General features: G+C 38.2%; 5 protein-coding genes and 5 pseudogenes across 26 annotated transcripts; 6 read left to right on the top strand and 4 right to left on the bottom strand.

Moving 5' to 3' along the window:
• Nucleotides 1–10,055: 10,055 nt before the first annotated feature.
• On the bottom strand, nt 10,056–10,218 carry LOC139004792 (U2 spliceosomal RNA; annotated as a pseudogene).
• Nucleotides 10,219–207,568: 197,350 nt separating this feature from the next.
• LRRC7 (leucine rich repeat containing 7) lies at nt 207,569–701,491 on the top strand. 10 transcript variants are annotated; one of them, XM_070405365.1, is made up of 27 exons: nt 208,185–208,212; nt 302,362–302,459; nt 383,349–383,551; nt 412,152–412,269; nt 429,712–429,790; nt 443,812–443,901; nt 448,080–448,136; nt 512,414–512,477; nt 554,150–554,224; nt 559,932–560,076; nt 566,447–566,519; nt 580,644–580,773; nt 586,666–586,781; nt 591,940–592,009; nt 595,054–595,153; nt 597,994–598,118; nt 600,047–600,295; nt 605,209–605,409; nt 609,751–609,862; nt 610,077–610,257; nt 612,931–614,608; nt 618,325–618,465; nt 627,425–627,544; nt 652,561–652,782; nt 659,129–659,221; nt 686,687–686,761; nt 699,354–701,491. In XM_070405365.1, the coding sequence occupies exons 1-27, from the start codon at nt 208,208–208,210 to the stop codon at nt 699,459–699,461; spliced, it is 4,728 nt and encodes a 1,575-aa protein (XP_070261466.1). In that variant the 5' UTR covers nt 208,185–208,207; the 3' UTR covers nt 699,462–701,491. The 10 variants fall into 10 exon arrangements, with proteins under 10 accessions (XP_070261457.1, XP_070261459.1, XP_070261466.1 ...); XM_070405356.1 differs by lacking the exons at nt 208,185–208,212; nt 618,325–618,465 and adding an exon at nt 207,569–208,006; XM_070405358.1 differs by lacking the exons at nt 208,185–208,212; nt 618,325–618,465 and adding an exon at nt 208,055–208,089.
• A 21,462-nt stretch (nt 701,492–722,953) lies between these two features.
• On the bottom strand, nt 722,954–779,423 carry LRRC40 (leucine rich repeat containing 40). 5 transcript variants are annotated; one of them, XM_070405367.1, is made up of 16 exons: nt 779,265–779,329; nt 777,616–777,694; nt 774,365–774,546; nt 772,901–772,974; nt 768,873–769,002; nt 765,533–765,656; nt 762,245–762,387; nt 756,665–756,837; nt 754,004–754,091; nt 753,851–753,896; nt 746,009–746,117; nt 743,742–743,849; nt 738,214–738,324; nt 735,947–736,024; nt 727,869–728,054; nt 722,954–724,363 (listed from the first exon to the last, which is right to left on the bottom strand). In XM_070405367.1, the coding sequence occupies exons 2-16, from the start codon at nt 777,668–777,670 to the stop codon at nt 724,258–724,260; spliced, it is 1,713 nt and encodes a 570-aa protein (XP_070261468.1). In that variant the 5' UTR covers nt 777,671–777,694; nt 779,265–779,329; the 3' UTR covers nt 722,954–724,257. The 5 variants fall into 5 exon arrangements, with proteins under 5 accessions (XP_070261468.1, XP_070261467.1, XP_070261469.1 ...); XM_070405366.1 differs by lacking the exon at nt 777,616–777,694 and having other exon boundaries at nt 779,265–779,423; XM_070405368.1 differs by lacking the exons at nt 727,869–728,054; nt 777,616–777,694 and having other exon boundaries at nt 779,265–779,423.
• A 139-nt stretch (nt 779,424–779,562) lies between these two features.
• Nucleotides 779,563–829,954, top strand: SRSF11 (serine and arginine rich splicing factor 11). 8 transcript variants are annotated; one of them, XM_070405374.1, is made up of 13 exons: nt 779,563–779,638; nt 795,347–795,557; nt 800,289–800,422; nt 804,218–804,327; nt 806,148–806,240; nt 808,194–808,243; nt 809,649–809,776; nt 812,014–812,095; nt 819,790–819,921; nt 822,841–822,930; nt 827,256–827,372; nt 828,307–828,466; nt 828,572–829,954. In XM_070405374.1, exons 2-13 carry the CDS (start codon nt 795,364–795,366, stop codon nt 828,767–828,769), a joined length of 1,488 nt encoding a protein of 495 aa, XP_070261475.1. In that variant the 5' UTR covers nt 779,563–779,638; nt 795,347–795,363; the 3' UTR covers nt 828,770–829,954. The 8 variants fall into 8 exon arrangements, with proteins under 8 accessions (XP_070261475.1, XP_070261474.1, XP_070261476.1 ...); XM_070405373.1 differs by having other exon boundaries at nt 779,571–779,638; nt 795,350–795,557; XM_070405375.1 differs by having other exon boundaries at nt 779,571–779,638; nt 795,350–795,557; nt 828,575–829,954.
• On the bottom strand, nt 825,417–917,540 carry ANKRD13C (ankyrin repeat domain 13C). Of its 2 annotated transcripts, none has more exons than XM_070405372.1 (13): nt 916,811–917,540; nt 903,199–903,240; nt 893,107–893,211; nt 887,382–887,467; nt 886,167–886,212; nt 879,796–879,862; nt 875,082–875,226; nt 868,243–868,374; nt 861,886–862,047; nt 857,051–857,130; nt 855,351–855,449; nt 848,164–848,264; nt 825,417–825,617 (listed from the first exon to the last, which is right to left on the bottom strand). In XM_070405372.1, the coding sequence occupies exons 1-13, from the start codon at nt 917,250–917,252 to the stop codon at nt 825,562–825,564; spliced, it is 1,563 nt and encodes a 520-aa protein (XP_070261473.1). In that variant the 5' UTR covers nt 917,253–917,540; the 3' UTR covers nt 825,417–825,561. The 2 variants fall into 2 exon arrangements, with proteins under 2 accessions (XP_070261473.1, XP_070261472.1); XM_070405371.1 differs by lacking the exon at nt 825,417–825,617 and adding an exon at nt 838,993–841,340.
• LOC139003466 (adenosine 5'-monophosphoramidase HINT1 pseudogene) lies at nt 836,160–836,555 on the top strand (annotated as a pseudogene).
• LOC139001840 (eukaryotic translation initiation factor 1 pseudogene) lies at nt 846,152–846,519 on the top strand (annotated as a pseudogene).
• Nucleotides 917,541–933,335: 15,795 nt separating the features above from the next.
• Nucleotides 933,336–957,041, top strand: CTH (cystathionine gamma-lyase). The gene is made up of 12 exons (XM_070405381.1): nt 933,336–933,654; nt 936,727–936,808; nt 938,338–938,433; nt 938,896–939,005; nt 941,023–941,154; nt 945,500–945,557; nt 946,269–946,346; nt 947,464–947,616; nt 950,904–951,025; nt 952,800–952,852; nt 956,255–956,393; nt 956,671–957,041. Exons 1-12 carry the CDS (start codon nt 933,487–933,489, stop codon nt 956,689–956,691), a joined length of 1,212 nt encoding a protein of 403 aa, XP_070261482.1. The 5' UTR covers nt 933,336–933,486; the 3' UTR covers nt 956,692–957,041.
• Nucleotides 957,042–1,032,495: 75,454 nt separating this feature from the next.
• Nucleotides 1,032,496–1,034,431, bottom strand: LOC139002408 (nuclear nucleic acid-binding protein C1D pseudogene; annotated as a pseudogene).
• A 34,135-nt stretch (nt 1,034,432–1,068,566) lies between these two features.
• On the top strand, nt 1,068,567–1,069,212 carry LOC139001841 (small ribosomal subunit protein uS13-like; annotated as a pseudogene).
• Nucleotides 1,069,213–1,153,433: the final 84,221 nt, after the last annotated feature.

Below are 1,153,433 nucleotides of genomic sequence, written 5' to 3' on the forward strand. Positions count from 1 at the left end.
TTCCTAAGTAAACTGCCCTCGAAGAGAAACACTAAAAATATGCTATTTAGCAAAACTAAATTTATATATGAGAGCTAACCTAAAAGTTGCCTAAGCAAGAATAAGTGATCATCCCTACTTGACTTGGCTCTGTGGAGAGAGTGCCGGCCCTTGACTGAAGAGTCTTGGGTTCAACTCTGCTCAAGGGCATGCACTTCAGTGGCAGGCTCAATCCTCAGCCTCCGTTGGGGGCACATGCGGGAGGTAACCAATCCATGTGTCTCTCTTACATCGACGTTTCTCTCTCTGTCTCTACCAATCCCTTCCACTCTCTCTGAAAATCAATGGGAAAAAACCCTTGGGCGAGGATTAACAACAACAACAACAACAACAAAATGTAAGTGATCAAAGGACCTGTTTCTTCTGTTAAACTTTGTTTATGGAACAGAAATTCCCATTTGGGTATTTTTTATTATAAATACCTTCTAAATATTAGCAGGTTTCCTTAATTGCCATTGCAATCATGTTCTTCTCAATTAAAGCCTAAATCTGGATCATGCAAAAATAACAGTGTAAGTATAGAGTGAATCTTATCTCATATGCTGGGTGAACCAAGTATAGTTCTACAAAATGCATATTCTCCCATGAGTTGGTCACTCACAAAAAAATTACCGCAAATGCAATATGAAGATCCCCCAAAACCCCACGCAGAGAAATTTAATGATTATTAATGCTATTCTTTAAAAGAGATGCTGGACTTGTTAGTATTGAGCAAGGATACTTAGATCATGCTAATGTTAAAGCCTAACAGATTCCCTAAATGCCTTCCATGTTGATGTGAGATTCCTGTTTCCATGGCAACCTGCAGTGAGTTAAGAAGAATACAGTTAAACTGTACTGCAATTTTGCTTAGTCTCTCTGAAAGAAAAATGTCAGAAGAAATCATTTCTCTAACCATGATTGTAATCAGAGATCCTCCACCTCTACCCCCAAGATTCTGTTGTTGCTCCTGAGGAAGGAATCAGAGGTCTGTTCAATGATCTACTATGTTCTACATGAGCTACAGACCCCTTACTGGATCCAAGAATCACATTTGCAGTGCATTAACAGTCAAAATCTGTAGGAAGGCATCTAAACAGATAATGGTGCCAAATAATGAGGATGAGAAATAATGAGGAAAGCATCTATGCCCTGATGCCTAGAGGCTTTTATAGTTGTTGAAACAACTTCCTCTAGGTTCGCACATTCCTGTCCTGGTTTTGAAGCTCTGCTATTCTTTGCATTTTGAAAGGAATGAAAATATAATGAATATTTCTGTTCTGCAAGGAATCTAAATCATGTGCCTCTGACAGGGGATATCCACCCACATGTTTGCTTCTGCTTTCCTAATTCATTCATTATCCTGCTCAAAGCTCAAGAACAAAAGGTTCATCCACAATGACAGAGTCAGTATGTCCATTGGCAATTATCCCAGACTATTCAAGGGGGGAAATCTAACTGAAAATCAAAGATCCTGATACGGGGCATCTTTTATATGAAATGGAGGGTAGGAATGCACAGTCCATTTTTTTGAACCACATTTATTTTGATATATCATAGAACGCGTGTAGCTAACATTTATTATACACCTACTTTGTTCTAGACATTATGCTTTATGTGCATCATCTTATTGATTATCACAGAAATACTAAAGATAGGAATTATAAATATTATGTTCAGTTTTACAAATGAGAAAATTACCCAGGTAAATTGCCTAAGGTCACACTTATTCTAAGAAAAAGTTTATAATAATCAGAGGTAAACTTAGAGGCTGCCTACTTCTCCTTGATTCATTTTTTCCTCTGTTAATAATAATAAAATATCTATCTATCTAGATTAAGATCGATAGATCAATAGATAGATAAATTCAAATATTTTTCAGGAGTCACGTCAGCAGTTTAGCTGAGTAAAGCTGGCTGGTTGGAGTGGAGAGACAATAGAGACTGGTGAGGACTGTAGCCAGTAGAGTTCATGTGCCTCTAGAAAGCAGCTGCTGCTCAGCTCACATTGGTATTTGTCATGTGAAAATGCAGGCTCAGCATGGCCATATCTTCTTGCTTTTCAAGACAACTCACTAATCCCAATTTTCATGTATAATTTATGCATTTAAAATGTGGAACAAAAAAAGAGATGTGAGAACCAAGAAAAAGATATGCTCTAGGCTTCCTTATCATTTTCCATATTAGGAATGAGGCATCTGTCTCTCCAAAAACAAAATTTCAAAAGCAGATATTCCCACCCCTTTTCCCCCAAAAAAAGAAAAGTAAACCAAAAAATTTAGCAAAGAAGAAGTGGTAGAATTTTAGGTACTGGTGAGCCATTCTGGTAAATAAAGTGGAAAGAACAGTTACCTAAATAGCATCTAAAGATAATATTCAGGTTTGTTTTGACTTCACTAACCGACCTCAGAGAAACTTAATGCTTTCCCTGTTTTTCTCTCAATGTGTTTTTCATGCAAAATAATTGAAGCAGTACAGAATTCTATTTGCTCCTTCATTAAATGACATTAACATTTTTTCCTATAATTTTCTTCTGTATGATGGTACAAGTGGCAAGTTTAATTTTATTCAACTGAATGACAGCAACAAGCATACAGCAGAGATGACTAATTTATATTTTCAAAGTTCCTGCTCTTGAAGTTACCCAAGATATCAAATGTAGTGAAATCTTTTAAGACATACACTTCTCACAGCAGCAGCCTCTTTCAGACAGCAAGCAAGAATAAAGGTGAAGATTATACTGGAAAAGGTTTCCTATTGGTTTTCTTAATACATTTATTTTTTATGACAGAAGGTGAAATTATATGACTATTTCTATATACAGAGTAAAAAAAGAATCTAGTCCCTTGTTTCAACTTAACTGTCTCATTAAATGAACAGTAAAATTCTCTCTTGGGGGACGATGTGGTTATATATGTTCAAAACATGCCTTAGAGATTATCTAAGGCAATGTTTATTTAAATTAAATATTGATAAATCATTTTGTTGGAATAGTGATATTAGACCATTTCCTTTTAATTTTACTATAGTCATTAGCTGACCAAATAAAAGACCCAAAGTTACGCTAAGTGAGCATGATTATAAAAAATAAATTTGAGTGCTCAGAGTGGTCCAGCAACACATGTATTAATTCATGAATATGGCCCCACAAGGATATTTCAGGGATTTTTTTTCCAACTTGATAAAGCTGTGAGAGACCTTAAAGCAACCAAGGTCAACCAGCATTCAGACATTAATAGCAGCCAATCAGGCCTAATGAATTTTTGAAATGCAAGCACATATGGATGGAAGTAAAAATTTGTTTACTGGGAATCTCGATTTTATGGTCATGGCAGAGAAATGGAAGAAAAACCTGAATCTCCATTTCCCTTTCCTTGCACACTATATTTACCACTATCTGCTCTTACTTAATAATAGTAATGATAATAATTATATTAAACAGTAATATATTCAGTTCTTACTATATACCAGGCGTGGTGCTGTTTGATATATTTTCTCATGTAATATAGACAACTCTGAGAGATGGGGGTTGTTATCTTTATGTTACAGAGTGACATATGACACTTGAGCCAACTTACCTAAAGGTATATCTGGTAAAGACCAGAGCAAAGCTATGAAACCATCCTTTTTCATGCTAATGCCCTGATTACTCCAATGTTACAATCCTACTGTTTTACTATTGTTGTGGGACTGTGGAACCAGGACTTCAGAGAACTTATCTAAATGACAAAATGCAGAGTTCCAGAGAGTTGAATAGGTTGAGCAAACCACTTGATCCTTTGGGGTACACCCTACTCCTCTGTAAAATAGGAATAATGCCTTTGCATGGCTAACTCCATGTGATTGTTGTGAAAATCAAAGGGGCACATGTATATGAGAGCAATTTGAGCAATAGAGACGGCTATCAAATATATTGTTAATGTATTGGACATCATTGGTTCATCCAATCAAGTGGAGGGGTATCTACACTTTGGAGGGGGCAATCGAAAACATTCCTTTCTCTTACTTTTGATTTGATCCAGAGGAAAACAAAAGAGCTAAACAGATAGAAACCAAAATATTAGGATACAAAGATGGTGGTGTAGAGGACATGGCTTAGATGTGTGGAAACAATGGACTTTTTAATCTTCCCACAGCCTAGTCTAAACTGTTGAATAGACAAACAGGGAAACTTGAGTTTATAGAGAATCTCCTTATTCTTCATCAGTGGCATACTGGCCTGGGGAGAAAAGGGGAGAAAGAGAGGGAATCCCCCATGTTTAGGACTTTTGATTAGATGAGCTCCAACAGATATAAAATCTATGGACAAAAGTTTGCTCCCTACCAATTTCTCCTGGGAAAAGTAAGAAACAATATAAAAGCCTGGGCAGTTTTGTAATAAGCTGTTCCAATACAAATTAAATGAGTAGGTGAGCACCATCTTCAAATAGTAATCTAAATATCAATTGCTACAACTGTTGTTGGATTGTAGGCCACTATTTCAAGCTAAATAAAACTAAGTAATAAACACTACAATTTGACTAAAACAAATTATGATATCATTATGTTTAGAACTGTAAAATATTCTGCTTAGGACAAAATTCCCAGGTGTATTGCATGGTTCATTATGCCCAGAAAGTCTGCATCAATGAAATACATTGGTATTTATTGTGCATCTTGCTTTAAATCTTTTTTTTTCTCTTTCCTAAACAGAATTAAAGAGTATGTTATAAATAAGGATGAATGGAAAATTCATTGATGAAGGATAGCAGACTATGCTATCCTCAAAGATGCCATTTTGGCATAAGTATTATTTTGAGCTAAAAGCAATTGGTAAGAAGCAGATATATATATATATATATATATATATATATATATATATATAGAGAGAGAGAGAGAGAGAGAGAGAGAGAGAGAGACTCTCTTGCCCTCCCCTGATTTGCCTAAAATGGAGACAGCAATTTGTAAATGTGCTCCCCCCCCGCCCCCACCAGAAATGATGAAAGTTAATCATTGGACACAACCCTAGGCCCTTATCAGCTCATAGAAGCCCCAGAAAAATCAACATAATAACAAACTTGGCTAAAACTAGCCTTCAACTACCATTTGTTTCCCCACATATTTGCTTTCTCCCATTTGCTGCATCTAGAAGCTACAAGTCCTTTTCCTTTGTCTTGTCACTTCTCTGAAATTTATTATTATTTTGTTAAGACGCTGTATAAGCTCAAAACCTAAGCATCCCTCTGAGTTTCTCCTCTCTGAGTGGTCCCCTGTGTACCTGTATGAAGCCCATGCTAATTAACTTGTTTTCTCTTTGTAATCTGTCTTTTGTTAGTCAAATTTATGGGACTGCAGCCAAAGAACCCAAGATGATTGGGGGGGGGGGGGGGGGGGAGGGATTATTTTCTCTCCTAGATGAGAGTCACATAGAAAATATTTGACTGAGCCCTGACTGGTTTGGCTCAGTGAATAGAGCGCCGGCCTGCGGACTCAAGGGTCCTGGGTTCGATTCCAGTCGAGGACATGTACCTTGGTTGCGGGCACATCCCCAGTGGGGAGTGTGCAAGAGGCAGCTGACTGATGTTTCTCTCTCATCGATGTTTCTGACTCTCTATCCCTCTCCCTTCCTCTCTGTAAAAAAATCAATAAAATATATATATATATATAAAAAAAAAAAAAGAAAATATTTGACTGAAAAGATTCCAGGATGGGGGCACTCTGAATTTGGTCCCATCATTTCTTTCTAGCCTCCCCGCCTGTACACCCTAACACCTAACTTTCCCCCAAGCACATTACACTTCCTACTCACCCAGCAACTCCACGCTCTCTCAGACATCTGAACAGTATGCTCTTCCACTGTTTTCTGCCCAACATGCTCATTTGTCAAGATTGAGCCTAAGGGTCACTGCTTCAACCAAGATTTCTCCTCAGCCACTCCTCAACTCTTTTGCTCATGTCTCTAGAATAGTACCTACCATGTTCTACGTGTAGCAGGGTGTCCTATTTAAATCCATACTAAGTCAGGCTGTGCATATTATTAATGGGTTGGTGGCCACAATTTGCATGACTGTTTTGCATGTGGCTTTGTCTATTTTTTGGCTAAAGGACAAGAGTAATATTTGTTTTGTTTATGTTTGTCTGTTTCAGGCTCTTGAGAGACAGAAAAAAACAACAGCAACAATGAAGCATATGTCTCTGCCTAATCCTTTGGATAGGTGGTTGGCTTTTTTAGAGAGAGGAGAGACACAGCTGGTGACACTGACTTGCTGAGAGTCTGTGAGACCCTGCTACAGAACATCCTATTAACTAAATGTAATTCAGAATCAGAGCAAGGGTGATTTCCCCACCCTCCTGTAGTGCAGAGGACAAGAGTGCCTTAGGCCTACCATCCTCAGTGGCCATAATGAAGTTCCCATAGGCAATTTTATGTTCTTTCTCTCATTCTGTGACTTTTCTAATCAGTGTGTCTACCCTAAATTCCCTGTAGCCAATGAATCAGTTCATGTACCAAAAGAAGTGCCCACTGGTATTTCTAGAAATCTCTGGAAGTATTTTGTAGGGGGTGGGAAAGTCCTGAGTGAGCAGGTAAGGGAAAGAGCAAGGCTTGGCATCTTTGGGGCACGGAGTTATACATCCTCCAGTGCATTAAATGCCTAGCATTCAACAGGGTAGCTTTTTCTACCAATGTGATTGCCATTCTAATTGTTTCCTTGCATGTCTATGTATACTGATAGGTTGTGCAATTCTTTTGATCAAGAACAATATCTTAATGACAGATTTAGAGCTCCTCACCCAACAGGCACTCCATGCCTGATTGTTGAATGAAAGAATGAATGAGCATAGATTAACTTAAAGCAGAGAATTGATTGTTTCATTGGGCAAGTATGGCCCACAACAATTTATGTTCCATAAATCCTTATAAAGTTACATAGAAGCATGGAACAGCAAAGGGAAATATGAGAAAACTGCTGAATGTTTTTTGAGGGAAAAGCAACCCAGTCTAACCTTTATTCATACTTTGTAGTCTATAGAAGTGTTCTCTATTCTTAAAAGGTGCTCCATCCCTAGAATAAGAGAAGTGTAGTGGTTAAATGTAAATTTCAGGTCAAATAGCCTGTATTGAATTTTTCTGTCTATTATTCTTGAGTTGTGTATTTCGGGCTAAAAACTTGTATTCTTTAATTTTCAATTCGCTGATTAATTTAATGGTAAGGGAAATAATACCTACCTTGTATGATTGTAGTGAGTCATTACATTGTTATTGATAATGTTAATAATAATTCCTGGCACATGGGAAGCACTCATCAAATGCTAGAGTTGATATTTGTTTGCTAAACTCTATTTCACTTAGTATTGTTTTGGCTTAACTAAACAGGTAGTAATTCCTGCCAATTACTCAGGTTGCATTTCTATGCTTCAGTTTCACTTTTGCAATTTTGAGACTAGGACTAGATGGACATACTGAACATTAGCATGTGTTAACATTTTTTGGTACGGAGGTATTTTAAAATACCTACCATGCATATAGCCACATTCCTGGCCTTGTCAGGGAAAACAAAAGAACAAAAAACTTTTGCCTTAGTTTTTTTCTTCCATTTTAACACTGCTTCTACCACTTATGGTTATTGACCTCCTGTGGAGAGATGGGTGATGCATGTACTCACACAGTTGCAAGCCCATAAATTGACCAGTTGGTAGGTGAGAACAACTTGTTCCAATCTGGCCATTACACTGTTCCAGAGAGCTGCAATTAGAACTCTAAGTAACAATTGCCATATGAAAGAACTCCTTGGGAAACGGTTACAAAGAAGAGGCACAGAGGTATTTAGGAAACACATGAAGTCAACATTAAAAATTAAAATATGTGTTTAGAAAATGGATATTCAATCCGGAGAACAGTTTTTGCTCACTGGCGACAAGCCCATTTCTTCTGCATTAGCATGGGATGCCGCTGTTCCTCTGGCAGATCATATTTTAGTAATGGTCATGTCAGCCCATTGAAAACCCCTCACTGTGAATCAGACGGGGTGGCCGTGAATTAGGCAGAAGTCACCGCATTCTGAAAAAGGCAGGCACCAAACTTCGTAGACGGTTAGGGAGACGTGGAATCTTTCAATGGAGGCGAAATGAATGTGCTCAGGGTTGAAAGTAACCTTGCTGTGCTCCTCAGTCGCTTTAATGTATTGCTTTTTCTCTACAGACCGCGAATGCTAAGAAGTAGAATCCAACTTTCCATTTTTGTTGTAAGTCTGCCTTGTCTGTCATACGACCAAGGCTGTGATTTCTTTTCATCAGGCTTCGTTTACAAAATGATCGTGAGTTGCGGGATACAGCAGAATCATGTTACTGTTGGTTTAACCGCGAGGCCGTTTTGAAAGGAGCTCTAAAGAAACTGGAGAACGCTGGGAAAGAGAGGCTGGCCTTTGGCTCCATCACTAGTTTTCTTTCTTTCTGATTTCTGATCATGTCACTTCAATGTTTTCAAGACTTCACTGGCTTGCCCTTTTCCTTAGAATAAAATTGTAAGATAAAATGCAGAACAGTTAGTTAAATTTGAATTTCAGAGAAGCAATGAATACTTTTTTTGGGGGTAGTATAAATACACCCCATTTATTGCAAATGTTGTGTGGGACACACTCCTACTTACATTTTTTTGTTTGGTTTTTAAATCTGAAATTAAAATTAAACTGTGAGCCTCATATATTTATTAGCTTAATCTCACAAACTTACCTTAGGGCAAAAACCCCGATTCCATGGCCACGCTCTACACAATGTTTCTCCTGTATATAGATTTGCTCACTCTACTTTTTTTTTGCTCCAATCATATTGGACTTATTTCAGTTTATTAAGTATATTATTTGCTCTCTCAGTTTTATGCTTTTGCACAGCTATATTCCATTTAACCTAGAAAATATCTGTTCTTATCACTGACCACCAACACTATTTTTTTGCCCAGCCCCCAAAGATTTATTTGTTCAAATCTAAGAAAGTTTCACCAGGAAATCCAATATTGTACAGTCTTGCCCCTCCTAGGGTTTCAATGAAGGCAATGAACAAAAACCATGCACTGATTTTTTTTTTTTAAATTAGGAGCTGATTGACACATAAGATATAGAAGACAAACAGAGGGAAAGCCAAACTGACTGAAGAACATGGTTATAAATTTGTGCTGGATGGACTTCTATAACTCTCCCTAATTGGACTTAATCCCCCCAATTGTAGGCATCATGAAGAGCCTGCCAGAGTGCTGCTTCTGAAGGAATAGGGAAAAGAGGAGGACTGAGTTCAGTCTCTTCTCACAAACCAATGAGTCAGACAAGTCATTCTTGCAACCTTGGGGCTAGAGAAACAGAAAAGACTTCCTCCTAAAATTTCCCAGGAAGTTGAGTAGAAATTCCCTCCCATCTCTATCCACTTCCTCTTTGGAAAATTTAGAATGTGGAATAGTGTCTGTCTCTAGTGCCCCAGGTGTTTATTCCTTTAACTCACTGAGTTTGTTCATTAAGTCAGTGGTCAGTTGTTGGTTTGGCTAGTTCACTAGTGGCAGGAGGTTAGGATGGTCATGCTACTACCTTCATGAACCCATCTCCCCATAGCAGCTCCTCACCTTTTATAGTCTTACCAGGCAAAGGGTAGGCTGTTTAGCTTTTGTCTTCAAATGCCTTTGACATGGGCCAGAATGAAACTACCTTCAAAGTCCTTCTGAGCCCTGGGTAGGAAAACTATTCTTTATTTAGTTTTCCATCCTGATTTACAACTGGACATGTTTTTTTCTAAGAACAATACTAAAGAAGTCCAGAATTTGAATAAAAACCATCTGCTATTCTGAAGAACATGGATGTAAAAGGATGTCCAAAAGTTACATACCTTTTTCTTTATGAGTTAATATGAAACAAAGTATAAAATTCTTTAATCATGATCATCCAATATTTTATTCTGCTCAGTCTGACTCAAAGAGATCTCCAGTCTGATGGTAGAGTTGAGATTGAGTAGACAGCTGCCTGGAATGTCTTCTCCTAAAGAGTACAGTTTCTAAGTCATGTTAACCTCATGCCTTATTTTATGTGCCATGATTTTTCTAATATTTGGACAGAAAATAATATCACAACATCAATCCCCCTGTACAAAATTTGAAAATTCAAGTCAATCTCTAGTCTTTACAGAAATATTGTTCCCAGAACCAGTACTACACTTGATCTTAGCCAAAAGGCCGAGAAGCGATGCCAGAACCAGTACTTTGTACAATCCAGACCCACGGTATTGTTGCCAGAAATGAGGGCCGAGATTTAGCAGCTGAGGGAAAGAGGAGAGATAAAGGGAAACGTTGGTCTTAGATTTTTGCCGGTATGCCTCTTAATTCATGACAGTTATCTGAAGGCTAAACTGTTTTAAGAAAAATCTCCCCTAAGTTTAATTGTGGCACTATGTTTGCCACTTATAGGAGAGTGGGGAGAAGGGTTCTCCCTATGCATCTTCTCAGCTCTCAGAGAACAGTATTTGAGACATCCCTGCCCTCTTTCAAAGACTTTGGCACTAAGCATAAGCAGCAACTTGAGTCAGATCTTATCAGACATACCTTTCTTCCCCGTCTAGCATACACAAAACCCCTTGTTTCTGCTTTCCCCTCTAAATTACTGGCAGTCAGGGTTGTGTTGTATGCTTAGTGGTTCTCAACCTGTGCATCGCGACCCCTTTGGCGGTTGAATGACACTTTCACAGGGGTCGCCTAAGACCATCCTGCATATCAGATATTTACATTACGATTCATAACAGTAGCAACATTACAGTTATGAAGTAGCAACGAAAATAATTTTATGGTTGGGTCACAACATGACGAACTGTATTTAAAGGGCCAGAAGGTTGAGAACCACTGGCACAGTGGCTCCACCCTTTTCTTGTGTCATAGTGCTTATTGCCACTGCTTCTTGTGACAAAAGTTCTTTGATGCTTGCAACCTCTTCTCCACATTTGTTTATGCTGGAGAATTACCATGCAGTTTCCTGCATTGTAAATGCTAAAGATGCTTCTGAAGCCTGAACTACATGGGCCTAGTGAGCAACAGGACACCTGCTATCTGCTCCTCAACACCTTGCCTTTCCAGGCTCCCTTTAGAGAAGAAACCCTAGTCTTCTAACACCTCAACTGCCTTTTCATGTTCTTTGCATGTCATCATCCTTAATGATCCACAAATAATGCAACTATCCTGTTCTTTTTTTTTTTTTAAATATATTTTATTGATTTCCCACAGAGAGGAAGGGAGAGAGATAGAGAGTCAGAAACATCGATGAGAGAGAAACATCGATCAGCTGCCTCCTGCACACCTCCAACCGGGGATGTGCCCGCAACCCAGGCACATGCCCTTGACCAGAATCGAACCTGGGACCTTTCAGTCCACAGGCCGACGCTCAATCCACTGAGCCAAACCGGTTTCGGCCATCCTGTTCTTTAATTTATTTTGCTCTTTTTGAATTTTAATGTTTTCACTGTTACAATTCTGATGGTAAGAAGTAAGTATATTTTGTAATTATCCGTCCCTCTTTGGTTTGCTCAGCAAGCTTGGCTGAGTATTCTATGTACATTTTTTTCTTGGCTCATTGGTTTGCAAAAGAATCATGGAGTTGTTTCTCTATGTCAATCCAAGAAGCCATATTCTTCATTCCTTTCAAGGTGTTAATTGGTTACTAATTAATAAAACCTAACATGCTTCTGTGATTAATACCGAGGTATAATCTCTGTAATCTAAAGCCATGATAAAGGCTTATGAACCAATACATCAGAGCACTAACCTGAGAAAACTTGGTAAAGGGGAGATGACCCAGGATCCTCTATGCAAACTAAATGAATCCTAGAATTTAGCCATGATTTGTTCTCCTCTTAGCCCTGAATCATGATTTACATAAAAATTTAGAGTATATGAGCTTTAATTCCTTCTCTATGCCTGGCATAAGACACACACCAGTATTCAATAGCCCTCATTGAACATAGTTGTCTTTGGAGTTTAAAGTTTCAGTCTGTAGTCTTCAATGGTAAATTCAACAAATGCAGGGGGAAAAATTGGTCTGCCAAGCAAGACCTGGAAAAGCTAGTGTTCTGAAGCTCTGCCTATCTTAAGGTGAAGTTCAGATAGGATACACATACTCTCTTTCCTCTGAGATCTGAGTCACTTCTTAAATCACATCAAGGTCAGTCACAAAAGCCTGCACAGTCCCTGGTTATTACAATGCCCAAGTGTCACCATTCCCTGTCACAAAAGGCAAAGCTGCCACATGGCTAATCTTAATAAAGCACTACCAAATTTCATTTCTCCTAAATTTAAGCCAAAAGCCTCAACTCTCTATTTTCCAATGGATCAATTTGGTTCTTAAATGCCAGTTTGTTGCATCTACATCTCAGATATCTGGCAAAGGCATCAACATGGTGGGTTATAGGGATCACTAATAAAAAGATTCTTATTTTCTCTTTTGAGTTTAAAATCTATTGTGAAATTAGGCCTGGAACAGGTGGATCTATATAAAAATATAAACTCAGTTTTAGTTCCATAAAGCTGACTGGAGAATATGATTTAGCTCAAACACTGAAGCCTGAATTGAACCAACCCTTAATCATTTCTGGACCGTTCACTCTGTTGAATTATCTTCTTGGGGATGTGAAGATCATGGTGTACAACCTGTTGGGGCTCTTTATTCAAAAGACATAAACCAAAGGGGTTGAGCATGCTCAGTCCTGCTCCCCACCCAACTCAATTCAGTCAAGCATTCTGTCATTAGGGGAGAGAAGTGTAAGGGGGCAGAGAGCGAATGGAAATGAGAGGAGTGGGGAATTAATGTCCTAGTTCCAACTCCCCTACCTAAGTCAATGCTTCCTGTTATGAGCTTTGTAGCAACTCTGCTTCTGCTTTTACCTGTCTCCTAATATGTAACATCTTTGAAGGCAGGGATTCTCTTTGCCTTGCTTGTCAATATAGCCTTGGCATCTTGCAAGTGCTGGCACTCAGTAAACATTTGCTGAATGAACACAGGATTGCATGATATCGCTATTATGGAATTCTGGGTAACATATTGCTCAAGAAACCTGGTTGTACCAACTGGCACTGGTTTTCCCTAGAGGTCCAGATAGAAGGCACTCCTTCTGCTCTCTTTCCATAGCATGAGAATAAATAGCATGGCTCTGATATAAAGATATTCACTATGTTGCTGTCCCTTGTGTGTCCTATTTCTGGCAGTGCAGAGTATCACTGAATAGCCCCAGGGACCCATCAGTCATTCTTCTCTTCTCATCCTATGCAATGGCAACAGGATAATATTCTAGGTATCTATCCCCTGAGACTATTGCACAGTTGTCAGAAATAATCACTTTCTCACAGGATGACAGGTTAACTTGGTATCCTCAATTAAAAAACATTGTGCATAATCTTTATTTTTATTTTTCTTAACCTCTATTTTTAATGTAAAATTGTAACTCAAAAACTTTCACTTTGGCGACCATGTAGTCTAGACACAAGTTTTCCAATAAGCATAAGCATTTTTAAGGGGAATGGTTGCTCTAATTTCATGTGGATGTGTTGGCATCAAAGACATATGGGAAGAAAAATTGAATAGAGGTTGCCATAGAAGAGAACTCCTTATATCATTTCAAAGGACTGGGAGTGAAATTTTTAGTAGAAAAATTAAATATATCAAACATAAAATTGGATGGAGGCTTTTCACTCTGTCCTATTCAGCAGCTGGTAGGATATGAGTGAGGTACATGACTCAATTATTCATTACTAGAGGCCCAGTGCATGAATTCGTACATGGGTGGGATCCCTCGGCCTAGCCTGAGATCAGGGCTGATTAGGAGGGGGAGGGCTGGCCTGCCATGGGAAGGGCCCCACCAGCAACTAACCAATGGCTGATTCCAAGAGGAATTGGACTCCCTCCTTCCTCCTGTCTGGGTCCAGGGTGAACCAGATTTGGGGCTGTCAGGGCCCCAGCAGCAAGCTAACCAATGGCCAATTCCATGAGGAATTGGGCTCCCTCCTCCCTCCTGTCTGGGTCAGGGGTGCAGGTGAACCAGATTTGGGGCTGTCAGGGCCCAGCAGCAAGGTCTGGGTCAGTGTGCGTCATAGCTACTGGCCAGTCATTCCAGTTGTTCCAGTCGTTTGGGTGTAATGGTCACTTAGGCTTTTATATATATAGATAATCTATGATTCAGGTACTCCTTTCTCATTGTAAGATGGGGAAACTGAGGATTAAAGAGGTTACTTAATGCACTAAAATTATAAAGCTAGTATTATGCAGCAGAATTAGAACACAGGTCTATTTGTTCCTGGAGGCCATGCTTATATCCAAAGAGGAAAGGAAGTATAAAGTATTTGGATTGGATATATTTTAGAGATTAAAGTAAAAAGCTAACAGAAAGGTTCCCAAAAGTTTATGCATTATCCTGTCCAGTTCACCTGGTATGGGTGCATTTTAATAGAAACAGAGTATGCAACAGTTTCATAAAGTTTCCTCTAACAACCCTGGCCAGTGTGGCTCAGTTGGTTGGAGTGTCATCCCATGCACCAAAAGGTGGCCAGTTCAATTCCAGATCAGGGCACATACCTAGATTGTGGGTTTGATCCCCAGTTGGGGCACATGTGGAGGCAACCAATCAATGTTTCTTCCCTATACCCCTCTCCCTTTCTCTCTCTAAAAAAAAAAATCAATCATTTTTTTTTAAGTTTTCTTTGCCCTTGACCTTGAAGGAACAAGCATGAAGGTAGTGAAAGCTGTTCAGCTATTTGGAGTAGAACCTAATACTACTAATAGCCTGGAGTGGAGCCTAATGTGATTGGGATTGGGTAAAATTCTAGCCAGAAGCTCTAAGTAGAAAAAATCCCAATGATACTGATCACCCTGTAGCAGATGGCCCATGCAGGGTGCTCCTGCTTCAGTCTCAGCTTGATCCTGTGGGCTTTCCTTGGTCATCAAATGTACTCTGACAATGAGGAGGTTTCAGCAGGGTGATTTGGTTTGAGAGGCTGTTGAGTTTAAAATATAAACAGTGTCTCTGAGGTCTCCCTGCAAGTACTATCTGATAATAGAGCCATGTTCACACTACCTAGCAATAGCACATTTAATTCCCATAAAAGAATGGTTGTCCTTCTCTTTCACTTTTTTCTTTATATATATACTAGAGGCCCAGTGCATGAAATTCGTGCAGGGGAGTGGTCCCCTCAGCCCAGCCTGCACCTTCTTCAATCCTGGACCCCTCAGGGAATCTGGGACCCCTGCCAGCAGTCGGACATCCCTCTCACAATCTGGGACCGCTGGCTCCTAACTGCTCACCTGCCTGCCTGCCTGATCACCCCTAACTGCCCCCCCTGCCAGCCTGGTCACCGTCAACTGTCCCCCCCCCCCCGCTAGCCTGGTCACCCCTAACTGCCCCCCTGCTGGCCTGGTTGCTCCTTACTGCCCCCCATGCCAGCCTGGTTGCCCCCAACTGCCTCCACATGCCATCCTGGTTGTCCCCACTGCCCCCCCTGCTGGCCTGGTCGCCCCACACAGCCTGCTGGTCATTACTGTTTCTGTGATGGCATCCCAGACAATTTGCATACTCCTTTATTATTAGTAATATATATTATATTAGTAATATATATATTATTAGTAATATATATATATATATATACATATATATATATTACTTAGCTCTTAGCACTATTTGTAGCACACAGAACCATGCCTGTAGTTTTAAATAATTTTGCTGAGTTTCATTTTTAATCCTGAGTTGCAATTTAACTACTTGTGTGGTTGTAAAAGCAGAATGGATTAAGAAAATCATATAAAACTATAAGCCAACCAGAGATCTATCCAGAGAAAGCACAGATCTGGCAAAAGCTTGGATTCCTCATACTCAGAAGCCATCTCATACTCAATGGATGGCTTCTGAGATCACTTGGATTTTTTTAAGAGTCATCTTTACAGCCTCAGAGTTAAGACAGGCATTAATATAGCCTCTGATCAAATTCAGAAATATTTTGTATAGTGTCTTGGAAAATACGCAGGTAGATCTTTAAACATGGAAAGTCTTGTTGGTTGGAGGTATAGCCAATTCCTCCAACAGCCATTTTGTTTTAAGGCTGATTTAATCACTATGGAGTTGTTTATACTAATTCATAACATGCCCATTGTAATTTAGGATAATGGAACTGGAAAAGACTTCAAAATTCATTTGGCAGAATACCCCTTTTTATAATAAGAAGTAAATTTATTCACTCTACAATGAGATATTGTGAATCCACCATGTGCCTGATTTGTTCTAGGTACAAGGGATATGGCAGTGAATGTCACAGACAGAAATCCCTAACTAATGAAGCACACTCTTTTTCAATTGACTTGCTCAAAGTCAGATAGTATCAGAGAGAAATTTTATTGCTTTGTACTATACATGTTACCCCTTTATTTACTCTCCTTTCTCATTCCCCAGTTATATCCTACTACCCATCCAAAGCTTTGTTAAGGTCACCCATATTTTCCAAGTCAGTCTCCTATATGTTCCCAGAGTCCTTTTTCCATAATCCTGTAACAGTATGTTTTATTGTTTTATGCTACCTCTATTTACATATTTATCTCTTCCAGTAAACTTTGAAGTTCTCAATTATTACAATTTATTTGTATTGTAATCTCAACATCTTTCTGAGCACTTTAATTGAATGAATTAGTGAATTATTGGATATTATCTTTTCATTCATTCATTCATTCATTCAATAAATGTCTACAAAGTGCCTATTATTTGCCAATAACTATACTAGCCACTGGTGATCTACAATTAAAAATATAAAAGACACAGCTTATGTTATGGTACTTAAAATGAGACAGTGAACAACAGATTAGATAAGTAAATTAAATTGTAAGTGGTAAAGTAATTCTATGTGAAAAATAGATGAGTAAAGGTTTTCAGGAATGCTGGGGTACAGTAAGCATTTTTAATTTTAATGAAGTAGCCAAGGCAGGTCTTAATGGAAAGGTGACATTTGAGGAAGGATTTGAAGGAGGTGAGGGTCTGAGCTATGTAGATATTGAGTGAACAGCATTCTAGCAGAGGGAACAGCCACTGCAAAGATCCTCAGGGAGGAGTGTGCTTAGTGAGTTCCAGGAGAAGCAAGGCACTCAGTGTAGCTGGAGTAGAGTGAGAAAAGTATAACTGATAGCAGATGAGGACAAAAAGGTGATGGAGGAGGGGAGATGGAAATTAACAAAACCTTGTGATGATTATTAGGACTAGTTCTTACCCTAGAAAATTGGGAAACCATCATAGCATTGTGAGTGGAGGCATGATAGGATTTGATTTACATTTTAATGGGATCTTTCTGGATATTCCATTGAAAGGAGTTAGTAGAAGGGCATGGGAGATAGCTCAATTAAAAGACTATTACAGTAATACAGCAAAGAGATGATGGTGTGAGGTAGCAGAGAAGGCCCTAAGAAGTGGTTGGATTTGTGATATATTGATGCTAATGTGGGTAGAAGTAGCTATTTGAGAGAATGGCATGTGATAGAAAGGTAATAGGGATGAGTTTAAGATTTTTAGGCCTAAATAATTGAAAGAATGGACTTGCCATCAACTAAGATTTAGAATGTAATCAATGAAGCAGATTGTCGGGGAGAATGAGTAAGCAGCACTTTTGGGCATGAGTTTGAGATAGTTAGTATCCAATTGGTGATATCATATAAGCAGTTGGATACATAGAAGGAAGCTTGAGGGAAATAATGATAGAAGATAATCCTAGTTGTCTGTGTTTGCGTATATGTTTATGTGTGTGTGCGTGTGCATCTGTGTCATATAAACTCACAAGTCACGTTAAAAGTCATGAGACTAGATGAGATTACCAAGGGGCAAGGTGCAAACTGGAAATAGAACTAAGAAGAAAGGTTGGGCCTAGCCTGCATGGCTCAGTGGTTGAGCATCAACTTATGAACCAGGAGGTCATGGCTTGATTCCCGGTCAGGGCACATGCCCGGGTTGTGGGCTCGATCCCCAGTAGAGGGTGTGCAGGAGGCAGCCAATCAATGATTGTCATAATTGATGTTTCTCTCTCTCTCTCCCTCTCCCTTCCTCTCTGAAATCATTAAAAATGTATTTTAAAAAAAAGAAGAAGAAGAAAGGTTGGTATTGTGGGTTTAAAGAAAGAAACGGAAGTATGAAATGGTCATTAAGTAGAATGGGGGCAGTGAATAAAGTAAGGGAACATAGTATAATTAAAGGTATATTTGAAGTTCATGATCATACATCTAAAGTAAGACCAATCAGCAAGGTTGATGTTTCCCTCCAGCCATTTTCAGTTGCATGGCTACAGGAAAGTTGGGTTTAACATTTTATACAACAATAAGTACATCCTGCATCAAATGTAGCTGTGTGGGAAAACATGTTTAAGAAGAGAATTAAATTCTCTATATGTCAGAATGTATATTGGTTAGTCTTTTAATATAGACAGTAGAACTCAAGTGCATACACAGAGGAATAAAGTACTCTGCATAAGGAATTACCAAGATTTATCATGGAGAAAGTAGGGAATGAAGAGGGTGCTAGTGAAGGAACAGATCTGCAACATGGCAGAACTGCACAGTCTGACGAGGAACAAAGGACTAGGCAGCCAAGAAGACTTTACAAACAAAAATGACTACTCTAAACATTAATAAATTCCGTCATACACACAATAACCAAAGTGAATTTGAGAGGAAAAAGGAAAATCAGAGACAAGGGATGAGAACAGTCAAGGAAAATGAGACATGAGTCAGAGGTTAAGAGAAGCAAGAACCAGGAATGAGAACTATTGGGCAGGGGGCGGGGACATAATCCCATAGGAATGTGCAGAAATATTAGAAGGAAATTAGACATGGCATAAATTTTGTGGGCTCAGATCAATATTTTCATTAAATTTTAAATAGCAAAATATCAGCTCATATTTCAGTTAATTAACAATAATAGCTACCAATTTTTGAATGCCTACTATGTGCCATACATACCTACAGATGGGCCCTTCCATAAAGAAAACTTCAAGACCTTGCAAGATTAGCATTGTTAAGTCTTCATGATATTAAAACACCTACTTATTTATACTTTTTATAATTAATGTGTGCATTACAGTTGAAGCAATCTCTTATATTTTTGAAATGTTTTATTAAATTGCTGACATGTCTCATGTTTGATATTATCTTAAACTTAAGAAAATGTGGCAATATTCTCACTATATGAGTGATAAAACTAAGATTCAGGGAGGTTAATTAGCTTTTTTAATTTCTTACAAATGACTGAGCCAAGTATTTAAAACCTAGGACCCCAAAATTCTATTTTCTCCTGTGAATTCTGGTTATTTCTTCCAGTATTTTAGAGTCAGCCCTGACTCAGCCAAGCAAGCCTAATTCCATTTGAATACCCAGGGATACGCATTCATGTCATGAAAGCAAAACATTTCACACAGCAGCAACTCATCAGACCCCAAAACCTTGGTGTCAGCAGTGACACAGAAAGTGTCTCGGTGGCAGAGACAAAAACAAGTAATGCCACTATCTGATTTATCAGAGAAAGCAGAGGGGTCACAAAGAATAAGATACATTCTAAAGAATAAAAGAAATCTTGTTTTCTTAGTGAAGCAGAGAAATTGGGGAAAAAAATCAGCCAGGAGTAACTACTAGATTTGAAACACCAAAGTAAAACAATGAGTTGACAAAAACAAATGATTCAACCAAAGTGGTTATTTCATGGAGTGGAACAAGTATTTACAAAACCATTAGTGTATTATCAATTCTCTCACCATATAACCCCACCATACCTTTTTAGAAGATGTATTTTATGGATCTAAGCTATTCCAACCAGCCTGAAATTCATATGCTTTCCCAAAATACCCTACATATTTTGAGTCACAGGCTCGAGAACTGTAGGCCCACATCCAAAACTGGCAGAAGAGTTCAGGAATTGACTAAAACTGGTAACAAATAAAGTAGAAGGAATGGCCACATCACAGGAGAGGAACTCTGAGTAGATATATATTATAGCTTTGCAATGAGTATGAATATATACTATGAATTATAATAGTTAGCCAAGGGAAATACCATGTAATACAACCAAAGTCACTGGGGAAGAGCTATTACTGGACATATGCCAAAGGATAAAGCAAGGTACTTAGTAGCATAAGGTCCTAGGAGGCAAATCCAAGGCAAGCGTGAAATAGAGAGTTTTGTGGTAGGACAATGAAAAAGGGTGCATAAGGTTAACTGAAATATTTTTAACCATTTATGTTCTAATTCTTTTGCTGCCTCATCTTTTCTCTATTAACGTAATCAACTTCAGGAATCTCTCTCACTACTGCCTCTATGGCTCAAAGTCTTAGATGCTCTATTGTTAAAATTTTGATTTGGTAAATTCCTATTCGTATTTCAACAATCTTTGTCTAAAATGACAGTGCACTTAAGAGTTTTCCCCCAAGTCACTACCTGGACTCCCCACTTGAGTGCAAAATCATTCTCAGTTTACACTCCCAATTTCCTGTATCCTACACAATGCTGGGTTTTAGCAGACTTTCAATTTTATACATCTGATGGGTAGGAAAATGTGAGGTTGAATATCCTGTCATATCTTTATATATTTTAGTTTTTACCTTCTGTTCATATCTTTTATCCATTTTATGGGTTGTTTATCTCTTTCTTTCTGATTTGTAGACTATCTTTATATGTACTAATCTTTTACTGTTACAAGTATAGCAAAGGTCTTCTCCCAGTGTACGGTTTGTCTTTTAACTTTGCTCATAGGATCAACTTACTGATACTTTCACTGATGGTTGCTCTTTCTTTCTACATTATTTCAGAAATCCCTTCCAGTCAGAAAATAATTATAGTCTCCTACATTCTCTTTTAAAAGTTTTAGTTTTGCTTATATTTTCATCTTTAATCAATATGGAATTTATTTTTGTTGTATGGCATGGGGTAAGATACTGATATATGTATTTTACATATAAGCTAATTATCCCAGTTTAGTTTAATTAATGTTTCACAATTCCCACTGATTTCTAATGCTACCTATGACATTTACAATGAGTCTACTGGTATTTGCCTTCTGAGTTATGATTAACATTTTTCTGACTTTAAAAGTCCTATATAATCAAATCATATAGACGTCAGGTGTGTACCCTCTAACAACAGTACTAAACCCACAGAATCAGAGAACCTTAGAGATTAAAGGTAATATATGGTTTTAAAATCTGATTATAGAATTGTATAGATAAGAACATTCATGCCCAGAAAAGTTAAATGAGTTGCCTAGGGAAACATAACCAATCAGTGATAAACCCAGTTCTAGAAATATGTTTTCTCCACAGAACAAGTGCTCAGCCCATATTAGACTGATTTAGTGTTTGATTCAAATGACAGCATCAAATTAAATAGAATGGGGTAAATGTGATTTGTTGAGTGTCTGTCATGTGTTGGATGCTGTGTTACTATTTCCCTAAAACCTGCAAGTGACTGGCCTTTGAATGTTGACCCATGAGTTCCAGCTTGTGTGGTCTTTATTCTGCCTCTGTACCATGACTGGTTATTCTGAGAATACTCTTAGTCTGATAAGAAGACTCTGTTCAAACTTGGGTCCTGCATTGCTACAGTGCAATTTTCTCTAACATGCAGAAGAGTTTTTGCCAAACCCCTGAATTATACATATGTGTATATTATACAGGAACCGTACAAATAGAATTTCTCCTTAGAAATTCAAACTGAAACTGTCACCTGCTTCCCTTGGTTCCATATACTCACTCCACAAATATATGTTAGGAATCCACAGTGACATAGATCACCCTCATGAATGTCATGCCTATCTAATAGGGTCTTACAGGCTAATTGTGTAATTAGCTCATAAAAAAATTATTATTCAGTTGTAGTGTCATTAAATAGAAAAGAACAAGGAAGTTATAGAAAAGCACAAAAAGATCAGAACTGATTATTCTACATGGTAGAGTCCAGGAAATTCTCATGAGTGGGAGTATATGAACTGAACTAAAAGTACAGGCAGAAAAACAAGTATTTTGCATAGATATAGATATTGATGTGGAACATTATGAAATTTTGCGTTACTGGGTAATGCCTCAAACTTTCCTTTTCAAGGTCTCTCATTGTGATCAGTGTCAATATTTATTAAGCAGTCCATTATTTTACAGGTACCTCAAAGTCCCAGGGAACACAGAGAAAACAGTATCGATTTGATTCCTGCTTTCAAAGGTAAGGTATCTATCTAATTTATCATTCAAGACAGTATACTTTGAGATTGCAAAGAAATCTATATAATAAAAACCCAGTGGTTGTAATGCCATAATGACCAAAGACCAGTCACCAGGAGGCTGCGTGCACAGCGAGGCGCATGGGTGGGTGGGGCTGCGTATGTGGCAAGGCACGTGTGGATGGGCGGGAACTTGACTCTGGGTCCCGCAGCAGTGCCAGGACTGGGGTGTGGGGGGCATCTCAGGTCTCATGCAATTTTCCTGCGAGTCCGGGTCTTGCGTGATTTCACATGCTGGGTCACTAGTATTATTAATAATTACAGCGTGGCAACAGGTGTGGATCAAGACTAAGCTAATGGAATTTATGTCACCACATACAAAAGAAAATATCAGTTTGCAATATGACTGTATAGTAGAGCTCATAACGCTTTCTGAGGTGTCATAGAAGCTGTGTAAGTTAAATGTCTTCATAGAATCAGGGCCGGCTCATCAGCATATAATCTGTGCAGTTTCACAGGCTCCTAAACCTAAAAAAGCTCTATAGTAGGATTCAAGCTCTGTTGTTGCTGTCTTGAAATTATGTTGCTATCTTAAAAAATTGATATTTTTTAACAAGGGGCTCCACTTCTTATTATGTCCTGGCTCTACGAGTTATGTAAACAACATTACATAGAAAATATAATTTAATTTGATTTAGCAAAAAGATAATCAGAATACCAGAGGATTCAGGAACCATATGGGTTGGAAATACTTAACTGGATTAAAAAAATGCCTAAGGATAAATGAATAACTGCCTTAAGATAGTGAAGGTTCAGATGGTCCAAAAGAGAAGCAGAGCTTCCAGCGCAGTTCTAGAAGGTGGTACAAGAACAATTCCTGGAAGTTATAGAAAACCTGAGAAAAGGCAGAATTTCACTACAGTGGAAGGTAAGACATCATTACACGTAAACTTCCAAGTATCAGAGGTATTAAAGCTGAGACTTGGTGACCATTCAGTTGGGATTATTGCAAACAAATTTTTGCCTTCATTAGTGGAGAAAGAATGAGATAATTATAATGGTTCCAACCAATCATATTTCATATTTATGAAATATATTGAAAATTTCTTGTTAAGAAGACCCATATTTAGGAATTCCAAAAAGTGGAGCAGGAAACATGAAATGTAATCTTTCAAATATATATGTACTGAGCAGAGAAAATGAAGAGAAATTGGAGAATATGGGCAACGCGCTCACTCAAATTGTCTCAATGAACATACAGATCACGCAGACCTTAGTTATGGCTCCTGAGACATGAGTTTAATTTTAGCAAGTGATGATAATAACTCAATATTCAACAAGTCTAACTTAGTTGTTTAAGGGTCACAAAGAATTTGTGAGTTAAGACTTGTTATGTCATTTTATAGATTCTAAAACAGTTGATTGGTTTTTGTTTTTTTAATCACATACCTAGCTAACAGAAGATTAGTTAATTGGTTTATTTCTTCGCTGAAGAACTGTTTATTGAGGACCTAGAATATTCAGACCCTGTGCTATGTGTAAATATGAGCAAGACAGAGTGGAGTCCACATTGTAGCAGACTAGCCAGGATATAATACACTTTTTGCTGTGTTTCATCCTAAAGGAAATTCTCAGGCAACTTTTCTCTGTGGCAAGCGATTGTTATTTTGGATAATTCTTATTGGCATGGACTATGTTTATTTAGCCTTTATTTCAAGCCTAGATGAGCCTTGTACTATGATAATCAGAAAATGAGTAAGATATATACCCTGTTTTTCTAGAAATATGCCAGAGATAGACCTGGATAAACAACTGACTAAAATACAAAGCATAATGAAATAAGTAGTAAACTAAGTAGATATTAAAATATTGGAGAGCAGAAGTGGGAGACTTGGGTTATTAGAAAGGTTTCATGGAGAAGGTAAGCTGAGAACCATGAAGTTTGGATAAAAGTTGGAATTATGAGAACACAATTTAAAAGAGGACACACTATGATATATTGACTCACATACCCATAGCACTGAACACAGTAACCAGCATGTACACACCCAGCTAACAGATAGTGTTTATTAAGTTAATGAAGACAAAATTATCATATTTATACAAATTAAAAATATTACAATGTATTAGCTTGTATTTAATGTTGGACAAGGAGAAAGATCAAAATCACAGAGTTATGGATATTGATGGAACATTTGGATGATGGACAGGCTGATGAGTATGAATGGTGAGTGGTATGACTGGGTTTTGGGCAAGTGCTTATGGAAGAAAGAGAAAATGATACTTAGAAAGACAGATAGGAATCAATTTGTGGAAAGACTTACTTTTTAGATGAAGGTTAAAGTGAACTCAGTAGGAAATGACAAGACTAACTTTTAGCACCCAGCACCTATCAGAGTATTTCAAACAATAGTACGCAATATGTGTATGCTGAATGAATAAATTAAAATGTAAATAATAAATGATGAAAAGAATAAGGTTTCAGGAGAGAGTGGTTAATAAAGGACAATTAATGGGGGGAAAGTGACATCTGTGTTAATGCATGAAAAATGAGCAGTAATTGGGAAGAAGGAAGAACAGGGGGGGAAAAGTTTGGAAAATAAAAAAATTCAGCAAAATATTTAAAGAAGGCAATAGAAAAAACAACAACACTAATGCTAGAGATGAAGAAAGGAAAGAGATGAAAGATAAAATTGGGAAACTGAGAAAGTGAATGCCAGAATGCCAGTCTGGTGGGTATAGCAATAGTTTACAGGAAAGGTAACTATGGCAGTGGCAATGAGAATGGAAAAAGAGGATGGCTTTGTAACTTCCAAATACTCAAAGTTCAATAAAGAATGCATGAACACAATGATTTTGATCGCTTATATGTAGTAAAGAAGAAAGAGAAGAGAAGATGGACCCAGGTTTCTAGTTTGAGGGAGTTGAGTGATGTTGACAATATAATTTGAGATTGGGAATATGGACATTGAGCAGATTTTAAAGATTAAATTAGTAAATTTAATTTTGCACATAACTTAGTTAAGAATTCTGCCTGCCATCTCCTTGGGGTTGCCTTGCAGTGTATAACTATATCTGGATCTCAGACATCATAGCATTAAAGGACAATCCTGGGAGAATCTTTATTATCACAACGTCATATAGCAATATTTCCTTTTAAAGGAAAGCAAATGGAATTAAAAATCATGACTATTTATTATCGTTCCTAAGTAAGTGATTGCCCTTTCCAAAAAGGTAGGCTGTTTCTCAACATTAAGAGATTACACAACATCTGCTAATCTCCTGCCATTTCACTTAGAAATCACACTTGTTTATCTTTTTTATGTTTGTGCTTAAGTAAATAACTTGTAGGAAAATATGTCCCTTTGAATATTGAATAAAGAAAAACAAATTCAGCTTGGATATTTTTAAATTTCTGCATAAGGACAATAATGAACGGAATCAGAATAATTCCTTCTCCCCTGATATAAGAGTTGCCTGTAGAGGCTTACCTTTAGACTAACAGCAAGGATCCCTCCATATGCACTTTTTTTTAATAACAATGTTTTAATGTTGACTTGATTGCAGGTGTCCCCCTTCTCCCCACCCTTTTTCCACCTCTACTATCCCTGCCTCCCCCTTCCTTGGACTTCACCAAACTATTGTCTCTGTCCATGGGGTATGCATGTATGTTCTTTAGCTAATCCCTTCACTGTCTTTATCCAGTCACCCCCATGTATCCATGCTTCTGGTTCCATTTTGTTTGTTAGTTTATTTTTTCATTAGATTCTTCATATTATTGAGATCATATGTTGTCTTTCTTTGACTGGCTTATTTCACTTACATTAACACAATGGAATACTACGTGGCTGTATATGCACTCTTTTCACTAAGCTAGCCCTGCCAGGATGTCTTAGAACGTTGACAGGTCTCGCCTTTGACAAAGACCTGAATGCAGTGTTTCTTGACATTTGTTTAATGGAGCATAAAGAAAAAGTAAAAACATTTCACTGGATTTGGTCTATTGGTGTTATTAAATATATTTCCAATCGCAACCAGATAAATCAAAGTATAGTTTAGCCCAAAGAGGGAGGCATCCATTATTTTGAGGACTATTAGAATATTTATAAAGACAGATATAGCATTTGAGTTGAGCTTTATCTGGACAAATACAGCACTTGAGTCCATGGAAAAGAATAAAAAAAGACAGCAAAGACAAGAGAGAGAGAGGAGGGAGAGGAGAGGACAGAATAGAGAAAGGGAAGGAGAGAAGAGAGAAAAGGCTGAAATGAACAACCTAAACTGAATATTCTGAAGAAACAGAATTTTAGGAGTGAAGAAGAGAAAAGTAAAACAAGTTCAATGTGAGGAGATGAGAAATAATAAAAAGGATGAAGACAGGTGAGAACACTGGATCTGACCTCAGGAGTTCTTTGGTTATCCTGAGAAAACCACTTTTACAAATATTCCAAGTTGAATATGGAAAGGAAATCACTTAATTTAGAGACAATACTTATGATAGTAGTGATATATGTGAGACAAGATACAGGGTGTATGGAGAGATGAAATATTACAGACATTGAAGAGAAAATCAGATTTTTTTCAACATCATGATATTTTGCTCTTAGCCTGATTTCTGTACTTAGCCTTAATAGCTGTGATAAGGTCTGGTGGGCTGACAAAATTAGCCTCTTGTGGAGAGTCTATTTCTCACAAAGTCTGTCCCTCATTATTGTGAGTAGAGAACAGAAATCAAATACATAACTTCATTGCATTTCAGTCCTTCAGGTTAGTTCTTTTAATACAGATATATTGGCCAGATAGATGACACTTATGTTCAATCATTTTTCAAGTCCAATTAGTCCTTAATCCTAATTATGCCTGACCTGATTTAAAGTGAACAGACATTCATTTTCAACCAAGTAAACAGGAACCATAGAGCTTTTGTTATTTGTTCGAACAAGCCTTGTTAAATAGCAAGCATCTGCTCTCCATTCCAATTATTATTTGTAGGTTTTGAGGGTCTAGATTAGAATTGTCAGATTTCACTTTATTGTATAATTAAGTCAGAAAAATGAATTAATAGCAACAGCTCAAATCTGTCATGTTTTGCAGTTAGCTAGTGCATCCATTAGCTTATTTGATTCTGATAATGCTGGGAGGTAATGTCTGTCTCCTCATCTGTATGATGGGGGTAATAATAATACCCTCCTCACAAGGTTGTGGTGAGGATTAAGTGAGTTAACAGATGCAGGGAGCTTAGAATTGTGCCAGGCACATAGCAAATATTCAGTAAATGTTAGCTGTTTTTGTTGATCCTGTTATTATGATTATTAAGTTCAGTGTGCTTTGTACAATCTGTACCACACTGAAAAAAGAGAGAGAGGAAGAGGTGATGAGAAGGTGGGGGGCCTGGAGAGAAAAGAAAAGAGGGAGAAGGGAGTAATGCCAGACATAGAGTTGAGAGGCTCTGAACCGTGCCTATCAGAAAAGGCTATTCAGGGGAGTGAAGTGTCATTAAGTAGAGTAGACAGAAGCAGATACATTAAACTGGTATTGATTAGCTTTGTAAATCCCCATTCTCTTGCAGTCAGCAATGGGAGATCGTTTAGATTAGAAGGCAGTGAGAGGAGACAGGGTGTTTCAGGGATTAAATTGAAGGACTAAGAACCACTGACCATCTTTATGACCCTGTTTGCTTATAATTAATCTATGAGGGCCTGAGCCACTTTCTCTACCAAGGAGAATTAAATAACAGTTTCTTATATTTATCTTGCAGTGAGGCCACTGAAGTCAGAAAGGTATTCACATAAGATGAATAAGATAATGAAGAATCTCAACAAACTAAACTCTGTAACTGTTTTATTCATTGTTTATTTTGTTTGATTTAGCCTCAGTTCACATCTTACCATGCCTCAATGCCTCATTTGGATGATTTCTTAATGCCTCACTTTCCAGTTCCTCCCCCCGTCAATCCATGTGCCATAATGCATACCAGACTCACATCTGATCAAATTAATTCCATAGCAAAATGAATAATCAAGTCAATCACTAGAGCATGAATTTCACAGTCTGAGACTAGAAACTTTATTAACGCTTATTCACTTTGTCCTCATCTTTCCAGAGCATTATTCAATATATCCTTGTCTTTACAGGGGTCATACAGACTAATTTCCTATTGCTGTTCTACCATTATTTGTGGTGTGACTTTGGAAAAATCGCTTCACCTTTGTCAGTCACATTTTCCTGAGGGTGATTATGTATCCCAGGAAACATTTGTCAGTCTCTGGAGACATTTTTTATTTTTACAACTGAAGGGAGGGGTGCTATTGGCATCTAGTAGGTAGAAGCAATGGATACAGCTAAAAATCATAGAATGCCCAGGACAGCCCACCACCAAAAAGAATTATCCATTCTCAAATGTGAGGATGAGAAGCTCTGTGTTATAGAGATCATAAACCTACTGACTCATTTGACTGTGACAGTTAAAAGTTAAGTGCCATATAGTGCCTGACATTCATAAACACAACAAATGCTCATTGTTATCGCCTGTCCAATCTTATTTTCTTTCCTGATGCCTATTTTTTTAAAAACCATATTTAATGCTTACTATGTACCAAGTACTTTAAAAATATTAATCCTTAAACTAACCCTGTGAGATAAGTCCATGTCCATTTCACAGATGTGGAAACTAACACTAAGGGAGGTTGGATATGTTGCCTCAAGTTACATCGTCTGTGAGTTGCAGATGTGGCATTTAAACATTGGCAGTCTGACTCCAGCATCTGTGTTCTAACAAATGTCTTGTGCTGCAATCCTATCTCTTACTGCCCTGTTTACCAGTCACTTCAGACTTCTGTTTAGTTTCATTATATTGCACGCATCTCCATACCACTGAACAAGAAATGTTTTTAAAAATAGAAACACATTGTTCCTCTTAGAATCATCCCCTGTGACTAGCACAGTGCTTAGCAAAAAGTAGATCGTATATGAATGAATGAACCTATCCACCAGTCTATCAGCCAGCATTCTCTGGTGCAGTTTTCCTTCCAGTCACAAGTGAAGGATCAGGGAGACAGTACTTGACCCTAAAGCAGAAAAAGTCCACTGATCTTCCCAAGGGCTTTGTCTTTGTCTTTTGTTATAACTTCTTCAGCCTGGACTCCAGCCACCTAAACTAATGAAAACTGACCCTGAGTGATTTCATGGGTACTGAGCCTTCCAGGGGCTTGATGAAAATGCTTTTCAAAAACAGACGCGCCCTAACCAGTGGGGAGCGTGCAGGAGGCAGCCGATCAATGTCTCTCTCTCATCATTGATGGTTCTATCTCTCTTTCCATCTCTTCCTCTCTGAAAATCAATAAAAAATATACAAAACAAACAAATAAACAAAACAACAGACACACCCTAGTCGGTTTTGCTCAGTAGAGTGTTGGCCCACAGACTAAAGGGTCCTGGGTTTGATTCTGGTCAAGGGCACGTACCTGGGTTGCGGGTTTGATCCTGGCCTCTGGTCAGGGCACATGCGGGAGGCAACCAATTGATGTGTTTCTCTCACATCAATGTTTCTCTCTCTCAGTATCTCCCCCTCCCTTCCACTCTCTAAAAATCAATGGAAAAAAACTATCCTCGAAAAGGATTAACAGGAAAAAAGACACCCACAAACGACAACAAAAACCAGACCCAATTGTATCCACAGCATCTAGGAACTGCTAAGGTTCAAACAGAGCCATATTTTGGTTCTTAGCAAGCATCAAACAAACAAGCATGCTTATTATTTTTTAGTAACTAGGTAGGAAGATTATTAAAGCTTCCCCATCTATTTTTAGTGACAATTTCTAACACATAAAAAGAAAAAAAATAACATCCTCAACATATGGATAATGTTCCAATGTGAATATTATTTTAAGGCCCCGTACTTGGATTCAGAAGCCTAAGGTGGTTTTTTTCTTTATTTTATTGTTTTTCACATCACCATTTGTCCCCCCAATACCTTCTTTCACCTCCACCCACTTGCCCTCCTCCTTATAATCACTAGGTTGTTGTCCATGTCCATGAGTTCTTTCTCTTTTTTTTCCCTTTTTTTGTTCAATCCCTCCACCTCCCCCAACACCTCCCTCCCCCACCAGAGTTGTCTGCCTGCTCTCTATCTATATGAGTCTGTCTTTATTTTGCTTGTTAGTTCAGTTTGTTAATTAAATTCCACATATGAGTGAAATCATATGGTATTTGTCTTTCTCTAACAGGCTTATTTCACTTCGCATAATGTTCTCCAGGTCTATCCATGATATTGAAAGGGTAAAATTTTCTTCCTTTTTATGGAGAGCGCTATTCCATTGTGTAAATGTACCATAGCTGTTTTACTCATTTATCTACCTATGGACACTTGGGCTGCTTCCAAATCTTGGCTATTGGAAATAATACTGCAATGAACATAGGCATGCATATATTCTTTCGAATTAGTGTTTTGGGTTGCAATTCCACTTCTGGGAATTCATCCAAAGAAGCCTAATGTTTAAGTCCCAGCTCTGCTACTTCCATAACCTTGGCCATGCTACTTAACATCTTTGTATTTCTGTTTCTTCAATCTGAAGGAAAGAACATTAATACAAACATAAGTGTCTACACACACACACACCCATGCCCCCCACACATACACATCATTCATGACTATTGCAAAGATCAAATAAGATGAAGTATTTGAAAGTACCTAGAAAAGTTTTATATTAAAAAAATGCATGAGTTTAGCTAATATTAGGAAAGTAATAATCATCCTTATAATCCTTAGAAAAGGAATAGGCTAAAAGAATGATTTAGGAGTGTTCACAAAACACATCTATAGTAGCTTAAAAAATTGGCTAAAACATCTATACAGGGCTGATGATAGGTCATAGGATGCCAAAAGTCTCACATTGGAGAATAGCACAGTTTTCACTTAATCTTTTCACTTTTATTTAGCTTCATAGATTTTTCATTTCAAGAGTAACTTATCAATATGCTCAGTCCTATTCTCTTCCTTCAAGTTGCCCTCATTTTGACCCTCATGGCAAATAGCAGACATCGCATAAAGAAGAAACACCACCAACCATCTGTGTGCATTCAGGGTCCTGTCCTCAGCCACTCCTCACTTCGCAATCTGTGGTGTTTCTGGGTGCAGACTTTGGCTCTATAAAACAGTTTCTTGTTGTCTTTGCATAATGATAACCCTACCCTTTACAAACACTGTCTCCTTAACCAAACTTTAGTCAAACTCATCCGAACCCTTTTTTGACTTGACCCTGTCCTTGGGCCTTGTCCAGAAGAGAAAGAATCTTGCCAAGTCAGTTTAGTGAGAACCCTCACACTATGTATCTGGTCATCTGTAATAGCTGATCAAATTCCTCATTCCCCACCATCCCTCTGGTGATATCTGATCACCCTGGCCTGACATCAGCAAGAATCCTGTCCAATCTGTTTAACCAGAATCCCCCCTATTTCTGATATCTCCTTTCAGTAATTTTCCTTTATTTAAAAATTTATCTTTATTGTTGAAAGTATTGCCTTTTTTTTTCCTTTTCCATTGACCCACTCTACCCTGCACCCACCTCTCCCAGGCCTTCACCACACTATTGTCTGTGTCAATGGGCCATGCATATATACATGTAAATTCCCCAGTTAATCTCTCCCCATCCCTAACCCCTCACCCTCACCTTCCCTCTGAGATTTGTCAGTCTGTTCCATGCTTCCATGTCTCTGGATCTATTTTGTTCATCAGTTTATTTTGTTCATTAGATTCCACATATGAGTGAGATCATGTGATACTTATCATTGACTCACTTATTTAGTTTAGCATAATACTCTCCAGGCCCTTTCATGCTGGCTCAAAGGGTGAGAGATCCTTCTTTTTTAGTATTTTTTTTTTAATATATTTTATTGATTTTTTACAGAGAGGAAGGGAGAGGGATAGAGAGTTAGAAACATCGATGAGAGAGAAACATTGATCAGCTGCCTCCTACACACTCCCCACTGGGTATGTGCCTGCAACCAAGGTACATGCCCTTGACTGGAATCGAACCTGGGACCCTTGAGTCCGCAGGCTGACGCTCTATCCACTGAGCCAAACCGGTTAGGGCTAGTATTTTTTTTTTTCATCTATAGACTCTTACTTTGCTCCATAGATATAAATCCACACATTTCCTTGTATTCAGAGTTCAGCCCAATCTCTCTCCTCTCCTGCAAAACCCCATTGCAGTAGTGCCTTGAATGAAGTCTTCATTACCATCTTTAACAAGAGTCTTCAACAAGAACATTTTTTTCTTTAATACTCTTTGACTCTGATTGGCTGAATTGGCTCTTTTTAATAGTAATACTGGTTCATGGTCATGTTTATGCTGCCTCATGCCAACCTTGGAGAAATACTCCCCACTTCTAAGTTCAACTAAGCTCTGAGATCATGCAGGCTTATGCCATCCCCCAGATTGGGCACCCTACACATTGCACTTTTCCTAAAATTGTAATTCTGAGTACATGTACTTTGGTATAGCCCATGAGGGAAAGTTTGCCAAGCTTGGTAGCAGATGTTGAATTCCTTAAGTATGTATTCTAATTTAGGAAAAGTCAGGTACCCACATGAGAACCTTACAATCATATGATAAAATTCACTTAGAAATTCTGCCATGGCTCTTTTTTTTCTGACCAAATAAGAATTTTACCCAACAAGAATTTTCAAATTAAGTAAGTACTGGTTGAAGCCAAAGAAGCTCATGTGGCAGTGCTTTGCAAATACAGTGTTTTCAAACTGGACTTTATAAAGCCCATTGCATCTATTGCTAATATACTTCACTCATAATACATGCATGGGAGCTGCACAAATCCTAGCTGCAGCTCAGGCCCCAGTCTCAGCCCTCTAGGTACAGGTTGCTAAAAAAGTGAAACAGCCAAGCTAAGCAGATAGAGCCTTTAGGACGCTGTCGGGCAGGGTCATGAATTAAATGATTTTTTCTCTGTAGCCTTCTTGCCTGATTGACTTGTACTTTTAAAAGTCAATCTAATTCAAATTCAGTTCATGAGCTCTCATACCTCAAGTTCTTCGAATTTGTAGCAAAATGATCCGAGAGGGTTTCATCAAAGATCCAGTTTCAGACTCAAAGAAGGTGAGCCGTATCAAAAAAGCTCTATGCAGGCACAGAGTAAGGTTTTACTACTCCCAACTAATCAGAGAAAGCAAAGTGAAAGTATAAATTTTAGGCAATTTTGAAACAAGTTAAAATAAATATGTTTTTAGGAGTACAGTAATTTGAACTTTGTAATGGTAGCTCATTGCCCAATGAGAGATACCTGAGCTCACAAAGGAGAGTGATTTGTAAGCAGGAGCACCAACCTGCATACAGTCCTTCAGGGAACTATTTTAGCAGATTAAACACTTCCTCTTCTAAACCTTGTTAACCCAATACAATTTAAGGGAAACTATGTCGGCATAAATAAAAGAAAAAATCTCAGCATTTCAAATCCTAAACTTTAAAAGTGCACAAATTCCTTTTTCTTATATAATGTTGCATAATACAGTGCAAAAAGAATTAGACTAGAAGAAAGACTTAAGTTCTCTTTTTAACTCCAAATATTGTTTCCAAGTCAATTGTTTCATTAATTTATTCATTTTATTTAGTGTTAACTCTGTGCTGTGTACTGGTTTAGACATTGGAGATACAATGGAAATGAAAAGAGTACACAGCATTGTGGATCTTACTTTGTCATTGGAAGAGAGAACAAAAAAAAGTAAATATGTTAATATATGTAATTTCACACAGTGATTAGTTACATCTGAAAAAATAGCAGTGTAGCCCTAGCCGGTTGCTCAGTGGATAGAGCGTCGGCCTGCAGACTGAAGGGTCCAGGTTCGATTCCGGTCAAGGGCACGTATCTCAGTTGCAGGCTCAGACCCTAACCCTGGTCAGGACGCGATCACCAATCGATGTGTGTCTCTCTCTGTCTCTCCCCTTCCTTCCCACTTTCTCTGAAAATCAATGGAAAAATGTCCTGAGGTGAGGATTAATAACAACAACAAAAAAGCAGTGTAAAAAGATAGAATATGAGGTATGGGGATATAGAAAATCAGAATATGACTCGTTATAGAATGATTAGGAAAGCTCTTCAGTTAGATGGCATGTGAGCTGAGTCTTGAAACTAGGAAAATTTTATAAGCCTCAGCTCCTTATCTGAAAAATGAGCATAATGGTAGGATATATTCCATAAGGTTGTTAAAAATACCAATATCTAACACAAAAGATACTTACCAATTGAATGATGGCACATTGTCAATACTCAATAAAGATAGTTATTAATGTTATTATGTTAGGCATTCCAATGATGATAAGTGTGGATGTGAATAATAATACAAATAGCAAATGTTCTCTGGAGAGAATGAAGTCAGGTGGTATCACTGTTGAAAATGCACAATTAATTAAAAAACTAAGTAGGTAGAATGATCATAAGACAGCAAGAAAAATATTAAAATAAAAAGCTATATCATTATCTATCACAGTTCTTTTGCCACTTATGATCATGTTAGATCAAAATAAGTATTTATATAATATCTTTTATCTGAGCACCTTAGCCTGCTTGGGTCATATCTGGGTGTAAAAGCTATTAATTTCTGTTGATGTTTGATCAAAACAAGTTTTGTCAGTTATAATACTACAAGGTAGAATCAGAATTACAGGTGAATTAGAATCTTGTATCTCATACAGAACATGATTTCTGTACCTTTTAGAACTCCAATAGCAGCAGGATGGTGTAGAATGTGCATTTGTTTGAGAGTCACAGATCTCTGCATATCTATTATTTCTTGACACTTTCTGTGTAAATTAAGAGGATCTTGAAGGCTTAGTTTTCTTATCTATAAAAGGAAGATAGTGGTTCCTAACACAGGCTGCTTTTGATGTTTAAGTGATATAAAATATGCAAAGTCAACTAGCATATATGTTGGTTATAGAGTGGTGAACAGAACAAATATGGTCTTCTCTCGTGGAACTTAATCTAGTGGAAAGAACAGATACAAACAAAAAATTGAGAAAAATACCATAAAAAATAAAATAGTATAAAAATGAAATGATCGTGAAAATATCACACAAAATGCCAAGGATTATTGTTTTGGTAGCAGTGCTGTTTTGGAAATAAATTTGAAGAAGACAGAAGTCTAGCTTCCTTAAGTTACTTGGTAGAGGGCCTAACAACAAAAATGTCATGCCTAAAATATTGATTGAACAAAGGTGTTTGATTATTACTTTCATAGATACTAGTAATGATGTGAGGAAATTTTAGCTATGGGAAAAGTAAATGATAACTAAGACAGTGTGTCTGCTTCACGATCCTGAATCTAAAATCTGTTGGGAGATACAAAAGAAGACATACCCTTGGCCAAAGGATAGTACTCCTCTATCTGGACAGATCACCCTATTAAACTGCTTTTAAGGGAAAGAACAGAGACAAAGGAATGTAAGCAAGAAAGAAAAGACGTTCCTTGCCAGTAGATCAGCCCATTCAACTTTGTCAACCAAAGAGGTTACTAGTTTTGTCAGAACCACATCTTATCCACATCTGCCACAAAAACAAGGCAAAATGCTACAACTGAACTGTAAGAGTCACAAATAAGTTGGCTTTCCCCCAAAAGGAGATGAAAAAATAAATTAAATAAAGAGATCTGACTCTCTGAGTTTGGAGAGTCCATGTTTCAGAAGTTCATGTTTATTATATTAAACAAATTTCAAAGTACTCCAATTTACTTGACAGATTTAGACAGGACTGAATGAATTTACATAATTGCCAAGTTAAGTCTTAGGAGACAAGTTTTCTATTGCTAGTATCTCTCTCTGTTATTTTTCCCTTGGGTATCCACCCACTTGAAGATAAAAGGTCATGGGCCACTCCAAACAAAAAGTAAACCATCAAGTCCTTTTGGTATAAGAGTGATATAAATATTTGCTTATTTTATTGCAAAAAAATGCATGCCAAAGAGTAAAAGATGGGCAAAGGACCTAAATAGACTTCTTTTCCAAAGAAGACATATAGAAGGCCAAGAGCACATGAAAACATGCTCAAAGTCACTAATCATCTGAGAGATGCAAATCAAAATGACAATGAGGTGCCATCTCATGCCTGTCAGAATGGCTATCATTAACAAATAAATGACAAGTGCTGGCGAGGATGTGGAGAAAAAGGAACCCTCGCATACTGTTGGTGGGAATGCAGAATGGTGCAGCCACTGTAGAAATCAGTATGGAGTTTCCTCAAAAAAATTAAAATGAAACTCCCATTTGACCCAGTAATCCCACTTCTAGAAACCCCAATCAGAAAGGATATATGCACCCCTATGTTCATAACAGCACAATTTACAATAGCTAAGATTTGGAAACAGCCTAAATGCCCATCAGCAGATGAGTGGATTAAAAAACTGTGGTACATCTACACAATGGAACACTATGCTTCTATAAAAAAAGAAGGAACTCTTACCATTTGCAACTGCATGGATGGAAATGGAGAGCATTATGCTAAGCAAAATGAGCCAGTCAGAGAAAGATCAATATCACATGATCTCACTCATTTGTGGAATATAATGAACAACGTAAACTGATGAACAAAAATAGAGCCAGAGACATAGAAGCATAGAGCAGACCGTCCAATCTAAGAGGGAAGGCAGGGGAGGTAAGAGATTAACTAAAGGACTTGTTTGCATGCATATGAGCATAACCAATGGACACAGACAGTAGGGGGGTGAGGGCATGTGCTCCGGGGTGGTGGGAGTGACTGGGGAGAGGTCAATGGGGGGGAAAAGGAGACTTATGTAATACTTTAACCAATAAAGAATTTAAATAAAATTTTAAAAAGAGTAAAAGAGACCATAGGGGCCCCCCCCAGACCATTGTACATCTTTCTTATATATACTGGGAACTTAAAGATCATTATTCAATACTTGACCTATTTCATGAGATTATTTGTCAAATAGGTATATTTACACACTCTCTAGCAGCCTGTTATTATCCTGCCACTACAATTATGAAAACCAAAAAGAAGGGGCAGCTAGGAATGGGAATTTTTCTTTTTTAGCTCTACAATTTTCACACAAGCACATAAATTGCATTTTCTTTAAATAAATTCATTAGCTTCTGCCACTCAAATGTCTTTCCCGGTTTCTTCCAAAAACTTAAGCTACTTATTTTACTGGAACTGGTAGTTTCCTTGCAACATAATACAAAACATTTTGCCAAAGAGCAAGACCAGGAAGAAAAAAACATTATATATAGCAAATGATTCATTAACACTGCATTTTTATCCTCATGATAAAAAGCTATGTAAATTACTTTTCCATTGGTTTTATTATTTTAATAAAATAAGGAGTCAGGCTGATATGTGAAACAGGAGTCCTTAGATTCTTTTGAATATTGATTCCACTTACCTATTATCGAATGAGGTTTCTTGTAATTTTTGAAGATGAATAACATTGAGAAAAGTGGAGTGACAATCAGGTTCCCACATTAAGTCAAGAGTAGTGAAACCAGGCATTCTGACCGTCAGCAGTATGTCCTGTTCTTGTAAAAACCCGAAATGCAGTTATCAGACCTTTCCCAGATGTGTCAATGTACAAGAAAAGTCACTGAAGCTGGTAACAACAATAACAACCTTTTTTAAAAGGCCAAGGAAAAGTTCAGTTTCAGAAAATCACTTTGTGACTCTTAAACATACATAAGAGCAGAAAAACCAAAATTATCTTAAAGAGCACAAGGCAGCTGGGATAGCATTAGCAGTATTTGCCACTCCACTTCCAGTTTGTAGGGCAAAAGAGAGGGACCTCCTGTTGGTGGCATGGTTGTGCTCCCTACACTTTCTTTCACAGAGAAGTGGTGTTGCCCAGCCCATCTCTAGAGAGCATGAGTACTGAAGGCAAATACGTTTTAACAATTGTGGAGGACTCTCCCAGAACTTTAAAGATACCTAGGGAATCTGCCAGAAATTCCTGAAGTAAATATTTAGGCTTTTAAATTACAGATTGCAAAGGCTGTACAATCATAACAATGATATCAAAAGAATCAGCCGCCCTCCAGATCTCAGCATGATGAGAATTTAACATAGGATATTTCAAAGGAGCCACGTTCTCTGCTCTGGCATAATTTACACGACATAAGTGTTAGCAACCCATGTGTTTACAATATCAAAAAATGTATAGAGTGCATTAATTACTGATAAACTAATAACTTCGGAGAAAGAAAAGAGAATGTCTACTACTTTTTCCATTTTCTAGTTCTTTCCTTTTATGAAGGTTTTTCCTGTTAAAACATATAAATTAATATCCCCCCAAAAACCTGCTTTTGGAAATACGGACCATCGATGGAGGCAGTATCACACGGTGGTTGAGTGTTAGGCTTTGCAGACAAGCCAGCCCGAGTTGTATTCTCAGCTGCACTGATTCCCAGCTCTACCTTATGTCACAGTCATTTATTATCGTGTGGAAGATAATTGATTTGATTGGCATATCCCCTTCCCCCACCCCTTTCTAGGATGCTTTTCTTTGCTGTGGAGGCTGGAAAGTTGAAAACTACATTTCTCTGATTTCCTTGCAGCCAGAATTTGGCATCAAATTAGATTCACCAATTAGATGCACTCACTGATTTTTGAAAGGTAAAGGAGAGATCATGTAGACCATATCCCCACTGCCCTTAGCTTTTTGTTTGTTTGTTTGTTTGTTTTTGCTGGCTAAAAATATTATGGAAATGAGGGCTTTTTCTGCAGCAGTGCACTAGTGTCTAGCTTTCTAAGTATCAAGTGCAGATTATGATGGCTTTGAAAACCTCCACGTCCTTTCTTCTTGTTCCATATTTTGCTGCTACAGCTGTGCTTACATTCAATACCTCAGCCGAGACTTCCTGATCCCCCCCTTTTTCCCTAGAAGATCCTGTCCTGTTGTTTGTCCTGTATGTTTGTTGGACATTGTTTCTAGAAGCCCAGCCTAGAACCTACTTCAGAGATTTTTATAAACACCTGAGTCCATGTGTTAATTCTGTCTCTCTTAAACTGCCTAAAGCCTTAGTGTCCTCATCTGCAAATTGGGTGTTTGCTTAAAAAGGGTGTTGTGAGAATGAAGTCAGATGGCTTATGTAAGCACTTGACCCAATGCTAAGCACAGAGTAAGCAGCCGGTATCTACACTAATAAAGGGCAATATGCTAATTAGACTGGGTCAACCGGACATCTTCTGGACATCTGACTTCCTTCCATACAGTTAGGGGGTGGCCAGGTCATCAGGAGGGCAGTTAGGAGGTGGCCAGGCCAGCAGGGGAGCAGTTAGGGGGCAACCAGGCCGGCGGGGGACCAGTTAGGGGGCAATCACACTGGCAGGGGACCAGTTAGGGGGCAACCAGGCTGGCGAGGGACCAGTTAGCGGGTGATCAGGCAGGCAAGCAGAGTGAGTTAGGGGCAATCAGGCAGGCAGGCAGGCAAGCAGTTAGGAGCCAGTGGTCCCAGATTGCGAGAGGGATGTCCAACTGCCGGTTTAGGCCCCATCCCTGTGACAGTCAGACATCACCCCAGGGGTCCCAGATTGGAGGGGGTGCAGGCTGGGCTGAGGGACCCCTCCATGCACAAATTTCATGCAACGGGCCTCTAGTATATTAGATAATATTATTTTAAATATCAATTCAATGTTGCTCTACCCACAGATATACTCTCTGTAAACCTTGGATATTCATTCAATGATGGTAATAGAAACATTGAGAAAAAGAAATTGAATATGAATAATTGAAGTAAGAGAAAATACTTCTAGGATCCCCTGAATGTATCAGTAACAAGGCTGTCAGGCATATTCCATAAAGTCAGATAAGGTTGAGAGTTATCTGGAAAGAAAGGTTCCAAGAAAAAAAAAAAAAAAAAGGAAAGGAAATGTGTCTCTGGCCAGTAAAGAAAACATCAGAAGGATGATATAAGAACAAAGGAGCAAAGTGAATGAGGTGTAGGGATCTTTTTGTCCAACTCTATCCCACTAAAACAGTTAACTATGGAAATATAGTAAGAATGCCCCAGTCCTGAGGTGACAAAACATGATATAAAACTTTTGACACTAGGTAGCTAAATGTCCTAGGATATGGAATTTTTACTTCAGTGCCTAAAATGCCTGCTGCCTTGTTCACTGCCCCATGACCTAGAAATATTCTAGTGGTGTTTAATCCCTGACTTTAAGAAAATATACTGAAGGAGTTAGGAACCAGCAGAAATAATGATTACGAGAGTATTTATAGCAAGGATCTTAATCATTTTCATCATCTTTTGGATGTGCTTAAAATTAACAATTCCTCCTCTACCTTTGCTAGGTTTGGTCAATCAATCCTGCCTATAAGTTTAAATAGTATCTCTCTCATGCAAATTGGAGGTTGCGTCATAGGAAAATTAGAAGAGGCTCTACAAAGAGACTTTAATGGAAGCTATTGATCAGCTCATTACTTGGCCTTCAGTTTTTAGACATCATTAGCAAGAAAGAACTTAACTGAATAGCCTCATTAGTATAGGGAGGGCGCACTGGAATGAGAAATGTGTGAAGGTAAAAATAAGGTATCAGAACTCTTCAGACATGTACAAAGTATTGTCTGTGCTCCTGAAAGAGCAGAAGGAAGGCCTCCCTAAGAGCAGCTCCCCTTTCCCATCCTAGTTCCCCCAGAAAAGATGTTGCCATAAATTCACATCCAGACACAACTTTGAAAAGAGATCTATCTCTTCCTGTTCACCCCTTCTATCCTTAGAAATCGCAAAGTTAATATATAGAATGTATGATCCAATCAGAAGTAGAGCCCAGATTTCTGGATGCCCCACTCAAGTGACTTTTCTCCCATATTATATTTTGTTACTTCCAGTTCATATGATTTCTGTCCTGAAGTGATTTCTTTCTTTCTCAATGATCTGTTAAGGCTGAGCACAGACTCTAAATTAATTGTTTTATTTTTAACATTGCATTTAATTGCTTACAGGATATGTATAGTTTAAAAGAGATTCACAAATCTTCATATTAATGTCATTTTCAACATTTCACTTTATTATACACTAGGGGCCTGGTGCACGAAATTCATGCACTGGGGGCAGGGGGCGGTCCCTCAGCCCAGCCTGTCCCCTCTCACATACTGGGAGCCCTTAGGGGCTGTCCTACTGACGGCTTAGGCCCGCTCCCTGCTCCCCTTGGGGAGCAGGCCTAAGCCGCAGTCTGGCCTCCCTTTGTGGGAGGCAACCGGACTGATCAGGGGAAGGCACCAGCCCCATCACCCCTCTGCTGCAGCCACTGCCAGTCACCGCAGCTACCAAGGTTTTTTCATCAACACGGACTCCAGTCCCTTCACCATGAAAAAATGACAAATTTCTTTAGGCATTTTCAAGATGTGTTTTTCATAGGATATGACATTTCTTTATTATTTTTTTATCCTTACCTGAGGATATGTTTCCATTGATTTTTAGAGAATGTAGAAGAGAAAGGGAAAGACAGAGAGAAACATCAAAGTGAGAGGAACACTGATTGTTTGCCTCCTGCATGAGCCCTGACCTGGGCCCCAGCCAGGGAGGAGCCTGCAACCTAGGTACATGCCCTTGGTCAGAATTGAACCCAGACCTTGTGGTCGGCAGGTCGAGGCATTATCCACTGAACCAAACCGGCTAGGGCAGGATATGACATTTCTTAGCTCTCCAGCAGCGGACCTTTGTTTTTTTTGCCAGGAGTATGGTGAAAACTTTAGATTACCTTTTTGGATTCTTATTACCCAAGTTACTAAGAATATTACCAGTGGCATACAGGGAGCTTAGCCAATGAGTAGTCAGAAAAGGTGTTTCCTCTGTAGTTCACACCGATCTCCTGCTTGGCCCCCGCCCAGGCCTGACACCTCAGCCAGAGGCGTCGACCCCCAGACCCCTCCGATCGCCCGCTCCACCCCCCCACCCAGGCCTGATGCCTCTGGCGAGGCTTTAGGCTTGGACAGGGGCCCCACCACAGCTCCAATGGCCGCCTCTGCCTCTGCCCAGGAGTCCCCTGCCTCAGGCCCTTCCTATGCTGCTCAGGGCCCACACAGGGCCTACCTTGGAGTGACCTGGGTGCCAATGATGTTCCCAGGACCCAGGCCGCTGGGCACCTATGATGCAAATTAACCGCCATCTTTGTTTGGTTAATTTGCATACTCATCTGATTGGCTGGTGAGCATAGTGGAGTGACACCAATTTGCATGTTTCTCTTTTATTAGTGTAGACTAGAGGCCCGATGCACAAAAATTTGTGCACTCGGGGGGGTGGGGGGTCCCTCAGCCCGGCCTGTGCCCTCTCCCAGTCTGGGACCCCTCAGAGGATGACCACCTGCTGGCTTAAGCCCGCTCCCCAGGGGACTGGGCCTAAGATGGCAATCAGACATCCCTCTGGCAGCCTGGCAGCCTTCGGGGGATGTCCACTTGCCAGCGGGGAGCAGACCTAAACTATAGTCGGACATCCTTAGCGCTGCTGAGGAGGCAGGAGAGGCTCCCACCACCACTGCTGTACTGGCAGCCATCAGCCTGGCTTGTGGCTGAGCAGAGCTCCTCCCATGTGAGAGCGCCCTGACCACCAGAGGGCAGCTTCTGCATTGAGCGTCTGCCCCCTGGTGGTCAGTGTGTGTCATAGTGATCAGTCATTCCCAGTCCTTCTGCTGTTAGGGTCAGTTTCCATATTACCAGTTTACTATATAGGATAGAGGCCTGGTGCATGGGTGGGGGCTGGCTGGTTTGCCCTGAAGGGTGTCCCGGATCAGGGTGAGGGTCCCGCTTGGGTGCCTGGCCAGCCTGGATGATGGGATGATGGCTGTTTGCAGCTGGTCACACCCCCTTCAGGGTGGGGGTCCCCACTGGGGTTCCTGGCCAGTCTGGGTGAGGGGCTGAGGGTTGTTTTCAGGCTGGTGGGCGACTGAAGCTCCCAGCCTCTCCTTTTTTCTTTTATTCTGGGATTTATTTACCTTCTATAGCTGTCACTGGAGCTGAGAGCCAGCTCCAGCTCTGAGGCCGTTGCTGGCTGAAAGCAGGTACCTGGGTTTGTTTAGATTCTATAATTGAAACTCTGTTGCCATCACTGGCCGCTCTAAGCTCTGAGGCCGCGCTGGCTGAAAGCAGGTTTCTGGGGTTTGTTTAGGTTCTGTAATTGCAACATTGTTTCATCCGGAGCTCAGAGCTGAGCTGCAGCAGGTTGGGAACATTGGCTTCCTCCATCACTGGAGTAAGCAAGCCTCATGTTCACTTCAGCTGCCTGGCTGCCGGCCGCCATCTTGGCTGGCAGTTAATTTGCATATCTTGTTGATTAGCCAATGGGAAAGGTAGCAAAGTTATGGTTAATTACCATGTTTCTCTATTATTAGATAGGATAGGATAGACCTATCTCTAGAGAAATTCCTAAATCTTCACAGAATGTGACAGTCATCATGAAAACTAGGGTTTTAGAAATATAATTTACAAAGTTCAAATGAGAGGCCTTGACTTCACACTGTTCATAGATATATTGGTGGACACTGAGAAAAAAACTCTCATAAAAAAAGAAGAAAACCATCAGGAGGTGAAAATGTGGAGAGTACTGTTTTTCTTATCTTACCCAATCAAAAAATGTCTGATTTTAGGAAGAATAAATCAGAATTACAATGTGATGGGATAAAAAAAAATGTGTAATTTGCATCTAAGCAACCTATCCCAAACTCATTAGGAAAGATCCTCAAGAAAGATTGGCTCTTGTCCTGATCTTGTAGATAATTCTATGATATCTATGATATCTATGATATCTGGTGTCATGAGCAAGGGAACATCCTGAAAGGAGTCACTCACACATGTTTCTGTCTTTCCACAGTGCCAGGTTTATTAGGGGAGACCTCCCCCAAAAGCCAATAGAGTCACATTGGCAGGTTGCACACAGAAAGGAGGAGCTTACATGATAGAAGTGAGCAGAGAGAACTTTGGTCCAAGTCCTGGTCACTGGCCACATCCACAGGTGGAGAGGCAGATATTGGTCTCAAGGTAGGCAGCTAAGTGGAAGGAGGCACCTGGTAGACTGGAAGTCTGGCAGGACTTCGAGCATAACCCTTGGTGCAGCCAAGCTTGAACACTGGGTGGTCCGAGGTCTGAGTTCTCATAGCCTTCCAGGAGTGGAGGTCCCACTCGTATCGGTGTCCAGATGGAATCCTTATCCAGGTGTCCACCCTTGTGGCTTTGGGCTTTTGGGTCCCTCCTAATGTTATTCTCATTACACTCCATTACCTCAGTCTTGACATTGCACTTGACAGTGACCCCAGTGGATTGTCAAAGGTGTCCAAAAAGTCTGCTCTGCTCTTGCTCTATACTTCTGGGCAAATCATTGCATTTCCCAAGCTTTAGTGTTCCTTTTCAGTGAAAGAAAAAGATGGCCCTGTGGTTTTCAAATTGGGTTCCACAGAGCCCAAGGCCTCCTCTTGAAGGAGAGTACAAGGGTAAGTCATATGGTTGAAGCTTCAAGAAGTTTAGAGCAACTATACTGTGTCTCTTGTACGAATTTCACTGATGGTTTTGTTTAAAGTAAGGATTCACTACTTTAAAAAGTAAGCCCTGGTTGTGTGCATTTCTAGCTCTGAAAATCTAGGGTTCCAAATGTCTGACAATTGTCAGATCTCACTTTTAGTAACTGGATCAAGACAATGTCAGAGAGGAGAAATATCCTTTTCCTCTATCCTTCTAAGTTCTCAACTTGGATTCTTGTAACAAAGGACAAATTAACAGGAGAAAACACACATATTTGTTTAATATGTGTTTTATGTGACACATGAGCCTTCATAAGGAAATGAAGACCTGAATAAACAGTTACATTTGAGTGCTTTTATGCTATATTTGATGAAAGGTAGAAAGTCCTGAGAAGATGTTTTAGGACAAAGGTGAGCTAAGCATAATAAACTAGAGAAATGTAGCAAGGCTGTTTGTTTAGATTTTTCTCCCTGTGTTCTTTCATCTTCAAAGATAAGAATGTTTCTTTCTTCTGAGTGTAAGGAGAGCATCTCTCACATGAGGATTTTATGACCTGTCTCAAGGGAAGATCAGAAAGTTCTTCCTGCACTTGCTATTCCTCAAATTCCTTTAGCTTAGATATTCAATAGGCCAAGGTGCCATAGTTTGAGGTAGCGTATCCTGAACCCCATCAACATGTCAGAAGAATTTGCCTTAGAAGTAGAAATAAAGAATGTGACCAATGAAAACTGTAGGAAAAGATACAGATTTGTTTTTCCTATGAGAAAATTTCTTGTTAGGTCTCACACAGTGCCTAGGGTGTCTTGAGTTTACCCAAGTGTGGGTATAAATCCTGTTAGATTCTGCAAACAACAAATATTGGATGAGTCCTCAGCATACATTTATATTTATTTAATCAGCAAATATTTCCTGAGATCTTACCAAGAATTCTTACAATTCTAGGCCCCAGGAATAAAGAGGTATGTAGTCATGTTCATTGGTCTCTTAGACCTTACAGTATCATGGGGGGCGGGGGAGGGGCAGATATTAAACAAATCTGTACCCATTAAATACTTTCACTCTTTTTAAACTTTTTATTGTTAAGTAATCTTAGATTTCCACAAAAGATGAAGAGGTAGTACAGAGAATCCCCAAACACTCTTCCTAATAACCCAGTTCTAACACCTAATAACCTTAACACCCAGTTCTCCCTAATATTTACATCTTATATAAATGTGATACATTAATCAAAAGTAAGAAATTAACATTGGTAAATACAATTAACTAAACTAGAGACATTATTGGGACTTTACCAGTGTTTCCACTGATATCTACTTTGTTCCAGAATCCAGCCTGGGATACATTTAGTCACCAGGTTTCCTTAGTCTCTTTCCATCTGTGACAGTGTCTCAGCTTTCCCTTCCTCTTTGTGACCTTGGTACTGAAGAATACTGAGAAGGAATTTTGTAGAATATCTACAGCACTTACTACTTGGCATTCTTATCAAATGAAGAGTTGTCTCCTCATCCCATTTCCAATACAGTTTTATAAATTATCGGAACATTAAAAGGGGGTGTAGGAGAAATAAGAGGAGAGAGGTTTACTTAGAAACCTCTATAAACAAGACATCAAGCTTCAGGTGTACTAGACAGATGCCTCTGAAGACATGGGGAAGCAACAGAGAAAATGACAAGAGAAAATGTACCACTGTTATGCTTTTCCTTTCCTCCCCCACCACCCACAGCAGAGTTTACTTACAGATACTTGGGATTTCTGGTGCTGGGAGATAGCATCAGGAAAAAAAGCAAAGGAAAAAAAAAAAGAGCAAAATTTAAAAAAAAAAATAGCAAAACTCTCTGGGACATGAACAGAATTCTTGTTCTGCAATGAAGCCTGCTGTAGCAACACAGAGTAACTTGAAAGAATTCTTCAAGAAATAGCAAACTTGAGTTACAGGAAAGAAAAAGGTCAAAAGTTGAATTTGCTACCGGAGAGATTACATCCATTTATTTCTCCTTTTTCATATCTGTGAAACTCAGTTGGGGTGCAAAAGACAAGAATTATAATATGCAGCTTCACAGGATCTCACACTGACCTATTTGGAGTATGTATATAAGGAAGGGAATTGAGGCAAGCGTACCAGGGGAAAGAGGCTGGAGTTGACTGTGAGAGCCAGGTGGGACGAAAGCAGTTAAATGAAAAGGAGGCGGATGTGTTCACATCCTAGCTTCCATCGTGTGCCCTCAGTTCACGAGACAAATGAGAAATTGGCAGATATAAATGCCTGGCTTTAGAATCTTTCCTCATGAGAATGTGGGACTATAAACCCTTTGCGAGTTTGCGAGCACTGTCCTAAGATAAATAAAAAAATTGTAAGAAAACCCATATTTTAAATAAAATTTTTAAAAAGACAACTTCATTGTGAGATCAAAGAGGAAGTAGATTGATTACTTAATTGAAAATCCTCTTCCAGAAGGAAAGTAGATGAAATAAGCAGATAAAAGTGCTTCCTAAGCTTTCAAAGCCTTGTTTTTATATGCTTCACCTTCCTTTCTACAGCTCTCAATCCTGTGCCCTATTTCAGAGACTTTTTCCCACTCATCTTGGGAACCTCAGGACACTGAGGAAATTTGATGTTCAGACACTTTATTTTTAGGATATCACATTATGTAATATCTTAGGCTGGTGTCATTCATTCCAAAAGCTGCTGTTTTGAACGAGAACAGAGAAAAATGTACCCAGTAGATATAAACCTTTTACATTCAAACTGTCTTGAAAACACCTTATAAAAACTCAGCAATCCTTCCTGACCGCCTTTTTCTTCTTTTTACCCATTAACAAATACATATGTGACTCCAGGTTCATTTTCAAAGTCTAACGCCTGCACTTCGATTTCTGGCAGTATTTCTCAATTAATTAACATTCCTGAGAGCACAGTTAGGCACACTATTGAAGAAGATAACTTTTATTTTATTTGGTTTCCATGCTGTGTAAAGGATGTTACAACTCCAATACACTTCATCCTTTGAAAAACATCCTCTTGTTCTCCCATCAAGGATACCCATAAAAAGTAAGAGACAGTGACGGAAAAGGAGAAAAGGTACAAATATAAAGAATAACGAATGTTGCTGGATATGTGCTGAGGCTCAAATATCAGTAGAGCTTTGTCACATAAAGGGCCCGCCGTTGTGCTCAGCCCTCAAAGTGCTCTTTTCATCTCAAGAAAAGGAATGTTGCAGGATGTCACTGGCAAACAAGATCAATGCCAATTTTGAAAATCTGCATGGAAAACAATAGTGCGTTTCTGACCAGCAATTATCATAACATCAAAATATCTTATAGTGTCATTCTGAACTGGTACAATTGTTTCGACATTGTATTTATTTGAAAGGCTTTTCATCAGCTCCATCAAGCATTTGATCCAGGCGTCCTGCTAATGTCGCCTGTCTGCTGTTTAGCCAGAATTCTGCAGGAGTGAAGTGGGGCAGCAGTCCTAGAATGCTGCCGACATGCTCGTGGAGAAGCCAGCCTAGTCATTAGCTTTATTGCTAACAAAGAGGAAAATAGTGCATATAATTACATGGATTGCAGAGCCAGCAATGAAAATTGGCACCGGGGAATTATTTCCCTGCCACCATTACTTCATCAGGATCAGAAGTCGCCTGTAGGCCTTCAAGGGAACACGGGGTTGGGAACAAAATAAACATGTGTTTTCTTTCTGTTGTAGATTATTTTTTTTCGCCCCTAAGCAAACCTCTCTCAAGTCCCTGCCAGTTAAACTATTTTTAGAAGTCAGTGAACCCAGTGAGTCAGTGACTTCAGGCTTCTTATGATTACGCTAATGTCAGTTCAGTATTACTAGCAAAAATAACAATATTGGTGAGACCATGAGATAATGAGAACTGAAATTCAGGGAAGTTTAAGTTATTCAAATTACTGGTTGGGTGTGTGTGTGTGTGTGTGTGTGTGTGTGTGTGTGTGTGTGTCTGCAGCGTCCAGTGGCTGTCAGCCCCTTTCGCTGGGCAGCTACTGTTTTCTACACATATCTTATTCGTTGTCATCACTACAGTAGGAGATATACAAAAATGTTGAGGCTTATGCCCAGATACCATGCCCCTCAGTGCCACAAAAAGATGTGAACCCAGGACCAGATGGATTTACTACTTGGAGCTACTTGGGGAATTCTTATAGTCATTCGGTAAGGCTCCTTTGAATATTAGCTTCCTAGTCATCCTTGTGCCTCTCATTTCTCCTATGCAATTAAATGTGATAATACATATAATTCACCAGCATAGCTACGGACACAAAGCAGACTTTCTCTCTTCTCCAGATCCATTCCTGTTCCACGTTGCTTTTGCAGCAGAAGAGCCCTCCCTATGGAATCCAATGCCGCCTTACTGACAGTGAGCTTGAGCCACTCAGATTCTTCCCTATAACATGAAGATCATAACAACTGCCCTACCTCTCCCAAAGGGTTTGGTGTAAGAATCAAAGGAGATCATGCATACACAATTGTTTTGTTTATGAATGGTTGGCTAGTTTTACTTCAAAGTTCTACATAATTTTCATGAAGCATTATTGCCATGGGATTTCTTTCCTCCAGGAAATCAACTTTGTCATTACCCTATATTTTCTTTGGTAAATCATACCTATTGATTATAAACATACCCAGTACCCAGAGATTTATATGTAAAAAACCAAACACATGGTCCCTGAAGGCTTTGTGAAAGAATTGGGGATATTGGTGAGATGAAATATTAACATGCAGAATAAAGGTAAACGACAATTCCAAATGGCCTTATGGTTGGAGACCTCCCTCCCAGTGACTCAGCTCAGCTCACAGATGCAGCTGCTACAAATAATAGCCAGGGAGCAATGATCATTCTGATTTCACTCCATTATTACCAGAAGCTTGATATACATAAAATGTAGGTCAAAGCATTCCATTTAAAGCTATATTATTCTTCAGAATATGAAGCATGAGAATGTTGTCTCAGCATTAAAGAAACAGGTGATAAATTAGTAATCTCCAGCATGCTGTTTCAATGACCACATTCAATTTCTATCTCCTCATAGTAATATAAATTCCACAAAGTAGAGGACCACACTTGTTTTATTTTTGATCTTCTCTCAGGGATGAACACAGTGTCTGCCTCATACAGGCCCTCAATCAAATAAATGCATGTAAGGGATTAGTTAATTGATTGAGCTATATTAATTGCTGCACTTATTTATTTACAACTCTTTTTCTCTGCTGAACTTCCCCCTATGGAAAGAATTGTACTGTTGTTATTCACCTTCTATTCAGTAAACAAGTAGATATAAGAAGGATGCTAGGTAAGAAGTTGATGCATAAGCTCTCTTCTCTGGGTCGCCAGCTTATGTAAGAAGGGAATACAAGTTCCATAATGGAAAGACTCATAGATAGAAAGAGTTAGAAGAAAGATAAGAAAATTAAAGGGATGTTCTGGGTGTAGACTAATAGGCACAGAAGACCAAAGGTAACTTTAAGTATAGAGAACAAAAAGGAATGAAGGGAATTCATGATGTCAAGAAAGTTAATAGAGCATGTTGCTTTTTAAATGTCAGAGCACAAAGAAAAATTTAGAGATCAGTTATGGGTTTCAACTGTACGAATTTAAAAGAAACGGCATGGGGACAATTGTGGAAGGGTTGGTGATGTGTTTAGATGTAATTATGTGAGGCATATGGCAGTTTTGATGATGAAAAGCTGTGATTAAGAATATAGGGAACTGTTTGTTAAACTAAGTAAGTAAATTCGGGTTGCTGGAGATAAACCAGCTGCTGCTTTGCATAGGATTTAGTGTGTACATCTTGGCAAATAACACACTATATTTGGCCTTTGGTTAAAAATAGTTTAAACAATGATTTTTCAAAGAGATGATAGAAATTTAACATCATATTTACCATCAATTCTATTCAACCATTTGAAAATTATGGAGGGAAAAACAATAACTGGCTGTCTTTTATATGCCTTTTATATGCATTTTTTCTTTATATATTATACCACAATCTTTAATATTCAGGGGAATTTTATTACCAAAATGTGCTTTGTACGTTTTATGAAAAGAGTTTTAAAAGTGGAAAAATAATTGAACAATATTTGGGGTTACTCAGAATTATTGATTTGTTGATATAAATTTATGTTCATCCTGACTTTTTAAAAGAACCAATTCAGGTATATATATACACACCTGACAGATAACAGTGATAATTCACCATGGTGCGATGCAATGCCTTAAACACTTTCTAGCTAAATAGATGCTTTGGGAAATTAAGTGCAGAAAAACCTAGAAGTACAAAAATGGATAAAGTAATCTGTGATTTTAGTTTATTAGGTTTTTGAGGAAAATGATAAAAATATGAATACCAATTGGTTAGTATTTAAAACAATCTTAATGCATAAAAGAGCTATAGTTTTATAAGGAAAGACCAACTGATGAAATTATATTGAGGTATATTAGGACCATCTCTCTTCCAAGTAATCTTTTCCTCTTGAAACCACATTACTAAAATTTGGTCTCATTTATGAAGAGATATACCTTTCTTTTGTCTATTTATAAATAAAAAAGTGAATTCAAAAAAAGTGATTCAAAAATGAGTATGTGTAATATTTGTATCAAGGATTTTAGTACATATTTTTAAAAATCTCTATAAGTGTGCATTTATGCACAAGTAAATAATTGCATTTAAATTTTTCATTAAATGGTAGATATAAAACAAATAGTATATTTATCTATTTCCATTGCATTTACCATATGGGTTCACTTAAGAAAAGAGAAAGAGCCCTAACCGGTTTGGCTCAGTGGATAGAGTGTTGGCCTATGGACCGAAGGATCCCAGGTTTGATTTAGGTCAAGCGCATGGGCACATCCCCAGTAGGGACTGTGCAGGAGGCAGCTGATCAATGTTTAACTCTCTATCCTTCTCCCCTCCTCTCTGTAAAAAATCAATAAAATGTATTTTTAAAAAAGAAAAGAGAAAGAAATAATTTTTAAAATAAATCAACCCTATATTAAAGTAATGACTACAGATATGGTGATACTTCAAGTCTGTACTTTTTGCTCTTGCAGAGGCCACCCTGTACACTGCTGCATTTCTACAAAAGCACCTGCTGTCCGTCAAGTTGTTCAGGCATTTAGCTGAGGGCACACACTGAAGATCTGCTTCTTTTAGATAACCCCGTAGGGCCCAGTGAAATCGATCAGTGAGACATGAATGAGCATGAGTCCCCTTTACAGGCTACAGGAATGTAAATAAATAAACTTACAAAAACACAATTATTATTTGAAGATATTAAAAGTACTTGTCTCTTTAGCCAGAGAGGATCAATTGAAAAATTTCTACAAGCAACAATAACATGATTGCATACCAAATTAACATAAAAATCAATAGACTTGATATATGCAGAAAAAATAATTTAAAAGATAAAATAAGAAAATATGTCTATCCACAATACCAATAAAATAATTAAGTATAAAAAGAAATATATAGTCCTGGCCAGTGTGGCACATGCCTAGGTTATACGTTCAATCCCCTGTCAGGGCACAAATAAAGGTCAACCAATCGATGTCCTCATTCATATCAATATTTCTCTCTCTTTCTATCTCTGTCTGTGTCTCCCCCTTCCCTTCTATCTAAATCAATAAGCATATTCTGGGGTGAGGATTTAAAAAATAAAGAAATATATAAAATCTGAATCTAAAGGTAAATATTACTGAGAGAGGAAAAGGGTTTAGAGAAACAGAAAGGCATATAATCTTGAATAAGAAAATTTAAAGATGTTTATTCTGAGATTAATTAAAAAGTAATTCATTCACAATAAAAATAATGATATTTTTTGTAGGAGATATTAGGAACTGATTCTAAGTATAGCATGAAATAAAAAACAAAAGAACAAAACTTTTCAGGAAAATTTTTAAGAGAAGGAGAACAATAAGAGGAAATTAAAATATATTAAATATAGTATTAAGGTACAATAAATTAACAATGAAGTTCTGGTAGATAAATAAACAGAATGATCGATGAAACAGTAAAATGTCAAGAAATAGACACAAATTTATATAGGAATTATGTGAATGATAATAATAGCTTTTCAGATAGTGCAAGAAATGTGAATTATTTAATGAATAATGTCAAAAAAAACTAAGACATCTGATAAAATGAATTTCCAATGGATGAACGATTTAAACCTGAAAATACAAACCATGAAAGTACTGGCAGATTTTTTTTGCATTAACTTTTTTTAAAATTCTTTATTGTTTAAAGTATTACATAAGTCTCCTTTTTCCACCATTGACCTCTCCCCATCTGCTCCCACCCCCCACCCCCCGCACATGCCCTCACCCCCCTACTATCTGTGTCCATTGGTTATGGTCATATGCATGCATACAAGTTTTTTGGTTGATCTCTTACTCCCCCTCCCTTGCCTTCCATCTTAGGTTGGACAATCTGATGCTTCTATAATTCTGGCTCTATTTTTGTTCATCAGTTTATGTTGTTGATTATATTCCACAAATGAGTGAGATCATGTGATATTTATCTTTCTCTGACTGGCTTATTTCGCTTAACATAATGTTCTCCAGGTCCGTCTATGCCAGTGGTTCTCAACCTTCTGGCCCTTTAAATACAGTTCCTCAAGTTGTGAACCAACCATAAAATTATTTTTGTTGCTACTTCATAACTGTAATGTTGCTACTATTATGAATCGTAATGTAAATATCTGATATGCAGGATGGTCTTAGGCAACCCCTGTGAAAGGGTCGTTCGAGCCCCAAAGGGGTCGCGACCCACAGGTTGAGAACCGCTGATATGCTGTTGCAAATGGTAAGCATCCTTCTTTTTTACAGCAGCGTAGCAGTCCATTGTGTAGATGTACCACAGTTTTTTTTAATCTATTCATCTGCTGATGGGCACTTAGGCTGTTTCCAAATCTTAGCTATTGTAAATTGTACTGCTATGAACATAGGTGTGCATATATCCTTTCTGATTGGTGTTTCTGATTTCTTGAGATATATTCCTAGAAGTCAGATTACTGGGTCAAATGGGAGTTCCATTTTTAGTTTTTTGAGGAAACGCTATACTATTTCCACAGTGGCTGCACCAGTCTGCATTCCCACCAGCAGTGCATGAGGGTTCCCTTTTCTCCACATCCTCGCCAACACTTGTCTTTTGTTCATTTGTTGATAATAGCCATTTTAACAGGTATGAGATGGTACCTCATTGTCGTTTTGATTTGCATCTCTGGAATGATTAATGACTGTGAGCATGTTTTCATATGTCTGTTGGCCTTCTGTATGCCCTCTTTTGAAAAGTGTTTATTTAGGTCCTTTGCCCATTTTTTGATTAGATTTTTTATCTTCCTTTTGTTAAGTTGTATGAGTTCCCTGTAAATTTTGGAGATTAAACCCTTATCGGAGATAACTTTGGCAAATATGTTCTCCCATGCAGTGGGCTTTCTTGTTGTTTTGTTGACGGTTTCTTTTATATTATGTTAATGGGGCAGCATTTTACTAAGTTTGACATGAAACCTAGAATTTTTAACTTAAATCTGGTAGGTTAAAATTGTATTTTCAACTTAATTTTTTTTCCAAAGGGGCAATCAATAATTTCTAAGCAAAGACAAATAGCAAGTGACAACTAGTAGTACGGTATTTCTGATTCATATTATAAAATATGTATTTTCCTGCCCTTGTAGAGAACTCTAGAGAAAAGTTCTCTAGAAAACTCAAGAGAAAGGCCACCACAAGGTGAATAAAGTTTTGTGGGCACATTTTATTGACAATCATCTAGCACATATTTATGGAATATCTATTATATCCTAGACACTGATCCAGAACTAGTGATTCAACTATGAACAAAGCAAACTAAAGACACTAATCTCATGTAGATCATATTTCATCAGTGGGAAGCAATTAATAAATATAATAAATCAGTAAAATATCTCGTATATTAGAAGGTCAGAATCTATGGGAGAAAAGGAGCAGAGTATGGATATGGGGAGACAGAGTCAAGGGTTAAAGGTGGCCAGGATGAATTTTATGGAGAAGGTGACATTTGAACAAAATCTTTAAGGCATTGAGTGAGGAGTTAGCCCTAAGAATATTTTGTAGATATCATAATAAGAGTGTAAAGAAAAGTGAGAATAAATATCTTAACAGTGTGCTTGGAATACTTGAAGAAATACAAGATCAGTGGAGTTGGTGCAAAACAGGTGAGAAGGGAAAGAGTTGGTGATTTAGTCTAAGAAGAAATGGGGGCCAAGTCATGCAGGGAATTTTAAGTCTGAGCAAAATGAGCCCTGAAGGATTTGTCCAGAGTAGTGACATAATCTGACTCACTATTTAACAAGATCACTCTGGTTATTATATTAAGATCAGATTGTAAGACAGCAAGAATGGAAGCAAGATCAAATCAGGAGGGCTTCCTGATTATCCAGATAATGAATTTCTGTTCACTGTTGTAGTAGCAAAGATGGAGAGAAGTGGTTATATTCTTTCTATATTTTGAAGGTGGCACCAACAGATTTCATAAAAATAAATATAAGTGTTAATATATTAAAAACTCATTTCAGTCATATTAAGAGAAATTCTAATTAATTACACTAAGATGTACCCATTAGAATAGCAAAAGTGCAGAAGGTAATCCAAGTAGCAGTAAACATGTGGATCTATTCATATTCATATACACTGATGGTAGTGTTGGTATGATCACTTTGGAAAACAGTGGAATTTAACTAGAGCTGAGTGTATGTACACTCTATGGCCCAGGAATTTTACTTCTAGATATATAGCCAATAGAGATGCAGCTATACATCCACCAAAAGACACATGCAAGAATTTTCATAGGATTACTAATTATAAAAACCCCAAACTGGAAACTTCCCAATGCACATTAAAAATATAATATAAACTGTGTAATCATCACACAATGGAATATAATACAACAAAGAAAAGAACAAACTGTATCTATAAACAAAAGTGGAGATGAATTCCACACATAAGAAGATGGTGATAGAAAGAATTCAGACCTGTAAAGCATACAGATTCAGTTATATTAAAGTCAAAAACAAGTAAAACTAATCTATGGGGTTAGAAGTCAGATAGAGGGTACCCTTGGGTGGGGATCAGTGGCTCCCTGGGGATACAAGGAAGGATTCTAGGGTTCAGGTAATGCTCACTTTCTTGTCCTGGGTGCAAATTACATAGAATTGTTCAGCTTGTGAAAATGCATCGATCTATTTGTGATTTTGTACATTTTTCTGTAAATATGTCACACTGTACTTCAAAAATGAAGGTGGTGCTTTTCACCTATGAGACTGGCAGAAATATAAAACAGTATTTTGGCTAGGGAACAGGAAGAAAAATGTTCTTTTGTTGTATTGGTATGAACATAAATTAGTGAATCCGCCATGGAAGAAAATTTTTATCATATCAAATATTAAAACTACAAATGCATATATTCTTTTTCCCAGCAAGTTTACTCCAAAGAATATGTTCTTCAGATACTCTCAAACAAGAACAAAATGATGTATGCTCAAAGTTATTCATTTCAGTATTGTTTGTATAAGTAAGAAATTGAAATAATCTCGAAGGCCATCAATAAACATTTTAAATAAATGATGACTACAGCTATTCAATAGAAAATTATGATGTTATAAAAAAACATAATAAGAGCTCTATACACTGATACAAAGCAATTTCCAAGGTATATATTGTTAAATTTCAAGAAATATTAAAGTACAAGAGGCTTGAATGGCATGTTCCCATTTATTTTGAAAGAATAAATGCTTGTATATAATAGGGAATGATGGATAAGAATTTATAGCGTTTAGTGCCTCCAGGAAGAAGAATGGGTAATGATCAACTGATAGTCGTGGTAAGAAGACTTTATACAGCATACCCTTGTGTTCTTTTTGAATAAGTAAATGTATCACCTATTTGAAAAACAAATGCAATGTATGCAGAAATGAAACATTTTATTAAGGAGAAAAATATACACACTCTACCATAAAATAATTGTAAACTAAAAGAAAAGAAATCTTTTACCTGGATATTATACATATGCAGTATTCTGAAGTCACACCTTACATCACTGTGTAAAATTTAATAAATCATCGAAGACATTCAGAGAAGGCAGTTTTATAGTTCTTGCTTAATCGGATATAGGATACCCTTGTGAGTATATTTATTGGACTGTGTCATTGTCAATTTAAGATCATGTCAACTTCTTTATTCATTGAATTGAAAAGAAAATAGATTCTCTAACAAAGTCAATTTACACTTGTTTTTCCATTCTCCACTTTTTTTCATAATTAAAATACTGCAGAGATGCACTCTTCAAGAATAGCTGTGTTTACACACTGGTCAGTGTTGCTCACTGTTTAGAGTGTTGACCCATGCATTGAAGGGTCTCAGATTAAATTTCAATCAAGGGCACCTACCTGGGTTGCAGGTTCAAATCCAGGCCTAGTAGGGGTGCGTGCAGGAGGCAACCAATCGATGTGTCTCTTTCACATCCATATACTGATGTTTCTTCCCCTCTCTCTCTTTCTCTCTCTTTCTTTCTCTCTCTCTTTCTTTTTTCACTCTCTTCTCTCTCCCTCTCTTCCACTCTCTCTAAAAATTCTCTGGAAAAATATCCTCAGATGAGGATTAACAACAACAAACAAACAAACAAAAAGTAGCTATGTTTACAAGGTAGCTCATATTTGGATGAAAAGTAAAAAATGCTTTATTTCTAATTCATCTCTTTGTTTTTATTCTAGGATTAACAGGCTTTTGTTATTTCAGCAACATATAGATAGAACTAGTATGGTTGTAACATTAAATATTTTATGAGAATCAGTTTTTTTCCCCTATAAAGCACATTTGGAAATGTTCAATGACTATATCCTGTTAATATGGAAATATATTCAGCAGAAAGGCTAACAACTTTATTTCAATGATTTATTAATGTAATTTTTTCTCTCATCATTTGGCAATATAATATGATTTATATCCAACTTCAAATGGCTAGTCAGAAAATTTTCATTTTATCACTATATAGCAAAAATTAATATGCTGGAAACATATATTTTTCAAAATGAAGACATAAATATAGCTTTTAGTCAATATTTCAAAATAGTGACATCTATCTTTCTGAAAAGATACATTTCATAACTACATAAAAAAACTAAATGAAGAATTAATTTAAGACTTTAACAAAATCATTCCATTAAATACAACCAATATTTATTGGGGATCTAATCTGTCTGCTAAAAACTATAGGAAATATATAAGAACATTGGGTCATAAAAAATCCCTGGCATGAATTCTAAGGATACAGAACAGTAAAATCCTATCTTTACCTAGAAGAAGCTTGCTTTATTTTCAATATGGATTATTTATAGTAAAAATATGTAAAGATATTTATAAAATTCCACATGAGTTGTGCAGACAACAGATATTACATGAGAACACGTGAGACACAAGGGCATATCAGGGAGAAAATTGAGAAGCTGATAGGACTAGAGAGACTCATGAAAGAATGTAGCTTATTAATAAATCTTTTCTCAGTCCTGCTCTATAAGTCTGTTATGTGGTATGCCATAAATAACTCATGTAGTTCACAATAAATATTTGTGAATAAATAACAATATTTCTGCTTTGAACAAAGCTATAATCTGCCATGGACACAGCACTTTAATAATTACTAAAATACAGGAGAGAATAAATAATATAATGTATTCATAGATTGTCAGTGGATGAAGGACTTGGATAGTACTTAACAACTAGAAGGAATGGATGTTTCTATTATTTTTTTTATTTTATTTTACATTTATTACATTATTTATATTTTACTTATGTATTTATTTATTGTTTATATATATTACTTATCTACACTAATAAAAGAGAAACATGCAAATTGGTGTTATTCCGCTACACCCACCAGCCAATCAGGACGAGTATGCAAATTAACCCAACAAAGATGGTGGTTAATTTGCATATGCAGGCATGGAGCGAAGACTGAAGATGACTGAAGACTGAAGACGACTGAAGACTGAAGAGGCTTGGCTTCTCTGCTGCAGCTGGAGCGGAGAAGCCAAGCCTCGCTATTCTCCGGTGTGACCGGACCAAAGGCCTGGGTCCCAGTTGCCGGAGGAAAACTGGTGCCGGCAGCCAGGGGAAGGAAGGTCTATTGTGCAAATCTTCGTGCAACGGGCCTCTAGTATATATATAAGTATTTTTATTGGGGTATAAGTAATTGGCGGTACTGCTACACTGGAGCCAGCTTCCTAACTCTGCATGAAGTTATATAGTCTTAAAACATACCATAAAATTCAACAAAGGCTACAAGTCAGGTCTTACTCCCACCTCCAGAAGCAGTTGCTAAATTTGTGTAACACAGCACAGTAAACACAGTTTATGCATTTTCTTAGCATTCATTGGACAAAACCCTCTCATTCTAAAATCGGATATTCTCCCAGCCATTTTGGCCTGGTTCTCTGTTACTGAGTATATGCATTATATAATTTATGCTAATAAGGTTCTTCATAATTTCTTTTTTCCATCCACATTCCTCAGGATAAAATAGATTGTTTCTTGGGGGTTGCAGTATCCAAATGACTAGAAAAGAATGGATGGACAAGAGATAGAAAGGAGGAAAAGTTGGAACTGGAGAAATAATATTTTTAAAAAGTCATTCAACAGTTCATTTATTTGAAATAATTATTGAATGCAGAACTGGGTATCAGGCACTATTGTAGTTATTGTCAATGCCATGGTGATCTAAAATAAACACACTTGGTCCTCATGGCCTTTCCACAGTGGAAGGACAGATGCAAAATATTATAGTTTATACAGACTTTGGGTCTCTTGCCAGAGGGGTAGACAGAACAGAAAGACATCTTTCAACCTTATTTTAAGCAGAGAGGGAGGCTTGTTTACATGAAAGAAAGTATCTGTTGACCTTTATGTCTTTACTGAAACCAGAATCATTATTTCTTATAATACCTTCCAGGTTGTCAATAAATATCAAGTAAATCAAAGATTATTTTGAAGTTTATTTTCTTTTTCTTATTCTTTATGAGTTTTTAAGTTAAAAGCTGTAAGACATTTTGCTGGGGACAACTAGGTAGGTTGGCATTCATTGGACATAACTCTGCCATTCTAAAATTGCATGGTCTATAACTAAGACCCTTTCTCTCCATCTTTTTTTTTTAAGTGCTTCATTTCAAGGGATGTTCACAACTTTAATTGCAAGATCCATTCATTTATTCAACTAGTAACTAGTAAACACTTAATGGATGAATAATTCTGTCCTCAACATTATTTTTGCCAGAGAACACTTACTAGTTGTTAGGAAATGTACCTCAGGTGACTATTGCTTTCTACTTTTTTTATTGATATGACTGCATTTTCTTAATTTTGCTCAAACATCACAATTTTACCTGGGAAACTCTGATTTTGCATCAACATGAACCCATACCCCACTAAGGCAGAGGCATTTCGGACTCTAAACAGGCCGGAGAGAAACTTAGAAGTGTCTTTGCTAAAATTGGTATCTAGATATCTTTTTCTTACACATTAGGCCAATTTTTTGGGGGGAGAGGGGGAGTGGGGAGTGATAATATGATAGTCTTCTAAGATTGCTTCTGATCTGACTTGTCCCACCTCTAGAGACACCAGGTAATAAATAAACCAGAGAATTCCTTTGTTTGGGCTGGTAGAAGCAGGTAGGTACTGTACTGGCTTACGCTTTCCCTCACACGCACATAGTAGTGATTATGGGGTTGGAGACGCTCTACTGGAATGTGGTTCTACTGGCCCCATCATTGAAATAGAATTGCTTTCAATTTTTCAATATAACTTTTGCTTTTGAAATAAGGCTTTTTTTTTTTTTGCTTTTATCCTCAATATTAAAGTAACAACTGATAAAATTTGCAGTTAGCAGCAATTAAATAGGAAAACCAGAGACCAACAATTAAATATCATTTAGGAAAATTAATATATTTATGACAGAGTTAATATAACTATATAATTAATTTTTATACAGTAGTCATAAAAAATCCATGCAGTTTCCTTTAATTAGAAACTTTCTACAAATCCATTGGCAGGTTGTACATTTTCAAATGCCAGATATTATTTGCTTAAGCAATTTAATCCCTACGTGTGACATTTTCTTTCTAAATAAAGTATAAGGATATTAACATATAACTAAATATTATTTTGAATAATTATAGACTCAAAATATTTTTATTTATGTTATAATACCAAAATTTTGTTTTGAATAATCCTATTTCTGTAGCACAAATTTAAGAATGATTGATGATTGATTAATTAAGTCATTCATAAAAAAATATTGATTGAGGGCTGACTATGTGGCTGGCACTGTGATAAGGCTAAAGATATTTCAGGGTTGCTGCCCTCAATGGTTTTTGAGTTCATGAAAATATAGTTACATAAACAAATTATAATTAATATGAAGACATTAAAAAAAGGGGAAGGTCTATCAGAGCAGAGGAAAGAGCACTCATTTCAGTTTTTGGCGTGGAAAAAGGTGTCAAAGGTACATTTAAAATAAACCTTGAAAGTCAAGGAAGTACCCCACCCTGGGAGCAAAGGGTATTCCACACAGAGGTGGGAAAGGGGTTGTCCACACAGAGGGAAGTATATGCCCACAGTCATGGTTGGGTGTACATGGCTGGATGGTGCATCCAGAAATGGCAAGTCCTCAGTGTGACGGATACTGAATGAGAAATGAGTCAGGACAGCTAGGCTTACATGCAGTTCTCAGGAACCTTGACGCATCTACAGCATGGGATGGGGAAGAAACTAAACATGGTGTAGTCCATGAATAAAACCAAATTTCCTGATTTGACAGCAGAGAGGAGGATGAACTGCAAACCTGGTTAAGATAAGGTGTAAAGAGTGCAGGCCCATTGCTGTTATAACACGTTGGTGCAAAGCTGTGGGGGACTGAGCGAAAGCAGTATGGTGAGATAAGGACTGGAACTGAGGTATGAGAAAGATTGAGGAGATAAATATAAGATGACTTCTAATTAGAAATAGGTAGAGTCAATGCATGCATATTCATGTGTACACACATTAATTCAGTCATTTCATAATTGTCTGCTGAGCAGTCTTTATACAAAATACCGTGATGGATTAGTCACAGCTCCTGCTCTTAACCACAGTTCAGAAATGGAAGAAAGGTATATTTAAATACCTGGAAGGAAAGGTAAAAGTGGCTAATGACTCACCAATGAGAAACTTGATATATAATGTGTAAAAAGACAAAACTTACATGCAGAGTATTGTACATATTAGTAGCTCCTTATTATGTGAAATGGATCAATGACGGAAGATGTCAAATATTAGGGTATTCGAAAGTGCATAGCCCATGGCATAGGGTGATCTCTCAAGAAATATATGCTGGGGATGGGGGTGGGGATGAAGTAAAGCTAAAAAAAAAAAAAAGAAAGAAAACAAATGTAAATTTTCATTCCTGCTCTATTATTTACTGCTAGTGTGACCCTGGACAAATAAAGTAGCTGCTCTGTGATTAATTCATTCACTAATTTATTAAATAAACACTTTTTTAATAACTATTCTATGCCAGACCCATTAGCATATGAGACAGGCTTGTTCTTTGTTTTCTCGGGATTTCCCTTTAGAAGGAAAGACAGCTACAAGCATATAAATGAATACATTAAAATAAGAGTTTTAATTTGTGATCAGCACCTCAATTTCCTCAGCTGCAAATGGAATGTAACAATACTTTCTTTTAAAAATCACTGACATGATTATAAATAATATGGATAAGTGCACTTGCATAGTACTTGGCGTAGACTATAGGAAAACACTGAATGACTCCGTAGTAGTAGAATCAGTGTTCTGATGAGGATAGCATGGTTTCAGCATTTCAGAGGCTAATGGTATATAGAGTGGTTAGCAAACCGTAGCCTTGGACTGGCCAACTTTTTTTGTTTTACAAATAAAGTGTTATTGGAAAGCAGCCATGCTTATTTGTTTACCTATAGGGTACCACTGCTTTCTGGCTTTCAAAGGCAGGGTTTAATAGTCATAACAAAGGCTATATGGTCACCAAGCCATATTTGCTTAAATATTTACGATCTGCCTTTTAAGGAAGTTTTCTGACACTGGTCTAGTATGCTGGTTAGGTCATATTTACCAAAAACTGGTTCTTTTCTAATGTAGGACTGTGTATTTTGTACCCAGAGATGGATATAAATCTTTAGTGTTGTGAAGAGAGGGTCTGTTCCTAATAGGGGTTATCAGAGAAACCTTTTGTCAATGTAAAAAATGTCCAAACCCATAAAAGAAATTCTTGTAAAAGTTTATTTGAGCCAAACTGAGGACATATGCCAGGCAGCAAGATCTCAAATGCTCTGGAGAATAACAGTTTTGCAGTTTCTTTTATGAATTTGAAATTAAGGAGGGACATAAGAGAGATTACATGAAGGTGGGAGAAAACAAGGCGGGAATGGGATTTATAGGGGAAATAAGATTATGTGCTCTCTTGAGTGTGGTCAAGAAGGAGGGGTCAAAGGTGTGTTAACCTAGGTGCACAGAAACAATGAACAGTACTTGCTTATGCAAAGATAAGCCTTTTACTGAAGAAGTTATATTCCTGGGGTATGACTACCACCATGATCATAGGAATTTGTGATCAGGTCTCCCTGAGATAGAACCCTTTTTTTTTTTTTTCATCCACACCTTCCCAGGGGAGAAAGTATTTCAACCAGACCTTGAAGGATAAAGTAGTACTTGGGAGGTATAAATGGCTGGGGTGAAAACATTTCCAAAATTTTTTTTCTGTATGAATAAAAGGCACAATAGAAGCATAGCATGTGATGAGCACATTTCAAAAAAATGATTTGATGTGAGGCGGGAAGGCATGGTCGATAAATTAAGGAGTGTTTTTAAAACCAGACCAAAGTGTTTGAACTTAATTTGGTAGACAATAGAAAGTCACTGAAAATTTCTGAGCACGAGGACCTCATAATCAGTATTTTAAAGCTTTTCATTTATCAGTTGGCATGCAAAATGAGTTGAAGCAGAGATAATGAAAAAAGTCAGCTATCATTAATGAATAAAAAATTTGCACAGGCATAGGATAATGAGGGTTAGCACTAAGATGATAGATGAAAAAGAAAAAGATGACCACCAACATTGCCTTCGTCACTGTGACAGATTGAGCACGCAGGGTGGATGGGGCGTGGGGGGCGGGGGGGATGGAAGCTGGCACATGCCATCAGTGTCAGTGGTGGTGAGAATTGATGAAAATGAACAGTGTCAAATTCAGGAGCGAAATCAAGATGAATGTGGACTGAGAAAAGATCAATGGATGTTGATACATAGGAAGTCAGTTGTTGCCTCTAGAGTGATGATGGCAGATGTGCGATTATGACTTAAAGAGGTAGTGTACTGGAAAAAAGAGGGAACAACAAATTCTAAGGTGGTGATAGTAAAACCTGCCTCACCATCACTGAGGGCTTAGCTGTGCCAGGTTGTGTTGTAAGCACTCAGGGTACTATTTAATTTAATGTATATAGTGACTCTATGCATAGTCATTGGTACTATCATGCCCATTTTACAGATGAAGAAATTAAAGTTTAGCAGAATTGAAATGCCACAGGCTTTCATAGTTAAATGAATACTACAGTTTAATACTAGTATGACATGAAAGCTTTTTACTTAACCATACAACTATACTGCATCTCCAAAGCAGAGGAAAAAATATCAGTGCAGTAGTGTTTTTTAAATTTCTCTTTAGTTATTAAAAACTAGAGGCCCGGTGCACAAAATTCATGCATGTGGGAGGAGGGCAGGTCCCCTCAGCCCAGCCTTCAACCTCTTCAATCCGGCACCCGAGGATCAGGCCTAAACCGGCAGTCGGACATCCCTCTCACAATCCAGGACTGCTGGCTCCTAACTGCTCACCTGCCTGCCTGCCTGATCACCCCTACTGGCACCCCTGCCAGCCTGATCACCCCTAACCACATCTGCCTGCCAGCATGGTCACCCCCAACTGCCCCCCCTGCCAACCTGGTCACCCCCAACTGTCCCCCCACCAGCCTAGTCACCCCTAACTGCCCCCCCGCCAGCATGGTCACCACTTACTGCCCCCCCTGCCAGCCTGGTTGTTCCCAACTTCCCCCTCTCCGCCAACCTGATTGTCCCCAACTGCCGCCCTGCCAGCCTGGTCACCCCTCACTGCCCTCCTCTGCCAACCTGGTTGCCCTTAACTGCACCCCCCCTGTTGACCTGGTCACCTCTAACTGCCCCCCCCCACCAGCATGGTCACCCCTTACTCCCCCCCTACCAGCCTGGTTGTCCCCAACTCCCCCCCTCCTCCAGCCTGGTTGTCCCCAACTGCCCCCCTGATAGCCTGGTCACCCCTCACTGCCACCCTCTGACAGCCTGGTTGCCCCTCTGCCCCCACTGCTGACTTGGTCACCCCTCCTGACCCCCCTGCCAGCCTGGTCGCCCCACACAGCTTGCTGTTCAGTTGTTTGGTTGTCCCTCACTAACACCCCTGCTGGCCTGGTTGCCCCATGCAGCCTGCTGTTCAGTCATTTTCATCCCTCACTAACCCCCCCTGCTGGCCTGGTCGCCCCATGCAGCCTGCTGTTCAGTCATTTTGTCATCCCTCACTAACCCCCCTGCTGGCCTGGTCGCCCCACACAACCTGCTGCTCAGTCATTTGGTCATCCCTCACTAACCTCCCTGCCGGCCTTGTCACCCTACTCAGCCTGTTTGGTCGTCCGTTTGGTTGTTAGGTTGTGATGGCCTCATGGCTCTTTATATAGGTAGATTGTGTTACCATTTGGTAAGGGTGATAATGACTACTATTTAAAATGAAATCTTCATGGTTTAGGAGAAGGAGAATTAATTTAGAAAGCAATAACTACTTATCAGACACACAACATAATGTTAGTTTAATCAGGTAGGACTTTTTGTAAGTGTTAAGAGGTGAGGAGCCCCCTAAGGCTGGCCCTGCATCTGGCAGAATAGCAGGATCCTGGGACTAACCACTGTGTGTAGTGATGGCTTCTAAACCCCAAGCTTCCTGATGGCAGCCCAGGTAGCAGCTCTTTGTGGGCAAGGTACACAGGGTTGTTCTGTGAGTCATTCCTGGCAGTTCAACCTGCAGCTGTCAGACTCAACTCTGGCTCTCCTGTTGGTTTAGTAAGCACCAGATTCCCTCTGTTAAATCTCTTCCTACTTAACCTCATTGGGATGATTTCTGTTCTAGAAACCATAATCTGTCCTGTCTAGGATTAAAACAGCAAAATTAGTGATCATGCGATGGCTAACATGGAAGTTCCAGGAATTTCTCCAAATGTCTTTTAAGCTTTCCCTGCCAAACAAAGGGAGTGCTGGGTTAAAGTTGGTATTTCCTTAACCGTGGCTGTTTTCCAAATTGCAAATGGTAATCTTTGGATATAGTTTACTTTCTCCTGGGATGGACCAGAATCAAATAATCCTGACATCCTCTAGGGTTTTCAAGAAACTGTATTGCCAGAAAAATCTGTCCCATAGCAGCCTGTGACTGTTCCAGCTAAGGAGATCCTTGGGCTCCTGAATCTTACCAATGTGTGAACGCAGTGTGATTCCCAGAAGGGCAGCCCCGTTCAGAGCACACCTTCAGGAAGTTGTAGATTTCCTTTGGTTTCTATTTCTGCTCTTGATTTCTGGTAGAATTGTATTATCTGATAATGCAGTCTATTGTATTTCAAATTGAAAAATACATTTTTCTTTGAGTTTAATATGTACTCCAGTTTTATAACAGTTCCATGGGTGATGGTGATTTCCTTAGTTACTATATATGCCCGTGGCACGCTGTCACGCCGTCATGACCAAACAAGCAGCGGCTCTTGTGGCAGGTGGGATGGGGTGTGAGCTGCTAGCATTGGAGAGCTACAAGCAGCAATGGGCGGGGAGGCCAGCTGAGGCAAGCGGAAGCAAGCTACTCAAGTTGAATGAGTATATATATACATGTTGAATATATATATATATATATATATATACTCATTCAACTTGATTAATACCTTTGTTAAAATCCCTTCTGTTCTTACACTGTTGTCTTTTCAATCTAACATGACATAAGAGAGATACACTTTCATATCTATTATTTATGTATCTATTCATATGTTTCTTGAAGATTTGGCTTTCAGTATTTTGGCTTTGATTCTCTGATATTTAAATATTCATGACATCTTATATCCTCATTGTGGATTTGCACATTAGAATGATAAAGTGGTGCTTTTATATACCATTTAATTTGCCTTGAATTTAATTTTGTGTGAAGCAAAATTTCTAAAGCTTTAAATAGACACTCAGTTGATCTGATTGAAGAACCATGAAATTTGAAAGATAGTGGGAAAAAAGAACCCCCTGCCACCACAAGAATATAACTACTATATTTGTATTAGTTCTGTGTATTTCTGAAGTGAGGGTTCAATAAAGGAGAGAATAGAGGTCTTCCAGTGGAAAAGAATGAAGCTAATGGGAAAATAAACTTTTGTTTTCTTCCTTTATAAAGTACATTAACAAATAACAACAAAGGGGTGGGAAATAATTAATTTTCTTTTTTAAAAAAATAAGAACCTTTTACCAAAAAAATAATGTAATTTTCCTTTATCATTCCTGATAAATCTGTTTAATATGAAGTTCCTAAGTAAGGATATGCAGAATTCATAAATTATTTATAGTAGTTTAAATATTTTTTGTCATTTATAATTTTGGGAATTAGAATTCACTAAGTGTATTTTAATTCTCAATATTTTATTTCTTCAAAATCATAGCTAAATTTTCATTAAGTAATTATATTTCCATTTAGCTAACATAATAGATTAAAACATTTTACTATGCTTTTTACTGCAGTAAAAATGTGTTATTTTCCACCACACTTAAGATCCACATAAAGGGCTCATCATAGCTTTGCTTAATGTTTTCCTCAATCTCTTTGGGAATATGTACTGGAGTACATATTAAATTCAATCCCATTCACCATCAATGTTGCTTTCACAGTTCTTAAAGTTCTTAACGAAGCACTGTAAAGTGATAATACCTTAAAAGTCAACCATTCCACCTTCTAAATGATTGGGCATATTTGGCTAATCAATGCTTATAGCCATCATATACTCAGATCTCAGAATCTCCCTTTTTTAAAAATATTTTTTATTGATTTCAGAAAGGATGGGAGAGGGAGAGAGAGATAGAAACATCAATGATGAAAGAGAATCATTGATCAGTTGCCTCCTGCACACCCCACACTAGGGAGCCTGCAACCTGGGCATGTGCCCTGACCAGGAATCAAACCACGACCTCCTGGTTTATAGGTCAACACTCAACCACCGAGCCACGCTGGCTGAGCTCCCTTTTTAAAATTTGGTTGTGTTTTATTGGACTTGAACTTTCTTTACTTTGACCACAATATATTTAGCAATGAAATTAGATTTCCCCCCTTTGGCATTTGAAAACTGTCCTTAATACCGGGGGGCACCCACTGCAAGTACAATAGATGTATTTACTAGATTCAAAGAGACATGCACTAGAACTGAGGGAAAAATTTTATATTACACTTCTCTATTTTTCTATTTTCTCTTAGTTGTTTTATTTTCAATTTGGCATGTTTGTTGTTTTCCATTGCTACTAGTTGTTTTTAGTAATGTCCTAATATTAGTTGTTTTGTAGGAACTTCCCTATTTAAACTAAAAAGGCCTGAACAGTTTTCAAAACCTGAAGATGCACCTCCACCATGATGAGCCCTTTCCCAAATATTTCCACCCAATAGTCCCCCAGAATTTCTCTAGTACAGTGATGGCGAACCTATGACACGCGTGTCAGAGATAACACCCAAACTCATTTTTTGGTTGATTTTTCTTTGTTAAATGGCATTTAAATATATAAAATAAATATCAAAAATATAAGTCTTTGTTTTACTATGGTTGCAAATATCAAAAATTTCTATATTTGACATGGCACCAGAGTTAAGTTAGGGTTTTTCAAAATGCTGACACGCCGAGCTCAAAAGGTTCGCCATCACTGCTCTAGTATCTGAGTTCATGGCCAACCCCATGATCGTGACATCATTATTTGGTCTCACCTTCTGCATCTTTTTTTAAGTATTTAGATCCTACCTGTTGTTTTCACCTCCTGGTTGTATCCCTTATTCTGCTTTTTCAACACCATGCCACCCCACCTATCTTGTCTATTATTGACCCATCCCTGTCACCTACTTAGCTTATTCTTCTTCTAGATCCAAGGCAATTTCAATGAACAGGTAGTTAGAATATTTTTTTCTCCTTGAATCCTGATTACCATGACAGGTTTGATTATGAAGAGTCTAGAATGATTCTGATTTTAGCAGTTATTCAGATCCCCTGAGCATTTTAAAAAATCTACTGCTTAGTATGCAAAAATTATGGTTTTGCCAAAGGTGTTCTACTATGTTACTTTTTAAAGTCTTTCTTCCGTTTCTGAACAAATGCACTTGGTACTTGCATAACCTGCTGGACTCAGTTTCCCTGCATAGTAGCAATCCAGCTTCATTTACTTATGCTTCCTTCTTTATGTCTTTCACATCTGCTTCTCAGTACTTTACATTTCCACTGGAGAAGTATTGACTCATATAGTCCTTTTAGGGTCCCTCCTCCAGATCAAAGATGTTCCGCTCTTGTTTCAAGCCACGTTAGCTGTCCTGGCTGCATTATCCAATCTAGCCTCACCCAGACTAACTTTTACTTTCCAAAAGAAAACACACAAAATATTTTGTTTTTCTCTTGCACATATACTTAAAAATCTTGGAAGAGACTGAGGATTAATAAACTGCTTCTTGGTCATTAAATATTGCTTCATGTGAAGAAATACTAATTTGTTTTTTTTTTTTTTAATATTTAAGTCACACTTACACAACAATTTGTAAAATTCTAATTTATTCATTATTTATAGAGACACGACCAAGTGTTGTCTTAATTTATAGATTTGTTACAGACAAGACCTAAAATTGTCTGTCTGTACCATTGGCTGCAAAAGGTTAACTTCAGGAAGGCAAAAGTCATGTCTATTTATATTGGTTTTAACAGCCTGAGAACAGGCTTACTGGATAATTATGTTAATATGGATGAAATTAAGTCAGGTCTATTGTCATGTTTAATCTCAGTGAGATTCAAAGGTGAGGTTAATAATTTCTTGAGAAAATCAAGTTAATCAGCTACACAAGACATCATCAATCAGTATCTGGATGTAATTGGTCCCAGTATTTCTTTCTGGAGTAGCCATGGCCTCACAGGACCTAAAGTAAATTTAGAGAGAGACTGTCTTGCTCACAGGAACTTGGGTAATTTTATTAGCTATTCAAAGTCATACTATCCAGATCCAAATCTAACTCAGAGAAAGAGATTTCACAAAGTTCTTTGAATTTAATATTATAATTTTTCTACAATACCTCTCTGATTCTCATTTCTTCTATTATATCCACCAGACCAGGAAAGAAAATTCTAATATCTATCTAGTCATTATCTTGTATATAAAATCACATGGACCATATTTAATTGTAGCACCAAGTTCAGCCTTGTGCATTTAAAGATTTTAAATATAAATTGAGGAAGTTGAATTCCTCTCAAATAACTATTAGATATTTTAGACAAGAAATAAGTGATAAAAGAAGTGGTATTTTAAAACAATTGGTTGACACATATAAAAAAAAAATAAGGTGACCAATTATATATAGCTCTTACACATTGAGGAGAAAACGGCACGTCTTAGTTATGTTATCAGTGGAAGTGGGATATCCCTTTCTCCACTGAGTGCTGGGGTGGGGTCCTTACAATATCTTGAGAAAAATAATTTTCTGAGACTTGCACTGGAGGATGAGTAATTTTTATTTGCATGGAATTGTATCCCTCTGTTTCCAAAGTCCCATTTCCCTTAATCCAGTCCTGGGAGATGTGCAGCTGGGGATTCAGTAGAGCTAGAGGCAAAGCCAGCGTCCAAAGCTTCCTTTCCATGGTGGAATTGGGTGGTACTAGCATCAGACTAGTTACAGTCCGTTTGTCCATAGTGTGGGGTCCATATGGGCAGAAGCCATGTGGACAAATGCAGGGGAACCAAGAGAGTGACCAAGAAGGCCTGAGAGCGAACTTCTTTGGGATGAAATATATCAAATCTGCCAGTGCTTGCAGTGGTCATACTTACTCTGGTCAATGACCTCTTCCCAGGTGTGACAGACAGACAAGTACCTTCCCTGTGTCATCCAGACTCTCCTGGGCATGAGTCTAATCTCCCCCTGTTCCGTTCCTTCCCCCAGCCATCTGGGAGGAATAGACAGGTGGCCCCCTGGGGAGTGTTACACTATAGTTCCTGGCAAAGCTGCACAAAGGGCATGCCTATAATACTTGACCTTCCCTTCGCTCCTTTCCTGGTATTCATAACTGGGTTAATTACAACAGTACCAGTTATACATACAAATAATTATTTCCTACCTATCTTCTTAGTATTTTTAAGAAAAGAGTATTTTAAAAATCGGTAAATAAGGCAAAATGATGTTTGCATATCTTTTTAATGTTTCACTGAAGCTTTGTTTAACGTTAATTTTTAGAATGTACCATTGCTTGACATTGCTATTTATTATTTACTAAGAATTAAGACTGTGAACTTAAAGACCTTTGAATGAGATGCAAATAATTTTTGTCATAGAAAAGTTAACCCTAAAGGGAGCTATATAACATTATTAGGTTGTTGTTGTTGTTGTTGGTGGTGGTGGTGGTGGTGGTGGTGGTGTGTGTGTGTGTGTGTGTTTCACTTTAACACAGTAATCTTTCCCAAATTTTCTTTAGAAGATGTTCTATGAATATCTAGTTCCTAAAATACCCTTTGAACCACCTTGACAATCCACTGGTCCTTCATCATTTAATTAGCTAAATAAATTTTGGACAAATGTTCATTCTACATTTGTATGAGGATCATGATTGTACCATTTGAAAATTATTCCTGGTTAGCACATCCCAATTCTGATTGAATTCTAAGCCACCTTTTCAATTAATGTTAAGCGTCCATGGCAAGTGTTCCTGCAAACCTAATGCATCAGTTCTCTGCAGTTGATGAAATGGGAAGGAGTCTCTAAAATGATGAAAAGAAACCCCTTCTGTGGGTGTGCTTTGTCCTCGTTTAGGCAGTAATCTGATCTGATTTCCTGGGCTTCCCAGTAGAGGAACCATCTCTCAGAGCAGGATAGAGGTAAGTAGCTGACACGGTGTTGGCAGGTTCAGGCTGGATAATCATGGCTGTGCTTTCCTGCCTGCCTCAGACCTCCAGCTTCCTGCTGGGCTTCCACCTAGATGCTGTTTTAAATACTGTTTTGTTAGCATTCGTGCCTAAGCAGGTCCTTCCATTTTACTTGCTGCACTCCTAGCTCCCTCTGCACAAACACATGGCTATTGCTGCTCACCAATTAGTGGGGGTGCTAATGGAAACCCAAAAGATCATAACACAGTTTTTAGATTCTATTATATTCAATAAATGAAAAGACTCAGGAGAAAACAAAACCATTCGATGAAATAAACAACAGGTGAGTACAGGTTTCTTGTGTGAAAATTGTTTTTAGAAATAAACAAATATATTTACTTTCTACTTTCAAGATCAAAAACTTTGAGAGTGGACATCAAAGGGCCAGCATCATTATTGCACAAAGTTCCCAGGGGGTAGAGAAAACAGACGGCAAACATAATGCTGTGGGCACCGGTTATGGCCACTCTGCAGACTTCAAAGAGCAAAAAAGGCCTCAAGGTTGCTAAAATTGCTCTATCTGCCAGTTCTAAATATGGTTTTTCAATCAGTATATTAAAGCTGTGACAAACTTTGCCAAATCCCAGAGTAATAATTTACATGGAATAGAAACCCATCCTTTCCTCGTAGGTTACCTGTGTGACTCAGGTTGTTTTTATCTTTGCATCACAAAATAGAGGCAGTGAATAGAGCACTTTTCCAGGAAAATTTCCCATTGTTCTTATTTTCATTTCGATGATGTGTAATAGGCATTTGTCCTAACAGTTAGCTAGCTTAACATAAAATGACTGAATTTTGATTTACTGGACTAGTTAATTCCATAAAACCAGCTACAAGTTTGGTGAAGCAAGCAGGCTGAAGCTTGGTAAAGGATTTGTGAGACATTATTTGCTTTTTGCTTGTGTATTTACAACCTGTATCGAATCACTGTGGTTCAGAGGCCAAATATATGGAATATATGTGACATCAAAATAACAAATTGAAATAGTTATATTTAACTTTTAAGCAATCAAACCAACATTTTTTAGACCAAACACTTGTAACTTTGTTTTATTAGAATGTAATTTTATGTGTTGGTGTTTACTAGTACATAAAAAGAAGCCATGGGGTGGAATTCCTAAGCTTATTCAAGAAATCTGATTTCAGGAAATGCAGACATCTCTAAGGAACTCGGCAGGAAAGCCAGCAGCTGCTACAGTGACGGGAGAAATCCCTTGGTTCCCAAACTGCCTCTGTCTTCATTTCCTGTCCTCTTTCTTGTTAGCTTATTTAACCTGCAATTTTATAATTAAAGTACAATGTTTTCAGCTCACTGAAAATAACCTTATTTAACCTCTCTTCTTCTCACCTGAGTCCTGGAGCCCTGGTGGAATTGAAACATGTTATAAGAATCTCTCTCCCTCCCTCTTTTCTAAGCTGCATTCTATGCAGAGTTTTACACATTGAAAGCCTCACCCATACAAAACAAAAAGTAATAGGGAGTGACTACAGGTGTGGTTTTTGGGTTAAATGGCCTGGATCTGATTCTTTGGATCAAAAAACAATAACACCAGTGAAGATGTTTTGTGTGAGTGACCCTTTACAAAGAAGGATCCATAAACCTCTGTTTTAATTCAGAAAACTGTGCACCAGAATAAAATCTACATTCTAGCCTTAGTGTGACTTTGCATATCTTAATTCTTATTCGTTAAGTATTGATTTCTTCATTTAATTCACACAGAGCAATCTTATTTTCCTAATTTCAAATATCTTATTGGGAAGCATCACAGTGGCTTTTATCTATGGACATAAGGGAAATCTTTACATCTTTTTGAGATTTATTCTTTTTTTTTTTTTGCTTAGCAAATCCTTCTCCACAAAATGATCAGAAAATGTTTACCAACTGTATTATCAAGATTCTTTCATATACAGATTATAGAAAGCTAATTCAAGCTAGCATGAGCAAAAAGAAAAACATAAAGGAAAGATATAAATTCTAATGGCATGCAGTCTCGTCACTTTGACTCCTAAGACCCTTATGTAATAACTAGAGGCCCGGTGCACAACATTTGTGCACTGGGGCGGGAACCGGGGCAGTCCCTCAGCCCAGCCTGTGCCCTCTGACAGTCCAGGACCCCTGGGGGATGTCCACCTGCTATGGAGGTGGGAGAGGCTCCCGCCACTGCCACTGGGCTTGCCAACCGTGAGCCCTGCTTCTGCCTGAGCGGCACTCCCCCTGTGGGAGCGCACTGAGCACCAGGGGGCAGCTCTTATGTTGAGCATCTGCCCCCTGGTGGTCAGTGCATCTCATAGTGACTGGTCATTCCACCATTCAGTTGATTTGCATATTAGCCTTTTATTATATAGGATTTTCCCCCTTTTCCTTTAGGTGAGGATGAATATCAGGGAGTGCAGAGATCAGGATTTTTTTCTTTCCATTCCTTAGTTCTGCTTCCCTCACAGGTTCTATTCTTGTGGTGGCCCAGCTCAGCAAACACAATGACACAGAGTGGTCCTTTCCCAATAATTCTAGTGACAATCCTGGGCCTGACAGTGATAGGAGCAGTGTGGGTTCTGCATCCAACTATTGTCCCAATCACTGTGTTGAGGGGATTTTCTGCTTTGCTTAGTCGGGTCTTGGTCCTGGGTCCATCTTAGAGCTGGTAGGTAAGGTTAGAACTGGCTAGACTGTTACTCATATGATATGAATAATCTGAGAGGCTGAGAAAGAAAGCTGTGAGGATGAGAAACCCAGCAGAGATTTCAGTAGCTTCACATGCTGAGGGAATAAACATTGATGAGAGTTTTGTGTCCTGGAGAATTAATAAATATGAGAAGTGGGTAATTAAAATTGCTTTCTGTATTTACAGGTGCCGCCTATCTATTGATCTCATGTTACAATGTTCATATTGCATTGGTTTTCAGCTTTTTCTCTGTTGGCTTTGAAATTAGATTTTGTGGAACCTGTAGGTCATAAGTTTGCTTATTTAGATTTCTGAAAGATGGGCCCAAGAATTGCAGCATATTCAGTGTATATATAAATATGAAATCTTTTGCTCTTGAAATATTTTGCTGCTATGCATCCATTCACTCACTCAGTTTTTACTGATGATAAAACAGGAGTTAAGAGCTCAGATAGAGCAGACTGCCAGGGTGGATCTCTGCTTTGTTACTAATTATCTGTGTAAGCTTGGACAAGTTAATTTGCCTGTCTGACCTTCAGTTTTCACATCTTTAAAGTGGGGATAGAAATAGTACTAACCTTACAAGAGTCTTTTTAGAAGAATAAATAAATTAAAACATATAGATAACCAAGAATAGTGCTTATCAACTAGTGAGATGTATAAAGACTTGTTATCATCATCATCACCATCATCATCATCTTCTTTTCTATGCTAAAGCCTTCTTTGAAAACAAAAAATACAGACTTTTGTGATTTGAGGCTAACCCCTTTATTTTGTGCTGTTATAAATTCCCATCCAAGGAGCTTCATTGGTGGGGTTTTTATATACCTGTCAATTAGTTGTGGCCATAGTCCATTTAGACAGTATGCGTGGGAACTTGATCATGATGTGAGGAGCAGCAGAACATGGTAAAACAGATTTGGCTGTCAAGATTACTGTGTGGTATTTTTCACTGAAAGTATTTTTGTCCATTAATGACCAAGAATTCCTGATGCTGTTCTTTTTTCTACTTCCACAAAACTTTGAGTTTGTCATAACTATATTCAAGGTAGCAGAAGTGCTTTTGAGCTGTTCTGGCTCCAACTTTTAGGATACAAATCAGCTCAGGTCCACCCCAAAACTGGCAGAGACCAGAGATGTTTATATAGTGGACTAGGCAGGGAAAGCTTTATAAAGTATTCTTAAATATGAAGCTAAAACAATTCTGAAATAGGTAGACAGCTATGCTGGCTGATGCAGTGCTAATATTTTGATATCACTGCAGGATTTTGAGACTTTTTTCTTCACTAATTTTGAGTGCCATAAAAGTCAAGACTACTTCTCTACTTGTGATGATTCAGTGATTTTTTTCCTGATTTTAATCACAAAATCTCTTTGCAACTCAAAATGATAACCGACTGATTGTGTACTGTTATCCCATAGAATGTCAATAACGTGAAAACCCAAATAGACTCTCATCCTTTTATACTTTACAACACTTAATCCTGATTATGTTGAGCTCCCAGACATCTACTTTCCAAGTGAAAAGCAGGAAAGAATGTAATACTAGTGGATTGGACTAGTTCACGGATTTCAGATGTCACTCTTTAGATCAATCTAGAGGTACTTTTCCATATCCAAGAATGGCTAATAACTACCAAAGTAGGTTAATGCTGATCTTAGATTGATCAAAGACAGAATATTTGACTTATGGTTTTAAAAATTACTGCGTTACACACTCTGAAATACGGTGTCCGTTTGGTGACTATTTGTATATGGGGTATTGAGTGATGTGTATCAATACTAATGGTGCAAACCTCTATAAAGACTTAATGCAATGCAAAGAGAACACATGCATTATATAACTATATACAGCTACATATAACACATTATGTATAATATATACAATGTACTGCAGCACATTGTATTGTAACTTGTTGTGTACGTGCTTTTGGAACAGGGACCATGCAATTCATATTTCTATTTCAGTTGCCTAGTCCAGGAACTCAATAATTCAGAAAGTATTTGGTAAATGGTTTTGAAAAAACATAGGACTCCATATTCACATTTTAATAGATGAAGTTGCTGGTAATGAAATAAATATCAATGTTTTCAGTACACAAATCATTCCCATAATAATTTCTTTAAAGTTGTATTATGCTTTATTATTCATAATCAAATCACACTTAAGTTTATAAAATGACTAATGTCTACCAATAATCAGCCATCTAGAAGTTTAAGCCTGTGATGCTCTTCAAATTAATGGTTAATTTGAAAAGTCCTGTCATCTTTGGAGCTGTTAAACCATTAGGGCTGTGTCTGTTGAATCTATCAAAGAGAAAACGTGTTTATATTTTTTGTTTTCCTATTGGATATTATTTTCTCAAAATTAATATCCTCATATTTTTATGATTTGAATTTTACATGTTCCAATATATGTAGTCATATTTATTTTAATCTTTTATAAATATTAAATTAATATATGTTTAATTCTAAAAACATGAAAGATACAGAAAAGCACAAAAGGAAAATAACCCATAATTCCAATAACTAAATGCCCCATTATAATTATTTTGGTGTATATGCAATTTGTATGTAAATATTAACACATATGTTTCCCTTTGTACATCATAATAATGTATATGTTATTTTATAGCCATTTTATTTTCTACTTAACATTTTACATACTAATAAATATTCCTTAATATAGTGGTATTTTAATAACATACATTATTATGCCATAGTTTAATAATAAATTATTTCTCCATTTTTGGACTTTTTGGTTGTTGCCAAGTTTTAGTATTCTTAAATATACTGTCCTGGACATCCTTATATCTATATTCACAATATCTAATTTTCAGTAGGAATAACCATAAGTGGATTATTGTTTCAAAGGCTGTGTACACATTTGGACATGTTAAACCTGAAAGTTTATATTTTAGCTTCTATTGTCTTCTTCCAACCTAATAATAGAAGTATCTTTCATTTTATTTTTTAAAAATCAATATAAATTGAACAAGCAGTGTTTTGACCTTACACAGTTAGTTACTTTAGAGCCTCTTATAAATTATAATAAACTCCTCTGATGTAAAACAATGTCAATGGCATAAAGAAATCATCATAATTACAGTAATACAGGAGTGGGCAAAAGTAGGTTTACAGTTATGGGTGACATTCTTTTGGGTTAATAAAGTTATTGTAATAATCATAACCTGTATGTCTTTCTATACAAACAACTATAAACCTATTTTTGCCCACCCCTGCATTTAGCTCTGAGTAAGTGCCTGGCATGTTTCTTAGAGCAGATGCTATCTAGTATTAACTCACTTGAACTGCAACTACTATGAGGTCAGGGCTATTAATATGCCCATTTTGAAATAGAGGAAACTGAGTCACAAAAAGGTTAAGTAATAAGTCCATGGTCACACAGCTAGAGAGTGACAGGACTGAGATCAAAGCTAAGCACTGGTTCCTGAGCCCATATGATTAACTCTTCCAATATACTGCCTCTAAAACAGCCATTATGTGACTAACCAGTTTATTTGCTGATCATTGATAGACACATGGCATTCCCTAGCACAGTGATGGCGAACCTATGACACGCATGTCAGAGGTGACAAGCGAACTCATTTTTTTGGTTGATTTTTCTTTGTTAAATGGCATTGAAATATATAAAATAAATATCAAAAATATAAATCTTTGTTTTACTAGGGTTGCAAATATCAAAAAATTTCTATATGTGACACGGCACCAAAGTTAGGGTTTTTCAAAATGTTGACACGCCGAGCTCAAAAGGTTCGCCATCACTGCCCTAGCATATGCTTGAATTCTTTCATGAAACTGTCCAATTTTTACAAAGTGCAATTTTTTTTAGATTAAAATATCTTCAGATGGAAGTAACAGCCATCAATGGCCTCTCCTTGGTACATAGACGGGTTTTATGTGTACCTTTTTTAAAATATGGAGGGCTGGACATCATTTTCTGGTGGAAGGCTATATCACACATAATATTTGAAGGAAGGAAAAAATAAGGTCTGATTTGTGCCTCAGCAAATGCATTGCTAATCTTCCTATTAAACCGATCAAATATGCTTATTCCTGGTGCCAAGCAGAACTCTTTATATGTATCTCATGTGAAATCTCTGACTTTGCAAAGGGCAGAGAAAGACTAAAAATTACTTCTGAAAAGGAAATTAGCTATTCTGCACTGTTATACGTATTAGCCTCTACCACAAAAGAATTGAGATTGCTCCATTCTCTTCTACTATCTGAGACTTTGATTTATTAGTGATCCTCGCTCTTTTAAATTTCTTTTCCCATTTGCCAGTCCCTGCCCTTAGATTCAACAATGGAACATCATGGGCTTTAGAAGTTGAGGAACTGACACCATCAGTTAAGATTAATCAAAGAATAAGAATAATAAACACTGTTCTACAATGATTTTTTCGTAAGCAACCTTTGAGGTAGATAGCTTTATTATTCCCATTTTATAGATAGGAAATCAGAGGCATAAAAACCGTGTGTAAACTACCCCAGAACACACAGCTAGTCAAGGGCAGATAACACACTTGAACCTAAGCTCTCAGACTCCAGAGCGCTTGCTCATAAGCACTATTACCTGATCCTCTATAGCATGGAGGCGATAAGTACTACATTACAAAGCTTCTGTGAAAATTAGTAGAAACTGTCTATCAGAACGTGATGTACAATTCATCAATGATTGCATTGCTGTTGACAATGTTATAGCTGTTATCCTCCCATTAAAAGTGTGTCTTCTATTCATGTGAAATATTAAATATACCCAAATAATGTATGTATTGTAAATAATATTATTTTTATAAAACCACCACACCTACCTACTCTCCACTTCAAGAAATAAATCATGACCACTGCCTTTGAGGCACTATACAATCATATACTGTATAAGTTGACCCTTTTCTTAAACATTGCCAAGCATGTATCATCATTACAGAAAACTGTATCACTATTGTTAACACAGCTTGTGGTGTCTGCATTACTGATACACAACCATTTCTTAAGTCTGCATTGATAGTTGTTGCCTTGTGGTGATTGTTCATATGGGTGTAAACATCTGAGGAATCACAGCATTCATTCATTTATTCATTCAGGACATAATTCCATTATGCCTTCATGACGTCATTGTGTTATGGCTTATATACTAAAGTGTATATTACTGAAATGTTTTTTTCTTTAATTCCTCTTTCATATGTCACATTTAAAGGATTATTATGATTTTGTTTAATGAATGGATGCACAGTTTTTAAGGATCTGGAAATTTTATTTTAGAACAAAAAAGGAGTTACTAGAATATTTTTATATGTGGGGAGTTTGAGGTGTGATAGAGTTGGAAATTATTGACTTCGAGGCTACTGTAAACTCTTCCTCTCTCTTATTCACTAACATACAAATATTCGCCAAATTCTATAAATTTTACTTTTGTGAATATTCTAACATATTTTCCACACATCACCAGTTTTTGGATCCCAATTTACATGATCTTAATCTAAATTCTCCATGTCTTCCTAATAGACCTTCTTACCTTAAAAGGTAAGGTTATATATTTTTTAAATCCTCACCTGAGGATATGTTTGTTTGTTTGTTTGTTTGTTTGTTTGTTTGTTTTTAACTGATTTTGAGAGAGCGAGGAAGGGAGAGAGAAAAAAAAAGAGAAACATTGATGTGAGAGAGAAACACTGATAGGTTGCCTCACATAGGCACTCTGACTGGGGGTTGAACCACAACCTAGATATGTGTCCTAACCTGGAGTTGAACCCACAACCTTTTGGTTTAAGGGACAACACTCCAACCAACTGAGCCACTGCAGCTGGCCAGGGCAGGTTATACAATTTTTAAAAAATATGGGCTTTGGAATCAGACTGACTTAGATTCATATTTTATCTTTTTACTTATTATTTGTATTTTAATTGTTTTGTATTTTTAAAAGGACTCATAAGTCTTTCCTAGAAATAGCAATATTATTAGACATCAATAAGACAATATGTAAAAAATACTCATTAGAAATTAGTTTACTCTTTCGGTTCTGCTATGTATAGTATGATGATTATAACAATCTAGACTCTATAAAATAATCTTGATTGTAATAGTAAATACTGTTGTCAGACTATGTGACAATGTGAGGTTTAGAAAAAAGGTAAGGTAATTACAATGTACCATTTGGTGTACAGCACTAAAGGCCTGGGTGTATATGTATCTACTGAACAAATATTTGAGAACTCCTTTAGTAACAGATATTATATGACCTCAGGAGATAAATTCTCATTACTTCTTCAATAATATTGCAGATGCATTTGATGCTGGGTATGAACAAAATTTTCTTCTTCCATCGGAGTTGCCATTTCTACTGAATGTCAGGATCTTACTTATTTTCAGCTTACATATTTTATGAACTGTATTTCCATTCAATTTCTGCTCACCTGCAATGGAAATATGAAGCACTTACCAGGAAGCAGGACTTTTCCTGCCTCTTTATAAATGAAACATTTCAGAAAATTAATGTGGTACCCTATGTTAACAACAGCAATTTCAATGCCTGCGTGAATGCTACATAAAGGAATAGAGAACAAAAGTCGTTTTTATTATTGTTATTGGTAAAGCCCATTTCAGAAGATTGCTTATTTCCTCCATCTGGGCTTCCTTATTTTAAAGATTCATCTGTAAAATAAGTTGTCAGAAGGTTAATTTAAAACCGCAGCTCTGGCCAGTTTTTTGAGATGACTTTCTTCCACTTTCAGAGATTAGTTCATTTATATCAGGAACGTTTCCAAAAGGAGATCAGAAATAACTATAGGGAAAAATGAGTGTTTGAGGCATTAAGGACAATGGGGAAACGTGCCTTTAGCTGATTCTAAGGAACTGGATATACATCCAGAAAATATAGAGAACAAACCCAGGGTCCTTTGAGCCAGCAAGGTAAATGGTAGAGTGTTTGTCAGTGAGTATGATTTGTAGGCAAAGAGGGACCATTATTCCAAAGGTGCAGACTCTACAATTCTGAAAAAAAAAAAAAAACAGAAACAGAAACAAAAATATTAGGTGGACTAAGGGGGGGAAAAAGTGGGAGGAGGGTAGGTATAAAAAATGGTAATATCAAATTGATAGAGATTTTGTAAAATAAAAAAATGAGAAAAGAAAAGATGGGTTTATGAGAAATGAGTGTATCCAATCATAGATGTTTTGATGGAAACATTGTCAGATAAGACAAATCCAGGATAGATATGCCAAATTTTAAAAAACTGGCTTTTTAGTATCATTATCAAACAGAATTTGTAGCTTTATATATATAACTATGTTTGAGGCATCTATTTTATAAAGTATATCTTCATTGTCAATGTTCTGCAATTAAATCAAGAGTTTTCTTCGATGTTAATGACAGAATATAATCAAATTTGAAATCATTTGGATTTTCTAATTAGCTGCTATTTTAGAAGCAAGAATAACACACGTGCAGTGTACTACTACCCTTGACTCTGTCAATCAATTTAAAATGCCATGGTTTTGGTAAGTAAAATATAAATGATCACGGAGCTTCTGCCTCCAGCCACGATAGGAAGCTGTAGAGTAAGTAGGCTGAAATTGCCATCCTACTGTAAACAACTGTAACACTGAACAAAATATGTAAGGCAGTTGATTTCAGGCAGTGACGAGCAGGCAGTGCAGGACTGGATTTTTGAAAGAAGGTAACACGTGAGGTAGATCAGATGCTGCTCACCCCAGCTTCCTGTCTGGCGGTGTTCTCCTGGCCATGAGCCCTAGAGGTGGACCCAGAGTAAAGTACAGCGGGAGCCAGAGACTGAACCTTGAGGCTGTTGAAACACTTGGTAGAGGCAGGGCAGAGAACCACGCAAAAGGCAACTGTGGAGGGAAGAAGCCCCGGAATTCAGAAGACAGCACCATGCACTTTATTGACAAGGACTGTGCTGCACTTAACAGGGCAAGTTTCCCTCTGGCCAGCAGAGAGCAAGTGCTGTGGGCCTGAGAGTTGAATGAGATACCAGCGGTGCCGGGAGGCGCTGGGGTTCTGGACTAACCCATGAGGATGGACCTCACTATGCGGGGCACCTCAGTCACTTAGTAAAAAGGAAGAAGTAAGGACCAAACACTAAAGTGACAGCCATCTCATTGTACTAATGTACAAAACCAAAATAGGTTTTCTTCCTAAAACCTAAGCTCGATGGGATCAAGAATATCTGCCAGCAACTTAATTATCTGCCAGAACAAAACTCCATATTAATTCATAGAAGACATCAGAGTCTAGACATACTTTCCACAAATCAGGGGTAGGGAACCTTTTTTTCTGCCAAGAGCCATTTGGATATTTTAACATCATTTGTGGGCCATACAAAATTATCAACTTAAAAATTAGCCTGCTATATTTGGTCAAACATTTAATTAACTCACCCCTAATGCTTTGGCAAGGCCAGACCAAATGATTTTGTGGACCTTATATGGCCCAGGGGCCTGAGGTTCCCTACCCCTGTTATGTCATCCACAAGAATTCTATATCTAATGACAATATTCCTAAAATAAGAGTCAAATAAAGACATATTCTGATAAACAAAAGCTCAGGGATGCAACTTGTAGTGTCGGAAACAGCAAACCAACACTATGAGAAGTGCTAAAGGACATTTCCCCCCACAGTATATAAGGAAATGATATTAGGTGGAAACTTGGCTCTATGAGCAGTGTATTAATATACTAGGGCTACTGTAGCAAATTACCAGAGACTAGGTCAGTGATGGCGAACCTTTTGAGCTCGGCGTGTCAGCATTTTGAAAAACCCTAACTTAACTCTGGTGCCGTGTCACATATAGAAATTTTTTGATATTTGCAACCATAGTAAGACAAAGACTTATATTTTTGATATTTATTTTACATATTTAAGTGCCATTTAACAAAGAAAAATCAACCAAAAAAATGAGTTCGCGTGTCACCTCTGATACGCGTGTCATAGGTTCGCCATCACTGGACTAGGTAGTTTAACAAACAGGAATTTTTTTTATATTTTTAAACCTCACCTGAGGTTCTTTTTCCCATTGATTTTTAGAGAGAGTGAAAGGGCGGGAGGAGGGGGAGAGTGATAAAGAGAGAGAAACATTGATGTGGGAGAGACACATCAATTGGTTGCCTCCCAAATGCTCCCCGACTGTGGTGGAGGATCAAACCTGCAACTGGGGTACATGCTCTTGACCGGAATCGAAGCTGAGACCCTTTGGTCCATGGGCCGACTCTCTAACCACTGAGCAAACCTGCCAGGGCGAGAAACAGGAACTTATTATCTCACTGTTCTGTAGGCTAGAAATACAAGATCAAGGTATTGGTTCTTTGGTTCCTTTTGAAAGCTGTGAAGGAAAAATCTGTTTCATGCCTCACTCCCAGCTCCTGGTGGTTTGCTGGAAATTTATGATGTTTCTTAGTTTATAGAAGCATCACCCCAATTTCTGTCTTCATCTTCACTTGGCATTCTCTGTGTGTGTGTGTGTGTGTGTGTGTCCAAATATCCCCTTTTTATACATTACCAGTCATATTGGAATTAGGCCCATGCTAATACTTCATCTTAACTAATTACATTTGCAACAATCCTATTTCCAAATAATGTCACATTTTGAGATACTGGGGGTTATGAATTTTAAGGAGACTTAAGTCACCCATAACAAGTAGGATTGAAGAACACTAGAAGGTGTAAATGTCTGAGTAAATATAATAAACTACCAAACATATTTTTACTTTTTCATTTTTTTTGAGATAAAAATAACAGCATTGTCTTTTGAGATATCTATTTATATAAAAGCCTAAATAACCAAACAACCAGTGGCTATGACATGCACTGACAACCAGGGGGCAGATGCTCAATGCAGGAGCTGCCCCCTGGTGGTCAGTGTGCTCCCACAAAGGGAGTGCTGCTTAGCTGACCGACTCATCCCAGTGGCCCACCAGCCAGGCAGCAGCCACTCACTCCCTCAGTAGTCCTGCAGGTCCAATCTCCAGAGAATGGGCCAGGCACTGCTGGACCAGCACTGCTGGAACAATCCCCATAGCACTGCCAGCCTCCTAGAAGTCGGCCTCAAGCACCGTGGCTGCTCCCCTTCCCTAGGTGCTTTGCAAGGAAGAAATGATATAAAAGCAGCTGCCAGGTGGCTCCGGACAACTTGGGCAAATTTCAGTGGGATGGATCTGGATCTCAGACCAGCAAGGATGTCCCACTACCCACCCGCCCGGAGGGCTGATCACGTCCCAGCCCCTCTCCCACACTCCTCTCAGAACGGGCACCAGATGCAGGGCTCAATGCTGGCAAGTGCCACTCTGGCTGCGTGAGCCTCTCCTGATCAGGACTGACTGGGCACAAGCCCACCACAGGAGCAGTGGGCCAGGATGAGCAGGAGCAGCATGCAGGCAGTGTTGGACTACGGGTGTTGGCCCAATCCCCACAGGCCACACTGAGGGACCCCACCCATGCAAGAATTTGTGCACTAGGCCTCTGGTATCTAATATTTATAGATGTGAAATATGTGACAAAATAGAACAAGAGTGGGAATACAATGAAGTTTTATTGTTGTAAAATGAGGATTTCTTAAAATGTGAAGTACATATTTTAGCTCTAGAAGATTTGATAAGTCAAAAATACATGTTGGAATACATACAACAGCAATAAAAAATCACTAGGAGTATTAGAATAATTAAAAATATTCATTTAACTGAACAGAAAGCAAAAAGGAGGGAGCAAAGGGGGGAAATCTATTAAACAATAAAATACACCTAGCAAGATTTTAGAATGAAAACAAACAGTATAAAAATTACATTAAATATGACTCAGTTAAACATTTGAATTTAAAGTCAGAGATTGTCAAACTGGATTAAACTGCATAACCCAATTATTTGCTATCACAAGAGGTGCTCTTTAAATATAAAGCCACAGACAGAGAGATGGATAGAAAATACATATCATGTAATTAAAACAGAGATGGCTATATTAATATTAGATAAAGTATACCTCAAAACAAGGATTATTACCATATATATGTGTTTTTATTACACATACTAGGGGCCAAGTGCACAAATTCGTGCACCTTGAAAGGAACTGTGGGCCACTGTGGGCACAGGGGAGGGTCTTGGCCCATCCTCTGTGCCCCCATCCGGCCCCTCCCGCCATGAGCCCCGGTCCCCTGTCAGCAGCCCCACTCTTGCCACCATCTCTCTCGTGTGCTGTGTGCTGAGGATGCCAGCCCTGCTCGCACCCACTGATGGTGTGAAGCGATTGGGGCTGGTGTTGTCAGCAGGTGCGAATGGCGGCTGCTTCCCCCATTGCCCCTCAGAAGCAGGGGGAGGTGGAGAAGTGCTCAGAGGCGATCGATGAGGCTGGCACCAGGCACTGACAGAGGGCGCAAGGGATGGCTCCAGAGCTGGCAGCGGGAGCGAGTGGGACCATCACCGGCAGCAGGTACGAGTACCAGGCAGGACTGCAGTGCATGGGAGCAAAGAATTTTCAGTAACCACCAGAGGCTCACCCTGATGACAGTGACTGGTGCCGCACCTTGGTCTGGTGCCCCCACTTACTTGCTCCACCATCCCACTGCAGCCGACACCCGCAATGTTTCGCGTATGCCCGGTGGTGGTCAGTGCACGTCATAGCAATTGGTTGTTCAGTTGTTTTGCCGTTTGGTTGTTTTGCTGTTCAGTCTATTTGCATATTAGGGATTTATATATATAGATACATTCTCTCATTCTCTCTCTCTCTCTCTCTCTCTCTCTCTCGGCCATAAAACATCTCTCATTCATTTAAAAGCATTGATTTTTGTAGAGAAACTTTTCTTGACCATCAGATAAATTAAATTAATAATCAATAAATAAGATACCTGAGATACCTGGGAAATCTTCAGTTGTTTGGAATATAATTCATTTCTATACAAGCCAGAGATCAATAAAGAAATGACAAGGGAAATTAGAGTATATATCAAACTGAATAACAATGAAAATACAACATATCAAAATTTGTTGTAGGTAGCTAAAGCAGTGCTCAGAGGGGCATTTATAGAACAAATAGCTTATATTAGCAAAGAAAAAAGGTTTAAATTTGATATTATAATTTTCCAGCATAAGAGGCTAAAAATAGCAAGGGGATTTTAAGGAAAAGTAAGTAGAAAAACGAAAAATAAAATGAAGAATAAGAATCAATGAGATGGAAAAGAGATGTAATAATGGAAAATAACAAAGGTAAAAAAGTTGGTACTTTGATAAATCAGTACACCCTAGCTTTACTGATAAAGGCAATAGAGAAGAAAATATAAATTTCCAATATCAAGAATAAAAGATGGGATATCTCTACAAATCTTATGGATACTAAAAAGTTAAGGAAATACTATGAGCAAACTAAAGCCAATGTATGTAATAACTTAGATGAAATGAGCAAATTCCTTGAACCACACAATTCAAAAATCTGACACAAGATGTTGAAATAGGAAATATGAATATCAGTTATATCTTAAAAGAATTAATTATCAAAATCTTCCCAAAATAACACATTAGGTCCATAAGTTATTCTTGTGAATTTTATCAAATATTTAAGGAAGAAAGGCTAACAATCTTTACAATCTATTTTAGAAAATACACCAGGGAACACTTACCAATTTGTTTATAAGGCCAGCATATCAGTCAAACACTTTTTATAAAAAGTGCCCCTAACTTCCTAAACACATTTTAGCTATATAAATCCAGAAATAAATAAAAATATATAATGAACAGGTTGGGTTTATCACATTTATGCAATTTAGGATTAACATTTAACTATCAATAAACCTAACTCACCACATTAACTCACCACTACCACCACCACCACTCCCCCTCCACCCCCAGTCTGAACAGGATCATCTAAATAGTTGCTTAAAAGTGAGCAAAACCATTAACAGCAGCCTCCTTGACAGGATCATGGAGAGGAATAAATCTATATATGTAATCTCCCGTGTAATACAGAACCTGGCACATGGAGGTGCTGGTAATGTCAGCAGTTGTTTTCACTAAACATTCTGAAGCAGTTTCTTATTTTCCTATGACTTGCAGAACAAAATCTTATATATTTTATCAATGACCAACTTTCCTAGGAGCTGATGAGAAGCAGGGTAATTCTGAGAGGTATTGAAGACAGGTCTCTGATTTATCCACGCTACCAGGGACACTGGCCTCGGGGCTCCTGGGTAACCAGAGGAACCTGCAGGGCAACTTCATCCCTGCAGCACCAGCCAATATTTTACGTTGATAACCCTGTGCTGGGCTGGAAAGCATCAAGAATGTGCTTAGCTCAGTGCCTGGGAAGTGATGTTAGCTTAATCTGAACTTACCCTCTAGGGACCATCAATGGCTAACGACTTAGGAGACATGGACTAAGGATAGGAAAAAAAATGAGTGAAGTAAAAGAGGCAAGTAGGAAAAACTCTAATTAATATGAATTTAGAAGAGTATGATGAATGTTATATCTGTCTTCTATTTTACACTTAAAAAGGCACTTTTTTAACTCAGATCTTTGTTAGTACTAAAATGATTTAAAGCAGAATTTTTAAAAGCCTTCAATATGCTAATGTGCACGACAAATCTCTAAGAGATGACATAAAATCAATTATTTCTCATAGTTTTCCATCCAAACATCATTAACCTTCTGCAGGACCAGAACACCGCAGAATGCAATGTAGTAAGTGTTGCACTAGAAAGTTGTGAGGTCTTTAGGAGTATGGTCTGTGTTTCAATCAAATCTGTATCTTCAGAACCAAGCAAAATCAGGCACTCTATAAATATTTTTCTTTAATTATTTTTCCACTTATTATTCTTGTATAACAGATGAAAAATCAATGCTCAGAGAAAATAAGCGATTTGCCTAAGTCAAATAGTCAATGAGAGAGATGGGATTTAATTCTTTTTGCGGGGCTGGGGGTGGTAATTTAATTCTTACTTGCAATCTTTTGCTGTGTGAACTCGAGTGGTAAGGCTTCATGCTAGAGGTAGACAGGGGCAGAATGGTATCGAACTGGTAGTTGGCAAATGTACAATCTGGTGGTGCTCCTACTCCTTGGCCGGGTGATGTTGAGCAAATTATGTAATCTTCCCAGGCTTTATATGCTTCCCTTGCTATGAAATAGAGGAGCAATTAGATTAATGACTTCTGAAATGCCCGGTAGCTCTAAAATTCTTTAAATTAATCTATCTGAGTTTGAAGAAATGGCAGAATGTAAACAGGGGAAGACAGTGAGCAAGGTAGTTTGAGGTATATGGGGAGCGACTTGACCCTTCAAAACTAGTATCCATTGGCTGACTGTCCCTAAACCTGAGCACCACCACCAGTCATCTTGTTTGATTAAGTATTGGTTTTTTATATCTTTTTCTTATTACTATCATTAATGCCAGTAGTAATAATTGCTTAAGTTAAAAGAGGGTATTTCTTTGTTAAAACTACTTTCTCATTTCTTTTCCCATCTTCTTCTTTGCTCATTATGAGGGAGAAAGTGACGGCAGGCATCTGTCTCTAGGCCTTTAGGACAAACGGAGGATTTACATAAGGTCTCCCAATAAGCCTAGTGCAGAGTCAAGGTCTGCTGACTTCCAGCCTTATGTTTCTTTTTCAAGATTGCTTTTGCCTTTCTCTCATTAATATTTTAAAATATTTTTCTTAGCATGTGGGCCTCTTCCAGATTTAGATCTCTCACCTTTAGTTCTGCTCAGGGATCGTGATCTCTATGTAACTGGAGGCAGAGCTTCTCCCTCTCTTTCCGCCCTGGAGCTTTCTTCTTTAGCTATAGATGATTAAACCGCCTCTCGACTGGTAGAGATGCCCCTTGTAACACCACGGCAAACTCCAACTTTAAACCTCCTATTACAAAAAAAAGTATCAGATCCCACTTCACACATAAAGGTATCATACTAGAAACTATACCAGAGTTTTAATAATTCACTCTTTAAATGCACTTTCCATACAAATTGCTTCAGCTTTTCCAGTTCAGTAAAGGATAAGAATGTGTTTGAGGTTGCAGATTTGTGTGTCAGCACTTCAGGGTGATGGATGATGGTGTTGATAGAGGAATAGAATTACCAAAAACATAATAGAACACTTAACATGATCATGTTAAATCATTCTTAAATGACTTACCTTCGATGGATAAAACCATGCTTTTTATGTGGTAGTTTCATAAATTAGTTAAGCACCATCTTTTGACAGACTGTGCTAGGCTCTTGTTGATTTAAAGATAGGCAAGCCAAACAACAACAACAAAACAAACAAACAAACGAAACAAAAAAATCCTTGACCTCAAAGTCTTCATAGTTTAATAAGAAGGACAGGAGAATGACAAAGTGCCACAATGTTTCATGTTGTTAGAATTCAAGTGAAAACGACTCAAATGTGTGTAGGCAGAAGATGCCATGGCAACAAAGGGAGGCAGCTCCTGAGGGTCAGGGTCAATTCAGAGAAGTGAGGCTTGAGGTGAGTCCTAAAGGGATGGGAATCTATCAGGAAATGGGTGCAGAGATGATAGTTCCCAGCATACGTTTTCGCAAATGGAAAGAGAAGCTCACCTTCTGGGAAATGGATATTCTTTATGTCTAGATTACTGGTCATGTGCAAAACAGTACATTTGTTAAAGATAGAAGGAAAGTAAATCATAAAATAAAGTAAATCATGCCAATCTAATAAATTTGGATATCATCAGATATTTGAGAAAGATCTGTCTGATAAGTGTGAAAGAAGTTGGCTTGAATGGATTAAAAAGGGTAAATAATGAGTATTCCCAATTTTTAAGCATGAAAAGAAACAGTTTCTTTGAAAAGAAAAATTTGGGAGAACAGAAGTTCTTTTTCAGGAATGATATGAAGCATCCAAGTAGATATATAGAAAGTTATATACACAATTCAGGAATTTAAGGGACGATTGATAGGCTAGATTATAAATTTTAATTTCATCAGTTTATATGTGAGATTTAGAACCACGGATTAATGAGATCAACTAGTAAATAAGTATAGATAGAGATTTCTCCTAGGACTTTTGGGGAAAATACTTGCTGTTAGAGAAGATCAGGCCTCTGTCCTTCCCTTCTCTTACTTATTGTAATCCAAGCATGAATCTGGAGCTAGAACAAGGGAATGCTTCTGCATTAATGAAGGAATTACTTAAATTTGAGGCCACTATCAGGGCTGGAGATTGCAAACCAGGTAAAATGCTAGCTACCTTTGATGAGGACTATTGCTCTTCCTTTTCCACCTGCGGACCTTAAGTGGATAAAGAAGGATCTACTTCAGGATGAGAATGAGTCACCCATCTCTCCTGTGAGGTGGTTACTCTTTCTTCTGACCATGCTGAGAAATATTGAGGCAAGCAGATTAAACACGCTCTGTTGAATAAATTTAATATTATTGATTCAAAGAAATTAACATATGAACCACACCTAATCTATATATCTATATATCTATATCTATATCTATATCTATATCTATATCTATATCTATATCTATATCTATCAAGAGCCAGGGTCTGTAACATCCAAAACAACCAATGGGATGACCGAACACCAGGCTGCGCACACAGCAGTGGGCTGAACTGCTGACCTCAGAGAGAGAGGGGGGGGGGGGGGGGGGCTGATCAGCAGCCACCCCAGGCTGCTGCCGAGGCCTGGAGAGAGAAGCACGGTCTGATCCACAGCCTCCGTGGCAGTTGCTGATCAACCCTTGCCTCTCTCTCTCTCTCCAGGCTTCCCAACAGCATGGGGTAGCTGCTGATCAGCCTCGCCTCTCTGATCAGGCCCAGAGATGCTAACTGGCATAGAAACCGACCAATCAGAACAAAATCTGGGTGAACTGCGAAGGCAGAACCTAAGGTGGGGGCTGAGGAGGGTTTTTAAGGGCAACAGCTGTTTGGTGTAAGTTATAAGAAAGTGGTTCAATTTTTTAATGACCGGTTTGGCAGTACAGTGCATATGGCTGGCTATCAGTCCAGATATAGGGATTATGTATTTTTGTCTGCCAAGAGCATCTCCTCCTGCTGAAAAAGGCTTTTTCCCCCCATTTAAGCAATCCTATTCTATATAATCTATCTATACTAATAAAAGGGTAATATGCTAATTAGACTGGGTTGGCCGGCCATCTTCTGAACGTCCAAATTCCTTCTGGACAAAGCCAAGATGGTGGGGGCTGAGGCAGAGGCAGTTAGGGGCGATCAGGCTGGCAGGGGAGGGCAGTTGGGGTGAGATCAGCCCAGCAGGGGAGGGCAGTTGGAGGTGAGATCAGCCCAGCAGCGGAGGGCAGTTGGGGGCGAGATCAGGCTGGCAGGGGAGAGAAGTTAGAGGCAATCAGGCAGGCAGGCAGAGAGGTTAGGGGCGATCAGGCAGGCAGGCAGAGAGGTTAGGGGCAGTCAGGCAGGCAGGCAGGTGAGCAGTTAGGAGCCAGCAGTCCCAGATTGTGAGAGGAATGTCCCCGATTGTAGAAGGTGCAGGCTAGGGAATGCCCCCCCCCACGCCCCCGGCACGAATTTTGTGCACCAGGCCACTAGTACAGAAATAAAACTTTATAATACTACAAATGAAATATTGCAATTACTAAGTGTCCTTCTATGACCATGATTTTTCATTCTTAATACCAATGTTAACAGAGAGCATTCTCAGTCTTTTTCTATTTTCTCCAGGATATGGAGACTAGTGGCAATTTCTACAGCCATGAATATGGGGTATAAGAATGTATTCTGATTAGTCATTAATTGCCTGTTTTATCTAGCTTAGTTCCCACTCATAACCCTTAACTGATGAATTTGACTGAAACAAAGGAAGTATTTCTGATTAGGCAACCCATGAGGGAGGCATAGTCCTCACCATGACTGAAAACTCTTTTATGGGCGCGTGGAGATACAGTGGGCTCTGATCACACAAAGGCAGGAAGGCCAGGCATAACCACAGATGATCTATTTCAAATGACTTAGCAATGTACTAATCTTGATTTGTGCCTCCTCTGGTTCTGGCAAGGTCATGGCTTTGCGATTATTTTTGTTTTATGGATAAATTAAGCAGCAACTACATATACTTTGTTGCAGTTATAAATAATTTAAAATCTACATGGTCATTCATGTAAATTAGCATGCAGTTTCTGATGGTTCCCAACAGGATAAATAAAGCTTGTGGATATGAATGAATTATTATTCATTAAATCATATTATTCTACATTTATAACATATCATATATTATAAAATGTTTTATATTACATATTATTATAAATTAAACATTATTATATATTAAATAATAATAATTTATTCATTTAAACCTCTCAATATATGTGTTTGTAGATAATGGGAACCTCAGAATTCTGTAGTTATTGCTATTATAATTTTATAGATTAAGTTAAAGTTCAGAAAATATATGGTATGTAACTAATTTATAGGAATAAGTAACAAACTGAAACTCAAGAGTCTCCACAAAGGTTCATCAGTAGATAGAGGAGAAAATGAGATTTCAACATGTTAATCAATACAAACACAATCATGGGATATTGTGCTATCTTCTACAAATAATTAATGAATTTTGACATATTTAATAAAGCCTTCACTATCTCCATAATCCTTTTTGAGGCCTTCTCTCTGACCTGTTTTTTTCTTCTTCTTCCAATCTGTTTCGATTTTGCAAAGTGAACATCCTGGTGTCCTTGAGCCTATGCCCTTGAGGCCCAGATTCTTTACTTGCCCTCCACTGAGCAGAAAGAAACCAAATCAAGGCAGATAGGCAAATTTTTTTTTAAGAATTTTTTTATTGACTTCAGAGTGGAAGAGAAAGGGAAGGATAGAAACATCAATGATGAGAGAGAAAACCATCCATCAACTGCTTCTTGCACACCCCGCGCTGGGGATCAAGCCAGCAACCCAGGCATGTGCCCTTGACCAGAATTGAACCCAGGACCCTTAAGTCCGCAGGCCGATGCTCTATCCACTGAGCCAAACCAGACAGGGAGATAGGCAGATTTTTTATCTTTGTGACTCCTAGACTGCAGAGGGCAGGCCAAATTCTGAAAACATGTATACTCACCTGTACAGGCAGACCAACAAACCAAGCTAGATGAGAACGGATTATTGAAACAGTAAAAAAGGAATCAGAATAGATTTACTCCTTTAAAATACATGCATATATATTTACTGTCATTCTAGGAATTTGGTCCATTTGATAGTTGGGATAAATATTTATGTACTCTACATTATGCATTTGAATTTGATATAAAATCAGTTTAAAATATTTCCAATCGCAATGTAGCTGACAAATTGAATACTGAATAGGATTACTGCTGTAAGGCAAAGCATGCTGCTAGTTTGCCTCAGGTAAAATGATATGCTCATATTAGACCCCCTCAACATCAAAACTTGTTATGAACTTGTTATCAAAAGATCAGTTTGAAAGACTTCTATTTTCAAATTACTCCTCTTCTCCAAATAGCCAAATAGAATTACAGAAAATCCAGGAAATAGTGTAGCCATTGTGATTCCAAACATTAAAATGTAGAGACGAAACCTTCTCTTGCTCTCAAATAATAATGCCTTACAGTGATATGAAGCTTTTCCATTTTAACTTGCTTTACCACGAGCAATCTTATTTGAGCTTCCTTTAATAAACACTCCATTTTGTGTGTGAGGAACCTGATTCAGCTGCCCAAAATTATTCAACCAGGTGAGACTAGGGCCTGCAAGAGATGTCTGTTCTACGTCCTATCCTACAGGGCTTCTGCTACATAGTATTTTCTACAGTATGAGAGTATGTTATTGCAAATTGTAAGTTTTGTGGCATATTAGGACAACAGTTTACTGCCATGACTAAATTTTTATTAAAGTTACTTTACTATTCAAAATCCAAAGGTTATTTAATAATAGGATTTTTAAAATTCTTCTTTTGTTGTCTTTCTCTTTTAGAATAGCATGGAAGGAAGGAGAAAAATAACAGTAAATGAAGAAAGGCAAGAAGAGTTAATGAAAGAAGAGAGAAGAAAAATAATGTAGGAGGGAGGGAGAGAAGGAAGGAAGGAAGGAAAGAAGGAAGGAAGGAAGGAAGGAAGGAAGGAAGGAAGGAAGGAAGGAAGGAAGGGAGGGAGGGAGGGAGGGAGGGAGGGAGGGAGGGAGGGAGGGAGGGAGGGAGAAAGGAAGGAAGGAAAGAAGGAAGGAAAGAAGGAAGGAAGGAAGGAAGGAAGGAAGGAAGGAAGGAAGGAAGGAAGGAAGGAAGGGAAGGAAGGACTTGTAAAATTGTTCAGATTTATCATTTCATCAATATTAAGTATAAATTATCCAGAAGATAGAAAGTCTATCTTTTTTCACAATTTAGGACAGAAGACACGGAATACGTAGCTGTTTTATGACACATGGGAACAATCAGCAAGTCCTTGAGCAGTCTGCTTCTCAATACCAATTTCCTCATATCACTAGAAGTTATTTTCACACAAAATCTAAGTACTTTATGTTATTTTTATAGGTTTAAAAAATACTGCATGTATGGCATGTAAATAAATGTTTTTCTCCAGTTTACTAATTCTACAATAAAAAAACCTTGTGATTCTATTAGCAAAACATTCCCAAGGTCGTAGATAGAGGTCTTGGGAAATTGCGCACATGCTTGCTTATCAAATTAATGTTGCTTATAAATTAAGAAGCTGTCAAAGCACAGTGATTATTTAACATGCATAGCTACTTCCACGGAAAGGAAGAGGTAGTTTGAGTTTGGGAAGACCTTATGTTAAAAAGTAAGTTTCCACATGATCTCACTCATTTATGGAATATAGTGAGCAACATAAACTGATGAACAAAAACAGATCCAGAGACAGAGAAGCATTGATCAGACCATCAAACCTCAGAGGGAAGGTAGGGGAGAGTAGGGGTAAGGGGGAGAGATCAACCAAAGGACTTGTATGCATGCAAATAAGCCTAACCAATGGACACAGACACCAGGGAGGTGAGGGCATGAGTGGGGTCGGGGGTGGGGAGGAGCAATGGGGGGATAAGGACACATATGTAATACCTTAATCAATAAAGAAAAAAATTTTTAAAAATAATAAAAAATAATAATACTGTAAACAAAAAAGTAAGTTTCCTCTGTGCCATAATATATTATTATACAATAACTTTGCAGCATTTTGAAATTACATAATTTGTAACAGAGGCCTAATTCACTTTTAAAACTTAGAACTTTTATTCTATGAAATTTTCATAGCAGAGCTGATCATTGGTAGTAACTTAGACACAATATAGTATCATAAAAAACGGGGGAAAAAACAGAGTTAATAAATTGGACTCTGGTCAGTTTGGTTATTTAGAATGTTTAACTAAAATGTCCCATGTATGAGAAAGTTATTTCCAATTATTAAATGAACTTTGTGGTCCAGAGTTGTACAGACACATAACTGGAGGCAGAAAAAGGATCACAGACTGAAAACAAAATAAAAACCAATGTTTAGGTAAGGGCCATATTTTCAGGAAACACATTTATTTGTTTATTCATCAACTATTTACTAAGCCCTCCTTCCATCGAAGGTGCTGTGTTTGATGTCTCTGGCCCCTGGTAATTCCAATCTTCCTGTGGGGTGGCCATGTGTAATGGGGACAACCTTGGCTTCAGAACCTGAACACCAGGAGTTTTCTCTTCCAGCCCTTTATTAGCTGGCTAGTCAGACATCAATTACTCGATCATTCCTGAGACTGTTTTTTTTCTTTTTTCTGCAAAATAGAAGTGATAACAGATACATTATGAACTCGAGAGAATTCATTGAGATGCTGCCTGTAAATACATGACAGAGCATCTGACCCAATAACTCAGCAGTTCTTGGACTATGTAGTGAGAGAAGCAAAACTGAGGATAATTTACATGCCGATAAAATTACTTTCATTTCATTTTTCCTCTATCAGGTTGTGAGTTTCTTAGATGATCAAAGAATGCAGCTTTGTAAGTGGATGTAGATTTTTTGAGCAAACCTGAAACATTTTGGCATGCAAATTAGTCAGATAAAGCCCGAGAGTTGTATAGAGTGGAATCATAACAGTATTTTACGTAAATGTGTGTGCTGAAACAATTTAGAAACCTCAAAGTCTTTATTTTACAAGGACAAATAAATTAAAATGACCTTTATTTTTCATTAAATTACTTTACTGCTAAATATACTATAGGTTTGGAGAGTTTTAAAACATATATTCAAATTTAAAGACTATTAAAGGGATAGCTAGAAGACCCACTACCCCATTTAACATCTGGCCAGACTAGTATTTAGAAGCTTCATGTGTGTCCCTTCTCAGTCACACCAGCCTCGTTCACCTCCAGAGGAAACCATCATTCATATTTTTGTGCTAATCAGCCCCTTGATTTGCTTTATAGTTGTTTATGCTTATATCAGTAACTCTAAAGAATGAATAATTAGTATTACCTATTTAATGATAGAATCATACTGTATATGGCTCTGATTTTTTTCTCACAACATTGTGTTTTGGGAATGAGATGAGTCCAGTTCATAGCTGTAGTGAATTTACTTTCACAGCTGAAAATTACTATTCTCTTTGAATATAGAACAATTATTAACCCATTCTACTATTGATTAGCATTTGAAATGTTAATATTTATTTTCTTTTACAAACATTGCTGCCTTGTGAGTTACCTTCTTTTGCAGTTGCAGAATTTCCCCTGGTATTTATTTCTAGGAGTGGAATTGTGTTCAACATACTACAAACTGACAAAGTCTTCCAGAGTGTTCTCGACAATTCTCATTTCCTGAGAAGTGGATGAACATTCTCAGAGCGCCACATCTTGCCAACACATAGTGTTGTAAAGCGATGTGTAATGCAGACATCAAAGTGTACTTCTGGGGCTGCTAACAAGCTTGAGTATTTTTTTCATGTATTCAAAGGTCATTCATGTACCTCTTCTATGAATGTCTGCTGATGCTTTTATTCCATTTTAATTGGATTTTTTCTCATTAATTGATTGGTAGGATGACAATTCTTTGTTTATATATGTTGTGAGAATGTTCTCAGTTCTTAAGCTATATTTTTTTTATCTTGTATCTTGTGATGATCAGATGTTCATTTTAATGTAATAATAGATTTTATCAACCTTTTGTTTTATGATTTGCATTTTCTGGTTTTTTATTTAATAAGCTCTTCCCTGTCCCAATGTCATAAAACATCCTATAATAATTATAGAGGTTTACATTCCCATTTCAATCTTTATTCTATCTGGCATTGCTTCTTTGAATAATGTAGAGAGCTAACTTGACATTTTTTGTCTCCATTGAATAAACAATGTTCTCAAACCACTTATTTTCATTGATCTCTACACTGACAACTATGTCATAAATTAAATTAAATTTTTAGATACAGATATGGTCATTGATGGATATTCTAATCTGTTTTCATTTGTCTAGAATTCTATCCTTGAGCCAGTACTATACTATTAAAATAATTATAGTTTATAATAATTTTTGTTATAGTAAAAAAATCTTCAGGTTATTTTTGACCATTTAATTCTCCAAATACTTTATAAACTAGTTGTAAATTTTCACAAAGCTCTTGTGGGAATATTGATAATAATTAGTCTAGAGCAGTGGTCGGCAAACTGCAGCTCGCGAGCCACATGCAGCTCTTTGGCCCCTTGAGTGTGGCCACAAAGTTTCAATCGCACTGTATGTGCACGCCCACACGTGGTATTTTGTGGAAGAGCCACACTCAGGGGGCCGCAGTTTGCTGACCACTGGCTCTAGAGCACTTGACATGTGTTCTTCTCACTTAGCTATTAACTATATATTTTTTGTAAAAATTTTGTACATGTGCATGTATGCATATATGCAATTACACATTCTTTCATTTGCTTCTCCTTTGTTGCTTAACTATTCATGACTTTAGGACTGGTTTCCATAATTAGATAAAAATTTAAGAACAGACATAAGTTTTTACATTTGTTTTCCTTCCTCAAATATTAACCTGTGGTGCACAGAGTGGTTCCTACTTGATTTCAGGAATTTTTAACACCCTTAAATTTCATGCAGAATTTATTAAGTTGCAGAAGTACATTTTTAAGAGAAACGTGTTCAAAAATTTTATTCATTCTTAAAGCAAAATTTTATTTTAAATGAAGACCTGACTGATCTTGAGCACTTGGCAGAGTTTGGGGCTCACAGTAAATTCACAGTAAATATTGGTGATTTAAGTCATGGTTTAGAACAAGATCTCCTCTTCAATACTTGTGGAACTAACAACCAATGTGTGACATTGAGACTACCAGACTAAGATTAGATTCAACTTAAAAAAATTAATATACATCTATAAAAGAGTAAAATCTAAAAGAGGAATGAAAAATAAAACAAATTCATACATAATTATTTTCATTCAGAGATAACTGTTAACATTTTACACAATATATTGCAAGTCTGACTCATATCTTCTATCTATATAGTTTATAAAAATATACTTATATATCAAACATTATTATAGTTGTATTTTTCCTTTTTTTTTCTTTTCTGGGGCCCTTTGTTACTCTAATGCCAAAATTTATATCTTAATAAATAACTCAGATATTGGGATCATTCCTACTGTGGTGATCTCTCCTTGGGAGTTCCACCTCATCCAGACACTGAGGCAAAAAGAGGGAGACCAAATGAAATACCAGGAGTTCTAGACCTTCTGTGTATTATGAATATATAAATAATCTGCTTCTCCTTGATCCAATTGTCTAAGTCAGTGATTTGTAACCTTTTTTTTCCCATCACATGGCACCCGTAAACTAATTACTTAAATTCTGCACCAAAAAAAATATATTTTTTGCAATCTAGTTTTTAAAAAATAGCTAATATGTATTGAATTGCTATAATGGGCTAGGTGTTATACTATGCTTTACATATCACCCTCATCTGGGTCCTGTTGGAAAACAGCAATCTGAGGAATAAAATCTGAGGTATTTTATGGAGGAAATCAGTTATACAGTTGTGATCACTTACATTGTTGGAAAACTGAAAAAGAAAGTGAAGTAACCTAAAAATTAGAAGCTTCCATAACCAGCTTCTGTTCCTAAATCTAAGAGAAAAACATATAACTGGAATGTGAGGTTAGATATTGTGAGTCAGAGTTAGGCAGCTAGGTTAGCACTTGTACAAAACAACAGCAGTTTTCAAAAGAAAAAAAAGCAATCAAGGATAGTCAGGTAATAGTCAAGTATTGAAAACAAGTATTGAAATGAGTTGTGCTGGTCTTTGAATGTGTTAACTTGGTTAGATTATAGTTCCCAGTTATTCAATTAAACACCAATCTAAATGTTGCCATGAAGGTATTTTGCAGATGTGACTAAAGTCCTAAATCAGTTGACTTGATGAAAGGTATATTGTCCTAGATAATCTGGTGGGGTTGATTCAATAAGAGCTGAAGTTTCCCTAATTGGAAGAATCTACCTGTTGACAGCAGCTTTGGCTCCTGTCCCAGATCACCACTTGCCCTTACTCATGGCCTGTGCTATAAATTTTGGACTTTCCTAACCAGCTCCTACAATCAACATGAGTCTTACAATCAATATTTTAATATATATCTCCTACTGGTTCTGCTTTTCTGGTTGATCTCTGATACAAGTGCTAAAAGAGAAGACAAGGAAAAGGATGTCTATAGCAAGAGATAAGTCAGTGGGAGGGGCATTGGGTAAGGGCACAGAGGAATAAAGTGAAGGCAACAATAATCAGGTGGAACCTTGACAAATGAAGTAACTTTTGCGACAATCATGGGACTTTTCTCTATTTGGACACTAGTCAGTTTTTAAGTATGTCTTACTCTGGAGTCTGAGGTGGAAAGGCTAGGTTTAAACCCCTCATACGAAATCAAAGAGAAGGGGAGCTATTGATTGTTGTAGATTGTTGCCCCAATGGATTACATCTGGTATTCACACCCTCTTTAGACTCTTCCCACTTTGACACACCAGCATATCCACCAGCTGACTGCAGTTGGATGAATGAACCCAACCAGAAAAATCAGCCAGTCAACCCCCACAACTATGAACAAATAAAAGTTTGGTTTTTAATCTACTAAACCCTGGGATGGTTAGCAATAGCTGATACATTGATATTCTTAGGTAATGCTATAATTAAGAGGAAAAATTCGCAATAGTAATGGTAGAGTGCCAATATATAATATTTTATCACATTTATTTTAAGAAATTTTATCCTACAGTTTGCTCAATCATTTTTGAAATTCTAATGATTAGAATATAAACTACTTCAATTTCTTATCTAAAAAAGAATATGAATTAACATAACTATAGAATTATTATCTGAGAATAAGGGATAAAGTGGTTATTGTGGACTGAAAATTTTTAAAAAATTAGGATATCAAGAACATTATCAAGCAGACAGTTTTATATAACTTCAGAGAACAGTACTGTGAAAGAATAAAACTTATTGCCCAGCAGGGCTGCAAAGTTGTTCTGCATGTTTGACTCAGGGCCATTCAGGGACTGTAGCTCCTAGATTATAGCTAATTCCCTCTGAAGATATGGCTCTGCCTACTAATACAGATTTGGAAAATTTCCAAAAAGATACTTTTGCTGCTACTGCCATTGTTATCTGTCTACATTGATTGCATTTCCTTTTCATTTTGTATAGCTCAGAATTAAATTCAGCTATGCAGGACCCAGTTGTCCTATGCTCCTTTTTTCCTGAATTTAGCAGCACACACTCTCAAAACTGTGCTTTCTCTTTGAATCTGTGTCTTTCTTCTTCCTCTTTAACCTATAAAGACCCTTATTTTTTCTGCCATATTAAAACCTCAGTTGTCCTACTGGCCAGCTGGCCTGATAGATATACAAGCCAATTACAGACCACCAAATTGCTTTAGTCTGCAAGACCAGTTAATCAACTTTCAAATTACTCTGATTTTAAGGAATAATAATAATAAAAAAAAAATGAGCAGAAGAATGAATGCTCGTCCCAACACCCCCCCGCCCTCCCATTTCCCAATTGCTTGAGTGTAAGAGTGCAAAGGACCTCCTTAAGGTATTATACTAGTAGCAAAACCCTCACTCAAAAGGGAAAAAAAAAAGAGATGTTTCTCTTTACTTGTTTTAAATTATGATACATTTATATCTTATAAAATAGATCTTCAATACATTGAGAAATAAACTGTAGTAAAGCAGTTAAGTTAGTAGGTTCTAGATTCAGATAAGCAAGGGCTTACCAGCCAAGGTAGCCAAGAGCAAGTTACCTCACTTCTCTAGTCTTTTCGTTTTCTGTTATGAAAACAAATAATAAAATTATTCTGATGAGTCAAAAAGACAGTTGTTATAAAGCTCTAGGCTGACTTTGTGATGTACAGCGAGTGTTCAATATCAGTGTCTGTAAACAGTGGCCATGGTTGTTACCTTCATGTATTTGCTTGAGGAAATAACAAAAAATACCCCAGATTTTAGTCATCCCAATAAATAAGTAGAAGATAAGTCTTTATCAGCAACTTATTTTCTGGCCAGCAAAATGTTTCATATCTTGGATAGGTTAAATCAGTGGTTCTCAACCTTGGCTGCACATTAGAATCACCTGGGAATCTTTTTAAAATCCTGATTTCTGAGCCTCATCCTCTGGAAATTCTGTTTCTTTGTTACTAATGTTGTGGCCCCACCCCATAACAAAGAAACAGAATTTCCGGAAGATGAGGCTCAGAAATCAGGATTTTAAAAAGATTCCCAGGTGATTCTAATGTGCAGCCAAGGTTGAGAACCACTGGGTTAAATGAACCTATTTCCTGTTCGTTATACAAGGTAATTCCGTGGATTTGATGAGCTTCAGCTCTGTGGAGTTGAGGCTGAGTCATTCATCAAAGGCTGTTAGAAGCCATCTACATCTGCTTTAACAGAGGCAGCATCTCCGCTCCAACTGACCTCATGTTACACCATCGCTTGTGGGTGTTAAACTTGCTCTCTCCCGGGCATGGCTTTTATACATAGAATCTTAAAGAGAGCACTAAAGTGCCTTGGCAAAATTGGGCACTCTGAAAATGAAAGCGCAGTGTGTGTGCTGAGAGTTGTTAATGAGATGCTATCTCAATAATTGCTATCACAGAACAAATATTAGGCTGTTCTGGCTTATGCAGCATAGGAAGCTATGGGGCGGGGGGGGGGGGGGGGGGGGGAGAATCTCTTTCCTAAGATAGAGATATTTTATAGACAGCAAAGCCGATGTAGTGACACAAGCATTGAACTTGGTGTCAGGGGAACTGTGGGGCAAGCCAGCTCAACTTACATTTTAATTCTATTCCAGTGGTTTACCTCCCTGTCCCAGTTTCCTTATTGGGAACCTAGAGATAATCATACCTATCTAGAAGGCTCTGCGAGGTAATGTATGCGATAAAATGTCCCACTGTGATATGAAATAGTATGTACTAATAGCTTTTGACTGATGGAGTAAATCTCTGTGAAATCTACACGGGATCCCCAAGATTCCTGAGGAAATTCTATCAGCAGAAACACTTTAAGCTTGGATTACATGAAACAGAAAGAATGTGAAATTGAAAGAGGATCCTGAACTCCCAGACTTTATTGGTAGGCTGATAAAAATACTCAGCTGCAGAACCAAGAGCCCAGAGGGTAGCAAGGACCCGGAAAGCAGGTCTGAGCCTTGGAGGCTTGTTCCCAGGCCTTGCAGCCGAATCAAAACTCTGACTGGACTATGCCCAGGTGGCTTTCAAAGTTCCATGAGACCTGTGACTGTGTTTTATCTTCCATTTTTCACCTAAAAAAAAAAAATTAACAGCGGCACCTTCAATTATTATCCTGTGCCTGCACTATGATTGCATGTTGGGAATACTGGGGCAGATCATTTGTTTCATTAATTTCAAAAGGACAAAGATGGAGAGGAATTTTGCTCATAAGCTCATTTAATGGGTTAATCATTGGCACCTTCTTTAGATGCTTTAGATCAGTGGTTCTCAACCTTGGCTGCACATTAGAATCACCTGGGAATCTCTTTAAAATCCTGATCTGGGCCTCATCAGATGACAGCAGTTTGGACGTTGAACTGATGCTGAAATGGGATAAGGCCCCAAGTCACCTTGGGATGTGGAAAGAGAAAGCATAGGGTGGATTGAAGAGTGTGTGGCACCTGAAGGTTAGGATGAGAAGTGGGGTATCCCACAGGCAGTGGAGAATCACAAAGCACTTATGAATTTTTAAAATGACCGAGTTCAAGAAATGCCTAAAGGAAAAGCCTCTGTTGCTGTAATGCAGGGCTTTTTTTTAGAAATGTGTGTGTGGAATGAGGCATGCTTCATAAAATGAAAAAAAAATCACTATAAAATGGGTTGAATTCACTCAAAGAGATGTAGCTTCTTGTCAGGAGTGCTTCTACCGTTGTAACAATCCTGAGAAGAAGAATGGAAAGGTCCTTCGTTAATCATTTTGGAATCTGCCTTTTGTTGGGAATATTTATGAGGAAGTCTTTGATATTTCAGAAATCACAAGCCTTCTCCCCTTTCTGTCAAGAAAGGGCATGTAATGGCCTCATGTTTGTGTTTATTTCTGCCTTGAAAATTTAAGGCATTGTGTCTCATCAGCACTGCATCTCTGACAGCTTTTTAAAGTACAAATTAGAAAAACCTTTCCCCCCACTAATTATCCTTATTTTAACTGCAAAGGATGTCATTTCTCCAGAGTTTTAGTGTATCATATATTCAACTATAATGAGTCCACTTATTTTCTTTGTTTGATAAACTCCAGAGCTGCTTGCTTTATAATTCCCCAAACTTTGCCATGGTTTCGTTAGCAGATGATGGTCTCCTACACTGTAGCTGATGACAGTGTGCCCTGGACCGACACCATGAAAGAATCTCCTAGGCTTTCTATTGACTGTAGTGTTTCTAGAATTTTTGCAGAAGCATTCAACCATAGACCATCCAATTAATTAGAAATTGGTTTCAAAAACAGAGCATTTTTATAGCAATTTTTACATAGGCCTAAGGGATCTAGAAACCATGTCATATGAGGGATGACTAAAGAAATGAAGGACATTTAACCCAATGGAAATGAAGTGTTACATATTTATTTAGTGAACTATATATTTAGTGTTCACTAATGGACTTGTACAAATAGATGGGCATTAAATACATATCACTATTTGGAAGGCATATCTAAGACCTTGACTTGATCAACAAAATAAATATATTTCTCCTAAATGATTTGTGAACATTCCTATGAGAACTAATTGACAGCCTATCAATTTGTATTGGACATCAAGATTGCATTATTTGTGTAGACTGCATTGAGTTAAATGGGTACATGACCTAAACTCCCTTTGAACTCAAGTAGAGGATTCTGTCTTGCAGGGTTTCTGATGTAAAGAAGGCCAACTCAGCTGGTACCAAAAAAAAAAAAGGAAAGAAAAGAAAAAAGGTGACCTATATTATCTTTGTAATAGAAGCTTTGCCTAAGAGAATTCAAAGCAATAATAAAAGCATCCTATAACTAAAAGAACTGAAAGCAACCCTGGAATTCATTTTGTTCAAACTTGTAATTTTACCAATGAGGAAACTGAGGCCCAGAGAGTTTAAATGACCTGTATAAGATTATACCAAGGTCATACCCCTAAAAAGTGGGCAAGTCAACCCAACTCCTGGTACTCAGGTTGTAGCTCTTATTAGTAACTTGGGTTGTGTTACAAATGCAGGTCTTTTGTTTATGTATTCCCTATTAATTCATCCGTAAAGAGCATTGTGTCCTTCCTCAGTTTCCCTTCATCATCTCATATAATAAATTGACAATATTAATTTTCACTTTTCTTCTACATCCTCTCACCTCACTTCCTAAACACTCAAAAGCCCCATGTGCTTCTTCAGTGAAATGAAAATGGGCAATGGCTGCATGATTTAAGTTAGAGTGAACCTTAGGTCTTAGGGTCACAGACAGCAATACTAAAAGTGAAAAAAAAAAACTATTGCTTGCTATTGTCCATGGTGATCAGAGGCCAAAAGCCATGAAATGAGGAGAAAGGGGAAGGAGGCCTTTACGAGGAAATATAAGAGGTGATTGTGCAGAAGCCCCATACATAGAAGATGTGTATGCATGCATAACAAAGAAAGTTATGGCTGAAAATTCCCCCCTTTCTCCCTTGGAACTCTCATTACTTAAGAGGCTATAATAGTTAACTGGCGCTGCCATAATAAAATACCATAGTTTGTGTGGCTTAAACAATAGAAAGTTATTTCTTAGAGTTCTGGGGGATGAAAGTCCATGGTCAGGTTCTAGTGAGAGCTCTCTTCCTGGCTTATAGACAGCAGCTATCTCACTGTGAGCTCACATAACCTCTTTGTGGCTTGGAGAAGGGGAGTGGGGGGGAGGGGGGGGAGAGAGAGAGAGAGATCTCTGATGTCTTTTTCTAAAGTAACTAATTCCAGTATGAGGGCCTATCCTAGTGGCTTCATCTATCCCAAATTACCACCCAAAGGACTCCTCTCCAAATGCCATGATATTAGGTGGGGATTGGGACTTCAACATAGGAATTATACAAACTGAGTCCATAGCAAAGGTGCACTTGCTTGCCCTAGAATACATAAGCTGTCAGCAAACTCTGATACCAAACTTTCATAGCGAAACACATTTTTCACAGTTTTCCATCTTGTGAACAATATTGAAATTGTGTACTTGCACACAGGGTAACAACAAATGTGAAGATGCCATTCTCCTTTATTTAGTAGGTTTCAGAGTTGTTTTTCTAAGGCTTATCCAAAGATAGCTTACTTAAACATTAAATATGAGACTAGTTAAAAATTGTTTCTCTCTATATCAAAACTGTATTTTATGGTTCAGAATAAAAAGAAAATCTCTTTTAACTGGATATACATATTCCAGCTAACCCCTTCAACCACCCCCAGTCCTATGTTTATACATTCTTCGTTTAAATAGGTGTGCCATGTGCTGTGTAAGATATTTTGTTTATTCTAGGATCCTCTTATTTGGGGCATTTAAACTGTAGATAGTTGTCTATTCTTATTTCTTTTTCATTTTGAAATTTCATTTCCCCTTCACTCACACACATTTTGTGTTCTAAGTGGGAAAAATATATTAAGTAAACATTGTTTTTTTTCTCCCATTCTCTGCTGCACACTGAGTGATTTGTTTTTTGTGTTTTTTGTTTGTTTGTTTGTTTGTTTTTTAATATCGGGCTTCCACATGGGGGATTTAGGATAACTATCAAAATACTTTTATTTTTCAACAGATTAATATTTGAATAGAGTTAATGGAGGATACCACGTTAATGCCATTCTTCAGTGACCTATGAACTCTACTTTCTTCCAGATGTGTATTTGATAAAGGTTTAGGGGAAATTATATACATCCATTTATAATTAAAAGGCCTGGATATTATAAATTCTATGCCAAACAAGACACATCCAAGGATTCCAGAATGGAGGTATTGTGTTTTGTATTAATGAACTTTATTACAAATCCACATTCCTTCAGATATTAGAAATTTATTTTCAGCTACCTTGAAGTCTCACCATCCTATCTTAGGGATTATATCCACATTCTGTAGGAAGAGTTTTACCCTGTTAAGCACATTATCCTTTATCTACTCTAGTACCCATTGACATATACTGTTTCCATCTGACCTATGTTCCTAGATTCACCCAGGCTGCTGCTCACCTCCTTATTCCAAGTTCAGGGCACTAATCCCTACGCCATGGCCATACTGCTACAATAGATATACTTAACTAATTCTGAACCCATTAGGCTATGGGTCTCTTTTGTCCTCTGAAAAGTGTTGGTTTGCTCTTGTTTTGGCTTTTGCTCTAGCAGTGGGCTTGTTGTGTGGTCACTATAGGCTCTATGCCTACGGAGACAAGGTTATAATTCCTCTCTGTTCATAGATCTCCAAGTATATCTAGATTATTCTCCCATATCCTTCCCCAAGAGCTCTGTATGTGGTGGGGCAGGGGAAAAGCATAAGTCCACTTTTTGGGGAAACACCATAGACCAGTGGTCAGCAAACCGTGGTTCGTGAGCCACATGCGGCTCTTTGGCCCCTTGAGTGTGGCTCTTCCACAAAATACCACGTGCGCGTGCGCTCGTACAGTGCGATTGAAACTTTGTGGCCCATGCGCAGAAGTCGGTTTTTGGCCTGGGCGAGTCTATTTTGAAGAAGTGGTGTTAGAAGAAGTGGCAGTACGTTCGCTGAGGTCGACCCCTCAGATTGAGGATGTTTTTAGCAAAGGCCAGCTTAGGAGTACCCCTAATTAAGTTAATAACAATGTGCCTACCTATATAGTTTAAGTTCAAAAAATTTGGCTCTCAAAAGAAATTTCAATCGTTGTACTGTTGATATTTGGCTCTGTTGACTAATGAGTTTGCCGACCACTGCCATAGACTAAGTCATTTGCTTTCTCTGTAGTCCTCTCATTTCTTTCCAGAGAACTTTCATCTAGTATGGAGAGAGAGATAAAATGGGTAGCCTATTTCTTCAACTTGTCTTTCAAAGTTATCTGTGGCATGTGATAGCTGAGTTCTTTAAAGTCTAGGCTTTTGAAAAACTAAAGACTAGATTTTTTAAATCCTAAATGCTTTTTTGTGTGTGTTTGTTTGTTTTTTTTGTATGCTTTAGTGCTATGTTGTTCCTCCAGAGGGTGACATGGGAAGGGAACAAGAAAATCTGAGGAAGTCTTTTTGGTAAATACTTTAAATACTAGCCCTGATATTTGCTTTTCTTTAAAATGCTTTGCATACATCCTGCTGTGCCTTTTGCCACTGTTTTATATACGTGTATGTCTCCTCCAGTTGCCTCTGTCTTCTACACAAACTGCAACAGGAGGTAACTTTACTTTTCTGCAGAAGACCAAATTTTTAATTTTTTTGTTTATAACATTAGTGCCCCCCCACACATACTGGAAAGAAATATGGATACCATGATGCCTACTAAGTTATGTCATTAAGCAGTCACCCCTCTGCCACAACGCCATCCTATTGGCTTTGGTAGCACAGCAGAATAATCATGTATTCATATTATGCTCAATATTGTATGAGCTTCAGTAGCACATAATAAACTCTTAAATGCTATTGATAGGCTTAATGCCAAACAATCAGCACAGATCAAAGAATGAGTTAGTTTAGTAGGATGAGATCCAATTTAAGCTGCTGTTGTAGAAGAAGGGTCACATATCCTGGATCAATATCAAGAGTATTACAGTAATTGACTGATGTAGTGAGCACAGTGCAGATGTCAACACTACTTTGCAACAGAGTAGCATATTTAATATGTAACCAATACCACCTCAGTTTTGGTCTAAAGGATAGTAACCATTGGTCAAAAGACCAACATGTAACAGGGAAACTATGGAGTCTATGCCCATGATAATTAACCTTACATGAAATTGACCTTTCATAATTAATTAAGCTGCAGGATTTTTATCTCCTAAATCAAATCCCTCTTGAAACCTTACAAAAACCCTTTGTGTAATTACACAAACACTATCAAAATAAAATCACTGTTTCCTTTGTCTGTCAGTTAATATGCTATAATATTCATGGTCGTTTTAAGTTTACATAAAATATAGAGTATTTGGAAGGGAAGGGAGATGAAATGCTGTTCTTGCAAATTGATGTTTACAAATGGGTATTTACTACTCTAATAGACCCTTGTACCAGTTCTCATTCTCATAATCTATTATTTCATTTCAGTGTTTTTATATAGGATTATCCATCAACTGTGAATACTATATGCCTTCACTAATGATTTCTTATGGTGTGATAAGATGCACCTAAATGTTAATAGAGTCATTTTATGTTTTTCTATAAATCGACACATTTCTTTCACTCAGTTCTTTTTTTTTCCAATCAAAGTATTAGACACTGTGCTGAAGATAGCAAAAGGCTGAGAAAAACTATCCTTAAAAAGAGAACATATAGTGAATTAAATGAAAAAAAATGCATTGCAAACATTATATAAGGAATAATTATTTTTTACTATTAAAATGTTCAGTTGTCTGAATGTTCACATTCAGTTGGAGAAATCAAGTTTTTCTGGAGAAGTTGTCATCTAACTTAAAAGATGCCCAAAACTTGAATAGCAGACACAGATCATGAGTGAAAACAAGAAAGTATAAAGAAATGCTTTTAAGATGGAAGATAACATAAGTAAGTTAGAAAAATGAGGACATATCCAAGAAGTAGCTTAGACCTATGTGGCTGGAACGCGGAGTTATTAAAAGCAAAAGGTAAACTAAAGATGGATCTGGATCCCAGTATTGGAGGACATTAAAGATCAAGTTAAGAGGATCTACCAAAATTATTAGGCAATAAGAAGCTACTGAGGGAATGATTTTATGTGGAGCATGGTTTCTGCAACTTTTCCTAGAATATAAATAAACTGTCATATATAAAAACTAACTCTTATTACTCTTTCTTGGTGTGTTTCCTGTCTGTATCTTTTATCTAGGTTCTAGATGTTGGCCTTTATATTTCGTTCCCCTCTCCCACATGCTTACAGACACACATATAAATGAACATGTGTACATATAACCTGGCAAGCTCTTTCCCAGGCTGGCTTTCTGTTTGCTGTTTTGTTTTTGCATGTAAGTGTGTGTGTATTTCCTACCATGAAATTACAGGTAATAGTTTTAGATAAGTATTTTGATGATTTCTGGTTACATTGTATGGGAAATCCAACATCAATTTTCTACTATCTTTCCCCTTGCTATTTCTATCACAGAAGCTGAACAAATAAATATTTACTTTCTTAGATTCTCTGGCAAATAGAGAGGGGTCATGTCATACAGATCTTGGCATGTTACTGGAAGTCTGCTGAAATGACAGCTGGGAAAGTTCTTGCTCTCTTGGTTAAAGGGATTGAATCAGTATCATTGATATCACTTCCTTCCTCTTTTCTTCTTCTTGAAATATATATGACTTTGCTTGTAGCTGGGGCAGAGGTGTGGTATAGGGGAAGATCAAGAGAATTTCAGAAATATTGGTCTTTATATATTTGAGCTTTTTAACCAATATTAACAGAAATCTATAGATATCTTCAGATATCTTATTATATGCCAAAAATATATCCCAAATTCACTTTTATTTTACTTGCTACCAAAACAGTTCCTAATTAGTATGCAATTTTTATTAGCTTTATGTAAATCTCTTTCTAAATTTATCTTTATTGTTGGAGGTATTACAGATGTCCCCCCCACACACATTGACCACCTCTACCCAATGCTATGCCCCCCCGCCCCCAGGCCTTCATCACACTATTGTCTGTGCCCATGGGTTATGCATATATGCATATAAGTTCTTTGGTTAATCTCTTCCCACCTCCACTCTCTCACCCCCACCTTTGCTCATTAGGTTCCACATAGGAATGAGATCATGTGATACCCGTCTTTCTCTGACTGGCTTATTTCATGTAAACCTTGACTTAACATAAATCTATAAAGTATAATTGCTTAAAGTAAAATAATCAAATAATTTATTTTCTCAATTCCATATAACCTCTCTGATTCTCACCTTCTTTTAAAAAGGAGGGAAAAATCACCTACTCTGAATAATTATGATGCTTAAGAGCACTAAAACACCTGATATAGGATAAAATCACCCATCAGAGGGCCTGGTCTATAGCAGCATATGAATAAATATTTTTAAATTAATGTATGAATAACACATTTATACTTTAAACAAGCTCATTTGAATGGTATTAAGTTTCTGTTGGGTTGAATGATTAGATGTATTAGAAGATAAAGTTCTCACTTGATACCAGCTCAAATATAGCTTTGGAGATTAGTATTATGTCTGAATGATAGAGACAGCATCTTGGGTTTGGTTTATCTCCTTGAACTTGAATTTTATACTAAATAAACTTTGGTGATTAATAGATGACAAGTATATTCAAATTTGATGCTGATATGATTCTACAAAGTTTAGAAGTTTGCCAGTGAAAACTTTGACTTCTGTGATCCAAGATTATATTCCTTTTTCATTGTGTATTACTTAAGAGTTTACTATATAGCCCTAACCGGTTTGGCTCATTGGATAGAGCGCCGGCCTGCGGACTAAAGGGTCCCAGGTTCGATTCTGGTCAAGGGCATGTACCTTGGTTGCGGGCACATCCCCAGTAGGGGGTGTGCAGGAGGCAGCTGATTGATGTATCTCTCTCATCGATGTTTCTAACTCTCTATCCCTCTCCCTTCCTCTCTGTAAAAAATCAATAAAAATATATTTTAAAAAGAGTTTACTATATAAATAGTAGGTTATACTAACAACTTTTAACATTGTACAAGAATTATAAAATCAGGTTTGTCAAGGCTCCCTGCTATAGTATGATTCTATTTAATACCATTAAATTGTAGCATGATGCTGACTGACACTACAAAGTATTTCTTAATTTAATACTTAAAAAGCAGAGAATCAGTCATTATTTGAGGGAGGGGTGTTGAGATTTAATCACCTCAAATCAGTATTACCTTCAAGAATTTGTTACATAAGCAGGAGATGATACCCATCTTCAGATAAAGAGGGGATGCAGAAAACACCATTGATAAAAAGAGGTAGCAGGGTGTATAGCTGGCAGTTTGGAAACTGTTCTTGTCCATCTTCAATATCCTATATAATAAAAGCCTAATATGCTAAGTGTCTGGTCATCCAGTCATCCATTCAACCAATCAAAGCATAATATGCTAATGACATGCTAAGGCTGCTCAACTGCTCACTATGATGTACACCGACCACCAGGGAGTAGATGCTCCGACCAGTAGGTTAGCTTGCTGCTGGGGTCCGGCCAATTGGGATTGATCCAGACAGGCTGGACATACCATGAAGCCCTCCCACGGTCCCTCCATGGCTGGCCAACCTCCCATGTCCCTCACTGGTCTTGATCATGCACCAGTGGGGTCCCTTGGCCTGGCCTGTGCCCTCTGGCAATCTGGGAACCCTCGAGGGATGTCAGAGAGCCACTTTCAGCTCAATCCTGCAGGCCAAGCTGAGGGACCCAACTGGTGCACGAACTCATGCACCAGGACTCTAGTCTTCTTATATAAAGATCAACCTATGACTATTGTATTCATATCAAGATTCTTATAAAACCTTTTTTTAGAACTTGTGAAACTGACTGTTTTGAATTACAAAAATGGGCAATTATGTCTTATAGTTAATCACATCCAAAATTATTTTTTCATCCTCTTGTCCCCAGAACTCAATCCTGCTGAGTATATAGAAATTCAGAAGCACATTTAAGGAGAGTTCTTTATTGGGGTTTACTATTAGAATCTAGAGTAAACCTTTAAAACAATAACCATGACCTCACTGACCATAATTCACAAGCCAAATAATTTCTTGATTTTAAAAAGCTCTGGCAAAACTCTTTTGCCCTTGAAACTGAATAAGGAACAAATGGGAATATCCTTGGACTTCAAACAATGTCCTATTCAAGGAAAAATGTTCCATTCCCTTATTTCATTTAGAGCATGTTTTCAGGGTCTTCATGTCAATGCTGTGAATGTATATAGGGTATAGTTTCACTCTCTTCTTTATTCAGTGGACTTTATGTGAATTCCTTCTTTATATATAAGCATAAGACATAAAAATGGTTGGAACTTTAATTTAAAAAGACAGAAATCATGGTTGGTATTAGACTATAAAACATTTTTGCCTATAAAGATGAAATTCCCCCATACTCTCCCTAACTGTGTTTTTATTGGTTTAGAAACAAGTAGTCCAAATCATGCTGATGAAAACGGCCTGGCCAGGTCAACTTTTGCCAGATAAATAAAAATAGAGTAAATTAACCACATGGCAATGCTTTTGGAGTACTTTTTATGGTCAGAAAGTACATTTATGTTTATAGAAATTTAGTATAAAGGTAAGGATTGAAATGATGTTATACTAGATCAGGTGGACCATAAATCCAATCAGAGTGGTCTTATAAGTCATAGAAAAGAACACACAGAGACACAGAAAAGAGGTGATATAAAGAAAGAGACAGAGATTAGGTATTATGCTGCTATAAGCCAAGAAATGCCAGAAGCCACCTGAAGCTGGAAGTGCAAAGAATGCTCCCCTGGAGCCTTTGGAGAAAGTTTGGTGCTGGCAACACCTTGATTTGGGACTTCTGGCCCTCAAAACTGTTTGTTAGAGAATAAATTGCTATTGTTCTAAGTCCCAAAGTTTGTGGTACTAATTTGTTGCAGCAGGCTTAGGAAGCAAATACCGGCAGGTTCCCAGCCTGGGAGACTCCTTCCTATGTTTGAGAATCTAACAAGTCCAGATGCTCACTTGTCTAAAGCCTCTTATTGCTAGTGTGCAGGCCTAAGGTCTAGGCTTAGTCACTGCATTTGTTATTTGTTGCTGTATAATAGCACATACTCAATGGCTTCAAACAACACACATTTGTCATTGCACAGTTCCTCTGGTTCAGTAGCCTGGACAATGTCCAACTCGCTCCAGCACCTCAAGTAGTTGGCCAGGGCTGCAGTCTCCTCTGAGGCTCGGCTGAGGTAGGGCCTGCTCCCGTGCTTATGTGGTTCTTGGCAGTGTTCAGTGTTTTGTGGATTGTTGGACGGAGGGCTTCACTTCCTTGCTGGCTGTCAGCTGAAGGCTACCCTTACTTCCTCACCAGGTGGGCTTTTCAACACGTCTGCCTATTTCCTCGAAGGAAAGATCTCTTTTTGGAAAATGGGTTTTACAATCTTATATGACATAATCAAGTACATGTAAGCGCATATATTCTGTCACTTGTGTCTACTCTATTGCTTGTAAGCCAGTCTCAGGTCCTGCCCATGCTCAAGGAGAGGGCATTACACAGGCATTACCAGGATGCAGGGATTGCGGGAGTACCTTTGGGACTGTCTGCACAGTCAGTCAGACATATCTGTTCTTTAAGTTGGCAATAGTGACAGGGAGAATCCGGAACAGTGAGGAGTCTATATTTGAATAAGTAGAAGTGGTGGCAGCAGCATCAGCTCCCGCACCAGCTATGTCAGAGGCAGTCTGCAGGGTCCAGTACTGGCAGCTTGATGGGGATGCTACTGAGACGTGTTTGTGAGCAGGGCCAGTGGTGTTGTCATAAAACTAGTTCTACAGCATAAATTTGGCTGTGGCTTTGGCTACAAAACTTCCCTTGTCTCTGCACTTTGGCCTACCTACTGATTTTGTGAGTTATCTGAATACTTTCCAATAAATTCATTGTATGCTTTAATCAACCAGACTTAGTTTCTATTGTGTTTAATCAAGAACCCAGACACTTAGTAAAATAAAACTTGTTTTCTGGGATCCTAGCCCACCTATAACCCTCCTGCCTTCCCTCACTATAGACAATAGGGACAAGATTATAGTTATTAAATTTGGATGTAAACAACATTAAAAGAGAAGTAAAATATGTTTCTTTCTCTCTGGAAAGGCCTCCTCTGACTCTCAGATTAGGTTAAGTACCCAAGCTACATGTCTTTATAACGTGCCTCTCTCATAACAGTTATCCTATTTTACTATCTTTATTTAAGTAAAGTCTTCCCTGCTCGACGCAAGTCTTCTTTGTCCATAGATACCATCAGTCTAAATCAGTACCTAGTACACCCATACAGTTTCTCAAGTGCTTTCCTAAAATAACGAATGTGTAAGCAAATGGACAAGTAAATTTATAGTACTCCTTTCTCTGCACTCCTAGTCCCACCGAGTAATCAATTGTGTCTAGCTTTGGCAGCTCCAAGTATTAAATGTTCTAGAATTAACCTTTGTTTAGATCACTTTGAACTGTTTTCCTGAGGATGCTGTTTCAAAATTTATTCACAGCTAAATTTTCTAATGTCCTTAATGTCAAATCAGAAAAAAGAGGTCTTATTTCATCTTTTGGCCTACCAGAGATTCCCCAGGTAATTAAACTTCATGCCATTTGATACAATATCAGATAAAATTCTTCACTGATGTTTGCAATTAATTTTATCTGTTTTATTGCTATATTTTTACTACACTTTCAATATTTTCTCTTCTTCAGTTCACAAATTTTTTGCTGATCTACTCTATTCCTCACCTGTCTACAATGTTCTATCGCCAATTTTCATTCCATATACAATGCTCACTTCCACCTTCTACAAGTATTCAAATGCTACTTATTCCTTCTGATCCAACCAAAAAAAAATATGATCTCTTCTACTGTCATTTTCCTGCCCAGCCCAAAGTAAACTTTTTCTCCTTCAAACTCTCACATTTATTATTTTAAACCTTCTGTAATAAGTATGCATTTGTCTTATCTGTTTTAGTACAATGTAAGTTCCTTGAGTCTGCAATATATGATGATTCACTTTCATGTTCTTTAGATATTCAGTAAATACATGAATGATCTTACAATAGGAGAACACAGGATACAATAGCAATAAGTCAATCATATTAAAGATAACCTGTGGAAGCTTATCATCTCCCAAATAAAATATGCCAAGTTCTCTAAATTGCTTTATGTAGGTATCACCTAAATACCACACATGTATATGACCCCAATTGTGGAACCTTAATAATACTGTTCATAAAAATCATATAGAATTGATCACCTCCCTCAGTTTCTGTGTTTGTCATTAACGGTGTGTGTACCAAATATTTCTGGCTTTCTTACATCTATCTTCCAGCACAATTTGAGATTGGGTGTGGCCATGTGGTTTCTCTTGACCAATGAGTGTGAGTAAAAGAAACACTGGCCAGTTCAGATCCAGAACATTTAATTGCCTGGTGAGACTTTGACTCTGGAATGGTAACTTACGCATTTGAGATGGTGCGGCTCTCTCTCCTCTGGGTCCCTGAGACATTATGAGGAAGAGAGTTCCCTGATGATCTACAGTCAATAAATAAAACCATAGATACTTAAACCATTGAGAATTGTAATTTTTTTTGTTTCCACATAAAGCAGGCTACCCTAACTGATAGCACCTTTATTTTCAATCTAGCAAGCCTGGATATGCTTTATAACAGAGAATCTCTACAGTTTTTTTATTTTGCACTATTTTTTGTATGATACTTCTTATCACCCACTGCTTAGAACATCAGTCATAATTTACATACATGTGAAAGGAAGATAGACTCGTTGATGGGGAAAATTAGTTATTATGAACTGGATATGGAGATTGGCTTATTAGTGAAAACGTAGGGATTTAACAGAACAAATTTATTGGGAAAAGAAGAAAAGATTTAACCTTATATTAAGTGTAAACTGCCATGAATGTTACACTACATTCTCAAATTCCTATGGACATTTGTTGTTTCTTTTGAGAATTACTTTGAAAGACAAGATGATGAATGCAACTAATAAAAAAGTTTGGGTTGTAGGCTGTGATTACAAAGCAAAAGTTTTCTATGTGAAAGTCTGGATTTTTATTGGATAAGCATGCTCAGAGAGGAAATTCATACTAATATACAAATAAATTGTTATACTGTTCTAAATAAGGGTGGTAGCTCTGTCATGTATATCACAAAATTGGCAACAAATTTTGTTTTTTTATAGAGAATCTAAACTTTAGACTTAAGTGACCTGCTCTAGGACATAAATGCAACAATAGAAGTTTTTTTTAAATATATTTTTTTATTGATTTGAGAGAGAAAGGGAGAGGGAGAGAGAGAGAGAAACACCAATGATGAGAGAGAATCATCGATCAGCTGCCTCCTGCATGCTCCCTACTGGAGCCCACAACTCAGGCATGTGCCCTGATGGGGAATTGAACTGGGACCTCCTAGTTCATAGGCCAACACTTAATCACTGAGCCATCCCAGCTGGGTGCAATAGAAGATTTGTGTGTGTGTGTGTGTGTGTGTGTGTGTGTGTGTGTGTGTTTGTTTTGTTTTAATATGTTTTTATTGATTTCAGAGAGGAAGGGAGAGGGAGAGAGAAATAGAAACATCAATGGTGAGAATCATTGATCGGCTGCCTTCAGGCTGTTGTTAAAGGGAGAACCTTGTTAAAGAAGAATGTCTCAAAGAGAAAGAAGGGGCCTGTGTTTTACAGAGAAGAGTAAAGGAGGAAGTCATCTCCATCTTAAGAGACACATGAGAAAGGATGGAGGGAGGCCTTATTTTTAGAATAGACAAGGCAGGAGTGTCTGAGATCAAAAGGGTGAGGTTACTTCATAACTTTCAGTATCTTCTAGAGCTCCAATAAAGTTCATCATCATCAATTCCATATCTGAGCTTCAACCAGGACACAAAAACCCTTGATTATGTTACTGAATTTAAAATATAAATTATTAAGTAGGCTTTGGGTTTCCTGTTGGATATGAGGTTGATATTTCTAGGCAAGTCTATGTAAATTTCCAAGGCTTACTATTTGACATTTTATTTTAAATTTAGGTTTATGAGAACATAATTGCCTCTTACAGAGTAATATGCTCTCTGACATACTCTGACTCATATATGGAACATAGCCCCCTTTCCTTTATTTACTCACAACAACACACTGAAAGTAACCATTGGTATAAAACACTGTGTCAGGCAGGGTAAGGGTTACAGCATCACCTGGCAAAGCTTAAATTGGATAGTCAACACTTCGCTCCCTTCGGCCAGCTCTACCACTGAGAAAGTTTTCCTGGTAGATTCATTCACCCCTTCTTTTTCTCGTTACCTGCCTTCCTCCTTTTTTTGCAGCTCTCAATTTCTCATTCTTTCTTTACTTTTTTTTTACTGGTGACACTATTATAAATGTCCCCATTTCTCTGCCCCCCACCTTTGCCTGCCCCTACCCAGCCTCCACCCTTCCTTACCTCTGGCCATCACCACACCAACATCATCAAATGTTCTTTGGCTAATCCTTTTACCTCTTTTCATGCAGTCTCCTTCACCCACCTTCCCTCTGACAGCTGTTAGTCTATTCCACGTATCCATGGCTCTGGTTCTATTTTGTTTGTCAGTTTATTTTGTTCCTTAGACTCCACATATAAGTGAGATCATAGGGTATTTCTCTTTCTCTAACTGGCTTATTTTGCTTAGCATAATAATCTTTAGGTTCATCCATGCTGTTGCAAAAGGTAGGGGTTCCTTCTTTTAACAGCTACATAGTATTCCATTGTGTAAATGTACCACAGCTATTTTATCCTCTCATTTACTGATGGGCACTTGGGCATTTCCAGGTCTTGGCTATTGTAATTAACTCTGCTATGAACATAGGGGTGCATATATTCTTTCTGATTGGTGTTTCCGGATTCTTAGGATAGAAGAAGTGGGATCACTGAGTCAAAAGGTCATTCCATTTTTAATTTTTTGAGGAAACTTTATACTGTTTTCCACAGTGGCTGCACCAGTCTGCACTCCCACCAAAAATGCACTAAGGTTTCCTTTTCTCCACATCCACACCAGCAGTTGTTGCTTATTCATTTATTGATGATAGCCATTCTGGCAAGCGTAAGGCAATATTTCATTGTGTTTTTAATTTGCATCTCTCTGATGGCCAGTGACCTTGAGCATCTTTTCATATGCCTGTTGGCCATCTTTATGTCCTGTTTGAAGAAGTGTCTATGCAGGACCTTTGCCCATTTTTTAATTGGACAATTTTCCTGATGTTGTGTTGTATATGTTTTTTATATTTTTTTGGAAAGTAACCCCTTTTTAGTTGTATCATTGATGAATATGTTCTCCCATTCAGTGGGTTTACTTTTAATTTTGCTGTTAGTTTCTTTTGTTGTACAGAAGCTTTTAGTATTATGTAGTCCCGTATATTTATTTTTTCAGCAAAAATATTAATATGAGAGATATCTGAGATTTTACTGTCTCAAACTTTGTTCTTTCTCAATATTGCTAAGGTTATTTAGGGTATTTTTGGGTTCCATATAAATTTTTGAAATATTTATTCTAGATCTGTGAAATGTGCCACTGGTATTTGAATAGGAATTTATTTTAATAGATAGATTACTTTGGATAATATGAACATTTTAATAATATTAATTCTTTTAATCCATGAAGACAGTATATGCTTCTACTTATTTGCATTGTCCTCAATTTCTTTATTCAATATCCGATAGTTTTCCAAGTATAGGTCTTTTACCTCCTTGGTTATCTTTTGATACAGTGGTAAATGGGGTTGTTTTCTTAGCTTCTTTTTCATAAAATACATAGTTTTAATTGATTTGAGAAAGGAAGGGAGAGGGAGAGAGAGATAGAAACATCAATGATGGGAGAGGATCATTGATCGGCTGCCTCCTGCATGCCTTCCCACTGGGGATCAAGCCTGCATCCCGGGCATTTGCCCTTGACCAGAATCGAACCCTGACCTCCTGGTTCATAGGTTGATGCTCAACCACTGAGTCACAATGGCCCAGCTCATCATTTTTTAATGCAGAACCTAAATTTCAAAGTTTACTTCTATCCTTAGAGGGCACCGGGAGATGAGGAGCATCTCATTTTCCATACCCAAAATGGCTTCTGAAGATATATATTTTTTTGTTAAATAAAATATCATCTATTATGGAAAGAAATTAAGCCAATCCAAAGGGACAGAAGTGGTGACCAATAATGTGATTCAAAACAGAGCAATTTGTTTGGTACTATACTCTTCAAAGACAGACCAACTTTTTAATTCTCATATTTTAACCACATAACAGAGAGAACTGGATAATTAATACAGAAGCAAGCTGAAGACTAGATTATATAGAAAAACCAACTACTATACTACTTTACTAGTTTAATAATCTTGTCAGGATGCCATAGACTTCGTTAGTGAAGTGTTCAGTGAGGTATGTGAGTAGAATTATAGCAATCCTCCTTTCTTCAACAATGTTTTAGTTAATTCTCCAGAGAAATGGTGAGTGTAGTGGGTAAAAGTATACAGTCTAGACTCAGTCTGCCTGCATTTGAATCCTGACACTGGTACTTAATTGTTATGCAATCTGGGATCTAGGACAACTTACATTTCTGAGACTCTGTCTCATGATTAGTAAAAGATAAAATAAAGACATATCTTGCCTCATTCAGACTTGTTGAAATTATTAATAAGGTATAAAACATTTACTACAAATGTGTGTGTTAATGTACACACACTTTTATGAAATACCAGTTTACAAAGCAGGAAACCTCAGTCATTCTAGGCTCCTCCCTCCATTTCATCCTTCACAAATAATTGATCACAAAATTTGGCCAACTATACCTTTTCAATACCTTTCAAATCATTTCCCACCCTACTCTAGTTTAAACCCTCAGCACCAGTATCTCCTACTTGGACTATGGCAATCACATCTTAACTCATTTGTATTATTGTTGTTATGTCAACACCCCTCTTCCTCATTTATTACCTACATTGCAGCCAGTGATCTTACTGTATGGAAAATGTGATCAGTCTAACTCTAATTTTAAAACCTTCATTGTTTCCCAAATACATATAAAGTTTAATCTCCATAGTTTAGTACAGGGGTGGGGAACCTTTTTTCTGCCAAGAACCATTTGAATATTTATAACATCATTTGTGGGCCATACAAAATTATCAACTTAAAAATTAGCCTGCTATATTTGGTCAAACATTTAATTAACTCACCCCTAATGCAGGGCCAGACCAAATGATTTCTTGGGCCTTATATGGCCCCTGGGCCAGACATTCCCCACCCCTGGTTTAGTAGATAAGAACCTCATCTTCCAAATTGGCCAACCTCTACATTAATGAATATCAAACTTCCAAGCATATCAGAGTCACCTAGGATGTTTGTTAAAAATGTAGATTTTTAGAGCCTACTCCACGAATAGTATCATAGAGTAAGTCTCAATTATGGACTAAACATCTGAATTTTTAACAGTCAATTAAGGAAATTCTGCTGCAGGGTTTTTGAGATCATCTTCTGAGAAATACCTTGCTCTACAGTTCTTGTAGCTAACCATTTTTCACTACCTCTACTCTCTCTCTCAATCCTATATAAATAGTGGGTCTTCAAATATGACAAGCTTTATATGCCTTTTTGCCTCTACACCTGCTATTTCTACTTCCTGGAAAAGCCTTCTGCACTTTCTGCCTGGCTAATTTCCATGTATCTTTCAGCATTTCATTCCAATGGCACTCTTGTGTGAGATTCCAGAGACCTTTCAGGGAACAGTTAGTTATATATTCGCCTGTATTTTAGTAAGATCCTCTACTAAGCTCTACTTGTAGCCTTGGATTATAAGTGAATTTTAAGTATTAGACCTCACTACTAGCCTAATAAAGGCATGGCAAGTGGAAAGAGCATCCTGCTCATTCCTGTGTTAGCATCACCCAGGGCCTGGCACATGTCTGGTGATCAGTAAGTAATCATTGGTGGAAAGAATAAATTAATAAGTGTTAGAAAGTCACTTATTTGGGATTACGTATGTAAGGATTTAGGTCATCTGTACTGGGATAAATATTTCCTCCACAAGTTTTCTGCTCTTATCTGAACTACTTTCATTAGATATTATCTCAATTGTTCAAAAGGCCAAGAGGTAAATATTATTAACTTTATATTAGAAAGTCTAGACAAAATGAAAACTGTTTTCTGTTTGTTTGATTGTTTGAGTTCAGTGAAGCAGAAACTGCAAGGCACTCCAGAGACAGAAGGTGGAAAGGGGGTGCACTTTTCTTTTATTCCCGATTAAATTCAGTGTCTAGACTGACTCAGGTATCACTGAACTGTGGGTAACTTCGCCTGAATGTGGAATTTTGTAACTACCCCGAACAGTTCCTGGTGCTGCAGCTGGGGCAGTTTGCTTGGCCATGGGAGTACATGATCCACAGGTTCACCTAGGATTTGTAGCCAAGCTTTGTCTGCACAAAGCAGTGACCGTTCAAAGAGGGCCTGGTTCCTTTCCAACATTTTACTATTTCACTTTTAGGCGTTATTAAGGACTGACCTTGTTGACTTCACCTGCTTCCTGAAAACAACACTGGTTAAAAATGCCCCCACCTTTTTCATTTCAAGAAATGGTTTTCTGCAAAGAACCAGCCTTCTTCCTGTGACTCAGATAAGGCTCCCAGATGACCTTCTGTTTATCTGTAACAAGCCAGACACACCCTCCAAATTCCAATGTTTGTCACATAAATGGTTAGCTAACCTGTTTGTCCCTACTGACAAATCTGGACAAAATACCCACTGATTGGCCAACCTAGAACTAGGTTTCTCTTCTTTCCTGAGGCCCCTGAAGCTGGTTCACCATTGAGCTTAAGTAAGCATTGGGAGCTTAAGCAGAGATTGGAACATGGAAGAACTCCCATTTAACAGCTCCTCCCAAGATTCATCTGGTTGCAAGAAAAATATTTCCTGTTCAAATGTCCAGTCATGCCCACCTGTCCATCCTTCCCCCATATTCCAAAACATAATGATAATAAAGAGATGGGTAAGTCATGAATTTCTTCCTCTCCGCGTGCACTGCTCTCCTATAATAATGTCTTTTTCAGAATCATCAGAGATTTCATGCTGACAATTTATTAAGTGCAGGGTGATGAAGGGAGTAATGAACAAAACACCTATCATTTGATGAGTAGGGTTACTACATATGGTCCAGGAAATGTGCTAGTATTTTACTTTAACAAAATTGGAGGAAACCAGAGTTAAAAGGTAATTACTTAAATAATTACAAATAATTAGTAGGTAAGGACCTCATCTTCCAATGGCCAACCTTATCTTCCAAATTGGCCAACTGGTTCCTATAACTAGATCTCAATCATGATGCATTGTTACAATCATTAGATTAGGTAACAATGCATCATGTTTGAGATCTAGTTATAGGAACCGTCAATACACAAGAAGAGGTCACCATTTATCAGAACGTTCTTATTTTCAATAGATGAGATACAAGGTATTATTAGCCACTTTAATTTCTGGGAATAGTCTCCTAGGTCTTGCAGAGAGAAAAGTATAAAAATCACAAAGGAGAATTTTCTAATAAAAATGTTATATTGCCTTTTTAAAAATTGTTTTACTTACCTTCAGCTGGGCCCTGACATATAGGTGAGAGCACTGAGGGATTTTGTGTGAAGGGTAGAATCTTAGGCAGCTCTGTTTAACATGATTGATGATTTTTTTTTTTCACTTGCATAATTCTCATTAAAAGAACTTTCTTTCCAGGGTATTTTTAAATTGAGGTATCACTGTACAAGGCAGCATGCAATACATTCATTTTGAAAATTTCATTTTAAAAAATGGCATTGTTCTTTGTCTTGAATATAATGCTGTAATGTTTAGGTTCTGTAAGTGTACAACTTGAATGTTTAATTATGTTCCAATTCTAGGCATATTATGGAAATCATTATTTTTGGCTTGTGTATTCTAATTATATTCCTAAGATTTATAGATGTGATTAGAAACACATGGATATCCAATGTAACACAATGACTTTTTGAAAGTGATATTTACAGATGGTAATATGTGTGCTTCATCATTCTCCATCTGAGCTATCATTATCTTAAAGAACAGATGTAGCTACACTTGTAACAATAAAAATTTTAAAATAAAACCGGAAAATAAAATTTTTTAAATTCCAATATTACAACAGTGGGGTAACTTATAAAAAATACGAATATCAATGGAAGAAAATAGAAAACTATCAACGATTAAAATTTAACTATAAAAAAAGAATAGTGGTACCAGGGATAGGGGTAGGATACTGAAAAGCCGTAGTTGACATGTATAATTTCTAATGCAATGTTTTACCAAGCACTTATTAACCAAAATAGAATATCCCGTTACTTTCACACAACTATTAGTATTGGAATAGATCTTAATTTATGTTAACAGGGATTTGCATTTGTTGGATAGACTAGGACTACTGTTTTTGCTTTATCATGCTAATTTTATTTTGAATCTGTTTCTTTTCATTACATTATCCACTTATGAAGAAAATAGATTAGTTTTCTTTGAAATGCAAGGCTCCCTATGAATTTCCTGGGAGCAAACGTGCTGACATCAAATTTTACCATGTCCGGGGGAAAAAAGGACACTTATGTAATACCCTTTGTAATACTTTAAGCGAAAAATAAAAAAAATAAAAATAAAAATAAAAAAAAAATAAAATAAAAAATTTTACCATGTCCAATATATATGCTATTCCTCTTCACAGAATCTCTGTGAGCTTTAATTCTTCTATCCCCTCCTAGACTCTTGTTTTGAAGTACAGTTATGGCCAGGAAAGAAACAACAGCATGTTTCAAAACATACTTCATATCTTGCAGGACAACACCCTAATTTCACAAGGTTTTGCTCCCTCCCATATGGCACCATAGCTGATTAGTTAGTGTGGCCATTCCTACATCTTATATAGCCAGCTGCAACAGGATAATGGAGAAGCAATAAATTTCATAGTTTTAATCTATTATTATTTTTATTTTGCTGTAAAGTTAGTTATTTGGTCAGGGGCAATGTTTTGTGGCACATTATGACCCTAAATGAGGCATTCTATGAGTTCACCTGTGGAAGCATCACAAGTATTGATACATATCAAGAATAAGGGTCTGTAGATAACAGCATGGTGGTTACCACAGGGGAAGGAGGGATGGAGGAGGATAAAGAGGATAAAGGGTGTCAAATATGGTGATGGAAGGAGACTAGATTTTGGGTGGTGAGCACACAATGCAACATACAGATGATGTATTGTAGAATTGTACACTTAAAACCCATACAATGTCATTAACCAATGCCACCACAGTAAATTTAACTTAAAAAGTATCTGACCAATTAAGGGAAACCACTATCCTCTCCATGAGGGAAGGCATCCAGTGTAATCAATCTGCTACTGAACACCTGGCTTGATCTCCACCCAAAATGGTGTGTTCTCAGCTCAACATTGTTCTCATTTGTTGGCAGGCTGGGAACACTGCATGGGCAGTAGCCATATCGCCTTGATGGCTGCACATGTGCAAACCTTCAACCCTGATGCCAAGTCCACTTTTCCATAAAGCAAGCACCATATATTAGTTTTCTAGGACTACTATAATATCACAAATTGGGTGGCTTAAAATTTTTCTCCCACAGTACTTGAGGCCAGAGGTCTGAAATCAGTTTATTGGCAGGATTGATTCCTACAGGAGGCCTTAAGACAACATTTGTTCTATGTCTCTCCTACTTCTGAAAGCTGCAAACAACCCTTGGCATTCCTTGACAAAAACTCTAATCTCTGCCTCTATCTTCTTATGGCCTTCTTCCCAGTGTGTCTCTATATCTCAGATCTTCCTCCTCTTTCTCTTATAAGAATATCAGTCATTGGATTTAGGGGTCACCCTAAATCTTATCTGCAGATACTTAATTATATCTGCAAATATCCTATTTCCAAATAAGGTCACATTTAGAGGGATCAGAGGCTAGGAAATGTACGAATATTTTTTCAGGTCACAGTTGAACCCACTATACAGCAGGTTGAAGAAAGAGGTTGATTGAACTGGACTGATCATAATAAAGATTTGTCTTATTCAAACCCCAAATGACCCTCTGGTTCTTTTGCCTGCCTCCATGAAGCCAAACACATGACATAGGTGCTGATGAAAGGAGAGTGATTTATTTAGGTGCCAACAACCTGAGAAGATGGCAGGCTCATGCCTTAACAACCATCTTAACATCTCAGGAAAGGCAAAGGCTTGCATAGGGAGATCATGGGAAGAAGCAAACTATGAAATTATGGTGACATGCAGTTTTACATTCCAGCTTTCAGGTGGTTTCAATGTTCTCTTTTGTATGTGTCAGCATCTGTCATTATTTTTCTCTCTGGGGGTTTTATTGATGATATCTGGCAACAGGATGTTGCAGGCCTGGCCAGCCATTGGCATCTGCTACACTCTTGCGGTCAAGGCCAAGGAAAAAAGGAACTAGAACTACTGCTGTCTGTAACATGTTTAAATATGAAACTGTTAATATTTTAAACTGTAATTTTTATTAGTATATTCTTATTTTTAATTATTGATTAGTTAATTAATTAAATGTAAGAGTTCTTTTTTTATTATACCGTACTAGTGGCCCAGTACACGAAATTTGTGCATGGGGGTGGGGGCATGTCCCTCAGCCTGGTCTGTACCCTCTCCAATCTGGGACCCCTTGGAGAGGGGCTTGGATAGGTATTAAAGGCACAAGTAAGTTGCATGACCATTATGGTGACTATATTGTTTACTTTCCCTCAGCCTGGTCTGTACCCTGGGATGCCAGCAGTCAGACATCCCTCTCACAATCCAGGACCGCTGGCTCCTAACCGCTTTCCTGCCTGCCTGCCTGATTGCCCCTAGCCTAGCCGTGGGAAAACTACGGCCCGCGGGCCGAATCCAGCCCGTTTGAAATGAATAAAACTAAAATTAAAAAAAGACCGTACCCTTTTATGTAATGATGTTTACTTTGAATTTATATTAGTTCACACAAACACTCCATCCATGCTTTTATTCCGGCCCTCCGGTCCAGTTTAAGAACCCATTGTGGCCCTCGAGTCAAAAAGTTTGCCCACCCCTGCCCTAGCCGCTTCTGCCTGCCACCCTGATCACCTCCTAACCACTCCCCTGCTGGCCTGATTGACACCTAACTGCTCCCCTGCCAACCTGATTGCCCCAAACTGCCCTCCCCTGCTGGCCTGATCACCCCCAAGGCTTTTATTAGTATAGGTACCATGTTACATTATCTCCCTAACTATTGAGGTATTCCTCTGCTCTGAATGCCCTTTGTTAGTTATTCCCATGAAGCAAAAATACCATCCCAATATGTACCTGTCTGAGATGTCCATCCCCATATCTCATCAGTACATCCTTTTGTTAACAAGTTGCCAAACTTTTTTCTCTCCAAATTCTGACCATCTGGCCAAAACTGTTAGCTATGCTCCATGAATCAGTGTAGATGCATTCAGTGTAGATCTATCATTTCTTTATTAAATTGTCAATTAGATATGCTGCTTGACTTTTGCTATTTGTGTGAATCTACTACACTTCTTTCTTTCAGGACTTTGTGTGTAATGTTGCAACAATTCTTTTCTGGCTAGGCCCTTCATATTGTACAGAATGATTATTAAGCCCAGGCCTAACAATGCCCATAACACCTTAAATATTTAGTATTTAGCCCTTTACAAAAAAAGTTTGCCAACTTTTGTTCTATGAGATCATTGAAATAGTTGAAGGAAAGTAAACAATATAGTCACCATAATGGTCATGCAATTTACTTGTGCCTTTAATACCTGTCCAAGCCCAATTTTGTATTATTTTCTTCCACTTGGTGGTGATGTATTGCTGCACTCACTGGGTTGATGGATCATATAAGCCCAGTTCTTGTCACTTGGTATCCCATGGTCTTGGATTCAGCAAGTGAGGACTTGGCTTTCCTATACCTTGTAATTCATCCCATCTAGGCTTGTGTCAATAGAACCTCTATCTATCATATATATTTTCAACATCATCTGATCTATTGGATCACATGCACCAAGTAAAGGAAGGCTTACATTGTATGCTGGATGTATTGTAAATTCTTCTCTTACTCTAGGCTTCTCTCAATACTGTCAAGCTTATTGATTATTTAGTAATTGAGTCAGAAAAGCACCTTTAAATATAGTTATACTAGTGGCCCATGGCACGGATTTTTGCACATTGAAATAAAATTAATCAGAAGAAATATTTTAATACTGCTATTTGCCCTTTCTCTATAATAGAAGTGTCAGATTGTGCCAATAGTCGAAAGACATATACTGTCGACAACGCCCCTTTCTTTGAGCTTCAGAATGTCAACAAAAACAACCAAATTTACGATCAACAATGACAAATCGAAACACGCGTGCAATTGGTGCCAGCGAGAGCTTTATATGTATTGCACATGCATGAGTCAACATTTATTTTTAAATTGCCAGTGCATGTCATATGTACCAGCCTGTCTGTCAGTCAGATGATCAGATGGATGTACAGTCAGTCACTTAGTCTTTTATATATATAGATGTTTCCAATATCCAAATAAGTCTGTCCACCAAACACTGTGTTTCTTTCTTAGTAATAGGTTATATAAAGAATGAAATAGATTTTTATTTGTTTATGTCCCTTGGTTTTCATAAATGTATTTTCCACACTGTGATTTTTATGATTACCAAGTCATTTAGAATGCTTCTTACTTCAATGTCCAAAGAGCATGATGTCATCAATGTAGTAGACCAGCATGATATTTTTGTAAAGGCAAAATGACCAATATTCCTGTAATCTAGATCATGACAAGAAAGCCACAGAGCTAATATAGCCCTGAGATAACATAATAAAGGTTTACAATTGTCACTGTGAGATGAAACCAAGCTACTTACCATGGTCCTTACGAAATAGTAAAGAAAAGGTTTTTTTAGCTCAATAATTCTGTACCAAATGCCAGAGATTAGTCTGGAATGCAAGCTGACAATAGAGTAACCACCTAGTATGTTTATGATAGTGCACATTCTCAAGGACCCATTGGTCTTTTCACAAGTCAACATTCTGTATTCAAATATGAGTTATCTAAATTTATCTAACAACTATTGCTTTAAGTCAGCAGTTCTCAACCTGTGGGTCACGACCCCTTTTGGGGATCAAATGACCCTTTCATAGGGGTCGCCTAAGACCATCAGAAAACACATATATAATTACATATTGTTTTGTGATTAATCATTATGCTTTAATTATGTTCAATTTGTAACAATGAAAATACATCCTGCATGTCAGATATTTACATTACGATTCACAACAGTAGCAAAATTACAGTTATAAAGTAGCAACAAAAATAATTTTATGGTTGGGGGTCACCACAACATGAGGAACTGTGTTAAAGGGTCGCGGCATTAGGAAGGTTGAGAACCACAGCTTTAAGTGCTTTAAATTATCCTATCTAATAAAGAAGGAATATGCTAATTGACCCCCATGCCATTGCAAAGATGGCAGCGCCCACAGCCAATAAGGAGGGATTTGCTAATTGACTGCCCTGCCCTTAAAGATGGTGGTGCCCACAGCCACAAGATGGTGGCGCCCAGTCCCCTCAGCCCCCCAGCTGCCCAAGGCACAGGCAAGAGTTGGATGGTGGCCGCATGGAGGTCAGGTAACGAGGGCCGGCCGAGTCTTGCACTGCTGGCAGTGGCAGCAGCAGAGGTGTGACGGGGCATTGCCTTCCCCTGATAATGGGTTGCCTCCTTCTCCCGAGGGCTCCTGGACTGTGAGAGGGGGCAGGCCGAGCTGAGGGACCCCCCTCTAGTGCATGAATTTTCATGCACCATGCCTCTAGTTTAATTATAATATTAACATTAATTTAAAATATTGATAAATATTAATTATTTTATGTACTTCACAAAATAGGTGTTATTATTGCTTCCATTTTATAGGTGAGAATTGAGGTAAACAACTTGTTCAAGGGCATGGAGTTAATAAAGGTTTGAGCTGGGATTATCAATCCAAGCAGTCTAACTCCAGAGCCCATGTTCTTAAGTAAGACGCTTCACTGCCTATGAAGTTAAAATTTTATACTTCTCTAATACACTTTATATTTTATAAATCAGTTTCATAGTATGGATTTTTAACTGTTCTCCAGTCTCTTCTCTATCTTAGCTTTGCTGAACCTCCCTAATATATGTGAGTATACACATGTCCACACATGCTTACACACACACACACACACACACACACACACATCAGACTTCAGAAATATAGAGCTGCTGATATTTGTCATAACACAACCCATTGCTTTCTACTTACTTTCTTTTATTTTAATATATTTTTATTGATTTCTGAGAGGAAGTGAGAGGGAGGAGAGAGAGAAACATCAATGATGAGAGAGAATCATTGATCAGTTGCCTTCTGCAAGCCCCTTACTGGGGATTGAGCCCACAACCTGTAACCTGGGCATGTGCCCTTGACCATAATCAAACCTGGGACCATTCAGTCTGCAGGCCGATGCTCTATCCACTGAGCCAAACCGACTAGGGTTCTACTTACTCTCTTCTGCATATGCTTCCTCCTCTGTAGTATGCCTTACCTCACCTTACCAGCCTGAAGAGGACTTTTATCTTTAAACTTCACCTCTCCCCCCCCACACACACACACACAATTCCCAATAGAATTTTTAGCTTTTATATAATCAGTGAAGTCTGTGACAATTACAGAGACTTCTATTTTTGCAATTATCATATACTAGAGGCCCAGTGCATAAAATTTGTGCACGGGTGTGGTCTCTAGCCCTGTCCAGTGATCAGGGTTGATCTGGGCCTTCTGGCTGCTGGCCAAGGCCTTCCTTCCAGCTGCTGGCCAGGGCCTTCCTGTCACCTGCCAGCTGCTGGCCGGAGCCTGCCAGATGGAGGGAGGGACCAGGGGAGGTTGGCAGGCTGCAGGAGGTTGGCTGTGGGAGTGCACTGACCACCAAGAGGCAACTCCTGCATTGAGCATCTGCCCCCTGGTGGGCAGTGCACATCATAGTGACTGGTCATTCTGGCATTCTGGTCACTTAGGCTTTTATATATATAGATATGTCTGCCTCCATTATTGCACAGTAAGCACAATAAAGATAAACTTCAGGTCTCATTTATCTTTACATCCCCAGTGCCTAGCACAGTTCCTGGTGCATAGTATATTAAAAATACTTATCATATTTAATTAAAACTCATTTTGCTATTCCTTTCCTTTAAATTTTTTTTTCAAAAATTCTCTGGTGCCTACTAAAAAAATAAAGTCTAAAATCCCTCTGTATTGTAGCAAGCTCCTCTTAATCTTTGCCCCCAATTTACTTTTACAGCTTCAGTTCTTGAACACACACACAAACACACACCACTTTCAGCTCCAGCAAAAGTAAACTAGGACCGCTTGAAGGTTTCAGGATAAAATTTCTTCTTGTTTGTCTTTAATTGAGATATAATTGACATTATAGCATTGATAAGTTTAAGGTGAACAAAGTGTTGATTTGATATTTATATATTGCAATATAATTGCCACCAAAGAATTAGCTAATACCTCTGTTAAGTCACATAACTGTCATTTTATTCTGTAATGAAAACATTTATATGTAGTTTTTTTCATGGAAGCTATATTACAGTATTGTTGACTATAATCACCATGCTAATGGATGGCCAATGCTATTCATTTTCAAGTTGCAATCTGTACCCTTCTTCATCTCCTCAATTACCCACCCCAGTCTCACATAACCACCATTCTATTCTTTGTTTCTATGGGTTGTGCTTTTAAAAGAAATATGTATATTTATTGATTTCAGAAAGGAAGGAAGGGGGAGAGAGAGATAGAAACATCAATAATGAGAGAGAATCATTGATCAGCTGCCTCCTACATGCCCCACACTGGGGATCAGGCCTGCAACCCAGGCATGTGTCCTGACTGGGAATTGATCCATGACCTCATAGTTCAGAGGTTGACACTCAACCACTGAGCCACACCAACCAGGCCGTGCTTTTTTACATAGCTACAGGTAAGTGATATGCCACAATAATTGGGCCAAAGCTCATATCCTGTTGTTTCTTGCTTTTGTGCTTTGCTCACATTGTATTCTTCATCTAACATTCACTTAATCCTCTTTTCACTGCTCTTTGAAATTCTGCTGAGCTTTCAATGCCATCCCTCATTAAACCAACTCCTATTTCTAAGTCAGATCAAATTTACCTCTTTTTTTTTTTGGTCTGTGAGACCACTCACTATACTTATGTATAGCCACAGTTTATTTTATACAAAGCATCATTATCTCCACGGAGGAAGGCTCCTATTTACCTCTGCATTTCCCATCCCAGCTTCCCCCTAACAATTACTCAGCATTAGCTACTGCACTGATAAGATGCTATTCTTGTCCACATGCTTACTCATTGTTAATTAATCATAAACACATGAATGTTATGACTCAATCATAAGGTATAATCAATAGCAAAATAAATGTATTTTGCCAGTCACATTCCAGTATGTCAGGAACTATATTACCTGTTGATCTAGTACTGTAGGTTTTCATATCCCTATTTTAGAAATAAGGAAACTGAGGTTCAGAAAATATAAGAGACATACCTAAGATCACACATCTAGTAAGTAAAAGAGCCTAGACTTAAATCCTTGTCAGCCTGTCTTTGGCACCTGTGCTCATAATAAACTATATTCCCTGCTTACCATATACAAATGCACTACCCCAACCACTTTACATATGTTATCTATTTGGTCCTCAGAACAAATCTGTGAGGTATGTATTATATTCTCCATTTTACAAATGAGGAAACCAATGTTTCTATATGAAGTCATTTCTGAAAGTTCACATAGTCAATAAGTGATGGAATTGAAATTTGAACCAAGACCGTCTGATGCCAATCTTATCTTAAATTATAAACTGTCTTCTGCATAGGTCTTTCTGCTCTAGCATTTCTCTCTTTCGGGCTGTGGATTATTTGGAGTATGTAAGAAAAGCAGTAACAGAGTCACAAGTTATTTAAAATGCTTTCTTCTGGCAAGTAAAGGACCTGAAATGCCGTAAGTCACAAGGCATAATCTATTTCAACAATGTCTTATCTTCTCTGAGCCCCAGGGTAGAAAAGAGACCCTAAACTTATATCTAATTGATTTATTAGTCATCTAGTAATCTTTTTAGGAGTTATTTTTTAAAGGATTATTGATTCACATGTGTGCTGATTTTTAATTAGTTTCTCTTTTCTTGCAATAGTATTTATAGTTAAATTAACCAACAGGCAGGTAAATAACTCATGGCGGGTACATATGCAAATTGTTAAGTAGTATCTGACAGTCTTGGTTTTCACAGAAACTCTGTGTTCAGTGGTTTGTTAAGACAAGCTAACATTTTTAATGGGCAGAAGCCCATGCTGTTAGGCAACAAGCAGTTAGGTAAACCCACCCTGGGAAGGGAGAAAAGCAGGGCAGAACCCCCAGAATGATGTAGCCCTGAAGTAGGTGGCCAGCCCTTACCATGCTGCATCTGCCTCTTAGAAGATGCCCCATGGAAAAGACTGCTGCATATTGGCTTCCTAACTTATTTTACTACTAAAGTTGTGTTTTATGATAAAAATAATAGTAATAATAATACACTCGTGGCCTTTTACAGTTAATAGCTTTAAAGTCTTTTTCTTATAACTATGTTTTCCAAAGCATATGGACATATGCCAGGAAGATATGTAGGTATGGGAGGGGTTGGAAAAGCTTCCTAGATCAATTTTCTCTTCTTTTAGGTAAAACATTATTGCATATTAAGTCAAACGTAGGGTGTATTGTGGAGTAGACTGTCAAGTAAGCATGAAATTTTAAAATAAAAGACCATATTTCAAAGAAATATTATTCTTGCTTCAGCTAATTTGTGCAGCTGATCTAGAACCTCGGGGGTTTTGCTTTTATAATCTTCTACCTTTGAGGATACTCAGAGAGAAAATTTGAGATGCACTGATAGATATTATTTCAGTTCAAGTTTATGAATTAGATAAGCATTTTTATTAATTTTGCTAAATGGATTAGGGTGATTTTTATGGTTTTAGGGTAAGTATTTTAAGGTTTTCTAGCCACATTTTCTATGGCCTTTCTTTCCCACTATCCACCTGTAAAGCCACTCAAAATTCTGGGTTACTTCTTGGACCATATGGAAAATGAATAGGTTCTCTAAGAAGATGAAAGCAACCCACCATACTTCACCTTTGTGCTGCCTGTGGATGTTTTATCATTCACTGACTCTTTCCTAATTAATATGCTCTCACCTCTTAGATTACCCTTCTTGTCATGACTCAGTGAACGCTTTGGGATGGTACTTATGACCAATTGACAATTCAGATAACCAAGGGCACACTCTTTCAGAGCTCTGTCCATCAGAGTCAAGAGCTATAATTCTGTCATGTTTCCTGGTCTCTTTCATAACTCAGTTGAAGTAATTACACCCCAAAGGGGAAATCAGTCATTCTAGCCTAAATGTTTTAATACACTTCTCATTTGTATCTTCTCTATCAACAGACCTTCATCAGGAAGCTGTTTGTGATATAAAATAGCATTTGAAAACAGTATCATGGAGTGATTTAGAGCTTCTGAAATCGTAGACCTGGGTTTTAAATCCAGCTCTACCCAAGGAAATTGTTTAACTTTTCTAGAATCAATTTCCCATTAGCATAACTAATACAATATCCTCATGAAAATAATGTAAGAATTAAATGAACTACTGACTTCATAGCATATTGTCCTTAATTTAGAATAAGAGATCATCAAATAATAGTCACATTTATTATTGTTCATATTATTGTTGTTAAAATATTTTTAATTAAATGTAGTATGAAAACTTGAAAAATCATTGGTATATAGCATGATAAAGTGAATGAATGTAGACAACACCCAAGTCTTGGATATCAGTACCCCCCAAATCCTTGCTCATACCTCCATTCAGTCATTAACAATCTGAACAAAACAATATTTTTGCTGCCTCGACCATCCATATGTTTTTGTCTCTTTCTGTAATTTACATGAATAGAATAACATTAAATGCATTCTTCTGTATCTGGCTTGCTTTTCTCAATCTTACATTTGCAATTTCTTCGTGTTGCTGTCTGAAGCACAATTTGTTCATTCTTATTTCTGGTTTATAATGATATAAAATGTTTTTATTCATTCTTTTGTTGATATTCATTCCACTGTTAAATGTTTTTTAACATTTATTTCTAGTTTGAGACTATTTTAATAATGCTATGAACATTCTTGTATATGTCTTTATTTCTCACTTTTGTTAGATTTATACCTAATCTAGAATCACAGAATCACAAGATGCATTGTATTTTCAGTTTTAGTAGATACAGCAAAATAGTTTTCCAAGGGGTTTTTATTATTTACAATTTCTCTAGCAACGCATGAGAGTTACAGTGGCTCCCATCTGCACTAACAGTGGATAATGTGAATTTGTAAACCCTTCGAAGTGGAATGGCATCTGGTTGAGGGCGTAATTTGTACTTTCCTGACGATTAATGACATTAAATGCTTTTTAATTGCTTATATTTAATAGTCTGATATATGATATAGTCCCTTTGTTCAAGATTTGTGCTAGTATTTCTATTGTGCCACCCATCCCTTTTTTATGGCTTAATACAAGTTTTGTATATGTTTTTAGATATAAGTCCTTTGTAAAGCATCTATATATCAGATATTGTGATCTAGTGTATGGTAGGGGTTTTCGCTCTATTAATAGAATTTTAGATGATATTTGTATTTTGATGAAGTTCAATTTCAATCTTTCCCTTTATAATGAATGCTTTTGGTTTCCTATTTTTTTTTTTAATATTTGCCTATCTCAAGGCCACAAAATCTTATCTTATGTTATCTTCTAGAAGGTTTATTGTTTTAAATTTCATGTTTAGGTCTACAAACCACGTATAAACTATATCTGTATGTGTGAGTTAAATGTTAAGGTACATGGTTTTTTTTTTTTTTTCTATAATTACACCAGTCAACACAGCATCAGTTATTTATTTTCTTAATATATTTTTATTGATTTCAGGGAGGAAAAGAGAGGGAGAGAGAAAGAGAGAAACATCAATGATGAGAGAGAATCATTGATCATCTGCCTCCTGCATGCCCCATACGTGTGATCAAACCCACAACCCAGGTATGTGCCCTGCCCCAGAATTGAACTGTGAGCACCAGCCAGGCAACATCAGTTATTTAAAGGCCTTCTTTCCCAACCGCATTCCTGGGTCACCTCTGTTGTAAAGTGACCGCATAGATTTATTTTTTATTTCATCAACTTTTATTGGTATTGTCATTATTTTCTTTTTCCATATTTTGGAGATCATCTGCTGTTCTTTTTTGTAGCTCTTTGAGACAGATGATTATAATCATTAATATTTAGCACTTTTATTTTCTAACATATGGATTCATAGCAAAATGTACCTCTTTAGCTGCACCCCGCATGTTTTGATAAGAGCATTTCAATATAATCCATTCAAAATATAATAATTATTTTTAAATAACCCATGAGTTATTTACAAGTATATGGCTTAATTTCAAAGCGTTTGGGTGTTTTCTATCTTCCTTTTTATTGCAGTAATCTTCCCTTAGCCATAGTTTCACTTTCTGCGGTTTCAGTTACCTACATTTAAACAGGGTCCAAAAGTACTGATTGGAAAGTTTTAGAAATACAGAAATCATAAGTTGTAAATAGCCTGCCATTCTTAATAGCATGATGAAATCTCGCACTCTCTTGCTCCTTCCCACTCCAGAGGTGAATCCCCCTTTTTTAGTGTATCCACCCTGTACACCACTACTTTCCTGTCACTTAGAAGCCCTCTTAGAATCACAATGCTTGTGTTCAGATAACACTTATATTACTTAATAATGGTCCCAAAGCACGGGTGTAGTGATGCTGGAAATTGAGTTACACCAAGAGAAGCAGTAAAATGCTATCCTTCCTTCCTTTCTTTTTTTTAAAATTTATTATTATTATTGAAATTATTATAGACTAGAGGCTCAGTGCATGAAATTCATGTACCAGGCGGGGGGTGTCCCACAGTCCAGCCTGCACCCTCTCAAATCTGGCACCCCTTGGGGGATGTACGACTGGTGGTTTAGGCGCGATCCGGGACTGCTGGCTCCCAACCACTTGCCTGCCTGCCTGCCTGATTGCCCCTAACTGCTTCTGCCTGCCAGCCTGATCACTCCCTAACCACTCCCCTGCCAGCCTGATTGACGCTTAACTGCTCCCCTACAGGCCCAGTCACCCCCAACTGCCTCACCCTGCTGGCCTGGTCACCCCCAACTGCCCTCCCCTGCTGGCCTGGTTGCCCACAACTGCCCTCCCCTGCCAGCCATCTTGGACTACATGGGGGCGGCCATCTTGTGTGAGGGTGTGATGGTCAATTTGCATATTACCTCTTTCTTATACAGGATATATCCTTTGTGTTTTTTCCCCATTGACCCCCCTTCACCCCAAACCCACCCCTCTGTCTTCCCCATACTATTGTCTGTGTCCATGGGCTATGCATATCTCTCTCTATATAAAGCCAGCGACCAGAACACCGTAACAACTGGAGCAAGCAGTCACGATGATGCCTACTGTGGCCAGCGAACCAGCCTGATCAGGGGGGTGGGGCCAGCTGGCCAATGTCCTGCAGCTCCTTCCCTCATTCATCCTGCCCCTGATCAGCCTCTCCCACCCCAACCGAGGATGGGGTGGCTGACCAACCCCCCCATGTCCCTTCCTCCCAGCTGGCCCTGCCCTGATTGGCCCACCTCACCCTGATCAGCCCACAGCACCTCCCCCAAGTTGGCCCTGCCCCTGATAGCCTCCCCACCCCAATAGAGGGCGGAACTGGCTGACCAACCTCCTGCGGCCCCTCTCCCCAGCCAGCTCCACCCCTGATCATCCCCCCCACTACAATCAGGGGCAGAGCTGGCCAGCCAACCACCCATGGCCTCTCCCCCAGTCTGCTGGCCCCCAATCAACCCCCTACCCTATTCTGGGGCAGGGACAGCTGGCCCACTGCCCACAGTCCCTCCCCCCAGTCAGCTCCACCCCCAATCACCCCCCCAAACCAATTGGGAGTGGGGCTGGCTGACCCACTGCCCACAGTACCACCCCACAGCCAGCCCCACCCCCAATCAGCCCCCCACCCCAATCGGGGGAGGGGCCCACCAGCCAATCACCCACGGCTCCTCCCCCCAGCCAGCCTGACTCTGATCAGGCCCCGATTGGGGCAGGCTGGCTGGCCAACCTCCCACTATCTCCTCCTCCCAACAGACCCAGCCTTGATCCTCTGATCAGGGCCCGGCCAGCCAGACCCCACCCATGCACCAATTTGTGTACTGGGCCTCTAGTATACATGTAAGTTCCCTGGTTAATCTCTTCTTACCCATCCACCCCTGCCTTCCCTCTGAAATTAGTCAGTCTGTTCCATGTTTCTGTGTCTCTGGATCTATTTTGTTCATCAGTTGATTTTGTTCATTAGATTCCACATATGAGTGAGATCATGTGATCTTTACATTAAATTTTATCTGATTGGCTTATTTCACTTAGCATAATACTCTCCAGGTGCATCCATGCTGTTGCAAATGGTAAGAATTCTTTCTTTCTTACAGCCACGTATTATTCCATTGTGTAAATGAACCACAGCTTTTTTATCCACTCATCTGCTGATGGGCACTTGGGCTGTTTCAAAATCTTATTGTAAATTGTGCTGCTAAGTGAAAAGGAAAAAAAACAACACATATTATATATAGAATTTGGATTGCTATCTATGATTCAGGCATTCACTGGGGGGTTTGGAATCTATCCCTAAAAGATAAAGAGGGACTATAGTATTAAATACTGGCTTCAACAAAATTCTTTATGGTCAGCAAAGCCTCTGAATTATGATGACACTTCTTAGGCATAATAAGTGTTCAATTTCAGTGAATGTTTCATGTATACTTGGCCATAAAATGTTTTCTGCATTTGTTGATGCTGTGAATTAGAACATTTTGGTATTCATGATATCTAAATCTTCTATTCCTTACTGAATTTTGGTCTATTTTTTTCTCTCAGTGACAGAGGTATGACAAAATCTCTAGCTATAATTATAGGTTTTCCTATTTCTTTTGTAATTCTGCCAGAATTTGCTATGAAGATTTTTAGATCCATGTTATTAATTGCATTATAATAATTCCACAAATTATGGAATATGAAGTTTCTATTTAATTAAACTATTTTATTATTGTGAAAAGTCCCTTTTGTCCCTGATAATACTTTGTGGCTCCAAGTCCAAGTGGTCTATTAGTAGTTTGCCTGGCTTTCTTTTAGTTATAGTTTTTATAGTATATATTTTTCACCATGTTACTTTTAATCTTAATCTGCCTTTATGTTTTTTATTCCAGTTTTAAAATCTGTCTTTTTAATTGGGACTTTAGCTTCTATCATTAATGTAAATACTAATTTTTTTGGATTTTAATCTACCATATTATTTTTTGCTTTTTGTTTCATTTCTTCTTTTTCTGTTCCTTTTCTTATATTCTATTTGTTGTATCAAGCATGTTTCATTATTCTATTTGTTCTCGTATTGTGCTTATTAGTCATACTACCTCTTATTATCCTTCTAGTACTGTGGTCGGCAAACTGCGGCTCGCAAGCCACATGCGGCTCTTTGGCCCCTTGAGTGTGGCTCTTCCACAAAATACCACATGCGGGTGCACATGTACAGTGCGATTGAAACTTTGTTGCCCATGCACAGAATTCGGTATTTTATAGAAGAGCCGGTATTTTGTGGAAGAGCCACACTCAAGGGGCCAAAGAGCCGCATGTGGCTCGTGAGCCGCGGTTTGCCGAGCCGCAGTTTGCCGACCACTGTGTAGGTTCCTTAGAAATACCTACAAATATCCTTGACTTAGTACATTCTATCTGAAATTAGTACCTTTTCCATTTGGCAGATATACTAAAGACCTTAGAGAACTAACTTACCTGACTCAATTTTTATGTTATTATTCACATGAATTGCAATTATATGTATTATTAAACCACAAAAGGCACATTGTCAGTGAACCAGCATCCAGTCACTGCTCTCAACTCCAAATCCATCCTTCTTTGCCTGCTTTCTGATACTTAAGCTGCACCCTCTGAATATTTCTCTTTGCTCTCGGGAGCAATGCTAGAATTTGTCAGTGGAGAATCCTGTGATGACAATGGAAGGCAATGCCAACAGGAAGACACCTTCCTTCTGGGTAAAGGTCTCCCATGTCTTTATTTAGCACCGGTGCCCTGCAGATTTCACAGGCAATTTCAGCTGCACCCTCAGGCCTTGTCCTCTTCACCCAGTGGCCATTTCCATGAGCTTCTATTGTGTGGTTTCTTTTTTTTGTCTGACTCCATTTTTCCTTGCCTAATGGCTGCTTCAGTGAGGCTGCCATGGGCTGTTTGCATAGCAGCTCTAGAAGCTTTGTCAGGCAACTGTTTCCCACCCTAGAGAGCGATTTCCTTAAAACGGTGCCAGCCTGCCTATGCTTCCCAGCCATGGCAGGTCCTTTTCAAAGATTAGTTTGGGCTTGTGCCCTCTGGGACCTTTCTCTTCTACTGTGAGGCAGCGCCCGCTAATGGTACCCAGGCCTCCTTTCAAAAAGTCTGCCTCTCAGCTTTGGGCGGAGGCAGGGGGAGAATAGTGAGGGACTGTCCTCAGTTCCTTTGTCTGTCATTCTCTCTCAGCCTAAGAGTAACAGCTGTTATTCTGTTTGTTTGCACATATTACTTATGGGCCCTCTGCTGTATTCTTTTACCCGTTTTAATAGTTCGCTATCTTTGACTGATGAACAAACCTTTCCATTAAATTTTTTCTGTCCTAAAAAGTGGTTTGGTTCCTGTCTCCTGGCTAGATCCTGACTAATATACTCAGATTTCTAGTAGTGTTTTCTATTATTTATCATCCCTGGTGCTCTTAAGTCCTTTCTGCATTTCTATGGTGCCATCTGAGACCTTTTTCTCTCTGTCTGAAGAACATCCTGTAGTATTTTTTCAAGTGTGTGTCTGCTAACAATAAATCATCCCAATATTTGTCTAAAACCACCTTATTTTGCATTACTCACTAATGAATAATTTTGCTCTGTGCGGAATCTGAGATTGGCAGCTACTTCTTTTCAGCACTTTAATGACGTAATTTGTTGTCTGGTTTTATCATTCCTATTGATGAGTCAGCTGTCAGTCTCATTGATGTTCCTTTGAAAGCAATGTGCCTTATCTCTGGTTACTCTGAAGGTTTGTAATTGATTTTAAGTAGGTTCTACTATTATGTGCCTTGGAATGGTCTTCCTGCCCTTTCATAGGTTTGTAGAAATCCTTGAATCACACTGACTGATATCTTTAACCAGCCTTTAAAAATTCCCAACCACTGTATTTTTTCAAATATTACTTTTATCCCACTCCCTTTTTCTCTTCCACTATGGCTTCAATTACATGTATATTAAATGTTTCACAATGCCTCTTTCACTCTTTTTTGTGTATTTTCCTCCTTTGTTTATTTTCTAATTTATTATTATTGTTCTCTTTAGCAGGTCTAATTGGTTATTATAACAAATCTATCAAGTTCTTTATTTCCATTTCCCACACATTTTTTTTTTTTTTACACAGACCAGTTCTCTCTGGACATTTTATCTATTTCCATAAACATATCAATAATAATTATTTTCTGTCCATGTCACATTACTCAAATGTCTGGATCATGTGTGGGTCTGTTTCTATTGCAATTTTTCTTGATCACTCAGTCCTGCTTCTTTAAATTTCTATTAATTGTTGAGTAAATTTCAAAATTTTTATAAAGTAATTATAGTGTCTACCTTATTTTGCTTTGTGTTGTTTTATTTTTGCATTACTTTCAAAATTAAGTCTAAATTCTTTATTGAAAGAAAAGTAAAGTTTACTCTGATATGTGGGAATTTGGGGGTATATGTTTCCCATATGATGTAATTCTAGAATGAAAGTAATAATTACAGCCACTATTTGTCTTTATATATTTAATATTGGTTTTATTGATTTATTTTGACATCTAATACCTTCCTATGTAAGAGTACATAGGATACATTACTTTTAAAGGCTCTACTAAAGGAATCTCAAATAAATATCTTTATTAAGCATTTAGATAAATTTGCTTTTGTCTTTAGTAATTCATGACATAAATATATTGAATACATCATTATTTTTTAAATCTAATATTTGCTATTAAAATACCAAGCATTTGGAATTTTTAGAGTCAATAACAACTCACAGCTAGATATTTAAAGGCTAGTTATATGTTATCATCTCTTATTGTTTTAAATTCAGAGAGTTACGTATTGAGAAACAGTTCTGGAGGAAGAAAATCTTTAAACAGCTATGTAACTGCATGACTATGGGGAAAGAGAGACAGAGACAAAACAGGAAGAAAAGAATATATAACAAAAGATAAAAGTTTCAATAAATTTCATATCCCACTTTTGTGGACAAATTATATTTATATTGGTCATATCTAAATATTACAGAGCAGTTCAAGATGCTGAAGACAGGGTATTAAAGTAGAAGTGCTTGGGCCTGGTTGTTAGCAGCCAACACAGACTTCAAATTTGATTCTGGAAAAAGGTGTTTTCTTCACAGATTCTAGTCCTATATCTACACCTCCTGTGGGTGCAGATAAATAGCACTTTTCATAACCAGCACCATCAGCCTGGGTTGATTCACCTTAGGACCACTGCTGTATACTTGTACACCTACTCTCTCCTTTGGAGTTGCCCAAACCTCTCAATTTTTAAATATTGGACATTGATCCATATGGCCTTTATGTATTCAGGGGTCTCTGTGTTTTTAGTAGCAATACTGTTAATTACACAATTGCATAACTTATGTAAGTAAAATGAATATTCTGTCTTTTTCTATGACCCACAAAATAAATAAGCAGATTTTTCACAAAACCCAATGCTATGTCTATTTAACCTGATTGTGTGTCAGGGTATTGATTCCTAACTCTAGGACCTATAAAATATTGAACTTTGGTGAGAGGAAGGAGAGACATTCAGTAAGACTTATTAAATAAATCTTTGGTGTTGCTTATAAAAATTAAATATAAAGCATTGAGCAGCATGCAGTGAAGTTCTTGGATTTCAAGAGACATTTCAGGATAAAAATTATCACACTACAATTAGGGATTTGATTGACTTTTTAATTGAAATTATTTTGTAATAGGAAATGGCGAATTGCCAACCCTTTATTTAAATAATTCTGTTCAGATCTTCATAAATTGTTTTTTGATTATTAATAAGCATACTGTTTTTTCTGTAGTTGGTTAATTATCAAGTTTGTTGGATTTAAGATTTATATATTTTGAGGCATTGCAATGTTCCCCAAAACAAATTTTAATGGCATTGTCAGTGGACATTGCTACTTGGAATTTCTTTGAAAAAGCTTGTGTTAGTTTTATTCCATCCAGACCTATTCTGTGCAAAGAACTGTGCCAGGCACAGGGGATGTAGAGATGAGTAATATAGATTTTTCTGCCATTAAGAAATGAAACAAATTTGCAGAATATGCACTGTATTAGTTTAAGTGTGAACTTTTGCCTGGTTTTCTAACTTCTAGCTTCCTCAGGAAAAAAATTTCTAGATATTTGACCAGATTTTGCCTCAAAATATAGTAACAAATTAAAGTGAATGTAAATACAAGCTATTTTATTTCTTATTTTTCATAAGCACGGGATTTTTGAAAAATAAGAAATAAAATAGCTTGTATTTACATAGCTAGTTGAAATAACATAAAATGATTTCTTCTTCAAAAATAAGAACATATGTCTTAGAGATAAAGTAACCAAGTATTTTCTAAATCTTTTCTTCAGAGCATTAGCTGTGTGAAATTTTGAGATTTTTTCTATAAAAATATTTCCAATAAAAATGAGTTTGGCCCTAACCAGTTTGGCTCAGTGGATAGAGTGTCGGCCTTGCACTGAAAGACCCCAGGTTTGATTCTGGTCAAGGGCACATGACCGGGTTGCAGGCTTGATCCCCAGTAAGGGGCGTGCAGGAGGCAGCAGATCCTTGATTCTCTCATCATTGATGTTTCTATCTCTCTCTCCCTCTCCTTTCCTCTCTGAAATAAATAAAAATATGTTTTAAAAAATGAGTTTGTAAAATAATTTTTCTTATATCCCTCTATGAAGAATCCCAACATATATAAAATATCAACTTTTTTTTAGAAGTCCTGTGATTTAAAAATTCTATTTAAGTTTGTTTAGCCTAGCATTTCTCACTTAACAATACAGCCTCCCTTATGAAATATAAAAAAAAATTAATGCATTGTGGAAAAAACAGTGAAAAAGTAAGAGTTCACACAGCAAAGGAAACACCTAAATTTTTATTCTCAGACCTGAGGGCTTTCTATTAACCACACTTGTCTGGCCAAGTAATGATAAGAGAGGAAAGTTGACATTCTTACAGGAGATTGAGTCAATGGCCCATTAGAGCAATAGGCCAAAAGGTGGGATGTTAACCAGAATGCAGAAAGAAACTGTTATTAGAGAGGGAACCAAAGTTTCTGGACAGAGCCTGTACAGCAGTTAACAGAAAGGGCTTTGCATTCAGACTACTTGTGTTCAAATAAACTCATTATTTGCAGTGTGACCTTGGAACAGTTGCTTAACCTTAGGTGTCTCACTTTTCCTATCTGTAACATGAAAATAGGGATAGAGACCTTCATAATGAAGCAGAATTTTTGGACTGGAACCCGGATTCTTTGTCCGCCAGAGTCAAGTAATGAATCCACGGACAGAAAGTGGTATAGCAAAGGTGGAGGTTTATTGAAGAACAAGTAAAGACTCCCACATGGGAAGAGGGGAAGAGTCCCATAGAACTGACTCCCATGTCCGGAGGGGGAAGAGTCCCACTGAGTTGGTTTTCCCTAAGGCTTATAAAGGCTACAGATCTTGGTGCCTTGATATCCCCTCTGATTGGTCACTATTCCCTTGGATTGGTTCTATAGTAACTCCTGGACTCAAAGGTTAAACCTCACATGCCCCCTCCTTTCTTATTGTTTTCCTAGTACCTTTGGGGTTTCTTCTTCTCCTTCTGGATGAAGGGCTTCCTTTTCTTTATTTTGTAAATATAGACCTTTTGCTGTTCCCAGCTCCCTCATTCTATGGAAATGTACCTGTTGCAGCTTTTCAGCTTCCCTATTCTATGGAAATATAACTTCTGCTGCTCTGCAGCCCTGTGCTTCTTCCATGGTCCTCTTGATTTCTAAAATTTCCTAAAACCTGTCTTTTTCACCCCCCAAAATTCCTGTTTCAATAATCACATATTATGATCACTAGATTAATTATGATTGTCAAAGCACTTAGAACATTGTATAGTACATAAGAAATAGCATCTAATTGTAGAAATAAATAGTCCTCACAGTTCTTTGTCTTTTTTGGGTCTCCTAGCTGTTGGATTGTCTTCTTCCAATTGAGAAATCAATTTTTCTTACAAATTCAAACTCACTGAGCTGATACTTATCAAAAAATCATGTTTGGGAAATTCACAAAATGAGTTTATGGAGTAAATAGAACAAAAGAAGAAGAGAAAATATTTATGTATGCTGGCCAAATCTTCAGCCATGTGCATATCCAATATCTTGGGGCATGCTCACTGGAGAAAACCAACTAATCTCATGTAATGAGAACAACAGATTATTTTCTATATTGGTCCCTGTTGCCTCCAAATGTTTGCTTGTGGACTTGCTTACACAATGTTAATAATACCAATATATTTACTGAGTGCTTGGCATATCCCCTGTTTTCTTCTTAGGGATTTGTATATAAATTTTTCACTGAATTACTAAAAAAAAAAAAAAATTCTACAAGTTGGTTATTGTTATCATCTCTATTTTATAGATAAGAAAATAATGAGAAATGTTTTCTTACTACTAAACCAATGCAGTTTAATTTTTTTAATATTTCAAATATTTTAAATTCTTTCAACGTAGAAAGTAGCCCTTAAACATGAGTCTTTCTAAGATGGTTTTTGGAGAGACTAATTCATAGTTTATAAATAGTGACTATGCACAGCTTATCATTTTACACATCAAGAGTAGTTTCTCTTTGATACTCCAAAACTCATGAAATTGCTGTTATTATTCTATGTTACAGAGGAGCAAATTGAAGTTCAATAAAGTTAATTTGCTGGTCCATGTTTATAATGAAAATGATTCTCTTATTTCTTTCAAAATGGTCTAGAAAATCTGAACATGAAATACACACACTTTTATCACTGAGGCTAAAAAAGAAGAAATGTTAGCAGTAATGGTAGATCCATAAGAATTATCAAAGAAAGAAAGGTCTCCAGTGCTGAGCTAGTAAAACAGATAATTCAGAACATCTTTAATGAGAATTATTTTTCTTACTGCTCGTTTTCCCTGTGCAAAAGCTGATTATGGATTCATTTATTTCATCAAGAACATAGCATGTGAAGGTTGCTTTAGTATGTGATAAATAGGTCCAAAAAGTTAGGAAATGAGCATCTATATAATTCAGTATTTCCCATGAAGCTATATGCACACCTCTAAATTGAACATTGGCTTTTGAACCACTTTTGCATTTATAGGAATGGTCAGAGGGACATTCAGAGTGATTTCTTTTTGTATCTACTTGTGTCTGGTTTTCTTGTCAAAATGACATGGAGTATCCTCCAAACAGCATAAATATGTATCTCTTAGCTATCTGCATATTTTGAAATCACTCCAAGACCTTCAGTTCTAACAAAAAATTCATTGTTTTCTGTCTCTATGCCAGAAGCTTGCTATGTGTCTGAATTCCCCAGGAGCAAAATAAATAAATTTCATGACTTTTTCATTGTCATCTTGAAAATATTTACACCTTTGTTTAGCTACTTAAGAAAAAAAATCTTTATAATACATCAAGTACTGTTTACTTCATTGTAAAGGTTGGAAAAACATCAGCTAATTGTCAAGAAAATTTTAAGTTTATATTCAAGGTTTTAAGCATTAAATATCATGAAAATGCAAAGAAGCCTTCTAGTTCACTTCTCATTTGTTCTAGGATTTAGATCTACTGCCTAAAATATGATAAATTATTGGGTGACAATTAAATTTCCTTTGAATACATGTTATGAAAACTAAAAAAAAATGTGATTCAACTCTCTCTTGTCTATATAAATGCAAGAGAACAGTAACCTAAATGTAAATAGTGCCTGGATTAAAAATCATAGCATATTCAGAGAACTTCAAGTAGTTAATTTTGGCCACAGTGTGGAACATAAAACCCTGGGCTCTAACAGTAGGATAACTTGTTTTTGAATCCTGCCCAACTATGGCACTAACTAGTTGTATGATGATGGGCTAATAACTTTACTTTTCTTAATCTAAATTTCTTCTCTAAACTTTTAATAATTATAAAAATTAATTAATTATGAAATATATATTAAAATATATATTTACATATTAATTTCCAATATAAAAGAATGTTATAAAGTTTACATGAAATAATGAATTCAGACTACACATTGTGAGCATTATAAAAGGTAGATACAGTTATTACTTTGGTTAGATTAAAAATCCGATTTAAACCAGAGAGGTCAGAGCCACAGCTTGAAAAATCTGTTATGCCATTTAAGGACTTTAGATTTCATACTGTGGCATACAATGGAAAGCCCCTGAGGAATTTTATCCAGAAGACTACCATAATCACTTTGCATTTTGAAAAGATCACTCTGCTTGCAGTGTGGAGTGTGAATTAGAGGCACAATAAGGAAAATAGTTACAAGACTATTTAGTGGTCCATGAGGGAAATAACAAAGGCTTGAACCAAGCAACCACAGAAACAACAGAGAGATTAGAAGGAGCTGGAAATAATGGAGCATGACTACTAATATAATATTCAAACTTGGAAAAGAGAGGAATGACATCCAGCCACTAGAAAGATAGGTGGGGAGGCATGGTTGCGGGGAGGAGAAGGGAGTACTAGATGGGTAAGATAAGGTTGGTTTTGAAGAAGTAGAATTTGAGTTACCTTAAGGACATAAAAATACAGAGGTCTATCACATAGTTGGTATGTTGATTCAACTTGGATTGCAGAAATCAAGACATTTGTGGATCACCTACATATAAAAAGTAAATGAAATAATGGCACCATATGTGACTACTTATAGAGATTAGAGTGATGAGAGGAGACCTAAGGATTAAACTTCCAGAAACATCAGAATATAAAAGATAGGTAGACGATAAAGAACTTCAAATGGAGCCTGAGATGGCACATCCACATAACACAAGTGGATACTGATGCCAAGGAAACCAAAGAAGTGTTTCAAAAAGAAAAAAGTGGTTAACCCTGCCAAATGTTGCAGGTAAATAAAATAAGATTAGGAGAGAAGAAATACCATATGATTTGACAATTATTGAGTTGCCTGTGATATTTGCAAGAATTTTCATTGCAATGTTGGGGACTATAATTTAACTATAGAAGTTTGAATTAAATATGAAACATGATGATATACTTTTAAAAATATAATTTTTTTATTGATTTCAGAGAGGAAGGGAGAGGGAGAGGGAGATAGAAACATCAATGATGAGAGAGAATCATTGATCAGCTCCGTCCTGCACACTCCACACTCCACACTCCACACTGGGGACCACAACCCAGGCATGTGCCCTGACTAGGAATGGAACCATGAACTTCTGGTTCATAGTTGACACTCAACCACTGAGTCATACCAGCCAGGTGATAATAGACTTCTTTTTTCCAAAAGTGGGCACAGCAATATTTCTGATCTTAAATCTTCTCCCAGATCTTGTTGCACTCCATCAAAGGTGGAGTCTATTTCCTCAAACCAGAGTAGGACTTTGTGACTATCTCAATGAACAGAATGCAACAGAAGTGATGATGTGTGTTCTTCCAAGTTCAGGTCATAAAAGGAAATAAAGGCACTCTCTCTCTCTCTCTCTCTCTCTCTCTCTCTCTCTCTCTCTCTCATACATGTATGCCATATTTGGTTCTTGAAACCTACCAAGCACATTGTGAGGAAACCTAGGTCATATGGAGAGTAGGTATTCTGGCCAACAGACCCAGCTAACATCTCAGTGCTCACACCAACACTAACTGCTTGAATGAGCAATCCTTTGAATGATTTTAGCCCCTAGCTTTTGAGCAGTTTCAGCTGATACATCTGAAGCAGGGATGAGCTATCCCAATTGAGCACTTCTCAAATTGCAGATGAAATATTATACATGTTTTAGGCCACTAGGTTTGGGGAAATATTTTATATAGCCATAGTACATACTACAAACACAAAGAAAGACCATAATTGTTAATTATTCTTTGGAAGTAACACTGAAGAATTGCAGGAGAAAATGAAATTAATAACTGAATGAGGATAGAGGATCAATAATGTTTGGGAGGTTTTTTTTTTTATTTTGCTATTAAAAGAGCATCATCCTAGTCATATAAGATATAGCATGACAATAAATGTTAAGAAGAAATAATATTGGTGCAAATTCTGTATCCTGGTGGATATAAAGATTACCACACAGAGATCATAAAGGGTGTGATTGGTTTTAAAAGGGGAAAATGATATTTGTATGTACATAGGTGTTCATATATGTGGCAGAAGAAGTTAAAGAGCATTCTTAATATAAGATCACTCTTATTCTTAACTAGAGGCCCAATGCACAAAATTCTTGCAAAGGGGCTGGGCCCTCACAGCCCCTCACTGCCCTGGCTTCGTCTGGAAGGTCATTCTACTGTTCAGTCTAATTAGCATATTAGCTCTTTATTATATAGGATAAGTTGTCTCTATTAAATCAAAGTCATCTGCATTGAAAAAGTGGTGAGCTAGATAGGGGTTGAGTAGAAAGAATAGAAGCATTGAGAGCTGTTAGCCTATAAGTTTATTCATATGGTAGTATATGCACATCTTTTGTTCCATAGACTTAACTACCAAGCACCACTTAAGACCCTTACACCCAGTCCTTAACCCTAAGGTAACTATTGTAGTAGCATCTATTACTGTTGATTAGTTTCTCTTTTGTTTTTGAAATATATATAAACGTAATCATAGCGTAGGTACTCCTTTGGGTCTGGCTTTTGTTGTTCAACATTGTGCATATTAGACTCATACATGTTTTTCATATAGGAGCAACTTATTCATTAACATTGCTGAATAATATTACATTATATGAATACAAATGTATTTTTCAATTTAATATAGATAGACATTTGAGGTATTTCAAGCACAGGGCTATTAAAAATGAAGCTCTTATAAATATTTTTATGTATGGCCATATTGCAAATATAAGAACATTTCTGTTAGGCATATACCTGGGAATGTGATTGCTTGGTTATTAGGTCTACTTATTTTCAGCTGTTGCTACTATCAGACAGCTTCCCAAGTTGTGATATTGAATTACATTTCCACAATTAGCTGGTGTGAGTTGCAGTTCCCTCATGTCCTTGCCAGCACGAGGTGTTACTGAGCACTTTTATTTTAGCTGTGCTGGTGCTATTGGGTTTCTTGTCCTTTTTCTTAAATATTTTTAGGAATATTATTATTTTTTTATTGTGTTCTTGTTTTTGTTTTAATTCTGGGTTTGAGTCTTTTTTCAGATATTTGCATTACAAATATTTTTTTACACTATGGTTTGCTTTCTCACTCTCTAATGGTGTCTTTTGAAGAACAAAATAACAATTCTAATTCCATCTATTCAGTATTTTCTTTCATTGTTAGGTTTTTGCATTCTGTTCAAGAAATCTTTGCTTATCTCAGTCATAAAGATATTTTCTCATGTTATTTTATTGCTAGAAACATCAGGTTTTAGCCTTTGCATTTATATCAACAGTACATTGCAAATAAACACTATTTGCAAATTAACTGCCATTTTTGTGTGAGACTGGAGGTAGAGTTTCAGCTGCACTATTTCCCATATAAATGACCTAACATCATTATTTAAAAAATCATTTTTTCCCACAGCACTAGTGTCAGTTTTGAGACTCTAGTTCTTTGGTCTGTTAGTCTATCCTGGCACCAACACAGCACTCTATTTATGACTGTAGCTTTTATATTAAACCTTGAGTAGTGGCAATGTAAGGCCTCAAGTTTTGGCCTGCTCAAGATTGCCTTGGCTATTGTTTGCTCTTTGCACTTCCATATATATATTTTAGGGTAACTTGTCCTTTCCACAAAAATAAAATCCTACTATAATTTTGACTGAGATTGCAGTAAACTTAGGTGACAATTGATATTATTATAATATGGAAATTTCTAAACCATGAAAGACTATATTGTCTGGAGATTCATCCACATTGTTACTGGTATAAAAAAAAGCTTACTCCTTATTTATTATTAGATATTATTCCATTGTATGATTATATCACAATTGTTGATTCATTCTCCTAGTTGAAGGGCATCTGGGTTATTTTCATTTTCTGGCTATTGTAAATAAAACTCCTGTGAATATGCTTGTACAAGTCTTTTCATGGACATGCCTTCTTTTATCTTGGGTAAATACTGAAGATGGGAATTTTGGGTCATTTTTATATGTTCTTTTGCAAAGTGATTATTCAATTCCTTATCTCAATTTAAATTGGATTGTTTGCCATTCTGCTTTGAGTTGTCAGAATTCTTTATGTATCCTGAATACCAGTTTTTTGTTAGGTATCATTTTAGAAATACTGTCTCCTACTCTTTTGTTTTCCTATTAATTTTATTTCACTTTATTAATGATGTCTTTTATTTTATTTTATTGATTGGTTTTTAGAGAGAGAGAGGAAGGAAGAGAGAGAGAGAGAGAGAGAGAGAGATCAATTTGTTGTTCCACTGTTTATGACCTCATTGGTTGATTTTTGTATGTGCCCTGACTAGGGGGTCGAATCTGCAACCTTGGAATATCAAAACAACACTCTAAGCAACTGAGCTACCAGGCCAGGGCTTTATTAATAATACCTTTGGATGAACAGAAGTTTTTAGTAATATTAAAGCCTATTTATCAAATTTCCTTTTGTGGTCATTAATTGTTATCTTTGGTTTAAACAACTTTTACCTTTCTATTAATCAAATGTACATTCTCTTTCTTCTGAAAAATGTACACTTTTGGTATTTATGTTTAGGTCTATAAAATATCAATTAATTTATGCTTATTGTATAACATAGGAGTTAAGTGTTCTTTTTCTCCATAATATTCTGGGGGTTCAGAATGAGCAATGCCAAAATGTACCTCAGTGTATGTGGATTATTTTGATCTAAAGGCAATTTTGGCTTCAGACTCAACAGAAACTTTTGCCACTCCCTTGAACTACATGGAAGAACTGGAATCAGGGGCCTTGCTCATAATAAGAGGTTGTCAGCGATAATCTTTTTGACCCACCTAAATGGCAGGACAAACTTATTTGTTAAACAAAAACACCTGATCTTCTTATCATCCTGCAATAACCAAAAGTGCATTATCTCATTCCTAGCTCAGAATGTCTTATATACCTTCATCCCCCTTTCTATCTCTGAACCTCTTGTCCATGTGGATATCATGAATGTTAGCTTTGCAACTCTGACTTCTCTTATAGTCCTCTGAAGAGTTTGGATTTGTTTGTGTTGCCTGTTCTTTCTCTTGATCCTGTTTCTTGGTATGTCAAAAAATATTTTTTAATGGCAGATGTTACATCTGAAAATTTGTGGGCTCAGGACAATATTATCTCATTTGGGAGATGATTTACTCCATTCTCTGATAGGCAACAAAAGGCAGATCACCTCAATCTAATGCTGAACTAAACGAACTAGAATCTGGTTTTCAGTCATTAGTAGGCTTGAATTTCTCTTTGTTTCCCCTAACCCATGTTCCTGGAGTTCCAAATGACAGACTGAGTTATATTTTAAAGACCTCAGGCTTGGTGACTTCTAGATTGTATTTTTTTTTCCTCAGTGCTAGAAAACTTACAAATATTCTACTCTTCTTCAGAGTCACATTTGGCTTGATTTCTTAGCTTTTTGGCATATGCAGCTGAATTGGCAAATGTGCCAGTGTCAAGCTGATTTTTTTGCACCTTTCTCAATGAGATCTGAAACTTTCAAATCCAGGCTGCTTTGGTAGGCCCAACCTCATCTTTCAGCCCAAGGAGGTTGCCTTAAACCTCTACTGGCTTCTCTGGCAGTATCTAGTCAGCCAGCCTCTGGACCTTTTGGTCTCCTGACCTTTGCTGAAAATGAGCAAATGCCCTAAGAGGAAAAACTGCATGCAGACAGTTGGGTGCACCCTGTTAGTTTCCCTTCTCCTTTTGATCTGTTTCCTGACATCTTGGCTACCTTAGAAACTTTCTAATATCTTCATCAAGATTTTAGTGGTTGTTTTTTTTTTTCTGACTTATAAAAATCATTCTAAAATTTGCTAAATTATTTTCATAACAGAAATGTTTATGATAATAGTATATTCAGTTGGTGTTCTAGAACTTCCTTAGTATCTTCATATTTTACATTTATAATGATCTCATTTTTTAAAAAAAATTTACAGCAGGCATCTTAGTTCATGTAGCTTTTTTTTTCTGAAGAATTATTTTTTGGAATGAATTGCCAGTAATACAAGATCCATTAATGTTTCAAGGGATATGAACAATGTACTTCTCATTAAAAGCATTTTGTAATAATCTTTGAAAAAGATTGTGCCAATTTACAGTATCACTTATAATATATAATTGCTGCATTTTTATCACAAGCTCTTTAGCACTGAAGAATTCTGTGTTTAATTTTGGATGGTTTAATAATTGTAAATACTACATCTTATTTCAATTTGAATACTCTTTGCCTAAAATGTTTTAAATTGTTTTATATTTGGGGAGTGGGGAGTAATTTCAAAGACTGCATGTCAGTAGAGCTACAAGGTTAATTTCCATAATTATAACAATACTAGAAGCCTGTTGCACAAAGATTTGCGCAATAGGCCTTCCTTCCCCTGGCTGCTGGCACTGGTTTTCCTCTGGCACCCGGGACCTAGGCCTTTGGTCTGTCTGCAGCGGAGAAGCCAAACCTCGAGACTCCGGCTGGAGCCTTCAGTCCTCGCTCCATGCCTACATGTGCAAATTAACTGCCATCTTTGTTAGGTTAATTTGCATACTCATCCTGATTGGTTGGTGGGTGTAGTGGAGTGACACCAATTTGCATGTTTCTCATTTATTAGTGTAGACAATAGTGTATTTTCCCAGTTGTCTGTGGTATACTTTTCCTTGTATTCTACTCAGAATTTTTCATAATGTCCAAGACATAAGGTGTACTCAGTAAACATTTATTAAATTGAATACCATTTTCTCTTTCATTTTTCAGTGATTTTAGACAGACTTTGAATAACATTTCAGAGGCTTTATTTGCACATGGTACAAAACTGGCTTATCTGTTTAATCCACTTACCATATGTCCAATGTCCTCCTTTCCTGGATGCTTCATTTTGATCTATTTTGCCCATCATGAGAAATAATAGATTCATAAGTTATGTATCAGTTATCTAGACTTATATTGGTAGGCTTTTCTTTTTATCTATAGCAAACTGGCAAAAGGGACACAACTGTATTCCTGGACTTGAACAGGCACATAATAATAGAATTTTGAAAAATGAGGACATTACTCAAGGCTGCTAGATAAAGCATGTCAGCCAGTGTTGTTGATTGGAAAAACAGTAAGTTCTGCTCAACCATTATTCTCTACATCCCTATCTGTCTGTAAGCAAAGATAATGTAGCTAACTTGTCATCAGTAATGTGGTTTTGAGTTGCTTTTCCAGGAGTAGAAATCAATTTGCAATGGTCCTTTCTTGTATTGTAAAATTTCTGGACAAGTTGAAATCATGGCAAAGTGGTTTAGTATTATTAATGGTATTTTATTTATTTCTTTATATAGTCTTCTCATATAAAAGAGCTGCTGTCCATGGTGTAACAGGCGGGATATTACCAATTTGTCTAGTATAATTGATTGCAATAGTATTATAAGCAGAAATATTAGTGATATTTAAGGAAAGAATTTCACATTAAAATATACAGTGCTCTTTAAAAATTCTTTATAGATTTAAACTTATATAGAAGCATTACATATATTGTATGCATCTTGACTTTCTATAAAATCCTTATATTTGCTATATTAAATTTAGAAGTATAATTTATTCAAGCAATAACTGCAAGTGTCCGTATTGAATTTACTTACAGTATATTTAATTATTAAATTAATAAATTATTTCTTAAATATGAAGCCATATACTACATTAAGGATTCTAAAATCTCCTGAGACACTGAGAAGCAGGCCAAAGTTTTTGAAAGGAAGAAAACACATTTGTTAAATAAAAATAAATGTAAAAAACAAATATGTACATTTAAAATGTTTTATTGATTTTTATAGAGAGAGGAAGAAAGAGGGAGAGAGAAAGAAACATGGATGTGAGAAACATCAATTGGCTGCCTCCTGCACACCCCTAATGGGGATCAAGCTGAACCCCGGGTATGTGCCCTGATCTGTGAGCTTTTGGTGCATTGGGCTACCTCAACCAAATGAGCCATACTGAGCAGGACAAAAACAAATATGTACATTAGAGTTCCTTTCTTATAGAACAACATTAAAAAAATGTTTTTATTTAAATAAGCCAAAGAAATAGAGAGGAAAAAAATGTCATTTAACTTGAAATAAAATTATATTTATTTGGTTCTATTTCCAGGTTTGACATAGATGAGGTTATTCTATTCCTCATCTAGCCAATAAACAAACACCCTTTGCACCATCTCTTATAGGTAGTTATCTACATTCTGGGATTTTCGGACTAATGAAAGATACATATTTCAAGAAGTATCCAGGGAAGTCAATGTTATTTTGATAACTCATCATTTTGTCTAGTTAAAGGCAATAAAAACATCAATCAAGAAAGCCAAAGATGTACAAATATTATTTTCCAATGGAAAGGGTATCTTAACCCACAAAAATAGAAAAGACATAATCTCCGGAGAAGATAGGCTTTTTACTGAATATACTGTACATTTAACGTTGTAAAAAAGTCATTACAATTTTTTTGTTTTTTCACTTTTTTCTTTATTATGTAAGATTTTATTTTAAGACCTGAGTGTTGGCTACAGGGGTGTGCCTCAATAAAACAAAAATTATTTTTAAAAAACACAATAAAAACTACACAAATTGGAGACAATTTCCAAACTAACATACATCTAATCTAAACACTTGCTGCCAAAAAAACCTTAGTGCTTTTTAGAATCGAGAAGCTCTGGGTGTTTAGAAATACTTCTATTATTTTGAAATAAAGTATATTTCCCTGTCAGTCGCCCCTGTCCCAAACATCTAAGTCTGTCTTCTAGAACATGGAGTAAGTCCTAAAACACACCCCTATAAGTATTAAGACAGTTATTGATGCAAAAAGGTTGGAATCATATTGATATTTTCTAAATGTCTTCATGCCACATTTTATTATTTTCAGGGACTTGTGAAAGCCAAAGCTTTGAACATATTGAGAGCAACTTTCTATAATTTAATGGGCTAGTTTATCTCTTGATTTTGTCTGAATTCAAGCAGATATGTGAGTTTCAGATAATGGCAGACAGCTCTGAAGTAAGAAGCAATAATGAGAGGCCCTACCAAGAGGGCCAGAAGGCTTTTCTCAGCAGCATCTGGGACTGCATTCCTGGACCAAGTAGCAGAAGGTGTACCCTGTTCTCTAACAGCTGAAAATGCCTTTCCTCCATGAGTCCTCCTGTCCAGCGTGGTTTTCTATCCTATCCAGTGTCATAATGCTGCTGTTATTTAATGAGGAGTGTCCCTGGAGGCAGACATGAATCTGGCTTGCTTTTGAGGGTGTATTATTTGTCCTTGGTTACAGAAATAGTAATGATCTGTTCCTGTGTAATTTAACATCCTCTTCTTGCAACATTTGTAGGAATCACTCTGGGGAGTAAAAGCTTAGTAACAGTAGTATAGCACTTAACCAAAGAGATTTAATTCTAATATTATTCTCATCCTATTTATTTTTCATGCTGCTATAAAACTTCTCTGCAAATGAGTTTATCACCTTCATACAGGCATCCCATAATTTTCAGGGTAAAAGGTAGGGTCTTCTTGTGGCATGGAGAAATTTTCTGACCTGACTCCTCCTGCCTTATCTGCATCACCTATTGCCATGAATGTCTCCACTCAAACCTCAGCCACAAAGAACCACCACCTCTCCGAAAGCCCTACACGCATTCTTGCCTCAGGGGCCTTGTGTCTAAAATGCCCTTTCCTGTCCTGGCCTGTTCTGCTCAGTGGATAGAGTGTTAGCCCTCAGACTGAAGAGTCCTGGGTTTGATTCCAATCAAGGGCATGTACCTCAATTCCCAGCCCTGCAACCAATCAATGTGTATTTCTCACATCGATGTTTCTCTCTGTCTGTCTCTCCCCCTCCCACTCTCTCTAAAAAAAAGTCAATGGAAAAATATCCTCTGGTGAGGATTACAAAATAAAATGAAATGCCCTTTCCTACCACCTTTCTCCTGCATTGTACCCAGCAATAGTTTTCATCTCAGCAAATAAGCCTTTCCTGACTCCTGAACATCTCTGTGTGCAGCTCCATCCTAGCACAAAGTACACGTATATTGGAGCTTTTATTTTGCCCACCCAGAGATTGTAAGTGTCTTGAAAATCAGGGTCTTTCTGCATACACCTATATCCCCCCCAGCATTTTGCACAAGGCTCCCACAAGGTAGTCTTCCTGGAAAATTTATTTTTCTTGTCTTTTACTTAGATAGTAGATAAATACTCTTTAATATGATCCTTCTACAACCAGCTGCACACATTTGTAGGAAAACTGGCTAGAAACTGCGATGAAATGGAAAGAAACCAACCTACCTGTCCCCAATACCTATCAAAGCAACATAATAATTAACCTTGTTGACAAAGTTGTCCAACCACGTAGTGAACAAGTCACAGGCCTTTTGAAATCTGTTGTCTCACTAGGAATAATGGGCACTTCCCTTTTTGGCAATGCACGGATGTTTGTTGTCTTTGTAAAGGTACCTCAAGTTCTACTGCTAGTGACAACCATAAGCGCCTCTGTGACCACTGTATGTAGAAAAGCTGACAACTGTGCAGTCTGGATAACAATAAATTTGTCATGCTCTTTTACAGTGACAGTAGAAAACACTGCATTATATTTTCAGCTTCCTGGTAAATACATTTTGTATCTTCTTTCAAATGTTTCCCAGTCATCATGCCTGATGGATTGACAAGCTCAAAACCATGTTGTCACAGGGAAAACTTAGCAAAGCTACACAGCATGATTCAAGTTAGAATAAGGTTAAGAAAATAAAAGAACATGCATAGAAGAAAATAGTGTCTACACCAGGGCATACTCCACTTAGATTACAGAGAAAAGTAAAAAGACATTTCTTTGCATAACATTATCCCGTCTTTATATGCACAAACACATACATTACTTTTTTTTCACTTAGTAAAATAAATGCTGCCGATAGAGAATTTATAAAACAAAGCATGCTTTCTTATTTAGGAATAACTATCTATACTAATAAAAGAGTAATATGCTAATTAGACCTGGAGACCAGACATCTTCCAACTGTCTGATTTCCTTCCAGACAAAGCGACGGTGGTGGGGGCCAAGAGGCCAGCAGGGGAGGGCAGTTGGGGGCCATCAGGCCAGCAGGGGAGCAGTTAGGCGGCGATCAAGCTGGTAGGCAAGCAAGCAGTTAGGAGCCAGGGGTCCCAGATTGGAGATGGTGCATGCCAGGCTGAGGGGAACCCTCCCCCCCATGCATGAATTTTGTACACCAGGCCTCTAGTTAATAATAAAAATCTAGGGACCATTCATTTTAATTAAAATAATCCCACCAATTTCTCTCTGTAACTCCATACATGTTTATTGCTCTATATATGATCAGTGTTTAGCCTCTCTGTGTGAGGAACCCCACCATTCTCAGCTGTGTTCACTTACATGTTTTGTATTGTGGCATGTACAGATGAGGAATTGTATGAGAGAAACATTTACTCAGCACTAAATCTTTGCCAGCTATTGGTCAGTTTCATTACATGTTTTTAAACATTACAAGAATCTGGTGGGTATTTGTAGGATCTGCTTTTAACATGGAAGGAAAAACTCAAGTTAATAGCCAAGCCAGGATTAAAATCCAGATCAAAATGATTTCAAAGCCTCTACTCAAAAAAAAAAAGGGGGCGGGGGGGAGCTGTCCAAATAGGCTGCACCCATATTCTAGCCTATCAAATTGGCCTAGTTTATCTGCTTCCATATCATCTGCCCAAATTTCTTGAAATCCATATCTTTAAATTCTATTGTGAGTTGTAAAGACAAAAATAAGGGTTTTTTAATTTGTAAAAAAAAAAGAATGAAAGAAATCTTAATGGAGTAGAGCCTAAGCATCTACACCTTTATTTTATTTTTTAAACAATACTTTTTTTTATTACAATTGAGGTACAGTATAGTTTCAGGTGCACAACCCAGTGATTGGACATCTATATAACCTAGATACCTAAGATTTGGAAGCAGCCTAAGTGCCCATCAGCAGATGAGTGGATTAAAAAACTGTGGTACAGCTACACGATGGAATACTATGCTGCTATAAAAAAGAAAGAACTCTTACCATTTGCAGCAGCATGGTTGGACCTGGAGAGCATTATGCTAAGCAAAATAAGCCAGTCAGAGAAAGATAAATATCACATGATCTCACTCATTTGTGGAATATAATGAACAATATAATATGATGAACAAAAACAGATCCAGAGACATAGAAGCATCAAACAGACTTTCAAACCTCAGAGGGAAGGCAGGAAAGGCTAAGCGGAGGATAGGAGAAGGTAAGAGATCAACTGAAGAACTTGTATGCATATAAGGATAACCAATGGACACAGACAATAGGGGGATGAAGGCCCCGGCTGGGGCAGGCTGGGAGAGGACAATGGGGGATTAAGGGAACATATGTAATACTTTCAACAATAATTTTTTTTGAAAAAGTACAGATTAGAATATCCATGAGGATGTAAATTACAGCATAGGAAATATAGTCAATAATATAATAACTAAGCATCTATAGTTTTAAAGTTTCACAAATGATTCTGAGGTGGATGCTAAATCAAATCCTTGATTTATTTGCTGAAAACCTACTAAGGCTCTCTGACAAAGACCAGTTTTCTTCAAAGACCTGGTAAGTACCAGAAAATCTATCTTATGATTTATCTGAGCTTTTTCCAAAGCATGGAAAGTAGCCCTCATTGACCAAAGATTGTCCCAAAAGTGCTTTCAATATAAAAAGAAGTCATAAGCCCCATCAGAGAAAGGGCTAAATGTTGGAGAAAAGATTAATAGTTTGTGATTCACCTGGACTCTCTACACACATTCTAGAGTCTACCCAGGGAAAAGGGGAGGGGGCCAAGGAGTCAGGTGGATTAATTTTAAAACAAAGTCAGAGCTTTTTGAGATGGAGTCAGCTGTGTCCACATAAAGAGAAATGAGCTCACAGGGCAAACTACTACCCCCAATTGGAGAGACAAACCAGTGGATAAATCACAACTTACTGGAGCAGAAACCAATGAGTAAAATTTTTCCTGGGAGCCAAGGCAGAAGTAGGGAAGCCTAAACTGTGATTGATGAACTCCTGGAGACTCTGGGTGGACAAGTCTGAGAAGTAAAAACTCCAGGAGGACTTAATCATCAGGGCTCCTATCCTTTTATGAATTTTACCACCAGGAACTCTCCCAGGTCCTCACCATGAGAGAAAAAACCCTTTATTCTACCTACAGGGAGAAAGGAAAAGGAATCATTTTAAAATATGCCAGAGCATTCACATTATGGAAGATGATTTTTCAAAACAGCTTTATAAAAATTAGTCTTGAAGCTACTAAAGGCTGTGATGACACGACATTGTCATTATTTAATGTTGAATTAATAGAGAGTATATATTACAGCCATTAAGAAATGGAATTCACAGGATTTCTTTTGAAGAGATGAGGGCCTTATAGGATGGAAATCAGAAGAAAGCTAAGAGAAAGTTTATGAAATTTCTAGGTATCATATAGCATATAACTTATTTTCATGAACTTTGGTAGGAATCTGTAACTCCAAACATTTTGTGGGGACATTATTATACAAAGATACACTCAAAGCAAAACTCCATGGGGTAAGGACAGCACTTGAAGCATTAATGTCTACGCCATTTACCTTTTTAACAGAAAGCTCACTGTATTTTCTCAAAGGTAGTAAAATAAAATTACAGTCCTGCTGAGTCCAGTTTCACCTTTAGACAGTTCCTAAATTATGAAGGTTTATGAAAGCAAGACAGATATTTAATTACTATCACAAGAGCAGCACCATTCCAATATAACATGCAGTCACCTATTATCAATCAAATTGAGTTTTTAAGATTGCTTTGTTCAGAATACACACTCGATTATGTACTATGTCACGAATACTTTTCTAAGGACCTTAATCCATATCGGCTTTAGCCCTGTCCCCTAGGGTTCTTTTCAGAATTAAATCTGAACTGAGAAATTATAACAATTAAGTAAACAGCACAGTGCAATATTTAATAGCAGTACACACAGACTGAATTTGTTGCTATGTCACAGCTAAGCACAGGCTGTAGCAACTTGACTGTGACTTGAATAATCAGAACAAAACAAAACAAAAATTGCATTAATTTTCACCTTGAAAAACTATGCTGAAGTTTTATTTATCAAAGAAATTATCTACAAAACTCTTTTTCATCCACACTTCTGGTAAATCATTTCGAAAGCAGAGGTAATTCTAGAAAACTTCCCCGACACTAGATACTGGACACCATGAAGGTCACTTGGACAGGCTGATGTACATTAACAACAAACAAACAAAACAACAACAAAAAAACTCCTGCTCAAATTTTTACCAGATTAATAAATAGAAAAAATATTTTTTCAGAGATATTTAAACTTACACCTAAAATATGAGAAAATGCCAGATTTCAAGGAGCTTGAAAGCAAGATGACTCTCGTTACAGGGAAAGAGAACTGCAGAGCCTCAGCTAGGAAAGAGCTCAGCACTTAGTTATGTGCCGGTGAATGGTGGGGATTTCTGAGAAATGCATCATTTGATGGTGATTTCCTGGTTTTGCAATCATCATAGAATGCCCTTACACAAACCTGGATTGGATAGCCTACTTCACACCTAGGCCACATGGTATAGTTTATTGCTCTCTAGGAGAGGAAAAATAATTTTTCCTCTACCCTTCTGGGTTGTGGATGTAAGTCTAGTACTGTAGATTTGTATGAGTTTATTGGAGCCAAAACTGATGACAGTTACTGGGAAGCAAGACCTCAAATGCTCCTGAGAATGACAGTTTTGTGGTTTCTTTTATACGTTTGAAATTAAGGAGGGACATAGGAAGATTACAGGAAAAAACAAGGCAGGGATTGGGTTACAGGGTACTTAGCAAAGTGGTGTGCTCTCTTGAGGGTGGTTATATTTATTTCAACAGTGGCATATTACCTAGATGCACAAGAACAATGGGTAAGTCTTGCTTAAGGCAAAGATAAGCCTTTTACTGAAAATGTTATTTATATGTCTGGGGTGTGATTACCTATCATGAACCTCCCAGTTAGGAATTTATGATCACATCACTTGCCGGAAGCCAGTCCATCCTTGCTGCTTGACACAGTCGCTGCAGGAAAGAAACATCTGCACAGCATATGTTTCAAGGGACCTGGCATATATAGCATATTGTTCTTAATATGTTTGCTCTCCTTAGTGCCATGTGTTAACCAAGGTCACCTCTCTGAGAAAGGTTGTTTCCCCAGGTGGGGATTTTTCCCTGAGGTTAGGGAGGGGATACAACCCCTTAATTAAGTGCCAGGCGGGTAGTTAAGCTACATAATCTTTACTCCCTGGAATGGAAATAAGAAACACCCTAACCTTTATAATAGAAATTGACAGGATTAAAATCGGCTGGTATAAATACGGATGTAACAAGACAATAAACATCAGATCCTCAACTTTGGCTGGAGTTCCTGGCTATAGGTCCTGACTAGGCTGCTGATCAACTGAAGGCTGTCTTCGTGTCATTCCTTCTTCGCCGACTCTGTCCACACCTTTGGGGACCCCTGGACCCGCTGGGGTTGGACCCCAGCAATCACTGTGTGAGGTTACTTTCCTTAGAACTTCGTTTTGTCCACAGGGTTCTTAGCTAATATATTCCTGAAATAAAACACAGATCAGCAGGAGAAAAACAAACCAAAGTTTAATAACATGTGCACTTCCTGTATGCATGGGAGAGAAACCAGGAAAACAGTCCCCTCCCCTCATAACACAACCACATGGCATACACCTGGGGGAAGAGAAATAGAATTCTTCCTGCAAGGTTATTTTCTGGTGCAGAACAAATCATCTAATGCTTTAACATTCTGAGCCTGGGTGGAAGTGATGCTTACTTATGTCTTACTGGAAACTCGTTGCAGGAAGACTCCTGCAAGAATAGGGCTTCCTGCAGCCCAAGTGAAGCAGAGAAGGGAGCAAAACCCGCCTCCGCCACCCCGCTTGCTTCCCTCCTGCCTCCGCCGCCCCGCTTGCTTCTCTGCAGCTTCGCTCCCTTCTGCGGTGCTTGGCTTCCTTCTAGTTGTCTTCAGTCTTCCCTTCGTGCCTGTATATGCAAATTAACAGCCATCTTTGTTGGATTAATTTGCATACTAATCTGATTGGCTGGTGGGCATAGCAGAGTGACACCAATTTGCATGTTTATCTTTTTTTTTTAATTTTTTTAAAAAATATATTTTATTGATTTTTTACAGAGAGGAAGGGAGAGGGATAGAGAGCTAGAAACATTGATGAGAGAGAAACATCGATCAGCTGCCTCCTGCACACTCCCCACTGGGGATGTGCCCGCAACCAAGGCACATGCCCTTGACCGGAATTGAACCTGGGACCCTTGAGTCCGAAGGCCAACGCTCTATCCACTGAGCCAAACCTGTTAGGGCATGTTTATCTTTTATTAGTGTAGGTGGGAACTATGGCATGTTTATAGAAGTCACCGTCTTAATACCATCTTCAGCTGAAGACAAAAGAAGATGTTGGGAGTAGATCAGCTATGGCAGGTTACCAGGAAAAGCACAACACTCCAGGGATAGGTTGTGATGCAGAATTAAGTCCTAGTCTTCTGTGTTGAGAAGAGGTTCTAGTGAAAATGTTTTCCCCTCTACCTGCTACAGCCAGGAAGACACCCCTACAAATAGAGATGTCCCTTATAAATATAAATGTATTTTACAAGGGATAACTTCTATTTGGTTTTTCCAGATTCTCCAAGGTCTGCTGTGTTCCTTAAAATTAACCAGCCTAAAATAATTCTTATGTCAAAGAGACATATTTTGGGGTAATAAATTCTATCCCCCTGCAGATCCTAGGCTACAAATCTGTACAGCATGTTACTGTACTGAATATTGTAGACAATTTTTCTGAACTGAGGGGGTTTGTTTGTCTGTGTGTATCAAAGCCCAATAAAACATGAATAGATTTTTTTTTAATTTGCCACATTTTAAAAACTTTTTTATTGAATTTATTGGGGTTACATTGGTTAGTAAAATTGATACCAAATTTTTGGACTGGAACCCAGATTCTTTGTCCGCTGGAATCGAAGAATGAATCCATGGACAGAAAGTAATATAGCAAAGGTGGAGATTTATTGAAGAACAAGTACAGACTCCCACATGGGGAGAGGAGCGTCCCACAGAATGGACTCCCAAGGAGGGAGGGGGAAAAGGGTCCCATTGAGTCCCTTTTCTCTATTACTTATAAAGGCTGTAGTTCCTGTGTCCTGATATCCCCTCTGATTGGTCAATATTCTCCTTTGAGTTGGTTACTATAGTAACCCCTCCTTCCTCTTTGTTCCCCTCTTCCCTCTGGGCTTTCCTCTTCTCTATCTGAATGAAGGGCTTCCTTCTCTTTATTTTGTAAATATAGACCTTTCCTGGCTACTTCCAGTTCCCTTGTCTTATGTAAATACAACTGTTACTGCTCCCTTGTATTATGGAGATATAACTGCACCTGGATTCCTTGTGTTATGGAAATGTACCTTCTCCCAGTCTGCAGCCCCCTGCTTTTCCATGGACCCCATTTCTAAAAAATCCCTAAGCCTTCCTAAGTTCCCCCAAAATTCCTGTTTCAAAATTATATAGGTTTCAGGTATACAATTCTATATTACATTATCTGTATATTGTATTGTGTGTTCACCATCCAAAGTCATCTCTTTCCCTTTCCATTCATCCCCTCTTTAGCCTCTTTTACCTCTCCCCGCACCCCTTTCCCTTTTATAATCACTATACTGTTGTCTGCATCTTTGATGCATTTTTTTTCTTTCTTAACCCCTTTTAGCTTTTTCATCCAGCTCCCCAACTCTCCTTACCTTTGCAACAGCATGGATGGACCTGGAGAGTATTACACAGAGTGAAATAAGTTAGTCAGAGAAAGACAAATATCGTATTGAAACCAAAATGTGGTGGTTGGGTCCCTAGTTCTTTGTCTGACAAAACTGAAGAATGGATTCATGAACAAAAACAGTTGAGGGATAGACAGACTTTCTGCCACCGGGGGCAGCAGGATGGGAACCCAAAGCGGGTTACCACTTAAGCTTCTTTGTCTAGGGCCCTGGTCGGCAAACTGCGGCTTGCGAGCCACATGCGGCTCTTTGGCCCCTTGAGTGTGGCTCTTCCACAAAATACCACGTGCGGGCGCGCACGTATAGTGCGATTGAAACTTTGTGGCCCATGCGCAGAAGTCGGTTTTCAGCCTGGGCGAGTCTATTTTGAAGAAGTACTGTTGATATTTGGCTCTTATTTGGCTCTGTTGACTAATGAGTTTGCCAATCACTGAGCCAAATATCAACAGTACTTCTTCAAAATAGACTCGCCCAGGCTGAAAACCGACTTCTGCGCATGGGCCACAAAGTTTCAATCGCACTATACGCCCGCACGTGGTATTTTGTGGAAGAGCCACACTCAAGGGGCCAAAGAGCCTCAGTTTGCCGACCAGGGGTCTAAGGTATGTATGTGTCCTGCTGGCTTCTGATTCATCGCTTCAAAGAATGCTACCAATATCCAATTATTTCAAAGCTCGAGTTCCCCCCAACTACTGGAGAAACTGATTAAGGGTTGACACTTCAGGTCTGAGGTGATATCACTGTTCAGGGCTAACTAGATCTAGTTTCCCTCCCCTCTAGCTAGATCTAGTTCTAGGTCCCTCAATATGATTTCACTAACATGTGGAATCTATTGAACAAAATCGGAACAGACTCATAGATACAGAAAACAGACTGACAGCTGTGAACAGGAGTTTGCAGAAAAAAAAGAAAAGGTTTATTTAAGAAATGGCACCAAGCCTTGGAGAAAGAGGTAAATAAGCGCTCTAAGATCTGGCTCCCCAGTGGCCCCCAGGGGATAGATCATATAGGGGGAAATCATTAGTTATGGAGACTAAGCAAGTTCTGGTTATGGGCTCTACTGATTGGTTGGGGCCAAGGTAGGGAATATTCATTGTATCAGGTCCTGCTGTCAATCATGGTGTCATCCTGTCTAGTTCTGCTTTCATGAACCTAGGGCTGAAACACAACTGAGATGAAGATGTTATCTTTAGTTTGACTGAAACTGTTCACTTGATCAACATACCTGAAAGCTTTTCTTAAGACTGTTTGTTGTTGACCAGAATCTGATGTCCTAAGGGTTTAATGACTAAGGGATGGACATGTAATATGCACAAGTGTGGAAGGATCTGAGTGAAAGAAGGGAAGTGAGTCATAGTGCTATTAGACTGGACAACATAAGCTTGAATTAAGGAAAAAGTCACACTAAAGAAATGAAGTTCCTAAGTGGTTACACAATTATAACACAATGGTAAATATTTGTTTAATGAGTTGTGCTAGGACATTATGATGGCTATGAAATCACCAAGTGATAAGAATTTTTCAGTTTTATTATAATCTTGTGGGACCACTCTAGTTTTTGTGGTCCGTTGTTGACGAAAATCTTGTTATGTGGTCCATAACTGTACAACAGACTATTAGAAGGTCAGTGTGGCTGAAGTGTAGAAATGAAGCAAGGATGAGAGTGATACCATATGAGTTTGGAGAAGTAAGCAAGCAATTATGCATGGTTATAGGCAGGCAGTGTCTGCAATAATAATAGTAACACTATAATAATTATTATTATAAATAATAATAATATAAATGGACTTTTTCCCAAGGACAATGGGACTATACTAGTATATAAGAGTTTTAAGTTAGAAAATATTATGATCATATTAGGGTTTAATAAATGGATCTTAAGGATGCAAAGTGAAACTATAGAGACATTAAGATATAATTCATATTGGAGATGATGATTACATACTCTAGGGTGGAAGTAATGATGAGAGAGTGGAGCAAACATATTTAAAATACATTGTATAGAACCAATGGAACTGCTGTGGATTGGATACGAAATCTACAAGAGATGGAGTTATCTGGAAGGATTATCAGATTTTTGAGTTTATGATTCAGTATTGGTAGCATTTAGTGAGATGAGAGAAGACAGGAAAAATAGGTTTTGGGGAAAAGTCAATAGTTCTAAAGGGTTATATGTTAACTGAGATGCTCATGAAATATGTAAGTGGGAAAATCAACTAGTCCTTCAGTTATAAAAGTCCAAATATCAGAAAAAAAATGTCAGTGCTATAGATATAAGTTGTCAGCATAGAGATAATTTTCAAAGTCACAGGAATAGATGAGTTCACCTAGCAAGAAAATATAAAGACAAAGACCAAGAACTGAGCTCCACACAGAATTTTACTAGTTGCGTATAAAAAGAAGAGCTAAAACCTTTGGAAGAAAACCAGTACAGCATAGTGTTATAAACATTGAGAAGGGTTTGTTCAAAAAGAGAGTGGTGCCCCACCAGTGTGGCTCAGTGGTTGAGTGTGAACCTATGAACCAGGAGGTTACAGTTTGACTCTCAGGCAGGGTGTGCAGGAGGCAGCCAATCAATGATTCTCTCTCATCATTGATGTTGTTATCTCTCCCTCTTTCTTCCTCTCTGAAATCAATAAAATATTTTTTTTTGAAAAAAGAGAGTAGTCAACTATGTTGAAAGGTGCATTGATGTCCAATAAGATAAGCATAGAAATGGGCTATTCAGTGGCCTAATTAGGACAGAAGAATGATTAGAAAGGTTAACCAAAGAAATGGTGTGTGAAGAAATGAAGACGTTAGATGATTCTCTCAAGATATTTTACTGTGAATGGGAGCAAAGAAATATGGAGCAACAAGGGGCATATGTGGGATCGAGGACAGATTTCTTGATGTAGCAAGAAGTACTCTGGAGGTTTATATACTTTGGGGAATGATACACAGTAGAAAAGGAGAAAACAGTGATGCAGAAAAGGGGGATTATTGTCAAAGCCTTCCTCTACCTGGCTGAGGTAAAAATTAAAAATGGAAAGAGAGTGATGAAAAGGTTGGAGTGTTAAAAGTAGAAATCAATTCCTCAAGAAGATGAGAAGGATGGACTATAGAACACAAAGAAAAGAGGAGGAAGCCTTTATCTATCATAACTGGAGGAAACAGGAACAGATGAGACAGGGTGTGAAATAATTATTTCAGTGAGTGCGAAATGAATTTTATAAGAAAACACAGCAGAACTGACGTGCAGAGTCATGGACATCTTTGGAATTATGAATTTTAAGTGAAATCAGTGTTAGGAGATTTTCTCTGGCAATATTCATTTCTTTGGGTCCTGGCACAAAGGAGAAAATAATTTGGTTTCTCTAGGGTTGGGGATATATCAGGTGATACAGAGGGAGAGGAGCAAGGGAGGTTAGAATGTTTGCCAAGATGTGATTATAATTATAGACTAGGGGACTTAACCTGAATAAGGAATGTGGTAAAGGCAGGAGGGAAGAGGCACAATGATAGTGAGAAAAGGTGAAGTCTGTATTTTAGATCAGAAGGAAGTTGAAGTAAAGTTGTGCTTCCAGAGTTAATGTCTTAGAATAGAAAGTGTAGTTATATATTGGGATATTTGAAATCCAGATCTAAGAGAAGGCTCAGTTTCTGATGATGACAACATTTACTGTGTGTCCGGAAGAGCAGATGGCTGAGGTGGAGTAGAGGAAACAGTCATTGTAGGTGGAGAAGGAAAGAACAGAGATTCCGGTTTCTGTAGACGTCATCGATACGTAATCACCAAGGATGTGTGGAGGAGAGGAAGACTCTGAGCCAGGAACAGAAGTTTTCAATATGTGCAGTAAGCCAGGTTTCAGTTGCTACATCTAGGGAGAACAGAGCATATTAATTTCATTGAATTGGTCTTTTTAATGCAACCAGATTTATTTCTCTTTGGTTCACATGAGCTCATGAAAAATGGAACTTTTTCAGTTATGTATCCTGAAAAATTTAGTCATTGCAAACCCAAACTCCTCACCACTGCAGCTCTGGGAAGTGCTGAGTCCAAAAATGATTGTGAAGAGCTGGACAACACCAGGGAAATCACAGAGGAGCTGGACAACCAGGAGCAGAGGAGAGAAAGACATTCAAGAACAAATTACAGGAGAATAGTAGGAGGAAAAAATCAAGTGACTGTTAAAAAGGCATGAGCTCTATACTTAAATCTTTTCTCCAATATACCTGGTATATGAGCTGAAGATGGGCATTACATAGACCAGTTTCTTGAACATTAACATAGAGATAATAACACTCATGCCATCTGGTTGTTTTGAAGATTAAAAGAGGGGAAATATGTAAAGCCTATTTATCATGCAGTGTATAGGCTAAGATGCTATAACAAAAAGATCTAAAATTATAGTTACTTCAAAAATGTATTGCTCTGCCATCCAACAGACTAAGGGGTAGGTGAGCCCTGTTACATAAGGCCATTTGGGGACTTAAATTCTTTATATCTTGATGTTTTCTTATATCCTGTGATATGGTTTTGCTCATGGTTGAAGCGGGCTGATCTCCATCTCTGTGGTCCTATTTGGGGGGCAGGACAGGAAAGAGTGGAAGATAAGGTCAGACAGATTATCTTCCAGAAGTTGGCATATGTTGTACATGTTATTCCAATTTCTATCACACTGGTCCAGACTTAGTCTCATGGGTAGTGCAGTTTCTAGCAGGCCAGTCTGGTTCTAAGCCTCAATTTTGGAGTTTTGGAGTCTAATACCAAAGGAAATAAGAAAAAAATGAATCCTTGTGGTGAGTTGCAATATTTATCACAATACATGTTCCATATTATTAATTATTAGTTCCATTAATTACCCTTTTCAGGAATATCTTTAGTCATCCTTTACAGACTTTAGTGACTTTTAAGTGAAAACATGTTGAATTTTTATTTATAAATACATAATAATATTTGATTCCTTGATAATTATTGACATATCTCTACCAACAATTCAGGAACACTTTACATGTACAAGTGTTTAACCTGGTGCCAGTTTTCTGAGTCGATTTCCATAATAAAATGGTGGCACAGTGTATGGTTTAAGCATATAGAAAACTTTAATATGAAGTTTAAAATACTTGGTGTGCTGGATATGGTAGAGATTTATCTATTATTTGACTAACTGTAATAAACTTACATATGTGGACCCAGCCCAAGTAAAAATACTCATAAGTAGCAAGTAAAGAAAATGACCATAAATCATGTTCTATTGACTTATTCTGGTAATTACCCTCACAACAACATGTTGTCTCTGCCAATATATTTCATTTGTGACTGTCTAGTTTTGTTACATGTTTTACTTATTAAGCATTTGTTGCTTATGAATACTCTGGCGGTTCAGCATGTCCCATGAAATAAGAGCATTTCCAATAAGGATCCAATCCTGAATAAGGAGGCTGTAGCAGCGCTGGGGACATGTAAATTAGGATGTTAATGAGGAACTGGCTACTCTCAAATTTACAAAGTTCCCAAGAATCAGACTCCTAGAACAAAAATAGGTCATTACTACACAAAGTCCATTTTATTGGGAAAATAAGGCACTTGTATTGGAAAATAAGGAACTTTTTAACAGGGACTCTATAAATTCAATGAAAAATAAATACACAACTAATTCCATTTAAAATAATAGCTTTTTACAAATGGGTCTATGCACAGAGCAAAGTACCTTCTGACTTCCCTCCTTTTGATCATATGCACCATCCCCTTTAAAGTCATTTTGTCTATTACCTTTTCCAGGAGGTTTTCCTTGATTATTCCCTGTACTCTTGTGTTCTATTTTTAACACTTTAAAATATTTTAAAACTGTTTAGACTTGTTAAGACATGGATGTGTAAAGCAAAAACAACATTATTATGATTTCATTGTTTAGCTGCTAATAGTTTAGGTAACTTGAAAAATCTCAGTAGAATGGAAGATTTGTAATTTAAAATCTCTCTGGGTTTTTTTTGTTGGTTTGTTTTTGTTTGTTTGTTTGTTTTTTGGTATGGTGCTCTTTACCAACACTTAAGCAAATACTGTTGTTTTCAGAATGAGTACTAAAAGCAGCAGTACACTTCTAGGCAGGGAGCTGGTAGGACATTTTGTATCCTGGGTGGGTTGAGAAAGAAATATAATAATTGCTTTCTCATGCATATTGGATCCTGCTGTTTTTTCACGTGGTATTGTTAAGGAGATCAGTGATTTTTATTATTAAGTAGCTTTTGTCCTGCAAATCCAGCTTCCTCCCTCTCTGTGCCTTCCCTTTAAAGCAAAAGGAGAGGAGGACAGAGGAAGCCAAATGGGTCAGACATGAAGCTAACTGTGTACAGAGCAGACAGTGAAGGAGTTCTGCACGGGTTCTGCAAAGTCTGTAATACTTTCTGTCTGATTCTTAAGTCAAAATTTTCATTGTACTACAATATGCGGTTTCTCCTTTAGAGAACTAATATTATCTTCTTAGAAGCAGAGTAAGAACTTAAGAGCTCTAAGTGTTGAATCAAGCAAAGAGTTCAAAGAAAAATTAAGGTCCATGTAGCAAAGAGAACACTCAAATACCAAGATTAAGGACTGTATATAAATCATGTTATATCATACATAATATGTCATATATATAATATCACATGCACACAAAAATGTAACGCATATTCAACTTAGGATATGTAGGCATCCAGATTTAGGTCACACATTCAGTTACTTTGGATGAGCCAGGAACATTGCAAATACCACCTCAAATCAACAATTCAGTTTTAGTATAGTTTTCATCAAAGAAAGTGAATTTTCCCACGATTTCTCAGATTGCAGGATTATACACTTGTTCTAGATCATCCAGCTTTTTACCAAAATTCAAAATTGGGAACTTCATTGTGAATATAAGTGAAATATGTGCTTTCATTTAGTGGCATTTTTTTGGCACAGCCTCAGATGAAGCAGCACATTAGTCAACACCTCAATTTTTCCTTTCTGTCACAGACTTTCCATTTTAGTTCTAGTAGATTGGGAATAGAAAATTATTTTGAAATGGTGATTACAGCTTTATTTATCACTAGAGGCCGATGCACAAAAATTCGTGCAAGAGTAGGCCTTCCTCCCCCCGGCTGCGGCACTGGCTTCCCTCCGGCACCCAGGACCCAGTCTTCCCTCCTCTAGCTGCCTGCAGGCACCCAGGACCCAGGCTGTCTTTCCTCCGGCCCTGGCTTCATCAGAAAGGACAACCGGAATGACGTCTGGAAGACGTCAACCGCTTCCACGCATTGATGGCGCTGATTACCCCTCAGCAGCAGGGGGAAGTGGAGAAGCCTTGAGGGACGATTAGAGCCAGCAGCTGCTGCTCGCACCCACTGATGGCGCCAAGCAATCAGGACTGGCACCAGGTGCTGGCAGTGGGTGGGAGAGGCGGCTGCCAGCCCCAATCACCTCTCAGGAACAGGGGAAGGTGGAGAAGCCCTGAGGGGTGACCAGGGCTGGCAGCTGCCGCTCACACCTGCTGGCAGCACTGAGCAATCAGTGCCAGCACCGGGCGCTGGCAACGGGTGCGAGCAGTGGCTCCAGTGTCGGCTGAAGGTGCGAGCACTGGGCGGGACTGCAGCATGTGGGAGCAAAGAATTTTCAGTTAACTACCATAGGCTCACCCCGATGACAGCGACTGGTGCCCCGCCTTGGTCTGGTACCCTGCTCATCTACTCTACTATCCCGCTGTGGCCGACACCTGCCAGGTTCCGCGCACCCCCTGGTGATCATGGCACATCATAGAGACTGGTTTTTCTGGCGTTCGGTCTATTTGCATATAAGGTTAATATATATATATATGGTCTAATTCTCAGCACAGATAGTAATTGAGATAGCAAGTAAAATAGTAATTATAAAGCATTTTGTAAAGCTCTAAATCTCTTAAATACAAGGACTAACTTGGGCATTCAACAAATATTGAACACATATTATGTGCCAGTCATCAACAATATGAAGAAAAATAAAGCAAAATTCTTTTTTTAATAATCTCTCAGCAGAGATGAAGATGTAATATACTAAAGCAGGGGTGGAAAAGGTCCAGCCCACAGGCCTATGAGGCCCACGAAATCATTGGTCTGGCCCTGACAAGGCATTAGGGGTTTGTTAATTAAATGTTTGACCAATATAGCAGGCTAATTTTTAAGTTGATAATTTTGTATGGCTACAAATGATGTCATAAATATCCAAATGGCCCTTGGCAGAAACAAAGTTCCCCACCCCTGCAGTAAAGAACACTGCCCATCCAAAATGACAGAAAGCACAATAGGTATGGATGCCGGGGTCATTCTCACCATCTACTAGGGTTCAGGAATCTGGAGAAGGGCTGCAAGTAAATTAGTAAAGAGACTAGACATAAAATATAAATTTGGAATACATGGGGGAGCCGGATGGAGCTTAGCTTTAGTAACTAAGTTCTCCCTGAATCTTTGGACCTAGGGCTTTTTTTTCACACATTTTTGCCCTAAAGGAAAGCAAACATACATATCAGAGGTAAAGTTTGGTAAGCAGTAAAGTATCAGGTTGGGGGAACTGCCTTTGGCTGTTCAGCTGTTTGGCCAGCAGCAGGTAAAAACATGTAGATTTTCAGGTTTGGGGAAATGCCCTCAACTGTCTGGCAGCAGGCAATAATATGTATCTTCAGCCCTGCTGAAGCTTCAAGGTTCACCAACCTTTTGATGAACTTCTTGCATTTATGACCTGCTGGAATTAGCCCCCAGCATGTGGACATGCCTGAGAATACAAAGAGTAGTGCACATCCAAGAGGTTTACTGATGGGCATCCTTGAAACATGAGTAGAGTTGTTCATTGGGTTAACAATAGTAAAAACTAAAAGTTTCCTTTAAGATCTGGAACAAAGTAAGGATGTCCACTCACATCCCTTCTACTCAACATGGTCTTGGAAGTTCTAGCCAGAGTAATTAGGCAAGAAAAAGAAATAGAAGGCATCCAAATCAGAATGGAAGAAATAAAATTATCTCTGTTTGCAGGTGATATGATCTTTCATGTAGAAAATCCTAAAGACTCCGCACAAAGAAAAATGTAAAACACAAACTTTATTAAAATTACAGGATGCAAAATCAATATACAAACATTAGTTGCATTTATATACATGAACAACGAAACAACTTGAAAAGAAAATTAAGAGAACAGCCTAATTTACACTAGCATGAAAAAATACTTAGGAATAAACTTAAAAAGGATGTAAAGATTCAGACATTAAAAATTATAAGACATTGATAAAAGAAATTTTCAAAAACACAAATAAATAGAAATACATGCCATTTTTATGGATTGGAAGAATTAATATTTGTTATTAATCATACTGATATTTTTACAGAAAAAAAAATCCTAAAATTCATTAAGAACTAAATAAGACTCTGAAGAGGCAAAGCAATTTGAGCAAGAAGAACAAAGCTGGAGGCTTAACACTTCCTAATTTCAAAATATATTATAAAGCCACAGTAATCAAAACAATATGGTACTGGTATAAAAACAGACCTATAGAACAATGAAACAGAATAAACAGCCCAGAATTAAACCTGTGCATACACATCAACTAATCTTCAACAAGAGTGCCAAAGAATTCATAATGCAGAAAGGATGGTCTCTCCTATAAGTGATGTTGCAGGAGACCACAGAAAAACCAAGCAACGCTCTAGAGAAAAGGAGTAACACTGTTTCTTTACACCAGAGGACTCAGGGAGTAACTTTCCAAATCTGAGTAAAGTAACATGCAGGGGGCTTTCTCTTTTATATCTCCCTGTGGTCTTTGTCCCGCAAATATGGATTATGCTTCCGATCCTTTTTGTGGGCCTTGCAAGAAGGCCCCCAGATGTTGGGGGTCTCCAGGCCATATCTGATGGTTTGGCCTGGTGCCAGCATTAATAATCCTCCCTCTGGGGCAGTGCACTGTTCACAGTTTTATGGCCTCTGTAACAGGTTCTGCAAGACCAGTTTCTGGGAAGGAAGTAGTGACTTAATTATAGGTTATCAAGAATGTACACTGAGCTTGCTGGCATGGATTCAGATCGCTAGCCACCCCCCCCCCCCCCCCCGCCCCAAATATCAGAGTTACATTGGAATTAGCCCTTTTTAGCCTTCTCAGGGAAAACTGTATATATTCATGCAAAAGAATGAAAGTTGACCTTTATCCTACATCGTACACAAAAATCAGCCCAAAATGGATTAAAATCTTAAATGTAATATTTGAAACTATAAAACTCCTTCAAGAAATCCTAGGAAAAAATCTTAACATTGACCTTGGCAATGATTTTTTGGATAGAATACCACAAGCACAGGTAACAAAAGCAAAAATAGTCTAGAGTAATGAAAAACTTCCACACAGGAAAGGAAGCAATTGACAAAATAAAAGAAAACCTATAGAATGGTAGAAAATATTTATAAACCATATATCTGATAAGGGGCCAATATCCAAAAAAATATATAAGGAACTCCTACAAGTAACTAGCAATAATAATAATAATCCAACTTTAAAATATGCAAAGGAACTGAGTAGATAGTTTTCCAAAGAAGACATTCAAATGACCAATAAGTATATGAAAAGTTGTTCAACATCACTTATCATCAGGCAAATGCAGATCAAAACCACAATAAGCTATCACCTCACACTTGTTAGAATAGCTTTTTTTTCATCTTCATTCAAGGATATGTTTTCTATTGATTTTCTTTAGACAAAGAGAGAGAGAGAGAGAGAGAGAGAGAGAAGCATATGTGAGAGAGATACATCAATCGGTTGTCTCCCATACACACCCTGATTGAGGATTGAACCTGCAACCTTTCAGTGTATGGGGCAGTGCTCAAACCAACTGAGCCACCCAGCCAGGGTACAATAGCTATTTTTTTAAAGATAAGTGTTGACAAGGATATGAAGAAAAAAGAACCCTTTTACAGTGTTGGTGAAAATGTAATTGGTGCAGCCACTACGGAAAACAGTACAGATATACTTCAATATATTAAATATGCAAGTACCATATGATCTAGCAATCTCACTTCTCAATATATACCCAAGGGAATTAAAGTCAGGATCTCAAAGAAATATCTACACTTATATGTTCATTGAAACATTATTCATAACAGCCAAGACATGGAAGTAACTGAAATGTCCATTGGTAGATGAATGTATAAAAGGGCAGAGTGAAACTTTCAGAGGGGATGGATATGGATATAGAGTGTGGTGATGGTTTCATGGGTATATACTTATCTCCAAACTCATTAAATGTACGCATTAAATTTGTACAGCTTTTTGTATATTAATTATATCTCAATTAAAGTAGTTTAAAAAAGCACACATAAAAAAATTAACTAAATGTAACTCATAGGGGAAATGAAAAAACAAGTGGTTATGGTGAAAAAGACAAAAGAAATCAAAATTAATAAAATCAAGTTTCTATTTATCATCATATGTGAATAATATTATTTCAGTATATTACTTTCAGTAACATTCACAGAAACTTTTTGAAGAGGACAAAGATTAATCCTGTGTACATGGATTAGAAAATCCAACATATTAAGGATGTAAATTCTCCCCAAGTTGATCTATAGATTTAATGCATTTTTATAAAAAAGATGAGCTGACAAACAACCCAATTAAAAATGGGTAAAGGACCTAAATAGACACTTCTTCAAAGGACATATGTATACATATAGACTAGAAGCCTGGTGCATGGAATTCGTGCACGGGGGTGGGGGATGGCCTGCAACCTCTCACAATCTTGGACCCCTCCGTTTAACTGGCAGTCAGACATCCCTAGTGCATTCTGAGACCACTGGCTCCTAACTGCTTGCCTGCCTACCTGCCTGATCACCCCTAACCACTCTGCTGCCTGCCTGATGACCCTAACTGCTCTCCTGCCTCATCTCCCCTAACCACTCTGCATGCCTGCCTGATCACCCCTAACCACTCTGCCTGTCTGCCTGATCACCCCTAACCACTCTGCCTTGGCCCCCACCACTGTGGCTTTGTTCAGAAGGATGTCCTGAATGAAGTCCGGCAGGTCGTCCGGCTGTTCAGTCTAATAGCATATTATGCTTTTATTATTATAGATGGCCAAGAGACTTATGAAAAAACACTCAAAGTCACTACTCATCAGAGAGATGCAAATTAAAATGACAATAAGGTATCACCTCACACTTGTCAGAATGGCTACTATCCACAAACGACAAGTGCTGGTGAGATGTGGAGAAAAGGGAACCCTAGTACACTGCTGGTGGGAATGCAGACAGGTGCAGCCAAAATGAAAAATAGTATGGATTTTCCTCAAACAATTAAAAATGGAACTGCCATGTGACCCAGTGATTCCATTTCTAGGAATATATCCTAAGAATCCTGAATATATGCACTACTACTGTATATTCATAGCAGCGTTATTTATAATAGCTAAGATCTGGAAAGAGCCCAAGTACCCATTGGTAAATGAGTGGATAAAAAAGCCATGGTACATTTAAACCATGGAATACTATGCAGCTGTAAAAAAGAAGGATCTCTTACCCTTTTAAACTACATGGAGGGACCTGGAGAGTATTATGCTAAGTGAAATAAGCCAGTCAGAGAAATTCAAGACTCACATGATCTCACTCATATGTGGAATCTAATGAACAAAATAAACTGATGAAGAAAATAGATCCAGAGACATAGAAACATGGAACAGACTGTGGAATCTCAGAGAAAAGGTGTGCCTGGGGAGAGATTAACTAAAGAATTTATATGCATATATGCATAGCCATGGACACAGACAATAGTGTGGTGAAGGCAGGGAGGGGGGGAGGGAGAGGTGGAGGGAAAGAAGGGGTACATCTGTAATACTGTCAACAATAAAGATACATTTTAAAAAAATTATCTTAATCTGAAATGGGCATGAAAGGTATAATCTCTAGAATAGCTAAAGTAATATTGATAAAGTATAATAAAGTTGAAGAAATAACTCTATCAGATATTAAGGCCTATTATATAGCTACATTGATTAGGATAGTGTGATATTGGTAAAGGGATAGACTCTTGTATTAATGGAACAGAAGAGAAAATCTAGGAATAGGCCTACACAAGTACAGCAAATTGATGTTTGACCATGGTGCAAAAATATTCAATGCTGGATGGAGGGTGAGTTTGATCTGCATCCTGTGCTATCCATTTTTTTCTTCATTGTGTACTCTATTAGTATAAATGTCTAACCATGTGCCTCCAAGATTTGTGGACTCATTTAATTATTTATTCATTATATGTGTGTTCTACTGTACTGACTTATGAAAAACATATGCAAACTGTACAAACGTTTAAAGTATACAACAAAAATAAATATAACTAGGGATTTTAAAATTTTATTCCTACACCACAATCTTGTATAACCTTGAGATGCAAGCACCACTTTGATGATGGCAATTGTAAACAAAGGGAAGTTATTAGAAGATCATTTTTTATTTTTGTTTTAGTATGAATTTTTGGTTTTATGTTTTCCCTGAAGTCACTGCCCTGAAATATTACAAAGCACTAATAATATAGGTGATATTCTCACAGTGTTAGTCAGAGCATACCACGATTCTCTAGGGAATATTTTTTGTATTATTAATAGTGGAAATTTAACCAGTTTCTGGAGACAACAGAAATGTGAAAAATCTTGGGTTTGTTCATTATATTTAAAACTAGAGGCCTGGTGCATGAAATTCGTGCATGGATAGGGTCCCTAGGCCTAGCCAGCAATCAGGGCTGATTGCGGCCTTCTGGCTGCTGGCCGGGGCCTCCCTCTCCAGGCTGCCAGCTGCCAGCTGGGGCCTCCCTTCCCTGCCCCCTGGTTCTCAGTACACATCATAGCGAGTGATCGAACTCCCGGTCTCCTGGTCGAACTCTTGAGGGGATACTTTGCATATTAGCCTTTTATATATTTACATATGTGTGACAAGTTTTGTAGTACTCAGAGTGCAGAAAACCAAAATGTACTTTTTAACTTTCTCATAACCAATTTCTTCTTATATTTTATCTCCCTGCAAAAGGAGGTAGAGGGAGGGTAACGTGTGAAAAAGGGATCAAAAATATGGTAACGGAAGGAAATTAGACTTCTGATGGTAAGCACACAGTTATCAAATTATAAACTTGTACACCTGAAGAGTATATAATGTTATTTACCAGTGTTACCCTAATAAATTTAATTTTTAAAAGTTAAGGTTTAAAAATAAAGGAATAAATAAAAATGAATGAGGGAAGGAAGGTGAAGGGGAGGAAATGGAAGGAAAAGGAAGGGAAGAAAAGGTAAGGAAGGAAAGGGAGGGAAGGAAGAGAAGGGAAAGGAAGAAAGGAATTAAAGAAAGAAAAGAAGGAACAAAATAAGGAGGGAGGGAGGGAGGGAGGGAGGGAGGAAGGAAGGAAGGAAGGAAGGAAGGAAGGAAGGAAGGAAGGAAGGAAGGAAGGAAGGAAAAGGAAGGAAGAAATTGAATTACAAGGCAACTCACCATCAATGGGACAAAACATATTCCTGGTTTAATGAAACAAATCTGATGATAAAAAAGAAGATAACCTAGACTACGTTGCTGAGGGTCCTTGTACCCTCAATAAACAAACCAGTTGCTAAACATTGAATTTATAACATTAGTTTCTGGAATCCTCAGGAAAGCCTTACCTAATACTAGCCGGCCCTACTGTCATGCTTTACTACATTCCCACATGTCATTCTCTCCATAGTGCTTATTGATGTTTAAAATTACCCTATGTCTTTATCCTATTGCCTAAGTTTCCACACAAGAATGTAACCTCCTAGATGGCTTGTCTGTTGTTTTTCTTGTTAACCTTTGTATCTTCAGGGCCAAAAATAGTGCCTGCCACAGAACAAAGACCTGATAAATACATGAGCATTGACTGCACAGATGAACATAAAGGGAGTCAAGAAAATTCTACTTACAGTACTTTGTGACATATTGCCTTAAACAGAACTTACCCTACCTAGACATAAGTAAACTGAAAAATACAAAACTTCAGCAAAATTTGGCCAAAGATAAAAACAAACAAAAAGAAAAGGTTTGTATTGAAATTAATGACAAGAAAAATGAAGGAAAACGTGAATTTTATAAAAGAGAATTTATGATAATAAATATGATGAAAGAGACTAAAACTGAATAAGGAAAGGAACCTAAGGGAACAAAAAGATAGAGCAAACTAGTTGGGTGCCAAACTCCAGTTTGGGGTATCGACTAATATGGGTGCTCTGTCTCCCAGGTTTCAATGTATACTTTCTTTAAACTTGTGGGCAAATACTTCAACTACTAATTATTCAGCCAATCATGAGAAAAGAATCATGAGCAGTCCTTCAACTGCTCCAAATACATCTCACTAAGCGATCACCCTAACATTCTTCTTCCCTCCACTTCTACCCATGCACTCTCTCTGAGCTCAGTTTCCCCCAAATCACTCCTATCAATCCAGTAATCTTTCTCTGATACTCCCTACTTTCTATCTCAGCAATTTCTCAAACTTTATGGTCTACTGCTCTTGCAACTGCATATAAATGGAGTAAGGAGTTAAAGTGAAATAAGATAAGGGAAGACATCTGAGAGAATTGACATTTCAACAGAGAACTGCACAAAATGAGTCATAATAGCTTATATAATATTATACAATAAAATATATCAGAGAGACTAATCTTCCAGGTAGTGGGAATAGCAAGTGCAGAGACCTAGAGAGAAAACCATTCTTAGCTTGTTCAAGGAATCTAGAGGGACTAGAGTATAGTATGCTAGTTGTTGTTTTTTTTGTTTTGGTTTGTGTGTGTTTTCTTGGTAGAATTGAAAGAGGAAAAACCACAATTCTATCATGGTGTTATCAAGGTAACAAATACAGACAGCATAAAAAAGCAACCGAAAACAGAATGAAATAAAAGTACAAGAAGGGGCCTAATTACATGCTAAGTGAGTATATTAGAATGGAAGAGAATAATTCTGGTATGGTAGATCAGGTAAGATTTTGTGAAAGATTTTAAAGGTCTTTATTTTTTGTTTATCTAAAAGCAGGTTTGTGTTTTGACTTTACTGCATAACATCATCAAGGGCTTCATTATTTGTACAGCATTGCACTTGTCTGAGAAGTATAAGTCTCACCACTACTAGTACACTGACATTGCAGGGAGCAGAAACGGAAAAGGGGATATGATGGCATTGCCTCTTCCTAACAAGGGCAGGACTTGAAAAGCACACACATCACTTTTCTTGCATTCCATTGGTCAAAAATTTAGTCATGTGGGAAACTTAGATATAAATGGAGATTTGGAAGTATAATCTTTATGTGAGTTGAACTCTATCTAGCTAAAGTCTCTATTATTCTGGAAGAAAGGAGAAAAATATAAGGGAAATTTGGAAGTCTTTAGCACACTTTCTAAAAAGAAAATCTTCATAATTCTAATAACAATCTATCAGTAATGGCACACTTTAAAGCTCCATTGGTATGTAAACTTCAGTTCCATTAACCATCTAAAGACTTACATTTGTCTTTGGGTAGTGCTAACCCCACCTTTCATTATATTTCATTTTAGATATTCCGGGAACATTCTTTGACTTGTTGAATTACTTGACTAATAGATTGTCACATAAATTAACTAGACACTCTGCATCCAAATAAAAAGTACTTCATAGTCACTTGTTATAATACCAAATTATGTTGAAAAAAATTTTTAACTTTATTCCCCATTGCCCTCATGGATTTTTATATTTATAAGCGTCCATTCTATTTCAAATTTGATACATATGCATAGGATATGAAGCAATCTATATTTATGTTCCTTGCAAAGGCCAGAAGTTGACTACACACATTTAGAAACAGCTCCTGCCAAAATGCAGTTGTACACATCATGAATACATTCTTGCCGCTGCAGCATCTGCAATGCACTTGGCACAAACTGCTGCAGACTGTCCGCAGACTGCAGCCAATGGCATATACATGCTGCTCTTTGATACAAGAAGTGAAATACCACCTGCTTTTCTGTGAAAATGTGGTTCCCAACTTAGTGTGTACTGCAACAAACACACACAAAAAAACCACAAGTACTTTTGCAACTGTTTCGATTTTCTATAAACAGAAGATGAATTTTAATAATTAATTTCACAAATCTTCCATTTACAGAAAATCTATATATATGCTATTCTGTAAGAAAATGTTCTTATCCTATATTAGCAATGACCCCAAAATATAGATTCTAAATGAAACTTAAATGTCAATCTCTATTTATTAAAATAGTAGTTGTTTTTAACCAGGAATTCTAAGGTATCATCTACAAACACAGATGCAGAAGAAAGAAATAATTCCTAGTTTATTAAATGATGTAAATACTTGCTATTTTATGTTACTTACATTGTCTGTGTAATAATAAACAGCCCTATAGTTCAATAAAAATAATAGAATGAAAGAAGTGGACATTTTAATAATCAAATTTTAGTTATTTTTCAAAATAAAAGTCTTTAATTTAAAGTATAGCAGTCAAGAAGTGATCAGAGTTGAAATTACTCTTAATTTACAATTTCCTGACTAGTATGCTTTGACAAAAGCAATGAAAACTAAAATTAATATCATCAGAAACATTGCACTGATAAAAGAATTCTATAAAAGTACACAGAAAAGACTGAATTCTTAAAGATGAAAAAAATGATGACCAAAATGAAAATATTAAAAAAAAAACGTTCAAAATATTGGAAAAATAGCATCACCTAGGAGGAAAATAAAAAGACAAAGATATCAAAAGTAAGAGGAAAAAGAGAGAAAATTGAAGAGGCAATATAGGGTTTTATATAACTAAATAATATAAGTTCTTGAAAGAATAGAGAAAAAGAAGCGAGATGTTACAAAGATTTAATAAAACCAGATTTTCCATAACCAAAGGACTTAGGCCTCTGCATTGATAAGAACCATACCAAGACAGCATTATAAAATACTAGAGTACTACTGTGGATACCAAAAAGATCCTAAAACCTTCACACAGGAAAAACAGCTCAAATACAAGGAAGTAAGGAAAAAACATGGTATTGTACTTCTCAGCAGCAATTCCAGATACAAGGACACAATCAGCAATGCCTTCAATATATCCAGGAAAATGAGTTCCAACTTAAAATAATATATCCAACAAAACTCTAAATCTATTGTGAGGGTAAAATTTTCAGGCATAAAAAAACACAAAAACATTACATCTTATGCACCTTCTTAGGAAACCAACAGATGGTGTACCTCGGCAAAACAAAGAAATAAACAAAGATTTAAAAATACGAGCAACAACAAAAAATAAGCAAAAAGAATCCTATATAATAAAAGGCTAATATGCAAATTGACCAAACGGTGGAAGGACCGGTAGCTATGATGCACACTGACCACCAGGGGGCAGACACTCAACTCAGGAGCTGCCCCCTGGTGGTCAGTGCACTCCCACAGGGGGAGGGTCGCTCAGCCAGAAGCCCTGAGCTGGGCTCATGGCTGGTGAGCGCAGCGGTGGTGGCAGGAGCCTCTCCCACCTCCACAGCAGTTAAACATCCCCTGAGGGTTCCTGGACTGCGAGAGGATGCAGGCCCTGCTGAGGGACCCCAGTACACAAATTTTGTGCATCGGGCCTCTAGTTTCCAAAATAAAATTAAAGGAAGTCCCTGGTTGACACCTATGTATCAGGCTGAGAAAAAAGAAGTACAAATTGAAGCAGAAAAAAGGAAAACTGGAGGGAAGAAAGATGGGGGAAAAGGAGATGGAAATAATAAATCACCTGATATTTGGCAATATTTGTGAACATTACTGTAAGGTATTTAGCAAACCTGTTAGAGTATTTAGGAAAAAAAATATAGCAAGTGGTACATTTCACACTAAACAAATGGAAAATGAGACAATAATGAGCTCTAGGTAAAAGTAAATGTGTGGTGTTTTTTTTTTAAGGAAATATATTCATATGCATACTTGGTTTTGCAATTGGCATAATGTAAATATTAATAAATTCACCAAAAATATGATATAATTATATGGGGAAGATAAGAGGAGGAATGTTAACCCATAACTCTTAACTACTGTAATGAAAAGTTTAATAGATTCTGTCAAAATTCATAAATCAAGAGAAATCAGAATATGCATAGTATTTAGAAATATGGATGTAAATACCAGAAGAAAAAGCTAAAAATTGGAAAGTGGCTGCCTATGGGAAGAATGACAGTAGAGAAAGGGGCTGGACATATATTTTTAAAAAATAAGGGTAACTATTTTATTATAAACTATTTTATTGCAAGGATTCAATAAGGTGCAAATAAAAACAAACTGATGACTCCACTGCTCTTTCAAATATAATCTGCAGTCTCTTCTCTATCACTTCGTTAAAATTTCCAGTAGGCACAATAACTAGTTTCGGTTAATCTCAGATAATAAGATGTCCTCTGCTCATTTTTAGACCCAAGCATAGTAATTACATTGTCCAGACTCAGCTCACAACTGTAGAGTTCCACAGCCTTCTTCATTTTAAAACCTTTCCTCAATCCGCAGGATCGTTTTAGGTTGGGAGAGGTGATGGGAGAACAGAAGGCTTCTTCTCTATTTAACGCTTTTCCTTTTCCCTCACCCTGTGATATTTTTTTTCCTGTAGATGGTGGCATTTTTGTGAGTTTCTTGGGGATACTTTTTTTTTCTGGGGTTCTCAAATTGAGGCTTTTTCCCTTTTTTTACTGTGGACAATAATGATTATCCATTGGTTATTTGACCTCTTAGGAGGGAACCCTAAATTTCTGCATCCAATACCTTCAGCCTTTAACATATACTATTTTAACTTGGTTCCAGACCATTTACATCTTATGAGTTCACTGGGCTCATGGAAAAGTCTCACATGCCTGTCAGGCAAAATGGAAAAGCTTCCTTCCCAGGAAGGAAAACATTGAAAAAGCCTTCTGTGTTTGCTCTGCTGGGCAGGCAACTCCACCTATTCGTTTTCACCTTTAGCTTTCCCTGATGTGAGTCAGTTACCAGCACTTACATCCTGTGAAAATCTAAGATACACATGCAAGTATGCAGGTTGTCATTTTTAGCCTCTGAAGGCCCCATGGCTCTTGAGATGAGAGGGAGGCACCCTCCGCCCTCCACCTTATAGAGGTAAACACCACAGAGCACAGGAGAGCACTCTCCAGGAATCCTCTCTTTCAAGTCTTCTCCCCTCTTAATGCAAGACATGGGGGAGTCATCAAAGCTGGAAGAATTGTTTGCCCCATTCGTTAATCTGTACAACACAGGTCCTCAAGCACCCAGCTTCAGAACACAGGGTATTTGGTAATGATTGTTTTGTTCTTGGCCTTTGGGCAAAAGATGAAACTGAAAAAAGGAGTTTCATTTTACCAACCTATTGCATTAAATTTTTAGTACTATTTTAAAAAAATATGTGGACTTTTTAAAAATATGTGGACTTTTTATTTGGATTAAAAATGAAGGTTAATTTTCCTAACCAAAAAAAAAAAAAAAAAAAAGGAGGACAAGAAATAAGACTCTGAGTATACATTAAATAATAGTTTGTAATCCTGAGTCTTTTTTGTTGTTGTCATTTCCTGATAAAAGAATATTTAGAAATGATGTATGCCATCATGAACAATAAGATTCAGGTAAGATTCAAGGGTTCTGTCTGTGAGATTATAGTCATAGATAACGCAGAGTAACCTTAATAAAATCTACACAATAAATAGACAAATAAATAAATAAATAAATAAGGTGATGAATATGTTAATTAACTAGGTGGGGGATCCTTTTACAATGTAAACGTATATCAAATATCACAGTGCCACAATGTACACTTTAAGTGTCTTACAATTTTGTAAACAAAAGTCAGAAACTGAAATAAAATTTTAAAAAGGCAAGCAAACAAAAAAACTATGGTGCAAGTGTACTGAGTGGTGGCAACCAGTGTCAGAAAATGGAAGTGAGTGGCAGGGGTTCTGAGAGCTGCACAATATAAAGCAGGCAGCTACCACTCAGCTTCAGCTGATTGCCATGCAGTGATTTAAAACCTCACAACTGCAAAGAGAAGCTAATGAAACAGACTGACAGAACTCAGAGAAGAGGGAGGGGGGAGGGGGAAAAAAGAGATTAGCCAAAGAACATATATGCATATGTGCATGGACCATGGATACTGGACAATAGTGCAGTGAAGGCCTGGGGTGGGGGTGGGGCTGAGAGGGGAGCAAAGTAGGAGGAAATGGGGGACATCAGTGTCAACAATATTTTTATTTATTTATTTATTTATTTTATTTTATTTTTTTTAAAATATATTTTATTGATTTTTTAAAGAGAGGAAGGGAGAGAGATAGAGAGTCAGAAACATCGATGAGAGAGAAACATCGATCAGCCGCCTCCTGCACATCCCCCACCGGGGATGTGCCCGCAACCCAGGTACATGCCCTTGACCGGAATCGAACCTGGGACCTTTCAGTCCTCAGGCCGATGCTCTATCCACTGAGCCAAACCGGTTTCGGCTCAACAATATTTTTAAAACAAACAAAATGTGTGTGTCAGCCAGATCCAGCATGTAGACCAGCGGTTCTCAACCTGTGGGTCGCAACCCCTTTGGGGGTCGAACGACCCTTTCACAGGGGTGCCTAAGACCATCAGAAAACACATATATAATTACATATTGTTTTTGTGATTAATCACTATGCTTTCATTATGTTCAATTTGTAACAATGAAAATACATCCTGCATATCAGATATTTACATGACAATTCATAACAGTAGCAAAATTACAGTTATGAAGTAGCAACAAAAATAATTTTATGGTTGGGGGTCACCACAACATGAGGAACTGTATTAAAGGGTCGTGGCATAAGGAAGGTTGAGAACCACTGATGTAGACAATCCCTGATCTTCAGATTTCCTTGCACAATGTCTGTTGTATATCAGTGCTGTTAAATAGATGAGCTATTTCTCATGGTACTATGCTGTTCTCTCTAAGGCTATTAGTCTTACATTACAGAGCTGCCAAAACCAAAGTCAATAACTCAGTCCACTCAATCATTTAACAAATGTTTTTTGAGTGCTTACAATGTTTCAGGCACTGTTCAAGGCACCAGGGACACAATAGTGGGAACAAGCAAGCAAACAAACAAAACCCTGCCTCACAGAACTGAGTCCATTGGCAAACAAGCAAATATACCAGATTATGGTTAATGTAAATGTTTAGGGCAGAAGCATTTATTTAATCCTCATAATACGAGATAATGATGATCACATCAATTTCCTAATTTCACAGATGAGAAAATTGAAGCCTAACAGAGATTAAGTACCTTGATTAAGCTGACACAGATATTAAATGGTACGATAAAAGCTTGAATTCAACTTTGCCTAATTCAAGGACCTACATTATAGTATCATATTGAACAAAGACCAACAAACAACAGGTTTAGAAGGTAAATTAAAGCAGAAAGACTACTTTGGAAAAAAATGATATGAAGATCACAAACATCACAAACGTGTGACATCAAGAAATAACTCATAGACATAATATTGGGAAATTACAAACAGGTGCAAAAGCTTCATGTTCAGATATCAAAGATAAAGAAATTCTTTAGACAAACACATCTAGTAGTAGACAGTCCCCAGTTTGTTTGTAGCGCTCAACACTGTCAAGATCCCAGGGTCTTTTGTCTTTCCTCTCAACTATATGCATCTTGCTGGCTTTTTGTCTCTGGCTTGTTGCCCCAAGGTCAGTTTCTAAATGGGGAAGAGAAAAAAGAGTTCTTCTATCTCCCTTTTGTAGGTCTCATATCAGGGAGAAAAATAATTTCTTAAAGTCCCTCCATGTGTTTCATGTGCTAAATACTAACTAAGATGGATGAGGTTGTTCAGACAAATTCTGATAGGCTTTGACTAATGTTGATTTATCTATGTGACCATCTATTGTTTCTTGGAGAATATTAAGGTTTTATTAGCAAAGAGGAAAGGATAAATGGTTGCTGGTTAAGCCACTAATAAAGTCTTCCAAAATAGTAGAAAAGCAAATATTTATTGTGCCCATTATATTCAAAGTACTTTGAAATTCAAAAAAATAAGACAAAAAAATACAATGATCTGTGACTACAAAACCTTCCATTGTATAAATATTAGGGACAGAATTTTGAGTCAAATACTTCATGTAATTGATCAAATGTATAAAAAATAATGACCTGCAAGTAATGAAAAGCCCTTCAGCCCTAGCCGGGTTGGCTCAGTGGATAGAGGGTCAGCCTGGGGACTGGAGGGTCCCGGGTTCAATTCAGGTCAAGGGCACATGCCTGGGTAGTGGGCTCGATCCCCAGTAGGTGGCGTGCAGGAGGCAGCTGATCAATGATTCTCTCTCATCATTGATGTTTCTATCTCTCTCACTCTCCCTTCCTCTCTGAAATCAATAAAAATATTTTTTTAAAAAAAGAAATGAAAAGCCCTTAGGGGAAAAGTCACAAATAAAAATTAAAATACAATCTTGACTTGAGTATAGTATGGACAGATAGTGAATTCTTGCATAGGAAAGCTTAACTGTATAGTTGGTGACAATATATTTTATTACTATAATTGTTTAACCCTATTGGAATTGGTTACACACAGAGACACATTCTCTTTTAATAAGCAGTGGAATCAAGAGCTTCTTGTGTAACTTTTAAAAACTGATCCCTCTCAGATTCTCAGTTGCAGGCAGGCAAGAAAATATCTCAAAATGAAATTGCCTCAGTACCTGGGAAACAACTATATGTATACTAGATTAAATCAGAGCACCGATTACTAAGTCCTTTTTTGTTTCCCTTGTGTTTCTAGGGTTTTTCAGACAAATTAAATATAAATCCCATTGATTCAAATGCACACACATTATTTAAAGGACAGCGGTGTACTTCATATATTTTTATTGTTGTATCTTTCAATATTTTACTCTCATTTGTTCCCATTTTTGCTCTTCCATGATGCTCATATCAACTATGATTGTTAAGTATCAGGAAGTTATTTATAGATACTTATGTCTATGTAGGAATATTTTTCCAAGTTTATTTATTACCTCAAATAATGTAGAGAAATATAACCACTAGAACCTCACTAGACAGAAAAGCAATGGAGTGTATGTCTGCTTTGCTTCTCCCTTTTCTCCAGCTATTTAACATCCCTTAATTGCTTCCTGGCCATTGTGGCAGATGCTTTCAGTATTTTGCCCATAATCACTCAGACCCTTTACCTATTTTCCACACATAACTTCCTGCTGCTTCTTCCTCTTAAGATCTGGCCATGGATCTTTGTTCACAGGCTGGCCTCTGGCTGCCACAGCCAGCTTTGTCTGAGCAAAAGGAAAGCCTGATATGTCAGCAATTCAAAAGCTCCTACTCTCCTCAACCCAATTGTTGCTCATGAAATGGTCAAAATCACTAAACTAGCATGCTGGGTGAAAATTGAGACAGAAATATAATAGATACTGGCAAGGCAATCACAATGTCTACTACAAATATAATTCTGTGGTTTAAAAATTGTTTTCAACTCATATTCCTATGGGTTCCTTAGTAAATACAATCAGATGTAAGCCAAATCATCACAATATAGTCCATGAAAATGCTTTTCAATGAGAAAAGTGGATAAACATTACAGTGAATAAGCAAGTTGTATTCATCTACTTTAATCAATGATATCCTCAAGTCTCCCCTTAAAGAATTTCTCATCCTCCAATTTCCACTTATGAATGTCTTTCTCCTTTGCTGGACCAACAGACTCATTCATGGAAGAATGAGAAAGAAAAGAAGAGCTTAATCAGATCTAATAATTTAAGTAAAGTGTTTATTATTTATACATAAGAGACCAATTAGGCAACACATTCGAGAAAGTTGCCTTAGTAAGTCTTTCTTTTCTGGTTATGCTATATTTGAGTTCGTGATCTTTGATTATATTGTTAACCTTTGGCCTTATTAAATACTCAAGTTTAAGAGTGATCTGGATTACTGATACTATCTTTGATTATATTAGCCTCCTTTAAGATGTTGAGATTGGTTAACACAAATCCAAAAAGAAATTTAAAAAAAGAAAGAAAAGAGCCTCAGATTGTACAGAATCACAATATCACAATCCTTGACCAGGGACTAAATTTATATCTGTAAACAACATCATTTGGTTTGAATAACTAAGTTGTACATTAGTTTAATTACCTTATACATCTCAGTGATCTAAACAATTCAGTATAATTTTTTCTATTCTAATTTAGCAGGTAGTCTAAGTTATCTTGAAGATTTTCTGTAGTCACGGTCATTATAGTGGTAATAAAAAGTAATTCGAAATTATAGGTTCAAAGAGTGGAATGATTGTTGCAAGGGACTTAAAGAAGGAAGAAAAGGAGAGTTACTTATCAATGGGCATGTTTCAGATAAGTAAGATGAGTAAGCTCTGGACATCTGCTGTATGACATCGTACCTATAGTTAGCAATAATGTATGGGGCACTTAGACATTTGTTAAGAGGGTAGATCTCATGTTAAGTGTTCTTACCATGATAAAAATACATAAGAAAGAATGCTACCACCAACAATAACAAAAAATAGCAATAACTGATTTATTCACTATTAACTCTGCACCAGGCACTTTTCTAATCACTTTACATATTTAACTCATTTAATTCTCACAATGTTATTATGATCCCCATTATACAAATGAAACTGAGGCATCAAAAGGTTAAGTCATTGGCCCAGAATTAAATTCAAACAGTCATTTCAGAGTCCATTGTTATTACTGCTATGCCTGTAGAAAAACTTATCTATTCTTGTGTTTAATTTTTTATACCAAGAGTTATTCTTGGAAGAAGTCAATAATTGTGGTGTCTCTGATTCCAAATCTAGTAACAAACATTAAACAAAAATGCTAGATTTAACATTTTTAAATGTTTCGATGTGAGCTCTGTATCACTGATTAATTGATTTTACCGTGTAAAACAGCAGCCACATTATAAATAAGGAATTTTTAAACAAACTGTTTTGTTGTCTAAATAGATACAACTTCATTTAGTTAAGTACAGAATATTTGAATTTCAGGGGTAATGGATACTTTAAGCACCCAGTTTAAAATAACTAAAATTACTTTACTCTTCATATTTCAAGTTGAAAAGAATTATAAGAGTTGAAAGGTGCTAAGACTAGTATTTTAGACTTGGTTCTATTTTGTAAAGTTATTTCATCTTTGAAGGAAGGAGAGAGAACTCAGTTTTCTCTAATTTGCTTCTCACTCTTACATTCATACATAAGAAACTGAAAAAATCTATTGAAAGTATATTTCAAAACATGATTATATTATAAAATTGGAAGGCATCTTAATTTTACACAAATACTTATTTATATATATGTAATATTTCAGATAATGTATGAATGTGATTAAGCAAATAGCCTTCTCTATCTCAGACAAATGACTGAAGGTTAAATTTCTGTGGACAAAGTTGCAGTAAATCTGTTAAAATCATAATTAGTTTCACCAGTATTCTGAAAAGAAATGATATAAGATTTGGTTTTAAGTCCCAATTATGGTTCCCATCTTTGGGTCAAGTCAATTTTTTAAAAAGATAGTAATATTAAATTCTTGACATAGAGCACAAAATTATTACACATTAATATTTTTCTTTCTTCCATGTAGTTCATATGAAATAGCTGGTTATCATATCTTTGCCTTGACCTAAGAGCTTTGGCCACACTTTAAATCCCAGGACAGGTAAAATTGACACAGCACACAAAATACTGACAGAAATTCTGGCTTCTTTCTGATATGGCTTTGTATTTTATAACACTCATCAAGGGTAATGAGTCAAACCTTCATTACATAGCATAGCACTCATGTTGTCTGAAAAGTCTCAACTAAAACTTGTAAGCAGCCTTAGGAAGGGAAGTTCTATATTTGGAGTTAATGTTTTGGATAATCATTCTGGTTGTATCTGCTGCCTGTGGGTAATTTATTTAATCCCAACTTTGATTTCCTTATCTATAAAAAGGAGCTGAGGATGATGTTTACCAAATAGGGTTGTTGTTAGGAAGTCTCTAATAAGTTAAAAATGTATGATCTTCTTAGTAAATGAATAAAGAAAATGAGTAAAGATCTCTCTCTTAAGCACTAGATCTCTATATCTACCCAAATGCTCAAAAATTAAAAAAATATGTTAATCCACTATTTATTATGTGTCAAAAAAAAAAAAAAACACACACAAATAAGTTTCCAACATTATGGCAGACTGAGTTGAAATGGAAAAGTCTCCTGCTCAAATCTATAGGTATATTTGATAAAACATAGCAACTTTAAAATACATGACCTCACATGAAAGAGATGAAAAACCCCAGGTGACAGAAAAGAAGTAAGCACATGCCATTTCAATAAGGACATTAGTTGATGCTGTGGAAACTTACAGAGGTGTTGAGCCAGATATAATCTCTAGAGATTAGGGTTTGTGATTTTAACAAACAGCAGGAAGCAGATGAGACCTTGGACCAGAGTACGGGGAGGATATGAAACCCAGATGCTGAACTAAGGTGATATGCTGTAAAGAGCCCATCTTCACTCTAAAATGAGGGAGAGGGAACCCAATCTTACCCTAGGTCTTGTATGGTTTGGGGTTCATGTTGATACTACTTCTGTAGAATAGTAGTTTCAATATTTGAAGTATAAAAGTTAGCCCACGGATATAAAAATTCTAGGGAGTCCAACGAAAAGCAATACTTTGCATTATGGAAAGTTTCGTAACCTAGGGCTCATAGGATGCTCATAAGTAAAACAAAACAAAACAAAACCCTCCACAGTAGGTGAGCCCAGTAAAAAACTGATAAGCTATGAAATTGGTCCCCTAATTTCCACACTCACAAATAGATGAAAGACTTAACTGTAAGACATGAAACCATTAAACACCTAGAAGAAAATATAGGGAAGAATCTCCTTGATACTGGTTTTGACAATGATTTTTTTAGATACAACAACAAAAGCACAAACAACAACAACAACAAATCAACAAGTGGGACTAACTCAAACTTAAAAGCTTCTGCACAGCAAAAGTAACAATAAAAGAAATAAATATGAAACCTATAGAATTGGGGGAAGATTTTTGCAAACCATATATCTGATAAAGGGTTAATATGGAAATATATAAAATACTCATACAACTCAATAGTAAAAACAAAACAAAACAAAAAACAAACAAAAAAGAAACAATATAAAAAAAATGGTCAGAAGAACTAAATAAATGCTTGTTTTTCCAAAGGAAGGCATCTAAGTGGCCACAGGTACACGAAAAGATGATAAGCACCCCTAAACATCAAGGAAATGCAAATTAAAGCCAAGATGAGTATCACTTTAAACCTGTAAGAATTACAATTATTAAGATAAGTATTGGTGAGGATGTGGAGAAAAGGGAATCATTGTGCACTGTTAGTGGGATTGTATACTGGTTCAGCCACTGTGGAGAACAGTGTGTAGGTTCCTCAAAACATTAAAAATAGAACTACCATATAATCCAGCAATCCCATTTCTGGGTATATATTCAAAGGAATTAAAAGCAGATTACTGAAGAGATGTATGCATTCGCATGTTTATTGCCATATTATTCACAATAGTCAAGATGTGCAAACAACCATCAACGGATAAGTGGATAAAGATGTCACACACACACACACACACACACACACACACACACACACATGCACAGGACTATTATTCAGTCACTAGAAATAAGTAAATTCTGCCATTTGCAAAACATCAGCGATATGCTTTCAATTTGGATCCTAGAATAAAAAAGATAAGAAACAAAGCTATATGGACAGTGTCACATGAACACAAAATAAAGCATTGTTTGTGTAAGAACTGAGATTTGGAGGTTGTTATCACATAACATAGCAAAAATGATAGATATACTAGTTCACTAATAATGTGTACTACAATATTTACTATCTCATAGATATCTATTAATTTAATAAATTTAAATTCTTACTACCATCCTATCTAATAAAAGAGTAATATGCAAATTAACCATCACCCCGTGACAAAGATGGTGGCGCCCATAGCGGCTGGGCAGGACGCTGGCGGTGTCACCCCGGCAACATGAGCCCAGGAGGCAAGCGGGGCCGCAGGCAGCACCCAGCTGGGCCTGCTGGGCGGTGGCTGTGGCGACCCACAGGCAGGCAATCAGGGCCTGCAGGCAGCACCCAGCAGGGCCTGCTTGCCCATCCCCATAGTGTGGAGCAGGCAGGCCCCGCAGAGAGCAGAGAACCAGGGGGAGTGGGCCCAAGCCGTCAGTAGCACATCCCCTGAGGACTCCCAAATTGGAGAGGGTGCAGGTTGGGCTGAGGGACCTCCCCGCCTGGCCTCACTCCCCCCCTTCCCGTGCACGAATTTCATGCACTGGGCCTCTAGTATCTGAATATAGTGGGATCTTGGTAAGTAAGAACATTTACTTCATTTGTTGTTTATTCTCATCCACCAACTTCCTTCTTCCTAACAGAACCTCACTTCTATTCAGGTAGCCTTTCCCATGTAGCTCACATGGCTCAGGAAAAAATGTTTCTATCTCTTAGTTCAGAGATAATCCTTATTGTTTTAAGAGTCCCATTTCTCCTTGTCTAGAATTGTCTAAAAAAATGAACAAGTGATTCAATTCCAGCCAGTAAGAACCAGAGAGAAGTTTGGTAGATGCTTTTAGAAAAAAATTTGTTCTTAACATTTAAAAGAGAGTCATGAAAAGCCTATCTTCCTCTCAAGTCAAATGTCTGTATATGAACGAGAAAGAATATGGCTTTAATCACTGCAAGCAACCACCCAGTCATCTAGGGCACCTCTGAGTAAGGATGCAGAAGGAGCCTGAGTCTTTGATGATGGCGTTGAGACATTGGGCCCACCTTGAGAACGTCTCTCCTTCTGGAGCTTACATCATCTAAGCCAATGACTTTTCTTATTGGTTAAACTAATTTGTGTCATGTTTTGTGATATCTATAGCCTGACACATGCTAAGTTCCATAAGAAATATATTTTTATTATCAAACTTCCCATTAAGTAGAATCTTATAGATTTTTGACCATCTTCTGTTGTATTTTTGCCATAAGGAATCATTTGCAGGGTAACTGATGTTCATTCTCTTCCATTTGTCTAGAGTTCCTGCCTTAACCATTTGGATAATTGATTTAGGCCTCAGATAAGGCCTTTTAAAACTTTGGCTTTATATTTTTTATAACAATAAAAATCTATGATGCTGCACTAATAGATAATGCTTTTAACAACAATTTCTTATGCTTTTACAAATATATTCTGATATTTTTAGCACCTTTGAAAACTTTGAGAGTATATCATACCAAACCAAGTATAACATTGATGACCATCCAAACATGTTACTATTTTATTCAAAATGTATACCATTTATGTTTTACATATATTATTCCCTGTGTGAACAGAATACCGTATCCATTAACTAAAATATAAACTAATCACATATTTGTAGTTGTAATGTTTCTTCTATGAAAGTGATGGCATTTGCTTCTAGACTAAATTAACATTTAAATATGAAGGTTAATGGTAAACATCAACTATTGTTTTTGAGCTTTCAGTATGTGTCAAGCACATGTTAAGCACTTATTTAGTTGTTATTTTATTTGTCAGTTGTCAGCACTGTCCCTGTCACTTTATTTTGCAAATAATAAGTCCAGTATGAGCTTCTACCCTAAGCTCTCACACCCATGTCCATTCCTGTCCTCATAAAAAAATAATAATAAACTCATCCGGCTACCATAAATCATCACATTATAGAACATAATGAGAATTATAAATAGTTTTCAAAGATTTGTATATATTTTATCCCCCTTATTGGAATGAACATACTTCAAAGGTTGCACTCTATATCTGCGTGTCACCCATACCTTTTTATACCAGGCAAACGCTTATGCCTTTTGACTTGTTTAGATAGAATAGACCATCTGGGAAAGTAAATTAGTAAAAAGAAAATGTTCTTATCCCCAACGCTTCTAGAAAGGGGTATATTATTGAGTTTTTTGTTACTGGAAGGAGAGAAACCAGTAGTTCATTTTTGTTAGGAGTTTTTCAAACAACATCTATGTGAGCTCACTGGACTCAAAGCTCCTGAAAGCCAGAGGCTGGCTCTATTTCATCTTCATGGTGAAAAGTCAAGGGAACTTAGAAGCAGAAAGATAAGAGTTGCATGACTGCTGCTCTATGTGGTGAGGAAAGGAGGACAAGGATGGGGAAGCAGGAGGAGCAGGGCACATGTCCATGTTCTGCTTGTGTTGAAAAGCTTATCTATGTTGCACTTTGATTGACCTTGCCTGAAAGATGCAAGTTTAAGGCAAAAAAAAAAAAAAAAGCTTTGGACTCTTGGAGTGGCATCATCAAAGTCTGGAGGTAGAAATAATGAACTTCTTCCCCCAAAACAAACAAATTTAAAATGAAGCCTAATTTTTGGGATGCAAGCAAACCATCGGCCTCACACTGGGGCAAGGTAGCAGACTTTGGCATCAACTATATAAATTGTTGAATAAATAGCATCAAGTGAATGAAGTTTTTGCTCTTTTTCCCATTCTCTAAGAGACTCAAATGGCCCTGCCAGTCAGGCAGTTTATTTATATTCTCTATTGTACTTTCAGTGTTTTACACATAGTAAGTATTCATTAAATGTGCTAAAAACCATTTTATACCATTAACCATACATTCAGTAACAGTAGAACTTGAAAACAGAACTTAAAAAGCCTTAAGTAGTCATTTTTATGGAAATCAGCAAATGGCACATAATTGTCAAAACATAGGCATACTAATGGGCATAGAAAACTCAATGGTAAATGTACAAATAAAAAGAAATTTTTACTTTAATAAATTTTGTATAGATTACAGCTACAAAGATATTTAAACACACATTGTGGCTAATGTAATCAGGCAGTTCAATTTTAAGGGGTGTTTAATGTGATAACTGTGTTACTTATATACAATTTTGATTTATTTCCAAGGAATTAAAATAAACTCTTTAAATTTAATGTTAGCATAAGCATGGGAATCTTAAATTAACCACGTTTGCTTTAGTGAAATAACAATATATCTTGACATATTTAGAGATATACAATACATAAAGGTTCTGCCCTGGCCAGGTAGCTCAGTTGGTTAGAGCGTCATCCCAATATGCCAAGGTTGTGGACTCAATCCCTGGTCAGAGCACATACAAAAATCAACCAATGAATGCATAAATAGGTGGAACAACAAACTGATGTTTCTCTCTTCTCTCAAAAAAAGTCAATTAAAAAATGAAGGTTAAATAGCAATGGTAAAATCTTCCTGGTCATTTAGATATGCATTTAATATTATAAAGTACCTGGTTAGTATCTGTATCCTGATCCAGTACCTATTTATATAATCAAAGTAAAAATCACATTCATTGTTTTAATGCTTTAAGTAAATTGCATTTATAATGGTTTTCATTTTAAAATGCTTTGTAGTACATAGAAAAACTACTATTAAGAAACAAATACATTTCATTTTTATTTGAAATCAAATAATAAGCTGAAAACAAATGACTGGCAGTATGTTTTAGTTCATTTTATTTTCTTATGAAGGAGCAAATACACTAAGTAACTCAAGCTCAGAGATACTGGTTTCTGGCATTTGTAAGCAGCAAAACTAAGAAAATGTTATTGAGTTTGAAGATGACACAATGTCAACTGTCACTCTCTGGTGGGGAGAATAAGGCTACCAAAAGCCCTTTGGCTCTAAGAAATGCCAAATTCCTTTTCTGAACACTAAAATATCCCTTTAAATTAACTGGGTGAAAGTTAGTTTGTGGAAGTGGTTTAAATCCAGGGGGATACCAGAAATTTCTCAGATCTGTGACCTTTTTCTTCATAGAGAAGTGAGGAGGAGAAGGTTGAGGTTGGTATTGTGAAGATATGAAATAAATTGAGAAAACTTCAGTAAGTTTTCCCTGCACCACTGTTTCATGGCACTTCACTAAAAACCTATCTTCTATATGGAAGACTTTGATTTCTGTATTTTTACCTAATTTCTGGTTATTTTCTTGCTGCAAATCAACACTATGATGAAATAAGACCATCTTGCCCATTAAGGAAGACCATCTGCATTTCAAACTTTCATAAAAAGGCATAATACTTAAATTCAATTTAGTAAGTATTGAAGATATACAAATAAAATAATGAAATGTGCTTCTCTATTAGATTGGGAAGGTTTAAAAAATGATTGATATCTAGGATTAATAGTGATGTGAAAAACAAGAATTTTGGTATACCATTGGTGGCAACATGAATTAGTTTATGTTGAATTTTGAGAGGGATTTTGGTACTATCAAATTTTTGTATATGTATAGTTTTCATACTGTCAATAATATTTTATTTTTTTTTAAATTAAATCTTTATTGTTCAGATTATTACAGTTCCTCTTTTTTCCCCTCATAGCTCCCCTCCACCTGGTTCCCACCCCACCCTCTACCCTTACCCCTCCCCCCCCGCCTCCCCACTGTCCTCATCCATAGGTGTACGATTTTTGTCCAGTCTCTTCCCGCACCCCCCACACCCCTTTCCCTCCGAGAACTGTCAGTCCACTCCCTTTCTATGCCCCTGATCCTATTATATTCACCAGTTTATTCTATTCATCAGATTATTTATTCACTTGAGTTTTAGATTCACTTGTTGATAGATGTGTATTAGTTGTTCATAATTTTTATCTTTACCTTTTTTTTCTTCTTCCTCTTCTTAAAGGATATCTTTCAGCATTTCATATAATACTTGTTTGGTGATGATAAACTCCTTTAGCTTTTTCTTATCTGTGAAGCTCTTTATCTGACCTTCAATTCTGAATGATAGCTTTGCTGGGTAAAGTAATCTTGGTTGTAGGTTCTTGTTATTCATCACTTTGAATATTTCTTGCCACTCCCTTCTGGCCTGCATAGTTTCTGTTGAGAAATCAGCTGACAGTCGTATGGGTACTCCCTTGTAGGTAACTAACTGTTTTTCTCTTGCTGCTTTTAAGATTCTCTCTTTGTCTTTTGCTCTTGGCATTTTAATTATGATGTGTCTTGGTGTGGTCCTCTTTGGATTCCTCTTGTTTGGGATTCTCTGTGCTTCCTGGACTTGGAAGTCTATTTCTTTCACCAGGTAGAGGAAGTTTTCTGCCATTATTTCTTCAAATAGGTTTTCAATATCTTGCCCTTTCTCTTCTTCTGGCACCCCCATAATTCGGATGTTGGTAAGCTTGAAGTTGTCCCAGAGGCTCCTTACACTGTCTTCATATTTTTGGATTCTTTTTTCTTTTTGTTTTACCGGTTGGTTGTTTTTTGCTCCTTCGTATTTCAAATCTTTGACTTGATTCTTGGGATCCTCTAGTCTGCTGTTGGATCTCTGTATAATATTCTTTATTTTGTCAGTGTATGCTTAATTTCTAGTTGGTCCTTTTTCATAACCTCGAGGGTCTCACTAGATTTATGGAGGGTCTCACTAAATTTATTGGCGGTTTCTAGAAGATTCTTGAGTAACCTTATAAGTGTGGTTTTGAACTCTATATCCAGTAGTTTGCTTTCCTTCATTTCTGTCATTTGTGACCTGTTTTTTTGTCTCCTCATTTTGGCTGCTTCCCTGTGTTGATAGAGTATCTTTCTGTGCTAGGTGTCCTATAGGGCCCAGTGGCTCAGCCTCCCCAATTACCTGTGGTGGACACTCTTGGTGCACCTTTTTGTGGGCTGTGTGTACAGTCTTGTTGTAGTTACGCATTGATTGTTGTAGGTATGACTGGGAGGAATTGACCTCCAGGCCAATTGGCTGTGAGAATCAGCTGTGTCTGCGGTGGGAGAACTTCTGTGCTGGAGACCCCCTTCTGGGGCAAGACTTGCTTCAGTGGGGCTTTGGTGCTCACTGAATCTGCCCCCTGAGTGTGTCCCTTATGGATTTGAGGAGTTGTAATCTGGATGGTCCCACTCTGACCACTGGGTACACTGGCTCTTGGATCTCTAAGGAGGTGCTAATTTAGCCTCTGCCTGAGGCTACCCAGCAGGAGCTATGGAGAGATCTGCAGATTCCTCTTATTTGCTTGGGGTTTGGAGGTGCCCAGATGAGGCCCAGCTGTGAAGCAATGCAAGCTGCTGTGGGGCCTTGGGCCTTCTTTTGGATGTTCTGGGTCTCTCTAACCCAGCTGCAGTTTGTTAAGTAATTTTAGATTGCAAAGGGCCAGGCCATTCATATGCAAAAGCCTCTGCACACAGCTTGGGTGGGGCATGGTCTCAGGGAATCAACAGGGTGGAGCAAACAGCTATGGCTGATCGTCAGCCCTGCCCTAAGAGGCCCCTGGTCTCAGTGTCCTGAGGTAATCCCTGCAAGCACCTCTGAGAGAAAGCCGCCCTCGAGCTCTGCCCAATGCCAGACAGTCCAGTTTCTCCCCGTATGAGTCTGGATCCCCAGAGACTTGCCCAGAACTGGAGTTCAGAGCAGTCTGGAGCTTGAGACTCCCTCCCCATTGAAAAAGACAACTGCATCCTCAGTTGCCAGCCCTTTCCTCATAGGCCTCTGTACCTCTGCACTTTACTTCCGCACCTCCTCTGAGTCTCAGTGTGCTTTTCTCTTTCCTTCTAGTTGTAGAATTTCCACTCAGCCAGCCTTCCTGTGGTTCTGGATGATGTCCATTTTGTCTTTTAGTTGTATTTTTGAAGTGGTTGTGCGAGGCAGCAATTTCCGGTGTTTACCTATGCCACCATCTTGGTTTCCTCCTGTCAATAATATTTTAAAAATATGTTCTAATATCTTACATTCAGGTCCTCTGCCTGTTTTTAAATTAGATTTTGTGTGTGTGTGTGTGTGTGTGTGTGTGCGTGTGTATGTGTGCGCGCGTGCGAGCGCATTAAACTGTATGAGCTCCTTATATATTTTGACCCCTTATTAGATGTATCATTGGCAAATATATTTTCTCATTCAGTAAGTTGTCATTTCATTTTGTTGATGGTTTTCTTCAATGTACAGAAACATTTTAGTTTGATGTAGTTCAGTTTCTTTATTTTTGCTTTTAATGTCCTTCCCTAAGAAAACATATCCAAAAAGATACTGCTAAGAACCATGTCAGAGAGTTTACTATTTGTTCTTTGAAAAGTTTTATGCTTTTAGGTCTTACATTTAAGCATTTAATTCATTTTGAGATTATTTCTGTATATGATGTAAGAAAGTCGTCCAATTTCACCTTTTTATATGTATCTGTCCAGTTTTTCCAATATGACTTATTGAAGAGACTGCATCCACCCAATTATATATCCTTACCTCTTTTACCACATATTAATTGACCTATAGTGGGGATTTATTTCTGGGCTTTCTATTCTATTCCATTAATTTGTGTATCTGTTTTTATGCCAATATCATATTGTTTTGATTATTATAGCTTTGTAATATAGCTTAATGTCAGGTTGTGTGATACCTCCCAGTTTATTCATTCTCCAGATTTCTTTGGATATGTGAGGTCTTGTTTTGTTTTTTTGTTTGTTTGTTTGTTTGTTTTTTACACTATAATGTGTTAGTAAACTCATTTATATTATTTTTATAAAGATATTATCTTATTAGCTTATCTTTTTATTCACATTTTATGTAAGATAATCTTCCTGTTGGAGTACTGGCATGATAAATTTAGTCTGAAATGCTCTGAGAGAAAATTGCCAATACCATATAGCATTAGATAGAACAAGGTCTTGTGATTTTACAATCTGTTTTCAAGACATGCGTGGTGTGAAAAAAAATTAAAGAAGCTATAATGGAGCTAATCATGCTTAAGAATCAATAGCCCAAAAAGCAAAGATTAAGAAAAGTCAAAGACATTTTGAAGAAGACAAAGTACCTTGTTTCCTTATATATCAATACTGATTATGAAACCACAGTAATTTATGACAGTTTTCAATTGAGACAGTATGGAGATACAAATGAAACAAAACACACAGTCAAAAATAGACCAATGAGCTGGTTTATGATAGAGAGTGCAGTAGTATGTACAATCAATTACCTCATGAGGAAAAAAATGAAAACAGAAACAAAAATTAATCCCTTACCTCACACCAATACACAGAATCAATCTCAGATGGTTTAAAGTCTGGAAGGTAAAGTATCAAATTATAAAGCATTAGAATGCAATGTAGAAAAATATATTTACAATATTGGGGTAGTAAAGTTTTCTTTAAATTAAATTCAAAGCACATATTATTAAGGAAAGTACTGATAAAGTTGACAATATTAAATTAAAACTTATTTTTATAAAAAATAGACCATATTAAGATTAAAAACTAAAATTGAGTTATATCTGACAATATTGATATTGGAAATGTGGATTGTTAATAAACCTATGAAAAGGTGCTCAATCTCATAAGTAACCAGGAAAATATATATTTAAACCATAATAACATACCATTTCACACCCCTCAGACTGGAAAACATGAAAATGTCTAATAATTCCAAGTACTGCTAGGATATTAATCAATAAAAACTCTTATAAATGATAGCAGTAATATAAACTGTTTGAAAAAAATTTAATATTACATGTATTCTATAACCGAAGAAATCCACTTTTATGTGATATATAAACTAGAAAAACTCTCATAATTATACATCAATAGATGTAAACAAACATGTTTATAAGATGTAGTTATAAAAATAAATATTTTCATCAGAATGTGAATATAGTAAATTCATACAGTCAGCTACAATACAGCAGTAAAAACTAGTGAAGCAGAGTGACACATCAGGATTGTCACAAACGGAACATTGTTTTTAAATCAAAAGCAAGCTGTGAAAGCATACATACTGCTTTAAATCACTTATTAAGGGTTAAATACTAAAAGATTTTTAGCAGTAAGGAATATATAAATGTACAAATAATACAACGTTTAGGAATGAGTTAACCTCTGTGGGGTGAGGGAAGCAGAAATGGAAGAATAGGAGTGAAACTTCAACTTTCCTTCTTAATGAAATGGTTAGCTAGCTAGTTTAATTAGGCACGTTTAGGAAGTTTTAGTAATAAAAAGGGGTCTATAGAAAGAAATACATAATGAAGACTTGAAGATGCCAGGGTGTTTATCTTGTACAGAGAGTAGAGAAATGGAATAGGCAAATAGAAATATATCTGGCCTGTGCAATTAAGACAGCCATAAATCAAATGTATCGTGGGCCTGAGCAGTTACAGTGACCATAAGTTAGGCCAAAAGTTGCCCTGACTTGAGTAACTGGGAGGGCCATAAGATAGGCTTTCTTTGCCAAGATAACTGGCAGAGTTATAAGATAAATCAAAAGTATCTCAAACAACAAGATAAGGGGGAGAAGGGTAGGGGACACCACGTGGGCTTTGAGCTTTGAAAACTAATTCTATGTAGCAAAATGACCAATAAGAAGGGGTCAGGTTCAGACAAAGAACTGCAGCCTATTTAATATCTGTCCAGGAGGAACAGAGTCCTAGGCCTAGAATTTAGAATTAGGTTTTAGAGGTAGTGCCTGCTTGCAATAAAGTTTCTGCTTGCAATAACGTTTCTGTACTTTTCACCTATCACCTTTCGTCCACGGCCTCATTCTTCGAAACCATCGAGACAAGAACCCGGGAATTCAGGGCATTCCAGTTCAATTTTTGCGTTTCATTAAGGTGCATGGTGGGTACATCAGTGCTCATTGTATTTTGTGTATCTGAAATATGTAAATTTATGTTTAAAAATAAAAATTATGGAAATGAATTAAAACCTACAATAAAGAAGCATTCATTTTAGGAAGCACAGATTATTAATCTGAAAGATAAGCTTCATGGTGAAGGCCATCTAACTAATTGAAGATGAATCTTAATGAGTTTCACTTCCTATTCAGAACTTCTCCACTGCTTTTCAAAAGCTAACCACAACAATGCAGCACTTCCTACCCTTAAGGTATTCCACTGATATTGATCCTGTCCTACCAAGCTCTGAGCTCTTCAGACCTATATCTCCATGCATCAAAATTGAACGATGTTTTTTATTTCCCCAAGAACTAATATCTAATTAAGTCAATCCTATTAAGATGGTAACAGTTGGTAAAGCTAAAATTATTGTGCTTTCTACACATAGTTATATTTTAACCAAGAATTGATAAAGAGAAAATCATTTAAGGCAAAGGCGTCATTCCAGGCCTTCAAAGAGAAAGACTAGGAAAAATAGTTAAATTAAAACTCATTGCTTAATATCATCCTATGTCTTTTTAAATTTCAAATAAGGTTAGTTCTGCTTGTCCTAGGAACAGATAATCATTTCAAAAAATTTAGTAATGTGAATCAAAGTAATTAATTAACAACTTATAAAATTTTATAGGCTTAATGTCTAGTCACTCACAGATGTAATACGAACAGCTAATCTGTTAAAACTAGCTTGATCTGATTTTTAAAGTTGTTTCTGTTTTTATTGTTGGACCTCTGCCTGAATGACAGCCTGAGGATATTTAACACTCCTCTTTCTTTCTTCAATTTTCAGATAGTCATCTGTATTTCCAGAGGGTTGATGACAGGGCAACTTGGAGTTTAGAGACAGCATCTGCATTTGCATTTCAATAGTTCCATCATTCTATGAAACCATTGAAATCTCTTCAATATGCCTCATTGTTTAGATAGTGAAGGTGGCCAATTTTGTTCAAGATTCTTAGAAATCTTAGGAAAAAAAATGGACTATTGTATCCAAAGCCTATTCTACAGAGAATATTCTTCTCCCTTGTTATTTTTTTATGCTAAAATCATGTTTGTTAAAACCCATAGGCACTACATCACATCTGCACATATTTAAAATCTTTTATCCTTTTGGATCTTTGTGGCCTGAAGTCGTGGTTCTAGGATAAAATAATAGGGAAAGGATAGCATATGGTTTACAACATATATAGGGGAGTCATCAATTTTTAATTTAGGGTTCCAAAAACATCTTTCTTCCCATTGAACAGAAATAAGTTTGTTTTCACTTAGAAAAACAAGTCCACTTAACACATGGAGGATAATGCCATTGGTAGGTACATAGCCTGTTTTCAAGGATCTATACTCATAACCAGCTGTGACATTAAATAGAATTTCTATCAAATATTTAGGTTGAAGGGAATGCATCCTGAAGTTAAAATATGAAATTCAACTGGATACCTTTCTGAGTTGAGCCTTTGTGCCCTTCCTGGAAGTGTGGACAACATTATCCACCACATAAATTTAGGAAAGGATTGAATGAAAGAATGTATGCGAAAGTTCTGTGCAAAATGCATCCAAAAGAGCTGGAAGCCTATAAAAGATTTCTACAGTTGTAAACTTGTTATGGCAGGTTATTTTTTTTTTAAATTTTATATTAGTACCTACATTTTTTCATATCACTACACCCAGGTGAAACACTGAGATGTGAAAAATGTTTGCAAGGACAAAACGATGGGTGAAAAAATAGAGCTCCACAGAGGTCAATTACAAATTTTGTCCTTAGAACATCTTTTTCATCTCCTTGCCATTTGTTTTAGAACCCTTTCTCAGTGGTGTTTTAAAACGGTCTGGCCTTTCAAAATACACTCTCATTTCTTTTTCCGTCTAACTAAATTAATGAAATACTATAGGAGGCTCTCCATAAAAGTCAGCCCACCTTCATGGCCCAGATAAAGTGGAGAGGAATCCTCATTCTCGGTCCTCTGCGGAGAGGTGTCAGTCTTCAGACACTCTTCCTAGAAAATCCCTAGCAGCCAGAAAGGATTTTTGACCTTGACGATTTTAGCATTGCAAATCTAAGAATATAAGCAAGTGCATTTTCTTTTTAGTAAACCGTGAGCTTACATCCACCCTAGAGTGGCCATTGAATGGCATGCAGCCTGACTGTATTAGCATTATAGAGCTAAAGAGAAGATTCTTTCTCTCCCCTTGTGAGGAAGCAAAACCTATGGCTTATCTTCCGCAAAAGAATGATTCCAGGATAATAAAGCCGTTTCCAAAGAGGGAATTCAGCAGATGGGTTTAGAGAATAAAAGAAAAATCTAAATATAGTACTGACTCCATCAATGTGTTTCTTAACATATTGCAGCTTATGAGTTTAAATATAAGTGCGTGAGAATACAGTGTCCGAGTGTGCCTTTATGGAAGGGAGTATATGAGTGTGTGTGAGAGAGTGTTCAAGGCAGGAGGGTAGTTGGGAAACCCCTTTGTTTTCTGCGCACTCCCAGGGCAGCAACCCAGGCCCCCCCAAAAAAGAAGGGAACGCGAGAGCAGGCGCAAAGGTCGCTGCCTTGACTGACTGATGCGAAGCGACCCAACCGCCAGCAGAGACTTCTCTCCTTGGCATCCAACAACCTGCAGCGGGAAAGGCGGGCGGGGGAGGAAACCCCGAGGAGGCGCTCCTGGCCGCCTCTTTGCTGAGGTAGCAGGAGCAGCAGCCTGCGGAGCCACGAGCTCGGCGTCACTGAGCTGGTGCGGGTGCCCAGGCGCTCGGGAGGCGCAGAGGCCGCGAGCTGCTCTGCCGCCCAGGCGCCGGCGCTGCGGGACCGTGCGCGCCACGAGCGCCCCGGGCCGGGCCGGCTGCGGGAGGAGCGGGGATCGCGCGCTGCCAGGCGCCGAGTCCCCAGCACTTTGCTCGCGCCCCGGGGGCGACCGAGGGAAGCCGAGAGCTCGGCCGCTTGCCCCGTTCTCTAAACGCAGCGTCTGACAAAGCCGGGAGAAATCGAGCATTTCCATTCTCCGCCCGACTAGGATTTTTCTCCTTGTATTTCAGGGGAGCCCTAGTAGAGGTCAGAGGGGCCAGCGAGAATCTCAAAAAGGGGCCAAGAGCCGTGAACGTGGTCACCCCCTCCTGTCGCGGGGAAAATCTCCTTGACATTTTTCACACTTTGAAGCAGCTGCAGCTGGTGTCGTCGGAAAAGGGGGTGGGAAAAAAAGAGGGGGCGGGGAGAGCAGGGAGACACAGCCGCGAGCCGCGAGCAGCGCCTCCTCTCCTGCCAATCCTGGCACCTGTGCGCGGAGCCACTGCACCGAGGCGGACCCCGCTCCAGGAGAACCCCGGGCTCGAAGCCACGGACACCCCGCCCCTGGCAGCGGGTTCTCCCCGGAGGGGACCTGCAGCAGCCCACTCGGGCCACCGCGGCCGCCTGCAGCCGCGGGAGCGCACAGCCCCTCCGAGCCGCCCACCGTCCCCTGGTCCCCAGGGACCCCCGCCCAACCGAGGCGCGGCAGCCTCGGGCAGGGGGTGTCACAGAGTTGGGTGCACGATTCGCCTTTTCTGCTCCTCTGTTCTCCGCCCAGGATTTATTGTCTGTGAAGCCTTTGGGGGGTGGGGAGGGAGCTGCGCCTCCGCCGCCGCCGCCGCTGCTGCTGCGGTCGCTAACGCGGCGCGCACGGCAGGCGGAGGCTGGGGAGTGGAAGCGCTCCTGCCTCCCCCGCCGGCGCCTCGGGCTTCCCCTCGGCCGCTTCCCGCCGGAACCTCTCCCGCCGTCCACCTGAAGGGCACCGGCATCATGGTCTAACGTGGCACCTGCCTGGAATCCCCTCTTTCTCCTCCCGTTCCTCCTCCTGTGACCACCCTCCTCGGCACCGCCTCCGAGGACGCCCGTTGCCCACTCCACTGCGGACCCCGAACACTTTAAGGAATAACCCTTGGCAGCCGCACGAGTCGCTCTCTCCGGAACCTCATGGGCAGTTTCTCCGGCCGGCCATGTGAGTAGGACACTCCTGTTCGGTGGCCCAGGGGGGCTGCGGAGACCCTCGCCGCTGGCGGCCGCGGACAGGGAGCGCTGGAGGTGTGGGACCCTAGCTGCCGGCGCGGGGCGGGGGGCGGGGGCGGGGGCGGGGGCGGGAGGACTGGAGCCTTCAGCGCTCGCCCGGAGCTGCTCGCGGTGGCCCGTGGAGGCGGCGGGGATGTGGTAGGTTGCGGGGCATTTGGAAATGGGGTGCTAATTGTGTGGGTGCAGGGAGCACCGAGTGGCCTGGGCTGGCGGGAGACCCTAAAAGGTTACCTGCTGCTGAAAGGAAATGTACAGAGCGAGTGCTGGGCGCTCGTGCTGGGACCATTGGCCGAGCTGAGGTTAGTCTTAGCTCCTCTTCATGATCGCGGGTATCTCCGGTCAGCTTCCGAGGGGTCTGCGGGTGAAGCGCTTTTTTTTAAATTGACACACACACACACACACACACACCCCACACCACTTGTGGCAGGGCTCATTTGGCCCTTTATCTTGGAAGGTATAGTATTACTGTTGGATGTCGGTTTGAAAGATACAATTAGAAGATCTTTATGCCACTGGGGATTGAAGGCACAGGGTGGAGTTTGGGGAGGTGGAGGGGATGAGGAGTGTGACAGACTGGAGGACATGAGGACCGAAAGAAGTGGGGAGCAATGGAGTGAATGCTTTCCCTGGGAGTCAGGGAGAACCATGCCTCCCTCCCTCCCTCCCTCCCCCTAAGCTAGACAACTCCTGCCCACACAGCTCCTTTGTGTTGCACGGCGAAGCCGGTGAGCCCGCACCGTTCCCAATCCCATCGCCAGCCCCCCTCCAGCACCTTCTGTCCTCCTCCTGGAGTCATTAAGGATGCAGGACTAGTTTCGGATCCGGCGGGGAAAGAGGGAGGGAAGTCCGTTAACATCCCCATAATCATGGCACCCCGGCTCGTGGGCCATTAGATTGGTTTCCGAAGGTCTCTAGGCTAACTGGTTGGCCGAGTCCAGACGGGGGTTGCGGGCATGAGGAGGTGTAGAATGTCTTTAATGTGTGACTTCACAGTGACGGGGATGGCTGCAACCTTGCTCCATGGTACTACTTCTTGGCCATCGGGCCGAATAAAGGACCCGCCTCCGCCCTCTCCTCTCCCGCACCGTCTCCTCCCCACCAAGTCACAAAGCCTGTGGGCTGGGCGAGAGGGGGCAGCGCAGGCAGCGCAGGGAAGGGGTCACTTTCTCAACTCCCGGGAATTGGCTTCAGAAGGGAACCATCTGCGACTCCCACGACTCCCACGTTCCTGTCGAAGTTCCCCTTCAGAAAGAATTAGGAGGGAGGGGGTGCGGTGAGACATAAAGATCCTCCACCTGCTCCTTTTGGTGACTTTCCCAGCACACTTTCCACGCATCGCCTCTACCTGCATTGGTAACTAGGTCAGCAGGTGCCTATGCGTACCTGTATTCATTGCAATGTGCCTCTTGATAGATGTCAAGCAATTTGTATGTGAGCATATTTGTACCTGGACCAAATTTCTAAGCACAATAGAGATTTTCTAGCGTGGGCGACAAGAGTGCATTCCAGCGAAAGCAGGACACGTGATCTCTCCAACCGGGGAGATACAGTATTAGGAACTCGATTTTCTTTGTTCTAGGCTGAGCCTATGAGATGCTCAGTATCCCAGTTGCTAAGTCCACCTATAAGAGGGGAAAATATTAAAGTTGATGGGAGTGGAGGGGGGGGCGGATACATGGTGGAGAGCATAGGTAGATAGATAGATACCTGTGAACTGCTTGAACCCTCTCTGCTGCCCACCTTCCCTCTCCCAGCTCCCACCTCGCCCCTCAGCCTAGCCAGCTTCCAATTTAAAAGTGAAGCATTCCTTCCCTGAGATGTGGTGGAAAAGTTCTCCAGCCCCTGCACACGTGGGTTCCCCAGCGCCTGGGAACCTGCTGGGATGAGCAACAGATTCTGCCACCTCCCCAGTCCCAGTGTCACGCCTCCATCCAGGCGACATTGAGCTGACTTCACAGACTCTAAGAGAAGCACCACAAGATCCTCTTGCAAAAGGCAGTAGGTCAGAGTCAAATCCGTGCTTCTTGAAAACCATTGTTCCAGGACAGGATGAGAAATTTAGCTAGGATGTAGGAATGATTTTATTTTCCTTTAAAAATTAGATGCTTAGGCCTAACGTATATAGAGGGTGATGTTTCGCTATGTGTATGTTGGGACTCCTGGGGAGCTTTCTCAGGCCTGTGGAATGTCCTGGCCTGTGATTATTAATCTCATGGAGGTAGAACTTGCTCTCTACCCATCATTTAATTAGAGTTACCTAACTTGGAGATTTCTTATTTTATTTTTCACTCCGTTTTATAAGCCATCTTAATGGGCTGAAGTTTTTAAAGTGTGGGCTATTTCTGTCCTATACTGCATTGCATCATACTAATTTGTTGTGGTAGGGGAAGCAGAGTCAATTTCCATGACATATTATGAAGTGAGAGTTTTTCTACATTTTATTTTTATACTTGACTGTCCAAGAAAAGATGTGTACTTACCATGGCAACCCTTGCATTCTCCATCACGTGTGCCTGCACATATGTGGCTTCAGAATTAGAAACAACTTCTTAAAGAACTAAATCTGTTTCAATTCCAGTTGCCATGTTTTAGTCAGAATTTTAGCACCACTTTAGGCTGGCATTAAAATTTTCTTAATTAAAATAGCATTTTATTTTCTTTTGTAAGCTTTTAATTTTTCTGTGTCCTCTATAGCATACAACATATTGATTAACGTGTTTTTGTGTACATATAGTTTTGTTCACTTTGGATTTTTAAAAATTGTGAAGGTGTAGTTAATATCACTGAATTTTTATCACTTACAAAAGTCATTAAATAACTATTACCCATGTGGTGGTAATTCTCAAGGATTTTTTTTTTAGATCTATCTTATTTTCAGTATCTACTACATGGTAATAATTGATATAAAAATCTGATTTCTTTACTCACAACTTAAAATGCCTACTTTATAGAACAGTTGAAAATTTGGAGATGTTATGTTTTAATTGATGCACCAAAATTACATTAAGTCAAACTATAATTTTATCTTCTGATAACTGTGGCCTCACTATAAGGGTGGATCACACATTCCATGATATTATAACTCCATTCCATACTCAAATGAACAGAGTGCACAGAGTAACCAACTATCAATAAATTACTATCTGAGTTATTTCTGTATTCTTTGTTTGTTTGTTTGTTTGGTTAATCCTCACCCAAGGATGTTTTCCCCATTGATTTTTTTTAGAGAGAGTGAAAGAAAGGCAAAGGGAGGGAGAGAGAGAAAAACATCAATGTGAGAGAGACACATCCTCAATTGATTGCCTCCCACATGCACTCAGACAGGGACTGGGGATCGAACCTCCAACCCAGGTATACTCCCTTTACCAGGAGTGGAACCCATGACCCTTCAGTTCCCAGTCAGATGCTCTAACTACTGGACATACCAGCCAGGGCTCTAGATTCTTATTACATTTTTTTCTTCACATAAATTATTTTATGATTTTTGGAGAATTATTTATTTAAAGAATATATGTAGTTCATTGAGTGTAACAATTATAACAACCACGTCATCAATAAAAGACATTATTTGGAGTATTTTGTTCTTTTCAGTAATAGTAAGTGCTTTGTACAGTATCATCCATATTCCTTTTCAGGTGAGTTCAGTAAGTCATGTCAATTTGCAAGATGACTTTGGGAGAAACGTCAATTCAAGTCTGTGACACAGAATAGACCTTTAGTTTGTGCCAAGCGAACTGGCCATTCAGTAATCCATATCTCCAAGGAAAGATACATTGGAGATGATTCTAGGATCTTCTGAGAACTTTTCACTTTGAATCTCTTTAATCTAGGGGCCAGATCAGTATTCAGTGGAGGGTTTTTAATGCCTCAGAATTTAAAATGGAAATTTAATATTAAAGCACAATCTGACCATGTAGTGTGGCAATTAAATTCTATTCTGAGGAAGCACAAAAGCAGAAAGGAGATGCATGGACGGTAGGTTAAGCATATGTATTAAAATAAGGGATCATAAATTATAAATGGAAACTCAAAACTAGAAGTAGCACTGAAGATCAACTGTGTTTGGAAGATCGTGACCACATAATATTTTCCTTTATGAAATTTCAGCTGTGTTTTGTGAATAAGTTTTGCATCATTAAAAATGTTCATGTTTTTATAGAAAACACTGTAGTGCATCATTCTGAGGTAGTGAAAGAAGAAAACCTTAGGTTCCTCCAGAATTAACGTGTGATCTTAGGTAACATAAATCAGCCTCTGTTAATGCTATAAAATAGAGGTAGTAATAAATGCTATTTTATTGTCCTTGTGCATAGCAAATGCTAAGACAAAGTAGTACATAAAAAGTAGTTTGGACAATTTAGAAGAGTTGAATAAACTTTTTGATACAAACCAGTTTTCCTATACTGATGTATGTGTGTGTGGTTGCGTATAGTGATGGCATACTATATTTTTAAGGTATGCCATTTAAATAGTTAAATATGTATATTTCCTATCTTGGAATTAGGTGGTTACACTCAGGAATCCATGAGCTCTTGTAATCAGGACCCATCCCTTTTCATCTTACTTCCTTAGTGCATGAATTGTAATCACAGTCATAACAGCAGCTACCTGTTACTAAACACCTACCTTGAGTCAGGTGTTTTGCTTCAAAGTAATCTTGTAAGAAGCATCAGTCACCATTTGAAAGTTTAGAAAACCAACTCAAAGACAACAAGTGACAAGTCCATTTAAAATAGCTAAAAAGTGGTGATGATTTAAACCCAGATTTGGCTCTTGTACCTTTTTTTTCATACTATGCTCTTTCCTTTGTAGGCACACATTGGTGATTGTTAAACAACTGAAACTTATAGATCATAAAGCTAGTTCCTAAAGAATAAAGAAAAATCAACATTTTGAACTAGCTTTTCAAAGTGATCTAAATATTGGCAATAGTTCACCATATTACTTTTGTGACCATTTAATATTAGTACAAAATATACTGGTGCTTATCTTATTGGCATAATTAATTCATGGCAGAAACATTTAGTAAGCTATTACAACCTTTCATATGAAAGTACATTAAGGAAGGTTTCAATAAAGCAAGTTTTGAGTCAATAGCTGTCATATCTAGTTTGAAACTGGTGACATATTTGATATATAAGCCTCTGGAGAATTATTGTATGTGCTATTTAAATTATTAACCACGATTGAAAAATTATCATTTGTTATTCAATGATATATGGAAAATTATTAAGTAAATTTAATAACCCAAAGGATTTTCTTCACACACTCATTTTCATCCCATTGTTCAGTTTGATAAATTACTTAAAACCTCTATACAAAATATTATTTTACTTAATACACATGAAAGCAACACTAGTTACCAAAAATGAAGTATTGAAATTTACATTAGCATTGACATGATCTATTTAAATATTTTAAAAATGGAGTAGATGCTTACATTGTTTAAGGAATTAATTTACTGACTTCTTTTTTTAAAAAAAATATATTTTATTGATTTTTACAGAGAGGAAGGGAGAGGGACAGAGAGTTGGAAACATTGATGAGAGAGAAACATCAATCAGCTGCCTCCAGCACACCCCCTACTGGGGATGTGCCCACAACCAAGGTACATGCCCTCGACTGGAATCGAACCTGGGACCCTTGAGTCCGCAGGCCGATGCTCTATCCACTGATCCAAACCGGTCAGGGCTTTACTGACTTCTTAAAGATGCCTTTCCTTCAGTTGTGCCAGAGTATTTTTGCTCCACATGAAGTTCTGTAAGGCTGAGAGCATACTGAACACCAGATACTGAACGCCATGGTAGTGATACCATGCCCAGGGTAGTAGCATAACGAATTTGTTAAGTGAAAACAAGGAACTTGTAGAATACATGTAAATGTATGTATGTGTGTGTGTTGTATTTTTTTTTGGGGGGGGGGGGTGTTCAGGTAGAATTAAATTTTGTGCTATTCAAGAAGTAAAGTAGTCTGAAAACAAGTGAGAAGCTTTAAGTTGCAATCACAGGGAAGAGGTAGCTGGCCTGAAAAGAAAAATACTGATAGTGTATGTCCTAACACTATCATTATGAGACTGTCAGAGGGAGAAAGAGAGGGCAGTAATGTAAATACAGAGCTAGCAGGAGTAAAGATGGGAAGAATAGTTGAAAAAGAGCTGTTTGACTTAATTCACCAAGAAAAAAATATTGTAGCTATTTAGGCTATTATAATATTGAAAGAGATAAAGATACCTTTGTGTAGTGGCAAAATATTTATGGCTGACTGGCTGTATTATCAAATTATTTGGCAATAGAAGGAAAGGCAAGAAATGTGCCTTACTGAGACAGTGCCTAAATGTTATGAAGACATTTGTTGCACTAAAAAGGTAAATGATGGACACAAAGCTAAAATGTGTCAGCTAAATTTAAAGACTTAATGTGACACAAATGGTGTAACTAAAATAATTTAAAAGTGGGAGCAATTAGACTTTTAAGCAGTAACTGCTCATGTGTTCTGCATCTAATACATTCACCATTATAATTCTTACCATAAGTAAGCATCCTATAGTCCATAGGATGGAGGTGCACCTCAGCCCACATATTATGAGCACTGACATCACATTAAATATTTACTCCAGTGTTATTCTGAGTCAGTGTAATTGAAGACATGAAAAAATTTTCTTCACTTCAAGTGTGATTAATTTCTCAAGACAATTATAAAAGTTATCATAATTAAATCAAACACCTATTTAAACTTTCAGTGATTGTTAAATATTAGCAATGTCCTTAGGGCAATACCATATTGTTGAACATTGGGCATACCACACAGATGCACACACACAGCTGAAATTGCTCTGTTTTATAATACACACACACACACACACACACACACACAGCTGTAATCTTACTATTTCATAAGTTCATAACACTTTAGAGATGGAAAATTCTTGAAAAGGTCTTATTTTACCAAAGAGGAAACTGAGCCAGAAAAGTTTGTTCTTCTTCTTCTTCTTCATCTTCTTCTGAGAGAGAGAGAGAGAGAGAATGAGAGGAAGGGAGAGGGAGAGAGATGAAACATTGATGTGAGAGTGAAACATCCATCCATCGACTGCCTCCTGCACACCCCTACTGGGGATCACACAACCTGGGCATGTGCCCTGACTGGGAATCACACCAGCAATCTTTTGGTGTACAGAACAATGCCCAATCAACTGACCCACACTGTCTAAGGCTAAATTTGCTTTCTTGCTGAATGGCACACAACATTTAGTGACAGAAACAGAAATGGAACCAGATCTTTCGCCTCCCAAACTCTATCAGTAAAACCATACCCTTGAAACTATTGGGGTTCTTCTCATCTGAGCAAAGGGAAACAGGGAAAAGAACTTTAATCCAATAAATTCAGTTAATGAAGCAGGCCAGTATGATGACACCACACAAATACATTTTTTTTCTCATTTCATTTTTGGCCTGAATTTTGGCCTGCGTTTTTATTTGGCCTAACTTTTTATGGGTAATTGCTTTATCTCTCCATTTGAATTTGACTGCCTAGGCAGTTTAATGCTATAAATTTAACATCTATTACATATTCTATTTTTAAAAGACACTTATTTTTGCCCTGGCTGGTGTGGCTAAGTTGGGTGAGTTTCATTCCGTGCACCGTAAAGTTGCTGGTTCGATTCCCTGTCAGGGCACATGCCCAGGTTGTGTGTGGGCTTGATCTCCGGTGGGTATGCATGCAGGAGGCAACCGATTGATGTTTCTCACACTGATGTTTCTCTCTCTCTCTTTCTCTCTCTCTCTCTCTCCCTCTCCTTCTAAAATTCAATAAAAATATTTTTTAAAAGATACCTTTATTTTAGAAAAATTAAATTTATTTCACTAATATCAAAGCACTCTAAATTTGGATACTATACCCTTTTAATGAACATTAAAATGTTCTTTTAAATTATTTTAGTATCTTTTTAGTATAATGCCCACTAAATGAATTTTCTTCTAAATTTATTAACTTCATTAAAGAGCACTTAATGAGTTTTCTTACCAAAAACAAGACTTACTGTAAAGTTATGCCTTTCTATAAAATATTGTCTTAAATATTAATTAGGAAAACATTATAATCAAGAAAATAAAATATGATACATTTGGAATTCATTAAATATACTCATTTCTATGAAATATTTTTGCATTACAAAGTTACATTTTGAAGGGTCCATTGAAATAATAAGTTTCCCCTTACCACTACATACTGTTTATATATCTGTCACACTTTCATAAGATGAATTTAAAATAAATGTTTCTCATTTGGTGTTTTTTTTCTAATGCTAATATTTTGAGTCCACTCTTTTTAGAAGCTTCAGTTCTTGGAAAATTTAGGGCAAGATGTTTTAGTCCTAACTGCTAAAACATATTAATAATACTTACAAAGCATTTTTAAAATTATGCACTTCTCTTAAAATATGTATTTGGTTTATAAACAATAACATATGGAAATAGTTACAAACAAAAGCCTTGATTAAACAAGACATACCTACATAGTCACATATAATAGCCCCCTAAAAAGCAAATTAAAATGTCTTAGTACAGCAGTAATGTTTAAAATTGAAAAAAAAATATGGTAACTGCATTAGTCTATTACAGATCAGTGCATTAGCTGTGCTTTTCATTTGTAGATTGGTTCTATTCATGCCAGCTTTCCGTGTACTGTTCTGGGACTCGTGGGTGTGATAGAACGGAACATATTTCTGTATCTGTGGCTACAATCCCACACACCATTTTACATGACAAATCCTAAATGTCCTAGACTAGGTGGTAAAGAGAAGACACCGTGTCCGGGGTTTGAATCTCCTCCATAATGAAACCTGTTTTATGTTTCAAAGTATCTAACTTCATTTAATGAGCTTATTTAGTCTTATGCTATAAGGTGTGGAGGGCATTTTGTGTAGCCCCCTCACTTTCTTGCTTACCTGCTTGCTTTTTCTACTTGGACATAGTTAAGGTTTGCTTCCTGCAGACAGAAAGCAAGCTGCTGAGACTCAAAACAGTAGCCTCCAAAGTGGGTTACGAACGAGGGAAGAGAGGTGCAAAGGTGATTCATTTTTGTGCTTTGGCACAAGAAGAAAGTACTAGAACTGCAGCGCATATTTATTTTTATATTAAAACTGTGAGGAGAATAACCTTAATTAATAGTTAATGAATATATGGATTAACAGAATCACATTCTATATTGAGATTGGGATGCATGCTTTTTTATGAACATGTATTAGAAAAACTAGGAAGGCAATGGGTAAAATTGAGAACGCATTTATCTTAAAGTCTAAAATGTGCTGGTGAGTAAAAACATTAGAGCAAGGCTTGTATGTAAACAGTGTTTAGAATCTTTTTTTTCTAAATATAATTGTATATATGTCAAGCTCTTAGGCTCTTTATGGATCTCACCCTAAATAGACTCCCTGAGCCACGCCAAGGGCACCAGTCTTCTGTAGCAGTTGGCAGGATATATATCCTCTCCACTGTTCATTAATTAGCATAAATTCAGCCCTGAGGACATGGTTTTATGGTGGCTGCTAAGGGAATAACATGTCAGTCTCTTTGTAATCGTTTTAGGAATGTGATTGTCACTTCTTTTGGCTCTGCATGGGTCCAGGATAGCCCCAAGCCTCAAGGGTACTCTTCTTCTTTGCATGTGTAAAGTTATCCATAATTTTCAGGATTGACTTTGTTCTTAATCTTTCCTTTTCCAATGTAGAATTTATTTGTATGATTATGTGTGAAGATAACATAGAAATGCAGATAAAAAGAAAGTTGAATTTAGATTCTGGTTATATGGATGAATATTTTCTTGTCTTGAATGTCCCTTGTTTTTATGTTATTGCTTAACAATGGAGAAAATAGGATCTAATGCTAATATTTGAGGGCAGAACATTTTATTGGGACTCAAGAATTACAGCCTGGCCCTGGCCGGTATGGCTGTTCGTTGAGCATCATCCTGTGCACCTAACTGTTGCCGGTTTGATTCCCCATCAGTACACATGCCCAGGTTGTGGGCTCGATCCCCAGGAGCGGGCGTGCAGGAAGCAGCCAATACAAATTTTGCTCTCACATCTATATTTCTCTCTCCCTCTCCCTTCCTCTTTCTCGAAAAATCAATAATAATAATAATTACAGTCCGATAGGTTCACATTGTAAAAAATATTATAGCTTCTAGTATTTACTCTGAAAAGGAAAGCAACAAAAAACTCTATAAATGCCATTTGAAGGGTTTTACACACTCTTCTGGATCTGAGTCACAGAAGATACGTTTTAAAAAATCCTCACCCAAGAAAATGTTTTTATGAATTTGAGAGAGAGAGAGAGAGAGAGAGATGAGAGAACATTTGGTTGCCTCCTGGATGCACTCCAACTGGGATTGAACCCCGTAACCTGGGTATGTGCCCTGACCACTGGGAATCAAACCCTCAACCTTTCTGTGTCCCAAACAATGCTCCCACCAACTGAACCATGTGGGCCAGGGCAAGACACTTACTCTTAAGCTGAGTAAAGATCACTATTAAGTTGGTAAATTCTTTTTAGAGTGCTTTGTTGGATTAAAAATAGGTAGTTGAATGAAACTTTAGAGTTCTTTAATTACTTTTTTTTTTTTTAAACAAACCTTGTTGTAAATGATCAAACCCTTCAATTGTATGATTTGTGTGATCTCCTAAAGATCACTTATAGTTGGTCTTTTCTGGGATGCTTCAATTTTTGAATATGCTTTCTTTGTAGCATCCTTAAGTAATTGTTTGTTTAAATGGCTGTCTCCAAAACCAACACATAGACATAGTAGCCCATTTGATATTTTATCACTAACAAACTAGCTCAAAAAAGCATAGTATGGCCCTGACTGGTTTGGCTCAGCAGATAGAGCATCAGCCTGCGGACTCGAGGGTCCCAGGTTCGATTCCGGTCAAGGGCATGTGCCTTGGTTGCGGGCACATCCCCAGTGGGGAGTGTGCAGGAGGCAGCTGATCGATGTTCCTCTCTCGTCGATGTTTCTAGCTCTCTATCCCTCTCCCTTCCTCTCTGTAAAAAATCAATAAAATATATTTTTAAAAAAGCATAGTATGTGAATGAGTGATTTCACTTCTGCTTCTGAATGCTGCCTCTAAGTGACTCTCCCAGCTATTACTGTGGTTCCCCTCAATGTCTGCCTCTTCCTTTCTGATAACAGCATAAGATTGTACTTCCAGTCCCTCTTTGAAGTTAGGCTGGCATGTGACTTACTTTGGCTAATGCAAGAGGAGGAAAAAGTAAGGTGTGACTCTTCTGAGTAGAAGTATTCATGATCCAGTGCACTCCTTTGCTCTTCCCCTGATGTAGCAATTACAGAAGCCTGTGTCACGATGGAGCCTCCATCAGCCTGGTCTCTGAACAACTAGTCATCCTTGCATACATGTATCCAACATGTAGCATGATCAAGAAACAGGGTGCTGTTGTGTTAAGACTTGGGGACTTGAGGATGGTGTTTGTTACTAAAGATAACCAAGCCTTCCCTTCCTCTCAAATTCATTGAGTGAAATTCTAGTGAAAGTGGTATCCTGGTGTCCAGTTTATGGCATCATAATGACAGCGATGTTATATATAAACATGCCTCTAATTTAGATTTTTAATAGAAAAATGCATCCTATTTTATGACTGATTGAAATTAATTAACAAAGCTATATTCAAAAGATACAGAGGTTGATCTATTTGATAAAATTTTATAGATTTTAAGCAGTATGACTTTCTCAGTTTGTAATCTTGTATACTCTCATATTTTGATACTCCAGAAGTCTAAGCACTCTGCTACTATTCTTGTATAATGCAGTAGTGACTCCTCTGAGTTATAAAAAAAGAAACCCTGCAGGTTAATACATATATTCTCATTCTGTAGATTATTGGGACAATATTTATAACAAACAATCTACCACACCTATGGAAATCAGCAACATTTTCTCAGTTTAATAAATTTTACTCAAGTTCATGCATTTATTCATGCATTGTTTCTAAATATTTATTGTGCTATTGCTCTGTACCAGGCCCTGTGCCAGGTAAGGCTGATTACAAATGGGGCCCTTTATTTCATGGTGCTTATAATCCAAAGGGATAGGCAGATATTGAACAAATAACCACTCTAAGGATATATAATTTCAAGTTATGATAAGTACTAAGAAGGAAGAGACCAAGGTACTGAGAGTGAATATAATAAAGAGTCTGGGCAGGAGAAGTAGCATCTCTGATGAACTGATTTTTTGTTTATTGTTGTTAATCCTCACCCAATGATATTTTTCCATTGATTTTTAGAGAGAGGGGAAGGGAGGGAGGGTCGGGGAGAGAAAGAAACATCGATGTGAGAGAGAAACATGGGTTGGTTGCCTCCTACATGCAGGATCGAACCTGCAGCCGAGGTACGTGCCCTTGACTGGGAATTGAACCCAAGACCCTCCAGTTTTCCAGCCAATACTCTAACCACTGAGCTACACCCACCAGGGCTGAACTGATCCTATATAATAAAAGCCTAATGTACTAAGTGTCAGGTCGTCCTGTAGGCTTTTCAACCAATCAAAGTGTAATATGTTAATGATATGCTAAGGCCACTCAACCACTTGCTATGATGTGTACTGACCACCAGGGGACAGACAGTTGACCGGTAGACCAGTCACTATAATGTGCACTGACCACTAAGGGGCAGATGCTCCAACTGGTAGGTTAGCTTGCTGCTGGGGTCCGGCTGATGGGGACTGAGTGAGACAGATCAGACATGCCCTGGAGCTTTTCCATGATCCCTCCCTGGATGGCCAACCTCCTGCATTCTTCCCTGGCCCCAGTCGTGCACCGGTGGGGTCCCTCGGCCTGGCCTGCACCCTCTTGCAATCCAGGACCCCTCGGGAGATGCCGGAGAGCCGGTTTTGGCCCCATCCCACAGGCCAGGCCGAGGGACCCCAAAGGTGCATGAATTCGTGCACTGGGCCTCTAGTATTTATATAAGACCTCTAAGTTGATAGGAGTTACCAAGGCAAAGAGAGGGAGCAGGAGAATTCCAGCTGTGCAACTGGCATATGCAAAGACTGCAAATCCTGAGAAGATGGTTCAGTGGAAGGCAATGCCATTGAAAAAAGGCTGGATATTAGGGAGCAGGGGGTGATTGGCATAATATGAGACAGGCATAAGTCAAATCCTCTCAGGATTGATTGACTAATTTAAAGAATTAAATATTTTTATCCTACACAAAGTCATTAAGCATTTTTTAAACAGAAGAAGGCCAGAGTGGAGGAAGGGATTTATAAATTTGGAGATGTTTACTGTAGGTTAGGTAAGTGATTACCATATCTTGTGCTTGCATTTTGGGAGTGGAAATGGAAAGAGGTAGATGGAACTGAGGTATGCTTTATACAACCTGTTGGATTCATTGTTGAATTGATAGTGGGATAGGGCTAATGATAAAAAGTGTGTTATGAAGAATAATTCTAAGATTTCTCACAGAAATAACTGGACACATGGAGGTACAATTTATTGTCTGGAGAATCCTGGAGAGGGAGCTACTCTATTCGAGTATAATTAGAACATTGCTACTAATGTGAAGGAAACTGAACGACTGGCTGACATACTGATAAAACATGAATCAGAGCATCAATTTATAAAATTAAACACCCTATATAAAATTACTGGAAACACAGTGGATACTTTTGAGGGGAAAATAATTAAAGCCTCTTTTTAAGAAAAACTGTTTTCAATAAATGATCATTGGGTATGCATTAGAGTGACTCACTCTATATCACTATCTTGGTTTTCTTTTTCTTTTACTTATCTATTTATTTTGGCATGAAAAGACAACATGAATGCATATCCATCCCTTCTGAATACTAAATTCTTCCATCTTTTTTTTCCATTATGCTTTATAGTTTGGAAAGAACAACTTACTCCTGATTTTTTTATATTTGTTTACTGTGATGAGCAGAAGAGTGGGTATAGTTTGTTTCAAACAATCTAGCTCAGGTACTCTGTATCCTCTTATAGCCCTGTATCTATCCAGATAGCCATACTGTTGATCTCTCTGGTCAAGGCCACACACATTTGCAGATATCCCCATGAGGTCCCTTCCCAAGAGCCCTTCCCATTTATAATATCCTGATGCTAAGTTCTGTCATTTAGGACACACTGTAAATTGCTGCCCAGAGAGTGCACATATTAGTAAAGTGATAATCCTTTATTCATGTACACATTACCAATTCATTATTTTGGAATGTTTTCAGCTTCAAGTTACCAACAATGAGTGGCTTAACTCTGTAAGATGCGTAGTTATTTTACCCCCTCCTCCAGTTAGCACTTGCAGTGGTAACTAACAATTCCAAAACATCTCAGTGGCTTACAACCCCAAACATTTATTTCTCACTTACGGATGTATGAGGCAGCCATAACTCTGCTTGGCTCTGTTCACCCAAGCATCTCACTCCAGCATCCAGGCTGAAGGAGTAACCCTTATCTAGGATATGTTGTTGTGGAAGAGGGCAGAAGCAAAGGGCCAAATTGACCCACTCAATTCAGCGAAAGCGTCTACTCAGACATAGCATATTTTATGTCCTTTGACATTCCATTGGCAAGAGCAAGTCGCATAATCCAGCATGGAATGGCAAGAAAGTGAATGGGTAAACATCCATGCTGGTCTCAAGGCCCAGTGATGCCATTAGGTACTCCAACTCTTCCCAAATCATTGTCTTAGCATTTATACTCTGAAAGAGTTTTCCTACCATAACATAATCACCTTCAAGTGGACTGGCACCATAGATAATAGCAGTGGTGGGTATCAATTTTGAGTTCTTTAGCGATCTCTCTCTCTTTCTCTCTCTCTCTCTCTCTCTCTCTCTCTCTCTCTCTCTCTCCCTGTCAATACTGCCCCCAGCATACAGATTTATTTAATATAGTAGTATTTGTGATTATATTTTGATTTTTCTTCTCTAAATGACTTGAAATGCATTTTACAAATTTCTTAAATAAATTACTCTTGCTATATCCTGCTATTTCCCTAGCATGGGGCACTTAGATAAAGTAACATTCATCTTGAAAGTTAGGTTAATAGCAATTCAAATTTGGTTTGGGGAAGCAGAATACCATATCTTCTTAAGCACCGAGGCTTAGTTATGAAACAGAATTTTATTTCTTTTTGAAAATCTGGAGGATATACGGAGTAGTTTAGATTTTAAGAATGGATGTACTTTGGGACTTTCAAGATAGTTGTCAGCTGATAAAGCTATATTCTGAAGTACCACTTAATGTTTGAAACCTTTTATATTTTATTTTTGTTTGGTTCTAATTTATCTAGGACTTTGAGTTATAATCATTGTGTATTTCATGAACCATATTTTCACAAAGAAATTTTTATTTTTTATTTTTTTCAAACAAAATAAAAATAGGACTATTTCCAATTAAAATAATTTCTTCAAAAAAAATGAATTAGATCATTCATGTTTGACTTCCTGTGGTATTTGGAAACCACTTCAAATGGTAAAACAATCACCACTAGATAAGTGGTTTTAAACATTTTTGTCATTGTGAGCATTTTTATCAAGTAAAATAGTAAAAAAAAATTTAATGCATAAATCAAAGACAAGAAAAACTACTATTTTTGAAAATCACTATTTTTATATTCAAGAATTACCATTCTAGAGTATAATTATTTTATAATTTCTCACTTCCTATTTTAACAGAAAAATACTTTATCCCCAATTGCAGAATTTGTGAGAAAACATAGGCATTATTTATTTTCAGCTATAAATAATCAACAAATTTAGAGTCAGGCAAAATTATTTGAATTACCTTATGAACACAGATAGGGTTGCACTGGATTAGCTCTTCTTCTTTTTTTGACTGGCAGAGCAAGACATCCACACAAAGACTCCCAGAGGGTTTCACCTTATCACACCAATTATCAGTGTGTATTGCAGGCCTCTCCAAGACAAAAAGGTATTTGGGACTGCCAGTGCTGCCTCTTAATGAATATCTTCTGTGCCCAGCTAAGTAAGCAAAATGGTAGAGAAAGCACAACGCCGGGATAATCTGAGACAGATGAAATGATTTACTCATTTTGCTGAATATGGCTCATTAGGATGGCTTTTGTTTTTGTACTTGTCAGGGCCTGGGATCACTTACTTCCCTCATCCTAAATATCCTATTGAGACTGCTTACAGTTTTTGTGAAAGTGGACTCCAGGCTGAGCAGCAAAATAACAAACAAACATAAAAACACACTTTAGAGGCAAAAGTGGACAAAATGATTATTTTCTCAAGACTTAATTCCTCTATTATCCCATTTTTGAGGGTATCTGGGGGCTCTTCTCTTTTACATGGAGTTCCTGTTACTCCTGCTGGCCAGCCCATATGACTCTCTTGCCTTCTGCCACCCTGATATTGAATTATTTTATCAAATATCTGTCAAATTATTTTTTTCTGGCTTCTGTGATTTAGTGAGTGAAATGCATAGTAAAATTGCAGTCAGACCAAAATTATGGGTTTAAATATTTCCCATTTCTTGCTAGGCAACCTTAGGACAGTTCATTTTGATGCTCATCGTAATTTATTCATCCTTGAAATGAACATAACAATGCCCATTTCACATAAATGTTGTGATAACTACATAATTTATGTAAAAAAAAAACACCCCACATCTAGCACAATATTGCCTTAGGAATACTTTGGACATGCAACTCAAATCACCTTATTTCCTTCCCTTTGAAAAGGGTCTATTGACTTGCCTTTATATTGGGATAAAGACAGAAATCCATAATTTTCCCCTTAAGTCTAGTTGGTATCAACACTGCAGCTCCACTTCCTACATGCCCAAGAATGTTAGTCTTCTTTTAGTGCCTTGAAGAGGCCTTATATTCTGCTGTTCTCATTGGCTGCTTTCTTCACCCGGTTGACTCCTATTCTACCTCCCTTTTCACTTCCTGTGGAAATCCTCTGCTCTCACATTCTGTTTGGCACTGTGCATATAGCTGAGTGCTACACAAAGTGTTCCATACATGCTCACTGAGTGTGGATTGCCATATTGATCTACAATTTTATCTTTCTCATCCTTGAGATGTTTTATCTCCACCATTCACAAAAATGCTTCAAAATGAAATTGTGTAAAGTAGAATAAAAGGAGAAGGAAGAAGCTCACATTTGTTGGAATCAATCATTTCAGGAACTCGTCTAGGCATGCTGCATATTTTTTTTCCTCATGTAATCCTCATCAACACTGATAGCAAGCATGATTTTTAGGGAAGAAATAATAGATATGTATCATTAAGGTCTTTGTGCCAGATCAAGAGGAGGAAGGGCAGCAAGCCCTTTTAAATTTTATTTTATTTATTTTTTTAATATATTTTTATTGATTTTTTACAGAGAGGAAGGGAGAGGGATAGAGAGCTAGAAACATCGATGAGAGAGAAACATCGACCAGCTGCCTCCTGCACACCTCCTACTGGGGATGTGCCCACAACCAAGCTATATGCCCTTGACCGGAATCGAACTTGGGACCTTTCAGTCCGCAGGCCAACGCTCTAACCACTGAGCCAAACCGGTTTTGGCGAGCAAGCCCTTTTTAATTAATTTATAGACTAAAAAAAGTACTATTCTGTTGAAAAGCTACAGAATAACAGGAAAGTTTTATTACATAGGAAATTTTCATGTTGTAGAATATTTTAACCTTTTTTTTTTTAGGGATACAGTTACCTTTTGTATATCTCAGGCTAGATAAAACACAAAGCTTTTGAAAAGACAATAAATAGTCTATATCTTGTACATAATTTATATATTTATAACTAAAGTCACTATTAAGAAAATAATTCCCATGACATAAGGAAGTACTTATGATGTCAATCCGCATTTGCATCATAAACACAAAAAGAGAAGCTTGGAAAGATCCTGTGGATGCCAAGGTAAGTTGAGGATGATCCCAGTAAATATTTCTTAGAAGTACAATATGTGATAAAACACTCACAGCCAGTTAAATGAAGGCCACTGACCTTGTCAGAAAGACAGCCGGCCTCCAGTGAGCAGAAAGATCTACATGAACTGTTACTAAGAAATACATTCTTCTAAAAATTGTAATTAGCAAATTGTTCGTTTTTATCTCATAAGATAATGTCTTTGGTTCCCTAACATCCCAGATATGATAAATGTCAACTAAATAAAAATCTTTGCTCACAAAAAATGAATCTTAAAATGGAAGGACTGTGGACTCTTATAAGAAACTGCAGAAAATGGAGGGTTATTGTAGACTTAAATCTACTGTTATTAAATAGTGGATATACTAAGAGCTGGTCTGAGACTCAGCCAGGCTTACTGTCTCCAGTTATGTTAGATGATAAACCAAAATTCCAAAATAAAATTATTTTAAGTTTTTGTTAATTTGAAATATTGACTCACTTAAAAGTTTTCTTTCCTTCTACCTCCTTTCCAATCTGTAAGAATTTAATATGGTATTGTACTTGGACTTTCAGAGATTATTTTCCCTCATCCATCTATCAAATTAATCTTTGTGAATGCCTTTCTAGTAAATTTAATTTTCCTTCTGGGAGATCTCCAATAGTTCCCCACTGCTTATAAAAAGTTTTAATTTCTGAAGTTGAAGCTCACAAGACTTCAAATTCCACTTACAACTTTTTCGAACTTATTATCTCTTCCTTCTCTACACAAATATTCCACTCTGCGGAAACTGAGCTAAGTTCCCAAAGAGACAAAGCTCCCTCATAAGAGTGTTTTAAAGATGACATAGGACAACAGATACAAAGAGCAAGTAAAGATCCTACCACTATGTGTTGAGGCTTAATAAATGCTACTCCACCTACTGTTTGCTTTATTGAGTTCATATTTCCCTTAGAAATACCAGTGAATTAATTGCCCAAAGTCACAATGAAATATATGTTCTATTGATTATAAGGACAAATGTGAAAGGATATGGTGTAGAATTTGTGGTCAGGAGCAAGGGCTTCAACTTCAACTAGTCTGTAACAGGCTGTAGCACTGTCTCCCTTCAGCTAGAAGACTATGGACAGATTCGTCTTTCTGAGTCTTGGTTTCTGATGTTTAAAATATGTCAAGTCTTCCTGTTCTGTTAAGGTATTAGGGGAGGATTAGGTGAGCTAATGCATGCCACTTACATATAATAATTACAATAACTCCTTTTACAAAATTTTCGAGAGAGAGAGAGAGAGAGGAGAGAGAGAGAAAGAGAGAGAGAAAGAACAAAGGAGAGAGGAGAGAGAGAGAGAGAGAGAGAGATCTGTTGTTCCACTTTTTTATGCATTCATTGGTTATTTCTTGTATGTGTCCTAACAGGGGATCAAACCCACAACCTTGGCATTTCAGGGCAACACTCTAACCAACTGAACAACCTGGCCAGGGCTATTCATTCGAGTAACTCTTGATAAATGTTACTTTTTATTGTCATTGAAAAATAAAATGTCCTATAACATTGTAATAAGTATGTATGGTGCATGTTGGTCCTGGAAATATCAGGGGGAACACTTTGTAAAGTATATGATCGGCTAACCACTATGCTATACACTTGAAACTAATGCAAAATAATATTGAGAGTAAACTGTAATTGAAAAACAATTTTTAAAAAATATATAATTTTTAGTTAAGTAGATGCCAATATAAATAGGCTTTCATTGAACTATTAATGTAAAAAAAAGTCATTTTTACCTCCTCGCTTTATTCTTAGCTTTAGTGGACATTACATAAATACTTGTTCTTTCTGTAAAATATTGTCCTGTGTTCATTACTAAGAAACAAAATCTAAGATCCTAAGAAATCTCATTTATTGTTAAACCTTGAACTTAACTGTTTTCTGAATTTTGAGAAACAAAACACAGACTCTACAAACTCCTAACATGTTCATGGTCTTTTTACAGTTGTATCTAAGTAATATCATTTATAGGCGATATTATTTAATACTAGAGGCCTGGTGCACAAGTTTGTGCACCAGTGGGGTCCCTTGGCCTGGCCTGCGGGATCGGGCTGAAACTAGCTCTCCAACATCCCCCGAGGGGCCCTGGATTGTGAGAAGGCACAGGCCAGGCCAAGGGACCCCACCAGTGCATGATTGGTGCCAGGGAGGGATGCAGGAGGTTGCAAGCCGGGGAGGGACAGTGGGAGGGCTCCAGGGCGTGTCTGGCCAATCTTGCTCAGTCTCAATCACCCTGACCCTAGCAGCAAGCTAACCTACTGGTTGAAGTGTCAACTGGCCAATTGTCTGTCCCCTGGTGGTCAGTGCATGTCATAACAAGAGGTTGAGTGGCCTTAGCACATCATTAGCATATTACGCTTTGATTGGTTGAATGAACAACCGGACACTTAGCATATTAGGCTTTTATTATATAGGATATTTACCTGAAATAATATTTTGTCCACATTTGTATAGCTAAATGCCTGCTTGCTGTCTGGGATATTTTTAAGTATGCATGTGTTAAATATGGTAATATCATAGAATACTTTACTGATAGATAGAAAATGTATTCTTTCTTAACTCACTTCTTTTTGATTATTGCTTGTATTGCTTACTCAGCCATCCAGACTTAAAAACTCTTATTTCTTTAAATGAAATTTAATTTTTTCTTTATTGATTAAGGTATTACATATGTGTCCTTATCCCCCCCATTGCCCCCCCGCCCCTCCCCCATGCCCTCACCCGCCCTGGTGTCTGCGTCCATTGGTTAGGCTTATATGCATGCATACAAGTCCTTTGGTTGATCTCTCCCCCTTACCCCAGCCCTCCCCTACCTTCCCTCTGAGGTTTGCCAGTCTGATTGATGCTTCTCTGTCTCTGGATCTGTTTTTGTTTATCAGTTTATGTTGTTCGTTATATTTCTCAAATGAGTGAGATCTTGTGATATTTATCTTTCTCTGACTAGCTTATTTCACTTAGCATAATGCTCTCCAGTTCCATCCATGCTGTTGCAAATGGTAAGAATTCCTTCTTTTTTACAGCAGTTTAGTAGTCCATTGTGCAGATGTACCACAGTTTTTTAATCCATTCATCTGCTGATGGGCATTTAGGCAGTTTCCAAATCTTAGCTATGATAAATTGTGCTGCTATGAACATAGGGGTGCATATATCCTTTCTGATTGGGGTTTCTAGCTTCTTGGGATATATTCCTAGAAGTGGGATCACTGGGTCAAATGGAAGTTTTATTTTTAGTTTCTTGAGGAAACTCCATACTGTTCTCCACAGTGTCTGCACCAGTCTGCATTCCCATTAGCAGTGCCGGAGGGTTCCTTTATCTCCGCCTCCTTGACAGCATTTGTCATTTGTTGATTTCCCTTATCAGCATATGATTTTTCTTTTGTTTTATGATCTCTTATTCCTAATTTTCAAAGTCTTTTTCATTCATTGGGCCCACTACTGCTCCCCAAGTTCAGGACCTCCTTATGTCTCCTCTGCCCTACTGCTGTCGCCCCTGACCAGCCTTCACTTCCTCTGGACTCTTCTTCTTTAAATACAATCTCTATGGGACTCTCCAGCCTTGAGACTGTGAAGTTCAGGTTTACTTAGGACATTTCTCCTGGTTCAACACCATGTTTGACATGGATCACATATACACACAGTGACTTCTGCTCTAACGCTTCCCGTCATGCCTTTAATACTCGGGCCATAGTAAGTACCAGATGCTTCCAACATGCACCCTGCCTTGCCCCAAGCCAGGTTATCTGCAAAACTTCTACTGGCAAACTTCTACTCATTCTTTAGGTTATAGTTCTAAATGCCACTTTCTTCATGAAGCTTTTCGATAACCTTTCTCCTTATTTCATTCCTGAGAAAGTGGCTTTTCCTCTGCGTTTTGAAAGTGTTTGTGTATGTCTCTGTCAAAGGCTAATCATGTTATATTTTAATTTTTTATGTGTCTTTTTCACTAGAATGAGCATTATATCAAAAATAGCATCTTTAGCCAAAAAATCACTTTTTGTGTAAAACAATGTACTCTTTATCTTTTTCCCCCATGCAGTTGCTGCTGCTGGTGCCATGTATATGCTTGTGCATGTATATGTGCGTGTGCGTGTGCGTGTGTGGGTGAGGGAGACGTACTGGGGGAGGGCTAGCTGTCCCTCATGCCATTCTCTTTCTCTGCTCTCTGGCCTCTGCTGAGGTCTCCAAACACTGGATCAACTGCCCTCGCTACAGCTGCCCTTAACATTTCTGTATATCCTACCTGGACCACTAATCACTCAGCTATCTATATTTAATGTTCTTCTCACCTAAACTCTTCATCCCTTCAGACACATCCGTATCAACACTTCATGCTCATCTCAGAAACTTTTCATTAGAGAAACTTTCTCATTTCACTGGGGTATGTAGAGACCCCATGTCTGTAGAGACCTCTTCAGTCTGTTGCCTATTATGGATCTGGGGTGTTTTAAGAGGTTTGTAGACTTTTGGGGTTATATTTTGAGAAGAGAAGCACCATCCTTGAAGAGATGCCATTGGAGCTAGTTGGATGTTTCTGTCACAGACACCCTAATAATGGGTTGATCATTAGGTACCTATGGCATCTATACTCTAGTTTTGTTCACTTTGAATTATTTTCTCTTCCTATTTGGGGAAATGCCTGTTTCCTTTGAGGATAATAAATCAGATATTAATACATCAATCACTCATACTCTGTGACTGATAATCATAATCTATGCTCATTTTTCTTAACTTGATCCTTGATACTTAATGTCAGCTATTGAAATTCCAAGAAAAACCTCTGTCTCAACAAGTGTTTGGCTCTGACTCTTGTGCCAGATAAGGACTCTAAAACTCTATTTTGAAATTCAAGGTTGAGCAATAAATTCTTTGTTCTCTGCTATATTCATCCTCTCTCTAATGAAGGCCACCAGTTCCACAGTTGTAAGGGACACAACAGGTATGGGAAGAAAATATAGGAAATAATATTGCCCAGGAAATAGCTCTGCAACTTAGAAATTCCACTAATTTTTAAAAATAAGCAACCAATCATGGCTAATATTTTCCAAAAGTTAGCTAACAAATTTGATTTTTTGTTCTGTATCCCCAACTAGAGTATAAATTGAAGACGAATGCTATGTTAAGCTTATCTATAAACTGAGGCTAATAATGTCTATCTCATCAGGTTATTGTGAGTATTAAATGTGATCATGTAAATAGAGCACCTAGTAAATTTCTAGCACTTGGTAGGTCTCAATAAAGTGAGATCCTACTCTTCCTCTCGTGTTGTTATGTTGTACTCTTCCTGTTATACCCAGATTTCAAGATCCCCAAGAAACCACATCAGGGAGCCAGCCAATCCGATGCAAAAGCATAAGAATCTGTATTTCAAGCTAGCTTGAGCTCCCCGTCCACCAGACGCACTGACACAACGGCAAGCCAAGTGGCTGAGAGAGAGAACCCCACGTAGAGACAGGTTATATAGGGTGCGGGTTGGAGTAAGAGGAGGAGAAAGGACTGTGCTCTGCCAATTGGCCAGGCGCAAGTCCGCGTCCTGCTCCTGGGTGTGGCCAGCAGAGTCTTAGACTTCCGGAAAGGAGCTCCTTACCAAGCACGTGGCCAAGGTAAGATGGAGGATGCAGCCCCCACCCTGGGGCAAGATGGAGGGCCTAGCCCTCGCCCTTTCATTCCATGGCGCTTAACAGAGTTGGTTGGCAATCAGAATCAGCAAAGTTGAATACTATTAACAATAATGTAACAGCTGAAAACTATTGCTTTATCAGGACACTATGGTGGATATTTGCAACCTTTGCAGATGCCTAAGAATATATAATATTCTGCATAAAGGAAGCCTATTGTATTCCAAAAATTGTCATTAAAAATGGGGATTGAAAAGCTACCATTGAAATACTACCAGGACAGGCATTGACTGGAATGTCATAGGAAGATATGTCTTTCGAGCATTTGGATACCACGTTCCTGGTTTCTGGTAGTGTGTCCAGTTAATCCTGACAATGCCAAACATGGGCTAATTTCATCTGTCAACTGATGTGCTGTTCAGCTATTAGATCATGTTTTGTTCTAGAGCAGTGGTTCTCAACCTTCCTAATGCCGTGACCCTTTAATACAGTTCCTCATGTTGTGGTGACCCCCAATTTCATTGTTACAAATTGAACATAATTAAAGCATAGTGATTAATCACAAAAACAATATGTAATTATATATATGTGTTTTCCGATGGTCTTAGGCGGCCCCTGTGAAAGGGTCGTTCGAACCCCCAAAGGAGTCGCGACCCACAGGTTGAGAACCACTGTTCTAGAGAGTTCATTAGCCAGCTTAATATAAAATATTAGATACCAAAAATATATACAGCATATGATCTGTGTAGAAATTTAGTCTCCTTGAATGCTGTTACTCTCACAGAAATGTAAGGACTCAGAGAAAACACTTTTAAAATATAAGGTTATAAAATACTATAATCACTTATTAATATTATTACTATTATTACATTAAGTAATGATTAGGAAATAGAGCTTATTTTTCTTAAGTAAAGGAAATCTTAACCGTACATAAAGTGAAGTTTACTTTTTACGAGATGAAGATCATGACTCATTGAAATAGGAAACTAACCCCCCAAAGTCCTATAAAAACAGTAGGATATAACAATTGATTATTGATTCTGGATAGAATTTCAGAGGAAGATGCTGTACCCAGCAGTTAGAGAAGTTAATTAGATTTACTTTTTGAAATTGTCCAAAGACTTCCTCAAAATAAATAGGCAGAAACAAAAACAATGGTAATTAATGCCAAAATATGGGTGTTCAGCCACCATAGAACTTCCACTTTATCTACATTTTAGTTACATTTGTTTACACCAGTATCTGATGTTGAGAAGACTTTATGCTGCCACTTCATGAAAAGGGAAGGGGGTAAGAAGCTATTTGGCTGAACAGTGGTTTCTTCGTAGATGTCAAGAGGGAACAATCTCGGCCCAGCAAACGTAAGTCGTATATGCTTTGAAGTAAGGCCACATGATCCTCAAATAATCTTCCAATAGAAAAACAGAATAAAACACCAGCCTCCATGATGGATTTATCTGGGGACATTTATAAATATGATCTTTAGTATTTTGACATCTTCGCCTGATTCCAGTTTTTCATAACCCCATATTGCCAAGACAAACATTCTTTATTTTTCTATATTATCTGGAAATTCACAAGAATTCTAATCTGTGACTCAGGATTGATGATCAGGTGGGTACTTAACTACCCATTTCTTCATCCAATTAGATTAAACAGGAATTAGATGAAGCAAGGAATGGCCGTTTTTATTCTTATGAATAAGGCATTAGCAAATTTATCGCATCTACCTATACAGTATTTCCTTAAGGCTACTTTGTAGTCTTACCTCAATAATAGAAATTCTCCTCCTCTCTATCAGTATTCTCATTATTCCTTTTATTTCCTTTTTCTACTTCTTGCCCTGTAAAAACTTATCAAAATATGTTGATCTAATTACATTTCTTTTGTGCGAAGCATTATGTCAAGGGGTGGGGGTGGACTTAATTTCTATTCTTAATCACTTTATAGTCTAGAGGGGAATAAACACAATTACATTACTTTATGCCAGATGCTATGATAGGGGAGTACAGGTTGTCTTACCTCTCATATATTCTCTTTCCTCTTCCTCTCCCTCTCTCTCTTACACACACAAACACACATACACCAGCACATGTACACACACACCAACACACACCTTCAGCCTGTAAAAAAGCAGATGTTCCAATTAAATGAAAGTTTTGACTAAAGTTAAATCACTATACAGAATATGCTGATTTAAAAGAACATCATCTGAAAGGGATCAAGAATCAAAATTTCTGAGAGATTGTATTTTATTCCTAAAGAAAGAATAAAAAGGAAAAAGAGAGAGAGAGAGAGCAAGTTATTTTTTCTTTTGCTCAAAAAAGCTGACTCTTTGGGAATAATTGAATGTTTTCATAACTTTTGAATGTTTACATTTCAAGTACCTAATGCTAACCAAACACTGCTGCATTTTTTTTTAATCTAGAGGGAGAAATTGCCTCATTTGAGATCAGGACTAGATATATGGCAGTTTTCTCCCTACTAAGATTTTGGTGAAAGCATAGCTGAGCATTTAGGGGACACTGCAGAAATTTAAGGACCTACACTGAGAGTAGAAATGCCAACCACCTAACTTTTAGGTTAAACAATAAGACCTAATATTTTCATTATCAGAAATTATTCTATACTAATAAAAGGGTAATATGCTAATTAGACCAGGTTGACTGGCCATCTTCCAGATATCTGACTTCCTTCCAGACAAAGCCATGGTGGTGGGGGCCAAGGCAGAGGTAGTTAGGGGTGATCAGGCTAGCAGGGGAGGGCCATTGGGGGTAAGATCAGGCCGGCAGGGGAGGGCAGTTAGGGGCAATCAGGCAGGCAGGCAGAGCAGTTAGGGGCTATTAGGCAGGCAGGCATAGGGGTTGGAGCAATCAGGCAGTCAGGCAGAGGCAGTTAGGGGTGATCAAGCAGGCAGGCAGTTAGGAGACAGCGGTCCCAGATTGTGAGAAGGATTTCTGAATGCCCCACAGGGATTGGGCCTAAACCAGCAGGCGGGCATCCCCCAAGGGTTTCCGGATTGGAGAAGATGCAGGCTGCGCTGTGGGAACACCCCCACCATGCATGAATTTCATACATTGGGCCACTAGTACACCTAATCTAATAAAAGAGAAACATGCAAATTGACCGTACCTTTGCTACGCCCAAGCCGCATCCACCAGCCAATCAGAGCAACTATATGCAAATTAACCCAACCAAGATGGCGGCCAGCAGCCACGGAGCTGGAGCAAGCAGGAGGCTTGGTTGCCCCAGCAATGGAGGAAGCCAAGCTTCCTGCCTGCCCTGGCCGGCTGTGGCCTCTGCTAAAGGCTACAAAGTTTCAATTATAGAAGATAAATAAATCCCAGATACCTGCTTCCAGCCAGCCTCCACTGGGAGCTTTGGTGGCTGGGGGCTGTAGCCAGCCTGCAAACAGCCATCAGCCACTCACCCAGGCTGGCCAGGCACTGCAGCAGGGAACCCCAACCTGAAGGGGCTGTGGCCAGCCTGCTAACAGCCATCAGCCCCTCACCCAGCCTGGCCACACCCTCATGGGGTGAGGATCCCCACTGGGGGCCTTGGCCAGCCTGCAAACAGCCATCAGTCCCTCACCCAGACTGTCCAGGCACCCCAGCAGGACCCCCCACCCTGAAAGGGGTGTGGCCAGCCTGAAAATGGCCCTCAGCCCCTCACCCAGGCTGGCCACACCCTCATGGGGTGAGGGTCCCTGCTGGGGGGCTTGGCCAGCCTGCAAACAGCCATCAGCCCCTCACCCAGGCTGGCCAGGCACCCCAGCAGGATCCCCCTCCCTGAAGGGGGTGTGGCCAGCCTGAAAACGGCCCTCAGCCCCTCACTCAAGCTGGCCCGGCACTCCAACGGGACCCCCACCCTGATCTGGGACATCCTTCAGGGCAAACCAGCCAGCCCCCACCCATGCATCAGGCCTCTATCCTATATAATAAAAGGGTAATATGCAAATTGACCCTAACAGAATGACTGGGAATGACTGGTCACTATGACACACACTGACCTCCAGGAGGCAGACACTCAATGCAGGAGCTGCCCCCTGGTGGTCAGTGCACTCCCACAGGGGGAGCTCTGCTCAGCCACAAGCCAGGCTGACAGCTGCCAGCACAGCGGTGAAAGCAGGAGCCTCTCCCTCCTCCTCAGCAGCACTAAGGATGTCCGACTGCAGCTTAGGCCTGTTCCCTGCTGGCAAATGGACATCCACCGAGGGCTCCTGAGCTGCCAGAGGGATGTCTGACTGCCAGCTTAGGCCCATTCCCCCGGGAAGCGGGCCTAAGCCAGCAGGTGGACATCCCCCGAGGGGTCCCAGACTGCGAGAGGGCACAGGCCAGGCTGAGGGACCCCCTGAGTGCACAAATTTTTGTGCACCAGGCCTCTAGTATATATATAAAAGCCTAAGTGACTGGCCAACTGGCCGGTAGCTGTGATGTGCACTGACCACAAGGGGGCAGACTCTCAATGCAGGAGGGGAAACCACAGGCATGGAAACATGAAACAGACTGATTAATCTCAGAGGGAAGAGGGATGGGGGAGGGCAGGAAGAGATTAATCAAACATCTTATATGCATACTAGAGGCCCAGTGCATGGATTGGTCCACTGGTGGGGTCCCCTGCAGGGACCGGGCTGAAACTGACTCTCTGGCATCCCCCGAGGGGTCCTGGATTGGGAGAGGGCGCAGGCTAGGCTAAGGAACCCTACCGGTGCACAAATCCATGCACGGGGCCTCTAGTACTTTTATAAGTGTCTTACATGTCTTCAAGCTTCACAACATCTCTGGGAGCAAGGAAATTTTATCTTCCCCATCTTTCAAATGAGGGAACTGCAGATGTGTGATTGGAGAGGATGAGTGACCTTCTCAAGGTCATAATAGGCAGAGCTAGTTTCCCAGCCCAGGAATCCTGATGCTTAACCTTTATCTTTTCAATGCCTCATAAGGGTTTTAGTTTTTTAATTTTTACATAAATATTTCTAATCAGCATATTGTTTAATGTCATATACAGGTTTTTCAGAGAATCAGTTTTTTCAGAGAATTAAATTTGACTTTGTAGCATGTAGTATGTAAGAGAGGCTGAGTAATGAATGGAGCCCAAAAGTAAGAATGCTGTAATCGTGTTCTTTCCAAAGTTAATTATTCTTGGAATTTTAGTTAATTGAGAAATAATCATATTTTGTTATAAGCAAATTAATAAAAAATTATGTAAGTTCATGAAAACCCACAGTACAAGCCAAGTGGCTTTAATAATAATGATTAAAAAACTATATTTGGATATTGAACAATGCTTCATATTGTCTTATATTATGTTCCTTTTAAAGCTAATTAACAGGTGGTTAAAGGAATATTTCAGATTTACTCTTAAGCAAATAATAGATATTTAATAAACATTCTTTAATTGGTTTTTATAAAATATACTGACAGTTTGAGGTTCCTGCAATAGACTTAGATGTGTGAAATGTAAAAGATTTTTACAACTTTCTTATTTAGTTGTTTTTACATGTCCTTTATTCATAAAATTAAATCACAACAATATCTAAGGAAATTTTTTTAAACTTTCAAAACACAACAGTTCTTATTTCTTCTGTACCCTTCTTTGATTTAGCTTTTAGGTGTACATGTTTCACTGCTGAAGTTCATCTCTTGCCATTTCAACATGACTTAGTAAGTCTGGTGTTCAGAATATAGTCAGATGAACCTAACCTGAGCTTAAATCCTTGCTCTGGCCCTACCTGGTTTGGCTCAGTGGATAGACAGAGCAGCGGCCTGTGGACTGAAGGGTCCCAAGTTTGATTCTGGTCAGGGGCACATACCTCAATTCCAGGCTCTACCTGGGTGGCAACCAGTGTGTCTCTCTCAAACATCAGTGTTTCTCTTTCCCCCTCCCCCTCCCTTCCGCTCTCTCTAGAAATCAATGGGAAAAATATCCTTGGGTGAGGATTAACAAAATAAAACAAAATGCTTCTTCTGCTATTTCCCCTCTGTGGAAGCAGAGGCTGGGAACTTCTTCCAGCTGTGAACACACACAGCTGACTCTAAATCCTTTAACACAATCTATCCACAGACATTTCCTATCCCTTTGCCACTCTACAGCCAGGTGACCTTGGGAAACTTTCTTAATATCTCTTCAGCTTAATTTTTCCCTTGCCAAATGGGGATAACAATACTCACTGTTGAAAATTGTGATGATTAAATGAAGTAATCTATAAAGTGTCTTGTACACTAAATTCAGTGATAGTACTTATTAATATGTATATTTCTTATTACCTGCATAACATTCTATGAAGTTGATATACTACATAATTTACTTCCTCCTGAAGGTCATTCAGGCTGTGAAGACATTTTCCCTATTATAATATTCAAGTTACACCTTTTTGTATCATTCTTTATCCCTTTATTGACTAAACTCATTGAAAAAAATATTAGAAGTAAAATTCCTGTATGATTGAATATGAACAGTTTTATGCCTCTTTATACATATCATCAATTTTTTTCCAAAAGTATTATACTAATTTTGGGTGCTTCCTCTGACCAGTTTTATTTGGCAAGCATTCCAGAATACAAATAGTAATATAAGTGCAATTGTACTCTTTTCTACAAAGTAACCCCCAGTAAGGCTCTGTTCATGCGAACAAATTCTGTTATGGCTCCCAGTGATTCTGAAATGTCTTTGGAATTGCTTTTATAACCTGCTTCTCAGGCCTTGCTATTGAATTCTCCCTCTCCTTAGCTTCCTACATCTTATTCATTGCTAAGCCCTGTTCATACTCTATCCGCACAGACTTTCGTGCTCACCTGTGCTTTTCTCTTCCTGTTATCAATGCCTTCGTCCAGATCCTCAATTGTGAGCCATGTCCTCCTAAAAACTAAATCAGCGAAGGGTATAGAAGAAATGAGAACTGTTGTGTTTTGAAAGTTTTAAAAATTTCCTTAGATATTGCTGCATTTTGGTTTTACAAATAAAGGACATTTAAAAACAAGTAAATAATAAAGTTTTAAAATCCTTTATATTTCACACACCCGAGGCTCTTGCAGACATCTCAAATTATAAGTATATTTTTAAAAAATCAATTGAAGAATGTTTATTAAATATCTATTATTTGCTTGAAATATTCCAATAGCATTTTACCTGGTCTCTCTGCCACCCATATTTTCCCCTCTAAGTTATAGTCTCAGATGCCAACAGGTATCTTACCAAAGCCTTGATGTCGTCAAATCCTGCGTTTATTATGTTTTTTCATTATGTTGCTTCTCTCCTCAGTGTCTTGCTACTTGTTTGCTTGGCTGACTCCTACTCAACCTGGAGAAGGTGTTACCTACAGTATTTAAAGGATGAGGAGGAATCTTACATCATTTCCTTTTCATATCAACATTCATGATCAACACACTTAGAAGATGTTGCACTATACCTAGAGGGAGTTTTGTAAAAATGATCAGTTAATTTTTTTTGAGTATTTACCACATATCAGGCACTATTTTAAACATTTCAAAGGATTCATTCATTTAAATCTCACAATTACCTTACGAGATAGGTAGTATCATTGTGTCCTTTTTTTTTTTTAATGAAGAAAGGAAGGCACAAGAAAATTCATTAACTTGCCTAACATCTCAGCTGGTAATGAATAGGGCTGGGTTTCAAAACCAGAAGTCTGGCTTTTAACCACTACTAAACCAACAGCTGCCTGGTACCTCAATTTTTCAGGAGTAATTACTCCACTGCAACTGCTACCTTACAGTGTGATTTTCCTTACCTTCGTTTTCCTGCTCTAATGGCACAATAGGCATTACACACGTAGTAAAGTTCAGCCAGCGTAGCCTTCCTGTGAGGCAGATGTGGTGAAATGGTGTAGCACATTACTCATCCTAATAACAATTAATTCTGCCAGATGGCACTTCACTAATGGATTATGGTATATTATTAAATCTGTACAGATACCATTATCATTTGCCTCTTTTGAAAGTATTTAACTATAATTTTTCCATTTAGGTTTTCAGTAAATTATCCTTAACTTGCTCAGCTTTTATAATTAACCATATAGTTTTATTTTAAAACATTTATACTTGCAAGGAAGCTATCAAAGAGCTCTAAGGTCATGTCAGAAGGATTCTGCAGTCAGTTTAGAAAAGCCTTCACTGGTTAAAGATGATCAAATATGAACATTGATAATGATAGAAACTCAATGGATTGATGCTTAAATTCATAAACATATGACTAAACATAAACATATAAAAAACCCAGTCATTGGTCACTTGGGTGAAGGATGCAAGGAACTACCTCTTTAATTTGAAAACTGATAAAGAAAATAAATGTTTTTTTCACTGTCATTCCTATATTATCTGAAATAGATATATATATCTGAAATAGACCTAGATAGTATCTAGATATCTATCTATCTATCTCAGTGGTTCTCAACCTTCCTAATGCCGTGACCCTTTAATACAGTTCCTTATGTTGTGGTGACCCCCAACCATAAAGTTATTTTCGTGGCTACTTCATCACTGTAATTTTGCTACTGTTATGAATCGTAATGTAAATATCTGATATGCAGGAATGTATTTTCATTGTTACAAATTGAACATAATTAAAGCATAGTGATTAATCACAAAAACAAACAAACAAAAAACATTTATACTTAAGAGACTGCCTACTCTTAGGCAATTAACTGTTGCAATGAGTAGACCATGTGACTTGATGTGAGAGTCAATTACCTTTACTTGACTTTTCTAAGTAACTAGAGGCCCGGTGCATGAATTCGTGCATGGGTGGGATCTGGCTGGCCCACACCGATTGGGGCCGAGCCAGCCAGCTGCGGGAGGCTGGCTGGCTGTCCCCACCCCCAATCTGGGGGGGGGGGGGCAACAGGGGTTGGAGCCAGCTGTGGGGAAGGGCTGCAAGCAGTTGGTCAGCTGGCCCCGCCCCCGATGAGGGTGTGGGAGGGCCAATCGGAGCTGCAGTGCACGTCATAGTGATCGGTCTTTCCGGTTGTTCCAGTGTTCCGGTCACTTGGCTTTTATATATATAGAAGATTATCCTCAATCACAGAAGTGGACAGTATCTGTGGGTCTCTGTCTGTAGGATAAGGACTGTTCAGGTTCATTAGAGCAGAGACTTTTTGCTTTATTTTCTGAGGAAAGTCCTTCTTAATAGTCAGAGCACTTATTTGTTCCAAGCAGTATTCTCACTACTTCATTAAGATTGCCTCCTTTGCTCTTCAACACAACACTGGTGTCACTATCATTTTTGGAAAAAAAAAATTAAAAATTAAGGGACGTTAAATAACTTGCTCAAGATCACACGGCTCATTAAATGGTGGAACCAGTGAAAAAACCCTGGTCATTTGACTCTAGAGCCCTTCCTGCTAACCAAGCAATCTAGTAGAATATCCCTGTGCCTGGATTCCTGCATAGAAATCCTATAGCTTGTCAATTTATTTTGTTCATTAGGTTCCACAGATAAGTGCAATTATATGCGATTTGTCTTTCTCTGTTTTATTTCACTTGGCATAATAATCTCCAGGTCCATCCATGCTGTCTCAAAGGGTACGAGATCCTTCTTTTTTATGGCTGCATAGTATTCCATTGTGCAAATGTACCACAGCTTTTTTATCCACTCACCTACTGATGGGCACTTAGGCTGTTTCCAAATATTAGCTATTGTAAATAATGCTGCTATGAACATAGGGGTGCATATGTTCTTTCTGATTAGCATATTGGGGGATTTAGGCTATATTCCCAGAAGTGAGAATTTCGAGGCATGGAACAGGCTGATATATCTCGGGGCAGGGTGAGGGAGTGAGAAGAGGAAAACCTCCTATACAATTACATGCATAGCCCATAGACACAAACAATAGTTTGGTGGAGGCCTAAGTGGGAGAGAAGCAGGAGTGGGGGAGGCGCAAAATGGGGGACATCTGTAATACTTTCAACAATAAACATTTTTTTAAAATGTAATAATTGCAGAAAAAAGAAGTCCTATAGTACTTAAACACCACATAGCTTAATTGAGACACAAGCAGATTGGCACAGAACAAGATGCTTAGAATTTTTGAGATAAACCAATGAATGGAAACAACAGTGTCTATTTAAATGTCTCAGAAAGATAACCTGTTTTATAACTAAATGATAGTTATAAATACATTGTTAACTTTCATTGGAATACACTTGTTTCCTCTCAAGTGAACAGAAAGTTAGTCATTTGCATGTATGGGAAATATGTCAGTTTGTCAATGTGAGCAGGTCCCCTCTCCTTCCCCTCTTTCACTGGTGTAAGAGCTGCATATGAATCTACACAGAGCTAGTTAAGCATACTGACTGGGAGCAGTCTGGAACCAGCCACGTGATCAGTTGGTGAGGCGGCGGACACACTTCAGGAATTATGGCAAATTTTCATTGACTGTCTCATAAAACTAAAAAATAAAATTCAGTAAGTACTACTGTTATCTTCTGTCAGTGTTATTATAATGAGATGTTATCCTGCTTTAAGATTATTAATGATTCCTTACACTTGGTCAATATTTCTCAATTTGCTTTCACAAACATTATCTTATTTAATCCTCACAAAACTCTGTGGAGTTGGTACTATAAGAGTTTCCTATCCAGGACTTGAATCCAGGGCTTTAACCTACAAACCAAAGTTATTTCTAATGATGTTCATTAATTTATATCTCATTTATGCAACAAATGTGAATTGAATAATTACTATGTGCCAGGACCGTTCTAAGCATTTGAGGATAAAACATTGAACAAAATAGTCAAAGATCTCTGTCCTTGAGGGGTTTATATTCTGATTGGGGGGCCAGGCAAGAGGGAAATAGGTGACAGTTGATGAGTATAAGAAACAAGTAATGCATAGATTATACTGGAAATCAGTACTGCAATATCAATAATTGGTGACCTAGTTAATTAATTCATTCATTCATATCCAGATATGCTTTCTTGAACAAAACATGTTGAGTATTTAATTCTAATTTCAAGGTACATACGTAGATGCTTAATTCATAATTGTTGAATGAATAAGTTAAAGAATGAACGGAGTAGAGACATAAAGGTCATTAGATTTAGGGAAAGAATCTGTAATTTTTGTACTGATTGTGGCTTGATTGATCCATTCTTTTGTTTGTTTGACAAATACATAGATTAACTGCCTACTGTGTGCTCTAGAGATAAATATCAATAAAAAAAAAAATACATGGCTCCTGCTGTCAGAATGTTAACAGTTTTCCAGGAAAGACAAATTAAACCAAGCATTGCAGTTCTATGGTTGGGGGAAGTACTGTTGTAATGTACCCCGTGAATCACAGAAGGACGCCTCAAGAAGTCGAATTAAAGAGTCACGTTTATTGCAATCCGGGACTATGAGGGGTCATTCCCAAATCTCATAGTAATAAGATGGTGGCAAAACCAGACTTATATAGGCAAAAATCAGAAATGTATTGATTACATTCCAGGGTTTGGAATGAGGACCCTGGTTTGCACAAAACAGTTACAGAAGCGAGATTGAGCTGATTAGTTATCTACAAAGAATATTTATAGTTTTGGGTCTTGGGACCACTGAATTGACAGAAACACATTATTTAGAGCCCTCGGGTCTTGGGACCACTGAGTTGACAGGGAAACATTATCTGAAACCCTCAGGTCTTGGGATAATTGTGCTGTCAGAGGAATTTGCTTTCTAAAACCAGTAAGATCACAATCAATGGGATAGTCACGTTACAATCAATAAGGCATTCAATCGAATGGGATGATTTATACAATTCAGAAAATCAAAGTAACTTTTCTATTGTTAAGCCAAACAGCAGGGTTAGAGTTAAACTATAGATGGTAGCTACCATACTTCAGTACATGATGATATGGGTGAGGAATATAGTCATCTGACTCAAATAAACAGGAGAACTTCTGGGTGGAAGTGATATTTGCATCTTGAGAAGAAAAGGAGTAGAAAATGGTCATTGATTAGAAAATAAACTAATGCAAAGGTCCAGAGACTACAAAGAGTGCATTTGATTTTCTCAACTATTGGAATCTATTGCCTTTTGAAGGGTTTGTGTTCTAGTTTTTAGAAGGAAGAAAAAACTGTCTTTCATAACATGTCCTGTAGCCTTTGTCCCCTTCTACCATGTACTATAAATACAAATTTCCATTACAGGAGACTGATATCACTAGCTATAATTTAAGTACTAAATCTTCCAGATTGAATTTGAACCTTAGCATCAAGCACAGTGTCTCTAGCACCTAGGAAAATGCCCTATCCATAATAAAAGGTCAATAAATTGCTGTTGACTGAAAGGTTTTTTGACTTGAAATCCCAAAGTGTCCAGGTTTTAGAGTGCAGAGAAGGTACTAAGAAGAGATGTCGGAGAGGCAGTCTGCTGGACTGACTTACCTTTTCAGATGATGTCCTTTAACTTTAACTTCAATATAGACTGGTAGGGTAATCCAACAATTAACATCACATAATAAATAACATACAGCATTATGATCACTTTCTTTGCAATTGTCACCTTTACAAATACTTTTGTGGCTTGGGGAACTTGTTTACATCAGTCATAGAAAATAGGGAGAGAGAAAGCAAGAAAGACTTGACAGAAAAAAAAAATCACTAGAGAATGTTTCATGAGGAGCTGTTAACCATCCACCAAATGGAATTTATATGTGTGAAGTAAATTGATTTGAGGAACAAAATTATGTTAATGGATCACTTGAATAGATTTAAATCTGAATGTGTTTTCCCATTTACTAATGCTTACCTGGAAAGATGTGTTTAGTCAGTTAACTAAATGATAGCTTTTTAATGAAGTGTGAGCTTTTCCCACTCTGTTGCTATATAGAGTGTCAGGTTACTAAGCTTCATTAATCTTCCATCCTGAGAGTAAACTCAGGAAAATAGTCTATGGTAAAATATCAGGGAGTATGTTTTGATCTGGTTTACATATATTAAAATATGTGGTGATGGCAATATCTTGGGCAAACACAGTATTACTTGCAATTTTGGGCTGAAAATCTTTGCAAAGAACTTTTTGAACAGTAAGTTGGTGTATGATTGACACAAGGGCTAGCTCATGGTTATTCCAAGAAGTTATGAGATTTTATTTCCTTGTTTTAGAATTTTTTTCCCAAGAATTTTCCAAGCTAAGTTTAAACTTTTGAGACTGTGCTTCCACGGGAACAAGTCCCTTTTCTCCATCAAGCAATTGATCTTTTTCTAGCAAGCAATGTGAATAGCGATGCTTAACATGGTAAGAAAAAGTATGGTAACCAATATTATACTTTGTAATTAGAAAATACCTTTGACATACATTGATATTCATAGCTGTCTAGTAAGGTAGATATGATTACCACCATATGCTAAATATAGAAAATAGAAAAAGTAAAGCAGCCAACTAAGAAGCAACCAGGGAAACTTACAATAGGAAATGGCAGAGCTCCAAATGAAATCAAATCTTCTGTTCCCATATATGTCCCTTTCCACTACATCATGAAATGTTCAAGGTAGGTCCAGGGTCCTTACAGTATTCCCCCATTATCCATGCAGGATGCGTTCCAAAACAACCAGTGGATGCCTGAATCCATGGATAGTTCCGAACCTTATACATGTATATACTTTTTTTTTCTATATGTACATACTTGTGCCTTACATTAGGCACAGGAAGAGGTTAACAACAATAACTAATCATAAAATAGAACTATTATAACAATATATTGTAATGGAACTGATGTGAATGTGGTCTTTTTCTCTTATAACTGAGATGTTTACTAAGTGACTAACAGTGGGTAGTGGATACGATGGACAAAGGGATGATTCTCATCCCAGGCCGGACAGAGAGGGATGGTGTGAGATATCATCATGCTGCTCAGAACAGTGTACAATTTAAAACGTATGCATTGCTTATTTCTGTAATTTTCCAAATAATATTTTTGGACCAAGGTTGACATGAATATAGTCTTCATTAACTGAAACCATGGAAACCACAGTTAAGGGGCAACTACTGTACCCTATTAATTAGGGTTCTCCAGAGACACAGAACCAAAAGATGTAATATATGGCATAGGGGGTGGAGAGGGTAGGTTTTTTTTTTCACTCTCTTCTCTATTAAAAATAGTGATTTGGATTGGATGAGGTCCACCCACATTATAGAGGGTAATCAATCTGCCTTATTCAAAGTCTACTGATTTAATCGTTTATCTTTTCCAAAAACACCTTCCAGAATAACATTTGTCCAAATAGATGGGCACCATAGCCCAGCCCAGTTCACACATAATATTAAGTATCACGTATACTCAGGTGTTTCCAGCCTAAATGTACCAGGGTGTATTGGATGCAATTAAGTCAAGGATGCCATTAGCTAAGTCAGTGATCCAACATTCTACAGATTTCACATTCCAAGTATTTCTTGAACATTACTAACTTTGGTCTCACTTGGGACTCTTTCTCTCTTTCTTTTATAACCACCTACTTCAGACTGTTCCAGAGTCACCCTGGATTTGTTCACACACTTTTCTTACCTGACCTGGCATGGCAAATGAAGCATAGTAATTGCTTTAGATGTGCCTGAAGCTCTAGGAAGAGTCTGTGTAAAGAAAGTAGGAAAAAGCAAAGCTGTGTATGGCTGATTTCCCACATATAGCTAATGTGTACCTCAAAGGGGTGAAGTAGAATTTGACATATAAGGTAAATTCTAGAGGTAGGGTGGCTCTGGGGAGCTTCCATCTCTCCACTCTGCCAATGTAAGCCACATTTTCTATTACTTTCAGTCAAATGCATTCTACATGATGTAATCAACTTTTAATGAAGAAGAAGAAAGCACTTTCTTTGTGATTATTTAGCTCCTTTAACAACTTTCATGACCGTGAACAAGTATGTATCTCAGTTTTATGAATAATTTGAGGTCATTGGAATAGGGGAATAAGTCTGCTTCTTTCTCTAGAATTCCATGAATATAACCTTTTATTAAAAACTTTTTTTAGAAGTAAGTATAAGTATTTAGATTTATAGAAAAATTGCAAAGATATCACAGGGAGTTCCCATACACCTCCATGCCTACTTTCCTCTTTATTATCTGTTAGTGTGGAACATTTGTCACCATTAGTTAACCAATATTGATACATTATTATTAATTGAAGTCTGTGCTTTATCATATTTCCTTAGTCTTTACCTAATCTCCTTTTCCGTTCCTGGATATCACTTGAGATACCACATTGCAGTCAGTCATCCTGTCTCCCTAGGCTCCTCTTGGCTGTGACAGTTTTTCAGATTTTCCTTGTTTGTTTTATTATCCTGGCAGTTTTGAGGCATACTGATCAGCAATTTTTTAGACTTTCCCTCTATTGAGACTTGTGTTGTGTTTTTCTTTTGACTAAACTAGGGCTACAGAATTTTAGTTGAAAAGACACAGTGGTAAAGTAACATGCCAGTTCGGACTCATGGAAGTTTCTTTATATTTTGGTTTATAATCCAATACAACTTTTTTATTTTACTTTATTGCTCAAATTGTTCCAGCTTTAGCCATTAGGTGCTCTGTCATTTGACTCGTGTGTTCCTTTGACATACACCCATGTTTTTATCACTTCCTTATTTTGTGATATTTTCGACTAATTCAAAACAATATAATTTTTTTTCATTTTAAATAAGTGCCAATAAAAAATAATGTGATGTTTTGTATTGGCCCTTTAAAATAATTTACAACTCATAAAATTCCAAAATCATTCTCTCGATTGGTGAGAGGCAGATAAGTTATAGAAGTCTTCTGTTAAGATTAAATGTTATGTAAAACTAGGAAAACATTAAGTCATTAATACCTTAACTTGATTTAGTGATTTGGTTTATTGATTAGCTCAAGCAGAGAACATTATCCCAAGAAAATAACATGCATATAGAACAGGTTTTGATGAAGGACTACTATATCTTTGGCATCACTATTGTTTTATGGGGTTTGCTGTCATTATTTTGTAAGTAGTTCAGAATCTATAAGTAGGTTTGCTGGCATTAGGTGATAGTTGACAGCATGTATTGGGGTTGCTCTAAGAAACTTTCTGTCATTTTAGGATTTGAGAGGTAAGATAATACAAATTAAAGTGTCTACTCTGTTAAAGGAAGTTATATTCTTCACTACTAATGGTATTATACAAATAAAGTAGAAAAGACATCACATATATGTAACAAAATATTAAAAATCAATCATTCAGTAAATGTGTGAAAAAAATTGTTTTTGACATATGATACCAAGTTGGACATCAGAATGATTGGTTGTCCAGGCAGGTGTCTTTTCACCTTAGTGAGGATGATTATCCCAATAGGTCTGGACTGTTCTATTAAATACTAGAGGCCCAGTGCATGAAATTCATGCATTGGTAGAGTCCCTAGTGGCTGCTGGCTACCAGCTGGGGCCTCCCTCCCTTCCCCTAGCCAGCACCCCCTGGTCGAACTCCTGGACAATTCCTGGTCTAGGGTACAATTTGCATGCTGTGCTTTTATTATATAGGATATAGGATACATTCAACAAAGCTATTGACTACTTGGTTTGTGCAAGGCACTTGACTACATGCCATAGAAGATGCCAAATTAATAAGACAGAATGTCTTTTTTAGTAGTTAGGGACATGCAGTGTATATACTGATAATTGCAATTGAGGTACATGGATAAGTGATCTATGACTGATTAGATAGAGACTACTACTGGCTCAGGCACTCAGCATAGTCACTGGAAAAGGGAATATTTGATGTGGGTCCTGAAAGATGGAAAGTGTTTCAATAGTCCAATGAGGTAAAGATACGGTATGAAAAACAATAACACATACAAGTAGGAGTGTGTATTTATTTATTCATTTAGAATAAAAATCTACTTTGAGCTTAGTGAGATTGATGGGTAGAAAAATAAGTATGCCAGGTTAAGGGAATGATTCCCATGCTAGGCCAAAGTGCTAGAATAATATTCTCTAAAATTAAAATTTAAATCAAAGTCAAAGTTACTTTTTTATCTTCTAAAGAATTTTATTTTTAAAGGGACAAACTGCAGTCGCTTTGAAAACTTTTAAAAGTTTGTGTGTGTGTAGGTCTCAAACTTTCTGAACTGAACTAATTTCCTCTCATTGGTTAGTGAAAAATTTTATATAAAGCAAACAAAAAATGTTTTTGACACCCACATATTAATGTTTGAGTTTTCTTACTCAATAAGAGCTTCTTGAAAGTTCATATAATAACTTGTGATTCTTTTTTGAGGTATTCTTTTAAACCATGTATATTTAGAGCTAGCTCAGAGCTGGTTTCTTACCTAGTCCCTGAGCCTAAGAAACCACCAATTCTCTAATCATAATCTCAAACACATAATCTTTGAGAAATTAAATGCAACAGTTCAAAGTACATAGCTGATGGTCAAGGTAGTAATATTATTTTCTTAGCTGTAGGATATCTTGGGGTTTCTCACTTTGGATTTTTATTTCTCCAAATCTAAAACCACCATTCTATTGGAGTCCAGATATATATTTTTAACACTGCAGAAACATTGATGAATATTTGGTACAACACAGTTTCAAATGACTTGGCATTTGCCGATGTCTGCAAGTTTTTATTATTTTCTCTTTCATTTCTTTATGTCTTCAAGATTGTCCTGAGACTTTATAAGGCACCTTTCGTTGGCCACTTCTGCGACACATTTGAAATTCTCCTGGCACTAACCTGTTGGCTGGAGGTGGTCATATTTTGGGTTATGTGTGGGGCACTCAGGCGGAGTCATGTTCTGCCAGGACGTGTCCCACAACACCCAAAAATAACTTAATAAAAAATATCACACCAGTCACCTTGCCATATTCAGGCCCTGACTTAGTTTCTTTTCAGCTTCCTCAACAAATATAGTAAATATTTAAGTGCTGTAATATACCAGGCATTTTGTTGGGTGGTGGAATTACAGAAGTGAAGAAGAACCCCACCCTCAGAGATCGTAGTATTCTACCAAATATTTACTTAAATAGGTTTGAAATGAGAAATTGGAATTTCTCTAAATTGCTATGTATATCTTTAACTTTACATAGTAGAAAAGGACAAAATTTAACAGAAAATGTGTTCGTATGGTCTGATACAACATGGTGTTTATAAAATTGGTATTTTGCCATAGGAAAACTTTCCAGATAATGAGGTATTTAATGATTAGCAGAGGCAGCATGAAAACATTAGGCTTTTTAAGCTGTGATGGGGGGAAAAGTAGTCTGTAAAAACAGAGAAAGGAGAATGGAGGGAGACTGTGGACTGCACAATTTGACCTTGAGCCAACCTTGCTTTATTAAAATTCTTAGAATGTTGCTTCTATTCTGTATAGTCAGCCAGATAGTGTGACATTTTATCCTCTGATTTTTGAAATCAAACCCCCTTCTAAATATTCATAATGATGATTAATTACAACAACAGTAGAAAATGATTCAATATGGTAATTTTTACGTTATTCCAATCTTAGCTGAAGAAAAAATTTACTGTATGAAATCAAAAAGTTGGATAAATTTATGAGTCCCTCTTAATTTTTTTATGTATATACACGCAGAGGGGACAACAGAGAAAGAGACAGACTGACAGAAAGAGAAATATGGTAGAAGAAAACGAAAATTATAAGAAAGAAAAAATAAAGTGATCCCACAACCCAGAAATAAACACTGGTAACACTTAATTCTACAAATACCTCATTAATATGAGTACTATTATACTTTCCATTTTATGGATGAAGAAATTGAGGCTTAGATGGTCTAAGTCAGGGGTGGGCAAACTTTTTGACTCGAGGGCCACAATGGGTTCTTAAACTGGACTGGAGGGCCGGAACAAAAGCATGGATGGAGAGTTTGTGTGAACTAATATAAATTCAAAGTAAACATCATTACATAAAAGGGTACGGTCTTTTTTTTTTAGTTTTATTCATTTCAAAGGGGCCGGATCTGGCCCGCGGGCCGTAGTTTGCCCACGGCTGGTCTAAGTTATACAATAATGCTCAGCTGGCAGTTGGCATAGTTGTGACCTGCAGCTGTCTAATTAACTTCAATGCCCTATTATTAGCCATGAGTATTGTCCTTATCCTATATAATAAAGAGGTAATATGCAAATTGACTGTCACTCAAACACACAAGATGGCCACTCCCATGTGAACACAAGATGGCCACCACAAGATGGCCAGCAGGGGAGGGCAGTTGTGGGCGATCAGGCCTGCAGGAGAGAACAGTTAGGGGTGACTGGGCCGGCAGAAGAGGGCAGTTGGGGGCGACCAGGCCTGCAAGGGAGGGTAGTTGGGGGGGGGGAACCAGGCCTGCAGGGGAGGGAAATTGGGGGGGACCAGGCCTGCAGGGGAGGGCAGTTGGGGGAGTCCCAGGCCATCAGGGGAGGGCAGTTAGGGGCAATCAGGCTGGCAGGGAAGCAGTTAGGCATCAATCAGGCTGGCAGGGAAGTGGTTAGGGGGTGATCAGGCTGGCAGGCAGAAGTAGTTAGGGCAATCAGGCAGGCAGGCAGGTGAGCGGTTGGGAGCCAGCAGTCCTGGATTGTGAGAGGGATGTCTGACTGCCTGTTTAGGCCTGATCCTGGTGGGATCGGGCCTAAACAGGCAGTCGGAAATCCCTTGAGAGGTCCCAGATTGGAGAGGGTGCAGGCTGGCTGGGCTGAGGGACACCCCCTCCATGTATGAATTTTATGCACCGGGCCTCTAGTAAATTATAATTTCTAATGGGTGATGTATATGTATTTTATTTAACCAATATTCCATTTTTAGATATTGAGATTGTTTTCATATATAATGCTACAATAAATATTGAATATTTTTGCCCACTGTTTATGAAACAATGTCTAGAAATGAAAGGATATTTTAAAAATGACCTTCCAGAGTTATTTTCCATATGTATATAAGTAGAAAGAATGTTAAAATGAAGCCCAATATATCCCATCAGCCAGTTTCAACAGTGATCATCATTTTACTGCTCTTGTTTATGCTGATATTTATTCTGTTTACTATACTATTTTAAAGAAAATCCAGATAACATATCAGTTCACTCATAAGTGTTTTAGTGTGAATGTGTCTAAGAGATAAAAATTGAACTTTGTAATGACTTTCTGTTTCTTTCTTGCAATTTATATATTGAAGAAATAGAATAATATTTCCTCAAAATTTTCCCTATGATCTAGACGTGACTAGTCCATTGTGGTGTGGTTAAACTGTTCCTTTTTCCTTCTTTTATCCCCACTATTAATTGGTGGTTAGATCTAAAGGCTTGGTGAGATTCAGGTTTGATTTAATTAATTTATTTTTTTGGCAAGAATATTTTATGGGTGGTGCCATGTACCGTATCAGGAAATATTCAATTTCAGGTTACCCCATTTTCAGTGATGACAAGATTAGTCTTTGAATTCAAGCACATGTTCTTTAGTCTGCCTTTTCTCTTTCCTTCCTTTATTTCTTTTTAATCTTTTCCAATTTGATAGCATGAAATTAATAACTCATTTTCCATTTCTATAATTACTAATAATATTGATTCTTTTTTTTTCAATTCTGATTGACCCATGTAAATTTCCTCTGTCTTTTGTTCACTGCACTGTTTGTCATTGTGGAAGAATGAACAGGTTTATGTTGTATTTAATGTATTTTTATTAAGGACATGATTAATTTTTTTACATAGAACATTTTAAAGAGACTGTGATTTAAAAATATTTCTAATATATTAATAAGAAAACACATTTCTTATATTCTGGTTTAATTAATTATATCCCATAGTGGTTATACTGTCATAAAACTGGTGAGTTTATTAAATCTCCAAGGCAAAAATATTTCAGAAACTTAAGAAGAAACACAATTTTCTACACAGAATATTTGAACAAATTTAGTTTTCTATAACAAATATCTTCAGGTTCACAATTATACATCAACAGTTTTTGATTTTTTAATTTATTCTAATTAATTGTAGGAAAGATCATTGTTCTTATTAAATACACTTAGGCAAGAAATTCAACTTCATGATGCAAATATATAGAATAGGTATAAATTTAATTAAGTATTATGAAAAATGTCCATAATATTTGCTAAGTTTTTTTCTTCCCCAACAAAATATAATGAGTAACCTGGTGCTTTTATTCTCAAAACACTTGTCAACAGCTTTTTTTTTTTTTTACATCGAGTTTTGTATTAATACTTTTGAAATTTGTGACCAATTATTTTATCTATAATTTTAAGAAAAATTAAAGTCATTTGGATCTTAATATATTTTATTTTCACAAAGTATATATATATATATATATATATATATATATATATATGAAATTGATAACCTTCATTGTCCTATGTACTGTAGATATTTTTTTCCATGGATGTCATTGCCTTCATATTATTTAGTTTGTTTTAGATCTGTAGTAATTTTCAATTACCTGAGGTAAAATATGTTAGGACAGTTGACTTTTGTAATTCATAGTAGTTATCTATAATAATAAAAGCATAATATGCAAATTGACCAAATGATCGAACAGCAGAACAACCGTCTGGACAACCTGGATGACCGTATTATGACACGCACTGGTGCCAGGCCAGCCAAGGCGGGTGCAATGCATTTGGTCAGGGGGCCCTGCCATTGCCCCACGATCATCCCACAGAGGGAGGCTCAGGCCACCCTCCCTGAGGCAATCGATGGTGGGGGAGGGCTCCATGATTGATTGCCCCAAAGAGGAAGGCCCAGGCCACCAGCCAGCAGGGCAATTGATGGGGTGGAGGGTTCTGCGATCACCCCAAAGAGGGAGGCCTAGGTTACCCTCTGTGTAGCAATCAATTGCGGAGCCCTGCGATTGATTGCCCAGCAGAGGGAGGACCAGGCCACCCGCCAGCAACTCTGTGGCAGGTGTGCAGGGCTGGCCAGCGATCACCCCACTGAGGGAGGCCCAGGCCAGCCAAGCAATTGCACCCCACGCCTGTTGCTCGCAGAGGGAGGTGACTGGTGATGGGGGAGAGGGGGGCAGTGCCACACAGATGGCAAGCAGTGGCAGTGGCAGGGGCGGAGCCAGCTGCTGGCAGCCAGGGGAAGGAAAGCCCTGATAGGCCCTGATTGCTGGCCAGGCCTAGGGACCTACACAAGGGGCCCCAAATTGTGAAAGTGCGCAGGCCAGGCTGAGGGACAGCCCCCCCACTCCTCGTGCATGAATTTTGTGCACCGGGCCTCTAGTGTTCTTATAAGGTTGCTACAAACACTGAATTAGTGAATACTGAATGGTTTCTCCTGGGGGAGATACAGGTTTAGGTTTCTGTGAGCCTCTGGTACAACGTTTTTATTAACCAATAAATATATAACCTTGTTTTATGTGTGCTCTGTTTAAAGGCACCTTGTTTAATATATTTTATTGATTCATTAACATTGAACTCATGGCCAATAGCGCTATAATTCATGCCTGAACAAAACTTACCTAACACATTTTCTTTATAAAGTGCATGACAGCTTTCTTTCGCTTAGGAACTGAGACAGCACAGCAGCACTGTGCTTGGGGAACATTTAAAGAGCAGAAACACCAACAAAAAAGGAAAAAAATGCAAAAATATCCCACTAAGTACCACAAAAGGACACATCTTTGATATTTGAGAGATGAAATAAGAAGGCAAAGCATCACCTTGTTCAACCTCAGCCAGAAATGTGCACATTGAGCAACTCAACGTTTTTGCCACTGTGCATACACATGTCCACAAATGACCACAAAGCACCACAAGTATTGGCTTGGGGTTAGAGATAAATTTTTGTGAAAGGGCAACTTCATAAAATCAGAATCTCCATATACCGAGATTGGCTATACTTTCCATTTTGATTTTTCCTGTGCTTTTCTGTGTCACCCACATTTAAATGATGTCTTTGAATAACTCCTCTTATGATCTAATGTTATTGAACTGTATTGTATTAAAAATAAGTAAAATAAATATATTTCAGCAAGATGCAATTAAAATAATATACCAAACCAGTGTTTTATGCAGTCAAATAGTATCATTTAGATTTTTAATAATTTAAAAAAAAAGTTACGACATCAAACCTTGATTAAAAACTTATCACTCATGCTTTCTTCCAATGAATAACAGTTATTTTTATCTTTTTCTGTATTATGTTGGAGTTAATATTCTAATACTTAGAAAGTATGTGAGTACATCTCAATTAAGTTTGTGAGACACTTAAGAATTAGATTGTTGGATATTCTGCTACATGCTTTAATATATATGGTTCAATTACTAGAGAGTGGCTACAGCCTGGCCACTGAAACTTTTGTTATTGACATAGAAGCTTTCTTTTGACTTAAAGACTCCTATAATGAAAGAACATGTCATGAATTTTAGACTGTTTGGGTAAGGAACTGGTTTCTTAAATTCATTTTTATATTTTACTCCAAATAATGTCATTTACCTAAGACATAGCTAAAGTTTTAAACTTAATTTTATAAATTAAATATATGCACACAGACATACAGTCACTTTTACAACAACTCTATCTTGCAGATATCATTATCTCTACTATACAAGTGAGGAAACTGAGGCTCAGGGGTTTAAATAGCTTACTCACATCAAGTAACTTGTCCAAGATCCTATAGCGAGCCAAGGCTCATCTTGTCACGCTTCCCACTGTAAGCTTCAGTTACATTAAGCAATCTCAGGTTCTCTAATTTGGCATACTCGTTTTCATTTCTTGGCCTTCTCATATGGTAGTTCCTCTTCCTGAAACAATCCCACCTTCCTCCATCAACTTCCTTTAATGAATTTTCATTCATCCTTCAGTTGTCATGTCAAACTTCCTCTTCTCATCGGCAAGAGGTGAAGCCTCTGAACACTGGGTGCCTCCCTGTTAATACTGATCACACCCTGTTATGTTTGCTGCCTTTTTTGCATGTATGTACCGTTGGTAAGTTCCGGGAGTATGTCTTGTTCACTCGTGTAAAATAAGTCAGTCCTTAGCACACTGATTAGCATGTAGTGGGCCATGTAACTTGAAATATTTGCTGCCTACGTGAACACATATTTCCAAATGTTAAGCAAAGCAACATTTTTCTAGATTTGGCAAATGTAAGCATTTGATAACTTCTGAGATGGTGAATTTCCTCAAACCATTACAATTGACTTGTGAGAAAAAGCTAGAGAACAGAGATTATTCTGTATTCCTAGTTGTCAGTAGGTTAAACTTACAGGATAAATGGCAGAAAAATATGTATCCAAGAGGAAAAGATAATGAAAAACAGTTAGGGGTTTTTATTAAAAAGCCAAAAAAAACAAAAAGAAACCCAGTAAGGAATAATGAGAAGAAAGTATAAGAATACAGGGTTGAGCAAAAGTAGGTTTACAGTTGTTCATATGGAAAAGGACATGCAGGTTATGATTAGTACAATAGCTTTATTAGCTCAAGAATATCACAGTGTAACTGTAAACCTACTTTTGCCCACCCCTGTATTTATCCAACATATCAGCAACTGGAGAACATTCACATAGTCATACATCTAATAGCTCTGTTTTTGACAAATTGATTCACTTTTTATCACATCATCACTAAGACATAGTCATGGATACATCATATGCACACACAAACTCTTCCCTGGAAAGTTTTATTGGTTCACATTACCAAGAGAATTTGTTAGTCACTTTTGTGCTTGCAATGACACATGGGAAGGACATCAATGTAACATGTGCATGACAGAAACACATCCTCTTCTCAGAGAACTTGTTTGTTAAGACAAACCCCCAGGAGCATCATAATAAGCTGTTCGTAATAATAAATTGTTCGTTATAACAAACAATTTCCAAACCCAATCCTGTTGTCTCCATATTTCACACAATATTAAATACAATTGGAGTACAGCCCTGAAGTGTGTGATAACTGTGCATCACTCTTTTCTATGCCACTGCAAACGAATGAAAATCAGCTAGGGAATGTGTTCATTTGTACCTATCAGTGCTGTAGGCAGATAAAACCCTCATTTGTCCTGGCCTCTGTGGCACCTTGATATCACTGACCAAACACCAATTTGGGCTGTGGTCTTTTGTGCAGGAAGGAACAGGAGCAATTTAAATTGCCCTTAGGCAACTTTCATTGTCTTCATTCATGTTCGCTTTCTTGGCACTGATTACTTATCTTAGCTCTCCTGTTAACTTCTGTGTGACTTGAGGGATATAGAAATTTAACAACTTGTGTGATCTATCTCATTTGTGGAATGCAGCTAATCTACTTAACCATGGCAATGAGTCAAATTCTTAAGAACAGGAGGTAAGTCATTACTTGAATGACTAAAAACAATTTACCACAAATTTGGAGCCTAGAGATGGATTGTATAAACTGTCTCTCAGTGTAACATAGGGCATATCTACAGTGTGTCCCACTGGGTAAGATAAAATCTAGCTTAGGCATGATGGGCCCCAGAAAAACAATAGTATAATGAGTCCTTGTTTATCAATTACCTAGCTTCAGCAATTAAAATTTTGCTATAGTTATTTTACCTGTTCATATTTTTTCTTTTTTCCAATATTTTCAAGCAAAATTTTAAAAAATAGGTTAGTTAGACTCTATTTATGTATTTGTGTCTTCTACTTCCTCTTACTTTTAGCCAAATATTAGGCATAAGCTATTGATATTAAATATTCATATGCTGACCAGTGGTCGGCAAACCGCGACTCGCGAGCCACATGCGGCTCTTTGGCCCCTTGAGTGTGGCTCTTCCACAAAATACCACATGTGGCGTGCACGTACAGTGCGATTGAAACTTCGTGGTCCATGAACAGAAGTCGGTTTTCGGCCTGAGCGAGTCTATTTTGAAGAAGTGGCATTAGAAGAAGTGGGGGGTGTCGGTGGGTCGGGTGACGGGAGACGTGGTGCAGGATGGCCCCAGGATACGCAGCATGGGAGAGGTGCGCGCGATTCATGCAGGAGTTGAGTGAGACTGGCTACAAGACAAATGTGGATGGGAGAGTTGGAAGGCCAGCTTAGGAGTACCCTAATTAAGTTAATAACAATGTACCTACCTATATAGTTTAAGTTCAAAAAATTTGGCTCTCAAAAGAAATTTCAATCATTGTACTGTTGATATTGGCTCTGTTGACTAATGAGTTTGCCGACCACTGTGCTAGACTATAGACCCATATAATTACACTTTCTGCTTTAAAATCACTTGTTAGATTTTATCAACAATTTAATTCCTCTTATTTAAAAAAACTTTAAACATTTCTGTAGCAAATATTCTTAGGTACCTTCTCCCTTGCCACATACATCTATAAGGGCTAAACAAATAATTTATTCCCTCAGCCTCCCTTATATATTTATATCCATATACATGTGTTCATGAGAGAAGAAATTTGAGAAGGGGGAAATGCAAAAAAATCAGTTGTATAAAATACAGGTTCAGATTCCAAGATGGCTGCAAAGTAGGTGGAAGCTACTTGTTCCTCCTCCCAGCACCAAACCGGATTTACAGATAAATTACAGAGCATCAACCTGAATAACTAATTGAAAGACAGCTGGGCAGGAGTATTATAATCAAGGACTTACAGAACAAGCCACATAGAGGCTGGTAAGAGAGATGGAGATGTAGAGAGGGCTGGATCCTGCATCCTTGAGTGGTTGCTGAGAAGCTAGAGGATATTCCACTGCAAAACTCCCCCTTGAGGAGCATAGGGTTGAGGCCCCATGCACCTGGGCTGGGAAGAAGAGCCTGCATAGCACTTGACAGTGAAAATCAGCATAATGCTCCCTACCTGAAAGAGGAGGAGTTTGCTAGAAACCCAGGTGCTCTCTTAAAGGGCCAACATAGGATATTGCTCTTGAAACTTCATGCAGGGCTTTGGTAGAGGGAAGGAGACTCAGGGCAAACAGGGGTCATAAGGAGGAGATCCAGGTGACGTGGCCCTGGAGGGCCAGCCGCAGAGGTCCCCATCATGAGTCCCTACCCCACACTGCCCACAGCATCTGCCCAGGGTCAAGCACTCATATTCTTACAACACCAGCCGGGGGAGTGCACTAACCCGGACCTCCAACTACTGGCGACACCACCCTGCCAAGCATGAGTCCTGAAGAAAGGTCTGTGGACTGCACTAAAGAGGGATGCTCCTGGGTATGCTCTTTTTTTGGAAAAGCTCTAGGCAGACACTCAGTCAGTCATTGAGCTGTGTGGCTTTGGAACAGGGGCCAGTCTGCCCGCTTCCTGCAAGCTCAGCTGGCACTACCACCAACAGGAGACTATTTTGATATGTCCTCCCATGTCCTGGTGGTCCTGCCCTGCAAAGTTCAGTTCTGCAGAGGGAAGGAAGTGCTGCTCAGCACCTTTGGAGCACATCTCCCTCAAAGGTTCTTTTCCGGGACTTAGATGGGTACTGGGTTGTGCAGCTCTGGATGGTGGTTTGGAGGCAAAGTGCTGGCCCCACTCATGCAGACTTGGCTGGCACCACCTCCAAAGGAAGACTATTTCGATCTGTCCTCCCAAGTCCCAGTGGCCCTGACCTGCTGAGCTCAGGTCCCCAGGAGGAAGGGATTGCTGTTCAGAGGTTGGACCTTTAGAGTGCATCTCCCTCAGAGATGCAAACTATACATTCCTTTCAAGTGCACATGGAGCATTCTTTGGCATAGACCACATGTTAGGACATAGAAGAACTCTTAATAAATTCAAGAAGATTGAAATCATATCAAGCATCTTCTCCAACCACCATAGATGAAACTAAAAATGAATTACAATAAAAAAATGAAAAACACAGAAATATATAGAGACTATAAGACATGTTCCTAAACAGTAAATAGGTTAACAATGAGATCAAAGAAGAAATCAAAAGTTACCTTGAGGCAAATGAAAATAAACACAGAACAACCCAAAATGTATGTGACAGAGCAAAAGAGGTCTTAAGGGGGAAATCCATAGCATTATATGCCTACCTCAAGAAGCAAGAAAAATCTCAAATAAACATAGACCCTCACTTACAAGAACTAGAAAAAGAATAACAAACAAAACAAGAGTAAGTAAAAGGAAATAATAAAAATTAGAGCAGAAATAAATGACATAGAGATTTAAAAAAATGCAAAATATCAATGAAGCCAAGAGTTGGTTCTTTGAAAAGAAAAACAAGATTTACAAACCTTTAACTAGACTAATGAAAAGAGAGAGGACCCAAATAAACAAAATCAGATATTAAAGATGAGAACTGATAACTAACACCACAGAAATGCAAAAGATTGTAAGAAAATATTACAAACAAGGTATGCCAACAAATTAGAACAGACAGCTTTGGGGGTGGGGGAGGGTGGGGAACTGAGTGAAAAAGGTGAAGGGATTAAGTAAAAACAACAAAAACCAGAAAAGGACAAATGTATGGTGATTGCCAGAGGGAAAAGGATTTGGGGGAGGTGGAATAGGGCAAAGATGGATAAATGGTGGCAGAAAGAGACTTGTCTTTGGGTGGTGAGTGCACGATGCAGAATGCAGATGATGTGTTATAGAGCTGTGCACTTGAGACCTGTATGGTTTTGTTAACCAATGTCAATGTCACCCCAATAAATTCAATAAAAATAAAATAAAATGCAGGTTCATTTTACTATGAGGTTAATAATAAACACTATTTTAACAAAAATAGTGTAATTATAAAGACTTTTTAAAAACGTATACTGTTTTAACCATCCAATGGATTGAAAACTTCCCATTGATCAGGAAGCAACCACTTTCTAACATTTCCCTGACCACCACCTCCTCCCACCTTCACACCCTGACCACAGACAAGACAAGAATTTTAACTCCCTTGGGACTGGTCAGAGGATGGGACTTAATCACCAATTGTGTATTACTGAGATTCCTATGAATGAAACTATTAATTTACTGTCATTTAAAAGACAATGCAACATTTAAGTATGATTATCAAAGGAATTAAATAAATATTTCTATTTATGAAAATAATGCTGTGTTAACATTGTAAAGTATACACAAGTGTAATTTTCAATATGTGCCTTTAATAAACTTACAACAAACATTGAATATATTTAAGATAACCTTCAAGGTAATAATCACAGTGTAGTAAATGAAATTTAGTGTCAATTTTAGATTCCTAGAAAGTGGATTTTTAGTAGTAAAATTTAGGTCCTTTTGTTACTGTAGAAAAATATGCCTTGTTTACTTATAAAATAATTAATAGATCTGTTATTTTGTTAAAATCAAATCTTTAGTACTACCATACCACATATAAGTCCATAACAGTACTCTCATATCCAAATATTTAGAAAAATGAAAATGCATAGTGAAGCCATTAAGTCCTATGAGTTTGCTTCCTAAATTAATTTAGCAGTCTTTCATTTAAAGTTATTATTATCATGTAGAAAGCTTAATAAGAAAGTCTTTTTCCAAAGGCTTAATGACTTGATACATTCATGAATTTTATGATTGTGGGAAATGATAATTTAAAGCCTAGAAAGACCAGTTGAAAATAAACTTCACTTAAAATATTCCACTTTACTAGCAAATAACCAAGGCAAGTTAGGGTTCTCCCTCAAAGATGTGTTGCCAAAAATGTTAGCTTTGTCAGCTCTTCAGAGAAATGAAGTGGCCTGTATTTCAAAGTGGAAGGGACACATTCAGAAGGACAAGGGATGGGCCAGAGTAAAGGCAATGAGAGTAATTGAAGAATTGGTCCATAACAAATTACTTTTTCATGCCCAATGAAACTTCCGTATTCAGAACATTCTACAGGAAAGTGAGAACATGTGTTCGTACAGAAATTCCGTCAGAAAGCATGCCTAACTTTAAATTACTAGATCATATTTAAGTGTTGGAAGTCAAGGTTATTCGTTGTTCTTTAACGAATTTTTATGTTGTATTTGCATTTTCCATCCTACATGTATTTATTCCAAGCTTCATAACAAAGAAATTCAATTTCTAATCAGTGAAATAACTGGTAATTGTCTGGTGACCAGTTTCATTGTTTGTGTCCTTCTTTTTAAATACATTTTACTCACAGCTGTGTTAGTTGAATGGATGTCCCACTTACATTGGAATATGGGTGGCAGCAGCAAGAGATTAAAGTTCCTCTCTAGGCAGGGCTAGGATGGCATCTAGCATAAATCAAGAAGATATAAGTCAACTACAAATAAGCCAGCAAAGCAAGTATATTGTTTCTATGAGGTTAAGGATCACAGCTGATTTGCTTATCCTGGTATCACCAGCACCTACTACAATGCCTGGCACATAGTAGGTTTCCAATCAGTAGTTATTGAATCTCCAGAATTAAAGATCAGAATAAAAGATCAGAATTATCTTGGTATTATTTATAAGAAGAACACATTGATAATGAGGATAGAGTGTGATACAAAATTATTTGTGAGCTGAAGGGCATGTTATATATACCTACAGTAAAAAATCAGAAACACTAAGAGCTTATGGGGCTTGAGTCTATAGGTGGTAGAAATAATTTTGTCTGCAAACTCACAATCTCAGCATTTATGGGAAAGGTTGCTGGCTGCTATAACTAAAATAAATCAAATTTTAGCAGATAACTATAATAAAAGGTTTATTTCACATTCTTTTCAAAGCCTAACATGGGTCAATAGAGTGCAGGCTACACAAGCAGTCATTCAGAGATCCAGGTTCCTTTTTTTTTTTTTTTTTTTCATTTTCTAAATCTTTGAAATTTTCTGCATGAGCCAACAGATGGAGAAAGAAAATGAGGTATTTTTGTACTCAGAAGTTGGCATACATTACTTCCACTCACATTCCATTGTCTAAAAATGAGACACAAGTCCATGCCAAAAAGGTATGGAAAATGTACTCCCACTTCCTTTGCTCAGGAAGAAGGAGAGAACATGGAAATTTGTCAACAGTATCAGTGTCTCCAATAGTCCACTCTTTCAAACATTACAGATCTGTTTCACTATTTTTCCCATGCATAGGACATACTCAATCCTCTTCCAGAAAGGCAACCCAAATCCCATTTAATCACTAGATCCAGGTCAAAGCATAGGGCCAGTACTTGGGTGATAGGCAGTTGCCTCCATGGGATCAGGATATGCTTCTTTGTGGGCCAGCAGCCTAAGAACTAAAAGAAAAAGTGATGCACTACTTCATATATAACAATAATATACAGTGATGGAGCATAGTCAGAAAAACATAATAGAACCTTGTTTTTAGATAGAGAAATAATGGAAGGCCCATAACAATATGAAGTATCACTAGGTAGGGTGCGAAGATGCCTACTATGGTGGGGGTGGGAGGGATGTTCTATAATTAGACTTCAGTTTTACTAGGAAGAGTACTGTCATTCCAGACCCCTGGCTCCAGGCTCTGGGAAGTTCTTACTTTTTCATTCACCTCCATGGTCATATCTATCAAAAAGGTTCAGACTCCTGGTTTCTTTGGCCATAAAATGTCCTTAAAAACTTAGTAGGCTTTTGATCTAGTCAACTCTGTGTCAGTAACTGTACCAAACGTTCTTTCCTGTCCATGCCAGTCTCTCTCTACTTAATGGGAGCTACATTTGGCCATCAGACATGGCTGGGAGGCTGTATTCTGAGTCTGATCTTTGCCAAAGGACTTAGTAGGCCTTTGAGTCCCAGAGATCATTTTTTGTTTGTTTCTTGGAAGCCTAGAAATAGTTGTCTTCAGCATTTCTTCAAGGCTTCAAATTTATGGATGTTCTCTTCCCTGTCATCTCTGCCAAAAAACCTGCCAATTCTTGTTTAATCTGATCTCTTTCTCATAATATTCTGCTTAAAGAGCAGCAGGAGCATCCAACATACAAGGTCATGTTGATTCTTTCCCATTACCTCCTCTAGAGCTATAGGCTCTGCAAGCAGATACCTACTTTCCACCTTAGCATTGGTGATAGTTTTACCAAATATTTGAAAAGGTAGAATAGAGCTTTTGAGCCTCATAGCTGGGTCTCCTTGCCATCTATGGCTCAAACACCTAGTGTTAGCTTCATTCCCCGTATTTTAGTTTTTGTCATGGTAACACCCAACTTCAAAGGATCAATTTCTGCATTCACAGAGGCTTACTGCTGCAATAAAACTTAATATTGAGTAGGTTAAGCAATAAAAGTTTAGTTTTTACTCATGTCATAATCCAGTGTTCTCAAATTGTGGTCCATGGACCTTTGTAGGGGTGGGGGTGGCTTGTAAAGTCACAACTTGTTTCTTAGTAATTATAACATTATATAGTACATTTTCCAGTATGTTGACATTGGCACTGGTGGTTAAAAAAAAAGCAATGATGAATAAAACTGCTGGCATCGTTGCACAAATCAAAGCAGTGGCATCAAACTGTAATAGCAATCACTGTCTTTTCACTGCCATTCATTTGCAGTCCAAACATTATCAGATTCTCTTAAAATATGTCCTTCATGAAGGAAGAATAATTGCTCTAATAAATCTTAAATCCTGACTTTTGAGTGCAAACCTTTTCCATATTCTGCATGAAGAAATGGGAATTATGCATAAAGCACTTCTACCATTCATCGAATTATGATGGTCGTCTAAAGGAAAAGCCCTTGTTTTATTGTGTGAATTTCTGGATGAGGGATGAAGGCAAGTCTCACTCTGTTCCAGCCTAAGAATTCCATTATACACCCATAAGTTCTCATTGTTTTATATCTATAACATTCAAATTCTCCTTCTGTCTCTTAGGCTTCTGGTGTATACCCACAATTCATGTGACCACCTCTTAGGATTCTTTGGAATTGTTACAATATAATCACTGGCATTTCAGCCTCTGGGAATGTGGCAGGATATGGTTTATATGCTTAAGGATGGCCACAGGAGGCCAGTGAATCCCGCAGTATAGGCAGAGACGTGGCTGAAGATTGAAGTAAATATAAAAGAAAATCTGACTGGAGAGGAAAACTTAGAAGTGGGGAGGGCGAAGTCTCTGACATTCAAGTATTTAAAGTTATTTTAGTGTTTGCTTTCAGCTTAGTGAATATGCTTAATCCTTAATTACTGAAAGTCTAAAAGGAAAAAATATTATAATTTTAATTAATTGTGGAAACCATTATGGGAATAATCATTTTGGTGCATTGGATCAATGAGAGAAAGCAATAATTATAAGAATAAAACAGATATATAATAAAGATAAGATCAAAAAAGGAGAAATCAGAGCTAATAACATAAATGTTATGGGTAACCAAGAAATGTAACCGTATTTTCAACAGAAAATTTACCTATTTTTTCATATTTTTGTAATGAAAATAATTAGAATTTTATTATCCTGAAATTTATTTTACAGGAAAGATTTTAATGTATTTTTTTTCCTTGACAATGTGTATGGTTTGCTCAAGGAAGACAATCAAAAATTTGATAGGTGTGTTTACATGTTAACCACATCCATTTAGTGCCTATGAAACTAAGGTAATTAAAGAAATGTCAAAATTAGGTACACATAATGCATTATTCATGTTTATTTTAAAAACAGAAAGTGTGAATAATACTGCAATATATATGGGAGTACAAATATCTGTACAATGTCCTCTTTTCATTTCCTTTGGATATATATATACCCAGAAGTGGGATTGCTGGATAATGTGGTTATTTCCATTTTTATTTTTTATTTTTTGAGGAACCTCCATACTGTTTCTGTAGTGGCTAGGCCAATTAACATTCTCATCAACAGTGCACAAGTTTTCATGTTTTTTCCACATTCTCAGCACTACTTATATCTTATCTCCTTGATGATATCCATTCTAACAGGCTATTCACAATAGCCAAGATATGGAAACAACCTAAGTGTTCATCAATGGAATAGATAAGATATGACATACACACAAACACAAAATGGAATAATTTTTAACCATGAGAAAGAAATAAATCCTGCTATTCGTGACAATATGGACCGACCTTGAGGGCGTTATACTAAGTGAAATAAGTCAGAGAAAGGCAAATACTATATAAGCTCACTTATATGTGGAATCTAGTAACAGCAAACTCATCAAAACAGGAGTAGAATGGTAGTTACTAGGGACTTGGGGGTGGGAGAATTGAGGAGATGTTCTTCAAAGGGTACAAACTTGAAGTTGGAAGATGAGCAAGTAATGGAGACCAAGTGTGCAACACAGTGTTTATAGTCAACAGAACTGTATTATATATTCAAGGCTTCTAGGAGACTAGCCACTAAAAATAAGTGTTAAATATGTGATGTGATAGAGGTGTAAGCAAACACTAAGGGTGGTAATCATATTGCAATAAATAAATGTATCAAGTCAATACATTGTACACCTTAAGCTTATACAATGTTAAATGTCAATTATATCTCAATAAAAAAACAATATTGAAACATAAGTCATATGAATCAATCCAATAGATGGTATTAAATTAGTGTAAATAAGTACAATGTATATCAGTTGTTAACCATAAACCATGTAGATATTAGAAAATAGACAATAATAAGTTCCCTTAATATATGAGATTAATTCATCATTTTAAGTGGTTGTCTTTGTTTGGGACATATTCTTTGAATGAGTGAATACATGAATGAATGCTGAACCAACTACCTGGTTTGAAAGCACTACAGTGCATCAATTCAATACTACTTAGGAAAAGTATAGAGTTATTTATTTCTTGAAGACTAGCCAGATTCATGTTTACAGGTTGTGAAATCACATATATGATTCTATTCAATTCTGTTCTGCTTTAAATATGTTGAAAACTTTTTCCTTACCTAGCATATGACAGTTTTTTCTGATAGGAAGATTGCGTTTTTCTTGGACAAAAGGAGAGTATAAAGTTCAGTAAAACTGTTTTTTAACTAACAAAATAAATGTAATTTAACATTACCACAGATCCAAAGGATCTTAGACACACACACACACACACACACACACACACACACACACACACGATATATTGGAGATATATTTCTTAGTAGGAAGAAAGACCATGGTTATTTAAGGACTTCAAGAATCTTTGAGCCTTAGCTGGTTTGCGTCACTGGACAGAGCGTCAGCCTGCAGACTGAAGGGTCCTGGTTCAATTCCTGTCAAGGGCATATGCCTGGGTGGTGGGCTTGATCCCCATTAGGGGGCATGCAGGAGGCAGCCGATCAATGATTCTCTCTCATCATTGATGTTTCTCTCTCTCTCTCCTTTTCTGTTCCTCTCTGAAATCAATTTTTTTTAAAAAAATCTTTGAATAATTGGTTTGCTTATCGTGGTTGTGTAGTTGCTCCAGTATAATCTACACTAATAAAAGAGAAAGATGCAAATTGACCATACCTTCATGATGCCCACCTGCCAATCAGGAGTGAGTATGCAAATTAACCCAACAAAGATGGTGGGTTAATTTGCATATGCAGGCGCCAAGCGGCCAGGGGTGGTGTGGGATGCTTGCCTCGTTGCCATGGCCTCTGGGCCTCTGGGCAGCATGGGAAGGTGGAAAAGCAGCTCCAGGTTGTCGCCATGGCCTCTGAGCAGCGTGGGAAGGTGGAAAGGTGGCTCCAGGTCGGAACAAAGGCGGTGCTGGCAGCCAGGGGAAGGAAGACCCATTCTTGCATGAATCTTCGTGCATCGGGCATCTAGTGTTATATATAAATGTTGATAGATAATATTTCTGGTGTTTACCATAAAGCATAATATTTACTGAAGGTATTTGGTAAGTACTTTTCTTGTTAAAAACATTTTGGTATTCTTAGTTTGTTGATATATAGAAAAGTCAGAGTTGAAATTCATCTAAATCTTTTTGCAGCTATTGAAGTAATCATATGGTTTTATGGTTTTCTCCTTTAATATGTTCATTGGGGAAATCACAATAATAGACTATCTAAAGTTAAACCATCCATGAATTCTTGGAATGAACTTATATTGATCATAAAAGATATAAATATTTATATCTGGCTTGATTTAGTTTGCTAATATTTTATTCATGTTATTTCAACTATGTTTATGAATAAAATTAGACTCTGATTTTCATCTATTGCCTTTGTCTCGTTCTTTGACATAAAGTTTATAGTTACTTTATATTCGTTGGGAATACTTTTTCCTTCCATTTCACCTTTCTTCCCTTTCCCTCTTTTCTCTCACTTTTTATCCCTCTCTTTCCTTTCTCTACCATAGTTTGTTTAAAGTAGATTATCAAGTCATCTAAGTTTAGATGGGGGTAGCGGGTAGTGGTTTGATTTTGTGTGTTGGGATAGATTTTAAATTACTGGATGCATGTCTTTAAAGGTTTAAAATACATTCAGATTTTCTAATTCTTCCTTGGGGCTGTTTAACTTTTTATATTGTTAATCCAGAAGTTTTAAATAGTAAAGAGGAAATAAAATAGCTAGGAAACCAAAACACCAAAAGCAAGCAGTTTGAGGCAGGACAGTCTGTGACTTGATTCCTGGATTTGGTTCTGTGGGTTTTGGGTGAAAACTATCTACTTCATGAAGTTGTCATCTTTATCCAAATGTCCTGGGTGGAATCTGTCACTTCATGGAGTTGTCTAAAGTCTTTGTCAGACACTTTATCATGTTCTCAAAGTTTGTCCGCCTCCCAAGGATTCCTGAGTCTTCAGCTTGACAGCTACAGGAGGATAGAGATGGGAGAAACAACACTCCAGCCTTTGTTTTGTTTACTGTTAACAGTACCTGCTAATGTCCCTTTTCTATCTTAGGGGAGTTTTTTTCTGATGTCTTTTCCAGAAGATGAAATCTCCAGGAACATCATCATAATGGCAGAGATTGAAATCCTCAAGTTAGGCATAACTCATAATTAATTTTAAAAGATGTAATCCCTGATTGTCATGGGAAGAAGGATATATTATACAGTGTAAAATTTTTAATTTGTGAGATAGTGGGCACTAGGATTGTCCCTGGTTAGTAAGAATAAAGGTGTTAATAACCAGAAATGAAATCATTTTAGAGCTTTTGTACATTGTTTTTTGTATAATATACAATTCCTGAGAAATACAGTTATTAAAACTGATATTTTTATTTATATCTAGTTAACTTAGGAGGATTGAATTTCTTTTTTGATTTTTCATTTAATGAAATTCTGCCCCAGCTGGTTTTACTCAGTGAATAGAGCTTCAGCCTGCGGACTGAAGGGTCCCAGGTTCAATTCTGGTCAAAGGCACATACCTGGCTTGCCGGCTCGGTCCCCAGTAGTGGGTGTGGAGGAGGCAGCCAACCTATGATTCTCTCCCTCTCTCCCTCTCCTTTCCTCTCTGAAATATATATATAAAATTCTAAGTTTGGTAAACAACATAGCTATTTAATTTTGAGTTAATTAAAACTTGGAGAATCTACTACAATGTTATTTCTATTATCGTTTTATTTGTAATATGAAAGAGCAAACATAATTTAGGTTTAAATTAAATCTTAATGGTTCTATTATTCTAAGTTGGGACTTGAATTTGGAAAAGACAAAATTATTAAAGATTGTTAGTGGAACAAAGTAGCTATAGGTGATATTTTCCAAACAAATAACAATAAATAAAATGATAATAGGGACTTTCTTTTCTTTTAAAAATAAGGGGTTAGGAATCAAAAAGTTTAGAGGGTTAACAAAATATCTTTAGTGATGAAAGGAACTTATTTTACCTGACTACAGAAGAACTTGAACACTTTACAAAAACAAAAACAAAAACAAACAACAAAAAAACAAACACCAAAATTCTAAATTTATTCCTCTATATCTTCCATGTAATACTTAGCAGTAACTGTTTTACAAAACATTTCTTCATTAAGAACAAATTTACTAATATTGGGCCAACATAGTAAAAAATTTTTGGATGACAATTTATGTATTTCTTCCAATTGACTATCCATAGGCTAAAACTCTAAGCAAATCAAAGTTGCCAACCCCAGAGTTTTTACATGTATGTCTTCAAATTTTTCGTTGTATTAATTATAAACATTTTAATTAATGTTAAAATGTGTGTGCATTTAGACATAAACAAATACATAACAATGGAATTATATGGTAAAATAAAATCTTTTAGCTTTCAAAGATCAATAAATTAGCATATTGAATAATGTATATATTGTTTAATTTATCATATTAGTCAATTTTAAAGTTTCATTTAGAAACAGAGAAACTATATTATTCTTATGTATATTTTTACTTCTCTGTATTATACTTAACATTATCTCAATTGTTTATATTAATTAATACCTTTAACCAAAATAAGTAGTACTTGTTTTTCTGAAGAAATGAGAGAACCAGAAGATGGGAAATCAAGAATTTCCAGCTCTATTTTCTATGAGCACACTTTCTTTAGAACTTTAACAAATTTGATGGAGGGGAGGAAGGAAAAAACAGATATATAGTAATTCGAGACATTTGCACATATCACTGATTTACACTCATTCTACATATAAATATTTTAAAAGTTAATTTAAAACTGCTTAGTAATAAGTGATTTCATGTTTTTATAAAAAGTTGTTTCAAGTAGTCAAAGGTCATTTATTAATTAATTCATTTTAATAATAATCAAAGGTTTTCAGTTGAATAAGATCTGGAAGTTATAATTTAAGCCACCCATTAGGACTTCATGGTTGGCAACATGGTAGCATTAAAATAATCCTTAACACCAAACAATAGCTAATATTATTGTTTCATTTAGTTGAATATAATTTTATGGTTTTGAATTTATAAAACCTTTGTGAAAACAGTAACAATTTACAGGACCTATCTATAATAATAAAAGCATAGTATGCTAATTAGATTGGACAGTCGACCAACCTTCTGCGCGTCATTCAAGAGGACCTTCTGAACAAAGCCGCAGCAGTGGGGGCCAAGGCAGAGGCAGTTAGGAGCGATCAGGCAGGCAGGCGAGCAGTTAGGGGCATCAGGCAGGCAGGCGAGCAGTTAGGAGCTAGCGGTTCGGATTGCAAGAAGGATGTTGGACTGCCGCTTTAGGCCTGATCCTGCTAAACAGCAGTCGGACACCGCCCATGGGGTCCTGGATTGTGAGGGTGCAGGCTGGGCTGAGGGACACCCCCCTCCCCCAACACAAGAATTTCGTGCACTGGGCCTCTAGTCTATATATATAAAAGCCTAAGCCACCGGCCGACTATTAGACTGTTCAACTGGTAGCTATAACATGCACTGACCACCAGGGGGCAGACACTCAACACACAGGCATGGAAACATGGAACAGACTGATGAATCTCAGAGGGAAGGGGGAAGGAGGGAAGGCAGGAAGAGATTAACCAAACGTTTTATATGCATATTAGAGACCTGGTGCAGGGATTTGTGCATTGGTGGGGTCCCTCAGCCTGGCCTGTATGATTGGGCCAAAAGCAGCAGTCTGACATCCCACAAGGGGTCCCAGATTGTGAGAGGGCACAGGCCAGGCTGAGGGACCCCACCAGTGCAAAAATCCATGCACTATGCCTTTAGTTACTAATATAAGAATTTTACAAAGTTTGAATCGTGAAATATTAAAGCAAAAGTTTATTTTAGTTAAGATATTATACTGACACTATTTTTTACATAGTGATCAAAACAGAGAGAAGATTTAGATTTGTAAACTTGAGGGTGACATGTATTTAATCATCTCTTAAGGTGGAGAGCTACATATTTTACATAATCCCCAGAAGAAGAAAAAAATATTCTCTCTAAGGGAGACAGGTTTACCTTGGTTCATTATATGTACTAAAAATATGCACAAACTAAATAACTAACAGGGTGGTTAATGATATAATAAACCTAATTTGGAACATGTCTTTCCAGAAATAATATATAATGACAAGGGGCACAGATTAAATTCCTTCACATGAGCATTCAAATCCCAGTTTTGCTGTTTCCAATTTAAGGCTTAATTACTTCATTACTTCAGCTTTCTGAAGTTTTATTTTCTCATCTGTTAAATGGCTAAATCAAGGTTGCTGAAAATTATGTGAAATAGTTGGCATAAAATTGCAGCAAAATGCCTTGTAAAAACAAGGATGATTTAGCGATTTCTCCTCTCAATCGTGTCTGAGATTATATGTTTATAATCATGTTTCTCTACATCACAGTGGGTATTGATCTTTTTTCTTTTGCATTCTGAACCTTGCCATGGCTTTTATATTAACCTTCGTTTTATAATAAATTCTACTGATGAACTGTTACAATTCAGTGGAATTCAAAGTTTTGGGTCCCCCCCCTCCCACCCCCTTAATCCATATCTTCAAACACACTCTGCCTTTCCTGCCCTGCCCCTTAAAAACATTTTTGGAAGATTGCATAAGTTTCTGATCAGTTTCTGATATTTAAATTTTCATTCCAGTTTAAAAACTCATCCACGAGACAATACCCTTCTCTCCATTCTTCTAGAACCACCCAGGCTAGTCTTTGATTCAATAGATGAGAAGAATGATCTGCCTTTTTGCTCTTCCTGCTCCTCTTCTGAAACTCCTCTTATGTGTTGGATTATGGGAGAGAGAGGTAAAGGGCTAGTGCCTCCTGCTGATCTGGCCCCTATCAAAGACTGGAGTTGACAGTTACCACATGACAACTTCCATCAATACCCTGTGGGTGGAGGATGTCCATTTGCTAGCTTTCTTTGGGGACATGGGAATATTTTCTTCAAAGGAGCCTGTACAGGTGGTTTCTACATGCCTCTGTTCTCAGATAACAGAAATCTCTGTCCAGTTCATTCCCCTCCAGCTTCCCTCAGCTGTTTTCTTAAAAGTATGGTCTGCATTCTTTTGCAGTTCAATCCCTCTTTCCTAAGGGTGAGCAGTTTGTCTTATGATGCATTAGAGAGGAAATATTCTTGCTCTTTGCTGGGCCAACTGGTGGGTACATCTAAACTACCCCAAACTCTCTGAATTCTACCTTTTCTCTAAAAGTTTTTGCTCTCTTTAATCAGCAGGATGAAGGAATAATGTTAGATTAATAAAAACCATTGACAGAAATCTCAAAATTGTAGAATTGTTTTGGAGCATCCTCTCCCCTCCACCTTAGTACTTTGGGAAGAAGGTCAAGTTGGCCTACGGGGTATGCTCTTTGATTACTTACAGCAAAATTAAGTTAGAAATTAATTCTTTAAAAAACTGGAAAGTTTCCCAATATTTTAAATGAAAAATACATTTAAAAATAACCCACGGGTAAAAAAGAAACCACAAACAAAAATTAGAAAATATTTCTATCTGAATGAAAATAAAGATAAATCAAATTTGTGGGATGCTGCAAAGCAATGCTTAGAGAAAAAATTTTAGTTTTAAAAAATTTTATTTTTCCATTGCCCTGTATTCAGTTTATCTTGGAATATATCACATGTACAATTCAAAAGAATATGTATTCTAGTTTTGTGGTGTAGAATGCCATAAATGTCAACAAGATTAAGTTGTTTGAGAGTGATATTCAGATCTTCTATACTCTGATTGATATTCTTTCTACCCATTCAGTTACTGAAAGAGAGAGGTGTAGAAATTTGCAAATATGATTGTGGATTTCTCTGTTTCTCACTTCTGTTCTGTCAGTTTCTGCTTCATGCATTTTGAAGCATTCTTATTTGATGCATGCACATACAGGTGTTTTGTTTTTTTATGTGTTCCTGATGAATACCTTATTTATCATTGTAAAAAGTCTTTCTTTGTTACTGGTTACATTTTTGTCTTGTATTTTACATTTTATGATGTTACTCTAGTCTCACCAACTTTCTTCTTTTTACAATTTGCATGATGCATTATTTTATCTACTTTTACTTTCAGTTACCTGTGTTTTTATATTTAAAGTGTGTTTTGTACACGATTTCACTCATATGTGGAATCTAATGAACAAAATAAACTGATGAACAAAATAAATCCAGAAACATAAGAGTATGGAACAAACTGATGAATTTCAGAGGGAAGGCAGGTGTAGGTAAAGGTAGGTGGGGAGTGATTATCCTGGGACCTTATAGCATATGTGCATAGCCCATGGACACAGACAATAGAGTGATGAAGGCCTGGTGGGGGGGTGTAGGGTGGAGGGGGTCAATTGGGAAAAATATAACAAAGGGGACATCTGTAATTCTTTCAGAAGTAAAGATAGATTAAAATAAATGAAGTGTGGTTTATAAACAGATAAAATTGGATTTTGCTTTTTTTAACCAGATGGTTTCACTGGTGAGTAAAAGAAATAATGATACCAATATTAAAAAGACTCTGTCATAAACTACTGGAGGAGAAAACACTTCCCAACTAATCCTGATATCAAAACCTGATATTATAAGAAAAGTAACGTCCATCTCACTAGGAATAGACACAAAGACCCTTAAATATTGTTAGCAAATTGAATCTAGTAATATGTAAAAATGAGAATACATCACAAGTGAGCAAGGTTTATCTGAGGCTTAACATTCAAAAATCAATGTAATTTACCATATTAACAGAATAAAGGAGAAAATCATTTGACCATCACAATAGATGCAGAAAAAGCTTTTGACTAAATTCAATACCTTTTATTCATAAAAATAAAAACCCTTAGCAATTCTGGAATAGAAAAGAACTTCCCCCTTCTAATAAGAATATCTATGAGCCCTAACCTGTTTGGCTCAGTGGTAGAGTGTCGGCCTGTGGACTGGAGGGTCCCAGGCTTGATTCCGGTCAAGGGCATGTACCTTGGTTGCGGGCACATCCCCAGTAGGGGGTGTGCAGGAGGCAGCTGATCGATGTTTCTCTCTCGTTGATGTTTCTAACTCTCTATCCCTCTCCCTTCCTCTCTGTAAAAAATCAATAAAATATATATATATTTTTAAAAAAGAATATCTATGAAAAGCCACAGCTAATACTTAATATTAATTAATTAAATGTATCCCTTTAAGATAGGGAAAAGCCAGGGATATCCATTCCCATAACTTGTATTCAGCATTGTACTAGACGGTTCTAGTCACTTCAGTCAAGTGAGACATCAAGTTCAAAAAAGAAGCAAAATTCTTTTCTGTATTTACAGATGACATGATTGATTTTATAGAAAACCTGATGGAATCTATAAAACTACTGGAACTAAGCAAAGTTAGCAAATTCAAAATATGCAGATTTAACATAAAAATCAATTTGAAAATATTTACTAGAGCATCAAACATTATAAAATTCTTAGTCACCTGGGGGACCTTCACAACACAGAGCTCAAGTATCTAGCTTTCAAAGATTGCCTTCTCCATTTGTGTGTTCTGTCTGGAATTGCAATGAATCAAGATACTTGACCCTCAAATTTTATATCTCTAATTTTTTTCTCTACTTGTTCAACTTCATGTTTTTCATCACTCCTCATTTTCATATATCAGGAAAGTGAGGCACAGAGAGCACAATGATGGTCCAGGTCATTCAGCTCCTCTGTGTTTGAGCTGCTACTTGAAAGCCGGCCATCTGACTCCCAAGCACACGATTTTAGCCACTGCACACTGCTCCCGCCTTTAGAAAATATTTTTGTAATACATAATTTCATGTTTAATAAGGAAGTATATCTTTTTATTCATTATTAACTTTTTATTTAAGTTCTTTATTGTTTAAAGTATTACATATAAGAAATATATCTTGTAAAGGAGAGAAACCACACAAAGATTTTACTGTGCATTCATAATCATCCTATCTAATAATAGACAAACATGGTAATTAACCGTACCTCTGACATGCTTTCCATGGGCTAATCAGGGCGATATGCAAATTAACTGCCAACCAAGATGGCGGCCGGCAGCCAGGCAGCTGAAGCGAACAGGAGGCTTGCTTGCTCCAGTGATGGAGGAAGCCAAGGTTCCCCGCCTGCCACTGCTGGCCTCTGAGCTGCACTCTAAGAAACAATGTTGCAATTATAGAAGCTAAACAAACCCCAGAAACCTGCTTTCAGCCAGCCGGGCCTCAGAGCTGGTGCTGGAACAGTGTTTCAATTATAGAAGCCAAACAAACCCAGATACCTGCTTTCAGCAGCTGAGGTCTCAGAGCTGGAGCTGAGCCTCAGAGCTAAAGCCGGCTCTCAGTTCCAGTGACAGCCATAGAAGGTAAATAAATCCCAGAATAAAAAGAAAAAAAGGAGATGTTGGGAGGTTCAGTCACCCGCCAGCCTGAAAATGGCCCTTAACCCCTCACCCAGACTGGCCAGGCACCCCAGTGGGGACCCCCACCCTGAAGAGGGTGTGACCAGCTGCAAACAGCCATCATCCCCTCATCCAGGCTGGCCAGGCACCCAAGCGGGACCCCCACCCTGATCCGGGACACCCTTCAGGGCAAACCAGCCTGTCCCCTCCCATGCACCAGGCCTCTGTCCTATATAGTAAAAGGGTAATATGCAAACTGACCCTAACAGCAGAATGACTGGGAATGACCGGTCACTATGACACACACTGACCACCAGGGGGCAAGACGCTCAATGCAGGAGCTGCCCTCTGGTGGTCAGGTTGCTCTCACATGGGAGGAGCTCTGCTCAGCCACAAGCCAGGCTGATGGCAGCCCGTACAGTGGTGGTGGCGGGAGCCTCTCCTGCCTCCTCAACAGCACTAAGGATGTCTGACTGCAGTTTAGGTCTGCTCCCCTCTGGCAAGTGGACATCCCCCGAGGGCTGCCGGGCTGCCAGAGGGATGTCTGATTGCCATCTTAGGCCCAATCCCCCAGGGAGCGGACCTAAGCCAGCAGGTGGTCATCCCCTGAGGGGTCCCAGACTGCGAGAGGGCACAGGCCAGGCTGAGGGACCCCCCCTCCCCCCCGAGTGCACAAATTTTTGTGCACCGGGCCTCTAGTATATAATAAAAGGCTAATATGCAAATTGTCCCTAAGGGCAGGAGTTCTACCAACCTGGAGTTAGACATGCACCAACCACCAGGGGGCGGTGCAGAACATGGCGGGCGTCGGCAACATAACACTAGCAGCGGGCAGCAGTGGAGGTGCTGCTGGCCTGATGGGCCCTGATGAAAGTGGGACCGTGGCGGGATGGTGGAGCAGGTGAGCGGGCAGCTCCAGGTCAAGGTGGGTGCAAAGGGAGGCCCCGGCCGGCAGCTGGCAGCTGCTAGGGACCCTACCCGTGTACGAATTTTGTGCACTGGGCCTCTAGTGCTGTAATAAAATCATGATCAGGTTTTATAGAACTCATAATATAAAAGATCCTCCAACTGGCTTTGATTTAGAACTGTGATAAATCTTTATGCCCCAAAGGTTTTTTCAGTAAACAATTAAAATTAAGTCCAATGGAAAATGTTTTTTATTTTTTCCCAGATTGCTGTTATATAGGGTGTCCCAAAATTCACACAAGAAGTAATTTTGATAGAAAACACAGGTTTATAATAAAAAATTATAAATTTTTTATTGATTCGTAAAGTATACAGTATAGGGTTATGTATGGATTAGCACATCAGGTAAATGGCCTCCACGGCTTTGCTGGCACATACACAAAGCCGTGGTCTTCATTGGTCTTCATTGTCCCTGCTCCTGGGCCATAATTGGTACTTGGTAATGCTTATCAAATTGAAGGGATTGAAATCAAAGGGCAACAGATATTAGAATCTGATTCAATAAACCAAGTAAAATTAGGCTTTTATTTTTTGTTGTTGTTGTTAATGCTTATGCAAAATTCAAATCTTGCTTAAATTTTGGGACACCCTATATTAAGTTTCAGAACCAAATGGACAACTTGTAATAGTTTGTTATGAATGATGCATCACAGACATTCTAGTATTTTGGAAATTATTTTATTTATATGAATTATTAAAAAATAAACACAATAGCTAATTGGGCAACATACTTAGAATTAGGCTGATTGCTCTATTCCCTTTTTAACACAGAGAAATATGCATAATAAATGCCATATGTTTTAAATTTCTTTATTGAAGCTATAAAAATAACTTAGAATTGCTATTAAAGTATGAGAGCCTCATAATTATTTTACTTTATTCTATTTTACATCCACTTAGAGGTGCTTTTAAAAAAAATCTGAGGGTCTGATGAGTATTTTTTGCATAGATTTCCACTTAAGTAATTGTTTTAGATTTTTCTTCATCTTTTTTGGAGTAAAGCAATAAAATACTAGTTAAAATAAGCCAATCCATCATATTTCAAACAGTTATAATAACATGATAGATACATATCAGAATAGCACTGACATAAAAACTAGATATCAGGGAATTACCCATACTTGTCTTCGTAATTTCTTGGCATAGTAAAAGTTAAATATTGACTGCCAACTTGAATGTCAATATTTCCTAACCTAGCTAGTAGTCCTCGGTGCAGCCTCCTTAAGCATATCGTAAATTAGCTAGGAAGAACAAAGATTGAAACATGAGATAGAAATAAATGAACCAATTTTGTAAAGAGAGGGATCCTCATTGGCTGCTGGGTTGCCAAAAAGAAACTTGTATTGAAAAGCAAAAAGGTGGGTCTTTGTGCTCTCCTGCATGGCCCTCCCTGACTTCAGTACACAGTCCTTGCTCCCCACATTACCTAGTCTTCGGTTCTAAAAAAACTCTTTATTTTAAAAGCAGTGTTTCCCAATCCTGATGTCACTCATATATCTGCGGATGCTCTTTAAATGATTAGACACTATCAGAGTCTTTTTTGGTAATTGTGAAATGGGGCTTAATAAGAAACAACTCATCATCTTGAATATTCAGTGGAGGAGAAGAACTCAGAAAATGATTTACTATGAAATATGAAAATATTTTTTAATTGATTGGCCAATAGTGATTGAAGAGTTATGGCCTGTAAGAATGGAAGAAGAAAGCTATAGGGTAGGATTTGATTGCCTTGTATGACATATAAAATTTTATTGAATATCTGTAATATGGGGAACTGACAGTGAAAGGAGGTAGTTATTATCTACCTTTTACAACGTGTTTAGAAAATAATCTCTGACAAGCATATCATAAGATTGTAGACTGCATAAGGAAAATCTATCAATATTTTTCAAACAAAACACTAAAGTCAGCGTGACTCTCCACTAATGAAACTCAAGGACAAAAAACAACAATAAAAGCATTATTTCCTTACTTATTTTGCAATTTTTTTCTTCAAGGCAAATATTTTCCCTTTCACCTTACTATTAATTCTATTTATTCCTCATAAAAAGAGAGCAAATTTGTTTTTTAAAAATGCTTTGGGGTGGTCTGGGAAAAACTTTCTGATAAAAAGCTAAGCATTTTGTCATTTGTTAAATAGAAATACATTGTTTCATACATTTAGCCAGTACAGTAAGCACTCACTTAACCTCATCTATAGGATCTGCTATGTAAAATCAATTTTATCAGAGGCTAATTGATATAAACAAGAGAACAAGAGTTAAGTTCCTATGGCATCTCATCAACCTTATAATGAAACAACATTGAATGAAACGTCGTTCAAGGACCTGCTGTATTTATTAAGCACCCATTGTGGGTTGTCTGTGAAGTCTTTCATTCTGTGATACATGCATGTGTGTGAGCTTTGTAGTCAAGTAGTATTCCTATCCATACCTTCTGAGTAAAATATAATATGCATTTTTTTATAATCAGAAAATTTTAATTCTTTCTTTTTAAATGTATTCTGAGTGCTTCAAATTTGCAGACACACTTTGGCAGAATTTGAGAGCATATTGCAAGCATCATTACTTAGGCATTGTCAAAAGCTTACCTAATTTACTGGCTATATTTTAGCACATTTTTCATCTGATTATAGCTGCTACAGACAGGAATGCTATCATCATATGAAAGTTACAGTGGTTATGACAAGTATAGATGTCAAGACTAGGGTTATGGTCTGAGGCCTCCAGCTAACTCGTCCCCAAAACAGCTTGGCACATCTAGATTTATAAAGTATGAGTGATGAATGTCAACTTGTTCTAATTAGGTGACAGCCAGAGGTAGCACCTGAATATAACTAAGTTTTGGAATAAACTTAGTGACATAAATTATAACTTTTTAATTTTTTTACTCATACTGTTCATATATAGTTTCAAATATGTGAGTCCATTTAAAGATAAAAATACTTTACAAAATTTCTTTCTGAGGCAATTTTATCCTAATTTAAAAATTAGCTATGATACAGATTTAGGAAAAATAAGAAGAAAGCATTAAAGTTTGGGGGGAAAAGTAACTAAGTTACTTTGTAGTTGAGACCAATTTAAACATCCTTTTGGTCATAATGAAATTTTGAAAATCCAATAATATCTGTCAATTCAAATATTATTTATTCTGCCTCACAACATCTAAAGTTATTTTGAAAGGCAGTAGCAGATAAAATTAACTAGGTAATTTATTTGAAAGTCAAAAGCACAGGAAAAGCGTAGACATAATACTAATAACTTTATATTTTATCTTAGAAATGCGATAAAAATATAAAATGTAGCAGCATAACAAACTTACAGAAAATATTAAAAAATGCCAAGTTTTAAAGTTGTCACTGGTTTAGTTAGGTTTTTACTCACTTTCTCTTTTAGTGCATCTCCTTCATCATCTTACCAAGGAAAACTGTAAGTATACATTTTAAAGAACATTTTTAGGTGAAATATAAAATGTAAACTGCTGATCTCTTTACCTTTTCTTTAAACCAATCCAGGTGAGAAAAGATATGTCTTAATTGTGATTATTCCAATTTAAGTTCCTAAAAGATACTTGCTTTCAAAAAAAGCTGTAATAAGAAGAAACAATAATCCTATTGAATCACATCTTATGCTGTGGAATATGTACCAAATAGTCCTTAATGCCTCCCTGACAGTGCACTTGTATAGTGATGCTAGGTGAAAAGCAAGGTTACCATTATTAATACAAAGAATCCAACTGTTCTGTTTTTAAAAAGTCATTTCTGAACCTTTGCCCAATGTACTTCTTTTATGCATTATAGGTTCATTTTTTAAAAAGATGATAGCTGTGCCCAGACGGTGTGGCTCAGTGGTTGAGCATCAACCTATGAACCAGGAGGTCATGGTTCGATTCCAGGGCAGGCTGCACAACCAGGTTGCAGGCTCAGTCCCCAGAGAGGGTGTGTGTGTGTGCAGGAGGCAGCCAGTCTATGATTCTCTCTCATCATTGATGATTATCTCGCTCCCTCTCCTTTCCTCTCTGAAATCAATAATATATATATATATTTTTAAATGATAGCTGCTATTACATTACAAGAGAAGCTGCAAATATTGTACTTCTGCAAACAAGTGAGAGCAAACAAGACAAATTAATAGTAAATATGGAACTTGCTTGCCATTTATTTACAATTAATAAGTGCTAAATTGTTTTACTAACAAATGGGCTATACTTCTCAGAAATGAAATTAATAAAAATATGCATTTTGATGACAAATTATCAGAATTACTCAAATCAGGTATGCTGGCCAGTATTTCCCTGTTGCCATTCATCACAATCAAGGTTTTCTACTAAGATGGCAGTACTCCATATTTCACAGCTAATTGGTCTCATCAAGCCAGTAGGCAAATGAATGAATCCCTGGAGCAAGTTAGGCACATTGAGAAAGCTATGGACTTGCTCACATTTCTGTAATAAATTTCTACTGGATAAATATTTAATGGAGTTAAGTAAAAGAATTTACAGACCTTATATGAATGCTTGAATACATTTATTATTAAAAGACATTTGTGTCAGTTTTGGATTACATTCAATGTGAGTAATATAAATCCCTCAAGACAGACTTAAGCAAATATATGTTTTATTTTTCTACACTTTACTTCAGTACAAGTATCAGGCTGGTGAAATTCCTCTTGAAACCCAAGCTTCTTCTAGCTGTCTAGTTGGCCATATGGATTTTGTCCTGCTTATTGCTTGCATGTTGCACATGCTATCTGTACCATCACATCCATGTTACAATCAGGAAAAATAGAAGGGCAAAGAAGAAGGCACAGAGAAGACAACAGAGTTTATGACAGGCATTATATAGGCATAATCAATTTTAGTTTGAAAGAATTGTACAATCATCTTGGTCAACAGTGTGGGTTTTTTAGCCTGAATTCTTTTTTTTTTTTTTTTAATAACTGCCCTAGTTAAAACAGCACAAATACTCATCAACACATGAATGTGAATGGACAAATCAATTTTGGAATATTTACATAATGAAAGTCTACTCAGCAGTAAAAAATGGATTGACTACTTATATAGATGAATCTAAATCATTAGGCCAAGCTGCAGGTTACTACTAGTTACTAAAGGGTACTAAGTACATAAATTCTAGAGCCTACAAAGAAAATAGGTGTTGAAAATATATATTCATTAGTTGCCTGGGGATTGAGAGGGGTCAAGGGCAAACTGGGAAGAAATACATGAGGATTTTTTCTGAATTCTCTTTTAAAGAGCTTTCTCAGAAATCCCAGAGAATTTGGCTTACTGAACTTTAGCCTGGAGTGGGTCACATTGCCACCCTTAGATTCAAAGGAGGTCGGGAGACGGATGATTCTAACATTTAGAGACCTACTACCTCGAAAGAATTTGAGGCTCTACTAGTAAAGAAGGGGAAAAAGAGTGTAAGGCATCTACTGGAATGCTTCTAAAAATTTGAAGCATACACAGTACAACTAACCACCAAAGTAGAAACATTCTTTTTTTTTTTTTTTAACTGAAATAGATTTAATAAAGGATATTAGGTAGCTCAGGGGATAATTGGAAAGGCCAGAGAAATCTGCTCCATTTCTGAAAATTAAGTCTAGTAGAAACATTCTTAATTATTTCTCAAGTTTGAAATGTTGCCCTCAAACATTGCTCTAAGAAATTTTTAGTTCTTAAATTTGTTAGATGGTATATTAACTATCAAGTTGACCCAATAGACTTTATAATAAACTGTGAAATAAAATAAACAAAATGCATGTGTTTCAAGAACGTTAATAAGGTGTGATGAATTATCCTGCAAATAGAAAATATTATATAACATTTGTTACATGAGCTTACAACACTAGGGCTGATTAAGGCTGTTTGAAACAATGTGGTAGTTGAATTAATTCACATTATTTAAAATGCTAACTTTTTGTTGGTCAACTAATATATTTTCAGGTGACAATCCCTCTAAAATAATGCATTGTGTTTTGAACTTCAGGTCTTATGTTTTCAAAATCTTATGCCAGCCAGTATTTGTTATTCAACATTCATAAAATTGAGTGCTGATTGTTGCCAAACACTTTGGTTGACATTGAGGCTATAGTAGTGAGTGCGGCTCAGTTACTGCTCTCAGGAGTTAATAGTTTGGTCTAGTGAATGCCAATAGTAACTTATGTATAGTTGCCAGTATCCACAATTCCAAAGGATCCATTCACATTATATTCTAAGTGAAAGATGCCACCCCAGGTTGTCATAATGAGAAGGCTCTGTGTTACCCATCTGTGTATTAGGCTAACTTTTCACTTTTCCAGCATAATTGGGAAATGAGATTTTTCTCAAGGGGAAAAAAATGTTTCCTCATAATGTTTTTGGAGTATTAAGTGGGATATCATATTGGCACAATACATTTTAGTTTTAAAAAAGGTGGTCCAATTCTCTTTGTCAAAAGTGTGGGCTCTAGAGCCAGAGGATCTGAGTTCAAATTACGACTCCACAACTTTCTAGAGCAACGTATGTCTTCCTCTGTGAAATGCTGACCCTTAGGATTCTGAGAGGATTAATTGAATTATGTAATTCCTGTAATCATACATTCTCAATACATTTTAGTTATTAGCTTATCAATTGAAGCTGAGTTATTAAGCCTCAGCATTCATTTTCCTGAATGGTATTTGATGGGCAAACTCCCTAACCATTTTATACACTTTTATCTGCCTTTCTTAATAAAATATAGTAGAAAATATAGTACATGCAATTTAAACTTTTCCTCATATTTAAACATAATTATTACAAATATTGCTATGATACTACAGTAAAATTGCCTCACACTTATTGTTTGCTCACTGAGCACCAAGTACTCCTGGAAGCATGTTACCTATAGAACCTCATTTGATTCTCAGAGCAAAGTTTGCTGCTAAGAGATTTAGAGTTTTTATTTTGTTGTTATTGGCTTCCTTGCATAATCTCAGCTATAATTCAGAATCTTGAGGCTTCTCAATAACTGAATACAAGATAAGTAAAATGAATATGTTTAGTACTTTGCAATGAACAATGTTAAGGTCACAGTAACATTCTAGGTCAATGTTTCTCATTTTTATTTTTCCTTAATAGATATATCTCAATAGAAAGGGAAGCTATGATTCTGACCTATAAAGTTACCTCCACCTCTACCCCAACTTTGGCTATCTGGTTTATCCCTTGTGGAAAGTATCACTCTTGGTGTTCGCAAAAATTATAATTGACCAGTGTAATACTTCATTAAAAAATCCCTACTCACCACAATTTATTTACTATCAATCTAAAATTCCAAAATTATGTAAGAGTTTATTTAAGAGTTAAGCTTTTGTATTAAAAGAGGACTCTAATTGTTTTTAATGTTGACCTACACCCAAACCATAGAGTTAGTCTTTCCCATCTCAATCCAAAGTGACAGAGACAAACTTAGCAAACAGTTTCTCATTTGGCAGTAGTCAGACCATAAAAATTTAGTTAATTAAAAAACCAATTAACCTTTAGCACAATAGGTTAATAGAAATAAAATCTGTATTCTTTTTTTTCTCAATCCTTACCTGAGGATATATTGATTTTAGAGAGAGTGAAAGGGAGAGAGAAACATCAATATGAGAGAGAAACATTGATCAGTTGCCTTCGCCTGTGGGCCCCAATGGGGAACTGAACCCACAACCTTTTATTGTACCTGACAACCATGCTGCACCCAACTGAACCACACTGGTGAGGTCAAGATCTGTATTCTTTTATTAGGGGTATCATGACAAAATTCCACAGAATAGGTGGCATAAAGAACAGAAATTTGTTTTCTCACATTTCTGGAGGCAAGAAATCCGAGATCAAGATGATAATAGGTTTCATTTCTTCTGCAACTTCTCTTTTTGGTTTGCAGATACCCACCATTTCACTGTGGTTCTCACATGGTCTTTTCTCTGTGTATATGTCCTGGTATCTCTTCATATGTCCAGATTTTCTCTTCTTATAAGGACACCAGTCAGATTGAAGTAAGGCCTGTCCTAACAGCTTGATTTAACTTAATCATATCTTTAAACACCCTCTCTTCAAATACAGTCACATTCTGAGGTAGTAGGGGTGAAGGCTTTAACATATGAATTGGTAGGGGGGACACAGTTCAGTCCATAACACAATCTATTTAGAGATCACTTTTCTTTCATATATATTTTTATGTTGTAGAATACATCATGATTTTCTAATCAAGAACCTTAGTATTTTAACAAGCACAGAGGACATCATATTTAAGTATAAAGTCTAGCAAAAACTTAGTTTTAGTGATGAGAGCTATTTCAGATCAGATCACAAACAGACATATATGTTATTAATGCTTCTGTTTACTTAACTTTTTTAATATTTTTCCCAATGCCTATTTATGTAATGCTAGCCACTGTGGAAGAAAATGCCATTCTAGGTAAAAAAATTTAGGAATTGTGCCATTCAATGCTAGCAAACATGGATTTTACTCAATACTAGCAAAATAGCTGATGATTGATTATTTCCAGAGACTCCTGTATTAAATAGTATTGCTAAAAGAATGAGAAAATAAATTTTTGTATAAAGGAAAGTACATTCATGAAAGGTTGTTTAATTTGTTGTTATTTTTATCTTCTGACTTTTCTACTGGAATTGACCTGGATTTAAAAGGAAAATCAATTTTTCTCTCCTACATCTTTAAATAGATTTTGTTAAGACTATTCATGGTGTATATTGGTTATTGGTATTTGTTTGGTTCAGTATTCATTGCTGCATATTATAGTGCTTATCATAATAGTGCTACCAGGCAGATAGCTCTCAAAATCAAATTTTCCCTGAGCAAGGGTATCAGCAACCTTCAGTTTACCAAGTTGGTCAAGAATGCCATGTTTTCCCAAAATATCTTTCCCAAGATCATGAAATTCAGTGCTCTCCAGATATTGGAATTTTATAGAGCAATGATATTTTAATTGGGACATTTTATTAGACTAATAATAATAAACTTACCATTTAGAATCAATACCATTTTATGAGAAAGAACATTTTAATGCCAAAAAGATTGCTTAATGCAAACCTCAAAACATTGCTTATTGCTCTCATTTCCCTACTGAGAATTTTATCGTCCACAGTCCAAAATGTGGGAACCACTGATCTGGAAAACAGAACAGAGGGTAAGAAAGGCAGTAAATGTCAAGAGAACTAATTAAAGACCTGTGCATAGAATAGTGCATCCCTTTTCAACATGCAAGTGATTTTCTAATTAAAACATCAAAGAGATTGTTGCTGTGTAACATTTGAAAAAAAAATGGCATTAGGCTTACTCAGTATATAGTAATAGATACATGAAAAAAGAGCCTTCTTTTTAAAAAATTGTTATGTTATCCACTTGTAGTTCTGGTTTCCTGACAAGATTCTCCAGGATATTTAACATATCTTATAGTGCAAACATTTCTCTCAGTATAGAAAGTAGACTTTCAAGGTTTTTTTGAGTTAAACAGAAAGTTTAGATCCTAAAGATTGATTAGTGCTGATAAATGTCTATATTAATGCTTGTAGAGATAAATTATTTTTAGTGACAATATAATGTAAAGGATCAAGAAATAACTACCATATTCCTTTACTACACTATAGTTATTTTTTTAAAAAAGTTAGGACAGGAAAAGAAAGAAAAGGAAAATAGAAGATATAACTTTTCAACTAGAAGCAAAGTAATAGTGATTGATTATGATAAAAAAAAATTCATAGTCAATCAAAGACCCAAAATTAGAAACTTGCATTGTAAGTCTTATGCATTTGGGAGAGATCCTGGTTACTGACCCAAATTCACACTGACCTAATTTCTCACCAGTATTTGTATGTTTCTAATAGTGATAAGTATTCCTTACATTTAATACTCTGTGATTAATCTGAAAGAGCAAAACATAATATTATTTTTAAAAGTATAAATACTCATCAAGAATATTATAATTATTTGTTTAAAACAGTTTATTGGGATCTTAATGGCTCTATATTTTGAATCGATTTTATGTATATATTTAGCAGTGCTTCAAGGTATTTCTTTTAGGTAGAATTACTTCAGAATAACATGTAGAACTAAGTAATTCCTATTAGCTTGTTTTAATCCTTTCTAAAGTATATCATCATTATAATTAACTTTTTTAAAATATAACTTCTATTACTATCAGCATGGAGTACTAAATACCTTGAAAGTACCTTCCCATAAAAAAACACACACAAAAAAATTAAATAATGTGGATAAAATATAAATTATGTTTCTATAAACAAATTGCTGAGTTGACTAGAAAATTAGAAAGTAGCCAAAAGCTAAATAAAAGAGAAAATCCTGGAAAGTGGTAAGAATTGAAACTAGATCTTACCCTAAGAGCATCTGCTAAACTGTAGGAATCCTGAGCTTCTGTGTCAGTGACTGGAAATGCCCAGCCAGTCAGGGCATAATGCTTAGATATTCTTTGGAGTAGATACACTCCAATATGGACCTCAAAGATAAAATTTTCAAGGAAAATGAGCTCATTGAGTTAAATCACAAAACACACAAAGGAACCAGAGACCATCAGAAGCCTGGCACTGTAAATCAAGGGTCAGCAGAAACAAGATCCAGAAGAATCATACTACAAACTCTTCAGATATTGGAATTTTCTTAAATGTCTGTGTTTCAAGAAGTAAGGAATTAAAATGTGAGAAAAGAACAGGAATCTATAAATATAACCAGGTGGATTTATAATATTATACCTGATGCCAGTCAAGAAACTTGTTTGCTGCAAGACATACAGGTTAGTGTGCCAGCACACAGAGCAGAGTAGAGAAGGGAGGATTCAGAGAGCAAAAAGAGACTTCTCAGCTCTTAGAGGTTAAGAGATGTTGAGGATAGAGCGCAAAGGCTTAAGTTACATGTAAAAAGTTACTTTTAAAAAGAAAACAAACTAACAAGGACGAACAAATATTCAAAGATGAAATGTATTATTTTTTAGAATTGCTGAAAGACAATACACCTCAGATCAAAAGGCAAACCCAATATAAAAAGAAATTCACAAATAGATAGTATCGTAATGAAACTGAAAAACACCAGAGATGACAAAAAAGATCATAAAGTCAACTAGACAGAAAAGTAAGATTATCTACCAAAGGAGAGCAGTTTAAGTGATAACTGATTTCTCAACAGCAACAAGGGAGTTGCAAGTTGGAAATAACACCTGCAATGAGCTATGGGGAGGGGAGGTATCTGTCCACATTTGATTCTCACCTTTCAAAGCTATCTCTCAAGAAGGGTTGCAAAATGTAGACATTTTCAGATGAACAACTGAGAGGTTTTTTTGGTTTGGTTTGGTTTTTGTTAATCCTCACCCAAGGATATTTGTCCATTGAGCTTTTAGAGCAGTGATTCTCAACCTGTGGGTCGCGACCCCTTTGGGGGTCGAATGACCCTTTCACAGGGGTCACCTAAGACCATCGGAAAACACATATATAATTACATATTGTTTTTGTGATTAATCACTATGCTTTAATTATGTTCAATTTGTAACAATGAAAATGAAAGGGCGAGGGCTACGCCCTCCATCTTGCCCCGGATCCTCCATTTTTGGGCAGCAGCCATTAGCCATGTGCTCAGCAAGGAGCTTCTTCCTGGAAGCCCAAGCCTCTGCTAGCCACACCTAGGATTTCTTTAAACTAACCAATGATAATCAAGGGAAGTGCGCACCATAGACACAACCACATCCTGTGTAACAAGACACCGACTTGCGCCTGGCCAATCGGCAGGGCCCGCAGTCCTCTCTCCTCCCCTTACTCCAACCCCCCTATAAAACCCCTCTCCCCACAAAGCTCTCTCTCTCTCCGCCTCCTGCCGCTACATGGGTAAGTGTGGTGGATGGGGAGCTCGAGCTAGCTCGAATAAAGATTCTTTTGCCTTTTGCATCAGACTCGGCTGGCTCCCTGATGGTCTTTTGGGGATCCTGAAATCTGGGCATAACAGAAGATACATCCTGCATATCAGATATTTACATTATGATTCATAACAGTAACAAAATTACAGTTATGAAGCAGCAATGAAAATAATTTTATGGTTGGGGGTCACCACAACATGAGGAACTGTATTAAAGGGTCGCAGCATTAGGAAGGTTGAGAACCACTGTTTTAGAGAGAGTGGAAGAGAGAGGGAAAGACAGATAGAAACATCTATGTGAGAGAAACACATTGACTGGTTGCCTCCTGCATGCGTCCTGACCAGGGTCTGGGCCAGAGAGGAGCCTGCAACCAAAGTAGGTGCCCTTGGCTGGAATCAAACCCAGGACCCTTTGGTCCACTAGCCAAAACTCTATCTACTGAGAGATTTAAAATCTCCTGACTTACTTTAAAGACAACTTCAAAGGATGAACTTCAGGAAGAAGGAAAGTGATCAAAGGTAAAAGGTCTGAGATGCAATAAAGAATAGTAAGCAAGTATTAAATAGGTAAATTATATCTAAACATAGAAATCATAATTTCCAAAGGAGAAGCCAAAAGGTAGAATGAAAACAGGAAAAAACAACACCTCAATTCAAAAGAAGGGAAGAGAAGAAAAGTAGAAACTCTATAAATAGTGCAAAATAAAATCATATAAATTATTCCAAAGTATTATCAGATGAATGCAAATACAATGTTCTGACTAAAATCTGGAAAATATGTTGATTTTAAAAATACAGTAATATTTTATTTCTAAGAGACTACCTTAAATATAATGACCCTTCCCAAAAAATTAATTCAAAGTATGGAAAATGACATCAACCAATTGCTATACAAGAGAGCAGAAAATATACTATCAAATAAAAAGATTTTAAGTCAAACAGCTTTATTAGATCTTATTATCACTACCTAGTCACTACACTACATAATAAAAGGTTCAATTCATCAGGATGTTATAAATTCTATATATGCAATAATACAGCCTCAGGTTACAGACAGTAAAATATGGTACAACTATGAGCAGAAAAGAGAAAATTCCCCATCATATGAGGGAAGTATTCACATTTCTCTCACTATTCCTATATAATAAAAGAGTAATATGCAAATTGACAGAATAGCATGGCGACCGGGATGCCCATGGGCCCTCACCACCACTGGCACCACCCCCCAGTGTCACCCCCACCCAAATCGGGGGTGGGGCCAGCTGGAAAACTGCCCATGGCCCCTCGCCCCAGCCAGCCTGCCTCCCGATGGCCCCCATCGGGGCGGGCCAGCTGGACCCCACCAGTGCACGAATTTGTGCACCAGGCCTCTAGTTAATAGATAAATAGATACAAAAATCACCAACACTTGGATAATGTACATTCTTTTCAAAACTCATGTGGACTTTTACAGTCAATTAACAATCCTGCAAATAAGTAGATTAAAAATTATGTTAAAAGTTGGTAAATACTAGGGTAAAGGAAAATATAAATAAGATATTTTCTAAAAGATATTTTCTAAAAAAAGGATAAGAAGGATCAGGAGTGTTAGTGCAGGAGTGAAACTTGGGGAGAGCTGTTCAAAGTGCAGTGTTAAATGTGATGGTCAGGAAAGACCATTGAAATAGTAACATCTGAATGAAGAAGACTAAGGTGAAGGCATTCCAGAGAGAGGACACTGCTGGAGTAAAGGCCCGAGGCAGGAGCAAGCTGTTTATGTTTGAGTGGACTGATGAAGACAGAAAGAAAAGGTTAGGAGGAGACGTTACAGGTAGCAGAACACTAAGGGTCTTGTAGGCCAGGTCAGAACTGTGGCATTTGCTCTGAGTAAAAGGGAATGTTCTTAGAGTACTGGGAGCAGTGCAGTGACTCCATCTGACTCATGATTTTAAAAGACCTCCCTGGCTGCTGAATTGAGAATAGACCAGAGGAAACAAGATTGTAACACAGAAGCAGTGGATGCATGCTCTGACATTCTTTTAATGGATAACACATTTACTTAATCACAAAAGAAGCCAAAAGGAGATAAAGAAAAGGAAAGAAAGTAAAGGAAACCTGTCTGGCTGTGTAGTGGGAAAGAAAAGAGGAAGAAATGCCAGGTGAGGAGTAAATTGCTATGTAACTTGTGTTGTGATCCCTTCTTATGACCCTATACATTTTTAGAAAGTGCAAACAGATATTTTAAATGTTCCTAGAATTAGCACGTAATTATGTGTTGTTCATTTGAGTAGTTACAGGTCTTTGGGTACTCACTCAGTCTCAAATAGGAACTTAATTGGGTTTTTCCTGAAACCCATCTTCCTAAATAGATGTTTACTTGGCTTCTTACTTTGGTAACAGATACAGGATGTTCCATATTTCTCTCAGTACACAAAGAAGAACATTGAAAGTATTTATGCTTTAACACATCCTAGAAATTATAAATATTCTAATTTTTCTCGCATCAATAAGATTCATTGTCATCAAACAAACAGAAGTCACCTGATTAATCATAACACTAAATATTTCAAACAAAATACTGAGTGTCTTCTCTGCCTCACACCATATACCACAACTCTAAAAAATGTACGGTAAGAACAGTGTCCTAACATTCACAAATCTGAAGTCTTAGTTTTGTGACTGATAAGCATTGGCTTGTGGGTGGGAACCACAGCTGAGACTCATCAGGGATAGGAGGCAGAAGGAGAACAGGCTGAAGGCAGCAGAACTCTAGGTAAGAACTTGGTCTTCACGTCTCCAGATGATAAAGACTATGATGCCATTTATCTTGTACATTACCGTATGTGTTTACATATGGACGCACATTTTTGGGGGGGTTTAAAATATATTTTTTATTGTTGATAGTATTACAGATATCTTCCTTTCCCCTCCCATTATTCCCCTCCTCCCAGCCCCTACCCCCCCCCCACCCCCAAGATCTTCGCTAACCTATTGCCCATGACCATGGGCTATGCATATAAGTATGTAAGTTCTTTGGTTTATCTCTTCTCGTCCCCCCAACCCTACATTGAGGTATGTCAGCCTGTTCCATGCCTTCATGCTTCGGGTCTTATTTTGTTGTCCAATTCATTTTGTTCATTAGATTCCACAAATAAGTGAGATCATGTGATATGTGGATGCACATTTTGGAAAGAATAATATTTATTCATATTTGCCAACTCTACCCATTTTACTTTGAGAAAACAATACACGTCATTCTTGCCAAATAATTTCAGTCCTTCCATACACGTTTTTTTCCCTGCATCTACACAACTACTTGATATGATAGTAGTCACTTCTCTGAGACTTAAGAAAGCTCCAAGTGCAAATGGAATAATCTGGAATTGAGCAGAGCAGTTGCCTCATTTAGGCAGCTGTGCCCGGTGAGAAGATCCAGCAACTCACTTTGCTGCTGACCTGGGCCAAGTGAGTCTCAGTTTCTTCATCTGTAAAATACTAAACCCACAGGTTCTTTATGAGGCATAAGTAATACATATATGGATGTTGTACAACCATAGATAACATCAGAGCTATACCGGGCATACTTTATCTCTAACATCATTCAGTCAGTCCCTTAAAAATGTTTATTTAATTTCTGCGGTGTTTTATGAATTGTGCTATATCCTTCAGGATGATATAACTTCTGTCCTCCAGGGTTTTTGGTGTGGGCTGGGATGATAGATGTATGTGTAGGACCCTGTAATAGGACAGAGGGATAGCAGATAACTGGGTAGGTAGGTGAAATTATAGAAGATTTTCCAGAGCAGAGATCGTTCTGTATTCTGGTGGCATCAGTCTTCTCACTTCATAAATGTTGACTGAAAACCTTGAAACCCAAATGTTGACATGAGTGTTTTCCTCTTCCTTTAAAGTTAAAGTGGGTGGAGGAAGGAAAGAGGAAATAAAGAAAAGTAATCAAACCTATCCCATAAATGTATTAAATAAATGTATTAAGTTCTAGATGACAGGTAATTACATTGCATTTCTATATTTCACCTTATTCAAAATATAAATTAAAAAATAGTTTTAATATGCTATTAAATTTTATAAGGATAGATAGATAGTCCAGGTGCAATCTTTTATCACAACTTGTGTGAAAGTAATCTTATTAAAGCACCTAGCATTTTTTCTGTGTTTTTTAGTATCAGTTTTATCTTTGCATAATTGTGTAGATTCGACATTAGAACTTTTTCAAGTATCTCACCATTTTTAAACTGCTGTATTTCTTCTACATTGCCCATTCTGTGATTGCTCTTGAGAGTATTTTGGGTGTTATTGATTTCTTATTAAGCCTTCTTTAGATTTTTTGTCATCCTGCGATTATTATTCACTTTTGTAGGCAAGTGTTTCTATAAATTGATCCACTTAATTTACTTAGTTGTAAGAGAGTTATTTTTCTGAATAACTGAATTTTAGTTAACTTAATTGATTGTCTTTTAGTGATTTCGGCAATAAACACATTCCTAAATCTTGCATGTAACTCAGTTATTTCTGAAAGGACCTTCACTAAGGGGAGCTTGCTATTTCTTATATTGATTCAATTAGTTAATAAAATACCTTCCTAAAGATAACAGACTTCTGATACAGCATTACTGTGTGTGGGGGGGTAAAAAAACCCCCACCAAATATGTTTTTTATTGATTTCAGAGAGGAAGGGAGAGGGATAGAGAGATAGAAACATCAGTGATGAGAGAGAATCATTGATTGGCTGCCTCCTGCACACCTGCTACTGGGGATCAAGCCTGAAACCCAAGCATGTGCCCTGACTTGGAATCGAACCGTGACCTCCTGATTCATGGGTCGACTCTCAACCACTGAGCCACATAAATAAGAAATAATTCAATTTAAAAACTAGAATTTTGTGAATAGTGTGCTTCCTGAATTTATGAGGAGCTTGACTGTTTCCCAATTGCTACACATGCTCTTCTCATTAATTTTATAGACTTTTTGTACAGTAATTGTTTGTTACAACCTTACAGAGTAAATTATACACCATTATAAATGAGCACAGGCACCTCAGTGAAGAAACTGTTCTAATTTCTGGATTTTTCTACTTTCTTAACGCTCCGTCTTAAATCTCAGAAAAGGGACTACTATCATTTAGAGATTCTAGATTTTCAAAAAGTCCATAATGATATGCATCTACTTTGAATTATATTTCTTTGGAGAAAGGTTAAAACAATATGCTATTGTGTTTATCATTCCCTAAATGTGTGACATGGCATTGTAAAAACAAGTTTTTCCTCTCTCACATGATTGATGATTCTTATATTTTTGGTAAATCATCATTACCCTAAAAAATCAGGCACCTGACTTTCTCCAAGCTCAACAGTATACCATCTATCTTTCTTTCTGTTAAACATTTCACTCCCCTTTTAAGCAGCTTAAGTATAGTTGAGAAGTGATTTCTTTTCAAAATAATCTTGCTGTTTAACTTCAGCTTGTCCTTATTAACTATCAACTCAACATATTTGGCTGAAATAAATGAGTATTGATTATTTTTGTACTGTCATTTGCAGTTTAAATTGGTCTTTATAAACAGTTGAGATTCTTCTTAATAGCTATTATATGCTTAATATGTATGCATAGTTCTAGTCTGGGGTTAGGTTCACTGTGCTGAATTCAGGCTCAACTTCCCTTTAAAGAAAAAAAAATGGAAAACAGCTCAGTAATAAAGCAAGAGCATTTCCACTGCTTCTTCAACTCTTTTATTTATTTTTTTAATTGAATGCTAAGCCAAAGAAGGAATTCTGAAATTCGGGGGCCGGGGGTTGGGAGTATACCGGAAGGTCACATGGCTTTAATGGCTTTATAACTTTGTGAGGATGGATGGTCACAGCATGTTGCCCCTTATTCTTCCCTTTTTCTGGGCAAGACAGACTATTAATCATTATTTCCAAAATGATACAGCAATATTATTCTTCCTTTTTTCATATGCATGCTTAAGCACATTTTTATTTTTTTAATCCTTGGTGCTTTTATTTTAGTTTGTGATGAATTATTTCTGTTGAGTTTTAAGATCTACCGGAGTATAAGTCAAAGTGACAATAATTGATATTCAATATTTGAAGATTTCTTGACCATCTGTGACTCACATGGTAAGAATCCTACTCTATGAGACATCAGAAAGACTAAAAAACAGACAATGATATCTATGCAGAGTAGCATTGTGAAATGAAGGTTGGAATGTGGGAGTCAAAGTTCAGGTTCTTACTCCGGTTTTCCTGTGTTACTTTGCACATGTCACTTAATTGTCAGACTTCCTGTTGTCTCATCTATAAACAGTGATGAACTAATACCTACTTCAGGATTGTCAACTGTGCTTTATGATATCAAAGCCTTCAAATGGATTAGAATCTATGTGAGTAAAGATACAAACATTGAAATGGAGACTAATAGGAAAATCACTGGTTACTCTTCCAAACATTTAGTAGATATAATAAGGAAGATTCAGAAGGTAAACATTGAGTGTATGTGAAGTGGTTGGATTTGTTTCTGAGCGGAATTAGGACTTAGAAAATTGGTCTCCAAGGATAGGTAAAATTTGTAATATAAATATAGAATCTTCTAAATGTTCCCACCAGAAAAGAGCAGAATTCTGTCATTCATTAATTTATTCATTCATTCATTAAATATTTATGACTATAGTCTATGTACTGTACTTTGTTAAGGGAAAAGATGGAAGATGAAGTGGCTATAAAAAGAAAAAAAAATGCTTGACTTTTGTCAGATGGTATATGTTTTAATCTTTGGACTCTGACAAATGAAAAGGTAGTACCCTCTTTACCACAGACTAATAGGGTGAATTTTCAGATTATAGTCAACATTCTATGGCTTTGTACTTTAACAGAAATGCTCCTGTACATTCATTGTCAAATTTGAGGGCAACAAATGCTACCATTTTTTATTCTATATATTACTAAGCTTCTTAGTCATATTGATTGCCATTTTAAATATAAGGGATTGTGTTTATTTATAGGCATGCAGTTTATTGTGTCCAATTTTGCTTATCATCAAGTTAAATAAAAGCTTAAGAAGTACCAATCTCATTTTTTAAAATTGTCTGCATTTGTTCAAGATTATTCAATTAAATATTATCAAAACAATTAAAATTTTTACTTTTCTAGAAACTAATAAGTCAAGGATATTTACTCTTTGTAATTTATCTTATATTCACTTTACTGAATAAAAATCCTTAAAAAGTCTTAAGGAGCTTACAGGACACAAAGCAGAAGGGCTTGCAAATACTCACTCATTGCTGGTATACAGACCTTCATTTAGAGCAGTGGTTCTCAACCTTTTGGCCCTTTAAATACAGTTCCTTATGTTTTGACCCAACCATAAAATTATTTTCGTTGCTTCTTCATAACTATAATGTTGCTACTGTTATGAATCGTAATGTAAATATCTGATATGCAGGATGGTCTTAGGCGACCCCTGTGAAAGGGTCGTTCGACTGCCAAAGGGGTCTCGACCCACAGGTTGAGAACCACTGACTTAGAGGCTTATCTAAATTACACAATTTATCTAATAAATCCATTTAAGCACTATATATTTTTAGTTTGGGATGTGCTCACAAAGCAGCAAATATAATAATCTCAATGAAAGGGAGGAAAAATAGCTTCAGTATCTTTGTTGACTTAAAAACCTTGATGTCATGATTAAATCACTTTCCTTTGTTATAATCCTTGACTACTAGTAGGGACACCTGGTCCTCATAGAGTTGTCTCACACAGAAGAGAGCAGCTCCCAAATGAACTCCTCTCACCTTTCCTCTTCAATCCCCTAGGCCCTGCAGCAAAGGGAATCTGGGGTTGACGTGCCTTCTGATAACTGGTCACCCTTGATGGCTGGTGGAGAGAGCAATGGTGAGAGGCTGCTGTTGAGTGCAAGGTGATGGCCTCCTAGGAAAGTGTTAGGAGGTGCCAGTGAATGGCTGAAGGAAAGCACACAAGTCAGGGGTAACAGAAGGACAACATTGTTTGGACGGGCACTCACTAGTTTGACTACCTGGCTCACACCCAGTGGTTACATTTGCCTTTGGGGCAGGATTAGGGAGATTAATTCATTCAAACAAGAAATACTTCTTGAATGCCAAACACTGTGCTAAGCTCCTGCAATAGAGTGGAGAGTAAAACTGACACTGTCCCTGTCTTCATGAAGCTTACAGTGCAGGAGGAAGGCAGATGTTAAGCAGAAATTCCACAAGACTAACATATAATTAAAATTTGTTATAAGTGCTATGATGGAAAACTCCAGGCTGTGGAGTTGAACCATATTTGGAGACCTAATTGGACAAAGGGGTCAAAGTGATGATTAGCAGTTATTCAGATCGAATAGATTATTCGAGACAAAGAAAGCAGAATATGTCGAGACCCTAGATAGGAAGTAGTTTCAAGTGAGTATTCAAGGCACTTAGATGTGCTAGGAGAGCTTCATAGTTAAAAATCATGTTTGCATGAAAAAGTGTGTTTCTGCAAGAAGTCTCTTAGGAAGTTACTGTGACCTAGTTCTACGGCGAGGAGTTAAGTTCACTTGTCTGCAAAGATCTTCATGTGGACCACTTTTCCAAGACTTTACTTCCCTGCTCTTATTGACTTGAATTCAGAAACCTCCAGTGGAAATTTGTATTTTCCTCAGTCATGTCCTGAGTAGGGGCTCCTGGATATGCTGTGCTGTCTACTACAGTAGCCAAAAGTGGCTATTAAAATTTGAATAAATTACAATTCAAACATTTCAAGTGCTCAATAACTGAAAGTGGCTAGTAGCTATGGTATTAGACAGCACAGATATTAAACATTTACATCATTGCAGAAAGTTCTATTGTACAGCTCACATGGTCGTCAATAGCATGGGCTCTCAAGTCAGACAGTTCTGGATTAAAATCCTGATTGTTGCATTTACTTGCTATATGGTCCTAACCAAGTTACTTAACATCTCTGAGACTCAGGTTAACCCTGAATATAATAAGAATGGAATAGATAATATCTATATATATACAAAAGGCTAAGTGACCGACCATATCTCCATTGGACCGTCTGACCATCTGACCAACCAACCGGCGGGTACATATGATGCTCACTGGCAATTTAAAAATAAATGTTGACTTGTGCATGTGTGATACCTATTAAGCTCTTGCTGGCACCTTTTGCACTCATGTTTTAATTTTATAATACTATATTATATACTATTTTGACATGAAATTTTTGGCAGTAACATAATTACCGTACAAATCTTTCTTCTAATTAATTTCCCTTCAATGTGCACAAATCCGTGCACTGGGACACTAGTATATATATAAAGAATGTAGCAAAGCAGCTGGCACATAATAGACATTTTAGAAATACTACTTATATCTGATAGTCTATTCTTTTAATCCAACTCCCTATCTCTTAGTGACTCTGTCATTCTCTATCTTCCTTCTCCATCTAGTATAAATCCATTTCAACCATATTTTCACCTAAGCTTTATTTTCTTTATTCATCCTCAACCCAATCCATAATTCTACATCAATCCAACTTGTTCTCTTATCCCACTGTCTACCAAACCTTACTGAAGGAAAGTATTTCACTGTTGAGATTATCAACCTTCTAAATGGGCAGCCTTCAGGTTCATCTGGTTGACCTCCAGGCAATTTGGCAAGCCTTTAACTATACCATTATGGCTACTCTTTTCATTTTTTATAATACCTGTTCTAACTGCAGTCTCCAACCCAGATTCTCACCTCATCTCTGTATCAGCATATGACTATTTCCTGGAATGTATTCATTGAACTTCCCTCTCCTACATCTGCAAGTGTATATGCTTTATTTACATGGGTTCCAAATGTCAGTGTAAGGCTATATTAGACACACTTGATTAATGTTAAAAAATACATCTACCTTGACCTGATCCCAAACTCCTGAATGAAAATCTTTAGTGTTGGAAATGGTGGAATCTATATTTGTTTAAAGCCCCTCAGGTGATTTTTGTGAACTAACTCAGTTTAGGAAAGTTGTGGACACCTTTGTTCATAATCTGTTTGTTTCTTTATGATTTTTTAATATCATTCTGGCTGCCTCTATTTCTTCCCAGCAGTTGACATGTAGGCTGCACTTTTCAGAGCTCTTCAATGAGCTGTTAGAGCATCTGTTTTGCCTGTGGTCATCACACTTAATCTCTCCTTGCTGGAACTGTTAACACACTCCTGCTGATGTCTTGCCAAACTTGAGAGTAGCTAGAATAGCTCCTTTGCTGTGTCCTGGCTGTGCTCCAAGACTTGGTGGTTGGTGATTTTGTCTGACCATTTAATGCAAACTGTACATCATAGATGACACCAGTAGAAGGGTTCAAACAGCTGGACGTGTAGTCTCAGGAAGATGGAAGTCCCACAGTTATGTAGTAGTTTAGACATAAACATTGCTCTGTAAAACTTTTAATTTGATTCAAAGTGTTTTCTACTGGGCATAACATTTAGCATTCCAGAGAAAAAGGACATGTAATGCTGTTTTAAAATATTTTCCTCTATTAGTGTGTGGTATATATAGTTTATAGTGAGTTTTTTTGGCCCTCGTTTTGGTTTTGGTGGTTCTCAAAAATGTAAAATGGCATGGATAGAAGCAAATATTTCAATGAAAATAGCTAATTGATCAAAAAATCAACATGTAATTAACAAACCAACACACATATATATTTGTGTAATATTATTTCTATATTTATAATATATCTATACTATCTATATAAGTATATGTTAACATAGATATTATGTTTAATAAGAGCTTCATCACAAGTAAATTATGCAGTGCATAGTGGAATTTCAACTATTCAGTCTCCTAGTGGAATTATTTTCATGATTCAATGATTATTCATTTTTATTCTTTATTAAATAAAGCCCAATTTTCATGTTTCCTAACATATTATACATTTAAAATTTTAGTATCTTATTTTATTTTTATTTGGGATAATTCTCATTAATAATAGCAACATGTGCTGAGCTCTTGAATTGTGACAGTCGCATGTAAATCATTTTACATATATTAACATATTTTTTAAAAATATGTTTTTATTGATTTTAGAGAAGATGGAAGATGGAGAGAAAGATAGAAACACCGATGAGAGAGAATATCATATTGATCTGCTGCCTCCTGCACACCCCCTACTGGGTATCGAGCCCACAACCCAGGCATGTTCCCTGACTAGGAATCAGAGTCCTCTTGGTGCATGAGTCAATGCTCGACCACTGAGCCCACCAGCCAGGCCATGTATTAACATATTTAGTCTTCACAACAATCCTATAAGGTGGCTGTTATCCCCATTTACTTATGAGAAAATTAAGGCACACAGCACGTATTTTTTCCTGAAGTCATTCTTTAAAGACAGAATTAGAATTTGAACCTGCTTGTCTTCTTACAGAACCTAGGCCCACTTAGGCTGTGCTCCATATCTAACATTGCATATCTGTAGATCTGCTTGTGAGCATTCCAGAGAGCAACGTTTGGGCATCTGGGGAGTTGAGTTGGGGATCTTTGCTGCCAATATCACACATAATGAAATTGTTCTGAAGCCCTATTAGTACTTTATAACTTGTATGTCATTTATTCTGACTTATCCTCAAACATAGGTAGATGGACATTAACTAGATCACTTTTGTTTTCACATACTAATTGTCAGAGATATAAAAGGAAAAAGAATAGCTCATCCAAGAGAGTGGTTTACATAGATTTCCAACCAGGATAATATGTTACTGTTCTTCATCAGAGTGTAGTCACGATGAGTAAAAGTGGTTCCTAAAATCACATCACAATTATATATAGACATTTGTATGTATAGGTCATGTTTGCTGCCTTTTATGATTTTGAGCTTATAAATTCTAGTGAATAATTATTAGTTCACTTAAGTTATTATTGGCTCATCATAGAAATCCATTATTTGCTGAAATGTAGTCAAAACTGTACATTGAGCCCTAACCGGTTTGGCTCAGTGGAAAGAGTGTCGGCCTGTGGACTGAAGGGTCCCAGGTTCAATTCCGGTCAAGGGCATGTACCTTGGTTGCAGGCATATCCCCAGTAGGGAGTGTGCAGGAGGCAGCTGATTGATGTTTCTCTCTCATTGATATTTCTAACTCTCTATACTTCTCCCTTCCTCTCTGTAAAAAAATCAATAAAATATATTTTTAAAATGTACATTGAATTAATTCAAGAGTCAAAAACTAGGAATTTTACATAATATAGTTTATATAGCTAAGCCTCCTGGTGAAACTTCAGGGACAGGCCTAGAAACTTAGTTTCCTCCCCAAATATAGTGTTATAGCAAATTATATCATAAAAAATTCAGGTTTTCACTTGGTTTCACATTATTGTATTGTTATAACCTCGAGAGAAATAACTTTTTTTTTCACTTGAAATGAGCTTCAAATGAAACTAAGGTTCAAGTTATCATTGCACATTGAGAAACATTCTCTTGAACTGCATATACACAGGCATGAACATATGAACACACACACACAAACACATTCAGCATCTTCTACATATAAATGGACTGATTTCAGGAAGTATATTTGAAAAAGTGTTTTGTAAGAACCAGTGACAGTTTCCCAAAGAAATGGTGTTATGTTACAGTACAAAAGGTTATTCATATCATATTTTACACTATTTACATAATGCTTTTATGGGATCATCCTGTCCTAATTTTTCTCTCTGGATGCCAGAAGCACAATCATCTGTACCACTACCCTAGAATATCCACCATCACCATTACCCATAACAACTATCTGGTTTTCAAATGCATGCATGCTATCAACCAGCACAATTATCAAATCCAGTGATGTTCCATTAGGATAATTAGGTAGATGTTAAGAAGCTATACTTATATTTTCAAAATGACAAGTAAATATTATGGTTTTGTTCTAAATTTTCAAATCCTGAGACTCAGTAGTTTTTTACTTTTATTTAAATGAGTATACATCGGTAGTACAAAACTATAAAGTTTACTTAATGATCACAAAGTACATGTTGTTAAATATGCTAATTCAAGGTGCATCTGATGCATTTATTATTATATTCTGGATTCCAGCATGCTATGTCACCTGTAACTGAGAAGAACACTTTATATTAACTGACTTTTTCAAGAAGTCACAATTATTAGAATTAGAAAACTCCTCCCAATTTAGCCATTATCATGAACGAAAGCAACAATTCCTCTCTTGAAACTGATATTCCAAATGTTGGTGAGAGATATCTTCCTTTTTTTCCTAAAGGGTGACCTATTTTTGATAAATTTACTTTCTATACAAGTAATCACTCTAGTCAATAGGTCTCTGCCTTAGTCATCTGGGCTGCTATAACAAAATGCCACATACTGGGTAGCTTACACCATAGAAATTTATTTTTCGCAGTTCTGGAATCTGAGAAAACTGAAATCAAGGTTCCAGCAGATTAATTTCCTGGTGAGAGACCTCTTCCTGATTTTCAGATGACTACCTTCTCACAAGAGAGGGAAAAAGAGAGACAGAGATAGAGATAGAGATAGAGATAGAGAGAGAGAGAAAGAGAGAGAGAGAGGCCAACCTCTGGCCTCTCTTTCTGTTCCTCTAAGGACACTAATTCCATCATGATGTCCATCTAAACTTAATTATCTCCCAATGGTCCCACCTCCAAATACCATCACATTGGGGCTTAGGGGTTTAACATGAATTTGGGACTGAGGGCACAAACATTCAGTCCATATCAGTCTCTAATCTGAGAATTGCATATCAGTGTCCACATGGTATTTTTACATTTTTTAAATTGGAATGTCTTGGAAAAGTCAAGCACTTTTCAGTTTACCACAGTCTTTGCCACTCCCTATTATTTTATTCCTTGCTACATACTCAATGATGTTGTCTAACAAGCCTGTGTAGATACTTGAAGTCTTGACTCTTGATTTAAACCTTTTATCTTCTCAAAATTTATCAAGATTTCTATATTAATATACTCTTTTGATTCTTTTTTATAGGATGGAGAGCCTACTAAGGGGAAGGAATCCCCCACAGTATCAGAGAAGTCCTTGTAAAGAAGTCCGTGCAGCACTTCGGAAGAGGCCTGAAGAGGAGTGTAAGTATTATAATAGGATTAACTATACTGTAGATAGATTTTGGTGAGTAGCATTGTAAAACTAAAGGGTTAACCTTTAAGTAATTTTTAAAAATAGAGGTACTTAATAAGTATTTATTGCATCAAATTGAATTTATTTTTTAAAACGTATTACCATACAGTACATGGATTCAGACCCTAAAAGACCATTGTTAGGATGCTGTACTGATAATTGGGTTTCCAAAGAGATTGGAAAAGGCTGCACAATCCACCACATCTTTCTTGGATAGTCATGTCATGAATATTAATGTTCCTCATGAGTCTTGAAGTTAAAAATCATTTTGAAATGTGTTTAAAATTAACATTCTCTAGTTTCCTTTGACCACAATGCTTTTCAACATTTAAAAAAAAACACAAACACCTGAGGACTATGAAAACCACTGCATTAGACTAAAGAATAAATATCTAGTGGTAAATATAAGCCCATTTAACAGAGAAAATATTTGATTTAATCCCATTTAGGAAAATATTTTGGAAGATGGAAGGTGTGTATCTCATCATAATCTCATTTTATTCTATCTTCATATTATTGCATATTAGTGTATATACTTGTCAGGAGAGACTTAATTTAAATATTTCTAGTCATTAGCATTTTTTGAAATGATTGACATGTTATTTGCATTTTAAGTTTCTAAAATGACCCTTAGTACTAACTTCCTTCATGGTATTTGAATATAATTATTTTCAGGGAAGTAAATCACATTCCATTATGATAACATTTATCTCAATTCTGCCCTTTTCCAGGAACTTACATTTTATAAGGATAGCTAATGCAGTGGGTTCATTGGCAGGTACAGTTTAGTAGACTTTTAAGATTACACTGGCATTTTAAATTAGTTTGAAGTACACTGTTCCAAGTGAAGACCAAGTACATTAAATCTGGCACATTCATGGCAAGTTGAGTGTTTTTGCTTTGTTCTGTTTTATTATAAAGTAAATGGACATCCTAATTTGGTTGGTGTTTATATCATTCAGTGTAATGTTAGTTTTATTTTAATTGGTAGATTTAGCTTTAACACTAGAAACAATATCTAATTAAAACTAAAATTTCAAAATGAAGATTGAGTTCATGGGTATCTTAAAACAAAAACTATAAGATGTAGGGTCTTGAATCTTTTATTGGGTACATAAGAAAGCCTTGGGGGTTTTCCTTTATGCTAGTTTATCACGATCAACTTAGTATCTGGTATAGTTCTGCAGATTTTCTTTAAAAATTTAGAAGGGATTTTTGTAATTAAATCTGTATTGATTCTTATAGAGTTACTATTTAACATATACAAAGTAATTTTTCAAGCCTCTTGTACTGAGTTGATCTAGGCCAGAGGTTGATCAACTGATCTACTGAATCCAGCCTGATACCTGTTTCTATAAATAAAATCTTACTGAAACACAGCCATCTCCTATTTACTTAGGTATTGTGTATGGCTGCTTTTGCACTACAAAGGAAGAGTTCAGTACTTGTGACACAGACTACCTGGCCCACAAAGTCAAAAATATTTACCTGATTATTTACAGAAAAAGTTTTTTGAAACCTGGCATGGGCCAGTCATTCTTAATAGTGTGGTCTCCAGACCAGCAGCAGCATCTGGGAACTTTTTAGAAATGCACATTTTAAGGGCTACAACCCACATCTACTGAATCAAAACCTCTGAGAGTCAGGTTCAGTAATCTGTGTGTTTAGAAGGAAGCCCTACATGAGATTTGGATGCAAGCTCAAGTTTGAAAACCACTAGCCTGGGCCAAATAACTGGCTGCAGATGATATTAAGTCATCATGGATGCAAAAGACTAATGATTATAGAGATATTTCAGAGTTAATATAGGCATATGTCAGAATTAAGTCTTATTGTTATCAAATATAAGGTACATAATATAACTGATGCATGTGTTATAACAAGAAAGACCTCATCAATTGGATTGTGGCAGTCATGCCATTTTTGAACTAACGCTGCAGGAACTCAGCTGGGTTGACTATGTTAATATAGAACATGGAATGATATAATGAAAAATGAGAAATGATAAAATATTGTTCTCTTCCAGAGAGGTCTTAAGTATCCCTTGTTAATATAATGAACAGTTCTTGTCCTGTTACAGGACAGGATTGAAGTCCTAAGAAAGAAGCCTTCTTTAAGAATAGAAGCAGCATATCATATTAGAACTAAGACATTAACTTTAGAGTCACAGAGTAGAGTTTATTCTGTATGTGACACTTAATGTGACAGCTACAGGACTCTCAGTATTTTTTTCTTTCATCTTTATTGTTGAGATTATTACAGATGTCCCTCTTTTTTTTCCCCATTGCCCCCCTTCACCCAGTTCCTGCCCCCTGCCCCAAGCCTTCCCCACCCTATTGTCTGTGTCCATAGTTAAGGCATATATGAATATACGATATTTGTTTAATCTTTTCCCAACTCCCCCTCCTCCTTTCCTTCTGAGAATCCTTAGTCTGTTCCATTTCCATGCCTCTGATTCTATTTTATTCACCAATTTATTCTGTTCATTAGATTTCTTATTTATTTATTTTGATTTTTAGATGCAATTGTTGATAGATATGTATTTGTTGCCATTTTTTGTTCATATTTTTTATCTTTTCCTTTTCTTCCTCTTCTTAAAGAATACCCTTCAGCATTTCATATAATATGGGTTTGGTGGTGATGAACTTTAGCTTTTTCTTATCTGTGAAGCTCTTTATCTGACCTTCAATTCTAAATAGCTTTTCTGGGTAGAGTAATCTGGTTGTAGGCCCTTGCTATTCATCACTTTGAATACTTCCTGCCATTCTCTTCTGGCCTGCATAGTTTCTGTTGAGAAATCAGCTGACAGTCCTAGGGCCATTCCCTTGTAGATAACTAACTGCTTTTCTCTTGCTGCTTTTAAGATTCTCTCTTTGTCTTTTGCCCTTGGCATTTTAATGATGATATCTCTTGGTGTGGTCCTCTTTGGGTTCCTCTTGTTTGGAACTCTTTGTGCTTCCTGGACTTGTAAGTCTATTTCCTTCACCAGGTAGGGGAAGTTTTCTGTCATTACTTCTTCAAACTAGTGGCCCAGTGAACAAAATTCATGCACATTAAAAGGGAATTAATTAGAGGAAATCTTTTAATATTGCTATTTGCTCGTTCTCTATAATTGAAGTTTCAGAGATGAAAGAAAATTAGTAAAATGTATATGAAAATCTCCATCCTGTCAGAGTCTGGGGTGCGCCGTGGGACCTAGAGTCAAGTCCCCGCCTACCACCTGCACATGCTTCAAAAACCCAGGAGACCCAGACCTGGCCAGCCCCACCCCCATTGGGTGAGACCCAGACCCACCTGGCCCCACCCCTGTCAAGCCTCTCTGGGTGGGGAGGTGCAGTCTCAGGTCCCCTATCAGGCCCCACTGGGCAGGGTGGGGTGCAGACTCAGGTCCTCTGACCTGGCACTGGGGTGAGGGGGGCACGGCCTGAGGTCTCCAGGCCCTGTGCCAGGGCAGGGGGTGCAGCCTGAGGTCCCCTGTCAAGCCCTGCAGGGCAGGAGGCACGGCCTGAGGTCTTTCATCCTGTCCAGGCACCATACAGCCTCAGGTCCCTGCTGTTTGGTCGTGATGTTACAGCGTCCAGGCTAATTTGCATATTCCTCTATTATATAGATAGGTTTTCAATATCTTGCTCTCTTTTTTCTCCTGGCACCCCCATAATTCAGATGTTGGTACACTTGAAGTTGTCCCATAGACTCCTTACACTATCTTCATATTTTTGGATTTTTTTTTCTCTTCTGGTTGGGTGTTTTTTGCTTCCTCATATTTCAAATCATTGATTTGATTCTTGGAATCCTCTACTCTACTGTTCAATCCCTGTACATTATTCTTCATTTCAGTCAGTGTATGCTTTATTTCTGACTGGTCCTTTCCCATTATTTTGGCATTCTCACTAAGATCTATGAAAGTCTCACTAAGTCCCTTGGAGGTTTCTAGAAGATTCTTGAGTAACCATATAACCATGATTTTGAACTCTATATTCAGTAGTCTGCTTTCTTCCATTTCTTTCATTTGTGATATGCCTCCCTATCTCTGCATTTTGGCTGCTTCCCTGTGTTTGTTTCTGTGTATTCAGTAGAGCTGCTATGACTCCTTGAGTTGGTATAGTGGCTTGTGTAAAAGGTGTCTTATATGGCCTAGTGGCTCAGCCTCCCCAGTCACCTGAACTGGAAGCTCTAGGTGCACCCCTTTGTGGGCTGTGAGTACAGTCTTGTTGTAGTTGAACCTTGATTGCTGTTGGTGTCACTGGGAGGAATGGACCTCCAGGCCAATTTGCTGTGGGGACCAGCTGCAACTGCAGTGGGAGAACTGCTGTGCAGGAGACACCCCTAGAAGCAGTACTTTTTTCTGTGGGGCTTTGGTGCTCACTGACTCTGCCCCTGGTATGGTCTGACACTGACCACTGGGTACACTGACTCTTGGGTCTCCAGGGAACTGCAAAGTCAGCCACTGCCTGGGGCCACCCAGCAGGAGTTACAGAGAGATCTGCAGATTCCTCTTCTTTGTATTGGGTTTGGAAGTACACAGATGAGGCTCAGCTGTGAAACAAGGCAGGCTGGTGCTGGTGCTGGTGCTGGGTCTTGGGCCTTTTATTGATAGGACTGGGGCTCCCTAATCCAGCTGCAGCTTGTTTTACCCTGAGCAAGGACAGGCAATTCATATGCAAAAACCTCTGCACACAGGTTGTGTGGGGCTGCAAATTGGATGGGGCAGGGTCTCAGGGAATCACCAGGGCGGAACAAACAGAAATGCCTGCCAGTCAGCCCTGAGACCAGGGAGGTCCCAGCACAGGAGCAATGATCCCTGCAAGCACCTCTGTCTGGGAGAAAGCCACCCCCGAGTTTCTGCCCTGATGCCAGACAATCCAGTTCCTCGTATGTGTCTGTGTTCCCCAGAACCTCACCCTGGTGCTGGAGCTCAGAGGAAGTGAGACCTGGTAAGTTCAGTTCATGCACTGGCCTTTTAAGAGAAATAGCTGGGTCTCCAGCAGCTTCTGTGTCACTGAGCCCCAATCCACACTGGTTTTTATAGCCAATTACGGGAACTTTTTTTCCCAGCTCTGGGACCCTGTGCTGGACATCTGGTGTGGGGCTGGGACCTCTTGCTCCTCCCGGGCGGCCTACACAGAGGCTCTCTCCCTCCCAATTAAAAAGGCAGCCCACGTGAATGCACGTCCAGCCCCTTCTGCCTCCATGCCTGCTACCAGTGTCAGTGTGCCTTCTTTCCCTCTCTAATTGTAGGACTTCCATTCAGCCAGCTTTCAGGCAGTTCTGGATGATGGTTGTCCTGTATTTTAGTTGTAATTTTGTTGTGGTTGTGGGAGGCAGCAAGTACAGGCGTTTACCTATGCTGCCATCTTGGTTCTCTCCTCCATATTTTTTTTAAATCTAAGACTCAGTTTACTTATTTGAAAAATGAGAAAAATGATAGACCCTCCCTTATAGGATTGTTTTGAGAATTAGGGAGATATGTATATTAACTACTTAGTATAGAACCTGGGATAGCAAGTTTTTTTTTTCCTTTCCTCTCTTTCTCTACACTTGTTATTATTTCAAACTGTATGAGGATAATAAACCATGTTTCTGGTTGCAGAAATTAAAATCCATAGAAATTACTACCATTATTTTTAGAAACAATAATGCATGGAAACGAGTATAGGTTTTAAACAAATGACATAAAGCTGAAATTCTTAAAGCAGTGTTCAATAAAAATGTGTGTTAGATAGTAAATTATCTCACACAATGGCATAGTTCTTTCCTAGTCATTCTACATATTCAATACGGAATATAGACAAAGACTTGTTTGGTCAACTCCCATAGAAAACTGTCACCTTAAAAATCACTATAGAAATAGAAATGGTAGTGGCTCCCCTTTAGTGAGAGTAAAGGAATAAAGTTTAACTCAGACAGAGGATCCTCCAGATTTAAGAAGAGCCCTCTTGCATTTAGAAATGGTGCACACAGTAAGGTTTTTTACTAAGTGTCATGATTCAAACTGCCTTCTTTCATAATATTTTATACTCATTTACAATATTTTTAAATCAACACAAGTTCTTAACCAATTATTTCATGTGAATTATATCTATGCTGCATCTAGCAAAGCAAACTTATAGTAAAAATTAGTTGTTTCTTATAAAAGACAGACTTTTAAACATGTTCAAGTTATTTCCCATTAAAGAACAAAATTAAAAACTGTTCTCAAAACCACAGACCCATTCAGCTACATTCCCACATTCTTGCTCTATTCCCAGACAAACCTTTCTGAAGAGTCATCCACACTCACTCCATTTACCTATCTCCCACTCCTCCAAACCCATGCAATCAGGCTCCTCCCCAGTATACTGAAACAGCCTTCATTCACAGCACCGACAATCTCTTTATGTTGTTGTGTTAGTTTTCTCTTGTTGTGTAACAAATTACCACAAACTTCGTGGCTGAAAATGAATTATCTCACTGTTTCTGTGTGTCAGGAGTCCAGGTAGGGCTTAGCCTGGTTCCCTGCCTCAGAGATCATACCTGGCTGAAGTCTCCTCAGAAGCTCAACTCAGGAAGAATCCACTTTCAAGCTTACTTAGGCTGTTGGCAGAACTTGTTTCCTTATAGTTTATGACCAGGAGCCCTGCTCTATGCTGACTTCTAGCTAGAGGCCACCTTTAGGTTTTAGAGCCTCCTGCAGTCCTTGCTTCCTCCACATGACTGCTCACTCCATGGAGCAAGCAAGGAGACTCTCTTCAAGGAGACCCCTGTCCTTCTTTTAAAGGATTTTACCTGATTAAGCCAGGCTCACTAAAGATCGTTTACTTTTGATTAATTCACAGTCAACTGATTTGCAACCTTAACTACACCATCACCTTTTCCATATTCTGTTGGCTAAAAGCAAGTCACAGGTCCTGCCAATCCAAGGGAAAGAGATTACAGAGGGTTTGAACACTTCGGGGGCAAAGGGGTGATGATCATGGGGCCATCTTAGAATTCTGGCTACCATTTGCTAAATCCTTCAGGCATTTTTCTTCAATGTTCTTCTTAGTTAACTTCTTAACCAAAATTAATACTGTTGATCATTTCCTCTTTTTGGAAATCCTTAATGTTTTGATTACCATAATACAATACTTGCCCTGGTTTTCCTCTGTCTCTCTGGTTATTCTTTTGCATGTGCAACTTTCTCTTTCCAGCCACTATATACTAGAATTTCTGAAAACTGAAGTCTTCTTCTAAATATACTCTCTCCATAGACAGTTTCATTACACCCACAGCATGTTATTCCTGTAATCAGATGACTCACACAATAATACCTCCAACCCATGCATCTCTCCATATATCCAAATGTCTACTTAACATAGCCCCTTGGATATTTGGCCTATGCCTGAAACTCACCAAGTCCATGATCTTTCCCCCAAAACTGTAGCTTCTTCCAGTGTTTTTGGAGTGAGTGTTAGGAGCTCTTAACCATTTCGGTGCAAAGAACATAAATCTGGGAGCCATCTAAAATACCCTTTTCTCCTTTTTCCTCTAACATTCACTATAATTTCAAGGCCTGGAATTCCACCTTCTGAGTATGTTTTGAGGCTGTTCACAAATCATCTCCTCTGTGGAGATTCAAAGATTCTACCAGATCCTCCTCTAAGTGGCCTTCCTGTGTATTATTCTGAACACTTTCTTCTTAAAATGATTCTCTGGTCATTGCTCATTCAAGAAAGACAAAAGCCTTACTTAGTTTATAGGATTTTGCATAGTCTAGCTTCTACCCACCCATCACTTTCATCTCACACTTTATTCCCTTGCCCTTTTTATTACAACCACATGGATGTTCTTTTAATTCAGATATGTGTGTGTGTGTGTGTGTGTGTGTGTGTGTATATATATATATATATATATATATATATATATATATAATGTTATATGACCAGAGAACAAAAAAACTATCCTGGAAAAGAACAGTATATGGTTGGAAAGCAATAATGCAGAAATTAGAGAAAATTACAAAGCTGTTAAAACTTTTTAATAATCACAAGAAGATAAGTACTCTAGGAAGTAGCTGCAAAATAAACAATATGGGGAAAAACAGTAATTTTTTTTTAGAAAGAAAAAGGGAGAATTAAAAATGAACATTGATGAGGAAAGGAATTACAAAAAAACTAAACATGAAGAGCAGACTTGAAATCTCCACTGGAGTCAATAAAATAACTAACACTGTAAACATACCAGGAATTGGAGGAGCAAATAGTTGAAGTCCATGAATACAAAGAAAGCATGACCCATAAATAAATATGAAGAGACATAATGACAAAAAAAAAAAAATATAAAAATACAACCTAAGAATTATAAACTGTCCTAAGAAAGAAATCAGAGCAAGTTAAAGGGAAAAAAATAAAGAGTTAATTGAATATACTTTTCAAAGTTATGAAAATATCTGACTATATATTGAAATGTCTTTAGTGTACTCTACTTATCAGTTAAATGAGGGCCACACCCAAATACATCCAGACAAACATTTTAGAATTACACTCTCTGCTCTTTGAAGAGCAAGGTATCTTTCATTTACCGTTATGTCAACAACACACAACATAGTGCCTGGAGTTAGGAGATGTTTAACAAATATTTCAGAATGAATGAAGAAATCAATTACTTTACTTTAAAAATAAAAGTGCGCCAGCTTGAGAATAAGAAAGAGGGGGATGGGGTTGGGGAGAAAAAATAGAAAAAAAGAGAAAGCAAGGAAAGAAAAACAGAGACAAAGAGAGAAAAGGAGGGAGGGAGGGAGAGAGGGAGGGAGGGAGGGAGGGAGGGAGGGAGGGAGGGAGGAAAGGGAAAACTTCTAATTATGAAACAGATACCATGGTCTCATCTTTCCTGTTCCTCCCTTCAAAATTCAATTAAACACCCTAGAAATTATTCAACAGACCATGCTATAACAGCCTCTGAAAGCTTAAAAAACGAAGACAGACTGGCTGAGATTTCCAAACTGGAGGAAAGACAGTGATGTGTCCCTTGGGTTTTCTTTTCATCTTCCATATATCCCTGGACTGGGTGCCAGAGAAACCTACATCACATTGTCAAAAGACATCATAATCATAATTATCATTACAGTATAAAAAAACAAGAAAAGCCTGTTCTCTCAATCCACCTGCAGCAGCAGAACAGTGAGGCCCCAGGCCATCCTAGCCCTGCTGTCCCTGGCAGCCAGAACTATCTGGTATTAATGGTGGCAACAGTAAAACCCTGTGTCTTTGTACCTTCCATCCAATGGCGCATAATGAGGCCCAGACCCAGTGGCTTCTGTGCCTTCCCTGAAGGTAACATTAGGGAGCTCAGAAAAGTACCTTCCTTCCCTGGCGGAGGGCACCAGTAGGGTCTGAGCCAAGAGCCCAGAGGTGCCAGAAGAACAAAGCAGACCAGAATAGCATTAGCATTACAAGGGGTCAGAAACTTTTCCCCTTTGAGTGCCAGTGATGGACTGAATGTGAGTCTGTCTAATGGCATGGCTTCTAAAAAGTGAGGTAAGCAGGTGTCTGTTTCTGGAGCCGTAGTAGCTATCACCAGGTGCATTGCTGTCATTCTTATCTTTCTAATATGGAGAATTAACCTCTTCATGTTCCTGACCCCAAAAACAGCTGTTGTTAGCTTAGAAATGTGTGCCTTCAGGGACCTAATGAAGATGTGTCTGCTCTTTCAAGAAATTTTCTTTCCTCAACATTGAACTATCCCAGGCAGGCCTTGAGTAGAATTTCTTTTTACTCTATCTTTTTTATAGAATTAGGCACATTATGTTTCTTCTGTTCTAAAATTTGAATTCTAGTCCAGCCAGCATGGCTCAGTGGTTGAACATCAACCTATGAACTAGGAGGTCACGGTTCGATTCCCAATCAGGGTACATGTCCGGGTTGTGGGCTTGATCCCTGGTGTGGGGCTTGCAGGAGGCAATTGATGAATGATCCTCTGTCATTACTGATGTTTCTATCTCTCTTTTCCTCTCCCTTCCTCTCTAAAATCAATAAAAATCTATTTTTTTAATTAAAAAATGCTAATTCTATAAATTTCTAGAATCTTAACAGCAAGGTAATACCTGTACCTTCACCTCTAGTGATTTTAGTATTTTGAAACTCACCTAAGAATTCTTTAAATATTTTTGGTGGTGTTCTGCCTTCTGACCTTAGATTTGTCCAAATTTTCTAGACACTTGGTATAGTGTCCCTGTTCTTCAAGTTATAGTTCCTCACTGCTATTGCACTGGACTCCTGAAACACAGCTTTAAAAGGCCACATCATCAGTAGTTTCTCAGACTCTGTCCTTTCTTGGAGATTCATTCTAGATTGGGCTCTGAAATTTTGTCTCTGCTTTGGTTGAATTTCTTTAGGCACCAGTCACAATTGTGTGACTTGGTAATACTGATACATCTCTTGCTTTTCTACTTGACTCTTTAAAATTAGTCAGAGCTGGGGCTGTTCATTTCTTTTTCATATATGTTTCTCTTCACCTTGAAGATTCCAATTTCTATTTCATATCCCATAAAATATCAAGATTTCTCCTAAGGAAATCTCTCTTTTCCTCCAAAGTAAAGCAGCCAGTTTTCCTTTATTTTATTTTTTATTTTTCTACTTCTTCTTTTCTGGTAATAAAATTGTAGCATGCTTCTTTTAACACTACTCCAGTTCATTCTGGAAACCTTACATAAACTCAGTTCTTAAAGGCCAAGTGCTCCAAACAGTCTTTGTTATTTCTTTGAATAGTCTTTAGGTATAAAATAAGTTCAATGACTTTTGTCACCTTTTTCAATTTCACCGAAGAGAGGGAAGATTCTCTTCATTCTAAGGGCTCTCTATTATTTTTCATTTGTTTATTAATCAAACCCTTCTGTGGGCACATCCACAATGCAAGATTCCTGAATTATAAAGCCAGGGACAGTGCTTGTGTGATTATCCAGCCCAAAGTTCAAGATCAGATATCAGTAATTCAAACACTGTGGCCAGCATCTGCGAAGGTCAGCAGGATCAAGGCAGTGTTGATAAAACAGTCCCATCTGCCCCAAAACAACCACTTGATTGGGAGTAAATCTGCTGTGAGCCCCCATTAATCCTCAAGTCAAATCCTGCATGACCCACTTACTGAAGCTGAAAGCCCATGGCCATATGCATGGGTCCCATCAGAAACTTCTTCAATCATTACTTGAGTCATCCAAATCTACTTTTTTTCCATTTATATATATTACTGATAAAACTGATATTGGAGGATGTAGCTCAAGTGCACAGCTACCATAGTCTTCCTAAGATTTAATCTATCTCGCCTCACCCTCTGGGGCCTGCTGCTATACAGCTGAGGCCTTGGCGGCCAAATCAAGTGTTCCCAGTCAGGCTCCAGAGCAGCGGTTCTCAACCTGTGGGTCGCGACCCCTTTGGGGGTCGAACGACCCTTTCACAGGGGTCGCCTAAGACCATTGGAAAACACATATATAATTACATACTGTTTTTGTGATTAATCACTATGCTTTAATTATGTTCAGTTTGTAACAATGAAAATACATCCTGCATATCAGATATTTACATTACGATTCATAACAGTAGCAAAATTACAGTTATGAAGTAGCAACGAAAATAATTTTATGGTTGGGGGTCACCACAACATGAGGAACTGTATTAAAGGGTCGCAGCATTAAGAAGATTGAGAACCACTGCTCCAGAGGGAGGGAGGGAAAGGCCTGAGTGCTGCAGCTAGGCTCAGTTCTTCAAAACTTACCAATCAGGTAACTCCTTCCACATCCATGGAAAAGAGGAGGGGGCAAGAGCCCAGGAAGATCAGGGAAAATGCCTCCTTGTGGAATCCTGAGAAGTAGGAAACAAATCTGCCCCCTCCTACAACACTTCTATAGCACGCATCACCATGAAGCAGGTCTGGCAGAAGTTCTTGGGGGTCCGTCTGCCTTAACATGAGTTCACATCAATTCCCAGAACACCTGTCCCAGAATGAAAGGTCAGCCCGGAGAGCTTCTTCCAGTAAAACTTGCATGTCCATGAAGCAGCATAACTTCATTAAGATTGCTCTATGGGAGAGTTTAATTAGTTTTCAACCCTCAGTTCTTCCTTATGCGGAAGCCACCTCTCTGGTACCTCACAAATCTGACCTCCTGTCAAAACATTTGATCCAGAATGACTTCCAAACCATGCCACAGGAAGCAAAGACTCTATCTAGAGCTGCCATCATCAAATCAACAAGAAGCCTCTCATCATTTGAGACTCCATCTGACCCTCCTTCTAATTTTTTCTGTCCTCAGGAACACAAAGTACACAAAATTTCTAGAGTCCTTTCTTATCCCTACAACCAAACTTATTGCATTCTGCTTCTATTCTAGACTCCTGTGCAATTAAGATTTTGAACAACCATATTTCATGACATAATTGAGGTGCAACTATATTTTTGTCTCCCTCTGTACATTTCAAGGGGGATAATCTCGCCCTGTCCCTGATGTCATTGACCCACTCTTAGGGAATAGACAGCCCTGTGATTGCTTTAAGTCAGAAAACACAGGCTCAAATTTGTCCTTAGATATGTTAGTCCAAACTATTGATCAATGCTTTAATCTTCATTAGATTTAAGACTTTTTCTCCCTCACGTCCCCTCCCCATCAATAGTGCTCGGTCTGACTCGAGATAAGGTGTGGTCAGAGCCTTTTCACTTCCACCCACTTCCCCTCTCTGACTTTATAGCAGCTCCTTCAGAGTCTCTCAAGATTGAAGAGGGCACTGCAGAGACTTTAAGGAACAGGGAAGCTCTTGCTTAGCTAGAGAATTCTTCTTGAGACATGTTAAAAGTAACTTCTGGTTTGGGGGATGATTTTTATTGTTTTTCTTGGAATATCCCTTCACTGGCAGAACATGTCTCTGGCCTCTGCAGATACTTAGCTTTTCTAAATGTCTTCGCAACACCTGCAGTCCCTAATATATACAACACTTGCTTCTAGGTTCTTGCCTGTGGGTTCATCTGGTAAACCAGAATACACCAGTGAAGCCATGAAAGCCTTCTACCTGTGAGGCTGGTTCTGCTACTTCAGAGAATAGCAATGATAGTCCCTAACAATTATCTAGGTGCTTGGCAGCACATCCAGCTTTCTCACTCAAGCCAAAGGGGAAGAGAGGAGGAAAAGGAGAAAAAAGGGACAAGGACCCAGAAAATTCTAGGGAACTCAGCAGTAGGTGTCCATGACTGTTCTAATAGTACCAACGTGACTCAGTTCCCAAGATTTGAAATCAGTGTATCTCTATTTCAAGTTTTATTTTTAGCAGAGAGAGGATTTGACCCACACAGTTTGCCATATTTTTGTACCCCAAGTTCAGGGTCATGCTGTGTGTGTATTAAAGCCATTCCAAGACAGAGGAACCCTTGTTGGCCAGACAGCTTCACAGGAGGTGTCCACTCTAGTTTGAAGTACATGGTCCTCCCAAGACCCATTGTGGCTACATCTCTATTATTAACCTCTAGGAACCTTGACTTCTCACCCACTATAGCTCCAGCTGTAAAACCACAAGTGATTTGCATTAGGGTCAAGGTATGTTTTTTTTTTTTAATTGAACTAGATAAAACTGTACCTGTGGCTTTCAAATGATAGATGAAAGACCAAGCCTCAAGAAACTTCCTCTATAAATTGTCAAATCAGATGATTCATATAAAAGAACAAAGAAGTATATTAAAAGAACAACTTATAAGTTAGTTTGGCTAATGCATTTCAAATATTTCAGGCTCATTGGAATAAAGATAATATAAAATAACCCCCAAAAGCAGAAATACTAGTAATAAAATGTCATGCTGTGAATTTTGCTTCGCTAGACTCTTGGCCCTGTGGAGATAGGAACTGTGCCTCTGTTATGTCCACATCACTGAGCCCAGTACCTGGCACTTGGTGATGCTTGGTAAATACTTGCTCATTGAAAGAATGAATAGCAGAAGACATCTTTGTTAAAAAGAATACACACACTTCAATTTTTGTTATTTTATCGCCTATACTAAATGAAAAGGAGTCAGTAAATTGATAGCATGTTAAAGCCAATGGTGTATTTATGAAGCGATGTTCCTTGGAGTTTACTGATGGACCAATCCATTAAGGACTGAAACTCTGATCCATGTGAGGCTGTTTCTATATGTAGAATAAGTAAGTATTTTTATGAAATAAAAGTCCTGAAAACAACAAAGTCATTCTAGCCCCTTTGGAAGATTCTCTGGATTCATTAAAGAAAACTTAACTGTTTAATCAGAGCATGCTATTTTAGAAAGAGTTGGCTTAATTTACTTTCAGATGAGTACACAGGGGATATTTGTACTCAAAGATCTTAAAAGTATCACCAGTATTGTATAGTCCAGAAGAAAGATTGATTGCACTTTACCTGTTTTAGTTGTTTGAATTGATGGTATGTTCTTATGGTATGAAACCTAGAAAACCTTTGCAGCACTAATTTAAAATTATGTTTTTAAGTTCACTTACATTTATAACAAATGTCCAAAAATCGAGCTTTGTGTCGTTCTCTTTTGTGTGAGTTTGAACATCCTCGTGTCAATACTTTCTTTTTAATTTTAAAAGCAAAAATATATGTGACTCGTGCTCTTTGGCTGCATGCCTGAAGAGTGAATAATGTTACCTGTCTTCTGGTGGGTCACCACATGCCACGTTTAGTCAAGAAAATACTTCCCCCTATAGTATTTGGCATGTCACATGCCTATCAGTTTCCTGTCAGGCAAGATAGGAGACATCAATAAGTGCATCAGTTCTTCCCACTCTTTTCTGGAGCCAAGCACTACAACTGACAGTAAACTTGACAGCTTTTATCATCAGCAGCATTTTTGCTGGCATCCTGTTGTTAATAACACATTGGCAACACAGCATTACCAGGGCTAATCCACAGTGGAACAATCATCCCTGCATCATCAGCCACAAAATGATTTTTAAGCTTTTTCTAAGGTTTTTTTGTTTTTCAGACTTTTTTCCCCTTCGGCCAAATTCTTCCCTAAACTTGTTATAAAATTAATTGGGAAGGGGAAAATGGAAGAAGAGACTATGACAGGCTCAATATTTAATTCTTGATTCAAAGGCCATGTTTATCAGCTTTTTAAGAACACCATGTATACTGACGGATACAATCAAGACTCTGTGAGATAAGAGAGATGAAGTTAAAATATGTAAAGGTGAAAAATTGATTTTTGACTGAATGTACAATTATAGCACTTGGGAAAGTTATTGAGATGACTATTTCTGATAATATGTGAAATATAGACAGTATTCTAGATGTAGTGTAATATGTACTTAATAGCCACAATGTCTTTTTATGTTTAAAAGAAAAATCAATGAGTCAGCAAAGGGTGAGCAGTTTTATGACCAGCCATTATCCAGCCATGTTTTCCTCTCCTAGGATCAATTGCAGTGTTTATTATATAGACATAATTTATATTTCTGGTGTTATGTATTATCTATGCAATCATTAAGCAAAGTTCATGGGGTGTCCTGTCCCCCGGCTCACTGATCCATCTGTGTAGAATCCAGACTTCAGTTATTTAAAGCTCTTTAGTTCTTATGAGATTCTGGAACTTTTAAATGGATTCTGCCTCAGATTCACAAACAACTTTTCATTTTTACCTTATCCTGATTTATTTTACTTGAAAACTCCTAATATCTCAAATTCTTTTTAATGTTATCAAGATTTTAACATTGCCCTAACCGGTTTGGCTCAGTGGATAGAGCGTCAACCTGTGGACTCAGGGGTCCCAGATTTGAGTCCGGTCAAGGGCATGATGTTGGTTGTGGGCACATACCCAATAGGGAGTGTGAAGGAGGCAGCTGATTGATGTTTCTCTCTCATCGATGTTTCTAACTCTCTATACCTCTTCCTTCATCTCTGTAAAAAATCAATAAAATATATTTTTAAAAAAATATTTTAACATCATTTATAAATTTTTGTTGCATTAAATTCAAACTTCTAAATGGAAAGTTGTTTTTTTAATGATCTCAATTTCTAATTTGTAAATTTTCCCAGAATTAGAAAGACACTTTTACCCACTTCTTCTTACACAACTGTTACCGTTGCAATGATAAGTAACCACAAACCTTAGCTTTACAACAACAAAGGTTTATTTTTCACACTGTTACATGTTGGCCACATATTGGCTTGTTCTCTGCTCTGCCTTCTCTGGGTTCTAAAATCTAAAAGGAAAAAGGGAGCCCATATCTATGATTTACTGTAGAAGGAAAGAACACCAGTAAAAGCACCAGCTGACGTAAAGCTTCCCCTCGTCTTGCATCCCATTATCCAAAGTGAGTCACAAGATCTTGGCTAACATCATTGTGGCAGGAAGCATGGTCTTCCCACAGGAAGAAACATCCAGAGGAGGCGCCTGACAGTGTAGAAAAATGCTTCAGATAGTATTGATCACCCCACACATTCTACCACATCTTCCCTTCAATAGCAGCTCTCTTCTTTCAGTAATTTCTTTTTTTTTTAAATTTAGTTGATTTTTTAAAATATATTTTATTGATTTTTTACAGAGAGGAAGGGAGAGAGATAGAGAGTTAGAAACATCGATGAGAGGGAAACATCGATCAGCTGCCACCTGCGCATCTCCCACTGGGGATGTGCCCGCAACCCAGGTACATGCCCTTGACCGGAATCGAACCCGGGACCCCTCAGTCCGCAGGCCGACGCTCTATCCGCTGAGCCAAACCGGTTTCGGCTTTCAGTAATTTCTTTACGGCAGGACTGAATGTTAAATTCTTCTTGTTTTTTCCAGGCCCTACAGTCATGCTAAATATCATAAGGCTTTAATGTAGTAATGTAAATGAAAGCATCTATTCATCCTTAGCAAATATAGGTAGGAATACATGTTTTCTTATTCTCTTGTTTCCAACTCCCTCCTTCCTGGGTCCCTTTTACTTGTATCATTATGTGTTTTTGTTCAGGCTCAGTCACCTAAAGCAAAATCACTCCCCCTTGCATGGGTAAGAGGAATTTTGCTCTTCTATCACCAGTAACTATGAGTCCCAGTCATTTTGGCTTTAAAAACAGAGTCTTGAATTCTCACCATCACTAACACCCAACCTTCTGACTGCTCCAGAAATTATATTTACATTCATTTAGCATTTTATATTAGATGTTTTAGAGGTCTGATCACACTGTTTTCTCATATTAAAGTAATTGTTGACAATAAGCAACCTGCAAGTCATTTTCAACCTATGGATTTAAGCAACATTTCATTTATCTTTTATGTATCTGTACACTATTTTTTAAAGATGCAAGACTAATCTAACTAGCCGGGTTATAGAAGGAATGAGCAATTTAGATTTAATGTTGTAGGAAGTAGGAAATAATTGAATTTTCTGAGTCAGGAAATAGGAAAACAGCATGGTGTCAATATCATAGTGTACTAAAGAGTACGGGATTTTTATGTCAAACCACCCTGGATTGGAATCCTGTTACCATTAATATGGTCTTAGTATTGAAACACGAAAATTGAACTGGAATGCCCTGAATTCCCAGGTTCTTGTCTCATTGGTTTTGAAGAATGAGGCCACGGATGAAAGGTGATAGGTGAAAAGTACAGAAACGTTATTGCAAGCAGAAATTTATTGCAAGCAGGCACTACCTCTAAAACCTAATTCTAAATTCTAAGCAGAGGACTCTGTCCCTCCTGGACAGACAGAGGGGTCCCTGAAAAGGATGACTGCTGCTTTCTTTGTCTTGAGGCATTAAATAAGCTGCAGTTCTTTGTCTGAACCTGACCCCTTCTTATTGGTCATTTTGCTACATAGAATTAGTTTTCAAAGCTCAAAGCCCACATGGTGTCCCCCACCTTCTCTTCCCCTTATTTTGTTGGTTGGAGTCACTTTTGATTTATATTATGGTTCTCCCAGTTGTGTTGACAGAGAAAGCCTTATCTTTTGGCTCTCCCAGCTACTCAGGTCAGGGCTACTTTTGGCCTAACTTATGGCCACTTTAATTGCTCAGGCCCGAGATACCTTTTGGTTTATGGCTGTCTTTAATTGTCTAGGCCAGATGTATTTCTATTTGCCTATTCCATTTCTCTACTCTCTGTACAAGTAAGATAAACACCCTGGCATCTTCAAGTCTCCATTATGTATTCCTTCCCCCATAGATCAGCGGTCGCCAACCTTTCAGACCTCACTGACCACCAGTGGTCTGCGGGTCACCGGTTGGTGACCGCTGCCATAGACCATTTTCATTCCTAAAACTTTCCAAGCCTGCCTAATTAAGCTAGCTAGCTATTCCTTTCAGTATCTCCACCTAGAAATGAAAATCACACTACCTGCCTCATAGGACTGTCATTCACTGATTCTACAAATTTTGGGTTCCCACTTTGTACCTGAGGTTGATGAACAAATCACTCAGTTTTTGACCTCATTATGCTCACAGTTTAGGGACAAATCTATGTATATAAAAGCTTACACCACCGTTCGACCTATAGCTATGACGTGCACTGACCACCAGAGCGCAGACACTCAATGCACAGGCATGGGAACATGAAACAGACTGATGAATCTCAGAGGGAAGAGGAAGGAGAGAGGGAGGGAAAAGATTAACCAAAGGTCTTATATGCATACTAGAGGCCCGGTGCATGGATTCGTGCACCAGTGGGGTCCCTCGGCCTGGCCTGTGGAGATTGGGCCGAAATTGGCTCTCCAACATCCCCTGAAGGGCCCCAGATTGCAAGAGGACACAGGCCAAAGCCAAGGGACCCCACCGGTGCATAAATCCATGCACTGGGCCTCTAGTAAATATATAAGAAAAGAAGCAACTTAGTAGTGAACAATAGTGATAAGGGCTCAGAATAAAAGAAAACAAGTGATAGAGAACTGGGTATGTGTCTTTAAATTCAGTGGTCAGGGAAAGCCTCTCTAAAATGGTGATATTAATGAGGAATAAATGAGAAAAAGATGCTGTAAGCTGTTGAGGACCCTCTCATGTCCTCTTGTCCCCTTAACATCTGGTATGTGCCTATGGTGTCTAAGTGCCAGAACTGTCAAATCCTCCTGAGAATATTCATTCAGCTTGTGTTCATTGCAGCCTGAAATACAGAGGAGTTACTGTCTTCAAGTGCAGCTTTCAGTCATCGACAGATGGGAGTGGGGCAGTAAGTAGTGCTCCTTCCTCCCTCTCCACTGGCCCACCCTGATGTATGTTGCACGTGGTCTCTCAGAGTCCCAAGCAGCATAGAGCCTTAGTTGCTCAAGGTGGTAATTGCTTCATTACACACCCAACATTGGCTTCCTTCCCTTCCCTCTTTCACTTCTTTCCTCTTCTACTGTTGTTCTTTAGAATTTCCTCCCAGTGAAGTATTTACTCTCAAATCTCATCTTAGGCAGAGTCTGTTGCAGGATGGAACCTACCTGAGAGAAATATCATCTCTAACCATCTAGGATAGCATCTGAAATAAAATATGAACTCAGCAAATGTTGTCTTTTTTTTCACCTTTCTTCCCCTGAGTGAAACATGCATGATGAAAATGTTTTAGGAAGTCATCTCTAGACTATATTACAGTCTTGGAGGTAGGCATAGAGTCCTAGAGGCCACTGAGGAGGCAGACTGTTGCTTTAGAACTGAAAAGAAAAAGGCAATAAAGACAGGCCAAGGTGAGATGCCAGTAAAATTTAGTTACATTGGCTCATTTATGACTCTTTTGTATCCCTCGGTGCATATTATATATTTTGCTGGACCACATGGTTCTATGAAGTGGTGGTACAACAGGGTATTGGTGCCGTAAGGATACCTTTGGGTAAAATAAATTATATAAACTATAAAACCAGTAAAAGTAGGTAGATCAGCAAAGTGTTCTGTGAAATTGGTGAGAGGTTCCCAGGTCTCCTGCTCTTATCCGTCATACCTGACCTATCAGGTAGCAGTACCAGGGAGAGCTTACATGAGCCTCTGATCTCCAGCAGGACTCTCAAAGCTGGTGATATTATTCCTTCTCTATGGAATTTCATTTTAAGGATGTATTTCAACAGAACTTTATCCTTCATGCAAAATGTTATTTTCTCAGCAACTTTTTTCTTTTTTTAAATTAAATTTATTGGGGTGACATTGGTTGATAAGATATTATATAAGATTATATTTCAAATGTGCAATTCTGCGATAACACCATTTGTATTGTGTGCCTACAACTCAAAGTCAAGTCTTCTTCCATTACCTTATATTTGACCCTCTTTACCTTTTACTTTCCTCCCACCTCACTTCCCTCTGGTAACCACCACACTCTTGTCTGCGCCTATGAGTTTTTGTTTGTTTTTCTTGTTTGTTCATTTATTGCTTTCAGTTTTATAGCCCACGTATAAGTGAAATGATATGGTTCTTTTTCTGTCTAACTTATTTCACTTAGCATGATATTCTCAAGATCCATCTATGTTGCTGTAATATAGATGGATCTTGTATTTCATCTTTTCTCATGGCTAAGTTGTATGCCATCCTATCTAAAAACAGACAAACATGGTAATTGACCTTACCTTCGCTACTCGAGATCTGTGGATCCCGGGCTGGCAAGGCATGCCCGCCCCAGAAAGCCCCAGCAGCCGGCCCTGCCTTGCCGCCCCGGGACCCGAGATTGGCGGGTCCCGGGGCGGCAAGGCACACCTGCCCACCCCAGAAGCTGCAGAAGCCGCCTGATATGGTAGTAACTCTATCAGTAAGCACTCTGAAAGTCAGTGGCATAAATGCACCAATTAAAAGACAGATTATGAGGGTGAATCAAAAACAAAACCCACTTTAAATATAAAGACACATATAGATTAAAAGTAAATGAATTAAGCTGCAGCCTGTTTTGCTCAGTGGATAGAGCATTAGCCCATGGACTGAAGGGTCCCAGGTTTGATTCCAGTCAAGGGCATGTACCTCAGTTGCTGGCTTGATCCCCAGTCCCTATCAAAGCATGTGCAGGAGGCAACCAATCAATGTGTCTCTCCCTTTCCCTTCACTCTCTCTAAAATTTAATGGAAAAATATCCTTGGGTGAAGATTAACAAAAACAAAGTAAATGGATTAAGTAACATTAAAGAGATTATAAGAAAAATATATTCCAAATTTTGTTAGTTGTATAATGGTTATGTTTAAATTATTAACACCTAAGAAATTGGGTGAAGGGTACATATAATATGCTGTAGTATTTTATAGTATTTTTACATGTATGAGATTATTTCAAATTAAAATATTAAAAATTAAAAATTAATAAAATATTAATTGAAATGTATCTGCATTACATGAAAAATCTCCTAATTGCTTCTAGCATAATTTATTAAATTGTGCTAAAATTTACAAAGGTTCAATTAAAAAATATCTTAATTATAATAGAAAATATATAATAGTGCAGTTATAAGCACTTATCTGAAAATAAAAATTTAAAGAAGTGAATTTAAAGAAGGGATTAGCCAAAGAAAATATATGCACAACCCATGGACACAGACAACAGTATGGTGATGGCCAGAGAGAAGTGGGGGGCAGGAACTGGGTAGAGGGGGAAAAAGGGGGGAAATAGGGACATCCTATATAATAATAATAAAAGGCTAATATGCACATTGACTGAATGGCAGAATGGCCGGTTGCTATGATGCGCACTGGCCACCAGGGGGCAGACACTCAATGCAGGAGCTGCCCCCTGGTGGTCAGTGCACTTCCATATGTGGAGTGCCACTCAGCCAGATGCTGGCTCATGGCTGGCCAGCACAGTGGTGGTAGCAGGAGCCTCTCCCACCTCCGTGGCAGCACTAAGAATGTCCAACTAACGGTTTAGACCCGATCCCTTGGGGGCCTAAGCCTTTAGTTGGACATCCCCCGAGGGCTCCCTGGCTGCCAGAAGGATGTCTGACTGCAAGCTTAGGCCTGATACCCCGGGGAGTGGGCCTAAGTTGACAGGTGAACATCCCCCAAGGGGTCCTGGACTGTGAATGGGCGCAGGCCAGGCTGAGGGACCCCTCCGTCCCCCAAGTGCACAAATTTTTGTGCACCGGGCCTCTAGTTGTATATATGTGTCACATCTTTATACAGTCATCTAGTGAAGGACACTTTGGTTGTTTCCATGTCTTAGCCACCATGAATAATGCTGCAATGAACATAAGGGTACATATATCTTTGTGAATAAACATTTTCAAATTTTTCATATAGATAACCAGAAGAGGGGTTGTTAGATCAGATGGTAATTCTATTCTTAATTTTTTGAGGAGCCTCCATACTGTTTTCCATAGTGGCTGTATTCCCACCAGCAGTGAATGAGGGTTCCTTTCTCTCCACAACCTCTCTAACACTTGTTATTACTTACCTTATAGATAATAGCCATTCTAACAGGTGTGAGGTGGCATCTCATTCTAGTTTTGATTTGCACTTCCCTAATAACTAGTAAAGTTGAGCATATTTTTATATATCTATTGGTAAATGAATGGGACTATATCAAACTACAAAAAGCTTCTACACAGCAAAAGAAACCACCAACAAAGCAAAAAGGTAACTAACCAAATGGGAGAAGATATTTGCAAACAACAGCTCTAACAAGGGGTTAATAACCAAAATGTATAAAGAACTCATACAGCCGAAACCGGTTTGGCTCAGTGGATAGAGCGTCGGCCTGCGGACTGAAAGGTCCCAGGTTCGATTCCGGTCAAGGGCATGTGCCTGGGTTGCGGGCACATCCCCAGTAGGAGATGTGCAGGGGGCAGCTGATCGATGTTTCTCTCTCATCGATGTTTCTAACTCTCTATCTCTCTCCCTTCCTCTCTGTAAAAAATCAATAAAATAAAAAAAAAAAAAAAAAAAGAACTCATACAACTCAACACCAAAATAACAAACAATGCAACTAAAAACTGGACAGAGAACCTGAACAGACACTTCTCCCAAGAATACATACAAATGGCCAACAGATATATGAAAAAATGCTCAGCAGTTAACTTTTAAAATTTTTAGTTTTATTTAGACCTGAAGACAATGGCAGGAATCAGATTGAAAAGGTGAAGAAGAGGTGCTTAATCATCCCCACTCTATGTTCAAGTCTCTCCCATTTAGGATCAAAGTGATGTGTACAAGCATTTATATATATAAAAGCCTAAGTGACAGTTATGACCAGACAACTGCACAGCCGGTAGCTATGACACTCACTAACTACTAGGGGCAGATGTTCAACTCAGGAACTGCCCCCTGGTGGTCAGTGCGCTCCCACAGCCAACCTCTCTCAGCTGGCCAACCTCCTGTGGTCCCTCCCCGCAGCCAGCTGGCCCAATTGGGACTGGGTGAGATGGCCCTGATCGCCGGCCAGGCCGAGGGACCCCACCTGTGCACAAATTCGTGCACTGGGCCTCTAGTCCTATATAATAAAAGCTTAATATGCTAAGTGTCTGACCGTTCATTCGACCGTTCTACCAGTTGCTATGATGCCTACTGACCACCAGGGGGCAGGTGCTCAAATTGGTAGGTTAGCTGGCTGCTGGGGTCTGGCTGATCAGGACTGGGTGAGATGGGGTGGACATGCCCTGGAGCCCTCCAGCAGTCCTTCCCTGGCCAGCCAACCTCCCATGGTCCCTCTCTGGCCAGCTGGCCTTGATGGCCCCAATCAGGACTGGGTGAGACAGGCCGGACACACCCTGGATGAATCTGCACTGGGCCAATTTTGGCCCGATCCCCACAGGCCAAGCCAAGGGACTCCACTGGTGCACGAATCCATGCACTGGGCCTTAGTTATTTTGTATATATAGCATAAAATCAAAGTAAAAAATGTGTTTACTGTGTAAGTGCATTTTAATGTTAAGCATTCCTTGTCTTCTTTTCCAACTCATTTTTTACTTCTAAGCTAGCTGTCTTCTCTTCCAACTCATTTTTCACTTCTAAGCTAGCTTTTAATGGACATTTTGAAGTCTCTACTTGATCTTAGAAATTTAAAAATTTAGCTTCCTACCAGGGCCTACAAGATCTGATCTGTTACCTACCTGTCTCTCCAATCTATTCTTGGGCTAATTTCATTCATGCTGATTAGGCTCAGGTATACTTGCCATCATTTAGTTCTTCAAAATATGCCACATACTAAGTGTCTTTTTGGATGTTGTTCCTTCTCCCTGGAATTTTTTTATCAGCTATTTACATAGATAGCTCTCTCATTCTTAGGTATCCACTTAAATGTTTACCTTCTTAGTGAAGTCTTCCATGACCGCCTTACCTTATCTGAGAAGATGTATCAGTGAGCTAGTACTAAAATAATACTGCATAACAAACAATAACACTTCAGTGACATGCAATTATGAAGACACATTTAACTAAATGTCTGAGGACTGATTGGGGGCCTTTCCAGCTAGGCCAGGCCTCACTCAATGGCTCTGCTAATCTCATTTGTGCTTGTTTATGTCTGGAGGTCAGCTGATCTAAGGTGCTTCTGCTGTGCAACTCTGCCTTATATATCTAACATCTTCCTCCTAGGACCAGTGGGCTAATCTGGACCTGTACATTTCATAGGCCTTACATGTGACAGAAGTGTAACTATATGAGCAGAAACGTATGAGGCATTTTAAGGCCTAGGCTCAGAACTGGTCTATTACATTGGCCAAAGCAAGTCACAGAGCCAAACCCAACAGTAATGATATACTACTCCCTTGGAAATGTGGCAGGTTGGAAGGGAATATTTCTGATCCATAATCCAGTCTACTACAATAGGACTCCTCTGTTATTCAAGTTCATAGTACTCTATTTCAAAGCAATTATTTTTGGTCTTCATTCATTGTCTAGTGTCTCTCTTGCCCATGAAATTTTATTTTAGACAAGAAAGAAATAATATACTATACTGTGGTAACAGATTAGCCCCAAGTATCAGCAGTTTAATGCAATAAAAGTCTGGCTCTCATGTCACAGTCCAATGCCTTTTGGGAAGCCCTCCTCCACTATAGGTATGTCAGCTGCATCTGTGCAGCCTACTCAGGGGAAGAAAGAACCAAAGATCAAATGAGATGATTTTTTTCAAGGCCAGGCCTAGAAGTGGCTTCTGTTACTTTCACACATCCACTGGCCAAAAGTCAGTCACATGGCCCCATCTAGCTGTAGTAGGAGCGGAGGTGGGGGGGGAGGGAGCAGGCAAAGGAAATGGTGAAGTGAACACTCAGCTTTGCTTCTATGGAGACTGTGAGATCTTTGATGGGAAGCTGTGCCACTAGCACCACAGTGCCTGGAAGATGGAAACTACTTGTTCAGTGCATAAATGAACGATGCCTTGCTCCAAAGTTAGTGTTTTCATCTATTGAAGATACTGGTTTATACTCAAGAAAGCCATCATAAAGAATAAAGAAGTAATCTTTATGATAGAGTTTTATAGGAAAGATGTATTATCTGGGGGCTCTTAGTGTCTGACTTCTGCCTCAAAAATACATTGGAAGTGTTGTTATTGTGTATGAATTATTATTTGTGACAATGAGGAAAATGTGTTGATTTATGTAAATATGTGTGTGGATATGTGAAGCCAGACTTTTAATTTTCATTTCTTAAGATAAAATGGTCGAGAGAATATGATCTCAGTAAGAGCCAAGACAGGAGACCCGGGCAGAGAGAGGCAGCAGATATAGGCTTGTATAGTCCAGAGTCTTCACCTCAGCTCCAGGGCTTTCTTTTCTTGCCAGCACCATCCAGGCCACGCAGTTCTATACTTATCTACTCCTCCCCACTCCCTGTAGAGCAGTGGTTCTCAACCTTCCTAATGCCGCGACCCTTTAATACAGTTCCTTATGTTGTGGTGACCCCCAACCATAAAATTATTTTCGTTGCTACTTCACAACTGTAATGTTGCTACCATTATGAATCATAATGTAAATATCTGATATGCAGGATGGTCTTAGGCGACCTCTGTGAAAGGGTCGTTCGATCCCCAAAGGGGTCACGACCCACAGGTTGAGAACTGCTGCTGTAGAGTGTAAAGGATTTGAAGGGTGGAGAAGATGTACAAGGAACAATGGAAGCCTTATAGTGATCCACAAAGCTCTGCCATTTTTTTTGTCTTTTTACTGGCCTTAAGATAAAACACACACATTGAAGAAACTTATGGATATTGATTTTGTTGGTTTTTCAACAAAATATATAAAATGCTTGGATCATCCAAGGTACTGACCAAGCACTGGGTCAGAAGCCTTTCATGAGACCCCAGATTGCTCTGTGTGTCCCTCCTCCGGCTCTCACAGTACATTCTGCACACTTATTTCATATCATATCAAATGTAATGTTTTACATTATATTTAAATTTGCTTTGGATCTTTGCCCTCAATGACAAGTTCTTCTAGGGGCTTACTCATATTGTTCCCAGAGCTCTCACAGGCTATATACCCAGAAGGCCTTAGTCTCATATTAGGAATTCTGTTTTGCCCTCTAGTTTCTAAAGGTCTTCATACATGTACTTTAAAGCTCTGCCTTTAAGTTTAAATGTCCCACAGTGCATACTGCAAAGTCAACCTTTGCTCCACCCTGATCTCACAAGCCCAGTGTTGAGTGTATGGTCTCATGTTTCCTGGAAAGCCCTTCTACTATAGTTCTTTAGGTTGGCACCTGCATGAATTTTCTGAAGATGCTGGTGACCTTGAAAATATAGTAGATTCCCACTTGCTAAGGATGGCTGTGGTGAAACTCATTCTAAAATAATGAATAGACTCTACTATTTAAAATTTCCCTAAACCTTATCATTCAGCCTAACTATGTTCTCTATCATAATTCCTGCTTGGGTTAGTGCTCATCAAATTTCTTTGATATGCAGTGCCTGTACTTCATTAGCTCCTAGAAGATTATAAGCATCAAATAGCCACTGATTATTAGTAATCATATCACAAAAACGCTAAGAGAACATTAAACATGAGACAGAGTTAAAGTTCTTAGTCATTTCAAGATCTATTTCAAAGCATCCTTGACATTTCAAATCCCCTGAATTTTTATTTATGCCGTAGTTGGAAACCTAAATCTAAAACTTTAGTATTATCATGAGTGTTCATTGTGCCCTCTGGATTCGATAGGTTAATTTTAATGAACATTTAAACACTCACATTAGGCAATCTCATTTAATTATAATTAAGATGTGAAGCTGGGAGTTGTAGCGCTTGGCATCCTAATCTGGCCCATTTACTGTGCAGCTATATCTCAAGTGCCGCAGCAATACTTGTTAAATATTTCGGTGCCTACAGAGCGATAAACACTGATTAGCAGCATATCGGAACAGGTCCTTGCCCCTGGGAGATCAGGTTTTTAAGTAGGAACTTATGCCTTAAGGACTTTTCATATGCATTTCCTGCTTTTGAGTAGCAAGTAAAAGAGGCAGGTCAAACTGGGGTTAAGTGCAGTTTAGGCCACAGAAAGGTCTGGAAAGTGCAGGAAGGAAAGGGCTGCAATAAGGAGGGCAAGCAAGTGGGAATTAGCAATCACCTAACGCATACAATGAATGGTGTGTATGTGTGTGTGTGTGTGGGGGGGGGGGATGAAGGGGATGGTATCATTTACATACAATTAAGAACTGGGTCCGGGAGGTTATATTTCAAGGATGCTGAATAAATACTGGAAACCAGAAGTACCACAAATGGGTTATGGCCCAAAGCAAGGGACCTTTCCAAAGGTCCTCCCAATCAAAAAGTCTTTTAAAATGGACAACAGAGAAGAAACCAAGATGGCGGCATAGGTAAACACCGGAAATTGCTGCCTCGCACAACTAGTTCAAAAATACAACTAAAAGACAAAATGGGCATCATCCAGCACCACAGGAAGGCTGGCTGAGTGGAAATTGTACAACTAGAAGGAAAGAGAAAAGCACACTGAGACTCAGAGGAGGTGCGGTGTGGAAGTAAAGTGCAGAGGTATGGAGGCGCACATGGAAAGGGCTGGCAACTGAGGACATGGTTGTCTTTTTCAATCGGGAGGGAGTCTCAAGCTCTTGGCTGCTCTGAACTGCAGTTCCGGGCGAGTCTCTGGGGACCCAGACTCATACGGGGAGAAACTGGACTGTCTGGCATCCATCGGAACTCGAGGGAGGCTTTCTCTCAGAGGTGCTTGCAGCGATTACCGGGCCTCTTAGGGTAGGACTGAGGAGCACCATAGCTGTTTTCTCCACCCTGTTGATACCCTGAGACCCTGCCCAACCCAAGCTGTGCACACAGGTTTTTGCATATGAAAGGCCTGGCCCTTTGCAATCTGAAAATTACCTAAAAAACTGCAGCTGGGTCAGAGAGACCCAGAACATCCAAAAGAAGGCCCAAGGCCCCACAGCAGCTGGGCCTCATCTGGGCACCTCCAAACCCCAAACAAGGAAGAAGAATCTGTAGATCTCTCCATAGCTCCTGCTGGGTAGCCTCAGGCAGAGGCTAAATTAGCACCTCCTTAGAGATCCAAGAGCCAGTGTACCTAGTGGTCAGAGTGGGACCATCCAGATTACAACTCCTCAGATCCATAAGGGACACACTCAGGGGGCAGACTCAGTGAGCACCAAAGCCCCACTGAAGCAAGTCTTGCCCCAGAAGGGTGTTTCCAGCACAGAAGTTCTCTCACCGCAGACACAGCTGATTCTCACAGGCAATTGGCCTGGAGGTCAATTCCTCCCAGTGATACCTACAACAATCAAGGCTTAACTACAACAAGACTGTGCACACAGCCCACAAGAGTGTCCACGTCAGGTAATTGGGAAGGCTGAGCCACTGGGCCCTATAGGACACCTTGCACAGAAAGCCACTGTATCAACACAGGGAAGCATAAAAAATGCAGAGACAAAGAAACAGGTCACAAATGACAGAAATTGAGGAAAGCAAACTACTATATATAGAGTTCAAAACCACACTTTTAAAACACTACGGTGTCGGGTGAATTTCCCGCCAAAATATAAGATGGCGGTTTGCATACGCAGGTAGGTATCTTTGTGAACGGCAAACAAACAAATATTTGGTAATACGCAGTTACAATCGGCCCGAGTTTACACGTTTCCCGCACTCCACCGCAAATCTATATGAACGGAGTTAAGACGGCTCCCGCGGAGTACGCGCAATTCACGCGAGCCGACTTAACTCATTTCCCGCATTTTAATTGCTATTTAATATTTTACTATAGTTTTTATTCCCAAAAAATTCTTCTAATTTCAAGGAGAGGTTAAAAAAAAAAAGTAACTAAGTTTTACTATATACAGTTGACTTTATTAAGCAGATCTTCAGTATTTTCTTGGTTCTTTCACTCCCCTTTTAAAATTTTTATTAGAAAATTGCACTAAAGTATAACAATAAAACTTCCCTTATGACTCCTAAAACATACCAGGCACTGCCTGACTCTGTGCATGGACTAGATACTTCTCTGCTCCACTAATAAGTGGAGGTTCCCTGGAGTCCTGACTAGTAACTACTAGTATATAGAGATTCTTGGGCTTTGTAAATGTAAAGGCTTTACTTCAAATATTCAAACAAGTAATTTCAAGGTATAGTTTTTTTCTTTATTTCCTCTATCAACCATGGTTTGTAAATGCATAGAGTAAAAACTAAAATTCTAAATAAATATGGATATCTTCATTAATTTCATGGAAGTCAATGTATTATATATATATCATTGATTTTAGAAAGGAAAAGTGAGATAGAAACATCAATGATGAGAGAGAATCATTGATTGGCTGCCTCTTGCACGACCCACAATTGGGATCAAGCCTGCACCCAGGCATGTGCTCTGACTGGGAATCTGAGCCGTGAACTCCTGGTTCATAGGTCGATGCTCAACCACTGAGCAACACTGGCTGGGCTGGAAATCACTTTTCTAAAATAAATTTAATAATTACAAACACATATAGTTATTTTAGGATTAATTATTATGATTATAATATAGGAAACACATTAAACTATGAATATACAAACATGTAATAAGTGCCAGTGTCAAAACAATTTTTAATGGTCACTAGGAATTACCACATCAGCATTTAAGGTGTAATAGTGAGAACATAAAACTTTATTTATTCAGAATAATTAGAAGAAAAGGCAACTGAGACCTGTAAAAATCCAATTTATGAAATATTTTTAAAGAAACTCTGTTTTTATAATTTTTAAAAACAAGGAAAATACATTGCTCATTTACTATTTAGTTATTAGGAATAAAACAAGAAGGGAGGGAAAATCACTATACAAAAAATTTTCCTTGCTGCTATTGAAGTGTTGCATTAAAAAGGAATATTGGAAAATAGTATCATCCTTTTGTTCCACCCTGAATATATATATTCACAGCTCAAATATTTAAAATATAGTGTTTGCAGAATTATTCTGATAGGATGTGTAACCTGATGATTAGAAGAACATCTGAGTAAGCTCTTCACATTCCATTCTTGTTTATTATGTTCATTTAGATGTATTTGTCAATTTATAAATACAGTTAATTAAAATTTTTTAAATTTTCTTTTTTTTTTTTTTAAAGGAGCCCGCTACATGAAAAAAATGCAAGTCAAAGTGGTCACAACCTAGAAGTCTGCAGAGACAGGAATAACTAGCAAGTAGATATTATGTTATTTTGCTATGCTTAAATATGTAGAATTCAGTAGTGTTCTTAGAATTTTACTCTATAATAACCAAATAGTCTTATAATTTAAAATTTACACTTAGTAATATTTGTGTTAACTATATATTATATTATAAAAATAGGAAGAAAATAGTAGCTATGAATTTCAGGAAAACAATTTTCTGTCAATATTAATGAAATTATTTTGGTCAAAAAGATAAGTTTAAATATTGTATCCTCTCTCAGGTCTTATTTCTAGAGCCCCAATTCAACAATATATTTCTTTATAAAAAAGAGTAAGACTCTCCGTATGCCTCATGACATACTTAGTTACTATGTAAATATATTAATTCCTCTCATAAACCATTAATAGAAATTATGTTATAACCATACTTTAAGACTAAAGTAAATTACATTCACTTTTGAAGGTTACATTTCAAAATTTCAAGGTGCTATCAAATGAAATCCAGACACAAAGCAGGATTTTTCCATTTATCAGTACTTACTGACATTTTCAAGTAATGAAATAATGCAGTGTTTGGATGAGTGGATTAAGAAGAGGATTTAAGAACGTGGGAAGGGTAAATAAGATTATTTAAATGGCAAAAAAAAACATTTTTGAAAAATTCATTGTTTCACATTAAAGTTGTTGGAGTTTATTCTTTCTCCAAATGTATCTTGAAAATCGTAATAGAATCAGAATGTTAAGGCTAAAAGATTTTAGAAAGTATTTACCTCAAATCTTTCATGGATATGGATTAAGAAACTGATACATTTATATACACATGATATACATATTTTAATACACACACCGATACATTTATATATACATAACATACATCTTTTTAAAAAAATTTTATTGTTGGTATTATTTCAGATGTCCCCCATTTCTCTCCCTACCTTTGCCTTCTGTCACCCAAATCCTGCCCTCCCCTCCCTCTGGCCCTCACACATTGTCTGTGTTCATAGGCTATGCATATATGTTCTTTGACTATTCTCTTCACCTTCTTTCATCCTGTCTTTCCCACCCTCCTTTTAGATAAAACTTAACACAGTTAGTTCTTAATTTAACAAGAATTTTCAGTGGTAATGATGATTAAAATATATTTATAAAGAGAAGTGTACTGTATAAGAAATGATGGCATTATCTATAATAAAAATATTTTAGAAATTGCACATTTTATATTTATATTTAAAAATCCTATAATAGTAGAAGTTTCTCTAATTATAAAAATGTTTAAAATTGTGTTTGAGTTGCACAACAGTACAGTTCCTAAAGAATTATATAAGCCAGCAGAAGTTTCTTCCCTTTCTGTCTTCTTTTACGGCTTTATAAATGACGCCATGGATAATAAGTACCTCACATATAAACTCTTATAAATATTCATACAATTGGAGCCATATATCTTGATAACAAGAATGCTAAGTAATGGTTCAATAGAGAAGGATCATTATAATGTAAATTACTAGCCTTTAATGTATCTGGTTTATAAATTTAGAGTTTTTCTCTTGGGTTGTTATACAGTGATACAAGCTTGCACTATGAGGCAGTGGAAAGCAAAAGCTCTTTCAAAATTCTAAGACTTTTAAAAGAGTTCAGTTGGGTTATCTTTCTAATAAAGGAGAGAAAATTGTAAAAAAAAATGTGTTTAGAAATATGTTGGTAATAGTCAACATCAATTTTAGCTCAGAAGGAAATGAAGATCATAATTTAAAAGGCATTGAAGAGCTTAAAAGAAGAGTTAGTGAAAAAAGGAGAAACATCTGGTAGACTGTTGAGAGAGTCTGGTGGTGGAAGACCAGGTAATTGATGCTTTCAGTAATCCAGGTGGACAATTTCAGAATCAAACTAATGTGGCGGCAGTAGAGATACTGAACAGGACTTTGATTTGAAAGAAATACCTTCTTCACTGTATTCTACAGAAGCTTGACTTGGATCCCATTATTTTAGATCTGGTATATTAAAAGAAGAGCACTTAACTTTCACAGAGGATATTAAAATGCTAGCTTTAGACAGTGAAATTCAGGTGCCTGTGGCAAAGCAAAATGGGTATCTCACAGGGATGATGGAAATTCAGAACTGAAGCTCTAGGATTAGAAGACATATGGACTTAATTTATCTGAATAGAGATAGTGATTGAGGCCACCAGAATGTAATCAGGCAGAAAACATATACAGGGTAAAGGGGAACATTACCACAGGTACAATTCCTAGGATCAATATTCAATCATCAAAAGTGGAATGAACCACAAAAACACTGAGCAATAATCAAAAGTAAGAGTAAAACTGACTTCCAGTGTTTATGTTTTGTTTAAAAAAAATAACAACAAAGCAGGCAGATTCATAGACATTAACTGTTAAATGCTGCTGAAAAACCTAGGAGGAAGATGACTGAGAGAGCAAAAGCTTTTGGGCATCACAATTAGTCAGTCATTGGGAGCCCTAATGAAGAGCATCTAACTTTGAAGGCCAGACGGACTTATGAATCCTTTTCAATATAGTGACTTTATTCTTTACCTTATCTCCTTCCTACATCAAGCCCAATGATATAATTATGTTGTTCAGATTTATCTTTGGATGGTTTTACATTTTTTAAACCAGATTTAATAAGTCAGATTTACTTATTCTCAGGAAATCTTTCTATTGCAATCACCCTAAAACATCCCATAATTTGAATAGCTAATTCAATTGAATGTACCTTGGTTAAGGATATCTTCATTACTAGGTAATCCTGTCAAATACATATACCCTATTATTACTTCATTCAGCCATCTCATAAATGATTTCCCTCAGCAGGCTGACAGATATTCTATTTGCATCTTTGTTAGGAAAATCCCAGTCCTCCTGCAGTATTTCTCCTTTACTCTCATACTACTACCACACTCACAAGACTTCAGACAACAACCGATTTTCTGTGACACCAGCTGGGCATCCTACAATTTAACTCTATTCTGACACTGTCTACCTAGAGAAGCATCAGATCTCCTAGGTTAAGCCCTCAGTCACTTCAGATGACCCACACACACTTCCGATGGCAAACCCACGTAGCAGGTCTCCGGGTTACCCACAACTTCTGTCCAACTTGGCTACAAATTGGAGGTTCCCATGACCTCCTCCCCTTGGATTCTGTTATTTGCTGGAACAGCTCACAGAACTCAGGGAAAACTTACTTACATTTATCTGTTTATTAAAAGCCATGATAAAGGATACAGATGAACATCCAGATGAATAGATATGTGGTCTGGTAGGGTGCGGAGCACAGGAGCTTCTGTCCCTGAGAAGTTGGGGTGTATTATCCTCCTGGAATGGGGACATGCTCACCACCTGACAGCTCTCTGAATCCCATACTATTGAGATATTATGGCAGATTGCTCATGTAGGCATGACCAATTTTTAACTCCATTTCCAGTCCCTCTTCCTTCCTGTAGAATGGGAGGTAGGACTGAAAATTCCAAGCTTCTAATTATGGCTTGGTTTTTCAGGTGACCAGTTCCCAACCAGGACCCATGCAGAAGTTCAACCAGAGTCATCTCATTAGAACAAAAGACACTCTTATCACTCCAGAAGCTCCAAGAGATTTAGGAACCCTGTGTCAGGAACTGGCATCAATGACCAAATGTTAGAACAAAAGATTCTGCTAGTACCTTTATCCCTTAGGAATTTACAAAGGTTTAATGAGCTCTGTCAAAAACCGGGGGCATAGATGTGCCTATCTATCTGTCTGTCCATCCATCCATCCATCCATCCATCCATCCATCCATCCATCCATCCAGTGCTAATAGTTCCTGGCACATAGTAGGAACTTATAAGATATTTTTGAATGAAAGAATGAATGCTTTTCTCCCTGTGGATTATTTCTACATTCTTTTTAACATACTATTACCTTCTTGCAGCAAGTACACCCAGAATTGTTTGACTGTCTTTAAATCCTTAAATAAACAAAAGACTAAGAGGAAAATAAGTAAAACATTTTTTTTAAAAAAAACAACATATATTTTTATTGATTTCAGAGAGGAAGGAAGAGGGAGAGAGAGATAGAAACATCAGGGATGAGAGAGAATCATTAATCACCTGCCTCCTGCATGCCCCCTACTAGGGATCGAGCCTGCAATCCAGGCATGTCCCCCAGCCAGGAATTGAACAGCGACCTCCTGTTTCATAGGTCAGTGCTCAACCACTGAGCCACACTAGTTGAGCAAGTATAACACTTTTATGTGAGATTTTTCCACCTGGTCTTCATTAGTACTATTATTATTTTTCTTTCCCTAGTACTATAGAGTTAATTTTCATGATTGTAACTAGGGCAGAATAGCCAACAAATCTTTTAAGACTTTTCATTTAGAAACAGATTGCTCTTAAGTCTTTATACTGCTTTATTTTTTTTTGTCCACAATAAAAATAGTGTTATTGCTTTATTTCAGTTATATAATCCATGCTTATTGTAAAAATTTCAACCAATGTATGAAAGCATAATGAAGAAAGTTGCTTGAAAAGCCACCCAAATGATATAATGATTAACATTTACATTTTTTATGGTTTGACCACTTTCTCATTATGAAATGTTCTTTTTTATTTCTAATGATTATTCTTGTTTATTCTACTCTTTCTGTTCTTAGTAAAACTACTGCCAGCTTTCTCTTAGTTAATATGTTCATGTGTTTATTTTAATTAACTTTATTAGAGTTACTAAGATTAATAAGATTACATAGGTTTCAAGTGTACAGCTCTATGATACATCATCTATATATTGCATGTATTTCATTTTGTAGCCTTCTACTTTCAGTCTTCTTGTGTTCTTATATTTATGATTTCTTGTAAACATCATATACTAGACTTTTTAAAGTCTAGTCTGTAATATTGATCTTTTATTTGGAATATTTAATTCATTTACATTTATAATTATTTGCTGATATAATTGGATTTATATCTATCATGTTACTCTTTATTTTCTCTTAATAACCTATCTGATTAGGTTTGTTTTTCTCTTTTTTATTGCTTTCTATTGAATTTTGGATTAATTCAATTCTTTTTGCTATTCTATGTTTTTCTGTATTAACTTATTAGATATATATTCTTTAATTTATCTTAATGGTTACTCTAGAGAGTCCAACATTTATCCTTGACTTATTATGGTTTAACATAATATATTAAACAAATAGCCTGATATTAGTTTTAGCAATAACCTGATATTAATAGAATCTTAGGAGACTTTAATTCCATCTTTTATCATTCTTATTGTGACACATGTATCTAGAGATTCTTACCCCTCACTCAAGACATTTCTGTTATTATTTTGTACAGTCAAGATCCATTTATATTTACACACATTTACCTTTTCCACTGTCTTTCATTTTTTCCTGCATATCTGTTTTCCACTTGGGAATATTTTTTCCCCATTTGGGACTCTCTTTAATATTTCTTTTAGTGCCAGTATACTGAAAATAAATGTTCATAGTTTTTATTTCTTTGAAAATTCTTGATTTCATCTTTGTTTCTGAATATGATTTTTACTGGTTATAGACTTTCAGTACTTCAAAGATGTTATTCCAATGTCTTGTAGTTTCCATTTTTTTTCTGTTAAAAATGTCTTCGGTCTTATTGGTGTTCCTTTGATAATTATTTGTTTTATTGTTTAAATGATTTTTAAATATTTTAAAGATTATTTTTAATTCTGCTAACATACACCTAATGTAAAATTTGCAATCTTAACTATTTTTAAGTGTACAGTTTAGTGGCATTAAGTACATTCATACTGTTGTGCAACCATCACAGCCATCCATCTTTGTAACTTTTTTCATTGTTCAAAATTGAAACTCTGTACCCATTAAACAACATTTCCTCCACCCCCTGACTGCCACCATTCTACTTTCTGTCTCTATGAATTTGACTGCTCTAAGATCCTCAGATAAGTGGAATTGTACAGCATTTGTCTTTTTGTGACTAACTTATTTTACACAGCATAATATCCTCCAGGTTCATCCATATTGTAGCATGTGTCTTGAGAATTCCCTTTTTTAAAAAGTATGAATAATATTTTATCTATATTCCACACTTTTTGTTTATTAATCTGTTGATGGATGTGTGGTATGCCTCTACATTTTAACTGTTGTGAATAATACTGCTATGAACATTATATTTCTTTGAATTTCCACTTTCAATTCTTTGGGTATATATCCAGAGTAGAATTGTTGGATTATACAATAATTCTATTTTTAATTTATTTTTATATTTTAGTTACAGTTGATATTCTATACAGGTGTCCCCAAATATTATATACATATTTTAACAGCTAATAGCTCAATTTTGTTAATGAAATATATTTAATAAACACTGCCTTTATAATTATTCAAAGTGTGTGTATACATTTTGGGGGGGACACCCTATATTATTTTATATTCATTTCAGCATAGTGGTTAGACATTTATATAATAAAGAAATGATTCTCTCTGATAAGTCTAGTACTCATCTGGCACCATACATAGTTATTACAATATTGATTATATTCTCAATGCTGTAGTTTTACATCCCATACTATTTTTGTTTTGTTGCTACCTTAATCCCTAAACTTTTTCACCCAGACCCCAATACCCTTCCAAATTGGCAAATATCAGACTATTCTCTGTATTTATGAGTCTGATTTTGCTTTGTTTGTTCATTTCATTTGTTCTTTAGATTTCAAATATAAGTGAAATCACATGGTAATCTTTCTCTGCCTAACTTATTTCACTAAGCATAATACTCTCTAGAGCAGTGATGGCTAACCTTTTGAGCTCGGCGTGTCAGCATTTTGAAAAACCCTAACTTAACTCTGGTGCTGTGTCACATATAGAAATTTTTTGATATTTGCAACCATAGCAAAACAAAGACTTATATTTTTGATATTTATTTTATATATTTAAATGCCATTTAACAAAGAAAAATCAACCAAAAAAAAAAGGGGTTCGCGTGTCACCTCTGACACGCGTGTCATAGGTTCACCATCACTGCTCTAGGTCCATCCATGTTGCTGCAAATGGTAAGATTCTTTCTTTTTTATGGCCAAGTGATATTCTACTGTATATATGTACAACATAGTTTATCCAATTGTCTTATCAGTGGACACTTAGGTTATTTCCAAAGCTCGGCTATTGTAAATAATTCTTCAGTAAACCTAGGGGTACATATGTTTTTTTCAAGTTGATAATTTGGATTTCTTCAGATAAATACCCAGGAGTTGAATTGCTTGGCCATAAGGTATGTTTTTAATTTTTTAAGGACTGACCGTGATACTGCTTTCCATAGTGACCATGCACCGCTTTACATTTTCACCAACAATGAATAAGCAAACTGATTTTTCCACATCCTGGACAGCACCTGTTATTTTGTGTTTTGGTGTATTGTTTATTTTATTGTAGCCATCCTGATACGTATGAGGTGGTATCTCATTGTGATTTGTATAAGCATTTCTCTAATGATTAGTGATGTTGAGCATCCTTTCATGTGCTTATTGCTATTTGTATATCTTCTTTGGAGAAATGTATATTCCACTCCTTTGCCTATTTTTAATCAAGTTGTTTTTTGTTGTTGTTTACATGACTTTTAAGACTTCCTCTTTAGTTTTTATCTCTATCACCCAAAAATAGAATGTTCCTGTGACATCTTTTGTAAAGGCCAGTATGGCATAAAACAGAGTATCCCCTGCTTTCTGAAAGCCACTTCACTTTTATGAAAGATTTCCATTATTATGGTAATGACAGTTTTTTCATAAAAGTGAAAATCCTCTTCAGATTCCTTTTAATTATCTAAAACAGGTCATTTCTCTTTTGAGATGAGAAGGCCCAGAGGTCTATACTTGTGAATGGCAGGCAGAAGGACCCACAAAACTTACAAAACTGTGTGGTTATTGAATTTTTGTAAATAAAATCTTTTTAATATACTATGGAGACTTGCTGTTGTTGAACTGTTATTTCAAATAATTATCTATTCATTTTTTTTGGCTTCCAAAAAAAACAAAACTAAAAAAACTAACCACAAATCACCTCCAAGTGCCCAAGTGCATATTCTACTGAGAATGTATCAGTAATTGTGTTTGCTGGACATTCAGAGATAAATTAAAAAATAATACATTTTCCATGAACAATAACCTAAAAATGATGACTAGTTTGTACATGTTATAGGTGCCATCTATGTGGACAGGCATTCAGAATCTAATGAATGAAATCAATGACAATTCTTCAGGTCCTGTATTGCCAGTACGCAACTTTAGTGTCTAAGGATTATAAATATTATGAGAGGGAAGAAAGTCATTGAAGGCTGGTTGAGCCACAAAGTAGCGATCATATGAGAAGGAAGCTAGAAGTAATCAGGGAAGTGGACACAACAGTACTTGACTCTCAAGGCCATAATGGGCAGAGAGAGACTAATGCCAGCTGCACACCACAGGCTCCTGGCCAGATCTGCTTTGGGTATCTCTGAATGAGCCAGCAACCTGGCTTCTGTTGCCTGAGGTGTTCTGATGTCAGGTGAAAGGTTTTCCAATGCTGCTATCTTCATCTGACTTAATTCCTCAATTTCCTGTGCTAAACACTGAGCCCAGTTCCTACCTGTGGTCTAGTTGAGTACTTTCTAGCTGAAATTGGGAACTGAGTTTAGTTTAAATCATAGCTGAAACCAGACCTGGAGAGGAAAAGAAAGGCAGAGGGAGGGAAATTGACATTTATTGAGTAAGTTTTATGTCATCCAAGTACATTACACACACATTTTTCTCACTTGGCCCTTACGATATGACTATAACAGAGATGAGACTCTAAACTGCAGGGAAGTTTGTTGAGTGATTATTTTTACACGATTACCACAGTTAGTTACTATAGGGAAAACCAGTAGCACAATTTATTTCTATATGACTCGTAGAACCATTCTCTTTCTACTGTAGTACCAGGAGGAAAAAGTTTGCATGAAAGACATTATTAGGCAGAGCGAACATCATACAATTTTATCACCATTGTGAAACTACACAGTCATAGCTTTATGAAATGGAGATAAAACAACTCCTTATTAAAGCAACACCAATCGAACAATGACAATAGCCATCAGTACTGTTGCTTTGAATATGTCACCTCTGGCTATAGTGTGAAGGGTAGATTGGTGGGGCTCATGGTAGCAGGTAGGAAAATGGCTATCAGGAACAGCCAGGGAATATCCGGGGAACAATACCAAGTGAGCTTTTATAACAAAGAACAGATATTTGAGCTTAAGATGTGCATTCAGGAGGTTTACCATAAAGATGGGAACTAAAGCCAACGGTGTAAATGAGATTTCCCAAGAAAGAATACAAAGCCAGGTCAGAAGAGAACCAACAAAACTTGGTTAATAAAATAAACAAATACAAAAAATATTTTATCCCTGGCTGGTTTGGCTCAGTGGCCCATGGACTGAAGAGTCACGGGTTTGATTCCTGTCAAGGGTGCATACCTGGGTTACAGGCTCCATTCCCAGCCCTGGTTGGGGCACATAAGAGAGGCAACAAATTGAAGAGTCTCTCACACGTTGTTGTTTCTTTCCCTGTCTCTCCCGCTCCCTTCTACTCTCTTTAAAACTCAGTGGAAAAAAATATCCTCCAGTGACAAAAATAACAAATAACAGAGAGGCAGGAAGAGGATGAGGGTAAAGGGAGTTCATGGAAGCAAGGAAAGAGTACTAAGAGGAAAAAATGGCTCAACAGTTAAATAAAAGCTGCAAAGAAACCTAAGAGTTCATGGAATCTGGTGGTTGACATTGTAGGTGCCTGTGAGAGAGCTACACAACAGTGTAGATTAAGGAATTCGGTGTGTTATAGGTTGGGTTCCTTGGAAACAAGCTCTGAGATAAAGATAGGATTATTGGGAGTGTCAGGTAGGGAGAGAAATTAAACTATGATGAGATTGCAACAGAGGCCTCGATAGAGCCTATGGATAGCACTCCAGCTGGGAAAGCCTTGCAGAATAAAGCCAAAGTGATGCAAGGTGCCTGGGCTTTTAAACCAACATCAATCAGTCGTTGGAGAATGTAACCTAAGCGAGATCATTTCCTTCACCAAAAGGCAGTGCCCAGAGAGGGAGGCACCCATGAGCCTTTAGCAGGCAACCTTCCAGCAGCTGGAAGAGTGAATGGTTTCCTCCTGCAAGGGACCTGGGCTGGAGAGTGCGTCCCAGCATCCCAGCAGAGAGTGGAGAAAATGAATGTGAAAGGCTAGGCTACTGTTTAAATACTTTGCTGTAAGGGATTTTGTTATTGCAGCCACTAATCTTCTTTTCCAAAGTCTTCCCCACCACCATCTTCTTGCCAGCTGACTCCTTTACTGACAGATTTTCTTCAGAGATAGATACTTCATTGACTTATGTGCCCCCTTACTGTTCTTTATTAATTGTTACTCTTAATCTGTCTTGTACTATAGAGGCAGATGGAGGCCTAAGTGCATTCCTGTAGCCACCCTCATTAATGCATGTTTATGAAAAATAACCATAGTGGACAGAATTGCCTTTTCCAGATCAGTTACCATTAGGAAAGAGGCTCCCCCTGAGAGCTCCAAGTTAAGGAATTTAGAAATTACAAGCCAAGACTTGATATATCCCTGCAAGGTTCTGACTGCATTGAAGAGTCTGGTTTTACATATTTAATCTGGGCCTTTACATTTAACTAGGAGATGCTACATAGATAGTATGATTATAAACATGAAATCTTACCGTAATTATATGCTCATGAATATAGAAAAAGGTTAAATAAAAACTGTTCATCATTTTGGATATTATTAATTTACAGCACCTCTGAGTATGGGGACGGGGTAAAAATAGTTCCCAGGAGAGATTTGAGTCAACATGCATTTATATCATCATATCAACCACATTTATCACCCTGTATCCTTATGAACCGGGGTTCATAATAATGCAATATCAAATGTCTCTAGCAATCACCTGGGATGTGTAAACACTGGCAGTTTTATTATTAGTTTTAGAATACATGGGACCCTTTATTTAAAATCATGAATATTTTTTAAAATCATGAATAGAATAGTTTAATGTTTTAAATGTCTTGGCAGGGTTTCTTTGGAAGTATGTTAAATTTCCATTTAACCAAAAAACACCCCCCGCCCCCCCCCCCCCCAAAAAAAAGAAACAACAGAAGCATGCACTACTTTATGGAGTTCTAACTGGAGACTGTTTGAAAAGGCAGTTTTGTTCTTGCTTTGAAAATACCATATAAGAGCGCGCGCGCGCGCACACACACACACACACACGCACACACGCACACGCGCAGTTCCATCTGTCAAATTGCCTGGAGAATGCTTTTAACAAGGAATGAAGCCACATTAAAGGCCATAAAATATGCAGCAAGGGGAAGAAGGATAAAGCCATCCTGCAGTTCATTGGCTTTGCCTACTGTGCAGTGCTCTCCTTGTGAACAAGACAGATGGGGTAGTTATTACTACATCAAGATGTCTGCCCTTGTGGACAGTAAGAGAATTGGAAAGAGAACCCTGGACTCCAGATTCCAGCTTCTCCCATGATTATTAGCCAAGGAAATGTGAAAAGTAAGGACATTTCCTTTCATTTTAAGGGAGCAGATCAACTTTTTTTCTAACAGGAAAAAAACACAAGTTTTATTTGCAGTCAAGAATCTGTAACTCCATTAATATTATTATTAATTTGGCAAGTGAGAGAAGTGAATTTTAACTTACAGTTTTGCAGCTGTGTCTAAGGAAAGGCAACACATTGTTAAAGGGTATGTTTATAAGCCAGATATTGACAATTGTATAAATGTATTATTGTTTACCAAAATGTGGGAGCAGGACAAGACATTTTGTTAGCATCCTCATTTGCACCTAACCTAACTTCCTAAAAAAAATAGATAAGACAAAGCATTTAGACACCATTTTCCAAGGTAGATTTTTGCTTGGATTGTAATTTTGAAAGGTGTTCACTTTTCTGTCAAATAACAAATTGAAAAACCATTATCTGGAACAAAATGCGCATTGTTAAACTTATTGAAAGTGGTCTCCACCTGTGAATTATAGCAAATCTATCCAATAATTCTCTTCTGGTGAATTTCGAGGATAAGAGAATAACATCAGATGTTCTGACCAGTTTATACACACTTATGAAATAGGAATGACAATATTGAAAGATCTTGTTTATTAGGAACAGAAAGTTATTTGGTATTTCTAGGTAAAAATGTGAAAATGTCCTCTATACCTTCCTAAATTTTTTCCCTTTATAAGAAAAAAATGACATTTTTTATTGCAAAGTAGCTAATTTATTTAAAAAAACACTATACAGTATTTTGCTTGATTTCCCTTATACAACTATGGAACTATTCTTCAATTAATGCCTAGAAAGTATAATAAGATAGAAAAACAATCTCTCAATAAAAATGTACTACCATTTGCAAAAATAATTCCAATTTAGTAGTAGAAGTAAACAATTGATTTTAGAAATACTGGCTTTCTTTAAAAAGGTTTGGCATATAATGTAATAAAGAGAATGTTGTTTTTCTTTTAAATAAAGGAAATATTTAACACTATGGCAGATAAACTGATTTTTAATAGGTTTTTTAAATGTTTTTAAAAATTGGACATTGTCGTCCTTGCTGGGTTGCTCAGTTGGTTGGAGTGTTGTCCTGGTGTGACAGGGTTCTGGGTTCCATCCTGAGCAGGTGCATGTAGAAATCAACCAGTGAATGCATAAACGTGTGGAGCAGCAAATCAATGTTTCTTTCCCCTCCTCCTCCTCCTACTCCTCCTCCTCCTCCTCCTCCTCCTCCTTCTTTTCCTCTCAAATCAATAAATTTTTTTAAGTGGACATTGTTGTACAATCTAGTGAAAAATAGGCAGCATACACATAGTTAATTGTCCCAAAGAAGATGTAAACAATTATGATTAAAATATGTAATAATGGTAATTCCAAAAGTCCTAGTCAATTAAAAAAGCTTAGAAAGAATTAATCTAAATATCTTGTCCAAACTTAGGAACTGTAAAATAGGAGTTATTTTAAAGTTTTATATGTTAACATTCTGTTGTGAGGGAATGAAATAAAGATTGTTTCATATTGACAAACAGAGACAATTATTTAGAGAGAAAATAGATTGAAGTACCAATAAGTGTAATACTGGAGCCCTATGTTGAAGAAGATACAAAGAATTTCTGCAATGCTCAGTTGGGCTTAAACTATACTTGCAATATTTTTACTCTAATTTTTGAAAAATTGAAAGAAGAGTTGGCTCTACCTCCTTTTTATAAACAAAAATAATTCATTTTTCTTGAACTCAAAAATTAGATGTGAATAAAGACTCAGGTGAACCAACATGTTCCTTTAAACATATACATTCATCACAATATACTTCTATGGAGTAAACCAGTTTAACACCTTAGATATAAACTATCTTTATTGTTAACTAGAGGCCTGGTGCATGAGATTTGTGCACTGGGCGGGGGAGGTGTCCCTCATCCCGGCCTGCAGTCCGGGACCCCTCAGGGGATGTCCGCCTGCAGCAGAAGCGGAAGAGGCTCCTGCCACTGCCATTGCATTCGCCAGCTGTGAATCTGGCTTTTGGCTGAATGGCACTCCCCCTGTGGGAGCATCATAGTGACTGGTCATTCTGGTCATTCCACCGTAACAGTTGCTTAGGCTTTTATTATGTAGACTAGAGGCCTGATGTACGAAATTCGTGCAAGAGTAGGCCTTCCTTCCCCCATCTGCTGACACTGGCTTCCCTCTGGCACCCAGGACCCAGGCTTCCCTCTGGCCGCCAGCAGGCACCTGGGACCTGGGCTTCCCTCTGGCTGCTGGCAGGCATCCGGGACCTGGGCTTCCCTCACAGCTCCGGCTTCGTCTGGGAGGTCGTCCAGTATAATTAGCATATTATAGTTTTATTATTATAGATATGGTCTCCATATAATCCTGAGTAAGTGGGAGGTAGTCAATGGCTTCGGAATTGATCCAGAGGCTCTCTACAAGTTAGATCTAATTCCTAGGGGAGTGGCCAGTGTAGGATGAGATCTCAATGGGTTTGGGAAGAAAATAACAAAGAAAAAATACATTGCATATGTATATTCCTATTTAAGGCATGGTAAATTTAGAGAATTGTAGCAATGAGGACCACTGTACTCTATTTATAGATGAGGACACTTTAAGAAAAAATTATTTGACTCAGATCATGTGGCTTCTTAAATGGCAAAACTGGGACTAGAATTCAGGTCTCCTGACTCTTAATCCAAAGCCCTTTAATGGAATTCTGGCAAGATTCCTGATGATACTTGATGTTCCCTGTTAGACATGCAATTAAGCTTATAATTGGTCCTTGTTCCACTTCTCTGTGAACTTGCCTTTCTTCAGCCTCTATGAGAGGGCACATTATTCACCCAGGGACAGAGAAGAGAGTGTGAAAATTAAGCCAGTGAAGTAAGTTTTTGTTGTCCAGTAAACAAGGGTAATAACATGATTTGGTTATTTATTATGTTCTGCTCATGTTTCCTTATTTTCATTAACTGAGTACCTAATTCATTTATCTTAGGTACAAGTGAATCCAAATGTATTTTTAATTTTATTTCTAAATAATGGTGGGGAAATGTTGCAGGATTCCTGTGAATTTTGGCATTGTCATCCCCAACTTTCCTCTTTTTAAAGCCATGAAAGCATTATTTTCTAGCACTAAAAACCACTTCCACTGATTTCTCAATACTTAACCTTATTTTATGCAGAGAAATATTATCTTTGCTAAAATTGTAATTTTTTCCAAAGGCATTTAGCTTTACTCTGTCGGATTATGCATCTATTGCAGCAGAAGTTTTCCATCTCAGAAATCATTCATCCTGCTCTCTTAGCATAGTTAATTGCCCTGATATTCCCCGCAACTCAAGTAGGCTTAGTGTCTTTAGGTGGTCGTAAATAGGAGTTGCACTTATTTGTAGTAAAGTACACTGCAAAAGTTGAAGCTTAATATAAAATGACATAGTCAAGGATTAAGGTTGGGAAGGTCATGTGTATTTATCAAAAATCTAATACCCTGCTTAATTGTATTTTGTTTTATACTAATTTTTTATCTTATGACTAAAGCCAAACAGTCATTGTTGAAAAGTTATAAAATATGTATAATCAAAGGTGAAGCATCATAATGTCTGTAACTTACAGACAGATAAAGCCAAGGTGACTAAATGTTGACAACTGGTGACTGTAGGAAAAGGATATAAGAGTAAGGTTTTCCATTATCTATTTTATTTCTTATAGATATGGTCATTTCTGAACATTTAGAAAAGATTTTTATTGTTTTCATGATGTTTCTTTGTATATCTCCATTGAATAAAGATGCTGTTTATCCAAACAACTTATAAAAATTATCATTTTGTTCATAGTGCACTAAAACTAAATTATAAAAAATCCATCTCAAGCATAAAAATGAATCACTAATGGGAATAGAAAGTAAAGAGCTCAAAACTGTTATTCAGAAATTTTACTTGAAGAGTAATTCTATCCCTAAAAATCTACCCAGAATTGAATGTGTATAAAGTCATGCAGGATTGCTTATAAAAGCAAAGAAAATTTAGAATAACTTAATATATAGCCATAGAGGACTAGTTAAATAAATGATGTACTCATAATGAAATGCTATGCTACCTTTCAAAATAGTGTAGGTGATGTTTATATTGCTTATATTACTCTACTCTGGTTCCTATAAATCTCATTTATTCAAAGGTATTATAAATGTAAAATCCATATATTACTATTTTTAATTCAAAACTAACTATATTTAACAAGAGAAAATATTTGTTATATATTGCTGAGTAAAACCTTAGCTAATATTTTTTGTATGTGTGTGAATGCATGTGTGTGTGCTTGAGACAGATTTTTTATAATTTAGTTTTAATGCACTATGGACAAAATAGCTGATAATTTCTTAAAGTTGTGTGGATAAATCTTTATTCAATGGTGATATACAAAGAAACATCATGAAAACAATAAAAATCTTTTCTAAATTTTCAGAAATGTCCATATCTATAAGAAATAAAAAATAGAAAATGGAGTACTCTTACATCCTTTTCTTTTTTTAAAAGAATCTTTATTGTTGAAATTATTACATATGTCCCCTTCCCCACCCCCCACCCCCCATTGACCTCTTCTAGCCTTCCCTGCCCCTTATATCCTTTTCCTACATATACCAGTTGTCAACATTTAACCACCTTGGCTTTATCTCTCTGTCTGTAAGTTGCAGACATTATGATACTTCACCTTTCAATATTTCTCTCTATAGCTCTTAAAATGAGGACTATCTTTTCCATAACTACACCACCATTATCACACTCAAGAAAATTTACAATTATTCCATAACTAGAGGCATGAAATTCTTGCACTGAGGGGAGGGGCTCCTCATCCAGCCTGCGCCCTCCCACAGTCCAGGACCCCTCGTGGAATATCTGCCTAATCCGGAAGTTAGACATCCCTCTCATAGTTTGGGACCCCTCACTCCTTACTGCCCACCTGCTCGCTCCTCCTTACTGTTGGGCTCACTGATCCTTAGCGCTGCCAGAGGCGGGAGAGGCTCCTGCCACCGCCACTGCCCTCACCAGCCGTGAGCCTGGCTTCTGGCTGAGCAGTACTCCCTGTGTGGGAGTGCACTGACCACCAGAGGACAGCTATTGCGTTGAGCATCTGCCCCCTGGTGGTCAGTGCGCATCATAGCGACCGGTCATTCTGGTCGTACCGCCATACCGGTCACTTAGGTTTTTATTATATAGATATTCACCATATTTAAATTTCTCCACTTGTCTCCCAAAAGCCATGAAGGGCTTTTCTATTTGCATCCAATCATTCTTCATGCATCTTGGTCATTATATTCCTTAGTCTCACATCAGAAGTATCACATTAGTAGACACATAATGTCATTTTGTTCCACAGTTGATGATATTAAATTTGACCACTTTCTTGAGTAGGTGACAAGTCCCTCCAACATTTTCTCTTTGTAATTGGTAAATAATATGTGGATTTTAAAACTGTGTAAATATTCCAATTCTAATACATATTTACTCAATAATTTTAGCATCACTTGATTATCTTTGACTGAATTACCATTAAGGATTGTAAAATGTGCATATTCTATCATTGTTCTACATTGTATTAGTATTCTTTGAAGAAGTTTCCCTTTTGATCTCTCTTTCACTCACTCACTACTGTGGACTCATAGATTATTTTTAATTAAAAAAATTTAAACTTAACAAAAGTAATAGAAACTTAATTGTAAGTCTAGCTTGCTTTTGCTGGTAAAAATGCTCAGAATTTGGGCTTTGGAAAATGTATGAGTTTAGTAGCATTAACATTGTTCCATTCTTTTTATAAATAATAATTTTGCTGCTTTTCTGTTAGTCTGCCTGACATGTTGAAATTATTTCACAATTTATATTTACAAAAAATTTTTTGAAATTTATGAGATTAAACACTGCAGAATAAGTGTTATGTAGCTTGCTTTTTAAATTCTCATAAGATTTGATTACTTTGCCAAAACCGGTTTGGCTCAGTGGATAGAGCGTCAGCCGGTGGACTGAAGGGTCCCCGGTTCGATTCCGGTCAAGGGCATGTACCTGGGTTGCAAGCACATCCCCAGTAGGAGATGTGCAGGAGGCAGCTGATCGATGTTTCTCTCTCATCGATGTTTCTAACTCTCTATCTCTCTCCCTTCCTCTCTGTAAAAAATCAATAAAAAAATAAATAAATAAAAAGATTTGATTACTTTTTCTGAGTGATTCACTCACTAAGCATAGACAATTATTACTTTAATTGGTAATTCTAGAATGTTTACTCTTTTTTATCTTTAATTTCTTTATTGGTTAAGGTATTACAAATGTGTTCTCATCCCCCATTAACCCCCAACCAGCCCCCCGCCCCCCGCCATGCTCTCATTTACTGAGTACTTTGCTGTATCTTCACCTCCTTTGGAGAAAACAAGACACTTTATAATTATTATTTTTCTATTTTTAGTTTCTACACAGATAAAAATTACTTAATATTTTATTCATCTTTTAATATAATCTAATAGTATTTAATGATGAGACATTTTAGAACATCAAAAGCTGATTTTTAGGAACTACCTGATCCGTAATGATTCTCTTTTAGAGGAACAGAACATCTCCTAAAAGATGAAAATTTCTATCTGGAAAGTTGCAGAAAATTTTGGGTTAATTTTAATAAGAAGGTCTATTCTGGTGATTGGAAAGGCGTGTGTATAGAGGATAAATACAGATTTGTAGATAAACCATTGTGTGTTTGAATCTTGATGTATTCACTGCTTTGAGACTGTTTCCTTACCTGTGTAAAGGGATTCAAGCTGACAGTTCTTATACCATCTTATGAGATTCATGGTAGGCCCTCACCTAATTAATGTAGCCATCATGATTATCATTATCACCATTATTTTCCTTACATTGCCTTTGATATTAACAGCCCTTGAGTTGATTGAAGACAATAAATTTGCAAACAAAGGTTCTCAAAGTATGAGTCTTTGTTATATATTTGAGTTAAAGGTGACCTCTGTAATATTGGCTCCTCTATTGTTTATTTCTTCACAGCAAGTTAGAATCTGCCAGCTCAAAGCTAGCCAGTACCAAACTCCAATTCTTATACATTCAGTTGCTTTAAATAAAGACCCCAAAGCATAGTTTTAACCATTAAGAGCCTACCTGCTTTGCATGACCCATAAAACTGCACCTAATATATAGTAGCCATCGGTAATACAAACCTATGGCCTCAAAAGAGCTGCTACCCTTGCAGCTGTCTGACTCAGAGACTCCACATCTTGCTGCTGCACAGTATCACCTAGACATAAAAGCCCCTTCTCCAGTTTCCCTCTCCCCAAGAGGTCCCGTGCCCTGTTAGCCTTCTGGGTGGTGGTCCCACACCCCTGTCTCTGGAAGGTCTCTCACTGGGAGGCACTTCAGAACCCTTTGCAAACCCACCCAAGTGCCACCCACCAAAGCTTTTTGTGAAATACGGCCACCTTGTGGTCCTAACTTTCCCTTGATCAGCCCTGATATGCTTAAACTCACCAGTCTTATACTCCAGTTTGGGATCAGAGACTAAGAAGTTGTGTCTTTCAGGCCTCTTGTGTTTTTTTAAAGACTGATGGGAAGGGAAAGAAGGGGATTTCTGCTGCATTTATTTCACAACCTCACCCCAGAGGATTTGATTGTGGACTCACATTGCACTTGGTCAGCAGGGAACCTGTGTTTGGTAGAAACTGCCTTACTTTATTTCAGGAGGCAAAATATCTGTCCAGGGCTTTCTGGTACTGTTTGGGGTGCTAAATTGTTTGAGGAGGGCCCTGTTTGTCTCCCTGATACCGTAGAAGGAACATGTCCTGAGTTCTAGTAAGGAATTTTGCATTGATTACTTCACTCAGTCCTGTTTAGAAAAGAATAGCCCTATTTTATTGAGAAAGTAAATGGCATAATAGAGCTAGAAATTGGTAGAGATGGAATTTAAACCTGGAAGTTATTCATAGGTCATGTTCTTGCCCTTTCATTACCATTCTGCTTTAGCTATTCCAGAGCTTGCAATAATCTGCAACTAAGTATTTTATGGGAACTGTGATAATGAATAAAACCTATTTTTTAAAATATTTCTGTCAGTTTTTACTTCTTTCTCTTTTTTTTGTATTGTCAATTCATCAAGCATCTTATAAAATTGAAACCTGGAACTATTTAAAACAAATTGCCTACTTTCAAAAAATTGCCGTTATGTGTTAGTCTTATTATACAAAGTGTTAGTTTATTCGTAGGCTGCTGTTTGAGTGAGTTGCTTAGAAATATTGAATAAGAGAGAGAGAGAGAGAGAGAGAGAAGGCTATTTTTATTCAAAAACAACACACTGATGGATCTGTTAGTTGTGAAAGGCAAAGCTACCAAGGGGTAGTTTATGAGAGAAATAAGGCGCAGAAAAAGCTAAACTGTGTTATTTAGTAAACTATCAGGTATCACAGATTTAACTCTTGGCAGCTTGAAAAGAAAAAAAACACTTAACTGGCTGCTGGAGACTCAGTAAAACGTACATAGGCAGGAGTGAGTTCTTGGGACTTTTAATAGCTTGAAAACAAAAGGACCAAGAAAAAGATGATCAAATGAGAAATTCCTTAGAGAGGAACAACAGACTATTATTACTGTGCCCCAAACAGCAGTTGTTAGGTTGCTGGGTATAGTATAAAATCCTAATATTGAACAATAAGAGGTTTTGAGAGATCAGACTAAAAGCAAGGTAGCAGTATAGCAAGTGGTCACTATGGTAACCAGAAGTGAAATGTTGCTGATGGGGAGGAACACTGTTAGATTAGGTTGAGGTTCTGTATAAAAGCCATAGAGAAAGAAGTCAAGTTGCTTTATTTTCATCTATTTATTTCTGACTTGGAAAAGGAAAAGTATAGGGATAGGCACTAGCTAGGAAATATCGCAATATAAATTATATAGTTTTCCCTGGCCTTTTTGGGGTTAGCAGAAGGCAGCAGAGATGAGGGTAAAGACAGTAATTAAAGGTGTTAGTCATAGAGGGGGACAGCCATGTGCTTTCAGCAGGTGCACTGTAAGCCCAGGATCAGGATGGCTTAAGGCCATCTGTACAGTCTCAGAATGGACACAACATGAGAGAGCATAAGATTAAAATAAAAACAGGAAACACACTTCCAGAAAGTTAATTGATTTGACTTTTGTGTTCACTTTTTTCAATTGCTTTCAGTATTTACATTTTTATTATGAAAGGGGAAGCAAGCTACTTATTAGTTAATATCTGTGATAGATAACTTATATTTCATTTAATTTAATGAAGAACTAGTTATTGAAGACATAAAGTCATATTTTGGCAAAAACAGTTTCCTTTGTGTACAATGAATTTCAAGATGCCAATCATCAGAGGAGAAATTGGCTGCTGGTTTATGCTATTAAATGAGGAACTATTATTAGGAAAAAAAAATCTTGTCATCTGTTAGTCAGAATTTGGTTTCATAACTACCCAGCATTCACAGATATAAGCAACTTCAGAAAAGACCTCTAATACTCAGAGAACTGAGTGGGGACAATAAGCAAGGCATGAGAGGTTATGGGTTCTACTGTATGATTGGTCAGTTTTTTAATTAGAAGGAGAAAAGTATAATGAGTTTTGATGGCTATAACACACCAAAGATTGCTGTATTAGTCTGCCAGGGCTGTCATTACAAAATATTGCAGTCTGGGTGGCTTAAAGGTTAGAAATTTATTTCTCAGTTTTGGAGGCTGGGAGTCAAAGATCAAGGTGCTGTTGGAGCTGGTTTCTCTGAAGTTTCCCTTCTTGGCTTGCAGATGGCCGCCTCCTCACTCTGTCCTCACATGGCCATTTTTCTGTGTATGCACATCTCTGGTGTCTCTTCCTCTTCTTATAAAGACACCAGCCCTACTACATTAGGGCTACTTATGACTTCATGTAACCTTAATAACTTTTATAAAGACCCTCTCTTCAAATGTAGTCACATTGGAGATTAGGGTTTCAACCTAATGGATTTGGGGGAGGGGAGAAAATTAAATCTATAAAACAATTGCCACTCCCCAAAACAGAGCACACTAGATGTATCCATTCATAAATTTACACAAAAATATTTATTAAGCATTAACAATGTGCCAGACACTGCACTAGGCACTGGAGAAGTACAGTGAGGAAAGGCAGATGGATCTTATTCTGCAGATTAATGGGGCCATTTAAACAATTGTGTTACATTAGGTGAAAAGTGAGTTCACTGAGCTACATAGGAGCATGTAGCAGGATTTCCAAATCTGGTCTTGCCAGATCAAGTATAGAACTCATCCAGTTAAATGTGAACTTCAAATAATTTTTTTAGTATGCACATGTTCCAAATATTGCATGGGACATCCTTATATTATCCATTGTTTACCTGAATTTTCAGTTTAACTAGACACTCTGGTTTTTATTCTTTTATTTATTTACTAGAGGCCCGGTTCACGAAAATTTATGCACTTAGGTGGGTCCCTCAGCCCAGCCTGCGCCCTCTCGCAGTTCTGGAGCCCTCGGGGGATGTCCACCTTCCGGCTTAGGCTCGCTCCCTGGAGAGTGGGCCTAAGCTGGCAGTCAGACATCCCTCTGGCAGCCTGGGAGCCCTCAGGGGATGTCCAACTAATGGCTTAGGCCCGCTCCCCCGGGGCGGGCCTAAGCCATTAGTTGGACATCCTTAGCGCTGCTGTGGAGGCAGGAGCGGCTCCTGCCACTGCAGCTGCACTGGCCAGCCATGAGCCAGCTTCTACCTGAGCAGCGCTCCCCCTGTGGAAGCGCACTGACCACCACGGGGCAGCTCCTGCATTGAGTATCTACCCCCTGGTTGTCAGTGCACATCATAGCAACTGGTCATTCTGCCCTTAAGGGTCAATTTGCATATTACCCTTTTATTATATAGGATAAATCTGGCAATGCAATAATTCCATTCATGAGAATTAAGAAAGCTCCACAGAGGAGGTGAGATGTTATCTAAGACCTGAGGAAATGAATAAGGTTAAGAAAAGAAAAGGAAGCCAGAAGAAAAGATTCCTGCAGAAAAGAAAGATGCTAGAGACAAGCAGTGAAAGTACAGATCACCAAAATGTAGAGTAGTTGAAAACCTGTGGTGAGAAGCAGACACTTGGCAACAGTTACTATAGAAATAAAGAACAGAACAAGCATGAGGAGAAAAAGATGGAAAAAATAATGCCCAATTTCACTAGACTCTAAAGTTATTCAGTAGAGTAGCAACCAACAGTGACTAACTAATCACCAAGTCTTGTGATTGTAATTCTAATTTATTTATTTACTTAATCTTTTACTATGTTGACTTTTCCCTCTCTCTACCTCCTTTCTGGCTGCACTTTCTCAAGAACCCCTGATTGGTTTCCAAACCCTCTTCAAACTATTCTTCACTGAGCAGCAAGAATACAAAACAGGTCTGATCAGATCCTTCCCTCACGTAGAATCCTCAGGACATTGCCAGATGAACTTCATCTTGTTTAAATCAGTACAAATTATTCAGAAAATGATGCTAAGATTTAGAAAGCTGATGGAGATTTTAATTTTAAAAAAGCAAGAACAAAAGTATGAAAACTGTATGTGTGTATGTGTGTGTTTATGCAATTTTTGTGCCATAAAAACTCAGAAGGAAAACTGCCTAAAATCCTTCTAAATCATTTAAAGCAGAGCGGAGCTAAGTATGTGAAATAATTAGAATCATAAGTTATCAACTTTTGGTCAACACTGGAGCAATTTCCTTCCAAAATTGTTCATTTCCCTATGAAAGACTAAACATCAAATAGTCTAAGACACTTAATAGTGTCGGAATTAAGATTAGATTTCAGTTTTCTTGGTCTTAATATACTATACTTTAATTATGCTATTTTGTATGTTATATATAACCAACTGACAGAATATTTCCAGTAAAATGATTTCCAAACCAGTAGTAATTTTAGAGGAAAATACTTTTATATCACCTGAGATTATATGGTCAGTAGAGATTTTGTATATGTATGTGTGTATGTTTATAAATGTTGTGAGATATCTCAGCAATGTCTATGAATAATTTTGGGGTATGAGAACTATTCATTTAATAATAGTTACCAAATTCTGCACTAGAATGGTCAGCTATTCTCAGATTAAAACAGAAAAATAGTGACTATTATTTCACAGAGATATGACATAGATCATTATTTTAAATCTTGGTAACTGAAAATATAATGATAGTAGTGCTTTTACTTTTTTCAATCATTTTGTTATTGTTTAAAGAACATAGTTTTAATGTATAAATGACAAAGAATTTTAAAAATATGACATGTTTTATATCTGAATCAAAATAGAATATTGTGATAGAAAGCAGAGTTGGTGCCTGGACTTGGTTATTATAACCTGCCAGCATGTTATTTAGAACACAGATGTTACCATAGAAGACATTTCATAAGAAAGATGATTCATCATTTAGATGCCCCCTCCCCCCCCCATATGTAATATCTAGTAAAGCATGAAAATGCTTTGACTTTTCTTTCCGGTGAAATTTAAAAAGAAATTTGAGTCACCAGCTAGCTAGGAAAGGATACTTTTAGAGGAGAGATTTCTGAAATTGTCTGTCTTGGTCAGGGTTGGTGTCCTGATGAGTCCTCAGAATGAGCTTTGACAACTTCCCACAATAAATGCCAGAGCATGCTCTTACATCCTAAGGAAGCTGGAAAAGATCTGCTGAGGGAGTGACATTCCAACTGCCTCAAGATTGAATGATTAAGATTTCTCCAAGTGAAAAAAAAAACCACCCAAAGATCATTCCTGTCAGAGAAATGCCTTTGCAAAAGCTTGGAAGAATGTAAAGGCATTGTGGCTATGTGTTGGGTGGAAGAAGTTGACAACATTTACAACATCTATAGGGTAGGCTCTGTGGTAACCAATTAGAAAGATATTAAAGAAGTCAAAGGAAGGAAAGGAAACATAACCCAACATTTCAGCAATGATTACAGAGACCAGGGGCCACATTTAAAAATATGACTCATTTGTGACATTGAGCGTGGAAAATGATAGAAAACAAGAGTGGAGGATGGCCCCAGAGGTTCAGTTTAGGAGACCAGATGAGTTGTCAATTCGTTAACTGAAAGATAGCAGTACATTAGAAAGGTTAGATTTGGGGGAGAAAACGATGAGAGGATGCATTTCACATTGTTACCAGTTTAAAGGACAGTGAAAGTAGTTAGTCAATAAGAAAGTTTGTAGAGGGGGAGAAATTCACTGGGGAAAACGATCTTAGGAGGCTTACCTTAAATATAAACTTCTAACAAGAGAAAATCTTTGCCTCTGATTTTCAGGTTAAATGATTGTACATATTTACTCTCTATTTAAAAGTTAGAAATTTCTAAAAAGTATGATAAAGTATTCTTTAATTTCTTTACTCTGCCCAAATATATGTTATAATCTTTATAAAACAAACTATCACTACTCAGGATAACTCTGAGACAAGCAGGAAAAATTAATTAGTCCAAATATATTTCTTTTAATATGGGGAAAATATTTTAAAAATATAAATAGCACATTTAATCTAAGAAGCTAAAAAGGTTACTCTAATTATCTGGTACATTCATTTATCTATCATTCCCCCTCCTTTAACACTGCTTGCTCTGAACCTCAACACACACATGTACACACAACACAGCAATACATTTAAATACATTTAATGAATTATTGTCTACTGTCCTTAAAAACTAAGCAGATGGTCCAGAAGAATAATGGAATTATTTTACTTTTCTGATTCAGATTAGATTTGGCTCTCGGTTGAGAGTCAGTCTAGGTCAGTGGTTCTCAACCTTGGCTGCACATTAGAATCACTTGGGAATCTTTTTAAAATCCTGATTTCAAATTCCAGAGGATGAGGCCCAGAAATCGGGATTTTAAAAAGATTCCCAGGTGATTCTAATGTGCAGCCAAGGTTGAGAACCACTGGGCTAGGTAGACAGTTGTTGCTACTTAATGAGAACCCTGGTGTATTTTTGTCTCCGTTGACGCTCATTTCTGTACCTTGTTTTGTTCTACATATATCTAAAAAATGTGAAATAGAAAGAAGATTTGTTCTGACAGCATCCATATGTTAATCTCACTATAATTGCTAGAAGTGGATTAAGCTCTAATTAGGTTCACAAACAAAGTAAAACATTGAGTTTATATTACTAAAATAATTATTTGGTCTGTGGCATCACATCTCAGTAAGAAAAAGAAATAAGATCTAAGGTTTGGTGCAAAAGTTCAAGGTCAGTCAATAGAATTGTTATCAGGAGGCATTTCCATTTGAAAGGGTTCATTATTGACAATGGAGAAAAAATCTTAGAAATATTTTTCATACCATTTATTCATGTTATTATAAATATCACTTCCCTGGAAACTCACAACCAAACGAGACCTTAAGTTCTATTAACCCTGTCTAAGTGGCAAAGAATTTTTAAAATTTGAAAATGTGACCTTTATATAATTATTTACAAGGTTCTCTTCTAATGGATCCACCTGTTCAAAAATCAGGGCCATTAGTAAACTTCCAAAAATATCTGGGTTATTCACACTTGTTCTGGAACTATACCTGAGAATGAGTCTATTTATCTACATGAGACGCTTCCTATAATTGAAAAGTTAGAAAACTATGATATAAGCTCTTTTCCAAGAAAGAAGTTTCCAAAGATGATGTTTGAAGGCAATGATTGGTGAAAAGTAAAAGTGTTTCCTATTAGTAAGCCCTTGAGTTAAATCCATTAAATAAACTGGTTTTGTAAGCATATATCAAGGGAGGAACAAATGAAGAGAATAAAAACACCTTAAATTATACTTTGCTATTTAAAACTGACAAAGATTGGAAATAAACTGAATATATCTGCTGGCAGTGGTGCAAAGAAATGGATATTCACATATAATACTCTGGTCAGTCTCAGTTGGTACAAATAATTGAGCAATTTTACAATATTTATCAAGAAGAGTAAAAGTGTTCAAATACTTTTCACCTAATAAAAGCACAATAGCTTATATTTGAGGTTGTTAGTTAAGGCGCTAATTATAATTTGGGGAAATGTTGAACTATATACATTTCTAGGATAAAAAAAGATTGATTAATAAATTGGTAGACATATTCACAACAGAATATTTCAGTCTTCAAAAAGTATGTTTCAAGGAATGTTTAATGATATGAGAAAATGTTCACAGTGTAATGCTAAGTAGAAAAGCATGACACAAAACAATGTATTTAATCTTAATAATGTGTGTGTTGTGTGTGGGGCGGGGGGAGGTGTATGTGTCTGTCTGTATTTAGAGTGCAACCTTAAGTGAAAGGAAGGGCTCTACTATGTTAGTAATGCTTTACTTCTGGATGGTAGGAGAATAGTGAATTTTCTTTTCTTATACTGTTCTATGTTTTCCCATTCTTAAAATAAATATGCATTACTTTTATATTCTGGGAAAAAAACATACAGGAATTTTGAGTAGCAAAATTTTGGTTGAGCAGAATTGTATGTCCAAAATGTCTAAACAGTTCTTCTCTCCTTACTCTTATTCTGTTCTCTCTGTGCCAGTATAAAATGTTCATTAGAAAAGTATCACTCAGCCCTAGCCAATTTGGCTCAGTGGATAGAGTGTCAGCCTGTGGACTGAAAGGTTCCAGGTTCAATTCTGGTCAAGGGCACATGCCTGGGTTGCAGGCTTGATCCCCAGTAGGGGGCATGCAGGAGGCAGCCAATCAATGATTCTCATCATTGATGTTTCCATCTCTCTCTCCCTCTCCCTTCCTCTCTGAAATCAATAAAAATATATTTTTTTTAAAAAGAAAAGTATCACTCAGATATATTCCACATGACCTGGTGGTTAATAGTATACTCTTGCCTGGCCAGTGTTGCTTAGTGGTTGAGCATCAACCCATGCACCAGGAGGTCACAGTTTGATTCCTGGTCAGGGCACATGCCCGAGTTTTGGACTCGATCCCCAGTTGGGAGCATGCCAATCGATGTTTCTCTCTCATCAGTGTTTCTATTTCTCTCTCCCTCTCCCTTCCTCTCTCTCTAAAAGCAATAGAAACATGTTTTTAAAAATAGCATACTTTCATACTTTATATTTTCATCCTCTCAAATGTTCGTTGATTTACTTCCAGTATCAGTTTGGGATGGCATATAGTGCTCTCTCTTTTCTTTTAGAACTGCTTCTCCCAAACAAGTTATTCCTATCATTTCCATACTAAAGGCCCAGTGCACAAAAATTTGTGCACTCGGTGGGGGGGGGGTCCCTCAGCCAGGCCTGTGCCCTCTCACAGTCTGGGACCCCTCAGGGGATGACCACCTGCTGGCTAAGACCCGCTTCCCGGGGGATTGGACCTAAGCTGGCAGTCAGACATCCCTCTGGCAGCCCAGCAGCCCTCGGTGGATGTCCACTTGCCAGCAGGGAGCAGGCCTAAACTGCAGTCGGACATCCTTAGTGCTGCTGGGGAGGCAGGAGAGGCTTCTACCATCATCGCTGTACTGGCAGCCATCAGCCTGGCTTGTGGCTGAGCAGAGCTCTTCCATGTGGGAGCTCACTGACCACCAGAGGGCAGTTCCTGCATTGAGCGTCTGCTCCCTGGTGGTCAGTGTGTGTCATAGTGACCAGCGATTCCCAGTCTTTCTGCTGTTAGGGTCAGTTTGCATATTACCCTTTTACTATATAGGATAGAGGCCTGGTGCATGGGTGGGGGCCAGCTGATTTGCCCTGAAGGGTGTCCCGGATCAGGGTGGGGGTCCCGCTTGGGTGCCTGGCCAGCCTGGGTGAGGGGCTGATGGCTGTTTTCAGGCTGCCCGCACCCCCTTTAGGGTGGGGGTCCCCACTGGGGTGCCTGGCCAGTCTGGATGAGGGGCTGAGGGCTGTTTTCAGGCTGGCCACACCCCCTTTAGGGTGGGCGTCCCCACTGGGGTGCCTGGCCAGTCTGGATGAGGGGCTGAGGGCTGTTTTCAGGCAGACCAGGCCTGCAACTGAAATTCCCAGTCTCTCCTTTTTTTCTTTTTTTTTTTTTATTCTGGGATTTATTTACCTTCTGTAATTGAAACTTTGTTGCGGCCCCAGCTCTGAGGCCGGCTGGCTGAAAGCAGGTACCTGGGGTTTGTTTAGCTTCTATAATTGCAACATTGTTGCATCCGGAGCTCAGAGCTGGGCCGCAGCAGGCGGGGAACCTTGGCTTCCTCCATTGCCGGGGCAACCAATCCTTATGTTCGCTTCAGCTGTGTGGCTGCTGGCCGCCATCTTGGTTGACAGTTAATTTGCATATCACCCTGATTAGCCAATGGGAAGCGTAGCAGAGATACGCTTAATTATCATGTTTGTCTATTATTAGATAGGATGATAACCATCATATCAATTTTTCAAAATACTTCTGAAATATTATTTAACTCTTTGGGTTCAATTTTTAGGTTCAGGTTATTTATGTTCACTATGTCTACTGATTAAATATATTCAGTCATTTATTTTTCTGGGTATTTATTTCTGACAATTTAGTGGGTAACCTATTTGTTTTGTTCTTTTGGTTATGTCACACATTTTCCTTGAATATCTAATTTTATACTTTTATTGGGTAATTTTGCTTGCATTTGAAATTGCAGTTTTAAGTCTTTTGCAACTGGTTAGTGAAAAATTTCCATCTTTGCCTCTATTCATTAATCTGTACAAAAAGGATTTCACATCATATGTCTGTCTTGGATTAGAAATACAAATAAAAGACAGAGTTCTAATTAAGAATTAATGCCAAAAAAACTCCACAACAAAACACCAAAGGACTTATATGCAAGCATATTGGCCTAACCAATGGACACGGACAATGGGGGGTGGGGGGGTGGGGGGGATGAGGGCATGAGCGGGGGTAGGGGATAAGGACACATATGTAATATCTTAATCAATAAAAAATATATTTATAAAAACAACACCAAAAAAAGGATTAATTCTACTTCAAGAGATTGACAAGGAAACAATTGTAATAGGTCTACACCAGATTGAACCCTGGGTTCTATAGATACTGGAGATGACACATCTATCTTTTGGTTGGAAGCTAAAGAGGGGATTGTATTAGTTTGCTAGGGACCCCACCATAACTAAGTACAAACGGGTGACTTAATAGAAATTCATTTCCTCATAAGTCTGGAGGCTGGAAGTACAAAATCAGTGATTATCAGGGTTGGATCCTTTTGAGAGCTATAGGGGAAGGATCTAATCCAGGACTCCCCCCTTGACTTGTAGATGTCTTCTCTGTGTCTCTTCACATTGTCCCTCTATGTGAGTCTCTCTTCATGTGGCTTTCTTTCTGTAAAAATAGGACTCTAGCCCAGTCAGCATGACTCAGTGGTTGAGCATCAATCTATGAACCAGGAGGTAACAGTTCCAAGTCAGGGCATATGCCGGGTTGTGGGCTTGATCTCCATTGTGGGGCATGCAAGAGGCAGCTGATCAATGATTCTCTCTCATCATTGATGTTTCTATCTCTCCCTCTCCCTTCTTCTCTGAAATCAATAAAACATATTTTTTAAAAACAGGACTCTACTCAAATATGACCTCATCTTAACTAATTACATCTGCAACAATCCTATTTCCAAATAAGGCCATATTCTGAGGTACTAAATATTAGGGCTTCAACTCATGAATCTGGGAAGATACAGTTCAGGAATAATAGAGACAGTAGAGGAGTTTGTTTTTTTTTAATAAGGATCAGCTTTAGGTTTAACTGATAATGCTTAGAAGAGTAATCCAGAAGAGACAGTAGTTCAGGAGAAGAAACAGGTAATGTAAAGGCCTAAAGGCATGGAAGGTGCAGTGTGAGAGGAGACTGAAATCTTGGCAGCTGCCTATATGCCTGGCTCTGCAATACTGTGGGGTTGGTAGCAAAGGTGGCAGGGAGCCAGTGAAGAATCTAACACAAGTTTATATTTGAGTTTTGGAGATGATTATTCTAGTAGCTCTCTGATCTTTGTGAAGCGCCTTCTGTCTTCCAGCAGAAGCCCATCATTTAGGCATGTTCTTCATTGAAAGAGCTCACCTGCCTTCTTTGAAACTTTTCCAGTCCTCTTGACAAAATGTTTACTACTGATTTTATTCTCTTAATTCTCTCAAATCCTGGTGCCTGTTATCATCTGCTAAATAATTTAATTCGGTAAATATTTTAACTAAAAAAATTCCAGCCAGGGAATCTATTATTTATAGGATGAATAAAGGTAAGCATTTAAATACTCAGGATGTTTAAAATTGTTGTTTGAAATTATACTTTTAATCCCATATTGTAGAATAACAGTTAAAAAAATTCAGAATCATAGCAAAACAGTTCAGTTTTGTTTTTTTAAATAAATCTTTATTGTTCAGATTATTATTGTTGTTCCTCTTTTTTCCCCCCGTAGCTCCCCTCCACCCGGTTCCCACTCCGCTCTCTGCCCTTACCCCCCAGCCACGGTCCTCATCCATAGGTGTACGATTTTTGTCCAGTCTCTTCCTGCACCCTCCACACCCCGTTCCACCCGAGAATTGTCAGTCCACTCCCTTTCTATGCCCCTGATTCTATTATATTCACCAGTTTACTCTGTTCATCAGATTTTTTATTCACTTCATTTTCAGATTCATTTGTTGATAGATATGTATTTGCTGTTCATAATTTTTATCTTTACCTTTTTCTTCTTCTTCCTCTTCTTAAAGGATACCTTTCAGCATTTCATATAATACTGGTTTGGTGGTGATGAACTCCTTTAGCTTTTTCTTATCTGTGAAGCTCTTTATCTGACCTTCAATTCTGAATGATAGCTTTGCTGGGTCAAGTAATCTTGGTTGTAGGTTCTTGCTATTCATCATTTTGAAAATTTCTTGCCACTCCCTTCTGGCCTGCATAGTTTATATTGAGAAATCAGCTGACAATCATATGGATACTCCCTTGTAGGTAATTGTTTTTCTCTTGCTGCTTTTAAGATTCTCTCTTTGTCTTTTGCTCTTGGCATTTTAATTATGATGTGTCTTGGTGTGGTCCTCTTTGGATTCCTTTTGTTTGGGGTTCTCTGCGCTTCCTGTACTTGTAAGTCTATTTCTTTCACCAGGTAGGGGAAGTTTTCTGTCATTATTTCTTCAAATAGATTTTCAATATCTTGCTCTCTCTCTTCTTCTGGCACCCCCATAATTTGGATGTTGGTACGCTTGAAGTTGTCCCAGAGGCTCCTTACACTATTGTCATATTTTTGGATTCTTTTTTCTTTTTGCTTTTCTGGTTCGGTATTTTTTTGCTTCTTCGTATTTCAAATCTTTGACTTGATTCTTGGGATCCTCTTGTCTGTTGTTGGATCTCTGTATAATATTATTTATTTCAGTCAGTGTATGCTTAATTTCTAGTTGGTCTTTTTTCATGTCCTCGAGGGTCTCACTAAATTTATTGGCGGTTTCTAGAAAATTCTTGAAAAACCTTATAACTGTGGTTTTGAACTCTATATCCAGTAGTTTGCTTTCCTCCATTTCTGTCATTTGTGACCTGTTTGTCTCTGCATTTTGGCTGCTTCGCTGTGTTGAAAGAGTGGCTTTGTGTGCTTGGTGTCCTATAGGGCCCAGTGGCTCAGCCTCCCCAATTACCTGAGGTGGACACTCTTGGTGCACCCCTTTGTGGGCTTTGTGCACAGTCTTGTTGTAGTTAAGCCTTGATTGTTGTTGGTATCACTGGGAGGAATTGACCTCCAGGCCAATTGTCTGTGAGAATCAGCTGTGTCCACGGTAGGAGAAATTTTGTGCTGAAGACACCCTTCTAGGGCAAGACTTGCTTCAGTGGGGCTTTGGTGCTCACTGAGTCTGCCCCCTGAGTGTGTCCCTTATGGATCTGAGGAGTTGTAATCTGGATGGTCCCACTCTGACCACTGGGAACACTGGCTCTTGGATCTCTAAGGAGATGCTAATTTAGCCTCTGCCTGAGGCTACCCAGCAGGAGCTATGGAGAGATCTGTAGATTCCTTTTCCTTGTTTGGGGTTTGGAGGTGCCCAGATGAGGCCCAGCTGTGAAGCAATGCAAGCTGCTGTGGGGCCTTGGGCCTTCTTTTGGAAGTTCTGGGTCTCTCTGACCCAGCTGCAGTTTGTTAGGTAATTTTAGATTGCAAAGGGCCAGGCCATTCATATGCAAAAGCCTCTGCACACAGCTTGGGTGGGGCAGGGTCTCAGGGAATCAACAGGGCAGAGCAAACAGCTATGGTTGATCCTCAGCCCTGCCCTAAGAGGCCCTGGGTCTCAGTGTCCCGAGGTAATCGCTGCAAGCACCTCTGAGAGAAAGCCGCCCTTGAGTTCCACCCAATGCCAGACAGTCCAGTTTCTCCCTGTATGAGTCTGAGTCCCCAGAGACTCGCCCGGAACTGGAGTTCAGAGCAGTCGGGGGCTTGTGTCTCCCTCCTGATTGAAAAAAACAACCACGTCCTCCATTGCCAGCTCTTTCTGTGTGCGCCTCTGTACCTCTGCACTTTACTTCCACACCGCACCTCCTCTGAGTCTCAGTGTGCTTTTCTCTTTCCTTCTAGTTGTAGAATTTCCACTCAGCCAGCCTTCCTGTGGTGCTGGATGATGTCTGTTTTGTCTTTTAGTTGTAATTTTGAAGTGGTTGTGCGAGGCAGCAATTTTAGGTGTTTACCGATGCTGCCATCTTGGTTTCTCCTAAACAGTTCAGTTTTAAATGCACCTCTGATTCCATCGTGGGAACTTTCATGAGTGCATTCTCCCATGTTTTTAACTTCCTTCCAGCTTTAAACTTGTTCATTTAATATTCCTTTTACTTTGACTCTTTTTTCAGCCTGAGGGTGACATCAAGCAAGCTTATTTGTTTCATAAATCTCTTAAAATCTTTCCAATTATAAAGTAACTGCCTAGATTTATACCCAAAGCAACTTAATTGATTAAAAGATTGCCACTACAAGTCCTGTTTATTTAGTTGAGTTTCAGAATTGCAGCATTTTCTCTAAATAGAAGACACAAGTACCACCATCATCAGCATTAATTAAAATATTAATAAATATAGATAATGCTAGAAGTTATCTATAGTTATGATTGAAGAATGAGTATAAAACAGCATGAAATGCCATTTAAAAGCACTTTCTCTAAGTTGTTTATATCAGTTTGAAAATACAGGTCTTTCATCATGTCTTGTGAAGGGCACCATATTGACATTGTGTCACAACACAAAAGGCAAGGAATCCCTAAGATGAGAGCTAGATGGAAAATGTTTTCTTGCTAGCTCCCAATAAATGCATCTTCTCAAATCTTGAAAGAAGATGTGGAGTGAAATGCTTCATACAAAGTGGACTTTTTTTTTTTTACAAAAGTAAATATTTACCATCTTGTACCCAAATTTTCATTAAATAAAATATTTGATTAAACTAGTACTTCTAAATGTACTATATACAACTCTGGCTTCTCAATAAATCATGTTGGATAATTAATATTTTTCTTAATAGCTCAGTCATCATTAAGAATATAAATCATTGAGAGAAGCAAGATGGCGGCGATATAGGCAGACGCGTCCCAGGTCTTGTCCCGGAGCAAACGGAGTAAGCAGCTGAAACTAATAACACCCACCCCGAATTGGCAAATTTACTCAGCTGGTGAGACGGTTTGCAGCCGGGAAGGGCAGACCTCCCCTGGAAAGGTTAAAAACCAGGGATCTGGGCAGGAAAGTTTGCCAGACCTGAGCCCAGAGGGTCGGAGGGAGACCGCATGGCAGACAGCCGCGTCTCTTGGGACAGACACAGACCCTGACCAGGGTAAGGAGTTCCGCGGGTTTGCTGGCGCCAGGAGATTTGAGATTTGGATTTTGTGATTGCGGAGAACTGAGACTAAAGGGGGCATCCTGAGGAACTGATCAGACCATGCAGTGCCCATAAGAGAGGAGCGTTTCCCAGACCATGCAGTGCTGGTAAGAGAGGAGCGTTTCCCAGACCGCAGATCCAAGCAACAGCAGCCCCCTGATCACCGCAGCCTCCTGATCACCACAGCCTCCTGATCACCACACCCTCTGTCTGTGGAAGAGCAGCTGTACATGAAGCCTCCCCCCACCAGCCAGAAGAGCCAACAAGCTGTGAACAACACCCACCAGAGGAGCTGCTGCCAACTGGAAAGCAGCTGCTACCGCAACCGTCTGAGCAGCAACCACAACCCAAGGAGCCCCTGCCACCCAGGGAGCAGCCACTGAAAGTCTCAACATCTGCATATGTCAGCGAGATCAAACATGGGTAGGCAAAGAAACCCCCAAAGGAAAGAAAAGGAGGACTCGCCAGAAAAGCAGCTAAGTGAGACAGAGATATGCAACATGACGGAAAAAGAATTCAGAATAAGGTTCCTAGAGTACATGCACCAGATGTTCAAGAAGCAAGAAGAAACAGATGAAAAACTCAACTACTTATGCAAGAAGCTAGAAGAAACAGATGAAAAAATCAACAACTTAAGTAAGTCCCAAGAAGAAATGAAGAGTGACATAGCTTCAATAAAAAACTCCATTGAAAGTATCAACAGTAGACTGGGAGAAGCAGAGGACCGAATTAGTGAATTAGAAGACAAGGAAGCAAAACACACTCAAACTGTACGGCAAATGGAGAAAAAAATTAAAAGACAGGAGGAGAGCCTAAGGGAGCTTTGGGACAACATGAAACGAAACAACATACGAATAATAGGGGTGCCAGAACAACAGAAAGATGAACATGGATTAGAAAACCTATTCGAAGAAATAATATCAGAAAACTTCCCTGAGGTGGGGAAGAAAAAAGTCACACAAGCCCAGAGAGTCCCAAACAAGGTGAACCTGAAAAGACCCACACCAAGACACATCATAATTACCATGGCAAATGTTCAGGATAAAGAGAGAATCTTACAGGCTGCAAGAGAGAGACGGAAAGTAACATACAAGGGATCTCCCATTAGATTATCAAATGATTTCTCAACAGAAACACATCAGGCCAGAAAAGAATGGACGGAAATCTACAAAGTGATGCAAAGCAAAGGACTGAATCCAAGAATACTCTATCCAGCAAGGCTATCATTCAAAATTGAAGGGGAAATAAGAAGCTTCACAGACAAAAAAGGGCTAAGGGAGTTTATCACCACCCAGCCAGCCATGCAAGAAATGCTAAAGGGACTGGTGTAAAAAGAAGAAATATCAAGCTCAGAAAGAAAACAGCCACACACACACACAAAAAAAGAAATGGCTACAAACAAGTACCTTTCAATAATAACTTTAAATGTAAATGGACTAAATGCTCCAACCAAAAGACATCGAGTGGCTGAATGGATAAAAAAACATGACCCTTACATCTGCTGTCTACAAGAGACCCACCTCATTAGAAGGGACTCACACAGACTGAAAGTGAAGGGATGGAAAAATATCTTTCACGCAAATGGAAAGGAAAAGAAAGCTGGGGTAGCAATACTTATATCTGACAAAATACATCTCAAAGTGAAGGCCATAACCAGAGATAAGGAAGGCCACTTCATAATACTAAAGGGATCAATACAACAAGAAGATATAACCCTGGTAAACATATATGCACCCAATGCAGGAGCACCCACATACATAAGAAAACTTCTGGAAGATATCAGGGGAGAGATCGACAACAATACAATCATAGTAGGGGACTTTAATACACCACTGACATCACTGGATAAATCCGCTAGACAAAAACTCAGCAAAGAAACAGCAATCCTAAATGACTCACTAGATCAGATGGACTTAATTGACATCTTCAGAACACTTCACCCCACAGCTGCGGAATATACATTCCTCTCAGGTGCTCATGGGACATATTCAAAAATAGACCACATATTGGGTCACAAGCAAAGTCTCCACAAATTCAAGAAGATTGAAATCATAAAAAGCTTCTTCGCAGACCACGATGGCATAATGTTAGAAATAAACTACAATAAAAACAACCCCAAATACTCAAACACTTGGAAGCTGAATAGCATGTTATTAAATATTGATTGGGTTACCGATGACATCAAAGAAGAAATTAAAAACATCCTGGACACTAATGACAATGAAAACACAACAATCCAAAACGTCTGGGACACAATGAAAGCAGTCCTGAGAGGAAAGTTTATAGCTCTACAGGCCTATCTCAAAAAACAAGAAAAAATGGTAGTCAATCATCTAACTCTACAACTCAAAGAATTAGAAAGAGAGCAACAAGAAAACCCCAGAGTGAGCAGAAGGAAGGAGATAATAAAGATTAGAGCAGAAATCAATGAAATAGAGACCAAAAAAACAATACAGAAAATCAATGAAACCAAGAGCTGGTTCTTTGAAAGGATAAACAAGATTGACAAACCCCTAGCCAGGCTCACCAAGAAGCAAAGAGAGAGGTCCCAAATAAACCAAATCAGAAATGATAGAGGCGAAATAACAACAGACCCCACAGAAATACAAATGATTGTTAAACAATACTACGGGCAACTCTACCCCAACAAACTAGACAACCTGGAGGAAATGGACAAATTCCTAGAAAAATACAACATTCCAAAACTCAATCAGGAAGAATCTAAAAACCTCAATAGGCCCATTACTATGGAAGAAATTGAAGCAGTCATCAGAAAGCTTCCAGCAAACAAAAGCCCAGGGCCAGACGGCTTCACAGGGGAGTTCTACCAAACATTCAAGGAAGAACTAAAACCTACCCTCCTCAGACTACTACAAAAAATTCAAGAGGAAGGAACGCTTCCAAGCTCATTCTATGAAGCCAGCATCACCCTAATACCAAAACCAGGTAAAGACATCACAATGAAAGAGAATTACAGGCCAATATCCCTCATGAACATAGATGCCAAAATCCTCAACAAAATCTTAGCAAATCGGATCCAGCAGTACATCAGAAGGATCATACACCATGACCAAGTAGGATTTATCCCAGAGATGCAAGGATGGTACAACATCCGTAAATCAATAAATGTGATACATCACATAAACAAATTGAAAGAAAAAAACCACATGGTCATATCAATTGATGCAGAAAAAGCATTCGACAAAATCCAACACCCATTTTTAATAAAAACTCTCAGAAAGGTGGGAATAGAAGGATCATACCTCAACATAATAAAAGCCATATATGACAGGCCCACAGCCAACATCATACTCAATGGACAAAAACTAACACCATTTCCCCTAAGAACAGGAACAAGACAGGGATGCCCACTCTCACCACTCCTGTTTAACATAGTACTGGAAGTATTAGCCATTGCAATTAGGCAAGAAGAAGAAATAAAAGGCATCCAAATTGGAAAAGAGGAAGTAAAACTGTCCTTATTTGCAGATGACATGATATTATACATACAAAACCCTAGAGACTCCATCAAAAAGCTACTAGACTTAATACATGAATTTGGCAATGTAGCAGGATACAAAATTAACCCCAAGAAATCTGAGGCATTTCTATACACCAATAGTGAACTTTCAGAAAGGGAGATCAGAAAAACAATCCCATTTACCATCGCACCAAAAAAATTAAGATACCTAGGAATAAACTTAACTAAAGAGGTTAAAGACCTCTACTCAGAAAACTACAGGACGTTGAAAAAAGAGATAGAGGAAGACATAAACAGATGGAAGAACATACCATGTTCTTGGATTGGTAGAATCAACATCATTAAAATGTCCATACTACCCAAAGCAATCTATACATTCAACGCACTTCCCATTAAAATACCAATGGCCTTCTTCAAAGATCTAGAACGAACTCTCCAAAAATTCATCTGGAATAAAAAAAGATCCCGAATAGCTGCAACGATCCTGAGAAAGAACAAAGTAGGTGGGATCTCAATGCCAGATATCAAGCTGTATTACAAAGCCACTGTTCTCAAAACTGCCTGGTACTGGCACAAGAACAGACATATAGATCAGTGGAATAGAATAGAGAGTCCAGAAATTAGCCCGAACCAATATGCTCAATTAATTTTTGACAAAGGAGGCATGAACATACAATGGAGCCAAGATAGTCTCTTCAATAAATGGTGTTGGGAAAATTGGACAGATATATGCAAGAAAATGAAACTAGAGCACCAACTTACACCATATACAAGAATAAACTCAAAATGGATAAAGGACTTAAATGTACGACAGGAAACCATAAAAATTCTAGAAGAATACAAAGGCAACAAAATCTCAGACATATGCCAAAACAATTTCTTCACTGATACAGCTCCTAGGGCAGTTGAAACTAAAGAGAAAATGAACAAATGGGACTACATCAAAATAAAAAGCTTCTGCACAGCAAAAGAAACCATCAACAAAACAACAAGAAAACCCACCTCGTGGGAAAACATATTTGCCAACGTCATATCTGATAAGGGCTTAATCTCCAAAATTTATAGGGAACTCATACAACTTAACAAAAAGAAGATAAACAATCCAATCAAAAAATGGGCAAAGGATCTAAATAGACACCTTTCAAAAGAGGACATTCAGAAAGCCAAGAGACATATGAAAACATGCTCAAAGTCACTAATCATCCGAGAGATGCAAATCAAAACAACAATGAGGTACCATCTCACACCTGTCAAAATGGCCATCATCAACAAATCAACAAACGACAAGTGCTGGAGAGGATGTGGAGAGAGGGGAACACTTGTGCACTGCTGGTGGGAATGCAGACTGGTGCAGCCACTATGGAAGGCAGTATGGAGGTTCCTCAAAAAATTGGAAATGGAACTCCCATTTGACCCTGTGATCCCACTTCTAGGAATATATCCCAAGAAACCAGAAACACCAATCAGAAAGGATATATGCACCCAGATGTTCATAGCAGCACAATTCACCATAGCTAAGATCTGGAAACAGCCTAAGTGCCCATCAGTAGATGAATGGATTAGAAAACTGTGGTACATCTACACGATGGAATACTATGCTGCTGTTAAAAAGAAGGAACTCCTACCATTTGCAACTGCATGGATGGAACTGGAGAGCATTATGCTAAGTGAAACAAGCCAGTCAATGAAGGAAAAATACCACATGATCTCACTCATTCATGGATAATAAAGACCATTACAAACTTTTGAACAATAATAGATACAGAGGCAGAGCTGCCTCAAACTGATTGTCAAACTGCAGTGCGAAGGCCAGAGAGAGTTGGGGGACAGGAGGGAGGGGAGTAAGAGTTCAACCGAAGGACTTGTATGCATGCATATAAGCATAACTAATGGACATAAGACACTGGGGGGTAAGGGAGGGTAGGGGTTTGTCAAGGGCGGGGGGGAAAAAGGACACTTATGTAATACCCTTTGTAATACTTTAAGCGAAAAAAAAAAAAGAATATAAATCATTATCTTATACTATAGCATAAAAAAATATCTCAGGAGATATTAAGGTATAAGACCATCTTATGAGTAATTTATGTAAGGGTGAGATAAGTGATCAGACTAAGGTTCAACCAAACCTAAGATTGTATTAATTAAATAGCCTTTATTTGACTACTTCTGTTCTATTCCCTTATTCTGTCTCTCTGTGAACAAGCCTTCAAATATTATTCCAGCAATTTATTGTTTTAGATTATCACCTTATGAAAGTTAGATCTTTAAGAGTGTCCCAAATCTTAGAAATTGATGTCTTTATGCTGCTCTTGGCTGAGGTTCACAATTTATCTGAAAGCAAATTCTATAAGAAACATAACTATAACTTTTTTTTTTACAGAATTAGAACTTTTTTCTGAACTCAGACTATTATTAATCTAATCTTGAAGTCTGATTTCTACTGTCCTCCACTGTTATATTTTCATATTTAAGTGAGTAGATTAAAATTCCAAGAGAAAATGGAAATACTAAAATACTGTTACTCATCTGTGTGATACAATAAGGAGTCATTTTGAGTAACCTTGTATATGCCACTACTTAGTAAAAATCTTCTCTCAAGAGACTCTTTTCCCCGAATTGATTCTATAATCCTGAGGTTGATGTTCTTTAAAGTAGTTAGTTAAGATGACAATAATAACAACAATGAGGAGGAGGAAGACAAGGAAAGCAGCATTTTTTATATAGTCTGGAACAGTTAGAGAAACCTTTAAAAAGAAGTTGAGCTTGAATAAATGATCTAAACTCAAATTCTATGGACTTTTTTAATAGCACACACTGTGACTCATAGGCAATGACGTAAATAAAGAGTAAAACAGAACATTCTATTTATCATTCTAAGATGTTCCATTTTACAGGTTTCTATAATATCAGTTACTGTGATGTTTTAAGACCTGTAAATGCTAATAACCACCATGGTTTATAAAGATATCATAGGTTTAGCATAAATTGGCCAGACTGGTATAGATGGGAAATATGGGTAAGGGACATATTGGGTGTGATATAAGCTAGAGCACAGAATTGGAAAAGTATGCATATGAAAGTACAAGATAAAACAGCTGAAAAATTGGGTTGAAATGAGTTTAAATGTCAAGATAAAATATCGTATAGACCAGAATTTCCTAAAATGTAATCTAAATACTCATTCCTAATTATAGTGATAAACTTCATTTTCTTTTTTGGGGTTTTTTTAAAAAGTGTTTAGTAAACAAAGATAAACATATTTACCACAAGACCTTTCTGAGGTCATATTAATATACTTATTTCTTAGAGGAAGATACCACCCAGGAGCATGGACTGGGGAATACTGCTCTAGAAAATCTGGACTCTGTGAAGATTCTAGAGCTGGGGAATAGACATGCATTTTAGGAGATTAGTCAAGATACTTAATGTGTATGTCAATATATAAAATGGATAAACTTTAAAATTTCCTTTTATAGAAATTATCATAATCTGCAATTATGGATTTACTAGTATTTGCACATGTTTTATTCAGTATTCATCTTCCTTACTACCCAGTAAATTCATTAGAGCAGGAACCAGAGCTCTTTTATTCACTGGTATTTCCTACTTATAACCCATTACCTACCTACCACAGAGTAGGCATTTAATAAATATGTGTTGAACAAATGATGGTAAAGTAAAGGTATCTGGAAACAGTATACATCCATACAGTTATATTTTTAGCACTACCACCAGGATATGATAAGGGTCTGATCCAGATTGAATGAATGGTAAAGAAGGAAAGGGGAAGATATAGAAGGTTTACTATGGGAGGAAAGTAAGAAGAAGCAGTAAAAGATGACTCCAAGGTTCAGAATTAAGAGAATTAAAACAAAGCTAATCAAAATTAGAAATCGAGAAGGAAAGGGCAGTGTCTAATGTGAAGTAGTTGCTTTATAAATATTTTCAAGATCTGCTTTAGATTAGTTAAATTTTATTCAAAGACAGGGAGCTCATGAAGCAAAAACTATATCAGGGATGATGTTTTATATTGGGAATCATTCATAGAAAGACTCTTGAAATCAGTAGATGAAATGGGAAGAATGTGTATAGAGAGAACAGAAACATTGCTTTATTCTTTGAAGAAGTAGCTTGTCTAGAAGCATAACTTAGAAATATTTGATAAGCTTCTTTTAGGTACCAGGCACCATGCTTTTCTTCTTGATTTCTTGTTTTGATTGCTAATGTGATAATATCAGCATTAAGGACCACAAGGGTTCCTCCTAATGACAGTTCATTGATCTTTATGAAGACAAACTGGTGCCCATGTATTGAAAGCAAATAAAATTGTGTGTAATAATTGCAGGCTTTCAAATATTGTAATGACAAGATGAAAAAAAACCCCTGAAATGTGAGTATTTTTGAAGTGGGATCATTTTAATGGTCAAAAAACAAGCCTCAGATGCTCCACATGGAATCCTATAAGCAACATGCCCGTTGTCTTGATAAGGGGGTTTCAGAGACATACTTGAGGTTAGGTAATGGTTTTAAGAATGTTTCTTGAAGTAGGACATGGAGAGAACTTGGCAGTTTTCCATCTCCCTGTGGCACATTTAGTGAAGCAAAGGTTTCTCAGTAAATAAATTAGAAATGTTTGTTATTTGAAAAATGTAAGTCTGTGCCAACTGATGAGGATAGCCAGGGTATTTGTCCCAAGAAATCTTAGAAAGATTGAACTTTCCTTTATCCCTTTATCTTTCAAGTATGTAATATTATACAAGGATAGCATGAACAGACCAGACAAAGGTATAAAATCCTAAGGAATGCACAGAGGTATTGAAAATCAGGTGTTTTGATACCGATATTCTTATAGCCTGAGTCAACTACTGCAGGCACAATTCTCAAATGGTTGAAATTCTTTTTTGGCGTAAATTATCAGTAGAGAAGGGTTTGAAGAATGTAGCAGGTGAGTCTTCCTTTGACTTCACTTGGGTGAGGCCTTATTAGCAAGCCCTGCTGTTTAAATGCATTTGATTCTGGGAGAATGTCGAAAGGGAGACTGTTGACTGCACACTGTGGTTATAGAAAAAAATCCCCTTTAGCTATTCAATTTAGTTTTTTAAAAACACGATTCAAGAGGGAAGGGGATCAATGTAGTGTTGTGAGTAGCCAGAAAAAAATGCTCTTATCTTTGATTTCAAGGAATTTACTGGAAGGGTCTTGCCAGGAAAAGATGAATACCTGTTTTGCCTCTTTAAATCCTTTTTAAAAACTGTAAATCTAAGAATTTCTCTTTTGGATGTGTGCTAAGGATATGCAGTAACACAACAAATCAGATTGCTTCTGAGTCAGACTCCAAACACTGGGCATGAAGCTACATGTCTTTGTGGTATACTGGGCTATGGTCATGTTTCAGAAAAAAATATATGTGCTCTGTATATAATGTATGTAATGTGTATGTACTTTCTTGTGTTTTGTGCTTACACAATTTCTGAAAAGCTTTCTCAATTCTACCACATTACATTTCCATACTTTTGACATTCAAAAAATTATTTAAAACTGATCACTAAGAGGCCAATGTTATTTCCCTCACTGCCACCCCTTCATTCTGTTTTGCATCTATAAAGTATTCTATGTGAAAATAACTCTCGTGTGTGTGTGTGTGTGTGTGTGTGTGTGTGTATGAACTGATAATAAAGTCATGACTATAAATTCTCATATGCTGATCTATATATACATTGCTATCAATGTAATGCAAGATCTCTAATAGAAAAAAATAATCAATGATTCTGCCTGGCCAGCGTGGCTCAGCAGTTGATCATTGACCTATGAACCAGGAGGTCACAGTTTGATTCCCGGTCAGGGCACGTGCCCAGATTGTGGACTCAATCCCCAGTGTGGTGTGCAACAGACAGCCAATCAGTGATTTTCTCTCATCGTTGATGTTTCTATCTCTCTCTCTCCCCCTCTTCTTTCCTCTCTGAAATCAATAAAAATATATATTTTTTAAAAATCAGTGATTCTGGGGTAAGGATATATAAGATCCAATCTCAAGTCTACTAATAACTCTGTGTGTGACCTTATGCACATCACAGATTCACTAAATGTTAATTAGTTATTATTAAAATATGGAAAGTTATACATATGCCTATTTTATGAAAAAGCAAGGTAAAAGGTTATAAATTGTTTTGAAATTTTTGCAAGGACTGTACAAATGAAAGTTATATTCATCTAGCTCCCATATTGATTTGTTAACAATCAATATTTTTAAAGTATCAACTCTGAACCAGCTACTAACTAATTTATTGGAAATATGCATTGTCGAACAGGCTGGACATGGCCTCTTCTCACAGAGGTTTCAATCTAGCAAACAAGATTGATATTGAATTAAGTAATTAAAATGTGATCAACAGGAATTGCAGCATAGAGTTGGAATATATGCTCGAGAATCATAACCTGCCTTGATGAAAAGTAGAGGCTATTTTCCCTTCTTCATACAATTATTTTAAACGGCAAGGGAAATGTACCTATGCAGAAGCAGCCTTATTGCTGAAGGCTCTGGCATGTAGTCTTAGAGTTATAAAAGAAGCTGTGAATGCAAAAAGCCAGAAAGGAATGAGAAGAGTGTATGTGGAAGGCAGCAGTCAGACCCCAGGACATCACCATCCTTGGTACGCCAGAGTAAAAATGTTAGACTTTGCCTAGAGGTCAGAGAGGAGTCATGAAGTATTTGTACCAAGGGGGTGACAGCATAATATTTATGTTTTCAAAAGGTCACTCCAGCTGCACTGTGGAGGGAAAAAAGAGAGATAGGCATAAGTGCAAGAGATAATAGTTTGAGCTAGGTTGCTGAGCAATTGAACTTGGTTCAATAAAAGTTTAGGCTATTTAATGGTTAGGACTTGCTGATAGGTGTGGGAAGTGAGTGAACTAGAGGAGTCAAGAACAGTGCCAAAGTTGCTATATTAAGAAACTAGGCGAATGATATTTCCATCCACTGAGATTGAGAACACAGGATGAGGTGGAGGTTTTGGGGCAGAACAGTTGTTGTTTACACTGTGAATGCTTAAAACCTGAAGACACATTTTAGTATTTTTTATGTACTCTTATTTTATAGATGGCTAAACTGATAGAGGTAAAACAGTGTGCCAAGAGACACAGCAAGGGAGTTAGCTCCATGTTCTTGACCATCATGATGCTCACTACCTTTTAAGAGCATCACTTCAGTTTTGAACAGTTATATTTGAGATGCACATAAAGTAGAAACAATAAGAAAAATAATCTGAGTAGAGATAAAAAGAACGTTTATAATCATCCACTCATCAAAGTTAAGTGAGATTGTAAAAGGAAAGAGTGTATAATTAGAAGGGAATGGGCCTGGAAGGGGCGAGGGGAGTATCTAATACTATAAATCTCAGTGTTTGGAGAGAAGATAGCATCGTCTCAAAAAATTGAAATAGAGGAAATGAAGTGCAAGGATAAATGTCAGAAGAGAATGCTATCACGGGAGCCAAATAAAGGGATTGTTCCAAAGAAGGATGTAGTTCTCTGCCCAGTATTCCTAATAGTTCAACTAATGAGGGATTAAAAGTCTAAAAGTGATCAAAGAAAAACTTCCTCTTAAACCTGGAAGATAATTTCCCACCTTCCTTATTTATCTATTCTTACCACCAAGTTTTCACCAAATGAAAGAAATTTTAAAATACATATATCCATAAAGACAGAGAAAATAAAAGACATCTAGAGATAAGAAATTTCAGCAAATTTTGAGGCGACAGGGAATGAAGATGTAGTTTATATTCATCTACATACAAAGTACATTATGAACTACATTATAAAGTACTCTCAAAGGGATACAAAAAGTAATTTACTCCATAGATTTCCTTTGAGTCTTGAAGGCAACAGGTACCAGGCAAGGAACTGGAAGAGACTTAGTACTGAAAATAGGAAAACTGACTGAATTTCTCTATATACAAAACCGCACAGCTATGCCCCAGACAGAAGATGAGAATATTCTTTGGCTTTCTGCCAGACCATCCTGCAGTGAAACCTATTATGCATACAAAGCTTCCAATTAACTTTTTAGTGCTTCACTCTTCAATATTGAAGGACAGCCAGGGATCAGCAGATATTTTTTAAAGCCCAATCATGAAAGATAAAGACCTAAATAAACAAACAGAAAATAGAATTCAGAAATAATGCAAGAAACAGGAGGAAAAAAAGATTTAAAATGTATTGTTAATATCTTCTAAGACTATAAGAGAACATGAACGTTTTATGGTCCCCTGACATACTATGAAAAAGGAGCATCCATTCAGGAAACAACAAATAACTTGTAGAAAGTAAAATATGCTATCAGATATAGATAATACAATCAGTAGATTTAGAAGATAAAGTTAAAAAACTCTCCCAGAAAATAGAATAAAAAGACACAGACATGGAAATTACAAGAGAAAAAAATAATTGTTACCAGATAGATCTAAAAGGTAGGTCCTACATCCAGCTAATCAGGATTGCAGAAAAAGGGAAAATAAAAACAACAAAGAGGAGGAAATTACCAATTAAATAACAGAAAATTTAACAGAATTGAAGGATAAGTGCTCTCAAATTGAAGAGGCCCAAGAAGTATTCAGTACAATGGAATTTAAAAACAAAACACACACACACACACACACACACACACACACACACAACATCAAAGCACATTTACATGAAATTTCAAAAGACTACAGATAAGATAAAAATTCTAAAATGTTCTGATGGAAGGGAATGTGGGTATAAAATGGGATTTTGAATAGTAATGGGACTGGATTTCCTGGCAACCATTTTCAAAGCTAGAAAATATTAAATTAAAATGCCTTCAAATACAGAAGGAAAATTATTTCTGACCTGGAAGTGTATATTCAATCAACATTTTAATTGCTTGTGGGTGAAATAAAACCATGTTCAGAGATGCAAAGTTTTCAAAAAATGTGCCTACCATAGATGCTTTCTCAGTAAGTTATTAGATGTTATATTCTAACATTGGATATTATATTCCAATAACATTGGATATTATATTACATTTGTTTGACTATACCAAGAGGAGATAGGCTATTGAATTAGTGGAAGGTGCATAGAAAACCCAACCAAAGAAAACAAGAGGCAATTTTTAAAGAAAAAATAAAACACAAGAAATAAAATGTGATTGAATTGCAGTGGAATATAGTCGTCATAAAATAAATACTATTAATTTAAAACAATATTGTTTGGTTGATTACAAGTATGTGGGAATTTATTAGAAGAAAGATAAACTGCCACATTTTACACTAGAAACCTGTCATTGCAAAGTCAGTAGTAGCACTGTAATCAAGTTATTTAGAATTTTAGGGTAAGAAAAAAAACCTCTAAAATGTTGAAAGTTATTATCTGTAGGGGGCATAAGTAAGAAATGGGAAGAATTGTCATTGAGAAATAGTCCATGCATTAGATACCAAAGTTATCAGTGCAGGGAGAGGATGTTAAAGCGATGATAAATGGAAGGTCTGAGGAAGGGCAGAGTGATGTTACTGCCAGGTAATGAGACCATCAAAGCACTGAGGTTTTACAGGATGAAAGAAAAGTAATAGTTTTTAGAGAACAAAGGAGGATAACAATTCCACTTCCCAAGCCTGAAGTGTTTGGAAATCATCATGTTCCACTTGTAAAGCCTGTAGGTCAGCCAAGTTTCTATTGAGACTACGATGGGAAGGGAGCATTCAGTGAAGAAGATGAGGCTCATTGGAGTTGATCATGATGTAAGGCATAATCTCAGAGTTCAGGGTGTAGAGGAAAGAGAAGTTGAGGCAGGGAAAGCCTCAGCACATTGTGGGGATGATAGATGGGCCAGGAAAGATGATCAGAGGTGCCTACCATTTGGGTCAATGAAAGACAAAGCAGTTATAAATGAATTAAATTCCAGAAGTCTTGGTGGACAGTGAACCCTCTGGCCAAACCTAGATTTTGTCTTATTTCTCTTGGTTCATAATAAAAAATTTGTGGTGGTAGCACAAGGTGGGTATCAAAAACAACCATGTTGTTCAGCACAAAAGGGGTAAGTGCAAGTCACTGGGTGACAAAAAGCATGAACAATTGATTCCTCACTCATCTGTATGTCATCAAGATAGACAGGGTATATGTCAGCTCTATAGCATCACAGCTGGGTGGTCAATGTGGCCACTAGTGACTCAAATTAAAAACCTAGGAATCTCTTAAGACACCTTTCTTTGCTCCACAGCCTCCCCTTCCACCTCTCATTTCATCCTTCACCAACACTTGATTGTACTTCTTAAATATCTTCCCAGTTTATCACTCCTCTCCATCCTCACTGCTACTATTTTAGTCTAAGCAGTCGTCACTTACCTTTACAACTGCACTAACCTCAGCAAACGTGTACTAACTAGGTGCCTGATAAATGCCAGATGTTTACTAGATGCATTTATTGGTTGCCTAATATATTAGATCTCCCCATGGAGACTTGAAAGGCACTAACCTATATCTTGGCTATTGTAAATAACACTGTAATAAATATAGGGGTGCATATATCTTTTCAAAATAGAGTTTTGTATTTCTTCAGATATATTCCCAGAAGTGGAATTGCTAGATGATAAGGTAGTTTTATTTTTTGTTTTTTGAAGAACCTCCACACTGTTTTCCATGTAGCTGCACCAATTTGCAATCCCACCAACAGTGTGTGAAGGTTCTCTTTTCTTCACCTCCTCACCAACACTTATTTGTTGATTTATTGACCATTCTGACAGGTGTGAGGTGATATCTCATTATGGTTTTAATTTGTATTTCTCTGATTAGTGACATTGAACATATTTTCATACGCCTGTTGACCATTTATATGTCCTCTTTGGGAAAATGTCTATTATGGCCTTCTGCCCATTAGCTTGTTTGTTTTATTGGTGTTGAGTTGCATGAGTTCTTCATAAATTTTGGATATTAACACCTTATTGGATGTATCATTGGCAAGTATTTTCTCCCATTCCATATGTTGTCTTTTCATTTTGTTAATGCTTTCATTTGCTGTGCAAAATTTTTTAGTTTGATGCAGACTTTGGATTCTTTTAAATCTTATGATAAGGTTGTGTCAGCCTCCTGGAACAGGTGGGGCACCTATCACCTGGTGATATATCTTCTACTTTTAGGGGGACAGAGTGATCAGGGTTTTCTTCTTGCAGGATAATTTCTTAAATAAGTTTAAATCAAAATAATTCGTATGCCATTTTGGGACAATTTAGGGTGGCCTACCCTGGGCCCCTACAGAACTCCCTTATAGGGAAATCTATAATAATAAAAGCTATAATAATAATATGCTTTGGGTCAATGAAAGAGGTCCTTCTGGACAAAGCCAGGGCTGTGAAGGAAGTCTGGGTCCCGGGTGCCAGAGGGAAGTCGGTGCCAGCAGGGGCGGGGGTGGGGGGATGAGGAAGGAAGGCCTACTCTTGCACAAATTTCGTGCATCAGGCCTCTAGTGGTACAAATAACTAGGAAGCTACATAGTTAGTGCTCTGGGAACTCAGAGGAAGACACTACTCATTATTCTTCCTGGGGAGACATCACAGACAGAGTGACCTTTTAGTTAGAATGAAAAGTTTTCAATCAAGCTATCAGTACCTGATGTGGTTGGGGAAAGAGTCGCAGACATGTTTGTTTATTTATTCTTGTATTCATTTGATCATTCTATATTTGTTGTCAAGCACCAAGACAAATGCAAAATATGAACAAAACATGATTTCTACCCTTAAGAGGCTTACAGTCTATGAGAAGAATAACATAAAAAATAATAGATTTAATAAAGTACTGTAGGAGCATGATACAAATCTGTGCACAATTTATGGTATTTAGTCAGTTTAACTTAGAGAAAGTCATGCCAAGGATGTCACAGGTTTCTGCCATGATTACAAGTTGTTTTCTCCCATTAAAATCACAGGATTCATAAAGATAGGCCCTCATTCTAAGCACATAACCAATCCAACTCTGATTTGTTGTTCCAATAGGACATAAGCTTTATGAAAACAGAGAATCTGTTCAATTCATCACTCTCTCCCCAGTACCTAGATCAGTGCCTAGAATAGAGTGGTTTTTCAATGAGTATATGTTTACTGATTATATGAATTTGTGGGTCAAAAAGAAGACATGATAAATCTTAGTGGTGAAACTTGCAGAAATGGGAGAAAAGTATTTTTTCAACAATTTCTGTTCTCCACTGTTACTTGTGTAAAATTAAAAGCATATCGTAGATCCATGTTTCAAGTGGAAGTAGAAGTATAGTAATAACATTGCAATATGGCCCAGTCTGTTATTCCCAAACTGTATGATATTGAGAAGTCTCTTAACCTCTCTAAGTCCATTGTTTTATCTGTTAAATGGGAATAAATCCTATCTCACATACCTTGTAGTTTTGTTTAAGGATTAAATGATACAATGCTTGGGCATGTCCAATATAAATTTTAAAGTAATATGTAATTATACAATATATACCAACATTAAATTTCTAAGTTTTAAATATTACAAGAAGGTAGTTGATTAAGCAATTGTGTTTTTCTTTTTCTGTTTTTCTCTAGTGCATTGCCTGGAGATGACCACCAAACGGAAACTCATCGGCCGTCTGGTGCCGTGCCGATGTTTCCGAGGTGAAGAAGAAATCATCTCAGTTTTAGATTACTCCCACTGCAGCCTTCAGCAGGTGCCAAAAGAGGTCTTTAACTTTGAACGGACATTAGAGGAGCTTTATCTAGATGCCAATCAAATTGAAGAGCTACCCAAGGTAATTTTGACAGCCTAAAATATACTCTGTATATGAGTTTTTCATAATTTCCAAAGACTTGGCATAATGCTAATGCTAACTATAGCCCTCTGCCCTGGTGACTGACAAATCACTAAAATTGGTATAAGTTACCCCAATAGTCTCATTACCTTTTTTTATTTATCAATATTAGAAATTTATTTTAACAAACACCAGTCAGAATTTTTTTAATGTAACATTTTATCTAATATTTAAGAGGAAAATGTCTTTATTATTTTATTTTTTACATTTCACTTATAACTTCATCTGATATGTTAATAACCAATTGAACTCCATGGAAATGATCATTTATTAGATTATGCCTTGTTATTTTAGTTGAAAATGACCTTCAAGAAAATATGGATTGGTGGCTTAAGATCAATAACTTCTGTGTTTTTCAAAAGGAAAAAAATATGATACTATTTCAGAACTGAAAATTTTTTATGCATGTATGTTCAGGCAACATTGTTTTAAAAACTTGAATTACATGGTCTAAGTCTAAGAAATACTTTTCACACACACACACATGAAAAATGTTTCTGGAATTTGAAATCTTTGATTATTACAGATATCAAATTACATGGTGTTTAATAAATAAATTGACAAATATAGTGTAGAAAAAAATAATTTAAAAACTAATACCAAACTTTATGTACACACAAATGCACTCACAGAATCTTTATAACATTGTGACAGGCAAAGAAAATGTCTCCTGGGAACTTGTTTTCCATTGCGGAAAAGATTGATGACCAGAAATTAGCTAAAGCAGACCGAGATTCAAAATCTAAACCACTGGATCCTAATAACCACTTAAATACATGACTCAAATTAATTAATCACATGGCATTTACCTGTGAAAGATTTGCACAATAGCTAGGAGGGGAGAAAATTTTCATTTTCATTGCTTTTGCTAAATAAAATGCACATTAAATATCCATAAACTAGAAAAAGAATCTTCCATAATTAAACTAACTTCATTATCAAATTCTAAGTAAAGCATGCTGGTCAAAACAAATTATAAATAATTATTTTTATGTAGGATTATTAATTGTGGCATTTATAAACACTTCGAAGGCAAGAACTATTTAATGTATACTTCAAAACCAATATATTTCTTTTTTGACAAACTAAGTGTACAGTGTCATCTTAGATCTTTACCCAGGAGGGTTGGATTAGGCCTAAAAATAATTTTGGCCAATGGATGATCTGGATTGCACATCAAGTAGAGGCTGGACTGAAATAGGATTTCCCTTCTCCCACCCAATTATGAATTACTTGAGGGCAGAAATGCCATTTTGTTTAACTTTGCTCCCTCTAGACATGCGTGCATGGTGACTTTCAGAAAAGGATTACTCTATTTATTTGTTGTCACTACCAGGTGAAACAATGCAGAGAACTTCATTATTATTGTACTTGATTAGCAAAACTATGTAAGGGTAAGCAATTCATAAATGTGGCATTTATCTTATTTAGAAAAATAAGCACACATATTTCTGTAGGGAAGGCCAATCTAGGATCTCCAGATAAAAATAAAGGACATCCAATAACATTTGAATTTTAAACTATAAGGCAGACAATTTTTAGTATAATTATGCCCCAAATATTGCACTGCATATGCTTATACAATAAAAAGGTTGTTATTTATCTGAAATCTAAATTTAATTGAGCATCCTATATTTTTGTTTGCTAAATCTGGCAGCCCTCAGTCCATCTAGTAAATTAAAATCTTTTTCTAGTTTCATGTGACAGATTATGTAAGAAAATAATAAAACATGATCTACACTAATAAAAGCAAACATGCAAATTGACCATACTTTTGCTATGCCTTAAGCCATGCCCACCAGCCAATCAGAGTGAATATATGCAAATTAACTCAACCAAGATAGCAGCTGGCAGCCACGGAGCTGGAGCAAGCAGGAGGCTTGGTTGCCCCAATGATGGAGGAAGCCAAGCTTCCCGCCTGCCACAGCCGGCTCTGAGCTGAAAACAACAAAGTTTCAATTATAGAAGGTAAATAAACCCTAGATACCTGCTTTCAGCCGGCTGTGACCACGGAGCTGGAGCGAGCAGGAGGCTTGGGTTGCCCCTGACAATGGAAGAAGCCAAGCTTCCCTCTGGCCCTCCCTGGCCGGCTCTGAGCTCCTTTCAAGGATACAAAGTTTCAATTATAAAAGGTAAATAAATTCCAGAATTTTTTTTAAAAAAAAGAGAGGCTGGGAGCTTTTTTTGCCCAGGGGGCTTGGCCGGCCTGAAAATAGCCCTCAGCCCCTCACCCAGACTGGCCAGGCACCCCAGTAGAGACCCCCCACACTAAAAGGGGTGTGGCCAGCCTGAAAACAGCCATCAGCCCCTCGCCCAGACTGTCCAGGCACCCCAGTGCGGACTCCCACCATGAAGGGGGTGTGACCAGCTGCAAACAGCCATCAGCCCAGGCTGGCCAGGCACCCCCCAGTGGGGACCCCCACCCTGATCCGGGACACCCTTCAGGGCAAACCAGCCAGCCCCCACCCATGCACCAGGCCTCTATCCTATATAATAAAAGGGTAATATGCAAACTGACCCAAACAGCAGAACGACTGGAAATGACTGGTCACTATGACACACACTGACCACCAGGGGGCAGACGCTCAATGCAGGAGCTGCCCCTTGGTGGTCAGGGGGACCTCTGCTCAGCCACAAGCCAGGCTGATGGCTGCCAGTACAGCCGTGGTGGTGGGAGCGTCTCCCGCCTCCTCAGCAGCGCTAAGGATGTCCGACTGCAGCTTAGGCCTGCTCCTCGCTGGCAAGTGGACATCCCCCCGAGGGCTCCCAGGCTGCCAGAGGGATGTCTGATTGCCAACTTAGGCCCAATCCCCCAGGGTGCGGTCCTAAGCCAGCAGGTGGCCATCCCCCTTAAAATCCATGTTAATTACCCTCTGTCTATAATATAAATAATTTTTATTACCTTTTCCCGAGGCGTCCCAGACTGCGAGAGGGCACAGGCCGGGCTGAGGGACACCCCCCCCCCCCCCAAGTGCACAAATTTTTGTGCACCGGGCCTCTAGTTAATTAATAAAGCTGTACTCATTTAATATTTACTACACAGTATTTTAGGCTCTGGAGGGTAGTTATAAGAGAAATACCAGTTCTTGCTCTCAATAATCTAACAAACTAATTACAAAGAAGGCAGAAGCATTACAGGTAAATGCACAGTAAGATATAATTAGAGCCAAATGTTGTGGCAGAGCTTATGTATTTCAACGAGTTCTATTCTTGGGGAGGAGGAAGAGGGCTTGACCAAAAAACACAGATGAAAAAATTAAGATGTTATATGGAAAGGAAGGGAGAGGGACAGCACAGCTGTGAAGAGTCTGGAGCTGAAGGTGCATGTTTGTGAGCTCCCACTATATGCAGGTAGAGTATGGAGAGTGGGAGGACCCAGATTGTGAAAAGTCTTGAGAGTCATACAGCATTGTTTGATTTGATGCATTAGGCAGATAATGCCATTGTGGAGAGTTTTATACATCTAGTCAGTAGGAGCTTAAATAGGCTTGCATTAATAATAAATTATGCAAGTAAACCAAAGATATTCCGAAGTTATAAGATGTATACTTTCCCAGTGTATTAAAATTAAGAAGAAATTATCATCTTTTGTTATTGGTGTGCTTTACATATTTTGAAGATATTTCACATAATTTCTCAATGTTTTGATGAGTCCCCAAATTCAATATTGTTGTTTTCATAAAACATCCCTGTAAGTTAGTTTCTTCTAAAGTATCTGCTACTGAGCTATGATCAAAATTATCTGACATTGAGATATGTCATAATAGTACATTAATATATGTGCACATTTTTAGGAAAATGGGAAATTAAGAAGAGAAAGGAATAATGTATCAGTAAGAGTTCATTATGTGTATTTCAAATAATAGAAGACCCAATCCAACTTAACTTAAACAAGAAATAGGATTGATTGGCTCACATAAGTGTCAGATCCATCAGGATAGTTTCCAGAATTGGTATGTTTTTATTTGCCTTGTGTGGGATCAACTTTATTCTTAAGCTGCCTTCCCTCATGGTGGTCATCTGTCTACAACATCCATAAAAAGGAATATCTGACTCCTGAAAACTCTCTTTTTCTGAGATGGACAAGAAAGTGTTTCCTCCAATATTCCTCAACTAATTTGTCCTTAGGTCTCATTCGTTTTAATTGTGCATTTGTTCATTGCTGATCCTATCATTTTGCTATGGAACCTTCTGTGGCAAGAATGATGGCATTGTTATAATTGGGTTGAACGGTGATGGGCTACCGCTATGGAGTTATGATTTTGGCAACAATGCAAAGAGAAGAGGTAGAAGGACTGATGGTGAGATTACCATAACGGAAACTATAAACAGAATATTCTAAAATAATTTCATGAGGAAAATTTTCTTTTAAGCAAAAATAACATATAAAATTTTTGAAGACCTATAGGCAAAGTATTAAGCCCTTCAGGGATTTAAATTTTTAAAGTTACATTAAATAACATTTTTTCTGCCATCTTATATCATGGTTTTCTTTGTATTTCTCTGGCATTGTTACCATTGTACATTCAGATTTATTGAATAATGAGATAGCCATTCATATTCTTGATATTACATTATGGCAAGACTTGCCTTTTACAAATGTTTTTATTACTTTTTCCTGATATTTAATACCAAGAATATTCTAGCTGGTCATGACTCCATACATAAAATGTTATACAACAGGTAGAGAACAGAGTCAAGGTTAATGGCATTAGGTAAGGATATGTCAAGAGATTCTGTCAGAAAAGAAACAAAAATAGATATGAAAGAACAGGAAATTTTTTGATAAGGAACAGTTCAATCTGTGTTGCTTAACTTTCTGTAGTAAAAGATAAAAATACAAAATGGCATGCCTTTTGTTTATTTTCTGCTTTGTCCCCTTGCTCAAGAAGATATATCTGCAAAAATATTGCTACAAGAGATGTCTGAGATTTTACTGTCTATGTTTTCTTGTAGAATTTTTATGATTTCGTGACTTACATTTAAGTCTTTTATCCATTTTGAATTTATTCTTGTGTATGGTGTAAATTGGTCTAGTTTCATTTTTTTTTTAATGTAGCTCATCAATTTTCCCAACACCATTTATTGAGGAGATTGTCTTTACTCCCTTTTGCGACAACATGGATGGAACTGGAGATTATTATGCTAAATGAAATAAGCCAGACAGAGAAAGACAAATACCAAATGATTTCACTTATATGTGGAATGTAATGGACCAAATAATATAACAAACAATAAAGAAACAGAAGCATAGATACATAGAACAAACTGACATCTACTAGAGGGGAGGGGGGCAGGGAGTAGGTGAAAAAGGGTGAGGGAATTAAGTAGATATGGACAACAGTATGATAATAGCCAGAGAGAAAGAGGGGAAGGGAACGTGGAAGTGGGAAAAGTGGGTCAATGGGGACGGAAAAAGACTTTATCTTGGGTTATGAGCACACGATGCAGCATGAAACCTGTATGGTTTTATGAACCAATGTCACCCCAATAAATTCAATTAAAAATGACATGCCTTTTACACAGTGATAGAAATGCTACACTTTACCATTTAGTACCGTTTTGCTTGTTATTTTGAATTTGTAACTTAAAAATTATTGACAGAGTAATAGACCATAACAGGTGCATATTACATATTCTATATATGAAGTAGTGTGGAAAGGCAAATGTGCAAAAAGCAATAAAAGGAAAACCTACAGAGAAACTTCTTGAGACTGAAGAGCAACATTTAAAAAGAGATTATAAATAATTTTGGGAAAGCCAATATGTGATCAAAATTGAAAGACATGTAAAGTAAATTTGGTAGATGAGGCCAATTTAAACATGTAAAAGAGGATCAAACCAAATCTGAAGCACCATATTTTAAAAGTTTTCTCCTTTGAGAAGTTTACAACCTACTCCAGAAGTTTTTTAGAGATTAAGAACCTGAGCTTTGGAATTAGATCCTCGCACTGCTGCTTTGTTGGCAAGGTGTTTTATTTTCTGAAAGCCTCAGTATTTTCCTTAGCAAAACTGGGAAAATAATAGCACCACTCTTATGGTTAGATAGCTGATGATAGATGATAGATAGATAGATAGATAGATAGATAGATAGATAGATAGATGATAGATAGATGATAAACAAATAGGTAATAGAATAGTGGCTGAGATAATTCATGTGTAATACCTGGAATAAAAAAATCCTATATAATAAAAGGGTAATATGCAAATCGACTGAATGGTGGAATAACCAGTTGCTATGATACACACTGACTACCAGGGGGCAGACATTTAATGCAGAAGCCGCCCCCTGGTGGTCAGTGCCCTCCCACAGGGGGAGCACTGCTCAGCCACAAGCCAGGATGATGGCTGGCAAGCATAGCAGCAGTGGCAGGAGCCTCTCCCACCTCCCTGCCTTCGTGGCAGTGCTAAGGATGTTCAACTGATGGCTTAGGCCCGCTCCATGGACATCCCCCGAGGACTCCTGGATTGCTAAAGAGCGCAGGCCTAGCTGAGAGCGCCCCCCTTCCCCACCCCCCGAGTGCACAAGTGTCATGCACTGGGCCTCTAGTATTTAATAATTGACATTTATCATTCTCTTATTACAGATTTAAAAAATCCATGTTAATTACCCTCAGTCAAACAAAAGTAAGATTTTGTAACATCTCAAGGTAATTCTGGGTATTGACTCTCCAACAAAAAATTGTGTCATGACTTCATCTGTATCTGGAATTTCCAAAAACAGCTTTTGGGAAAACACTCCCCTGCCCATAATGCGTGATAGGTTTTTGATCCTATCAGCTACATCAGCATGTTTGTGATAATACCACCACTTCTCCAGAGAATGTCCTCAAGTCACAGAGTCACAATGTTATATCATTTTTGAGTAGATACAATCTTGGAGATTATTTTATTTAGCTTTATTATTACTGATAAGCAAATTCAGGGCAGAAAAAGGTAGTTAAGTTTCCTTATGCCACCTGGGATATTATAATCTATTCAAAACTATTACAAAATTCTATGTTTTAGTTAGGATAGAATAGGTCACGCTATGGTAACAAGTCAAAATCTCAGTGGATAACCGAACAGTTTTGCTTTGAATCTCATGAGTGTTCACAGGAACCCGTAGCTAACAGCCAGTTCAACTCTCCATTCAGTGCAGAAATGGCTACTTATTATTTCTCTTAAAACAGTCATCCAACCTACTCATGACATTTCTATTAATGAAAGAAGACACTAACTTAAAAAGCAGGTCCTTGCAATACTAGAAAGTTGTGGTTAGTAGAAAGTTCTGCAACAACTAATTAAAAACAAAATACTGGAAGAAGCTGGGTACTGGAGCTCAATGTCATGTGTGCTATGGACTACAAGGCCCCAAACTGATAAATTCGTATTGAGAAAACAATTACATACATGTGTTATAGAAAAGCAACATTTTATAGTAATTTTTGTGCATTTCTACGAGTGTTAATTCCTATTTTTAAAAAGTGACATATCCCTACAAAGAAATAGTATTGAAAGGCAATGAAAGGGGATAAAGTATTGTCACATGCTATAATGTGGCTGAACCTTGAAAACATTATGCTCAGTGAAAGTGGTCAGGAATTTACCAAGGAGGGATGTTTCAGACCGGTGAAAATTTTGTCATGGTCTGCCTCCATTTACTGGACCATGAATAGCAGAAATCCTTATTGACTCTTCAGAAAATAAATGTGCACATAAATGCACCGGAATCATGCCAGCAACCAGCAGGTAAAATAATGCTCCAAGTTAATGACCAGCCAATGGGCTATGAAACTGTGGGCGAGCTGTTTGTGCTGAGCCTTTACATAAAAGCCACGCAGGCTCTTCGCTCAGAGACTTGGCCCCTGCTCCTTCCTCTGCCAGCTTCTCTTCCACAAGACCTGCTCCTTCATTTCCTTCAGTCTCTCCTAAAGTCGCCTTCACAGAGAAGCTTCTCCCCTCTATCTTATATAAAATAACAACTTCCACCACCACTGCTTATTCCCCTCAAGAAAATTTAGGCTTAATTATACCTCTAGAAAAATTTCTAGTTCAAATCAGTTGTTAAATAGTATTAAGACATTGCCTAAATACTTTATCATTGCTATAAAGCAACGGCGTAAATAGTCCCTTCTGATAATGGTGTCTATTATTTTACAAAGAGTAAAACCCTTGACAGTGGCCAGAGGTGAAGAAGAATGGGAAAAGTTGGAGCATATCTGCAAAGGACACAAAAAATAAAACAGCCCGACTTTTTAAATTATATTTTTATTTTTTTAATTAAAAATTATTTAATGTTCACATTATTACAGAAGTCTATGGGGGCTTTATGTGAAATTAGATCATTTTTGTGGATTCCTCCCCCCCCAATTTATTACCTAATACAGTGCACTCTGAATTTTTTTGTACTCTCAAACTCTGCGTACTTTATCCTATAAATTAGATCTGCCACATAATATTTTTTTCAAATAAAGGAATGTTTTCTCTTATTCTAGAAGTAAAGAAGGGATATCATAAAACTTATTTTTACATATATGGGGGTGGACAAGGAAGTAAGTCATCCAAAATTCCTTTCAAACTTAATGGTTTTTTTATACTCATTTGAGATATTTTAATAGAAAAAAATGACAATAAAAGGAAGCATTCCGACAAACAGTCTAGTAACTATAGTCACTGGTTATTGTCACAGAAGTATTACAGAACAACATAAGGAGTTCTGAAGAAAAAGGACCAAGATTTAACACGGTTCTGACTAGCCCTGTGACTTCAGACATATTTAACCCCTTGGAACTTTAGCTTCTTCACCTGTAGTAGATGCTAACAAATTTATTTCAATTGTCTCCTAAGAGTGAGGATCAAACAATATAAAGCATATGAAAGCCCTATATAAACAGCAAAATGATATACAACTCTTGGGTTAAGAGAAATAATTTATCCTATATAATAAAAGGCTAATATGCAAATAGACTGAACACGGAACAACTGACCAACCAGTCGCTATGATGTGCGTTCACCACCAGGGGGCAGGTGCAGAACATGGCAGGTGTGGGCCACAGCAGGATGATGGAGCAGGTGAGCGGGGGGCGCCAGACCAAGGCAGGACGCCAGTTGCTGTCATCAGGGCAAGCATCTGGTGGTTACTGAAAATTCTTTGCTCCCTAGTGCCATGGTCCTGCCTGATGCTTGCACCTACTGCTGGCGCCAGCCTTGCTTGAACCCTCTGCCAGCACTGGAGCCGCCACTCACACCTGCTGCTGACACCAGAGCTACCACTCGCACCCGCTGCCGGCACCGGCCCCGATTGCTCAATGCCGTCAGTGGTTGCAAGTGGTGGCTGCTGGCCCCAGTCGCCCCTTAGGGCTTCTCCACCTACCCCTGCTCCTAAGGGATGATCAGGGCACCAGCTGCCACTTGCACCTGCTGACGGCGCCCGCCCCAATCCTCTCCACTGTCAGTAGGTGGGAGCAGGGCCAGAGCTGTCAGCTCATGGGAGTGTTGGCTGCAAGAGCGGGGCTGCAGGCAGAGAGGAGACCAGGGGCTGTGGCGGGAGGGGCAAGGCAGGGGTGCATAGGATGGGCCAAGACCTGCCCCTGTGCCCACCGCAACCTCACAGCCCCACAGTTCCTTTCAAGGTGCACAAATTTGTGCACTGGGCCCCTAGTTTTATAAGAAAGGGCATATGTTTAATAAAGTTAATTTATTTCTTTAAAATACATGTAAACAAATTCAACACTACAATCAAAACTGAACTTTCATTGGCAAACAAATAGCTATGGATTTATGGTTTTTCCTGTTTTTGTTAAAATTTAGTCCACAAAAACTAACTGACCTTTTTAAGTAAAGATGGACATTTATTGGAAATATATCTGGAGTTCATAAAATTAATAGGAGCCTGAAGAACTTTACATGGGAAAGGTAGGATCCAAGAGAGCTCTGGATGGTTGCCCAGAATTCACAGCATAGGATAGTATGGGCCACACACTGCTGTTCTCACACCCCTATGTAACCCTGATGTTTGTTCAAGATACAAATTCCAGATGCCTCCAAATATAATAACAATGAGGGATGTCCTTAAAAGGAAGGTCAAGGTTCTAATGCAAAAAGGGGAATGGATGCTGAACAGCAAACTAACTAACTAAGTAAAACGTCCTCCAAACTTTTACATATCTTTTGGCTTCAGTTGTATTGATTCTTCTAGTCATTCACTGATATTTGCTACTTAGGATTCAGGAGCTTGAGGCCATGTTTTTCTTAGACCTTTAAATAAAATTATTTGAAATAAAGGGCACTTGCTTATCTTGTCAGAGGTATCATTATTAATTAGATCAAAGGAACCATAGAAGGATTATTTTAGGGTGACAAACTATGAGGTGCTAATTCATAATTGTGATTTTAGTTTATTGAAACTTGAATGAGCATTGATTATTTTTTCTTCTACACAAAAGGAATCTTTTTAAATGAAATAAACTACTTTATCACCATAGTTGCTAATTAAACAATTGTGATGATTGAGAAATATGAAAAGGTTTACTCTAGGTTAAATATGGCTTAAATTTGCAAATGCAGAAGATAAAAACTGCCACTTGTTCAATAAAATTGCCTCATATTTTAATCTCACATTAACAGATAATTCCTTAAGTGTTTGTCTTCCAACTGAACATTTACTTACCCTTTCATTTATTTCTGACCTTTACTCAAATTTCAAATCTCATTGAAATTTAATTTCACTGAGATTGAAAACTCATTAGATGTCTTCTACTGCCAATTTTAGGTAAAACATATCTATAGATCTGCTCATTCATTCAGCATTTTTTTAGTACTAATTATGTGCAGACAGCTGTTGTAGGTGCTGAAGATACATTATTCAGTGGGACCAACAAGTTTTTATTCTCACAAAATCTACATTGCTACAAAAAGAATGGAGATCATCTTTAAAAGAAAATGTTAGGTAATGGCAAGTATCCTGATAAAAATTAAGCAGAGGAATTGCTGGAAGACTGTTTCAGTTGAGAGGACAGTGAATGCTTCTCTAAGGAGTCACCTTTAATGTTGACTTTTGGATGACAGGGAGGAGTCAACCATATATATCTGAGAAAAAGCATCCCAGACAAAGGAATACTCTAGGATAGGAAAGAGTGTGACATGTTCAAAGAACAGAAACAAGGCAAGTGTGTAATGAGTGAGAAGAAGAGCAATACAAGATGCAGTAGATGTACTGGTAAGCAGATAGTGGGACTAAACCATCTAAGTTCAACTAAGCTAGGGAAGAAGACCTTTATATTTTATTCTAAGTGAGATGAGGAGCCACTGAAAGATTTTTAAGGGAAAGGGTGATATGAAATAACTTATATTTGAAGAATATCTTTCTGGCTGAAATGTGGGAATACACTGTGAGAAGTCAAGAGTAGAGTAAAGGAGCCAGTGGTTTCAACTAGATTGATGTAGAGAAGAAAAAGAGAAGCATTTCAGATTATGTTTTGTAGGTTAATTTTAATAGGATTTGCTAATGGAATGGATTTGGAAGATAAGAAGTTTGGACCTGAAAAGAGATTTAGAAAGAGTTCCTATTGATAAAGGAGGGAAAAGGGAGAGAAAGAGTTGCTGTGGGTATTTGGAAGAACCCATGTGTTGTCAGGAAAATAAGAGAACAGAAGATGTTCTAAGAAGAGCGAGTAGTAAACCAAGAGATTGACATAGATGACAGAGGGAGGACCACTGTATTTGCTAGCATTGATGTAATTGGTGACTGTGATAGTAGCAGTGTGGAAACACAGTAAAGCAGGATTGTAGAAGCAATGGTGGACATCCACATCACTCTTAAGAAGTTTTGCTGTGAGAGAAAGCAGAGACATAAGACAAGATAGAGGGAAGTTGGAAGTTAAGATAAGTTCTTTTTTCCTGTTTGTTTTCTGATCATTGGCATTAAAGCACATTTATACACGGATAAGAATAATTAGAATAAAAAGGGAGAAACTAAATGAAGGAAATTGATCGAATAATTATAGTAGCAAAGTCCTGAAGGCAAAAGGACATGGGATTCCCAGAATGCAAGAAGGGTCACCTTTGAGAGGAATGAGAACATTCATCCATTTTAATGAGAAGAAAGAAAATGTCAGCACAGATGATGATGGTTTGTAGAACCTGAAAGATGTGATCAATATTGAAATTTGGCTTAAATGATAGAGGTCTCAGTATGTTAAAGAAATGCTGGAATTAGTGAGCTCAAGGATGGGAAGTGGCAATCTTGCTGTGAGCTGAGAGGTTAGGGGAATGGGGTGGATGAAGCAAGGTCACAGAGGAATATAATTCACAAGAGGAATGGAACATCTTCCATGTATAAATTAGCTGTATTTGTAAAGTTGCTTTTTGAAGTGGCCGGTTGAGAAATAAATACTGGAGCCAGGTTCTTCTGAAGTCATATTAGCTTATGTGTCTGGACAGTGTGTTAGGTGGAGAAACAGAGAAGAACAAGACAGGTGAAAGAGCAAAGAGGAGAAGGCAGGAAATGCAACAAATATGTACTGAGCACATATTGTGTGCTAGGGCACTCATATGCAATAGCTTCTGTGTTCTCAGAACAAATCTGACAAATAGGTTTTGTTGTCCTCATTTCAAATCCAAGGACACTGAGCGTATGAGGCTAAACTAATTGCATATTATTTAATACAAATTGTAATACAAATTACTTCAAATCCCATGTTCTTTTCACTTTACTAATCTGAAGACAGACCTTTTATAATTTGGCATATGACTAGACGTGGGGATGAACAAGGAGGAACAAAGGATATTAAGATTTTTATCCTAGAGAACTGGGAAAATGATGCTATCAAAAATGTATTTAAAAGGTGTCTATTCAGATCCTTTGCCTGTTTTTTAATTGGGTTGTTTGTCTTCTTGGTGTTGAGGCATATAAGTTCTTTATATATTTTGGAAATTAACCCCTTATCAAATGTATCAATGGCAAATATGTTCTCCCATAAAATGAGTTCCATTTTCATTTTGTTGGTGGTTTCTTTTGCTGAGCAAAAGATTTTTAGTTTCCTGTAGTCCTGTTTGTTTATTTTTTCCTTTGTTTTCCTTGCCCAAGGATAAATGGGAACCGAAAAAGATTTTGCTTGGAGTGGTGGATGCATGGATGCAGCATGCAGATGGTGTTTTGTTGAGTTGTACACTTGAAACCTGTATAGTTTTGTGAACCAATGCACCCCAATAAATTATATATATATACACACAAATATAACAAATTCTCTTTTAGATGCAAAATATGAGCTATTAGCTGAGCAGCCTCATAAAGACATCAAAAAATAGTGAGATATCTGACACTCAGCCTTATCAGATCAGGTCTGTCAATCCCAATCTATCTTTCATCCAGAAATTAGAAACAAGCAGTCATGTTTTGTTTGGCCTGCCAATTTTTGAAAAGTGTGCTAGTAGCCAACTTATATTTTACCAAAAAAAAAGTCCAGATTCCTGGACTCTTTAAAAAAAGGAAGATCTGGTAGGGTCCATATGCCCAACTGATAACAATTATGTAGATTCGAGTATCACTGGCTCTTGATGAAGCAGCTCTATTGGCCACAGATTCCACCTAGGCTGCCACTAACAGTGAAGTTACCCATCTAGCTCCCACAGGAAATTGTGTTTGCAGCTTAATGTGTATATTCATTAATCTTTTCATGAAAATGTATCTACTATGTGCCAGATACTTTGCTAGTCATTGGGAAAATGGTGATTGAATAGACTTACATTGAACGAGTAATTGCATCCAGTATGCTGTCTTCTGTGATAAGAGGGGAAGCAATCAGTGATTTGCAAACACATTCAGTGGAGCATCCTGAGGAATGTCATTTCAACTAAGACTTAAGGATGAGTAAGAGTTCAGTAGGAGAGAAGGGAGCGGTTTCCTGAGAGAGTGCAAATGAGGCATATTTAAGGAACTGAAAGAGCTGAAGTATTGCTTAGACACATAGTACAGGAGTGACAGTGGAAGAAATGAGGCTGGAGAAATTAGGAAGCCCTTCCACGCTAAGATCAGAAGTTTGAATTTTATCTGGATTATGTGAAAATTCACTGGGTAACGGCAAGATCAGATATGTCTTTTAGAAAAATAGTTTTAGCTGCATCAAGTATAGACATAAAAGGGTAAACCCAAAGGCAAGAAGGCCCATAGAAATCTGAGAGAGGATGATGGCCTAGTCCAGGGTAGTGACCCTGAGGATGGAATCAAGGACACAGATTGGAGAGACTTTTGGAGGCAAAATTTACTGAATTTGGTCATCTGTTCATGTCTTGATTTGGGGAGGCAGGAAGCAAAATGAGTCAAGGTGACTCTCAGGTTTCTACTAGAGGATGTGCAATAAACCTAGAAATGGAAGGTATGGAATCGAGGAAACCTGAGCTTAGTCTGGGGGCGGAGTTAGCAAATGGATATCTATGGAAGCCATGCATGGATCACACTGAGACAGCAACCTACCCAGACTGGAGCCAGCTACAGCAGGTGCAGGAATTAGTTCCTCTAGAATAGAATGTGGGCCTAGCAACTTATCTGATGTGCTTTAGCATTTGGAAATAGAATTGCTGGGCATTTGACAGAGCTGTTTGAGCCTGTGGGGGGAAAATTAAGGATAAATGTGTAGAAAACCAGGCAAATAAAGAAACACAGTAACTTCAGAAAAATCATATGAGTTAAAAAATCAAACATAGTGTGTAAATAAACATTACTATCAGTATTAACTACTTATATAACAAAAAATTTGGGTGTAAGTATATCAGGAAGATTGGGGGAGGAAGAGTGATGGTGGTTGTGGTAAGAAATGTGGGATGCAAATGAGAGGACAAAGAACTGATGTAATGCTTTTATAAAAATAAAAAATAATTTTAAATAAGAAAAAGAAAGAAAGAGAATTAAGCTGGGAAACAGAAGCTCCAAGGGTTAACCTGTTGGTAGATCTGACCAAATTATGGTACTTCTCTTTGAAAATTGTCCATAAAACACACTGATTAATGTAAATATCCAATGCTCAAGTGAATTATAAAGTGTCATTTGACCGAATTTAATGACATAAAAAGTTAAAATGTAAATTTATAAGTGTTGGTCAATATTTGCTATCTACTCTTTTCACTAGTTCTTATAATACTATTTAACTAATTATTACATGTGTTAATGTTGTCTGTTTCCTAGCTCAGTCCTTAATATGTGAAGTAGATCTAAATCAGAAGGCATTTTATTAGCGTGGCAATTTAGCTTCACTTCTAGAATGAAATTAGCCTTTAGAGAATTAGTGGAGAATTATTTCTTTAGAATATAAAAACAAGCTTTTTCTAAACTTGCTTCATTTTTTATTTGCTTGGTTTTCCATACATCTCTCATTTAAATTTCTATAAAAATTTCCCTACAGTATTTGTTATTATACTCTAGAGCAGTGGTTCTCAAACTTCTGGCCCTTTAAATACAGTTCCTCATGTTGTGACCCAACCATAAAATTATTTTCGTTGCTACTTCATAACTAATGTTGCTACCGTTATGAATCGTAATGTAAATATCTGATATGAAGGATGGTCTTAGGCAACCCCTGTGAAAGGGTCGTTCGACCGCCAAAGATGTTTCGACCCACAGGTTGAGAACCGCTGCTCTAGAGAAATTCCTTAAAGGTTGGTTTCATTCTAGAAGTGAGTCCAAGTTGCTGCATTAGTAAAATGCTTTCTTTGATATAGATCCACTTCATGATACAATTCTTGACCAGGGACTCCTGGGAAGTCAGGCAATACTCAACTTGTTATAGGAACATAGAATTACTTCAATGTGATTACGAGGTTGACCTCCATAGAACTGCCCATAATCACATGTAAAATCGCATGTAAACATCTGCTTTCAAAATTATGCATACATATATGAGACCATGAGTTAGGATCTACCATAGCATACATGTGGTACATTTTTAAAAAAAAATAATGACAACTAATTTTAAAACTTCTAAGAGAGATGTGAATATGTTATGGAATCAAATGAAAATCTAATCTGAATTGAAAAGAAAAAAATCACATTCACTGTATTCTGTTGTTAGAGGAACTGTGATAGAAGTTTAGAGAATCTAGACTAAACTTCAGAGATAATGAACAGTTCTTTGGGTAATGAAAAATGATAGGAAAGCTCTAGCTGGTTTGGCTCAGGTTTGGCTCAGTGGATAGAGCATCAACCTGCAGACTGAAGGGTCCTGGGTTTGATTCTGATCAAGGGCACATATCTCAGTTATAAGCTCCAGGCAACCAGCCATGTGACTCTCTCACATCAATATTTCTCTCTCTCTCTCTCTCTCTCTCTCTCTCTCTCTTCCCCCCCACCCCCTTTGCACTCTCTCTAAAAATCAAGAAAAATATCCTGGGGAGATATTTTTCAAAAAGAGGGGTGGAAAAGTGAAGCAAAGGATATGAATGATGTACGCTCACGTGCATTGCCTGCGCTAGTATTGCTTTAACTTCAAAGCTCAGCTCCAGAACTCCACTGGCTCTTCTGGTTGCTGAGATGAGCAGTTAGCAGGGATATATCTTGTGTATTGAAAAACAGTAGAGCTTTAGAATCTGGCAGATTTGAATTTGAATCCCAGTTTGAGGAAGGTTCTCAGCCTCAGTTTTTCTCCCCTACTTGGAAGAGGGCATCTACCTTGTAGGATTATTTTTGTCAGTACCAACTTTGTGGTCATTCTTCATTGTTGTAGAAAAAAATAGCATGATGCCTGTAAAGTATGAGCATGAGGCCTTACAAAACACAAAACCTTCAATAAATGGTGGCAATTGTTAGGAGCTGCAGTACCTTGAAAGAACACCAAAAAGTTGCCTTTTTTTCTATAAAACGAGAAATGATAATCCCACTTTACAAAAAGGATGTCATTTTCTTTTCCAAATCAAGTGATATAAAAAGAGAGACAACCTTTTGCTGATATCCAGTCTTCCAAAATTTATGTGAAATTTAATGTTTTAACAAAACCCTAGAGATATTTATGCTTTCTATACAAAGAGGCAACTTGCGGTTTCTATGAGCCAAAAGAGCAATAACTCAGTTAAAATCGTGACCAGAAATTAGTGAGAATACCAATATTCTCTCTTTTTAAAGCCTTTTTACTGCTTCTTGATTTCTTGGTAACAGGGTAGACTTGCTGTTGGTTTTTTATTTTAGCCTGTGTGTGTGTGTGTGTGTGTGTGTGTGTGCGCGCGCGCGCACGGTACTTATTGCCTAGAGAGTTACGTTTTCTGTTTTCTTTATATTTTAAGTGGATGAATTAAAGGTTTGTTCTCTTTTTTTGAAGTGGCAATAAAGATTAATTATGTTGAATATAATTCCCATGGCCCTTAATTGTCTCTTTCCTGTCTGTCAGTGGCCTTTGATAGGAATAAAAATTCTCTTTATTTGTCCGAAATAATTAAGAATTGACTACATAAAAGCTTATAATATATGTTCACCACATGAATTTGCTCATTAACATTAATAATAGCTGCTTCTGTCATTGCCATTGAAGTACCACCAGCCTGCAGGGGAGGTCTAACTCCCAGGAGAAATGGAGCAGGGCCAGCAGGGCAGGGTGAGGGGGCTGCTGACACAGGAAGAACAGAGTCACAGAAACCAAACCAAGGGAGTGGAGAGTTCCAGGGAGGCAGTGATGACCTTGTCAAATGCGACAGGAAGGCCAAGGAAGGCAAAAACTAGATAATCATGAAACTGGGCAGTAAAGTTTCATTTGTGGCTTTTATAACAACAACCTTAGGGGAAAGGAGTTGAGAGCGTCTTGATGTTCCCGTTCTCTCTAGGTCATCACATCCATCCAGTCTCATGTTCTCAGCCACCGCACTGAAGACTTAAAAATCTACTTTGCTAGCTCAGCCCCATTTCTCGGTTTTCAGATCTGTGCATGCTTTCTGTATTTACTTGAATATTCCACTCAACAAGTCTCAACCTGTCTCCTGTCCTATGTTCTCTGTTGGGTGACCATCTGGTTCCAATACCAGGACCCTGTCATCCTTTACTCTTACTTCTTACTCACCTTCCTCATCAAACCAACTGCCCAGTCCTGTCAATTTTGCCAGCTTTTTCTTAAATCTAATCTCCCCTCTCTACCATATGAACAGAGCCTTTGTCAGGCACTCATCCATCTCTTAGCAGACTAGAACAGTCTCCTTAAATAAAACATAGATAGATAGATAGATAGATAGATAGATAGATAGATAGATAGATAGATTTCAGAGAGGAAGGGAGAGGGAGAGAGAGTTAGAAACATCAACGATGAGAGAGAATCATTGATTGGCTGCCTTCTGCCACTGGGGATCAAGCCTACAACCCAGGCATGTGCCCCGACTGATTCATAGGTCGATGCTCAACCACTGAGCCACACTGGCTGGGCAGAACAGTCTCCTTATTGATATGATCCCTGCCCCCCTGCAATTTCTTCTTCACACGTCCAACAGTGATATTTCTAAATGTAAATATGATCAGGCCATAATCTCGTTGAAGGTTATTCCCTGTCTCCTCTCTAGTTTGCAGGGGGGAAAGTATGTGACTAAGGCCCCTCATTGCCTGGCTACAGCCTCCTTCTCCAACTCCTTGCTTCTGTTCTCACATAAAGTGTGCTGGAAACACCAAACTCTTTCATGCCTCTAAGCTCAGGCTGTTTCCTCTGTCTCATATGCCACTTTAAGATTCATCTCAACTGCCACCTCCTCCACAGTTTCCATTCTTCTCTCACTGGCAGTTACCTCATGCTCCTCTATACCTTCATGTGACCATAAGTGCATGTCCACAGTTGCACTTACCAAACCTATGTGATTATTCTTTCAAGACATATATGTTGAATGCTTATTCTACTCCATGGAAACAGAATTTAAGGAGCAAGACACTAGACTATGAGACTTGGTCTATTTAATCTTTAAATGAGTATAATGTTTGGTTCAAAGTTAGAATCTAACTAAGTATTTGTTACATAAATAATTATAATAGGACTAGAGGCCCAGCGTGCAAAATTGCGAGCAGTAGCCCACTGTTGCTCGCCACACTCACCGCCCTGCCCACCCGCCCGCCACCCTGCTGCACTCGCCGCCCTGCCCGCCCACCTGCTGCTGCTTGCCACACTCGCTGCTCCACCTACCCACCACCCACCTTGCTTCGATCAGAGCCTGTGGGTCACAGGGGAGGGACCAAGAGGTGCTCAATGAACCTCATGGCGACTGGTCAAGCAGTTGTTCTGGTCGTGACACTTATGACTTCTGGCCTTTTATTATATAGGGTTGGTAAAAGTGGATTATAAAAATGTGTGTGCCAGATTATATAAGAACACAGTAGAGGGAAAACTAATCCCACTTAGCTGAGTGGTCAGGGAATTCTGCCTGATACAGTGTGTAGTTAAAGATAAAACAGGAACATGACCTATTTGGACTTTTTAAATGATAAATTGACCTTAGAAAACAATTGTAGAACTTTCTCAATAGTATGTAGCTAGTTAATGGTGGAGTCGGATTTCAAATCTAGGTTTGTCTGATACCAAAGTTTATAATTTTTCCATTATGACTAGATGTGGAGAACAGATCCCAGCTATACCATGAGCCATCTTCTCTTTGGTTTACGGACCTGGTCAAAAACTTATACTAGTATTGCCCTGGCTGTGTGGCTCAGTCAGAGTGTCACCCTGTTCACCAAAAGGTTACAGGTTCAATTTCTGGTCACAGCACATACCTGGGTTTTGGGTATGACCCCTGGTCAAGGAGTGTAGAGGAGGCAGCCAATTGATGTTCCTTTGTCTCTCTCTCTCCCCTCTCCTCTCTTTAAAATCAATAAAAAAAAAAAATACCCTTGGGTGAGGATTACTAAAAAAATCTAAAATCTTTTACTAGTATGGAAGTCTAAATTAATGCTATTCAACCAATTGTTCACACACCATATTGATCACTCTCCATAGACAAGCTAATACCTTTTAAAAATTACCAAAAATTTTACTAATAGTTATTAAAAAAGCAACACAACAACAAAAAAACCAAGGCAACCCGTGCATATACATGAAGACACACAAACACACACACACCACTTGTCTTAAGAATAGCAGAGTTATCAGAAATTTTCCCCAAATGCCTAGCAACAATAAAAATTAAAAGCATTCAAAGCTGTGCCCTGGCCTGTGTGGCTGAGTTCATTGGGTGTCATCCCGTGCACCAAAGGTTGCTGGTTGGATATCATATCAGGGCACATGCTGGTAGGGGGCGTGCAGGAGGAGCCAAACGATGGTTTGCTCTAGCATCAATGTTTCTCTCACCCTCTCCCTTCCTTGCTCTCTAAAAATCAACAAAACAATTCCTTTAAAAATAAATTTTAAGCTGTGCTTTTATATTCAGCTTTCACTTTTTCCTATTTTATTCTTGCTGTTATTCGCTTATTTCCATCAAGTAATCATGAATATGTAAGTTAAAGAACATTTTCACCTAAATTTTTTTAAATGTAACTGGTATCACAAAGAATGTGTATGATGAAGTGCCACGTCTTGTATATTGAAACGAACAGCTGTTATCCCAATATAACAGATATATTCCCTTCTTCTAAGACAATGACAAATGCTAAAATAACCTTGCTGTTTCAAAGGGGAAAAAATGACTGAGAAATGCCTTTGTACAAATTGTTGCTGAAAGGATCTGTATTTTAAACAACAGCAGTAATATTTATTGTTTTCTAGGATAAAATGCCTGGGTAGTTATTGTAGTTGCCATCTTTCCGCAGGGAAGGAAAGAGCTCATCTCTGCAGCACATTCAATATTTCTAAACTGCACTAGAAGGGTTTATAAGCATTCCCTTTTCCTACAGCTGCAATCTTATTTTATGCCACAAGCACTTGTCTGGCTCCACACCTCCCACATCAGCTCACAGCTCACCGCTACTGAGACCCACCACAAAACCTTCCCCTCTGTGACTGCCCATATGAGACTGGCACCAAGTCTTAATGATTTCTCCTCCCAGTATGTCTCCTTCCCCATCCCTCCTGACAGTGCCTTCACTAAGACTCTCATTGTTTTTCATCTGGGTATTCCCTAATCACCCACCTGCCTTGCTTCTGGTCACAGGTGCCAGTTGTTATTCAAAAGCAAAATTCTGAGTCACTCACTTCCCTGCTTAGGAACATTTAAGGGACGGATGTGGATGGGAGGGAGCCATGGAGACTAGTGTGACAGGCAGATTCACAATCCAGATTCTCTAAGTTAAGGGCAAGTTCTAAGAATGTTTCTTCTGGACTAAAAGGCAATATGCAAAGCATATTTTATAGTATTTTTACATTGGATTTTATTTAATTTTATAGCTACTTGTTGATTGTATACTTGAGGAAGGGGCTACTTTGTTCTCTCACCTTTGGGTCCTGGCACAATGTGGCTCTGAGTAGATGCTTAGGAGGTGCTCACAAGCACAAGCAGTCAGGAAGGAAGGAGGGGAGAAGAAAGAAAGAAAAAGAATGAGGGAGAGAAGGAGGAAGGGAAAAAAGTAAATGAACGTCATAATTAGCAGCTTGCAATTTTTCAAGTGTATACATGAAATCATTTTTACTCTATTATTTTTAAGTTGACTCTTTTCTCACCAAAGATAATTATCAACACTTGTGTTAAACTAAAGAATTTTAAAACATTTTATTATAATGTGTGCAAAGTAATTATCTATTTGAAACAGCTTTCAAACAAACTTGGAAACACTGTCTCCTGCACACGTTCAAAGGGATTCAAAGGAAGAGCTTCTAAGAAACCAGCCACCTCGGGATGCCAGCTCATTAGATAGTCAGTTCTTCTCCCGGTGGAATCCACTTGTGCCAGCGTATGGCATCCATCACCCTCTCATTGAATATTTATGATGTTATATGAAACTTTTCAGGAAAACAGTTTATCTTTTTAAAATTCACAAGCAACTAATAATTTTTTATTTGTGGTGCAAAACTAAACAGCTTATTTCTTATGTTTTCTAGGGAGCAGCTCTAGTATACAGTTATTCACACTCATGGTGTTTTTAATGTGTCCTTGATTTCCCAAGCCAGAGTATAAAGGTGATAATAAAATGCTAATTCCAATTATAATAGTTTGCATTTGTGTAGCACTTCAGGGTGAGCCAAGTGCTAAAACATACATTCTCTCCTTTAACTCTACTTTAGGCCCTTGCTCTCAATAGCCATTGAATTTAAATCTTCTCCCCTCATCCTCCTGGGACCTTTAGGATGGGTTCAAGGTTCTCCTCTTATTCATTCTCCCCTACCAGGCAGCCTCCAACTGTTGTCACTTGTCACCGTTATCTTTCCAGAGCACGATCTGACAGTGCAGAGGGAGCAACGTGCCGCAATACAAATGGCTTCGTATCAGACAAAACTGAAGGTGAATGCTGGCTCTGGCACTTCCTCGGTAGATGACCTTGTAAAAGTGAACTGCCTGTGTTTTCTCACCTGCAAAATAGGAATAATAATAATACCTTCCTTGCAACATTGTTGCAAGAACTAATGGTGATATATTTTAAAATCTAGTTTAGTGCCTTGCACATATTCACTAAGCTCTCCAACAAGTGGTGACTATCTTGTGATTTGTCACTTCCCTGTATAAGAATATTCATGAAACAACAACTGTTTACTGAGAAGGTGCCATGTGTCAAGCATCACATTATCCACTGAAGAAGCCACAGTGACTAGAGAAGCTTACAGTCTAATAATTCCCAAATAGGGACATCTAGGCTTCAGTGGGGATAAATGCAGAATTTTGTGAAAGTGCATGAGTGGAGCATGTAAACGGGCCTTGAGCTGTGATCTTAAAGTTGGGGAGGCCTGAGCTTAGAGAAGGAGGTAGGGCGGAGGTGGGATAGGGTGCAGTGGAAAAAAGCTTCAGCCAGAAACCTGGCATTTGCAAGGGCGAGGCAGAGCATGGTGAGTGCAGAAACTGGCAGCTGCCTTGTGTGGCTAGAGATATGGTAATGCAGGACAGAGAGGGGAAGGTGTGAGGAAGAGACAGGGACAGGGGAATGGCAAGGTGAGAAACTGGAGAGATGAAGGGCCTTGAAAGCCACAGTAAGAAATGTGAACTTTATTCTGAAGAAAGCAGAGAACCATGGAAAAGGGATGAGCAGATGGACCTGATCACATTTGCATTTTTAGAAGTGACATTTCATGACCCATCACAGCGGTCCTTTACCTGGTCCACAGCCACCATGGGCTTCCAGAGATTTGCTAGTCCTTTGAAATTGGACGCAAGTGAGTGAGTGTGTGTGTGTGAGAGAGAGAGAGAGAGAGAGGGAGAGAGAGAACTTGCATATGCATGCGTGTGTGTGTTTTTCTGGAGACAGCATTCATAAGGCTGACTCAGAAATGAATAAAAATCATCATCTGAACACCTCCTGTAGGATAAAACCCAGACTCGCACATCTTTTCACATTCTGGCTAAAACCTTCCTTTTCTAGTCCTTTCCACAAAGGTTACAATAGAGCAGTGATGGCGAACCTTTAGAGCTCGGCGTGTCAGCATTTTGAAAAACCCTAACTTAACTCTGGTGCCGTGTCACATATAGAAATTTTTTGATATTTGCAACCATAGTAAAACAAAGACTTATATTTTTGATATTTATTTTATATATTTAAATGCCATTTAACAAAGAAAAATCAACCAAAAAAATGAGTTCGCGTGTCACCTCTGACACATGTGTCATAGGTTTGCCATCACTGCAATAGAACCTCTTTTAATTTTTTGCCATTCCTAACATTCCTTTGAGTCGTTCCTCCTAGGACAGCTCTCTGGACTGCCCTGCTCTTCCCAATCAACCCCTCCCCACCCTTCTGCTCACAGAACTACCCCTCTCTCAAACCCTGGCTGAGCTTTTTCTTCCTTCCCCAGGCATTTTCTTACTTCCCTTCCCCTTCTTCTCTGGCTCAAGCACATTTCCCAGTCATAGAATTCAAATGACCCAGCTGGAATGAGAGATGGACAGAAATAGAAAGTACAGAGATGGACCCATACTTATGTAGAAATCAGATGTACAATAGAACTTGTCCTGCAAATCAGTAGAGAGACAAGGTGCTGTTTTTAAAAAATGAGCCAGAACAACTGGTCATCAATAAAAGGAAAAGAATGGACCCTTACTTCATATCATACTCAAAAATAAATTCTACACGAGGCAAATCAAAGCATGAAGACTTTCAGGAGGAAAAAAACTGGAGACCATGTGCACATATTAAAACAAATAAATTTGACTATTATAAATGTCTTTTTATTGAAAGACTAGAGGCCCAGTGCAGGGATTCATGCACAGGTGGGGTCCCTCAGCCTGTCCTGCGCCCTCTCGCAATCCAGGACCCCTCGGGGGGGATGTAGCAGTGTGCGAAGCAGGCAGGCAGCCAGGGAGGAGCCCAAGCCAGGCGGGGTACCACACTGCTCCCGCTCATCCCGGCCCCACTGTGCCTCTGTGGCTCTGCAGCGGAGGTGGGAGAGGTTCTCGCTGCCTCAGCTGCACTTGTCAGCGGTGAGCCCAGTGGCATTCCTGCTGTGGGAGTGCACTGACCACCAGTGGGCAGCTCCTGCGTTGAGCATCTGCCCCCTGGTGGTCAGTGTGCATCATAGAGACTGGTTTCAGTAGACCTGTCGTGATGGTCACTTAAGCTTTTATATATATAGATAACATAAAAAGAATGGAATGTTGAGCCATATATTGAGAGAACTGTCCAAAAATTAGTATCCAGAATATGACAACGTTTTTCAAATGAATAAAACAAGAAAACATATTCCGTTTTATTAGTAATTTGGCAAAAGGTGTTACCATTTTACATACACAAATTGGAAAAATTAATGTGTGTGTGGTTTTGTTGCACTGAAAGGTTTTTCTTTGACGATTTTGTCCACCATACTGCTGAGGACAGAAATTGGCAATATCTTTTATTTTTCATTTTCAGTGCTAAATGTCTACCATTAGCATATAATTAGTATTCCATAAATTTATTTAAAATGCATGTAGCTGTTGTAGACTCAGAGCATTCACTCCAAAATCTAAGTCTCTGCATATATCAAGCAAATTTCTGAAACTAGTTTGAAGTATGCATATTTTGAATGGGAATATCTTTAGATGCTTCAAGAAAGGTGCAGTATTATTCCTCATCTGCTTACTTGCGCTGGCTTTTTGGTGATCCATTTTTTCATCACCTCTTTTGGGAATATTTTCATGAGTCAACCCCACCACTACCATGAACATAATCTGGTACAGATATCCTACCCGTGTGTTTTTACCATACCTAATATTTACTTTGGCATTTTTCCCACTATAGTTGTTGTCTGAATATTAACTTGTAAGCAATCTGAGATCAATAGCTATTGCTTGTTTACTTTGTGCCTCTCGTACTTGGCATAGTGTCTAGCCTGTAGCAGGTATCAATTAATGGTTTTCCATGGATGAATGCATAATTCCTTTTAGGATATACATTTTTTGCCCCAAATGTGTTTTTATTTTCAATCTTCAGGCCTTTCTCTTTTTGTCAGCTCTCTTAGTAAACACTTAACCATTCCTTTCTTGAGTCAGTAATTTAAATTGCATGCTCTTCACAAACCAGTTTCTGTCAGAGTTTAAATTGCTTCCATTAGGCCCAGAAAAAGACCTTTAATACACAAATACTTCAAGACTCAAAACAACTTCACTGTTTTTGAAATGTGAAGTTTCAATACCAAATGAAAGGCAGGGTAACTATAAACATTAACAGTCTTACTCTAATTAGTAATTAATTAATTTGCTATTTTATACTATATTGAAGAATTATGGTTACTTCATAATCATCCTTGACTTCATTTTCATTCAAAGCTTAAGTCTTGAAGGAATCGTTAAAATATCTCTTTAATTTCTTTCCAAGTTATAAACATCATAACTCACATTCAGAAGTTCACTTTGATTATGAAATTAAATTCCACAAGATTGTTACCTCTCTGAAACTTCTAATACAGTGATGTACTGCTTTCAGTTAGAACTGAATACTTTACTCATTTTCCCTCAACTTACCTACGTATTTGGTAAAATATACTTATTAAGCACACACTATGTACTATGCTCATAACTTGGGTATAGGCAAGGCGAAACAGATTGCTACCAAGATGAATTAGATATGATTTCTACCTTCAAAGACCTCATCATCTAGAAAATAAGAAATAGGTTATATAGAGAGAGATGTGCTTCTGTATCATATATATAAATATTAATAATGTCTAATAGTTATCAACTCTTACTATGTGCCAATCAGTTTTACATGTTCACAAGTAATTCATTTCATCAAATCAAGGCCATTGATTATAAGACATCATTATTGTAGTAGCACTAAGAAACACTCCTTAAACATTGGAACTTGCTCTTGATTGTAATATGCCTCCCAAATATCAAAGATGTTAATATGTAAAAAATGCAGAACTTAGAATTGATGAATAATAGTAACTCATTTAAGTTAGGTAATGTTATTGTCCTCATTTCACAGAGGAGGAAATTGATAGGGTTCAGAGATGTTAAGCAACTTTCCCAAGACCATACAGCTAGTGAGTAGATGAGTGGGGATTGAACCCACATCAGTCTGATTACAAACACCATGCTCTTAGCCTCCATACCAGAGAAGTCTTGGATTCTCTGTGTAATAGAGTATCGAAAATTTTTCATATATTTTGTTCCTAACATGGTTACATTTAAAGTTAAAGAAGAATACAGGAATATATTTTTTAATTTATGGGAAAAATTGAGAATTTAGTTGAGATGATGGGACTTAAATTTCAAAAACAGAAAAAAAAAAGCCTTTCTGTTTTGAAATTTAGTTGTCTAAATTTGGCATAAAATGGTTATAATAATCTATTAACTAAAGAATAGTTAGTACACTTGACCAACAACAGTCATGAGGCAGTTGATTTTTAAAAATCTATGAATTTATAATATTACATTGCATATAGATGTAATAATCCTTGCAGTATGATATAAACTGGACAAAAATTTAGTTAACTTTTACCATGAGTGTAGACATTTATTTTTCTATTTTTAAAGGAAAATTAGCTGTTAATAGGAACTATCAAACTTACATTTTTAACTGTTATTAAGAAATAGTAGCAGCATTTCTGTACAGCATATTGAAATTCTAGCACTACATGAAGTATTGCAAATAATCTATGTAAGGAGCTACAAGTGACTAACCAAAAGCAAGAAAATATATATATTTCATCTTAAGTATCAACCAGTACAATCTATTTTTTAAAAGAACTAATGAGTTAAGAAATAATAACTATGGCTTACATCATTTCGGCCTATAAATAATGAATTACATGTAAGAACAAGTGGTAGTTAAATGTACTCTGGGCCAATTGCATCGTCATGGTTACCAAAGACTTCATCTGTGGAAATTTAGCAAAACATAATTAGAAATGTCAAACAGAAAGGATCTCATTAAGATAATTCTTCCAGAAAAGAATAAAGATTCTGTCCCAGCTGTTCATATCTTGAGTAATCAAGATAAGATGGACATAGCTAAAAAATCTTGTTTCCCAAAATATGGTACTGTAAACACACACATCAGAATAACCAGATCACTAGAGTTCTTGTTTAAAATACAAGATGTTGATGCCCAGCTGGTGTGGATCAGTGGTTGAGTGTCAACCTGTGAACCAGGAGGTCGAAGTTCTGTTTCCAGTCAGGGCACATGCCCATGCCCGGGTTGCGGGCTCAAACCCTGTGTGGGGCGTGTAGGAGGCAGCCGATCAATGATTCTCTCTCATCATTGATGATTCTATCTCTCTCTCCCTCTCCCTTCCTTTCAGAAATAAATAAATATATTTTTAAATACAGATGTTGACTTCCATCCCAGACCCACTATATCAGCATGTCTTTGGGTAGAGCGCAACAATCACATTTTAAACAAACACCTCCACCCACCAGTGATGATAAGCATGCTGGATTTGAGAACCGTTGCTTTCACTTTACATATTTCCCCACCTAGTACTTTAGACTGATGGCAGAAATTAACCAATCACTAGTGATTTTTTTCACCAAGTATCAGAGGTTATATGTCTCATTTATTAGATATTTATGAGCAGTGTAGGGGGAAACAAAGAAATGTGAGCTCAGGTACTCAAATATATATCAATGTTTGCATGTCATATAAACAATTCTTAAAAATGATTACATTGAAGTGCTACTTTCTGAAATCTAACATAGTGACAGGAAAAGAGAATTGAGGTAATCTTATAGATGTGGGAATAAAAAAGAAGGGACAACTCCAGAAATTATTTCAAAGAAGAAAATCTATAGGGTCAGTGGCAAATTGGACATGAATGGTAAACAGAAGGAGGAAAAGTAGAATACTTTGGGTTTTGAATCTGAGCAGCAGAGAAGAGTGAGGTACTAACATGGGGATGGAAAACATTCTGAAAACAAGAGAGAGTTTCGGGGTGGAAGAAGGTGAGAGTGTGTAGTTGGCCCTTTCACTACCACATTTATAAAGATGAATTTTGTTACTGAGTTTACATATGAATGGATTGAACCAAATTGAGTTCTAATTAATCATTATTTTTTACAGCAATTGTTCAACTGTCAAGCTCTACGAAAACTAAGTATTCCTGACAATGACCTTTCAAGTCTGCCAACCACCATTGCTAGTTTAGTTAACCTTAAAGAACTCGACATCAGTAAAAATGGTAAGATTTCATCTCATCTCTAAATAATTTTTACTGAAAATATGTTTTAATGTTTTCTCTTAGAAAATGGTATGATACTTTTTCTATTTTGTTACAACTCTAAGTTAACTTTATTGAAAAGTTAAATCTTTATCAGTTAATGACAGAAAACCTCTCTCCCCTTCTCTTACTGGTGTGCCTGATTTCCCTTTGCATTTAGATATATTATTTAATCTATTTTAGAATGTTTTACTGCCGTTATACTGTTTACCTCATTCTCAGTATGTGGTGAAGGACCAGGGGTATTTTCTATAAAAATAAAAAAATAAATCCTTTCTTTCAGACATCATAATGGACTGGAGATATGCTTGATGTTAAACATAGTGCTTATAGCCCTAATCGGTTTGACTCAGTGGATAGAGAGTCGGCCTGCAGACTGAAAGGTCCCAGGTTCGATTCCGGTCAAGGGCATGCACCTTGGTTGCGGGCACATCCCCAGTAGGGGGTGTGCAGGAGGCAGCTGATCAATGTTTGTCTCTCATCGATGTTTCTAACTCTCTATTCCTCTCTGTAAAAAATCAATAAAATATATTTAAAAAAAACCCATAATGCTTATAATTGAAAATATGATCTTCTGAACTTCAAAATTTGTTAAAAATGTAACTTCTGTTAAGTGTTCACACACACACACACACACACACACACTCACTCACGCATGAGGTAAAAAACAAAGGAGAAGAAATATAAAACCAACAAAGGGACACAGGAAACTGGGAGATGTTGGATGTGTCTATTAACTTGATTGTAGTGATGGGATCACTGGAGTTTGCATATATCCAAAACTCACCAAATTGCACATATTAAATGTGTGCAGTTTTTTGTGTATCAATTATACCTTAATGGAGCTGTTTTAAAAAAAGAAAATAATAATTTAAGCACCTTAAAAAAAAAAGTTGGATAAGATTGGCTTGATTCTAGGTAAATAAGGACCTTAATTTAATCTGTTAAGGACACTAGGAAAATTTCTTGATCACATTAACTATGGCATTTCTAAGAATTCCTGGACTGTCCTGTTTAATATTAAGATCTTTCCATTGTTACTCCCTAGAAGCAAACCCTATTTCTTTCTACCTCTATTTTCTTAATAATATTTATGAGAGAAACTGACATACTATATATTTACATCATTTATGTATTGTCTGGATTCCTCTTACTAGAAGTAAAATTCAATGATGTGTAAATATGTCTCTCTTCTCCGCGTCCAGCGTGGCTAGAGAGTGGTCCGGTTCTTGAGTAGGGGCGGCTGGGGATTGAGAAAAATGAAAGAAAGAGACAGACACAAAGATGGAAGGAAAAAGCTGGGGCCGGGTGGGACCACTGTCCTCTGACCTGACCGGGACAGAGACAGTGACTCTGAGCCAATACAGCATATTTATTTTATACAGCAAAAAACCAGGAAGTTTTACTGAAAGTCAAGACAAAGGAGATTATTTGCATTCTTGGGTGGGCCAGAGTCATATTCAATCCTGGTGCTTGGCTGGATTTAAATAACAAAACCCGCCCCCTGGCACCTGGGCTGAAGGTCAAGCTGACAACACTCCTGCCTTTTGGCAAAACGTGTTTCCAGGACTTGGCTTTGCCAACACCACTGGCTTCAGCTGACAATAATTAAAGAAATGCCCATGTGCCGTCCCAGGTGCTCTCTACAATGATGTCTCAATTTTTTTGTGTTTGTTAGTGGTGTATCTGTATTGCTTAAAACAGTGTGTGGTACATTGTAGGATCTCAACACATAATGATTAACTGAGTTCATGAATGAAAGGTTATTCTGGATGAACATGGGACACTTGTTGAAATGTACTGGTATGAATAGCTAGTGAGATGTCTAGAGTGTAAGTCTTTAAGAGTCATAGAGAAGTTTAGTGTCACCGGGGAAAGAGGAGTAACCCCTGTATGTAGTCAGTGAATATCATAAAAAACACAATACAATGAAATGTTTAATTACATAGCACAAATTACAATTGCAAATTCTTAGAGAGTAGAAAGATTAATTAAGTCTGCTTTATTATTAGAGAAGAACTCAAGTAAATGATGTAGCCTGAGGATTTCCATGAAGCATGGTAGCATCTGGATAAAGGAGGAGCATTTCATTTGAAGGAAACAGTCAGAATACAAACAGTGGACACGCACATTCTTCTATCCAACTTAACTTACCACTTAGAGTGTTTTCAGGAAAACAATTTTAAAAGGACTATATGCAGACTTAGAGAATAGCAACTAGACTTAGGCCCACTAAAAGATGACATTAAGTTCTACCTTTATTGTTTTAAGACTAGATTTACAGGCCACATATTTAGATGGATTGGTATTTCTGCACTTTATTAACAACTAATACTGCTTATTTATTTACATACATTCACGCATTAAATGCTATTTTCAAATTTTAATTGCTGAGAAATATAGGATGGATAAATATACCATATCCCTTGATCTTCAGGAAGGTTTGGCTGGAAATCTATCTTAAAGAGGATCAGAAAAAAATTCATCACCAAGTATAAACACACAACTCCTGATAAATATGAGATTTGGGGAACTTAAGTCTGTGAGCATCCTTAAAAGTCCTTATGAGTATTATTTAGGGACTTTTAGCTATGTTTATATTCTCTATATTCTGGAAATATTTATGAAAAACGACATGCAAGACATGGCAAGCCGCTCTGCGGAGTTAGTACAGGACAAAAGGTTAAGTGAGCCATTGCTGGAAGTTACACATACGGTGAAAGATTTTAACACATGACCCATTTCAGAAATCATACCTTAAAAAGCTGTCACTGACTTCTATGGCAGAGACCTTGACAGTTACTTAAGGAGCATAATACATCCTTTGGGGATCTTTCAAGTGCAAAAGGAGCAGATAGAAGAACATAAGTGCAGTGTCAGCATCACAGTTAGCAAGGCTGGAATAGCCCTGGTGGAAAAGAGTCAAGACACGAGAGAATATCATGAGAGAATACCACTATCAGTATTGGTATTAGAGACAGAAATAGAATGTTAATTTTTAGACACACTCATTTAAGTACTACTTAATCTGGTACGAATTAGCCTGAAATGTGCTTGAAGTCGATGAGTGACTCCATACAATGAACTAACTCATCTGGAGGCTGACTTTAAAGCTGACCTTGGTCGTCCTTGTGGCCTCCACTCTTTACTTTTCATTTTCAATTCTTCCATTTGCCACGTTGATTCACAATTTTTCCTTTTATCATTGAAAGATACTATTTTATAATAAAACCTTGAATAAGTGAACTATTGAGTGCAGAAAGATATCTACATAATTTACGTGACTAGCTTTCATCTACCTCTCCCACCACATCTCCAGCTATCCTTTCTCCCTTCCATTTCATCCACAGGCAATTCCCAAATGCATCAGCTATTTATTTGTGACACAAGGAACTCTGTTTTTTTCTTTTTTCAAAATATTCCTGCCTCCCCTCTGCTGCCCCTCATTAAGCAGACAGGGTCATCTTCACCTTTCAAAAGGTGTTTCAGATGCCACTTATTCTGGGAAATTTGCCTGTACACAAACAGAATTGATTGCTACTTCCTATTATCTGCCTTGTGTGTGTTTCTGCTTTAAACTTATCTCACTTTGTAATTTAATATCTATATATCCCTATATATTTGACTAGATTGTGAAACCCTGGAAATCAGGGACTATTTTATTCATCTCTCTATTTGAAACCACTAACACCTTACCCAGCATACATAGCAGTGCTCAATAAATGTTTGGCAGGTTAATAACATTATACAGAAACATTCTTTTAAAATATTCGATGTGCGTTTATACAGGGTGGGGCAAAAGTAGGTTGACAGTTCTTTATATGGAAAATAATGAAATATTTAATAAATAATAATACAAGAATTAAGTGTGTTTTCCATACAACTCTTTATCTTAAAGACCCTATGTAGGCTATGGACTTCACCTCTTATACTGAGGACATGTTGAGTGTTGTGACTGAGTGCTGGAAAATATAGAAATGACACTGCATTAAGTAATGAGCAACCACGAAAATCAGCTTTAATCTGTCATGTATCCTTGGTCCTTGGGATAGTGACTACTTCATGTCAAGCTTTGACCTTTCGCTTGAGCTTTAGACTGATATAGCCACCCGCATGCTGAACATAACTATAATATGTTCCACAAACACCCCAGACATAATATATTTAAAACCAAACTCATCATCCACCCAGTCTGCTTTTTCTCCATTATCCAGCTCTCTGCTACTGTTACTATTATCCACACAGGTACCATATGCATTCTGTCTACCATATGCATTCAGTCAACAAATCCTGCCAAATATACCTTCAAAATACATGTATAGTCAAGTCTGTTTTCTTCTCTCTGATCCCATACAATTTTAATTTAGTCTCTTTCATTTTCCTAGACTACTTAAATAGCCTCCTAATTGGTCTCCGCATCCCCATTATTGCCACCACATTTCTCTACAAAGTAGCTTTAGCAATCTTTACACATTGCAAATATTACCAGGTTATATTTACTTAAGACTCTTCAACTGACCTAGGATAGAGTGTAGGCTCCCTAACACAGCAAGTCCCCACAATTCTATCCTCCCATCTCACCAAAGGTGATTTGCATTTTTTAACCTATGGTCAAGGTACTTAAATATTTAATGCAGTCACCATCTCCATGACTCTCTATTATTTTCTCTGCCTAAATTATCTATCATACTCTTTTACCTGGCTCGATCTTATTCGTCATTTAAAACTCAATTCAGTATTAGAAAACATTTGACAGTTATATTAAAATAGTTATATAGTCTTCATATTTAAGCTGTTAAGCATCTTAAGCATGAAGTAAATAATGAGACCACAATGTGCCTATCGTGAGATTAAAATATTAACATTTATTTTGGATATCACACTCTAGTTTTTTAAAAAATAAGTAAATAAAATCTTACAGAAACTTGCCCTAACCAGTTTGGCTCAGTGGATAGAGCGTCGGCCGGTGGACTGAAGGGTCCCACGTTTGATTCCAGTCAAGGGCATGTACCTTGGTTGCAGGCACATCCCCAGTAGGGGGTGTGCAGGAGGCAGCTGATCGATGCTTCTCTCTCATCAATGTTTCTAACTCTCTATCCCTCTCCCTTCCTCTCTGTAAAAAAAATCAATAAAATATATTAAAAAATCTTACAGAAACTTGTAAATTCTCATTAGCACTTTCTCCCTCTCAGAGTTAGTATGTTTAAAATTTCAGTGAAGTACTAATACATTGTACGTATAGTTTTGCAAGTTTTTTATTCCACATTATGTTTCTGAAATCTGTCCTTGATGACCAATGTGGATCTAATTGTACAAGCAAAGTACAAAATTCCAACAGCCTTATATCTTTGCCAACACTTGCGGTTATTAGATATTTTAAATGTTGCCCAATCAGATGGAAGAGTAGCTCAATATTTTAATTTATATTTTCCTAATCACTAGAGGAGTTGGATTATTTTTTTCTTCTTATTGGCAAATGTAAGGTATCTTTCTCTACAAATTGTCCTTTTTGGTACATTTTTATTTTGGATTGTTTATTATGTATGTGGACATCAGTCCCTTGGTTAAATGAGTTACAAATATCATCTTCCAACCTGTGGCCTGTCTTTTCACTTTGCTTGAGATGCCATTTGCTATAGAAAAGTTGACATTTTAATGTATTAAAATTTATCACTCTTCTCTTTATATTCTGTATTTTCATAGCTTATTTAATAAAAATTTTCCTACCCAAATATTATAAAGGTATTATCTATATTTTCTTCACAAGCTGTTAGTTTCTTTTTACATTTAGGCCTTTGATTCACTTAAATCTTATTTTTTGTGCTATATAAGATAAAAATTCCATATGAATAGAGATTAATTGTTTCAGCAACAATTATTAAATAGTCTTTTGTTTTCCACTAATTTATAATTCTACCTGTTTTACATACAAAAGACATTTTTCTAGACTCCCCATCCTGCATCATTGGCTTATTTGCCTGTTCCTGTGCCAATAGCATATTGTTCTAATTACTAAAATATAATATTGAGTTTTAATCTCTGATAATACAAGTTCTCCTTTCTTTTCTTTTTCAAATATATCTTGCTGTTCTTAGTATTCAATTCTTCCATGTATATTTTAGGCTCAACTTGTTGAGGTTCACAGATAATCTGTTGGAATTTTTTTAATTGGCTTAAATTTAAAGATTAATTTGGGAAGAATTTATATTTTTGTGATAGTAAGTATTGTAATCCACAAACATTTACCCTTATTTAGGTTTTATTTTATGTCTTGCTATAAAGTTTTCAATTTTTCTCAAGAAAGTCTTTCATACATTTTATTAGAGTCACCCTGCCAGAGGATTTTCTACTCTGCTAATTGTTCAAATACTCTTTTATCTTATTAGTCTCTCTATTGGTTGACTGTTGGTTTATTTTCTAATTATTAATTTCTACATTTTTACTTCCTACTACAGCTATTTTTATTATGACTCCTCTTCTTTCTTAGGGTTTATTCAGTTTTTTTTATTATTCCAATATATACTTTTTGCCATTGGATGTACTTATTTTTCTGGTGAACAAAATTATACAGACTTCAAGTGCACAATTCCACCACACATCATCTGTACACTGTATTGTGTGTTCACTACTCCAAGTGGATTCTCCTCCCATCACCATTTATTCCCCCTGTACCCCCTGTAATACCCCTCCCCTGGGCAATCACCACACTGTTATCTGCATTCATTAGTTTTTATTTTCTTTTTTGCTCAATCCCCTACCTCTCCCCCCTGCTGTCCCCAGCCCCAAACTCTCCCCAACCTGACAGCTATCAGTCTGTGAGTCAGCCTCTATTTTGCTTGTTAGTTCACTTATATTTAAAGCTTTTTTAGTTTTCACATTTTTATTGAGATACGTTGCAGACTGTATGGTCAGAATGATACTAATTTCTCATTATTTATTGACTTTCACATTGTGGCCAAGTATATGGTCAATTTTGAAAATACAGGGTGTCCCAAAAAATGTATACACACACTTTGAATAATTATAAAGGCAGTGTTTATTTTCATTTTCATTTAACAGTTATCAGCTGTTAAACTGTGTACACATTTTTTGGACACCCTATGTACACTGCTTCTTACAATATAAATACATATTCTCTTATTATTAGGTATAGGCTAGGAATCCAGTAATTATATAATTTATTCTCCATTACAGTATGCATTTTTAAGGACAAATGCTATTTCTTAATTTTTGCATACTTGAAACATTGAAAACACTCAGTGCTTGGAACATTTGCCTACTTGGAACACTAAACACACCTAATGAACTGAAAAAAAAATGAACTGGAAAATGAGATTTCAAACTCTTGTGTTCAGTAAAAGATTCTGTTCTCTCTCTCTCTCTCTCTCTCTCTCTCTCTCTCCAGGAGAGAGAGAGAGAGAGAGAAATATCTGCAAATTACCCTTTCTCTCTTAAGTCTTTCTAATCATCAAATTACATGCAACAATCCATGGGTGAATGCATGTTTTCCATACAAATGCATCTTTTATCCTTTATTATGCATATCTTAATTCAATAGTTAAATAGAAGCCCATGTCCATCTGTGATGAATGCACTTTATATAGAGTGATCTCTGAATAAATAGTCTCTGCCTGTTTAAAGAGCTGATTCATGGCCATAATGGAGTAAATTGTTTTATATGATAAAGCAAAATAATGAATGACAAGGTTTAATTAGCTGGTGATTCAGTTTTAAGTATGAATGTTGATTTGTCATAGTTCAGAGTGACTATGACACTATAATTAAATGACTTTAATGAAAATGAATTAATGTGAAAGCCCTTCCTAATTCTGCAGCAATTAAGTGATTTTTCTCTTATCCTCTAAAACTTATTTCTATACAAGAATAGATTTTAAAAGCATCATAGTGGGCAAAATTACTATTGTTAGTTGTAATGAAAGGCAATCAGGGTTGAAGGCATTATTATGTGTTTTACCAGCTTGCCAATTATTCCTCCCCTTCCCCCAAATGCATGCAAAACACTAAAGACAAATAATATCCTCAATTTCCAGTAAAGAAAGGGAGTTTCTCTCAAACACATTTGAGAAAACATATGAGCATCCAGTTAAATGATAAAAATATTGTAAATGTTGAGCATATTAAGAATAGACACTCTGCTGGATATATATATATATATATATATATATATATATATATATATATATATATTTGGGTAGGGGATGCCTTAGGTGGATTGGGGAGAACACGTTACCATGCATCTGTTCTCAATTAGCAATAAATATGCTCTTCGGTGTTTGGCAAATCATTAGGCCATTTGTTTAGAGCAAAGCTTATTATTTTGCCCTATTAAATGTCTGACTTTCAGCACTCTTAATGTGTTACTTATCTGAAAATCACTAACACTTCCCTCGCTATAAGACTTATTTTCTACATATGTCCAAGACCATAGTGTTACAGTAAGCCTGGATGGACTCCCTCCATTTCTGTTACTGAATCGGATGGCAACACAAACCCAGTCTGATCTGCTGCCACCTTCTCAGCCTTGTGCCAGGACTTTTAACTCTTTCCAATGTCTTTATCAGCAAATACAATCAACAAATAATGCTTAAGTATGTTATTAACACTTACTCCATGGGAGGATAGAGTTTACAACCAGGCAATATATCTAAATATAAGGAAGAAAGAAGTTGCTCTCACCCCCTCATCTTTCTGAAGTCTGTGTTGGGCTGTCACCTAGACTGGTACATTTCCCAAGAGTCACAGTGGAGCCTTTTCTGAGCTGAGTGATTAAGCTGTCTTCTGTGTCGCTGTGAATCCTAGAAAACTGTAAGAGAACAAAATTGAACTGGTATTGAAGCATGGTGAGCCCTCTCTCCACAAGGCCATGCTCCCTCCCAGTTTCAGTGTAAACTCCTTGAAAGCCAGTTGAGAACTGCTGCACATTAGTTACACTGTTTCTAGATCCACAATAGCCATTTTCGAAGTATAGGCATAGTATGTGCTCAATAAAGTGGTTAATTGATAATGAAGGATAAAATTATTAGTCAAATATGAAGTAAGATTATTAAACAGTTTATTTTACATAATAGTGACTTATTTAAAATAAATGATTGCTGTTGAAGCAGAGAGAGTGTGGGGGGAAGGAATCTGGTGTCATTTTAACTAAATCAGATTCATTCCTCTGGGAATGAACTTGTTGGTCAAGTCCATAAAGACCTCTCAAATTTTTCTCTAGATATATTTTTAAGGCAGAATCAGTTGCATAACTGTCTCAGATTATTGACTACTTTACCTGCCTTTGATTTTTCTCTTTATAAGGCCACTACAGGAGGCAGAATCTTTGCAGGAAACCTTTAGCTCTTTCTCCTCCTCTTCCTCTTCCTCCTCCATCTCTATCCCTTATCTTTTTCCCTCCCTTCCACCCTTCCTCCCTTCCTTCCTGCCTCCCTCCCAGTCTCCCTCTCTCTTCCTCACCCTTTTAAAGATATGACAGACCTGTACGGTTTCTCCCAAATTTGCTAACCTAATTGCTGGATGTTTTTTCTTCCTCCTATATCACATATTGCCCCTATGAAATTCCTCTCTAATCAGAACTTACTATTCAGTAGAGCATTGTCTCATATGCCAAAAATTCCTTGGGGAATGTGGGCTAATACACAAAATAAGACTACAGCTTATCCTTTTAAACATCAAAAATTTTATTTTATGTGAATCATTCTTAATGGACATTATTAAAAGATGTTTCACATCACATTATTTTTGTTAAATAAATGTAATTAATGCAATTGAACTTTTCCAGCTTGACTTGAGTTCATCATAGGTTGTGTTTTTGAACTTTCTTTTAGTATGTGTAGCTTGCCTCTACACAAAATAGATTGGTATAATTTAAGAATTCTGCTATCAACTTCATAGTTTCCCCCTCACCACCTTTATTATCAGACCATCAGTTATACGCCCCTCATATTGACGAGTAGCCCCTCCTTTCTCCTTGTTCCTTCTAATTGCTATCTGTTGAAACATATATAAAGTTTACAAAGATCCTGAACTTGGCTTATGACACTTGTTGGCAACATGTTAAATTAAGAAATAACTTTATTACCTGAACATTACCCTCAAAGATCCAGAAAATTCATACTATCTGAAATTTGACCAAATAATTATAGAACAAAAGCAGTTTACAATGCCCCTGTAGGAATGCTACATGGTCAACCTTCAGTGTGCATCACACTCAGAGTTTCAGTTGTATTTGATACCTGCAGAGTATGTTGGAAACAAATGCAATATGTAGTGCTTTGTTACAAGTGTTGCATTGTCAATCTTGAATAGCTAAAATGTATACCCAAAAGTAGTTCAAATCCTAGATTTAGTAGAGGCAGCTAATATAATAATGTGTGGAATAAGGTTGGCCTGTTTTCAAGTCCTGACTAGTCCTGGAGGCTCAGTTTCTTCATAAGTTAAAGAGAATAATAAACCACATTATAAAATTATTGTGAAAGTGGAATAAAGTGATTATAACATTTTCTCAATAAATTTCATTCTTTCTGCTCCTAAATATACTTCCATTTATTAGATATACAAAAACTGCCTGCCTTCTTAAAATTGAAAAGAATTATAAAAGTTGGTATCATAATTAAAATATCACATTAATGTCTCATAAATATATTTTCCCTTCTTTTTATACAAAATATTAAGATATTTTTTCAGCATATGGCATTCATATCACAGAGTAAACCATTTGGGTTGATATATCTGTGAAATTCACAAACGAGCATTTCAAAATGCATTATCCATAACTATTATCAAATGTACTGATTTATGTAAACATTTATAGGTAATCAACATAAATGTTAATGTATTTAAGAGAACACAAATTCATTCAAAATGTGGTATTTGTAGGAAGTCTTCTGTATTATGTTTGTATGGAAAGAGTTACCTTTTTCATCTTAGAAAAGTTCATTTGAATCTAAAACCTTTGTACTAAAGTCAAATGTTTCTATGCTTGTAAAGTTTTTTAGTTCAGTGCTTCAAGGTATGGATGCAAAAATATAATTAGATGCAATTTAACAAGCACTTGCTGAGTTACCATTGTTTTCTTGAGTCTGATCAAGATCATGTCAGGAATATCAAGATATTGAATGTCAACTGAAAAAAATTTACTTTCTGACACCATCCTGTCTTTCTAGAGTACCTCTTCTTCTACTATTCCAGCCACCCATTGACCCCAGCGGAACCACCAATCTATTAATGCCACCACCTTCTCAGGATTTCTTCCCTTTTGATGTTTTCTTTGACCTTTTTGCATGGCTTAAATGCCATGCTTTCTCATTAGATGACTCCCTTTGACACCCTTGCTTTTATCTCATGGCACTGTGTATGCTCAGTAAAATTATAATTCTGGCTGCACCCAACTCTACCTATTGCTGAAAGGAACTGGGGAAAATCCTCAATCACGCTGGTTGGTATCACTTTAAATTCATGATTGCAACATCTAAGTACAGCCTTCATGCTTCCCAACTTCTTTTATCCATCCATGTTCCTCTTCTGGTGACTACATCACATGTTTTCTTCTGTCTTCAAGCCTTCCACACTTCATCGCCATCTTCACGGCTATTCATCCTACTCCACTGAGAATATTAACACTCTCAGAAGATAACTTCCATAGACTGTTACCATCATATCTACCCATAGACCAGCATCTGCACCCATATTCTCTGATTTTTTCTTATTAGTGCAGATGAACTATGCCTGTTCATTTCTGAAGCCAATCTTTCCTCAACAATCTTTTTTTATAATTAAATAAAGTTGAACACTACATTTATTTATTTTTTTAAATATATTTTTATCGATTTCTGAGAGGAAGGAAGACGGAGAGAGAGATAGAAGCATCCATGATGAGAGAGAATCATTGATTGGCTGCCTCCTGCAAGTCCCCCACTGGGGATCGAGCCCACAACCCAGGCATGTGCCCTTGACCAGAATAGAACCTGGGACCTTTCAGTTCGAAGGCCGACGCTCTATCCACTGAGCCAAACCGACTCAGGCTGAACACTATATTTATTACTGTCTTAAAATCCTTTTGTGAGACCTATTTGTCTGTATTAGTAATAAACAGGGCAGTCAAGGTGAAAACAATGAACTGAATACTGTATACTAAAACCTCAATTTAGCCATGACTTTCAACTTTTCCATGCGAGGCAGGAAAGATTCAGATTGGATTGATTTCAGAATTCTTCCCTCTCCCTTCTGCACAGCAGTGAAGTGGTCAAATGGAGGCAGCAGGAAAGTGAACCAGAATGAAAACCGCACAAAGTGAAGTCGTTTTTGAATAATTGAAAGTTGAATAGGAATTTTTTCAACCTAATTTTTTTTAAAGGGAAAGGGCAAAGAAAACAGATAAAGAAGTCTATTATGTCTTTTCTTCTTCAAGATATTCATATTTTGTTAATGCAATTATCAATAATTCCATTGCATTAGGATCTTTGTTTCTAAGGTATTTTAAGTTCCAAATGCAGAAATGTCATTTCTCATTTGACAGTATTTCTGTGGACATATTCAAAAGAGATTTTGTGATATAGTTACTGAAGTAAACATATTGGGAAAATATTACTGCAATGTCCTAATTTGGATGGTAAACATTTATCGATGTCATCTGCTATTTGTGAATAGGGCAGTTGTCCATTTTTAAAAATAAATATGCCATTTTGCTTATAAAACACAGTGCTTCTTGTGTCACTAGTTTAGGATACATTCCTCACTGGTTGTTCAGCCTAGGTTTGAATCTAGTCTAAACATAATGAGCTTGAATCTCCAGGAATTCCCAAAAGAATGCAATTGTGATGCCCTTAAATAAGGGCTGCATTAGAAAGCCTATGTGATGTGTCAACTGAAAAATAGGGGTTAGAACTTGTGTTGTACTAGGTATGATCTACAAATATTTGATCTGATTTTCTCCAGTAATCACAAGTAAAAATAATTGGAATAAGATAAATTGTTAAAGTAAAAGATATTTATCTCCCTATTTCTGAATAAATAAATTTGAAAATCAGTACATACCCATCTCAGAAAATGTTTATGTATGTTTATTTAACATAACTTTATATATATATTGCCTTTTTAATTATTCAAAGATACTGTGTTTCAGAGAATCAGACAGACCAATCTCAAAGATTGGTAATGAAAATGTGAATTCTACAATAAGTCTAACATCATTTTAATAGGAAGTAACATAATGGGGTAAAGAGGAACAAGAGATATGATGTTGAAAAATTGAATTAAATCCCACCTATATCCATTTCCATCTATAAACACTCATTAAGTATTTAAGTAAGTCACTTAATTCTTGTGAATGTGTGGTTTTTCATCCATGAAATGAAAATAATGTTGCTTAATATATCTTCCTCACAAGATTAATAGAAGAATGAAATTATTTTATACAATGGCATAGAGAAGTTTGTTACCTTTCATTTTATTAATACATGAATTTTATATAGTATTTATTAGGTACATGTTATGTGCCAGACATGCTACTAAGTGCTTTACATTAATACCAGCTAATACTCATAACACTCAAATATTATAATGTCTAAAATTACATGGCTAGTTAAGTGATAATACAGGAATTCAGTCACCTTGCCAAACTGTGCTTTTAACTACTATGCTATCTTACCTCTCCATGTTTAGATTGAACTACAAGATGGGTTTATGCTCTAAGAACTTTTCCTAAATTCAAAATTTCCAGCTCTCATAAGCAAATTAAGATAGCTATAAGAACCTCAGCAAAAATATAAAAATATTGCTCAGTACAAACTAGTTACACAGCATGTCCCCCAAAATGTATATGCACTTTAACAGCTGATAGCTCAAATTTGACAATGAAGTGTGTTTTTAAAAAACACTGCATTTATAATTATTCAAAGTGTATGTATACATTATTGGGATACCTTATATTTTTATACTAGAGGCCCGGTGCACAAAAATTTGTGCACTCGGGGGTGGGGGGAAGGGGGAGTCCCCCAGCCTGGCCTGTGCTCTCTTGCAGTGTGGGACCCCTCAGGAGATAACGACCTGCTGGCTTAGGCCTGCTCCCGGGTGGCAGAGGGCATGCCCAATCCCTAGGTGCAGCCCCTGGTAAGGCCCAGAGCAGGGCCGATTGGGGAGTTGGGGCACCGCCGCCTGTCAGGCACAGAGCAGGGCGGATCGGTAGGTTGCAATGCCACCCTCAATCACGCTCAGGGTAGGGCTGATTGGGGGGTTGGGGCACCGCCCCCTGTCACACTCAAGGCAGGGTTGAGGGGGAGGTTGCAGCACCACCCCTTGTCACGCACAGAGCAGGGCCAATCAGGGGGTTGGGGCACTGCCCCCTGTCACTCACAGAGCAGGGCCAATCAGGGGGTTGGGGCGCTGCCCCCTGTCACTCACAGAGCAAGGCCAATCAGGGGGTTGGGGCGCTGGCTGCTGTCACTCACAGAGCAGGGCTGATCAGGGGATTGGGGAGCTCCCCCCTATCAGGCACAGAGCAGGACTGATCCGGGGGTTGGGGGGCCTTCCCCTGTCACGAACAGAGCAGGGTGGATAGGGAGGTTGTGGCCCCGCCCCCTGTCACACACAGAGCCACAGGGTGATCAGGGGGTTTGGGCTCTGCCCCCTGTCACGCTGATCCCAGTGCCGGGAGCCTCGCTGCCCCGCTGATCCCGGTGCCGGGAGGCATATTACCCTTTTACTATATAGAATAGAGGCCTGGTGCAGGGGTGGGGGCCGGCTGGTTTGCTCTGAAGGGTGTCCTGGATCAGGGTGGGGTCCCCACTGGGGTGCCTGGCCAGTCTGGATGAGGGGCTGAGGGCCGTTTTCAGGCTGGTGGGTGACTGAAGCTCCCAACCGCTCCTTTTTTTCTTTTTCTTTTTTTCTATTCTGGGCCAGCTTTAGCTCTGAGGCCTTGCTGCTGAAAGCAGGTTTCTGGCCTTTACCTTCTGTATTTGATACAATGTTGCAGTCCGGCTGGCTGAAGCCCAGCTGACTGAAAGCCGGTTTCTGGGGTTTTGTTTAGCTTCTATATTTGCAACATAGTTGCTTAGAGTTGCAGCTGAGAGGCCGGCAAGTCAGGTGGGGAACGTTGGAGTCTGCCATCACTGGAGCAAGCAAGCCTCCCTGTTTGCTTCAGTGCATGGCTGCCGGCCGCCATCATGGCTGACAGTTAATTTGCATAAGGATATGCTGATTAGCCAATGGGAAGGGTAGCAGTCCTATGCTAATTACCATGTTTCTCTTTTATTAGTGTAGATTATAAGATATTCATACATATCTTTTTATAACTTATTCCCCCATCTGAAGAGCATTTATGTCAGCTACTATATTGATCAAATATTGGGATATGCTTCCATCATACTAATTCCTACCACTTTGCTGTGTTTTCCTAACTCAATAAATTTTACAAGTTTATACCTCAAGCCAGCTCGTTTTTACCTGGTTGTTGGTTCCTTTTTGACTGCTACCCTCTGCTTCTATTTATTTCTAATAACTATAGATAACATTTATGCAGCACTTTCTGCTAATTACTTTATCTGATTTATCTTTTTTAATCCTCACTGCAACTCTCTAATGAAACCATTCATTTAATCACCATTTTTTTAGAATAGGAAATTAGAACATTATACATTTAAATGACTTGCCTAAGGTTACCCAACCTGTTTGAGTAAAAAAGTTAGGATTCCATCGTAATCCAAGAGACTCTGCTCTGAACAATTTAAGGTTTAAACTGTGAACATAATACAGGTTTTATAAAAAATAATGTAGCAGCATTTTCAACACAGCAGGGAATTCCATTTTCAGTAGATGATAAGGAGACATAGTCTTTTCCTTAATATCGTGTTCTATTTTGCTCTGCTTTCATATTTTGGTTTACACATACTTTCAAAAAATATCATTCTATGGCAGTGTGGACAGACAGCATCAGCACACAGTGTGTAAAGAGCCCAGATTGGTGACTGAACAGAAAGAGCTAAAGGGAGGAAAATAGAAGCCTTACCCCCTGTTGGTTGCAGACATCCAAAGTAAATATAAATACTAAGGAAGAATGTAGAGGATAGTTCAAGGGTTAGCTTATTGACTTCTTTGACATTTTGTTAATGTCTACTTAATGAGGGCAGCTCTGGGTGTTACATCTTTCCAAAAAGGAGAATTGTTCTTTCTCATTCAGTTCATACATAATGGAGCTCCTAAACTTGGGTTCTCCGTAAGAAGGCAAAATACTTTAGCAATAATGTTAGGACAGCATGCTTTCTGATGAACTTTCAGGTTGGGAAGAATAGCATGAGAAATGTCCTCAACCCTACTAGACACCGAATAAACCACCTGCTGCTTCCTGGGTGTCCAGGTCCCGTGGTCACGTGGTCTAGGTCGCTGACTCTAGCCAGGCGGAGGGTTTTCTTTCTTAAGTATCTATCTACAAAAGTTCAACTAAATCCTGTCACAAAATGTTTCTCCTCCCTCTGTCAGATATGAAGTATTCAGGAGGACTGGTATTTTGTGGACATTTTTATATCCTTAATAACAGTTTCAGAAATTGAGAGCAGGTAGTACGGCAGGCACATAGGAATTGCTCCATATACTAGTAGCTGTTTTCTCTTCTAAACGTTTGCAGGGGCTAATATATTTGATTCATTTGTATCAGTTGACTGAAATGCCCTCCACATCTTTTATTCCTGACACTCATGTTTCGGATTCGGTTTTGTGGCTTACTAATTTTCAGGAAGAAAAACTTGTGTTTTTCTGTCACATAGCCAACAGCACAGCTGTGACGGCAGATGAGCAGATCTCCAAGGGCAGCTATGGAGGCTGCTATCTCAGAGCCTCCAGAGAGGACCTGAGAAGGGCTACTCACCTCCTCACCCTCCAGGCGGATGCAGAGCTGCATCGGTGCCAACAGGAAGAATTGCATAAGATTCGTTAGAGCACAGTATTAGTTTGGGAATATCCATTGGTTTTGTGATTTGTCCTTAGGTATTTTTCAGATGCATGTGTTCAATCTTCCCAATCTTATAAAATGAAGGGAGCAAATATTTTTATCTTCTGTTTTCTTGTATCTGCTGATTTCCCCTTTTTCCTGTAGTGGCACTATAATAACTAAAGAAATCCAAACTATTTTTACTTCTTTCGATATGTAAAGAGTCAAGATCTATCTTATACCAAACACACAATTGTCCTCAAATTTTTATCCAATTTCCAATTATTGCTATCATAAAATATGTATATATGATGAAAATATATATAACATTAAGTTATTATTTTTATTTAAATAATAATACCCACAGTGTTTATACTGTATAATTAATTATTCTTAATATTATCCTTATAGCTTAGAGAATTTTGACTGGAACATTTTCATGTATTTTTTCTTTTACATTTTAGGTGTACAAGATTTTCCAGAGAGCATAAAGTGCTGTAAGTGTTTAACAATTATTGAAGCCAGTGTCAATCCCATTTCTAAGTGAGTATGAGTGATTTCATTTTATTTATTGTATGTTTCCAATAGAATAATGTACCAAAAAAAAAGGAAATTCACATAATAAATTAATTTTAAATACTGCACTTAAAACTCTATTCAATAGAATGATGGGAAAGGAATAATCAAATCAGAATAATTCACCAAAAGATGATTAAAAGCACTGCTGGATAACAATGAAGGCCTAATTGGTGCAAGTGGGCATTACTTTGAAGCAAACTGTGTCATTATTTTTCTGTGGCTCTCCGGCAACATTCTATGGAAGAACACTGAAACTGAGGAAACAGTCAGTAGTCTGGCCATGGTGGAAAATTAGCATCAAGGATCTGATGAAAGTTCAAACAAGTGCAAGAATTTTATGAAAATAGCTAATCATGTACTTCAAGATGGAAAAGGAATTAACTATGATCAAAAAAGGTAGTATTTGTGTACCTGAGATTATAGGAAGAGCAAAAAGACAATCCAATGAGGATAGCAGAATGGAAGAAATGGATGGTAAAGATGCTGTGATAAGACATAGGGTATCTGTGGTTGGTGACCACCTGTGACCACCTTGGCAAATTAGTTGTCACAGTGATAGAGTGTACTGTGGATCAAAGAGGTCTTGAAACCATGAGGTGAATGGATTGGAGGAGCCATGAACCTCAATGTCATAGTCAATTAGCTATGTAAGTGGACTTAAAATCTAGAAAGGCTATAACTGTTGTAGTAATATTTGGAAGAGGTTGAAACAAGTAGTGAAATTGGGATGCAAAGAATGAGTTTCAGAGTAAGAATGACATTTTAATTATACAAAAATTGAAAGTAGGATTTGAGAAAACTTCCTTAATCCTTGGTCCACATGATGTTGGAGACTGACTGAGAAACTGAAGCCCACTGGAAAGTCATTTGATAAATGAAAGGAAGTTTATTCTAGGAAATTTGGGGGGAAATTTTTTACCAACTGAGAGGAAGTAGTGAGCATGGTTTCTCTATGGATCATGAGAAATGGCTGTAGATAAAAATAGGAATGGAATGTAAAAGAAGGAGACTGAAGTTAGGAGGGAGGTCTTTACACCAGCAATTTATTAGAGTTCCCTTTGTTTTCATCTTTCTCCGAATTTGATACTATCTTTTTTTTTCCTATTTAGCCAGTCTAGTAGATGTGATATCTCATGGTAGTAGCTCACAGTAATTTAATTTACATTTTTAATGTCCAGGTAGCATCTCTCCATGTACTTATTATTTACAATCTGTATTAGTTCTTTTTTGTTAACATGGTACCAACTCTATTATACACAATCCACCTATGTATGACATTCTCTTTATTTTTTATTTTTTAATCTTTATTGTTGAGATTATTACAGATATCCCTCTTGACACCCCCTCCCCCCCCCCCATTCCCCCCATCCACCAGGTTCCCGCCCACCCCAGGCCTTTGCCACCCTATCGTCTGCGTCCAAAGGTAATGCATATATGCATATAAGATCTTTGTTTCATCTCTTCCCACCCGCCCACCGCCTTCCCTCTGAGAATCGTTAGTCTGTTCCATTTCCATGCCTCTGATTCTATTTTATTCACAAGTTTATTCTGTTTATTAGATTTATTTGTTTATTTTGATTTTTAGATTCAATTGTTGATAGGTATGTATTTGTTGCCATTTTGGTGTTCATATTTTTTATCTTTTTCTTCTTCCTCCTCTTCTTAAAGAGTACCCTTCAATATTTCATATAATACTGGTTTGGTGGTGGTTAATCCCTTTAGCTTTTTCTTGTCTGTGAAGCTCTTTATCTGACCTTCAATTCTAAATTATAGCTTTGCTGGGTGAAGTAATCTTGGTAGTAGGCCCTTGCTATTCATCGTTGATTTCTTGCCTCTCCCTTCTGGCCTGCATGGTTTCTGTTGAAAAGTCATCTGACAGTTGTATGGGCACTCCCTTGTAGGTAAATAACTGCTTTTCTCTTACTGCTTTTAAGATTCTCTCTTTGTCTTTAGCCCTAGGCATTTTAATTATGATGTGTCTTGGTGTGGTCCTCTTTGGGTTCCTCTTATTTGGGACTCTTTGTGCTTCCTGGACTTGTAAGTCTATTTCTTTCAGCAGGTAGGGAGACTTTTCTGTCATTATTTCTTCAAACAGGTCCTCAATATCTTGCTCTGTCTCCTCTGGCATCCCCACATTGCAAATTTTGGTATGCTTGAAGTTGTCCCAGAGGTTCCTTATAGCATTCTCACATTTTTGGATTTTTTTTTTTTCCTTTTTGCTCTTCTGGTTGGGTGTTTTTTTGCTTCCTCATATTTCAAATCATTGATTTTATTCTCACAAACCTCCACTCCACTGCTGAATCCCTGTATATTATTCTTTATTTCAGTCAGTATATGCTTAATTTCTAAATGGTCCTTTTCCTTTTGTTCTTTTTCTTTTTTTTGAAGTTTCTAGAAGATTCTTGAGTAACCTTATAACCATGGTTTTGAACTCTATATCCAGTAGTCTTCTCTCTTCCATCTCTTTCATTTGAAACATTCCTCCCTGTCTCTGCATTTTGGCTACTTCCCTGTGTTTGTTTCTATGTATTGGGTAGAGCTGCTATGTCTCCTTGAGTTGGTAAAGTGGCCTTGTGTAGTAGTAGGTGTTCTATAGAGCCTAGTGGCTCAGCCTCCCCAGTCACCTGAGCTGGGAGCTCTAGGTGCACCGCTTTGAGGGCTGTGAGCACAGTCTTGTTGTAGTTGAGACTTGATTGCTGTTGGTGTCACTAGAAGGAATTGACCTTCAGGCCAATTGGCTGTAAGGACCAGCTAGGACTACAGTGGGAGAGCTGCTGTGCAGTAGACACCCCTGTGGAGCAGGACTTGCTTCAGTGAGGTTTTGGTGCTCTCTGAGTCTGCCCCTTGAGTGTGTTGCTTATGGATGTGTATAGTTGTAATCTGGTATGGTCTCACACTGACCACTGGGTACACTGGCTCTTGCGTGTCCAGGGAGATGCAAAGAAAGTCACTGCCTAGGGCCACCCAGCAGGAGGTACAGAGACATCTGCAGATTCCTCCTCTTTGTATCAGTTTGGAAGTGCCCAAATGAGGTTCATCTGTGAAGCAAGGCAGGCTGGTGCTGGTGCTGCTACTGGGTCTTGGACCTTTTATTGATAGGTTTTGGGCTCCCTAATCCAGCTGCAGCTTGTTTGAGAGATTTTGCCCTGAGCAAGGAAAGGCCATTAATATGTAAAAGCTGCTGCTGCACACAGCTTGGGTGAAGTTATAAATTGGATGAGCTGGGGTCTCAGGGAATCGCCAGGGTGGAGCAAAAGGAAATGGCTGCCAGTCAGCCCTATGACTGGAGAGGTCCCAGCATAGGAACAATGATCCTTGAGAGCACCTCTGTCTGGGAGGAAGCTGCCCCCAAGTTCCTGCCCAGATTCCAGACAGTCCAGTTCTTCCTCATATGTGTCTCGGTCCTCCAGAGCCTGGCCCAGCACTGGAGCTCAGAGGGAGCGGGAGCATGTAAGTTCAGCTTGTGATGCTAGCCTTTTAAGAGGAGCAGCTGGGTCTCCAGCAGCCTCTGTGTCACTGAGCCCCAATCCACACTGGGTTTTACAGCCCGTAGTTCTTACTGCCCATAGGGACTTCTTTTCCCAGCTCTGGGACCCTGGGCAGGAGGTCTGGTGTGGGGCTGGGACCCCTTGCTCCTCTAGGCAGCCTCCATAGAGGCAATCTCCCTTCTGATTAAAAAAGCAGCCCACGTGGATGCCAGACCTGCTTGTTCTGTGCCTCTGTACCTCCTACCAGCCCGTGTGCTTTCTTCTTTCCCTCTCTAATTGTAGGACTTCTATTCAGCCAGCTTTCCATCAATTCTGGATGATGGTTGTTCTGTATTTTAGTTGTAATTTTGATGTGGTTGCGGGAGGCGGTGAGTACAGGCATTTAACTATGCCACCATCTTAGACAATCTGTATTAGTTCTTAGATAAAAGTTCAGGATTTTGTTCATTTATATTGACTTGTTTTTTATTATTGGTTTACTAGAAATTGTTATATATTCTGCCTAAAAGTTCATCATATATTTGTTTGTAAATCATTGCTCCTATTCTGTGACATGTCTTTCCATTTTCTATTGATTTTCAAAGAGAAGTTTTTAATTTTGAAAGAAGTCCTATTTATATAAATTTTAATGACTTATACTTCAAGCTCCTATCTAGTGATCTTAGCTAAATTCATAGTTATAAAGATTTTCTCCTATGTTTTTCTCTGGAACTTTTATAGTTTAGGTTTTACACTGAGGTCTATGATCCATTTAAAGCTGAATTTTATATATGGATAAAGTGTGTGGGTCATTTTTGTGGGGTTTTTTTTTTTTTTTTTTTGCAGGTTGGTTGGTTGGTTTGCATATTGTCTCCAATTGTTCCAGTACTGTTTGTTAAGAAGATTATCCTTTCTTCATAAAATCACCTGATCCTTTTTTATAAATCAGTTGATCATATGTGTTTAGTTCCATTTCTGAGTTACCTGTTTTGTAAAGTGGTCTGTATGCCATCTTCTTACATCAGTTCTATACACTTAATTACTATAGCTTTGTAGGAATTCATACAGTCGGGGAATGGGAGTCCTTCAACTTTGTTCCTCTTTATCAAAATATTTGGGATGGTCTGTGCTCTTTGGTTTTTCATATAAATTTCATAATCAGTTTGCCAATATTTACAAAAATAAAAAAAAATCCTTTTGGAATTTTGATAAGGATTGCACTGCATCTGTGGTTCAATTCGGACAGAGTTGTTTCAGATATATTGAGTATATCTATCCCTAAGCATAGCTTATCTGAATACTTATTTCGACCTTTAAAAAATTACTTTATTGATATTTTATAGATTTCAGCATATAAATCTTGTACATGTTTTGTTCATTTTATTTCCAGTATTATATGCTTTTTGTGCAATTGCAAATGATTTTTCCATTATTTAATTGTTTATTGCTGCTGTATAGAAATACAATTGATTTTTAAATATGGACCTTATGTCCTGCAACCTCACTAAATTCACTAAATAGTTCCAGCAGATATTTCATAGATTTGGGGTGATTTCCTAGGTAAACTGTCATGTCACCTGTTCATAAAGACAATTTTATTTTATCCTTTTAAATCTTCATGCCTTTTTACTCATTTATTTTTCTTGCTTTATTGTTCTGTCTAGGACCTCCTGTACAGTGTTGAATAGAAAGGTGGAAAAAGATATCATTATCTTGTTTCCAGACTTAAGGAGGGAGCATTAGACTGTCCCCTTTATGTGTGATTGTTACTTGTTTTTTCATACATGCCCTTTATCAGGTTTTGGAAATTTTTTAATAACCAAACCCTCACTTCCTTTTTAGTTTTTTGTTTTTTTGCAGCAGGGTCCTCTAAATTTAGATTTCTACTTTACATTCTTTTCAAGGAAACCTAGGATTTCTCTGTGATGTTTTTCAGCAGTTGTTTAGTCTCTGACCACTGCCTGGTTCCAAAGCCACTTCACGTGTTTAGGTAATTATTTATTACAGCAGAATCTCAATTCCAGACACCAAAGTATGTGTTAGTTTTCTAATCATGTATAAGAAATTACCAGCAGCTTAGTGGTTCAAAACAACATATATTCATTATCTCTCAATTTCTGTGAGTCAGGAAGCTGGCCTTGGGTTAGCTAGGTTCCCTGCTTCAGAGTTTCATCAGGCTGCAATCAAGGCACTAGTCAAGCTGTGTTCTCTTCCGGAGGCTCATCTGGGGAAGAATGTACTTTGAAGCGCACTCAGGTTATTGGCAGAGTTCCTATGCTTGTTGTTATAAAGTGAGAGCCCTAGCCTTTTGCTGGCTGTCACCTGGAGGCCACTTTGGGATCCTAGAAGCTGGTTCAGTTCACAACATAGCAGCTTGTTTCTTCAAGGCCAGCAGCTGAATACAGTGAGTCTCCTAGTAAGACGGAGCATCTACTGTTAAGTTATGGGAGTGACATATCATATTCACCATATTCATTGAGCAAGTACCAAGTCCTACCACAGTTAAAGGACATGACCATCAAGAAGTTAAGGTCATGGGGCTACCTTAGAATCTGTCCACCGTGTCTATCTGGTTTGCTGAGACTTTTCATTGTCAATGGATATTGAATTATTACAACGCTTTTTTTTAAGCATCTACTGACACAATGATATGGTTTTTCTTTTTCAATTTCATGATATATTGAATTACATCAATTGGTTTTTTTAATATCAGTTTAACTTTCCTTTCCAGATATACATGCTACTTGGTCATGAATTATTACTCTTTTTATAAATTAATGGCTTTGATTTGCTAATGTTTTGTAAAGGATTTCCTCATCTATATTCATGAAGCATATTAGTCTGAACTTTCTTTTCTTGAAATGTCTTTGATTTTGGTATCAAGGTAAAACTGGCTTCATAAAAATAGTTGGAATATGTTCCTTTCTACCTTTTACAAAAGTTTTTATAGAATTGGAAATGTTCTTATCTTAAATATTGGTAGAAATTACCAATACAGCCATTGGTATGTATTACCAATACAGCCAGTGCAAGACACCATAAACATTAATGAATGTTTATGGGAAAGTTTTTAATTACAAATTTAATTGCCATAGTAGGTATAGGGCTATTCAAATTATTTGTTTTTCTTGAATGATCACTGGTAGTTTGTGCTCTTCAGGAATTTATACATCTCATTCAAGTTTCCAAATTTATTGATATCTCATTTTATTAGCTCTTTAATATCTTTGGGTCTTCTAGTGTGCTCTTTCTTTCATTCCTGGTATCAGCAATCTGTGTCTTCTTTCTTTTTATTTTCATTTATTAGTCTGACTGGAGAGTTGTCTATTTTATTGCTCTTTTCAAAAAACCAGACTTGGGTTTCATTGGTTCTCTTAATCTGCTGTTTTTCTCTTCATTTTATTTGACCCAAGTAATCTACAAAGAAGTAAGTCATGAAAACTCTAGAATATAAATAGTTTTGAATGTTTTCATCACAGTTTTAGTTTTAGATATGAACTTTACAATATAGTCTGAATGCCTTAACCAAGTCATTGGTGAAAATTATCACAAGAAAATTGAAAACAACTACGCACTGAAAAAAGGATGAACCAACATTTCTTGAGAGCATGTTATGTCTCAGGCATTTATTTACATTATTTCATTTTCGTCTTCACTTATCTATATAACTTTTTACAAATGAAAACACACGAAGATAGTAGTTGAAAATCTAAGTTCCTTTCACTATATCTCCCAATTCCGAAGAAGCATTTGGGTTTGGTTTTAATTAAAAGATACATTTTGAAATTTTTGAAATATTGTTAAAGCTCAATGATAAGGAAATTGCAAATAAATAATGGCACATGGACTGGATGGGTACAAATAGCATGTAGAAAGTAACCATATGGCTCTGTTTACTCAAATCATCCTAGTTTACACCTCTTAACGTGGCATGATTAATAATAGGTCCCTTTTAGCTTTCAAACATGTCCTAGTTTGAATGATAGATTATACAACAAAATTAAAAGATAATTACAAAGTAAAGGGAGACTTCATGATACAAGTTTGCAGTGATGTTAAAATAATTAATTGTAAATTAGATTAGAAATACATGAAATGGTAATGATGTTGTGTTAAGGTGGAATTATGAGCGGTATTGTTTCTCTTTATCATCCAAATCTTCTGTAATATTTTTATATTAATTTTATAAATGTAAGCTGCATAAATTTAAAGATTTAGATTTAAAATGTATTTCCAGTAGGGTAAGAGATTTTACATTGGCTTTCCTTTCTTTCTTTCCTTTTTTCTTTTTTTGCACCATTTTGGCTGTTTGTTTATTCAAGTTTACAGAGAAGGTTAAACATCTGTGGAAAAACACCAAAGACTTATTTCTCTCAAGTTCATGTCTTTTTAAGTGGTAAATACATGGTATTTAACTTTGTACACCTGATAAAAGGGAAAATGCATAGTAGAAAGGAGATTCAGGAATGAAACAAAGCATCAGGCAGTAAATCAATCACAGAATAGCTTCTTAATCACAGCATGAAAAACCTGTAATTAAATTTGGTCTAACTGTTCTAGTGGAGCTCAAATGCTTATAATATGTTTTTATTTAACATCTAAAGTAGTGAATGGAATTAGAAAAGAAAATGTTGAAAAATGAATATCCACAGCCTATCTTAATTTGCCTATTCCAACAATAAAATTGGCATTAATAAAAATATTAAAATTAGCGTTATAGTTAATATTGAAAGATCAGAATTAAAACAATACTACGCCACATAAAAGTAATATAATTACTCCCATTTACTGTGTTCTTGTCTGTGGGGCGTTTAATTATTTAATCATTGGAACAACTCTGGAAGTGGATGTTAGCATCATCATTTTAAAAACAAGAAAACTGAGTCTTACAGTTGCAAAGGTCACAGAGATAATAATTGAAAGAGCTATGATTCAAACCCAGGTCTTTTGAAATTGATGCCCATGTGCTCAACCTCTAACTCTAAACCATATGGTGTCTGGTTCTATTATCCTTTGTTAAAGTTTGAGCATGTCACTTTTAAGTTCAGAAAGTGAAAAAATGAAAGTGTTTTCTTAGCAAAGAGAGAATTATTTACTAATATATATAAAACACCTATTCTTTGAATTTGTTAATAAATCAAATGTGCCAATTGTCTTAAGATAGTAAAATCATTTCATTATTGAGAGTTCCTTCACTTAAGCGTAAAATGTTAGATTTCATTGAATAGCTTGAATAGGAGGATAAAGACAACCAATCTTCATCAAATTTATTTGTCTTCTTTCTTGCTGCTCCTTGAATGTTTCTCTGAAAATGGTGATACTGACAAATGAGGCAGCTGTTTCTATACGAAACTACAAATTTGTACCATAAAATTAGAAATAAATAAAATTGACTATCTTCTTTATATGTTTTTCAAATATGTTTCAAAGTATAAAACTAGATCATTAGGGATGCATATATCCTTTCTGATTGGTGTTTCTGATTTCTTGGGATATATTCCTAGCAGTGGGATCATTGGGTCAAATGGGAGTTCTATTTTTAACTTTTTGAGGAAACTCCATAGTGTCTTCCATAGTGGCTGCACCAGCTGCATTCCCACCAGCAGTGCACAAGTGTTCCTTTTTCTCCGCATCCTCTCCAGCACTTGTCGTTTGTTGTTTTGTTGATGATAGCCATTCTGACAGGTGTGAGATGGTACCTCATTGTTGTTTTGATTTGCATCTCTCGGATGATTAGTGACTTGGAGCATGTTTTTATATGACTCTTGGCTTTCTGAATATCCTCTTTTGAAAAGTGTCTATTTAGGTCCTTTGCCCATTTTTTGATTGGATTGTTTATCTTCCTTTTGTTAAATTGTATGAGTTCTTTATAAATGTTGGAGATTAAACCCTTATCGGTGATAACATTGGCAAATATGTTCTCCCATGCAGTGGGCTTTCTTGTTGTTTTGTTGATAGTTTCTTTTGCTGTGCAGAAGCTTTTTATTTTGATGTAGTCCCATTTGTTTATTTTCTCTTTAGTTTCCAATGCCCTAGGGGATGTATCGGTGAAGAAATTGCTTTAGCATATGTCTGAGATTTTGTTGCCTTTGGATTCCTCTAGTATTTTTATGGTTTCCTGTCTTACATTTAAGTCCTTTATCCATTTTGAGTTTATTTTTGTGTATGGTGTAATTTGTGGTCTAGTTTCATTTTTTTGCATGTATCTGTCCAATTTTCCCAGCACCATTTATTGAAGAGCCTGTCTTGACTCCATTGTATGTTCATGCCTCCTTTGTCATATATTAATTGAGCATATTGGTTTGGGTCGATTTCTGGGTTCTCTATTCTATTCCATTGATCTATATGTCTGTTCTTGTGCCAGTACCAGGCAGTTTTGAGAACAGTGTCAATTTACCATAGCTAAGATTTGGAAACAACCTAAGTGCCCATCAACGGAAGAATGGATTAGAAAACTGTGGTACATACACACAATGGAATACTATGCTGCTGCTAAAAAGAAGGAATTCTTACCATTTGCAACAGCATGGATGGAACTGGAGAGCATTATGCTAAGTGAAATAAGTCAGTCAGTGAAAGAAAAATACCACATGATCTCACTCATTTATGGATAATAAAGACCATTACAAACTGATGAACAAAAATAGATACAGAGGCAGAGTAGCATTAAACAGACTGTCAAACTACAGTAGGAAGGCTGGGGAGGGTTGGAGGAGTAAGAGATCAACCAAAGGACTTGTATGCATGCATATAATCATAACCAATGGACACAAGACACTGGGTGGGTAGGGGAGGCTGGGTTAAGGTCAACGGGGGGTTGGGGGGGGAGGTGACAAATGTACTACTCGTAAGATTTTAAGCAATAAAAAATGTAGATGAAAAAAAAAAACTAGATCATTGAGGTGATTATAAAATTCCTTGTCTTCAAGGAATGTATAATTTATCCCAGGAGTAGAAAATTTTCAACACTTGTACAAAAAATAATTGGTTTAAGCATGTTGCTAAATCTATGAGTAGATTTCTATGAGGAGAGTAAGGAAGGAGACATTAATTTTGAATCTAAGTTCAGAGTAACCATTCAATACATTCTTGTTGAAGTGAATTGAAATAAAAAATATACGTAGTATTAAATTAAAAATACTGTATAAGTATACCCTTGAACTCTACATTTTTAAAAAAGAATGGTTCAATATAAAATGTCAATTCATCTTTGTTTATAACCAGGCTAAAAAATTACCTTACTTTGCATTATGGTTTCTCATATAATTTATTTTTTGGCGATCCAATGTTGCAATTGGAATTTGCACAATGTGGTCAACTCTTAAATCTTCAACAAAATGCTGTATGTAAGAAGCCAGATATTTTTTGCAGCATAAATTTTGCCAAAGAAGCAGCAATTAAGAAATATATTTTTGATCAAAGAAGTAGTACACTGTAATACAATTTAGTGCATACATATGCAGAATAGTAGACTAAGGGAAACTGGTTAATTCAGGTTGCACCTATAACTAGAAAATTAGTATTTTAAACCCTTTTTACTTATTAATAGCTTCAATATTAAAATAAGTTATTACATCAAAGGTTTAAACATTTTACTCATTTAACATGTATTAATCTTTTAAAAAAAACCACAAATGATTACTTCTTTCAAATGAGTATAGTAACCAAAAAGACATTAAAGAAAGATAGTGTTTAAATGTGGATTGAAATCTATTAAACACCTTGCCATTATCATAAAAACGATCATAGTAAAAGAATATGAGCTCTAATGTATAACAACAAAAAGAAATATAGAGAAAATAATTATCTCCCATAGATTTTTTTAATCCTACAGGATCAAGTTCAAACCTTTGAGTCAAATAGTCAATACCCTCTCCAGTGGTTCTCAACCTTCTGGCCCTTTAAATACAGTTCCTCATGTTGTGACCCAACAATAAAATTATTTTTGTTGCTACTTCATAACTGTAATGTTGCTACTGTTATGAATCGTAATGTAAATATCTGATATGCAGGATGTCTTAGGCGACCCCTGTGAAAGGGTCATTCGACCTCCAAAGGGGTTGTGACCCACAGGTTGAGAACCACTGCAAAACCCTGTTTCCTGCTGATATTCTCAAATCGTAACTCCTAATAGTCTCATACATGAAATATTTTCTTTAGAACTCTTTGGTCACCAATCTCAGATGAATTCTTACCTCTGTATTATAAAAAACTCTCACTGTTCTCTGCCTCTTTTCTCCTTCTTTTCTAACTTTCATGAATCCTATATCTCTAGTAGAGAAAATTTATGGAAACCCTCCATGAAGCCATATGCAAACAATTCAACTCCAAAGTACCTACTGGAACAAGATATTTGCAGCAAAAATAATCAATATATGACTAGGATCCTAAGAATGTATTAAAAATTCCTACAAATTAATATAAAAAATTTAATTGTGTTTAGTCTATATTCCCCAAAAGCAGGTGTTTAGAATATAATTCAAGCAGTATATTTAGGAGTTGGTCTCAGGAAATACTTATAGAGGGTGTGTTGTCAAGCTATTTACTAGTGTGGACCATTGGACCTTGATCTCTCAGGGGAGCTCTGGCAAACAGTGCAAGACACCTGTGAGGGAGCTGAGCTGGTTATGCTCCTGCCAGTCATTAGTTGAGGACTGTCCCTCAGGGACATTAACCTCATGTAACCAGGGGTATAACTTAAATAATCTCTTGTACAAAAGGGTATGTGTTCAATAATATTCACAGATGGAATGGTTATAATAGAAAACAAACAAGATGCCAGAAACAACTGCAATGTTCTTTAAAAGAAGAATAATACATACATCATAATATACTCATACAACAGGATACTATGCAATGTACATCTACATCAAAATGGATGAATTTCACCTATTATGCCAATTTTTCTGCTTCTCTTTCTACCCTCGGGACATTTATATCTCAGTTTCACTGTGTCAAAATATTCATAGTATAAGTGGATTTATATAATGTCCAGAAAACATACAAAATCATTACTTTTTTAAGTATTTAAAGAGGTATAGTAAAAACTTTTTAAAACTTTTAACAAAACAGAATAGTAAACATCATTCAGGAGTTTGTGGGGCAAATAGAAAAATGTAGTCAGGGAGGGGCACCCAGAGGATCTTATGGTTATTTGTTAAATTATATCGTGGGTACACATATTAATTTATGTACAGAAAACATTTTATAACAAAAGATTGGATAGAGGAAGAAAAACCATGGAGTGAAACTGGGATATAATGTCCCCGGGGTAGGAGGAGAAGCAGGAAAAGAGGTCTACTAGAAGCCAAGAAGGGGAGAACAATTAATGACGGCAACTGGAGGCACACCCCCACTCCCACCCCCAACCCCACCACGACCTCAATACAAAAAAAAAAAAGAATAAAAAAATGATGGCAACTGTTGCTAGGCAGTGTGGGATGCAAAGTGAAATGAAGTTAGTGGAATTGGGACTTAGGTCATTGAAGGCTATGGTGACTGCAGTTTCAGTAACCGAGTTGAGGCATGTGTCAGAAAACAATGCCTCAAGAGGTAGTAAAAGGCCTGTGGATAGGTAGCTCTTTAAATAATCCTGCCAGTAAATGCAAGTAGGGAGATAGGTCATTATCTGAGGGGGAGGACAATTTGAACACTATTTAGGAGTATATTTTTAAAAGAGCGTAATCTCTTCTAGACCATGGATTAAAGGCATTAAAATCTTTAAATAGAAATTTAATTACAGGAAAAAAAGTCAACATCCTTTTAGGAAAAAGTATCATGGAAAATCTTTGGGTTAAATGTTTTTGGTGAAAAAGATGTAAATATTTTAAATAATTATTTTATATAACTGGAAAATTTTCCCCAAAGGATATTTTCTCAACTCTTTCGATGACTCCTAAAGCCTTTAGGATTCTGTTTATTATTGTTTCCATGTTCTTGCTAATTTTCAGTGAATAAGAATTAGACCAACTTGCATTATAGGAGACATTCATGATGAGCCTACTTTAAAAAAAAATTATCAATTAAGGGGACAAAGACTCCTTCCTTTTCATATTGGGCAGCTTTATTCATCATTATAACAAAATGTAGGCAAATTTTAATGATTACGTGAAAGAGTAAGTAGATAGCCTTGCCTGACTATATATGTGAGTGTTCCATTGATAAAGAACATTACATTTAAAATTTAAAAAACATGGCATACAACTTGAAAATTCCATTTAATAAAGTCTTGCTGGTGTGCATAAGGTTAGGGCAACACTGAGTGATGCTGTTGGCTTTCGCAGTGACATAATCTCAGCATAGTAGAGCGGCAAGGAGGTGGGTGACTGCCATTTACTTTAATAGCAGGAAAAATTTTCAAGCTGTAACAACATGCTCAATAAATTCTTCCATTACTGTAACACCAAAGGAGAGTTGAAAAATGTATTACACTTCTAGTTTTTTCCTTAGAGATATATATTCTTGTTCTGTTTCTATGGCAACATTGATGCAGTAACTAAACCTTTAACTTCTCTCTAGACTCCCTGATGGCTTCACACAGCTTCTAAACCTGACCCAGCTCTATCTGAATGACGCCTTTCTTGAATTTCTTCCAGCCAATTTTGGAAGGTAAGAATAAAAAATTTAAATGATTTCATTTTATTTCACTTTAGGTAAGTACTTTACCTGAGCCAGTTGGTGAAGCTTTAAAAGTGACCATTGTGATAAACCTCATTATTATTCAGTAAATGAGACAATATTAACCTATGCAAAAAATAAAGTAAAATTAGGTCATTAATAATCAAATAGCCCAGCCACTGTTGCTCAGTGGTTGGATGTCAACCCATGAACCAAGAGGTCCCTGGTTCAATTTCTAGTCAGGGCACATGCAGGGTTGTGGGCTCCATCCCTAGTGGGGGGCATACAGGAGGTAGCTGATCAATGATGTCTCTCTCATTGATGTTTCTATCTCTCTATCCTTCTCCCTTTCTCTTTCTATAAAAAAAAGAAAATATTTTAAAAAATAATATATATGTAGTTCCCTTTTTAAAAAATAATCAAATAAATTGCATGTGTTAAATATTAAAAAATTTAAAAGATATGGAAAAATACACATGAATATTTATGGCTCTTGAGTTGGAAAATACCTTTATAGAATAGAAACAAAGGAAAATATAAATGGATACATAGATGTGAGTACATAAACACTTTTAAAATAAAATAACATCGCCGTAACCGGTTTGGCTCAGTGGATAGAGCGTCGGCCTGTGGACTGAAGGGTCCCGGGTTCGATTCCGGTCAGGGGCATGTACTTTGGTTGCGGGCACATCCCCAGTAGGGGGTGTGCAGGAGGCAGCTGATCGATGTTTCTCTCTCATCGATGTTTCTAACTCTCTGTCCCTCTTCCTTCCTCTCTGTGAAAAAAATCAATAAAATATATTTTAAAAATAAATAAATAAAATAAAATAACATCAGAAGATATTTAACAATTAAGGAAAAACAATAAACTGGAAAATATTTCCACCATATATGGGAAGCAAATTATATCCTTAACTACAAAGAATTCTTACATATGAGTTTGAAGGCAAAAATTTCATTAGAAAAAAATGGATAAATTACATGTACAAGCAATCCATAATAAAGTACAAATTTCCAATGAATGCATGAAAAATGGTTAGCCTCACAAATAGTAAAAATAATACAAATCAAAATGACAATAAAGTTTCATTGTGTTCTAGCATGTTACAGAGGAAAGATATCATTCTGCTTATGGAATTGCAGAATGATATGAGCTGTGTACAAGGCAGTGTGACTTAAAATGTTTGAAAATATTTACAACCACTGCTTCTGCCATTCATTTCTAGAAATGTATCATATCATCATCAAATATCACACTAGGATTTATGGACAAGAATATTTATCATTATTTACAATATGAATAAAGTGGAAGCCCACATCCATCTAGGGAGATGGGTTAAATATATTAAGTTGCATCTACATGACAGTCTGTGGAGATTTATAATGTTGTATATGGAAATATGTTTATAGATCATATGACACATTATATTTAGGAAAATATTATAACAATATATAAACTACTTTCACAATATGAATATAAATAGGCATGAAATAAAAGACTGGTTCCTTGGAAGTAAAATTAGGGAAATTTTTATTTTCATCTCTATATTTATAATATTTTCCAGGTATTCTGCAATACATCTTTTTTCTCCAATTTTCTTTGAAATAAATTATACACAGCACTATACAAGTTTAAGGTGTACAGCATGATCATTTGACTTACCACAATAAGTTTAGTTAATAATCATCACCTCATATAATTACAAAAAAATGTTTTTTTCCATGAGTTTTTTGTGTGGTTTGAAGGGGAAGGGAGAGGAGATTTCTCATATAAATATGATCATACCATATTTCTCTGTCCAGCTTACTTACCTCAGGCTCCATCCATTTTGTCACAAACGGCAGTTGGTCCTTTTTATGGCTGAATAGTATTTCGTTATATGCATTTACATTTATTTTAACTATTAGCTATTGACGGAGACTTAGGTTGTTTTCATGTCTTGGCGATTGCAAACATGAAAAACATATCTTAAAAGTTAAGACAATTTAAGTTTATTAACTGCGTTTTTCTAAGTGATCATCATTGAAAGTGCTCAAATAGACTGAGTATAACTTGGCACCTATCTGTTGGCAGAAGCTTAGTGCAGATGTTAAGAACTCTGGAATAATGATGTGCCTTAGCATGTAGTAGCCCCATTTGCATACGGATTGTATAACATTTCCCAAATTCCCTGCAGATCAGATCACAGCATCTACAAACACCCTGTTCTTGGATAGTTTTTAAAATTCACAGATCTTCAAAAGAGTATTTACCTGGCTTTTGAATGAGCTAGTACTTCACCATTCATTCATCTAAATTAACATTGTCCTTCTGGTAGTGAGCACAACTGCAACTATGCCTTTGATTTATCAAATGAGAAAATGTCTAATTGTCACCTGAAGAAACTCTTTTGTCTTGAATTTTTTTCGGTTCTCTTTTAGCAATCCTAATATGAGGGAAGAGATTTGGCAAATAGAAAACATAATACCAAAATTTAAACCACTTGGAATTAGATTTTAATTTTGTGTAAATCACATGCCAAAATATGATATCTTTTATTTGTTATCTAAACAGTTTTTTAACCTTCAGTTGGATAGTTTGTCAAAAGGATGCTTAAAATCCCTTTCAAGATTTGTTCCTAAGAGCCAAAATAAGTCACAAAATATCATCATACTAGTACAAATATTGAAATGATTTGAGACGTATAAATGTTTAAGAAATCTTTTCTACTAGCAATATATCCATGTGCTGGAGAACTGAATCACTTTATTTCATATAGAGATTAAGAGTTATATGATTAAAATTAAATTAGAAATTTGATAGGAGTCAAAACAGAAAAGAAATGGGAAGAGACCTTGATGAATATACAAAAGCACAGTAAATATGGACAATTGTACGTGAAATCATTCAAATAGTGAATTATTCCCCAAACACTAAAAATTCATAAAATTCATTTACTGTTGCTCTAAAGAATCCTCAACTGAGTACATTTTAAAACTCAGTTATAGACATTAGTGACAAAAGTGCCCCAGGCTGCATACCTTAACCAGTACTTAGGTGTGAAATGCATTCCTAATCACGTGTTACACAGCAACAGAAACTGTGAGCATCTTTTACCTCCTCCAGGATTTCCCCAACCCCAGTACTGTCACAGGACAGATGATGCTATAGATTTTTCATGTACATCCACTTCCAAAATGCTAAGATACTCATCTTAGAGTCAATGAAATATGGTATATTAATTAGATTGCTTTTTCCACTATCCAATTATTGCTAATAGTAATATCTAACACATATTAAAACTTGCAATGTGCCAGGCATTATGCTTTACCTGTGTGACATTATTTAAGATTCAAAACTCTATACGTTATGGTACTGTTATCACAAACTCATTACAGAGGAGGAAGCTTAAGTTAAATGGGGTTAATTTGCCCAGAGTCACAGAGGTAGAACATGAGAGTCTGGATTTCATCCAGATCTGTCTGACCATAAAATTCAAGCTCTTGCCCTAACCGGTTTTGCTCAGTGGATAGAGCATTGGCCTGCAGACTGAAGGGTCCCAGGTTCGATTCCAGTCAAGGGCATGTGCCTTGGTTGCGGGCACATCCACAGTAGGGAGTGTGCAGGAGGCAGCTGATCGATGTTTATCTCTCATCGATGTTTCTAACTCTCTATCCCTCTCCCTTTCTCTCTGTAAAAAATCAATAAAATATATATTAAAAACAAACAAACAAACAAAAAACTCAAGCTCTTAACCACTATGCTATTTTATTTGCTTTACAAGTTAATGTATAGTCTTTTGAGAGAAAGTGTTGCCATGTTCCAGTGAACATAGCACTTGGAATTTAGTAGATAGTTAATAGTCTGTTGAACATATATAATTAAACAGTGAATATATTTTTATAAAACATGAAATGTAGAAGTGATATCTTTGAAAGATATTTATTTCCTGGAAATTTTGATTTTACAAATTACTTGTCAAATTTGCTTTTGACAAATGATATTTGTTATCTAATGTTGATATGACCCTATTCATAATCAATTTGTATAATTCTTTAAAATCTGTAATGAAGGTATATAATGTTGAACATAGTTGTTTTGATAATATACATAGTGATTATTGACTGTACCTTAGTAACATTGTTTTATAGAAAAAAATAAGAAGCAATTTTTAAATTTATTTCTATAGACTTGTCAAATTACGGATCTTGGAGTTAAGAGAAAATCACCTGAAAACTCTACCAAAGTAAGTGACTGTGTATTTTCTAAATTTTGAATTGTGATTTTTTTCATTAGTATTAAAAAAATGACTTTTTATTTTGGCTATGCTTTGCCATTTTGATTGAGTGAATTTTTCTATATTTTTTCCTGGAGACTGGAAAGTATCATATACTATAAGAGTTATGCATTAAGTAAGAATGAATCCTGCCTTACAAAATCATATAGTTACAAGATGGGGAGAGTCCATTTATGGTTCATATTATAGTTAAACTAACACATCAGGAATGTTAGTCTGTCAATTTCATTGAAACTTATGAAATTATTATTTTTAAGCACAGAAACAATCAAGAGTTTCAAAAAGGTTCAACCCAATATGATGCTGAATGTTTCAAGTTAATTTATGGATTGTGATAGTTTTCAGTTTTTAAATCAAGACTATGCAAAAATATTACATAAAAATGATTACTTTTTTTCCAGAGATCCTAAAATGGTTTGGAGAAAATTTATATTTATACATTCTTTCAAACTGTGCCTTTTTACTAGTTTATTTAAATTTTGGTTTATATAAAAACACAAGATATTTTGTGAAAAAACAAATAACTAAAATGTTATGCAATGTTTACTTTAATAAAATGCTTTGCTTTACCCTGCCTTGACCTATTCATGTCTAATAATAGAATTTTGTGTTGTACAGAAAAAAATGTTTTCGAAAAAGAAAAATTATTCAAAATGTAGTTTTTACTCAAATAAATTAATATGATATGTATATGTTACAACTAACTTATTGAAAGTACCATGGCTATTATTACCTTCCTGTAGTATTGCAGAAAAAGATTGAGTACAGTGTTTCATTCTTCAAAAATCAGCAAGACTTAGAGACCTTTTCTCTGCTAACAATTGTATTTTTTACTTTCTAAAATCTTTCCCCTAAGCAAACGGTACTGAATTCCATTGATTTTTTAACCAATATTTCATTAAAATACCTTTAAGTACATTGTATGTATGCTATAATGTATAAAAAATTTTGTCAATTCAAGACTTTCAATAATGATATTGATTTCATTTAAATATATACATAGAGATAAAACATCTATTCATTCCTCCATAAATGGAAGAAGACAAGGAGAGAACATGAAAAGGAGGAAATATCCTTATATCTAGCTACCCTGAACTTTTGAGTAGCCTTTCTCTAAGCTAAAGCATTAGGCATAAGTCTAATGAGAGGCATCTCTTCCAGGTTGGAGACATAAACAGAGAGGGGAGAATGATAGAGAGTGTTACTGGTTCGACATCAATCTCCTGTAAATGCGGTTGGTGCCACCATTTCCATGCTAAGGGCTTTAAATGTTACATTTAAAGTAGAATGGAAACATGGCTAAGCAAAAACTGACCCACGGGAAATAGCATTGTCCCCTTCATCTAATATATATGTTTAGATCAAGTCTCCTTGAACATACTGAGTGTGTGGAGGAGAATCCTTTCCTCTGGTCTCAAATAATGGTTTTGATGTGAAATATAAAACAAATCTAATATAAGATGTCAGGTTTTTAAGTATATTTTTAACATATACATTTTAAATATAAGTTAAAGCCCAACCTTAGATTGCATTTATGGACTTTATAAGAGATAGCTGTGAGAACAGTTCAGAGTCATGAGTAACAATGCTCATAATTGGTGCATAGGTATTGTGTAGGTTTTGAGACTATGGTCCAGCATCAAACAGTTAAAATAAGTAGAGTAATATGCATTCAACTATGTTTGGCCTAAAAAACATTGTAAAGATGTATAGAAGTAACATCGGGTCTCTTTGGTAGACAGATATGACTTGTATAGATGTTACAGTTTTTACGTTTAAAAACATGTTCAAGTCATTTTCAATCTTGTGTGTTCATTTTTTACCTTATAGACAAAAATATAAAGAATCAAAATATGCATAAAATAGGAAAACTGTATCTTAGTTTTTAGTGTCTATAAAATGAGAATTGAAGACAGAAGTTCTGTATAAATAAAAATAAACTGTGTTTTCACTATGTATTATACCCCAATCTAGACCTGTAACTGAGATATGTGAGAGCTTTCTACTCTTCTTACTTCGTACCTCCAATGAAAATAAAGGAAGCAATTTAGTTTTAGGAAAAACAATTTACAGTTTTATAATAATTCCTCCAAGAAGATATAGTGCATAATTTTCTCAAGGAAATAAATAAGATGCCAAGTCTTCAGTGGGTTCTTAGTGATTCCTCTTCTTTTTATCTTCTGTCTTAAAAATCTATATGTCTGACAATCTGTGCCAAAGGTAAAAATGTGTAAGAATTATGATATGCCATCCATTCAAATGCATATCCCTTACATAAACTGGTAGAGACATTCTGATATGTGCAGATTCTAGAACAATTCTTTCAGTTATTACCTAGAAGTCAGTATCATAAATTTTTACACTGTTTTGTGATCATTCCTTTAGATATCAATGAGTGAGGAAATTAAATTTCTCAGATACACATTTCCTAAAAAATAATTGAAACAGTCAGTCTTGATTATGAGTAATAATTGAGGATGTTGAACAACTGAAGAAACTAGATAACCAAAAAGAAAAATCTTTAGATTTCAAGGTACAACTTTTCCTCATAGCAGAATTATTCTCCAAATTATGGTTTTTGAAGGCAAGCCAGAAATGAGTTAGTTCTCATTTTGACAATTTTTCACTAGCGATTTCTCTATCTGGAATTCTCTTACCACAAGTCATTGCATGGCTAGATCTTCCTTATTCTTTACACCTTCCTCAGATGTGGTCCCTCAGAGCTTTCCCTGGTCACATCATATAATATTGTCCCCTCTTAGCCTTCACACTGTCTCACTCTTACATTTGAGTTTCTTCATAGCATTTAAGGTTCTCTGAATTATTTCAACTCTGTTTACTTGGAGATGATATTCTCAGGAGAACCAAAGTTCCATTAAGAAGAGGGTTTTATTTTTTTTATGTCACTGCTGAATCTCAGAGCCTAAAACAGTGCCTGGCACACAGTGAGCACTCAATACATAAACAAGAATACTGACATAGTGATTCAAATAAAGAAATACCTGTCATGTGACCTGGAAAATGTATAAGTTGGTTTTTCCCCATAGAAAATTATATAGGATTATAAATATTATAATTAGATGGGTCTTTGGTGAGCATCAGACAGAAAAGGACAAAGATAAATGGTTGAGGGGGTGAGGGCTTCTCAAAAGCTGATAGCTGAGCCTTAAATTTTAAACTTACACTCACACACACACACACACACACACACATACATATTCTCTCTCTCAGTTTGTTTTAAGTTAAACATTATATAGCTAAGGAATGACAAGAGAGGAGACTAATTTCAAATTAATAAAATTAATACTTATAACAACTAAAAATATCTAAAAATAGTATATCTTATTTCTTTTCTCTTGTCATTAAAATGTGATACATTTAATCAAGAAACAGAATATATGTCAAGATAACAAGGAAAGGATAAGATCATTTTTTTAAATGAAAATTAGGAACCATTTCTGTGGAAGTAACATATCAGCATATAAATTGTTAGTTATAATTGCAGGTTTTACCCTTAAGTAAAAGTTTTTTCATATTCATGAGAAGAATTTTTCTAATACCTTAGTTAAAATTTGGGCTGTCCATCATGGCTAAGACTAACCGGAGCTAAAATATGATTTGATGTAACTGTGTCTATAATAATTTTCAAAATATGAAGTAATATGAAGAAAAGTAAACACAGATTAAGCTAATATTTGTCCTTCTGCATTTGTCCTTCTGAGTGTAAAAGGCTTAAAAAGTGTGATTCCTCAATCTGCTGCCCTAATACAATGACTGAAAGGAATATTTCAGACACATTTCAGCAGAATTACTGGGGCAATACCAGGCGATAGAGTAAACCCTGATGAACAAATCCAAAGGGGAAAACTAGATGGATTTGGTGGATAAGGAACTCTTAAAAATTGTTGGAAAAAGGAATTTAGAGTGTAGGTTATAAATATGAAGTAGTAACAACTTTCTTGGGGGGATCATGAACCCTTCCAAGAAGCTAAAAAGAGTAGTGGAATCTAGAAAAGCATTATCTGTAAAATTCCAGCTGTATCTATTTCCAATAATTTTGTGGCCCACTGTGAGTTTTCACAAAAAGTAGATTATTTGGCATGTTATGTAAAATAAGCCACATCAGAATACATAGTATACTATGAAAGAGCACCAAAAATAGGAAACGACGCTGTCAGTTTTAAAGTACCAAAATTTATCAAGTGTATAATTTTAATTATATAAATGTTGGTTCAAAAGAGAATGTTTTATTGAGCAAAATTTCATTTGGTTCATTTCACTATCATCTATGAAATTTTTTGAACTCTCCATAGAAAACATTATTAAGGAATAATTTAAAGAAAACATTTCCCAAGTACACGCATGAATAATACTCTAAAACTACTAAGCTATATGTGCTTGAAAACTAGTAAATAGTGTATCCATTATACATGATTTTATTCCTTAGGCGCCATTGTTTTTATTTAGTGATTTCCCCCCAGCAACAAAGGTTCAGAAACTCTACAGTATTTCTCTTCTCTGAATGCCTACGGACCCACACACATATTCACAGGTGTCAAAACGTTACACCTTATCTAGCCGTACTCTAAGAGAAAAGACCCCCTTGAATTATAAATATAAATCAAAACCAGAGCTACAGTAAAACACTACCAATGAAAGACATTAGATCATGAAAGTCAAGAAAGTCATAATAGTTAAGAACTATTTCAGATTGAAGAAGACTAGAGACATACTAATTAAAAATAGTTATCTGAATTGTTTATTTTTCTAAAAAAATTATTGAGACAACTGGCAACACTTGCATGGGATCTGAGGACTGAATGATAGTCATGTATCAGTGCTGATTTCCTAATTTGGATGGCTGCATTTTGGTTTGGTAGGAGGATGTTCTAGTTTCTAGCAAATACACACTACTATTTGGGGATGATGGGCTACCAGGTTTGTATTGTACTCGCAAGTATTCATAAAAGTTATGTATGGTGCTTTGAAACTTTTTATGATTCTTTAAACATAATAACTTTTAAAAAGAGATTTTCAAACATCAATTCTTTAAAATTTAAAAAAAGCACTGTCTCATGGAGAAAATTATCAGCTTCATTTCTGAAATACTTGTAGATGTAGAGAGCAAGGGAAGAGTTTGCATTCATGTACCAAAATGCTTAACTGTAAAAATGAGCATCTGTACATATGTGATAAAAGTTCTGCATATGTGAGTAATATGTATACTGTGGATGTATTTTTTCCTAACTAAATGGCAATGAATACTCTATATCTATAATTTATCAGTCAGATTTCTATTCATTTGCAAATAATATATTTTAGTTTTCATATAAGCTCATTTACTTTTTAAATAAGATTACTCTATAGGCAGACTTACAAAATTAGAATGTACTTGTCAGGTGTTTTTTTTGAAACCTCTCTTTGTTATCGATTTTACTGCCAATTATCATTGTCAGCATAATGAAGAAAATTGTATAAAATAATATGTATTCTGAGTTGGACAGGTGTGACTAAGTCATTTTCTATTCTCATTTCAGTGATCCTATTAACAGATTTATTTCACTTGGCATTACTGTACTAGTTACTTCAATAAAATACATCAATAGGTTCTATGGTTCTATTGTAACAAAAAATTATATTGTCAAGCACAGCTTACAGAACAGATTTTTTATGTTTTAACTCTGTTTTTGTGACTAAAAAACATAATTGGATATAATGTGTTTTTATAATCATACTAAAGGCCCAGTGCACAAACTTCGTGCACTCGGCAGGGAAGGGGGTGGGGGGTCCCTCAGCCCGGATTGCGAGAGGGTGCAGGCCAGGCTGAGGGACCCCACTGGTGCATGATCGGGGCTGGGGAGGGACACAGGAGGTTGGCCAGCCAGGGAGGGACCGCGGGAGGGCTCTAGGGCATGCCCAGGCCATCTCGCTCAGTCCTGATCGGCCAGACCCCAGCAGCAAACTAATCTACCCGTTGGATTGTCTGCCTCCTGGTGGTCAGTGCACGTCATAGCGACTGGTCAACCGGCCAGCTGTCTGCCCCATAGCAAGCAGTTGAGCGGCTTTAGCATATCATTAGCATATTATGCTTTGATTGGTTGAATGACCAACCGGATAACTGGACACTTAGTATATTAGGCTTTTATTGTATAGAATTACCTTATGCTTTTACCAATATATATCAATTTTTAAGGCATGGTGTTTTGCTAAACCAAATACCATCCCATCCTGGGTTATCTTTATGGAAAGTGACAATATGACAAGCTAGCTAACCAAGGTAATAATATTAGTGACCTCTAGTTGTAGAGAATTGTACTTAGAACTAGGTATTTTCTTTATTTCTTCTCACCTTGTCTTAAACTTTAAATTCAGATTAAATAAGTCCTAATTATAACATACTATACTTAAAAACATTCTGTAAATTATAATGCATTATAACAATACTAGAGGCCTGTTGCACGAAGAGATTTGTGCAATAGGCCTTCCTTTCCCCTGGCTGCTGGCACTGGTTTGCCTTCGCTCTGGCTGAGTTCCGGCCGGAGCTGGGCCCCGGAAACATCAGGCTTTGCTGCCTTGCCAGCCCCAGGGCCGTGAGGCCTCGCTGCTCCGCCGTCCCCAGAAACGTCAAGCCTCGCAGCTCCGCCCGCCCCGGGGCCGTTAGACTTCGCTCCACTGCTTGGAGCCTATGTATGCAAATTAACCGCCAACAAAGATGGCGGTTAATTTGCATATCGTGCTGATTAACCAAGGGGAGGTGTAGTGAAGGTATGGTCAATTACCATGTTTGTCTATTATTAGATAGGATAATTATTAGAGGTTCTTCTAAAATATCAAACATGTACCCTTCCAAAGATTCACTAAAGGAAAGGCTAGAGCTCTCTGTCTTGTGAACTAATTGTATTTTTTAGCCTACTTTCAACATAAAATTAGGATTAAAATATTACAATTAGTTAAGGTTGAGTCAGGTCCAGTGAGGACCTAGGGAGAGGGCACAAAAGCAAAAAAAAACCCAAAAAACAAAAACAAAAAACAACCATGAGATAAAATTGCTCTTTTCAGAGTACTCCAATCAATACCCACTCTGATCCCTGATGATTAAATTTACCAAAAGACAAGAACTGCTTGATATACAATAGTGAGGTTCAAAGTGCTGTGGCTTCAGTTTATTAGATCTCGAGGCTTAGTCTCTAGAGGAGCAATTAGCCTGTGATTCGTTGTTTCACCTGGGAAGAGCCGTAATGTACTTGAATGGGTATCTACTTTGCAGTCAAACCAACCTGGATTTGTATTCGGACCTTTGCTGCTCGTTTATGAATTTTTTAACTTCTTTGAACTTTAGTGCCATTATTTTTAAAGAATACTTGTTGGTCGTTACCTCCTTTAAATAGTAAATTATAGTTTGAGTCATAGTTGATGAAAATGAGTTTTATGATCATTAGAACCAGGAAAATACTTAAACAAAGGTAGCATGTTGTGGCACTTGGAAAACATGAGTGTGTGCAAGAAAAGATTGGCCTGAGTAATATTTTTTTTCATTTTATCTCATAATTATATCTTTATTAGAAGGGGAATGGAGAGTGTTTTTAGTGTTTTCTTTATAATAAATACTTAAAAGTAATGTGAGGCTGTTTTGCTTTTCTTATTTTTAAGCAGTACTGTAATGAGAGCTAGAAATGATTCTCATCCTCAGTAGTGTATGTAAAATTTTAAATATCTAGTTATCAATTCTTGAAAACTGTTATTTTTTCTTTTTAAAATTGGTAATTTCTTTGGGTAAATTGGACTAAAGATACTAAAAGGCATGATAAAAAATAAACAAAACTTTCAGCAAGCACCAGGAGGAACATAGCCACGATCTGTGACTCCATGTACTTTTATAAACTTATTCACTGCCACTTTGCAAATTTAAATAATTTAATGTGTATGATTGTTCTCCCCTTATGGATAAATGTAGTTCCTTTACTAAAGATATATTCTAAACATCATACTAGCGTTGTTCTTGGTCTCAACATCTTGGGCTAGAAAAATAAAAAAATAAAAAAACACAAAGGAGCTCCTTAGTAGATCTACTCCTATGGTCTCAGATATTACCTCTGGTGGTGAATTTGCAAAGATTTACCCTAATTCCAATTCTGTATTCCATACTCAGATCTCAAGTGGAATATTCACCACATATCAAAAGTGAAATAATTTTTATCTTTCTCCTCTACCACCACTCCATTGCAAACCAAACAAAATCAAACAAAACAGAAATCCCAAGCTTCTTAGTATACACTGCCTAGTCACAGTACCATCCACCTAATCACAGAAATTAGAACTCCTAATCCTCTCTTCCTCTCCTACTACCCTCAAATCCACCTGCCATCAACATATGCCATATCTAAGTACTCCTCCCTTTCTTCCATCATTGTCCTACGTGAGTTCCTTAATATTACTTGCCTCAGCCTCCAGTAACTCCTCCTTCCTCTTACCTCTCCCACTGGAATCCACCTCTTTATTGTTGTCAGAGCTTAAATTGCCACATGACCATGTAAAAGCTCACAATGACTGCTCACAGGGGGCAGAAGACATGTCTTGATGCCCTTTATAGTTTGAAGTTAGCATTTCTACTGTCATTACCTCCCAACATTCACCATCCCACAGGGTCTCTCTGCTGCATCCAAAATACAATACACCTTTGTATCCCCAGGCATCTTTCTTGGAACCTTCCTCTTTTCTGTCTGAAAAACTCCAAATCATCCCTTAATTTTTACATCACTTTTGCTTTGAAATTGGTAATAGATTCTGCATTCCAAGTGGTAGCTTTGAAAATTTGTTAGAGTTTTTCAAGGTAACATTTTCATTAAAAATTTATCTATTTATAGTTTGACTCAGAAATTGAATATGCTTAATTTTGTGAGGTTTTTATCGTCTTTATTTTGTTATTTGAAGTTGCAACTCTATAGTCTAGTCAGCCGTGGGCAAACTACAGCCCGCGGGCCGGATCCGGCCCGTTTGAAATGAACAAAACTAAAAAAAAAAAGACCGTACCCTTTTATGTAATGATGTTTACTTTGAATTTATATTAGTTCACACAAACACTCCATCCATGCTTTTGTTCCGGCCCTCCGGTCCAGTTTAAGAACCCATTGTGGCCCGCGAGTCAAAAAGTTTGCCCACCCCTGGCTAGCTGTTAGGTAAGTGAGGCTGAATAATCTGCTTTTCCTTTATAGTTACAGATTTTGTAATAGCACCGCCTTAGCAATAGTGGCGCCTCAAAAGGTATTGGTGAATTGATTTTCACTAGAGCCCTTCTATAGTATAGATGGTCAACGACTTTTGATGGTTCAGCTTTACAATGATGCAAAAGCCATACATACTCATTCAATAGAAACCGTACTTTGACTTTTGAATTTTGATCTTTTCCTGGGCTAGTGATATGCAGTTCGATACTCTCTTATGATGCTGGGCAGTGACAGCAAGATGATTTTGCCCAACTGTAGGCTAATGTAAGTGTTCTGAGCTAGACTAAGCTAAGTTAGGTATACTAAGTGCATTTCTAATTTATGATATTTTCAGTTGACAATGAGTTTATCATGCTATAACCCCATTGTAAGTCAAGAGCATCTGTATTTTGGCAAGTGCAAGGAAAAACTGAACTTGAGGAGATATGTTTTATTTTAGCATTTTCAAATATTTCTCTGACATTCATGTTTTAATTTTTACTTTTAAAAAAGGACTCTTGATAAGTAAACAATAAATAAGTTACTTTATTATTGATAGTTGGCTCAATGATGCACACTAAAACAAATGAAATGTATCTAACTCTCCAAATGTATCTTACAGCTTTCTTGTGTCTCCACTTTCCTCTCTACTCAAGTCAGGGTTAATTCCGGTCATTCAATATGCAAAATACATTCTAAAAAGGCTTGATTTCCTCTCAAACAGATGCAAGGGGAATATTTTTCAGTTGCTTTCGTTTTCGACACTTTCTGTGACATTTAACATCAGTACTCGAACAATATTGAAAATTCACATAAGATATTAACTTTATGACATTAATTTCCTCTAATAGACATTTTATATATTTCCTTTTAGTAACATGAGATTTCAGTTTGTCCTTTCTTGGCTTTTAAAAATTGTTATTTCTTTCCCGCCATACGCCAAATTTTATTATGTTTAGTTTTACCTCATTTACACTCCAAATGATCCCAAATCTTTATGTAACTATATTGTACTGCTATTCATTTTTTCTTTATAGTTAACCTTTTAAAAATACATTAAAAGGACATCTGTTAACATTTAGTAGATAATAACAATCTTTTCTAGTTATAAAGTAAATGCCCTATAATTTTCTAAATAAGAAATAATATTAATTCGATTAAAATGCTATGACTCTTATCAAATATTAGCTGTTTAGATTTATGTTTGTTCTAAAAAGATAGATTGAAAATATTATGCTACACAAATTTGCTAAAAGTAAGAATAATACATTTCTCTATTAAATATTCAGTGATGCCCTGGTTGGTGTTGCTCAGTGGTTTAGAGCATCAGCTTGCATGTGGAAGGGTTGCAGGTTCGATTCCTGGTCAAGGGCTTGTACCTGGGTTACAGGTTCATCCTTGGCCCCGGTTGAGGTACATGTGGGAGGCAACCAATTGATGTGTCTCTCTCACATCAACGTTTCTCTCTTTCTCCTGCCTTCCCTCCTTTCTGCTCTCTCTAAAAATCAATAGAAAAAATATCCTCAAGTGAGGATTAACAAAAAATAAATATTCGGTGACAATTTGAATAAATTAATTACTTTTACTTACATTAAATGATATTAATGCCCTAGCCAGTTTGGCTCAGTGGATAGAGTGACAACCTGCGGACCAAAGGGGTTAGATTCCAGCCAAGGGCACATACATTGGTTGCAGGCTTCTCCCTGGCCCGGGCCCTCGTCAGGGCTCGTGCAGGAGGCAACCAGTCGGTGTGTTTTTCTCACATCGATGTTTCTCTCTATCTTTCCCTCTCTTCCACTCTCCCTAAAAATCAATGGGAAAAGATCCTCAGGTGAGGATTAACAACAACAAAAAGTTATTAAGGCTATTAGCTGCAGTAAAGTATTTCTAAATTAAATAGATTTCTAATAGCAAAAACTTTACTTAGATTAAATGTCTCATGCAATTTCTAAAAGCAAAAGGAAAAGCATTCCTTATACTAAATAGAATCTTAAAGAGAATCTCTTTAATTATTATATCCAACTAAATGGACACACATTTTAAAATATACTTATATACTTTAGTTTATTAAAGGAAGATTTTATACTTATAGGTTTTATTTAAGGGAGAATATAAAATTATTTGGCTTTTAATTTTATGTGAAAACATCTAAATCACTAAATATGGCACTCGAGACCTGACCTTTACCTTCCCTCTAACCACTCCCCTGCTTAATTCCCTAGATATGACTTGCAGGTTCATGCCTGTGTACACTTACTGATAAGTTCTTATTTTACATGACTTCACATCTCATAAGGCTTTCTCTTAAACCAGTTTAAAAATAACACCTTGTAAAAGGTATACCTAATGTATACCAAATGTGACAGACACTACTCCAGGTGCAAGAAGATATGACAAAGAACAATAGATTCTCTCTTCTTCAATGACTTTCAAGCCTGGCAGAAGGAGACAAACCATTAACACAAACAAATATGTGAATAAGATAGGTAATTGCAATAAAGAAAACAGGATGATATCATAGAAAATGTTTAGGTTTGGGGGTTTACTTTGTTTAATTGGTTGACTGTTAGTTTGGGGTTTTTTCATTTTTTTATTTGAGTTAGGCTGGTCAGGGAACACCTTTGTAAAGGTGGCATTTGCATCTAATCAAGCAAGACAGGAACAGACAACTGAGCATTGGCATTAGCGAGATAGAGTTCACTAATAGGAGCTTGGTAAAGCTATTTCAGTGATGCGTTAGGTGCAGCCTCATTGGAGTGGTTGAAGAGAGAGGAGGGATTCACAAAAGAAGATAACAAGGTAAAAAAATAAATAGAAATAGGTAGATAACTTCATACAACTAAGATATAATGATGCCATAGGAGACAGAGCAATATTCTAAAACCCCAGTTCCCACAGTCACCCCCAAATTCCCTGAGCACTAATGTGGGGCGGGGGCAGGATTACTCTACCACAGTAACATAACTTCAATCAATAAACACGGAAATTAAAATGGAATTGAAGTACAACATTTAAAAAAAAAAGAAAAATAAGTTCAGACAACACCTTCACGAAGTTTAGTTGCAGAATGGAACCAAGGAAAGGCAGCAGTTAACTGGATGAGTATATGGTGCCATGGAAAGGATTTTTTAAGATGTATGGTGTTGCCAGGCTGGCATGGCTCAGTGGTTGAACCTATGAACTAGGTCAGGGCACATGCCTGGGTTGCAGTCTCAATCCCCAGTGTGGGGCGTGCAGGAGGCAGCCAATCAATTATTCTCTCTCATCATAGATGTTTCTATCTCTCTCTCCCTCTCCCATCCTCACTGAAATCAATTTTTCTTAAAAAAGGATGTAGGATGTTAAAGCATATTTGCAAGCTGATGGGAATGATCCAGTAGAAATTGAAGAATTAATGATGCAGGAGAGGAGGTAAATAATTACAGGACCAAATTCTTTAGAAGGAGAGGGAATGGGATGCAGAGCACAGGTGGAGGAGAGGGCCATAGAAGCAAGGACCCTTCTAACATGGAAACATAAGGATCCTAGACAAAATGGACATGACATAAATTGGTGGCTTGGGAGTGGAAAGATGAACACATTCTCAACTAGTTGCTTTGATTTTCTCTATGAAGCCTGAAGAATCATCATGAGCTGAGTGTAAGTAGGGAATGTTGGAGATTGAGGAAATGAGAGAAAGGGTGAATGAGTAGTTCTCTTATAGAAGGGGAAAGTGAAAATATTGGGAGGGGGCTGGTCTTAAAATCATCTGGCAGTGTTGACTGCCCATTTGAAATTTAAGTTTATATATTTGAAAGAAATCCATTGAGCAGTCTTCTTCAGAAACTCAGATACATTGCTTCAGGCACCAAAACAGGCAGCTGGCTGTTTTGCCAAGCATGCCAGATGGAGGAAGAGAGGGACAAAGGAACTTAGGCTTTTTACAGGTGCGTGACTGGGGTATGGGACTACAAAATCTAAGATGGGAGATGGAGGCAACTGGAGAAAGAGAAGAAATGTTTCATTTGTCCTTCTTACCTTCTGGATATACTATGAATTTTTAAAGTACAATCCACATGTCACTTTGTAAAGTGTTTCCTGACACTTCAAGAACAAGCTAATTATTCCTTACTCTGCTACCACAGCATTTTGTATACTCTTTACCATAGTCTTTATCACATTGTACTGGATTTCTTATTTGTGAGTTTATTCCAAAGAAAACTGAGAACTACTAAAAGAAAGAAAGTGTCTTTTCTTCATATTGACAATAATGTGGGGCATAAAGAAATTTCTCACCGAATGTTTGCTAAAGTAAAGGCAGGCCATGTTTTAGTGCCTAGAAAAATGCCAAGTAATTGGTGGACACTTGATAAATACTTGATTGATTGTAAAGACCAGAAATGAATAGGGAGTTAAACTCCAGGATGTTTTCTCATTAAATAATTTGTCCACTGTCTGCCTCTTGATTATTAAAAAATTAACTTGAGCATAATGCATTGTTTTCTTTCTTCTCATTTCACTTGCATAACTTTTAGCCATTGCACTTATTGCTAACTTAAAGAGAGTACACAGAGATGTCAAATTGGTATTGATAGCTTATCTTGTGTTTTTAAAAAATGTTGGCAATATAAATACATGGCTTAAACTGACACTTTTAGTTATACATGGTCTTTCTTTTCCTGGGTTAGTTAATTGAGTATGTTATTTAATTTAATTTAAAAAGTAAATGTCAACTTTAGGTATATTCTTGGACTATGTTTCTTTATAAGAAAATATGTCAGAGTATTTTATATAGAATGAATTTCCCTACCATTATGTACAATGAAAATGTGTTCTAAAGCCGAAACCGGTTTGGCTCAGTGGATAGAGCGTCGGCCTGCAGACTCAAGGGTCCCAGGTTCGATTCCGGTCAAGGGCATGTACCTGGGTTGCGGGCACATCCCCAGTGGGGGATGTGCAGGAGGCAGCTGATCGATGCTTCTCTCTCATCAATGTTTCTAGCTCTCTATCTCTCTCCCTTCCTCTCTGTAAAAAAAAAAATCAATAAAATATATTTAAAAAAAAAATGTGTTCTAAAGAAAGGAATAATGAAGGTATGGTGTATTGTGAGGCAATATAGTCTCTTTTAGATTGCCAAATATGGTTGCCTGGGAAGCAAACCATTTAAAACACTTTGTATACAAATATCCATAATGCAATTACAATTTACTATAGATGTATTTTATAACTTACTAAATGCATTCTGCTTGGAAATGTTTACAAAATCTTTAAATCTCTAATATCCAAATGCAATCACTGCACATCCCCTGATGAGACTGCTCTCGTGAAAAACAACAACAACAACAAAAAACACCCCACTGAGAGATGATAAACAGTGTGTCCCATTGTTGTATTGAAGGAACCATTATTTGGTGATTTTTAATCTATCTGAAATTGTAAAAGAATCCACTTTTAAATAAATTCTGTTCTACTTGAATTATCATTAAGGAATTAGTACCCTTTTAGCTATAATTCCTTATAGAAATTTTTGCATTTAAAAATAGTTATCCAGACTGTCATAGAAAGAAATATGTTGAAAGAATCTATTCCAAGATTAGGGCAGAACCAAAACTCAGTAATTTGTGGGAGAAAATCGATGAGAAATATGAATTCAATTGACTTGGAAGTGGATAGCTATTACTTTTTATAGTAACAATGAGATACCTGAAATTCTTGCTTCAGTTGTAATATAGTAACTGACATAATATTTTTTATATTTTTATCAAACATAATGAATGGCATTTAATATTAGTTTGTACATGAAATTTACTCCCTTATAAAATATCATAGATATTCCATTTACAAGGTTTTGAATAGATGATACAAGATCCCATGAATAAACTGATTTTGTTTGCTATTCCTATTCTATCTGCAAACGAAGTATTAAACAAGTAAATCATCATAGTCCTCTTTTAACTCTGCCCTGTTTTTAAGTTGAAACTTTGCATATAATTATAACAAGGATAATTAACTTTCCTAAAATTTCTTCTGTTGTTTTCTGACACATTTTCCCATCTGTATTTTGAAACAGAAATGCAGACTGATTTTTTCCTCTGAGATTACTAAACAAGTAAGATGAAACAGGAATATTAATGTTTAGTATATCATAAACTTTTTATAACTATCATACTTGGGGTAACCTGATGCAATGGGAATCCAGAAATATTTATTAATCTCACACAGAATAAAGTTATTGCTTGAAAAGTATGTAATAAAAAATAAATATTGCTTTGGAAAAAAAATGGCTGTTAGGTGAGCTGCTTCGACAGTTTAATAGCAAAATTAAAAAAAAAAGTTTTAAAATTTAATGCAAGTTACCAAAATATACCAGTATTTTAAAAAATAAAAATATTCTATTGGTGATATGTTTTTTTAAGTTTACAAAATATGCATTATTTTTTTCTTAACTTAACCTATGTTTCCCTATCTACATCAGAAGCTGGAAAAGCAACATAGCCAGGTGGAGGGGGCTTGAGAAAACATGAATTCCCATTTCTTTCATCCCTTACTACCAGTGTGCTGTAGAGCAAGTGAGTTAGTGTCTTCTAACTGCAGTTTTCCTATCATGTATTTAGGCACTATAAATAATAAAATATGCATCATATACCCAATAGTATTGGCACAGACTTGATGCATGATAGGTGGAAGTGATTCTTAAGTTTTCAGAGGGAGGGAACAAAACAAACAAAAGAAGCCAAGAGAAGCTTCTCAGGGGGATTCTACTATTGCTGCAGTCCTTGCTCAAGATAAAAAGCAATTCAAAAAGAAAGAGGCCATACCCAGACAGGCTACACCAATCATACCATACCCAAACCTCTCTCTGGATGTTCTCTCTTCTCTTTTTCCTTCCATCCTTTGAGTTGGGAATTTTGAAAGAGCCTCTGGGTTCCAAGTTTACCAATTCTGCTCCTGCTTTGTCTGCTGGACCTCGCAATGGCCGCTGCACAGCAAGATCCAATAGCAAAGCTCAGGAAGTCCAAGTGCTGATATCAGAATCACCCCGCTGGCCCTAAACCAGGAGTCAGAGATGTGTACACTAAATTGCTGTGGCGCAGAAGGGCCCATTTTAGATTTGCTGAGTTACCTGACCTCTAGTTCCTGAAGAACTGTCCTCTGAGGCCTTTTACCTTATTTATCATAGTAACCTGGCAGCCTGCCTCGCAGAGTTAAACAACCGATCAATAATTGTTGAATAAATGAAGAAATAAATGTCATTTGTTTTCACATAATGAATAATTTAACTTGGAACCAAAAGGCCTAGAGATACATATAGCATAATTGAAACAAGATGTGGTATTGTATGTGTACCACCATATACCACCACCCTCAAATCAGGTATCGTGTGTCCTATATTCTCATGCTAAAACCTGGCTAACTTATTCCAGTCAAAACTTACTCAAAACCTTAGGTAGATATATGGGTTATTAATGTGATTGAAGAAAGATGTGTTTATTTATAGAAACAATATTTGAAAATTTTCAAATTATTACTTTTTATTCACACAGTGGCTAAGGAAGATGTGTATATTTTTATTATTTGCTAATATTTATACATTTTATGATACTTGTAAGATCAAGTAGTCAACTTTCTTTGTTATTTTTATACTTACTTGATAGTAAACATAATAGCATGGTTTATGCCAGGGTTAAGGTTTAGTATGTTTTCAAAGTGTTCTTGTCTTAAATAAAACAATGTAATTGCCTGAATATCCATGAAAATCACATAAAGATTAATTAAAACCATTAGAATGATTTCTGGCCAATTTAGAAAAATTGTTCTTAACCAGAGTACTATGAGAACCCCATCGATACTTCACAAGCATGCCGATTCCAGTTAACTTATAAATGTTATTTTTGCTACAACGGAATGTTCTTATCCTCATGGCAATGAGTGTTAGGCAGAACATTTCTCTGACTCAGGACTATGGTACTGAGTAGAATGAGACACAATTTCTGTAAATAAGAGGTCAGAACATACATAGTCAAGCCAACACCAAAAGAAGATGGCATCCCTATTGAAACAGGATACATTTTCTCCTCAATATATGCTAGTTCAGGTAAAGGCAGTAAACAGTATTATTCAAGCAGCCAAAAACTACATAAGGATGAACAAGGAATACTTTAACATTATGTATGCTTTCATAAATAGTATGTGATATTGTTAAACTATCATAGCTATTACGTTGAATTATTGCTGACTTGTTTAATGTCGCCATGAATCTTTTAATACGTTCAAAGCATGCCACCACAACTTTAGGTATGAGAAAACCTACAGAGAACCCACCAAAATAAGAATTTCTGCTTAAAAGAATCCATTTGAATTTATAAAAATTTAAGAAGTAATTCTATACATTTGACTTGTTTGAATAATCCAATCCTTCCCTATTGCATCTGTTTTCTTAGTGATTTTTCTTATGAGGCAAGTTTAATAGGTGATCACTGGTGGTAAGGAAAATATTTAACAAAGGTCCTTTTTCCTGATTCTGTGAAATAGAAAGAATAGAGTCATTAGGATGAAGATCCTGCCTCGCATAGCTTTGAAGAGGCAAGCTAACTTATTATCGCTTTGTATAGGAAGACTAGACATTCTTTTCAATCAATAAACACACAAAGCACAGTTCAGCAGAGTTTCTATGTCAATATCCAACAAAGAACCCCTGTAGTCTGAAAAAAAAGAAGAGTAAAATTTGGGTTGTATTCATACCCAAATCAGGTATTTAATAGAAAATAGCACTAGTGAGACAATCAGGGACAAACTTTTTATAGGAATCTGGAAAGGGTATATGTTAAAGGAAATGGTTTTGCAACTATAAATTGCACTCTTAACACTAGGTATCGGATAAGGAAATGAATGTCACTATTTACAAACAAAAATAACTTCCTCTGCTCCCCCCAAAAAGTTTTCCTGGACTATCCCAGACCCAAACTCACTACTTCACATACAACCCATAATATTAGTGCATGTTTCTGCTGAGATTGGCTCAGTTTATACCATATGTGTACACGAGGGTTACTTTAATAAATGTACCAGAATTGAGAGTTATGCTAATTTTCAGCTACTAGATGAAGGCAAATTTAAATACTTTTAAATATGTAGACAATAAATGCATGTATTGTGATTCCTACATTATGCAGGTTGAAATTTATTTAATAGCCTTCATAAATGTTATATTCATATGACATACCAATATAGTAGATTTACTATATATCTATTATCAAAACTATCATTATGTCAATTATAATCCCCAAATCCATGTGCTATTGACAGACAGCTAATCTGAATATTCTGTCTTCTCTTTTTGGTTAGTAATGGCTTTTTGTAAGTTGAGCCAAGAACTTTATTCCCTTTTGTTTTTCTCTGCTGGCAATTAGGGTTAATGGCTTCTGATATTAAGTCTCTTTCTTCTGACAAGTGTAATGCAATCACTTTGGGGAAGCTTTTTTAAGCTAAATTATAAAAATATAAATGCTGCCAACCTTTCTCAGATGTTATGTTTTTGTTAAGAGCTAGCAAAGTTGAGAAAGGAATAAGGAAACCAAAACAGTGGAATATTTTATTATATGTGACTATTATATGTTCATTTTGATCAATTTTTACATCATTGAAAACTTTCCTAAAGAAGCTACTCCAGTTAGATTTTAATAAGTATTGATATTTAAGGAAACTGTATTAATCTTCCTTTATTAATAAGTTAAAATGAACTAAATAGTGTGAGCAGACATTTACACTGAATATACCTGTTTCTCCAACAGTCTACTTATGAGCTCAATTCTGTGGTTTTCCAATGGTTTCCACAATTCATAAAATTTAATTCACCATTTATATTTCTCTTTTATTTTTTGTTTATGTAGACATCCATTCTTTGATAGTGTTTTTAAATTGTTGTTCTTTAACTTTAAAAGGCTCATTACATGACATACATATTCTGTGTTAGATTCTATTTTGCTAAATAGTTGACTGTCATTGTATTTTGGGGTTATTTTTTGTTGCATATTATTCTGGAGAATCTCTTGCTACCCAGAAGAATCAAAGCTATTCTGGTTTGCCTGTTTAAAATCTTATATATATTCTTAATGTAAAACTTTTTAAAGAAACAACACTGGAAAATTTATACTTGCTACTTAATCTGGTTTTCTGCCTGTGACTTCTCTGAAGCTATCATAGCAACAGCAGCCATCATTTCATGGTGTTTTATACCTGCCAGCATTATACAAACTTGCTTTATATTTATCACTATATTAATCCATATGGATCACTATAATACAGGTATTATTATCAGTTTCAATTTTATAGATGAGGAAAATAATGAATAAATAAAACAGAAACAGACTCATAGATACAGAGAACAGACAGATGGTTGCCAGAGGGGAAGAGGGTTGGGAGACTAGGTGAAAAAGATGAAGGGAAATGAGAAGTACAGATTGGAAGTTACAAAATAGGCATGGAGATCTAAAGTACAGCATAGGAAATACAGTCAATAATATTGTAATAACTATGTATGGTGCCTATTGGGTACTGGAAATATCAGGGAGAACACTTTTTTGTAAAGTAATATATGATTGGCTACCACTATGTTGTACAACTGAAAATAATACGAAATAATCTTGAAAGTAAACTGTAATTTAATTTTTTAAGTAAAATAAAACAATGGAGAAAAATAATTTATAACAAAAAGTATTAATGATAGGCTTGCCTTGTCCAATATCAGAACATATTACATATACTTATTAAATAAATACTGTCTATAAAATAGAAATTAAGTCAATGGAACAAAGCAAAAAATTAGAAATAGATCTTAATATTTATAAGAATTTTAAATATGACAAGATGAGTATATTAAATCAGTGGAAAGGGTGTATTATTTAATCAATATCATTGGAACAGTTGGGGACCCATTTGAAATAAAAAGAAATTAGTCTCTGGCTTATTCAGTATACAAAAACTGTGGATGATTATTTAACTTACAAAGTTAATTGCAGCAATGTTTGGAGTGACCTAAACAACAAAACAAACAAACAAACAAAACAGGATAAATAAAAATTCATTAACAGAGTAAAGGCTAAATAATGACATAGTAACACCATAAAGCCATTAAAATGATGATTTTTATAAATTATTACTGAAGAAAAGAAAAAAGAGTCATAAAACTGCATATAATATAGTTTTATTTTTATGAAATAAATAATGCCACAACCGCTTTTATTTGTATGTGATTAGGTAAGCATCAAGAAAAATAAAAAAGGTGACATACTGGGTTATATATTTGAGTCACTTGAGGCTAGTGTCAGGATGAGAAGAATAAAGAGTAGAGAGAAAAGGGACACATATGTAATACCCTTTGTAATACTTTAAGCAATAAAAAAAAGAAAAGAAAAAAGAGTAGAGAGGGTGAAAAGATGAAAAAAGTAAACAACTTTAAAAAATTAAAACTATGCTGAAAAAAGTATATCATATTTATAAATTTAGAAAACTTATATTTTTTAATAGAAAATAAGTTGAAAAGGACTGCCAATTACTTCAATTGTTATCAGCAATTTATGAATCTGTATTATAATTCACCAGATCTTCAGCAGGGTCGATAGATATCTTAGTTCATACAAAATGTTCTCTAAATAAATTCTGGAGTGGAATTCTTAAACAATATTCAATGGACACAACTAATGTGACCTTCTGTCAACATACTGCTTTCGAAAAATGAGAGTGCCAGTAAAAATCTAGCAGTGGTGACTTGAGAATTGCAAATGCTCTTTAATGGACTTTGACTCTTAAAATGTAACAGATTCGATCTACATGATGAGACCTGCTGGATATGACAAGCAATTTCACCAGTCGATTTTACAGAGAGCTAAGATAGAAATCAGATTAAAGAGGAGGAGCCCTAGCAAACAAGTTTGATAAAAGCTACATACATCCAAGGAGGTAGAAAATCAAGTTCAAGGCAGTCAAGTGTTAAACTGGTACTATAGGACAAAAACAAACACACAAAAAACAGCAGGACTCAGCTGGCAGTGGAAGTAGCCATAGCATAAGAAGCTAATCGAGAATCTCAATTTTAGACCAGAGGCGCTTTGCTTTCTGCCTTTATATCACACAGTGTCTATGTGTGGTGGAGCTGAAATCACACAGGTTCTTGCAGTCCAAAGGCAAGTGGCAATCTATCCGGTCCTACCCACACTGGATAGAATCGGTTGCTAAAGTCTAGCTTTCTGGCACTTTTTAAAAGTTATCTGACACATAGGACAGGTTTATCAAGTTGAATTTCTTGCAATCGAGCCTTCTTTATTGAGAACATATTTCAGTGTGAAGTTGCAGTAGCTTTGTATTTATGTAGCAGAGCAGTCTCTGGCATGTCTGTACATAAAGGGCACTTTCTGCCTTGAAAAGTCATTAGTCAGTACAATACCTTCCAAAGTTAACCACAAAAGTATCCACAGTAAAGAAGTCTTTTTTTCTTCCTCTCCTTTATGCTCTAAAGGGAACTATCTATAGCCTGTGACAGTATTAAAACATATTTGCAGTGTACTATACAGGTCTAAACCAGACCCCCCTCCCCAAATCTAAGTTGAATATGGAAAACTGATAGTAGATTCTTATACTGTATATGCCATATAAATTATTTTGTTGGGCAAAAGTAGTGGATGAGATCTCAAAAGAATGGGGCCTTTTTTTAAAAAAACAAGAATGAAACTGTTTTTACAAGAAAACAGAAATCCAAGCAGTATTAAAGCGTGATAGGGAAGAATGCACTAGAAAAGTCCAGATTTCCAGATTTCTGCCTGGAAACAATTAGTTCTGTCTACAGCTTATCAATAGTTAATAACCATGTTACGTTTGGATGATCACATTAACAGAACATTCTGAAACAGAACAGGGTCTACTGGACCTGAATAACAGGAGATATTGGAAATAATTTCAGCAAATGTAATTAACTAGGGATATTGTCAGTTAAAAAGTTTCACAGGGAGAATGCTATTGTTAACAATCCATTAGAGTTGTGCTCAACATCCTTTCTGTTCTTAGAATCTTGCAGGTAAATTATCATCTACATGTTGCAGTGCATCATGGGTTCCTTAAAGGCAACAGTTCCATGCTGAACTCATCATTTGTCACTATCTGTACTTTTTCCAGTATTCCCAAGGTCATTAGAAAGAATAGAAATAACATATTCTAGAACCTGTGAATCATCCTAGTTCTATTTCTTACTCCCACATCCAATCAGTCAACAAATTCTGTCAAATCTGTCTAATTTGCTTATTCATTTCCTTTGTCTGGAACTCTCTGCTCCCAAATCCATCCGTAGCTGGCTCCTTTTTTATCATCCAAATCTTCAATCAAATGTCACTTGTCCTAAAAGTCATTGATGACCTAGCCACTCCCATTCCAGCACTTTCCAAATCCCTTATTTTAATTTCTTTGTGACCCTGATTATTATTATTCAAATTCTAGTATTTCTTGTCTTTTTTCTAAAATTTCTCTGTGAGAATATGAATCTTGTCTAGCTTGTTCATCACTGTATCCTCACTGCCCATTGTACTGTCTAATTCATAGTATACATTTAATATGAATGTATTTTTGTAATATTATTTTATTTTATTATTCCTTATTGATTAAAGTATTACGTATGTCTCCTTTATCTCCCATTGACCTCCCCTCGGCCACTCCCATCCCCAGCACATGCCCTCACCCCCCTATTGTCTGTGTCCATTGGTTATGCTTATATGCATGTATACAAGTCCTTTGGCTGATCTCTTACCACTCCCCCTCCCCTGCTTTCCCTCTGAGGTTTGATGGTCTGTTTGATGCCTCTCTGCCTCTGGATTTGAATGTATTTTTTTATTCATTCATTATAGCATTCATGCAACAAATACTTATTAAGTGCTTGTGTGCCAGGTACTGTGTTATGCATAGGAGATGCAATAGTGGGCCAAAACAAACCCTATCTTTGTATTCATGGAGCATAGATTTAAGAAAAAAAGATAACCATTCATCGAATAATCATGTAACTAAATGTAAAACTACAGATATGAGTAGTTACTTTCAAATCTGTATTCCTCTTTTAATCTCCATTACCTTTGCTTTAGTTCAGGTTATGATAATCTCTTGCCTTAATTTCCCTGTGTCTGGTCTTGCCACCCTCCACTCTATTTTTCCAAAATTAAAGTGCAGGTCTTAAGTAATTTTCTATCTTAAAATTCTTAACAAATTCAATGACGTTCAAGAAAAAAAATATCTACACTCCTTAAGATAATGACTCTTCATGACCTGCCCCCAACTATTTCTCCTTCCTCTCCTAACCCCCTCTTTCCTCTCCTCACACTCTATGCTCCAGTCACCCTGAATCACACTCTTATCTCTGGGCCTTCATGCATGTTGTTCCTGCTACATGGTCATCTTTTCCTGCTTTTTGATTAATTAATTTACTTATTCTTTATAACTCAGTGGAGGTAAGCACCCCAAGAATATTTTTCTAAACCCACTCAGAGTATCTCAGCCATGCCTTTTCTATGTTTTCTTAGCTAAAAAGAAAAGTATACCATTATTCTTTAATTGTTTATTTCCTTGCTTGCTTCCCTTGCAAGACTATGATTTCCTTTAGGTCAAAATGGCTTTCATATTTTTAGATTCATTGCCCAGAGTAGTAACAAGTTTGTAGAATAAATTTTTTAAGGATGGTTGGATGGATGCATGGATGGATGAGTTCATTTGAAAAAATTAAAAAGTATAGGATGGCATTCAACACAGCTTCCAACATATACTATTAAGAATGTGTGTAAAAACATACTGGCCAGAATAGAAGGCTATTAAAGCTCCTTTTGGGTTTTACAAGTACTGTGACAGGCAGCACTCAGTAATTTACTCACTAAATTTATTCCATATTTGTTGATGTTAAGAAAAGAACGTCAATTATTCATACCTTGCTGTTGAAGTGTTGGAATAAAAGACAGTATGGCAATTACATCATCAGACTGAATGGCAGTTTGCAAGATTTCTTCTGCTGAAACATTTTAAACAAAGGGTGTTAACATCCTCTAGCCTTCAGTGAGGAACTTTGTAACCAAAGAAGAAAAGCTGTAAAAAAAAAAAGAAGAAGAAGAAGAAAAGCTGTGGTTATACTCTGTTTGTCACTGGACACATGGAATCATGGAGACAATACCATACCACATGTCAGACAAGCTTGAATATTTGGACTAATAAGTAAAATATAGTACAGAATAAGACTTACCAATAAATATGTGGAAACCATTGCTGTCCAAGGGGAGTTGACTGTGTTTTCTAGAGAAGGGGAGCATGAGGGCAGAAAGGTAAGCTGCTTCTCAAGAAGCCCTCTGGATCCATTTGCAACAAGGCAGTTGCTTTCTGCAGTTAGCCAGTATGGATAGAATGAGTATAGACCAAAAGTATAAAAATGAGAAGATTCTTGTTGGTATACTGAGAACATCCTACCAGAGTGGAACTGCTTTCACCTTACACTCAACAAACTAAATAAAATAACTTCCCTTACCTGCAAAGGGTAACTTAAGCACCAAGACAAGTACTTACATATCAGCTACTGTCCTGGTAAAGGTGTCAGTGACTATCTGTACAATATCTGTGCAATATTAAGCAAATATTTGCTAAATACCTGCTGTATTTCAGGCAGTAGCCTGCATGAGGCCTCATTATCAGAAGGAAAAATGAAAGGTAACTGGTGAAATGAAGCCACAGTTAACTTTAGGAGTTAAGAGTAGTAGCCACCAAATTCTGATAGCCAAGGAATTAAGGTACTCAAGAGCACCAAAGTAAGCGAGCTACTGAAGACAGTTTCATATCCTATATAATAAAACCCTAATATGCAAATCGACCAAACGGTGGAACGACCGGCCGCTATGATGCACACTGACCACCAGGGGGCAGACGCTGAATGCAGGAGTTGCCCCTGGTGGTCAGTGCACTCAGCCAGAAGCCAAGCTCATGGCTGGTGAATGCAGCGGCAGTGGCGGGAGCCTCTCCCACCTCTACGGCAGGGGGACATCCCTGGAGGGGTCCCAGAATGCGAGAGGGCACAGGACAGGCTGAGGGGCAACCCTCCTCCTCCCCCCACGCCAGTGCACGAATGTCGTGCACCGGATCTCTAGTCATATATATACTAGAGGCCTGGTGCATGAAAATCGTGCACTGGAGTGGGGGGGTCCCTCAGCCCAGCCTGCACCCTCTCCAATATGGGACCCCTTGGAGGATGTCTGACTGCCAGTTTAGGCCCGTGGGATTGGGCCTAAACTGGCAGTCGGACATCCCTCTCACAATCCAGGACTGCTGGCTCCCAACTGCTAGCCTGCCTGCCTGATTGTCCCTAACCGCTTCTGCCTGCCAGCCAGATCACCCCTAACTACTCCCCTGCCAGCCTGATCGACACCTAACTGCTCCCCTGCTGGCCTGGTTGCCCCCAACTGCCCTCCCCTGCTAGCCTGATCACCCACTACTGCCCTCCCCTGCTGGCCTGGTCGCCCACAACTGCCCTCCTCTGCCAGTCATCTTGTGGCTGTGGATGCCACCATCTTTGAGGGTGTGGCAGTTAATTAGCATATTCCCTTATTGGCTGTGGGTGCTGCCATCTTTGAGGGTGGGTCAGTCAATTAACATATTCCCTCCTTATTGGCTGTGGGTGCCGCCATCTTTGCGATGGCATGAGGATCAATTAGCATATTCCCTCTTTATTAGATAGGATATGACACAGAGAGAGAGCTACTGAACAAAGTACCTGTCACTTTAAAAGTGACCTGAAAATCAGCCTGTGACCAGAATAATTTCAGATTCACCAGCAGTAAGTGAAGACATTGCTCCTAGGTGCTACTGCCAAGTGAAAGAGAATGTTTAGTGGTAGATGGAATGTTTGAAGGGAAATTATTGTGCCTAAATGCATGTCATCTAACTTGTAGTTGTAAGTAGATTTGCAGTTGTCAAGATGGCAAATTCTCACATGGCAAAAACAATGAAACAAAATAAATTCAATAGGATACTTTTGCTGTAGGTCTATTACTGTTTCTGTAGGGTCTGGAAATGGAACACAAAACAGGAAATAATGTGGAGAATCAGTAATGTGTGACAGACACCAGCAGGCTAGATGGCAAAAAGTATATCCCCTTATTCTCCCAAAGTAAACTCAAAGAACTTCTAGAAATTAGGATCGAAAGGCATCTAGACTTTTCAGACATGGACCTTCTGATTTCAAGGATTATCATTTTCCATTTTAGTTCTTACTGTAATCCTTCCTGGAGAATATATACATTATCAGCTGTTCCATATAATGAATGCATCAGAACATTCTTAAAACTTATAATAAAAAATCATAACAATAAGCATTCCTTATAGTGATATTATTCAAAGCAAAGTTTGTTTTCAATTAGCTTCAAAATTAATTTGTTAGCTCTAAATATAAATTCTGCATTAGTGCTCCTGTGGTAATTATTGCTTACCGTCAAGGCTCCATTAAGTTTCCATGTTTAAAATGATGAATATGTACCTCTACTGATTACTGCTTGTGATTTAATGAGTTATTCTTAGAATAATAATGTTTTTAGCAATATGTTTATTGTTTTTGAACATTTGTGAAATGACTTAAACCTTGAAAAGTTTGTATATGTTTAAACTCACAGTGGAAGTACAAAATCACAATTTTCAGGCTCTGTGCAACTCTGGTGTAAACTAATAAAGGCTCTATTATAGAGAACTTTACAAAGTCATCATACATTCCCATGGCAAAGGTATTCAGAAATGTAAACTAAATATTTTATTTCAGTTTAGCTCATGAATTAATTACAAGTTATATTTTATTAATCTCCTCTTTCTCTTTTAATATTTTGCCTACCTGAACCTAGAGTGAACATTTTGCCAACATATATATCTAGACCCTTTAGCAATTTTTTTTGTTCTTCCAATTTTCCAATATGGGGATGGAGTCAGGCACACAAACACATAAGTACAGTTCTTCAAGAAGCACTGATATAAAATGGAAAAGTCATGCTGACTTCCTCAGGGGGTTGCAAGTAGGATTGGATTAAAGGACATATATAAAACACCTACTACAATTGCCATGAGAAAAAGTTGGAACATGGTTTTGAAGAATCCGGTGATCCACTGAAGAAAATTAAGCTAAAGAGTGTCATGATCAGATTTGCATCTTTAACAGTTATAGTAACAGTTATGAAGCAAAGTTGAGGAAGATGTCATTGAGGAGTCCAGAGGGATGAATTTAGAGACCATTTCAACAGCCTAGAAATCATGTAAACCAGTTTAAAGTAATGACAGTGGAGTGACGAGCAAAGACACAAAATATACTTAGAGTATACTTAGTGACATAAATACTTAAGTCAATGATCAAATTTGAATTAGGAAAGGTTGAAGAAAAAGAAAAGTCCAGATGACCCACCGGTTGCTATCATGGAAGACTTTTTGAATTACTGTACTATAAATGGATACAGAATAAGGCTTGCGAGATATGGGAGGGGTGGGACAGGTACTAGGTGGAAGTATTGAGTTTAGTTTCAGACCAATTAAATCTTCATGAAAGCATATGGTAGTGAGGTACAACTGATACACAGATCCAAAGACCAGGAAAAAAGTCTGGAATTAGAAGTTTGGGAATCACACCATACAGTTAAGCCCAGTGCAGTCAATAAGGGCTCTTGAATTTCTAGAAGAATGATTAGATTAATTGAGATAATTCAACATGGCAAAATATGTTTTAAGTCATTGAAATTGTGTTTTTAATAATGAAAATGTTCAAAGAATAACACCACTTCAAACAAACACAGAATGTAAAATTTCTTGTACAGTAACATCTTAATTGTGTAAAAATCAGTCTTAAAAGGCTAAAAAGAAAGCATGAAAGAATTACAATGGTCATATCAGGGTTAAAATTTCATGGTGTGTCCCCCCCTCTTCTATGTACCTATATTTTGCAACTTTTATTTGTACATTACTTAAAAATCAATTTAGAGTAAAGGTGGCATCCTAGAAAGATAATTATTAAGCTGGGTCTAAAGGAGAGGATAGAAATCAGCCAGGTGAAGAGAACAGTAATAGCAAAGTTACAAAGATGAGGAATATGCTGTATCCAGGGAACCATACTCAGTTGGAGGTTGTGGAAGCATATCATGATGGCAGACAGTGTCCAGAGAAGAAGCTAGATAAGAAGGTGTGCTAACCCTGTGCCCACTTGTTATGTTGAGGTTCTATCCCATGTACTGTGAGAATCTGTTAAAGAAATACACACAAGGTGAGGTAATGTATTCATTGGCTAGGGCCACCATAACAAAGTATCACAGACTTGTGGTTTAGACAACAGAAATTTATTTACTCACAATTCTGGAAGCCAGAAGTCCAAGATCAAAGTTTCAGCAGAGCTGGTTTCTTCTGAGGTCTCTCTCCTTGACTTGGTCTTCCCTCTGGGAATCTGTGCCCTAATCACCTCTTCTCATAGAAACGCCAGCTATATTGGATTAAGGTTCCCTCTACCTACCTCATTTTTACTTGATTATCCCTTTAAAAACTATATATACAAATACAGTCAAATTCTGAGGTATTGGTGGTGAAGACTTCAACACATAATTTTGAGGATGGGAAGGAGACATAATTCAGCCCCTAACAGAATGATGTGGTTAAATTTCCTTTGGTAACCATGTAGAATATGGATTTAAGTGAGAAGAGATGGATTGATAGTCTATTGTAAAAGATCACCATGTTCTGTAGAATTCTGGCTGTAAATGAATGAATTTAAAATGAATGTAAAAACCCAGACACAATAAATTAAATTTTGGGAGATCCTATTCTATACCTATAATACAGTTAGAGATAGGACTCTGAAGCTCAAAGATAGGTAATTAGCCTGGAAGTCTAGATATGGACATTGTCAATACATGTTACTTGAAACTATAGGGGCAAATTCTTATATATTGAGTGATGAGAACAATGAACCAGGAATGAAAAACCAACATTTACAGAACAGGCAGAATAAGCCCATGAAAGAAATATTAAACTATGAGGTAAAGCAGAAAAGTGCCTTATCATAAGATCTAAGCAAGTAGAGAGCTTTGATAAAGAGAATAAGTAATAGTCAAAGACAGCAAAGAGATCCCAAAGATAAATGTTAGTTGAATTTTGAATGAGAATTTTGGACATGGATACTTAACAACAATTTTTTGAACTTCTGTGTGTGCGGCTATGGGTAAACCACTGTAAAACATGCATTATATTTCATTTCAATCGACTAAGAAAAGTGTCATTATCTCTGTTTTACAAACTTAAAGAATGATAGCTCAGGAAAGTCAAATTACTAGCTTAAGGTCAGCAGATAAGCAACAGATGTTCTAGATTTCTTTACCACTAGTAAAGAAATCTGGAATAATTGACCACTAGTAATGCTAACTCCCTAAGATCAAGACACTTTGATTGAATTGGGGCTAGAGACCCAAAGAGCAGTGGGTTAACGAATGTTTGGTGAGGAAGTAGGATAGACTGCCTTTTGTAAAAGAAAAGAAAAAGGACAGAGAGCAACTCATCTTACACTTCTTTATTTTTTATTTTTTTGACGTTGCCTGGAACACAATAGCTGCTCAATAAATTATAGTTCAATAAACAAGAAATGAACGTTAACTTGAGCTAGGCATAAGGTATATATGTTTGGGTTTGGAAGAGGAGGTAGCAGAGGTGTAGATTGTACACAGCCCAAGAAGAAGGAACCAGTAAGAGAATAACACTAAAGAAGAAAGAGGGGAAAACTGAAGAAGCTAGATCCTTCCTAGAAAAGGTTGATAAGGTCTGGGATCAAGTGCACAAGTAAGAATTTGACCTAAGTGAAGAAACACTTTCTTTAAGGTTGAACAAAAAGAGTGAGGTATAGAAATAAAGTGTCAGGACACATGACAAGTGCTTCATCTTCCAACAATCCTCTCCATATTAAGCTCCCTGATCAAAAAATATCTCACTATTCCCAATAAGTTTTGTGCTTTAAAATTGTAATGTACTTATACCAGGTACATGCAATTTTCTATGCCTAGCATTCTCTCTCTTACTGTATGGAAATCTTAGAATTTTTTTGAATTCTCCAAACAGAATCTGTCATTTCCTCTTTTTTACATCTCTTAACCCACTCCTTCCACAGTGACATTGAGGCCATAGATAAATCACTTTCACTTATTTATTAAGCTCTTTTGAAATACCATAGCATATCAATAGAACACTTTGAATGCTATAAGGTCTATTCCAGAGATTTAGCTTGGACATAATTGCATTTCTTTTATTCAAACATCTATATACAAAATAATGTATATGATTCAAATTTACTAGTCAGCTAAAGACTATTCTGTCAGATGACTGCATCTATAATAATAAAAGCTTAATATGCTAATTAGACCAGACGTCCTTCTGGACAAAGCCAGGGCTGCAAGGGAAGTCCGGGTCCCGGGTGCCTGTCGGCTGCCAGAGGGAAGCCCAGATCCCGGGTGCTGGATGGAAGCCCGGGTCCCAGGTGCCAGAGAGAAGCCACTGACGGCAGCCAGGGTAAGGAAGGCCTACTCCTGCATGAATTTCATGCATTGGCCCTCTAGTTTTATAATAAAAGCACATTCTTAATTCATTGAGTTTTAATAATCTCATACTGAAAATGACATGCCGATTGAAAACATTTATAAGTGTATTTAAAGAGTAAAATATTGTCAGTATGAAGATTTATCTATCGATCACCTTAGTATTGAAAGAAAATGATTTGTACTCAGGCCCTATCTTCAAAGCCAAATTGTATGCTGCAACACTTTCAGCTTTCAGGTGGTGTTGAATTGTGCCTGGTTCAATAATGGAATGAGAATTCTGACTGCTCTATTGCTCATCTGTTAGAAAAATCCATTCTTGAATAATCTGTAAACCCTGTGAGAAGGTCAAATGATGAGGCACAGAGATCTGAGACAAAACCCTAAGATTTCATTGTTTTGACTTTGCCAGCTATCCAGCTGCATATTTAAAATTCTCCAGGAAAAATACACAGAGTGCACAATTGTATTCAACTTGAGCCTGAATTTGACCTACATAGCATTATCTATATCTAATTTTAAAAATATGGTAAGACATATAGAATATAACATTTTTTATAATATTTGCACATACCATTATTTTTCTTGTATCATTAAAATAGTAATGTAAATGTAATAAACATGAATTATGAGAGTTGTGATAATGATGTGAAATAGCTATATTGATTTGTAAATAAATACCTCATTTAAATGACTATTTAAAAATACAACCCAAAATAAATTAAAAACTAAAATTCTAGCAAAAGCTATGAATTTGTATATGTATTGCCTGTCAGTTAACCATGCAGATAGGTAATGTTTGTTCAAATAGTCTATGTGCAATCCTAATCTGCCTATTGGAAGCATTGACTTGTTTAACTTTTAGAGCATTTACCAAGTGTTTCTAATGTAATTAACAATCAAATGGTTTTGGGGACTCTACTTTTTGCCTTCTACTGTGAAAATATTTTAAGATTAGTGTTCACCAGTTTCAGTTGTATGCAAAAATATTGTAATGTCAAATCTTTTCATTTTTTAATTTAAAATATTAAAGTCTCTTTAGATGGGGGAAAGAGAAATTTCTATTTCAACTAAGGTATTGAACCATCATTTAATATTATGTATAACCGTAATTGCATTTTATCTGAGATGCCATAATTTTCTGTTTCGTTATTTAAACATATTTAATTTTAAATCATTATATGTTAGCAAAAATATAGCATTTAATTAATTTGAATAAAACATAGCACACTGAAAATTGTAATTAAATATGTATATGTCATTAATTGAAATGTGATTGGTGGCTTTTCTGGAACAAATGGAGAGCAAAATTAAAGTAGGATAAAAACATGATGAATTGTTTCAGTATAAACAGGATAGTTTCTGCTGAAAAATTATGTTGAATAAGAATTTGTCATCATAATTTGTGATTATTTATCACTTTACATTATATCAAGTCTAATGAATTCAGGTGCACAAGCTGTGTAAATGACTGCCAATGCTTTAAATAAAAATGACGGTTACTTAACTCAAATAACCATGGCATATAAATTTGAGCTACTGTTGTGTTTTCAGATATCGTAAATATTTTGTAAATTATTTTGTTCTAATATATGCATTTAGCGTTTTGCATACAAGTCAATGATTTTTTTAAATGTTTCAAAATACAAATACACATATTTTAATTACAACATGAAGATGCTGGGCAAAATTTGCTGTTTTAAATAGTTTATTAAGAAATAAATGGAAAGATTAATTATTTTTTACAACCCAATCATTCTTCCAGTGAAAATATTTTTCATATAATAAAACATACTCTTCTATAGATGTCCACTTACATATGTGTCTTTCACTGCTTTCTTTCAGTGTTGTTTTCACACATAAGGGCTTTTTTCAAACATTATGCAGATTAAGCTTAATTATTCTAATATGATGGGAGCTGATCATTGAGAAGAAAAATTTTACTTAACAGAGGACATCCATAAACCGAATTTATTTTCAGAAAGAAAAAGAAACCCTGAAACTCAGAGTAAAATATCAATGGGTTCATTTACATTCTGCCTTAAACAGCATGCATTGATAATGCTCGTTATTGGAGAGTTCATTTAAATGAGTAGGAACAATCTTGGAAATGAAATTTATAGAAAGTTTTTTTAATGGAAATGGTTTATCACTCAGTAATCTTTATATGAGTATTTTGCCCCCTCCTTTCAGGAAGTATGCATGTTTTTAATCATCTGATCCAATTCCACTCAGTTTAACTTTCTGTTTCTATTTTATCTAATATTTTTTCCTAATCCTGGAACTGTACCTCTTTACAGAAATCTTGTTTAACACCTATTTCTATGGAATTATGTTAAAACAATCAAATGTTCCACCTCCCTGTACTGTAGACCAAGTGGTATTATTTTAGTCACCTTCTGCATTAGGAGTTCCATCTTTTGGGCATTGAAATTGATTTTTCTCATCTTAGCATCTGAAGATCCAGAGTGTGCCCCTTGCCCAATCGCCTGAGACTATACAGTGACACCTACAACAGAGGATGTGGAGGCAGCAGCTTTCGGTCACCAGAAATGGCAACATCAGGAGCATCAGCACGAATAGACTATGTAGAGGTAGTTCTCCCAAACTATGTTATGAAACCAAACATTTTTGGTGTGCTACCTGCTATGGGGGCTGCCTTCTTCCTGCCTAGTGTTATGCAAAATGTTTGGTCTTTGTTAAACTTTAACAATGACATTTCTAACTAATATAGAGAAATGTGATTTTTCTTCCAAGTATGTTCAGTTGCCTTAACTTTCAATGAATATGAATTTTTATCAGCCTCAGAAAAACATTAATACTCAAATTTTTGTCAAATTTATTTCCTTATTATATAAAGCTGCTGTCACATGTACTTTTTGTATAAATATTTTTAAAATATATCAGAATAACCCATCATTTTAAAGGTCATCCTAATGCAGTAAATAAGAGAATTTCTCTGATCAGTTACATTCTCCAGAGACTAAATATGGTAGCCCCAGTTTTCTGTTACACTCCCTGATGATGTTCATTGTGAACTTTTTTCCAAGTGAAAGATTATTCCCACGTGGCCCCAAGTCAAAATATGAAAGGCTAATGATTGACTGGTCTTATGTATCCTTTCATTTTATGCAATTTAATGTGAAAGAGTTATTTTGTAGCTATAAAACACATTTGTTAATTAACCACATTGGCTTTATCTGTACAGTTCAATGACTTACAGCATTTCAATTTGCATGTAAAATAAGTCTGTAATGATGGCTTTGCAAAATAAATAATAATTTACATAATGGGTGACTTTAAACACTTTACATGTATGACTTAGAAGTAGGATATATTTCATCTTGAAATTTTCAAGTGTTTGAAATCCAACATACAGAGGTCTTCATGTTAATGTAACAGCAAATTCACAAATTTATCGTTCACCCCATCTTAACTTTTTTTTTTAACAAAGCAAGATACAAAGAATTTATATTAGTTCTATTGGAACTATTGCTTGATTAAATATAATTTGAAGGTTCTTTTCATAAACCAGATATGAGCAGGATATATTAAACCTAACAGCTTTTTCTCTTTTTTTGAGGGGGGGAGGGTATTCTATTTCATTTTGTTATTTAGGCAATTGCAAACTGTTATTACTCGGTTTTTGTGTGTTGTTTTTGTTTTTTCCAAAATCTGCACTATGGATTTGAAATGTACTTTCTGAATATTTCTATTCAGTTTTAATGCATTTTAATTATGTGAAATATATAATAGATATTATATATACTTGTATATATAATATCCATTATATATTATATAAATATAGTGTAATGAAATTATGTACTAAAATGTTAGCCCTTTGTGAAAAGCACATATACATTTGCAAGTGGATATTGTTGTTTTTTAGCTCAAATTATGTAAATGTTGATTTTTTCATAAGTACTTGTAAAAATTCATACATCTACTTATTGAGTTTGTACAACATTATTTTTAGCTGTGTGTGCCATACACTAATTGACTTCTGTCATTTTCATATGTTGCATATATCTCTAGAAACTGTATACCAAAAGGTGTATTGATAATTCTAAAAATCCAAAAGTAAATTTCTGACTCATCTTTAAAATAAATTGTGCTATTTTAATGTAGTTTTATGTGTTCTCACCATGTCCTTCAAATACCATTTTAGAGATTATTGAAAACATTCTATAGGAAAGTAGTGTTAAAGATTAAAGATATACTTCTGTTTTGCTTTTAACATATTCCAATAAGAAACTGGATTTTTCATTGTTAAAGTTTGAGAGCTGCAAGTAGCTGCAAGTAGAGTCTGAAGTAATATGTAATTCTGTTGTATAACTATTTTGTTTGCATAACCTTACTGCAGTAAGCTATATTGCTTTTCTGGTCTTATGATAAAGTATTGCAATTGAAAGCTTGTATATGTAGGATAAAGGGAACTTTTCTCAATAACAAAAGATTAACAGGTAACTTGAATAACTGTTGTCAAAGCTGGAGTGGTTTAAATTGCATTAGCAGAAGTGATTACAAGAGTAAGAAATTAAATACCAATGAATACAATAACTCGATTTGTTGTTGCCCACTGTTACTGCTATATGCTACCCTTAGTGTTCCAAGTGTAAATGAATGTAAATTCATTCATAATGTTTATGTCACTCTAACGCTAATCTTTTTTTAAGAGGAGTCACACATACCAGTGTAACAAAATGTGAAATGTGTTTATGAGTTATATATTTTTAACCACTAGATATATATTTTAAAATGAGATAAAATAGTAAAAAAAAATGTACTTATATGCATTTGTAGTTATTGAAATTATAATAATGTCCTATAGTGTACTTTTAGAAATATAAGTATATATATATATATATATATATATATATATATATACTGAGATATGCATATTAAGTGAGAATTTATTTAAATATAATTAATGATAAACAAAGTTAAAAAACATTATAAGCAGGCAGTACAATATACGCTTACCCATTCCCTAGGATACCAAGGACAACAGAGCCTTTCCTTCCTTCATAAATGTCACTCCCAGGAACCTGGGCCACCAGGCAAACAACATACTGAATTGCCCTTCAACAACTTTTTGACATGTCATGAAAGAGAAGTCATTTTTTAATGGCTCACAGGAGTGCCTCAGAAAATAGGGTGCATCTTTCCTATGTTTCTCAGAAGTTACAAGTTCTTGCAGGTTTATTAAGAATTCTATATACTCTCACATCCCTATTTTTTGGTTATGTTAAATTTTACTGACTAGGGTTTCAGTTGTTTTTTTTATCAACTTAACCTTCCTGTAGCAAAACTGGCAGACCTACATCTTGTCACACACAAAAATATAATTATTCTCTCTATTTTTAGTCAAAAACAAAATTTAAAGAAGTCATGTTAGCTGTTCTAAGTTTCATTTTATATTGCTTGCTTCTGCCATAGCAATCAATATAAATTGGATAAAAACTGATAGTTTATTTTGTATTGGCATAAAAAGCAAACAATATTAGTAAAACAAAATTATGGCATCCAGGTGTCATTACAATAAAAATAACAGTTTCAGAACATCAGGGGGTTAGAACAGCCTAAGGGTGTGGAAACTTCAAATCTCATTGAAGTCAGAGTCTTCTACCAAACCAATAATCGCTCCCATCTTCTCCCAACGTACAACTTGCTTTGATGTCAGCTGCATAGTACATACAGATATAACATTTGAAATCCAAACTCCTAGTTACCTTTTCTGCTTGGCAAATTTTGAAGGGAATAGATATCTTTAATTCATTCCAGTCCAATAAACATTTGTTAAGGGCTTACTGTTTGTCAGGCATTGTGATTAACATCGGAGACACCGAGTGGAACAGAGCCCCTGCTGTTAGGCAGATGACAGCCTGGTAAGGAAGACAGACACGCAAAGCATTACATGCAACACAGCATGTTACAGGAGATTATGGAAATGTGGTAAATAAACAGAAGTAGCACAGAAAGTACTTAATTCTATTGGCCAAGTCCGAAAAAAAATTTGCTAAGGAAATGAAGCCCGGGGAGTCTTTTGAACAATAAATTGGAATTGAACAAGTGGGCAGAAGGAGGAGGGTTGCTTAAAGTGGAAACCTGTCACAGGGATTCAATGTGCAAAATAGTAGCATGTGGGAGGAGTCATCATGAGGTAGATGGATAAGGAGTCATCATGAGGAGAAGGGGCTTGTGTGCCACAGTTGGACTTCATTTTGTGAGCAGTTGTAAGGTTTCAATGAAAGAATTGTAAGCAGAGAAATGGTAAGTTAGATTTGTGAGCAATGGCATAAGATTTATTAGTAAGAATTCACAGGTACCCTCCCCTCTACAGAGGCAAAGAACAAAAGCCACTCAGTAGATTTCCATTTGTTTGCCTTTGTTTTTTAAATTTATCTTTATTGTTGAAAGTATTGAAGTGTATATTGCATAACATAAAATTCACTAAGTGCATAATTTAATAATTTTTGGCAAATTTATGGAGTTCTACAATCATCACCGCAAAGCAGTTTCGAACATTTCCATCAGCCCCACCAAAAATCCCTCTTGCTCATTCACAATTAATCCTCATTCCCACTCCAGCCCCAGGCAACCACTAATCTGCTGTCCATACTGTAAATGTGCCTTTCCTGAACATTTTGTGTAAATGGAATCATACATCTTGGGATCTTTTCTCTGGCTTCTTTCACTTAACATAGTGTTTTTGAGGTTTCTGTCCAATTGTTATGAGACGAATGGGACAGAAGTATTTTACTCCCAAGGAAACCATGAATACTCAGAAAACAAGACATGTCAGAAGGATGTTATGTGAACTTGGCCAAGGTGTGGAAGATACACGGGATTGAGAAACCAAGATCATGAGGACAGGATGGCATGGAGAGTTCAATTAGGGTAGAAGAATCAGAGTGTACAGTAACGTGAAAGTAGAAGATAACATGTCAAGTTATTTTAATTAAGTTTTCTGAAAACTAAATCTTGAACTTCTATTTCCTCTCTATCTTAAAGGTTTGTAATGGGTATTTGTAAACTACCCATTCATTGCACTTCCTGTTTGTGGTTACTACTCTAGACATTACATATGCTTTGTTAGGTTCTTGGGTTAAAATCATTTCTCAAAAAAATGCATTAGAGAAAGCCAACAAATCTTGTCAAACTGACATCTGCAGTTAACACATTGGATACGGGAAACGTATTTATACGTTTTACTTTGACTGGTAAACACAATTTTCCAGTGAGTTTTCCAGTATTTGTCTGTTTAAAATTTAAGAAAAATAATTCAGTATACATTTTATAGTAAATCACAAAAAGTTTCATTGAAAAAAAATATGTAAAACTAAAGTTATTGTAATTTTACTGAATGTTGCCATTTGCGCAAAAAATTAAGCAAAAACGGCCCGCATACAATGTGTTAATACAGTTCCTCATGTTGTGGTGACCCCCAACCATAAAATTATTTTCGTTGCTACTTCATAACTGTAATTTTGCTACTGTTATGAATCGTAATGTAAATATCTGATATGCAGGATGTATTTTCATTGTTACAAATTGAACATAATTAAAGCATAGTGATTAATCACAAAGACAATATGTAATTATATATGTGTTTTCCGATGGTCTTAGGCGACCCCTGTGAAAGGGTCGTTCGACCCCCAGGTTGAGAACCGCTGTGTTAGAGGAATTAGGAGCATCAGCCAGCTATAAAACTGAGACTCTGGTCTTAAAAAAGAGAAGATATTAACTGTACTAATGTACTCAGATCCTACGAATTGGCTATTCCTCTGTGACATGTCCAGAGACATTGGATAAGAATTTGCATACACTGGGTTTTGCATACTAAGAAGTGCTATGATCCAAGTTAGTAGATCTCCTTACACATTGAAAATAATTAGAGGAAAGAAATTGCCATTTTGAGGCTATGTTCCTTTACAACAGGAGAGGATGCATAAGAGTGAATACTGAGGACTGGGAGACCAGTTGCTGCAATTTGGCCAAGAGAACATGAGTGCCATGACAACAGAATGAAGAAGATTAAATAGGATAGGGAGACATGTTTGGAAGTGAAATTCAAAGGCCTTTCATCAGAGTGTAGTTTATTCTTGGCACATATAAGGAACATGGGAAAAGGTCCACAAAATCAAACTGCTTCCAATTTATGCCTTAAATCGAGGACTCAATCTGGGGCTTTATGATTTGATTTGAAAGGGATTTCTCAGATAAGAGACACAGTCATGTTCAAATGCAACGAATAACGAATTGCAAGCCAAACATAAAGCATCTTGTGTTAATACCTATTTTTTATTGACTATGGCTCTGCTTCTATTTATTAATTTGATTAAAGTGAAGTCCAAATGTCAATGCTTCTGTGAAAACTCTGCTGGTTGTACATCCCCATTCATTCTATGCATGTCAGACTTTGAGTGTAATATTGCTGAAAAGTTATCATGTTGTATTATTATTAGTTGTTTGAGGGTCTATTTCTTTGAGATCTTTGAAGACAACACTATGTCTTCATCATTCTATCTCCCTTCAGTGGCCAATAAAATGCTTTGTCCAAAGTTACATTTGTTTACTGAATAGAGAAGATATGGCAATCAGGAAATACAGTTTTCTGCCAAATATTTAAATACCGTTATATGTAATAAAAGCAACACAAATGTCAGAAATTGTTAAACTGTCACAAGAATTATTCTGACCAGAACTCTCTGTGAAACAAATGCATTTATTTGCTACTTAGTCTCAATTAATCAGGCTACTAGAACATTGTTGAGTTTGAAACTGTTAGGATCATTCAGCTAGTATGTGTATAAGTATCACTTCCGTTTGAATTACTAAAGTGTAATTTTAGTCCATTATTCTAAAATTTGGCAAATATATTTTAAATCAGGAATGATTCTGGCCTTTCTCACCAAACTTTACCTACTTGACAGGTTGTCCTAAAAACCCATCATGTCATCTTCCAGCGTGTAATGTCTATGTATGCCTATTCTTATGTTCTCTGCATCCCAACTAGATTTCAATAATCTATTTTATACTTACCTTCTGTATTTTTCCAAATTATCAGTTTTTTGTTTGGGGCGGGGGGGGGGGGGGGTTGAGGACAGGTATGATGTTTTATTCATCCTCCAGAGTACCTAGCATAGTGGCTTGCAAGTGGTATGTATAATTAATAAAGAAAACAAGAATGATAGAAAGGAAGAAAAGTACTCCTCCAAAAAAGATACTTAGAGAAAATCAGATTATTCCTGGTTGGAAGGAAAAGAGGGTGAATTTGAGAACACTCGACTGAGGCTATAAAGAGGAAGTTGTACTTCAGTTATGAAGAGAGCAGTAGCACACTAGGCAGAGGAAAGTCCAGGGCATGTCTGTGGAATAAGGAGTGTCCTGATTTTGCTGATAATTGGAATAAGTTGAACTGAGTAGTGAAAGTAAAGTGGAAAGGTAGATTGAAGAGTTTGGAAATAGCTAACTGGTAGCTATTAGATTATTTTATTATGTGAGTAACAAGGAAGAGTTGATATTTAAGGTAGAAGTTAAAAACTCAAATGAGATAAAATGTTAAGAGCAACAACCCATAAATAAAGCAAATATATGTTTAAACACAGTGCAAAACACATTTTTAAATCTCTGTTGAGCAGCTAGTACTTATATAGATTTAAAGATACATGAAGTCATATACAGTACAATTCAATCATTGTTTTCCCCTTTAATAAAACAATAATCTAAGCATAACTGATCTAGTCTATAAGTCATCTCATGTTTCTTGACAATGAAGGGAAACTAATACTTATTTAGTGGATATGCATCTCTTTACCCACAACATTATTTCATTAGATGTTGTAACAATTGTATAAGATATGTGTTTTTGTCATGTTTTTCCAATGAGGAAATTGAGTCTCAAAGAAATTAAACAATTTTACGGAAGGTCACTCTGGTAGAAAATGGCAAGACCTGGAATCAAATCCGCTTCATTCCCTAGTGCTCCCATAATGTACTCACTTTACTATTTTGCCTAGAGATTATATTTGCCTGCTTACATTATATTTTTAGCAACTTCAAAACATTTATGCTAATGTTGCTCATTTGATTAGCTCACCTGCAAGGCACTGGGTTAGGAATCAAATTCTATTAAACTTCTTATAGATTATAGATATTTGTCCCATATGACAAGAATAGGTTATTCTTTTGAGGTGCTTTTCATTTAAAAATATTTCAGGTTCTATATAGGGTTCTGGAATTACAGATTAAGCATTCAGCCCTCATTATGATAAAACTAGAGGCCAGGTGCAAAAATATTTGTGCACTGGCAGGGGAGGGTGGGTGGGGGGTGTCCCTCAGCCCCATTTGTGCCCTCTCACAGTCTGGGACCACTCGGGAGATAACCACCTGCTGGCTTAGGCCGTTCCCCAGGTGGCAGATGGCAGGCCCAATCCCTCGGTGCCTGCCCCGCCTCACTGGGTCGCGCACAAGGCAGGGCCGATCTGGGGGTTGGGGCGCCGCCCCAGGTCGGGTCGCACACGGGACACCCGGACAGCAGCAGGGCAGGCCGGCCCATCATTGCTGCCCCACCCAGCTGCCCCAGGTCAAGTCGCACACGGACACCCGCCGCCCCTGGTCACAGATAGCAGGCCTGGATGGCAGTAGGGCAGGCAGGATGGCGCTGTCCCACCCTGCCTGCAGTATGCAAATTAGCCGCCATCTTTGTTGGTGGTTAATTTGCATATCACGCTGATTAGCCAGTGGGAGGCATAGCGAAGGTACGGTCAATTACCACGTTTGTCTATTATTAGATAGGATGAGATAATCAATGAATTTCAAAAGGTTATAACAGTGTCAGTTTATTTGTAATAATGTAAGACATTCATTGCTGCCTTTAACTTATGTTTCAGTGTCTTTATTTGCCCAATGTTTTAAAATCAAGATGGTTTCTTCTTTTGCTAACATGAATTAAAATTGTAAAGGCTCATCCAAGAGTACTCTCAACAATATTTTTTAATCTACACATTAACTTGGTAAAGAATGCATAAAAGATATTTCCCATTCATCAAATAAGAACATTAATGTTATTTGCTACCATATAAATAATATCTGTAGTGCCATAGGCAATGCACTAATTTTTGTGTCAGCTTGTACTATTTTTTCTATATTATGTTTCTTCTTTAGGACAAATGTTTAGAATTGTAATTTTTATTATTATAAGTTTTTGCTTTGCAGAAGGCTTTCACACAAACTGGTAAAACTTTGAAATATAAGTCATTTTATATAGTAATCACCATCAAATACAGTTAAATAGTTCAAGGTGTTTCTATACAGTAATTACTGAACAATGTCCTTTCAGTATTTCTTCACATAGGAAATATAGACACTATGTAGCTTCTAATATCAAAGCTGTTGTTATTCTAAGAAATTTCTAAATTTACATTTTTATACAAAATTTATCATACTTAAAAATCAAACATTTGTGTATGATGTACATAATTGATATAAAGAAAGTAGAGAAATTTTTAGGAAAAAGCAAAGAATACCATTTTCATTATTTTTCCCTTCATCAATAGGCTTATGTGGGTATCTATAATTATAAAAGAAGACTTAGAAATAAAGAGGATTAAAAAGGACAAATAAACATGGATACATTGAGATGAAGATCTATAAACAGTCATCCTAGTTTTGTCATTTAGTAATTCTAACAGAAGAGTAAAACCATATATTCTGTTAACATGAGGCTTAGGGGACAGAATAAGAAATAAATGTAGTTAACATTAATGGCAGAAAACTCAATAAGAGAATGAAAATTAGAATCAGGGAAAACTTGCCCAACATTTGTTGAAAACTTACAATGTGTTGAGCACTGCACTGTGTGGTGAAAATGTTAAAGATATATTTGATCCTTTCAGTGAGTTTTTGTGTGGAAGAGATATTCTAAGCCTAAAACTCATGTGCAAAAGCCGAGAGATGAATGAGAAACTGATGAATTCTATAAAGTACTAGGAGATTCATTTGTGCTGGATGCATTGGCTTGTGCATATCCAGAGATGAGGTTTGAAAAGTAGAACAGAGCCTATTCAAGGAAGGTTTTGTATGCCAGTATAATGGTTAAATCAATAAAGAAAAATAAGCCTAATTTAGTCAATTTTGCAAGAAATACTATCCATTTGATTTTAGCTAATACAGGCACCAGAATCTTAACTCTAAATTCTTTACATGTAGTAGCTCACATAGCCCTCACATTAACTCTCTGAAGTAGATAATATTATTGTCTCCATTTTAAAAATAAGGAAACTGAAACATAAAAGAATAACTTGCCCAATGTCACAAAACTGGGAGGCAAGGAGGAAGGATTTGAACCGTGGCAGCCTGACTTAGAAGCCTTATTCTTGATTACCATGGCACAGCTGGAAATGGCTTTATTGGAGTATAATTGACATCTAATAAACTGCTATAAAGTGTACAATTGGATAAACTTTGACATACACACCAGTGAAAACATCAACACAGTCAAGACAATGAACATATCCATCCCTCCCAATGGGCCTGCTCACCTGCTCCCCACCCACACAAATGCTGTCTGCTTTCTGTCACTATAGATTAGTTCAGATCTTCCAGAATGTTTTATAAATGTAATCATTTCGTATATTTACTTCCTTCGTCTGATTTCTTTTACTGACATAATTATTCTGAGATGTGTCCATATTGTAATGCTTATCAATTCTATTGCTCTATCTTTTCACCTCTCAATTGATATTTGAATTGTTTTCTTCCAGTTTGGGGCTACTAGAGATAGGCTGCTATGGATATTCATGTAAAGTCTCTGTATGAATGTTCAGAGAAAGAAGGCAGGCACAAGGAATATATATATGTTTTAATTTATGCAGAATAAGCATGAGGAAATCTAATCTGTGCTCTCAGAAACTGTAATAGAGGCTATCTTTTGGGAGGCAAGGAAGTGACAAGAAGGGTGCCTGAGGGGAGGCTGCTTTTGGACTCGGGAAATATTTTGTTTCCTCATCCTGATATTGATTACATGGGTAGCCAGTTCAGTACATAAAAATACAGTGAACATTATGTTTCTATGTATTATTTTATTGGTATCTTACATTTTGATTAAAAGTTAAAATAAAAGTGAGGCTAATGAATTGGTTTGGTTCAATCTAGATGATTTTCTACATGTTATCTGGCAGGTCTGTTTTTTACTTCATAGCCCTTATTACTATTTCAATTATATACTCCTATAGCATCCTCCTTGTAGTCCCATAGCATTGCTTTTATACATTTACTGTGATTGCTTATTTTACTATGTCTTTCTTGATACACTATAAGCTTTCTGGGGAAAAAATGTCTAATTTTTTCATCTTCATGTTCATTATCTGGCATGGTGCTTGGTACATAGTAGATAGTCGACAGATACTTGGATAATGATATGAAATCTTCCTTGGTGGTTGCTTATGACCTGTTCAAAGTTTAGCCTCTGAGTCTTCACTATTTGGTTTTTACTAAAGGTTTTGCTTCCTTATTGTCTGAAAATTATTGATTAGATTGTGATATTGAAAGTTTTTGTTCCAACCTCAATGCTTTGTTTTAACATATATTTTTCATAATAATTATAATTTCTACTAGAGGCCCAGTGCACGAATTTGTGAATGAGTGGGGACCAGCCGGCCTGCCCCAATTAGGGTTGATTGGCCTGGGTCGATCGGGCAGACCGGTCAGGGGGAGGGGCTGTGAGCAGTTAGCCAACCAGCCCCACCCCCTGATCAAAATCCTGGTTGAACTCCAGGTCAAACTCCCAGTCGTGGAGACAATGTGCATATTAGCCTTCTATTATATACGATTGTTGAGAATTTATCATGTGTTCTGACCACTTTACATATACTAACTTATTTAAGATGCACAACCCAACAATATAGCTATTTATATTGCTCCCATTTTATAAAAAGGCAAACTGAGGCATTGATAAATTAAATATCTTTCTCAAAATCACAAGGCTTGTGTCAGATTTGATCCCAGAGAGTCTAACTCCAGAGCTCATACTTTTATCCAGTATAGTCTTCTGTGTTTATATATACTAACTACATTATGTCGTTGCATTTCCTAACTTCCTTTAGAACTTTGACAAGATATTAGCTTTTCAGAGTGGCTTTCTCTAATCACTTTTTATGTTATAACAACCCACCAAATACTCTCAGTCATCTCACCCTGCTTTTTTTTCTCCATAACACTTACCCCCATATAATATATTGTATAATTATGTTTATTTCTTCCTCAGACATTTCTCTCCAGTAAAATGGTAGCTGCATGAAGGATAAGACTTGATCTGTTTTTGCTTTCTGCTATATTCTTATCTTAGAATGAGGCCTGATGCATAGTAGATGCTTAGTACATATTTATTAAATAAATGAATAAACACTTTATAGAATCAGCTTATGCTGTGGTGTTAGAGGGATGTCAAAGGTTTTTAAATTTTTCTTTAGCAGAGTCACTTTCTGCTTAGAATAGAGACCAAAAAGAATCTCCAGCCCTAACCGGTTTGGCTCAGTGGATAGAGCGTCGGCCTGCGGACTGAGGGGTCCCAGGTTCGATTCCGGTCAAGGGCATGTGCCTTGGTTGCGGGCACATCCCCAGTGGGGGGTATGCAGGAGGCAGCTGATCGATGTTTCTCTCTCATCAATGTTTCTAACTCTCTATCCCTCTCCCTTCCTCTCTGTAAAAAAAAAAAAAATCAGTAAAATATTAAAAAAAAAAAAAAAAGAATCTCCATCAGACAGAAACATGGACGGCATTATACATTCCATATAGCACACTTGAACATACTCTGGAGATCTTAACTCAAGAGCATTTCTGAACATTTTAGTTTCATGTGACTTTTTATTCAAGAAGCAACTTTGTTCTGGCAAAAGTGAACCAAAAGAGAATTTCATATGACATCAAACTAGTATGGCTTGCATTTTTTAAAGACTTCTGTGGCTGCTATGTGGAGCGTGGATTATAGTGGTCACAGTGGAAGACACGGTAACAAAGTTAATGAAATAATGGCAGTCATCCATGAAGGAAACAAAGCTTGGAACTAGAGCAATAAGAGTAACTGTAGAAATGAGAAGAAATAGAGTTCAGAGAGAGTAGACTACATAGGGCTTGGTGAATAATTAATTATGGCTTTCTGATTCAGGTAATAGCAGTTACATAGACAAGACATAAAGGAGGTCTGGGAAGATGACTAATTTTATTTTCAGCAACATAAATTGGATGTTTGTGTGATATATTCAAAGGAGCTATTCAGTAAACAGTAAAAAATTTGGACCTGGAACTTAAAAGAGCATCTGAGACTGGAGAACTATATTTCAGTCACCATGTGCATGAAGATGCATAGGGAGATTTTGCAGAATATAGTTCCAGTATCAACAGGTTCTTAGCTGAGCACACAATAACCAACATTATAATTTAAGCTATAAAATACTTTAATGAGAGTCCATTGAGTAAGTAAAAGAATTGCCAATAAGACAACAAGTATAACTGAAAACAGGCTAACGCAATTTTAAAAAAGCACAGTGTTCTGTAATACCATTGTTGCCACCACTGAACACTGAATGTCACAGTTTGAACTGGCATCCTCCCAGCGCTGGGTACTGACCACTGCTACTGTACCCTCAGCTGCAACCTCTGTTGCTTTTGCTTGAGGCATAATGAGTTCTCCATAGGCAGTAGCTTCTATGGAGAGTAGGGAGCATGTGCCTGACTTGTATACCCTGAATGCCCAATTCACTGGTGCCAGAATGTCTTGAAAACCGGGTGTCTGCTACTAAAACCAGGTGTCAAGCAAAACCACCAAATACACCTACTCACCATTGTTAGGTTTATTTATTGCAGCAAGGTAGACTACATACTGTGGAGAACCATGGAGAATCTCCACTAACAGGGAGTTAGAAGGGACTTGTGACAGGTGTTTTTTGGAGAAGATTTAAGAATGTGGTTGTATTTTCTGAATTGGGTATTTTCTGAAAGTGAGACATGGTTATTGGATATTTTAGTATTTTTAACTTATGAAATCAAGGGAATGGAAAAAACTACGGTTGCCATTAAGAAAGAAGTAGACCCTCCCAGTAGTAGAAGTACAAGTTCATTGTCTTTATCTCTATTCAGTTATGATTTTATAGTTATCTTGTTTTTGCTTTGTTCTATCATGATCATGAAGAGACCTCAACTAAGGTTGATGTTTTATGATAAGCAGAAAAATAGCCTAGGAAACAGCAGCCAGACTAGCCACCAGCTGTCAGGGCTGTTTGCTCCTTTCTTGGTAGGCAAGCTTTACCTCCTACCAGGACCTTTAAACCAGGAATTATCAAAAATGCCAGATGTGGGACAACCAATTAAAAAATTACCCAAGACTACAATTTGCAACTATTAGGTATTGTACTAGATAACTCAGGCTGCCATAACAAAATACCAAAGACTAGGTGGCTTAAACAACAGGAATTTATTCCTCATAGTTCTGGAGGCTGGGAGGTCCAAAATCATGGTGTTAGCCAATTCTATTCCATGACAAGGGCTCATTTACTGGCTTGTACATGCCACCTTGTCACTGTGTCCTCACATGGCGGAGAGAAAGAGAGGAAGCTCTGGTCTCTCTTCCTCTTCTTAAGAATATTAATCCCATTCTGGGGGCTCTATGCTCATGACCTTCTCTAAATTGAATTACCTCCCAATCCCTACCTCCAAATACCATCACATTGGGGGTTGGGGCTTTAACAAATGTTGAGGGCACACAAACATTCAGTTCATAACAGGCATCACTTTAATTTAGGAATCAGCAAACTTGTTCCTACAACAGGCCAAATGGTAACTATTTTAGGCTTTGCAAGCCATAGAGTCTCTACTGCAACTACTCTGCCCTTATAGCACACAAGCAGCCAAAGACAATATTTAAACAACTGAGCATGACTGTGTTTCAATAAAACTTTATTTATGGACATTAAAATCTGAATTTAATGTTGTTTGAATAGGTAATGAAATATTATTTTTTTTCAACTGTTTAAAATAGAAAAACCATTCCTAATTTTAGATTATATAAAAAGTTAACTCATTTGTGGAATATAATGAACAACATAAACTGAAGAACAAAAACAGATCCAGAGACAGAGAAGCGTTGATCAGACTGTCAAACCTCAGAAGGAAGGCAGGAGAGGGTGGGGTTCAGGCGGAGAGATCAACCAAAGGACTTATATGCATGTATATAAGCCTAACCAATGGACACAGACAACAGGGCGGGTGAGGGCATGAGCGAGGGGGGGTGGGCAATGGAGGGATAAGGACACAAATGTAATACCTTAATCAATAAAGAAAACACACATATTCACACAAAAAAAGTTAATGGACCAGATTTGTCCTGTTGGACATAGTTTGAAAACTCCTGTTATAACTGAAAAGCAAAGTTTTTAATTTAAATTTTATTTTTCAGTTGTAATTTACACTCAATATTATTTTGTATTAGTTTTAAGTGTACAGCACAGTGGTTAGACAATACTAGTATGCTCCCCCCGATATTTTATTGACTGTATCCCTATGCTATACTTTATATCCCTGTGACTGTTTTGTAACTATCGATTTGTTTAAGAAGCAATATTATTGATGAGTCTGCTGCCTATGAACTGATATGGAGAGAGAAGAGCCAATGGCATTGATTGGTTCAGAAGAGTATATCATGTGGAATTAGAAGAGAAGTCACCATAGTAGAGATCCCATTGCCTCTAGGTCTATATTAGAAAACTCAGACTCTACATCTAACTTAATAGTTCTTACATTAGGAAACAGTGACAGACTCTTCCTTTGAGTTTTAGGAACTACGTCATTGACTACTTCCTAGAGTTCTAGGCCAAGCTGCTTTATATAGATATATTTCATTTGAATATATTATGTATATTTATTACAAGTTTTTTATTCTTCAAAGCTTTTTCCTTCAAGTTTTTTATAGTATCATTGAGATCTAATGACATACATCATTATGAGTTTAAACTGTATAGCATAATGGTTTAACTTACATATATTATGAAATTATTATCTCAATAAGTTTAGTTAGCATCCATCAGATCATACAGATGCAATGAAAAGAAAAAAATTCCCTCATGATGATAACTCTTAGAATTTACTATCTTAACAACTTTCATATATGCCACACAGCAGTAGTAACTGTGGTCATCAAGTTGTACATTAAATTCCTTCCATAGATTTTTAAAGATTATTTTCTACTGATCAGCTTCACATGACAGACTTCATATTTTTTTGCATACAATCTAATAGCTTTGGTGGTTAATCTATAAAAATTGACAGTTTTTTTGATAACAACGTTCTTTCAATAGGTGAAATCATTACAAATATTCTCCCTAATAATTCCAAATTTCTTCTCATAAAAATGAAATTATTCTCCTGGGTGCAAAAGATAAACGGATTAAGAAAAGAACTGATAGACACAGACAACAGTATGGTGATTACCAGAGGGAACGGGGGATGGGAGGAGATAAAAAGGGTAAAGAAGGGATAAATGGTGGTGGGAGGAGACTTGACTTGGGATGGGGTGGTGAACATACAATACAATATTCAGATGATCTTTTCTAGAATTGTAAACCTGAAACCTATATAATTTTAGTAATCAATGTCACCCTAATAAATTCAGTAAAAAAGAAAAATTGAATTATTCTCAGTTGTCTTTTTTTACCTCTGAGGAGTTCTCTAGGATATGTTTTGAAAAGGGAAATTTAACCTCATGACCTTCAAAGCTAAATCTACCAGAGAATGACTCTCAGTAGAGAACCATACTTATGACTAGATTATAATATGTATAGGGTTTTTTCAGGCAATAAAGCCAAGAAGGTAAACAGGTGTCAAATTATAAGGTTCTTTAAATGCAATGTTGAAGAGCTTAGAACTTTTCCTAAAATAATTTGATATCTGAGCCCAGAAATGACATAATAAAATTATTTGGGGTATTACTCTGTGACAGTGGTAAGTATAGCTTGGAAGGAGGTGGAAGGAGAGGCAGACAAACTAGTGAAGAGGCTGTTACAAAGGCCTGGTTACCATAGTCCAAGAAGTAGGAGGGGCTAAACTAGAAAGTAAGTAGACTAAGAAGTGAAAGGGGCTAAGGGACTCTTCATCTCTTAACCCCTAATTCTAATATTACCTGATATGAAGCCATCTCTGAAATTTGAGTCTGACAGCAAGAATGAAAAAAGAATATACATTCAAGATATATAATCGAGGTAGAATAAGCAGGTGCTTGTAATTGACTAATATGGAGAGTGATCAAACAAAGATTTAGAATGGCTTTCAAGTTTCTATTTTATGTTACAAGGAGAATAGTGGTAACATTCATCAAAGAAGTAAGAGACAAGTTCTTTGTATCGTTTCTTTATTGAGACACTCAACACATCCTTTCCTTCTAGGGAAAGCGAGCTCTATCTTCTTACTTTGGTACTGATGGTTCTCCATCCCAAAGAATGAGTCCCTGCTTACAGTGTGAAGGTCCAGTGCTTTAGACTGGGGGAACAGGGCCTATAATAGTCTGATGGACAGATAATTCTCTGAACCAGTCTTCTCCATCAGTGAATTGCTCTTGAAAAAGAACTTTCTGTCTCTTCTTTGAGTATTAATGTTAAGCAACCAAAGAACTCAGATCCATTTCATTTTGCCAAAATTTTTTTGAGAAAATACTCTGCTTTTTCCAGAACATGTCAAATACCTAGGTGAATGCTCGTGCATTTTCTTTTCTTGGAATTCTTTTTCTGCCTTCTTTATCTAGTGAACTCTTTATCTCTTAAACCTTAATTCTAGTGTCACCTGATATGAAGCCATCTCTTGGTCAGGCCCTGAATTGCAAGTTCTCCTAGCAGTCTACCATCTTCTGGGTAGCATGAATCTCAATCATAATAAATAAATACTAGTACATTAATTTCATAATCATTTAATTACTAAATTTTCCAATAGAATGTAAGCTCCTTCAGAGCAGGGTCTATATTTTGTCAATCCTTTAATTCCTACCACACACATAATAAAAACCTCATAGTATCCATTATTACTGGTAATTATAAGATTTATGACTGCTCTACTAGGTTGTGAGGTACCTGAAGGCAACAACCACATCTTAGTCCCAGCCCTTCGCCCAGCAACTAATATGTGCTTAATATATATTAGTTACATTAATGAAAGAATTATTTGGTTAATGAATTTAAAAGGTTTGATTTACAGAGAATTTGTAAAATGAAGTATCAGTGTGGTACAAAATTAAAGAACTTAGATCATTAACTTGCTATTTTGTCCACAATGATAACAATAATCTGATTAGATTTTTCTTTCTCTTTGTGCAATTAGCTGTTTTGTCACATTAACAGAAAGTTAATCTTTCCTCAATAAAAGTCAGGTTCAGAAATGTAATTTTTCATGAGAATATGTTGAGAAGCAATGATTGAATATATGAGTATTTTAAAGCAAGATTTACTTTACATGAATATAATTATCATGAGAAATAATGCAATTAGACTTCAGTGTCTTTTATAGTTCTTTGAAATGAGTTTCATTATGAGGCACATTTCACAATGGTCTCATTTAGAGGAGATTTCTTACCCATTGTTATTTCTATTGTACAGTCTATTACTTCTGATAGCTATCTTATTATATTTGATATCACAACTTCTAAGTGCTGATTGTTATAATCATATTTTAGCATGATAATCTTTATGCCAAATTATATCCATGGAAAAAAATATTTTTAGTTAAAGCCAACCAGAAAACTATCCTAAGTAAAATTTGTTCTTAAAATTGCTATTTTAATTGAACATATGGAGCCGCAAGTACACATCATTCCAATTTTTAAATAAAACCTAATTGTATTTCTATGTATTGATAGACACTATCAAAAATATGCCAGTAATGTTGGGTTTAGCATTTCAAATTGTAAGGGAAGAATCTGTGGCAATAACTTCATATAAAAGACAAACTACCTAGTTGAGTCTGAAGCAGATATTATTGTAAGGAGTAATTAAACTTAGAGAAAGGATTTCTGGAGCAATTTTCTTTGAATATGTAATAAATATAAAAGAGAAGAGAAATACGGATTTAAAAAACATTAACATATTTACCAAATTCTTGAAACTCTAAGTAATAAAAGTAAAATAATCCTGAAACACCAGTCAGGAAAAATATATGCATTATTTGCAATAGCTAAGATCTGGAAACAGCCCAAGTGCCCATTAGTAGATGAGTGAATAAAAAAAGCTGTGGTACACTTACACAATGAAACACTATGCAGCTGTAAAAAGAAGAAACTTTGAGACAGGATGGATGGACCTGGAGAATATTATGCTAAGCAAAATAAGCCAGTCAGAGAAAGACAAATATCACATGATCTCACTCATATGTGGAATCTAAGGAACAAAATAAATTGACCAACAAGATAGAACTATAGACATGGAAGCATGAAACAAACTGACAGATCTTATAGGGAAGGTAGGAAGAAGAGCAGAAAGAGATTAACAAAATAACTTATAAGCATATATGTGTAGCTCATGCACACAAACAATTGACAGGTGAAGACCTGGGGTAGAGTGGGAGATGGGTGGAGGGGGACAGAGGAAATAACGGGGGACATCTGTAATATTCTCAACAATAAAATAATTTTTAAAGTAAAAGAAACAATATATATAGGATCACAGTCATGCTTTCTGAAAAGCAGAAATTATATATATATCAGAAATCACACCGAAATCCACACAACCAATGATTGGAAAACTAAAATATTGAGAAGTTAAATGCAGAAAGTAAAAAAACATAAACCACCCTTAAACTTAAATGATTTATAGAAATGGTTTTTAAATTATGATTAACATATGAAACTGTGCATATACTTTTCTGTATATTTTATATTTTTAAAATGTACCTCTGCAGTCAATTTAAATAGTAAGATATTTATTTCTTTGTTAGCTTAGTATTGTCAAAATATTTTAATCAAGATCAGAATTGTTAAAATTATTTGTTTTTTATTTATTTTATATTTTTTGCTTAAAATCTACTAAAACTCACATTATTATACCAGGATTTTTTTAACTTTATTTTTACTGGTGACATTATTATAAACATCGCTATTCCCACCCCACTTTGCCCACATCAACCCAGCCGCCACACTCCCTTCATTCTGGCCATCACCTCACCATTGTCTGTGTCTATGAGTTATGCATATATGTTCTTTGGCTCATCCCTTCACATTCTTTCCTTTTAAAATGTGAGACATAAAAGACCTCTATTTTTGCTTTAGCTCTGCCACCAACAAACCATGTGACATGCTTTAGAGGTCCCTAATAGTGCAGTAGTGGGAGTGTACTTGGAAGTATGCTTTTGCTACAAGAAACAGAATTCTCAGTAAGTCACTTTTTATTATTTTATTTTTTTTAATTTTTAAAACATATTTTATTTATTTTTTACAGAGAGGAAGGGAGAGGGATAAAGAGTTAGAAACATCAATGAGAAACATGGACCAGCTGCCTCCTGCATACCCCCTACTGGGGATGTGCCCACAACCAAGGTACATGCCCTTGACAGGAATCGAACCTGGGACCTTTTAATCCGTAGCCGATGCTCTATCCACTGAGCCAAACCAGTTAGGGCAGTAAGTGACTTTTTAAATAGTAGGTGCATCATTGCCTATAACAGTCTAAAAGTTAATGGCTTCAGAGTTTGTTTCAGGAGCTTAATGATTTTATCAAAAGCCTGGGCTTTTTCTATTTTTCTCTACTGCTATCCACAGCATGAGGCTTTCAGCCTTGGACTTGTTACCTCATGGTTGCATAGTGTCCACTGCAACTCCAGACATCACATTCTCATCCAACTCTGAACAAAAAGGGGGGACAGGGGAAAAGTTCTCACATCTCCCTCCCTCTTTTAAATCAAGTTTTTTCCTAGCATCTCCCCCAGTAGATTTCTATTCCTGTTCTAGTCGCCAGAACTGAGTCATACGTTCATGTCCCAGCTGCAGAAAAAGGTTTACCTACTGACAATCTGGCATTTCCAGTTTCGGATGCAGGGCAGGTACTGCTGTCAAGGAAGAAAGGGAAGGAAAATGACAGTTTCCTGGGAAGCCAGCCAGGGCTACCTTGCAGATTATTTTCAAAGGCCTTTATCCTCTAAAGTTCAAATTCTCTGATGTGTTAGTCACCAGGTTGTGTAAGTAATATACATCAGTTAGAGGTTTAACAATCTAAGGCCAAATCTACATAGAAGCACATGAATCAATATTCAGAAAGCTCAATGTGACAAGTAATAGGTTTTTATAGGATGTACAGGAAGAAACAATGTGCCTGAAACACGTGTGTGTGCACCTGCGTGTTAAAGGAATCTCTGAAAAGAAACTTCTTGTTGCAGTTCCCTGCTCAGCTATCTGTAGAAGTTTGGAAATAGCTTAACTCTGCTTAAGCACTTTTTCAGTACCATTCTAAAATGTCTTCGTGAGTAAATAATGTAGGTTGCAATATACTCTAGTGAAAATGAGCATCTTCATCGCTGATTGTTTCTCATAACCTTTTGATTGTTCTGCTGCAGTGTAAACTATGAGAATCAGCTTCAGGGATGTAGCTCTCACAGAGATAATTAGCATAGCTTCTGTTTGCATGGTACCTCTTCCCCCACAAAGAACTCAGAAAACCTTACAAGTGCAATTATATCTTGTCTTGAGTTAGGGAATGCACAATGATTTTTGGCCAGTGGGAAAATTTATGTATAGAGTGAATGAATGATTGGTTCTGATTATAAACCCAAGAATAGTAGAGAGAGAGGAATGAAATTCAGGCTTCTCCTCAATCTAATTAGACCTTACATTAGAAGGAATTAGTGCAGAATTTGTCTCAGATCTCAATTTGCTGTTCTTAAGGTTCTGTTTTGTGTGGTTTGTTTTTTATTTTCCTTTAATCTCTGTCTCTGAACAAGTATACCTTACTGTATGAACTAGACATATTCTTGGGAGATTACTTCGGTTTATTTCTTCATACAGAATCTTTTTTTCATGCTGTGAATTAAATTAAAGATAAGTAATTAGAGGAAGAAAATGTTTTCAATAAGACATCACAAAAATCAATTTAAAGCTTAAAGTGTTAAGTTTTTAAAAGGAAAAAGCATTTCCAAAGCAAACAATCATATTTGTGATAGTTTGATGTCACATATTATATATTCTAAATGTTCATTATAATAAATTAAATGCTATAAAAAAGTAACATCTTAATTGAGAAATATTAACATACTTGTCTAAAAAAATTGCCTTTCCAATATTTTTTGACAAAATACTCTCTGTTTAGTTTGGTTACATGCCCTTCTGGAAGATTCCAGGAAGCCAGGTTAGCCTTTTGTCACTGTTGTTCTTAGGAAGAAGAGGAATTGAAGTGATAGGGAGTACACAAAAATAATAGCTGGGGCATTGGTTTTAAGGTACAGTAATAAAATTGTTATATAAAAAAATCTGATCATAGCAATTATGTTTATCTGCCATTGGATAAGAAATTTTTAATATTTCCTGGTGTCTAAAGATTATACATTTATGGTTTTTCAACATGAAGTATGCTAGCATTTGCATTTTTAAAGAATGTCAATTAGGCATTCTAGTCTTGGGTATCTGTGCTACACAGAAAAAATTATTTCAAAAATTTATAATGTGAGATTCATCTCCAGAGAGATTCTTAACAAGGGAAGAACATTATCATATGGTAAAATTGGCATGTCTAAGTTACAAAATGTAAATGTCCATTAGACATAGGTCACAGATTAAACAAAGTGAAAAGATAGTATATTCTTTCTCTAAGTTTCAATAAGAAAAATGCATTGGACCATAACAGCAAAAATGAGTTTTCCTATCCTTGTGCCATGTATCGTCACTAATTAGAGAGAATATTCAAGCACATTTGAAAGACAAGTTAAAAGCTGGAATGCATGAGCTCATAATGCACAAGCCCATGACGAAAATTTGTAGGTTCCTGCGAGAGTCAGTAAACCCAAGTTACTGCACTGGGAATTTATGGGCAAACAATAGTCCTGCCAACTCTATGTGGCTTCAGAGGTAATTGTACATTTAAATACATAAAACCTCTGAGTCTGATAAAAAGACAAAATCATAGATTGTATAATTTTATTAAAGTGACAGATGAACCTAGATATGCATTATTTTCCATCATTGTTCCAACTGGAATCTTTTTCCAGATTTTCAATTGGATAGATGCTAGAAAGTAATAGCATGCTAGTAAGGGCTGATATTCATAAATGCAATCAAATGACAGTGTTAAAAAAATGTTCCTGAATTTCAGTAACATGTACCCTAAAAAATGGGAATTTCAAATAGAATAGAAATAGTTATTATTGGCAATTTCCTAATAATAAGTATCCTCAGTCCTTAATTTATCTGTCATATTTGTATTCAAGGATTTGAAAACCTAAAGATTCTTAGGGGTCAATCTTATAACATAAACCCATAAAGTCATCTTGGGTTTTAAGGACTGCTGTGAAATTTTAAGGACTGATGTGACCAGAGGTTGGGAAACTATGTCTGTGGTTCAAGTCTGGCATCCCTGTTTTTGTAAACAAAGCTTTATTGGAACACTGGAGGACCGATGCACAAAATTAATGCAAGGGGCTCGGCTCCCACCACCGTGGCAGCTGCCTCCGCCTCAGCCCCTGCCGCCACAGCTTCATCCTAAAGGTCTTCTGGGAGGACGTCCAGAAGGACGTCTGGAAGGATGTCTGGTCTAATTAGCATATTGCGCTTTTATTATTATAGGTAGCCATGCCCATTTGTTAACATAACATTTGTGGCTACTTTTGTGCTACAGCAGAATTGAGACAGAGATCATATGGACAGCAGATCCTGAAACACTTCCTATCTGGCCCTTTACAATAAAAGTTTGCTAACTCCTCTTAGACTAGAGTGAGCTGTAGTCCACATACTTTTCATAAAAACAGATTTAATCAATGGTCAAGCAAACAAATCAGGCCAGATTTAGATGGAGATGATCCCATGTCAGCTCTGTCACTAACTTTCTGTGTGACCTCACGCAAGTGACCAGTTCTCCTGTCCCTAAGAAATGAGCATTTCCTTTCTGAGGTTGCCGTGAATAATGCCAGAGCAAACACCAATGTGGTCTTAATTTATTTTTAAATATATTTTTATTGATTTCAGAGAGGAAAGAAGAGGGAGAGAAAGATAGAAACATCAATGATGAGAGAGAATCATTGATCAGCTGCCCCCTGAAACCTTCACGCTGATGATCAAGCTCGCAATCAGGCATTTGCCCTGACCTGGAATCGAACTGTACCTTCTGCCAGGCCCAACATGGTCTTTAAAGGGAATGTAAAAATCAGGCCAGGGTGTCAAGTCCAAAAAAAGTCAAAAATGCAAGGAAAGCCTGAAGTGAATATTGGGAGCTGAGGTGACAGGAAATTCTAACAGGTCAGAATTTCAAGCAGACAAAGGAATGTGATCTGATGGAATTTAAATACTCAGAATAAGATGCTTAAGTACACCTAGGCCCATGTTTCCATGACCAAGTATGTACATGATTTCATGGACTGGAATGGACAAGAATTCAATTTCATCATCTTCAAAAAGAAGTTTTTCAAACTGTGGTCCTAGTCTAAGAAATATACTAGAAGAAAGTAAAGAAAAATGTTTTTGGTCACATAAACAGGAAATATCTCTGAAATGTTTCCATCTGTTAGAGAATCACAATAGACATTTGTATATTTTATCTGAGAAGTCCTGCCAATTAGAAATCTAACTCTTTTTTTTTTTCCAAAATGTCCTGGCGATTTGAATTTTTTTTAACTCAAGCAACACCTATAATTCCTTAGGAGAACTTTAGGAAACTCTGACTTAGAAAATTTCTTAAGTTATTTCCAAATTTGAAAGAAGCATTCCCAAAGTATTTTAGTAGTTAACCCTTACAGAGCACTTACCATGTGTCCAGCACTATTTATGTGCTTTACCTATACTATCTTAATCATCACAATAATCCTGTGATGTAGGGATTCTTATTAGCATCCCCATATTACATATAGGAGAACTAAGCTGCAAAAGTATCTTTTAATTTGTTCCAAGTCAAATAACTAGTGAGTGGTAGAACTGGGATTCAGACCCAGGTAGTCTGAATCCAGACTCCATGTCCTTAACTACTCTGCACACATAATTTTATTGCGATATTTCAGGTATTCAGAGAAGTGAAAAACATACCTAAGCATTTCACTTAATATTTATTTTATTATTTGAATTTCTAAAAAACATATTATTGGAAATGTCAGAAAGTTAACTTACCAGCAGATGTAGGTATCCAGGAACTGGTGACCCTCAGACTTATCTACCTTTATCCATCATGCATATTCCACAGTACTTGAACAAATCTATATTCATTATAGTTTTCATTAAAACTCTAATAAACAAAATGAAATGAAAAATATCAGGATATCTCCATGGCAACTGTTAATTAACTGTAGATGCCTGACAGAAATGTAGTGGTGTTTCTTTGTAAATATTGTAGTTCAGACTTCTCACTGGTAAAGAATAATTCATGTATGCATATATGAATATCTTCATTAAACAAACAGTGATTGGGAAGCTACTTATGGTGTGAATAAGATTGGCAAGTTACTTGCCCTCATGGTGCTTAAATCTAGCAGGGGGAAATTAGTTAGCTAACATATAAACATATGATATTTTTCAGTGGTAAAGGTTAAGAAGAAAATGAAACAGGCTAAAAATATACAAAGTGAAGACAGAAAGGAGACTTTAGTTTGGATAGTGGGGATGGACTATCTTAAAAGGAAACATGAGCTGAGATGAGAAAAAAGGTATTAACTCTGATATTTTTGGGAAAAGAACATGATGGACAGGAGAGATAGCAATGATAACAGTAACAATCAAATTTTATGCATTTCTACCATTTTACATATATAATATGACCATAGGTCAGTAAACTTTATTAAATACAACCAATTGTATTAGAATTTCTCCAGTAGATAACGAGGTAAACTTACAAATCAGCAAGATATTAGGTTGGGCTAGATAAAGGTCAAATTTTCACCATTACTGACTGAGGGCATGGCCCAAATTTGTGACCAAGTCCTAATATTTGCTCGCTGACCTATGGTGGCTATCACATCGTCAAGGCCAGTCATTTATAAGGGGAAATCACACCCGCTGGATTTCTGTGGGGACAAAAAGATAGGACCAGATCCACATGTGCTTGCTGTAAGGAACTAGGTTGCAAAGTCAAATGCGTGCATCTCTCCAGCAGGCTGGCTTGAATTGCATAAGGACAGGCCACATGGGAATTCACCTAGCAAGGAGGTAAACAAATGGAGATAGAAAGGTCATCTCCTCCTAACCAGTAAAGGGAGGTGATCAAGGCCTGAAGTATTTCTCTAGCAAAATGGATCACAGCTCAAGGTGGTTTTGCCCCCTCACCCCAACCCAGGGCACATTTGAAAATATCTGGAGATATTTGGTTGTGAAATTAGGGATGGTGCTACTCCTGTCTGGTAGGTAGAGCCCTTAGATGCTGCTAGCCATCCTATGGTGCACAAAATCATTATACCCCAGAAGTCCCCTTATCCAGCCATGAGGGTAGGACAACAGGGTTTCCTACAACAAAGTCTATGGGAATTTTTAGAGTTACTATGGAGCAAAATATTTTATTTTACTTCCTTTGAGGACACGTGTTAATATTGTACTCTTATTATTTTCATTGTTTCTTTTCATATGTGCAAATACATGTGATTCATAGAGCAAGGTTCTACAAAACCCAGCTGAAATGTCACCTCTTCTTGAAGTTTCCTGTAATTACTCAACTGCTAGGTGTTCTTTTTTTTTTTTAGCTCCTATGGCAATCTATACATACTTTTATCCCAGCACTTATCACCCTGTGAAGTAACTATTCATTTAAAGGTCATTCCCATTTGGAAAATAAGTCTTTCAGAGTGCAGACTGTGTGGGATGTGGTAAACATTCTACAAAGCTCACACTAGGACCCTGTATTAAAGAAGTAATCAGTCAAAATGTCAATAGTTCCGCAGTTGGGAAACACTGAGGCCCAGAAATCTTTGTAACTGCAATATCCACAATGGTACCTGCCATAACAATCACAAACTGAGTGAATGAATGCTCAGAAAAGGACACTACTACCATAAAAATGCCATGAGTTCTATTTTATTTATCTGTCAAAGCTTTACTTATTTGTATCCTGAGGGAATTAAAAACGTATTTTATATGTTCATCTGAAAGGAACATTTTTTTGGACAATTTGACAGAATGATTATAGTTTAGCAGCTAGCACATGATCAAGAAAAGCAATAGGCTATGTTACAGACTGGATAAAATCTTGGGGTGAAAACAGTCCATTTTAAAGGTGTGCAACATAAGAAATAATATTGAATGACATCTTCAAAAACAAAAGTAAAAAATGTAGTAATCTTAAAGATATAAAGTCATATTGGACAGATAACTTCAAAAACAGAAGTGAGAATGTAATGATGAAAGGAAACTTTGGTGATAACAATTAAACAATGATGGAAACTAAGAGCATAAAAAATAAAATGAGATAAAATTAAAATAGAAGAAAATATATTTTAAGTAACTTAACTTAAGCTTCAGAAAATAGTTCAGAACACCTCATGGGAAAGAAAACTTTCTTGTTGTACCAGAACAAGAAAAAGAAAAAATGTTGCCCATTCAAAAGCATGGAAAAGGGATGGTAGGAAGCTAGAGTATACATTTAAAATGTAGTTGCCTAGGTATGAATTTATGAAGCACAGTTTTCAAAGGCAGTAGCCTAAAACTAAAAAGAAAAAGGCTTAGTGGTGGCATAGAGGTTACCTATCTTCCCACAAACGGAATCACACTGAACAACAGTAATAGAAATGTAAAAAATAATCACTTTTTTTCTACATTGTCTTAGAGACCCACACTAGAGAATAGTGTTCAACCCTGAGTGCCACCTGGTCATCAGAGGTTCTGTGATTTAAATGGTGTCTCAATTCTGTTGTTGCCAGGCAAGATAGCCCCAAATAATATATTAACAAATAAGCCTAGATGTGTTCCATAATTCTTTTTTTTTAATATATTTGTATTGATTTCAGAGAGGAAGGGAGAGGGAGAGAGGGATAGAAACATCAATGATGAGAAAGAATCATTGATCAGCTGGCTGCCTCCTGCATGTCCCTTACTGGGGATCATGCCCCAATCTTGGCCATGTGCCCTGACCTGGAATCGAACAGTGATCTCCTGGTTCATGGGTCAAGGCTCAACCACTGAGCCATGCTGGCTGGGTCATAATTCTTTATTTACAATAACAGGAGTGCCAGATTTGAACGTGGTCTCGTTTTGGAAGAGAAACACTGAGAATTTTTACTAAGTCTAAATTAAGATGATCAGGTGTTTAGAGGGTTGAAAATCCTATCACACAATGGATGAGTAAGAGGTCACTAATATTTAACCCAGAAAAGAGGTAAATCCTTTAACTAATGCAATTTGCTTTAGGATACCCAAGTACAAGGTGTAACTCATTTATTCATTTGTCTTGGTCATCAATCACTAGAACTAGGGGAAAAAATCTGCTCTCAAATTTATACGATATCCTCCTAGGAGACCGTGAGAACCACCAAGTTCATAGAATCCAGAAAATTGTGGAAGGGCCTCTGGTCTTCAGGTCATGGTGGTTCTCACTAGAATATTTGTTGCCTAAGGCCACAGGGTCAAGTCACATGCAGGTGGCTCTGCTACCCTTGTGCTCATTTCTCACTCACTTGCCACACTTGGCCACTGGATCCTTCTCCTTGATTCCCAAGGCCTTGATGCTCATTGTTTGCTTGTTGCTAGAAACAAGATTTGCAAGAATTTGCCATTCTTTAATGTTTCCAGGCTCAGAAGAAAATCTAATTTTCTCTTCATGTGGCCCAGCCACTTTTCCCACTACATGCATCTATTCAGTGGCATAGATTTGGCAGGAGGCGAGGAAGATGTTCTCTTAGATGTTGCCCACAAGGTTGCACAACCTCTGGATGGCTGGATGGCTGAATGGCCGGTAGTCCCTCTGAACATCTTAAAGCGTATTTTAAGATCTGGTGGAGAAAGGAGGCATGTACACATGAAAAAACTAATAATTCAAGAAATTAAGTGGTAAATGTCAAATAAACCCTGGAAAAGGAAGCAAATGGTATGTGTATTTTAAAAAAGGAGATATAATTTTTAGGTGGAGTAGACAAGAAATATTCCACTTATTTTTTAAATATTTATTTCCAGTCAAGACTTTTATCTGAGCTCTTTTCTCTCTATTCTCTCTCTCTCTCTCTCTCCCTTTCTCTCTCTCTCTCTCTCCCTCCCTCTTTCTCTCTCTTCCTCTTTCTCTCTCTCTCTCTCTCTCTCTCTCTTCCTCTCTTTCTCTCTCTCTCTCTCTCTCTCCTTCCCTCCCTCATACCCGCCCTCCCTTTTTCACACACACACACACACACACACACACACACACACACACACACACACATTTTCCCTAATAAAGGTCTCTCACATTCACTTCAAAGTCACTATAGTATTTTAAATAGCATTCACTACATCTAACCTATCTCCACCTTAGATCTATTCCATTCCAATATTCCCACAACTGCTACTCAATCAAGAAATTATCTTTAATTTTTCTTCTTTTTTACCTCCCACATCCAATCAGTCATCGTCATTACCACATGGTTTTCAGGGCCATTTTTTATTTAGCCTCTTTGCTAGCACATCCTCTCACCATTATTCACACCATTCCAAGCTACTGGAGTGAGTTTTATAAAATACAAGTCTGGTAACTCTTTGCTCTCTAAATTTTAAAGGTTTTATTGCCTTTAAACTAAAACTCAAATTCCTTAGCCTGACATGTATGACCTTACGATCTAGCCCTTTCCTACATTTTATTCCTGATTTCTTATTATTTGTCTCATTTTTTATTATTTCTTACTATTGTTACTTACCTGCTGTTTCTGAAATAAGCTATGATCTTTTAACAAGTCACTTCAGTCTTACCTTTGATCAAAACCTTTCAATGACCCTCCATCTTACTCAGAATCAAAGCCAATGTTTCTATTGGGCTGTGAAGACGCGCTTCTATCTAACTCATCATTATTATCTCCTTACTCTCCCTTTCCCTCTCCCTCACTCTGCCTCAGCCACACTACTCTCCTGGGATGTCTTCAAGCAAGTAATATGTCCCTGCTTTAGAGTCGATGCACTGGCATGCTCCTTCATTTCTTTTAAGCCTCGGCTCAAATTTTGTCCTTTTGAGTAATACCTACCTGACCCCCCTATTAAAAATTGCAATTCTCCATGTAAATTCTTCCTGTGTGCCTTGACTATTTGAGTTTTCTCCATAGCATTTATAACATTCTAGTATATTATTTTATTTTACTTAACATTAATTGTAATCCCTCTCCCCGCCCCCCACCACTGCAATATAAAGTCCTTTTGGGCAGGAGTTTTTGTCTCGTTTATTCACTGCTGTACCCAGACCGCAGAAGATTGTCTGGTACATGATCTTTCAATAACAGTTGCTGGGTAAATAAAAGGTACACACAGATTTGCATTTTGGAGTACCTGACAGTGTCTGGATTATACTAGTATTTCCTTTAATGCTCATAAGAGCCCCGTAAGATAATTGCTATATCCATTCTAAAGATGAAGGCACTAAAATTTCTGAGATTTGAGTCAATGATGTCTCCAGAATTACTGTGTAGTCAGCATATATAAGGACAGCATTCTGGTCAGTGGAGAAGTAAATACACTCAGAAATACACTATCTTTTCTTATGTTGCATGTTGTACTTGAGAGTGGTTTGAGATACGCTGATGCATATAGCATGTGCTAAGGTATCTCTAACCTTTGGCAGCATCTCTTGCCCAAGGTTCTGCAATTATTCAGAGCATCCAATCCAATATGTTTAGGAAACAGTGAATATAACGTTTGTCTGTAGCAGAAGTTCATGTAGGAAAGTAGAAAATGACAAGATTGATGGTGCTATTGTGTCTATATTGCGGCTTTTTAGAATGCTCTGCTAGGAATTGAGCTATCATTGGTTCCCAAACCTGTGGTGACTTAAAAATATAGTTGTTCAAAACTATACCTCCTACTGGTGTAGATTTTTAACAAGCTTCCCAGGTTTTTATAAAGCAGCCAACCCTGTACTCTAACTAGACTGGCATTTGGGAACATGGTAAACTACTAAAGGTTTTCAGATGGCAGTTTGCATAGGTTACTGTTATTTGCAGTTTAATTCTTGTTGGAAAGCACCCCTGTTGCTGTGCACTGTACAAACAGGGAAATCTAACAGGGAGGTGGGTGAGATATTCTGGAGTAATGTGTCATGCTTTGCCTCACAATGGTATTTTTCTCCCTCTGTTACAGGTCAATGCACAAACTGGCCCAGCTGGAAAGACTTGACCTAGGAAATAATGAATTCAGTGAGCTGGTAAGCAAATACATTTTCTAAACTTGATAAATACACCCCAGGGGATTTTTTTTCTTTGTCCTTGTAGCTCCAGGTATCAAATCAGCAAGTGTACATTTGCATTTGCTAAATATAGAAACAAAATAAAATCTGGGGATTAAAATAATTGTTTGATTCTATAGTGAGCCACTGAGAACTGGATAATATTAGGATGCACTACAACAAGGGGGATAAGCAGAGGCAGTTTGACAGTTTTGAGCACCAGCTATGTGGCAGGCACCATGTTCCATGTGTGACAAAGGTTATCTCATTTCCTCCCGCTTTGACATGTCGCCATGGTAACTTTATGGAAATGAGCTCAAAGCGGTCACCAACTTACATGGCTTTAATGTGGTTTAACAGGAGTTAAACCAAGACTTAACTAAACCTTGAAAACTTCTGCCTTGGAGGCTTCTTAGTGGAGAGGAGACGTCAATTGTCTTCTATTTCTAATTGTACTGAAAGTATCTTTCTAGTGAACGCATGTTACAGCCTCACTACGATCAAATATGACAGAATTCGGATTTCTCCTTTCAGGCTTAAGTGTCCTTTAAAATTTGCCTGAAGACTAAAGTCTCAAATGCAAATTAGAAAGCAAATACTCCTTTGCAAGCACACTCGGCTTTCTATTTCAGAAGTCTTCCACTTGAACATCTTCAAATATCAAAAATCCAATTCACCTAAAATGTATTTTAATTATTTATAAGTTAAAACAGTTAAGTAATCGGCTTTCCTCTCCCAGCTATGTTGCTAGCGATGTGACCATGTGTGAATTACTGAACCTCTCTAAGCCTCATTTTCCTCTTCTATAAAGTGGAGATTATAATGATTCCTCCCTTACAGGGCTTGTGTGAGAATTAAATGAGATAATATAGGTGCCGGATCTGGAAATGTGATTCTCAGTAAATCTAATGTACAGGGGTGTCGGTGTAAATTACACTGCATGTGGAATGAGCAAAACAATTAACTTTTTTTTTCTTTAACCATAACTGATCTGATCATTATCCCACAGTCGATTAGCTGTTTGTGGAAGGTAAAAAAGTACTTTTACTCTTGTGTGATTAAAAGTTTAATCTTCTTTAAAGGTTACATGGTTCCTCTCAGTGGTTGGCAAACTGCGGCTCGGCAAACTGGGCTCGAGAGCCACATGCGGCTCTTTGGCCTATTGAATGTGGCTCTTCCACAAAATACCGACTTCTGTGCATGGGCCATGAAGTTTCAATCACACTGTATGTGCGCGCCCACGTGTGGTATTTTGTGGAAGAGCCACACTCAAGGGGCCAAAGAGCCGCATGTGGCTCGCGAGCTGCGGTTTGCCGACCACTGCTCTAGACTGTGCTCATCTTCTTTGCATAGCATTTCTGTCTCTCGTGTATCCTCTCACCACCCCTGCGTTTCTCCTTAAGATGGTATTGGATATGTGGGAAGGTGGGTGCACATCTCTCTGACCTGAGGAAAGGGACTCTCCTGGCCTTGGGCTGGTTTTCAGAAGCACGCTGGCAGCACATGCTCTGGGCTGCTGTCTGCAGCTGGGCCTGCCTCCCGTGTTAAATCTGTAGTTCTGAACCAGTCGTCACTTCTTTGGGCTCCGGCGATACTCCCTTTGGTCTCAGGAGATATCTCCCTCTTGCTGGACCGGCCACCACTCAGCTCTCATTGGCTATAGATACATGAGTCTCTGCCCTGTCTTCCTTCCAGCATCAGGCTTTGCAGTTCATCTCCTGGTTTCTGTTGAGAGGGTTCTTCAACAACCATAACCCCTATAGCAGCCCCATAGCCAGTAGACATAGACTCTAAGTGTCTACATGATGTGCAACCTGAGAGAGGCCAAGGACAAATAAAGTGCAGAGCCTCCCACTGCCTGCTGCATCTCACTGTCAAGTTTGTCCTGCTTTGCAAGCTCTCAACATTGTTATAGGGCAGCCTGGATGGTCAATAACAGATAGTGGCAAAACTAGTTAATACTGGTAGCTTTAAAATTAGTCCTTAGGAAGGTGGGATCTGCCCATACTTTTATGAAGAGCTGTAGCTTGGCCTAGTAGTTGAGAAACCATAGACAGTGGATCATGACAACTGAGATTTGACTCTCAACTCCATCTCCGGCTAGGTGGGTTCCTTTGGGTTTGTAGCTCACTCTCTCTCATCAACATCCTCTTTACTAAAACAAGGATCTCACTCTCATCTCTTTTGTAGGCTTTTTAAGAGAATTTCATGCATAATACTCTATAATAAACACTTAATATGTGTGTCAGTGAATTTTAATTTCATCAGGTGTATCATTTTGCAAGCCTTTCATTTGTATAGTTTGTGAATAAATCTTTTATTATTACTAGAGGCTCAGTGCATGAAATTCGTGTATGGGTAGGGTCCCTAGCAGCTGCTGGCTGCCAGCCGGGGCCTTCCTTTGTTCCACGCCACCCCCTGGTGGTCAGCGCACATCAGAGCGAGCGAGTGAAGTCCTGGTAGGTCGAACTCCAGAGGGGACACTTTGCATATTAGGCTTTTATAGAGAGAGAGATATTTGGAAACAGAGATGAATATTTATTTTTTTGAAAATAGACCTACTAAAAGTAAATTTAAAATATATATTTTTTATCTTACACTTTATGGTATCTAAGAAATCATCCGAGCAGAAACATTTATTTTTTACTTTTGAACTCCCAATATTCCATAATGGTCACAAAGCAGTCTCTTCTTAATTTTTTTTCAGTTATCCCAGGGCACTTAATGTGATAATACACAGTTATTTGTAGGAGTGGGGGAAGTATAATTATGGAACTTCACATTCCTAATGTTATTCACTTTTAATCAAATGTCTGGCTTTTATTAGTCATATGTGTGGGACTATTATTTCTCTGACAATACAACCTTTAATGAAAAAATAAGAGAATTTTCTATGATAAGAGGCCTCTGGAAATAATGTAATATGAAAGAAAGAGGATTAAATTCTATTCTACAGCTAGATGTTGACACCCAGGAGATTATTATTAGGTGATTCATTTGTGTGACATGGTAATGAGACCGATGTGGAGAGAAAAATGACAATAAGTAACTTTTAAAAGCCTTAGAATGTGAAAGCCTAATAAGAACAAAAATTTACTTGCTTAAAAATCAATATAAATATCCCAAATGAGATTCAAAGTTGAAATATCTATTAATGGATGCTCCTGTTATAATGAAAATTTCTAAACAGAAGGTATTATTTTATGTTTCTAACAGTAGTAACCACCAAAAAATGCTGGGCAAACTTCTAGGGACATAATAGGTTATTAATGTTGGTGGGTTTTTTAATATATTTTTATTGATTTCAGAGAGGAAAGGAGAGGAAGAGAGATAGAAACATCAATAATGAAAGAGAATCATTGACCGGCTGCCTCCTACATACTTCACCTTGGGGATCAAGCCCACAACCTGGGCATATACCCTGACTGGGAATAAGCAGTGACCTCCTGGTTCATAGGTTGATACTCAACCACTGAGCCATGTCAGCGGGGCAATGTTTGTGTGATTGTTGTTGTTTTCTAATTATTTCTTTCATGACTTGTTTTTTGTTTTGTTTTTTCAATATAAAATTAATAAATGAATAGTTTTCAAATTTTAGAAGTTTTTTAAAAAGTATAAAATGGTAGTAAAAGTCATCCACAACCTCATCTCCTTATATGATCAAAATTAATATTTTTCTAGTGTCTTCTTCCTGCCCCTCCCCCTCATTTTCTTTTAATGAGATCAAATGTGTATTATTTGGAGCCAGGTCAGAGATGGGACACTATTAGGTTGATTTGTGGAATTGGATCACATCAATCCTTAAAATCCTCTGTGTACTATCACATAATGATTCAGATCTCCCCAGAGTCATAGAATGGTGAGGACCACTAAAACAGATTCAGTAGTTGTCACAGGGCCCAAAAACCCTATGGTAGGTATAGATTTCAGGTATATAGAGATCTATCCAATGAACTGAGTCCCTATTGTCCTGAACTGGTGGAGGAAATAATGGAGCCCCGAAAAGCAAATCGCCACGAATGAGAAGAATATAGAGCAGACTGAGCAGCAGAGCCTGGAGGATGATGGGATCAGTAGGTGGATCCAGAACCAATGTGAAGCCCTACTGACCATCCCTCTAATTCAGCCCCAGCTTCTTAGCTCCCAGCCTCTCTCACTACCTCGCTGCTCCTCTCCCTGCACTGGTCTGGACATTTGTTTTTCATATGAATTTTAGAATTAGTTTATCAAGTTTTTCAAAAAAAAATTCTTGTAATTTGATTAGAAATGCATTGATTCTATTAGATTCTATAAATCAAATTTGATTGGATTGAAAATGGAAAATTTTAAGATATTGATTTTCATTCAAAACCAACATGACATATCTCAATTTGTTTGTCTATTTCAATCTTTCAGCTAAGTTTCAAATGTTTCTTCAAAAAAAGTTTTACACATTTTTAGTTTAGCCCTAAGTACCTATATTTTTGTTGTAGTTATCAGTATACTTTTCAAAGGTTATAGTCTCCAACTGTTTTGTTGCAGGTGTACAGTAACCCATTTGATTTTTTGTTTTTTGCTTATATCCAGCTACCTATTAAACTCTACTAATAACATGAGTAATTGCCTTAGATTCTTTAGATTATTCTGTGTAGTGAATCAAAAGTCTGTGAATAGTTGAATAGAAGTAATTGTTATTGTCTGATTCCTGATTTTAATGGAAATTTACTTAATGTTTTGTTATTAAGAATATTCTTTACTATTAGTTTAGGTTAGCTTCAGGATTTACCTTCCTATTTCTAAATTACTAAGACAATTTATCATAAGGAGATGCCAAGCTCTATAAAAAGCTTTTTGACGTTTATCGAGGTAATAACATTTTTTCTCCTTGAATCTATTAATGCTGTGAATTATATAGAGACAGTTTCTAATGTAAGACCACCTTTGAATCTCTGAAATAGATCCAACATGATTATGATATAACAACGATAATGACCATCTATATAAACAGTATGCAGTTCAAGCCTATCTAGGATTTTTAAAAATCCTTGCTCATATGTGAGATTTGTATACATTATTCTTGTGTACTTTCTCTACCTATGATTTTATGTTTCTCATCAGTTTTGGAAAATTATCAGTCCTTATCTCCTCCTCAAATGTTGCCTTTTACCTATATGGTCTGTCTTTCCTGCTGGAATTTGGATCAAATATGAATATGAGTATGATATGTGATCTTAACATTCTATTTTATTAATTAATTTATGGTTTTTTTTCTGAAAAAGTAATCCAATAGGTGATAATTTTTAAAGGTTTATTTTGTATCATTAAAGAAAGCATCTTGGCCTCTCTACCAAACATACTCAGAATTTGAAGCAGAATGGTGAGATCATTTTAAGAGTATTTTAACTCCTTGAACTATTTAATGTACCAATTACTGACAGATATTTCTTAATTATAGGCCATTCAAATTCTGCATTAAAAAAACAAAATATAAATTGTAATAAACAAATACCTAAGTGATAGCAACAAAAATATTTAAAAAGTAAAAAGAGTTATTTCACATGATAAAAAAACATTTAAGCCTTGGCTGGTTTGTCTCAGCCTACAGACTGAAGGAACCTGGGTTCAATTCTGGTCTCGGGCACATGCCCAGGTTGCAGGCTCAATCCCAAGTGGGGAGCATGCAGGAGGCAGCCAATCAATGATTCTCTCTCATCATTGATGTTTCTATATAACTCTCTCCCTATTCCTTCCTTTCTGAAATCAATAAATAAATAAATAATTTTAAGTTTTTAAAAAACACAATGCAAAGATGGATTGGATTTAAAAGTTCAAAGAACTCATCAGGAAATGCTCAGTAAGTCTACAGACCACTAGAAGCAAGAATTTCTAACCTTAGTATTCAAAATGAATTCATTTTGGTTGACATTCTTCACTTTATTTCATAGAGTCCAACAAAAATTCAAATAGATAAATAAAGAATGGAGAAACTCTGAGAAGAAATACCAACAATTGCATAGATTATCTGCTTGGACTATACAAATACTACCAATGTGCTTTCATAGGAATTTAAAACAATTAATACTTATGCTAATGTTTTAACTTGTATCTACAATTAATTTGAATTTAATTAAAGAATTTAATTTAAAAATTAAACTCATTCTACTAAAAAGTGTAGCTACCGATGGTTTCAGCTCCCTAGTTTGCCCAGGGTGGACTCATTTTTAATTACCTGGGATGCATGTATACCTGAGGCAAGCACTTTATTTACATATGCAGTAATTTTCTTTATGAGTGATTACAGCATAGGTTTCCCACGCCTATTAATCACACTTTGTCAGTTATTCTTCAAGTAAAGTTTATAAGAAGATAGGAATAAAATACAATTTGTCATCAAATAACTGGCTACCCCAATTTTAAGGAATATATTTGAAACATCTTAGTCACTAACTCTTCCATTTCTTACATTTGTAAAACGTCCAAGGACACATATTGTAGATATATATCATAGACACTGACAAATGTTATTAATATATCAAGAATTTTTTGAAAAATGAAGCTTATTTTTAAAATTATTACAGGCGCATCAATTTCTGTATCAAAGTCCAGGCAGGAGGTGGAAACCATATCAATTATTTCACAAAGAAAGTTTCACATAAAGAATGGCTAATTGTGCATCAGAGAACTAAAAGAGTAAAAAGGAGGCACTGAAGGGTTACAGACATAACTCTAGGACAGTGATGGAGAACCTCTGACACGCGTGTCAGAGGTGACACACAAACTCATTTTTTTGGTTGATTTTTCTTTGTTAAATAGCATTTAAATATATAAAATACATATCAAAAATATAAATCTTTGTTTTACTGTGGTTGCAAATAAACAAAAAATTTCTATATGTGACACAGCACCAGAGTTAAGTTAGGGTTTTTCAAAATGCTGACACGCCAAGCTCAAAAGGTTCGCCATCACTGCTCTAGGAAGTAGCTAAAATCTCTAGGAAACAAATGGGAGAAGGTAGTGTAGGGAACTGGGAAAACCTAAAGCTGGGACTAAGACATCTATAGAGGGCACCAGCCAGCTAGGTAGTAGTGGTGTCACTTAGGGGGCCTGATAAGGTTGGTTCTAGTTGTATTGAAAATTGCTGTTGCTGAGGTTCATTGTTGCTACAAGGAGAACTATTGCCATTGATGCTACTGTTGAGATGCTAAAATGACAAGGAAGTAACACAAGGAGCAAGTCCCATCTTCTTCCTCTGGCCTCCCGGTCTCTCTCCAGCACACCCAATTGTCAGTGCCTGTCACAGAGCTGCCTGTCCAAAAAGAAATGTTAATCTCGGAATTACAAGCAGAATATAATGGGCCCACAGCTGAAAGGCAATAGCTTAAACATTTAAAGTAAAACAAATGTTTATTTTTGCCAACTCACTTGCAGTATCATTCTCTCCAGAAAGCTTTCCCTGTTCCTAGCAGAGCACCAGGTTCCCAACTGGTGCTTGATAAATATTTCTCAATGACTTGAATGAGGAATGATTTGATTTTAAAAGTGAACCATTTGACCCAGTGATCCCACTTCTAGGAATATATCCCAAGAAACTAGAAACACCAAGCAGAAAGAATATATGCACCCCTATATTCATAGCAGCACAATTCACCATAGCTAAGATTTGGAAACAGCCTAAGTGCTCATCAGCAGATGAGTGGATTAAAAAACGGTGGTATATCTACACAACGTAATACTATGCTGCAGTAAAAAAGAAGGAATTCTTACCATTTGCAACAGCATGGATGGAACTGGAGAGCATTATGCTAAGTGAAATAAGTCAGTCAGAGAAAGATAAATATCACATGATCTCACTCATTTCTGGAATATAATGAACAACATACACTGATGAACAAAAACAGATCCAGAGACAGAGAAGCATCAATCAGACCGTCAAACCTCAGAGGGAAGGTAGGGAAGGGTGGGGGTAAGGGGGAGAGATCAAAGGACTTGTATGCATGCATATAAGCCTAACCAATGGACACAGACACCAGGGGGGTGAGGGCATGAGTGGGGGGGGTTGGGGGCATAAGGACACATATGTAATACCTTAATCAGTAAAGAAAAAAAAAGAAATAAAGAAATAAAATAAAATAAAAGTGAACAGTTCAGCCAATTCTCATCTTCAGAATTATGCCTACATAAATAGGAAATTAAAGTATTTCCTCCAATTCTAAAGTAGAGGAAACACTTTATCTGAAAAGCAGTCATTCTGTAATTAGCTATCTTTTGAGGAATCAATTTCAATTCACTTTGAGACACACTTCCAAACAAGTTTCTCCATGAAAATTAAAAGTACAAAATTTGAAACTGTGCCCAATAAACAAATAAAACTATATTTACACTAACTCTGAAATTTGAAAGGAATCCTTGATGAATCATTCAAAAAAAATGTATTTTCTCACTGAAAAGAATTGTGAAGGCTTTTTATCACAGGAAGATCACATTGGGGTGTCCACTTTTATAAATGCAACATCTGTCTACTTAGGGTTGTAAAAGCAATTTCCAATGTCACACATACGAATAAAGAAACTTACTGTCTTGCTTTCAAACTTTCCCTTTCGTAGCAATAAAATAAGTCACCTTTGCCTTTGTTTTCAAAGGAAGCAATTTTTCCCTCATTGCCATTTCTTATTACTTCAGTATCATAACTGGGCACTGTGAATGAAACTAATTAGCTCTGTTTGCCTTTCTATAAATAAATTGTTCTAAGAGTGGCACATATCTCAATGTAGTCAAGTACCTTGGTGATTCTATCAACAGTTCTACCAGAGAAATTAAAGAAAAAATAAACACTCCCTGATTGAACCAGGGTAGACTACATTAAATAAGAGTACAAATTTAAAATCAAGGCTTCACAAAAAAAAACAGGAGATTATGTAATCATGGAGCACACCCAGGAGAACATTCTTGAGTTGTGAATAGGGATTGTGAATCACCTAAATAACAAACATAAATTGTATATAGAGTAATCAAATTCAAACTGGAATCTTCCTGACTTACATACTGAGTTGGTAATATCTGGATGTATTACCTGAAATTGAATTAATAGAAAAAAAGTTATTTGATTTCAGGTTTCACAACAAACCAAAACTAAAAGAATGAAAATGCCAAGGAGAAATATAGAAATATAAAGAAAAGGGTATGAAGAATGTGTCTGTGTGTGTATGTGTGTATGCATGTGTGCGTGTGCGTGTGTGTGTGTGTGTGTGTGTGTGTGGTGTAATTAAGTATAGGTGGCCAGAGAAGCTTCACTCAGAAGGTGACATTTTAATAAAAACTTAAAGAAAACTAGAGAAGAAATCATGCAAATATCTGGGCGGAAGATTGTTCTAGAAAGAGGGTACAGGAAAAGTACAAACATCAAAGATGAGAGCAGGCATAACATGTGGACATCAAGAAGACTAGAATGGCCCTGGCTGGTTTGGGTTAGTGGGTAGCATCAGCTCACAGACTGAAGGGTGCTGGGTTCGATTCAGGTCAAAGGTTGCAGGCTTGATCCTTAGTCCTGGTTGGGGTGTGGGCAGGAGGCAACCGATTGATGTGTCTCTCTCACATCAATGTTTCTCTGTCTCTGTCCCCCTCCCTCCCTCCCACTCTCTCTAAAACTCAATGGAAAATATCCTTGGGTGAGGATTAACAACAACAAAAAAAGACTAGAATGGCTAGAATAGATTAAGTGAGGAGAGGGGGGTGATCAATTATTTGGGAATGGAGTGGGTTGGGGTAGGGAGTAGAGATAGAATCCTGTAAGACATTTTAAGGTTTTGAACAAGTAGAACCACTGGTCTGACTTACATTGTTACATTATATTATATTGCACTAGGTTACAGTATGTTATATTACATTAATTTACATTACAGTACATTATATTATATCACATTACATTATATCACATTACATTGACAGGATCACTTTGACTGCTATGAGGAGAATAGTTAGAAAGTGGGGCAAGGTGGAGTTAAAGGGACCAATTAAGAAGTTGTTGCAATAATACAGGCAAGAAATTACAGTGTCCTGGATTGGGGCAGTATCAGTGAGGTGGTAAGGAGCTGGTTTCTGGGTAAACTTTAAAGATATAGGCCAGAAGTAGAATCTGAACTTGCCAATTATGGATAGCCTCTTTCAAAAAAAAAAATAATACACGACTAGGAATACACAATTAAGTACATAAGTGAATGAAAAAAGAAACTATGAATTTTAAATTATAAATTAAAATTAATAAAATACAACTTTAAAAGCCGATAAATGCCATAAACACCATTAAATCCGAAAAATAGAATACACATTTATGATGCTCCTTTCCCCACGCATTTTGGTTTCATGCTCTTTGACAGCCTTTTCACATGACAAATACTCTGTAATATTATTTTCTATGGAGAGAATAGACAAATAATCCAATCTTTTATCACTGCTAGTTCAGAAACATTTATTTTAGCTTTACAATTTTCAATGTTACACCTTGTAAAATTTTAGGATTGTTGTCATATTTTGGAAAAGCTGTGGCTCAATACATTTTAAGCCTTGTTTCTCCTCCTCCACATAATACTTCTGGTGCTGGGAACCAATGGATCTGTTCATGTCCCAGTATGTCCTCTGGCCCTGCACCTTCGTGTCCTAATGGTCAGGGGGGTGGCACAATGAGCAGTGGGCATATTTCTGGAAGTCATTTCCACACTAGTTGGCCAGCAATAAGTTAACTATATGCCGACATAATTGCAATCCATATAAATATATTCCACTACAACTATAATAAACGTATTCTTATGCAACTTCTTTTTATCTAGCATCCTAAAAGGTCTGTGATGTGAGAAAAATGACAACAGAGAGGAAGTCAGGATAGAAATTATAGTGAAAATATTTTTACTTTTACTCAGCATTCCAGGCCTAAGCATATACCGGTATCCCTATTGCTGAACTATAACAAATGACCACAAATTTAGTGGCTTAAAACAATACAAATTTATTATCTTACCGTTCTGAGTTCAGAAGTCCTAAAATCAGGGTGTCATCGTGGCTTTGTTCCTTCTATAGGTTTCATGGGAGAATCTGATCCTTGCCTTTTCCAGCTTCTGGAGGCTGGTGGCCTCTTTCTCACATCACTTCAATCTCTATCATTACATCTCCTCTGGCTCCCCTCTCATCATCACATCTCTTGCTCTATCTTCTTGACCAGGAATATATATGACAAACCTCCCTCTTAGAAGGATGTTTGTGATTATATTAGGACCCCCCCCCCCCAGGATAATATAGGATAATCTATTGCAAGATCATTAACTTAATCATGTATGAAAATTCTCTTTTACCATTTAAGGTAACATATTCACAGGTTCTGGAGATCAGGAGATTGACATCTTTGGAAGTCCATTATTCAGTCTACCACAATCTGGCCTCTGCCCCCGAAGATTCATATCTGACCCACATGAAAATGCCCTTGGCCCAACTCAAGTTTCCCAAAAGTCTCATCCATTAAAAACATCAACTCGGTATTGAAATCTCACCTAAATCTCATCAGTTCAAGTCTCAAACTTCATCATCTAAAGCAAGCATGTCAAACTCATGGCCCACGGGCCGCATGCCTCATTTATTTGGCCTGTGTTAGCCTTTGAGTTTGACATGCTTGATCTAAGCATCTAAATAGTCATGGGTAAACTTTGGGTATAATCCATCCCTGGACAAAATCCCTCCCATCTATAGACCTGTGAAACTAGAAGACAGTTAATCTGCTTCCAAAATACAGTTGTGCAATAGGAATAGAATAACAGTTACAGACATTTCCAGACAAAAATTTAAAAAATAAAAAAGGAGTCTATACTCAGAACCAATTTCAAAATCCAGCCAAGCAAAATTCATTAAGTTTCAGACCTTAGAATAATATCTGTGGCTTAAGACACAGATATTATTGTTCTGTGCCTTTGGCTTCTGAGTCATCCTTCCTTTTCCAAGAAGGAAAACAACTTTTTGCAGCTGAGTACATTTACCAACTGTTTCCTACCTATAGAATTTTAGGAGTCTAGCAGTTTTATTTTGTCCTATCTCTGACCTTTTCAACCTATGCTGGCAATGTTTCTGTTGATATAACAGTCATAAGAGCTTATGTTTATTTTCTCCTTCGTCTCCATTGCCCTAGGAGCTGTCGGTAAAGATATTACTACAACATATCTGACATTTTGCTGCCTGTGGAGTCTTGTAGGATTTTTATGGTTTCCCGTCTTACATTCAAGTCCTTTAGCCATGTTGCGTTTGTTTTTGTGTATTGTGTAAGTTGGTGATCTAGTTTCTTTCTTTCTTTCTTTTTTTTCTGCATGTATCTGACCAAATTTCCCAGCACCATTTATTGAAGAGACTGTCTTGACTCCATTGTATGCTCTTGCCTCCTTTGTCAAATATTAATTGAGCATAATGGCTAGGGTTGGTTTCTGGGCTCTCTGTTCTGTCCCATTGGTGTACTAGTATATGTCTGTTCTTGTGCCAGTACCAGGCAGTTTTGAGAAGCATGGCTTGGTAATATAGCTTGATATCTAGTATTGTGATCCCTCCAACTTTGTTCTTTTTTCTCAGGATTGCTGTGGCTATTTGGTGTCTTTTTTTTATTCCAGATGACTTTTTGGAGAGTTTGTTCTAGATCTTTGAAATATGCCATTGGTATTTTAATGGGGATTGCATTGAATCTGTAGATTGCTTTGGGTAGTATGGACAATTCATTATGGAATGAATTATCTGACCTTTTAACCCTTACAAGACACTAGCAAAAGATTGCCAAATGTTGATTCTACCAATCCATGAGCATGGTATGTTCTTCCATTTGTTTATGTCTTCCTCTATCTCTTTTTTCAATGTCCTGTAGTTTTCTGAGTACAGTTCTTTTACCTCCTTAGTTAAGTTTATTCCTAGGTATCTTAATTTTTTTTTGGTTCAATGGTAAATGGGATTGTTTTTTTAGTTTCTCTTTCTGTGAGTTTATTGGTGGTATATAAAAAAGCCATAGATTTCTGGGTGTTAATTTTGTATCCTGCTACATTACCGAATTCATTTATTAGGTCTAGTAGTTTTTTGATGGAGTCTTTGGGGTTTTCTAAGTACAGTATCATGTCATCTGCGAATAAGGACAGTTTTACTTCTTCTTTTCCAATTTGGATGCCTTTTATTTCTTCTTGTCTGATCACTATGGCTAGCACTTACAGTACTATATCGAACAGGAGTGGTGAAACTAGGCATCCGTGCCTTGTTCCCTTTCTTAGGGGAAATGCATTTAGTTTCTGCCATTGAGTATGATGTTGGCTGTAGGTTTGTCATATATATTCCTGGCTTCTTTGAAGATGTTTGACAGGTTTCTGGAGACACATACATACCTAAGCTCTTTGTGGCCTTTGTGGTAATGAATGGATTATCTGACCTTTTAACCCTTACAAGACACTAGCAAAAGATTGCCCAGTCATACCCTTGACTTTTTTTTCCTGGCAGTGAATCTCCTAATTTAAGCATCTTTTGCAATCTGGAAAGGATAAGAACTTCCCAAATCAAGTCCTGGTTATTTTTTGCTTAACAGTTCTCTCAATTTACCTCTTTCATCATGTATAGTACTGTAATCAGCAAGTAGAAACCAGGCCATACCTTGGATACTAAACTTGAAAATCTGTCCATTAGTGAAAGGGTTGTTTTTTTAAATCCTTTACTATTTTTATGTCATTGTCTATTTCTCCCTTCAGTTTTTTCAATATTTGCTTTATATATTTGCATTTTCTGATATTGTATAATTATAATACTTATAAATATTATATATTCTTACATAATGGACCATTTTATAATTGTGCATTTCTTTGTCCTTTGATAGTATTTAATATCTATTTTGTTGGATATAAGTATGGCTGTCTCTATTCTCTTCTGGTTACCATTTGCATGAAATATCTTTTCCCATTCTTTCACTCTCAGCTATGTGTCATTAAATCTAAAGTGAGTCTCTGTAGACAATATATAAATGGCTTTGTTTTTTTAACCATTCAGTCCAAAAAACAAAAACAAACAAAACAATATCTTTTGATTGGGAAATTTAATCCATTTACATTTAAAGTAATTATTGGTCTGAAATAACTTACTATTACAATTTTGTTAAATGTGTGTGTCTTCTTTGTAGCTCTTTTGTCTTTTCCCTCTGGCTGTCTTCCTTTGTGTTTTATTGATTTTTTTATAGTGACACATTTTGATTCATTTTTTATTTTCCTTTGTGTATTTTTTTGAGTATTTTGTCAGGTAATTTACATACCAACATTGCTTTAGCATAGGTTTTTTAAGATTTATTTTGTTCCTTTGTTCAGGCCTTATTTCCCTGTTTCTTAATGTTCTGTGACACTTTTTTTGCTGTCTGCACAACTAAAAAACACCTACCTTTCCCATTTTTTGCAGACTAACTCTGTACAGGGGAAGACCTGTACCAATCAGTCCAGCTAGAGATTCTAGGGAAAAAAGAGGTAGTTTTTAAGGTCAGGAGTTCTATTCTGGAAATCTTAAGTTTGACATCCCTATTATGTATCCAAATGGAGATGCCAAGATGGCTATTAACTATGAGTTTGGGCAGAAGAACAGATAAATATCCTATATAATAAAGAGGTAATATGCAAGTTGACCATCACACCCTCACACAAGAAGGCCACCCCCATGTGGCCACAAGATGGCCTGCAGGGGAGGGAAGTTAGGGTGACCAGGCCAGCAGGGGAGGGCAGTTAGGGTGACCAGGCCAGCAGGGGAGGGCAGTTTGGGCAACCAGACCTGCAGGAGAGGGCAGTTGTGGGTGATCAGGCCAGCAGGGGAGCAATTAGGCATCAATCAGGCTGGCAGGGGAGTGGTTAGGGGGTGATCAGGCTGGCAGGCAGAAGTGGTTAGAGACAATCAGGCAGGCAGGAAAGTGGTTGGGAGCCAGAAGTCCCAGATTGTGAGAGGGATGTCCGAGATTGGAAAGGGTGAGGCTGGGCTGAGGGGCACCCTGCCCCCCAGTGCACAAAACTCATGCACTGGGCCTCTAGTATTTAATAAATATAAGTATATAAATATATTTTAAAACCGTGTGATTAGATATGACTACCAAAGGAAAGAGTATAAACAAAACATAAAGCAATAATTTATACATACTATAATTGTGTATGATAGATGCAAATAGAATCGCTCTGGTAAAATGAGGGAGGGGTCTGGTACCCAACAGCCTTCTTCTATTTCCTGTTGCTCCACAACACAATTCTATAATCTGTATTAACAAGCTCAATTAACAATTGGGGGATATTGTGGAAGGCACAAGATGCTCCCCAAGCTCTGTATCCCCTGAAATATATACTAGTATGTCTCTTCCTATTTATTTAAACAAACAAGTGTGTGCTGTGAAGTGATTTTGCAGATGTAATTAAAGTTCCAAGTCAGCTGACCTTAAACAGAGAGACCCTGGGTGAATTTGATCTAATTAGGTTATCCTTTCAAAGATAATGGACTCCTCTTAATTAAAGAGATTGAAAGTGTAGAGGACTCAGGGAAAGAGCCATATTTCAAGGATCTGAGAGTGACCACAGCAAGGAAACATCTGACAGAAAGCAAGGAAACAAGGACCTCCAACCCTAAGGAACTGAATCCTGCCACATGACCATGAACTTACAAGAGGACTGCAAACTCCAGATGATAATGCAGTCTAGCCAACACCACCATTTTGGCCTTTGAGTGTTGGTTTGACCTACAAAACTTTGAGTGTTGGTTTAAATTACTAAGTTTTCAGTTATTTGATATGCAGCATTAAAAAACAATACAGCTATATTTTATGTATTGTTCTTGGAAAGATTAGAACACATTGAATAATTGAAAGGATTGGTAAGACTCCAAGGAGCATATGAATGTAGGTCTTTCAATAAAGGCCAATGATACAGTAGAGCATTGAAAGGGAGAATGCAGGAAACCTCAGGGCCCCAAAGCCTTCCAAGTACAGCTTGCCAAAATCTTCTTATTCACACGAGGACGTGCTTCATCTCTGCATAAAACCACCAGGATTTGTATGATAAATCTTAGTGTCAGGAAAGCTCCCTAAAAGTTTCCAGTAGCATCTTTCATGACCTCTGCACACATTGCCATGCCAGGCTATTTAACTGGTGATGACAGATTATCCCCACTAGGGGACTTTCAGTCTTAAAATAGTGTTACAAACCTTTAATTAACCACTGCCCTGATCTTGGCCAAGAGTCTAGGCTTTCCCAGAGAGAAGTTTAGAGATGAACCACTCCACCTGTAAAATAATTATATGCATACAATTCTGTCTCCCTTTCCCTTTCCCTACTTTACTGTCCCTGGGTCCCCAAACAGGATATTACATGTTGGCTATGGTGAATGAGCAGTCTTTGGTGCATGCCTGGATAACCAAGGTTGTGGTTAGCTACCTGGAGTGAGGCACTCTGGTTAAGTCCTCAAGCCTGAAGAGTGCTTCTCAAGCCATCATCTCTTTCTGCCATTGTCAGGGGATTCTTAGGGGTTGAAGCTATACTTGCCAACAAGTTGTAGAGGAAGAACTACTAATGATAAACACATTATAGAATTTCACTGATTGTGCCAACCTGAAGTTAGTGAAACACTGCCGTCTGCTCTATCTGACCCCACACTCATGATAGAAGCCAATTAGAAACAGATCTTCATTGAACAGTCCAAGTTAGTGAAATAATTCTAAGTGCTAATGTCTGACTGCCTAGATGTCCTCTGATTGATCCTTATGGACTAATTATGGCCTCTTTTGCTCCCAGTCCCTGCTTTCCAAGTCTGAAAATTGTCTTTGTTTAAATTGTTAAACTGTTTACATTACTCTTTAGTTGTAGTACAGAAGTGTAAAAAGGAAAAAGAAAAAAATCCCCTTTAGCAACCTCCCAGTCCCATTCCCCATAGGTTAGCACAGTTTAATGTCTGTTGCCTACTTCTTTTCTATCTATGTACAAACAGGCACCTGCATATCCATTTTCCCCCTTAATAATATATCATGGACACTGTACATCTTTGATTCATTTTTAAAAATTATCAATGGTTTCCCTCAATGGGTATCATATTATTTATTAAATATATAATCTATTGATGGGCATTTATGTTTTTCCAATATTTTGCTATTGTAATGATGCAATGACTAATGTTTGACACATTCATGCAAATATTTTCAAAGAATGGATTCTCAGAGATAGAATTGCTGGATCATTGAATTGCATATTTTATTTTAATGGATACTGCAAATTTTTCTCACAAAAGCAGTATTAATTTACATGAACTTTTGGAACTCATTAGAGAAACCAAACAATTCTGACTTCCCAGAGGGACCCCTTTCTGTTTGAATTAAGTCATAGGTGATTGGCATTGAATATTTTTTTACAAATATAATTAAATCTACTCTGTATCTTCTATAAAATTCTTTAAGTCTCTAAGTCTTATTTTACTCTTTTCTGTTTATTAGCAGCAGCATTTTCCTGTTTCATTTGTTTTTAGATTTTTTCTTTTTTTTATCATGTCAACAGAACTTGAAGAGAGATGAGACATAAAACCATTTTGACATATGAATCAACTTACTATTTATCAGCATATGTTTATGCTATATTTATGTAGGTACTCTGCAAGCACTGAGGATATGAAGATGAATAAATTTTACCTTTCATATATTCAAACCCAATAAGAGTTATGCAAATTATAACACCACTAGAGGCCCGTTGCATGAAGAGATTTGTGCAATAGGCCTTCCTTCCCCTAGCTGCCGGCACCGGTTTTCCTCCAGCACCCGGGACCCAGGTCTTTGGTCCGGCTACAGCAGAGAAGTCAGCCTCCAGGCTAGGCTTCTCCCCTCTGGCCGCAGCGGGGAAGTGTTCAGTCTTCAGTCTTCGCACCTGCATATGCAAATTAACCGCCATCTTTGTTGGGTTAATTTGCATAGTTGCTCTGATTGGCTGGTGGGTGTAGCAGAGTGACACCAATTTGCATGTTTCTTTTTTATTAGTGTAGATAATTAACATAAAAAATGTATTGGTGGATGGATAGATAGATAGGTAGATGATAGATAGATAGATAGATAGATAGATAGATGATAGATAGATAGATAGATAGATAGATAGATAGATAGAGATAGGGGATCTGAAGAGTGACTTTTGAGGGGGAAGACAGAGAGGTTTACAGTAAGGTAAGATTGAAAGCTAAGTAGGGGAGAAAGAAGAGCTGGTAGCTATAGAGGGATGAAACAGAAGGGTAGGCTTTAAGAGCTTGAAATGGTTAGATATGGCTGGATACAGATTCTTTTATAGGATAAAAGGAGGCAAGATTAGAAAAATAAACCAAAACAAGAGCATTAGAGTCTTTGAATGTCACGTTAAAAATTTGCTATTTATTTAATGAATAACAGCCAGAAAATTTTTAAGCAGGAGAAAACTATATTTAAGTCTACATTTTAAAATTTACCTCTGATATGAGGATAAATTAACCACTCAAGCAACAATTTTTATTGATAACCTACTGTGTGTTAGAAATTATGATAGAATCTAAAACTTTAATAGACTAGACTAAAATCAATGATAATTGAGTTATTATAGTAGACTCCAAAACAGATTAAATAGCTAAAACTAAAAAAATGAAGATAGAAGAAATGAAGAAAAAAAAAAAAGAATGGATTCAAGAAATAAAGAACTTGAAAGGGGGTGGGTATATTAAAGGGAGAAAGAATCAGGTATGTTTATTTTAGTTATAATTGGGATGATTTGGTGGATAATGTTATTAATTGAAGTAAGAGGAGTAGAGGAAGAGGTAGAAGTTGGGTAGGAAAAGGTGGAGGTTCTGAACACCCTGAATTTCAATTACCTTTGGAACATGTGGGTGGAAAGACCCAAAAGGTAGTTAGAAATACAGATCTGGAAGTTAGTGAATGTGACAGAGCTAGAGATAGAAGTTTGAGAATCACTGTCATGAAAAGATAATAATAATAAAGGAAAATGCCTAGAATCAGAAGGGGAATTGTGTAAAATAACACAACAAATATGGAAATGTTTTACAAACTTTATACTGTTATTATTGGAACAATTAAACAAAGCTACTAGGTCCTATTAGAATTTAAGTTTCACAAATCAAAGAATGTGTCCCTCCCGTTCAACACTGTATCCCAGAACCTAGAATATTTTCAAACATGTGATAGGTTTTCAGTAAACATTCATTCCTTGTCTGAATATATTTATTATTTGTCTTAAACATATATATTTTTTATAGGGGTACATCAAGGTTGTGACTTTTTCTGATGAAATCTCTCACAGTCCTTCTATAGCCACACAATCCATGAAGAATTTGGGTGCCATTTCTTTAACTCTATTAAAAAAAGTTTCTTCCTTAAGTTCGTAACTCAAATAAAACTACAACAGTCATTTTTAAATGTTCAAACAGTTTGATTTTACAGAATAGTTACTATTTTTTTTCCATTCCTGGTGCACATTTTATATTATGTTAATAAGACCGAAATAGAAATTTAAGAAAATCTTTATAGTTAATATGGAGAAAATAAGAAAGAAGCATGCATCTGTAATAAAGCTCACAATGGGCTAGAATTTCATTATTCATTTTTGATGCCTTCAGTATATTCACAGCATGACCTCTGTGATTGTCAACAATGACAATCTTCTCATACGCTTAACGTGGTGCCAACAGAGGGAGAAAACCCCAGTGTTGCATGGTCCTCTTGTATGCTATGGAAGCCCTCCTTCTGAGAACAAAATCAGTCTCTCTTAATCAGTCAACAGACATTTTTTGAACTCCTGCTGTGTGCCAGACATTGCACTACATTCGTAGAAGCTTATAAAGGTACAAAATGTGCCAGTGCCTTCAAAAAAGTATGAGCCTGTTGGGAGGACAAGGCATAAAAAGTGGTATAAAGCATCAAATGAGGTGTCCAAGGAATAAATGCTACTCTGAGGTCAACTTTCAAGGTCTCCTAACATTTGTCCGTTTACCCATCAAAAGTGGCTGCCTAAAGCCACAACTATAAGAAAGAGAAAAATTATCCTTCTTATACCCTTCACCAGGCCAAATTTTACTGCTCACTAGTATTATTCTCCATACTTGCAGCTTGTGTCCCTGCTTCTATGTCCTTGTTTGTACTGATTCTTCCTTCTGGAATATCCTTGCTTTCTCTCATCCCCCTCTCTATATTGCATTATAGTTTGTAAATCCTACCCTTCCTCAAGGCCCAGCTCAAATGCAGTAGTTTCTCAAAAATTCCCTGGTGTTACTAGCTAGAAATTATCTTCCCTTCCTATAAATTCCACTGTAAAAGAGATGGCCACTGCAACCATTACTTTCTTTATTATGCCACAGTTGTCCCTGTTCACGTAGGTGCGTGATTACAACATGGCACGTCCCTTCTCTCTCCCCTATTGCTTGATGAATATTGTCCATAAAGGGATTTGAATCCCTCAGAACCCATGAAGCTAACTTGTGGTTTCAGTGCATCCAGTACTCTTGAGTCTTTCCATCCTCTGTGGTCCATAAAACCATCTCATAAGCCTGTTCTATTTTTAATAAAATAACTACATAATATTTGATTTTATTTGTGATTAATCACCTCCCCTAACTAGGATGTGAGCTCCTTGAGGGCAAAGAACCTGTGCATTCATCTTAGTAACCTCTATGTCCAAGTGGTGTATATTAAGAAAGCCTCCTCAAATTACCATCAACATTTGTTAAAAATTTAGATTTCTGGGTCACACTCTGAGAAAGTCCAATTCAGTAAGTTTCATACGGAGGTCAGGAAGCTACATTTGTTTAAACTCCCCAGATGACGCTCAACTGCAGTAAATTTGGAAATGGTCACCAGTTAATGAATATGTGTTAATGAATGCTGACTTTTTACTCTCTAAAGCTATAGCATTATAAGAAAAAGACATGTAACTACTTAATCTTAAGCTATTTGAACACAATAGATTCTCAAACACTTTGGAATCGATGTATGCTAATGGGATGACTAATGGCAGGTGTAATTTTAAAAAGCTTTCCCTAAGGCACAGAATTTGCTGGGCCTTGAAGAATGAGTTTGATATGGTAGGTGGGGAGTAGAGAGAGCATCTTGGCCAGGAGAGTGACATGTTCATAGGAATGAATGGAGATGAGGAAACACAAACATAGTGAGGGCTGATGATTAGATTAGCTTAACGAGAGCAGAGGTCCTTGTGGCAGAGGAATGAGAGATGAGGCTGCCTCCCCACTGTATAAAATAAACCTTTGTTAGTGGAACTCTCATTTTCATTTTCATTTAATGAAAGCAAAAATAAGTGGGTTTGATGTGATTAATGACCAGCAAGGGAGATACGGTGCTGACTTGGCGAGCATCCACCTCCATGGCATGTGTAGAAGTACAAGATTTAGTGCAGAATGAACCTGCCCAAGCATCTGTTCACAACTCCATATGAAAACGGAAAAAAAAGACCAGAGCATATGTTACAAGTAGAAGTCTGAGCAACTTTTTTTATAGCATGTTGGTAGGGATTCACATTTTTAGAAAAATTCCTTACTGACTTGTTAATGGGGTTTGAATATTAAAAAAGCAAAACTTTTTTTAAAAGCATTCTGTTCACACATGAAAAATAAATTAATTTGTTACCAAAATGATAATAAATTTGCAGATAAAATATAATCCTTTGGTCTTATGGCATAGCCAACATCAACCTATACATCTATAATTAATCCACTTGGACATTACTTCATTCATCAATCTGGCAAATAATTATTAGCAATTTACTGATAGATTGCAAAGCACTGTACACACAATGTTAATGTGAAGCACCATATGCATGACACAAATTGAAAGATTTATTCTTACCTGGAAGAGATGTTGATATGGAATGATTAATTTAGACAAGTTATTATTTATTCCTTCATTTATTCAACAACTCCTGGATGAATAATGTAGCTCTATGACTTTGTTTTATCCTCTGGTATATCCCCCACACTAAGCACTATGTTTGAACTAATGTTCAGACATCTGTTGGATGATTACATTTATTGATCACTCTATCAGGTTCCTATATACAAAAGTAGAGTATTATGCCAAGTGAAATAAGCCAGTCAGAGAAAGATAAGTATCACATGATCTCACTCATATGTGAAATCTAATGAACAAAATAAACTGATGAACAAAATAGATCCAAAGACATAAAAGCATAGAACAGAATGCAGAATCTCAAGAGGGAAGGTGGGGGAGGGTGGGTGGGTTGGAAGTGATCAACCAAAGAACCGGTATGCATATATGCATAACCCATGGACACAGACAATAGGGTAGTGAAGACTGGGGAAGGGGAGGTGGAGCGGGGCATGGGAGGGGGGCTAAAAAGAGTCAATGGGGGGAAAAGCAGACATACAACTGAGCCAATCTGGCCTGGCTATGTAATACTTTCAACAATAAAGATTTTTTTTTTAAGTAAACGGAAAACTCATAGAGTTTATAGGCTAGTGAGGAAAACAAATATTAATCAAGTACAGGCAGAAATGTAAAATTCCAGCCATGACAAGCATTGAGGAACTTCTAAAGGAGTTTGGCCAAATACTTTCCTAAAGGAGAAATCTAAAGATATTGGAAGTCTAAAGGATGAGTGGTAGCTACCCAGGCAAAGCTAAGGAGGAAGGGCACTTTAGGTAGAGGATGGGGAGGAAGGAGCATGATGAGCACAAGTGACTACAATATAGACCCAGAATGGAAACCTAGGTAGGTAATGTGAAAGTATGTAAAGACAACTCTTAGGGAGTTGTAGAATTATAAATGTTAGACAAGGTCATATAAGTGAAGAAATACCTCATTTAAAGTTGCTATAATACAAATTGGTTTGAGCTACAGCCTCAAGACTCATTGCTCATTTGTAATATAAAAGAAAAATGTGTCTGATAAAGCATACTAAATTTTTTACACTGAAAAGCAAAACAATTGAGCATGTAATTTCAAATTACATAACCTTGATCTTTGTAGATTGCACCAATAAATATAATTTTACTAAATTACACAGTAGCAATTAGCCCTCAAATGGGGGTTAATAAAGGAATCAACACAGTATCATAAGAATAATTTGAGTGTACTGATGTAGAACTATATTGACGGATTAATATACCCTGGCAAACAGCTCATTCAACTGTTGTATAAAACTAATAGAAACTATATAATTTATTAGTGTAGTTCACATGATAGAATCTGTGTAGAGAAAAATAAACCTGAGACTTTTAAAGAGCTTTAAAGAAAATGTAGAAACAATGAAATGTTAAAATCTGACCAAAGAAGTAATTGACTATTATCTCACTAGTAATTATGCTCAGGTAAATTAATATTCTTTTCCTCAGTTCATTTTGCTTTTTCTTTGGCCTTGTGTATTACTACAATTTTTACCATAGTGTTTACCTCTAGATCTGATCACTCTCCATTACCCTGTATCTACATTTTGTCTGAGATCAAATTATAATATTCTTGAGGTTTCCCTCCCCCACATGCATGTGCACCTGTATCCCATAACAGTGCCATACCTAAGCTTGGTACTTGATAAGTACTTGTTAAATTTTCAGAAGTGGCCAGTTAGAATATTTACAAATCAGTATTATAAGTTTTAATACTAAAATGAGAATTATTATAAGTTGCTAGGTTTAGATCATTATTATTTAGATAATAAGTGTTCAAATTACCAGGTTTAAAGATAAATGTTGTAGAATGTTAAACATATTCTTTACCAGCTTATATTATTTATGTGGGATATGGTCAAACAAACCTAATAAATGTCCAGTGATATGTATACCATTGGTGTTCTGATTCGACCCTTAATTGAGAATAAATTTATAAATGGAGTAAATATTAGAATGTATTATAAAAGTAGAAGATGAAATATTCAAAAGTAATAGGTAAAACAAACATTAAAGAATCATAAAATTAAAATATGCAAATTTAATAACTCAAGTCTACTTAAAATAACCCATAGAAATCTGATAATGTTTAAAAGTATTTATGTCCCTCAAAATGCAGTTTAAGAGCCCATGATATGAGAGACACAAGATTTTATTAAAGTGCATAACCTCACTATGCAGTAAAGTAAGATAATTATAATGAGAAAATTAAAGCACAGTAAGATAAAATCTTGCACTGATAATATAATCTTTTTCTTTTTTCATTTAACAAATATTTACTAAGGATCCTCTAGGCTAGGTGATGAGGATACAATGGTGATGACTCTGTTTTAGCATTTCCTAACTGCTATAAATCAAAGACAAGATGACTTTGGAACCCAAACATGAATGTGTCTTGCCTGGTCTCTGTTCTTGCCAGCCTCTAATGAGCTACTCTTATGACCAAACACATAATAAAATGGTCTTCGCATGGAAAGATTTAAATTTTTTAAAGTAGTTCCTCGCTTCCACTAGACAAATTTAAGATACTGACAAGGCATAATGACCTGCCTTATCATTTTCTACTTTCAAGCAGAAATGATAATGCATGCACACCTGACAGTTCAGTTTCTTACTTTTAGCAGACTAGTGACATTAATTTCTCTGTTGTTTTCTGTTGAAGTAATGGGGCATTATACAGTTTAAAAGAGAACTTATATTATATACCAAATATTGATTATTGATTTTTCAAAGAATTTGAATTTTGAATTACATGGAAATTACTCTGAATAGAAGTAGTCTTGTGATTCAAAAGGTAATTCAGTGTTGTACTACATCTTTGTGACCTTCAAGGGTCATTGCCAGTATTTCTGCAACAGACACACAGCTAAGTGTCATGGATTCAGAAATGAAAGCCCTGCTCCAGAAGCTCATATTAGTGAGTATGGAACTAACAGCTTAAAGAGATTTCAGGTTATTGATTTACCAGATAAACCAACTTTCACTGTATTAAATAAGTAAAATCCAATAATGTTATCATCAAGTAGTAATACAAAGAGAATTTTCCCAGTGTCTGTAGAAAATAAGACTAATGCTACACATAGGTTCTTACATAAATCTTAGCAGTTTTATTAAAAACATTTCTCACTAATCCACATTAGGGGATTGCCTAACAGTGGTAAATAAAAATAGTGACTCAGCTTTGTTTTTCATTCAATGAAATATCTATATTGAAAAAAATATTTATTTGATACAGAAGAAAGAAAACAGTTTTAGATACTTTTGGAGACTAGTTCATAGGAATGTGTACATTGTAGAATATGATGTATCAAAGTACATGAATGTGATTTTAAAAATACATGTATGTGTTTTCAACATTTCAAAATTTAATGAGATAGAGAATTAGGCATAACATTGAAATTATGTAGGTTACTATAATTATAATTTGCACCAATTAACACCCATACATTACCCAAAGATTCCAGAATTTAAAATTATATTGGCAACTGCTTGTTTTTTCTCTATCATGAGGGAAAAGGGGATGGGGAGAGGTAGAAGAGGGTAAAGGAGAGATGAGTGGTAATGGAAGGAGGCCTGACCTGGGGTGGTGAACATGCAATAAAATACACAGATGTTGTATTATAGAATTATATACCTGAAGCTTATATAATTGTATTAAACAATGTTACCCCAATAAATTCAATAAAATAAAGAAATACTTACATTTGTATAATTTCCTTTAATCAACTGGGCTTTATTGTAGATTTTGCATTTCTCCATTTAATATTGTTTTTTCTTCTCTGATTTGCTTTTTGTCTGACTTAGCAGCTAAGTACTAAGTCTAACTTATATAGCTGTATTTTACCTCAACTTTAAAATGGAGGTGATGATGACTTACAGAAGAGTGGTTTTCAGTGACACATCAGAATGTCTGGAAGGGTAAATTAAAGACCAGAAAGCAAAGATAGATAATGGCCATACTTTTTCTAAAGTGTCTCTGTGAAAAAGAATAAACAAATGGAAAAGTAACTGGAAGAGGGTGAAGAGGCAATAAAAATATTTTTTTAAAAAATGATGAGAGAAACTAAAGCTTATTTGTATGCTGCTGGAGGTGACCTGGGAGAAATAGATTAATGTGTGTGGAAAAGAGTCAACTCTAGGCCTGGATCGCTGCAAAGACAAAAAGAGATGGAAGATATGTGATCTAGAACTCAAGTGAGCTGGAAGGGGACATGAATTTGGGAGGGCCAGAGTTGGTTAGCTAAAGAGAACCACAAAAGTGGCTACAAAACATATCAACATATTGCACTGAATCTAAACTTAATGCATCCCCAACTCAACTTCAACTAAGCCAGATCCCAAGTGTGCCACATTATACCCAAGAAAGTATGATGGAGTGAAAGTCTGTGCAGCAAACTGCAGCAATCTTAACCAATTGCCTTTGAAGTATATTTCTTGGTAAATGTTTCTCACCATGCATGGGAGAGGCCTGAAGCTTAAGCTTCAACACCTTTGGAGTAAATGCATCCCTGCTTGTTTGTTTAGGGTAAGTTATAAGCTGGGATAAGAGGAGAATATTTTTGATATGGTTAACGAACCATGAACTAGTTCAGAGATTTGATAAGCAACTTCTTGGAGCAAAATAATAGAGTTGTCTGGCAGAATGCAATCCACATTCCAAGTATTTGTCATAAATTTAAAATGAGACCAGTCAGCCAAGCTGATTTTTCCCAACAAAGCTTGGTGCTGTAGCAGAAAAGGCAGAAAGATGGATTCAACCTAGGTTAAGTTCAGGTAGGTGATGTGACACAAGGAAAGAGGGCAATGTTTCTGAGTGACATTTGTGAGAAACTGTGTAATGATGATAGAGTGTTTATCATTACTCTCAGTGAGGCAGGAAAGGTAGATGAAGAAAGATAAATTGAGCATATTCCTAATATGTCATATTAAGAACCTCTGCAGGTGCTGGGACGCATGAACTGGAAGGCTAGGAGGTGCCAGACGTCGGCATACCTGCAATTGAGATTTCAGAGGTGATACTGGTATTTGTGGTGACAAAGTTTAAGTGGGATCTTGGGAGTGAACTACTGTGATGGAGTAGAGGAGAGGATTGATTGTGGATGTGGATTGTTTATATTGTTCAATTCAGATGAAATTTTTGAAGCGCTAGAATGTACAAGTTACCATGGAAGGAGACGGCGATACAGATTAAACAAGATTCAGTTCCTGCATCAAGGAACTCACAGTGTAATACGTAAAGCACTATGGTAAGGAGACCAACACGGAAGAAAGGATTCCTCACCAAACCAAGAAAGAGCAGAACAGGCTTAGAACATCTGCAAAGGCAAATTGCAAGATAAAGTATGATGCCTTGAAGAAGAGCAACGAGTTGGGTTTTCCTGGAGGCTCTAGTTCGAACGGAGGTATAGTGACAGAAGAGGCTAAGAAGTAAGCGAGGGTCAGATAAGAGTTCTTTGTGACGCAGTACAAGCATCATGGCTTTATAATCTTTGGGTAATGGCAAAACTGTTGCAGGCAGGAGTGGACATGATGAAATGTGGAGACAGAGGGTGGATGAAGGAAGTGACTGCAGTGTTTTGGATAAAGAAGGCAGCACGGCCAGTTTGAATTATGGGATGAGAGTATATGTGCTATTTGGATTCAGACAAGGTCATCCAAGTTTGCAATCTAGATGGACAGTAGTATGTTAAAGTGCTTCCCTTGTCCAGCTGTTAACACTTTGTAGGAACTAGCCTAGGAAACATGAAACACCACAATGTAATCTCCATGAGGGCTTCTTTGTTTTGTTCCCAGTCTTTCTCCGGTGCCTGGTACTTAATAGACTCCTAATAAGTACTAATTAAATGAAATTGTTGAATGAATTAAACTCTGCCTTTAACATCTGATCTCCTCCTTTGGTACCTTCATTCTGAGGTAGCATCATGGTAGGTGTGAGCCACTTATAACTTTTCTCTGGAATACTTCTTTCCTTTTAAACCTTATTCATCATATATTTTAAAAGTTCATGAGTGGGGGTGGGAGGGCAATGGGGGTATAAGGGCACATATGTAATATCTTAATCAATAAAAAAATAATTTTAAAAAATAAAAATAAATAAAAATAAAAGTTCAAGATCAGGCTCTTGCCATCCCCGTATATCAGCCATATAGTTTGGAGCACAGTAATTTGCTTCTTTATGCCTGAATCTCTTTGTCTGTGAGGCGGGGCTAATAGCTAACATTCACTGAGCATTGAGCATTAGCATGTAGAGCCAGGCAATGTTCTGAACACTTTAAATGTTTTAACAGAGTTCATTCTCATTATCCCCCTATGTGACCAATACTACTGTCATTCACCTATTAAGAATGAGAAAACTTAAACCAAGATCTTACAAGTTAAATCTGAACTGTCTTAAATTGTGCTCTTAACCACTCTAGTCAGCTCACTGATTGTCCAATAGTACGTACCTCATTGGATAGTTGCAAAGATTCAAGAATAATTTTATGTACATGCACTTTGAAAGTACCTTACTATATAAGTGTCCAATAGAATTTAGTTAATGTTGTTATTTTATTTTTATTATTTCTATCTTCTTAGGGAGTTATATATTTTTTTAACAGAACAGTTATTATCACATGCAGGAAATTAGACTATTTTATTTTAGACAAATCAAACTTGGAAAAAGTACTCCTTATGTGATGCTTACTTACATCTACCTTCCTACAACTTTCCTCATTGATTCTGAACTGGGGATGAAGATAGGACAAATATCTTCCTTACAACAACCCCCAGATAAACAAAGATGAAGTCTTTGACACCTACATCTCCTATTCTCTAGCCTAATTTTAGTTTGCATTATTTTAGCCATTTTTCCTATGGCATCGTTTCCAAATATTCTTTGAATAATCTCTGATTTGTTGAAGACACCTTTATACTTGGAAACCTAAAATACTGTAGTCCATACGTGGGTTAATGGTTGCATATAGATCAGGATATTGACAAAAAAAAGATTTGGGAACATTCTTGTCATAGTCTGAATTAAATTCCTAGAGACCATTTTAATGCTTTCTTTGCATGAGTAGGTAGTATTTCTTTACTGAATGAATGCACTTATAAACAAACTAGAGGCCCAGAGCACAAATTCGTGCACTGGTGGGGTCCCTCTGGGTGGCCTGCAGGGATCAGGCCAAAACCCGCAGTCCAACGCCGCTGTCTGCAGCTTCTACCTGCCATTCCCACTCATCCCAGCCCCACTGTGCCTGTCGCGGGCTCGAGCCCAAGCAGCCCCGGTCAGGAGAGGCTTGCGCTCCCACAGCTGCACTCACCAGCCATGAGCCCTGCATCAGGCGCCCTCTCAAGGGGCGTGGCCTCCATGATTGGGCTGAAACAGGCTCTCTGACATCCCCCAAGGGGTCATGCGAGAGGGTGCAGGCCAGGCTGAGGGATCCCACCGGTGGATGATCAGGCCGTGGAGGGACCACGGGAGGGCTCCAGGGCATGTCCAGCCATCTCGTTCAGTCCTAATTGGCCAAACCCCAGCAGCAAGCTAACCTACCAGTCGGAGCATCTTCCTCCTGGTGGTCAGTGCACATCGTAGTGACTGGTTGGCTGTCTGCCCCCTGGTGGTCAGTGCACGTCATAACGAGCAGTTGAACAGCCTTAGTATATCATTAGCATATTACGATTGACTGGTTGTTGGGTTGTTCTGCCGTTCCGTCTATTTGCATATTACCCTTTTAATATAATAATATAGGATGAATCAACGAATACTGAGCTTACTTTTGAGTTTTAAATCCCCAGTTATGTTCACACCCACTTCTGCTACTGTTTATACTTGTATGTTTGATTTGGGGGACATATGGCAGGACTTTACATTTGTCCCTATTAAACTTCGTGTTGTTAAAATATCAAGTCTTTGAACATTTTCAGATGTCTTTATTGATTTTTTAGAGAGAGAGGAGGGGAGTAGGGAGAGATAGAAACATTGGTGAGAGAGAACCTTATATCGGTTGCCTCATGCACACCCCCTACTGGGTATCAAGCCCGCAACCCAGGCATCTGCCTTGACCATGAATCAAACTGGTGACTTTTTGGTTCATGGGTCAATGTTCAACAACTAAGCAACACCAGCTGGGCAACATTTTCATATCATTTTAGATACTAGTTTAGTCATTTAATGTATCGTCTCTCCCTCTCAACATCATGTAGATTTTTTTCCTTTGTGCCATCAATATATTCATCTAAGTATTTAAACAGAATATATTACACTCATGTTCATATTAAAATATTCATAAGAGCTTATGGCTGAAAGTATTTTAATTAATTATAAATTAATCACATTTCCCCAGCAGTGCATTTTATTAACTCTCCCTAAGAATATCTATTTTTATTCAATAATTTCTAAATTGTAAAAATATTTTTCCTAAATATCACTCAATTGGAATAATTAAATTTAAAACATAGTTAGAATTTTATGAACTTTTTAGTGGCATCAGCATCTGAAATAAAATTGAGAAACATGAAACTAATGTAAACTGGAAACAGACTCAGACCCTATGGAGCTAACCTTTTCCTCACCAAAAAATTAACTGAGGAAATTAAACAGTCCCAAGGCATGTAAGACAGGACAATTGAGAGAATTAGCAAGAAGCTTGCCATCAAGAGCTGAACAATTTTAGTCATCTAATTTTGTGCATCAGAAAGAGTTTCAATTGTGTACTATAAAATTAATGAATAAAAGATTTCCCAGTTGTGAGAGCTAACGGGCTAGTAATAAGCCAAGTATATTATTAAATGAAAGATTTCAAGAAAAATGAGAGAAAGTTTCTTAAAATGTCATCATAATTCCTTGGCAAATTGCATACTCCAAAAGTTATTAAACAAAGATGATAAAACTAAAGGGAAATAAAAAATAATACTTTGAATTGTGATCTCACATTTTAGAAAAAATATAACTGGAATATCTCAGTGAATATCATGTCACTTTAGTGAGAGAATATAATTTTTAAAATTTACATTGGCTATTTTACATTTACTGATTTGAGAAAACACCTTTAAGTTTATTTGTATATATTTTGAGACAGGTTCCAACCTGTTGCCTTCCAGTTTTGTGTAGTCTCTGGGAATCAAAAGTTTTTTTAATGATATCTGCCAGATAATCTCATCAATTTTAAGATACTTTAAAGTTCTCTTTTTAAAACTTAAAGTTCCCTAGATTAATGTTGACAAAATTAGACAGAAGTCAGATATTATGATTTTTATACTTAACATTTCTCTTAACATCATTGGAAGAAAAATTTAATAGGTATATACATAAATATAATCTAACTATTATCAAAAGTAGTGGAATAAAAGTAGCACATATGTCAAATCAATAGGACAGCCTAAGATTGCATATACATGGCACAAGTTACAGAAATTTGTTGTAGTCATGCAAAATATATGTTCTATTTATGTTAATACTGATGTAACTATTTTCATAACTCATTTCAACTAATCAAAGTAAGACTCCTTCAAAAAGAATTCTAAGTAGTTAGGTGTCAATTTGAAGAAAAGACACTGAGATGTTCTCTCATTTTTTCTGGTTATTAAATGTAGTGCCTACATACTATAGGAAATTTGGGAAACAGAAAAAATGCAAAAAGAAGAAAATTAAAATCAATCATAATTTCACCACTGAGATTTTTTAAAATTAATGTTTTGATATAGTTTCTCCTGATTTTTTCTAACTTTTTAAAGTAAATATAAATATAAAAATATTTTTATAAAATATGAAAATTTTAAATATATCAAACACCTACTAACCAAAATGAACAAATGTTAATTATTTTCATATTTGAGTTAGATTTTTTAATTAAAGATGTAAAACACTGTAGCTCAATGAGAAGTCATCTGTCCTCCCTCCTAATCTTATTCCAATCCCTCCCTCCTAGTCTGATTTCAATCCCAGAGCAATTACTACTTTGAATTTGGTGTGCATCTATTCCACATATCACTATTTTCTACTGCAAAAATATGTTTTGTAAATACATAGCAATGAATTGTCAATAACTGCTTTTTCAGTCAATAGTGTTTGCAAGATGTATCCATCTTCATAAAAATATAAATAATTTATTTTTATTGTTGCATACTATACCAATATATGACTTCATTATTATTTGGTTATCTATTCCTTATGCTGTTGTTTATTTGGATCATAACCAAATTTTTATTTTTATTAATTATTCTACAATGAAATATTTCTACAATAAGATTTTTCTATATTTCAGATCATTTTAGTAGGACAGTTGCCTAAAAGTAGATATGAATGTTTTCAAGACCTGAGAAGCATATTTGAAAATTTTTTCCTTAAAGATAACACTAATTTATATTCCCCAAAGTAGTTTACGTGAGTGCTTAGCTCACCAGCATTAAATACAACAAGCCATTCTTGAGTTAATTCATTCATTTTTAATGGAAACAATTGACTTTGGGATGAAATTAAGTAGCATGAAAAAGGCAATTTATGTGTTAGGTTGGGTGTAAGCCATTTAGTTTAATTCCAAGATCCACTTTAATACGGTCTATTAATCATGAAATGCCATTTCATCATCTTTAAGTTGTGGTTTTTGTTTCAGAAAGGTTATATATTGATCTGCTAAATATATTTCATCTCTGCTATTATTAGGAAGTTGCTGAAATTTCTTCTGTGGTACATTTTATTTTAATATCCAGTAATAAGAATATTATCTTTTTTTAAAAGCCAGCATATGATTTACTTTATTTATAAGGTATTTGTGATCACCAGCATTCTTTATTATTTCAGGACTAGAGGCCCAGTGCATGAAATGTTTCCACTCTGGGAAGGGTTCTTTCAGCCCAATGTGTGCCTTCTCACACTCCAGGAGCCCCATGATCCATCACCCCCACAGAGGGAGGCTCCGCCCACCTGCCACAGTCCGCCGGTTGGTGGCCTGGGCCTCTCTTTTTGGGGCAATCATAGAGCCCCCCAATTGATCGATTGCCCTGCTGGCCTGTGGCCTGGGCCTCCCTCTTCAGGGCAATCATGGGGCGATGGACAGGCCCCGACCAATTGCATCACACCCACCTTGGCTGGCCTGGCACCAGTGAATGTCATAGTGTGGTTGTCCAGATGGTCGTCCTGACAGTCATTCTGCTGTTCAGTTGTTTGATCGATTTGCATATTATCCTTTTATTATTATAGATTTCAATTGTAAGCTGTAATATGATGGCATCTTTGAAGCCAGGAGACCTGAGAAACAATCCTAGCTGTAGTTTTACAAACTTTATCAAATCATTCTCATTTTCCCCAGGAAATACTGATCAGACTCTTCATTCATAAAGTGGAATGATTATTACCTTATTATGGTATAAAATAAATCCAAATGAGAAATTTTGAAATAAAGTAGAAACATAGGTTAGCATTAGTTATCCCTTTTCAAGTAGTCATAGGTGCATTGGGTCCCCAGTAGAGCCCAGTGTTAGAGATATTTTAGAGGAACAAATGTTCAGCTATATCTGCCACTTTGTCTGACACAGCCAAGGAAGCAAGTTACACAGTACATCAAAGGCTACCCAAATCATTAGAGATCATGCCAAACCTTATGTTCCCACTGCATCCTCTTCTGCCCACACACACAGACTTCATGCTACATTGGCTTACAACCTGAATTTTGTCAATGCCTGGAATCCCTTCAGAAATCTTAAACTCCTAACTTCTGTTCTCTCCTAGTTTTTTTTTAATTTGTCTCATTCTTTCAATCTCTCATTCCTACTAGTCTTCTTTGACCTCATGAAAAACTGAATTATCTTGTTTTTTCTGTTTTTTCCCCCTAGACTGTCAGTCTCCCAGCTGGCCCCCCAAAGAGTTAAAATAATTATCATTCATGGAGCTATTTTGATTGTCTTTGGCTTCCTCTTTAATTCCCCTTAAATGACTCAGTATATACCATGGTCCCCAAGTGTTATATGTATCAAAATTCTTGCCCCTTTCTGCTTAACAAATCTTCTTAATCCCTACTTCATCAAGAAAATTTGAGCCTGGTCAGCATGGCTCAGTGGTTGAGCATCGACCTATGAACCAGGAGGACAAGGTTGGATTCTTAGCCGGGTCAGGTTGCAGGCTCGACCTCTAGTGGGGCACATGCAGGAGGCAACTGATCAATGATTCTCTCTCATCATTGATGTTTCTCTCTCTCTCTCTCTCTCTTCCTCTCTCTTCCTCTCTGAAATCAATTTAAAAATATAGTTATGTTGTTTTATTTTAAAAGAAAATTTGAGGCCTTCAGACATGCTCTCTCTCAACTTCAGCCCCCTCCCATACAAAATGCCCATCTACATCCACACCATCCTTACCATCTTCCCTTGAACTTCAGGTGTATCACTTCTTACAAGGCCAGCACCTTCTCTTGTGCTGTCAGTCTCATCTTTTTTTCTTGTTTTTCAGAATTTACTCCATTAATTTTATACTATTTTATGTCTTTAATCTTTCTCTCTTTGCTAGTGTTTTTCTATCAACTTTCTTTTCCCTTGACTTCCTCAATTTCTTTCTAGCCCCTCAACTTTTCTCTTCTCATCCAAACTTTACAAATAATATTCTATCTACGTTGTGCCCATTTATTTGCCTCATCTTCAACTCTACATAATATGGTTATAGCATGAAACAGTTATCACTAAGGTTACCAGTGTCCTACTATTTCCAAAACTGAGTGGACATCTTCAGTCTTTTTTTTTTCACTGGACACCTCTCCTTGGTTTATGACACTCCTGTTCACTTTCTTATTCTTAACCCAACTCTATTTGTTAGATTCTAGTAACCCCTTACTCTCCTGGACTCCATAACTTTTTGCCTTTTTCTATAGGTTGCTCTTCCTGTTTTCAGCTCTCAAGTGTTAATGTTCCCTAGAGTTTATTTCTCAGTGAACTACATTTCTGATACCCTTCACATTCCCCTTAGGGAATTTGTCCACAGGGTTTCCATTTCCACAAAATAATGTCATATCCTTAACTCAGACTTATTCTCTAAGCTTCAGATTTTAGCCAAATGATTCCTTGACATCTCTATCCATGTCTCACATAAACCTAAAGCTAATCATGATTTGAATTGAATTCAGTCTCTCCCACATATCTGCTTCTACCTCAATATTTTGCATGTTCATTTTGTTGGCACCACCCCATGCTGGGAAGCTAGAAGACATACATGACCTACTCTTTCATTCCCATATCCCGTCACCAAGTCCAACAGTTTTCATCTTCTAAATGTTTCCTGAACCCAACTTTTTCTCTTTATTCATCATCTCTTTCATTATTAGCCCTAGTAAGTTTTGGGTGTTTTTTTTTCCTTTCCTTTTTTCCACTAGAATAAAGTGATATATATATACATATGTTACCTATCTGCCAAAATCACTTCCTAATAAACATCTTTTAGTGGTGTTCCTTTACCCATACAACAGAGTCCTATCTCCCTAACAAAACACGAGGCTTCCATAGACTCTATCTGTAAACGTGGGGAATTGTAATCATTCTTTTGACATTGTTTCTTAAATGCTGAGTCTGACTACTATGTAGCTTGTAGATAAATAGCATGTTTGCATAAGAATCCTAGGAACTAACTTCAAAATATACAGATTCTGACATTCAGTCATCCCAGTTCCAGGAGATTTGCTGACCTTTGACCCTAAAACCAGGATGACAAAAACCAGTATAACACACACCAGACCATCACTTAGCCTCTAAGATCTAAGTGACAGTGGGAATATTTTCCTACACAGAGAAATTTCCCACGTGTGCTCATGCCTCTGATTCCACAGTAGAGTGCCATGCTCTGACTTTAGGTTTTGATCCTTGTTATAAAGGAAATTTATCCCAGGAATAGTCCCACATTCTATTGCAATTGCTGGCTAAAGGCATCCCATAATATCTCCCCAGTTGTCCTGGAAGTCTCGGAAGATCTTTTAATGTGTCACAGACGTATGCATAACTCCTACTGATCCACAATTGCCAATATTCTAATCATAACATTAATACAATTCCACTCTTTTCCACTAGTACACTGTAAAATACACTGGCTTTCTTAAGTCTCAAGTTTTATTAAACTGTAGTTGTGTCTTATTTCAGGGATAATTCTTTCAGTTGGAAGAGATAAAAAATCTGATTTCAGGTATGGCTTAATTTCAGACTAATATGATGTCATCAGGATCCATCTTTTAATTCAAACAGGCTCTCCCCTTACTTCATGCTGGAAGCTCCAGGGCTGTACCCTTCCAGTTTTGAATCCAGCAGGGAAAACCAAATGTCTTTTCAAAGAAGGCCCATTCAAAGAATTATCTGCTCTGAAGGGATCATGTTCCCATCTTTGAGCCAATCCCTGGTGTCAGGTGAATATGCACTAATTAGCTTAGGATTTAGCCACTCCTCTGGAACAGTAAAAAGGAATTAACTCCAAGGGAAGCAGGCAGCCTTACAGTTGGGGAACGGATCATTTCTAAAGAGAAATCAGGAAAATGTCATCACAAATCAAGAAATGATGCTGGCAGCAATAGCAACCTCTGTCCTCTCTATTCAGCCTGCTTCCCAGGAGAGAGAATTTAGAGACAGCTTTTTTAGGTAATTAAAGTGTTTTCTTATGTGCCATGTGTTACACCTTGGTTATATTCTCTCTCTCCTTTTTCTGAACTTCTCTACATCATTCTTTCCTCCCATATGCTACCTTGTGTTCTCGTTATTTATATACATTCGTCTCCCCAATTAAATTATTAGCTATGTCAAGGCAGGAACAAAGTTTGAATAACTGTGGATTCTGATTTGTACCTTTCTTATAGTAGGCATCTCCACAACAAATAATTATTTGTTGATAAATGAAAAGATAAGAAATGAGTGGGTCTTGGTGTGATCCTCTTTGGATTTTTCTTGTTTGGGACTCTGTGCTTCCTGGACTTGTAAGTCTATTTCTTTCACCAGGTAGGGGAAGTTTTCTGCCATTATTTCTTTAAATAGGTTTTCAATATCTTGCTCTCTCTCTTCTTCTGGCACCCCCATAATTCGGATGTTGGTACACTTGAAGTTGTCCCAGAGGCCCCTTTCAATATTTTCATATTTTGGATTATTTTTTCTTTTTGCTCTTCTGGTTGGGTATTTTTTGCTTCCTTGTATTTCAAATCATTGATTTGATTCTCGGGATCCTCTAGTCTACTGTTGAATATCTATCTGTATATTGTTCTTTATTTCAGTCAGTGTATGCTTAATTTCTGACTGGTCCACACCAAAACACATCATAATAAAAATGCAAAGGGCAAAAGACAAAGAGAGAACCTTAAAAGCAGCAAGAGAAAAACAGTTAGTTACCTACAAGGAAGTGTCCATACAACTGTCAGCTGATTTCTTAACAGAAACTATGCAGGCCAGAAGGGAGTGGCAAGAAATATTCAAAGTGATGAATAGCAAGAACCTACAACCAAGATTACTCTACCCAGCAAAGCTATTATTTAGAATTGAAGGTCAGATAAAGAGCTTCACAGATAAGAAAAAGTTAAAGGAGTTCATCACCACCAAACCAGTATTATATGAAATGCTGAAGGGTATTTTTGAAGAAGAAGAAGAAGAAGAAGAAGAAGAAGGAGGAGGAGGAGGAGGAGGAGGAGGAGGAGGAGGAGGAGGAGGAAAAGATAAAAAATATGAACAACAAAGTGACAACAAATACATATCTATCAATAATTGAATCTAAAAATCAAATGAATAAAAAATCTAATGAACAGAAAAACCTAGACTGAGAGAAACCAAGATGGTGGCATAGGTAAACACCTGAAATTGCTGCCTCACACAACCACTTCAAAAATACAACTAAAAGACAAAACGGACATCATCCAGAACCACAGGAAGGCTGGCTGAGTGGAAATTCTACAACTAGAAGGAAAGAGAAAAATACACTGAGACTCAGAGGAGGTGCGGAAGTAAAGTGCAGAGGTAAGGAGACCCATGCGGAAAGAGCTGGCAACTGTGGACACGGTTGTCTTTTTTAATTGGGAGGGAATCTCAAGCTCCTGACTGCTCTGAACTTCAGTTCTGGGTGAGTCTCTGGGGACCCAGACTCATATGGGGAGAAACTGGACTGTCTGGCATCGGGCGGAACTCAAAGGCGGCTTTCTCTCAGAGGTGCTTGCAGAGATTACCACAGGACACTGAGACCCGGGGTCTCTTAGGGCAGGGCTGAGGATCAACCATAGCTGTTTGCTCCTCCCTGTTGATTCCCTGAGACCCTGCCCCACCCAAGCTGTGTGCAGAGGCTTTTGCATAGGAATGGCCTGGCCCTTTGCAATCTAAAATTACCTAACAAACTGCAGCTGGGTCAGATAGACCCAGAACATCCAAAAGAAGGCCCAAGGACCCACAGCAGCTTGCATTACTTCACAGCTGGGCCTCATCTGGGCACCTCCAAACCCCAAACAAAGAAGAGGAATCTTCAGATCTCTCCATAGCTCCTGCTGGGTAGCCTCAGGCAGAGGCTAAATTAGCATCTCCTTAGAGATCCAAGAGCCAGTGTACCCAGTGGTCAGAGTGGGACTATCCAGATTACAACTCCTCAGATCCATAAGGGACACACTCAGGGGGCAGACTCAATGAGCACCAAAGCCCCACTGAAGCAAGTCTTGCCCCATAAGGGTGTCTTCAGCACAGAAGTTCTCCTACCGTAGACACAGCTGATTCTCACAGGCAATTGGCCTAGAGGTCAATTCCTCCCAGTAATACCTACAACAATTAAGGCTTAACAACAACAAGACTGTGCACAAAGCCCACAAAGGGGTGCACCAAGAGTGTCTACCTCAGGTAATTGGGGAGGCTGAGCCACTGGGCCCTATAGGACACCGAGCACAGAAAGCCACTCTATCAACACAGGGAAGCAGCCAAAATGTGGAGACAAAGAAACAGGTCACAAATGACAGAAATGGAGGAAAGCAAACTACTGGATATGGAGTTCAAAACCACACTTCTAAGGTTTTTCAAGAATTTTCTAGAAACCGCCGATAAATTTAGTGAGACCCTCAAGAAATCTAGTGAGACCCTCAAGGATACGAAAAAGGACCAACTAGAAATTAAGCATACACTGACTGAAATAAAGAATATTATACAGAGATCCAACAGCAGACCAAAGGATCCCAAGAATCAAGTGAAAGATTTGAAATATGAAGAAGCAAAAAACACCCAACCGGAAAAACAAAAAGAAAAAAGAATCCAAAAATATGAAGATAGTGTAAGGAGGCTCTTGGACAACTTCAAGCATACCAGAATCTGAATTATGGGGGTGCCAGAAGAAGAGAGAGAGCAAGATATTGAAAATCTATTTGAAGAAATAATGACAGAAAACTTCCTTTACCTGGTGAAAGAAATAGACTTACAAGTCCAGGATGCACAGAGAACCCCAAACAAAAGGAATCCAAAGAGGACCACACCAAGACACATCATAATTAAAATGCCAAGAGCAAAAGACAAAGAGAGAATCTTAAAAGCAGCAAGAGAAAAACAGCTAGTTACCTACAAGGGAGTACCCATACGACTGTCAGCTGATTTCTCAATAGAAACTATGCAGGCCAGAAGGGAGTGGCAAGAAATATTCAAAGTGATGAATAGCAAGAACCTACAACCAAGATTACTTTATCCAGCAAAGCTATCATTCAGAATTGAAGGTCAGATAAAGAGCTTCTCAGATAAGAAAAAGCTAAAGGAGTTCATCACCACCAAACCAGTATTATATGAAATGCTGAAAGTTATCCTTTAAGAAGAGGAAGAAGAAGAAAAAGTTAAAGATAAAAATTATTAATAACAAATACATATTTATCAATAAGTGAATCTAAAAATCAAGTGAATAAATAATCTGATGAACAGAATAAACTGGTGAATATAATAGAATCAGGGGCATAGAAAGGGAGTGGACTGACAATTCTTGGGGGGAAAGGGGTGTGGGGGTGTGGGAAGAGACTGGGAAAAAATCATACACCTATGGATGAGGACAGTGGGGGGATTGAGATAAGGGCAGAAGGTGGGGTGGGAACCAGGTGGAGGGGAGCTATGGGGGGAAAAAAGAGGAACAACTGTAATAATCTGAACAATAAAGATTTAATTTTTAAAAAATCTAATGAACAGAATAAACTGGTGGATGGAATAGAATCAGGGGCATGGAAATGGAACAGACTGATGATTCTCAGAGAGAAGTGGGTGTGGGAAATGATTAGTCAAAGATCTTATATGCATGTAGGCAATACCTATGGACACAGACAATAGGGTGACGAGGGCCTGGGGTGGGGTGGGAACCTGGTGGAGGGGAGTTATGGGGGGAAAAAAGAGGAACATCTGTAATAATCTCAACAATAAAGATTAATTTTAAAAAATGAGTGGGTCTTATTCATATTGTCATCATCTCATGGTAATGTAATTCCTGGAGGGGGGTATATAAGGCACTAACACATATGATAAAAACCTACTGTGTGTCAGGTACTGTGGCAAACAATAGGGATATGAGGTTGTAATGATTAAAAAACAAACATTGTTCTGCCCTTCAAAAGCTTATCTATATATATAAAATCCCAGCGACTGGACTGGCAGAACAACTGGAACAACCAATGGCTATGATGCGCACTGAGGCAGCCAACCAGCCTGATCTGTGCCCCGATCCCCGCCCCCTGGCCGACCCTGCTCCCAATTAGCCCCCAACACCCCAATTGAGGGCAGGGCTAGCCAGCCAACTTCCCACAGCCCCTCCCCTTGGCCGGCACCACACCCTGCCGCCCCCCACCCAATCAGGAGCCAACCGCTCATGACCCCTCCCCCCGCCAGCCTGGCCCAATGGGCCCCCATCAGGGTGGGACACCAGACCCCACCTGTGCACAAATTCATGCAACAGGCCTCTAGTACTCTAATAAAGAAATAATGCACTTATTGAATAGAGTGTAATAAATGCTCCAAATGATAATTATAGGGTGTTAAAGGAGAATACATTTTTATTTTTTTTTAGAATTCAGGTAAGCAGTTTGCTTAAATAAAAAATGCAATTGTCGCCGAAACTGGTTTGGCTCAGTGGATAGAGCGTTGGCCTGCGGACTGAAAGGTCCCAGGTTCGATTCCGGTCAAGGGCATGTACCTGGGTTGCGGGCACATCCCCAGTAGGAGATGTGCAGGAGGCAGCTGGTCGATGTTTCTCTCTCATCGATGTTTCTGACTCTCTATCTCTCTCCCTTCCTCTCTGTAAAAAATCAATAAAATATATTTTTAAAAAAATGCAATTGTCTGTGTATTAAGAACTAGAATGTGAGCCCAGCCAGTGTGGCTAAGTGGTTGAACATCAGCCTATGAACCAGGAGATCACGGTTCGATTCCCAGTCAGGGCACCTGTCTGAGTTGTAAGCCCAATCCTAGCAGGCGACTCTCATCATTTTCTCTCTCCCTCTCCCTGAAATCAATAAAAAAAATTAAAAAAAAAAGAGCTAGTATGTGAAACACACAACTTTCCTGGGTAGAGGAGGCAATTTCATACTGATACCCAGCAGCATGTTTTTTAAAGGTTGTTCTGATTGTTTTCAGATTAATTCTAGGTTGGCTAACTCGGGGACCACCAGTTTTGCTAAAGGTTTGTTAAATTTGGAATTTCTTAGAGGATTAACATTAGATTCCCAAATACAAGTTCCAGACCAAGAAATTATATCTTATACTGTAATAAGAAAAGACTAATTTGGTTTCTTCTCCTCTTTCCTTTCTCCCCACTTCTCTCCCAGCCTGAAGTTCTGGATCAAATACAAAATTTAAGGGAGTTGTGGATGGATAATAATGCATTGCAAGTGCTACCTGGGGTATGTAAGTTTTTGTTATACCATGTAGTCCAGCATCTGTGTTATATACTAACTGCAATTGAAGATACTCTTAAATCTCAGTGTTTGCATTTCAAAGCAGTAACACATTTGTTAGGAGTGTTCAGTTACCAAGTGTTTCTCAGTAACTTGTTTTTGAGTATTTCATGTACCCTTCGTGGCTGTTACAGGTATGTAAAATGTACGAAAGACTTCTCTTGTTCTCTTAGCAGCATATTTGTCATCTCTTTCTGCATGTGTTATTTTTAAATTTTATATTGTTATATTGTAAAAACAGGAATGCCATCTGCAATACCAACTCTTTGTTTTGTGCAATCACCCTTATTCTTCTCGGTGATTAGATAATGGTTTCTGATCATATTGTTAGATCTCTTCCACAAAATAAAAAAATCTTTCTTAGTTCAGGTGATATTTAGTAAAACCCATTTGAATTTTTTTAAAATGGCAAGGATTATACGGTGTAACAACAGAAAGTAAAATTATAGTCAAATTTTTCCCTCGATTAATGGGCTGTCCAGTGTCTCCTGAGCAGATTTGCCAATCAACTCATTTAGTGTGACTATTCCTTCTCTTTCCATCCAGTGAAAGAATGACTTTCCATAAAACATTGCCTCTGCCTATCACAAGGCATACATTCAAACAAGCATATGTAGGCCGGCCAGCGTGGCTCAGTGGTTGAGCATCCACCTATGAACCAGGAGGTCACAGTTTTCTGATAACTGATCAGGGCACATGCCTGGGCTGCAGGCTCAATCCCCAAGTGTGCAGAAGGCAGCCAATCAATGATTCTCTCTCATCATTGATGTTTCAATCTCTCCCCCCACACACACTTCCTCTCTAAAATCAACAAAAATATATTTTTAAAATAAGCATGTGTACACACACACAGCAACCACAAGGCTCCCAGTGGTGATAGCCAATTCCAAACTTCCTCCATTAGGCTAATTAGCCAGGGCAGAAGATTCATAATCCTTCTTCCACCACTGAGATTTAGCTGCACGTTCCCGAAGCCAATTTTATTCCTCTTTTGAATTGACATTGAAAATTTCTTTAAATGATTACAAAAGCAACAGGAACAAGAAGCTTATTCTCTTTTGAACAAGCCTGAGACCACATAAAGGAGAAAATCTGGCAAAAGATTAGGGGGAAAATGCTTTCTTTTCTTATCGAAAAAATACATTTCTGCCATCATCGCAGACACAAACCAAAAAAGCATGCATATCTTCTATTTATTGAGCTATTCAAAAACCATTTACAAATACACCCGTCTGAACCAGAAACCATCCTAATGTCAAGGTTACAAAGATAATATATTCAATGATCTTGAATATATTTGTTTGAGGAGCTCACTCACACATAACAGAGAGAAAGATCTGGATTCCACTACACACAGTACAGCCTGATTTGTGCCATATTGAAGGTATGTACACATCCTGGGGCAACACAGGTAAGATCCTCATCAATTTCCTGTGCAAGATCGAGGAATCAAGATGTTTCTACATGTTTCTTCAATGTGTTTATTTATTTATTCAAAAACACACAGCATTTATCATGGGCTAGGCATCTATCTAGGTGTTTTACAAATACTGACTCATTGAATCCTCATAATAACTATGAAATTGGGTTTTTACCAACCCCCTGTTATAGATGAGGAAACTGAAATGGAAAGAGTAAGTAACTAAGTGACTGGCCCAAGGTCACACAGCCGGTAAATGGTGGAACTGTAATTCGCACCAACTCCCCAGGCTGTTGTTCACTATGATGTTCCAAGTTTTATCGCTAGAGAATTAGTAGAAGGTACAAATGAGAATTAGGTTTATCTTGCTTTTCACAATCTTTACATTCCCAAAATCTGATCTTGCAAACCAATTCAGAACTCAAATTCCTTAGTAAGCTTATTATTTAAATGGCAAGGTAATATGAAATCTGTAAAACAGATAATGCTGCTTAATTTGTCTGTTTCAATAGCAGATTTTTTTTTTTTGTATACTAACAACTTTAAGCAGATCACCTACATTAGCAAGTTCACTTGAATTTCACATTTTGCTATACTCCTTGTGGAAATACCCCACAACTCCCCTGTCAAACAGGTATGGCTTTCTCATGTCAGTGCTGGCAAACAGCTGTTACACAATTACCTAGAAGCACATGACTTTGAAAGACTAATCTTGAATGTGGTTTTCAGCCTATGTGTCTGTTTCAAAGAATGATTAATCCTAAAAATTTAGTGTCATAAGACACAGGAATAAAAGCAAGTTTATTTTTTTATTAGTTCATCTATCATAATACGTTAAGGTAATGTACTTTTTAAATAATTGTAGAAGCCCGGGCTATCATTTTTCCACTGTAGTTTTCATACATCAGAGAAGCAAATAGATAATGATGAAAAATTCTTCTTCTATATAACTGTCTTGTGACCAATCAACCAAAATATGACTAGACAATGTATTGAGTCTTTTTAAACAAACTTCAATATCTTGTTTTGCTTGTGATGGCTTCTGCTCTTCCCATTTGCTCTCCACTGTTCACCATGGCCTCCCTGTCCAGAGGGCTGTTGGAGGGACATTCCATATCCTCAAGGACTCTGAGATACGGGGACTCAAGACCTCTTTCACTCTAAGATACTATTGCCTTTATAAGGTGCTTGAAAGTGAGAGTTTAGAAAAATTAAAAAGAAACGCCAAAGAATTATTTTGTTTTGCTTTTTTAAAAAGATGTTTAGAAACTTTAAACCAAAATATTGAGTTGTCCTAGAGATAGCAATGAAAGAAGCTTCAAAGAAGAAAGTTGCTCATAATAAAGGAACAAAAGATCCCCACACACACAAACACATACATCATTTTTTCTTTGCTCACCAGAAGAGAAGAATGAGATAAGGCAACATAATAGTTCCTTGGGGCGGGAAGCTGTAAGTAAAGTGACAGCATTTTTCCAAATGACATATTGCCAGGCATGGGGAGAAGCTCAGCTCTCTGGCCTGACTCACCCAAAGTACTCAGTTCCTAGTCTGGCACGTATTAACCTACTCCCTGACTTTGTTCCCACTGTTGGGAGCGGAGGGAGCAGGGCCAGAGCCATAGTGCTGTGTTACTTTGGGAGTTAGAGGGCAGAACTGCCAATATAATCAATAGGCTTTGTAGTGAGTAACCCAATAACGGTAAGTTTAAGTTTAGCTCTACCCCTTATTAATGGGGTAACCTTGGAAGGTTACTTGCAGCCGATGCTGCATCACCCTCCTGGAATGAAGAGCTTACTCTTTCCCCAGCTTCTGGGAATACTGCTTGCAGCTCCCCACCCTCTTCAGGAACTGCCGTCAGCTGAAGAGAACCTCCTCACCCAGGGTCACACCCCTAGTCTGGGAGACCTCCATCCAATGACCAATCCATGCAGGGGCGTAATAGCCTGGCCCCTTCACCCCACTCACGACAACTTGAAGGCAATTCCCACTTCAGTGCTCCATAAAGGGTCAGCTGAAAACTTCCTCAAGACTTGATCACAGCCCAACTTCTTCATCTGTCCAGTCCTACGTCCTTCCTTACCTCTTTCTTCCCACTGTTATTGACTCTAAGAACACTCTCTCATAAACTTCTCTTTGTATCTGCTTCCCAGTGAACCCAATGGGTAACATTCCTGAACCTCTAAGCTTTAATGTGAGTGAAAGGGCAGATTCTGACTCAGTAGGTCTGGAGTGGGTCTAAGCGTCCAAATTACAGACAAGCCCCCAGGTGGCGCCAGTGCTGCTGGTCTGCGAAGCACATTTTGAGTGGCAAGAATATAAAGTATTAAATCAAATAATAAATATAAAGTACTTAGCACAGTGCTAGCTGTGAGCTTGTGTTTGTAATAAATTTATTTTCTGTATTTGGTTATTTATACTTTGTCAAATAAGTAGACACACTATAGTAAAGTGTACACAGGTAGAGACTAAGCAGATGAACCACTGAACACTGGTATGTGTGAGACATTTATTTGCAAGACATTCCCTTAAAAACAAGGTAAATTAAGACTTTCATCTTGCTTGAAGTCCTATTGTCCATTGTCTCAACCAAGGTATGACTTGATTCCTGCCCCCTGCTCAGCGATCACTCAGTCATTCCACTTCGACATCTTTCTTGAGCCATTGCCTCTTCATCCTCACTTCTGCATGAATTCAGGTCCCTCTCACCTCCTCCGCTAAACTGCTTCCAGATCTTCCTAATGAGTCACTCTGACTCCAGTCACGAATCTTCTTCTTACAATTCCCTGAAGTTATTATTTTAAAGCGCAAGTCCAGTCATGTCATTTTTCATCTGAAAAGCCCTGAACGGCTTTCCGTGCCTGTTAGATAGAGTGCATATCTCCCCGCGTAACATGTAAGACCTTTTAACAGCTGGCTTCTTATCATCCTAACTTCATCACGATATGCTGTCACTTTGAATTTCTCACCTTCCGCAAACATGCGTGCTTTCTCACACTCCTCTGGGAATGTATGTGCTGTTCTCTCTTCCATGTACGGGTTCTTCTCTTCTTGACGAGCAGTGTCTTCCAGGCAATTTGCAGGACTATGCTTCTGTGGCATTCCCTGCATGCTTTTTTCAGTGCCATATCGCAGGGTATGGTAATCATTTGTTTATTTGATGGTTTCCTTCATTACTCTGAGCTCCTTCACGATAAAGACTTTGTCTGTATCATGACCAGTCTCTCCCCATCCTTAGCTGACTTCGTCATGGTTGTTCTCTGGTATATAACACAAGCCCTAACTCACAGTAGATCCTCAAAAAGTATTGTTAAGTGAACAAAATATTGGATCTGCTTAGTATAAAGTCCAAAGCACCGTGTAAACCTTTCTTATGCATTTGAAATTTTAAGAATCAACATGTCAACATATGGTGCTCTGGTAGCAACTTCATGTTATTTAATTCAGTGGCAACTTTGAGATTATTGCTGTGTGTGTTTTTAACTGCTGTATTGAGATATAATTCACATACCATAAAATTCGCCCATTTAAAGAATGCAATTCATTGGTTTTTAGAACACTCATATAGATGTGTAGTCATCACCAAAATCTAAATTTAGAACATTTCCATTACCTCTAAAAGAAACCCTGACGCCATTAGCAGTCACTCCCACTCCCTTCTTCCCCCAGCCTCTAGCAACCCTAATCTACTCCCTATAAGTCAGTCTATTCTGGATAGCCATATAATGGAATCATACAATGGGTGGACTTTTGTGACTAGCATCTTTCATTGCATATGTTTTCAAGGTTCATACATTTTGTAGCATGTATCAGTACTTTTTTATAAATAATATTTCAACATGCAGATATACCACATTGTATTTATCTATTTGCCAGTTAATGGACAGTTGGATTGTGTCCACTTTTTGGCTATTGTGAATGATACTGCTTCGAACATTCGTGTTTTTGTGTAGACATATGTTTCATTCTTGAATACATACCTAGGGATTACTGAATCATATAGAAACTCTAATTTAACATTTCAAAGAACTGCCAAACTGTTTTTTCCAAAGTGGCTGCACCATTTTATGTTTCTACGAGCGATGTATAAGCGTTATAGTTTCTGCACATTCTTCCCAACACTTGTTATTGTTGTAGCTTCTTTTAAAATTAATTTAATTTGTGGTTTTTACAACTTTAAAATGTCTTTTGAAAGTTTCTCAGCTAACCCTGAGTTTATGCAATGTCATCAAGTCTATAGGGAAGTTAAAGATGTTGGTGTACCTGGATATGTCAAAAAACAGAATAGAAACAGTGGACATGGACATTTCTGGATGTGAAGCCCTTGAGGACCTCTTACTGTCATCCAATATGTTGCAACAGTTGCCGGACTCTATAGGTGAGAATATATTTTGCCATAAATGTTTGTCAAATATGTAATTTTCTTTCTTGGCAGTATGGTTTGTAGATGTGGGAAATATACTGTTAGCTTGATATTAATAAATTAGCAAGTTCATTATTCAAGATGATAAAATAGTATTTTACTGTTATCTTAAAATGAGATGGTAACTCATTATCAAATTCAAGAAGGCTCTCTTATGAAAATGATCTTACTAAATTGATATATTTAAATTTTTTCAGATCTCCTAACTGAAAATGTTATTGTAAGGAGTACATATATCTTAGATTTAGAATAATTTTATAACAGTAGCTTCTATTTACATAGTGTAGCTATAATCTATTTTTGATACAATTGTAACATTGCTGTGATCTAGAAATAACATAAATATACAATAAATATAAAATATCTTTATTTCATTTTCTATTATTTTAAAAAGACATATTGTCTTTTACATGCTGAGATTCATGAGGGCAGATAATTTGTTAGTATATATTAAGCACTCAATCCACTTTTGTTTTAAATTTTTATATTAGTAGAATAATAAAAGAATCTAATTTAAATAATGAGTAAATTTTTTGCATAGTCATCTTGCTATTATTTATGAGAGAACTCATCAAGTAGGGTAATCATCAAATAACTTAACTTTGGAATATGGTTTTTAACACTCTGAATTAAACATGTCATATGTTCGGGAACTTATTAATCCTTCTGAAAATTAAGTCACAACTGAGGCAGCCTGGTTGAAGGGAAGCTAGAAGACAAGGTAGTTTCCCAAATTATTCTTTAGTATCCTATTACTTCCATGTTCAGGCTAATTGAGAATGTAATTTTAACAAGACAGGATAGCTTTTCTTTTCCTTCTCAATTTGATGACTTTTTGATTTATACAATCACATATTTTATAACAATACTAGAAGCCCTGTGCACAAAATTCATGCATGGGGGCGGTGGGGGGGGAGGTGTCCCTCAGCCCAGCCTGCACCCTCTCCAATCCAGGACCCCTCGGGAAATGTCCAACTGCTGGTTTAGGCAGTTGGACATCCCTCTCTCAATCCGGGACCATTGGCTCCTAACCGCTCACTTGCCTGCCTGATTGCCCCTAACCACTTTGCCTGTTTGCCTGATGCCCCTAACTGCTCCCCTGCCTTCCTGATTGCCCCTAACTGCTCCCCTGCCTGCCTGGTCGCCCCTAACTGCCTCTGCCTGCCAGCCTGGTCACCCTAACTGCCCTCCCCTGCCAGCCTGGTTGCCCTACCTGCCCTCCCCTTCTGGCCTGGTCACCCCTAAATGCCCTCCCCTGCTGGCGTGATCACCCCTAACTGCTCTCCCCTGCCACCCTGATCACCCCTAACTGCCTCTGCCTTGGCCCCCGCCACCATGGCTTTTTCCGGAAGGACATCTGGATGGATGTCCGGAAGATGTCCAGTCTAATTAGCATATTACCCTTTTATTAGTATAGATTTCTCCAATCTGCTCTGTCATAAGACTTATCTGAGTGCTTTATTAAACACTTACACATTTCCACACTCTCACTTTGAAAATTCTGTTTCAGTAAGTTTGTGATAAGCCCTCTAATCTGTGTTTATTAAACATCCTAAATCAAACTTATGATCAAGCAAGTTTAGGAAATATTCTTTTGTGCAATAGAAGGTAAGGTAGTATAATGGTAAAAAGAGCATTCTCCAGTCAAGATACACTCCTACTCAAACACCACTCCATACCTCTTCAAAGACATAATGAGAATAGAAAAATAACTCATATCGTTACTTCCTCATTAATACCAAGAACTATACCTGGTATATGGTAAGTGCTCCTCAGATATTCAGAAAATAAAATAATTTAGACATACTTAAGAAGAATGAACATCTACCTTAACCTGAGATAGAATAAAAACATACCAGTAACCCCAGGCCTGAGAGACTCCAGACCTCAAACAGCAGTAGCAAACTTACATTCCTTTCCTGCTGTGGAAAAAAAGAAAAAAAAAGACCTTAAACATAACAAGGGAACTCAAATTTACAGGAGATTGAAGGAGCCCCTTATCTGTGAAGAGAGACTGCTGCAAAAACCTACACCTAATATGTGAAGCTAGGGTGGAAGGCAAGAACATATAAAGATTCACTGCTGGAAACTGGCTAGTCACAGGCTGGTTTGGACTAGATTTGCAATATCCACATGGGATGAGAACACCGTGTTGCTAATGTTAGACCTAGTTCTGAACTCCAGAAACATGAGGGTCAGGTGGAGATAATCATGAAACTGCCAGACAGGCAGGGGTGAGCATAGATAATGAGAATACATTCACCCTCACAAATAAGCATGTAAACCAAAAGAAATTTAAGCTAATATTATTATGGCAATTCGAATATTCAAACAAGTAGGAAAGTTTACCCAAGGGAAACTGAAGTCATCAAGCAATATAAAAAAAAGAGTTTAAGAATGTTTAGATCTTCAAATAGATAAAAGGAAGAAACATGTTTGTCTCGAAATAATAACTTATAAAATAAAAACAGAAACTAAGACTAAGAACAGGTAGTTATTTTAAAAAATAACCAATTAGAAATCCTGGAAATAAAAATATCACATAAAGAAATAAAATATGTTGTAATTATTTGTTTAAACTATCTTTCTTTAAGAAAGTAGGCTAGGAAATTAGCAGTTCAGATTCTGGCTTTTCTGCTAGCTGTGTGACCTTGAAGAATAAATGAATTAATCTATGTAACATTGCTTGCAATAATACCTGGAACATAGTAAGTACTCAATATTAGCTGTTATAATAGTATAATTATTATTATAATCTTAGATTGAGTGAGTGCATAGTATTTAGGCTTTTAAAATTCTATTACATGTGTATAAGTTTCATGTAAATATCAGCTATAGTATCAAATAAATTACATTAATATTTAAATATATTTACTACTAATTATATATTTATAGCTAAAATCGTGGTAAAAGGCCTCCTTTTTCTTTCTCTTTAGTACTTCCTAGTTTGGAGAATAGGATAAAGAGGTTGGGACTTGGGGAAGGGTGCCAGTAGAAGGCAAAGAATAAGATGAAATACTTTTGGTTCCTGTAAGGTAGACAAGGAGAGTCCAAGCAGATGTGATATAGAAATGCAGTGAAGGAATTATCTGCCAGAGGAAAATAATGAGTAGCAATGATGGTGAGGCCACTGGCCTAATACCATTCCAAGGGCAATCAGGTGCCTACAAAAGCTCCAGTATCTGTCCAAGAAGCGCCTCTTGGATGGAATATATGAGTGACAAAGTAACCACATCACAACTGAGTGAGGTTCCAATCCACCGACATGGAACTAAGCAGGGAGGCCTAACTTGCTTCAGCTTTCAAAGCTGTAGAAACGTCTGGCAATTGTCAGAGCCACTCCCCCATTCTTTAGAAACATCTATTACATCAATCTTTTGGCCTGAATCCTTAACCTGACTCACAATTTTCTCACTACTACATCACACCTGGGGACTGCAATTCTCTTAAAGAAGGCTTTGAGACCTAGCTGGCTTCCTGGTGTTGGCTCAGCCCAAAACTTCTTGTGACCCCGTCAAGTGATGTTGAGAAAATCAGCCCTCCTCTAGCTCCACCAGTTTGATCAGAGTTAACAATCATAGAAAATTTACCTATGAGTCATAATCCTGGTTTTTTTTCACAATTGATGAGCAAGCTCAGGAGTTCTTTTACACGTTCAAGGTTGATATTTTAACATACACACCAGCGAAGCTAAGGTGACTCAGTCACCCTTTGAACAGAGATGAATATGGCAGTGGGTGTCCCAGCTTCAGAGATAAATGACCCCAATGTGCATTGTCCTCGTTTCCAGATGCTGGGCTGTTTTCCGTACTGTGTCCTGGGGTCACGAGCTGATGTATTAAGCTCTAAATATTACGGGCATCTTTTCCAAGCAGTCTGACAGGGATCACATTTCTCTCCCTCAGAGTAGAGATTGTGAGTGCCTCTGAAGACTGTGTAACCAATCATACTGCAATTTAAAGTGCAGCCACAGCTTTATTTCAGAATTTTTGTGACTTACTCTAGGCCTTTAAGGAATCCTTACAATACTTGCAATGGGTGGGCATGATCTTCTCAAAGCCTGTTCACAAAACACTGCGTGTACGAGATAATCCTCAGGTACATACACAAATGCCATAACTTTGGACAGACACATTGCTACAGTAATATATTAAAAACTCCTAGAAAAACTTCATTAAAAAATCTGTTTTACTTTGCTTAACAGCATTTCCCAAACACAAACTTGTACCCATCAGAACAAGTTTTCTGCAAAACAAGTAGTCTAGAATATATGTGCATATTTCTAATGTAAAACAAAAAAATTAGCCAGCTATTAATGCTTTGCCCTTGGATTTTGGCTATTTAAGCCATATTGATATTATATGTTACTAGTGGCCTGGTGCATGAAATTTGTGCATGGCGGGGAGGGGTGTCCCTCAGCCCGGCCTGCACCCTTTCCAATCTGGGATCCCTCTCTTAATCCGGGACTGCTGGCTCCTAACCGCTCACCTGCCTACCTGCCTGCTTGCCCCTAACTACTCTGCCTGCCTGCCTGCTTGCCCCCAACTGCCCCCTGCCAACCTGCTTGCCCCCCCTCCACCAGCCTGATCACCCCCAACTGCTCCCCTGCTGGCCTGCTCACCCCCAACTGCCCCCCTCACCAACCTGCTTGCCCCCAACTGACCCCCACTGAAGGACTGCTCATCCCCAGCTGCCCCCCACTGGCCTGATCACCCCCAGTGGACCCCCTACTGGCCTGAACACCCACAACTGCCTTCCCCTCTTGGCCCCTAACCACCTCTACCTTGGCCCCGCCACCATGGCTTTGTCCAGAAGAATGTCCAGGAGGTCTCCCAGAAGGTCTCCCAGTCTAATTAGCATATTACCCTTTTATTAGTATAGATAGAGGCCCGGTGCATGGGTGGGGGCTGGCTGGTTTGCCCAAAAGGGTGTCCCAGATCAGGGTGGGGGTTCCATTGGGGAGCAGAATGGCCTGGGCGAGGGGCCTATGGTGGTTTGCAGGCCAGCCATGCCCCCATTGGGGTAGGGGTCCCCACTGGGGTTGGTACCAGCCTGGGTGAGGGGCTGGGGCAGTTTGCAGGCCAGCCATGCCCCCATGGAGTGAGGGTCCCCACTGGGGGAGGCATGGCCAGCCTGGGTGAGGGGCTGAGGGCTGTTTTCAGGCTGGACACACCTCCTTCAAGGTGGGGGTCCCTGCTGGGGTGCCTGGCCAGCCTGGGTGAGGGGCTGATGGCTGTTTGCAGGCTGGCCACACCCCCCAGCGGAGACCCTCACCCCATGGTGGTGTGGCCAGCCTGGGTGAAGGGCTTTGGGCCATTTACAGGCCCCTCCCTCAGCGGCCGGCCCCAGCAACCCAAGCCTCCCATGCGCCCAGGCCGGCTCCATGGTCGCCACCCACAGGCCCCTCCTTCAGCTGCCGGTCCAAGCAGGTGGGAAGCTTGGCTTCCTCTTTTGACAGGGGCAACCCAAGCCTCCCACCTGCTCTGGCTGGCTCCATGGCCACCGCCATCTTTGTCCCACTAATTTACATATTTTCTCCTCATTGGCTGTGGGGTTCATGGAGGTATGGTCAATTTACATATTTGTCTGTTATTAATTTAGATGCTATAGCTGGATAAAGGAAGTAGTTCTCAATTACTCTGTGGCTAATATTCATTAAAACCCTGGGAGTAGAGCAAGCAATATGGGTGTGGAGAGCATAAATCAGACAGCAGAGATAAATAGTTGAAATTTCATTCTTGGCAAGTTCTGCATAGTGTATTAAAATTTCAAATTTTTGTGCTTACTGCTGATCCAAGTCAAAGTTTTATGGTAACAAAAAGAGTATGACGTCATATGTTGTAATTTTCCAAGTCTATAATTATAACCACTGCATTGTACTAATTCAGTACCCATTTGTTAATTATTGGGCTTAATTCAGATTTGTTTTCCATTTGTATGACAACAGGAATGTTAGTTATTAGTGCTTAGGAGTTAATTAAATATTAAGTCACATCTGCCTTGAAAAATTTCATCTGGTCCATTTGCTGCATAATAGAAAATGGAAATGTGGCAGTATTACTGTCAACTCAAGTTTCTATGGAGCCCTATGTTTTGTTTACTTGTCTGCATTGATGAACTTGAACTCCTGTTGACATAAGTAATTTTTTGCAACTGGAAGGTCAAAACTAGACTGCACATAGATATCAGTTTGTAGGTTTATATAAGCAGAGTGCAGCCAATTAGCATAACAAACATTCATCACAAGTAATTATTTTATCTCTTTTATAGTGCATTTTCCATCAGAAATCTGTTCTTGTATATTAATAAAACTTCTCTGTTTTAGGACTGTTGAAAAAACTAACTACCCTGAAAGTGGATGACAATCAACTTACAATGTTACCCAATACAATCGGAAAGTAAGTGCCAAAGTTTCACACAGTCAGCCTCTCTGAAGCCAGAAACAGAAGGATTGTTTGAGTTTTTAAAATCAAAACATTTTCCACTACAGATACCAATAATCTTATTCATGTGTAAACTTATTTTAGACCATATTTTATTTAGTTATAGATTTCATATATCTTAATTTAGTTTTATACTTAAATATCACATTGACACCCAACTATATAAAATCATGAAAAATGCTTAACCATGACTCTTTCATAAGAAAGTGATTACCCAACCTTCAATTATACTCTTGCCCTTAATCTTACACATTATTAATTTGATGTTTTGACTGTGAAGTAACTCTAAATTCATTTGAATATGTCTTAAAAAATAAAATCAATTTAATGTGCATTATGTATATGTTACCATTACATTATTAGTAATATTTGATATTTATAGAATTATAATGTATTTTAGAAGTTAAGGAGATAACCATCTGTTTTAGCTTGCACTGTTTAAAAGTTTCAAGATGTAAGGTTAGCATTGCATTTTAAGGATAAAACATATGTTATTTATTTGAGAGCAATTTATATCTAATTTTTGTTGAGCTTAGCATTTGGTTCTCAATTATTTAAGAAATATATATTCTTACCAGTGTTTCACTGAAATGCTTTTGTCTACAACTTATATAAAGTGAGAAATCAATAAGGTGGTCTTCATTCTGAAATTATGTAAGATCATTTTATAGGGATCTTGCTCCACATCTTAAAAGAGTTATATAACTCTGTAATTTAACAGATTTGGGTGTACTTGGGGTGGGGGAGGTTTTAAAAAACATATTTATTAAGTATAACTGCCATGCAATAAGCTGCATATATTTAAAGTTTACAATGCAATAAGTTTTGACATAGACAAAAAGGCATGAAACCATTGCCACAATCATGATAGTGAAAATATCCTTCAATCCCAAAGGTTTTCTGGTGACTTTTCCATTTTACTTCACCCCAAGTTGGCAAGTAACCACTGATATGGAAAACTTCATTGGCTAAATTCAAATTCTAATGTTCAGACTTTGGGGAGTAATAAAAGTCTCAATCATTTTTTAATATTTTTGTCTCCTTACCATACCATATGTTTTGTTCTACAATTACTTCCATTTTCTCCAATATAAAGTAGAGCCAAATTTACTTTCTTTAGTGGTACACAAAAATAATTATCTTTATCAGTCTGATGCCTTTTAAAAGATTTCCTATCTTATTATTTTCTTAGGCACTAATCTTTCCTGTTAGATCAATAATGAATTCAACTTCATTTATCTCTACTAAAGTTATGATTGGTATTTTGCCACTTATGTTCATATTTCTTATATAAATTTATATAAACTAATAACTCTAGCTCTGTGAAGATAAGTTAAAGAGGCTTGATAATGTAAAAACAGACCAAAAAAAGTTTCTTTTTCAGTATGCAAGTAAATTTCATGCTAGGTTATTTAAATATTTAGTTTTCATTTTAGTTTTTAAAAATTGATACTTTTTGGAGAGAACCTACATGGTGGCATAAGTGGCTGGAATGCTTGCTACCTTCCACAACCATAACAAAATTACAACTAAAATATAGAACAGCTATCATTCAGAACCACCTGAAATATGGCTGAAAGAAGTCCTACAGCTAGAGAAGTAAAGAAAGTACATCAAGACTGATAGGAGGGGTGGAAGCTTGGAACGGGCAGGTCAATACCCACATGCGGTGTGTTTTTCAATCAGGAGGGATATCTTGTCTGTGGATGCCTCCCATCAGGAGCAAAGGGTCCCAGCCCCACAGGAGACCCCTAGCTCGGAGTTCCAGAGCTTCTCTCCCCAGATCCCACCCCATAACTTCGGGCTATAAAAACCATCAGGGATTGTGGCTGAGTGATGCAGAGGTTGCTAGAGACTCTGGCAGTTCCTTTTAAAGGGCCAGCACACAAACTTAGATGAACTCGTCCCTCTAAACTCCAATGCTGGGGCAATGGCTCGGGAGATCCAAGGACATACAGGAAGGAGCTGAAGTGTCTGTCATTGGAGGAAGAACTTGGGGGCAGCCTTCTCCCAGACAGAGGTGCTCACAGGGGGTCATTGTTCCTATGCTGAGACACCTCCCACCCCATAGCAGAGATAACTGGCAGCCATATCTAAGTTTCTATCATCTTGTCTCTCACTGTTTGATCTGCCCTGGTGATCCATGAGACCGTGCCCCATCCAATTTACAGCCCCACCCAAGTTGTTTTCAGTGGCTTTTCCATATGAATGGCCTGTCCTGGCTCAGGCTTCAGAGATTCCTAAAATCTCTCAAACAAGCAGCAGCTGGCAGCAGCCTGCCCCATACCTATCAATAAAAGGCACTCTTTCTTCATCAAACCTCTCATCAAAGTGGGAATAAAAGCCTTATATGAAAATTTACAACCAGCATCATACTTAAAGAGCAAAAACTAGAACCATTTCCCCCTAAGAACAGGACAAGACATAGTACTGGAAGTGCTAGCCATAGCAATCAAACCAGAAGAAGAAATAAAAGGCATCCAAATTGGTAAAGAAGAAGTAAAATTGTCATTATTTGCTGATGACATGATATTGTACATAGAAAACCCTAAAGACTTCATCAAAAAACTACTTGATTTAATAAAAGAATTCAGCAATGTAGCATGATACAACATTAACACCCAGAAATCAATGGCATTTTTATACACCAATAATGAACTCACAGAAAGAGAAACTTAAAAAGCAATCCCATTTGCTATTGCAACAAAAAAAATTTTAAGGTTCCTAGAAATAAACTTAACTAAGAAGATAAAAGACCTGTACTTGAAATAAGCATTATTAAGCAAACTACAGGTTGTTGAAAAAGAGGTAGAGGAAGATATAAACATGTGGAAGGATATATTGTGTTCATGGATTGGTAGAATCAACATCATGAAAATGTCCATACTAGCCAAAGTAATCTAAAAATTCAATGCAATCCCTATTAAAATACCAATGGTATATTTCACAGACCTAGAACAAACTCTCCAAAAATTGATATGGAATAAAAAAACAAACAAAAACGAATAGTTGCAACAACCCTGAAAAAAAAAAGAACAAATTTGGAGGGATCACAATACCGGACATCAAGTTATATCACAAAGCCACTGTGCTCAAAACAGCCTAGTACTGGCACAAGAACAAGCATATAGACCAAAGGAACAGAACAGAGAACCCAGAAATTGATGCAAACCTTTTATGATCAATTAATATTTGACAAAGGAGGCAAGAGCATACAATGGAGTCAAGACAGTCTCTTCAATAAATGGGGTTGTGAAAATTGGACAGATACATGCAAAAAAATGAAACTTGACCACGAACTTACACCATACACAAAAGTAAACTCAAAATGGATAAAAGACTTAAATGTAAAATGGGAAACCATAAAAATCTTAGTAAAATCCATAGGCAGCAAAATATCAGATATAGCTTGAAGCAATATGTTTACTGACACATCTCCTTGGACAATAGAAACTAAGGAGAAAATAAACAAGTGGGCATCAAAATAAAAAGCTTCTGCACAGCAAAAGAAACCATCAACAAAATAACAAGAAAGCCCACTGCATGGGAGAACATATTTGCCAATGTTATATCCGATAAGGGTTTAATCTCCAACATTTACAGGGAACTCAGACAACTGAACAAAAGGAAGATAAACAATCCAATCAAAAAATGGGCAAAGGACCTAAATAGGCCTAAGACAGCTTGGCCTCACTTCCATGCCAAACACGGGTAGAAGCCATCTGCAGACTGCTCAGTAAGGATAACTCCTGCACAGCAACTCTTCCACTGTAGTTGCAGCAGGTCATCACAGCCAATTGGCCTGGAAGTTAATTTCTCCCAGTGACACCAACAATCAAGGCTCAACTACAAAAAGACTGCGCACACAGCCCACACAGGGGCACACCTACTGTGCCCAGTTCAGGTGATTGGAGAGGCTGAGTCACTGGGTCCTACAGGATACCTACTACACAAGGCCACTCTACCAATTCCAAGAGACATAGCAGCTCTACCTAATACATAGAAACAGACACAGGGAAGCAGCCAAAATGCAGAGACAAAGAAACATGTCACAAATGAAAAAAAAGAAATCTCCAGAAAAATAAATAAATGAAATGGAAGCAAGCAAACTACTAGATACAGAGTTCAAAACAATGGTTATAAGGTTGCTCAAGGACCTTACTGAGATTTTCAAGGGACTTAGTAAGATTTTCAAGGATCTTAGAATTTTAAAGACATGAAAAAGAACCAGTCAGAAATTAAGCATACACTAACTGAAATAAAGAATAATTTCCAGGGATTCAACAGTAGAGTAGAGGAGTCTGAGAATCAAATCAATGGTTTGGAATATGAGAAAGCAAAATACACCCAATCAGAAAAGCAAAAAGAAAAAAGAATCAAAAAATTTGAAGATAGCGTAAGGATCCTCTGGGACAATACCAGCATTTGCATTATAAGGGTGCCAGATGGAGAAGAGAGGGAGCAAGATATTGAAAACCTATTTGAAGAAAACTTCCCCTACCTGGTGAAAGAAATAGACTTACAAGTCCAGGAGGCACAGTGAGTCCCAAACAAGAGGAATCCAAAGAGGCCCACACCAAGACAGGTCATAATTAAAATGCCAAGGGCAAAAGACAAAGAGAGAATCTTGAAAGCAGCAAGAGAAAAGCACTTAGGAAGGAGGAGAAGGAGGAAGAGGAGAGAAAAAAAAATAGCCCAGCTGGCATGGTTCAGTGGTTGAGCACCGAACTATGAACTAGGAGGTCATGGTTCAATTCTGGTCAAGGCACATGCCTGGGTTCTGGGCTCTATCCCTAGTAGGGGCTGTGCAGGAGTCAGCTGATCAATGACTCTCTCTCATCATTGATGTTTCTATCTCTCCCTCCCTCTCCATTCCTCTCTGAAATATATATATATATATATATATATATATATATATATATATATATATATAAAAAATATGAACAACAAGAGGACATATATAATACTTTTAATAGTAAAGATATTTTAAATGAATAATAAAATGGCAATAAATACATATCTATCAACAATTGAATCTAAAAATCAAAATAAATGAGCAAGAAATCTAATGAATAAAATAAATTGATGAATAAAATAGAACCAGAGGCGTGGAATCATGGAACAGAGGGAAGGGTGCAGAGGATATGAGAAGCAGGAAGAGATTAACCAAAGAACTTATATGCATATATGCATTACCTATGGACACAGACAATAGGGTGGTGAAGGCTTGGGGCAGGGTGGGAACTGGGTGGAGGGGAGCAATGGGGAGAATAAGGGGAACATCTGTAATATTCTCAACAATAAAAAATTTAAAAATAAAATAATTGGAAAAAATTGATACTTTTTTTCCTTAAAAGTATGAAAAAGAATTATCAAAGATAAATGGGCCTAATTAATTCAAAGGTTGATACTGGTTTACAGGGATAAAGGTTAATAATCTTATCATAAAAGCTCACTTTTTAAAGTTATTTTCAGTGCCTTTATCATCCTCTGATTATTGTTTCAGGGAAAATAAAAGGGAAGTGTTAGATTAGTCCAATCACAAAAGCAGAACTTTTTTTATAAAGCAGTAGGGAGTATATGGGAAAACTCTATATCTCTTCTGCTCAATTGTTCTGTGAACCTAAAACAGCTCTAAAAAATAATGTCTATTATAAAAGAAGAAGAGGAACTGAAAAACTGGGTTATTTAGACTTGGGTATTTGGCACACGTTTTGCCAAAAATGAACAAAGTGAGCTTGACAGTTCAAGAAAACAACTGACAGTGTTTGTTGCCAACAATAAAATTAGAGCTATTAAGCAAAAATTAGAATTTTGGAAAATTTTATCTGCTGTTGTGAGCTTGAAAGCTTCCCAATACTTAAAGGCTTTTCTGATATTATGAAATGTGCCAACATTTGGAAAATTTGTTTAAATCAGTGAAGCAACGTTTTTCAAACAACTAATGCATGAGTTATAAAATCTGATATGAATAAGAGACCCATTCAAAATGGAAAACAGACCAGTTGATTTTAATGTATTGGTATAAAGAGAAAGAAAAGTTCATTAATATAGTTTCAGATTGCACATTGCAATTATCCCCTAAGAAACTGCCACTGTTGAGTTTTGGTGTAATAGCAAAAAATAATAATAATAATAACAATTATTTTAAAAGCTTTTAAATGTTTCTCCCTTTGCAACTACATATTTATGTGAGGCTGGACTTATTTTATATAATTCACTCAAAACAATGTACCCCAACATATTGAATACATAAGTATGTAAGAGAATCCAGTTGGCTATTATTAAGCCAAACATTGAGAGATTTATTTTTATTTTGCAAAAATAAAAAGAATGTCACTCTTCTCACTCAATGTTTTTGTTTTGGAACATATAGTTACTTTGTATAAAAATATGTTACCTATATTAACATGTCATTGCTTTTTTCTTATTACTTAAGAACAAAAAATATTTTTAAAATACTGTTTTAAATTAAAATATGGTAGATACCAATAAACATAAAGCATATAAACAAAAGTTCTTAAGGGTTACCAGTGATTTTTTTTTTTAGAATGTAAAAGGATCTTAAGACGAAAAATTTTTAAGATTTCTGTTCTATATCACACCATGGATTGGATAGTAAAATTATGACAACTATTGTCTAACTTAATGTTCTCACTTAATGATAGCATCTGCATACAAATGTTTTGCACCTACACATACGGCAAAAATAGACTAAATTTCTAAAATTTTATAGTACACTTTAATAAGAAATCTGTATGAAATAAAAATAATAAGAATTAAGTACTATTGTTTCCCTTAGAAAAGTCAAAAATGATAGATTAGAGGTTTAGTTCAAGGGCTAGAGTTGAAGTTTTATTATGATTCTATTAAATGGCACCCCAGATCACATGCAGAAAGTGTTTTATGAATAGTGGAATAGTCTATATTTTATTATGCACCATTCCATCTAAGACTTGTGCATCAGCTATAGTGACCAAAACTATTCTCATTCTGCACATAGAATGCTTCCATATGTTAAATTTGTCTTTAACCACTTTAGTAATCCAAATATTAAAAACTACTAAAAGAATTCATTTTTCAGTATTTTTCAGAGTTGAAATAGATTCCATGACTGTTTTGCCAATCCTATATAATAAAAGGCTAATGTGCAAATTGACCAAACAGGCGGAACAAGTTGTTATGATGCACACTGACCACCAGGGGGCAGATGATCAATGCAGGAGCTGCCCCCTGGCAGTCAGTGCGCTCCCACAGGGGGAGTGCCACTCAGTCAAAAGCCAGGCTCACAGCTCTCCTGCCTCCACGACAGCCCTAAGGATGTCTGACTGTCAGCTTAGGCCCGCTTCCTGGGGGGACTGGGCCTAAGCTATCAGTCAGACATCCCCCGAGGGCTCCCAGACTGCAAGGGGGCACAGGCCAGGCTGAGGGCCCCCCCAAGTGCATGAATTTCATGCACCAGGCCTCTAGTGACTTATAAAATTGTTTATTTTTCCTGTTGAGCCTAGGAGTGCCAGATGCCCTAAGAATTGAATGTGCAATGAAAATAATAATAAATAACTTTTTGTGTGTGTTCACATTGCACCAGACACCAGGTTTGGTGGTTTGCATGCCTTCTTGTGTAGTTAAAGGCCCATTAATACTATATTCAAAAGCTTAGCTTTGAAATCTAGTAACTTCTCTTAGCCTAAGTTTCTGTATTTGTTGATGGGACATGTACGAGAGGCAACTGAATGATGTTTCTCACATCGATATTTTTCACTCTCTCTCTCCCTTCCTCTCGCTCTAAAACAATCTATTTGAAGAAACAGGACGTGAGGGCGATCTGGCTGCGACATCTGTCACCCCATTGATAGCCAGGGTTGATTCGGCTGATCTGGCTGGCTAGGCGGGTGTCGCCCTCCTCCCTCACCGATCCATGTGCGTCCCTCCTGAAGAAACATATCCTCAGGCGAGGATTTTTTAAAAAGGAAAATATCACAGATAACTTTTACATGTTTCAGAAACAGACTGTTCAAAATGTGTTTTTTTAGGGTGCCTTTCTACCTCATGACATTTCAATGGAGCGCTATATCTATACCACAGGTTTAGCATACATTTAATCCTCATGAAACTACATATTCAGCATTACCAACCAATTTTACAGAAGAAACATGCATTCATAGTAAAGTTCATTCAGTTATTAAGTGGTCACACTAAAATTGGAACCCAAGCCTGTCTGAATATTTTCCACTGAATTATATCACTTCAGCATAAGAGTTAAAAGTGAACTAAGAAAGTAAAGCCCAAAGCCATTAATTTTATGTTTATTAGCATCTACATTAATATAAGATATAATGGCTTCTAATGGTCATAAATGATGTTAAAGTGAAGTTATAGATTATCTATGTAATATATTCACAGTACCTCTTCCCTATTAGCTAGGTAATTGAGGGTTAATGAGACAGTAAGATCTTCCCAACCAAGACTAATTCATGGAAACTAAAGTAGAGAAAAATGTAGAGAATATTTTTAGAAAATTAAGTTGATACTATTATTTAATTTCAAGCATTGCTACCTCCAGTTCTGACACTTTGTACTGATACCTGAAGAAAAGCAAAGCCCTACTTAATACAACTCTTGTAATATTTATATGGATCTTAAGTATCATTGACATGTTGTGTGTGTGTTTAAATGTTTCCCTTAAAATGATTTCAAGGGCTTTATTTAAAGCCTTGCAACTTAATGTGTGGCCCCAAGACCAGCAGCATCCACATTACCTAGAAGCTTGTCACTGGATAACCCAAACCACTGAATATGAACCTGCATTTTGGCAAGTTCACCTGGTGATTCATATGTACAGCTGAACATATGAATGAACAATGTTTAGGAAACATTGCTATATTGTACTTTATACCTCCTTGGCAGCTTTTTTTCCCTTTGAATGGTACAATAGACTACAGATAAAACTGCAAAATAAAGAAACTTTTGGCATTTTTAAAATACTTTATTGATATTTTTAGAGATAGAGAAAGAGAGATGGGGAGAGAAAGAGAGAGAGAAACATCTATCAGCTGCTTCCTGCACGCCCCCTACTGGGGATCGAGCCTACAACCCGGGCCTGTGCCCTGACTGGGAATCAAGCCTGTGACCTTTTGGTGCATGGACAATGTGCAACCAACTGAACCACACTGGCCACAGCAAGGATTTGTTTGTTTGTTGGCACAAAGTATAATTAATGTGTGTTTTATTTATTGAAATATAATTGACATAAAACATATTAGTTTCAGGAGTACAACATAATGATTCAATATTTGTTTATATTTCAAAATGATCACAACAATAAGTCTAATTAACGTGTCACCATACATACTTAGAATTTTTTCTTGTGATTAGAACTTTCAGATATGCAATATGTAGTTATTATGCTGTACATTATATCCATAAGACTTGATGATTTTATAAGTGGAAATGTGTACCTTTTGACTGCCTTCACCCATTTTTGCCCACCTCCCACCTCCATCTCTGGCAGCCACCAATCCATTCTCTGTATCTATTTTCTTGGGTTTGTTTGTCTATTTGTTTTTAGATTCCACATATAAATGAGATTTTATATGGTATTGTCTTCCTCTGTCTGAGTATTTTTTCACTTAGTTGGTCTATGCCAAATGTGATACAACTGTATTTATATAGATCTGGAATTAAAATACCTTAGATGATTTCTAACAAGATAGCCATCAGTAGTCAGTTGGAATGTTAAATTATTAATTAGAATCTTTTGAATTTCAGAAATCATTGAAGAATGTGTGATTTGCACTTAATAGCTTTCCTCTGTATCTCAGAGATGTAAAATATTTTCAGGCTATAAATTATGAATTCAGTATATCCATGGTATAGAAAAAATGTTGTTTTTTTAATGCAGGAAGTTCTTGCTTTGCACAGTAGTGGGAGACCATAAAAACAAGCATGCTGCAACCTGAAACTGTGCAAAACAGTCCAGGAGGAAAACTATGATTGTTCTCAAAAGTTCTTTCAAAATATTAAACACTTGTGCGGTTGGTTATAAATGTATAGGGAAATGAAAAACTAGTAAAGTCAATATTTATTTAGTATACTGTCATTGTAAGCATTAGGAGCATCAAGAATTACGATGTTTTATTTATTTTGTAAAAAAAAAAAAACAAAAAACAACAACTATCAAGCCTGGCTAGTGTGGCTCAGGGGTTGAGCATTGACCTATGAACCAGGAAGTTCATTCCTGATCAGGGCACATGCCCGGGTTATGGGCTCCGTCCCCAGTATGGGCCATGCAGGAGGCAGCCCATCAATGATTCTCTCTCATCATTGATGTTTCTATCTCTCTTCCTCTCCTTCCCTCTCTAAAATCAATAAAATATATATTTTTAAAGAAAACAACACTATCAAGATTAATTTGAACAGTGCTTGCCTTCTGTTCATCATGCAAATTATAATTTGGAGTGAACGTTTTTTTCTATGTGGCAGTGAATTGTCATACTCCTTTTTAAGCTTGGGTTAGCTTCCAAACTTTTATCCTTCGTGCTTGCAGTGTTTAGAAACATCTCTGAGAGTTCCTTTAAGGTGAAGTTGATTCCCAGCGTCACTTCCTCTGGGACGTCATCATTTTCATCACAACCACCTTCCTCATTTATGTCAACAGGTTTGCTTCCACTAAGTTCTACTAGCAGCATATCTAGTCTCTCGAATAGTGGCAGGCAAATTTCAGCAGTTAGCCATTTCTTCTACAACTCCATTTATGTTTGATTTGAATTCTGCCAAGTTATTTGCACAATGCGCTGAAAGTCTCTGCTATGTTGCACCCATGTGACTTGCTGTTCCTTCCTGCCATGATGCCTGAATATCTTCAGTTGTATGCTTTATGTCATATTTCTTCCAAAACACAGCTAAACATAATGCTTGGTCTTCAACTGTGGCATCGATAGCCTATTCAAAAGCCTGCATAAGATAATAGGCTTTCAAAGTTGAAATAATTCCTCTGTCCATTGCTTGGATTAATGTTGTTCTTGGTGATAAAAGCAAACTTTCACATTTTCATTTAAATACCCCAAAGAATTATGACGACCAAGAATACTATCCAATGGTAGTAGTGCTTTAAATGTTCAATTATTGTGCCTGTAGTATCCCTGTATTGCTGACTGACAAGTAAGCAACACAACAATGTGATTTACAGTCTGTGTGTGAACTGAGTAACACTGTGCAGTGACTGATCACTGACAGACTTTGAAAGAAGAAACGTGACTAGTCACTGTTCAGACGCACATCTGTTATTTATACTGTGACTCTAGAATGAAGAGTTAGCAGTGAAGTTTATATTTTATGCAGTTACTCACAGTATATGAGGTAACTTAAATTTGAGTCATGTTGTTAAGGAGCTAATATTATTTCATGAAGCCATAATAACTGAAATGTGTGCCTATCAGAACTATAGAAAGTAAGGACTGCCTTACTGTGTGACTCAAGACTTAACTTCAAGACATGTTTTTATGAAAGAAAGAAAAAATAAGGTACTTTAATTATATTTTAATTGTTTAATTCTTTGATATCTACCTGGAACATACAACAGAAAATTTTACTTTAAAAAAGTCCTGGTACTTTTATCACCACTTGCTGAGTACATGACAACAAGCCATTGACAAAAATGTCTTTTAACAATTTCTACCAAATATATTAAGTGCATTATGTGTAAGACACTGTGCTAGACTTTTTTTAGAAACAAATAAACTGTTATGGGTTTCCCAGTACATTGATCCCTGTGCCCACCAACACACACACACACACACACACACGCACACACACACACACACACCCCACACAGTCACACAGCCATGCACACCTGGCACCCAGCAACATGACCACCCCTGCATGTGAGGGTTTCAAAGGATTTAGAAACAAATTTATGAGGGTTCACTAATACAAAGAAAACATATATCCTGAGTACGTATTTCATGGCAGGTACTGTGCTAGATTCTTTACTTACAATAGTTCATGAAATACTCAGAGCAACTAACATGAGGCAAGACATATTCATATCCTCATTGCAAATATAAAGAAACTAAAGGTTAGAGAAAAGTTATAGAACTGGTCTGTGCAAAAGAAAAAATTTCACTTAAGCAGCACTTGCCAAAGAAATAATACTCAAAGCAGAATGCTGTTTCACCTCATCTGGTTCTAACCTGTTGAAGCGCTTAAGGACCATGGACGGTGAGTTACTTTGGTCAGGTTCAGACTTGACCTGGCTGAACTCATTTCTTTCTTGACCCATGGATAATGGGACTTGATTTGCCTTGAACACAGACTTGTGAAGGCATTTCACTCTCTACATAATGCACATTTTTAATCCTTAATTAGCTTAACCCACTGCTAGCTCCCCCTTTTGGCACTTAATTTCCCCCCTCAGAGCACTACTCAGTGAATTTCTTCCTGCTATGTCCCTTTGCCTGTCAGCTTTGATTTTTGAGCTATGGTTTTTGTTTTATTTTTTGATACCCAGATAATGCATCTAGCAATTGACAGAGCTTGAGTACAGATCCATTCTGACTGACTAAAAACCCACATGCTTATTTCTGTGAAACTAAATGAGGAGAGTAAATGGCAGTCAGACCAGCCAGTTCCAAGGTATAAAAAAGGAAGCTGATTCTACAATCTAGTCCAGACAACTCTAATTCAATCTCCTCTTTGCGAGGGCAAGATCTTCCCCCTTGGGGTTCCTTCCTATTACAGTAATAACAATGATATGAGTAGTGATGACAGTATAATAATATTAACAACAACATCACTGACAACTTAAATACAGCTAGTGCCTTCTCTGTGCCAGGCCCTCTTACTTTCCCGGCTGTCTCAAACCAGCCATCGGAATGTCTGGTTCCCTGGTGATAACTTGAAAGTGCATTCATATGAGTCCTTTCTGTAGATACGGGGTCAAGCTGGCTAGTATGGAGTGCTAGTGGTTGTGAGAAACTGGAGAACTGTGACCAGAGGCAGCAGCCGTTGCTCTGTTTCTATGACTTGTTGTGGAAGACTACATGCTCAGTATTGCCAGGTCTTCCTCTTTTTTTAAGAGATGCCAAAAGTCACCCGGCCAATGTGGCTCAGTGGTTGAGCGTCGACCTATGAACCAGGAGGTCACAGTTCGATTCCTGGTCAGAGCACATGCCCAGGTTGAAGGTTCGATCCCCAGTGTGGGGCGTACAGGAGGCAGCCAATCACTGATTCTCTCTCATCATTGATGTTTCTCTCTCCCTCTCCTTTCCTCTCTGAGATCAATAAAAATAAATAAATAAATAAATAAATAAATAAATAAATAAAGAGTTACCAAAAGTCTGGGTCATTAGGTAGAGTTTACCACTTAAATAAAAAAAACTGTGTAAACCAAACACATCTGCAGGTTGAAATAAGCTCTGTTTGCAGCCTCTGTTACAGAGGCACAGGCTAAGGGGCAAGGTCATGCAGGGCCATGCTGCCTGCATTTAGGCTTCAGCTTTCCTACTGTGTGTGGCCTTAGGCAAGTTATTTCACCTCTGTAAGCCATCATTTCCTTATCTGTACAATAGAATTTAAAATAATAGGTATAGAATTGTTACAAGCAAAAGATGAGTTATTTATATCTTTTAGCTTAGCAAAATACCTATCATTTAATCAATATTTTGTTGTTACCGTTTGGCCCCTTTATTCTCCCTTTCTTGGGCCCACCCTCTATGCCCTCTACCTACCCATGCCAGTTATATATATTTATTACAAGGACATACTTTATGAACATCTGACTATAAATGACACCTATGATGTATTAAAAACAAACAAACAAAACCATCTCTCATTTCCAATGGTTCCGTTAAATGACAAATGAATTTAGAAAGGGGGAAAATAAACTATATTTATTTTACCAAATGGAACCACTTATTAAATGGTATTTAATCACTTGGCTAAACTGATAAAATTAATTTATATAAATTATTCAGTCACTAGATAAATAACGTTTTTGCTGAATCTGAACATGGGGCTTTTTCAAAAGTTTTTTGCCATCTAATGTTTTAAAATGTCTAACTAATGTATTTATCTTTTCAGTTTATCTTTATTAGAAGAATTTGACTGTAGCTGTAATGAACTGGAGTCACTACCTCCTACTGTTGGCTACCTTCATAGTCTTCGAACATTAGCAGTCGATGAGAATTTTCTTCCAGAATTACCCAGAGAAGTGAGGAATGAACTTGTTTCTATTAATTAACCTTTAATAATTCTGTTTTAGGATTAAATCTTAAGAAATATAAAGGCAGCTTAGATTCATGAGTTGAGTTTTGAATAGTCATAGGAATTGTCTATATATATGTTTATGTATTTGTTAATCATTCTCTTTTAAATGACAAATGATAAGTTCTTATAGAAAATGCATTTAAACATTGCTTGCAAAGAAAAGTAATAAAATATTGTAAATTAATTAATGCTAAGGAACAAAATTTTGAATAATTTATATATTTTGCTTTTAAGAAGAGAAATAAATATTTCGAGATCATTATATTTCCATTCCTGAAGTGAAAGATCTTTCATGTAAATAATTTTTAAAAGTATCATGTTGCATAACAAGATTATTTTAGTTTCAGGATACACAAAGAGGTTCTGTTAGTTTTTATCTCTAAACAGAAGTTTTATTTATTAATGTCAAGGAAAAAGCATGATGTATGTTTTCTTTTTTTTTTTTTTTTTATTGCTTAAAGCATTACAAAGGGTATTACATATGTGTCCTTTTTTCCCCCCCACCCTTGACAAGCCCCTGCCCTCCCTTACCCCCCAGTGTCTTATGTCCATTAGTTATGGTTATATGGGTGCATACAAGTCCTTCGGTTGATCTCTTACTCCCCTCCCTCCTGTCCCCCAACCCTCCCTGGCCTTACCACTGAAGTCCGACAATTGGTTTGAGGCAGCTCTGCCACTGTATTTATTATTGTTCAAAAGTTTGTAATGGTCTTAATTATCCATGAATGAGTGAGATCATGTGGTATTTTTCCTTCATTGACTGGCTTGTTTCACTTAGCATAATGCTCTCCAGTTCCATCCATGCAGTTGCAAATGGTAGGAGTTCCTTCTTTTTAACAGCAGCATAGTATTCCATCGTGTAGATGTACCACAGTTTTCTAATCCATTCATCTACTGATGGGCACTTAGGCTGTTTCCAGATCTTAGCTATGGTGAATTGTGCTGCTATGAACATCTGGGTGCATATATCCTTTCTGATTGGTGTTTCTGGTTTCTTGGGATATATTCCTAGAAGTGGGATCACAGGGTCAAATGGGAGTTCCATTTCCAATTTTTTGAGGAACCTCCATACTGCCTTCCATAGTGGCTGCACCAGTCTGCATTCCCACCAGCAGTGCACAAGTGTTCCTTTTTCTCCACATCCTCTCCAGCACTTGTCGTTTGTTGATTTGTTGATGATGGCCATTCTGACAGGTGTGAGATGGTACCTCATTGTTGTTTTGATTTGCATCTCTCGGATGATTAGTGACTTTGAGCATGTTTTCATATGTCTCTTGGCTTTCTGAATGTCCTCTTTTGAAAGGTGTCTATTTAGATCCTTTGCCCATTTTTTGATTGGATTGTTTATCTTCTTTTTGTTAAGTTGTATGAGTTCCCTATAAATTTTGGAGATTAAGCCCTTATTAGATATGACGTTGGCAAATATGTTTTCCCACGAGGTGGGTTTTCTTGTTGTTTTGTTGATGGTTTCTTTTGCTGTGCAGAAGCTTTTTATTTTGATGTAGTCCCATTTGTTCATTTTCTCTTTAGTTTCAACTGCCCTAGGAGCTGTATCAGTGAAGAAATTGTTTTGGCATATGTCTGAGATTTTGTTGCCTTTGTATTCTTCTAGAATTTTTATGGTTTCCTGTCATACATTTAAGTCCTTTATCCATTTTGAGTTTATTCTTGTGTATGGTGTAAGTTGGTGGTCTAGTTTCATTTTCTTGCATATGTCTGTCCCATTTTCCCAACACCATTTATTGAAGAGACTATCTTGGCTCCATTGTATGTTCATGCCTCCTTTGTCAAAAATTAATTGAGCATATTGGTTTGGGCTAATTTCTGGACTCTCTATTCTATTCCACTGATCTATATGTCTGGTCTTGTGCCAGTACCAGGCAGTTTTGAGAACAGTGGCTTTGTAATACAGCTTGATATCTGGCATTGAGATCCCACCTACTTTGTTCTTTCTCAGGATCGTTGCAGCTATTCGGGGTCTTTTTTTATTCCAGATGAATTTTTGGAGAGTTCGTTCTAGATCTTTGAAGAAGGCCATTGGTATTTTAATGGGAAGTGCGTTGAATGTATAGATTGCTTTGGGTAGTATGGACATTTTAATGATGTTGATTCTACCAATCCAAGAACATGGTATGTTCTTCCATCTGTTTATGTCTTCCTCTATCTCTTTTTTCAACGTCCTGTAGTTTTCTGAGTAGAGGTCTTTAACCTCTTTAGTTAAGTTTATTCCTAGGTATCTTAATTTTTTTGGTGCGATGGTAAATGGGATTGTTTTTCTGATCGCCCTTTCTGAAAGTTCACTATTGGTGTATAGAAATGCCTCAGATTTCTTGGGGTTAATTTTGTATCCTGCTACATTGCCAAATTCATGTATTAAGTCTAGTAGCTTTTTGATGGAGTCTCTAGGGTTTTGTATGTATAATATCATGTCATCTGCAAATAAGGACAGTTTTAATTCCTCTTTTCCAATTTGGATGCCTTTTATTTCTTCTTCTTGCCTAATTGCAATGGCTAATACTTCCAGTACTATGTTGAACAGGAGTGGTGAGAGTGGGCATCCCTGTCTTGTTCCTGTTCTTAGGGGAAATGGTGTTAGTTTTTGTCCATTGAGTATGATGTTGGCTGTGGGCCTGTCATATATGGCTTTTATTATGTTGAGGTATGATCCTTCTATTCCCACCTTTCTGAGAGTTTTTATCAAAAATGGGTGTTGGATTTTGTCGAATGCTTTTTCTGCATCAATTGATATGACCATGTGGTTTTTTTCTTTCAGTTTGTTTATGTGATGTATCACATTTATTGATTTACGGATGTTGTACCATCCTTGCATCTCTGGGATAAATCCTACTTGGTCATGGTGTATGATCCTTCTGATGTACTGCTGGATCTGATTTGCTAAGATTTTGTTGAGGATTTTGGCATCTATGTTCATGAGGGATATTGGCCTGTAATTCTCTTTCATTGTGATGTCTTTACCTGGTTTTGGTATTAGGGTGATGCTGGCTTCATAGAATGAGCTTGGAAGCGTTCCTTCCTCTTGAATTTTTTGTAGTAGTCTGAGGAGGGTAGGTTTTAGTTCTTCCTTGAATGTTTGGTAGAACTCCCCTGTGAAGCCGTCTGGCCCTGGGCTTTTGTTTGCTGGAAGCTTTCTGATGACTGCTTCAATTTCTTCCATAGTTATTGGCCTATTGAGGTTTTTAGATTCTTCCTGATTGAGTTTTGGAATGTTGTATTTTTCTAGGAATTTGTCCATTTCCTCCAGGTTGTCTAGTTTGTTGGGGTAGAGTTGCCCGTAGTATTGTTTAACAATCATTTGTATTTCTGTGGGGTCTGTTGTTATTTCGCCTCTATCATTTCTGATTTGGTTTATTTGGGACCTCTCTCTTTGCTTCTTGGTGAGCCTGGCTAGGGGTTTGTCAATCTTGTTTATCCTTTCAAAGAACCAGCTCTTGGTTTCATTGATTTTCTGTATTGTTTTTTTGGTCTCTATTTCATTGATTTCTGCTCTAATCTTTATTATCTCCTTCCTTCTGCTCACTCTGGGGTTTTCTTGTTGCTCTCTTTCTAATTCTTTGAGTTGTAGAGTTAGATGATTGACTACCATTTTTTCTTGTTTTTTGAGATAGGCCTGTAGAGCTATAAACTTTCCTCTCAGGACTGCTTTCATTGTGTCCCAGAGGTTTTGGATTGTTGTGTTTTCATTGTCATTAGTGTCCAGGATGTTTTTAATTTCTTCTTTGATGTCATCGGTAACCCAATCAATATTTAATAACATGCTATTCAGCTTCCAAGTGTTTGAGTATTTGGGGTTGTTTTTATTGTAGTTTATTTCTAACATTATGCCATCGTGGTCTGCGAAGAAGCTTTTTATGATTTCAATCTTCTTGAATTTGTGGAGACTTTGCTTGTGACCCAATATGTGGTCTATTTTTGAATATGTCCCATGAGCACCTGAGAGGAATGTATATTCCGCAGCTGTGGGGTGAAGTGTTCTGAAGATGTCAATTAAGTCCATCTGATCTAGTGAGTCATTTAGGATTGCTGTTTCTTTGCTGAGTTTTTGTCTAGCGGATTTATCCAGTGATGTCAGTGGTGTATTAAAGTCCCCTACTATGATTGTATTGTTGTCGATCTCTCCCCTGATATCTTCCAGAAGTTTTCTTATGTATGTGGGTGCTCCTGCATTGGGTGCATATATGTTTACCAGGGTTATATCTTCTTGTTGTATTGATCCCTTTAGTATTATGAAGTGGCCTTCCTTATCTCTGGTTATGGCCTTCACTTTGAGATGTATTTTGTCAGATATAAGTATTGCTACCCCAGCTTTCTTTTCCTTTCCATTTGCGTGAAAGATATTTTTCCATCCCTTCACTTTCAGTCTGTGTGAGTCCCTTCTAATGAGGTGGGTCTCTTGTAGACAGCAGATGTAAGGGTCATGTTTTTTTATCCATTCAGCCACTCGATGTCTTTTGGTTGGAGCATTTAGTCCATTTACATTTAAAGTTATTATTGAAAGGTACTTGTTTGTAGCCATTTCTTTTTTTGTGTGTGTGTGTGGCTGTTTTCTTTCTGAGCTTGATATTTCTTCTTTTTACACCAGTCCCTTTAGCATTTCTTGCATGGCTGGCTTGGTGGTGATAAACTCCCTTAGCCCTTTTTTGTCTGTGAAGCTTCTTATTTCCCCTTCAATTTTGAATGATAGCCTTGCTGGATAGAGTATTCTTGGATTCAGTCCTTTGCTTTGCATCACTTTGTAGATTTCCGTCCATTCTTTTCTGGCCTGATGTGTTTCTGTTGAGAAATCATTTGATAATCTAATGGGAGATCCCTTGTATGTTACTTTCCGTCTCTCTCTTGCAGCCTGTAAGATTCTCTCTTTATCCTGAACATTTGCCATGGTAATTATGATGTGTCTTGGTGTGGGTCTTTTCGGGTTCACCTTGTTTGGGACTCTCTGGGCTTGTGTGACTTTTTTCTTCCCCACCTCAGGGAAGTTTTCTGATATTATTTCTTCGAATAGGTTTTCTAATCCATGTTCATCTTTCTGTTGTTCTGGCACCCCTATTATTCGTATGTTGTTTCGTTTCATGTTGTCCCAAAGCTCCCTTAGGCTCTCCTCCTGTCTTTTAATTTTTTTCTCCATTTGCCGTACAGTTTGAGTGTGTTTTGCTTCCTTGTCTTCTAATTCACTAATTCGGTCCTCCGCTTCTCCCAGTCTACTGTTGATACTTTCAATGGAGTTTTTTATTGAAGCTATGTCGCTCTTCATTTCTTCTTGGGGATGTATGTTTTCAACATTTTTACAAAACACTTCCATGACAATGGAGCAATAATCTATATATCATTTTATTTATTTGCCGGTGTTTTCTTTATTGATTAAGGTATTACATATATCATTTTAAAGCCCAAAATTATAAGTAAAAATGACAAAAACCATTGTAATTGAAGTAAAACTAACTTTACCAAAGAATGTCAACAATTCTTCACATTTTGAATATGTATGATCTATTACAAACATAGATATGTTACTATTCGCTTGGATGGGCAAAATCAATGTGACATAAAAACAATTAAGTGTTCTAATAATAAAATTATAAAGAAAATTATTCCTTCCTAATATGTAAAAGAATATGAGATGTACATTGCCTTCATATCTGAAGCAATATATAAATAATGATATACATATTTCAAAGAGTGAGATTATAAAAATTAATACACACATTAAGAGGATCTTAAAAGTGATAAGGAAATGTGTAAATTAATCAAATTGTTTTATAAATTATAAAAATTAATATAAACATTGTGATTCTTTACTTTTTGTTGTTGTTACCTACAGATTGGAAGCTGCAAGAATGTAACAGTTATGTCTCTACGCTCCAATAAACTGGAATTTCTTCCTGAAGAGATTGGACAAATGCAGAAACTAAGAGTCTTAAATTTGAGTGACAACAGGTATTTCTGCAACATATCGCAATTCCATATTAGTTACCTATTATAAGCAAATTATTGTTGCTTATTAATAATTTTGGAAACATATTCTATGTAAAATGTGTGTGAAGTATAGGAATGCAAGTGTCATGCAAATATGCAAATATCCATTTAGAAAGTGCAGGAGCTAAATTATTTTTAAAGAGAGATTTCAAAGTTTAATTGTTTGATTATATTAAAACCATACATTATATTGTATTTTAAAATTATATAAAATTTATATACTGAAATCCTCCCATATGCAGAAAACATAATACTATGAAGACATGAAAAATAATTGAAATAAAAACCTAAAAAATTTATTAATAAAATTATATGTATAGATATATACGCATGCAGACATATATGTTTTCATGTATATTTTTATGTCTCCAGTAAATTAAATTGGCAATATGTATATAGTCAACAGCACCAAAGTGCTGGTAAATATATTGCCAGGAAGCTAATCCTAACTAGTCATAAGGGTTTTACATTATGGTAAGGATAACCAAATGGTCATTTAGTCATGTTCAGAACAGGACAAAAAAGAAAGGACTTGGCAAAGGTGTTATATCGGTTGATGGGTAAAAAGAAAAAGTAAAACTGCAGTTCATCTTTATTTTCACCACAATTGTCCATAAACAGGAAAGGATAAAAAAAATTGACTAAAGCCCAGCTGGAGTGGCTCAGTGGTTGAGCATCAACCTATGAACCAGGAGATCACGGTTCAATTCTCAGTCAGAGCACATGCCTGGGTTGCGGGCTTGATGCCCAGTAGGGGGTGTGCAGGAGGCAGCTGATCAATGATTTTCTCTCATCATTGATGTTTCTATTTCTCTCTCTCTCTCTCTCCCTTCCTCTCTGAAATCAATAAAAATAAAAATATATATATTTTTTAAATTAACTAAAGATAACTACTAAGAAGATAAGTGATTACGCAATAGAATGCTTGAACTCTTTGTTTTCAATAAGTTTCAATCAGACTAAAAATAATAGGAGAAATTGAGAGGTTTTGCAACAAAACAGTCAAGATTAGCTTTTATGAAGGATTGAAGTGTGTTCAGATTCTGAAAGTTTACTAAGTGTGGAATTTCTCATTTGTTTGTTAGCTTAAGAAAATAATAATAATGTAAATTTCAAAAACCATTCACTTAGCAGCTCAGTAATATTCCCATATAAGAGAATAAAACATTTTATCAAAAGATTTGGGGTTTTATTTTTAAAATCAAGATAACAAGGAAGCCTCATAGTTTGGTGCAACAAGAGTAAGTCATGTCAAACCAACCTTGTTTCCTGTATTGACTGCATTACTAGACAGGAAAATGAGGGAAATGCATTTAATGTTGTACCTGATTTTCAACAAAACATTTTTCAAAAAATTTTAATTATATTCTTGTAAGATGAGAGATAGGTCATGGGGATATCATAGGAAGATGGAGTTCCAGTGAATTCCATTACAGTTCCCCAATAAAACCAAGCTCCATAATTGTCACCTGGAGGGAAGTTTTATGATGAGCTATGGAAGTCTCTCCTAAATATTAGTTTTGCTCAACTTTTATACATTAATAATCTGTGTGATGAAATAGAAAATATATTTATTAAAAATTTTTAAAGGATCCATTAGTTGGAAGAACTAGTAATGGAGCTATTTATTCAATAAATATAGCATACTTGAGTTCCTACCATGGAACAGACACATTGTTGAATGCTAGTGCAAAAGATATGAATAAAATACTGGGAATTTCATAACATCAGGAGTTTAAATACTTATCAGCCAGAAATGTAAGCTTAATTTATCTGCTAATACAGTGACTAAAACATAGTATGAGCCAAATTAATATTTTTAAATTAATGAATTACTCAACAAACCTTAATCTGAGATTAAAATTAATATTTAGCCAAAGCTGAGGACAAAGTTGAACATTTTCATCAGGAAATTAAACTGTTTAGATAACAGATTAAATATGAAATGTTATCCAAAAGTCACAATTATTCCAGTTCAATATTTAAGATATGATAAGATTTTTTTAAATCTAATCTAATAAAAGAAAAACATGCAAATTGACTGTACCTCTGCTATACCCAGAAGCCACGCCAACCAGCCAATCAGGAGCAAGTATGCAAATAAACCCAACCAAGATGGCAGTGGCCACGGAGCTGGAGCGAACAAGAGGCTTGGGTTGTTCCTGGCGATGGAGGAAGCCAAGCTTCCTGCCTGCCCTGGCCGGCTGTGGGCTCCGCTCCAGGCTACAAAGTTTTAATTATAGAAGATAAATAAATCCCAGATACCTGCTTCCAGCCTTGGCTGTGGCCAGCCTGAAACGGCCATGAGCCCCTCACCCAGACTGGCCAGGCACCCCAGTAGAAACCCCCACCCTGAAGGGGCTGTGGCCAGCCTAAAAATGGCCCTCAGCCCCTCACTCAGGCTGGCCAGGCACCCCAGCAGGACCCCCTCACCCGGAAGGGGCTGTGGCCAGCCTGCAAACAGCCATCAGCCCCTCACCCAGGCTGGCCAGGCACCCCAGTAGGGGCCCCCACCCTGAAGTGGGTGTGGCCAGGATGAAAACAGCCCTTAGCCCCTCACCCAGGCTGGCCAAACCCCCATGGGGTGAGGGTCCTCACTGGGAGGCTTGACCAGCCTGCAAACAGCCCTCAGCCCCTTACCCAGGCTGGCCAGGCACCCCAGCAGGACCCCCACCCTGATCCAGGACACCCTTCAGGGAAAACCAGCCAGTCCCCACCCTTGCACCAGGCCTCTATCCTATATAATAAAAGGGTAATATGCAAATTGACCATAACAGCAGAACCACTGGGAATGACTGGTCACTATGACACACACTGACCACCAGGGGGCAGATGCTCAATGCAGGAGCTGCCCCCTGGTGGTCAGTGTGCTCCCACAGGGGGAGCTCTGCTCAGCCACAAGCCAGGCTGACAGCTGCCAGCACAGTGGTGGTGGAGGGAGCCTCTCCCACCTCCTCAGCAGCACTAAGGTTGTCCGACTGCAGCTTAGGCCTACTCCCTGCTGGCAAGTGGACATCCCCCGAGGGCTCCTGGGCTGTCAGAGTGATGTCTGACTGCCAGCTTAGGCCCGATCGCCTTGGGAGTGGGCCTATGCCAGCAAGTGGACATCCCCCGAGGGGTCCCAGACTGCGAGAGGGCACAGGCCGGCTGAGGGCCCCCATCCCCGAGTGCACAAATTTTTGTGCACTGGGCCTCTAGTATATTATAAAATAGATTTGTAAGACAGCTTCTGTGGTATTAAATAAAGGCTCACTTTCTACAACTGAAAGAGCAAGGAAAAATGAGGTAACATCCTTCACTAACATTCTTCATCCTCCACATTTATGACTGGATTGATGATAATTTATCATGGATGGTGTATATTATTCTGGAAAGTTTTCCCCTCATGTAATATTCTACTTTTAATTCATTGACACATGATGCAAAAAATTCTCCCCATAAGACCTTACTTGATAGTTTCTGTCTTACATGAAATTAAATAACTAAAAATTGGAAACAGCTTTTATGAGTAATTTGGGTTAATGTTATAAATGCTAGTATAACAAGCCTATAAAAAGAGAATTATCATATAAATTAATATATTTTATTCTTTATATTATTATTTATGTTTTATAAATATTAATAATCTCAGAAAGGTTATTATATTCTTCCTAAAGTCATTTAGCTAATACACACTCTTTTGGTATTTGTATTGGCTCTCAATAGCTTTGCATATTTACTAAATTATATTAAAGTGTTTAACTGCTTCCACATACAAAAATTGTGGGAACTAATTTTTGTATGTGGAAGCAGTTACAATAACATTTTCCCTTTCCATTATCAAAATATATTTATTTATCAATTGGCTAATAGAATTTCAGCATATTAAAGCTGTAAGGAAATTTTCATTATAAGTTATATCTAAAATGTTTATCTGTATTCAAAAGTGAACATGAAGAAAATAACAAATCCATTGGCATGCTTTGTTTGTTTTACTTTGCTGCCTAGCTGTCATGATAATCACTATTTATTGATCATGCACAATGTAAAGAATGTCAGATAGTGTTTTGAACTAGACATTTGGCTATTTGGCCTTCCAAAGGCTGGAGCCAAAGCTAAACAAATAATTTTTATTGAATACCGAGGCTGATGCCAAACTTAATCTATCTCAAAATGACATTTTTAAAGATTCACACAATGTATGAATGCTGACGGAACCTAAGGACATACTTTCAGGAGTCAAAATAATGTTGGGAGCTGTAAATTCTTTTAATAGTAAGAAAGACATGTCCCCTTGCCCTCATGGAGCCTACATTTTTGTGAGGATATCTAATAGTTTGGGTTGTTTTTATCACAAAAATAAATACATAATTATAAACTGTGATATGTTTAAGGAAGGAAAATATGAGGTGCTTTGTGATTAGATTGGGAAAAATAATTTAAATGAGTAGTCAAGAAAAAGCCTCTTGTCCAGCTGGTGTGGCTCAGTGGTTGAGCATCAGCCGATTAACCAGGAGGCCATGGTTCAATTCCAGGTCAGGGCACATGCCTGGGTTGTGGACTCAGTTCCCAGTGGGCTCAATACAGGAGGCAGCCGATCAATGATTCTCTGTCATCATTGATGTTTCTATCTCTCTCTCCCTCTCCCTTCCTCTCTTAAATCAATTTAAAAATATATATATTATTTTAAAAAGAAAAGGCCTCTTTAAGAAAATGGCATTTAAACTAAGACCTAAAGGATATGTGGGATTTAGTCAAGTGACTTATGGGAGAAAGAATATGCTAGAGAAAGAGATAAGCTTGGCTTACCTTCATAGCAGGCTGAGAGAATGCCAGTGGTTCTGATGGGACTAAGTCAGGAAAAGAGTAGCAGAAGCTTATGGGGAGACTTGGGGCCAGATCTTGTAAGATCTTAAAGACATGGTTGAAATTTTGGATTTTATCCTAGCTACAAGGGAAAACATTTATAGGGTGTAAAAAGGAGGTTTTTACTTTTTAAAGATTGTTTAGGCCACTCAATGGAGAAAGAATTAGGAGAAGAAGAATTAAATCAATGTTACAGTATTTTAAACAATTCTTTATCAAAATGAACTATATCCATCTGTACCCATGCTATTAAAATTTTCTTGTTTTTTTGCAGGTTGAAAAATTTACCATTCTCATTTACCAAACTTAAGGAGCTTGCAGCTTTGTGGCTTTCTGACAATCAGGTAACAACTTTTATTACCTGATTTATTTTGTTTATTAAAATGAACTATAATTGAAACTTTGAATTACTAACTTTTTTAACAATAGATACCTCTGACAATTAGTATAAAATATAGATTCTTTATCCTCTGGAAGAGAGATTTTTGTAAAGGTAGCAATTCAAATATGTATTTCATTGCTACACACAAAATAGAACTATAATTCCCAACCTCTTTTAATGCTTCAATTTAGTATCTATTTCATTCTCAGAGATCTAATATACAAAATGATCATTTTTATAGCTTTTTAGCTGTAGATGGCATATATATGTCCTTAGAGGACATACTTTAATTATACCTTTGAAGGTAAAGAATAAGAAATTATTACCACAATCCCCTCAAGAGGGAATTATTATCCTCTATGTTCCTTTTTTCTCATATTTTTAATTATAATCAACTTATTTCTAGAACTTCAAGAAATTTGCAGGTATCTTTTGCAATTATTATCAGTATTTTCTGTAAAATTGCTTTGATATTATTTCTTTTCTCATGAAGTTAGATTATAATTGGTAATAATTTTATTAACTGGAAAGTAACAAGAAACAGTTGAAGGCATCTGATTTGTCACCAGAAAAATTGATGATAGACAATTTTGACATTGTTTATTAGTCCTCTTTTACTCTTTTCTTATAATCCTAAAATTTTGAAACACTTATCCCAAAATACAAATAGCCAAGTGGGAAAAAAAATCATGTTGAATTTAGTTTGTCATCATTTCCTGAGCATGAAAACAGCATTGTTCAGATTTCTAGGTATTGGGCTACTTTTGTGAAAAATTAAAATAAACCTTTACAAAGTGTAGAATGTAAGTGTAAGAATAATGTTTGTGCTTCTATAGTTATTTCAGCACTTGCTTCCATCTACTGACTAAAAAATTAGATTATCATTCAAATTCAAATCTTATCAATGAACTACAGATCTTTCAAGGCATCAGTATATCATTATAAATAAAGTATTTCTGGAATCAATGTGAATTATGGTAATGGAACAGTCTATTCAGTCTTGCCTTGTGAAAAAAAATCCCCTAATATCATGATTTATTATTCTTGTAGAGAATAAACAGAACAGTGACTGCATCATTTAATTTTTTTTTAGAACAGTGATTTAATGTGTTTCTGACTCAGTTTCATAAGACAAGTTGATATCCCAAATCCCTTTGAGCTTCATTCCTATTAATAAATGTCATGAAATAAGCCAATTTTTAAAACATTAGATAAAATGATAATTTCCAGTATATTTTCATATATATCTATCCTAATAGATCAGTGGTTCTCAACCTGTGGGTTGCGACCCCTTTGGGGGTCAAACAACCCTCTCACAGGGGTCGCCTAAGACCATTGGAAAACACATATATAATTACATATTGTTTTTGTGATTAATCACTATGCTTTAATTATGTTCAATTTGTAACAATGAACATACATCCTGCATATCAGATATTTACATTATGATTCATAACAGTAGCAAAATTACAGTTATGAAGTAGCAATGGAAATAATTTTATGGTTGGAGGTCACCAGAACATGAGGAACTGTATTAAAGGGTCGCAGCATTAGGAAGGTTGAGAACCACTGTAATAGATAAAGAGCCAGGGTCTGTAACGTCCAAAATGACTGAACGGACAACCAAATGCCAGGCTGCGTGCGCAGCAGGCTCGGGTGGGCGAGTACTGGTGAGCGGGCTGAACTGCTGACCTCTTGGTCCCTCCTGGGTTGCGGGCACCACAGCAACTCAGCACAGACTGCCACCGCCAAGGCAGGTGTGATGCGATTGTTCGAGGGGCCCCACCATTGCCCCATGAGAGCCCCGCAGAGTGAGGCCCAGGCCACCGGCTGGGGGGCTCCATGATCACCCTGAAGAGGGAGGCCCAGGCTACCCAGCCAGCGGCGATGGGCAGGGTCTCCCTCTGCAGGGCAATCAATCGTGGGGCTACCGGACTGTGAGAGGGCGCAGACTGGGCTAAAGGACGCCCCTCCCCCGCCCCCCCCCCCCCGAGTGCACAAATTTCGTGCACCAGGCTTCTAGTATATATATAAAAAGCTAAGTGACCGGCAGGTAGGTATGATGCGCACTGACCCCCAGGGGGTAGATGCTCAACACAGGAGCTGCTGAGAGACAGAAACTTTGCAGAGTACCCTCTTGCACTCCAGGACCCCTCGGGGGATGTCAGACTGCCGGTTTCAGCCCAATCTCCACAGGCCAGGCCGAGGAACCCCACCTGCCAAAGGGACCCCACTCACTCCGCAGACGCCCTTCGAGCCCCAGCACCATCCCAGGTGTGGCCAGCCGGGGAGGGACCACAGGAGGTTGACTCCAGGGCATATCCAGCCCGTCTAGCCCAGTCCCACTCCGCTGGCCACCTTCTTATTAATTTCCTTTCAATGTACATGAATGCGTGCACTGGGCCTCTAGTAATATATAATATCAGAGTTCTAAAAACCCCTTTATAATAGTATTTTTGAACTCAAATTAATTAATAAAGAATGATACATAGCCATCCATAGGTCAATATATTAAGACCCTGTCTTTGGTTACAAAATAGCTCTCAAATATAAATGCTTATGCTTTAACCTAATTCATTTCATTGATTATCTTGCATAGCATGAATTTGATAGCAAATTCCATTTGGTGCTTTATGGACAACAGCTTTTGAAAATGAATGGATATATAGAGCCATACCAAAAGCTTACTTAGTTTAAACAATTTAATACATTTTTGGTCTCTTCAGGATTAAAACTGACATTGCTCAGTGAGGATGGATAATTTTGTAAAAGAGTATACTAGAGAAAAAGAACATTTCGTTATAAATACCTTAGAACTTGAAAATATTCCCAGCAACAGTCTTAGTTTATGTTATAATTTCTAGTTTCATTACTTTTTCCTTGCTTTTCTTTTAATTTTTCATTTAGCTTGGTGAGTCCAGACTATTGATCATTATCATACATAAAATAAATATTCTGCATATTTGCTAGCTTATTGATCTAATTTATTTGTTTTTTTACTTCCAGTCCAAAGCCCTTATCCCTTTACAAACTGAAGCCCATCCAGAAACAAAGCAAAGAGTATTGACTAACTACATGTTTCCCCAGCAACCTCGTGGTGATGAAGGTAAATTGTCAGTAGAAATGTCTCCCAAACTTATATAATAATGGACCAAAGAGAATCATTTTCTTCCGATCTTTGGCCAGGAATACTAACATGTGGGCAAGGCTATAAAGATAATTACATGACTTACATCAATCATTTAGAGGTTAGCTATTAAGTATGAATCTTGTCTTCGCACTATAATATTTTAAGTAAGATTCCAAAAACATAACTCTCTCTCTTTGTCATAAGAAAATTGACTTTTAGGATCAACTTCTTCTCTTGATGGATTACAAGGCCCAGGATTAGTTGACCAAATGTGGTACCCAGCTCATTAAAATGAGCGAAGAAGAGTCAGATCTTAAGGAAGATTCAGAAAGCTGGTTTAATTCCTGTGTTCACTCATTTCATGAACGAAATTTAAACATTTAATCCAATGATCCCAGGCCCCAAATTATTTCATGTTAAGAGTCAACCACAAAAAGATGACCTGCAAATGATGACTGTTCTTTCTTTTTCAAGTTGAGTTTCCCCTAAACAACATCAGCAATTATGATAGGAGTACTTTTTGAAAAACCTAAACCTTTTCCAATAATTAAATCTTCTATCCTATGGCCACATTATTCATACAGTGTTTACTAGTAAAACAGTATTGCCCTTTACAATTTGGAACTCAGCATAGGCCACTTAGCCCAAGACAGCACAGGCTTTCCTGCATATTTTCGAGTCTTATGTCACTGTTATTCTTAAAAGAGTAAATCCACTTTAATCCACCAGTCAGTTAAATTCACTCAATCCACTTTAATGAGACTAACTTTAAAAATAAATTATTGGTATATGTATTTCTCATTATCAGGGATAATTATAAGAAATATCTTTAGTCTTTGATATATGAACATAAATGAATCATTTTGGAATATTTTAGGATATTTTTATTCATATTTGACTTACAGAAGTAGGATAAGGAGTCACTTTAATATGCATTTTTCAGACTTTAATACAATTGATCTTTTGAATTTATGAAAGAAAAGCCACCGTGTTTATAGATGGTATAAGAAAAGACTTTTATAAGAATTATGTTTTATTCATCTACCTTTACTTATATTTACATTTTAATATCCTTACGTTATCAAAATATTTCTCTTAAAAAGATGTAAAGAAAAGTGAAACTGCCTTATATTCACTGGTTATTTCTGAGATCCAGTCCCACAGATTAAATTTCTAATTTGTTACAGGGAGTGAGGAGGCTCTACTTAGGTAAGGTGATGTTAAGGAATTAGCCTTGTTTTGCTTTAGTTTCCTTTGGAAAGAAGAGTTAGTATTAGAACAATTTTCTTGAACTTTAAGCAACTCACCCTCTGGTTTTTCAGGCAGAAGGGTATTAAGTGAATTTTCAGAACATTGCAACAAAAAACAAGATATTATCATTAGCCAACAATTTGATGTAAAGATTTATAAGCCATTTATTTTCCCTTAAGTTGAGATACATTTAGACCTTCATGTTAAAGACTAAATTTTTCACGTTTGTTACCCTAAAAATAAACTCCCTTCCATTACCCCGACTCCACCTTACCCCCAAAACACACAATGGTGCAATCTTAGACACTTTACAAAACCATTGTTACATAGTTAATACCTTTTATAAAATCCAGACTCCGTTTAGTAGTTAGAAATATGGGCTTTGTAATTACACAGACATGGAACAGGATCCTGTATACACCACAGGGAAACGGCATGACTTTGAGCAAGTCTTAAAACTCAGATATAGTTTTCTCATTAGTAAATTGAGGGTGATGTTAGTATTACCATTGTGCTGTTGTGAAGATTAAAAAGATAAGCCTGGCCCAAGTGGTTCAGTTGTTTGAGCCTCTCCTGTACACTGAAAGGTTGTTGGTTCGATTCCAGGTCTGGGCACATACCTGGGATACTGAAGGCAACCAATTAATGCCTTGCTCGCTCTCTCTCTCTCTCTCTCTCTCTCCATTCCTCTCTCTAAGCCAGTGATGGCGAACCTATGACACGCGTGTCAGAGGTGACACGCGAACTCATTTTTTTGGTTGATTTTTCTTTGTTAAATGGCATTTAAATATATAAAATAAATATCAAAAATATAAATCTTTGTTTTACTATGGTTGCAAATATCAAGAAATTTCTATATGTGACACGGCACCAGAGTTAAGTTAGGGTTTTTCAAAATGCTGACACACCGAGCTCAAAAGGTTCGCCATCACTGCTCTAAGCAGTCCTCAGGTGAGGATTAAAGATTAAAACAGATAATATTTAAAAATGTTTAGTCCAACTATCATTTTTTTGTCCTATGAAGAGCTCATTCTCTACACTGGAAACTTCCCAACCTCAATATATAATTAAAGTATACTTAGGAAACCTGAATTGTGTTAAGATATTAAAAGACCACCCTAGCTGGTTTGGTTCAGTGGATAAAGCATAAGCCTGTGGACTGAAGGGTCCCAGGTTCGATTCTGGTCAAGAGCACATGCCCAGGTTACGAACTTGATCCCCAGCAGGGGGTGCGCAGGAGGCAGCTGATCAATGGTTCTCTCTCATCATTGATGTTTCTATCTCTCTCTCTCCCACTCCCTTCCTCTCTGAAATCAATAATATATATATTTTAATATATATTTTAAAGACCATGTAACAAATATCAAGGGAATTTTATTCCCACTTTCCTCCTCCTTTCCTTTTCTTTCCTTTCTCTCTTTATATCCCTTTTTTCTTTTTTTCCCTTTTAAAAAATGTTTGTATTTGTTTGTAGTACCTATCACCATTGTTTGCATAGTGTACTAAGCTCTATTAAAAACACTTTATGTAAAAGTAAGCAACAATCTTTTGGAATCTAACTGTAGATTTCCAGTCAGACAGTGACAGCTTTAACCCGACACTGTGGGAAGAGCAGAGACAGCAACGCATGACTGTTGCCTTTGAATTTGAAGACAAAAAGGAAGATGACGATAATGCTGGGAAAGTTAAGGTGAACCTTTTAATTGTTGTTTCTTACTTTTGCTTGTTCAATGTTCTTCTTCAAATAGATTTTGAAACAAATGGAGTGACCCCTGCTAGGTGGTCACTTTAAGCCTCAGGGTGGTACCTTTGGTTATAGCAGAATGGTAATTCTGAAAGCATTGTTTTGCTTGAGAATGAGACGAATGTCCCAATTCACCTTACAGGATAGCATGAAAGAGATTCAAGGTGAGAAAAAGCCAGGAAAAAAAATCTGGGTGATGGGCTTTTCCTGAGCATCTTATATATCCTTTGATACACTGAAATGTGTGTTTTTTCATCGCTGAACAAAACATCATGCAGACTGTTGAAACCAAATTACACATTTATTGAAGAGCCGATGGATGAATATAGTACATTGGTATTAAAATCTCTGAAAGATTCTATGTTACTGGGATATTTTGAGAAGAATTGATGAGTTTTCTTAAGTATGAGATTTAAATCTTTAAATTTTAAAGGAGGTGAGGGCTAATAACAGGTGATGTTCCTTAGAGAAAATAACTTCATTCTTTTAAACTCTAAAGCATATTTTTTAAAATCTTTTATTAGAACCAATCTAAGTCAAGTAACGAGGTTGAATTTTAAAATCTATATTTTTCATTAACTTTAAAAAGATCAGAATTGATATAGATTTTATCAATATCAGATCTTTATATTATCACTGTAGCAACATCTTGAATCTCTCATTATTTTTATGGCATTCTTTGTACACTTTTTTTTATCATAGATACTAATTTCCTAGGTAATTGTATAGTTATTCTATTAGTAGATCTAGATTGTATAATGTGTTCTTTTCTGTCCTCTCCACATTTTATAAACTTTTTTTAAAACCAACACACTTTGGAATCTTATTAGAATTAGACAGTAAGGTAATTGACAGAGCATATCTATATGGATTTCCAAATCAAAATGATAATTCTGTTAAAAATCTGAGTTAAAAAATGTTTCTGGGTTGGTAATTAGTGCTATCTAAGAACCAGAGACATTTTTTATTGTGAATTCCTAGAAAAAAATAATACCAAACTAAAAACAAACAAAAACCTTTAAGATCTTATACATTAGATCCAGAACCAGTGGGTGATGCATTCTATACTGGACCTTTGATTCATTGTTTTACTCCACCGATGTAAAAAAAACTATGCACTTCTTCCTAAAAATCTATATTCAAAGGATCCAAGAGGAAAAGAGTATATTTAATATACTCTGGCATATGTGACAATGAAAACATAAAATATAGTCAATGCAAACAATTATTTAGAAGTCCTGTTTGTGTGTTATGTGCTCAGGTCTGTTTATAATCAGAGTACATTCATTATATTTTAGAGTGCATTTTTCTCTGTGTTCATTTATATTTGCTTTATTTGTATTTTGGTAAAACCATATGTGTTTCCTAAATCTCATTCTACTTTACTTCAACTAATTTGAATATTTCCAATGCCATTGGCTATTAGACAAATTAGAACACAAACAAACTTCTAAATAAATCATCATAGAAAATATGATGCATGGAATATGCTGAAATCTTAAACTAAATCACACTTTTCTGGTTCATTACATGTACATTCAACTTAACACAATTTTACCTTTAATTTACATAAAATTTAAAAAGGAACCAGTGACCTATGCCACCAACTTCCAAATGGACTAGAATATAATGCCTTACTGATAGTGTGTACAGTGCAATATGAATGCTGCATTGTGTGATGAAATTGCAACACTTTAGCTTCATATGATATTGGTACCATTTTATTACAGGAATTAAAACTAATTTTTCTGATGGTTATTTTAAATGCATTACCCAGAATGAAAAAAAAAATCAAGAGTAGAAAAATGATAAAGTGAAAGTATTGCTACAGTGCTCCTCTTTCTCCCAGAAAATGGAGATTCCTTCTCCCACAGGATCACTCCTGCCAAGCCCCCTGGGAAAGGGGCCAGCGTGGGATTACTCTCCAACCTGCCAGACTGTCTGGCGATTGCTGCACACCATGGGCCAGGTGTGATCAGCAGATCCAAGATATGCCCGTCCCCCAGAATGACCCACAGCTGGCATGGGGTTGTATAAGTGGCCTCCAGCAGGAAAGGAGCATGTGCACTCCATTGCCAGTTGCAGCACAATCCACCACTCTTCCCTCTCTAAGTGGCAGACAGGTAGGCCTAGGTGTTTGGGGTAGGAGAATCCCCCATGTAGAGGCAACCTTGGAACAGTGGTTTAAGGGGTATGTTCTGCATGATTTGGGCTAAGAAATGTTGATCATAGAAACGTACCAACTGCCAATGTTTGATCCCCATTTAATTTTTGTTCATTGACATTGGCAATGGGGCGGGGAGACCTGAGTCAGAGGGGAGGGAACATAATATGAAGTGCCTAATGGGGGGATAACTGGCATGGTTTTTGAGGTGGGTGCTTCATTTTTTATGTTTTTATTTTTAAAGGTTTATTTTTCTTTAAAGTGTGGGAATACCAATAGTCAAGCAGAATGTTGATGACGCTATTGAGAAAAGTCTAAATTGTCCTCACACATACATACATTTTTTTAAAATATTAATTCTGGGGGAGATTAAATAACTAAACTTGATTCTTAAAATAGATTGAGATTTAAATTGAGATTTGCTGAGAGTGAACTTTAAGCACAAAGATGGTGTCTGTTGAAAAGCATCAATTTACCTTTAATTTGAAGGCACAGATGATGAGAATTCCTGTAAGAGAAGACTGGTTTGGGAGTTGTGGCAAATAGGGTTTCTTTATCTCTGTGGGTTGGGTTCAAGAGTTTAATGGGGGGGGAAAGTCTTGATGGGATGTGAAAGCACACTGCATTTTTTGTAAACTTTACCATCCACATGTAATGGACTAGATTCTTATTGTCTTATATTTTTTCTGCAATATAAGGCAAGCTGAGAATGCATTTTCCTAACTAAAACTGCTATATGTTTTCTTTGTGTCTAAAATGTTCTAATTAATTCCTAGAATAAGATATTTAACAATTAATAATCATAGCATTAACTATTATTTCTCTTACTGGAATTTACAACCAAATCAAAATAGAATTTAATCATTATATAAGAAAAGCACAGTTCTGTGTGAATTCAAGTATCACGTCTAAATGCCCTAGCTATTAACACTAATTCTTTCTTCATTGCTACATTTTGGGGAAGTCTCCAACATCTTGCAGCTGCTATTTGCATTTACTGCACTTTATTTAGATCTAAGATATATAGAATTTTATGAAAAGCTTCTATTTTCCAAAATTAAAATAAAGTAGCATTTCAGTAAAAATTTTGCATTTTAGTAAAATGTATATGTAAAATGAGCAAATACTTTATGGTGAGTGATATACACAACATTTTGGTAAGAGCATAATTGACAGATTTTTCCCACCTATGTATATAAAAAGTGAATGAACATATATATTTATCCCATATTAGAATAAAGGAATATTCCTAGCCTACATATTTAGAAATATAAAGAAACTGCTTTTGTATTTGGGCATTGCTGACCTATTAATATAATTGTGTTTATGATCATGTTTGTTCATTTCTAAAGTACAGCACACAAGAGTTGAAGAGTAGAAAGGAAAAAAAATCTGGGACATGGTATGAAATATGCTTTTACAGAGCTTACAAATATAACAAAATTATAAAATTATAGTTTAATTTAAAAATAAATTATAAACTACTATGTTAGCTTCATGTTGTAAAAAATTGAAATTATGTTATTTAATCAATAAAATTAACATTTTAGACTGATAGTATTTCTTCCACAAGAGAGTACAAATATGTGCTACACCTGTACCAGAGAATAGCTCTGAGTCAAGTAATATTTGTGTTGCATAAACTTTTGACTGAAAGACCTGAGTTTGAATTTGGGATTTGATACCTACTAGCAATGTGATCTTGGGCAAGTAACTTACACTGTCTGAGCCCTGGGTTGTTGTTTTTTTCCATTAAATAGGAACAGGTGCTATAATGACTTGTGAAAATTAAATGATATGTAATTATAATTTATCATAATTATTAATTAATAATTTATTACTTATATTTAAAATTGTGGTAAATAATGAAATGTGTGTTATATAAATAGCTAATAATAAGTTAACTATCCTTATAAAACATTTTGCCTGGTGCCTGACACATGGCAAATACTAAATAAATGATAGTGTTCCTGCATGCAATCTGAAAAAAAATCACTCAGACAGTATGGTATTGCAGTTAGACATATATAGTAAAATCTATATTTCTGAAGGAATCCAGATTTTAAAAAGACATAAATAGAATATATTAGAAACAGTATCTAACCTCTGCATAGAATCTATAAATTTTCAAAGGACTATCACATTTATTATCTCATTTTAGCTTCAGATTAGCATAAGCGTGTGGGAGAGACATTATCACTCCCATCTATATATATAAAAGCCTAATATGCAAAATGTCCCCTCTGGAGTTCAACCTACCGGGAGTTTGATAGCTTGCTATGATGTGTGTGCTGACCACCAGGGGACAACGCAGAACAAAGGAAGGCCCAGCCAGCAGCCAATAGGGACCCAACCTGTGCACGAATTTCATGCACTGGGCCTCTAGTATTATATAAGTAGAAATTGATAGCTGGTCAGGGTAAGTCTGGCTTAAATTTAGGTTCTGCTGGTAGACTAATAAATGGAAAGCAAGGAGCTTATTGTATAGGTAGAACAAATCTAAGTTTTATGAGACCTGAAGTTTCCACAGTTTTAAGAGGGGCCTCTTTAAGGAAAAAAATATAAAATAACTGTGTAATACATAAGCAGGGCCTCTCACAAGGCTTTGCAAGCAACCCATGCAAGTGACAGGCCCTAAAGCACAAGCTTCATTAACTTCATGGTAAATCAACTTCTGTTTCTAGATTTAAAAATATTTATAGAGATGAAATACTCAAACATATTCTGGTGATGTGACCAAAATATTGCATTAATTTGCTTATAAAATAAACAGAAAATATTCGTACTATAGCCATTAGTAAATAGCCATATAATTGTGTCAGATGGGACATAACATCTACAAAAATATATTACATTATTCAGTGAAGTATTTAATTCAATTAAAGAAGAATGCTTCACATTTTTGCCTTTGATTTAATTAGAAGCAATTTCAGTATTGAAGATACTTTAAGGAACATAGAATTTTAACTTAGTGCCCTACTTGAGAATTATTTCTCATTCATATGTTGCTAATTATTAAAAATTAAAAGATGTTTTAATTGGCATTATAGTTGTACCATTCTATAGTTTACAGTTTTAAATGTAGTATTTGCTTTTTAGTCCTTTGATATCAAGTGCTTTTAAACAAGTTCAACAATAAAATTTTAAACTTAGATTTAATTAGTGATTAACATTTCTACTACAATTTAAACAGCAGATCCAAGATGCATGCATCCCAATAGACTTTGTCTAGCATTGATATCATTCTTTTTATGTTTACTTAAGAATGCATTATAAATTAAGTGCCCTGAAATGTATTTATATTACACTCTAACAACTTACACTTTTTCTGTAAAGTCAAACTTTTTCTTGAGTTATATTTTTATAACTTTATTTCTATATATTATTAATGTCATCCTTATTTATTTGGGAGTATAAGAGATTAAATTACATTTAAACAATACATACACTAGCAAAATTAATTATCTGGTTTTTCATCAGCTTTCCAAAATAATTGAGAAAACAATTATGTATTTTTACTGAAAGGAATGTTAGAAATCATCCAATGCCAATATTTGAGAAGGAAAATGAGCCACAAGAAAGACAAAACACTAGAATAACAAAGTTGGTGGATTTGCTAAAACTGCAGATGAGCAAAAGTGTTTGATTTCATATTCATAATCCTTAGATCTATACCACTATCATGGTTTCTTACATCCCATGAATTACATGGGTGTGTGGGGGTGTATATACCTGTGCCCTTCCCTCTTTCTTTTTCTCTCTCATTCCCACTCTTCCTCCTTCAGCTTCTCTTCCACTTGCTCCTCCTCAACCCCACACACTTTCTCAGACACATACTCACCACAATCACATAAACCATTCCATTTTGTAAAGTTGGTTCTACTCAGATACAAAAAGGCATAATTTTTGGAACAAGCCTGGCCAAGTAAATCTGCCCCTTATTTTCCTTCCTGCTCCCTTTTAATCAGCATGAACAGTTTATATCTATTCCATGTAAGCACTCTGATGTTTCAATATTCTATATGGAATATCTTACCTTTTCTCTAAGTTAAATGGGAAAAATAATCATTAATATATGTTTCTAAAGTCAGATTGATACACCAAAAAGGAGTTCAAGTATAGAAATAATATCTGAATAAACATAAGCCAAATTTTACGTTTGCCTAGAATGTTTTAGAAAATGTTCACAATTTTTTTATTTCTTTTTAGTGTAAGAGAAATAAAAGACATTATCTACAAAGCATGTTACTTTATTAGGGTAAAAATTAAATTTAAAGCCACCCTGAAATATGTTTTCTTAAATGTTAACAAGAATTAGCTACCCTACCTTTTGATGTAACATACCAATTAACAGAAAGCTGAAGCATATTTGAGTAGCAGATATTGTCCCCTCCTGAGTTTTTAAATAAGTGATAACTCATCCTAGTTATAAATCTTTTGGGGTCTCCTTCATCACCTGCATTGATATTTTTAATATCAAAATAATTACTTATAAATAATTTATGTAGGGAAAAGGACAGCCTCTCAAGAAAATATAAAAGCAAATGAGAGTCACAATTACATTTTTCAGAGATTAACTGTCACTTAAGTGTTGGATGTACTGCTATTTCAACCATTATAGGGTAGGTCTAAAGATAGGATATAATCCAAAAATTGTATTTAATCTAGACGGGTGGGCAGGGGTGAGAAAAAAATCCCACAAGCAGAATAAGAGAAGAACTCTAAGTGTTCTACTCTACAGAACAGTTTCTCAGCCAGCTCAGCACTCACTATACTGCATTTGGTTCTACTACTACACATAAAGTGGAGTAGTTTTGTGAACATGCTTGCTGAAGGTATTTTGATATTAAATTTCTTTTTATAAACTTCTAGGTTGAAATAAACCTAAAACGATATCCAACTCCTTACCCAGAGGATTTAAAGAATATGGTAAAATCTGTTCAAAATCTGGTGGGTAAGCCAAGCCATGGAGTGCGTATTGAGAATTCAAATCCAACTGCTAATACGGAGCAAACTGTGAAAGAAAAATATGAACACAAGTGGCCTGTAGCCCCAAAGGAGATTACAATGGAGGTATTTCAAGGTTATTGGTAATTGCCAGTGTGGTTTGGATTTTTCGGAATTACTAAGTCATACGTGTGATTTTTTTTTAACTGAATAGATTTTCCTTTAAAAGTACATTTTGTTTCCCAAAATATAAATGGAGTCTCTCTACTCTTTCAAACTATGAGAGTTGCATTTAATAAATCACAGATAAGTGATACCCTCATGGCCTAAAAGCATTAATACAGCTCCAAAAGTCCCAATATACACAGAAAAAATAATTTGCTCACCCAGCCAGTACATGCATTATATCATTTTCATGATAGTCTTTTGGCAACCTCAAACTTTTATTGTATGAGTCATTAGAAGAGACTAACTGAAGATTTTTTTATTCTGCAAATCTCAGTAAAATTCCTGATCAGATTTTGAGCCAAAAATTTTTTCAAATATTTTTGTGTTTAGGTTACAATCTTCTAGGAAACACTACTATAAACAACAAAAAAGGGGGAGATAACTTTGAAATTTAGCTTTTTTCAATCTAGTCATGGGAGTTTAAGTCCCATATTTTGGATTAGATATTCATCATTTGGTCTGAAAAGAATTCAACTACATGTATGCCACCTCTCTGCACTATCTCATCAACACTTCAGATAATTTGCTTATCACCTTTTTATCTTCATTAGATACTTAATTTTTATGAAAACATCTAGAAGTTACTATACCTCTTTCTCTAAAATCTAGATCGGTGAAACTTTTACAAATCTGCATTTCAGAGCATCAATTTGTTGCATTGATTAAACACCAACTGTGTATTTAGAACTGTGCTAAACACTGTGAGAGAGAAAGAAGAAATATAAAAATGTGTGCATAGTCCCCAACTAATTTAGGGCCTTGCCAGGTAAACTTAACAAAGATGAAGAAAGTAGAGAATATATAATATGAAATATGGTCATATGGTTACTTGTGCGATGGAGAATGTAATACTCTAAGAAATTAGAGAGATAAGCAATCATTGCCAATCAGTTAAAAAGTTACTTGAAACAGTTGCTGTGATCAAACATCAAGTGTCCCCAGAAAATCAACGTGAAACAGAAATTAGAGTGGTAGTATCTAATATGATTCCAGGGTTTGAGAAGGTAGACGTGGTGTCCAATAGGTGCACACATTCCATTAATAAGTAGTTTTGGTTATTTAAAAATAAAGTAAATATCACAAAGTAGGTCATAAACATATATACAAGTTTGGACCTAATTACTTAATAAATGGGACTGTTAGGTATTTCTTTAGTCTAGGGTCCATGTATCAAAATTATTGAGACACCAAAGGCATTCGTATACCAGGAATTCAGGAACTTCTGGCCTTTAATTGTTTTATGTCAGAGCTTTATTCACTGTACCCTTCTCCCTTCTTCCTTCTCTCCTCTCTCCCTGCTTTCTTCACTCCACAATATCCTCAATCACTATATTTTAACTTTACTCATAATATTATATTAATGTATTCATATCCATAATATATTGTATTAGACCATCAGAGTTAAGAAGGATTCTATTTTATTGGCCGTATGGTAGTTTGATGTTGTGAAAATACATTTGATTCAACAAACAGGTGATAAAATGTGTACAGGTATGGCAGCCAACACTTAATTCAAGAAAAATTCAGAGAAATTGTTTTGGCCTTCAATAAACTTCTGATTGGATGAAAACATGTTACCAGGGTTACAACATTAGACCATATCAGTCATTCACTTATTCAACAGATATTTATTGTGCCCCTACTCTAAGGTAGGCATTGTGCTAGACACGGAGAGGACAATAGTGGACAAAACAGACGTGGGCCCTGCCCTCACGAAACTCACAGTCTGCAGCTAATAAATTAAATAATAATAAATGTTTTTATTATATTTAATGCAAATAAGCAGGGTGATCAGAGGGTCCTATTGATCAGGGTGACCAAGAAAGGCCTTTCTGTTGAGGTAATAATCTTTATCCTGGAAATTAAAAAATGAGGAATTTCTAGCTATGTAAAGAGCTGGTGCTACAAACTGAATTTTTGTATCTCCGCAAAAATTAATATGTTAAAACCTATATGATGGTATTTGGAGGTGGGCTCTTTGGAAGGTGATTAGTAAGGGTAGAGCCCTCATTAATAAGATAATAAAAGAGACCCAGATTGCTCCCTAGCCCCTTCCATCCATCATGTGAGGTCACAGAGAGAAGATGGCCATCTATGAACCAGTTGGGGTATAAGTGTGAAAATTTGATCTAAACATATAAGATAATTATTGAATGTCTAAGGCATAATGGGGAAAAATAGTAAAACCCTTTATTATATTTACATTTCTGCATTGTACAACTATTTGGTTTGTTATTTTGACTAAAACAAAAGGCCTATACTTCAATATTAAATGTCATAAGAGTATTTTAATATTATTTCAACAAATAAGTTATACCTGTACTTATAGAATATTAGTACTAGACAGAAATATGCACAATTTCTTATTTTCAATTACCTTCATTTTATTGATGAATTGAATAAAATGTAGAGAGTTACACTTACTTTCCCAAGGTAACCTGGTCAATAAATGGTAAAGCAGGAATAAAATGGAAATAGGCCACCTTGTCACTGACACTTTTTTGAAAGTCTATATATTTTATGCCTTTCATGATCCCACTTATCAAACTTGCATCTGTTTCTACTTATACATTTCTCCAAAGATGTGTAAACTTTTAATCTCTGTTCTTCCAACTTAAAATTTTGTCATAAGTTTCTTTGAAACAACTTTCAAAATCTACAAAAACACCTATTTTCCTCTTCATCTCCAGTATGTCCATCAATCCCACTCTTTCCTATCCCTCTTCAAATCTAACACTGCATTTTAAATGTCTGCTGTTCTCCCAGCTGAGCTCACCAGGAAGCAGCACAATATTCGTGGAGGTCATTGGACTAGAACCCAGTGGAATCAGGCCTCCATGCTGGGCTTTTGTCCGTCTGTGTCAACCTTGCTGAGTCTCAGAATCCACCTCTAGGAAATGAAATGAAAAGATCAACTAGATGATCTTTAGTCTTCTTCCCCTAAAATATTCTTTAAACACAAAAACAAAAGTATCAAGTCTACCCAGGTTTTTCACAGGCAAATATTCCCATATCAACCTAACCAAAAACAACCCAAAAGATAGAACTTAAGCCAAGATTTAAAGAAATGGATGTTTCTCAGCAATACCCGAAGCCCTAAGCCTGTCACTAGGGAGACTTTAACATTTATCATAAGAGCTTCTATCTAATCATTACCCTCAGATTAATCATCAGTCAGGACCCATCGCATTTTTTGTATTTTTGTCCTCATGTATATTCTTTCTCTGAATTAATAAAATATTTCCAAATGTGTTATATTAATGTTCCAAACTAGCAAGTGCTAATAAATGAAAATAAATCTGAAAATTATTTTTTTATTTCAAATTAACCTAAAGATTAAGGGACAATAGACATAAAGATAACTGCTGTGCATAAATTTACATCATTAGATACATAGACAAGCTGTTTTTTAAAATATCTAGAAAAAAGTGAGAATTTGGTATTTTTGTCTTCCCTGATTCTCTACCACTACGTGGTTACCTGGGAATAATAATTTGAATTATAGAAGTTGTAAATTTATAGATTTTTTACACGTTAAATTGTTATTGTACAGTTCTATTCTCATGCCAATGTTGCTCATTACACTCAATGAATGGATTTAGAATGAAGATTTAGCAGGCTAGACTGATATGAGAAAGCTTAAGAACAAAGCATGATAGAATGAAAGAAATTGGGATCACTTGGGAAACAGTAGGAATTAAAAGGGAGATTGGTGGTAAAAGCAAGACTTAGAGGATCCAGCTTTGCATTAATATAGCTAAGGATTTAAAAAAAATTCCAGCTAATCAGTGATATACTTTCTTTTTAAAACTCTTAAGAAGTATTCCCCTTAGAACTCCTACATGGCTTATATTTTATGTATCATATTACTCATATAAGGCTTATCATAATTGAATCCTGTGCTATAATGAGTTATAGCTCATCTCCCCAACTAGATTATAAATTCCCAGCAGTATGGGTGACATCTTGTCTTTCTTTGGAACTTGTACAGTTCTTTGCACAGTGTCAGGCATATAAACAGCATTCAACAAATGTCTGATGAATAAATGTACTCATTTAAATTAGAAAAAAATTAGGGCTTACCTTAGAGATACATAGGATTCACTACTCCCAGTGCTCCACGGGGATTTAAGTTTTAGAACCCCATCTTTAAATCTGAACCAAATAAAATATTGCCATCTTGGTTAACCATTGTTTTAAATGTTTACTTTCCTTGTCCTATATTATTATATCTCTCAGGATTCTTTTGTTCATCCAGCTAATGATATGAGGATTGGGGAGCTTCACCCTTCATTAGCTGAGACCCCTCTGTACCCACCCAAACTTGTTCTGCTAGGGAAGGACAAAAAAGGTAACATTGTGAACCTGATGTGTAAAATACACCACAAATGCATGTGCATGATGAATCACCAGTTGTAAATTATGATACACCATAGTCTATAGAAAAATTTTACGATTATGTACTTCTAACATTTATTGATATGCTACCTGTTTTTATCCTTACTTTTCTGTGTTTATAATTGTCAGTGTTCAGAGCATTGTAATATTTTCCCTTTACATTTCAGAATCAACTGATGAGTCTGAAGTTGACAAAACTCACTGTCTGAATAACAGTGTTTCCTCAGGCACTTACTCAGACTACTCGCCTTCCCAGGCCTCCTCAGGATCCTCTAACGCCCGGGTTAAAGTGGGGTCCTTGCAGACAACAGCTAAAGATGCAGTACATAGTTCTTTGTGGGGTAACAGGTGTGTTTTCAGAATTCCCTCTTTTCTGTTCCCAAATGTTTATTTTCAGCAACTTACGAAAATGAAAACATCTTAACTTTGGAATTGTATCAGCACATGAGTTACATAGAAAATGGAAGGGGCAGGTAAGCAAATGGAGGCCCCTGGGATTTCCAAGAGTACCTTGAATCCATTTTATAAAGCAAAGCCATTGTGTAAGGGAGAGATTGTAGATTAATAACAGGTTGAGATGATAGAACAGAACAAAAATTTTTAAACAAAAATTTTTTCCCAATACTTATTATATTTATGTAGTCATTTCACCACTCATAATGGTGTTATGGATAAAGCAACAGTTCTCAACCTGTGAGTCGAGACCCCTTTGGCGGTCAAACGACCCTTTCACAGGGGTCACCTAAGACCATCCTGCATATCAGATATTTACATTACAATTCATAACAGTAGCAACATTACAGTTATGAAGTAGAAACGAAAATAATGTTATGGTTGGGTCACAACATGAGGAACTGTATTTAAAGGGCCAGAAGGTTGAGAACCACTGGATTAAAGCAAGATGTATGTAAAGCCCTTGTATGCCTAGTACAAAGTAAATGTTCAATAAATTTTTCATTGCTATCATCATTTTATCACTACCTGGAAAAGTTAGAATATAGGTGAAAGTATTTAATATTTCCAAAATGGATGCTACTCTATATTACTTCCATTTTACACACGAAAACAACTAAAGCCACTGACCACAATAAAGTGACTCGATGAGGTAGTATTTGCCCAGTTCTGATTCCTTGTTTTGTAACTTGTTGCTGTTTTACACTACAAATAGCAAATAAAAATAATCATCTATATATATAAAAGGCTAAGCAACCAGCCAATGGGCTGGTAGGTATGACGTGCACTGATCACCAAGGGGCAGATGCTCAACACAGGAGCTGCCCAGTGACAGCAACTCTCACACTCAGGGACCCCTTGTGGGATGTCGGAAAGCCGGTTTCAGCCCAATCCCCGCAGGCCCCACAGGCCAGGCCAACGGACCCAACCTGCCAGAGGGACCCCGCTCACTCCACAGATGCCCTTTGAGCCACAGTCTGCCCCAGGTGAAGCCAGCCAAGGAGGGACCGAGGGAAGTTGGCTCCAGGGTGTGTCCGACCCATCTCACCCAGTCCCACCCCACCAGCCACCTTCTAATTAATTTCCTTTCAATGTGCACGCATCCGTGCACTGGCACACTAGTATGATATAACTAAACAATGACTTTCATTCATATTTTACTGATAATATCACTACTGTTGGCCATAAATTGTTTGGTAATTAATAAATAACTTTCTATTCACTGATGCCCATGATAATATTAACTCTTAACTCCTTATAAATTCATTATTTTTTTTCTATAAGCTGAGATTAATTTAGGTACTTTCTTCATTAGCAAAAACACTTAAAAGTCTTTTGCTCACTGATAAAAGATATATAATTCAATATTATTATTGTACAAATGGTTTTAAAAAATTGACATCTTCTAGACATACTGTGGTCACTGGTATGAACATGCCAATGACCAAAAGTCATCCTATATAATAAAAGCCTAATATACTAAGTGTACGGTTGACCAGTCAGCTGTTCAACCAATCAAAGTATAATATGTTAATGATATGCTAAGGCCACTCAACCACTTGCTATGACATGCACTGACCACCAGGGGCAGACAGTCGACTGGTCAACCAAGGGCTATGACATGCATTGACCATCAGGGGGCAGAAGCTCTGACCGGTAGGTTAGCTTGCTTCTGGTATCCGGCTGATTGGGACTGAGCAAGATGGGCCAGACATGCCCTGGAGCCCTCCCACGGTCAACCTCCCGCATCCCTCCCTCCCTAGCCCCGATGGTGCACCAGTGGGGTTCCTTAGCCTGGCTTGTGCCCTCTTGCAATCCTGGACCCCTTGGGGGATGTCAGAGAGCCAGCTTCAGCCCAATCCCAACTCCAGCCAAGGGACCCCACTGGTGCACAAATTCGTGCACTGGGCCTCTAATATAATATAATAATAGAGTTGAATAGAACATAATACAATATGCATTCTAGATAAAGATACATGAGTATGTTCCCTATGCAATGGGTTTAATATTTTCAATACCTGGTCTTCAAATAAATTTTATTTGAAGAAAGTTTGGGTTTATTAGGTACACCATGTATTTACAGAACAGGTACTCTTGTAAATGTCATGAATCAGAAATTCCAAGAACTGGGACCAGGAGTCAGGTGATTCTAATTATCAGACAGGCTACAAGACCAATACAAGAACTATATAGTTCATTCATTCATTCATTCATTCAACAAATATATTTTTAATACCTACTCTGTGCCAGCCACAATGGTGGGCCTGAAGAAAAAAAATCTCTGCCCTCATACTAGTAAGTTTACATTCTAGCAGAGGACACAAGATAATACACAATATAATAGATAACTAAAATATATAGTATGTTAGAAGTTGTTGATTACTAAGAAGAAATTAAAGTCAGAGCAGGGTAAAGGTTGGATTTTTATACATGAAATGGTAGTGAGGTCTTAATCATAAGAGGAGTATGGGTGAATGAGAAGTTCAACAAAGGACGGTGGCGTTCTTGACTGCTTGTTCCCTTTCTGGCAAAGACCCATTTTCATACTTCTTCCCATTGTCTTCACAGGATTACACAACCTTTCCCACAACCTCTTGATTCAAAGCCATTACTCAGCCAGCGGGAGGCTGTTCCCCCAGGGAATCTACCACAGCGCCCTGACCGGCTGCCAATGAGTGACACCTTCACTGACAACTGGACTGATGGCTCACATTATGATAACACAGGGTTTGTTGGCGAGGAAACCACAGGCGAGAATGCCAACAGCAATCCTCTCTTAGGTTCCAAATCTAGAAACCCCCCTGCTCATGGACGCAGACCTTTGATCAGGCAGGACAGGATTGTCGGCGTTCCCCTGGAGCTTGAGCAGTCTGCAAACAGACACACACCGGAAACAGAAGTGCCTCCTTCCAATCCTTGGCAGAATTGGACCAGGACCCCTAGCCCTTTTGAAGACAGGACCGCTTTCCCTTCCAAGTTAGAGACCACCCCCACCACCAGCCCATTGCCTGAAAGGAAAGAACATATGAAAGACTCCGTTGACATACCTAGTCCTTTTTCTCCAGGACTCCCATGGGAGTATCACGATTCCAATCCCAACAGGAGTCTTGGCAACGTCTTTTCGCAAATCCACTGCCGTCCGGAATCTTCTAAAGGCATTCCCATCAGCAAAAGCACAGAGAGGCTGTCCCCACTCATGAAAGACATCAAGTCCAACAAATTCAAAAAGTCGCAGAGTATCGATGAAATTGACATTGGCACCTACAAGGTTTATAACATCCCACTGGAAAACTATGCTTCTGGAAGTGATCACTTAGGGAGCCACGAGCGACCGGATAAGCTGTTGGGGCCCGAGCACGGCATGTCCAGCATGTCTCGCAGCCAGTCGGTCCCGATGCTGGACGACGAGATGCTCACGTATGGAGGCAGTAAAGGGCCCCAACCCCAGAAAGCGTCCATGACCAAGAAAGTCTACCAGTTCGACCAAAGCTTCAATCCCCAAGGAGCCGTGGAAGTGAAAGCCGACAAGAGGATGCCGCCCCCTTTTCAACACAACTCCGAGTACATGCAGCCGCCCGGCAAGAGCCTCGCCAAGGACCTCATCAGTCCGAGAGCTTACAGAGGGTACCCGCCCATGGAGCAGATGTTCTCCTTCTCCCAGCCATCTGTCAATGAGGATGCTGTGGTGAATGCCCAGTTTGCAAGCCAAGGGGCCAGGGCAGGCTTCTTGCGAAGAGCCGACTCCCTGGTGAGCGCCACAGAAATGGCCATGTTTAGAAGGGTCAGTGAACCGCACGAGCTGCCTCCGAGCGATCGGTACGGCAGGCCTCCGTATAGGGGCGGTCTGGATCGCCAAAGCAGCGTTTCAGTGACTGAGTCCCAGTTCCTGAAAAGGAATGGCAGGTATGAAGACGAACACCCTTCATATCAAGAAGTGAAAGCTCAGGCGGGAAGTTTTCCGGTTAAAAACCTTACCCAGAGGAGGCCATTGTCTGCAAGAAGCTACAGTACAGAGAGTTACGGTGCCTCCCAAACCAGACCAGTTTCAGCTAGGCCTACTATGGCAGCTCTTTTGGAAAAAATACCATCTGACTATAACTTGGGTAACTATGGTGACAAGCCATCAGATAACAGTGATATAAAGACGAGGCCCACTCCTGTGAAGGGAGAGGAGAGCTGTGGTAAAATGCCTGCAGACTGGAGACAACAGCTGCTTAGACATATAGAAGCTAGAAGGTTAGACAGGGTATGTTTGGCCTTTCTCTGTAAGAATATCCCTCCTGCCTTTAGTTTTATTTTACTGGCATTTCTAAGTCCATGTAGTGAAGCATGAACTACATGGGTGAATAGATGATCAGCATTTTGTTTATCTTTATATTGCGGGGAATTGGTCATTATAGTTTTTCATGGATGTTGTGTAATGCTCTTGGAGAGTCCATAACCTGTAGGTGAGTTGTTTATCAAATCTAGCCTAAATATTGTTAGCAAGAAAGAATTTCACTTGATTATCTGGGATGGTGCTTCAGTCACTTTCGAGCCATTAAGGCAAATTGTCTCTCCGAAGGCACAAAACTGTTCTCTGGTGACCTAAAGGGTATGATTTTTATTGAATCCATAAAAAGTGAGTATTTTGCCCCTTTCTGCATGGACACACTTTTATTAAAGTCAGGTCTAATTTGTTTATAAAATTTGCATATAGTTACCGCTTTGGGACCACTAAAGTTATTACTTCAAAGGAGTAATAATCTTCCCAACAAGAAACAGAAAAATAAAACAAGCAGACACTGAATGCCCCCTACATATTATTTTATTTAATAAAAATCCCGCCATTTAGAATGTTAGTCTTTATATAGAAAGAAATGTTTAAATTCAAATCATACTACAGGCAACAGAAATAGATGATGTCTTTATAAAGACTACAAATGTACAAATTAGTGTGTATATTGCAGCAAAAAAGGAAATGAATACCATTTCAGATAAAAAATTAAGTCACAATGAAGCATGGAATGCATAATTATTGAGGAGTAAAAAAAAATGTATAAAGCCTAGAATTATTTTTTGTTGCCTATTATTTCTCTTTTAGAGGAATCTGGTCATTCATTTTCTAGAACTGTGACCAGTGACCATCATTATGGAGTGGCCTCTGTGTGCCCTGCATTGACCGTAGAATCTTAAAGCTCTTTTTTTGTGAAAACAGGGCCTTTTCTCATTTTGTAGGTTTAAAAGCTTCAGTGTAAATTGGGACTCTGGGTAATAATACACCATTGGAGTCTTTCCCTCAATAGTCTTATTATTTTACTTGGTGTCCTACTGAAAGCACAGGTCACTGCATTTATCATATATATTTCCTTAACCTTGAATTTTGTGTTTTCAGGTGTACTTCTTCTAAATAATTATATTGTTTGTAGGTCGTGTCTACATGACAAGAAAACAATCATTGTTAGGGAAAGCGTGAACTAATAAGTGTGGGTGTGGGTGTTAGTTTCTCACTGTGGAAGTTGGTTCTGCCTTGCCAAGTATTTCATCAGAATGTCTGTTTCAAATAGGTGTGCTCAGTCCCATTGAAGGGAGCCTCATCAAAGCCTCATGACTGGCTGTCAGTGGGAGACACCTGGTCGGTTGTCACCATGCCTTTCCTCAAGTTACACCCTCCATGTAGACAGATAACTTGGAGGGCGAAAATATTTGGGGCCAAATAATACAGTACAGTTTGGAAACTCTGGCCTCGTGTAGACACGACCATACTTAACAGGGTAAGACGAACTAGTCAAGAAAGGTTATAAGAAGCTTTTCAGAGCATATGTACAATGATGAGTAATTTGAGGCAGCAGAGGAGTGAGTGGAAACAAAGCATAAAAAAAGAAAAACAAATTCTGAACATTTGGTACCATCATTCTCATTTACTGGTTTCCCAGCTAAATGGTTTCTCTCCTTTGATCAGAGCTACTGACAAGTAGGTGACTCCTCTAACTGGAGTAGGAATTTGGAGGGAGGAAGATAAGATTGTGAGAGCGGGGTTTGGATCACCAGGAGTTGGGAGGCGCTGCCTGTCCCAGAGTCCAGATACATAAAAGTTAACTCATATATTTCCCATTGCTGTGACAGCACCTCCCTTTTCAATTAGCCTCCATGTATCCCTGGTTTGGTTATCATTTTATTAGTGTCTTCCATTTTTCAGAGCAACTTCAATGTATGTTAATAGCTTCTCATTTAATTCTGACATTAAATTGCCTTAGAGAATTGCTTCAAGTCATTGACTCCTAGAAGCTCTCCCTCTAATTTTTTCCAAATAAGATTTCTGCTCCCTCTCAATTGACGTATTGAGCTTTTCAGGCTGTATCGTACTTAAAATTTCTCAGCTACTCAGCAAGATGAATCCAGGGTTGTGAAGCACAGATGTGTTGCCTAAAACTAGTTTTGACATAGCTGTGCTACTGAACATTCTGTCCAAAGTCAGATTGCACCAGAGACGTGCTGTGCTTCTTTCCCAGTGAAATTCAATTGATCAATTTGAACCCTGGAAATCAAATAGTTACATTGGAAACTATAGATCTTTGTCCAGTCCTCATAAGACAGAACTGCCTTTAAGCTCCGATAAGCTTAACAGACCAACATGATATTGGTTAAAGCTCTGGGTCGGTACTTGGAGAGGCAACTCCAGGTACAACGCTGGATAAAAGATGCCCGTTTTTTCCTCTAATTTAACCTCAAGGCTCAAGCTTGCACCACAGAGCCCCACTGCGACTGAGAGAAATTAAAACATGAACCCATGTGTCTGAGACTGCTACTCTTCTAGAGGAGCTGATAGAGCACTAGATGGGGTGATTTTAATCCTTAAGAAATCAAGGGCTAGCCTGAACTGTTCAGGGTCCGTTTCAATTTTGGCACAGTAATAATGAAAAAACTCTGGATAAAACAATCAAAAATCCATAAAAAATCTTATTGGTCAGTGAAACTCTAATGCTAAAAATCATTGCTTTGCAAATAATGTCCTAGAGTCGAGTAGCTGTCTACTGTTAGTGTTCAGTTTTTTAAAAGGATATTAAGTTAACTTCTGTAGATATTTTTTTCAAAATAAGAGAATTACCTAAAGGATCAAATACTTAGATATTACATTTCCGTTATAAGTGGAAAGTAGAGATTGTACCGATGAAAACTAGCTGATGACCAGTCATCCAAAATATCTTAATTTTTTAAATGAAGTTCTGTAGAAAAAAATTAACTATCAGACACTTGCAATAACTTTAGAAGGGTAGCCACAATTTAAAAAGTACTAGTTTTCTATAGTTATTTAGGTGTATTATATAAGTAGCACTAATAGTTCAAATCATAATTCCTTTAGTTTCATACAACTTATTTGACTGGCTTGACTAAATTAATCTGTAAATTCAGTCAGCCTGTGGTCAAATTGAACGAGCTTTTAACCAACTCTTTTTCTGAGTTTCTGTAAGTAAGCCTATAAACTGAGAAATAAAATAAACTGATTTTGGCTGCAACATTGAGTGCATCAGTTTTAAGGCAGGATCAGAAGCTAGTATTTGTCTTTTGTATGTGATGAACTCATAATGTGAAAGACACCATGAGATTTGCAGCTGACAAAAGTTTACTGACTTCACTGTTTAAACTTTTTTAATTGATAGACTTCCACAGATAAACAACATCTGTCCAAAATCACTGCTATCATGATATACAAGATAGATTTTATGCCTTTGAGTTAGCAGCAAATATAAAACAGAATGTATCTTTGCTTTTTGTCTTTTCTGTAGTTTTGGATGGTACTCATTATGTGCATAACTAACACTGTTTACTGTTTGCTTCTGTCTGATCGAGTGCATGTTTTGAAAAGAAAGTTACTGTTTGCTCGCTTAAAGTTAAATGTGATAAATTGAAACATGTTCATGTTATAATCAGTTTGTTGAGCATGTGTTCACACCCTGTCACATGATTATCTCCTCTACTCAGAACGCTGCTTACAAACACAACACAGTTAACCTTGGCATGCTGCCCTATGGAGGTATTTCAGCAATGCATGCAGGCAGAAGCATGACTTTAAACTTGCAGACTAAGTCTAAATTTGATCTACAAGAACTACCTCTTCAGAAAGTAAGTATGGACTGCCCTACATGTGTCAGCATACCAAAGCCAATGAAAGTTTGCTTACTTACTGTGTTTAGGCTGTACATACAGCCCTGCTTATAGACTCTCACGAGTCCCTAAAGCACCAGGGCACATAATGTAGAGCCTGAACTCTTCTTAGCTGCTAAATGAATATTTGTAGCTAGACTGATGATCAGGTTCCTGCTTTACAGCTTTGCTTTTTGGATTGAGCAGGCACATGGCTTTTTGTGTTGCTTTAAGGCTCATTGTTCATGTTACTCATTTTCTTTTTCTCTTATTCTTTGTTGTTTTTTTCATACATATCTTTTTTTTAGGTAGCCTCTAACTTGCTGATGCATTCTAAGAACAGAGCTAAAAATTATAACCAGATTTCTGTTTATTCCTTTGGAAAAGACAGAGTCCTCAATTGGAATGGAAATTAAGTGGTCAGTACCTCTAAGTGCTTTTTCAGCCTGTTTTCCTTGCAGGAAATACTACACAGAAGTAAAACATGAGATACAAGTTTGTGGCTTCCAGAGCAAATTGTTACTCAACCTAGGCTAATAAAAGAACACGCAGGCTCATTTGAAAGAGACTACACTGTAAGATGAAACATTTCCATTGGCGAAGGAACATTTCTGCTCATTTTATTCAAGCAAAACTGAGAATGTACATTTTACCTGTTTAAATTGATTAATGCCTTCTGTCTTGGTTACATTTTGATGGATACTAATGAGTCATTTTTACACAATATGTCACTAAGACTTTATTATAAATATAGTCATTAGCCTCGTAACTTTTTAGGGGAAAAAATGCAATGCAAAGTGGGAATAACAGAGTGACAGTAGCCTCCTAATAAAATTAATGACCATATGGAACAAACTCCCATCCTAGCAAAATGAGGGTCAAAAGACCTCAAATTCAGGTTTTATTGTCAAATTAGTCTTAAAAACAATCTCTACCTCTGGATTGTTTGCTTCCCACAAAGAGATATTTATATTCACAAATGTATCATCACTTTGAAAAAAACAAACTAAATTAAGAACCTTTGAGTGTTGTTTGTCCTTGGTCTCCTGTTGCAGGACCAGTGGTGTGTCAGTAACTTCCTCTCCAGGGAGAAAAACATGGCCATGATTTGTGATCTTTGCCAATGTCAGCGATATAAATACTCCCTCTACAGACGGTTTCAAAGTACTAATGTAACACCACTGAACTCAGAACTGGGCCTTGAGTACAAATGGTTCTCATGAGCTAATACTAGTCGGCTTCCACCTACCACTATCTGCGAGGCCCTTTTTGCTGGAGCCCCAGCTTTTATGGAGCCTGTTTCACATTCTCTCAGACGCCCAAGGCTCTCATCCTCGGCCACAAGGAAACCAGTTTTCCAAAAGGCCTTGAAACTTATTTGCACTAAGTAATAGATGAGATGTCACAATTTTAATAGGCACCTTTCCTGGAGGGCTTGACAAGTAATAGAAATGAAACCCTTAAACTAAAATGATTGAGTTTCAAAATTCAGTGAGATTAGAGAGGTCTTGGTATGAAGGAAGCTATTGCTTGAATCCCTTAAAGTTATACCATATAAATAGCTCCTTATTCTGCCTAATTTTTAGCCCTATTTACTTATCACTCTATAAAATAATGTAGACATATTCAGTGCTAAAAATGGTAATATACTTTGAAGCACTCTTTCTGAATGTCTAAATTATCTCCAGATATAATTTAGGTACCTCTGTATTGCTATATTAATTTTCTGATGTTGTTTGGGGTACCCTAGAGAATGGATTCATTATGCTTACTATAGTTTTAGGATGATCTATAACAGAAATATTCCAGAGTTATAATATTTAGAGACTCTTCAACCTTCCTCCATTGGGCACAGAGATGACCTAAAGGAATTCTCTTTGGAAGCTACATTAAAGTGCAAATCAAGAATAATTCAGTTATTGCAAGACTCCATCTGAAAATGAATTATCGTCAATATTGCATTATTCACACAAAGAGAGAAAGAGAGAGAGACAAAGAAGGCAGGGGATGGAAAAGGAACACAGGCAGGGCAAGTATTCTATTACCACCAAAAGATTTCATGACCCCAAGCTATCAGTTTAAGGTATCTAAACTTTAGGCCTTTAGGCATCTGGGACAACTTTCTTACTCTGCCACCATTGCAGGAACTCCATCATATGTGACATTGAGTGGTGCTTACTCACTTTTGAGACTCCTCCAGCCTCTGCTTCCTCCCATGGATTCTAGTCTAATTCTCTACCCCTTCACCTTTGGGCAGGTACATCTGTTCTGCAGAGCTTCCTTAATTAGAAAATCTGTCTGGTTTTTCTGCCAGGCTTTCCCATCATCACTCTTAAGAGGCAGACTCTCAGAATCCCACTTCTTGGATCCACTGACCACTGTTGCTAACTGATCCCATGCTTGGGGCTCACTTTCCCTGAACTCTTTTCTACAGGAAAGGAGATGGACAAAAATGATTTTCCTTTGATTTACAAATGCATAAACATCCATTTCAACACTTTTGTCTTGCCTCTTAAGATAATAAAAATTAATATTCGATATCTACAATTTCTTTGCAGCCCCTAAATATTTGTTGGCCACAAGAATTCCACTAAAATACAAAATAAGGTCAATTTATAAGCATGCATTTTTCAGCAGATAAAATTGACAAAGCTGTCCATTCTCCTGTGGAAACACTGGCACTGTCTTTTTATTCATAAAATTCCTGAATGATATTAGCCATCTCTAGTTAGGTGCTAGAAAAAATGAATTTAAGTATCCTAAGGAATCGAAATTAACATTTTTCACATATTACAAGTTAAGCAAGGGAAATAAAGTTGCAGCATACTTTTGTGTGGTCGTGCCCTGCCAAAGGGACATTCAGGTGCTGAAATCTAGACTTTTCCCATGCTCCCTGCTTGCCAAGTCTTACCTCTGGTAATTAGAGGAAAGGAGCACCTTTGTGTATTTCCTCCCTCAACTGAGACTGTCTTTTTGTAAGTTATGCACCCAGGGAAGTGGGCCTTTTTGTGATTCCTACCTTCCCCACCATCTCCATTTTGGTAATTGACAGAAAGGTACCATTTGTGTAAGCTGAGATCCTGACTCAGCACATTATTTCATTTTTCGGTTTGGGGTTTTTTTAGTTTGCCAAAACGTATCTAGTTTGTTTGTTTTTTCTTCTCAGCTTTCTTTAAATAAATTTGTAGTAAACTAATGAAAGGATATAACTATTTGTGAATGAAGATTGAAGACTCTGTACTTAATAAAGTATTTACACAGTGAGTATTTATGTGGACAGAAAGGAAAGACTCTCCCAGATTTTGCTATGTGTTTTGAATAGTTCCATTTTCTATGCTAGGTTGAGTATTGCACATTTTTCATGAATTACAAGCTAAATAAAGACTTTCCATATGATAAACAGTAAATTACATTTTCTAATTTAATTTTATGGAGCCTCTTAAGATATTAAAAGAATGTGAATAAATATAACAATATTAGTTTAATAAATTTAATTTTCTTTAATATTCTCATTTATTGATGATTATTCAAATTTCCTAAAAAAGTAATGATACTTATGATCAGAGCATTTAAGACATAAATCATCTATTAAATTATAAACTTTTATATTTTCTATCTACTTATTTATTCATTCATTCATTCATTTACTCATTTTTTTATTTACTGCCACTCCAAAAAGCACTTAAGGCAACTTTCTATGATGTTATTAATGGTTCTATGTGTTTCTTCGGATGTGTTCTGTTGTAATTGAACTTAGCTATTGTCTTAAAATGTTATGTTATCAGAGAGAAATATAATACAGTTGACCCTGTACAACATGGGTTTGATGTGTACAGGTCCACTTATATATGGATCTTTTTCAGTAAATACTGTGAGTGTATTTTCTCTTCCTTATGATTTTCTTAATAACATTTTATTTACTCTAGCTTACTTTATTGTACAAATACAATATATAATACATATAACATACAAAATATGTGTTAATCAACTGTCTTATCAGTAAGGTTACCCGTCAACAGTAGGCTATTAGTAGTTAAGTTTTGGGGAAGTTAAAAGTATATGTGGATTTTCGACTGCAAAGGAATTGGCACCCCTAACCATGTGGTGTTCAAGGGTCAACTGTATTGTAAAATGTCAATTCAGACTACCATTTTTATTATCCAGATTAATGGTAGAATAAATATTTTGATAGAAGAAGAATAAAGAATAAACGTTATTGAGAATCTACTATGTACCTGGTACAATGAGGTACTTTAAGTATATTTTTTCACCCTCCTCTAACAAAAACTCTCATAGGAAGTATTTATCTTCATTATATAGATGAGAAATCTGAGGTTCATGTGTCACAGAAAACAAGTCACTTGTCTTTTTACTGTTTTACTATTGTAACCCCTGTCCCTAGCATAGGGGCAGCTAGCATTGGAATCTGACTCTGCTTGGCACCCAAGTTCTTGCTGTTTACTATATGGTGATGCCTTCTCGAATGTTTGTAAAACCTGGCATTTCCTTAGAACATAGCTCGTAAGAGTTGATAAAGCTCTCTTGTACACACTGTTATCCCACATCATCTTCATAACAATCCAGAAAAGTAGATATCACGGGGTGAAAGAAAGAACACATAAGTAGGATATATTCATTTATCCAAAGCATATATTGACCCAAATCTTCCCCTATGTGCTACAGACACATGCTTTCTGAGTTAGCTGAGCTTACTAAATGCTAATAGTTACCTTGCACTTATTAAGATCCTGTTGCACTCCCTGAGCACTTACTACCGTTTAGAAATATGCTTGGTAGCAGTCAAAGGCCAAAGGTTGTGAAACCAAGAAAATCATAAATTAATCATCCATGCTACTCAGCCCCAGGGATAAGCAGGGATGTGGAAGAAATCATTGGCCTTTTCTAACTTCCGTTTGCAGGTTTCCGGCTGCCAATATTAATAGCGTGGCCTCTTCTACACTGGAGCAATTGATACTTTGTTTCCTTTTCTTTCTTTTTTTAACGTCTCCCACTATAATATTATACCATAGCACCTAATGCTTATTGAATTATTAAAAACAGATATTAACATAAATTATAATTTCAAGAGAAGGAATGGTGAAATTATAGAAATATCTGTATTAAATCATCTTTTCATAGAATTTTTCCTGGAAGAAAATGTTATCTGTTTTGCTGGTTAATACTCATTCTTCTATATTTTGAATTAGATAAGTTTAGATAGCAATACTTGTACCTAAACGATTTTAAAATTTCTAATGTCCTTTATTACTGCATCTATGCAGACGACTCAGGATCAAATAGTGCCAACATTTTACATACATTTATTTACCCCAGTTCCAAGGATTACTTACTTGATGCCATTTAGGTGGCACCTAGGGGCAGTTTATGCCAACAGTTTCTATTGATCTTGCTGCATTTATTATTGGCTACCTACCCTCAAGAAGGATTCTCTTAACTTCCTAATTATGCAAAATGCTTTTATCTTATAAACCACATACATTTTCATCAGTTAGAGCTAATATTACCAAAATAATCTTAGCATCCATACAGATGCTTCTTCATCATTGTAATAAAATGCTGGTTTAAGAATCATGTTGACATGACCTTACCACCTTCAGATTGAACCCTGAGATATCATAATAGTTTAGATTCAAGCTTGGCATATAGTTGTCTCTATAATACCTAATTTTTTCAAAAATATGCAGGAAAAGAATAATATAACAATAATTTTGCCAGAAATACTTTGAGGAAAATTAATTTTAAAGCATTTTTTGAATCTATGGTAATGCCTTTCATGAATCATGTAACAATTACTGAGCAAAATAAATCCTTGAGATCTTAAGGGATATATCCCAAGACCTTTTCAAAGTGCCAAATTGTAATACCACAATTATATAATTCCCCCAACGAAATGCACTAAGCGTTTATTGTACCCATTAATTAGCAGACAAGAGCAAAGCCATTGGATCAACTAAGCTCATTTACTTCTACCTGTAATCCTGTACATACACGTACTCACGTATGGAGACATAGACACACCTGCATGCACAAACTCATATACATACACAGATATATAGTGACACACACATACTCATGCACATTTATGTCTCAGCAAAATTAGAAATTACTTCTTCCAATAGACACGTGTGATCATTCACAGCAGTGTTAAATCTACAAATGTCCGCAGCAATCTTTGGGACCAGAACCTACTCAGCAAAACTTTTATTAGCATTACTGAATTTCTTAATACAATTTTTGATTTTTTCACTAAATCATACTGACCATTTTCTCTATTATTTTGAAATATTGAATATCTACAGAATTTAGAAGCTGAGAGAATGCTGCAGGTGATGATTTTTTCATGTCCTTTAGATTTAATTGGTTACATGTGGTAAGGATAAGATTTATTCTTAATCTTTTAAATTATATAAATAAAATATCTAGAATATGCTACTAAAACTAAATGAATAACTGAACATCAATTCGGTTATTTTCTCTGAAATAATAAATTTCAACAGTGATAACTTCATTACTTTTTTTATACTTTTCAATTGCTCCTTTTAATCTTCTGTGGAATTTTAACAACTGAGCAAATCCATTTATACTTGGTTCATTAGCACTTTATCTAGAGTACAATTTTTTGTTAATGTCTATGCTCATTTTGGGAAATAATGTGAACCTACCATATAACTCTCTTTTGGGTTCCCCCTTCCCAAACAATAAATTGTTCCCATACTCTATTTCTGCAAACTGAAGTCACCCCTAGGATGTCTTACTTAAAAACAAAAAGACCAAAACATTCTTGAAATTAATAAAGGAAATTGCGTTCAGACTATTTCTTTAATTTCGCTGTCTAGTGAAAGTAATTCTTTATGTGTCTGCATGTTTGTTTCCTTTGGCCATAATAGAGAGAAATTGGTATGCATGCTGATCCTAATTTTAAAGAGAAAAAGATTAATTCCTAAACTAATGAAGAGCCTATATCATCATAATATTAGAAATTTAACTAAAGAATTTTAGCCCCCTTTTTTTTACGCCAGAAAGAATTTTGCAATTATCAGTTGCTCTCTGTGACTAGAAGTCATATCTGGCCAGCTGAACCAAGTTTAGTGGAGGAAACAGAGATGGCGTGATATGGAGGAAAAGAGAAAGATACCTGTGTTGAACTCTCAAAAAGTCTGTGTTGCACAGACCTAGCCAGATGAACACTTTATTATCCCACTTCTCTGGCACAGAAACCCAGCCAGAAAAAACCATGGGCCCGTAATGCCTATCCTGAATGATTATATTTTAACTGCTTAATTTTAATAATTTGAGTTGTCGTATTTTAATATCTAAAAAAATTGTTTGGGGACATATGCCCAAATAATAATCTGGAAAAGGCAAAGACTAGAAAATTAATGCTTAAAGACAAACAGATGGACCCTGAATTGTTATCTGGTTATTTTTAAATAATGTATACTTTAAATGTGTTAATGTTTGGTTTCCAAAGAAACACAAATTCATTTCTAGCTAACCCAGGAGATTCAATTCAATACCTTTTCTCTTTTTTCACTCTTTCAGATAGGCTCATGAGAAAGAAATTCACATGGCCAAAGAATAAGAAGAAAACTGAGTTATCTTCTTACTTTTCACTATGTCCATTAAACCTTAGGAAAGCTTCATCTAGTTTCATAACAAATCTGATTTTCAAGTAACTCTAAGCAATACTTTTAAAAAATGCATGCAGTCAGAATATACATAGAGTGGTTATATAATTGTTTACTAAAGGAGAACAACTAGGACTATTCCATGTAATCAGAGGAAGCCTAGCGAGCAGCCCATTTCTGCCATGTTATAAAGAGAATGGTCTAGTTCTCCCATTCTGGGTTTGGAGGACAATACTTCACACAGAGTAGAGCTGCGCATACATGCTGTAACTCAGCTTTATTTGTCTGTAGTGATCCTTAAAAACATCCACATAAAGTCGAATAGGGAACACTAAACATAGTATCTCACCCATAAGAATTTCTCAGGAACTCGAGTTTATTACTTGTGTATCCTGTAGGTTCGAGGGAGGAGAAAGGCTTTGTGAAAAGTTAATCTGCTTTCAGAAGAAAAATATCCCACTATTATATCCTCCATGGTGTGTGAATCCTTCCTAATATTCAGGTCAGACTGTGGAGGACCCCCCCCCCAATATCTAATATTAAAATAATAAAGACAGAGAAATTATTATTTGTTAAAAATAATAAGCAGTAAATCAGCAAAAAAATTAAATATATATGAAGAGTTTAAACTTTAATGCATGTGACCTATATAAATAAATTTTGAATTAAAAGTCATGATTTATTTATACTGTGATTCTAATAATACAATATTTTTTTGTTGTTTTAATTTCTCCCTCATAGCTATCTGTAGATAATGTCATATAACCATGAATCTTACATACACTATACTAGTGTTAACACTCTTTTGGATTAGCACAAGGTATATGCTCCCAGAATCAGTACAGCCTTATAAAATTTGTGTTAGGCTATGGTTTCAAATATTAAGAGTTACATACTGTGTTTCTATAGTTTCAATTTATACTCTAAATGGTAGTAGCATACTCAAGAAACAAGCAAGTTTTAAATGTTGTAGTTTTTATCAGTTGGTTAATTTTATTTTGATTATTTTTATTCACGTACTATAAATAATCTAAACTTTTCCTTAAATTTCAGTATATAACTCTAAGAATGTTATTTTAGTTAAATTTCTCACTGCTTCCAAAAATCTGTCAATTTAGAATTTTTTACTGAGTAAAAGGTGTATAGTAATACTTCCAATTCAGGATGTATGGAGTTTTTTTGCAATTAAACAAAATTAATTTTACCATAATCATTAGGGACTCTCTTCAGAAAACTATGATTAAACTTCTATTACATCACTAAAGAATGCCATACCATTTTTGCAATAGACCCCGTCCCAGCAAAGCAACATTTTAGACAATGGACAAGAAGATGTATCTCCTAGTGGCCAATGGAATCCTTATCCTCTTGGGAGGCGGGATGTACCTCCGGACACCATTACTAAAAAGGTAACCAATTTTAAATTGATGACACAAACTTTGAGCCTTGCACATCCATTGTAATATGTAATCCATATCTTATATCTTAACATCATTTCTAACTTTGTGACAAATTTAGGCTAAATATTATTTCACTATAAGAATTATAAGTGCACTGAAAAAGATGGTTAATTATAAGTGCACTGAAAAGGATGAAAAATGAACATAGCCAAATGTTCAGAGCTGGTAATAAATTTCTACAAACATTCTGCTGCCTCTCTGCAGATACTAGCACCTCTTACTAGTGCCTGACACCCATCTTTGACATGCAACTACAGGAAGGTGTGTAACATATACTTCTGACTTTCTTGACTTCAACATTATGATGTAGCCAATTTGTATGAAATGAAATTTTTTTAAACATTTAGTCATCTTTTTTTATTTTGAATATATGTTTATTGATTTCAGAGAAGAAGGGAGATGGAGAGAGAGAAACATCAATGAGAGAGAATCATTGATCGGGTGCTTCCTGCACACCCCCTACTGGGGATCGAGCCCACAACCCAGGTATGGGTCCTGACTGGGAATCGAACCATGACCTCCTGGTTCATAGGTTGATGCTCAACTACTGAGCCACATCGAATGGGCATGAAATGAAATTTAACTACAAAGAGATTGATTCACATTACTAAAAGTCATTCATTCATCCAATCATTCATTTAATAAACAGTGAGTCAAGTAACACTATGTTTGGAGCAGTTACTAGATGCTGGGGAACAAAAATGAATATGATATGGTGTCTTATCTCCAGGACCTTTTAGTCTAGTGAGATAGGCTGAGTGATATGTAGGTAATCATAAGACTACATGTTAAGTTGACATAAAGAGCATTAAAAAAGACTGAGAGAAGATAATTGTGAGATATATGTGGGACACAGGATTAGTATTCCAGAATATATGTTTTTAAACTCCTACAAATCAATAAGAAAATACATACAATAGAATATTTTAAATTATAAAATACAGGGGAAATCAGAAGAGTGAATAAATATTTTAAAAACTGAACCATTTAATCAAGGAAATGCAAAAAAAAAGATGTTATTTTCCACTAGCTAGATTTGGAAAAATTAAGTATGAAAAATGAAGCTGTTTGCAAGTATAAGAGCAATGGAAACTTTTATACTGCTAGTGGAAATAAAAATCACAGTGGTTTAATAACAAATTATCTTATAAAGCTAACCATGCATAGACCCTACATTCCAACAATTCTCTTCCTGAGATGTTATTCTAGAAAAAAAAATCCGGTACATGTCATTCAGATACTTTAAATATTCAGAATAGTTGAACATTGAAAAAAAAACACAATATCTACCAGGAAAGTGTATACACAAATTCTGCTATTCACACAAAGGAATATTTTACAGCCATGGAAATTACTTAACTGTAATTATGATAATGTATATAAATCTTTAAAATGTAATTAGAGTGAAAAATTAGTTTCAGAAGATGTCACACATCAAAAATACCACATTTATAAATCTCAAAAATAAGCAACATTAAAATATATTGTTTAGGCATAATTACATGATTGAAAAAACTAATTTTATAAGGAAACAGTTAACAAAAAATTTAGGATTATTGTTATCTCTAAAGGGAAAACTGGGGGTAGGATGAGGGAGGAAACTGGTATTATTGGTACTGTTCTATTTCTTAAGTTGAATTGTGGTTCTTACACTCTAGTTTTTAAGTTCATGAGTGTTCATTTTGTAACTGTGATTCATAACTTACATATGCACTACATAATCACAAACTCTTTCTAACCTAGGTGATGATTTCCCTCTTGATGATGACCTCGGTACTTTTAATATATATAAAATATCAAATTATTTACCCCAAATAATTGTGAACACCCTGATTTTCAGGTGTTACACATGTTATTAATCTCCCTATTGAGCAATATTCAGCAGTGTAGATAACTATAATATAGTGTGATTAGTGCTGTGAAGATGGGATACAGTGCTGTGAGGGCACACACCTGTTTAGTTAAGAAACTAATGGAAGTTCAGAATGAAGAGTGGTGTAAAATAAAGCTGGAGGAATACGCAGAAGCCAAATCATGCTGAGTTTTATAGTGAAGGAAATGGGAAGGGAAACATTGAACTATTTTAGATAGGGCAAAGACATGATTAAATTTTTCTTTAATGAGCACTGATAGCTTTTCAGAGAATGAATTGGAGAGGAGACTGACTAGAAGTAATTGAACCAGTTAAGAAACGTCTGTTGTAATTCAGGGGAGAGTATATGGAAGTAATAGGTGATGGAGAGAAATGCATAGATTCAATATATTCTTAAATGTTACACTGGACATGAGGCATAAGAGATAAAGGGCAGTTCCAAAATTGATTGATACCCAGGTTTCTAATTTGGGCAAGTGAGTGATGATATGCGCTGAGATGGGAAATACAAAAAGAATAGTAAGTGGAAGTGGAGAAGAGAGACAGCTTAAGTTTAATATGTTGATTTGATGTATTGTTGAGGCATCTGAGTGGAAAAGTTTAGTGGATATTTAGATATATTTACCTGAAGTTCAGGAAGAAAATATTTTTTAATGTTTTTTATTGATTTGAGAGAGCGAGGAAGGGAGAGGGATAGAGAGATAGAAACATCGATGAGAGAGAAACATTGATTGGCTGCCTCCTGCAACCCCCCCCCCCCCCCCCAGGGGTTTAAACAGGTAACCTCCTGGTTCATGGGTTGATGCTCAGTCAGTGAGCCACACCAGCCGGGCCAGGAGAGAAATCTTAGCTGGAGATTCAAACTTAGCAGTCATCAAATTGAGCCATGAGTGAGGTAGATGGATGACATAGAACTCCACGGAACACCAACATTTCAGAGATGTTTCTAGGAAGAACAGAGAAGAAATCATTTTTTCAGTGGAGTCTTTCCTTTGCAAGGTATAGAAAACTCAAGGGAAACAGCCTTGAACATTAAGGAAATGCTTAGCTAACAAAGTCAAAATGTAGGGAAAGGCTCAGATTTATATATAATATTAATTACTTAAGTTACTAGTATTTCCCTCCTCACTCTTCCATCCATACTGTTAGCTTTATCCTAAAATTGGTTCCCCTCTTTACAGACTAAATAAAGACAGAAATCTAGAAAACTCAAAAAAGGACTTTCCTTTTGAAAGAAAAGATAGAATTATGGTGGACTCTGGAAGGGAATATTTAAGACAGCAGGCACCTGATCATATTTAAAGGCTGAAGGGAAAAAGCTGTTTGTTGAAAATCTCAGAAAGGCTAGGAGGAAAATTCCTCTTTATGAGAAAAGAGGAGAGGATAAAACTGATGGCAAGAAATTAAAGGAGTACCTATCAGAGCCTAATGCAGATTGCCTGCCGGAAGGAGGGAACCATATGTACATACATAGCTGCAAAGAACTACTATAATTTTCCCACACAAGGGAAAACCTTATTCATGTATTACTCTAGATGCAACTAAGAGGTGTTTACATTATACATTCATACATCCACTTTACATGAAATCTATTTTCGGTGTCCATAATGTCATGTTTAATCATACCATCGATACAAATCATGATGATCATTTTCTTGCTTCTCTGTGTGCTTTAAGAACTGCATGCAATCCTATATATTGATTAAATATTTGTGGGCTGGAATAATTGTTTAATTTGAAAACTTTATTAATGGTTTATACTGCTTGTCAAATGTGAAATAATGTAATATGTCTTTAAATATGTATCATGTCTTCCATGTGCAAACTCATTTGTGATTAGTGCTTATCTTTCTACGATAATGATAAGCATTTTATGATTCAGCCCATGTTATAAGTTCTGAGATTTTAGAATCTATGAATACATATGTCTACCTATTACCTCAAAGAATAGAGAGAATAAAGCATGTTTAAATATCCAGATTTAGTTTTTTATTATATCTTATATTGAATATATCAAATTAGTATTCAGTGAGAATTAACCTAAGGAAATGTAAATGGTATGGGATTATTTGCCTGGGCTGCAGGATTTACCAAAATAGGTATAAAAATTGTATTTTTATTTATTTGGTTTATATTTTATTCTATAATGTGTGTGTTTTTTAAATCATTGTTACTTTTGCAGTTGTCGTGAAGTGAGTAGTCATTAGGCTAGACAAGTTGAAAGTAGAAAATGGGAAATTGAGCTACAAGTGGAATGGAGAACCAAAGGAGACGAAGTGGTGAAGAAATCTTGCCAGCACCCAGTGGAGTCTCTTTCTCAAAGTCTCTGCAGATTTTTTAATAGTTATCTCTGTGCCCAGAGATACTACTATTCTGCTACTACTGTGTAGAATTAGTACCGTGACACTGCTGTGATCAGAACTACTGTAACACTGCCGAGAGTCAGTGGGCAATCCCTTTCAGAAAGGCTTTGGTGGAACTTGTGGCTCTCTGTTCTGGCCCTCACAGCTCGTTGCTTGAACTAATACTGGTAATACTCATGGCTGTGACTAGTGGTATTCCAAGTACCACAGCAGAACAAACGTAGGTACTCTACAAACTGAAGACCCAGAGATTGAGACACATAAATTAGATGAAAAGTGTTCATCTATCAGAAATAATTTTGTTCCTGTATCTATCACAGGCCTATGTACCATAGTAGCTAATCTATAGCAAAATGTTGAGGTTGTTACATGCTGACTTGTTTTTTTTTTTAATGGTGCAATAGAAGGTGGTAGTTTTAAATTTTCTCTTGTTGTGTCAGTCTCCAAAATTTTAAATTCTGATTTCCATTAATTCCAAAAGTCTGGGAATCACTGCTAGAAGAACATGTCACAGCTATGTAAATCTCCCCCTGACTTCAAGGTAGGACTATACTTGAGCACTTTGAGAATTGCTATTACAGCCTAGCAGTGGCAGAGAACTACAGTGTTTTCAGGAGTATTTGTATTTTAGAGTCTTATCACCTCACTGCCATCACTACTACAGTCTATTGGATTATGCCATAGTCACCATGGTAAGAATTATTATGTACCATGTATCTATAATAATAAAAGCGTAATATGCTAATTAGACTGGATGTCGAAGCCAGGGCTGTGAGGGAATCCCGGGTCCCGGGTGCCAGAGGGAAGCCGGTGCCAGCAGCCGGGGGAAGGAAGGCCTACTCTTGCACAAATTTCATGCATCGGGCCTCTAGTTATTAAATATTACTCTCTGCCAGGCATTGTGCTATATGGTTGGTGCATTTCTTCTAATCCTCACAACCATCATATGAGGTAAGCAGTATTATTTTTATCCACTTTTTTAAAGATTGAGTATAGCCTGGCTGGCATGGCTCAGTGGTTGAGCATCGAGCTATGAACCAGGAGGTCACAGTTTGATTCCCGGTCAGGGCACATGCCCAGGTTGCGGGCTCAATCCTCAGTTTGGGGCATGCAGGAGGCAGCCAATTGGTAATTCTCTCTCATCATTGATGTTTCTCATCATTGATCTCTCCCTCTCCTGTCCTCTCTGAAATCAATAACATACATTTTTTAAAAAGAAAAAATGAAAAGACTGAGTTTAGTTTTTCTCAGAGAATTAAGAGTTTAGGTGCCTTAGCCAGTTTGGCTCAGTGGATAGAGCATCGGCCTGCAGAGTGAAGGGTCCCGGATTTGATTCCAGTCAAGGGCACATGCCCTGGTTGCGGACTTGATCCCCAGTAGGGGACTTGCAGGAGGCAGCCAATCAATGATTTTCTCTCATCGTTGATGTTTCCATCTCTCCTTCCCTCTCCCATCCTCTCTGAAATCAATAAAAATATATTTTTTTTAAAAGAGTTCAGGTTAGGTTACTTGCCAATCTCACAGAGGTGACTAAATATTTTAGGTTATTCTCCTATATGTAACAGAAAAGAGAATGGTCATAGTATAAAATACAATTAGAAACAATTTTCATTTTAAAGCCAGACAGTAAATGATTTGTTAGAACCCTCCACAGGAATGACAAAGCTGTTTTTCCCTAATTCTAAAATGACAAACTCTTTTAAAAGTATTGAGAGTCTTAAATAGGTTAAATATCTCTGAGGAGATTAAATATTGAAGGATAATGTTGTCAGGATATGTTTAAATGTTGGAGCAGAAAACCATTGCAGCAAAAAGGCTAAAGTGACATATTAAAACAAATGAAACAAAGTATTTCCCTTTTGGAAAAAGTAACTAAGACACTTTAAAATCTTAGCAGTGTTAATACTGAAAATTCTTTAATATATAGAGACTGGACTTTCAAAGGTTTCTTTCTATGTTATCTCTTTTTTAATATATATATTTTTATTGTTGATAGTATTACAGATGTCTCTCATCTCCCCCCTACCCTCCTCCTCCCACCACCTATACCCCCCCGAAGTCTTCACCATCCTATTGCCTGTGTTCATGGACCATGAATATAAGTATACTAGAGGCCTGGTGAACGAATTCGTGCACCAGTGAGGTCCCTCAGCCTGGCCTGTGGGATCAGGCCAAAACCAGCTCTCCGACATCCACCGAGGGGTCCCAGATTGCAAGAGGGCACAGGCTAGGCCAGGGGACCCCACCGGTGCACAATCAGGGCCGGGGAGGGACGGGGGAGGTTGGCCAGCCAGGGAGGGAACACGGGAGGGCTCCAGGGCAAGGCTGGCCCATCTTGTTCAGTCCCAATTGGTTGGACCCCAGCAGGAAGCTAACCTAATGGTCGGAGCATCTGCCCCCCGGTGGTCAGTGCACATCATAGCAAGTGGTTGAGCGGCCTTAGTATATCATTAGCATATTATGCTTTGATTGATTGAATGGACGACTGGACTACCAGACACTTAGCATATTAGGCTTTTATTATATAGGATAAGTTCTTTGGTTTATCTCTTCTGGTCCCCCCATTCTCACATCGAGGTATATCAGTCTGTTCCATGCCTCCATGCTTTGGGTCTTAATCTGTTGGTCAATTAATTTTGTTCATCAACATTGACTCTTCTCTCCCCAAGTGGCTTTTATTCTAGGTTAAGTGCCTAATAACTTAGCAGTTAGAACAATAAAGTTGGGCATCAAGGGTCAGCATCAGGAGGGACACAGTTGAGGAGAAAATATTAAAAATACAGCTAATTTAGTCTTGGCTCACCAACTCGTCCCGTAGTGGAATTTGCCCATGATTTCTCACATTTGCAATGCCAGCTCACCATTAAGTGCTTCAGGGTTGCCAGTTGCTCCTCATCTCTGATGTTTTTTTAGTCACTTTCATTTTCTTTTTGTTCTTTCTTTCACAGGCTCCAAAATTGGAATTTTTGCTTTTTCAGACAATATTAAGAATTTTTTTTAATAGTAGTGATTGCAGGGGGAGCAGCTGGGTGATGGGGAAGAGAGTATAGAGGACATAAATGGTAATGGGAAAAAATAAAGTAAAATTTAAAAATACATAAATAAATTTTTAAGTTTCTAGGAAGGAATATTTATTCATTATTTTAATTTTGGCATTCATCATATTTCTTAACATAATGCACTTTACTTTCTTTTTGTACATATTTAGGAAGATAAGGCCTAAAATCTCTTTTGAAAATATCAAGTTGTTATGTTATTGATCCTATGACTAAGTCATCAATTCTGTTTTTAAAACAACTGAATTAAATTCCTTCTGGAATTGATTTTTCACTTGAAAACAAGTCAGTTTGTCACAGAATTTCTCAAAGAGTAAGAATAAACTCATGCCATTTTTGAAAGAGAAGTAAATGCTTAAAGGTACTACATTAAAAAATCAACCTATAGAGTTAGTGATTTTTTTTCTTTCTTTATTGATTAAGATATTATATATGTGTCTTTATACCCCCATTACCCACACCCCCCCCACACACACACACTCATGCCCTCACCCCCCTGGTGTCTGTGTCCATTGGTTATGCTTATATGCATGCATACAAGTCCTTTGGTTGATTTTTCCCCCTTACCCCAACCCTCCCCTACCTTCCCTCTGAGGTTTGATGGTCTGATTGATGCTTCTCTGTCTCTGGATCTGTTTTTGTTCATCAGTTTATGTTATTCATTATATTCCATAAATAAGTGAGATCATGTGATATTTATCTTTCTCCAACTGACTTATTTAGCTTAGCATAATGCTCTCCAGGACCATCCATACTGTTGCAAATGGTAGGAGTTCCTTTCTTTTTACAGCAGCGAAGTATTTCATTGTATAGATGTACCACAGTTTTTTAATTCACTCATCTGCTGATGAGCACTTAGGCTTTTTCCAAATCTTAGCTATGGTGAATTGTGCTGCTATGAACATAAGGGTGTATATATCCTTTCTAATTGGTGTTTCTAGTTTCTTGGGATATATTCCTAGAAGTGGGATTGCTGGGTCAAATGGAAGTTCCATTTTTAGTTTTTTGAGAAAACTTCATATTGTTCTCCACAGTGGCTGCACCAGTCTGCATTTCCTCTGCAGTGCACGAGGGTTCCTTTTTCTCCACATCCTCTCCAGCACTTGTCATTTGTTAATTTGTTGATGATAGCCATTCTGACAGGTGTGAGATGGTACCTCATTGTTGTTTTGATTTGCATCTCTCAATGGTTAGTGACTTTGAACACATTTTCATATGTCTCTATCTATTTAGGTCCATTGCCCATTTTTTGATTGGGTTGTTTATCTTCCTTTTGTTAAGTTGTATGAGGTCCCTGTAAATGTTGGAGATTAAACCCTTATCTGAGATAACATTGGCAAATATGTTCTCCCCTGCAGTGGTCTTTCTAGTTGTTTTGTTGATTGTTTATTTTGCTGTGCAGAAGCTTTTTATTTTGATGTAGTCCCATTTGTTTATTTTCTCTTTAGTTTCCATTGCCCTAGGATCTGTATCAATGAAGATATTGCTTCGGCATATGTCTGAGATTTTGCTCCCTGTGAATTCCTCTAGTATTTTTATGGTTTCCCATCTTATGTTTAAGTCCTTTATTCATTTTGAGTTTATTTTTGTGTATGGTGTAAGTTGGTCTAGTTTCATTTTTTTTTTTTTGCATGTATCTGTCCAATTTTCCCAACACCATTTATTGAAGAGTCTGTCTTGACTCCATTGTATGTTCTTGCCTCCTTTGTCAAATATTAATTGAGCATAGTGGTATGGGTCGATCTCTGGGTTCTCTATTCTATTTCATTGGTTTATATTTCTGTTCTTGTGCCAGTACCAGAAAGTTTTGAGAACAGTGGCTTTGTCATACAGCTTGATATCTGGTATTGAGATCCCTCCTACTTTGTTTTTCTTTCTCAAGATTGCTGCAGCTATCTGGGGTATTTTTTTATTCCAGATGAATTTTTGGAGAGTTCGTTCTAGGTCTGCAAAATATGCCTTTGGTATTTTAATGGGGAGTGCATTGAATCTATAGATTGCTTTGGGTAGTATGAACATTTTAATGATGTTGACTCTACCAATCCATGAACATGGTATGTTCTTCCATCTTGTTTATGTCTTCCTTACAGTTAGTGATTTAAATAAAAACATTTTATTGTTAATGCTATAAAATTTTATCTAAATTGTAATCAAGTTTTAATAATAGAAAAGTAGTTTTCTCAAAACCTCTTGCCATTAAAAACAAACTACCAGCACTATGGGTGGAACTGAAATAAAATAGCTACAATGCTTGGCTTTTGTAATTTAACTCAGACTGGGCAATTGTGCTGTTGGAATCCCTTACGCCAAGAGTGGAGAGGAGGGGGGCTCACTTTCGTAAAAATTGAGGAAATCCTAGAATGGATAAGAGAGGTGAAGGTTTAAATATTGAAGAACATCAGGATGGCAGAAAGTAGAGTAAATATTGAGGCTAAAATTGAGCAAGTCAAGATGTGGAAGAAGCAGAAATAAAAATCAACTGGGTAAACTGTACACATAAAAGATAAGACAGGGTAGTGGAAATATTTCTTATTTCCATCAAAGTCAAGAATATCTGTTATAATTTAAAGTAAAATTGAGTTAAAACATTATTCTGAAACTTTAGTGATTGTCAGTGCCACAAACTCTCCTTTTGTACAGAAGGAAATACGTCAGGTAGTTAACTTTTGCCTGAGGCTTTGTGTTTTTTCCTCCCAAAGCAATATGCGTTATTACCAAAGAACCCCCAGGAGGAAGGCCTTGCGTTCATCAGTCCATAAGCAAGTGAGAACCATCCTCTCTATCACTGTGAGTGATGCGAAGCACAATCCAGGCTTTCTCTTTCCTGACTCTTTTCCCGACGCCTCATTTTTCACCTCTGATAGGAGCAAATTTTGCACTGGTTAGAATGAGTTTTTCTTCTGGTAGTCTGGGCCATCACTGAAACTCAGAAACAGATTGGGATCCTGTAAATGGAATTATTTTGAACTCAAACATTTTTCCAAACATTAGGAAAAGAGGTCTTTCTGTGTCAGTGGGCAGGTTGAGATTCTTCTTGCTTCCCTCATCCTTTTCCTGTCACCCTCCCCCATGTGGATGGCACTCAGCACTTTGCATTGAGCAACAGAAAGGCTGCATTGATAACCCATGGTACTGGCATATTCCCCAGAGGATGCAGAGCTTCAGGAAGAAATAGTAGCCAAATGTATTTGCAGTTAGTGAGTTCTGACCAAAAACCAAGAAATGAGTTCATGAAAGAGTAGATTGATGAAGTCATACAATTATAGATTTTTTACTTTTAAAAAAATCTTATAGCATAATCTTATTGCCCCCAGAGAAATATTTCCTACACAAATATCTGCAGAGTTTTCTTTTGACCAAAAGCCACTTTTTTCAGGAGACATAAGTTTTAAAAGGGTGGAACAGTGGGAGAATCATAAATGTGCTGAAAAAACAAAGAGCCCCTATCCCTTGCAGGACTTCAAAAATGACATTCTAGATCTACATCAACATAACCCTACTTTCCTTGGAAATGTCCAGAAATAATCTGGAACTGATTGTGTATGTGAATTGTTAAGTACTCCTTAATTTTCCCATTACGTTGAAAAAGGAAGTTTTAAGCAATAGTTCCAATCCCACCAGCTGCCTGGGAGGTGAAAACATACCCACCGTCACAAATATCCCTGCAGGTTAGGAGGGTTTGGGAGTGGGAGAGGTAGGTGGATGAAAATTATACCTTATGTGACCTATGTATTGAGAATCAATTATTGATGCCATTGTTAATCATCTACCAAACACTGATAAGAGGCTCTTTGAAATTTCTAGTGCTTATATTTTAGTGATTATATTAAGACACCCATTAATTTCCCCTTGCTAACAAATATACAACTCTGTCTCTACTAGACTAGCCTCAACATGGTCTGTATGGAATAAATTACAGTTATTGTTTGTGGTTGTACAAGTTAAAATATGTGGAATTATCCAAAGAATTATTATAGGAATTATAAGCTAAGGACTCAAATCTAGTCTTGAGAATTTCTGGTTACACCCATTTTATGTTACCAGTGTCTGAAACTGTAATTCAGATTAATTCAGTGGTTCTCAACCTTCTGGCCCTTTAAAACAGTTCCTCATGTTGTGACCCCCAGCCATAAAATTATTTTCGTTGCTACTTCATAACTGTAATTTTCCTACTGTTATGAATCGTAATGTAAATACCTGATATGCAGATATCTTAGGCGACCCCTGTGAAAGGGCCATTTGACCACCAAAGGGGTCGCGACCCACAGGTTCAGAACCGCTGGATTAATTAAAACATAGATTATTGATTGGTTATCATATTACCTTTTCCAATAAGTCAGTACAGCCATACCTGTTGCTATATACTAAAGAAATAAGAATACATCCAATTAGATTCAATGCCTCCCATAATTGCAAATTGTTAATAGAAGAGGTAGGAGGCTAAATATATATATATGTAAAGACTTGCTTGTTAAACAAAAATTAATTGCCAAAGGAGAGTACATGGCCTGTAGAAAGTCAAAAATTTCATGAAAATAGGATCCTTCAGAGTTAGGTACATGTTCTTAGTAATAGCTGAATTGGGAAGAAGGTTTTGAAGAACTCAATAAAATAATTTCCTCTATTTAATGATCCTTTTCAAATATTTATTTCATTAATCTGAATATATGGGATGATGCATTTTTAAGCTGATTATTTTAGTATTACTTAAGTCATAGGTGCTTTTAAACTTACTCTGTTTTATTATGTAACTAAATTTGTTCTCAAAAATAATGCAGGTAGGAAGTTGTGAAAATGTGAATGGAAAAATTCTTCTCTAACATACAGCTAATGTGACAACTGAATGAAATATTATTTAGTTTTATAGTCACTTTTTAATTGGATTTTCTACTTAATACAACATTAATTCTTTAACTAACAGAGCACATCCCCTTATCTTCTAATACCAGGGCAATAATACAGCTGTCTCCAGTAGTGAAGGACTCACTGTCATAAAATCAGGAGATTGTTCTCATCCAGACTGGCTCGAAAGCATTCCCTTAATGAAAGTATAAACTGTGTCTATCAAATGGCTATTAAGTCAGCAGTAGCATAAAAACTTGTCATAGACTAAAGCAATAGAAAGAATGACAGGTTAAAACTACTTCCATCAGTTCTTGACAGAGGTGTTCCTTAAAACGATTCTACTTCAGTAAATTGAAATAATTCAATCACATTTATGCTGTCTTCATTTTGGAAGAAACTAAAAGAAAAAGAAAAGCAAAACTAGCCCAATGCAATAAAAACGTCCATGACTGAGTATGTAATTTGAAGATCTAAACTACATGACAACTGGCAGATGATCAAGGATTGTTGCCAAATAGAGACTGTCAAAATGATAAGATTCCATTTCTTTCACTTGATTGTTACCACTTACTCTACTACTTATGGCTCTAAGAAATTTTATGGGTGAAAAATTATTGTAACACTTTTATTGTTATTGTTAACAACTTTTATTTTAAGAATGCAAAAATCAGCATCGTCACAAAACAAATTATAGGTTGAAAGGTATAGACTTTGCTCTAATTTAATCATTTTTGCTACAATGGATACTCTTTTTTTTCCTTTTAGTTAATAATTTCTAATTCTGTGGCTATGCTTTATAAGTTGACATTTAATCACAGAAGAATGTGCTTATAGAGATGCCATAAGCCAGAAATAACTGCCTGCACATATCAGCCAGCTGCCATCCTAAGGCATATATATGCTCTGAAGGGGAACGCCCTATTGCCTCACCTTCTCACCTGTCACTAGAGGCACTCGAGTATATCATCAGTATTAGACTCTTAAAAATTTAAGATCAGTGAATATTTTGAATGTCCCCTCCCTCCCAAATACTGCACTGTACCAACAGAATACAATATCCCCAAATTCCCACAGCAGGAGGAAGAACATCTTTCTACCCCTCCCTTCCAGACCTCAGAGCTCTCTCCCCTGTATTTGTTCAAGTCTGTCCTCTACTGCCTAAATGGGAGAACAGAGACTTTTTGGCATCAAAGTTGCCCTAACTAAATACAAATAAAAGAAGAGAAAAAAATAAGCTTAATCATGTGGTCATCACAGTCATAAAACAATATCTACAATACGTATCCGACACGGGAAAGATGCTTAACATACACACACTCTTATCTTCACAACATCCCTATGGGACAAAAAGATAGGGCAAGGAATTGAGGAACGAAGATTGATACCATAGCATAGTCTAACCACTATGTTATATCACTAATATAGCATACCCACCCAACCAAAAAAAATCAAAAAACTACTACAAAAAAATCAGAAAAATTATAGCATAGACGTGTTGCAATAGTAAATAACCCTCAATATCAGGAATTCATTTGATATATATTTGGCTAGCACTTTTTACCACAATTTGGTATTGTTTCTTCCGTTTCACCATTCAAAAGAGAGAGAGAAAAAAACCGTTGACACCATTCATATACTTAAAGAGAATTTTTAAGTCCTCTTCAACTTGCTCTTTGTGACCTACACAAATCAAATATTTTAGATATTCCTAAATGGGCTTGTTTTACAAGCCTTCGTTTTCTTTATTTACCTTTATGAATCTCAAAAGGAATAAAATCAGGAGCCTACCTACAGATTCTTCTATCATATTGAATTTAGTCCCTTTTGTTAATTTAGTCCCTCAATAATTTAGCTCATCAAACCTCCTGATTATATCTGTAAGATTCCTACTGCCAAAAAAAAAAAAAAAATTCCTACTGCCCCTTTCTGTTTGATAGTTTCCATTTTCCACAAAATAACCTAAGTTCCGTCGCCAAAATCACTTTGTGAAAGTGATAAAACTGCACTGGATATGGAAGCAAGCCCTGCAAAATGACAATTACACTGATACACAAAAACTAAACTATGCACCAAGCTGCGGGGGCAGGGGCGGGGGGGGGGGGGGGGACATTATCTCAATGTATTTCTTATTTCTTCAGATCTCACTTTTTATTTCTTTTAAGCAGGAGTGCAGGAGAAACTGTGAGCCTTAACTTTGCATTTCAGGCCCTTGAGCACCTTAAACTTCCCTGTTTAGTTCCCTCCTCTGGGAAGACAATGATGTGTACCTTGTAGAGTGGCTCTGAAAATGAAGATTATGATGTTAGACATTTATCACAGCACCTATCATATAAGTGTTTAATTAATGTTAACTACTATAATATATATTATTTGGGATAAAAATGTGTAAATTAGAGACAAGCAAAATCTTTATTTAGCTTTGTTTCTAACAGCAGGTTGTTAATGAGACCAAGGCCATGAATTTGAGTTATTTATACATGAACAGGCTATACTCTTCACTTGGAGAGTTGTCTTGAAACATATGCAATGATAGGGAAGGAGGTATAAGGGGGCGGAAATGAAGGTGAATCATGGCAACCTAAAATATTAGCCATATTAGTGAAGAGTAAGTAGTATCATCTCTACCGATGGCAGAATAGTTTTTGAAAATGTTTTATATTCTATCTTCCTCTATTAAAAAAAGGCTATGTTCCCAAATCTGGAACAAATCTATACTTTACTGCTTTGCTAACAAATAGCTTGAAGGCATAGTCTCTCTGAGTAAGACAGAGTTTAGGGGAAGCATGGAGTTCAGGTATTGGTGGATTTTCAGAAGTTGGAATATTTAGGGGTTCATTGACCTTGAACTAAGGTTACTTGTGTGAGACTGTTGCTGATTGCCTAACTTTCAAGTGCAGTTTCCAAAGCAAGCTGCCATTAACTAATTACAAGTTTAAAACAAGTTCTAATTGGTGATTACTTATTGCTGTGGCCAAAGGACAGTCAGACCTTTACTCAGCAGGTAAGAACTTTTTATTCACATTGCCATTATTGAGTACTTACTGTGTACCAGCAATATGCTGAATGTATTACGGTATATTTTTTAATCCTCATAATATTCCGTGAAGCACTCATTATTATCTACAGTTTTTACATGATAAGCAAAGCACTTAGATAACTTACATAAGATTGCATAACTAAAAAATGAGAGAGCAAAGTATAAAACCCAGGTTCGTCTGACTCCAAAGACTGTGTTATCTGTACTGCTCTATTAAACTTTTTAATTAACTCCCAGCATTTCTATAACACTTCACTCCTATAATTTTGTCACTTTAAGAATGTCATGCAAATAAAAGTACACAGTATCATACAGTAACTGTTGGGATTGGCTTTTTTTAACTCAGTATACTTCAGGTTGCTGTGTATATCCACAGTTTCTTCCCTTTTGTTGCTGATTAGTATTCCAAGGTATGGATGTATCACAATTGTTTTAACCACTCACCCATTGAAGGAAACCTAGATTTCTAGTTTGGGGCTATTATGAAGAAACTTTCTCTAAATACTCATGGACAGATTTTTGCATGAACTTAAGTCTTTCTAAGTCTCTGGGATAAATGCCCAGGAATGTAATTGCTGGATCATATGGTACTTGTATGTTTAGTTATTTTTGTTGTTGTTGTTTTATCTTAGTTCTGTTTTTTTAATATATTTTTATTGATTTCATAGAGGAAGGGAGAGGGAGAGATAGAAACATCAATGATGAAAAAGAATCATTGATTGGCTGCCTCCTGCACACCCCCTACTGGGAATTGAGCCCACAACCCGGGCATGTGCCCTTGACCGGAATCAAACGCAGGCCGATGCTCTATACACTGAGCCAAACCAACTAGGTCTGCATGTTTAGTTTTTTGTTTGTTTATTTGTTTGTTTATTTCTAAGGAATTGCCAAATATTTTTCCAAAGTGGCTCTACCATTTTACATTTCCTGCAGCAGACTGTGAGTGATCCAGTTTCTCATCATTTTCAGCATTTGTTGTTGTCACTATGTTTGCTTTTAGTCATTCTGATAAATGAGTAGTAATATCTCATTGGGGTTTTAATTTGAAATTCTCTATTAGCTAACAATGTTGAACATCTTTTCATATGCTTATTTGCTGCCATCTGTATATCCTCTTTGGTGAAATATCTCTTCGTGTCTTTTGACCATTATTCTAAATGAATTGTTTAATCTCTTACTATCAAGTTTTGAGAGGTTTTCTTTTAATATATTCTAGATACTGTCTTTTGTCAAATATATGGTTTGCTAATATTCTCTCAAACTTTATAGCTTGTTGTCTCGTCCTCCTAACATTTTACATTTAAATCTATGATCTATTTTGAGTTAGTTTTTATGTAAGATGTAGAGACATAGGTCACAGTTCATTTATATTGTCTATGGATGTCCCATTGTGCCAGTACCATTTGTTGAAAAGGCTCTCTTTCATCCATTGAATTGCTTTTGCACCTTTGCCAAAAATTTTTTCTTGAAGGTCTATTTATGGGTCCTCTGATTCATTCCATTTGTCTATATGTCTGTCCCTCTGCCAATATCACACATAATAATCGTGAAATCAGTCTGATTCTTCTTACTTTATTCTTCTTTTTCAAAATTGTGTTAGCTATTCTAGCTTCATTGGCTTTTTTTTTGGTGATTATGATTATCTTTATTTAAAAGTAAAAGATAGATTTTCTTTTCTTTATTGATTAAGGTATTCCATATGTGTCCTTATACCATTATCCCCCATGCCTCCCACTCATGCCCTCACCACCCTATTGTTTGTGTCCATTGGTTATGCTTATGTGCATGCATACAAGTCCTTTGGTTGATCTCTCCCCCTTACTCCCACCCTCCCCTATCTTCCCTCTGAGGTTTGACAGTCTGATCGATGCTTCTCTGTCTCTAGATCTGTTTTTGTTCATAAGTTTATGTTTTTCATTATATTCCACAAATGAGTGAGATCATGTGATATTTATCTTTCTCTGACTGGCTTATTTCGCTTAGCATAATGCTCTCCAGTTCCATCCATGCTGTTTTTGTTCATCAGTTTATGTTGTTCATTATATTCCACAAATGAATGAGATCATGTGATATTTATCTTTCTCTGAATGGCTTATTTCACTTAGCATAATGCTCTCCAGTTCCATCCATGCTGTTTTTGTTCATCAGTTTATGTTGTTCATTATATTCCACAAATGAATGAGATCATGTGATATTTATCTTTCTCTGAATGGCTTATTTCACTTAGCATAATGCTCTCCAGTTCCATCCATGCTGTTGCAAGTGGTAAGAATTCCTTCTTTCTTATGGCAGCGTAGCATTCCACTGTGTAGATGTACCACAGTTTTTTTAATCCACTCATCTGCTGATGGGCACTCAGGCTGTTTCCAAATCTTAGCTATGGTAAACTGTGCTGCTGTGAACATAGGGGTGCATATATCCTTTCTGATTGGTGATTCTAGTTTCTTGGGATATATTCCTAGAAGTGGAATTACTGGATCAAATGGGAGTTCCATTTTTAGTTTTTTGAGGAAACTCTATACTGTTCTCCACAGTGGCTGCACCAGTCTGCATTCCCACCAGCAGTGCATGAGGGTTCCTTTTTCTCCACATCCTCACCAGCACTTGTCATTTGATGATTTGTTGATGATAGCCTTTTTGACAGGTGTGAGATGGTACCTCATTGTCATTTTGATTTGCATCTCTCAGATGATTACTGACTTTGAGCATGTTTTCATATGTCTCTTGGCCTTCCTTATGTCTTCTTTCAAAAAGTATCCACTTAGGTCCGTTGCCCATTTTTTTATTGTGTTGTTTACCTTCCTTTTGTTGAGTTGTATGAGTTCTCTTTATAAAGTTTAGAATAGAATATACATATAAAGATATATACACTAAGTGGCCAGGTTTTTATGACCAGCCAGATTATTATGACCACCCCATCAGTACTTCGTTGGGCCACCTTTTGCCTTCGATACTGCGGCGATCCTTCTTTGCATTGACTCCACAAGATGTTGAAAGGTGATGCGAGGAATCTGACACCATGCCTGATCAATAGCACTGTCCAGTTTTGTGAGATTTGATGGTTGTGGAACCAGCTGCCTGATGGCTCTTTTAACTTCGTCCCACAAATGCTCAATTGGATTGAGATCTGGTGATTGTGGGGGCCACCTAAGCAAGGTAAAGTCTCCCTCATGTTCTTGAAACCACTCCAGCACAATACAAGTACCGTGGCATGGCGCATTGTCTTGTTGAAAGAAGCCATATCCATTGGAATACACCATCAACATGTAGGATGAACTTGATCAGCAACGATACTTAGGTATGTTGTGCTATTCAGACATTTATAATAATCTGGCCCTCTAGCAACTTCAGTGCGAAATTATAGCTAATTTGCCTACAAACATCAGGTGCGGGTGGTCATAATAATCTGGCCACTCAGTGTATATATAAAGATATATATATATATATATCTTTCTAGGGTTTTGATAGAAATTTGTCAAACCTGTGTATCAATTTGGAAAGAATTGACATCTTTACTGTGTTGTCTTCCAACCCATAAATATGTCTCTCTATTTATTTGTGTTTGATATCTTTCTTCCGGATTGTGTAGTTCTCAGCATATAAATCTTATACAAGCTTTGTTTGATTTATACCTAAATATTTTACTTTTTTTGAGTTACTGTGCATGGTATTGCATTTAAATTTTGGTGTCTGCATTTCATTGCTAACATACATAAACACACCTATAACCTTGCTGAATTCATTTGTATATTCTAGGAATTGTTTTGGTGATTCTTTTGGGTTTTCTATGTAGACAATCAGGTAACCTATAAATAAGGACATTTAATTTCTTCCTCTCCATCTGTATGCCCGTTATTGCCTTCTCTTGCCTTATTCTACTGACTAGAACTTCCAGCATTCTGCTGAATAAGAGTGGTGAGTGTAGACATCTGTGCCTTGTTCTTGATCTTGGGGAAGAAGCATCCACTTTTTTCACATAAGTTTTAAGTTAGCTTTATGGTTTTGGTAGATGTTCTTTATCAGGTAGAGGAAGTGTTACTTCATTTCTATATTTCTGAGATTTTATCACAAATGGATGCTAAATTTTGTCAAATATATAATGCTTCCATTGATATGATCACATAATTTTTCTTCTGTAGCCCATTAACATGTGCACTGCAGTTGTTAATTTTCAAATATTGAACATGCTTTGTATCACTGGAATAAACTCCACTTGGGCATGGAGTTCAAATATTGCTAATTTCATTTGCCAACATTTTGTTAAGGATTTTTGTATTTATATTCATAAATGGTAGTGCTCTATAGTTTTCTTTCTTCCTTTTTTTTAACTGTCCTTATCAGGTGTTGTTATTGAGGTAAAACTACCAGCTTCATGAAAAAAAGTGGACGTGTCTCCTCCTCTTCTATTATCTGGAAGAGAGAGTGTAGAATTGGTGTTAATTCTCATTTAAATGTTTGGTAAAATTCTCCTGTGTAACCATCTGTACCTGGAGATATCTTTCCTGGGGATTTTTAAATTACATATTCCAATCTCGATGGTTGCAGGGCTTTTCAAATTATCTATTTCAGCCGAAACCGGTTTGGCTCAGTGGATAGAGCGTCGGCCTGCAGACTGAAAGGTCCCAGGTTCGATTCCGGTCAAGGCCATGTACCTGGGTTGCGGGCACATCCCCAGGAGGAGATGTGCAGGAGGCAGCTGATCGATGTTTCTCTTTCATCGATGTTTCTAACTCTCTGTCCCTCTCCCTTCCTCTCTGTAAAAAATCAATAAAATATTTTTTTTTTAAATTATCTATTTCATATTGAGTGAGTTACAGTAGTTTGTGCTTTTAAAGTGGCCCATTTCATATAAGTTGTCAAATTTGTGCATAGCGTTATTTGTAGTATTACTTTATTACCCTTATGATGTTTGCAGGGTCTGTAGTAATATTCCTGATTTTGCTAATTTGTGTTTTCTTTTTTCTTTCTTATTCAATCTTGCTAGAAGTGATCTTTGCAAAGAATCAGCTTTTTGTTTCTTTTTTTTTCTGTTACTCATTTTCAATTTCATTGATCTCTGATATTATTATTTGCTTCTTTCTTCTTGCTTGGGGTTTATTTGGCTTCTCTTTTTCTAGGCTCTTGAGATAGGATTTTAATTATTGATTTGAGGCAAAAATAAAAAACGTATTATTATTGCTAGGTGGAAATTAACGTTCTAAGTTCCCAGATGGCCTCCACTGGTACCTCAGGGAAGGTAGCCTCATTACCAGACCCTCTCTAACCATCCTACCGGGAAAGGAGAAGGGTGCCTCATTACTGCTGGGTGGGAGAGTAAGTCCTTACTCCTTGTGCTCTCCAGTGACACCGTGGGGGTGGGGGAGGGGCTCCCTGCTGGCCAAAGGGGATGAATGCAGTGGCCTTCTCTGATAGTACACCAGCAGGAGTGTTGGTGTGCCTTGTTGCATCCTTATGAGGGTAGAAGTGTAGGATCCCCACTTGGACTTTGTGGGGCTACAGTGTTTTCCCACTGGTTATATATAGTAGGGCTGTCACTATCAAAGTTTTCTGCCCCTTTTTTCTGGTCTTTTGGCTAGATAGGGTAGGCTTTTGCTGAGGCTTTTCTTATCTGTACCTTTAGGCATTTTCAGGTTACCTGCTTCTTCAGCTCCAAGTCTGGGATATACGACACAAAAATAAAACTCAATGAATTCACCACTATGCATTTACTTGGTCCCTATGTCCTTAGCTGATCTGCTCTTTTCTGTCTATTTTCCAGAATTTTCTTATATTTGTTTATATATAATGTCCAGGGTTTTTTATTTTTCTTCATGGAGAGAATAAAATATGCCTACTCAATCTACTAGAAAGCAGAAGTCCTACTGCCTCAATTTTTAAAACTTAACCTGCATGTTAAAAAGGAGAACATGCAGAATACATGATGTAGATAGAAAGGGACAGGGCCTTTTGTTGTTGTTTTACAAAATTACTAAAACTAACTCATTTCAATGAGTGCTGCTGATATCTTGAAATCAACGATTGAATTATCCTTTATGGATGATTCTGTGTGTGGAAATTGCTCCCAAACGTTTTTGGACTCTTTTGGATGTAATTTTAGAAGTTGATTGTGTCCAGTTGCATATTCTCAGTGGCATAAATTGTCATCCTTTGAGGCTATGTTTGACTTTTGGAAGGAACCCTAAAATGGTTAGAGTCAAGATAGGTGGTAAGACAAATGACCAAATTGGGTAATACACTTCTCAGTCTAACACTGTTTTCTAAGAGAACAGTGTGAACCAAAGTATTGTTGTCATGAGAAAGTCATTTCTTTTATATCATACAAAACCTCCCAAACACTTTAAAGGTAGCAAAATCAACATTTCTTTTCTGTGGTGTTGACAGTAATGTTTCCTTGGGTCCAATGGATATTGGAGTTTTTCCTTGTAAACATACACTTTGACAGTATTTTGGTCAGGTCAACTTGAAAACACCACATTCCATCACTATTCTCCTCAAATACATGTTATTTTGTCCAACTTCCCCTTGAAAATTCAAAACAAATGTCAAATCTTCTCTATTTCTTTTTATCATTCAAAATGTGTAGCACAGGCTTTATAGAAACCTTTTTGTTCAAACTCCCCTTCAGTATGAGTCAGTGTTCTCATTGCTAACCCCTCTGTCTGAATAAATGCCAGCTCTGACATTTTCTGCATTTTCATCAGTCCGTTGTACTTCACCGTGAGCACCTTATTACCTTTCTTAAGCCTTCGTGCCAGTCAGAAAAACTTCCTCATCACTGTCTCTCCACACCGTAATTGTTCTTTTAGATATCTTGTGTCCTGTATGTCTGTTTAACTTCACACAAAACTTAGTGTTAATTCTTTGCTTTCTATAGCTGTCATTCCCATCCTCTGCAGTGTATAGCCCAAACACAGACTGAAAAAAACTGCTGCTGATGCAAACAGAATCGTTACAGATGTTTCCTCCAAGCCCGCATTATATTTTTCCAAGCCATATAAGAACACGAGCTCCGTCACTTCATAATCATAGAAAGATTGCTAAGTGCACAGAGCATCAGCCTATTTGCTTAACTATACAGCTCTAAGTCCCATACACAGGATCTAAAATAGGTGATAGACCTAAATCAGTAAGTAGGAATGGCCCTTTGGCAAAGTAAAGAGCTGCTAAAGATTTTAATATATTCATCCTCAACAACCTGATCCTCTGTTCCTTTACATGGCTCCTTTCCAATTCACTATGATAGTCATAGTCAGACAGCCTTTGTTCAGATCCTGGTCCTGCCAGTTTACCAGTTGGCAGATGACTTGGGAAAGTTACTTAACCTCTCCAAGCCTCAGTTTTCTCCTCAATATCATTGGATAATAATAATTATCTCTAATGCTATTACAAGGATTAAAGGAGATAATACATGTAAGTTTTAGCATATTGCTTGGCACCTAGTGTTTGGATGACAGCCATTATTTATGAAATGCCAGTCATTAAAGATGGCAAGTAGGATATGGTGGTTGCCCTCAAGTTCCAAATCGAAACAAAATTCTGAGCTCAAACTGTCCCATCAGAAGGAAAAAAATAAACCAAAAAAAATCTAAAGACTATTACAGTTCTATAATACATAGAATTAATTTTGTACCCATGGATAGACCATTACCAGAGTATTCTAATCAATGAAGTGATTGTTAAGCGGTCATTATTGATTTTCTCAGGCAGATTATGTGTTTTGGAACTCTAGCTATATGCTATATCTCTCTGAGTTTTTCTGGTTGTTAAAAATGCTTTGTCTATGTGATCACTTCCTGTGTGTCCACTGACTCAAGCACTGACTGAAGATACATGAATATTATGCCAGTGGAGGTGAGAAGCAGGTATAAATGTAAAACCAATGGACTGTTCAGAAGCCAGGCCAGTAAGCCTAAGCCAGCCTATATACTCCCAGCTCCTCGAACTCCAGGAAATACTTTTCTCTAACTAACTCAGCATGCCAGTGACTTAGCAGCTCACAGTGTGATACTGTGTTTATCATGGCTTTTCTCTCCTCCCATACGAGAGAACGTGAAATTCCACAGAGGTAGGAGAGAATTCAATTTGCAATAAGGAAAAACTTGACCAGAGGGGTGTTCGGTCTTCTAGGATGGCTGAAAAGGGAATAGATTTCATCAAGAAATACACATTTGCTCTCTACGTGGTTATCTCAGTTGTGCTGGTGTTGTAGTGTTGTGGTCGCTGGTTAATTGTGTTGGCCAGTGCTGGATTGCTAACTGTTTTTCACTATGCTGGAATAGCCTGAAACTTTTTTTTCCATCTTTTCCTCAAGATTCTCATACTAAATATCTTGCTGGTTTTTGATGTAAAAAAACTGTACATGATACCAAGACAACCAGTTAAACACCTAAAAAATATAATCAAATGGTTATTGCCTTTGCTCTGCATATGGCCAAATAATAATTTTTGAGTATTTTCTTCACTCAATTACCTCTTGTTTGGAATCAAGAAATATGCCTTTCATCTCCTTCAAATGATTTTCCATGATCACTGTCATTTCCTGATGTCTCTTAAAAAAATAAAATTAACCTCTTCATTGACTACTTGCTTAAAATTATTCTTTTATTCCTCCAACCTGACCTTTTCATAGTAATCAAAATCTTGATTAGGCAGGAAAATTCACAGGCTTTCTTAGCTAATGAATTCCAAGGTGAAATTCATTTTTGAGTTCCAAATTACCCAACCTTAAAAGATCAACAAGAAAGAAAATGAATTCGTGAAGTAAACCCTCAGATCCTTCCATAATGATGAGTGAAGTACCGACCACAGCACTATCCTAATACATATGCTTAAAAGTATTTATGATAAGCTTTCATTTCTCATGTTAAACTTCCATGTTAAGCCCTACCTGATATTAAAAGACATGTTCTTGATTACCAGCTCACAAACAGATCTGGTTGCTTGGTAGAAAAAATATCAGGTAGAGTGACTGAAGGAGCTGATGCTAGAAAGAAGGTGAGAAAATAGGAATGAGCAAAGGAGCAGGGGTTCGCACCGTATCATTCAAAGATGGGAGACCAGAGTGAGGATGCCCTCTGGCCTCCATAACTGCCTTTAAGGACTAAGAAATGATCACTTTCCTGATGAATCTCTGAAAGCTCAACATGAGGTGATCTCCTTACAGAGTTAACTCTGAAGACCTTTCCAGATCTAGTGCCTCCACAGACTATCGATACTCACAAGAATTTATCTCATGATTAATTTTTAATGTAACTTAAAGATTCCCAAAACCATACTGTTGATTCCATTTTGTTTTTTTTCGAATGTCAAAACACAATTTTTTAAGTTTTCTTTAAGTAATACTCTTGATTTTAAAAATGCAGATAATCAATAAATATTGACTATACTCATGTAAGCAATATCACTAAGCCCTTGTGGCATAAAAGTTCCATATATTACAGCTCTCTCCCTGGTATATTTCAAAATAAAATGCCATATGGAACCTGACTTTATTTTTAAGTAGTGACTTCTTTTTCTTGGACTGAATTTTGTTCCCTTAAAATTGGAGTTAAAATAAACTCTGGCAAACCACCAGCTGACTGCGAATGTATTTAATGCAACCTTGCTCCAATATTAACATTTTCACAAACCACAGTAGGCGGCCCCTTGCTGTCTTTTCATTATCTTTTCCAGCCATGGCTGCAAGCCCAAATGATGCCACTTGACCAAAGAGGTATCTGTACGTGTTTTCTACTTTAATCACATCCTTTCAACACCACGAATCGTCATCTGACAGATTATCTTCTCCACAGGCAGGCAGCCATATCCAGACCTTGATGGGGTCCCAAAGCCTTCAGCATCGTAGCCGGGAGCAGCAGCCATATGAGGGAAATATAAACAAAGTGACCATCCAGCAGTTCCAGTCACCATTGCCTATTCAGATCCCCTCTTCACAGGCCACCCGGGGACCTCAGCCTGGACGGTGCTTAATTCAAACTAAAGGGCAAAGGAGTATGGATGGCTATCCAGAGCAGGTGAGAAGAGATTTCACAACTGATGAATTTTCAGGAAATCCCAATGAATCCATGGTTTGTCTTCCCTCGTTAATGTAGTCAGGGACACATTAATGCTGTCACCATGTTGAGTAGAGTGCAACACACTATTTTATCATTATTTTTAGTGGTTAAAGACACCTACCTATAGGAATTGATGATTGGTAAAATGCCCATTTTACATAAAGCGAAACTGATGGATCGGAACAGTTTTTCTGGTTTATCCTACACCCTCCTCTCCCCACTCCCCACTCCAATTTAACTCTACAGCATGGCATTGGGATCTTACAAAGAGCTTCAGTGGACTAGGTGTGGTTACCAAGGCCTCTGGTGAAATTGACTGTGTGAAACATAAACTGTATATTCCTCTCTATTTGTGGCATCGTTTTTTAAAAGTCCTATCTTCTGACTGTTGAATAGTACAGAGATAAAGTTTGCTATGAAGAAAATTAAAAACAACAGACGGGAAACAGTTCTGAAATGCTCCAAAAGATACTGATAAATGCCATGTAGCACAAAAAGAATTGCTGCTCTTCTGACCTATCTAAAAGTAGAATTTGCTTTTCCATTATAAAGACCTGTTTTCTTCCTTAGGATCAGAACACGGAATAAGTTACATTAAGATCTTAATGTTCATATAAAATTAATGTACCTTTTTTGATAATTCAGATAATTAGGCAAAGCTGACTTTGCCCACTGACTTCACTAAATCTTTAATATGGTATATAAAGGTTTCACTTTATTATTAACTCAAAGCTTCACATATTATCCACCTTATTTTCTGAATGTATCAGACAAGATTATCTTCATTTTCTAGTTTTTCCCTTTCTGTTGTTAAGAGCCATTTATTATTTGGATCTCAATGGTCTAGACAGGTCCTCTATTTCTTAATACCCTCTTAAAGCTGAGATTATGTATTAATCATTCTCGGAATTATAGATATTTTTAAAAATAATTTTTTCACTATCCCGCCTTGATCTAGGCCAAGTGTTTGATTTATCAGACAGGTGCCTTTAATGAGGTAATGATGTGAGGCTTTTAATTCTTCAGAGATTCTAAAAAGTTAATGAAGTTTTAAATTATGCTTTATTAAAGACATCTAGAAGGTTAAAAATTGCTCATATCTTCTCCCTCACAAATATTATAACCTCAGCTTCATTCTCTGACTTGGTTAGTCCTAATAGCAGCTATGTGTTTGTTTTCTGTGAGAATCAATGCATTTAAAAATTCACTGAAACAATAAAGATTTATATTTTTAAAAATTCATCGAGATCAATGCCCTCTATTTTCACCTACCTTGAATAGTAAGTTTAGTATTAGCGTGCACTTACTCTGAGCACTCTAAATTTAAAGACTATTTTTACATTATCCCTCCAATAACACAAACATTGTATAGTTTGACTAATGAGAGGATTACTACTTTTTAAAGTTTATCTGTTTGTTAAAGTTATTTATTTGGCAGGGAGAGGAGGAAGGGAGAAGGAGAGAGAGAAAAACATCCATGTGAGAGGGAAGAATCTACTGGCTGCCTCCTGCATGCCCCCTACTGGAGATTGAGTCCAAAACCCAGGCATGTGCCCTGATCTGGACTTGAACCAGCAACATTCTGGTGCACGGGACCAAACCAACTAGACCACACCAGCCAGGGCATTGCTTATTAAATGTAAAACATCATGATTCAGAGTTTGTATTTAGAGTCACTTGCAAGTGTTTTGACTCACCCCTCTAGAAATATCAGGTGCCTTTCAAACTGAGAAGTAAAAACTGAAACATTCTATAGTTATGTTAAAAGAAGGCACTTAAGTATGAAAAAAGTCCTGCACTTAGAAGAGCCCCACATTTGGTTTAATGCTCTGCTGTCTCCAACTTTTAATTCTTAATAATCTTTGAACAAAGAGCCTCACATTTACATTTTGCACCAGGCCCCAACAATTATATAGCTGATACTGCTTATACATACTCTTTCATTTAATCCTCACAATAATCTTATTTTCTTTTTACAAATGAATAATCCAGGGTACAGAGAAAATAAGTAACTTGTGAAAAATATAATTGGTCAAGCTGTAATTTTAACCCAGGTTTATCTAACCCAAAGCCCAAATTCTTTGTCCAAACCTTCCTATTAAGTTAGCAGCAAACCCAGCCAGTGTGCCCCAATGGTTGAGTGTCGACCTATGAACAAGGAGATCATGGTTCGATTCCCAGTCAGGGCACATGCCTGGGTGTCAGGCTGGATCCCCACTGAGGGGCATGCAGAAGGCAGCCAGTCAAATATTCTCTCTCATCATTGATGTTTCTATCTCTCGCTCCCTCTGCCTTCCTCTATAAAATTAATTTTAAAAATATATTTAAAAATAAAATAAATTGGTGCATGATCTAAGATACTGCCTGTTGTGGCACAGACCAGAAGTTTCAAGTGAAGTCACATGATGAAAACAGACTCTGAAAGAAGCAAATGCACCACTGACTGCCGGCTGCTGCTTCTATCTTCATTCATTGTTTTCAATATCTTAATAAAAAACTGAAATGCTGACTCTCACTAAATAAGCTACTTATTAGCCTCCTAGATCTGACTTTTTGCTAGAACACTGCATTTCCCCTTTGATAATTCTCTTCAGTTTCTGACTGTTTCTTGGCTGTGAGATATTCTCTCATCTCTTCATGGCCCCTTTGGGCCTTCCCAGGCAGGTGGAACTCTTTATATGTGAGATGAATACTCTCTCTGACATGCTTTATGGGACACAACAGTCACAACACAACCTATTAGCCATACCACAATATGCCCAAGGGTAGCCTGGCTTCAGATAAGAATTTATGGTTGTCACATTTATAAAATCACAGTGTCATCTTTATTATTTCTAATATTAAAAAATATATTGAGGCAGTTCTTCATCTACTTGGCACATGTGAAATTTATTTCCTTAGATTTTTAGTGCCTTCCAGATTGACAATAATATAAAATGGATATAGTCACTACCTTGCAGGAGAAGGACTAGGAAGTATTCGCAACAATTTACTTTATAAGTAAATATGTTGCATATGTTTCCTTTCAGGTTTTTTAGTGGCCTGGGGAAATATACCTTCTATATATTACATTGTGCAATATAAAATTTTTATGTTAGAAAGAAATAACCTAAATCTTAAATAATTTAATTAGAAATGCACAGAAATATGGGAAAACACAAAGATAATATATTTAAATCATGTAAGTTCCATTCTTCTCATTGTCTAATCTATATACTAGTAATGAAAGCTTAAGCAATCATTACGGCAGAACGACCAGAACGACTGGTCGCTATGATGCACACTGACCACCAGGGGGCAGATGCTCAATGCAGGAGCTACCCCCTGGCAGTCAGTGCGCTCAGTCAGAACCAGGCTCAGGGCTGGCAAGTGCAGCTGCCATGGCGGGAGCCTCTCCCGACTGCGCAGCAGCACTACTGAGAGGCAGCAGCAGGTGCAGCAGGCAGGATGAGCGTGAGTGGCGTGGCACCTGGCCCGAATTCAGGCTCCTCCCTGGCCACCTGCCACTTGGTGCACTGCTACCTCCCCCAAGGGATCCCGGACTGCAAGAGGGATGTCCGACTGCCGGCTAAGGCCTGATCCCAGTGCCGTTCTCTATAGAAGGCAGTCAGTCTGAACAACTCAGTGACTCAGGGAAGTGCAGGGAATTCAGAGTGAGCCTGCCTCCACATTTGACTCACCCACTCGATGGTGTTCATAGGACAGACCCTGTGTCCCAGCCCGTGCACATGCAGCAGCTGCTGAAGCTCAAGCAGCAGGCCATGCAGCTGCAGAAGGCCATCCAGCCACAAGCCGGCAGGCGGACATCTCCAGAGGTGTCCCAGACTACAAGAGGGCACAGGCCAGGCTGAGGGAGACCCTTCCCCCTGCATGAATTTTGTGCACCGGGCCTCTAATTAACCAATAACAACCCAAAAAGGAATACAGGGTAAACTGGTATATTGAATAAAGCTAAAATATTCCTTGGAGCTGCATCAAGTTATCATATGTTCATATTCACAGACTGTGAGCCTTATAAATACAAAACTGTTATAAACTGTACTTTCTATCACAGCGTGATAACCAGTTTTTAAGAAATCTAGCTCAATTCAAGGAAAAGTTGTAATTAAACGTATCTTTAAAATAAAAATCTTGGAGAGTACTTCTGGCAATTGCAGTTTCCCATAATTTAGAAACTATTCATTACTGACTCTACCATAAAAGTTACATTAGCAGATAGTTTCTGCCTTTGTGTTGCAAGTGAACTGTGTAATACTTAAATGTTCTATTCATTATTATGAAATATGACAGTGAATTAAGAATAGTTCCATTAAATGGCCAAGCCTAATTGACCTAGCTCCTAAAGACTCACAATATGCTGATTAAGTCAGGAATAAGGCTCAAATTTGCCTTGAACCATCTAAGAGTTAGCAATTAAAGATACCTCAAAAATAAAAATATAGAGAGCATTTTGGGCATTTGCATTTGCCCATAAGCAAATTAATAGGCTATGCAAGATTGCTGGGGAAAACATCAAACTACTTAAGAAAATAAACATTTCCAATCATCTTTAAGAAAGAGTTTTCTTAACAGTATGGAGTTTCCTCAAAAAGTTAAAAATGTAACTCCCATTTGACCCAGTAATCCCACTTCTAGGAATGTATCCCAAGAAACCAGAAACACCAATTAGAAAGGATATATGCACCCCTGTGTTCATAGCAGCACAATTTACCATAGCGAAGATCTGGAAACAGCCTAAGTGCCCATCAGCAGATGAATGGATTAAAGAACCATGGTACATCTACACAATGGAATACTATGCTGCTATAAAAAAGAAGAAACTTTTACCATTTGCAACAGCATCGATGGAACTGGAGCATTATGCTAAGCAAAATAAGCCAGTCAGAGAAAGATAAATACCACATGATCTCACTCATATGTGAGATATAATGATCAACATAAACTGATGAACAAAAATAGATACAGAGACAAGGGTTAGGGGAGGGGGGAAGGTAGAGATCAACCAAAAAACTTGTATGCATGCACATTAGCATAACCAACGGACACAGAAACTGAGGCGGTGGGGGCTTGTGCTCAGGGGTGGGAGTGGCAGGGGGGGTGTCAATCAGGGAAAAAGGAAACATATGTAAAACTTTAAACAATAAATAAATAAATAAATAAATAAATAAATAGTTTTCTTTCTTTATGCAACCAGTTTTTGCCAACTGTGGGTTCTATGTCTTTCAGTCATCTGGGGGCCCCAATCTCATTACTCATAGAAAACTAGCATTTTCACTACAGACCACACACACATCCCCAGCCCATGATCAGCAAGAATTCCTAAGTTTGTTATACAGTAGTTTTTCTAGATCATTCCTGGTACTCATTTCCCTCCAATGGAATTCTTGATCTACATTCTTTGTATCAATTCTTATAGTGACTATCATCCTTACTACAGTCTTATCTCAAGGTGGACTTGCTCCCAGTGCCATCATTTTCCCATAGCTCTATGAAGCACAAGGATCTCGTGTTTAACAGACTTTCATTGATGGTTTTGGGTTTGGGAAGGTAATGTAGCACAGAATACTAAACTATTAGCCCTCCAGTCCTAGATATTTCTTTACTATTCCCTGTCAAAAGTGGTTTCTCCACGTTCTTGACCTCTTTCTTTTTCAGTGTTCTCTTTCTCCAAGACCCCTAATAGCTTTGCCAGAAACTGCTGCTAAATCCAAAACTCTTTTTACTGAGTATTTCCTTTTTTCTTTGTTTAACCCAAACTCAAGCTATGGCCAAAAGTTCTCCCCTTTCTCAAGCTAAAAGTCCCGCAGTTTCTAAACAAAGGAATTATCTACCAAGGAGATGAATTGTACTACTCACCTAGGAAGTGGTAGCAACTTAAAGAGCCATATTTTCCCCTAACTCTACATTTGCAAATTTTCTTTTACTTGCTTATACATCTTTTCAAATTAGTTAGAATATGTGTGCATTTAAAGTAGATAATTTAAATAATTCACAATCTTTTTGTTATAAGGCTTTTAATTTTTAAAAGCTGTTAATCAAAATTTAGTCTTGCACACGGTAATGAATGAATACTTACTAATGTTTGCTTGCCAGGTAATTTGAAGCTAGTTTCATTCATAACTGATGCCTATAGAAGTACTAAATACTATTTTGTCAGAGTTTATACCTGTCTTGTGTACCGAGTTAATATAAACTATCACTGAGAACTTAAGTGAAATGTGAATTTTTCCTACTGGGATGCAGTTATTTGAAGATATTTAGTTTTTATATGCATTTGATTACCTTTTTTATCTTTTTTACATAGTTTTGTGTGCGAATAGAAAAGAATCCCGGCCTTGGATTTAGCATCAGTGGTGGAATTAGCGGACAAGGAAATCCATTTAAACCTTCTGACAAGGTAAGAAGTGAGTTTCTTATTGACAATTTTAATTAGAAAAACAGTCTTTTACTGCAGGGAACAAAAAAAAGGTTGGAAAAAATGTTAAGATTTTTACTGTGCTTTAATAAGCTAGCTAACTATAAAGCCAATTAGAAACTTTTTCAGCCCTGGAAAAAGAATTCACTGCAGTACTTGACAAATCCTAAGAATAAAAATAAATAAATGCAAGCATTCTCTTTGAAAGGAAACTTGTTTTTGCCTTTTGTTTTGTTCACAATTGTATATATATATAAAGAAAGTTATTCAGGCAATTTCTAATCAGTTGTGTCCAAATGTTATTTGTAGGCCACTTACTTAGGAAGATGTTTTCTCGTAGGAACAGAATAATTAAATTATGATTCAATGCCAGGGCCAGTTGACTGACCTCTCTTTAATTCATCATGTTTGTAAAATATTTCACTAACAGAATCATAGAACTTTAAACCACAGAAGATAAAAATTCTGTGAGAAAATCAGAGTTAGCATCGCAGAGGAATCTGGTCCTCCTCTGGTGCTTACCCCTGTTTGTCAAACCACAGGTAAAGTTTGGCCACCACCCCCAATTCTAACCACAATCATTGCCTGAACATCCGACGTGCTGCCCATGCTCACATCTGGCCTGTCTGATCCCATGGTGGACCACCTGACTTTTTATTTTAAAATGTTTATCCTAAGCCACAGAACCTGTCCTGCTACCATCATTGTTTAATACTCTCAGCTTTGAATCAATTAGTAATTATAATTTGATGATAATTGAAACTATTTGCCTTTGACCTAATCAAATTTAATTGCATTAAGTGGCATCAGAAAACTTTAGGGTGATGAAGAAAGCCAGAAATTAAATATGAATACAACCTCCACAGGCTCTCTATCTATTTATAAGTTACAACCTGGTATAGATCCTTTCTACTCAGCATTTAAAAAAATAACCCACACATCAATTTCTGATCATAAGACCTGCTTCTGAAAAATCTCTGATGTCCTTACTCTGGAGATTTCTGTAGCCTTAAACAGTGCACTTAATCCCTTATTTTCCTCCACTTCTTCCCAATCTTGCTTCCTACCATTCTTTTTTAAATATTTTTAATTGATTTCAGGGAGGAAGATGAGAAAGAGAGAGAGAAAGAAAGAGAGAGAGAGAAAAAAAAACATCAATGATGAGAGAATATCATTGATTGGCTGCTTCCTGAATGCCCCCCAGTGGGGATCGAGTCTGCAACCTGGGCATATGCCCTGACCAAGAATCAAACCGTGACCTCCTGGTTTATGGGTCAATGCTCAACTACTGAGCCACACTGGCCCGGCCCTACCATTCTTTATGTCCTTCCTTTCCTTTCTGGAGGAAAAAAAAGAGGGGGAGGAAGAGGTTGCACCAAAGGAAGACACTATACACATTAGGATGGAAGAGACTGGAAGGAAATCCTCAGTGGCCATAGATGGGTGCTCCTTTGGTCAGCTGGTTGGAGCAGCTATCCTATATAATAAAAGGCTAATATGCAAATTGTCCCCTTGTCTGGGAGTTTGACTAGGGGTTCAACCAGGAGTTTGACCAGGGGTGGGGCCGGCTGCCCAACCACCCATGGCCCCTCCCCCCAGCTGGCCCCCAAAGCCCCTCCCTCCAGCCAGCCCCACCCCCAATCAGCCCCACAACTCCAATCGGGGGTGGGGCAGGCCTGCCAATTGCCCACAGCCCCTCCCCCCAGCTGGCCCAGCCCGATCGGCCCCAATTGGGGTCGGTCAGCCGGCCCCCCACCCATGCACAAATTCATGTACTGGGCCTCTAGTCTATATATATAAAAGCCTAAGCAACCAAATGACTGAACGACCAGTGGACCGGTTGCTATGACGCACACTGACCACCAGGGGACAGATGCTCAACGCTCAGGATTGGGCTCCCTTCTGTCTGGATCAGGCCTGCGGGATTGGGCCAAAACCAGCTACCTGACATCCCCTGGTCCTGGATTGCGAGAGGGCGTAGGCCAAGTTGAGGAACCCCAATGGTGCACAAATCCGAGCACTGGGCCTCTAGTTTATGTATAAGAATGTGTATGAGGCAGGCCTATATATTTAGGGGAATGTCAGTTACAAAAGTCTTTGCATGAGCATTTTTAATTTGAAATGCTGTTGAGGAAAACCATCAACTTGGCCGAAACCAGTTTGGCTCAGTGGATAGAGCGTCGGCCTGTGGACTGAAGGGTCCTGGGTTTGATTCCGGTCAAGGGCATGTACCTGGGTTGCGAGCACATCCCCAGTAGGAGATGTGCAGGAGGCAGCTGATCGATGTTTCTCTCTCATCGATGTTTCTAACTCTCTATCTCTCTCCCTTCCTCTCTGTAAAAAAAAAAAAAAATCAATAAAATATATTAAAAAAAAAAAAAAGAAAACCATCAACTTGATAGATTTTAAATATTCATGGTTTAGTAGGACCACCTGTTTACTGAATTTTAATAAATTATTAATATACCTTAAAGGGGGTGGATAGGGTCTAGGAGAAGGAGAAAAAAAGGGGAGAATGGGAGATATCTATAATACTATCAACAATAAAAAATATTTTTAAAAATATATATATATCTTAATAAAAAAGTATGAACATTCAAAATTATTAGAAACATGACAGTATTTTTAAAAGCCTCAAATAATTATATCTTTCTCTTCTTAACCCCTCTTTTGATCTTTGGTTTTACATGTCCTCCATGAGTTCTTTCAATGAAAAGTTAGTAACCTTATCATTCTTAAGATAGTTGAAATTCAAAAGACATGTTTTTCTCTTCCTTTCGCACCAGCATAAACATCTTTCAATACAGTATTAGAAGTCACAAGGTAACAAATATTTTTAAATTAAGGATGAACAGATTGCTAAATTGTCAAGATGTCTAAATGCTATTACTTTTCTACTGTTATTTTCAACTGAAGGAAACAATAGATGTGAGGCTTTCAAATAATTGCCTGAAATTCTTCCACTATGAGGAGTCTGAACACTTTATAACTATTACTTTAATTTCTCATTTGTAGCATTTTGATGGCTCTAGTGAGACTGAACTATTTCGATAATTTTATAATTTGCTCTTTTAGTTAAACGTAACACATATAGAGCTTGAATTGTATAATGTGTCCATTGAAATATTTCCCCTCAAAAGCACTTTGCTTTTCCTGATTACTCTCTAAAACACTTCACAATCTGAAAAGTGAATCTCTATTATTGCAAAATTGGTCATTAAAAGTTCCAAATCAACAGAAGACTCTCAAAACTGCTCTTAATTTATTGACTACTTTGATGTCATGCCAAACACATAGTAGATACTTACTTCAAAGTGTTCAGAGGATTGCCCTGGCAGTGTGGTTCAGTTGGTTCAATTCCTGGTCAGGGCAAATACCTGGATTGAGGTTTTGATCCCCGGTCAAGGTGGAGGCAAATAATCAATGTTTCTCTCACACATTGGTGTTTCTCTCTCTCCCTCTCCCTTACTCTCTCTCTCTAAAATCAGTAGGAACATTAAAAAAAAAAAAAAAAAAAGAATATACCAAGCAGTAAGAAAATGAACTTTAAAAATACCTCTGAAAAAAAAAACAACATTGTTTTTTCAGGAGTTGGCTAATTTACAGCTAAGAATGAGAGAAACAAATTAAACAGATGTTTAAATTCAACAGATACTACCTGACTTGGAGGTGGATCCTTTATAAGAAGTCCTAGTCATGCAAAAGCTTAAATTTAATATGAGCCATACTCCCTTCCAATAAACAAGTCATGGATTAGAAATATCCTCAGAAGCAACTATGTTATTTTACTTACTGTTCACGAATGTTGGAATATTTTGTAATGCCACTCAAAATTCTAAGTATCCATGACATCTGAATTTCTTAGAGGCATTAGGACTTTCTCTAATAATGTATCCAAATAGATTTGTTCCATTCTCTACATTATGATTGATGGAAACCACTGTTTCAGCCCAATGCCAAGGATCATTGTGAGATAGCACACAAATGACTACCTGGTATATAGCCAAATAAGGAAAGCATGAAGTTGTCATCCCAAAAGGTGAGGAGTGTGGGACTACAGCAAAAGTGAGCTGTGTTGTTCAATCTGGCAGAAGTCCCAATTTTATTCTGTGGTAGCATTAAGATTCTTGCAGAAAAACCTTTGGGACAGCCCAAAAGTTAACTGAGGCTTTAGGGAGAATCCAGGATTAAGCCTATACAGGCACCGTTTTGAGCCAGACTGAGAGCTTTAGAACAGCACCTGATCTTGCAAAACTAACTTCTCTTAAAGAACCCAAAGTAGTACTAGTCAATTATTGTCTCCTCTAGCTAAATGGATGGAGCACAATTAGTCCTGTGGTTCATATCATTGTCAAAACAATGTTTAGTAGTTGAACAACCCAATTCACTCATGGAATTCATTATTTTGACTCAGAAAGAGAAAACTGGTTAAAACAGGCCGTCCCTAATGCTTGCCTCTGCCCTTCCACTAAAGTGGATGGAAGCCATGGTGAGGTTTATTATTACGGGGAAGCATTGCTGTCGAAATAGCAAGCTACTAAAGAGAGGTGAAAGGTTTTGATCCAACAAATATGATGAAAGCAAACAAAGTAATAAAAATAATAACCTTTTATTAAGTGTCTACTATATTAGGTTCTTCATATACATGAAGTTATCTGATCCTCATAACAACTTGTGTTAGTTGAGTGTTATTATTCTCTCTTTTTCTGCTGCCCAAAGTGGTTAATTAAGTTGTGCAAGATGATTTATTAGTGGTCGGCAGACTGCGGCTAACGAGCCACATGTGGCTGTTTGGCCCCGTGAGTGTGGCTCTTCCACAAAATACCAACTTCTGCGCATGGGCCACAAAGTTTCAATCACACTGTACATGCGCACCCACACGTGGTATTTTGTGGAAAAGCCACACTCAAGGGGCCAAAGAGGCGCATGTGGCTCGCGAGCCGCAGTTTGCCGACCACTGATAAATCATCTTGCACAACTTAACCACTGATTTAGCTGATCAGACAAAATTTGAACCCAAATAGATCTGACTCCAAATACTTTTCTCTTAATAAACACTATGATCCATGCCTCTATCTGCAAATGCCACTTAACAGAAGAACCACATGACAAATGTATACCCTATTGAGTTGAGACTAACGTGATATTCTAATATTAAAAGTACTAGAGGCCCGGTGCACAAAAATTTATGCACTCGAGGGGGGGGTCCCTCAGCCTGGCCTGTGCCCTCTTGCAATCTGGGACCCCTCAGGGGATAACCACCTGCTGGCTTAGGCCCGCTCCCTGGGGGGATTGGGCCTAAGCTGGCAGTCAGACATCCCTCTGGAAGCCTGGATGCCCTCGGGGGATTCTCACTTGCCAGCGGGGAGCAGGCCTAAGCTGCAGTTGGACATCCTTAGCACTGCTGAAGAGGAGGGAGAGGCTCCCACCACCACCGCTGTACTCGCAGCCGTCAGCCTGGCTTGTGACTGAGCAGAGCTCCACTTCTGGGAGTGCACTGACCACCAGGGGGCAGCTCCTGCATTGAGCATCTGCCCCCTGGTGGTCAGTGTGTGTCATAGTGACCAGTCATTCCCAGTCATTCTACTTTTAGGATCAATTTGCATATCACCCTTTTATTATATAGGACTAGAGGCCAGGTGCACAAAAATTTGTGCACTCCAGGGGGAAGGGGGGGTCCCTCAGCCCGGCCTGTGCCCTCTCCCAGTCTGGGACCCCTCCGGAGATAACGACCTGCTGGCTTAGACCTGCTCCCGGGTGTCAGAGGTCAGGCCTAATCCCTAGGTGCAGCCCCTGGTCGGGCTCAGAGCAGGGCTGATTGGGGAGTTGGGGCGCCACCCCCTGTCATGAACAGAACAGGGCGGATTGGGAGGTTGTGATGCCATCCTCAGTCACGCTCAGGGTAGGGCTGATTGGGGGGTTGGGGCACCGCCCCCTGTCACACTCAAGGCAGGGTCGATGGGGAGGTTGCGGCGCCACCCCCGTCACGCACAGAGCAGGGCCAATCAGGGGGTTGAGGCTCCGTACCCTGTCACGCACAGAACAGGGCCAATCAGGGGGTTGGGCACTGCCCCCTGTCATTCACAGATCAGGGCCCATCACGGGGGTTAGGGAGCTCCCCCCTGTCACTCGCAGAGCAGGGCCCATCAGGGGGTTGGGGAGCTCCCCCCTGTCACGCACAGAGCAGGGCCGATCAGGGGGTTGAGGAGCTCCCCCCTGTCACTCACAGAGTAGGGCCAATAGGGGAGTTAGGGCAATGCCCCCTGTCACACACAGAGCAGGGTGGATCAGGGGGTTGGGGCGCCACCCTCTATCACCCACAGAGCAGGGCCGATCAGGGGGTTGGGGCACCGCCACTGTCACACTCAGGGCAGGGCCGATGGGGAGGTTATGGCTCTACCCTGTCACACACAGAGCAGGGCCTGTGGGGGGGAGCGGGGGTTGGGGCACTGCACCCTGTCACACACAGAGCAGGGCGGATAGGGAGGTTGTGGCCCCGCACCCTGTCATACACAGAGCCACAGGGCGATCAGGGGGTTTGGGCGCTGCCCCCTGTCACGCTGATCCGGTGCCAGGAGGCATATTACCCTTTTACTATATAGGATAGAGGCCTGGGGGCTGGCTGGTTTTCCGTGAAGGGTGTCCTGGATCAGGGTGGGGGTCCCCACAGGGGTGCCTGGCCAGCCTGGATGAGGGGATGATGGCTGTTTGCAGCTGGTCACACCCCCTTCATGGTGGGGGTCCCCATTGGGGTGCCTGGCCAGTCTGGGTGAGGGGCTGAGGGCTGCCTTCAGGCTGGCGATTGACTGAAGCTCCCAACCGCTCCTTTTTTTCTTTTTTTTTTTTTTCTGGGCCAGCTTTAGCTCTGGCTCTAGCTCTGAGGCCTCAGCTGCTGAAAGCTGGTATCTGGTTTGTTTGCATTCTATAATAGAAACAATGTATAACTCCAGCTCTGAGATCCTGGCGGCTGAAAGCTGGTTTCTGGGCTTTTGTTTAGTTTCTATATTTGTTACAAAGTTTCAAACTGCCAGCTCAGAGGCCAGCAAGGCAGGCGGGGAACACTGGAGTCCTCCTTCACTGAAGCAAGCAAGCCTCATGTTCCCTTGCAGCTGCCTGGCTGCCGGCCGCCATCTTGGCTGACAGTTAATTTGCATATACTCACTGATTAGCCAATGAAAAGGGTAGCGGTTGTACGCTAATTAGCATGTTTCTCTTTTATTAGTGTAGACTAGAGGCCCGGTGCACAAAAATTTGTGCACTCGGGGGGGTGGGGAGGGCGGTCCCCCAGCCCAACCTGTGCCCTCTTGCAGTCTGGGACCCCTCCGGAGGTAACGACCTGCTGGCTTAGGCCTGCTCCCAGGTGGCAGAGGGCAGGCCCAATCCCTAGGTGCAGCCCCTGGTCAGGCCCAGAGCAGGGCCGATTGGGGAGTTGGGGCGCCGCCCCGTCATGCACAGAGCAGGGCGGATTGGGAGGTTGTGATGCCACCCTCAATCACACTCAGGGTAGGGCCGATTGGGGGGTTGGGGCACCGCCCCATGTCACACTCAAGGCAGGGTCTATGGGGAGGTTGCGGTGCCACCCCCTGTCACGCACAGAGCAGGGCCGATCAGGGGGTTGGGGCGATGCCCCCTGTCACTCACAGAGCAGGGCCAATCAGGGTATTGGGGCGCTGCCCCCTGTCACTCACAGAGCAGTGCCGATCAGGGGGTTGGGGCGCTGCCCCCTGTCAATCACAGATCAGGGCCCATCAGGGGGTTGAGGAGCTCCCCCCCGTCACTCACTGAGTAGGGCCAATAGGGGAGCTGGGGCACCACCCCCTGTCACACACAGAGCAGGGAGGATCAGGGAGTTGGGGCACTGCACTCTGTCACACTCAGGGCAGGGCCAATGGGGAGATTATGGCTCTACCCTGTCACACACAGAGCAAGGCCCGTGGAGGGGGGTTGGGGCACCACCCTCTATCACCCACAGAGCAGGGCGGATCAGGGGGTTGGGGCGCCGCCACTGTCACACTCAGGGCAGCGCCGATGGAGAGGTTATGGCTCTACCCTGTCACACACAGAGCAGGGCCCGTGGGGGGGGCGGGGGGGGCGGGATGGGGCGCCGCACCCTTTCACACACAGAGCAGGGCCGATCAGGGGGTTGGTGCGCCGCACCCTGTCAAACACAGAGCCGCAGGGCGATCAGGGGATTGGGGAGCTCCCCCCTATCAGGCACAGAGCAGGGCTGATCAGGGTGCTGGGGCGCCTTCCCCTGTCACAAACAAAGCAGGGCGGATAAAGAGGTTGTGGCCCCGCCCCCTGTCACACACAGAGCCACAGGGTGATCAGGGGATTGGGGAGCTCCCCCCTATCAGGCACAGAGCAGGGCTGATCAGAGGGTTTGGGCGCTGCCCCCTGTCACGCTGATCCAGGTGCCGGGAGGCATATTACCCTTTTACTATATAGGATAGAGGCCTGGTGCATGGGTAGGGGCCAGCTGGTTTTCCCTGAAGGGTGTCCTGGATCAGGGTGGGGGTCCCCACTGGGGTGCCTGGCCAGTCTGGGTGAGGGGCTGAGGGCTGTTTTCTGGAAGCGGGTGACTGAAGCTCCCAACCGCTCCTTTTTTTCTTTTTTTTTTTTCATTCTGGGCCAGCTTTACCTTTGAGGCCTCACTGCTGAAAACATCGATACAATGTTTCAGTCCGGCTGGCTGAAGCCCAGCTGAATGAAAGCCGGTTTCTGGGGTTTTGTTTAGCTTCTTATTTGCAACATAGTACATAGTTGCTTAGAGTTGCAACTGAGAGGCCGGCAGCGGCAGGCGGGGAACATTGGAGTTCGCAGTCACTGGAGCAAGCAAGCCTCCCTGCTCGCTTCAGTGCATGGCTGCCAGCCGCCATCTTGGCTGACAGTTAATTTGCATAAGGATATGCTGATTAGCCAATGGGAAGGGCAGCGGTCGTACGCTAATTACCATGTTTCTCTTTTATTAGTGTAGACTAGAGGCCCAGTGCACAAAAATTTGTGCACTCGGGGGGGTGGGGAGGGGGGTCCCCCAGCCCGGCCTGTGCCCTCTGGCAGTCTGGGACCCCTCGGGAGGTAACGACCTGCTGGCTTAGGCCTGCTCCCAGGTGGCAGAGGGCAGGCCCAATCCCTAAGTGCAGCCCCTGATCAGGCTCAGAGCAGGGCCGATTGGGGAGTTGGGGCACCGCGCCGTCATGCACAGAGCAGGGCGGATCGGGAGGTTGTGATGCCACCCTCAGTCACGCTCAGGGTAGGGCGGATTGGGGGGTTGGGGCACCGCCCCATGTCACACTCAAGGCAGGGTCTATGGGGAGGTTGCGGTGCCACCCCCGTCACACACAGAGCAGGGCGGATCAGGCAGTTTGGGCTCTGCACCCTGTCACGCTCAGGGCAGGGCCAATGGGGAGGTTGTGGCTCTACCCTGTCACACACAGAGCAAGGCCCGTGGAGGGGGGTTGGGGCACCACCCTCTATCACCCACAGAGCAGGGCCGATCAGGGGGTTGGGGCGCCGCTGCTGTCACACTCAGGGCAGGGCCGATGGAGAGGTTATGGCTCTACCCTGTCACACACAGAGAAGGGCCTGTGGGGGGCGGGGGTTGGGGCACCCCATCCTGTCACACACAGAGCAGGGCCGATCAGGGGGTTGGTGCGCCGCACCCTGTCAAACACAGAGCCGCAGGGCGATCAGGGGATTGGGGAGCTCCCCCCTATCAAGCACAGAGCAGGGCTGATCAGGGTGGTGGGGCGCCTTCCCCTGTCACGAACAGAGCAGGGCAGATAGGGAGGTTGTGGCCCCGCCCCCTGTCACACACAGAACCGCAGGGTGATCAGGGGCTTTGGGCACTGCCCCCGTCACGCTGATCCCGGTGCCGGGAGACATATTACCCTTTTACTATATAGGATAGAGGCCTGGGGGCCGGCTCGTTTGCCCTGAAGGGTGTCCTGGATCAAGGTGGGAGTCCCCACTGGGATGCCTGGCCAGTCTGGGTGAGGGGCTGAGGGCTGTTTTCCGGAAGTGGGTGACTGAAGCTCCCAACCGCTCCTTGTTTTCTTTTTTTTTTTTTTTATTCTGGGCCAGCTTTACCTCTGAGGCCTTGGCTGCTGCAAACATCGATACAATGTTGCGGTCTGGCTGGCTTTCAGTCCGACTGGTTTCTGGGGTTTTGTTTAGCTTCTTATTTGCAACATAGTATATAGTTGCTTAGGCAAGTTAGGCGGGGAAAATTGGAGTCCGCAGTCACTGAAGCAAGCAAGCCTCCCTGCTCGCTTCAGTGCATGGCTGCCGGCCGCCATCTTGGCTGACAGTTAATTTGCATAATGATATGCTGATTAGCCAATGGGAAGGGTAGCGGTAGTACGCCAATTACCATGTTTCTCTTTTATTAGTGTAGATAGAGGCCTGGTGCATGGGTGGGGGCCGGCTGGTTTGCCCTGAAGGGTGTCCCTGAAGGGTGGGGGTCCCGCTGGGGTGCCTGGCCAGCCTGCGTGAGGGACTGAGGGCTGTTTTCAGACTGGCCACACCCCCTTCAGGGTGAGGGTCCCCGCTGGATTGCCTGGCCAGCCTGGGTGAAGGGCTTAGGGCCGTTTTCAGGCTGGTCACACCCCCTTCAGAGAAGGGGGTCCTGCTGGGGTGCCTGGCCAGCCTGGGTGAGGGGCTGATGGCTGTTTTCAGGTTGGCCACAGCCCCTTCAGGTTAGGGGTCCCCCCTGGGGTGCCTGGCCAGCCTGGGGGAGGGGCTGATGGCTGTTTGCAGCCTGGCCACAGCCCCTTCAGTTTGGGGGTCCCCACTGGGGTACCTGCCCAGCCTGGGTGAGAGGCTGAGGGCCATTTTCAGGCTGGCCACAGCCCCTTCAGGGTGGGGGGTCCTGCTGGGGTGCCTGGCCAGTCTGGGTGAGGGGCTGATGGCTGTTTGTAGGCTGGCCAAGGCCCCCAGTGGGGACCCTCACCCCATGAGGGTATGGCCAGCCTGGGTGAGGGTCTGATGGCTGTTTGCAGTCTGGCCACGGCCCCCAGCCTCCCAAGCCCCCAGTGGAGGCTGGCTGGAAACATGTATCTGGGGTTTATTTATCTTCTATCATTGAAACGTTGTTGCCTTCAGCGGAGGCCAGAGCCGGCCAGGGCAGGCGGGAAGCTTAGCTTCCTCCATCGCCGGGGCAACCAAGTCTCCTGCTTGCTCCAGCTCCGTGGCTGCCGGCCGCCATCTTGGTTGGGTTAATTTGCATATAGTCACTCTGATTGGCTGGTGGGTGTGGGTTAGGGCGTAGCGAAGGTATGGTCAATTAGCATCTTTGTATTTTCTTCGTGTAGGTAATTATGTTAAGAAGAGAAGAAAGATTACAAGTACAAAATCAAAGCATTGATTTGATACCTTTACTTGGAGATAGCAATGCCCAGAGCCATCCTTGGCAGTGGCAAATTCGAAAATGCACAAGAATAATTTTCCAGGTTTGTTCCAACTCATGACATTAGGTGAATCATAAACAAAAGGTTGCAAAAGATATGCTTATGAAAATAGATATACCATATGTCTATTTCCTGTCATGTATTCTCCATGGGTTTAAAAATCAAGATTAGCAAACACATTTATCTAGAACTCTGCACAGCCTATGATTTATATTTACTACATAAATATTAAACTCCATAAAACACATTTCCTTCATTTTGTACCACTATTAGATAAATATGATTTAATTTATATATATGTGTATATAGACATATATAAATTCATTTTATGATATGTTATACATCTGTCCCATCCTTAATTCTACTTCAAGTGATTACATAATACAAACTAATTTGGAGATTCTATGCTTTATATGAAAGTAACATTCAGGATCAAGGGATAAATATAATACTCTTTATATATAGCATTTTGGACTAAACATAGGAAGGGACTGAAATAGATGTTTTTGATATGTAAAACTGAATATTTAATAAATATCAAGCATAAATTATTTTACAACACAATTGATTATTTCAGCTGCATTTTAATTGCATTGCAACTTGAGGTTCACAATGCCACTTAGTTGTTTGAGGACAGTAAAAATGAGATTTTTAAAAAATAAAAAATAAATTTTTTGCCTATTCTGTCTTTGTCTTGTATGTTGAGAAAAAACATCCTGAGTCTTCTATTCTGAAACATTGAGAGAAATGTAGTCTTCATAGTCTCCTCTTAATAGGATTCCTAAAGGAATCACCACTTAAAAGAAGCTTTTTAAAAAGTCATGGCAGTGTGCTTTAGCCCAGTGGTCACCAACCAATGGTCTGTGGACCACTGGTGGTCCATGAAGTCTGAAAGTTTGGCGACGCTGGTTTAAGGAAACCTTTGGAGCAGCAGTCGCCAACCAGTGGTCCACGGACCACTGATGGTCCGTGAGGTCCAAAAGGTTGGCAACTGCTGCTTTAGCCAATTGGAAATGTTAGTGTCTAGACATTATAATATAAGGAAGACATGGATTTCAGCTTATGAAAGAATATAATAAAATACAACAACACAGTCATGGTTCTTTAGGATAATATCGCTGGGGCATTCATATGAAAAAATAAGGTGATTAAAAAATACCATTTTAAATACCATTTACTGGAATATTTTCATTCAGCAATCTATATATATAAAAGCCTGTGACCAGCCAACCAGCCTACCAGCTGGTAGCTATGACACATACTGACCACCAGGGGGAAGATGCTCAAGGCAGGAGCAGAAACCACAGGCATGGAAACATGGAACAGACTGATGAATCTCACAGGAAAGTGGGGAGGAAGGAGGGCGGGAAGAGATTAACCAAAGATATTATATGCGTACTAGAGGCCCGGTGCACAGTTTCATGCACTGGTGGGGTCCCTCAGCCTGCCCTGCCCAATGAGAAAAAGTTAATTCCTGAGAGTCAAATAAATCTTTTGGAAGTGTGTAAAATCTTTCATATTCCATTTAAAAAGTTGCCTCCACATGTTTGTATTTTTTAAATATATATTTATTGATCTCAGAGAAGAAGGGAGAGAGAGATAGAAACATCAATGATGTGCCCTGGCTGGTTTGGCTCACTAGATAGAGCGTCGGCCTGGGGACTAAAGGGTCCCAGGTTCGATTCCAATCAAGGGCATGTACCTTGGTTGCGGGCACATCCCCAGTAGGGGGTGTGCAGGAGGCAGCTGATCGATGCTTCTCTCTCATCGATGTTTCTAACTCTCTATCCTTCCCCCTTCCTCTCTGTAAAAAATCAATAAAATATTAAAAAAAAAAAAAAGAAACATCAATGATGAGAGAGAATAATTGACCGGCTGCCTCCTGCATGCCCCCTACCGATCATCAAGCTTGCAACCCGAGCAAGTGCCCTGACAGGAAATCAAACTGTGACCTCCTGTTTCATAGGTCAGGCACTACCACATGTTTTAAGTAGCATGTCAGGGACCTCATGGTATTTCTAGTTTCTTGCTTGAAAAGGTTATAACCAACTAGGATTCTTTGGAAACCCCACATTAATAGAACTAAAACAAAACAAAAAGATAAATAAGAAGTAATAGCTGCCCTAGCTGGTTTGGCATGGTGGACAGAGCATTGACCTGCAGACTGAAGGGTCCTGGATTTGATTCCAGTCAAGGGCACATGCCCAGGTGCGGGCTCTGCTTTAGGGGACAATAACATCATTGATGTTTCTCTCTCTCTTTCCTTCTCCCTTCCTATCTGAAGTCAATAAAAATATATTTATTTTTTTAAAAAAAGAAGTAATAGCTGTTAGATGTCTGCCTGTGGCAATAATTTTTAACTTTTTTAATTTATCCAGATAACATTTAGGATATGCCTCAATAATATATAGTATGTAATAAAAATACCATTCACTTTTTTTCCCATTCTGCCCCCAAAGTTGTTCTATGTTAGGGGAGGCGGGAAATGCATTTTATCTCCTGATTCTTACTTCCAAAAATCACTGGTAGGCAAAATATAGAATCTACATATTTCTACTAGGCAAGATGATGCTGCAGAGCTTTAATTTTGTAGTTTTCATTTGTCTAAAGTTAGTTTCCCTAAATGGGAATATTTTGTGCAAGTGGTTAACTGAAATGGCTGTCCAGTGAAATCTCTAAGGGACTGAGGAAAGTAAGATAGGGCAGAGGAAGAAACTAAGCCAAGATGTAGGTTGAGTGGAAGCTTGATCATACAGAGTGCTCTTGAGCATGCTGGTACTACAGCATCTTCTCACCTTTTGTACCATGGTATCAGTCAGCCATTGGCTGCGAACCACTCCCAGCCAGGAGGGTACAACCTGGCAAGTATTTCCCATCAAGGAGACTCCAGGCTGAGGGTAATTTTCCAGAGAAGTGTCAGATGTGTGCTGTGGGCAGCACCTGCAGGATGAGAGCACCAGTCTGATAAAGGGAATCTGGCAGGTCACCAAAAGTGTCCATAACAGTATTATCAAAACAATAGATTTTTTTTCCATCTTTCAGACTAAATTACTTTAGTACCAGGGATTCTGATTTGCTTCTGTCTATGAGAAGTACTGCCCTTGAGCCTGAGAGCTTTCACCAATGGCATGAAACCAAGAGGGATCGCCAAAGCAAAAGATGCTTCAGTGAGACTATGTCAGAATTGCTTTTGTAGCGAGATCCACTTAAGTATGCTTTTAGCCCTAGCTGGTTTGGCTCAGTGAATAGAGTGTCAGCCCTCGGACTGAAGGGTTCTGGGTTCGATTCCGGTCAAGGGCATGTACTTCAGTTGCAGGCTCAATCCCCAGCCCTGGTCAAGGCTTGTACAGGAGGCAACCAATCCATGTTTCTCTCTCACATGGATGTTTCTCTCTCTGTGTCTCTCCCCCACCCTTCCACTCTCCTAAAAATCAATAGAAAAATATCCTTGAGTGAGGATTTAATTAATAAATAAATAAATTTGCTTTTAAATCCTTGTAATTTTTCTGATTAGATTTTTTTCTTTTTAAAAAAAGACTGCTATATTCTACAGAGTCCAAGTCTCTCTAAGAGATAGTAATCACTAACTGAACCAAATCCTTTGTTCTTTTTTAACTAAAGGAAATTATTTTAAAAACTAGAGGCCCAGTGCATGAACTTTGTGCACTCGGGGGGTGGGGGGGTGGGGGGGGTGGGGGGGAGGCGTCCCTCAGTCCAGCCTGTGTCCTCTCGCAGTCTGAGAGCCCTCAGGGGATGTCCAACTGCTGGCTTAGGCCCATTCCCCACAGGGAGTGGGCCTAAGCCGGCAGTCAGACATCCTTAGCGCTGCCACGGAGGCAGGAGAGGTTCCTGCCACCTCTGCTGCGCTTGCCAGCCATGAGCCTGGCTTCTGGCTGAGCAGCGCACCCCCTGTGGGGGAGCACTGACCACCGGGGGCAGTTCCTGCATTGAGCGTCTACCCCATGGTCAGTGCACATCATAGTGACCGGTCGTTCGCTGTTGGGCCAAAACCAGCTCTCTGACATCCCTCAAGGGGTCCCAGATTGCAAGAGTGTGCAGGCCAGGCTGAAGGACACCACCTGTGCATGATCAAGGCCAGGGAGGGACGTGGGAGGTTGGCCAGCTGGGGAGGGACCACAGGAGGGCTACAGGGCGTTTCTGGCCCATCTTGCTCAGTCCTGATTGGCCAGACCCCAGCAGCAAGCTAACCTACCAGTCACAGCGTCTGCCCCCAGTGGTCAGTGCACATCATAGCGAGCAGTTGAGCAGCCTTAGCATACATATCAATAGCATATTACGCTTTGATTGGTTGAATGGCCAAATGGACTACCGGACACTTAGCATATTAGACATTTATCAGAAGGAACAGGGGAGTTTGGAGGGAACACCTTTAGATGAAAAAAAAAAGCAACATAAAAATATATATGGGGAATCTAAGACAAGTAAAAAAGAAACCCAAGTAGCTGCAAAACACTTTTCTTGGGTCATTTTTCTCTTTTGGGTGTGTAAAGAAATCATGAGAACTCTTAAGTTCTGTAAATTCAAACTTAAACCCTCCCTAGTATCATTTGGATAAGTTGAGGAAGAGGCACAATCAGATGAGAATAGATTTCCAGGAAAAACTTGGACATCAAGTTTACCTGAAGGTCCTAGAACTATGCTGGGAAGCTACACTAGTAGATTAGAATTTAGAATGAGTTATTGTAAAAAGGAGAGAGAGAGAGAGAGAGAGAGAGAGAGAGAGAGAGAGAGAATATGTATATATATACACACATATGAATATAAAGATAAAGTTTATGTCTAGTGGTGTATAGGGTCGGTAGCCAGATTGTATATATGTAAAGATAAATCCAGAGTTAGAATAAATAGTAAGTAAATAATAACTGTTTAGGATTATTGTATGAGGTACAATGTGTTAGCATTAAATAAAACCATATTAAATCTAAAATAATCTTAATTTGACTGAATATAGTTTACAACAAAACGAACAACTACTAGACAAAATAGAGAGAGACTCATAAATAGAGAGCAGACAGCTTGGGAGGGGGGAGGCTGGCAGGGTGGAGAGATTGAGCAAAAAAGATAAAGGGAGAACTCATGGACATGGTCAACAGTGGGTGATTTCGGGGTGATTTCGGGGATGGAGGAGTAGGGGTGGCGGTGGTAGAGGGCATAGAGGGGATAAAAGGTGATGGAAAAATTAAGTTAAATTTAAAAATTAAAAAAACGATTTTTCACTTTAAAACCTTATTTTAGCACAAGTGACAAAAAAAGTTTTGACTGAATTTTTCAATTCATTATTTTCAAATGGTGCAGATAGTGTCAAAAAATTATACAATTGAAAGAGCTTTGAGGAAGCCTAAAGGGTGATAATCAAAAAGCTGATTACTGATACTATTTTAGGAATAGCTGGGGAGGAGGAGCCACCTACAGTTACCCGCTCCTGTTTTTAATAGTTTCTACTATTTCAGGTTGTATGTGAAGCTGAGGAGGAAAGCTCTTAGGGGCTCTGACAGAATCAGAAAACTCTATAAAACTCAGCAATCTAAATATCCACCACCTGTTGAAGTCTCATATTAAACACAGGCTTTAAAGAATTTTTCTTTTATTTTTTCCAAAGACAAGAAATCTGGAAATACAGTTTGTGAAGGAGTGTGATCATTTACTTTTAAAAGAAAATATAAAAATCAAATGAAAGAGACTTTTTTAAAAACTCAAGAATTTCACCAAGAAATAAACAGAAAGCAATAGACAGACATCCCAGAGATGGTTAATTGTTAGATCATAATTGGATTACTGGAGCTACTAATAAAAAAATTATAAAGTAACCAAAGTCAGACACAATTTTAACTTTTACCTTCAAATCCCCCTAAAGATAACCACCCATGATGGTCAGCCTCAAACTACAAATTATATATATATATATATATATATATATATATATATATATATATATATATTCGTTAGTCAAATTCTCATTTTAACAGGAATCTCAGATAAAAGGCAATAAATTGCTTACTTTTCTAATGCTTTTAACAAATCAAAAGAATAGTATCTTTAAAAAATACTCTTTTCCCTAATAAATAAACCTTTATAATGACCTAAAACTATGGTACAAGTCTAGAGAGCAAACAACGTGTATTTCTTCTGTTAGGATCATCTGCAGTATGTTGCCACTAAGATATTTGTAATCGCATCGTAATTTTTATGGGTTTTATGCGTCTTCGTAGTGCTCCAATGCATTATTAGTAAATATCTTACCAATGCAACCAAGTATTTCTATTTTGCTATTACCATTATTTAAAAATGTGTGAGACTTTGGGATTCCTTTAAACATCTATGCATAAGATTTTTGTGAAATGTTTAGAGGACTTTGGTCAGCCTGAGAATTTTTATTTGTATCTCTATCTTTTGGGGCTCAAGTTTGCTCAGTTTCTAAAGCAATTCTCCTTTACGTTTGTTATGAAGCTTACATTTCATTGTTTTGTTGACTGCCAATGCCCCTATCTCTTCCTCCCCATTTTCCTTCCTCCTTCTCTCCCTCCTTCCCCCTCCCCCATCATCTAGTTTCTAATGGCCCTAGGACACATCTCTTCTGCATATAAATTCCTCAGTTTTTCCCATGGCAAATTGTTCAAAGCCTAAGATTTGACACTCAGCTATTAATCTTAAATTATTTTGTCATCACACTTTTGATCCATAGAACAGAAAACTATTAATAATACCTTTATCCTTGATGTGTAGAGTCTTTTAATAATCACAAGGACTAAGTAAATAGCCTATTGTGTATATGTGGTGCTACTTGTATAAACCACAACATATTTTCATATTAACTTTACTTGATTCATGACTGTGTTTGTTATTTTCGTGAGTCAGTTTTTATTCAAAAAACACTTTGAACTTTCATAATTATGTGAAAGCATGAAAATACTATATTCTATAATATTTAACCTGTGTTTTGACCTATAATTGTAATAGTATGCAATTTTTTGCCCTAGTCAGTTTGCTCAGTGGTGACAGCATCAGCCACAGACTGAAGGGTCTTAGATTCGATTCTGGACAAGGGCACTTACCTCGGTTGCTGGCTCTATCCCAGCCCTGGTCGGGTGCATCCACAAGGCAACCAATCGATGTGTCTCTCTCACATCGATGTTTCTCTCTCTGTCTCTCCCCCTCCTTTCCACTCTCTCTAAAAATCAATGAAAAAAAATATCCTCGGGTGAGGATTAACCAAAAAAAAAGTATACCATTTTTACTTGAGATATGACCTTCCTCGAAACCAATTTCTTAGCATCAGCTAAAGCCAAGATTTTTCAGAATTTTAAAGAAAAGCATATTTCATAAACTGCAGTTGCAGTTCCCTTAAGACAAGTTCTATTTTGGTATCTCCATTTACAATCGCCGAGACTGTCACAGTCATTCACCTTCATCATTAAAAAGCCATATAAAGTTTCTCCTCTTAAGTTCGAATGTTACATGTTGGCCTTGTAGACTAACTTTCTGAGCACTTGTAAGTTTATGCCCAGCGGCGTATAGGCTAGGTAACCAGAAAGACAAGGTCAGACCTTAACACCGTGAAAAACCTCTCATATGCACCCTTTTCCAAAATTACTTGTGAAAAGTAAAACTTTGTAAAACTTCATTACCGGTACCTTTGGAAAAACCATTTGTGACTTGCATGAAGACTAGCTTTAAAATGGGAAGAAGTATAACATGGCATTAGGTCATGCCTAGTGGTAGCCTTCAGCCAGCCCTCTCTAGATTAACTTTGGTTCCATGGGACTCTGTCTGGCTCAAGCACACCCAGATGTTGGTGTCTGAGGAGAGAGCACAGACTTCCAGACTTAGGAAGAACTGCAGCACGGGTCCTCTGTTGCTCTGCTGTGAGATGCCCTCTAGAGGTGGTGCTGAGGAAAACCAAGAGTTATCAAGCCACTGAGGAACCTGAGCGCTGGTCCTGAGGTACAAGACACTAGAACAGTGGTTCTCAACCTTCTGGCCCTTTAAATACAGTTCCTCATGTTGTGACCCAACCAACCTCTCCCTCATCCTCTCCCCCTCATCCTCTCTCTCTCTCTCTTCCTCATCCTCTCCCCTCTCTCCCTCTCTCTCTCTCCTTCTCTCTCTTTCTCTCTGGAATTGATGCCCTTGACTGGAATCGAACCTGAGACCTTCAGTCCGCAGGCCAACGCTCTATCCACTGAGCCAGACCAATCACAGCTTTTCTCCTCTCTTCTTTTTCCCTGGAAGAAGGAAAGGAGAAAGGCAGAGGGTTTGGAATCCGTACCAAAAGGAGGGAAAAAGAACTCTACTTGGACACAGAGCAGTCCAAGTACGACCCCAGAGGCTTGAAATAGTGTACAAGTTGGGGAATTATGATGTGTTCCAAACATAAAGTGAAAGAAAGGATGGAAGGAGATGAGGTTGGAAAAAGGGGTCCCAGGCTGTCCTCACATGGAAATCATTACAAAGCCTCTCTTTCCCACACTCTCTCTTCACTCTCTTTCTCCCTTTCACCAAGATCACCTATTTGCTTTAAAATAACCCCTCAATTGAAAGTTGTAAACAATTCAGGCCTTAGGATTTTCACCTTTATCCTGAGAACAATAGGAAACCATTTGGCAGACTTAATTAAATGAGTGGTCAGAGCAGGTTTTCTTTTTAAGTTTATTCTCATTGCTGCATTGAGAATGGTCTGAGAAGGAATGGACAAGAAAGATTTGGACAGAGCAGTCAGGTGGTGATAGGTAAGAGAGATCATGGTGAACTGAAGTGGTGGTAGCAATAAGATAGAAGGAGTATTGGACAGGTGTGGAAAGTATTTCTAAGGTAGAATTGATAGGTCTTGCTGATGGGTTGAATGATCTTTTACCCTGTCTGCATCTACTCCCTTGGGCATTTAACTTTGAAGTGTCCTCTGCCTCTGTCTCTGGACTTGACCATGTGCCTGGCTTTGGGTAATAGAGTGAAGCAGAAGTGCAAGTATGGTGCTTCTAAGTCTACCACTCGAGAGGCCTTGCTCTTTCTTGTGTTTCTGTCATCTCCATGAGGACATTCCTGAGGTAGCCTACTGGCATGGAACAGATACGTGGCAGAGACTGGAAGTGCCCAGTCAGCCCGGTTGAAACTTGTCTAGAATCTAGACAAGTGGTCGGCAAACTCATTAGTCAACAGAGCCAAATATCAACAGTACAACGATTGAAATTTCTTTTGAGAGCCAAATTTTTTAAACTTAAACTTTTAGGTAGGTACATTATTATTAACTTAATTGGGGTACTCCTAAAGCTTAGGAAGAGCCACACTCAAGGGGCCAAAGAGCCGCAGTTTGCCGACCACGGCCCTAAGCCATTAATTATATTCTAGAAGCCATTACTCAAAAGAGCTGATGCTCCTGCCCTGGCTGGTGTGGCTCAGTTTGTTGAGCATCGTCCCAGGCACCAAAAGGTCCCCGGTAGATTCCCAGTCAGGGCACATGCCCTGTTGCAGGCTGGATCCTCCTATGGGGGATCATGCAGGAGGCAGGTGATCGATGTTGATGTTTATCTTTCATCAATGTTTCTCTCTCTCTCTCCCTCTCCCTTCTTCTCTCTCTAAAAATCAATAAAAACATACATTAAAAAAAATGTGGTGGGTTCAATTCCAGGTCAGAGCACATGCTCTGGTTGCAGGCTCAATTGCCATTAGGGGGTAGCAGGGGGCAGCTGATCGATGATTCTCATTGATGTTTTAATCTCTCTCTCCCTCTTCCTTCCTCTCTGAAATCAATAAAAATATATTAAAAAGAAGAAAGAAAAAAAAGAGCTGATGCTCCTGACTTGGAGCTACTGAAGGAGGTAGCCCTGAAAATTACCAGGAACCTGCAGAAAGCCCTCCAGTTGGGACCCATGTCCACTACTAAGCATGAACAATAGTTGGAGTCATTACCTCTGAGAGTCACCACTAGAAAACCACAGATGAGCTAGGAGAGGAGGAACTTATCACCCTCTTCACACCCCCTTTCCTAAATCAGAGATGCAAATCCTCTTACCTGTGGCTAGTGCAAGGGGACAATAACAGACATTGGGCTTTCAATGTTCTCCAGCTGGAGAGCAAAGAGAAATTTCCTGGCAATAAACATGGTGTAGCTGGAGACTCATGCACTCTCAATGTGGACTTCACTGGATAAAAGACCTTGGATTATAGTTCAAACTCCAGACTCCCAGTATTATAATAATATTTATTGAGCCTACCTTAAGTGCCCTCCACTGTTCTAAGTATTTTGTATATATTCACTCACTTAATCTAATGAGTCACCATACCATTATTGTACCCATTTTACTGTTGTGGGGTACACAAAAGTTAATTGACTTGCCGAAGGTCACCCATTTATAAATGATGAACACAGACCGTCTGACTGAAGAGTTATGCTCTCATCTGCTGCTTATAATATGTGGCAGGCAGAAAAAAATCCCCACCCCCTAAGATGTCTTCCACTACAGCCACTATTAATGTTTAAGAATCTAGCTTTGCAGATATTTTCCCACACAAAAATACATGTAAACATATTTCAGCCAACATACAGGGTGGGGCAAAGATAGGTTTACAGTTGTTTGTATGGAAAACAATAAAGGATAAACTTTCATGTACTCACAATTGTAAACTTCTTCTGCCCCACCCTGTAGTTTCATCCCCCACATAGTGATTTATACTACTTGTTTCACTGAGCACTAGTGTATTTCTGTTCCTGCAATTTAGGACTTCATTTTTAATGACCACATATTATTGTATTACTAGAGGCCCAGTGCACAAAATTTGTGCACTCGGGGGGAGGGGGGGCATCCCTCAGCCTGGCCTGTGCCCTCTTGCAGTCTGGGACCCCCTTGGGGGATGTCCACCTGCTGGCTTAGGCCTGCTCCCGGGGGATTGGGCCCAAGCTGGCAGTCAGACATCCCTCTGGCAGCCCGGCAGCCCTCGGGGAGCAGGCCTAAGCTGCAGTCAGACATCCTTAGCGCTGCTGAGGAGGCAGGAGAGGCTCCCACCACCACCGCTGTGCTGGCAGCTGTCAGCCTGGCTTGTGGCTGAGCAGAGCTCCCCCTTTGGGAGCACACTGACCACCAGGGGGCAGCTCCTGCATTGAGCATCTGGCCCCTGGTGATCAGTGTATGTCATAGTGACCAGTCATTCCCAGTTGTTCTGCTGTTAGGGTCAATTTGCATATTACCCTTTTATTATATAGGATAGAGGCCTGGTGCACAGGTGGGGGCCGGCTGGTTTGACCTGAAGGGTGTCCCAGATCAGGGTTGGGGTCCCGCTTGGGTGCCTGGCCAGCCTGGGTGAGGGGCTGATGGCTGTTTTCTGGCTGGCCAACCCCCCCAGCGGGGACCCTCAACCCATGGGGGTGTGGCCAGCCAGGGTGAGGGGCTGAGGGCCGTTTTCAGACTGCCACAGCCCCCTGATGACCCAAGCTCCAAGCTTCTCCTTTTTCTCTTTTATTTTTTCTGGGATTTATTTATCTTCTATAATTGAAACTTTGTAGCCTTGAGCGGAGCCCAGGGCAGGCCAGGGCAGTTGGGAAGCTTCTCTTTCTCCATCGCCAGGGGCAACCCAAGCCTCCTACTCACTCCAGCTCTGTGGCTGCCACCATCTTAGTTGGGTTAATTTGCATACTTGCTCCTGATTGGCTGATGGGCGTGGCTTGTGGGTGTAGTGGAGTGATGGAGTGATGGTTAATTTGCATCTTTCTCTTTTATTAGTGTAGATATGGATTTATTATAACTTATTTAATCAATCCCCTGTTATTAGACATTTAGGTGTGGTTTGTAATTTTATTGTTACAAATACTACTATGATGAACATATCGTAAATGTATATTGCATATTTGCTTAATTATTTCCTTAAGATAAGTTCTAGAAGTTGAATTAATAGATTTAAAGTTATGTCGTTTTCTAGGGATTTTGATGCCAATCTGTAATTTCATCTTAAACTAGAGGCCCGGTGCATGAAATACGTGCACAGGTGGGGTCCCTAGGCCTGGCCAGTGATCAGGGCTGATCAGGTTCCCTGCCTCCCCACCTCCCCTCCTCCTCCTTCCCTCACCATCCACATCTCATCTACCACCACCCACCCCCAGTTCCTCTTCCCAGCCTGGGGGCCTGGCCCTGATCAGTTGATCAGGGCCTGCTGGCCAGGGGGAGGGACCGGGATGTTGGCCGGCAGACCCCATCGGCAATTGGGGCCTATGGGCTGGGGGCAGCTCCTACGTTGAGTGTCTGCCCCCTGGTGGTCAGTGCACATCATAGAGACCAGTCATTCTGGTTGTTCCAGTGTAATGGTCACTTAGTCTTTTATATATATACTAGAGGCCCGGTGCACAAAAATTTGTGCACACGGGGGTAGGGGGCCCCTCAGCCTGGCCTGTGCCCTCTTACAGTCTGGGACCCCTTGGGGGTGACCACTTGCTGGCTTAGGCCTGCTCCCTGGGGCATTGAGCCTAAGCTGGCAATCAGACATCCCTCTGGCAGCCCGGCAGCCCTCAGGGGATGTCCACTTGCCAGCAGGGAGCAGACCTAAGCTGCAGTCGGACATCCTTAGCCCTGCTGAGGAGGCAGGAGAGGCTCCCACCACCACCGCTGTACTGGTAGCCATCAACCTGGCTTGTGGCTGAGCAGAGCTCCCTGCTGTGAGAGCACACTGACCATCAGGGGGCAGCTCCTGCATTAAGAGTCTGCCCCCTGGTGGTCAGTGTGTGTCATAGTGACCAGTCATTCCCAGTTCTTCTGCTGTTAGGGTCAGTTTGCATATTACCCTTTTACTATATAGGATAGAGGCCTAGTGCACGGGTGGGGGCCGGCTGGTTTGCCCTGAAGGGTGATCCGGATCAGGGTGGGGGTCCCGTTGGGTGCCTGGCCAGCCTGGATGACGGGCTGATGGCTGTTTGCAGCTGGTCACACCCCCTTCAGGGTGGGGGTCCCCACTGGGGTGCCTGGCCAGTCTGGGTGAGGGGCTGAGGGCTGTTTTCAGGCTGGCGGGCTACTGAAGCTCCCAGCTTCTTTTTTCTTTTCTTTTCTTTTTATTCTGGGATTTATTTACCTTCTATAGCTGTCACTGGAGCTGAGAGCCAGCTCCAGCTCTGCGGCTGTGGCTGGCTGAAAGCAGGTATCTGAGTTTGTTTAGCTTCTATAATTGAAACTCTGTTGCCATCACTGGCGCTCTAAGCTCTGAGCCCGCTGGCGGCTGAAAGCAGGTTTCTGGGTTTGTTTATCTTCTATAATTGCAACATTGTTGCATCTGGAGCTCAGACCTGGGCTGCGGCAGGCGGGGAACCTTGGCTTCCTCCGTCACTGGAGCAAGCAAGCCTCATGTTCGCTTCAGCTGCGTGGATGCCAGCGGCCATCTTGGTTGGCAGTTAATTTGCATATCCTGCTGATTAGCCAATGGGAAGGGTAGTGAAGTTACGGTTAATTACCATGTTTCTCTATTATTAGGTAGGATATATATATATATAGATATGAAGGAAAAGAGAATAAAATCAGAAAGATAAAAATCATTCGAAAGCCATAAATGAGTACATTTCCTAAAGATCTGAAATCCTAAATGAAGACACATGTAGAAGCATTTTAATTAGGGTCTGTTTATTAAACCATTTGCATACATACATTCTCAACTGCAATGGGTTTAAGTGAGAGTCATTAGGTTTACAGATCAGCAAATGAGATGATTTTCTAAATAATAAGCAAGGATATTAAAATATTGTTTCTATTTGATTAATAGTTCTTAAGAATTTAAAAAAACAATAACAGTTATATTGAGGTCTAATTCACATGCTATAAAATTCATCCTTTTGAAGTATACAATTATGTGGTTTTTAGCATATTCAAAGAATTGTACAACCATTACCACTATCTGATTTCAGAACTTTTTTATTACTCAATAAAAACTCTGTACACCTTGTCACTCCCAAGGCCCCTGCTCCCCCGCCCTTGGAAAACCCAAATCTGCTTTCCTTTTCTATGCATTTGCCTATTCTTGACATTTCGTATACGTGAAATCATATAATATATGTATGGCTTTTGGTGACCAGCTTCTTTCACTTAGCATAATGTTTCCAAGGTTCATCCATATTGCCAGAACATCCTTCCTTTCTACTGACAAATAATATTCCACTGAATAGGTGTATAGCAAGTATGTCAAACTCAAAAGCTAACATGGGCCAAATAAACAAAGTTGAAGTTTACGTGGGCCGCAAAACAAGAAAAGCTTCAATTTTCATAGAAACGTGGGTTTATTTTGATAGAGACATGTTGAATACAAAGGGCTGAAATAAATGAGTAATTGTTAACATAAAATAATAGAACATTTTAATAAAAATTAATATTTTTCTTGAACAGTGACTTACCAGACACTGAATAACTGCACAAATTAATAAGTGTAATACAAATAAACCTATTTTTCTTGTTCTCTGAAAGCGAAATATTTCCACCAAACAAGTCAGTCCAAGACTAATGACATGGCAATTGGCTGCTAAAATATTTGCTGGTAGTATTATTGGAGAAAAATGATGTGCCTGCATGTAAGGTGTGTAAGGAAAATGAATGCAACACAATTATTGTAATTAGTCATTAGCGAACGTTGTAGTTCGTTATTAATAATTATGTATAACAGGATATTGTAAATTTAAGTTATGACATTTCTATTAAAATGTTTCTTACATACCATTATATTGGCTGGGTCACAAAAATATTTGTTGTGGGTCGCGAGTTTGACATGCTTGATATACACCTTTTGGTTATCCATTCATCAGTTCATTCTTCAGATCTTCTCACTATCATACTTAAAATACTTCAGTAGCTCCCCACACTAATTAGCATGTCTATTAAAGGTCCATCTTCATCTGGCCCCAATGTGTTTTGTAGCTTGATTCTCTCCCAGGCTCCCAACCCCATGCGCTGGCACCCTTCCACCACCATGCCAGTCATAATAGAACTACTTGCAGTTTCTTGAATGTAACAGGCAGTTTATTCTCTGTGGTATCCCTGCAATCTGGAATACCCTTCCTCCCCTTATCCTTGTGGATGCATTTTATTTGTCCTCCATGATTCAGCTGCCAGGTATGTCCTCCTTTCAGAAGCCCCAACATACTAAGGAAAAGCTAGGTGCAACGTCTTTGATAATTTATTGTACTTCTCTCATAACACTTGTACTCTTTTGTAATTGGTGGTTTTCTTGACTTTTCCTCCATTATATTGTGAGCTCATTGAAGACTATATTCTGTATATCTCTATAACACTAGCAATCAGTCAAGGCCTAGCATGTGAATGTTTTTGTTTTGTATATATGATCAAAAAATTTAATTTGATAACCCATGGACACAAACAATAGTGTGGTGAACAGGGGCAGGCTAGAAGGGGTAAATGGTGAAAAGGGGGAGACATATGTAATACTTTCAGCAATAAAGATTTTTTAAGTTTTAATTTGACTCTTTTATAAACTAAATTAATCAATATAGAAGTTTTGTAACTATGTAAAATACACTTTATATTTTATATGCATGTTGAAGTTTTCTTATGTTTAATTTGTTTATATGCATTTCATATTTACTAATCTCAATAACATACAAAGTAACATTCATTAGGATAAGCCAGTACTTATATGTAATTGTAGTAAGGTTTTTAAAGTACAAATTGAATTTACAACATATCAAATGGGAGACATTTTCAGTGCAGAATAACTCAAGACAATTTCAGAAGCTGTACAAAATACAGTTAGTGCCATATTTCAAATGATTTAAGAAAGAAATTAAGAATGTGCAATGAAATTAATTTATAAATCGTAAGTACACTTTAAAAACAAAATGAACTTTTTTATGCAAGAAAAGATGTTGTTTTCCTAAAGTTGACTTGGAGAGTGGTGCCTTATTTAAAATACTATAATAATCTTTGAAGTTTACATGTATAAACGGTTTTTAATCTTTTTTCACTGTATTTTATATGAATGAGAAGTTTTTTGAATAGACCTAGTTCTTGATCATAGAATCCTAACCTCTGTTACTTCTGACTTATAGGGTATCTTTGTTACTAGGGTTCAGCCTGATGGACCAGCATCCAACCTGCTGCAGCCAGGAGATAAGATCCTTCAGGTAAGACAGACAAAAAGCAATGCATTAAAATGCCAACATTGAAACAAATATGTAACCCTGTTATTCAGTTTACTGACTTGAATTAAATGATTCAAGTCATTGAATTAAATAACCCCTTAGATTCCTTATTTTCCTTTATTGTTTTGGGTTGAGAGATAGGTCAGAAACCAATTCAGTCTGATAGAATCCTATATCCCAGTACCCAACACATGGTAGCTGTTCTGCACACTCTTGTTCCATGAATGATTTTGTTCGGTAATGTAAGAAAATTGATACATAATCTATGCATAGTTATCAATTTATACGTAAGAGAAATGAAGTACCCAAATAGGATATGTATGTGACTTTAGAAGAGGGAGATCTTTAGATGGTCCATATTTAATTTCTCAACAGTAAACTTGTTACTAATTGAATCTGTGAAACACATGGTTATATCTCTCTACTCTTCCTGCTCAACTGTATGAGTAGGGAGAGCAGAGAGTGGCTGTATGTAAGGTGACTTTTTAAAATGTATTGTGTGGTGGAAAAAGGTGCTCTAACTTAAAGCTCTGCATATCAGAAAAGGGTCAGTCCAGTAAACACTTAAGTAAATGCTTGGTATAACCTCATCCATTTTGCTTATTTGCCCTTCTTCCCATATACAAAGTGCTTAATCATTTCCTACATCACATGGAAAGGCTCTTAAGTATCATCTATTTAAGATTTGGTTTTTTTACTTATGACCCCAGAAATTTTCTGCTATGTAACTACGTGGAATTATTTGACATTGCAGATATTTGACTATTTGGAACAATTATGAAATAGTTCAACATAATTTACTAAAGACTTAGGGTCACTGTAAAGACAGGTCATGTGAGAAAGGAACCTTCTAATCTTACTGGCTTTTGCAAACACAGTTACAAAAATGCAAAGGCCCCACTCAGCTCTGAGGAATCTTCTGTCTTCTAGTTACTGAACTCTCTCAGAAGGCCCTACAAAGTAAAACCCCTATACAACCCAGCATGTGTGTGTGTGTGTAATGGCCTGGACATTTTATTCTCAGAAATATTTTTAACTATCAAAATCATGAAAAATCAAGTTTTTGAAAGTGATGATTCTCTGGAAAGACTAAGGGCTGCTCCAACCTGTGGCAGTCTCACAGCAGAAATACTAAGTTTATTCCATGCAGGCAGAAGAGCAAACCAGCAGTTGGTCTTTTGAGCTGAAACATGGAAAACAAAAAAATACATAAAATATTCTAACATTTTTCTTTACTGATTTATCCTGAAAGCTCTATACTTTTGGGTCTCCAAACTAGACCATTGGTCTTCAGCATTTTATATCATGTCCATGGGACTCCCATTCATTATGTGCAAAGTGAACTATGACTGACATAACTGAGGTCCCTCCAGCTCAAAAATTTAACTGTTTAATAATGTTATCACTTTCCACGAAAAATGGCCATGAATAAACTAACAACATAACTCCATAACACTCAGTGAATGGTGCTGTTTGTCCAGCAGAGGAAATGGCTAGTTTTCTTCTCTACTGAATCTCAGAGAAATAATTTTAAATCTTAGAGGCTAAAAAAAATGTGGCTGGTGAACCTCAGATCTCTGACCAATTAGAATGCTAGACTGAGTAGAGTAGCTGTCTTTTATTTTTAATTTTTTAAAATATATTTTTATTGATTTCAGAGAGAAAAGGGAAGAGGGAGAGACAAATAGAAACATCAATGATGAGAGAATCACTGATAGGCTGCCTCCTGCACGCCCCCTAGAGTAGCTTTCAATAGCTTGAGACAAGTTGGGGAGTTGCCTTCATCCATGACAAGTAGCAAAGGAAATAATTTTCTCTTCAAATTCAAAAAAGGAATATATACAAATGGATATAAATATGTTATATTTATCTATAGAGATAGAGACAGAGATAGAGATAAAGTCAGAGAGAGAGAGAGAGAGAGAGAGAGAGAGAGAGACTGAGATATACTGCAGAAGGGAAATGAGAATTAAGTTAGTGTCTAGCTACCAGGTTAGAATCCACTTTTCTGGCTATAAAAATCTAGAAGAGTTATATGTGTGGACATGGGAGTTAAGTATTTCTAGTCCCTAAGCAGTATACAGCCACAGCAAAGTGCTCAGAGGAATGCAGTCCTAATGCAAGAAGTAGGAAGGAATTATTAGCCAAATCAGTTAAAAGCCAAAAATACTGCAGAAGAGCTGCATCAGGATGTCTCTTCTCTTCACAAATGATAATTGAGGATGTAAGATTTTTATTTTTGCTATAGAACTCATTTGCATCTAGTACAATAAATTTAAGTTCTATTCAGTAAAAGAAATATGCACATAGACCTTAATTCAAATAAAGTACTGTAGTTAGAGTTTCAGTCATACCAGTTGAAAAGCACAAGTGGCCAATTATACTTTCTCAAAGAAATAAGAATGATTAATTCTAAACTGAAATAAATGTCAAAATCAGCTGCTAAGAGGGAAAGTTATATTTTTTCTATTTATAATACTACCAGAGGCCTAATGCACAAAATTTGTGTGGGTGGTGGGGCCCTCAGCCCGGCCTGCACCCTCTTGCAATCTGGGACCCTTTGCTTCTAACCACCTGCCTGCTCGCTCCTTACCTTCTGCCTGCTCACTCCTTACTGCTTGGCTTTAGCGCTGCTGTGGAGGTGGAAGAGGCTCCCGCCACTGCCACTGTGCTCACCAGCTGTGAGCCCAGCTTCTGGCTGAACGGCACTCCCACTGTGGGAGCACACTAACCACCAGGGGGCAGCTCCTGCATTGAGCATCTGCCACCTGGTGGTCAGTGCATGTCATAGTGACTGGTTGTTTTGGTCAGTCAGCCATAATGGTCGCTGGGCTTTTATGATATAGACTAGAGGCCCGATGCACAAAATTCATGCACTGGGGGTGGGGGGGGGGGGGCGTCCCTCAGCCCAGCCTGCACCCTCTCCAATCTGGGACCCCTCGAGGGATGCCTGGGCAGTCGGACATCCCTCTCACAATCCAGGATTGCTGGCTCCCCACTGCTTGCCTGCCTGCCTGCCTGCCTGATTGCCCCCTAACCTCTCCCCCTCCAGCCAGATCAACGCCTAACTGCTCCCCTGCTGGCCCGATTGCCCCTAACTGCCCTCCCCTGCAGGCCTGGTCCCTCCCAACTGCCCTCCCCTGCCGGCCATCTTTGACCACATGGGGGTGGCCATCTTGTGTGTTGGAGTGATGGTCAATTTGCATATTACTCTTTTATTAGATAGGATTGGCTCTTTGTTTAAAGAACACTGGAAAAGAACAGGTTTGTATCAGTGAGTTATCTGTCATTTACAAAATCGTAGAACATGTTCTCACTGGAGCAAATTTATTTACAAGCCTTAATGACAATGTACAACCTGGAAAATTAAGGTAAAAGAGGGGGAAAAAACAAAAAGCAATGAATGAGCCCCCTAAGTGAGTTTTGTCTAACCCGATAGCAAATAACAGAAGAGATATGAAATAGCAAAAATAGATAAACCTTTCCCAAATCTCCCCTAAACTCATTACTTATTAAATAGGAGTTATCTCTTTTTATGTAACTCTTTTTTACCCATTGCTTTCTTCTTATTCTGCTCCGATATTATGAGAAAGTTATTTGAATTACATGAAAATGTGTGCCTTAAGGGATAGTGTTAGTTAAAGCATTTTGGGTTAATAAAACATATTTACATGATTTTTCTGTCATTTTAAGATTCATCTTCCCATAACAGACACTGTAAATAATGAGCACATTCCAATGACTTCCTGTGATTAGTAAGTCATGTTGCTTTAAGACAGCATGGCAAAAGGAAAGAGCACTGTGCTAGGAGAGTTGACCCCTCATAGCCTCATTTTCTGTACAGTTGAATTATAGAAGAGTGAAAGCACATGGGTCATAAAAAATGTTATTAGGCCCGGCCATCGTGGCTCAGTGGTTGAGGGTTGATCTATGAACTAGGAGGTCACGGTCCAATTCCCAGTCAGAGCACGTGCCCAGGTTGCGGTATCAATCCCTAGTTGGGGGGCATGCAGGAGGCAGCCGATCAATGATTCTCATCACTGATGTTTCTGTCTCACTCCCTCTCCCTTCCTCTCTGAAATCAATAAAAATATATTTTTTAATAAAAATATATTTTAAAAAAAAAATAAATAAATAGAAGTTCTCCCCCCAAAAGCTATAAAAAGTAAAGAGTGAGAAAATTTTGTTATGGTTAAAGTGAAGTGTGAGACCCTTAAAGAATAAACTTAAGATATTTGGAAATGTCACTAAAGCATTCCCCAACAAGGCCAAATAAGTTAACACTTTTCTATATTTGATCTTAATTGCTGGTTAAAAGTTAAAAATAACAGAAAGTTTGGGAGGCAGGTGGGTAAGGGGACCCTGGCGTGTGGGGCGGGGGGTGTGCAGTGATCACTTGACTCTTAGTGTCCAGAGACATTATTGCCTATAATGATATGATACATTTGAGGAACAGGATTTTTTAGAAATACAGTTTCATTAGAAGACAACCAAAAATAACTTTAAATAATGTATCTGGTTTTATATGCCAGAGTTTCGCTGCATATCTTTATTGTTTCATTTTATTCTAATCTATAAAGTTCAGCATGGGTTACTTTTTTAAAAAATTAAGAAATATGGTACTTTTTGCAAATCAAAACAATTACATGGTATTAAGTAAAACATGAACACCAATAAAGACAAGTTCGTTAGGCAGGCTCTGACTTCCATAATTTGGCTGAAATTAAAATAATATTAATTAAACACCTATATGATCTCATTTATATCATGCAACAAACCTGCAAGATATATATTGTTGGCAGAGGTTAAATAACTTATGTGAGTTTCTTCAATTACAAATGCCTGATGCTACTGTAGCAAATTTTACTGATGGCATCATAGTCATCACATTTTCTATTTATTTATTTATTTATTTGGAAAATATACATTAGATGCCCACTATGTACAAAGTATTGTGCCGAGCAATGTGAACAATGTAATGGGGACTGTAACAAAGTCCCTGCCTCTACACAGCCTAGTCCAGAAAGTAGACAAGCCCAAAATTACACAGAGCAGAAAACGAAGGAGGAAGAGAGGTAGGAAAGAGCTGACAATCAAATATTTAATGAAATGAACTCCTACTCTGTCTTCTTTTAAGACCTAGCTTTTCACCGAAACAGACAGCAATCTGGCTACAAAGAGCCCTCTGAAAATGAGACGGTGATTTTTACAGTTATTCTTTTCTTGGCACAAGTAAAAGGAATAAAGTGTAGCTCGTCAGGGAACTGCTTTGCAAACCGAGGGAGGGAATTCATTTCTTAGAGATGTTCCGTCAACATGTTTGATAAGAAGAAAGCAGACATTCTAAAATCAGAACGGATAACCAAGTAAATATCTTTATTTATTAACAGTTCTATATCTACATTACTACACAAATAATTCGCAAAATCTTCAGTTGAGTCTATTCTAACTTGTGTCTTTTTTTAGCCTGAATTCATGAAACATTAAGCCACAGTACATGTGTGCACTTAAGACAGAAGAAAAATTTATATCTGTGTTTTATTCTATGAAGATTTTTTAATTTTTTATTAAGTTATTACATATGTGTCCTTATCCCCACGTTACCCCCCCCATCCCCCCCCACTCATGCCCTCACCCCCCTGTTGTCTGTGTCTATTGGTTAGGCCTATATGCTTGCATAGAAGTCCTTTGGTTGATCTCTCCCCCTTACCTCCACCCTCCCCTATCTGCCCTCTGAGGTTTCTATGAAGATTTTTTTAAGCTACATTAAAAGCCACTAAAGACTCAAACTTTCTCATTTTTAAAAAGTGCACTATAAAAAGTGCAATATAAATTTTTCATGTGGATGCTCTAAGACTTTAAAGCCTGTAGTTCAGATATTTTATAGAAAGTAAAAAAATGTAATGACTTGGCATAGAATCATTGTTGTATTGATTATGCAGTACTCTCAGCCCCAAATATATATATCCTAATATTTAAGGAGAATATTCTAACACATTAAAATTCTGAAGTGGGAATTAATTCCAGGTAGTTAATATGAAACATAATTATCTAAGATTCCCACTGTTTCTGATAATGCCTGGCTGTCAGGATTTGACAACATGAAAGCTTGCCCTTATAGCTCTGTATTTTCAGTTGTTCCTCATCTCAAGAGCTTTAGGCGTTCGAAGTGCAAATTATTAACGTATGAATGTATATCTAACGTACAAAGTACATGTGCACTGGCCCTTTAAATGTTTGTCCCTTGAGTGTGAGTTTAAATCAAACAAAAAAATCACATGTCCATGTATCTAATCTAGTCTGTATATCTTTTTTTGGATTCTAAAAAGAGTCATGCTGTTTTTATTGGATAACCTCACCAACGCTGTAGCCAAGATTTCTCAGAGACTCATTTTTAAGTTTAGAACTTTGAATAATAAGGATACAGCAGAATTCCTAGGAGAGTTACAGCGTCATCTGGACTCTGGAGAAAATCTGCAGTATAAATAAAACTCCATAATTCATTCACTTAACAAAACATTTACCAGAAGGAAATCAAAGATAAATCCAGGAAGGACCAGGAGGATGAAATCCCGAAACAAGTGTGTTTTACAGTAAACTGGAGCTGTAATTGCAAAGCTCCAATTTTTTTTTTGAATTATAAATATTATTTTCATTAAACCCTCAATCTTTTCATGTCTAAATCATGAAAAAAAAGTGATTAAAAAGGCATGTGTGGCACAGATGACAAGTGGAATTAAAATAAGGAAAGACATCTTCTATAAATAACAAAGATCATAGTAAAATATTCCTTTACATTTTCAAACCAGCGAAAGCCAGAAACCCATTAATTACATGTTCTCAAAGGATAATGTTCTCAGAATATATTTTTTCTTGGATTGTTTTCTTATTAACTTCATCTTAATAAGTCATTCATTTATTTCTCATTGTTCATTACTTGCAATTTCCTCAAAATTACACATATTCTATTATAATCTATGGTAGACTGTGTTTACATAAAACATATATGTAGTTAAATGTGGCAATATATTTTAAAATTTTATTAATTTAGTATGTATTCCTCAACTCATCTTTTGCATTAATATAATATATATATTCAAAATATCAAATGGCCCTAGGCAGTTTGGCTCAGTGGATAGAGTATCAGCCTGTGGACTGAAGGAACCCCGGGTTCAATTCCAGTCAAGGGCACGTACCTCAGTTGCAGGCTCTTCCCCGGCCCGGGCCCTGGTTGGGGCTCGTGCAGGAGGCAACCAATCCATGTGTTTCTCTCACATCGATATTTCTCTCTGCCTTATTCTCTTCCACTCTCTCTGTAAATAAATGGAAAAATAGCATCGGGTGAGGATTTAAAAAAAAATAATAATAAAATGCATAAATGTAAAATATATGCTTTTTTTCAAAGCATCATTGAATATATACTCTGCAGTTAGTATTGCCTAGTACCAGCCTTTATTTCCTCAGCTCTTCTATTCACACACATGAAACAACAAAACCTTACTGGCTGAAATATTGTGATTCTTCTGTTCTCCATGTTAATTGGAAAAGCCCTGCACAGATGCAGTAACATAATTATTTGATTCCCCGTCTGAACTGCTGGAGATGTAAGCCAGAGAGCCATATTCACTTCAACAAACAATATAAATTCACTTTTTCTGAATGGAAAAAGGTTCCCTGGAACTGAGATTATCTTCTTCCATTCAAACCTCTCTTCGAACTCCCTCTGTTATTGCCCACCTTGGCATCAGGCCTAACATAATGTTCCATATCAAGAAATAATGAATTAATATTCAAAAGTGCATTTAACAAACCTAAAACATTTGTTACAACCTCACAACACTCAGTGAAACAAATTACGTCAAGAGGGAAGATCATTGATTACTGCGACATAAGTTCCCACCTAGCCATTAGCTGTGTGAGCTTGGCTATTTCACCTTACCTCTCTGATCTTTACATTCTCATCTTTTTAAAAAGTTAGGCTTAACTAAACACGAAACAAAAGTTCTTTCCTCTGGCATTTTGTCCTTCTATTCTCAAGGCTTATTGAAAATTATATTTCTTAATTTCAGGAAAGTAATAGTGAAGTGACATTAATAGTAGAAGCTAACATTTATTGATTGAGCAGGTATAGGGTGTCCTGTGCATTTGACATATATTAATTCACTTGATATTTAATAACTTTCCAAAATGACACGCTCTCTGATCTTCCAAACTCCTCCTGTGATTTTGAAGCCATTCCCAGGTAGTCGCTAGTTGTGGTCTTTCAAGCCGGCCTCTTGAGGTTCACCAAAGCTCTGGTTTAGATCCAAAACGTTTAGGGGGACTAGAATTACAGATAGAGTCCTAATGTTTATTTGACGCGGTGATCTAATTCATCAGTCCGCTCATTTCTTCTGGGAAATCAGCTCTCTGCTTGTGTTTCCAATTCTCATTTGTACTTATAAAGCATGAAAACTGAAAGCTGAGGCTTTAATTTTATATTAAAAGCTAAGTTATACAAAGGGCCTCCCTAACCTTGACTCAGAAACTGAACTGTGGTTCTGAACGTCTTGAAGCCTGGTTCATTGGCAACAAACCCAGATTCACGGCCAGAGTTAGCCTGACGATGCCTTTTCCCTGTTCTTTCCTCTGTGCTACACAAAGTTAGGCTTCATTGCGGCCACTAGAAAGTACTTGATTCTCTAGGATTTCCTGCTATCTTGTGAGCACTCTGCCATACTCCCATTCAGGATGACTCTTCCCTGCTCTCCTCCTGCCTAATTTCTCCCCTCAGTGCATTGGTCCCCCTAAAAATCCCCGTCCTTTAGGACCTGTGTCACCCACCTTTCCCTCCCTCATTACAGACAGACTTTCCTGGATGCCCAGGTCGACAGACGGCAAACACTAGCTTCCAGCTCTGCTCTGCGTGTCCAAAGCTGCCTGCAGCCATATCCTGCTCCCCTAGTCAGATTTCCCTTCACTCACAAGCTCCCTTTAAACTTATTTTCTGATCAATCTCTCAGCCTTTCATGTGGGTAATACCACGCTGCAATATAACCTTAGCTCTGTGGCTAATGCTGCCACTCTGACCTCCTCCTGAATTCTAATCTCTTCTTTCTAAATAATGATCAACATTTCCTTTGCATGCATCCCCTGCACCGCAAACTCCATTGTCTTCCCAGCTAAGCTTTGCTGTTCCACCAGGGTGTCCATTTTCTGTTAAGGGCATCACAGTTAGATTCCTGTTTGTTTCTTATTCCTTTGTTTGATCAGGTGCCAAATTTATAGATTCTACCCTAAAAGCTTTCTCCTTTTTAATCTATTTCCTCTCAAGACTCCTGGCACTGCCCTAGCAGATATTCTACTTTTGAGAGAGAAGGCTCACAAATGGCTCCAAAAACTCAATTAAGCTACAGTTAAAACTGTGAGAACAAGAAATTCAACATTTCTGTAGATTCTAATTTAGGACTAAATATTATTTCCACTATTATTTTTTAAATAAGTTCAATTAAACCTGATAGGAATCTAAATTACGGCTTTGCAACCACTGTAAAAGAACAGAATTATGTTAGGAGGCACTATAGTAATAATTTTAATGAGAAAAATGTTCATTATTTTATCATAATCAATTAAATGTCAGTTCGAATCACTGAAAGCAATAGAAGTCTTATTATTTCAGTGATGTATTGAGAGAAATAATAATAAAAACCATGGGGTTGGAAGTATTGGCGAGCAAACTGGTCTGTGGGCATAATCCCCACTCCAACTCTCACCTCTCTCCCTGGCTCTCTCATGCTCTCAGTCTCTCTATCCAGAAAGGTCTGTTTAAATGTTTTACATATTGGGCTCTCTCTCTTCCTTTGGAAGAAAAGATCTATGAGTTAACCTTACCTACACATTAGCTTATTTTTATGGTTGCTTCTTATACTAAAGTCATCTAAATTCATAGATATTTTTATATTTTTAATTTTCATAAAAATGATTACTTACATGAATCAACTCTTCTCCCTACATGGACTGATGCAGAATTCACTTGAAATGGCCAACCATTCTGTCCATGGCTGGAGGAGACTCCAGGCTTGAGACTAGACAAGGACTTGTGATCTCTTGCTAGTCACACTTGCCAGGTGTGAGTACCAAGAAACTCTTGTTAAGTTCCTCAGAGAAACAGCTTTCTTAGAAATTGTCCCTCTTCTCTTCCTTCTTCTGAATGACCCTAATTCTTTATCTCTTCTGATGCTAATTCAATTCAGCATACATTTGCTGAGTGCTTACTACATGCAAGGTATTTTCTACATTATTTTTAGTTATGTCCATGGCTATTTCCCCTTCTGGGGGGTCACCTCTGATGGGAGCCTCGTGTTCCATCTCTCTTATTTTCTATCCCCAGTGCCTGGCACAACGCCTTGGGTGCTGTCAGCATATGACATACATTTTTTACTGGGAAAAAAAAAATCAAGATGGTGGAGGTGGACCATCCTACTTCAAAGATTTTTTAATAAAAGTATCATTCAAAATTAACAACTATGACCAGTTGACTATCTGAGTTTTGTACCACTTATGCCGTATTATTTTATGACAATAGTTTCTAAAACCATGATCAGATGTGATAATGGACAATATACCATGCATGGGCTCCAAATACTAGAGCATTCCTTCTCCCCAGACAATGAAATATTTAAATTTTGAACAAGTCCCTGAAAGTTCTCAGTGAATTTTGAGGTCATTGCAATTCTAGTTTTTTAGTCTGCAGCTAGAGAAATCTGAGCACTCACAAATCTAGTTATTTTTAAGATTTGACATTCAAGAATTCCACTATTAGTTAAATTTTAAATTAAGGTATTTAAATTGTGGCCAAATTAAAGGCATTAAAGTAGTTAGTATGACCTTCAAAAGTATAGTGGGATAAACATACTATATTTCGCCCAAGTTTTCTACTTTCCTGATGTCAGAATCAGGAGAGTAAAAAGCGGAGTGTACCATATGCCATTCTCTATTCCACTTCACCATCTGATCAAATAACATCAAATGAAACCCAGTTGTCTGTTTTGTACCATAAATTAAGGCAAGAAATTTGGGCTGTGAACACACACAGCTACTATTACCTGCCACGGAAACAGCCAGTGCCAACTCTGATAGCATTAAGTAAATGTTATTAAATAATATATATAGAGAGAGAGAAAGATTCTTTAATTTAAAATAAATTTGTACATATTTTTCCATGAGTTTACGTTTTTGTTTCCCAGTATTTTCCTTATTCAGAGATGTACGATGTTGTTGTTTTTTAAAAAATCAATATTTTAGGGCCTTCTTTAACATGTCATTAGCCAACCAATTTTAATGAACTAGTGATAAATTAAGCAGACAACTTTCACCTAAGTTATAAAGATTATACAGTATTGCTGTTTTAAATTCAAAAAAACCCAAAGGTGTGAAATACCTTAAATGAGTGGTTATTTGAAATTAAATTAATCGTATTTTAAGGGAGCATAAAAAGGTAGAATCACAAATGCAGTGGGTGCCCCAAATTAGTCTCAGTCCACTGAAAATTGAAAAAAATCAGCCAATTAACTGACTCTATTACTTGTACTTTGCCAAGCAGCCAATTGGGCTGGCTCTTCCAAATCAACTGAGTCTCAGACTACAGGAGAACAGTTACATAGCTGTCACTCACACAGTTTCCACGTGTCAGTAAGGTTATCTTTTATTGTGGCCTTCATGACAGCAAAGCTTTATGGGATCCACTTCTCTCTCTATTAATAATAAAATCCATTCAATCAAGAAAATCTGCAATTTAATGTAGAGAAAAACCAAAGACCCATGAGCACTCACTACAGAGAAGCACATCCATTTTGTGAAATAAATATCGAACAATAGCCCATTTGAATCCTGAAAAAGTAACCTTAAGCTAATTGTGCTTAAAATGAATTTTGATTGCATAGCTTGAGGATTCTTGACTAGAAGAATGGTGAGCATGTCCACTGTCACTAATGTCAGTGTGCCTTATCCCTGGGATGGGATTGAGAACCACTGTTGTAGTTAATGGGTATACTTGCATTTAACAATGGGGGGATTAAAAATGACCTCTTTAATATAAAAATGTACAAGGTAAGAACTTTCAAGTGAGTCAAAATAAGATTTGTCATGTTTTGCATGACTGAAATATTTGACCATGCAGACGGGTTTGTATCAGTGATTTATAACAAGAAGGCAGTGGTCCTGTGGACACTTTAGAACCGTCTCAACTAAGTTCCTGCAAAAACAAAATAAATCAGAACAACACTGAGCTGGTGCCGTATTTCAAGAATGTCTGTTCTTCACCGGTGCGTTTCTGCAGTTAGCACAGTGGCTAAGACCACACTAGGACGGTCCTAGGTGGAACCTGCTAGGTACTTGAAAAACATTTGTTGAGTTAATAGAGTTGAAGCTGGGTGAAATTAATTAGTTGTTTCCACAATTGCAATTCTATTGTGAATTTTTAAACTGATAACTTTTGGTTGCTCAATACTGCCTTGACTCTTATGATTGGAAACTGTGATAAAGTGATAAACAAATGTCTTGCATTGATTGCCCTGTTTTATTTGCATATTTACAGGCAAATGGACATAGTTTTGTACATATGGAACATGAAAAAGCTGTATTACTACTGAAGAGTTTCCAGAACACAGTAGACCTAGTTATTCAACGTGAGCTTACTGTCTGAATATTTTTTATAAATAGTGAAGATAACGTCTAGCCAGACCTAATGTTCAAAAATAAATTTATACATAGAGACAAATTTTGCCAATTGCTGGACCAATGGCAAACATTAGTGCCAAATGTATAATACTATATGTTAGCACTGATCATCCTTACAAATGTTAACTATATAAATATGATGTTCATGTGGTTATGTATTAGTTTTAACTGTCAGCCTCTGGCTGTGCATTGGTGCAGGTTTTTTTTGTTGTTGTTGGTTTGTTTGTTTTTTTTAACCAAATAAGTTTCTTCTCAAAGTGGATTTCATATGATTTCGGAAGCACGGAAGCACACACAAGCTCTTTACAAATTCTGCTCTCCATCAGAAACACTGCCTCAATGTTGTATCTGCCTTTATATAGAAAATACAAATATGAAGAATTGTAATTCCCATAAAATATTTCTAGCACAAGGTATATGTTGGCATATACACAAAAAAAAGAATATAGAGCAAAACAATATTTTCATAAACTAAACACCTCGGATTGAGAAAGAAAATATATCTTAAAATAAGACTTTACTATATTGACTCTTTTTCAATAAAAATTACATGATAATGCCTTATGAAAGTAACTGTACATATGGTATAAAGTGTTTATATTTGGTTCCATATTCATTTGCTAAATTCTCATAACACAGAGTGAAATATTTCATAAATTAGCCATTTATCTCTGGGACCTGAATAAAAACTAGAACGAACTAATTTATTCAATGCCTTTAGCTAATTACAGAATCTGCAGAGTTAAAACACAGACTAAAGGTCATTATAGGTAAATCTTTTCACCACAAATTTAAGCAGTGGATGATGGGTGGCAGGAAAAGTATTGCTTTATTTCTTTCAAGTTTATATTGATTATAAACTGTAGCCCTTGTGATTTCTTTACTTGTAAATGTGGAATTTATTTGTGTGTTGCTTTCTCTAATTTGCTACTTTTAAATACTTTGAAATGAGTTTTAGGGGTTGATAAAATTTATCATTAAGAAAAACTGCTGTTAGAAAGTTAATGTGGGAGATTTAAAAACTTTGGTATTTAAATATGAAACTTCAAATATAATTTCTCAGAGCAACAGTCTACCTGTAGTATTCATGTTAATGCCTGTTTTTGTGGGCAGAAATAGAGAAAATACTTTTGTTTCAAAAAAGTTTTAAAGTATATAAAATTCTGAATTTTGTCTCACTGGAGAAAAAGACAAGCAGAGTTCATATGGACTTAGTTATTTTTACATTAGAACTGTTTTCCTCAATAAAAAAATAAATTCATTTTATAATCCTTTAAAGACATTTCTTTTATATATTTATCATTAATTTGATTAAAATATTAATTTGAAATTTTAGAATAATTTCCCAAAGTTGTTGTATGAATTATCTCTCATATTTCCATATAGCTGTTTTTAATATATATATATATATATAATAAATTTACTTTGCACACTAGTATTTCAAGTCCTCTATTAGGATTTTCACAGTAGTAGCCCATATTGATGTCACTGAAGCTCTGAGAATAATATTTGTAAGTTAAATGTTTTATGGGGACATTGAAAATATTGTATTTTTGTAGGGTCTATTAAAATGAATGTCACTTATTAGAAGTATAATGGTATTTTTTGGCAGTAGAATTTGTCACTTAAAGGCAAATGATACTTCACTTTATAGATGATGCACTAATTTTGATGTTGCTTTATGTCAGGGTGACATTATACCATGATTTTATAGAGTTTGACATTTAACAAATGATTAAATGATTGACCTATTTAATATGTTTCCCAGAAGTAACTTTTAAATGCATTTTAATATACTTACAGTTTCTGATGAGAAATGTTTTTCAGAGCCTAATTTTCTTTGTCAAAAACTTGCACCAAGCCACCATATCCAGCTGCTGTTAGAGGATAATCGTCATTAATCAAGACAGAGGCCCCCACTGGCCTCACGAGATCACTTACAGAAAAAACAAATTCAAGGGTGTAGTTTGGTGGCAATGAAGCAGCTCAAATCATCCCGTCAGTCTTGTTGAATGTTTTATGGCAGAGGTGGGAGAAGAGCCAGAGACAGGCCCTCCCAAGTCTTTTTCCTCATGTCTGGTCTCCACACCAACCCCAGGCTTCAGGAGGTGTTTCTAAGGCACAAAGCTGAGAGGACCATGACCCTAGCAAACCCTCTGCCCCTCCTGATGTGACAGCATTGTCTTGGCCGATGCTCTGCAGTTCAGGACTGAGGGAAAGAGAAAAGGGAGCCCAAACCAACTGGAAAAGAACTCCGATTGCCAAAGCACCTCATGGTCAATTGCACTGCCATGCTGCAGACCGAGAACAGGCAGGTAATGGTGAAAAGAGGCATTGTTTTAGGTTGACTGAATAAAAAAACCATGAAGCACTTAAGGGCAGGGGAGAGGGGGATCTAATGGATTCCACAGGTGACCAAATAATACATTGATTTTTTTAGTATTGGCTTTTTCCGAAATAACTGGTTTTGCTGCCTGAAATAAGAATCTGGTTTACGTTCATGAAAACCAAAACCAAAAATAGATAATAGTATATATATATTAAAGGTGTGCCTTTAAAAAAGGAAAAATCAGCAACAAGAAAAGGGTGGAATTCGTGATGGCTCCAAGAGACTCTACCTCTTGGTCTTTGATTTTTATTGGCATCTTCCTGCTGAGGAAGCTGTCTATATCTGATGGATCAATCCGTAGGACACAATGGAGGGGAACGAGAACGATCAGAGGTGAGAAGAACAAGCACTGAAATTTATTAGTAGAAGTGCTGCAGATTTTGCAAGCCAAATAGGCGTTACTGGATGATTTTTAAAACTCTTCATATGGCTTCTAATACATTGTTTGCAAAAGCTGTCTTACCATAATTCCAACCTTCCAAACAACACATGTCCCCTAAGCAAACATAATAATTTCAAAATATAAGTGTGCTTTTGAGAAGGAATCATCAAAGTCAGTATGAGTACAAATCTTTACATCATACTATTTTACTGCTCCTTGAAACCTAAAAAATACATGTGGCCCAGTTCATTAGAACTGTGATTATGTAGCCATCAGACAATTCCAGTTGTTTCTGGGCCTGACCTGGGAGTACCACCTTGGACAGTAGTTTTAAAGAGAGGGTGACAAACTTGTTTTCATTAAAAATAAAAATTATTTTTAATCTTGAAGATGATTACACACATATCACTAATATATTTGCTTATTTAAACTAGGTCTGAAATATCTTTTACCTGACGAACTAAAAAGAATATTCAGAGGGAGGAAAAACACTAGAGAAATTAGATTTTTTTTTCTGCAAAAACTTTATTGTTTCATTTGGTCCAATGCATGGGAAAGGGCTTCAGGGTGTTTAAAAGAATGGCTAGTAGTTTCAGGGAGAGGCTCAGGCAAAGCCAGACACCAGTGGGATGCAGAGGGACCCCTCAAAGTCATGCCTGAGGGTGAGCCTTTCGAGGAGATACTCGCCCAGCCCAGCCTGGGAGCCGGCTGCCTGCGGAGGTGAGTCAGGTGTCGCCCATATATTTCAGAGAGGAAGGGAGAGAGAGAGAGAGAGATAGAAACATCAATGATGAGAAAGTCATCGATCCACTGCCTCCTGCACACTCCCTACTGGAGATCGAGCCCGCAACCCAGGCATATGCCCTGACTGGGAATCGAACCTGGGACCCTGCAGTCCGCAGGCCAATGCTCCATCCACTGAGCCAGATCGTCCAGGGCTTGCCTATCTTCTTGATGAGTTTCACTTGTTCATTCAGGAAGTGGCTCTCCCAGAAGTCACAGAGATTAAGGTCTGTGCGGTGGAACCCAGGGCCTGCAGCTCCACAAGGGCCTGGTTCAGGTTCCTCTCCAAGGCCAGGGCGGCTTCCAATTTTGCATCTTTAAGAGACGCTCAGCGCCCTTGTACTTCTCCGCCAACTCGAGGAAGAAGTGGCCCCCATCCTCCAGAGCCACATCCTCAGGGTCAAAATAGAAGCCCAGAGAGAGGTAGGTGTGGGAGGCCCGCAGAGGCAGGTTGGCCAGGGGTTGACCGCAGCCTCCACCTCGGTGGAATAATTCTGACGAATTTGGGAGCTCGTGGTTGTTTGGCGATAAGAGTTAAGGTGTGTTGGCTGGTCCCGGAGGTGGTTCTGAAGGTCGTAACTGGATAAGACGCAGGAGAGTGGCCGGAGTTTGGAAGAAAGGGTGTCCCTGGGTCTGTTCCGTCCACTGTTGAAGCAAGAGACAGATCCGGGACCACCGAGGGCACTGTCAGAAATTAGATTTATATATTCAAATATTAAGTGAAAAGTATCTGAATTGACCAAAATGATTAATGAGGGAAACCAGGAAAACATTTTACTTCTAGAGATAAAATATATTTAGTATCTCCACCACAATATAAAGCTTTAAAAAACAGCCTTTGCCAACTCATCTTTGCATTGGCTGTTAATGGTATCTTCAGTCAGTCTCTGCCCTCATTGGCACACAGATCAAGGTGTCTACGCCGACGAATACACTCTTATCCTGAGGCGGCAGTATAGCGTCACCAGATAAAAAGCCATGTTAGCATAGGGCTAGACTCTAAAGGTCTTTCTTTGGCAATTTCATTCAGAAACCAATTTCACTGATTCCTGATGTACTGACCAAACAGCAGGTTTATTGCAACACTGGGTCAGTAAACAGTTACGCAGGTAATTAAATCCAGTGAGTTAAGAAGATGGGTCCTTTACTAGCATCAAGAAAAGCAGGGTTTAGGTTCTAGTAGAGTTTCAATCACAGAAATGCCAGATCTCTCTGAAGCTCAATAAAATGTTCAAACACTGGGTTGGTGATGTGTTTGATGGTTCCAGTTATCTGATCATTCAAGAATTAGAGGGAAATCTTCATATTTGAGATCGCTGGCATATACTTTTCTCCTTTGCAATATAACTGCCTTTTATTAAGAAAAGCAACCTGCGTTGGCCCAGAATATTTCCCCAATCTCAGCAAGACCATCCCCCAAGGATACGTCATAGCAAGAAAACAGAGGACGGGCGTGGGAAAATAGAGGGGCACTATTGGAAGCATGTGGGTTCATATTATAGGGGATCCTAGGTGTCAGCTCTCCTACGCATCCCTTGAGCTCCATTTGATCTAAACTATTCAGAGGATGTATTTTCCAGAACACCCCACTATACAAAAGTAAGGCAGGTGTAACCAAGTTTTCTAGTTATATGCTGAACCTTCTGGGGCATTTCTGTTTCTCGTGTGTAAAACTGACCTCTCTTCATTGCTGCTGTAGATCATCCCTCCAACTCCAATGATGTTCCAAAGGCCATGAGTGGCTGCTTCTATCCTGACACAGGATAAGAGGCGCCTTAGAGTCCTACCTGCTCAGAGACCCTTGAGTATCAGCTGATAATGGTTCCAGCTTCCAGTTTGGGAAAAACTTTCTTGGGTGATCCCGGAACCTGGAATAGTACCATTAACCAAGGCAGAGCGCTTGTCATGTCTCTGACAACAGCAAACAAAGCTTGTGCACAAGGGTGAGGGTGGCAATGCCTTAATAGAACTTATTTCCACTTCCGGTTTTAAAATGTTGACATTTACCTTCCCAAGGACCTTCTCTTAGTCTCCTCCTACCTGATTGGTATTGGGACAGGTTCCATTCTTGCTCCACGTGGACCCTGTCTGCAACAGGATGGCTTGGGAAAACTCTCCTGGTTGAGGGCATACATTGCACAACTTCTACTTTGGGGGATTCAGAGATTTTTGATAAGTGAAGGGGAAAGTCCACTCTAAGATTTGGTTAAAAAAAGAATAAATTAAAATCGAGGAATATTGAATACCCAGGCTTTTAACTACATGAGAGCAGTTCCATGGGAATTAAGAGAGGAGAAATAATTCACTGGTTCCAACTCTAGAAGCATCACTTCACCTGGTAGTTGCCCAGTTGGATTCGGCTGTCGGACAGTCAGCTCACACTGACAACCCAGTGGTCACTAACTGGGCTGCAAGGCAGGCACAGACGGGAAGGACTGGTTGCACCAATACTTCTCTACATGATCCTGGCTGCAAAACACTTGTGGTGTTTTGCTTTGTTTTGTTTTGTTTTGGTGTTGTTGTTGTTGTTGTTATTGTTTGGCCTGATTTTGTTAATAGAAGCACCTCAAACAGTGGAAGGTTCTAAAATCCGGGCAATGTTTATGTAGAAAGCACTGAAACCCTGTGACCCTAATTAGTCTGGGGTTGGAACCAATGTGAGCCTGACCCAAAGACAAAACCATGCATCAAATTTCCATAGGAGTGATTTTCAAACCTCGCATAGATTTTTTCCTCTCCTAAAAACATTCCTTAAGCTGGCATCATTTTCAATGTATGTAGGAATGGGTATTAAGGAAAAAATTAAATGTATCAACCAATCTCTCTCTAGTTTTGAAGGTACATTTTTTTCATAAAAATTATATTATCTGTGTCAGTTTATTCCTTCTTTGAAATAACGTGATGAGTAAGCAGCCTACAAACAGTCAGGCATCTCTACTCCTAGAGTAAAATATCTTAGTACAGAGACGTTTACTTTCATCAGCAACTGCATATTTCCTCCACAGGAAAGCAATGACCGTAGCTGAGTCTCAGATGCCTAAGGTATGTCATTCATAAATTCAAAACATCTGGGGATATTTTATTGAAGAATATAACAAAAACATTAAATGCGAAGCTTATAAATATTTGTTGAGCATCAACTATATACCAGGCACTTCAAGGGATATTACATGGTCTCCTCTGCTCAGAATCTCATAATCAAGTGGAAAGATGAGAGAATTTCCAGATCAAGGACGATACAAGACATGTGGTGAGTCCCTTTGTCCCAGCCCCCACTCGTGTGTTGCAAAAGGAAGCAGCCTCTTTAATCAATCTCTTTTTGTGTCGAGCATGGTTGTTCCATTTGAAGGTGCAGATAAGTCTCCCTACTGGGTCGTGTGGCCTTGGGGAGGCCATTATGATTGTTTGCTGGGATTTGGGCAACATCCGGTAGGCTAGTGGATACTTTTACCGGGCAAGATAAATAGCAACCAGACTCCCTTGAGTCTCTGGAAGAGAATTTTGTCAGTTTGTCATAAAGAAAAGAGAATATAATGAAGATGTCCCTTGCCCTGGCCCAGCACCATGTCTTTATGCCCCTGACATGGTGGGGAAAAGAGACAGAAAGTCAGCACTTTAAAAGGCCTGGGGTGTTTGACTGGAGGGATTCGTCTATGCTGAGTGTCGCTGTAGGGTTTCTCCTATGACCAAGGCCTCTTGTAGACTATCAGGGTGCATGGGAGTCCATGAGATCCAATATTAGAATGACGTACCCAGAGATGAATGAGTTGAGGAGTCGTTGAGGCGGTTGCATTTCATGTTCATTTGCTTTGCTTCTTTCAGTGGGGGAAGAACATTTTCACTGTGTGCTGTTCAGCCCATCCCATGAAAATACTGTTGGCATGAGGTTGGTCTCACATATCCACATATCATAGACCTCTATTTCTTCTTCCAAGGAAAGTTTGATCCTCTGAACACAGGAATTGCTTGGGTGTTGTTTTTCCTTCACTCTATACACACTCGGTGTTTTAGAGACCTGCAATCCTTACCTTGCCCTAAGTACTCCCCGTGCTTTTCAGCCTCAGGTCCCCGACTGGAATGTCTTCCTTTCCCCCTTCCCACTATAAATTATCAAAACTATATGCAGCCTTCAGGATCCAGCTTGAACATCACCACCATGAAACTAAGAAAGAGAACTTTCTTCCAGTTAAGATTAAGGGACCAATTAGGCTCTTTGCGCTGTGTTTCAGCTGTTGTGTTTAATTTCCCTTTAATGTGTTCTAAGGACCTTAACACACTCCAAAAATTTTAATAAGTGTCTTTCATTCATTTACTTGAAGTACATCATATCTATCCTTCTGACTTGTTTGGGTTTTATTTCTCTTCTTAGAAGAAGTCATGTGTCTGTATGTCAGAAACCTCCCAGAGAAAAGAATGTGTGAGGTTGAACTGACAGAGCCATGGTTTTGGTCTTGCCAGGGTCTTAGAGGTAACCAGCCCAGCTCCCTCATTTTACCAGAGGCCCAAGGTCTAGACCAGTGATGGCGAACCTATGACACGTGTGTCAGAGGTGACACACGAACTCATTTTTTTGGTTGATCTTTCTTTGTTAAATGGCATTTAAATATATAAAATAAATATAAAAAATATAAGTCTTTGTTTTACTATGGTTGCAGATATCAAAAAATTTCTATATGTGACATGGCACCAGAGTTAAGTTAGGGTTTTTCAAAATGCTGACACGCCGAGCTCTAAAGGTTCGCCATCACTGGTCTAGACAGATGAAGTGACTCTGGGAACTCAGGAAACACAAGCAGATGGTTTGATCTGGTTTGAGACTCATTTTTACTGTTCTTCTACCTGTACTTTGTGACTTGGTAGATTCCTTTGCCCAAGCTATTGGTTAAATTTTGGAGGTGTGGGGAACAGTAAAGGGAGTAGGGATAGGGATGGGGATAGGGATAGGGATAGGGATAGGGATAGGGATAGGGATAGGGAGAAGTAGTTGGGAAGAGGGAGTCCCCAACCCTATTTCAGCTCTAAAACAAATACAACTGCTGCTTTGTGCTGCCTGTTCTAGAAAAATAAAAAATCTGAGCACAGGCCTTTGGCCATAGTTCAGCATGACAATGTTTACACATTGCATTTTGACATCATTTCGTGGACAGATTCCACCACCTACATCCCTAAAGTGAAAGTGTCACACACTCCAGCCAAAATTCTCAGGCCACTGCAAAAGCTATAGAATTAAAATGATTAACTATTTAGATAAACCACAGAAAATCTGGGTCATCTTGCTAAAAACTACATGCCCCCTCCCAAACTTTTATAGAGGTCAGAATCTGGCCTGTTGATTTCAAAGTTGAAAGAACACTACTTATACTGCCATGAGCATTGGCTTCATTAGATACCTCCCTTGTAAGGGCAAAAAAAAAAGGAATCCTTGAAAAGAAAAAATGTCTCTAAGTGGGGAGAGCCCTAGGTTGGTAAGCTCCTAAGCTCAGTTCCTATATTACCACATAGGATCTTGATTTTCTTGCAGGTAAAGCATTTCTTCCTTAGCATTCTCTCAAAAATATTTCCCATATTTTTCTCTTCATGTTTCATAGCAAGTTGATTACAGAAGGTGAGTGAAATGTTCCCCCAACAAATCCATTTTTCATATACTATTTTGCTTACACCAATAATACAAATTACTTCATCTGCTTCTGCCTTTTAATTTCTTTGTATAAAGAGACTTTGTAATTTTGGCTTCTTTCCATGAAAGAAAGTTTCTTTGAAGGAAACTTCCATTATCATTTTCTTTTATAGTTATGGTGCCTATAGCTCTCCAGAGGCGTACACTTTGGTCCTATAGCCCAGTGTCTATATATTTATATGAGGAAAAGAATGCCAATGTCTATTTGAACAGAAATGAAGTGGAAATGAAAAGTAAAATATTAATTGAAAGGGGAACATTATTTTAGTATAGTAAGTGGGAAAAGTATTTTAGAATAGTAAGAGTACTTTTTTCTTTTCTTTTCTTTTCTTTTCTTTTTTGTTGTTGTTTAAGAGTACTTTTAATTATTTTAAGAACTAGTGGCCCGGTGCATGGATTCGTGCACATTGAAAGGAAATTAATTAGAAGGTGGCCGGTGGGGAGGGACTGGGCAAGACGGGCCAGACATGCCCTGGAGCCAACCTCCCACGGTCCCACCCTGGCCAGCTGCACCTGTGGCAGTGCCATGCCTCAAAGGGCATCTTCAGTCACAGCAGCTCTGCAGTAAACCAGATTTGGGGCCGACAGTGCCCCACCAACAACATAACCCACAGCCAAAGGTGGAATTGCGTGGCACCGAGAGGAGTCAGGCTCCCTCCTCTCTGATTCCAGGGTGCTTCACCTGAGAACCGCTGCTGCCAAGTCACTGCAGCCAGGAATCTCCTGCATTGAGCATCTGCCCCCTGGTGGTCAGTGTGCTTCATACCTACCGGCCGGTCAGACTGTCAGGTTGCTTAGCCTTTTATATATATAGAAATTTTAGGATCATGAGTAATAGACATGAGGACTAGAGGAATGAGAAAAGGTAATAAGTAGTTAATGGAGTAAGAATGAGAAAGCCGTCAGAGAGGACATAAAAGACAGATAAAGTGGAACAGAGGGAAACCAGACTCAGACTCTCCCTCACCCTTCCTCTCCAAAATCAATTTTAAAAAATTTAAAAAACAGTATCGTATGGATAAAAGTTCTGTGGGGAAATGAGAAATATCATGGTTCTGTCATAAGACAGAAAAGGACCTTGAGGGGATCTGATTCATCAGTCTACCTTCAGGGAAGAATTAATGCTATTTTTAAATACCTCCAGAGAAGATGCTATCACTCCCCTCACTAAAACACTCTTATAAAGCAACAAACCATATGTCTTATCCCCTCTGTTTAAATTACTGGGTTCAAGTTCGACAAATACAATCTTCTTGTAGAGTTGGATAGATTCACATACTTTTTAGGAAGATGTCCGCAGTTAGGAAGAGGCACCACTAGATGGCAACCTTATAGCTATATTTTATATCCAACTCTTGGCAATTCTCTAGCTTGGTTGACCACACTCTGGACCAGGGGTCCTCAAACTACGGCCCGCCGGCCACATGCGGCCCGCTGAAAACATTTATCCGGCCTGCTGGGTGTTTTTGCTGCCGCTGTGTGCATAGGAATTTGTTCATAGTTTTTTTTTAAACTATAGTCCGGCCCTCCAACGGTCTCAGGGACAGTGAACTGGCCCCCCGTTTAAAAAGTTTGAGGACCCCTGCGAGTCTGGACAGACCATATTTATACCTGTTGTACTAATGTAGCTGTTAAGAAATATATTAACACCCCTTTCCATATTCTCATGAGAGAATTAATTTGAAACAATGCTCTAAATTTAAACACTATAAGAAGAAATATTTAAGAGCTCTTAGCTTACTTTAAGCAGGTTTCTTTTTTCAATTTCAGAGAGGGAGAGAGAGAGAGAAACATCAATGATGAGAGAGATTTTTTTATTTTGTTTTTTAGTACATTTTTATTGATTTCAGAGAGGGAGAGAGAGGTAGAAATATCAATGATGAGAGAGAATCATTGATTGGCTGCCTCCTGCATACTCCACATCAGGGATGGAGCCCACACGCAGGCATGTGCCCTGATGGGGAATCAAACCGTGACCTCCCAGTTCATAGGTCGATGCTTAACCGCTGAGCCGCACCGGCCTGGCAGCTGTCTCTATATTTTTTTTACTAAACCTCTCAGGTTGTGTATCAACCACTCTCAGAACTCAATTATAGAAAGAACCTGCTCTCTCTCTAAGCCTCAGCTGAATATGTGCTTTAAAGTTTGGTGTTCCTAATTGTTCAGTTTAATTATCACACCGGCCAATTTAATAGTTCTCCAACATTCTTGTGCTTCCCAAATATTTTGGGCCTATCTGCCACTGTTTTAACTAAGCTTCCTTCACATACGTTCATTCCAAAAAATAAGGTATTTGCTTCAACTTATTTAAAATATATTTTTTAAATGGGCTCTCCAAAATTTAAACATCGGGAATTAAGTTTGCCTAGCAAAGCCTTCCTAATATTCTAAAACTAGTCCAATCTGAAAATGTCTGTATAGCTTTATTTCCAGGTGACATCTGGCAGTAACTAGGCATCCAGTATAAACTACTAGTTTTTCATTTTATATATGTGTACAAGAAATTACCACAATATTATAATCAGATTTTACCTTACTATAACGTACATAGGAATGTATTTCAAAATATATGCCATCTAGTGGTCATCAGATTCAAGGGGCAGTTTGCAGCCCCTTCCATCAGTAAGAACGTCCGGGTGTGGGAGGCCCAGAGACTCTGGCAGCTTTGGTGACGTGTCCTCAAGCTGTTTTGATTCTTAGATCTTTGGAACTTCCGGGCCACTAATAACTGGGTTATTCATTTAAATGCCGAAAGTTTCTGTTTGCTTCTTCTAAGCTAATTATATCCTCACCCTCACAGCTTAATTTAGCCAGCACCCTTGTTTGGGCCTCGCCTTTGCAGATTCCATCTAAGCCCTACTTATTTGAAGGTTTCTGTTGTTTCTCTGCCAACCACTTAATCTTTTTTATTTCCAACCCCAAGCAAAAGTAGAGAGAACAAGGTGTTCTTTCCCCAAGTCTTTGCGAAACTATTTCAATCCTCTGGCCTTTTCCTCCAGAGGAAACCGTTTCCTTCAGGCCACCTGATCCCCGGCCACTGGTACAGTGTGGGCTTTCTTAGCAAAATCAGTTCAGCCTTCTTTGGTGGTTGTTTTCTAACTTCTTTATTGACCTCAAACTGACGGAGTTAGTGCACAGTCTTGGGTTTGCCTAACAAGTGCATTTCCTCTCTTTTCAGGGGAGATAAATGTCTCCTGAACAATTTTTTTAAATTTTATCTTTATTGTTAAAAGTATTTCACACTCTCCCCTTTTTCCCCCCATTGACACCCTCCACCCTGCACCCATCCCTCCCAGGCCTTCATCACACTATTGTCTGTGTCCATGGGTTATGCATATACATTCCCCAGTTAACCTCTCCCCACCCACTCACACCCCCAACCTTCCCTCTGAGATTCCAGTCTGTTCCATGCTTCTGTGTCTCTGGATCTATTTTGTTCACCAGTTTGTTCTGTTCATTTGGGTTCCGCGTATGAGTGAGATCATGTGATACTGACCTTTCTGTGACCGGCTTGTTTGACTCAGCATAATGAACAAATCTCCATCGTTTACAACGTGGCCACACGTTTTACAGCGAATGCAGCAGGGGCCCACCTACCATTCTTTTGAACACAGCTCTCGGCTCTTCCATTTGCCTTGTTTCCTATTTCATCTTTTTTGGCATCCCTTCTCCAACTTCCATTAGCTTTTCATCAGAGGTTTAGCTGTAGAGACTGGAACTAAGCATTAGAATGGAAATTAGAATTTGTACTGATACTGATGAAAAAAAAATGGCTTGAGAGCTATTTATATACTCCCATTGTGTTTTTGTTTTGTTGCTACTGGTGGCACCTCTAGGTTTTTGGTATCAATTATTACCTGAAGTATTTTTTTAATTTTTTTGTAATATAGAGGAAATGTTAATTTTGTGTTCCTGGGAGCAATCTGTAGGTCAGTACTTCCTACCCAGGCGCTAGCATAGGTCCCCTAAGTGCTGAGATATTGATTCCCTGAGAGCATGGGGGCTTGTGGCTTATTGCTTTCACTTGGGGCCTGAAGAGGCCTTATCTGTTTTACCCACCTGTACCCCATTATGCAAAACAAACATGATAATTTTCTCTCTGTGCCATAATGCAGTGGTTCTCAGCCTTGGCTGCACATTAGAATCACCTGGGAATCTTTTCAAAATCCTGATTTCTGGGCCTCATCCTCCAGAAATTCTGTTTCTTTGTTACTAATGTTGTGGCCCCACCCTATGGAAGAAACAGAATTTCCGGAGGATGAGGCCCAGAAATCAGGATTTTAAAAAGATTCCCAGGTGATTCTAATGTGCAGCCAAGGTTGAGAACCACTGCCATAATGCAAAGAGGTTGGGAGGGAAGCTCTGCTTTTAGGTACAACAAAGGAAGATCACCAACACTGGGTGGGAGAGTGGGGCCCTCCGCAGCTGAGGGAAGAGAAGAAAGCAGTGAGAAACTGTTACTTAAAATGCCTGGAGCTCTTTGAAACACTCTTTGCACTCCTCCCCACCCCCGCCAGGATGCTGTCTGTGCCTGGGTCACGTGACCTCCCTGAAAGTAGGAAGTGAGTGACAGTCATCCTCGAGACTCCACTTACTGTCATTGGTGCCCAATAGCCAGGATGCACCTGGAAAGGAAGAGGTTGTAGGTAGTGGGCATGTGTGACCTCCAAATTTGATTTTTCCTCTATGTTATCATATACAAACTGTTCTGACTTATAATACTTGTCTTTCCTTGTCTTCCTTATGTTTGTTTTAAACTATCCATCTTTGATAGCCAGTCTTTGAGCATTACTCTTCAGCCATACGTGTGGTGTCGTTCAACTTAGCAATAAGTGTTTTGTACTTGTTAGAATCACAGTCTCATTATGATCAAACAGATTCTCTAGCAAGTCATCATTCTGATATGTTCTTTATTTTATTTTTTTGCTTGTGATACATTCTTTATAAAACCATGAGTGTTGCTATCACGATCTATATTTATGACCATTTCCTAGAGAAATTCTAACTCAATCCTCTCTCTCTCTCTCTCTCTCTCTCACACACACACACACACACACACACACACACAATCAGGAACTTGTCTTTTAGGTTTCACATATTTACCAAAAATAATCATTAGTAACGTCACCTAGAGACATAAATCTTCATAAACTACTCAAAGGTAAGGGACCATGTCTTCTTCTCTTTTTAAAAATATATTGTTATTGATTTCAGAGAGAGGAAGGGAGAGATAGAAACATCAGCGGTGAGATAAAATCATTGGCCAGCTTCCTCCTACACGCCCCCCAACCGGGGATTGAGCCTGCAACCCAGGCCTGTGCCCTGACCGGGAATGGAACCGTGACCTCCTGGTTCATAGGTTGACCCTCAACCACTGAGCCACGCCAGCTGAGCTTTTCTTTTTCTTTTTTTAACTTTCCATAATATCTCCAGCATGTTCACCTACACCTCCCACAACAATACATATGCATAGAGTATTCATTGTTGTATGTAAGTTTGGATAGACCCAACTATCCAAAGAGGTATGTAAGTAATTCTCTCCTAAGTCTTCCTCTGCATCACCCTAAAATTTGCCTTCTAGCCATCTATGTTTTAATTCTTAAAAACACATATATCAGTGATTAGAACAATTCATCTCTTTTTCTTGCTGTACATGCTATTTAATCAACAAATGTTAATGAACAAAAGATTTTGAGGGCAGTTAGGATTATAAATATAAAAAGCCATGGTCCCTCCCCTTAAGAAACACAGTCTCATAGGGACATAGACACATAAGAAGTTAATAAATGCTACTGTGCAGGTACAAAATAGGAGGGAAGAATAGAGAACAGAACCGTATCGCTTTCTCTCCCAGTCTAATAAAACGGCAAGTGCTTCCTTTTAGCTTTATTGTTTTATAATGTGGATGAGGAATCTTTTCTATTCCCTTAGGAAGGTAGGCTCCCATTTCTCATATGTGTTCCTTTCTAGAAAGTCTCAGGTGACAGTGAGAATGTAAATAACTGCAGTCTCATCTTGAATGAACCGTATCAGGGAGCCATAGTCACTTCGTTAGTTAAGTCCCCCCCTTTCCACTGAAATTGGACTTTGTCCTTACAAGCGGCTGCCTCTTCGGAGTCAAAGTCAGGGGGGTTTCTGGAGTCACTGGCAACTCCTCCCTCCCGGAGGGAGGGCACTGAGGCTCGATGACAAAGGCTACTCTTCCACTTGGACACAGTTTCTCTTAAAATCTCTGCTTTAAAACAATTCGCATTTGTTTTAAACATCGAAGAAAAATGTGCATGGTTCTGGTGGATTTGCATGTTCTACACACTCATCATGCACATACATGCAAGGAAAAGGTGGCGCTCTTTCCTGTTAGCAAACACCCCGCCATTCGGGGGATGCTTCGTGTTTTAAGAACAGAATAGGACCCATTAGAATTTAGTAAGAAGTGCAACTTGAACAGCACCTATGACAAAATTTCCTAGGAAGTCAAAAATGAAAGAGTGCCCGGAACATACAGACCAGTCTCAGCCGTGTCTGTCAGATGGACAGCTGGAATAGCATGTGACCCAGCCGCAGACCCTCCTCGAAGGGCCTCCAAAGCTGAGGGTTTGAGCTGTCCTGGCAATGTGGCTCAGCACTAAGAAGTGGCGGCCATCTAAATCCCCACAGGTTATTCTGAGGGAAGAGTCTCCTCAGAGACAACATTGGCAAGAGGAATGGCAGATGGGTTTTTACAGCCAACAAATCCAGAGATTGTGTTTGCTCGTAGAGGTTAAAATGGAGGATTTCCTAAATAGTGGATTCAAAATTATATGAGTTCAACCGTGGTCTGGAAAGGTGGCTGCCATTTGGTGATGAAGTGGTGGGTTGTACCTTGGAGCAATTTCGTGTCTTCGTGCATCAACTTTGAAAGTGTGAGTTTATTAAAACTATATGTAGCGGATTGTGTAGCATGCTTACATTTGAACATGAGATTGTGCTTCTTAAATACTTAATCACAGGGCTCCTGACCTTAAAGTACTATTCTGGTCATATTGCTGGAGGTAAAGATTGAAAGGTTGAAAAACACCCATTATCTATGTACATTTATTCAATGGCCAACATTAAAAAGCCATCTCTTTTTTCACAATTGAATTGAACTATTTGCTTATTTAACATATCATCTTCATCCAGAAATATAAGCCACAGAGTGCGGTGCCCTTGTTTTCTTGTTTTGGGCGTGTGTGTTTTTCATTTTAAAAAATTGCATATACTTAAAGTATACATAGACAAAGTAAAATGATTATTATAGTCAAGCTAGTTAATGTCTCATCTCTTCACAGGTTTGCCGTGTGTGTGTGTGTGTGTGTGTGTGTGTGTGTGTGTGTGTTTTGAGAGCATCTGAAATCTATTCTTTTGGCAAATTTCCAGTGTTCAAAACAATATTATTAACCACAGTCATCATGCTGTCCATTCGATCTGCAGACTTATTCATCAGATGCCCACAAGGTAGACAGAATGTTTTCACAGATAAGTCAGCTTTTTTTTATTTCAAATACTTCTGGTTGAAAGCAATGCATGTCCTAATATTGACAAGACTGGTTCTTTGGCAGACTATATACTCACCTGTATGATAAACTCAAGAAAACTATGAAAAAATATGTAAAAGTCAGTAACCACTTAAGGAACATATAGCAGGGAATCATTTATACAACCTCAAAGAAAATAAGGAGAAAAAATCAAGTTGGTTAAAAAATTTGAAGTCAAATTTAAATTCTCAAGACGTTATGTGCTTTATAATAACATGTTTTTATCTTCTTGTCTGGAGAATGAACAGATGTGGTAAAACTATTAAATAGGTAGTGTCAGGTGGCCTTTCAGCCAGAAGGAGCTCAAGCGTGTCCAATGAACGATTTACCAGTGAGAGAACCAGTACCAAGTCACAGAAATCTTCATTTAATCCGGACCAGAAAGTCCTCCAAGCATCTGCTGCCTGATCTTAGAGACCATATCAGAAATGAAAAAAGGCACTCTCGCCCTAACCGGTTTGGGTCAGTGGATAGAGCGTCGGCCTGCAGACTGAAGGGTCCCAGGTTCGATTCCAGCCAAGGGCATGTACCTTGGTTGCAGGCATATTCCCAGTAGGGAGTGTGCAGGAGGCAGCTGATCGATGTTTCTCTCTCATTGATGTTTCTAACTCTCTATCCCTGTCCCTTCCTCTCTGTAAAAAAATTAATAAAATATATAAATTTGAAAAAAAGAAAAGAAAAAAGGCATTCTCTTACTTACCATGTCAACTCCAAAGGTAGGGTTGTTTGTGAAGACCCTCTTAGAGTCTATTGGCCTATCTCAGAAAGAGATAGAGTAACCTTACCTGTTAGAATAACGCATGCTTTGTGTAGCTTTCAAGACTAGTCCTGCATCAGGCTATTCTCACGCTTCCTACCTGCAAAAACCTACCCTAGAAGTCTCAAATTATGAAACCCACTGGAATACTGATGAAGAAATTATTTTAGCATAAGCAAAATCACTGTACTCAACTCTCTGTTTATCATCAAGTTTGCCTTCTAACTCTGCCAGTAGGAGAAAATTCAGGCTTTACTGGATTTGTGAACTCTGTAAGCTCTCTTGAGAAAACAGAAATTAATGGGCTTTGGGCATTTCAAGAACTCATTATTGAGATGGTCAAAGGAACTCTGACAAATAGAACAGCCTGTCGTAGGCGAGCCAGAAATGAGCATTTGTGGTGAAACCTGTGTCCAGTGGACCTAGCACTGCACAAAGGGCATGTTTTATTTAGACCATTTATAGGTGAATGTATCCTAAAGACAGCTCTCTAACAATGGCTTGCCTCCTACTTCCTGGGTGATGTTGTTTGTGTGTGTTGGGAGGGTGGGTCGGGTGAAGGGTATCACTACTACTTGAAAATTGGATCTCTAGGAAGGGTCGAATCAGGTCATCAACAGTGTGACCTTCCCTTATCTCCTCAGGGCAATTGCATTTCAATGTGGACCAAAGGCTGAAGTCATAGGAATGAGGCATTAATCATAGGATCTCAGAAAACAGCTTTTGGGGAAGCTTAGGGGACAGGACAGATGTGGTCTCCCCTGAGCCTCTGAAAGTACAAGGCATAGGTCGGCACTCTCAGACTGGGCTGAAACCAAGCCCTTGTTATAGATTGTCCTGGAATCCTGGAGTCTGGTTTGGTAGAATGACAGAGAGGTGTCCAAAGGGAGGACTTGTGTCCAGTGAAGTGGAATAACAATGAAAAACTAAATTCTAGGTCACTGCAATAGCTGCCTTGTTGGGGCAGGGGAGGGCTGCAGATTTAAAAGTGGGTATTTTTTGTTTTAATACTTAGGAAGATGTTTCAAGCAATATTAGATGTGCAATACTTTTGTCAAGTACTGTGTGCTGGCCTTGGCAGGGTGAGAATGACAGGAGGTTTGGTTTATCAAGGGAAGATGGATATGCCTTTCAAAGGGCACCTTTGGACCTCATGGTTAATTTACCCTTTGAACTGGTGTTCAGCCTTCCCAGGAATGGAACTGGATTTTACAGTTCCCCTTCTCCAACCTACTGCATGCTTACTGCTTCCTCTCTGTATCCCTCACATCTCAGCTGCCAGGACCAGCTACCGGCAAGTCATTTTATTCATTGTCATTGGTCTGGTCACATGAAGAACGGCCTGTTCTTTAAATCCCAAATGTTCAAATTGCCATGTAGAAACCAACTCCCTATCAATTTTCTCCACATTTAATCCTCAGCTTCTTGTCATATTTTCATTTTTCTGCATTGGTTCCCATGGTAACTAGTCTGTTGGCAGAGAAAGTGTGACTCTGCTTTTAGCCTTCTGCACATTACAGAATCCTTCTCGTGATCCTCAGGCAAGTGTCATTACAAAAAGGAAAGAAGAGACTAGTTCACTAGGTTAATGCCTTTAATCTCTCACCCTACTGTGTGCATTTACCACCCTATCCCCAAAATCAGCCACACTGACCCAAAAGACAGCATTCAAAGATACTGTCCAGAATCCCTATTGGTTCAACTATTCACTTACAAATGCAAGGGTTGAATCTTTTGGTTCAGAAGGATTCCTCTTTTAGGTATTAATGACTTAACTGACATAAATGCATAATCAATGCAATGTCCCAGCTGACAATGGCCAGTTGGGGGCAGTGTGGAGCAGCAACTCACACTCACTTTCCTATAAACTACTCCCAGATTGCATCTGGGATGGATGCAGCCCAGGGAATATGTCCTGAATCGAGCCTTAAAGTGTCCAATGGTAACACAGTGGGGACAAATAAATAGATTTCCTCCTACTGAGTAGTTAAGTGGCACATGAGGGGAAGCCAAGGAATCATCACAGAGAACTCAGCTACTGAAGATGAGGAAGAGCTAACAAAGATGTAGGGGAGTAGAAAGGACATTGTAACTGGTGGTTGGGTGCGAGCAAGGGAGCTTCATTCAGTTGGGAGAATGCAGGGTTCAAGTATGGAAAAGGTGAGAAACCCACTGAAAGCTGAGGAAGTTGTGCATAGAGAAAAGGGATTTTTAAGAGATAACTATCTGCAGAAAAGGAGCCTGCACATAATAGCTTCATGCAGACTTTGGCCCAACTCTATCTACAACATAATTTTCCAAGTAATGTTTTCCTTCAAAATATATATTTTGTTTTGAATTTTAGAGTTCTATTTTGGTTTGGCATTGTTATATGCCTAGCAACCCCAAATCTCCTATGTCCTCAATATTTAGATAAAAGTAAGAATTGTTCATTAGAAATTAAACAGGCCTCATACTTAAATACTAGAGGCCTGATGCATGAATTCGTGTAAAAGTGAGGTCACTCTGGGTGGCCTGCAAGGATCGGGCCAAAACTCACAGTCCAATGCCACTTGCAGCTCCTCCCTGCCACTCCCGCTCATCCTGGCCCCACTGTGCCTGCTCTGGGCTCATGCCTAATCAATCCCGATTGGGAGAGGCTCACGCTACTGCAGCTGCGCTTGCCAGCCATGAGCCCTGTATCTGGTGCCCTCCCAAGGGGAGTGGCCTGCAGGATTGGGCTGAAACCAGCTCTCCGACATCCCCCGGGGGGTCCCGGATTGCGAGAGGGCACAGGCCAGGCTGAGGGACCCCACCGGTGCATGATCCAGGGAGGGACCGCAGGAGGGCTCCAGGACATGTCCGGCCTGTCTAGCTCAGTCCCGATCGGCCGGGCCTCAGCAGCAAGCTAACCTACCGGTCGGAGCAACTCACCCTGGTGGTCAGTGCATGTCATAGCGAGCAGTTGAGCAGCCTTAGCATATCATTAGCATACTACACTTTGATTGGTTGTTTGGCCGTTCGGTCTATTTGCATATTACCCTTTTATTATATAGGATGCTTTTATTTTTTGGAGAAGTTAATGAATTCAGGGGAATGAAAATAGATGTTAGAAATAAAAATGGGTGTATCAGTTATAGTTAAGAAAATTATCAAATGTAAATTATTCCTTTTTTGTTAGGTCTTATAAAATATGTGATACTTAAACACATTGAAGTTTTAGTTAGCTAATTATATTGTACAAAGATATTTTTTGGCCCTTTAAAGGTTATTTTCCTACATTAAGATTTCTTATATTAAAAACTTTTTATTGTGACTCAGGTTTTGTGTCTCTGTAGAGACACACGTACATAGGTGTTTTTCTTTGTGCATTTGTTTTGCACAGGTAATGAGGTTAAATAATGCCCAAGTATTCAGGTCAACTAATCTTTACGATAGCTAAATTAAGGAAAGCATTTGATGGACAAAAGAAATCACATTATATTTCTTTGTATCTTTCCATCCCTCTTCCCCTTCCCCAGCACTCTACTAAAGAACCTCTCTTAGTCAGGAAATCTTACATAATTTTTTGAAAGTCTATAGGAAAACCAAGATGAAACTCTCAGGCAGATAGAACACAAAGCAGTTCTCATTTTGTTGGGATGGTAATTTATTTTCACAATGTGGTGCTGAAATAAATTTTATTTTCAATGTTTGTAGAGTCTTTCCACTCAGAGGAGCCTTATTGGTCTTGAATGTGGAAAAGGCAACTGTTCAGGGCAGTAATGAATGTCATATGCTTAGTTTTACTCTAGGAAATTTGGTTTTAACTTTGATGACACCTAGTGTCAATGGAATGCAATAAATGTTTTAATACTGCTTTATGATGTTTGGGCATTTTCCTTTAACATCCTCAACTACATTTTTCTCCTTGAAAATAGAAGCCTTATTATTTTCTGTTTGGAATAAAGAGAAAAAAATTGATAGATAAACCAGATATTTTTGTCCCAAGAGCTAATCAAGTTTCTCTTTGTACTCAGTGTATAGAAGGGACTAAAGGAAGCTTAACATGACATTGTCGTCTTATGAAGGATAAATTCTTTCCTATTTGAAATTCAGAGGTATATGTATTGAATTCTATTTATGAATTTCAAAGACCATCTCAAATCACCTTGCAAAAGTAGTTTGCAAGTACTTTAATTTTTCCCATTTTATAGCCATGCAAGGGTGACCCTCCCCTCAACACACGCACACCCCAGTTGTATAAAAGTAAACCATAATATGAACTATGGTCTCTTTCGATTCAGAGAAGAAATATTAACGGCAGCAATTCTAAACAAAGACAATGATAGGTTTTTAATTGGTTTGTAAAGAATTATTAAGTAAAATGGTTTTAGGGTGTTTAAATTTTTTATGTAGCCGTGAAAAATATTCTCTCATTCCTAAACTATTTGATAATTGATTACTTTTGACCTTAGTTATTTTGGGGGCATAATCCTTTTATTACTATATAAGTAAATACTAATTCCACCTACTTATATTAATATTTTTCCATATGCTAAACATATGTACACACACAAATTTTCATTTGAGGTCATATAATTCAGGTAGTGAAATATTTCACTCTTCTGTAAGTTTAAGAAAAATTCCTACACAGTGTTACATTAGGCCAGTACTTTAGCAAAATTAAGACAATCTCTAGACTCATATTCTTTTTGACAACTGACTTCACTACCATATGTGCAGTGCAACAGTGACATCTTAAGGCCAAGTAACTGGAGCTCCTTTAGCCAGAGAAAGAACTTGAATTGGGATTTGTTTTCACAGAAATTTCATTATATTACCAAGTAGTTTTCAAGTTTACAATTTGCAGTTGATAGATTTTTATAAGTGCTTCTTTATTTATGACTTCTTTTGCAGTCTTTGTGAACATTTTAACGTGCGCTAGTAAATACTAACATTTTACATAAACGTATTGTATACTAATGCATGCATTTCACTGCATAGTTTATTGATATTCCCCTTGTAAAGCTTTTATGGAAGAAACAAGCCACAGCAGTATAGCAAAAGAGGCTTAATCTTTATAAATTGGGGCCTTTTCTGTCTCTTTGCTTGCCTAGGTGGCTGTATACAAATTTGAGTGGGAGGGGGCAGGAAACATCTCTTAACATTTAAGGTTTTCTACATGGGAGAACTCTAGCCAATTCAAAACTAATTGCTTACTTTAATAAAAAATTTTACCATTTTATAAAAAAATAGATCACGTTTAATTGAGATGGCTGTATTGTAATTAATATTTTGAGATAATTGTGATTTTGAGCTTAAATTATATAAAAATTATCATTTTTGTATGTGTTAAAAGAACTGCAGTACCACAATTAACAGTACTTTTTAGTTGAACTACAGATTGATGTAAATAAACTGAATGAAGACATTTACTACTTTATTAACATAGACTGTGAATGTACTTAATGGGTTTTTTTTGCAGTATGAGACCATAACAACCTTGAAAGCTGCTTTCATTTTATGTGCAAAGAAGTCCTATGAATCTATATTTTAAATTTACTGAATCAGTGAAATTACTTGGTCAGTTAATTTGCAAATGCAAGCTGTATTCTGCAGTTTTATTTTATGTATTGACACTAATCGACAAAGGTGTACAATGTGATTAGAATGCATTTTGAAGATGCTTTCTGTACAGATAAAAATACAGGGACTAAAATAATGCTGTGCAGTGTATAGCAGAGCCATTTTTCGGCTTTGGTGTACTCAACTTTTTCAGTATTTAAAAAGTGTTTTGAATAACATAAAAGTCTCCTTATTGTATAAATAATAAAATGTCACCTTATTGTAAAGTGTCTTTTGTTTAATGTCCAAGCAGATTTTTCTTAGTCAACCAAAGTTATAGTATGAAAAAAGCATGTTTGTTTTAAACCAAAAACACAAACATTGTAATTAACATTTGAAAATGTAACTTTTATTATGAACATGTACTATTTATCTTTAGTAGCAATTGACGTTTTCATATAAGCATGCCTCGATCATTACAAAAGCTATCTATCTACCTACTTACTACCTACCTATCTATCCACCCATCTATCTATGTAAGTTAATATACATTCTATTGATTGGCTACTTAATAGAATCAAATGATAAGTTTTATAATGACTGATCAGCCTAGCCTACTTCTGATATTTCTGATGTAAATAAAAATGTTTATATTTGATATTTATTAAATGAAGTTCACCTATAATAACTTCCCTTTTAGAAAATTACTGCCTGATTACAAGTTTAATTTTATGAAGATTACAAGCAAATTTTAAAATTAAGGCCCTGGAAAAAATATATATACAAGGCTGGATTAAAACACACCGACAGAATATAGATGTATACAAATACTTGATTAGTAAATATTTAAACAAAGCACATTTAAAGATTTCTATGCACCATACATTATTGGTTATGTCCTGTTTCTAATATCTATAGAATAAAATAAAATCTTCAATATTTAGGGAAAAAAGTACTTTTAAACTGCTGACACTCTGAAGAAAAAATATGCAGATCCAATCTCTGAATTTCTTGCATCCAGAAGTACCAGATTATTGTATGGAAGCTTAATATTAAAACATCATTTTATAAAACCTTGTCAACTTTTAAATTCAAGATGGTGAGAGTAATTATAACACTTACTATTTTCTCCAACTATAACTATATCTTGTGTAGCATTTCTGTGACATTAGAAATCATGACAAAATGATTTCCTAAAACATGGGGAAAAGGCTAAAGACATTTCAACTAGATTAAAACAAAAACAATACAGTGCATGTTAATGGAAAACTTATATTGAGACCAACCACATCACAAAAGTCCTATCAGTAATGAAGTCTTATTTTTAAATGTCAAAGAACAACATTGAATAAAATTCAAGTCAATTTTATATTAAACGAAAGAAATTGAATGGTCATACTCAAGTCAATTGGTTACATTATATGTAACAAAAACAGAAATAGGGAAAAAACCAACTTCTACAAAAATGCTTTGTCATTATAAAAATATTAAACTTCATTAAATAAAAATTCACTTTTGAAGAAACTGTTTTCTGTTATAATGGAATGAAAATGAGTAGTATAAATCTTGTGCAAAACACTCAGAACACTGTTATCACCATTACAAATGTACACAACACCTTAGAAAAACATTCATTATCAATGTAAGAATTCTAAGAATCAGCATGACTAAGATGATAAAACAACTCCAATTTATGTAGGAATTCGGTCTCTCAAATATTCCAGAATAGCGGCTGTTCCTTTCATTAATATGGCTGCTCGCGGAACACGGAATGGATTTCCATCTAGTAGTAATGTTCTAAGCAAAAGAGAGAAATAAGAACTTTAACACTGTCCATTAGGGAGGCTTTTCTTCTAATTTCATTTATAATATTATAAATAAGATTTGTGTAGTTTTTTTATTTGTCTCTTTCAAATCTAACCATTTAAACAGTTGGAATTATAACTACAACAATAACCAAGACAACATTAACAATACTTAGGTGAAAGGTACTCTGCTAAGTAATTTAAATTCACTGACTCAGTTATCTTAACAACCTATAATATAGGCCCCGTTAATATTCCTATTTTAGAGATAAGGAAATAAAGACTTGTCCAAGATCCTACAGCTATTTTAGAGAGTTGTTGTCATCTGAACCACCATTTAACCCATCCTTTTCTCAATCTTATGACCACATACTAAAAGGTTGAATTATACAGGGTAGGTTTACAGTTGTATGTGAAACAGTTTATTCTTGTATTATTATTATTTACTAATTATTGAATTACTTTCCACACAAACAACTTTAAACCTACTTTTGCCCCACCCTGTATTTACACAAGTATAGAATGAGCATACAAGTACTCCTATCGAGGACTAAAACGTAACCAAATTATCCCCTTCCGCCCTGGGAAACATTGACACATTTGCCCTCTACCCCCACCCCCCCACCCCCATCAGATACACACATAAAAATCTATTTACATGTTCTAAAATGAGGTTCCAATTTAAGATTTAAGGGCTTGTTAATTTGTTTCTTTAATAATTAATGAAATAGCTTAACTTATGAGATAAAGAAACTTTTATACTAATTTTCAATAACTTGAGTGTTTGTGTAAACAAAAGTCAAAGGAATCACACCACACTATATACAGCAGATCTAAACTATATCTTCAAATACTTCTATGTGCCTTGGGAATTCTTTTAAAGACTGACTTTCTTAATTTATAGAAAAAGAAGTTAATTACAGTCAATCCTCAGTATTTGCTAATTTGCCTACTCACTAAAACTTATTTGCAACCCAAAAATCAATGCAGCTGGCACTCTGAAAGCCATTTTTTGACACGCATAGAACAGCAAAAAATTTGAGTTGCTGGATAGGCACATTCTCTGCTGAAGTTGAGCAGGTGACACTGCCTTCTTGTTTCAGCTCTCATTCTGTAAACAAGTGTCCTATCCCTGGTCTATTTCATGTGGCATTTTTTTCCATTTTTGTCCTTATTGGTAACTTCACTCTTTAAAATGGCCTGCAAGTGTAGTGCTAAAGTGCTCTCTAGTTTTCTTAACAAGAAGGCTGCCATGTGCCTTACAGAAAAAATACATATTGAATAAGCTTCATTCAGGCATGTATTATAGAGCTGTTTGGCCATCATTCAATATTAATAAATTAACAATATTAAATAAGGTATCTTAATACAAACACATTAAAAAAGGGGGTAACGCACTGACTGACTGAAAATGTCGTGACCAGAGGCTCAAAAGGACGTACCTCTTGTACTTCCTCTAGGAGTAACAGTTCAGGATTCACTCGTTTGGTATTTACAGAGACTTTATAGAATACAACTGCTTCCAGTAACAAGAATCAACTGTACTTGCCTCCTATAATGCACTAATAAGGACTACCAGAGCAGATGCCAGCTCTGCCCGAGCAAAGTAAAATATGTCAAACCATCATGTGCAGTTTTCAATAATTATATTACTTCTGACACATTCTGCTTCACTACTTAGCTTTCTGTTGACATCTCCAACTACCTTTATAGTCACTTAACAAGCTTTACTGGGTGCTTACTATGTTCTAGGCCAGTGATGGTGAACCTTTTGAGCTCAGCGTGTCAGCATTTTGAAAAACCCTAACTTAACTCTGGTGCCGTGTCACATACAGAAATTTTTTGATATTTGCAACCATAGTAAAACAAAGATTTACATTTTTGATATTTATTTTATATATTTAAATGTCATTTAACAAAGAAAAATCAACCAAAAAAATGAGTTCGCGTGTCACCTCTGACACGAGTGTCATAGGTTCACCATCACTGTTCTAGGCACTGGAACAACTCTTTTCTAAAGGAGGACAAAGAAATGGTATATATCAGTCTAAACAAAGCAGGATGGAAAATTACAGAAGTGACTAATTCTGCCTGGGGAATAAGGAAGGTTTTCAAATATGATATTTAGGTTGATTATTGATAAAAGCAGGGTAAAAGCATTTGAGACTAAGGTGACAGCGAACACAGAGTGAGGAAGATCATGACCCAGCATGAAGACCATCTATATATATAAAGAGCCAGGGACCGTCACATCCAAAACAACCAACGGATGACCAAACAGACTGAGTGGGGCGACAAGGTCGGCAGGGGGGTTAGTGAGGGAGGGCCAAACAACTGAGCACCAGGCTGCTGGGGCAACCAGGCCGGCAGGGGGGTTAGTGAGGGAGGGCCAAACGACTGAGCAGCAGGCTGCTTGGGGCGACCAGGCTGGCAGGGGGGTTAGTGAGGGACGATCAAATGACTGAATACCAGGCTGCTGGGCGACCAGGCCGGCAGGGGAGTTAGTGAGGGACGACCAAATGACTGAACAGCAGGCTGTGTGGGGCAACCAGGCCAGCAGGGAGGCAGTGAGGGGCGACCAGGCCAGCAGGAGGGGCAGTTGGGGGCAACCAGGCTAGCAGAGGGGGCCATGAGGGGCAACCAGGCTGGCAGAGGGGGGCAGAGAGGGGCAACTAGGCCAGCATGGGGGCAGTTGGGGGCAACCAGGTCAGCACAGAGGGCAGTTAGGGGCAACCAGGCCAGCAGAGGGGGGGCAGTGAGGGGCGACCAGGCTGGCAGGGGGACAGTTGGGGGTGACCAGGCCAGTGGGGGGGGGGGGGCATTGGGGGCAACCAGGCTGGCAGGGGGGGGCAGTAAGGGGTGACCAGGCTGGCGAGGAGGCCAGTTAGGGGCGACCAGGTTGGCAGGCAGAGGCAGTTAGGGGTGATCAGGCAGGCAGACAAGTGAGCAGTTAGGAGCCAGTGGTCCTGGATTGTAAGAGGGATGCCCAACTGCCGGTTTAGGCCCCATCTTGAGGATTGGCAGTCAGACATCCCCCGAGGGTCCTGGATTGGAGAAGGTGCAGGCTGGGCTGAGAGGACCCCCCCCCCCCCCCCGCATGAATTTCGTGCACCAGGCCTCTAGTTTTAAATAAATGGTGATAATCTGTAATCAGATTTTGAAAAAACCCATATGCACAGCTAAATTTATCCCCCTGACATTTTACACATTCGTTTCAGGTTACACTGAGTGATGAGAAAAGTATCACTAGAAACAATCAATTACTTTATCTGCACATATATAATACCACATAAACAAAGCTTAAAAAATAAATGTGGTAAAATCTGGAAAACAGAATTGGGATTCTGGGTTTGTTACCTATTATTTTTAACAGGACATTATGTTTTTATTTCAACTTTCCTGGTAGAGTACCGCAACAGAACAGACAAACAAAAAGCCCAGGCACTTCAACAAAGCAATCAAATAAATGGAAAATCTTAGTAGAATGGAGTAGTTACCTTAAGTTTACACAATTACCGAGCTCTGGTGGAATTTGTAGGAGGTCATTATTTTGAAGGTCCAATGTGACCAGATTCTCCATTATCTTCAATTTTTCAGGGTTCACAGATCCAACCTGATTGTTACTAATTAAAATTGTTTCAAGTGTGGAGATGCGATAGAGAACTTCAGGTAATATTTTGAACCTATTTAAAGATGAACAGCACACCTAAACATATTGGAATCAGAGGCAAAATCATTCCTTCAAACAACGATCTCAAGTTTCATATCTTGAGATAAAGTTTTCTTTAGTGTAAGTTATTTTATATTTAATTCAAGTCCTATGTTCAAATTTACAAGAAGATAAAGAAAATGAACTAATTTTGGAAACCTTGAAATGTATGTTAAGTGGAGATTTGGAACAGTTTATTTTATTGTATAAAATCAAATGAAAGTTGATAGTAAATTCTCCAATATTTTCCTCTTCACATTCAGGAGACAAGGAAATCATCCTGAGATTCTTTATATAAAATGTCTCTGTGTAGGTATTCTTCCTTAGTTCACTTTTATTATGAAACAGAATCACTGCCAATATTAAGTAAAAATTCAAGGTTCCTATTTTGCTTTGACTGAAGTTTCAAAAATGAGTTTATTTTTGGTTCTTGAAAAGATGACAAACTAGCATAGGCTGTCAGCTTCCTCTTCCAAAGCAAGGCTAAAGATTCCACAAGAGAGATAAGAAAACTAATGGCTCTCAGAACAATTACTAAAAAATCCTCGAGTGTCTCTTAGGGGACAGAGGGTAGGATAGTGTGAGGCAAACTGCATCTCATAAAATGGACTAGAAAAGATAAGGATGGGCTGTAGAACTTTACAGCTGTGGCCTTTCACTTCCTTATATAAAAAAAAAAAATGCAATAGTAAAGGGTAAACTCAAGGCAGCTCTGTATTTCCAGAGGGACTGGGAGTCAATACCTAGGAGTACAGACCAGCCAAACTGCCTCCAAGTAGTCCCTCCTCTTCTTTCCCACCAACCCATGAAAAGGCATGGCTCACATGCAAAAAGACAAGTTGTACCCTTACCTCTCCATCATATACAAAAATTAACTCTAAATGGATTAAAGACCTAAATGTAAGGGCTAAGACTATAAAACTCTGGAGAAAACAGGGATTAAGTCTTCATGACCTTAGATTTGATAATGGATTCTTAGATATAACACCAAAAGCACAAACAACAAAAGGTAAATAAATGACTTCACCAAAATTAAAACCTTTTGTGCTTCAAAGGACACCATCAGGAAAATGAAAAAATAACCCACAAAATGGAACAAAATATTGTAAGTCATATATCCAATAAGGGATTTGTATCTAAAATATATAAAGAATACTTACAACTCAATAATAAAAAGACTACCCAACTGACAATTGGAGAAAAAATCTGAATAGGCAGGTCTCTAAAGAATATATACAAACTAGAGGCCCAGTGCACGAATTTGTGCACCAGTGGGGTCCCTTGGCCTGGCCTGGGGGATCAGGCCAAAACCGGCTCTCTGACATCCCCTGAGGGGTCCCGAATTGTGAGAGGGCACAGGCCAGGCTGAGGGACCCCACTGGTGTATGATCGGGAGGTTAGCCAGCCGGGTAGGGACCGTGGGAGGGCTCTAGGGTGTATCTGGCCCGTCTCACTCAGTCCCGATCGGCTGGACCCCAGCAGCAAGCTAACCTACCAGTCGGAGCATCTGGTGGTCAGTGCACATCATAACTACTGGTCAACGGGTCGACTGTCTTCCCCCTAGTGGTCAGTGCACAGCATAGCGAGCAGTTGAGTGGCCTTAGCATATCATTAGCATATTACGCTTTGACTGGTTAAACGAATGACTGGACAAACGGACACTTAGCATATTAGGTTTTATTATATAGGATGATCAATAAGGACATGAAAAGATGCTTAGCATCATTAGAAATCATAGGAATGCAAATCAAAACTTCAAGATACCACTTTATCCCAGCCAGTGTAGCTCAGTGGTTGAGCATTGACCAGAAGGTCACGGTCCAATTCTGGGTCTGGGCACATGTGCGGATTTCAGGCTCGATCCCCAGTGTGGGGTGTGTAGGAGGCAGCTGATCAAGATTCTCTCTCATCATTGATGCTTCTATCTCTCTGTCCCTTTCCCTTCCTCTCTGAAATCAATAAAAATATATTTTTTAAAAAGTCAAATAATATTAGATGGCTAAAATTTAAAAATCAAATAACAAGAATTGGTAAGGGTGGGGAGAAATCAGAGGATGTGGAGAAATCATACATTGCTGGTGGGACTGTAAATGGTGCTGCCACCTTGGAAGAGTCTAGCAGTTCCTCCAACAGTTAAACACAGAGTTACCATATAACCCAGCAAATCTACTCCTAGGTATATACCCAAGAGAAGTGAAAAGATATGTCTGTTCAAAATCTTGTTCATAAATGTCTATAGCATCATAACAATAAGAATCAAAAAGTTGAAAACAATGCAAATATCCATCAACTGATGGGTAAATAAAATGTGGTACATCTATTTAAAAAATATTACTCTACAATAAAAAGAAATGAAATACCAATGCATGTTACAATTTGAATGAATCTTGAAGACATTATGGAAAAGAAAGCAGTCACAGAAGACCACATACAGTTCTATTTATATAAAATGTCTGGAATAGGCAAATCTAAAGACAAAAAGTAGATTAACTGTTGCTTAGTGCAGAGAAGGGGCAGACGGTGTATAAGAGGGTGGCAGCTAAAGTGTACAAGAGTTTCTTCTTAAGGCAATAAAAATATTGACTGTAATGGTGGTGTCCATATCTGTGAATATACTATAAACCAATAATTACACACTTTAAAGGGAAAAAAAAAAATGACATGGCTCAACTGTTAACATTACCACAGAAGTTAGGCTTAACTTTTGCCATTTCTCCAAAGATATTATTTGACAGTGCAACTGATAACTTAACAGACAATTCAAGAGAGAAATGATAATTCAATTCAAAAATAAAAATTAGGAGAGATCTGAGAAGTGCATACATTTTAAAATAATGACAACAGTAGTATAACTTACCCATGAGAAAGCAAAAATAATGGAGCAGACAGAACAAAAATTTAAATAGGCAGCATTTTAACATCACTACGTCACTGAGGAATAATAATAGTATAAAACTTATATACTTACTAGAGGCCCGGTGCACAAATTCGTGCATGAGTGGGGTCTGGCCAGCCCACCCCAGTAGGGGCCAATCAGGCCGGGCCAGCTTGGGGGAAGGGCGGGAATGCAGGAGGTTGGCCGACTGGACCCAACCATGACCAGGATAGGGGGGGCCGACTAGGGGCGGGGCCAGCCAGAGGGAGGTGCCGCAGATGGTTGGCCAGCCAGTCCCGCCCCCTGGTTGAACTCCCAGTGGAAGGGACAATTTGCATATTAGCCTTTTATTATTTAGGATTATCATCAGGATTGAATGAATATATTTGAAAACCTTCAGATAATAGCTGAAATATAGTAAACTAGTAGCCCGGTGCACGAAATTCGTGCACATTAAAAGGGAATTAATTGCCCTAACTGGTTTGGCTCAGTGGATAGAGCATCGGCCTGCAGACTCAAGGGTCCCAGGTTCAATTCTGGTCAAGGGCATGTACCTTGGTTGCGGGCATATCCCCAGTGGGGAGTTTGCTGGAGGCAGCTGATCGATGTTTCTCATCGATGTTTCTAACTCTCTATCCCTCTCCCTTCCTCTCTGTAAAAAAATCAATAAAATATATTTTTTAAAGGGAATTAATTAGCAGAGATATTTTAATATTGCTATTTGCACTTTCTCTATAATAGAAGTGTGAGAGATGAAAGGAAATTAGTAAAATGTATATGAAAATAATATATAAATTTATTAATAAACAGTAACAAAAGGATATAACAACAACAGAGGCATGATATAAAAACATCAAAAACATGATATGAAAACAACAAAAACATGATGTAAAAACAACAGTGATGCAAACAATGACTGATAAAGTGATTAAACTTATTCTAATATCTCCCTGTACACGACATTAAGAGTGAAAACACTTTCAGAGTGCTTGACTAATTTCCCTTGTGATGAAGTACTTAGAACTTTAACTGTAACATCACATGCTCTTCAAACTTGAGAGAAAGCAACATATAACTGACCATGTGCAAAAACAGGTTCAGGTAGGAATATGCCTACTTTGTCTAGAGTTTGTCCTTGTGATTTATCAATAGTCATCACAAATGCTGGCATCACGGGAAACCGTCGTTGAATCAATTTAAATGGGAGGCCAGTGTCAGATGGGGACAAATTAATTCTTGGAATCAGAACAGCCTATCCCTCTGCAGATCCTGTTAATACTTCAGCTTCAATAATGTTAGGTCGTAATCTTTTGATAATAAATCTGGTGCCATTACAAAGACCCCATTTACTATTGAGATTTCTCAATAGCATGATGATTGCACCCACTTTCAATTTTAATTTATGACACAGCATTCCCAAAGAAGTAATATTATTAAGAAATTTGATGGGAAAAATTTCCTTTTCAGCATCATCTGTGGAATCAATGGAATCATCACTCAAATATGTGTGAAAATCTCCATCGAGTATATCCAAATTTTCTTCATTTAATTTTTGAACATGCTCATTTTTTGGACAAAGAATTGCACGTTTAGATATATGTTTAATATTATCTATAGCAGTGGTTCTCAACCTTGGCTGCACATTAGAATCACCTGGGAATCTTTTAAAAATCCTGATTCCTGGGCCTCATCCTCCAGAAATTGTTTCTTTGTTATGGGTTGGGGCCACATTAGTAACAAAGAAACAGAATTAAAACTTTATTGTGGGGAGCCGCTACTGTGTTTTGGACAGGTTCAAGCCTTGGACTAATGAGAGGGCACAGTCCTCTCATTGCCACGTGCAAGTCCCAGCTTGGAGGGCAGGGCCCTCCCAGCACAATTATAGCCAACAGCTGTAGTTGTAAGCTTGAACCTATGGTCCGAACACATGGCCCCACGTGCCTGAGTGATGTGGGCTTGATACAGTTCAGGTGCATGCATGTAGTTGAGTAGGATTGAAACCCAGGAGAATGTTGTAAACATCTTGGTCACGGCCTTACTTTGCCTCGTAGCATCTGCTATAAAATAAAGGCATGGCTGTGGGCGTGGTCACTGTCTTTCAGAGAAGCAGCGTCCCACCAAGACTCGGCTTTCATTCTCTTGTCTGTCTTTTCTAAGCCTTTCAGCTGCCCCCACTCAGGTTCACCCCTGGCCGTGCTGGTGCATGGCACACTTTAGAAAGATCTGCCTCCACGCTCGGAGGGCGGGTTCCTGCCTCAAACCCCAACCTTACAGGAAACAGCTCCGGGAAACAGCTTGGGGGAGGGCGCAGCCGTTGTCAAGACAACCCCTGCAGGACTGACTTCCTTGCACTTGGTTGCGGCGGTTCTTCTGGATATGATGAACACCACCCATGGTTTTTATATAAGTAGATGTTAGCTATTAATATTTAAATTAAATTGTTATCAAAATCAACTTTCACCATAGAAAGCAATATGACATTGTTGTTAAGAGCCCAACTTCTGAAGTCAAACCACCTGGTTTCATATGCCAGCTCTATAATTTACTATCTATGTGACTGTTAGGTGAGTTAGCTCCTAATCCTCAATTTTTTAAATTTATTTATTGATTAAGGTATTACATATGTGTTCTTATCCCCACACTACCCCCCATCTCCCAACTCACGCCCTCACCCCCGTTGTCTGTGTCCATTGGTTAGGCTTATATGCATGCATACAAGTCCTTTGGTTGATATCTCCCCCTTATCCCTCCCCTCCCTACCTTCCCTCTGAGGTTTGACGGTCTGATTGATGCTTCTCTGTCTCTGCATCTGTTTTTGTTCATCAGTTTATGATGTTCATTATATTCCACAAATGAGTGAGATCATGTGATATTTATCTTTCTCTGACTGGCTTATTTCACTTAGCATAATGCTCTCCAGTTTCATCCATGCTGTTGCAAATGGTAAGAATTCCTTCTTTTTTACCGCAGCGTAGTATTCCATTGTGTAGATGTACCACAGTTTTTTAATCCACTCATCTGCTGATGGGCACTTAGGCTGTTTCCAGATCTTAGCTATGGTGAATTGTGCTGCTATGAACATAGGGGTGCATATATCCTTTCTGCTTGGTGTTTCTAGTTTCTTGGGTTATATTCCTATAAGTGGGATCATTCAGTCAAATGGGAGTTCTGTAAATTCACTATTGGTACATAAAAATGCCATAGATTTCTTGGCGTTAATTTTGTATCCTGCTACACTGCCGAATTCATTTATTAAGTCTAATAATTTTTGTGATGGAGTCTTTAGGGTTTTCTATGTACAGTATCATGTCATCTGCGAATAATGACAGTTTTATGTCTTCTTTTCCAATTTGGATACCTTTTATTTCTTCTTGTCTAATTGCTATGGCTAGCAATTCCAGAACTATATCGAACAGGAGTGATGAAAGTGGGCATCCCTGTCTTGTTCCTGTTCTTAGGTGAAATGACTTTAGTTTTTGCCCACTGAGTATGATGTTGGCTGTAGGTTGTTCATAAGGCTTTTATTATGTTGAGATACGATCCCTCTATTCCCATATATCCTCAATTTTTTAAATGGAGATAATAACAGAACCTACTATGTCCACGTTTTGTGAGAATTAAATGAGAAATACACGTAAAAAATATTTAGTTCAGTGTCAGCGCATAATAAGCTCCCAATAAGTATTAACTATCCTATATAATAAAAGTCAAATATGCTAAGTGTCCGGTCATCCAGTCATCCATTTAACTAATCAAAGCGTAATATGCCAATGATATGTTAAGGCCGCTCAACTGCTCGCTATGATGTGCACTGACAACCAGGGGGCAGACAGTTGACTGGTCGACCAGTCGCTATGATGTGCACTGACCACCAGAGGGCAGACATTCCAACTAGTAGGTTAGCTTGCTGCTGGGGTCCAGCTGATCGGGAATAAGCGAGTCGAGACGGACACGGCCTGGAGCCCTTCCGTGGTCCCTCTCCAGCTGGCCAACCTCCCATACCCCTTCCCGGCCCCGATTGTGTACCAGTGGGGTCCCTCAGCCTGGCCTGAGCCCTCTCGCAATCCAGAACCCCTCAGGGAATGTCAGAGAGCCGGTGTCAGCCCGATCCTGTAGGCCAGGCCCAGGGACCCCACTGGTGCATGAATTCATGCACCAGGCCTCTAGTTCTTAATAATTAGTGGTAGTTTTATAGTTTTTTAAGAATAAAATCTAAGTTTCATTTTGGATAAAAAGTTCTTGAGGGGTTTTTATGCTGCTTACATACCCAACTTCAGTTGTTACCTCCACTCCTCTAGCCCAGAGGTCGGCAAACTGCAGCTGGTGAGCCACATGCGGCTCTGTGGCCCCTTGAGTGTGGCTCTTCCACAAAATACCACATGAGGGCGCACATGTACAGTGCGATTGAAACTTCGTGGCCCATGCGCGGAAGTCGGTATTTTGTGGAAGAGCCACACTCAAGAGGCCACAGAGCCGCATGTGGCTCGCAAGCCGTAGTTTGCCAACCACTGCTCTAGTCCCATACTTTATGGTCAGAGCCATATTAAACTTCTTGAAGTGCCCCAAACACAGCATGTTCTCATATCTGTGTGCCTTAGTACATGCTACTTGCTCTACCTGGGGTGCCTTACCCCTGTGTATCTGGCAAATGTAAATGTCTATCAGTTTTTCCTAAGTCTCAGTTTCAATGCTACCTTCTTTATCTTCAGGTAATTTCAGGAAACACCTTTTTCTGTGCACAATGCTTCCATTATAGCAATTATAATTATTAAAATGATTAAAAGGAATAAGAAATCTACTACATGGTGAAAATTCTAAGAAAGCAACAACACTTTAAATTCTAAGTAGAACTAAGTGAAAATAAACCTGGACATTTAAATTAAGTAAAAATATAGGGCCTTTTTTGTTTGCTCCTTTAGTTGTTGTCTCTGATTAAACCTACAAATTTTCCATAGAATAATAGTCACAAATTTGTCTGTTCTGTCTCTTACCTATTAAAGGAAAGATTGATTGTCTGTAGTCTTATCAACGATTCCATTTCTTCAGGCAAGGAATTTAAAAAATTGTTTCTAAGTTAGAAAGAAAAAGATGATTTACAAAAAATTTTTGTTCAGCTTCAATTTATAATTAGTGTTCATCACACACAAAAAATACACAGCTCTGCTTATAAATCTTCGATCTGATCTGCTTAAGGCTGAGTCCTCAGAATGCTAAATCAGTTGGCTACCTCAAGTATTTGATTACTTTACCAAATTCTAATACCAATATGCAGCCCATTGATAATATAATCAACTCTTTAACAATTGATTTAATAGGACTAACACTGTTAAGTAACTCCTTATCTCCTTCAAACTGAGCTCAGCAATACTTCTCCAGATCAGGGACCTTTACATCATGCTTTGAAATACCACATTCTTTGATACTACAGATATTTGATTGGTGTGAATACACAAATATCTTGCATACAGACATGAAGCTCTACTCAAAAAATTTTTAAATATTATATTAAAAACTTGACAGGAAAGTAGAGAGATGCTACATATTTAGAAATGTGGAACTTTCTACCACATAGGTTTTATGCAAGTCCATTTCTACTCTAAGTTTGGAACTTAAATTTGCACAGTGCATTTTCTTTTTTTAGATCTTATGATGAACCATGGCAGAAAACAGAATCTCATTTACTGTTGGAAGGACCTCATTTAATGTTAGAAGGAAGGTTAACAAAAAGGATTATAGAGGCTATATATACCTAACAATAGAAAATATCTGTGAAAAAATTATATCCAACCTGATGGCTACATATTACAATTGAATAATTTCCTCTAACTTATTTCTTTACATTCGGAAGTCAAGTGTAACAGTTACAGTTCAACCTATGTTTTTTTTTCTTTTCTCTGTTCTTTTCTCCAGTTATTGTCTTTATTAAGGTGTACTGAATAACCTACTGCTCATTTCTATCCTTTTCCTAGAAAGTCTTATACCTACTGATATTAGACATAAAAGCATATTTTAGTCACTTAATTAGAAACCTCCAGATATGGTTACAGAAAAAGGCCACACATACACACACCATTGAAGAATGGGACAAAAAGAAATAAATACAACAGCAATGTGGACATGAATTCACTCTCTTTACTCTGTTAATACTGAACTAAAATATGGTTTACACTGTTTTGCTAATGCTGCCACCCAAAAATAGAAACTAGTCTATATTTAGTAGGAGCAGAGATTTGCTTTCATCCCATAAATAAAAAAAAGATATAACTTAACTTATTGTTATTTAACTACTGTTTGAGCAGAACAAGAGGAGCTAGACTTAAACTAGAAACCACTCCTAGTAACAATACATGAGCAGTAGGAAACCTAGGTAGTAGACATATAGTACTAAAGCCCATGCAAATAAATGATTATCTAACACAGAGACATGTATTATTACCTTCAGAGAACTGTGATACTTTTGATCCTGTCATGTCAACTTTGAACATATTTAAACTTCCTATTACATCTGCAGAACCTTAAGTAGTTCCTTTTCTTGTTGTTGCCACTTATAGTGTTCCTTTCCATTATTTCTGGCATGTGTATGTAATATAATATTTTGGAACCAAATAGTTTCTTTTTAAGAGAAGCCATGCTAGCCCCAGCTGGTTTGGTTCAGTGGATACAGTGTCAGCCTGTGGACTAAATGGTCCCCAGTTCGATTCCAGTCAAGGGCACATACCCAGGTTGTGGGCTTGATCCTTAGTAGGGGGCATGCAGGAAGCAGCTGATCAATGATTCTCTCTCATCACTGATGTTTCTATCTCTCTCTCCCTTTCCCTTCCTCTATAAAATCAATAAAAATATATTTTAAAAGAGAGAGAAAGGGAGAGAGAGAGAAAGCCATGCCAGCTAGCTGGTATGCCAGTACAGGATGGACAGTTTTATGTTATTTACTTTGAGAAAAGGAACCATGTGAAGCAAATACTTTCCACATGTTATTTGTAATTTTGCATAAGCAAGAATCTAAAAATGTGTTAATATTTTCCAATATCTAAAATAATTTTGTCATATAACCTAACTTGTAAATTGCCTACAATGATAGATATCTGATTAAAATATTTCCTAAATGCTATATTTTAGAGTTACCCTAAAATATTATTAATCAACTAAAGACCAATTTCCAGACTTACTTAGGAAAATATGAGGGACAGGGCAAAAGTTAGGCAAAACTCAAAGATAAGTTATAATGGAAAAAGTGAAGAACAGTATCAATACATACCTGAGATCTAAAAAACTCAATTTCTGAAGCATACATAATTCCAAAGATATAAGGGAAAGCTTATTAAAACCGAGATTGACATCAGAAACCATTTCCTTCAGTTCTATAATCCTGAAACAAAAATAATTTTTAAATGTTAGCACTCAAACTATAAGAAGACCATAGAGGATAAAAATCCTGTATTATTTCTGCTAATTAAGATCTTCTGTAAATTTTACTTTCCTCATAAAAATTTTAATCAGCTTGGATGTGTAACTGATAAACGTAGTTTTTAAAAACAGCCTTCTGTCCCAGAATTTCTACTTATCCTTAAATGTATGATGAAATTTAACAGCCCCTTTATTTTATATTTAAACCAATTATGGACAAAGAACCAATTAAAGAAAAGTCAAATCTAGGCAATTTTGTTAATGATTTGAATCCATGAAATAAATGGTTAGGCATATATTCTATAACATAGTAGTTTTCTTTTTAGAGTGCATTATATAACACCATCTGGCTACTTCAAAATGTTTTTTAAATACTGTATGTCCACATTTTAAAAGTATAGTATAGTATTTAATATCCTATCATTACATTTAATCATGACTGCAAGAAAAATTAAGTTAATTCCTAGGTTTGATAAGTGTCACTTACTAAGCAACTTAACTCAAAAACTTAAAAAGGAAGAACTGAACATTTCTAAGTAAGCCTAGTCAAGCTTAGTAGTTTAATACTTAGTTAAGCGCCATGTCAGTCTCCAGTGACTGACAGTATATTTTCCGTCTGGACCGGTCAGTCACTGGTGCCGCCAGCATATCGGTAAAATCAGATATCGCAGGCTAAACGGAAAAGAAGACAAAACAGGCTTGGCACTTAATGTGTTGAAAGAATGCTATTAATCTATATATATAAAAGTTTAAGCGACTGTCCGCCTAGCTGATAGCTATGACGCGCACTGACCACCAGGGGGCAGACACTCAATGCAGGAGCAGAAACCACAGGCATGGAAATATGGAACAAACTGATAAATCTCAGAGGGAAGGGAAGGGGGGGAAGAGATTAACCAAAGATCTTATATGCATACTAGAGGCCTGGTGCATGAATTGGTGCACCAGTGGGGTCCCTCAACCTGGCCAGTGGGGATTGGGCTGAACCGGCTCTCCGACATCCCCCGAGGGGTCCCAGATTGCGAGAGGGTGCAGGCCATGCCGAGGGACCCCACTGGTGCATGAATCCGTGCACCAGGCCTCTAGTTGAACTATAAAAACATGAAATGCTATATATGGTTAGCCAAGAAATGAATTAAACTATTGACTATAAATCATTTTTGTCTATATTAGCAAGAAAAAAAGAGTATCAAATACTGTGCTAAAGAAGATACAATGAGTTTGGATATGTATAGATAGCCATACTCTTTGATTTAGTAAGTCATCTAGAAATCTGGCCTAAAGAAATGTTTTCTTTTATTTATTGCCATAATCAACTTTATCATATATAAATTTTTCTATATTTAATCTTTATTGTTGAAAGTATAACATATGTCCCCTTTTCCCTCCCAATGACCCCCTCAACCCCACACCTACCCTCCACCCCCCCCCCCCCCCCCACACACACACACCACCACAAAGCCTACCTAGCGCACTATATTCTGTCCATGGGTTATGCATAAATGCATATAAATTCTTTGGGTAATCTCCTCATGTCACCCCCTTCCACTCCCCACTTTCCCTCTGATATGTGTCAGTTCATTCCATATTTCCATGTCTATGGATCTATGTTGTTGTTAATCCTCACCCAAGGATATTTTTCCTCACCCAAGGATATTTTTCCATTGACTTTTAACACATTAAGCACCAGTAACTGACACTATATTTTCTGTCCGGACTGGTCAGTAACTGGTGCCACCAGCATATCGGTGAAATCGGATATCGTGGGCTAAACGGAAAGGAAGACAAAACCAGATTGGCGCTTAACGTGTTAAAGAAAGTGGAAGGGAGGGGGAAAGACAGAGAGAAACACTGATAGATTGGCTGCCTCCTGCATGTGCCCCAACCCAGGTTGGGATCAAGACTGAAACCCAGGTACATGCCCTTGACTGGAATTGAACCCGCACCTTCAGTTCTCGGGCTGAGCAAGGTTCTATCCACTGAGTCAAAACAGCTAGGACTCTGCATCTATTTTTATTTTATTTTATTTTTTTAATGTATTTTTATTGATTTCAGAGAGGAAGGGAAAGGGAGAGAAAGACAGAAACATGATGAGAGAGAATCATTGATCAGCTTCCTCCTACACAACCCCTACTTGGGATCAAGCCCACAACACGGGCATGTGCCCTTGACTGGAATCGAACCTGGGACCTTTCAGTTGCAAGCCAATGCTCTATCCATTGAGCCAAATCGGCTAGGGCTGGATCTATTTTTAAAGTACTATTTACAACATAGTGAATTATTTAGGGGAAAAAAACCAGTCAAGATACAAATTGTAATCTATAATAATAAAAGCGTAATATGCTAATAATACTAAAAGCATAATATGCTAATTAGACCAGACATCCTTCTGGACATCCTTCCAGAGGGGGCCAAGGCAGAGGTGGCCACCCCAGTGGGCAGGGGCCGAGGCAGAGTCCCCCGGCAACCATGGCAGGCGGGGGCCGAGGCAGCCACTGTGGCGGCAGGAGCCGAGTCCCTTTCATGAATTTCGTGCATTGGGCCTCTAGTATAATTATAAATGGGGAATTGCTTGAAATAAAATATGCCATTAGTTAATAAATCAGTGATGGGACTATTAGCGATCTCTCCCTTCATTTAGTATAAAATCTTATGAATAAATATTATTTTTACAATCAGATAATAATATGGTGAAAACTCTAACATGTGGAATAAAAAATTAAGAAAGAGGGAAAGTGGTTCAGAAACTCTCTACAGCAACAGTGAAAATGATGATAAAATAACTGTGGTAACAGAATAACATTGTTTTGCATAACCAGATTGTGAGATAAAATAAGGAAGTAAGCAATAAGGTAAAGTGTTTTAACTCCTTTCATCTTTTTTCCCAATTAGCTTGTATGAACCAGGATCCCCAAGACAATCTTATCCTATCTGACAGCAAATATCAATGCTCAACTACTCTATCAAATATCTTCTGAGCCCTTAAAGAGAGAATGAGAAAATGAACTAAATCTCCCTTTTCAATGGAAACTCTTAGTTATCATCTTTCAAGATCTACATTCCCAAACTATGCTCTGTAAAGTTATAGTTTGTTGGACTTTTTAAAAATTTTAAAGATCGAAAAAAAAATTTTTTGCAATCAGATGAAACTCATTCTATTTTCCAAATATATCACTTTTTCTTCTTTTTTAAAAAGTACTTAAGTACTTACCAAATGCTAGGCACTGGTTAAATGCTTTATGTGGATTATGCCATTTGATTCTTATAAATAGCTATTAACATCTATATATATAAAAGCCTAATATGCTAAGTGTCTGACCATTCGACCAGTTGCTATGATACGCACTGACCACCAGGGTGCAGATGCTCTGACCGATAGGTTAGCTTGTTGCTGAGGTTCGGCCGATCAGGACTGGGTGAGACAGGCTGGACATGCCCTGGAACCCTCCACAGTCCCTCCCCGGCCCCGATCATGCCGTGGGGTCCCTCGGCCTGGCCTGCGCCCTCTTGAAATCCGGAACCCCTCAGGAGATGTCGGAAAGCCAGTTTTTTGATCCCCGCAGGCCAGGCTGAGGGACCCACCGGTGCACAAATCCATGTACCAGGGCTCTAGTAGGTAATAATAAATGATTATCTCTATTTCACAGGTGAGAAAACCACTAGTAAGAGCAGCTAGTTAACTTGTCCAAAGCCACACAGCTGGTAGATCTGGGATATAGATATAAACAATCAACTATATTGTCCCAATTCTTTAACACTGCCCAATCCTGCCTCCCATACTGTTGTCTTAATTGCAAAGTTATCTATCACCTTTCTTTGGGTATATAGTTAACTAGAGGCCCACTGCACGAATTCGTGCACGGGTGGGTCCAGCTGGTCTGGCCTCAATTGGGGCGGATCGGAGCTGGGCCTGTCGGGAGATGAAGATGATGGAAGGTTGGCCAGCCAGCCCACCCTGATCAGGGCCGGCCGGCTGGGGGGAGGGGCCCCGCCCCCAGTTGGGTTTGGGGGGTTGATTGGGGGTGGGGCCAGCCATGGGGAGGGGCTGTGGGCGGTGGGCCGGCTGGCCTTGCCCCCAAATGGGGTTAGGGGTGCCGATCGGGGGCCAGCAGCCTGGGGGAGGGGCCATGGGTTGGGGGAGTGCTGATCAGGGGCGGGGCTGGCTGGGGGGAGGGGCTGCGGGCCTATCGTGGTGGGGCAGGCCGATCGGGGGCGGGGCTGGCCAGGGGGAAGGGGATGGGGCATTTGGCCAGGCCACCGCCGTTCGGGGTAGGAGAGTCTGGTAGTGGGCAGTACTTGTTAAAGGATACTTTTGAGAACAGTAACTGGGAAGAATGGGAAAAGAGCAGGTTTGAGCAGAGTAAAGCTGCAATGCTGGCCAGGGATCAGCCTCAGCATACAGAGCTCTTGGGTCAATGAGGAAAAAAGGAGATATATGTACCTGATCGGGCCAGTTCGCTGGTCACAGTGGGCTTCATGTCATAGTGACCAGTCGTTAGGGTTGTTGGCTTTTTATATATATATAGATTGTAAGACAACATTCATTTGTAAAAGTTCAACGTTAAACTAATTTTTTCTCAAAACCTAAAATTCTGCTATAATTTACATCTAAAAAGATGTTTTAAACAAAATATAATGAAAAAGACTTCTAATATTTGGAAGTAAAGAATCCTTTTCTAGGAAAAAATATTAATAAGATTCAATCAATTTTATTTTTGCTTTCAGTGGAAAAATTCAGTGGGTTCTCAATTCACTAATATAAAGCCCCAAATATAAATTCCTATTAATCTACATGAACCTGGCTTTGGATAGTCTCTTAAAACTTTCTTCATGTATTTTTCATTATGTGAGGAAAAGTAATTTAATACTTTTAATAATACCTAGTCTCCAAGTTTAAAATGTAAAAAAAGAAACAAAGTTTTAGAAAAAAAATCTACATATATACACCTCTCATAACAGCCCTAGCCAGTTTGGCTCACTGTATAAAGCGTCAGCCTGCGGACTCAAGGGTCCCAGGTTTGATTCTGGCCAAGGGCACATGCCCGGGTTGTGAGCTCAGTCCCCAGTAGAGGGCGTGTGGGAGGCAGCCGATCAGTGATTTCCTCTCATCATTGATATTTCTATCTCTCTCTTCCTCTCCCTTCCTCTCTGAAATCAATAAAAATATATTTAAAACAAACAAACAAACAAAAACAGCAAAAGTGTCTCAGGAAATATTTAAATAAATTTTGCTAAATCCCTCCAGTATTATTAATGCAAGAAACTTTATATATACTTTCAAATTTAAAAACTATAAAATAAATATTTTTGCAACTAAGATGAAACAAAACTTAGAATGAGTAACAACTTAATAGAAATGGCACCATGAACAGTTCTTACCTTTTTGGAATTTCACATAGCTGATTCTTACTGAAGTTAATAGAAGTGATAATATTGCTTTTTACTGCATCAAACACTTCATCAGGAATCAAGGTTGTCTGTTTATCACTAAATGAAAAATGTTTAACTTTGAGAAGTCCAGAAAAATATGATTATTACTTTTTACTTTTAAAGGACTTTGAAGATTTTATAAGACAATTTTTAAGGTAGTTAGTTGATAATGTAGTTCTGTAAAGAATGCTACAAAAACCTGCCAATCCACAAAATGTTAACTGTCAGGAATTTAGACAACATACTGTGTCACAACACAACGTACCTTCTGAGCATTCATATACTCAATGTTAATAAAAATAAAGATATATCTCCAGACTCCAATGTCTAGAAGTCATATAGTAAATAGCTAGTAACTCAGTAAATGAATTCCTCTACCTCAGAGTAGAACTAAATCTGTAATTTTAAAAACTGTTTTTGCCCCTTTTTAAAAATTCTTTAATACAGGCTATCTGTCAACTTTCTTTAGGTATATATTAAACTGCAAGATAAGAATCATTCTTAAATGTTCAATATTGTACTAGTGTTCTCATAACCTAAACCAATTTCTCTCTCCTTTAGCATGTGACAAGGTAGACAGAGTAGTGGCCTTAGAATAAACAATTTCTGGTTCTACCATTAAGGAGTTTTATCATTCACCTTCCCTGAACTTCAGTTCTTTGAAATTAGAATCTAAAGAGTTATTAATTGTTATTTATGCCAGATCTTTTACAAATGTAAATATAAATTTCCTTTTCAGTAAAATTAAAATTTTCAGTAAGATTTTTAATGAAATATAATTTAATCTTAAATGAAACTATAGACTGCTGACATTTAACAATCTGTTGTTGTTATAATTAGCCATTATCTTTATGTTCTTTTTAACGCCTAATACATCACCCACTTAAAAGCATCCTCGATAGAATGTCCACTGAATGACTGTATGTACAAGAAAGCAATATCATGTGTGCAGTATGGGAGAACTGTGTAAGAAAGCTATTGCAATACAGATAGGAAAAAAGACAGCCTAAATTCCATACGTATTATGCCTTCTACTTTTTCTGCTTAGGGCTCCATTTTCTGCTGGGCAGATGTAGCATTTTTATCTTTTCAATCAGCTATGTTCAAGTCATCAGAAAGTGATTTATTCTAATCAAACTTTGAAGATTCATGCTATTTTTAAAAATTTAGTTGAAGGCATTTATAACTTAAAATTGGGAATTAATTTGTATCTTAAATGGTATACTCTTTTCCAATTAAAGTCTCTGAGGAAAATAAATTACAATAAATTCAGAATCTAATTATGTAATCTAAGATGTATAGTCTTAAATGTATTTATTATGCTTTTGTGATACGTGTGTCTTTAAAAAGTAGGATTGATTATCTCAAATAAAATTGTATTACTATTACTGTATAGATTTTTTTGGAGTATACTGACTACTGAGAAGGTGGTTCCTACTGACACATTGAGGAAAAGAGGCAAGATATTAAAGCTGGCTGTGTAGATGATTTGGTGTTATTCTGTATTTTCATTACATTACTGAGCCAATCATTGCAAGAGCTTTGATAGTATTGGATATTTTTATCTTTGTCACCTCAGTACTGATAGAACACTTAACCACTCCCGAACTTTGCATAGGTATCTTCATTTCCCAATCAAATACACTTCCATAATATATAAAAATTTTTAAGCTTTGTCTCAGTTTACATACCAACATTGTAACTGTTTCAGATTGAATATATTTGCTACCAGAGCACATTGTTACTATGACATTATTTTATTTTCATTCAGATATATTAACACAATACAACCTCTCAAGCTTTGCCTGCTTGGGGTGTTGATTAACTAAATTATATTTATTTCTAATTTACTAACATAGACACGCCTCCCTGCCTCCCCCCTGTCCCATACCAATATAAAAATCCTCTCTAGATGCTGGTCAGAAAATTTTATTACCAACCAATACTGTCACCCTTTTATTTTTCGTAATAGCAAAAGGTTCTTTATTATAAACATTTTACTATTAATAGCCATTGATTCATCTCTAGCATAATACATACAAACCACCTAAGAAATGGGCATTTAAGTTCATTGAACTTTTAATATGCTTCTATCTCATCATTGCTTTTACAATTGCTATTATTCTAAGTCAAGCATACTAATGCACTTTTGCAAAAGGTTTATTTCTGAAAATTTCCTACGTTTTGTTACGTTTAAAAAAAAATGAATTACATACCTATAGTCTAATATTTTTAATGTGATGATGGCATGTACATTGACTCTAGATTCACTTGGTAGTGTCATGGCAGTCTCAATAACAGAGTCACTTTGGCTAGGTCCATCATCTGGGGGGGGAAATGTTATATGAAACCAATATATATAGCATAAAGTCATTTTTGAAAATTAAGAAAATACATAAAAATTATAAATATGATTTCTTTATGTAATTGGTGAGAACGTCTTAGTCGTATGCTTTATCTCCAATAACTCAAATCTGAGTTTGAATTTAATATTTAATTAATAGAAAATAAAGTTACTATAATATGGCTTCAAAATCTATTAATAAATCCTACCATAAGGAAACTCAGAAGTAGGAAAGAACCTTTAAGAATAACTAAAATGTCTCAGAAGAAACAACAAGGAATCCTTCCTCTTAAGCAAAATAATATAGTCCATTAGAAGAAATGTATTAAAAACAACAGGAAAAAATGATTATTTCCCACAAATGTCTACAAAATAGGCATATGCCTATCTTTTCATTTTATTTTATTTTTAATATATTTTATTGATTTTTTACAGAGAGGAAGGGAGAGAGATAGAGAGTTAGAAACATTGATGAGAGAGAAACATCGATCAGCTGCCTCCTGCACATCTCCCACTAGGGATGTGCCCACAACCCAGGTACATGCCCTTGACCGGAATCGAACCCGGGACCCCCCAGTCCGCAGGCCGACGCTCCATCCACTGAGCCAAACCGGTTTCGGCATTCATTTTAGAATACAATGAAGCTGATTATCCTCAATCATTTAAAATCTGGTAATTTGTCTAATTCAGGAAACTTTTAATATATCACTTACATTAAGATTTTTTTTTTTTTAGCAAATGTAAGACTATTTTCTTTCTTCCTTTCTTTTTTATTTATTTCAGAGAAGGAAGGAAAAGGAGAGAAAGAGAGAAACATCAATGATGAGAGAGAATCATTGATCGGCTGCCTCCTGCACACCCCACACTGGGGATCAAGCCTGCAACCCAGGCATGCGCCCTGACTGGGAATCGAACTGTGACCTCCTGGTTCACAGGTTGACGCTCAACTACTGAGCTGGGTTATTTTCAATAAATATTTCCTAACATGTCTGTGTACTCACACATTCACACACAAATCAACCCTCTCACTAATCTCCAGAGACATTTAACACTGCCTTGGCACTATTCCCGAAACTGAACTACAAATTCGATGCAATCCTCTAACAGAATCCTAGCTGAGTTCTTTGTAGAAATTAAGTTGATTGTAAAATTCGTATGGAATTGCAAGAAACCCAGAATAGCCAAAACAAGCCTGAGAAAAATAATAAAGTAGGAGGACTTACATTTCCTGATTGCAAAACTTACTACAAAGCAATGGTCATCAAGACAGTGTAGTACTGGCACAGAATAGACATAGAGATCAGTGGAATAAAATTGAGAGGCCAGAATGCACCCTACATTTATGGTCAACTGATTTTCAATGAGAATGGAAAGACCTTGTTGAAAAGAATGGCCTTTTCAACAAATGATGCAGGGAAACTGGATAGCCCCGTGGTCGGCAAACCATGGCTCACAAGCCCCATGCGGCTCTTTGGCCCCTTTAGTGTGGCTCTTCCACAAAATACCATGTGCGGGCGCACACGTACAGTGCGACTGAAACTTTTTGCCAGACAACTCAGAAACAATGGGACACAGGATGCATTTAGCAAACACACTTGGAGTCTTCCTAACTAATGCTAGCGTAAAGATTCTTAAGGTGATTAAGCCAGGCTCTCTTTCTAAAGCAGGTTTCTCTGAATCTCCTGGGCAGGAAGGGAAGAGAGTCAAAGCCTACCTCTGAGTCTTGTTTCTGAAAATAAATATTCCAAAAGGCAACTTCAGGATGGCAAAATGTTGGTTCCCTTCACTAGCAAATCAAATCTAAAAAAGTATTAAAAAAAATTACACACCACAACCAAGTGGAATTTGATGCAGGTATGCAAGGCTAGTTCAAGGTTCAAAAATCAATTAATGCAATCCTTCACATAAGCAGGCTAAAAAAGAAAAATGACATGACCATACTGTTATTGTCATAATTAGCTAGTTATTAATACTAATAATAGGAAGAGAGCAAAGGTGAGGCAAGACATTATAAGCATGGTCATCTAGGCAGCTTCACCAGGAAGCCATGGGTCCATTCCCTGCAGAACACTGAAGGAAGAGATCCAACAAAGGGGGAGAAGGAAGCATGCACAGAGAAGTAGGGGTGACGTAGGGAAGCTACTTGCCTATCAGTCTAGCCTGGGAAACAATGGATTGGTTAGGAGCATGGACCCCAATGCAAGCTCCTGAAAATTTGGGACTACATAATTCCCAAAGAGTTCCCGCTCTCTTGTTCTGCTCTTGTGCTCTGACATTCTTGCTCCATGACCCGCACTCGTCCTGTGTGCTTGCCTGTTCTCTCTCTACACACACAATGGATGGAGTACAGCTGGGAACACAAACTAAGCTGGCCAGATGCTGGACTGGACTGTGCTTTAATACGGAGTAGAGACTGTGAGCAGTGGCCTTAATTCTAGCCCTGCTGAAGACAAAATTGGACTTTTTTCATGGCAAGACGGAGGGAAATGGTACACTGGGAACCCAGGGGCTTAATTCCATGGAAGTAAAGATCACTCATCCTCCCTTCGAGTCTCACGAAATTCCTTTCCTTGTGACATCCCAAGCACTCCACTTCCACCGATAACAGATGAGGACACAGATGGCACCCCACCAATAACAATAGCAACAGATGTATAACAAAGCATTTGACAAAATCCAACACTCATTCATGATTTAAAAAAAACACACACACACACTCAGCAAACTAGGAATAGAGGATGAAGGGGACCAAAGTCTTGCCACCTTGAAACTTCCTTTTAGAATATTAATTTTAAGCTGTTATTAAGAAACAACAGGTTCTTGGTGCATTACACTTAACTCCTGGCTTGTGGGGGCTCTTTTGCTCCTACTTCCCTGCATTCATCCATACACAATGGACAAATGGGCTACAGCTAACCTGATGTTATTATACTGGGCCCAGCTGCAACACCGAATGGAAACTCTGGACTTTGACTCTGCTTCTAACTTTACTGAAACTCCAGCTATATTTTTCTATGACTGGACTAAGGGAAATGGGACTTGAGAAATCCAGGGATGTGATTCCATGAAACTGAAGCTTTCTACCATTAAAAAAAGAAACAAAAGACTCGGGGGGAAAAAACCTTTCACCCCTTTCTTGCCCAAGAGATTCAGATAAAAAAAAACCTGCTACAGGAAGGAAATCTTACCATGTTTGCCTTAGCCTAATTTGAAATAAGTATGGTAAATAGAAAGGCTTCAGGTAGGGGTCTGTTAACTAGATGGGGTCTGTGTCACATTGTTTCTGAGTTGCATAGCAAGGATTTACGTGACACGTGTTCTACTCTTCCTCAACTACCTATAAATCACCCATTATCATTTCTGAAATCTAGTATCTTGTTCCTTCCCTTTTCTCCTTTGTCCAAAATGTCATATGTACCCAATATTATCTCACTGTTTATGGAATTTTCATACTTATGTAAATTCCCCATACACATGTACTAACATTTTATTTTCTCCTGTTAATCCTGTCCCTAAATTAATTAGCCCAGCTAGAAAAAGTTAGAAGGAGGAAAAGTATTACTTTTTTAGCTTCCACAAGAGGAACTTCCTCAACTTGATAAAAACTATGTACAAAAACCCTACAGGGTAACATCAAACTTAATGGTGAAAATCTCAAAGCTATCCCCTTACGATCAGGTACAAGGCATGGATATCCCCTCACACCCTCCTTTTCAACATTGTACTGTCTCTGCTAAAGCAATCAGGCAAGAAAAGGAAATAAAAGGTATAGAGATTGGGAAGGAAGACATAAAACTGTCTTTGTTCACAGATGACACAATCATCTAGGTAGAAGACATGAAAGAATTGGGAAAAAACCCTCCTGGAACTAAGTAAATAATTACAGAAGGATGAGGATACCTGGTTAATATGGAAAAGCAAATTGCTTTTCTCTATCAACAATGAACAAGTAGAATTTGAAATTAAAAACACAATGTAATTTACATTAGCCTCCGTTAAAATAAAATACTTTTGTATAAATCTAACAAAATATGTACAAGAACTAACTGAGGAAAACTACAAAACTCTGATAAATGAAATCAAAGAATAAGAGATATCCCATATTCACAGGTTGAAGACCAAATACTGTCAAGATCAATTCTTCCCTACTTGATCTATAGATTCACACAATCACAATAAAAATCTTAGCAAGTTATTTTGCCAATACTAACTAACAGAACCTAAAGTTTATATGGAAAGGCAAAAGACCAGAATAGCCAACAATCTATTGAAGGAGAAGAAAAAGTTGAAGGACTGACACTATCCAACTTTGAGACTTATTATAAAGCTACAGTAATAGAGACAAAAGAACAGAAGAGAGAGCCCATAAGTAAAACCCTATTAATATAGTCAACTGATGTTTGACAAATGAGCAAAGGCAATATAATGTAGCAAAGGTCATGTTTTCCTCATATAGTACCAAATCAACAAGACATCTACAAACAAAAAAATACTGCTTTATTCATAACTGCCAAATCTTGGAATCAAACAAGATATCCTTCAGTAAGTTAATAAACTGAGGACAACCAGACAATGAAATATTATTCAGCATTAAGAAAAAATGAGCAATCAAGGTATAAAACATATACTGAGAATGCTTAAATGCTAGCACTAAGTGAAAGAGGCCAATTTAAAAGATTACAAATTGTATGATTCCAATTATATGACATTTTGGAAAGGGAAAAACTATGGAGACAAGAAAAAGATCAGTTGTTGCCAGGGATGCAGAGGCAGATCATAGAGAATTTTTAGGGCAGTGAAAATATTTTATATGATATTACAATAACGGTAGACCAGCAAGAGTGAACCATAAGATAACTATGGACTTGAGATGATTATGATGTGTCAATGTAGGTTCATCCTTGGTTAAAAAAAAAAAATTTTTTTTTTAAAGTACCATTCTGGTGAGTGATATTGACAATGGAGGAGACTATGCATATGGGGGTCAAAGGATATATGGGATATTTCTGTTCCTTTCTCTCAATTTTGTTGTAAACTTTAAACTATTCTTAAAAAATTAGGTCTTGTACACGGCCATAAAAAAAATAAAAAAATAAAAATTAAGTCTTAAGCCAGCCGGTGTGTCTCAATGGTTGAGCATTGACCTATGAACCAGGAGGTCACGGTTAGATTCCAGGTCAGGGCACATGCCCGGGTTGCGGGCTTAATCTCCAGTAGGGGGTGTGCAGGAGGCATCCAATCAATGATTCTCTCTCATCATTGATGTTTCTCTCTCTCCCTCTCCCTTCCCTCTGAAATAAGTTAAAAAAATATATTTTTTAAAAAATTAAGTCTTAAAAAAATTCTGATCTGAAATGACTTGATTCATATCAAAATAAATAAACTTTTCTGGAAGAGAAAGCATACCTGGAGAAGAAAGGAAACTCTTTGGCAGGAAATAAGTCTTAGAATATGATTATAATAATTTGTTTAAAGGACAAGGCAGAAAATGGAATATACTGAAGTATACAATTATTTATATAACATATACTGACTAGCCATATGGTGCTAGGCTAAGTTGTGCATAACCAACAGAATTTTGAGCTAAATTAACAGCTGCTATATTTAGCCACTAAGTTTTGGAGTGGTTTAGTGGTATCTACAGCAATATACTCATACAACTAATGTTTTTGCTTAAATCTTAATGTTCTAATGTATGCCACAATGACATACACTAAATAAAAATTTGGGATATATCACAATTTTAGTGAAGCATTAAGAATTAAATTTATAGTATCATTTTCTCCTTTGTTTGTGCTAAATGAACATATTCTGAAAAATGTGTTTTGTATTTATTTTTTGTCAGAACTTAGCTAAGGCAAAAGATATTCAAATACCTGCTAATATACTTCCTAGTCAATATTATTTATACCCATATATATTATTATATACTAGAGGCCCGGTGCATGAAATTCACCCTCTGCTAATCTGGGACCCCTCAGGTAGGGTCCCTAGGCCTAACCAGTGATAAGGGCCTAGCAGGGCTTTCCTTTCCCCAGCTGCCAGCAGCTGGCCCCACCTCCGCCGCTGCCACTGTTCGCCATCTGTGCGGCGCTGCCTGCCCCTCCCCCGCCACCGTTCACCTCCCTCTGCGGGCAATAGGCGTGGGGTGCGAGCACTTGGCTGGCCTGGGCCTCCCACTGCAGGGCGATTGATTGCGGAGCCCCCCATCAATCGCCCCACAAAGGGTGGCCTGGGCCTCCCTCTGAAGGGCGATCTTGGGGGATGGCAGGGACCCCTGACCAATCGCATTACGCCTGCCTTGGCTGGCTGGCCTAATGCCACGGCCTAATGGCACGGCTGGCTGGCCGTGCGTGTCATAGTGTGGTCATCCGGACGGTCATTCTGCTGTTCGGTCATTCAGTCGATTTGCATATTATGCTTTTATTATTATAAATTATACCATGTATATAAAACCCATACATATACTACATAAATAAGCATATCCTGTATAATAAAGAGGTAATATGCAAATTGACTGTCACACCCTCGCACAAGATGGCCACCCCAATGTGGTCAAAGATAGCCGCCCCCATATGGTCACAAGATGGCCACCACAAGATGGCTGGCAGGGGAGAGCAGTTGTGGGCAATCGGGCCAGTAGGGGAGGGCACTTAGGGGCGACTGGGCCAGCAGGGGAGGGCAGTGGGGGTGACCAGGCCGGTAGGGGAGGGCAGTTGGGGGGGACCAGGTCTGCAGGGAAGGGCAGTTGGGGGTGACCAGGCCGGCAGGGGACGGCAGTTGGGGGCAATCAGGCCGGCAGGAGAAGACAGGTGTCGATAAGGCTGGCAGGGGAATGGTCAGGGGGTGATCAGGCTGGCAAGCAGAAGCGGTTAGGGGCAATCAGGCAGGCAGGCGAGCGGTTGGGAGCCAGCAGTCCCGGATTGTGAGAGGGATGTCCAACTGCCTAAACCAGCAGTTGGACATCCCCCAAAGGGTCCCAGAGTGGAGAGGGTACAGGCTGGGCTGAGGGACACACACCCCCGTGCACAAATTTCATGCACCGGGCCTCTAGTGTATGTATGTGTATATAGATCAGCGGTTCTCAACCTGTGGGTCGCGACCCTTTTTGGGGTCGAACGACCCTTTCATAGGGGTCACCTAAGACCATTGGAAAACACATATAAAATTACATATTGTTTTTGTGATTAATCACTATGCTTTAATTATGTTCAATTTGTAACAATGAAAATACATCCTGCATATCCGATATTTACATTACAATTCATAACAGTAGCAAAATTACAGTTATAAAGTAGCAACAAAAATAATTTTATGGTTGGGGGTCATCACAACATGAGGAACTGTATTAAAGGGCCGCAGCATTAGGAAGATTGAGAACCACTGATATAGATAGATAGATAGATAGATAGATATAGATAAAGCCCATATATTATACGATAGAAGTCAAGTTTTGCTTTGTTACATTTTCTAATTGGTACACCATAACACACAAATCAACAGATTAAAGACAGAACATTATTATTGTGGATTTAAGGATATTTTTATAACTTCAACATACATATGGCCTATATGGATTGATTATTACAACCACACCTGGCAGGAACCATTTCCTCTAATTATTTATACCCCAAATACATGTAAATTTATGTACTATTAGTACTTTACTACCTTTCATATCATCTTTCTAACACAGAAGAAAATTGAAAAGTACCTTTAATCTTGCTTCGTAGATATTTTAAGACTTCTTGGGTTCCTTTCTGAAAAGGTGGAAAGGCACATATTCACTAAGACATCTTAAAAGTTTTATACATCAGCACATATGTATAAATTTCAAATTTAAAAACTGATTTCCAAATATGCTTACATTTATAATTTCTCTTCGAATGGTTCTCATAGGATTTCCTTCTAGAGCCAGGAATTTCAAATGAAGTTTTCCCAAAGAATAGGGCAGACTACAAAAGATTAAATTGATTTCAGGGAAAACATTAAGGGTAAGAATAATTCAACCAAATAGTTGATTATAAAACTAACAACATATAAGTAAGTGTCAAAGAAAACCCAAGTAATATAGGTCTACAATATTTCCCTTTGAGGTAGCTGTACACGTAAAAGAAAAAACAGATTTGTTTGAAATTATCATATTGTGATTGCTAAAAAAGAATGTGAGCTATAAAACATTCGCTAAATTGTATCCAGTGCTAAAAGTAAATGGTCAAAATATAAATCTGACTGAATCACTGATTCAAAATAGTTATCCTCACTGGTACTAAATATTTTGATTCTGCCGTTAAAGCAAATAAAATTCTTCCTAAAGACAAAAGGAAAAAAAATTAATTTTAATAGCCCAATTCTTATTTTCACTCAATAAGAAAAGTCATTTTTATCTCTGTCACACAAAAAGATAACCTGTTGAGATTGGATATCCAATCTCAAAATTAAGCATCTACAATTAAATATTTAAATAGGCATTGGTGTAGGATATCAAGATTATTGCCCTTAAAGAATTCTCAGGGGAAAAGATCCATATGCACTTAACCAAAATATAAATTGGAATTATCTTATGTTGCTGGTGAGCATTTAAATTAGTACAGCCGCTCTGAAAAGCAGAATCTTACACTTACCATACAACTAAGCAATCCCACTCCTACAGATTTACCCAGGAGAAATGAAAATAATGTCCTAACAGAGATTTTTACATGACTGTTCACAATAGCCAATAAACTGAAAATAATTCAAATGCCCATCAACTAACTAGTGAAGAAAAGAATAAATTGTGGTATAGCTGTATAATGGATTAACACTCCATTATAATGAAAATGAACTGCTGATACACACAATCACATGAATGAATGACAAAAGCCATACGTTTCTTTCTCTCTCTCTCTCTCTCTCTCTCTCTCTATCCAGAGCTCTGGAAAAAGAGGAACATATATATCAGAAATATTTCTACCAATTACTTTATTTATTTAATATTATGTATCATAGTCTTTGTTTTAAATATTTGCTTTCTATTGCTTTTATGCAGTAGCCAAAATAAAACTGCCATGAGGAAAAACTTACATGTCAATATCTATGAGGCAAGAGATTTATTTCATTCACTAGTTGTTTGGTAAGCACTTTAAGGGATATCCAGGCCACTTATTAAAACTGTCATAAGTAGAAGTGAAAAGTGTTGCTCTCCAAAGTTGAAAACAACTTTGATTTTTTAAAACACTATTAAAATATTCACATAGAAGAAAATCTGCCTTGCCTAACCTTTCACCTTCTATAAGGAGCAAAACTTGTTTTTGACATCCAAACACAAAACTTCAGACATCTAACTGGTATATAATTCCAGGTAAGTCTGAGTCATATTTTTGTATCTGTAGAAATAATTCTATCTCTAAATACAATAGGGGCAAAAGTAGGTTTACAGATGTTCAAATGGAAAATACAGTAATTATTAAATAATACAATAATAAACTATGTTTCATGTACTCACAACTAACTGTAACCATATTATAGTTTTATAACATTTTATGATTCTTTGCTCACTACCCTCCTCCTCCCCATCTCCAACACTGTCAATATAGTGAACTGGAAATCTACAAAGCTGTAAATACAGTGAATTGCATATAATAGAAAGTGCTCCTTAATGCTAAACATTATTAGATTAATCTAATAGAGTTTACCTAGACTTCCCACCTACAAAACCACTCTTATCCAATGTATCTTACCCATTATCACCAATTTATTTTCTAATAAATTACAATAAATTTGGTTCTGTTGTTAATCGTTCAATAGCTCTCCACCTCTTAACTAATGAAAACTGACTCTTCACAGGTATTTCAAGAACCTCTTCCATATGGTCTCAACTTATCTCTTAAGTCCTAAATTCTCATAATCTGCCTACTTGCATCCTATTCACCAGATCAATTTGACTCTACTGTTCTCTGAATACATCCCTATAATTTTCTGAACTTTCAAAGCTTTGGACTAGAATGAAGCATGACCATGAAAGTGAGTACATTCTTAAATTTGTGCTCTAGTCTAGACAATTAACTTGCTTCACCCTAGTCCCAGTCCTAAAGATCATCTAAAAATATTACTTCTTCCACAAAGTCTAGCCTGATACCTCTCAATAACTTGTAATTCCTAGCTCCTTCAAGCCCCCAAAGCATTTTATATCTCTCCCATGGCTTTACAGTCATTTAACAAATTCAACAAATATTTACCAGGCATCTGCTATATATCCAGACACTGATCTAGAAGTTAGAGCAGTGAACAAAACAGATAAAAATGCAGCCTTCTGAGAGTTTACATTCTAGTAGGTCAGAGTAGCTTATAGATGAATCTCATTCTATTAGCATATTAAGCTTGCTGTAAAGGACAAAATCTAATTACTCTTTGTAGGTCTGTACCTGATACCTGCACAGAAAATATTTAATTTAGAAAAAAATATTTTTATGTACTTTTTATAAATATTTTAACTTATGAATTATAACCAAATACACTTATTTCTTATTCACTTGATCTTTAAACTTACCTGCTAATATCATTGTTGCTTAGGTCAAGCCTTTCCAATGATTGTAGTAGTGTAATTTCATCTGGAACAGATTTTAACTTGTTATCCCGGAGGTCTAGCACAAGGATAGAATTCAGATGCTTAAGATGTTCTGCCCCTAACATTTCAATTTGGTTTTCACCTAAATGTAATTCCTACAAAACCAAAGATCAATCATGTATATTTCTGTAATCAATGTTATATTACATAATGAAAATAAAATTGAAATTTTAAGTTCAAATCATTGAAAAGCACATAGAAAAAACGTAACTTCCTAATCACTAAAGTGCTTAAATTTTCAATTACATTTAAGCTATCTTACAGCTAAAGAAAAATGACAGCAAGAAAATTTTCAAAATTTTTCTAGTAATTTAAAAATAATTCAAGGTCTAACAAAGTGCAAAGTTGACAAAACCAAAGAAGAGAAACGATTTAATGGTTACATTTATAGAATAAAAATACAAATCCAAGAACTATATTGATGAAAGATTAAAGTTTTTTGTGTTTTCACACACAAAAAAAGAAATGGCTACAAACAAGTACCTTTCAATAATAACTTTAAATGTAAATGGACTAAATGCTCCAACCAAAAGACATCGAGTGGCTGAATGGATAAAAAAACATGACCCATACATCTGCTGTCTACAAGAGACCCACCTCATTAGAAGGGACTCACACAGACTGAAAGTGAAGGGATGGAAAAATATCTTTCACGCAAATGGAAAGGAAAAGAAAGCTGGGGTAGCAATACTTATATCTGACAAAATACATCTCAAAGTGAAGGCCATAACCAGAGATAAGGAAGGCCACTTCATAATACTAAAGGGATCAATACAACAAGAAGATATAACCCTGGTAAACATATATGCACCCAATGCAGGAGCACCCACATACATAAGAAAACTTCTGGAAGATATCAGGGGAGAGATCCACAACAATACAATCATAGTAGGGGACTTTAATACACCACTGACATCACTGGATAAATCCGCTAGACAAAAACTCAGCAAAGAAACAGCAATCCTAAATGACTCACTAGATCAGATGGACTTAATTGACATCTTCAGAACACTTCACCCCACAGCTGCGGAATATACATTCCTCTCAGGTGCTCATGGGACATATTCAAAAATAGACCACATATTGGGTCACAAGCAAAGTCTCCACAAATTCAAGAAGATTGAAATCATAAAAAGCTTCTTCGCAGACCACGATGGCATAATGTTAGAAATAAACTACAATAAAAACAACCCCAAATACTCAAACACTTGGAAGCTGAATAGCATGTTATTAAATATTGATTGGGTTACCGATGACATCAAAGAAGAAATTAAAAACTTCCTGGACACTAATGACAATGAAAACACAACAATCCAAAACGTCTGGGACACAATGAAAGCAGTCCTGAGAGGAAAGTTTATAGCTCTACAGGCCTATCTCAAAAAACAAGAAAAAATGGTAGTCAATCATCTAACTCTACAACTCAAAGAATTAGAAAGAGAGCAACAAGAAAACCCCAGAGTGAGCAGAAGGAAGGAGATAATAAAGATTAGAGCAGAAATCAATGAAATAGAGACCAAAAAAACAATACAGAAAATCAATGAAACCAAGAGCTGGTTCTTTGAAAGGATAAACAAGATTGACAAACCCCTAGCCAGGCTCACCAAGAAGCAAAGAGAGAGGTCCCAAATAAACCAAATCAGAAATGATAGAGGCGAAATAACAACAGACCCCACAGAAATACAAATGATTGTTAAACAATACTACGGGCAACTCTACTCCAACAAACTAGACAACCTGGAGGAAATGGACAAATTCCTAGAAAAATACAACATTCCAAAACTCAATCAGGAAGAATCTAAAAACCTCAATAGGCCAATAACTATGGAAGAAATTGAAGCAGTCATCAGAAAGCTTCCAGCAAACAAAAGCCCAGGGCCAGACGGCTTCACAGGGGAGTTCTACCAAACATTCAAGGAAGAACTAAAACCTACCCTCCTCAGACTACTACAAAAAATTCAAGAGGAAGGAACGCTTCCAAGCTCATTCTATGAAGCCAGCATCACCCTAATACCAAAACCAGGTAAAGACATCACAATGAAAGAGAATTACAGGCCAATATCCCTCATGAACATAGATGCCAAAATCCTCAACAAAATCTTAGCAAATCGGATCCAGCAGTACATCAGAAGGATCATACACCATGACCAAGTAGGATTTATCCCAGAGATGCAAGGATGGTACAACATCCGTAAATCAATAAATGTGATACATCACATAAACAAATTGAAAGAAAAAAACCACATGGTCATATCAATTGATGCAGAAAAAGCATTCGACAAAATCCAACACCCATTTTTGATAAAAACTCTCAGAAAGGTGGGAATAGAAGGATCATACCTCAACATAATAAAAGCCATATATGACAGGCCCACAGCCAACATCATACTCAATGGACAAAAACTAACACCATTTCCCCTAAGAACAGGAACAAGACAGGGGTGCCCACTCTCACCACTCCTCTTCAACACAGTACTGGAAGTATTAGCCATTGCAATTAGGCAAGAAGAAGAAATAAAAGGCATCCAAATTGGAAAAGAGGAAGTAAAACTGTCCTTATTTGCAAATGACATGATATTATACATACAAAATCCTAGAGACTCCATCAAAAAGCTACTAGACTTAATACATGAATTTGGCAATGTAGCAGGATACAAAATTAACCCCAAGAAATCTGAGGCATTTCTATACACCAATAGTGAACTTTCAGAAAGGGAGATCAGAAAAACAATCCCATTTACCATCGCACCAAAAAAATTAAGATACCTAGGAATAAACTTAACTAATGAGGTTAAAGACCTCTACTCAGAAAACTACAGGACGTTGAAAAAAGAGATAGAGGAAGACATAAACAGATGGAAGAACATACCGTGTTCTTGGATTGGTAGAATCAACATCATTAAAATGTCCATACTACCCAAAGCAATCTATACATTCAACGCACTTCCCATTAAAATACCAATGGCCTTCTTCAAAGATCTAGAACGAACTCTGCAAAAATTCATCTGGAATAAAAAAAGACCCCGAATAGCTGCAGCGATCCTGAGAAAGAACAAAGTAGGTGGGATCTCAATGCCAGATATCAAGCTGTATTACAAAGCCACTGTTCTCAAAACTGCCTGGTACTGGCACAAGAACAGACATATAGATCAGTGGAATAGAATAGAGAGTCCAGAAATTAGCCCGAACCAATATGCTCAATTAATTTTTGACAAAGGAGGCATGAACATACAATGGAGCCAAGATAGTCTCTTCAATAAATGGTGTTGGGAAAATTGGACAGACATATGCAAGAAAATGAAACTAGACCACCAACTTACACCATACACAAGAATAAACTCAAAATGGATAAAGGACTTAAATGTACGACAGGAAACCATAAAAATTCTAGAAGAATACAAAGGCAACAAAATCTCAGACATATGCCAAAACAATTTCTTCACTGATACAGCTCCTAGGGCAGTTGAAACTAAAGAGAAAATGAACAAATGGGACTACATCAAAATAAAAAGCTTCTGCACAGCAAAAGAAACCATCAACAAAACAACAAGAAAACCCACCTCGTGGGAAAACTTATTTGCCAACGTCATATCTGATAAGGGCTTAATCTCCAAAATTTATAGGGAACTCATACAACTTAACAAAAAGAAGATAAACAATCCAATCAAAAAATGGGCAAAGGATCTAAATAGACACCTTTCAAAAGAGGACATTCAGAAAGCCAAGAGACATATGAAAACATGCTCAAAGTCACTAATCATCCGAGAGATGCAAATCAAAACAACAATGAGGTACCATCTCACACCTGTCAGAATGGCCATCATCAACAAATCAACAAACGACAAGTGCTGGAGAGGATGTGGAGAGAAAGGAACACTTGTGCACTGCTGGTGGGAATGCAGACTGGTGCAGCCACTATGGAAGGCAGTATGGAGGTTCCTCAAAAAATTGGAAATGGAACTCCCATTTGACCCTGTGATCCCACTTCTAGGAATATATCCCAAGAAACCAGAAACACCAATCAGAAAGGATATATGCACCCAGATGTTCATAGCAGCACAATTCACCATAGCTAAGATCTGGAAACAGCCTAAGTGCCCATCAGTAGATGAATGGATTAGAAAACTGTGGTACATCTACACGATGGAATACTATGCTGCTGTTAAAAAGAAGGAACTCTTACCATTTGCAACAGCATGGATGGAACTGGAGAGCATTATGCTAAGTGAAACAAGCCAGTCAATGAAGGAAAAATACCACATGATCTCATTCTTTCATGGATAATTAAGACCATTACAAACTTTTGAACAATAATAAATACAGTGGCAGAGCTGCCTCAAACCGATTGTCAGACTTCAGTGGTAAGGCCAGGGAGGGTTGGGGGACAGGAGGGAGGGGAATAAGAGATCAACCGAAGGACTTATATGCATCCATATAACCATAACTAATGGACATAAGACACTGGGGGGTAAGGGAGGGCAGGGGCTTGTCAAGGGTGGGGGGGAAAAAAGGACACATATGTAATACCCTTTGTAATGCTTTAAGCAATAAAAAAATAAAATAAAATAAAATAAAATCATAAAAACTAAAAAAAAAAAAAAAAAAAAAAAAAGTTTTTTGTGTTTTTTTTTGAGGGGGAGACCGGGAAGGGAAAGGGAAGGGGAGGGGGAGGGGGAGGGGAGGGAAGAGTGGGGAGAGGGAGGGAGCAACAACACATTAATTGGCTGCCTCCTGAACACACCTCGACCTGGGCCAGGGAACATGGCCAAGGAATGCCCTGCAATGCAGGTACATGCCCTGGACCGGTAATTGAACCCAAGACCCTGTGGTACATGGACCAATGCTCCAACCACTGAACCACACCGGTCAGGGCAAAAGATTAAAGTTTTAAAACAAATCAGTATAAGTTAAAAAGTTATTTATCTTGTTATGTTTGTTATTCAACACTTTCAATGATAATTATTATATATAATGATTTCCCATTAACAGTATCTTTTAACATATGTATTAAGAGAAATGTTTTTAACACTAATACATAAAAAGTATACATAAAAGAAAGCAAAGCATGGCAAATTTAGAAGATAATGTTAATGCTAAATACTTATAACCAAAAGAAATTAATTTTAAACAGATCTGATTGTGATCAGGTAAACGTGAGAGGTGGCAACTTACAGAAATAGATACAAATATTGGTATTCCAGGTCTCCTACAATATGGTCCCAATTTACCATGTTAGCCTCATCATCTACTACTTCTCCAGGTATAAACTGATCATCAGGTAAAATGGACAAATTTCTATTTTTAAGTTATTTCTTTTTAAAAATGTATATATTACTAATACCATTAATGCATTTAGCCATATTAAAATTCCAAAAACTATTAACATAGGAAAAACGTAGCACTTACAACACATATTTCCAATGTAAAGCAATATTAAAAATTTCATTTTCATAAATAACTTTTGAAAAATATATAGTTACTCAATAATCAACTAAATAGTACCTTTAATAATTTACAAGAAGGAAATTCTGGTAAAAAACGTAATTTATTCCTCCGCAAATAAAGCAATTCTAGTGATTCCATGCTGGCCAATTCAGAAGGTATAGATTCCAACAGATTTGAATTACAATCCAAATGCTTTAATCCTGTAATACATATTTAGCAAAAAAATTATTTTAATAGAGAAAAAATATTGGTCTATAATTTTATGTACATTCAAAAAAATGTATACGTAATCATGAAAACTTATATATCTGTGCTGTTGTATACTTTTATAATAATCAAGAATCCTAGAGTGGCACTGAATTAAATAAACATGAACTAAGATTTTTTTTCATTTAATTATAAAAGAATTGATATTAAAATTGTTTTATAATAGTCCATGTCATTATTGTAACAGATTTTTAAAAACTTTGGTACTCTGTTAAAGTACTCTAAAATGTACAAGGTGTGGCAAAAGTAGGTTCACAGTTGTTCCTATAAAATATAATACAATAATAAATAATGTGAGAATAAACTATTTTGCATACTCACAACTCTAAACCTTTTGCCCCACCCTATTTAAAGTATACATTATGAGATTATTCCCTCCATAATTATATACCTTTAAAAAGAAACAGCTTAAGATAGATATATAACTATACATTCATACTATATGTATAAATGGATATCAGTAGCTTAAACATATCAGTATTTAAAATAGGGAAACTGACTGTCAAAAAGCCTTGGATTTTTATGTATTCCCTCTTATTCTTCTTCCATACATACTGCCTCTGTCTTTTTTCCATCCTTTCTTCTTCCATTTTTTTTTAAGTACATGCTTTCTTTCACATCTTAGCTAACACTCTTGACAAGAATTTCTTACTTGCAACATCTCTCTTACCTCCTGGACCTTTCTTTCTTAAAACAGGCCCTGACTGGTTTGGCTCAGTGGATAGAGCGTCAGCCTGCAGACTCAAGGGTCCCAGGTTCGATTCCGGTCAAGGGCATGTGCCTTGGTTGTGGGCACATCCCCAGTAGGGAGTGTGCAGGAGGCAGCTGATCGATGTTTCTCTCTCATCGATGTTTCTGACTCTCTCTATTCCTCTCCCTTCCTCTCTGTAAAAAAATCAAGAAAATATATTTTTTTAAAAAGAAAGAAGCTATCAAACTCATGGTGGTAGATAAAAGTTTTCCAATGTTCTAATATTTACTTGATAGCTCAAATTTAAAAAAAAAAAAAAAAAAAAAAAAACAGAACAAAACAAAACTGAAAAAAGTAAAGGTCTTCTTTTACTTAAAACTTCAAAATGCAGTTTTCTCCCTAACCCATAATACAGATTCTTACACTTATAATAGCCACAATTTTCCATTAATTCACTCTCAACCCTGAAGTTTGAATAAGCTATACACATTTTTTTCCCGTACTGTAAGCCTGTCAATTTTAAAATAATTCAAGACTGAGTTGTTACAATACCTTAGACTGCAGTCTTTTAGTGATTAAAAAGCTAATTTCTTTAAATAAATGTAATAGTACTGCTTTCAACTAATAATATAACAATACATTATTTGGCTAGAGCATTAAGAAAAATATCACAATCTCATCCACCCCAAATCCAGTAACTTCTATGAACAAAAGTGTGTTTGAAAGTTAGAGGCTGTAGTTTTCACAACTGTTTGCATCTTAAAAGCCCTGATTGAGAATACAAACAGTATATAGTTGAAAAAGTAGTGGGGATGATGGAGTAAGAGGACTCAATCCCTTGCTCTATAATTTACAATATAATTTCTAGTCAAGGTTTATGAATCTTTAAAATGCTAATAATATGCACATCCCCTAAATGGCAAAACTGTATATGTAAAAGCATTTTGAGTTTTTTAAAAAGCATACAAATGTTAGATATTGTTCTTAGGATCCAGTCATTAATAGTGAAATAACTACTAAATGTCCTAATAATGACAGCTTTAAAGTACTGCTGCTGTGACTAAAGTACAGAAAGCACCTGATCATTAATTATACAGCACTAGAGGCCCAATGCAAGAAATTCGTGCAAGGGGCTCAGCCCTCACAGCCAAGGCGGCTTGCCTCGGCCCTCGCAGCCCCGGCTTTGTCCAGAAGGTCATCCGGAAGGTTGTCCAGAAGGATGTCCGGAAGATCGTTCGGCTGTCCAGTTTAATTAGCATATTATGCTTTTATTATTATAGATTATTATAGATATTAGAAAAATTGCTGTATATTCATCTGTTCCTGCATCTCAAGATATTTCCAATCAATTTACGAAAAAAATGTTTCTTATATACTCACTCCAGATACCATATTTTATGGTTTAACTTTACTTCCTAATACCTTTATTGGGAAATGGCAAAGACAAGCAGTCTTAACTGGTATCACAAGTAAAGGCTCCCCTAAAACATCAATTTCATTTTTGCAGATTTAATTTATAATTCCTATTATAAATGACAAATAACTATTAAAATAAAATATACAATTTTACAAATTCACCTCCAAATGATCTGTAATCAACTATACAAAATCACTTTTATGACTTCCTTTACAAAACAAGGGTTAAAAAACGAAGAGGGCTTACATATGATTAGCAGAATAGACTAGATAAGGTAAATAGTCTACAGCTGATACACACTGTGGTCATCAACCAAGAAATAACAGTTTGCCTTTAAACAAAAAAAGCGGCTTAATGATTTTGAACTCTAACTCAAGAATTCTAAGATTATTAAGTATAGTTATTTAAAAGTTACTTAGAATGTACCTTACGTATTTTTATCCCTTAATATTAGTTCTATAATACTTGCAATATGATGGTTCAGTGGAAAACTGTAATAGAAGCACTAAATTTTAACATTTTTTTAAAGGATTCATAATTTAGGCAAAACTAGACTATCTCTTGTCATTATTAATTATGAACCACAAGGAGGCTACAGTGATGACATAACCATATGTCATAGATAGAAACACCTATGAGAAGGGAATAACCTCTTAGTGAATATTGAATGAAAGAATGAAAATATAGCACAGCTCAAAACCTTAATTTCTCAGGTATAAAATTTTGTCACAATTTATAATCATATTTTCTTTTCCTTTTTTTTGATATGCCAAAGTATCCTTTTGGCGTTGTTGAGGAAGTTGATAGATAATAATGGCCTGGAGAAAATCTGACTAATTATTATTTTTTGCATTTACCACCGTATAATCTATTATTTTACTTTTCTGCAAGTATCTGTATTAAAATTTATTTTGATAAAAGTAAGTTTCACCAACTTCAAATATATGTATTTTTTAAAACTGAGATTTACTTTTCATTCCACTTATTTCTGCTGGCAAATTCTTCAGTTGATTACTGGAAAGATTGAGTCGCACCAGACTGGATAGAGAAGAAAAACTAGCAGGAACAGTTGTAAGACAATTATTTGAAAGATCCTTTAAAAAGAGAAAGACAGAATGAATGAATGAACAATAAAAATAAATAAATTATCCCTAAAGGGTATTCTAGAATTATGCAAGAATTGAAACATTATTTTAAAATTTTTTTGTTTCTGAGGGTATTTTTTAACCTTCCTTCACTGATAATTTCACAAATCATCATTCATTACCTCAATATTTTGTGGGCCCACTACGTACCCAATAATGTAGCAGAGAGAAATCAGAATAAATTCTGACTTCAGAAACAGTTTATAAAAAGTAAGTCATGCTCTACAATGTATCCTATTTTCAATATGAAAAATCCATTTGTTTATCCAATATTTATTGAATGCCTGTGATAAATAGGGCAAACTATGGGTAAACTGTAATACGAAATGAAATATAACTTTGCAAGAAAGAAATATTCTTGGGGGTGGGGAAGAGAAACTAAAGCTGAAAATATAGCCATTTTAATTTTTGAGGAAAAAATATTCCCTCTTGATTTTCTGCTGACCTCAGTAAGTCTGCTTTGACTAATTCTAGAAGTCCACTACAGTACTACAGTATTCATTCATTCAAGCTTGCCTAATTAATCTTTATACCACAATGTTTCTTTTAGTCATTGTTTCTGTTTTTTCTTTAAACTGTTACACAAGAACTTCCTTTTTGAAACTCCCTTTAAAAGACAATGTTATAAAACAAATAATTCTTCTTATGATATTTGAATTCGGTGTAAGTACTCCATTAGCTATCAGGAAACTGTTAGATAGGTCCAATAGTAACAATGAATAGAAAAAAAATAACTTAAAGGAAATTCTCTCTGAAGACTTTCAATTAATCTAAAATTAAACAATTGTATTCTGTAATTCTAAATAAATCAAGAAGATATAAAAAGGTAAAAAATGCATAAAAAGTACAATACTGTTATATTGTAAACAATAGGAAAATAACATATCATCGTAATCTATAACATACAACATAATAATCTACAACTCCAATACTCTAAATTCTAAGAATTAATAGATTACTAATAAATAAATATTGTATAATATTAAAAGTTACTGACACTAAATGCAATATAGTATTCTGGATTGGATCCTAGAACAGAAAGAAGAACATTAGTGGAAAACTGGGAAAATCTTAATAAAATCTGTAGTTTAGTTAGTAATATTGTACCAATATTAATTTCTTACTTTTTACAAATGTCCTATGGTTATGCAATATGCTAACATTAAGGAAATCTGGGTGAAGGGAATACAGAAACTCTGTACTTTCTTTATATTTCTACTAGTGGCCCGGTGCACAGATTCGTGCACATTGAAAGGAAATTAACTAGAAGATTCCTGCAGTAATTACATTACTGCAAAAATTACATGTCAAAGTAGTATATGTAATATAGTATTATAAAATTAAAACACGCGTGCAATTGGCGCCAGGGAGAGCTTTATATGTATCGAGCATGCCCGAGTCAACATTTATTTTTAAACTACCAGTGTGCATCATATGGTCAGTTGGATGGATGGACGGTTGGTTGGTCGGTCGATCACTTAACCTTGTGTGTGTGTGTGTGTGTGTGTGTGTGTGTGTGTGTGTGTATACGTATATATACACATAAATCTAAAATTATTCCAAATAAAAAGCTTAAAATAAAAGTTCCTACTAGAGAAAAGATATTAATTCTTCACAAATTCATTTTAAATAACCCAAATCAACAAATTACTAAAAAAGTTAAACATTTAATTATTGTAGTTAATAATTAAATTAGATCTAAAATTTAATTATATATTTAAATAGATATTTATACTGCCAATTCTTCAGTAAATATTTATTTAGTACCATTATACAAAGTTAGTTTTTACCTAACTAAGAAATATTACCAGTGTAAATTATTACAGATTCTTATACTTTCAATGTTTTAATATATTGTTGCTCACATTATGGTTTATTTGATACTGAATCCTTAACACAATTCTCACTGAAACATCCTTTCATTATGCTACCTATAATCCAGGAACCTATTCAAAGAAATAACTGGGAACTGCTGTAGTTTATCACGTTTTTTTCCTTACACTCTTAAAAAAAAATTCAATTGCTCCCTTTTTCCATTAAATTCCTAAGAAAATCCCTCCTTTCCCTCCTTTGCCATTCACTTTATCTACCTAACTTTCCAAACCTTATTTCCAATCTAACTAGATTGACAGAGATACTGAAGGAATGATTGAAGAGAGTGTGTATTTTGATTTCAAACACTAGAGGAGATAATGGGATATATCAAGAAGGGTGTTTTTACAGGAAAAAAAATAAAATAGAAGTAAAAGAAGTAATTTTCCCCAAAGAAATAAACTTTGAGGCTAAAATGACATAAATTAGTTTTCCAAACATGTAAGAGGGAAAAGAACAAAAATATAATACTAAATTACTATGTGGGGTAGAGATTATTAGAACATCTGATCTAATATAGCTAATGTCTTTCTGATGGGATACCTTACAGTGGAATGTTATTCCTTGTGGTAAAGTGGGTGGAAAAATACACTTTGGAGTCAAACTGGCTTATGTTAAAGTCCTGAATTCCTTACTTATTAATTGAATGACTTCCAATAAGTTGCTTCTTTTTTATAAGCCTAGTTTCTTATCTGTATTAGGAGATAAAACTATCTACCTTGCCATATGTAAAGCACAAAACAAAGTGCCCATTATTTTTATAATACTTAATAATATGATTAAAATAATATTTCTATTGCTTTACAGTTATCTCTTCTTAAGATGTGACACAGATGTAATAAAAATTTTGCCAGATTATGTTGCCATTTTAAAAAGTAGAGCAAAAAGGCAGGCCTTAAAGGGATTACCTGGGTAATCAGAGGACAGGAAGGCTATAAGGCCTATAAAGGAGGAAGTGGAATGGGTATAGAAAAGGGAATTGGTATATGCTCAAAACACCTTTCCTCTACTTTGCTAAGCCATAAAAGCCTCTGAATAACAAAGTGATTCTCATCACCCCTTTCCCAAACTCTATTCCTAAATTAAAACCTAAGGTGATTTCATAAGAAAACAAGAAAAACAAATTTACAATTACTAATTTAATGATCTAATCGAAATGCATAGTTTCTGGTAACCTAATCATATGATCAGTTGCCCATTTCCTCATGATTTTAATCATACATAAAGATTCTCAGCCTAATGAAAAATGTGATCAGTCCCAAATTATACAAAAATTGGAAAATCACAACTTACCAAATCTTCTAAATTGAACAGTTGTTCAAATCCCTCTGGTATAGAAGTTAGTTCATTATGCTGGAGATACAGCCCCTTCAGGTTTCTTAGATTTGTAATTTCTTCAGGGAGTATCTTCAGTTTGTTATGGCTATTAATAAAATAAAGGCTGAATCATCGGTTGACAACTTATTAAATATTTATAAAGGTTTTTTTTAATGCTTTCCAACTACATGGACTCATTAAAAACATGAAATATGTTTACTAATATTAAAGTTATCAAGCTTATATCCTAAAGTAATCAAATTGAGGGTTTCAATGGAAAACAACAAAGAAATAAAAGATTTTTAACCAAATAATTTGTGAACTTTTGATTGCTGCCTTATAATCAACTCTTAATTCTACATATAGTGTGAAAGGATACACTGGATTCTTACTACTTTATACTGCACCTGAGTTTCAGAATTTTTACAAAGATGTGCACACACACACTACAATGCAGCACATCTTATATAGGGGTTATGTTTTAAAGTTATCGTCCAAGACAAAAATAGTTGTTTCTGTCTGAGGACCTGGCATGTCCATTTGAATGTAATATAAAACTCCACTCTTCTTTGTACCTAGTTTTAACATTTCACCTCAGTCTTTCTATAGAGATACTTAGCTTACTGGTTTAAGAGAAGTCCCAGGTCACCAAGGATGACACGCTCCCGGATAATTAAGAGATGACTTAGGTTGTTCCCAGATTTACCTCAACTATTCACTTGGGAATTCCACTCTCTTTTCATGCCACATACAATTATTCAAAAGATAATGGAGAAATTTATAATGGGGTAACTAACAATAACCTTAAGTTATATTAAAATAGAACTAGTTGAAATAAAAATGCCAAATGGTTTTCTAAAATAAAAACCACTGAAAATTGTCAGAAACTGGTTACTACTGTTGGTTATATAATCAAAATCTTTGTATATCTGATAGGGAGCTAGTTGAGCAGAGTAATTCTAGCTGTATACTTCCTCCATTTCTTTTCATCATTTATTTCCTCCATTGTTCATACTCGGAAGCTAAAAATAAAGCCACATGCACTCTATTCTCCCTCACCTTTTCCTCTCAACCCAACCTAGTCTTGCTTTTTGCAGGCCACACCCATGCCTTGACTTGTAAGGGGAAGTTCTAATATAGTTCTAAACAATTAGCACCTTTTTTGTGTATAAATAATTTTGTTAACTTATGGTGATTTTAAAGTTTTCACCAGATGAGGACTATTGTTTGAAGTACTGTTTTTCCTCAAACCAGTTAACTAACATACCTTCAGAAAACTGACACTTGGCTATACTATGTTAGATGGATCTGTAACAATATCTATTTTATAAATCACTAGAGGCCCGGTGCACCAAAATTTGTGCACTGGGGGGGAGGGGGGTCCCCCAGCCCGGCCTGTGTCCTCTAGAAGTCTGGGACCCCTCGGGAGATAATGACCTGCTGGCTTAGGCCTGCTCCCGGGTGGCAGAGGGCAGGCCCAATCTGTAGGTCCGGCCCCTGGTCAGGCTCAGAGCAGGGCTGATTGGGGAGTTGGGGCGCCGCCCCCTGTCATGCACAGAGCAGGGCGGATCGGGAGGTTGCAATGCCACCCCTAGTCACGCTCAGGGCAGGGCCAATGGGGAGGTTATGGCTCTACCCCGTTACACACAGAGCAAGGCCTGTGGAGGGGTTTGGGGCACCACCCTCTATCACCCACAGAGCAGGGCCGATCAGGGGGTTGGGGCGCCGCCACTGTCACACACAGCCGCAGGGTGATCAGGGGGTTGGAGTGCCTTCCCCTGTCACGAACAGAGCCGCAGGGCGATCACGGGGTTTGGTCGCTGCCCCGTCACGCTGATCCCGGTGCCGGGAGGCCTCGCTGCTCCGCTGATCCCGGTGCTGGGAGGCATATTACCCTTTTACTATATAGGATAGAGGCCTGGTTGGTGGGGGCCAGCTGGTTTGCCCTGAAGGGTGTCCTGGATCAGGGTGGGGGTCCCCACTGGGGTGCCTGGCCAGTCTGGCTAAGGGGCTGAGGGCCGTTTTCAGGCTGGCAGGTGACTGAAGCTCCCAACTGCTCCTTTTTTTCTTTTCTTTTTATTCTATTCTGGGCCAGCTTTAGCTCTGAGGCCTCGCTGCTGAAAGCAGGTTTATGGCCTTTACCTTCTGTATTTGATACAATGTTGTGGTCCGGCTGGCTGAAGCCCGGCTGATTGAAAGCCGGTTTCTGGGGTTTTGTTTAGCTTCTATATTTGCAACATAGTTGCTTAGAGTTGCAGCTGAGAGGCGGGCAGCACAGGCGGGGAACGTTGGGAGTCCACAGTCACTGGAGCAAGCAAGCCTCCCTGTTCGCTTCCAGCTGCCTGGCTGCTGGCCGCCATCTTGGCTGAAAGTTAATTTGCATAAGGATATGCTGATTAGCCAATGGGAAGGGTAGCGGTTGTACGCTAATTACCATGTTTCTCTTTATTAGTGTAGATAGTTTGCAAACTATGTTTTGAATACTTACACCTTTTTTTCTCCTAAATGAAATCTTCCCTAATCCATTTTCTCCTAATATGTGTGTGTGTGTGGGTGTGTGTGTGTGTGTGTGTGTGTGTGTGTGTATGTATCTGTGTGTGTATATAATAAGGTAGTTGGTTATTCTTTCTTGAAAGTCTGGATGTGCAATGAAGAGCCTTGGCTGCCTGGCCTCTCAGACATCTGTCAATGAGTACCAGAAGCATATCCACAGAATCCTACGAGTCCCCAGAAAACATTAAAAACCACTAATATCAAAACCATCAAATTTTTCATCATTAATGAAAGAACTGTTTTCAGTTTATTCCTATTGCTTAACACTTAGATATTTTTATAACAAAAAAACTTAAAACTTCAAATATCAACAAAGAGGTTTTCTAAAATAACCACATAAAATTGTTTCATAAAACAACTTTTTTAATTCTCACCAGAAGATGCTTTATTGATTTTTAGAGAAAGAGGAAGGGGGAGGGAGGGAGGGAGAGAGAAAGAAAGAGAGAGAGAGAAACATCTATCAGTTGCCTCCCACAAGCCCCAGAAGGGACTGAGCCCAAAACCTAGTTATGTGCCCTGACCAGGAATTGAACCCCCAACCTTTTTTGGTGTACAGGATGACACGCCAACAAACCGAGCCACCAAGCCAGGGCAAAACAAAAGTATTTTTAAAAAATCAAATGGCCGCCGAAGCTGGTTTGGCTCGGTGGATGGAGAGTCGGCCTGCGGACTGAAGGGTCCCGGGTTTGATTCCGGTCAAGGGCATGTACCTGGGTTGCGGGCACATCCCCAGTGGGGGGTGTGCAGGAGGCGGCTGATCGATGTTTCTCTCTCATCGATGTTTCTGGCTCTCTATCTCTCTCCCTTCCTCTCTGTAAAAGATCAGTAAAATATATTTAAAAAAAAAAAAAAATCAAATGGCCTTGAATCTATAAAACCAGAAAGTATGTAGACAATTTTAAAACAAAAAATAAACATAACCTGAGAATTAAAACTTATCATTCTTATTCTGCTTTAACCACTTTCTAAGCTAATACAAAAATACTTTAAAGTGTTAGAAAAAAAATTTTTTTAAATATATCTTTATTGATCTCAGAGAGGAAGGGAGAGGGAGAAACATCAATAATGAGAGCGAATCACCAATTGGCTGCCTCCTGCACTCCCCCTACTGGGGATTGAGCCCAAAACCCAGGCATGTGTCCTTGACCGGAATCGAACCTGGGACCATTCAGTCCTCAGGTCAACGTTCTATCCACTGAACCAAACTCGCTAGGGCTAGCAAAAACATTTTAAAAAATATCAGGTAGACAGCGGTGGGGGGGGGGGGGGGGGGGGGCGGCGTCAGAGGGGGGATTGAGCAAAAAAGAAAAGAAAGAGAGAACTCATGGACATGGACAACAGTGTGGTGACTGCGGTGGGGGCGGGGGGTTGGAAGAGGGCATAGAGGGGATACACAGTGATGGAAAAAATAAAGTATAAGTATTCTTTTAAAAAATAAGTTTAAATTTTACCTGACATTAAGTTTCTGAAGATTTTCTAATTCTCTTATAGCAGAAGGAAGGGATGTCAGCTGATTGTCATGTATCTAAAAGTTATTAAAAGAGTCAGTATCTTAATCTTATAATTAACCATATATTAGCTTTGCCAATGTACAAAATTCTTCAACAATAATCCCGTTCTTCTAATTCAATAGCATCGAGTTGAGTATTGGAAATTTGTTCTGTGTATAGAAGAGGAAAAGGAGTTTGAAATTGATCAAACTGCTGTTCAGATATCATGAAGTTACATCATTACTATTAAATATTACAATTTAAAAAAACTTCACCTCACTGAGTGGAATTTTAATCTCAAATGAGAAATGGGAGGGTTAGAAACTAACAATAGTCCTCTGATGGCATGATTTATGTCAACATATATTAAAAAAAATGAGAAGTGGGTGAGGGACTTCTCTCATGGTTTCAAAGAATCATATTGTTTTCAAGGTCCTACGAACCTAAGCCAATATTCATTTTACAAATAAAGAAAACAAAAACTTCTCTAGAAATATGACTAGATCCAACTTTTCATATGTGAATTGGAAGATAGTTGATGTTCCTAAGTTAAGGGCATCAAAAGTGTGTAGATTGTGAAATAAACTATTCATGCTTTATCACATGACATGGCAACTAGAGACTAAAACATAGTCCCTAAATAAACACACAAAAATATAAGTTCAATAATTGAAGTCAATGTTGAAAGTTATATAAAAATTTTAATCTTAAGTGCAGTTGATCCTTAAACATGGGTTTGAACTGTACGGTTTCATTTATACAGATTTTTTTTCCAGTAAATACTGTAAATGTATTTTCTCTTCCTTACGATTTTCTTAATATTGTCTTTTCTCTAGCTTAATCTATATGGCATGTAATACATATAACGTGATCAATATATGTTAATCTACTGTTTACATTATCGGTAAGGCTTCTGGTCAACAGTAGGCTATTAGCAATTAAGGTTCCGGGGAGTCAAAAGTCATACATGGATTTTCAACTGTGCAGAGACTGGAGTCCCTAATCCCTGCATTTTTCAAGAGTCAACTGTATTTGCTTTAATGTCCAGAATAATAATGATATTAAAAATTATAGCAACAGAAAAATATGAGTAGCAGCAACCACTTGTTAAATACCGATTCTGTTTGTAAAACAATGTTTACAATTAGGTAGTAGTCTCAGTCCTAGTTTAGATGTGGGAAATGAGACACAAATGAGACACAAAAAGGTAACTTTCCCAAGTTTACACAGCTATCAAGTGGCAGAGCCAAAATCTGCAGCGTGATGTTCTGACTCTACACTGCTAACCATTATGTTATGTCTAATGATAATTTGTTATTCTTCCTTGTGTTTTACCAAGTGAAATGGGTTTTCTGCTCATCAAAGCCTAAATTTAGATTAGAGTCTCTTCACCTAATGACCCAGATTTATAATCAGTCAACTTACATCAAGAACAGTGAGTGCAGGTAGGAGTCGGAGGTCATCTGTAAGTGACTGAAGTTTATTGTTGGATATTATTAATTTGGTCAAATCCGTCTGTTCCCACCATCGCTCAGTAGCACTGAATGAAAGATTCTGATTAGCTTCCTCAGGGATATCCACATTTATTCTCCAGACACACTGAGGCACTATTTCCAACACAACCAGACCCAAAAAGAAGGACATAAAAGAAGCAGTTAGATACCAAGTGACATACTTTTATAACAGCTATTCAGTTTGCCTACTGAAAAGCAATTACTGAAACATTTAAATAAAAGAAAAAAATACTTCAAATAAGTCAAGTAACAATGAATTATAACTAGATTAGAGTAAAAGTTGATTAAAAAACAATATGTGATATGTATTTTACCTATTACACCTCACTTTTATCTTTATTTAACTATATTTACTATATATGCAATCTGCATAGCACCTAATGGAGAGAAAGGAGGGATTCTACCATTAAGCTAACAGAGTAACAGAGGGCATGAAAATCAACATTTTTAAGGTAATGTTATAAATTTCATAACAGAAGTGTGTATTAAGTCTGAAAAAGCACTGGTATTAACAATAATAGCTAATAATAATAATAATAGATAAGATGTACAAATAACAGGCAATTTTCTAACATACTAACTCATTTAAATCTCATATCAACTCTGTGAGGTAGGTGCTAATACTATTCTAGTTCATAGATGAGGAAAATGGGACACAAAGATAATTAAAATTTACCCAGCATTATACAGCTAGTAAACACCAGAGATGGGATTTAAACCTTGGCAAAACTATATAGTCTTGCCTCTCAGTGAATTGGAAGGCATTCCTGTTTCTGGTAGCTGCTAAATTACCTGACATATTCAACAGAAATGATAACATATGTCCATACAAAGACTGTACTTGAAAGTTCATGGCAATTTTATTCATAATAGCCCAAAACTAGAAAAAACTCAAATGTCTTTCAATAAGTGAATGGATGATTATCTATCTATCTATATAAAATCTATATATATATAAAAGCTGAAGTGACTGGTTGACCATTCAACCGGTAGCTATGACGGGTACTGACCACAAGGGGGCAGACACTCAACGCAGGAGCTGTCCCCTGGTGGTCAGTGTGCTCCCACAGCAAGAGTGCTGCTCAGCTGACCAATGGGCATCAGACACTGGGCTCATGGCTGGCGAGCACAGCTGTGGCAGCACTAGCCTCTCCCACAGACACTCCTCCTGCACGCCCCTTCCCCATCCGGACCAGGACTGGGATTGGGAACCGCATTGGGACTGACTGGGCGCGAACCTGCGACCACTTCTTGCTCATGGGCACACCGGTATCACCCTAGGAGAGGTGCACAGAGACCACAGTAGAGCGGCAGTGAGCCTACCAAGCAGTGGTGGCAGCACAGCAGGGCCGGGATGAGCAGGAGTGGTGCCCCGGTCCCAGCTCGGGCTCCTCCCCCGCTCAGGCTCTTCCCCGGCCACCTGCCACTTTGCACACTACTACATCCCTCAGGGATGTAGGACTGCCGGTTTCAGTTGATCCCCGCAGGCCAGGCCGAGGGACCCCACCAGTGCACAAATTCATGCACCGGGCCTCTAGTTTAAAAATAAAAAGAATGAGTCTCAAAAAGCAAAATAAACAAAATAAAAAAACAGTATAAGAAGCCTAAAACAAAAAAATCAGAAATGTATAATTTCATTTAAATGAAATTCTGGAAGAAGCTAATCTATATTTGTGTGGAGCATTGGGTTAGATTGACAGCAAAGGGGCATAAGAGAACTTTTTTTTTTATTGCTAAAAGTATTACAAAGGGTATTACATATGTGTCCTCCCTCCCCCCCCCCCCCGCCCTTGACAATCCCCTGCCCTCCCTTACCCCCCAGTGTCTTATGTCCATTGGTTATGCTTATATGCATGCATACAAGTCCTTCAGTTGATCTCTTACCCCCCTCCCTCCTGCCCCCCAACCCTCCCTGGCCTTTCCGCTGCAGTTTGACAATCAGTTTGAGGCAGCTCTGCCTCTGTATCTATTATTGTTCAAAAGTTTGTAATGGTCTTTATTATCCATGTATGAGTGAGATCATGTGGTATTTTTCCTTCATTGACTGGCTTGTTTCACTTAGCATAATGCTCTCCAGTTCCATCCATGCTGTTGCAAATGGTAAGAGTTCCTTCTTTTTTACAGCAGCATAGTATTCCATCGTGTAGATGTACCACAGTTTTCCAATCCATTCATCTACTGATGGGCACTTAGGCTGTTTCCAGATCTTAGCTATGGTGAATTGTGCTGCTATGAACATATAGGTGCACATATCCTTTCTGATTGGTGTTTCTGGTTTCTTGGGATATATTCCTAGAAGTGGGATCACAGGGTCAAATGGGAGTTCCATTTTTAGTTTTTTGAGGAAACTCCATATTGTCTTCCATAGTGGCTGCACCAGTCTGCATTCCCACCAGAAGAGAACTTTCAAGTGCTGGAAATGTTCTATAACTTGATTGTGGTAGTGGTTACACAATTATACATCTGCCAAAACTCATCGAACTATATACTTAAAATGGGTACACACACTGTTTATAAATTACACCCCAATAACATTAACTTGAAATAAAAAAAAAGATGCCAATTTTAAAAATCCAGATAATGTAATATATGAAAGTAACCGTGTGTGTGTGTGTGTGTGTGTGTGTGTCTAATAAACAAATATCCACATATATGCGTGTGTATATATGAAGGAGAAAAGAAAAGACTTGGAGTATAACAAAAATGTATTATTTAACAAATGCAATCCTATAAAATAAAAGCCTAATATGCAAATTGTCCCCTTGGGTGGTCATTCGACCGGGAGTTCAACCGCTCGCTATGATGTGTGCTGACCACCAGAGGGCAGTGTAGAACATGGCGGGCATTGGTGATGCGCTGCGACCTCTCGTTGGCTACCTGGGGGTGGGGGTGATGGGGACGGAGGAGCGGTGAAAATGCGGGGTGTCCACCGAGCTCACTCCCACTCCCCCTGCTACCCTAACATGGATGCCAGCGCTCGAGTGCTGGGGAAGCCCAGGCGCTCAGGTACCAGGCGCCCGCGAGGAGCCCACCCCGCACCCACGCAGCCTCTTCCGGGTGAGCCGGGCCACAGCCACAGGGACTACAGGGGCAGTCGGGTTCCCCGTGGGTTCTCGCAGGAGCCAGTCTGAGAGGCTGGCTGGGAGAGAGCACGCTGCCCACCTGGCTTCCGTGCAGTGCTGCCGGACCCAGAGGCCCACGCTGTACCCCGGTCCATGGCATCTGGCCGTGCTCACCGCATCTGTGTGGGGACACAGGCACAGTGACACAGAAGGAGGGGGACGCATGGGGGGCCCGGGGGCCCAGGTGCTGCCAGGGCCCAGAGGTCAGATGGTACCTGCCCTTCCACACCAGACGCTTGTGCTTCAATCACCACCCAGGCCTAGGGACCGCACCAGTGCACGAATTTTGTGCTCCGAGCCTCTAGTTCTTAATAAATAAATTTGAATAAAGTTCATGTTAAAGTGACTATGAATTGTTCTAGGTGTCACTTTGCTTCCTTGGTACTTACCTAGTACAATATCTGGAAAAAACATAGATAGTACACAACAAACGCTGTTTAACCGTTTGAGTCCCAAGCAGCACGATTGCGCTGCTGAGATTTTATGTCGAGAAAACATACGATTCGTTTGAGTCCCAGGGGGTACTGAAAAAAACACTGTCGAAGAATCCCAAACAGCGCAGCCGCGCTTTCTCTAAATGAGTACGAAAAGACCCAAACAGCGTGATAGCGCTTGTTTTATTTTATGTCGAGAAATACCAAGCAGCACGATCGCGCTGCTTGGGACTCAAACGGTTAAAAAAGTATGTGGCACTCCCCATTGCCTCTCTGACCTGGGACCTCTGAACAGAATCTTACAGGAAGCAGAGGAGTGAGCCTGTCAGGTATAAAGGAAATTTTTCCAAGCTTTGGGAAAACCAAGTGTATATGCATGTCGTTTTAAAATATTTATATTCCCATAGATTAAAAGCTTTACCAGGTAGAGCAGAGATTTTAGGTCATATACCCTTTCATTCATTCAGCAGGATTTCTTGGTCTACTCTACACATGCATGGCACACACAAAAAAGCAATTATTAGAAGGAAAGTGGAAAGTTTTAATACCAGATAGCCTAAAACCTGACTATAAATAGAGGACATCATTACCGGAAGAATGATACACTGTCTCCTTCCCCACCTCCCACTACCTTCCAGATAGTCGGAAGAGCATCTGGCTATTTGTTCTTCACTCATGGTACCCAAATTGGTGCTTGTTGAGCTTTTATTAGGTTTATCAGGATGGCCCCAAATTCACTCTGTAGGGCATCTATCCTGATCCGCAATTTGGGAAATATGCTTATTATTCCTTGTAGTTTAGGACAGCTCGGGTGCACAAAGAAAAGTGTCTTGTCAGGGAACAGTGGCATGAACAAAGTTCACAAAGGAGCGGATAAAGTGCAGAATTTTAGGTCAAATTAAAAGGAGGGAAATGAGGGCCAAAGCAACAAAGTATTTGCCCATCATGTGATAGCTAATTTATTCACACATTAGATCGTTTATCTCATAGACTGTGGGAATCCCGGAAGGCGTCCCGTTTAAATGTTGGCCCATTCCCATCAGGGTCCCTTCACCACACATTCCTGAAGAGAGAGTCGGAACCGAACCGGGCTGACCGAGCCTATGGGAGTGCGGTGAGTACCTCGATTAAAGCCCGGGGGTCCTGGCCAGAAGCGTGAGGCAAAGGTGGCCAAAGCCAAGCCAGAGGAAAGGGAGGTGGCCCGGAACGAGGGCTTTCTGACAGGACGCAAATCGGGTCGCACCCTGGACCTTACCTTCGCTGAGGTTCCGCCCCGACAGGTTTAACTGGCCGCTCTTCCTCGCCGCCTTTAGCAGCCCCTGGGGCACGGAGGCACCGCAGTCTCCCCTTTCAGCTCTGAAACCCGCTCGGGGATCCCGCCCCGCGACCCCTTTCAGACGCGACATGTTCCCACCCCGAGTCCCGCAGCAGAGAGCCCTGCGCGTGACGCTCAAAGGCGGCGCCGCCTTCGGCCCCGCCCTCCTGGGGGCGCGCGCGCTCGGGGCGCGGGGCCTTCCGCGCTTGGCGGCGCGGCCTCGATGACGTCACTGTCCGTGACTGGAGCTGGAGGACAGAGGAGCCCTTCCCTTTGCCGGCGCCAGCCTGGTCTCTTGGAATTACTTCGTTCAAGTAAGTGTGTGTAAGCGGCCGAGGAAGGACTTGAGGTTGTATTGTGTGCAGTGTTCCCGCGATGCCCTCCTTCTCCTCGGTGTCCCCGCCGTGGCCAGGGTGGCGGGAAAGAATAACCTTTTCTGCTTCCTCCTTCTGGCCTGAACTGAACGTGGGCCTGGAGTAAAACTTGAGACCTGGGCGCGGTCTGCCGCCTAGCTGGACCCTAGCCTGTTTGTCGCTGCTGGTGCTGGCGCCAAATCTCCGCCCGGCGTAGAAAAGAAAGCTGGTTTCTGTTCTTCCGGACTGTATTCTCTGACTCCCAGAGTTGGTGTGCCTGGCCTGCTGTTGTGTGGAGTTCATAGGCCAGCCTCGGAAGTAGTGTGAGATGGAAGGGTTGGCCGCAGGGAGAGGAGGGGGACAGGCTTAGTAACTGTTTTCCAGGGAATCGAGTGGAGGCACAAGCTTTAGCAGAGCGGAAACGGCTTGGAAGCCCGGAGATACGAGTTCGAATCCCAGCTGCTTCTCTATCTTACCAGCGATGTAGCTGTAGGCAATTTACTTGATCTCTTTTTAAAGCTCACTTTTTAAAACTTAATTTAGAAAGAATAATTTGTATCTCACTTGACTTTTAAAATAATTAAGTGACGCTAACGTTTTCAATATTGAGCGCTTAGTGAAGAAGGGGACTCCAATCCAGAATAGAAAAGGATTTTTTTAAAAAAATATTTCTATTGATTGCAGAGAGGAAGGGAGAGAGAGATAGAAACACCAGAGATGAGAGAGAATCATTGATCGGCCGCCTCCTGCCCGCCCACACGAGGGATCGCGCCCGCAGCCGGGGCATGTGCCCTGACCGGGAATCAAACCGTGAGCTCCCGGTTCATAGGTCGTCGCTCAGCCACGCCTGCCGGGCAAAGGACAATTTTGTTCAGTTAGGTCGGTTTTCCTGGAAAGTTAGTTTCTGTCTGAAATGTACAACTTTATTAATTAAACAAAGAAGTAAGAACTCATCATCTTTAGACTTTTCTTTTGCCTGAAGTGATTTTGTTTTAATAAGCATATACGTACCGGGAAATGCCCTCCCGAGCCCCATCCACTCGGCGGGAGATCGGTGGGATGTTTGAAAGGTAGAATGACAAAATCTGCAGCACAAACAGTTTTGCCCGAGTCCTGGTTCTTGCTACCTCTGATAGTCGGTTTTTAACCCCCTCTCGCTTTTTTTCTCTTTAGTTCTGTAGAGCCCTGTACACTAAGAGTGAACAGCAGAAAAGTACCAGTAGTTACACTACCAAGCAAGAAAAGAGTGGGTTTTGCCCAGCCGATGTGGCACAGTGGTTGAGTGTGGACCCGTGAACTCAGGAGGTTGTGGGTTCGATTCAGGTCAGAGCACGTGCCCAGGTTGGGGGCCTGACCCCCCAGTAGGGGGCCTGCAGGAGTCAGCCTTGATGTCCTTCTCATCATGGATATTTCTCTCTCTCTTATCCCTCTCTTTATAAAATCAAATTTTTAAAATGGGTTTTAAAGCAAGAACGAGCCGAAACCGGTTTGGCTCGGTGGATAGAGCATCGGCCTGCGGACTGAGGGGTCCCGGGTTCGATTCCGGTCAGGGGCATGTCCCTTGGTTGCGGGCATGTCCCCAGTGGGGGATGTGCAGGAGGCAGCTGGACGATGTTTCTCTCTCATCGATGTTTCTATCTCTCTATCTCTCTCCCTTCCTCTCTGTAAAAAATCAATAAAATATATTAAAAAAATAAAATAAAAATAAAGCAAGAACAATAGCAGATTATGCAAGGTCACTAATGAGATCTCTCCTCCCCCCAGTTTGTCTTGACAATTTGATTTTAGCCACCTTATTGATATTAAGCCTTTACTTAGTGCCAGGCTCAGTGCTAATCATACCTCTTTCTGCTATCTCTTTTTTTAGCTCAATAACCAATTTGCAGATGAAGAAATTGATGCTAAAAGGGATTAAGAAATTTATCTAAGGTCACAAGTTTCTATAAGTTCTATGGCCAGGAATTTGAATCTAGATCTCTTTCCTAAACCTTTCTTGTTAATCATTATTATTCGGCTAGTGGCTTTTATTTCATCACTTTCAACTTGCTTTTTAGTCTGGACCCATTTTAAGGGACACTTCAAATATGTTTTAGGAGACATTTATTTATTAGAGAAAACCCTTTTTCTCTTCTGTAGGATTTAACCTACCTTTGAATGATGAATTGTTCAAGTATCAAATTTTACAATAGCCACCCCTCTCCCTACAATAAGGTCTTCAGCATTGCTTTAAATAACATGCAAGGTATAATTTGTTCATTTATTGTGCTCCTACTTGAAGTTAAGTATTTCATTATTGGTATTTCATTTGCTCTGACCGGGGATTGAACTGCAACCTTGGCTTATCTAGGTGACACTCTAACCAACTGAGCTACCGTCAGAGCACATTGTTGCATTTTGTTTAAGAGAAGCACAGCCTGTTTAATGGAAAAGTACTTGTGAAAAATCCAAGTGACTTACATTTTTAGTAAACAATAGATATAAAGTGACATGTAAAAATTGTACTAGAATGTATTCACAGTACCACTAGTATTGTATCTGTGAAGCAAGTGCAAATGGATGAAAATTATTTCCTCATGCAATTTGGAAAATTACATGTTCTATCAATTGTATTACTTTAGGAAAAATGCATTACAAATTTTTAAAAACTCAGCCCTTTTTCAACGTGAACATATTTGTTGAAAAATATTCATAAGTTAAAGTACTTGTTTTTTTTAAAAAAACAGATTATTAAAATAATATGGATATCTCCTTTATGAGTTTGTTTGCTTTAAAAAAAAACAGATTATTAAAATAATCTGGAGGCCCCTGCATAGCTACCTTTTGCAATAAAATTTGTCTAGCTATAATTTACTCATTTTTTTAAAGTAATGGAAGGTTTCACTCTTCTAACTTATTTGCTAAATTAAAAAAAGAAAGTGAAGAAACCAAAAATATATTGAGTCTAAGAATTACATTGACCGAAAAAAATATTTTGTTTCATAAGGGAAAATAAGACTATTATCAAAGTAAGAGTAGCTTATCTCCACCATTAAAATTTAATGACATTTTCAAACATGGCTGTGTTACTCTTATGAACATTACTACATTTGTTTTCCATTCAGCTCCATAACTGCCAACTTTTAAAAGTAGCAAAAAATGCTGTGTTATTTCTTTGAAGACATATATATATTTTGCATTTGTAATCATGGTTTCAAATGTGGCTTTGATTTGTATTTTGTTGCTATTGGAGTAGTTTGTGGCAATTTTTTTTTTTTTTTTTTTTTTTTTTTTATGGAGACAGTGCATTTTATTTTAGGTTATTCATTTGTGTATTTTTTGTTTCCAGTGCTTCTCTTTCTTGTTTTTGAGTCATAAAGTAGTAATCTTACTCTAGGAGGTTTAATATTTTATTCAAATGTTGAGTGATATAATTCTCTCTACTTTCAATACAAAAGAATTTTAGCCCACCAGCTTTAGGAAAATATTTTCATTTTCCTTTTATAAAAAGGTTTTTACATGCTAGTGTTTTTCACATGAAGAAAAGTGGAAGAACTACTTCAAAATATTTTTCTTTTCATCCTAATTTCAGTTTTCTTTTTTGGTTTGTTTTTTTATTGGAAAAAAAAAAAAGCTAAAATCAGTGTGGTTGTAAAGCACTTTTATGTCATTAAATAAAAACATTATGGTATCATTTATAGTTTTTTCTCAAATCAGCTGAAAATGTTTCCCACTATTCCAGTGAGTCTTAATCCTAAACTTAATAGCTGTTTGTTTTCTTGCTCATTTTTCAAGATTAATGTGTTCTGTGACCTAAAGTCTTAATATTAATTGTATAGGTTTTATGAGTTTGTTTGCTTTAATATAGTAAAGTAATACAGAGAGAAAATTAGGGCACCAAACCCTAGAACAGTGGTTCTCAACCTGTGGGTCGCAACCCCTTTGGGGGTCGAACAACTCTCTCACAGGAGTCGCCTAAGACCATGGGAAAACATATATATAATTACATATTGTTTACAGTAGCAAAATTACAGTTATGAAGTAGCAACGAAAATAATTTTATGGTTGGGGGTCACCACAACATGAGGAACTGTATTAAAGGGTCGAGGCATTAGGAAGGTTGAGAACCACTGCCCTAGAAGGTACTTCATAGTACCATTCTATCTCTGTTTTAAACACATACAAAACCACTACCAAATAAATCTGTTTAAAAATTAGTTTAATTAGCCAAACCGGTTTGGCTCAGTGGATAGAGCGTCGGCCTGCAGACTGAAAGGTGTCCCAGGTTCGATTCCAGTCAAGGGCATGTACCTTGGTTATGGGCACATCCCCAGTAGGGGGTGTGCAGGAGGCGGCTGGCCGATGTTTCTCTCTCATCGATATTTCTAACTCTCTATCCCTCTCCCTTCCTCTCTGTAAAAAATCAATAAAATATATATTTTTTTAAAAAATTAGTTTAATTAAAATCCACTAAATTAGAATTTGACTTTATATCACCCCCTGCCAATAGCTTTGTCCTATTGGATTCAACTTGCAACCTCATTTGCTCAGTACTTCTGAAAGAGAGTGACATTGCCCCCCTGGAGTGGCTCAGTTGAGCATTGTCCGGTGAACTGAAACGTCACTGTTGGATTCCTGGTCAGGGCACATGCCTGGATTTTGGGCTCAATCCCCAGTAAGGGGTGTGCAGGAGGCAGTGGTTCATGTTTCTTTCTCACTTCTCTCCCTCTCCCTCTCCCTCTCCCTCTCCCTCCCCCTATCCTCCCTCTCTTTTCCTCTCTAAAAAAAATCAATAAAAACATTTTTTAAAGTGACATAAATGATTATACATGGCATATATTGTTCTATATGAGGAAAGCTCCTTAACTGTCTTATGAAGACAAGCTATGGTCCCTGAGATTATTTTTAGTGTCAACTTAAGTTGATAAGGAAGGAAAATGTGGATAATTTGATAGCTATTGACAATCACAATCAGATTTTTACTTAAAAAATTGATACTCGCCGAAACCGGTTTGGCTCGGTGGATAGAGCGTCGGCCTGCGGACTGAAGGGTCCCGGGTTCCATTCCGGTCAAGGGCGTGTGCCTGGGTTTCGGGCACATCCCCGGTGGGAGATGTGCAGGAGGCAGCTGATCGATGTGTCTCTCTCATCGATGTTTCTAACTCTCTATCTCTCTCCCTTCCTCTCTGTAAAAAATCAATAAAATATATTTAAAAAAAAATTGATACTCAAATTTTGAGTTGGAATATTTATACTCACAAATACAATTGATATAAATTCCAGTTTAACTAATTTTTTTCTGCATCAATTTTTCTTAATCCTTTAAAATATCACAATTAAATTTAGAAGATACCATCTTTGGCATGTTGAAATACTAGTGAACATTTAAATACTTGGCCTACAATGCAAATCTTCGAATCCAGCTTTACTCTTCATATTTCTAAAGATATGTGTTTTGCACTCATCACTAAATTTACAGTTAATATAGCTTTGACTTTTTTCATTTTAGAGATGCTAAACTTTTTGCTTTTCTTTTAACTTGTCATTTCCTTAGGAAGTTACCTTTCTACTATCTCTTCCCTCCTTCAAAATAATTATTTGATCAATGTCTCCACATGCTTTAGACTTCAGTTTGAGCAAATTGTGGCTTGAAACTAACTTCATAGTTTTAAGTGATAGGGTGACAAATAGGGGAAAGAAGTATTACAGCTTTTAGCTTTAGTGCATGTCCGGAATTCATATTGTTTCATATACTTAGTAATATTTTCTTCTTTTTTTTTAATCTGTGCTTTTCGTTATTTCCAAGTCTGTTGCTCTGACCCATGTCACAGTACTTTTATTTAAGACTAGAGGCCGGTGGACGAAATTCGTGCATGGAGTGGAGGGGGGCAGGAGGGCTCCCTCAGCCCTGACTGCACCCTCTCACATTCCAGGACCTTTCAGACATCCCTCTCGCAATCTGGGACAATCTGGGACCGCTGGCTCCTAACCGCTCGCCTGCCTGCCTGCTTCATCGCCCCTAACCACTCTGCCTGATTGCCCCTAACCACTCTGCCTTCCTTCCTGGTCACCCTTAACTGCTCATCTGCCTGACTGATCACTCCTAACTGCTTCTGCCTCGACCCCTGCTGCCATGGCTTCGTCTCTAGAAGGTCATTCGACTGTCTGGTCTAATTAGCATATTATGCTTTTATTAGTATAGATTAGTGAAACATATCTATAGTTGTGTCTTTTGAAAATAAGAATAATGTTCTTGCTCTGAGAAATGTAGAAAAGTAATTGAATCCTTCCTAGAAAGAGTTTTCCATAAAACAATTGTGTTTTGTCATCCATCTATCTATGCATGCAATTAATTGATAAAATGCTGCTTTAGGATCAAAGTGAATATGAAAACTTGAAATCTGTTGGTGTCATGTTTCTGTTACAACAGTTTCTTAAAGGAGAAAGGGCATCTAAGAATAGTATATTTCATGTTCACTACCACTTAACAGTTTACAAAGTATTTTCACAGTTGACAGTAATTCACTAAGTAAGACAAAAAGTATTATTGTTATTATTCATCCACTGAAAAGATGAGATAGTTGAACACATTTTCCTGTAATGGTACATACCATTTGTTGAGTGCCTGTGTGCTGAGCACTGTGGTAGGTTCTTCATATCCATAATATTTCAAATTTTGGAAACTTTAAATAGTATCATTATTCTCATTTTTCACATAAGGGAATTGGGGCTCACATAACTAATTATGGGCAGTACTTATAGTAGCTGACAACATACATTGGAGAGTGGAATGGGAGACTTATACTTTGTTACACTCACATAGATATACACTATTTAACATTTTGCATTTATTACTTTATAACAAATTTTTACTATGCCACAAAAAGAAACCATGTTAAAATGTGGGATCTTAAATAAGAAACTTCTGTATATATGTTCACTCTTCTGATTCATATTTTTCATGTGAATAATAAAGTAGCATTAGTCCAAGGTACTAGCCTAAAGGAATGGTATATCACTTGTGAACTGGTTAATGTTTAGCTTTACTAATCATTTTCATTAGTATTCTCACTTCAACCTCACAACAACCCAGTGAGGTAAGCTTTATTTCAGAGAAGGAAATAGAACCACAAAGTAATGAACCAAAGGTCACAATAAACCTAATCGGTGATAGATTCCATCAGTCTGTTCTCTGTATCTGTGAGTCTATTTCTGTGTTGTTGTGTGTTTTTTTTTTTCAAGCTGTGTTTAGACCATGATTACATTATGCTGTTGTATATTAATCCTTTATCTAGAAGTGTTAACTATTCTTTGTTTGTTTATTTGTTTTTTGTGTGTTTTTAATATATATTTTTATTGATTTCAGAAAGGAAGGGAGAGGGAGAGAGATATAGAAACATCAATGGTGAGAGAGAATCATTGATCAGCTGCCTTCTGCAGTCCTCCTACTGGGGATCGAGCCCACAACCCCCGGGCATGAAATAGAACCTGGAACCATTTAGTCTGCAGGCCAACACTGTATCCACTGAACCAAACCACTAGGCTATTTCTGTGGGTATTTTGTTGTTGTTTAGATTGTTCTTTATGTTCCACATAAAAGTGAAATCATATGGTATTTCTCTTTCTCTTACTGACTTATTTCATTTAGCATAATACCTTCTACATCAATCCATGCTGTCACAAATGGTGATTTTGTTCTTTTTAATGTCTAGGCCAGGGGTCCTCAAACTTTTTAAACAGGGGGCCAGTTCACTGTCCCTCAGACCGTTGGAGGGCTGGACTATAGTTTTAAAAAAAACTATGAACAAATTCCTATGCACACTGCACATATCTTATTTTGAAGTAAAAAAACAAAACGGGAACAAATACAATATTTGTATTTGCATGTGGCCCGAGGGCCGTAGTTTGAGGACCCCTGGTCTAGGCCTACGTTCTTAATCACCTGTAGTGCCTTTATATGTTGGGAGGATTAACAGGCATTTTAAAAGCATTCCATTACTGTACATTCACTTGTTACTGAGTTGAATATACTTTTTTTTTTTTTTACCAGTTTTATAAGACTCTAGAAATAATTTTCTTTCATGAAGAGGAACTAAATTTTATAGCATAAGGGGAAAAAGGAGTTCAAATGGTGCAAATGTTTAATTTCTTGACTTGGAAAAAGTATTTAATGTTAAAATGCTTGAAATGTTAAAATACTTACAGATACATATAACTGCCCTAACTGGTTTAGCTCAGTGGATAAAGTGTCGGCCTGCGGACTCAAGGGTCCCAGGTTTGATTCCGGTCAAGGGCATGTACCTTGGTTGTGGGCACATCCCCAGTATGGAGTGTGCAGGAGGCAGCTGATCAATGTTTCTCTCTCATCGATGTTTCTGACTCTATCCCTCTCCCTTCCTCTCTGTAAAAAATCAATAAAATATGTTTATTCCCCAACCCCCATCAGGGCACATGTGGGAGGCAACCAATCGATGTGTCTCTCTCACATTGATGTTTCTCTCTTTCTCTCTCCCTGTCTTCCACTCTCTCTAAAAATCAATGGAAAAATGTCCTTGGAAGAGGAATAACAGCAGCAACAAAAAAGCCAAATATCTGTAGGACTAAATTGACTGATTTTCCAAGCTTGGGCATTATAGCTGAGAATACTGTATATATGGATACAGCAGTACCTTAATGCTCGAACTACTACTTTTTTTTCTCTATGTTAATCATAAAAATAAAGCTTTGAAAAATGGGCACATACAGCTTTTTGCCTATAATTTCAAAGTGCTCACAGACCCTGTGCTGTCAATTTTAAAATGTAAGTCTAGAATCCCTACTGTTAATAAGTTGAACAATACGAAACAACTATTTGGAAATGAACTTAGACTTTTATTATGTCTTGATGTGTGGGTCCATCCATCCATCTGTCATCGTCCTCTAGTGCTAACTCATTCTTTAGTCTTTCCCCTTCATTTAGATGGAGCAGAAGAAAGGGGAGCTTGAGATTTACAATTTTGATTTTAAAATAGATATTCATATTTGTAGAATTATCTAATTTATAGAACTGGGAATAGAATGGAAATACAATGATCTAATATGTAGAATTACAGATACAAATTAAAATAGATCTGCAGGTAAATTTTTTTAAAGTTACAGATTTGTAAGTAATTTATGTCCTAGGTTTTTCTTATTGCTGTCTATAGCCAAATACTTTGACAGTGTATCTCAATCAAATTTCCCTGTAAATCAAACAAATGTATTCCTGTCTTCATTCACCCAGCCTTTGTTTAACAGATTATGTGAAGCATTTGTAAAGTTTCCAGCACATAGATGATACTCAGTAAGTTTTTATCAAATGCTGAATTAGTTCCAATATAATATTGTTGGGCATTAGAAACACAAAGATTAATACATTGTCTTGGCTGTCCTCAAAAAGTGTATTTGCTAGAGGAAAAGATCTACTTAACAACTAATTTTATTTTATTTTTTAAAATATATTTCATTGATTTTTTTACAGAGAGGAAGGGAGAGGGATAGAGAGTTAGAAACATCGATCAGCTGCCTCCTGCACATCCCCTACTGGGTATGTGCCCGCAACCAAGGTACGTGCCCGCAACCAGGGTACATGCCCTTGACCGGAAAAGAACCTAGGACCCTTGAGTCCGCAGGCCGATGCTCTATCTACTGAGCCAAACCGGTTAGGGCGTAACAACTAATTTTATAAAAGACCTGTTGCTTTTGCAGATACACAAAATTGTGTCAATTTGAGGACTCCACCATCTTTTCCATTAGAGGGTAAGAAGGTATTTAACAACAGAGGTGGCAACTTAGCCAACTGAGAACTTGTTATCCAGTGGGTAGAGTGATATCTGTGCCTATTCTGTTTTTAAATTGGAGAACTTCTATCTAAATATATGGTGTTTTTTTCTTAGAAATGTCTTTGCTACAAGTAGTTTTCTTTTGTTGTTGTTTTATTGAGATATTAGAGGGCCGATGCATGAAATTCGTGCAAGGGACTCGGCCCTCGAGGCTCCATGGCCCTGACCCCCGCCGCGCCCTCCCCCCCCCCACTGTTCGTTCTGAAAGGTTGTTCCACTGTCCAGTCTAATTAGCATATTAGCTCTTTATTGTATATGGTAACTGACTTATAGCACTATGTAAGTTTAGAGTGTACGGCATAAAGGTTTGACTTACATGTATTGTGAAATGATTAAATAAGTTTAGTTAACATCCATCTCATATAGAAATAAAGAAAAAGATTTTTTTTCCTTGTGATGAGAACTCTTGGGATCTACTCTTTTAATAATTTTCATATATACCACACAGTAGTGTTAAGTATAGTCATCATGTTGTATACTATATCCCTAGTACTTATTTTATATCTGGAAGTTTGTACCTATCAACCACCCTCTTCCACCGTTTCTGGTAATTAGTAATCCTATCTCTTTTTCTATGAGTTATTTTGTTTGTTTCTTTGTTTGTTTGTTTGTTTGTTTGTTTTAGATCCTACTGTGATGTCATATAGTATTTGTCTTTCTTTGTCTGACATATTTTATTTAGCATAATGCCCTCAAGGTCCATCCATGTTTTTGAAAATGACAGGATTTACTTTTTATTGCTGAATAATATTTGAGAGAGAGAGTGTGTGTGTGTGTGTGTGTGTGTGTATTCATCCATGGACACTTGCCTGTTTCCATGTCTGAGCTATTGTAAACAATGCTGTTGTGAACATGGGGGTGCAGATATCACTTCAACATAGTGTTTTCATTTCCTTTGGATATATTCCCAGGAGTGGGATTGTTGGGTTATATGGTAGTTCTATTTTGAACTTTTTTTCTTTTTTTTAAATTAAATCTTTATTGTTCATATTATTACAGTTGTTCCTCTTTTTTTCCCCCCATAGCTCCCCTCCACCTGGTTCCTACCCCCCCCTCCGCCCTCACCCGCCCCCCCCCCACTGTCCTCATCCATAGGTGTGCGATTTTTATTCCATCTCTTCCCGCATCCCTCAAACCCCTTTCCCCCCCAAGAATAGTCAGTCCACTCCCTTTCTATGCCCCTGATTCTATTATAATCACCAGTTTATTCTGTTCATCAGATTATTTATTCACTTGATTTTTAGATTCACTTGTTGATAGATGTGTATTTGTTGTTCATAGTTTGTATCTTTACCTTTTTCTTCTTCTTCCTCTTCTTAAAGGATACCTTTCAGCATTTCATATAATACTGGTTTGGTGGTGATGAACTCCTTTAGCTTTTTCTTATCTGTGAAGCTCTTTATCTGACCTTCAATTCTGAATGATAGCTTTGCTGGATAAAGTAATCTTGGTTGTAGGTTCTTGCTATTCATCACTTTGAATATTTCTTGCCACTCCCTTCTGGCCTGCATAATTTCTATTGAGAAATCAGCTGACAGTCGTATGGGTACTCCCTTGTAGGTAACTAGCTGTTTTTCTCTTGCTGCTTTTAAGATTATCTCTTTGTCTTTTGCTCTTGGCATTTTAATTATGATGTGTCTTGGTGTAGTCCTCTTTGGATTCCTTTTGTTTGGGGTTCTCTGTGCATCCTGGACTTGTAAGTCTATTTCTTTCACCAGGTAGGGGAAGTTTTCTGTCATTATTTCTTCAAATAGGTTTTCAATATCTTGCTCTCTCTCTTCTTCTGGCACCCCTATAATTCGGATGTTGGTATGCTTGAAGCTGTCCCAGAGGCTCCTTACACTATCTTCGTATTTTTGGATTCTTTTTTCATTTTGCTTTTCCGGTTGGGTGTTTTTTGCTTCTTCATATTTCAAATCTTTGACTTGATTCTTGCGATCCTCTAGTCTGCTGTTGGGAGTCTGTATAATATTCTTTATTTCAGTCAGTGTATGCTTAATTTCTAGTTGGTCCTTTATCACAACCTCAAGGGTCTCATTAGATTTCTTGAGGGTCTCATTAAGTTTATCGGCGGTTTCTAGAAAATTCTTGAAAAACCTTAAAAGTGTGGTTTTGAACTCTATATCCAGTAGTTTGCTTTCCTCCATTTCTGTCATTTGTGTCCTGTTTCTTTGTCTCCGCATTTTTTTATGCTTTGCTGTGTCGATAGAGTGGCTTTCTGTGCTAGGTGTCCTATAGGGCCCAGTGGCTCAGCCTCCCCAATTACCGGAGGTGGACACTCTTGGTGCACCCCATTGTGGGCTTTGTGCACAGTCTTGTTATAGTTAAGCCTTGATTGTTGTAGGTAATACTGGGAGGATTTGACCTCCAGGCCAATTGGCTGTGAGAATCGGCTGTGTCTGCAGTGGGAGAACTTCTGTGTTGGAGACCGCGGCAAGACTTGCTTCAATGGGGATGGGGCTTTGGTGGTCACTGAGTCTGCCCCCTGAGTGTGTCCTTTATGGATCCGAGTAGCTGCAATCTGGATGGTCCCACTCTGACCACCAGGAGCACTGGCTCCTGGATCTCTAAGGAGGTGCTAATCTAGCCTTTGCCTGAGGCTACTCAGCAGGAGCCAGCTGTGAGGCAATGCAAGTTGCCTTGGGGCCTTGGGCCAGCTGCAGTTTGTTAGGTAATTATCAGATTACAAGGGGCAGGCCTTTCATATGCAAAAGCCTCTGTGCATGGCTTGGGTGGGGCGGGATCCCAGGGGATCAACAGGGCGGAGCGAGCAGTTATGGCTGCTCTGTCCTGCCCTCAGAGGCCCTGCTTCTCTGTGTCCCGGCAATCGCTGCAAGCACCTCCGAGAGAAAGCTGCCCTCAAGTTCCGACCGATGCCAGACCAGTTTCTCCCGTATGAGTCTGGGTCCCCAGAGACTCGCCCAGAACTGGAGCTCAGAGCTTGAGATTCCCTCCCAATTGAAAAAGACAACCGTGTCCTCAACCACCAGCCCTCTCCGCATTCGCCTCTGTACCTCTGTATTTTACTTCCGCACCGCACCTCCTCTGAGTCTCGGTATGCTTTTCTCTTTCCTTCTAGTTGTAGAATTTCCACTCAGCCAGCCTTCCTGTGGTTCTGGATGATGTCCGTTCCGTCTTTTAGTTGTATTTTTGAAGTGGTTGTGCGAGGCAGCAATCTCCGGTGTTTACCTATGCCGCCATCTTGGTTTTTTCTCTATTTTGAATTTTTTAAGAAGCCTGCATATTATTTGGCATAGTGTCTATACCAATTTACAGTCCCACCAGTAGTGCACAAGGGTTCCTCTTTCTCCACATCCTCCCCAGTATTTATTACCCGTCTTTTTGGTGCTAGCCATTCCAACAGGCATAAGGTGATATCTCATTGTAGTTTTGATTTGTATTTCCCTAAAGATTAGGGATGCTGGGCATCTTTATGGGGACCTATTGGCTATTTTATTCTTCTTTAGACAAATGTCTGTTCAGGTCCTTTGCCCGTTTTTAATTGGATTACTGTATTTGTTTTTTCCTGTTATATGACTTCCCTGTATATTTTAGATATTAACTTCTTTTCTTTATTATATATGATAACTGACTTATAGCACTATGTAAGTTTAGACAACCCATTCCATAGGTTGTCTTTTCATTTTGGTGATGGTTTCCTTTGCTGTGCAGAAGCTTTTTAGTTTGATGTGGTCCTGTGTGTTTATTGTTTGTGCTTTTGGTGTCCCATCAAAAAAATCATTGCCAAGTCCAATATCCAGGGGCTTTTTTCCTATGTTCTTTTCTAGGAGTTTTATGGTTTCAGGTCTTTAATCCATTTTGAGTTACTTTTTGTGAGTAGTGTAATATAGGGGTCTAGTTTCATTCTTTTATATATGAGATCTTTTTTTAAAATATATTTTTATTGATTTCAGAGAGGGAGAGAAACATCAATGATGAGAAAGAATCATTGATCGACTGCCATCCAGCACGTCCCCTACTGGGGATTGAGCCCACAAACCAGGCATATGACCAACTGATTCATAGTTTGACACTCAACCACTGAGGCACACTGGCTGGGCATGATACACAACAGTTATCAAACTGTTAAGAATCTGTAATTGGCAGTTAAATACGTATGTCATTTTCAAAATAAGTTACATTTTTTTATTCAGAGATACACATTTGTGATTGACATAGATTTAGTTGTAATTTGTAATTTTGCTGAGGCTTAGATTCACAAACCCATCCTGTTTTATATAAGAGCTAGCAGAAGTAACTTAGCTAGTACGTAAACTAGGCCAGTTGGCTCTACATCAAATTTCAATAACTTTGTGTTCTGATCTCTCACAAATTATACTCTTAACTGCATTATTTCACACAGGTATTTACTAATGAAAATATTCCATAAAGCCTCAGGTGTTAACCTCCAAAAATATTCAGGATCAGGTATATTATTAAACAATTGTCATAGAATAAATGGCTCTTTATTCAGGCACGTGTTCGACATATTTATTAGGTATTGACTGTGTGACAGACATTGATTGTGCTAGGTCCTAAACCAGGGGTGGGCAAACTTTTTGACTCGAGGGCCACAAGGGTTCTTAAACTGGACCGGAGGGCCGGAACAAAAGCATGGATGGAGTGTTTGTGTGAACTAATATAAATTCAAAGTAAACATCATTACATAAAAGGGTACGGTCTTTTTTTTTTTTTAGTTTTATTCATTTCAAACGGGCCGGATCGCGGGCCGTAGTTTGCCCACGGCTGTCCTAAACTGACCCAGAAAATTCACAGCTTTGCTGTGGGGCAGGGGGGTGCATGTCAATATAACAAGTTAAACGTATCCCTTGTTGTTACACAGAGAAGTTGTGGCAGTGAGAGAAGAAACCCCTACAAAAGATGGCAGATAAAATGAGGGAGGTCATTAATAACTTGTATAAAGACAGTGAAATGAAGTATTTTGTCAGGTTTGGGGAACTGCTAGTCATTGAATAACACTAGATGAAAGGAAAATAATTTAGATGTGGCTGAAAATTATGCAAGGATCTTTTTATAGTCAAAAGCTTCAAAAATTATTAAGCAAAAATATGCATGTAAAAATTTTTTCTGTAGTTTTCAGATCTTATACCTAAATATATTTAGGTACAGCACAATGTGCTCTTAGTCAACCTGTGAAATAAAATTAGCTTATAAAAGCACTAATAAATGTAACATTAAAATACCTTTTTTGAAGGTTTACTGACAAAGCAAATTATAACAATTTAATGTTACCGAGTTGCAGAAAATTTTTACTGGTGGAGAGGAAAATCTTGGTAGGTAGGGTGGAAATTTCATTAGTTAACTCCACAGATCTGTAGTTAGAAGTATCTGTACATAAAAATATTGTGGGCATTTTTTAATAAGAATAGTTACTAAAGTGTGCATATTTATTTTGCAGGGGAGTGAATATTGCCTTAAAAAATTCCACTTTTTAAAAAAATGAGGGGGGAGTGGAACGAAAAGAGATGACGTATTTCAGTAGACCGCGGAGCCTCTCGCGACCTCCTGGCTGCGAGCGAGGCTTGCTGCGCCTGCGCGGGGCGGAACCGACGGTGACGCGCCCGTGCGCCGCAAGGCATTGTGGGGAAGTCGGGCCCGCAATTGAGGTGGTTGGAGGCGAGGCCGTTTGTTTTCTTGTGGGCTCGAACTCGCGCGCTCTGTTCCCTCCCCCCCGGCGAGCGGTGGGGCGGAGAAACGACGGCGGAGGCAGCAGTGGCGGCTGTAACAGTGGACGCCCTCCTGTCTCCTCTCCGGCAAACGGTTCCTCTTTCCCCTCCCTCTCACTGTTTGTTGTGTGTTTGATGTGTTAAAGCAGGAGCGAGCAGCGCCATGAGCAACACTACCGTCGTCCCCAGCACTGCGGGCCCGGGCCCCAGCGGCGGGCCGGGTGGCGGCGGCGGCGGCGGCGGCGGCACCGAGGTAATCCAGGTGACTAATGTCTCCCCGAGCGCTAGCTCTGAGCAGATGCGGACCCTCTTCGGTTTCCTAGGCAAGATCGACGAACTGCGCCTCTTCCCGCCGGAGTGAGTATCGTCCACCATCACCGTTTTGCTAACTCCTCCCAGCCTGGGCCTAACACCATTTCCTAGGCCCTGTCGATGCTCCGGGAGCGGGAGCTTTAGCTGAGCTGGCCGTGCGGTCCTTGGGGAAGGAGCTGCATGCTCGGCCGACTAAGGACGCAGGGCCAGGGTTTCGGGGATTAGGGGTCACTGGCTCTTAACCTCCCACCCCCGGCCCCTTAAATTGTGCCAACAGGGTCGTTCTTTGAGCAACTAAAGCATGATAACTGCATTTTATGTGTCTTGGTTAATCTTTTTTTTTTTTTAAGTTGTTTCTTTGAGTTCTTTGGAAAGTAACAAAATTGCCCGTTCCTATGTAAATTAATTATTGAACTTTGTAGGTGGTCGTTCACTTATTGCTAGGTATTGCTGTTCCGGGATTCTGGCCGACTGAATACATACAGAGTTAATATATTAACACTCTTCACAGCAGTAAATTCAGTGAACCTGAGTACATAATTTTAATTACAAAAGAAATGGGTTATAGCTGAAAGTTAGAGTTTTCCTTTGTTTAAATAATGTATATAGTTATGATGTTTTACAGTTCTAAATTTTTAATTTAGAGTATATGGCTTTTTTTATCCTGTTGTTTCACATTTTTATTGCAAAAGTATTAAATGAGTGGATTGTAAAGAAAAGTAAAGAAGCTATGAGGCCAGATAGGATGTGATAATTATTAGAACAAACATTAGGAACAAAAGAGTCTGCACTCTTTCAAAATTCAAATGTTACTTTCAGTATCTTCTCCCATCCCACTTAGTTTTATGATTTCACTTTAGTTCTAAACAGGAAATTGAAATCTGCTGTTTTGGTGGATGTGATAAATCATTATGTACTCTCGACACCAAAATAATACAAGTTGACCATACTGTGGTGTTTGTGAGGTATTATCGTATTTTATCACTTCCTATTTAAAATATTTTCAGATGATCCTTAGTGTTTTCAAATTGTTGTGTTGTCTTTAATATTTAGGGGAATATACCTGAGAGAGATTTTAGAATTATTTGCATAAGTGTACAGTTCTGGGAACATGTATTTGTAGTAATCTTGAATAGCACCTCAATTTGCTTTGGTAATGAAGGACAAATAGCTTTCATAATATGAACATACAGAAATAGATGTTTTCCTGTTACTCAGTTTTTCTCACAACATATTCCTCCTTAAGTTGTTAGTAAAATTAATAAACAGTAAATGGCAGAAAATGAGTCACACATTTGATTATATTCAAAGTATTTGAGATACTGGATTTATTTACAAAATAATTCTTTCAGTCCCACAAGTTATTAAGAATTTTGTTATAGTTGCTGACCTTGAAGTTGTTTTATTTTGAAGATGCTCTTTTTATGATTCATTTATTAAAAAGATGACAAAAGGAGGTGTAATCAGCTTTCTGGCTTATCCTTTACCCATTCCATGGTCAGTATCTTAGAGGGATACTGGACTCGGGGCTTTTTGCTTTATAATCCAAGCAGTAGTTTCATCATGTAACCAGGATAGCAGATATACACCAGATAATGATTTGGGGTACTGTACATTAAGAGGACATTCCCTGTATTGGAAGGAGTTATATATTGACACGTATCTGCTCTTTGACTCCATATGTGTTCCCACATACAGACTATTTTCTCACCTGAAAATGTACAAAGTTACAATGTAGTAAATGCTGTATTATCTTAGTGACTTCCCTAAATTGAATAGTACTTATGTAGATGTTTACTTTTGTTGCTAATCTTACATCCCAATAGCTCATCTGACCTGCACAATTTAGAAATATTTGATAGACAGTTTCTTTAAGCTTGCTACAGTTTTCAGTAGTTTCCTGTTGACAATGTGCTATGGAGTATTAGTAGTCCAAGAGGGTTCATTATGTCAAAACTTGGCTCTTAAAATATGCTTAATTGGCTCAGATTACATAAAATTATGACTATTTTAGACACATTTGCACATGGTGTGTTGTTGTTTTTAGGGTGTACATCCCCTTCCCCACCAAAGGCATTCATATCCACCTGGAACTCTTTTCTCCTCGATATGACCATGACATGCTTATTTCCTTTTGTTGCTCAGATGCCACCTAATCTGTTTCCTGATCACCCTGTATAAAAATACAGCACACCTGCTTCATCTTTATTCAATTTAACTGCTTTGTTTTTCTCTATGGCACCAATCATCAACAGGTTAAGTTTAATTCTCCCTCTTCTAGAATATGAAGCCATTGGTTGGGGTGATCAATAATTTGGGAGACTGGAAGTTGGCATGTTTTAAAGTACATATATGACTGAGCCCCTGCCTATGAGGGGGTGGGGCGGGGGGTGGATCCTGGGATCTGAATCATGCCAAACATTTCAGTGGTAACCTCCTCAAGAAGGTTTCTCCCTTTGTTTTATTCTTGAATCCATCTATTTCCTGGTTCTTCTAAGCCAAAAATTGCTGGCTTATAATTTCACCCAGTGATAAAATTGCCTGTCTTCATAACAGATACTGTAACCCTCTCTTCACTATGACAGCCCTATAGCCATTGAAAGTATCTGTCATTGTTCCTCCCATTCTCTTTTTAAAAGAAAAATGGTTACTTTAATTCTAGTTCCTAAAATGCATGTTGGAAATTAAATAGTGCTAGATGCTTTCTAATTTCATCTTACTCTGCTCTTACAAATCTAGAGGGAGAATGTATTTAACCGCATTTCACAGATGAGTGAACTGTAATTCATGTAGGTAGTTTTTTACACCCAAGCCACTCTACCAGTGTCAGACCTAGTATTGGAACTTCAGTGTTGTGATTGTCCTTTATAACTTGATCATGATTTTCTTGATTTAGCCTCGCAACTTGTGAGTGGAATCACTCTTTTACACGTAGTAGGTATTCTTCATATGTTTGGTTTTAGTGGGATTTCATAATGGAAAATATAACTGGAATGTTGACAGGGTAATGATCCCAGCAAAGCATATATATGTCAAAAGTGTGCAGTAACTACAGGCTACTGTAACACTGCAGGTAAACTTAAATTCATTATTTAAGTAAATATTTCAATGATCAAAAATAGATACTTTAATCATTATATAAGTAACTTATATGCTACTTTACCTTAAAAAAAATTTAAGGTAAACTAAGTTCTCTCCCTTATCTAACTATAGCATTTAAAGAGCTCTTTAGTGGTAAAAATATGGATATCAGAAAAGAAATGCAAATTGCTATATATAGCTTTAGTACTAAAACTGCTGGAATTGTATTCTTTCCACTACTCTTGGGTGTAACATTATTAAATTTTCCACCAGTGGTCCTTCGTATTAAAAAAACACACACACTATGTCTACATTAAAAAACACTGTAGCCTTTCAAAAACATTTAGCAATAAGCTTCTATGACAAGGTGGCTTAAATTCTATGTGGATGGATATATTGTCAACTTTGCTTTGAGCTTAGATTAGGATCTATGCTTAGTATCTAAGGGCAATGCCTTGGGTAAACTTAAAAATTCTAACGGGTTTGAGGGTTATACAGCTTTATGTTAGTCTTCATTATAAGTAATGAGTTTTTATTTTCATGTTAGTGCATAAATTGGGATGGGCGGGTCAGCAAATACTTATCTCTGCAATACCTAGGGTAACCAAATCTGATGTAAATACATTTTTGTGTACACTTGAAAATCTAGTTTATTAAGAAAATTAACAATAAGCCTCATTCTAATAACATTCAAAGATAGTATAGGATTTTCCTTTTCATTGAGTCTTGAAATGTAATTGGCTTACATTTGGCAGAGGTTCTTTACCCTGGGTGCATGTAAAAATTGTCAGAATTAAAATAAAGAAGGGGAAAACACTTAGTACTTCATAAGAGATCTTGATTTAATTGCTGTGGAGTAGAGAGCCAGGGTATTTTTTTCTCCACAGAAGATTCTAATATATGACCAGGATGATGTGATTACTGTTGCCATAGGGCATTGGTTTTAAAACAACTTTTGGGTTGGGATTAGGGAGCAACTCCTGCCCATATTTAATCTTTCCCTCTCATAGATGGAAAGTTTTGTGGCAGAAATTTGAGTCACCCTATATTTAGAACAAAACAAAATCTGCACTCTCTTAATTTACCTTACCTTGTAGTCTGCTATAATTTGTACATTAGCACTTGTTTTTGTTTTATCTAAGCAATTTGCTGAGGGAAGTGACTCTCCATGTGTGCTTAAAATTTTTCTCTCTGATGCTATAGATGAAAGAGGACAGGGCATTTTATTTAGTAGGCAGGTAAAGAAAACTCGATTGTCAAATAGGTATACTTTTCCACAATATTCTTTTGTTCCTAAATTGGTGAATTCTGTATATTTTTTGCTCTGAAAAGTTTTCTAAGCCAAGACTACTTGCTACCTGTATTTAAAAATAACTGGTATTAGTATTATTTTTCTTCAAGCGTTGACATTTTTGTGGTCTGCTCAACCTCTGACACTTGAGTTTCAGTTTTTAACTTGGTAAACTATAAAGTTAAACAATGATTGCATGCATGCAATTTGCTGTACATGAGTTTAGTGGATAGTTCTTTATTTGTGGTGTCATTTTTTAAAACTAGCTAACTAATTATATGTGAGGTTACTAATATCTGCCTATTTTGCTTTGGAAATGCAGGTGTGTGGGTTTATGAATCATACACTTATGTTTTAGTTGATATTCTTTTCCTCTACTTTTATGCAATTTGTTTGTTTTTCAGTGATTCACCTTTGCCAGTCTCATCCCGTGTCTGCTTTGTTAAATTCCATGATCCGGACTCAGCAGTTGTGGCACAGCATCTGACAAACACTGTATTCGTTGACAGAGCATTGATAGTCGTACCATATGCAGAAGGTTTGTGCTTTGTTTACCTACCTATGTGGGCATCCAATGATGACCATCTACCTCAGAATAGTTTTAGAGTGAGTGTTAGTAGCATGTTAAAAATCTAAGCTATTAACAATTTGAAACCCTTGTTATACTGTGGTCCATATTTTTACTTGAGATTTTAATTCTAAAAATTAGAAATCAGATCTGTTTTTATAAGATATTTAACCATTCCATTATTTTAAAACATTTTTAAGTTCTTTAAAACCATGTCCCTAATTGTAATTCCTTAAGATACATTTACTTAGTTAATATAACATTCAGTTTTATGAAAAAGTCCTGAAGGTGAATGGTTCACTCCATGCACATTTACACAGGGACCTTCAAATAAATGCATGATGTTATTTCTGTTTTGAATAAAGGACTGGGCTTTATTTTTTTAGTGCTTCCTCACTGACAACTTTACAAAAAGATCCCATATTGAATTCCAGTATACCAAGGGTTGCAATGATTTTGGTTTTTATGAAAATTCAAGATTTCCTATAGCCTAGGTGCCAGATGGGCACTGGGTGTTTTGTTTTTATTGCCAGATTTTCTTGTTCATTCTTGCTATATTTTCTAGAATATCTCTAAATAATAAATTCTTCTCTCTGTTATTTGTGTGTGTGATTTTTGTAGTGGAGAAGGCAAATGCAAAACTCTTCCTGATGACTGAAAAACAGTGGGTCCTCTGCAGCTACAGGGGATTCTAGACATTAACTAAAGGCCAGCAAGCACTCAAGTCCCCCAAGTGTTTTTCTGGTGTAACCATTTGTTAACTACATTTTCTTTTCTTTTTACATTTTAGGAGGTTAAAGTAACTTGACAGAAATAATAAGCAGGGTTTGGGGATCTTTAAAAAAGCCACTGTGACAAGACAGCACTATTTTAATTCCATTTTGTAAATTTTCTAAGCCATATTTTATAATTAGTTTGTTCCCAATGTACTGCTACTTTATTTGCTTTTTGTTATCTATAAATTTTGATCAAAGAAATAACTGAAATATAAAATTACTGGATTTTAATTGAGTTAATAATTATGGGGTTTTAAGTTAATTTACAGCATTAAGTTAATTTTGACCAGAATTTAATGCTTTCCCCTTTCCTTAATGTACTGGTCAGTGGAAGCAGAATCTTGATATTGTTTACTTTAAATGCTATCTTGGCTCTTTGAATACCAATGTGAACATTTACACCATACCTTGTAAAAGTTGTGAAATGTCTAGTCCTTAAAACTTAAACAAATTGCCTCTGGTTTCTAAAGAAATTAAGTTGCTTTCATAGATGGGGTAAAGGCATCTATATAATAGTACATCTATCTCTATGATATTAAAGTGTGTCGACCAATTTAAAGGTTTTAAAATATATATGCTGATAAACATTTGATTTAGTGTATTTTGATTAAGCAATTCTTTTTATATCAGTTTGCCTGTTGTAGGATAAGACTTACCACCAAAAGAAAATTTACAGAATTCAAATTTAGAATAAGTAAAATATAGATGATAGTTTTTGGAACAAGGGTCAAATCATGTGAGTAATGTGCAAAACATTAGCCTTTAAATTTAAATAATTCTTATTGGCTAAGTTTTATATCATAGTTCCCGAGCCCTGGACATAATACAGTATATCATCATATAATTGGCTTTTATAAATATTTTTAGAATATGGTAATTTTTCTGAATCTGTTTCAAAAGTGAAATATTTAGGAGTGTATGTGGAATTACCAAAATACTTAGTTCTGGAATCTATTTTTAGTGTATTTAATAATGGTATGGTATGCTGTATTAATGTTATCTCCACTAAATAACTGATGTACTCAATCCATTTGTCACCATTCACCCTAGTTTTAGCTTTGACACTTTGGTGTTGCTTCTTGATCATGTTTTAGAACAATAAACACAAAGTATACGGTAAGGAATAATCTTAATTGGTAAAACTGAGATAGCTGGATTTGGAAGGAGCTCTTAATAGTAATGGATTTGGGGGTTATTTAGGTTCCTTGGTTAATGTTTGTTTCTTTTGTCTGTTTCTTTTTCTTTCATTTCTACACATTCATGCAGTATTTCATGGTTCTATCAAAGCAGCAGTAAAAAAAATACTCTTGACGCATGAAAATTAACTGGTGAGGGGCCTCATTGCTATTTTTAAATTGTAGTTTTATTTTCAAATAGTCTTTTTTTAATCAGAGGATCAGATGCATGACTTTTTTTTAATGGATGCAGATCTTCTATCAGGTGTCTCACAATAAATTCAAGAGGATTGTAGTTTGCCAGAAATGTTGCAAATGCACTAATTTGAATAAGATGTTGATATTTAATATTATCCTCTTGAGACATAATTTTGCATGCAAGATTATCCCATAATCTTTGTAGGTTTGTTAATATTGATGCATTAATGCCCTATATCTAAATGATCTTCTCCCTTCCCTCCCCCCCTCCATAACTCTGGGTATCTAAATTGATGACAGCTCTGACACAAGCAAGATAACAGTGCTGTGTAGTATACATTTGTTTATATTATCGGCACTTCTCAGTATAGGTGGAAGGAACCATTACCTTTATTTAACAGTGGTTTTTCTTTTTTGTTGTTGTGTTTTACAGTTCTTTTCCCTGGTTCAGCCTGAACTATATACCAGGCCCTGCTGAAAATACCACCCAACAGTTTTCTTCTGCAGCTTATCCAGTTTCTCTTAAGTGCCCTGTACATATTGTATGTTTTATGATGAGATGCAGTTTCTTAATATGTATTACAGAAATACTACTGGTATTTGCAAATATATAGTTTAATTGTATTATTGAACTCTCATTTTGGGGGCTTGGGCACATTAACAGATTAATCCATCTGTATAGGGCTTTTGCTGTTGGATAGAATTTAAATTGTGTACATAAATATTTGTCTTAGGACCCTTAGATGTTATCTGAATACACAGTTTAGGCTTTAAAAACAGATATACATGTTGTTTTCGACTTTAGGAGTTTGCTTAAGTTAGCTTTTGAACTCACACTGTATAGCAGCATTTTTTGGTATGGTTAGCATGGCACATGCTGGAATATAAAGCATTTTACTGTACAGGTAAGGAATGTGCCATGTTGTTTTACCCCTTCTCTCTCTCTCTCTCTCTCTCTCTTACTCCCCCACACACATCCAGTGTGTATTCAGAGACCTTCAGAAACATTCATTTTCATGAGTCAGCAAAAGCCCTACACTTGATTCCAACAGAATATTTCCTTTACATACTTTCCTTCTCTTAATTTTTACAAAATTTGTATGGTAGGTGTAAAAGAAAATCATAGTAACTGTACCATATTATTAACCCCTAAATCAAACTTTTTTTGTCTTGTGTATCTTGATTTTTCTGTGTGCTTTATAGTGAAGCAGCCGACACGAGTCGTTGTTCATAAAACAGCTTTTGAAAGTTGAGAGCACACCCCTGGAGAACCGACTGTGCTTGCTTACGTTTGGTTCATGACTTAAAAATCGAGTACAGGTGATGAAATCTTGGCAGTGTTAACAAAAAAGTAGTGTGTATTGTGCTATTTTTTTTTACTCTAGAAACTTAACCATTTGTAGAGAAAAAAAAGGAAACAAACTTTCACACGTTGAAGTTTCATTCTGACATAAAGTTAATGATAAATAATAATAGAAATCAAGCTTTATATTTTAGCGAACATAAGTACTTTCAACAAACTCAGGTGGTGTATCAGGGAGACATTTTCTGGGTGTTTTTGTGTGTTTTCTGTCTTGCAAAAGGGTGTGTTCTAATGCAAGGATGTTTCTCTGCAGGAGTTATTCCTGATGAGACTAAGGCTTTGTCTCTGTTGGCACCAGCTAATGCAGTGGCAGGTCTTCTGCCTGGTGGTGGACTCCTGCCTACGCCTAACCCACTTACCCAGGTACTAGTTCTATTGAAATCTTAAAGGATAGAAAGGAACACAGAATTGTGGATAAAGCTAAACATATTTGAGCTTTTTAAGTATTGTGATTCTAGTTCACAGAATGATACCATGTGTTTATGATATTAAAGGCTATTTCAATCATAAATCCTAAAGAGAATCTCTTAGAAGTTTGCATTTTAAGAATATCTGTTACATTGGTTTTGCCACTGATTCAGAATAACTCAGTAATGTGAAAAAAATTTCGTGGAGCATAGTTTGTTTTAACCAGGAAAGAAAATAAAGGTGAATTTCAGACTTCTTTCTTTACCAATGTTTTTTGATTTTTTGCTCTTACCTGGGGGTTTGAATTAAGTAGGTGTCTTGAAATAAAAATGTATTTGTGGATATATATTTGATATGGGGAATAAAATATTCAAGTTGGAGAAAAATTTTACTTGGTAATATAAAAAGCATATCATTATAGAGGCAAAAGGTTCTTTAAATGTTATGTATTGAAACAACTCAGAAAGACTGTAACTGGTCAGTGGTTTCACAGATAAAGCAAATGATAGAGCCTCAACTAGAACTTTATAACATTCCTTTTATTAAGTATTTTGCCTGTCCAAATAGTTTAGTTAACTGTTAAGTGAACAGTATGGTATTATGAAGGAGAATGAGATCAGGAATTCCCAGTTTTTATGAGTATGACTTTGATTGTCACATATAAAATGTGGACCTTGAGAAATTTGTAGACAACTTTGATGTATAAAATTGTGTAAAAGCCGAAATAGCTTATATAATAGTATTAACACAGTTTTTTAACTGTACTTAGTAAATAGTTAAATCACAGAAAATTTGGAACCTTATATTTATTAAAAATTAATTGGAAGCTAGGAGAACTTTTATAGAGAAGGTCAAACTGCCTTCAAAGCTATCAGAATTATATTGGACAGGAGACATAATCACACAGTAATTTGAACAGTGAAAGTTTAGTATAAGGAATTAGTAACTTATAACTGGACCTTACTAAGGGAACTGTAAGATTACATAAATTGCAGATATAGGAAGCAACCATTACTTCTAGGGCTGAAGAAGAAAGAATACAAGGGGAAAAAACACATTTAGATGAAAGGGCTGTGCAACGCTCCTGGCATAAAATTCAGACCTTTGAAAGGGTTGGATGCTAGAGAAGTTTCCCAGGGTGCCACAGAACTTGTTAGGTAGCTGCCCCCAAGAAGATGGCTCTGCAACTTTCTGAGAGGTGAAGGCCACTGGGTATTTCATATGGTGCTACAGTAACAATCAAAAAGGGAACATAGAAACAAGGAAGAAAAATCCATTTCACAATGTCATTCCAGTTCTTTATCCCCCAGTAGATAAAGCTTTTAAGATTCCATCTGTCAATGGAGAAATGCTACCTTCAATATCACAAAACAGGGCAAAGAACTGGATTTGGAGCTAAGAAACAAATATTTTTGTTTGGCACAAGAATATATTGAATTTTTTCCCCTAAATTCTGATTATAGGGATAAATGTGCTATAATGACAGATGGAAAGTGAGGCCAGAGGTAGGCAAACTGTCCATTTGTTTGTTGTATATGCCTGTTTTCAGGCTATAATGGTAAAGTCAAGTAGTTGCAACAGAGATCACATAGCCTATGGACTTAAACTTAGTTCTTTATCCTTTAGAGGGCAAAATAAGGTGACAACCTCCACAGACACATCTCTCTCTCTCTCTCTCTCTCTCTCTCTCTCTCGCTCTCGCTCGCTCGCTCTCTCTCACACACACACACTATAAGGAACAAATGAAATTTTAAATAAAATTTGTAATTTCACAGATTGGCGCTGTTCCATTGGCTGCTTTGGGAGCTCCTACTCTTGATCCTGCCCTTGCTGCACTTGGGCTTCCTGGAGCAAACTTGAACTCTCAGGTATAATTTAATACCCTTCAACTTGGAGCTCATTATAATTATAGACTTTATTTTATTTGTAACTACTACTGGGCATTTAAAAAGTGGGAGATAACTAATTACTATGGTGTAGTATTTTTTCTCATATAGTCTTGTTAAAAAGATTTAAAAGGTCACTGCATTATTACCCTATTAACCCATTAAAGAATTTTACTTTATATAATTTTATTTTATTTTATTTTTTTAGTCCTCATCCAAGGATTTTTTGTTGTTGACTTTTAGAGAGAGAGAAACATCACTCAGTTGCCTCCTGTGTGCACCCTAATCAGGGATCCAGCCTGCAACCTAGGTTATGTGCCCTGACCACAAATCGAATCGGCAACTTTTTTTGGTATACAGAACAATGTTCCAACCAATTAAGCCACCTGGCCAAGGCAAAAATTTTTCATTTTACATAGTTCAAAGTAGAGAGTAGTTTCACAGAAATTTAACACATCATATGTTATGGAGACTTTTTTTTTTCTGTCATTTGCTCACTTGGAAATTTTCTCGCATTGTAATTTGGCTGAACCTTTTTGGACATCCTTTGTGAAAATATTTTGATTTATTATATTGGCTAAGTACTTTGAGTTGTGTTTTACATGTTTCTTTTAAGCATTACTTTCCCTCATAAAGTCTTAAATAAGCAGGAGGTAATCCTGTATAATAAAAGCGTTTTCAAATTGTCCCCTCAACCCGAGTTCTTCCGGGAGTATGACCAGGGGGTGGGGACAGGGCTGGCCAAGGGAAGGGAGGGAGGCCCTGGCTGGAAACCGGCAGTGGCTAGGGATCCTACCAGTGCATGAATTTCGTTCACTGGGCCTCTAGTTTTTCTATAAAAAGTAGATTGTTCACTTTTATAATATTCACTAGAGGCCTGGTGCACGAATTCAGAGGAGGTTGGCCAGCCAGGGAGGGGCCGCGAGAGGGCTCCAGGGTATGTCCGGACCATCTCGCTCAGTCCCTATCGGCCGGACCCCAGCAACAAGCTAACCTACCAGTCAGAGCATCTGCCCCCTGGTGGTCAGTGCATATCATAGTGAATGGTTGAGCGGTCTTAGCATATTATTAGCATATTATACTTTGATTGGTTGAATGACCAACTGGGTGACCGGACACTTAGCATATCAGGCTTTTATTATGCTCCAACTGGTAGGTTAGCTTGCTGCTGGGGTCCAGCCATTCGGGACTGAGCGAGACAGGCCAGACACACCCTGGAGCCCTCCCTCAGTCCCTCCCCAGCTGCAATCATGCACCAGTGGGGTCCCTTGGCCTGACCTGTGCCCTCTCACAATCTGGGACCCCTCAGGGGATGTCGGAGAGCCAGTTTTGGTCCAGCGGAGAATGACCAGTCACTATGACATGCACTGACCATCGGGGCAGACGCTCAACGCAGGAGCTGCCCCCTGGTGGTCAGTGCGCTTTCACGGGGGAGTGCCGCTCAGCCAGAAGCCAGGCTCATGGCTGGCGAGCACAGCGGCGGTGGTGGGAGCCTGTTCCTCATCCGCATCAGTCGGACATCCCCCGAGGGCTCCCAGACTGTGAAAGGGCACAGGCCGGTCTGAGAGGACACCCTCCTCCCCTCACCCCCCAACCCCCCCCCCCCCCCCCCCCAGTGCAGGAATTTCGTGCACCGGGCCTCTAGTATAGGATATTTAACTTGGGTAAAGCACCTTTGAGTATCCAATCAATACTATAGTAACTAATGTCATCTGTTTTTTGTTTTATTTTTTTAATGTGGCTACTAGAAAACTTAACTGACATTCGACTGGCATTGTATTTCTGTTGGTCATTGATGTGCCTGGTATGTTACTTTTTGTAGGTTTGCCAGGGTCTCCTAGGACATTTCAACATCCTGAGAAAAATAAGAGGAAATCATTATTGCTTTATGTATTCTCACTGTTGTTATATTTTGTGTTTGTTTGTTTTTTTTAGTCTCTTGCTGCAGATCAGTTACTGAAGCTTATGAGTACTGTTGATCCCAAGTAAGGTTTTTTTCTGTGTTTCCATTGATGATATGGATATAGTATTTGAATGTCTAGAGAACAGTGTTTTGATAGCTAAAAAGAAAGTTATCTCAGGGCATGCAATACGTAATTCAGTTTTCTAGAAACAGAAAAATCCAGTGATGAGTCCATCAATAAGAGGATTTTGTCTTAGTGTAATTTGAGTATTTCAAAATAATTGTAAATAACTTATACCAAAATAATGGGGAAAGAGCTAAACACTATTTTTAGTTGATTCGTTTAAAGTACATATTGAATGCCTACTATAAAGTTGTATCTTTATAGCATTTATACACTAGTTTGGAGGGGAGATGTTATTTAAAGCATGTGGATCCAACTAGATGAAGTACATGGGTGCTATGGAAAGAACTTATTACAAGAACTTAGTTTGAAGATCAGAGAAGCTAAGCCCTAGAGGATGAATAGGAGTTAGGGGACATAAATGAGGGAAAAACAATCCTAGAGCCAAGGACTGGCATGTGTCACCATAATAATGTCCAACATCTTTTAGGTGCTTTGAAAAGTTCTCTTCATGCCGTCACTTTTCTATTTCCTCCTTGGTATACATAAAACAAAGTCATAGTTACTTTCATTGTAATTTTTCAGTCTGTTAAATTTGAACTGAAACCTTTTTCTCCTTGGTGGAAGTCACTATCAATAAGTGGAAGAGTATGGGAAAAGGGAAGACAGGATTATTTCGCTGTAGTACTTTGTGGACTTTTTTTCTTTAAAATGAGATAAAGTTCAAGCGGGTGCCTGTCACCCAGCTTATAAAATGAAATATCAATAAAGTTGAAATTGCCTGCGTACCCATTTTTATTTACATTTCCCACTCTCCCCACAAATGACTACTGTCCTAAATTTGGTGTCTAATTTTTTCTCACATGTATAAACCCTTTAAAAGTGCATCTTTAGCCTTTCCGATCAGGAATTTCATGAGTAACTTTGGTGTGCCATCAGCCTCTGCCCCAGTTTCTTCCACAAACTTAAAATGCTCTTCCCCAACAGAATTATGATGTAGAAAGTTTTCAAGTCATATGAAGAAAAGTTTCATTATTCAAAAATCTTTAGCATTAGCATATTTCCATGTACTAGCATTTCACAAAATGTGTTTATGGAAATCGGATGAATGTTCATTCAGGTTTAAGAAGGCATTTTTCTTATTTCAGATATCCTGAGTCTTTAAAATGCAGGTGGCATTTAAATATTCAAAAGGGTACTTATACTATGTATGGTTTTACCAAAAAAAAAAAAAAAAAAAAATGAAATCCTCCCCTTTTTTCCCAAGGAATGTCTTACTAAAATGTTATATGAAACATATTTACTTGAAATGCTGTTGTGCATTTTAAAATGTTTCCTATCTCAATTCTTGGTTCTGTTTCAGGTTGAATCATGTAGCTGCTGGTCTTGTTTCACCAAGTCTGAAATCAGATACCTCTAGTAAAGAAATAGAGGAAGCCATGAAGAGAGTACGAGAAGCACAGTCCCTAATATCTGCTGCCATAGAACCAGGTAAAATATGTTAATGCACTTGTGTTGAATATTAAACTGCATGATTGTTTGCAAATATGATTAGTGCATTAGTTTGAAAAGTTTTTGACTTAATACTCTAGTCATTTTTTAATTTTTTCAAATTCTAATAGAAGATCATTTAGTGGAGTGATTTTCAGTAGGGGTGTCGCGGGGGCCGGGTTGGAGTTGACACCCAGACATACTTGGAAATATTTAGAGACACTTAGTTGTTTTGCTGGTACCAAATGTATCTTGTGGGCAGAGGGTCAGGGATATTGCTAAACATCCTTCACCATACAGGACAGGCACCACCCCTGCTTCAAATGATCCATTCCTAAATGTTAGTAGAGCCTAGGATTATCAAATAATTAGTGTGATTTTTTTGTTTGTTTTTTAATTTATAGTTTGGGGTTGTTTTTTATCATTCATGTTTGTTATATGGGGATAGCCTAATTGATTTTAGTCTTTTATTTGACCAAGAGATGATGCTTCTGTTGATGCCATTTGTTTAAAGAAAAGCAGACCTTATTTTTTGCAGATTATCTTTTGAGATGGAATGAATGGTTATCCTACTGTTGGCCTGTGTTTCAATCTTTGATTCCCCCATTAAATAGTGTTTTATTTTTCACTGTTATTTCTTAGTAAGTAGGAAGAGTTTTTAGTAGGTAGAGCTTTTGAAAAATAATTTGTATACAATATTGGATGAGTTAATACTAGGTGCTTTATGTGTGTTACTTCATTTAACAAAGCGTTATCCCAAGGTGACATGTCAAACAGGACCTGATATTTTCAGTACACAACTGGATCACTGACTCCAAAGCTAGAACACCATGCTGTAATTGTGTTCAGAGAAAACTTATAATCAGAATGACTAAAAGTGGTTTCTGTATGAATTTTTTTCTCCACTATTTTTTAAATTATTAACCCTTTGCACTCCGAACCATTCTGGACATTGGCTACCAGCTACTCGACGCTACTTTGCAGCGGAAACGTGCATTTACAGACCCTCGTATTATTTAGTATAATTTTGGAACCAAGTAACGTATTATAATGATATTGGACTTATATGAATTGGGTGACATCGCGGAATGTATATTTGCAAAAAAACATTTTATTGTTTATAATTTTGTACAGTATGATAAGTTTTGTAACACTCCCCAATATGCATTGCAGGCTGATTAGTGCATGTTTGACAGTAATAAGTGGTTTGACGCCTGCCACCAGGTGTTTTCCTGTTAGAACACACAATGCAGTCCCGTTTTCTTTGTCCCACATCGGGAATATGTAGTTTATTGTTTAATCCGACACAAAACCCGCTGACATTTCTTGTATATATCTTAGTAATTTTACGATAATTTGATTTAATTTCTTGTGCCATTTCAAGATAAAACTTCAGGGAAATATGCATGTCTCAAAAAGTTGCGTTGAAATAACTCAATTCCCCGTAATCACTAATAGACTGCAATGTCCCCTGAGAGGGGACATCCGAGTGATATGCTAGAATTCCGATGTCCCCTGAGAGGGGACAGCGGAGTGCAAAGGGTTAATAATGACATTAACAGTAATTTGAATTCTGTTAAAGAAAGGCTCTGAATGTGAAAGAGGACTCATTCTCACTGAAATGATTGTTCATAAGTGTAATGGCTTTATTTCTCTTGTTATGTGTTATTTAAAAACTAGGAAATGGGACAAATCATTCTAGATCTATTTCCTCAACACAGTTAAACATTGGTGAGGAAGAGGAAAGACAGATTATGAGGCTATGGCTGGTTTTCTCAGTGGTTAGAATGTTTGCCCATGGACCAAAGGGTTAACGTATTAATCTCAGTGAAATGTAGTGAAATTTGTGAAAGTAGTACCTAGGGGTGGTAAAAGGGACTCCTTGTTTATAAAACTTTAAAGAATAAAGAGTGAAAAAGATAACTGTTCATAGATTATTTTATGAACAACACTTATCAGACTCCTGAGTCTAGAAAATGAAATTGTCATTTTGGCTAGCCAAAATCAGAAGTCTAATTTGAATCTATCAAAACCCTGGATAATTTGTGTTACTTCAATAAGCTTCAAAGTTTTGATTGTAAAATGATCACTTGTAATATTTAAGGAATTTATGTAAATGCTGAAAATTAAGATGATGAAATTCTTACGCAATTCCTAAATGGGATTACATTAATTCCTAAATCAGATTAATCTCTTTGATGGTTTTAAAATCCAGATTTATTTTCTTTTAAATCCAGATAAAAAAGAAGAAAAACGAAGGCACTCAAGATCAAGATCACGCTCTAGGAGGAGGAGGACTCCTTCATCTTCTAGACACAGGTTAGATAGATTGCTTTTGGTATTCAGTTGTACAAAGATAAATTCGGTATGCCACATCCTTCATAATTTACTGACTCTTCACCTTGCAGCTTCTGGTTAAACTGTGTTTTAGTAACCAATCCTGTTAGCAGAGTGTGTAAATAATCGTTCACACATCCATAAATGGAAAAAAGGTATGGGCTAAAGTAGGTGATTGGTACTTTAAAACCCAAAAACATTCAGGGGCAGGAGGAAGGCACTGGGACTTGAGCACTAAATTAGTACTATGGGAAGACCCTTACTTGGAACTTTGACTTGAATTCTAGTTTTCCTTTTCACTAGTCTCTCCTAAGACTTAAGTTGGAAGGTCATCATGCAACCTATAGATTGATTCTCTAATGCATGAATATTTGCAAATGACACGACTTGCTGTTCTTTTGAGATTGTTTTTTGTATTACTGGATAAATTAAATGATTGTATAACTTTTTATCATATCTAGAGTAAGACTAAATAAATTTATTGCCTTTTCCACATGACATCCCTGTATAAATTTGTAAGGTTTGCTAGACCAGTAGATCTCAAACTTGCTGGTATTAGGACCTCTTTATACTTAATAGAAAATATGAGAACCCCAAATAGTGTTTGATTATGTTGATCATAGCTATTAATGTAGGCCATATTTAAAAAAAATTTTTTTTAATATATCTTTATTGATTTCAGAGAGGAAGGGAGAGGGAGAGATAGAAACATGAGGAGAGAATCATTGATTGGCTGCCTCGTGCACACCCCCCACTGGGGATCAAGCCCACAACCTGGGCATGTGCCCTTGGCCGGAATCGAACCTGGGACCCCTCAGTCCGCAGGCCGACGCTCTGTCCACTGAGCCAAACCAGCTAGGGCGGCCATATTAAAATTTTAAAATGACAGTAAACCCATTCATGTTAACACAACTTAGAAACTACTAACTGTCTAAAAATATATGGTTTTTTAATTGATTTCAGAGAGGAAGGGAGAGGGAGAGAGATGGAAACATCAATAATGAGAATCATCGATTGGCTCCCTCTTTCCCGCCCTCTACTGGGGATGGAGCCCTTAACTTGGGCATGTGCCCTGATCAGGAATCTCACCATGATCTCCTGGTTCATAGGTCGACGTTCAGCCACTGAGGCACACCAGCCAAGCAAAACTAAACTTTTTAAAGAAGAAATTAGAAGAGTGACTTTGTTGTACTTTTTGCAAATCTCTTTAACATTTATAATATAGACACACAAGATTCTACATTCAATAAATTTTGGTTGTATAGAGAAAATCTGCCCTGACTGGTTTTCCTCAGTGGTTAGAGCATTAGCCAGCAAGCCAAAAGGTCACAAGTTTGATTCCCAGTCAAGGACGTGTACCTTAGTTGCAAGTTTGATCCCCAGCCTTGGGCAGAGTGCAAATGAGAGGCAACCAGTCGATGTGTCTCTCACATCGATGTCAATGTTGATGTCTCTCCCTCTCCCGCTCCCCTCCCTTCCTTCCACACTCTCTCTACAGATCAATGGGAAAAAATATCCTCGAGTGAGGATTAAAAAACATATATACACACACACACACACATATATAGAGAGGGGGGGCGGTGTGGGGATCTGGCTTCACAAAAACATCGTTGGAAAAGGAAAAAGTTGTACTTTTTTCCAGGTAAACTGCAACTAGTGTTCTTTGATATACCACCAAAACTTGACCTGTGATAGTTTCTTAAAAGATAGCTGCAGTAGGGAATCTGAAACCATAAATGAACCTTTCATACTCTCTTAAACTTTGAATGAATCTTTTTCCCAAGCATCCTTTTGTAAAATTGTGCGTTGGCGATTTGCAAAATAATCAATTCATTGCTTTATGCAAGTTTTCAGATGTTGACATGTTTTGTTATATGGCAACAAAAATGGCATTTGGTGCTACCACCACAAATCTCATCAGAAAATGCTGTCAGTTCAAAATGGTGGGTTCAAGTTTTCCAAAATTTTCTCTTAAAAGCTCAGAACTTTATACAGGCAGTCCTCGGGTTACATAGGACTCGACATATGTCGTTTTGTGGTTACATCGCCATCTCCCATTTACGGTATCCTATCTAGTAATAGCCAAACATGGTAATTGACCGTACCTTCACTACACCTCCCATTGGCTAATCAGCGTGATATGCAAATTAACCACCAACAAACATGGCAGCTAATTTGCATACTGCAGGCAGGCGGGACAGCGCAAGCCGCCATCCAGGCCCCCATGGGTGACCCCATAAGCCGCTTGCCTGCTGCCCGGGACCCAAGTCCGGTCCCAGGCCATAGGCAGGCTGGCCCCGCAAGCCCCAGGAGCTGCCAGATATGGCAGTAACTCTATCAGTAAGCACTCTGAAAGTCAGTGGCATAAATGCACCAATTAAAAGACAGATTATGAGGGTGAATCAAAAACAAAACCCACTTTAAATAAAAAGACACATATAAATTAAAAGTAAATGAATTAAGCTGCAGCCTGTTTTGCTCAGTGGATAGAGCATTAGCCTTTGGACTGAAGGGTCCCAGGTTCGATTCCAGTCAAGGACATGTACCTCAGTTGCTGACTTGATCACCAGTCCCTATCAGAGCATGTGCAGGAGGCAACCAATCAATGTGTCTCTCCCTTTCCCTTCACTCTCTCTAAAATTCAATGGAAAGATATCCTTGGGTGAAGATTAACAAAAACAAAGTAAATGGATTAAGTAACATTAAAGAGATTATAAGAAAAATATATTCCAAATTGTGTTAGTTGTATAATGGTTATGTTTAAATTATTAACACCTAAGAAATTGGGTGAAGGGTAATATAATATGCTGTAGTATTTTATAGTGTTTTTTTTACATGTATGAGATTATTTCAAATTAAAATATTAAAAATTAAAAATTAATAAAATATTAATTGAAATGTATCTGCATTACATGAAAAATCTCCTAATTGCTTCTAGCATAATTTATTAAATTGTGCTAAAATTTACAAGGGTTCAATTAAAAAATATCTTAATTCTAAATGATATAATAGAAAATATATAATAGTGCAGTTATAAGCACTTATCTGAACATAAAAATTTAAAGAAGGGATTAGCCAAAGAAAATATACGCACAATCCATGGACACAGACAACAGTATGGTGATGGCCAGAGAGAAGTGGGCAAGAGCTGGGTAGAGGGGGCAAAAGGGAAATAGGGACATCCTGTATCTACACTAATAAAAGAAGAGAAACATACAAATTGGTGTCACTCCGCTACACCCACCAGCCAATCATAGCGACTGTGCAAATTAACCAAAGATGGCAGTTAATTTGCATATGCAGGCGCAGAGCGAAGACTGAAGATTGAAGAGGCTTGGTTTCTCCGCTGCGGCCAAGCCTCGCTGTGGCCGGACCAAAGGCCTGGGTCCCGGGTGCCGGAGGAAAACCGATGCCAGCAGCCAGGGGAAGGAAGGCCTATTGCACGAATCTTCGTGCAACAGGCTTCTAGTAATAATAATAAAAGGCTAATATGCAAATTGACTGAACGGCAGAATGGCCGGTTTCTATGATACGCACTGGCCACCGGGGGCAGATGCTCAATGCAGGAGCTGGCCCCTGGTGGTCAGTGCACTTCCATATGGGGAGTAACATTTTTATTCTTTTACTGCTAGTACTACAAATGCCTGTGAAGAATACAGTGACTACTAGGGCAATTCAGTTGCCACTACCTTTGTTTGTGCTAAGGTGATTCCAGCACTTTTACCATTAGTGCAAATGTCAACACAGTAAAAAAGACAAATAATATCTTACTATTTTGAAAATAATTTTGGCCTCATGGACCCCATGACATTATCAAGTCATTTCTCATCCATTGTCTTCCCCTACTCAGAATACTATAAACTGGGTGGCTTATAACCTATAGAGATTTGTTTGTGACTGGTCTGGAAGCTGAGAAGTCCAAGATCGAGGTGCCAGCAAATTTGGTGTCTAATGAGGACCTATTATTTATAATGGGCTTTTTGCTGTGTCCTCATATTGTAATGGGCCAAGGGGACTCTAAGATCTCTTTCAAAAAGGACATTATTCTTAATCATGAAAGCTGCACCCTTTTGACCTAATTACCTCCCAAAGACCCCACATTAAAATATCACATTGGAGATTAAGCTTTGCAAAAGAATTTTGGGAGGGACACAAACATTCAGTCCATAGCAAAATATTAACATGTGGTATAACTGTCTGATTTCCTTTTACCTATCTTCCCCCACCCTGTTTTAGTCTTCCTAAAGATGTCTACTAAAAACCTAAATTAGAATCATATCACAACCTATTAAACCTTGAGAAGCTCCCTATTGCCTGAAGGTGTTAAACCTTAGAGTGGCATTTAGGGTTTTTTTTACTATTCAACCTAGTTTTTCTTTTCACACTTGTCATTTACCACTCCAAAACAGTTAACCACAACAATGCTTACCTGAATATAATCATTTTCTTTATGCTTTCAAGTTTTTGCTCTTGATGTTCCTTTCTACCTAATGCTCTTTCTGATACCTTCATTTCCACTTAAGGAACCCCTTTTTCTTTGTTTTTACATGCAATGTTGATACTGCTTAGAATTCCATTATCTTTCAGGTCGGTGCTCTTACAGCTTAGTTTTAACACTTAAAAAGGAGAACCTATGTTTTTTACATATAGTACCAAGTACATCCCAGGGCTCTCAAAATTTAGTTTGAATTACTTTGATATGTATGATTAATGGGAAATAACAGTGAAGCATGTATTTCCTTGAACAAAGTGTTTTGGACACTTGTAATAACACTTCATAACAGATAATTATTATAGCTTGTAATATCTTAAGCATCCTAGCATATAAAATTGGCCATTTCTTTCAATAAGCTTTTTTACTTAGATACATTATATACAAGTCTCTATTTTTGTGATTTTTAAAAGCTCATATAAACTAGTGTGTTAAAATGGCTCTGTAGTACATTATTCTTGAAAGATAACTGTTTCAGGACCTTATAATACATTGATGTGGTACTTCTGTTTATTGGCTTTTTAAAAACTATTATTAATCACTTTGTTTAGGAAAAAACTTGTGTAAGAATGGGCATATGGTTTTCTTTTCTGCATCTGTATTTTTTCTATACACATACAAAAGCAGGAAAAATGTGATTCAACTTAGCTAAAAGGATTGTAGAATCAAAATGAATTGACCAACAAAATAAGTCCCCTGCCATGGAGACATGGAACATACTGATATACCTCAGAGAGTGTGTGACAGAAAAGAGATAAACCAAAGAACTTATATACTAAAAATTTGTGCATGGGGGGGGCGGGGGGGCAGGTAGGGGGGTGTCCCTTAACCCCACTTGTGCCCTCTCACAGTCTGGGACCCCTCGGGAGATAACCACCTGTTGGCTTAAGCCCACTTCCCGGGTGGCAGATGGCAGGCCCAATCCCTCAGTGCCTGCCCCACTTCCCCGGGTCTCGCACACGGCAGGGCCAATCCCGGGGTTGGGGCACTGCCCCAGATCAGGTCACACATGGGTCGCCCTAGGCGGGTTGCACACGGGACGCCCAGGCGGGCCGGCCAATCACTGCTGCCCCACGTCGGGTCGCACACGGGACGCCTGGGCGGGCCGGCGGATCGCTGCTGCCCCGCCCGGCCGCCCTAGGTCGCAGATAGCAGGCCGGGAAGGCGGCAGGGCAGGCGGGATGGCGCTGTCCCGCCCTGCCTGCAGTATGCAAATTAGTTGCCATCTTTGTTGGCGATTAATTTGCATATCGTGCTGATTAGCCAATGGGAGGCGTAGCGAAGGTACAGTCAGTTACCATGTTTGTCTATTATTAGATAGGCTATGCACAGCCCATGGACGCACAATAGTGTGGTGAAAGCCTGGGCAGGGGGAGAGACATGGGGAGGAAATGGAGGACATCTGTAATACTGTCCATGGTAAAAAAATATATATATATATATTTTTTTTTCTTTTTTTTTTCTTTTTGCCCTAACCGGTTTGGCTCAGTGAATAGAGCGTCAGCCTGCGGACTCCAGGGTCCCAGGTTCAATTCCGATGAAGGGCATGTACCTTGGTTGCGGGCACATACCCAGTAGGGAGTGTGCAGGAGACAGCTGTTCGATGTTTCTAACTCTCCCTCTCCTTTCCTCTCTGTAAAAAAATCAATAAAATGTATTTAAAATATATTTTTTAAAGAAAATGAGGAATCTGATATTTTATATCAGAATCAAAATACAGTGTCCCCCAAAAAATCTTTACAATTATTCAAAGTGTGTATACATTTTGGGGGGGACACCCTATATTCATACCTTTCATTTAAGTCAGACACATTAGTAATTTCTCAAGGGTTCGTGGTCAGTAAGATATACACACTTCCTGTCCTTATGGAACTTACAAAAAGGTAACCATTACATGAAAATTTTCTAGGATATAGACATGTTTTTAAGAGGGAAATGTTTTAGTAAATAGTTGCATAATATGGTCAAATATAAGATGGTTAAAATAAAAATTCATTGGATTTGATGAAACACCAGTGATGAATTTTGAAACAGCTATTAGAGAATGATGGCAACAGAAATTTTGTTAATACATAAGGAAGAAGAAGAGGGTCAATATTTAATATACATACTTATACTAAGGCCAGAGTGCTGAGTTTTTTAATTCCTTTTAAATTACAACTGTTCTGTAATGGAATTGCTTTTATTTTTCTTTGCTAAAGTAGTAGGCTGAAAGAGGTTAGTTCATGAATGCACTCAGTTGTTAGCTGGCTTATAAATGAGATAATTTCCATTTATAAAATGTCCGTCCTTTGGCACCTTGAAAACGTGAAGGCAAAAGGTTTAGAATACATTTGAAAATTTTCAGAGAACGGTTGAATGGTCACTAAGAGTTAAATGATTTAAGTCTAAGCAAAATATTGCAGTTTATTTTTAATCTTAATGTAGAAGGGAATAGAAGGAGGATTAATGATAACATCAAAAGGGTTAATTTTACTTAATTTCTGGGAGAGAAAGAAACTAGGTTTTAGGGGGAGGAGTGGAATGAAGAGGGTACAGAGACATTTCTTTTACATGACAGGAAGGAATGGTAGTGAGAATAAAGCAGTTTGTACTGAATTATATAAATCTGTATAAGGAAGGCCTGCATTGTTCTTAAATTGCAAATTAAAGAAGTAGGATATATTTTAGAGAACAAAAATTAAAAATTATAGAAGCAACACTAAGTGGTTTCATTTATAAGATGGGAGTAATAATGGTACCTACATTATAGGCTCATTATGAGTATTTGTAAAGCATGTAGTAAGCATATATGAGTATTTGGTAATTGATAGATTTAACATGCAATAGTGAGGAATCAATAAATAACATGCTAAGGTGCTATATACTGAGTAAGATAATGCAAATCATTCAGGTATTTTTTTTTTTTTATTTGATCTTTTTTTTTTCATGTCTAGCAGTATTTTTACATTTGCTGTTGTAGATTCAATGGACATAGGACTAGTTTGATAGTTTCAACAAAAGGTATTCATATTTCTAGGGTAATAAAAATGTTTATTATATGGACTAAATAATGATAGCAACTGGTAGTAAATTGCCCCCACTTAATGAAGCTTATAAGTCTTTTATCTGATACTAAGTGATATAGTCATAAACACAACTAACCTTTTCTATTTAAGTATGTGTATTGGCTTTCTTTCATTAGGCGGTCAAGAAGCAGATCTAGAAGGAGGTCACATTCTAAGTCAAGGAGTAGGCGACGATCCAAAAGTCCCAGACGGAGAAGATCTCATTCCAGAGAGAGAGGTAGAAGGTCAAGGAGCACATCCAAAAACAGGTATAGTGGATGGTTAACATTGGGTGGGAAGACAAAATTTAGAGTTCTCAAGACCCCAAATACTGTGCTACTTAATGACAAAAGCAATGGTATTGGGAAATACCAATAGAAGGGGAAGAAACTATTTAAAGTTTATGAGTCTAGCATTTGTTTTTCTTATTTCCTTTATAAACTTCAGATTTCTATTTATAGCTGTCCTACTACTTTCCTTTATTTCCTCCTATCCATTCAACCACCACTAAGGATTTAGTGCTACCAGCCATTCCTTGTGATATGCCAAGGAGTTTATGAGAGACAACCATCCTTTAATTCATCTTTACACATTTCATCATCAATACTTAAAAATATTTATTAATGCCTGGCCACTGTGACTCAGTGGCTGAGCATTGACCTATGAACCAAGGAGGTCAGGGTTTGACTCCTGGTCAGAACACATGCGGGGTTGGGGGCTTATCCACAGTAGGGGGGTGCAGGAGGCAGCCAAGAAATGATTCTCTGTCACCATTGATGTTTCTATCTCTCCTTTTCTATTCCTCTCTGAAATCAATAAATAGATGTTACATATTAAAAATGACTATATGCCATATTTAGAGTCTCTTATCCCATGATTTGGGACCAGTAGAGAATTGAAGTGAGGATTTATTAAAAAGCAAATATATTGCCTGCTGGTATGGCTCAGTGATTCAGTGTTGATCTATGAACCACGAGATTGGATTCCTGGTCAGGGCCCCTTCCTCAGGTTGCAGGTTTGATCCCCAGTGGGGTGGTTGCAGGAGGCAGCTGATTGATGGTTCTCTCATCATTGATGTTTCTATCTTTCCCTCTCCCTATCTCTCTGAAATCAATAAAAATATATAATTTGTCAGTAAAAGGCAAACATTTTGACTTAAATATGTGTTCAATAATCAGTCTTTTTCATTTAAAGTGAAACTTTAAATTAGCATGATAGTCTTGAGTAACATCTACCAAATCATTGTATCTCTTTCTAAAATATTTGCCTCATAATTTTAGAAGCAGTTCTTTATACTACTTTACCTATTCATTTAATTATGTAATTTTTTTAAAAGGACAGAAGGGGACCAAAAAAATTTATTCTTGGCAAACATATAACAACTGGGAACATAAATTCTGGGATAGTTTTGCTGACTGAGACTGTAACAAGGCTTTTAGTTGTGTTTTACAAGGTGGGTCATCTCTTAATTCAGTCAAACAAACCAGCTTCCTCCCACATATGCCCTGAAGGATTCTGGGCCCGATTCCAGTCAAGGGCACATACCTCAGTTGCAGGCTTGATAGCTGACCCTGGTCAGGGCATGTGTGAGAGGCAACCAAACATTGTGACTCATATCTATGTTTCTCTCTCTCTCTCTGCCTTCCCACCTCCCTTCCACTCTCTAAAAACTAATGGAAAAATATCCTTCGGGGAGGATTAACAAAATAAAATGACTTGAATGAAGAGAAGGGGTGACTGAGAGTTCAAAGTAATGGTTATAAAGATGATCAAGGAACTTTGTGGTGATTTCCAGAAACTTAGAACTACAACAGCATGAAACAGGAAATAGAAACCATAAATAAGAATCAGTTGGGCCCTAACCGGTTTGGCTCGGGGGGTAGAGCGTCTGCCTCCGGACTCAAGGGTCCCAGGTTTGATTCCAATCCAGGGCATGTACCTTGGTTGTGAGGACATACCCAGTAGGGAGTGTGCAGGAGGTAGCTGATCGATGTTTCTAACTCTCTATCCCTCTCCCTTCCTCTCTGTAAAAATTAATAAAATATATTTTAAAAAAAGAATCAGTTGGAAATGAAGATTAATATCTAACATAAAGAATACATTAGAAGGAATCAAAAGTAGATTAAGTGGGGCAGAAGATAGAATCAGTGACTTGAAATACAAGGTAGGAAAAAAACCAATTAGAGCAGCAAAAGGAAAAATTGAAGATCAGGAGGATAGTTTAAGGGAACTTTGGGACACCATGAAACAAAACAACATTTGTATCATAGGGATACTAGAAGGAGAAGACTGAGCACAAGTAATAGAAAAACTCTTATAAAGAAATAATAACTTCCTTTAACAAACATGCTGAGCCCTAACCGCTTTGGCTTAGTAGATAGAGCATCGGCTTGCGGACTGAAAGGTCTCAGGTTCGATTCCGGTCAAGGGCATGTACCTTGGTTGCGGGCACATCCCCAGTAGGTGGTGTGTAGGAGGGAGCTGATCGATGTTTCTAACTATCCCTCTCCCTCTCTGTAAAAAATCAATAAAATATATATTTTTTAAAAAACAACATGCTGAGGGGAATAAAAGTCAATTCAAACAATCTGGAAAAAGACTTAGAATTGATAAGGTTACAGTACCAGTTGATTATGACCCGATATTTTTTCTAGTAGCCCAGAATAGTTAGCAGCAGAAACAAAGGTAGAAAGTTGGCTAGGTCCATGAAAGAGGTTAACATGAGTGTGTGCTTTGGAAGAATATTAATAATAAGTAATTTTGATAGTGCATGATAATGGGTTTTGGCCTGACAGAAGACATAGAGCAATGGTGGGTTGGAAAACAAATCACTTGAGAGGAAAATGACTACTGAAGAGCCTAGAGACAATTATTAAAACTATTGGTGTTTGTACCAGTCAATCAAGAAACTGGCCAACATCCTTTATCATTTTCTCTCTATAGTCTATGCTCTCTATTGGAGAGAAGTTTTCTGTAGAATACCAGAAAAGTAGGATTTTTTTCTTAAAAATTTTTAATCACAAGTAATACCATTCGAATTATATTTCTATATTTAGTATCAGAATAATGTTCGCATTTTAAGAATGGAATTAGATCTCACTGTGCTTTTGTGTTTATTTGATTGTACTGTATAAGTTTTTATTAGGTGAAATTTATTAATGCATTCATAAATTATGTTCATTTATTAGAGACAAAAAGAAAGAAGACAAAGAAAAGAAACGTTCCAAAACACCACCAAAAAGTTATAGCACAGCCAGACGGTCCAGAAGTGCAAGCAGGTAAGACATTATAAATTCCTGGCATTTCTTAAAACTATTTGCAAGGATATCAATAGTTTGTGAGCATTGCATGTTTTCTAGTACGTACAGGAGTGGGCAAAGGTAGGCTTACAGTTGTGAGTACAAAAAAGTTTATTCTCGTATTATTAATTATTGTATTGTTTTCCATATGAACTGTAAAACTACTTTTGCCCACCTCTGTACATACTTCAGTGTTAACAAATTTTAAAGGCAACTTGTGAAGAATAACCTAAAGTTCTTTTCTTTTTACTTACTATTTATGGTGTAGAGCAAGCATGTCAAATTCGTGGTGAGTTTGACATGCATAGTGTAGAGCAGCTGTTGCCAACCTTTTGGACCATGTGGACCACCAGTGGTATGTGGACCACTGGTTGGCGAACGCCTGTGTAGAGTGAATTTGACATAATATGGAGTTCAACAGAGGTCATTTTCTAGTTTGCTACATGCATTTTGTATCCTGATTTGAATTATTACATGAAACATTTTTATTACATAGTAAGTCATGCTTTAAATGTCCACGTTAATAGTCAAGAGTTTTTCCCCCTATATAGGGTTTTGTTGATAAAATAATAGCAAGTAGTCAAGTTCTAATTTGTGTCATTCTTAGACTTGTAATTCTGCCATAGTGTGAAAATTAAATGTTAACTTTACTCCACAGGAATGTGTTTTTCGCAATGGTATATAAACATTGGTATTTATGAAACTAGAGGCCCAGTGCCCGAAATTCGTGCACGGGCAGGGGAGGGTCCCTAAACCCAGCCTGTGCCCTCAGGGGATGTCCGATCGGGCCTAAACCGGCAGTCAGACATCACTCTAGCCATCCAGGACGCTGCATACACCAGTGACCATACTTTTCATACAGGTGAAAGGCATCTTGCTGTTGTAGGGGCAGCTACATTTTTTTGCCCTGATTATAAAAAGTAGTACATAACATGATCCTTCTGAGGCAGTAGTACCATTTTCCCCGTCTTATGGGTGGAAAAACTGAAGCAGAGAGAAGGTAAGTAATTGGTTTTGTCACATAGTTGTTACAAGTGTCAGAATCAGGGCTGACTACAAAATGTGCAAGCCAAAGTCCTTGAATGTCATCACTGCATCATCCTGTTTTTTCAGTGTTAGAGTAGCCTTGTCAGGTTTTAATTTTTAAATCTAAGAGACTCTTCCCAATATATAGGGTAGGGTCCGTAGGCCTGGCCGATGATCAGGGTCCCCCCCACTGGTACCCACCTTGCCTGGTGGCCTGGTGCTCCCGCTGGCCGGCCCCACCCCCTGCCACCGCTGGTTGCCTCCCTCTTGGGTGCAGACACTCAACGCATGAGCTGCCCCCAGTCGGGGACAGCTCCTGCATTGCGCATCTGCCCCCTGGTGGCCAGTGCACGTCATAGCGACTGGTTGGTCTGCTGTTTGGTTGATTTGCATATTAGGATTTTATTATAGGATTAGTAAGGGCTGGCCATACTTAGTAACTCCATTTTCTTCCAATCTAGTTTACACATTTTGCTGTAGTGATTGTTTTCTTACATTGATTATTAAATGCTTAGGAGGGTCACTCTACATACAAAAATTAATTCAAAATGGATGCATGGCCTAAATGTAAAACCTAAAATGGAAGTAAATCTTCATGACCTTGAATTTGGCAATGGTTTTCTAGATATGACATCAAAAGCATAAATAACAAAAGATAAATGTAAATTTTGGCGGTCATCAAAATTAAAAACTTTTATGTTTCAAAGAATACTGTCAAGAACTTAAAGACAAGCCAGAGTGCTAGAAAGTAACAGATTATATATTCAAAAAGGGACTTGTATCTAGAATATACAAAGAACTGTTACAACTCAATTATAGTAAGACAACCTAATTAAAAAATGGCCAAAGAATCTGAATTGACAGTTCTCCAAAGAATATATGCAAGTGTCTGATAAACATGAAAAGATATACATTAGTCATCAGGGAAATGCAAATCAAAACCACAGACATTGCCCTGACCGGTTTGGCTCAGTGGATAGAGCGTCAGCCTGCGGACTGAAGGGTCCCGGGTTCGATTCCAGTCAAGGGCATGTACCTTGGTTGCGGGCATATCCCCAGTGGGGGGTGTGCAGGAGGCGGCTGATCGATGTTCCTCTCTCATCGATGTTTCTAACTTTCTATCCCTCTCCCTTCCTCGCTGTAAAAAATCAATAAAATATATTAAAACAAAAAACAAACACTAGGATGGTTATTATTAAAAAAGACAGATGGTAACTAGTGTTGGCAAGTATGTGGAGAACCTGGGACTCTGTATGTTGCTGGCATGAATATAAAATGGTGCAACTGCTTTGGAAAAACGGTTGGTAATTCCTTAAAAAAATTAAGAGTTTTGACACAGTATTTTCACTTCTAAGGATATACCCAAAAGAAATGAAAATGTTACACACAAAACTGTGTACACTAATTTTCATAGCAGTGTTATTACTCATAATAACCAAAAAGTCAGCCCAGGTGTTCATTAACTAACAAGTGTGAACAAAATGGTATAGCTATACAATGAATTATCCAGCAATGAAAAGGAATAAAGTACTGATAAATATTACCAGGTGGATGAGCCTTGGCAACTTAGATGAAAGTAGTCAGTCACAAAGAACCATAAATTGTAGGATTCCATTGACAAGTGTCCAGAATAGATAAATCTATAAAGACAAAAAGTAGATTAATGGTTGGGGTGTGATACCTAAAGGTAATGTATTATGGGGTTTCTTCTCAGGGTGAGGAATATTTTCAGAAAATGTAAATTACATTAAGACCCCCAGCAGAAACCAAAATCCAAGAAGCTCAAGTCCCTTATACAGGGTGTCCCCAAAAGATATATGCACAGTTTAACAGCTGATACCTCAATTTTGAAAATGAAATGTATTTTATAAACACTGCCTTTATAATTATTCAAAATATGTGTATACATTGGGGGGGCACACCCTTTATTAAATGGCATAGAATAATGCATACAGTTAGCCCTCCGGCATCCATAGATGTAAAACCTGCAGATACAGAGAGGCAACTATTTAAAACAGAAAATGAAACCATGTGTAAGTATTTAAGAAAATGACAAACTAGGTCTTAGGGAAAGATGGGGTGTGCAGCATTTATTTTTCTTATCTTGCTCTTCATTTTTTCCTTTTATTTTTTCTTTTTGTTGTTTTTGCCTGTTCCTTTATTTAATATACTTATTCATAAGCACTCTACACTGCTTAATTATTGGATCACCTTGATAATATTTGATGAATGAGAAGTTGTGTGTAATGTTTCCGGGGGGGGGGGGGGGGGGTGCCACACAGGGTTGTAAAGGTAATTTTTTGTTTGGTTGGTTTTGGGTGGTTTTTTTGTGTATTTTTTTTTTCCTAAAGCTTTTATGAAAGCTAGACAACTGAAATTAATGGGGTTTTATTTTTATTTTGTGCCTAAATTGTAATCTCACAAGTTCTAATAGCTTTTGAGAATAGTAACCAGCAGAATTTTTTTTTAAGCCACATTTTAAACCACAGGTGGGGGACATCTCACCAAGAGAGAGGAAGGGGCAGTGAGAGAGAAAAGCTATGTGAGAGCAGAACATTGATTGGCTGCCTCCTGCAACCAACCCTCCCCACCATCACCACCCACCGGGGTTTTAGCTTGCAACTTGTGCATGTGCCCTAACCAGCAATCAAACTGGCAACCTTTTGGTGCATGGCTGACGCTCAACCAACTGAGCCACACCAGCCAGGACAGCAGGCTAATCTTTAAGTTGATAATTTTGTATAGCCCACGAATGATGTTACAAATATCCAAGTGGCACTGGGCAGAAAAAAGGCTCTGCACTCTGTTTTAAAGAGAGGGAAAAGGCTATATTTCTTAAACAATGATTGCTCAAAGCAGTGTTGGGGGACATGGCTTGCTGGAGTATAGGGAATCAATTTGATCCTACGTTAACATTAACTTTAGTTCTATAAATTTTACCCAGTGAATTTAAGAGTAATTTTTTATTTTACTAGTATCTGCAACGTACGATCCTATACCTCTTCTGGACACTGATATATGAATCAAAAACTTACTGTTAATCTTTCCTCAAGTTTAACAAATCTGATGTTATGATAATGTAATTTTTTAAGAATTGCTGGAAATTGGGGTTTTCTTGAGAGCATTAAAGGAAAGGGACATAGTTTGAAAAAGAATTGTGGTTTATTATTACTCATTTGATTCTTCAGCTCGAAACTGTATTTGAAAATGCTCTGAGTTCCTAATGGAGCTCCATCATAGACATATCTGCTATGATGTGTCTGTATTTTAAAGTCTAGTTTATACATTTGTGGTCCTAGAGAGAGACGACGTCGACGAAGCAGGAGTGGCACAAGATCTCCTAAAAAGCCCAGGTCTCCGAAAAGAAAATTGTCTCGCTCACCGTCCCCTAGAAGGTAAGAATGCTAATGATTTAGATATACTCTTTCTAATTTTCAGAACTTTATTTTCCATAAAATGCTTATGAATGTGCTTTTATTTTTCTCTTATGATTTGAGACTGTTTTAATAAACACTGTCGAGGATTGAGCATTTTATGCCTGTAACCAAATTAGTTTTCTTGCTTCTATTATTGAGCATGGCTTGTGTCCAGTGTTTTGAAAATGGATATTTGCTATATATTTTTTAAAATATATTTTCATTGATTTCAGATAAGGGAGAGAGATATATATAAACATCAGTGATGGCGAGAGAATCATTGATTGGCTGTCTCCTGCACACTACACACTGGGGATTGAGCCTGCAACCCGGGCATATGCCCTGACCAGGAATCGAACCTTGACCTCTCCTGGTTCATAGTTCGACACTCAACCACTGGGCCACACTGGCTGGGCTAGTCTTTTTTTTATTATTTATTAATTTGATAGAAACATCAATTTGTTATTCCACTTATTTATGTATTTATTGGTTGCTTCTTGTATGTCCAGGGGTGGGAAATGTCCAGACCGCGGGTCCTGCTAAATTTTGGTCTGGCCTTGCCCCAAGGCATTAGGGGTGAGTTAATTAAATGTTTGACCAAATACAGCAGGCTAATTTTTAGGTTGATAATTTTGTATGGCCCAGGAATTGATGTTATAAATATCCAAATAGCCCTTGGCAAAAAAAAAGGTTCCCCACCCCTGTTGTGCCCTGACGAGATCAAACCTGCAACCTTAGTGGTGTATCAGGACAATGGTCTAACCAACTGAGCTACCCGGCCAGGGCCCTGTATCCTCTTTATATCATGTGAACTTGGGTCAGGCTTAGCATCTAAACAAGTTAAAACTTATTGCTATACTTACAGGTTAAAATTCTCAAGCGTATCCTTTAAAGCATCTTTTTTTTCTTTGAGAACATTTTACTGTTATCCTAGGCATAAAAAGGAGAAGAAGAAAGATAAAGACAAAGAAAGAGGCAGAGATGAACGAGAACGATCAACAAGCAAGAAGAAGAAAAGTAAAGATAAAGAAAAGGATCGGGAAAGAAAATCTGAGAGTGATAAAGATGTAAAAGTATGTTTACATACTAATTTATTTTGGTATTTTAGGTGGTAGTAGTACTTATGAGAAGTGAGTTTTCTGTGAAGACGTTTACTTTTATTATTCTCCTTGGCAAAGCAGGTTACACGGGATTATGATGAAGAGGAACAGGGGTATGACAGCGAGAAAGAGAAAAAAGAGGAGAAGAAACCAACAGAACCAGTTTCCCCCAAAACAAAAGAATGTTCTGTGGAAAAGGGAACTGGTGATCCCCTGAGAGAATCCAAAGTGAATGGTGATGATCATCATGAAGAAGACATGGATATGAGTGACTGAATATGGCCTCCATGAGAATCCACCTGTATACATGCATCAGTGTCATTCCTTTGTGTGATATCTTCATGCTGTATTTGTTCATCTCAAACCTTAGATGTATACAGCTCTGAGCTATAAATGGTTATAACGCTCCTGTAATTGATATTATTTACATCCAAAAGTTTTTAGAAAATGCTATGTGGGTAACCAATTCTTGATGTGGTGAAATCTGATTGAGTAACCAAGCAGCTTGACTATTCTGGTGCTGCTTCATAGCAGAAGTGAAAAGCTGCATGCATCTACAGCAGGCATGGATTGTTTATGTTGTATAATCTCCTTTATTAAGTAAGTTCACTTATAGTATTTCTAGAATTTGATTCATTGCCGTAATAGAGCCATGTAGGGAATGCACTGATTGCATGTTAGTTGTGGCAGGAATATCCTCAATGTCATTAAAATCCTCCAACATGATGGATCTACTTATGGTCTTGTTTGTTGATATGACAAGTTAACATTCTTATAGTTACATCTGGAAATAAGCATTTGAAATAGATAATCCTTTAAGCCTTGTGGCTGAAATTTTGTGGCTTTTGTTTAACTTTGAAAGGTTATATATGCACTAACCTTTTTTGATGGCTGCTTAGGCTTTAATTACAAAAACAAGATTTCAAATGAAACTGTCTTTGGCAGTGAGTAAATAGCATATTTTGAAGTAGAGTTGTATACTTTTTCATAAGGTGTTTGGGAATTTTTTTCCCTGAAATAATTTATTTCACACCTACATCATTGAAAGCTATCTGCCTATCCTGAGTCCATCTGTAAAAGACTTATCTCTTGTCCTAATTTTCAATTTTTCACTTTTATTAATTTGTTTTAATCTCAATGTTGGAAAAAGGGGGTAGTGCATTTTAAATTGACCATATGCTTTTAAAGTGAGACAAATGTACTTGATAATGTACTTTTTATTTGATCTCAAGTTGTATAAAACCAATAAATTTGTGTTACTGTTACTGCAGTAGTAATCTTATGCCCACAGTGATTCCATGTTAAATGCAAAGTAGTTTAGGCAACTGTTTTCTTAGTTACAGGAGTTTCCAGCTTCACTTTTGTGCAGTAAAAACAAAAGTAGGCTACAGTCTGTGCCATGTTGATGTACAGTTTCTGAAATTGTTTTACAAGTCTTTGATAATAAAACCCTTAAACCTATGTTCATGTTCCTGTAAAACCGTATTTGTATTTATTTACAAGCTGTTGAATGTATGACATTTACCTCATTCATTTTACAAATCAAGTCCTTTCCCCTACAATCTACATATTTACTATACAATCCATCACTGTAGTGATTAGTTACCATCAGAATTATCAAAGTTGCTTTAATTTCTAAAACAATCTATTTCTTAGTATAAATTTCTCATATTTTGGGTGTAGGAATTGGGTTGAGTAAAGGAACTGTAGGATAAATGATCCCACCTATATCTACTAAATTTATATTTTCAGTGAAATATTTGCCTTTGCTGGAATAGTATAGCAATTCAATGGTATGTATCTACTGTACAATACTAAATATTTATTCATTTATGAAATGAGTAGTGTTAGAGTGGCTGGGATTAAGGGGGAAATGAGACTTGGAAGTATAGCTCTTATCCAAGTCTGATGATTTTTTTAACTTTTAAAATTGAAATGCCATATAGAAAGCAGCATTGTTTTTACAGTTTATAGTAAGTAACTTTTTAAAGATTTTATCCAAAGGAATTTTGTCTATAGTTATGAAGTTCTAGTAATGGCCCTAATAGTCATTTTAAAACTGTTGAACAGAAGTGACATTTACTGAAACCTACAAAAACTTTCTTAGTAGGTGATGGTTGAACCATATGACTGCCATTTTTGTAAATCAAAACAAGTAAAATGTTGGCAGTTTCACCTGGTTAAACCTAGTATTAGTCTGTTTCCTCACTTGTAATCTCAGAATACAAATATACTTAACTTTGCAAAAGGGATTAAGTTTTGGGCTATAAAATAGTGTCACTGATGTAAAATGCAGTGAAGGGAACCCGTACCTAGGTTATTTTTCAGTGAACATTTTATGCACAATGGTAAGGTTGCACAGGACACAAGCCTTTAACACAATCAGTTGAAACCAAGTGAATACTGACTGCCTCCACACTTGAGTTTTGTTCTGTATTTAGTAGTAAATGATTAAAAAAATAAAAGTGGTTTTGTTAGAAAAAATGTTTGTCCTATTTATTTGTTTAAATTCTTCAGGAGTGAATGAGAGGTAGTGGCTATGAGTCTAGTCATGAGTTTTGGTTTCATTTGCAGCTGAGGAGACCTGTATCTTTTACTTTGAATTTCTTAATTGTGAAATGAGATTGATACCTATCCTGCAATGTAGTTGATAATTTTGGCGGGGGGGGGGGGGGGGGGTTGGAGCAGAGAGATGCAGGCTTGTGTTGCCTGTTACCTGCTATAGAGCTTTTCAAAATTATAATTTAATTTAGGGTAATATTTTAGCAGAATCACTACAATAAGTTGCATGCAGATTAAGAGAGAAGGCTATGTTGCTCTTATTTTTGTGACAATGGGTTTTGGATGATAATCTTCCTGGTAGTGATTACAGTGTCTATGTGGAGAGTATGTATAAATGTTAGATACTTAGGGAAAGAACAAACAGGGCTTCTACTAGAACAGTACAAACTAATTTTACTTCAAGTTGCATCTTACAACTGAGTAAAGTTCTGGTGTGGGTATCACAGAAAATGTACAAGCCAACTTTTCCTCTAGCAAACAATACCACTTTCTTTGGTTGAGTTCTAGATTAAGTGCCTCAGGGCCATGCAATCAGTACTTAAGTTGTGTTAGCTTTGGTTAAATATGGTTGTTAGGGAAATGCTACTGGGACTTTCAAGAGCATCCAGAATGTCTGTTCCTAAGGCTTTATTAGCACAGGTCCTTCCTAAATGAGACTAATTCTGGAGTTGTAGATTTACTCATCTGTTTTACTCAGTTTTAATTTTGTTGCCATTTTCATTTTATGTGAAATTCATTTAGAAATTCTTTAGCAGCCCTAGTGGGTTTGGCTCAGTGGATAGAGCCTCGGCCTGTGGGGTTCGATTCCAATCAAGGGCACATGCCCAGTTGCAGGCTCAATCTCCAGTAGGGGGCATGCAGAAGGCAGCCAATCAATGATTCTCATCATTGATGTTTCTATCTCTTCTTCCTCTCTGAAAGCAATAAAAATACATTTTTTAATATAAATTCTTTAGCAAAATAACACATGTGAACCATACTAAATTCTTCATCTGTGGGAATATTCTTAAGAATACATTTATTTTTAAATACATATATATATACACTTATTACAATATAAGAATTCACAGAATGATGAACATTTTTGTATATATTATTCATTTCAGAGAGGGAAATACAGAAATATCAATGATAATCATTGATCAGCTTCCTCCTGCACGTCCCCTACTGGGAATCGAGATCAAGCCCACAACCCGGGCATGTACCCTGACTGGGAATCGAAACTTGATCTCCTGGTTCATAGGTCGACACTTAACCACTGAGCAACACCATCCAGGCCAAACATCCTAATATATAAAAACCCTGGGTCATAACAACCGGTCACTACCGAGGCTCAACCAACCAGAAGTCAGTCCTGTAGGCAGCACTGCTGGGTTGCTGTGGCAACCCAGCTGCTGACTGCTTCTGCTGCAGATGCAGTGCCCCAGCACTGACTGCTGAGGGGGCCGCACACAAATGAAAGAGAAGAGACAAGAGATAATTTGGAAATATTGGGGAGCCAGGCGGGTAAGTCCAACTCAAGGGGAAGGACTTCCACTGGTGCTCAGGCCATGCCAACCTTTTATTGGTTTGGGATACACCCATAGCCCTTAGGCAGGCAAGTTCCAGTAACACACAGACTATCTTATCAATAAGGATTCACATGACTATCTGGTGGGGAAGTTGCTTCAACTACCATTGTCTGGACTAACAGTGGGTGCACAGCTCTGACCTTTGCTAGGGCTTCAAGGGTCACCAGCCTTCTGGGTTCTCTGTCCATACCTCTCTGCTAGTGAAGAAAATAGGCGGTTTCCCACATGCCTCCATTTCTCTCCAGGCCTCTACGCAGGCTGCTGATCAGCCCTGCCTTTCTGATCAGGCCCCGTTGATAGGCCCAGAGATGCTGACTGGCATAGGAACCAACCAATCAGAACAGAATCTGGGTGCTGTGAGGAGCCAATGGCTGCCTAGGAGGCAGAGCTTTTGACGCTGACTGGCATAGAAACTGACCAATCAGGACCAAATTGGCCTGCAGGGGAGGGCAGTTGGGGACGAGATTAGGCCAGCAGGGGAGGGCAGTTGGGGGCGAGATCAGGCCAGCAGGGGAGGGCAGTTGGGGGCAACCAGGCTGGCAGGAGAGAGCAGTTGGGGGCGAGATCAGGCCGGCAGGGGAGGGCAGTTAGGGATAATCAAGCAGGCAGAGGCTGTTGGGGATGAGATCAGGCCGGCAGGGGAGGACCATTGGGGGCAAGATCAGGCCAGCAGGGGAGGGCAGTTGGGGGCAACCAGGTTGGCATGGAAGGGCAGTTGGAGGCGACATCAGGCTGGCAGGAGAGGGCAGTTAGGGGTGATCAGGCAGGCAGGCAGAGAGGTTAGGGGCAATCAGGCAGGCAGGCAGAGGCAGTTAGGAGCCAGCGGTCCCAGATTGCGAGAGGGATGTCCAACTGCTGGTTTAGGCCCAATCCTTCTGCCGGCAGTCAGACATCCCCCAAGGGGCCCCCAATTAGAGAGGTTGCAGGATGGGCTGAGGGAACCCACCCCTCCATGCATGAATTTCGTGCACCAGCCACTAGTCTTACCTAATAATAGACAAACATGGTATTTGACCATACCTTCGCTACGTCTCCCATTGGCTAATCAGCGTGATATGCAAATTAAGTGCCAACAAAGATGGCGGTTAATTTGCATACTAGGTTCCAAGTGGTGGAGTGAAGTCTGACGGCCCAGGGCCAGAGCAGCGAGGCCTCACACCCTGGCACCAGGCGAGCAGCGAGGCCTCATGGCCCCTGGATCGGCGAAGCAGCGAGGCCACACGGCCCTGGCGCCAGGCAGAGCAGGAAGGCCACAGGGCCCCGGGGCCAGGTGGAGCATGGAGGCCTCACGGCCCCGGGGACTGCCAAGCAGGGAAGCCTGATGGCTCCGGGGCGGCTCTGGCCAGAGCCCAGCCAGAGCGAAGGCCTGGGTCCCGGGTGCGGGAGGAAAACCAGTGCCAGCAGCCAAAGGAAGGCCTATTGCACGAATCTCTTCGTGCAACAGGCCTCTAATCTAATAAATGAGAAACATGCAAATTGACCGTACCTCTGCTACACCCACAAGCCATGCCCACCAGCCACGCCACGCCAGCCAATCAGGAGTAAATATGCAAATTAACCCAACTAAGATGGTGGCGGCCATGGAGCTGGAGCAAGCAGGAGGCTTGGAGGCAATGGAGGAAGCCAACCTTCCTGCCTGCCTTGCCGACCCTGAGCTCTGCTCAAGGCTACAAAGTTTCAATTATAGAAGATAAATAAATCCCAGATACCTGCTTCCAGCTGCCGTGGCCACGGAGCTGGAGCAAGCAAAAGGCTTGGGTTGCCCACGGCAATGGAGGAAGCCAAGCTTCCCGCCTGCTCTGGCCAGAAATGGGCTTCACTCAAGGCTACAAAGTTTCAATTATAGAAGATAAATAAATCCCAGAATAAAAAATAAACAAAAAAAGGAGAGGCTGGGAGCTTCGGTCACCAGGGGACTTGGCCAGCCTGAAAACAGCCATCAGCCACTCACCCAGACTGGCCAAGCACCCCAGTAGGGACACCCACCCTGAAGGGGGTGTGGGAAGCTGAAAAACAGCCCTCAGTCCCTCACCCAGGCAGGCCAGGCACCCCAGTAGGGCCCCCCACCCTGAAGGGGCTGTGGCCAGCCTGAAAACAGCCCTCAGCCCCTCACCCAGGCTGGCCAAACCCCCATGGGGTGAGGGTCCCCACTGGGGAGCTTGACCAGCCTGCAAACAGCCATCAGCCCCTCACCTAGGCTGGCCAGGCACCCCAGCAGGACCCCCACCCTGATCCAGGACACCCTTCAGGGCAAACCAGCTGGCCCTGACCCATGCACCAGGCCTTTATCCTATATAATAAAAGGGTAATATGCAAATTGACCCTAACAGCAGAACGACTGGGAATGACTGGTCACTGTGACACACACTGACCACCAGGGGGCAGACGCTCAATGCAGGAGCTGCCCCCTGGTGGTCAGTGCGCTCCCACAGGGGGAACTCTGCTCAGCCATAAGCCAGGCTGATGGCTGCCAGCACAGCGGTGGTGGCGGGAGCCTCTCCCACCTCTTCAGCAGCGCTAAGGATGTCCGACTGCAGCTAGGCCTGCTCCCTGCTGGCAAGTGGACATCCCCTGAGGGCTCCCAGGCTGCCAGAGGGATGTCTGACTGCCAGCAGGTGGACATGCCCTGAGGGGTCCCAGACTGCAAGAGGGCATTAGCCAGGCTGAGGGACTCCCCCAAGTGCACAAATTTTTATGCACCGGGCCTCTAGTTTTTAAAATAATGTCCTTACAAAAATAATTGGGAAAGGTGCTCTTCTTCCTGGAGCTCGCCCATGCCTTTCCCATCTTCCTCTTCCCTGCCCCACACACTTTACCATTAGCTTCCTCACTCCAAGTCCCATGGGCCCTTCCTTTACCTCTGTAACTTGTTTCTATAAATCCACTTCTAGAAATTTTTCTACCTGTGATTTACCAAATAAATGTTCTCTTATACAAAAAAAAAAAAAAAATTGGGGAAGTGACATGTTCTCATTCTTTTCAAAATATCACTTTGTAAAGGTTATTTTTCCAGTGCACAGTCACTAAATTAGTGATACTAAAATTAGCAACATGATGTATTTTTTTAAAAAAAGCTAGTTAGTTAAATAAAGTATGATGGCCCTAGCCGGTTTGGCTCAGTAGATAGAGCGTCAGCCTGGGGACTGAAGGGTCCCAGGTTCGATTCCGGTCAAGGGCATGTACCTTGGTTGCAGGCACATCCCCAGTAGGGGGTGTGCAGGAGGCAGCTGATTGATGCTTCTCTCTCATCAATGTTTCTAACTCTCTATCCCTCTCCTTTCCTCTCTATAAAAAAATCAATAAAATATATATATTTTTAAAAACTGCAATATTTAAATAAAGTATGATGATTTTTGCATAAGGAATTGAAGGTTAACAGTCACAAAAATGAAGTTAAAATTTGCTTACTTAAATTGTTTTAGAAGACAAGCATGTAGATTTAACTTTTTTACCAGTCAGTATTCAAAAGAGAAAAAGATTTGTTAGTCTCCTCTCGGGCTGCACCCCAGCAGCCTTGCAGAAACGAGGCCACGATGGCAGATGAGATCGCCAAGGCTCAAGCCACTTGGCCTGGTGGCGCCATGATCTTCACGAAGATCATTTGCAAGGAAATCCCAGCCAAAATCATTTCTGAGGACGACCAGTATCTTGCTTTCCATGACATTTCCCCTCAAGCACCAACACATTTTCTGGTGATACCTAAGAAACATATATCCCAGATTTCTGTAGCAGAAGATGATGATGAAAATCTTCTTGGACATTTAATGATTGTTGGCAAGAAATGTGCTGCTGATCTGGGCCTAAAGAAGGGTTACCGCATGGTAGTGAATGAAGGCACAGATGCAGGGCAGCCTGTCTATCATGTTCATCTTCATGTTCTTGGAGGTCGGCAGATGAATTGGCCTCCTGGTTAAGCATGTTTTAGGGATAATTTTCTTTGCTGTTGGCAATGATCAGTTTTGCAAGTTCTAATATGCTAAACAGTACATTTTATTTTTGCCTGTGTACAAAGTGATTGAGGAAATAATTTCTAAAACCCATACATAATAAAAAACATCGTTGCATGTTATGAAAAAAAAAAAAGATTTGTTACAAGGATTTGACCTTAATTATGGGAGCTGGTTAACCAGTTTCAAGTCTGTTTATGGGCTTTGTATGATGCTGGAGGTTGAAGCCTGCAGGCAGTTGAGAAGGGAAGATGGGTAATTAGAGGTAAGAGTAAGTTAGAACCACAAGCACAAGCTGGAACCCACAAGGATGGGCTAGAACTCAGGTCTCATTGCTTCTGACCTGCGTGGCATGGCAGAAGCCAGGATTCTGCATCATGAAGCTAAACTCACATATCTGGCCCATAAGTCTGAGAAGCTGAAGGAAGAGAAGGTGAAGTAACTGCAGGCCTCGCTCTTACCTCATCCCAAAGGGGCCAGCAGGTAAGCTACAAAATTTCTGCTTCACTTCTGCTCTCCAAAACTCCTACACCACCCACCCATTTTCATTAGAGCATCCCAGCCAGTCATTGTCAGCCACCTTTAATGACCAAGAATGCTATGGGAGGTACAGGTAAGTAAGTGGTGGGTTTTTTTGTTTTTGTTTTTTATTACACAAAGTTTTCTACTTTAGGCATTTTCATCTGCAAAACGATCAAATTCAGGAATGCTTTCCAAGTACCTTTCTTTAAAATCCTTAGATTTTGCTTAGGTATTTGCAGGTGCTGTGGCAAAAGTGAAATTGTAACTGTATCATTGGTGCCATTATGACTAAAAGTACTATACTAAAATAAGATTATAATTTTAGAAGTTCATCACTAGATAGTACTGTAGAGGGTCACATGACCTAAAATTGCCAAAATACTTGAGGTGACATTTTTAGATGACAATCTAAAATACTACTGCCCCAGATTTCTGACATAAAATGCTTTGTGAAAGTATTAACTTTGCACTTTACAAGTAGTGTAATATCTCCTCTGTCCTTTTGTCTCTTAGGCAAGTTTTACTGTCAGTTGTCTTTGAAAGTTTACAGTTTCCAAATATAAAAACTTTGGTAAGGATGCATTTTAATTTTAGAAACATGGTTAAGATTCCTCTTGCTGGAGTTAACAGCAGAGGCATAATGTGTTCCATACTAATTAATAATTCTCTCACTCAATTGTAAAGGCAGGACTTCAAAAATAAATAAATAAAAATAAAGGCAGGACTTCAAATTCACCTAGTGTTCTACTGTAACTTTCTTACTCATGCTATTTGCAAATAAAAGGAACATAAATGAGCAAAAGGAAGCAATTCTTAAGTCAATATGAAAACATTTAGGCCAGACCTTTTTTGTCCCCTTGAAACAGGATCAATTCTGTAGACTTAGTGAAAAATAAGAAGGGGTCACTAAAGATCATTATTCACTACTCTCTCACAAGGTGTGAATTACAAACTGTACATGAATAACACTACAAAAACTCATTTCTATTAGTGTGAGTGGGGCTCAATACCAATTCAAAGCAGAAACAAAGTTGTTTTTCAGCTTCTGTCAGCTATTAGCTTCTCTGAAATGTGTTAATTTCCAGACCATCATATGTTCCTAGGTTCACAATAATCAAAGCATCTGCTTTATGCTTCCTTTTTATGAAATCTGACAATTCTCTATGAAGCAAATTCTCTCAGAAATTATTTTAAGACAAGAATCTGACCTTCTTTTGATGCCACACTGTTGGCAGAAATATTGAGCTCTTCAAAATAGCCATTTAAGATGACTATTTCATAGGCCCCCAAGTTTTAATTTTCTTCAATCACAAATAGAAGACATAGAATTTTATGGACCTACACTACAAAATCTAGATTTTCATGTGGGATTATTAAAATACTAGAGGCCTGGTGCACAAAATTCATGCATGGGGGCGGGGGGGAGGTCCCTCAGCCCAGCCTGCACCCTCTCCAATCTGGGATCCCTCTGACATCCCTCTCACAATCCGGGACTGCTGGCTCCTAACCACTTGATGGCCTGCCTGCCTGATTGCCCCCTAACTGCTACCCTGCTGGCCTGATGCCTAACTGCTCCCCTGCCAGCCTGATCGCCCCCAACTGTCCTTCCCTGCCAGCCCAATCTCCCCCAACTGTCCTCCTGTGCTGGCCTGGTCACCCTGGTGGAAGCCGTGCAGAGCAGCAGCGGGGACCCGCCCCCACAACGGGCTGCGGTAATTGTGGTGGCCGGCGCGCGGAGCAGCCTGTTCACCCCTGCTGTGCGTACCATCTTGTGATGGTGTTACGGTGTGAGGGTCAAATTGCATATTACCTCTTTATTATATAGGATATGGTGTTTTGATTTAGTTACTTGAAACACGGAATATCACTTCATTCATTAACTGGATTAAAAGGCACATTTTGAAAAGTTTAATGTGAAAAGTTTATTTGCATTAATAACTCCTTGTTTTCACCATTATAAGAGATACTGACATTTGCTTGTCCTTTATGATCAAATAAAAGACATTTGGAATGGATCATCTCTTTCTACTATCCTTTATGAAAGAAAAAGTTAAGAGTTAAAAACAAAATCCAAGTGCAAAAGTTTTCAGTAGTTTCCTACCTCCAGTGTACCCCAGCAAAATATTCACAGCTTTTAGGAAATTGTTAAGTTCCAAGTTGCAATTTTCCATGTTTTTTTCCCCCACTAAATTGTCTGTACTTGTGAAAAATCTATAATATAATCCTGAAAATATAACATATTCCCAAAGAGTAAGGGAGCCTAAAAGCAACAGTGATAACTACCATTCAGTGTCTCAAACCTCACATAATTACTGACAAGATAATTCAATTTCTAAGTCACTTGATCTATAAGGATTCCCAAAATAATTTGGATCAACTTGTATTTAATAAACCTAGTCTGGGTTTCCAACTCTTCTCACAAAATTCAACAGACCCACACCAGGTAGTAACTGGCCTTTGAATTTTTAACTATGATTATTTTTCTTTATTATAAAATGTATTTAATAAAATGTCAACATATGCAATTATGTTATCAGCATGAAAGATGCAGCTTTAAAGATGTTTATTATAAAAATTTTCTTATGATTGATGCTTTGGATTTGTAAATAATCATCTTTTCAATAAAGGTTTCTAAACTCATTCAAATTAATTAAAATTCTTGAAAATGTTTAAATTACGGGTCACTCTAAAAAACCTGACAAATGCATTCTCACACATTCATCAGGATACATTTAAAAAGCATTTCTTTAGCTAATTTCCTAAATACAACGTAACATATTGTGTCTGTTATACCTTATTCTCCCTAATTTATTTTCATTCTTGGACCATCAAACCATCTTGGAATAAACATGAAAAATTTTAAGTGCGAAAATGAGTAATGCATGATTTTTTAACACTTTGAAGATAATTAAAACCAATAAATATTTTCTTGTGACTTAAAAAAATAAACAGTAGGAATTATCAATCTTGTGTACATTTTTGGAATTTAACTTATAACAAATATATTCTGTTAGCATATAAAATGTTTTTACCTTACTTTGAAAGCATTAAATATGTAGGGAGTCGAAAATGTGAGTTGTTTAAAACTGACATGAACACTAAAAACAAACAAAATAATCAGAATGATGTGCAGTTATTAGGAAGCAAGTTTAAAATTTTGGAATATTTTTAAAGTGCTGAGATTTGGAAGAGGACTATCCTTAAACATGCTAGTCATATCCTATTATGAACACAAAAAAGGCTTTAAAACTCAAGTTTAGAAAAAAAAATAGAGGTTCTATGAAAGGAAGATTAGTAACAAACATTTACCATTGAAGAAAGAATTCAGGTAAAAACAAATAGCACCACAATGAATTGCACTAAGGTGCTAAAGGAGGTACCTTATTCCCTGCAGAGTGAATGCTCCTTCTGAAATGTATTGCAACATATAAATGCAATTGTTTAATGGTTACCATTTGGTTCATTCATCTACAGAAAACTGCATTCCTTTCTAGTTCATCATATTGAACAAACATTCAAATTACTGAACTATACATAAAGTTACATAGTTTACATTTTATGAAAACAAAGTTGGAAGGAATATTTATAAATGTCACCTTGGCCGGCCATAGGAGGTTGGCTGTGGGAGCGCACTAACCACCAGGAGCAGCTCCTGCATTGAGCGTTTGTCTCCTGGTGGTCAGTGTGTGAATATAAGATGACAACTGTAAAGGGCTTCATATCTCTTAAGACATTTAATTTATGTTACTGGTCCAGGAGTGTTTTAGATATAACTATAGATATAGATATAGATATATATGCATATATATTTCAACAAGAAGTGTAAAAATTTTTAAAAACAAATCACAGCACTCATAGCTGTTTTACATAAGAAGTACTTAGGGTCATTAAGGTGTCAAACTATTACACTATAATATGTATATATTTAAAAAGACTGAAAATGGCACATCAGGAAACTTATTAGAGGCCCATTTCATTATGTCATATCACTGATGTGTCAGTTCTAAGAAATTCCCTTTTCTTCACTGAAAGCATCTGTCCCTCCTACTGCGCTCCCTGTGGGGTCTCTGCACGCTCTTGCTTTCCTTGGTGAGATGGCGTCATGCTCTCGTCATTAGAGATCAGGAAAACGGCTCGGGTCTTCCTTGTAGTCGTCAGGTATAGTAAAGATGGAGCCGTCAAACTCATCATATCTGAATTCCTGAAAAGTCACAGTGGCTGTGATCGTAGGAAACACAGGTATATCTAGAGAGAATAATCAATGATAATAATGTAAAATGAAATGTTAATCTACTTATCTATATATATAAGAGCCTAAGTGACTATTACACTGGTCACTATGACACGCACTGACCACCAGGAGGCAGACGCTCAACGCAGGAGCTGCTCCTGGTGGTCAGTGCACTCCCACAGCTAACCTCCTGCCGCCAGCCAGCCAACCTCCGTGGTCCCTCTCCATGGCTGGCCAGCCAACCCCCCATGGTCCCTCCACCCCGGCTGGCCAGTCAACCTCCCGCGGTCCCTCCCGCAGTCCCTCCTCACCTCCCGCAGTCCCTCCTCACCCCCCCGGAATGGGCGAGATGGCCCTGATCGGACCCAATCGCCGGCCAGGCTGAGGGACCCCAACCGTGCACAAATTTGTGCACCGGCCTCTAGTAGACTAAAAATACTATTAAGAGACATCCATACTCCTTAAATTAAAAAAAGAAACATTATTCAAGCACCAGACCAATCCTACCTAATGTATGTTTATTACTGAGTATGATGCTTTGGGGAAGGATTTAGCTATTGGTTATGTGAGAATAAACAAATAATCTTTTCTGTCAAGAAGAGAGTTTTGGCGGCTGCCATTTTGAAACAGCAAAGGTCAACCCCTTTGTTTAAATTAGCCAATCGCGCAAGAGTGTGAGCCTAAGCTCTTCCAATCAAGAGTGAGGAACAGATTACGTGTGCCAGGCATGAGAGCCTGAGCAGACTGCCACCCAGTGTGCATGTGCTCCCAGACCATGTGAATGCGCACCCTCCTGCAGGAGTGAAGATATTTGCCTTGCTGCCTGGCTCCCGAATGTGCTTTGTGTTTTACCAGGAGCCCTGATTTTGGGGGCTCGCCTTATTTCTAACAGTAAGAAGAGAAAGACACGGAAGCATCAAAAAACTCAAGTTTCAATTGCTTTCCAATCTAACATATAATGCCAGATTCCACCAGTCTTTTTATTTTCCTTCAGGCAAAGGGACAGCTAGCTATATTTGTAATTTTTGCAATATGATATCTTTTCTTCAAATTATAGTATATATATATATATTATTCAAACACTGAGCTAATTTATTTTCATTCTAAAACAAAATACATGAGCCCTAGCCAGTGTTGCTCAGAGGTTAGCAATTGTTGGCTCACAGATTGAAGGGTTGTGGGTTCAATTCCCAGTCAAGGGCATGTACCTGTGTTGCAGGTTAGATCCGAGGACCTGGTCAGGGCATCTGAGGGAGACACATGAGGGAGACAACCAATCGATGTGTCTCTCTCACATTGATGTGTCTCTCTGTCTCTCTCCCTTCCTACTCTCTAAAAAGCAATGGGAAAAAATATCCTTGGGTGAAGATTAACAAAACAAACAAACAAAAAACTTAAACATAATTAACATAAAGATTACACAAAGAAATCAACATAAGGATTACACAGTTTCCAGTTATTTCTGGGAGGGGAAAATCATTCATTTGTGCCTATTATGTGCAGATGCTGTTCTATCTAATTCCAGGTATCAGCAAAGTAAAGCCCATTGCCTGGCCTCTTTTTGTGAGGCTTGTGAGCTAAAAAATGATTTTCTATTTTTAAATGGTTAAAAGAAACACCAGAGAGAGAATCGAAGATGGCGGCATAGGTAAACACCGGAGACTGCCGCCGTGGACAACCACTTCAAAAATACAACTAAAAGTCGGAGCGGACATCAACCAGAACCATGGGAAGGCTGGCTGAGGAGAGTCTCTTCAACTAGAAGCAAAAACAACAGCATTCCGAGGCTCAGAGGAGGCGCAGTGTGGAAAATTTAAAGGTACGGCGGTGCGGTGGTGAGGGTGCGCGCGCAAAGCGGGCTGGCGGCTGAGGGCGCGATTGTCGTTTTCAATCAGGAGTGAATCTCAGACTCTGGGCTACAGATCCGGGCGAGTCTCTAGGGACCCAGACTCAAACGGGAGAAGCGGGACTGTCTGGCTACGGCTCCTCCGAGGTTTGCAGCAGTCGCTGGGACAGAGAGGCAGAGCCCCTGGGGACGGACTGAGAGCGGCCATAGCTGCTCCCTCCCCTCCGCCCTGTTGAGCCCGCCCCGCCCAAACCCCTCGCACAACCATTTGCCGATCGCCTCAGGCAAGGGCTGGACTAGCACCTCCCCTGAGGACTGAAGTTTTCCCACAGCTGATTTCCACCGCCAGTCGGCCTGATGGTCAAATCCCTCTAGTGATAACTACAACAATTAAGGCTTCGCTAGAACAAGACTGCGCACAGAGACCACAAGGGGGTGCACCAAGAAAGCATAAAAGATGCGGAGACAAAAAAACATGACAGAAATGGAGGATATGGAGCTAAGAATCGCAATTTTGAGGGCTTGCCATAAATTCGTGCAGAGCCTCATGAAAACTAATGAGACCCTCGATGCTACGATAAAGAAATTAGAAAGTAAGCATACACGGACTGAAATAAAGAATATTATACCCAATAGCAGACCAGAGGAGTGCAAGAATCAAACCAAAGATTCGACAAAAAACACCCAATTGGAAAAGCATAATGAAAAAAGAATCCGAAAGTGTGAAGATAGTGTAAGGAGCCTCTGGGACAGCTTTAAGCGGACTAATATCAGAGTCATTGGAGTCCCAGAAGATGAGAGACAGCAAGATATTGAAAACCTATTTCAAGAAATAATGGCAGAAAACTTCCCCCACCTGGAGAAAGAAATGGACTTACAGGTCCAAGAAGCGCAGAGAACCCCAAACAAAAGGAATCCAAAGAGGACCACACCAAGACACATCATCATTAAAATGCCAAGAGCAAAAGACAAAGAGAAAATCTTAAAAGCAGCAAGAGAAAGAGGCTCAATTACCTACAAGGGAATACCCATACGACTGTCAGCTGATTTCTCAACAGAAACTTTGCAGGCCAGAAGGGAATGGCAAGAAATATTCAAAGTGCTGAATACCAAGAACCTACAACCAAGATTACTTTATCCAGCAAAGCTATCATTCAGAATTGAAGGTCAGATAAAGAGCTTCACAGATAAGGAAAAACTAAAGGAGTTCATCACCACCAAACCAGTATTATATGAAATGCTGAAAGGTATCCTTTAAGAAGAGGAAGAAGAAGAAAAAGGTAAAGATACAAATTATGAACAACAAATATGCATCAATCAACAAATGAATCTAAGAATCAAGTGAATAAATAACCTGATGTACAGAATGAACTGGTGACTATAATGAATCAGGGACATAGAAAGGGAATGGACTGACTATTCTTGGGGGGGAAAGGGGAATGGGAGATTCGGGAAGAGACTGGACAAAAATCATGCACCTATGGATGAACTCAGTGGGTGGGGAGTGAGGGTAGAGGGTGGGGTGGGAGCTGGAAGGAGGGGAGTTATGGGGGGAAAAAAGAGGAACAAATGTAATAATCTGAACAATAAAGATTAAAAAAAAATAAAATAAAATAAATAAAAGAAACACCAGAAAGTAAAAATATTTGTGTCTATAAAATTACATGAAATTCAAACACATTATCACAAGATGTCCACCCCCACATTGTCACAAGATGGCTTGCAGGGAAGGGCAGTTAGGGGCAACCAGTCCTGCAGGGGAGGGCAGTTGGGGGCAAGATCAGGCCTGCAGGGGAGGGCAGTTGGGGGCGACTGGGCCTGCAGAGGAGGGCAGTTAGGGCTGATCGGGCCGGCAGGGGAGCAGTTAGGTGTAGATCGGGACAGCAGGGGAATGGTTAGGGGGTGATCAGGCTGGCAGGCAGAAGCAGTTAGATCAGGCAGGCAGGCAGGTGAGTGGTTAGGAGCCAGCAGTCCTGGATTGTGAGAGGGATGTCCCACTGCCAGTTTAGGCCTGATCCCTGTGGGACATCCCCCGAGGGGTCCCAGATTAGAGAGGGTGCAGGCTGGGCTGAGGGACACCCCCCTGCCCCCAGTGCACGAATTTCGTGCACCGGGACTCTAGTAATAATATGAGTATCAATAAGCACAGTAAAGTGTGGTTTCAGTAATACTGATAGAAGCAAGATAAAATAGGTCTGAGGAATTATATCAAGGTTATATTCACTATATGTTTATTTTTCTCCCCCACTAGAATGTAAACACCTATAGGGCAGGGATTTTTACTAACTCTCACCCTAGAAAAGCATCTGGCAAGTAACAAGCACTGGTTAAACATTTGATGTCTGAATTAATGGATGGTACTGAAGACTCTCCTGAACAAAGCCTAAAGTCAGTAGAGAAGAGAGTTAAATTTCTCCTGAAGCTTAAATGTATGCTAAATACAAGCCTAAACTCCAAAAGAAACTTCTAAGTCTCTTGTTTCCAGTTTTCTGACATAGTTAAGAAGATAAATATGAGATTTTACTATTGTTAAAGATCATTATGATAAAATTAAGTTTAAATATTTGAAAATAACCCTAGCCGGCCCTAACCGGTTTGGCTCAGTGGATAGAGTGTTGGCCTGTGGATTCAAGGGTCCCAGGTTCGATTCCGGTCAAGGGCATGTACCTTGGTTGCGGGCACATCCCCAGTAGGTAGTGTGCAGGAGGCAGCTGATCGATGTTTCTCTCTCATCGATGTTTCTAACTCACTATCTCTCTCCCTTCCTCTCTGTAAAAAATCAATAAAATATATTCTAAAAAAATCATCATTCTCACCTTAAAAAAAAAAAAAAGAGCCCAGTGACTGAGCTGCCGACGAGGACTCAGCAACCTCCCCCTTGAGCCCCCCTCACTTCCCAACGCTCCGTCCCCCCTGCCCGCCTTCTCCCGCCACAGCCTTCCGCAGGCCGTTTCCACTGAGGAAAAGGAATCGTATTGTATGTCCGCTATCCAGAACCTCCACTCTTTCAACCCCTTTGCTGATGCAATTAAGGGTGATGACCTGCTTCCCGCTGGCACTGAGGATTATATCCATATAAGAATTCAACAGAGAAACGGCAGGAAGACCTTTACTACTGTCCAAGGGATGGCTGATGATTATGATAAAAAGAAACTAGTGAAGGCCTTTAAGAAGAAATCTGCCTGCAATGGTACTGTAATTGAGCATCCAGAATATGGAGAAGTAATTCAGCTGCAGGGTGACCAGCACAAGAACATATGCCAGTTCTTCGTCAAGATTGGACTGGCTAAGGACGACCAGCTGAAGGTTCATGGGTTTTAAGTGCTTTTGGCTCACAGAAGCTTAAGTGAGGGTTTCTTTGCAATGAGTAGAATTTCCCTTCTGTCCCTTGTCACAAGTTTAAAAACCTCACAGCTTGTATAATGTAACCATTTGGGGTCTGCTTTTAACTTGGACTAGTGCAACTCCCTCATGCAATAAACTGAAAAGAGCCACGCTGTCTACTCTTGAAGTTCCTCATTTAAACAGAGGTCAAGCAGTAGGCACCTGGCAGTGTACAGCCTGAAACGGAGCAATACCATGATGTTCCAGCCAAGCCCATGTCTGGCCAAAGCTCCTCACCAGAGTTCCCTGCCCTCAGAGAATGTCACAGCCTGAGCAGCCTTCAGTGAAACTGAGAGGATAGGGGTAAGGCACCAGCGGCATGTGTACCACTAGAGGGAGCTTTCCGTAATCATAGATCTAGACCTGACAAGTGATGGAGCTTAGAGCAAGCAGCCTGCCACCTTCCCTCCAGTGAGGTGTAAGGACTTCTGGCTTGCCACCAAGGTCTTTATGACCAGACAGATCCTAGCTAAATGTTGTCCAAACACTGTAATTTGAGGCCAACCTTCTTATCAGAGTTAAACTTTTGACAAGGGAACAAATTTCAAACTGAAGTGTCAGTCATGTAGCTAGCTATAGAGCTTGCAACTTCCTAGCAACAGCTGCCCAATGCCATGTGAAGTAAAAAAAAAAAAAGAGAGAGAGATTTTTGGGGTGTTCTTTTTTCCCTACTTCAGTTTTAATGTTATGTTATGTATTTAAACCCTTATTTAAATAAAACTTGTTTTCAGGGAAAAAAAGAAAGAAAGAAAATAACCCTAGCTGGTTTGGCTCAGTGGATAGAGCATTGGCCCATGGACTGAAGGGTCCTGGGTTTGATTCCGGTAAAGGGCACATGCCTCAATTGCAGGCTCCATCCCTGACCTGGTCAGGGCATGTGCTGGAAGCAACCAATAGATGTCTTTCTCACATAGATGTTTCTCTCTGTCTTCCCCCTCCCTTCCATTCTCTCTAGAAATAATCAATGGAAAAATATCCTTGGGTGAGGATTACCAAAAAAATAAATATTTGAAAATAGAATGCATGATTATTACTTTATCTGTAAATAGTGACTCCAGAAACATTCCCACTGTTCAGAAACTCATTATCACAGTGCATCATAAGTTCACCCACACCCTCTTGTATGAAGTATTTGCATATCCCATACATTTAATTTAAATAAAGTAGAATTAGGCCCAACCAGCATGACTCAGTGGTTGAGCAACAACCTACGAATCAGGAGGTCAGGGTTCAATTCCCGATCAAACTACATAACCAATTGCAGACTCGAATCCCAGTGTGGGGCATGCAGGAGGCAGCCGATCAATGATCTCTCTCATCACTGATGTTTCTAGCTCTCTCTCTCCCTCTCCCTTCCTCTCTGAAATCAAGAAAAATATATTTTTTTAAAAAGAAAAGAAAGAAATCTAGTAGAATTAAAACTATAATCAGGCACTTTATATATTTGACAAAGGATGAATACCAAAGCATTTAATTACAGAAAAACTTTAAAAATTTTTAGCATAACTTAGAAATCCATTTTCCTTCAAATCTTATTTTTACTAAATGTTAGTAAACAATACCATATTTCTAGTAGACACGGAAATTATAAGCAATTTTTCTCTTACCTAGTTTTACAGGAAAGCCTGGAGGAAGCTTCATTTGAACAAATTCTCTAAGCTTGTTAAAGTGCTTGAAGGGAGCTATTACTTCCAAAACATTCAATATTCTGAGAAATGGAAAGAGAAAAAAAGTTTTCATTTTTCAAATGGATTTCTTTGTGTCCTTATGTTGTTTTATAACCATAAGCTTCAAACTTAAGGATGAAGAAATACCTCCTTCCTCTTGAATTTTTTTTTTTATTATTATTCTTTTTACCGTGTCAGAGTTTGTAACTTTTACCTGTTACAGTACAAGCATAATTTCCACAGTTGTTTGATTTTAGGTCCATATTTAAATGGATCAAGGCTTCTTCTTCCTGAAGTTTATACATTCCTGAATTCTTTAAGTTGCTTCACTATTTAGGTGTCTAAATTTCACTGCTAATTTCTTGTGTGTGAAGTGCTTTTATGTGCTCAGTATCCCTTGATTTCTTTCAAATTTAATAAATTAGTGTTTTCTTTCATACTTAAAAGGAAATTTTGCTGGCATAAATTTCAGTTTATGTTTCTTCCCCTCTGAACTACAATTTCATGTCTCCTAGCATTCAGTACTGCACTATACTGCAGCTTCCTCTTTTCATTTTTTTGGTTTGATGCATTTTACTTTTTAATTAAATCTTTATTGTTGAAAGTATTACATATGCTGCCTTTTCCCCCCACTGACCCCTTCTAGCCCACTCCTGCCCCCCACCCCAGGCCTTTAGCACCCTATTATCTATGTCCACTGGTTATGCATATATGTATACAAATTCTTTGGTTAATCTCTGCCACCCACCCCCTTTCCTCTGTGATTTGATGGATATTATTTTCAAGTAGTATTATTTTTCTTTCAAAAATGGCCCACTGCTGCTATATTTCTTGAATACTTCTTTTTTAATTGCCTTTATATTTAAATGACATCTTAGCTAGATATATTATCAGATCATACTTCCTTTGCCTCAGAAATGCTAAGATGTGAAAAAATGTAATGCCAGGCTGTCTTTTAGACCATTTCTGCCTGAATGCCATTAGACTTCAGAGAGAGGGGAAAGAGAGGAAGAGACAGAAACATCAATATAAAAGAGACCACCAATTGGCTGCCTCCTACAACCCAGGCATGTGCCCTGACCAAGAATCGAACTGGCAACATTTTGGTGCACCAGATATTCAACCAACTGAACCACACCGGCCAGGGCCATTAAACTTCTTTATTAAAGTTTAAGTCAAATAGTTTTATCAGGATAATTATTGTTACTAATCATTCTTTTATCAAATTTTCTTGGACCCTAACGTTATGCTATAGATTCAGTTTTCCTTACAGAGAAACTTTCTCTTATATTTAGAATGGTATTTTGGTTACATTTTGGAAGCTCTCTATATCAGTGGAACATTAAGAATACTCGTGTTGAACCATCTCTGTCTCCCATAGATATTACTTCTCTAATTACTTTAATCTATTCTTTTACTGCATTCACTATGATCTAACAAAATTTAATTTTTTGCCACATATATTATGTTCATTATTGTTTCTAAAGTAGCTGTTTTGCAACAGTGATATTTAGTGCTTAATTTATTTCATTACCTTTACAATCTCCTTTTGATTTCATTCTATTGTCATCTCATCTAGAGTGATCTAGTTTATTCATTTCATTATTTTTATGGTTTTCAACAGCATTTACAAAAAAATTTATTCTAGAATGATTTGTCTGGCTTTTATATGCTATGTTCCTTTTCAACATTTTTTCAGGGGACATTGTTATAAATGCCACACTTATAAGTTCTCATATACCCATTTTTTCATATGTTAACATCTCTGAAATTGGGATAACTCCTAAAGCTGATAATATCCTATAATTAACCACATTTTTCTTAATTAGAATATAAAACTGATGCATATTTTTATTTGCATCTCTCTGATGATCAGTGACTTTGAGCATTTTTTCATATGTCTCTTGGCTATCTCTAGATCCTTTGCCCATTTTTTAATTGAATTGTTTGTCTTCCTTTTGTTGAGTTGTATGCATAGTTTATGTTTTGGAAATTAACCCCTTTTCTGATGTATCATTGGGGAGTATGTTCTCCCATACAGTGGGTTCCCTTTGCATTTTGAGGATGGTTTATTTTGCTGTGTAAAAGCTTTTTGGTTTGAATGCAGACTGGTGTAGCCACTATGGAAACCATATGGCATTTCCTTGAAAAATAAAAGTGGAATTGCTTTGAAACCAACAATCCCACTTCTGGGAATATATCCTAAGAATCAGAAAACAACAGAAAGGATATTTGCACCCCTGTGTTCTTAACAGCGTTATTTATTTACGACTAGAGGCCCAGTGCCTGAAATTTGTGCACGGGATAGGGGGTGGTCCCGTCAGCCCACCTGCACCCTCTCCAATCGGACATCCCTCTCACAATCCTGGACCGCTGGCTCCTAATCCCTCGGACATCCCTCTCAATCCTGGACCGCTGGCTCCTAATCGCTCACCTGCCTGCCTGCCTGCCTGGTCGCCCCTAATGGCTCCCCCCTGCAGGCCTCATCACCCCTCACTGCCTCTGCATGCCAGCCTGATTGCCCTTAACTGATCCCCCTGCCGGCCTGGTCACCACTAACTGCTCCCCTGCCAGCCTGGTTGCTCCCAACTGCCCCCCCCACTGGCCTAGTTGCCCTTCACTGCCCCCCCTGCCATTCTAATTACCCCCAACTGCCCCCCATGCCAGCCTGGTCACCCCCAACTGCACCCCCCGACCTGGACACCCTCCCTGCCCCCCTGGTTACCTCTTATGGCCCCCGCAGCCGGCGTGGTAACCCCACGCAGCCTGCTGTTCATTTGTTTGGTCGTCACTCACTAACACCCCTGCCGGCCTGGTCGCCCCATACAGGCTGCTGTTCAGTAGTTTGGTCGTCCCTCAATAACACCCCTGCTGACCTGGTCGTAGGCAGCCATCTTCTGAGGGCATGAGGGTTAATTTGCATATTACCTCTTTATCATATTGGACTAGAGGCCCAGTGCATGAAATTCATGCACTGAAGGGGTGGGGGGTGTCCCTCAGGCCAGGCTGCATCCTCTCCAATCTGGGATCCCTCATGGGATGTCCGACTGCTGGTATAGGCCCGATCCTAAACCGGCAGTCAGACTTCCCTCTCACAATCCGGGACTGCTGGCTCCCAACCGCTTGCCTACCTGCCTGCCTGCCTGCCTGATCGCCCCTAACTGCTCCCTTGCCAGCCTGATCAATGCCTAACTGCTCCCCTGCCGGCCTGATCAATGCCTAACTGCTCCCCTGCTGGCCCGATTGCCCCCAACTGCCCTCCCCTGCAGGCCTGGTTGCCCCCAACTGCCCTCCCCTGCCAGTCTCATCCTCCCCATCCGCCCTCCCTCCCCTGCCAGCCTGATCGCTCAAACTGCCCTCCCCTGCCGGCCATCTTGTGGTGGCCATATTGTGACCACATGGGGGGGCCATTTGTGTGAGGGTGTGACGGTCAATTTGCATATTACCTCTTCTATTATATAGGATAGCTAAGATCTGGAAACAGCCCAAGTGCCCATCAGTAGATAAGTGGATAAAAAATAGCTGTGGTACATTTATAAAATAGAATACTACCCAGCTATAAAAAAAAGAAGGATCTCTTATCCTTTGAGACAGCAAGTATGGACCTGGAGATTATTATGCTAAACAAAATAAGCCAGTCATAAAAAGACAAGTATCTCATGATCTCAATTATATGTGGAACCTAATGAACAAAATAAAATGACAAACAAAAAAGGTCCAGAGACATGGAAGCATGCAACAGACTGAGAGATCTCAGAGAGTAGGAAAGAGGAGTAGCAGAAAGAGATTAACCAAGTAACTTATATGAATACTAGTGACCCGATGCACGGATTTGTGCACATTGAAATGAAATTAATTAAAAGATGGCCAGTGGGGCAGGAGTGGGCAGGATTGAACTAGATGGGCCGGACACACTCTGGAGCCAACCTCCCGTGGTCCCTCCGAGCTGGCCACACCTAAGGCGGCGCCTCGGCTCAAAGGACATCTGCGCAGTGAGCGGGGTCCCTCCGGCAGCTGGGGTCCCTTGGCCTGGTCTACAGGTATCGGGCCAAAACTGGCTCTCCGACATCCCCCGAAGGGGTCTGGGATTGCGAGAGGGTGGTTCTCAGGTGACACACCCCAGAATCAGATTCCGTACTCTCTGGTTCCGGGTGCATCAATCGAGAACTGCAGCTGCCAAGTCACTGCAGCTCAGCATCTCCTGCATTGTCTGCCCGCCCCCTGGTGGTCAGTGCACATCATAGCTACCGGTCAGATGGTTGAACAGTCGGAAGGTCGATTATGCTTTTATATATATATACTAGTGGCCCGGTGCATGAAATTCGTACATGGGGGGGTGGGTGGTGGGGGGGTCCCCTCAGCCCAGCCTGCACCCTCTCCTATCTGGGACCCCTCGGGGGACATCCCTCTCACAATCCAGGACCACTGGCTCCTAAATGTTCACCAACCTGCCTGCCTGAACTCCCCTAACCACTCTGCCTGCTGGCCTTCTCACCCCTAACTGCCCCCCCTTGCCGGCCTGATCGCCCCCAACTGCCACCCCCACTGGCCTGACTGCCCTCAACTGCCCCCCCCACCAGCCTGCTCACCCCAAACTGCCCCCTAATGCTGGCCTGCTCGCCCCCAACTGCCCTCCCCTCCTGGCCTTATCACCCCTAACTGCCTCTGCCTTGGCCCCGCCACCATGGCTTTGTCCGGAAGGATGTCTGGAAGGTCTCCCAGTCTAATTAGCATATTACCCTTTTATTAGTATAGCTAAATATGCATAGCACATGGACACAGACAATAGTGCAGTAAAGGCAGAAGCCAGTCTGATGGGGGTGAAGCAGGGGTGGGGATGAAAGGGGGACAATTGTAATACTCTCAAAGAATAAAAATAAATGAAAAAAAAGTAAAAAAAATATAATAATAAATTTTAAATTAAAAATACTGGTACATTTTTTAGTCAACTGGGTCCAATATATGATAATAATACAGACATGTATGTATGTATGAATAACTCCCTTCCCATATTCTATGAGAACTATCTATCTCCATCCCTGATCTATAGCTTGAAGGCTGTATAGAACATTCTATCTCCTTTTCTCAAGTTAGGCTATTGGGGGGTATGAGACATATATAGACTGTAGAAAAGTGTAGGTCTTGCTCTATTCTATGATGATTTCTTTTACTGTACTAGGCCAGAGTGATAGGGGAAGGAACTAGGAAAGGAAAATAGCCTGGGGCTTCAGTCTGCTAATTGAATTTTTAAAAAAGATCATTAGTCTTTAATTGATTCATGAATCAGACAACATCCCCCCCGAGCACCTTAAAAAGTACTCTAAATTAAAATTTTTTATGAGCATCTGCTGAGTACAGTTTGAGAGATGTCTACTGCAGTATTGTTTATAATAGTGACAAACTACAATCAATATATTTATCATCAGGGGAATAAAACAAATGACAATAAATCAACACTGCAAAGTAACAAAGAAGAAAAAGAGACACTAAAAAGTAATTACTGTAAGAATTGCAAGATATACTCACTCTTAAACGAAAAAAAAAAAAGGAACTCACAGAACAAAATGTAGAATATGCCATTTTTATAAAAATGCAAAAACAGAAAATCCTAGATAAAAATATAGCAGTTATCATCTTTTAACAATTACTAAGGTGAAAGTAAGCTATCATTTTATTCTATAAACCCCATCGTATTAGATATTAAATAAAACATATGTATTGCCCTAGCCCAGTGGTCGGCAAACTCATTAGTCAACAGAGCCAAATATCAACAGTACAACGACTGAAATTTCTTTTGAGAGCCAGATTTTTTAAACTTAAACTATATAGGTAGGTACATTGTTATTAACTTAATTAGGGTAATCCTAAGCTGGCCTTTGCTAAAAAGGTCCTCAATCTGATTGAGGTATGTTCGCTGAGGTCGAACCCTTCCAACTCTCCCATCCACACTCGTCTTGTATACTTGTTTCGTCTATCTCCTTTTGTTCATCCTCTCTATATGTCCAAACCATCTCAACATACCTTTCTCAATCCTCGACACTACATCTTCTTTCACCCCACAACGTTCCCTAAAATGAACTTAATAAACTTTACTTTTGTCACCCGCGCGCGTTTTGCAGATGCGACTAGCACTAACCACTGCACAATGAGACTGCTGACTGACTGGCTCACTCAACTCGTGCATGAATCACACATGCCTCCCCCATGCTGCGTATCCAGCAGCCCGCCTGCGCCACGTCTCCCATTGCCCGACTGACCGACACCCCCCACTTCTAACGCCACTTCAAAATAGACTCGCCCAGGCCAAAAACCGACTTTTGCCAATGGGCCACGAAGTTTCAACCAGCACGTGGTATTTTGTGGAAGAGCCACACTCAAGGGGCCAAAGAGCCGCATGTGGCTCGCGAGCTGTTGTTTGCCAACCACTGCCCTAGCCAGTTAGGTCAGTGGATAGACCATCGGCCTATAGACCAGCCGTGGGCAAACTACGCCGGATCCGGCCCGTTTGAAATGAATAAAACTAAAAAAAAAAAAAAAAAAAAAAAAGACCGTACTCTTTTATGTAATGATGTTTACTTTGAATTTATATTAGTTCACACAAACACTCCATCCATGCTTTTGTTCCGGCCCTCCGGTCCAGGTTAAGAACCCATTGTGGCCCTCGAGTCAAAAAGTTTGCCCACCCCTGCTTTAGACTGAAGGGTCCCAGGTTCGATTCTGGTCAAGGGCACTTGCTTGGGTTGGGGGCTCAATCCCTAGTAGGGGGTGTGCAGGAGGCAGCCAATCAATGATTCTCTCTCATCATTAATGTTCCTATTTCTCCCTCTCCCTCTGTGAAATCGATAAAAAAAAGTATTTTTTAAAAAATGCAACAAAAATGTATGTATTTATGTATTATTCTTATAATTATAATTTAAAAACTATACAAACATTTATCTGGTTAAAATAATAAAAATATTACTATTTTGTAAAAAAATTTCGAGAAGGGTACACACACTATCAAATCAATGACTATTTGCTTTTGCATGTCAAAGGCTTCAAATAAACCACTCAGATACAAATATTATTAAAGTCTTTAGGGTTTAGTAGCTTCTTTAATAAACTTGTAGAGTTAGTAACCAACTTACGACTGAATTCCCAGGGGAAATTCCTGGCTCATGGCTATTGTGGCTTTAAATGTTTTCTTATTCTCTTTGCACACCAGTTCTCTACCGAGATGAGGAGCTCTAAAATGAAAATATATATATATATTAGTAAACTTTTTCCATGTCTTATCATCTTAAGAAGAATTTGTCCTTTTCCAATGACACTTATTAATATTTCAAATTTTCTTACTCTGAGCATAGAAATAAATTGAAATTCTGATAAAAGAAAATGAGACATGTATAAGAAATAAGGATAACAAAGTACAAAAGTTCAGAAAAATGATCAAATTTCACATTGATATAATTTAATAAGCACTTTTAGGAACAAAGCAAACCACACAAAAACTGTAACACTGTGTATCTTTAAAATCACTTATTCAATTCAATCTCTTTTATTGTCTATAGCTCTCAGCATAACCAGTAAGAAATGATGTGAAGAATAAAGAATTCTAGCCTTAGCCGGTTTGGCTTGGTGGACAGAGAGTCGGCCTGCGGACTGAAAGGTCCCAGGTTCAATTCCAGTCAAGGGCACAGGTGGGTTGCGGGCTTGATCCCCAGTGTGGGGTGTGCAGGAGGCAGCCAATCAAAAATTCTCTCTCATCATTGATGTTTCTATCTCTCTCTCCCTCTTTCTTCCTCTCTGAAATCAATAAAAATATATTTTAAAAAAAGAATAAAGAATTCTACATTCACTATAGAATACTGTACAATGGAAACATTTTGGAAAAGTTAGAAAAGTATAATAAAACTTCAATACAAAAAATAATAATCACTGCAACTTCTTCCTAAACATGAGAGTAGGCAATCTTTTATTCTCTGCCAAAGAACTATACTTTATCTCACATGGTTGGCCAGAAAAAAACCTTTTATTTATTGATTCATTCAAAATAGTTGTCTGTCATTCATCATTTTTTTGTTCAACAAATAGTTGCTGAATACAAACTATGTGCTAGGTACTCCAGTAAATATTAGTAATAAAATATTAAGCAAATGTCTTATGTAAGGATAGTGAGAAATAGTCTGGCATAGGCTAAAGCACAGAAATAATGACCGAAGATGAAGAAGCTGGAAAAAAACAAAAAGTAGAGAAATAGTGAATGGCCTCATATAACATGCTAAAGACTCAGGATAATGACAGAACATAAAAATTTACATAAAGTGAACTAAAAATGCAAGGGCACTGGGCAATTCCTCACGTTGTATTTTCTTAGAACAATATCCGATAGGTTTAGTGAATGTAAATTGGCAGCAAGGATGTAAAAAGAAAGCTCTGTAACTTGGTCAAAGGGTGCACATCATGCCTAATCCATATTTTAAAAGGTCAAAGAATTACTTCAGAAAAAACTATTAATAACCAAAGGCCCAATGCATGAAATTTATGCAAGAGTAGCCCTCACAGCCCCGGCTTCATCCGGAAGGTCATTCCGCTGTTCGGCCGTTCAGTCTATTTGCATATTATGCTTTTATTATTATAGATTCACTCTAAAACAATTCTACACCCAAATGTTATGTTCTGTCATTATCCTGAGTCTTTATCATAGTGTGTGAGGCCATTCACTCTTTCTCTACTTTTTGTTTTTTCAAGCTCATTCATCTCCGGTCATTATTTCTGTTTTTACAAATTATTCTTTTAAAAAAACCAAAGAATCCAAAATAATCAAAATAAAAGAAAAAACACTTACTTTCCATTTTCAGCAGATATATATTCTTCCCATGTAATAGTGTTCTGAGGAGGAGGGGTAAGGGACTGTCTTCGAACCGGCTGCCAAAAAGAAATAAAGAGGCAGAGGGACAGGGAGAAAGACAGAGACAAACACAGAGAGTGAGAGACAGACAGGGAGACACAGAAGAAGGGAGGGGGAAAAATGACATTTTAAAAAATATAAAATAAAGCTATTTTAAAGTACTTATTTTATTTTTATTTTTTATTGTCTAAAGTTTTACATATTTCTCCTTTTTCCCCAATTGCCCCCTGCCACCCAGCCATTCCCACGCCGGACAAGCCCGCACCGCCCCAGTGTCTGTGTCCATTGGTTATGTTAATATGCATGCATACAAGTCCTTTAGTTGGTCTCTAACTCGCCCTCCCCTACCATTTGTCTCTAGATCGATCTATTCTTGTTCATCAAATCATGTTGATCATAATAAGCTATTTAAACTACTAAACTGGCCCTAACCGGTTTGGCTCAGTGGATAGAGCGCTGGCCTGCGGACTGAAGGGTCCCAGGTTCGATTCTGGTCAAGGGCATGTACCTTGGTTGCAGGCACATCCCCAGTAGGGGGTGTGCAGGAGGCAGCTGATCGATGTTTCTCTCTCATTGATGTTTCTAACTCTCTATCCCTCTCCCTTCCTCTCTGTAAAAAAATCAATAAAATATATTAAAAAATAAAAATAAAAAAAATAAATAAACTACTAAACTGTTCAATCTCTTCAATATAATGCTTTAAGAGTTTAGTGCCAAGATAGTTCCATGGTGATTTAAGTGCTATCAGTAATTTAGTATCAATTTTTCTCTAAATCTCAAATAAGAAGATAAGTTATCAAAGTAATAAAATCCATTCATTTAATGTTTTAATCATCTAAAATGTTCTTGGCATTATGCTAGAAAGTGAATATGAAGTATAAAAACTAACCATGACTTCAAGGAGTTTACAATTCAAAGAAAAATCCATACATGAACAGTTAATCAGAAATACAAAATATTATATTATTAAAGACCAAATGAGCTTATAAAAAAATTGAATAGTACAGGAGCTAAAAAAGAGAGCAGTGTTCTATGGATACTAAATTCAGATTAGGGGATTGAGGCTCAGATTGTATGAAAGTCAAACACAGACCATTTATTTGATTAACACCGGTAAAAGGTCATGTCAGACTTTAAAACTTACACCTTTGTCTGTTAAATATGCATTTGGGTCACTACAGAGAAGCAATATACTTAGAGCAGCGGTTCTCAACCTGTGGGTCGCGACCCCTTTGGGGGTCGAAAGACCCTTTTTCACAGGGCTCGCCTAAACCATTGGAAAACACATATGTAATTATATATTGTTTTTGTGAGTAATCACTATGCTTTCTTTAATTATGTTCAATTTGTAACAATGACATTGGGTGTCACCACAACATGAGGAACTGTATTAAAAGGTAGTGGCATTAGGAAGGTTGAGAACCACTGACTTAAGAGTCAAGAACTGATCTTTGCTACTTCTAACTTTGTGACTTCAGAGAAATTAATTTCTTTAGACCTCATTTTCCTTTCTATAAAGTGGAGCAATGACACTCATCTCATTAAATAACTAATAATTAAGAGAGATGAAAATACTTAGCACAATGCCCATGTTAACAATGCCAAAGTTATTTTTGTGCACTGGGCATTACTTTCACAGCATCTCTCATTAGAGTCTCTGAGCCTGGAGGACAGGTCTATGTTCTATTCATCTTTGTATCAATAGGACAATTATAACAATACTAGTGTCCCTTTGCACAAAGGTTCGCTCAATAGGCCTTCCTTCCCCTGGCTACCAGCACCGGTTTTCCTCCAGCACCCGGGACCCAGGCCTTTGGTCCGGCCGCAGCAGCGAGGCTTGGCTTTTCCGCTCCGGCTGCTCCCAGACTCTTTTTTTTTCCAACTCCACCAGTGGAGCCCAGGGCGGATTGGAAGCCTGGGTTGCCCCCAGTGACCCAGGCCCCCAGCCCCTCCTTGAGCGGAGCCCAGGGACGGCGGGAAGCTTGGCTTCCTCGGTCCCAGAGAGCAACCCAAGCCTCCTGCTCGCTCCAGCTCCGTGGCCAGCTTCAGTCTTTGCTCTGCACCTGCGCATGCAAATTAACTACCATCTTTGTTGGGTTAATTTGCATAGTCGCTCTGATTGGCTGGTGGGTGTAGCGGAGTGGCAGAGTGATGGTTAATTTGCATGTTTCTCTTTTACTCGTGTAGACATTATAATAAAAGTTATGTGAATGTGAAAAAAAAAACAACTCCAATGTTTTAAACCAACATAAATAAGAAACTCATTGAGGTGCATATGAAATCAATTTTTAACTTGTAGAAGCTGAATTTAAATTTATGACACTTAATTCATATTAGGCCACTGGAGAATCCTTTGTTATTTGCCAACAAAATGTTTTGTTATAATAATCACTCATTAAAGTACATACATTTGAGTAACTAACCTGTGTTTATGTGACTTGCAAGTTGACATAACACATAATGATTTTCACACTCGATTCATTTTTATATTACCAGCTATGACCAAGCAGCCATTAATTTTCAATACTGGGTTATGTGTTTTTTGAAACTTAATATTAAGATTTTAAATACAATTCCCCATTACAATGGGACTGTCTCTTGAATTTGATAGGATCCTCCCTTTATTCTTTTGACCACCTATTTTTTAACTGTGCATGATAATTTATATGTACCTTTCCTAAAAGCTTATTGTTTAGGTTTAAAAGAACTGTATTCCCTTATGCTAAGTGAAATAAGCCAGTCAGAGTAAGATAAATATCACATGATCTAACTCATTTATGGAATATAATGAACAACATAAACTGATGAACAAAAACAGATCCAGAGACAGAGAAGCATCAATCAGACCGTCAAGCCTCAGAGGGAAGGTAGGGGAGGGTGGGGTTAAGGTGGAGAGATCAACCAAAGGACTTGTATGCATGTATATGGGCCTGACCAATGGACACAGACACCAGGGGAGTGATGGCATGAGTAGGGAGATGTGTGTGTGTGTGTGTGTGTGTGGGGGGGGGGGGGGGGTTGGGGCTATAAGGACACATATATAATACCTTAATCAATAAAGAAAAAAAATTAAAAAGAAAAAAAGAACTGTAGTTCCAAAAGTACCTATGAAATGCATACAAGTATTTCTTTTCTCCTTTAATGCCCACTGTGGAATATAATTAAACTGGTATCAATTCCATGCTGCTTTCCCTGTGTTTGTAAATTCTGTGTCTGGGAGAGAAAAAAACCCCAGCTATTTTTACCTTTTTAATAATTAAATACCAATTCTGTTTTGATGTTTTTTCATCCTGCACCATTCCAGATTCAAAAAAAATCAAATTATATGCATAGATGAATATACTAGAATTAATATTGTCTTTAAATTTCTTCTATTTATAACTGAACTCCAAAAGGATTCTCAAATATAATTAATCAATTCTTCCCCATCAAAAGTCCAACACCATCCTAATCAAAATCCCAGCAAATGTTTTATCTTTCATAGAAATTGACAAGTTGATTTAAATATTCATCAAAAACTGTAAAGTTCAAGGGGCTATGACTCACATAGAAAGTGTTTTATTTCTGCTCAGAAGTCAAAACCTTAATTATTTAACTTAATTCGTATTACTTTGTTCTATCATGTGGCTATCTGAAATTAAACTATATCTTTAATTTCAATGTACAAAACTATAACTTATTAAAATGCCATCTGCAGACCCCTTTAACAATTCAAGTACATCTTACAAAGAAAATTAAGTTGTATGCTGCAGGTTTAAATATAGATAAATCAGACAATCGAAGGCAATCGGCAAATGGTCCATGAAATGCTATTCTATATAGTTGTTTTCCCCAAATATTCATCCCAAAATGGTTTGCTGCCAAAACTAAACAAAGGTAGCAATAACTACCACAACAAAATCATTTCTTAAAAATAACTAAATAAAATTTAAGTCACAATAAAAGTCCAAATAAATGGACTTTTTGTCTGGTCAACAATGGGTGAGAGAAGCAGCTTTATCCAAAATTGAGCTCAGCATTTTTTCTCTCAATTTATTTCTATTTCCTGAATATATCATGTCCTGTATCTCCTAGTTATCAAGATATCAGTAAATACCAGGTGGACTTCTGAAAAATGAAGTCTGATGAAGCGCAACTCTATCCCAAAGCCAAAAAAATCTAAGGAGGTTCTGGTGGGAAGGAAATAGGGTCACACTAAACTAGCATGATCACAATTTTAACTTAAACACTGAATGGGGATTCTCGAACATTTTACATCCTGTACTTATTTAATTGAACTACATGGCTGATTCACTCAATACATGAACTTTGCAAACATTAAAATATTTACATACACGCACGCACACACACACGCACACAATATTACCATGACTTAGTTGGTACTTGGCACACTATGCAAAGTTATAGGCTAGAAATGATTCCATAAAGTAAGTGGACCATTACTTTGGCCTTCAAAGCAGTTGGTGATTTCAATTAGTGAAATAGGAAAAAGAATATATGCAAAGGAACATGTATTAAAAATTAATACTGGGTTTCATGCTTATAAAATGATTTAATCTATTTGTTAGTGACGCCTCAGAGACCAAGAACAGATTCACACACACAAAAATATCACTAAAGGCAATATATATAAAAAACCACCACCACCAAAAGGTGTATTGTATACAGTAAACAAAACCTATGTGTGTACTTACATAAATTCACTAAATGCTAGGAATAGAGTCTACCCCCTCTATCCTTAGAACATTATAAATTAGAAGTGAAAATTATACCTCAAAATTTTGTTCCATTATGTTTCCACCTTTACTAAGACTCTCCATAATGGCCTTATTTCGAAGAATATCTTCTTCACTGAGATGTTCTCTTCTTTTTCTTGATTCTAAAACAAGTCCATTCACCAAATAAAAGTCTGCCAAAAAGTTTCCTACTCTTTCCTAAAACAAAATCAAATATTTCAACATAATAAAAAGATTAAGGTGGCCGTAGATTAACAAGAAAGTTTCAAAGTAATATGCATGTTTTTCCATTAATATGTAACATTAAGGTATATATAAATATTCCTTTGGTACCTGAAATTACCGAATTATCTTATGCATTCTATTAAGTTAAAAAATATATTAAACTAGAGACCCGGTGCACAAGAGTCGTGCACTGGGGGTGGGGGGGGTGGGGGGCGGCGGCGGGGGGATGACCCCTCAGACTGGCCTGCGCCCTCTCACAGTCCAGGAGCCCTTGGGGGATGTCCAACTGATGGCTTGGGCCCGTCCTTAGTGCTGCTATAGAGGCAGGAGAGGCTCCTGCCACCGCTGCTATGCTCGCCAGGCCAGCCGTGAGCCTGGCTTCTAGCTGAGCAGCGCTCCGCCATGGGAGCACACTGACCACCAGGGGGCAGCTCCTGTGTTGAGCGCCTGCCCCCTGGTGGTCAGTGCGCATCATAGCAAACCAGTCATTCCACTGTTCATTCGATTTGCATATTAGCCTTTTATTATATAGAATTACACATTTCAAATTTGTAAAGAAAAATTTAAAACATACATATGTATGGCAGTTAATCTGAAAATGAGTTAAATTTAAATAAAAATACCATATAGTATTCCTTTAGAATCTACTCCCAAGTAGCACAAAGCCATTTGAAAATTTTATTTAGCTAAAGTCAAACATCGTAAGTAACAAGGAGGGGTCAGGGATAATTACTGTTCCCATTTTATAGATAGAAAAGAAAGTGGAATAAAAAGAAATAGTCTAAGTCACATAGAACTCTCTAGGACACCCAGAATTAATTACCTGTTCCAATACTCTATTTTCTAACAGGATCAAACCTCAAGTTACATTTAGTTACCACTTTCAACAAAGAGAGAACAGAGCAGTCCAGCTCACCAGTACCACTGTTTATATTAAAAATGGGGGATAGGGAAACTCAAGAGGTATAAGGGACATTAAGAAGAGAGTTGTTATTTCCTTCAACATAAAACATCACCCTTTTAAATCACTTGGTCTCCTACTTACTACTGTGTTCTGGCATTCCAAAACTATGTGTTTAGAGTTGTTTCCATGTCCACCTTGCTTTTGGTGGCTCTTTAACCAGTCATCAGAAAGCAAAGCATTCTGCACCTGTTTCTACCTACAAAATGGGAACCATAAGCATTACTGACTCCCTCCTTACCTGTCAAAGATTTAAGAAGATCACCTAGACGCTGTTCAAGAGCTTTGAGCTGCTTAGCAGTAGCACTAGATGAATAGCAGCTTCAATTTTTATCTTCTCTTGAAGTGATCCTTCTAATGCTGTCCAGAAGAACAGAGTACAAATAAATAAGACTTAAGCCAACAAATGGATTGCAGTGTAGGAGCTCACAACTGGAATCCTATATGCTATTTGTTGCCAAATAGGCTTAGAGAGGAAAGCTGAGGAGCCTAAATCTACAGTGAGGACTTTTTCTGTGGTTGTGAGATACTCAGGCGATAATTATCAGTTTTTGAAATCTCACAATAAAAAGCATTTATTAAAAGTAAACCATCAGAACAGTATAAATTTGTAGTGTATAGTCTCTATAATTCAGCCATTTTATTTCTTGCTATCTATAACAAACACTGCAAAGGAATGTACAAGAATGCAACATCAGCCGTAACTGGTTTGGCTCAGTGGATAGAGCGTCGGCCTGTGGACTGAAAGGTCCCAGGTTCGATTCCGGTCAAGGGCATGTACCTTGGTTGCGGGCACATCTCCAGTAGGGAGTGTGCAGGAGGCAGCTGATTGATGTTTCTCTCTCATCGATGTTTCTAACTCTCTATCTCTCTCCCTTCCTCTCTGTAAAAAATGAATGAAATATTAAAAAAAAAAAAAAAAAGAATGCAACATCATTCATAATGGCAGAAAACTGGACAAAATGTGTGTCCATTCATTTAAATGTCCAAAAAAAGAGCCTGGCTAAATAAACTGCAACATACCCATATTATGAAATACTATGCAGTTGTTAAAAAGAATGAAGTAGCACTACTAATAAGAAAAAGCACCTAAAACATACTAAAGAGAAAAAAAATAGTTGCAAAAAATAGGTATAACACTTTATGAAAAAATAAGTATCAACAACTAAAGCTACAGATTACTATAAATACATTATTTATGGGAAGCATATAAAAGGGTCTTAAGGATATATAAATAGATAACCTTCTGCAGGGTGCTCTGGGATTGTGAGTAGTGGCCAAAGGGAACATTTAACTTTATATGTAAGGTTGTGTGGTGGTTAATTTTACGTCAATTTGGCAAGACTATGGTGCCCAATCTTTTGATCAAACACCAGTCTAGATGTTTCAATGAAGGTATTTTATAGATGTGATTAACACTTAAATCAGTAGACTTGGAATATAGCAGATTACCCTCTATAATGTAGGTAGGCCTCATCCAATCAATTGTAGGCCTTAAGAGCAAAGCCTGGGGGAGAGACCAAGATGGCGGCATAGGTAAACACCGGAGATTGCTGCCGCAAACAACCACTTCAAAAATACAACTAAAAGACGGAACGGACATCACCCAGAACCACAGGAAGGCTGGCTGAGGAGAGACTCTTCAACTAGAAGGAAAGACAACAGCATACCGAGGCTCAGAGGAGGCGCAGTGTGGAAAATTTAAAGGTGCGGAGGTGCGTGCTCAAAGCGGGCTGGTGGCTGAGGGCGCGGTTGTCGTTTTCAATCAGGAGGGAGTCTCAGACTCTGAGCTCCAGATCCAGGCGAGTCTCTAGGGACTCAGACTCAGACGGGAGAGGCGGGATTGTCTGGCATCAGTTGGAACGCGAGGGCAGCTTTCTCTCCGAGGTTTGCAGCAGTTGCTGGGGTTCTGAGAAGCAGAGCCTCTGGGAAGGGACTGAGAGCAGCCATAACTGCTCCCTCCGCCCGCCCTGTTGATCCCGTGCGACCCGCCCCGCCCCGCCCCGCACAAGCCCTGCGCAGAGCCATTTGCCGGATAGCCTCAGGCAAAGGCTAGATCGGCACCTCTCCAGAGGACAGAAGTTTTCCCACGGCAGACACAGGTGATTCTCACAGCCAGTCGGCCTGGTGGTCAAATCCCTCTAGTATTAACTACAACAATCAAGGCTTAACTAGAACAAGACTGCGCACAAAGACCACAAGGGGGTGCACACCAAGAAAGCATAAAAAATGCGGAGACAAAAAAACATGACAGAAATGGAGGATATAGAGCTAAAAAACGCAATTTTGAGGGCTTGCAATAATGTGCTACAAGCTGCCAATAAACTTGATGAGAGCCTCACGAAATAGAATGAGACCCTCACGAAATATAATGAGACCCTCCAAGCTGTGATAAAGAACTAACTAGAAATGAAGCATACACTGACTGAAATAAAGAATATTATACAGACACCCAATAGCAGACCAGAGGAGCGCAAGAATCAAGTCAAAGATTTGAAATGTGAAGAAGCAAAAAACACCCAACCGGAAAAGCAAAATGAAAAAAGAATCCGAAAATACGAAGATAGTGTAAGGAGCCTCTGGGACAGCTTCAAGTGTACAAATATCAGAATTATAGGGGTGCCAGAAGATGAGAGACAGCAAGATATTGAAAACCTATTTGAAGAAATAATGGCAGAAAACTCCCCCCACCTGGTGAAAGAAATGGACTTACAGGTCCAAGAAGCACAGAGAACCCCAAACAAAAGGAATCCAAAGAGGACCACACCAAGACACATCATCATTAAAATGCCAACAGCAAAAGACAAAGAGAGAATCTTAAAAGCAGCAAGAGAAAGAGACTCAATTACCTACAAGGGAATACCCATACGACTGTCAGCTGATTTCTCAACAGAAACTTTGCAGGCCAGAAGGGAGTGGCAAGAAATACTCAAAGTGATGAATACCAAGAACCTACAACCAAGATTACTTTATCCAGCAAAGCTATCATTCAGAATTGAAAGTCAGATAAAGAGCTTCACAGATAAGGAAAAGCTAAAGGAGTTCATCACCACTAAACCAGTATTATACGAAATGCTGAAAGGTATCCTTTAAGAAGAGGAAGAAGAAAAAGGTAAAGATACAAATTATGAACAACAAACATGCATCTATCAACAAGTGAATCTAAGAATCAAGTGAATAAATAATCTGATGTACAGAATGAACTGGTGATTATAATCAATCAGGGACATAGAAAGGGAATGGACTGACTATTCTTGGGGGGGAAAGGGGAGTGGGAGATGCGGGAAGAGACTGAACAAAAATCGTGCACCTATGGATGAGGACAGTGGGTGGGGAATGAGGGCGGAGGGTGGGGCGGGAACTGGGAGGAGGGGAGTCATGGGGGGGGGGAAAAGGAGGAACAAATGTAATCTGAACAATAAAGATTTAATTAAAAAAAAAAAAAGAGCAAAACCTGTTTCCCAAAGGAAAAGCAATTCTGTCCCAAGACTGCAACATAGAAACCCTGCCTGAGATTCCAGAATCAAGACCATATTAACTCTCCCCTGAATTTCCAGCCTGCTGCACTGCTCTACATTTCAGACTTGCCAGTTCCTACATTCACATGAACCAATTCCTTAAAATAAATCAATCTCTCTCTACACCTCCCCCCTTTCTCTCTCTCTAAATATATACTTATACATCTACTAGAGGCCCGATGCACGAAATTCGTGCAAGAGTAGACCTTCCTTCCCCCAGCTGCCAACACCAGCTTCCCTCTGGCACCCAGATCCCAGATGCCAGAGGGAAGCCGGTGCCGGCACCTGGGGGAAGGAAGGCCTACTCTTGCAGGAATTTCGTGCATCAGGCCTCTAGTGTAATATAAAATGAATATAATTTTTAAAAGTAGTAAGTATGGCCCTTACCTGATCTGATTACTTAATGACTTTAAAATTTTATAAAATGCTTCTTCATGTGTCTAATTTAAAAAATGCCTGAGAGCCCTAGCTGTTTTGGCTAAGTGGATAAAGTGTTGGCCTGTGAACTGAAGGGTCCCGGGTTCAATTATGATCAAGGGCACATGCCAGGGTTGTGGGCTTGACCCCCAGTGGGGGGCATGAAGGAGGCAGCCAATCTATGATTCTGTTTCATCATTGATGTTTCTATCTCTCACTCCCTCTCCCTTCCTCTCTGAAATAAATAAAAATATATAAATAAATAAAGTCTAAGAATATTTCAAACATTTAAAAAAAAACTTTTTCTTTATTGATTAATTTAGAGAATGAAAGGAAGGGGGAGAGGAGAAAGAGAGAAACATCAATTGTTCTACTAACTTCTGCATTCACCAGTTGCTTCTGGTATGTGATCTGACTGGGGATCAAACCTGCAACCTTGGTGCATCAGGATGATACTCTAACCAACTGAGCTACCTGACTAGGGCTTGAGCATTCTTACATAACCTCTTCTTGACAGGTAAATGGTAATTATGGGAAAAATTTACAATTCACTAAAGAGAAACCTTCAATGAAATTTAATTTAATGACAGTATTGTAAAAATGTAAGCATATTTCATTCTAGTCATATATATGGAATACTGAGAAACCGCTATTAGATAAGTAAATAGTTTAGAAGTTTAAGAGTAGAAAGTAAACATATGCAGGGAAATGAATTCAAAAGTGTATCCCTCTTTGTGGTCTTCCTAAGGAATAAAGCATTAGAAATATAATGGAAACATGTGAGGACAAGACAGCTGACAAAAAGAATCTTTCCCGCTGAAACCGGTTTGGCTCAGTGGATAGAGCGTCGGCCTGCGGACTGAAAGGTCCCGGGTTTGATTCCGGTCAAGGGCATGTACCTGGGTTGCGGGCCCATCTCCAGTAGGAGATGTGCAGGAGGCAGCTGATCGATGTTTCTCTCTCATCAATGTTTCTAACTCTCTATCTCTCTCCCTTCCTCTCTGTAAAAAATCAATAAAATATATTTAAAAAAAAAAAAAGAATCTTTCCCAACATGGAATTCAATGAACTAAACTTTCCCTCTTGGCTTTTCTAAGAATATGTTCCAATTCTGTAACCAATCATTATAATTCCCTATGTGGTCACAAAGTGGAGAGAATAAACTATTTGAAGACAATTCAGTAAGCTACTTCTTGCATTTCCATCACCTTATTTTGGCAACGTTAAATTCTAAACAATCTTTAAAGTTTAAAAATCTAGATTTGTACATACTGTTTTATCTTCCCGAAAAAGCCATCCTGTTTGGGCACGTGTGAAAGAAATTGATTTGGTTGATAGAGTTGCAGAGTAAATATCACTACTCATTAAAATGTCAACCTCCTCTTCTGTTTCCATCTCTGATTCCTGGGGAGTGGGTAAAAGTTAAATATTAGAACCTAGGTTTTCAAAGGTTATTAGCATGACATATGAAAATAACAAAATGTTATGAATTCCTAAAAAGGAAACAAATTCTAAAAAATGTGAAATCCTACTTATTCTAAAAATTAAACATACAGTATGTAGGGCAATTTTAAAAGATTACTTAAAGAATTAAGTTGACAGGTGTGAGACAAAATGTCCATATGAAGGTTTCATTTTCTTTCAACAAAGATGAATCTTACTTCATTTCTTTTTAATCTAAAGACCGACCATTATCATTTGAGCCTCTCTTTCTCAATAGTTCTTAAGTGGAAGGAAGGAAGGAAGGGAAGGAAGAAAAAAAAGCAGTCCAGAGGGATTTGCTCTGTATTTCTTGGGGGGAAAAAAGAAATCCATACATATCAACCTATGATTTCTAAACTTGTTAAGTAGCCTTACTTCTGGTTTTATTCTGTGCATACTCTCCAGTGCTCACATATAATACGTGATCAATAATTATTTTTTAAATGAGAAAAAAGAGAAAGCTTTGATATTAATGCTAAGGTACAAATGTATTTCTGGTAACCCAAACTAATTCAGAACACAATTATCTTAAGAAAATTTTGGGCAGACATAGGTTATACAGAACTGTCAGACATTATCTTTCAAATATATTATAATCAATTAGGATTTTTGTGTATTAGCTTGTTTCAGGAACAGAAGATTAAGAAATCAGGCACAGAAGGGTAAGTGAGCAGGTAAAAGATAAGATTCTATCTTTAACAGGCCAAGAGAGAGTCTCTGATACTTAGGATCAAAGAGTCTCAAGTAGAAACAAACAAAAAAGGGAGAATAAAAGGCAGAATCTAGAGAGCTCACTGGAGAATGAGAACTGTGCATGAAGTTTACAATGTCTAGAGCAGTGGTTCTCAACCTTCCTAATGCTGCGACCCTTTAATATAGTTCCTTATGTTGTGGTGACCCCCAACCATAAAATTATTTTCGTTGCTACTTCATAACTGTAATTTTGCTACTGTTATGAATCGTAATGTAAATATCTGATATACAGGATGTATTTTCATTGTTACAAATTGAACATAATTAAAGCATAGTGATTAATCACAAAAACAATATGTAATTATATATGTGTTTTCTGATGGTCTTAGGCGACCCCTGTGAAAGCGTCGTTTGACCCCCACAGCGGTCGTGATCCACAGGTTGGCAACCACTGGTCGAGAGGCTTGATTTCCCACACCTCCTCATTTGTATACTAGAGGCCCAATGCACAAAATTTGTGCAAAGGGCTTGGCCCTTGCAGCTGCAGTGGCTTGCCTAGACCCTCGTAGCCCCAGCTTCATCTGGAAGGTCATTTGGCTGTCCAGTCGAATTAGCATATTACACACTTTTATTATTATAGATTACCAAGAGGCCCATTTTCTATTTTTCACCACTGAACTTTCACCCAGATATGGTCCAATTCTTTTTTTTTTTAATATATTTTATTGATTTTTTTACAGAGAAGAAGGGAGAGAGATAGTTAGAAACATCGATGAGAGAAAAACATCGATCAGCTGCCTCCTGCACATCTCCTACTGGGGATGTGCCCGCAACCCAGGTACATGCCCTTGACCGGAATCGAACCTGGGACCCTTCAGTCCGCAGGCCGATGCTCTATCCACTGAGCCAAACTGGTTTCGGCATAGTCCAATTCTTAATCTATCGTCTATAGAAAAAACAGCAATACCTTGGGACTGGGATAGTACCATTTCCTTCACCCTTACAAGTGAGGAATGGAAACTCTTGACATTAATGCTAAGGTACAAATGTATTTCTGGTAACCCAAACTAATTCAGAACACAATTTTCTTAAGAAAATTTTGGGCAGGAGAGACCAAGATGGCGGCGTAGGTAAACACCGGAGACCGCTGCCGCAAACAACCATTTCAAAAATACAACTAAAAGACGGAACGGACATCACCCAGAACCACAGGAAGGCTGGCTGAAGAGAGACTCTACAACTAGAAGGAAAGAGAACAGCAAACCGAGGCTCAGAGGTGGCGCAGTGTGGAAAATACAAAGGTACCGAGATGCGCGCGCAAAGCGGGCTGGTGGCTGAGGGCGCGGTTGTCGTTTTCGGTCGGGAGTGAGTCTCAGACTCTGGGCTCCAGATCCGGGCGAGTCTCTAGGGACCCAGACTCAAACGGGAGAAGCGGGATTATCCGGCATCAGTTGGAACCTGAGGGCAGCTTTCTCTCCGAGGTTTGCAGCGATTGCCGGGGTTCTGAGAAGCAGAGCCTCTGGGAACGGGACTGAGAGCGGCCATAACTGCTCCCTCCGCCCGCCCTGTGGATCCCGCCCCGCCCAAACCCTGCGCACAGCCATTTGCCGATCGCCTCAGGCAAAGGCTGGATTAGCGCCTCCCCAGAAGGCAGACGTTTTCCACACAGCTGATTCCTACAGCCAGTCGGCCTGGTGGTCAAATCCCTCTAGTGTTAACTACAACAATTAAGGCTTGGCTAGAACAAGACTGCGCACAAAGACCACAAGGGGGTGCACCAAGAAAGCATAAAAGATGCGGAGACAAAAAAACATGACAGAAATGGAGGATATGGAGCTAAGAATCGCAATTTTGAGGGCTTGCTATAAACTTGAGCAGAGCCTCACGAAAACTAATGAGACCCTCGATGCTACGATAAAGAAATTAGAAAGTAAGCATACACGGACTGAAATAAAGAATATTATACCCAATAGCAGACCAGAGGAGCACAAGAATCAAACCAAAGATTCGACAAAAAACACCCAACTGGAAAAGCAAAATGAAAAAAGAATCCGAAAGTGTGAAGATAGTGTAAGGAGCCTCTGGGACAGCTTCAAGCACACTAATATCAGAATAATAGGGGTGCCAGAAGATGAGAGACAGCAAGATATTGAAAACCTATTTGAAGAAATAATGGCAGAAAACTTCCCCCACCTGTGAAAGAAATGGACTTACAGGTCCAAGAAGCGCAGAGAACCCCAAACAAAAGGAATCCAAAGAGGACCACACCAAGACACATCATAATTAAAATGCCAACAGCAAAAGACAAAGAGAGAATCTTAAAAGCAGCAAGAGAAAGAGACTCAATTACCTACAAGGGAATACCCATACGACTGTCAGCTGATTTCTCAACAGAAACTTTGCAGGCCAGAAGGGAATGGCAAGAAATATTCAAAGTGCTGAATACCAAGAACCTACAACCAAGATTACTTTATCCAGAAAAGCTATCATTCAGAATTGAAGGTCAGATAAAGAGCTTCACAGATAAGGAAAAGCTAAAGGAGTTCATCACCACTAAACCAGTATTATACGAAATGCTGAAAGGTTTCCTTTAAGAAGAGGAAGAAGAAAAAGGTAAAGATACAAATTGTGAACAACAAACATGCATCTATCAACAAGTGAATCTAAGAATCAAGTGAATAAATAATCTGATGTACAGAATGAACTGGTGATTACAATGAATCAGGGACATAGAAGGGGAATGGACTGACTATTCTTGGGGCGGGGGGGGGGGAGGGGAATGGGAGATGCGGGAAGAGAATGGACAAAAATCGTGCACCTATGGATGAGGACAGTGGGTGGGGAGTGAGGGCGGAGGGTGGGGCGGGAACTGGGAGAAGGGGAGTTGTGGGAAAAAAAGAGGAACAAATGTAATCAGAACAATAAAGATTTAATTTAAAAAAAAAAGGAAAAAGAAAAAAAATAAACTAAAGAAGCTTTGGGGCAAAAAAAAAAAAAAAGAAAATTTTGGGCAGACATAGGTTATACAGAACTGTCAGACATTATCTTTCAAATATATTATAATCAATTAGGATTTTGTGTGTTAGCTTGAGAACAACATTACATATAAGACTGTGAAGAAATTTGCCTTGCTTCAAACACTCGATTTTTAAATAAACTTTTAGGACAGAACTCTTCTATAAATCAGTCTGATCATCACCATATCATTGAAAAAAAACTGTTACATCCATTCAACAAACATTTATTGAACAGTTATTACTTATATATGCACATTAGAATAAACAAGTATTTCCTTCTTAAGGATTATTACTTAAAATCCAGCTTATCTGTAAGTTTTAGGCATAAAATACACACATATACATACCTTAAATACCAGTCCTTTTGTGACTTCATCAATACTATAACATCAGCTAATGTTTACACTACTAGCCTTAATCTTTGGTTTCTTTCAGTACCATATTTCCACTTACCTCTGCCTAGTTAGCTATGCTATTCTCACTTAATATGCAATAGGTCAAATTTTTTAATAAATATCTGAATCTATAAGAAAGGTCAGCAAACTATGGCCAGCAGGCCAAATCCAATCCACTACATTTTTCATTATTCATGTATATAATATCTCTGGCTGCTTTTATACTAATCACAGCAGAGTTGAGTAGTTGTGACAGAGACCATATGGCATGCAAATATATCTAAAATATTTATTATCTATACCAGTGGTTCTCAACCTTCCTAATGCCACGACCCTTTAATACAGTTCCTCATGTTGTGGTGACCCCCAATTTCATTGTTACAAATTGAACATAATTAAAGCATAGTGATGAATCACAAAAACAATATGTAATTATATATGTGTTTTCCGATGGTCTTAGGCGACTCCTGTGAAAGGGTCGTTCGACCTCCAAGGGGGTCGCGACCCACAGGTTGAGAACCGCTGATCTATACCTTTACAGAAAGGTTCCCAAACTCTGGCCTAGAAAGTACTGATGCTGTATCAGGTACCAGAGACTACAACTAAATGAACCCCATAACCTTGAGGAGCTTAACCCCACAAAGGAAGACAGCCACATAAACAAATAGCAGAAGAGGGTCTTTGATACCATATTCAGCGAAAGCATAAAGAAAACAATGGTCACCTGGCAGGGGAGGAAGTGACACTAAGCAGTGCCCCTTAAGTATGAAGGTGCAAGAAGAAGGGCATTCCAGGAAGTGGAAACAATGTGAACAATAAAATAAACGCTAAATAGCCTGGCATGTCTGAAAAATTGCAAAGAGATAAGTACTACTGTATCTAAGACAGCAAAGTAAGAAAAAGGCTGGAAAAGCCAAGTCACAGAAGTAACCATGGCATGCTAAGGAATGTGGATTTCACTCTTTAGGAATAGGAAACTTTAAAATGTCTTTAAAGAAGGCAGGTTTCATAAATTTGTTTTCAACATTCAATCTATCTCCAATATGTGAGATAATTTAGAAGCAGAACAGAAGGGGGCCAGGAAGATCATTTATAAGACTTGTGATAGTCGAGTTGAAAGACAATGAATATCTAAATTGAGGCATTAACACTATGAATAAAAAAGGGATATTTATTAGACACAGGGAAACAGAAATGACTACACACAATCTCTAGTTAGAAAACATGGAGTATAAGAAAAGATGTCAAAAATAATTCTCAGTTATCTGGATGAATAGAAAATGACGTCATTCACCAAAGGAAGAAAAATGGAAAAAAAAAAAAGCAGGTTTGGAGGGAAAATAATGAGTTTAGCTTTAGACAAACTAAATTTTGAAGTTATCTTGGAGACATACATGATATCCCATTTGAGTAGATAGGTCTCCACTCAGAAGATTTATCTGGAGTTACAAATATATACTTTGTGAGAATAGAAGAGATTATTCTGCCAGTTTGTAAAAATGAGAACCACATCACAGGCAAATCAAGATTAAACATGTGAGTAGGGAACAGGGAAAGGAGAATAAGATGGAGAGAAAAGAACAACAGACGAAGGTCAATTCATAAGGAAATGAAAATTTTAAGAAGTGAGTTATCAATGATAGCAAATACTTCAAAGAAGTCTAATAAAGAGAAGGTTGAAACAAGTGTGCTGGTTTTAGCAATGGACTCAAAATGAGCATTATCCAAAACCCCAAACCTATTTCCTTTTCCAAATAACCCAACTTTATCAGTGGAAACCATCATTCCACTCTTCAAGACAGAATCACTACACTCACCCTTAAATCTTTCCAATTCTTAATTCACTCAACCTATTTAGCAAGTCCTATTATTTCATTCTTGGAAATATAAGTCATAATTTCTCTTTCTTAATTATTCACTACACCATCTTAGTTAAGAACCTCATCACCTCTAAACTGTATAACCGTAACTTCCCTGCCTCCAATCTCTTCCTTTTCCAATCCATTCTGGGTGAGGATAATGGTGCATATAGTTTTCAATGATGGTTGGGTAGGCAACACCAACATAGATTTCTGATGTGATGAAAGGAAGATAATTTTGTACTTTAAGAAGAAAAAGATAAAAGAAAGGCAGGCAAAGAGTGAGGAAAAATAAGAGTACAGACAGAGGATCAAAGTACAAATAAAGAGACAGGGATGGTCAGTAACATTTTAAAAGAAGCTATGGTTGTAAGATAATAAATGGCGAGAGGGACAGCGCAGGTTCAACAAATAAGAAGTAAGAGAAAATGGAGTTCACCTAACTAGCAGATCATCAGTGAATTATGAGCAAACAGACTCACTGACTTGATCAAGATGAAAACCGGATGATAATATATAAAATAAAATTAAATTAAAAAACTAGTAGTAAGAAAATAAAGTTTTAGGATCAATCCCAATTACACCTTAAGCCCTTTGAAACAATTACACTGACACTTGGTTCCATACAAAGACATTTTTTAAAAACCATTTAGAGGAATGCTCACCTCATGGTGTATTCGCTGATAAACTTTTTGTTCATTGTCTAATACTACAAAAGATTCAGAGGGTGCTGCATCCCCATTGAAAATGAAGCTTAAATCCCCTCGTTGGCACTTCATGTCAGTAAAGTCAATGAGAGTAGTGTCAAGCCTGTGAAAGATATGTGGATGAGAAATTCTGACAAATAAATTTCAATAACAATCCATAATAATTAAACCAAACTTTGTTATTTCAAAGTCAAATTTAGAGAAAAACACACACAACTGCATTCAAAGTATCTTATTTAAAAAAAAAAAAAACACCAAAAGGATATTTAAATATATTCCATTTTACTTGTATTTCATTTTTCTGAATATGTACTCTAATAAAGATTGTTTCCCCATTGTTGAAGTATTGTGCCTTTGTTCCCTTTGTTACAGTAGTTCCCTTACTATAACTACTCCATAAAAATAACAACTTCAGGACAGAAAAAGAAAGCAAACCTGTCTAATATTCTTTGATTCCTTTAAGACTATGTTACTGACTCAGCAGAGTAATTAAGGTTGTAAAAGCAATGGATGTATCACATTCTTGGCCTTTTGCTCTATATCTATGCCCTATCCCTAACCATCAGGTACCAAAACTTGCTTCATCCTTCCACTTGGTAACCTGCTTAACTTATCCCAAAGTCTTTTAGCCTTTCTGTTTGACTTCCTAGATTCAATTAGCATTCTCTTTTCCAACATCTCCACAGCTTGAAAATCTTGTGGATCATTCCTATGTCAAAAGCTCACAGATTCACTTTAGTGTATTTATTGTGCTCTTTGGTAACCAAGACCTGACAGTCTACCCCAATGAATTGGTCTCAAATTTCACAATTACTACTTGCTGAAATTAGGGAGAATACTGGAATGGAAAAGTACCCTAAAGTCCTTCAATCTTTGAACACTTTATAGATCACATCAGGACCTGACTAACTGTTCAAAACATAGTCCTTAATCTAAGAAATGGATTGACAAATTTGTTACATGATGGTGATCATGCCCAAGGAAACACCTTTAACTCTCTGTGAAAGATCCACTCCAACTACTGAGTTCTAATGAAATTATAAGAATTTATTACTCTGTAGGCTTTCAGTTTTCACCCTGGACAAGGCAAAGTGAATGGGCATTCTTGGTTTCCCTACATAAAAAAGCTGAGAAATGAAACATCTCACATACTGCATCAAAAGAATAAAGAGGGTTATTTTTCAAAGTAAAAGTGAGCCCTGACTGGTGTGGCTCAGTTGGTTGGGTGTCGTTCTTGCATCAAGAGGTCACTGGTTCGATTCCAGGTCAGGCACATGCCCAGGTTGTGGGCTCAATCCCCAGTAGGGGGTGCGCAGGAGGCAGTAGATCAATGTTTCTCTCCCTCTCTCTCTCAAATCAATAAAAAACTGTTTTTTTAAAAAAGTGAAAGTGATCCTATTAATAATTTTACGAGGGTAACAGGGATGAACCAGACCAAATAGGAAAGTTTGATTATCCTATGTGCAAGGAGCTCTTTTCTGAGCCATATAAAATATACATATTCCCTCAGAATGAAATCAAGAAGAACTAAAAAAAAGCAAGTCACCAACTCCTATAGGGATGAACCCTGTCTGCTGCTTTATAACTGAATTGTGGCTTCTGATCTGCTGCCAGTGGCCTGCTATTGCACTACTAGTGCTTGTACTGCTAAACATGTCCTGTTGTTGCGTGTACATATGGCATAAGAGAAAATAATGCTAGTTAAAGGGGCTTATCCCTTCCCTTTATAAGGTGTGGCTACTGATAGTATCAAAAAGAAACAGATCAGTGTATGTAAGTGCCCTATTTGGACTCTAAGCTTTAGCTATCAGGAAACTCTACACCCCACATAAAAAAACTTTTTAAAAAGGGTGGGTGGCCAGAACAGCCTCTGCCTCCATTCCATTCCTGCCCATCCTGGATGACAGTGGTAGTGAGTTGCAAGGGGAAAGGGTGAAAATACTGAGAAAGGAGATACAAAGAGAGGCAGAGATAGATTTACAGGTGATATTTAAGCTCCTACATGTAATCCACCTAAAATCAGTAAGTCAATTTTTATTTCATCTGTACTTTTATAATTTGCAATTGAAATAAGACTACCTAATACCATCTTCTGCAATATCCCTGACATATTATATGGCCTAATAAATATCTCACATGCCTCATAATGATAAAATGTATCATGATATTTTAATGTATTAACTATTCCTTCGCATTAAGCCTATGAACCTAAATATTAATTTTTGACATGTAATGGCTATGAAGAACAAAAAAATCTTTATATAAATGCAAAGATTTAAACAGAAAATATTTTTTGATATAAAAACTTGAAAAATGCCAAACAGCAATGAAAAAGGAAATAGAGCCTTCTCTTGAGACAGGAGAAGCCTGAAATGGGGCAAAGTTTGCAATGATCATTTCAGTCAGTGGGTACAGATCACCTCAAATTATTAAAATTAATAGTGAAAATATTTTAGTATTCACAACAATAAAGCTGCTCACACTTTCCTATTTCTACTAAAGTATTCATCTCTCGCCCTAACCGGTTTGGCTCAGTGGATAGAGCATTGGCCTGCGGACTGAAAGGTCCTAGGTTCGATTCTGGTCAAGGGCATGTAACTTGGTTGCGGGCACATCACCAGTGGGAGGTGTGCAAGAGGCAGCTGATCGATGTTTCTCTCTCTCATCGATGTTTCTAACTCTCTATCCCTTTCCCTTCCTCTCTGTAAAAAAATCAATAAAATATATATTTTTAAAAGTTTAAATATTAATAAAAAAATAAAAAATAAAGCATTCATCTCTCCTTGACACCAAAGAACATATTTACATGATCAGATGCCTGTCATGAGGTATGAGATTTCTTTGATATATTTAAAATTCAGCTTTATTTGAAGTGATGTTTTAAAAAACTAAGTCTTTTGGCATTTAAATTTGAAAGTTTTTATTTAATGTTAACATATTTTTTAAAAGTCAATTCTTGTCATATAGGCAAAAAAACTTTGCCAAGCTTCCTAAAATCCAGCCTTTCCATTAATGTTGTGGTAAATTTTGTTTAGAAATAAGAGCTTTGGAACTTATCACATTTCTCCTTCACCTTCAGCTGCGTGTAAGCCCTAGGTCTGAGTGTCTTACTACATTAAAGCAGCTTCCTCTTAACCTACATTTCTATAACAATGATTCTCCCACAGGCTCCTATTTTCATGTCTCCATTTTAACCATTTTGTGGTTTATTATCTATATTTATTACATAACATTCATAATAAAATTTACTTCCAAAAGTCATATATAAATGTGATATAATTTTTTAAAAGAGAAAGTTTCTCCTTTTTTGCTATTTCTAAAAATCAAACAAAACTAAAACTAACCTTAAAGTATAACACATGGAATAAAATACCATTCTCACAAATTAGCTACTACCTTTGGCAAGTGCCTATATTAAACATTTTTAAATTGATGAATAATTTTTTATGAATCCATAATATACTGTTAACAATGGGCTGCTGAATTAAACCTACATCATTATCAAATCCTTTCCTAGTTTCTCTTGTATATTTTTCTGTAATTTCCAAGGTTTCTATAATTACCATGAACTTAATGTGCATGAGCACTATAATAATTAGAAACTTCTGAAGAGGTTATTTTTTAAAAAAACAAAAATTTAGAAACTTCTACTTTAATCTAATTCTACTGCTTGAGAATAATTAACCTAGAACTTACTTCCAACTAAAGATTATCTCTTCCTCTAAATTCAATATATTACATAGTGAATTTTATACAGTTAGTTTTTTAAAATTTCTGCCTTGTGACATGGTGGGAACTGACAGGAAGTTGGAGGTCCTGGCTCAGCTACTAATTTGCAAAGTGCTCCTGTAAAAATCACTTCACTTTCTCATCTATAAAACAACAGTTTACATGAAATAATATTTTAAGACATTTCCAGTTCTAACCTCTTACATATCCAAATTAATATTCTGGATATGTATAAAGATATATATGTAATATTGTATATATGTGTATATAATTTATAAATATACTAATATACATATATATGTGTATATATATATGTTGGCGTATTCACTAGCATTATATATAATTTCCATATACTTAATTTACAAATATACCTACATTAATATAAAACTAAAGATAATAAGGAATGATAAAAGTAAAATTCTGAAATGAGTAAAACAGATTTTCCACATGATCCAATCATCAATCTTAAGTTTTAAAAAGAAACAGAAGAATATTAAATTTAGTGTTAAAAAGTTCACTAGAATAAATGATTGAACAGATGAATGGATTCATGGATGGATATACTGGGAACAGAAGAGTATAAGAGTAGGGAAAGAAGGACAAGAATTAGGTCTTCTACTTATGTGTCCCTTATTCCTTAAAAAGCCAGGATCAAGGAGATGACCATCTTAAATCTTCTTAGTATTACATCATGTTCTTCACTGTTTGCCTTCTAGATATTCTGTAGTTGAATAAGAATAATACCTTTGTTTTAGTCAAGAGTTGATACCTTTGGTTATCTGTATATAGTATGTCTCAAATGAGATAAAATGTTGTGACTTTATTACAAGCATGTTTAAGTTATACTACATCCTAATGTAAGCTATTACTAGAGGGGTAAGGGGAAAGATTCTTCTAAATCTCTATTTTCTATTACTCAGGAAAAAAAATCAAATCACCTTACCTGATATTGATACCTTGTTTGTATATTTTACATGCATCGGAAGGCAGAATTCGGGAAAGTAAAGGCACTATATTTTTTAAAAGAAGAGGTAAAAATTAGAAGAATAACATGAACATTTTAGGAATGTTCATCAAAATTATAATAATTTCTTTTGAAATAGTATTTTCCCACCTAAAATATATGTAAAGCAATTTTGAGCAACTTCAAGTATCTATTATTTAATTGTATTTGCTGTATAGCTCACCACATTCCCCACCACCACCCCTGCACACCACCAGTAGCAGAGTTGATATAATGTTCCTTGTGGATACATATTGTAGGATATTATTATAGACTAGAGGCCCAGTGCATGAAAATTCATGCACTGGAGGGGGGGGGTCCCTCAGTCTGGCCTAACCCCTCTCACAATCCGGGAGCCCTCAGGGGCGGGAGGAGACCCAGCAATCAGGAAAAGGCAACGCCCCCATCACACCTCTGCTGCTGCCACTGCAGGCAGCGCAAGCCTTGGCTGGCCCTGGTTACCTGAGCCTCAGGTGGCCCTGGGCAGCTGGGCAGCCGCCATCTGAGGCTTGCCTGCGCCTCGGGCATCGGCTGGGCAGCCACCTCGGGTGTCAGCTGGGCAGCCGACATCTGAGGCTTGCCTGTGCCTCGGGCCGGCCCTGGGCAGCTGGGGGGCTGAGGGCGGGTCTGGCCGCACCATACGCCTGCAACACCCCTCCCCGCAGCGGGCCTGAAAGGACTGGGCAACTCTGGTGGGGTTGAGGGGACTGGGTACCATCTTTGTGACGGAGTGACAGTCAATTTGCATATCCCTGCTTTATTAGATAGGATGAGAAAACTATGCCCTTTGGTAACTAAACCCTCCTAAATGGGTAACTGGATGGACCTGAACCCTATCTGATCCTTTAAATATAATGTGATTACATAGTAGAAAATAGCCCAGCTGGTATGGCTCAGTGGTTGAACATCAACCTATAAACCAGAGGGTCACAGTTTGATGCTGTCAGGGCACATGCCTGGGTTGCAGGCTTGATCCCCAGTAGGATGTGTGCAGGAGGCAGCCAATCAATGATTCACTTTCATCACTGATGTTTCTTTCTCCCTTTCCCTTCCTCTCTGAAATCAATAAAAATAAATTTTAGAATAAATCCTATATAATAAAAGCATAATATGCAAATTGACCAAACAGCGGAATGACCAATGGGTGGGGGGTGGGGCCAGCGAACAGGTGGCTCCAGACCAGCGGGCACATGCCAGCGGGCAGAGGGAGGGGATGGTGATGGGGAGGGGGGCAGCGGCAGGGCGATTCAGGGTAGAGCCAGCCACTCGCTGTCCCCAGATTGGCCCGCCGGGGTCACCTCCCACAGAGGGAGGCCACCGGCGACTGTGGTGGGGCAATTCAGGGTGAGGCCGGCTGCTCGCCATCCCCAGATCAGCTGTCCGGGGTCGCCTCCTGCAGAGGGAGGCTACCGGCAGCAGTGGTGCAATGGGGGGCGGCGTCGGCCACTCACCACCTGTGCCGTCCCCTGATCGGCCCGCTGGTCACCTCCCACAGAGGGAGGCCAGACTGCAGCTTAGACCCACTCCCCGCCAGTTGGATATCCCCTGAGGGCTCCCGGACTTCGAGAGGGCACAGGCCGGGCTGAGGAACCCCCCCTTCCGAGTGCACGAATTTTCGTGCACTAGGCTTCTAGTAAATAGATAGATAGTAGAAAGTAATGTGTATAACAGAAAAAGACATTTTTAAATCTAAATAACTGAATTTGAGTTTGAATCCCAAATATGTGACCTTGGTTACTTAAGCACACTGAACCTCAGTTTCAAAATCTATAAAATGGAATCCTACTGTTTACTTATAGATGTGTATATTCCATGTTGCTCACATTCATATCACAGCTATCTTTTGATAGATTTTTATTAGTTATTATTTGCCATACTTTGAGGAAATAGGAGTTATTGTATGGATGAATAAATCTGTGTGTCAGGTTACAATAAACTACCACATACCAAAAAAGAAAAAAATATGAAGTTCAAGATTCCTGAAAGTAAGATCATATCAGATGTGTATGTTAGTGTGTGTGCATGTATACAGATAGGTAGGTAGGTAGGTAGATAGATAGACAGATAGATATCTTACACATATATGTATATATATATACATATGTGTATGTATATATGTGTGTATATGTATATATATATATAATTTGAGACAGAGAGGAAGGGAGAGGGATAGAGAGCTAGAAACATGGATGAGAAACATCACTGACTGGCTGCCTCCTGCACACCCCCTACTGGGGATCGAGCCCACAACCCAGACATGTGCCCTGAACGGGAATCGAACCCTGACCTCTTGGTTCCTGGGTCAACACTCAACCACTGAGACACACCGGCCGGGCTACAGGTATATTTTTTTTAATTCAGTGTTTAAAATGGGTGCTAAATCAACCTGGGTTAGAAAGAAACAAAAATTTCAGAGAAAATTAAAGACTGAAAAAAAGCTAATTAGTTAGCTTTTTCAGAAGTATCAATATTTTCTAAACACTAAAAGTACACTTAATATATCAATTTCTTTCTAAAATTGTGAGAGGTTATTGAATCTAAAATGATTTCCAGGAATGAAGACTGTTTTCTAGACATTTTACTATACAAAAATAAGAAAAGTTTACTGCCCAAAGAGAATGGAATACCAACTAACAGTTACCCTAGTCAAAGTATATAAGAAATCACTTTTCTGATAAAAAAAAAAAAAAAAATCCCTTATATGAAACAACAGAAGTTGAGAAAAGCAATAGAAGTGTAAATTTATGTCAATGGTCAAAGCTCTTCTTTCATGCTCATTAACTGAAATCCAGTTTTCCTTCCTCAAGTATTTGATGCAGCATGAAAAAAATGATCAGAAGATAGCATTCGAAATTAATTTAACCTAATCTACTACATTTTTTGAAATTGTATGGAAACCTACAAAAAAAAATTTAGAAAAATCAGAAAAGGAGGAAGAAATGAATGCAAAAAAAAAATAAAATGCTTAGAAGTAATTTTTCATAAGCACAATTTCAAAAATTATTTCATAAATAAATCTCAAGAAAATAATCTAACGCAGAAAATAAGAAAATCACTTAAATATAAAACAAGAATGATGGAATATACTTGGAGTAATTGAAAATGTTTCTGAAGAGCATTTAAAGATGTTAAATATGTTTATATAAAGTAAAAAATCAGGATATGCAAAAAAGAAGCTTGGGGATTTGGGAGAGTGGCAAAAAAGCTACAAAACAAAAGGAAAGAGGGAATGGTATCAACAAAAAAGAATACTGCTATGAAATGAATTCTAAAAATAGAGCAATTTATACTTTCCCAATTCTGTGATGACTTTTTCCTTTCCCGTGTAAACTGAAGAATTAAACTCTCTATATTTTAAGTTAGCTCAGTATAATCTGAGAGTCTAACATGCCATTCTAAAGGTAGCATAATTTACTGAACTGAAAAATGAAGAGTCTCTAAATTAAAGTTTTGGTTTTGCTATCACTTACTTCCTGATTTTAATTAGCATCTCTAAGTCTAATGTCTTCCATTCATAATGTGCAAACAACAACCCCAAATATATAGGTTAGAATGGACATTCTGTAGATAATGAGATAAAGAAACTTTTAAAATTATCAGTTTTTCTGTTGAAACATGTTATATGCATAATCCTAATTTTGAAGTAGTGATTATGATACTGTAAATTATTTAACATTTTACAACATATAGGGCTTCCTTCAAAAACATGATTACATTTCATTTACAACAAAACAAAAATTTGCAAAAGATGGGGCAATTATTATCCCCACTTTAACCAAGTCTGAGGCTATTTTCAGCCAAACACTGAATATGACAGTACAGGAAAGAGAGTAGAGTTTGCATGCTCCACTTCCTTTAAATTAAACTTAATCTTGGGATCTCAGTATTTCTTAGATTCCCCCTTACTTCTGGGTTGCCCCTCCCTCCCGCTTTTTTTAGGGGTTTTGACAAGGAGAAGAAACATGCCTGAACTCTAGAATAAAGTTTGATAATCGAATCTAATAATAAAAATTAGACAGTGTTTTTAAATCCAAAGTGTCTAAGCTAAATCTAGTCAATGAGTTTTAGTTTTTAGGATTACATATGCCATCTAACCATCAGAAGTTAGGTTTGACAAGAAATCAGAAAAATCCTTTATCAGCAACAAATAGATGTGCTGACTTTTCTGTGTCAAAGTTAAGTTCTCAAAAAAAAAACCCAATACTTTCAACAAGTACCTCAGGGGTTGCATCATGAATTTGATTATGCAACATTTATAATGTGTTTGTAACTATGGATGGATGTACACTTTCAGGAGTGATTACATCCATTTTTATTTCTTCATATAACTTAACTGTCACTTTCAAAATATTTTAAAACATTTTGCTCAGCAAGATAAATGGACTATTTTAGAATTTAAACCACTAATATTACTAAGAGAATCAGTTAAAGAACCATTATACTCAAGGGACACCCTTATTTTAAGATCACCAAGGAAGATAGGGTCTCAATAAAATGTTGAAAAACAGAGTGAAAAAATGTATTTTGACTTTAGACCAATTTGACTTGGAGCTCTTTTATTATTCAAAGCCACTACAAACCTCTTTTCTTCTCAGTGGTCTAATACACCAGGGCTCCTGGATAATATATAAAGCAAAAAGGCAAGGTAGGCCTATCAGAATACCAAAATCATGTGTGATTTTGATGAAGCCAAAACTAGCCTGATCAGGTAGAATTGTAACAATTTTGGAAATAACTAATTTTATTTAGGAATTAAAACTTTACATTTAGAGATGAAAAACATTAGGAAAACCTTAATCATCCATGCTGTAAAGTATTATGAAGCTGTTAAAATAAATGAAGTACTTCCTCATGAACGGATGCCTGGTAGGATGGTAGGATGCCTGTGATATATTAAATAAAAATGACAAACTGTATATCATATAATAGTATAATTCCATTAAAAAAAGAATGCTTAGGCCCAGCTGGTGTGGGTCAGTGGTTGCGAGTTGACCTATGAACCAGGAGGTCACGGTTCCATTCGGGTCACAGTACATGCCCAGGTTGTGGGCTCCATACCCAGTGGGGGATGTGTAGGAGGCCACCGATCAATAATTCTTTCTTATCATTGATATTTCTATCTCTCTCTTCCTCTCCCTTCCTCTCTGAAATCAAAAATATATTTTTATAAAAAGAATGCTAAGCATATATTTGTGCACCCACACTCACACATTTGTAAACATTAAAAAAAGATTTCGAAACATCAGTATGAAACGTTAACAATGATTTCCATGTTTGTCAATATCTTACTTTTATAATTATTTTATGATTTATTTTTACAATTATTTTTTGGGGTAAGTTCATAGAGCATTCAAATATCTTTATATCATAAAATTAATTCAGATGCTTTAAAAAAAATGTAAGCTCATATATACACATTACATTTGTTTAAAATTTTTAAACAAAATTTAGTTGTTTTGGCAGTTGTTTAGTTAGTTAAGGTCACTAGGATCAAGCTCCCTATTTAAACAATGGGGAAAAGAGAAACTTACTAAGGTAAAATAAATGACTGCAAAATATCTTGGAATTAAGGTCTTTCATAAATAATAGAAACAGTGTGTAACCAAACAGTATGTTAAGACAGTGGCTATAACCCTAGCCGGTCTGATTCAGTGGATAGAGCATCAGCCTGCAGACTGAAGTGTCCCGATTCTAGTCAAGGGCACAAGCCAGACTGCGGGCTTGATCCCCAGTAGGGGGCGTGCAAGAGGCAGTCAATCAATGATTCTCATCACTGATGTTTCAGTCTTTCTTCCTCTCCCTTTCTCTCTGAAATCAATAAAAATATATTTAAAATGAAAAAAGACAGTAGCTATAAAGAATATAGGAAAAGTGGCCAAAATGATTGAAAGTTGATAAACTATCCAAAATTAAATGTTAACCAAATTCTGCCCATTCAGGGATCCAAGTACTATATCAAACTTCCTTTAATTCAGTAATCTAATGATCTCATAATTGTTCTCTCTTCTTCTGAACATTCCTTAAAGTACTATAATATTTAAACCTGCATTTCATTGTTTAAAAATGTAAGACATTTTTAATCTTAAAATAAAAATTATAAAAGTTACTAATCAGGCTGAGATAATGAAATACCACTTTAATGCTTTACAAACAACCACTTTAGTTTATTACATTCAACATAATGGAAAATATTAATTTTCCTGGGGCAAGTATCAAATTTGTTATGTTAACAAGTATATACAATAGTTATTTTTTTCATTTGTAATTCTGCGTATGTACATGTGTTATAGTAAAGCATAGCACACTCTTACCCCAGCTTTGAAAATCCCAGTGAAGTTCTAGATAAAAGTCACCTAGCTAGAAAATGAAATATGAATAATTACTGAATGCACCTTAGTTAATAGTTCTTATATCTACTTAACATTTTGCTTTTTAAAAATTTGTTATCATTTAAGATCTATAGACAAAAATAGAAAATTTCAATGTTTAGATTAGAGAAAAAGAAAATAATGTCCATTATTTAAAATAAAACATTACAATAGCACACATTTATCTACAAAGGAAATATGCACTATAGGTTTTATAACATTTTAATTACATAAGAAAATATCTGAAACTGAGACATTTAAATTTACATAAATAAATATTCCTTTTCTCAGCATAACTAAAATAACAATAAGCATTATTGTAAAAATAGTTAATAACTTTAGAAGTGTTATAAAAAATGATTTCCAAAATGATTATTTATATAGCCTCACAATGGTCTAAAAAAACAATCCATTACAATAGAAACTTTTATCTCTGCAAAGTAATAACACAAAGGTTTATTAAATCTGAAATAATATGTCACCATATGAGAACTACAGAGTAAAATTTTATTTCACAAATTAAAAACTAAACATCCAAAGACTATAACTGTTAAAGAAACTATTATAATCAAATATCCTTAAAAAAAAAATTATACCTTCAGAGCTCAAAAAAAATAAAAGGCATACCTAAGAAAAGACATAATCATCATCACAGGTCTATCTTTATTCCACAGTTCTTTTAGCCATCAAAAATACAGAAGAAAACATCAGAAAATAAACCTCTCTTTCTATGCTAGCACTCCCAGCTCTTACCATCAAGAGGTAAGGCACAAAAAGAATTATATAAGGAAAATGCAAACTGCTCCTGCTAGAAGCAGGGGCTGCAGCTCTTAGAAATCTTTTAATCCAAAGGACAAAGAAAAATTATTGCCATTAACTATGACCTACCTCCTTTTTTCTTAGAGCTCTCATCTAAGAAAGCAATAATTCTTTATTTACTTTCCTAGTTCAAAGTGAATGGTGGTTCCCATTAAGAGTACATTTATACATCATAATCAGAGTATTTTGTTATGTTATTATTGCTTAACTTAAGCAGGATTTTTACCACTTCTTGACCCTTAATAATTAGTGAGAAATTAGACTATATTTTAAAAAATGCTTAAAATCACACTTACAATTATTCTTTGAATGCAAAATCAGCAAAGAAATACAGCCTACCTCTTTCAGGGCTTTTAATAATCGAGGTCGTTTTTCTTCAACACTTTCCCTGGATTGCTGTTTAAGCTTCCTTAAAAGAGCAGTAACTAAAATTTAAATTAAAAAAAATTAATTTAAAATAGATTTCACCATACTAAAAAATTTTATTTCACTGACTTTTATACAGATATATTGAGAGATGTAGTTAGTAAATAAGTTTAGTAAGGCTGTTATTATTCACACTAGTTTTCCTAGTTTTAAATTATCTATATGAATTTACCTGACTGAGCCAAGATTTAGCAATCTCAATCAGATGATGCAATGTCCTGTTGTAACACTGATCTAAAAGATCTCAAAGTTAGCAGATCTCAAAAATCCCATTGGATACCACTTTTCTAAAAACGTAAGTATCTACAATTGTTACCAGGTACTGTATATCTCCAAATTTTCACTAGAGGTTTTATTTTCACATAATACTAATACAGAAAAAAATACAGAAATGAATCCTATTCTATCTTTAACAATAACTTCTGAATCTAATAAAACCTGAAGACCTCCTTAGTATTTTCTCAATAGTTAAGATGTAAACACTGCATTAAAGTGCAAACCCCAGCTTTCTACTTACTAGCTATGTATAAACTTGGACAAGTTAGAAAATTTTCCCAAACTTAAGTTTCTTTTTTTTCATTTGTCAAATAAGAATAAAGTAAAATCTGCTATATAGTTAAAATTAAGCCTCAATATAAATTGCTTACTTACTGTGCCTACAATTAACTAATTATGATTTTTATCTATTAGAATGATGGTCTAAAACTGACTAGCAAAAATCAGTTAATCGCTAACATTTACTGAAATAAGGGAAAACACTAGACTTGAATGAATTAAGGCTAGCAAAATAAGAAGATGGAAAAGTGTGCATTGAGATTAAAAAATATATACATCAATACGTGATTTCTCCTCTTGGTCCTGACATTTTTTCATATACGTACATAGATATATATGTAAAAGTACTATTTTTTCTATTTTACAATATGCAGTCTTATAAACTATTTCAAGCCTATGTGGAATACACACAAAAACAGAAGGTTAAAAAAAGAGAATGGCCGAAACCGGTTTGGCTCAGTCGGCCTGCGGACTGAAGGGTCCCAGGTTCGATTCCGGTCAAGGGCATGTACCTGGGTTGCTGGCACATCCCCAGTAGGAGATGTGCAGGAGGCAGCTGATCAATGTTTCTAACTCTCTATCTCTCTCCCTTCCTCTCAGTAAAAAATCAATAAAATATATTTTTAAAAAAAAGAAAAAAAAAAGAGAATGCCCTAGCTGGCTTGGCCCAGTAGATAGAGCATTGGCCCACAGACTGAAGGGTCCTGAGGGTTTGATTCTGGTCAAGGGCATGTGCACCGGTTGCAGGCTCATTTCCCAGCCCTGGTCAGGAGCCTGTGGGAGTCAATCAACGTGTCTTTCTAACATTGATGTTTCTCTCTCCCTCCCTTCCACTCTCTCTAAAAAAAAAAAAAATGGAAAAATATCCTCAGGTCAGGACTTAAAAATTTTAAAAAACGAAAGAAACAGAAAGAAGAATGGCAGTGAAAGATTGAACCAGATTTGTTTTGTCCACATAGGCCAAATTAGGAAAAGGCCAAGGAACAATTCTGAAGAACAGTAAAGTTTATTCTTACTTTTAACCATAGGTCTAACAATAATTACAATATATTTTAAAAAGCCAAAAAGCAAAGAACAATGTTTAAATTACTAAAGATCTTTCAGAACAGTAAAAAAGGCTGAGACTAGAAGCCAAAGAACATAAGACCTGATCTCATTTATAAACTGGCTGTGTTACATATATTTTTAACACAGTAAAAAAAACTCAAAAGCAAAAATAAACAAACTAGCTTTGTGACCTAGGTCAATAATTCCCAAATACAAGTCTACATTTCAGTGACCAATTGTTCAAGTTTCCAGTGAGATGCAGCAAAATGAAAAAACTGGAAACTAGGATGGTTTTAATTTATAGATTACATATTATTTTAATTCAAGAACTATTCTTGCTATTATTTTTGGCTTTAAAAATGTCTTTTTCTTAATAAAATGATCGCAGAAGAAAGCAGTTATCTTTTTTAAAAATATATTTTTATTGATTTCAGAGAAGAAGAAAGGGGGGAGGGGGGGAAAGAGAGAGAGAGAGAGGGAGAGAGAGAGAGAGACTGATGAGAATATCATTGATCGGCTGCCTCCTGCACGCCCCCTACTGGAGATCGAGCCCGAAACGCAGGCATGTGCCCTAGACCAGGAACTGAACTTTGATCTCCTGGTTCATAGGTCATGCAGGCTGGGTGAAGTTATCCTTTTTTTTAAAAAAAAGTTCTTATACACTAAAATAAAAATGTTAGCTATTCTGCATCAATCCTCAAATAAATATTTTTCTGGTCTGTGAAATCCAAATAGTCTGGAACCAATGACCTAGATAATCATTAAGATTCTTTACAGATTCAAATTTATATGAATCTGGTTAACCTTCATGTTTGTTACAATTTAAATCTAATATCAGAGATACATTACCCAAATGTAGTAGCTTTTCTTCCTCACTATAAGCTCTAATACTTTAATAAATCTTTATTCAACCTCTCTTGCTTTCAAATTTGAAATAGGCCTCTGTTGAATGTAAACAATAAAAAGAATTCAATTCCTAGGCTGAAAAGGTATCTTCTTAATGCACTAGTAAAGCAGAAGCCATATTTTTTCATCAACTGAACATACCGCAACTGACTGAAGAAGGCATTCAATAACACAAAATGACATAAAAATGACCAAACATTATTAAAAAGGTAGTGACAATACTATATAGCACAGTAATATATGCAAAAAGAGATTCTTGTTCTGTGAGACTTCACATTTAAAAGAAAATCACATCAACTCAAACTTTCTTATGGAAGCAGAAACATTCAGAATGCAATTATACAAAATTACCACTATGTTTTTGGGGTTTCAGTATTTGTACTTCCATATTTTAAAAGTCATACTCAAATGGTATCAGATAAAATTCATACTCAAATAAAATTAGCTTTAGAGTATTTAGATGGTATTAGATAGAATTCATACTCAAATGAATTTATATTCCAATAAACTACAATTAATTTAACTTCCTCTTGCCTTCTTCTCCCAGTATTTTTCAAGTTTTCCATTTATTGTTCCTAAAGCTTCTAGAACTACGCTCTATTGCTCCAGATTTATTACTTAAATCTGTACCTTCTGCCCTCCACTTCCTTCTACACTCCATTCTAATTATTTCCCACTTCTTACTTGGAGAGTTCTTCCGGGATGTGCCACACATAACTCAAACTCACCAAGCTTAACACCTAATTATTTAAATCCCATATTGCTTTTCCTTCTATATTCTATACATCAACTAATCAATGAGATCACCATTAATATATGATAGAGATCTTGGAGTTACCCATAATCCTTCTATCACTACCCAGGAGATAATCAACCATTGTCAATTCTTTCATTTAATTATGTTTCTAATCTATCCCTTACTTCTCTAAACACAGTATCTCTTCTTTAAGACAAGATTACCACATTTGATCTAAAGATTTTTTTTCTAAAAATCTACTATCTCCTACTGAATCAAGAAGTCTTAGGTTTTATCTAATAATCTCAAACCCTGCTGTAAAGTCTTCTGGAGCTCCAGTCCTCATTGCTGGCTCCAGAAGACTTCCCCAATGGGGAGCATGCAGGAGGCAGCCAATAAATGATTCTCTCTCATCATTGATGTTTCTATCTCTCTCTTCCTCTGCCTTCTTCTCTGAAATCAATAAAATTATTTTTAAAAAATATCACTGTACAGAAATCACTCTTATAACATCCTTAACTAATATGTGCCTCAATTTTTACATTAAAATTTATTACTATATGTCAAATAATTTATTTTCTTAGAAAACTCTGTTTATTGGCCTTCCCATAGATTATGAATTACTAAAGAGTAGAAACCATGTCTTTATTCTCTACATCTTACTATATACACTTGCTTTATAGTAAGGACTCAATAAATATTCACTAATGCTGAATAAGAGAATCCTTGAAAGTCACTTGTCTCAAGGTGGGTCAGAAATCCAGGAACCCACCTCGTTTCCTCTCCACTCTGCTAATCGTTTAGAAATATCAGAACCCTTTCTGGGTAACTCAGTTGGTTAGAGTGTCATCTGATATACCAAGGAGTGGGTTTGATCCCTGGTCAAGGCACATACAAGAATCAATCAATTAATGCATAAATAAGTAGAACAACAAATTGATATTTCTTTCTCTCTTTCTCCCAAAAAAAAGTGAACAAAAATTTTTTAAAAATATATCAGAGAAAGTTTATTCAGACCAACTGCTACAACTTTTAATTTATTCTCACTTTCTTAGAGCTGTATATTTTTATCCTTTTCCTAAAATAATTCTAGGGTTAGTACAGTTTCTTGCTCTCATAAGGGTCCCTTGATGTTTGTCCAGAAAGGACAGCTCTCAATGAAAAACTTACATATACATATACATAGTAGTATAGTTGTTAAAATATCACAATTTTACCTCATATTAAATCTTAAGCCCAAATCTAACTTCACCATTAAAAGTTGTCCCAGGTGTTCAGAAACTCCACAGATATAATATGTGGATTACTTGTAAAGCTAAAACATAAAGAAAAAACCCGCAAGAGCCCAAAACTTAGAATCAAAAATAAAATCAAAACCAAATAACAACTCAATAGTGTCCAACGTTATGCTTTTTTTAAAATAAAACTGCCAAAATTTTTTATAGTTCCTTCTACAAAGCTAGACTGAAGTGATTATTTTCAGCCTCAAAGTCTAAAAGAAAGATAATATTACCATTCAAAATTTTATAAAATATTCAACTATTGAGATATATTTGACAAAAATAATATATGAAACTGGAAAAAAAAAGGTGTAGGAGGAGGGAGAGTGGTATAACTGAACAGTCTATAAATTGTGAAAAATATATCTGACATTTTTTGGAAATTCTCTGAAGACTAAAACAGACACACTTGTTCCTTGCTTTTAGTAATTAAAACAGATACATAACTGATATTGATATACCGATTATTCTCAGTTCCAATTAATCTTCAAAAAATTAAGCAGTTGTTAGAAAGGACAGTCAAGTCTCAATGTTTTTATTTTTATTTTTTTCTCAATATTTTTAAAAAGTCCTTCAATCTAAATTATATAAAGCCCTGGCCGGAGTTTCCCAATGGTTAGAACATCAGCCCATGCATTGAAGGGTCTTGGGTTCAATTCCCAGTCAAGGGCACATACCTCACTTGCAGGTTCGATCCCTGCCCTGGTTGGGATGTGTGCAGGAGGCAACCAATTGATGTGTCTCTCTCACATCGATGTTCATCTCTCTCCTCTATTTCCCTCTCTCTCCCCCTTCCCTTCTACTCTCTCTGAAAATCAATGGAAAAAATATCCTCAGGTGAGGATTAAAACATAAAAAAGTAAATGATAAAAAACAATAACAATAGGGCAGAATGCTATTAAAAGAGAAAAAAACAAACATACTTTTAAACATAATTCCTCAGTTATTTTTATGTATCATGCAATGTTCAAGTTCCTAATAATCCATATATAAACTTATAAATAACTGTACACTTTTCAGAGCATAGAAAGTTATGCTAAATGAAAAATATTTCAAATGCATCAATCAATTCATATTTTTAGACTATATAACAGCTGTAATTTATATTGCTTACTCATCTGTCTATCTCCATAGCTGATGGCTTCCGCCAGCGGGCTCCATCCCTGAGCATTTTTCACTTTTACTGGAGCATTGTGAGCCAAAAGTAAATGGGCACATTCTGAAACATAAAGTGGTAATAATATCAAACATCATGTAATTTTTAGAAGCTCAATATAAAAATCATGTGAAAATTCAAGAAACCAAATTAATAGAAAACAAATCCATAAAATACTGCACTATGGAGAGTTAAATATTTAATTCCTATGGATCACCCAGTCAGTGTGCCTCAGTGGTTGAGCATCTACCTGTGAACCAGGAGGTCACAGCTCCATTTCTGGTCAGGGCACATGGCCAGATTGCGGGAGGCAGCCATTCAATGATTCTCTCATCACTGATGTCTCTCTCTCTCTCTCCCTCTCATTTCCTCTTTGAAATCAATAAAGATATTTTTAAAATAATAATAATAATTTCTATGTATCTTAACCAGGTTATTTCAGATCCTCAGATTCATGAAGTATCAGTTCTAAAAATAAATTGGATCTCTGCAATGGAAGAATTATGTCTCTTAGTAATTGTTCTCAAGAGTATTTTGAAAATGTTTTCTACTCTAAAAGATAATCCAAGAACCTCAAGAGTAATTTACATCAAACAAAAAAGATTTGATTGTAATATCAAATGAGAAGCTCATTATTTCATCTCTTAAACAAGTAAACAGACTGAGTGGCATTAATAGTGAGATACTAGACATTATGTGTATCCTAAAGTAATGCCATATAATAAAGTTCATAGAGCTCCCTGGGCCCCTTCCCAGAGCCCCAGTGCCCCTTCTCCTGGCTCCCTCCCCTCATCTCTCCAAACCCTCTCCACTTCCCAGGCTCCTCTCCTGACCCAAAAGCAAAAAAAAAAAAAAAAAAGTTCATAACATCACCTATGCAGCATGCTTTCCAGAAATGTTTAACCTGAATCTAATTAAGCCTCTATAGTTTATTTTCAATTTACAGGAGAGACTGAAAACAAAGAAAAAGTTAAATAATATCACGAGAAAATAGGTAAATCCAAGATTGGGGGACATTCTACAAATTAGCTGGGCAAGACTTCTAACAGGTTCACAGGAGGAAGAAAAGGCTGGGCAAATTTTTCTAGATTAAGATAAAGAGACCTATCAACCAAATGCAATGAGTAAACCTCGAACGTGTCTTGGTTTGATATAAAACATCTATAAAAGACATTTTTTAAACTGAAAAAAAAAATAAAATCTGAATTAGATATCAGATATTCAATAATATTATTAATTTTCTTAGGTGTGATAACGATATCACGGTTATGAAGGAGAATGACTTAGAGATGCATGCTGAAGTAGTTGGTGGTAAAATGTCATTATGTCCACATCTAATTTTTAAATGGTACAGCAACAGTAATACATATAACCTGCTAAGATAAAAAGGTAATGTAAATATGATAAAATATTAACAATTACTGAACCTAGATGGAGAGTATTTCAGTGTTCGTTGTGATAATTTCTCACATATATTTGAAAGTTTTCAGGAATGCAAAAATAATTTTAAAGGAATAAATTTAAGCTATCCCAATGTGGAATGTCCACATTGTACTGCTAAATGAAAATGCAGAACTATATATTATGATCCCAATTTTTTAAAAGGAATAACTAAAAAATTACATATATGAGTGTGTATTTAGACACATACACACATATTTGTATATAATTTGTATATAATAGTAAGCATGGGGAAAAGTATAGAATTATATCCAACAGGTTAACATGGCTTACCATGTTAATTGGGAGGAGGGGGTTAATAAAGAGAGAAAATGATAGACAAGATAAAAAGAATTTTTAAAAATAAATAAATAAAATGGACCCTCTCCTCAAGAAACCTAACATAGGGTTTTATATAAATGTGTATATGTGTGCACATACAAAGAAGTTGGGGAAACACAAACATGAATAGATATCTACAGACTTGTAAAAATATTTCATGATAAACATTTGAGTGAAAAGAAAAACATGGCAAAGTACTACATCTAGTGATTTAACTTCAGTAAAAGTAAACTAAGCCTCTGTGTTATAATTAGTAAAATGTGCAAGGATACACATTAGGTTATTAATGCTAACATCATCAGAAAACAAGTAGAAGATATGTTCTTATACAAGTTGGGGGGCAAAAGTAGGTTTACAGTTGTTTGTATGGAAAGAAACATGCAGGTTATGATTATTACAATAGCTTTATTAACTTCTGTGTTTCACATACTCACAACTATAAACCTACTTTTGCCCACACCTGTACATCTTTGTTCTGCATTATTTCAATTATTTCAATAAGAATGTATTAATAACTTCAAAATCATTAAAGAAAAATTTTTAATTTAAAAATAATAAGCAAGATGCACAACAATGTCTAAAGCAAATATCCCAATTGTGTAAACTAAGGTATAGGATTAGCATGATTTACATGCTAGATATATCAACTATGTTTTCTAATATACCACAAAACCTGCTGAATTTGGTGCCCTTTACTCACCAGTTATAACTCAACTGACATAGAAATGAGCAACTAAGGAAAAGTCAGATAACCATAGTTATGTCAATGATCTATGACATTCTCATACATTTTAAAAAAAGAGGATCAGTCAAATGCCTTCTCTCTGTATTTTAAAAATGAATAATAAGAAAACAAGGTAGTTATCAACCAGGCATGGCACAAAGAAGTTAAAACTTAAGTAATGTGGACAAAATGAAATCATGAGAAACAGAAATCACATATAAATAAGCAAAAACTATAAAGGTGGTAAATACAAAGAGAGTAGATGGGATAAATAGGACAGTTGGAAACAAAACAGAAAATCCAGAGAGACTCTTATGAAAGTTAGAATAATCCTAGAATTATTTCAGGGAGAAAAATTTTAAATTGCATATCCAAAAAAGACTGAGAATGAATTAAAAGTTGCAGCAACGGGCCTGAAGAATACATCTCTGATGTTTAACAAAAAGTATAAGAATTAAAGATTAGTTTTCTATTTCATCTCCTAAAGATTCTTAAAATCTTCCTTAAGTATAATCCATTTTAATTAAAATCCATAGTTCAAAATCTTTCCTGCCAACATGGCCAACATGATCAATGGACCCAGAAATTCAGAAAAATCAGACCTCAAAGGTGAAAAAATAAGGTTATTCAGTAGGTTAAGATGAGCAAGAGAAATAAATAAAAGTGTAAGAGTCATATGATAGTCCTCTCTCTAACTCAATCAATAAATACAATTTGAATGAACTAGGAATTTATACTGTGCTTACAAAGAAGTATACAAACAGAAAGTGCCCCTCAACAATGAAATCACAAAAGGTATAGTATAGCTCTAAAGAAGAAGATAGAGAACAGAGTAGCACAAATTGAACAATAGTATGTAAAATTAATTTACAGTAACCAATGGACACAGACACTGGGGGCTTGCCCTGGGTGGGAATGGCTGGGGGGAAGGGGGTGTTAATTGGGGGAAAAGGAGATATATGTAAAATTTTAAACAATAAAAGAAGAAAAAAAATAAAATAAATTAATTTACAGAATTAAGTACAAGGTAAATGTTTTAACTTCTACTACACATTTCTATTTGACTCTTGTGCAACCAAATATCAAAAAATATTAAAGGACATAGTTTTTTTAAAAAGTAAAAAAAAAAAAAAGAGTATAAAAGTGGAAAAAATAGCCCTAGCCAGTTTGGCTCAATGCATAGAGCATCAGCCTGCAGAATGAAGGGTCCCAGGCTCAATTCGGGCTCAATTCCGGTCAAGGGTACATACCTCGGTTGCAGGCTCCCGGCCCTAGGTGGGGGCATGCAGGAGGTAACCAATCTATGTGTCTCTTTCACATCAGTGTTTCTCTCTGTCTCTCCCTCTCCCTTTCACTCTCTCTAAAAATCAATGGAAAAAATATCCTTGGGTGAGGATTTAAAAAAAAAAAAGGGAAAAATATAAATGGACAAAAGTAAATTGGTCAGTATATTACTGAAAAGGACTGAGAAAGAGCAAATACCAACATTATTTGCAGATCATGAATCATCAGTTTCCCAAAATACCTTCCACAGAATTCCAGTGTCTTAAGATACTTATGAAAAAGAGCAAACATCAAATAACTATAAGGAACAATGACTCCAATCCAACCAACACTTTCCTCAACAACCCAGAGATGCAACAACCCATGATATGCATTCCCCACAATGCATATCAAAGTTCTAAGAATGTCCATAATAAAGAAAACTGCTTAATACTTATTAATCCACTATATTCCAAATTGATAAGACCTGGAGACACTATTTTCCTCAAAATACTTAGCAATATCCCAGGAAACCAATGTTCTGTGAACTACATTTTGTACAGGCTGATATAAACCTATGATGAACCATAACAATACCTCCACCTAACATTAGAACACTTAGGCCTGGGATGGTAAATATGCTTCATTTCACATTCAAATCCTGGTAAATCCATACTTGTATTAAAGTACAAAATTTAGAATAGTAATCAGTCTTGGCATCTAATAAACTACGTCTGCCATGAAAACTGGAGGAAGACATGATGTTAGCTAACTTTGATATAGATCATATCTTTTTTTAATGGTTCTCAGTAAAAAGAGATCAAGGCAGTTCAGCATAATAGGAATCCAAGCTCTACAGCCCGATACTCCATGTTCAGTAAAATCCTGCAACTTTACTCTGGAAAAGTTGCTTAACTTCTCAGAGCTAAGTTTTTTTAAATCTGTAAAATGGGGCTAATAATAGTATTTTCCTCCATGGTTATGTTAAACGAGTAAATATGTGTGAAGCACTAAAAAAGAGCACCTAGCATATTGTAAATGATGAACATATTTGTTATTTTCTAAAGTTCTGTTCCAATGCCCTTTGGGAAAAAGTGCAAGTGTTTACTGGTCAAATTTAGCCAACTACATCTGATACATGTTCACCAATGTTGCTATAATAGAGATGACTCTCATGGCCTTCCCTACCCACATACCTGCTAAACTAAACATTCTTCCTCTGTATTTCTGATTCTCTCTCTCACCCCCAACTCTCATCCCAAGCCAGGTAGATGGAGCTAGTTTCACAAAAGTAAATACGTATCCCAATTATAAGTCATGAGCATGCCAGTCGTTCATTACTGTGGCTTGGCTTGAGATGAACAAAACCCATCGAACATTTTGCTCAGAAATTCAGGTACCTAAGAAACAAAACTACTTAGTGGTGAATACTGAAACTAGAAAGTCATGATTATTTTGGATTCTAGAACAGTTATTTTAGGTCATGTTCAATTTCCGTAAACATTGAAAAATAAATCAGGAAAAGGCAGATTATTACATATATATACACACACACTGAGTAGCCAGATTATTATGACCACCTGACGTTTGTAGGCAAATTAGCCGTACACTGCATCGAATGGGATATGGAAGCCGAAGGCCTGTTCGAACACCTTTGCTGTCTGCAGTTACCAAGATAAAACGACTCCAATTCGCACAGGAACACAAGGATTGGACAGACGAGCATTGGAAAAAAGCCATGTGGTCCGATGAATCACGTTTCCAGTTGCATCATGCAGATGGCAGAGTGAGAATTTGGTGGAAACAGCATGAAAGCATGCACTTCACATGCATGAGGTACAACCCTTCAAGCTGGTGGGGGCAGTGTTATGGTTTGGGGCATGTTTTCCTGGCATGATTTGGGCCCTTTAATTCGTGTGGAACAACGTCTGAATAGCACAACATACCTAAGTATCGCTGCTGATCAAGTTTATCCTATCATGTTAATGGCATATCCCAATGGAGAAGGCTTCTTCCAACAAGACAATGCGCCATGCCACGGTGCTCGTATTGTGCAGAAGTGGTTTCAAGAACATGGGGGAGACTTTACCTTGCTTAGGTGGCCCCCACAATCACCAGATCTCAATCCAATTGAGCATTTGTGGGACGAAGTTAAAAGAGCCATCAGGCAGCTGGTTCCACAACCATCAAATCTCACAGAACTGGACAGTGCTATTCATCAGGCATGGTGTCAGATTCCTCATATCACCTTTCAACATCTCATGGAGTCAATGCCAAGAAGAATCGCTGCAGTATTGAAGGCAAAAGGTGGCCCAACGAAGTACTGATGGGGTGGTCATAATAATCTGGCCACTCACGTTTAAATATATCCCACATTCAAAGGCTGTTAAATCTTGTTGTTTACCCATATCTTCCGAAAAAAATCACTTCTACTGTCATGATAACCTGCTTCCCTATTTATAATGGTCTGGCCCTCTAGCAACTTCAGTGCGAAATTATAGCTAATTTGCCTACAAACATCTGGTGGTCCTAATAATCTGGCCACTCAGTGTGTGTGTGTGTGTGTGTGTGTGTGTGTGTGTGTGTATACACACACACACACACATATACATACACACATACACATATACACATATACATATCTCTATATATAAAATAGAGAAATATGCCAATTAACCGGGATGCCATAACGGGTCGACCAAACAGGAGGAGGTTGTGCGTGCAGCGTCAGGGGCGGGGTGGCAGGGGCCTCCACGCACCTGCGCTGGGGGAGGGCCTGATCAGCAGCAGCTGTGGCTGCTTCAAGGGCCGGAGAGCGAGGCAGGGCGGGACTGGCGACTCGAGGGTGGGCGGCGCCGTGCAATTTCATATCACACGCTGTGTTCCTAGTATGTATATATCAGCATATATACCACAAGAAATAGGCTGATAACGGATGGATGGATGAAGGAAGAGAGGTAAGGAGGGAGGGAGAAAGGAAGGAAGGTAAGAAGGAAGGAAAGAGAATGGATGATCTCTCAAACTGCCTTGGTAATGCTTTTCCTGAGATGTAGCCAGTGCCCGTATCTTAAGTTTCTAAAATATGTAGCCTCTTCATGAATCTCTAGAAGTTAATCAAGTTAGTCTGTTACTTCCAGAAAGAAAAAAAAGCAGTGTAACTAAATAAAAAAAAATAAAGATTTGAGTCACCACTTTACACAGAATTTAAATCAAAATTAAGTTATCCTGCATATCATATGCTTCATTGAAGCATATGAACTTAAAAACCAAACTAGCAAAAGAATTCTGTGTGTTTTTTCAACAAAGCAAGTTCTAGTAACACCCCTGGGATCAGCACCTATTGAGATCAAATGTTTATACCAACTACATTACACTATTTACACTAATAAAAGACAAACGTGCAAATTGACCATACCTTTGCTACACCTTAAGCCATGCCCACTAGCCAATCAGAGTAACTATATCCAAATTAACCCAACCAAGATGGCGGCCGGCAGCCATGGAGCTGGAGCGAGCAGGAGGCTTGGTTGCCCCAATGATGGAGGAAGCCAAGCTTCCTGCCTGCCACGGCAGCTCTGAGCTCCACTCAAAGCAACAAAGTTTCAATTATAGAAGGTAAATAAACCCAATACCTGCTTTCAGCGAGCCGTGGCCACGGAGCTGGAGCGAGCAGGAGGCTTCCCTCCCGCCCGCCCTGGCCGGCTCCGAGCTCCTCTCAAGGCTACAAAGTTTCAATTATAGGAGGTAAATAAATCCCAGAATAAAAAAAAAGAAAAAAAGAAAAAAGGAGAGCCTGGAGCTTCCGTCGCCGGGGGGCTTGGCCAGCCTGAAAACGGCCCTCAGCCCCTCACCCAGACTGGCCAGGCACCCCAGTGGGGACCCCCACCCTGAAGGGGGTGTGACCAGCTGCAAACACCCATCAGCCCCTCACCCAGGCTGGCCAGGCACCCCAGCGGGACCCCCACTCTGATCCGGGACACCCTTCAGAGCAAATCAGCTGGCCCCCACCCATGCACCAGGCCTCTATCCTATATAATAAAAGGGTAATATGCAAACTGACCCGAACAACAGAATGACTGGGAATGACTGGTCACTATGACACACACTGACCACCAGGGGGCAGACGCTCAATGCCAGAGCTGCCCCCTGGTGGCCAATGCGCTCCCACAGGGGGAGCTCTGCTCAGCCACAAGCCAGGCTGACTGCTGCCAGTACAGCGGTGGTGGTGGGAGCCTCTGCTGCCTCCTCAGCAGCGCTAAGGATGTCCGGCTGCAGCTTAGGCCTGCTCCCTGCTGGTAAGTGGACATCCCCTGAGGGCTGCCGGGCTGTCAGAGGGATGTCTGACTGCCAGCTTGGGCCCGATCCCCCTGGGAGCGGACCTAAGCCAGCAGGTGGACATCCTCCGAGGGGTCCCGGACTGCAAGAGGGCATAGGCCCGGCTTAGGGACCCCCCTGAGTACACAAATTTTTGTGCACCGGGCCTCTAGTCTATATATATAAAAAGCCAGCGACTGAAACGTCGTAACTACCAGTCACTATGGCGCGCACTGCAGCCAGCGAACAGGCCCGATCGGGGGTGGGGCCGGCTGGCCAAACCCCCCCCTTTCCCTTGGTCCTTCCCCCTGGCTGGCCCCGCCCCCAATCAGCCAGCCCCACCCCTGACCACCCCCTCTCCCCAATAGGGGGTGGGGCTGGCCAGCAAACCTCCTTCAGCCCCTCCCTTTGCCCCCCCCCCCCAGATTGGCATCCTCACCCCCATCAGGGGCAGGGCCAGCCAGCCTACTGCCTGCAGCCCCTCCCTCCAGCCAGCCCACCCCCAATGGGTCCCCACCACCCCATTCTCGTGGTACCTCCCCTCAGCCAGTTCTGCCCCCAATTAGCCCCCCCCCCACTCCAATCAGGGGCAGGGCTGGCCCACCACCCATGGCCCCTCCCCCAGGCCGCTGGACCCCAATTGGTCCCCCCACCCCAATCGCCTGCGGCCCCTCCCCCAAGCCGGCCTGGCCCTGATCGGGCCCCAATTGGGGTGGGCCGGCTGGTCACCCTCCCGCTATCTCCTCCTCCCAACAGGCCTGGCCCTGATCCGCCGATTGGGGTAGGCTGGCTGGACCCCAACTGTGCATGAATTCGTGCACTGGGCCTCTAGTATAACAATAACAGATATTCATAATGATACATCTAGGTTAGAAAAGAAGTCTTAAAATTAATAAGCCTGTTTAAAAAAAGAAAGAGTATACGTTTTAAAAAATTTTTTAGCAAACACATGTAAAATTTTAAATTCTAGCACTCAAAAGGTTGCCAATCATCTCACTGGTATGGCTCAGTGGTTGAGCACTGACCCATGAACCAAAAGGTCCCCAGTTTAATTCCTCGTCAGAGTACATGCCCGGTTGCAGGCTCGATCCTGGAGGCGCCAACGAATGTCTCTCTCTGTTTCTATCTCTCTCTCTCCCTCTCCCTTCCTCTCTCTAAAATCAATAAAAACATATTTTTTTAAAAAGGTTGCCAATCAGCTATCTGGAATCCTCACTTTTCAGAATTATTGGGAATCCAGATAACTAAGATTTTATGGCATCTAGGAATAGCCTTATAAAGCAGATCTTTTAAATCACCTGTCTACAAGTTGTTTTCTTAAAGAATAAACAAGTATTAAATGTTTACAATCATATACAAAAGACTAGACTTGAGTTTTTAATATATAAAAGTCCACATTAAAGATTATAAAACTCTTTGAATATTAAAAGTATTACAATAATGAATAAACCTTATTATATGAAAAAAAGAGTCTCCTAAAATTATAAATACTTGCTTGACAAAATAACCAAGTAAGGGGAAAAAAACCCGTAATTTCACAAGGCATAAAGGTTAATATAAGATTTCCACTATGAGCCCTAGCTGGTTTGGCTCAGTGGATAGAGCATCGTTCTGGGGGTTGAAGGGTCCCGGGTTCAATTCTGGTCAAGGGCAAATGCCTGGGTTGTGGGCTCGATCCCCAGGAGGCAGCCGATCAATGATACCATCTCATCATTGATGTTTCTATCTTTCTCCCTCTCCCTTCCTCTCTGAAATCAATAAAGATATATATAAAAAAAAAAGATTTTAAAAAAAAGTTTCCACTATGAGAAAATATTTATTTTTCATATACTGAATCCTAAGCTCAATTAGCAAATAAAATAATCAGGCTAATTTGTAAAATCTGAAAAGACAATATTCACATGGAAAATTTAAAGCTGACTATACATTAGTGAAGTTAAACATAAAAAAAGAAAATATTTACTAACCTTTATTTCCTAACATCACAGCAAGATGTAAAGGAGTGTTTCCTAAAATAAAATAAAAAGTTAAATTAGTATAAAAACACTAGTAGCCCTGTGCAGGAATCTGTGCGCCAGTAGCTCGCTGCTCCCCTCCTGTAGCTCTCCGCCCGCTGCCCTGCCCTCCTGTAGCTCCCCCGCTGCCCTTCCTCCTGCCCCCCCTCATAGCTTGCTGCCCTGCCCCCTCCTGTAGCTCTCCACCGCCCGCTTGTAGCTCGCTGCCCCACCCTCCTGCTGATCTATGACCCAGTCATTATGTAACAACCATTTGCATATTACATCTTTATTATATAGGATAAGAAAGTGTGTATTTAAAAGTAGTTTCATCTCCTTCACAAATTTCACTGACAGATTTTAAGCAAAGTAAATGTGATTGCAAATGATCCTGTTTATAGGGCAAATTCAAAGTCAGAAGATGCTAAGGTTTCCAAACATAATACAGCCAACTCCTCTTACCTCTGCCAACCCACCCCCACCTCTCTCCAAAAGATACCCATTTTGCTTTAGGGATTTCTTCTCTAAATAGATTTAGAGCTTCTTTTGCTGCTAATTTATCTGTCATATTATTCTTTGCTCATTCAGCAAACAATTTAAATACTTACTATAAACTCATTCTTGGAGATAAGTATCAATAAGATCCAATCCCATCCTCAAGTTGCCAAAATTCTGTTAGAGACTAATATGAAAATAAATCATTGTTATATTATTTAGTAGAATAGAAGGGAGTGTAGCATGATAATGGAACACAGGGCAGAGCACCTAATTTTGCCTGTGCAGAGAGACTTAATTATTCAAGATAGATCACAGTGAAAAAAGTCTTGAAGAATAGGTTAGAAATTTGTAGGAAAAGAAAGCAACACTGCCTAGTTTTCCATTCAAATGCAAGAACAGTTTTTGGGAAATACACAAAAAAAGTTTTAATTGGTGTGAGTCAAGACTTTGTAAAAGAATAGCAAATAATGAAATGGGAAATATTTGCAAAAGACAAATCTTTTTGAAAACCTGCAGGCTATGTTCTAGAGTTCGGACTATATCTTATAGTTGATGTTATAGAATGACTAATTTAATTTCAAAACGATTTCCTAAATCATACAGCCTCAAAACTTCTTGATTATAGAAGAAATCAAAACTATAGTAACATTTTAAAATAAAGTTACTAATTAAAGTTTATGTGTATTAATTTTCAGATATTAGCATTTTTACAAAAGTTGCTACATGAACAATTTTTTCCAATAAAACAAACTACACATGATTGAAGAAATCATATACAGGATTAAAAAAACTTGATTACATTTTCTAAAAAAACCTGCATGTGATCTACCCCAATCTCATAGCTAAACAAAACCTGCCAACACACACATACCCCTTTTGCTCAATAAAGCCAGAAGAAAATGGCAAAGAGAGCATGACTGTATTTTATGTAAAATTTACAAGGCACAAATAAATTCACTAAGTTTAAATTGTATTTATAAGAAATTTTATCAAAAAAACAAGCTGCGTTACAGTAAATATCTTCGTCTTAGTCATTAGAAACCAAAAAAAAAAATTTTTTTAATGGCAGACTTTGGAATATAATTCACATTATGGTTTTCAGAAATAAAAATTTGAAGTACAAACTTCCATTAGTGACTAGGCAATATACTCCCCAGTTTTCACACCTCAGAACTTAACGTAGTTGAATAGGAAAACCACTACGATATAATCGTTAATAATCAAACATTGAAGCATGTCCCAGAAAAGACATGACTATCTAAAGTCACTGGTATATTTTCCAAAGACAAACGTCAATTCCCCCCAACATGTCATACCCTTTAGAGTGAGCTAGCGATCTTTTCAAAATGCTATGTCATAATGTTAGAAATATTTATATGAGTAAGAATAAAAGCAAGTCCAATGAAAAAGTATCCTGTGGCCCAAGTCAGGCCACATGCCCAGATTTTAGGCTTGATCCGTAGTAAGGGGTATGCAGGAGGCAGCTAATTGATGTTTTACTCTCTCATCAAGTTTCTCTCTCTCTCTCCCTCTCCTTTCCTATCTAAAAATCAATTAAATGAGATCTAAAAGATATGTAGGAACTAAGAAATCAAAGAATGAAAAGAAAAGCATTCCAGACAGAGGCCAAAGTAGCCTGGAATATTCAAGGAACTGAAAGAAAACAAGGCCAGAACACAGAAAAAATAAGATTTTTGTACAAGATAATATCAGAGAAGTAGGCAACGGCCAAATCCATGCAGAGCTCTGTAACTATGATAAGAAATATGAATGTACTTTTAAGTGGAAAAGACATTAAAGGATCTTGAGTATGGACATGATCTGATACAAATAAATTTTAAGATTATACTTGTTACCATATAGAGAATGGAACAGAGGAGAGGCATAGGGAAACTAGTTATGACTCTGGTGCAGTATTCTAGGGAAAAGATAATAAAAATTGGTTGGTTTCAAGTGGTGGCAATGGAGACAGAAAGTGATTTAAAATAACTTGTTGATTGATGTGTATGGGTAGGAGAATGGGGTGAGAAAAAGAATAATCCCAATGACCGAAGTTTAAGCAATTGGATAGTTAATGTGATTTACTAAAAGACTGATTGGCTAGGTGTGAGGTGGAAAATGATAACTCCATTTTGGACAAGTATATTTTAATATATCTATGAGATTCCCAAGTAGAAAAATTATAAAATCTGGAACTCCAAGAAGTCTAGAGATCAAATATATAAATTTCTGAATATTCATTTTTGTCCTACCTGTAGAAAAGGCAGTAACAGTTACCTTTCTTCATTGATTTATCTGTCATATTATTCTTTGCTCATTTATTTTCATATTAGTCTCTAAGAGAATTTTGGCAACTTGAGGATGGGATTGGATCTTATTGATACTTATCTCCAAGAATGAGTTTATAGTAAGTATTTAAATTGTTTGCTGAATGAGCAAAGAATAATATGACAGATAAATCAATGAAGAAAGGTAATTTATTTATCTTAAAAGAAAAATAAATAAATAAATAACATGCTCTAAATGGTAATTGAAAAAGAAAACAAGAAAATAACACTGGTTACTGCCCAGGAGGGTAACTGGGTAGCTAAAGATGTACCTTGATAATTACTCTGTTTTCTTAACCCACCCAAGAACATCTAGATGTAAAGTTAAAAGTATAAGTATCTACTTAAGTTACAAATGAAACTTCTCATTTCAAATCCAAATCAATCACATTTCCAAAATATTCATGAACTAGAAATGACTGAGTTCAATAATCCAATCTCTCTCAATTTACAGTTAAGAACATAATCAGAAATACATACTACAATTAAGGATGCCAAATATCATGCTGTGATTCAATATTTTAAATGCGAATGATCATCAACAACATCATCTTCACCTAGCCAACCAACACCGCATTTACTTTACTGACCAAGTGCATCATGAAATAAGGGCTCAAATGTTCTAGTCACCTTCATTTATTATCCCCTCAGTTTTAAGTCCTCTATCTGCTGCTTAAGCTAGTTACACAAAGAAAATCAAAACTTAAAATAACCTTCTCTGTGAAGTTTTCACAATGAATTTTTAAATCTGAAATTGGATTCCTTGGTTCTAACTTGGTAAACAAAATTGAACTGTTTTATCAAATGAGTAAAACACTCCAGTAACATTAAGACTATTATAGTATGAAAGTATGCAAATTATTAACCAAATGGCTAGCATTTCTGGCTCATCTATTATATGTGATATATACTTTATATATATAAGTATATAATGCTATATACTTTATATATCTTATCTTATTTAATTTGCTCCATACCCTGTAAGACAAATATTACTTCACAGGTAAGAAAAATAAAGCTAGTAACAAGTAATTTTCTAAAATTACGTATCTAGAAATTGTGGGAGTCATGACTCTAAGATCCTTATTCCTTTTCCTACACTAACAGTTTTAAAACATTTTGGTCACTAGACCCTTTTTTTTCTAGACCCTCTTATACTCAAGAATTACTGAAGATGCCAAAAATCTTTTAGAAATATAAACCTATCAATTTTTACCATATTAGAAATTAAAATTTAATGTTTTTACATTTTTATTTAATTTTAAAAGGACAATAAACCCATTATGTTTATATAACTTTTCTGAAAAAATAATCACATTTTTCAAAACAAACAAAAAAATGAATAGATCTTTTATTGATACATGATTTTTTAAAAATTTTTATTTTTAAATACTATATTTTATTGATTTTTTACAGAGAGGAAGGGAGAGGGATAGAGAGTTAGAAACATCAATGAGAGAGAAACATCGATCAGCTGCCTCCTGCATACCCCCTACTGGGGATGTGCCTGCAACCAAGGTACATGCCCTTGACCGGCATCGAACCCGGGACCCTTCAGTCTGCAGGCTGACGCTCTATCCACTGAGCCAAACCGGTTAGGGCTGATACATGGTTTTTGATCATCTGAAAATTATTGGTTGACGAAGTTACACAGATCTTCTAAATGTTAAACTCATTTTACTATACAAAATTTTAAAAATTCACATTTGGTAATATCACCAATCTGACTAGTACATTCTTTAAATATCGGGAAACGATCAAACTTTTTCCAAATACTAATTTTCATTTCAAAGTTTGATGTTTTTTTCCCCACTGGCAATACTATCGTTTTCCTTGAAGTCACAGGCTCACTTCATTCAATTTCCAGAAAATGTGTGCCAAATATCCAAATTGGAATAACCATGGTTTGTCTGTAAACTGGCTTTTTTTTCCCAAATAAAAATGGGATGCCATGACAAAAGCTAATGGCTTACAACTCAAAAAACTGCACAACTGTTTTCTCTTATTTTCTCTTCAGTATGCAGAGCATCATGTATAATCCATATTATGTCAAAAAATATAAAAAAGATATGTATTTGAGATTAAGACAATAAAATTAATCATTTCTACAACTTCATCAAAGACATTGAGAAAAATGGCTTTTAAAATTAAAACTGCAAGTACATGGCAGTGAATAATATAATGTCTACTGGCAGTTTGGTGCCTTGATGCATGTTAAGGTTCCAAAAATTTTATTCACCACTGCTTTTGTACCATGAGCAAAAATGTCAGCACAGTGAGAAAGGCAACTATGACTGTGTACTATTACAAAAATAGTTTTGACTTGATGTGCCCCTATCTGGGAAGCAAAGCAGGAAATTACAAGTACTAGAACCAACATAGCTCTAGCTTCCACAGACACCTTCAAGTCTCATCCAATCAAGCAATAGGGGAGAATTTATGTATTTTTTCTCATAAATGGTACTATACTATATACTCATACATGCGCATATTACATCCAACCCATCATCAACTCCTACCTTCTCACTATTTCCATAGCTCCCTTCCTTATTAAAATAGCATGGTAAGTTGACCCTTGTGTCCCCTAGTTTTTGCTTCAGAGAGCAGACAGAGTGAGCCTTTTAAAATCAGTGTTACTCCTCTTTCAAAATCCTCGAATTGCTTCCTTTGTTGCTCAGATAAAAACCCAAATCTTGAACAATGGTCTATAAAAGTTCCTCCCTGTCAAATCTCCTCTTTCAACTCTACCCCTTGTCCCAACCACGCTGGCCTTCCTATTCCTTAAACATGATGGTACTTTTCTTTGCATCTGCCTGAAACTCTGTTCTGCCAGATATGCGCTCTCTAACTTTCTTTAGATAACTGTCTAAATTTATTTTATCATTGATGTCTTCCCGGAACCTGACTTCCATGAAATAATTACTACCTCCCCTCTCCTCATCCTCTCTACACTCTTCACCCTGCTTTATTTTACTCTATATTTATCATTACCATATATGTATTGGTTTGTCAATTATTTACGTTTCCCCTTTTTAAATATAAGCAGGAGACCAGGAACTTTGTTTAGTTCACTGCTGTAAATCAGACCTAAAACACTGTTTATCACACATTGTGAGCTCAGTATATATCTGTTACATGAAGGAATAAATGAAAAAAGAAAAGAAAAAAAAGATAAAAAACCATTAGCATAGTGTTAAAATCGGTTTTTACTCTCCAAAAAACATTCCGCCCCCGGACTAAATAGGCCTCCACAAGAAAGCCAACCCACCGATATATACGATATATGCGCATAAGAGGATATGCAAGACTGCACATATGCTTTTATAAAATTCAGTGCAGTGCTAAGTAAGAGAAAGCATGCATTAACATGCCTGATAGATATCTACCATCAAGAATCTAAATGTAGCAAACTACAGATGACTTACAGGAGTCAAATGAACCTAACCTCATAGACTGATAGGCAGTATAAATCCAAGTATCAGATAAAATCTCAAGTGAAGTCTAAACCTCAAAACTTAACCCATGGACAGTCCTACTCTGTTGGAGATGCACATGGGGGAAGAGGTGAAAAATGGAAAGTCATATTCATATGGTCATGAAGATCAACTGGCCCTAGCTGGTTTGGCTCAGTGGTTAAGTTAAAGCGTAGGCCTATGGACTGAAGGGTTCAAGAGCACATTCCTCAGTTGCAGGCTCAATCCCCAGCCCTGGTCGAGTGTGTGCAGGAGGCAATCAATTTATGTGTCTCTCTCCCATTAATGTTTCTCTCTCTGTGTGTCTTTCCCCCTCCCTTTCACTCTCTCTAGAAATCAATGGAAAAATAGCCTCGAGTGAGGATTAACAAACAAACAAAATGATCAACTGAATCAACCCCAGCAAAGGTATGTAACACTTAAATGGATTATCTTGGGCCTCCAGAACCATTGTAAGGGAAAACAAGGTCTGCCTTTCAAAAACAAAGTTCAGAAAAGACTACAAAATACGAGGAGAGCCCTAGCTGGTTTGGCTCAGTGGATAGAGCATTGTCGGCCTGTGGACTGAAGGGTCCCGGATTCGATTCCAGTCAAGGGCACATGCCTGGGTTGCGGGCCCAGCTCCACTAGAGGGCGTGCAGGAGGCAGCCGATCAATGATTCTCTCTCATCATTGATGTTACTCTCTCTTTCTCTTCCTCTCTAAAATCAATCAAAATATTAAAAAAAAAAAAAAAAAAAAAAAAAAAAACACGAGGACAGATATACAACCACCAGCGTTCTTTTTTAAAGATGTGCCATCATTATAATCCTCCTGGCTAAAATTGTTCACCTGAGGTTTAGTTCAAGACTTGTTTTTTTGCCATGCAGTTTAGCTTTATAGTCAGTTCTTCTCATATAGACATATTATGCATTATTCTCTTGCATCACCTATCATAAAGATTGTAGTGACAAAATAATATCAAAAGGGAATTTAAAGATTTCTAGAGAATAAATCAGAATTGAAAAAAACATACAAACACCAAACAGATTATCCTATTGCCTCAATTCTCAAACATACATTTTTAAACTTTCAAAATTAAAATGTTTTAAAATCCCTGCATGAAGACATCTGTCAGCTACCAGGCAGAGATATCACGTTAATTATTTCCTTATCACTTCAATGAGTTACCCACATTTAGAAATACTCTAAATTGAATTTTAACTTAAATTTGAAATCTACAATCACTTCAAGATTACACTACAACTCAGGAAAAATAAAAATTAACTGTATATAGAGAGGATGGATTGTCACATGCCAGGCAATGTAATTAAAGGCAGTAGAAACTGCCAAATCTCTCAGAATAGATCAGAAATTGTTCACAATCTAGAAAAGGCTGGGGTGAGCAATTTATATATCAATAACTTTAATCTTTCTGACACCTAAAAGCTCTGACTAATGGCCAAGAGAAGGTGCTTAACTTCTAAGGATATGTAAGTAAATTAAGAGAAAAAATAAAATTACATGTTTAACAAATAGGAAGTGCACTCAAAATCAAGAAAGTCTTCGATATGCTTCACCAACATTCTCAATTCTAAAGGTGAAGAGGTAAAAACATGGTGCTTTGTTTAACTACTATTGGCTAAAAGTAATTCAGAAAAATCTTAATAGTCAATGTAAAAAAAAAAAAAGCTTATTTATACTTAAACTTTAATTCTATGCTAAAGAGAAAAGATATACCAAATATATAAAGTTTAATAAATCTGTGTACATTTAACGTAATGGATCTTTTTACCCATCCCCAAAAAATTTGTTACTAAACATACACTGAATCACAATCACGTGGCATATTTAAACACAGTATATACATGATTTAACTTAAATTTCAAGAGATTTGTTTGGATCCAAATACAGTAGACCTCAAAATAATTAATGGCTCAAAAAAAGCAATTCATATTCAACCAACATTTTTACCACAAAAGAAAAAGCTCTATTTTTCCTTGTTCCTATTCAATTCAATAAAGAAGGAAGAATTTAAAAACTAGAGTTTCACTGAAAGAAGATGTTTAAGATTTTCACTTATTTAACACACACTTAGTATGTACTATGTTTCAGGGACTACTCTAAGCACTTTATAAATGATGTTATATGAAGAATGGATACAGAAGTTAGGAATGTTTACCTGAAGATAAGGAGAACATGATAGCTCTTGTCAAATATCTAAATGACTATCAAGTGAACCAGGTAGCCCATTTAAATAAAAAAGATACAGAACAAGCAAGAGATTTGGGCTCTGTGAAAAACTATGAGAGCTCTCCAATGGCAAAATCTCTCTACAAGTCTACTATAACCACTAAATGGGAAAATATATATTAAAGCACTTGGCTGTAAACTGCCACATACACATTAAAATGGACTTCTTTGCAATACAGTGGGTCCTGATCAACAGAAGTATTTACAAAGAGGTTGATAATGGGCTTTGGAGTTCACTTCTCATTTTTGCAACTTATCCTAAGTATGCAACTTTAGAAAACTTTCCTTTAGAATAAGGATAAAACCATCTGCTTTGCAGAGTAATTGTGAGAATTAAATCAGATAATGTGTGTAAACAGTACAGTGCCGAAACACTCAATAAATTGTACCTATGATGATGACCACTATCATAATGTTGTGGAAGGAATCTTTACAGTGAACATAAAACTATGTGATATGATGTGGTATGATTGTATGGCTCTGCTATGCACTGGTATGAGTGTATGATTCTGCTATGCACTTATCATGTTACAACAATCCAAATACAATACATAGCTTGTTTCTGTATGGGTGACTTAAAAAGCATTTATCTTTTGTAATGTGAAAGGAAAAATATTCTAAAAATCTAAATTAAGTATCCAGGTTACTAAAAATCAAGTGTATAAATAACAAAATATAATGCGGAAATGATGCAGCTATAGAGAAAAAAGGGATTAAACAAGTAGCACATTAAATACAAACTACTCTTCCTAGAGACTTTACTGCAGGACATGAGAATACATATTGAAGGGGGGAAAACAATTATACTTTCCATAGGTATGTGAGCCACTGGTTACATTCATCAGAAATATCAACAATAGGTGCTTAGGCAAACAACATTTTATCCCTGCCTTACAGAGAAGGACACTGCAGCCTAAAGAGGTTGGATAGAACCTTGACCACCAAGATGGCGGCATAGGTAAACACCGGAGACTACTGCCGCAACCACTTCAAAAATACAACTAAAAGACGGAACGGACATCACCCAGAACCACAGGAAGGCTGGCTGAGGAGAGACTCTTCAACTAGAAGGAAAGACAACAGCATACCAAGGCTCAGAGGAGGCGCAGTGTGGAAAATTTAAAGGTGCGGAGGTGCGGGAGCAAAGCGGGCTGGTGGCTGAGGGCGCGGTTGTCGTTTTCAATCAGGAGGGAGTCTCAGACTCTGAGCTCCAGATCCAGGCGAGTCTCTAGGGACTCAGAATCAAACGGGAGAAGCGGGATTGTCTAGCATCAGTTGGAACGTGAGGGCAGCTTTCTCTCCCAGGTTTGCAGCGATTGCCGGGGTTCTGAGAAGCAGAGCCTCTGGGAACGGGACTGAGAGCAGCCATAACTGCTCCCTCCGCCCGCCCTGTTGATCCCGTGCGACCCGCCCCGCCCCGCCCCGCACAAGCCCTGCGCAGAGCCATTTGCAGGATAGCCTCAGGCAAAGGCTAGATCGGCACCTCTCCAGAGGACAGAAGTTTTCCCACGGCAGACACAGGTGATTCTCACAGCCAGTCGGCCTGGTGGTCAAATCCCTCTAGTATTAACTACAACAATCAAGGCTTAACTAGAACAAGACTGCGCACAAAGACCAAAGGGGGTGCACCAAGAAAGCATAAAAAATGCGGAGACAAAAAAAAACATGACAGAAATGGAGGATATAGAGCTAAAAAACGCAATTTTGAGGGCTTGCAATAAACTTGACGAGAGCCTCACGAAATCTAATGAGACCCTCCAAGCTGTGATAAAGAACTAACTAGAAATTAAGCATACACGGACTGAAATAAAGAATATTATACCCAATAGCAGACCAGAGCAGCGCAAGAATCAAGCCAAAGATTTGAAATGCGAAGAAGCAAAAAACACCAAACCGGAAAAGCAAAATGAAAAAAGAATCCAAAAATACGAAGATAGTGTAAGGAGCCTCTGGGACAGCTTCAAGCACACTAATATCAGAATTATAGGGGTGCCAGAAGATGAGAGACAGCAAGATACTGAAAACCTCTTTGAAGAAATAATGGCAGAAAACTTCCCCCACCTGGTGAAAGAAATGGACTTACAGGTCCAAGAAGCACAGAGAACCCCAAACAAAAGGAATCCAAAGAGGACCACACCAAGACACATCATAATTAAAATGCCAACAGCAAAAGACAGAGAGAATCTTAAAAGCAGCAAGAGAAAGAGAATCAATTACCTACAAGGGAATACCCATACGACTGTCAGCTGATTTCTCAACAGAAACTTTGCAGGCCGGAAGGGAATGGCAAGAAATATTCAAAGTGATGAATAGCAAGAACCTACAACCAAGATTACTTTATCCAGCAAAGCTATCATTCAGAATTGAAGGTCAGATAAAGAGCTTCACAGATAAGGAAAAGCTCAAGGAGTTCATCACCACTAAACCAGTATTATACGAAATGCTGAAAGGTATCCTTTAAGAAGAGGAAGAAGAAAAAGGTAAAGATACAAATTATGAACAACAAACATGCATCTATCAACAAGTGAATCTAAGAATCAAGTGAATAAATAATCTGATGTACAGAATGAACTGGTGATTATAATAGAATCAGGGACATAGAAAGGGAATGGACTGGCTGTTCTTGGGGGGAAAAGGGGAATGGGAGATGCGGGAAGATACTGGACAAAAATCGTGCACCTATGGATGAGGACAGTGGGTGGGGAGTGAGGGCAGAGGGTGGGGCGGGAACTGGGAGGAGGGGAGTTATGGGGGGGAAAAAAGAGGAACAAATATAATCTGAATAAAGATTTAATAAAAAAAAAAAAAGAAAGAAACATCAACAATATAATGGTAGCTAAACACAATGCAAACATTTGGTATATCCAGGCAATTTAATAAGTGAATTTCAGTGGGCTACGGACAAGAACTTAGGGGTATTTAGGATTCCTATTACTTTGAACAGAATTTGTATTTTAACAAACCAACTTCTAAATGTTGCATATTATAGAATACTAGAAGCCCAGTGCACAAAAATTTGTGCACTGGCAGGGGGGAGTGTCTCTCAGCCCAACCTGTGCCCTCTCACAGTCTGGGACCCCTCGGGAGATAACCACCTGCTGGCTTAGGCCCGCTCCCCTGGTGGCAGATGGCACGCCCGATCCCGCGGTGCCTGCCCCGTCTCCCCCAGTCCCACACGGTAGGCCCAGACCCCGAGCTGGGGTGGGCAGTGGCTGGGGATCGTGCTGCCACCCGCGCAGAGTGACGCAGTGGGATCTGCCTGCAGTATGCAAATTTAACGGCCATCTTTGTTGGGTTAATTTGCATACTCTTCTGATTGGCTGATGAGCATAGCGAAGGTACAGTCAATTAGCATCTTCGTCTTTTATTAGTGTAGGTGGAAGACCAATAATCTTGCAATTCAGTACCATTTGTGATCAATCAAGAAAATCAGTTCTAACATACCATACTATCCTACTTAGCCATATTCATCTCGCTCTTTTTTGAAAAGGAATTAACTCTCAAAAGGAATCTTTTATGTTTTCAGGGATCTTACTTTCAAAGACAATGACCATAAAGTAAAACGTAGCTACTATGAAGACCAGATAAGAGAAACTTCTTAATAACTGACTAATAACCAGAAACTACAACATTTTTCCCAATAAACTAAAATATAATTACCATCAACGAACAATATTATACTTGTTGCAACAGCAGTAAAACAAATAAATTAAATGTAGGAATAAAAAACTGGATGCAGTTTTCAGGAACTTTTGGGGGATTTGATTTATGATAAATGACAAGTAGTGGTATTATAATATTGCTAAATTCAGAATACAAGAGCAATTGTTAGAAAATTATACAACCAACAGAAATCTTACTTCACCTCAATTTCTGCCCTAATTTTAGATAAGAAGCCTAGAGTCCAATGGAATTAAGGGAGCTTCTTCCACAGGCAAGTATTTCATCAATGTGTTATATTATTTTGAGCACAGAGTTCAGTGTGTTCTAACTGAATGTATGCAATAGTCATGGTCAGTTAAAAGCAAAGCTATCAACATCATTTGCCAACTACCCAGTTTAAATGGCCTATGAAATGTTGAAAATATCAGTGTTTACATTCGTTTTCATTAATTTACTGTTGACTAGAGGTCAACTCAATCACATTGTTTTTAGAACTAAAAAAATAATAAAAATCAGCTGATGAGTTAAGGTAAGGCAAAAAGTGGAAATAAAATCCTTGAATAACAAATGATACTACATTCTGTCATATAGGTTGTGAAGTTACCATGAAAAACCACAGTACTATTTTTAGTCACAGTCATCAAGATGAAATATTAATATTAGCAACTGCCTATCTAGAACAAGCAAAAAACTCAAAACTCTACTCCAACAAAATTTTACCTACTCAGAAGTCGCTTTACTTGCTCTAGGTATCAGATGTCAACACATTTAAACTGTGTGGCTTTCAAAAATCAAAGCACTTTACATTCCATCTTAAATGCAAAATTCAGACACTTTGTATCAAATTTTCCTAAAAGCATTTAAAAAACACACACACACAAAACAACAACAGAGAAACCACCACCTGGCAGGTACCCATCACAACCAGCGGCAATCCAGTTGGGATCCGTACCGAGGTGATGAAGGTAGGTAGGTGGGCAATATCCGAGTCCAACATCCAGACCCCAAGGTGGGGGATAAGAGAAAGAAAAGAAATTTAATTCCACAAACAAAGGAAGAAAGCCAGGATGGATGAGAAGCACCCTAAAACTGCTTATCATCAAGAATCCACACACACTGAAGGCCTGTCTCAAAGACAAACAAATCGGCTGCTCGCAGGAAACTTTGCAGTGGGCGAGGAGGGGGCATGCCTTGGCACCCACCGGAAGCAGCCCCCTGGCCACTGGCACGCCGTCACTGAGCCCGGCACGACTCCCGGGGACGGCGAGCCAAGGAAAGAAGGGTCTGCGGGAGGAGAACCTGGGGCTGCAGAGAACTGGGGCTGCAGAGACCTGGGGCGGCGCGCCCGGGGCCCGGGGCCGGGGAGGGAGAGGCGGAGGGGCGCGCACTCACCGTGATTATCTTTCTGCCCGATATTGTGCGTGCGGATGAGCGAGGACAGCCGCCTCACGTCCCCCTTGAAGACGCACTCGTGCACCGGGTAGTGTGCGGGGGAGACGCCTCCGTCGGCGGCCACCGCCACGGGGTGGGTGCCCGTTAGCAGAGTCTGGGGCTGGGAGGCGGCGGTGACGGAGGAATTGTGCAGCAGCGGCAGGGCCGGCGCGCCGGGAGGCGCGGAGGAGGCCGGGGCGGGCTTCAGCGGCAGCCGGTGGTGATGGTTGCTGAAGATCTTGTGACAGGCTTTGCCGCCCTTGCCGCCGCCGCCGCCCCTGCCTCCGGTGAAGGTGCCGCCGAGGGTCGCCGCCGCTTCTTCATCCCCAGGCTCCAGCAGGTCCCCCTCTTCTTTGCTGGGCTTGTGGTCCCTCCGCAGCGAGCGGATCTTCTCTCCGGTCATCGCCGCCAGGGGCAGGGAGGAGGTCCGGGGCGCTCAGCGCCGGCGGCACGAGGCGATTAGAGCGGCGGCCGGGAGCCGCCGGCGCAGCAGGAACTCGCCGAGAGCCCCCGCGCCCCGGACGGACGCATCTCCCGGGGGAAAAGGAGCCGGCCCTCGCCGGGGACGAAAGGACGCGCGCTCGCTGGGGGGAGCTAGTGCTCAGGGACCCTCGACACCGCGATCCCGGGACCCGTCGCGGCCAACGCCACCGCGGTCTCAGCCCGAAAAACAGGGCACGGCCATCTTCCTCTGGCTTCTCTCGCGAGAGCTCCCCCGGGAAGGGGGCGGGGGGTGGGGGCGGGAAAGGAAGGAAACACCGCGATAGGTGAGCGGCGTGCTCGCGCCCCCGCGCTGTCCGCTGCCGGAGGGCGGCCGGGCGGCGGCACCTGCGGGGCCCCGCGTTCCTGCCTCGCGCGGGAGTTTCTGCGTTAGCAGACCCGTCGCTCCCGGTGGCCGCGCTTCTCGCGGAGGTTCTGCTGCGTCTTATAAACAAGGACTTGAACCCTCCGACCTCTAGGCTTCCCGGAGGGCCGGCTGACGGCCCTCCACTCAGGATGTGATGTCACTGAGATGCACAGGGATTCATTCACTAAACATTCACTAAGCATCTACTTCGTGCCGCGCACTGAGCTGGTAGGTTTTTAAAATGCCACTCCTGGCGGTAAGGAGCTCAGCTGGTAGAGGAAGAAAGAGAGACAGGCAGTTGGGTTCAGTCTTGAACTGCACGAGGAATGAAGCGGATGCGGGGAGTTAGGTTGCTCGCGCGCTCACACACACACACGCCCAAAGAAGAAGCAAATTTTAGAGTTGGCGTGTCAGAAAAGTCACTGTAGAAGGGGTTAGGGCTGACCTTGGGAAACAGGCAATTCAGCAGAAGGGGAGAGGTAGGTCACTCAAATATTTGTTGATGAATCAATTTCGGGCAGGCGTCAGTGTCTAAGTGTGGGTAGTGGAGGCTGGAGGTTGGCAAATACAATTGTGTAACTGGAATCATTGGACTAGTTCATGGCCAATCTCGGCTCAGCGTAAAATTCTAAAAGAACTTGAAGTCTGACATCCATAAAGCCTGACGAAATAACTAAATCTATGGTAACTGGAGTGGAGGGAAGTTAGCAAAATGTCCTAAAGATCTTACCCGTATATCTCTCCCAAGTCCCACCTACTCTGATAACTGCTTCTCTCAAATCTCTTCTTAATTTTTATCACCACCTCCACCCTACCACCCCTTCCTCCCAGCCCGCCCCTCCCCCCCCGCCTGAAAAATCCTATCTAATAAAAGAGAAACATAGTAATTAGCCTTACCTCCACTACCCTTCCCATTGGCTAATCAGGGTGATATGCAAATTAACTGCCAGCCAAGATGGCAGCCGGCAGCCATGCACTGAAGCGAACAGGGAGGCTTGCTTGCTCCAGTGACTGCGGACTCCAGCGTTCCCTGCCTGACTTGCGGGCCTCTCAGCTGCAACTCTAAGCAACTATGTTGCAAATATAGAAGCTAAACAAAACCCCAGAAACCTGCTTTAGTCAGCCGGGCTTCAGCCAGCCGGACCGCAACATTGTATCAAATACAGAAGGTAAACAAAGGCCAGAAACCTGCTTTCAGCAGCCGAGGCCTCAGAGCTAAAGCTGGCCCAGAATAAAAAAAAAAGAAAGAAAAAAGGGACAGATTGGGAGCTTCAGTCATCCGCCAGCCTGAAAATGGCCCTCAGCCCCTCAGCCAAACTGGCCAGGCACCCCAGTGGGGACCCCCACCCTGATCCAGGACACCCTTCAGGGCAAACCAGCCGGCCCCCACCAGTGCACCAGGCCTCTATTCTATATAGTAAAAGGGTAATATGCCTCCCGGCACCGGGATCAGCAGAGCCGAGAGGCCTCCCGGCACCGGGATCAGTGTGACAGGGGGCAGCGACCAAGCCCCCTGATTGCCCTGCGGCCCTGTGTGTGACATGGGGCGGGGCCACAACCTCCCTATCCGCCCTGCTCTGTTCCTGACAGGGGAAGGTGCCCCAACCCCCTGATCAGCCCTGCTCTGTGCCTGATAGGGGGGAGCTCCCCAATCCCCTGATTGCCCTGCTGCTCTGTGTGTGACAGGGTGCGGCGCCCCAACCCACCCACCCCCCCCATGGGCCCTGCTCTGTGTGTGACGGGGTAGAGCCATGACCTCCCCATCGGCCCTGCCCTGAGTGTGAGAGTGGTGGCGCCCCAACCCCCTGATCGGCCCTGCTCTGTGGGTAATAGAGGGCAGCGCCCCAAGCCCCTGATCAGTCCTGCTCTGTGCCTGATAGGGGGGAGCTCCCTAACCCCCTGATCGCCCTGTGTGTGACAGGGTGCAGCACCCTAACCCCCTGATCAGCCCTGCCCTGAGTGTGACAGTGGTGGCGCCCCAACCCCCTGATGGGCCCTGCTCTGTGCATGACAGGGGGAGCTCCCCAACCCCCTGATGGGCCCTGCTCTGTGCGTGACAGGGGGGAGCTCCTCAACCCCCTGATCGGCCCTGCTCTGTGTGTGACAGGGTATGGAGCCCCAACCCCCCTGATGGGCCCTGCTCTGTGCATGACAGGGGGCAGCACCCCAACCCCCTGATCTGCCCTGCTCTGTGAGTGACAGGGGGTGGCGCAGCAACTTCCCTATCGACCCTGCCTTGAGTGTGACGGGGCGGTACGCCAATCCCCCAATCGGCTGTACCCTGAGCGTGACTAGGGGTGGCATCGCAACCTCCAGATCCACCCTGCTCTGTGCATGACGGGGCAGCGCCCCAACTCCCCAATCGGCCCTGCTCTGAGCCCGACCAGGGGCTGCACCTAGGGATTGGGCCTGCCCTCTGCCACCCGGGAGCAGGCCTAAGCCAGCAGGTCGTTATCTCCTGAGGGGTCCCAGACTGCGAGAGGGCACAGGCCAGGCTGAGGGTCCCCCTCTTCCCCCCGAGTGCACAAATTTTTGTGCACTGGGCCTCTAGTAAATAAATAAACCTCTGTGGGAACTAGCCTCTCTTCCTCCTCCCCCAACACTCAGGGTTACACCTCCCATCTTCTTTCAAATCTATTCAAATCAATCTCTTCCCTTCTTCCTTTTTTTTTTAATTTTAAATTTTGGTGGGAATGGAGGTTGTTCCAATTATGTTCAAGCATTACCCAACCATCACCTCAAAGAAACCTACTCAGAACGCAAGAGAGATTGAACACGTTCATATATACAAGAACATTTTGTTCTTCCACAGTAGCCAATATTTATTGTTAACTCTAAACCAGGCAGTATGTTTCGCACTTCATGTATTATCTCCTTGTGATAAGTATCATTTTTAATCTTCATTTGACAGTTGAAAAAACTTGTCCAGTGTCCCAATGCTAGAATGCAACACAGTCAAGTATGATTCCAGAGCTAGAGAAATAAGAAAGGGTTAGATCATGTAGGACTCCCTATGTCATCTTAAATGTTTAAACTTTATCCTAAAAGAAATGATAGCCTTTTAGGGATGTTAAACTGGGGAGTAGCATGATGGGATTTGTCTTTTAGAAAAGCCACTCACTCATATTTTAGAAAAATATGTATTCAGAATAGGTTACAAGGGGCTTCTCTAGAAAGAGGGAAACAGAATAATGCATAAATAAAAAATAATAATAATGTGTCAATATTTATAATAATAAAAAGGTAATATGCTAGTTAGACCGGACATCCTTCCAGATGAAGCTGGGGTCGGAGGGAAGCCGGTGCCGGCATCTGGAGGAAGGAAGGCCTACTCATGCATGAATTTCATGCATCGGGCCTCTAGTTTGAATGTAAAAGTCTGGACAATATATACATCACACAGGGTGAACAGTGAGTATTTCTGGAAGATGGAAGTTAAATCGCATATTCCCTGCATTGCTTGAATTTCATTTTATAAAGAGAAAGTATTACATTTTATTAATCAGAAATATAATAAATTTTTAAAGAAGTATGCTGCAATTCAGATAATGAGAGATTTTGAGAGCACAAACCAAGTTGTCTATCTACCATTATATCCATAAAGTATCACTGAATCCAGAATTTAAAAGTACCTTAGTGGCTGCTCCTCATGGACACTATATGTCAAACACTATAGACATCAAAAATAATATTCAGCCCTTTTAAGAGTTCCACAGTATAATAGGGAAAATAATATAAAAATATAAGATTACAATACATTGTGAAAAATACAAAAATTGAAATTAAATTATATGAGATCCTGATACAATATAGAAGAGAAAATTATTCATTATCTCTGGAGGAAATGAAAGTCAGGTGATCAGGAAATCTTTCAGAAGGTGATGCTCAGGTTAGGTTTTAAAGAATATATAGGAGTTGGCTAATTGGGCAAGGGAAAATGATATTATAGGTAATAGTAGCTATCATTTATTGAGAGCTCTCCATGTGTCAGGCATTGTGCCAAGCAAGTTTCAATAACTATTTGATTTAATCCCCACAACAAGTTTTTGGGCTACTTACTGTCCCCATTTTACAGCTAAGGCACAGAAAGTGACCATTCAGCTGATGAGTAGAGGTAAAGAGAATAGTGTATATAAATATGCATGATATTAAGCATCATTGGAGTACAGTATGTGGCAGGAAAAGTGATGGTAAGTGAAATGAAAAAGAAAAAAGAAAAGCTGGGCTAGATTACAAAAAGCAACTATATATGTTAGTGGGAGGAGGAACAAACCTTCTCCCTTCAGGGTTCTTCTGGCTGCCCTAATAACCAAAGAGACATGAGACAGATTAGCAAGAGAAAATAACCATATGTAATATGTACATATGTATGAGAACTTCGCATACAAGAGTCAGAGACCCCGCAGACATGAGAGTTTCAGAGACAGAAAGGGTGATTAAAGTACATAAGACATCCTGAGCTACAGATGAGGTAAGGTGCCTTGAGGCTTCAAAGGATCATGGCAGGATGGTAAGAAAATCAGACTTCTAGTAAAAAGAAGTTTGCCTTGCCCTATAGATAGATCAAAGGAAGTTGTCTCTAATACTCTCTTATGGGCAAGGTCTCTAATTTAAATTCTCCTGTGTAATTAAGGGAGATGGACAGAAGTTTCTCTTGAGCCTGAGGTCAAAGTTGCCTTTAGCTTAAGACATTCTGCATACCATGGAGGCACATCTTGACCTGACTCATTCTGGACCCCTAACCTAGGCAATATAGAGTTTGCAAAGGATTTTAAACATAGTAAACGCAGGAGCACATTTAATCACCATAATATACAATCAACCCATACCCCAAAGATATGAGATTTTGCCAGTCTTTTCAGCTTCACCTCCTACCACAATGTGAACTTCATCCTTTATCCTAACTAATGCAATCTGCTGACAGTCCCTGACCTTTTCTCATGCCTCCTCCATACCTTTGCACATGCTGTTCCATGTGTCCCAAACTCATTTCTATTTCATTCACCCAAATACCTCCTTCAGTCTGTCTAAAATGTGTTCAAATTTTATCTCTCCTTAACACCAGGTATTTTTTAAAACTTGGTATAAAATTCAGGGATCCAGGAAATTACATCAAACTAAACCTCTAAATAAAAATTCAGCATATCCTATTATAAATGTAGGCCACAAACCACATAGTATTAGCAACACCTATGCTTTTGCAACCAGAAGAAACCACAGGTATTTCCGTATCACATAAAATTGCTACCAAAATATCATTCACATTCATTGCTACCTCAAAATTATGTTAATAATTATGCCCACCACTAGATCTTGTTTTTAATAAGTTAATCAAAGAGCACATATATTACTAAATCACAAATTTGTTTTTTAAAAAATGCCGGAAGCTAGTCCGTCCTTGCTGCTTGACACAGTCGCTGCAGGGAAGAAACATCTGCACAGCATTTGTTTCAAGGGACCTGGCATATATGGCATACTGTTCTTAATATGTTTGCTCACCTTCTTGGCGCTATGTGTTTTAACCAAGGTCACCTCTCCGAGAAAGGTTGTTTCCTCAGGTAGGGATTTTTCCCTGAAGTTAGGGAGAGAATAAAACCCCTTAACTAAATACAGGCACTTTAACTATGAACAATCACCCTTAAGATACATAATCTTTACTCCCTGGAATAGAGATAAGAAACACCCTAACCTTTGGAATAGAAATTGACAGGATTAAAATCAACTGGTATAAATACAGATGTAATGATAAAAGACAGAACTTGGCTGGAGATCCTGGCTAGACTGCTGATCAACTGAGCGCTGTCTCCGTGTCATTCCTTCTACGCCGACTCCGTCCACACCTTTGGGGACCCCTGGACCTGCTGGGATTGGATCCCAACAAAAAAAATTTCAATAGCTTTTTAATACACAATATTTCCTTTGTTAATCCAAAATATTGTATGCATTTAAAAACATTGTTCTGAAAATGGGTCCCTAGGCTTCTGCCAGAGAGGTCCAAACAAAAGTTAGTAACTCCTTCTTAGGAGTCCTGAATGACACCTGCCCTTCCCTGCCCTTCTCTCCTATCCAACACCCCATCATTCTGAGTAAGGTGCCCCTCCTTTGCCTTCCTTCTGGTTTCCCATTTTAACGTTTTGCATCCCATCCCTCTTTGATATTCTTCTCTGCCTCCCTAACTAATCCGTTGAGCTCTTTGAGTATTGGAACTATGTTTATCACTGCTGTATGCTCAGTGCCTTACAGATAGTGACATAGTGCTTAATATTAATAATAAACAGTCATAGAATTAATCAAACATTAGAACATAGAACCCCAAAGTATCTGCAATGTACCAAGACAACTATAAACTAAGGCACAAGACCCTAAATAAATTTAAATAATCCCAATCTGACTACACTGAAGTTGACTACTACTCTCGCGGATGCTTGTGTGAGGCCCAAGAGGAGGTATATAATTTTGGATTTTTTTCATTTACCAGTAACAGTAAATTCATTTGAAACTGGCCTAAATTAAGGGGATTTATTGACTTCTATAACAGAAACGTGAAGAGATACGTTTTCAAGGGTGACCGCCTCCAAACCACATGTGAGTGTCTCCGTGACTCTCAGGGAGCCTCCCCATTTCCAGTGTCCCCTGAAGGCCATCTTCCCTCAGATCCGGAAGGAGGACCGGTGACCACACAGAGGACCCTCTCCAAACCTTGTGTCCAGGACAGTGTGGATTGGCTCAGGCCTAGGATGTCTACACAAATTCCTGCAGCGGAGTTTGCTTTGGTCAGTTTTGCCCAGTGAGCACTCATATCTGAGTGGTGTGGGGTGGGGCCAAGCCATCCAAACTGCAAAATAATTTCATGATGAGAACGAGGGTGATGGGGAAACAAACACAAGAGAAGTCAGGAAAAAGTACTGCACCCAGAGACCTAAAATGAAATTTTACTTGGTAAGAAACAAACAAAAATACAGTATCACAGTGTCTTAGACTCAACATGATTAAATATGTTGTGTTTTCAATTATATTAATGTGTAATGAATAAATAACTTCACTGTCAAGCAATACATTTACTTTTTATCCAAATGTTGCCAATATAGAATTCAATCCAACAACTCAACTATGTAACTCAGTTATTGAATTTACTAGATAACACTCTGGTCCTATAGACTGCACTTATTAACCTCCCTCCTGGTGTGAGTAAGAATCCAAATAATGATCTATTTGCCTTGAATAGCCAAAACAAGTACCTTCTGATAAGTGTGTCTTTCAACTTTTTCTAATGAGGATTTTGTTAAATGCTATACTATTCACTAATACCCAACAACAACTAGAGGATTGAGCCTGGTTCTAACAATGAATATTTCTGAATTTTAGCAGAAATATTTTATCTAATTAGCTTTAAAGAAGGAAAGCACCTATTCCCCACCCTAGTGTCTTCATGTAATAAAAGTGATAGTATCACAGTATGAAATATAGAATGTACTGTACAAAATAATAAAACCTCACTGATTATATTTTATACATGTGTCACTGGACCTAAAATTAAGATTGGTAGTTACTAACCTTACCCTTTCTAAATTGTATTCTGATATATTCCTAATGTAAACATTAGAGGAAGCTTAGTCTCAATCTTTTTTCCTTCTTCTCTGAAGGTTTGTATTTCATATTTTCACAATAATCTAGAATATGATTTCTTACCCTCCATATTGGTTGAGTCAGGCCTTGGAGAATTGAAGGAGGATAGATGATACAGCTGCCTGCCTAATGAACTTATCACCTTGAACATCCCCTGACAACACTACTACTGGTATACTGACAATTGAAAATAACAAATCATGTAAATCAATACCTTCTACACCTTTTACATTCTTCTCCCTTCCTCTCAATGTTTTTCTGTTTCCCCTAAATCTGCACACTTCTTTTCTCAGAGGCAATGCTGGTCATTTACCTTCTACTCTTTTTGATCAGTGATTATTATAGACTTAGTCAGATTTCTAAAAAGCAAGCAGAGAAAATCAGAGAGATAGGGGTTGCCAAGGAAACCCAGAACCAATAGCAGTGGAAGTACCAGAAGGAAGCAGTTCGTCTGAGACAGAAGAAACACAGAGACTTAGGGCAGGAGAAGGAGGGAGGAAAGGTGCCAGGAGCGAAGTGAGAGTACAAGTCAATATGAGATGAAAGGGAAAAAGTGCAACATTTACAAAAGAAATTATTTTTAGATCACCAACATAGGCTCAGAACAAAATATAGAACACAGAGATGAATGGATTTTTCAGTGAAAGAAGAGGTTAAAACACAATAGGTGGCTATGTAAGAGATATTAAATGGAATAGATGGATAAGGGTCGGTACTCAACATGTGCAATATGGAACTTATCTCCATCAGCAAATCCAGTGGCCAAACTTGTATATCACTTCCATTATTCTTACTAGTAACTCCTCCCTCTCCCTTGGCCTCACATTCAATCAGTCGCCAAACCTTGACCTTTGTAACTCCAATATAGCTCTAAGATTATCTCTCTATTTTGCATTGGCCATATTTGAGTTCAGGCTACTATTGCTTGAAAAAGTCCTCAAACTGTTGTGTCTCTGTCTCCCATTTTCCATTCATGCATGTAGTTCATAAGTTGATGCTCAACCACTGAGCCACATTCGCCAGGCTCAATTTGTACTTCTTAATCCCTTCACCTTTTTCACCCAGCCCTCAACCCTTCTCCCATTTGGCAACCCTCAGCAGATTAAACAATTTTTCATGTAAGTATGTCCTAAATATTATATGAGACAATGTTGCAAGTATTGCAAATATCCATTCAATATGTGTGACGTATTTATACTAAAAACATATTGTGTTTGCTATCTGAAATTTAAATTTAATTGGTAATCTTGTATTTTATCTGGCAGCCTTATTTATCCTACAATCATTTGTGTTATTTAGAATTAATATAGCTAGTTAAAGTACAAAATCAAATGTCTTTGCTTCTTAGCATTTTCTTACTCTTCATTAATAGAAGAAAATAAAGATACTGGGGAATAGTTGAGGCTGGAGCAGTTGGCACAGGGAAAAACAGTATGTGGAACACATATAATGAGGATGCCATCTTTACTCCAATTGCACTCTGTTTATTTAGTTCCACTTCTCAAATTTTCTATTTCCAGCTCTCAGGTAATTCTTACCTTCACATTCTACTTCTGTAATTTCCAAAATACGATTACCTGGGTCATTCTGAGGCAATATCAAGATTAGAAAAATAAGTCAAGCGATCATATGATTATTGAGGGCCCCCTATTGCCGAAATCTAAACCACTATAGTTCCAAGACTGTTATGAACATTTGGCTCAGGGAAAGCAAAACAGCTATTGTTTGAAGAAAGTTGGCAGACAGTCAAGATCCTTCTATACTGTCACTTACTATAATGGATTTACTGTAGTCTGTAAGCTGGTCCTCAGTCTGACAAATAAAGAAATCTAATTTTGTCAGCTCTCTGAGAGTGAGTCCATTTTCCAGGGATGGATTTAAGATAGCCAAGGATAAAAGACTAATATATCAGAATTCCAATCTGAAATGAGTGATCAAGTGGACTGGAATTAGTCATCAGCACACCTCCCTGCAGACAAACTGCATAAAAGCCAAATAAGCAGAAGGCTGCTTGGTGAGCATGGAATCAGAGTGAGACCAGTCAGTTATTTGATTCTAATGTTTAATGACATTGTGTTTTGGTGCCTGATGTGCCCTGTTCCACAGGAGCAAAATTTCTGTCTGTGAGGCAGATGGAGACTGATAAGACCTGAGGAGCACCAGCCCCTCCTCACCAACACACCGTGCTTGGTTGGCCAGGGCCAACGTATGCCTCTGTGACTCCTTTTTCGTTGTATTCCTGGATGATTCAGACCCCTAAGTCTCCAATTTGATATGCATTTGCTTGTTACTTTTTTCTTTAGATGTATTAAAACAATTCATGTTATTGTGATGTCTGAACCAAGAAGCCATTATGTTTCTTTATGACTTTACACAAATCTACTCAGATTCATTATGTGATCATTTAATTTTTAAATAACTGCTTATTTCCCTTATTTTAACATGTTGGGAAGTATTCTGTGGTATCTATATACTGGAAACATAATATAAAAAGCAAGGTTTCATCTCAGGAAGTAGGACTTAGGACTATTACTAATGAATGAAATCTACCAATTAAATATTTGTTAGATTTTTTAAACGATCCTTCCGCATGTGTGCCCACACACATGCACAGGGACCGAACCTGCGTGACCTGACCAGGAATCGAACCCCCAAGCTTTGGGTGTATGGGATGACATCAGCTCCAACCAATTGACCCACCCAGCCAGGGCTGAAAATTTTTTTAAATATTATTTGCTCTGATGTTTTAAACTTTTAAAGTCTTCAACATAAGAAAATAGTTGCACACCTCTTATATAATAAAAGCCTAATATGCAAATTGTCTCCTCAGGCTGTCCTCTGACCACTTGCTATGACATGCACTGATCACAAGGGGGCAATGCGGAACATGGTAGGAGCCCCTGCCCTCAGGTACCGGGTGTCCGCGAGGAGCCCACCCTGCACCCGCACCCGCAAGGCCTCTTCCGGGTGAGCTGGACCACAGTTGCCAGGATCACAGGGGCAGGTCAGGCTCCCCATGGGTTTGTGCAGGAGCCAGTCTGCGAGGCCAGTCTGCAAGGCCAGCTGGGAGAGAGTGCGCTGCCTGCCCGGCTTCTGTGTGGCACTGATGGGTGGCCCAGAGGCCCACGCTGTGCCCCAGCCCGCAGCATCTGGCTGCACTCACCACATCTCTGTGTGGGGACTTGGGCACCATGACTCAGGCGAAGAGGGGCGTGTGGGGGCCCGGGGACCCAGGTGCTGTCCAGGGTCCAGAGGTCAGCTGGGATCTTCCCTTACACACCAGACGCTTGCGCTTTGATCACAGGCCAGGCCTAGGGACTGCACCCATACATGAATCTCGTGCACCAGGCCTCTAGTTTATCTAATAAAACACAATTTAAAAAGTAATAATTGGTCTTTGTTGTTTCTAGTAATAAATCCTGTCTTTTTTTAAATCATAGTATAAATTATATTCTTATGCAATATACAGGATTGCATTAACACCTAGTAGTTCTTAAACAATATTATCTAATAACCACATAAATCTCAAATGCAGCAAAAGTTAACAATATTTTTTTCTCATTTAACACATTTTATGTCACTTTTTTTAAAAAGATATTTTTTATTGATATTTTACAGCGAGGAAGGGAAAGGGATAGAGAGTCAGAAACATCTATTGGGAGAGAAACATTGATGAGCTGTCTCCGGCATGCTCCCAATTGGGGGTTGAGCCTGCAACCAAGGTACAGGCCCTTGACCAGAATTGAACCTGGGACTCTTCAGTCTGAGGCCCGATGCTCTATCCACTGAGCCAAACCAGTCAGGGCTTATGTCACTTCTTAAAGACTTTTAAAAGAGAAGTTTTAGGTTCACCACAAAATTAAGAGGAAGGTACAGAGATTTCCCTAAGACCTCCTGACCCCACACAGGCATAGCCTCCCCCATGATCAACATCACTCATCTGCTACAACTGGTGAACCTGCATTGACATATTGCATTTACCCAAATTTCACAGTTTGCATTAGGGTTTACTCTTGCTATTTTATATTCTATGGGTTTGGACAAATGTATGACATAGCCATCATTATAGCACCATACAGGCTATTTTCACTGCCCTAAAAATTCTCTTTGTTCTACTTCAATTACAATACTCTTTTTACTCACTCAAATACATACTGTTCATTAAGCACTTAAGAGTAACAAAATGTATTTCTTACAAACATTTTTAAAAAATTTTACTATTTATTTTGTAATCCTCACTAACATCGGCGTGACAGAGAAACATTGATTGGTTGCCTCCCACACCCACCAAAAATGGGGGCAGGGATTGGACCTGAAACCCAGGTATGTGCCTTTGACCTGGAATTGAACCCACGACTCTGGTGCACAAGCTGATGCTCTAACCACTTAGCAACACCGGCCAGGTCTTTTACATACATTTTTAAAAAAATATATATTTTATTGATTTTCCACAGAGAGGAAGGGAGAGGGATAAAGAGTCAGAAACATCAATGAGAGAGAAACATTGACCAGCTGTCTCCTGTACACCCCCCACTGGGGATGTGCCCACAACCAAGGTACATGCCCTTGACCGGAAGCGAACCTGGGACCTTTCAGTCCGCAGGCTGACGCTCTATCCACTGAGCCAAACCGGTCAGGGCTCTTACATACATTTTTAACAACAATTAAAAGTATAATTAAAAGTATAATCAATCAGAAAATTAAAAGTATAATCAATCTTCATTTGAAAGTATAATCAATCAGAAAAGTGAAATATATTGCTATTAAGTCAGTGATTCTAATTTATTGTGCTTTAAGACTGGCTGTACAAAGAAACAGGGACTTACAGGCCTGGGCATGGTTAACCAATTACCAGGTCAATATAACCAATGGGGTTATATTTTGAGCATTCCAAAGGAGGAATTACTTCTATTATCATAGGAACTGAGAGATCACAAGACTGGTGTTCATAACAATAGCCATTCACCAGTTGCTTGCTACACAACAGACACTATACTAGACCCTTTACTTCCATCTTCATAGTGAATTTCTGACTGTCCATTTCAAATAATCTGTGGTAAAGAACCAGCTTTGTTTTATTTACAATCTGATGCAGACTGATACTTTTGTATAATACAACAAAAACAAATAGCTAGAAAAATGAAAATTTTAAATGTCATAAAATTAGAGTCAAAACATAAAAAATTACTGTCAAATTTTATAAAAGTTCCTATTTCTCACTCTTAATTTCTGATCTTTAATAAATAGTTCACTGATGGGCACTGATATGCAGATTTAGAGTAGCACTATCGAATACAGAATAGGAATTGTTATTTTTACTCTTCTGTTGAGAAAAACTGAGGCTCAATAACTAAAGTAACTTACTTGAATTAATTCTGATAATCAATGGCAAGACCAAATTTACCCAGAATTGATGACCAATTCTGAAGTTTCAAATAGATATGATACATATAAAGGGTTCTTTGGTTGCCTGATTCTTCTAGGTCTTTTTCAAGCCCCCACGCACCAGTTTTCTAATTTTATCTTCCTCGCTCTTTTCCTCTCTCCTTCCTTTGCAGCTCAGCATGCAGAAAAAAGACGTCTCCGCACAAGGTTTTCTGCGTAGCTTCTAACATTTTGCCATGCAGGAACCAGAGCAATGGACCTCTGAGGCTGTAGCGACCCCCATCTCCAATTATAAGATCCACCACATTGGATCTTCAGTATCAATATTATCATAAGTTTTATTGGCCTCAAGTAAAGTTATTTTGCCTATAATTTCAGTATTACACCACATTTCTGTAGCACTTAATGTAAAGTTGTTGTCATTACAATAGAAGCCAGTATAACAAAATAATTTTCTAAATCTTCCTAACAAAAATGTCCTTTTCCCATATACTATATATTGCTATTCATTGGGGTAGATCTGACAGGCCCAAATTGGGTCAATTCAAAATTCCACATAGATTGAGGACATAACCATTCATCTTTCCAATTTTCATAATCAGATAATGAGATGGTTTCCCATTTTCAGTTAGTGTTATGATAATCGCTTTGTTGTGTACATGCTATCTTACATGAAAAAGCAGCACACACACACCCCAAAATAGCATTTACTATATTTAAAGTATGTTTTATTCATTTAAAAAGTTTTTTGCTAAGTAACTTGCTTAATTGCAATTTTTAAATTAGGATTTTGGCATTATTAATGTTGAGAAGGTAATATATGCCCATGGTATAAGACTTGAACACGAAAGCAAATAAAACATAAACAAAATTACTTTTCTACTGTAGGTTCATGGTCTCTACCACCACAGGAATTTTTATGCACATTAATCCATATATATCTGTCTGAAATGAATGCAACATGGTACTGCATATATTCCCAAAAAAGTGGATGAATAACATATACATTGCTTCCACATTGCTTTGAAGTCTCAGAAATTAGAGATCACAACATACTAGCTCATATAAATCTTTTCCTGCTTCTTGGTCATTCTGCAGAATGACTGACCTGTCTCCTATAGGTGGATATACTTGAGCTATTTTCCATTCTTTTGCTATAAAAAAAAAAGGCAAAAGTAGATATAAAGAACATCCTCGCTCATCTTTACTTACATGTAGGAATACATCTGAAGGATAAATTCCTCCAAGTAAAATTGCTGAGTCCTAGAAATCCTTGATACATAATATTAAGCTACCACCTAATAAAGGTTCCTCAATTTATGAGAGTAAAACAGGCTTAATGTAGAGCATTTATATTGGTGCCATATTTTAAAGAATCTTTGATTACAATAACACTAAATAAGACATCTATATTTATGCAACTCAGAGTTTGTCCACAAATATTAGGAGGTAAACTAATTAGGACTGTGTTAGACCTTCCTGGTACCTAAGCATCATATCAGATAAACACGCCCATGTACAGTTATACATAACTCTTGAGATAAGTTGAGAGCTGTTTAGTTTGGATTCTCCTCTTTCTTAATTGGCTTAATAAAGTTCCAAATCTGTAGCTAAGACTTTGCAGGAACAGAAATATTCCTAAATTCCCTAGTCCTAGAAAATAGTCACAGTAGTCAATAGGACAGGTCTGTATTGTTTAGGGAACAAGAAGATTTTTGTTGTTTGTTTTAAAAGAGTGATCCCTGTGAGAGAGTAGGTCTCTGGGTGCGGGGTGAGTGGTAAACAATGCCATGGGACTGTTCCCCTTTCCTACAAAAATGTTACTATCAATTATGGGAGAACGAAAGCATTTTTTGGTAAGGATTTGAGGCTCCAATAGGTTGTTTAAAATCAAACTATCTTTTTTTCACCCGGAGGAGTTTTTCTGGGTACTTCAAAGAAGATAATGATGCTTGAAAAAAGCTCACGTTTGAATAGCTGTTAGGAGGCTGCCAGAGTTCTGCTTGGAGACCCTCACTACAATAGCTTGCTAGAAAAATATGACCTTCACTCCTGTTTCAATCACGGCAAGTACCGGGTCATTCGGATAATGAGAATCCAAGCTACACATTTGGCAGCTTGGACCACGTTTTTTTTGTAAGGAATCTCCACTCTGTCGCTTGCGTCCGTCAGCACCACCCTCAGGACAAAGGGTGCTGGGGGCGGGGGAGGTGCGGAAGGTCGAGGGCAAAGGGCTGCAGGGAGAGGAGGCTATTTATGTGGCCTGTTTACAGGTTACTGGGTTTCAACACCAAACCAGTCTTTTTCCAGGTCTCCCGCGAGCTTTTGGCCCGAGGTCACACAAACCGCCCGGGTATCTCGCAGGAACTAGCGAGGCAGCTTCCTCCCGAGCCCGAACTCGGGAATTTCGCCCGCGGGGACAAGCACCACGTGGAAAAACGGACTCTGCAAATCTACCACCTGAACCGGGAAGGCCGGGCCCGGCGACGCTCCAGGCAACGCCTCCACTGCCAACCAATGAGGAGCGGGGACCGCGTCGGGGTTTTCGCTCATTGGGTGGCGCTGGCTCCGCCCCTCGGGCAGTGCAAACCCTCCCAGGCCACTTAAGTCCCCGCCGCAGAGTCGCCGAGTCCGGCTTTTGTGTGCGGGCTGCTGGTCCCTGGCTTCCGATTGGCTCCCTTTTGCCTGGCTCTTCTAGGTCACTTTCCAGCCCTCACGCACCCGTCTCCTAGTTTCATCTTCCTCGCTCTTTTCCTCTCTCCTTCCTTCGCAGCTCAGCATGCAGAAAAAAGACGTCTCCCCATACGGTTTCCTGCCAAACTTCCAGCACTTCGCCACGCAGGCCATCCATGTGGGCCAGGAACCAGAGCAATGGAGCTCTCGGGCTGTAGTGGCCCCCATCTCCATGTCCACCACGTTCAAGCAGGGGGCTCCCGGCAAGCACTCGGTGAGCTGGGTCTGGCTGGGGCGGTCCAGGGTTGGGCGGAAAGAGAGAGATGGCTGACAAGCTTAAAGGGCACCCAAGTAATTTGTAAAATGACTTATACATCAGGAAGGCAGCCGGGGAGGATGTTTGCTACACCTGTAATCCTCCTTGCAATAAAGATTTGTATGGGATGGTCCAGTGATCATATTTCTTTTGATAAGCAGGACTAGAAGGAACAGTTTGTCCAAATTGCCATCTAGATTTGGCCTTAAATTCATGTGATTCTGGTAAATGTGCAGTTCAAAACTGAGGATCATAACTTCCTTGAATTACTTGTAGCAGCAACAATTATAAAAATATAATGAGTCGGCTAAAAAAAAAATTTAAGGGTTTTATAACTCAGAATCAAGATCATTTCCAGTAGATGTATTCAATTGTTAATAGTTATTGAGTACTTACTATATGCTAGATACATAATTACATGCGTTATTTCATGTGTATTACATGTATTGTCCCAGATAATTCTGACAACAGCCATAGTCTGAACCAAGTTCTCATTTTTCTCATGAAAAAAAAAAAAAACAACCCCTGAGATTTAGGGACAAATAACTAGTCCAAGGCCACAGAGCTAATAAGTTGAGGAGCTGGAATTCCAGCTGTGTTCTGGAACCACACTTTTAGGCATTCAGCGACATTGTGCTCTACTCCAATAATGCTAGCAATAATGTAACTCATTGCATCATTTAAGCAGTGTGGTTTAGTGATTAAAAGCATAGATCATGTAGTCAGAGGACCTAGGTTTGGGTTCTGACACCACCTCTTCTGATCTGGGTGACCTTGAGCAAAGTTACTTAACCTATTCCAGCCTCGGATTGATTCTGTGTAAATGGGTTAATAATAGTACCTACCACATAAGTTGTTGATATGTAGGTTAAGCTGTATGGTACATTATAATTGCTCAGTAGTTTGGTATTTCATGGTGCTCAGATTTACACTTTTTTCATTGGATCCTCAAAACAACCAGATCCGGGGGCAGGACGGATATTATGCACTTTTTAGAGACAAGGAACTGACCAGAGTCACTGATAAATGACATGTAAGGTTTATGAGAGTGCCCTCTTCGTTAACCATGTAGCCTTTTCCCTTTTGGTGGAATACTCGATGGATCTTGGAGTACTTAAAAGTGTCTGAGGTTCAGAAAAAAGTTAGTTAAATGAACTTTGTAGGTCCTAAACCTTGATTAAACTTCAAAAACCTCTTTACTGTGTTATGCTATAGTAAGTTGAAGAAAATTCTTTTAGATTTAACCCGTTGTTTTGTCAGGTAGAATTCTAAGGACATTTCTACAGTTGGTTTAGGATACTTCTAGCCACTGTATTTTGGAATCAGTATGTGTACACACAACCTGTCTTCCAGCATATGGTTTGTGCCTGATGCAGAGTTTTGTGAACGTGTGGCTGCCGGAGCTTCTGCACAAAAGTTAACCATGTAGCTATGATATTAATAATTAATGTTTTCAGAGAGCCAGCAGGGATGGTAAAATCCACAAACTCCACTTTATACCTTTAAAAAATCAGTTAAGGGTCTAAAGAGAATTTGAGGGGCTGAATGAGAAGCATCTAATTCTTCAGTTCCATTTGGAAAGCTATTGAATGGGCTAGGGCAGTGATGGTGAACCTATGACACGCGTGTCAGAGGTGACACACGAACTCATTTTTTTGGTTGATTTTTCTTTGTTAAATGGTGTTTAAATATATAAAATAAATATCAAAAATATAAGTCTTTGTTTTACTATGGTTGCAAATATAAAAAAATTTCTATATGTGACACGGCACCGAGTTAAGTTAGGGTTTTTCAAAATGCTGACACGCTGAGCTCAAAAGGTTCGCCATCACTGGGCTAGGGGGTAGGAATTTGCTTCGAAAATAGGTTTCTCCCCACCCCCACCCCCAAAGTTAAATTTGCAGTGAATATTTATGGAAACATGGGGTACCTTTCTGTGGCAATTGCCACATGAATACAGTTTTTTTTCTGTCTGGTAAGTACAGCTGCAGGTCACATCAATTAAGTGATGAGATGAGAGTAGCTGGAGTCCTATAAAATATGTGTATACAGTTTGTCAAAAACAAGGAAACAAAGCAACAAAACAAATTAAAATAGATACTTATAACTAATACTGGGAGCTCCTGAATCAGAGACAAATATGTAGAGAGTGGTTGTCTTTTGTTATGTTCTATAGGAGGAGGGCTTTGTGGGGAGGGACGGGTAGGAAATTGTAGGACTTTCATTTAAATCCCGAGTTTTAATTCTGGTTGTGGCACTCCCTATACTAGTTGGCTTTCCTTTTCTCAAAGCAGAGCACAAGGATTAAATAAAATGACTGGATGAACACATTTAGTATGGTGACATACACATAAAATAACACAAAATCTTAAAAAGTATTGTGTAGAGCTACTTTGCCAAGAATTACTCTCCATTTTTTGAATCTCTTTTGTAGAGCCAAGATCTGATCCTTGAACATTTGTAGAATCTGTTCATAGCTTCCTGTTGGAAGCTAAACAGAACTTGCATCATTCACTCCTTAGGAAAGAAATAGATGTTAGAATTTGGTTTGCTCCTAGCTTAGGTGATTCCCTTTTCATGATGTCCCCAGATTAATGGGTAAAGATAAGTCTAACATAATAACAATGCTAATAATACAATCAGTTTTCTAGTAGTTAGCTTGTGCTCGGCACCATGGAGAGGACTTATATATTATCTCATTTTATCATCACAACAGTTTTATGAACTAGATATCTGTAGTTTATTCCCATTTATTGAGATCGACCCTGGGAAATGTTAAGTAATTTGCCTGTTGGCATGTAGCTCATAAGCGGTAGGTACAGAATTCTAATCCAGTTTGGCTGACTTCAGAGCCTCTTCGAACCACAACACTGTTATCCTTTTTACAGCAAGACATGCCATAAATAAATAAAACTGTATTACAGTAGGCTGAACCCATAGTTGTGGAGTTGTCTAGTTATGACTGTGATAATAAACTTAGATTTCTTTCTTTTTTTTTTTAAACTTAGATTTCTGACTTCTTTCCTTCAGGGTTTTGAATATAGCCGTTCTGGAAACCCCACCAGGAATTGCTTGGAAAAAGCAGTGGCAGCATTGGATGGGGCTAAGTATAGTAAGTGATTTCCAATCCCAAGTTTGTGAAGTCTGGAATCTATTCTTACATGCATAGGGAAGATCACAGAAGCACAGAATGTAGAACTGGACTGAAATAAGGATTAGCTAGTTCAAAACGGTTATTTTACTAAAACATTGAATTTTTTACCCAAGGTCCCACAGCTGGTAGACTGTGCATATATATGATTATTGGGTAAGAATAAATATGAATCGAGACAAAATGGCAAAATTTTCCATTTGGTATTCATGTAGATACTCTTTATCTGAAGCTGTCAATATAAATAGATAAAAATTAACTAAGTTTTATAAGACTACCTAAGAGAATATAAGCTTTCATTCACCTGATTATTTGTGCCTGAGAATAGCAGCAAGGCACATTGGCACTAGTGGGTACCATTGATAATGTGCTCTCAGAGATTAGAAATTAGCTCTTGGATCTTGTGTCTATTTTCATAAGGGAGTGGATTGCTACTAAATATCTTTGTATTATTTATGCAAATGATGCTAAACGAGGGCAAATTAATGCATAAACACAGTGTCTTAGGAGTTTTCTCACAGCAAGAGTGTAGGAATTAGAAAGAATAATGTGAATTACTGGGTTTGTTTGGGATTTTGGGGAGAGAGTTGGTTTAATTTTGGATGAAATTAAGCACAAAATTGCTGAAATTTAGTACTGTGTGGGGAGCATTATTTTCTGCAGGAGGTATAAAGACTGAGTGTTTATATGTCAAACACTTTTTTCAAGTGGGATCCAGAAAACATGGTTGTTTTTAACTGTGCTTTGAAGTTTAGCCGACTATATGAATTATTGCAGTAGAAAACTGCAATCCTAACCTACACTTCTCTGAGGAGATTTTTTTTAAAATTCTATTTTATGAAAAGTTGGTTGGATTGTCCCTTTTATCAGTCACAGGTGATATATATATTTTTTTAATCATCAAGATGATCTATTGATACTTTGTCAGGATATTTTCTTCTATGGTGTTTAATGTGCACAATGTCAGTTATTTTTTATTTTATTATGTTTGTTCAACATGAGATCACATTTGTTTAAGAGAGATTCACATTAAAAAAATTAAAAATAAAATTTATTAAATTTATCAGACAGATCTCAGGTGTGATTTTGATCTTTGTTAAATTTGCTCAGTTATATATCCCTATAGTGAATGAATCATAGCTTAGCTCTATTCCTCAAGTTTGAAATTTCTTTAGAGCCTGATATTTTCAAACTGTAATTTAATTGGCAATTGGCCTTTTATCTCAGAATTTTATAAAAATATTATTTCCTTGAAGTGTTTCAGAGAAATGTTATCTAATTAAAGCAGATTTATGTATTTTTAATTACATAGATATTTTATCTTTGAAATGGAAAAGGGGTATTCTGTGATGGTATTCATCATGGGACTTCTTGAGACTCGGTGGTGATGACCGTCCTCTCATCAGAGAGGGACATGAAGTTAATGCTGTAGGTGTTTTTAACCTACTGGTCTGACTTTTTGGTTTACTCTGACTTGGTTTTTATTTTAGGTTTGGCCTTTGCTTCAGGTTTAGCAGCCACTATGACTATTACCCATCTCTTAAAATCAGGAGACCAAATTATATGTATGGATGATGTATATGGAGGTAGGTGATATCTTGCATTCGTGTTGTGTCAACTGATATTTAAAGATAATAAAGTGGGTCCTGAATTATATTAACAATGTTGCCAAGATGGGTTTACTTACTTTAGATTTGAGTACTGGGAAGAAATTGTTTAAAAAGACATTGATGTTTTAGAGAACATGCTCCTTAATGTTTGAAGAATAGAGATTGTGTGTTTTGATAACATTTTCTGCTTTATGCCACTTGGTGTGGATACCAAGTATATTTTATTTGACTCTCTAGCTTAAAAAAAAAAAAATCCAAGCCTTATATTCTTTACAATACACAATAGCCAAATTGTTTAACCAAAGTAGAATTGCTCTTAGTTGTATTTTTCTTGGCAACTGATGCTTCCTTTTATTTTTAAAGTGGTTATACCAATAAGGAATGAACATTTCTTAATACAGTGTCCTTTCCATTTTATCTGATTCTCTTCTGCTTCAGGTACAAACAGGTACTTCAGGCGGGTTGCATCTGAATTTGGATTAAAGATTTCTTTTGTTGATTGTTCCAAAACTAAATTACTAGAGGAGGCCATTACACCAGAAACCAAGGTAATTCAGTTTTGTTTGGCTTTTTTCCCTGTGATGTTTTGTTTTCATCATTTCTGTTTACGAGGGGACATAAATCTGAATAACAAATTTTATTAGAAACCATTGGAAGCCATCAATAAGAATAAGATAGGTCTGGTGTCTCCTAGGTATTACAGCATAATGATTAGGTACATAAATTACTAGGTACACAAATTCTAATTTTGTATCATAGTTGGCATATTATTTAACTAAAGTCTCAATTTCTTTATGTGCAAAATGGGATAATTGTACCTGCTTTATAGAAAGGTTGTTGTGTGAATTAAATGAGATAAGGCTTATGAAATGCTTAGCACAATTCCCAGAGCATGGTATTAGAACATTTGTTAGCAAAAGCACACAATTCTTAACTGCATTACCAAGCTAGTATTGGTAACAGAAGTCATCACAGAAATTGGATTACAGAAAAGGAAGCTTGTCAAGCCCCCCAAATTCTAAGCAAAGTGGTTTTTTAAGGGTTCTAAGGGATACTTCGGCAGAATAATAGAAGTAGAGAAAGGGCCACTAGCAATCTTTAGCCTCCATCCTGGGAAGCTTGTATGCCACCGGAAGGTGTTTTGTGCTGAAGTGAATGGCATATGTGCTATTCTTTCTTGGGACCTCATTTAAATTCTGCATGGGTAAAAGAAGGACCAGTGTCTTTTATAAGTCAACCCCTTCCAACTTTCTGTTACTGATTAAAAGGTTTGAATTGTACCCAAGATTATGTTGCAGTGACTGCTAAAAAATGAAACTATTTTCTCACACAAATACTTTGAAGATTAACACCAGGGTGAACTTTGAGTAATTAAGATTTATTTTCAAAAGAAAATTTTTTTTTTTTTTATCTTGCTTGGGAGAAAAGATACTTATTAAAATAGCTAGTCTGAGTCTAAGGAAAGAAAGCAAATCGTGAGTATATTAATTCTTGTCAACAGAGCTTTATGTACTGTCTCTTTACTGACTTGAATCAATCCATTTCCTCCTCCACCCCAAAATATTTGCCTCATGATTTGAAGTAGATTTTTTTGCAGGTAAACCTACTTTGTATTTATTTACTTATTTTTACTTTAATTTTTGTAATGAGTGGAATAATTTTTATAGATTCTTTAAAATCAATTCTCATAGAATATACATTACTTAATTATCTTATCTTTCCTACAGTAAAACTCAAGAGTTTTTGTCCATTTATGTAAGTAATAAAAAAAGAAATGTTAACTCTTAAAAAGAAATCAGTAGATAATGTCATTCAATACAGCGGTACCTTGTTTAACAAATAGAATTCTTTTCTTTGGTCTTAAATAACTATCAAGCATCCACTATGTCCCTGAATTGTACTAGATTTTGGAATATACAGATATGTATATGATACGGTCTCTTTCTTAAGTGAGCTTTTCAGAGCAGCGTGGTTCCCACAGAATTGTAGCCAGGTTTTCTGTTGTGTGTGTGTGTTGCTTTCTTCTTCACTCTAAAACCCATACTCTTCAAGTCCTGGGTTCTTAATTTATAATTTCTAGTGCATCTGGAATTATTTAACTTAACATTAAGGATATTTTTTTTTTTTTTGCATCATAGAGCTAGTTCTCTTTAATGAAAATTCTAGGATGTAACTTTAGACAATCTATGTTATCCTTAAGAATAAAATTTCCAGACACTGAATTATGTCTTTGGAATACATTCTCTTTTTTTATGGAAAATAATTACAATAATTACCTTGAGTACTTTTCTGCTTATATGTATATTATCTCATTTGATTTTTACAACAACTCTATCAGGTAAATATTACCAGCCCCATTATACAGATGAAGAATTTGAGGGGTACAAAGGGCAAGTTATTTAGCCATGACCTCTCAGAAATTTATGTGGGCTAGGATTCAGATTTGAACCTTTCAACTTCATCATCCAGCTCTTCTCGTATAGCCTCCCAGATGGTTACAATATATGGGATGTATGTCTGTACAGTGTTTTTGATAAACTATTATCATTTACTGAATTGTTTTAGCTTGTTTGGATTGAAACCCCCACAAACCCTAGCTTGAAGATGATTGACATTGAAGCCTGTGCACATACTGTCCATAAACATGGAGACATTATTTTGGTTGTGGATAACACTTTTATGTCGGCATATTTCCAGGTAAATGCAAATAAATTTTTTGGTTTGATTAGTGGACTAGAGGGACACCTGTAATTGGGTTGAAAAGACACTAACTAATGGTAGAAAAGGCCCAATTATAATAATTTGTTTAATCAATCACTATGACTAGATTTTAGGAGTTTGAAAATGATTTTAATGTAAACAAGGCCTTTCTTTCCTCAGGTTAATATCTTGTATATGGGACTTTGTGTGTTTTAAATGTTGTCTTAATTAGTTTTTAGGTTTTCATAGGATGTGTAAACTCTCCAAAGATGTGACCTTATTTTATGATTGTATCTGTCAGGGCCTTGCACATAGTAGGGGCTTGCATATTTATGTGCTGCTTACAAGTTAGCAACATCATTTTTCAGTCATCTCTAATACGTTTTTATTTGACCAACTTTCCCAATAAAAGGAAAAGAAAAGCTGTACTCGGTGACATCTCAATGTATGTCACATATTATTTCTTCATTTCTCTTCCTTCTTTCTAGTTTCTCTTCCCTTAGCATCCATAGATTATGTGTAATCCTATCTTAACCTTATTTGTATTATGAATTTCTACTTTGTCTCTCCTTATGAATTTCTACTTTGTTTCTCATTGTAGCTATAAATATTTAGAGTGCTCCTTTTAAACCATCTTTTTTTTCCTACCTACCCACCCCTCTATATACATCTCCACCCGCAAACTACTTCCCAATTTGTCCTTCATTTCTTTCCTTTTATTTTTTTTGTTGCAGATTCTTTTTTTCTGTTCTGTTTGGCTCCTTTTGGTAGATCATCTTGGGATCTCTATAATTGAGTAGTTATCTGCCCCCCCCCCACCCCCCTTCTCCCTCTCTTTTTTCTAAGTAACCTAACTTTGTTTTCTTTCCTTCCTGCCTGCACCCTGTAGTCCATTCTTATTACACTTCTGTAGTGCTTCTTTATTATGCAGAGGTCCAGAAACCCCAGCTCCTTTTCTTCTGCCCTTCAATTAGGCACGTGTTTACAAGCTCAATTGTTTCCATTTCCCCCCTTCTATTCTGGGTCCCTGAAGTTGGGCCAAGCTTCTGCCTTCATGTGACTGGCTGACTCCTTGGAAAGTTGCATAAGCCTGTTCTCCACTATCCTTCGATTTATTCAGAAAGGATTACTATGTTTTTATTTTCCTTTCCTGACACACTCTTCCTGGCTAAAGTGCATTCAGATAGCTTCATGGGCCACTTACCTTCATGATATATGATAGTCCCTCAGTATCCAAAAGGATTGGTCCCAGGAACCCCTATCGATACCAAAACCCACAGATGCTCAAGCTCCTTATATAAAATGGCGTAGTAGTTGTATATAACCCATGCATTTCCTCTTGTGTACTTCAATTCATCTCTAGGTCACTTATAATGCCTAATAATACGCTGTAAATCAATGAGGCATGTGGCCCGCTGGCCGCGAGTTTGACATGCTTGCTGTAAATGCTAAATAAGTAGTTGTTATACTGTATTGCTTAGTGAATAATGACAAGGAAAAAAAGGCTGTACATGTTCAGTCCAGACACAACTATTTTAGGCCTCACTACTTAGTACCAGGGTCAGCAATGGTATAACTTTTTTTCCCAAATGTTTTCCATCCATGGTTGGTTGAATCCATGGTTGCAGACAACAGAGGATATAGAGGGTTGACTGTATCTTTAGTTGTTTCCTGTAACATCTTGTAACAGAAAACCTACTAAGGCAGTCTGTTTCTAAGTGGAAATCTCCTGGTATTATCTAGTTGTCACAGGTGATTTTCTTTCTATATATATAGAATTCAGAGAGAAGAAGGGAGAGGGAGAGATAGAAACATAATGATGAGAGAGAATCATGGATTGGCTGCCTCCTGCACGCCCCCTACTGGGGATCAAGCCCACAACCCTGGGCATGTGCCCTTGACCAGGAATCAAACCCAGGATCTTGAGTCCACAGGCCGATGCTCTATCCACTGAGCCAAACCGGCTAGGGTGTTGCAGGTGATTTTCATTCTTATATTCTTTATCTCAACTCCTTACCCATCTACCACTTACAGTAGTCCAGTTAATACAGCCTAGGAGTGATCTGGCTGAGTCACAGTGAGTCCTGCATATTCCCAAAGAGATGACGGGAATTGTTTTAGCCTGGGCCTGTCTACGTTACTCATCAGGCTTGGCCCTCTTTCTCCTGTTACCGTCACTAATATAGTCCAGTTTTTCTACCTTCCTGAAGCCCATATCACATTGCTCATGACAGGGATGAAATGCTTCATTTCAATCTGGATGCATTCCAGTTGAATTAATCAATCCCAGTGTTCCTAGGCAACCACATGTATTGATTCCACAAAGCAAATCCTCTGAAAAGGTCCTCTCACTGTTTTATCCTCATAAAAACTGGATACGTTCTCTTTCTTGCCTGCCTTTTGTCTTCTGATCTTCTGTAAGTCTCAGAAAAGGCACAATGACAGATGTACCAGCATAAAGTTTCAGAGTAGAGCCGTTTGATTCAGGTAGTCTGGGTGGGAGACCTGGCTCTACCAGTTTTTTAATCTGAGTGATCTATTTTATTTCTCTTGGTCCCTTTTCCTCATTGGTACAATTAGAGTCATAGAGTACTTATTTTACTGAGTTAGGTGAAATATTTTGCACAGTGTTTCACTGGGTAACATAGAATGTTTAACATGATTCTTGGCACATGCTGCAATCAACAGATGTTAGTTACTGGATTTTTCTGTTGACCATAAAGTTTACAGAATGTTAGTCCTGGAAGAGACCTTAGACATCATCTGGTTTGAGAGATGAGCAAACAGCTATGTAGACAGTGCTTAGAGCAGTATCTTACTTAAAACCTGATTATGAGCCCTGGCTGTGTGGTTAAGTAGGTTTGAGCATTGTCCCCTTACACCTAGGTGTTGTGGGTTCAATTCCTGACCGGGGCCCATCAATGTTTCTCTCACATGTTGATGTTTCTCTCTCTCTTAAAAAAAAAAATTAGTAAAAACATATCTTCGGGTGAGGATTAAAAAACACACATAAAACCTATTTATGAAACATGTATAGTCCCCAACATTAATACCTTCCAAAGACTAAACAGCTGGTGAGGTTAAAACACACATACACACACACATACACACACACACACACACACACACACACACTTTGTTTTAAAGAAAACATAAATGGAAAGATGTTGATAGTATATTGTTTAATGAATATGTTGATTATATCAAAGACATCTTAAGACTAGAGGGTTAATTTGCAGGACAAGTGAGGGAAACAATCCAAACAAATGGTTTTTTTCTTCTTCCTTTTTTTTTTTTAAAGGTGACTGGGTGCAACTTTATTTTTTTATTTTTTTTAAATATTTTATTGATTTTTTTACAGAGAGGAAGGGAGAGGGATAGAGAGAAACATCAGTCAGCTGCTTCCTGCACGCCCCCTACTGGGGATGTGCCTGCAGCCAAAGTACATGCCCTTGACCGGAATCGAACCTGGGACCCTTGAGTCCGCAGGCCAATGCTCTATCCACTGAGCCAAACCGGTTAGGGCTGGGTGCAACTTTAGATTGCCTTGTCAGGGAAAGCAAATCTCGGAGGAAGTGACATTTATTTGTTTGTTTATTTATTTATTATTTTAAAATATATTTTTATTGACTTCAGAGAGGAAGAAAGAGGGAGAGAGATAGAAACATCAGTGATGAGAGAGAATCATTGATCGGCTGCCTCCTGCACCCCCCACACTGGGGGATCGAGCCTGCAACCCAGGCAATGTGCCCTGGCTGGGAATTGAACCATGACCTCCTGGTTCATAGGTTGAGGCTCAACTGCTGAGCCACGCCCCTGGGTGCAAACAAGTTTCTTCATAAGTGATTTAAACTTGGCAAAACTAGTGTAATAAAGGAGTAATTAAGAGTCAAGATCATGGCAAACCAAGTGAATAAGCACAGCATATATTGTCAGGTTTTAATGATTAAAAATCCAAGAGATTACTTGCTGAATGTTTATGTCAGTTATCTTTTGTGTTTACTGAATCCTAAGAATGCCCACATTTCTGCTGTAAGTCATAAATTTAGGAGCCAGTCAGCAACTGCCCCAGAGAAACAGGTTCAGGAGACCCGTGGGCCTGAGTTTACCTGCTCTTTCTAAAAAAATTGTGCCTTTGGATCGACTATTGGGTCCAATTCTTTGTATTTTTATTTGGGGGAGGTAAGAAAGGGAACAGTATCAGGGATCCTGGAACATTTTAAGATGTATATATTTTTGAAAAGTTAGAATAGGAATGATTGTTACAATAACAAATAGTCAACTAATGAAACATATTTTCAAGTGATCTCTTATTAAAAATAAAAACCTTTGTTCTTTTCAGCGACCTTTGGCTCTGGGAGCTGATATTTGTATGTATTCAGCAACAAAATATATGAATGGTAAGACATGCAGAATCTACACTTTGAAAGTTCTTTTCCATGAATAGATGAAAATAGCATAGGGCTATTTTTGACACGTTTGATCCCTTTTCTTCCACTATTATTTAGGTTTTCTCTGTGACTCATGTAGCAAGTAAAAAAATTACACTTTGATTAAATATAAGATTTCATTTATAACAGATCTAACTATGCTCATGATTTATGAGCAGAGGATTAAATTTTTTAAAAAATATATATTTTATTGATTTTTTACAGAGAGGAAGGGAGAGGGATAGAGAGTTAGAAACATCGATGAGAGAGAAACATCCACCAGCTGCCTCCCACACACCTCCCACTGGGGGTGTGCCCACAACCAAGGTACATGCCCTTGACCGGAAGCGAACCTGGGACCCTTTAGTCCGCAGGCTGACGCTCTATCCACTGAGCCAAACCGGTTTGGCGAGAGGATTAAATTTTACTATAAAAGATTATACGTTCATCCTGCTTACAGCTTTAAAAGAAACATTTACTTTTTATATGATTTTTATTTTATTATTTTGAGTATGGCTTTTGCTATTTTAAAATAAAGTTTATTTAAACTTATTCTAGAGGGCTTTTTTCCAGAGTTCGCTCAAGTGAAAATCACATTTTAGAAATTATAAATTGAAGTAAAAACAATTATAAATTAAAGTTAAAGATGTTTTTAACTTAACAGTGTTTGGTTTTTCTCAGGCCACAGCGATGTTGTAATGGGCTTAGTGTCTGTTAATTCTGAGAGCCTCCATGAGAAGCTCCGATTCCTGCAGAATTGTGAGTATTAAAAAAATCTGGATTATTTTATGGTCTCACGGGGGCTACATTTAATCTTTTTATTTCCACTCAATGTTGTAAAGTGATAGCATTCTATTAATTTAGAAAGAAATCAGAAAAAAATTGGGTATTTAGAGGAAAGTAGAAAAATGGGGTTACAAAGATTTAGTTATAGCGTAATGGAGCTTTACAGCATGACACACAGGATGAGTTGTGTTTTTCCAAATCCATGTTAATTTTGATCATGACGTGGTTAAAGCCCAAGTGGATTTTTAGTTTTAAGACTTAATGAATTTTTTTTCTTTTCTTTAAACACCAACATTTGGTATGATGACTTTCTTATATTATACTTTTTATATCTGAAATGGTGGTGAATTTTAAATAGCACATAAGATATAAACATAATTTTCATCAGATGTCTGTCTACACATCACTTCCTGGTTAGATTGTTTAGTTATCCCAGGATAGATAGGAGTGATTTTTAAGAGACTTCAATTAATTATTACAGTTTGACAAACACATAAGATGCAAACATAATTAGGGATACAAGTGCCCTTCTAGGAAGTAAATATTAAAGTAACAAAAGGGGGCTCTGAGGAGGGAAACTAAAACTTATTGCTTGTTAAGTTTCATTTGTTAAAAGTCAGAGTGTGGTCCATATCCTGGAGGCATGTGTAAAGTCATAGGCTGCTTTAGACAAAAGCTAAATAGACTATCCGTAGAACATTCAGTAATAACAGGAACTGAACTGCTTTTTTCTCTATATGTTGTAATATTTTTTCAAAGAAATACAAGGCTCAGCTCTGTGCAGTATGCCATTTTATTAAGATCATAGAAAGGACTGTTTATGTTCATATTCGAAAAGTTACTGTGTTTGTACATAATTTTCAGGATATTCCTTTTCCCTCCCATTTTAAAGCCCATTCCTCTGAGCATAAATTATGCTCCATTCTCATGCTTCTGATTGGAGATATTAATACCCCCGCCCCTCCTAAAACTCAAGCATTGGGTTTTGTAGCTAGCTTCTCAGGGATACTATCATGAAAAAGAGGGGTCAGAAAATGTTGGGGATTCCTACCCACCTTCAACACTAACCCAGGATATGTTTATTTTGCAGCAATTGGGGCAGTCCCCTCTCCTTTTGACTGTTACCTCTGCAATCGAGGTCTGAAGACACTACAAGTCCGAATGCAGAAGCATTTTGAAAATGGAATGGCAGTTGCTCAGTTTCTGGAGTCACATCCTCTGGTGGAAAAGGTTATTTATCCTGGTATGTTAATCTGAGTTCTAAGCACATATTCTTGGGATTGTAAGGCTTATCCTAAGCATCCTGTGTATGTAACATTTATTTGTAAGTTAGGTGCTTTCATATATTTTCATGTTGATTAATTATTGAATGCTGCTGGGTGTCAGCTCTGTGGTGGTTCTGGTGGTAAAGAAGATAGCCATGATCTATGGCCTTGTGTTGCCTAGTGGATGTTAAGAAATTAGTCTTGCCCAGCCGGGGTGCCTCAGTGGTTGAGCGACGACCTATGAACTAGGAGGTCATGGTTTGACTTCCCTGTCAGGACACACTCAATCTCCAGTGTGGGGCATGTAGGAGGCAGCTGATGATCAATGATTCTCTCTCATCATTGATGTTTCTATCTCTCTCTTCCTCTCCCTTCCTCTCTGAAATCAATAAAAACATTTTTAAAAAAAAGAAATTGGTCATATGCATTAGAGCAGCAATTTTCAGCCTTTTAAATCTCATGGCACATATAAAGTAATTACTAAAATTCTGTAGTGCACCCAAAAAAATTCTATTTTTTGCCAATCTGACAAAAAAAAAGGTACAATTTTGATTCATTTATACCGGACAGCTATTGTTGTGTTATTGTTGTTGTTGTTATTATTATTATTTTTTTTTAAAAAATATATTTTATTGATTTTTTACAGAGAGGAAGGGAGAGAGAGATAGAGAGTTAGAAACATCGATGAGAGAGAAACATCGACCAGCTGCCTCCCGCACATCTCCCACTGGGGATGTGCCCGCAACCCAGGTACATGCCCTTGACCGGAATCGAACCTGGGACCCCTCAGTCCGCAGGCCGACGCTCTATCCACTGAGCCAAACTGGTTTCGGCGTGTTATTATTATTATTATTTATATTTTTATTGATTTCAGAGAGGAAGGGAGAGGGAGAAAGAGATAGAAACATCAATGATGAGAGAGTTACCTCATTGATCAGTTACCTCCTGCAAGCCCCCTACTGGGGATCAAGTCCCCAACCCAGGCATGTGTCCTGACTGGGAATCAAACTGTGACCTCCTGGGTCATGGGTCGATGCTGGGTCACTGAGCCACACCGGCCGGGCCATTAGCTCTAACTTTTTTCTGATTTAGGTTAGAACTTGATACATCTCTATTACTTACACCCATCAAAATCCCCCCAAAGTTCTCTTCCTTTTTGAATTCCTTCACATCTAACGACCTGAAGAAATGCTCATGTGGAGTTAGCAGACTTACATGTTACTGTTTGAATCTATTTTGCCAATGGTTTGAATTGTGGTGGTCTTGAGTAAATAGCTATTTTAAACTCTTAGATGTACAGGAGAATTAAGCCCGATTCCTACCCTCAAATAACTTTAATAAGCCAAGGCAAAAATACAAGGTGGGCAAAAGTAGTTTTATAGTCATGAGTACATGAAACACAGAATTTATTCTTATATTATTATTTATTAATTATTGTATTATTTTTCATAGAGTCACTGTAAACCTACTTTTGCCTCATCCTGTATCTATGCTAGTAAGTGCCCTATATGTACATTTTGAATGAAGGAAGGGAGAAATGTTTTGGGCTGTGAACTGAAGAATGGGTAGCATTTGTTAAAAAGGCTTGGACAAGGCATTTCAGATTCTTTCAGTAAATATTAATTGCCAGCTACGGACCTAGCTTTGTACTAGCAACTGGAATCCAATTATCAACAAAAGGAAAGGATTTCTTATGGAACTGTTGGGAGCCCGGGGACAGGCACCATGTGTGAGATGGTGGGTCAGACTGGACCTGGGTTCAGCAACCTTGGTACTTGAGTTCAGGTTAGGAAAGAATTCAGAGCCAAGACTCAAACTATAAGAGAACATTTATTTAGAAAATTACAGAGGTAGAAGTAATTCATAGAAGAAATGGGCTGAAGAAACAAGTTATAGAGGCAAAGGAAGGGCCCTTGGAGCTTGGGAGTGAGGAAGTTAAAGATGATACTAGTTGGGAGAGGGAGGGAAAAGGCCTGGGCATGCTCCTGGTAGAAGAGCGAGCTGGCTTCTCTGTCTTAAGAGTGTTAAGGATGGAGATTTTAGGAGAAGATCTCAATAGAATATTCATCAGCTCTCCAGGTGTGTTCTTTCAGGGTCAGGTTCTCCACTGATTGTCTGGTCAGCTCCAGAGCAGGGGGTCATTATCCAATGCAGCCGTCCTTGAGGTCAGCCTTGGTGTAGCTTGTCTGGTTTTGCTGTTTTTCTGGGCCGGGAGCTGAAATACAACTGAGGCCTAGATGTTATCTGTAGGGACGAAAGGTCCGGGGGTCCAAATCTCATGACCAGCGATAGGCTAGGGAGGAAAGGTCATCCTGGGATGATGTCCCACCTGCAATTGTCCTTTTTGCACCCCGGGCTTTCCGCCCTGGTGACCTTTTGTACCTGGCCCATCGTCCTTGCTCTGCTCATGTTTGTCTAACTGTCTATGACGGAACTAGGTTGGTGAATAAGACAGATATTAAGCAGGACAATACAGAAGGATGTAATTAACAAGGGGTAGGGCAGTCAGTGTAGAGAATGTTCCAGGCAAAGATCCTGATGATAACCGGAACGGTGAGCGATTTAAGCAAAAGTGTGGAAAATGTGTTACAAGCAGATTCAGACTCCCCTTACGGGGAAGGGGGTGCCCAGTAACGGGCTGCCCCCCTCAAGCCTTGTAGTCCTGGGGTATATATTTGCTACAAGCCTGCTTCTGTATCTATCCGCGTCGTCACCCGATTGATTCCCTCAGTTGTTCTTGCCCAGCAACGGACCTGAACTTTCCCTGTTTCTATGTGTTCTTTCTCTGTCCCTGTGCTGAACTTTCCGTTTCTATTCATCAGTTCACCTTATTGTTGCAGGCCCTCCCTTATTTTCCCATGCCTCCCGCTTTGAGTCTAGAAACATTTTATAATTTCTGCATGGTCGGTTCCTGTGGTGAGGCTGGCTCCCACTGCCGTGTCTGCCCTGCCTGTGTTCCACCTGCCTTTGTTTTCCACTGGACCCCTGTCCTATCTGTCTGTGTTTCAAATGAACCCTCTCACTGAGATGAAAATAGAGTGTGGTACTTCTGGTGTAAAGAAAGCTGGTGTGGCTTGAGTATGGAGAGCATAGAAAAGAGATAGAAAGGAAGCCAGAGAGAGAAAGACGGGCCAGAACAAGCAGCCAGCTGAGACCGTCGGGTAAAGCTCATGATTAGGCTTATTTGTAGTTTACTTGAGCAAACTGATTCTTTTGTTTTGTTTTGAAATTACTTGTTTGACTCTAAAATAAGACTTTATTACAGGGCTGCCCTCTCATCCTCAGCATGAGCTGGCAAAGCGTCAGTGCACAGGTTGCCCGGGGATGATCACCTTTTATATTAAGGGCGCTCTTCAGCACGCTGAGGCTTTCCTCAAGAGCCTGAAGGTAAGCTTTCAAAACAGGTTATTAAATTTTAGAGGTAAGACCTTCTTTCGGCAGTTTATTATCTCTCACTTCCATCCAACTCAGATGCATGTTTTTGTACCCGCAGGTCACACCTACAAACCTCTTTATCATGAAATGCATTGGGTTAGAAAATGGCTTTGGTGTGGTAGCAGATATCTGAATATGTTTGTTTATTTAGCTCTCCAGAGCCTGCTATCCATTTGAGAAAGATAGGATGTTCTAGCGCATAGGTTTTCAAATTTATTTGAAAGTAAACCCCTTTTGCCCTAGCTGACTTGACTCAGTGGATAGAGCGTTGGCCTGTGGATTTAAGGATCCCAGGTTTGATTCCAGTCAAGGGTATATGCCTGAGTTGCAGGCTCAGTCCCCAGTAGGGAGTGTGCAGGAAGCAACCAATCAATGATTCTCTCTCAGCATTGATGTTTCTATCTCTCTCTCCCTCTCCCTTCCTCTCTGAAATCAATAATAATAATAATAAAAAAAAAGTAAACCCCTTTCCCAAATGAATATTATGTGAGGCCTCAAAGTAAGGTGCTGTTAGTGCAGTGCTGGAGGCTATGCTGGAACCCAGCCCAAGAATGGCTTTCCAAACCCTGTGGCCTCCCAAGATGCAACTGCCTGGAGTGAGGGAGGGAAGGCCTTTGTCTAATTCCACAGTGGCAGGAAGTTCTCAGGGGCCCAGGGAGAGTCCTACATAACCACACACTAAGCTTTCATTGGTTAACTCAATACACTGAGTTTTAAATAATAGGGTGCTACCAGATTCGTCAAAGCCCTACTGGTCCATTTCTAAAATCAGAAAAATAGTAGTGTGTATTTAATTTAATATGGCTGAGAGTAATTTTTAAAATATTTATAAAATTCTTTGCTACTATAACACTAAATACCAAAACTGAGTTATTTTTTCTTCTATTCCAGGGGGCAGTTTAATGGATGTATTAATTTAATAAGTGATACATACTAACAAATAAGTACTTAAACATTTAGATATTTTTCTTTAAAGGGTAACGTAACTGGACAATCAATGGGTCCACACTGCCTGTCACTACTTGAGCCAATTAAGCAGCGAAGGGGTTGAATCATCCACAAAAATCTGCTCTGCAGCCCCCTATAAGACAGCTGCTTATATAGGGTAGGACAAGGATTACATGGGGAAGTAGGGATTACAGGAATGGGAAAGTAGGCAATGCGGGATGGGACTCCATTGTTTGGGCAACAAGGTTGTTAATCCTTCCGTGATAATAGGCAGGTCTTGAATGGACTGCATTCCAAGGTTGACTCCCAGGTCCCAGGGGCTTACAGCTCCCAGCCAGAGTAGACTGTCCTTTCTGTAACCAGAACAAAGCAATCATGGTTAACAGTGCATGATTAATATTTCCCATAACCATAACTAGTCCCCAATATTCTTAGTGCCCCTAACCACAGAGCTAGGTCTCAGATGTAGGAATTCTGAGGTTTTAGAGCTCAGGTTAAGTATTGTTCATGTATAGGGCCAATTAGGAAGGTATAGGAGATTCACTTTTATCAATTTTTAATGTTGTGAAAGTTTATACATAGTATGTCTAATTAATGAAATCATTGTTATGGATTCTATTCTCATTTTTTTCTCTGACTTTCTTGCCCAATTATCGTTTATTCATAATCACTATTGCCCATCCTCTGTCCCATGGCCATTTTATTAATAACATTTACTTTTAGATATTTTTATTTTTATTTTGGTAGGAGTTCTAAATTAATATTTTCTTTGCTATAGTTATTTACTCTGGCTGAGAGCTTGGGAGGATATGAGAGTCTTGCTGAGCTTCCGTAAGTATGTTTTTCTCTTTCATGGTATTTTAACTTTGATGTCAGTTTTAATGATCATTTGATAAAGGAATATGATAAAACCAGAAATAATTCAAGATATTTAATGATCAGAAGAGCATGGTACTATTTAATCAGAATGGATTCTGACTCAATAGAATGGAGACTGATGAAATCTCATGGAGGCTCTTATCAGTGTTCTCCAGAATTTACTTCCACGCCTGTTCTGTCTGAAGGACATTCCAGCAGAAGTTGTATGTCAGGCTTTCCGCCTTTGGCCCAGGACTACTTGTTCTATCCCACTCCGCCCTGGAAGGGAGATGAAGACTTTGTCCTGGAAGGGCTGATTTCAAGGCTCCCTGAGAAATGGGGAATGTGTCTCCGATGACACACCTCCACGCCTTGATTGTCAGAAGAGGGCCCAACTAGCTACCATCAAATATCTAAGAAAAGATTTCAATCAAGAACATTGTAGAAAAGCAGGCAAGAATTTATTGACTGCAGCAAAAACACGTAGGACAGTGACACAAGGAAGGGCATAGGAGAAGCATCAGGAGAGCCTAGGCTGGGCTGCTTTGGCTCACTGGGAAGTCAGAGAAAAGGGGCCCTGGGGACAGGGTCAGGGGGTGAGCCTGGGACGAGCTGCTACTGCCCATTGCTCTCCTGGTTACAAGTCTCTTGGGGCCCCTTGGAGTTTAGGAGATAGGTGCCTGTGGGGGGAGGTGGAGGGGGAGGGAGTGCAGCACCTTATTTTACAGACAAGGAAACAAAGATTCAAAAAGTTTTGCTGGTCCCTCAAATGTCACATGGGAATATGTTAGCAACTTAACCCTTGAGGCTTTGCAACGAGGGGAGGTAAAAGCAGCCTGGATCTGGAGTTGATGCCTATTCTACCAGTTACTTAACCTTTAAGCTTCAATTTTTTTTATCCATAAAATGGCCTTAATATTTGAAATAATGATTATCATTTCTTGATTACCCATCCCACCAAGCATTCCTGAATTACATCCTGACTTCATTGTATGTTACTATGACCATATGTTGTAATTATTGCAGGGGTCCATCAACAACATTACCTAATAATTTTCAACTGCTTGTGTGTTTAATTTCCATACACATTTCTGGAATAACTATGTTCTGGAATCATTGTACTGAGGGGTATTAGAGATGACCAAAATCTGGGCACATTTTCTGCTCTCTCATCGTAGTTTACAGTTTCTGAGTAGAGTTAGGCAATTTCACAAAGTTAAAAAGAACAAGTGATGCCCCCCCGCAAATGATTCAAATAATTAAGATAACCCTTAGAGGTTTTGTTCACCTTTCAAGGAAATGCCTGTTAAGTCTGGATGCACAAGAGGGCACACTCAGCATATGAAATTGGGTTATTTTTCATAGTAATGAAATGTGTATTACTTTAAGGCGAGTCTTAAACCTCTCCTGGTTTGTTAGGGATTTGGTTTAAAGTTGCTTGGCCCTCAGACGCTCCTGCTAGGCCATAACCCTGCTGCCTGTAGAGGAGTGAATTTAGGTCAAGAGCTTGCTGTTCTATCACCCTCCTTCTGTGTCTCCCAACTTGGCTGCAACTAGTGCAGCATTGCAATCAGAGAGGGAGGAAGCCGAGCCAGTGTGCACTGGGTTGGTCTCCCAGCCTAAAAACATGTATTAATTTCGTGACCTTAGAAAAATTGTTTATCTTCTCTCAACCGCAGTTTTCTCCATTGTAAAATGTGGATAATACTGTGCCCAGCTCTTAGGGTTGTTGTGAGACCATGGGAGAAAATAATGCCTCAGCTAATGCCTTGGTTCATATTAAGTGCTCAGTAAATGTTAACTACTCTTGCAGATTATTTTTTATCAGGCATTTACTACTTTACTATATTGCAGATACATCCCAGGTACATGTAAGTGCTTTATATATGTTCCTTCCATTAAGGACTGTGACACACTTTTGAGATAGACGTTATATCCAGTTTTTATCCATTAAAATTAAATTAATGCACATAAATGACCTAGAGTACCTGTTTGATGAGCAGCATACAATAAGTGATAGCTACTATTATTTCAGATGAGGAAATGCACTCTGAGGAGAGGTAAGTTTTACAAGCCCACACAGCCAGTATGTGGAGGGGCTGAGATTCATACCCACGTCTACTGGTCTCAGAGGCCTAAGTTCTTATTTCTACCTGTGCATTCTCTGTTAGGGAATTAAGAGCCTGAAAAGGCAGAACATTTTAAGGAGGCTGTTTACGTGTAAAACTTAGAGTAGTGAAAGAAGATACCCATTTACTTTGACCACGACTGAGATTTTCTTTCCATGGGCCTGACGTGAGGTAGGAGAAAGCAGCTTAGGCATTGATTTTACTGGCAGTGTGCAGGGAGAGGTTGAGTGTTGGTGGCAATGTGAGTATTAGAGTTCAGAAAGACTATAAGCCCCTCTGTGATGCCTCAGCCCACAGAGATCTCCCCCCCGCTGAACTCTGGCAGTCCTAGTTTTCATACGGGTTTGTGTTGACTCTTTTGTTTTGTGAATTGTCTTAGTCTTTAGCTCCTGCTTTGTTATCTAGGGTAAAGAAAATATCTCATAAAATCTCATTTTTATTAGTTTTCTAACTCTCACTATACTGCCTGACCCATAGTAGGTGCTTTGCCTTTACACCTGGGTTATGTGCCAGAATTCCTGTTGCACACTGGTGGCTACTAGTGATCCTAGTTGCCTTTTCCAGATCTGCCTCAGAAGGTCCAGTTCTGGATTGATTCACTGATCCAGAAGAAATTAATTCTGACTGGCTCTTGGTCCCAGAGGCCTCTTGTAAGTTCAGCTGGTTGGCCATGGGGTATGATTTCTGGCCAAGGTCTCATTCAGGCAAGGGATTAAAATCCACACGCTGGAGGCCCTGTCTTTCCCTCCTGCATAGGGGTGCTTGACTGGCACCTCCAGTGTCTGGACTGAGTATACCTTACTGATGCTATAAATTGATAAAAGAGTTTGGATTGCACTTAAATGACTAGAAAAGATAATATTAACAATTCCTTTTTTTTTTTTGCCTATGAAAAATTATAAGCGTATGAAGAATTTGATATTTAGAGTAGAAGAAATTGGAAGATGATTGCAATTTATGATTCAGAATATGCCTCCATTGATATAATATAGTGACAAAAATTTGCTCACTCTGGGCCTGGCCGGTGCGGCTTAGTGGTTGAGCATTGACCTATGAACCAGGGGGGTCATGGTTCAAGTCCCAGTCCAGGCACATGCCTGGGTTGCAGGCTCGATCCCCAGTGGGATCGGCAGGAGGCAGCCGATCAATGTTTCTCTCTCATTGATGTTTCTATCTCTTTCTCCCTTCCTCTCTGAAATCAATAAAAATATACATTTTTAAAAAATTTGCTCATTCTTCCTTCCAGGGCAATTATGACCCATGCATCAGTGCCTGAGAGCCACAGAGAGGCCCTTGGAATTAGTGACACACTGATTCGACTCTCTGTGGGCTTAGAGGATAAAGAAGACCTACTGGAAGATTTAGATCAAGCTTTGAAGAAAGCAGTAAGTTTTATTACTTTAGTGTTTTTGGGTGTGTGTGCATGAAAGTGGTGCTTAATCTTGGGGCTGGGGCTCATATTTATAAAGAGAGGCCTTGCTATGAATGCTTAAAGGTTTTTCTCTTCTCTTCCTACAATTAACAGGGTGTATAAATGTGCATAGAACTTAGTCGCAGTGCAGATTTAAAAGATGGTAGTATTCAGAAAAGAGTCCTTAGGGGAGGTGAAGTCATTGCCAGCATGTTTAATAACCTGTTTTTCTTGTGCACTGTTTTTTACAGCACCGTCCAAATGCATATTGAACCTAGCATCCCAGAACTGCTATTAGAAGTTGCTTCCTGAGAGATCAAATATTCTGAATAATCGAATGGACCATTAATGAACTTTTATAGATTTTCAAGTGAAAATTTTAAGGCACCTCATTACCTTTCACACAACTGTAATCTTCCAGGGATCATCCCTGTTTTCCACAGTTTCCTCTTTCCCTGATTGTCATTGACAGGTCAATGCTGTTAATATCTTTTTGTTAATTTTGGCATACATTTGCCTTTGAAGGAGGTGAAATTTGTGTTGCTTTTTGGGAATATTCTCTTTTTTTCATAGCTTAAGAATTATATTGATCATGTTTACAATATAGTGATAATTCACTTTTGATGTTTTCTGAAGAACTTAAATTATTAAATGAATGTTTTTAAATCAAGTGTGATTTTTCATATCATTGAAAACAGCACTAAAGCAATGGTTTACACTTAATTACCATAAACCAAATATCACATGCCTGTAAAGTTTACTGTGAAATTCTAGTGATTTAAGATGGTGTTTACTATTTTAAAAAAAATAAATCTAATTATCAAATCCATTCCATTGTGATGTTTCTATATTATGTAGAATTAACTTGGATTCCTGGGCCCTATGAGTTCTTAGCTCTTATGTTAACTTTATCAATTCAATTGTAGAACTATGATACCCAAATCTTAGTGTTTGCAGATTAGTTACAAATTCTATACATAGAAGGTCAAAAGCCACTTTTATAGACAGAAATAATACTTTTTAGATTTTATCTGAAACAGTAGGTTTGTGAGGCTAAAGGAAGAAATGTGTAAAACAGAATCTTTTATAATTGAAATGTATAACAAGTTATTGTCACCCTAACCAGTTTGGTTCAGTGGATAGAGCATCGGCCTGTGGACTCAAGGGTCCCAGGTTCGATTCCGGTCAAGGGCATGTACCTTGGTTGCAGGCACATCCCCAGTAGGGAGTGTGCAGGAGGCAGCTGACCGATGTTTCTCGCTCATTGATGTTTCTAATTCTCTATCCCTCTCCCTTCCTCTCTGTAAAAAAAATCAATAAAATATATTTTTTAAAAAAGCAAAACAAGTTATTGTCAATAAGTCATAAGTCAAATAATTAGATTTTTAAAAAATATATATTTTATTGATTTTTTACAGAGAGGAAGGGAGAGAGATAGAAACATCGATGGGACCTTTCAGTCCGCAGGCCGACGCTCTATCCACTGAGCCAAACCGGTTTCAGCTAGATTTTTAAAATTGTTTTTATGCTAAAAGCTTTCAGTCATTTGTTTGCTACCGCCATTTGTTTCAGTGTTAAAAAAAAGTGTATTGAACTTGATTAATAATAGTGCTGTGTAGGAGGGGAATTCATACTAACACACATTCTTATGTATTGCCCACATTCTGTATAGTCTAGAAATTCTGTCGATAGGCAGCAGCATTCGAGGCAGGTCATATCTCACTATGGCTTCTGGCAGGCCTGATTTCTTGCCTTCTCAGGACCTGAGGGCTGCGGAAATAAACAGACTCAGCCAAATAAGAAAAGCAAAGACTATTTATTCTGAGTTTGCAAGGGAGTCAGCTACTGTTACTTGTGTTTTGTCAGAGACTCAAAGGCAAGCCAGAACATAAGGAATTGCAGAAATTTTTACTATTTGTTGATACAGATGGATGAGAAACTAAAACTTCCATATTTAAAATTGTCAGATGACTCAATTGGATAACAGTAACTCACTGTTAGAAATATTAAAATAAATATCAAAAATATAAGTCTTTGTTTTACTATGGTTGCAAATATCACAAAATTTCTATATGTGACACGGCAACAGAGTTAAGTTAGGGTTTTTCAAAATGCTGACACGCTGAGCTCAAAAGGTTCGCCATCACTGGGCTAGGGTGATGCTGGTAACGGAATGCAGCTACATGCAGTCCTGGAGGTCCCCAGATGTCAGCTATTGTCCTTAATCATCAGGCAATGAGATGATGAGATGATATTTTGACTCCTGGTGGGTCGGTCTAACCATGCTTATCGGTTCTGCTTGCTGGATTCACAGCTGAGTCACCTCCCTAATTTCTTCGCACAGGCCTTGTGAAAGAAACTTAAAAACTTAACCTCCTATTCACATACTTTTATGTGTTCTAAGATTTAAAATAATGATTATTTTTCAGATTAATTCAGGTGCTCTATCTTATCAGATTATAGATCCCCTATCAGATGTGGGAGTTGGTTTTCTGGGGAAGTTGCTGTAGACTGTGGGTCAAAGTTCTACAAATGGTCTATCCATTGTCTATTTGTATATTCAGTCTCATAAGTAAGTAGCTACCATTCTGTTAGGGTTCTCCAGAGAAACAAAACCAAAGGATATGTGTTTGTGTGTGTGTGTGTACATATACATATATGTGCATGTATATATGGAGAGAGATTGATTTTAAGAAATTGGCTCATGACTGTAGGGGTTGGTAAGTCTGAAATTTATTGGTGGGGGTGGGGGGGCGAGGCTGAAAATTCACAATCTGAAGGCAGAATTGTTTTTCCTTTGGGAAACCTGTAGGCTTTGTCCTTAAAGCCTTCATTTGATTAGATGAGGCCAACCCACAATCTAGAGATTGATCTCCTTTACTCAAAGTTTACTGACTTAAATGTTAATCACATCTAAAAAATGCCTTCACAGCAACATCTAGACTGGCATTTGACCAAATAGCTAGGGTACCATAACCTAGCCAAGCTGACACATAAAATTAACCATCCCATCCATGTTATAGGCACTGTTCCTTACTGCCTGAGAAGGCACCATTATGTTTATTAGGATTTATGAAGTTTATCTGTAGCTTTTGGTTATGTTCAGGCAATGTCTCTCTCCATTAGCATAGTTTACACCAGGATGATGATTCAGTGTTTAAACACTGTACCACCCTTCCCTGCCCCATTTATAGAACATCTGCCTTTGTAGAGGGGAATATAACTGGACAGCAATACTCTGGTCATGTTAAATGAGGTCAGGCTTCCAGGATACTACTTTTACTGAGTTGCTTTATATAACACACTAGTGGCCTGATGCACAGATTTGTGCACATTGAAAGGAAATTAATTAGAAGTAAGATTCGTGCGGTAATTATGTTACTGCAAAAAATTACATGTCAAGCCCTAACCGGTTTGGCTCAGTGGATAGAGCGTCGGCCTGTGGACTGAAAGGTCCTAGGTTCGATTCCAGTCAAGGGCATGTACCTTGGTTGCAGGCACATCCCCAGTAGGCGGTGTGCAGGAGGCAGCTGATCGATGTTTCTCTCATCGATGTTTCTAACGATCCTCCCTTCCTTTCTGTAAAAAAATCAATAAAATATATTTTTTAAAAAATTACATGTCAAAATCTACACTAATAAAAGAGAAACATGGTAATTAGCGTACGACCGCTACCCTTCCCATTGGCTAATCAGCATATCCTTATGCAAATTAACTGTCAGCCAAGATGGCGGCCGGCAGCCATGCACTTAAGCGAACAGGGAGGCTTGCTTGCTCCAGTGACTGGCAGACTCCAGCGTTCCCCGTCTGACTTGCCGGCCTCTCAGCTGCAACTCTAAGCAACTATGTTGCAAATATAGAAGCTAAACAAAACCCCAGAAACCAGTTTTCAGTCAGCCGGGCTTCAGCAAGCCTGACCGCAACATTGTATCAAAGACAGAAGGTAAAGGCCAGAAACCTGCTTTCAGCAGCGAGGCCTCAGAGCTAAAGCTGGCCCAGAATAGAAAAAAAAAAAGAAAAAAAGGAGCAGTTGGGAGCTTCAGTCACTCGCCAGCCGGAAAATGGCCCTCAGTCCCTCAGCCAGCCTGGCCAGGCACTCCAGTGGGGACCCCCACCCTGAAGGGTGTGTGACCAGCTGCAAACAGCCATCATCCCCTCATCCAGGCTGGCCAGGCACCCCAGTGGGGACCCCCACCCTGATCCAGGACACACTTCAGGGCAAACCAGCTGGCCCCCACCCTTGCACCAGGCCTCTATCCTATATAGTAAAAGGGTAAAATGCCTCCCAGCACCGGGATCAGCATGACAGGGGGCAGCGCCCAAACCCCCTGATTGCCCTGCGGCTCTGTGTGTGACTGGGGGTGGGGCCACAACCTCCCTATCCGCCCTGCTCTGTTCGTGACAGGGTAAGGCGCCCCAACCCCCTGATCAGCCCTGCTCTGTGCCTGATAGGGGGGAGCTCCCCAATCCCCTGATCGCCCTGCGGCTCTGTGTGTGACAGGATGTGGCGCCCCAACCCCCAATCGGCCCTGCTCTGTGTGTGACAGGGTGCGGCGTCCCAAACCCCCCCTCCCCCCACGGGCCCTGCTCTGTGTGTGACAGGGTAGAGCCATAACCTCCCCATCGGCCCTGCCCTGAGTGTGACAGGGTGCAGCGCCCCAACCCCCTGATCCGTCCTGCTCTGTGTGTGACAGGGGGTGGTGCCCCAACCCCCTGATCCACCCTGCTCTGTGTGTGACAGGGGGCGGTGCCCCAACTCCCCTATCGGCCCTACTTTGTGAGGACAGGGGGGAGCTCCTCAACCCCCTGATCGGCCCTGCTCTGTACAAAATCAATAAAATATATTGAAAATCAAAACAAAACAATGACTGATAAATAAACATTTATTTTTAAACTAGTGGCCAGGTGCACAACATTCATGCACTGGGGATGGGGAGGAGGGTCCCTCAGCCTGGCCTGTGCCCTTTCACAGTCTGGGAGCCCTCAGGGGATGTCCTGTGGGAGCGGGCCTAAGCCACAGTCAGACATCCTTAGTGCTGCTGCTGCGGAGGTGGGCTGCTGCACTCACCAGCTGTCAGTCTGGCTTGTGGCTGAGCAGTGATCCCCCTGTGGGAGAGCATCTGCCCTCTGGTGGTCAGTGCGCATCATAGCAACCGGTCCTTCTGCCGTCCGGTTGATTTGCATATTACCCTTTTATATATAGGGAGGATTGCCAGTGCGCATCATATGTACCAGCTGGCTGGTCGGATGTACAATCAGTCACTTAGCCTTTTACTAGTATTTATACAGATTATTAAAAATCCCATTCTACCCTTGTGCTTACTACATTGTTGAAATTCTGAGTGAAATTAATCTCACACCAAAGTCAGTGTGTACTATTTTAAGTAGATACACAGGTGAACAGGTGAATTCTACTGTTAGATACACAACATCATGTTTATTTTATAATGCTAGGTGGCACATGACTATTTATGAACTATAATTATTTTAACTTGTAACATTGTGAAGTATTCTTCATATTATTTGTCACATATTATCTCTGGAATACATCATTCTTTTTTTCGGACAAAAAATAGGGTTATGAGTATGGACTTTGGATCCGTATGGCCTGAATTTGAATCCTGGTTTTACTTCACATGTAACTAGGCAAATGACTTAATCTCTTCTAGTAAATATGCATTGATGAATAAATAAACAAATGAAAACTTAAAAAAAAAAAAGAAGCTCTGTCTTATTATTGCAAGTTGTACTTAGGCTCTCGGATCACTGTGGAGAAGAATGCCAACACCATGGACAGCTCTTCGGGAAGCAATTATTTGCAATATTCTCTTTTCTCCCTGGCCGGCTGAATCAGGAACTTGTTTCAGGTACTAGACATGAAGTGCTGGCCAGCGTGCACACCCAGGGGCGGGGGGTCTGAAGGGGACTATGAGATCTGTGAAAAGCTTGTGTGCACCACTCTGCAAATGGGAGATAATTACCTCTGACGGAGGAGGGCTTTAGAGTTGCTGTGTGAAGTTACTGAAAAGCATTATGAAGCACCCACATGAAAGGGCTCTTTTCTTCCTTAGGCCTGCTGCTCACAGCGGGCATGATTGCGTAGGATCATTCATCTTTCCCTTTGAAATCAGATCGCAGAGTTCTGTGTCATGCACACATGTGTCTTCTTTCTAGGCTACCACATTTCACAGAATGTTAAATAAGGTCTGCTTTTTAAAACATATATATATTTTTATTGATTTCAGAGAGAAAGGGAGAGGGAGAGAGAGAGAGAAACATAAATGATGAGGGAGAATCATTGATCAGCTGCCTCCTGCACGCCCCTTTTTGGGGATGGAGCCCACAACCTGGGCATGTGCCCTTGACTGGAATCGAACCCAGGACCCTTCAGTCCGCAGGGCGATGGTTTATCCACAGAGCCAAACCACTAGGGCAAGGTCTGCTTTTATGAGCACATAACTGCTCTTCTGTGGCTTCACTCAGAAGTAAGACTTGTTCAGATGAATTATGCCGGAAGCCCGTCCACCCTTGCTGCTTGACACGATCGCTGCAGGGAAGAAACATCTGCACAGCTTATGTTTCAAGGGACCTGGCGTATATGGCATATGTTTGCTCCTTCCCCCTCTTAGCGCTATGTGTTTTAAACAGGACCACCTCCCCGAGAAAGGTTGTTTCCCCAGGTTAGGGATTAACAGGGCTAAGGAAGAGAATAAATCAGTAAAACCCCCTAGTGTTACAGAAATACCATGTACTACTTATGAAGAACTTGGACTAAGACTGTTGGCAATAAATTTGGGACTTGTTGGGCCCACATCCCCAGGGGTCTGCCCACCAGGGAAAGCACCAAAGCCTATACCCCTGGAGATCCACCGACACAGGGCAGTCCCAGGGAAGGCAAGCAGCGAGGCTGGGAGGACGTAACCTTTACTGGGTAGGATAATCTCCTTCAGTCACTTCCTTGTAACCTATCAGTAGAGCAGTGACCTCGGAATGGAACACAGAGATTAACCTAAACAAGATTAAAATCAACAGAACTAGATAGAGACAGGATTTTTGGCAAAGGTCAGATAAGAAACAAGGAACTGTAGAACGTTACCCAAAACATACCATGATGTGATTATAAAGGCATGCTTATAGGATCAAATGGTATAAATATAGATGTAACAGGACAATAAAGAGAGAACCTCGCTATGCTGATCAACTGAACGCTGCCTCCGTGTCCTTCCTTCTTCGCCGACTCCGTCCACACCTTTGGGAACCCCTGGACCTGCTGGGGCTGGACCCCAACAGAATTATTCTTTTGAAACCTGGCATAATTTGACCTCTGACAGCACTGGGAGCAAATTGAACTTATGATGCTGGTGACTGCGACTGTTGAAATGTTGAAAAATTACAGACACCAGGAGCCAGAGGCTCCCATAGACCTTGGAAGAGTCCTGGGAACAAAACAGTCCTACAGTTTGGTTTTTGGATGTCAAAAACGTGCTCTCTTCTGGAAATTAAAAGCTTTTGGGGGAATAAATAAAAATATAAATCATGTATATTTGTGCTCTGTAAGAGACGGTGGCAAGTCCCAGTTTATACTTGGGGTACATGTGATGTGGAAGCAGTATCTCATCATCTAGTAGCAAGAAATTGGTCTTAAAAAACGGAGGCTCCATTGAGGGATGTAGTTAAGTTTCCTTGCTGCAGGAGAGGCAGCCCAAAGGTCACTGGCCTGGGGTCAGTCGATTATGTCTGTATGCACACGTTTCCCTTTCAAGGACGCAGTGATTCAGTTGGTGTTCTAAGTACCAGCTTGCCCATTTGCTTTCCACACATCCTAGTACATTCTACCCTCTCCCCTTGCTATTTTGTCCCCTGCAGTGTATTTGCTTTACTAGACATTAACCTTAAACTAGGAAACAATTTATTGCTTTCAGGTTGTCTCAAATGTATTATTCTTGCTTCTGTAATGAGGTTGCTCACTTTTCTTGATGGCAAGGCACAGGTTTTTTAAATTTTATTTAATTTTTTTGTTACTGTTTATCACACGTAGCATCCAGTAGGTGTTCAATAGATGCAGGGGCGGGGGGGGGGGGGGGCTCTCCATATAATTTATATCCAAGTTGAAACACTTTGGAGAGTAAAAGTGGATGCTATTCGTTGTTATGCTGCAACTGTAGGTGCAAATTGGAACGTAAGGTCAGTTTATTAATGTATATTTATAAAATGGAATTAATTTCTGCAATGATCTCCCTTACACATGAGTTAGGTAAAATTTCTAAGACCACGTGTCTCATGTCTTGTTCCCTTCTTATGAGCCATTACATTTTTCTCTACTCCTCTGATTGGTTTAGCAATGTAGTCCGGTAGGGTTTTTCCTTGACCAAACTCTTGAAGACAGACTCCTTAAGAAGTCATTCTAGCCAAGATGTTTCAAATTATATTCCTGTTCCTGGATATTGGTTATTAAAATGTCAGTCTCTGTCTTTAATAGGCTTATCATTTGGGGTGGGAGAAAATAGTTCTTGCTTACTGAGGTCTAATTCTATTCTAAGGACCTTATTCCTTATCGCTAATTGTCATAAAGTGATGCACTCTCCCAAAGCTTCTGTGAATTATTAGTTATTTTGGTGTGTTATTTAATATTATGTGAAAAATGCTTTCCTCCTTGACCACGTAAATTTGAGAAATACTATGTTAAAGTTAAAGAGGCTTCTCTTGCAGCAATTCTTTATCTGTAATAAGCAAATGTGCTTCAATGATTTCTAAGGGGAGAACCATGGAAGTCACACTCTATCTTTTCCCTTGACCTTTCCTCCTTCACCTCAAAACCAAGAAGCATCAGTCATGTCTAATTTTTCAAAGAATACACTTCAGAAGAATCTAAATTAGTATCACATATTGCCTTTTGAGATTGAAATAGGCTTCATGACAAGAGAGTTCTACAAGGCAGGCTAGGCTATTTTCTGATTGAAACCACATAGCCAGGAGTCTTGAACTACTTTGTGATTTCCAACTGGGGACTTATAAAAATAATAAAATAATTTGATGGGAATAAATAAGTCCAGACATTGTAACAAGAAGTGTTTACCTCACGTAGTTACATGTAACAGACTTTAAAGAATCCCCAGTGGTTTCATAAATAATTCCCAATTCCCTTTGCTAAGAATCTAGTGACACCATTATCTATTGTAGCAGAATGGTTTCCATTCTTTCCCTATCTCTATTCTGTTCTGTATGTCCCACATAATATGATCTTTCAGTTTCCTTCTTAAGGGCTCCTGTGACAAAGCCCGTTTGATTACGCATTTATCCAAAGTGCAGTCTTGAAGTATCAAGTGCATATGAATAGTCTTTTGCATAAGGATATGCTTTCTTCCAATATGTTCAGCGAACCACTGGCTGCCTATTTATTTGCACTAATGTATGAAAGTGACTACCTCATGTTATGATTCTCTGTCCCACATGCTGTGTTTATGGGGGATTTTATTTTAAATTTGTGTTGGCAAATTCTGCATGGATTCTGAATAAAAAATAGGCTCTGTTGCCCCTATGTAAAATTACTGATTTCAAGAGATTAAAAAGTCTCACCAGCAGTAGTAGTTTCTTAAACCCATTAAGTCTCTAGATTAATTTACCAACCTGTAATGAAATCCTTAGATCTGCTCTGCCTGTACTAGGCACTGACGGAATAAAGGAAAATAAAACACTTTGGGTTTAATATTGTGTAGCTATTGGTGTGTATTGTCTCTGTTTTTTTTTCAGGCCGGGTTGCTAGGTCATTTAAGGGGAAAAAAAGGACACGTTTGATGATATTTATACACTAAATGAGAAAAGATATGATTTGGAAACTTTGATCTCAACGATATATATCATGGTTTCAATTTTATATTGGGTGGGCTCTCATATTCCTACAATTACATTGACAGAAAATAACATATTAAGAAAGGGACTTTAGTATGACTGGCATTTGTTCCCAGAGAAACTTCACTTTGAAGTACAATACTGACCAAGCTATATTAGCTACATTAAAGCACATGTGCTTTTTAATTTTGAGAGATTGTCTTGGATGGATGTTGTGTATCAATTTGCACTCACACCAGCACGGAATGCAAGTGACCCTTTCCCCAACACTTGCCAATACAGGGAGTTATCAAATTTTTTGATCACCTGATGAATGAAAAACGGTATCTCATTATAGTTTTAATTTGTATTTAGTGAAGTTGTTTTAATATATTTAAGAGTCATTTATATCTCCTTTTCTACTAGCTTTCTTTCCTTCGCATTTTCCTATCAGGTAAGAGATACCTTGGCAAAGATTTTCTGTTCGATTAATGGCATTATTATTCTGTATTCACATCCAACAGTAACAATAAATATTAATTTATAGAGTCAGGTGATTTATTTATTTATTATTTTAAATATGTGATTTTATTGATTTTATAGAGAGAGGAAGGAAGAGAGAGATAGAAACATCAATGAGAGGGAAACATCAACATCGATCAGCTGTCTCCTGCATGTCCCCCACGGGGGACGAAGCCTGCAGCCCAGGCGTGTGCTCCGACCAGGAATTGAACTGATGACCTCCTGATGCTCAATCACTGAGCTACACCAGCCAGGCTAGGTGATCCATTTGTAAGATGAGTGCTGAAAAGTGAATTTCAGCATATGGACAACATATTTTTTATTATAAAATTCTAACCCAGGTTAAATGGGTAGATTATATTTTACAGTTGTTTCTTTCTATGCTATAAAATGACAGAATTATTTGGTATTGTATCTACTGTCAAATGTTTTTAATGGGATGTAAACATTTTATGAGCCTGCTTTCTATTATGCTCTAATTGAAGATAAAAAAATAAAATAGGTTTACTTTTATTTATTTTTCTCATACTTTGTAACTGAAAAACTCCATTGCCCAAAGCTCCATGGCAACCAAACAAGTATTCAAATAATATCTCTGGGTCAAAATAAATCAAATTGAGCTCTTGAGCCAATTATCCAGGTCTGTCCACCTGCTGCTTGCTTTCCCAGCCAGATATGAGCAATAGTTCCAATTACCCTGAAGGAAGAAGCAAGAATTCTGTTTGTTAATTCACTGTGTAAGAATTAGAACACCCGGAAGTCGGCCTTTTGCATGCCAGGAAGGAAGCTCTCAGCAGAACCTGACCATGCTGGCAACCTAACCATGCTGGCACCCTGACCTCAGGCTTCTAGCCTCCAAACTTATCAGTGGCTTCCATGAAAAAACAGTGAGGAATAAACTACATCCATCCATCTGACACTGTGCAGCTTGGCTCTTCAGGGAACCCTCCCTAACCAGTAGTTTAGAAAATCGGGACTGGAGGCCCTGTTCAACACCTCATATGACTTGATTGGGATTGAGCCTCACTCTCAGCCAGCCTGAGAGGAGATCCCACCCACAAACAGGAAAACAACAATCAATACCCAATTACAAAGGAAAACCCAAATAACCCACAAAAGAGACACTGCTAGAGCGTCTAGATCAGGAGTTCAAGGAGACCACACAACTGATCTCACAGGACATTTATTACAAAAGGCCACCACACAAAGACTAGAAGTCACACCAGTTCTATCTAATACATAGAAACAAAAACAAGGACACAACTAAAATGTGGAGACAAAAAACAACCCCCAAAAGAAAGAAAAGGAAGAATCTCCAGAAAAAGAGCTAAATGAAATAGAGGTAAGCAATTTATTTATAGAGTTCAGAGTAATGGCTATAAAGATGCTCAAGGAAGTTAGTGAAAACTATAAGAAACTTAATGGTAGCCACAAGAAATTTAGTGGGAACTACACCAGAATGAAAAATGACATAGAAATCATGAGTAAGAACCATTCAGAAATAAAGAATACTATATCTAACATCAAGAATATACTGGCCGAAACCGGTTTGGCTCAGTGGATAGAGCGTCGGCCTGCGGACTGAGGGGTCCCGGGTTCGATTCTGGTCAGGGGCATGTACGTTGGTTGTGGGCACATCCCCAGTGGGAGGTGTGCAGGAGGCAGCCGATCGATGTTTCTCTCTCATCGATGTTTCTAACTCTCTATCTCTCTCCCTTCCTCTCTGCAAAAAATCAATAAAATATATATTTAAAAAAAAAAAAAAAGAATATACTGGAAGCCCTAACCGGTTTGGCTCAGTGGATAGAGTGTTGGCCTGTGGACAGAAGGGTCTCAGGTTTGATTCTGGTCAAGGGCATGTACCTTGGTTGCGGGCACATCCCCAGTTGGAGGTGTGCAGGAGGCAGCTGATCGATGTTTCACTCTCATTGATGTTTCTAACTCTCTATCCCTCTCCCTTCCTCTCTGTAAAAAAAATAAAAAATAAAAAATTATATATATATATATTGGAAGATAGGGGCTTGCCCAGAGGGGGAAGGCTTGAGGGGGGTGGGGGGGTCAATTGGGGAAAAAGAAGACATATGTAAAACTTTAGACAATAAAAAAAAGAATATACTGGAAGGAATTAAAAGTAGCAGAGGATCAAATTAGTGATGTGGAAGACAAGGTAGAAAAAAACACTTAGAGCAGCAAAAAGAAACAACAAAACAAAAACACTTAAAAAGCATGAGGATAGTTGAAGGGAACTTTGGGACAACATGAAATGGAACAACATCCACATCATAGTGGTACCAGAGGGAGCAAGGGATAGAAAACCTGTTTGAAGTATTAATGGCAGAAAACCTCCCTAACAAGTTCAGGAAGCACAGAGAGTCCCAAGCAAGATGAACACACAGAGACCCACACCAAGAAACATAATAATTAAAATACAAAACTTTAAGAAAGAGAGAATCAAAAGGGCAGCAAGAGAGAGACAGGTACCTATAAAGGAACTCTGATAAGGTAGTCAGCTGATTTCTTAATGGAAATAATACAGGCTAGAAGAAAATGGCATGAAGTATTCAAAAGTAATGAAAAGCAAGGATCTGAACCAAGACTACTCTATCCAGGAAGGATAGACTACTCTATCCTAATTGACTGTGAAATAAAGAGCTTCCTAGACCAAAAAAAAAAAAAAAAAGATAAAGGAGTTTATTACCACTAAACCAGCATTACAATAAATGTTAAAGGGACTGTTGCAAGAAGAAAAAGAAATAGAGAGAGAGAGAGGGGGGAACATAGGCATAATGAATAAAAATGGCAATAAATAAGTACCTATCAATAATAACATTAAACATAAATGAATTAAATGCTCCAATCAAGACATAGGTTAGGTGAATGGATAAGAAAATATGATCCATATAAATGTTGTCTACAAGAGACCCATATCAGAACAAGACTCACATAGGATGAAAGTGAAGGGATGGGAAAAATTTTTATGCAAATGGAAATGAAACAAAAAGCATGGGTAGCTGTACTTATATCTGACAAAATAGACTTCAAAACAAAGGTCTTAAAAGAGACATAACACTCAAAGGATTGACCCAACAAAAGGATATAACCCTGGTAAGAATATATGCGCCCAATATAGGAGCACATAAACATATTAAAAAACTCCAGGAGGATGATAAGGGAGAGATAGACAGCAATACAGTCATAGTAGGGAATTTTAATACCCGATGTACATCATTAGGGTAGATCTTCCATACAAAAAATCATCAAGGAAACAGCAACCCAAACAACACACTAGATCAGATGGATTTAATTGATATTTACAGAACATTTCATCCCAAAGCTGCAGAATATACATTCTTCTCAAGTGCATGTGGAACATTCTCAAAGATAGACCACATGTTAGGAAAAAAAAAGTCTTTACAAGTTCAAGAAGTTTGAAATCATATCAAGCATCTTCTTGGATCACAGTGGCATGAAACTAGAAATCAACCTCAATTAAAAACATAAAAAAATTAAAACCCATGGAGACTAAATAGCATGTTATTAAACAATAAATGGGTTACCAATGAGATCAAGGAAGAAATAAGAAACTTTCTGCATATAAATGAAAATGAACACACAACAACCCACAATCTCTGGGACAGAGCAAAAGCAGTCTGAGAGGGAAGTTCATAGCATTACAGGCCTACCTCAAGAAACAAGAAACAGCTCAAATAAACAATCTAACCTCACAACTAAAAGAATTAGAATGAGAATAATAAGAAAAGCCCAGAGGAAGTAGAATGAAGGAAATAATAAAGATCAGAATGAAAATAAATGACATAGAGACTAAAAAAATAATCTACACTAATAAAAGAGAAACATGGTAATTGGCGTACGACCGCTACCCTTTTCATTGGCTAATCAGTGAGTATATGCAAATTAACTGTCAGCCAAGATGGCGGCCAGCAGCCAGGCAGCTGGAAGCGAACATGAGGCTTGCTTGCTGCAGTGAAGGAGGACCCCAATGTTCCCCGCCTGCGCTGGGCCTCTGAGCCGGCAGTTTGAAACATCCTAACAAATATAGAAGCTAAACAAACTGAAGTTATACATTGTTTCGATTATAGAACGCAAACAAACCAGCGGAAGCCTCAGAGCTAGAGCCAGAGCTAAAGCTGGCCCAGAATAAAAAAGAAAAAAAGGAGCGGTTGGGAGCTTCAGTTAATCACCAGCCTTAAGGCAGCCCTCAGCCCCTCACCCAGACTGGCCAGGCACCCCAGTGGGGACCCCCACCCTGATCCAGGACACCCTTTAGGGCAAACCAGCCAGCCCCCAGGCCTCTATCCTATATAGTAAAAGGGTAATATGCCTCCCAGCACTGGGATCAGCAGAGCCTCGAGGCCTCCTGGCACAGGATCAGCGTGACAGGGGGCAGCGCCCAAACCCCCTGATCGCCCTGCAGCTCCGTGTGTGACAGGGGGCGGAGCCACAACCTCCCTATCCGGCCTGCTCTGTTCGTGACAGGGGAAGGTGCCCCAACCCCCTGATCAACCCTGCTCTGTGCCTGATAGGGGGGAGCTCCCCAACCCCCTGATCGCCCTGCGGCTCTGTGTGTGACAGGGTGCGGCACACCAACCCCCTGATCGGCCCTGCTCTGTGTGTGACAGGGTGCGGTGCCCCAACCCCCCACTCCCCACGGGCCCTGCTCTGTGTGTGACAGGGTAGAGCCATAACCTCTCCATCGGCCCTGCCCTGAGTGTGACAGTGGCGGTGCCCTAACCCCCTGATCGGCCCTGCTCTGTGGGTGATAGAGGGTGGCGCCCCAACCCCCCTCCACGGGCCTTGCTGTGTGTGTGACAGGGTAGAGCCATAACCTCCCCATTGGCCCTGCCCTGAGTGTGACAGGGTGCAGCACCCCAACCCCCTGATCCGCCCTGCTCTGTGTGTGACAGGGGGCAGTGCTCCAGCTCCCCTATCGGCCCTACTCTGAGTGACAGGGGGGAGCTCCCCAACCCCCTTATCGACCCTGCTCTGTGTGTGACAGGGTACGGAGCCCCAACCCCCCTGATGGGCCCTCCTCTGTGAGTGACAGGGGGCAGCGCCCCAACCCCCTGATTGGCCCTGCTCTGTGCGTGACAGGGGGTGGCGCTGCAACCTCCCCATCAACCCTGCCTTCAGTGTGACAGGGGGCGGTGCCCCAACCCCCCAATCGGCCATACTCTGAGCGTGACTGAGGGTGGCATCGCAACCTCCCGATCCGCCCTGCTCTGAGCCTGACCAGGGGCTGCACCTAGGGATTGGGCACAGGCTGGGCTGGGGGACCCCCCCACCCCAGTGCACAAATTTTTGTGCACCGGGCCTCTAGTACAAAAAATAAATGAAACCAAGAGCTGGTTCTTTGAAAAGAAAACAAGATTGATGAACCCTTAGCCAGACTCATCAAGAAAAAAAGAGAGAGGACCCAAGTAAATAAAAAATCAGAAATGAAAGAGGTGAAGTAAACAACTGATACCACAGAAATACAAAGGATTGTGAGAAAATATTCTGAACACCTATATACCAACAAACTGGACAACTTGGGCAAAATGGACAAATCCCTGGAAACATACAATCTTCCAGAACTCAATCAGGAAGAATCAGAAAACCTGAATTGGCCAATAGCAACTAATGAAATTAAAGCAGAAATAAAAAAAAAAATCCTAGCAAACGAAAGTTCTGGACTAGTTGGTTTCACAGGGGAGTTTTACCAAACATTCAAAGAAGAACTAACACCTATCTTCCTCAAACTATTCCAAAAAATGCAAGAGAAAAGAAGATTCCCAGGTCCTTTTTATAAGGCCAGCATTAATCTAATTGCAAAACCAGATAAAGACACTACAAAGAAAGAAAATTATAGGCCAATATCCCCAATGAACATAGATGCTAATATCCTCAACAAATATGAGCAAATTGGATTCAGCAAAACATTAAAAAGATTATATATCATGGCCAAGTGGGATTTATTCCAGAGATGCAAGGTGACTACAATATTTGCAAATTAATAAATGTGATACATCATATAAACAAAATGAAGGATAAAAATTGCATGATCATATAAATAGGCACAGAAAAAGCATTCGACAAAATCCAGCACCCATTTTTGTTGTTGCTGTTGTTAATCCTCACCCAAGGATATTTAAAAAAAAAAATATATATATATATATATTTTTTTAAATATATATTTTATTGATTTTTTTACAGAGAAGAAGGAGAGAGATAGAGAGTTAGAAACATCGATGAGAGAGAAACATCGATCAGCTGCCTCCTGCACATCTCCCACTGGGGATGTGCCCGCAACCCAGGTACATGCCCTTGACCGGAATCGAACCTGGGACCTTTCAGTCCGCAGGCCGACGCTCTATCCACTGAGCCAAACCGGTTTTGGCTAAAAAAATATATTTTTATTAATTTCAGAGAGGAAGGGTGAGGGAGAGAGAGATAGAAACATCAATGATGAGAAAGAATCATTGATTGGCTGCCTCCAGCATGCCTCCTACTTGGGATTTAGCCTGCAACGGGCCATGCTCAGCCACTGAGCCATACAGAGTCAGGCAAGGATACTTTTTTCTATTGAATTTTTAGAGAAAGTGCAAGGGAGGGAGGGGGGTGAGAGAGAGAGAAACAGCAGGGTGAGAGAGACACATCTATTGGTGGCTTCCCACATGTGCCTTGACTTAGGCCTGGTCTCAAACCTGTAACCCAGGTATGTGCCCTTAACTGGGAATCGAACCTGTGACCCTTTGATACATAGGCTGACTCTCTAACCATTGAACACATGGTCAAGGGCCAGCATCCATTTTTCATAGAAACTCTCAGGAAAGTGGGAATAGAGGGAACATACCTCAACCATAATTAAGGCCTTATATGACAAACCTACATACTCAATGGCCCAAAACTAAAAGTGTTTCCCTTAAGAACAGCAGTAAGACAGGGATGTCTGTTTTTACCACTCTTATTCAACACTAGTAGCCCGGTGCATGAAATTCATGCACATTAAAAGGGAATTAATTGCCCTAACCAGTTTGGCTCAGTGGATAGAGCATCGGCCTGCGGACTCAAGGGTCCCGGGTTCGATTCCCATCAAGGGCATGTACCTTGGTTGCAGGCACATCCCCAGTGGAGAGTGTGCAGGAGGCAGCTGATGGATGTTTCTCTCTCATCAATGTTTCTAACTCTCTATCCCTCTCCCTTCCTCTCTGTAAAAAATCAATAAAATATATATTTTTTAAAAAGGGAATTAATTAGCAGAGATATTTTAACATTGCTATTTGCCCTTTCTCTATAATAGAAATGTGAGAGATGAAAGGAAATTAGTAAAACGTATATGAAAATAATATATAAATTTATTAATAAATAAACAGTAACATATAGTAAACATTTTACCTTATAAATGCACATTCAACTCATCTATCTTTTGTGTAGGACCAAGGTCCTTTCTTCATTTATTCAAGCAATAAATAGTTATTATACTCTTACTATTGCAAGTGCCAGAGATAAAACAATACGTGAAATAGACAAAAATTACCATCCATATATGCTTGCTTAGGCATGGAGTGGGAGTATGTGGGGGTCATGTGAATGCTCTCACAGACTTCCTACTACAGAGAGTATCCTGAGCCCCAGCTTTTCATTTGTATTCCCGCTTCCTTCCTACCTTCCCTCAAATACTTATATAATCCCTCTATGACCAGGCTCTCTGGGAGTTGAGGTTACTGTGATAAACAAGGCATGATTGCTGCTTTAAAGGAATGTGTAAACTTGGGAACACAGACAGCTAAGTGAGTAATTACAATGTATATAATTAGATCCATACTAGAGGTATGACTGGTGTATTACGAAAGCCCTATAGAGGAAGTGATTAACCGTGTTTGGAATAATTAGGGAAGTCTTCATAGAGAAGGTAATGTTGAACTGAGTTTTGAACAGTTTGGAGAATTTGTCAGGAGGAGAAGAGGGACTGAATGTTGGCTCCTCAAAATGAAATTTCCTGAAAGTTTTGTATTTCAGGAGACAGTGTTGTGCACTTCCATGTTGCAGGTGCTATGTAATAGAGTAGAAACTTAGACAACCAATCAAGATTAAATGAAGCGATTGTTTTTTCTACTTTTTGTGATAGTATCATTATGGTTATATTTTTAAAACATATATTTTTATTGATTTCAGAGAGGAAGGAAGCGGGAGATCGAGATAGAAACATCAATGATCAGAATGAATCATTTATCAGCTGCTTCTTGCACGCCCCCTACTGGGGATTAAGCCTGCAACCCGGGCATGTGCCCTGACTGGGAATCGAACCATGACAGCCTGATTCAAAGGTTGATGCTCAGTCACTGAGTCACACTGGCAGGGCCATATTTGGTGTTAGGAGAAGGGTATAGATGGCCAGATCAGACAGGAATTGATAGTTGATGAAGCTGGGTGATGAGTGTCAGAGACTTATTATTTTTCATAATAAATAGTAAAAATAGAACAATAATACTTATTCCTAACTTTGGAAAGCTTATGGTCTCTTAGGAAGAGAGATCTAAAGAAATAGTTTTAACACTTTATGAGGAGAAACACTTAATCCAGTAAGGAAGGATGTATAATGTTACAGAAAGAAATGATAGTTATTTAAAATAAAAGTGAGCTCTAGCTGCTTCTACAAGGTAAAGGGTGTGACATAATTCATTTCAGTGGGTAAAAAAATCTCCATTTAACTCCCTTGCCTTTAGAAACTGGGTCTATGAGGAGAAAAGTTAGATTCAGACAAAATGACCTATGTTTATCAGAGCATATGGATGAGTCATTGGGTATATAAAAGGAAGCCCAGAGGTGGTTATTTTTGAATGCTAGTATTTGTAATGAGGAAAAGAAAAAGCTGAGCAATATTATAGGATGCTTCTCTTAAAGTTGGTGATTATATTTTTTTACAGTGAAAATTTTTAGTATTTAGAATTAGCCAGCTGGACTCAGCTGAGTTGGTTCCAATTTTGTTGGCAATACCCAAAGCATCATAGTTGGGAGCCAGCTGAACATATGCCTTCTTCTCTCCATCAGGCTTGATCAGGGTGTTGACCTTGACCATGTCAATGTTATAAAGCTTCTTTCAGGCTAGTTGATCAGAAGGTGGGTGACTTGTGAATTGTGTGTGTGTGTGTGTGTGTGCGCGCGCGTGCACGCGCGCGCATGTGAATGCCTTTTAGTACTGCTTTTTTTCTTTTAAAACCTTTGCTTTGTCTTCAGCTTTGGTTTTGGGAAAGATAGGGGCTTCCTGCTTCGCTTTCCTTGCCATCGTCATAGAAAGGGTTGGTGGAGATAATATTGAAACGTTTGTACGTGTTACTGCTGTATAACCTCACCCACTGTCCCAAGACCTTCACAGAAAGCTAGCACACAAATGATTTGTCTTTTTTTTCTTTTCCTATTTTCTCTTTTTCGGAAAATTAGGAAATAAACCTTAGTTCCACTTGATGGAACACTGCAGTCATGGGAGGTGATATTGAAGAACTCCTGGGAACAAAAACTTTGATTCATTAGTGACACGAGAGGGTTAACCATAGGAAGGTACAGAAATCCTGGCAGGAAGGACCCAGAGTTGGGCTGAGGGTTGGAGATGTTGCTATGTGGTATAAAAGTGAAGTTGACTGTATCAAAAAAGGAGGATGAAGCTGATGTATTTAAGTCACTAATGTCAGATGCTTTATTCTGTTAAGCAAGGAGGAAGGGTCTTGGGCAACAGGAATGGCCCAAAAACCCAAGGGGAAGAAGTGCCTCAGAAAAGGGGCATGGATGTTGCTGAGAAGAGGGTGGGAAATGCTTGAAGGAAGGTGAGAGACCTTCTTTCAAAGGTGGTGCTTTCTAACCCCTTGGCCGTTTCTTTATTTTATACTAGGAAGATACAAACAATCGACTTTGAGGGCCTAGAAATGACCGCTGTAGAAAATTGCAATTATTATCCAGTAGAGATATTTACATTCAATGCCGTTTGCTTTCACATGTGCTTTTTGTTGTTGTTTTGTGAATCCTCACCTGAGAATATTTTTCCATTAATTTTTAGAGAGAGAGAGAGATACACATAGATTGGTTGCTTCTCGCATGCACCCTGACAGGGGCGGGGGAACAAACCTGCCATCCAGGTATGGGCCCTTGACTGGTGACCCTTTGCTGCACCACAAGCCAAAGCTCCAACCACTGAGCACACCGGCCAGGGCAAACACATGCTTTAAGCAAAATAAAGTCAGTATGACTTTTGATCCTCATGCAACTACTTTAATGATCTCATTTGTGCAATTATCTTTGTGTATTTGCTTGAACTGGCTCTTAGGCTAAAAGGTCAATAAAATTCTTAACTCTGTTTATTTGGCAGTCTTGTCATTAAAGAAAAAAAAATTTACAGCCAAAAAATTGGCAGCCCAAACAGGGTTTGAATAAAATTAGTAGATCATAGTAAACAAGTCTCAGCTATTAATTAAGTGAAAATTCAGCTTCTGTCCAAATATTTTTTATATGCTCCCAAGTGCCCTACAGCCACCACTTGACTCCCATCATATCCGGGTAGTAGATCCTATTGCTCTGAAAAGAAGATCAAGAATTCAAATTCCAGAATGATTACTGCACATATTCTGAGAGTCATTTGAAATGTCAGCTTAGGACATTACTTAACTGGGCGCTTATACTAAAATAAAGTACCTTCATAATGTTCTCCCAACCCATTTAATTTTTAGAAAAACACCCTGCAGGTCCCTGAGTATTAAAACTTCAAGTAGGATGCTCTTTTGAGGAGGCTCGACATATTTTTGTTTTGAATGTAGACCAAGGATTAGAGACCGCTCTTACCTCATGACACTTACTGTTCTGAATTATAGCAGCACACATTCAGGAAGAAAGTCATAGTAGCAGAGGTCAAATGGGGACCTGGGTGGTTCTGAGCTGTATTTATAGCATACTTTAAAAAAATATACTTTTTATTGATTTCAGAGAGGAAGGGAGAGGGAAAGATAGAAACATCAATGATGAGAAAGAATCATTGATTGGCTGCCTGCTGCATGACCCAAACTGGGGATGGAGCCCATAACTCGGGCATTGTCCTGACTGAGAATCGAACTGTGACCTCCTGGTTCATACCTCGATGCTCAGCCACTGAGCCATGCTGGCCAGGCTTCATAGCAAACTCTTAAACACAGAAATGTGTTTTAGGGCATACTTGATGTGATTAAATTGCATTTAGTTCATATTTATTGCACTATGCACTTTCATGCCTTGCAATATTATGTTGTTTGAACAGAGCTAGTTATGGCAAGAATCTTTATACAATAGCTGCTGAACCACCAACTACCAAAAACATGGTTATATTTTTAAAAGTCTTTATCTCTGTAACATCCATACTAAAATTATATGATAAAATTAATTGATATCTGCACTTTTATTGGAACATAGCCATGCTCAGTTGTTTATGGTGACTTTTGTGCCATAATGGCAGAGCTGAGTTGTGGTGACAGATTCTAAATGCCCTGTCCCTGCAAAGCCTAAAATATTTAGGATCTTGCTCGTTACCAACTCATGGGTTAGCCCTCACTGCTTTCCTTACATGTTTAAGAAACAAGGTTCTCATATGTTCCAGGAAATGTGAGATCTTATTTTGTTGCCATCCTAGCACTACATTATCATTCTAGCTTTCATTTACAGAAATTTGTACATGGCAATGTACCACTTTTCACCACCATTTAGCTCAATGATTTACCCAACAGACATCACCATAGTAGACTATATGTTCAGATAAGGTATATCTGTGCAATAATAAATTGTGAAGACTTCAGGATATTTCAATGTGTTGTCACACTGGTAATTACTTGGCTAGACTTTGTGTTAAATACTTGTTATATATGTAAGGTATTGTAGTAGATGTTTGGATGTTTGTTTCCTACTCATTACTTGCTCTCCCTTGATCTGAGAATAATGTCCTGATTTACTTTGGGAAACATTTATAAATGCATATCTATGCACATAAAGTGGTTAGATTTTTACATATTTTGAAGATAGAACTAGTGAAATTTGCGGGTGAATTAGATATGGGCTATGCAGAAAAGAGAGGACTTAAGATATTGGTTGGGTCAATTGAAAAAAAGGATCTATCACCATTTAGTATAGTATATATTCATTTATTTTTTCCCTTTTTTTACCAGTTGCTTGAGGTCAAGGGCCTTCTTTTTCTTCCAAAAAACTGAAAAAAAAAAAGTGGAGTATAATACACTTTCAATAAATATTTGTTTGATGAATAAATGTTAAGTATTTCTGTGGCATAGATTTAATAGGTGAGGGATTATATTAAGTCAAAGAGAATGTACAAATTTAATTTTGATATATTTGAAACTACCCACCAAAATGAATTGGCCAATTACAATTCTACTAACAGTATATTAGACTGTCAAGGCTACAATTGAATGGGCAGTGTGGTAGTCAGAATAATGCTATTTCCTCTCCATTCATAGACCTGAATGATGTTCATGCCCTAATGATGCCTAAAACTTGTGAGACTATATTACCATACATATAAGCAAAAAGGACTTAGACATTGTGAGTAAGGTTAAGGATCTTGAGATGGGAAGACACTGTGGTCAGTGATGTGCCAATGGAAGATGGAAGTAGGGTCAGAGAGATATGATGGTGGTGAGGAGTGGGCCTAAGCCTTCAGTCAGACATCCCCTGAGGGCTCCTAGACTGCAAGAGGGTGCAGGCTGGGCTGAGAGACCCCCCCCCCCCCCCCGTGAGTGCATGAATTTTGTGCACACAGACCTCTAGTATTGTTACAATAAAGATGTGAGTAAAATACTGTGGGAATCAGAGAAAATTATATAGGAGATCATTTTTAACTAAACTTGATGAATAATTAGGAGTTAGGGTTTAGCAAGAGATTTAATATTTCCCCCTTAATATGTGAATACCTCCAAAGCTTGAAAAGTTCAGAAAACATTAAGTACATATTAAATCACAGGTACTATGTTAGAAAATGGGAAAGTAAGGAAACAAATAAGCCCTAGCCTGTTTGGCTCAGTGGATAGAGTGTAGGCCTGCAAACTGCAGGGTTCTGGGTTTGATTTTGGTCAAGGGCATGCACCTCGGTTGCAGGCTCGAGCCCTGGCCTTGGTCGGGGCACGAGCGGTAGGCAACCAATCCATGTGTCTCTCTGACAGTGATATGTCTCTCTCTCTGTCTCCCTTCCCTCCCCTCCAGTCTCTCCAAAAATCAATGGAAAAATATCCTCAGGTGAGGATTAACAGCAACAATAAAAACAAACAAGACTGGACTCCTTTCTGTGAGGAGCATATAGTCTCCTAGGGGAAGAAGAGGTTTATAAAATATGCATTTTCAATCCATTGTGAGAAAAGACACTTTACTTTGATGGGAGTAGGTGTGGGTCAGGGAGATTAGAGGCTGGGGGATCAGGGAAATGTATCCAAGGGAGGTAAACTTGTGCTAAGTCTTAAAGGATGAACACAGTTCCAAAGGGAAAAAAATCTTACATGGAACAGAAGCTTGCTCTGGCAAAAGGATGACATGCTTGAGGGTGGGGAAAGAATCACACATTGGTCCTTTTCCCCTACAGAGGCCGGTGGAGGAGAGACGATGGCCCACTGGTGAGCAGAGCGTATGGAATGATGAATCCCAGAGACATTAAAATTTCCCACAACAATCACACAGGAGTAATGAGGGGAAGGAAACCAACTGAGCAGCAGTCCTGAAGATTGCTGCTCAGGTTGGTAGAAAAAAGTTGAGGGACTGTTTTTAAGAAGCCTAATATTACAGTTTAGGTTATTCGTGTGCATTAGTAGAAACCTTATGCATTTAAATAAGCTTTCAGTAAAGTCTGCTTATAAGAAATGCCTCTTAATAGAAATCAAGGAAAAGTGGCCAACACTTGAGTTAATGTGGAGCAGAAAGACAGGGAGAATTATAGGAGGTGATGTTGAGATTCTCCTAATACCAAGAATTGAAGAGTAATTTGATCATGAGAGAATGAGTCTTGGGAAACACAGATATTCCGGGAAAGATGTGGCATGGGGGAAGGGTTGAAGTATCATCAATATTAAAATTAGAATTAGGGGTATGAGAGGGAGAGAATACAAAATGTTTTAGTAATGAATACCCTACTGTGAATTAGTTTATCTACTGACTTACTCTATGTCCTGGACAATATCAAGTATCAAAATTCAGGCGTCAAGGCAAAGAAGGATCTAGAGAGGGTGGACAGTGTGAGAAGACTGGAGAATCGATATGGGAAAAATAGAGAAGCTTTACCCACTTCTCTTATAGGTAGGCAGGACTCCATGAGTCCACTGATTCTCCCTTGTGTCAGGTTTGCATCTGCCAAGGAATTGAGTTCAGGGGCCTACTTGTGGCTGCTGCAAGACAATGGCCATTTCTGTTTAAAAAACTATTTATTTTACATGCTCATCTGCTTTTAAATATAATGAAATCTACAGGATACACCTTCAGGGATTTTGATTCTCAATGAAATGCTTTCATGATGCAAACTGCATACTTTAGCTCTTTGCACCAGGCTTCAAACTGGTTTGGGGGCCTAAACTGTGGAAGTCAAATAAAATTATCTGGATATTCTGAGCCCATTTCCTAGGCAATCTTGCAGATAAGAAAAAAAGTTCACTGGCAATCAAGATGTAACCATAGCAATAGCTTTCAATTCAACATGGGCATTTTGCTTAGCAGGCGGATTTAGTTTCTATCTAAATAATCTTCATTAAAGCCACTTTATAATTACCTGTGTTCATGGTAGTGAATCCTGGCACTCTAAAGTCAAGATCAAGCATGGAGAGCCAGCTAGAGTGACTCTCCAAACGTGCATAAACACATTGTGCAAGGAAGCTGGCACCTACGGACACTAATTAAATCAGCTGAGAAAATGGGACAGGATTCCTGGAATTTATTGACTAAATAGCTCCCAGTAGTCTAACCTTTGGAGCTAAATCAACTCATCCAGATTGGAATGTATACCAAAGAGTGGAGCCTGCTCCTGCTTCATGATACTTGCAAAGCTCAGGGAAAATGGCCTATTAGCCTATTAGCAGAGCCCACATAGAAAGTTGATTTAGGTTTCTCTATTTTTTTTTTCCACAGAACATTTTTGTTTTTCAATGTATTTTTTTCTTTATGTTTTCTAGAATTTGTGCTTTATTTCAAAGACCATTCTACTTTAATATTAGAAAAACATACTTTCATATGCTGTAAATATTTTAATAATTTTAATAAATTTATATCTTTAATGCATCTAATGTAAGTTGTAAAGTAGAGATAAGTTATATTTTTTGCAAAACATTATTTTTTCTCTCTGAAACTTTATATTTTTCTTTTTTTAAAAAAATATTTTATTGATTTTTTACAGAGAGGAAGGAAGAGGGATAGAGAGTTAGAAACATCGATCAGCTGCCTCCTGCACACCCCCAACTGGGGATGTGCCCACAACCAAGGTACATGCCCTTGACCAGAATCGAACCTGGGACCCGTCAGTCCGCAGGCCAACGCTCCATCCACTGAGCCAAACCGGTTAGGGCATGAAACTTTATATTTTTCAATTTTACTAACACTATCAAATAGGCCATCTTCTCTGCACTAATACAAAATGCTACCTTAAAAAAAAATCATGATGTATACATAAGTTTCAATGTATGAATCCTTTCTTAGACTCTATTTTTCCATTGTCTGTTTGTGTACATATACAACATTCTTTAATTATTGTAGCTGTTAAATTACAATTAAAAGTCTCTCATCCTATTCCTCTTTTTGAGAATTTTATTGATTTATATCCTCAGAAGCAGAAGATTTTAGTAGTTGAAATCAGAACCTCTGGGTCAGATCAGCTGTATAAGGCCTGCAAAATCATTTGGTCTGGCCCTGCCAAAGCATTCGGGATGAGTTAGTTAAATGTTTGACCAAACATAGCAGACTAACTTTTTTTAAAAAATATATTTTATTGATTTTTTACAAAGAGGAAGGGAGAGGGATAGAGAGTCAGAAACATCGATGAGAGAGAAACATCGATCAGCTGCCTCCTGCACACCCCCCACTGGGGATGTGCCTGCAACCAAGGTACATGCCCTTGACCGGAATCGAACCTGGGACCCTTGAGTCTGCAGGCTGACGCTCTATCCACTGAGCCAAACTGGTTATGGCAAGCAGGCTAACTTTTAAGTTGATAATTCTGTACAGCCTTCGAATGATCCTATCTAATAAAAGAGAAACATGATAATTAGCCATACATCCGCTACCCTTCCCATTGGCTAATCAGGGCGATATGCAAATTAACTGCCAACCAAGATGGCGGCCGGCAGTCATGCACTGAAGTGAACAGGGAGGCTTGCTTGCTCCAGTGACTGCAGACTCCAACGTTCCCCGCCTGACTTGCCGGCCTCTCAGCTGCAACTCTAAGCAACTATGTTGCAAATATAGAAGCTAAACAAAACCCCAGAAACCTGCGTTAGTCAGCCGGGCTTCAGCCAGCTGGACCGCAACATTGTATCAAATACAGAAGGTAAACAAAGGCCAGAAACCTGCTTTCAGCAGCGAGGCCTCAGAGCTAAAGCTGGCCCAGAATAAAAAAAAAGAAAGAAAAAAAGGAGCAGTTGGGAGCTTCAGTCACCTGCCAGCCTGAAAACGGCCCTCAGCCCCTCAGCCAGACTGGCCAGGCACCCCAGTGGGGACCCCCACCTTGATCCAGGACACCCTTCAGGGCAAACCAGCCAGCCCCCACCAATGCACCAGGCCTCTATTCTATATAGTAAAAGGGTAATATGCCTCCCGGCACTGGGATCAGCATGACAGGGGGCAGCGCCCAAACCCCCTGATTGCCCTGAGGCTCTGTGTGTGACAGGGGGCGGGGCCACAACCTCCCTATCCGGCCTGCTCTGTTCGTGACAGGGGAAGGGGCCCCAACCCCCTGATCAACCCTGCTCTGTGCCTGATAGGGGGGAGCTCCCCAACCCCCTGATCGCCCTGTGGCTCTGTGTGTGACAGGGTGCGGCGCCCCAACCCCCTGATCGGCCCTTCCCTGAGTGTGACAGGGTGCAGCGCCCTAAGCCCCTGATGGGCCCTGCTCTGTGTGTGACAGGGTGTCGCCCCCAACCCCCTGATCGGCCCTGCTCTGTCGGTGATAGAGGGCAGCGCCCCAACCCCCTGATCCACCCTGCTCTGTGTGTGACAGGGGGCGATGCCCCAACTCCCCTATCGGCCCTACTCTGTGAGTGACAGGGGGGAGCTCCTCAACCCTCTGATGGGCCCTGCTCTGTGTGTGACAGGGTACGAAGCCCCAATTCCCCTGATCGGCCCTGCTCTGTGCATGACAGGGGGTGGCGCCGCAACTTCCCTATTGATCCTGTCTTGAGTGTGACAGGGGGTGGTGCCCCAACCCCCCAATCAGCTGTACCCTGAGTGTGACTAGGGGTGGCATCGCTACCTCCCGATCCGCCCTGCTCTGAGCCCGACCAGGGGCTGCACCTAGGGATTGGGCCTGCCCTCTGCCTCCTGGGAGCAGGCCTAAGCCAGCAGGTCATTATCTCCTGAGGGGTCCCAGACTGGGAGAGGGCACAGAATGGGCTGAGGGACCCCCTCTCCCCCCCACCCCCAGTGCACAGATTTTTGTGCACCGGGCCTCTAGTGTTATAAATAACCAAATGTCCCTTGGCAGAAAAAATGTTCCACACTCCCTTTTTTTATCCTATATAATTTTATTAACCAATGTAATCTTAGCAAATTCAATTAAAATAAATAGATAAACAAGTTAGCTGTAATGAGAAAAGGAATCACTAAAAAAAAAAAGGAATAAAGTGGGCTTGTTGTAGACAGCAAAAAAAGAGTACTAATCTAAGTACAACTTGAAGCTTCAGTCTTCTACTTTCAAGATGCTATTGTCATAAAATTATGTCTGTCACTCTCTCACATGGTGTAGTGGTTAAGATTCTAGATTACAGAGTTAAACTGACTTGCTTCAAATCCTAGCAATTCATATTGACTGGTTGTTTGACCTTAGGCAAGGTACTTAGTCTTTGCATACCTCAGTTTTTATGTCTGAAAAATGGAAATGACATATTACTTACCTCCTAGGGTTATTGTGAGGATTGAATGAGTTAACACGTGCTAGGCATTTAAAACAGTTCCTGGCACAATATTAACTATATAAAAAGTTGATTTTATTGGTATCCTATTTATTGATCTGTCCTTGCACATATTTGCATAAACAGAATTCTGAAGTTATGATCACCTAAAATACTAATGGCTTTTTTTACTTGATAAGACATTTCAGTATTTTTTTCCTTCCTTGTAAATTTTTTTAATACCAGTTTTTTATAGTTACAAATGCTATTTATATAAACACAATAAAGCTTAATTTTATATATAAAAATGTAAGCAAGTTTCTCTGAGGGGATAAAAAAGAGACAAAATAGCCAAGAAAGTTTCTATTAAAAAACACACAAACAACTGATAGGGAAATGGTTCTTTTGGACATGAAAATATACTATAAATTTATAGTATAAGGAGAAAATGATTTTAATCTAAAAATAAGTAAATAGATAAAGGAAACAAAATAAATTCCCCAGAAATAGAAGCACATGTATATGAGAACTTAGTATGTGATAAAGTTGACCCATCATATTAATTGGGAAAGAACAGTTTATTCAACAAATGGTGTTGGAGACTTTGGGAAAAACTAAGTCAGATTTCTATCTTACATAGCACATAAACAAATTTTAAACTGATTTGAGATTGGCATTTTACACACATAAAATATAACATAAAAGTCCTAACGAAAGAGATTGTATTAGTTTCCTATTGCTGCTGAAGCAAATTGTCACAAGCTTAGTCACTATAACAACACATTTATTCTCATAAAAGTCTAGAGGTCAGAGTCTGAAATGGGTCGCACTGGGCTAAAATGAAGGGTGGAGGTCCTTTCTGAAGGTCTCAGGGCAGAATATTAACTGATCTGACCCAGAGTTTCTGATTTTAATTACTAAAATCTTCTGCTTCTGAGGATATGAATCAATAAAATCTTCAAAAAGAGGAATAGGATGAGGGACTCAGAATTGTAATTTAACAGCTATAATAATTAAAGATTGCTGTATATGCACACAAACAGACAATAGAAAAATAGAGTCTAAGAAAGGAAACATAGATACATACATTGAAACTTATGCATATATCATGATATTTTTTTAAAAAGGTAGCATTTCATATTAGTGGAGAGAAGATGGTCTATTTGATAGTGTTAGTAAAATTGAAAAAATATAAAGTTCCCCACCCCTGGTTTAAAGTGTACAATTTCATAATACATCACCTGTATGTTGTATTGTGTTCACCACCCAAAGTCTAGTCTCCTTCCATCACTATTTATCTCCTCTTTACTCTCTTCTACCTGCCCCACCCCCCTTTCTCCCTGGGAATCACCATCTACCGGTTATCCTACTCATTTCTGAAAAAAACAAAACAAAACACTGGCTCTTAGTGACTTTTGTTGTCAACATGACTACCTTTTTGGGGTACATTAGTTAGACTTATGACTGAAACCAATTAAGCTTTTTTTTTCTTTCTTTTTTTCTGTTTTCCAAAAGGAAAGATTGTTGTCAAAGAGTTCTCTTGACTAAAGCTGGTAGAGTGCATTGTGATTCCAACTCTCGATGAGTAATTACTCTCTGGATATCTATTCCAAGGTTATAAATTTTGGCTGTTATTAGTATTACCTTTTCTGACTCATGCGGCAGTCCTGTAAAGTAGTTATTCCTATCATTACTATTTTAGGAGATAAGGAAGTTCACAGAATGACTTCCCCAAGCCTTAACGTCATGTCAGTGCAGGGCTCCAACCCCATGGCTTTCTGCTTCTTATAACTAACCTGCACAGCTTTCCCTGTCATTCCCAAGACCGAGACCCATTCCAGAACGGGGAGTACACAGGCCATTGCTTTCCCTCCCAACTATGGAACGCAGGGCAGTGAAATATCTGCCTATTTAAACCTCTTAGTGAAAACATGATTGAAACCAAAGAAGGAGTTATATTTTATTTTATAGTTTTATTCTTTGTATGTTCATGGGAGACAAACTGTTGAGTAGAACTTGGTGAAGGCAAGCCTCCTATAAACAGAAGTGAAGTCCTGATCAGTCGCATTCTTCACTTTCTTTTCTCTCCAGTCCAGTTCTGGTTCTTGTCTAGTTTTGCTGTCAGGCTGCCTGGGAGTCAGCCTAAGAGCGGAAAGCTGGGCTGGGTTCCAGCGAGAGGGTCTTTTCTGGGTCACTTTCGTCCATTTTTATACACCGGAAACAAGGATTTTTCTGGCAGAGCAAGAAGGCTGGTTAATGTCTTGTCTTCCTTTAGTATCTTTTCAGACAAGCTCCCATTTTTCACCTGACAAGACCGAGATGGAGTCATTAAGAATATTTTCTCTTTATATTTAGTCATCTGGTCATTTTTTACACAGTTAATCCTCTGGGATGTTAAAAAAATCATTCAATGTAAAGTTCCTTCTTTTCTATTGAGGCCAGGTTTTACCTCTGCTAAGAATGTCTCTGTTCATTTCTCTAAACATACCTCAAGTCCCCAAATCCATAATAGATAACTTGCCGAGGTGTGAGAGAAACACGTTTATATTTCACCATGTGAAGATACAATTGGGTGATAATTTGCATGCCAGTGACTATAATTTGTATGCCTGGCCTTGTTATGTGGTTGAATTTTTGGAAAACTAGCAACCGTGTAAGTATTTTGCACTGCTTCATGTTGTGAAAATATGTCATTTAGGTCTGATACAAAATAGTGACATAGGTGAGGGTTTTAAGGAAAAATTCAAAATGACCAGACTCATATATTTTAAGAGACTCCATGACATTGTAGTTGACAGGAAGCAACTAAATAATCTGTCACTTATGCAAGATCCAACTGTTTCTGGTCATCTCTACTATTCCAGTTTTTTTTTTCTTTCTCACCTTATTTAAACAAGTATTGCTTTGTAATATGCTTCATAATGAAGCATATTCATTTATGGATTGCTTACTTCTTTAAAAAAAAAACCATTAAAGGATCAAGTAGTTTTTCTGATCAAATAATTAAGGACTTGAATTGTTTTACAAATAAAAACCTAACTAGACACTCCCCCCTATATACTATAGAAATAGGACATAGAAATGACTACAGCATAGCTCTGCATTTTAAGGAGGGTACAACTTACAAAAAGATAAATCTTTTTATATTGTGTGGTTAGTGCCATGCATAACTGTGAGGAGGGTCCCCCTATTCAACTTAGGCTAGAGGGAGGTTTTGGTAAAGATTTGTCACAAGTGATGCAGCATGAGCTGATTCTTAAAGGCTGAGTAAAATTTAGACACACGGGGAAATAAGAAAAAAGAAATCTGCTGATAATCAATGAAATATTGATTTGCATATTATTTAAACTTACAAAAACAAAGTTTCTATAAAACCCAAAGGGCCATTGTTACTGCTCTACTTTCAGTATTTATCTGTAGGAACCATCTTTAACTTTTGAACTTCATTTTATGGGACTCTATTGCAAGGGGGAGAGCAGCCTCAGAATGATTAGATTAGTGACATTTTATCAAAATGCTAGATTAAGATGATTGTGTTGTATTTTGTTGAATTTTGTATTCAGATTTCTTGCTGGGCAAAGTAAAAATAGATGCAAGTTATGACAGAGTGGTCAACAATTACAAGATATTTTTCAACTCTTTACTCAAGCAGCAAGAATAACGAAATGAGTCACCAAAGACTGACTGAGTCACCAACGTACAACCATTTTCTCACAAGATCTTGAGGAGTTGCCACAAGAGGCTAAGGGAACTCCATTAAAGATTTGTCCCAAAGCAAAGTAACGAACAGTGATTATAAGTGGAGCAGAAAGTGCCACCTAGTGGCCTTTGCGGGAAATGCACACAAATTCTTTCTAAAATGAAGAGCTGGAATTTTGTTTTCCTAGTTTATGACATTCCTGCTTGGTTGTTCGAGTTACAAGTAATCCAAATAGTACATTTAAAGACAAAATGTTTATAATTTTAAACTTGAATGTAGCCAGAACAGAAAACTGTCAGGTGACCTCAAATGATGAGAGTTTATGGAAAGGATATATGTCTAAGAAAGGAGATACAGGAAACTGAATGGCCCAAACAGTCAGATCTCTTAGGGAATTGAAACAATGGCTCCTTGTTCAAAACTTTCAGCAGTTCTAGAGATCTAAGAGTCACTTTGTTCATCTAGTTATCATATCAGAGGCATGGGCGTGGTGTCTCAATCTCAACCATCCAGCAGAACAGTAGCAGTTAGATATCTATTCTCTAAGCAAGAGACCCGAAATTTCCTCATTGAAGAAAAGATCTCCCTGTGTAAACACTCACTCCTCTCCAGGTCACCCTAAAGCAGTGGATGCCAGTCTTGGCCCTACATATGTGGTTCTCAAACTTTTGTGTGCATTAGGGTCACTTGGAGGGTTTATAAAAACAGATTACTTGGTCCCATCCCATCTTCAGAGTTTCTGACTAACGATGGGATAAAGCCAGAGATTATGCCTTTTCAGCAAGTTCCCAGATGATGCCGAGGAACATATTTTGAGAAGCACTCATGTGTATCGTATCCTCAAGTCAGCTTTCCAAGAACCTCTTTATTAAATATGAATAGACAAAAAAGATTAGTATGTATTGTGTGGTGATTGATGGGATTTCTACAATGAAAGAGAGAAAAAGAGAGACATATGGACAGAAACAGAAGAGAATTTTATATTTTTTAAAAAAACTATCACATTCATTCATTAGTACATTCAACAGATATTTGCTGAGTCCAAATATATACCAGGAATTGTACTAGGATGTGCTAGGGATATAGCAGTGATACAGTCTTCAGAGGTTTAAGGAAAAATGACTTTCAGTTAAGTATTCTATACTCAGTCAAGTTGTAATTCAAATGGAGGGGCAGAGCAAATGCATTTTTAGGTATGCAAAAGTGCATCTTCTCTGCATGACTTTTATTTCTCGGTGAAGTTTGATGAAAACATATTCTAGAAAAATGAAGACATAAACTAACAGGAGGAAGAATGGGATGCAGAAGCATAGTTTGAGAAAATCCTTGGATGGTAGTCATGAAATAAGTCTGAAATACAGCCTGGTTTGCAGCAGGAAGATAGAAGACTCCAAAAGAAAGGTCTCTGGAAAAAACAGAGATTTCATAGAGGATCTGCTCTACTAAACCTTAAAAAAGGAGATTACTATAAAATAAATTTTATGAAGAAAGAAAAAAAACTAGAAACTGCAGGAAATCGTACAGGAAAGGACATATAATCACTGCAAAGTTCTTGGCTTTACAAATTCCTAAAAGTGTAAACAGAGGTTAACAATTTTAACAATACTTTTTATAACTGTGTTGGGAGAAAAATGGAGACAAGCTGGAGGGTGAGAGAAATGATCTAAATATCAGTATGTTACAGTAGTGAATAAATAAAATGTAAAATAGTTAAATTAAAAAAATAGCAGCCTAAAAATATTTTGAGGATTGATGTGAACTATCAAAATAAACAGTGAAAGGCCCTGGTCGGTTTGGCTCAGTAGATAGAGTGTTGTCCTTGGACTGCAGGGTCCCGGGTGTGGTTCCGGTCAAGGGCTCCTGTCTCGGTTACAGGCTTGATCCCAGGCCCCTGTCGGGGTACGTGGGAGGCAGCTAGTCTATGTGTCTCTCTCACATCAATGTTTCTCTGTCTCTCCCCTCCCTTCTACTCTCTGTAAAAATCAACGGAAAAATATTCTCAGGTGGGGATTAACAACAAAAAATAAATAAAATAGATAAAAATGAATAGTGAAAGGACTTCAGTGATTCCTCTGAGAGTTAGGTGGGGAGAAATAGATATAACTGCTTTTCTTTATGAGATATTTGATCCCATTTAAAAAAACTATATTCACATATTACTTTGATAAACATTATTTTAGAAAATATAAAGCAATTGTAGGTAGAATTAATAAATTTTATTTTAGGGTTTTTCTTGTATTAGGAAAATCTATCTTCATTTCTACTTTATTTTAGTTATTTTAATATATTTTTATTGATTTCAGAGAGGAAGGGAGAGGGAGAGAGAGATAGAAACATCAATGATGAGCGAGAATCATTAATTGGCTGCCTCCTGCACCTCGCACGCATCCCCACTGAGGATCGAGCCCTAAACCCGGGCATGTGTCCTTGACTGGAATCGAACCCAAGGCCCTTCAGTTCAGAGGCCGACACTCTATCCACTGAGCAAACCAGCTAGGGCTTCGTTCCTATTTTAACTAATTGAAAGTAAAGGCTTTTTTCTTTCTTTTTCAGAAAGGGGGAGATTCAACATTTATAAATGTAGTGTAAATATCTTGTCTTCAATCAGATTGGACATTAAAAAATAAGCTTAGGAAGGAAATATTGGGGCCTATTAGATTCTTGCTATACCAGAGTCATCTAAGCCTATGTTTATTCATTCAACAAATAGTTACTATGAATGTGTTGTGCACCTAGCATTGTAAAACTAACACACTTCATTATTATAATTATTAAAATGTTATTCTACTTCCCTGGCCAGTGTTCTCAGTGGTTAGAGCATTTGCCTGCAGACTGCAGGATCTCGGGTTTGATTCCTGGTCAAGGGCACGTATCTGGGTTGCAGGTTCCATCCCAGCCCTGGTCGGAGCACATGCAGGAGGCAACCAATCAATGTCTCTCTCCCACATCGATGTTTCCCTGTCTCTCTTTTTCTCTCTTCCCTCCCTCCCTTCCACTCTCTCTAAAAAAATCAATGGGAAAAACATCCTCAGGTGAAGATTAACAACAACAAAAAACATTATTCTACCTATGTCAGTGTATTGTCAGTCATGAAATAAAAAATGAGGGGAACTGGCATCCTCTGGGTAGGGTAATTTCAGGACAATTAGGTAGGTGAAGAGGGATGGGCGGGAGGTCTGCTTTTACCGGCAAGAGAAGCACAGTGGGTTTGGGGATTTAACGTTCTCAGGTTCATCTGAGTTCATTCAGATGTTTCACTCCAGTTCTGAGAGGCAGTGATTTAAACTTACACTGCAGCTCCGTAACCCAAGGGTGAATGTGGAAGTGAACACACAGAATCAGTGTCCACCAGACTGCCTGGAACATGATCTTTTGACTAGATCCTCAGGGAAAACATCATAGCAAGCCTTGTATTAGGAAACATTTCAAAAATGGTTTGGTAGAATTGCTTGTCCCTGTAGAATTGCTCTTTGGAAAATAATTGGCAGCCAGTTATGTCCCCTGCCACTGTGATGGCCACCTGGTCCTTCTTTGTTTGCTTAGGCATGGCCCAAATTAAGCACTTCTTCCTCTGAGAGAGCAATCTTTATTTTATTTTTCTTCCTACTATCCCCTTTCCATCTAGAATCTGCCTCTATTATTGCAAATAATAACTGGAGATGGCAATCTCAGATAAGTCAAATGAGGACATCAGTATTTTATTTAGAATACAGGAGACAGCATAACATTGTGGCTGAGCATGTGAATTGTAGATCCAGAGGGCCAGGTTTTATTGCCTGTAGAATGCTTAATGTTGGCTATTATTATTTACATTAATTTATAATCAAATAACTTAAAATACTGCATATTTTAAAAGGCCATTAAATCTAATTGTGGAACATTTCAGAGGAGAACATTTTAAGGACAGTTGTGTATGTAATACCCCTGCTGCAAGCCGTGATGTTTTATTTTCTGAAAAATCTTGGAATATCTAGTAACAATTTGTAAGGCACTTTTAAGGCTTTTAACACGATGGACGAAAGGGACCACATGCTAACCTGACAAGCTCAGGGAAGGCCTGCATGGCATTCATGCAAACTCAGAGACCTAAAGTAACCACAAAGGATGGTCTGAAATTAAACTTTAACTAAAAGCAGTTATGGTGGGCAGTTACATCCTAGGACGGTATCTTCACTGACAAGGTCAACCTTTACCTTAACTGAGCCTATCTGTCTTTTTGCATCTATGATAACATATCCTTGAAATGTCTGGGTAACTTGTAACTTCCCTCTTTTTCCGGACCCCTTGGGGCACAACCTAACGTGCTTGGGCTCCAGGACAGATACCACAAATTCCTTCATTGTTATCATGTTAATTGTTGACTGCACTCACCTCAGTATGTGTCTATCATTTTGCTTTTTATCCAATCCCAGAGGTTTCCCCGCTTTGCTTTCTCCCGCCTCTCTAGTCTATCACCAATGGATTTCATGTAACACACCTACATCCCTCCTTTGATTGCAATGTATAAAAATAGATTAATGTATAAATGTATAAAAAAACACCATTCTCTGGAGCTTTATCCTAATCTGTTGAGATACTGCTTCCCGGCAATTGTCGACATTTTGGCTCAAATAAACTCACAAAAATTCTTTACAGTTTGAATGTTTTTTTACACTAACAACACCTAGATAATATCTTTTTATGGTAACTGTCAAACAAATGATAAATTACATAGTAAAGCCCTAGATCAGTGGTTCTCAACCTTCTGGCTATTTAAATACAGTCCCTCATGTTGTGACCCAACCATAAAATTATTTTCGTTGCTACTTCATAACTGTAATGTTGCTGTTGTTATGAATCATAATGTAAATATCTGATATGCAGGATGGTCTTAGGTGACCCCTGTGAAAGGGTCGTTCGACCGCCAAAGTGGTCGCGACCCACAGGTTGAGAACCGCTGCCCTAGATGGTTTTGCTTGGTGGATAGAGCATCGACCTGCAGATTGAGGGGTCCCAGGTTTGATTCCGGTCAAGGGCACATACCTCGGTTATAGGCTCGATCCCTGGACCTGGTCAGGGCTCCTGCAGGAGGCAACCAATTGATGTGTCTCTCTCGCATCATGTTTCCCTCTCTCTGTTTCCCCCCGACCCCTTCCACTCTCTCTAAAAGTCAATGGGAAAATATCCTCGGGTGAGGATTAATAAAATAAAATAAAATACATAGTAAACTACCTTTTCTGGTAGCAAATCAATATCTATCTTTTTTGTTGTTTACCAAGAGTTACTGAGTGAGAATTTTATTTAATTTTCTAGTCAATTCATTTAAATGATGATGTGACTCTGCCTTCCTCCCTTTCACTGGTTGTTTGATCTGACTGCCTTTTTAAATCTGTTTGTTGTTAGCTGTTTTGTTTTTTAAATTTTATGTAGGCGTAGCATTATTTTACAAGATGTGGTCCTCAACACCCATTCAGTGTGCACCTTGCCAGATTTTAGAGATACTAAGTTAAATAAGATAAAGTCCCAGTTACCAAGATATAGTAATTTCATATAAGAAACATTTTACTTTGAACTTGAATAATGGCTTACGCCCTCTAGTGAAAGGGTGAAGAGCTTTGCCATATATTTGCAAAGATAGCTTGCTAAGCCTCTTTTTCTCTTTGTAAAACAAGAAAAATAGAATCTACCTCATAGTAGTATGCTTGGCTGATTCCCAAACTTGGCTGATTATAAGAGTCACATGGAACTCTTTAAAAAAATACATACATTCTGCACACCTCCCTTGAAATCTCTGATTCAGTAGATTGGAGGCAGGGTCTGGGACTATATTTCTAATAAGTTTTATAGATGATTTTTTAAGTCATTCAATGTTTTGGAAACACTGTTCTAAGACAGTGGTTCTCAGAGTAATTTCTGGACTGTATTCTAACCAGTTGAATCAGAAACTCTGGGCCTAACTGTATTTTATTTAATAATAGAGGCCTGATGCACGAAATTCGTGCAAGAGTAGGCCTTCCTTCCCCTAGCTGCCGGCACTAGCTTCCCTCTGGCACCCGGGACCCAGGCTTCCCTTGTAGCCCTGGCTTCATCCAGAAGGTTGTCCGGAAGGATGTCTGGTCTAATTGGCATATTATGCTTTTATTATTATAGATTTTTACATTAATTTTTTTTTTAATTTTAGAGAGAGGAAGGGCGGGGGGGGGGGGGTGGAGGGGGGGGGAAAGAGAGACAGAGAGATCAGCTGCCTTCCACAAGGGCCCTGACTGGGATCAAACTCACAGTCTGGGTAAATGGCATACATCCTTTGCTCTATTGGATGGTGCTCCAACCAACCAAGCCACACCAGCCAGGGCTCAATATGTATTTAAAAAAAAAAATCCTCCCGGTGATTTTGATGTCCAGTAAAGTTTGAGAACCACCCAAATGAACTCTAATCTAATCTAATCTAATCTAATCTAATCTAATAAAAGAGAAACATGCAAATTGACTGTACCTTTGCTATGTCCCAAGCCACACCCACCAGCCAATCAGAGCAACTATATGCAAATTAACCCAACTAAGATGGTGGCTGGCAACCACGGAGCTGGAGCAAGCAGGAGGCTTGGTTGCCCTGGTGATGGAGGAAGCCAAGCTTCCCGCCTGCTCTGGCCGGCTGTAGCCTCCTCTAAAGGCAACAAAGTTTCAATTATAGAAGATAAATAAATCCCAGATACCTGCTTCCAGCCGGCCTCCACTGGGAGCTTGGGTGGCTGGGGGCCATGGCCAGCCTGCAAACAGCCCTCAGCCCCTCACCCAGGCTGGCCAGGCACCCCAGCGGGGACCCCAACCCTGAAGGGGCTGTGGCCAGCCTGCAAACAGCCATCAGCCCCTCACCCAGGCTGGCCAGGCACTGCAGGGGACCTCTACCCTGAAGGGGCTGTGGCCAGACTGCAAACAGTCATCAGTCCCTCACTCAGTCTGGCCAGGCACTCCAGCAGGGACCCCCAGCCTGAAGGGGGTGTGGCCAGTCTGAAAAAGGCACTCAGCCCCTCACTCAGGCTTGCCAGGCACCCCAGTGGGACCCCCACCCTGATCCGGGACACCCTTCAGGGTAAACTAGCCAGCCCCCACCCATGCACCAGGCATATAATAAAAGGGTAATATGCAAATTGACCCTAACAGCAGAACAACTGGGAATGACTGGTCACTATGACACACACTGACCACCAGGGGGCAGACGCTCAATGCAGGAGCTGCCCCCTGGTGGTCAGTGTGCTCCCACAGCGGGAGCTCTGCTCAGCCACAAGCCAGGCTGACGGCTGCCAGCACAGCAGTGATGGAGGGAGCCTGTCCTGCCTCCTCAGCAGCATTAAGGATGTCAGACTGCAGCTTTGGCCTGGTCCCCGCTGGCAAGTGGACATCCCCTGAGGGCTCCCGGGCTGCCAGAGGGATGTCTGACTGCCAGCTTAGGCCTGATCCCCCAGGGAGAGAGCCTAAGCCAGCAAGTGGACATCCCCTGAGGTGTCCCAGACTGCGAGAGGGCACAGGCCGGGCTGAGGGACCCCCCCCCCCCCCTAGTGCACAAATTTTTGTTCACCGGGCCTCTAGTGATTCATAATAACCTAGAGAAGGATCAGCTTATTACCTTCTAAAACTGTCAGTGAATTGATATCCCAGTTCCCAGGCATTTGTGCACTTTTTGTCAATGTTGCTTTATATGCAAAACTGGAAAATGGTGAAATTGCTTCATGACTTCAGTTCTAGATTTAGATAAGAGAGTTCCTTGTAGACAAGCTGGTGGCAGATAACATGGGAGACACTGATTTTTTTGTTTAATTGAACTCATATTTATTGGTCACCAAAATGTGCATGAAAACATTTGAAATAGTTCCTGCCATTAAAAAATATACAAACCAAGTTGATGGGGCAAGAAACATGCATGTGATGCTTGAACTTAAACAACTTATTTAGCCTTTCTCATTTCTACCACCACAAACATCTACACTAATAAAAGAGAAACATGGTAATTAGCGTACGACCGCTACCCTTCCCATTGGCTAATCAGCATATCCTTATGCAAATTAACTGTCAGCCAAGATGGCGGCCGGCAGCCATGCACTGAAGCGAACAGGGAGGCTTGCTTGCTCCAGTGATGGCAGACTCCAGCGTTCCCTGCCTGACTTGCCGGCCTCTCAGCTGCAACTCTAAGCAACTATGTTGCAAATATAGAAGCTAAACAAAACCCCAGAAACCGGCTTTCAATCAGCCGGGCTTCAGCCAGCCTGACCGCAACATTGTATCAAATACAGAAGGGAAACAAAAGCCAGAAACCTGCTTTCAGCAGTGAAGCCTCAGAGCTAAGCTGGCCCAGACTAAAAAAAAAAAAAAAAGAAAAAAAGGAGCAGTTGGGAGCTTCAGTCACCCGCCAGCCAGAAAATGGCCCTCAGCCCCTCAGCCAGCCTGGCCAGGCACCCCAGTGGGGACCCCCACCCTGATCCAGGACACCCTTCAGGGCAAACCAGCCGGCCCCCACCCATGCACCAGGCCTCTATTCTATATAGTAAAAGGGTAATATGCCTCCCGGCACCGGGATCAGCGGAGCAGCAAGACCTCCCAGCACCGGGATCAGCGTGACAGGGGGCAGCGCCCAAACCCCCTGATCGCCCTGAGGCTCTGTGTGTGACAGGGGGCGGGGCCACAACCTCCTTATCCGCCCTGCTCTGTTCGTGACAGGGGAAGGCACCCCAACCCCCTGATCAGCCCTGCTCTGTGGCTGATGGGGGGAGCTCCCCAATCCCCTGATCGCCCTGTGGCTCTGTGTGTGACAGGGTGCAGCCCCCCAAAACCACACTCCCCCCTCCACGGGCCCTGCTCTGTGTGTGATAGAGTAGAGAACATAACCTCTCCATCGGCCCTGCCCTGAGTGTGACAGTGGTGGATCCCCAATCCCCTGATTGGCCCTGCTCTGTGGGTGATAGAGGGTGGTGCCCCAACCCCCCTCCACGGGCCTTGCTCTGTGTGTAACGGGGTAGAGCCATAACCTCCCCATTGGCCCTGCCCTGAATGTGACAGGGTGCAGCACGCCAACCCCCTGATCCGCCCTGCTCTGTGTGTGACAGGGGGCTGTGCCCCAACTCCCCTATGGGCCCTACTCTGTGAGTGACAGGAGGGAGCTCGTCAACCCCCTGTTGGGCCCTGCTCTGTGCATGACAGGAGGTGGCGCCGCAACCTCCCCATCGACCCTGCCTTGAGTGTGACAGGGGGCGGTGCCCCAACCCCCCAATCGGCCCTACCCTGAGCGTGAATGGGGGTGGCATCGCAACCTCCCGATCTGCCCTGCTCTGTGCATGACAGGGGGGCGTCGCCCCAACTCCCCAATCGGCCCTGCTCTGAGCCCTACCAGGGGCTGTACCTAGGGATTGGGCCTGCCCTCTGCCACCCGGGAGCAGGCCTAAGCCCGCAGGTCGTTATCTCCGGAGGGGTCCCAGACTGCGAGAGGTCACAGGCCGGGCTGGGGGACCCCCCCCCCAGTGCACAAATTTTTGTGCACCAAGCCTCTAGTCCTATATAATAAAAGACTAATATGCAAATCAACCAAATGGCAGTACGACTGGTCACTATGATGCGCACTGACCACCGAGGGGAGCACCGCTCAGCCAGAAGCCGGGATCACTGCTGGTGAGCACAATGGCGGTGGCGGGAGCCTCTCCCACCTCTGCAGCACTAAGGATGTCCGACTGCCGGCTTAGGCTCACTCCCTGTCAGTCAGACATTCCCTGAGGGCCCTCGTACTGCGAGAGGGCGTAGGCCAGGCTGAGGGACCCCTCAAGTACACGAATTTTGTGCACCAGGCTTCTAGTATTCAAATAATCTTTATGTTCTATTAATTCTAGCTCTGTAATATTTTTCTTCCATTTCTCTTCACTTGCACATTAGTTTCTTGTAGCTGACCTTTTTCTCCCAGAGCCTCTTTGGGACTTTCTGTCCTAAGAATTTTCCTTCCTTTCATAACTGGCTTGTTGTTTATAATAAAAAGATATGATCCAGATGTCTTCAGCTGCACTCAGAGGGATCTTCCAAAAAGGCAAATCTTATCATGTCACTTCCTTTTTTTAAAACCTCAAGGGCTTCTCATTATGAGAAAGTATAAACTGTGTTACTTCTCCTTAAAGGTCTGTAGAATCTCAATCCTTTTGTCACAGCCTGTTGTCAGGCTGAAGGGCTGGCCTTGGGCCTGTGGGCAAGTTCAATATGTAGTACCCAAAGGTCGTGACAATGAAATTGTGCCCAGCCCTTTAGGGTCAACCTATAAACCAGGAGGTCATGGTTTGATTCCCGGTCAGAGCACATGTCCCAGTTAGGGGCTCTATCCTCAGTTTGCGGTGTGCAGGAGGCAGCCGATCAATGATTCTCTCATCATTGATGTTTCTATCTCTCTATCCTCCTCTCTGAAATCAATAAAAAATATTTTTTAAAAGTACAAACTTGCCCTAACTGGTTTGACTCAATGGACAGAGCATCGGCCTGCGGACTCAAGGGTCCCAGGTTCGCTTCCGGTCAAGGGCATGTACCTTGGTTGCAGGCATGTACCCAGTAGGGAGTGTGCAGGAGGCAGCTGATTGATGTTTCGAACTCTCTATTCCTCTTTGTAAGAAATCAATAAAATATATTTTTAAAAAAAGTACAAACTTAAAAAATATTGCAAGGCATCCATATCAAGGGAGGATGGGATATGACAAAAAATCTAGATATGGAGGAAAGCTTTATAGATATTGCTAGTATACATATTCTGATCTTAGGTGATCAATACATTTTTAACATAATCCTCACCTATCTGTGGGGTCGGAGGCTGGAAGCAGGAGTAACCTCATCACTTTCAGGGGAGAAGAGAGGCAGGGGATGGTGATAGATGCAAACCAAGGAGGCTGGGATCAGGGAAAGACGCTAGCTAGGCGCTGGACACCTGCATTTATATACAAGGAAACCGAGGTTGGAACCAGAAGGACAATCTGCTTAGTGGATAAGCAATTTGGATGGAGCTCACCCATTTATACAAAGAACAGAGTGCAGAATTGTTCTCGGCCACGGTGGCTATCGCATTGCAGCATATATTTTTTCTTTCTTAATCAGAACTAGGGCAAGTCATCAGACCCTGCAGGACTGAGGTCTCCTCCTGGGAGAACATGGGAAACAGTATATAATTAAATTCTCAAATAACGAATAGAGATAACATGTATTAAGGGAATCAGCAAGGGTAGATTGCTGAGACCACCTTACAGGGATGATGGTTTCATTGAGAAAGCTGGACAAGAACGTAGGAGTCTTAGAAAATGGATTTGATTTTTAATAATGGATGAAATATATAATATATATTACAGCTAAAATATGTTAAATCAAGCATGTCAAACTCAAAGGCTAACACGGGCCAAATGAACAAGGTTTAAGTTTATGTGGGCCGCAAAAAAAGAAAAGCTTCATTTTCATAGGTTTATTTTGATGGAGACATGCTGAATACAAAGGGCTAAATGAGTAATTGTTAACATAAAATAATAGAACATTTTAATAAAAATTAATATTAACTTACCAGACACTGAATAACTGCACAAATTAATAAGCGTAAAGCCAATAAACTTATTTTTCTTGTTCTCTGAAAGCTGGATATTTCTTGTTGCACACACCAAACAAGTCAGGCCAAGACTAGTGACGTGGCAATAGGCTGCTAAAATATTCACTGCTAGTATTAGTGGAGAGAAATGGTGCGCCTGCCCGCAAGGCGTGTAAAGGAAATAAATGCAACACGATTATAGTGATTAGTCATTAGCAAACGTAGTTCGTTATTAATAATTATGTATAACAGGATATTGTAAAAATTAAGTCGCGAAATTTTTATTAAAATGGTTCTTACATACCCTTATATTGTCTGGGCCGCAAAAATATTCTTTGTGGGCCGCATGCAGCCCCAGGGCTAGGAGTTTGACATGCTTGTATTAAAAGCTTATGGTGCACAGCACTAATAGAACATGATCTTTCTTTCTTTTTTTTTTTTTGAGCAAGTTGTCATCCGTTTATTGTTACATTCAATCTCTCATTTGTTTGCTTAACAAGCATTTGTTAAGCATCACACCAGGTGCATGGGATACAAATACTAAGGGTAAAAAAGGGGCTAGTACATAAATGGGAAGACAGACAACACCTAAAATACAATTACAGACAATATGGTAAGCACTGCAATTTAGGAATTTGTATAATGTATCATGAAAGCACAGAGAAAGCAGCAAATTCTGTTTTACCTGCTTCTGGTAAAGAAGTTGAAAATGGGAATGCACTAGTATATACAGTTTTTGGTTTTTTTGTTTTTGTTTTTGTATGAGTGAAGGATGTGGGGAACATGATCTTTCTTAATCCTCACACTGGTGCCCATTTTACTAGTGAGGAAATGGAGGGCTAAAGAGCTTAAGTGACTTGTTAAGGACCACAGACCTCCAGAGTAGAGAGCTAGGATTCAGACTAATAACAGAGCTGGCTTTGGTTAATGTAGCAAATTGCTCTCTCTTTTTTTTTTGAACCAGACACAGTTCCATAGGTGGAGAAGACAATGAAGGGAAAACCCCAGCAGTCTTAAAGCTCTTTCTGTTTATAAGGAATGACTTTGAGTGCCATGCTAGGGGCTGGAGAGGGACTCATTCCCTTCATCATCTCTAAGAATTGTGCAGTTGTCCCGAGTGATTAGCGGAGCGCTGTGCATTAACTCATCAGGAAATGGCCTGTGCAAAATGGCTTTCCTGAGTTTTTTGCAGATCAGGAATGAGAAAAAAATCTGTCACCCAAAATTAAATACCATTTTCTTCGTTTGCACTTTTAAGTGCATTTCTACCTCCAATATTAATATAAGTAGCCTAGATATTATGGAATGATTAAAATCCTCAGTATGTCATATAAGTTAATCTTAGGTGCCATTTCAGTTTAGGGAACTGTGAAAATTTTATTTCTAACTCGAGCACAGACATCTCTGTTCTTTCAAAATCCAGCGATATTTTTGCTTCTCTATACCTGTATTGAATTCTTAAATTACATTTATCTGTATACTAAAAATGGAAATATTCTAAGGTAGAACAGAATACTTAAGCAAAATCTGAAAATAGTGATAAATATTGAAAAGTTTATTGTAGGTTGATTTTTCTCTTCTGACACCCATATCTTCTCCTTCCGGAAAGATTATGGTGGGAATGATTCTGAACATTTGCAATTGGATGCTTGGAAATACATAGCTTACTTAAATGCATTAAATAAAGTTGTTTAGAGACTCAGCATTATTGCTAAGCCAACCCATAATTTTTTTGCTCCCAGGGATTAAGAACATAAAAATAAATTTTCTGTATAGCTCCTTTTCTGCAGGAACAAATCTAGTAAGTGGTCTGTGTTAAAAATAGAACTTAAGAAGATTCAAAATACTGAGACTCACAGAGCAATGATTTTGGAAGAGATTTATTATTTCCCTGATTAATTAATCTCTTTTTGAAAAATGAAAATAGGTTCATAATTTATTTTTGACAAAATTCAAGCACAACCATTGAAAAAATTCAGATCGCATGAAAACCTGAAGATAACAATAATCCAGTTACAGATGCCACCCCTGTTAAGATTTGGGTGAATATGTGCCTGATGTGCCAATTTACCCTTTGCTTTTCCCCTTTTTTTCTTGCCTAGAACACAGGTCTGAGGTCATGAGGTGCAACAGGCATCTGTCTCCTTCAGAGGATGATGGAGTGGAAGGAGAAACAGCCTGGGGTTTGAATGACGTTGTTGAGCCATTGCCAGTCCTGAGCTGCCTATCTCCAGAGTTCTTGTTGGCCAGCATGTAACCCCCCAATTGATTTAAACAACTGCTAGTTGGGGTTTCTGCTACCTGCAGATGAAATCATTCCTAAGTGATACCAAATCTCATGTTAATATCTTCCAAAATATTAGTTTTGTTTCCAAAAGTTACTGAATAATCTAGGCTCCCCTTCCCTAATTTTAACTATATTTTTAAAAATCATGTACCAGTTCCTATATGCAGGCATACCTGTTCCAGATGCATCATTCTTTTCTCTTAGTCTGTCTGTTTAGTCCTATGACCCCCACTATACTGTCTTAATTGTTGACACTGACACTTCTTTTCCTCCTCTGTCTTTTATCCCTCACTTTGATTGCTATGTTCTTGGATTTTTATTGCCAAATCACTGCTCTTACTTTATGCAGCCTTTCTTTAAAAAATTACAGGTATGCAGTTTGTTTTGTGTAATCATGATTACTGTAGTTGTTTAATGCCGGGGTGATATCCAGCATGTAGAAGGGTTCAGGAATCTGGAGAAGGCGCTGCAGCATAAATTAATAAAGAGACTAGAAATATAATATAAATTTGTAATCCACGGGGGAGCCAGAGGAGCTTAGCTGTAGGACAAGTTCTCTGACTCTCCGGACCCCTCGCTCCTAACTTTCCTTTCCCCTAAACCGAATACTTTAGAAGCCCCCAAATTTATCACTGTAAAGTTCTTACAGACGAATTTTCACTTATTTTTATGCTACCATAGTTTTATTTCTGACATTCTTCACTAGTCTTCTCTATTGTATTCATAGTTTCCTCATCAGCATCTCTTGATTTTATCCATACCTGTTCAATTATTTTCCTGAGAAGAGGTATGCTTCTCTTTTGCTTAAAAGGCTTATGCTGAATATTTCCCCTTTGCCCTTCCAGATCACTCTGTCCTTTCTCTGCCCAGCCCTGTGCCCTGGGAGGCAGACCAGTGTGAACTCCATCAGGGAAGTTCCTTGCCTCTGGCTTCCATATGGGTTTAACCACAGGGGCACTAGCAAGAGATTGGAGGGCGCAAGCAGGGAGTTAGGCTGAGTATGTATTCCCCTGGCTCTCTTCTTGTTCCACCATAGGTCGTCTGTCTTCCTCTACAGAAGGCCTTGCCTCATGTCCAGGGACACTTATAAATTATAGCTTCTCTTTGCAGGGTCCAGCAATGTCTTCCTCCACTTCCTTTTCAGCACTAGTGGTGGTAACTCTTCCCACTGCTGCTGGCAGGATGTTGTTCACCATCCCTTGCTGGTGCCCCTTACTCAGGGCACATCCTTTGGAATAGTCTCTTCATCAACTCCACCCATTCATTCCATTGGCCGTGTTATTTGCTTCAGACCCTGATTGGTACAAACCTTAAAATGCCTTTGAGTTACCTACTAAAGTAAGTACAGTCTCCTCAGCCCCAAGCAGAGCATCGACTTCCAGGCTACTTTTTTAACGCATCCCTACATTGATCCTTTGCTCCAGTAAAACTGGTTTAGGCATAGTTTCCTGGATAGACCTAAAAAGTACCTTGTGTTTTCTTGCTTGGGACACCCTATTTCTCTAAAGTCATCTTTCAAAGACTTATTACCTTATTTTCATAGTTTAACTCAAATGTTACCTTTTCCATGCCTCCTTCCTTGAGCTCCCTGCTTAACACTTGTATATTTCCTTGTCTTCTGCTGCTTTTATTTTCCCTCGTCTTATTACTATTAATGTATTTGTTGTCCCTACTACTTTGTAAACTCTTTGGGGGAAGGGCTGACTGTTTTGTCCCTGTATTTTCTGCATAGTCAGTGTTTAAAAATAAATATGTTGTATATCTCTGTAAATTGCACAGGTTAAATTTAAAGATTCAGATTATTTTAAGGTAGGGCCAATGGTTCAAATCAGATAGGATATTTTAATTCAGGTATTATATTATGGTAACTGAGGAAAACGCAACTTTGGTGGACATGGAGGTAGATAATAAAGTTAGGGATATCCTTCTCATCATTTACTTAAAATATATTTTTACATATTTTTTATTACTAATAGTATTACAGATATCTCCCATTTCCCCCCTTCCTTCCCTTAACAATATTTTAAAAAAATTTCTACTGTGTATCAGGTACTTTCCTAAGCACTAAAAAATGCCTTATTCATGCCCAACAACATGGCATTAATAATTTTTTAAAATTAGAAAACTAGAAAATATTTAGAATTTATGATAAGTTACTCAATTAGTAGTCCTATAATTAGATTTTTAGATTATTTTAATGACAATTTCAAGTCATGAAAATGAAAAGCGTGAGTTAATTTCAAGAGTTACCAGGAAGTTAATAAAAATATAATAATTTCTTCACAGATCTAATGTGACACCATTAGCAGTGTAGCTAAAGGTTTTCCCATATTCCCAGAAGAATACCATCATTTACAGGAGGACTATCTAGATTTAGTTTTGTTTTTGAGAATTAGCAGAGACAGAGGATCGAGCTGCTAGATTAAAAAAGAAAAAATGCCACAGGGAATATTCATGATGGCATTGTAATTTATTATCATTCTTATGTTATAAATTGTGAATTCTTTTGTATATCTGCTTGATAAACAAAAACTGATTCTTGGGAGATTGAGGATCTTTTCCAGTGAATAAGAGGAGAAAAATGGTAAATAGATACTATCTATTTAGAGAATTTCTCTTCTGTTATACCATCCTCCGAAAGTATTTCTTTTTCTGTGGTTTTATTCTGTTATGTTCCCATTTTTTAATTAAAAAAGAAAAAGCAAACGATGCTATAATGCTCTTGAAAAAAGAAAGGGCTAGACCAAACAGAACTGTTGCAAATTAAATATCCATATTTGGTCACAAAAATCTCAAAATGATAAAATGCATACTTATTGACTTTATAAAAACACACATTTATAGTTTTCAGTTTCTTATGCTCATGAACTTTAATGAGTCAAATGTCAAGTGTGGGGAATATAGATGGCCAGAATAACCCGAGATTCATGAGCAGAATAATGGTGAAATTTGTTGCTCACTCTCATTCATTTCCAGTTTGCCATCTTCTGCGTTTTGAGTCCTGAATTGCTGTTTCAAGCTCAATCTGCGTCCTCCCAAATGTCGTATATATTTCAGCACCGCTACTTGACTAATTGAGGCAAAGTTAACTTTATCACCATCTGGGGCATATTATCTCTAATTTAGTACGTTTATGGAATGATAAACTTTATTTTTTATGATTATACAAAATGAAAATAACAAAAATCTAAGGCGATACAAAGCAGTGGATATTCCACATGAATTCCTATTTCTAAGATTCTTAATGTTTCCACCAGGACTTGGCAGATTCAGAACACAAGATACATTACTCTGCACTTGTAGAAACCTAGGTCCCAGAGGTGAGATTGCATTTTCCACTCCCTACTAGTAAAACCAAACCAAACAACAAAACAGAAAACCAGCTGAAGAAGCTTCTTTAAACATTTTTCTCAAAAGCAATGGTATAAGTTTAGTATTTGCTTCCTTTTATTCCTTTACTTCTCGAAAGGATATAAGGTCTGTGTTGCCTGACTCACCTGAGTCTTTGGGAGTGAGGTGAATGGCTAACTTTGGTGGACAAAGAAGAAATAGTTTACATTAGTTTCAAACTTTGAGTGCCATAAACATGATTTGGCTCTAAATCTTGCAACTTCCTGTTCGTTTTAGTTAAGTGGTAGTGCCAAGGCCCACCTGCTTCTGCTGGAATCTCTTCATGAAAGTTCTTGGGTGTTTGTGTTAGAAGTTTTGTTTCTGCTTAACTTGAAATTCCCAAATAAGGTTTAATATATGATATATTTTATAAATAAAATAAAGCAGTAGAGCTTTATTCCTTAGTTGAATCAAAATGATTCAGTTATATTTTTAATGTTTATTTATTTAACAAAATTTGACAATCTGATTTTCACATTATTTGAATACTAGATTCCAACTACAAGATTTGACTGTATAAGAGGGAGCTTTAATTTTTATTATACAGTGATATTTTTTTCTGTACAACATGCAAATTAAAGCTGTTTTTTTCCCCTCATAACTTCTTTGAAAATAGTATTGAAATGATATTATAGATTAAGCATCTAAGGTTCTTAATATGAAATTAAAGTGGTTTTATTTATTTTTTTTCTTAATCCCTTCACCTTTTTTCACCCAGTCCCTCAAGCCCCTCCCCTCTGACAGCTGTCAGTCTGTTCTATGTATCTATGCTTCTGTTTCTATTTTGTTTGTTTAATTGTTTTGTTGATTAGATTCCACATATAAATGAGATCATATGGTTTTTGTCTTTCTCTGACAGGCTTATATATATATATATACAGGGAAAACAGTATGGTGATAGCCAGAGGGAAAGCGGGGGGTAGGGGAAGGTGGAAGTGGGAAAAAGGGGGATAAATAGGGATGGAAAGAGACTTGACTTTGGTTGGTGAGTGCATGACGCAGGGTGCAGATGATGTGTTATTGAGTTGTACACTTGAAACCTGTATGGTTTTATTAACCAATGTCACCTCAATAAGTTCAATAAAAAAGAAACATACAATTGAAAGAAAAACATTATTTGATTTCTTGGGGTACTCTTAAGACATACTATATCTCACTGCAACTATTGGTAGTGGGAAGGTTCTAGAAGACCACCCACAACATGGTACCGTATGACAATAAACCCAAATAGCATGTGAGAAAGTTGATAAGATTGGAGGAGAGGACAAAAAGCAAAGCAGTCGTTTTTGGCTTCTGTACAAGAATTGTGTCTCACTACAACACCAGACCCCATCGCTGACAGAATTCCAGTAGTTTTCCAACAGGGGTGGTACTGGCTATCAGATTTGTATCTTCAACTGCAACTTTGTCATGGATTTCCCAGTTCCCCATACCTCATTCCTCACAATGCTAGCTATAATTTTAGATATGTTTAGCCTCTTATGGAAAATGAAACAATGAGTCCTGGTACTAGAATGTCTATTGATCTAATAGAAAAAAGAGAATAAATTTAATTCCTAGAGCAAAATGCTGCCTTTACTAGTCCTTGGAAGTCCCATATTAAAGGAAATTTCTTACAAATTCTGATTCATTTAAACTGCCTCATAGATTTGTCTCAGTGATTTGTTTTAATGGCTTGCAAAAATGTTTAGAAATAAAAATAAAATAAAGTTATAAGGAGAAGGAAAAGAAGATTATGAGAGCCTCTTCAAGAAGCAATGGAGGAATATTTAACTGCTGACTCAATTTTAAAGCATTTTGAAATCTTCAAAACAGCTTGATGATAAGTGTTGAGTCACACACAGTGACTCCCTTTTCAGTAACTTTGTGAGTTAAAGTGGGAAGATGATAAAATGCATTTTTAGGCCTATTATAGAGAATAAAAGTGGTGTCCATTTAGTGGTATACAAAGTACAAAAGCAAACCTGAGAAAATAATGTGAATTCAATTAAAATGTTAATTTTGTCTCAGGCAGTGTGATGTGTACTTCAAGGGGAATAAGCTATTGCCATGTGTTTCTTTTTTTTACAAATTTTTGTTTTTTAAATTTAATATATTTTTATTGATTTCAGAGAGGAAGGGAGAGGCAGAGAGATAGAAACATCAATGATGAGAAAGAATCATTGATCAGCTGCCTCCTGCACACCCCACACTGGGGATCAGTATCATTATCATTATCAGCGATAAGCAATGCTTATCATTTGTTTTAGTCATTCGTTTATATGAACTCAGTTCTAATTATCTGTACTATTAGATAGAAGAAGTATTACTTCAGCAACCTTCTCCTCAACACTTCTAGTAGAAAGGAAAGAAACAAGAATATATCCTGGCTTTCGAGTGTGGTGAGGTACAGGTGAGGTACTGTAGGGTCACAGGTTTGAACATGTGTGAAGGGAGAGATTTAGTTCTAGGAAATGAGGCTGGAATCATTGGCAAGGGTCAGAACAATGGCAGCCTTTTGGACGGACACAGCACCTATCATGGGTATGAAAGAGAGAATTTAGGAGACTAAGCCAGGTTAAGGTAGCAAGGAGGTGTCTGAAATCTCTCCCTGGCATAAGGGGCAGTGTTATTAGGGGCCATGCCCAAGGAGTGGGAGACTCCACTCTACTGCCAGGTCATAGGAGTCACGAGGGCTAAAAGCATCCTGATGACAGTCGATGACGTTCCCTCAGATTTCTGAGAAGCTGCTGAAATTGGAACTTAATAAAGAAATTCTCATGTATTGGTGATGCAGAACCTTTAGGTTTTGGTATTTTTACAGGAATGACTTACAACCATCTTTCACACGCCTTCAGGCTACATTGAAACTACCTGGGCAGTGAAGAGAAGACTGATGCGCTGAAATAACTTCTGGAGAAATGTGCTCATTTGGAAGCCAAGATCTACGAAGACGTTTATACTTGGAAATAAAGTATGGGGCATTACACTCATCTTCCTTTGGCAAGGGAAGGCATTTTCAGGGGGTAATGCCGACCTTCCAGAGGCAGCAGCAGAAGGACACAGCGAAGATGAAACAGAACACAGACTGACTGAAATTGTGTCACCTCAAGCTTTATATGCTGAAATCCCAACACCCAAGTTGATAGTATTAGGAGGTGGGACCTTTGCGGGGTGATTAGGTCATGAAGTGGAGCCCTCATAAATGGGGCTAATGCCCTTATAAAAGTGACCCCAGCCTGCTGGCATAGCTCAGTGGTTGAGCGTCGACCTATGAACCAGGAGGTCATGGTTCGATTTCCAGTCAGGGCACACGCCCGGGTTGTGGGCTTGGTCCCCAGTGTGGGGCATGCAGGAGGCAGCCGATCAATGATTCTCTCTCATCATTGAGTTTCTATCTTTCTCTCCTTCTCCCTTCCTCTCTGAAATCCAGGAAAATATATTTTTTGAAAAATAAAAGAAACCTCAGACAGCTAGCTTGCTCATTCCCCATGTGAGGACGCAGCGAGAAGTCAGCAGTCTGTAACCCAGAAGGGGGCCTTCACCAGAACCCCACCATGCTGGCACCTTGACCTGGGGCTTCCCAGCCTCCAGAACGGTGGAACATAAATGTTTGTTGTTGAGAAGCCACTCAGTCTATGGTATTCTGTGATAGCAGCCCAAATGAACTAAACCAGTCCTGAAAAATAAAAATAAAAAAAGAGCAGAAGAAAAAGCAGCAACATTAGGAAATCCAGGTCCCAGGTGAGTTCCAGAGTTCTGGCTCCCCTGCTCTAGAAATAGTTGCTAATCTCTAAATAGGTAAATGAATTAGTACAGAAATATGATGAAGCAATCCTAAAATACCTGCAGGATATTAACGACTTCAGATCCTAATAGTCTATGTTTTTTGGTTTAGATTTTTCATATTGAATCCAGTGATTACTTTACCAATACAGTTCTGGCAAAGATGAAGTCAGAGGCAGATAAGGCAGATTATTTTTGTTTTGAAGCTCCTGAAATAGTTGACTGTGATGGGTCTAGTACTGACTAGAAAAGAGGAAGAGGTTATAGTTAATCAAGAAAAATAGAAATGAGGTTCCAGGCAGTGTTAGAACAATTCCTGAACAAGTATGGAGTGATTTACTTTAAAAAAAAAAATTATTATTAACTTCTTCGGTCTACTGATAGCATCTGAAGACAAAGAGTGACTGGATAAAGGATCACAATTCACATTAGTGTCAGCTTTTGAAGCCAGGCACTTCTGGAAAATACGGTTCCACGTACTGTGTATGAAGTTACTGGAGAAGCCATAGAGGTGATGATAATTTTGAAGAAAGTGAGGAAGTAGGACAATAGGTATTAGAAAGTGAAAGGTAAAATGTGTTGTATGAAGCTGAAGTTGACTCCAATTGTAATTTTTTGGGGTCAGTGTATCTTTCCTACATTTCTAGAAAAAAGTCACTTGACCCGATGAATGCACACAGCAGTTAGAGGCAAGTACTCCTCTGTGGGGCTTGAACATGTGATGGTTATGTCAGCACGTCAGGGCGACCAGGCAGGAGATTCAGTCATTGCTGTAGCAAATTCTCTCATTGATGATGTTACAAATAACTTGTTTTCAAGTGAGTGTTTTTCATTTTAACTTATTTCTTTTAAAATTTTATTTAACTTGTCACTTAAATGATAAAAGAAATAAGAAGAAAGCGCTTTCTATAGCCATGGTATCAGCATCTTGGTGATCTTTCCAGACCTTCCACCAAGGGAGGGCCTGATAGAGACCGCAGTAGATTGGATAGTCATGCGATCAGTAGGGAAGATAATAGGGTAATGTGATTCAAAGGTTCTTAGAATCTTTTGTAACACTCCAGCAAGTGGATCTGTTCTATATCCTATATAATAAAAAGCTAATATGCAAATTGACCGAAAGGTGGAAGGACCAGTTGCTATGACATGCACTCACCACCAGGGGGCAGATGCTCATGCAGGAGCTGCCCCTGGTGGTCAGTGTGCTCCCACAGGAGAAGTATTTCTCAGCCAGAAGCTGGGCTCACAGCTGGGCAAGTGCAACAGTCGGACATCCACCAAGGGCTCCTGGACTGCGAGAGGGTGCAGGCCAGGCTGAGGGACCCCCCTGAGTGCACAAATCTCATGCACTGGGCCTCTAGTGTGTGTATATATATATATACATTAATATCTATACCTATATCTATATCTATATCTATATCTATATCTATATCTATCTATATCTATATCTATCTATATATGTAGATTGATTTCAGAGAGGAAGGGAGAGAAATAGAGAGAAACATCAATGATGAGAATTGTTGATTAGCTGCCTCCTGCACGCCCCCTACTGGCGGGGAGGATCGATCCTGCAACCTGGGCATGTGCCCTTGGCTGGAATTGAATCTGGAACTCTAGTCCGTAGGCCGATGCTCTATCCACTGAGCCAAACTGGTAGGGTTTTAAAAAAAATTATATATATATATATATATAATCTATTCTTTAGAAGAAATCAGGTATTTTGTTTTTGGCAAGTAACATCTGCCTCATGCAAAAACAGCTTCAACTGTGTGCTCTCAGAAAAACCTAGCTGAGTAAAGTCATGTTTTTCTTACATTTTTACATCATAATTTTACTTTTCCAGAGAATGGGTTAGAGGAGAGAGACACACAGGCTGTCATGTGTTATCTTTAGAGTTTATCTGCATATTTATTTAATCCTTGTTTGTAAGTACTTTGATTTATGTTATTGATCAGCTCCAAAATTTCTGAAGCTGTTTGTCCCAAAGGGCTGGTGAGTTAGTCTGGAAAAAAAATGTCCATGAATCATTAAGGCCTGTGCAGAAAAAACTGCATCTTCTTGCCTATAGTGATTAAAAGAAAGAAATTATTTTCATAACACGCAGGCCGAATTTCATAGTTAAAAATTAAACAAGGTATAGCCAAAAGACAGGATTTGTGAGTTTTTAAATTTTTCTACTAACATTGAAAATCTTAGAGAAGAAAGAATGAATTTCCAATGCACCATAAATTCAAAGTCTTGTTTTATCAGTAATACTCTTAGTTCTAGTCTCCACTATTTTACTTTGTTTGAAAAGCTCTGGATTTGGCAGCGTAGTCTGCTTCTTCACTGTGATGCAGGATGTTGGAGTGTATGGAACCAGCCTCTGTCAGCAGGCTACTCCCAGAGCATCATTATGACTAAGTACAAAGAGAATGAGCCAGTTTTGTCTTATAATACACATCTGTAACATAATACAGTGCTTTCAATGTTTGCAGAATATTTAGGATATTGTATCAAAGCTATGAAACATGAATCCAGCACCAAAAATAAAAGAAAATAGAAGAAAATAAAACAAAACACTTTCTGTGGGTCAGGAAAGGGAGAAGGAGGAGATGATAGAGTTGGACATGCTTGAAAGTCTCTGAGAAGGAGCCCTGTGTGCTCTCTTAAGGAGGGGAATGGACTCCACAGGAGGTTTGAGCATCTGTCCTCTCTCCCACACAAAGAGGCCACCTCACAGTATCATAGGATCCCCATGCCACCATGTCAGGAAAGCCATAAAATAAAGCATCAAGTGCAGGGGAGTGGCATAGAAGAGCTGCTAATTTTTCCCATGTCTTTGAGGAGGACACAGATAGAGAGAGAGAGAGAGAGAGAGAGAGACTTGGTAGACCTGAGTAAGTCTTACACTCTTGATGAAGGACACCACAGAAGCAACAGTTGTGGGCCTTTAGACCAGACCAGGTGGGGAGTAGGCTGCCTCAGTGAATGCCAGTGTGGGCCAATGACATCTTCTGAGCATTGAGTGAGAAGAAATGTCGCTAGGTGGCAGCAGAGTGTAGGGCCCAGGATATGAACAGGATAATCAGCTACCTTACAACTTCATGAATAGCCTCCTACTTCCCACCACTGCTCCGTATGAAAAGCAGCAAATGATAATTTGTGAAGTGGCTGAAATGACTGAATTTACTCTTAAAGTATTAAAATTCTGCTTTCTGCTTTCAAATTTAGCTCACAGCACCACCAACTCCCAGAATAGTTTAAGGTCTAATCCCTTAATAAGCCCTCATTCTGTATCGCTCATGAACATAGATGTTCAGTTATAGCTTAATTATAAAATAATTGAAATTACTTAAGCATCAGTTCAAAAAGCTAAAAAAATGAAAGGAAATAAAAAAGGTAAGAAGAAAAATAAATAAGAAAGAGGGGATCAAAAAAAATAAAAGCTGGTTCTTCATAAGATTTATGGTATACTTGCAAAGTTTGGTATATCTGAAATATTGTCTTATGATTGTTCTGTCATACAGACAAGGAAGGGAGAGATGCACATTCAAAGAGAAGGATTTCAGAATTTTTCCATGAGTTTTGGTCTCTGATATCATGTTATCTAATCATACAAATGTCTTCCTTTCTTTACTTTCTATTGTAAATTTACATTCTGAGAAGTAAGAAAATATTTTTCCTTTTTAATTCAAAAGGTTTAGGAAGCAAATAAATTTTCCAATGCATTTTCTCAAGTGAGCTAGTTTCACTACAAATTGAAAGCATAATATTTAAGACAAAATTAAATATAAATGTAAACATAGATATTTAAGGCAAAAATAGTTACACATTCCTCAAAGAGAAGTGAAGTAGAAAGTATATGCGGCAAAAACAAACTTTCTACCTAGTGTAAGTTGAAGCACATTTGGCATGTTTCAGACATACATACAAGAGTTGGTGGGATGTACTTAGTAAATAAAAAAATGTTTTTCCTAAAATTTCAAGGTTCAGGTTTTATCCTACACCTGCTCTTTGTAAGAGGTCAAGCCTTTTACATTATTCAGAATGATGCCAGCGATTTTATTATTAGCTTACTAATGGGGATTGTCTGTGTTATAGATTTATTTAATCTAGTTGATATGCTAATAAATTCTAGGAGAAAAAATGTATTTTATTGAATTAGTTACATTTATGTAACTGGAATTGCTGTCATTTTCTCCTCTCTGAAAACTCAATTCCCTTGTTCAAATTACTCAAAATAGGTCACCACTGAATACTATAATAGGTAACCAAATAAAGTTTTACAGTCAGAATTATTACCTGTATCCCTTATTTAACATAATTATTTGGACTTAAACTAGATGGACTCATTAATTTCTCTCTTCAACATACCTCACAGTTGAGGAAAAATTAATATTAATCTATAATAAAAATGTTTTATTCTTTCTAAATTCAAAACTTGTACTCTGCTTCTTTTATTAGAATTAGATCCAGTCTCATGAATTTGTTAGATTGTCATTTTATTTTTGAGAACAAGCTACATACCCTTTAGACTACAATAGTGTAAAACTGGCTTTGCTAGTCATTGTCAAAGGAAATGGAAAGAATTAGAAGTTAGTAGATATTTGAGTTTAGCAGATATTTATTGAACATCTAATATATGCTTATTATTGTAAGGGAAAAGAAAATGACTTTGCTTTTTTCACTCAAAACTGACAATAATTAATTGTTCAAATTAATGGTGCAAATGTTAAGTGCTATTTTAGACATTTCAACTTTTGTCTACCAGGAGAATTATCAACATAAAAAGATTGGACTTTGGTTCATTCTCACAAAAAATGCTTGGTGAGTGAGTACTTGTCATATGTGATGAAAAATAATTGTGAACAATATAGAACCTGCACAATGATGGCAAAAACTTAGAGAAGGGTTTTATAGGGAAAAAAGTCTTCCACTAAAAGGCATTTCTCAGATTTCAAAAAGTGATGAGTGATGTGGTTCTCTTCTGGATGCTCAAAAGAACCCGGAGGGGAGACCTGTGATCAAAGGGCATCTTCTGTCTTGCCCACAATTGCTCAGTGAGAGAATCATGGTTGATTGATTTCCAGGTTTCAGTGGGAAGTTGACAGCACATTTGTAAATGCTCTCATTCAAATTCTCACCTTTGGCTTGAAAGACAAACACCTTGGTTTGTTAAATGCATGAAAAACTTAGCTTGTGGTTAAAACAGTAAAATGTATACTGTTCTTTAGGGCACATATTTTTCTTCTATTTATTTATTTTTAACTTTAAAAAATTTTTATTGGGGTGACATTAGTCAACATGAGCATATAGGTTACATGTGTGGATTACTAATTTACAACATCTGTATATAGGATCATATGCCCACCACCCAAGTCAAATCTTCTCCTGTCACCTCATGTTAGGACCCCTTTCTTCCTCCACCTGCCCCCACCCCAGCAACCACCACACTGCTGTTTGTGTTCATAAGTTTCAGTTTTATATTCCACATATAAGTTAAGTCATATAGTTCTTAGCTTTTTCTGTTTGACTCATTTCACTTTGCATAATGTTCTCAAGGTCCATCCATGTTGTTGTAAATGATGCTATTTTATCCTTTCTTATGGCCGTGTAGTACTCCACTGTGTATATGTACCACATCTTCTTTATCCAGTCCTCTATTGTAGGGCACTTTGGCTGTTTCCAACTCTTGGCCACCGTGAATAATGCTGCAATGAACATAGGGGTGCATATATCTTTGCGTATAAATGACTTTGAGTTTTTTGGGTATATACTCAGGAGTGGGGTTGTTGGGTTGTATGGTAGCTCTATTTTTAATTTTTTGAGGAATCGCTAGACTGCATTCCCACAAGCAATGAATGAGCATTCCTTTTTTCCCACAACCTCTCCAACACTCGTTGTTGCTTGTCTTATTGATAACGACCACTATAACTGGTGTAAGGTGGTATCTCATTGTAGTTTTTTTAAAATTAAAATATATATTTTATTGATTTTTTTACAGAGAAGAAGGGAGAGGGATAGAGAAAAACATCGATGAGAGAGACACATCCATCAGCTGCCTCTTGCACACTCCCTACTGGGGATGTGCCCACAACCAAGGTACATGCCCTTGACAGGAATCAAACCTGGGACCCTTGAGTCCGCAGTCTGACGCTCTATCCACTGAGCCAAACCAGTTAGGGCTCATTGTAGTTTTAATTTGCTTTTCCCTGATTGCCAGTGAGGTTGAACATCTTTTCATATATCTATTAGCTGTTTGTATGTCTTCTTGGGTGAGGTGTATTTTCAGATCTTCTGCCCACTTTTTTTTTAAATCTTTAATTTCTTTATTGATTAAGGTATTACATATGTGACCTCATTTCCCCCATTCCCTCCCCCCACTCATGCCCTTGCCCCCCTGCTGTCTGTGTCCATTGGTTCTTTTGCCTACTTTTTGATTGGATTGTTTATTTGTTTGGTGTTGAGTTGTATGAGTTCTTTATATATTTTGGAAATTAAACCTTTGTCAGAGCTTCTGTTTGCAAATATCATCTATATGCTTGTGTAACTAGGGAAAATTTATATTAAATCAATAGCCTGTTGTTAAATTAAGTATAACACAGAATGAGTATACTATACATATTTCAAAAATAATTTGAACTGGTAAAATTGGTGGAATTTCAGATATTAAAGATTTTGTTCTGTGTCAGATATTTTGCTAAGTGCTTTACATATATTATGTAAGCATTAATTCAAGTATCACAACAACCTTTAAGAAAGAGATTATTATTAGTGAGATATTACAGATAAGAAACTTGATGCTTAAAGAAGTAAAATAAGTTATTAAATTTCATAGAACTATTGTCAGGATGTGACTTTTAAATCAGATCTGCCTGATTCCAAAGTCTGTCTTTAAACAATCTTGCTATGTGGTTAAAAGTTTTATTTATCCAACTTGAGGTTCTCTTTTTTCAGCCCCCCAATTTTTGCTCTTATGTAACATATAGTCTGAAGACTTACATAGATCAAAAGCTGAGACCTAGTACTTTGCTGCAAAACATTTATTTATTTACTTATTTTTAAACTTTGAAAAAAAATTTTAAATTGATTTTTAAAGAGAGAGGAAGGTGGGGGGCAGGGGGAGAAACATCGATGTGAAAATGAAACTTCAATTGTCTGCAACTGGAGACTGAATTCAAAACCACAGTTGTCACAGGGAGCAGGGTCAAGGAGTAAGTGCACCAACACCATGTCTTAAAAGTGAGAAAATAAAAATAGACCCAAAGGTCAATGTACATCAAGAAAAACGGAGGAAAGCACATTTTACTCCAAATGTGAAGAATATTAAGCAATCTTTAATATGCAATCAAAATGTGTCTTTTATCAATATTTTCCACTAATTTATGTCACCTCTCTGTGATAGTGTATGATTTTGACTTTAAAGCAAGACTAAATTAGTCACAGACACTGAAGAATTAACAAAAAGAACAAGGACTAGGGTTATCAAAATTCTCTTTGATTCATTTTAACCCTTTAGGGTCACCCATATTTCTTTGAAGTTTTAGCATATTGAATTTAATTGGATCACTGAGCAACTTAATTTGTGAAGAATTACATGAAAAAGTGGGCCTTTCCATTATTAATTTATATATTAAAGTTTATATGCATTTTTTCTGTCAAATTCAATAAAATAAAACGCACCTATATTAGATACCACTCAATTATAGATCAGTTAGTTACTATTCAATATACCTCCTTCCCTTTCCTTTACTAACATTCTTTTGAGGCATCAATGAAACCATGAAAAATATTCAACTTCTAGACTCCCTTGCAGCTTGGAGTAGCTATATGTCTTAGACAATGAGATGTATGTGGAATTCTACTAGAGGGAGCTTATGAAAAATCCATCTTTTATTGGTTAATATTAAGCCTAGACTCAGTTGGCATACTCTCTTTTTTGTACTTTATCCTAAATCTTCTACCTGCCTAAAATGCATATGCAGTTTCTGAAGATGGAGTAGTCTTTTCATGAGCATAAGGAAAAAAGCCAACTGCTCAAGTTGAGTAGAAGAAAGTTAGATGGAACCAGAGTCCTTTATGCATTTAAAGAATTACCATGCCAGACTTAGGCTACTTCCATGCTTCTAGCTATTAAAAAAATATTTCTCTAGGTAACCTTCTGTAATCAGGTTTCTGATGTAAGCATTCAAATGCAATCCATAATTAAAAAGCATCTAAAACCTGGAAGTGGGTTGCCACAATGTTGTGGGGATGGAACTTTGGAAAACAAAATCCTCAGAGATAAAACCCCAAACATCTAAGTCTAGATTTGACCTGTGGCAAACTCATTCCTGTTTGCCTGGGAATTTTTCAGTCTTAAAATGTAAAATTCTACATGCTGGGCAAACCAGAAAGTTGTCTACTTGACCCTAAGCAAAGGTAGAGGGATGTACATCTGTCACCAAAGCCGATGAAAGCAAAGTTGTACCCTTAGCAAGAGATCATACGAAGATCCAAGGTCTCTGCTAAATTTAGGTCTCTTCTAAGATATCCCAAGAGAATGGCTACACAAGATCTCCCTTTGGGATTGTTCTACAAGGAAATGAACAAACAAACACTTTTTGTTGTTGTTGAGGGAATTCTATTGCCAAAGATACACAAGCTTAGCAAGCAACAGTCTGTGATTTTTCAACCCCTATGGTTATCAGTGGACCCTCCAAGCATACGCAAAGCACAGGTGGGCTATGAAAACCACACAGCTCCAGGTGCGGCATTCTCCCTAATATCTACCTCACCTACTACCCCGAAGGGTAAGAAACCTCGAAAATCCCGGTAAGAGCAGGATTAAGATCTGTGGAGGGCCATGGATGGGGAGAAGACCTAGAGCTGCACTGTCTAAACTGACTGTAGTCATTAACTACATGCGGCTATTGAGCACTTGAAAGGTGGCTATTCCATATTGAGCTATGGTGTAAATGTAAAATTTACACACTGGATTCCAAAGACTTAGTATGTAAAAAAAGAATATAAACTACCTAATTAATACTTTCCCCATATTGAGTATTAAGTTGAAATAAGATTTTGGGTATATTGGGTTAAATATAAATTTAATAAATAAAATGTATGATTGAAATGAGTTTCAGCTAGGTTTTCTGAGTGATGTTAGGAAGATGGTAGAACAGGCAGTCCCATCCTACACTTATGAGAAGTCTGGAATCCTTTTAAGAAGTTGCGGTACCCCCAAACACAGACCTGGAAGCGGCTGCATTGAAATGGGTCACAAGAGTAGTAATTCCACTTTATCTGTGTCATCCCTTCCCCTGAAGAGGCACAGCTCAGTGCTAAGAGAGATCAACTTAGCCTGTGACTTCTACAAGTGTGTGTGCGTGTGTGTGTGTGCGTGCGTGCATGCATTTGCGAGTGTGTGTGTGAGTGTTTGTGTGGAGGGGGACAGTGGAACATGGGTCTGGTCTTCCTGCCTTTCACTGTGGGCCCAAGGAGCTGGCTTGCCTGGCCTCACGCAGACTGCTGAAGAAGTGGCATTGATGCCTTGAACAAGTAGGAACAAAGGGAAAGGGGAGGGAAGCTCCCTGAAGCCAACCAGGTTTGCAAGATTGGGAAAAGACCGAGATCCGGAACTGAGGAGTAAAGGTGTCGCCAATGTCCCTGGCCTTTCAGTCCACTCCCTGAAGGGCTCTTTCTGTCCTGCCCACTTAGAGAGCTGAATGAACTGGCATATGTAACTCTTGGGGCAGCTAAGAACAAAGTAAAAGGGGCAGGTGGCTTCCTGCCCCTGGCCTGGCTCGGGGAAAAGGCACAGAAATGAGGCATTTTCCCAGGAGAGAGTGAAAGGAGTGGACATCAGAGGCAGCAAGAGTTTACAGGCGCCTGGAAAAAAAAAGACCGGACTCCCGAGGCAGCCAGGTACAAAGGCCCAGAATTTAGCCATGCTGACTTAGAGCCAGAGAGAGGTGGTGGTTTCTTCAAATGCACAGACATCAATGTAAAGCTACAGGAACATGAAGAATCAGGAAAAGATGTCACAACCAAAAGAATAAAATTAATATCTAGTAACTGACCCTCAACAAATTGCCTGACAAAGAATTCAGAACAATTATCTTAAAGACTAGAGGCCCGGTGCACAAAAATTTGTGCACTCGGGGGAGGAGGGGTCTCCCAGCCTGGCCTGTGCCCTCTCGCAGTCTGGGACCCCTCTGGAGATAACCACCTGCTGGCTTAGGCCTGCTCCGGGTGGCAGAGGGCAGGCCCAATCCCTAAGTGCAGCCCCTGGTCAGGCTCAGAGCAGGGCCGATTGGGGAGTTGGGGCACCGCCCCATCATGCACACAGCTGGGCGGATCCGGAGGTTGTGATGCCACCCTCAGTCACGCTCAGGGTAGGGCCGATTGGGGGGTTGGGGCACCGCCCCCTGTCACACTCAAGGTAGGGTCGATGGGGAGGTTGTGGCGCCACCCTCTGTCACGCACAGAGCAGGGCTGATCAGGGGGTTGGGGAGCTCCCCCCTGTCATGCACAGAGCAGGGCCCATCAGGGGTGTTGGGGCGCTGCCCCCTGTCACGCACAGAGTAGGGCCGCTAGGGGAGTTGGGGCACCGCCCCCTGTCACACACAGAGCAGAGCGGATCCGGGGTTTGGGGTGCTGCACCCTGTCACACTCAGGGCAGGGCCAATGGGGAGGTTATGGCTCTACCCTGTCACACACAGAGCAAGGCCTATGGAGGGGGGTTGGGGCGCCACTCTCTATCACCCACAGAGCAGGGCCGATCAGGGGGTTGGTGCGCTGCACCCTGTCACGCTGATCCTGGTGCTGGGAGCCTCGAAGCTCTGCTGATCTCGGTGCCGGGAGGCATATTACCCTTTTACTATATAGGATAGAGGCCTGGTACATGGGTGGGGGCCGGCTGGTTTGCCCTGAAGGGTGTCCTGGATCAGGGTTGGGGTCCCCACTGGGGTGCCTGGCCAGTCTGGCTGAGGGGCTGAGGGCTGTTTTCTGGAAGCGAGTGACTGAAGCTTCCAACCGCTCCTTGTTTTCTTTCTTTTTTTTTTATTCTGGGCCAGCTTTAGCTCTGAGGCCTCGCCACTGAAAACATCGATACAATGTTGCTAAAGCCCGGCTGAATGAAAGCCGGTTTCTGGGGTTTTGTTTACCTTCTTATTTGCAACATAGTAATTTGCATATACTCACTGATTAGCCAATGGGAAGGGTAGCAGTCGTACGCTAATTACCATGTTTCTCTTTTATTAGTGTAGATGCTTAGTCCCTTAGAGCGGCTGTAAAAGAAATACTCCAGAATGAGTAACTTACTGCAGGTGTATTGACTTAATCTTCATGCATAGTTTTTTTTTTTTAATGTAGAAATCCAACTGGAATCAAATTTGGAAGCAAGAAAATTAAATCTTTGCCTTTTAAAAACCTTTATTTCCCTGCTCTGTAAAATGTTACCAAGATGTCACAATGCTAAGCACAAGAAATATGCAATTGGGAAAGAATTGGAGAGATTAGATTAAAAGGGAGGGATGTGCATTTAATCAAGGAGAAGGATATCTTGAAGGCTAATAAAAAAGAAAGATATTACAGGCTATATTTATGTACTCTATGTCAGGGATGGATGAGTCTAAATGATTTTGTACTATCAAGATATCTTGTACAAGTTTCTGGAAAGTATTATGCTCAATACCATGTTTATTGCCAATCACCTTTGTCTTAAACTTTTAAAGTCATGTCTGATTTGAGGGAAATATTGTCCATATGATTCTGGTTCATATCCTATTAACTTACTTTTTTATCTGCAACATAATCTCTGAAATAGAGGTGCTTTAGAAACAGCTAAATTTAGTTTTTCTTTACCTCTCATAATAAAAAGAAATTAGAAATCAGAGCCCATAAGCCCTAAATAAAAAGTTGTAATTGGTATCTATGGCTATCTTTTCAAGTTAGCTACCATATAAAGTTGATACCCACAGTCAACAATTGAAACTGAGGTCATTCTTCTGGTAAATCATTATTTAAAAAAAAAAAAAAATCCTCACCAGAGGCTGTTTTTCCATTAACTTTTAGAGAGAGTGGAAGAGAGAGGGAAAGACAGAGAGAAATATCGATATGAGAGAAAACCATTTATTAATTGCCTCCTGCATGAACCCTGACCAAGGCCCAGGCCGGGGAGAAGCCTGCAACCAAGAAGCCTGCAACTGAGATACATGCCCTTGACAGGAATTGAACCTGGGATCTTTCAGTCCCCAGACTGACGCTCTATCCACTGAGCCAAGCCAGCTAGGGTTTCTGGTAAATTCTTTGTGAAAGATTGCAGGGTAATTTTTTGGCAGAGTCAAAGAATTTAATTTTTATAATCTGGAAACTTCTTTAGAGTTGCCTCAATTCAGCAAGTGACTTATTGAGTACCGATAAGGGGCTGGGTTCTTTTAGGAATGAGTAAATTATATTAGTCACACTCCCAACCCTCATATAACATCAAGGTTTATTGGATAGGTTAGACATAAGTGACAGATTGGAAGATCAAAAAGGTGTTACTATGCCCTGACTGGTTTGGCTCAGTGGATAGAGCGTCGGCCTGTGGACTGAAAGGTCTCGGGTTCGATTCAGGTCAAGGGCATGTACCTTGGTTGTGGGCACATCCCCAGTAGGGGGTGTGCAGGAGGCAGCTGAGCGATGTTTTTCTCTCATCGATGTTTCTAACCCTCAATTCCTTCCCCTTCCTCTCTGTAAAAAATCAATAAAATATATTAAAAAAAAAATAAATAATAAATTAAAAAATATTTTAGCCCTAACCGGTTTGGCTCAGTGGATAGAGCGTCAGCCTGTGGACTCAAGGGTCCCAGGTTCGATTCCAGTCAAGGGCATGTACCTTGGTTGTGGGCACATCCCCAGTAGGGAGTGTGCAGGAGGCAGCTGATGGATGTGTCTCTCTCATCGATGTTTCTAACTCTCTATCCCTCTCCCTTCCTCTCTGTAAAAAATCAATAAAATATATAAAAAAAAAATTAAAAAAAGGTGTTACTGGCCTGGCAATGAGAACTATAGCGGTATTTTGGGTTTATCAGCAAGGAGAAGTCAAATAGGGCTAGAGAGAAGCCTTGTTTGTGCATGTGTGTGTGTAATTTGGTTAGGCTTTAAGAGATATTAATATTAATATATGCATAAAAGACCATAGTTGGGGGGGGGGTTACGAGTGTAGGGAGCTTTTAATAGAGAGTTACAACATCAGTATGATGCAAGAAGATCATAGATATTTGGGCAAGAGGTTCATGTACAAGGCAGGTGTGTGGAAGATTTGTGTTGGGGAAATACAATTTTATTCTCTTTCTTTTTTTTGGCCTCTCAAACATAACCTTTACCCAGGATTGGTGGCTGCTTCATGTCAAGTGCTCTGGTTAAGTCATATAACTTAAGTCATATAACCCAATTCCCATCATTTTGCCCTTGTCACCTTGAGTTCCTTTATAGACTGCAAAATAAGTAATGTCTTGAAAATGTATTGACTTGGTAGATACTTTTAGAAATTATTTAACCTCTTGAAGTGCTGTTTGACTGTTATAGAGACTGAATAAATTTCCTGGAAAAAAAGCCTTTATAGAAGATGGCAAATTTATCTAGTTTTCCAATTTTATTTAACATTTCTGTTTTCAAATGATATGGAGATAAAAATGGGCCCTTAAGGTACAATTTTGAAAGAATGCAGAAAGATTCAGAAAACACACATGATCTTAAAGTTCTCGAGGCTCTGAGTAATATAAATATAGGTATTAATTTTACATGTGAAATTGAGACTCTTGGAAATAAAATTTCTTTCATCTTCTTACTTTTACAGAGGAAAGGCATATCCAGTTGAAATGGCCAATTCCCTGGCCTGCAAAGTAGTAATAGTCAGAGGAGGGTAGGTTGACGTAGGAAATAGTTTCTATTATTTATGTGACTCCCAGTTTTTAAGCTAGAAATAGTGTTTAAAAATACCTTTGCTGTAGACATAAAGCCAGGTGGACTGCATCATGGTTTTGATCTCACTGCAGTTCTGAGAAGCCATAAATAATGATAGCAGGACAATTCAGGAGACTCTGGCCAAGAATGTAATAGAAGACATGGTTTTCCATTTTTGTTTTTTAATGATGAATCACAGTACATGTATTTTTAAATGTAATTGTTTTAGGAACGCAGTCTAGCTAGTATAGATTTCAAACCACAAGCTATGTACAAAAAAACCCATAAAAATAAGGATATATTTTGTAGCAGTTTTTATTTTGAACCCCTCTTCTTCCTACTGGTGAAGACGAACTCTTAGTCATTTCAATCATTTCAGGGGTCCCCGCCCTCCTACACATTTCTCCATATTGTATCTAAGTTCCAGAGAGCTTATGGGGGCACTAGGACAATTTCATCTCATCCTTGGTTATTGCCATCTATCCATTATGACATTAGCTGACATGTACATTATTTTTCCCACTTTCAGTAATTGCTTCAGGTGTGTCACTGCTGTATACTACTGTCCCAATCACTTGGCCTCTGTCCCCCACTTGGTATGCAAAACCCCTCCAGCTCTGTCCTGGACCCCAATGATAGAGGGGGAATCTCTCCATCTAGATGAGCCTCACATACATCCTGTCTACTACTCTCCTACTTTGCTGCGGAAGGAGGGCACAGCTGTCACATTCCTCTGTGCTTTATGTGAACACAGAGAACACACATCTGCTCTCCTCTCAGATTCCTGGGTTCCTCTGCTTCTCAGTCTTCAGCCTCTAAGAGCTCTTAGAGAACCGAGAGCCTGTAGACTTACTGCTTTCACGGTCTCTTCTCTTCTTCCTCCCACTGCCCCAGGCCTCCACTGTCAAAGGGAGTCTTGATCTAGTCTGGAGGTGATGTGAATGGCTTTTCCTTTTTTCTTTCCAATCTATTATTGAAACCGCTCATTTTTATGTTTTTATATCCTGAGACCTCAGAAACTCAAATCCTTGAAAATCAAATGTCTTGGGTTTTGAAACTCAAAAGCCATGTCTCTGTCTTTCTGACGATTCATCCCTCTCCCTGAGGCTGTGCATCAGTATACTCATTTGTCTTAGTAAGGAAGAGCCACAGGGAAGTCGAGTTAATATATCAAAATAAACAGCCACACTTGTGTTATTAGGAATGTTTATGAAAATGTACAAAGAATATTTATTTTTGTTGTTGAACATCTGTTTTCAAGAACTGTGAAGAGCCTTACTCAGAACTAACGAGTCAGCCTGCTGCATCACGTGTGATGGAGAAAATATGAGACTCGTGAGTCAGAGACAAAGTTTCACTTATTATTCACAGAAATAGCAGTAACCAGGCTAATAATCAAGATTTTTGTGTCATTTCAAAGCCCCAATTCCCATCAATGATGCTAAGATTGACAGATGACTCCTGTATATACAGTGGGTTATGTTATAGGAGAGGGACCTTCAGCTTAGGGGATTTGAATTACTCCAAAACTTAGTAGCTTAAAACAACAAAATTTATTATTTCCCAGTGTCTGTGGGTTGGCAATCTGGACACAGATTAGTTCAGGGACAAGATTGCAATAAAGGTGTCAGCTGAGTTTGCAGTCTTTTCTGATGCTTAAATGGTAAGATTAAGTTTCTCACAGGCTTTTGGACTGAAGCTGTCCCCACATGGCAGCTTGTTTCATCAGATTGAGCCAGCAGAGAGAACAAAACAATACCAGCAAGAGAGTGCAGAAAGAATCTTGGAAGTGACATCTCATCAATTTTACTGTGTGCTATTCATTAGGAACAAGTCCTTAAATTCTAGCCCACATACTTGGGAAGAGGATTACACAGGGAGTGAACCCCAGAAGGCAGGAGATCACTGGGACCATTTTAGGAGCAGCCTACTGCAGATACATTATGGATTTACTTGTAAAGATACTAGAGGCCCGGTGCATGAATTCATGCACCAGCAGGGTCCCTCGGCCTGGCCTGTGGGATTGGGCCAAAACTGGGTGCAGGCCAGGCCAAGGGACCCTACCAGTGCACGGTTGGCCAGCTGGAGAGGGACTGCGGGAGGGCTCCAGGGCGTGTCCGGCCTGTCTCACTCAGTCCCGATTGGCCGGACCCTAGCAGCAAGCTAACCTTCCAGTCAGAGCGTCTGCCCCTTGGTGGTCAGTGCACTTCATAGCGAATGGTTAGCATATCATTAGCATATTACACTTTGATTGGTTGAATGGACAACCAGATGACTGGACACGACTGTTACCCTATTAGGCTTTTATTATATAGGATAACAATACAAAAAATTTGCAAAGCAACTTAATGTGCTGAAAAAACCTTTGACATTAAAATAGGGACATGGATTCTCACTTAACTTTTGTTATTAATTGAGCAGTCTACTTAAATTCCATGGTTTTCACTTTATCTCTAAAATAAGTACATTGATAAAGATATTTTGAAAGGTCTGTTCATATTCTAAAAAAGATGACTCAATTCAGTATTTCAAATGTTTCTAGGAAATAAAGTAGTAGAATAATAAAATGAAGAAGTAATTTATCATGCATAGGTATACATATTTGGCACCCACTTTTATAATATATGAGTTTTTAAATTTCATTTACTTTAAACATTTTCAGTCTCTGGACTTTATAATTGAACTAGAGGCCCCATGCACAAATTCATGCACGGGAAGAAAGAGTGGCTGCCAGCCCCAAGGAGGGAGCCAGCCCTTGGCTCCCCTGGGAAAGGGGCTGAGTCTACTGATACCCACCCCTGGTTTCCTGTCCCAACCCGGGCCTGAAGGCACCAGTGGGGTCAGGAAGGGAGGAGATGGTTGCTGGACCAGGTGCAGAGGAACGGACGCTGGATGCTGCAGGTGCCGTTGGCACCCTGCCACCATGCAATTCCTTGCCTCCCCCCCTCCTTTCCTCGCTACCGCGGTGGTGTGGCAGGTGGGTGGCCCCTGGGTAAGGGAGAGTATGGGAGCAAGACAAACCTTTGTGTCGAGGGCTGACTTTCAATAGATCGCAGCGAGGGAGCTGCTCTGCTATGTACGAAACCTCAACCCAGAAGCAGGTCTCTAAGAGTGGTTTAGCCTCCTCCCCTTCTCTTCCCCCTCTCTCCCCCTCTCCCTTATACCGGAATCTGACCCGAATTGAACCTGGGACCCTTCAGTCCGCAGGCCGACGCTTTATCCACTGAGCCGAACCAGTCAGGGCTCTTTAGAAGGAAGATAAAACAACCTCAAAAAGAATGATGTATATAACGGATTCATTTCCAGAGCATTCACAGATGCCATTTATGCTGCAAGTCTTCCTTCCTGAATTGTTTTCAATTTTCAATTTAGGGGTTATTTTAAAGCAAATAGATGAACCTGGTGAAAGGGAGAAAGAGAGTGAGGAGGGAGTGTGGGAAAGAGAGGTTTTGTGATGACTTCCAGGTGAGGACAGCCTGGAACCCCTTTCTCCAACCTCATCTCCTTCCATCCTTTCTTTCACTTTACATTTGGAACACATCATAATTCCCCAACTTGTACACTATTTCAAGCCTCTGGGGTCTTACTTGGACTGCTCTGTGTCCATGTAGAATTCTTTTTCCCTCTTTTTGGTATGGATTCAAAACCCTCTGCCTTTCTCCTTTCCTTCTTCCAGGGAAAAAGAAGAGAGGAGAAGACCCCTGGCTGGTTTGGCTCAGTGGATAGAGTGTCGGCCTGTGGACTGAAGGGTCCCAGGTTTGATTCTGGTCAAGGGCATGTACTCTAGGAGAGTCTTTCTAATTACCTTTTCCTGTCTGTGAGAGGTAGCCTCCCTGGGGGCCCAGTGCTATCCTGTGCTTAGCTCTGTCATGATTCTAGTCATATTGGATAGAAATAATCACTCTGATCCTCTTTTCTAATTAGAGTGGTTCTCAACCTTCCTAATGCCTCAACCCTTTAATACAGTTCCTCATGTTGTGGTGACCCCCAACCATAAAATTATTTTTGTTGCTATTTCATAACTGTAATTTTGCTACTGTTAGGAATCATAATGTAAATATCTGATATGCAGGATGTATTTTCATTGTTTGTGACCCACAGGTTGAGAACCGTTGGTCTATAGAGGATCCAGAAATTGACCCAAGCCATTATACTCAATTAATATTTGACAAAGGAGGCAAGAGCATACAATGAAGTCAAAACAGCCTCTTTAATAAATGGTGCTGGGAAATTTGGTTAGATACATGCAAAAAAATGAAACTAGATCACCAACTTACACCATACACAAAAACAAACTCAAAATGGCTAAAGGACTTGAATGTAAGACAGGAAACCATAAAAACCCTATAAGACTCCATAGGCAGCAAAATTGCAGACATATGTCGTACCAATATCTTTACAGACACAGATCCATTTATGGATAATAAAGAACATTATAAGTTAATGAACAAAAAGATAGATACAGAGGCAGAGAAGCATCGACCAATATCTTTACAGACATAGCTCATGGGGCTGAGACAGAACATGTCTGTGTGGTTGGTCTCTGTCTACCGCCCTCGCATTGATAATGCTTTCAAATGTTTTTATTTTCTTCTTTCTTTTTCACATGGGTGCTCCCCCTATTTTTATTCTTTACATGCCACACTTTCTGAGTTTGTACCTCTGGGTGAGAGAACACATGTGCATTCACATTGTTACACTGAGCTTAACAGGGGCTGGACTTGTGCAAGCCAAAAGCTCCTCACTACCCTCTGTGTCAAGTAGGGGCATTGCTTGTCCAACCAATCACATCAAATAAGGTGAAACCTTGTGAAGTGTGCAATAGCTGTGTATGTACCTGTGTGTTGGAGTTACTCTGTGGAATGGATAGGAGGTCAAGGAGCAGTCCAGCAAGAAGTTTCTTATTCAAGCTAATCACAGGGTGAGTTTGAAGGAAATAGTATACTTTGGAAGGGGAGTCCTACTTTATCCCTCTTTGATTTAAGTCTCTGGTCTAAGCCTTGTTATTCTTGCCAAATTCTGAACTAGTCCAATTCCAGGACCAGGGACCTTCATTCTGTGTTCGTTTTGCCATTTTGACCAAGGTCAGAACAATTTATAACTGCCCAGTTCAACCAAAATAAAGTTGTAGTTTTGAAAAAAACTGATCCATGCTCCACTCTGTCCAATTGCAGAAGAGATTTGGTCATTCTACTTCTATCCTTCATGTTTCAACTACCTCCACATTCTAAATCCTATCCTATAAGATCTAAGAAGACTGACAGTCTTCCTTGATTTCATCCTATCTCTGTCCCCTTCAGTTCAAATCAGCAGTATTCTGACGAGGGCAGTGGCTAATACCCATACTCATCTCTTTTTCAAATGATTGCTTGGCCATACCCTTATATATGTGTTCTCTTCTGAACACATGTTCTCATTTTTTGCAAGATGGGCAAGCTGAGAATTTTCCAAATTTTTAGGTTCTGGTTCCTTTTTACTTAATAACTTATTTTTCAATTCATGTATCTACTGGTTGCAAGTTTATACCCTTAACACCATTTCCCCAATTGCCTCAATCCTCAGCCCTGGTAGCCACCATTCTACTCTCTGTTTTTATAAGATCAGCTTTTTTATATTCCTTATATACATGATAGCATACAGTGTTTGCCTCTCTAAGTCTGATTTATCTCACTTAGCACAATGCCCTCAAGATCCATCCATGTTATTGCAAATGGCAAAATTTCACTCTCATTGCTGTATAATATTCTATTGTATATATGTACAAAATCTTCTTTATATATTTGTTTGTTAATGACATTTGCCTTGTTTCCATATCTTGGCTCTTGTAAATAATGCTACAATAAACATGGGAGTACACATATCTCTTCAATATCCTGTTTTCATTTCTTTTGGATATATATGTAGAAGTGGAATTGCTGGATAATGTGGTACTTTTTGATTTTTTTGAGGTACCTCCATACTGTTTTCTGTAATGGGTGTACTAATTTAAATTCCCACCACAGTGCACAAGCATTTCCTCTTCTTTACACCCTCTCCAAAACTTGTCTCTCATCTTCTTGATGATAGCCATTCTAATAGGTGTGAGGTGATATCTCATTGTGATTTTCATTTGCATTTCCCTGATGATTAGTAATGTTGAGAATTATTTCATGTACCTGTGGACCATTGGAAGTACCTTGGAAAAATGTCTATTTAGTTTCTCTGCTAATTTTTAAATTAGATTGTTTGCTTTTTTGTTAGTGAAGTGTATGATTTCTTTATCTATTTTGGATATTAACCCTTATCTGATAGATGGTCTGCAAATATTTTCCCCCATTCTGTTGATTGTTTCTTTTGTTGTGCTGAAGATTAGTTTGATGTGGTCCCACTTGTTGATTTTTGCTTTTGTTGCTTGTGCGTTGGTGTCATATCTAAAAATATCATTGGCAAGACCAATGTCAGAGCTACTTTTCTATTTTTTCTTCTAAGAGTTTTATGGTGCCCGCTCTTATGGTTGTCTTTAATCCACTTTGACTGATCAACATTTACTGAACACATTATTTGTGAAGTACCATGCTGAGTTGGATGAGTACAGAGATGAGTAAAACAGAATTCCTTTCATCAAGGGGCTTGTTATACTCTTGGACAAGACAAATGCAATCCATGGTAAGTGATACAACAGACACACAGAAGATGCTAGAGAGGTTCAGGGAAGTTCAGTGTTCAGTGAAGAGTTCTATGGGAGGTGCGCCCAAGAGGAGTCTTGAGGGATGAATAAGGGTGAGCCAACTGAGGAGAGATGGAAAGGAAAACTTCCTTAAGGCATCAAGGTATGAAACAGATGGTATTCAACCTCCAACGTTTTACTTCTTCCCCTAGCCTTGCTTATTTCTTTCCTGCCCACGACTTGTTACTTCAAGACAGAAGACACCATAATAGAAATGATGACCTGTTTTATTTTCTTAAGATCTCAGGAGCAGTGAGTATATAAGCAATTTCTACAGCCAGTGCTTTTCTAGGATGATGCTTCAATACAAGAAATCTGCTAAAGCTAAGAAGTCCAGTGACTGCCCTCTTGCTTCTCAGAGCTGTTTGCTTTCTTTTACATAACCTCCATCCTAGGCAGTGTCAGGATTACTGTGGAGCTTTGGGACTTCAGATCATCTCAGTGGTATTGAAAACAAAGCTCTTTTCCTGGAATCTGAGATGTAGAAACCTTGAATAAGGATTATGTATATTTTTAATAACAAAGACAACCACAGTTTTTTCTTGAATTCCATGGAAATGTCCTCTTTTAATAAAAATAATTGCTGATACATGTGTCTTTTTGAAAGGTGACAGTCATATTTCTATGAACACTAGTTTTCCTTTAGAACAGTCATTCTGGGAACAATATCAAAAGCTGATTGTGTGGCAATCCAGAAAATTAGTCTCCTTTGTTGTGTGTTTTTAACTTGGTAAGCATTAAAGATACAAACATTCTTTAAGGCTTTGTTCCTGGAAGGCAAGATGCCTGTACACTTGCAAAAAGTCCCAGTTTTAGTGCCTTTGGACTACTATAACAGAATACCACAGACTGGGTGGCTTGTAAACAACAGAAAAATTTATTTCTCACAGTTCTGGAGAGGCTGAGAAGTCCAAGATCAAAGTGCTGGCAGATTTGGTGTCTGGGGAGAGCCTGCCTCTTGTTCATAGTAATCTGTCTTTTCACTGTATCCTCATATGGTGGAAAGGGTGAGGGACTTCTCTAGGGCCTCTTTTATGAGGGCACCAATCCATGAGAGCCCTTAGGACTCAATTATCTTTCAAAGGTCCCCCAACCAAATACCATCACATTAGGGGTTAGTTTCCAATATATGAATTTTGGTGTTGTGGGTAGGGGAGGGACACAAGCATTTAGTCTATAGCAATCCCTTTTTCAAGTTCTTGGTTAGGGATAGGCAGTGGGCTAGAGAGGATTCATAAAATATCAATTATAGTTCTTTGCACATAGAGGATTCTCAATGAGAAAAGAGATGAATGAATGAAACTCTTATGAGTAGATTGAAGTGTGTGTGTGTATTTTAAATAGTTTATTTTTTCCCCAAATAGGCTCTTAACTTGTATTTCTATTTCTTCCTTTGTACCTCTACAAACAATTCTTTTCCTGAAAAAATTTTTATATGTTTTTATTGATTTCAGAGAAAGGAAGGGAGAGGAAGAGAGAGAGAGAAACATCAATGATGAGAATCATTGATTGGCTGTCTCCTGCACATTCTCTACTGAGGATCAAGCCCACAACCTGGTTCATGGGTTGATGCTCAACCACTGAGCAACACTGGCTGAGCTACAACCAAATTTTTTTCACACAACATTTACAAACTTTATTGATAAGACATAACCATTTTGCCAAAATTCAGCCATCAATATACAACCTCATTTCCCACCCACAATTAAAGAGAATGTTTCACTTTAAATGGGACATAGAGGCAAAGTGCCAAAAATTAAAGTAAAACCTTAAATTCACCATTCAAATGTCAAATGAAGCAATTCTTCAAATCATTAAAGCATGATAAAGTAAGAACACAGAAAAAAGGACATTGAAGTCATTTCAATTTTTCTTGTATATAATGAAAACAGATGCATTTATAACTTCAGTCTTCAGAAAGCATGCTTCATAAAGTCATTATTCATTTAAAATAGACAAATGCTTACAAAGAACATTTAACTTAAATTTCATAGTTCCTTATAAATGATACTCGAAAGGTTGACCTATATAAGGAAATAAGAGTCCTGTCAAGAGAGATGGTAAACTATAAGTATAAAGTATACCACAATGTTAAAAACCTCACAGTGCTTTATAGGAAAGTCAATAAAGATAACTTAATTTTTCTGGGGAAAAGTGTATTTAGCATTACCAATTTAAATGTAAATTCTATATATGAATTTAATGAAAAACACATTTAAACTGTGCATTGCCACATAATGATCTATTTTGTGTAAAACAATAAAAATGATGTTCTTTTTGAACATGTGCACATCAAAGCCAAAAGGTTATTTTTTACTTTTTACTCTATTGGCAACTTCGGATGCATTTTTAGGTTTTGGTTTCCAGAGGGCATTTTTTACAAATCTTGAAGCTGCCCCTCTGTTCAGCTCGGCTGCCTTCTTCTTGTTTGTTATTTCCTTGACTCGACTTTGTTCATATATATTCTGATTCTTTCCAGTTCCTGCTCTACTGGATGTTCCTTAGAACTAACTCCAGAGTTGCCAAATAAACCCAAAACTTTGAATCTAATGTGTAAGCAGAAACGAAATCCATGTTTGCTTGTTCAAGTGGGTGCAACTGCTGCAACTCATTTCTAGAGACAGACATCATGGTCTTCAGCGTGTCATCCGCAGCAGCGATGGAATTCGCAAATGTTGCCAAATGCTCATGAATTCCTGCTGGGTGGTCTTCATTAAGCTCTTCTCCTGCCCTTCTGACCAGAGTGATGCCAGTTTGATGCGGGAGGGCCCTCTTCTGATGGCAGAAGGCTGGCTTCTTGTATTCTCACTTGGGAAAGGCCACCGATTCCAAATGAACAGCCAAAGTGATCCTGTGACAAAGAAGCTAAATCATGTCTCTCTTTGGTTTAAACCCCTTATGGCTTCCCATCTCCCTCAGAGTAAAAGCCAAACTCCTAAAGCTATAGGCATTGCATAGTTTGGCCTTTGTTACCGCTCTGACTTCATCTCATATGACCCTCCCCCAAGTCATTCTCCTCTAGCCACACTGGCTTCCTTGTTGTGTCTCATAGAAACTTGCCATGCTCCTCTCTCAGGGCATTTGCACTTGCTCTTCTATGTGCTTGAAATGCTCTTCCCACCCAATATATAACGACTCCCCTCTCCTTTCAGTCTTTGTTGAAATGTCAACTTTTCATCAAGGCCTTGCTGACCATTCTACTTAAAGAAACAGCCTGTCCCACTCCTTACCCACCCACACTTTGCCATCCCTCTTATCACTATCTAACATGCTATATATTGACTTTTATTTATTGTCTGCCTCCTCCCTAACATCTCCTTCACCTAATAGAATATAAACTCTATGAGGGCAAGAATTTTAATATATTCTATTCACTAATTTATTCTTCTTTGCCCAAAACATACATGGCATATAAGTAGGACCTCAGGAAATATTGGCTCAATGAATGAGAAAAATGAAGGTGTATGTGTGGGTCTGTGTGATTTTTAATAAGATTGCTAGATATATTAATAAGATTTTAAAAAATATATATATTTTATTGATTTTTTACAGAGAGGAAGGGAGAAGGAGAGTGATAGAGAGTTAGAAACATCGATGAGAGAGAAACATCGATTCAGCTGCCTCTTGCACACTTGCTACTGGGGATGTGGCCACAACCAAGGTACATGCCCTTGACCGGAATCAAACCTGGGACCCTTCAGTCTGCAGGCCGACGCTCTATCCACTGAGCCAAACTGGTCAGGGCATTAATAAGATTTTTAAATGTTCATGAGAAAAATCTCTCTTTGAGACTTATTTTCTGTGTCTTTCTGTGCCTAGGGTAGAGCAGTGTACTTAAAGATTCTAAGATTTTTGATAAAATCTTTGTATACTTTTTTTCTTTTCCCCAAACACTCACCAGTTTTTATTGATCTTGATCTGTTGCACTGAATTACCAAAACCCAAGAGAAATAGTACTGAATTTTTGTACTATTTCTCTTGGGTTTTGGTATTAATGATTACATGTTTTATGAAGTAAAAAAGTAGAAAATATTGCCCATTTTTAACTTCTTTTTTTTTTATATATCATGGACTTTAGCTCATGGTACTTTGGGAGTTTTTAAAAAAATTCTCAACATATTCCTTGTATGTAAGTATATTACAGTCGTAAGAAACTGAAAAGCTACACATGCATTTACTCAACAAATACCTCACTATTGAAAGGGCGAGGGCTGTGCCCTCCATCTTGCCTGTATCCTCCATGTTGGGGCCACGTGCGGCCTTCTTCCGGGAAGCCCAGGCCTCTGCTGGCCACGCCCGGGATTTTAAACTAACCAATGACAATCAAGGGAAGTGCGCGCCATAGATATGACCACATCCTGTGTAATGGGTCACCAGCTCGCACCTGGCCAATCGGCGGGGGGGGGCACAGTCCCCTTTCCCGCCCCTACTCCAACCCTCTATAAAACCCCTGGTTCGAGCAGACTGCTCTCTCTCTGCTTCCTGCTGCTGTGTCGGCAAGGTAGGGGAGCCGAGCTAGCTCGAATAAAGATTCTTATGCTTTTGCATCGGATTGGCTGGCTCCCTGATGTGGTTTCTTGGGAATCTTGAAATCTGGGCATAACATTTGGGGGCTCGCCCGGGGTTCCCAAGACCATGCAGGGATCCTCAATCCGTAGAGTCTGCTTGGCCGTGGTAAGTGTCTGTATGTTGTGTATTCTGTCCTGTATGAGCTCACTTCTGGAATCTTTGCCTGAGGGGTCTAGGGCGGACGCGCCCATGAATGACCACAGACGGGGGAGAGTTAGAAGACGTTCTGCTCCCCATGAGAGATGTGTATTCCTCTCGTGGATTATGAGAGATGTGTATTCCTCTCATGAGAGATGTGTATTCCTCTCGCAGATTTGAGACGAGGCGGTTAGCTCCCGCCGGGTTTGGCGTAATGCCATCGTCTGGTTACTTCCATGGAGTTGAAAGGCTGTTCTTTGGGGCCCTGTTTGTCTGTCTGTGTTTTTGTTTTCTGTGGACTTACTGGACGGATGTTGTGGGACGGACTCAGACTGGTCCTTCGGGTATTGTGATTGATCAGTTCAAGGAGGTTGCGGGAGGCTTTAGAGCTCCCTCAGGAATTGGGAAGTTGTTAGGAATTGAATGGATTGTTTAAACTCTGAATGAATGTCTGGTGAAAGTATGTGAGTGTAAAAGCAGGGGGGAGGTCCCCGCCTGCCCGCGCGACTCCCAGGCAGGGAAGGTGAGGGGAGGGGAGGGGGATCACTGTGCCTGGGGCCGCAGGAGCTGCTTGCTCTGCAGTCGGGGGCAGGCGTGCAGGAGCGCGGTGCGCGGTGACCGGAGCCCGGCCGCACCGCGGGCCCAGGCAGCTCAGCGGCGGAGGCGGGCGCTGGGCCGGAGCCGGAGCCCGAGCGGCGCGGCCTGGAAGAGGCCGGAGGCCGGGAGAGGCGGCGGCAGCCCGGGCAGCCCGAGCCCCGCAGCTTGGACCTGCGCTCTGCGCCATGAGCGGCGGTGCGCCTTCGGGGGGCGGCCCTGGGGGCTCAGGCCGGCGCGGACAAGCTCGTTTGCAGAGCCTGGCGGCGGCGGCGGCAGCAGCCGGCATTGGCCCCGGGCTTGTGGCGAGTGAGTGGAGCCAGGTGGAGCGCGGGGGGCAGGGCCGGCGCGTGGCTCATGGGAGGCGGGAGCAGCGAGGCCCCGTCGGCGTCGGTCCGGGGGAAGGTCCCCCGCGGAGCCTGAGGGCCGGACACCCGGGAGGCCGGGGGCGGCTGCGGCTCTGGATGCGAGCCGGCCTCTTCCCATGGAGATCGCCCCAGCTAGAAATGTAAAAGTTTTAAAATGCATCTGGGATTTCTGTGCACGTGTAGAGGGAAAAAGCCAGTTTAAAAACGAGTGCGCATAGTTTTGAGCTGAACCTGACCTTTTGCTGTGTACAGAATAAAAACCCGAGACTGTTTTGGCCTTAAAAAGTGGCGGAGAAAATTTCTCGCCCTGAGGCAAGTACCACCAGGAAGTTGATAGTCAAATTTACATGTGAATAGCTATGGGGGTTGCTTTTGACTTCCCCAGCAGGAAAATTGTGACCATTTTGAAATTTAGCGGCTATGCCAGGCTTATTGGCTGGAAACTTAAAACTTTTAAGTTCAAATCATCTATGAAGCAGGAATTATACTTGCCTCTCGAATTTATTTTTAAGCTAATCTCTTTAAAAGGGACTGGTACAATTATTTCAGGTAGAAACTGGTTTCATACTGATCTTAAAAGGCTCCAGTTCAGTGTTCTGGAGACCCAGGGTTTGTTTATTTGTGATAAATACCATTTCTATCTAAATAAGACATAGGTCAAGAATCCTGTCCTGGGATGTGGGAAAGGCCCCCACATCTGTTCCTGTCAGGCCCCCATCAGGGGACCTGGCTGATGTTCCTGTTATCTGCTCAAGAGCCCAAGGCTGTAAAAATACTTGTTCACTGAAAAGGTGTAAGTGTAAATGTTTATTTGATGTTTATAAGCATCTCTGTTGTTTACTGGGAACTTTGATTTTCTATGTGATATTCTGTGCTGGGTTGGGATTTTGAAATTCTGGGATAATTTAAAAGGTATTTTGTGGCTTTTCTAGTAACATTTAAGGATGGGGCTCACAGTTCCTCAAGGCAAAGACTTAATGGGCCCTTCCCCCTGCCTGTGAAGGAAGACAATGGGCCTTGAAATCTGTAAAGATAGGCGAGAATGAAGCTGGTCAGGCCCCACCCCCTATCATTCCTGACTTTCTTGCTGCAAGAATTGTCTCTTTTCTTGAGAGGGCTCCAGAGGGCGCACGAGGACATTTGGCTGCACCTTGGCGCCACCCAGGCAAAAGGCACTCCTGGAGCCTCGATGGAAAGGCCCCTACAGCCAACTCCGTGGTGCTGACGACCCCCACCGCTCTCAAGATAGACGGCGTCGTGACCTGGGTCCATCACACCCACGTCCGGTCAGCGGACCCATCCATGATCCGGAAAGACTTCATCTTCATGGACATGGCTCCAAAGAGACAAGGACAATTTATAGGATCACATGTTTAGTAGCAGAAGATGTGGCTGCCTAAAGCGGCCATGATGCCTATATTATGTTTCATTGTATTGATGTGTTATATTGACCTTTAATTCTCTTGCAGGTTTGAATGTATGTTGGCTGTCCTGGAAGGGTACTATGTGGGGTGAACCCCAAAAAGTAAAGGGTGCCTAGCTGCCAAGAGGGCAGGTGCCCACCTGGGCAGGGAACAGTGCCCATCAGGTTTTGGTCTCTGTTGAGAGACAGCTAACAGTTGGCAGCCTGTGTACTGCTTGCAGGCCTTTGTGACCATGCCCATGTCAGGGGTAGTCTGAAAAAAGCCTGTTTAGAGTAGAAGGTCTGAGGCATGGTTATGCATAGAAAGAAAGTTTAATGCCAACAATTAAAAGGAATTGGCAAGGAAAGTCAGAAAATCTTAGAGTAGATCAGTATGTCTTTCTTCTTATGTAATTCCTCCGAAATTTGGCAATGCTAACATGGCAATACATTTCTTTGCATAGATTCAATAAGACCGGTTCCTAATAGTGGTTTTAAAACTTTGACTGGAGTATCATGTTTTAAAGAGCCCTGTCTGAGCTCTAAAGACTTGAAGCCAGTAAGAATGCCACGAAGAAAGCCTGGTATCCTGCTTGGAAGCCCTGAAGATGGCTGGCGCTGGAGTGTCAGGCCGATGCCCTACCATCACTGGCGGTTGGTAAGAGTAAAAGGGGAGCAGTAGGGATGCCTCTGCGTTCCTGCGGAACCCCCACACACTCTGGACCGCAATGGGTAGGAGGGCTACTGAGATGGGCCTTAAAGCCTGGAGCGTGGGCTCAGGTGGAGTTGCTACAGGTGAGGGGTTCACCTAACTCAGCAGATACTGCAGGCGGGCCTGATGGCAGCTGGGTGGCATGGCTTCCTGGCCCTACGGGGCACATTAAGATTCAACCATGAGATTCCAGCAAAGGTAGTCAGTTACCATTCTTGTTGTGTCTATGCAAACATCAGGACAGTATAAATTAATCTTGATTTGGCTTTTTGATAGCCATGGAGGAATTTTAAGAGGAAAAATCCTATTTCAATAGAAGTCAACGGTGGAATGGAAAAGCAGTCCGTCTCATGATTGAGCCGGAAGTTCCAAGACAAAGGAGGGAATGAAAGGGCGAGGGCTATGCCCTCCATCTTGCCTGTATCCTCCATGTTGGGGCCACGTGCGGCCTTCTTCCCGGAAGCCCAGGCCTCTGCTGGCCACGCCCGGGATTTTAAACTAACCAATGACAATCAAGGGAAGTGCGCGCCATAGATATGACCACATCCTGTGTAATGGGTCACCAGCTCGCACCTGGCCAATCGGCGGGGGGGGGCACAGCCCCCTCTCCCGCCCCTACTCCAACCCTCTATAAAACCCCTGGTTCGAGCAGACTGCTCTCTCTCTGCTTCCTGCTGCTGTGTCGGCAAGGTGGGGGAGCCGAGCTAGCTCGAATAAAGATTCTTATGCTTTTGCATCAGATTGGCTGGCTCCCTGATGTGGTTTCTTGGGAATCTTGAAATCTGGGCATAACAACTATGACTATATTCATGCAAGAAATCACTATTCAGGATTTACTATGTACTGGGCACAATTTTAAGGGCTCAGATTCACCAATGAACAAAGCAAAGCTCCCGTGTTACATGCTTCATAATAAATTACGTAGAATTTGGAGTTTTATACCTGTAAGGGGATGTAGAAGATATAGTAACAACCGCCAATTTTACAACCAAATAAACTTATACCAGAAAGCTTGAGTCGTTTTCCACAAGGTCACACAATTAATGTCAGAACATGAATAGAAGCTATCTTGATGATTTCTACTGCATTTCAGATCACCAGTTCTTGCTGTGAATATAAGAGGAGAATACTAAACATCTTTGTGTAAGTATCCTGGGATCTTCTGCTTTTCCTAGGGCATAACAAAAGGTCTAAATTTCATATATTCATGTTTAGGGCAGCTGTGCAATTTGTTGTTATTTTTGTTATGGTTTTTATCCATCTGTCCTACAATCTGTTCACACAGCCTAGGGCAATTATGATGATCAAAACTTTGTCATGCATTCTGAGTCATATCGGTTGTCTCCTATCTGATCAACATTGAGCCTAATTTATAAGTAGGCTATCCCTTATAAAGTTGGTTATTTCTTTAGAGTCAGTAATTTACATCACTATTAAAATGCCCAGAATATGAAATAGCCTTGCAGCCTTGAGAATGAGGCAATTCAAGGTTAAGGTGGCCAAGAAGTAGCCTTTAATTCCGGTGTCCTAAACAATCCTGCTGAAAAATGAATGTAAAAAAAAATAACTCTAGGGGGCTTAATTTTTAATAATCTAACACATTAGTAATCATCTTGGGTACATCCTTTCAGTCCTGCCAGAAACTCTGAGAAATAGATTTGAGCAGAAGGAGGAAGCAGGCTGAGTGATGTAATGCCTTAGCATTACATTGTAGGAAGCAAGTGAAACCTATGAGACCTAATATTTCAGCATTTAATGTAATTGCAAGGATACATATGAGGTGCCAGAAAATTGATGGCTATCTCCCTTGAAGGCAGTAGATAATTCAATTTCATAGCCTGCTTGAGTTCACCTTTAAGCATATTTTACTAGAAAAAAGTTGAGACATGCATTAACCTTTATTAATACATAATGAAACGAATAGTACTTCCTTTCTAAAACCCCATTACAGCAACATTAGTAAATGTTACACAAAAAGACCTGTGTATGTGGTTACATTGTCACTTGAAATGAATTAAAGATGTCTTGTTGCCCTTGATCTCCCTTCTGTGTCCCTGAAAACAGTGTATGCGTGAAAGTACAACTTAGAAGTCTTAGAGGAAGACTGGATCTAACTTCTGGACCTTGTCTTTCAGTGAGACTTTAGAGCAGCGGTTCTCAACCTGTGGGTCACGACCCTTTGGGGGTTGAACGACCATTTCACAGGGGTCACCTAAGACCATCGGAAAACACATATATAATTACATATTGTTTTTGTGATTAATCACTATGCTTTAATTATGTTCGATTTGTAACAATGAAATTGGGGGTCACCACAACATGAGGAACTGTATTAAAGGGTCGCAGCAATAGGAAGGTTGAGAACCACTGCTCTAGATTGAAAGTGAGGAGGAAACTGGTCTTGCAAGGCGTGTCAGGCCATAAAAACTGTGAACAATGCACTGCCCTGAGGGGGCGGGGGGAGGTTGTTATTGCTGGCCCCAGGACAGATCATCAACATCTGGGGGTCTTCCTGTAAGCCTACTAAAGGGGCCGGAACCATATCTGCAAGACAAAGACCCCAGAAGGTTATAAAAAGGGAAACCTCTGTGTATTACTTCACTCTGATTTGGAAATTATTCCCGGAGTCTACTAGTGTTAATAAACGGGGTCCCTCCCTTTCTCTAGGAAGCGTGCTTGGTATTTCTTTGCTCTTCTGTAACAAAAGAAACTACAAGACAACTTCCCTCAATTCAGATTCTGGTTCCATGGGTGTAGAGCTGTTAGTCTTAGCTGGCGCTGTACTTGAGTCTGGAGTGTAGGATTGAACAAGAGTCATTTGGGCTCTGTCTTCAGGCCCTAAAATTTATCAGGAGAGATAGACAGTTATAGAAGTCAACATAATAAAGGGTAATGGGTGTTTTGATAGATGATAGGAATACCTAATCCATTCTGGGATCAAAGATAATCTCCCAGAAGATGAGATACTTAATCTGAGGATTGATGAGGAGTTAGCCTGGTGAAGAGGAGGTAAGGAAGCATTCCCAGCATGCAGCTGATGCATACTGTCAAGAGAGAATGAGTAGTGAGAGATGGGACTGAGACAGGTAGGCAAAGACCAGATCATTGAAAATTATTCTTTAATATTTTGCTGAATTTTATTTGCCAATGTTTTATTTAGAATTTTTGAGGTAATTTCCAAAATGAGTTTAGTCTGTAGTTTTCTATTTTTGTACTATTTCTCTTGGGTTTTGGTATTAATGTTAATCAGGCTTTGGAAAAATAATTTGAAACATCATTCTATTTATTTTCCAAGGGGTCCTTCCTGCCTCCCCTCTTAACGTCTGCTTCTCTATCTATATTTTTTCCTTCACTTCCTTCCTCTCTTTTACTTTTTTAAAATCTGCTTTTTCTCCTCTCTCTTATATTTCTTTTCCTTCCAGCTTTTGCTTTTATTCCTGCTTCTAGACTTGACAAATGCTCTGAGCAACAACCTAGAAGTTAAGTTACATAATATGTTCATATAATAAAACACATACAAAAAGATAATTAAAGTTAAGCAATTAAGACAAAACAAAACCAATTAGAAACCTAATATATACCAGTCATCTTTGTTGAGTTTATCACAAGTAGGCACTAACATTAATCTTTAAAAAATATTTTTAAATTGATTTTTAGAAAGAGAGGGTGAGAGAGGAATAAAGAGATAGAAACATTGAATGGAGAGAAACATTGCTTGGCTTCCTCATGCACACACCCTATTGTGGATTGAGCCCACAACTTTGGCCTGTGCCCTGACTAGGAATCAAACCAGCAACTCCTTGGTTCATAGGTCGATACTCAACCACTGTGCTACACCAGCTGGTCACTAACATTAATTTTTAGTTTTTGAACCCAACAATCGATTACTTCTGGGAATCTGTCTGGAAGAGTTAATTGCAAATGTACTTCAATAGGGAAGTACCATGAGTGGTCACAACTATAAAAATGACATTCTATGTTCTATATTATGTGCTAATACATCTATTGGTATGGGAAAATATTTAAGATGCATTATTACATGGAAAAAATCAGACCACAAAACACATGTTTTTTTCTTATATAAAAAATACTATTGCCTGAATGGATAGATGAATTAAGGTATTATGTATACATGTATATATGTATCAACACATTTATTTTTTTATCTTGCTAGGTTTTAGGAAAATCATTGGGAAATGGATCTCTAAATTGTTTTAATGTTAGAAAAAAATCAATTATATATTTCATAGAATTTGTGGTTCTGAAATTCCCTTTTTACTCCTAGGGATTAAGGATTGTAATGTGTAGCAGTGACAGTACCTTATAATTGTCTCTTTCTGGACACACTTGAAAGCTATATTTTTCAGACTCCAATGCAGTTAGTTTGAGGCTATGGAATATGGACAGAAGCGATTTAAGCCTCTCCGTAGGTGTGACCTTTAAGAAAGACCATTTATACCAGCCTTCTCTTCATGGCAACCACAGGGTTCGCGTGTTCCTAATGGAGTGTGTACCTACTGAGAGTTCCTGGATCACTTTTGAAGGAGAGTTAATCAACCCATACTGATATGAGCCATAAATAAACTTTTAGTGTGTTATAAAAATGAGATTGTGGGGTTATTTGTTGCTGTAGCATAGCCTAGTTTATCCTGAACAATATGTATTGAGAAGGTTTCCTTAGAATTAAGAACTTTCTAGCCAAATTTGTTTGACAGGAGAAAGAATTTGATTAATTAGTCAGTATGCTACAGAAGCCAATAAAAGAGATTCAGTGGAAAGGAAATTTGTATAAAATTATTCTGCTTTAGAAATTGTGAGAACTTGATATTGGACTTATGACATCTTCAGGGAGAAATTTTATTTGGAACATATCTGAACGTCCAGAGTTGTCAGGAGAATAAATTTTAAGTATGAAGCCAACAGATTCCCCCAGAGGGCTTTTCTTCATGCCATCTAAGACCAGACTTGAAGATGTTTCGAGATGCTAGGATGTGTCTCTGAGGAGTTAACTCAGAGGAAAGAAAGCATTTAAGATTTGTTATTTGAAACATGGGCAAGATTTTAAGTTTTCCCTGTATTATGACAATTCTTGACTCAAATTTGAATGAACAATTTAAAGTAAAGAGAAAATACTTTAAAATTTCCTATAATTATAAAAACAATTATACAAACAACTAAGACAAAAAAAAATACTGAACGAAGCTCTTAATCTGAATACAAACTGTCTAGAAGTTATAATGAAACCAATAGACTGAGCTTCATAAGTCATAAGGTACCAGAAAGGCAAGGAAAAGGGCATGATTACAAGGAGGAGGTAAAAGAGGAGAAAAATGGGAGAAGGCTGAGGTATCATTGGATATATACACTAGAGGCCTGGTGCACAAAATTCATGTCCCTCAGCTCGGCCTGCACCCTCTCCAATCTGGGGCCCCTCAGGGGATGTCCCACAGGGATTAGGCCTAAACCAGAAATAGGACATCCCTTTCACAATCTGGGACTGCTGACTCCTAACAGCTCACCTGCCTGCCTGCCCGATTGCCTCCTAACTGCTCCCATGCCAGTTGATTGACACCTAACTGCTCCCCTGCTGGCCCGATTGTCCCCAACTTTCCTCCCCTGCCGGCCATCTTGTGGTGATGTGAAGGCGACACGTGAGGACCACCTAGGCTTTTATTATATAGACTAGAGGCCCGGTGCACAAAAATTTATGCAGTCGGGGGTGTCCCTCAGCCCAGCCTTTGCCCTCTTGCAGTCTGGGACCCCTCGGAGGATGTCCACCTGCTGGCTTAGGCCCGCTCCCTGGGGGATCAGGCCCAAGTTGGCAGTCAGACATCCCTCTGGCAGCCCGTCAGCCCTCAGGGGATGTCCACTTACTGGCAGGGAGCAGACCTAAGCTGCAGTCGGACATCCTTAGTGCTGCTGAGGAGGCAGGAAAGGCTCCCGCCACCACCACTGTGCTAGAAGCCATCAGCCTGGCTTGTGGCTGAGCAGAGCTCCCCCTGTGGGAGCGCACTGACCACCAGGGGGCAGCTCTTGCATTGAGTGTCTGCCCCCTGGTGGTCAGTGTGTGTCATAGTGACCAGTCATTCCCAGTCATTCTGCTGTTAGGGTCAATTTGCATATTACCCTTTTATTATACAGGATAGAGGCCTGGTGCACAGGTGGGGGCCAGCTGGTTTGCCCTGAAGGGTGTTCCGGATCAGGGTGGGGGTCCTGCTGGGGTGCCTGGCCAGCCTGGGTGAGGGGCTGATGGCTGTTTTCAGGCTGGCCACACCCCCTTTAGGGTCGGGGGGTCTCCACTGGGGTGCCTGGCCAGTCTGGGTGAGGGGCTGAGGGCTGTTTTCAGGCTGGCCAAGCCCCGCTGGCGACGGAAGCTCCCAGCCTCTCCTTTTTTTCTTTTTCTTTTTTTTTTTTAATTCTGGGATTTATTTACCTTCTATAATTGAAACTTTGTAGCCTTAAGAGGAGCTCAGAGCCTGCCAGGGCGGGCGGGAGGGAAGCTTGGCTCCTCCATTGCCAGGGGCAACCCAACGGCCAGCTGAAAGCAGGTATCTGGGGTTTATTTACCTTCTATAATTGAAACTTTATTGCCTTTTGCTGAGGCCACAGCCAGCTCAGGGCTGGCAGGAAGCTTGGCTTCCTCCATCATTGGAGCAACCAAGCCTCCTGCTTGCTCCAGCTCTGTGGCTGCCAGCCGCCATCTTCGTTGGGTTAATTTGCATATAGTTGCTCTGATTGGCTGGAGGGTGTGACTTAAGGCGTAGTGAAGGTATGGTCAATTTGCATGTTTGTCTTTTATTAGTGTAGATATATAGTCTGATTATCCAATGATACTGATATATATATGTATATATATAAAATCAGTTATAGGCTCAAGCCATTGAGCCAGGAGCACATAATTTTAATAGTAATGATAACAGTAATGATGTGCATCTACATAGTTTGCTAGTTTCTCCCTTTTTCCCCCTTCAGAGGGCAATGCCCTCTAACCTATGATAAATACTATGCTAAGTCTTTTATTTTTTCTTCCCTGTGTCCTCTCTGGAATGCTCTTTGAGCACATGGACTTGTCTCACAATTTCTGACTTTGCTGCGGACTTCCCTCTTGCCACCACCAATCACTGACTTGCACTCCAAGTGATATGTTTATATTATTTTTATGATGAGCCAAGGGCAGATGGAGGAATATAATTACTCTTTTAGTATTCCCAAGACTAGTGCATTCAGACTGAGTAGGATCCTGATTTAAGCCAAGGAATTTAGTTCTTCTAATTGCCCTTTCCATTCAAGTTTATTTACATTCTGCTAACGTTACTCTTTATTCCCAGATTTAGTGCCTAGTAACACTCACTAGGAGTTGATTGATTAGAGAGAATGAGGGTGAATAAGGAATGTGACATCTACCACTTGGCTAGATTTAGCTAGAACATGATGCAAATGAGGTTATGGATGTGAGTTTATGCTGGATGAGAGCCAGATGGTTACTCAAAAATATTGTCCCATGACCCTGTAACATCCCCTTAGACCCAGGCAGCTGCTTTCTATATGTTGGTGCATCAGAGAAAAATCCTGCCTCTATCTATCTATCTATCTATCTATCTATCTATCTATCTATCTAATATGTATTTTTATTGCTTTTAGAAAGGAAGAAAGAATGTGAGAGAGGTAGAAACATCGATGAGAGAGAAACATCAATTGACTGCCAACTGCCTCCTGCACGCCCCCATCGGGGAACAAGCTTGCAACCCGGGCATGTGCCCTGATGGGGAATTGAACCTCGACCTCTTGATTCCTCGGTCTATGCTCAACCACTGAGCCACATCAGGCCACGAAAATCCTGCCATTATTAACAGCTCAGAGAAAGGAAGTGGTGGTTACTAGCACCATTGTGTATCAAAGCCAACTCCATTTATTTTCTCTTCCACAAATTAGGGAACATTACTTCTCATAGGGTACTGAATTGAATGAATTAACGTGTGAGAAAACATCTAAAATAATAATTAGAAAAATCTTCACTAACTGCTCTTGAAAAGGAGCAAGTTTGCCATGATATTGACATTTGGGCAGAGACATCTTAGAAAGGATTCAAGAATCAGAAGATTTGTTGGATTAGAAGGGCTTTAAGGTACCATCCCATCATGAGATTCTATTATGTTAGCTCTCTCATTTGAAAGATAAAATATGGAATAGAATGAGAAATAATTTGCCATGTGGCCATCTCTTACTCATCTTTTGGGATTCAGCTAAAACTTCATTTCTTGAAAGAGGACTTCTCAAATACCACTTCCCTATTCACATTCTCTCTCAGATAGCACACTACTGCTCTTATCATAATTTGCATCTCTGTATTTATTTATTTTTTGATTATTTATTCCATGCCTTTACTGTAAAGTAGGTTACAAACTACATGAGAGTAAAACCAAGTCTGTTTTACACATGACATATAACCTTCTATCATATTTGCAATATATACAAATATCGAATCATTGTGTTATATACCTAAAACTAATATAAATGTTATATGTCAACTAACATAAAAATAAAATTTAAAAAAGTCAACAGTTTCCCATTTATATGTGACACATCCTAGTCAGAAAAGGCATGATTTGTCACCCAACGCTCTTGGTACATGAGCGTTGACCCATGTACCAAGAGGTCACCAATTCGATTCCTAGTCAGGCCACATACCTGGGTTTTGGGCTTGATCCCCAGCAGGGTGTGTGCAGGAGGCAATAGATGTTGGTGTTTCTCATTGATGTTTCTATCTCTCCCTCTCCCTGCCTCTCTCTCTTCTCTAAGGAAAAAAAAAAAGGCATGATTTGTCAACAAAAACAATTTAAAATTGTCATATATTTGAAAAAAACCCTAAAAATTAAAGTGTACATTAAATTTTACCTATGTGTTACAGACCCAAAAATAAAAAAATCTGATTTATTTTATTTTAAATCTTATACTTTATAAAAAATAAAATTAGCCATTCATTTATTATAATTTTATTTTTATTGGAAAGATTAATTAATATAAAGTTTTCACATCTGGTTAAATGTTTTTATTTCTACCACTACTTCTATTATTATTTTTGTCAACTTTAATACCAACAAAAATGATTAATTCAACACACTGGCTTCTGAGGTCCATGATTTTCTTAATTATATCTTTTGTTCTCTCAGCTACCTCTGTTGGAACTATCCTGGACCAGTGTTTTCCAAACTTCAGATTGTGATGTATTAGGAGTCCTTGAAATTAATGTAGTAACTAGAAATGAGAATGAAATAGAATTTAAAATATCAGAGTGTATTTAAGGATAAGCATGTTTTGTAAAAATATGTATATGTGTACTGAATATCTATGTAACATTTCTTTTGTTTTTGAGGGTTGTGGTCGAAAAAAGTTTGTAAAATACTACTATGAACATTGTCATCATCAATAACAGTAGCAACTCTGAAACTTCAATTATAAACAGCCTATCCTTTTTCTATACTGCTTTCTTTCCTTTTTTCTCCTTTATGGCAATAGGTCCACCTGAATGTATTATCCTCAAATTCATTGACTCCAACACTTTTTTACTGTCCAATGTTTCCTGCTTCTCACTGTTCTCCTTGTTGGTTAGACTTCATGATCTATCACATTCAGTGTGATATGTCAAGGGCCTCAACTCCCTTGTCACCCCCTTTCTTTCTGTCTCACTTAACTGGCAAAACCAATTACCTGCCTGCTCCCCATGGTACCCCATCAGCCTGGAATGCGGTAGAAGGTCTGGAGACATACCTTTGCAAACAAGTCTCAAGTAAGGTCTTGCCTCTGCTACCCTTCATTGACTCTTTAACTATCCAGCCATCTTACTAGAGTTCCCTAATCAATCTGCTTTCCGACTCTGAGGTGCTTTCACACCTTCTCTCTCCATTAGCCACCAATATCAACTACTTCTTCTCTAATTCCCTGTGGTGAATTTACTCATATCCCAAGAAAATAAGAACCCATCATAATACAACTAAGTTATCTCTCCACCAAATTTTCATTTCATTGTACTTTCATTTTTACCCAAATGTTCTTTATTTTCCTCCCGTGATTATAGACTGTTCCCACTAAAGCCAAACCTCCCACTTGTCCCTTGACATATATACAGGGACTTTCCCATACTTGCCCTTCATTTCTCTGCTTCATAGTCATAAACAGATCATAATATTCTAGCTGGAACAAACACCGTGTTTTTCCCCCATTCTTTATGCTTTGTGTCTTGCTGGGTAAAATAGCAAGAGGACTGAGTAAGCTGGAGAAGCATGAGTGGTGCTCAGTAGGGCATAATAATATGCTGTCATGGGCAGCCAGGTGTAAATCAATGTCATTCTGTGCCTGTTGGGGCTCCATAAAGGGAGAAATAGTAAAGGATGGAAGGGGGGTACATTAGAATACACTTCCACTTCTTAAATGTTCTCACAACTGGCTCTGTATCTATATTACGATTATATAACCTGCTTTCCTAGTAAAATTGACTGGCATTTGTGGGAAGTATAACAAGATTTTTCTCCTTGCTCTACAGCTCTCATAGTGTCTTTAAAATATATTCTGCTCTCCCACTTCTTCCCACAGTTATTATCCTGCTGTAGAACATGGAGAGAGTTTAAAGGTCTTTTCTCACTGGACCTTGACGTACTCATTTGTAGAGTTTACGGGAAAGTAGATCTTTCGTTCTCCTCTGATGCATGTATTTCCGTTTCCTGACCTTTTCAAAAATGACCCTTTAGTAGCAGTAATTATTGAGAATGGGAAATAATATGGGCAACAAACTTTGTACCATAATTTGTCACAAAATTGACCTCTCAGTCATCCCTCAAGAGACTCTTCTTAATGACAGGTTCATCTACCTAGGAAAATTCATGGCTTCCAGAATTCCTTGCAAAGCATTGCTGAGAAAAATCTGCATTCTATCCCACCTTCTCTAGTATGTGTTAACGATATTTTAGGTTTATATTTTAAAGATCTTTGAAAGTGTTTTCTTATCTGTCATTGCCTTTCATTCTGGAAATGACTTATGGGTTAGATAAGAGGGTAACTTATTGAAATTAATGGGTTAAATTTGGTCAAGTTTCTAATTAAATAGGACCTGGTGGTAGAACGCAAATTTGTGTATTCTTTTTTATGATTGCATTACTATGTTACGTAGGGCCGTGGTCGGCAAACTGAGGCTCGTGAGCCACATGCGGCTCTTTGGCCCCTTGAGTGTGGCGCTTCCTAAGCCTTAGGAGTACGCTAATTAAGTTAATAACAATGTACTTACCTATATAGTTTAAGTTTAAAAAATTTGGCTCTCAAAAGAAATTTCAATCATTGTACTGTTGATATTTGGCTCTGTTGACTAATGAGTTTGCCGACCACTGAATTGTAGGGGTACATCAATGTTCATCTTCTTTTTGAAGTACCCTTATGACCCCAAGGAGAACAATCTTATGTCAAAAGTAATTATGGTTACAGGTATCAACCAATGAATTCATAAATAAGTGGGATAACAAACTGATCTCTCTCTCAAATCAATGAAAAAAGGATATTAAAAAAGTTATTGTGCTTAAATAACATTGATTTAGTTAAGTGAGGAGGGAGATGTCCTAGAGCAGTAGTTCTCAACCTTGGCTGCACATTAGAATCACCTGGGAATCTTTTTAAAATCCTGACTTCTGGGCCTCATCCTCCGGAAATCCTGTTTCTTTGTTACTAATGTTGTGGTCCCACCCCATAACAAAGAAACAGAATTTCCAGAGGGTGAGGCCCAGAAATCAGGATTTTAAAAAGATTCCCAGGTGATTCTAATGTGCAGCCAAGGTTGAGAACCACAGTCCTAGAGTATTTTCTAATGAAAGGATGTAGTAAATGAAGACTGGGAAGCACGGGAGCTTATAGGAGATCAAGGAGCTAAAGTAGGTTAACTAAGGCAGGAGTGAATCGAGGGAAGCTAAGAGTGGTAAATCAGGCCCCAAACAATGAAGGAGATAGGGACTCTTATAAGGCATGTTAAGATGAATCTCTGATGTACCTTTAGAAAGAAAATGTTGAATGATCTAATCAAATTCCTCACTTTTACTTTAAGAATGATTTAATTCAGTGATCTCACTTTAACTTTGAGAAAACTAGAGTTCAAGAGGTTAGGCAGCTTACTAAATGCCACAAATCAACTCAAAGCAGAGCTGGGACTAAAATTTAGATCAGATTTATCACTCAGTGCTGATTTTCTTATGCTATTTGGTTGATTTAATTTTAGTGGTCCTCAATATTTTCTATTATTGCCAGGTTATTAGAATAATCTGGGCGTTAAAAGATAATAGAAGGCTAAGCTCAATTCCAGAGATTGGATTAAATTGGTTTGGGATGGGGCCTGGACATTAGCATATTTTAAAATCTTACTAGGAGATTCTTTTTAAATTAAATTTTATTTTTCAATTACATATGTCATTCATTATTATTTTGTACTAGTTTCAGGTATATGGCATAGTGGTTAGACAATCAGATTCTTTACAAAGTATTTCCCCAATATTTACAGTACTTATTGACTCTATTCCCTATGCTGTACTTTATAGCTTGTGACTATTTTGTAACTATCACTTTATACCTCTTAACCCCTCCAGCTCTTTTTATCTAGTCTTCTAAGTCCTTTGGGACTGGCAATCAGTTTGTTCTCTGCATCTATTAGTCTGTTGATTTATTTGTTCTTTAGATTTCTTGTATAAGTGAAATCATATGTTATTTACTTGTCTTTCTTTGGCTGACATATTTCACTTAACAAACACCTGTTGCAAATAGTAAGATTTCATTATTTTTTATGGCTGAGCAATATTTCATTGTATATATGCACCAGCATTTTAAAAAAAATAAATCTTTATTGCTCAGATTATTAGAGTTGTTCCTCTTTTCCCCCCCAGAGCTCCCCTCCACCCAGTTCCCACCCCACCCTCTGCCCTTACCCACCCCACTCTCCTCTCTTCCTGCACCCCCACACCCCATTACCCCTGAGAATTGTCAGTCCACTCCCTTTCTATGCCCCTGATTCTATTCACCAGTTTATTCTGTTGGTCAGATTTTTTATTCACTTGATTTTTAGATTCACTTGTTGATAGATATGTATTTGTTGTCACTTTGTTGTTCATAATTTTTATCTTTACCTTTTTCTTCTTCTTCCTCTTCTTAAAGAATACCCTTCAGCATTACATATAATACTGGTTTGGTGGTGATGAACTCCTTTAGCTTTTTCTTATCTGGGAAGCTCTTTATCTGACCTTCAATTCTGAATGATAGCTTTGCTGGGTAGAGTAATCTTGGTTGTAAGTTCTTGCTATTCATCACTTTGAATATTTCTTGCCACTCCCTTCTGGCCTGCATGGTTTCTGTTGAGAAATCAGCTGACAGTCGTATGGGTACTCCCTTGTAGGTAACTAACTGTTTTTCTCTTGCTGTTTTTAAGATTCTCTCTTTGTCTTTTTCCCTTGCAATTTTAATTATGATGTGTCTTGGTGTAGTCCTCTTTGGATTCCTTTTGTTTGGGGTTCTCTGCACTTCCTGGATTTGTAAATCTATTTCTTTCACCACGTAGGGTAAGTTTTCTGTCATTATTTCTTCAAATAGGTTTTCAATATCTTTCTCTCTCTCTTCTTCTGGCACCCCTATAATTTGAATGTTGGTACGCTTGAAGTTGTTCCAAAGGCTCCTTGTGCTATCTTCATATTTTTGCATTCTTTTTTTTCTTTTGCTTTTACGGTTGCGTGTTTTTTGCTTCTTCGTATTTCAAAGCTTTGACTTGATTCTTGGGATCCTCTAGTCTGCTGTTGGATCTCTGTATATTATTCTTTATTTCAGTCAGTGTATGCTTAGTTTCTAATTGGTCCTTTTTCATATCCTTGAGGGTCTCACTAAATTTCTCAGAGGTTTCTAGAAGATTCTTGAGTAACTTTATAATCGTGGTTTTGAACTCTATATCCAGTAGTTTGCTTTCCTCTGTTTCTTTCATTTGTGACCTGTTTCTTTGTCTCTGCATTTTGGCTGCTTCCCTGTGTTGATAGAGTGGCTTTGTGTGCTAGGTGTCCTATAGGGCACAGTGTTCAGCCTCCCTAATTACCTGAGGTGGACACTCTTGGTGCACCCCCTTGCGGTCTTTGTGCACAGTCTTGTAGTTAAGCCTTGATTGCTGTTGGTATCACTGGGAGGAATTGACCTCCAGGCCAATTGGCTGTGAGGACCACTTGTGTCTATAATGGGAGAACTTCTGTGCTGGAGACACCCTTATGGGGCAGGACTTGCTTCAGTGGGGCTTTGGAGCTCACTGAGTCTGCCCAGGTTTTTAGGCAGAGAAAAGCCAGGCCATTCATATGCAAAAGCCTCTGCGCACAGCTTGGGTGGGGTTGTAAATTGGGTGGGATGAGGTCTCAGGGAATCATCAGGGTGGAGCAAACCGCAGTGGCTGCCAGTCTGCTCTGCCTTGGAGAGGTCCCATGGTCTGTGTCCTGCGGCCCAGTGGAGGAACAATGACCGCTGTAAGCACCTCTGCAAGAAATCCACCCTCACGTTCTAGCCCGATGCCAGACAGTTCAGTTTCTTTCCGTATGAGTCTGGGTCCCCAAATTCTCACCTGGAACTGGAATTCAGAGCAGTCGGGAGCTTGTATCTCCCTCCTGATTGAAAAAGACAACAGCATACCCAGCTGCCAGCCTCTTTTGTGTGTGCCTCCGTACCTCCACACTTCCACACCTCTGCATCTCCTATCGGACTCAATGTGCTTTTCTTTTTCCTTCTAGTTGTAGCATTTCCACTCAGCCAGCCTTCCCTGGTTCTGGATGGTATTCATTTTGTCTTTTAGATGTAGTTTTAATGTGGTTGTGCGGGCAGCAAATTCAGGTGTTTACCTATGCCGCCATCTTGGTTGTCCTGCACTATCATTTTTTTTTATCCATTTATTGATGGGTACTTGGGTTGCTTCCATAGCTTGGCTATTGTAAATAATGCTGCAATGAACATTGGGTGCATATATTCTTTCAAAATAATGTTTGGGTTTCTTTGGATATATACCCAGAAGTAGAATTGTTGGATCATAAACTAGTATCATTTTTAATTTTTTGCAGTCTCCATATTGTTTTCCATAGTGGCTGCACCAGTCTGCATTTCCACCAATAGTGCACAAGGGTGTCCTTTTCTCCACATCCTCACCAGCACTTATTGTTTGTTGATTTATTGATGATAGCCATTCTGACAGGTGTGAAGTGATATCTCATTATGGTTTAAGTTTCTGACTATCTGATGATTAGTGACATTGAGCATCTTTTTTACATGCCTATTGGCAATCTGTATGTCCTTTTTGGAGAAATGTATATTCAGGTTCTTTGTCCATTCTTTTTTATTGGATTGTTTGTTTTTGGTATTAGGTTGTATGAGTTCTTTATATATTTTGAATATTAACATTATTGGATGTATCATTGGTGCATATCTCCTACCATTTGGTAGGTTGTCTTTTTGTTTTGTTAATGGTTGTCTTTGCTGTGTTAAAACTTTAGTTTGAGGTAGTCCCATTTTTTCTTCTTCTTTTGTTTTCCTTATTTGAGGAGACATATCAGGAAAAATATTGCTAAGACAGATGGCCAAGATTTTACTGTCTACATTTTCTTCTAGGAGTTTTATAGTTTTGAGCCTAACATTTAAGTCTTCAATCCATTTTGAGTTTGTATATTCATATATGACATTACATATTTATACATTATAGTGTGTGTATGTATAAATGTATATATGGTGACACACATACACACAAAATCAATTGAAAGAAAATGTGAATATAATCAGTAAATATGATTTTGTTACTTAAAATGATTACATTCTGTTAAATGTTTGGTGGGTTGTTTTGGCTTGAAAAAGAGTGCTGCACAAAAATTAATTTTAAACCTTCAAAAATCTTTTCTTATAACTTTAAATAGAAGAAAGCAAGGGACATTGGCAGGTGAATTTTTATTGGGGGAAGGAGAGGGGCTCTGTTGTGGGAATCCCCAGGCCACCAGAGGGCAGCAACAGATGCTCAGAAAAGTGCAAAAGCCAACAGTGTTCAGAAAGGAAAGGCGAGTATCCACAAATGGATCTATCTAGGATTGATCTTATTAGTTCCACACTACTTATTGCTCAAGCTGTCTTCCGGACCTTCTGTAAGCAATGGTTGGTATTTAGAGATCCAAGGAACCATTGCCTTATTTCATTACATTATATTTACGTATACATCATAATGTGAAAATACATTCTTGAATCAAACCTATTCTTTTTACTTTTTATTTATCAAATTTCTTCCTTAAAATAACCACATTACCAGGTGTAAATGCAGTAAATATCTTTAATGACCTAGTCTTGAGGTAGTGTACATGCCTTTCTGGAGACATTCAAATGACCACTTTCCAACCAAAGTTAAAATCCTATATAATAAAAGTCTAATATGCTAAGTGCCTAGTTGTCCGGTTGTCCATTCAACCAATCAAAGCGTAATATGCTAATGATATGCAACGACTGCTCAACTGCCCCCTATGATGTGCACTGACCACCAAGGGGCAGACTTTCTGACAAGTAGGTTAGCTTGTTGCTGGGGTCCGACCTATCGGGACTGAGCGAGATAGATTGGACATGCTCTGGAGCCCTCCCACAGCCCCTCCCTGGCTGGCTAACCTTCTACATCCCTCCCCAGCCCCGATGGTGCACTGGTGGGGGTCTCTTGGCCTGGTCTGCACCCTCTCACAATCTGGGACCCCTTGGGGGATGTCAGAGAGACAGTTTTGGTCCAATCCTGCAGACCAGGCCGAGAGACCCCACTGGTGCATGAATTCATGCACCAGGCCTCTAGTAAATAAATAAAAGCTGAAAACACTCTTCAGACTCAGAGAAAACCAAGCTTGCTATGCAGCCCTTGTGTTGTCCAAAGTTTTCAGAGCTACCATGACAGCTGACCTTCAAAAATGTCTTCTCTTGCTCTTGATAGGAGATGGTCATTTGTGCTCCTTACAGGTGGCAAATAGTTCTTGGAGAATTTCTTTCCCATCTGGATCAGCTCCAAGCCAGTGGGTACCAATGCACTAAATATTCCTCAGTTCAGGTCCCTAACTAACCAACATTAATTTGTTGCTGTGCAGCTGATGGTTCCCCATCATTTACCTAAGGTGTGATAGCAGATTCCCATGTAATCACATGCCTGATAACTTGTAAGGGTTTTTTTGTTGTTGTTGTTTAGCCAGATACCAGGTAATATATTTCAACCTCTCCAAGCAGCCATATGGTAAATAGCCTTATTTAAGATTATTATAAATGGATGGAGGCAAATATTGCATGGATTTTTTTTTTGTCTTAAGAAAACATGATAATGGTACTAATTAAGAAGTATCTTGGAAGCACTTCTTGGAAATTATCAGAGGGAGATAGATGATATGTGTTAAAGTTGTTACCAATGCGATGGATTTCTTTTTGGCTGATGATAGGACATAATAGGTGTGCAACCTTTGGATAATGGATCCTCAAGTTCACAGCAAATCAGTGTTTTCAAGTTGCTATCATTAGAGAAGTCTATTTGCTTGTCCTTGATTCTGTAGCAAAGGTAAAATTATAGTTACTCCCGGAGAAGGTAATAATGACAGAGTCTGTCAACATTAAAACAGAAACAGCATGATGTCTATCTTCCTGAGAGAAGCTACTGAACAAACATCTAATGCTGCAGTGTAATGTCTAGTGTCAATACTATTTACATCTAAGCTATTTAAACTGTAACATGCATATTCTGAATTCTAAAAAGGAAAAGAGTTTGATAAAAATTTACTACTCTGCATCTACCATAAAAATGTCCCCCATTTTAATGGCCACAGTTAAAAGTGAGGGCATGGTAGGTCTAACATTGCAGTGATTTAAGGTGTTAGGGGCCTGGTGGTCCCAGACACTGGGATAGTTTATTGTGCTGGATAAAAAAAACTTTCTAGTAAACAACTTTATGCTCTAGTAAAACAACTTTCTACCAAAACAACTTTTCCCTTTTCATAGCATGCTGCATCACTATCAAAGCAGAAGTTGGGCCTTAGCTGGTTTGGCTCAGTGGGTAGAGCGTCAGCCTGCGGACTGAAGGGTCCCAGATTTGATTCCGGTCAAGGGCATGTACCTTGGTTGCGGGCACATCCCCAGTAGGAGATGTGCAGGAGGCAGCTGGTCGATGTTTCTCTCTCATCAATGTTTCTAACTCTGTATCCCTCTCCCTTCCTCTCTATAAAAAATAAATAAAAAAATATTTTTTTATAAAAGCAGAAGTTGGTAGAGGCTTAGGGAAGAAGGAAACATTTTATTGAATTCTTCAAGGATTCATGTAATAGTTGAATAGAAGATAGAGGAAGTAAAAATTAGGGTTCAGGTTTAAATCAGCAGAAATTTTAAGTCGTACTGAAGTGTAAAACTCCAATTTATATCCCAGGTTTTACAACAGTCAGGAAATCTCTTTGACTCTCCCCAGTGAGTGCATTTCTTCCTATTTCAAGGTTGCTGTTGATAGTATATTAAAAGACTTAAACAGAGATGTTAATAAAGAATACAATGAGATGTGCATGGATGCAGAAATTTAAATCATACTTCCCCACTCTCTCCCAAGGGTGGAATAAGTAAATGGACTTTGAGACACTGAATTTAGAGACAAACTATTTGTCACTCTAAAAGTTTAGCTTTGTATTTATCATTAAAGAAGAACTGGCAAAACCAAGCATTTTATTGCATGACTTTTTGTACCAATTCTCTTCATCATAATTCTTCTATTAGGTTTTTACCTTAAGTAAGCTATCAAAATCTGATGGGATCCAGTTTCTTTTTTTAATTTAATTAATTAATTTATTTTATTGCTTAAAGTATTACAAAGAGTATTGCTTAAAGTATTACAAAGAGTATTACATATGTCTCTTTTCCCCCCTGGGATCCAGTTTCTTTATCTGTAAAATGAGGGTGTCTAACAACCTCTGTCTCTCTTAGCTCTAACTTTTATGGCCCTTCATAGATAATATTTTTCTCCATCTCTTAGGGTATTTCTTCATTTTTTTAGAGGAAATAAAATCTATAATAATAAAAGCATAATAGGCTAATTAGACTGGACAGCCGAACGACCTTCCGGACGACCTTCTGGAAGAAGCCGGGGCTGCGAGGGCCGAGGCAGCTGCCATGGCTGCGAGGGCTGAGCCCCTTGCACGAATTTCATGTATCAGGCCTCTAGCATATACATAAAATAATAAAATATTAATTTATAAATAAATACTAAAACATAATTATTAAATAAATAAGTAAATACTTTAAAGATATTTCTTGGCAATTTTAGAAAACTTAAGTATGGGGGATTTAATTTAATGTATTTGGATATGAGTAACTGATATGTTTTTAATGAATAAATAAATCTACCTATTTGTAAGACATGCTGCATTTCCTGTTTAGATACATGGAAAACAACCATAGATTCTAAGCAGGCAAAAAGGAAGAATTAGATTCAAACTAAAGGCATTTCTTTCCCCAGGAAGAGTATGTAAAAGGAAAAGCTAAAAGCAAGTTAAATAGTTTGAGAAAATTTCTTGAAAGCATTGTAAGATATTTTGAGTATTTGAATTGTTGGCTAAAAAACCCCCAAATCTCATACAGAAATTACATTTGGAAAATAAGCTTGGGAAACAGACTCTGTAATTACATGAGGGAAAATTTAAGAATGCCTGGACAATTCAAGAATACTTATAGAAACCCATAAGTTATAAAAAGGTTTTAGACTTGGGAAAATAGATGCATAAAATGTTGCCCCTGGCACAGCTCTGGGGGAGATAAATTGTTTCTGCTTATGATTTTTAGGAAGAAGGCAACCCTAGTAGAAAGATATTCTGCTCCTCTAGGAAGCCACACCTTACTAGTGTGTTAAATCAAAGGCTCTTAACCTGTGGTTCATGGGTGCTCTAACTGATGTATCAATAGGTAAGGAAAAGCCACATGAATCCCCTGAAATTATATGAAAATGTATGTATGCATTTTTTTATGAAGAAAAAAAATTCAATCGTTTCAATAGGTTGATAAAGATATTTGGGTCCTTCAAAGTTCAAGAAACTGCTCTAAACGATTATTTGGAAAGTTCTGATTTTTAGATTCTTAGGATTTTAAAAAAAAGTTGAATATCTCCCAAATGTTGGTAAGTGGAAGAAATGTCAGAACATTTTAAATCACAAACTTAAGGAAATTTAACCTGCCCCAAGGATGTAAGAAGATAGCAAGGGAGAGTCCAGACTGGCAATCAGCACTCAAAGACACCATTCAAAAATGGGGCAGAGGGGCAAACATAAAACAATAAAATCATTTCCTGGACCAGTGAGCAGAGTTCTGAAGCTCAAGATTGACTTCATGAGGGTCCGTCAGCTACTCATTTTAGCCATATCTGCTTCCTTATCTGCTATATGGTTAGTCTGACCCCCAGAATGAGAAATTCCACATGAGTAGATTTTTCAGATAACTGGAGCATACTTCCTTCAGCCCTAAATGATGTATATTTTAGCTGTTTGGGATGAAATGCTTCCTAAATATTCTATCTTCTAAAGCCAAGTAAACTAAATAGTAATGAAAATAATAGCTAATATTTATTGGATGCTTACTGTGTCCCAGGTTCTTTTCTAAGCATTGTATGTAGTTTATACCACTTACTCCATAAGTAGATCCCCACATATGGAGAAATTGAGGCATAGTGATAAAATAACTTACGTAAGGCTGTATAACCAGAGAAGTATTGGATCTAGGATTAAAATTCAGGACTTAGCTCTGGAGCTGAGCTCTCAATCACAATGCCAAAATGAATGCCAGCTCATTTCTCTGTGATCCCTTGAGGCTTTCATGGTCTCAGTAGCAGCGAGGAGTATAGCATTATTTATGACAAAATTAAATAGCTCAGACTGGGTATAGTTTGAGTTATTCTTTTTCTTTTTAGTATTTCAGCATCCTCCTTAATGTCTGACTTCATCTGTAATATCACATAACTGGCACTTTGCCTGACTATAGCTGTGTCACCCGTACTTACTGTCACCCTTCTCATTAGCATCTTTAGGAAGATGGCAAATTGGATAGCCATGACTATTAGATTTGTCACTAAACTTGAAGTAAAAAGGCTCTAAGTGAGCATCTGAGGCCACCTCTATGAAAAAGGTGCTTCATAGACCCTTTTAAACAGACAAAGACCTCCTAAGAGTCTTCTTAGGGGCTGCCTCACAGCCCCTTCCCATTAAATAACAGGATTTCTAAAATTGAAAGGATGTTATTTTACGGAAGCTTCACAGAGAATCTGAGGAAAAGAGGAGAAAACAAAGATTTTTGGGTATAATTTTTATATAATGCAGTAGGTTATAAATTTATATTTTAAAAGTCTATACTATTAAAAATGATATCAGTGAAAAAACGCTCAAAGTCACTAATCATCAGAGAGATGCAAATTAGAATGACAATGAGGTACCACCTCACACCTATCAGAATGGCTACCAACAACAAATCAACAAACGACAAGTGCTGGCGAGGATGTGGAGAAAAGGGAACCATCGTGCACTGCTGGTGGGAATGCAGACTGGTGCAGCCATTATGGAAAACAGGGTGGAGCTTCCTTAGAAAATTAAATATGGAACTGCCATTTGACCCAGTGATCCCACTTCTAGGAATATATTCTAAGAAACCCGAAACACCAATCAGAAAGAATGTATGCACCCCTATGTTCATAGCAGCACAATTTACAATAGCTAAGATCTGGAAACAACCCAAGTGCCCATCAGGAGATGAGTGGATAAAAAAGCTGTGGTACATTTATACCATGGAATACTATGCAGCAGTAAAAAAGAAGAATTGCTTACCCTTAGAGACAGCATGGAGGGACCTGGAGAATATCAAGCTGAGTGAAATAAATCAGTCACAGGAAGACGAGTATCACATTATCTCACTCATATGTGGCATCTAATGAACAAAATGATCTGATGAACAGAGTGGATCCAGAGATAGGGAAGCCTGGAACAGAGTGCAGAATCTTGGAGGGAAGGTGCGGGAGGGTGGGTGGGTGGGAGGTAATCAACCAAAGACCTTGTACGCATATATGCATAACCCCTGGGCACAGACAATAGGGTAGTGAAGGCCTGGGATAGGGGGTAGGGGGGGTGGTGGGCTGGAGGAGGTCAATGGGGGAGTAAAGGGGACATATGTAATACTTTCAACAATAAAGATTTATAAAAATAAATACATACATACATACATACATACATACAAATATATACAATAAAAAATAAGTTAGGGTAAAAAAGTTAAAGAAAGCAATTACAAAGACCATATAATGTTTGACACCATTTATGTGAAATATCCAGAATAGGCACATTTATAGAGGTAGAAAATAAATCAGTGGTTGCTGAGGGTCGTGTGGTTTGAAAGGAAATGGGGAGTGATTGCTAATGGGTGTAAAGTTTCTGTTTGAGAGGTGAAAATTTTCTAAAATTGATTGTGGTGATAGTTGCACAACTCTGTAAATATATTAAAAACCATTGAATTGTGTACTTTAAACAGGTGAATTGTATGATATGTGAATTATAGATCAATAAAACTGTTATGTTAAAAAAAATTGTATTGTCCCTAGCTGGTTTGGTAGTGTTGGCCTGTGGACTGAAGGGTCCTGAGTTTGATTCTGGTCAAAGACACATGCCTGGGTTGCGGGCTCGATCCCCAGTGTGTGGCGTGCAGGAGGCAGCCGATCAATGATTCTCTCCCATCATTGATGTTTCTATCTCTCCCACTCTTTTCCTCCTTGAAATAAGAAAAAAAAATCCTATATAACAAAAGGTGAATATGCAAATTGTTCCCTCGACCGGGAGTTTGACCAGGGGGTGGAGCCGGCCGGCCAACCGCCTCCGGCCCCTCCCCCGAGCCGGCCCCAGCCCTGATGGGGTCCCCTGGCCAACCTCCTGCATCCCCTTTCACTGGCTGGCCTGGCCCGGCCGGACCCCACCCTTGTATGAATTTGTGCACTGGGCCTCTAGTATATATATCCTATATAATAAAAGGCTAATATGCAAATTGACCAAAACAGTGGAACAACCGGTCATTATGATGTATACTGACCACCAGGGGCAGATGCTCAATCCAGGAGCTGCCCCCTGGTGGTCAGTGTGCTCCTACAGGGGAAGCGCAGATCAGCCAGAAGCCCTGAGCCAGTCTCACGGCTGGTGAGCTTTGCGGCAGTAGCGAGAGCCTCTCCCACCTCCATGGCAGTGCTAAGGATGTCTGACTGCCCCACGGGGAGTGGGCCTAAGCTGTCAGCCGGGCTCCCAGACTGCGAGAGGGAGCAGGCAGGGCTGAGGGACTTCCCTCCCCCGCCTGAGTGCACGAATTTCATGTACCAGGCCTCTAGTATAAAATCATATTGGCTTAGACTGAAATGGTAGTACAAGAAGAGACCTTTGGGTGCTTGATCTTTTATAGGCTAAGGAAACTATTCATGTTAGCTGAAAATGTAGGCTATTCTTTATGGGGAAAACAAAAACTATAACTGAGAGGGCAAAACTAAAACCCAAGAGGGTGAAATCCAGAGCTGCAGAAATTAGGCCCTGGGCTTTTATCAGGGAACTGACAGCAAGATGGTACCTGTAGAGACTTTCAACATTGTTGTACACCAGTTCCTGCTTTCCTGTCTCCAGTTCCCTTGTTCTTGAATGAGCCATCTATATTGGTTTTCTTATTTGTTTATTTGTATATGGGGCAGGTGCAATAGATAACTTGTCTCTATAGGTCACAGGTCTTCAGACAGAGAAGAATACTACACAGTCCATATCTGAAGAATCACACATGAATAACCTCATTTGCACTCAGATCTATTTAATTTAGTTGGTCAACTCCTAGATCTTGAGCTTGATGCCATAATGGGTTGAAACTTGTGAAGAGTTTTTGAAGAGGGTGAGCAGAATTTGCATGCAGGAGGGATGTAATTTGTTGTGGCCAGCGGGCAAACTGTGCATATTTTATTTTTTAAACAGGCTAAAATAATATTTCCTGCCCCAAAACATTCTTCTACAAGCTTGCCACTTCCCCTTAAAGACACAGAGCTTGCCTTTGAATTAGGCCAGCTGTGACTCACCTATAATCAACAGAATGTGGCAGAAATAAGGCTGCATGATTTCCATAGCAAGGTCATAGAAAGCTATGTATCTTCTTCCTAGTTTACAAAAACACTTTCTCTTGAATACTTTAGCTGCCACATACATACCCCAATTGTTTTAAGACCATTAGGCAGTGAGGCAGCCTAAATTAATTCATGCTACAGACCACATGAACAGGCCCTGAGATTACATGGAGAGAGAAAAGGGTCTATCCAGCCCTCAGCTCTTCTAGCCCCTTGTGATTTTGGCACTGGTCATGGTCTAATTGCAACTGCATAAGAGATCACAAGTCAGGACCTCATAGGTGAACCCTTCCTGAAATTCCAGAACACAGACACTGTGAGAGATAACAATTGATTTCTTTTAAGCAACTATGTTTTGGGGTGATATGCAGCAATAGACAACTGGAACCTGGACAATAGCCTTTAGGAAAACTTTAACCTATAGAAATACAAGCAACAATCCTATATAATAAAAGCCTAATATGCTAAGTGTCCGGGCGTCCAGTTGTCCGTTCAACCAATCAAAGTGTAATATGCTAATGATGTGCTAAGGCCACTCAACTACTTGCTATGACATGCACTGACCATCAGGGGGCAGACAGTTGACCCTTCAAGTAGTCGCTATGATGTGCACTGACCACCAGGGGGCAGACAGTTGACCGGTAGGTTAGCTTGATGCTGGGGTACGGCCAATTGGGACTGAGCGAGAAGGGCCGGACACACCCTGGAGCCCTCCCACAGTCCCTCCTCAGCCCTGATCATGCACTGGTAGGGTCCCTTGGCTGGCCTGCACCCTCCTGCAACCCAGGACACCTCAGGGGATGTCTGAAAGCCAGTTTCAGCCCGATCCCCCTCAACGCAGGAGCTGCCCCCTGGTGGTCAGTGTGCTCCCACAGGGGGCGCTCCACTCAGTCAGAAGCTGAGCTCACGGCTGGTGAGCAAAGCGCTAAGGATGTAGGAACATGCCCTGAGGGCTCCTGGACTGCAAGAGGGCACAGGCCGGGCTGAGGAACCCCTCCCTCCCAGTACATGAATTTTGTGCACTGGGCCTCTAGTATAAAATAAAGAATGCAAAGTAGAGTTGGTAATCAAATTACTAGTATGCATAGGCATGGTGTACTAGTTGATTGATTGGATATCAGTTCTGATTACCCGTTTCTTTGCCATGCCAGCCATCAAATATTTTCAGTATAATTCCTATGTACAAGTATGTGTGAGGCTGTATTGTGTATAGAGGTGACCCCTTCCCCCAAGCTACGGGAAAAGGTTAAATCAAAGCACAAACTCACAAAGGAAACAGTGAAAAGTGGAAATGGAAAAAAACCCCTGATGTGTGGGGTGAAGAGAGTGTTCGATCTTCAGGAATCAGCAAGAAAAATGGAACATGAATCCTGTTCTAGGGCAGAATTCAGAGTCCGCACCAGGCTGCCTGCCCTGGGAAATGGCACAAGATTAGAGGGAGGCACTGGGGTGTTGTCGCAAGCAGCAGCTTGCCCCTTAGTAACCTCTGTGCTCTGTGGGCTAGGTTGCAACGTTTTGTGTAAATGCTGGCACTGTGTTCTGAACATTGGGGACATCTAACCCCACCCCCACAACAAGCAAATGCAGTTAAGTAGACAGAGACGAAATGCTACCAAATTGTTTAGAAAAACTACAATAAATGACCCAATATTCTAAAAAAAAAGAAATTATACGTGAATTAACATTTAACTACATCTGACTTTGATTAGTTGTACAAATGGAATCAGATGGTTTTACTTGGGAATGACTCAGTAGTGCTTCATCTTTCGTTGTTAATGTTCTCCAAATTTAATAGTGATGTGGCATAATCTATCATATGACTCTTATCAGACAAACTTAGAAGAGGACATTTAATGATGTGTTCTGGATACACAGACAACTACATTTTGCTATTTGGGTGCTAAAGGAGTTTTCTAATTCTCTTGGATGGTATTGAGACTCATTATAGCTCTGTACAAGGACAGGAAAAAGCCTCAGTTCCAAGAACCTGTCTAAGTTGCTTCCACACTCCAAGGTGTACCAGTTATAGAAGAAAGCTACAACTTCAAACGAAATGTCCTATTTCTCCTTTAAGGCTCAGCCAATTTCACCCTTACTCCCCGCCACGCACCCACACGCAAGTTTTCCTCCCAGCTCCCAACTCCGAGCTCCATTAGTGCTTGTTAGCGATTGCACTCCTTTGGTATCATTCCCCTTCTGTCCTGGATTGTTGTGTATCTCCCTAGATACAAGATAACCTTCTCTAGGGAAGCTGAAAACTCTTTGTGGTCAGGGACGATTATTATTATTTCACTTTTAGAATTAAAAAGATTGTTGAAAATTGAGGTGGATTATTCAGATTTCAAGTTTTTCAGGGAAGTTTAAATGTGAAAAGCTTTTGTGTCTTCTTACGTGTCTCCCATAATTAACACCAGCATTGAAAGTAAGTTTCGACGCTGGACTCATTTTAAAAAAAAAAAAATCAACTAGTCTGAGTGTTTTAAGGCTTCTCAATTAATTCTATTTATGAGAGTATCTTTGTAATCCTAGTACTATTCAAATTTCAAGTAAATGCTAAGAGCTTTATGTACATTGTCTTGGATATGACTTTACTTAGGTCTATGTTGCTGAAACTGGGGTACCAGTATTTTCTGGGAGAACCTGAATTTAAAAACCACAAAATAAATATGGGATAAACAATTGTAAAACAATAAAAGCCAACTAGCTGAAGAGAAATACATCTTAGATTCACATAAAAACTTGTATAAAAATGTTTATAACAGATTTTTATTCATAATCACTAAAACTGTTAACAACGCAACTTACCAGGAATAAGCAAACTGAGGTACATCCGCACAATAGAATTAAAGGAACAAACTATTGATTCATGCAACAATATGGAAAAAACTCTAATACCTTGTGTTAAATGAAATACTCTAGATTCAAAAGACTTCCTAGTGTACATGCCCAAGCACAAGACATTTAAAAGGCAAATTATAAGAACAAACAACAGACCAGTAGTTTCTGGGAGTTGAAGTAGGGAAAGTATTGATCACAAAGGGGCAGTTTTGAGGGTGATGGATGTGTCTTGTATGTTACTGTGGTGTGGTCATGTGACTATATATATTTAGCAGCACTTATAGGACATATACCAAGAAGAGTGAATTTTACTGTATAGTAAGTAAAAATAATTTTATTTAAATGCCAAGAAGCCAATGCTAGAAGAATATTATAAAATTTATACATTTGGTATAGTAATTTGTTACATTTTTCTAAAGTAATTTGGCTATATATTTCCAAAGCCATAAAACTTTTCATCCAATAACCCCATAGGGAATAATTTATTCTAAGAAATCATAAAAAATACGGGAAACCTATATACATATTTCACCTATTTTTAATAGGTGAAAATTCTGCCTAATTGCTTTTATTTACATTTCTATGTTTGCTAACAAATGTATATATTTTTCACATTTTTTATAACCAGTTTTGTGGCAAAGAATAAGATTAATATCCTTCAGTGGTTGAAGAGTAGCAGACCTTCTGTTCTTCTCTTTTAATAAACACGCAAAGCCATCCATTTCTGTGAAATGATTAGAAATAGCTTGGGATTTAGTAAAATTTTTACTGTTGCTGCTACAGATAAACACATTGAAATAAAAAAATATGGTTGCTAGGCAGGCTACTTAGTGGGATTTTGGCTTAAGAGTCTTTCAGTACATTGCATAGTTGGAAGTTTGTCCTAAACTTTTTGTCCCTTTAATTCAGTCTGGACCCTTCAATATGAGAATATGAGAGACTGAAGTCCCAAGTTTTGTACATTATTTTTCCTTGAGAGCTTACAATTTTGAACTCTACCCAAATTTTTCATTCTTTTTAAAAAATTCATTTAATTTTGGCAATGTGTACTTTTTAGTTCATGAAGCTTTTAAACTCTCCATTAGGTACTGCAAAACAATGTTTTGGAGAATTAAAAATAGATGAATTAAACCACAAAATGTTTTCTTAAAAATGGCCACATATTTTTTTAAAAAATCAATTGAGAAGTGCTGTTAAAAATGAGCTGGGATGAGGTGAGAAGGTAAATATTCATGGGCGAGAAGATCATCTGGAACAACACAAAAGCTAGATACAGCAGCTTCTGTCTTTAAAACTTTGCCTTCCCCTTTACATTCTCAGTAAGTGACCTTGCTTCTGTTTTCATTGAGAAAAAAGAAGCAATCTGAAGAAAACTTTCTTATTTTACCACCAAATCCACTAACCTGTTTGCTTCTGAGCTCATCTGTACTAAGTTTCTTTCTATTGTTCTTCAGGAGAAGTCAATGTGCCTGAGAGCAATCTATCCCCTTGAGCACTGGACCCAATCCTGTCTGCCTATCCAAGGAGTTTATTTCTATAACTAAAGGCCTGGTGCACGAATTTGTGCACACTGAAAGGAAATTAATTAGAAGAAATATTTTAGAGGCCAGGGAGGTACCGCGGGAGGTTGGCTCCAGGGCTTGTCCAGCCTGTCTTGCTCAGTCCCAATCGGCTGGACCCCAGCAGCAAGCAAACCTACTGGTCAGAGTGTCTGCCCCCTGGTGGTCAGTGTGTGTCATAGTGACTGGTCAAGCAATTGATCATATGGTAAGACACTTAGCATATTAGGCTTTTATATATATTGATTACCCCCTGTTATTCCTACTTCATCAAATTTCCCCACTGGCATAAAAACATGATATAACATCTCCAATTCTTAAATAAACCCCCCTTCCCCAAAGATACCACTAGCTCTGATCCTTTGGTGTCTCCTTTTATAGAAAACTTCCTGAAGTAGCTGTTAATAGAGGCTATCTCTCTTGTCTTCTTTGCCTCCTACTTGCTAATGTAATCACTTCAACCAAGTTTTCATCCCCATCATTCCCCTCCAAAAACTCTTATTAAGGTTACCAAAGACCTTCATATTGCTGAAGTAATTGTCAATATTCAGTCCTCATTTCAAGAGGATATGATAGAGGTTTTCACTTTCTCCTTCCTAAATACTCCCCCCCACCCCCACACACACCTTTTAAAACTTGGTTTTGGAGATATCCGACATGAATTCCCTCAGGGACCACTATCACTCATCCTCCTTTGCTCTATTATCTTCCTCTTCCAGACTTCAAATATTGAGAACCCAGGACTCAGTCATCAGGTCTCTTCTTTTTTCTACCTATACTCACTCCCTAGATGACCTCATCTCAAGGCTTTAATAGCATTTATGTGTTAATTATATCCAAATGATGTTTCTAGCCAAGAATTTCCCCTGAAATACTTCTAATGTCTAAGAGGATATCTCACAGCACATCAAATTTAAAATGGCTAAAAAATGAATTTGTAATTTCTCAACCTCCTCCAATTCTACTCCTCCTGTAATATTTCCATCGTAGTAAATGGCATTTCATTCACTGAGTTACTTAAAATTCTTGGAATCATCTTTTCCTCCTCTCCTTTTCTGATGCCCCAGACTCAATTAGAAAATGATGTCCCAAAGCTGACCATTTCTCACCTGTTAAAGTCTAAGCTACCACTATCTCTTGATTGAATACTTGCCTCCTTACTGATCTCCTTACTTCTAACATCAGATTGTGTCACTCTCTGGCTCTAATTATCCAATGTCTCCCCATAATATCTAAAGTAACATCTAAAGACTTTACCATAATCTACAACTACTTGCATGATCTGCCTCCTGAGGTTGGATAGATAGTCAGGAGACAGATCGATTTTCATCTAGTTGATGGCTACTAATATTTCCCAAATATTAGATATTTTGCCAGGATTAATAGGGATGTCTGATATCTTCACAACCTGGAATCTACAAATAGCATGTTTTATTTAAAAGGTTATTCTTAATAAGAAATTCTAAAAAAATCATAATAATTAGAGCAAGAGCATGATCCAGTTGTCATAGAACAAAGTTGGAATTTTGAGCATTGATTGACCCATGAAGCAGGAGGTCATGGTTCGATTCTTAGTCAGGGCACACGCGGGCTCGATCCCCAGTAGGGGAGGTGCAGGAGGCAGCCAATCAATGATTCTCTTTCATCATTGATTCTATGTCAGATCTAGTCCAAATTCTAATTCTTTTTATTTATTTATTAGTTGTATAAATGACCTCTCTGGACTTCACTTTCTTCATTGGTAAATTGGCAAGGACAATATCTAGTTTATTTGATTGGATAAAGTAAGGTAGATTAAACAACTACTACTCAGTAGAGATCAGGAACGCTTGTACTTTAAGTAGTAAAAATGGGAAGGACTGGAAAAGGAGATTTTACTGATAAAAACCTTTTGGATAGAATAAAGAGATCACTGACATTAATTCTTCATTTTTGATCTGTTGAGTTGCCCACTGCCTCTGTGATGTGAAAAAGTGATGTGGCTCTTCCACAGGAGGCCTACATACCACCACTGCCATGTCTCTAGTGATTCCTGAGACATTCCAGCACATTTTGTGAGTACTCAGCACCAACATCGATGGGCAGCCCAGCCAGTGTGGCTCAGTGGTGGGACATTGACCTATGAACCAAAAGGTCACCATTAGATTCCTGGTCAGGGCACATGCCCAGAGTCCATGCTCTAGTCCCAGTCAAGGGGTGCAGGAGGCAGCCAATCAATGATTCTCTCTCATCATTGATGCTTCTATCTCTCTCTTCCTCTTTCTGAAATCAATACAAATATACTTTAAAAAAGATTATCGACAGGCAGCAGAAAAAAGCCTTTGCCATCATTGCAATTAGGCTGTGAAGATATGCTCATGTGGTGTTGAGAAAAGCAGACATTGACCTCACCAGGAGGGTAGGAGAGCTCACAGAGGACAGATGAAACGTGATCACCATTATGCAGAATCCACGTGGTACAGGCTTCCAGACAGGATGTGAAGGTTGGAAAATAGAGCCAGGTCCTGGCCAATGGTCTGGACAACAAGCTTAATGAAGACCTGCAGTGGTTGAAGAAAATTTGGGTCCACAGAAGGCTGAGCTATTTCTGAGGTCTTTGTGTTCAAGGCCAGCACACCAAGACCACAGGCCACCCACTGTGGGTGTGTCCAAAAAGAAATAAATCCGTAGGCCTTGTCTGCTAATACATAGTTTATACACCAAGAAAAAAAGTGATGTGGCCTGGCCAATGTGGCTCAGTGGTTGAGCATTGACCCATGAACCAGGAGGTCATGGTTCGATTCCCAGTCAGGGCACATGCGGGCTCGATCCCCAGCTGGGAGGTATGCAGAAGGCAGCCAATCAATGATTATCTTTTATCATTGATTCTATGTCTCTTTCTCTTTCCATTCCTTTCTGAAATCAATAAAAATATATTTTTTAAAAAGTGATGTGAAGGAGGAAAGTTGAGCCAAATACACTCTTTGAGCTGAAACAAAGAAAGCCCTGAAGGGTCATTACTCAGGGTAAAGGTAGCCTGGTAGCTTTTGGCTTTGTTTTATACTTCTTTATCCCATAAATAAACCAAATTAATAGACATAGGGAAAAAGGAGTTTTACCTTCAAGCAATGTGTGAACTATAGCAGGAAGAGTTACAAACATACATTTTTAATGCTGGAATTGGCATGAAATATATCTCTTGGATGTGGTATCCTTATATACTAGTAATATACAATATGAACAATTATTCATGGAACGGTTTGTCTTCCTACATAGTTGTTAATAGATTTGGGCACAGAATAACTTTCCTTTGTGGAAGAAACAAGGTAAGTGAGATTAACGAGGGGATATTAATAACATTATTCCAACCCCCACCCCGACCCACAGACTATTTTTACATCAACTCCTTCTCATGTCAGAAATACCCAAAACATACTATTATATCACACATAAATTGCTCCAACCTCAAATATTTAGGAGCTATTCTAATAAAACCTGTTTAATGTTGGAGGATCATTGTCACTTTTCTGGCTTTGCACCTTCTCATTCAATGAAAACTAACAGCTCTTACAGTTTTTCCAACCAGAACTGGATTTCTAAAGATCCCGCTTGTGACTCATAATCTGGTCTTCTTTGCTACCTCTCATTAGCCGAGTTTTTCATTTCCTGCACGAGGTCTCTGTGATGTCTCCTGCTTTCAATTATAGGAAAGAGACAGCTCTAACACGGTGTGCTAAAAATGAGCCCTGTTTTTGGTTACTGCCAATGTCTATTTTTATAACACTCATCTTCTTTCTTCAGTGGTCATTCCTATCTTTGCTCATCTCTGCACAAGTTGCTGGGGCCTGTGGCTTGCAATCTTGTAGCAGTGCAGATCTTTGAATAGTTCACTCTTTTTTTTTTATAATAGTTTTCCCAGCAGGGTGCAGGTGAGTCCTGGTTGGTTTGATCTAATAGATCTGTGTGCTTGACATGGTGGATCTAAGTCATCCCTTTCCTCCCACCTTGCCTACTTTTCTCTGAATCTAACTAATGTGCTTGACTCTTTCCTTAGAATAAATTCTTTCCCTGGAGACTTCTTGGCATCTTCTGTAAGTAGGTCTCTGGTATCCTGTTAGAATTTATGTCTATCCTTAGGGACAGGAGCTGCTTGGTCTCAGGCTCTCTCTGCTACACCTGAGTATGTGTGAGAGGCTTTGGGGGCTGAGAGGCTTTGGGGCCCTTTACCATGGACCCAAACAGCCCAGGCTTGAATGCCTGAGGGTTCATGGGAACCCAATCCTCAGGTTTGGATTAATCCTCAAGTCTCATCTGCAGGTGCAATCTGCCTGCTGGCTACTCTACATCTCAGCCTTGCTATCACCTTGAGGCCATTGCTCTCTAATTTGATAGGGCAAAGGGGCATGGAGGAATTTCCCCCCAGGTAGGCAGAGGGCATTTGCTGAAGGGGTTAGGGCTGGGCTTCTGTGGTGGCCACCTGCCAACTCCAGAACCTCTAGAAAATCTCCACTCGAACATGATTGTTGAAAGCAGCTTATGTAATCAAAGGTTTAATGACATAGAAAAAATGTCTTTGTTTCCCAGATACCAAATGTGCTCTTTCATACTCAAGGCCTTTGCACTCGATCCTTTATTTCCTTCCGGTCCCTGTTCAAATATTGCCTTCTCAGGGCAATCTCCTCTGGCCACATTCTCTAAAGTAGCACCCGCTGCTCTCCAACCTCTCTTACTCGGCAGAGTGGATATGTGTCCTTCACGATTTCCTCCAATATTTTGCACAGTCTCTCCTCATTTTAATAGTTTCCCATATTGTGAATACCATATAAAACTCCAATTTTTCTAATGTAGAATTAAAATATAATCTAGAATCTCCAGCCTCTCTTGACAATGAAGAGCAGATAATAGCAGGTAGGTGGAAGGCTCTGACTCAGAAGGTGGCTGCGTGGCACACAGGCTGAACATGGGCACTCATTGTATTAATACAAGTGTCAGCCGAAACCAGGAGCTCCGGGAGTGGCAGGAGCAAACGCAGCCTTCCTGACTATGGCAGAGGCAGCGTGGTGCAAAGGTCAGTAACAGTATAGTGGCAACAGGGGCTTCCTCCGAGGTCAGTTTTGTGATATAGGTCTGGGGGTTGTTGTTTTGTGAGCTTTCTGTTAGCCCATAAACTCCTTCTTGCTGAGACAACTAGTGGGTTCCCTTGCCTGCATATTAGACTCTGACTAATAGGGTGCATTTATTTTTTTCTCTTGGCATTCCACATATTATTTACTTGATTGTCTACTAGACTATATCTCCAGTGTCTACAACAGTGCCTGGTCCATAGTAGGTGCTCAGAAAATATCGAATGACTAGAAAAATGGGCTAAACATACAGGATCTCTTTTTGGCCTTTAGATATTTTAGCCATTGGTATTAGTTATCTCTCAGATAAGAAGTCTAACACTGCCACGTCCATCACGTTCTACTCACTGATTCACTAAGTACTGCCCACACTTAAGGGGAGGAGAACCAGGCTCCTCTTGTTGACGAGAAGAGTGTGAGCTAATTTTTGAACACATTGCAAAATCAACACACCAGTAAAGCAGAGAGTTAAAAAGCTGTAGCCCTATTTCTCATCTCCTTCTGGCACTGCCATCATCTCCTTTTCCTTAGTTCTTAGACCCTAACATTATTTGGAAAAGCAATATGCCCATCTAAAATATCATATTTTTGCCTCTTTGAGGTTTGATTTGGTCATGCGATGATGTTCTGGGAGGCTGCTGACTCAAGTGTCTACTCTTTTCACACTTCTGCCCTTTCCTCCTTCCTGCTGTTCCAATGTGAACGTGATGGAAGGTTCTCTATTAGATATCCTGGACAATGAGCAATATTTTTTTTAAAAACACTGAATTTATTGGGGGTTATATTGGTTAATGAAATTATATAGGTTTAAGGCATACAATTCTATAACACATCACCTGTATGTTGCATTGTGTGTTCACCACCCTAAGTCAAGTCTCCTTCCAGCACCATTTATTCCCTCTTTATCCTCTTCTACCTCCCCACACCCCCTTTTCCCTCTGGTAATCACCATACTATTGTCAGTGTCTATGAGTTCTGGTTGCTGTTTTTTTTTCTTCTTAATCCCTTTACCCTTTTCACCCAGCCCACCGACCCCCACCCTTGTGACAGCTGTGAGTTGTTTCCCATGAACAATCTTAAGAATGAAATCTATAGAGTACAAAGATAGAAGGTTGATGACTGTGGAATCAGCAAACAGCCCTGGGTTGACTTTGTCTTCTGTCTTGCTGAAGCCAATATTACTTTCAGTTTCCTATTCTTTATAGCCAAACTAATTTTGATACCTGTATCCTTGTGCAAGTGATTAAACTTGTCTTTTGTTTACTCTCTTCCTTAGGAACTTCTCTGTCCTACCCACAGTAATTCACTGGCAGAGCTTAAACTGGCAAGTGGTTAGAGCATCACCCTGAACACTGGAGAGCCCCAGATTCCATTCCCAGACAAGGATATGTACCTGGGTGACAGGTTTGCTCTCCAGCTGTGGTTGGGGCATGTGCAAGAGGCAACCAATAGATGTGTCTCTCTCACATCAATGTTTCTCTCTCTCCCCCCTCCTTCCATTCTTCCCTTCCACTTTCTCTAAAAAAAATCAATGGAAAAAATATCCTCAGGTAAGCACTAATAAAGAAAAAAGGTTTCAATTCCAGCCTAGGTCTGCTGCCCCTCGCCCCCATCTGTCACATAGATTCCGTGGGTGCACAAGTTTTTTTCTAGTCAACTTGGGAAAGCCAGAAATCACTGAAATTTTATTTCAGTTCTTTAGATATCAGGGGTTTGTATCATAACAAACTTGAGAAAGTGTCACTGATGCTTTGCTAATCTTATTTTTAAGTTAGGTGACTGAGAGGAGAGATATTGCTCATTTCATTTTCATATGCTCTCTGTCTGCTGAGCTCAACCTTTTCTTCTTCATTCTAAAGCTCATTGAGACTTTCTGAAATCCCTTACATTTAAGTTTATCTCTTAGCATCCTTTCTAAACTCTAGAAAACTTCCTATAATGACAATAGCATATTGTTAAAACCTTTATTTTATTATGCGCTAGATTTCTTCAGTCATTATTTCTAACGCTTGTGGCTATCTGGAACAGTAGCACTATTATTATCTCCATTTAAAAAGAGGAAATCAAGGCCTGGAAACTTACCCAGGGTCATAAGTTTAAAAGTGGCTGAGCTTGGATCCAAACCAGGCTCAGAATGACCCTAGAGCTAGAATTCTTTCCACTCTGCCTGGTTCTTAACTTCACTGAAATCTTGCTGAACACATTTAGTTATAGTAGAAAAAGTATAAATACGGAATAAAAATTACAATTTAATTGCCAAGTTGGCTGACTTCAGCAAGCACAGTCTTGGGAATCCATCTGTCTACAACATTTTTTCTTAATAAAATTTGTTGAAACCAGATCAGCAAATTCATGTTAGTGTGGGCCATCAGCCAGGATATGGGAATCGCTCTATGGAATGGAATCTTATGATAAAATTGTATTTATTAAAATAGTATTCTTCCAGAGGGTTGTATTTCAGTGAAAAAACTTAGTGACAAGCATTTAGACCTTGCTCACTCCCTCTCCCCTCACCTTCTCCTCAGCTTACTTCAGATGGACAGCAGTGTCACTGCAAACCACGGGGTGCAAGGGCGGTGAAGACAGGGGCTGGAAGGAGGAGGATAGAAGAGGAAGAGAGTTGGTAGGAACATTCATATGTATTTCCATGTAGCACAGTATGTTTTTTGTCCCATTGAATTAATATTTCATTTAACCTTTATATACCCTAATTGGCTAGGTTTTATTAATCACATTTTGTAAATGGAGGAACTGATGGTCAGAGAGGTTGAGGTCAACAAAGTCATAGATGCAGAACATGATCAAGTTAAAATTTGAATTCACAGTTGTCTGATTCCAAATCTGATGGCCTTTGTAGTACATCATTGTTACCTCTTCGTCAGCACTAATATTTAATAGTATCATATGTTTTTTTTTATTAAATCTTTATTGTTCAGATTACATTTGTTCCTCTTTATTCCCCCCCCCCCCCACCATAACTCCCCTCCTCCCAGTTCTCGCCCCACCCTCCGCCCTCACTCCCCACCCACTGTCCTCATCCATAGGTGCACGATTTTTGTCCAGTCTCTTCCCGAATCTCCCACTCCCCTTTCCCCCCCAAGAATAGTCAGTCCATTCCCTTTCTATGTCCCTGATTCATTATAATCACCAGTTCATTCTGTACATCAGATTATTTATTCACTTGATTCTTAGATTCACTTGTTGATAGATGCATGTTTGTTGTTCACAATTTGTATCTTTACCTTTTTCTTCTTCCTCTTCTTAAAGGATACCTTTCAGCATTTCGTATAATACTGGTTTAGTGGTGATGAACTCCTTTAGCTTTTCCTTATCTGTGAAGCTCTTTATCTGACCTTCAATTCTGAATGATAGCTTTGCTGGATAAAGTAATCTTGGTTGTAGGTTCTTGGTATTCATCACTTTGAATATTTCTTGCCACTCCCTTCTGGCCTGCAAAGTTTCTGTTGAGAAATCAGCTGACAGTCGTATGGGTATTCCCTTGTAGGTAATTGAGTCTCTTTCTCTTGCTGCTTTTAAGATTCTCTCTTTGTCTTTTGCTCTTGGCATTTTAATGATGATGTGTCTTGGTGTGGTCCTCTTTGGATTCCTTTTGTTTGGGGTTCTCTGTGCTTCTTGGACCTGTAAGTCCATTTCTTTCACCAGGTGGGGGAAGTTTTCTGCCATTATTTCTTGAAATAGGTTTTCAATATCTTGCTGTCTCTCATCTTCTGGCACCCCTATAATTCTGATATTAGTGCGCTTGAAGCTGTCCCAGAGGCTCCTTACACTATCTTCATATTTTTGGATTCTTTTTTCATTTTGCTTTTCCGGTTGGGTGTTTTTTGCTTCTTCGCATTTCAAATCTTTGACTTGATTCTTGCGCTCCTCTGGTCTGCTATTGGGTATAATATTCTTTATTTCAGTCCGTGTATGCTTAATTTCTAGTTGGTTCTTTATCATAGCATTGAGGGTCTCATTAGTTTTCGTGAGGCTCTCCTCAAGTTTATTGCAAGCCCTCAAAATTGTGTTTTTTAGCTCTATATCCTCCATTTCTGTCATGTTTTTTTGTCTCCGCATTTTTTATGCTTTCTTGGTGCACCCCCTTGTGGTCTTTGTGCACAGTCTTGTTCTAGTTAAGCCTTGATTGTTGTAGTTAATACTAGAGGGATTTGACCACCAGGCTGACCGGCTGTGAGAATCAGCTGTGTCTGCCGCGGGGAAACTTCTGTCCTCTGGAGAGGTGCTAATCTAGCCTTTGCTTGAGGCGATCCGGCAAATGGCTCTGGGCAGGGCTTGGGTGGGGCGGGATCAACGGGGTGGGCGGAGGGAGCAGTTATGGCTGCTCTCAGCCCCTTTCCCAGAGGCTCTGCTTCTCAGAACCCCAGCAACCGCTGCAAACCTCGGAGAGAAAGCTGCCCTCACGTTCCAACTGATGCCAGACAATCCCGCTTCTCCCGTTTGAGTCTGAGTCCCTAGAGACTCGCCCGGATCTGGAGCTCAGAGTCTGAGACTCCCTCCTGATTGAAAACGACAACCGCGCCCTCAGCCACCAGCCCGCTTTGCGCGCGCACCTCTGTACCTTTGTATTTTCCACACTGCGCCTCTTCTGAGCCTTGGTATGCTGTTGTCTTTCCTTCTAGTTGAAGAGTCTCTCCTCAGCCAGCCTTCCTGTGGTTCTGGGTGATGTTCATTCCGTCTTTTAGTTGTAGTTTTGAAGTGGTTGTTTGTGGCAGCAAACTGTGGTGTTTACCTATGCTGCCATCTTGGTCTCTCTCCCAGTATCATATGTTTTAAATCTTTCTTTATATTGCATGTGTTCTCTTATTTACTTTCATAATAATCTCATAATATAGTTGTCACGGTTAATTTTATGTCAACTTGGCTAGAACACAATACCCAGATATCTGGTCAAATATTATTCTAGATGTTTCTATGAAGGTATTTTACAAATGGCATTAGCATTAAATCAGTAGACTTTGAATAAAGCAGATTAGTCTTTTATAACATTGGTGGGCCTCATCCAATCAGTTGAAGACCTAAATAGAAAAAGACTGATCTCTCCAGAGAAAGGGGGGTTCGTCCTCCAGACCACCTTTGGACTTGAACTGTAACTCTTCCCTGGGATACTAGCCCATCTGCCTACCCTGCAGATTTTGGACTTGCCAAGCTGCCACAATCGTGTAAGCCAATTCCTTAAAATCTCTCTCTCTCCTCTGTTGGTTCTGTTTCTCTGGAGAACTCTGACTAATATAAAATAATATTTTTTGTCCCTTCTGTGGATGAGTAAACAGGTTCAGAGAGGCTTAATAATTTGCCTCTTAAACTAGTGAACTATCCGCTATCACATAGCTAATATTAGAGGACCTAGGACTCAAAATTATTTTATTTGCCTTCAAGTTTATTTTTTCTATCTTAGAAATTATTCTTTAAAAAAAATGGAACACATAGTAGAACTCAGTGTATTCATTTCATGGATGCTTTAACAAATGACTACAAACTTGGTTTGCAAGTGATAGTGCTGCTCTGCATTGCACAGACAATCCTAGAGCTACTAACATTGGGTTAGAGGGTTTTGAAAAAATGTTTGAGGTCATGCTGTGATTGCCTCCCTGACAGCCATTATCCTTTTCTTCCTTGCTAATAGAACTGCAGTCTTGCCCTGACATCAGGCAGCCCTGTGCAGCCTGCGGAGGCTGGTGCCTGATTAGTCTAGGCCAATCGAGGTCATTATAATCTCTTTGACAGGACAGTGATTAGTTCAGGGGGGGCTACATGGATTTACTTCTGGTGAGTGAGACATAAGAGAACTTATGGGAAGTTTTCTGACAAAGTTCTGGGGAAAATTTCCCATGCTGGTTGTATTAATAATCTCCAATTCACTTCTTTGGAGAAGGAGGGAGAAGTTTATACCCACATGTTTTGGGCATGGCTGAAAACATGACACTTGACACTGGACAGGTGAGTTTGACAGCAGTTTATCAGTCACACATACTCACAGCCCAGGGGAGGAGGTCATGGGGCCATGCAGGGCCACATGGGGGTTTCACTCCAAACAGAATGAACAACTAGAAGCTTTGGGGAAGAGGCTTTGAATATCAAGGGGACGAGGAGCCCCCTAGCTCCTGTGGACGAATGTGATTGGATTGTTTGAATAATTCCATGGGCTGTCAGGGAACTGAAGTCTGCTACTCAAGGATGAGCAGGAACTGCACTGATCACCTTGATAAGGAAGGTGGTCTGTGGAAGGTGTGTGGGGAGGGGATTGTTTTTTAAAAAGATATATTTATTGATTTCAGAGAGGAAGAGGGAGAGAGAGAGATAGAAACATCAATGATGAGAGAGAATTGTTGATCCGCTGCCTCCTGAATGCCCCCTACTGGGGATTGAGTCCTTGACTGTGATCAAACCCGGGACCCTTCAGTCCACAGGCCAACATGGGAGAGGATTTTTAGTTGGGACATGGGAGACTCCCCAGTTTCACCAGATGTCAAGTCATCACATAGTATTTGACCTTACCTTTAGGCCATATGTAGAGGACAGTTCTTTTTTCCCTTTGGATATTGACATGTGTGAACATGATGGTTATAGTTAGAAGTGTAACATTAATTTTGCAACCATGAAGGGAAGCATTGTAGATATTTCAGCAATGTGGAGAAAAAAGAGAACAAGGCTGGGTTCCTGATGGCTTCTTTGAAGCTGCTGAAGTTTCCCTGAAATCTCCTACTTAAGGGAACTTAAGGGAAGTTTTCTGAAAATTCAGGGAAAGGTTCAGACTTCTTTTATATGACAATGAACCCTTATTGTAGAACCACTTTTAGTCTGTTATTCTGCCCCTTGTTGCTGAAGCATCCTGATGGGGAAGGCTGGATGCTTACTATCTGACAGGGGCAAGTCCTTGTGATTTTATATGTGTAATGTCTTTTCTGTGACTATTATGGTTATTGTCTTGTATTAGTTATGGTTATACTACGTATAAGCATGGTGCAGAGTTCAACTTGGGCCAAAATGAAGGACTAGAAAAATCAGAGAGGAAATTCCAATGGGAAGCTATTTAGTTCCTTAGTCCCCCACCCACCTCAAAAGGACATCTGACTTTTACTCTTAAGTAGAATTCACATAAAATTTAAATGGCTGCTAAGTAAGTTCTTTGTCAATTCCTAAAGTACAAATTTACCCACAGGCTATTGTGTACCCTCAGGCCCATGGGGAGTGGGTGTAAGATGGCAGTTGGACATCCTTAGCACTGCCATGAAGGTGGAAGAAGCTCCTGCCACCTCTGGCTGAGCAGCGCTCCCCCGTGGGAGTGCACTGACCACCAGGGGGAAGATCCTGCATTGAGTATCTGCCCCCTGGTGGTCAGTGCGCATCATAGCAACTGGTTGTTCTGCAGGTCAGTCGATTTGCATATTAGCCTTTTACTATATAGGATAAGCCAAAAATCAAATGAGGAGCATGTCCTAGAATAATAGAGAATATCAAGAATATTACTCTTTGATTTCTATGTTCTTTGCATCTATATACTTAACATCAACAAAAAAATAAAAAAGAGGAAATGATATTACACTTTTGGAGAAAAATAAAATAACTTGGTTAAGATGATATTATGAAGTGATTTTATTTGCTTAACCCTTGACTCAAATTGTTTCTGAGATGTTAAATAATCTATGCTGTCATTTTGAAAATTACCTATATTAAATATTATGTAATAAAATGTTTAAAAATCCTTCTAATAAATTCTCAATGAAAGCTTAATTTAACAACATATTCATTTCAGGTATTGGAATATAATTTTCAAAATACTCATAATGCAATATCTTTTCTACTAAATCAATTCAAGTTATTGGATTTTGGAGACTGCAAAAAAATCTCATGAACTTACACTTAACAGAAAAAAGTTTGTTTTCAAAATAATAAAAAAACATTCAATCAATCAAATTCAGCCAGTTCAAGGACTATGTTAGGCTAAGAAAGATCAGCTTTTCCTAATCCTGCTGACTTTTTATTTCCTCAAAGGTCTGAGAAGACTAAAAATCCAGGAGTCTCTGAAGGCTGCTCACCACCTGAGACTCCGGGGCAAAGCCAGCGGTCATTCCCTGCTGACTGGGCAATATTTGTGAACAAATCTAGCACATAGATCTCAGCCCCTTCGCTGCTCTCTTTTGCTTGGTCTCTAGGTGGCAGGGGTCAGTGAACGCAGGACTTTATGTGCCATGCTAAGGAGCTCCTAATTCTGCAGGCAATTGGAAATCCATTAAAGATTTAAGCCAGAGGGTGAGATGATTCCATTAGCTCTATATTAGGCCCACTTTGGTGAAGAATATCTGAGAGTAGAACAGAGGATGTAGCTACTGTGGAGGTAGTTACCATGCCAGGGGAAATAGGGTAAAGACCTGAGTTTAGGCAGAGGCACCGCAGATGCCAACATTTGCAGGGGATAAAACTGAAAGATCCCAAATGAATACATTAGCAAAGAGAAAGGGAAATAGAACAGTGTGTGTGTGTGTGTATGTGTGTGTGTGGGGGGGGGGGGGCGGGGCGGGATGAGACAAGATAATTAGAACATGTTTGCTGTCAAATTGACTCTAGGGTCCATGTTCTCGTATAATTAGAGAACAGTGATCCAGACAGCACTGGCATAGGTTCCAGCACTGATTTGATTTCCCAAAAGACAATATACTCTAAGAATGTTTTGTTTTGTTTTACTTTTCCTTTCAGTTTTCAACTCTTTTTCTGATAGTGGTGGTGCTGAGATAAATGATAAACAAAAAATTTGTATTTTAAGAAAAAGAGGCATCAAACATGATGATTTCAAGGTTTGGCACCAAGAAAAACGAACTTCACCAAAGACAAGGATATCTGTACAGGGAATAAAAAGTGAGCCATGTTGCTTCCAGTTGTAAACTCTCAAAGGTCAGGGGTCAGGCTGAATTTTCTAAAGCTAAGGCACTCCTCAAACCTTAAAAATAATGAATAACAATTTCCCCATAGAAGACTCTAGGAAAAGCATCAAGTATAATTTGAAGGATTTTAGCTTTGAGTAGAAACAACTAAATAAAACTGAAAAGCAATAGGAGGTAATATATTATCTACTTATATAAAAACCATGGGTGGTGTTCATCACGACCTGAACTGCAGCGACCAAGCAGAGGGAAGTCAGTCTTGCAGGGGTTGTCTTGGCAATGGCTGTGCCCTCCTGGAGCTGTTTCTGGTGAGGGCGGGGTTTGAGGCAGGAACCCGGCCTTGGAGCGTGGACCCACTCAATCCTGGGTCGTTTTGCCAGGGGCTGTGCCCTCCCCAGCTGTTTCTTGTGTGGCCTGAGGGAAGAACCCACCCTGGGAGCACCAGGAGCGCCCAGCAGCAGTCAGTCCTGGGTTGTTGAGGTGGAGGCCACAGCGTGGTAGAACTCTGGGTCTGGCCCAACAGGGGGTGTGGCCGGCCTTCAAACCAGACCCTGACAGTAGGGAGGAGGGAGCCCCATTCCTCACAGAATCCGCTGTTGGATAGCTTGCTGTCAGTGGCCTGCCAGCCAGGAGCCCCATTCTCCTACACCCCAGACCCTGACAGGAGGGAGGAGGGAGCCCCTTTCCTCACAGAATCAGCTCCTTTTGTTACTGTTTATTAATAAATTTATATATTATTTTCATATACATTTTACTAATTTCCTTTCATCTCTCACACTTCTATTATAGAAAAAGGGCAAATAGCAATATTAAAATATCTCTGCTAATTAATTCCCTTTTTTAAAAAAATATTTTATTGATTTTTTACAGAGAGGAAGAGAGAGGGATAGAGAGTTAGAAACATCAATGAGAGAGAAACATTGATCAGCTGCCTCCTGCACACTCCCCACTGGGGATGTGCCTGCAACCAAGGTACATGCCCTTGACCAGAATCGAACCTAGGACCCTTGAGTCCGCAGGCCGATGCTCTATCCACTGAGCCAAACCGGTTAGGGCAATTAATTCCCTTTTAATGTGCATGAATTTCGTGCACTGGGCTACTAGTATTATAATATCAGTAACAATCTGAAAACTAAAATAAGGTACAAAATTTATTGAATTTGTCAATAATTACTTATGAATATGTATACATTCTTAGAAAGGAGATAAGCAGAAATAAATACATTTAGATTACATAGTTTTGAGATTCAGTTGAAATAGACCATGAGGCCATATATTGACGTAAATTAGTTGCTGCTCAGCAACCCAATATGCCACCAAGGGCCCAATGTATTTCTATGTACATGTAGAATTATTCCACCATAAGGATATTTCTTATTTTTCTTACTCTTGATCATTTTCTATATAAAATATTACTTTCTGATCTAGGAAATTATCAAAAAGTTGTCAGACAATCCTTGACAATTCAAAAAAAGAACTAACTATTTTATGGAAATTCAGAAGAAATCAAAAACTATTTAGGCGGCCTAAATAGATTTGCTTATAAGGGCAAATTAAGCAAGTGTTGAGCAAGGAAAAAGTCCCTCCATGATATTATCAATGCAGTCATGCTCTTCTTTAAGATGATGTTACTAGGTGATGATAGGTGACCATCACCATGTCTAGGCTAGAGAGCTGATTCCCTTTTGTTTTTTAATATATTTTTTTACTGATTTCAGAGAGGAAGGGAGTGGGAGAGAGAGCTAGAAATATCAATCATGAGAGAGAATCATTGATCGGCTGCCTCCTGCACACCCCACAGTGGGGATCGAGCCTGAAACCCAGGCATGTGCCCTTGACCAAAATCAAACTCAGGATCTTTCAGTCCACAGGCCTACAATCTATCCACTGAGCCAAACAAGCTAGGGTGAGCTGATTCCCTTTTGAATGACAGCAGTTTACCTTTCTAAATTTATTTAGATGACCTTGACCTCAATACATAAAATCCATGCTATACTGTTTTATTCTCAAAGGTTTTCTTTAGCATACATTCCATCAAAATTAAGTGTGTAGGTTTTAGAAATTAGGATACAATAATTCATGAGACAGTTGTTTTTAATAAATCCATCTCTCTCTATTTTTATCTCTATCTCTACCTCTATCATCTCCTACTGGTTCTGTTTCTCTGGAGAATTCTGACTAATACAGTGGTCAAGGAAGGACAGAACCTTGGATATTTGGGAAGAGCTATTGTAATATTGTAGGTAAAACTTGATGGTGGCCTGGACCAGGGATGGAGCACTGGAATAGGAGAAAGGTGGTTTATTCTGGATATATTTTAAAGGTAGAATCAATAGAACTTTTTGGTGCATTGGATTTGTATTTTAAGAAAAAGAGGCATCAAACATGATGATTTCAAGGTTTGGCACCAAGAAAAGCGAACTTCACCAAAGACAGGAAAGAGTGCAGGAAGAGCAGGTTTGGGGTTCATAAATTCAGTTTTGAGCACGTTGAGTCTGAGACACCCAAGTGGAAGTGTCAAGCGGACAGCAGGACATATAAAGTTGGGGTTCAGGAGGCATAAATTTGGGAGTCTTTAGCACATAGATACAATTTAAAATATAAGAATGGATGAGATCATCATGTTCATGAGTGTAAGTAGAAAAGATATCTAAGGACTGACCATTAGAACATTGGGTAGATAAGAAATAACTAACAAAAGAGACTAGGAATAATCAGCCAGTAAGGCAGAAGAAAAATGTGGTGTACTTTGTCCAAGAAATTAAATGAAAAAGGTGTTTCAAAGAGGAAAGAGGAAGCACAAAATACTATTCTGAGTCTTGTAAGACACCTTTAATCTTTATTTTTCTGACCTTCATCTGCTGCTAAAAATTTATTGACAAAAGCAGTATGAGGGAGATGTTACAAATTCTCTAATAAAAATTCTCTAAGCTTTAGTATGTAATATATCAGAACATATCTTAAGGCAGGTTCACAAAATATTTTATATGGCATGCTAGTTTCCCCTTTTGTAAAAAAGGGAAAGACTTTCATCTTCAAATAAGTTTTAGAAAAACAGATTTCTTTATTTCAGAACTCTGTACCTTCCAATGGTAATGTATTTTATGAATCTCTAAGATAACAACAAAGTATAGATAATGTCATATGCAATGTTTCTCAATGTCATTTAGCAAAATTCTTTTTATTATGAAACAGATTGAGAGGCTAATTATCCAAAATACAAAACTTTGTTTCCTTAAAACAACATCTTTGTGTAGCTTTCCTCTGTCTCCTTCGAGGACATTCTTCATAAAGCTTTGCTTAAAACTTCATGTTCTTAGATTTAAACAAATAGTAACATAAGAAGTACTCAGATGAAGAATAGCTTTGCTATTATAAAGATACAACTGCATCTGAAGAAATTGATTAGTCAGTCACTCAGTGTACTGTTTAAAAAAATCACTCATTTAAAAAGTTCTCTGAGAGCGAGAGTCATGAAGATGTTCCTCTTAGACTTCTGTTTTTGGAACTGTGGTGGTCTAAGTGTTTGGATCTCACTGAAAATAACAAACTCATGGGAAAGGGTATAAAACAACTAAAGAGCATGGGTGTCCTAGGAAGGCAGGAAGTGAATTCTCAAACTGGTGACCATGTAAAGGCAAACACAGAGAAATAGACTGAGCCCAGAGCTGGCTTTCACCTTAAGAACATTTGCAACATTGGGTGAACTTGGACTTTGTTTTATATGCCCTTCTAGGGTCCAGAGAACAAGAGAAAACCGAGGGCTTCTCAAGATGGGGAGTCTAACTGGAAATCATATTGTATAAAATCCAGACCCCAAAAGTCTTCACTCTCAATAACATGATGAAATAGGAATATCTGCCTCCCAGAAAACTATAAGGCTAATCATCTATCTCAAACACTGACTTTGAACAGAGTGGAGAAAACATGCTGTTGAGAATTTGGAACCATGAGTTGGCCCTATGTGTGTTTGTAGCACAAAATTAGAAAACTTCATGCCAAAAATTAAATTAATGTGATTATAAACTTGTCATGCTTCAGCAGCTGGGAAAAGCAAATAAAAGTTCTCTCGGAAGGAACCCACTCTTATCCCAGCCCTCAATAATCCCTACAAGCAGTTCAAAGTAAAGAAGAAATAAGCATACAAGGTCAAATGCAACAAAACGGAGCAAAAACAACAGTCCCTATAAACAGATAAGAAAGGACTTCAGATAAGGAAATTGTTAGACATAGGCTTGAAATTATTATGTTTCAAAGAAGAAAATCAAGCATAAAAATATGTGAGGCAAGTAAGAAATTATAAAAAAAATTACCAGTCAGATTAGACAAAGAAACCAAATGGCATATCAAGGAAACTTCTGATGACACTTGAGTCTGATGAGAACTGTTACTGGACTAAATGAATCCTTTTGCCTGGATGCATCAAAGACCAGTAAGACACAAACAAAAGTCTGCAGCCAAGAAAGTAAGGATTTATTATGGAAATGGCCCCATGCCAGAGTCATAGGACAGGGTATGACTCATGCTCAAAGACCTGGCTCCTGATGGCTTCCAGGAAGATGGATTATATAGGGAGACATTTTAAAGTTCCCTTTAATATTATCTTCTTTATTGAATTTATTGGGTTAATAAAATTATATAGGTTTCAAGTGTACATTTCTATAATACATCATCTGTATATTGTATTATGTGTTCACTACCCAAGTAAGTCTCCTTCCATCACCATTTATCCTCCCTTTACCTTCTTCTAGCTCCCTGCACCCCCCTTTTCCTCTGGTAATTACCATATTGTTGTCTGTGTCTGAGTTTTTTTTTGTTTTTTTTGTTTAATCCCTTTACTTTTTTCTCCCAGTCCTCTAACCCCACTCCTTTCTGACGGTTGTCAGTCTGTCCACTGTACCTATGAGTCTGTTTCTCTTTTGTTTGTTAGTTTATTTTGTTCATTAGATTCCACATATAAGTGAAGTCATATGGTATTTGTCTTTCTCTGACTGGCTTATTTCACTTAGCATAATACTTGCCAGGTCCATCTATGTTGTCACAAAAGGTAAAATCCAGATTCCTAACTCTTGTTTAATATGTCTAGAGAAGGAACATCAGGCATATATAATATTTCAAATCTCCACAGGTGAATCTGAAATGCACACTCTGGTTAAAAACAACTTTTCTGTTCTCTTCTTCTGATCTCTGGCTAGTATCTCCCATCAATCAAACCAAATCAGAAGCCAGATGACAAGGGAGCTTAAGTGATGAGTTCAGAGAAGACACTGTGCCTGGGCACAGAGCAGAACATAGAAGAACAGAGAATGGACGTGTGGAAGGGGGACAGCAAGCGCAGTTAACCAGGATAAGCAATTTCAGTAGTTTGGTTTTTTCTCCTATTCTATCAACGTGATGAAGATGAGCTTTCAAAAAATTGTTACCATATCCTTAGAAAAATTCAACAAAATTAGAAAAAAAGTTATTCAGTTGTTTTGGATGGTCACCCTAGGTTAAGAATCTTAGATCTGAAAGTAACAAGTGATCCAAGTCCAATCTAAAGCCTTCACCCATGGTAAGTTAATAATATCATAAACCACTGGGTTTCTCCCTATACTAATCCATTTAGGAAAACAGAAACCACCTTATATCTTTCAAACCAAAGCAAATGAAGGAAAAGTTTGTACAGGTCATAAATGAATGAGAAGGCAAGTGGATAATGAGGCAACCCAGAGATCTGCAAAGCAGAAAGCCGCTAGCACATCTGGGTTTGGAATGTCAATGGGAAAACCCAAGGCCATTTGGTTGGAACTAGAGCAATGGTGAAGGCTGCCTCTTAGGGCCTGCGCTATCAAGGGAAGGGCTGTCTGAGTTATGGAGGAGACATGGCTGTGGTCAGAGACCCACTGGGAGGAGAGAAAGATAGCAATACCTTGGCTTTTCTTCTACAGGTGCCCTCCAATTCTGTTAATTCCTTCCAGTGGACAGATTTACCAGGAAGCCAGAAAAAAAGAGAAGCCCATCAAACAGAACATGGCAAGAGGAAAGACAAGGAATGTATTTGAAGGCAAATAGGCATTTGGTCAGCATACTTGTCATCAAATTTTAAGGATACTGACAAAAGCTGTCTGAGCTTGAAGAGTTCCTTGGAAGCCATTCTGTTGTACTGTGCTCTTGATTTTGAGGGAATAAGACACTGCAAAGACTTTGCATATCTAGATATAAAGGGGGAGAATATTATTAGCCAGTCAGCATTTGCGCTGGACCATAACAACCCCAGGCATAACAACCCTGATTTATATTGTAGACCCTGATTTATATTATATTATAAAAATTACAGGGGAATTCAATTAAGACAAATGGCTTGTAACTAAGGCTATGCTTAGAGCAAGCATTTCTAAGTTTGAATATTTGAGGAACCAGTTACATACAGTGAGAGCAGCCTAGTGGTTTAGACTGTGGATCTCCTGGGGTAGGGTAAGTGAGTAGCATGATCTTCTATATGCTTTCACCCCAGATTTCCCAAGGGGTCTAGATATCAACCATTAATACTCATAAAATTACCTTAAACCAGAGAATTAAGATGACTTCAAACCCCTCCTTGTACAACTATTAATGATCCTGATGAAAAAACAAACAAACCAGGAATGGGATTATTCTTGAATGTGGAAGTCAGGAAGTTGCTTTGGGCCAGTATTTAATAAGTAATAGCCAAAGAATTTGATTGCTGGAATTATGGGATAGAGGTTATTCTAGGTTCCAGGAGAAGTAGAAGTGAGAAAGTAGGAGGTATTCTGGGAGCAGAAAGTGACTACAGTATAGAGAATACAAAAGGTTCAGATGAGCAGGAACACAGGGAAAAAAATTTAATGAGGAAGGTTTAGAGGCTAGATTGAGAAAGTTATCCATAATTCATCTGAGTAGAGATACATGTCAAGCACTATTACTAAGTATCTGATAATGAATCAAATAAACACAATTGTTGACCTCATGGAGTTTACATTCTGAAATTGTTCTTTCCTTTTTTTTTTTTTTAGCTCAACAAGATATTATTTATTATTAGGCATTACAGGAATTGAGAAGTGTGCATTAATGCTGCAGTCATTGATATTAATTAATTAAAATCTTTATTGTTGAAAGTATTACATAAGTCCTCCTTTTCCCCCCCATTAACCTCTTGAAATTTTTATTTGTATATATTCTCCCAGCTAGGTTCAGAGAATTGCAAGAGTTGTAATAATTTTATGTAATCATCATCTTCAGAATGAAGCTGTTCCTGGCCACTCAACTAATGCAATCACTACCGCTGTTTTGCCCGTTCAATTTTCTTTACCTGCTGTATTTTTCTCTTTAGCATTGTGTGCATCACATCAAGCATGCTATTTATAAATCTTGTTTTTCTCCAATACTAGACTGAAAGCTCAGAAAAAAGATCTTTATTCCTTTTCTTTACTCTGTTTTTTTTTTTTTTTTTTCACCAATATTTATTTAAAGCATGAAGAAATGGCCTGGCCTGGCATGGCTAAGTGGTTGAGCTTCAACCTATGAACCAGGAGGTCACAGTTGGATTTCCAGTCAGGGCATATGCCTGGGTTGCAGGCTCGATCCCCAATGTGGGGTGTGCAGGAAGCGGCTGATCAATGATTCTCTCTCATCGTTGATGTTTCTACTTCTCTTTCCCTCTTCCTTCCTCTCTGAAATCAATAAAAATATATTAAAAAAGTAAAGCATGAATAAATGAAAGACTGAATGAATTTTTATACAGGGTGGGGAAAAAGTAGGTTTACAGTTGTGAGTACATGAAAAGCAGAGTTTATTCTTTTTTAAAAAAATGTATTTTATTGATTTTTTACAGAAAGGAAGGGAGAGGGATAGAGAGTTAGAAACATCGATGAGAGAGAAACACCAATCAGCTGCCTCCTGCACATCTCCCACTGGGGATGTGCCTGCAACCAAGGCACATGCCCTTGACCGGAATCGAACCCAGGACCCTTCAGTCCGCAGACCGATGCTCTATCCACTGAGCCAAACCGGTTTCTGCAAGAGTTTATTTTTAAGCCCAGCGCACAAAATTGCGAGACCCCACCCACCTGCGCCGGTCTTTGGTCGTTATGGCATTAGGGCCACAAGCCTTTTATAATATAGATTATTATATTATTTTCCATATGAACAACTGTAAATCTACTTTTTCCCCTCCCTGTACTTACTTTTCATTAACCACTTATTGAGTGCTAGGCACTGTTAGCTATTTTTATACAGATTGGTTTATTTACTCTTCTGAATAACTCCTTGAGGGACTTTATTATGGGTGTCAACATCTCATAGATTGAAAAACTAAGCATAAAAAGAGTAAGATCCTTGCTCAAGTTTACATAACAGGAGGTGCAGAGACAAACTAGGACTCAGGTCTGTTTGACTCTGGAGCTCATGTTCTTCACCACTGAACTATATACAACCAATGAATAAAGGACTGGTCTACAGAAATAATTATGGTCTGTACTGGCCCATGCTTCAATATAATAGGCATTTGTTTAATGACAGTATAGATTTAAAGTAGATTTTTGATTGAGGAAGCAATCTAAATGGTTTGCTGTGCTAGTGCATTCTTGGCTCCAAATTATTCCTCTCTCCTGCCAGTATTCTTGGCAAGGAGCCCTGCAATGCATCAGGATGTACAGTGAAGAAAAATAAGACGATAGAGGTAAGGCGGCACTAGACATACAACATCGTCATTCATAGAGTCCTGAATTACTGACTCATTCTTCTCAGTAAACAAGCATACCCGAATCTCTGCTATCTAATAAAGAAGAACCCTTCGTTGATGTGAAGATGAATTCACATTTCTACTCTCCAGGAATTGACAGTAAAATGGAAATAGGGAAGCAAGAGCTGTGGCAGAGAAATATGCTCAAGGACATAGATTACTTAGCACAGGCACCTAACTCATCCTTTATTCTTAACAGAATCATAGAACCTTAGAGCTGAAAAAAAATGTAAAGTTATCTACCCAGCCCATTCTCCACCTCCACCCCTCTTTTTTTTTCTTTCCATTTAGGACATCTTAGTCCTATTTAGATGTAAAATCACTGGGGGGAGGCGCTTCCTATTCTATCTCTTTGGTTTTGAAGCCTACTGTTTTTGTTTTTTACTATTAACCTATAATAAATTGGATTTAAATGCACTGGATTGTATTTCTTTCAGCGGTTCTCAACCTGTGGGTTGCGAACAATAAAAATACATCCTGCATATCAGATGTTTACATTACAATTCATAACAGTAGCAAAATGACAGTTATGAGGTAGCAACGAAAATAATTTTATGGTTGGGGGTCACCACAGCATGAGGAACTATATTAAAGAGCCGCAGCATTAGGAAGGTTGAGAACCACTGGCTGGGGGTTTGTAATAAACAAGAATATTTATTGCTTTGGGTACTATATGAAGGAAGCAGATAAACCTGCAAGTTGTGCCGCTGAGCTGGAGTCAGGGCTCTCAGGAGCTGTGGATGAGGCCACTGAGAGTCTGAAGGGCCTCTTCTCATCATCTAGATGGACAGGACACACAGTTCATGGTAAGCTAATCAAGTCCTTAGTGCTTTTATCCAAAGATAATTGTGAAACACCCAGAAAAAAACCAACCGAGACTATACTATAGGCTTTAAAATAAGCTATAAAGCAGAAAAGAGATTAAAGAAAGGAGAATCTGGTAGCATAAATAAAACATACAAATATTGAACTGATGATTTTGTACATGACAGCATTACATCAAAATTACACTGTGGCAATGATAACTGTGTCTGAAATGATTTTCTGATGACAGAATAGAATAGAAGAGTGCAAATCACAAACATGTCCAGGAGAGGTAATTGACTGCTCTTGACTAATGTACTTGGAAACCAACTAATTCCAGAAATAGTAGCTTCCAGTCTGGCTGTATTTATAGCTTTCTCTCTTTCCTCCTCTAAATTTCAAATCCCACTGATCTGCCAGGAATAGAATTATATACAACTAAGTGTCTTCTTAGAATTTTCCAGTTCCCTTCAGATTCTTGGAACTTCTATAGATTTTTTTCTAGTGAATGCTGCAAAAATGATAGAGTTTGGTTGAAAGAAAAAAAAAAGGATGCATTCTACTTTATGCTTCATGCTTCAGGCTAAGAACAAAAGATGAAAGGCAAGCATGTCAAACTCAAAGGCTAACATGGGCCAAATAAACAAGGTTTAAGTTTATGAGGGCCGCAAAAAAACAAAAGCTTCAATTTTCATAGAAACGTAGGTTTATTTTGATAGAGACATGCTGAATACAAAGGGCTGAAATAAATGAGTAATCATTAAATAAAATAATAGCACATTTTAATAAAAATTAATTTGTTCTTGAACATTAACTTACCAGGCACTGAGTAACTGCACAAATTAATAAGCGTAACACAAATAAACCTATTTTTCTTGTTCTCCGAAAGCAAAATATTTCCTGAGGCACACACCAAACAAGTCAGTCCAAGATTAATGACGTGGCAATCGGGCTGCTAAAATATTTGCTGCTAGTATTAGTGGAGAGAAATGGTGCACCTGCACCTAAGGCACCTAAGGGAAATGAATGTAACACGATTACAGTAATCAATCATTAGCGAACATTATAGTTCATTATTAATAACTAGAGGCCCAGTGCACAAAAATTTGTGCACTGGGGGGGGGGTGGTCCCTCAGCCCAGCCTGCGCCCTCTCGCAGTCTGGGACCCCTCAAGGGATGTCCACCTGCTGGCTTAGGCCAGCTCCCTGGGGGATTGGGCCTAAGCTGGCAGTCAGACATCCCTCTGGCAGACGGGGACCCTTTGGGGGATGTCCACTTGCCAGCGGGGAGCAGGCTTAAGCTGCAGTTGGACATCCTTAATGCTGCTGAGGAGGCAGGAAAGGATCCTACCACCACTGCTGTACTGGCAGCTGGCAGCCTGGCTTGTGGCTGAGCAGAGCTCCCCCTGTGGGAGCATACTGACCACCAGGGGGCAGCTCCTGCACTGAGCATCTGCCCCATCATGGTCAGTGTGTGTCATAGTGACCAGTCATTTCCAGTTGTTCTGCTGTTAGGGTCAATTTGCATATTACCCTTTTATTATATAGGATAGAGCCTGGTGCATGGGTAGGAGCCAGCTTGTTTGCCCTGAGGCGTGTCCCGGATCAGGGTGGGGGTCCCGCTGGAGTGCCTGGCCAGCCTGGGTGAGGGGCTGAGGGCTGTTTTCAGACTGACCACACCCCCTTCAGGGAGGGGGTCCTGGTGGAGTGCCTGGCCAGCCTGGGTGAGGGGCTGAGGGCTGTTTTCAGACTGACCACACCCCCTTCAGGGAGGGGGTCCTGCTGGGGTGCCTGGCCAACCTGAGTGAGGGGCTGATGGCTGTTTGCAGGTTGGCCACACCCCCTTCAGGGTGGGGGTCCTGCTTGGGTGCCTGGCCAGTCTGGGTGACGGGCTGATGGCTGTTTGCAGGCTGGCCACAGCCCCCAGCCACACAAGCTCCCAGTGGAGGCTGGCTGGAAGCAGGTATCTGGGTTTTATTTGTCTTCTATAATTGAAACTCTGTTGCCTTTAGCAGAGGCTACAGCCGGCCAGGGCAGGTGGGAAGCTTGGCTTCCTCCATTGCTGGGGCAACCAAGCCTCCTGCTTGCTCCAGCTCCATGGCTGCTGGCCACCATCTTGGTTGGGTTAATTTGCATATAGTCACTCTGATTGGCTTGTGGGCATGGCTTGTGGGCGTGACTTGTGAGTATAGCAGAGGTACAGTCAATTTGCATGTTTCTCTTTTATTAGATAAGATTATGTATAATAAGATATTATAAAAATTAAGTTATTAAATTTTTATTAAAACGTTTGTTACATACTGGCTCTGCTGCAAAAATATTCATTGTGGGCCTCATGTAGCCCGCGGGCCGTGAGTTTGACATGCTTGATGAAAGGACTGGTCATGGAAATCAAACCCAATCCTTTGCTTCCTATTTTCAGTTTGGATCAAAGAAGACACACTCACCCAAGCCTGGGTTGAATAGAAAAAAAGCATGTCAAGGAGACGTAATTTACATCAGGTAGAGGTAATTTGAATGGGAGGAAAATGATGTTTAGGGACTGTGGAAGTCAGCAATCCTCACAGGAAACTAAACTACTGTGTATATTAGTAGAAATAAGGGGGAATGAAGTTGTTTTTGTGACCTGAGAGCCAGAGCTGGAGTAATCATACTGCAAGATACAGCTCAATTATTTTCTCTTTATTTATTTATCTCTATCTCTCTACCTTTCTTTTTTTTTGAAATTTCAGTGAAATTTTATCAGAAAATTATTAGAGGAACTTGTTTATGTAATACTACTTCTCAATATGTAGTGTTTTTGTCAGTAGAAAAATGAAATACTGGTTATTGATTCAGATGCTATTAAATTAAAAATCCGTTTTTTGTTTTACTTTGTGGGATAGTAAAGAAGAAAGATTTTTTGCTGTTGTTAATCCTTACCCAAGGACATTTTTCTATTGATTTTTAGAGATAGTGGATGAGAGGGGGAGAAACAGAGAGAGAAACATTGATATAGAGCAGTGGTTCTCAACCTTCTGGCCCTTTAAGTACAATTCCTCATGTTGTGACCCAACCATAAAATTATTTTCGTTGCTACTTCATAACTGTAATGTTGCTACTGTTATGAATCGTAATGTAAATATCTGATATGCAGGATGGTCTTAGGCGACCCCTGTGAAAGGGTCGTTCGACTGCCAAAGGGGTCGTGACCCACAGGTTGAGAACTGCTGATATAGAGAGACACATCGACTGGTTGTCTCCTGCACATGCCCTGACCAGGGCCAGGGATTGAGCCTGCAATCGACCATGCCCTTGACTGGAATCAAACCTGGGACCCTTCAGTCCACAGGCTAATGCTATATCCATTGAGCCAAATCAGCTAGGACAAGAAGATTTTCAATTTTGTCAAAAATGGATAGCCAGTAGATATGCAATTATGTAATCAGATTTGAAGTATATGTTCATTAATCCATTCAACTGATATTTCTTGAATACCTAATATGTAATAAACAGTCATGTGTTTCCCCAAAACTCAGGCTCTTCACAAAAGCAATTTGATATTCCCATGTACTAATTGTACATAGTAGCTACTGCTCTCTTTTTGAGAACATAAATGTGTGTAATGTTTAGCCCATGATGAAAAATTGCTTGAGCTATTAGGCTCTTCTATATAAACTGACATGATACATTGGTTATATTTTGGAGGGTTCTTTTTCATAGGACGTTCTTTTCAGATTAAATTTTGCTAGCAGATTCCTATTTGCTCACAGTAACCAGGCATGCATCTTGCTGACATCTGCAGGAGATTAAATTTAAGGCAAGTTTTCAGGAAATTATTGGGCTTATTGAATGACCTATTATCTTAGTATCTTTAACATTTTCTTGATGCTTTTGTTTTCTTTCCATAATTTTCTATATATGCCACTTGAATGATGAAGACCATTTCCTCTACCATAAATAAAATAGCCTTCCAAAATTACCACAAAACCTGGCTGAGTAGTTCAGCTGGTTAGAGTGTTGTCTCAATATGACAAGGTTGCAGGTTCATCCTTGATCAGGGCACATACCAGAATCAACCAATGGATGCATATAGGTGGAACAACAAATCGATGTTTCTCTCTCTTTCTCTCTCTCTCTCTCTCTCTCTCTCTCTCTCTCCCTTTCTCCCTCTCTCCCTCCCTCTGTCCCTCTCCTTCCCTTCCTCTCTCTAAAACCAATCAATCAATCAATAAATTAAAAAAAATTAAAATTACAACTAAGCTACAGAACAACCATCATTAAACACTGCCTGAAATCTAGCTGAAGAGAAGATGTATGTCTTTAAGTTTAGGATATAAAGAAGGAGTCACATGAGACTGGTAGGAGGGGCAGAGATGCCAAACTGCTGATCCCACACTCATGTGTGGTAGTTAATAATTGGGAGGGATATCTTGGCTGCAGAGGTCCCACCCTGAGGATTGAGGAGTCAAAGTCCCACACCAGGTCCCCCAGCCCAGAGTTTCAGTAACAGGAAGAGAATTCCCCATAACTTCTGGCTGAAATACCCAGCAGAGATTGTCTGAGTGAGAAGGAGAGCTGCAGGAGTCCCAAGCAGTTACCCTTAAAGGGGCCACACATGGACTTTCTCAGTTCACTCTCTTTGAGCTTCAGCGCTGGGGCAGCACTTTGAAAGGTGCTAGGCACATATGGGAAGGACCTGAATTGTCTGGCTTCAGGACAAGGGCTGGAGGGGCAGTTTTGTTCCAGACAGAAATGTTGGCAAAGTTCATTGTTCTTTTACTGAGCCCTCCCCCCACAGAGCCAGCAGGCAGGTGCCATATCTGAGTCTACACCAACCTGGCTAACAATGTTAGTCCCACCCTAATAGTTCCCTGAAACCCTGCCTCACCCAACATTTGGGCCCACCCAAACCCTTTTTAGTAGTTTTTTTTAAAACAAACAGCCTGTCTTATTTCATGCTGCTGACGTTCCTAGGATCTCTCAAACAAGCAGTATCTGTCCTCAGCATGCCCTGTAACTCTCACTAAGTGGCACCTCCAAGCCCAGCACAGGTAGCATCTCTTTGCAGATCATTATGTAGCTCATTCCAGTTGGCCTCAGGTAGGGCATAGGCAGTGACTAACCTTAGGTTGCACCTCCTGGGAGGCCCCAGATCCAGCACACCTGGTGGACAGTTTCAGACTGCACCGAAACACCACCCAACCATCTCCACAATTGACATACTCAAGGGGCAGACTCAGAGGGCACCAAGAGTCCTGCTGAAGTGAGTTCTGCTCTGTCGGGTTGGCCCCTGCACAGCAGATCCTCTGCTATGGTCACTGCCAGTCTTTATAACCAATTGGATCGGGGGTAAATTCCTTCCATTGATAGTAATCAAGGCTTAACTACAATAGGAGGGTGTACCTGGGGCACCCAGGTTGGTGACTGGGGAGGCTATGCCACTGGCCCTACAGGACACTTACTACATACAGCCACTCTACCAAGACCCAGAGATGTAGCAGCTCTATCAAATACATAGAAACAAACACAGGGAAGCAGCCAAAATGAGACAAAGAAACATGTCCCAAGCAAAAAAACAAACAAACAAAAAAGAGAACAAAACTCCAGAAAAAAGAACAAAATAAAGAGGAGACAAGCAATCTATCAAATGCAGAGTTCAAAACCTGGTTATTTAAAAAAGAAGTCAAGAGCCCTAGCTGGTTTGGCTTAGTTGATAGAGTGTCGGCCTGCGGACTGAAAGGTCCCAGGTTTGATTCCAGTCAAGGGCATGAGCCTGAGTTGCAGGCTCGATCCCCAATCTGGGGCATGCAGGAGGCAGCCGATCAATGATTCTCTTATCATTGATGTTTCTATCTATCTCTCCCTCTCCCTTACTCTCTGAAATAAAAAAAAAAAGTCAAGAAAACAAGCAAACACTGGTTATAAGGATGCTCAATAATCTCAGTGAGAACAGCAATGAAGAAATAGGAAACGTAAAAATGGAGATAGAAAACATAAACAAAGAACCAGTCAGGAGAATACACTAACTGAAATAAAGAATATATTACAGGGAATGAAGAGTAAAGTAGATGAAGCAGAGGATCAAGCCAGCAATTTGGAAGATAAGGAAGCAGAAAATGCCCAATCAGAATAGCAAAAAGACAAAAGAATCCAAAAACATGAGGATAGTTTAAGGAGCCTCTGGGAAAACTTCAAGTGTACCAATATTCCCATCATGGGAGTGGCAGAACAAGAACAGTGAGAGTAAGAAATTGAAAACCTATTTGAAAAAATAATGATTCAAAACTTCCCTAACCTGTTGAAGGAAATAGACATATAAGTCCAGGAAGCAGACTTATATATCTTTAAGAAGAAGGAAAAAAAAGATAAAAAATATGAATAATAAAATGGTAATAAATTTATCTATTATCCTTGTGCTCATTGCAGTATTATTTTCTTTTTTTTTTTAAATTAAATTTTTATTGTTCAGATTACATTTGTTCCTCTTCCCCCCCCATAACTCCCCTCCTTCCAGTTCCCACCCCACCCTCCGCCCTCACTCCCCACCCACTGTCCTCATCCATAGGTGCACGATTTTTGTCCAGTCTCTTCCCGAATCTCCCATTCCCCTTACCCCCCCAAAAATAGTCAGTCCATTCCCTTTCTATGTCCCTGATTCATTATAATCACCAGTTCATTCTGTACATCAGATTATTTATTCACTTGATTCTTAGATTCACTTGTTGATAGATGCATGTTTGTTGTTCACAATTTGTATCTTTACCTTTTTCTTCTTCCTCTTCTTAAAGGATACCTTTCAGTATTTCGTATAATACTGGTTTAGTGGTGATGAACTCCTTTAGCTTTTCCTTGTCTGTGAAGCTCTTTATCTGACCTTCAGTTCTGAATGATAGCTTTGCTGGATAAAGTAATCTTGGTTGTAGGTTCTTGGTATTCAGCACTTTGAATATTTCTTGCCATTCCCTTCTGGCCTGCAAAGTTTCTGTTGAGAAATCAGCTGACAGTCGTATGGGTATTCCCTTGTAGGTAATTGAGTCTCTTTCTCTTGCTGCTTTTAAGATTCTCTCTTTGTCTTTTGCTCTTGGCATTTTAATTATGATGTGTCTTGGTGTGGTCCTCTTTGGATTCCTTTTGTTTGGGGTTCTCTGCGCTTCTTGGACCTGTAAGTCCATTTCTTTCACCAGGTGGGGGAAGTTTTCTGCCATTATTTCTTGAAATATGTTTTCAATATCTTGCTGTCTTTCATCTTCTGGCACCCCTATTATTCTGATGTTGGTACGCTTGAAACTGTCCCAGAGGCTCCTTACACTATCTTCACACTTTCGGATTCTTTTTTCATTTTGCTTTTCCAGTTGGGTGTTTTTTGTCAAATCTTTGGTTTGATTCTTGTGCTCCTCTGGTCTGCTATTGGGTATAATATTCTTTATTTCAGTCCGTGTATGCTTACTTTCTAATTTCTTTATCGTAGCATCGAGGGTCTCATTAGTTTTCGTGAGGCTCTGCACAAATTTATGGCAAGCCCTCAAAATTGCGATTCTTAGCTCCATATCCTCCATTTCTGTCATGTTTTTTTGTCTCCGCATCTTTTATGCTTTCTTGGTGCACCCCCTTGTGGTCTTTGTGCGCAGTCTTGTTCTAGCCAAGCCTTAATTGTTGTAGTTAACTCTAGAGGGATTTGACCACCAGGCCGACTGGCTGCAGGAAACAGCTGTGTGGAAAACGTCTGCCTTCTGGGGAGGCGCTAATCCAGCCTTTGCCTGAGGCGATCGGCAAATGGCTGTGCGCAGGGTTTGGGCGGGGCGGGATCCACAGGGCGGGCGGAGGGAGCAGTTATGGCCGCTCTCAGTCCCGTTCCCAGAGGCTCTGCTTCTCAGAACCCCGGCAGCCGCTGCAAACCTCGGAGAGAAAGCTGCCCTCAGGTTCCAACTGATGCCAGATAATCCCGCTTCTCCCGTTTGAGTCTGGGTCCCTAGAGACTCGCCCGGATCTGGAGCCCAGAGTCTGAGACTCACTCCCGACCGAAAATGACAACCGCGCCCTCAGCCACCAGCCCGCTTTGCGCGCGCACCTCGGTACCTTTGTATTTTCCATACTGCGCCGCCTCTGAGCCTCGGTTTGCTGTTCTCTTTCCTTCTAGTTGTAGAGTCTCTCTTCAGCCAGCTTTCCTGTGGTTCTGGGTGATGTCCGTTCCGTCTTTTAGTTGTATTTTTGAAATGGTTGTTTGCGGCAGCGGTCTCCGGTGTTTACCTACGCTGCCATCTTGGTCTCTCTCTCTCATTGCAGTATTATTTTCAACAGCCAAGATATGGAAGTAATCTAAGTGTCCATTAATAGATGAATGGATAAAGAAGTGGTGCATTTATACAATGGAATATGACTCAGCCATAAAAAGAATAAAATCTTGCCAATTGCAACAACATGGATGTACCTAGTATTGTGTTGAGTGAAATAAGTTAGACTGAAAAAGACAAAGGCCATATGATTTCACTTAAATGTGGAGTCTAAAAAATAAGATAGGACAGATATTGATATCAGCATTTTACAAAAGATGAAAAAGAGGGGGTTGTCAATGAGACTGAGATCATTCCAGGTTCATTTGTTCAATATTTTTTTGACAAATATTTACTGAGTGTTCACTATGGGCCACACTCTAAAACCCAATATATATATTAATAAAAAAAACAAAACAAGAACTGCCCCTCTGCACATTTGTTATTTTTCCCACCTAGCATTCATGCCCCCTTCCCTCCTTCGGCAATTTAGAATGTCTTCCTAGGTAATTATTTAAGAAACTCTGATTTGTGTTTCTTTTTAATGGTGGCTGGAATCATTCTAGTTGATAAATAATTACTAGTTTAAAGCACTTCCTCAGCTTCAAAAGCCATATTTACTTATTCCTTAAAGGCTATTTTGCTGAACAAAAGTGAAAGCTTGAATTATTATTTAATAAAATAATTCAGGCTTCCAAATCTTTCAGCGATAGCAGTTTAAGTGGAGAAAAAAGAAAGGATTCTAATTTTGCTTCTCTTTGGACTGTGTAGATAAGTTGAGAATATTATAAAAAAGAAATGCAGAAGTGAGAACAAAGTACACTTTTTTTTTCGAAGTTGTTACTATTATAACACCATCACAGTGCGAGGAAAGAAAACCTCATAGCCATTAAATACACAGAAACTGCTTTAAATAGTGATGATGGGGACCAGTGAGCCTTTCTTCTAAAAGTTCAGAATTTCCTAATATAAACAGTTTAACTTCATTGCATTCTAATCTTTTGAGAAGAATTTTCTAAATTTATGAGATATAATCTGGCACACATAATTTAAACTGTTAAGTTTATATTTTGGTTTAAAAAAGATCTTTGTTTTGGATGTCATTGTAAAATCCTTGGAATCTAAAAATATGATCTTTTTCATGAAAGAAATTAACTAGACCTTCATAAATTAACAGGGCTTTTATGGAAAATGGATCTGACCTAAATAACCAAAGCTGTCCTGGAGTTTAGCCAGAGTTTTAATATTATGTTAATCAAAGGTAACACTTTCTAAAAGGAATGATGTTTGACTTCATAATAGAATGTATTTTTTCATAACTTACACTAGAAGGCTCAAAGGATATGAGCCACTTTCCCAATATTGTACATTAGTTTTGAAAAGATAACGTGTGCTGATGTTGATAATTCTGAAATCTGCAAGAACCTTCTGGATCAGAAGGCTGAGTGAAATGGTTAAAAGTGTGGTCTTTGATGTCATGGAATTTTGGATTCAAAGGCCTACTCTGTCATTTACTGTGTCACCTTAAACAATTAATATACCATCCCATACACCTTAATTTTTACATCTGTAAAATGGAAGCAAGGAAGGAGTGTATAATAACACCTACCTTGTAGGGTTTGATACTTGGCATGGTGGCTGGCCCATTAGAAGTGCCAAACAAATGCAAGTTATTGTAGACAAAAAAATTCAACTCCCATTTGTTTATGTAACACATTACATTTTCTAAATGATTTGTGTCATAGCGCCCCAATTAATTTTTTGAGACAAATGAGAGGAAAATAGAACATATATTGATATCACCATTTTACAAAAGATGAAAAAGAGGGGATGTTAATTAGACTGAGATCATTTTCCAGGTTCATTTGTTCAATATTTGTTTAACAAATATTTATTGAGTGTCCACTCTGGGCCACTCTCTGACACCCTAGATATATATTAATAAAAAAACCAAAACAAGAACTGCCTTTTTGTACATTTGTTATTTTTGCCACCTAGCATCCATACCCTCTTCCCCCTTTTGTTTTTTTTTAATTTTTTTTATTTTAATAATTTTTATTTCTTAAAGTATTACAAAGAGTATTACATATGTCTCCTTTTTTCCCCCCCTTGACATTCCCCCGGCCCCAACCCCCCGCACCCCCCGCCCCGTGTCTTGTGTCCATTGGTTAATCTTATATGCATGCATATAAGTCCTTCAGTTGGTCTCTTAATCCCCCCCCCCAACCCTCCCCAGGCTTCCCACTGTAGTTTAACATTCTGTTCAATGTTGCTCTGCTTCTGTATCTACCCCTGTTCATCAGTCCATACTGGTCCCCTTTATTTGTCCCAACCTCACTGGAGTAGTCTCAACCTCACCAGGGCCGTCTGAGCCTCACCAGGGCCGTTTCAACCTCACCGGGGCCGTCCCTACCTCACGGGGGCCGTTTCAACCTCACCAGGGTTGTCCCTACCACACCGGGGCCGTTTCAACCTGACCGGGGTTGTCCCTACCACACCGGGGCCGTTTCGACCTGACTGGGGTCGTCCCAACCTCACGGGGGCCGTTTCAACCTCACCGGGGTCGTCCCTACCTCATGGGGGCCGTTTCAACCTGACCGGGGTTGTCCCTACCACACCAGGGCCGTTTCGACCTGACCAGGGTCGTCCCTACCTCACGGGGGCTGTTTCAACCTCACTGGGGTCGTCCCTACCACACCGGGGCCGTTTCAACCTCACCGGGGTCGTCCCTACCTCACGGGGGCCGTTTCAACCTCACCGGGGTTGTCCCTACCACACCGGGGCTGTTTCGACCTGACCGGGGTTGTCCCTACCACACCGGGGCCGTTTCAACCTCACCGGGGTCGTCCCTACCTCACGGGGGCCGTTTCAACCTCACCGGGGTTGTCCCTACCACACCGGGGCTGTTTCGACCTGACCGGGGTTGTCCCTACCACACCGGGGCTGTTTCGACCTGACTGGGGTCGTCCCTACCTCACGTGGGCCGTTTCAACCTCACCGGGGTCGTCCCTACCACACCGGGGCCGTTTCGACCTGACTGGGGTCGTCCCTACCTCACGGGGGCCGTTTCAACCTGACCGGGGTTGTCCCTACCACACCAGGGCTGTTTCAACCTGACCGGGGTTGTCCCTACCACACCGGGGCCGTTTCGACCTGACTGGGGTCGTCCCTACCTCACGGGGGCCGTTTCAACCTCACCGCTCTTCCCCCTTTTGGCAATTTACAATTTCTTCCTGGGTAATTTATCTGTCCTCCATTGTTTGCAAACTGGTGGTGCAGAAAGACATGGCATAACTCTAGGCAATCAATCTCACTTGCCTGGGTTTTGGAAACTTGTGGGGAAGGATACAAGATAAGAATAATTGCAGCTAGCCCAGCTGGTGTGGCTCAGTGATTGAGCATCAACCCATGAACTAGGTCATGGTTCCATTCCCCATCAGGGCACATGCCCAGACTGTGGGCTCAATCTCATGTAGAGAGTATGAAGGAGGCAGCCAATCAAAGATTTTCTCTCATCATTGATGTTTCTAACTCTCTCTCTCCCTCTCCTTTCCTCCCTGAAATCAATAAAAGCATATTTTTAAAAAAACAATTGCAGCTTATTTAACCCTGATGACACTACCTATTAGTTCATGTAAAGGTACCCAGAGCTGCTCTAACTTCTATCTTGACTATCTGATGCTACACTACAAGGCAGATAACATTCCAAAATAAAATTTCTTTTTGCTTAGGTTAACCAATGTCAGATTATATTGTTTTCATCCAAAGAAATATAACTGATAGAACCTTTGCGAGTGAAACATAATTCATTCCCAGAAGTCTTGAAATCTGTTTCTAAGAAAACGTTGTTGTAATATTGGTAGTGTGGCAGACAGGAGGTTGCTTTATCTTAGTCTTATTTTGTACCTTGGAGGAAAAGTGTTAGGGCTTTGCCAGTAATGTGGTCTGCAAAGGAATTCACAACTAAAAGAAGAGATGCAGAGAGGAAGTTCATTTTACTTTCCAAGAGAGGAAAGGGCCGGTGCATTGCTTATCAATACAGGGCAAGAAACTAACAGGGGCTCTACTTTTAAAGAGTAATGGTTGCTGTTGCTAGGTGACAAAGAAGAAAGGGGTTTGGGGTTAAAGTTGAGCAGACATCAGGGGGTTGTCTTGAAAAGTTATAGTTTATTTGTTTTCCAGTAAACTGTATGGCAGATGTCCAAGGGAGGTGCCTTAGCGGTATTTTCCCCAAGCCTGTAAAACATGCTTAGAGTAAAAGTTATGAAGAGTTCAAAAGAGGCTTGTTTGAAGGAGTAGGGGGAAGAAAGCGTTCTACTAACTAGAGACTCCTTGGTGTGAATTATCCCTGAGTTCTGGAAACAACAGGGAGGAGGAGATGCAAGAATGCAGCCTTGAAAGTAGCTTATCTTGTCTTGCATGCAGTTGAATACAGGGGCTGTTGCTAAGAATCTTGGGGTTTAATTACCAGGTGCTCCTCATAAATTGTGGAAGGCTACAGCAAAGAAAAAGAAAGGCTTTTTTTGTTTGTTTCTGTCCTTACAGAAAGTATTAACACATTAATGTTCCCTGTACAGCTGAAGCAAAACAAAGTAATATTTTTCTTAGACTAATCTATTCCTCTGGTTGTTTATTCCTCTTTCCTGCTCTATTTCTCTTTTTTCCATCTTATAACCATCCAGACTCTGCCTCATGTCTTTCCCTAACATATGTCAGCTTTTGCTACATAACAAACTTCAAAGTTTCAGTGACTTAACACCAACAAATATTAATTTTTTTAATTTTTTTTACCCATGGGTCTGTTGACAAGCTGGACTTAGCTTCCATCTACATGTTGGGTCCAGATCTGCTCTATGTGTCTCCTTGTTCTTTTTGGACCGACCAGGTTACTCTCCTGGTCGATGACAGAGATTCAGATGCCAAATTTCAAAGCCAAATCCTGAGAGCAGCTGATGAAAAATATTGAGAAAATCTGGAAAGAGTACTTTCATGATGTTTAGTTAAACAGGAGCTGGCTTAACAAGGAGGCAGAAATTTACAGTGATGCTCAATTTACATTTATGCTGCTTCTTTTTGTTTTCGGGACAAGCTATTTTTTTCTGGATTATTTCCCACTCCTTTTTCTTGGTACTTTATAAGTTTTGAAAAATTGATGTAGTCACTGAAATGAAAGTTTTTCCACAAGGGAAAAAAAATCTCTAGTTTATACAGAAGATGCTTGCTCTAGACACAGAAGCAGTGTTTCCATTCAGGCTTGATTAATGAGTGGACGCTGCCTTAGATTTCAGTACTCTTTTTGCCTTTCCCAAACAACTTTGACCTTTGCAGATAAATGTCCTGGCTGAGCAAAGAACTCAGGGCCACTGGATGATGGTTATGTCTGCAGCAGGGAGAGCTGGATTCTCATGTGTCTGCTAGTGCTACATTGATTTGATGTGAGATGGTATCTACTGAGTTACAATGGATCTGTGTCCTTGGTTACCCAAAAGACAGCAAGTGCATTTCCAAAGGTTGAAAACATCATTGGAAAAGTGAGTTCCAATTGCAATTACTGCAAACAGTTTGCCTTTAATCTCTTTCTTCCTTAAGGGACCCTTGTTACTTCATAACCCATTCTTGCCTCTCTCCCTACACCAATACATTTTGGACTTTCTAAATAGACATTCACTCGGATGCTCTGAATATATATTTTCTTCCTTCATCTAGAATGTGCCTATTTACAAACCCAACCACCAGAAGCTAACTGATCACTGCGATCAGATAAAATTACTGTTAACCCATTAAAAAGAACACACCAACTATAATTTATTGATCATTTTTAAGCGCTTTAAAAGCTTCATGTCAATGAATGCTCACAATATCCTTATAAAGCAAGTACTATTATTATTCCCATTTTACAGATTATGAAGCTAAATTTTAGAGAAAGAAGTCAATTGCTCAAGTTCTTGGAGCCATTAAGTGGCAGAGTCAGGCTTCCCATTCAGGTCCTCTTGACTCCAAAGTCCATATTTTTCACAGTGCAGCCTCACATGTGTCTTTGACTAATAAGGGGTTTCATGGGACATCTGTAATTTGATAAGGGACAGTGCCCATAGGAATGCTGACCTACTGACTGATAATAAACCATCTTCACGTTTATCAGTAAAAAAAATGATAGGTATCTATGTTCTGAAGATAAAGTTGACACTCAATGATTGATGCTGAGATATATAAAGGCTATCTTTTCCTCTATTAAAAAATTTTTAAATATTTTTAAAATTGATTTTAGAGAGGAAGGGAGAGGAAAAGAGAGATAGAAACATCAATGATGAGAGAGAATCATTGATCGGCTGCCTTCTGCACGCTCCACACTGGTGATCAAGCCTGCAACCCAGGCATGTGCCCTGATCGAAATTGAACCGTGACCTCCTGGTTCATAGATCGACACTCAACCACTGAGCCACACCAGCTGGGCTCCTCTATTAAAATTTTTGCATTACCTAAAAAATAAAAAAAAAGAAAGAAAAAGAAATTTCAGCTGTTCTTTACTATTAATTCACCAATTTACTTTCTTTAAAAAAATAGATTTTTATTGATTTCAGAGAGAAAGGAAAAAGGAGAATGAGATAGAAATATCTCTTGTAGCCTGACTGCTGGGCTCACCTACTTACTTTCAAGTTCTCTTAATCACTATGGATTCAGGAGATTTAAGAAATGAAATTTTAAGAAAACTGCCCTATTAATTTTCAGGCCCAACTTTTCTTCATGGGAAGAAAGAAAAATTGGTGGTTCTTCACACATTTTGCAGATAAATTATCTGAATACATACTTGACTTCATTGTTTAGATACATTTACAAAGTAAGAGAATAAAAAGTAGAGCTCAGTGATTCTGATCTTGACACACTTCTACTATATAAACTTAGTTAAAGCTTATTGAGTTATAGGTTTGTTTGCTGAGTTACTGAGTCTAGCCATAGACTCAGTGAGCTACTTCATGAAGGAACTGCCTCCCATTCTCTGTGGCACAGCCAAATCTCACACTTCTACCTGGAGGTCATTTTCTGTACCCAGTACTGCAGAAACAGTAATTTGGTAATTGTGCAGCTAAGTAACTGCTCTGTAATAATAAGTGTCTATTAATGGCCCAAAATGCAATTCTCAGGGACACAATGTGATCGTTTGAATGAATGGAAGAAAGGCTTTTTCTTTGTCAGCAGGTCACAGAACATCAGTGCCTGCAAGGCAGGCTGGCAGGTGTAATCATTACGCCAGCCCTGATGGTTATGAAAATTGCTTATGGAGCTCTCAGTGAGTTTTCAAAAAGATCATGGGAATGATAACAGATAAAAAAAATATATTTTCATTGATTTCAGAGAGGAAAGGAGAGGGAAGAGAGATAGAAACATCAATGATGAAAGAGAATCATTGATCGGCTGCCTCCTGCATGTCTCCTACTGGGGATCTAGCCTGCAACCTGGACATGTGCCTGGAGCGGGAATCAAACTGTGACCTCCTTGTTCATAGGTCAACACTCAACCATGGAGCCACACCAGCTGGGTAACAGATAAAATATTTTAACGGAAGAATCCAAGATCAAGGATTCACAAAGTTTCACAAAATTTTTTAGTAAAAACAAAACATTCTTGGCAACTCCAACAAATTGCAAATCACTCTTGGCAGCAAGTGATCAATAACGTGTCACTGCCAGAAAAAATTATCTACAGTTCATACTCATGGTAACTATGATAGTTTGGCCATAAAATAGAAGAGAAGAAATGTAATAATAATAACAATAATAATAAAAACTTTTGTTATTTTCTGTTTTCCTACAAAACCAGCAGCCATGAAATAATTTTGTTTGGAAAATGCCCTTTTCTTCTTTACCAGGTTTTGTGGACAGATATTAGAAGCAGGAAGCTGATGTGGGGAGTGCACAAAAGCTTGCTTTAATCACGATTTTGTCAGATATGTCAGTGGTGAATATGGCTCTCCCTGACATCCATTTGCCCATTTTTCTCACAGTACCTTTCTCTCTACCTAGAAAAATAATGAGATAGTAACAGAGAAGAAAGAAAATAAATGGAAGAAAAAAAATTTCTAAAGACATATAGAGCAGGAAGAAAGAAAGAAGAGAGGAAGGACAGGATGATGAAATGGGAGAAACACAGAGTGTACCTTCTTCTTCAGCTCCATCACTTTCTGGCTATATGATCAGAGACATATTTATTGAAGTAACATTGGTTAATAATATTACATAAATTTCAGATGTACTACATTATAATTTTTGTTTGTTTGTTAAATCCTCACCGGAGGATATTTTTCCATTGATTTTTAGAGAGAATTGGAAGGAAAGGTGGGAGGGAGTGGAGAGAGAGAGAAACACATTGAGTGATCACCCCAACCAGGGCAGGGATCGAACCTTGACTGGGACTGAACCCTTGATCCTTTAGTGGGAAGGGTTGATGCTCTAATCACTAAGTCAGGGCTACTACATTATAATTTGATATTTGTTTACTCTATTGCATGTTCACTACCAAAAGTCTACTTTCCTTCCATTACCATATATTTGATACTCTTTACCCAATCCACCTTTCTTCCACCTGCTTTCCTTCCAGAAAACATCATTCTATTATCTGTATCTATGAGCTTGTTGTTGTTTTGTTAGTTCATTTGTTACTAAGTGTCCATCAATAGATAAATGGATAAAGAAGATGATGAAATAATAGTCATAAAAAAGATGAAATATTGTTATTTGTGACAACATGATGGTTCTTGAGGGTATTTTGCCAAGTGAAATAAGTCAAACAGAAAAGGACAAAAACCTTATGATTTCACTCATATGGATAATATACAAAAAGTAACAAATGATGAAAACAAACTCATAATGCATTTCACTATATGGTTCTGTGCATTACTTTCTTTTATCTTACAATAACTCTCTCTGTATATTATTTGACTGCAATCTTTTTTCCTGTTCGTGTTTAAGTGAGATGAGGTTTTAAGAAATCTCAGGAGTGTTGACCAGTAGTTTTCCTAGCTTTGCAGTTGTAGAACTTCCTCTTATTAATATGAAGTATTCAAAGGATATGATCTTGTACTTTCTGCAGCCCACCTTCTCTGTACTCCTCCCTTACTGTTACCTGGATCTTTTCTTCGGTTTGGTCCTACTGTCTCTATCCTGCTCAATTTACCTTCTCCTCCCAGAAGATTCTCCTGGAGGCTGATCTTTGTCTTATGAGGGAGCTTTAGCTATTTTATTTAATATTTTCATAGGGCACACACTGACCCGCATCCTCTAAACTTTTGTTGTCCCTTAGCACTCACCCTCTATTTGGAGCCCATGAAACCAGTACCTATTTTGGTGCTGTTCTAAAAAATGGCCCACTGAACTTTCCAGAATGGACTCCTCAAGTTTGGGTCCTTGAACCATTCAATTTCTGAGTCTTCCAGTTCTCCCAGGTGTCAGAAATCCCTTTGCCTACCCTCTGCTTCCTTCCACACAGTTGGTAGTAGTATGTGAGGTGTGCTCAAGTTAGTTTCACCTCAGTTCAACCAACTTTTAGGTTTATAGAGATACTTTTTGTTTAGTTTTGTTGTAGAATTTGTCTGAATGTATTTCTAGTTTTTTTTTTTTCAGCGGAATTTGGAAAGTCTAAAACTATGCTGTATACCTAATATTTCCTTTGAACCTCCTCCTCCCCCAAATCGTTATAATAGTTTTAAAGGTTTGCCTTTCTGTATATAGTTATTTACTCTACCTGACATTTATTTGCATGTAGGATAGCAGATAAAAATTTAAGTTTTTTTTATTTGTGTAATTCCCCCCACATACATGCATCTTTTCTTCCTCTGAGTTGTAATACCATATCTCTGACAAGTTTTCATAAAACCTTGTTATATTTCTATTCTTACACCAAGATTACTCTGTTTTAATTGCCACAGTAGTTACATTTCTTTATAGTATACTAGAGGCCTGGTGCATGAATTCATGCACACTGAAAGGAAATTAATTAGAAGAAATATTTTAATATTGCTACTCGCCCTTTCTCTATAACAGAGTGTCAACCAAATTAATGATCAACAATGACAGATGGAAACACACACATGTGCGAGCTTTATGTATATAAATAAGCTTGCTTATTTATTTATTTATTTATTTATTTATTAAAGATAACGCATAGAGAATTTATTTTTATTTATTTATTTTTTTAAGGAGTTTTATTTATACTTTATTTTTTTTAATTTTTATTTTTTTCCCCTACCCCCCAGTGTCTTATGTTCATTGGTTATGCTCATATGCATGCATACAAGTCCTTCCAGTTGATCTCTTACCCCCCTCCCTCCTGCCCCCCAACCCTCCACGGCCTTCCCGCTGCAGTTTGACAATCTGTGTGAGGCAGCTCTGCCTCTGTATCTATTATTGTTCAAAAGTTTATAATGGTCTCTATTATCCATGAATGAGTGAGATCATGTGGTATTTTTCCTTCATTGACTGGCTTATTTCACTTAGCATAATGCTCTCCAGCTCCATCCATGCCGTTGCAAATGGCAAGAGTTCCTTCTTTTTTACAGCAGCATAGTATTCCATCGTGTAGATGTACCACAGTTTTCTAATCCATTCATCTACTGATGAGCACTTAGGCTGTTTCCAGATCTTAGCTATGGTGAATTGTGCTGCTATGAACATATGGGTGCATATATCCTTTCTGATTGGTGTTTCTGGTTTCTTGGGATATATTCCTAGAAGTGGGATCACAGGGTCAAATGGGAGTTCCATTTTTAGTTTTTTGAAGAAACTCCATACTGTTCTCCACAGTGGCTGCACCAGTCTGCATTCCCACCAGCAGTGCACAAGTGTTCCTTTTTCTCCACATCCTCTCCAGCACTTGTCGTTTGTTGATTTGTTGATGATAGCCATTCTGACAGGTGTGATATGGTACCTCATTGTTGTTTTGATTTGCATCTCTCGGATGATTAGTGACTTTGAGCATGTTTTCATATGTCTCTTGGCTTTTTGAATGTCCTCTTTTGAAAGGTGTCTATTTAGATCCTTTGCCCAATTTTTGATTGGATTGTTTATCTTCTTTTTGTTAAGTTGTATGAGTTCCCTATACATTTTGGAGATTAGGCCCTTATCAGATATGACATTGGCAAATATGTTTTCCCACGTGGTGGGTTTTCTTGTTGTTTTGTTGATGGTTTCTTTTGCTGTGCAGAAGCTTTTTATTTTGATGTAGTCCCATTTGTTCATTTTCTTTTTAGTTTCAAGTGCCCTAGGAGCTGTATCAGTGAAGAAATTGCTTCGGCATATGTCTGAGATTTTGTTGCCTTTGGATTCTTCTAGAATTTTTATGGCTTCCCGTGTTACATTTAAGTCCTTTATCCATTTTGAGTTTATTTTTGTGTATGGTGTAAGTTGGTGGTCTAGTTTCATTTTCTTGCATATATCTGTCCAATTTTCCCAACACCATTTATTGAAGAGACTATCTTGGCTCCATTGTATGTTCTTGCCTCCTCTGTCAAATATTAATTGAGCATATTGGTTCGGGCCGATTTCTGGGCTCTCTATTCCATTGATCTATATGTCTGTTCTTGTGCCAGTACCAGGCAGTTTTGAGAACAGTGGCTTTGTAATACAGCTTGATATCTGGTATTGAGATCCCACCTACTTTGTTCTTTCTCAGGATTAAAGCTTGCTTATTTAGACCTCCTTTCTGATTTAGCTAAACTTTTTCCAGCCCAGTGAAGCACCCCAATTTCTCTTTCAGGTAATTGTCAGCAACACAGCAGTAAATATCAACATGAAGCAGATTGTTATTGTAGATCATGCAGAAAGAATTAAGGGTAAAATATTTAACTGTAGCAATGTTTGACTATATTCTGTGCAGTGAAAAAAACTGAAGTTGTTTTCAAGGTCCACCATTTCTTACTTCTTTTCAATAGGGTCAAGTTTCTAAACTTTTTAAATCTCCATTTTCTGACTAATGAAAGAAAATAGGATTCCACCAAGTCTCCTATCAACCTACCCCAGGAGTTCTGTGAGGATCAAATGAAATGAGGCATGGGAAAACACTTCACAGACATTTGGATAAACTGTAAAATGTTTCTACCTGGCTATAAAGCAAGTTGTATTCCTGGGCTGAAGAAACTCCAAGGAGGCTAGTTGCTAGGGAGAGGAAGCCGGGTGTTGCTACGTGATGTCATTACCTGGTGCCCACAGTGACTGTTTCTGGACTAGGCTGGGCTGTGGGCTGCATTTTGTGCCATGGGGTCTTGGCAGCGTTGGCTGTGATTTGGTGGGCTGTCACTCCAAGGTGGTGGTGAGGCCTGTGTCCCACTAGGGCAGTGGTTCTCAACCTTCCTAATGCCGAGACCCTTTGATACAGTTCCTCTTATTGTGGTGACCCCCAATTTCATTGTTACAAATTGAACATAATTAAAGCATAGTGATTAATCACAAAAACAATATGTAATTATATATTTGTTTTCCAATGGTCTTAGGCGACCCATGTGAAAGGGTCGTTTGACCCCCAAAGAGGTCGTGACCCACAGGTTGAGAACCACTGCACTAGGGGGAAGCCAAGTGTTGTTTTGTGGACACCAGGTCCATGGTGCTGTTTCTCTGTAAATGGCCAGTGCATGTCATAGCAGCTCCTGTGTTGAGCATCTGCTCCCTGGTGGTCAGTGGGTGTCATAGTGACTGGTCAGATGATTGGACACTTAGCATATTAGCCTTTTATATATATAGATTATGTCTTCCCTACACCTTTCCCCTGCTCTTTGTTTTTTTTAAAAATTTGTTCAAAATGTCCCCATTTACTCTTTATCTTTCTGTCATCATATAAATGCTATTGTCAGCTTAGTAACTTTGTTAAAAATATTTTTGGCATCTTGAAAGACCTTACCTAAAAAACATTGTAATTCTTCTTACCTATGCAGATAGTACATCACCATTTATTTATGGATCTTATGTATATTAAACTGGAATACAATAGCTTTCTGAACTCTCTTGTCAGTTTTCACATATTCTCTGTAGTCTTTGATATGCTCTTTGTAGATAATACCATCCTCAAAGAATAATTTGTTTTTTTGTTTCCCAAACATTGCTTCATTATTCTGCTACAGCTTCCATTTCAAAGTTTAGTAGTGGTAGTGTGAATAGCACTCTTATCTTGCAACTCTTACTTTTATTATAAAATATGGTGCTTGTTTTGTATTTTTGGAAGATATTTTTTATCAGGTTAAAAAATACTTTCCCTTCTTAATTTCCTAAGACTTTTTATCATGGGTAAGAATTGAATTTATTGAAGGCCCTTCTTAATCATTTTAGCATTTTGGATCATGTGTTTTATTTTATTTTATTTTATTTTTTTAAAATATATTTTATTGATTTTTCACAGAGAGGAAGAGAGAGGGATAGAGAGTTAGAAACATCGATGAGAGAGAAACATCGATCAGCTGCCTCTTGCACACCTCCTACTGGGGATGTGCCCGCAACCACGGTACATGCCCTTGGCCGGAATCGAACATGCGACCTTTCAGTCCGCAGGCCGACGCTCCATCCACTGAGCCAAACCGGTCAGGGCAGATGTGTTTTTATTTTAATCTGTTAATGTGATAAGTATATTAGGAGTACACCTCCAACAGTATTAAAGCATTCTTGCATTACTGGGTTTAATCGCCTTGCTTGTGATATATATTATGATTTAAATGTCACATAACATCAACTCAGAAATAATGCTTTTGGCAATTTGTTCCTGTCATTCACAAATGTTGTTCTCAAACAGGGATGGAACAAAGTACTTACCTTCTTGGAGGAATAGGTGGTATAGAAAGGAGGGTGAGAAAAAAATGGAATACTAGTAAGCAACTCCCTTTTGGGAATCAGGGAGGTGGACGGTGGATCCCTGCATCCCATACTCTCCAAGCCTTATCATACCCGGTCAATGCTGCTGTCCTAGAAGTCACAACTAACCACTGCATAATAGCAAACCATATCCAGGACCGGGACAGTCTCTATATCATGTAGTTGTACCTCCTAGAACTCCCCGCTGGATAGCTGTGCAGGCACAAACCAATCGTTCTATTAGTCTTATAATTAAAAACCCCCACTATTTTATGAGATTCCCTCCCACCCATTCCATCTACTGCACACAGTTTTGCTAGGAGGTGCCTTGTACCAGTGGCCTGAAATTTAAATGGACTGAGTCTCAGTTTGGAGCTTTTCAGAAGTTTAATGTTAGTATATCCCCAAGCTAAAGCTGAAAACTTTAAGCTACAGCCTCAAAGGAGAGCTATATCTTTCTCAAAAATCTTTTAAAAACTAAATTTATTGGGGTGACACTGTTTAATAAGATTACATAGGTTTCAAATGTACATTTCTATTTAAATATTTTCACCTAGACAAAAGAAGTGAGTGTCAGAATAAAATGGGTTAGGTAAGGATAGTGCCTTTTTTCCTGAGGCTGTTGTTTCAGATTTATTCAAAAGAGCAGCCATTAAGATAAAGGCAGAATTCTCCAGAAAAACAGAACCAACAGGACACGTGTATATAATGAGGGGGTGAGAAAGATAAAGAGAGGGAGTAAGGAGAGAGAGAGAGAGAGAGAGAGAGAGAGAGAGAGAGAAGGGAAGGGAAGGGAAGGGAAGGGAAGAGAAGAGAGAGGAGAGCGGTTATAAGGAAGAATTAATTGCCTTACACGGTTGTGGAGGAAGAAATCCCACTATTTGCCATCTGCCAGCTGGAGACCTAGGAAAGCTGGTATTGTGATTCTGGCTTAAATTTAAGGGCCGAGATCCAAGGAAGCTGATGGTGCACATTCCAGTCCAAGGGCAGACAAAGATGAGATGAGATGTCTCAGCTCAAACCAGCTAGCCCAAAGAAAAAGGGATGAATTCCTCCTTCCTCCACCTGGAAGGGATTGAATGACACCTGTCCGCATTGGAGAGGGCATAGTTCTTTAAGAGTCCACCAATTCAATTGCTAATCTCATCCAGAATCACCCTCACCGACACACCCAGAAATAATGTTTAGTGTGGGCACTCTTTGGTGCCATCAAACCTGCATAAAATTGAACCATCTCCGAGGCCTCCACGTAAGTGGCTAGAATTTTCAGCTTTCTAATTTAGTATAATTGGGCACATTAGCAGACATTTGGAAATATATTAGAATAGATAAGAACATGCACTTTAGAATCAGAAATCCTTGTATTGTAATTATAGCTATGTTTTGAGAAAATTACACTTCCCCTATAAAACTGGCTTTGTTCACATTAAAATAATAGTCTCCATTTCATGGGATTATTGAGATGATTAATTACAGTGCCTGGCGCAAGGACAGTGAATTAATAAATGTTAGCAATCCTTATTACAGAATATCGTTCAAAACTTTAGGTTAATATTTAATGATTATATGTTACTTTTCTAGTTTTATCTCTTCCTGCATTTTATCTCTTTCCTGTGCATTTTTTTTTACTCCAAAAAACCCACACAACCTACTAAAACTGTCTCTGTTCACTGAACAAATCCTTTTCCACCTTTCACATTGGTTTTATCTACATGAAGTATTCCTGTCTACTTAATTGGGTTGACATTTCTAGATTTAAAATCTCTTTACTAAACTGCTTATATTCCTGCTAGACATGGTACAAAGACTGTGCCTGATTAGCATTAGAATTATTTTTGATTCTCCTATCATTGCCAAATAGGAGACTCACTTTTTTTTTTTTTTTTTTTACTTTACTAGGTATTTCTCCCCAATTAAATAATTTTAAAAATTGTATATTCCCAATTAAAGAAATACATACTGTTGTATAAAATTAGTTTTGTCCCGAGTTTATGAAATAAAGATAATGGTTTCTTTGATTTCAATTATAACCAGGAAGTGAGAATGAGAGGAGTAAAATCCCTCAGTGAAAATGAAAATGAACCTTCAAGGACATTAATAGAATCAAATCCCCTAGTAACACTGTGGCAGGCAGTTAGCAGAGCGAGGACCACGGGCCAGGGCCAGAGGGGAAAGGCATGGGTGCCTAACAGCAGGCAAAACTGGGAAAACAAGGACCTCACCCCCAGGGTGACCTTTCCTCCCCTAGTATATCTCTGGTCATGGGGTTTAGACCCCCTGACCTTTCATATCCCTGGTTGTGTGGTTGGGACCCTTCCCTGACCTTTCATACCCTAGCATGTCGCTAGTCATGTGGTTTTAGACCCCCTTAGAGGAGGAACAAGGGGCCAGAGAATAGCCTCATAAGACTCCCATGCAAGCCCTTGTACAACCACTCTCATAAGTGTTAAGCCCTAGAGATACTTCTGGGCCGTAGTTCTCTCTCTCTCTCTCTCTCTCCCTCCCACCATTGTATACATCTTTAATCACAGTCTACCTTCAAGTAGTGGTATTCCCTTTTACATTTAGTATGCGAACTTATGACAGTATACTCACAATATCTGCTGTCTACCTTTTGTACTATTGTTGTCATATCTATTTTAATTTTATATGTGTTCTAAGTCCACAATACATCGATTGTTTTTACTTTAGACAGTCAATAATTTTAGAGAGATGAAAAAATGTCTTTTATATTTATCTTTATTTTAACCATTTCCTGGGATTCTTATTTATTGGTGTAGACCCAAGTTTCTGTCTAAATCATTTTTGGTGTCATAATTATGGCGTCATAATTATTTTTCCTGAAGAATTTCCTTTAATATTTCTGATAGTTTAGATCTGCCATTATTGAAATCTCTTAGTTCTTGTTTGTTGGAAAACGTGTTTATTTTTTCATCATTTTTGAATGATAATTTCATTAGATATGTTACTGACAGTTTTTTTTCTTTTAGCCCTTTAAAAATGTCACTGTACTTTCATTTGACAAGCAAAGTTTCTATTAAGATGTTTGATGTATTTCTTATGTTTGTTTATTCTATGTAATATGGCCTTTTCTCTGGATAATTTTATTGTTGTTGTTAATCCCCACTTGAGGATATTTTTATTGATTTTTAGAGAGAGTGGAAGGGAAGGGGAGAGACAGAGAGAGAGAGAAATACCAGTGTGAGAGAGACACATCAATTGGTTGCTTCCCACATGAGCCCCAACCAGGGCCAGGAATAGAGCCTACAAGGGAGGTAAGTGCCCTTGACCAGAATTGAACCTGGGATACTTCAGTCTGCAGGCCAACACTCTATTGTTGAGTGTTATCCAGAGAGCAACAGCTAGTGCTCTCTGGATAATTTTAATATTTTCTCTTTATTTTTTGTGCTCAGCATTTTGAGTATCATGTGTTAAGTGTTAATTTTATTTTATTAATTGTTTAAATCCTCTTTTGGCTTGTATGAGCTTTTAGAACCTGTGGCTTGATAAGTTTAATTTTTTTGAAGAATTTTAAGGCATCATATTCTATATAATAAAAGGCTAATATGCAAATTGCCCCTATGGGCGGGAGTTCGACCCACCGGGGGTTAGACATATGCTGACAACCAGGGGGTGGCGAGGAACATGGCTGGCATTGGCAACAGGACAGGTGGCTGGGGGAAGGGAGCCCCCTCCCCCCTCCCCCCTCCCCCCCCTCTTCCCCCCTCCTGCCCCCAGCCAGCAGCTGCTAGGGACCCTACCCGTGCACTATTTTCATGCACTGGGCCTCTAGTCTTCAAATATTTCTTTAACACTTCTCTCTCTCTCTCTCTCTTTCTGTCTCCTTTTGGATTTACCACATTACATGTATGTTAGACTCTTTGATAGTGTCCCAGAACTTCTTGCATGCTCTATTTTGCTTTCTCTTTCCATTCTCTCTCTCTCTCTCTCTCTCTCTCTCTCTCTCTCTCTCCCTGTGCTTGTGTACTTTAGTTTGAGTGTTATCTACTGACCATTCTTGGTTAAGTTTATTAATAAGCCAGTTGAAGGCATTCTTAATCTCCATAACTGTGATAATTTCCCCCCTAGCATTTCTATTTTATTTTTCCTTATCTTTTATATTTTTCTGTCTACTCATGCTGAAATTCTCCATTGGTTCATGAATGTTGTCCACTCCTTTCATTAGATAACATATTAATCATAGTTATTTAAAATTTCCTCTCTAATAGATACATTATATGGGTTATCTCTGAGCCTCATTCCATGGGTTGATTTGTCTTTGACATTGGTTTTTTTTTTTTTTAATATATTCCACTGATTTTTTACAGAGAGGAAGGGAGAGGGACAGAGAGTTAGAAACATCGATGAGAGAGAAACATCGATCAGCTGCCTCCTGCATGCCCCCCACTGGGGATGTGCCCGCAACCAAGGCACATGTCCTTCACTGGAATCGAACCTGGGACCCTTCAGTCTGCAGGCTGACGCTCTATCCACTGAGCCAAACCTAGGGTTTGGGCAGACATTGTTTTTTTTTTTTCTTGCCTTTTGTGTGTCTCATACTTTCCTTTTGAATGTTGAACATAGTGTGTAGAGTAGAGACTGAGGTTACTAGTATTCATGATTGACAATGGGTACACCTTTTTTTCTTCTGGGCCATTTGTGTGGGATATTGAGTCCATATAGTCAGGATATTAATTGGGTTTGGGTTTTATTATTGCTATGGTTACCTGAAGTGCACCAATGTCTTTAAATTTCTTTATTATTACCTTGTTCTTATGGCGGTGGTTTTTTAGAGCCTTTTGTTCTAATATATTTTTAGGCCTTCCTTAATTTCTGTCCATCTTCCTGTCCCTCCCCAAGACTAGAAGTTTGCATTTACTTGAAGTGGTAGGCTGGTATTGAGTATTTTTTGGTGTTATCCTGGTGATGGAGGACAGGGCAGTTCTCTGTTGTCTTGGTTACATCTCTGTCTTGGGCTGTTTCCAGTTTATGGCTGGAAGGTAAAGGTCTTTTTTCCAACATTCTGCAGCCAAGTGAGGGTTAGAAGCCAGAAATTCAGCATCCAGTTTCCATCCTTTGCTCATATCCTCTGTTCTTGTTATGATATTCTGCTATAATTCAAAGACTTCTCCAGGCTTCTGTGAGAGTGAAGGAGGTACAGTCATATAGTTGATCAGAGTAGAGAAAGAAAGAGGGTCCAACATCTCCAAGCCAATTTCAAAAACCCTCTTATTTTAGTAATTTCCTCTTCACTTGGCTGTGCCAACAGTTCCCGAGGTTTGGGGGACATTTTGAATTGTAATCAGGTTCTTCTATGATTATGGTAGGATTCAGCATTGTCTTTTTTAGATGTTTTTCAGCTTCCATACTTTTGTTATTATAGGCTTGTCTTCCATTTTCCTGATTTTGTGTGTTTCTATCTTTAGACCAAATCATGTTATTATTACTTTAGTGGGTTTTTTGGAAGGGAGCCAAAGGAAATGGATGTGTTGAATCCACCATATTCACATAGAAGTTCTGTGTCTGGCAATCTTAAAGTGATTCATCATTTTCACTTCTTATCAAATTCCTCTCTATGTAAATAAACTTTGGGGAGAGCCCACATAGCCCTACTGGCATGGCCAGAAATAGATGAAATGATGAAATTGTCTAAGATATGCAGTTTATATTTATCTCTGGGATACATGTGTTTTTCATGCCTTATTTTATCATTAAGATTTTATGTACCTTGATGGGAAAGTTTATGTCTCATACGTTTTTACAATGCCTCTAACATCTTGTCTGTTTCTTTGATTTCCGTTATTTTAAGCTCTTATGTATAAAGCCAGGCAAAAATCCCAGGCATAAAGTCCCATAAGTTTTATAGAGAAATTGTGCTACATAGAGATTATTCTTTGTTTTGCATTTACCTGAAGTTCTTTTTATTCCACAAAAAAATGTTATCTGTTTATGAAAATCAGAAGGATCTATTTTTAGCAGGCTCTTAAACCTGATGCATATAAAAACTAATAGTCTTCTTTTTTATGTTATTTTAGAGTGAGATAAAGCACTTTTGCTAATAAAAAACTCTTCTCTATTCTATTTTCTCATAAGGATGTAAAAGTAATGTTAAACAGCTGCAGAGCTTTCTAATTAGAAATTCTCAAAGTGGGGCTAGACTTATGGAGTCCAGATCACTCTTATTATCTCATTTATATTTATTTATTGAGCAGCTACTAAATTTGAGGTTCTGTGTTAGGTACTCCAGAGGACTTTAGGAGCAGAAGTTTCTATCAGGACCCAAATGGTTGCTTAGTGCTATATACCTTTGTCCACACAGCAAGAACACTAAATGTATAGGCTAAGTCCCATATTCATTTTTAGGGACAACCCTGATAATTAGACTGAAAAGTTTTAAGGAGCTTGATTCAATTTTTCTGAGGCTCAAAATCAAGATACCCTTGCTGCTAATTAAGTTTGTTTTGCTCCCATTTTATTACTGAGATTTTGACCTGAAGCTCCAGTCTAGGTCTTGGTAACTTTTCCAGAAACTGTATGATCAGTATCTTACTCTGCCCCCCCTTCCCACCCATTACTCCATATTGCCCTAAGCTATGGAAATTAGTATTTACGACTTGGAACTCTGAATCATAACAGGTTCCTTACACCCTGCTACAACATTTTCTTGATATCAACTGCTTTCCTGAAATTTGGGCACTCTGACTTTTGCTTCACATTTTTCTTTCACTTTACTCTGACCCTGTACCAGAGCATTCACCTTTAGTTTATGACCCTACCCGTGTAACCACTGCATGTTCCCTGCTATCTTATTCTTGAATTCTCTGTTCTTCTGAGGTCCTGCAGCTCCATCTGTCCCCCAGCTTAATGGTTGTGACTCTTTCTGTATCATGAATTCTGTAATCATGTCTAGTCACTCCATGAGACAAAGCAATTGTTATTCTTTAGGGACTTATAATTAGTTTGAGTAAACAGAATATATGCATAAAAAGTACGAACAACAAGATTAACTGGAATATTGTCATATCTTATCTAGAATTTCCAAAAGTGTTTCACACAAAAACAAAATCACCTAACAATGTATTTTTCAGAATGTGCCCCTGTTGTTAAGGGACACATGAGAGTAACTGTGTTAAAAATATATTGACAACCTTGGTCCAAGACCTAGTTCACTTCTTTGTCAATTCATGCCTTCAAATTTGTGAAGTTTTCAGTCATTATTTTTTTGAATATTTTTTCTTCCACTTTCTCTCTTTTCCTCCTGGAATCTCCATAATGGGTATGTTGGTCTGTTTGATGGGTTGTCTAACTTTAAGTTTGATTCTTTCTTCTGCCTGCTCACATCTGTTCTTAAACCTCTCTTCTAGACTTTTCATTTCAGTTATTGTACTTTTTAGGTCTAGAATTTTTGTCTGATTCCTTTTTATAATTTCTGCCTTTATGATAATCTCATCTTGTTCATATATTACTTTACTGCTCTCCTTTAGTTATTTCTTCATGTTTTCCATCAGCTCTTAAAGACAATAATAATGCTGATATCTGGGCTTCCTGAGAATGATTTATGTCAATAAATTTTTGTGCCTTTGAATGGGTTATACTTTCTTGTTTCTTTTCTTGTATTTGTTGTTGAAAATGGAACATTTAAATGTTATAATGTAGTTACTCTGGCAGCCAGAGTCTCCCCATTCTCAGAGTTTGCCTTTATTTATTTGATTATTGAAGGCTGGAGTAGTCCATTTGTTTAGTGACTTTTACAAACTATTTTACAAAGACTGTATTCCTTAGCCTGTTGGTAATTAAAGTCTCTGTCCCTTTAGTTCATGTTCTAGTATTTTGACAGAGATTTGCTTTAATGCTAAAAAATAAGAAAAAAAGCAACAAAAAGCAATTCTTCTGGGTTTTGTTGATTGATTCTGTGCTGTGGCACTCCAATACTGAGGCAGGCTTTCAGTGAGCCTACGGATCAGTCCAAACTGAAAGGTTGGAGTCTTTTCTGAGTATGCATCTAACTTGGAAAAGTGGATGACTTTTACAATTTTTCCATATAAATGGTTCTTTTGAATATTCTAATTTCCAATAAATTTCCCCCTCCCAATTCCTTCTGGGCTTTAGGCTGACTATTGTATATCTACTGTAGTCTTTGTGCTAGGCATCTGCACTTGTTTGTTTGCCTTGCAGCATTCTTAAGGAATGGCTGCTGTCTTTTTTTTTCTTTTAACATAATTCTTTATTATTGAAAGTATTACATATGTCCCTCTTTTTCCCCCACTGACCTCCAGCCCTCCCCTGCTCCAGGCCTTCACCACCCCATTGTCTATGTCCATGGGCCATGCATATATGCATACAAGGTCCTTGGTTGATTACCTCCCACCACCCACCCTCCCTGCCTTCCCTCTGAGATTCTAGTTACTGCTTTTGAAAACTGAGTTCTGAGCTAGGCAAAACAGAAATGAGTGCTTTGTGTCAGTCAGTCCTTCAGGTAGCCCTCAGACAGGTTAGAAAAAATCTATACAATTATTTGCAAGTAAAGTCTGCTCTACTTCCTCTGAAATCAGGAACCAGGGTTCAATTCTAGGAACATAAGATGCTACCATGTCAAGACTGCCACCACACTAGGGAGGAGGTGTAGTGAAGGCAAATAAAAATGCCACAGAGCTTTCCTACTGTTTTAAAGTTGCCTTTTTATTGGTTCAGCATATACTGGTTTGCTGTAATTGTGTTTTAGGAATAAGAATCTGGAAATGTTGCACAAAATAGATATCAGGATACTCTGAAAGTAGAGGTGAGTCACACACAATCATGATATTCCACTCTATGTAATGTTCTACATAAGAGTCATAATGGTAAAAAAAAAGAAAAAAGAATATGTCAATGTTACAGAAACATTCCCGGAAGAAGTAACAAATGCCTACAGCATGCACATTGGAATTTAGGTATGAATTATTAAAGATGATAAAGGAAGGTAGATGACTCTGCCTTCGAAGTGAATTGTTTTTAACCCAAACACACATGGAAACCTAATTCCGGTAATATTGATGTCATTGTTCTATTTATATTAAATGACTTGAAGAATAAAGTAAGTTATCTTACACAACCAGCTTCATTTTCCAACAAATCCAATTGAATCAAAGATTATCATATATAGTCAAGTCATTATTAATGGAAATGTGAGCTGTGTTGTTAATACTGACTCCTTTATCTCATTTATTAGCAGCTTTCCAAAAGGGGAGATAGAAATAGAAGTATGAAGGTTTGCTCATGTTTCTTTTGCTTGTGCAATCTAGTTCTCTCTGTCTGTTTTTGGTTACTGTCAGATTGATTCCAGAGAGGCAGCTTACGGTCAGATTTATCTTGTGTTTAGAAAAAAAGCCTTCTTTGGATTACGTGGCATTGAAAAAAATTATATTTTGTATTAAGCTTTTGATCTCAGATCAGTTAAATCCATGAAGGATGTGTTGGAACTGCAACACATGGAAACATGTCCAGAAGTCATTTTGATGGGATTACTAAACTTTTCATCTTTGCTCTAAAGAAGATAAAAATGATGCATCTCTAATTTAATAAATATGTAGGGGAACTGACATATCTGCTGGAGAAAGACACAATCTACGTTGGCCATTTCAGATGGAAATTAACACACTTCAGTTATGGACTCTGCCTTGGTCGAGACTTCTAAGTTGTCTCTTAAATAGAGTGATTATTCTGTTTCTATAGAAGGATGATGCACTGGTTTAATAAAAGATGGATGCAGAAGGCATCAATAATACAATAATAGTAAACTTGGTACTACCTTGAGCTACTTAGAGACAGTATATTACATATCTTTGGAACATGCTCAATGTCAGGCACTTTGATAGGTGCATACAAATATGCTTTTCTTATTTTAATCTCATAATGTATCTGCAACTATTATCATTACTAATTTTTCACATGAAGAAATGTTCCCCATATCACATAATAAGGATCAGGTCAGAAGTCTGAATCCATGTCTATATTTTTCTTAAAACTTCTCTATTGCTCGGCTGGCATGGCTCAGTGGTTGAGCATTGACATATGAATCAAGAGGTCATGGTTTGATTCCCGGTTGCGGGCTTGACCCCCAGTGTGTGGCATGCAGGAGACAGCCAATCAATGATTCTCTCTCGTCATTGATGTTTCTGTCTCTCTCTCCCTCTCTCTTCTCTCTGAAATCCATAAAAATACATTAAAAAACATTCTCTGTTAACAAGAAATGATAGAGCATGATGTGTGAGAGCATGGTCTCTACCAACTGCTAGCTGTGGGTCCCGAGAAAGAGTTCCCTTTGCTTGAGGTAAGAACTGTGGCTCTCAGCAGAATATTCAGGCTCAGTGTAAAGCCCAAGGTTCCTGCCATGAGCTTCCAAGATCCCATGGGAAATCGGAGTAAGAGGACTTAGGAAATTTTCCCAGCTGACTCTATATTTCCATACATGTCAGGAAACAGTCAGTACCTGACAAAATGTGGGTTAAAAATACATACTAGTGATGATAGAGCTGAAGTTTCACTAACAAAACCAGTTGGAGGCTACCCTGACATTTTTAAATTTGTAAACCAGGACCCTGATTTTTTGTCCTTGTGGCTGCCTTGGAACCCCAAAGACATTTTAGCTCAGAAGATACTTATTTATAAGTTTATGTTCGATCTTTATTTCCCCTCCTTTCATTCTTTTCTCGTTTCCTTCTCATAAGAAGTTCTGCCAGATTCAAAGCCAGAACCATTTGGATAAGACTACCACCCACAGGGCTGGTCTTAAAAGAGATACTTCTGGGGCTTTATTGAAGGGAGAGATTTATTTAAAGCAATTAGGAATTTATTTAAATTGGTTATAGTAGTTTCTTTAAAGTAATAACAAGTTACTTGAAAGAGAAGACTTTCCCACAGATTATGAAGAAAGTGGAACAGATTTTTCAGGGGCTGGTGATCCATACTTGGATGATATGGATGATAAGATGAATCTTGAGATAGAAGAAGATTATGAAAAGATTTGTTTGGAATCAAAATGTAAGCAAAAACAATAAAGCTAAATTTTAGCATATCAGTTTTATAGAGCAGTTTACATTAGATTTAGCAGAACACAGGAAATCAAGAAAATGTGTCATACTTATACCTAATTAAGGATGTTGAGTTATGCTACTAATGTATGCCACTTTAGTTTTGTTTAACACTATGTGCCAAAATAAACTTTATTTCTCATAACTTAAGAATATGTGTATATATGTGTGTGTGTGTGTATATATACACACACACACACACACACACACACATATATTTATTATATACAGTTAATTCCATTGTTTTGTCTGCAATAAACATAATTTTGAAGTACATGAAATGTTGAAAGTAAAAAATGTATATGCTAAGATTTATTCAAGATGCAGGAAGAGCAGTGTCAGAGGAAGAGTAAAAATTTAAATCATGTTCAAGGAGGCAACAAGCTTAAACCCAAGAAAATGGTGTTGACAGTCAATTTTAAAAAGTGAGGTGTGAGTGAAAAAAGGATGGCTAGAAGCTATGGGAAATCAAGAGTAAGACAGTGACAGAGGAATGAATCAGGATAAGTTGAAGTTTTGGGACTGAGAGTGCGGAGGTTTTAATTTTCACATAGCATTTGGTGTGCCATGGAGGTGATTATTCAAAGGAATCCTACAAGATGAGGCATTTCCTTTTTTGTTGTGTCAAATGGACTGAGTATAAGTCTTCTCATGGGTGAATTCTACCTATGACTTCTTGGACCTTTTATTGTTGTTGTTTTAACCTTGAAGAATATTTGACCTGAGTATAAATAAAATATATTGATAACTATTTTTTTTTCCTCTGGAGGAAATATGTGTGAATGGACTAAAAAGTGTGCTGTCATAATTTCATATGTAATCTTAGAAAAGCTATGATATATTATTCTCTAAAAATGAAGTCAAAGAGAGATACAGAGCCATTTTCTCCTCTGGGGGGGAAGGTGCTACAGAAATGCAGCGCATCAGCCTATTATTTCCACAGCCCGAACTGTGCTGCCCTCAGGATGCAGGAGGGAAAACTGAAGTTGGAGCTTATTGCAACTGGCCTCCTCTAATCCAGGAATAACTCCTGAGCAATTTAAATAGCTGCAATAACCTGAATAAGAAAGACATATGATAGCTCCGAATATCAACCTATCTCTATATATAAAGGCCTAAGTGACTGGACAACCAGAATGACAGGAACGACCGGTTGCTATGATGCACACTGACCACCAGGGGGAAGATGCTCAACTCAGGAGTTGCCCCCTGGTGGTCAGTGCACTCCCACAGCCAAACTCCCGTGGTCCCCCTCCCCCCTGGCTGGCCAACCTCCTGTGGTCCTTCCCCCCAGCCGGAAGACCCTGATTGCCCAATCAGGGCTTGCCCCTGGGCTGGGACAGGGAATCAGGGGTGGGTGGCGGTGGATGCAGCCCCTTTCCCAGGGCAGCCGAGGGCTTGCTCCCTCCTTGGGGCTGGTGTCCAACCTCCCATGCCTTGTTCCTCCCCCTGGCCAGCAGGCCCTGATCATCCTGTCTCCCACCTGCTGCAGTGGAAGGTGGAGGGGGGGAGGCGGGGAACTGCGTGGTGACTGGGCACTGACGATGGCGGCATTGGCATCTGGTGTCCATTCCTTCTGCGCCCGGCCTGGTGACCGTTGCCTCCTCTCCGATCCAGCCCTGATCGGTCCGGCCCTGATCGGCCCTGATTGGCGGCCAGGCCTAGGGACCCCACCCATGTACAATTTCATGCACCGGACCTCTAGTGCAATAATAAGGGCAACAGAAAACTGCCAACTTTTGCATGGACAGATGTAATTTCTTATCTCCTTTCCAGTGGAAAAATAAGAGAAAAATGATGGTTTACTGAGCTAAAGAAGAGCCTGACTCACGGGTCATGACCATGATTCATTGCTGAGCTGCAGCTCTTCCTTCAAGCATGACTCAGTTCAGTTCACCGCTAATTCATGCAGCAGTCACATTTGTAACTGTAGTACAGAAGGAGGGGGAAAGGGCATGGCGCCTCCAGGAAATATCAGATGATTTGAGTTGTAAGCAATTCCTGTCATCTAGTACAGAGAAAAGCACTAACCACAGACATTAAATATAAAAATTTATTTACAATTTCAGATTGTTAGTCAGGAAATGGAGAATGTTCCTGGCTATCCACATCTGTATAATACAGAGAGATATATAGATTATTAACTGTGTAATACCTAGTCTATTACTCTGAATTTATAATAAATGTTTTTTAAAAAATTATTATTTTTTTGTTTTTTGTTTTTTTTTTTGTTTTTTTTTTTTGCCTTTAATATGTTCATTTTTATTTTTTTTTTTTATTTTTTTTATTTTTTATTTTTTTTAACATTTTTTTTTTTTTATTTTCCTCTTAAAGTATTACAAAGGGTATTACATAAGTATCCTTTTTCCCCCCCCCGCCCTTGACAAACCACTACCCTCCCTTACCCCCCAGTGTCTTATGTCCATTAGTTATGCTTATAAAAAATTATTTTTTAAAAAATGATTTGGCTCAGTGGATAGAACGTTGGCCTGCAGACCAAAGGATTCTGGGTTCGATTCTGGTCAAGGGCATGTACCTTGGTTGCAGGCTCCTCCCCGGCCCAGGCCTTGGTCAGGGCTCATGCAGGAGGCAACCAATCAATGTTTTCCTCTCACATGGATGTTTTCTCTATTTTTACCCCCCCTCTCTCTCTAAAAAAAAAACAAACCAAAAAAACAATGGAAAAATATCCTCGGATGACGATTAACCAAAAAAAGAAAAAAGAAGAATTAAGGTCTTCCCCCATCCCTCCTACTTGTCTGGTGTATATATGTATATGAAATGTTGCTCCAAATAGAATTGTTTCTTAAATAACAAGACCTGAGAAATAGTCACAATTACTCTGTGTCTCCATTATAGTATCAAGGCCCAGATTATTCCAACTCTAGGGCATCTCATCCTCAGCTTGCCCATCTGATGTTATAGCATGAGGAGCCTGCACTACTTCAAGTCCTTTCATCTAGAATGCTTCATTGAGGGCTTTTTATGAGGAAATATATATTTTTTCTTTCTTAAGATCACTTAGCAATTATCACTCAGTGTATAAACAAATATTCCTGTGTATCTGTCACAAATGCTCAACCCTATTCCAGAAGTTATTAAAGGAAACTTGTGGAATATGTGTGTGCTGTGTGACTATAAAACATCTGTAAGGAGGAGTTGTCAGTTTCCGTATCTTGGGGAATTGTCAAATAACTCTTCCCTTCCTCCCTTATCTGAGCTCACTGCCGTTTTCTTGCCCTGCTTTCCAAGAATCTTGAGATTGTGTGTATTTCACACAAAGCTGAGTATTGACCTAAAGACTGGACAAGAGAGATGTTTTCAAATCTTTGTTGCTAAGAAAACACAATGATATGGCTGTTTGTAGAGTCACAGTCAAAAGCAATTCCCTCTTTGCCACTTATAATAGCATGGCCTTTGAAAAACTATTTGACTTTCTAAATGTCAATTTTCCTGTCTGTAAAATCCTATATAATAAAAGTCTAATATGCTAAGAGTCCAGTTGTCTGGTCATCTGTTCAACCAATCAAAGCAAAATATGCTAATGATATGCTAAGGCTGTTCAGCTGCTTGCTATGATGTGCACTGACCACCAGGGGGCAGATACCCCAACCAGTAGGTTAGCTTTCTGCTGGGGTCCGGCTGATTGGGACTGAACAAGATGGCCTGGACATGCCCTGGAGCCCTCCCGCGATCCCTCCCCAGCTGCCAACCTCCTGCATTCCTCCCCAACCCCGATTGTGCACTGGTGGGGTCCCTCTCACAATCTGGGACCCCTCAGGGGATTTTGGAGAGCTGATTTCAGCCCAAACCCACAGGACAGACCGAGGGAACCCACTGGTGCACAAATTCATGCACCAGGCCTCTAGTAAAAAGATAATAGCATATAGACCTTAAAGTTGCTGTGAAGGTTAAATGAAATAATGTACACCAAACACATTGTGTATTGTCTCATTTAAATTTAAAATTACTATGTTACTTGAAACTATTACTATAATTTACTATTCTATAGATGAGGAATAATTAAACTTAAAATTAATTAAAATTCTCAAGGCCATGTTGTTAAAAGTACAAGACATGATATTCAGACCTACTCTGCCTGACTTCAGGGCCTGAACTCTTCATCACTGCATGATACTCCTTTTTAAGTGTTTTTAGTGTGAGGGAGGATTTAAGTCCCTGTCAGAATTCTGTTGCATAACCTTTGTATTTGCAATATATATAATTTGGCCTAACATAATTGTATAGCAACCTGATTCCAGTGTTTACACGACAGGTTCAGCCATTTCTAAAGGAAACTTTGGTTATTTTAAAATCAGAACTAAAAATCTTCACACATGTTGCTACAGTTCCATAGCTAACAGCTAAATCCCAAAAGACAGTGGCAGTGAGGGCCCTGGAGCTCAGGATAGGCAGAGCCAATCAGAAAATGGGTTTCTCTCTGAGTGTGCTCTAGTGACACCCACATTCACAAATATTAATCTAGCTGCTACCAAATTGAATTTGCTAATGGAGTTACAACCTTTCCTCAAGCCAACACCAGAAAATCCAAACCAAAAATAACATTAGCCCTGCAGGAACTGGCAGCTTGGTAGCTTAGTCCAGTGGCTTGCAGATGCCTCAGGACCCCTTCATGTTTTTAAAGAGCATTGAAGGCTCTTTAGTAGCATAAGGCATTAGAATAGATAAATAATGATTTGGATTTGTAAGCTATACGGTGGTCAAGGACCTTTGTCACTGCTGATTTTAGAGCCTCATCTGACTGGTCCCATAAGCCATTAAACAGAGGGTGGTTGTGAGATTCAAATACATAGCTCTTTCTGGAGTCCAGCCTCAACAAATCCATCAGGCATCCCGTGTGTAAACAAGCCTGTGGGAGCCCAGCTGGCTTTCTCTTCTGGAAGCTCCCAGAAAGTCCAAATCTCCCCCCTTTTTCCTTCTCACTATTTGAAGTATGTGGACTGTGACGATTCGGAGACTAGTGTACTCTAAGTTCCTCAAATCTTAGTCTGTTACAGACTGTGTACTTTGGCAGGCTGCTTGAGAGCATATTGCCTGGCTTTCCACCAGTGTGAAAGTCCCACAGATTCTGCAGTTCGTTCTTTCCTGCCTCCCATCATGTTCCTTATGGTTCCCATGGTTATGTTGTTGAAGCTCAAAGGAGGCCAGACTGGCACTGAACAGTTTCCCATTCACCTCTGCTCAGAGGGTCACCTGCTTTCTGCCACTCATCCTCTGCCCACGGAGTATCTTACTTGCCTATCATTTCCCTTGGCCCCGCTATTTTGTGTAATTCATTCCAGTCTCTGTTAGCAGTATTCAGCTGGCTCTGAATACTTTGGCATATAATAAAACTTGTGAGGAAAACAAACCTGATGCCAATGTTATCAGTATTGGTAGGATTTTATAACATCTTTAAAAATCATTTTTGATGTTATGCTCAAATTCTTAAAATTTAATATGCTCATCTCATACATATTGCAATTTGGTTCTTTTAGAACACCATGATATAAATTATAACTTGAGATGTCAGTTATGATGTCTTCATAAAAATAATAAAATGGCATATGTATAATTATTTTTAGTTTACAAAGTGCTCTCACAGACCTTATTTAATCTCTAAGAAATGCTTTTTCAGGTAGTTGCTATAATCCCTATTCTACAGATAAGGGAGAAAAATTGTAGCTAAGGAAGGTTATGCACTTTGCTCAAGTAATTGGCAAAGTTGTTGCCCCATTATAGGTTTTTAGATTCAAAACCCAGAGCCTTTTCTGTCATATTGGTGTTCTGTAAATTTTAGTTATTTGCATATAATTTTCATGTATCTACCATAGCCATAAACCTGAGATTGCTTGAAATTTTTAACAAATTTTCTTCCTTAAATAAGCATATATTGAAAATCTTTATATTACTATTGTTTAAATAAAAAAACCTTACTTTTGCTTTTCAATAAAAGAAACCATAAAAATAAATATAATAAAGATAAAAAGTTATTAAATTTGAGTTGGGGCCTAATTGCCTACTCAAATATTGAGGTGCAAATCACTATTGTTTAAAAAAAGGAAAATAGCAAGAGATTGAAAAGATTAAAGTCACACAAATATCAAACAGGGACTTGCTATTTGAGGCTGGAAAGCAAATTGAATAAGAAAAAAATTAACATGAGACTAATGCAAAATGACGTTAGTACCCAAGCTAGAAAGTACCAAGTTGCAGCATAAATGGAAAAAGTAATAAAATAAAACACATTTATTTAGAGACAAGAGTCAAGTTTGTAATGAAAGTAATTGGTGAGAATGTTACTCACACTCCCAATAAAATGCATTGTCCTTGTCTAGGAGGAAGGAAGTGGAGATAACATCAGGTAAATGAAATTCAGGCCTCATTCAAAGGATTTTTCTCTAGAGGAGAAAATGTACATCAATGATTCTAGTGGGAAAGAAGGTAGGATGCACCCCTGTCATCCAACCTTTTTCATGTGAGAACACTGTAAGACTGAGATAATGAGACTGCTGCGCCCAGACAGTGTGGCTCAGTGTTTGAACTTCAACCTATAAACCAGGAGGTCACAGTTCGATTCCTGGTCAGGACACATGCCTGGGTTGCGGGCTGGATCCCCAGGGTGGGGCCTGCAAGAGGCAGCCGGTCAATGATTCTATCTCATCATTGATGTTTATATCTCTTTCTCCTTCTTGCTTCCTCTCTGAAATCAATAAAAATATATTAAAAAAATAAAAAGAGGCTGCTGCAACTTCCCAGACCCCATGTGGTTGCCCAGCAGGACTAGGGGTCAAGATTGGTGGATTCTTTAAACCTTGTGCACACTGGTGGGAAGCTGTGCTATATAAAACTGATGAGAGGACCCCAGGATGAGGAGAATGAAATATGGTCCCTGACAGCAAAGAATTCACAATTTCTCCCAGAAACATTTATGGAGTATCTTCTATGAACAAGGCACTGTAGCAGGTACTGTGGGCACATGACTTATTTATATTAGGCAGAGTATTCAGTTTTACCATGGAGAAAAATGTTGATGAGTATCGATGGCATTGTAACACATGGCAACAATTTAAACTTATAAGTCACTATATATTTTAATGCCAAATTAAATTTATTTTCCACACTTAAGTTGTTTTATGTATTTTACCATTATCAATTTTATTGCATACATTTAGTTCTATCAACAACCCCATTAAAAAATAAAAACTTACTCTAATTCTTCTCTTGTCAGAAAAACAGTTCAGTGGGTACTCACAATATAAGAGGCATCATACTGGTGCATAATATATATTATTTTTACCTTGCACCAATGCCACAGAATCAGAATACTAACAACATTTAAAAAATGAGGAAATTTTGGTTATAGAGAAGTAGTAAAAATGGAAAACAGCAAGCATTCAAATGGAGGCCTTTCAGACTTCAAAGATGATCCCCTTTAACTATAGTATGTGGAGGTTTTGAAATGAATCTCTATTAATCTTTATCTTGACTTAATGAAACACAAAGAGCAGATTTACTCTTGAACTCATGTTTGTCCTTTACATACTTCACAGACTGATACACACACACACACACACACACACACACACACACACAATGGTACACATATACAGACAGTCCTTGGGTTACGACATACATCGTTTTGTGGTTATGTCGCCATCTCCCATTTATTTATTAAAAAAAAAGTTCCGTCATTTTGACGTATGTACATATGTGCTTTATGTTTTTTATCATTTATTTACCACAAGTAAAGGTCAGGAATTGTTATCTTTCTTTTAATTTTTTTTACTATTTCACTTCATTACTGCTGTGTATGTGTTCCATGTGAGCGACGTAGGTGCTTATGTAGGTGGGTTCCAACTTATGGCAAAAATCGTGTTATTTCACCCCGTAGGAACGCATCTCCGATATAACCCGAGGACCTACTGTATTAAGGATATAAATTATAATAATATTGTGCTTTAAAAATGTAAAACTATCTATTCATCTCAGTTATTTATCAACAGATATTTTAGGATGACAATAAAATGAAAATCTCCTGTCAGATGCACTAAGTCACACATTGGGTCTCTTTTGGGGATCTGCACTCTCAAACAATTTTTTTTTTAAATCTTTATTGTTCAGATTATTACATTTGTTCCTCTTTTCTCCCCCCATAACTCCCCTCCTTCCAGCTCCCACCCCACCCTCCACCCTCACTCCCCACCCACTGTCCTCATCCATAGGTGCACGATTTTTGTCCAGTCTCTTCCCGCATCTCCCACACCCCTTTTCCCCCCAAGAATAGTCAGTCCATTCCCTTTCTATGTCCCTGATTCTATTATAATCACCAGTTCATTCTGTACATCAGGTTATTTATTCACTTGATTCTTAGATTCATTTGTTGATCGATGCATATTTGTTGTTCATAATTTGTATCTTTACCTTTTTCTTCTTCTTCCTCTTCTTAAAGGATACCTTTCAGCATTTCATATAATACTGGTTTGGTGGTGATGAACTCCTTTAGCTTTTTCTTATCTGTGAAGCTCTTTATCTGGCCTTCACTTCTGAATGATAGCTTTGCTGGATAAAGTAGTCTTGGTTGTAAGTTCTTGGTATTCATCACTTTGAATATTTCTTGCCATTCCCTTCTGGCCTGCAAAGTTTCTGTTGAGAAATCAGCTGACATTCATATGGGTACTCCTTATAGGTAACTGATTTTCTTTCTCTTGCTGCTTTTAGGATTCTCTCTTTGTCTTTTGCTCTTGGCATTTTAATTATGATGTGTCTTGGTGTGGTCCTCTTTGGATTCCTTTTGTTTGGGGTTCTCTGTGCTTCCTGGACTTGTAAGTCTATTTCTTTCACCAGGTAGGGGAAGTTTTCTGTCATTATTTCTCCAAATAGGTTTTCAATATCTTGCTCTCTCTCTTCTTCTGGCACCCCTATAATTCTGATGTTGGTACGTTTGAAGCTGTCCCAGAGGCTCCTTACACTATCTTCGTATTTTCGGATTCTTTTTTCATTTTGCTTTTCTGCTTGGGTGTTTTTTGCTTCTTCGTATTTCAAATCTTTGACTTGATTCTTGCGATCCTCTGGTCTGCTGTTGGGAGTCTGTATAATATTCTTTATTTCAGTCAGTGTATGCTTAATTTCTAGTTGGTTCTTTATCAAAACATCGAGGGTTTCACTAGACTTCTTGAAGATCTCACTACATTTATCAGCGGTCTCACCAGTCTTCTTGAAGATCTCACTACATTTGTCGGCGGTCTCACCAGTCTTTTTGAGGGCCTTATTAAATTTATCAGCGGCTTCTAGACAGTTCTTTAAAGACCTTAAAAGTGTGGTTTTGAACTCTATATCCAACAGTTTGCTTTCCTCCATTTCTTTCTTTTGTGTCCTGTTTCTTTGTCTCGGCATTTTTTATGCTTCGCTGTGTCGATAGAGTGGCTTTCTGTGCTAAGTGTCCCAATTACCTGAGGTAGACACTCTTGGTGCACCCCCTTGTGGGCTTTGTGCACAGTCTTGTTGTAATTAAGCCTTGATTGTTGTAGTTATCACTGGGAGGAATTGACCTCCAGGCCAATTGGCTGTGAGAATCAGCTGTGTCTGCAGTGGGAGAACTTCTGTGCTGGAGACACCCCTCTGGGGCTAGACTTGCTTCAATGGGGCTTTGGTGCTCACTGAGTCTGCCCCCTGAGTGTGTCTTTTATGGTTCCACGGAGCTGCAAAGTGGATGGTTCCACTCTGACCTCTGGGCTTCCTGGCTCCTGGATCTCTAGGGAGGTGCTAATCTAGCCTTTGCCTGAGGCTATCCAGCAAAAGTCTCCCTGCAGGGCTTGGGCAGGGCGGGTCCCATGGGATCAACAGGGCAGGGCTAGAAATTATGGCTGCTCTCAGTCTTGCCCTCAGAGGCTCTGCTTCTCAGTGTCCCGGTGATCGCTGCAAGCCCCTTGGAGAGAAAGCTGCCCTAGGGTTCTGACCGATGCCAGACAGTCCCGCTTCTCCCATATGAGTCTGGGTCCCTCGAGACTCGCCCGGAACTGGAGCTCAGAGCCTGAGACTCCCTCCCGATTGAAAACGACAACTCTGCCCTCAGCCGCCAGCCCGATCCGCATGCACTCCGCACCTTAGTATTTTACTTCTGTACTGCACCTCCTCTGAGTCTCGGTATGCTTTTCTCTTTCCGTCTAGTTGTAGAATTTCCACTCAGCCAGCCTTCCTGTGGTTCTGGATGATGTCCATTCCGTCTTTTAGTTGTATTTTTGAAGTGGTTGTGCGAGGCAGCAATCTCCGGTGTTTACCTATGCAGCCATCTTGGTTTCTCCCCTTCATTTGCTTTTTGACAACTGAAACCATCTATATCCATACAGCTTACTGTCTATAGGAATATGATTTTACTTTTCAACTTCTGAGCAATTGATTTGTTCTCATTAGATAATAGCCTCTTAGGAACATTGCATATCTCACTCTTCAAAGCCCTCCCCTTACTTTATCCATTCATCTTACATGATGATATTATGAATATAATTGGACTGCCTCACTGAAAGACATGCTTAAACAAGACCCCAACACTTTACAAAATGCTGCTTTGACTGCCTCCCTCTGAGATGCTGCTAAGATTTTTGTCAAGGTCCTAAGTGGTTGCCCTCATTGCAGTGAGCAATAAACTTGTCCCTTCCTTTTTTTTTTTTATTTTTTTTTTTATTTTCCTCTTAAAGTATTACAAAGGGTATTACATAAGTATCCTTTCCCCCGCCCCCCCCCCCGCCCTTGACAAACCACTACCCTCCCTTACCCCCCAGTGTCTTATGTCCATTAGTTATGCTTATATGCATGCATACAAGTCCTTCGGTTGATCTCTTACTCCCCTCCCTCCTGCCCCCCAACTCTCTCTGGCCTTCCCACTGCAGTTTGACAATCAGTTTGAGGCAGCTCTGCCTCTGTATCTATTATTGTTCAAAAGTTTGTAATGGTCTTTATTATCCATGAATGAGTGAGATCATGTGGTATTTTTCCTTCATTGACTGGCTTGTTTCACTTAGCATAATGCTCTCCAGTTCCATCCATGATGTTGCAAATGGTAGGAGTTCCTTCTTTTTAACAGCAGCATAGTATTCCATCGGGTAGATGTACCACAGTTTTCTAATCCATTCATCTACTGATGGGCACTTAGGCTGTTTCCAGATCTTAGCTATGGTGAATTGTGCTGCTATGAACATCTGGGTGCATATATCCTTTCTGATAGGTGTTTCTGGTTTCTTGGGATATATTCCTAGTAGTGGGATCACAGGGTCAAATGGGAGTTCCATTTCCAATTTTTTGAGGAACCTCCATACTGCCTTCCATAGTGGCTGCACCAGTCTGCATTCCCACCAGCAGTGCACAAGTGTTCCTTTTTCTCCACATCCTCTCCAGCACTTGTCGTTTGTTGATTTGTTGATGATGGCCATTCTGAACTTGTCCCTTCCTTGATCAAGCAGGTTATTTTGCTGTTCTCTTCAGAGTTGGGAGTCAATAATCTCATCTATAAAAACTATTATCCTGACAAATGTAATTAATTACCTGTTATTTCTAAAGGTATTATGTTTTTTTTTGTAGTCTGTGTTTTCCCATAATCAATTCCATTTTCCTGGAGTATCATCTCCTTGTTATTTATTTATTTATTTATTTATTTATGTGTGTTTTTCAGTTTTTTTAAATTTACTTTTTCTTTTTTTTTCTTTATTGATTAAGGTATTCCATATGTATCCTTATCCCCCCATTGCCCCCTCCCCCACACTCATGCCCTCACCCCCCTGTTGTCTGTGTCCAGTGGTTAGACTTATATGCATGCATACAAGTCCTTTGGTTGATCATTCCCCCTTACCCCCACCCTCCCCTACCTTCCCTCTGAGGTTTGATGGGCTGATCGGTGCTTCTCTGTCTCTGGATCTGTTTTTGTTCATCAGTTTATGTTGTTCATTATATTCCACGAATGAGTGAGATCATGTGATATTTATCTTTCTCCAACTGACTTATTTCGCTTAGCGTAACATTTAAGACTCAAGCTAAATGTTGCTTTCTCCATGAAATTTTTATTGAAACACTTCAACTGGCAACATAGATCACTCATGATTCTGTGCACAGTTAACATCTAGAAGGTGGTCTTTTCTACATATCTTACTGTTTTCTGTTTGCTTGGTTACACGTTTTACTTTCCCATAGACAGTGTACTCCTTGAATATAGGACTGTACCTTTTCAGGCTTGAAATCATGTCTTGAAGAATGAAAGAAGCTTACTAATTGACTAGCAAACATTTGTTGAATGTTGAATGAAAATTTAGCTTAGCTATTTAGAGGAAGAAGGGGGATAATGACATATTTGTTGAGAGAAACGGGCTTTTTTCCATAAGGATATCCTTTGCATCCTCAATAATTGTATTTTTCTTTTTGCCCTAGGTAACCCTAAGAAATGTTAACTTCTGAAGTAGTAGTGAACAGAGCAGGATCCTGCTGATGTTTCTTGCCTCTGTCAAAAAGGTAATTTCTCATTTCCCTTCCATCTAGTAATTACTGATGACAATTATGAGCTTGCAGCTGGCCCAGCCCTTCCACTAAGATAGCAGATGACTTTCTTTTTTCCTTCAGGAAACTTTTATCTCCTTTGGCATCAGTCCAGATATAAATGTTGTCAGTTTCATGATCTGAAATAAAGAGTGAGCATTTTGTTTAGCTGAATCAGAGCTGGCAGAAGGACCAAATTTTATAGTGCTATGAAATTCATGACACAGTGATGGCTAATATAAATGAAGGCTGACATAGTTATGTGTGTTACAATATTATCTGCCCCTTATGCACAACATATGCTTTATGGATAGCCACCATTAATCCAAAACTTGGCTATTAAAGGAAGATTTATACTATAGTAATATAATTATTTTTATTTCCTCTAAACTGAATTCTTGAAGTTCCAAAACACTGTCAGAGTTTATGGGTAACAGGTTTTGACAAAGGCTAAATTAATGTTAGCACAATGAAGCATTTCCCAGAGACATCAGAGAAGTTATTGAGAAGAAAAATAAAGTAAAATCTTGGTAGTACTTATGACAAACAATAAGCCTGGATTGACATTCTACATTAGCAAAGTGAACTTTTTGAAAAGAATGCAAATGTATATGTATCATATCTCAGATTCTGATTATTTTGAATCATTTGGAGGTATACATATTTAATAAATATGTTTAGTGTTTCCTAGTAAGTCTCATCTGTTTTCATACCTGCCTTTGGCTGCCATTTAAAAATAAAAGAAATAACTTTTCTTATAAACTGGTTGGCCCGAGTAAATTTGTTTCATATCATAATGACACTAAGCATTATAACATATTTGTGTCAAACTTAATCATTCTGATTTTTGTGTGTCTTCTGTTAATCACATTTTTCAGGAATGTGGGTAGATATTATAATAGTTTATTATAAGTGTGTTACAATTTTTGCCTTTAACATGCATGACCTGTGTGATCCTTAAACAATACTATGAGGTAGTAATGTACCCATTTTATAGAGGAGATGGAGGCTTAACAAGGAGAAGCGACTTTTTGAGGTCAACATATTTGGTGAATGGAGGAGCTAGTGCCAGAACTCAGAACTCCTTTCCTGCAGAAACAGTCCCCTTTGTTCTACAATACACAGATCCCAGTTAATATATTTTAAAATAATTACAGAAGAGATGTTACAGACCCTTCACATAGAACCTGGTCAATGTTCATTTTGAGGAAAGTGAACTAATATAGCATTAATTTTAATTGCATTCTCCATTTGAGGACTGTAATCATGAAAAGAAATTAAAAGATTGAGTTCAGATTGATTTTCTTGTCTTTGTAACAACCACGGAAGCTTCAAGAAGCCTGCGGGAAGGCTTTTTATCAGAGATTGTCTCGATTCCCCCATGTTGGAACATCAAAGACAACCTCAGTACTCAGTACAATATTAATCATATTGAACTCAGCCTTTTCTCTATGGGTGTTCCTACACAGTATAAACAGAGTGTTAGGGCAAGTAATAAATGCTCACATGTGGCCTAACACAAATTATTGACGACAGAGATCGATAGTTTCTAAGCACTAACATGTTCCAGGCCTTATGATGAATGCTTAGTTTATATAAACTGTTTCAATGAATGTTTATAACAATGCTACATCTATACTATGGGTGTGGGAACAGTCTTGGTGGAGTTGAGAAATTTGTCCCAGTTCATACAAGTTTTAGGTGAGTGAGTTAGGATTTGAACCCAGGTCTTTCTGATTTCAAAATCTCCTTGTACTCCAAGGCACTACTTTTCTCCTGGAGCCTCAGAAATAGGGAGGGACAGATGGGGGACTCCTGATGGAGGGACGGTAAATGAGTGGAAAGAATATAATTTGGTAGGAAAGGAGAGAGGCTATGGCCCGTGGGAATTATATGAGAACAAAAATCAAAAGGATATGGCTTCTGGTCCAGGTTCTGGCATAAATGAGCAGGACTTTGGTGATGTCACATAACTATGCTATCATTATTTTTTTGTGTGTAAAATGTGGGAGTTGGATTTGATGAATAGTTTTCTGTACAGGTTCCATGAGTTCCAGAGGTTCAGAGTGATGTGGTTTCTAGGGAGGCATCACCATCACCACCACAACAACAAAAAACCGAGCCACCTGTGTATTACAAATGATTACATTACTCTACAAAATATATTTTTGTACTAGTTTAACAAATTCTTCCTGGGCACTTGCTATGTGCCATGAATTTACTAGGTACACAGTCAATGGGGAACACAGCTGTGGGGGGGAACAGTCAACATCCCTCGAAGAGATTGCTCTTTCAAGGCAAAAACAGACTATAAAACAATGATCATATTAAAAATACGTAACTACAAACTGATAAGCACTAGCATTAAAAGTTCAGGATGCCTTAGACGGTTTGGCTCAGTGGATAGAGCGCTGGCTCATGGACTGAAGGGTCTTGAGGGCATGTAGCTTGGTTGCAGGCTTGATTCCCAGTCCTGGTCAGTACATGCTGGAGGCAACAAATTGATGTGTCTCTCTCACATTGGTGTTTCTCTCTCTCTCTCTGTCTCTCCCCCTCTCTTCTGCTCTCTCTAAAACTCAATGGAAAAATATCCTCAGGTGAGGATTAACAACAACAACAACAATAACAACAACAAAGTAAAAGTTCAGGATACTCTGAGAAACCATTATCCATGATCTAATTGCAATTAATATGGATGTGAAATATTTTTTTAGTAACATCTAACCCAAGACCTGAAAGATGACCAGCAAGTAGGCAGGAGAAGAAAGAGAATATTCTAGGCAGGCAAATGTATGCAAATCCACAAGGTGAAAAATAACTGCCTGTCAGAGAAACAGGTACTAGAGAAACTAGACCTACTTGACATACCTGCCAGATTCACTTGGACCTATCTGTTCTCCTCCCTACCCAGTCTTGGTGGCTTCCATGTTGGAGAACCACAGCATGTCCTGATACCACCACTACCTTGTCGTCCCCCAGGGTCAGGCTAAGCTTTGGCAAAGCCTCCATCATGCTTAACACAGCAGGTTGTATGAGGAAGTGTTTAAAATGTCAAGGAGAGGCAAAAAGGAACCAAGATGGCAGCATAGGTAAACGCCTGTACTTGCTGCCTCTCACAACCACATCAAAATTACAACTAAAGTGCAAAAAGAGTATCTCTAGAACCACGGGAAAGCTGGCTGAGTGGAAGTACTACAATTAGAGAGGTAAAGAACAAAGTGCATTGAGACTGGATGAGGTGTGGAGGCATGGAACAGGCTAGTCCGACATCTGGATGTGCTGCTTTTTTAATCAGGAAGGAGATTGCCTCTGCGGACACCACCTGGAGGAGCAAGGAGTACCAGCCCCATACCAGACCCCCAGCCCAGGGTCCCAGAGCTGGGGAAAGAAGTCCCTACAGGCAGTAAGAACTACAGACTGTAAAAACCAGTGTGGATTGGGGCTGAGTGACACACAGGCTGTTGGAGACCCAGCTGCTCCTCTTAAAAGGCCAGCACCACAAACTGAATTTAAAAGCTCCTGCTTCCTCTGAGCTCCAGTGCCAGGCGAGGCTCTGGGGGACCCAGACACATACGGGGAGAAACTGGACTGTCTGGCATTGGGGCAGGAATGCAGGGAGGCTTTCTTCCATATGGAGGTGCTCAAAGTGGTCATTGTTCTCATGCTGGGACCTCCCCAGTGCAGGGCTGACTGGCAGCCATTTCTGTTTGCTCCGCCTTGGTGATTTCCTGAGACCCTGCCCTACCCAAGCTGTGCGCAGTGGCTTTTCCATATGAATGGCTGGTCCTTTCTCAGTCTAAAACCTGTTAAACAAGCTGCAGCTGGGTCAGGGAGCCCTAAAGCTATCAATTAAAGGCCCAAGGCTGGCACCAGTACCAGCCTGCCTTGCTTCATAGCTGGGCCTCATCTGGGCACTTCCAAACCCAATACAAAGAGGAAGAATCTGTGAATCTCTCTGTAGCTCCTGCTGGGTGGCCCCAGACAGTGGCTGACTTTGCACCTCACTGGAGATCCAAGAGCCAGTGTACCCAGTGGTCAGTGTGAGACCATATCAGATTATAACTCTTCACATCCATAAGTGACACACTCAAGGGGCAGACTCAGGGAGCACCAGAGCCCTACTGAAGCAAGTCCTGCCCCATATGGGTGTCTCCTGCACAGCAGCTCTCTCACTGTAGTCGCAGCTCGTCCCCACAGCCAATTGGTCTGGAGGCTAACTCCTCCCAGTGACACCAACAGCAATCAAGGCTCAACTACAACAAGACTGTGGACACAGCCCACAAAAGGGTGCACCAAGAGTATCCAGCTCAGTGGTTGGGGAGGTTGAGCCACTACTATATAAGGCCATTCTATCAACTCAAGGAGACTTAGCAGCTACCCAATACATAGAAACAAACACAGGGAAGCAGCCAAAATGCAGAGACAAATAAACATGTCACAAATGAAAGAAATGGAAGAAAGCAAGCTACTGGATACAGAGTTCAAAACCACAGTTATAAGGTTACTCAAGAATCTTCTGGAAACCTCCGAGGAACTTAGTGAGACCTTTAAGGATCTTAGTGAGAATGCCAAAAAAATGGAAAAGGACCAGTCAGAAATTAAGCATACACTGACTGAAATAAAGAATAATATACAGGAATTCAACATTCTAGAGGATCATAATATACTAGAGGATCCTGAGAATCAAGTCAATGATTTGAAATACAAAGAAGTAAAAAACACCCAACCAGAAAAGCAAAAAGAAAAAAGAATCCAAAAATATGAAAATAGTGTAAGGACCCTCTGGGACAACTTCAAGCGAACCCACATCCGAATTATGGGGGTGCCAGAAAAAGAGAGAGAGCAAGATATTGAAAACCTATTTGAAGAAATAATGACAGAAAACTTACCCTACTTGATGAAAGAAATAGACTTACAAGTCCAGGAAGCACAGAGAACCCCAAACAAGAATAATCCAAAGAGGACCACACCAAGACACATCATAATTAAAATGCCAAGGGCTAAAGACAAAGAGAGAATCTTAAAAGCAGCAAGAGAAAAACAGTTAGTTATCTACAAGGGAGTACCCATACGACTGTCAGCTGATTTCTTCTTAACAGAAACTATGCAGGTCAGAAGGGAGTGGCAAGGAATAGTCATAGTGATGAATAGCAGGAACCTACAACCAAGACTACTCTACCCAGCAAAGTTATCATTTAGAAGTGAAAGTCAGATAAAGAGCTTCACAGACAAGAAAAAGCTAGAATTCATCACCACCAAACCAGTATTATATGAAATGATGAAGGGTATTCTTTGAGAAGAGAAAGAAGAAGAAGAAGTTAAAGATAAAAATGATGAACAACAAAGTGACAAAAAATACATATCTATCAACAAGTGAATCTAAGAATCAAATGAATAAAAAATCTGAGTGTTAACTACAACAATTAAGGCTTGGCTAGAACAAGACTGCGCACGGAGACCACAAGGGGGTGCACCAAGAAAGCATAAAAGATGCGGAGACAAAAAAACATGACAGAAATGGAGGATATGGAGCTAAGAATCGCAATTTTGAGGACTTGCCATAAATTTGTGCAGAGCCTCACGAAAACTAATGAGACCCTCGATGCTACGATAAAGAAATTAGAAAGTAAGCATACACGGACTGAAATAAAGAATATTATACCCAATAGCAGACCAGAGGAGTACAATAATCAAACCAAAGATTCGACAAAAAACACCCAATTGGAAAAGCAAAATGAAAAAAGAATCCGAAAGTGTGAAGATAGTGTAAGGAGCCTCTGGGACAGCTTTAAGCGGTCTAATATCAGAGTCATTGGAGTGCCAGAAGATGAGAGACAGCAAGATATTGAAAACCTATTTCAAGAAATAATGGCAGAAAACTTCCCCCACCTGGTGAAAGAAATGGACTTACAGGTCCAAGAAGCGCAGAGAACCCCAAACAAAAGGAATCCAAAGAGGACCACACCAAGACACATCATCATTAAAATGCCAAGAGCAAAAGACAAAGAGAAAATCTTAAAAGCAGCAAGAGAAAGAGGCTCAATTACCTACAAGGGAATACCCATACGACTGTCAGCTGATTTCTCAACAGAAACTTTGCAGGCCAGAAGGGAATGGCAAGAAATATTCAAAGTGCTGAATACCAAGAACCTACAACCAAGATTACTTTATCCAGCAAAGCTATCATTCAGAATTGAAGGTCAGATAAAGAGCTTCACAGATAAGGAAAAGCTAAAGGAGTTCATCACCGCCAAACCAGTATTATACGAAATGCTGAAAGGTATCCTTTAAGAAGAGGAAGAAGAAGAAAAAGGTAAAGATACAAATTATGAACAACAAACATGCATCTATCAACAAATGAATCTAAGAATCAAGTGAATAAATAACCTGATGTACAAAAAAAAAAAAAAAAAAAATGAATAAAAAATCTGATGAACAGAATAAACTGGTGAATGGAATAGAATCAGGGGCATGGAAATGGAACAGAGTGATGATTCTCAGAGGGAAGGGAGTGTGGGGGGTGCGGCAAGAGATTAGACAAAGATCTTATATGCATGTATGCAGTACCTATGGTCACAGACAATAGGGTGGTGAGGACCTGGGGTGGAGGTGAGCTATGGGGGGAGGGGGGGAAAGAGGGACATCTGTAATAATCTCAACAATAAAGATTAAAAAAAAATGTCAAGGAGAACCTGACCTCAATTCCACAGCAACTTCTCCAGAGCCTGCAACAATGGACTGACTCAAATAATCTTAAAAAATTAGCAAAACTCTGATATTTAAACTTAACAAAACAAACAAACAAAAACAATAATAACAACAAAAAGACACATGACCAACCTTACTTATGAGTGGAGATACAAAACTACAAAATAACAGGCTAGCAAATAGATTCTTGACATAAAAGAATAATTACATGAAGAGCAAATAGAACTTACTTCTCATAGACAAAAAAAATTAGTATTACAAATTTTACTTATATAATGTACTTAACAATCAATAAAAGGGAAAAAGCCACAGAATCATTTCAGTTCATCTGAAGTCCTTCCCAAGCCTGAGATGAGAGAGAGGAGAAGCTGTGGCTGCAGCTGCGCCTGCTGACAGCAGGATAAAGAGGTGCATAGAGAGAGAGAGAGAGAAGCCTTTTCCCCAGGCAGAGCAATCTGTTAGCAAAGCTATATGTTTCCTGGAAACCAAGGGAGGACTCCAAGAAGAGAAATTTTTGAGAAGACTAGCTGGAGGGTCAAGGAAGTTTACATAGTTGACCACTGAAATCCCAAGAGGGTGAGAAGGGCTTGCTAATGAATGACCGGCAAGAGGGGAGACATTGGGTAGAGAGGAGACCTCCAGGGGCCGGTCTCCAGGAAACCAATGCAAGAGCAGACCAGTTTTAGGCATCAGCCTAGGGGTCTCTAATGCTGGGCTGCAATTGTTGGGCACCTTTGTGTTTTTTCCTCTCCTTGTCTCTTTCTTTTGGAAAATCTCTGGAAGGGGTGAGAAACAGCATCCAGCAAGTGGGAAGAGATGCAGAAGGGAGTGGGAGAAAACAGTGTAGGCTCTCTCGGTTACATACAGGCCCCACTTGATTAGGTACAGGTTCTTCCTTTGAATGATGATGAAAAAAATTTTTACACAATATTAGAGTAGAATGATCTAATTCCAAGGCTGACCTGCAGTCATCAATGCTTGAAAGTTACAAGAGAGGCATTTTATTAGTTAAAAGTGACCCCAAAATGATGAGACTTGATATTTTATATAGGAGTAAGGAAGAAGAGGACTACAAAGCAAGTTTGACAGAGCATGCTGAGAAAGAATAAAATTATTTTTATCATTACACCCAACCAGGTCCAGCTTGTTCATAAATCTTTAGAGATAATTTCCAGGGTTGTTTTAACTACAAGTGACTTTCATTTCACTCCCTAAGTTTCATAGCTAACCCTACCTGTCTGTAAGAGGCATCGTTTATTTTAAAACATAAAAAATTTGTGCAAATTAATGGTTATCTTAAGAAAATATACCCTTACTCTGATGAAGTCACTTTGTCTGAAGCATTGTAAAAATTTAGATATTCAAGTTTTAGAAGTTGCCTTTAGACTAATACCAAATTCATTATTTTCATCCCAAACCACTTGTTTTCTCCCCTTGAGTTCAAGACAAATTAAGAAATAAAGCAAGGAAATGGCAGGTAGAAACCAAATACCACTGCTCTTCATACTCAGGAATTGAGGCTGACAGAACCTTCAGCATCATGGAACTGGGCCGTCTGGATCCTTCTCAGTTGTGCAGTAGAGGAGAGCATGGACAGTCATGTGTGTTTAATGCTTCCACCTAGAAATGAAAACGATCATGTCTGATTGTATTTTGTTCAAAGTAAGTCACATGGCCATGCCTAATTCTAGGGAGTCATATGACCAGAAGGAAAAACAAATGGGAATTCTTGGTGATTAGTTAGAATGTCATCAACAAGCAGGAACTTAATCTCATTCTTTTTACTCGGTTTGATCCAATGGGCTTTCATATCCTCCACCCCTCTCAACACACACCCCTGTAATCTTGCTCCCCATTCCCACTCTGGGCTGAGGACTAGGAGATAATGGGTGCTGGGTCTAGAGGGGGCCCAGGCAGCATCTAAACCTGAGATCCACCTTCTCTCAATCTTCCTATTTTTCCTCCTTCAGCCCTGGGAAGCCCTGGGACTTTCCCGATGCCATAGACTATACTATTGCCTGAATACAGTCCTCTCTATTCTATGATTTATGTCCTAGTCAGTCCTCCAAGTTTTTCTCCGATACTTAAGGGGAAATTTTTAGGATTCAGAAAACCTCTTTTTCAATAAAACATAGCTTAGACAGAAGTCCAATTTGAAACTCAAACTTGAGTAATGGGCGATCCTTTTGAGCTAGGCAAGAAAGAAAAGAAATGAAATGTTATTCTTTTGATGTTTGAGAAGTTATAGGACAACAAGATTTAAAGGGAATTGAGAAGATGTAAGATAATATATTTCTTAAAAAGTTATTTTTACTGCACCTATCTTCCTTACTGAGCTACAAGATTTATGAAGGTAGGAACCAAATTGTTTGGTTTGATGCTGTTGAGCCAAAATATTACTTGAATGAATGGAGGAATGGATAAAAGAATCAGTAGATCACTAAGATAGTTATGCAAGTGCAAGTATGTTAGTATTTTGGATGAAACAGGGAACACATTTACATTTACAATATGACCTGATGTTCTAAAGTTAGTCTTAAAAAATGAAAGATTGGCAAAGCATCCTGGGTGAGCAGGAAGTTCACTCTGTTGAAGAAAATAACCGGGATGCCCAGAAGCCTGGTTGGGACACTGGAGGCAAGCTCAGAGGAGAGAGAGTCTTTTGAGTGAGACACAGCAGGAACCATTGATATATCTTCTGACCCAGCACGGGGACTTTCTCCTAGGTTCCTTGAGAAGGAAGGTTGTGAAAAACAAACAGAGCAGCTTGCCGAGAAGGATCCACATAAGGAGATGGACTCGCTGTACCATAAACCATGGGTGGGTAGGGGTGGGGAGGGGGTCCCGGCCACAAGACAGTGGAAGAAGAGCACAACAGGCAAGGAAGGGGAAGTCGTAAGGACTCAGACAGCAGCTCTGTTTACCCCATGGCACTTTTGAGGTCAAGAATTGGGTCTTGACCATTTTGGATCAAAATCCACCAGGGACTGTACAGGAAATGCATAAGGACTTAGATTCCTCCTGTGACAAGTTCAGGGGCCAGAGGTCATTAAGATTACTACCCACACTGAAGCCCGAGGAACCTCAGAAACTGACTTCACACATTGAGGCTCATTGCTACATCCTGGCAAGTCTTCTCTCACACACTGAACGATTCAGATGAATAAGGCAGTCTCTTTGTAAGAGGGAGATTCCAGAAAACTCTGCAGACATGAAACCGCACTCTAACTGTTCACTGGGGTTTGGAATGAATTTCCTGGAATTCCACTGTTACCAGCCACCAGAAGGCAATCCAAAAGCATTCAGATATTTTTCAAAATATTTTTTATTGATTTCAAAGATGAAGGGAGAGGGAGAAAAAGACAGAAACATCAATGATGAGAATCATTGATCGGCTGCCCCCTGCATGCCCCTCACTGGGGACCTAGCCCGCAACTCGGGAATGAACCCTGACCCAGAACTGAACCAGTCACCTCCTGGTTCATAGGTTGACGCTCAACCACTAACCCAAACCGGCCGGGCAAGCATTAAAATCTTCATGGCCTGAATTTGGAAATGTCCCAAATTGGCATGGTTGAAATTTGAATTTTCAATCTATGATTACACGATATTGATTTAATTTCAAGTCCAAAATATCTAGTTCTGTGTTGTAACAACTGTTCAGACTTTGAAGTTGGAAGTTTCTTTGTGTCTAACTGGTCATAGGTTTTAATGTACAAAATCTTCCAGCTGGTTCCAATCATCAGGGTAAAACTTCCCAGAAGCCTACAGTGGCCTATTTATTTCACGATTGTCTATGGAGAGTTAAGTCCTATTTTCAGGCATGTTAAGTTCCTCTTTAAGAAATTATCATTAATATCAATAGCAATTACATAAAATCAAATGATAAAAAGTGATTGCATTCAACAAATTTCCAATCAATACTTTTTGTTATTCCTTTAAAAGAAACAAGTGCTGAGAAATGTCTGAAGGGTATCAGAATATGATTTTTTTTGAGGGTGATCAAATAATTGTATGACAAAGAAATGTTGAGGTCAGTAGAGTTGCCAGTTTTAGCAAATGTACATCTGACTTGAAGCCTGGTCCTTGCAGGTGCCCCTGATGATTTTTCTAAGTCCACCTTCAGAGGCCAGAATCAGCCTGGAGCATACTTATACTAAATACATATACATATTCATTGTTTATCATAAATTCAAATTTAACTGGGCATCCTGTATTTTAGCTGTCAACAGTACTTTGGAGGAACTGGCTGCTTGCCATGACACTAAAAGTACTATTGTGATTTTTCATTCTGCATTATACTTAGGTCATTAGGCTTACTCACAAGAGAAAAGCAAATTAAATTGGACAGCAAAATAGCATTGAATACGATTACTCTGGATTTTTACTCTGTTGGCATTTCCTTTGCATAATGCTGAAATCTGTATTGGTTGAAGAAAAAAATTTGTTGTGAAGTATTTTGGGGTGGTGTAGCTCTGGATTTTGTTAATGGAACTGTTTTGGAAGACATACCCAGCACCTTGCAAAGCTCCACTCTTACCAGCACACAGTGTTTTACTCTAGTGTTTCAATGTGCCCAATGAAAGAGAAGAGACAGCTTAGATTTACTTCCACGTATGTCCTGGAAGTTTAGAGCTTTGCATCTTTACAGCACCCAGGCCCATGCCTGGGGACAGGAATAAGTTGTCTCATTTCATCAATAGGCTCAGGGAGTTCAGATCAATTTAGAGATCCCTCACATATCTGTGGTGAATGTACATATAAATTGCAAAGACTCTTGAATTCTTAAAGAGTAGGGAGAACTATTTAGGGAGTGAGTCGCCTTTGCTAGGTTTTATTATTTGTAATAATAAATACAAGAAGGAGGCTAAGACATTAACCTTTTGCAGGATACCTTTTATGCACAATTTTTATTGTTGCATTAAGTGTTACCCTAGAGCAGTGATGGCGAACCTTTTGAGCCACAATGTACTCAGCACTTAATATGTTGTGGGCACAGGATAAATGATCTAGAGTCATTATTTCCCTCATCCTCACAACTTTGCCATCAGATAGGCATTGTTAGCTCCAGTTTATAAATAAGTTTTCATCTTTCATCCCTAGTTCATGAAACTGTCAAACGCAGAGCTTAATTTTAAACCAAGGCCTAATGTTAAAGCTTACACTTTAAGCACCACACTGTATTTCTCACCACTTTGTGTGCTGATTTTACTTTAAAACCCTCACAATAAATCCTTTTACCTTCACTCCAAGTTACAGTTCCTACCCCCAAATGCCAGGCATACTGAAGAACTCAGACAAGCATACCAGACACATTCGTCTCAGAAAATGGAACTGAGTGAATACTTTTTCTGCATGAAATGAATCACATTTCATGTTGATAGATAGGTCCAGAAGTGTAATTCTCCTTGTTTCTGTAATTTGACATTTTTCACCTCAAGGCCGCCATATTCCTTAGGAAGAACTGATGTAGGCCCAGCTCGGCTCACACCTCGCCGGTAGATGATTTGATCTGAATCTTGCTCCATGAGGAATATTACCATAATATGTAAAAATCACAAGTCCGAGATCAGAAGTTGAGTCAGAGGGAAAGTAGTGAGAGTACAGCTGGTGGATATTGGGAGGTTTTGAAATATTTCCAGGTTTCAACAATTACTGAGATTAGTCTGTGGAATCATTCTTCTTCCTCAAGTAAACTGAGGCAGAATACAGATACTTTTCCTTCAGTGTCATCAGAATAGTCCATGTTGGAAAATTGACACACAAGGGAATTCATGTGTTGGATAGCATAATGATTGTCTGGTATAAAGTACTTGTTTTTTTGGGGTGGGGGGGGAGCAGGAGGAGGGGCGAATACTATTGTCCTTTAATAATCAGGACAGTAAAGTTGAGGGAAGACACAAAATGAAAGTACAGTTGGTGCTAGTTACTGTGTTGCAGTTGACACTTTGCTCACCTGGGTATTATTATACCAAGAAGGAGGCTAAGACATTAACCTTTTGCAGGATACCTTTTATGCACAATTTTTATTGTTGCATTAAGTGTTACCCTAGAGCAGTGATGGCGAACCTTTTGCGCTCGGCATGTCAGCATTTTGAAAAACCCTAACTTAACTCTGGTGCCGTGTCACATATAGAAATTTTTTGATCTTTGCAACCATAGAAAAACAAAGATTTATATTTTTGATATTTATTTTATATATTTAAATGCCATTTAACAAAGAAAAATCAACCAAAAAGATGAGTTCGCGTGTCATAGGTTCGCCATCACTGCCCTAGAGGCTGAAAGATTTGTACTTCTGCTGCTTGTCTATAAACTTTAGCCACAATCCCTGTAATTGGACTAATTTGTGAAATATGTGAAGTAGTTTATTGATACCATTATTTTATAGTCCTTCAAGGAAGCCTATTAAGTAAACCAGTGTTATTTTTCATCATTTTATAAATGCAGAGACAGAGGCAAGGTTATTTCTATTAATAAACTCTTAAAATAGAGTCCTGTATTTGCTAAAGATAATGTGCTCTATGTTGAAACAACACAGAATTGAGAGTCAGAAGATTTATTTGTAGTCTAATATTATCTGTCTGCATGATCTTGGGACTTAACCTTATTGAGTTTCTATTTCATCATCTGCAAACTGAGGCACCTGGATTGTAAACCTGAGCCATTCCATGTAGCTATAGCATTTAATGATGCTTGTGCAAGGGATAGCCATTTAGTTAATTATGTTCAACCAACGCTAAGTGCTTGCTGAATGCCAGGCACCAGCACTTCGTGGTAGCAGCAGTAGCAGGTGCTATCAGACTTCTGACTCAAGAAATGACTGAGGCCTCTAGTCTGCTGTTTGCACTGTTGTTTTGACATCTTCCTCTGCCATTTTAAAAGTGCAAATTTTTATAAGTGAATTTAAAAAAGTATTTTTATTGATTTCAGAGGAAGAGAGAGGGAGAGAGAGATGGAAACATCAATGATGAGAGAGAATCATTGATCGGCTGCCTCCTGCACGCCCCTCACTGGAGATGGAGCTCAAAACCAGGGCATGTGCCCTGACCGGAAATTGAACTGTGACCCCCCGGTTCATAGGGAGATGGTCAACTACTGAGCCACACCGGCAGGGCACAAGTGAATTTATAATAGCTCTGTATAAAAAGGTTTTGAAAACTTTGGATTAGCCTTTGGACTTAACTGAAGACATTAACATATCTGATCACTTGGCCTGTACCTTGAACATGCACATGGTAGAAGTTAATCAATATTGAGTGAATGAAATAAAATATTGGTTATCACTGGGATAAGAGTTTTACCTTTGATTAAGTTTTCAGTGATGAAAGCATCTTCTTCAAGTTTGGCAATATTATCCATAGGAATCTGAGATATAATAATACTTGCATGTTACAGTTATATGATATTTTTGTAGTTTGTACCTCCCTTTCATTTACATTGCTTTATTTGATCTTCACTTAAACTGTGTAAGTTGGCAAGGCAGTTATTATTACATCGTTTAATCTTTCCAGGAGAAAACTGAAGTTCCAAGAGTCTAATTACTTGCCCAAGTTTCTTCAGTAATAGGTGGCAGAAGCATATAAAAGTACAGTTCTTCATTCTTTCCCACCACACAATTATACTTCTATCAAAGTGCCCATCTGTAACTGAGAAGTTTTCATGGCACAGCAGGGGATGTGCCATACAATTTCTTTCTCTGCTCATCATGTGGGAAGGCAGGAAAAACACCTCTTTGAGTGGGGTAATTTATTTTTCAACAAAACATTGAATGGCTTACTGAAGTCCACACACTGTATCAGGCTTGGAGAAAAAAATGTGAGCAGGACACAGTCCTTGCCTTTAACCTGCTGACTTTCTACTACAAAGGACAGACTAGCACATCGGGAATACTTTCAGCATTGTAGTAGCTATTAGGAGAGATACCTCTTGGAAGTTAAAGAGAGATACCAATCCCGTCTTAAGACAGTCAGTGACTAATCAAGGAAATAACTAACTAGGCTGAAATTTGGCTTTAGCAGGACTGTGGTGGTTTAAAATGTGTCTACAAACTCTTCGACATTTTCTTTAAGAGATGAAGCTTATTTTTTCTCCCTTGACTGAAGTTAGTGGCTCATTTTAAATGAGAGAGGATGGCCAAAGTGATGGTGTTTCACTCTAGGACTAGGTCATGAAAGACACATGGCTTCTGCCTTGCTCTCTCTTGAGTCACTTGTTTTCTGGAAATCAGTTGGTGTGTTGCTGCACCCACATGGCCCTCGGTGGTGAGGAGCAGAGACCTGCTGCCATCTGAGAGCCATCGTGGAAGTGGCTGCTCCATTCCAGGGCAAGTCGTCAGAGGACAGCAGCCATGGCCAACATCTTGACTGTAACCTCATGAGAACCCCAAGCCAGAAGCTGCCAGGTGAGCTGTTTCCAGGTGCCTGCCCCACAGAAACTGTGAGGTAACAAATATTTGTTGATTTAAGTTGCTAAATTTGGTTAATTTGTTACACAGCAATAAAAAACAATATGCAGCAAATAGGAGAGGTGGTTGTGAAAGAGTTCTAATTCGAGGCATGAGCACATGGAAAGGTCAGGAAGGGAAAACATGACGTGTTTGAGAACATAACAGGTAAGTACAAATGGAGACTGAGTTTGGGGCAGAAGGGACTGTAGAGGGGGCAATGAGGTAAGCAGATCATGAAAGTTTTTATAAAAAATGAAAAGGAGTTAAGAATTCTTTCTGAGGCCTGTAACATTTACTAAAGAGGAAACCCTCAATGTTATGGTATAATTGGGGCAAACACCTTTTTATTTTACTCTTCTACTTCTATAATAACATTTATTTTTGGCTAAAATTCTTAATAAAATGCCTAATCACTGTATAAGTACCCAGAAAAGTAGAAGCCACAAATGACATGGGCCCTGGAAAAGAGGAGTTATGATTGGCAGAGTATATTGCTCTTCTGTCAGGGTTAGGAAGGGAGTGACCAGTGGCTTCCTTTGGGGATCTCCTTTGTAACGCTACATGTTCCATATCTCACTGAAGCACTGGGCCAGAGGAAGGAGGAGGTGAGTGTGGGCTTACTCTGCTCTAGTTACCTTGGAGTTGCCCATGGACTACAGTTTAAATGATAGTTTCTTCTGGCAAGTTACTGCTTGCAATCCCAGGGAGAGAGTGGTCATTAGATTGCTCTACATTTGAGTCATTTTATCATCATAGTTATCATGTGGCATGCTTGTCACAAGGTCAAAATAATGTTTGAAGTGATCCTATGAATGGGCATTACCCCTGCCCACATCTCAAGCTTGTCTTTGCATTTGTCTGGGCCACACTTTGTGCCCTTAAGTTGGGACATCTGATGAGAACTCAGGTGCTAGTTTAAATACGTGTTGCTCATTTAAAAGGTAGTGTACATTGGAAGTTACCAGTTGAAGTGGCACAGCCCCCGGCATTTAGTGTGTGTTAGTGAGAGCAGGTCCAGCAGTCAAGTCAAGTCAAGGGCAACTGCTAGTCAATTTCTGCCAACTGTCATCCTGAAAAGCAGGGCTTATGATCCAAAGCTTCCAGTGTTTCAATAGAAGCCAACAATCCACATTTTTATGTGAAATTTTCTGCCTTTTAATTGCTTAAACTGCAAATTGAGCTTGTTAAATACTGTATGTGTGAGCATTGAGCCAGCAAAGAGCAAATCAAAACAAAACAATATAATATACAAGGGGGGTGGATGCAGCTCAAGGGCTTCTGGCTTGCTCTCTCTGTATAAACAATATCATAGCTCTGCCTCCTCAAAATTCATCTTCCTAAAGCAGCCAGAGTGTTCTAACTAAAAGAATGTTGTCCTTGGGGACCTCCTAGGATCTGGCCTCGGCTTCCTTCTCTAGCTTTCTATCTTACCACTCAGAAAACTTCACATTTATTAATGTTGTCGGAGGGTTTAGTATTTGCCCAGGATTTTTCATGCATTCAGATAAGCTGGGGTGGGTTTACTTGACTTTGTACTTCCAGCTTTTGTCATGTCTTATCCAGTAATGAGCTGCTTGTACATTAAACAGCGTTCTCTCTATAATATGTGGCTTAATCTGAAAGATTATCAATGATAAACTTCTTTCTTTGCCCAGGCCTTTCCAAGCATAATAGAACTATCATCTTCATTCCAAAGACACAATGCAAAATATTTTTTAATAAACAAAAAATGATAGTTCACACTTTTGTGTATCAGAGGGGAAAGGGAGACGTAATTAATATTGCCAACCACTTGTTCTGTCTTGGAAACTGGTTAAACTCAAACATTTATAATGTTGATGTAAACATTATGAGAATAATTATTCTCAAATAGTTTGTAACATTTAAATAAGCAATGATCAGTGTTTTATTCTTTAATGTACATAGATATATCTTATCTTAAATTTAAAAAATACTTTTGTTTTTAAAATACAGTAGTTATTGAATAGATCTGTGTTGTAAGTCCACCAATATAATAACAATAACAACAACAATTTATGTCAATATAGAAATGTTTTTAAATTATACAATTTTAATTATTTTTGCATTCCTTTTCACTTTCAAAAGTGTCCAACTTTGGGCAATAAATTATATGATCACCTTACTCACCTTACTTAATTTCTCCTGCATTCTAGCCATTCTAGCTGGCAATTGGCTCAGTACACCAAACTGTTTCTCTGAACCTTTGCTCATGCAAGTTCTCCTATATGGTGTGGCACCATACCATCTTTACCTTCTCTCAAAGTTTAATTTACACTCATCATTTCATAATTAGTATGGATGAGTGTGTATTTGCTCATGTGGCAAATAACTTTACCCAACTGTAAAGTGTTATTATCTAGTTAATTACATTTGTTTAGTATTCAACTAAAGCAAATTTAATTCAGAGATTTTTATCTCCAGAAAGCTTTCTATTACAATAATCTGTATAGGTGACTATATTCCAACTTGATTTCAGTTTATTGATACC

Source organism: Myotis yumanensis, unplaced genomic scaffold, assembly GCF_028538775.1.
Source record: "Myotis yumanensis isolate MYYU_CA2020_CCGP unplaced genomic scaffold, mMyoYum1.0.hap1 SCAF_2, whole genome shotgun sequence".
In the NCBI taxonomy this organism is placed as follows: domain Eukaryota; kingdom Metazoa; phylum Chordata; class Mammalia; order Chiroptera; family Vespertilionidae; genus Myotis; species Myotis yumanensis.

Bases quoted from the DNA above. Each gene is read 5' to 3' on its own strand.
- CTH (XM_070405381.1), top strand. From the start codon at position 933,487: ATGCAGAAAAAAGACGTCTCCCCATACGGTTTCCTGCCAAACTTCCAG. The intron at 939,006-941,022 runs GTAATTCAGTTT...GAATTGTTTTAG, and splicing joins CCATTACACCAGAAACCAAG to CTTGTTTGGATTGAAACCCC. The intron at 945,558-946,268 runs GTAAGACATGCA...GGTTTTTCTCAG, and splicing joins AGCAACAAAATATATGAATG to GCCACAGCGATGTTGTAATG.
- LRRC40 (XM_070405366.1), bottom strand. From the start codon at position 779,415: ATGTCGCGTCTGAAAGGGGTCGCGGGGCGGGATCCCCGAGCGGGTTTC. The intron at 774,547-779,264 runs GTAAGGTCCAGG...TGTTGGAAATAG, and splicing joins GGGGCGGAACCTCAGCGAAG to TGCCTCAGTGTGTCTGGAGA. The intron at 753,897-754,003 runs GTAAGCATATTT...CCACCTTTTCAG, and splicing joins TTCGAAGAGAAATTATAAAT to AAAGGAACCCAAGAAGTCTT.
- SRSF11 (XM_070405374.1), top strand. From the start codon at position 795,364: ATGAGCAACACTACCGTCGTCCCCAGCACTGCGGGCCCGGGCCCCAGC. The intron at 804,328-806,147 runs GTACTAGTTCTA...GTAATTTCACAG, and splicing joins CGCCTAACCCACTTACCCAG to ATTGGCGCTGTTCCATTGGC. The intron at 822,931-827,255 runs GTAAGACATTAT...TTTAAAGTCTAG, and splicing joins CGGTCCAGAAGTGCAAGCAG to TTTATACATTTGTGGTCCTA.
- LRRC7 (XM_070405365.1), top strand. The intron at 580,774-586,665 runs GTGAGGAATGAA...TGTTACCTACAG, and splicing joins TTCCAGAATTACCCAGAGAA to ATTGGAAGCTGCAAGAATGT. The intron at 592,010-595,053 runs GTAACAACTTTT...TTTTACTTCCAG, and splicing joins TGTGGCTTTCTGACAATCAG to TCCAAAGCCCTTATCCCTTT.
- ANKRD13C (XM_070405371.1), bottom strand. From the start codon at position 917,252: ATGACCGGAGAGAAGATCCGCTCGCTGCGGAGGGACCACAAGCCCAGC. The intron at 886,213-887,381 runs GTAGGCTGTATT...TTCATTTTCTAG, and splicing joins TATTAAAAGCCCTGAAAGAG to CTAGGTGACTTTTATCTAGA. The intron at 862,048-868,242 runs GTATGTACAAAT...ATTTTGTTTTAG, and splicing joins TTTTTCGGGAAGATAAAACA to GAAAGAGTAGGAAACTTTTT.